This window comes from Macaca nemestrina, chromosome 8 (assembly GCF_043159975.1).
Source record: "Macaca nemestrina isolate mMacNem1 chromosome 8, mMacNem.hap1, whole genome shotgun sequence".
Classification (NCBI taxonomy): domain Eukaryota; kingdom Metazoa; phylum Chordata; class Mammalia; order Primates; family Cercopithecidae; genus Macaca; species Macaca nemestrina.
Window position 1 is genome coordinate 60,181,822 of NC_092132.1, and position 1,153,433 is coordinate 61,335,254.

Here is a 1,153,433-nt window from a genome sequence, read left to right on the forward strand (position 1 = left end):
AGGGTGAGACATGATCTTGGTTCAGTGCCACAGGTTTTTGCCATTCTTACTGAATTTAAATTTTTCTCGAATAAATGTTTCTTCTTTTGCTGAATACCCTAAGGATAATTTTCAGTGATTTTAAATGGCTGTTTTAAAGTACTTTGCACCAGTTAACGTTTTGGTGGCAAACAGGTCTGCAGAAGTCCTTATTTAGTTATTCCAGAAGTGGAATTTCCAGTGTTCATTTTTAAACTGTATTATTTTCTTAGTGGCTGTTCTAGTGATGACAATATGCATTTTAATTTAATGCAGCCATCTTTACTACTAATTTCATCTGGTAGACTTTTCTGAAATATAGCTCTATTTTCTTCCCCCAACTTTATGCCATTTTTGTCATGTTACATATTTTATAAATTCAACAATAGTTATCATTGCTTTGTGTCTCTAGCTAAAAGAAGAAAAATACATTGTCTTTTATGTAAAAATTTATCCACAAATTTTACTTTTTATAATACTAATTTCTTTCAATGGATTTGAGTCACTTTCTGGTATCATTTCTTTGAAGCCTTTAGGTTTTCTTCAGCTTTTAAGGCAGGCTGGCTATCAATACACTTTCTTGGTCTTCATTAATCTGAGAATGTCTTTATTTTGCATTTACTTTGAAGAACAGTTTTGCTAGCTGTAGAATTCTAGATTCAGTTCCTTTTCTTCCAGCATGTCAAATACATTGCCACTGCCTTCTGGCCTCCATTGTTTCTGATAAGTCAGCTGTTAAACTGTTGTTCCTCTATATGAGAATATTTTCTTGCTCCTTTCAAGAGCTTTCCTAACAGTTTCACTATAAAGTCTAGATGTCGTTCTTTGTTTACCCCAGGCTTTACTGAAACCTTGTATTTGTAGGTTTTTGTTTGTTTGTTTGTGGTTTAAGAGACAGGGCTCACTATGTTGCCCAGGCTGGTGTCTTAACTCCTGGGCGCAAACAATCCTCCTGCCTCGGTCTTCCAAAGTGCTGGAATTACAGGTATGAGCCACTGCTCCCAGCCATGTAGGGTATTTTGTCAAACTGAGGAAGTTTTCAGCCATTACTTCTCCAAATATTCACCCCTCTTCTAAGACTCCCATTATACATGTTATGTTTGATGTTGTCTCACAAATTTCAACACAAAGATTATCTATAATGAAATGGGGCCTCCTCCTTATGAAGCACTTAAATTATTTTTGTTCCATTTACTTTTAAAATCTTAGTTCAGTACCGATATCAAGAAAATGTATATTTTCTTCCTTTTAGAAATAGAAGAGGGGCATAGTACTTCAGACTTTTGTTCTGCATACATAGCATATGATGTGACAAAAGTGAAATAGTAATACCGTAATGACCTGGTATGGAATGAAATGAGTTACTGCTTCCAGTTACAATATCAGAATTTCTTCACATACAGTGACTAGAAGGGAGAATGAAGGTAGAACAGTGGTGTTCCTCTTCAGGAACAGACAATATTTATAAAACCTTAAATGTAATCTTTAATGAAAAGATATATGCATTATAAAAAAAGGGGTCAATGAGTGATGTGGAGATGGCTACATATACTTTCTTACGAATTCCACATCTTTTATCATACAGATTTCAAATGCTTTTTGGCAACATAAGCACTTTAAAAGAATTGAGCTACATCAACTAAATGACAATAAATATAATTAGTTCTTCATCATCACAATAAGACAACGATTAAAATATTTCACCTCATATAGTCAAAATACTAATCTTTTCATTTACAAATTTGTAGGCAAATGCGTAATTACCAAACAACGTATAGTACAGAAACAAGAAAAATGCTAAGTCTAGTTATGACAGTTTTTTTCTAATAGACAAAACTGTCAACAATTTATTATAAAAAACCTATACAATTAATACTTGATCAAAAGTCTTTAAAAATATATTCATAATGAAATGTGTAGAAAGAGACATTTCAAAGTCATAGCAGTTACTACGATTACAATATTTAATCATTTTTACAATAGGTCTGCTGGTCCATTTCAATTAAATTCATTCTCAGAACCATCACATATCTTGCTGAATTTCACTTAAAGCAAAAGCAAGTTGCTTAATTTTTGCTTCCATTGTTCTTTTGTTCTTGCACGTTTCTTCCAAAAGTTCACGCATTTCTTTTTCAATTTGATGGACCTAAATTGACATGTAAATTTTACATTTTAATTTCTTAAAGAAAATGAATTTTTAAAATGCACTCTGAAAGAAAAGGTCCACAATTTATTCTTACACATTTTGAAATTTGTGATGTATTTGAAGAAATGACAGTAAAATGTAACTTGCTCAAATGCTAATAGGAAAAATACAGTATTTATACAGTATACAAAGTACTTTCATGCATTAATATATTATCTACTTAGTTTTCATAAACTTCTTGTGAAAAAGACATGGCTCTCTCTCTCTCTATATATATATATGTATATATATATTTTTTCCTTTTTTTGAGACGGAGTCTCGCTCTGTTGCCCAGGCTGGAGTGCAGTGGCGTGCTCTCTGCTCACTGCAAGCTCCGCTTCCCAGGTTCACGATATTCTCCTGCCTCAGATTCCCGAGTAGCTGGGACTACAGGCACCTGCCACCGTGCCCGGCTAATTTTTTTCTTTGTATTTTTAGTAGAGATGGGGTTTCACCATGTTAGCCAGGATGGTCTCGATCTCCTGACCTCATGATCCGCCCACCTTGGCTTCCCAATGCTGGGATTACAGGCGTGAGCCATCGCGCTTGGCCAAGACATGGAAATATATTTTAACTTAGCCAGGTGTGGTGGCTCACACCTGTAATCCCAGCACTTTGGGAGGCTGAAGTGGGCAGATCACTTTAGGTCAGGAGTTCGAGACCAGCCTGGCCAACATGGTGAAACCCTGCCTCTGCTAAAATTACAAAATTAGCCGGGTGTGGTGGTACACACCTGTAACCCAGCTACTCGGGAAGCTGATGGAGGAGAGTCACTTGAACCCAGGCGGTGGAGGCTGCAGTAAGGCGAGATAGCACCATTGCACTCCAGCCAGAACAAGAGTGAAACTCCATCTCCAAAAAAATATATATATATACACACACAGACACATACACACACACACACACACAAACACACAATTTTAACTCTATTTTAGAGCTTAGAAAATTTGTTTATGGTTGTACAGTTTCTATATATCATAGCTAGGACAGAATCCCATGCTTTTGATTAATCCTTCTACAGTCCTATGCTGCTTATCAATGCTGAGTCACCAGTTCAACTTAAACACCAGTTCCTTATAGATTTTTAAAACTGAAATAACCTCCTTCCCCAAAGAAACTCTATCTTTAATGTAGTGCCTACAGCTTTTCTAAAAATGCTGTTGGTGGTTATATATTGCCATCTTTTTGAGAGATCATTTTATCATTTATTCCTAACCTACATTCTCCTAGGAGGAGCTGTAGTTGATATCGTTAACTTCTAATTGAAATTGTCTTTCCTACGATATCATAACTTCTGATAATGTTACCAATATGACCATCTTTTTATGTTTACTTCATGCTTCCTAACCCCTAATATAGATCTCTCAATCTCTTGTCCCTTAGAAAACTAGTATTTCTCCTAATTTAAATAATCACCACTATCTGATACCTCATAATCCCCTGCCTGCAAACCCAATGATCATATATCATATTTAAGCTCTAGTGCTATTTCTAAAACTCTTCCCTTTGATATTACTTGAAATACTTCCCTTAAGTGTTTAAACCTTAAACTTATTTAGTATTGAGGTTAATACTTAAACTTTACTTAGTATTAACTTATTTAGTATTACCTGTAACCTTATTTAAGGTTTAATCCTTATTTAGTATTACCTGATGTACCCTTGTTAAACATTTGGTAGATTTTTAAAATTTTGAGATAGGATATTGCTGTCACCCAGGCTGGAGTGCAGTGGTATGATCATAGCTCACCATAGTCTTGAAATCCTGGGCTCAAGCAATCCTCACATCTCAGCCTCCTGAGCAGACAGGTCTACAGGCGTGTACCACTACGCCAGGATAATTAACACATTTTTTTTTTTTGTAGAGATGAGATCTTGCTATGTTGCCCAGGCTGGTCTTGAATTCCTGGTCTTGAGTGATACTTCCACCTCAACCTCAACCTCCTAGTAAGTGTTGGGATTACAGGTGTTAAGACATCATGCCCAGCCTACATTTGGTAGCTTTTTTTAAATTTTGAGATAGAGTTTCACTCTTTTGCCCAGGCTGGAGTGCAATGGTGTGATCTCGGCTCACTGCAACCTCTGCTTCCCGGGTTCAAGCAATTCTCCTGCCTTAGCCTCCTGAGTAGCTGGACTACAGGCATGTGCCACCATGCCCGGCTAATTTTGTATTTTTAGTAGAGATGAGGTTTCTCCATGTTGGTCAGGCTGGTCTTGAACTCCCAGCCTCAGATGATCCACCCACCTCGGCCTCCCAAAGTGCTGGGATCACAGGTGTGAGCCACTGTGCCTGGCCTGCATTTGGTAGTTTTTAAGTAAAATATTTGGAATATCTGTTCACATGAAACAAAAGACTAAAGTTTGGACAAGTTATATTCTTATTGCGATTATTTCCAAAGACCTTACTCCCTCTTTTTCTTTGCACAGAGTCCTGAGGATAATGTCATTTAAACAACAACCTTGATTATGATTTTTTTTTTTTTTGAGACAGGGTCTCGCTCTGTAGTCCAGGCTGGAGTGCAGTGTGGCACAATCTTGGAGCACTGAAATCTCCGCCTCCTAGGCTAAAGTGATCCTGTAACCTCAGTCTCCCAAATAGCTGCGACTACAGGCATGTACCACAACACCCAGCTAATTTTTGTATTTTTAGTGGAGATGGGGTTTCACCATGTCAGGCTGGTCTTGAATTCCTTAGCTCAACTGATCCACCAGCCTTGGCCTCTGCTGGGATTACAGGCTTGAGCCACGGCACCCAGTCATATAATTTCTATATGGAGCATTACTTTGCCTTTCTGTTGGTGCACTCTTTTATTGTTGCTGATTTCTGTATCTCCAATTTTACAGATACCTTAGTTTCTTATTACCACTTCAGAAGCAGGAAAAAATGGAAATTCATAATTATCTCACCAGAGAGGTCACATAAGAATCACCTGTGAAATAAAAAAATACCTGAGTCTGACTTCAGACTTAGTGAATGAGTCTCTGAGGGGAAGTTCATGAATACGGTGTTTTTTTTTTTTTTATTTTTTATTTTTTTTTTTAAGACAGAATCTTGCTTTGTCACCAGGCTGGAGTGCAGGGGCGCCATCTCGGCTCACCACAACTTCCACCTCCCGGGTTCAAGGCATTCTCCTGCCTCAGCCTCTTGAGTAGCTGGAATTACAGGTGCCCACCACCACGCCCAGCTAATTTTTGTAGTTTTAGTAGAGACGGGGTTTCACCATGTTGGCCAGGATGGTCTTGTTCTCCTGACCTCCTGATCCGCCCGCCTTGGCCTCCCAAAGTGCTGGGATTACATGCGTGAGCCACCGTGCCCGGCCTAAGTACTATTATTAAAAAGCTTCATAGGTGCTTCTGATGTTTGCCTGTGATTTAGCATCACTTTAAACTCATTACTTTGTTAATCAGATTGAGATAATAAAGTTGATAGTCTTGAACCCTAGTACTTTTTGATAACTTTTTCCAAGATGGTGATGGATTATGTTTAATACATTCTGATTCTCACCCTGCCTATATGTAACCAAACAGACTTCTATCCAAGATTAGATATGAAATTTTTATCCAGAGAGCAGAGAAAGTACACATTAGAATCCAATGTACAATTTTTGTTTAGAAATTAGAATTATGTTCTACAATTAATCTAAGTATTACCAACATTTTACCCTGGTTTCATGATAGTTTTGGTAACATTCTTCATATCTATTTGGTCATGAGATCATGTTGCCTTTTCTCTTTCTAATTCTCGAAGATCTAACTTACTTAGCTATAGTCATGTAATATACTGATTACTGAAGTGAATTTTACTTACAGTACCTTTAAATTTGCAGAATCAATACACTTCTGCTTTTCATTTGCCAGTTGTGCTATTTCAGCTTGATGAGCTTCAACAATTGCATCAACTTGTTTTTTAAAGGCATCATCCATACTATGAAGCTTTTCCATTGCATTTCTTAAAAAAACAAGAACACCCACATATATATGTGTATATGTGGTGTGAATGTATAGATTAGGATGTTATTTCTTCTCGGGTGGCTCACATTCATACTAATGAAAATGTAACTCAGTATTATGAAAATATCAAAGGGCTATTACAGGGTAACTAAAGATACAAGTAGTTCATCATCTAGCAAAATCTATTAGGGTAACAATTAGGTTAGGATCATATATCACTAATATTTGTTATATTTTCATTTTCTGAAAGTTAGAGAATTCTGTTTCCCAATTTATTTTGAGTCTTAGAGTATAGTTTTAATTTTATTTTATTTTTGAGACAGGGTCTGGCTATGTCACCCAGGTTGGAGTGCAGTGGCATGATCATGGCTCAAAGCAACCTCTGGCTCCCAGGTTCAAGTGATTCTCATGCCTCAGCCTCCCAAGTAACTGAGATTACAGGCTGTGCACCACCATGGCCCAGCTAATTTTCTGTATTTTTAGTATAGACAGGGTTTCACTATGTTGGATAGGCTGGTCTTGAACTCCTGGCCTAAAGTGATCTGCCCGCCTTGGCTTCCCAAAGTGCTGGCATTACAGAGGTGAGCCACCATCTGGCTTGAGGGTATAGTTTATAAGCACCGTTACAGATGATGACTACCATCAATCTTTTTTCTCTAGGTTTTCAATGTGATAATTTGAGAAGTGCATACTACAGATGGTTTAAGTTTATGAACATATATTTGTGGCTTCCTTATGGTAATGCTTAGTGGACAAAACACATTAAATGGTATTCACAAAATTTTCATGCTAAAAGTATCCTGGAGGCAAAACAATTCCTTTATATAAATACAAATAATGCTATTAAAAAAGTAATGTTCATAAAAAGAACACATTTTCTGGTTTTGGTACAGCAATCAGTAATATAACAGACTGAACATAAGGAACATGCATCAAAAGCCTTTTTAAAATTGTACCACTTAGTAGCCAAGTGACTAGGGGCAAGTCACAAGCTGAGTTTTTCAACTATAAAACAGGACAATCCTGCCTGTTCTGCCAAACTTACAGGATTACTGATGGCTTCAAAATAAGATAGAAGAAATCAACCTATAAATTGTAAAAAGCTATACAAGTAAAACCTGTTATTATTAATAATAATTGGCTTATTTTATTACAATTCCATTAAATTAAAAAGTATTTATAGAAGTCTTAGTCATAAAGACAATTCATGTATAAAATCAGGTCTGCATTTTTATATTAACGGTATAATGAATAATGCAATGGAAAAGAGTCTAAAGATTGCTAGGTTTTATAATTTTTATTAGTTTTTTTTGCTAATTATAGAATATGACTTTCTTTTAGAATCTGAAAGACTCCTAACTGTAAATTTGTTACTGGCAGGATAAAAAACTGCAACAGATTCCAAGCCAAGGTTCTTGTTTTAGTACTTGTTGAAAGCAAAGTGGAACAGGATCTATCAACAGAAAACAACTGTGCCATCAACCAAAACTTTCTGCAGTGTAACAACACTTTCCCATTAGACTGAATCACAACAAGAAATCAAATTCCAGGTTACATTAGATTTGACATAATTAGAACCTACCTTTAAGTGAGATTTTTGGGCTATCCATAGCCATGTTATCTGTATCACTCTGTCTTCACACAATAACTAATCATGAAGCTGTGCTACTTAATTTTGAAGGTTCCAACTGTATAAATTATTTTTAACAAGTTTAGTTATATTATTTAACACAGTAAAACCTTATTTCCTCTTGAGTATTTTATGGAACCCACATAACAGTGGCAACCAGGTACACATTTTATTTCCTCTCTTTAAAATCGGCTCTTGGCCGGGCATGGTGGCTCATGCCTGTAATCCCAGCCCTTTGTCAGGCTGAGGCGGGTGGGTCACCTGAGGTCAGGAGTTCGAGACCAGACTGGCCAAAATGGTGAAACCCCGTCTCTACTAAAAATACAAAAAATTAGCTGGGTGTGGTGGTGCATGCCTGTAATCCTAGCTACTTGGGAGACTGAGGCAGGAGAATTGCTTGAACCCAGGAGGTGGAAGTTGCAGCGAGCCCAGATTGCGCCATTGCACTCCAGCCTGGGCAATAAGAGCGAAACTCCGTCTCGGAAAAACAAACAAAAAAATTGGCTCTCATTCTCAGCTTGTACTGGCAACTGCTATCTAAATGTCCTCTAGCCTCCTCAGGAGCTCACTGTCCCTGGTAGTCAACTGGCAGTCTCCTCTAAATTTCACTTACAACAACTAAAATATCCCTAGCTGCTTTCATTCAAATACAGTTTAAAATGCTCACCATAATAAAAACAAAATGTTCACATAGCAATTTTTTTTTTTTGAGACAAAGTTTCGCTCTTGTTGCCCAGGCTGGAGTATAATGGTGTGATCTCGGCTCACTGCAACCTCCACCTCCCAGGTTCAAGTGATTCTCTGGCTTCAGCCTCCTGAGTAGCTGGGATTACAGGCGCCTGCCACCCTGTCCAGCTAATTTTTTCTATTTTTAGTGGAGATGGGGTTTCACTGTGTTGACCAGGCTGGTCTTGAACTCCTGATCACAGGTGATCCACCTACCTTGGCCTCCCAAAGTGCTGGGATTGCAGGCGTGAGCCACCACATGTGGCCTGCCTCATATAGCAATTCTTATGTGCCAAGCACTGTTCTAAGAACTAGATAATTCATATAAGCTATATCTATTCATAAATACACACATATATATATAAAATGTCAACCTCTTATCTAAAATTTAAGGTAGGTGCTACTGCTATCTTCATTTTACAGATGAAATGGAAATAAACTTCTTGGCAAGTAACTATGTCCTACGAGATTTTTAGCCCTCCTCTCTTTATACATATTTCACCCATTCCACAGTGTTTATGATTAAGGAGATCTCAAATCCTTTAGAACTTAATGCTTACTTTTGTAGTTCAATACTTTTGTCTCTTTCCGCTTTAAGTTTCTTTTCCTTGTTTTCAAATTTTTCTTTCACTTCTTTTACTTGTGTTTCAAGATGACACAGAAGTTCTCCTTTATCATGCCACTTCCGATTCAGTGTACTAATATGAGAAGTAATTTGAAAAATAAATAGGGTTTATTAAATCATTAAGCCACATTTTATTTCTCAGTGGGAAACACTGTACTATATAATACCTGTAAGCTTTTCTAATTTCTTCAAGTTCTACTTCCTTTCCTTTCAACTGTTGTTTTAGTTTTTCTTTTCTTTCATTGTGCCTTTCTAACTTCTCAAGTATCTCATCCAGTTGTGAGGATTTTTCATCAAGTTGTTCTTGAGTGCATTTTTCTATTTCTGTGATCTTTTCTTGTAATCTTTTGATGTGTTCATCTTTTTCTTGTAAACACTTCAAGACAAAAATTGGTACTTTGTTTTTATTAACTTTAAATGCTTCATATTCTGGTTAATTAGATATGGTTTATCCTTTTAAATAATATTTTAAACACATAAAATGCTTCAAACTATACTACAAGGCTACAGTAACCAAAACAGCATGGTTGCTGGGCGCGGTGGCTCAAGCCTGTAATCCCAGCACTTTGGGAGGCCGAGGCGGGTGGATCACGAGGTCAGGAGATCGAGACCATCCTGGCTAACATGGTGAAACCCTGTCTCTACTAAAAATACAAAAAACTAGCCGGGCGTGGTAGCGGGCGCCTATAGTCCCAGCTACTTGGGAGGCTGAGGCGGGAGAATGGCGTAAACCTGGGAGGCGGAGCTTGCCGTGAGCCAAGATCGCACCAGTGCACTCCAGCCTGGGAGACACAGACTCCGTCTCAAAAAAAAAAAAACAAAAAACAAACAAACAAAAAAACAGCATGGTACTGGTACCAAAACAGAGATATAGACCAATGGAACAGAACAGAGCCCTCAGAAATAATACCACACATCTACAGCCATCTGATCTTTGACAAACCTGACAAAAACAAGAAATGGGGAAAGGATTCCCTATCTAATAAATGGTGCTGGGAAAACTGACTGGCCATAAGTAGAAAGCTGAAACTGGATCATTTCCTGGATCATTTCCTTACTCCTTATATGAAAATTAATTCAAGATGGATTAGAGACTTAAATGTTAGACCCAAAACCATAAAAACCCTAGAAGAAAACCTAGGTAATACCATTCAGGACATAGGCATGGGCAAGGACTTCATGTCTAAAACACCAAAAGCAATGGCAACAAAAGCCAAAATTGACAAATGGGATCTAATTAAACTAAAAAGCTTCTGCACAGCAAAGGAAACTACCAGCAAAGTGAACAGGCAACCTACAGAATGGGAGAAAATTTTTGTAATCTACTCATCTGACAAAGGGCTAATATCCAGAACCTATAAAGAACTCAATCAAATTTACAAGAAAAAAACAAACCACCCCATCAAAAAGTGGGCAAAGGATATGAACAGACACTTCTCAAAAGAAGACATTCATACAGCCAACAGACACATGAAAAAATGCTCATCATCACTCGCCATCAGAGAAATGCAAATCTAAACCACAATGAGATACCATCTCACACCAGTTAGAATGGCAACCTTTAAAAAGTCAGGAAACAACAGATGCTGGAGAGGATGTGGAGAAATAGGAACACTTTTACACTGTTGGTGGGACTGTAAACTAGTTCAACCATTGTGGAAAACAGTGTGGCGATTCCTCAAGGATCTAGAACTAGAAATACCATTTGACCCAGCCATCCCATTACTGGATATATACCCAAAGGATTATAAGTCATGCTGCTATAAAGACACATGCACACGTATGTTTACTGCAGCACTATTCACAATAGCAATGACTTGGAATCAACCCAAATGTCCATCAGTGACAGACTGGATTAAGAAAATGTGGCACATATACACCATGGATTACTATGCAGCCATAAAAAAGGATGAGTTTGTGTCCTTTGTAGGGACATGGATGCAGCTGGAAACCATCATTCTCAGCAAACTATTGCAAGAACAGAAAACCAAATACCGCATGTTCTCACTCATAGGTGGGAACTGAACAATGAGATCACTTGGACACAGGAAAGGGAGCATCACACACCGGGTCCTATTGTGGGGAGGGGGTGGGGGAGGGATAGCATTAGGAGATATACCTAATGTAAATGACGAGTTAATGGGTGCAGCACACCAACATGGCACATGTGTACATATGTAACAAACCTGCATGTTGTGCACATGTACCCTAGAACTTAAAGTATAATAAAAAAAAAAAAAAAAAAGAAAAAAGAAAAGGAACAAGAACAAAAAACAAAAACAAAAAACCAAAAAAACCACATAAAATGTTCATTGTCTTGTGACTCCTAACCCTTAATTGACACTGGGTATTTCCAGTTATTCCAAAGGCCATAATAAGATTCTCCATTAAATTCTGAAATAAAGTTCATTCCAAATTAATAAATATCATGTAGAACTTTTTAAGAGCAAAAGGGCAAATACTATAAAAAGAAATGCATGATAGTCTACCCTAAATTTTACAACAGTTGAAAAACACTGAAAAACAACTTTTGGATACTTTGATCCAAAGATTTTCAAACCTGCCATCTGCTCTTTAACCAAAATAAAATGTCAAACTTACATCTTTTAATTTTCTAATAGTTTCAGTTTGGTCGTCTATGATTTTGCACTTTATTTTTAATGCATCACTATCACTTTCATTTGTCTTTCGCAGACATTCATTTTCTCTAGATAAACTTTCAATTTGAGCCTCCAATTTGCCACGATTTTGGGCTAGAGAAGATCCTAAGAAACAAAAATCATCAATTACAAACTTTGAAACACCTTGGGGGTTTGTATCTTATTAAACTCTAACGAACTGTAATATAATAATAAAAAAAACTAAATAAAGAATCATAGCTTATAATAGTACAATATGAAGAGGAAAAGGGAAGCAAACAAAAAGGCCTCTTATACACTTGTGGGTATTTTAAAACCTGAAACCACAAATAAAGTTGTGAATAAGTAACTCAGATATGTAATATTAATTCATACTATGACATTCAAACAAACAAGAGCATATTAAAAATCTCTACAGAGAATGAACGAATAAGCAATGCTCCATTACAACTGAATATCTTGGCCGGGCGCAGCTGCTCACTCCTGTAATCCTAGCACTTTAGCAGGCTGAGGTGGGCGGACCACTTGAGGTCAGGAGTTTGAAACCAGGCTGGCCAACATGGTGAAACCCTGTCTCTAGTAAAAATACAAAAAAATTAGCTGGGTGTGGTGGCGCATGCCTGTAATCCCAGCTACTGGGGAGGATGAGGCAGGAGAATTGCTTGAACCTGGGAGGTAGGGTTGCAGCGAGCTGAGATCACACAACTGCACTTCAGCCTGGGCAACAGAGTGAGACTCATCTCAAAAAAAAACCCAAAAAACAAAAAACAAATATTTAGCTATTCATAATTTTAAAGGTATCTGTGAATGTAAAAAAACAAAAACCAAAACCAAAAAAAAAAAACAACCCAGTATATATCTCTTGCTTTACAGAGATTGGAAAGGGAATGAGACTAAGGATTTACTGAAAAATAGTTTTCATTCATATAATATTTTAATTTGTGCATGCACAATAAATGTTGCATATATCAGAAAAGAAAATTAAATGTGTATACTGTACAAATAACTTGAAATCACTGTATAAGAATTACTTTTCGCCAGGTGCGGTGGCTCATGCCTGTAATCCCAGAACTTTGGGAGGCCGAGGTGGGTGGATCACCTGAGGTCAGGAGTTTCAGACCAGCCTGGCCAACATGGTTAAACTCCGTCTCTACTAAAAATACAAAAATTAGCCAGGCGTGGTGGCATATGGCCGTAATCCCAGCTACTCAGGAGGCTGAGGCAGGAGAAGAGCTTGAACCCAGAAGGCAGAGGTTGCAGTGAGCCGAGACTGAGCTATCACACTCCAGCCTGGGCAACAAGAGCAAAACTCTGTCTCAAAAAAAAAAAAAAAAAAAAAAAAAAAAAAAAATTATTTTTAACAATATATTTAGATGTTACTTTGTAAAAGTACACATGGTTCAGAAAAGTTGTCAAATTATCATGGGAAAAAAAATTTAAAAAATCAGAGCCATAACTTCTTCATTGGTGTAATAAACTATTTCTCATTTCCTAAGAGGTCTTCATTCCCCTGCGGCTGGCAAATGCCTACTTATTCTTCCAGATAAAGGGTCGCCTTTTTTCTTGGCATCTTTAGGCAGGGTTGAGTCTTTCTGTCTCCCATACCCAGATTTGCTCACTTATAAGAATAAGCTATTTTCCCTTTGAAAATCTGAGAATTTTACCCTGTTGTGCCAGCTCATGTCCCCATACTTTTCTTTCTGTCCTTAAACCAAATATTAGTGATTCCTTGGCTGCTAGCTCAGAAATAAGCTGGACTTTTTCGTGCTTGAGAAGTTCTATTTGAATACTCTTCTGCTTGTCATCTTCAATTAAAATTTCAAGGGTGTTGATTTGATTCTGTATATTCCCCAAAAAGATAAATAAGAATTATTATAAGTGCTTTATTTTCTATTTTTTCCATCTTACAATGAGAAAAAATGTTATTTAAGCAAATACAAGTAAACATTACCAAATTTTACATTAGAAGTTTTAGTTTTACTAACTAAAGACCAATGTAGATCATGAAATAAACAGCCGAATTTAAGAGACCACTCCTTTAAACAATCTGAATTTTACTCTAAAATTGTTAAAAAGAAACTATACCTGTAATACTCAAAATTTTCACCACGCATTTATATCAATAGTGTTAAAAGTCACTTTCCAGAAATAAATTTTGGGTAAAATAGCATTAATGTTTAAAATTGAGACAACAGCAATAAAGACATTAATTTAATGATTATTACATCTAAGTATATCTAAAACCACCAGCATCACCGCCACAAAATTAATATCAGCAATCCAAGTGGTGCTTCCCAAACTTTAACCATTTGAGTATCACTTTCACAATTTTTGCTGTATCATTGTACTGCTCGCACCTATTTAACTGAACATGTTTCTTAAAACTAATTTACTTATTTTACCTAAATGCTATCTCATGAGCAATACAATTTGTGAAATCATGAGTTTAATTTCTTTAGTTGTACTATTTTTCTTATATGCAATATATAATTAGTATCATTTAAAAGTTCCTTTTGTGTACTTCCTAAAATTATCACAACCTACTTGAGAAAATAATATAAAAATTTTAAAAACATATAATGTTGCAAAGTCTTACCTGTAAATTTGCTGCTGTTTCTTGTTTCAATTTAGAAACTTCTGCCAGTTTTGTTTTTTGTTCCTTTACCATACAGGTCAGATCTTTAATTAAAGAGGAAGACTCATTTTCTTTTCGTTGAGCCCAAATAAGAGCATGTTTGCTCTTTGCTAACTCAGTCGCAACATTTTCAAAACCATCTTTAACCTATATTCCAAAATTATATTATAAATAGCAGTTCTCCAAATAATTAGAAAATATTTGCTTCTGGAAATAGTATCACAGTTTTAGCAAAAGAGTAAGATTTAAAGATAATCTGTTTCAATCTACTAATTTCCAGATGATGAAACAGAGACCCAGGATGATTATATTTGCCTAAAGTGACCCAGGGAATTAGTGTCAAATCTAAAGCCAGAAATCATTTATTTGGGCTGGGCGTGGTGGCTCATGACTGTAATCCCAGCACTTTGGGAAGCCAAGGAGGGCAGATCACTTGAGGTCAGGAGTTTGAGACCAGCCTGGCCAAAATGGTGAAACCCCATCTCTATTAAAAATACAAAAATGAGCCAGGTGTGGTGGTGCACGCCTGTAAAATCCCAGCTACTTGGGAGGCTGAGGCAGGAGAATTGCTTGAACCTGGGAGGAGGAGGCTGCAGTGAGCTGAGATAGCGCCACTGCACTCCAGCCTGGGTGGCCAGATATTGCTCTAAGCACTGAAATGCATCAGTGAATACCACAGATTAAAATCTTTGCTTTTGTAAAGCTTAAATTCTAGGTGGCAGGGACTGACAATATAACAACAAGCATAATAAATTATACATCATGTTAGATGATACTATATGCTTGGGTAAAAGGTTAGAAGGATGTGAAGTGTGTGAAGTGTTGGGAGATGTGGGTTCAAGTTTAACTGGCATAATCACTGAGAATGCAACAATGGAGCAATGACTGGAAGAAGGCAGGGACTGCAGCCATGCAAACGTGTGGGAAAGGAGTGTTTTAGGCAGGAATGTGCCTGATACACTGGAGGACTAGGAAGAAGGCTGTTGTCACTGGAGTGGCATAAATGAAGGGGAAGGTAGTAGGAGATGAACTCAGAGGGCTAGATTGTGAAGTGTTTTGATCACTACTCTGAATAAAATGAAGGGACAATGGAGGTCTTTGAGGAGAGGAGTCATATTACCAAACATGTATTTTAAAAGAACACTCTAGCTGCTGTGTTGGGCATAAACAGAGGGGGGTAGGGGAAAGATAGAGGCAGGAAGATTAACTTGAAAGCTCTTCATATAATATAAGATAATGTGACATACCAGAGTGGCTATGTTAGAGGTGGTAAGAATTGGCCACATGTATATTTTTCAAATAATGGTGACAGAATCTCTTGAGGTACTCAATGTGTAGTGTCAGAGAAAGAGTAATCAACAATAACTTTGTTGTTGGCTTAACCACCTAGAAGGATGGAGTTGTCTTTCACTGGGACAGGAGAAATGTCAAAGTAGAAGGTTTGGTAATAAAATTAGCAGTGAAGTAGAATATGTTAAATAGGTGGTTAGTCATAGAAGTTTAAAATTCATGCAAAACATCCAGGCTGGAGATATAATGATGCTGGAGGAGTTTACCAAGAGAATGAGTGTGTATAGAAAAGAAAAGGAAGTTAAGGGCTGAAAACTTGGGCACTGCAATAATGAAATTGTGGAAAAAATAAGATAAACAAAGAGAGACTGAAAAGACGTGACGTAATGGAAAGCCAAGAAAACCAAGAAATGCAGTATGGTGGAAACCAAGCAAAGAAAGAGTATGGAAGAGGAGAAAGCTATCAACCCTGTCTAATGCTACACCTAGGTCAAATCAGATGAGGACAAACTTAACTGACAACTTTCATAGTGTGGATATTGCTGGTGGCTTTGATAGCACAATGCTAGCAGAGCAATAGAGATAAAAGCCAGATGAGAGCAGCTTGGAGAGGAGAGAAGTAGAGAAATCAAAGACAGCAAATGCCCAATTTTGAGATGTTCTGTTGTAAATGGAAGCAGAGAAACAACATAGTAGTCAAAGGAAGAAATGGAATCAAGTGAGTTTTAAGATGAGAGAAATCACAGCATGTTTGTATGCTGAAGGGAATGATCCAATAAAGAGGGAAAAATTGCAGATGTAAGAGAGCAAGAAAGAAGGCTTACTGAAGCCATATCTTTAAGTAGGGAAGAGGCAATGGGATCTAGTATACGTTTGGTGGGACTGGTCGGAGGAGCACAATTATTCCTCTATAGCAAGGGTTACCAAACTTTTTCTAGAAAGTGCCAAACAGTAAACTGTTAGGCTATACAGGCCAGGCCATATGAACTCTGTTGAAAGTACTCAACTATGGCTGGGCACAGTGGCTCACGCCTGTAATCCCAGCAATTTGGGAGGCCGAGGCAGGTGGATCACCTGAGATCAGGAGTTCGAGACCAGCCTATCCAATATGGTGAAACCCTGTCTCTACTAAAAATACAAAAATTAGGCAGGCGTGGTGGCGTGTGACTATAGTCCCAGCTACTTAGGAGGCTGAGACAGGAGAACTGCTTGAATCTGGGAGGCAGAAATTGGAGTGAGCCGAGATCATGCCACTGCACCACTCCAGCCTGGGCGAGAGAGTGAGACTCCATCTCAAAAAAAAAAAAAAAAAAAAAAAAAAAAAAATTGTAAAAAATGAGCATGGCTCTGTTCCAATAAAGCTTTACTTAAAGAGAAATAGGCAGCGGGCCATATTTGGCCTGGGGGCTTTAGTTTTGCCAATCCCTACTCTATAGTAATAGGAGGGAATTCAGGTTTTCTGATTCCTATCCCAATATTCTATAACGTTTACAATCTTACTTAGTTTTTGCAAGAGCAATAAATAGTAGCTATTATTTACTTGAGGAAACTAAGGCCTCTAAGAATGTATATATTTTACTTAAGATTATGAAGCCAACATTTAATACAGCTATGTTTCTAAAACAAGTCCTCTCATCAAACCATATCTTACTGATTCTGTTTTCAATAAAGAGCTGGGCGCCAATTCTTACATCTTGAAATCTCCTGGCTTCAACAGTTAAAGCAATACGGAATTCATTTTCTAAATCCATATACTGCTGGCTTAACATGTCAATTTTCTCTTGGTATTCTTTTATCACTTGCTCATGTTTTTTCTCTTCTTTGGCTATTTCTTTAGCTAAGGCATCCTGGAACTCAGTATCAGTAAAAAACTCCCTTGTTTCAAGTTCCTTCCTGGAGGGAAAAACATATAAAGATAAAAGGATGATACTCACCTGAAAAGAAACATTGTAAAGGTCTTCACATAGTTCTTAATATTCTATATTCGCTATTGTTAATTCAATATCGGCCTCTCGCTTTCAAACACAGTAATTGGGCACAGATAGGTACAAATAATATGAGTTTTATTTGATTGTGTATTTAATAGTGATGGGGATAAGGGAAATATATCAAATCTTAACTTCATGAGATAGTTCAGAATCATTCTATGGCTTCAGAAATTCTTCAGGTGCATTTGCATAAGATATTTCACTTTATCTACTACTTTGGCCAAGTGTTTGACTTGCAATAAATACAGTCTGATTAACACTGGTGGTTTGTTAAAAGAAAAAGTCAGTTAAAGTATAAAATTATTTACTAATCTTTTGATATTGGGCCAGTTAGTCCATTCTTTACAGTTCTCCACTACTTTTCTTGCATTACTGAAACCTATAATGTGAAACCCATCATTTCCAGTTTTTGGTTTCTTTAAACTGGAATGAAACTAAGTAAAGCAAACTAAGTATAAAACTCCTGTATAGGAAACTAAGTACAAAATTCTAGATTTTTGTGATTATTTTCCCCCAATCTTTTATAGTTGTCTCTTCTACACATGATAACAATTTTCCCCAGAGCACCAAAATTTATGTAGATACAAAACAAAACAGGTTTGGGAATAAATACAATTAACATATGATAATCATACAATTTCACTGGTAGGATAGTACATAAATAACTGAAATAGATAAGCTGAAAATGTTCAAATTACTGCAGATTCTATAGAGCAAGAGTTGACAAACTACAGCCCATCAGCCAAATGTGACCTACAGCCTTTTTCTTTGTAAATAAACTTTTAATGTAACATAGCCATGCTGTTCATTTTATGTATTATCTATGGCTACTTTTGTGCTACAAAGGCAAAGTTAGGTATGGCCTACAGAGCCTGAAATATTTTCTATGTGACCCTTTACAGAAAAATTTCACTGACCTCTCCTTCAGAAGAATAAAGAATACTGATTAATTTACTGATTAATTTACTAATTAATTAACTTGGAGGTCAATTAAAAATTTTCTCTCTATATAAAGACCAACTTTTGGCTGGGTTTGGAGAAATGAAAAATAAGCTATATTGTTATAAACCTATACCTCAAATACTGATAACAAAGGCACCTATTCATTTTTTAGCTACTAGTTCTTGCTATAGGGCTGATTCTAATGTATACATACATGAACACGGCATTTTCCAATAACTGATTCTGTCAGACTATACCAATGCTCAGTCACTATCTTTAAATACTGGTGGTGGGGAACCAGTAGCTTTCTTTTTCTATTTTTAAATGCCAATACATTCCTGAGACATTTTTCATTTACCTGTGTTCCTGTTCTTTCAATGCAAGAAGTTCATGAAGTTGTTGCACTTGTTCTCTTTCTCGATGAAGGGAAGTTCTAAGTAAGTATATTTCTCTATCAGCAGCTGAAGCTTTGAGTTCCACCTCTTGGATCAGTCTTATCTGAGTAAAATGCACACAATTACAGTATTTAGATAATAATCTCCCTTGCTATTTTAATGTCAATTTCCATAAGTACCTTTTAAATGACAGTGTCTGGTGACTAAGTTGATTTTCAAAATTTAGGAAATTAATGATGTTTCAGTCACACAAAGTGCAGCCTTGGAAGGAACAAATACACTAGCATTAACTATTGCTTATTTGCATCACAGATTTTAATAATTTCCATTCAGAAGTATGAAAATGAAATTCCTTCAACCACCTGAAAGCCTTTTTAAAAGCCAGCTCTCTCAGAATAAAAGCCTAACTACCTGCAACATTTCTATCAACTTTTCTTTTTAACTGCTTTAAGAGCTAGTAGTGTTAATTTAGACATAATTCAACAGGCTTTGTGACTGTTAAATTAACAGCAATTTAATTTTTGCATATAGCTCACATTTTTTTTTTTTTTGCTTATTTCCAATTTTATTTTTCCAATAATAAAAGGGCTTTCATTGTTGTTAACATCTAAAGTTCATTCAAGAAGACACCTACTATTAGACAGATTTTTTTTTTAAAAAAAGAAAAAACATACTAGCAAATTAGCTAAGAAAGAAGCTTTGCATTTTGTGACAGAAGCTTCTTCCATTTAGCCTCACATCTTTTAGGTTTTCTAGGTGGTATAATTTGTTTCACAATAGAAGCTATGAATTTGTTTTAATCTATGCCACTCATACACTAAATAGAGAAATACCTGTGCCGCCTGCTGCTGCCTTTTTTGTCTCTCCATTTTTTCTAACGATTTTTCCAGGGTTCTTAAGTGTTTAAGGTGATCCTCTTGTTGATCTTTTGCTTTCATTAGTTCAACAGTCAGTTTTTTAATTTCATTTTGAAGTTTGTGAACCATAACTTCGAGTTGTCCTTTGGAATTTCTCTCTCTAAAAATAATTTCCTTTAGCCTAAAGCAGAAGTTATATGTGGTGTTAAGTATATACACATATAAAAATGATAAAATGGTAATAAGTTTTCAAACTTAGAGAAGATTTGAAGTATGTTTCAAATTCTAATTACAGTAAAAACTGGCAGAAAAATAGTGCATCTTTCCCCTACTCCTGAACCTAACATTATGATTAAAAGGAAAATATTTTATATAAATTACTATTCCACAGCAGAACTTTACTAAACAATTTGTTTCAGGCATTATACTAGATATGGACTTAAAGGCAAGCAAGATGAATAAGATGGAGTTTTCTCTGCCTTCGAGGAACCCAGCATCTCACAGAAGGAATAGACATGATAGATTTATAAAGCGATGTGACAGATGTGCTACATAAATAGCAACCTGTAAGTCAACTTGGACTCCTTGTATCTAACCCAGACACCCAATATTGCTCCCAGCTTTGTGCTGGTTAGAACCCTTTCATTACAACTGAAAACTCTTAATCAGTTTCAATAAAAGAGAGAATTTACGGACCTGCATAAGCAAACATAGAGAAGGATGTGGTGGCACTATGCTGAGGGACCACTGAAACCAAGAACATAACACAATCCTAGAATCTGGCTTCAAAAGCAGACTCTAGGAAATCAGATATCGGTGGTCTGCATGGTGTCATGCAAGAATCTTTATGTTTGGGGTAAGGGTACAGGAGGGAGACTATGAACATCTCTGGGATCATATTCTAATAGCCCTGAACCAAACAGGAAAGAGTATCTTTCTCTAGCTCAATTTAGAATGAGTCCTAGGCAAGGCTCTGATTAGTCCAATTGGATTCATATGTCCACCCCATGAACCAATCACTGTGGCCATAGGATACAGGATGTTTACCCAGCTTAGGCCAAGTGCTCACCCCTTACTACAGACAGGTGGTTGAGATGACAGACTGTAAGTCTACTGTTTGGAAACGGGACACTGACAAAGACGCAGCCTCATGAAGAAATGCAGCCAACCCAGTGTAATTTCCAAGGCATATTTAAAAAAATATATCCATCAACTTCTACATTATGGTCATTTCACCAATTCTTGTCCTTATCATCTTTCTTCTTGACTTCAATGAGAGTACCTCCGAACTGGTCTTCCTTTGTTCATGCTCTCAACTCCTGTTTGGTATGCTATATGAAAGAGTGCTAGACTGCATATGGGTTGCGGGCAGGGAAGCCACCGAGAAGTAGAAATGGAACAATCATCTAAGCAACAGATAAGGGCCTAAAGAAAGGTAACAGGTTTGGGATACAGAGGAGATAGTTCAACATCTTTTAAGATGATATCAGTATTAATTGATGAATAAAGATATCAATAAAGATGATAATATCAACTGGCTGTGGGATAGGAGAAAGAGAAAGGAAGCAAAAAAAAAAAAAAGATTCCTAGATTTCTATAGCTTTAGTGACTGACTGGATGCTGGATGGGGCACCATTTATTAGGGCAAGAAATATATAATAAAGAAGAAGAATGAGTCCACCTGAGGCCATGCTGATCTTAAGAAACTTATGAGGAATACAGACAAGGCATTTTTAGTAGATAATTAGATGAACAGATCTAGTCATCAAGGAGGTTTGGATAATAAAAATACCAAAGTAGATAAGATTCATTTTTTTGAAATTGTATGGCACCCACATGCCAGACCCTTTATTAGGGATACTGATTCCCTACCAAGGCACATAAGGGAATAGGAAGATTAGTAAGGATCTAATCTCAAACAAATATGTGGTAGTGGTGGGGGTGGGGGGTGGCGTAGATAGAAGAATCAGAAAAGATTGGTTTTTCATGAAAACAATGAATGAATGCATAACTTGGGAAACACAGGCACAACAATAGTTAAGTAAGAAGAAAGATAAAGTGTGCCCAAAGTCTTCCAGTTTAAATGGACTGGCTAGCAGCCCTAGACACAGCTTCCTCTAATATCCCGCTAAATACTTAGAATACAGAATAAAGTAAAAATTCATACACATATAACTGAAAACAAAAGATAACAGAGTGCCAAAATTTGGGAATAATTTCAATTATAAGGCAAATGGAACTAAATTGAAATTAAAAACAACTCCTCCAACACTCAGGCTTTGCCTCATGAAACTGCTCCATTCTGAAAAACGGAAGACAGATCTTTTCTCTTCCACTGTCTGTGCATGACTCAGTCACAGGGTCTCTATAAATCTGTCACTACATAATGTTGGTTACTTATCCACTTACTGAAAGCAGGAGTGCTGTTTTTCTGAGGTAGAGCACTCTAACTGAACCATCCTGTTCCCTCATCATACCCAGTGGCTTCTTGTGTCAATTCAGACAGACATTTGTAAAATACAAACAAGGCAGGAAGTTGGTGGGTAGTGGTAGAAGGGCTAACAATAACATTATGCATCATAGCTTTATAATTATAGAGGTTTAATAGCACGCATGTTGCATATTAGAATTGTCTTTATACTCGTCAGGTACAACATATCAGAGAACCATGCAGTGGGGTAGAAAACACCATGTCAGTATCACAAAAGTGCTTAAAAGAAACTGGGAACTGGGCTGTGAACTGTGTACATCAACTTATCCAAATGAGATTTTAGAAGGGGAATTATCCACTGCACAATCAGACAGGAAATGGAACCAGGAGCAACTTCCCAAAGTCTGTTAGCAAATGTCAAGTCTAGAAACCTAGTGCTCATTCAAGGATAAGAAACCATAAGAAACTCTAAAAATCTTATAATCATTTGAGGAAAAGCATAACATTAGAAATAATTACAGGAAACAGAAGAAAAAAAGTTATTGTAATTTTAAAAACTAGTATTTTCACAGAATGACAGACCTGTATTAAAGAATGCAATACAACAAAACAAAACAAAACAAAAAAACCCCAGATAAAATGGGAGACGTAATGGTGAGGATAGAATAAAAACATTAGATTAAGAAACTGGGCTATATGATACCAAAGCTCCCTGCAGAAGATGAGTATGTGATGAAATCAAACATGACCCAAGAAGCTGAAAGAAAAAGGCTGCCAATGCCTGCCCTTTACAGAATCTGGCACTTTATATAAAAAGTTGTTAATCACTGCTCTAGTCTCTTGCTGTTCTTTACTTATAATATTTACCCGACACCTTCCTGCTTGAGGGCTCAAATACATGTATCTGAATTTCTTGTTGATATAACAAGCTATTAAAGTGCTAAATTATCTAATACAATTAGTTCAAATCAAACTAAAACCACATACATTGTTGTTGATTGAACTACACTGAAACTAAGGAATTAAAGTTCTAAAGTCAGTATTCTTTATGCTATGAGGTATCTTCAGGTTTATTAATTTTTTTACCTATCTGTGGTAAGTAAAGCCAGACTATGAATATCATCTTTTTCATTTGCATGTTTATGCAGCTCATCGATATAATCCATGAGTTTATTTTCGGCTTGCTCAGCTCTCCATCTCTTCTCTCTCTCTTGGTCTAGCTGTTCAACAAGGGACTGAAAAAAAACAACAAAGTTATGTGAACTTACAAAAGTTACCTAACTTCTCACAGCCTCAATTTTCCCATTTATAACAGGGGAATAATAGTACCTACTTCAAAGAGCTGCGGTGAAACTTTTTATTTTATTTTTTTGAGTCTCATTCTGTCACCCAGGCTGGAGTGGAGGGGCATGATCTCAGCTCACTGCAAACTCTGCCTCCTGGGTTCCAGCGATTCTTCTGCCTCAGCTTCCTGAGTAGCTGGGACCACAGGCATGTCCCACCACGCTTGGCTGTTTTTTGTATTTTTAGTAGAGATGGGGTTTCACCACGTTGGTCAGGCTGGTCTCGAACTCCTGACCTCAAGTGATCCACCCACCTTGGCCTCCCAAAGGGTTGGGATTACAGGCGTGAGCCACTGCGCCTGGCCAAAAATTAAGTTAATGGTAGCAAAGCATATAGATAAGTGCAGAACAGTGCCTGCTACATAATAACCAATCAATAAATGTTAGCTGCCGTTATTATGCCACAGTAGATAAGATTCGTTTTTTGAAATAGTATATACTCATAACATGGCACCCACATGCCAGACCCTGTATTAAGGATACAGAGTCCTTACCAAGGCACGCAAGGAATATGAAGATTGGTAAGGATCTAATCTCAAACAAACTTGGGGGGGTAGAATCAGACAAGATTGATTTTTCATGAGAAAAATGAATATATAACTTGGGAAACACAAGCACAATAGGTTAAGTAAGAAGAAAGATGAAGTGTGTCCAAAGTCATAATGATAATTATTATTTTTCAATATTAAAGCCTCTATAGTTGAGAATAAGGGGAGGAAACCAGTAGCCTAAAATGTACCAATTCTATTACTGAAAGAACAATACACAAGTAATATAAGGGGAAGTTAATGAAAAATATAAAATAATAAATCCACAAGTACTGAAGTTTCTCAACATGAGAATTGTCAAGAAAATTTTGAAGAATTAAAAAATTTTTGAACACCTCTTAATCTGGGATCCAGTGGTCCAAAATTGAGTTTCATGAAAGTCCATGAAAACCTTGAAATTATATACATTTGCTTTGTGTGTAAAAATAGGCTTCTTTGAGAAGACCTGTAGAGATTTTTAGATACTGAAAAGGGTCTGACACCCCAAAAAAGTAGGAAGCACTACGTTAAGGAATAAGAATTTAAATATTCATAACTGTTTCTTCCTCCAGAAGCATATAACAAATGATTTCACTTAAATCTGATCATAAAAAAATGAAATTTTCATTCATTCAAAAATTACATTACATAAAATCTGGAAATCAGGAAGGAAAAAATAACCAATTTTCATCACTCCAATAAAATTCATACACTTTTTGTTATAAAAGCATGCATAATTTTTCTGGGACTCTGTATTTAAAATTATTCATACTACTTTTTCTTAATTTCTTAAATCATACCTGGTAAGTGTTGTCTTCTGAGTGACTTTTGTCTACTTTAATTATTTCAGTCTTTGGCTTTTCTGATTCTTGTAACATAGGACAGTTCGCTAAAGATGAGCTTACATATAATTCTTTAAGGTAAGGTGGTTTCATTTTACGATTACAACTGTAAAGAATAAAACATAGCAAATCACTCAAAAAAGTGTGTTCACATTACTTTTCTCTAACATTAACATTTCTAATTATATATGCAAACAGCTTTTTAAAAAGAATATTAATAAAATTATAGTAACTTGGACAAACTGCTTTATAAATTTTATAATGGGTGTGCTCTATTGATTAATGAGTACCTCAAGATTTTAAAAAAGATAATGATTTCATAAATGTTCAGGGTTCAACATTTTCAGGTAGGGTAGAATTCTTGGATATATCAGAATAATTTAAAAAGTACTATGGTAAGGTGATACCTAAGAACTCGAAAAGACAGTAAACAGAACTACTCTTTGGGAGTTAAGAGTTTAAAATCGACACATAATGGATCAAAGTTAATAGATTCTATCACTTGGTAGGACCAAAGAAATTCCAGGGTACGTCCTGGAAAAAAGTACAGTGTTTGAAGTGAACTGAATGCCTCTGTGTGTGTGTGTGTATATATATATATGTACATGTAAAATGTAATTGGGTAAGTATGGAAGAATTAAACAACAAAACAACAAAATATGCTTTGCAAAAGGAGAATTACAGAAGCAAAAGTTTACTGTAACCATCCCAGAGTAGTCATTTCTGAACCACTTGTCATGGTGATCCCAATTACGAAAGTACAGACATCGGTTTCCCTTGTCCTTATGGCATTAAACACAATCATCTTATTCACATTTAATCCTAAACTCAGTGTCATCTGACTAGGACTTGGCTTTCCATCTAGATCTGCCTAAAAAGAGAGAAAAGGCTAGTCATGTAGACTCATGTGTACCAGTCTTATTTCCCACTGTAAATGAATGAAACTAAAACCACATACATTCTTTTTGATTGAACTAAACCTAGATTAAACGAAGGTATTCCAGTTCTAAGGTCAGTATTCTTTATGCTATGAGATATCTTCAGGTTTATACATTAATTTTGCAACTAAGGTACAGACACAGAGAAAAGGATCCTTTTATATACATTTACATGAATGTACTGACCAGATCAGAACCTACAAGGCTGAAAAATCAAATATTCAACATTAGTAAAGTAATAAATATCACCATGAGATAGCTTCGAGAAGCCAGCATTATTAACTTCTGTGTGCCTTAAATTTCTAAAACTAAAACAAGTACCTTACAAAAGAGTTGCAGTTTTTATTGTGGTGCTTAATAGTTTGAATGGTTTTGGCATAATACGGGATTTTTGATCTTCGAGGAACTTTTTTATTGCATTCTTTTCTGTTTCCATAGTCACTTTCAGAAGTTATATCTGTGTCTCTTTTTGGTCTGGGGTCTTTCTCAGGAACATTATCTATTGAATTACAAGTCTAGAATTTAAAAAGCCAACAAAGTTTGTTAAAAGTTCCGTATAAAAAAGATTGAAATTGGAAATTTTCTGAAATACTATGACTTTTTATATGATTAAAGGTTTATAAACTAGAAATGTTTGACATTAAAGACAGGGAATTAAGCTTCTGGTATGGACAAGTAGGCATCTACCATGTTGACTTTCCTGCAGATAACAATTATAAACTCTGGAAAAAATACAAACAAAACAAAACAAAAATAAAAACTACTTGAAGGCCTTAGAAAGTGAACAAAAGTAGGACTATTCTAGAGGGGAGGTGACACTTGGAAAATGGACCAGAATGAGGGTGTTTCTGTTTTTTACGGTTTTTAGCCTGAGAATGTACCACAATCAGTATCATGCAGAGAGTGTAAACCTCAGGTAGGAAAAACCAGACTGCTGGGCCTAAGGAACCAGAGGGCAGTATGAAGTGGACTGCAAGTGGCCCAGCAAAGAATGAAATAAATGAAATGAACTTTGAACTGCTACCTAAGATAAAAACATACAATCTGAGTCAAACCAAGTTAAATGCTTACTAAAAACAAAAATGCCAACACTCTTTGGAGGACTATAACCAAATCTAGAGTATCCACAACAAAACATTCACGATGTCCAGGATGCACTTCAAAATTGCTCGCCATAGGAAGAACCAGGAAAATGACCTATTCTCAAGAGAAAATGGAGACCAAACCTGAGATGACTCAATGTTTGAATAAGCAAACAAGAACTTTAAAATAGTGATCAAATAGTGATGTTCAGTGAGATAATAAGAAATACGCCTGTCATAAACAAAAAGACCAGAAAACTCAGCGCAGAAGTAGAACTATAAAAAATAGAAATTCTATAACTGAAAAATACAATGTCTGAAGTAGAAACTGACTGAGATTAATAGCAGAATGAGACAATAAAGAAAGAGTACACGAACCTGAAGCTAGCTCAATGGAAGTTATTCGATATGAAGAATACAGAAAAACAAATGTTGACAAAATGTACAGAGCCTTGGGGAATTTTGAGGCAATATCAAAAAGTCTACACGGAATCTGAAAGAGAGAGGAGAGAATGGAGCAGAATAAATATTGGAAGAAAGTTCCCAAATTAGGTGAAAACATAAAATTACAGATTCAGGAAGCATAGAGAAACTGGAAGTAGGATAAACACAAAGAAAACCATCCTTAGGTACAATGCAGTCAAACTGCTGAAAACAAACAGAGACAAATTCTTGACAGTAGCCAAAGAAAAATGGCATATTACATACAAGAAATCAAGGATCTTGAATTCATGTTAACTTTGCAATCAAAACTATGGAGACCAGGGACAGTACTGAAAGAAAAAAAAATTGTCAATTGAGAACTCTATATTCAGTGAAAAAGTCCACTAAGACTAAAGGTGAAACACACTACTATCCACAGATGTAACACTACATTTGCTAAAGGAAGTTCAGACTGGAAGTCCTGGCTGAAGGAATATAACACTAGATGGAAATTTGAATCCTCAAGAAGAAATAAGAGCATCACAGTTGATTTATATACAGATAAATACAAATAATGTTTAAACATTTTACTTGAAATGATACAGTATTAACTCTAAGTAGACTATTTCAAGTCTTTTTTTAGAGCATTCAGACCAAAACAAAACCTAAAGAATTGTGACTAAAAAACCAACATTATGAATTAAAACTGAATTATATCCCAGCACTTTGGGAAGCCAAGGCGGGGGGATCACCTGAGCTGGGGAGTTCAAGGCCAGCCTGACCAACATGGAGAAACTCCGTCTCTACTAAAAATACAAAATTAGCTGGCGTGGTGGCACATGCCTGTAATCCCTGCTACTCAGGATGCTGAGGCAGGAGAATCGCTTGAACCCAGGAGGTGGAGGTTGAGGTGAGCTGAGATCATGCCATTGCATTTCAGCCTGGGCAACAAGAGTGAAACTCCGTCTCAAAAAACAAAATAAAACAAAACAGAACAAAAAAACCTGAATTCTAAAAATTTTCCAACAGAAAGTAGGAAAGGAAGAAAAATGAATATAAAACAGAGACAAACAGAAAACAAATAACAATAAATGGTAGACTCTAATCTAACTTCATTAATGATTACAGTAAATTTTAACAGACTTTTCAAAAGAAGTGATGGCCAGATGGGATTTAAAAACAAGACTCACTTTTCTTCTGTCCACAAGACCCATTTAAATATAAAGACACAAACAGATTAAAAGTAAACAGATGCCACGATGAGGTATGCCTCTACACCCACTAGGATGGCTATAATGAAAATGACATAAAAGAACAAGATAGCAAGGATGTGAAAAAACTGGAACCTTCATATACTGCTGCTGAAGATATAAAATAGTGCAGTTACTTTGGAAAGTCTGGTAGTTGCTCCAAAGGTTAAACATATGACCCAGCAATTCTACTTCTAGGTATATAGCCAAGAGAAATGAAAATCTATGTCTACACAAAAACTTATACATAAATATTCATAGAACTATCATAATAATCAAAAGTAGAGGCTACTCAAACGTCTATCAACTGACAAAAGGATAAATAAAATGTGGTATATCCATACAATGGAATAATTATTTGGTAATAAAAAGAAATGAAGTATTGATACATGCTACAATATGGATGAACCTTGAAAATATGCTAAGTGAAAGAAGCTAGTCACAAAAGGCTAAATATTATGATTTCATTTATATAAAATGTTCAAAATAGGCAAATCCAGAGAGAAAGAAAATAGATTTGTGGTTGCTTAGGGTTGAGGGTGTAGGTAAAAGGAAATGAGCAATGACTGCTAATGGGTAGCACTGAATTGCACACTTCAAATGGGTGAACCACATGGTAAGTGAATAATGTATCTCAATAAGGCTGTTAAAGAGGAACATTTCATAATAATAAAAGAGTAACTTCATCAGAAAGACCAAGCAGTCATAAACGTGTATGTGTTTAATAACAGAGCTTCAAACATAAGAAGCAAATAAAGAACTAAAGGGAGAAACACAATCCACAATCACAGAGATTTAAACACTTCTTCATGCTGCAACTGATAGAACTAGATCAACCCCTCACCTCTACAAACAAAAAAACAAGCATCAGCAACTGATAGAATGGACAAAAAATGAGTAAAGACATGGTTCACCTGAAAATACTATCAATCATGCTGACTTAATTGTAGAATATACATTCTTTTTAAAAGCACAATGAATATCCACCTAGAAAAACCATATGCCAGGCTATAAAAAAACTCAATAAATTTAAAAAGATGGAAATTATTCAGAATATGTTCTCTGAACAAAATGGAAGTAAATCAGAAATCAAGGACCAATAACATATCTATAGAATGACAAATGGTTTAAAAATTAATAAAAGACATTTCTAAATATTTCTTGGATCAAGGAAGAAATCACAAAGGAAATTAGAAAAGTATTTATACAATAGCAAAAGCAAAACATACCAAAATTTGTGGCATGCAGCTAAAACAGTGCTCAGAGGAATATTTATGGCTTTAAATGATCATATTAGGAGATAAGTCTAAAATCAATGATGTAAGTATTTATATTAAGAAGTTACAGCTGGGGGCCGTGCCTTATGCCTATAATCCCAGCACTTTGGAAGGCAGAGGTGGGAGGATCGCTTGAGGCCAGGAGTTCGAGACCAGCCTGGGCAACACGGTGAAAGAAACCCTGTCTCTACTAAAATTACAAACATTAGCCGGGTGTGGCAGCACAGGCCTGTAATCCCAGCTATTTGGGAGGCTGAGGCAGGAGAATCGCTTGAACCCAGGAGCCATGGAGGTTGTAGTGAGCTGAAATCAGGCCACTGCACTCCAGCCTGGGTGACAGAGCAAGACGGTATTAAAAAAAAAAAAAAAGGCGCTAGAAAACAAACAGCAAAGTAAATTCACAGTAGAGGAGGAAAATAACCAGAAATCAAGAACACAGAAAACAAATATTTATCAAATTAACAAAGCCAAAAGTCTATTCTCTGAAAAGATCATCAAAACCCCTTGCTAAGCTAATCAAGCAAATAAATAAAAAATAGAGAAAACACATATTACCAGTATCAGTAATGAAAGAGATTTTCATTACAGATCCTATATAAATTAAAAGTATAATAAGGGAATATTAACAATTTTATGCTGATAATGAGATGAAATGGACAAATTAACTGAAAAATACAACTTACTCAAACTGACAAAGAAAAAAGAACCCGGAGCGAGATTCTACAGTTTGTAAGGTGATTTAATTTTTTTTTTTTTTTTTTTTAAGAAATTCATTAAATAAATTTAGTGAAAAGGAAAGCGTTTTCTACAAATGGTACTGAGATAACTGAAAATCCACATGGAAAAGAGTGAACCATATATGTACACAGATCTAAATGCAAAAGGTAAAACCATTAAAACTTTTAGAGGCTAACACAGGAGAATGTTGTTTTGGTATGCACAAAAGTTTTTAAAGTTGCAGAAAACAATGATCCTAAAAGGGAAAAAAATGATAAATTGGACTTTATCAAAATTAAACACTATGGCTTATCAAAAAACCAGTAAGGAAATGAATGTGAGATCCACAAACAGGGAGAAAATATTCATACTAGATATATTTGACAAAACACTGGTGTCTAGCATATATAATAAATTCCTACAACCTGGATAAACAACCCAATTTAAAAATGGGCAAAAATTTTGAACAGGCATTCATAGAAGATAAATAAATATTCAACAAGCGCACAAAAAAACTGTCCAACATAACTAATCATTAGTGAAATGTAGATTAAAATCAGAACAAACATCATGATACTCCCCCTAGAATGACTAAAATAAAAGCAATGCTCACCTCACCAAATATTGGTGGTGTGGCAGAAAAACTGGAACAGTCATACATTGTTAGTGAGAATGAAATAGAATAACCACTTTGAAAAAAGTTATCAATTTCTTATAAAACTGAACATACATCTACCCTATAACCCAGAAACTGTACTTCTAGCTGTTTACTGAAGAGAAACAAAGATACATGCTTACAAAAAGATTATACAATAATATTCATTGCAGCTCTACTCATAAACCTCAAATAACCCAGGTTATAAGCTACGTTATAACCTTCAACAGGACAATGGAAAAGTAAAGTGTAATATATTCACAGAATGGCATACTTCATAGAAATAAGTACTGATATACATAATAGCATGGATTTTTAAAAGGTTATGCTGAGTGAAAGAAGCCTTACACAAGAGTATACACTGTATGATTCCATTTATATTAGGTTCTAAAACAAATATTAAATAATATATAGTAGACTAAAAATCAGAAAAGTGATTGCCTCTGGAGGCAGTAGAGGACTGCTTGTGGGAGAGGCCATAGGGAACATGATGTTAACCTTCACAGAAGTTTGGATAACAGATATATGTATTCTCAATTCAGGAAATATGCAGACCTGTATTTTATATCAAAGAAAACACCTAAAAAATATTTAACTCTAATTAATGATATGCATGCTTAGTATTTAGGGAGAAATGTACTAATGTGTGTAATTTACTTTGAAATGTATCATAAGATAGTCTGATACATGAATAGATAGCTACATGACAAAATAAATGTAGTAAAACCCTAAATGTAGAATCTAGTTGGTGGATATATTGATATTCAATAAGAAATTCTTTCAAGTTTGCTGAAGAATAAAAATGCTCACAATAGAATGTTGGAGAAAAACTAAAATAAAGGCAAAACAGTTTTTCACAGATATAAAATTTCCCACTTCGGCAGGGTAATTATGATTTTAAGTCCCATGATTAAGAAAAACAAATGTCTTTATTATAGTACAGCACATTGCAGTAATATTATGACTTTATAAGTTGATACTCGAGATGAAATCATTTGAGTGTAAGAACAGCTCAATGCAATTCAAACTGCATGTGTATTCTTTCCACCAAGATAGACAGTTAACAAGAAGTCATTTTCTTAAACATTTTAAATATATATAGCAGAGAATCACCTTTCTTTCCAGATAGCTAGACTCCTGTTTTTGGTTAACAAAGTAGAAAGAACTAGCACTGTAAGTGAGAAGCATGACACAGTTGAAGAATTTGATTGGACATAAGGAGATATGAATTTGGAGCTCAACTATCTTGCAAATAAAGTACTTTTAAATAAGTGATTTAAATTCTGGAACTTCTTTTCTACAACACGGACAATAATGCATTAATCTCTATCTACTTGATTGGGTTGTCAAGAGAATAAAATGAGATCAGCCAATAAGAAACTGAAATGTTCACTTCACATTAAAGACATTAAAAACTTCAATCTAAGTTCTTTCATTGGTAGAAGAGTCAGCCATTAGAAAAGATGAAAGATGAAACCTGAGGAAATGGAGGAGTCCAAAAGTCCAGCCATACAGTATCAATGATGTCAAATAATACGTAGGCCAGCATTCCTGTCTCACTTCTATTACTATCTCCTTATTGGCTCAAACTGAAATCTCTATGGATTTCTGAAACACAGAATCCTCACAGCCTTATTCACTTTCACTCACCTAAGGCAGACCTCTTGTGTATCCAGCATTGTTAATATTATATAAATAATAGTTCAGGATTAAAAACCTCCTGAACCATAACCATTTCATAAGCATTTTCTACTCCTCCCCCCTTCCTAAATTTGAGAAAAAATTTTGACTAAGAAAATTTAGTTATAGAGGTTGGGCGTGGTGGCTCTTGCCTGTAATCCCACTATTTTACGAGGCTGAGGTGGGAGAATCACTTGAAGCCAGGAGTTTGAGACAATCCTAGGTAACAAAGCGAGACCCAGTCTCCACACAAAAAATTTAAAAATTAGCTAGGCACAGTGGCATGTGCCTATAGTCCCAGCTACTCAGGAGGCTGAGGTGGGAAGATTCTTGGGCCCAAGAGTTCGAGGCTGCAGTGAGCTATGTTCATGCCACCATACTCCAGCCTGGGTGACAGAGTAAGACCCTGACTCTAAAAGAAAAAAATTAGTAATAATAACTTAGTTACAAATTTTTAAGTTGAACTAACATTTGACTAATAGCCTCTTTGACCTATAGCACTATCTTTCTATCCTACACCCAGCTAGAAGGGAAATAAAGTAATAATCTATTGCAGTCAGATAGTAGTGGTACCCAAGAGAACCACTGCCACTGTGGATGATAGTGAGAATGCTGGAGCGAGGGTTGGAGACCTGAATAGCAGTAAATTCTAGGAATTGTAGTTCATAAACATAGCTCACAGATTCTAAAAACTAGAGATTCAGTAGCAGGGGTAAAAAAGGATTAACAGCTCAGGAAAGTATAGATTGATTAGGTGATGGTCTACTGGAAAATGAAATTGATACAGGAACTATGTAAATTAACCTGCCATTCAGCTGTAAGTTGTAGAGGTGATTTTGACCGTTAGTCCACTGAAGAGATCATACAGGCCAAAGTATTCCTTTGCGTTAAGTAACACTGAGTCCAAAGAGTTTCCCCCTTGCTTATGGTGGAAATAAAAGGTGGGTGGAATGGAAGTAATGTGAAATACTGCAGAACAAGACAAAGAAATTACATAATGAAGATGTAAAGGAAGACAAGTAAAATGAGTGAAAAATTTGTTACCTTTTACTACCATTATGCAATAACAGAACCCTATTTCTATAGAGGAAAACAAAAATATATGAACAGTGATGCATTAAAATAGGTTGGTCAGCTAGTACATAATTTTTATTTTACATTTTCTTAACTATGTTTTCTTCAATAAACATGTCTATAAAGAAGTAGGAAAAATAGTTACTTCATTTAGAAGTTGTAAAATTTGATCATCTAATTTCTGAAGTTTTATCTCATTCTGCAAATCGCTTTCATGATTACTTTTCTCTGGCTCAGAAGACTGACACACGGACATAAAAGACGTCAACACAGCATCACTTGGTGGACTTGCAAACTGTTCCAAGGGAACTAACTCATCGATGGGTGCTGTTATCACTGGCATTCTATCAATGATCTATGACACAGAAACAAACCAAAATCCTTTTAATTTATATTCACTTATTGAAATTTGAAGGTATTTTTTATATTACGAAAAAAATGTAAATACTATACCTCATCTTCACTTATATTTAGGGGAGAATCAGAAGAAACTAAATTATCCAAAAGACCCTCTAGGCACTGCAGCTGTGATGAATTTATTTCTGCCAAATTTACTGGTTCACCAAATATGTTCTTGCAATCTAGGATTCTAAGCTGTGGCAAAGTCTGGAGAATAACTGCTCTGTACCCTTGGAAACAAATCATTCAAAATGAAAACTTAAATATTAAAAAAAAGTCAATTATTTCTAGAATAAACCAAATTTATCAGCTACCAGATATATCCCAGGGAATAGTTTCAGAAGGCAAATAATAAACTTGTTACTTATTCAACTTCTCCAGCATGTAATCATTAAAATATAAATATAAATCATTACATATAAAAGAAACAAAACACTTCTCCACCACTCTCCATCCCTCTCAAATAACCCTCCTGATGAAGTTCAAAAAGTGAAAATAACTATCTCTAAAAAATTACTTTAAATATATAATGCATAAAATCAGCAGAAATTTATTCTAGGAAGGAAGCTAAACATGTCTTTTATTTTTTAATATGATTAATATAAACAACATAAATGAACATAAAGCAGGATGATGTGGATAATGACCAAAATGACCAAATTTCCCTAATGAAGTCTCAGTATTAGCAAAATATCCCCTTTGTTCTTTTAAATTACACATAACTAATATTAAATCAGGTAAACTATCAAGTAATCCAGAATAATATGTGTATTTTCCCTAAGAACAATTAAATCTGACAAATTAACATTCCTTTGGTACTACGGTTAACAGGAGCACCTTAATCCTGCATAAACGTAATTTTAAAACTATTTCTAATAAAGACCAACAGAGTGATTGGAAGAATTCCAAAAGTAAGAAAGAAGTCTGACAAATTAGTATTAGAAATCTTGAGGGAAGACAAGTTTTTTCAGCAACAAGTTACCTCTCAATTCTTAAGGGAGGGTAACTGTATTGAGAGAAGTACCTAATCTAGGAAAAAAGGTGGAAAACAAAGATTCGAATTGTAGAAACCAGAGGTTCTTGAGACAAGATTATTTAAAAAAAAAAAAAAAAAAAAAATCCAACCCGAGGGTTTACCAGAGAAAAGAAAAATGCAAGGCTTTAGAAATATGGTTTTCTTTCCAGGAAAGGGTTTCCTCAGAAAACTCTCAAATCTGTCTTGATTTTCAGGGAGACTTTATGGAAAACAATAGGAAATATTTTCCACCTTGGGAAAACAATTACCAAACATATCAGATTTTCTTCTGTGAAATAAAATTACCAACACAGGTTTCCCATGCTGCAAAAAGCCTTCTTGTAGTTGTGTATGAATAATAAAATGAAGCCTCTGTAGCTAACTTGTACTCAAGCAGATCGTTAGAATGTATATTCACATTCTACACATTTCTCTCTTATTGTTTGGTTAAGCAATATAAGTGAGTTCTAGAAATGACAGTCTGGTCTGCTTTATCTTTGTCAACTTGATTGATTCCCAATTAGCTCAAATAGCATTTCAGCAGCACTAGCATCTCTATATATTAAACTTTCTCAAAACAAAATCATTTATTAAAAATGTAATAAATTCACATAATATGAAATTCAAAAGGAACATAGTGAAAAATTTTCTCATTTCTTAATCTCCAGTTGCCCAGTTCCCTTTCCTGGAGTTAGCCAATATTATAATTTTTTAAAAGTGTGTATTCTTCTAGATGTTTTATGTACATACTGAGCACACACACACATGCATGCATACACATATATGTATGTATGTGATGTTTGTGTCTGTGTATGTGTGTTACCCTTTTCACACAAATGGTGGCCTACTGTATGCAGTACTTTACAACCTGCTTTTCATCCTCCTAATGTATCTTGGACATAATTATCCATTAGCAGATAAAGAGATGCTATATTCTTTATTGTGGCTGCATAGTATTATACTATTATTAATAGAATGTACCATAATGATACAATTTTGAGGCATTCACTTATCAAATATGAAACTACCTAAATAGGAGAATCACTGAACTGTTAATCTTGTGTTCTGTAACAGTCATTAGTCTTAATACACTAATTTTATTTGTAACCATGTTTTCTCCAATATAGAAAATGTTGCAAAGCTGAAGACTAAAATGAGGTCACAAATGCCAATTTCAGGAAAATAAGGAAGCTCTGAATATTAACTATTAGAAAAAATATTAAATTAATTGTTTTTACCTGGTAGTCGACAGACAGGGTTATCATCTCCATCTTTCTCCAAAATAAGATTGGTCAGGAAGTGCAATCCTATCGTACATTGAAGTAAGTGATGGATACTATCTATACAATTACTATGTAGATCAATATACCTAAGTTTATGCTTAATTCCATGAAGGGGAATCAACCCTGCAATAGGAAAATAATTCTTTAAATGCCACAGCAATAATCTTTCCAATAGCTAATTAGAAATAGTGGCTAGATAGGTTATACTTTTAGAGGCAAACGGGCAGCATTAATAAGATCTTGCTGTGAACAGCTATATCTAATGAATAGGCTATCGGTAAAGTTATTTGTTGTTTTGAAGAAACACAAGTTTAACATTTCTTTGAGGCTTTAGTCCCCGAGGTTCCTGGGCTCTGGTTCTCTTCAAAACAAAATAAATCAAAAGAACTTCCCCAGGTGGATGCACACACTCATATGAGAAAAAGGTAAAGCAATGGCTTTAGGCTGCCTCAACACATCAGTCTTGATTAGCAGATATAAGCAAACCCTGTAGTACACTTCAATTTTGCTGGTTTGAATATAAAATAAATACATTAGCATTCATTTAATTCCCTGGTAATATTTCTCACACAAGCTTATCTAGAACATTTTGTAGCAGTTGCTATTGGTGCCTGGCCCAACTTGGACTTCAGCTGCAGCTGTCATGGACGAGTACTAATTGTACAATGGCAGCGTACCCTTCAAGTACTTACAGTTTCTTTTTCTGCCTCAGAACTTTCTCCAAAATGGAGAAACCATATAAAAAGCCATGTAATCATATGAACATTCACGTACAGGTCTTTGAGTGGACACATTTTAATTTCTCTTTGGTAAATACCTAAGAGTCAGACTGCACAATTATATTTAAGGGTTATGTTTACCATTATAACAATAACAAACTGTCAAACTCAGCCAGGCACAGTGACAGCCAGTACAGGCTCACGCCTGTAGTCTTAGCACTTTGGGAGGATGAGGTGGGTAGATCACTTGAGGCCAGGATTTCAAGACAAGCCTGGCCAACATGGTGAAACCCTGTCTCTACTAAAAATATAAAAAATTAGCCGGGCATGGTGGAGCATGCCTGTAGTCCCAGCTACTCAGGAGGCTAAGACAGGAGAATCGCTGGAACCCAGGAGGCAGAGAGTGCAGTGAGCCAGGATCACACCACTGCACTCCAGAGCGAGACTTTATCTCAAATTAAAAAAAACCAAAAACCTCCTTTCCAAAGTGGTTGTACCATTTTAAATCTACCAGCAATGTATGCAAGTTTCAACTGCTTCACAGTCTCACCAGCACTGTCACTGTTTTAGCTATTCTAGGGGTGAAATGGTATTGTGGTTTTAATTTGTATTTCATTAATCACTAAGGATTCCAACCATTTTTTTTTCATGGCTTATTTGCCATTTATGTATCTTCTTGGGGAAGTGTCTGTTCAAATCTTTTGCTGATTTTTTTGGGGGTTGTTTTTCTTCCCCACTATAATGTAAGCCCTGTAACTTATCTTACTTATTGTTGTTGGTTTTTGCATCACTATAAGACAGTGTTTGATATAGTGATCTTCATAAACACGTACTGAGAGAATGAACTATCTTATCCATTCACATTTTTTAGATAAGGAAATTGCATCCAAAGAGTAAACACCTTGCTCAACATTACACAGTAATTAATGACAAGGCCAGGGTTGAAACTCAGTTCCTTCTTTTTTTTTTTTTGGAGATGGAGTTTCACTCTTGTTGCCCAGGCTGGAGTATAATGCCGCAATCTCGGCTCACTGCAACCTCTGCCTCCCGGGTTCAGGCGATTCTCCCACCTCAGCCTCCTGAGTAGCTGAGATTATAGGCACACGCCATCAAGTCCGGCTATTCTTGTATTTTTAGAAGAGATGGGGTTTCTCCATGTTGGTCAGGCTGGTCTCGAACTCCTGACCTCGGGCGATCCGCCCGCCTTGGCCTCCCAAAGTGCTGGGATTACAGGCGTGAGACACCGCGCCCGGCAAAACTCAGTTCTAATACCTCACGTCTTTAGAGGAAAAAAGGTTTTAAAAAATTAAAATACAGTTGTTACTTCAGCTTAAGGGTACAAACTAGGTCTTTTTATTTTTTGCATACTAAGCAGCTGGCACAGGGTAGTGTTCTTTTAGTGGGGGAGAAGAGTCAACCAATGAATCAGATTGTTTCAAATATTGATAAGGATTGTGAAGATATTAGAGGAATTCTGCTAGTTCTAACAGATAATTCTAAGAATAGTTATGAAACTGTTCAACTTATCAGCTACATCACTTTAATCAATTAAGAAAGGCAACACTTTGAAAATCTTCTTAGCTGTATTACAGATAAAAAGAAAATATCATTTTATTTGCTCCTTAACTTGCAACAGCCTTTGGAATGCGGCATGTCACTGTTCAACATGGTAGCCATTAGCTACACGTGGCTTTTTATTTTCGAAGTAAAATTAAGTAAAATTACAAATTCAGTCCTTAAGTTGCACTAATTATATTTCTAGTGCTAAATAACCACATTTGGCTACTGGCTACCATACTGAACACAGATTAGAACATTTTTACCACTGTGAAAGTTCTATTGGAACTATTCTTCTCTATATAACAGTACATTGACTAATTGGCTAAAATTAAAACATATTCCCTTAAACTGGATCCTTTCCAATCAAGTTTTTCCTGCTACTGATTACCTTGGTTTTTACTTCTAAATTTTGTACTCAGCTGTGGTTCTGGCACCAACAAAACAGAATTATGACTGGAATACACTCTGTAGATGAGCTCTTTGGCTAAAAATTAGATTAATATTCAGAGATATCCAACATGCTTAGCTGAGCTGTTAACTTATCACATGCGGCAAAACATTTAGCATACAGAAAACATAAGCATTTCTACTTACCACTAAGATCATTTATGTGGTTGTATGATAAATTTAGTCTAGTCAGATTAATTAGTTCTTCAAGTCCTAAAAAAAAAAAAGTAAAATAAAATAAAGCCTTTATAAAATTTAAATAATTAATTAGAGAGATATAGCATTACAATGTTATTTCAGACTGTTCCAGTCTGGTAACAGCGAAATCACTTTTATTGGCATTTAGAAAAAACAGAATTTTAAAAAAATTGACACTTTTTTGGAGAAAATATTTTGTATAATGAGTTTTGGACTCAATTTTTAAGAGTTTCTGATAATATTTATTCCATTCTTTTGGGGAAAAAAAGGACCTAAATCATTTTCCTTATGTTAAGTGTTATACGAAAATCGCTTACAAACCTTCTACTTTTGTAATCAAATTGCAGGACAAATTTAATGTGCAAAGTTTTGTCAGTGTGTTTAGCCCTTCAATTCGACTTATTTGATTAGATGACAGATCTAGATGTCGTAAATTCCAAATATGATCAATGGCTTCGATCTTGGAGATGTTATTGCAATGAAGATTGATGGCATGAAGAGTTGAATCTAAAGATAATTCTGATATGCTGCAAAAGAAAATATATATTATTAAAAAAAAGATTTTAAAAGCATGACCAAATAACTAAAATTAACCAAACAGCATGCAGATACTAAATATGTGCTCTATTCATTGTAGAATGAAATCTTTCCTATTTGTGGTACCTTTGAAATGTCTCACAAAACACAGTGCTTCTTACAACACAACCAAGTATTTTGGATTATTTATACAAATGAGAAACCGCTCAAGGGAGGCAAGTGACAGTGGGCATTTCTAACTCCTATATGCAGTCATCAGCATATATTGAAGGCAGTGCTGAATAATAGCTAATAACTGTAAAGGCTTTGGAATCTTAATATCCCAGTTCGAATCTGCATTCTACCACGGTTTTGCTGTGTGATTTGAGCAAATGACAACTTAAGCCTCAGTTTTCTGACCTCAATTAATTCTCACAATAACTCTAAGCAGTGGGTATCTTAAGGATACCGAAGTGTATAGAAATTAAATAGCTTGCCCAAATTCTTGCAGTTATGTTAACAGAGCGTATGTCAATCCAGATCTCATGCTGGAGATTATAACTTTATTTTCTTCTTCGTGTGCAATAGCTATTTAATCCACAGTCTATTGCATTTTCAAAAAGAAACCATGTTATTGCAATTTCTGTTGAAAAAGTCCCTATTCTCCCTTGTTAAAAGTTAATGGATCTCCCCTAAACAGAACTCATCTCTTCACTCCAATTACTATTTAAAACTGAAGCTTCTCCTGAAGATAGCAGTTCCAGGAACATAAACTACAGTGCACACGGTTTGGAGTTGCTGGATGGGAGATACAGCCAGGAACAGGGACACACAATGTCATGGGCATCTGCTGTAGGTTCAGTAGCAGCTATCTTACAGTTGTAGGAAACTTAACTCTGACAGCAGGGAAGCATTTGCAAATTTCAGACTAGCAACCTTTAAATGTTACTATCTGGAGCATTTCGCAATTATCCCGCCCTGTCATTTACTTGAGTTCTTTCTTAGTGCCAGACCTTATGCTATCAACACATGCTCTTAATGACAGTCATTTATTTTCTGACACATTTCAGTTTCTCGACATTAATAATGTGCAGATAATGCGAGATCGTAGAAAAAGCACAGTGAAATTAGACGGAAAATGGGTTTGAATCCGAACTTCATTCTTTACGAAGTGTTTAAAGATGAACAAATTGTCAATAGACTCTGAGTCTCACTCATCACTTGTAAATGAGAAAAATTACTACCTTGTAGAATTACCGTGAGGATTAGTGATAATGTATATAACATGCACACACAGATGGCATTCAGTAAATGGCAGCTAGTATTAAATAGAAATGTAAAATGTCCCTTGAACACCATCTTCTTGGGATCATCTGGCAAAGTTTAAATCAGAATCCAGAACAAGATGTTTAATTATCAGTAGCAAAGTTCGCGTAGAGGACACGCTACAAAGGAACAGCATATGCAAAGGCACAGAGAAGTCTGCTATGGAACTGCCTGTAGCTCAGTACAGCTAAATAAAGTGTAAGTGGAGAAATGTTAAGAGTCGAGACTAAAGAGCCTCAAGTGCAGGCGGAGACCTGCTTTACAGAATTGCAGAACCTCATACGCTTTGCACAAGTCGGGGCTTCGAGAGAGGGAAACGGTGAACTAAATATAGTAAGTTTAGTACTTTCAAAAAGTATATGACTATATGTATTGCAGTGTTCTGTAACAGACAAATGATTTCGAAGGGAGGCAAGGAGAACTGAGGCAAAACTAACAGGCAGCTGCGACTGCCCGCTCATAGCTGCCAGAGATACTATCCTGCAGGTTTTTTTTTTTCAGAGGGAAGAAGAGGAAAGACGAGAGAACACGAGAAAACCAACAATTAAACGGCAAGCAAAGGAATAAGTAAGCAAAACCAGCAGAAGGAAACAGTGGTCATAAGCTGGTGGAGGACAAGGTCTTGGGGCAGTTTCAAGGCTAAGCAGAGTCGTGTGAAATGCTGGGCAGGAGACAGGGGCGGGAAGACATCCATCCATGGCTCATTCAACCTGGCACTTCGGCAGAGCAGTTTTGGAGAAGTGGGGAGGCCGAAAGCCAGACTGCGTTCACTTATGGTCTTGGTAAAGCAGTGCCGCGCCTCCGCTCCGCTGTCGCCGCCAGCCACCCACGGCCCCGGCCCTGGCGAATGCGCGGGTCGCTCCCGGCTGCGGAGGGCCCTTTACCTCTGCAAGCCTTTGTCCATGAAGCATACATCCCCGCAGCTGCTGTCGCCGTCTTCGTTTTCCACTTCCGCCTCCGCCGCCGCCGCCGCCGCCTCCATAGCACCGGCGACGGGGAGCGGGGTCTTAACCGGCACCCAGCGAGGGGTCCCTGAGCTTAGGACACGCCTCCCGGAAGCGCGGAAGTGCGGCCCGAGGGGGCGGAGCGAGGACCCACCCTCCAACTGACAGCCGGGAACTTTCCCGCCCTGACGGCTCCGCAAAACTGGAATCCTCGTCCCCACCGTGCAGTTCTTTCCCTTTTACGGCATCTGCGGGTGCGACTCTTCAACTTGCTGTAAAGTGAAACTGCTTCCCGGGCGTGTAGGAGTTGGAGAATGAATGGATTTGTCCTGTGTACCTAGTAGCCGACTGACTTCTGAATGCGGTTTTCACAGGGTTTGGCTTTACGTTCCTTTACATAGTCTTACATACCTATAAATTGTTCCACTGGCCATTGCACCTCCTGTTGATTCATTGAACATTTGTGGGATGCCTTACTGTATGTAGTCACTTCCCTGTATGAGGAAGAAAAAGATGAAACTTATTCTTGTTCCTGGAAATATTCACAGTTCAATAGAGGAAACAGAATTGCCATACAGTATGACGAATGCTAAGAATAACACAAGGACATCTAAACCAACTCTAGAGTGATATGGGTAGTGGGTAGGTTTTCTAAAGGAAGTGATTGATGACTGAATAGAGTCTTGCTGGGTCAAGGGGAGCTCTGGATGAAATGGCATTACAGGTGGGAAAGCAATACCTGTATGAGGTCAAATAACCCTCCTGGCTAGATTGCTTCCTAAGGCATAGTAATATTTTAAAACGGAGAAAATGGTGCAGTAGTCCATTTGAAGTGGTCTATTTCCTTTTGAAATAACTCATACAGACAAAAATAAAAAAGTTGTTTTAAAAAATGAGCAAAGCCCACATGACATATAGGACACCATAAAGTGACCAAATATTCAAAATTTTGGAGTCTCAGAAGGCAAAGAGAAAACAATAGAGTTAGAAAAGCGGTTCAACAAAATACTATATGAAAACTTTCCAAGTCTAGCAAGAGATTTAGACACCCAGGCACAGGAGGCCCAAAGATTCCCAAACAGATATAATGAAAAAAGGTTTTCTTAAAAAAAAAAGATTCATCTTATTTTTTATTTTAGATTCAGGGGGTACATGTGCGGGTTTGTTACATAAGTATATTGCATGATGCTGAGTTTGTGGCTTCTAATGATCCTGTAACCCAAATAGTAAATATAGTACTTGATAGGTGGTTATTCAACTTTTGCCTTCTCCCTTTTGGAGCCCCCAGTGTCTATTGTTCCCATCTTTGTGTTCATGGATATCCAATGTTTAGCTGCCACTTAGAAGTGAGAACATATAGTATTTGGTTTTCTGTTTCAGTGTTAATTCACTTAGGATAATGGCCTTCAGCTTCATCCATATTGCTGCAAAGGACATGATTTTGTTCTTTTTTATGGCTGCATGTTGGTGTATATGTGCCACATTTTCTTTATCCAGGCTATCATTGATGGGCATCAGGGTTCATTCCATGTCTTTGCTACTGTGCTGCAATAAACATAGGAATGCAGGTGTCTTTTTGGTAAAATAATTTATTTTTCTTTGGCTAGATACCTGGTCATGAGATTCCTGGGTTGAATGATAGTTCTATTTTTAGTTCTTTGTGAAATCAACAAACTGCTTTCCACCATGGCTGCAATTTGCATTCCCACTGATGGTGTGTAAGCATTCCTTTTTCTCTGCAACCTCACCAACATCTCATATTTTCTGACTTTTTAATAAAAGCCACTCTGCTGCGAGATGATATCTAATCATAGTTTTGATTTGCATTTCTCTGATTATTAGTGATGTTGAGCATTTAAAAAATATGTTTATTGGCTGCTTGCATGTCTTCTTTTGCAAAAAAGAAAAGAAGAAGTCTCCTTTATGGCCCATTGTAGTCAAACTGTTAAAAGTCAAATACAAAGAATTCTGAAAACAGCAAGAGAAAAATTAGTCATTTATAAGGGAACTCTCAACAGACTAACAGTGGGTTTCTCACCAAAAACTTTACAAGCCAGCAGAGACTGGGATGATAAATTCAAAGTGTGAAAGAAAAAAACAAAAAAAGCCAGCCAAGGACACTGTAAACAATAAAGTTATCCTTCATAAACAAAGGAAAAATAAAGGCTTTCCAAGATAAGCAAAAGCTGAGGGAATTCATCACCAGTCGACTGGACCTACAAAAATGCTCATGGTAGTCCTACATCCGGAAACAAAAGGACAATATTTACCAGCATGAAAACACACAAATATAGAAAGTCCACTGGTAGATCAAACACACAAATAAGAAAAAGAAAGGACTCAAATATTACCATTACAGAAAACCACCAAACTACAATCATAAACAATGATAGAGATGCAAAGGAACAAGGAATATACAAAAATAACCAGAAATCGATTAATAAAATGGCAGGAATAAGCCCTCACATATCAATCATAACCTTGAATGTAAATGGATTAAATTTTCCACCTGAAAGATATAGCTTGAATTAATGGATTAAAAAATGACCCAACAATATTCTGCCTAGAAGAAACTCATCACACTTGTAAAGACACATATGGACTGAAAGTAAAGGGAAGAAAAAAGATATTTTATGCAAATGGAAACCAAAAGCCAGCAGGAATAGCTATATGAATGTTAGACACAATAGACTGTAAGTTTAAAAAAGAGACAAGAAAGGTCATTATGTAATGATAAAGGGATTGGGCACAGTGGCTCACGCCTGTAATCCTAGCACTTTGGGAAGCCGAGGCGGGCAAATCGCCTGAGCTCAGGGGTTTGAGACCAGCCTGGGCAACATGGTGAAACCCCGTCTCTACTAAAATACAAAAAATTAGCCAGGGTTGACTGCATGTGCCTGTAATCCCAGCTACTCAGGAGGCTGAGACAGGAGAATCACTTGAACCAGGGAGGTGGAGGTTGCAGTGAACCAAGATCACACCACTGCACTCCAGCCTGGGCAACAGAGTGAGACTCCGTCTCAAACAAACAAACAAACAAACAAACAAAAGATCAATTCAGCAAGATGATATAACAATTCTAAACATATATGCTGTCTACACCAAGGCACCCAGATGTATAAAGCAAATATTATTAGATCTAAAGGGAGAGAGAGATTCCAACACAATAATAGTAGGGAAAATTTAAGCACCCCATTCTCAGCATTACATAGATCATCTAGACAGAAAACAATAAACAAACGAACAAACAAACAAAAAATGTTTAATTTAAACTGCACTTTATACCCAATGGATCTAACAGACATTTACAGAAAATTTCATCCGAGAGCCAGAGAATACACATTTTTCTCATCAGCATAGGGAACATTCTCCAGGATAGACTATATTTTAGAACACAAAAAATGGCTTAACAAAATTTTTAAAAATTAAATAATGCAAAGTGTCTTCTCAGACTCCATTAAAACAAAACTAGACATCAATTACAAGAGGAGCTTTAGAAACCGCACAAATACATGGAAATTAAAGCACATGCTCCCAAATTATTGAGCAAGAAAGAAATTAAAGAGGAAATCAAAAAATTTTTTAGACCAGTAAGAATCAAAACACAACATACCAACATGTCTGGGATACAGCAAAAGCAATGCTAACTGGGAAATTTATAGTAATTAATGCCTATGTCAAAAAAGTAGGAAAGATTTCAAATAAACAATTTAATGATGCACCTCAAGGAACTAGAAAAGCATGAAGAATCCCAACCCAACATTAGCAGAAGAAAAGAAATCATGAAGATCAGAGCGGAGCTAAATGAAATAGAAGCTTAAAAAAATACAAAGGATCAACAAATTTTTTTTTAAAAAAGGATGAACAAAATTGATAACATGCAAACAAAATTCACTAGCTAGACTAACCAAGAAAAAAAGAAGATACAAGTAAACAAAATCAGAAATGAAGAAGAAGGCATTAAAACTGATGCCACAGAAATACAAAAGAGTGTCAGAGACAATTATGAACAACTGTATGGTAATGAACTGGAAACCCTAAAAGAAATGGTTGAATTCCTTGATACATACAACCTACCAAGATTAAACCAGGAAGAAATAGAAAGCCTAAACAGACCAATAATTAGTAGCTAGATTGAATCAGTAATAAAAAGTCTTCCAACAAAGAAAACTCCAGGACTGGATGGCTTCATGCTGACTCCCACCAATTTTTCAAAGAAGAACCAAAGCCAATTCTCTTCAAGCTATTCAAAAAAATTGAACATGAGGTAATTATCCCTAACTCATTCTCCAAGGCCAGCATTACACTGATACCAAAACTAGACAGGGATGCAAAAAGTAAAGAAAACTACAGGCCAATATCCCTGATGAACAGATGCAAAAGTCCTCAATGAAATACTAGCAAACTGAATCCAACAGCACATCAAACAGATACTAAATGATCGAGTGGAATTTATTCCAGGGATGCAGGAATGGTTCAACATATTCAAATGAACACATGTGATACATCATATCAACAGAATGAAGGACAAAATCCATATGATCATTTCAGAAGATGCAGAAAATGCATTAGATAAAACTTAGTCTTTTCATAATACAAAATCTCAACAAACTAGGCATAGAAAGAACATACTTCAATATAATAAAGGCCATATATGAAAAACTCACAGTTAACATCATACTGAATGGGAAAAAGCTGAAATCCTTTCCTCTAAGAACTGGAACAAGATGAGCGTGCCCACTTTCAGCACTCGTATTTGACATACTACTGAAAATTATAGCTAGAGTAATCGGCAATATAAAGAAATAAAAAGATACTGAAATTGGAAAAGAGAAAGTTAAATTGTCCCTGTTTGCAAATGGCATAACCTTACATCTAAAGAAACTTTAGGATTCTACCAAAAAACTCTTAGATCTGAAAAATAAATTCAGGAAAGTTGCAGCATAGAATTTCATCATACACAAATGTAGCATTTCTATACACTAATAATGAACAAGCTGATAAAGAAACCAAGAAGGCAATCCCATTTACAATAGCTACAAAAATGAAATACTTGGAAATAAATTTAGCCAAGGAGGTGAAAGACAGCCTTTCTCTGCAAGAAAAGCTACAAAAGACTGATGAGGGAAATCGAAGAGTACACAGTCAATTAGAAAGCCATCTCAAGCTCACGTACCAGAAGAATCAACCTTGGCAAAATGACCATACTGCCCAAAGCAATCTACAGATTTAATGCAATCTCTATCAAAATGCCAACGTCAATTTTCACAGAAATAGAAAAAAGAATCATAAAATTGGTGTATAGAATCAACAAAGGGCTTGAATAACTGAAGTAATCCTGAGCAAAAGGAATAAAGCTGAAGACATCACACTACCTGACTTCAAACCATATTACTCGGCTATGGTAACCCAAACAGCATGACATTGGTATTTAAAAAGACACATTGACTGATAGAGAAGAATAGAGAGTCCAGAAATAAACCTGCATACTTAAAACCAAGTGATTTTTGACAAAGGTGCCAGGAACATACATTGTAGAGAAGATATCCTCTTTAATAAATGGTGCTGGGAAAATCAGATATCCATGCAGAAGAATGAAATTGGACTACTATCTCTCACCATATACAAAAAGCAGCTGAAGATGGATTATAAACTTAAATGTAAGACTCCAAATGATAAGGCTACTAGAAGAAAACAGAGAAAACATTTCAGAACATTCGTCTAGGCAAAGATTTTATGGCTAAGACGGCAAAAGCATAGATAACAAAAACAGAAATAGAGAAATGGGATTAAAGTTAAAAAACTGTACAGCAAAGAAAGCCCTCAAGAGTTAGGATACCTGCTGAATGGAAGAAAATATTTGTAAACTATTTATCCAACAAGGGATGAATATCTAAAATATGCAAGGAACTCAACAGTAAAAAAAAATAATAATTTCATTAAAAAGTGGGCAAAGAACGCAAATGGACATTTTTAGAAAGAAGACATACAAATGATCAACAGGTACATGAAAACAATGCTTGTCATTAATCATCAGGGAAATGCAAATCAAAATCAGAATGAGATATCATCTTACCCAGTTAGAATTGCTTTTATTAAAAAAGAGAAAATGTAACAGATTCTGGCAAGAATATGGAGAAAAGGGAACTCTTATACACTGTTGGTAGGAATGTAAATTAATAGGGCCACTATGGAAAACAGTATGGAGAATTCTCATATAACTAAAAATAACACTACCATATGATCCAGCAATTCCACTACTGGGTAATTATCCACAGGAAAGTATATCATTATATCAAAGGGATACCTTCACTCTCATGTTCATTGCAGCACTATTCATAATAGCAAAGATATTGAGTCAACCTAAATGTCCATCAACAGATGAATGCATAAAGAAAATGTGGTAAACACAATGGAGTATTAGTTGGCCCTAAAAAAATGAGATCTTGTCATTTGCAGAAACACGGATGGATCTGGAGGTTATTATGTTAAGTGAAGTAAGCTATGCACAGATTGAGAAATATCACATGTTCTCACTCATATGTGGGAGCTATATCAGTTGATCCCATGGAGGTGGAGGTAGAAAGAATGGTAGATAATAGGCTGGGAAGTGTGTGTGGGTTGGGGAGGATGGATGAAGAGAGATTGGTTAATGAGCACAAACATACAGTTAGGAGAAGTAAGTTCTAACGTTCGATAGCAGAATAGGGTGCCTAGAGTTAACAACAATGTAGTGTATGTTTCTTTTTCTTTCTTATTCTTTGAGACAGAGTTTTGCTCTGTCTCCCAGGCTGGAGTGCAGTGGCGAGATCTTGGCTCACTGCAACCTCCACCTCCTGGGTTCAAGAGATTCTCCTTCCTCAGCCTCCTGAGTAGCTGGGATTACAGGTGTGTACCACCACATCCAGCTAATTTTTGTATTTTTAGTAGAGACAGGGTTTTGCCATGTTGGCCAGGCTGGTCTAGACTTCCTGGCCTCAAGTGATCTACCCACCTTGACCTCTCAAAGTACTGGGATTACAGATGTGAGCCACTGCGCTCAGCCTGTAGTGTATCTTTCAAAATAGCTAGAAGAGATGACTTAAACTTTCTTAACACATAGAAATAAGAAAATACTTCAGGTGGTAGATACCCCTAATATTTTGACTTGATCATTACTCATTCTATGCATGTAACAAAATAGCATATGTACTCCATGAATATGTACAAATATTAAATATTAACAACACAATTAAAAAATCTGTTATCCCACTCCAAAATCTGTGGAAGTTGGCCAAAAAAATTCATAAGGGAAAATTTATAACTTTAAATAAATGCATTACATAACAAGAATAACAACAGCATTAAAGACTGAAAATCAGTAAACTTTCAAGGAAATAAAAAAGGGAAAGAATAAAAGAAATCCTAAATTAATTTATTAATTAAAATAAAGAATATGGTCATTTCAATGAAGAACTAAAAGTAATTTTTCATGATTAAAAAAGTAGTTAAACTAGGAACAGATGGAACAATTGTAACTTAATAAAGGATACCTTTGAAAATCCTACAGCAGTGTTACCCAATAAAACATTAAAAGTATACCTGCTATTGTCTAGAAATGATACTCAGACCATCATGATTGTAACCATATCAATTGTCCTAAAACTTACCTTGCGTTTCATTCAATCACAATAAAAGTCCCAACAGAAGCTTTCCTGGAACTTGAAAATATTATTTCAAAATATATGTCATTTCAAAAATGGTATTTTGATGAAAAATAAAGAAAGCAATTAACCATATCAAATATATAAAATATTTAAAAACTGTGGTTATTATAATTATAATATAGACAAATAAATGGAAAAATTAACACTATAGGAATAAACTTTTATAAATATGAAAAGAATTTCTATTACAGCAAATTTATTTACTCACAAAATTTCCTTTCAAAAATATTTCTTTTTCAAATAATCAGATCATGTCTTTTTTTTTTTTTTTTTTTTTTCCTTGAGACTGAGTCTTCTTCTGTCTCCTAGGCTGGAGTGCAGTGGTGAGATCTTGGCTCACTGCAACCTCTGCCTCCTGGGTTCAAGCGATTCTCCTGTCTCAGCCTCCCATGTGGCTGGTATTACAGGTGCACACCACCATGCCTGGCTAATTTTTGTATTTTTAGTAGAGACAGGGTTTTGCCACATTGGTCAGACTGGTCTCAAACCCTTGACCTCAGGTGATCCGCCCTCATCTGCCTTCCAAAGCGCTGGGATTACAGGCGTGAGCCACCACACCTGGTCTGATCATGTCCTTTGCAGCAACGTGGAGGGAGCTGGAGGCCAGTATCCTAAGCAAACTAACACAGGAACAGAATACCAAATACTGCATGTTCTCACTTATAAGCGGGAGCTGAATAATGAGTACACATGGACACAAAGAAAGAAACAACAGATACTGGGGCCTACTTAAGGATGGATGGTTCAGGGAAGGTGAGGATCAAAAAACTACCTATTGGGCACTATGCTTATTACACAGGTGACAAAATAGTCTGTACACCAAATACCCATGAAATGCAGTTTACCTATAAAACGAACCTCACATGTACCTCTAAACCTAAAAGTTAAAAAATATCTCTTTTTTAAAAACAAAAGTGGAAACGAATTTTTAAAGCATATTGACATTTTACTGCCATTTTAACATGATTTCTTTGTCCCTAGTTTTATTCTTAAGAGTTTAAAAATACATGATTAGCTAATCAGTTTTTCAGGAACAGAAAAGGAATCCAGCTCAGTTATAATTATTTATTTTTATTTGTCTTGTTTGTATAAATTTACGGGCTACAAATGTAATTTTGTTACATGCATAGATTGATTTCACAGTGGTGAAGTTGAGGCTTTTAGGATATTCAACACTTGAATAATATACATTGCATCCATTAAGTAATCTCTCATAATCTATCCCTTTTACCTCTGCTTAATGAATAGTAAACGTATTTTCTCTTCCATTAGATTTTCATAATAACATTTTTTTAAAAATCTAGCTTACTTTATTGTAAGAATACAATGTACAATACATGTAATATACAAAATATATGTTAATACACTATTTGTGTTATTGGCAAGGCTATTAGCAGTTAAGTTTTGGGGGATTAAAAAGTTGTATGTGGATTTTCAACTGTTTGGGGGTCAGCACCTGTAGCCCCTGTGTTGCTCAAGGGTCAATGGTATATGCAAGGGCTTATTTTGAGATTCTCTATTCTATACCCTTTGTCTATATGTTTGTCCTTATACCTGTAAAACAGTGTTTTGATTACTGTAGCTTTGCAGTACGTTTTGAAATCAGGAAGTGTGATCCCTCCAGCTTTGTTCTTCTTTTTCAAGATTGATTTAGCTACTTGGGGTTCCATGAGATTCCATATATATTTTAGATTTTTAAAATTTCTGTAAAAAATATCATTGGGCTTTTGACAGAGATTGCATCGAATCTGTGGATCTCTTTGGGTAGCATTTGACATCTTAACAATATTAAGTCTTCCAATTAATGTGCAAGGGCTACAGTTCCATTTACTTATGTTTTCTTTAATTTCTTTCAACAACGTTTTGCCGTTTTCATCGTGCAAGTCTGTTACCTTCTTGGTTAAATTAATTCCTAAATAATTTATTCTTTTTGCTGATAGGATAGATGAAATTATTTTAATAATTTCATTTTCAAATTATTCATTATTAGCGTATAAAAATGCAACAGATGTTTGAGCATTGACTTTGTTACTTTGCTGAATTCATTTATTAGTTCTAGCCATTTATGTGTGTGTGTGTCTTTAGGATTTTCTATATCTAAGATTATATCCTCTGTGAAAAGGATAATTTTACTTCTTTCTTTTAAGTTCAAATTCCTTTTATTTCTTTTTCTTGCCTAATTATCCTGGTCAGAACCTCAAATACTATATTGAATAGAAGTGATGAGAGTGGGTATCCTTAACTTGTTTATGATCTTAGGGGAAAGGCTTTCAACTATTCACCATTGAGTACAATTTTGTCTGTGAAGTTGTGCTATATGGCCTTTATTGTGTTGAAATTCATTCAATCAATACCTAATTTGTTGAGAATTCTTATCATGAACGATTATTGAATTTTGTCAAAATTATTGGATCAATTGAGATGATCATCGATTTTTTCCTTCATACTGTTAATGTAGTACATTATATTAATCAATTTTCATATATTGAATCCTCCTTGAATTTCAGGAATAAATCACACTTGGTCATGTTTTATAATTCTTTTAATATGATGCTTAATTCAGTTTGCTAGTATTGTGTTTAGGATTTTGGCACCTATTTTCTTAAGGAATATTGGCCTGTAGTTTTTCTTTTTGTGTAATGAGTTTGGCTTGGTATCAGGGTAATGCTGACCTCATAGAATGATAATGTTAGGAAGTGTTCTGTCCTTTTCAATTTTTTTGAAAGGTTTTAGAGGTATTGGATTAGCTCTTTTTTAAATGTTTAGTAGAATTCATCAGTAGAGCCATCAGGCCCAGTGCTATTCTTTGTTAGATTTTTGATTGCTGATTCAATCTCCTTATTAGTTATAGAACTACTCAGATTTTCTAACTCTTCATGATTTAGCCTTGGTAGGTTTTATGTGTCTAGGAATTTGTCCATTACAATTAGGTTATCCAATTTATTGGCATAGAGTTGTTCATAATACTTTCTTATACTCCTATTTATTTCTGTGGAATCAGTAATAATGTCTCTACTTCATTTCTGATTTTAGTAATTTGAATCTTCTTTTTTTAAAAAAACATTTATTTATTTATTTTATTATACTTTAAGTTCTAGGGTAAATGTGCACAGCATGCAGGTTTGTTACATATGTATACATGTGCCATGTTGGTGTGCTGCACCCATCAACTCATCATTTACATTAGGTAGATCTCCTAATGCTATCCCTCCCCCATTCCCCACTCTGCGACAGGCCCCGGTGTGTGATGTTCTCTACCCTGTGTCCAAGTGTTCTCACTGTTCAGTTCCCACCTATGAGTGAGAACATGCGGTGTTTAGTTTTCTGTCCTTGCGATAGTTTGCTCAGAATGAGGTTTCCAGCTTCATTCATGTCCCTGCAAAGGACATGAGCTCATCCTTTTTTATGGCTGCATAGTATTCCATGGTATATATGTGTCACATTTTCTTAATCCAGTCTATCATTGATGGACATTTGGGTTGGTTCCAAGTCATTGCTATTGTGGATAGTGCTGCAATAAATGTGCGTGTGCATGTGTCTTTATAGCTGCATGATTTATAATCCTTTGGGTATATACACAGTAATGGGATCGCTGGGTCAAATGGTATTTCTAGTTCTAGATCCTTGAAGAATCGCCACACTCTTTTCCACAATGGTTGAACTAGTTTACAGTCCCACCAATAGTATAAAAGTGTTCCTATTTCTCGACATCCTCTCCAGCACCTGTTGTTTCCTGACTTTTTAATGATTGCCATTCTAACTGGCATGAGATGGTATCTCATTGTGGTTTTGATGTGCATTTCTCTGATGAGTAATATCCTGAAGAGTGTTTTCCAACTTGGCTCCATTCTCCCTGTCACTTTCAGGTACACCAATCAGACATAGATTTGGTCTTTTCACAGAGTTCCATATTTCTTGGAGGCTTTGTTCATTTCTTTTTACTTTAAAATTCTCTTCTTGCTTCATTTCATTCCTTTGATCTTCAATCACTGATACTCTTTCTTCCACTTGATCGAATCAGCTACTGAAGCTTGTGCATGCATCATGTAGTTCTTGTGCCATGGTTTTCAGCTTAATCAGGTCATTTATCGTCTTCTCTACACTGTTTATTCTAGTTAGCTAGTCGTTTAATATTTTTTCAAGGTTTTTAGTTTCTTTGCAATGGGTTCGAACATCCTCCTTTAGCTCAGAGAAGTTTGTTATTTACGATCATCTGAAGCCTTCTTCTCTCAACTCATCAAAGTCATTCTCTGTCCAGCTTTGTTCCATTGCTGGTGAGGAGCTGCATTCCTTTGGAGGAGTAGAGGCACTCCGAGTTTTAGAATTTTCAAGTTTTCTGCTCTGGTTTCTCCCCATCTTTGTGGTTTTATCTACCTTTGGTCTTGATAATGGTAATGTACAGATGGGGTTTTGGTGTGGATGTCCTTTCTGTTTGTTAGTTTTCCTTCTAACAGTCAGGACCCTCAGCTGCAGGTCTGTTGGAATTCGCTGGAGTTCCACTCCAGTCCATCTTTGCCTGGGTATCACCAGTGGAGGTTTCAGAACAGCAAATATTGCGAATGGCAAATGTTGCTGCCTGATCTTTCCTCTGGAAGCTTCATTTCAGAGGGGCACCTGGCTGTATGAGGTGTCAGATGGCCCCTACTGGGAGGTGTCTCCCAGTTAGGCTACTCCGGGGTCAGGGACCCACTTGAGATGGCAGTCTGTCCGTTCTCAGATCTCAAACTCTGTGCTGGGAGAAGCACTACTCTCTTCAGAGTTGTCAGACAGGGACGTTTAAGTATGCAGAAGTTTCTGCTGCCTTTTGTTCAGCTATGCCCTGCCCCCAGAGGTGGAGTCTACAGAGGCAGGCAGGCCTCCTTGAGCTGTGGTGTGCTCAACCCAGTTTGAACTTTGTTTACTTACTCCACCCTCAGCAATGGTGGATGCCCCTCCCCTAGCCTCACTGCCACCTTGCAGTTTGATCGCAGACTGCTGTGCTAGCAGTGAGCGAGGTCTGTGTGTGTGGGACCCTCCAAGCCAGGCGCAGGATATAATCTCCTGGTGTGCCATTTGCTAAGACCATTGGAAAAGCGCAGTATTAGGGTGAGAGTGTCCCGATTTTCCAGGTACCATCTGTCACGGCTTCCCTTGGCTAGGAAAGGGAATTCCCCGACTCTTGCACTTCCCAGGTGAGGTGATGCCCTGCCCTGCTTCAACTCACACTCGTGTGGCCTGCACTCACTGTCCGACAAGCCCCAGTGAGATGAATCTGGTATCTTAGTTGGAAATGCTGAAATCACCCATCTTCGGCATCACTCACACTGGGAGCTGTAGATTGGAGCTGTTCCTATTCGGCCATCTTGGAACCTCCCTGAATCTTCTTTTTTCTTACTGTATCTAGCTACATATTTGTTAATTTTGTTGATCTTTTCAAAGAATCAACTTTTGGTTTCATTCATTTTCTCTATCGTTTTTCTTTTAAAAATGTTTTATTGATACATAATAGTTGTACATATTTTTCTGTACATTTGATAAGTTGATACATTCATATAATCAAGTAAAGGTAATTGGGATATCAGTTTTCTTAACTATTCATCTTTTTTATGCTAAGAAGATACAAATTGTTCTCTTCTAGGTATCTTGAAATGTACAATCAATGTGAACTCTAATAAGCCTTCTGATATATCAAACACCAGGTTTTATATATATATGTATATAGTGTGTGTATATATATAGTGTGTGTATATATTTATATAGTGTATGTATACATATAATATGTGTGTGTGTATATATATATATAGTGTGTGTGTATATATAGTGTGTACCCATTCATCAAGTCCACTTTCTTATCACCTACTCCAGCCTGTTCTTGGCCTCTGGTAACCACCAGTATGCTCTATCATTATGAGAGCCACTTTATTATGAGTTAGAACATGCAATGTTTGTATTTCTGTGCTTGGCTTATTTCACTTAATATAATGATCTCCGGTTCCATCCATGTTGTTACACATGACATGATTTCATTCTTTTTTAAGGCTAAATAGTATATTCCATTGTGTATATATATTACATTTTCTTTGTCCATTCATCCATTGATAGAAACATAGGCTGCTTCCATATTTCAGCTATTGTGAATATTGTTGCAATAATCATGGAAGTGCAGATATCTCTTTAATATATTGATTTCCTCTCAGACATATACCCAGTAGTGGAATTGCTGAATCATACAGTAGTTCTAGTTTTAGATTTTTGAGGAACCTTCATACTGCTTTCCATAGTGGCAGTACTAATTTACCTTTCCATCAAAAGTGTGTGAGGGTTTCCCTTTCTCCACATTTTTTGCCAGCATCTGTTATTACCTCTTTTTTTAAAAAATAAAAGTCATTCTAACTGGTGTGAGATGGTATCTTGTTGTGGTATGATTTGCATTTCTATAATGAATAGTGATGTTGAGCATTTTTTTTCATATATCTGTTTACCATTTGTATGCCTTCTTTTGAGAAATGTCTATTCAGATCTTTTGCCCATTTTTAGATTGAATTATTTCTGTGTTTTTCTGTGTGTTTGCCATTGTTAGACTTCATTATACATTCTATTTATTTTCAAACTATCCATCTGACAAGGGATTATTAATTATACAGAGTCAGTGTAATTACTAATACATACATTCTGTTGTACTTAAGTTAAAGTCTCAGATCAATTAGAAATGTCAACTTAAACACTTAAGAGGAAAGCTACCTAGTTTTAAAAACTAGTCCTAATAGTTTATGAAACTTTTTTTTTTTTCATCTAGTTGGATCTGGGACTCTGGTATGTATGTTGGTGGAGATGGGGGACAAGAGGGAACATGTTTGAGGTCAATACTGCCTCATTTTGCTGCTTAGAATCTTGTTAAAGTAGCCTTAATTACTGAAGTGACATAAATAGAATATGGATAGGAATGAAGATCATTGAGATTCAGAAAAATGGCAAAACCCAATCCAAGAAAACTAAGAATCACAATAAAATGATACAGTAGCTGAAAGATGAAATAGCCAGTGTAAAAAAGAACCTAACAGATGTGACAGAGCTGAAAACCACACTACGAGAATTTCACAATGCAATCACAAGTATTAACAGCAGAATAGACCAAATTGAAGAAAGAATCTCAGAACTTGAAGACTGGCTCTCTAAAGTAAGAGAGTCAGACAAAAAGAAAGAATGAAAAGGAATGAACAAAACCTCCAAGAAATAAGGGATTATATAAAGGGGCCAAATTCATGAATCATTGGCATCTCTGAAAGAAAGGAGAGGAAAGCAAACAACTTAGAAAACATATTTCAGGATATCATCCATGAAAATGTCCCCAACCTTTTTAGAGGGGCCAGCAGTCAAATTTAGGAAATACGGAGAACCTCTGCAAGATTCTACACAAAAAGATCATGCCCAAGACACATAATCTTCAGATTTTCCAAGGTTGAAATGAAAGAAAATGGTAAAGGCAGCTAGAGAGAAAGGGCAGGTCACTTACAAAGGGAACTCCATCAGGCTAAAATCCTACAAATCAGAAGAGATTGGTGGCCCATATTCAACGTTCTTTTTTTGCTGTTGTTGTTGTTTTGAGACGGAGTCTTGCTCTGTTACCCAGGCTGGAGTGCATTGGCAGAATCTTGGCTCACTACAACCTCTGCCTCCCAGGTTCAAGCGATTTTCCTGCCTCAGTCTCCCGAGTAGCTGGGATTATAGGCGTGCACCACCACACCCAGCTATTTTGTATTTTTAGTAGAGACAGCGTTTCACCATGTTGGCCAGGCTGGTCTCAAACTCCTGACCTTAAGCATTCTACCCGCCTCAGCCTCCCAAAGTGTTGGGATTATAGGTGTGAGCCACTGTGCCCTGCCAAAGATTGTTAATATTTTAATTTTTTTATTTTAATCTTTATTTTAGATATCACGCTTAGATATTTTCAATGGGAGAGTTGATTTGAATAACTGAGCCTGCTATTAACGGAAATTAGAATTTGAGAGTAGCCTGGCTAAAAATACAAAATTAACCAGGCGTGGTGGTGCGGGCCTGTAATCCCAGTTACTCAGGAGGCTGAGTCAGGAGAATCGCTTGAACCTGGGAGGTGGAGGTTGCAGTGAGCCAGGATCATGTCACTGTATTCCAGCCTGGGTGATAGACCAAGACCCAGTCTCAAAAAAAAAAAAAAAAAAAAAAAAAAAAAGGCTTGGGACTTTCCATTATCTTTTAAGATTGTCAATATTTTATTTTTATTTTATATATATATGTGTGTGTGTATATATATATATATATATATATATGTATTTTTTTTTTTGAGACAGAGTCTCACCCAGCCTGGAGTACAGTGGCGCCATCTCAGCTCACTGCAACCTCCGCGTCCCGGGTTTAAGCGATTCTCCTGCCTCTGCTTCCTGAGTAGCTGGGATTACAGGCGCCTGCCACTGTGCCTGGCTAAGTTTTATATTTTTAGTAGAGACAGGGTTTCACTATGTTGGCCAGGCTGGTCTCAAACTCCTGATCTTGTGATCCACCCACCGCGGCCTCCCCAAGTGCTGGAATTGCAGGCATGAGACACCGTGCCCGGCCTTTATTTTTTATTTTTTGAGGCAGAGTCTTGCTTTGTTGCCCAGACTGAAGTGCAGTGGTGTGAACTTGGCTCACTGCAACCTCTGTCTCCCAGGTTCAAGCAATTCTCCTGCCTCAGCCTCCCGAATAGCTGGGCCTACAGGTGCATGCCACCATGCCCGGTTAATTTTTGTATTTTTAGTAGAGGTGGGGTTTCACCATGTTGGCCAGGCTAGTCTTGAACTCTTGACCTAAAGTGATCTGCCTGCCCTGGCCTCCCAAAGTGCTGGGATTACAGGCATAAGTGGCCATGCCAAGCCAAAGATTGTCAATATTTTATTTTTTTGTTTTATTTTTTCTTTTAGATATGCTTAGATATTTTTAATGGGAGAGTCGATTTGAAGAATTGAGCCTGCTATTAATGGAAATGAGAAGTTTTTTCTCAAATTCGTCTTACCATTTTATTGTTTTTAAATATTCCCTATTCCCTGGTTTATGTTGAGCAATGTTCCAATGTTTCTCCTGATTTTACCTTAATTCGATACATTTTTATATTTCTATTTCACTTTTCCCTGAATTTTGCCAGCTTACATTTTATTTCTTTCTGTGGTCTTGACATATCTCCTCTGCACTCCTGCAACCCTGCTTTGTGCTCATATGTCACAGACTTGATTGCAGCATACGATTTTTAACATTCGTGGTGAATCCAAGGTCACATTTTCTAATGCATTTTATTGGTCAGCCATTTCTTCTTCTTTCATTTCTCCTCTTTCTGTAGAATGTCTTACACAGATTTGGGGATTGTTCCTTTTTGATTAATTACTCATTTTTGAAACAAGCAAATTTTTCCTGGACCAGCTATTAATAGAGTTTCTGTTTAGGAGGGATCATCCAGATTGGCTAGTAGTTCCCCATGCTCTGGAATTTTTTTCTTTTTCTTTTTTTTTTAGATTTTGTTTCTCCCATATTAAGGACATAGTTATCCTTATGTCATTAAGGGACAAATAATTCAGAAAGCATCATCTTTCTTCTATGCTTCCAAAAATATAGATTTCTGAACTTATGGTTTGTCCCTCTGATGAATTTCTTTTTCTTTAAATTTAATTTAATTTAATTTTAAGTTCTAGGGATACACGTGCAGGACGTGCAGGTTTGTTACATAGGTGAATGTGTGCCATGGTGGTTTGCTGCACCTAACAATCCATTACCTAGGTATTAAGCTCCACAAGCATTAGTTCTTTATCCTGATGCTCTCCCTCCTTTCAAGTCCCACCAACAGGCCCCAGTGTGTGTTGTTCCCGTCCTGTGTCCATGTGTTCTCATTGTTCAGCTCCCACTTATAAGTGAGAACATGTGGTATTTGGTTTCTGTTCCTGTGTTAGTTTGTGAGGATGATGGCTTCTAGCTCAATCCATGTTCCTGGAAGGGACATGATCTCATTCCTTTGGCGTAGTATTCCATGGTGTATATGTACCACGTTTTCTTTATCCAGTCTATCATCAGTGGGCATTTGGGTTGATTCCATGTCTTTGCTACTGTGAGTAGTGCTGCAGTGAGCATATGCATGCATGTATCTTTAAAATAGAACGATTTATATTCCTTTGGGTATATATCCAGTAATGGGATTGCTGGGTTAAATGGTATTTCTGCCTCTAGGTCTTTGAGGAATTGCTACACTGTCTTCCACGATGGTTGAACTAACTTACATTCCCACCAACAATGTAAAAGCGTTCCTATTTCTCTACAGCCTCATCAGCATCAATTTCTTGACTTTTTAATAATTGCCATTCTGACTGGTGTGAGATGGTATTTCATTGTGGTTTTAATTTGCATTTCTCTAATAATTAATGATTTTGAGCTTTTTATCATGTTTGTTGGCTGTATAAACGTCTTCTTTTCAGAAGTGTCTGTTAATATCCTTTGCCCACTTTTTAATGAACATTTTTTCATGTTTGTTGGCTACTTGTGTGTTTTCTTTAAATGTCTGTTCATGTCCTTTGCTCATTTTTAAAAAATGGGGTTGTTGTTTTCTTGTTTTTGTTTGAGTTCCTTGTAGCTTTTGTATATTAGTTTAAAGGCAATTTTTGAAATGGTGTTGTGGCTGTTTTTATTAAGCCATGCTCTTCCCAGGACAGAATTTGTGTGTTTTAGGATTTCCAGAGTACCTTCACAGATTTTTTTCATTTTATTATTATTACTAATAATGTGTGAGGTGAGCTAATAAGACATCATTTTATTTTAGAGTTGAGATAACTGAGGATCAGTAACCTTGGATATGTATTGCCCATTTTATCGTATAAAATCTTATTTTCTTTTTCACCATTTTATTTTTTAATGAGAGCTTACTACTGATTCTCTTTCATATTTAGGAACTCTTTATAACTGGAAATGTACAGTGTAAAAAAAATGTATTCTTAATATATTTGCCCTGATAAGTAAAGTTCAATGGAGAATGGAAGCTTTTAAAATTTGCCTATTTTTAGGGCAAAAAAAATTAGTTTCTTTACCTATATGGCAGTAATGAAAACAAATTCTGAAAACCTGAAAAATTTATTGTGAACTGAAATTACATACATATGGATAAATATTGCAGAAAGGTTCTGTATTAATTCGTTTTCATGCTGCTGATAAAGACATACCTGACACTGGGTAATTTATAAAGAAAAACAAGTTTAATGGATTCACAGTCCTATCTGGCTGGGGAGGCCTCACAATCATGGTGGAAAGCAAAAGGCACGTCTTATGTGGTGGCAGACGAGAGAATGAGAGCCAACTGAAAGGGAAAACCCATTATAAAAGCATCAGATCTTGTGAGAGTTATTCACTACCATGAGAACAATATGGGGGTCATGATTCAATGATCTCCCACCGGGTCCCTCCCACAACATGTAGGAATTATGGGAGCTATAATTCAAGATGAGCTTTGGGTAGGCACACAGCCAAACCATATCAGATCCATACATTCAGTAATGGGAAATTGAGTACTTGAAATGTCTATTCCCTATAGATTTTGGGCATGTGCCTGGAGACAAAGCATATGAGTGACATTTTCTGGGGGGTAGATGTTAACCTAAAACACCCATGATGTCCTTAAAAAATATGTCCCAAGGGATTTAGTAAATATTCTTACAATTTTAATTCTGTTATATCCTATTTAATCTATTGTATTCTGTTTTGTTTTCCTTTTCCATTGTTTTGGTGCTTTCTGTATTTCTGCAGCTGGACTTTATTATTACCTATAATTTTAGCATATGCTCAAAATTAAAGATTGCTTAGTCATTTTAAACTTTTGTCTTTAAATAAGTAAATAACCCAGACATGAACCAATTTAGCATAATTCTCTTAAGGTAGGCAAAAAGACCTACTGTATTAGAGACCCCTCTATTTAGGGGAATAAGAAAGAATCTTGTCTCTGGTTCTAAGTAGCCATACCTGAGAACCCGATTCCCTCTGGAGTCAGGACTATTAGGTAGGACATTTTAACCAGTAAGTAAATCAGTGCCACAAGGGTAGGTGCAGTAATTACACATTTGGGGATATTTTCACTAGGGTTTTTCAGATCTCCTGAGAAAAAAAGGCTTTCTATATAACCTTTGAAAGTGCCTTCACTATAATATATAATAAGAAAAATAAATGAGTCTGCAAACAACAAGAGCTCATTTGTTCATTTTTGTTGAATGTTTACCATGTCTCTGGCACATTATTTATTCTAGTTGTGTTACAGGAAAGGGGTCCAATCCAGACCCCAAGAGAGGGTTCTTGGATCTTGCACAAGAAATAATTCAGGGCAAGTCCATGAAATGAAAGCAAGTTCATTAGGAACGTGGAATAAAATGACCTGCTGATTGCCCATTTTTATGGTTATTTTTTGATTACATGTGAAACAACAAGTGGGTTATTCATGCCTCCCCTTTTTAGACCACTTAGGGTAACTTCCTGATGTTGCCATGGCATTTGTAAACTGTCATGGCACTGGTGGGAGTGTAGTAGTGAGGACAACCAGAGGTCACTCTCATGGCTATCTTGGTTTTGGTGGGTTTTAGCCGGCTTCTTTACTGCTTTACTGCAACCTGCTTTATCAGTAAGGTCTTTATGACCTATATCTTGTGCAGACCTCCTGTCTCATCCTGTGACTTAGAATGCCTTAACCATCTGGAAAAGCAGTCTAGTAGGTTTTAGTCTTGTTTTACCCAGCTCCTATTCAAGATGGAGTTGCTCTGGTTCACCTGCCTCTGATAGTTGTATTGTAATTGTGTTAAATTCTGGGGTCTCAATGTTATATCCCTGAGATATTCAACATGGGCCTTTGGGTTGAGAGAGTATAGGTCATAAACCTTGAACTCTAGATCATAATGGGAGCTAACTCTCCCCTACCCTGTGGCTGACATGTTAGAATTGTAACTGTGTTAATGAAGGGTTAAAATAGCTTATCTGTCCATCTGGTCACAATATTCTAGGACATTCGGGTAGACTCTCCTGTACTTTTAACTCATTGGATTAAGTGTCTAGACTAGTTAAGCCTTGGATTAAACTTCAGCGTATATTGCCAACACCAAAACTGACATGGGTATTTAACTATTTGGAAAATACAAAATTATATACAACCTCTTCAAAATAATTCACATGCATTAAAGAGTAAAATGCAAAAAGTAAGACCATAATAATGTAGAGAAAAAAGTATTTATATGAAAAAGTATATATTTATCTAAATCTTGAGATGGGAAAATACTTTTTAAATATAAAGACAGTGAAAAATTAAAAGATCAATTGTTTGATACTGTAGATATTAAGTCTTAAAAATCTCATGAATGAAATTAAAAATTGAAGAACCAGCTGGGAAAAAATACTTGCCTCCCATCCTACAAGAAATAAGTATAAATGATTGTGATCATTTGCAAAACTCTTCCCTCTCTTTAGTAATAGGAGAAGAAGTGGGATATAACACTGAGGTTTAATCTCCATAAGTCTAAGTGGCAAAAGAATGAGAAAGGTATGATAATGCCATGGGTAGTCACATTAAGGTATATTTGTAGAACCTTTCTGGAAGGCAACTTGGACAATATTTCTCAAGACTTTTCTTAATGTTTTTATCCTTTTTTAGTAATTTTACTTCAAGTTTTTTCTAATAAAGCAATGAGCGATCCAACCAAGATTTATATAGAAGGATGCCAATTGCAACAATAAGTATTAAATTTAAAATAGAAAAACTGGAAACAACTCTAGGATCCATCAATGAAGAAAATGGTTAAATAATGGTAAATATTCATGTGATAGAATACTATGCTTTCATTAAGACCCAGTTATATTTAATAATATTTGTAAATTCTCATTAAGTATGTATTAGCTCATTTTCATGCTGCTGATAAAGACATACCCAAGACTGGGCAATTTACAAAGGAAAGAGGTTTAATGGAGAACTCACAGTTCCATGTGGTTGGGGAAGTCTCACAATCATGGTGGAAGGCAAGGAGGAGCAAGTCACGTCTTACATGGATGACAGCAGGCAAAGAGAGAGCTTATGCAGGGAAACTCCCCCTTATAAAACCATCAGATCTTCCAAGACTTATTCACTATTGTGAAAAAAGAACAGGAAAGACCTGCACCCATGATTCAATTACCTCCCACTGGGTGCCCACCACAACATGTGAAGATTCAAGATGAGATTTGGGTGGGGACACAGGCAAATCATATTAAGGTACTTTAAGTAAAATAAAGTCATAAGGTTATATGTGCTGTGTGATTCCCCCACCATAGGTGTGTACATGCGAGATAATTGGTTTAAAGTAATCTTTATTTTAATTTATATTTTCTGCATTTTAAATTTTTTCTCTGGTGATAATTATAATTAAAAAACAGAGACTGATAAACTCTTTTGTTCAGTGGAAAAAATGCGATTTGCCTTGGAGTCTTTAAGCTGCTCCAGATTTATGTGCACTTGCTTTAATTGTAAATACCTGAAAAAATATTTCACCCTCCAAAGTTGGTAGGCCACATGTGTAGAGAGCTTATTGCATTTCAGCCCTCTAATAAAGTAAAAGCTTAGCACATCATATCAAAGCAACATACTGTTTTTTTTTTTTTTTCCTAAGAATTAAAGTACTTGGTTGTTACATGTTTATAGCTTAGTGGTGGTTCTTATAATTAAATAAATTAATTTTACCTGCTATTCAGACAAGGACTCCCCAGCCTGAATACACATAAAATTCTTGGAGAAAGGCTTCTGCAATCTGTGAGACATCTGGAATTGTGGCATGAAAAGCTTTCTCAAACCTGACTAAGTGCTCTTTTCTTTCTCTCACAACAGCATTATTCCAGTTGGAGATATAAAGCGGAGAACTATCATTCTCATAACTGTTCTGAGAGTCACCATGTCACATCTTTCACTCCTCAAGCCTTCAGAATTCCAGTGCTAAACATTTATCTGGCATCTAAGGAATAAAGCATTCAGGATAGAAAGGCTGTGATACTACCCTGCTAGTGTCAATCCATATGCACCAGGTCCTGCTGAGGGGTTAAATAGGTTGATACAGGGATGGAAGAAAACAATAAAGTGTCTGAGAGAAATTCTGAGGAAAAAATACTGTGCACCGCCTTTAGGGAAGGTCACCTGTAGCTCTGCATGACTAAGAGCAGCCATCATAGACACTATGGCACAAGCAGCCCAAATACTCAGGGAGACTCCACATTGAGTGAGGTGTATTTTAATGCTCCTTCAGGAGAAACAAATATGCGCGTACCTATTTTGATACCGAATAACAAATTTGTTCCATGGAAATGTCCTATTACTCATTGAAGCCAGGTATTTTCCTCCTTCTTCATTTTTTAAACTGGAAACTTAATTTAGAAAGTTAACATAAATTCCCAGTTTTTATTCTGTTTGCTGTGCTTCTGAAAGGCTTCATGTAATCTTCTTGTAGTTAAGTATTTTGCTTTCCTCTTCCTCCCTTACTCAAATATATTTTGTTATAGCACCTAACATAATTTTAAAAACTCACTTGTGAGTTAATTGAACTAATTTCTGAAATCTTAATATTAAAGTTAAAATGTTTTACCTGTTAAGCATTTAAAAAGCTGTGCACAATTAAGCAAGTTAGACACAGCTAATTGAGAATAAGAGATGAAAAAAATGCAACCTCATTAATGTTGACCCTTACACAGTAATTCTTTACATTTGTACAATGAGAAAATTACTATAGAATGATGAAAAATATGAGGTTTGAATCACATGATAGCATATCTTGAATCACACACTCATCTGCCACTTCCTAGTAATTCTGTTTCTTATTGATTTCAATTTCATCATTAAACAATAGATCTGATAATCCCTATCTTGTTTTTAAAAATAGAATTATATAAAGGAGTTGAAGTAGTTTATCTATAAAGAAATACTAATAAAAATCTCCTGGTAGTGTACATAATGTACATTATGACTCCATAAATGTTAGTTTTGTAATTGGGTTATTCTAATTATTACTATCTACAGTATATAGAGGGTGCTTCAGCTACTTTAAGATGCTTTAAAATATTTTGTAGTTAGTTGCAAATTAGGCTTAATTTTCCACAAGCACATCACTTAGTACACATATTTTGGGTTTTATACTTCCTCTATTGAACAAATTTACAAGCAAAAAGACTCTTATATAAGCATAATTTATCTTGTCAACAATATGTTGAATTAATCTTTATCCTCTTGAAGCTCCTGTTTAAAGAAGATATATATAAACCAACAGTTTTTAATACAGCAGTTGTAAACTTAATAGCCAACCTTTCCGTGGCACCTACTATGTGCCAGGAGCTGTGTTTAACACTTATAGTAACTTATTAAATCAAATCAGCTACCTTGTCAGATAATACAGATAAATAAGGAAATCAAGGTATAGGAAATTAAGTAATTTTCCAAGGTTACTGTTACATAACAAAAAATATATATTCAGTCTTTGCCCCTGGTTCCTGGCACAGAGCTCCTAAAACTCTTGGAATTTCCTGAATGATAGACGTAAGAGGAGCATATATTTTGCTATTTATAATAAGCACCTTTCAGCTACCCCTGAATTTATGCTAGTGAGGTGACTCTTGGAGGATGGGGGCTGGTTGCGGGGATAACCACCATGTGATTAGAGGATTAGAACTTTTAACACCAATTCCAGGGAGGAAGGAAGGGCAGGAGATTAAATTAATCACCAATGATCAATGATTTGATCCATCATACCTATTTAATGGGGCATTTATGAAACTCCTACACTATGGGGTTTGGAGAGATTCTGGGTTGGTGAATACATTCACATGTTGGGAGCACGGTGCACCTCAAACTCCATGGGGACAGAAGCTCTGATGCTCAGGACTCTTCCACACCTCACCCTATGTACCCCTTCATCTGGTGCTCATATGTATCCTTTATAATAGCCTTTACAATAAGCTGGTAATTGCAAGTAAAGTGTTTTCCTGAGTTCTTTGAGCAATTATAGCAAATTATTGAAGAAGGGTTTGTGAAAACTCTTGATTTGTAGCCAAGTTGGACAGAAGTGTGGGTAACCTGGGAATCTATTATAATACATATGCTTGGCATCTGATGGTGGTGGGCAGTTTTGTGGGACTGAGCCCTTAGTGTGTGAGGTCTGTGCTAACTTCAGGCAGTTAGTGTGAGAATTGAATTAAATTGTCAGATAACCAGTTGGTCTCTGTGGAGAACTGGAGTCTTCAGTAGAAAACCCACACATTTGGTGTCAGAAGTCTTGTGAGTACTAAAACTTCTTTTTTTGTGTAGTCACTCAGCTATTCACTTAAATGAACTGAAATTAAAAATTTAATGTTTATAAAATTTTTTTAACATATTTATGATTTTACTTATAAAGAAATCTGTAAAGCCACAAAAAGTCAAGACACAATTCAATGATTGAAAACCGGTTTGTTTACTTAATGGCAACTTTTTCGTGGGTCCTTTACTTATCCAACCTCAGCAGTGCCTCTCCTTTGCAGGCACTGGATTAGGATTGAGCACCCAAGTCCAACTCCAAGAATAAGCGCATTGGTAGCCTCATTCTCCCTTTTCTCACAAGTGGTAAAGTTACCATGGTCTGTCAGTACAGGTTATTGCAACCAGATAAATAGACTTACGTCTTGACTGTGAGAATAGTGTTCTGAAAATCTCTATACCTGTTATAGTTAAAAGCAAAGCTCCTTGGAAATAGTCTACAGTGCTTTTCCTCTATTTTCCTTTTTCTGAAAAAGCTTTCTTTTCGTACTCAACCTATGATAAATCTTGGAACTAGCGTCCTGATGAAAGATTTGAAGTATAAATAGTATGTGGTATTTTGTTTCTAAAATTCTGTAATTTTGGCCAGGTGTGGTGGCTCACGCTTGTAATCCCAGCACTTTGGGAGGCTGAGATGGGTGGATCACCTGAGGTTGGGAGTTCGAGACCAGACTGACAACATGGAGAAACCCCATCTCTACTAAAAATACAAAAATTAGCTAGGTGTGGTGGCAGGTGCCTGTAATCCCAGCTACTTGGGAGGCTGAGGCATGAGAATCACTTGAACCTGGGAGGCAGAGGTTGTAATGAGCCAAGATCACACCGTTGCACTCCAGCCTGGGCAATAAGAGTGAAACTCTGTCTCAAAAAAAAAAAAATTCTATAATTTTTTTCCTTTACTATCTCTTCTTCCACTTTTTATGATAGCTATCATAAGACACAATTTTTTTAGGTAATTTTAAAATTATACTTTAAATTCATAAGACATAATTATTAAGATAAATGTAAAATAAAAGGTTATTGCAATCAAATTTTGAAAATCAAACTGCATTAGCATGAAAAACAGTTTTATTAATATATTTATATGATGTTCACATATATTCAAATATATTCTTTTGATTTTTGTCAACCTAAATAACAAACAGGCTCTCTAAAAGAAAATGTATTTATTTTTGAATAAAGCATCGCAGTGGGAATACTCATGCCATAATAAACTATGTACACATTCAGGAAGGCAAAGAAAGACAAAGGTTTTTAAAGGAAAAAATGAGGATTATTACACAATTGTTTTGAAATATTTTCCTTGGTTACATAGATCAATAAGAAGGGTGATGACAGTCAGTGGTTGTCCAGTAGAAACTTCCACTGGAACAGGCACCAGGGTAGGAAATCCTAAACTATAATTGATGAAGTGTGGAGGTTCAGTGTGGATAAGACTGAGAGATTAAAAACTCTGAAGGGACATAGAAACTCTGGTCATAAGGGAGGCCCTCACATTTTGGTGAGTTTTACCACCAGGAGTTCTACCAGGTCCTCACAGCGAATATCAGAGAAAAATTCATACATGAATCTGTCACAAGGAGGGAAAAATGAACCATTCTGAAATATGCTAAAGCATTTTATTCTTCTTCACAAGGCTTTCCTGCAGGAGAAACTATTTTACCAGAGCTTGACCTACTGGGCTTATGTCAGAGCCTCATCTTCCTATAGGAAGGGAAATACTCAACTCCACTCATCTTGCTCTACCTAAGGGGGAAAAACTGAGAAGCACTTGCTACATTCACGGTCCAGAGTATACACTCACCAAAAGACTGAGATCTTATCACAGGATTGTAGAATACTTCCCCTCTACCTGTACCTTACCACTACATTACTAAAGACCTATTTACTGCAGTTTCTTTAACCCAGTACATTATATCTGCCTAGCAACAAAAAATAAGACATAATTAAAGGCAAATAACACAGTTTGAAGAGACTGAACAGGCATCAGAACCAGAACAAGACCCAGATATGGCAGGAACGTTGGAATGATCAGACCATAAATTTGAAAATAACTATGATTAATATGCTAAAGGCTTTAATGGAAATAGTAGACAGCATCCAGTAACAGATGGGTAATGTCAGCAGAAAGATGGAAATTCTAAGAAAGAATAAAAAAGAATTATTAGAGATCAAAAACATTACGGTAGAAATGAAGAATGCCTTTGATGATAGGCTAATTAGTAGACTGACCATAGCAGAAAAAAAATCTCTAAATTTGAGGATATAACAGTAGAAACTTCCAAAACTGAAGAGCAGAGAAAAAGGACTGAAAAAAGAAAAAAACCCAGAATATCCAGGAACTGTGGGCTAACTACAAAAAGTATAACATATGCATGATGGGGATACTAGAAAAAGAAGAAAGTGAGGAAGGAACAGAAGAAATATTTCAAGCAGTAATGACTGAGAATCTTCTCAAATTATTTTTAGACTCCAAAACACAGATGCAGGAAGCTCAGAGAACATTAGGCAGTATAAATGCCAAAAAACTACATCTAAGCACATCATTTTCAAACTACAGAAAAAGAATCTAGAGGAAAAAAACACCTACCTCTACCTATATAGAAGCAAGGATAAGAAGCACACTTGACTTCTCCTCAGAAACCATGCAAGCAAAAAGAGAATGGGGTAACATATTTAAAGCATTGAGTGAAAGAAACCACCAGTCTGTACTGCTATGCCTTATGAAATTACTCTTTAAAATTGAAGCAGAAATAAAGGTTTCCTCAGACATAGAAAAATTGAGGGAATTTGTTGCCAGTAAACCTGCCTTGCAAGACATGTTAAATCAAAAGTACTTCAGAGAAAAGGAAAATAATATAGTTCAGAAACTCAAATCTACATATAGAAGGAAAACGTGTCAGAGAAGCAACAAGTGAAAGTAAAATGAAAGCTTACTTTTCTTATTCTTAATTGGCCTAACAGAGAACATTATTCAAAATAATAATAGAAACAATGTATTTGAAAAAATATACATATTCTGTATATGCTTATGCATGAGTGAAATGAATGATAGCAATGATACTATGGGTGGGAGGGAAGAATTAGGAATATTTTGTTATTGTTAGGCATTTGCACTATCTGTGAAGTGGTATAGTATTATTTGAAAGTGGAGTTGGATTAGTCGTAAATGGACATTGCAAACTCTAGGGCAACCACTAAAAAAGTAGAAAAAAGAGGTATAATCAACGTGCTAACAAGGGAGAAAAATGGAATCATAAAATGGTAAATTAAAACCACAAAAGGCAGAAAAACTGTGCAATACAAAAACAGGAACAAAAAACAAGGGCAACAAATAGCACAACAAATATGGTAGCTTACGGTAGCTATTAATCTAACTATATCAATAGTCCCTTTGTGCATCAATGGTCTAATGCACCAATTAAAGGACAGAGATTGTCAGAGTGGATAAAAAAACAAGACCTAATTATATGTTGTTTACAAGAAATCCACTTTCAATATAGAGATACATATAGATTAAGGGTAAATTCATGGAGAAAATAATACCGTGCTAACACTAATCATAAGAAAGTAGGAGTAGTTACTTAAATTTTAGAAAGAGTAGACATCACTGCAAGAAAAGTTAACAGGTTTAAAGAGAGCATTACATAATGATAAAGATTTCAGTAGTCAAAGATGACATATGAATCATGAATGTATATATACCTAACAATAGGGGATCAAAATTTGCAAGGCAAAAACTCCTAGAACTGCAAGGAGAAATAGATAAATTTGCTAATATAACTGGAGACTTCAGCGTCAGTCTATCAGAAAGAATGACGCACCCAGCAGAAAATCAGTAAGGACATAAACTCAAAAGCACTACAAACCCACTGGATATAATTGACATCTGTAGAGTTCTTCATCCAAGAACAGCATAATATACATTATTTTTCACATGGGACATTCACAAAGGTAGACCACATTCTGGACCATAAAACACATCTTTAAAAAATTTTAAAGAACAGAATTAATACAATTTCTAGTCTCAGACAATAATGAAATTAATAATAACAGAAAGATAGCTGGAAAAATTCCCACATATTTGGAGATTAAGCAACATTCTTATAAATAACCCATGGGTGAAAGAAGAAATCTCAAGATGAATTAAAAATATTTTGAACTAAATGAAAATGAAAATACAAGTTATTAAAATAGGGGATACAGAGAAAGCAATACTTAGAGGAAAATTTATAGCATTGTAAAAAAGAAAGATCTAAAATTTGAAAAAAGAAAGATCTAAAATTAATCTAAGCTTCCACTATAGAAAGCTAGAAAAGTAGAATAAATTAAGTCCAAAGTAAGCAGAAAAAAATAAAAAATAAAAATTAGGGCAGGAAACAGGCTGGGCATGGTGGTTCATGCCTATAATCCCAGCACTTTGGGAGGCCAAGGAGGGTGGATTACCTGAGATCAGGAGTTTGAGACCAGCCTAGCCAACATGGTGAAACCCCATCTCTACTAAAAATACAAAAATTAGCCAGATGTGGTGGCAGACGCCTGTAATCCCAGCTAGTCGGGAGGCTGAGGCAGAAGAATTGCTGAATCTGGCAGGCAGAGATTGCAGTGAGCCAAGATTGCACCACTGCTCTCCAACCTGGGTTGACAGAGGAAGACTCCATCTCAAAAAAAAAAAATATATATATATATATATATATTTTTATGCATATATATATATATATGCAGGAAACAATGAAATTGAAAACAGGAAATTAATAGAGAAAATTAACAAAACCAAAAGCTGATTCTTTGGAAAGATCATTAAAGTCAATAAACTTCCAGTCAGGCTAACTAAGAAAAAAAGAGAGAGGGGTTACTAATATCAGAAATGAAAGAGAGGACATAATATTGATCCCATAGACATAAAAAGGATAACAAAGGAATACCATGAACAACTCTCTGGCCACACATTTAATAACCTAGATGAAATAAATGGAGCAATTTCTTCAAAGACAATCTGTCAAAGCTCACACAAGAAGAAATAGGCAGTTTGGATATGTCTATGTTTATTAAAGAAATGGAATCAATCAAAACTTTGCAAAATAGAAGGCCCCACGCCCAGATAGGTTCATTGGTGAATTCTACCAAATATTTAAAAAAGATATTTCACTAATTATCTACAATCTCTTTGAAGGAAGAAGCAGAGGGAATTTTTTCTAACTCATTCTAGAAAATGAGTAGACAAATTATAGGCTATAAGAAAATATTTGCAAAGGATATACAGGACTGTCAGCCAAAATAAACAAAGAACTTAAAACTCAACAATAAGAAAATGAGCAACCTGTTAAAATGAGCAAAAGACTTGAACTAAGAAAAGAAGATAGGCTGAGCGCAGTGGCTCATGCCTGTAATCCCAGCACTTTGGGAGGCTGAGGTGGGCGGATCACCTGAGGTTGGGAGTTTGAGACTAGCCTGACCAACATGGAGAAACCCCGTCTCCACTAAAAATACAAAATTAGTCGGGCATGGTGGCGCATGCCTGTCAGGGAGGTTGAGGCAGGAGAATCATTTGAACCTGGGAGGCGGAGGTTGTGGTGAGCCGAGATCATGCCATTGCACTCCAGCCTGGGGAACAAGAGTGAAACTCTGTCTCAAAAAAAAAAAAAAAAAAAAAAAAGAAAAGAAAAGAAGATAGACACATCACAAGTAAGCATATAAAAATATTCATCATTATATTATTAGGGAATTGCAAATTAAAACACTGAGATACCATTATACACTTAGAACAGTCAGAATCAAGAACACTGAAAACACCATTTGCAGGCTAGAATATGCAACAACGAGAACTCTCATCATTTATTGGTGTTGGAAATGTAAAATGATACAGCCACCTTGGAAGACAGTTGACAGTTTCTCACAAAATGAGCCATATTCGTACCATATGATCCAGCAATCACAGTTTGTGGTATATACTCAAAGGATTTGAAAACATGTCCACACAAAAACCTGCACATGGGTATTTATGCAGTTTGTTCATTATTGCCCAAACTTGGAGGCAATCCAGATGCCTTTCAATAGGAATGCATCTATAAACTGTGGTACAGCTATACAAAGGAATATTATTCAGTGCTATAAAGAAGTGAGCTGTCAAGCCATAAAAAGACATGGAAGAAACGTAATGGAACATTTATGAAAGAAGCCATCTAAAAAGGCTACACACTGTATGATTCCAAATTCATGACATTCTGGTATGGCAAAACTATGAAGACAATAAAATGATTATTAGTTGCCAGTGGGTAGGTTGGGGAGGCGGATGAATAGACAGAGAACAGAGGATTTTTTTTTAGGGCAGTAAAACTACTCTGTATCATACTACAGTAGTGAATACATGTCATTGTACATTTGTCGAAACCCATATAATGTACAACACCAAAAGTGGAATCTAATATAAACTATGGGCTTTGGGTAATAATAATGTGTCAACGTAGGTTCATCACATGTAACAATGTACTATTTTTGTGTGTGATGCTGATAGCGGAAGAGATTGTGCTTGTGTGGGAACAGGAGATACATGTGAACTCTGTACTTTCCAAATCAATTTTGCTGTGAACCTAAAGCTGCTCTAAAAATAAATTTTATTAATTAAAAAAATTGCACCAAACTATGAGTTTAAAGGGAAGGTTTAATTATATTACTGCTCAAATGTTTCTGCAGGTGGCAGACCTCACTGCTCAGGCAGGAGACACTTCTGCCTTTGGCAAAGAGAAACATGGAGAAAATTCTTTCTTGACTCTAGCTAGCTTTACAATCTCTGGTAAAAGGCACTGAGACATGGCATTTCTCCTTATTAGCTTTGGGATCTTGTATATGTCTCTTAACATGTCTAGCTTTGAGTTTCTCTTTCTATAAATGAGATAAAAATAACCCATACAGATTTGTGGTGAGGAATAAATGGAATGAATATAAGAAGGTGTTTGGTAAAGAGCTTGGTATATATGAAGCAGTGAATAAATCTTGACATGTGAATCTCAGTCAGGGTGATGCAACATAGAATCTTTACATTTGAGTAATGTTTTTCTAAGTGGCTGTGCTATCAAATGTTGTCTGCACAAGTTTGGTCATTGTTAAGAAAGACAGAAATCTAGGAGGCAGTGTAAGAATTAGCTGTTGAAGCTGGAAGTAAATTTATTGAAGTCTTCCTATTCATATGGAACACACCTCTCCTAAACACTTTGCATGCATTATGTCATTTAATCCATCAAATGACACCATGAAGTAGGCATTATTGCTCCCCTCTTATTTATAGGTTAAGAAAGTGTAGCTTACAGATCAATCAACTGTCTAACCTCAGGACCCAAATTTCTCTGTTTGCAAATATGGGAATCTCTATCCTCAGAACCACAGTTATATTCTGAATAGAGAGTTATTCTATTTTTATTTTTTTTCCAGTTTTGCTTGAGAAAGAAGCGGAGGGAAAGAGGAAATAGGGTCCTCACTGAATTTACATCTCCAAGGATATTTAAGCTTAATAGAAGATCTAAAGAAAGTTGATTATTTCATAGGGGTTCTAAACTTTGGGGAAATAATCCCAGAGAGTCCAGTCAAGGCAATTGTGATTGTCCAGAACTGCTCTGGTATACTCAAATGTCTAGAACAGAATCCAACATTCCAAAACTCCTTAGGGCTGAGTTTCCTGATGTTTGTTCCAGAACACACTGGTGTGTCCTGTGAATGGGATTCAGAAGTGGGAAAAATGTTGTTCTCTATGTGAGAACCTGGAGGGAGCCGTGGGCTGCCATAGCTTCCAGACTGCTTGCCTCCATCTTTGAGTCACTCATCTGTTTACTCCCGTGTGGCATGCCAGCATTTTGTTTGTGTACAATGATGTTATGTTCCATGAGCTAGAAGCTCAGCTCCCCAGAAGATGGATAATGAGCTTAGTAGAGAGTGTAAAGGGATAAAATGCCAAGGTTCACATAGCCAGAAACAAGCAAAGCAGTAAAACCTGACTGATGCGTGATTAGCTATTTCTTCTTCCAGGAACAACTGGTATCCTCGACTCAGAGCCATGGTGCAAGAGAGGGCATCAGGGACCATTAATCCCCATGCAAATGCGATTTCGTTAGATGGGAAATTGAGAGGTCTCAAGAGGTGGAGTGTTTTCATGCTCAGAGTTACACAGTGTCTTCCTAAGCCAGAATTAGATTAGTTATAGAATTTTGCACGGTCAGTGAAAGAGAGGAAGTCTAGGAATTGGTAAAGAAAGACTTTCATTAAGGGGTAATTGCAATAGAAGACTATTGTAATAGAGCTCAAAACCCTATTTCCAGAAACATTTCAAGGAAGGAGTGGGTAGGGAAAGCTTTTATATGCAGAGACTGGGGGATAGGTGGGCATGGAAAGAGGAGAGTGTGGAAAACTGCTGGGGGTGATCTTGAAATTTAAGGAACTGAGTCAAACATTGCAATAACAAGAAAGTTGAGGTAGGAAATGTCTGTAGTCAGGCATGTGAGTGCATGGGAGCATGGCAGAGGGGTGAAGTCTGAACCTGAGATGGAGTTGACAGTGAAGAAAGTTCACACAGAGTTTAGAGCCTCCTTGTCCTAGTCAAGCAAGCCTAAGTCATGTCAAGATGAACATTTGATCAGTCTTGTTAATATCAAGGCACTATTGCTTTTAGCTACTGTCTACTTTTGTTTTCAGAGTTTAACAAGTAATGTTTTATATATATTTACAATATGTGATGTATCTTAAACGAACTTCGTTCTTGCTACTTTTTTATGCTACCATTGTCCAGTTACCACAGTCTGTTTAAGGTATATCTACTGTCCTGGCTCTCATATTGTTAGAGCATATTATTATAGGTACAACTTTAGCAGTTGGATTACTGAATAGGTCAGTTGACTTGAAACAGATTTGAAAATTCTATTCAGGAGCAGACTATACTTCTAATCTAAGCTAGACATTTTGTGAAAGTGTATGCTTGATAATAAGAGAGACTAGAGATTTATTTATTCAGTAAATATTTTTCTGTGTATTTATCATGTTCCTGGTAGTAAACTAGGAGTTGAAAACAAAAAGTTGAATAAAAGTTGTTTTCTGGATACAAGGAGCTCCTAATTTGAACTAAGAGTTATATTATTATGTGGTATAAGCTATATGTAAACACAAAGGTGGTATCTATTTTTTTTATGGAACATGGCCATACTCTTTATCTTTGAGACAGCTGGTTTAATGCCAGTCATTACTTTTCCTACATGGGAATTTGTCTTGACACTTTTAAACTTGTATGGGTTCCCCTTCTTTGTCTTATTTGTCATTTTCCCACTCCAAGGACAATCTTTTTCCTTGAAATTTTGTAATAGTATTGCATACTTCGAATCACATGCCCCACCCACTATGGAAAAAACTGCTGCAGATATTGTTACAAAGCATCAACCTCATTTATTTTTTGTTTGCTTGAAGAACCTAACTGGATTTTAACACAGCAGTGCAAATCTTCAATATGATAGATCCCCTGGTCTTGCTGAAGGGAAAGTCACTGAGATACATGGGTTTGCTTCTTTGTGCTACACTTTCTTTGAGAAAAGGGACATGATAAGAAAAGTTGGAGTACACACCTGCCTCCTCCCTTCAACCCCTGTTGTCCTCTAAAGCTGACTCTAACTTTGTGATAAAGCAAAGAAGTTTTGAGATAAATAGGGAATGCTGGGGAAGACAAAGCATGAAGAGGAGAAACCAAGAGACATAAAAGCAGATGGTTGCAGCACAGTATTGGCCACAGCCGTATACAATTGTGCTGGACATGTTTCAAGGCTGCCGTGGTTCTTTGGGTCCTTCCTGCGTAACTCCTTACCTCTTCACCTAGCTACCAGCTGTGCTCCTCCACCCTCCTTATGTCATATTATGTAACTTTCATTCTTCAAAACCCACTCTGTTGCTTCATACTTTATGCCTTTTTATATCTGTTGACATTTTGATTGTTTTCCTTATGCAATCTTCAAACAACACATGCTGAACTTGAAGTCAACTTCATGCATGTGAATTGCAGGTGTTAGGTCGCTTTCTTTACTGTTCTTATTGTTAAGTTTTCTTAATGATTTTTGGTAGGGAGCTTTGAAGATACATCAAATGTTGATATTGGCCGGGCGCGGTGGCTCAAGCCTGTAATCCCAGCACTTTGGGAGGCCGAGACGGGCGGATCACGAGGTCAGGAAATCAAGACCATCCTGGCTAATACGGTGAAACCCCGTCTCTACTAAAAATACAAAAAACTAGCCAGGCGAGGTGGTGGGCGCCTGTAGTCCCAGCTACTCGGGAGGCTGAGGCAGGAGAATGGCGTAAACCCGGGAGGCGGAGCTTGCAGTGAGCTGAGATCCGGCCACTGCACTCCAGCCTGGGCGACAAAGCGAGACTGCGTCTGAAAAAAAAAAAAAAAAAAAAAAAAAAAAGTTGATATTGATCTAATTCTACTTTATATAATATAATTTATTTTGCAGAGATTTTAAAAAAACTAATAATAAAAAGTCAACTTTAAACTAGAGTTCAGCTGACTAGAACTCTCAAGCAACTTTTTTCTCCTCAATTTTTACTTACAGAGAAAGGTATTGTGACAAGTCAGCAACTTATATAAGGGATATGCTTTAAAAAACTAACATTTCTAAGGTGAAATTTGAGAATCAGCCCACAATCTATTCTTTTTTCTTTTTTTGAGATGGAGTTTTGCTCTTGTCACCCAGGTATATTTAACATTTACATCAGTAGAATTGTGCAATGACAATTAAGGTTTAGAATGAATCATTAAGGAAGAATTTTATTTATTTAACAGTAATCGAAAGACAAAAATAAATGTTGACATATTTTCTATATATAAATATACACACATGTTTTCATAGCAAGGCTTAATTAAAAAGGATTTCAGTTGCTCAAGTTTCTGATTACCGTGGGAGAACAATGAATTCCTTCAGAAAACTGTTTAATTCATTTTTCTTTTATATGTGACCTAAAATTTCTAACTTATGAGAGTAGTTGGAAGATGTTTTGAATTAGTATCTCATTTCAAAAGAGATAGGGATCTTTCTGATTTGGTGTGACCTACTTCTTGGCAAGTAGTGTAAAAATATTTGGATATGAAAATGAAATCTAAATCCCAACTTTAGATCAGGATATTAAATATCACTCAGTAATTTACTTGGGGTTTATTAAATTCTGAATAAAATTTTGTCTGTTCTCTGTGGGAAGGAAAATCGTTACATAGTGGTATCAAGGGGTTCCAAGTCTAACGTGGAGGATTTTTCTTAGTGTCTGCCATGTCAAATGGATAAAGGAAATCATAAATAGATGAATACATTTGACTACATTAAAAAACATAAATCATATTTAATAAAAAGTCTTTTATTGATTTAATTCCTGCCTTGTTTAATTAAGGATATTGAGGTAGTTGAAGTAGACTAAAAAGGAAAATATGCAAATTAAAAGGCAAATAACCTTTAGGAAAAATGTTTTAAGTATGTACAGATAGTTAATTCCTTGATTAAATGAATAGCACATAAAATTGATAAGAATATTAACATTCTCATAGGCTAATGGGAATAAAAATTGACCGATACTTTGAAAAAAGGAACTAGAACTACGAAATAAATTGAGAAATGTGTCCAATGTCAATAATAGTAAAATAGATGCACATTTTATTCAATTGTAAAAATTATAATACATTGTGGATGTTTTTCAGTTACACTAACCAATGCTACAGATATGTTGAAACTGACATTTTCTTAACACTTGTGCATTATGCTTTGGTTTGCCAACACCTGGCCTATAGAATAACATCCAGATTCTTAGCACACCTCCCTTTACAATCTGTTCTCAGTCTAATTTTCTCAAGGTGCATCTCCATGACTTTCCCACACACAACTTTCTTGCTGGCCTTGCTGAAGAGATGTGCTTCTCACTCTTCACTACTACTGTCCATGTTGGTCTTTCTGACAGACCATTTACTTTCTACATTGTCATCTTCACGAATACCTATTTGTTACTCAAATTTTAGTACTGGTCTCATCTCCTCTCTACTCTCTGTAGGCTTCCCTAAAGACTCTTGTAATCTTTATTTTTTTCATTCTCTCTGCCCCATAAAATATTGTCTCCAACATTGTTATAAGGACTAGACTCAATAATTGCTTTGACATGTGGCAAATTTTCTAGGTAGGAAAGAGGTGTTCTGTGATACCTACTCATCACCTATCTGATACCCTATCAAGGAAATTATTTTGATACTTCATGCCTTATTTTGGCATGTTATTTCTATTTGACTAAGATAATTTACTTCTTTTTCTTACTTTATATGATTATATACAAATGAGCATAGTCTGTTATTACTTTTCAAATGCTAACTTTTATCCTAATATCTGTCTCTATCTCTCCTCTTTCATTAGCCTTACTTCTCATACAGTATTACTTTTAATCTTCTTACTTGTCTTCAATCCAGACTTTGTAAGGTACTTAATTATTGCAGGTGTAAGCATCTGTTAAGTTTGGTTTATCTTCTTTTGAGTCATACTGATCATTCACATTCATAGATTGAATTATGTGTTATTTTTATTATAAATTACTTTTATTTTCTGTTTTATTTTACTATTATAAATTATATGCTTGTTTGTTTTTAATTTAGTTGTGTACGTAGGCTAACTTACCAACGTATTTTATGTCAAGATAATAAAGAAATATTACACAATATTTATTATAAAAGAGGCACTGTGTCTGGCCGGTTTGAAGCTACAAACATAATGTCTCATGTCTACATAAGGTGTGCCTGGGAAGTCCCACAGAGAGCCCAACAGCCACCTTGTGTAAGAACTTTGTTAGCACTAACTAGGATGAAGCAGAAAGCCTGGAAATGTGAACTGACTATGCTGGCTATCTTTGTTCAACTACATTGCCCTACAAATGGTCAAGACTTCGGTGGCAGTTTTAAAACTGAAAATATAGATTACAATAGTCAAGGTTACTACTCTGGACATGCAAACTTTGAGTATAAAAAGTAATTTAATAGCTCTAAGGTGAAGTAAAACTTTGAATAAAAACCAGAGGTTTCAGTGTCATGTGGGAAATGGTCTAGATAATCTTTAATTGCAATCTGAATCTTTAGGTTCTTCAGATTCTTCACTACTGAATTCCTATAATTCTGTATACACAATGTTATCAGGTATATTATTAATGTTAAGTATGTTAAAAGTGAATCTAAATATCTTTTTTACCGAAGCAAAAATATTAAATAGTAATTATAAATTTTTGCTCTCATATTGTATTTCTCAAGTCTAGCAATTGTCAATTTTCTTAAGTTTTCCAAGAATCTTTTATAGTCTTAAAAATTATGGAGGCCTCCAAAGAGCTTTTGCTTAAGTGGGTAACATCTATTAATATTTTACATAATGGAAATTAAAACTAAGACATTAAAATATAATGTAACAATTCATTTAAAGTGACAAAAGAAACAATTACATAATATTATACATAAATTATATTTAAAGAAAGAACTGTATTTTCTAAAACAAAAAAATATAGTGAGAAGAATGGCATTGTTTTGCAGTTTTTCAAATATCTCTAATGTCTGGTATAATGGCTGGATTCTAATATTTGCTTTTGTATTTAATTTGTTGTTCTATGTTGTGGCTAACTGTATGGAGAAAATCCATTCTTACACAGATGCATATTTGGAAAAAAAACAAGGAACATTTTAATAGCCTTTTAAGATAACTGGATTTCTTTCCTGAAATATAAGTACATATGTCAAAACTCAAAGTGTAATTGTTTCTTAACGGTTAGTTGGAAAACAGCATTGCAAATCATTTTAATGAACTTTTCACATACTGTAATATCAAAATCCAATGGCCTGTCTTGCATATTGAATGAGTCTACCTATACATGATTTTGTACATTATATAGTCTTAATTTAGAAAATGTGGGTTCAATTATTTCTGATGATCTTTTCATCATTGACTCGATATAAAAAAAATCACATACATCAGTATCATCACTGATCTCTTGAAAAAATCATTAAGTATTGTGAATCCACCAGTCTCATCACAGCAGATAAAAATCTCTAGCATTCTACTTTTCACTTAAAAGTGTGGATTATATCAGTGGCAACAGATACGCCTAATACTCAAGTGTGAATAACCATAGTGTTTTTGTCATTGTTTTAATTTAAGATGATGGTCCAAGGGAAAAAATGTCCAGTTCAGCCTGCAACTCAACAACTGTAAGAAAGCTTTTTTCCAAGAAATAATTGTATTTCTAGATGGCATCAGTGGCAATTTACACATACTTCCCCTTTTATCAACAGAACATTAAGGTAGGTACTTAAAGAGTCAAGATTTAATGTAATTTATGTTTTGTATTCTTTCATCAAAAATATTTTTAGGGAGCATATATTTAGGGCAACTTGAATCTATGTCTCCCAGGTTGCAGTCTTCAAATTCAGCCCGAATAAACTGTCCATTTACATTTAATTTTTTTTTTTTTTTTTGAGATGGAGTCTTGCCTCTCTATCACCCAGGCTGGAGTGCGGTGGTGTGATCTCGGCTCACTGCAACCTCCACCTCCCGGGTCCAAGTGATTCTCCTGCTTCAGCCTCCTGAGTAGCTGGGGTTACAGGTGCCTACCACCACGCCCGACTAATTTTTGTATTTTTAGTAGAGATGGGTTTTTACCATGTTGTCCTGGCTAGTGTCAAACTCCTGACCTCAGGTGATCCACCTGCCTTGGCCTCCCAAAGTGCTGGGATTACAAAGTGCTGTGAGCCACTGTGCCTTGCCAAAAAAAGAACATTCTTAAATGAAACCAGCTTTTTTTTTTTTTTTCCTGCACGTGCATGGTGGGAAAAAATACAATGAGCACTAATACAGTTTGGCTCTATTTCCTTGATTTGTGCTAAGAAGCACTATTTTTACCCTTCATTTCGCCATTGTAAAAATATTAGTTTACTTAGTGAAAAAGGTAAATAACATGTTAGTAGTAGTAGGAAAAGTTTTTGACAGATCCCCGCTGGAAGGGTCTCCATCTCAGGTGTTCACAGAACACCCTTTGAGAACTGCTCGTCTAGTCCTTCTATCTTTCTCTCTCTAGAATGATTATTTCTTGCTTTTTATCTATCCTAAAACTTACATCTCTGTCTCCATCCTCATTCTTAACTTTATTTACTTAAATATAGAGAATTTCTCAAACTCCTTTATCAAATCTACCTACCAACCAGCACCTGGGTCAAAATATTCTGCCTTCCTTCCCATTTCTGTGGCTGAATTATCTATTCATGCTCCTATCTCATGCCATCTCCACCACTTTTGCCTTTGATTCTGAGACAGGAGTTCAGCAAAACTTGTTTCTCAAGACACAGGTTACAAAGACCCTGCTGATAAAACAGAATGCTGTAAAGAAGCCAGCAGAAACCAGTCAGAATCAAGATGGCAACAAAAGCTACCTCTGGTTGTTCTTACCGCTCATTATGCACTGATTATAATGGATAAGCCTGCTAAAAGAAACTCCTACCATTGCCACCAGTTTACAAATGCCATGGCAACGTTTGGAAGTTACATGGTCCAAAAGGGCAGGAACCCTCAGTTCCACTCCCTGCTTTTTTCCCAGAAAACTGATGAATAATCTACCCCATATTTAGCATAAAATTAAGAAATAACCATAAAGATGGCCAGCCAACAACCCACGAGGGCTACTCTGCCTAGGGAGTAGCCACCCTTTTACTCTTTTGTTTTCTTAATGAACGTGCTTTCATTTTACTCTGTTGTCTCACTCTTGAATTCTTTCCTGTGCAAAGTCAACAACCCACTTGGCCTCCTGGCCTGAGCCTCAATTTTGGGGTTTGCTGTGTGACAATTCCATCTTCCCAAGATGTTTAAAATTGGACTCTTCATCTTCTTCCCAACATGGTACATTGGCAGTCTTCTCATCTCAATTAATGGCAACTCAACCCTTTCCATTATGTTGGCCTAAAGCATTGAAATCATCCTGCATGACTCTCTTCTATCATCCCTGACAGCTACCCTGTCAAGATACCACATTTATTCTAGCTTCAAAATACATTTAGTTTTGAGTTCTGTCTTAACACCCCCACTGCTACTGCTCTGGTTCAAGCCCCCACTGATTATTATTTTAATTGGTTTGTAATTGGTCTTTTGTCTTCCAATCTTGATTTTCTATAGCCTATTATCAAAACAACAGCTAAAGAGATATTTTAAAAACTTAAGTCAAATCATATTAACTTCAAAAGTCATCTTATCACACTTAACGTGATAGCAGAAATTTTCAGCAGCCTGTCAGCTTTGCATGATTTGGCCTTCAATCTTTTCTTCCTTTCTCACTGACGTTATCTCCTTTCTCTCTTTGCCTGACTTACTTTGCTCAAATCACAGAGGCCTCCTTGTAGATCTTTGGAGCCACAAGGCATGATCCTAATTTACAGCCATGCTGTACTTCTTCCTGAAGGGCATTTCCCCCAGTACCTGATTTCCCCCTTACTTCACATTGCTTCTCAAATGCCACTAATCAGAAAACTCTCCTTGCGTACCTATGTAAAGTAGCCTTACTACAGCCACTCTATTTCCTTAACTTGCTCAATACATACTTATAGTAAGTATCATCCTTGGACATATTATTTATTTATTTAATTATTTGTTGTCTATTTCTATGATTCTATTAGAATGTAAGCTCTGTGAAGACAGGGACATTTTCTTTTTCTTTAATTAATTTTTTTTTTAACTTTAAGTTTCAGGCTACATGTGCAGAATGTGCAGGTTTGTTACAAAGGTATCTGTGTGCCATGGTGGTTGGCTGCACTCACTAGCCCACTAAGCCCCACATGCATTAGCTATTTGTCCTGATACTCTCCCTCCCCTTGCCACCCCCCAACCCTTTCTAGCTCCAGTGTGTGTTGTTCCCCTCCCTGTGTCCATATGTCCTGATTGTTCAACTCCCACTTATGAGTGAGAACATGTGGTGTTTGGTTTTCTTTTCTTGTGTTAGTTTGCTTAGGATGATAGCTTCCAGCTTCATCAGTGTCAAGACAGGGACAATTTTCTGATTGTTACTGCTATGTTTCTGACTCCTAGAACAGTTCCTGGCATGTAGCAGGCATTCAATACAGATGTTTTTGACACTTAGATCAAGATGGCTGGCTAAAGGTGCTCAGCACTAACCTCCCTAAAACAGAAGGACCAAAACAACAAATAGATAACCACAAGTTGAATAGAGTGTCTAGAGAACACTGGAATTTAGCAAGGAAGTGACAGAGACTCTCTGAGGCATGGAAGCTTGGGATAGGACCATAGAGAGCAAAGCAAACAAACTGGCCAGGATTAACTAGAAGAACTCATTCAGGGAGAAGTAAAGCAAGAGATCCTCAGCAATCCACACTCTTACTACAGATTCCTGCAGTCCTAGTTATGAGAGCCCAATAGCCCTGAAGGCCCCAAACACAATACAGGGAGCTGCCTGGAGTCCACAAAACTGTATTATTCCACAGAGGAAATTTACACTGGGTCCTCCCAACTCACTGACACCCAGGTTACTGCAGCCTGGTGCCATTTTGAGAGGGGAGCAAACACAAGACTGCATCCTGCCCAGGGGCCTAATAGCCCTTGCATCTCCATATCCCTGGGGCACCATTGACATGACACCACATCTACCCAGAGGGCTGCAGTGTTTTGACACCAGTGATGCAGCCATGACCTTGGGACCCAAGCCAACACAGTGCCCTGTACTCTGGGGAACAAGAGGTCCAACACAGCAGGAAAGTTGCCCTCAAGAGAGTGGGAGCCAGTGTGTGATCTTCTCAGAACCTGAGAGCTGCCCACCTGGGGTCTGCTGCCCTTACCATCAGCAACTCTGTCCCCTTCAGCAGTGGAACCACCCAGGGGCTGAAAACTGGCTTGCCCATAGCCAGCTCACTGTTGTCAGCAACCCTGCCCCCTTCAAATTGGATCACCAGAGCCCAACAACCAGCTCACACAAGGCCTGCTGCCCCCGCTGTCAGGTAACTTTGTCCCTTTGGCAGCAGAACCACATGGGAGCCTGAAGATCAGCCTACATGGGGCTTACTACTGCCACCACCAGCAACCCTACCTTCCTCAACAGTGGGGCTGCTATGCACCTGCATGGCACCCAGAGGTCCAAGGACTGGTCTGCCTGGTTCTCGCTACTACCACCATTGACACCCTGCCCTTTCCAGCAGCATAGCTATTGCACACCTGTGCATGCCTCTCAGGGACCTGAGAGATCTACCTTCCCAGTGTCCTCATCCTCAGCAAAGCCACATCATAGCCTCCACAAGCAACCACAGCCTACACCACTGAGGCATTTGCAGACACTGCTGTTACTGATTATGGCCAAAGAAATCATGCAGAGACTACACTACTGCATCCACCCAGAAACAAAACCAAGCACCCTACCTAACTAACACTATAGGACACATTTACAGGAAAAGGTCTCTAATTATGGAAGCTACTTCATAAAGTTGGGAGAAGTAACTATTTCACCAGAAGTTCAGATATAAACATAGGGCCACAAGAAACCAAAACCAAAACCAAAACCAAACCAAACCAAAACAAAACAAAAAACAGGAAGGAAACAGAACATCTCCAAAAGAACACAATAATTATCTAGTAACATGCCCCAAAGAAAAGGAAATGTGTGAAATGCCTGATATGGAATTCAAAATAATAATCTTAATATTAACAAAATCAAGAAAACAATTCATGATCTAATAAGATTCAGCAGGAAAAGCAAGGGTGGTTAATGGGTACAAAAATAAAGTTAGAATGAATAAGATCTAGTATTTGATAGCACAACAGGGTGACAATGATTTATTGTACATTTAAAAATAACAGTATAACCGGAGTGTTCATAACACAAAGAAATGATAAATGCTTGAGGTGGTGAATACCCTATTTACCCTGATGTGATTATTATACATTGTATGCCTGCATCAACATATCTCTTGTACCCCATAAATATATACAACTACTATGTACACATAACAAAAATCTAAAAATTAAAAGAGATTCAACAGAGAGATAGATATCATAAAAAAGAACCAAACAGAAATGTTGGAAGTGAATAATTCAAGGAATTAAACAAAAAATCCAATTGAGAGCTTCAACAATAGACTAGAGCAAGTAGAAGAAAGCATTTCTAAATGTGAAAACAGGTCTTTTAAAAATAACCATTGAACACAAAAAAAGGAAAAGAAAAAGGAGGAAAAAAGAATGAAGAAAGCCTGTGTGACATATGGGACACCATTAAGTAAACAAAGTTTTGTGCTGTGGGAGTTTCAGAAGCAGAAGAGGTGGGAAAAGGCATAGAAAACCTATTTAACAAAATAATAGCTGAAACTTTCCCTCGTCTTGGGAGAGATATGGACTTCCAGATACACAAAGTTCAAAGCTTCCCAAATAGATTCAACCCCAAAATGTTTTCTACAAGACACATTATAGGCAAACTGTCAAAATTAAAAGACAGAGAAAGAATTCTAAAAGCAGCAAGAAAAAAGCATCAAGTCATATATAAGGGAATCTTCTTCAGACAAACAGATTTCTCAGCAGAAACCTTATAGGCTAGAAGAGAATGAGGTGATATACACAAAATGCTGAAAGAAAGAAATTGATAGGCAATAATAATATAGCTGATAAAACTATCTTTCAGAAATGAAGAAATGAGTTCTTTCCCAGAAAAGCACAAGCTTGTCATTACCACTAGACTGTCTATACAAGAAATGTCTAAGGGAGTCACACATTTGAAAGAGAAAAGATGGTATCTACCATAATGAAAACACATGAAAGTGTAAAACTCACTGGTAAAACAGACACACAAATGAGAAAAAGAAAGGAATCAAACTTTAGTACTACAGAATATCACTAAACCACAAAGATAAATAAAAAGAGAAGAAGAAACAAAGGATACACAAACAACTAGAAAACATTTAACAAAATGCTAAGAGTAAGTCCTCGCTTATCAATAACAACCTTGGATGTAAGTAGTATAAGTTCCTGAATTAAAATATATAGACTGTCTAAATGGATAAAAAACAAGACCTAACTATATACTGCCTACAAGAAATTCACTTCACCTACACACACAAAAACAGAAAGTGAATAGAAACAAAAAGATATTTCACACACAAAAAAATCAAAAGTAAGAGTAGCTATGCTTATACCAAACAAAAAATACTTTAAGTCAGAAAACATAAAAGAAGCTAGAAAGGCATTACATAATGATAATGATAAAGGAATCAGTTCAGCAAGAGGTTATAACTATGCTTCAGTATTACACGCACGCGCGCACACACACACACACACACCCCCACACCCAATACCGGAGCACCCAGATATATAAAGCAAATATTATTAGAGCTAAAAAGGTAAGGGTGGCATGTTAGGTACATATTTGTCATTTCACAATTTACTGGCTAGCAAGACTTGACAAGAATATGTGTCTAGCATGGGCAACTGAGCCTCACTTGGTATTTCATTTAGCATTTCAAGTGTGTGATGAAGTTGCCTTGTCTGGTGCAATTTTATGTGGCCAGATATGCACAGGTCTGAATTCACAAAAGACCTCACTTTCCTAATCAAGAACAGGTTTAAAAGAGATTCATACATGTCCAGAGGACTTTACTTCCAGGTATGTTGAGAGAGAGAGAGAGAGAGAAAGAAACACACACAGAGAGAGAGAGAGTCTCTGGGAGAAAGGGGGGGGAGAGAGAGAGAAAAAAACAGAGAGAGAAAGAGACAGACACAGAGAGAAACACAGAGAGAGAAACAGAGAGAGAGATACACTAAAGGTAGAGGTTAGCAAATTGAAGACCTTTGAAGCATACCACTTTCTTTTCTGTATACTTGATTTCTAAAAAAGTAGAAGTGAAAGTTTACTTTACCATAGTAAATTCTAATAAATGCACCTTTGCTTAATTAAGCTTTGGTGATATTTTTGGAAATTCAACAATGTGAAAGTTCTACCAAGATCTTTTCAAGAAATCTTCATTGCAGCAACTCAAGACCCTCAACTCAAAAACAGTGTGCTTCACGAAGGTTCCTTGAGCCTCCTGTTTGGGCTATGCTATCTAACACTGCAGTATGAGATATTTCACCTTGGGTCTGACCTATTATTTGCTTTTTGTTGAGCTCCAAAATGCTAAGGTTTGTTTTTGTTTCCTCAGAAATTAGATCTCCTTTAATAATCCTTTTATTATGTAATCAGATTTAAAAGTTTTTTGCTTATTGGAAAACTGCCTTGCTAGTAATAACATTATTTTCTCTGTCTGTCCTTCTCCCTATTTGATGTGATTCTGCTACAGCAAATTCACAGGGAAGAGGACCAGTTTAGGCCCTGTTGAGCCCATTCTTTAAGACAGTCCTGGGACCTAAGGAATTCAGAAGTTTTCTCCTTAGAATGGCGTTCTTTGGATGCATTTTGCCTTCGGTCACTTATTAAAAACCTTACGAAAACTTTACCCACACTTACCTTGTTTTTTTCTAGTGAGAGTCTGACTGCAGAAAAGATCTCCTCTTCAAACCTTCTATCTACTAGGAAATGCATATTTTTCAGATTTTAGGCAGCCCACCAATTAGGTTGTGGAGTCTCAAAACATTAAGAGCATAAGCAATGCGTTCAACTGATTGTTGCGTAGAATATGACATCTTACTAGAGGTAAAATCTGCCTGGATGGCAGAACTTAATCACGCTCACCAGAGCTTTGCCGACTAGTGAGTAATAATAGAGTTAAGATATCTACTGAAAGTAGTATGCCTTTGGAGTAGTCCATGATTTTTGAATACTGAAAAAATGAGGGTTTTTCTTTAACCTCTGCAGAAATCCCAGTGAAAAAAGTGAAAAATAATCAGCTCATTTAAGAATTTGTAGGTATTTTAATGCTTTCTAAGAAGGTAACTGTGATAAAAGTATTAATCCATACAAGAAGGTAGAGCATTGAGGCTAAAGGAAATGCTCAAGCTGCTGATTGATTACACCTGACAGGCAGCCCTCACAAAAGAACTGGCCCATATAATGCATGAGGAAGCTGACTACAATGCACAGGCTACTATAAAAATGCCAGAAATGTGGCATCACTTTGGTTCCAAGTGTGAAACAGTTACTGGGGAAAAACCTGGTAGATAATTGGGCAATTGATGTCTGGTGCTTTCAGGACAAGTGCTTTGTGATGCCAGACATTACAAAATATTCCCTAAGCCAGAGAGGACAAATCAGCTATTATACTCAAGTAACTAGTGGAAGGGACTTTTTGCAAAGGGATGAGGTGCCTTTGTGCATGTCTTATCTAACAAAACATTGAAAAATTATTATTTTCAATATTATGTGATCAAAATTCCAGCTGAGACCAAATAAGGCTACCAATAATAGTAGCTTTTAGATAGGATCTGAAAACATATTGCTTTGCACCATGGCTCAGTGTGGAAGTGCACAACGGGGAAGAAAGAAAAATATATGGTAAATATTAAAAATTACATACCTTTAAAAGTTGAGACTTAGAATAAAATATCTATCTGCAGTCATACTCCTGATTCTTCCTCCCAGAAGAAACCATTTTCTGTTATTTTCAGAGCTTGTCTCCATACTTCTAAGTATAATTTTATCATTTAAAAAAATTTTCAGTTTAGATATTAAAATTGTTAACTAAAGAGATTCAGCTCTTTTACATGAACCTACCAGTTCCATTATTTTCTCTCTTCCTGTCTTCCCAAAGTAGTTATATCACAATTTATTAAATTGTTATTTGGTTTTTGCACTGTCTACACCCTTTAAATATTTTCAGCTAAGCAATTTATTAAATTTATTTTTTCTTGTATTTTTTATTTTCTATTTTTCTTTCATGAACCTCTTACTAATTAATTCCCAAATATTTTGATGGAACTGCAATCTCTTGTCCATATATCCAAGCAGCTGTTTTGTTTGTTTGTTTGTTGTCCTTTTTAGATATTTCTTAGAGTTCTCAATCCTTCTGCTCCAATTTTTACTGGTTACTTTCTTTGTTTCACAGATGGAATCTTGAGACTCTCCATTATGATCAGTCTGGGAATTTCCCTTTACCTCTTTCCTTCATCCTATGTCCTGAATATCATGTTTTCATTATTTCCTGGTTTATACTCTGCTGGAGTACAAATCCTACAGTAATTTCTTGAGAAGGGCTGTAACTATTTTGCCTTCAGTTTTTGAGTTGTTTGGGGATTCATCTTACTGGCTTCCTGCATAGTCTTCCTTAGTTATCAACTTCTCTAAAGGCAATGTCAGTTACTATCCATTCTTCTAAGTTCTAAAATTTTGTTTCATCTCTTATTTGCTGCTGTTTCCTACTCTGTTCTCTTTATCTTTACACATTGCACATATTTTATTCCTTTATTGTCATTGTAGTGGGGTTTCAGGAGGAAGCAAGTAGCAGCACATTTGTTCAATATACCGTGTTAACTATAAAACTCTCATCTCATTTTTAGTTACCAGAATCGAGAATGACTAATTTGATGTGCATACAGTGAAGGCCAGAAGTAGCTCAGGAAAAAAGTCATTCAACAGAACAGTTAATATATTAAATTGCTGCTGCCAGATGGAGGTTATACATTCTTCACTGTTGAGGATATTGTGGGCTTTTCCTCCTGTTTTAATTTTTAGTTTCACTAAACAAAATGGGCACTAGATGGCTCTATAAAAGCATATGTATTCAGAACATTCCATTCAGCTCAAGAATTAAAAAGCATAAAATCTTTCAGAACAAAAGAAAATTTAAGCATCTTTTTTAGTTATGAGAAAGTGAGTTGAAAACTATTACTAGCCATTAAGGAATAAATTACACACTTTAAATTTTTGAAGTATTCTTTATTGTCAATAAATATTTGTCAAATATGTATGAAATGCCAGCTACTAGGAGCAGTGCTGGAGCTGTAGTGATAAGAGAAACAAAAACGGCCCTGTGGAATTTACTGGCAAAAAAAAAAAAAAAAAAAAATTCAGAAGATAAACAGATAATTACAAATGATGAATTAAATAGTTCCAAGAATGCAAAGTTGTTTTTTTTTAAAAATTTTCTACATTTATATCCTAATTTTCTTTTTTTCCTTTTTTTTTTTTAATTATACTTTTAAGTTCTGGGTTACGTGTGCAGAACATGCAGTTTTGTTACATACGTATACATGTGCCATGGTGGTTTGCTGCACCCCTCAAACTGTCACCTACGTTAGGTATTTTTCCTAATGTTATCCCTCCCCTAGCCACCCACCTCCTGACAGGCCCTGGTGTGTGATGTTCCCCTCCCTGTGTCCACATGTTTTCATTGTTCAACTCTCACTTACACGTGAGAACATGTGATGTTTTGTTTTCTGATCTTCTGATAGTTTTCTGAGAATGATGGTTTCCAGCTTCATCCATGTCCCTGAAAAGGACATGAACTCATCCTTTTTTTATGGCTGCATAGTATTCCACGGGGTATGTGTGCCACATTTTCTTAATCCAGGCTAACATTGATGGGCATTTGGGTTGGTTTCAAGTCTTTGCTATTGTGAATAGTGGAGCAATAAACATACATATGCATGTGTCTTTATGGTAGTATGATTTATATTCCTTTGGGTAGATGCCCAATAATTGGATTGCTGGGTCAAATGGCATTTCTAGTTCTAGATCCTTGAGGAATTGCCACACTGTCTTCCACCATGGTTGAACTAATTTACACTCCCACAAACAGTGTAAAACCATTCCTATTTTTCCACAACCTCTCCAGCATCTGTTGTCTCCTGACTTTTTAATGTTCACCATTGTAACTGGCATGAGATGGTATCTCATTGTGGTTTTGATTTGCATTTCTCTAATGACCAGTGATGATGAGCATTTTTCATATGTCTTTTGGCTGCATAAATGTCTTCTTTTGAGAAGTGTCTGTTCATATCTGTTGCCCATTTTTTGATGCTTTTTTATTGTTGTTGTTGTTATTTTCTTGTAAATTTGTTTAAGTCCTTTGTAGATTCTGGATATTATCCCTTTGTCAGATGGATAGATTGCAAAAATTTTCTCCCATTCTGTACATTGCCTGTTCTCTCTGATGACAGTTTCTTTTGCTGTGCAGAAGCTCTTTAGTTTAATTAGATCCCATTTGTCAATTTTGGGTTTTGTTGCCATTGCTTTTGGTGTTTCAGACACGAGTCTTTGCCCATGCCTATGTCCTGAATGGTATTGCCCAAGTTTTCTCCTAGGATTTTTATGATCCTAGGTCTTACATTTAAGTCTTTGATCCATCTTGAGTTGATTTTTGTATAAGGTGTAAGGAAAGGGTCCAGTTTCAGTTTTCTGCATATAGCTAGCCAGTTTTCCCAACACCGTTTATTAAAAAGGAAATCTTTTCCCCATTGCTTGTTTGTGTCAGGTTTGTCAAAGATCAGATGGTTGTAGATGTGTGGTGTTATTTCTGAGGCCTCTGTTCTGTTCCATTTGTCTATATATCTATTTTGGTACCAGTACCATGCTGTTTTGGTTACTGTAGCCTTGTAGTATAGTTTGAAGTCAGGTAATGTGATGCCTCCAGCTTTGTTCTTCTTGCCCTGGATTGTCTTGGCCATGCGGGCTCTTTTTTGGTTTCATATGAAGTTTGAAGTAGTTTTTTTCCAATACTGTGAAGAAAGTCAGTGGTAGTTTGATGGGAATAGCATTGAATCTATAAATTACCTTGGGCAGTATGGCCATTTTCACAATATTGATTCTTCCTATCCATGAGCATGGAATGTTTTTCCATTTGTTTGTGTCCTCTCTTATTTCCTTGAGCAGTAGTTTGTAGTTCTCCTTGAAGAGGTCCTTCACATCCCTTTTAAGTTGGATTCCTAGGTATTTTATTCTTTTAGTAGCAGTTGTGAATGGGAGTTCACTCATGATTTGGCGCTCTGTTTGTCTGTTATTGGTGTATAGGAATGCTTGAGATTTTTGCATGTTGATTTTGTGTCCTGAGACTTTGCTGAAGTTGCTTATCAGCTTAAGGAGATTTTGGGCTGAGATGATGGGGTTTTCTAAATACACAATCATGTCATCTGCAAATAGAGACAATTTGACTTCCTCTCTTCCTATTTGAATACCCTTTATTACTTTCTGTTGCCTGATTGGCCTGGCCAGAACTTCCAATACTATGTTGAATAGGAGTGGTGAGAGAGGGCATCCTTGTCTTGTGCTGGTTTTCAAAGGGTATGCTTCCAGTTTTTGCTTATTCAGTATGATATTGGCTGTGGGTTTGTCATAAATAGCTCTTATTATTTTGAGATACGTTTTATCGATGCCTAGTTTGTTGAGAGTTTTTAGCATGAAGGGGTGTTGAATTTTATCAAAGGCCTTTTCTGCATCTATTGGGATAATCATGTGGTTTTTGTCTTTGGTTCTGTTTATGTGATGGATTACGTTTATTGATTTGAGTATCCTGAACCAGCCTAAGAATGCAAAGTTTTATGAAAAGATATAAGGTGGTGTTGGAACATGTAGCAGGATGTTTGACTTAGACTAGGTCAAGAAAGCTTCTTTGAGGATGTGAGGTCCCAGCTGATGTCTGAAGAATAAATAGACTGATGAAGCAACTGCCTGAAAAGATGTGTGTTCTAGGCTGAGGAGCAGCACAGTTAAGGTTCCCATGACATGGCAGAGAACATGAGACTGAGAGAAGGCCAAGCTTCCTGGAGTGGAGTGGATAGAGAGAGAGTGGGACTAGGTGAGGCTTGTGAGGTTTCAGGGGCCAAATCATGAAGGTCTGGGATTTCACACTGAGTCTCCGGGAGGTGGAAAGCTATGAGTGTTTTAAGCACACTAGTCATGAATTTATGAATTCATGTTTTTATAGCTAACTCTTGTCACCGTGTGAAGTATGGATTGGATTTGGTAAAATTTCAACTTTTCTAAAGTTGTCCAAATCACTGGATTAATGATGGTCACCAAGGAATGATTGAAATCGTGTATAGTAGTGGCTTTATGGGTGTGGCTTAGAATCTAGTTAGGGACATGGTAGTCCCCTAGATAAAACCATCAAAGGAAACTTTTGCAGAATACATATATATATATTTTTTTCCTCATATATCTTATATTTTAAAAATATATACATGTATTCATATTGATATGGTTTGACTCTGTGTCCCCACACAAATCTCATCTTGAATTGTAATCCTCATGTGTTGAGGAAGGGAAGTGATTGCATTATGGGGGGTGGTTTTCCCCATGCTGTTCTCATGATAGTGAGTGAGTCTCACAAGATCTGATGGTTTTAAAAGTGGCAGTTTTTCCTATGCTGACTCTCTCTTTCTCCTGCCAGCTTGTGAAGAAGATACCTGCTTTTCCCTCTGCCCTGATTGTAAGTTTCCTAAGGCCTTCCAAGCCATGCGGAAATGTGTCAATTAAATATCCTTTATAAATTACCCAGTCTTGGGTAGTGTCTTTATAGCAGTGTGAAAAAGGACTAACACACACACACACACACACACATACACACAGAGCACTATAGCTAAATGCTTACAGTATAATGTGGTCTATGATTCTTATTAAAGTTATTATTTTATTTTTTTGATTGAATTTTTAGTTAAGTAAAAATTACTTTATTGTTTATTTTTAATTAAATAGGCATTACTTTAATTGATATTTGGTTTGGATTGTATCATAAGATGTGAAGGGATTGAGAATGAGGTACAATGGCATAACTTTGCCTACTTTTTGTTATTTCTCATATATTATGTATAACATATAATATTATTCTCCACTATGTGTTTGTACTAGTTTAGCCTTAATCAGTTCAGTCTTCATTTGATCTATAATTGAACAACCCAAGCCATGGGAACATACTATAAATTTTTCTAGAAATTTTAGAGTTGGAAAGGGTGTTACTGATCTTTTTTTTTTTTTTTTTTTTTTTTTTTTTAATTTTACACTGTGTTTTTGTGGAATCTTAGGCAGTTCTTTTAGGGTGTCTATAAGTTGTCTGGGAAGTGGATGAGTTTCAAACTGGCAATACTCTGCCTTCCTCTGCTTTAACTGGAGAAACCCTGCTTATTGGTAAGCTTTTGTGCAAAATTTCATATGATGAGAACTTCATGTTGATATAAAGTTGGAAATACTCTGATTTTGTTCAATATACTCATTTTCATGGGAGCACACTGAGGGCCAGGGTTGTAAAAGGATTTTCACAATTTCCAAATAAAAGAAACAGGACTTTCCCTTAGACATCTGGTGTAAGCAACTCACGAATTCCATTACACACAAAGATAAGCTGACGTGTAAATAAATTTGCATGACTTTTTAAAATGAGAAAGCCCAAGTATTTCAATAAGAAATATAGAATTCCCAGAGTAAATAGAAATTAAAAGTTATACAATGTACATATAAAGAGAAAAACATTGTTCTCTTGTATGATGAAATCATATTCTTGTTTTAAATTGTACTGCTTTGCTTAGGTCCATGTTTAAATATAGTAGCATTTACTATAGTCTCTTACAGATTATAGATGTTCGAAATTTTTTTTCTGACCCTTTTTAGGAGTATCTGGAAGGAGGCTACACAGAAATTAGCAGGAAATAAGTGACAACAAAATTTATCAGTTAAGAAGTGACCAAAGAATTAACTGCAACCCCCATCTGGTGCACTATCACATGGTGAAGTGTTAAGTGACAATAGCAATGTAAGAACCTGGCTGCTCTTGGGGATACTTTCAGGTTGATAAGTCCTAAGAATTCAAATGCTGGAATAATAACAGTCCTAAGAATTCAAATGCCCATTTTTCTAGGAGAAAATTATTTTTTTTTTGTAGTTTTGGGAATCTGGTTCAGAGAATCATGAAAGACCAGTGGAGGCATCACTGTGAGCAAGAGTAATAACCACAATATTTAACCATCAATAGGAAAAGGACTTAAAGCAATCAGAATACAGTAAGTCTGGATCAAAGTTTTTGGGGTCCTCTACTGATTCAGATATTATCCCTTCAGTTGCTGGATCCTGGGTTTGCTAGGGGGAAGGCATAGGGGCTTAGGATAGTGACTATTTACCAAGTACTACAGAAATACGTCAATGTACTAATGTTACTGGCTGAAATTCAGTTCCTTTTATGGGAATAAAAAGTCTTTCTCTTTGAAGAATGTTGCCCGGAAATTTATCTGGATCTACTGTATTTATTTCTTAAATCTCTTCTCTTGCCCATCTGTGCACTCATGCAAAATTTGATCGTGGATTTGCTCTTTAGATTCAGATATCACTCTGACTTATTATTTCATCTTTACCTCTTTCCCACATGCACTAATATTTTATGCTTTGGTGACTCACTTATCTCTGCTATTATTGGTGGCTGACCTCAGTTTATTGCTTTTTGATTACTTTGCTACATTTGTAAATTTTTCAAACATAATTTTGGGAGCTCAAAGAATGCCATCATTCTATACAAGAGGTGAGGGAAATATATAGAGTAAGTACCTTTCAAAGTTAAAAGGGTAGTGCTTCAGATGCAATTAATATGTGTTCTCTGGTAAAGTAGTTAAACAAATCGGGAAAACAATAAGTGGTTATGAATTTAGACGTTTTCTGTGGGAAAACAAAGAAAGTCTTGATAAACCTCCTGGGTTAAAGTTCAATTAACTATTGATTAATTAATTTAAATATTCTTAAAATTATAGTTATGGTATTATTTTCAAGCTTACTTTCAGTCAACATTCCCCACAGCATTGGATTGTTGTGTATAGTGCTTCTTTAAAAATATTTATTTCTAGCTCCCATTCTGAAGAGAAATTTTTGTTACTGAATGAGAAATTCCTAGAAGAGGACCTGGAAATCTAGATGTTAAGAAGCACCCCAGTTAAATCTTATAAACAACCAATTTGAGAGACATTGTTCTGTTTTATAGATCATGTTGTTACAAGGCAATGTTCAAGAACAATCAGAGTGTTTAGTTGAATACTCATAAACATATTTGCTTCTAAATCTATATAAGTAATATTTTTTGTACAAAATGCATTAGTGCTTTAATAGCATAATGTTATAGAAAAGACATTATCTAACACAACTTTCAGTTTATCTATTGTAGATATAAGTTATTTTACAACTTTATAAGTGGTAGGATACTGGTAATGATAAAATGATTCTTTTCCATAGAAAGGTAAATTGTGTCTTATATAAACGCAATTGATATTGACCTATTCTGCATGTTTTAAGCAAATTTATTATTTCATGCACACACATAGACACACACACACAAACACACACACACATACTCTTTGGGTCATTCTAACATCTTACTGGTTCTCTCAAGAATGAATGAGTCAGGAAGTCCTAGCCAGAGCAACCAAACGAGGGAAAGAAATAAAAGGCATTCAAATAGCAAAATAAGTCAAACTATCTGTCTTCACTGATGACATGATTCTATACCTAGAAAACCATAAAGACTCCACCAAAAGGCTGCTAGAACTGCTACAGGATTTTAGCAAGGTTTCAGAATATGAAATTAATGTACAAAAATTTCTGATGTATTTCTATACATCAGTAATGTTAGGCTGAGAGTCAAATCAAGAACATAATTCCATTCACAATAGCCACAAAGAAAATGAAATACTTAGGAATATAGCTAACCAAAGAGGTGAAAGATGTCGACAAATAAAACTATGAAACACTGCTGAAAGAAGTCAGAGATGACACAAATAAATGGAAAAATATTCCATGCTTATGGATTGAAAGAATCAATATCATTAAAATGGCCATACTGCCCAAATCAACTTACAGATTCAATGCTATTTGCATCAAACTAACAATGTTATTCTTCACAGAGTTAGAAAAAACTAGCCTAAAATTCATGTGGAACCAAAGAACAGCCTGAATAGCCAAGGCAATTCTAAGCAAAAAGAAAAAAGAGTCATCACACTACCTGACTTCAAACTCTACTATCAGGTTATAGTAACCAAAATGGCATGGTACTGGTACAAAAACAGGCACATAGACCAATGGAACAGAATAGAAAACATAGAAATAAAACTGCACACTTATCACCATCTGATGTTTGACAAGGCTGACAGAAACAAGCAATGGGGAAAGGATTCCTTATTCAATAAGTAGTGCTGGGATAACTGGCTAGCCATATGTAGAAGAATGAAACCAGATCCTTAGATCTTTTACTGTATATAAAAATTAACTCAAGATAGATTAATGATTTAAATGTAAGATCTAAAACTATAAAAATCCTAGAAGAAAACCTAGAAAATGCCTTTCTTGACACTGGCTTGGCAAAGAAGTTTTGACTTAAGTCCTCAAAAGCAATTGCAACAAAAACAAAAATTGACAAGTGGGGCCTAATTAAACTAAAAAGCTTCTGCACAGCAAATGAAATTATCAGCAGAGTACTTAGACAAACTACAGAATAGGGAAAATATTCATAAGCTATGCATCTGACAAAGGTCTAATATCCAGAATCTATAAGAAACTGAAATCGACAAGCAAAAAACAACCCCACTAAAAAATGGGCAAAGGACAAGATCAGACTTCTTAAAAGAGAACATACAAGTGAGGTTGTTTTTTGAAAATGTTCATATCATATGAAAAATGTTCAACATCATTAATCATTAGAGAAATGCAAATCAAAACCACAATGAGATACCATCTCACATCAATCAGAATGGCTATTTCTAAAAAGTCAAAAAATAACAGATGCTGGTAAGATTGCAGAAAAAAGGAGATGTTTATATGCTACTGGTGGGAATGTAATTTAGTTCAGCCATCGTGGAAAGAAGTGTGGCGATTTCTCCAAGAACTTAAAAAGTCAAAAAATAACAGATGTTGGCGAGGCTGTGGAGAAAGGGGGATGCTTATGTACTGTTGATGGAAATGTAAATTAGTTCAGCCACTGTGGAGAGAAATTTGGACATTCTCTAAGAGCTTAAAACAGAGCTACCATTTGACCCAGCAATCTCATTATTGGGTATATACCTAAAGGAATATAGATCGTTATACCAAAAAGACACATGCATTCATATGTTCATCACAGCACTATTCACTATAGCAAAGACATGGAATCAATCTAGGTGACTATCAATGACTGACTGGATAAAGAAAATGTGGTACATATATACCATGAAATACTACACAACCATAAAAAGGAATGAAATCATGTCCTTTGCAGCAACATGGATGGAACTCAAGGCTATAATCCTAAGTGAACCAGTGCAGGAACAAAAAACCAAATACCACATGTTCTTACTTATAAGTGGGAGCTAAACACTGAGCACACATTAACATAAACATGGGAACAATAGACACCATGGACTACCAGAGAGGGGAGGGGTGGGGAGGGGGGCATGGGTCGAAAATCTACTGGGTACTGTGCTCATGACCTGGGTGCAATATATCCATGTAAGAAACCTACACATGTACTCCCTATAAATGAAATAAAAGTTGAAATTAAAAAGAAAAGAGCCAAGACACTCAGTGAAGAAGCAGAGAGTAGAATGGTGGTTGACAGAGAAGAGGAGAGGCAAATAGGGAGGCATTGGTCAAAGGGTACAAAGGTCCATTTTTACAAGATGAATAGTAAGTCCTAGATCTCTACTGTATGTCATGATGAAATACAACACAATACTTTATTGCATACCTAAAAATTTGTTAACAGGATAGGTCTTATGTTAAGCATTAACATAAGACATACACAAAAAATAAAAAGGATGAGAGGGATAAAGGAATTAATGAATCAAATAATACCTATGAGGAGTGCTCGTTTAATATTTATATCACATTCATAATTATCCCCTCTTTAAAAAATTATCAACAGAAAGTATGTTATCCACATCTTTTGTATCCACCCAAGAAAGAACCAAGCCATCAGTTATTATACTGCTTTTTCACTCAAAAAGTATACATAGTGCCTAGTTGAAATTAATCAACCACCCTAAAATTTACCTTTTATAAAGCACATTGAGAGTTATATTTTTAGAGGAATTGAGAAAACAGTTTCTAGGGGCAATGCCACTCTGGTGAATTATATACACTATATTGGACAACGTGGACCATGACAATTTTCAGAGCAGGAGGATTACTGTTAAGTTACTACTTGGGAATCTATATTTGTGCTCTGACACTACTCTCTGTTCTTCCATGGGAGAGAAAAGCTCTAACGAGTGTCTCAGTCTGGGTTGCCCAAAGTAACTGATGCAATCCTGATTCCATATGGTTTAGTCTTTCATAGGTACTTTCTCCACATTATTTATGAATATAGGTCTTGAGTTTAGTAATGAGGGAGATCACATTGCCTGCTTCAGTGACTCAGAACTGAGGCAGACACATAAACTTATTATGATATTAATAATAGAGGAAGGTACAAGCTACACAGTAACCATGGAAACATAGTTAAATGATCAAGGAGTATCAGGAATTTTTAACAGAAAATGTGACATTTAAACATGATCATAATTTTTTTTCTAGAATGTTTATTTAGTCTTTTAATTATTAAAGTAGTACACAAATCCATTCTAGCCATAAAAATGTCAAACATGAAAGCAAGGTCCTTAAGGATGAATTAGGGAGGTGGGTCTAGAGAGGAGAGTACATGCCAGTGAGTGGAAAATCACAAGTGAAACAGGTGTCATGAAACAGGCATGACATCTTTGGGGAATGTGAATAAGTTATTCAATGTAACTGGGACATAGGATATTATGGGGAATGATTGACATGAAATTGCAAAGAAGCCTGGGTCAAGGTTTTAAAGGACTATGTTTAGACGTTTAGATTTTCCCCTTTGGCAGTGGGGAACCATTAAAGAGTTTTAGGCACAGAAATAACTTGATTGGATCTGGATTAGAAAGATCACATTGGGAATGAGCTAAGGTAGGAAGGGTCTGAAATCAGAGAGAAAAACACAGAGTTTTATCTGCATAGTTTATTTGAAATCTCACACAAGTGTAGGCATTGTTATTTCCATTTTCTTAATGAAGAAATCAAAATCTAGAGGAATTGGGCAATTATTTTCCAGGGTCATGAGCTAGTAGGTGATATGTAATAGGAATCTAACCTCATGCCTCCTGACCCAAGCCCAGGTGTTCTGCTTTAGTCTTTGCTGCCATTCCAGTGATGTTATTGTAGTTAGGTGAGAAATACAGAATGCACTGAGGGCATGCAATGGGCATAAAACAACCAGGAATCTGTTAGAAACATCATTGTTACTGACTTACTGACTATTGTGAGATAGACTTCTAAAGAATATTGAGACTGAAAATTACAGGACCTGGGTTCTTATCCCACATCTGATCTCAGCGGCGTCGGTGATTGTGGAAAGTCATTAAAACATTTTGTGATTCCATCTTATTCTCTGTAGAGCGAGGAGGTTGGTCTAGCTAATTTCTAGAGTCCCTTTCAACCTTAAACGTCTCTCTTTCTTCATAAACATCACTGTGGGCTGATGTGTTTACAGACAGTGAGACAGTGTCACGGGACAGGTGAGGCTATTCATCATTTCCACTCCCATTTAAGATGTGATCAATGTCTTTTTTCTGTTTCGTTGGCATCATATATTTGTCTTTAATGTACAAAATACCACAGTACATTGTAATTGCTTACAGGGGGAATATTAAAAAAAATTTAACAATCAGTTCAGCATAGGCACTAACCTAATGGGAGAACCCAGTTGCAAACAAGCGGAATGGTCATCTGGTATGTGAGAGCCGAGTATCAGTTCTCAGGGCTTGCATGTTTGAGTCTTCTCTGGACTGTAAGTGACTCAAGGGCAGGACCTGTGTCTTTCTAATTTTGGATCAAATTTTAAGCCAGTACTCGTCTTAGAATTTCAACATTATGTGCCCAATTTGTTGGATGAACAAGTAATTAATTTCCAGCATTTCCTTAGTGTCTGACAATGCACATACCTGCGTTGCTTGAGCTTGTAGTTAGAGAAAAGGATGGCTGAATAGCTCTGCCTTCAATGGAAAGCTGCCAACCCTGAGAGTAAGCAGTCACAGAAATACCTAAGACACTGGGCATTAATTAATTTCTAAAGATCTTTTATTCCTTCTTTAGAGAGTCAATTGTATCATACAACTTGGACTTCTTAAATTTTCTCTTTTTTAAATAAGAGGATTTCAATGGCAACAATTTATTTCTTATTTATTTATTTATCACTTTATAAGCTATGGCGTTTTCCAGTGAAAGTTGTTAAAAAGCCACATAGGTTTAATTTTATCGGCATCTCAGGACTCTTCTTTTTAAATCTCTTCTTCACAGTTTATCCTTTTCCTGATTATCTAATCATGTACACTGTGATTGTAGTGATTGTAAGGCTTTCATAAGTCCAAGATGGCTGAGTCACCATTTTGAATTTATGTTCAAAGCAGCCATAAGGAAACACACACACACACACACACACACACACACACACACACTCCTTCAGTCAAGACATATTGATTAAAACTCTTCTTATTTGTTGCATGATGTTGCATGAACTGTACAGTCTTCAGTTCCTTTGTGTCCAGACTACTTTAACTATAACTATATTTAAGAGTGTTAGGGTCTAATTTAGGCTGATGTGTAGTCAAGCAGCTATATTGAAATCATGCAGCTTCTTGTTTAGAAAATGTATATCATCAAAACTCTTATGACTCTAGTTTTCTTTTTTCCTATTTTTAATTCTATGATTCAGGGCCACTTTCTCTATTTCTATTCTGTTTTACATTATTAACGCTTCCTCCAATGTAAACATTTGTTCATTTTTTGAGAGAATTTGCATATTCTCCAATTGTACATTTAGTATCTAACAGGAACTTTTCCCCAAACAGATTCAGCTCTTTGCTGTTTTGAATTAATGGCATGTTTGTGAGCTGAAATGTAATAATGTATTCATGACATGTGAAAGAGAGGTATACAGAGTCATTGTTAACAGCAAGGACTCTTTTTTTTTTTGAGACGGAGTCTCGCTCTGTTGCCCAGGCTGGAGTGCAGTGGCCGGATCTCAGCTCACTGCAAGCTCCGCCTCCCGGGTTTACGCCATTCTCCTGCCTCAGCCTCCCAAGTAGCTGGGACTACAGGCGCCCGCCACCTCGCCCGGCTAGTTTTTTGTATTTTTTAGTAGAGACGGGCTTTCACCGTGTTAGCCAGGATGGTCTCCATCTCCTGACCTCATGATCCGCCCGTCTCGGCCTCCCTACAGCAAGGACTCTTAGAATCTGCAGCCTGAATTCAAATCCTGCCTCTGCCCCACCCAGTTGTACATCATTGAGCAAGTTACTTTACCTGAGACTTGGTGTTCTGATATTTAAAGTCGGGTAGTTATGGTACCTATATCATAGAGTTATCAAGCAATTAATATAGGATTTGGAACATAGTAAGCTCAAAATGTTAGCTTAAAAAGTAAAAGCATAATGGAACTGTAAAGCTGATACATACCATCATGCATCACTTAACGATGAGAATACATTCTGAGAAATGCAGTGAGGTGATTTCATCATTGTTCAAACATCATAGAGTGTGCTTACGCAACCCTAGATGGCATAGCCTACTACACGCTTAGGCTATATGGTAGAGCCTATTGCTGCTACGCTACAAGCTTGTACAGCATATTACTGAATACTGTAGGCAATTGTAACAGGATGGAATTTGTGTACCTAAATATAGAAAAGATACAATAAAAATACTGTATTTAATCTTATGGAACCACCATCTTATATGTTGTCCACCATTGCCTGAAATTTGTTATGTGGTGCAAGATTGTAAATGCACATATTATATCTAATATTATTAGTACTGAGCAAAAATTCATGATTAGCTATTTCAAAATTCATTTCTTAATGAAGTTTATTCCTTGACATCAACTGATTTACCATTCATTCCCACCCTTTATCATTGTGCACAGCACTCTGTGCATACAAACATAACCCTGGCGATTACATTGAATTATTGTCAGCTTCCATCCACTCCAGCGTTGGACCGTTACTCTTCCTTTATCATTTAAATAATAACATCTGGAACTCTTCCCTCCCTACCATGATGAGATACCCAGCATCTCTCTCATGAAAATGCCTCTGAGGTCCTCTCCTCTCTTGTGTCTCTTTTTACCTCTCCTGAGCTGGCTGTACTCATATCTGATCCTCTGTTCCTGATCTCTTCTCTCCACTCAAGCCAGCCCTAAATGATACAGTCTTTTCCCTTCATTTCCTGCAAACAACACTCACATAAGACATTTGTATGTATTAGACTTTTTATTTTCTGAGGATTTGAAAGGATTTGCTGTATTATGGAAAAATGTGTTAAATTATCTAAAATTGTATATTTCACATTTTTCTTCATAAGAGCTTCTCTTCTCACTACAGGGAATTTCTCAACAGCTTGCTTTATTCCTGAATCTCCTGATTTCCTGCCTTGGGCCTGTCCCACTCTCTCCAAAGACTCCCTATTCATTAATGTCCTCCTCCCACAGGGCCCAGAGCCCAACCTTTCTCCAACTTTATTATGCGAAACAATTCTGTTTTCTCTATGTCAGTTTTAGCCCATTTGTCCATGTCCTGAGGGCTTTTGTTTTGAATACACATTTTCTTTTAAGCAACTGCTGCCAGCTTTAAAATAATATTCTCTTTCTACCCTTAACTCAAAGATAAATAAGCTATAAATTTTGCTTTTGTAGCCACAGTTGATTCTCAACAGAGTGATCCTTTTAAATTGTGAGTCAGTTACTTCAGCCCCCTGCCATGGCTTCCAGACTCACTCCGAGCAACAGCCATGGTCTTTGCAACGTTTGCAGGACTTCAAGGACCTTCTTGGTCATCTCTCTGACTCTATGTTATCATACTCTCCTCCTCTCTCATCTTCCTCCAACAGCGCTGGCCTCTTTGTTATGCCTTGAACCCAAAGCCTATCAGCCACATATTCACCAAACATCTTTCTCCCTCAGGGCCTTCGTACTTGTTATTCCTTCCCCATGGAAAGCTCTTCATTCAGATATCAAATGATTTCAAACTTCACTGCCTTTGAGTTATTTTCTGATGGCCATTGATAAAATAGCCAGAATTTGAAAATCTCTCCTTCTTTGAGAAATCACAGCTTTCCATATTACTCATTTACTTACATATTTGATTATTGTCTACATCTTTCCACTAGAAGGTAAGCTCCAGGAGGCCAGGGACTTTGTGTGTTCTGTTTACTGCCATATCTCAGCAATATATCAGGCACATAGGAGTTGCTCAATACACTTTTGATGATTGAATCAATACATGCAGAAATAGTGGTAGACATTAGGTGCTTGAGGGGCACAAGAGGTGAGTTGTGTTTGGAGGGATCAGGGAAAACTTCACAGACAAGGAAAAATAAACTAGATGAACAAGAAGCCAGGATAAGGAGAGCTTTCATGAGACAGAGGAAGCATGATGTGTAAAGGCATGAAAGAATGAGGTGCTTTTAGGAATCAAAAGACTTTTAATATTGCCAAACTGTATATTCTTTGTGTGTACAAAGGGCAGCCTTCCTCCAAGTATTGGCCACAAACCCGGTGCACTGGTGCAGATTTGCGGATAAGCTAATGAAGCTTCAGGGCCTCTCAATTGCATAATCTGATGAGAGGCTCTATCGATGTGTTTAGAAGGTTATGTTTTTGAAAAGTTTGCCACAGTAAGATATTTTAATTACAATTGGCTAAAAGAGCTGTCTCTTTCCACTCTGACTCACCTCTGTTACACTTCTCATGTGAGGTAGTGTTGAAACGGTCACAGGCAATTTTGGGAATGTGACCTGGGATTCTTTTAATTTGACCTTAGTGGAATACTACATGGTTCATAGTCACTTCCGTGTATAGTTAAATTTTCGCGGGTATTGCTGAATAACTTCCACAAAAACTATCACCTGTTGCATCAACTCACTGACATCAAGACATGAAGATGTAGGACCTGGAATCATACTGTGATAAGAATGTGTCCATGGTGTCCAATACTAGAAGAAGGAAGAGAGTGAGGAGGAACAAGTGAGAAATGTTCAGGGCCAGAAACTAGCCTGCAGAACATTCTTCAACATATTCTAGTTTATAGATAGAAGAAATCTAGTTCAGAGATACAAGAAAGACATTTTTTCTCAATTTGAAAACAATCTTCGCACTCTAAATGTATCACCTACTAGAAGCCTAAACAAACTCCCTAGCTTGCCCAAATTAAAATTTTGACGAGTGACTGAAATCCAAATTCAGCCTTGGGCCTCTGTGGCTTTTATGTTTTCCCTTGCCCCACCATGTTTATCTCTATCCATGCTGAGTCACCCCAAACCTCCAGACATGGATCAAATGCTAAATTAGGTAACTTGATGATACAACCTGGACTGTGGAGACTCGCAGCCCAACAGGATGGAATTTGGTCAGTGAGAAGTGGGAGGAAGAAAGAAACCAAGATATAAATTCCCTCTCCTTTTTACTTTCCTATAAGGTATGCTTTTTCTTGCAACCATTCAGAAAGTCCTCCTTGCTGAACTAGTGCACTGCTGAGAGATGTGACGTGTTTCTTTGCAGTATGTTGTAAAATGCTGGCCAGCAGGGCCATGTAGCATGTTGTTTCAAGTCTTTCCTTGCCTTGCAGCTTTTTTTTTGTTCATTCTCACCTTTCCTACCTTGCACCTTCTAACTTAAGTGTCAGCACTTCAATCTTTGCTCAGGCTCTTGCCCATGGCAATCCAACTGAGAAGTTACGAAGAATGGACTGTGGCAGTACCAGTAAGAAAGGGAAGCACATGAGAGATGTAAGGCAAGTTAATTGAAAAGAATTCAGTGATCAAGTTAATACTGTAGGAAGAGGAGGTGGGATGAATTGACTATTCCCAGGTTTCTAGCGTGGGCACTGAGTGAATCATGGCGCTGAACAGGTCATATAGTAGAATGGATTTTAAGATAAATAATAAATTTGGTTTCACACTTGTTGAATTTTATATGTCCTGGATTAAGAAGTAGTAGTTGGAGAGGACTTAACTCTGGAATAGACAAAATAGACAATAAAGTGAAAAGTGAATTAGGGAAGGCAAATGTAGGCATAATTATAGGCCAAATATGAAAAGAATTAGGAAAGCAAAATTTTCCCAGGAGGGAGTAGACAACTGTGACAAACGGCATAGAGATTTCATGAAATGGGAAGCTTACAAAGCAACAAGATGTCACAAGTGATAATTAGGACTTAATAACAGGGATGTCACAAGTGGTCTTGTGAGAGGAGGTCCAATGAAGTGGCCTGCAGGGAAGCCAGAGAGATGGGATTCAGGAGTGAAAGATCACTTGCACTGCAAGAACCATTCCTTTATGCTCAGTTTGTGCTCCTTTCTCAGTTTATGCTGAGCATAAACCTGTGCAGAGGAGACCCTGATGATTGATACTGCAGATTCCTATTGTCTAATAAAATGGTCCATCACTTTTAATCAGCAATCTATTTATCCATTTCTGATTAACTCCCGCTAAGTTTCCTCATAAAAAATTGTTTTTCATCTCAATAAGATACAAACTCACATGACATCAGCAACACTCCATGGATACACAATTATGGTTACCAATCATCCCTGCTTGCCCTGGACCAAGGGATTTCCTGGGAAGTGGACTTTCAGGGCTAAAATTGGGAAAGTCCTGGGTAAGTTGGGACAAGACAGTCACCCCCTATGGTCCCATCTTACTTGTTGAGAATAAGAATCTAAGTGACAGCTTATGGGACCTTATGTTTTCTCTGCCATAAAATTATTCTTTGATTTCCCTATATTCTGATATTATTCTATATGAGAAGAATTATTACTTTCTCCTTTCCAAATATAAATCATCCAGTTGTGTCCTGATGCATTGACCCTTGTATTTGGAATTTTGCCTCTTCAAGTGATGTCTCCTTTTTTGTTATTTTAGGTGTCTTCCTTTCTTTAAACTTCTTCTTTCCACCTATAAACACACTTGTCGCTTCCCAGTTAAGGAAAAACAACTTCGCTTGGCCTTTTCCCTCTTATGTTATCTTATCTCTCTCCTCCCCTAGTATATGAAATTTCCCTCCCTCCCTCCCTCCCTCCCTCCCGCCTTTCTTTCCTTCCTTCCTTCCTTCCTTCCTTCCTTCCTTCCTTCCTTCCTTCCTTCCTTCCTTCCTTCCTTCCTTCCTTCCTTCCTTCCTTCCTTCCTTCTTGCTTTTGAGACAGGGTATCACTCTATTGACCAGGCTGGAGTTCAGTGGTGTGAACATGGCTCACTGCAGTCTTGACTTTCTGGGTTCAAGCCATCCTCCCACCTCATCCTCCTGAGAAGCTGGGACTACAGGTACCCACCACCACATCTGACTAATTTTCCTTCCTATGTTGCTCAGGCTGGTCTCAAACTGCTGGGCTCAAGTGATCTTCCTGCCTTGTCCTCCCAAAGCACTGGAGTTATAGGCATGAGCCACCACACTCAGCCAAATATGTTAAATTTCATGAGAGTAGGGTGCGAACTCTGCCTGAACTCATGAGTTAGTTCTTCTTCTTCTCCTGCTTTTGTCCCCAGAATTTCACTAAAACAGTTCTCTTAACATCAGCAAGTGGTTCAACCAATGGTTTATTTTTTATTCTTTCACTCCTTCAGATTCCTGGATGAATTTTCCTGTATTGATTTTCTTCTTGAAATGCTTTTCTCTCTTGACTTCTATGACACAGCCCCATCCTGATACTCCCTTGCTGTCTAATATTTTGTTTTCTCTACTGACTTATTTTTCTCTTTCTATCCTCTAAAATTTGGCATTCTTCAGTGTTTTGCACTTACTCTTCTTTCTATTCTACTAGTTGGCCACTATATCTCTTTTTGTTAGCTTAACAATTATTTCAAAGATGGTTCTAAACCCTTTGTTTCCAGATAGTCCCTTGAGACTGAAGCCTTTATTTCCAGGTACACTTTGTGTATTTTAAACCAGAAATCCTTCTGAACTCCACCTTAGCCTAAGTCTGAATTTAAGATATTCTTCCACTTCCTCTTCCCACCGCCAAAAGCTCCTCTTCCTGAGTCATATTTTTAATAGCTTACCACCTGTTTTTGTGGTCATCTGTGCTCAAAAGTCCAAGATAACACTTCTCCATCATAAGGAGTTCCTTTGTTCTAATTCAAATTTAATCAATTACTAAACTCTCTGGAGTTTAACTCAGACATATCTCTTGAATATGTTTCTTTTATCTGGTGTTCTTGCTACCACTACCCTAGGTTAGGCCCTTATGGCATTATGTTTTTCTTAGACCCTAGCCAGTATTCTTATTTCTGATCTCTCACCACCTTTCCATTCTGTGCTCTGCTTGCTTATACTGACCTTCAAGTTTCTCTAAAATATGACCTACAACTACTTTTTTAAAAGCCTTTCCTCCTAGTAGTCCCCTGAGCACATCTATGCTCCACTGTAAGTGGTCTGTAGTTATTCCTAAAATATATTCTATAATGAATCATTGCATTGTTCTTGCCCATGCTTTTCTCTCCATCTAGAATGACTATCCCATTGTAGACAACAAACTTGTGTTGATGCACTTCTTCTAATATCTTCAGAATTCCTCAGGCACTTGTGGCCTTCTAGTTAATTATTATCTATAACTTTCTTTTGCTATCTTCTTATAGTATGGACCATAGGATGTCCTCATAGGATCAAAATTCCTAGACTATATGGATATGGCAGCTCATGCCTGTAATCTAAGCACTTAGGGAGGCAGAAGCAGGAGGATCACTTGAGCCCAGCAGTTTGAGATGAGCCTGGGCAAGACAATTAGTTAGCTTCCTTAGTTAGTTAGATAGATTAGTTTCCTTTCTCCACAAAAAAGGGGAAAAAAGCCCTCAAAATTCCAAGACTGCTTAGATACTTTCATATGCTCTTTATAGTGACTTGTGTTCAGTAGATACTCAATAAAATGTTTATCAAAATGTACTTATGTATTTCAGTTTCATATGTTTGAGGCCTGAAATATTATTTCAAAAGTTTTTGGAATTGCATTAATTCCTTTGTTGATCAGAAGGGCAAAAACAGCTGACATGGTTTGGCTGTATCTCCACCCAAATCTCAAGTTGAATTGTAGCTCCCAGAATTCACATGTGTTGTGGGAGGGACCCAGGGGGAAGTAATTGAATCATGGGGGCCAATCTTTCCCATGCTATTCTTGTAATAGTGAATAAGTCTCATGAAATCTGATGGGTTTATCCTTTCGCTTCTTCCTCGTTTTCTCTTGCCACCACCATGTAAAAAGTGCCTTTCACCTCCTGCCATGATTCTGAGGCCTCCCCAGTCATGTAGAACTGTAAGTCCAATTAAACCTCTTTTTTTTCCTAGTCTTGGGTATGTCTTTATCAGCAGTGTGAATATGAACTAATACAGTACATTGGTACCAGTAGAGTGGGGTGTTGCTGAAAAGATACCTGAAAATGTGGAAGCGACTTTGGAACTGAGTAACAGTCAGAGGTTGGAAAAGTTTGGAGGGCTCAGAAGAAGACAGGACAATGTAGAAAAGTTTGGAACCTCCTAGAGGCTTGTTGAATGACTTTGAGATAAATGCTGATAGTGATATGAACAATAAGGCCTAGGCTAAGGTGCTCTCAGATGGAGATGAAAAACTTGTTGGAAGCTGGAGCAAGGGTGACTCTTATGTTTCAGCAAAGAGACTGGCAGCATTTACCCCTGTCCTAGAGATTTGTGGAACTTTGAACTTAAGAGAGATGATTTACGGTACATGGCAGAAGAAATTTCCTTTATTATTATTATTATACTATAAGTTCTGGGATACATATGCAGAAGGTGCAATTTTGTTACATAGGTATACACGTGCCATGGTGGTTTGCTGCACCCATCAACCCATCACCTACATTAGGTATTTCTCCTAATGTTATCCTCCTCGCCAGCTCTCTACCCTCTGACAGGTCCCGGTGTGTGAAGTTTCCCTCCCTATGTCCATGTGTTCTCATTTTTCAACTTCCACTTATGAGTGAGAACATGCAGTATTTGGTTTTCTGTTCTTGTGATAGTTTGCTGAGAATGGTGGTTTCCAGTTTCATCCATGTCCCTGCAAAGGACATGAACTCATCCCTTTTTATGGCTGCATAGTATATTCAAAAGGTGACTTCGGTGCTGTTAAAAGCATTCTGTTTTAAAAGGTAAATAGCATAAAAGTTTAGAAAATTTGCAGCCTGATGATGCAATAGAAAAGAAAAATCCATTTCTGAGGAGAAATTCCAGCCAGCTGCAGAAACTTGCATAAGTAGCAAGGAGCCTAATGTTAATCCCCAAGACAATGGGGAAAATGTCTCCAGGCCATGTCAGAGGACCAGGAGGAAAAAGTAGTTTCCTGGCCAGGCCCAGGGTCTCCATGCTGTGTGCAGCCTAGGAACTTGGTGCCCTGTGTCCCATCAGCTCCAGCTGTGGCTGAAAGGGGCCAATGTAGAACTTGGGCTGTGGCTCCAGAGGTGGAAGCCCCAAGCCTTGGCAGCTTCCACATGGTGCTGAGCCTGTGGGTGCACAGAAGTCAAGAACTGAGGTTTGGGAATCTCCATCTAGATTCCAGGAGATGTATGGAAATGCCTGGTTGCTCAGACAAAAGTTTGCTTCAGGGGTGGGGCCCTCATGGAGAACATCTGCTCCGGCAGTGGAGAAGGGAAATATGATGTCCAGAGCACCCACACAGAGTCCCTACTGGGGCACTGCTTAGTGGAGGTATGAGAAGAGGGCCACTGTCCTCCAGACCCCAGAATGGTAGATCCACTGACAGCTTGCACCTTTTGCCTGGAAAAGCTGCAGACACTCAATGCCAGCCCATTAAAGCAGCTGGGAGGGAGCCACAGGGGTGGAGCTGCCCAAGACCATGGGAACCCACCTCTTGCATCAGCGTGACCTGCATGTGAGACCTGGAGTCAAAGGAGATCATTTTGGAACTTTAAAATTTGACTGCACTGCTGGGTTTTGAACTTGCCTGGGACCTGTAACCCCTTTGTTTTCGCCAATTTCTCCCATTTGGAATGATTGTATTTACCCAATCCCTGTATCTCCATTATATCTAGGAAGTAACTAGGTTGCTTTTGTTTTTACAGGCTCATAGGCAGAAGGGACTTGTCTTTTCTCAGATGAGACGTTGGACTGTGGACTTTTGGGTTAACCCTGAAATGAATTAGGACTTTGAGGAACTGTTCGGAAGGCACTATTAGTTTTGAAATGTGAGGACATAAGATTTGGAGTGGCCAGGGAAGGAATGATATGGATTGGTTTTGTCCCCACACAAATCTCAAGTTGAATTGTATCTCCCAGAATTCCTACATGTGGTAGGAGGGACCCAGGGGGAGGCAATTAAATCATGGGGGCTGGTCTTTCCCGTGTTATTCTTGTGATAGTGAATACATCTCACAAGATCTGATGGGTTTATTAGGAGTTTCTGCTTTTTCTTCTTCCTCATTTTCTCTTGCTATCACCATGTAGGAAGTGCCTTTCACCTCCCCCCATGATTCTGAGGCCTCCCCAGGCATATGGAACTGAAAATCCAATTAAATCTCCTTTTCTTCCCAGTCTTGGGTATGTCTTCATCAGCAGCGTGAAAACAGACTAATACAACAGCTGAAGCAAATGGTCACCAGGTGGCAGTGCTACAGAGTTGTTTAGAGATCTGAACAGAAATAAATTAGGATATTTTCTGCCCTTATCCATAGAAAATCACAGAATCAGCTTTGGAAGGAAATTGAAGACACTGCAGTTCTATATTCTAGTTGTAAAGATGAGAAAATTAAGGCCCAATTATATAGAAATATATACGTCTCTCTATCCGCCCACTACCTCTCTCCTTCTCTTTCTCTCTGTATATGTGCAGACACGTATCTGCACATATACTTAGAGACCATTGGTTGAACCGCTGCTAGAAAGGATTTTCAAGATTTTTCTGTTTTTTTTAAATAGATAAAGAAAGTGAAATTATGACCATGGGGATATATCAGTTAGGACAATTGATTATGAGTGTCATAAATTCAACATAAACTTGTTTTTAAATGAAAATAAAAGTAGGATGATTATTCACTCAAGCATCTGCAGAGTCAAGGGATAGTCCTGGCTTCAAGTAAGGGTGAATCCAAGGATGCAGCCCCCATTCCTGTCCTGCTTTCCTCTATGGAGGTTTTATTTCAAGCTTTGTAGGGTGGCCCCCCAGCTGCTCTTGCCTTATATTACCCTACTGCTAAAGTTTCTGCAAAAAGAAAATAGCTTTCTTTTCTAATGGCTTCAACAAGAGCCGTGAAATGGATCCCATTAGGCAAACTGGGTCACATATTCCAGCTGGAGTGTAGGTGGGCCCTGTTTACCTCTACCAGGAATGAGGGTGGTTTGGGGCAATGGCAACATGTACAGTTTTACAGGATGCTCACTGCAGGAAGGTGCCCAGCTACATGGTGACTAGGGTCTGAAATCCATCTGAGCTCCACTTGCCATGGCATGATCCACAGGGCCTAGACAGGAGACATTTTCTAATTTGCCTGTGGTCTGCATTATCAGAAGAATGAATGAATGCTGGGTAGACCTAAACAAAAATGTCTACTTTAAGTGGCTATCAAAAAATATTCTTATTAACTTTGATTTTATTTTTCTTTATTTCTTTCTTTTAAAAATAGGAGACAGGGTTGTGTCATACAAAATGTGTGGGATTTAGAGTTGGAATGCCTAGGTAAAAATATTGGCTCTGCCACTTGCTGACTGTGGGAGTTTGGGAAGATTTAATATTTCTCATTCCGTTTACTTATATGTAATAATCACATTTCAGAGAGGTTGGAGGATTAAAAGAAATACATAAAAGTTGATCACACAGCATGGGACACAGTAGCAGCTCAATTAATGTTAATTAACTGTGGCAATTTAAAAACATGGGCCCCAAATTCTTTGATACTCCTCCCGGAGAAAGGTAGATCTCTTTCCCCTTCTTTTGAGTTAGGGAATACTTGTAACTGCATCAACCAACACAGCATGGAGAAGTGACATCATGTGACTTTTGAGGCTAGGTCATAAAATATCACTCAGTTTCCTCCTAAAATGCAGCTTCAAATGCATCTCAGAAGTTTCCTCTTGGCATACTCACACTTTGAACCCAGCCACCATGCTGTGAGAGCTCAAGCCACATGGAGAGACAGAGCTCCCTGTAACCTTTCAGCAGGAGGAATGTCAGAGAATTTTGGGGCCGTGTTTTTAAAACGCATGTTGTGGAAAGTACTTTAATGAGCGTTATTTTCCTTATGAGTACTTATTTCCTTCATTATTGAGTGTCTATAATTGTGATGTTTAAACTTGGCTAGGTTAGGGTGTCTAGCTGTTTGGACAAGCACCAGTATAGATGTTCCTCTGATGATTTTTTTTTAGATGTGATTAACATTAAATCAGTTTACTTTGAGTAAAGCAAGTTGTTCTCCATAATGTGGGTGGGCTTTATCTAATCAGTTGAAGGCCTTAAGAGAAAAGACAGAAGTTTTCTGAAGAAGGAATTCTCAAGACTGCAACATAAAAATCCTCCCTGAGCTGAATTTGGTCTCAAGACTACAACATCAGCTGTCACCTGAATTTCTAGTCTGCTAACCTGCTTTATCAATTTCAGACTTATCAGACCCCACTATTGCATGAGCCAAGTCCCAGTTCCTTAAAATAAATCTCTCTTATATATAAAATCTGTTATATATCAAATCATATTGGTTCTATTTCTCTGGTGGAATATTAATTAATACAGTAAACAATAAAAACAAAGGGAGAAATCTTAAGAGAGAATTTAATTTCAACTGCTAGTTGATTTTGAGTACTTCATACCTGTTCCCACACTTTAGAATTAGAGTGCTTATAAAGGTTCTTAAATTATTCTACATTTGTTTAACTTTGCAACCCTGATAAGAATGCAAGCTCCACATCTCATAATGCTAATCTTGTATCTCTCATACCTCCCATTGTATAGAATTCAGCTCAATAAACCTCTATAGGTTAGTCTCTGGCAGTGTGTGAACAAGTTTGCTCTTAATCATACAAAACTATTATTGTGAGGACTGTATGCCTATTTAATCACATTTTCAACTGACTTTTTTTGTTCCACTGTCTCATTGACTCATTATGTAAATGTCATTATTGTGCAATTAATATTTGCAAGTAGGAGTGGGATAATAATTTCCCCTGTTTACACAGAGATTTGCGATCTGATGGTTGGAGATAACATTAGGTGACTCACAAGTGTTGTCTTGGTAGAATATATCAAGGATGCAGCTTTGTGATTTATTGATTGCCTCAAATCAACCATCCTTTCCCCACCCCTCAATGACCTTCATGAATCTGACGTCTAGATGTTTTCATTTGTCTCATCGGAGCCTAGCAGATGGAATCCACACAACTTTCCCCCCCCAAGTTTCTATGTAATCCTATTAAAAACAGTCTGCATTTTGTCCAATTAACACTGAACTTTTAAGAGGAGAAGCACATGCTATAATGGGAAAAAATAAACAAAAATCAAAAGACCTAGGTGCTGGTGCCAGGTCTTGACTTTTTCATTAAATTAATAGGAGTTTCTAGACACATATCTTTACAGCTTCGATTTTTATCTAAAACATGACCAGTTTTCACGCCTGTAATCCCAGCACTTTGGGAGGCCGAGGCGGGCGGATCACAAGGTCAGGAGATCGAGACCACGGTGAAACCCCGTCTCTACTAAAAATACAAAAAATTAGCCGGGCGCGGTGGCGGGCGCCTGTAGTCCCAGCTACTCAGGAGGCTGAGGCAGGAGAATGGCGTAAACCCAGGAGGCGGAGCTTGCAGTGAGCCGAGATCGCGCCACTGCACTCCAGCCTGGGCGACAGAGCGAGACTCCGTCTCAAAAAACAAAAAAGAAAAAACAAAACAAAAAAAAAAAAAAAAAGAAAATTTGCATTTTACTACTTAGTAACTATTACATTTTAACTTGGGATCATTTCTGAAGAAATCTTTTTACCAAGCTCCTACGGAGTCATTGCTAAGACGTTGCTAAGGAGAAGTAGCTGAGATTGGCCTAATTTAAAATTTATAATTTATTAATTATGACCAGCTGCAGGGAAAGGAAAGCAACTAGCAGATTTCCTGCAGGGAAAGGAAAGCAACTAGGAGAGAATTGAATTTTTAGAAAGTAAAAAAGGATAATATATATCTTCTAGATTAAGGGATGAACTGGGCAATTGCCCCTGAGCTGGGAGAGAGATTATAACAAAATCATGAGCTGTTGCTGGAAAAAAAAGAGCAAAGATCCAACTTGGAGACTTTTAAGTAACTAAATAGTTGGAGCCTCAATAGAACTGCATTAAATTATTTCATCCAATGAAGAAGCTAAAAGATGTGGGGCATTACGTCCATCGAATAAAGGAAGGAAACTCTAGAGACAGTGTGGATCCATGAGAATCTGCCTAGAATCTCTAGAATAAAAGTCTCAGGACTGTTTCAGATAAAAATGGAACAACTTCTCTTCCCCACTAGCCTAACTTTTTTTCTAGCTTCATTTCTGAACCAGAGGACCTGAGCCCTTTCTGAGTTCCTGGCCCATTGCCTACACCAAGCCTTGCCTTTTGGTTTTCAGTTCTCATTTGCAGGACTACCTACTCAGTAGACATCTGCAGGATCCTAACTGATCTGGAGTCTTGATGGGCAGTCTAGTATCCTGACAGGGACAATCCATGCTATTAAAAGTTTTGGTTATTTCAAATCTGCATCTGTTTCAAAGAAGGAGATTCCTTTAGCCTGGACAGTGGGAAAACACCTGTGGCAATAAGCAATTTCCAAAACTTGTTTTAAGTAGCAAAATGTCTATACAACGTGCTTTTGTAGGTCTGATGACGAATGAGGGCCTACAAGTGCCAGCTCTTCCCATGCATTTTGCATATTCTCACAGCAACTTTGCAAGTAGTTGTTTTTATCCCCATTCAACAAATAAAAACAAGTTCAGAGAACTTAATGTGTTAGATAGCAGAGGTAATGAAAAGTGTCCTCAGCATTCAAAACCAGGATGGTTAATTCTTTCCCTTAACAACATAAGGCCTGGATGGCTCTGAGTGAGTTACTTAGTTCTTTGTCATTTTACCATGACTAATATTTGTAATACTTAGTTTATAAGATTGTTGTTTATTTAATAAAATATACTTACTAGAGGCTATATTTGTAAGGCTAAAGTTTTGATAGAATCCAAAAAGTAAAACTGAAAGATGAAGTGCTTAGCCTAAAGATTGACTTTTTGAAAAAATATCATGTTATGCATCTGAGACATTTATTTATTTATAAAATATTTTACAAAGTTATTAAGTTTCAATGTGCCTAATCTACAACTGCACCTCTTTTTCCTCAGTCAACATCATCAACTATGATGGGAGCTTATTTATTTTATTCTGTAGTTTTCTGGAAAAATTACTTAACTTCTGATTCTGACAAGACAGCATGAAACTATTCAAGTAAGTGTCTCTAAAATGATAATTTTTATATCCATGGCACTTCTCAAGAACTATTGATATCATCTCATCTAATGACTTCTTGGATTGACAACACAGAAAAACTATTTTCCCACAAAAATGTGCTCTTTGTGGTAGACTAGATTCCAAATGTATGTGTTTCCTTGACTATTGAAAGGTATTGTCAAAATGATGTGAGAAAAATCCCATTTTAAGAACTACGTTACCAGGTTACTTTATCTTTTTTTTTTTTTTTTTTTTTTTTTGAGACGGAGTCTCGCTCTGTTACCCAGGCTGGACTGCAGTGGCCGGATCTCAGCTCACTGCAACCTCCGCCTCCCGGGTTCACGCCATTCTCCTGCCTCAGCCTCCTGAGTAGCTGGGACTACAGGCGCTCGCCACCTCGCCCGGCTAGATTTTTGTATTTTTTAGTAGAGACAGGGTTTCACCGTGTTAGCCAGGATGGTCTCGATCTCCTGACCTCGTGATCCGCCCGTCTCGGCCTCCCAAAGTGCTGGGATTACAGGCTTGAGCCACCGCGCCCGGCCCTACCAGGTTACTTTAAATTTCTCTCAGTATGCTAATAAAATGCGGAGCTAGATCTAGGCGTTTTTGTGCTACAGGCAATTTTTTCTCTACCTATTGCCTTTTCCTCTACTTTGCTTTATGGACTGTCAGAACACAGAGTCTCCTTTGGAATACTCAGAGTCAAGCTCTTTGGAAGTAGGAACTACTTTTGGTTATCCTCGAATAAGCAGGTAAAATGGCCATCTATCTTGCTTAAGAGATCTTAGTTTTAATGACCTTATGTATTGATAATTGATACTTAGCCTGATACTCTGCTAAGTATTTTTCATTCATTATCACAATCCTATGGGGCAAGTACTATCATTCTCATTTTACAGAAGAGGAAACTAAGGATCAGAGACACTGAAGACTTACATGATTTTTTGTCGCTACAAAGTGGTAGACCTTCAATATCACTCAGACCTTTGTACCTCCAAGGTCCAGGCTCTCAACCTCTCTGTTCTACTGTCACGTTCAAGGCTTTGGAGTTCCTTGTTTCTTCACAATCTGTTGAACCCCAATCAACCTTCCTGAGACTCGCAATAATAGTTTTTAATTTTTTTGTAATACTTGTTACATTTTTGCTTGAAAGTAATGATGCTAATCACTTAGCGAGCCTTTCTTTCTTCTTTTCCTTCCTTCCTTCCTTCCTTCCTTCCTTCCTTCCTTCCTTCCTTCCTTCCTTCCTTCCTTCCCTCCCTTCTTCCCTTCTTCCTTCCTTCCTTCCTTTGACAATCTGAAATGTTTTTAGTATGCAGAACTGGTTTAGGATTTTTACAACTATTTCATTAGAATTTTTACTCACTTTTTTTTTTGGCCTGAGTACTTTGTCTTTCATGAATATTTTTTATATATTGGTCTATGACTCACTGAATTAGAAAATACAGTTACTGAGTTGAGAAATAGCACTAATGGCATAAAGTTTAAGGAGCCAATTTAGACCTTCTTTTGGTTTCAAAGACTTAGAAAATTGTAGCCACTTCTGTACAAAATATTCATATTACATTAAGAGTGAATGAACTATTAAATAAAATGCAAAGTCAGAAGACTTAGCCTTGGGTTATCATCTGAATTTTCCTTTTGATTTATTGTATGGAATAGAATACATCTTCTGCTGCTTTACATTTTCTCCTTCTTCTCTTTCTTCTCTTCTTCCTTTTTATTTCTTCCATTTTAGTGTCTAAAAATTAGCCATGACATTGTTTCATATACTTATTTACAATAATATTATAAGGATTGGCAAATTAATTAATTTGTCAGAAAAGGATGTTATTACCTAGTGGAGTAAAACATCTCCTCTTTCTCTGTTCCCACCTTTGTAGAAGGAAGCTTTTGTTCATAAAACACACTGAATTTGAGGGAAAAATGGCTATGGCTACACATGTGTTTATAAAATGAGCCTTTCTAGAAAGTGGATGAATCAAACTGGGGCAAATTCTTTATATTGTATACTAAGATTGGGGAGGAAGAAAGGGAGGGCTGAAAGCGTAGATACCAAACTGGTATGCTGATGGAAGACATATTTATATGTATATACACATATATGATATGTACATTTATGTAATATATAATATATATATGTGATGGTTCTTATATCAATATAGAATTTTAATATATTCAATTTGTGACAAATTAATTTCTAAAAATTTTCATAGTTCTTTGGAAAATATTTCTTCTAAAATCAGAGAAAACAGGTAAGTTTTGAAGTTTTTCTATTCTACTTCTGAACATGAATTCATTAATGTAAGCATGTGGCTATGCATACTATTTTTAGAAACTGAGTAATCTCATTTCTGTTCAAATATATTGTATAGAAAATTTGGACAAATGCTTTTAGCTTAAGAAAGTAATTGACCAAAATATAACCTTGTTAATGTCTGTTAATTTAGTTAACATTAATGGTATATGGCAATTATACTTTGGCAAATACTACAAAATACTATGTAACATGCTGAGAGTAAGCGTAACTTTTAGATCACACATAGGTACTAAGTACAATGTGTTTCTCCAAATTTATTATGATGTCAGGTGTAACTCTATTCATGGTACCAATTTTGAAAGTTTTTCATGTTGAAAATTTACCTCTTTATTACATAGACAAAAAAGTTGTTATAAAATTGAAAATAAAGACGAAGCAAAAGATGATTTTTTTTTCCAAATTGTGAGAACTGCTACCCAGGTGAGTACTGGAATATCAAGGAACTCCTAGGTAACATTTTTGTGGGCTTTGTAAAATGTAAAAAAATTATTGTATATTCTTGGTTTAACCTTTAATAGTAATAGCAACAGTAATAATAGCAGCTAACACGTATTGAATGATTACTGTAAGTTAGAAAGGATGATAGGTGCTTTGTGTGTATTATAGTACTTAACATACAATAACATTACAAAATAGGCAGTGATAATGCCTATGTCTTACAGATGAAGAAACAAAGCTCAGGCAGGCAGGCTGGCTGGCAGAAGTTCACAGAGCTGTGTCAGCAGCACAGCCTGACGGGAATCCACATCTGTTCAAAGCCAAAGACGGTGTTCTTAACCCTCATGCTCTTCATCAGTGCTGTGCTGGCAGCCTAAAAGAACACCGGCACTTCCCAAAAGTAGCTCATTTCTTTTTCAGGGATTAAATATACACTGTGGACCTCATACACGTGAAATATGTTAGGGCTGTTTATCAGAAGATGGAAAACTTTTAAGTTTTGGAAACATTTTATTGAAGAACTCATGAATATGGGAAAATAATAAGCATTCAACATTGAATTGAAATGTTTTTGATATTTTAACAAACAATAATTAAATAAAACATAAATTTAGGGAGTTACAGCAACATCTTACATAATTTAGAGAAGAATGATGTTTCCTTACTGTTTTTGCAAAAGATGCTCATGGCCAGTCTCATTCATAGGCGAGTCTAATTTCAGAGTGGATGAAAGAATCAGAATTTTGCAGCTGAAGAGACTTTAGAAGTCATCCAGATAAATCACTCTGAGTTTTCTAGACAGAGGCTTGTCTCATTTTTCCTTAAACACCTCTAGTGATGGAATGTGCTATGCCTTCTGGGGCATCACATTTCATCCTAACAGCTCTTGTTAGTTCTTTCTTTCAATTGAGTCCAAATCTACATCTGTAATTTCCACCCCATTCCTTCCTTGTCTTTCCTTTTCCAAATAACAGCCCAGATCTTTTCTTTCTCTTGCTCCAATTCCCTATTTTTCTCAAGTACTACATACGTAACATGGTTCTGGGTCCTCTTGTCATTCTGATTGATTTTCATAGTATATATGTTCCTTTTCTTTAAGTTCATTCTTAAGTGTGTGATTCCAAACAAAAGACAATGCACAAAGAACTGTTAGTAAATTGCAGAATAAAATAGCACTATCATTTTCCTTGATTCACAATGTTTTATGTGAATAGTACATGAAAATACTAACCACAAAAACATACAATAAAAATTATCAGCCTGCTGTTTACTCAGACTAAATGTAATGAAAAACTTAATCAATAATGCAATAATATAACATGAGGATTATAGTTATAGAACTGTATTGGGGGTTTCGTTCAATAAATAGATTTTTAGCTGCTCTTGTCACACAAAAAAAGTGTGTGAGATGCTTCACTATAGTAGCCATATACATATACATATAATCATATGTGTATCACATAACATCGTGTTGTAAACTTCAAATATATGCAATAAAAATTATTTGAAAAACTAATATGACAATACAATTGCTCTTGCTACCAGCACAGTTTGAATTCAAAACTTTAGACTAATAATAGACTACAGAAAATACTTGGTCACAGAAAACGTTAGTCTTTTTAAGCTGCATCTAACTTGAATTTCTCCCTCTTCTCACCCAGGCTTGTTTAATGACTACCCATTATTCTGTCGCCTCACCTTCTCTGTCCTCTAAGAAACTGCCCCTAAATATTTCAGCTTTGGTTGAGCTGCTTCTTTCTTAAATTCTTATTGAAAGTTAAAATTTTGTTAAAAATATCTTCAGTTAATAATCTACCAATAAAAAATTAATAATGTTGATGTTTATGACATCTATTACTTATACAAAATCTAATATTACCATTTCTAAAAAAATCTAAACATTAATTAAAGAGAACTATAAAGCTCAACATAGTACTGCTCTAAGTAGTTTTGTAATACAAGTTATAATTTAATATTGAATACCTTGGATTAATTTTAAGACTTGATAAATATGTTCTGATCTCATAACCCAGTTTTATCCACAATAAGTGAACTATTCTTAATATTGGCAATTGAGTAAATTGTTGAAAGTTGTAGTGTAATGAATGACATGCAATCAGTTAGAACCACTTAACAATTCTTTTAATAAATGAGCATACTCAAAGCCCACAAGACTTTGGTTCTGAGTTGTAAATTAATTAAAAGGTGAGCAGTTCCCTTCTTTGTTTTCAATAAATACATTTATTCAATTCCTTTCAGTAAAAATGATTATTTCCTCAGAATTCTAATTAAAATTCCAGTTAAATACTTAATTCTTTTGACCTCTAAATAATATACTTCCTTAATGTGCATTTGTGCATTCAAGTTCTTATTCCATGTAATGTGCATTTGTATAGTCTCCCAGTATAAACTGAAGTTTGCTTACTTGTAAAAAACGTATTGTTTTTACCCACTGCAAGATTTTAGAGGGAGCATAGGGTCTGCAGCCTGATCCATCTGAAGGAATGTTTATCTCCAGTATCTCTGTCTTGTTCATTGCAAACATAGCTCATTTTTGTCCTTGTCTGACAGATTTTCTTTTCAATGAAACATTTTGGTCTTTTCATAAATGCAATTTTTGCCTATTACTTAACCACTCTGTACCTCTATTTCTTCATCTGTAAAAGAAGAAGAATGGTTCTTTCTTACAGGGTGTTGTGAGTGTTAAATGTGTTAATACATACAAAGCATTTTGAACACAGTGAATAGCATGCTGTTAGTAGTAGTAGCTTGTGAAAGTGAATAATATGCTGTTAATAGCACATAGTGAATAATGTACTGTTAGTAGTAGTAGCTTGTGAAAGTGCCCATTACCAAGTAGTAAGGGAATCCACGGTTCTTAGTTGTCTGGGGAGAAAGATTTCGGCCGAGTGACAATTCAGATAACAGAGAGTTTTACTGAAGGGAAATGGAGAGCAGAGAGTTTATAGATAGAGAGACAGTACACTGAAAGGTGAGGCCGAACGGGTTGCCAGAAGAGGGTGAACCAGCAGCAGCCCCAGAGTTCTGTGTTGGGTTTTGATGCTGTTGGATTTTTTCTTGAAGTTAGCTCCTCTTTCTTTAGTCTCTGCCTTTTTTCTCTGTCTAGTTTTCCCGCTCCTGCCTTCAATCCCTGCCTTTTCCCCACCTAGTTCCTACCCCAGACTTGTAGGACCCTCCCTTACTATTAGTTGGTGTGCACACGTGCGCTCGATGTTTGGATCTCAAATTTATCTAATGGCTGCGTTGCTCATTACCGCCACCCCTAGGAAGGTTGTTTAGCGGGTCAAATCTATACTTACTGGGCCTGCGAATCTCTGACAAATTTTCTCCTTTGAACTCTTCCCTTTTATCAGCATGTACCTAGTGACATTCTGACATCTTAACTGTAGAATGAGTGATTACTGGGCATCTTAAGGAGCACTGCTTCCTGTATAGGTTTTTCCCCTCCTCTTGGCTCGTATCTGCATGCATGTTTCGGGTGATCTCTGGGGTGTGAGATTATCCAGACCTCCTTTTTCTCAGGGGCTCTCGCTCCTGGTCATGTCTAGCTCTAGCTGTCTGCCTACTGGAACACTACCACAACACAACACTAGTTGAAGTAATGCTAAATAATCAATACGCCAGATTTCTCCCCTACAAAATCTATAGCAATGGTAGTCATTTTGCTGACATGGAATAACAACAATTTGGTGATTTTTTGCCTTTTTGCTCCATTAAGACTCCTAGATGAACTATAAATTCAACTTAGGTTTATACAAAATAATTTGAATTAAAGAAATATCAAGTGGAAAAATTTGTTCAGCAGGTGGAAATATATTAAAATTAGGGAAAGTATTATTTAAAAATTTTGCTTTTTAATATACTTACATTCATTTTTATTATCATTAAAATTTTTATTTGTTTCAAATCCTTGTGGAATTATGTCTCAGATTACTCAACTTCATGGTTGGTCCATTGGTTGATGCTTTTGAATGAAAATAACATATTCTAGAACTATCCTTACATGAACCAATAACAGAGAGGCTAAGTAGTTCTACCCTGGACTGAGAGTCAGTAATATAGTAATTTATTCTGCCATTTTCCAAATAATAAATGTATATTGACTGACTTCATTAGTAAGAAACTACTCTGTATTCACGGGCCCTTCAGATTTTTAAAGAAACTTAGATTCATCAAAAGCTTGGGGCATATAGTCAGATCCCCCTGAAGATCCTCACATTAACAAAGAACCTTATTTTGGAGCCCAGAAACTTTTAGATAAAAGAAAGCTCTGTATTTTAGATAAAAATAAAGCTCTGTATTCATTAGGACCATTTCACACCAAAAGTTTCTGTTTCTGTATAAAGGTTCTAACATACAGCATAATCTAACTAATACTAATTATGATGAATAGGTGATTTAATTCCAAATGAAACTAAATTATAACTAGAGATGCTATTTTATCCTCAGCTTAGACTAGCACAGTCTTCATAATTACATGAAAATATTACAGGTCTTGTCTTAAGAAAGATTTACCAGAGACTTGTGTTGTTTTTAGGTGCACGAACTCAGTAAATGTAAATTGAGAAACTCTTTGGTTCAGAAAATTCATTTGGTGCCTCTCTGAGTTTATTATTGTAAATGGGAAGTATATGTACATTTTAACCTATAATCCTGACAACAGAAATCAAAACAGGAAATATCAATGTAGTTGAAATAGTTTTTGCTGTTGGAATAGAAGGCCATGGAAAGAATGTGCTGCTAATACACACAATCCTCCACACTTCACCACTCTCACCCCACCAAACAAACAAACCTGAAAACACCCTTGAATGCGGAAAACTCATACCTGTCAGGTCTAGAATTGTTTTCATCTTAAGACTTATAGTTTTCTTAACTCTCAAGTTAAGATTTCTTTGGCTGTGAAGTACTGACTTCTAAATATAACTCCATAGTCTCCCAATAATTACTAGAATTGAAAACAAATGAGTGCTTTATTGTTCCCAAAATAAAAGACTGCCAAAAGAATGGGCGTTTGCCACCATTGCCTTCATTTAAAAGAACATGCCACTGACTTTGAAAGTAATTCTAAAAGAAGAAGTTAAAAAGCTTCAACAATGGCAGCATTATAAAAATGTCTACAGGGGGCTGACAACATCATTCACTTTTCATTTGTATATGTCTACTCTACCCTATTTTCAAATACTCATTTGGAAACACAAGTTCTGGTATTAAAAAAGACCCAGTCTTGTAACTTCATTACACTAGTATCATATACTAAAAGAATTTTTACCATTCCACATTAATAAGATAAATACAACAGATTCCTTCAATATATTATTCCCCATATCTATCTGTCTCTCTCTCTCTCTCTCTCTCTCTCTCTCTCTCTCTCTATATATATATATATATATATATATATTTTAAAGAAGTATTTATTAGCACTTTAAAGAGTTATTTTTTAAGGAGGAGATAATTAGATGAAGTGATTCATCTTTTTGCTTGCTCGCTTTCATCTAAGCCAAATGATACATCTGTAGAAACATTATGGATGGGAATCAGAATATACACACACTATATATATGGGGTGTGTGTGTATATATATAGTAACAAAATACATAGTATATGTATGTATATATACTATACTATGTACTATACATATAGTGTATATATATTATATATATAAAAACAATAATTTTACTAATAAAATTACTTAAAGGAAAACTTTTGAAAGAATCATACTTGACTTCAATCATGATCTAAAGATATTCTTTCAGGAAATTCAGGGATGTATGGGTTTTCATGAAAATGATTCTGAAGCCCAATTTTAGCAGCACTGAATTTCTTGTTTTTCTGTCATCAGTAAGAGGAATGCAGCGATTCATGAGCTTCTCAGCCTGTTCTTTGTCTCACCTGTGACACTAAAATAGTCCATTTTTCTAAGTGCTCCAGGCATCCCAAACTCAATTATTAACAGATTAAATTTCTATGAATGTTTAAAAACAGTTGAGGTAGATAAGAGTTGTGATTCTCTACTATTTTCCAAATAATAAATGTACATTGACTGACTGCATTAGTAAGAAACTACTCTGTATTCACAGGCCCTTCAAATTTTTAAAGAAATTCAGATTCATCAAAAGCTTGGGGTATAGTCAGAAAACTTGTTTTTACTGCTATGCTACTACTACCTACCTTAATAACTTTGGGAGATGTTTCTCAAAATCTTTTGTTGTATCTCAATTTCATTATTTTGATGATGGAAATGATAATAATGGCAATGACCTCACAGGCATTTGAGTTTGGGATTATAAAAGTGCTTTGTGACTAGAACAGTGAGTTGTTATTCGCATTATTGTGAACTGAACAGAACTACTCTGATGGCCACCAGCTTTATCATGGCACTAACAATAGAAAGAGAGTAGCCAATTTTCCATTTCATTATCATTCTGCCTTGCTACAGGCTATTTTAAAATGAACAGATTGTTAATAGATGCCCACCTTTTGTACCACTTATATTGTAGGGTACATAAAGATATATAAAATACGAGAAGCAGCTTGGTGTGGTGGAAAGAACTTGGACTTGAATCCTGTCTCTTTCCTTCACTTCCTCTGTGATCTAGGAGTCATTTAGCTTATCTGAGCCTCCATTCACTCTTCTGTAAAAGGGGTTAAGAAATACTCATTTTAGAAGACTGGTGTAAGAATTAAAAACTGAAACGGAGTCAAGTGCCTGGCACATTATATATATCAGATACATTCTTATTATGGTACCTGATAAAAGGAAACTGAAAATGTCTGATGCTTAAGGAATATGCACCCCAATGCCCTCCTTATTCCTCATAAAGACATAGCTTGACCTGGCGGTTTAGCAAGTGAGACATGAGTCTTGACAGGTCACAGATGTCCCGAGTCTACTTGTATTTTATGATTTGTCCATGACTGACACTGCAACTTAACTCTTTAATGATAACTAGGTCCAGCACAGAGCTTTCTTTGAGGTCATTGCCATTATTATCATATCCATTGTCAAAATAATGAAACGGAGATACAACAAAAGATTTTGAGAAACATCCCCCAAAGTAATTAAGGTAGATAGTAGCACAGCAAGAACTTAAAAACAGATTTTCGGATACATACAATGTGCCAGGCACTTGACTCAGTTTCAGTTTTTAATTCTCACATCAGTTTTCAGAACCAATATGTTAGATAGATAAATAGATAGACAGATAGACAGACAGACAGATAGATAGATAGATAGATAGATAGATAGATAGATAGATAGATAATAGGTAGATAGGTAGATTAGATAGACAGATAGATAATAGGTAGATAGGTAGATTAGATAGACAGATGAGAGATTTATTAGGGAAATTGGCTCACATGATTATAGAGGCTAAGAAGTCCTGCAGTAGGTTGTCTGCAAGCTGGAGAACCAGGGAGGCTGATAGGGTGTCTCAATCCAAGTCTTAAGGCTTCAGAACCAGGGAAGCCACTGATGTAACTCTCAGTCTAAGATTGAAGACCTGAGAACCTAGGGGGCGCTACTGCAAGTCCGAGGCTCCAAAGGCTGAGAATCTGGAGTTCTCATGTCCAAGGGCAGGAGAAGAATGGTGTCCCAACTCCTGGAGAGAATGAATTCCCATTTCCTCTGCCCTCTTGTTCTATCTGGGCCCTCAAATTGGATAGTGTCTGCCTACATTGAAGGTGGATCTTCCTTACTCAGTCCATGGATTCAAATGCTAATCTCTTCTGGAAACATCCTCACAGGTATACCTAGAAATGTTTTACTAGCTATCTGTGTCCCTCTTAGTCCAGTCAAGTAGACATCTAAAATTAACCATCAGAGTACCCATTGAATATTAATAGTTTACAATTACCTAGTTCTGTTTATTTTCCTTTCCTCTTCCCTAGATTCAGGTCCCAAGCTATGTAATCAAGCATATGTCACTTATATTTTTAGACTTCATCTTGTCCATCTGTAAAATGAAGGATTTGGGTTAGATGCCAGCTAAAGTTATTTGCATTTCTTACATTTAATGATTTCAGAAATTAGCAATCTTTTGCTGCAGCAAGACTGCCCCAGATCTGTCGTTGAGGTGCTGGTGATGATTACATCTGCTATGGAAGTGCACAGATGAAATTATAATGGGGGTCCCAACCATCTGAGGGCAAGCAATGAAAGAAGCCAGAGGGTCATGACAGAGAGGAGCACTAAGCATTATAGGCACACTTCATTTTTGAATGAGGCCTGGTGCCACTTCTGTGGAGAACACCCACAAATTGTGGACATAACAGCCACTGAGCAGGCTGTTAAATCAGGGAAATCCTGAGAAACTCCCTTTCTGCCTCTTCCTGCAGTATGAGTGATTAGAGTTCCATTTGCCCAGTTTAGTCCAGTCTTTCCTATATAGGTTGTTCTTTCCAACTTTTAAAATTTCCTATGTAGTACCACTGTCCAGATCAACAAATGCTTATTCCTCTGAAGAAATCTGGATTCCTAGTGCTGAGGACTGGCTAAGAACTCTTGTAAATGGTTACTTTTTCTAGTAGGACAGATTGCATTTCAAAGTGAAGAAGATTTGAACAAGCATAGTGCATGCTTTGGATTGACATGCAGACCTCCTTAAGGACAGCTACACAGTGATGGGACCTCCATGTTCTAATGTAATAAATTACACTGTTAGAAAAGGGTGGTGTCTGTGTCTTATTGTATGGATGTTGCTAATAATTTTCCATCTCTTTCTCTGGGTCCAACATCCCTGACTTTTAAAATTTAAATTTTCTTGTCTTGGACTTGCCATTGGTCCTTTGACTGGGGGAAGATACATAAAAACGGAACAAAGCTGGATGGAGAATGACTTTGACGAGTTGAGAGAATAAGGCTTCAGACGATTGGTAATAACAAACTTCTCTGAGCTAAAGGAGGATGTTTGAACCCATTGCAAAGAAGCTAAAAACCTTGAAAAAAGATTAGACGAATGGCTAACTAGAATAAACAGTGTAGAGAAGACCTTAAAATGACCTGATGGAGCTGAAAACCATGGCACGAGAACTACATGATGCATGCACAAGCTTTAGTAGCCGATTTGATCAAGTGGAAGAAAGGGTATCAGTGATTGAAGATCAAATGAATGAAATGAAGTGAGAAGAGAAGTTTAGAGAAAAAAATAAAAAGAAAGAGAGTGTTTATCTGGAAAATCAATAAACTATTTTAATCTACAGTATTACCCTTACACTCACACAAAAGGGTTCTTACTTTGCTTTGGTTCTCCATTTGCCATCATATTTTCCATTATATGGAGAGTCTGTGGGTCCAACGGAACACGCCTATGCAAAATTTGCACCATCTTTTTATCTAGACCATGTTTTGGATATTTGGGATCCCAGAACATGAGGGAAGGGATGCCTTTCCCAAACAATGTTCAACTTACTTGCAGAATCTGCATGAGTCTTTTCCTTGAGTCTGGTCTCAGGCAAGATTTATGGTCCAAAATGAGAACTGCACAAATGATGAGTACATCTCTTGGCCCAAGAGGTGGCTTTGGAGTGGCTGGTTGCAGAATGGGAGATGTGGCTAGCGCTTAGATATGTAGGTTTGAATAGACATATCTGTGGCATGAGAATCCTCATGGTACGGAATGAAGCCAGATGCAAGGAAGAGAGAAAAAGCCAGGGACAGGAGCTGAGTGCACCTTGATGTGGGCCTGGCTTTTCCTACACTGCCACATTTTTGGGTGGCATTCTGAGGATTCCAAGAACTGTAAAGGCAGAAGTGTATTTTATTTGAGATTATTGGCTTCACCTATAACTTTAAATATTTAGGAGGGGACGGTTCCAAGATGGCTGAATAGAAACAGCTCCAGTCTATTGTTCCCAGCATGAGCAATGCAGAAGATGGATGATTTCTGCAATTCCAACTGAGGTACTGGCTTCATCTCACTGGGGATTGTCAGACAGTGGGTGCAGCCCATGGAGCAGGGTGGGGCATCACCTCACCCGGGAAGCACAAAGGGTCAGAGAATTCCCTTTCCCAGCCAAGGGAAGCCGTGACAGACAGTACCTGGAAAATCAGGACACTCCCACCCTAATACTGCACTTTTCCAATGGTCTTAGCAAATGGCACACCAGGAGATTATATCCCACACCTGGCTCAGAGGGTCCCACACCCATGGAGCCTCTCACTACTAGCACAGCAGTCTGAGATCAATCTGCAAGGTGGCAGCGAGGCTGGGGGAGGGGCATAACCATTGCTGAGGCTTAAGTAGGTAAACAAAGTGGCCAGGAAGCTCGAACTGGGTGGAACCCACTGCAGCTCAAGGAGGTCTGCCTGCCTCTGTAGATTCCACCTCTGGGGGCAGGGCAGAGTTTAAAAAAAGACGGCAGAAACTTCTGCAGACTTAAACATCCCTGTTTGACAGCTTTGAAGAGAGTAGTGGTTTTCCCAGCATGGAGTTTGAGATCTGAGAATGGCCAGACTGCCACCTCAAGTGGATTCCTGACCCCTGAGTAACCTAACTGGGAGACACCTCCCAGTACAGGCCAACTGACACATCATACAGCCAGGTGCCCTCTGAGGTGAAGCTTCCAGAGGAAGGATCAGGCAGCAACATTTGCCATTCTGCAATATTTGCTGTGCTGCAGCCTCCACTGGTGATACCCAGGCAAACAGGGTCTGGAGTGGACCTGCAGCAAACTCCAACAGACCTGCAGCTGAGGGTCCTGACTGTTAGAAGGAAAGCTAACAAACAGAAAGGACATCTACACCAAAACCCCATCTGTACATCACCATCAGCAAAGACCAAAGGTAGATAAAACCACAAAGATGGGGAGAAACCAGAGCAGAAAAGCTGAAAATTCTAAAAATCAGAGTGCTGCTTCTCCTCCAAAGGAACACAGCTCCTCACCAGCAATGGAACAAAGCTGGATGAAGAATGACTTTGACGAGTTGAGAGAATAAAGCTTCAGACGATTGGTAATAACAAACTTCTCTGAGCTAAAGGAGGATGTTTGAACCCATCGCAAAGAAGCTAAAAACCTTGAAAAAAGATTAGAGGAATGGCTAACTAGAATAAACAGTGTAGAGAAGACCTTAAATCACCGGATGGAGCTGAAAACCATGGCACGAGAACTACGTGATGTATGCACAAGCTTTAGTAGCTGATTTGATCAAGTGGAAGAAACGGTATCAGGGATTGAAGATCAAATGAATGAAATGAAGTGAGAAGAGAAGTTTAGAGAAAAAAAAGTAAAAAGAAATGAACAAAGACTCCAAGAAATATGTGATTATGTGAAAAGACCAAATATATGTTTGACTGGTACACCTGAAAGTGACGGGGAGAATGGAACCAAATTGGAAAACATTCTTCAGGATATTATCCAGGAGAACTTCCCCAACCTAGCAAGGCAGGCCAACATTGAAATCCAGGAAATACAGAGAATGCCACAAAGATACTCCTTGAGAAGAGCAACTCCAAGAAACATAATTGTCAAATTCAACAAAGTTGAAGTGAAGGAAAATATGTTAAGGGCAGCCAGAGAGAAAGGTCAGGTTACCCACAAAGGGAAGCCCATCAGACTAACAGTAGATCTCTCGGCAGAAACTCTGCAAGCCAGAAGAGAGTGGGGGCCAATATTCAACCTTCTTAAAGAATTTTTAACCCAGAATTTCATATCCAGCCAAACTAAGCTTCATAAGTGAAGGAGAAATAAAATCCTTTACAGACAAGCAAAAGCTGAGAGATTTTGTCACCACCAGGCCTGCCTTAGAAGAGCTCCTGAAGGAAACACTACACATGGAAAGGAACAACTGGTACCAGCCACTGAAAAAACATGCCAAATTGTAAAGACAATCAATGCTAGGAAGAAACTGCATCAACTAATGGGCAAAATAACCAGCTAACATAATAATGACAGGATCAAATTCACACATAACAATATTAACCTTAAATGTAAATGGGCTAAGTGCTCCAATTAAAAGACACAAACTGGCAAATTGGATAAAAAGTCAAGACCCATCAGTGTGCTGTATTCAGGAGACCCATCTCAGGTGCAGAGACACACATAGGCTCAAAATAAAGGGATGGAGAAAGATCTACCAAGCAAATGGAAAGCAAAATAAAAAGCAGTGTTTGCAATCCTAGTCTCTGATAAAACAGGCTTTATACCAACAGAGATCAAAAGAGACAAGGCCATTACATAATGGTAAAGGGATCAATTCAACAAGAAGAGCTAACTATCCTAAATATATATGCACCCAATACAGGAGCACCCAGATTCATAAAGCAAGTCCTTAGAGACCCTCAAAGAGACTTAGACAACTACACAATAATAATGGGAGACTTTAATATCCCACTGTCAACACTGGACAGATCAACAGGACAGAAATTTAACAGGGATATACAGAAATTGAATCCAGCTCTGCATCAAGTGGACCTAATAGACATCTACAGAACTCTCCACCCCAAATCAACAGAATGTACATTCTTCTCAGCACCACATTGCACTTATTCCAAAATTGACTACATAGTTAGAAGTAAAGCATTTCTCAGCAAGTGTAAAAGAATAGAAATTATAACAAACTGTCTCTCAGATCACAGTGCAATCAAACTAGAACTCAGGATTAAGAAACTCACTCAAAACCACTCAACTATATGGAAACTGAACAATCTGCTCCTGAATGACTACTGGGTACATATTGAAATGAAGGCAGAAATAAAGATGTTCTTTGAAACCAGTGAGAACAAAGACACAACATACCAGAATCTCTGGGACACATTTAAAGCAGTGTGTAGAGGGAAATTTGTAGCACTAAATGCCCACAAGAGAAAGCAGAAAAGATCTAACATTGACACCCTAACATTACAATTAAAAGAACTAGAGAAGCAAGAGAAAACACATTCAAAAGGTAGCAGAAGGCAAGAAATAACTAAGATCAGAGCAGAACTGAAGGAGATAGAGACCAATAAATAAATAAATAAATAAATAAATAAATAAATAAATAAAACAAAAACAAACCTCCAAAAAATCAACAAATCCAGGAGCTGGTTTTTTGAAAAGATCAACAAAATTGATAGACCGTTAGCAAGACTAATAAAGAAGAAAAGAGAGAAGAATCAGATGGATGCAATGAAAAATGATAAAGGGGATATCAACACCAATCCCACAGAAATACAAACTACCATCAGAGAATACTATAAACACCTCTATACAAATAAACAAGAAAATCTAGAAAAAATGGATAAATTCCTGGACACATATACCCTTCCAAGACTAAACCAGGAAGAATCTGAATCCCTGAAAAGACCAATAGCAAGCTCTGAAATTGAGGCAATATTAATAGCCTACCAACCATAAAAAGTTCAGGAGCAGACAGATTCACAACCGAATTCTACAAGAGGTACAAAGAGGAGCTGGTACCATTCCTTCTGAAACTATTCCAATAAATAGAAAAAGAGGGATTCCTCCCTAACTCATTTTATGAGGCCAGCTTCAACCTGATACCAAAGCCTGGCAGAGACACACAAAATAAGATAATTTTAGACCAATATCCCTGATGAATATAGATGAAAAGATCCTCAATAAAATACTGGCAAACCGAATCCAGCAGCACATGAAAAAGCTTATCTACCATGATCAAGTCGGCTTCATCCCTGGGATGCAAGGCTGGTTCAACATACAAAAATCACTAAATGTAATCCATCATATAACCAGAAGCAAGACAAAAACCATATGATTATCTCAATAGATGCAGAAAAGGTCTTCAACAATATTCAACAGCTCTTCATGGTAAAAACTCTCAATAAACTAGATATTGATGGGACGTATCTCAAAATAGTAAGAGCTATTTATGACAAACCCACAGCCAATATCATACTGAATGGGCAAAACCTGGAAGCATTCCCTTTGAAAACTGGCACAAGACAGGGATGCCCTCTCTCACCACTCCTATTCAACATAGTGTAGGAAGTTCTGGCCAGGGCAATCAGGCAGGAGAAAGAAATAAAGGGTATTCAATTAGGAAAAGAGGAAGTCGAATTGTCCCTGTTTGCAGATGACATGATTGTATATTTAGAAAACCCCATTGTCTCAGCCCAAAATCTTCTTAAGCTGATAAGCAACCTCAGCAAAGTCTCAGTATACAAAATCAATGTGCAAAAATCACAAACATTCCTATACACAAATAACAGACAAACAGAGAGCCAAATCACGAGTGAACTCCCATTCACAATTGCTTCAAATAGAATAAAATACCCAGGAATCCAACTTAAAAGGGATGTGAAGGACCTCTTCAAGGAGAGCTACAAAACACTGCTCAACAAAAAAAAAGAGGACACAAACAAATGGAAGAATATTCCAAGCTCATGATAGGAAGAATCAATATCATGAAAATGGTTATACTGCCCAAAGTAATTTATAGATTCAATGCTATCCCCATCAAACTACCATGGACTTTCTTCACAGAATTGGAAAAAACTACTTTAAACTTCATATGGAATGAAAAAAGAGCCCACATTGCCAAGACAATCCTAAGTCAAAAGAACAAAGCTGGAGGCATCACACTACCTGACTTCAAACTATACTACAAGGCTACAGTAACCAAAACAGCATGGTACTGGTACCAAAACAGAGATAGACCCCAATGGAACAGAATACAACCCTCAGAAATAATACCACACATCTTCAACCATCTGATTTTTGACATATCTGACAAAAACAAGAAATGGGGAAAGGATTCCCTATTTAATACATGGTGCTGGGAAAACTGGCTAGCCATATGTAGAAAACTGAAACTGGATCCCTTCCTTACACCTTTATACAAAAATTAATTCAAGATGGATTAGAGACTTAAATGTTAGACCTAAAACCATAAAAACCCTAGAAGAAAACCTAGGCAATACATTCAGAACATAGGCATGGGCAAGGACTTCATGACTAAAACACCAAAAGCAATGGCAACAAAAGCCAAAATTGACAAATGGGATCTAATTAAACTAAAGAGCTTCTGCACAGCAAAACAAATTACTATCAGAGGGAATAGGCAACCTACAGAATGTGAGAAAATTTTTACAATCTATCCATCTGACAAAGGGCTTATATCCAGAATCTGCATAGAATTCAAACAATTTTACAATAAAAAAAAACAAACAACCCCATCAAAAAGTGGACAAAGGATATGAAAAGACACTTCTCAAAAGAAGACATTTATGCAGCCAACAGACACATTAAAAAATGCTCATCATCACTTGCCATCAGAGAAATGCAAATCAAAACCACAATGAGATACCATCTCACACCAGTTAGAATGGCGATCATTAAAAAGTCTGGAAAGAACAGGTGCTGGAGAGGATGTAGAGAAATAGGAACACTTTTACACTATTGATGGGACTGTAAACTAGTTCAACCATTGTGGAAGTCAGTGTGGCAATTCCTTAAGGATCTAGAACTAGAAATACCCTTTGACCCAGCCATCCCATTACTGGATATATACCCAAAGGATTATAAATCATGCTGCTATAAAGACACATGCACACATATGTTTATTGTGGCACTATTCACAATAGCAAAGACTTGGAACCAACCCAAATGTCCATCAATGATAGACTGGATTAAGAAAATGTGACACATATACACCATGGAATGCTATGCAGCCATAAAAATGGATGAGTTCATGTCCTTTGTAGGGATATGGATGAAGCTGGAAACCATCATTCTGAGCAAACTATTGCAAGGACAGAAAACCAAATGCCGCATGTTCTCACTCATAGGTGGGAATTGAACAATGAGAACACTTGGACACAGGGTGGGGAACATCACACACTGGGGACTGTTGTGGGGTTGGGGAAGGGGGAAGGATAAAATTAGGAGATATACTTAATGTAAATGATGAGTTAATGTGTGCAGCACACCAATATAGCACATATATACATATGTATCAGACCTGCACATTGTGCACCATGTACCCTAGAACTTAAAGTATAATAAAAAAAGTGTAGATGTGTGCCATATGAGTCTCCATTTTTCTTTTGCTCCAAGATTCCCAAATATTAGGTGAGTCAGTTTGTTGTATATAGAAATAGAAATTTATCCTTAAAGTCCAAATAGAGGGATGCATCCCAGGACTGCAAGGATGGTTCAACATATGCAAATCAATCAGTGTGATACATCATATCAACAGAATGAAGGACAAAAACCATATGATCATTTCAATTGATGCTGAAAAATTATTTCATAAATTTCAACATAACTTCATGATTTAAAAACCCTCAAAAAACTGGGTATAGAAGGAACATACCTCAAAGTAATGAAAGCCATATATGACAGACCCACAGGCTAGTATCATACTGAATGGGGAAAAACTGAAAGCCTTTCCTCTTAGATCTGGAACACGGCAAGGATGCCCACTTTCATCACTGTTATTAAACATAGAACTGAAAGCCCTAGCCAGAGCAACCAGACAAGAGAATGAAATAAAATGCATCCAAATTGGAGAGGAAGAAGTAAAATTATCCTTGTTTGTAGATGATATAATCTTATATTTGGAAAAACCTAATGACTTCACCAAAAACTATTAGAACTGATAAACAAATTCAGTAAAGTTTCAGCAGAATATAAAATCAACATACAGAAATGAGTAGCATTTCTCTATGCCAACAGTGAACAATTTGAAAAAGAAATCAAGAAAGTAATTTAATTTACAATAGCTACAAATTAAATTATATACCTAGGAATTAACCAAAAAAATGAAAAATCTCTCAATGAAAACTATAAAATGTTGATGAAAAAAATTGAAGAGGACAACAAAAAATCAAAAGATATTCCATGTTCATGGATTGGAAGAATCACTATTGTTAAAATGTCCATATTAAAGCAATCTGCAGATTTTTTTTTTTTTTTTTTTTTTTTTTAATAGGGTCTCACTCTGTCACCCAGGCTGGAGTGTAATGGTGTGATCATGACTCCTTGCAACTCCTGCCTACTGGGCTCAAGTGATCCTCCCACCTTAGTCACCCAAATAGCTAGGACTACCGGTGTGTGCCCCCACAGCTGGTTAATTTTGTTTTGTATATTTTGTAGAGGTAGGGTTTTGCCATGTTGCCCAGGCTGGTCTCAAACTGCTGGGCTCAAGCAATCCTCCTAATTTGGCCTCCCAAAGTGCTGGGATTACAGGCATGAGTCCCCATGCCTGGCTTGCAACCTACAGATTTAATGCAATCTCTATCAAAATACCAATGACATTCTTCACTGAAAAAGAAAAAAAATTCTAAAATGTATATGGAACCACAAAAAACCCAGAATAGCAAAAGCTATCCTGGGCAAAATGAAGAAGACTGGAGGAATAACATTACCTAGCTTCAAATGATACTACAGAGCTATAGTAACTGAAACAGCATGGTACTTGCATAAATACAGATACACAGATCAATGGAATAGAATAGAGAACCTGGAAACAAATCTGTACATCTATAGTGAATTCATTTTTGATGAAAGTGACAAAAACATATAATGGGGAAAGGACAGTCTCTTTAATTAATAATGCTGGTAAAACTGGATATTCATATGCAGAAGAATGAAACTAGATCTCTATCTCTCACCCTATAGAAAAATCAAATCAAAATGAATTAAAGACATCTAAGTCCCCAAACTATGAAACTACTAACAGAAAACACTGGAGAAACTCTTCAGGACATTGACTTGGGCAAGGGTTTCTTTCTTTCTTTTTTTTATTATTATACTTTAAGTTTTAGGGTACATGTGCACAATGTGCAGTAATATGTTGCCACAAACACAGGCAACCAAAGCAATAATGGATGAATGGGATCACATCAAGTTAAAAAGTTTCTGCACAGCAAACAATCAACAAAGTGAAGAGACAACCCACAGAATGGGAGAAAATCTTGGCAAACTACGTATCTGACAAGGGATTAATAACCAGACTATATAAGGAGCTCGAACAACTCTATAGGATAGTATCTAATAATCTGATTAAAAAATGTGTAAAAGATCTGAATAGACTTTTCTCAAAAGAAGACATACAAATGGCAAACAGGTATATAAAAAATGTTCAACATCATTGATCATTAGAGAAATGTGAATCAAAACTACAATGAAGTATTATCTCACACCAGTTAAAATGGCTTTTATCCAGAAGACAGGTAATAACAAATGCTGTCAACAATATGGAGAAAAGAGAAGCCTCATACACTCTTGGTGGGAATGTAAATTAGTACAATCCCTATGGAGAACAGTTTGAAGGTCTCTCAAAAATCTAAAAATAGAGCTATCATATGACTCAGCAGTCACACTCCTAGGTATACATCCAAAAGAAAGGAAATCAGTATATCAAAGAGAAATCTGAACTCCCATGTTTACTGCAGCACTATTCACAATAGCCAGCAAAATGCACAATTTGGTGGCAACACAAATGACTGTCAACAGATGAATAGATAAAGAAAATGTTGTATATACACACAATGGAGTACTATTCAGCCATAAAAATAAGGAGATCCTGTCATTTGCAAAAACATGGATGGAACTAGAGGTCATGATGTTAAGTGAAATAAGCCAGACACAGAAAGACAAACTTTGCATGTTCTCACTTATTTTGGGGAGCTAAAAATTAAAACAATTGTACTCATGGAGGTAGAGAGTAGAATGACAGTTACTAGAGACTGGAAAGGGTAGAAGTGGTGTGGGGTGAGGGGAAAGGAGTGATTGCTGTTGGGCAGAAAAAACAGTTAGAAAGGATAACTAAGATCTAGTATTTGATAGCACAAGAGGGTGACTATATTCAATAATAATTTAACTTTACATGTAAAAATAACTAAAAGAGTATATTTGGATTGTTTGTAACACAATAGTAAATGCTTGAAGTGATGAATACCCCATTTACCCTGATGTAATTATTAAACATTGTATACTTGTATCAAAATATTCTATATACTCCACAAATATATATACCTACTATGTACCCACAAAAATTAAAAATAAAATACATTTTAAATCCAAATTGAGACATGTTTTTTCAATTTTCTTGGTGTTCTCATGTAATATTTACTGTCCTTTTTTTTTTTTTTTAATAAGAAATGGGATTACCACCCTTGATTCAAAAGGATTTATTTTGTTACCCAAGAAAGCAAAAATGCTTTGTGACGCAGGTTATCTGTAGTGCTAGTTAGAGAAATTACTGACTGTTTTCAATTCCTAGACTTTGGGAAATATTGACAGGCCCTCACATCCTCAACTTCAGTGTTACTAATACCTGTAGAACTGGTGAAACTGTTTGGGGCTTAGGTTCACAGAGGTGAGTCAGAGGATTTTATTCTTTTGGATTTTAACATAATTGCTTTTCTCATATTAGGCCCCTTCAGGAAGAAGAAAATAAGAAAAAAACCTGTTGTTAAAATTCAAAGAAGGTTTACTAGCTAACTTCAGAAAGATGCTGGAAAGAATGATTAATTTTTATACAACATATTTGAAAATGTACCAGTTAATAAAAGGAATGCTATCCAGAATGGAAGCAACTTTTTCAAAAGCTTATTATCCTGGAGTCTTGCACATCAATGCTCATGATTTCCTGGGTACAGTAATAGCAACACCTATTTATGCACTACTTGTCATTTGAGATTTTTAAAATGATAAATAGCTGCTGTTTTGAATCTGCCTCTAGTTTGAATACCAAAATGACAGTATAGTTCAGAACTTCATGGTTCACCTAATGGGTATGTCTTGTTTACTGTTGAAATGTTCTAATATTCATTTCCATGATAATGACAACAAAAAGGAGAGCAGTGTTCTTTACCAATGGAGCTGCAGTCACACCAGAATTATATTCTTATAAAACATCAGAGTGACAGGGATTATGGTTGCTTTTATGTTCTGGGAATTATTTAATTTTAACAACTTAGAGAGATGCCACTACTATGAATTTGGGTATTTTCTTTTTTCTTATGCCTAGCATTGCTTATTTTTATAATTTGTTCATTTCTGAACCTAGGGCGAAAAGATCTATTTATATATTTTCCCCTCAGAAACAATACCAATTTGGTAGATATCTCAATAACTTACCTAGTTTTTCAAGATGAAAGTGATATACTGGTAGAATGATTGATTATATAATTCAGGTAGAAGACCATGGGGCTAGAATTGCCTTACATCTTTGGAGTCAAAATGGGAGATGAGTGGGAGTAGAGGGCTACCAATGACTGAAATGATGTGCACTGACTTTTGATAAAGGATTAAGAAAAGATCTTATCTCATTAAATATATCTGTGTTCACCTAGTATTACAGTGGGTCATTTTGTATATGTATCTATTACAGTTTTTTTCCCTTTGTAAATGTCATGAAACTAGTGATTTGACTTTTAAAAAACTATTATATTCAACAACTGATATCCAAGCAGAAAAAAAGTGACCAGCTGCTGTTATAGTGCACTATTCCAAAGCTGCCTTATCCACACACAAGAAAGATTACCAACTCAATTTTCAAAATAGCGTAAAAAAAGAGGAAGGTGAATATTACCTAATGTTGTAACAAGAGGAAACGTTGAGCAAAGAAGTTAATCATAATTATTGTAAATTATTCACTGCAAAAATGGAATAAGGAGTAACTGCTACTGTCTGATTTTTTGAAAAACAAAATGTGGAATAAAATATAAAGTAAGACAAGTTGACAGTAGATTACGAAAAGGATAATAGTATTTTTTTCAAATCTAAGAAATTACGTATTGATGTGCAAGCTACCTTTGCTCTGCATGAAAATAGAATTTACAGAGTTAGAAGAATGTGGAAGGAACAAGAGAGACACCTTATAATTACCGTTATTCCACATGGGAGGGGAATTCTGTATTCCTGAGACTGTAGTTCCCCTCTGACCCTGGAGTGCTACATAATGTTTTTATTTTATTTATTTATTTATTTATTTATTTATTTATTTATTTATTTTATTTATTTTTTTTTGAGACGGAGTCTGGCTCTGTCGCCCAGTCTGGAGAGCAGTGGCGTGATCTCGGCTCTCTGCAAGCTCCGCCTCCCGGGTTAACGCCATTCTCCCGCCTCAGCCTCCTGAGTAGAATAGCTGTGACTGCAGGCGTCCGCAACCACTCCCGGCTAATATATATATATATATTTTTGTATTTTTAGTAGAGGTGGGGTTTCAACATGTTAGCCAGGATGGTCTCGATCTCCTGACCTCGTGATCCACCCACCTTGGCCTCCCAGAGTGCTGGGATTATAGGCGTGAACCACCGCGCCGGGCCAGAGTGCTCCACAATTTTGACGATGCCTTCTTAGAAGAGTAAACCTGAGTTGATAGACTATTCTGGAAAGACAATAGGTGTACCCAGATGTGGAGTATGTTTATATTCTATTCCCATGGTCTTCTACAAGGAGAAAGAGTAGAAGGCGTCTCCTTTGCCCTCACGGTGCGTTCAGAAAAAATGTTGCCTCTTAATGTAAACGTAATTAAATATATTTTAAAAATACTTAATATGTATTTTAAAAATCTAACACGTTCAAAACATCTTTAAATATAATATGATTTAATATTAATTAATGGGTTTGAAATTGATAATTTAATTTTCTGTAACAATACTTAGTCCTCCCTTCCAAAATGGAAATTATACAACTTGACCAGTGTTCTATGTGAAAATAATTTCCTTGATTTCTATTTACTATGAGCATCTGCATAGAAGTGTTATTCTTTTCTATGCTTATGAATCTAGTTAATTGTTCAAACTGTGCTAGAGTATAAATATTTTGGAATACGTATTTCATTAGATTCATTTACAACATAGATGGTTTCCAATGGGAATTTCTTACACTAACCTGATTATCAAAAAAAGGTGAAAATGTATCATCTGCTTTCAAGTCTAGTGTTATGTCAAAATATATTTTTCAATTATGCATTTAATTATTCAGCTAATGGGTTTCATAAATAGTAGAGATTTCATTTTAAATTATTTTTATAAATAGTTCTAAAACATGCTTTTTTGTTGTTTTTTTGTTTGTTTTGTTTTTGAGACAGGATCTCTCTCCGTTGCCTAGGCTGGAGTGCAGTGGTGGGATCTAGGCTCACTGCAAACTCTGCCCCCCGGGTTCAAGCGATTCTTGCGCCTCAGCCTTCTGAGTAGCTGGGATCATAAGTGTGTGCCACCATGCCTGGCTTATTTTTGTATTTTTAGTAGAGACGAGGTTTTGCCATGTTGGCCAGACTGGTCTTAAGCTCCTGGCCTCCAGTGATCTACCTGCCTTGGCCTCCCAGAGTGCTGGGATTATAGGATTAAGCCATCATGCCTGGCTCAAAAACATGTTTTTCAATTGTTATTTTTCTAATGAAGACATATAAATGACCTATGTTTACACATGTATGTTCTCTATATAGTGAAACTTTTTAAAGAGAGAATAGTATGGAAAATTCAAAAGCTCTGGCTCTCAAAGGCAAAGGCAGAGAAAGGGCAACATTTTGTTATGCCTCCTGATTTTACTCCTTGAGTTTTATTTTCTCCCCTTGTCTATTTTTTTAATGCTAGAGACTGTTTTCTTAAGGGAGCATACCTCTTCAGGCAAGCATGATAACTGACAAATTTTAATACAGTGTGACCATATAGTTGAGAAGTAATTACCTAATAAAGACAATAATGTTACTGTTTCGATTATTTTGGGAGAGGGGATGTTAGTTTTACATCATCTTAAACAAATCCAGGTTTCATATTCACTGGTAGTAAATATATTAACTTTCTGGATCAAAATGGAGAGCCTCTCAAGATAAAGAATTGTGCAGTCAGCAATGACAAATTAGTCAGGATAGCAGGAACCTGGGATCAAGCCTATCTTCACCATTTCGGTCTCACCACCATATGTAAGTGGGACCATAGTTGCGCTGCACTCGTTTCTGACATCAGTGTGGCATATCTCTGTAGCACTGTCTTTGTCACAGATACTGCTCTGGGTAGCAGGAACTCTGATTATCCAGTTCCACTTCTGTAGGATCACATTTTTTACAGAGGTACGACAAATGGTACACAAATTTGGTTCTCAACCTTGAGACGAGATCAGAGATATTCTTCTTATTGTCCAGGAGAACAGCAATTTGGATGTTTCTCTCCACAGTGTCCTCATTAGGATCTTTGGTAGAAGAGATGATGGTGAAAATAACCTGGGCCCACTTACATTTGTCATCAACAGGAATGATCCTCTCATCTTCATCTTGAGGTGTCACAAGAACAGCCTTAACAAAAATGGCCTAGACTGTCCAGAAAAGAAAATAGTTCTTCATGCTGACTTCAGTTCTCTTGAAAACCCAAATTCTAAAACGAGTCAGACACTTCCTCCAACGTTTAATATAGAATTATAACTAAATACATTTCAGAAAGAATAAAAGACAAGGAAGTAAGTCAAGAATAATTCAATTTGCAGAAAGAGGGCCTGCTGCCTTGTTTTATTTTATTTTTTTTGACCCAGGAAAGGTCAGGGCCCATTAACAAAGTAGAATCAACATTTAAATACATAAGCAAACATGAAGGCTTTTGTCTTTTCCTCTCAGTTTTGAACCCTTGGTGTCATCTGGGAAGTGGGTTGGTTTCACATCTGAAATAGGAGAAGGAAGGAATGAAGGAGTTGCCAGTGACCTAAGATAAATATCTGATGCATACTAATTTTTTAATGTTACCAGAGTGATCCCAAACTCCTTAGCTTTCTGAGCGCAACATGATTATAATATTCAATTAAATAGTTTGTGTCTTTTTGCGTTTTATGGCAGAAACTATATAATTCTCCTGTCTTGGTGGAATTTGGGGAGTGGATCTTGAGGCACTGCAGTTGCTCATCAACACCTGTGAGCTTAAACTCTCATTTTCTGCAAGCCTCTCCTAGTCCTCTTCCCAACATTTCATCGTTGTCCATGCTGCTCCTGCTCCTTGTTTATTTCTATCCAAAATGCCAAGAAAAGCTCTCCATAATGCCCCAACTTTAGGAACTAACTTTTCTTTTCCCTCATAAGTTGGAAAACAAATCTTCATATTGTTTTTGCATATAGAACTATTTAGATACTTTCAACCTGGAAATTGTCTTTCATAATCAAAAGACTCATACATATGTGCTTTTCTAAACCTGCTGATCTTAAACTGTTAGATGTCAGGACCTTTTACTCTTAAATTATCCAAGGCCCTAAAGAGCTTTTCTTTATGTGGTTATATCTACCGCTGTTTATCCTGCTAGTGATTAAATGAGAAATGTAAAAATATTACTGTCATCTGAATATTTGTAACACCCCAAAAATTTATTTGTAGAAACCTAATCCCCAATGTTATACTATTAACAGATTGGGGTCTTTAGGAGGTCATTAGGTCATGAGGGCAGAGCCTTCAGTAATGGGATTAGTTGTCTTATAAAAAAGGCATAAAGGAGCTGGTTTTCCCCTTCCATCTTTAAGGACAAAGAGAGAAGTTGCCATCTGTGAACCAGAGTGAGCTTTCACCAGATGTTGAATCTGCTGGAGCTTTATGGTGGACTTCCTATACTCTAGAAGTGTGAGAAATAAATTTCTGTTGTTAATAAGCCACACAGATTATGGTACTTTTGTTTTAGTAGCCTGAACAGACTAAAATAAATATTTAAATATTAAAATAATACATTATGATATATTAATTCAATATATAATTATTCAGAAAAAATACAATTTGAGTTATGCAAGATAAGTTCTAGAGAACTGCTGTGCATTATGTCTGCAGTTAACAATACTGCACTGTGCACCAAAAAATATGTTAAGAAAGTAGATATCATGTGTTCTTATAGCAGTAAAAATTAACAATAATAAATTTATTGCAGTTTAACATGTATAACGTATTTTTAGGAAAAATAATTATATATTATAAAACAAAAAATTGTAGTGAGAATGGTGGCATTGTACATTTTCACAGATCTTTTTCATATCTGGCTTATTCATAGATGATAGTAGAGTCTCATTTCTGCTTCTACATTTACACTGTTGCAATATGTTGTTTTGGTTGAGGTTTATGAAAAAAATCTGGAGCAGTTTCTAAAGTATAGGAAGTATCCGAAGAAGCATATGAAGAAAATACTCTGGGAGGAGTACAGTCACTTCCGCTGTGAAGGCACAGATGAGTTCCTAAAAAGCACTGAGCTGTGCAAAACAGTACTTTTAAAAATACAGGGTTTATAAGAAAATGAGTTTAGGAATATAGTGCTCAGAAACTTTTCTGACACACACAAAACCAGATAGTAATCTAATTAAAAAGCAGTCTAATAAAAATGGTAGCACAGTTTTAGACATTAAATAGGCAAGAAATGAATGAATTCAATGATAAATACAGCATTACCTTATGGGAAATTTATCTGTGGAACCAGGTGTCTTCACTCCCCCAGGCTGCTCTACCTGGCTCCCAAGTCCACCACTCTACAGGCAAGAGGAAGAGAACAAAAGAGAGATGAAGAGAGAAAAAGGAAGGTGAACACAGAGGGAAAATGCAAAATAGGCTGAGGAAAATGAAGAAATTAAAGAGAGGGAGGTTGGGGGCCTCCTTAGTGTCCTTGGTAGTTACAAGGGTTGCACCTTGTGAGATTTTGTAAAGTACTGGCAGGAAAGTGATGTGAAATTGAATGGAATGTGGTAACACCATGTGTAGATGGGTGTGACTTAATGTCCTCCTGAAGTGTGTGTCTGAGTGGGATGTTTGTATTTGTAGGAGGGAAAAAGTAATATCTCTTCCTTACCTATCACAAGGTTTGAAGCTGACACTCCTATAATGAAAGGCAGATTAACAAGAGGAAAGCATAACAAATATGTTTAACAAAGTTTTATGTGGCACGGGAGACTTCAGAAATGGAGATCTAGAATGAATCAAGGATAGTTTCTCAAAAAGGATATTGAGCATCTCTCTCTTTCTTCCTCTTATCTTCCTGTCTGTCTCTGTCTCTTTCTCTCTGTCTCTCACACACATGCACACACGCACACAAATGTGCATGAACATGTAGTATGCCAGGTCTCCTATGAAGTACATCTTATTTTAGTTTGTGAGACAGTGATATGAAACCCAAATTTGGAATGATTTTATAATCATCAAGACAGAGTAGAGTACCACTTATCTTAGATATTGGATGTTCCAGTAGTTTCATACATTAACTCATGGTGAATTGAGAATTAAGAATACAGTATTTCATATTATTTGAGAAAATTATTCACTTTTAGGTTATTTTCTTTAATGTACCTTGAAATAAAAGCTTCACTTCAGACCCTAGGAAATGCTGGACGAAGGTAAAAATTACTATGAATATTTCTGAAACTATAAAAATACTGCCTAGGGTGTTCTCTATTGATTATATATGCAGATTACCTTTTTAACTGCCTCTCTTATGAGGTATTAATTTGTGCTTGGAATATTTTATGTCCTTGATAACTTGATTGATTTTGAGCAAAGTTAGTAAAACATAGATCTTTATTTAAGTAAGATTCAATAGAAAGGCTTTCATCTGACATCAGTCAGATTTTATTGAGGACTTGATACAATTCCTTTTGATATATCTCATTTCATTAATAACAAATATAGGAATATATGCCAGTATCTGAAATGAATTACAATAGAAGCCATAGATGTTATTCTAAACCACATTCAAGTGTCAATTCACTTCCATTTCAACTAACTTGATAAATAATCATACCCTAAGTTTACACAGTTTCATATTCATTACCATATTTTTTCCTACTAACAACCCCCAAAACAGGTAAAATCATACTAGCATAAAACTTGACATGATGAGGCTATCTGCAGTGGTTTGGAGCCTCTGGAGAGAGGCCAGAACCTCCACCTTGGAGTGGGACTGAACAGTAGGGATAGAAGTGTTTGGGAACTTGAAAGGGTAGAAGTAGGAGCACAGAATGGTTTCAGATTCCAGAAGAAACTCAAGTCAGATGTATAGGTTATGGTACACAAAGTGTGTGTCTATGGATGATTGTCTAATATGTTCAGTTCCCATATGTGGGCAGGGAGTTTACCTGACAGGAAAGCCACAAGCACCTGTGCCACAAAAGGTTACTGGGAACAGGGAGAACTAGAGTGGTCAGAAGGAGGAATATGATCATATCATTATTAGGAGTACACATAAAGATCACCTACAGAGCTGGGTAAATGTGCACTGTGTGATTGGGTAGGTCCAGGATGGGGCTGTGGCCTGTTTGTTTTAAAAGCCACAGAAATGATACACTTGGTCTATGGTAAGAACCACGACTTAAATAAGAGTTCAGTCTGGGCTAGCAGCATTCATGACATAGGTAGGAGCCAGTGGTAGACTTGGGCAGAAAAGGCAGAGCTCTAAAGTCTAAGAGTTGAGGAATAGATTGTAGTGCCCTGTAAAATATCTCAGGGTGAGTGTTTCAGAGCAATTATGGTCATACTTGTTTCTTTTTTAAAGGACACAGTGATGAATTCCATTGTGTATGTGTGTGTGTGTGTGTGCTGGCCATGTGTCAGAAAAATAGGTCTACCAAACTGTAGGCATAGGGCTGGTTGAGGCATGTTCATATTAGGGAGGTAAATTATTAGTCTGTGGGTTTTGCAAAAATGCAGTTGTCAGCAATGGGCAATTTATAACCAGTGTCTTTCAAAAATTCAGACAAGACATTAGCTTCAGGGATGTCTATCATGAGTAAAGGGACACCAAACACTCAAAAGATTCAGAGTCAAATACTTTTTTAAGAAAAATGGGAAGAGAAAATCAAGAGACATATTTAAGTCATAATATCCAATAACAAAATTGGGCTAGAGATATAAAGAGACAATTCATAGTAAAAGCACTAATGGCAAAACAAACAAACAAACAAACAAAACACATAAGAAAAGATGTCCAAACTTTCTGATACTAGCAATAATAATTAAAGTAAGGAGATAATTTAATTTTGTTAAATTAGCAAACATTAAAAAGTAATAGCATCTATATTAATTTCCTATGACTGTTGAAACAAATTATCACAAACTAGGAGGCTTGAGGCAACACAGATTTATTCTCTTACAATTCTGGAGGTCAGAAATCTGAAATCAGTTTCACTGCACTAAAGTCAAAGTGTTAGTAGGGCTGGTTGCTTTCAGAGGCTCTAGGAGGAGAATTAGAGGAGAGGGGAATTAGTTTCTAGCCTTTTCTAGCTTCTGGAGGCCACCTTCTTTCCTTGGCTGGTGACTCCTTCCTCTTAATAACTACTCCAATCTCTTGGTTCATCATCACACTGCTTATTTCTGTATCAAAGCTCTCTCTAATAAAGACATGTGATTACATTTGGGAATGTAATCACATATGTAATGAGGAGAGAATACTCTCCTCGTTAGGCTTCTATTCTTTCTTTTAAATTTTATTTTAAGTTCTGGGATACAGGTGCAGAATGTGCAGGTTTGTTACATAGGTATACATGTGCCATGGTGATTTGCTGCACTATCAACCCATTATCTAGGTTTTAAGCCCCCCCATGCATTAGGTATTTGCCTTAATGCTCTCTCTTCCCTTGACCCTTACCCCTGACAGGCCCCAGTGTGTGATGTTTCCCTCTCTGTGTCCATGTGTTCTCATTGTTCAACTCCGATTTATGAGTGAGAACATGCGGTGTTTGGTTTTCTGTTCCTGTGTTAGTTTGCTGATAATGATAGCTTCCAGGTTCATCCATGTTCCTGCAAAAGACATGAATTCATTCTTTCTTATGGCTGCATAGTGTTCTGTGGTATATATGTGCCAGATTTTCTTCATCCAGTCTATCATTGATGGGCATTTGCTATTGTAAATAGTGTTGCAATAAACACATGTGTGCATGTGTCTTTATAGTAGAATTATTTGTAACCCTTTGCGTATATACCCAGTAATGAAACTGCTGTGTCAAATGGTATTTCTGGTTCTAGATCCTTGAGGAATCACCACACTGTTTTCCACAATGGTTGAATTTATTTATACTCCCACCAACAGTGTAAAAGCATTCCTATTTCTCTACATAGACTTGTATTCTTTGTGTCTGGTTTCTTTCTCTTAACATGAAGTTTGTTGCAAGAGGCTGCAGTTAACTTACTTTCATTGCTAATAGTATTACATTGTATGGAATACCATAATTTAATCTATTTTAATACTGATGCAAATGTGGATTGTTTTCATTTTTTGATTTCTTAAAAGAGCAATGCAGCTACACTTCTCTTCTATATTGATGTTTATACTCTCTCCTAGCAAATCAAGAAGTTTAGACTGCTTTAACCCCATGTAATCTATTTCTGTCTTCACTCCTATACTGGCCATGTTATTTTAATTCTCTTTATATTTTAAACCTCTCAAGACATTAAAAAATTTTAGACAGTCATTATTTATTTGGGTATACCCACATATTTACTATTTTAATTTCATTTATTCCTTTTTGTAGCTTTTTTTTTTTTTTTTACTAGATTGTTATTTTGCCTAAAGAATACTCTTTTTCTAAACCACCAGGAAGAAGTTGAATCCCTGAATAGACCAACAGCAGGCTCTGAAATTGAGGCAATAATTAATAGCCCACCAACCAAAAAAAGTCCAGGACCAGACGGATTCACAGCCGAATTCTACCAGAAGTTCAAGGAGGAGTTGGTACCATTTCTTCTGAAACTATTCCAATCAATAGAAAAAGAGAGAATCCTCCCTCATTTTACGAGGCCGACATCATCCTGATACCAAAGCCTGACAGAGATACAACAAAAAAAGAGAATTTTAGACCAATATCCCTGATGAACATCGATGCAAAAATCTTCAATAAAATACTGGCAAACCAAATCCAGCAACACATCAAAAAGCTTATCCACCATGATCAAGTGGGCTTCATCCCTGGGATGCAAGGCTGGTTCAACATATGCAAATCAATAAACGTAATCCAGCATATAAACAGAACCAAAGACAAAAACCACATGATTATCTCAATAGATGCAGAAAAGGCCTTTGAAAAAATTCAACAGCCCTTCATGGTAAAACTCTCAATAAATTCGGTATTGATGGAACGTATCTTAAAATAATAAGAGCTATTTATGACAAACCCACAGCCAATATCATACTGAATGGGCAAAAACTGGAAAAATTCCCTTTGAAAACTGGCACAAGACATGGATGCCCTCTCTCACCACTCCTATTCAACACAGTGTTGGAAGTTCTGGCTAGGGCAATCAGGCAAGAGAAAGAAATCAAGGGTATTCAGTTAGGAAAAGAAGTGAAATTGGCCCTGTTTGCAAATGACATGATTGTATATTTAGAAAACCCCATTGTATCAGCCCAAAATCTCCTTAAGCTGATAAGCAACTTCAGCAAAGTCTCAGGATAAAAAATCAATGTGCAAAAATCACAAGCATTCTTATACGCCAGTAACAGACAAACAGAGAGCCAAATCACAAGTGAACTCCCATTCACAATTGCTTCAAAGAGAATAAAATACCTAGAAAATAAAATTCCTAGGTATTTTATTCCCACTTACAAGGGATGTAAAGGACCTCTTCAAGGAGAACTACAAACCACTGCTCAGTGAAATAAAAGAGGACACAAACAAATGGAAGAACATACCATGCGCATGGATAGGTAGAATCAATATTGTGAAACTTGCCATACTGCCCAAGGTAATTTATAGATTCAATGCCATCCCCATCAAGCTACCAGTGACTTTCTTCACAGAATTGGAAAAAACTGCTTTAAAGTTCATATGGAACCAAAAAAGAGTCTGCATTGCCAAGCCAAAAGAACAAAGTTAGAGGCATCACGCTACCTGACTTCAAACTATACTATAAGGCTACAGTAACCAAAACAGCATGGTACTGGTACCAAAACAGATATATAGACCAATGGAACAGAATAGAGCCCTCAGAAATAATACCATACATCTACAGCCATCTGATCTTTGACAAACCTGACAAAAACAAGAAATGGGGAAAGGATTCCCTATTTAATAAATGGTGCTGGGAAAATTGGCTAGCCATAAGTAGAAAGCTGAAACTGGATCCTTTGCTTACTCCTTATATGAAAATTAATTCAAGATGGATTAGAGACTTAAATGTTAGACCTGAAACCATAAAAACCCTAGAAGAAAACCTAGGTAATACCATTCAGGACATAGGCATGGGCAAGGACTTCATGTCTAAAACACCAAAATCAACGGCAACAAAAGCCAAAATTGACAAATGGAATCTAATTAAACTAAAGAGCTTCTGCACAGCAAAATAAACTACCATCAGAGTGAACAGGCAACCTACAGAATGGGAGAAAATTTTTGCAATCTACTCATCTGACAAAGGACTAATATCCAGAACCTATAAAGAACTCAAACAAATTTACAAGAAAAAAACAAACAACCCCATCAAAAAGTGGGCAAAGGATATGAACAGACACTTCTCAAAAGAGGACATTCATACAGTCAACAGACACATGAAAAAATGCTCATCATCACTCGCCATCAGAGAAATGCAAATCTAAACCACAAAGAGATACCATCTCACACCAGTTAGAATGGCGATCATTAAAAAGTCAGGAAACAACAGGTGCTGGAGAGGATGTGGAGAAATAGGAACACTTTTACCCTGTTGGTGGGACTGTAAACTAGTTCAACCATTGTGGGAAACAGTGTGGCAATTCCTCAAGGATCTAAAACTAGAAATACCCTTTGACCCAGGCATCCCATTACTGGATATATACCCAAAGGATTATAAGTCATGCTGCTATAAAGACACATACACACGTATGTTTATTGCAGCACTATTCACAATAGCAAAGACTTGGAATCAACCCAAATGTCCATCAGTGACAGACTGGATTAAGAAAATGTGGCACATATACACCATGGAATACTATACAGCCATAAAAAAGGATGAGTTTGTGTCCTTTGCAGGGACATGGATGCAGCTGGAAACCATCGTTCTCAGCAAACTATCACAAGAACAGAAAACCAAATACTGCATGTTCTCACTCATAGGTGATAATTGAACAATGAGATCACTTGGACACAGGAAGGGGAACATCACACACTGGGTCCTCTTGTGGGTGTGGGGGGGAGGGATAGCAATAGGAGATACACCTAACGTAAATGAAGAGTTAATGGGTGCAGCACACCAACATGGCACACATATACATATGTCACAAACCTGCACGTTGTGCACATGTACCCTAGAACTTAAAGTATAATAATAATAAAAAAAAGAATACTCTTTTTCTTTCATTTACTGTGAATCTGCTAGCAACAAATCGTCTTAGTTTCTATTTATCTGAAAATGTCTTCATTTTTATCTTAAATATTGAAAATAAAATTTAATTATTGTTCTTGTATGCTTGGCTTAATTTTTAAGAACTTATTGTATATATTTAAGGTAAACAACATGATTTTTCAATAGACTATTTTTAGAGCAGTTTAGGTTCACAGTAAAATTGGGCAGAAGGTATACAGATTTCCCATATGCCTCTTCCCCAACACATGTATAACCTCCCCCATTATCAACATTCTCCACCAGAGTGGGACATTTGTTACAATTGATGAGCCAACATTGACGCATCATCATCACCCAAAGCCCATAGTTCACATTAGGATTCACCCTTGGTGTTGTACATGCCTCAGGGAACTGACTGAACACATGTGAAGCTGCATCCAAACTGTGACCAGATTAATTGGAAAAATGTAAAATGACATGTATCCACCATTGTAGTATCATATAGAGTAGTTTCACTGCTATAAAAATTCTTTGTGCCTCTTCTATTTATCCTTCCCTTCTACAAACCCTGGCAACGACTAATGTTTTTACTGTCTCCCTAGTTTTGCATTTTCCAAAATGTTGTATAATTGGAATCAAACAGTATGTAGCTTTTGCAGATTGACTTCTTTCACTTACAATACATTGTTATTAACTGTAGTCCCCATGTACAACATGATGTTTTGATATACACGTACATTTCAGTACTGAAATGATTATGGCAGCCAAGCCAATTAACATATCCTTCATGCACAAGTACAGTTTTTTGTGGTAAGAGCACTTAAAATATATCCTTTTAGCAAATTTCCAGCATACAATGCAATATTAACTATAGTCCTCATGATGTATATTAGATATCTAGAAATATATTTATTATAGATTTCTAGATTAACAATATTTTTTCACCACATTAAAAATTTACTCCATTATTTTTTTACTTTCACTGTTCTTGTTGAGAAATTAGAAGTCATTTTGGCTTTTGCTTCTTTGAAGGTAATGTCTTTCTTCTTTTTTGCTTTTAATGTTTTTACCTTTTCTTTCTTTTTTACTAATTTTGCTATGTTGGACTAGATGGAAATGTAGATGTTAAACCCATCCACCGAGTTCTTGATTTCACATATTTTCTTTGTTTTAGATTTTCCATATGGTACTTTTTTACATATGCTATACAAATTGTCTATAGTTCCCTCATCTTTACTATATTTGCAACCATTTTTAAAATCTCTTTGAAGACATTATTTTATCTCCTCAAACATAAGCATAGTTATTTAAAAGTCTGTGTTTGATAATTTCAGTATTTGAAGACCTTTGTTCTCTTTGGATTATCTATTTTCTCCTGCTGGCTTTTCTTCATTAACTCTTAACTCCCCTGTGTATTATCTTTGATTATGTGCCAGACATTATATTTGAAAAAAAAAGCCAGGAGCTTTGGAGGTTATTTGTGTTATTATAGGTTAATTTGCCAACATCCTTATAAAACAAGCCAGTCTCATCAGTATTGAAAACCAGATCTTCCAGATATCCCTTTTCCTATAACACTATGCAGGTATTTAAAAAATTCTTCTGTAGCTTCCTGATTTGCAAAACCTGCCTTGCCTGCAATTTTAACATTTTTTTAGGTGTATTACCTTTTAAAAGCTTCAAGCCAACCAGCACTAGCTAGAGGGGTTTAATATTTTCATAAACCCTGAGTAACATGACTGTAAATTTCTTTCGCTTTCAGCCTACAAAAACGTTGTCCACTATGCTTCTTTTTAAGTCATTATCTCACGAATCCCCAAAAGTAGCCACTTTCCATCTTTTCCATAGCTTCATTATACAATATAGATATTACATCAGCACTTTCTTAAGTGGCCTCATGTTCAGATTGGTGACTTTTCTTTCTTTTTCTGAGTGTACCATATTGTTGATTCATTAACATTGAATTCACAGCCAACAGCACTTGAACTCATGCCTAAAGGAAGCTTATCTAACACACACATTTTCTCTGTAAGGCACAATACAGCCTTTGTGTGCTTAAGAACGCTAGACAGCACTTCAGCACTACCCTTGGGAGCCATTTAAAGCAACAAAATCACCATCAAAAAGCATGAAATGTGAAAACACGGCACTAAAGACACTGTAAAACGGACACTTGTTTACTATACAGCATTGCATTTTGTTTAACCTCAGTTGGGAAAGCACGTGTTGGGTGACTCTGGGTACCTCTGTGAATGACTATAAAGGTACTGTGAGTATTGATTTATGGTTAAAAATAAATTTTAGTGAGTAGGCAAATTTACAAATATAAAATCCTTGGATAATGAGGATTGACTGTATCTGAGATTTCCTAAAGCTAGTTTAATTAATTAAATTTTTTTGAATCACATAGATGGTGTAAAGCTGGGATGCAGTTTTTTGTGAGCGCTGATACTTCTGGTGCACCTTTATTCCAGCACTGCAGCCTTTCAGGGTCCCAGTCACAGACAAGAAGGGCCCCAGGATTCAAATCTTCCCCCCTGACTCTGAAGCTGTCAAGAACACTGCTCAGTCATTGAGTCACTTTTTCTGGAATTGGTCACTGGCCTAATGATAAAAACTACCAGACTTCTCAATTTCTGTCTTTCCTGGATCTCAACTCAACGATTATGAACTAACAACATGGTTTTACATTTTATTATATCCTGATCATTTTCACATCATCACTAGATGACAAATTGTAAGACTGGACTGCAAGATCTTTTCTAATCTAAACTGAAAAATGTACTATTACAATTTTACAAGTTTGTTTTGTTAAGGTCACAGGGATAGATCACATGCTTGGAATTGATAGGAGTGTGGTTTCCTCTGTAGAGTAGAAACATTTTAATTTTCAGTCATTCTGGTTAGAGGTAAGGGCAGGGCTCAGGAGATGGGTTTTAGACTGAAGTGAGGTGAAGGTCATTTTCTCACAGACAGAGGATGTCAGGGGATGCTGTTGGAAAAAGTAAGCTGCTCTGGGTCATGAAGAGTCTGGTAAAGAATCTAGAACAGGTCTCAGCCTGGACAATGGTTGTAAATTACTCCTTGTGTTGACTTGCCTTTTATTATACTGTCAGGAACATAGCATCAAGTTTAATCAAAATTTGACCTACAATCAAAAGTGCCTTGGGGAATTATGGGTGTAACCATTCCATTGCTAATAGAAAGGAAAATAGTTTTCTTCTTCTGAGATCAGACTAAAAGACAGCTATGCTCAACATAGCTGTGACCTCACAATGGCCTCACATGGATGGAGGCAGTATGATGGACATCTGTTTCCCAGGGCTGCTCTGATGAAATACCAGAAACTAGGTGGCTTAAAACAACATAAATGTATTGTTTTCCAGTTCTGGGGTTAGAAATCCTCAATCAAGTTGTCATCAGGGCCATGCTTTGTCTCATGGCTCTGGGGGAGAATCTTCCTTTGCCTCTTCTAGTTTTATTGTGTCTTCTAGCAATCCCAGGTATTCCTTGGTTTATAAATGCATCACTCCAGTCACATGACTTCTTCTTTCTGTATCTTCATAGTTTCTTCTCTCTGTGTGGGTATATGCCCAAATTTCCACTTTTTGTAAGGACACCAATCATATTGTATCAGGGCTTACTCTAATGACCTTGTGAATAAGTTGGTTAAATCTGAGACCTTACTTGGAAATTGTCAAGATCACATTTTGAGATATTGGGGATTAATATTTCAATATATCTTTTTGGAAGATGTATTAGTCTGTTTTCACACTGTGATAAAAAATTTCCCTGAGACTGGGTAATTTATAAATAAAAGAGGTTTAATTGACTCACAGTTCCACATGGCCAGGGAGGCCTCAGGAAACTTACAATCATGGCGGAAGGGGAAGCAGGCATCTTCTTCTCAAGGCAGCAGGAGAGCGAGGAGCTTGAGTGTGAAGGAGGAAATGTCAAACACTTATGAAACCATCAGATCTCTTGAGAACTCACTCATTATCAGGAGAACAGCATGGGGGACACCACCCCCATGGTCCAATCACCTCCCTCCCTTGACTCATGGGGATTACAGTTCAGGATGAGATTTTAGTGGAGACACAGAGTCAAATCACATCAGAGAGGGAGACAATTCAGTCCGTAATAATGAGGAATCCAAGGAAAAAATATCTGAGGGAACTGACTGAACACATGCGAAGCTGTGTCCAAGGAGGATCCTATTGTTGACTGGGCTTTGAGGCACCATTTTTGTGGGTTATACTATATTCCAAAATACAACATAGGCAAAGTGGGGCATGTATCTGTCAGGTTTCAGTCAGGAGAACAGAGTTACTGTGAGTGTTTTAAAATGAGGAATTTTAAAAATAGAATTTAGACCTATACAATTGTGGAAGGATTTGGTTAAAAAAAGTCCAGAAGAGGGATTGGAGGGTCAGAAAAAAGTTGTTAACAGTGCATTTGGGAAAGCAGTCACAGCCACCAAACGGGACTGGAAGGGAAACATTCATGGAGGGGCTGAAGGAATGGGAAGCCATTGCTTCACTTCAGCTGCCCCCTGTGTGGGTCTGCAGTCAAACATCTGTGTTGGGCTAGGACCACTGTGGGGCAATAAGGTAAATGGTAGAAAAAAGAACTGGGTGTAAAATGAAGGATAAACTGGGACCTGCTGGGGCTATCTACAAATGCGTGCCAACCTATCCGACTATAAAGAATTTCACTTCAAGCTTCCAAGAGCTGCCAAACTGCTCTTTTGTCCATTTCTAACCTTGAAACATATAGGAATGGGATCCTGGAAATATAACTCTCATCTTTAACAATGTGCCACAAGGGAAGGACAAAGTTCTGCTGGAATTCACAAATTGGACATGAAACAGAAGTGAAATTTTATTACAAAGTTAATGGAATTACAAAAAGGAGATAAAGGGAGCTTATACTAAATGGGTTAGATTGTTTTATTTCATAGACAAGGAAAGTTAATAAAGTAATCTATAGTCACATAAGGCTTATGAGAAAGAAAATAAGCCCTGCTTGTAGCTGGAGTATAAAGACTAACTTTCTCTTTCGGATACTGAATGTAAAACTTGGGAGAGCCAAATTATGGTTTTCGTATATTGAGCCACTGACTAGCTCAGTGTAATTCAATATATATATTTGTGTACCAGACTTTATGTTTGCGCAAAGATGCCTAACCAGGTCTTCCTTTCTCCTCCTCCCTGCTTTCTCCCTGCAAAATACCTGGTCAATTGTATTAGTCAGGATTCTCCAGAGAAACAGAATCAATACGAAATATATTTATATCTTTGTGTGTGTGTATATATATACACACACACACATATATATGTAATAAGATATACTATATATATACACAAATATATGTGTTAAAAGATATACTATACATTTACAACTATTTAGAATAACTTTACTATTATTAAAAAACCATACACAGATGGTCCCCAACTTTTTTTTTAACTTTTATTTTAGGTTCAGGAGTCCATGTGCAGGTTTGTTATATAAATAAACTTGTGTCACATGGGTGTAATGTACAGATTATTTTGTCACCCAGGTACTGAGCTGAGTACCCAATTATTGTTTTTTCTGTTCCTCTCCCTCCTCCCACCCTCTACTCTCCGGTAGGCCCCATTGTCTGTTGTTCCCCTCTTTATGTTCATGTGTTCTAATCATTTAGCTCTCACTTATTAGGTGAGAACATGTGGTATTTAGTTTTCTGTTCCTGCATTAGTCTGCTAGAGATAATGGCCTCTAGCTCTACCCATGCTCCTGCAAAGGACATGATCTCATTCTTTTTTATGGTTGCATAGCATTTCATGGTGTACATATACTACATTTTCTTTACTTAACTATGGTTTTACTTACGATTTTTTGACTTTACCATGGAGCAAAATGATATGTATTCAGTAGAAACCGTACTTTGACTTTTAAATTTTGATATTTTCCTAAGCTAATGATATGTGATATGGCACTCTCTTACAATATTGAGCAGTGACATTGAGCAATAGGTCCCAGTCAACCACATGATCACTAGAGTAAATAACCAATACTCTACAGAGTACTGTGTTACCAGATGATTTTCTCCAACTGTAGGATAATGTAAGTGTTCTGAGCACATTAAGATAGGCTAGGCTAAGCTAAGCTATGATATTATATTTGGTAGGTTAGATCTATTAAATGCATTTTTGACTTACAATATTTTTCAATTTACAATGGTTTTATTGGGATATATCCCCATTGTAAGTCAAAGAGAATGTGTATATAATATATATGTGTGTGTGTGTGTATATATATGTGTGTGTGTGTGTATATAATATATATACGACATTGGCTCTTGCAATTACGAAGGCTGAAAAGTTACAAGATCTGCAGGGAGAGCTGACAAGCTGGAGACCCAGGAGAGCTTATGGTATAGCTCCAGTATGAAGGCTAGCAGGCTCAAGACCCAGGAAGAACCAATGTTTCAATGCTAGTCCAAAGGCAGGAAAAAGTCAATGCCCTAGTTGAAAGGGAGGTAGGCAGGCAGAATTCTCTCTTTCTTGGGAGAAGGTTAGTCTTGTTCTATTCAGGACCTCAACTAATAGGGAGAGGCCCAGCCATATTAGGGAGAACAATCTGCTTTAGTCACTCTACCAATTTGAATCCTAATCTCATCCAAAAATGTCCTCACAGAAACACCCAAAATAAAGTCTGGTCAAATAGCTGGGTACCTTATGGTCCAGCCAAGGTGACATATAAAATTAACCGGCATAACATTATTCTCAACAACTTTCTGGATTGAGGCTTATTTTTGACCTGGGAAGAGCTTTTAAGTACTTTTATTATCTTAAGAGATTTAATTAATTTTCTTTTTCAGTTTGAGCGTTTATGTAGTCTTATATCTTCTGCATGTCTATTACAAACGTAAAAGAAAAACAAAACAAAACATACTAATCTAAAGATCCTCAATGGGAGAGGTTTTATTTGTCCAGGGATATTTGGCAATGTCTGAAGATGCTTTTGGTTGTCAAGGTCAGTATCTAGTGAGTTGAGTTCAGGGATGATGTTAAACATTCAACCATGCACAGGGATGCCCCATAAAACAAATCATTGTCTGGCCCAAAATATCAACATTGCTATCGTAGAGAAACCCTGAATGAATGATAATCCAAAAGAGATTCGATAATCAATTTCAGTTTCAGGCTACCTGAAGATGTTCTCTTTGTTCTCTGAATAAATATAAAAGTTAAGAGGATAAAGAATTTCAGGAACTAAACATTTTTAAAAGTGAAGTTGGCAGGGCAACTTTTGGCAAGGAAGGATCTTGATAAAGATGACCAGAGGTACTGTCAGTTTTGAGAGATCATTTTTCTTTCAATGCTTGGCTTACTCGGTTTCCAAGCTGGTTCACCAGGTCTTTATTCATTTGCTCGGTAGGAAGACTGACAGATTATGTCAACCTTGAATAAGAGATGCTTTTCTCCTAAGTCAACATTTTAGAGGAAAAGAATCAATTCAAGCAATTATCACATATGTGTAACTGAAGCACTTTTCAAGAGTGATTAGATGGTCTGTTGCCTTTCAAGTGATAGTCAAATATCAGGTGTGTTGTAGGGAGGTTGTGTAACACTTTTGCTTTGTATTCTTCAAATGATTTCAGGGGTGATGTATTAGAACAACGGTCTCATCAGAGGACTGAATGGGATTCTGGTGGTGTTTCTCCAGAGTGAGAAGCATGAGAGAACAGTGTTATGGGGGTGCTCCCATGTTCCCCATCCACACACCTTCCTTGCACATTCCACTTTCACACACATACACACACCCCGAGAATAGTGCTTACATTGTGAATGTCAAGTTTAGTAAGAAAAACTGAAGGTAAGAACATTAGTTTTTATAGTTGTCCTTTTTAGAATGGCAAGATTTTTTAAACCTTTATATTTTGAGAATGCAAATCAGATACTTTTTCCTTGTAGTACTACAAATTAGCTCATTAGAAAAGCTGGCCAATTTTCTTTGTGTGATACAGACATCCTTTTTTCTTGCCAATTTGGAGGCTCTAATGATCTAATTTGATAACTTGGAAAGGATGTGAAGGTTATCATCTAAGTAACTTATTTATGCTAATAAAGGCTTTCTACTTTACATTTCATCTAAAATTTAAAGGTTTTGTACTTGTGTTTTGATAGACTAGTGTCATTTATTTCAGACTTCTTATTTATGGAAATGGCTATGTTGTAGATTTCTATTCTTAGAGTTGGAAATACAGATTGGCAAGTCATAAAAATAGTAAAGCATTTTTTTCAGAAAGTACCATGAATACAGTAATTGGTCTCTAAAAAGATAAGGTTACAATTATGTCTTTTCCAAGAAATGAGAACCTGAAGATTTTATAATGAGATCATTTCTACTAATATCTGGCAGGCTTCATTTTTACAAATTTTATTTTAATATACATATGGATGATTTCATTCTAGGTTATTTTATTTCTACTGTCTAGGGAACTATAGCCTTTCTTTCATCTATGAAAGTGACTGTATAATATCCTGATAAATTTAATATACTCTTTATATTATGGTGTTAGCCAAGCAGAAAAGCACATAAATAACTGAAATATCTTCTCTTTAAAAGGAGACATCGTGTTATAATTAGATCATTAACAGTAGCGAATTGGTCACATTTACAGGAGGAAAAAATAATAATGTATTTTTTGGTCATGAATCCATGGCTTATATCTAGGCAAAAAAATTGTGCTTCATAACATTTTTCTGACCATATCAGTGAGAAATTTGGTTCTTCTGCTTATTTTGTACTCCAATTTAGTTCCAATGAATTAATTTTCTATTTTTGTAATTAATTGTTTCATTTGATTAGAGCCTTTTCTCATCTGTCTTCACCCTCCTCTCATTTAGTTTGAACCAATGGTATTAGCTTTCTAAGTGTTTATCTTTTACTTATGATTCAGTGTTTAGTACTTGATTTCTCAGCTTATTATATTCTCTGATGCCCATCTCTGAGATAATCAATGAAGTGTTTCTTCTTTTCCTCTCCCTATTCGACTTCTCCACTTTTTGATTATTTTTGTTATTTCTACATTATCAGATCATACAATATTTATTTATCCCTAATCCAGTATTTGTCTTTTGTTGTGTAACAAATTACCCTCAAAACTTAATAGTTTAAAACTACAAATATTTATTATCTCACACAGTTTCTAAGGATGGAGAGTCCATGAATAGTTTAGCTGGATGGTTCAAGCTTAGGCTCTCTCATGAGGTAGCAATCAAGCTGTTGACTGGGGTAGCAGTCATCCGACAGCTAAGTTGGAGCTGATAGAGCCATTTCTAAGATCTTTCTATGGATGCCTCATTTCCTTGCTGGTGATTGGCAGTAGGTCTCAGTTCTTCATTATATGGGTATCTCTATAAGGCTGCTTGAGCATCCTCATGGTGTGGCAGCTGGGTTCCCCTAGAGTCAGTGACCCGAGACAGAGAAAAAAAGCTACTGTGCCTTTTATGACCTTGTCTCTGGAGTCACATACCATCGCTTTTGCTTTTTTTGTATTCATTAGAAGCAAATTGCTATGTCCAGCCCAGGATGATGGGAGAGGGATTAAGCTATACCTCTCGAAGGGAGCAGTATCAAAAATTTTTGGACATATTTTAAAAAAAAACACTGGTAATCCCTTTGCCACAAAGTATTTATTCCATATGCAAAATACATCCTCCCCTCTCAGAGATCTTAAATGTTTTATACCATTTTAACGTCAACCTGAAGTTCAGCATCTTGTCATCTAAATTCAGGTGCATTTGAGGTTCCTTGGGCATGGTTTTATTAGTACAGCTTCTCAAGCATAGCTTCCCTAAACCTGAAAACCTGTGAACTAAAGAGATAAGTTATCTTCCAACTAATATGCCCATCATTCAATAGCAGGACAGGTATAAGACAACCTCTAAGCAATTCCTGCTAAAAGGAGAGTGGGGATTGGAGAGTCAAGGAGTTACTCATCTATAGCAATTCTGCAAATTCAGCTGGGCAAACATTGGAAATTCCTTGATCAGAGCTCAGTTCTGCTCCCACCTAGGAATCATTCTCCATGGCTCTTGGCTACACCCTCTGGGCTCATGGTTTCACCCTCTGAGTCATCCTCCTTTTTCAAGAATAGGCCTGGGTGCAGTGACTCATGCCTGTAATCCAGCACTTTCAGAGGCCGAGGAAGGCAGATCATGAGGTCAGGAGTTCGAGACCTGGCCAACATGGTGAAACCCTGTCTCTACTAAAAACACAAAAAAATTAGCCAGGCGTGGTAGCGGGTGCCTGTAATCCCAGCTACTCGGGAGGTTAAGGCAGGAGAATCGCTTGAAACCAGAAGGCGGAGGTCACAGTGACCCAAGATCATGCCACTGCACTCCAGCCTGGGTGACAGAGTGAAATTCCATCTCAAAAGAAAAGAAAAGAATAGTAAGCCATGTTTGAAGCTGCATAGTTTCTCATCCAGTTTCATGCCAGAATTTTGGGGAATTCAAGATTTCTTTTATTATATATTATCTCTGTACCTTTCAGTCTAAGCTGGAAGTTTTCTGAAAACATAGTTTTTATTAAAAACTCTTGAGTTTTCTGTGAATCTCAGTGAGGGTTTGCTCCATTAGATAAAAGATATGCTCATTAATCTCCTCAGGATAGGCCTTCCCCTTCTCTCTTAAGCTTCTGCTCAGGTGGCTGAGAGATTAAAGACTTTAAACTTCTTAGAAATACTACTGTTGGGAGATATGCCTCAGTGAAGCATGTCATGAAGCTCTTCATAGGGCCTATTCATTGAATGGCCCTCTTATGCACCACCATAGACCTCTCTGAGGTCTTCAGAAATAATTCGAATAAAGGTGGAAGTCACACCTGGTGCTTCAAATTTGGACCAAGTTTTTCTTGCACTGTCCTGTGTTTCATCTTTGCTTGGAACCCACTTCTTAATTCTAGCATCATTTGTGATCTAGTAAGACTGGTAAATTTCAAAATAGTAAGTCGTAGCTCTTTTATTTGACAGGTTTTTTCCCCCTCTCATTATTTCCATTGTATTGTAAGCAGCAAGAAGAAACCAGATGGCAGCTTGCTAGTTCACCCAGCTCATTAGGTACATTTCTACGTAACTACAGGTCACAGTGATGATAAACTTTCTGCTACTACATAACAAGAATTCCCTTTCCTTCAGTTTTCAATAAAGTGCTCCTAATTTTCCTTTAAGCCCTTGATAGAAGACTCCTCAAAATCTACTAACAGTCCATTTAAGGCACTTTAGGCTTTCACTAACCATCTCCTCAAAGTCCTTTAAAATTTTCCCACTGCCAGTTTTCAAAGCCACACCCACATTCTTATTCATTTACTGTGAGAGTGCCCAACTTATAGCCACCAAAATCTGTTTTCATTATATATTGCTATATAAAAAAGTATCCCAAAAGTTAGTAACTAAAACCAACATTTATTATCTCAGGCTGTTTTTGAAGCCCAAGAGTGGCTTAACTTGATGATTCTGGCATACGGAGTCTCACAAGGTTACAGTCAATATGTTGGCCATGGCAGCAGTTATCTGAAGGCCAGACTGGAGCTAGAGGTTCCGCTTTAAAGATGGTTCACTTCCCTGGCTGTTGGCAGGGTGACTATGTTTCTTGTTGGCTATTGTCAGAATATGGCTCAGTTCGTTACCACATGGACCTCTTCATAGGGCTGTCTAAGTGTCCTCATGACATGCATTTGGTATTCCCCAGAACAAGTGTTGTGCCAGGGAGAAGCTGAAAAATGGTAGATGGGAGGCAGGACTAGATTGCAGCTCCCCTCAGAAAGACAGAGCAGTGTGTAAACTCACATTGAGAACTTTTGCTCCTGAACTACTGCAGGAATAAACCAGGAAAGCTGAGATAACATGCAGATCCTCTGAAGGAAGTGGATTGCTCCTGTAGGACCAGGGAGACAGCCCAAATACTGTGAGTGCCCAAGCTGTGGAAGTGGGAAAGGCGGATCATCTGCCCCCTAACACACACCCCTCACTGGGGAACCTGAAGGCCTAGATCACAGGAGAAGGATCTGACCTTACCTGGAGCTGAGTCAATTTAGAGGGCCGAGCAAAATACAGAGGTAGAGGAAGCAGCAGGAAAAGCCCTGTGGGCTCTCTGGGTCCCCTGGGAAGCTATTTTGGATTTATCTCACAGGGGTCCTTGGGGAGGGCTGCTAGAGGTACCAAGAAAAGACCACAGGGAGCGGGAAAACTTCAATGAACTTTGTAACAATTCCAACCCAGCGCCGAATCTTCTGGCCAGAACTCAGGGGAGGGCATGAATTGGTGTGCAGACGTCCCAGGTGGGGAGGCACGAAAGCCCTGCTTGCTTTTGCAGCTGGGAGGCTGGTAACCTGGGGCAAGTTCTCAGACCTGCTTGCCCACTGCCTGGAAACAGACTTAGTGCTATTGGTTGGGGCATAGTGAGAGTGAGACTGGCCTTTTGGGTTGTGTGGGAGCTGGGTAAGGCCTGTGACTTCCGACTTTCTCCAACTTTCCTGACAACCTGCGTGACATAGCAGAGGCAGCCATAATCCTCCTGGAAACATAACTCCATTGACCTGGGAACACCCCCGCCCCACCCCAGCCCCCACAGTAGCTGCAGCAAGACCTGCTCAAGGAGAGTCTGAGGTCAGACATGCCTAGCCCTGTCCCCACCTGATGGTCCTTCCCTACCCACTCTGGTAGCTGAAGACAAAGGGCATATACTCTTAGGAGTTCTAAGGCCCTGCCCATTGCCTGGCCCTCCCCATACTACCACAGCTGAGCCTCTCTTGAAAGTACCACCTCCTGGCAGGAGGCCAACCAGCACAAAAAATAGTGCATAAAACAACCAAAATTAAGGTCCTTCGGAGTCCATTTCACCCACCTGCCACCTCCACAGGAGCAGGTGCTGGAGCTGGTATCCATGGCTGAGAGAGTTGCAGATGGTTCACATCGCAGGACTCTGTGCAGACAACCCCTCAGTACCAGCCTGGAGCCTCGTAGACCTGCTGGGTGGCTAGATCCAGAAGAGAGATAACAATCACTACAGCTTGGCTCTTAGGAAGCCACATCCCTAGGAAAAGGGGGAGAGTACTACATCAAGGGAACACCCTGTGAGATAAAAGAATCTCAACAGCAGCCTCGAGCCCTAAATCTTCCTTCTGACATAGCCTACCCAAATGAGAAGGAACCAGAAAAACAGTTCTGATAATATGACAAAACAAGGTTCTTTAACTCTCTGCCGAAATCACACAAGCCCACCAGCAATGGATTCAAACCAAGAAGAAATTTCTAATTTACTTAAAAAAGAATCCAGAAGGTCAGTTATTAAGCTAATCAAAGAGGCACCAGAGAAAGGAAATTAAAAAAAAAAAGATATTAGAAATCAGGGGATAAATCTTCAGTGAAATAGTATAAATAAAAAACAATCAAAACTTCAAGAAATAAAGAATGCAGTTAGAGGAATGCAAAATGCTTTGAAAAGTCTCAGCATAGAATTGAACAAGCAGAAGACAGAACTTCAGAGGTCAAAGACAAGGTTTTCAAATTAACCCAATCCAACACAGACAAAGAAAATAATGAACAAAGCTTCCAATAAGTTTGGGATTATGTTAAACAACCAAACCTAAGAATAACTGGCATTCCTGAAGAAGAAGAGAAATCTAAAAGGTTGGAAAACATATGTGGGGGAATAATTGAGGAAAATTCCCTGGTCTTGCTAGAGAACTGATATCCAAATACAAGAAGCTCAAAGAACACCTGGGAAATTCATTGCAAAAAGATCATCACCTAAGCACATTGCCATCAGGTTATCTAAAGTCAAGACGAAGGAAAAAAATCTTAAGAGCTGTGAGGCAAAAGCACCAGGTAAGCTATAATGGAAGGCCTATCAGATTAACAGCAGATTTCTCAGCAGGAACCCTACAAGCTAGAAGGGATTGGGGCCCTGTCTTCAGCCTTCTTAAACAAAACAAGTATTAGCCAAGAAATTTGTATTCAGCCAAGGAAAAATACAATATTTTTCAGACAAATACTGAGAGTTCACCACTCCTAAACCAGCACTATAAGAACTGCTCAATGTTGAAACAAATCCTGGAAACACATCAAAACAGAATCTCTTTAAAGCATAAATCTCACGGGACCTATAAAACAAAAAATACAATTAAAAAAAAAAAAACAAGGTAGGCTGGGCATGGAGGTGCATACCTGTAATCCCAGCACTTTGGGAGACTGAGGCGGGCAGATCACGAGGTCAAGAGATCCAGACCATCCTGACCAACATGGTGAAACCCTGTCTCTACTGAAAATACAAAAATTAGCTGGGTATGGTGGCATGTGCCTGTAATCCCAGCTACATGGGAGGCTGAGGCAGGAGAATTGCTTGAACACAGGAGGCAGAGGTTGCAGTGAGCCAAGATCACTCCACTGCACTCCAGCCTGGTGACAGAGTGAGACTCCATCTCAAAAAACAAAACAAAAACACAAGGTATACAGGCAATAAATAGCATGATGAATAAAATGGTACCTCACACTTCAATACTAACGTTGAATGTTAACTGCCTAAATGTGCCACTTAAAAGATACAGAATTGCAGAATGGATTAGAATTCACCAACCAACTATCTGCTGCCTTCAAGGGACTCACCTAACACATAAGGACTCACATAAACTCAAGGTAAGGGAGTGGAAAAAGACATTTCCTGCAAATGGACACCAAAGTTTGCAGAAGTAGCTATTTTTATATCAGACAAAACAAACTTTAAAGCAACAGCAGTTAAAAAAGACAAAGAGGGACATTATATAATGATAAAACACCTTGTCCAACAGGAAGATATCACAGTTCTAAATATATATGCATTTAACACCGGAACTCCCAAATTTGTTAAACAATTACTGCTAGACCTAAGAAATGGGATAGGCAGCAACGCAATAATAGTGGTGATTTCAATACTTCACTGACAGCACTAGACAAGTCATCAAGACAGAAAGTCAACAAAGAAACGATGGATTTAAACTATGCCCTGGAACAAACGGACTTAACAGATATTTACAGAACATTCTACACAACAACTGCAGAATATGCATTCTATTCATCAGTGCATGGAACTTTCTTCAAGATAGACCATATGATACACCACAAAACAAGTCTCAATAAATTTAAGAAAATTGAAATTATATCAAGTACTCTCTCAAATGACAGTGGAGTAAAACCAGAAATTAACTCCAAAAAGAACCTTTAAAACCTTTAAATACACGGAAATTAAATAATCTGCTTCTGAATGATCATTAGCTCAACAATGAAATCAAGATGGAAATTAAAACATTCTTTGAACTGAATGATAACAATAACACAACCTAACAAAATCTCTGGGATAGAACTAAGGTGGTGCTAGGAGGAAAGTTCATAGCTCTAAATTCCTACATCAAAAAAGCCTGAAAAAGCACAGGTAGACAATCTAAGGTCACACCTCAAGGAACTAGAGAAACAAGAACAGACCAAACCCAAACCCAGCAGAAGAAAGGAAGTAACTAAGATCAGAGCAGAACTAAATGAAATTGAAACAAAAAATACAAATGATAAATGAAACAAAAAGCTCGTTCTCTGCAAAGATAAATAAAACTGATAGACCATTAGCAAGATTAACCAAGAAAAGAAGAAAATCCAAATAAGCTCAATTAGAAACAAAATGGGAGATAATACAACTGACACTACAGAAATACAAAAGATCATTCAAGTCTACTCTGAACACCTTTTTGCACATAAACTAGAAAACCTAGAGGAGATGGAAACTTCCTGGAAATATACAATCCTCCCAACTTAAATCAGGAAGGATTAGATACCCTGAACAGACCAGTAACAAGCAATGAGATTGAAATAATAATTTTAAAAATTATCAACAAAAAATGTCCAAGACCACATGAATTCATAGCTGAATTCTACCAGCCATTTAAAGAATAATTGTTGCCAATCTTATTGACACTATTCCACAAGATAGAGAAGGAGGGAATCCTCCCTAAATCATTCTATAAAGTATCACCCTAATACCAACACCAGGAAAGCATATAACCAAAAAGAAAACTACAGACCAATATCCCTGATGAACATAGATGTAAAAATCCTTAACAGATACTAGGTAAACAAATCCACAACATATCAAAAAGACAATCCACCAGGATCAAGTGGGTTTCATACCACAGATGCAGGGATGGTTTAGCATATGCAAGTCAATAAATGTGATACACCACACAAACAAAATCAAAACCAAAAATCACATGATCATCTCAATAGACACAGAAAAAGGATTTGACAAAATGTAGCATCCCTTCATGATTAAAACTCTCAGCAAAATCGGCATACAAGGGACAGAGCTCAATGTAATAAAAAACATTATGACAAACACCCAGCCAACATAATGCTGAATAGGGAAAAGTTGAAAGCATTCCCTCTGGGAACTGGAACAAGACCAGGATGCCTACTCTCACCACTTCTATTCAACATAGTAGTGGAAGTTCTAACCAGAGCAATCAGACAAGAGAAAGAAATAAAGAACATTCAAACTGGTAAATAGGAATTTAAACTATTGCTGTTTGCTGATAATAAAACTGTATACCTAGAAAACCCTAATGACTCCTCCAAAAAGCTCCTAGAACTGATAAATGAATTCAACAAAGTTTCAGGATGTAATGTACACAAATCAGTAGCTCTGCTGTACACCAACAGTGACCAAGCTGAGAATCAGATCAAGAACTCCACCCCTTTTACAATAGCTGCAAAAAAAACTTGAAAATACACCTAACCAAAGAGGTAAAAGACCTCTATGGAAAACTACAAAACACTGCTAAAAGAAATCATAGATGATTAAAACAAATGGAAACACACCCCGTGCTCATGGATGGATAGAATCGATATTGTGAAAATGACCATACTGCCAAAAGCAATCTACAAATTCAAGGCAATCCCTACTAAAATACCACCATCATTCTTCAGAGAACTAGTAAAAGCAATCCTAAAATTCATATGGAACCAGAAAAGAGCCCAAATAGTCAAAGCAAGACTAAGCAAGAAGAACAAATCTGGAGGCATCACATTACCTCATTTCAAACTACACTGTAAGTCCATAGTCACCAAAACAGCATGGTACTGGTATAAAAATAGGCACATTGACCAATTGAACAGAATAGAGAAATCAGAAATAAACCCAAATACTTACAGCCAACTAATCTTTGACAAAGCAAAGCAAAACACAAAGTGGGGAAAGGAAACCCTATTCAGCAAATGTGTTGGGACAATTGGCTAGCCACATGTAGGAGAATGAAACTGGATCCTCATCTCTCACCTTATACAAAAATCAACTCATGATGGATCAAACACTTGAATCAAAGATCTGAAACTTTAAAAATTCTAGAAGACAACGTTGGAAACACCCTTCTAGACATTGGCTTAGTCAAGGATTTCATGATCAAGAACCCAAAAGTAAAGAAAATAAAAACAAAGATAAATAGCTGGGACTTAATTAAACTAAAGAGCTTTTGCACAGCAAAAGGAACAGTCAGCAGAGTAAACAGACAACCCACAGAGTGGGAGAAAATCTTCACAATCTGCATGTATGACAAAGGACTAATATCCAGAATCTACAATGAACTCAAACAAATTAGCAAGAAAAAAACAAACAATGCCATCAAAACTTGGGCTAAGGATATGAATAGACAATTATCAAAATAAGATATACAAATGGCCAACAAACATATGAAAAAATGCTCACTATTGCTAATGATCAGGAAAATGCAAATCAAAACCACAATGCAATACCACCTTACTCCCACAAGAATGGCCATAATCAAAAATTTAAAAAAAAATACATGTTGTCATGGATGGGGTGAAAAGGGGATACTTCTACACTGCTGGTGGGAATACAAACTAGTACAACCACTATGGAAAACAGTGTGGAGATTCCTTAAAGAACTAAAAATAGAACTACCATTTGATCCAGCAATCCCACTAACTGGGTATCTCCCCAGGGGAACAGACATCATTATACAAAAAGATATCCGCACATGCTTGTTTATAGCAGCACAATTCACAATTGCAAAAATGTGGAACCTACCGAAATGACCATCAATCAATGAGCAGATAAAGAAACTGTGGTATATATATGATGGAATAATACTCATCCATAAAACGGAATGAATTAATGGCATTCGCAGCAACCTGGATGAGATTGGAGACTATTATTCTAAGTGAAGTAACTTCCGAATGGAAAACCAAACAGCGTATGTTCTCACTCATAAGTGAGAGTTAAGCTATGGGGATACAACTGTACAAGAATGACACAATGGACTTTGGGGACTCAGGGGGAAGCGGTGGAAAGGGGGTGAGGGATAAAAGACTATAAATAGGGTTCAGTGTATACTGTTCGGGTGATGGGTACACCAAAATCTCACAAATAACCCCTAAAGAACTTACTCATGTAACCAAATACCACCTTTTCCCCAAAAACCTATGGAAGTAAAAAATTAAAAAAAAAAAAAAAAAAAAAAGAACAAGTGTTGTGGAGTGAATGATTGTGTCCCTCCAAAATTCATATGTTGAATTCCTTGCCCACAGTGTGATGATATTAGTAAGTGGGGCATTTGGGAGGTAATTTGGTCATGAGGCTGAGGCCCTCGTGAATGGAATTAGTGCTCTTATAAAAGGAATCCCAGAGGGCTTTCCCCTTCTGCCTATGTGAAGATGCAATGGGGAGTTTGCAATCTGCAATCTAGAAGACGGTTGTCACCAGAACGAGAACTTGCTCATATATTAATCACTCCAGAACTGTGAGAAACAAATTTCTGTTGTTATAAATAACACAGTCTATGGTGGTGATGTTTCTCAGGGCAAGTAGCTCAAACTGACTAAAATAGTCAGTGAACTGAAAAAGGGGAATGCCAAGCTTTTTTTTTTTTTTCTTTTTTTTTTTAGTGACCTAGTCTCCAAGTCACACACCATCACTTCTGCTTTTTGTTTTTTCCATTTGGAAGGAGTTACTAAGTCCAGCTCACACAAACTGGAGGCCTCTTGGAGGAGCATATCAAATAATTTGTGGACGTAGTTTAACACCACCAATCTGGAAATTTGTTTTAGTCTTAAATCTATAGTTAAATAAATTCATTCCTCATCATTAGTCCTATTTATGAAGTTTTCCCAATCATTTACTAGTTAAATGAAGATTTTTCTCTAGTAAATTCTTCAAGAACTTAGGGACATAATATTTCCTGAGTTCTGCATTTTGCCATTTTTTTTGGTACTGAAGTTCAGCTGGACTAGATGGAATTTGATCTCACATTCATTGCCACTGGTACCTTGTTGCTATTGCTTGAGTTTCTTCTAGACTTTAACGTTTAGGCACAGAAAATTATGGTAACTTAATTTTCTTCTCTTTTTAAGCAACTCTTTTTTTTTTTGCCTAGACACCCAAAGCGTTTTCTGCAAAGTTTAGTAATTTTATCAGGATATGCTTGAGTTAACATTTTTGTCATTTTACCAGATATGTAGTATCTGCTTGCAATATATATGCAGGTCTTTTTTATTTCTGAAGTTTTCATTTCTTGAAAGCTTCTTGAATTTTGAATTATAATTTTAAACATGTTTTATGCTTAATTATTTTAGTTTTCTTCTTTGGGGGAAACATATATTTATATGGAAAATATATATACTTCAGGGGAAAAATATATGTATATATACATATATTATCATATAGTTACATATGTAATTGTTACTGATTGAATTGCACTCCCCCAAAAGAGATAGGTTGAAGTCATAACCCCTAAGTACCTCAGAATATGACTTTATTTGGAAATAGGGTCATGACAGATGTAACTAGTTAAAATGAAGTTATGTTGTAGCAAGATGGACCCCTCGTTGAGTATGAACAGTATCCTTATAAGAAGTCAGCCATGTGAAGAAACGAACACACAGGGAGAATGCCATGTGACAACAAAGGTAGAGATTGGAGTCATGCAGCTGCAAGCCAAAGATACCAAAGATTGCCAGCAAACCACCAGACACTGGAAAGAGCCAAGGAAGGATTGATTTCCCTGCAGGTTTCAGAGGGAGCATGGCCTTGCTGACATCTTGATTTTGGACTTTAGCCTCCTGAACTGTGAGACAATTAAGTTTCTGCTGTTTAAAGCCACTCAGTTTGTAGTATGTTGTTATGGTAGCTCTAAGAAATGAATACATTATTTTTTTTGATTGACTTTTATTTATATCATTTTGGGTGATCATTTTTGTGTCTGTTTCACTTCCTCTTCTCAAGGATTTTTTTTTCAGTTGCTCCGTGAAGAATAGTTTCTTTAATATAGGATGCTTTTTTGTGGTCAGGCTACCTTTGATTTTCAGAATCTATCTTGTTTCAGCTGAATCATACTATAACCTACCTCCTTTCTTCTTTATCCTGTTCTAGTAGTTGCTATCTCTAAACAGTAAAACCTTAGCCTTCTAAGGTGACTCTCTTTCACCCACAGATTCACTTTCTGGGACCCTTCATTGTAATTCCCCTTTGTTGGTGTTAAGACCCATCAGGCATAATATCTACTCTCAGAAGTTTCTTTCCAGGTGGAGCTCTGTTTTTTGGGTAACTCACCCTTATTGGTCCTGCCTTCCACCTCTGCAAAGACTCCCTACACCCTTTTGTGCATCTCCTGCTGAACTCTCCAAACTGCTCTGGTCTGGTGTCAGGGTATTATCCCCCTTTTTACATAAAAATTAAAGCTTGTTGAACTTTCCTCCTAGTGACACTGTGAGTAGTGGTTATGAATGCTATTATTTGTGAAACTATAGTGTGGGATCTATATTATGCAGAAAGTTAGAGTGAAGCTAAAACACTAGATCACCTAACTTAAAGGATGTGTACACTCACTTGTTTAGAGCATACAAAATGACTGTTGTGGTTGCTTGAACATTTTATGAAGTAAATAGAACCTTTGCTTTGGTTTTCTCAACTCACAGGTTTTGAATGTCATAATGGAACTTATATTATATGCACAAGATGGAGGTGTAGGTATGGATTAAAATAAGGGTTCATATTCAACAGAAGCCGAGATGCTCAATTTCTCCAACCCCCATTTTTCTTATTTATAAAGTGGTTCTAATATTAGTCACCTTGCATTATTCTTCTTAGTTCCACAATTGATAATTAATGTAAGCATAATATTTTTAGCATAGAGCATAGTATGCCATGGGCATTCAAAAATTGATAGATATTATTATTAAAAATAATATACCATTAATATTAATATAATCAGTGAACCAATTAAATACAAGCTAATTTGGCCTGTTAGTCATTTTAATATATGAAATTGATTTAAATCATAAAGCCCTTCTGAAGCTCTGGAGCACATCAACCCGTCAAAGGAAACTGAGAAGATGATTAAAAAAGCATTGGTTAGAAAAAGATAAGTTGTAAATTCATTCTCTCACTCAGCTCAGAGTGGCACATGCTGATACATTTTATACTTGACAGGCTTGATTCTTATGAAGCCTTGGAATAAAATGAAAATAATTGAATTAGAAACTGCATCATTTACTTCGGGGAATATTACAACAGGTCCTGCTGTGGATGCAAGTGCATTTAAAGAGAATATATACTCAGGTACATTGTTCAAGTTCCACTTGGAAAATAATATTATTTCCTACACATCTAGTGTCTAAGGACCTCATTTAATATGGAAATTCAATGCTCATAGATAGCACCGATGGTGTAGAAACTGAACATTTTTCTTCTGCTGTAAACAGAGACAAGTTGAGTAGCCATACGAATTATGTGAGTATTCTGGTGTTATCATATTTGTTTCAACTATAATTTAAGGTAGTATTTTACAAACCTGCCTGGCCATTAGAACTACCTGGTAAACTTTTCAGACAAATGTGCTTCTGAGTGTCCCCCACACCTGCCGAAACATCATCTATCTGTTATAAGTTTCCCTCAGGTGGTTGGTAGAATCATAATTAGAGATGTTTCAGTTTACTCTATATTTCCTGGGATTTGGGTTATGAGGTCAGACAAGTAGATTATGAGGTTAGAGGTGTTAGAAGAGCAACACAGATCCTTGCTATTCAAAGTGTGGGTCCATGGGTTGGCAGCATCAGCTTCACCCGGGAGCTCATGCTGAACTGATGCCTTTCCTCAGATGTGCTGTATAAAACATAAATTTAAATGTGATTCCTGTGCTTCCTATGCATATCAAGGTTTAACCTGCATCAACATAGACCTATTATCAAACACATTTTGAGCTTGTAAAAAAACTGAACATAAAAATTTCCTGGACCAAGTAAAGAGGGAAGATGTAAAATCAAAGAGGGAAAATATTGATGGGTTCATGTAGAAATTCACTAGAGTACAGTGGTTACTTTGTATATAATACAAAATTGTTATTGTACTTATAAATATAAAAATCTATTTCATTCAGTAGTCTGAAACTAGAAATGGGTTCATCCACTACCATTCATTATTGCTATGTTGCTTATTAAGCTTTGTAGTCGGAAACTGGAGGTCTAAGTTTAATTTGTAATTTATCTTTCTCTGATTGACAGGTGAAATTTGTAATAGAGGCAGCCAGCAAAGAAAAAACTAAAAATGAACATCTTGTCCTGCTTTTTTTTTTTTTTGAGAAAAAAAAATTTACAAAGTGGTTCACAGAAATTTATTAATTTCTCCTAGGCTTTTCCCAATTAGCTCCACCAGCCTACCATCACTGCAACATTTGTGCTTCTCTGTTCAACTTGAGTTATGTCGCATCTAGATCTATGTTTTAGAATCACTTACTTATTTCATTATTCAGATTGTAATTCCTGGAGGGCAATTTGTAGTTGCTGTTTCTTGTAGTTCCCAATGCCTCCATTCTCTCTGTCTCTGCCATCCAGTAATTAGGGCGATCACATATCCTGATTTAATTGGAGCAATCCAATATGTCTGTTGTCTCAGAGTAATTATAAATAGTGCTTCCTTTCACTTTAAAAAGTGTCCTGGTTAGAACTATAAGTCATATGGACTCCCTATCAGTATTGAAGATGAAATGGAACTGTGGTTAGTTTTGTTTAAGGAGGCCCTTTTCTTCAGGGAGTCTTAATAGCTGTTGCCAGAGGAGACTTCCAACTATTCTGCATCCTCCTAGTATATCCCTCCTCCCTTTTCTTCTCTTTGCTATAGCTGTCTTTGATAAGTATGAAAAAGCAAATATTCAAATGATGAGAAATGACTCTTTGGCAATTTGTAGTTTACTAGGTATGATTCTAGTTTACTAGGTATGACTGTATTGCAGTCATTTTATTTTATTTTATTTTCTCATGATACTTTAACATTTTAAAAGTTGATTACATTGTATAAACTATTTGTTTTTTTTAGGTCAGCATTCCCCCTACCCTTTGGTGGTTTCTTTATTACCCTTTCCTTTATGCCCTGTCTGTCCACAATTCATCCCCTTCCAAAACAACTGACATTAACAATATGTATCCTTTTGTATTTTTCTCCATGATGATAAAATATATCTGTTGGCATATACATATATTGAATTTTTGTTGTTATTGTGGCTTTTTTCTCTCACCAAAACCTTAAATTGTACCATGGATACAATATTCAAAAGCTGATGGCCTCTTAGAATGCTGCCATGGCCTTCAAAAGGCGAAGCTGTAGTGCCTGCTCAGAGGAACACTTTGGAAAGATGGGAAGCCATCAGAGACCTCTACATGATGCTCTGTTAACCATAGAAAGTGTGCATGTGTCAAGGAGAAAAGGGATACAAGCAGGAGTGACCCACTTACAATCACTCTCAGCGATAACTGGGGAAGGTGTGCTTCTGTCCACACGTCTTCACACTGCAGGGTTGGAAGGCCTGTTTCCCCAACGAGGCTCACTCTTGCCAGCAGACACATGAAAGACTCAGTCGAATATTAAGCTATGGCTGCTGCCAGGGGACTTTAGATACCTGATGTCCAGGAACCAGAAGACAAGAAAAAAAGTAACCATTTTGGAAGAGGTAATTGATGCTGATCAGCAGGAAGACATAGAATGCTTTTGCATAGGGAGGAATACATGTGGAAGTCAGGTGATTGACATTGATTCCTCTTGGTACATCTTCACTCCTTCATAACTGTAAACAAATACATGCAACAACCCTGGACCAAAAAGGATGTGATTACCAAGGATTCAGACTCCTTTCGGATATGGGTTTGGGTCATACCATCAAGAAAGCCACTACTACCTGCCAGGGTGGTAACTGTGAATGAAGGGACTTTAGAATGAATGTTGGAGGAGGGAAGGGGTGAATACTAGTTGTGACCCTGAGATCAGCTACAGCAATGGTGGCTGTAGTTTTTCCCACTAAATTCCCTTTCCAAATATTCCTTCCCAGAAGAGAGACTCATGGTAATCATGGAAGAAGTGCAGTTTAGGGTAGACTGTGACATTCATGAAAACATACCACAAATCTATGACTCCACCACGCATTTTTATGGAGACCACACTTCCCGCAGGACACTCTCTCCCTGTGATTGAGTTGGCAGGGATGTTAAGGCAGATCCTTCCTGTGGGACTCCTCTAATGGGTGACTTTAGCTCCAGGAGTCCTTATTGATCTGGTCAAAACTTTCTTAGATCTGTAGTTTGAGACTCTTCATACCAGCCTCCTCTTCCTCTTTCTGCATCATAAGCGTCAGAGCTGTAGCACAGTCTCATGACTTCACCCTCCTCCTCACCACCCTTTGTGTTTTCCTCTCAGGCATTTCCCTTGATAAATCCCTGGTATGTATAAACCTGTCTTGGGTGTCTGCTTCTCAGAGGAAGAAGAAGGAACTAATCCAAATATTAATTTAATATACTAGATTGAGATTCCTTCAGCCCTCAGAGGGGAAGTTTTTATTTGGAAATTGGTGCAAGAAAAAAGGTGTTTTTTGGGGGGTGGGGTGGGGGTCACTTTGCCATAGCAAATTTCTTCACTGAAGAATTAGAATTCAAGTACTGCAGTGTAACATTTCCCAAACTGTTTCCTATAGATCAGTGAATGCCATAAGGAAGTAAATAGTTCCTAAGATTAAATACATTTGAGAAATACTATTTTTTCTTATTGTGGATATTTATGATGCACATTAATATGTTAATGACTCTGTGAAGTTCTTTAGTAAAGGATCTAAGGATCTTTAGCCAGCATTTCCCAAAAACATTTGGCCATGAGCCCTTCTACCTTTTTAGTGGAATGTCTCTAACCCACTTAGAGAAGAACACAATTTGGAGTTATAGCTCTAGTGACTTCCCTTGAAGCTAAGGATCATAGGAAGATACAATTTCAAAGCTCATCTTTGACCTTGTGTCCTAAACTCCAATTCATCCCATCTCCTTAAAGACCATACTTACTTATCTTTATTCTGCAACTGTAACTTCTTTCTTTCTATTGGTTCTTTCTCATCAATATGATCAAGTTCCTCTTGTTTTGGAAAAATAAAGTCCCTTAGCTCTAGGATCTTCTTTCACTAAAACCCATAAACCAAGCTTTTTGAAGATGAAGTTAGTGTTCACCAAACCTACTTTCTCACTTCCACTATTATCTGGTCACTCTACTGATGATACCCTAATTATCACATACAGTGTACTTCTGCCTCTCTTTCCTTTTATGATATCATTGATAGCATTCATGTGTCCTGGAGACAGGTGAACCTTAGTCCAAACCTGATTCCACAAATTGTTAACTGCCGATCTTGAGCAAGTTGTCCTACTTTATCCACCTGTTGCATGGGAAATGCTTACTTTACAGACTTGTTTTGAAAATTAGATAAAATATCATAGAAGAAAATAGATAACATATTGCTTAGTAATTTTTACTTTTCCCTGCCACTTCTTTTTCTTGAAGTTTTTCCCCTTGACTTTTAAGACTTAATGCTGCTGAATCTCCTCCTATCCCTGACTTCTTTGTCTGCTTTGCAATACTTTCCTTCTCTTCCAATCCCTTCTTAGCTTTTCCTTCTTATCTTTATATGTGTTCTGGGTGAATTTGTCTATTTCATGGTTTCCTTTACCACCCATATTCTCATTATTCATATGTTTATATAACTAGGCTTTATAAGTCTCTTGCAATCAGATTCAGTTGAAAAATTTCACACGCAAGTAGAGCTGAACATCATCAAATCTGTGTACTCTTTCCCCACATATGACCGATTTCTATATTCCTTTATCTAGCTAATAGCATCACTATCCATCCAATCACATAAGCCAGAAACTCAAGTCATCTTACACCCCTCCAACTCGGTAGGAGTCTTTATGTGTCATGTCACCAACTCTTATTAATTCTATCTTCTAAATAATTATCAAATCAATCCTTGCTTTGACTGTAATAATTCAGCTCTCACTTGTCTCTGAACTGGTCTTTTCTCCAGCCTCAGACTTCTGTAATCTGTCCTCCATATTATAACCAGAATAATTGTTTTAAATGAAAATCCCATTGTGCCACTCTTTTATGTGTTCTTTGCATTACATACGATGACTTCAGTGAGTTTGCCTTTGCTTACCTATTGGATTCAGAGTCCAGAATGCTAACCATTACACCATGGAACCCCCCCTCTTTTTTTACTTACCTATTGAACCCTATCTCTTTTATCTACTTCAGCTTTTCACCCTTCTTCTCACAGTCACACTAAACCACTGATAATTGTCTTAGCTGGCTCCTTCTTCTTTTCATAATTCTCTTTTGCATGGGCCTCAGGGAAAAACATCTATTTATCTTTTAAGGCCATACATGAATGCCAGCCTTTCTCTGCAATTTTTCTCAAAAATCTAAATAAAATTAATGACTTCTTTCTTTTTTATCGCCCTAACTTAAACTTATCTCTATTATTTCCATAATAAGTGTTTGCAGGAAAATAAACATTCTTGAAATAATTACAAATATCTCAAGATGACTTATTTTCAGTGGTGACACATATTTGAATGCATATATTCTGAAATGCTTGCTAAAACATCCATTTCATTACTTTGTAGTGTAAACAACTAATCTGTTGTGAGATCTGAATATGGAAAATTAAATATTGCAGCTTAGAGAGTAATGCTGTTTGTGGGATGGTATTTTCTACCATTAAATCAAGGATCTGAATGTAGCAGATAATTGTGTTTAGATTTTAGCCCTAATAATGTAGTGGGTGTTCACCTGTTATCAAAAAATAGTATTCTCAGCAGAATATAACATCCTGCTTATTCTAGTTTATGACTGTTTATAACATGTTATTTGATAAAATGATTAATAATATGTTAAATGTCTTCTACAATTGTGAAATCAAAAGATCTAGGAGTTTTTAAGTCTTCGTTTTAAATTACTTGACAGATTCCAATGAAGCTAATACAAAAAAGAAAAAGGCAATATGTATTTTACCTGTAAGATCTGTAAATCTCTCTTGAGTCTAGAATGAAGTAGGAGAGGGGAGAGAAATGAAAATCTTACCAGCTCAATTAGAACTACAAAATGCATGTTATCTCTATCAGGGAGAAACTCACATAAGAAAATGACTTGTGGAACGGAAAAATGATGGGTACCTGGCCTGTAATTTGATACTAATGATATCTGACAAATTAGGTAAATGAATCAATGAAATATACATAAATGAGAGAACAAATAGCCTTGTATGTCTTCTATGTGTTAAATCAGATTTATTCTGAAGTTTTGAACATTTTATTAATTTTTTTCATAAGGCAGTATAGAAAACACAAGTATGTACAAATAATTAAAACAAATTGTAATATTAGCTATGAAAGAAATATATATAAAAGGAGTGGTGAGAGCCCAGTGGGCTAATGTTCAGGTTTAAGTAAGTGGAGGAAGGGGATAGGATAGAAAGGAATAGTCTCAGATGACCATCAATAAAGGTTTGTTGTATTTAAGATGGGATACCATATATGTTTGAGTTCATGTTAAGTTAATTTTTAAATTTAATTCCTAATGCTAAGAAAGATTGCCTAAAGTGTTGTTTTTCTCAATTTTCAGAAAAAATAAAACAGAGAAAATAAACCTTCATGTAATTTCATGTGAATAAATGACTTTGGGTAGTTCTCTGATTGGCCTCAGGAGCCTCTATGCAGTAGTGTCAGGTCTATCTCTCTGCCCTACTTTTCAGCTCCTCTGTAATATTGTCTGGGAGAAAGGGAGCCTCAAATGTCTGCTACAGAAGTCAGAGGAACTTTTACACATACTTTGGTAGAATGCCTCCCTTCCTAAACCTTTTTGTTAATAATGGATTGTGTTTCATCATTAGTTTCTCCTTCCATTTAAAATACATTCACATCTTTTACTTTGAAACTAGGCATATTATACCTATGAATTCCTTCATTTCCTTTCTATGTGCCACACATTATTATAGCCATATAATATAAGCAACATATGGCAGAGCCAGATTCTCTTCCTTTATTGGAGGTTGGAGAGAACTGGAAGAAGTGATAATTTTTTCTAAGATAATCACCTTTCCAAAGAACAAAAAAGAGGCTAAAAAATGGATGTTACTGCCATGAGGAATACACAGATTATTATGAACACATGGAAAGCAGACTAGGGGATGTAAACTTAAATAGGAGTGTGGAGAAGGTGCTCTGGGAGGAATGGATGAGAGAGCCCATGATTTTTGCTGATGGGAAAATGTCAAGGAAAGGCACAGAGATTTAGTGATATTTGGTCTAAGCTTTATAATAGTGTTTATATATAAAAACCCTAAAATATGATTTGGAGTCTTTCCACTCATCATTGCTCAGAAAAAGTTTACTAATATAAGGCAATGTACTAAAAAGTTGACAAGAAATTGGGATTTTCAAAAAGTCATTCTGAGTCCTAACCTTTCTTTATAGTCCATTTCTTCTTGGAGATGGTGTATGCAGATTCTACTGCTGCTTGAGGTCTTGCCTCTATTTATTTTCAAATTAAATACATCGCAAGGCTCATACGTTTCTCAGCTTTGTGATTTATGTAGATAATAATTCAGTGATAGTAGTTGGGTAGAGAGCCCAACTTGGGACTTGTGAGCTCAAGGAAGGCTGGGTGATTTCTGAAGTCCATGATGCTTTTGATGATTGACATTTGTCCAGATTAGAGAATTCATATAAAGGTCTGTAGGCAATAAGCTAATAAAGTTATAGCAGTAAACCATGAATACAAGGTTAAACAGTTTGAACACTGATTCTAGCCCTCTAGAGTCAATGAAAATATTTGCATGGGGTAGAAAATGTGCAGAGTAGAAAATGATAAAAATGATATTTTAAGAGATTCTTCTTACAGAGGTATAATTGTCTGACTTATAAAGAGAATTTATGAAGAAATTAACTACTGGATTTGAAAAACCTTTGTTCAGAAGGCAGTAATAGGATTTAGATACTCATTAGATTTAAAGGGCAAAGAACAGAAGAGGCTGAGTGGGAGACTGGATTATTCATATCCCTACCTGAGAACAGACCTTGATTTCCCTGTTCCCCAGAGGTTGCAGTGACCCTATTTTGCGGGACTGGTACCTATAGGAGCAAGATAAAAATGAGCTTTTTATTGTGACGAATCCAAAAGGGCAATACAGAGTAAGTCCCAGAGCAGCGTTAGTGGTACTTGAGTGAGATATGCAGTTGCATTTTTCTCCTTCTTGCCTTGAATGCCATTGGTGTCCCCTTCTCTAATAAGATAAGAGGAATATCAAACAAGAAACTAATTTCTATCGATAAAAGAGTTATGAGCAGTGAGGTTACATTGCTGAATTATATGTCCTAGTGAGGGCATGCAGTGACCGTATTCCTCCATGGGACAATGCAATGATGTTTGTACCACAGAGAATATGCATCAAATACACGTACACCACGGTTTGAGAGAAACTTTATCTAGGTCAGCGAAAGAGGAGAAATGATGGGAAGTGCTCACCTGTCCTTGAATAATGACCATGGCCTGCCCAATCCTACCTCTGCCTAGAATCATTCTGCTCTTCTACTTAGCCACAGACTATAAAAAGCATCTGGGGTATGACTGGCCCACCATTGGATTTGGAAGGGCTCAGGGCCAATTGAGTTGCCAGTGGGGGATTTCCCACATTGAAGTACCCAAGGTTCCTCCAGCATGTACCATGGGATTGATTTCTAGAGAGATCTTAGATGTCAGCTGCTCTAACCTAACACTTAATTACATTTTACTTTTAGGTCTATCATGCATTTTGAGTTCATTTTAACGAAAGTTGTAGGGTACATGTCTAGATTCTTTTTTTTCAAATGAATGTACAATTTTTCCAGCACTGTTGAAAAGACTATTGTTGATCCATTAAATTACCTTTGCACCATTGCAATGTATGTGTGGTTCTGTTTCTGGAATACCATTCTATTCCATTCACCATTCACCTGTTCCATAAAATCTTGATCAGTGTAGTTTTATAGTAAGTTTTGAAGCTGGATAATGTTAGACTTCCAACTTTGTACTTCTTCCTTAGTATTATGTTGGCTATTCTGCTTTTTGTTTGTTTTTCCATCTACATTTTAGAATCAGCTTGCCAATCTTTACTAACTACTTTCCTGGGATGTTGATTGGAATTGTGTTGAATTTACAGATCAGATTAGGAAAAATTAACATCCTAAAGTGGAGTCTTTCAATTCATGAACATAGAATATTGCTCAATTTACTTAAATCTTATTTGATTTCTTTCATCAAAGTTTTGTAATTTTTCACATATAGACTTTACATACATTTTGTTAGATTCCACTGATTTTATTTTTTGATGTTAGTGTAAATGAGATTTTGCTGTTAATTTCAAATTACAGTTGTACCTTGTTGGCATAAGCAAGAATAATTGATTTTTATAAGACGTTTTAAAAGCAGTTTTAGGTACACAGAAAAATTGAGAGGTAGGAATAGGAATTTCTCCCCTTACTCCTACACATACGTAGCCTGTCCCATTATCAACATCCTTCACCAGAATGGTACATTTGTTGTCATTGATAAACCTATATTGACACATAATAATCACGCAAGGTGTATAGCTTAGTTTGAGGTCCTCTCTAGCAGTTGTACATTCTACGGGTTTGGACAAATGTAAAATAACCTGTATTCATTATTACAGTATCATAGAGAATACTTTCACTGCCCTAAAAATCCTCTGCTCAACCTATTCATCCTTTTCCTCCTTCCACTACTTCTCACCAACACCTGACAACCACTGATCTTTTTACTTCATAGTTTTTCCTTTTTGGAATGTTGTACAGTTGGAATCATACAGTGTGTTGCCTTTTCAGATAGCTTCGTTCTTTTTTATTATTATTATACTTTAAGTTCTAGGGTACATGTGCACAACGTGCAGGTTTGTTACATATGTATACATGTGCCATGCTGGTTTGCTGCACTGATCAATTTGTCATTTATATTACGTATTTCTCCCAATGGTATCCCTGCCCCAGACCCCCCACCCCCAACAGGCCCCAGTGTGTGATGTTCCCTGCCCTGTGTCCAAATGTGCTCATTGTTCAATTCCCACCTATGAGTGAGAACATGCAGTGTTTGGTTTTCAGTCCTTGTGATAGTTTGCTTAGAATGATGGTTTCCAGCTTCATCCACATCCCTGAAAAGGACATGAACTCATCCTTTTTTTATGGCTGCATAGTATTCCATGGTGTATATGTGCCACATTTTCTTAATCCAGTCTATCATTGATGCACATTTGGGTTGGTTCCAAGTCTTTGCTATTGTGAATGGTGCCGCAATAAACATACATGTGCATGTGTCTTTATAGCAACATGATTTATAAACCTTTGGGTATATACTCAGTAATGGGAAAGGTGGGTCAAATGGTATTTCTAGTTCTAGATCCTTGAGGAATCGCCACACTGACTTCCACAATGATTGAACTAATTTGCACCCCCACCAACAGTGTAAAAGCATTCCTATTTCTCCACATCCTCTCCAGCATCTGTGGCCTCCTCACTTTTTAATGATCACCATTCTAACTGGTGTGAGATGGTATCTTGTTGTGGTTTTGATTTGCATTTCTCTGATGACCAGTGATGATGGGCATTTTTTCATATATCTGTTGGCTGCATTCTTTTGAGAAGTGCCTGTTCATATCCTTTGTCCACTTTACGATGGAGTTGTTTTTTTCTTGTAAATTTGTTTGAGTTCTTTGTAGATTCTGTATATTAGCCCTTGTCAGATGGGCAGATTGCAAAAATTTTCTCCTACTCTGTAGGTTGCCTGTTCACTCTGATGGTAGTTTCTTTTGCTGTGCAGAAGCTCTTTAGTTTAATTAGATCCCATTGGTCTATTTTGGCTTTTGTTGCCATTGCTTTTGGCGTTTTAGTCATGAAGTCCTTGCCCATGCCTGTGTACTGAATGGTATTGCCTGCGTTTTCTTCAAGGGTTTTTATGCTTTTACATCTAACATTTAAATCTTTAATCCATCTTGAATTAATTTTTGTATAAGGTGCAAGGAAGGGATCCAGTTTCAGCTTTCTGCATATGGCTAGCCAGTTTTCCCAGCACTGTTCATTAAATAGGGAATCCTTTCCCCATTTGTGGTTTTTGTCAGGTTTGTCAAAGATCAGATGGTTGTAGATGTGTGGTGTTATTTCTGAGGTCTCTGTTCTGTTCCATTGGTCTATATATCTGTTTTGGTACCAGTACCATGCTGTTTTAGTTACTGTAGTTTTAGTATAGTTTGAAGTCAGGTAGCATGATGCCTCCAGCTTTGTTCTCTTTGCTTAGGATTCTCTTGGCAATGCGGGCTCTTGTTTGGTTCCATATGAACTTCAAAGTAGTTTTTTCCAATTCTGTGAAGAAAGTCATTGGTAGCTTGATGGGGATGGCATTGAGTCTATAAATTACCTTGGGCAGTATGGCCATTTTCATGATATTGATTCTTCCTATCCATGAGCATGGAATGTTCTTCCATTTGTTTGTGTTCTCTTTTATTTCATTGGGCTGTGGTTTGTAGTTCTTCTTGAAGAGGTCCTTTACATCCCTTGTACATTGGATTCCTAGGTATTTTATTCTCTTTGTAGCAATTGTGAATGGAAGTTCACTCATGATTTGACTCTCTGTTTGTCTGTTATTGGAGTATAGGAATGCTCGTGATTTTTGCACATTGATTTTGTCCTGAGACTTTGCTGAAGTTGTTTATCAGCGAAAGGACATTTTGGGCTGAGACAATGGGGTTTTCTAAATATAAAATCATGTCATCTGCAAACAGGGACAATTTGACTTTCTCTTTTCCTAATTGAATACCCTTTATTTCTTTCTCTTGCCTGATTGCCCTGGCCTGAACTTCCAACATTATGTTGAATAGGAGTGGGGAGAGAGGGCATCCCTGTCTTTTGCCACTTTTCAAAGAGAATGCTTCCAGTTTTTGCCCATTCAGTATGATATTGGCTGTGGGTTTGTCATCAATAGCTCTTATTATTTTGAAATACATTCCATTAATACCTAGTTTATTGAGAGTTTTTAGCAAGAAGGGCTGTTGAATTTTTTCAAAGGCCTTTTCTGCATCTATTGAGATAATCACATGGTTTTTGTCATTGGTTTTGTTTATGTGATGGATTACATTTATTGATTTGCATATGTTGAACCAGCCTTGCATCCTAGGGATGAAGCCGACTTGATCATGGTGGATAAGCTTTTTGATGTGCTGCTGGATTCAGTTTGCCAGTAATTTATTGAGGATTTTCGCATTGATGTTCATCAGGGATACTGGTCTAAAATTCTCTTTTTTTTGTTGTGTCTCTGCCAGGCTTTGGTATCAGGATGATGCTGGCTTCATAAAATGAGTTAGGGAGGATTCCCTCTTTTTCTATTGATTGGAATAGTTTCAGAACGAATGGTACCAGCTCCTCTTTGTACCTTGGGTAGAATTCGGCTGTGAATCTGTCTGGTCTTGGCCTTTTTTTGGTTGGTAGGCTACTAATTATTGCCTTAATTTCAGAGCCTGTTATTGGTCTATTCGGAGATTCAACTTCTTCCTGGTTTAGTCTTGGGACAGTGTATTTGTCCAGGAATTTATTAATTTCTTATAGATATTCTAGTTTATTTGCGTAGAGGTGTTTATAATATTCTCTGATGGTAGTTTTTATTTCTGTGGGATTGGTGGTGCTATCCCCTTTATCTTTTTTTATTGCATCTATTTGATTCTTCTCTCTTTTCTTCTTTCTTAGTCTTGCTAATGGGCTATCAATTTTGTTGTGAAGATATCTTCTTTCATGAGTAATATGTTTTTAATATTCCTCCATGTCTTTTCAGGGCTCGATAGGTCATTTCTCTTTAGTGCTGACAGCCCATTGTCTGGATGTTACACACTTTATCCATTCACCTACTGAAGAACAATGTGGTTGCTTCCAAATTTTGGCAATTTTGAATAAAGCTGCTATAAACATCAATTTTCAGGTTTTTGTGTTGATATATTTTCAACTTCCTTTGGTAAATACCAAGGAGTATGACTGATGGATCACCTGGTAGGAGTATGTTTAGTTTTATGAAAAATTGCCACACAGTTTTTCCAAGTGGCTATACCATTTTGCATCCCCACCAGCAGTGAAAAAGAGTTCCTTCTGCTTCACAACTTTACCAGCATTTTGTGTTCTCAGTGTTCTGGATTTTGGCCATTCTAATAGGTGTGTAGTGGTATCTTATTGTTGTTTTAATTTAAATTTCCCTGATGACATATGATGTGGAGTATCTTTTCATATACTTACTTGCAATCTATATATCTTCTTTGATGAGGTACCTGTTAAGGTCTTTGGCCTTTTTTTTTTTTTTTTTTTTTTTTTTGAGATGAAGTCTTGCTCTGTTGCCTGGTCTGGAGTGCAATGGTACGATCTCGGCTCACTACAACCTCTGCCTCCCAAGTTCAAGAGATTCTTCTGCCTCAGCCTCCCGAATAGCTGGTACTACAGGCACGTGCCACCACATGTGGCTAATTTTTGTATTTTTAGTAGAGATGGGGTTTCACCATATTGGCCAGGCTGGTCTCGATCCCTGACCTCAGGTAATCTGCCTGTGTTGGCCTCCTAAAGTGCTGGGATTACAGGCATGAGTCACCATGCCTGGTCTGGCCCATTTTTTAATTGGCTTGTTTGTTTTCTTATTGGTGAGTTTTTAAAGCTCTTTGTATGTTTTGGATAATAGTTCTTTAACAGAGGTGTCTTTTGCAAATATTTCCTCCTAGTCTATGGCTGGTTTTCTCATTCTCTTGACATTGTATATCTTTCTTTTTTTCTTTCTAATTTTTATGTTTTTAATTGACCAAAAATTGACACATTTATGATGTACAACGTAACATTTTTACATATGTATACGTTGTTGAATGACTAAATCAACTAACATATGAATTACCTCACATACTTATTTTTTGGTGAGAAAATTTTAAATTTATTCTCTTAGCAATTTTCAGTTATACAATACATTGTTATTAACTATTACTGTAGATGTGTTGTATAATAATTCTCCTGAACTTATTCTTTCTAACAAAAATTTTGCATCCTTTGACCAATATATTTTCAATTTCCCTTCTAACTCTCAACCCCAGCTCCTGGGAACCACCATTCTACTCTCTACTTCTCTAATTCTATGAGTTTCAGTGTTTTAGATTTCAAATATAAAGGAAGGTCATTCAGCATTTGCCTTTCTTTCCCTGACTTATTTCACTCAGCACACTGTCCTCCAGGTTCATTCACATTGTTAGAAATGATAGCATTTCCTTCTTTTATAAGATTGAATACAGGGTTCCATGTGTATATATAACATATTTTCTTTATTCATTCATCCATTGATGAACACAGGTTAATCCTGTATCATGGCTATTGTAAATAATGCTGCAAGGAACATGAGAGTGCAGATATCTCTTTGACATATTGATTTCATTTTTTGAATATATATCCAAAAGCAGAATTGCTAGATCATATGGTAGTTCTATTTTTAAGTTTTTGAGGAACATTCATACATTTTTTGCATAATGGCTGTATTAATTTACAGTGGACTTTATTTCTACAGGTTTATTTTTGGGCTCTATTCTGTTCCATTGATCTATTCGCCTATTATTTCAACAATATCACACTGTGTTGATTACTGTAGCTTTAAAGTGAATCTTGAAATAGAATACTGTGAGTCCTCCGATTTTATTATTCTCCCTCAATACTATATTAGTTATATTGGATCTTTTGCTTTTTCATATAAACTCTCAAATCAGTTTGTTGATATCCGCAAAGTAATCTGCAAAGATTTTGGTTGAGATTGCATCAAATCCATATCCCATCAAGTTGGGAAGAACTGACATCTTGACAATATTGAGTCCTCCTATCCATGGACATGGAATATCTCTCAATTTATTTCATCCTTCTTCGACTTCTTTTTTCAGAGTTTTATTCATGTAGATCTTGGGCACATTTTATTGGATTTATATCAAAGTATTTCCTATTCTTGGGTGATAACAGTGGTATTGTGTTTTAAATTTTAAATTCCATTGGTTAATTGCTGGTATATAGAAAAGTGATTGATTTTTTATTTCAACCTTGTATCCTGTGAATTTGCTATAATAACTTATTAGTTTCAATAGGGTTTTTGCTGTTGTTTATTCATTTGAATTTTCCATATAGATCATTCTGTTATCTGCAAATAATGATGGTTTTATTTATTTTTCCCCAATCTGTATACTTTACCCTCCTTTTAGTATTTTATTGTATTAGCTAGGTCTTCCAGCATAATGTTGAAAAGGCACGATGAGAGGAAATATCCTTGACTTGTTCCTGATATTACTGGGAAAGCTTTTACTTTTTCACCATTAAGTTTAATAGTAGCTGTAGGTTTTCTTGTGTGCTTTATCAAGTTGAGGAAATTCCCCTTTATTCTTGATTTACTGAGAGTTTTTATTGTGGATGGGTGTTAGATTTTTGTCAAATGCTTTTTCTGGATTTATTGATATGACCATATACTTTAAAAAAAAATATTGGGATCTTACTCTGTTGCCCAGACTAGAGTTCAGTGGTATGATCATAGCTTACTACAGCCTCCAATTCTTGGGCTCAAGAGATCCTTCCACTTCACCCACTCAAGTGGCTGGAACTACAGGTGTGCACAACTATACTTGATTTTTTTTAACCTGTTGATATGCTGGATTACATTAGTTGATTTTTAAACTCTGAACCAGCCTTGCACATGTTGTCTGTCTTTCTATGCCTGGGTTTTTTGTTTGTTTGTTTGTCCTTTAACATCCTCTGGCTTCATTCCCATTGCCACAGATGTCAAGATTTCTTTCTTTTTTATGGCCGAATAGTATTCCATTGTGTGTATATACACACATTTTCTTTATACATTCATTTGTTGATGGACACTTAGGTTGATTCTATATTTGGCTATTGTGAATATTGCTGCAATAAACATGAGACTGTGCATATTTCTTTGACATACTGATTTCATTTCATGTGGATGTATATCCAGTAGTGGAATTGCTGGATCATATAGTAGTTCTAATTTTAATGTTTTGAAGAAACTCCATACATTTTTGTATAATAGCTGTACTAATTTAAATCCCCACCAACAGTGTGCAAGTGTTACTTTTTCTCCACAGCTGGCCAACACTTTTTCTTTTGTCTTTTCTGAAAAAAATTAATTATACTTTAACTTCTGGGATACATGCGCAGAATATGCAGGTTTTTTACATAGGTATACAAGAGCCCTGGTGGTTTGTTTCACCCATCAACCTGTCATTTAGGTATTTCTCCTAAAGCTATCCCTCCCTTAACCCCCTACCCCCGACAGGCTCACATGTGTGATGTTTCTCTCCCTGTGTCCATGTTCAACTCCCACTTATGAGTGAGAACATGTGGTGCTTGGTTTTCTGTTCCTGTGTAAGGGAATTATAATAATGCTTTCTCTGGCATTAGAACTGTTAAAAAGAAAAAAAAAACACAACCTATTGACTATTTGACATGTGGGGATTCACATCGATTGCTCTAACATAAGTAATAAAGTTTCTTGTCTCTGACCCAGGAGTTTTATGTTTTCTGTCAATATCCATAAAATAGTAACAGACTAACTTATTAAATAAAATTTCAAACCCTCCACAGTTCTTGACAAAAATAACTCATTCTACCATTAATTCCAAATAAGTTCTGCAATAAATTGTTTTTATTAGACATAATTAGCATTTTTCACTTTCAAAGTACAATTTGAAGTAGAATATTTTAAAATGCAAAATCTGTTGGCCTCTTTACAGTTGAAATTAAAAGGTGGTAGTATATTTACTGCAAATTTATTAACAACTTGATGTGCGTAGATACACATTTGATGTGCATAGATACACACTTGCAAGTTTATTAACAACTTGATGTGCATAGATACAACTTGATGTGCATAGATACACATGTGCATAGATACATGCTAGTGAAGCATGTAAAAATAACATATTCATATTTAAAAACCCCAGGCTAATATAGTGATATAAATTAAAGTCTCTTCTCTCCTTCTGCAGTCATCTAAGATACAATAGATAATAAGTCTATTCGGTGATTCAAAAGGAGAGATTATTTTTCACCCTGTATAGCATTGTTCTCCCCAGTGAATTGTTCAATTTTCTTTCTTTCTTTGCTCCAGACTATCTTTTATAACTCTATTCTAAATACATTTTTTATATTATGTAAGATAAAAAATATGTATTCAATTTATTGAGGCATTTAATGTAGGCTCTGTTGACAAAGTTACTTTTTAGAAATTGACATTTATTTGTAAAAAATAACTACATGGGGGTCAAGAAATTGTAGATAAAAGCATACTTTTTTCACTGTGACATATAGTTTTTCTTGTTATGGGGTTCTTGTTTTCATTTTCTTTTTTGTTTTTGAAGTAAGTATCTTATCCAAAACTTAGGAATAACATTATAAATGCAATAAATTGATAAAATAGGGATTTTCCTCAGACTTCAATGAAGCTGTGAATAAAAATAAAATCAAATTACACATTACACATTCAAATGGTATTTGCTATTTGTTAGGTTTCCAAGACACTGATAAAGAAATTATGATACACAAGGGCCAATCAACTTGCTCAAGGTCACACAGCTAGAAAATGATCAGAGAAAGTATGACCTTAGGCTCCATATTCCTATCCACCTCACTATATTGCTTCTTAAATTTCATTGTACGCCCACATCAAACAACAACAACAGCAACCACTAAAAAAAACAAACAAACAAACAAACAAACAAACAAACAACAAACCCACAGAAATCCAATTCCTCCTACTGTTCCTTCACCTCACTTATGGACCACACTCTGTGTCTTCCTAGAATAGCAGTGTATTTTTCTGCAATTACATTGTCATATAATTGAGGAACTAAACTATACAGAGTATATTTATGTAAGGTTTTAATAAAGATTAAAAATATGGCATAGCAGCAGAAAGATAGTACAGACAAATATCAGAGAGGTCTAAAACTTTCTCCTTTTTTTCCAGAGTCTGCTTACTAGTGAAGCAATTTTCCTATCACTTATTTGTACCACAACTAAACTATAAGATGTGCAAGAGGTGTTAAAGTGTCCCATTATTATCATGTGGGAGTCTAAGTCTCTTTGTAGGTCTCTAAAGACTTGCTTTAAGAATCTGAGTGCTCCTGTATTGGGTGCATATATATTTAGGACAGTTAGCTCTTCTTGTTAAATTGATCCCTTTACCATTAGGGAATGGCGTTCTTTGTGTCTTTTGATCTTTGTTGGTTTAAAATCTGTTTTATCAGAGACTAGGACTGCAACCCCTGCTTTTTTTTTTTTTTTTTTTTTTTTTTTTTTTTTTTTTTTTTTGGTTTCCATTTGCTTGATAGATCTTCCTCCATCCCTTTATTTTGTGCCTATGCGTGTCTCTGCATATAAGATGGGTCTCCTGAATACAGCATGCTGATGGATCTTGACTCTTTATCCAATTTGCCAGTCTGTGCCTTTTAATTGGGGCATTTAGCCCATTTACATTTAAGTTAATATTATTATGTGTGAACTTGATCCTGTCATTATGATGTTAGCTGGTTATTTTGCCTGTTAGTTGATGCAGTTTCTTTCTTTACAATTTGGAAATATTAGACAGATCAATGAGACAGAAGGTTAACAAGGATATCCAGGACTTGAACTTAGCTCTGCACCAAGCAGACCTAATAGACATAAACAGAACTCTATAACCCAAATCAACAGAATATACATTCTTCTCAGCACCATATCGCACTTATTCCAAAATTGACCACATAGTTGGAAGGAAAGCACTCCTCAGCAAATGTAAAAGAACTGAAATCTCAACAAACTGTCTCTCAGACCACAGTGCAATCAAATTAGAACTCAGGATTAATAAACTCACTCAAAACTGCACAACCACAGGGAAACTGAACAACCTGCTCCTGAATGACTACTGAGTACATAACGAAACGAAGGCAGAAATAAAGATGTTCTTTGAAACCAATGAGAACAAAGACCCAATGTATCAGAATCTCTGGGATATCACCACCGATCTCACAGAAATACAAATTACCAGCAGAGAATACTATAAATACCTCTACGCAAATAAACTAGAATATCTAGAAGAAACGAATAAATTCCTGGACACATACACCCTCCCGAGACTAAACCAGGAAGAAGTTGAATCTCCGAATAGACCAATAACAGGTTCTGAAATTAAGGCAATAATTAATAGCCTATCAACCAAAAAAAGTCCAGGACCAGACAGATTCACAGCCGAATTCTACCCAAGGTACAAAGAGGGGCTGGTACCATTCGTTCTGAAACTATTCCAATCCATAGAAAAAGAGGGAATCCTCCCTAACTCATTTTATGAAGCCAGCATCATCCTGATACCAAAGCCTGGCAGAGACACAACAAATAAAGAGAATTTTAGACCAGTATCCCTGATGAACATCAATGCGAAAATCCTCAATAAATTACTGGCAAACTGAATCCAGCAGCACATCAAAAAGCTTATCCACCATGATCAAGTCGGCTTCATCCCTAGGATGCAAGGCTGGTTCAACATATGCAAATCAATAAATGTAATCCATCACATAAACAAAACCAATGACAAAAACCATGTGATTATCTCAATAGATGCAGAAAAGGCCTTTGAAAAAATTCAACAGCCCTTCTTGCTAAAAACTCTCAATAAACTAGGTATTAATGGAATGTATTTCAAAATAATAAGAGCTATTGATGACAAACCCACAGCCAATATCATACTGAATGGGCAAAAACTGGAAGCATTCTCTTTGAAAAGTGGCAAAAGACAGGGATGCCCTCTCTCCCCACTCCTATTCAACATAATGTTGGAAGTTCAGGCCAGGGCAATCAGGCAAGAGAAAGAAATAAAGGGTATTCAATTAGGAAAAGAGAAAGCCAAATTGTCCCTGTTTGCAGATGACATGATTTTATATTTAGAAAACCCCATTGTCTCAGCCGAAAATGTCCTTAAGCTGATAAGCAACTTCAGCAAAGTCTCAGGATACAAAATCAATGTGCAAAAATCACAAGCATTCCTATACACCATTAACAGACAAACAGCCAAATTATTAGTGAACTCCCATTCACAATTGCTACAAAGAGAATAAAATACCTAGGAATCCATCTTATAAGGGATGTGAAGCACCTCTTCAAGGAGGACTACAAACCACAGCCCAATGAAATAAAAGAGGACACAAACAAATGGAAGAACATTCCATGCTCATGGATAGGAAGAATCAATACGAAAATGGCCACACTGCCCAAAGTAATTTATAGATTCATTGCTGTCCCCATCAAGCTACCAATGACTTTCTCCACAGAATTGGAAAAACCTACTTTAAAGTTCATATAGAACCGAAAAAGAGCCCGCATTGCCAAGAGAATCCTAAGCAAAAAGAACAAAGCTGGAGGCATCATGCTACCTGACTTCAAACTATACTAAAGACTACAGTAACTAAAACAGCATGGTACTGGTACCAAAACAGAGATATCGACCAATGGAACAGAACAGAGCCCTCAGAAATAATACCCCACATCTACAACCATCTGATCTTTGACAAACCTGACAAAAACCACAAATGGGGAAAGGATTCCCTATTTAATAAATGGTGCTGGGAAAAGTCATACATAGAAAGCTAAAACTGGATCCTTTCCTTACTCCTTATATGAAAATTAATTCAAGATGGATTAAAGATTTAAATGTTAGACCTAGAAGCATAAAAACCCTAAAAGAAAACCTAAGCAATACCATTCAGGATATAGGCATGGGCAAAGACTTCATGACTAAAACGCCAAAAGCAATGGCAACAAAAGCCAAAATTGACAAATGGGATCTAATTAAAGTAAAGAGCTTCTGCACAGCACACACACACAAAAGCTACCATGAGAGTGAACAGGCAACCTGCAGAATGGGAGAAAATTTTCACAATCTGCCCATCTGCCAAAGGGCTAATATCCAGAATGTACAAAGAACTTAAACAATTTTACAAGAAAAAAATCAAAAAACCCCATCAAAAAGTGGGCAAAGGATATGAACGGACACTTTTCAAAAGAAGACATGTATGCAGCCAACAGACACATCAAAAAATGCCCATCATCACTGGTCATCAGAGAAATGCAAATCAAAACCACAGTGAGATACCATCTCACACCAGTTAGAATGGCGATCATTAAAAAGCGAGAAAACCACAGATGCTGGAGAGGATATGGATAAATAGGAATGTTTTAAACTGTTGGTGGGGGTGTTAATTAGTTCAACCACTGTGGAAGACTGTGACGATTCATCAAAGATCTAGAACTAGAAATACCATTTGCCCCAGTGATCCCAATACTAGATATACACCCAAAGGATTATAAATGATTCTATTATAAAGACACATGCACATGTATGTTTATTGCAGCACTATTCACTATAGCAAAGACTTGGAACCAACCCAAATGTCCATCAGTGATAGACTGGATTAAGAAAATGTGGCACATATACACCATGGAATACTGTGCAGCGATAAGAAAGGATGAGCTCATGTCCTTTTCAGGGACATGTATGAAGCTGGAAACCATCATTCTCAGCAAACTATCACAAGGACAGAAAACCAAACACTGCATGTTCTTACTCATAGGTGGGAATTGACAATGAGATCACTTGGACAAAGGGTGGGGAACATCATACATGGGGGCCTGTCGTGGGGTGGAGGGCAGGGAAGGGATAACATTAGGAGAAATACCTAATGTAAATGAAGAGTTAATGGGTGCAGCAAACCAACATGGCACATGTATACCTAAGTAACAAACCTGCACGTTGTGCACATGTACCCTAGAACTTAAAGTATTAAAAAAAAAAAAAAAGATGTGCAAGATGTGCTGATTGCCTAAGTTTTGTTTTGTTTCTAATTTTAAAAGTTGTGTTAAAATTCATATGATAAAAAATGTTATTATTTTAACCATTGAAGTGTACGGATTAGTGGTATTAATTACATTCATAACGTTTTACAATTATTGCAGTCATCCATCTTCATAATTCATTTCATCTTGCAAAACTGAAACTATATGTTCATTAAACAATAACTCCTCATTCCTGACACCCTCCAGCCCCTGGCAAGTATCAGTGTATCTTCTGTCTCTATAATTTTGACTATAAGTAATTACACAGTATTTGTCTTTTTGTGACTGGCCTATTTCATTTAATGGAATGTCCTCAAGGTTCATCCTTGTAGTAGCATATGTCAGAATTTCATTGCTTTTTAAGGCTGGGTGATACTCCATATGTCTATACTATATTTTGCTTATTCATTCATCTGCTGATGAACATGTGTTTCTTCTTTAGTTATTGTGAATAATGTTGCTATGAACATAAGCATAAAAATATCTTTTCAAGGCCCCGATTTCAATTTTTGTTTTTGGTATATGCTCATAAGTGGAATTACTGGATTACTTGGTAATTCTATATTTAATTTTTTGAGGAAACATCACAGGTCTTTTTTTGGACAAGATGTGTTTAATCTTCAGATTGTGAATCACCAAGATAGAGCGAGTTACCTTGGTCTCAGGGAGTCAAATTTACCAAGAGGTCTTTTACAAGCCACTGGTTATGTAGCTAAAAGCAAACTGAATAATTGCTTAAATCAGATGCAAACTACTGCTCTGTCTTTCTATAATATATGAAAATGTTGAATAATTTCTATTAATATGTATTCAATTTCATTGATCTTTTCTTTTGTCATATCTATTCTGCTTTAAATCCCATGCATTGTATTTTTTTGTCTCAGACATTGTATTTTTTTATTTTTGGAAATTTGATGTGATTTGAGTTTTAAAAATCTCCAATGTTTCTATTCACAATTAAATTTCTTAAGCTTTTGGAACATAATATCTTTGTTTACTAATTCTATTATTTGTATAATTTTTAGTTCAGTTACAATTGATTTATTTTTTTCTCATTATGGATTATATTTTCCAAATTTTACTTACTGATGATTTTTTTTTAAGGTGTGCATTTTTATTGAAGTGGTCACAAGTCAGTACCAGTACCGACTCCCTATACACCTCTACCCAGTCCCAGAAAGATGGAAAACCTTCATACATTTCAAGCTGGGGGACAAAAAGAGGGGCTATGATGGTTGATCATTCAAAATAAAACAAAAAGTATGAAGGTGAAGATTTAAAAAATGTTGCATTGCATAATTTATAAGAAAGCAATGCTGTCACCTCCACTGTGTGGACAGGGGAGAGGACTAGGCCATTCTTAGAGAGAAGTGGGATGAATTTTGGGAGGGCAAGGGACTTTCTGCAACAATGCATCTCATGATATGTAGAATGACTTTTTTTAAAAAAAAGAACAATGCACAATCAAAGTTCTCTGCCACAGTGTAGAATTTTTGGGGATGCTCACTCCAACTGACTTCTGTTACCGTCACCATTCATTTTTAAATCCTGAGTCATCAGACCTAAAACCCCAAAGCAAACAGACAAAAAACAAATATGTTCATGCCAATTTCATCTTTTTTTCTGTGCAAGTTAGGTTTTGTCAAGAAAGGGTTTAACACAACTAAGTAACAGTCTGCCTAGAAGCATTTGTGGTGGACGAAGGAGGGGATGGATTTTTAGTATTCTTGTTTGCTGATCCATATCCACTGGAAAGTGAACAGGGAGGCTGGGATGGAGCCGCTGATTCACACAGAGAATGTGTGCTCATGGGATGCAATAATTTTCATATTATTGTGCTGGGAGTCAGGATAGTGATCTCCTTTTGTATTCTGTCCTGGATGCTCAGGTACATGGTGGTGCCACCAGAGAGCACTGTGTTGGTGTACAGGTTCTTGTGCATGTTCACATCACGTTTCATGATGGAGTTGGAAGTAGTTCCATGGATACCTCAAAATTCCATATGCAGGAAAGAAGGCTGGAAAAGAGCCAGGGGCTATCAAGAAGAGATTGTTGCAGATGGCGATTACCTGGCTATTGGCAGGGAAAAGAAGGATGCAGGGGCTGTCAGCTCCTGATTGAAGTCCAAGATGATCCAGCACAGCTTCTCCTTGATGTCATGCATAATTTCCCACTCTGTCATGATAGTGAAACTATAGCTTTACTAGGGGAGGATCTTCATGAGATAGGTCCCGGCCAGCCAGGTCTGGATGCAGGATAGCATGGAGAAGGGCATACTCCTCGGAGAAGATCACACTGTAGGTGGCCCTGCCACTGGAATCCATCACAATGCCAGTGGTATGGCCAAAGGCTAGAGGGACAGCACGACCCAGGTGGCCATGTCCATAGCTGGGATGTTGAAGGTCTCAAACATGATCTGGGCCATCTTCTCTTGGTTGGCCTTGGGGTTCAGGGGACCTTTGGTCAATAGCATAGGTGCTCCTTGGGAGCCACAGTTCATTGTAGAGGGTGTGGTGCCAGATCTTCTCCATGTCTTCCCATTTGGTGATGATGCAGTGCTCAGTGGGGTACTTCCGGGTCAGGATGCCTCACTTGCTCTGGACCTCATTCCCCACATAGCAGTCCTTCTTCCCTATGCCCATCATCAAACTCTGGTCCCATGGGCACCCCACTATGGAAGGGAAGAAAGTCCAGGGGGCATCTTTGACCAGGAATCTGGCCTTGCACATACCAGAGCAGTTGTTGACAACAAGTGCAGAGGTATCATCATCCATGGTGAGCTCGGGGCAGGTGTGAACCAGTGGCAAAGCAGTGAGGGTGAGGGTCTGTGCTTCCTGGGTGGATGAGGTTTTGGTGGTCTGCTGTTGATTTGTGATTCAATGCCAGACAACAGTTGGAATTTTTTAGTGTTGTTTTAAGCTTTGTTAGGTGACACCGGAACAACATTTAGTTTATTTATAGTTTGTACCCACTAAGGCAAGACACTTTTTAATGCTATAACTAATATCTGGTGAATCATAATGTTTCCCACTGTGGCTGTTGGAAATTGGCACCATCCCTGGCACTATGAGATTTCCAGGCAGTGGTTTCTCTTTTGGATGGTTCTTCTTCAAACTCACGTAGTTTCCTCACAAACAAGTGTTGGTCAGCAGTCTATTCAGTACTCCAGAAGTACCCTCCAAAGATCTTTGTAGTTCTCTCTCTGTGCAGCGCTTGTCTCTCCTGCCACTGCTCTGTAAACTCTAGCCATCTTGGCTTTCCTGAACTCCTAGCTCCAGGTCTTCAACTCAGGGTTTTGCTTGGGTTCCCCCTTTACTACACCACCACATGGAAACTCTTCAAACACTAAGCTGGGATGACTGTGGGGCCAACCTCATTTGTTTCCTGTCCTTAAGGATCACTGCCTTTCATCATTTTAGGTCCAATGTCTTGAAAACTATTGTTTCATGTATTTGATCAGATTCTCAGTTCCAGTCCCCGTTATTCCATCTTGGCTGGAAGCCGAAGCTAATTTATACATTTTCAATAAACAATGTAGACAGGTTAATACAAAATGCCTCGAGGAGTTTCAGATTTTAAATAGCATACTTTAATCACTAGGTAGCACAATTTATTCCTTTCTTGGCCGAGGGTCAGAACCATGGCTCCAGGGTTCTATGGAGGCAAGCGCAGAGGTACCACAGAGACCAGCTGCAAATTACTTTTCTCAAACGGTTCTCTGGAGATGCCATTGTTGCAGACGTTCATGCATTTTTCTGCTGCTTGCCATTGTTCCCTTTTCTCCCTGGCTAGCCTTCTTTTACTGGACCAAGCCGAACTGAGCTTGTGCTACTACTATATCTAGTTCATTTTTTATTGCTATCTTTATCACACTGTATTATATCAATACCCCTATCAGACCCCTATCACACCACAGGACTATGTCTGTATAGCCTCAATGCCTGACACTCTGGGTGCTTCATAATAATACATCAAATGAATCAATGAATAGAATAAATGAATATTTGAATATGAATTGTTTTAACTGGTAAATTAACATAGAGAAATTTGGAAACTAGTATAGGAACTGTTACATAGGGTTTTTACTTTGTTACATATAATTATATTATTGAAGGAGGTATAGCATTTTTATTCCATTTAATTTTTTACTTTCTCACCAAGTTATTTTATACTTTCAGGAAATCTGACCTAAAATAACTCTTCCTGGCACTTTCTGTTTCAGCAATTGGATCAGTCGAATCTTCTCCAAGATTCCTGTACACAAAGTAGAGAAATTAGATACTACTGTCATGGTAGTTTGTGATTTTGACAGACTGTAACTCTCAGAAAAACTAGAATTTTATTTTATAACTGAACATAGATTTTGTTGTCCTTGATTCCCTACTTCTTCTTAGCAACAGAAAATTAATTTTTAACTTTCAGATATTCAGTCTAATAAAAAAGTTCTTCCACTATATTTAGTTATGATTGTCTAAGTCAGTTGGTTTTACAAACGTCAGCTGGGATTTCTCTTCTATTCTCTTCCTTTAAGTTGCTTATAAGCTGTGTATGTGTGGTGTGTGTGTGTGTCCATATCTCTGCATATATATTTATATGTATCCATGCATATCTATGGTAAGTTAGAGTGCGATGGGGAAGGGAGGAGGGATGCCTATGCCTTGGACTCACCGCTATCTCTGTGTGGCTTCAAATGTGTATACTATCTATATCACTGACACAAACAATATATTATGCTGCCTATGTTTGATAGCTTCTGGATAATCTACTGCTTGTCTATGCAGCTGTCTGACATGAAAGATTCTGTGAACTTCAGGCCTTATTTAGTCCAGACACTAATGGAGCCCTCCCTTTGCTTAGTGAGCTTGTCTCTTGGCTATTAATTTTGACTCGTGCTCCTAGCATCCACAGCTTTCTCTGAATCTGAGGAGTTGTATATTGGCACCAATCTCATACTTTTTTCCTGATCACAGATATCACAGATATTCCTCAATTTCAATGGGGACTCTTCCAGGAAAGGGTGGGAGTTGGGAAGGAAAGGAAAAAGAATCTGTTTTCCTTTCATGATTTATCAGAATCCCCATAAACTTCATTCTTTCATTTGTCTTCTGCTCCAGCCCTCATATATCTACCTGTGCAGGATTTTCTTTTCTTTTCTTTCTTTTTTTTTTTTTTTTTTGAGTCTCACTCTGTCACCCAGGCTGGAGTACAGTGGCATGAACTCGGCTCACTGCAAACTCCACCTTTCGAGGTTGAGTGATTCTCCTGCCTCAGCCTCCTGTGTAGCTGGGACTACAGGCGTGCGCCACAATGCCTGGCTAATTTTTGTATTTTTGGTAGAGACAGGGCTTCAACATGTTGGCCAGGCCAGTCTTGAACTACTGACCTCAGGTGATCCACCCGCCTTGGCCTCCCAAAGTGCTGGGATTACAGGCGTGAGCCACCATGCCCGGCCCATATATCTAACTGTGCAAGTTTTATGAGAATACATTCCTTTTCACATCTTTCAGTTTTCTGTTCTCACTGCCTATCACAGTTGTATTAGTATGTATGAACTAGAGAAGTTGCTTCTTTGAGTTAATAAGCAAGAAAAAGTAGTTGGAGCCTGGTCACTACTCCGTAGCATATGCTGACACAGCTTGTACTGAGGCAGTTGCAAAGAAGGAAAACACAGCACTTTGTATCATGGTTCATGTTATTTATTTAGCAAAAATAAGCACTTCACATATCATTTCATTTCGCTTTATAGATAAAATAATTTCTCAGGGCCTCACAGACCACTTGCGTCAAGCTGGAACTTACCAAGAAATTACAAGGCATTCTGCCTCAATGTTCCCTAACATTTCCTGAAACTGTCATTCAAGAATCCTGGGATGGGAGGGTTAACCATAATGTCTTGAAGATTATTTAACTGAGCCATCTCAAGGCCGTACAAATCATGAGGTCTTTTGTAATACATTTGGGTTTTTTCCAGAATAGAGATTCAGGCAGATTCATTTCCTTTTTAGCTGCTCTTTTGCTTTAAGGTAGCAGTTGAATTTCTTTCCTGGCATATTTATTTCAGGTTATCAAACATTTATATCCTAGGCTTCTTTACTTCTCAGGCATAGAAAGGGAAACTCTTTTGCTAGATACCAAATAACAAAAAAGTTCTTCTTATTGATTTTATTTTTTGAAGCTATAACTTGAATTCTGCTTTGAATTGTTTTTTTAGTTTTCTTCCATGAACTAGGGATATGCATGCAGCAGATGGTCAATAAATGCTCACTGACTCAAGCCCAGTTGCTCTGTTTAAATTACATATATATACAAAAAAAATGACAATTCAACTAGTACACGTGAAAAAGGAAATTTCTCACAGCTATCCAAACTTTTCTAAGAAGTCAGCTTTAATGGTTACATAATGAAGCAAGCGTCTAAATTCAGTTCATTGTATATGGTCAGTGAGCTTCACTAATGGCATTAATAAGCTGATCACATATATAGTTTGAAACACTGCAGAATTAGAAAACTTTGTATAATCACAGTATTGAGATTATTGATAGATTTTTGATAATCCAAGTATTATTCATTGGATCTGCATCTCTATGAGTGGTTTGAATCAGACATGAAAGGCAACCTTCATCTGCATCAAAGGAGAGGTCACAGAGAAAGGTTGTGCTTAAAGTAGACATAAAGGAAGAGAATGAGAATGGAGTGCTAATACGAAAGTCCTAATAGCATCACTGGACTTGCCACAGGTTAGTGACTACACACAAAAGCTTAACCAGGAGGTGGCTACTGCTCATGAAGAGCCAGGCTGTGTGCAGTCTTCCTTCTTCGTGATTCGTGTCTGGCTTGTGCAGATTATCCATTAGCGTGAGGTTGCACTCTTCAGGTGCAGCCACTGGGACAAGCACAAAAGTATTACATAGTATTTTACTCTGTAGTTTCTGTTTCTGTCAACCTCCCTTAGATGATTAATTCTTTAAAATTTTTGATTTTGTGTTCCGTGTGTGTTCAGAGGATGTGCTTGATAAACACATATTGAATACATGATTGAGTGGATAAACAATGATAAAGTGTCTACCTTAAATCCAAATGAAATGGATTGTATGTAGATGCACAGATATGTACATAGTTTTACTAAATACAAATGAGAGGAGGGGGAGATTGTCTAGCCAGAACACTGCATACAGAATAATCTCTATAAATATTTTAAACACTGATGGACATTTGGGTTGATTCCAAGTCTTTGCTATTGTGAATAGTGCCGCAATAAACATACGTGTGCATGTGTCTTTATAGCAGCATGATTTATAATCCTTTGGGTATATACCCAGTAATGGGATGGCTGGGTCATATGGTACATCTAGTTCTAGATCTTTGAGGAATCGCCATACTGTTTTCCATAATGGTTGAACTAGTTTACAATCCCACCAACAGTGTAAAAGTGTTCCTATTTCTCCACATCCTCTCCAGCACCTGTTGTTTCCTGACTTTTTAATGATCGCCATTCTAACTGGTGTGAGATGGTATCTCATTGTGGTTTTGATTTGCATTTCTCTGGATTAAGAAAATGTGGCACATATACACCATGGAATACTATGCAGCCATAAAAAAGGATGAGTTTGTGTCCTTTGTAGGGACATGGATGTAGCTGGAAACCATCATTCTTAGCAAACTATCACATGAACAGAAAACCAAACACCACATGTTCTCACTCATAGGTGGGAACTGAACAATGAGATCACTTGCACTCCGGAAGGGGAACATCACACACCAGGCCTATCATGGGGAGGGGGGAGGGGGAAGGGATTGCATTGGGAGTTATACCTGATGTAAATGACGAGTTGATGGGTGCAGCACACCAACATGGCACAAGTATACATATGTAACAAACCTGCACGTTATGCACATGTACCCTAGAACTTAAAGTATAATAATAATAATAAATAAATAAATAAATAAAAAAGAAAAAAAAATTTTAAACATTTGTTTTACTTGCACTGAAATAAAAGAAAGACTGCAGTGTGTTTGTTTTTGCCAACATTTTGCCCACATGAAGAGAAGTGGGAAAGGAGAAGCCCAAATGTGTACGTTGATTCCAGATTATTCTGGAGCTGAAGTGCTGGGTTGAGTATTTAGGTAATGGCAGGCCATCCAGGTTTTGAAATGTAATTTTTTAAAACAAGGAAAATGATGATAAAATACTTCAGTGGAATTAAATTCACAGGAGTTTAATTGAGCAATGAATGATTCACGAATTGGGCAGCCTTTTGAGCCAGGGTAGGCTCAGAAACTCCAGTGCAGCCTCATGGTGGAAGAAGATTTATGAATGGAAAAAGGAAAGTGACGCTCACACCTGCAATCCTAGCACTTTAGGAGGCCAAGACGGGTGGATCATCTGAGGTCAGGAGTTTGAGACCTGCCTGACCAACATGGTGAAACTCCATCTCCACTAAAAATACAAAAATTAGCCAGGCATGGTGGCGGCCACCTGCAATCCCAGCTACTCGGGAGGCTGAGGTAGGAGAATCACTTGAACCTAGGAGGCAGAGGTTGCAGTGGGCTGAGATCGTGCCATTGCACTCCAGCAGCATGGGCGACAAAGCAAGACTCCGTTTCAAAAAAGAAAAAAAAAAAAAAAAGAAAGAAAGGGAGGCACAGAAACAACTCATTTGGTTACTGCTCAGTGTTTGCCTTATTTGAACACAGTTCAAACAGTTGGCTACATTTGACCAAAACTCAGTGGTTGGCACAGGTTTGGGCTACAGCCTGTTTGTACTACCACTTGTTATAGTTCACGATGTAAAGATAACCTTTAGACTGGACTTAAAACACATGGAGGCAGCTTTAGGCTAAACTTGATTTAACAATTCCCCACTTTTCATCATTTTCTCAATTTTGAGACATTGACTAAAACTTTAGTCATTGATGTACTGTTTTGGTCTGGAAACTCACTGGGAAACAGCAGAAGAGTGGTTTTTGCAAGGTGGGAACAAGGACTGAGTAGAGAGTACTTCCTTACGGAACATCCTGTTTACAAGAGAAATGCAAAACCTGGTCTCTTCTAGGACTTATGTGTTTTCTTAAGGTCTTAGTTTGATTATGTCACGTTTAGCATACATGATTCCATTTTGGTGTGGTTTAGGCTGTTAGGGCCTAGTGAATGAGCTCAGTCCAAAACAATGTTCTCTCATAATTTCGTTTAAAAAAATTCCCCCATTTTGGCCAGGTTTTCACTCAGGTGAGAGTGTAACTAAAACTTAGGGCCTTAGCATCACCCTCAGTTACCATCATTTTGGGTTTCTGGCCTCAGCATGTCATTCATAGGTTACAGTGTCTTCATGGTCTCATATTTCTTTCAGCTCTTATCATTTCAGTTGAGGACAGACCATTTGATATTCTAGATATGGCTACATGCAAGTATTTAAAACCTTTGAGAGAATACAGCCTACAAGGGAGACTATTATTATGACTATCTGGGATAATACCAAGAGTTTGGCATATGCTCCTTACCCGATGTCCCCATAAACCAAATCACCTAAAATTAAGTAGATCAAAGAATAAGCTAGATAAAAAGTCTACTCACTTAACTAAACAGCCTCTTCATTAATCCTCTACAATGAAATGACTATAAGCTACAATTGATGTATTTTCCATTGTCTACAAGTACCAGCAGCTGCACAGATACTTTTCTGTTTAGTTAATTCTATTATTTAGCACACATTTCACAAGAGAATTTAAAGTCTATTGTGTAACTATAGCCTTTACAGTAGAATCTGCTATAGAGCCTATCATGAGAGATATATTCCTAATCATTGCTTCTTTTACTCCAAACCATGGAAAAAGGACCTAACAAATGATGTCCTTCTAGAGGAGTGAAGGAACCCTCCTGGCAATTTTTTCTTTAACTTGTGATGTGGGTTAAGAGGAGTCAACCAATATTCTGTTTCTGACCGATTATGAAGCAACATATGTACCATTTAACTTTTTCACCTACATTGGGCCCTCATAAAGATATAAGGTTATCCAGGTATAAGGCTGGCTGCAAAATCCTTCACAAATAAAAGTATACCCCATAAGTGCACACAACAGACCTCCTTTTTCACTTCTATTGTTCATAGAGGTATAAGCAAGGGAAAAATATTGAAAGATAAGTGTCTCATAATAGTAGAGAAGTCTTGATCCATGATCTTGGGAAAAGCTGTTCACATCAAGGATGCCATCTTCTTTTGGGGAGAAACTTCCCTGGTTAGCTTTATCTTAAGGGTTCCAATAGGAGTACAGTTCCAAGAGTTTGGAGGGACCCTTCTCAGTTGTGAGATTATGGAACCAAGGTTCAAGCTCCTAAAGTTTTGTTGCAGTGTGGATGGCAAGGGCAGTCTTTCTCTGATGTTCTCAGAAGATCCAATCTTTGGGTTCTAGATTGTGAAGAGGTTGATTGTGCTCAGTCAGTGAACCATAAAAAGCTTTCTTTACCTGGTGAAAATACCACTGTGGCATGAAAATTTACTGTTATAACATCAGCCTTCTTGCATGGGAAAGTTTTTAATGCAACCAGAAAATGACGATTGAATAAAATCCCTCTACATATGTTTAAATGGCCCATCAGGTAGCCAAATGTACCTGAAGCTTTGATTGTCTTCCCAGGCATGTGGGTTTGACAAAGTAAACATTGGTCATAAACTATTTTAGCAATTTAGAAATCACCACACCAATGTATATTTAATTTAGATCATTTTAGGTTTCCAGGATGAGTCATGGTATGCAAAACTTTTTTTTTTTTTTTTTTTAAGAACTCAGGAAGGACAAAGCAGCTGTCCTGGTTCTCCATGAATTCACGCTTAGCATTGGACTTATGTCCTCTAGAATACCAGTTGCTTCTTCAATTTAGGGGCATAGCACTAATAGCTGGTGGGTTATCATAGGTAATTTGACTTAGACCATGGAGTTCATTCAAATTGTATATCTAAACAATTTCACTATTGACTGATTTAGCATGAAAACCTGGCAAAGTATTTTCTTGGTATTCAATTAATTTTTGTTCTACTTGGGTTAGCATTTTATAAACCAGTCAGTCTTTTCATTAGAGTTCCAGGAATACTTACCCAGTCCAAATGATATGATTTTAAATGATCAGAAACCTGTATTCAAGAGTACTTTACAGGTCCTTTTTATTTTTTCATGAACCTCCTACAAGACACCGAATTCTGGGATTTTGCATGCTTGTGAAGCTTTCAGAAACTGCACCAGCATTAAGCAATTAATGGTGGAAATGACTTTAAATTGTCGTAGTTAAAGACACAATTGTCAAGGAAATTTAGTTATTTCTATAGTTTATAATAACTTAATAACCATAATTAGGATTGATAGCATATTCTCAGACATTAGAAGTTTAGAAATCCCATACAATTTTGGAACATATATTAATATCATTCACTGAAAAATATAACCAGAAGAAGTTTAAACATTATTTTTTATCTTGACAATGCTTCCCAGGTAACTTAACATGTCAAACAATGAGGTAGAAGAAGGTACCTCCTTTTTGAATGCTTCAGGGGCTCTCTGTAGCCCCTGAAGTTAGAGGTCAGAAAAGACAATTTCGAAGCTGAAATTTGATTTGGGGAAGGCTATCAAATATATTAAAGGTTTTAAACACTTGATACTATAAGATAGAATTCCAGGTCACCATAAGTCATTCATTCAGGCAAAATGATGACTCACAGATTTTAAAAAGTCAAAAACCATTACTCATTGAGAGAGGAAAGTCTTAGCTTTCCAATCAGTCTCTTGTCTTTCCCTTCTTCTTCTTCTTTTTTTTTTTTTGGTAGTTTATTCAAAAAGCAATAACAAATCTTTCATTATCCTTTAATATTACACGAAAATCTTGTTCAAGAGAGAAAGCCAAATTTCACCCTTGCATTAATAGTGTATTATTAATGTCAACCCCAATCTTTTTTTTTATTTTTATTTTTTAAGGTGGAGTTTTGCTCTTGTTGCCCAGGCTGAAGTATAATGGTGTGATCTCAGCTCACTGTAACCTCCACCTCCCAGAGGTTCAAACAATTCTTCTGCCTCAGTCTCCTGAATAGCTGGGATTACAGGCACCCTCCACCATGCCTGGCTAATTTTTTGTACTTTTAGTATAGACGGGGTTTCATCATGTTGGCCAGGCTGGTCTCAAACTCCTGACCTCAGGTGATCCACCCGTCTTGGCCTCCCAAAGTGCTGAGATTACAGTCATAAGCCACCACACCCGGTCAACCCCAATCTTTAATATAACCTTATAGAAAAATCGATCAATCTTAATGAGTTTGACCATAAGGTGAGATTTTCATAAACCTTTTATAACCCTTTACAAATCTTTTTTAAAGAGTAGATCAGTGCTCTAAGAACTTCCAATATTCAACTTACAGAAAAAAACTGGATAATACCCCTTTAAATTTAGCCAATGTGTTCATAGACAGGATCTCTTTTACAAATAATTTTTCACAAATCTTTCACAACTTGTTCAAACCTTTAGCTGTATTCTATCTAATTTAAAATAATCATTTAAACTAGGCAAAAATTTACATTCCCATGCCTTCTTATAATCTTTTACTAAAAGGACATTTTACTTTTCTTATCCGTCTTGCATGTAAAACTGTTTTTTCAGTAGTCTCAAGTATATGTTACAATGTTAACTCTTAGCAATTTTTTTTTTTTTTTTTTTTGGTGAAAAATCTGGTAAGTAAGTGATTGTAATTATGTATGGATAAGGTCTGACTCTTTCCAGCATAGCTAGGGACCAGGCTAACTCCACATGTCCCCAGGCCTTATCTAGCTATAAAGCAGGTAAGTTGAACAACTTTCAAAAACCAAGGAAGCAGTTTATGATCTTAAAGCATTAGCAAACCTAATATCTGACCTGCCTAATTTAGACCAAGTTTCTTTATTTTACTAATAATATTTAAAACTATTTTTATTTCCCAAAGATTACTAAAGTCACTGGAACTAAAAGGCATTACGGTGTTTTTTTCTTTCAAAATATTTTATTTAAATGCTTTTCTTTAAGCCAACTAATTTGAGCTGTTTTATGTAACCATCATACTCACAACCCATATATAACTACACAGACAGACAGAAGAAGATCCAGTAGTTGTAAGACCTTTTATTTCCCAGTTTTTAAGTTTCTTAATTGGATTACTGGCTTCAAAATGGAGCCCTTCAAGGATCAGGGCCAGGAAAGCAGGCAGTTTCCAGGGCCTAAGAGGCAGGCACTCCCAGAAGACAAAAACAGATCTCCAAAATTAAGGGTCTCATTTTATGCTGCATTGTGGATCCCCCAAAAGAGGAAAATAATATGGAAGAAAACAGTGCAATGCTTTTACCGTACATTTCATTGCATGGCAACCCAAAGCCAGTTAGCCTATATTGTAATCTGTCCATCTCCCATGAGAGTCTTATTTGGGGGTCACATCGGGGGAAGGTATGGGGTGGGGATATTTCCATACATTCCAGGTGGCCAAGAGCATGCTTCTCAGATCTGCATGCAAAGAACCGAGTATCCTCCCATAACTGCCATTAGCCATTCCCGAAAGCAGATTTCCTACCTAGTTATAACACACCAAAGCCCTCTCATAATGCCAAGTAATTTCTGATACCCCTAAAAGTAAAAAAGTAAAAAACGTCAGATAATGCAATGCAAAACAGAACAGAGCCTTAGATTTTGGGAGGGATCTATTCACTTCTAATTCCTGGAGTTTCATGAGGAAAACAGAAGTTTTTCCCCAAATGGGGTCTGTGGCACCTCCTGTTATTCCCAAGGAGTCTTAGGCTGTTAGATCTTGGATATTCGCTTTTAGTTAAGCTGACTTTGAACTATAGCACTCTTTTAAAAAAGTCCTTTTAAATTTCTTATCAACTGACGTTAGCAAGGCCAAATGGCCAATATTTTTGGCTTTTAGACTTTACAAAAAGCAACCTTCCAAGTGAAACTAATAATCCTCAACTAAGTTTATGACTTAACCACAAGTGTATGAGGTATTTTCAAAGAGGGAGCAAACAGTTTTTACAAAATTTAGAATCTTCAAAGGTAGTTCAGAGAAAGGAAAATTTAAGGAGGGAAGCTAGAAGTTGTTCACGGAGGAGAAGGGAATCAACAAATGGTAAAGGTCACACAGATATCAACAAGAAATTTCCTATGCTAGGATTGAATCCAGGCCACCATTGTAAAATGGCACAGCCTTAGCTGTGCACAGCACTGGCAAGTTTCCATTGCTCTTCCCAGAAGGAGTCGGGAGCAAACAGTTTTGAGCTTGCAAAGACTTTTAACTGCTTGAAATAATTTTTAGTGCTATGACATAAATCCCCAAAATCCTATTCCCTGGAAGGCAGTGACCATGAGAAAGTACCACCACATGGTCATAAGGTCAAACTTTCAAGGACATACAAGGTGGAGACCTCATCTAGTTTTTTTGTTTGTTTCAGGGATCTGCAGCAAAGTTTGTTACTGACTGGCTTGCTGCGTCATCTTGAATAGTGAGCTTATGGGGTCCTGTATTAGTCTGTTCTCGTGATGCTAGTAAAGACATACTCGAGACTAGGTAATTTATAAAAGAGTTTAATTGACTCACAATTCAGCATGGCTATGGAGACCTCAGGAAACTTACAATCATGGTGAAAAGGGAAGCAAACATGTTCTTTTTCACATGGTGGCAGGAGAGAGAAGGAAGGATGAGAGTCAAGCAAAAAGAGGAAGCTCCTTATAAAACCATCAGATCTCACAAGAACTCACCCACTATCATGAGAATAGCACGGGGGAACCAACCCCATGATTCAATTACCTCCCACCACGTCTGTCCCATGACACATGAGGATTATGGGAACTGCAATTCAAGATGAGATTTGGGTGGTATCACAGTCAAACTATATCAGGTCCTAAGCCCATGTTCTAGCCTAAGGTACTCGTCTTTATAATAGAAACATAAAGGAAGACAAACAAAGCACACCAGATTTGCTACAGCTTAAGACTAGCCTTCCTCAGAATCCTTTTTTGCATTAATCAAAAGTTTACAGAGTAGATGAACTGTGATTTCTACCATTCACTCAACCAGTTTGCACAGAGAGAGAGGCTAGATGTCTGACTTTACTCTTTTGCTGGCATGACAGACTTCTGGGTTTCCTTTCCCTGAGAGGCCCTAGCAACCCTGCTCACCACACTAGAGCCCTGGAAGCCAAGCTGCAATACAAAAGAAAATTATTATTATTTTTCTGTTTCAGAGAACCACAGGCAAAAGCCTCTCAATTTTATAAGATGCTGTCCAAGGGGTTGCATGGGGCAACCAAATTAACATTTTCCACTCTGGCCAGAGCAAAGCACGTGTGACAAGACATAGACATTAGTCACTCTGATTAGCACCCAATATTGAACTGGAAAGGCTCAAACTTGCCCCCAGCTGAGCCCTGTCATCTTTAATGCAACCTCTGACCAGGAGTTTCAACATGTGGTCTCTGGGTAAGATGGTTGCCCTGAGTAACAGAAGAGATAGGAAAGCGAAAGGAGAGAAAGAAAAACAAGCAATTCCTGTGGCAGGGTGTGGAGAAGGTGAGGAGCTCGGGGAGGCCAGTGAAAGACCCACACATTGCAGCGATACTGAATCAAAAGTTCAGGTGGCTGCTTGTTGGTCATGAAGGGATCTTTTCCAACAGAACCATCAGCTTCAAGTTTTCCCCTTTGGGGAGAAAAAGTTCCCCATGTTCCAAGGTCCCATACATGCCTCTCTGTCACCCATAGCTGTCAGCAAAGAGTGCAGGGCACATTAATCCAAAGACAATAATGGTTAACATCCCATGGTGCCAAATCCATTTTTAACCAAGAGGGATTTTACTGAGGGAAGGGTCTCTAGTCCAGTTCCATCCTTTACTCAGGCAAAATGTGACCCGTTACTCACCCAAAGTCAGCCAATTGGTGCTGCAGTCTATTTCCTTTGAATTGGGATAGTACCTAAGCTAAAAAGTTAGCAGATTTAATTTTTTAAAACCAATTAGTTGCTTAAGCTTTTTATATGTCCTTCTTAAAGTCTTTAAATAAAAATATTCAAATCTTTTTAGAAGCTTCTTCATATCAATAGGCACCCCTAGATGAGACTAATTTGGGAGCCCTCATTTTCAAATGCACTTCAGTGTAGTTTTGTTCATTTGGAACGTTCCACTCTACACTATCTTAAGTAAGATTTTGCCATTTCTGTAAGACCTCACTGCTTCTGGGACCTAACATGCATGTGTAAGTCAGAAGGATCTCAGTACTTCGGAAATAAAGGATCCCATTTTTACCTAAGATACTGACTTTGCTCTCAGGTTCCCTTGATTAACTTAGCCAATGATTTTTTTTTCTTACCTAAGCATGCAAGAAAAAGGGAACAAAGGGGTAGAACATGAAAATTCCTGTGAATTTTCAAAAGCCAAATTTTGCACCCCCTGCAATATCACCATTTACTTTTTTTCCTGATCCAGTCAGATGTAAGATGCCTTTAACTGGATTCAAGCCGGATAATTACCAGATCAAATCTGATCCTGGACCCAGTCCAGTTTCTATCATGACCTTTGAGCCCAGTTTGGATCAGAAATTTGCTAAAAGAAACTTGGAGAGCTCAAAACACAGCTCTGAAATTTGAGAACTTACCATGCTCCCCAACTGCTCTGAGAGATCAGTGGACACAAATGGGTCCTGTGCATACCTTGCTTTGGTCACTCAGTCTTCCTGGGGGTCGTTAGAAACTCTACTCGAACCCTGCTTCTGATCTGATAAAAGAAAAACTTCAGCTGAATTAAATTTAAAGGAGGTTAATTGAGCAACAAATGATTCGTGAATCAGGCAGGCTTGTGGGCCATGGTAGGTTCAGAGACTCCAGTGTAGTCATGTGGTGGAAGAAGATTTATGGACAGAAAAAGGAAAGTGATGTACAGACAACGAAAGTAAGGTGCAGAAACAACTGGATTGGTTACAGGTCAGCGTTTGCCTTATTTGAACATGGTTCGAACAGTTGGCTACATTTGATTGGCCAAAACTCAGTGATTGGCACAGGTGTGGCAATCTGTTTACCAAAGATTTAACAAGTGGAGGGGTCTGTCTACTCTTCCACTTGTTATAGTTCATGATGCACAGAAAAATCTTTAGGCTGAACTTAAAATATCTAAGAAGGCAGCTTCAGGCTCAACTTCATTTAACAGTGATGTGATTATATTTGCGCATTAGAAAGATTTACATGGCAAGAATCTATATTGTATTTAATGGAGAAGGCTACGGGGTAAATAAATTGAGGATGCTGTACTGAAATTATAAAAGGCTTTTTATACATTAGGCTGAGGTACTTTCACTGCATTGCCAGTGAATAAAGCAAGGCAAAAGGGAAAGTATCAACATGAATAAAGGTCAGTAAAAATGCGTTTCGTTTCTGGAAATTTTTGATAATAGTTTTGGCACTTTTTAGGAGATAAAGGTTTTTGTATTAACCACAGTGAACTAATCTCATTTGAATTGCTTTGAATCCTCCAGTTGTCAAGAAGGAATTTAACACATTTAGCAAAAATAATTGAGGAAAGCTAAAGGGAAAACCAGTCTTCTACACAGACTTAAGATAAATCAACAAAAGACAATGACAGTGGCTACACATTTTTTTCTATTTGTTTATAAAGAATAAGTGTTTTCTGTCTTAAAGCCTAACAAACAGAAATCATTAAAAAGTTAATAATGTTTTCTCCCAAACATAGGGCTAAAAACTAGAATTTTAAAGACATTTTAAAATAACATAAATAGAGCACAATGCATACAGAGAAATTACGATTCCAGAGAAGATTTTTACATCAAAGTTTCTTTCACTGGAAGAGGAAATTGACAGCAAAGCTAATCTTCAGAAAGATGCTCTTTTTGTTAGAAGTCTATCAGAGAGACATAAAGTTGAGAGGAATGAGTAGCTTTGAATGGGACTATTCTGTGTAAACTTTAAAAATTGGTCTGGCTCAAATAGTAGTAATGTTATACCTGAAGAAGTTAGAAGACTGTGAAATCTATAATGATTTTCCTCCAGAGGCTTTCAGTCTCAACTTAAAAGAGTGCTACACATTAGATCATTAGGGCATGGGACAGAGTAGTGAGCATAATCATATTTAGAAGACATCTTTTAAGTGGATTTCAGGTTATTTTGCATTTCATTAATGAACAAAATAGTCAGGGAAGGTAAAATTTCATAAGGTTAGTCTTATCTATGGACCACATCCTCTAGGATGTATGCAATTATAGCCTGATGCAGGCTAAAAATTTTGGACTTTTTCTAATAGATGATCATTAAGTATTTCCTTGACATAATTGTGCATGTGTATATATATGTGTGTTTTAATGTGAAGGTGAATGAAGTGAGTGAAGGATATTTGGAGGTTGAACCCTTATTTAAATACTCCATGGAAAGAACAGAAGAGAAAATTTGAATTAGCAGGATTACACTCTCTCTCCCCTTTATTACTGGTATTTCTTGGGCCAAGAGACAACAAAAGTTGTTCCCCTAATTGCACACAGTCTTATCTTAAATAGAAACCATGGCAAATATATTTTTATTTGTCTCCTTCCATTTTCAATAAGCAGTTTTGCACACTTTACGGGTTTTCACCTTATTCTCTTGACTTCTACTTCCACCCCTTAATTCAGTCCTAATCACCAGTGACTAAGGTCTTCCTTTTTCACTCTACATCAATCGTGGGTGTTGAGTGGTTTCCAAAAGGAAATTAGGAAGTCAGGACTGAAGAGATTTGAGAGTCAAAGATGGATCATCCAAGAGTGTGTGAGCTGATGGATAAGTGGTTGATTGATTCCTGTTTTAGTCTATTGAAACTGCTATAAAAAATATAGTAGTTTATAAACAACATAAATTTATGTTTACAATTTTGGAAGTCCAAGATCAAGATGCTGCCAGATATGGGTATCTGGGGAAGTCTCACTTTCTGTTTCCAAAATGGTGCCTTGTTTCTATGTCCTCATACAGTGTAAGGTGGAAGGGCAAAAGGAATAAATGTTGTGTCATGAAAATGCCAGACAGTCTCTGAAGCCTCTTTTACAAAGGCATTAATCCCATTAATGAAGGCGGAGACCTCATTACTTAATAACTTCTCAAAAGGTCCTACTTCTTAATACCACCACCTTAACATTTAGAATCCAACATATGAATTTTGGAGGAACACACACATTCAAACCATGACACTATCTATACTAATTGGGAGATACTGTTTGCTATATCCCTAATGGGGAAGGCATCATCCCCAAAACTTACAAAAATTTGTAACAACTTATAGCACGCTATTGAAGTCTGCTGCTGACAGATCCTTCTGATATTCTCTTTGGCAGATTGCAGACCTCAGTTACTCAGATGTATAAAATGACTGTCTGTGGGTATAATACAAAGGATTTTGGTTCAAATAAACAACATGTACCACAAATATATGTAGTAGGAAATATCAGAGGATTATCTACCTCTGTTCCTCATTTTGATTACCAATTCTCTGTCTTCTTTATTTTTGTCATTAAGAGTTCCAAGAGGTCAGCCCCTTGGTCCTCTCTGTTCCTAATTCATTGACATTTTTATTTATTCCTTCAGCTTTCTGTAGTGTCTCTGTGGAGAGTTCCAGAACAAATGCTTTCAGTCTTTATCATTTTCATGATAGTTAGTATACTTCATGCTGGAAAATTTCACATTGGATATATATGTTTTCTAAAATTAAACATGTCTAAAATTAAATGTATTATCTTTCGCCCAATCTCATCATGATTCATGCATTTCTGTAAAAAATAACTCTATCTTCCAGTTATCAACAATATAGTCAAAGTCCAGAAAAGTATACAGATGGAGGAAAAAGTTATATACAATCCAACATTTTTCCTGAATGCATTTTTTAAATAAAATTAATCATGTATACATAATTTTTATCCTTCTTTAATCCTAAAATTTTTACCATGTCATTAGAAATCCTTTCTAATTATAATTTTAAAGCCTACATAGTTTTATTCTTTTTTTCTTCTTTCTTCTGATTATATCTTTTTAGGTAGTCTAATTTTGATCTATTGTTGATGTTCTCTCTTTCATTTTTTATTTAATTCATTGCATTTTTCAGCTTCAAAATTATTTTAAAAATAATTTCAATCCGTTAAATTTCTTATTCTGCTCATTGATTTTTTTTCTTATTTTATTGAACTATTTCAGTGAAAGAAAGAAGAGGTAGGAGAAGTCAGCAGAGCCTCATGGGTAATGACAAAAGCTTTGGATTTACCCTAAGGGCATTGGGATGCTATGAAGTTTTAAAATGAAAGTGTAGCAATTTACACTTTACATTGATGTTTTGAAAAGACAATTCTTAGATTGGAGCTATAGGTAGAGAGGAAATAAGGAGATAAAGTAGGAGGTGATTTCTAGAATATTTGATATGAAATTAGGAAAAGTAGATGAATGCAAGGTATATTTGGAGATAGAATAACAAAACATGGTGGCAGACTGGAGGTGGAGGGAGAAAGAAGAAATTTATGATAACTCCTAGATTTCTTGGTTTAAGTACATTAGGAGATAGTAGTGTCCCATTTCTAGAGATAGAATTTTATGTAGAAAAACCAAGAGTTAACGTTTGAGATGCTTGTGACACATCCAAATAAAAATGTCTAGTGAGAGGTTGGCTATAGGATAAGAGAGGGCAAGGCTATGAGTGTACTTTTGGGCTCATGAGCATATAAAATAGCATTTAAAACCAAAAGAAGCTGGGTGCAGTGGCTCATGCCTGTAATCCCAGCACTTTGGGAGGCTGAGGTGGGTGGATCATGAGGTCAGGAGTTCAAGACCAGCCTGGCCAAGATGGTGGAACCCTGCCTCTAGTAAAAATACAAAAAAATTAGCTGGGCGTGGTGGCAGGTGCCTGTGAGCCGAGATCGCACCACTGCCCTCCAGCCTGGGTGACAGAGTGAGACATCGTCTCAAAAAAAAAAAAAAAAAAAAAAAACCCAAAAGAGTAAAAGAGATCTTTGAGGCTTAGGGAAAAACTATATTTAATTAATAATATGTAAAGAATTGGCATGTTTTTAACTTCACACTTATCTGGGAACATCTTACATCTATTCATATATTCATATCTTTTATTTCTATGAACAAAAATTTGTAGTGTGTGCTATTGTAGGTTTGCGCATTTCTTACTGAGCTTATTCTTAGGTATTTTAACTAGATATATTATCATTATTGAATTGAATTTTTTCACTATATTTTACACCTATTATTTGTATATTGCAAAGCTATAAGTTTTTACTTTTATTGGTAAAATTTAAAAAAATGTATAATTAAGCCTAATAGTGTTTCTTCCTACTTATTTGGAGTTTGGATAATCCACATCATACTTAAATAAAAATATTTCTCATCCTTTCTACTAGTCATACTATTGATTTCTGTTTTTGCTTTATTGAACTACCTTCCTCTTATGGAAAAAGATAAAATATTAATTTAAACAAAGAATGTTCTTGTAAATGTAATTTAAATTACAACATCTTTTTCAGTATAAAGTAGAATATTATTTAAGGTGCATACACATATATCTATGTGTGTGTATGTGTGTGAAAATGTGTGTGAATTTTTGTCATAAAGTCCCACTTTGTCATGGGGAATCCTTTATATCGTGTTGAATTGTTTTGCTAGTATTTTGCTTTATTTCAGGTTTTTACACCAATATTAGCGAATTAGCTAATTTAGCTATATTTAGCTGTTGGGTGCTACTTTTTAGTCAAGTTTTTATATGAGAGTTAGTAGTTCCTTAAAATGAATTGGACAGATTCAGAGATTTAGGCCTTTTTATTGCTGTAAAATGGATTACATGGCAAGGAAATGAACACTATATAAATATTTAACGGGTATCACATGCAAAATCTCTGAGCATGAAACTTTGGGGGGTTCATTCAATCATTTTTAACATTTTAATATTTTGTTGCGACTCTTCTAAGCAGCATATCATAGATTTTTGCAGACTAATTTTAGTTGTTTTTTGTCTTTCAATAGGGTGATTTGACTTACTCTCATTTAAAAAATGACAATTTTTTAGGCACTTAAAAATCTATTTAGGCATTTAACACGTACTTTGCTTCACATTCCATTGCCTGCCTTTCCTTCTTCCTCCTTTTCTCCTCACCCTTCCCTATTCTCTCTTTCTCTCCTTCCCTCCTTTGGGGTACAGGCAATGTCTGGTTTAATCTTGTCATTTTTGGGTTTGTTCTATTAGTGATTACCTTTATATGAGATATACACTTGATATGCTATAAGTTTCATCAAGGTGAAGGGTTTCACGTCTTTTGTTCACTGATATATTCTAATAATCTAGAATAGTGTCTGACATATCGTAGATGCTTTGTGAATACTTGTTAAATGAATGGGCCTGTGCAGGATGAGGCATTTAACATACATTTGTTTTCTGTTGTCCTCTCCTAATCAACTTTATTAACTCAATCTGGAATTATAGAAGCAGGTTGTTATTTAGCAGCAACTATATTTACATATACATCATGTTTTTAATAATTTTTAAAATTCTATTTTAGAAACGTCTTTGCAACAATTATTTATATGTAACTCTATGACATATTGAATTCACTAGTCATCATTAGATATTTGTTCTATAAACATCTTTTGCATTTTTATTTTTCAATATCACATGGTACATCATCTTTAGGTTAATTGTTCCAAAGTGTTTTCAGGAATTCAGCATGAATGGCATACATTCTGAGTCTATAGAGGTATGAGATATTTCACACGTGTTTTCATATATTATACACATTGTACACTTTCACAAATTGAAGTATTCATGGCCCTGCTTACTCTTATTCTGGCTTAGCACTTTTGATCATAAAAGGTTTTCTATCATAGATTCAGCCTTAGTTATTTTGGAGCAGCTGCTTGAGAGTCTCGTGGGGTTTGTTAGTTTTTCAGTTTTAGATTTCACTTTTCTCCCTGTAATTTTGGATTTTCTTTTAAAATAGATTTTTCTTAGAGTATGGTGCTTTTTTGAGTTGTAGATGGTCGTCTTTCAAGTAAAAATTTTTCTTCAATCATGTCTTTTACTTTTCCATATGTTCAGTTTTCTTTCTGAATGTTGTGATTTTTATTTTTATGGTTTCTTTCTAATTTAGTCTTGAGGTATCTCTGTCCAGAGTGGCCATAAGCCAAGACAGTCACTGTCTAGGACAGCCCTGACCAGGGGATTTTGGTGTGTGTGTCAGCTGAGACACAATGAGGAGGTGAAACCAATATGCATGAGACAGTAGAAATTTTTTACTCACAGGTCCCAGAGAGGTTAGGAGTAATGATGAAAGGCTTAGGGAAAGTCTTGATGTGACAGGGAGCTCAAGATGGGGGCTGGGAGGTGGAGAGAGGAGAGGATCTGTGGGACTATATGTTTATTAAGGTCCACGGCACTATCACTTAGGCTTTTCCATGGGGGTTGTGAATTGGCTAGTCAAAAAAAAAAAAAAAAATGAATGAGAAGGAAGAAACTTACATGACTGATGCTGAATAGATCTCCTTATACAGCACTGGGTGTGTCGGGCTGTAGGTCAGTGGGAAGAGGAAACAAATGGGCTATATCACCAGCAACCACACAGGGATGGGAAGTTTTTACTAGGCCATAGGTGACAGCGTACAACTGGGTTTCAAACAACTTATGTCAGGCCTAGAAATTGATGCCCAGGCAGAAACCACATTAAAGAAATTTATGGTATTGAGTCGTCTTTCTCTGCCTTCAATATTTAATATCATCTTTTTTATATGTTCACTTTACTTTTGCTCTATATCACATAGAAGTCTCTTAAAGTTATCTTTCACATAAATATTTATTTTTCTAAATTATACAGCTGGCATTTGACTAATTATTTTGTTTACAAGTTCCTTAAGTTTATTTATTTAAAAAATGTCTGCCTTCATATCCATTGTTTTTATAATGGCTCTGTGCTCCAATTTTATTAAGGTCTTATTGTCTTTTATTTTAAAACCTTTTTTTTTTTTTTTTAGCATTTTGAAGGTCCTATTGTCTGGTACTTTTTTCCCCCCCTTAATACAGAGCCACTGTTTTCTAAAGTGTTTCATAAAAAATATGTTAGAGATCTGATCATTCTCTTAATTTTGAGTGAAGTATATCTTCTTTTTTATAATGTAGTTTATTTTTGATGTGTCCCATTTTGTTTTTCTTCCCTTGCATATGCACTTATCTACCAAAGACTTACTACGTCTTTCTGTTTGCAGACCGAAAGGTGGCTGGAATTTCATGATTGTCTTTGATTGCTTGTTTGCTGGTTGCTTCTACCTCTAAGATTCAGGCCTCCATGGCAGGTTAATTACCACAGCTTTTGGTACAATTTGAAGTATACAGAAAAAAAGAAATCTAGTTTGTTTTTTTCTGGAATTAACTGAAATATTTCTCTTTCTTTAACTATTTTGTTCTCTGCCCAGAATAGAGTATCTGAAAAAAAGTTCTTTACTGAGGTATATTAATTCGAAAAAAAACTCCCCCAAACAAAACAAAACAAACCCCCCTAACTATCTTATCAAGCATGCGCTACTTCTAATTAACTTCTTTTCCCTTAGGTAACTATAAGAATTATTTAGAATTTTTTTTCAGCTGCAATAACAGAAAATACAACTCCAATACAAAAGTTATCTGAGGCCGGGCGCGGTGGCTCACGCCTATAATCCCAGCACTTTGGGAGGCCAAGGCGGGTGGATCACGAGGTCAGAAGACCGAGACCATCCTGGCTAACACGGTGAAACCCCATTTCTGCTAAAAATATAACAAATTAGCCGGGTGTGGTTGCAGGCGCCTGTGGTCCCAGTTACTCAGAAGGCTGAGGCAGGAGAATGGCGTGAACCCGGGAGGAGGAGCTTGCAGTGGGCCGAGATCGTGCCACTGCACTCCATCCTGGGCGACAGAGCAAGACTCTGTCTCGAAAAAAAAAAAAAAAAAAAAAAAAAAATATATATATATATATATGTATATTTGAATGATAAGCATATTTATTAACTCATTTAAGTCTAGAGGTAGAGTGACTTCAGGGCTTATTTAGTGGATGGAAGGCATTATGAAGACCCAGATATTTTCATCTTTTCCCTCTGCCACCTTCAATATTCAGTTTACTCTCCTCATTATTAGAAGACAGGTGTTGGAGCTCCAGGTCTCAAATCCTCACAACACGGCTTTTTTTTTTTTTTTTTTTTTTTTAAACAAGCAGAAGAGAACCCAACCCTCAACCGTGTTTCCTTCACCAGCGAGGACACCTTTCTGAGGAGCTCCCCAGAGGGTAAGTCCTCATATCTTGTTGTAAAGAATTGCGTTACATACTCATTTCTAAATTAACCACTTGTAAGAGGAATGGATTTCCATAATTCGCTTAGGTCGGCGGTTCTCAACACAGTCTGCACGTAAACTACCTGGGCAACTTAAAAAAATAAAAGCAAAACAAACCAAAAACCCCTATAACCACCAACCAATTAAATCAGAATATCTGAAAGTGGCCTATGGTTTTCTGTATTTCTAAAAGTTCTTAATTATTGTGTAGCAATACACAGATGTGGAGAATCATTGGCTTAGGTTTATCTAAGTTCAAAATCCAGGCCTCAGGGTTAAGGAGGGACCCAGCCTTCTCAGAAGCACCTGGCTGATATCGTTTGGCTCTGTGTGGGCACCTGAATCTCATCTCAAATTGTAATGCCCACGTGTTGGAGGAGGGGCCCGGTAGGAGATGATTGGATCAGGGGGCGGATTTCTCCCCTCGCAGTTTTTGTGATAGTGAGTTCTCATGAGAGTTGATGGATTTAAAGTGTGGCACTTCCTCCCTTGCTCTAGCACTCTCTCTCCTGCCACCATGTAAGATGTACCTTGCTTCCGCTTTGCCTTCCTCTGGGATTCGAAGTTTCCTTAGGCCTCCCCAGCCATGCGGAACGGTGAGTCAATTAAACCCCTTTTTTAAAATAAATTACCCAATCTCAGGTAGTTCTTTATAGCAGTGTGAAAACGAACTAATACACTAGCCGTTTGATATTTGAACAAAACCAGGATCTTATAGTTGAAGAAAGGCTGACTGGCGGGTCGTCAAATTTGTTCTGTGCAGTTGGCTACCATTTTGTGTTCTAAGAATTGAAGCATTATCTTGACTATCTAAAGGGAGGAGCTGATGAGTATGCGGATGTGTGCCATCACCGTGGCTAATGTGGAAAAACATTCCCTTGTGTTTGGGTGAATAGCTATATTTTCTTCAATGTACAACTAGTTTGTGGAGTCAGTGTAAAAAGTTGTGGTAAATCTGAGCTTTGCCTGCTATACTTTGGGGCACCTATGCTGCTCTGTTACAGTCAACTAAGGTAATTCAAAAAATGTTTATCCATTTCCATCAGAGCTGTAAAAAGCAAGACTTTGGCAGCCAGTGTTCTTTTAAACTTGTAATATCATTTTAGACGTTTTTATTTTTTCCATCTTTATTCTGCTATTTCTCAGAATTGGTCACTAGACCAGACCAGGTACTTTGAGGAATGGAAATGTGTTTGTATTCACCATTGCATGCCCATTGTTATATACACATATAGAATAGAGTTAAGGCTCAAAAAATATTTGGTGAGTAAATGAACATGCTTCTCTGCTCTGATTAGACCAGTCTAGTCACAGGCCATGCTCATGTAGTGGTTTCTCAACCTACAAAATAGGGATTTCTGGGTTCCTTCCATTTCTTCAGTCTTTTCTCAATGTAGCAGCCCACATAGTTCTTTTAACCCTTATGTGAGATCATATCATTCTGCTCAAAACCTTCCCCTGTTTTTCCATCCAATGCAAAATAAAAGCCAATGCACTCAGATTCATCTGTAAGGCACTGTGATCTGGAATTCTAGCTCTTCTCTCGTCTCATCTCTTTTCTTTCCCTCATTTTTTCCAATCCAAACATACTGTCATGCTTGCTGTTCCTAAACACACCAAGTATATTCCTGCTTCGGGGCATTTACTTGCTGTCCCCTGTTCAGGAGACTTTTCCCATAAATGGTCACATAGCTCACCCTCTCCCCTGCTTCACATCTTTGTCCAAATGCCACCTTACCAAGGAAATTTCCCTGACCAGCCCATTTGAAACGCTCATTTAAAACCTCATCAGCCCATTGTCCTTCTCTGCTTTGTTTTTCCCTTTGTGTTTATCATCATTTTCGTCTGCAATACTATACACGTGCTTGTTTATTGGCCTGTTAGCATGTCATCCCCAGAGGAGTACAAGCTTTTTAAAGTGAGGCATTTCAGTCTTTATTATTTACAACTGGACCCCTATTGCTGGGAACAGTGCTTGGCGCAGAATTGGTACTCAATAAAGAATTGATGAGTGAACAAATTATCTGCTTTCTTTACCTGTAAACTGGGGGTAACAATACCTACCATGCAATTTTCCTTTGTGCATTAGTGATAATGCATATAAGGTAATTAGCACAGTGCTCAGCACATAGTACTTGCTGAACAAATTATGGCTTTTGTTATTTTTATAATATGGTAAAAACCTAAAACCCTGTTTCATCTAATTCCGTGAACATATGTGGATCAATTGTTATGTCCAAGGCACCATTTGTACAGAGTATAAAGACAGAAAAGGCAAAGTGCTTAACCTTATACGAGTAGCACATAAACATGGCAACTATTTTTTATATTCAGGTACCCCAAATTCTTGCATGATTCATATTCAAATTTCTAGAGTTTCCAGATATCTCCGGTGCTGATAGGAAGCCTTTTCAACAACAACAACAAAATAAATTCATGTGCACTTTCCTCCTCTGTAAGAATGCCTTTGAACATTAGTGCATCTCTCTCTAGGTTATATTCTTGCCTAGGAATTTGAACATCTCTAGAAAAGGTAGAACACAAAGTCACAGTCTATTTCAAATTACCACTTTTATCTATGCTTTTTATATCACCCACATCTCTGTATCATGAATATATGTACATCTATATCTATGTATAGATAGATTTATGTGTAGAAACTTTTTATAGAAAAACTTTGTATTTCTATGTATAGATCTATATATAGAAACTTATCTATGTATAGAAACTTTGAGATATAAATCACATACTTTTATTATAAGGAAGTATTTTAACCCTAAAAAGCAACATAGAGGAAACATAATGAATATCAACGTAGTCTATAGTTTTATCAAATCTTAACATTTTCCCATGTCTGATTCAAACATTTTTCCTAGTAAATCGATTATTACAGATGTCATTGAATACTCCTATTTTATTTCCCAGATTCTATTTTCCTCTGTTTCTCACCAGAGATAATCCTGACTTTGTTGTTTCTAGTTACAAAGAATTTATTCTTTTTAAGTCTTATAATTAGTAAATCCTGGATATAAATCATACCAGGATTCACATTAGAATAGAGCAAAATAAACAAAATGAAATATCTCATTTTAAACTCTGGAGGTCTATTTTCTCTGGAAAAATCAGAAAACTTGGTCAATCCAGGTCTTCATTTCTTCAGAATTTCTTCATTTCAGGTACCCAGACGAAACTGAGAGATGGTTATCTACTCATCAACAGAACTGCATTTAACGTCTACTAACTTACTTCTCGGTTATTTCTTTTATTTATATTTCTTATCAGGGCTTTATAAGTATTTGCATTTGTAACTTCTGTTTTCTAAACTTTTTTTTTTTTTTTTTTTTTTGAGACGGTGTCTCGTTCTGTCATCTAGGCTGGAGTACAATGGCGCCATCTCAGCTCACTGCTGCCCCTTTGGGTTCAAGTGATTCTCCTGCCTCAGCCTTCCAAGTAGCTGAGATTCCAGGCATGCGCTGCCATGCCTGGCTAATTTTTGTATTTTTAGTAGAGATGGGGTTTCACCATGTTGGCCAGGTTGGTCTTGAACTCCTGATCTCAAGTGACACGCCTGCCTTGGCCTCCCAAAGTGCTGGGATTACAGGCATGAGCCACTGCGCCCAGCTATTGTTCTCTAACTTTTTTATGTTTATTTTTTGAGACAGATTCTCCCTCTGTCACCCAGGCTGGAGTGCAGTGGTGCGATCTCTGCTCACTGCAAGCTCCGCCTCCTGGGTTCACGCTATTCTCCTGCCTCAGCCTCCCTAGTAGCTGGGACTCCAGGCACTCGCCACCACGTCTGGCTAATTTTCTTTTTTGTTTGTACTTTTAGTAGAGACAGGTTTCACCGTGTTAGCCAGGATGGTCTTGATCTCCTGACCTCGTGATCCACCCGCCTCGGCCTCCCAAAGTGCTGGGATTACAGGTGTGAGCAACTGCATCAGGCCTGTTCTCTAAACCTTTAACCCCTTCACAATTTTAAATAGTTTCTTTTTGGCTTATCTTCTGCTTCATTTTTATTTTAATTCACTTGGTTGTGCATTTCTGCTTTGATAATTATTCTTTTGTTGAAGATGAAAGCAAAATTGGTGCTTTCCCTTTTCACATTTCCATGAGTCACCAGTTTACCTACCTTTAAGCAATGGGCCTAATTTTTCATATTTTTTCTTGAATTTAATGTAGTGAGTAATGTCCTTCTTTTTCTTTTTCCCTTAGCATTGTTTTATGACACTGACATTATTTGGAGTTAGAAGAAGCTCACATTCACCTCCTCAGCCCTTGAAAGCTTTCGTTTAAGTTGTTAAACCAAACATTTAGGGATTACAATCCTAAATCACCTATACTTTGATTTGATATATATTTTATTCCATCTTTGTCATTAAAAATTCTTAAACCAGGAACTGGTAACAGAGAGAAAGATCCATGGTTTTATATTTCAAGGTCTATGTGGAGAAAATCCAGTCCAATAACAAATAATTATTTTTATACACTTTAATTATTTATCTTATTTTGAGAATAATGTCCATTGGGGAAAATATGATACTCTCAATAATTTATGATAATGCTGGATTATAAATGCCACACTATTTATTGAACACTATGAAGACAAATGACAAATTGGGAAAAATATTCACATACATAATTTTCTAATACACAGTGCCTGCAACACTTCTCTCTGGAGTATCAGATTATTCCTAGCAAATTCATCTATTTGGTGCAAACCAAGAAGCCACCCTGCTGATTTTATATAGAACCATATGCAGGTTATTTTCAGTTTCAAGAGTCTAATCTGGCGGTCACAAATTCTCCCATGACTATTTTGGTAATCAAAAATAGTTAACAGTGCACCATGGTATGGTTTTTGCAGTTCCTTGAAAAGGAAGTACATTCTTGATCCAGATCCTGGGTTCTATGTGCAACTTTCTACAGACTTTAAGTAGGAAAATTTAGTGTATTCATGTTATTTAATATTAGAGTTGCAATTCTTTTTCTTTGTCCAGAATTTTGGTTTTTAATACCTCTTGTTGGATAAAATGGCATCGTTTTTCATAAGCTTGGCTTCAAAAGAGAAATAAATTACCTTAAAGAAATTAAATAGAAAATTAAGGGAACACATACCAAGGTGGTTTTAGACTCTCCTCAGTTTCTTTGAAAAAAGAAGGGCTTAATCTTACTAAGTGTCCTTGGTGACATTTGTAGATGTTGTCTCTGTGCTCTTTGATGAGGAACTTGTAGTCGTTTAGGTACAGACTTTAAGTCTGGCAGAACATAAATACCTCCCGATGAACTAGTTTCATCTTCAGTAGTATTCTGAAATATTTTCTTAAAATTCTGTATTTGGAGGAAAAATATACTTTCCTAAAATATAAACTGGAGTATGACTTCTGTCAAGGTTTGAAGGCCATCTGGCTTTCTTTTACATGGCAAATTATCATGTTCCAGAATACAGGTCACTCCCAAGAGGGTGTGGGCATGTAGAACCTATAATGCATACTTTGGTAAAAATACGCTACTTTCATTATGGTGATGATTTTGTGGTAGCACAGTGACTGAAAAAGTTCAAACTGAATATTAAAGCTAAATGTACCCCAAAGGAAAGATACACACCAACTTTGTTTTAAAAGAAACAGTATTTATTAAGAAATTATATGTTGAATTCTCCTACAGTCTGTGAAGATGGTTTCTTCCATTTCCACAGCACAAGACAACAGCTAAGATTATCTGGAAAACACTTGCAATGCTTGGGAATGGAGAGTTCCTAGGAACAGGAGGTGAAATGACATGAGTTTGCACTAATTTAAACTTTTGGATCCAAGGGCAAGACAGTCTTTTCCTTGGCAATTTAGTCCTTACTTGTATGAACACTAAAACCTGTCCATGGAATCTCATACCCAGACTGAAGTAATAATTGGATCATTTTAGTTCTGTAGAGCGGAGCATGCTCAACTTAATCACAGATCAAACCAACAGTTCTTTAACTATTATATCACATCTGAAATATCTGCATTCTTTATTAATAAAAAGGGTGCTTATACAGGGCAGAAATATAACTTTTTCAAGTATTTTATCATTATGATCTCAAGTACTTTAAACTATAAATTAAAAATAAATTATAAAAACTAGCATAAGATGCATATTTTCTTACATGACATTGTTGGAAATAAGCTTTAAATACAGAATTGCAATATCACCTTTTATATATGATCAACAGTGAAACATGCTAATCATAAAAATAGCTTTTACAAATATACATTTGTATATAGTGTCTCCCTTACCATTCATAAATGCCTTTCACATTTTAAGACTAAAAAAAAAAAAAACATAATTAGCAAAGGGGAAAACACATTTACAATTTAAACCATAAAAACCTGACAATTGTACAGCTTAAAACATAGAAGAAATGGAATTTCTAAAATTGAGCAATACTGTCCATTTTATTTATTTGGGTTTTTATATAAATTGAACCAAAGATGCTGCTGTCCAGTAAGAAACCTCCTTTCACATTTCTGGGGGTTGTCACAGTTTCTCTTCTGCTTTGCGGCATCATGCGTTATTTCAGATCACTTTATCTGTAGAAACTGAGAAAATAAAAATTTTTTAATACAGAGATTTGTGTTTCATTGTTGATAGCATGCATATACTGATAGATTTTAAGGTTAAATCAGGAGAAGAATAAAGGAAGAATTAGATGTTTAGTACAAATAATTTTGATGGTAGGTTCTTAGGTCCTTTGTTCTAGGCAATTCTATAATTGTTTTCACTTATGGAGTGTTACGATTTTTTAAAAATCCAGCTAATTTACTGCCTGAGGTCAGCAATTATTTTCAACTTGAGTTCTTGTCCAAGTCAAAGTAGGAACCACTTAAAGTTCTAGGCTAGGGAAAGAAATTTGAATTACTCATGAATCTTTGTTGCCCCTATCAAGACTGACCATAGGATACTTACCTTTGAACAGTGCAGTCCTAAGCCTTATGCATCTGGGATAGGAAAAAAAGCCAATACAGGTCTTTGATCTGCATTTCACAATCTTGGTTGCAAAAGAAAATCAGAAACATCTAAAGACTTCATGGTGCAACCACGAGTCTGAAGCATTATGTAAGAGCCCAAATTCAATTGGTTGAAGAACTGATTGAAATTGAATATGAAGATAAAATAATGCAAGACTCTATCAGTGGGGAAAATCATGTATTTATCTAGAATCCTATCAAGTTCCAGGGCTTTATATTTAGACAAAAATATTAGAACTACTGTTATCCCGTCAACTTCAAAGGTCTTAGGGGTTAGACAGAAAATCTGTATATGTCTTAAGAGTCAAAGACATGCAAATCAAGGCATCAGTCTGGATGGGACATGTTGGCCTTTTATAAGTAGCCAGAGAATTAGGTAACTTGACTTTATTTACTAAAGATTTGAAGTCCATGATACAAAGATTATGAAAAAGACTGAGTATGGCAAATGGGTGGTGAGAATTTCTCTGGAAGTTTGCAGCCCCCCAGATTTCATGCTGGCCAAGACTACTGGTTGAAAGAGACTCAGTGAACATGATGATTGAGTTTTCACACTCACATGTGAGATGTGCCTCCTTCAAACCTTGTTATGATGTTGGCACATTACCTGTCTAACATGAAAAAAAGAAAAAAAATTAAACTGAACTAAAAATGAAACATACCCACTTAATAGTCTTTTCTACAGTCAAACACATTTAAAAACTTATATTCCTAGGAAAGAAACTTTCATGAATAAGACGTAAGTACATTTTGATGCTGTATTTTGATATATTCTCTTTCTCTGTTTCTCTCCCTCACTGCCTTTTTCCTTTTCTCCTCCCTCTCTTTCTCCTTACTCAATTTATACTCTACACTGATCACATATATATGAATTTTGAAAAACGAAAGCTGTATTCAAATGTGTTTCTCATGCAGTTCCAGGTTGTGTTTATGTGCATGGGAAGAGTCCATTTGGTACTTAAGTCACAAAGGTTCGAACTTATTATACAACATAAGTAGACTACTTTTTGGGTGGTGTAAAGGAAGTTTTGTATATGACCTGCATGCACGTATCAACAATGATCAATTATCAATATGAGAATGAATAACTTAAAAAATAAAATACAAGTAACCCATAGGTGAACACTGATATATGAAAATAAGGTAATACAATGTTTGAATTTTGATAGATTCACTTGTATGCAAAAAGGAAATAAGGCTATTTATATGATTGCAATTGCACTCTTTCCTCTAAGGCCTCCATTGATCACTTTCTTATTATAAATGGAAAATGCGAAAAATACTGCAGCAGCTGTGTATATAAAGTTTACTAGTCATGGTATTTCTCCAGGTTAAGTCATGGCAGTTGACATGAATTTGGTACATTCTTACACCATCCTGCATGTGTCAAAAGAGGTAATGGCTGTTTAGTAAATATTTACTTTGTTAAGATGAAAAAAACAACCTGCAGATTTTTTGTGCATAATTCATTATCCCCAGTATAATATTTTCTTACACCTTTCTTTGCTTCTTAATTGTAAATAATTACATAAAAATAATTGTTGGAGGAAGAAAGGTAGGTTTGAAAATAATTTATTGAAGTCTTCCTTCTCACCATAAAGCTTCAAAGCATTTGAATAAAACAAAAACCTCATTGACTTTGCATTGTGAAGCAGGTATTATTAACCATATGGTTACAAGTCATGAATATATTTCTCCTTATCTAAAAACAGTGGCAAAACATATTCACAAAGCTTTCCATAAAAGTGCTAGTATGAGAAAAGGCTTACTGTTGGCTGTAAAGCCTGGGAGAAAGAGGACAAACTATGACATTCATATTGCTTTTTTCTCAAGAAACATAGTCACTTACGGAGGTGATTGGTTTAGCATAATGTAAAACTAATTGTGCTCTCCTTCTCTGAATAGTGGGTAATTTATCTACTGGCTGTTTGGGAGCTTGGAAGCTTTTAAAACAAATTCTCCTGATGATGAATGCTGCTTAAACTTTCAATCTCTCCCATTTCTGAAAAACAACAGAGCTACTCGGTCGGACTGGATTGTACTAAGCCAACCAATTACTTCTACTTGACAAAGATGAAATGGATAGTATTAATATACATGGAAAGCACATTTAATTTTAAACTTTATGCATTACTATATTTGAAATAAAATAGTACAGCAATATATAGAATAAATCCACCTTATATATACCTCTGCCCCCAAAATCATACTTTTAAATAAGTCTTCTGACTTCTTCAGTAGCAGGAATGCTTATTTTTGGTCTAATTCAGATTTATAACTAATAAGAAATTAGAGAAATTTACATAATCTATATTTTTAGGGAGCATATATAAATGCAAAAAAGGTAAAAGAAACTGTAGGTAAGACAGGTCACATAACACTTTATAGAAAAGCAAAGTCTTACGAACAGCAGTTATATTTGTTGCCACTATGGATCATGTTTCTTGAGTAATTGTTCAGCCATTCACACTTTTTACAGATAATGTGACTATATTTGGCTTTCACAAATCCCTCATTCTAAATGAGATACAATTCAATTCACATTTTTAAGTAACACAAACTAATTCCCAGCACCTATTATTCATCAGTTAAAACAACTCTTAGGAACCAAACTACATTACACTTTTAGGTTCAAATAATCATATCAAAAACTGTAATGGAGTGAAAACCAAAATGAGTAGTAACTTATTGGAATAACTACCAATGGTAGTTATATAACTGCTCCATTAGGTAGGTCTTGGAGGCTCAATAATCTCTATTCCTGAGTTGATGGCCATTTAGAGTGCAGGACAGTGAATCAGAAAACACAGGGGAGAATCATCTGAGATTTTCACTTTAAAAACAAGGCTTCGATGAGTAACATCTAGTATGTAATTTCCCAACAGGGTGACTACAGCCAATAATAATTTACTTGCACATTTTAATATAACTAAAAGAGTATAATTGTTTGTAACACAAAGGATAAATGCTTGAATTTAAATTGTTAACCCTTGACATTGTCTATAGTGATTCTTGGTAAGTTGTGACTCCACTGGCAAACTGTCTTCTGAACATGCTCACTGCATTTTTACCTGTCTCCATTCTGTCTTCTCTTTCCTTATTTCCCTGCCCCTCCTAACTGTTCAGTTTTATAATTCGAACCCATTGTTCTGCCCAATAATTCTCATGTCTTTATCCTATTTTCCATCTGGCTCACAATAGTCATGAAATAAAAAAGACCAAGAAACGACAGGACTTTTTAGCATAGTGGATCACAAATACCCATATCAGTGGGTTTTGTTATTTCATACAGAAATGGAAAGATAAAAAGGCTAGGAAAATCAGTCATTTTCTATAGTATCATAGAATTTAAGTTACTGTATATGGTATGCTAAGATGTTTTATTTTTCTCTCCTAAAACTGAAGCTAAACATAAAACAATACTATAAAACAATCATAAAAGGAAAAAGGAGGAACTTAATGTTAAAATAAATTTAACTTTATTTACCAAATCTATAGAAACTTTTCCTGCAAGTATTATAAAGTGACTGTCAAACTTTTGCACCATTCATGTTTTAGTTTAATTTATAAGATTGATTTATAGACACAGTATAAACAGCTTTTGATTTCAAATTGAAAAGAGTATACTAACATAAATTATAATTAGAACTACCATATTTATGGACATTTGGTTTGGGACATGGCTTATTGTATTAGACACACCAGAGACTGGGTGATTTATAAGGAAAAAGGGTTTAATGGATTTACAGTTTCACGTGACTGGGGAAGCCTCACAATCATGGCAGAAGGCAAGGAGGAGCAAGTCACATCTTACATGAATGGCAGCAGGCAAAAAGAGAGAGCCTGCGCAGGGAAACCCCCACCCCCATAGCACAATCAGATCTTATGAGACTTATTTACCATCACAAAAACAGCATGGGAAAGACCTGCCTCCATTACTCAATTACCTCCCACCAGAACCCTTCTACAATACTTGGGCATTCAAGATTCGGGTGGGGACACAGTCAAACCATATCACTTACCATATGTGATTTTAAAGAACCCTGTTTTTCAGAGTTAATGACATCATTTTCTCTGTCTAATTACTGCTGTCTTTAATGAAGATGTTAGTGCAGTAATAGTTTTAACATCTAGACACACAGATCATTTGTGTTTCTGGAGTACATTTAACTGAAATCACAAATAATTTTCAAATAAGAGTCTATTTATTTTGGATTCTATAGGAATTTTTTTTTTAGTTTGTTAAGATGTAATGATGTCAGGAACCATAATGATGTCTTCAGAACTGTAACTCCAGAAGCATCAGAGAAACAGAGTGGTTCAATGGTGAAGCTGGTGATTACTATCTTACAGTGATCTTGTCTAATCTTGCAAACAGAGCAGCAGTGCCTTTTACAGTAATTATGGCCAATGAATATGTAGCTTTGTCTTGACTATCTCAAATGATACAGAACTCTTAAGGCAGCTTGCTGTATTTGTAGATAATCGTGTTTAGAAAAGAATTTGTTACATTGAGTCTAAATCAGCTAAATGACTGAACTATTTATTAATGCTAAGCCAAAAACCTAGAGAGTATGACGATCAGTAAGATAGCCAGACAGAATGTGAGAGGTATTGAAGTATCAGGGGGTTCTGAGCTATCAGCTATAATATTCAGGTGAGATCTTCCAAGAAGGCAAGAGAGAGTAAGGCAGAAAGCAACTCCAATGGGAGGCGGGTTGGTTTTAGAAAGAACATTAAAGACACCTGAGTTACCTACCTAAGGTTCCGTTAATTCCCTCCAGATAGACTATGTGGTCTCTATCAGAGTATGGAAATGGGTGTTTAGAATCTGGAACTGGGCTAAGCTTGTGGGCATGGGTGACAATCATCATAATGACACTTATTCATATAGTGGGTGGAAGTTTATAAAAATAGTTTATGTGTATATTTTCATTTGATTTCTATTATAAATCAGTGAGGTTCTTGGGCAAGAATCACCCTCAGGTTGATTATTAGTTCTTGTATCAGAGAATGAATGTTTTGCCTTTCAGCCCAGACTAGAGCTTTCTCTAATATTCTGTTCTGACTAGTCATGGGAAGAAGCATTGTAGTGAGGCAGCCTGGGCACATCACTAATTATAGCACAGATAATCTTTACTGGGATGTGAAAATACATACCCTCATAATGAGTAGGAGATAAGGGATGGAATTAGTGGAAACATATTAGGATTTCCCCATACACTTCTACATGCTTTTCCCTGATTTGTAGTAGTTCTGCCTAAATATTTTTTTAAGTTCAGGTTTGAACTAATTAAAAATCATTTTAATTAAGAACGTGCTTTAGGCATTTGTCTGAAAAAGACCTTTTTGTTGTAAAACTACTTTGATTAGGTAAAAAGAACAATTAACTTTACAGTAAAATTATTGTGAGTTACATAATTTTATTTAAAATGTGTAAAAATTTAATTAAATATTGAAAAAATTTAGTCACATTGTTTGGATGTTCTGTTACACATACATTAACATTTCTCTTATTTTATTCCAAATCGTACGCTGATATTTTCTGAAGATAATGATTATTGTATTTTGAGTATTTTGGGATCACTGACAATCATATTTAACTAGTTGGATTGATAGATTATAGTAGTTTTATTTGGCACATAATTTGTGTTTGATAATGCATCAATTTTTTATTTTTCATACTAATTATGTAGTGTCTAAAAATCATTATTTACTCCCAATGCTGGAAATGATGATGATAATTTTAGGATAGTACTCTAAATTGCCTAAGTTAATGCTAGTGCAAAAAAACCAAGTGCTGATTAATGCTAAGATTATGAACTTTGAAATTTCACACATTTGACTGCTTTCCACAGTTGCTTATGGGATTAATTTTAGCACTACAAGTAGAAATATCTAAAAAATCACTTTATATCCAACAGGAAAATGTGATTTGGAATTAATTGCTTTACAGGAATAATTTTAAAAGCCCTTTGAAAATGTATAGTTAACTCATAATTCTGAATAGCTGGGGGAAAGGTTGTCATGGTTGTTTAACAATTTTCATTTAATTAAATTTAGTGTATACACATTCAAAGATTAGAATATAATAAAGTGACTTCATTTTTAAAATTGCATAAAATTAATCTGACAGTAAATGAAATAGTATGGTGAAAAAAAGACACTATTATCCTATAAATAAACCCTTGTTTTTTTTTAATCAAAGTATATTTGGGAAACATAGTTAATTTAAAAAAGAACACTTAAATCTTAAAGTTTTGTAATATTACCAAAACACTTTTAACACTGAAATTATGCGGGATATAATAAAATACTGGATAACTCAGAATTTCAGAGTCTTGTAGTACTTTATATTTCATGTTTATAAAATAATTTCCAGAATTATAACAGATGTAGAAGGAATTGGAAATTGGGTTTAATCTGTCTTATGAATGATCATGCCATATCCTCTGCAGGTTACTTTTTGAAATAGATTTTGGATACCAACTCACCTGTGTTTTCCTTTATTCATTATATGAGAATATAGAATTTAGAAAAATAATCAGTTATATGATTATCCTGGTATAGATCAAGATAAATAGAACACTGGAGCATTTTTAGTCAATAAATTTTTGAAATAATTCAGTAAAAGTTGAGTTCTCTCCTAGATTTTTGTGAACAAATCTGTTCCCAAATAAGAAAACAAACTTAATTGGAAGGGCTTTTTCCTTTATAATCGGATTCCTCTAATAAGCTACACTTTATAGACCTGAACACAATGCTCTAACATCATGTGTTCATTGGAATTTGACTGGGGTAATCCACAAGACTCATGATCACTAGACTGTACTTTGATAAAGAGGAAGGGTGCTGTGTTTGCCTGGCTTTCTTTCTGTTGTATCATCTACACCTAGCATTACTTGCTGAGCAAAGAAGGTATGGTGTTACTTAGTGTATATGTGTATCTATCTATCTATCTGTCTGTCTGTCTGTCTGTCTGTCTGTCTGTCTGTCTGTGTCTGTGTCTGTCCGTCCGTCCGTCCATCCATCCATCCATTCATCCATCCAGGGTCTGCACTGTACATCCAAAACTAAATTATTTATACTGTATTTCACAAATACTCATCTTAATGAAGAGAATCCTGAGACACAAAGTCACTTGACCAGGGTCTTACTGAAGGTGATAAAATAAATCCAGCACAGAATCACATATTTCTGCACTTACCTGAGGGTCACATTAAATAAATACTTGATTTGAAATAAACATGACAGAATATTGATGTCCCTTGTGTGAAGGTTGGCAATGACATGTTCCCAACAAACCTTCCTCTAAAAACATGGGTCCTTGGTGGGAGTTACTTTTAGATTTACTTTGGGAACTGGGAACTGCTTTGATTAGCAGAGTTTTGGCAAGTGAGTGTTAGGAAGGGGGGCAAGCATCTATAGCACTGTTTTGGAGATCCTCTTCTAACAGTATCAACAAGTGAAAGAGCAGAGGGAATTCGCTTCTGGGTTACAAAGAAGAATTGTGAATATTTACTAGCATATGTGTACATAACTTTAATAAATTTTAAATAAACATTGACCTTTTAAGGGAGTGATGAACAATGCTTTTTTGAAACTGGATTTCTGTATTTTTTTTTTCTACGTAATAAGGAATATATATTTTTGGTCTTAGTCTCTGGTTCCTAGCACAGAGCTCCTAAATCCCTTATAATTTCCTAAATGATAAGGGTGATGGGAGCATCTGTCATTATAATATTTGGTTTTTGTACAGAGCTTCTGGAATTCTTGTAATTTCTTAAGTGATAGCAGTGTCTTTTGTTATTCATAACAAGCTCTTTGCTCTCACTTGAGTTTATGATGATGAGGTGACTTAGGGTAAGGTCCCTAGATAGTCTCAAGATAGTGTTGATCTCCAGAAAGACTGAGTGATTAGAGGGTTTGAACTTTCAGCTTCACCCACTGACCTTGAAGAAAGTGAGAGGTGCTGGAGCTTAAGTGCCATAAAACTCTTGAACATGAAATTTGATGAGCTTCTCAGTTGGTGAAAATAGCCACATGCCAGGAGGAGGGTGCACACCAACTCCACTGGGACAGAAGCTCCTATGCTCAAAACCCTTCCAGTGAAGTTTTTTCCTGAATTCTGTGAGCCATCCTAGCAAAGTATTGAACAGGAGGAGGGGGTGCATGGGAACCTTGATTTATAGCCAGTAGAGCAGAGCACAGGTAAAAAGCTGGGACTTGCGCTGGTACATGAAATGGGGGAGTGGGAAGGGTAGTCTTGTGGACTGAGTCCTTAACCTGTGGGTTCGGATGCTATCTCCAGATAGATACTGTGAACTGAATTAACTATAGGACACCCAGTTGGTGTCCACTGGAGAACAGCTTGCTGTGTGGGAAAACCCCTCTACCACCACATTTGGTCATAGAAGTGTTCTGTGTTGTGAGAATAGAATAGAATAGAATAGATCAGTGTGTTTTTCATCAGACCTTCTTACAGCTCTATCAATAGCTGCATACCAAAGTATTAATAATAGCTAAAAGTCATTGAATATTTCAATGTAATTGACTCATGAATTGGATATGTTTGGGTTATGAAAATATAGAACCAGTTTTATTATTTATATAGAAAATACCATATCTTGCATAGGAATAAAAAATAAAAATAAGAATTAAATAAAAATTAAATAAAAAATAGATTGAATCTTTCAAAAGCATATTCTAGTCAATGGATAGTTGCTAGTTGAACTTTCTGGTAGGAAGAGAAGGAAATTAAGCCTCAGATTTCCTATTCTGTCATCTTGCTGATGTCATTCTTTTTGGCTAAACTTTTTCAATCTAATATATCAATACTTCCCGATATAGTTACTCCCTTTAAGTTGATAGAAACAACTCAAAGAAAAATCTATTTGTTGCTTAGCATCAATAAATAATGGCGATAAAAAATGCCCATGAATATCAGAAAATGAAATATATCTTAAATTTTGAAATCATTTAAAATTCTGGGTAAAGTTTTAGAATAATTGGGTCTTATCTCAAAGTTATTAGTTTTCATATAAATATCAGAAAATTTCAAGTGATTTAAATTTATATTAATATTATTTTTCCTACAGCAAAGGTTAAGAATGATTTCAAAAAACATGATATTTTATATTTTACGGGAACAAAGATTGATTCTCAGGCACACAGGTAAGTTTCAGAGGACTGAAGTGCAATTAGAGTAGTGAGGTGAGAAGCTATGCACTTGATTATATAAAGAGCATTTTCAAGTGACTTTTAGATGTAATTACTTTTTATGTAGAATTCATACTTATCTCTTATATATATTTTTACTTTATAAACTTTTTAGCCCGTATTATTGATGGTAACAGATTTTTTGTTTTGAGATTTGAAAGCTGTCTCATTTAGACATAAAAACATACGACACCTATCAGTGTAAGTATGAAATGTGTATGTGACTGTCTGTATTTTAGGTACCCCTGTTAATAGTAGATCACTTATTTTAAGCATTTAACATCTTACAGCCCAAGACGTTGACAGCATGTCTAACAGAGTAGAAGTAGATCTTTCTCTGATATCTTTTTCTTTATTTCCAGTTTTTATTTGAAAAAAATTTATCATTTTTCCATGGTGGCAGTACAAATAGAACTGTGCCATGTTTAGAATGTACATATGGAACTTCATATACCATCCTGCTTCATGTTAGATTGTAATTGCAAGTGTCATGAAAAATGTTTTTCTCTTGATCCAAAGCATTGTGTAGGTGTGCTAAGGGGGCATGTTATAATTTGCATACCCTGGGTGCCTCTCTACTCTGAGACAGCCTCTTCCTCTGTCCATCCTTTTCTGAACCTCATTTGTTATTAAAATCTAAGTAGCTATTGTTTGAAACAAAGTATGAATGTCTGATTCTCCAGGTTAAAGTGGGAGATGAGGATCTGTTAATTGTCAGAGAACACCAGACTAAAAATTTCTCCTTAATATACCTGGGTTCTTTAAATAGTTCTGTCACTGCTTTTTCCTTGGCAGTAAAACTTTGAGGCTTAACTTTAGTTAAAAACTTACATGTATTGAGGGCTTACTATATGTCAAGCCCCCTTTTAAGTACTTTAAATATTTTTTTTCCATTTAATATTCACACCAGCACCACGAGGGAAGTGCCATCATTATACTCATATTATAGATTAAAAAACTGAGGCACAGAGAGGTAAGCCATTTGCTCAAGTCATGTAAGTCTTCATATTTGGCTGTAACTAACCCAGTGCTTTGTTCATACAGCCTTTATTTCTTACCATTGTGTGTCATACACTCTCTCCTATTTACAGCAATTTAGATCATGCCTAAGCTCTCAACATCAGTACCCAAATAGTAATACTATTATATTTAGCAGCTAATGCTCAACTACTTCTGTGTTATATAAATAGAAGGTTTATTCAAAATTATTTGTTATCTATTTCAGTATTTTTGTGGTAGTTTCTTCCTATTCCCTTTGGACAAATTCTGTGGTTTTAATTAGGAATGTTGACACCTTACATCCTTTGAAAGGCAATAACAGCCTTGTAAAGAGGCTTTATTGAACTATCTCTAGAACATTTGGGCACTAGCCTAGCAGTTTCTCTACAATCCACTTGCTCTATTGAAACAAATATGTATAAAATATTTATGACTTTAAGTGTTCTTTTCATTGTGTGTGTCATAAGCTTTCCTTGTTAAAAATGAGGGCATCTGAGAAGGCAGTATTCTATTTTGATGGAAATCATTTGACATGTCACGGAGAGAGCCCAGGTGAGGGCATCCCATTGTCAGCAGTGGCTAGTGACCCAGAGGGCCATCTGCCTGCTGAGATCCTCAGGGCTTTGAAATACATGGCATGAAATGCTATCTCACTTTGAACAATTCTGAGATATCAAACTCTGTAAAATGTGGGATACTTTTCCAATGTAATCTAACAAGTCAGTCTGCAGGCGGAGTTTCTTCCAACTTCAAGTAGAAACTTGTGCCAAAAAACAAATAAACAAACAAAAAAGTGCTGGATGGTGACATCCAGTCAGAATATCATTCAGTGGCATCATCTTTTCAGACATGAGATGCAGATCAGCAGGATTGAGCTCTGCATTTCCTGGGGGTTTAGGGGAGGTGCACAAACTGCTAGGGCTGCCCAAGATATTGTTATATGGGAAGATTCATTAAAAATATTGACCCATAGTGAAAGGATATCTGCACTCTCATATTTATTGTGGCATTATTCACAATAGTTAAGCTGTAGCATCCACCTGAGTGTCTAACAATTGGTGAATGGATAAAGAAAATGTGGCATATATACACAATGGAATACTATTCAGCCTTAAGAAAAGAAGGAAGGACTGGCTTTTATAACACCGTGGATAAGCCTAGAGGACATTATATTAAATGAAATAAGCCAGGCACAAAGAGACAAATACTGCATGTTCTCACTTCTATGTGGAAACTAAAACAGTGGTCAGAAGCAGAGAGTAGAATGGTGGATACCAGAAGCTGGAGGTGAGGGAAATGTGGAGATGTTTGTCAAAGAGTACAAGGTTTCAGTTAGAGAGGAGGAGTAAGGTTTTTTGAGATCTATTGCATAGTATGGTGACTATAGTTAATAACACTGCAGTGTATATTTCAAAATTGCTAAGATAGTAAATTTCAAATGTTTTCATCACAAAAATTGATAAGTATTGGGGTGATGAATATGTTAATTAACTTGATTTAATCATTCTACATATGTATACATACACTATAACATCACTTTGTACCCCTTACATATATGCAATTATAATTTATTAATATACAATAAAATATGAACATTGACTCATGTAGTGAGAACATTGCTCTTCCAGTTCTTTGGATTGCATCAATGAGAATGTTTGTGTCAGTCTTAACATCTCTCTAATACTGTCTATTCTTTTTAATGGGAGAAAGAGAATGAGAGAGAAATAGAGGAGAGGAGAGCAGGAACACAGGGCTTTTTGGTCATACACAAATATCAAGCTTTTTTTAAAAGTTTTGTCTTTTCATTATGTTTATTTTAAATATATCTCCTACTTATGAAAAGAGATACTTGGTTTTTCATTTATTAGAGTGAACTAAAGTTGAGTGTTAGATACATTTATTTTAAATAAATAATGAGGTAATTTAATAAAAAACTAAGTAAAAAATACCAATGATGCATAGTTTCGGCACAAACCAAAAGGGGACTATAAAAATCCAAATTAATAAAATTTGTGAAACCCTAATACAATGAAAATATCTAAGGGTGTTAGAATCTTACAGACCCCGATTGAAGGCTGATTCTGCCTCTTACGAGCAATGTGAGCTTGGGGAAGTTACTTAACCTTTCTAAAATCAGTTATTTATAAAATAGCTACTCCTTGAAGTTATTTTAGGCAATAATGAAATGACATATATAAAAAACTCAGCATTGTTTCTGGAAGGTAGTGAAAATGGAAACAGTATTGTTTTCTTTCCCTGTTTCGTCCTGACTTGGAATAAAATAAAAATGCTCTCAGCTTTTCACTGTGTGTGTGTGTGTGTGAACATTATATCTTATTTTCTCAGATTTCTGCCTTTTTAAAGATAAGCTGTTTTCCACATTTTTGGAACAACTAAGGCCCAAAATGATTCCAGAACTTGTTCAATTCACACAGCTTTAAATAGCAGGGGTAGGTATTATTTCCAATAGACCACAGGCTAGGAAGACCTACTTTTAGGAAAGGTTACTTAATATTATTAAAATGTATTCCTAAAACTGAGGCAAGACAAAAAATATCAAATATGCATAAGGTTTCTGGGATACTTATCAGGTTCCAAGTGAAAAGAATTCTTATCAGGTTTCCAAAGGCCTGAACTTTCATTTCATCTCAGGCTATCCTGGAACAGGCTACCCCAGAGCTTGTGATTTTCCATATTCAGAGACATTCTAAAGACAGCGAAGGTTTAGAAGGGAAGATTCTTAGGCAGGGCCAGGCTGATAGTGCAGCGTGGTTGTGCCAGTGAGAGATTTAATGGGTGGAGAACCAGCTGGGCACAGTCCTGGCTGGTGGGTGACAAAGGTGTACCATGCCAGGGACTGAGCTGGAGGATGCCTCTTTGCAACTTGAATGCTACCAGGATAAAAACTTTGTGCCAGTCATGAAAATGTACTTTTTAAAAAAATGAATTAATTTCCAGAATATGGGGCAAGAATTGTAAAAGGTCAGCACCATTTTGGCAATAAATCTCTTTTCCACTGTGATTCTGTCTGTTGAGCTATGAAAAAAATTGGGGCAGAAAAGTGCCTCACTTTTCTTTTCTTTCAATTTCTGATTAAATGAAATGTGTTCATACCTGTTCCCATTTCTTCTGTCACAGATTATTAGATTCAGTGTAGCTTGAGCAGGTATACCATTAGTTTCCATCAGAAATACTGCTGTTAATGACTTTCTTAGCTTATTCAAGTACAAATTTCTTGCCCTGGTATTTATCAGATGAACATTGTCTTTTATCTATTCATTTATTTTTATTTTGTTTTTAGAGTTTTTACAGCTCATCATACTCAATATTTTAAAAAGCTAGAAAAAATATCATTAAAGTCCTGTGCCTGTGAAACACTGGGAAATGAATCAATTATATTTGTATTTGGAACATTAAAAAAACAAACTTGAAAAGAATTTGTAGCTATTTGACAGATAAAATGCTTAGGCCACAGAAGTTCAACAACCTCTGGAAAAGGCAGTGAGAGGTCAGCATTTACAATTAACCAGCTTTTCCCAGAAAAGTCTATTAATGTATTCAATAAATACACTGTAGGGGAATTGGCTTGTGTAATATGTATATACTTTAACACTATTTGAATGAATTGCTGGATGTTTCTAAGAAATAAATAGCTTCTGGTATTTCTATATAGAATATTTTACGTATTCAAAACATTTTAGGTTTAGAACTTAAAAAACATACAACTAAAGGTTCCAGTGTTTTTATAGATTGTAGGAAACAGAAGTATTACTATCATGTAGATCTGGAAGAAAGAGATGAGGTAATTAAAAAAAAATAGTATTCATAATTGCTTGAACCCGGGAGGCAGAGGTTGCAGTGAGCCAAGATTGCACCACTGCACTCCAGAGTGCAGATGACAGAGTGCAGGTGACAGAGCAAGACTCTGTCTCAAAAAAAAAAAAAAATATATATATATATATATATATAATATTCATATAATGGTAGTGCCAGAAAATTCAAGGAATAGAACACTGTTGTGTCAGGAATCCAAAAATTCATTGTTTAATAGGATAAAGAGAATTTCTTTTATGTGTATTCTTAGAATACAAAGATAAGTGGAGAAATTGGAATGCTTGCACACTGTTGGTGGGAATGCAATATAATGCAGCCGCTCTGGAAAACAGTACGGAGGTCCCCCTCTCCACAAATAAAAAGAGAACCATCAGATGACCTAGCAATCCCACTACTGTGTGTTTATCCAGAGAAATTGAAATTAGGATCTCAAAGAGTTATGTGCAATCTTACACTCATCACAGCACTATTCAAAATCACCAAGATGTGGAAATAACCTAAATGTCCACTGACGGATGGATTTTGTAAAAGGTGGTATATACATTCAAGGGAATATTATTCAGCCTTTAAAAAGAAGGAAAATCTGTCATGTGTAACAACATGGATGAATCTTGAGGAGATTATACTGAGTGACAGTAAGACAAATATTGCGTGATTCCACTTATATGAGGTATCTAAAATAGTCAAATTTGTAGAATCAAAGAGCGAAATGGTAGTTACCAGGGGGCAGAGAGAAATGAACGTGTTGCTAATCAATGGGCATGAAGTTTCAGTTAAACAAGATGAATAAATTCTAGAGATCTGCTATATAACATTGCATAGTCAACAATACTGTATTGTGCCCTTAAAATGTTTTAAAGATGGTAGATCTCATGCTAAGTGTTCTTCTGTTCAGTCTCTCTTCATTGGCAGACAATTCTCCCATTTAAAAACTAAACAGTTAAAAAGTAATAAGAAAATTGGGTGGAATATGCATGTAACATGCTACAGTGAACAGAGGCGACATTAGAAACCAGAAAAGGAATAAAAAGTGTGGTTAAAATTTTATGAGTCTAAATGATATTTCCATGGTTACAGTGCCATTTTTAAAGATTACTTTTAACCAATGCAATTTGTAGAGTCTTCACATTTTCCCATAAACTGGAGGTGATTCTAGTTAAAGTAATGCTTTAAAAGTCAAATGAAGCAACTCTACAACCACTAGACAACCAGTGAATTATTTCTTTCTCATGAGTGGCTAACAGAAAATGGAAATATTTTTGAACATTTGTAATAGGTTTGGTTAAGCATACTCAAAAGCACGTGTTCACATATTTTGACATTATTTTCTTATAGAAATAAAATTAATTCTTTTGGTTCTCGTATGTTTACATTATTTGCTCAAATTACATTTTACCTCTTACAAAAATTGTGTAAATATTAGCATTAAAAATCACATTTTAATACTAGTTTCCTTAAACCTAGAAATTTAGAAAGCAGAGGTCAATTAGCAATGGTTAACAAAATTTACCTTGTGCTCATATTTATGTCTTAATAAATCCTCTATTTACAATATCTATCATATCATCTATTTTTTTCAGTGAATTACAAATAGACCTTTTAATGGACAAGTCTGAATTTAAATAACAATGAGGCTTAACAATGGACACTGAAGTAAAAATGAATTTAATACTCCAATCATACTCCGCTGTATTAGTTTTATAGAATATGTTCAGGTTGAATAATATATTTTACAATGTGAATCTTGGATATGTTTTAGAATATAATCTTCAATTTGAGAATGAAGCAGCCTGCCTGCAACCCTTTCTCCCCAAAAGAGGTTTTTTTCTTTCTTATTCACTTCCTTTTACTCAGCCCTTAGAATGGTGCCTGAGTACAGTAATCATTTAGTAAGTATTTGCTGGCTGAGTGAAAAAAAAAAAAAAACGGCATTAAGGGCAAAACACATATCTAGACTAATTTTTACTCTATTGCATAAAACTCTTAATGTCACTAAGATCATTTTTCCAATAGCTTTTGCCCTTTGGAATTTGGGAATAATTTACAAGAAGAGAAAGACTTGTTTGCCTCTCAGAATCTTAGAAGAGTTTATTGATTTAATAAATTTGACTTGGCATCATAGAACTATAATACAGGTTTTGCCCACCCTACACAAAAATAAGCATTCTGGGCAAACTATGTGCAAGGCTATTTAAGAATCCTACGTTACTGATACTAGTATGTAGCATCTTACTCATCCTTATAGAACAATGGGAGTTACCTCCTGGGCAGGCAGAAGATGCCACTTCTCCCCATAGAACTCCCTCATATGTGTGTGTGTTCAGTCACCTGCCTGTAAGTGGTCTAGTCTGTCTCTCTGTGTTCAGGGCAATGTGAAGAGACTAAGGTATCAAAGGGCAAGGGTTAGGGTTGGGGATGGGGTGGGATTCAAAAGATCAAAATACAAAGATTTAGAATTTGTGGTCCGATTATGTACGGCTAAGGAATGACAAACCCTTCTCCTTAGATAATTATGTATCATCTCTTTTATCTTGATTAGTTCCTTTATTCTTAGTATTCCCATATAAATAAAAATAACTTCCTCCAAATTTGAAATCGCTGTAACTTTTCTCAGCAATTTCAAATGATTTGGTGTTACACTGTACCCCAGTTCAACAGAGAATACCTCAAAAGAGTGTCTTGATGTGAGAGACAAGATTGCTAATAAAATATTCTGGACTTTTAAGACAATAAAAGTTACAAAGGGTATGCATAAACACCATAACCAAATCATTTAAAAAAAAGAGTCTTGCTATGTTGCCCAGGCTGGTCTCGAACTCCTAGGCCCAAGCGATCCTCCCACTTTGGACTCCCAAAGTATTGGATTACAGGCATGAGCCACCAAGCCTGGCCACCAAATCATTTTAATTTTTTTTGTTTCAGTGTTACTAAAACTTCCTGTAATTGGCATGTCCACTAAATTTTGTTCCTTGAAGAAAATATTAAGTTTGCCATACAAAATCCCATAGCAGGGATTTTCATAAATATGATCCTATTTAATCTTTTCAATAACCCAAAAATCTTCCTTTTAACAGATATGGAAGTGAGCCTCAGAGACTCAGTGATTTGCCTAAAATATATCAATTAAAAGGCTTGTCCATCTGAACCTGAAATCCAAATAACCCCTAAAGCCTAAATAACCCAAATAACTGAATGATAAATGTATATCTGCACTTTGTAAGGGCAAATGGAAACAATTTTATCCATTATAAAAGACAAAGCACTGACTTCCCCTTTCCCCTTTCTTAGTGTATCTGTTTGGAGGCCTGGTGAATCTGTGTCCTTCCTCTTACCTTTTACATCAAAATAAATTTTATTAGGGATTAAGCACATTCTCCAATGTCTACAATGTAGACATATGATATAGTTTGAATATGTGTTCCCCGTCCAAATCTTATGTTGAATTGTAATCCCCAGTAATGGAGGTGGGATCTGGTGGGAGATGATTGGATCATGGGGGAGGATTTCTCCTGAATGGTTTAGCATCATCCTCTTGGCGCTGTTCTTGCAACGGTGAGTGACTTCTTGTGAGATCTGTCTGTTTAAAAGTGTGTGGCCCCTAGCTCGCTCTCTCTCTTGCTCCTGCTCTGGCCATGTGACTTGCCCAATCCCACTTCGTCTTCTGCCATGATTATACTTCCTGAGGCCTCCTCGGAAGCTGAGGCGACGCCACCATCATGATATCTGTACAGCCTACAGAACTGTGAGCCAATTATACCTCTTTTCTTTGTAAGTTACCCAGTCTCAGGTATTTCTTTATAGCAATGTGAGGATGGCCTAACACATCTCCAAGACTGTGAGTCAAGTAATATCTGGATACATGATGATGTTGAATTTTATGTGAGGCTTATTGAGAAAGTTAAGAAACCCTTTGTTCTGGGAAATGGCTTACTGCAAAGAACCACCCTTCTCCAGTTGATTTAGATAAGATTCACATTTGTTTATTTACCTATACTAAGGCCAGACACAAACACTCTGAATTCCCCCTCTTGCCCTCATACATGACTAACTGAACTATTTTGTCTCCATTGTTCAATGAGAATAAAATGCTTATTAATCAAACTTTGGTTAAGAGTCTCTCCTCCCAGGACCCCGAACTTTAGTCCACCCTCAGCCTGAGCCACCACCCATACCCTCTTTAAGGGCCGTCCTGGAAAATATGCTGGCTTCAGGGTAAAACATCCTCTGATATATTTACTCAGTATGCCAATCTTTCATCCCACTTCTCCGAGACCTTGGGTTCTTTCTAATCTTGTTTACTCCTCTTATAAAAAGAAAAACCCTTCTTGCCTAGTACTTGAGATGCTTGCAGATCTCATGGCCAAAGCATTCTCCCTATTGCAATAGTCCCTCTGCCCCCTTGCAATAACCCTTTCAAATAAGTCTCTCATTACTAAGTCCAGATTTGTTTTTTACTTGACAAATGTAAAAATGTAGCCCTGGAATTACCTCTGAGATCTCTCAAGAGCTGTTCAGAAAACTGTCATGAAATATGATTTTTTGTCTCAGGGAAATAATTGTCCTTTCTTCTGTTTGGCCAAATAAAATGTGTGAGATTTCGTCCTGATGACCAAGAGGGTTTGAAAAAACTTTAGACCGAGTTTTTCCTGACTATTGCCTCCTGACCTCCCTTTTCTTAGAGCATTTACTTTAGAAAAATTGTATTTGTAAATTTTCCCTCTGCCCCTTGGAGATATAAATCTTCCCCCAACTTCTTACCAGTTGCACAATCCCAGGAATATATTTCTTAAGGACCTGGAATCATACCTTTGAACTGTAATCATCAAGTAAGAAGCAGCCTCTATCTCTTTCTCTGTGGGAGGTGTGAACCTAACTTAGATAAGCAGCAATTAGCAAACACGGATGGCCTAATTACACTGACCACCCTTCCCCTACCACCCTCCAGTACTTTTCCACTAGTTACCTCAGTGCTTAAAATCTCTCCTGCCTGTTTCAGCAGAGCTGAGTTCAATCTCTCTCTCATTATGATAGTCTTGATTTCTGTTGAAACAGTCTTAAATAAAATCTTCCTTGCCTGTTTAACTTCATCCATTGTTATTTTTGCTTTGACACTAACATTGTGGTCACTTTGGTGCTATCTTACATGCTTTGGAATTTATTACCGCTTATACAATTTTAAAAATTTTGTTTTCCTACTATATTGATAGGGAGAGGTTTTTTTTTTCTTCTTCTTTTTTTTTTTTTTTGAGACAAAGTTTCACTCTTGTTGCCCAGGCTGCAGTACAATGGTGCAATCTTGGCTCACCGCAACCTCTGTCTTCTGGATTCAAGCCATTCTCCTGCCTCAGTCTCCCAAGTAGCTGGAATTACAGGCATGTGCCACCATGACTGGCTTATTTTTTTGTATTTTTAGTAGAGACAGGGTTTCTCCATGTTGGACAGGCTGGTCTCGAACTTCCAACCTCAGGTGATCTGCCTGCCTCGGCCTTCCAAAGTGTTGGGATTACAGACGTGAGCCACCGCGCCCAGCCAGGAGTGGTCTTTTTGTTGGCAAAATGGTTTTATTTTTCTAACTACTTTCATAATTAGCTTTTTGAAATCTCACAGAATTAAGACTTTAGATTGCCCCATTTTCCTCTAACACATTATAGCATTTTTAGAAAAGGAACTATTTTTTCCTATTTTTGTATATTTAAAGCTTATTTTTAAGCTGCTTCTCATTTCCAAAGGACTCCAGAATCTGTTCTCTTCCTCCTGTGTTACCCTCTGTATAGAAACTCAGAAATGGTGAAAATATTTTATTTTGTTTGGATCTATACTCTAGATTTATTATTTGGCTTTTAACATCATGAGAGGCTGTTTGAAAATTGTATATCTACCACAATACTCTTAACATCTCAAAAATCCTTAGAACTAAAGCCTATTTTTAAATGATCACATCGTATGATAGCTGCACTGATAGCTGCAGTTGAAATCAGAGCATCTATCTTACTTATCTGGGCGTATTTTAGTTTTGAGTCCTCTGAAATTTACTTTTCTTTTGGCTTTAAAAATTGTAGATCAAGAGTGAGAGGAAGGCTTATTTTCTGGTTTGTTTTATAAGTCAGCATTCTAGCTTTGTTAACCAAATTCAGGTTACTTCAAATTTGCATCTCTATCACTTGTGGGAGACAATATTTCAGAACCACTGAAAACCAACATGAGAGAGTCAATACTGCTGTGTTGACTTTGATGTGTTGGTTTTAAGCCTCCTCCTGTTGTTCCTCCTCAGTGCCTTCAAGACTCAGGCTGCTGCCTGAATGACCTAGTGATTAAGCTGTAATGAAAACTGTTTGCTTCCATGCTTTGTATAATAATCCTCAAAATCACAGAGGGAATGCACACAAAAGTAATACTTAGAACACAATCTGATTATGACAGACAATAAAAATGTGCTTAAAAATGCTCATCATATATTTGAGGTAATCTGAGAACATTTTCCTCTCTCTTTAACAAATATTTATGAACATTAACATATGCTAAGCACTACACTGAGGAAAAACACAAAGTAAAACAACCCCTGAGAAGTTTACAAATCAGTGATCCAGAAAGAAGGAAAATCATTAATTACAATATAGTAAGTTAAGTATGAGGAGTTATGTACAAAGCATGGCCTAAAGAAAGAAGCAAACCCAAATGGATGTGTCCTTGTTGGGGGACAGATTTATGGAATGGGTGACATAGAATGATGATCTTTAAGAGAGAAGATGTTTTTGCCAGAGAGACAAAACATAGAAGGTAGAACGAACGGGTTATTCTGGGCAGAGGGAACAGCATACGTAAATGCGTGGAGGCATAACACAGTGTGTCAAAATCATCAGGTAACCCAACATCCCTCAATCTACTCACTCATCCATCCCCATAAAAATGCTAGATACTGTGCTATGCGTGAGTGATCCACAATGAAAAAAGAACAACCTGGCTCAAATGGTTTTAAGTCTAGTTGAAGAGAAAGACATTTTAAAAAGTGGTAGCAGCACTGAAGGAAGTGTCCTAACAGAGGTTTGCGGGAGTTGTGGAGGATGCACCTGAGTAACTTGGAATTTCAGGAAGGTTTCCAGATAAAACTGAGTATTGAAATAAAGGTGGATGTTCACCAGGATCAGGTATGGAATGATATTTCAGGAAAGTCAATCGCTACCCCTCACTCTTACCCTTCAGGCAACCTCTGTCTGTTTAATTGCAATGACACACTAGTGCTCCACTTCCTTGACAGCATTTGGTTATATCAGCCAATTTTGGTCAGTCTGAGTGAGGGTGTGCAGTGTTACCGTACTGTAGTTTTAATTTGTGCTTTCTTGAAGACTGATGATTTTGAGTGAGTTTTCATATGTTTACTTCTTTGGTGAAGTGTCTATTTGCCCTTTCTTCATGTACCATGTGCTCTATCCCAGTGGTTCTCAGCTTTGGCTGCACTGTAAAACATCTTTAGACTTTTGGTCTGGGCTCCACCTTCTGAAACTCTGATTTAATTGTTACGGCTTGTGGCCCCTGTCATTGGTGTTTATGAAAGATACACCCTCAGTGATGTCATGTGCACTCAGTTTTGAAAACTCTACTGTTGTACTTCAGGGTTCTCGAACTTCAGGAGGCACCACAATCACCTAGAATGTGTGTTAAAACATAGAGGACTGGGGTCCACCCCAGAGTTTCTGATGCAGTGAGTCTGGGTTAGAGCCTGAGAATCTGCATTTCTACAAATATTCCACATGATATGATGCTGCTGGTTCTGGGGCCATCCTCTGAGCTCCACTGCTTTAGCCAAACTAAACTGACAACTTCCCCAATTCTTTTTTTTTTTTTTTTTTTTTTTTTGAGTCGGAGTCTCGCTCTGTCGCCCAGGCTGGAGTGCAGTGGCCGGATCTCAGCTCACTGCAAGCTCCGCCTCCCGGGTTTACGCCATTCTCCTGCCTCAGCCTCCCGAGTAGCTGGGACTACAGGCGCCTGCCACCGCGCCCGGCTAAGTTTTCTTCCTTGTATATACTCTCTTCTCTCTGTGTGGAATACCATCTAATTCTTTTTCTTACTTTGCATACATTTTTTCATTCTTCAAGAACCAACTAGAATGTTACACAGACTTTGTGAAGTCTGCTGTATCATCTTACTTCCCATACCCGATTGCATGACTTACGTGACATTTTTACCTATCATACTGTTTTGTTTATTTGTTCTGGTTGTAACATCTTCTCTTCTACCCAGAGAGAGGTCTGTGAAACCAGAAACCAGTAGGTCTTATTTTTTGAATCTTAAGCAACCAACAATATCTGGCATATTACTGAGTTTCCACTATTTAATTAAAAATTCTTTTGGTGGTTGTTTCAATGAATAAGTGTCTGGGTGACTAAAGAAAATGTGATATGTAAAGCTTCTTACATACTCAGTTTTCATAAACCACAAGTTACCATCTGTTACTAAATTCATGGCTAGATCACATGAGCCAGAGAACAAATCTATAGCAAAAACTGCAACAAAAGCCCTATATCATCACAGGATACTGTTAGTGTTATCTTTATTTAAAAAGCCGTAAGAATAGAATTTAAGAATAAATTGTTTTGAATTGAGTGTGCTGAGAACTATAAAATCAAATAAAAATGTAACAAGCTGAAATCAAATCGTAATTCTTCTCAGAATATTACAGTTGTTTCCTGAAGTCTTTCTTATCAAATAAGAAGTGCTTTTTAACAAATTTGAATACTCTAGCATTTTTAAAAATACAAAGTTTCATATGAAGATTATGTTGCTAGAAATGTAATGTTTTATTGAAAGCTTCACTGGCAAAATGAGATGATCATAACAATAGCAATAATGATAACAAGAGCTGCAATTTACTTGTTTACTTTGTACCAGTGACTTTGTTAAGTGCAGTCCATGCATTAAATTTTTTAATCGTTACAAAAGCCCCATGAGGTAGGTATTATTATTCTGTTTTCAAATCAAGGCTGAAAGAAGTTAAATAGTTTGTTCAAGGCCAATATTCAATTCCATTTCTTTGTAGGGGTGCCAGATAAAACACAGGAAACCCAGCTGAATTTGAATTTCAAATTTATTAAATAAAAACACTTTTTGGTACATTTCATGAAATATTTGGGACATGATTATATTAGAAAATCACTTACTATTTATCTGAAATGCAACTTTAACTGAGTGTCTTGTATTTTATTTGCTAAATCTGGAGACCCTATTTCTATCTGACTCCAAAAATTTTGCATCAGACCACTAGGTTGTATTGCATTCCAATTTTCTCTTATGTACAGGTAAGTATAGGTTTACTTATATGAAATTTCAAACTTTTAGCAAACTTCAAACATTTAGCAAAGCATCAAGGCCTTTTGTAATTTGCCCTCTGTTATCCTGGTCCCCCCATTCGGGGTGCAGCAAATGCCAAGGCCTTGAAACAGGAGCTGAGCAGTGTCTGCCTGGAAGCTACAGAGCTGATGTGGGGTGAACAGGAGAGAACTAGGAGCCAGATCAGAGAGAGCAGGGACCAGATCATGCAAGACTTTGTAGATCATTGTAAGGACTTAAGTATCTATTCCAAGCAAGGTAGGCAGTTATTGGAGAGTTTTAAGCACAATGACATAGCCTGGCTAAAGCTTTAACACAACCAAATTGGCAGCTCTTTGGAGAACAATCTGCAGAAGAATAAGGCCAGAAGCAGGGAGTTATTGCAAAATATTCAGTCAGTAGCTCATGAAGCTGCTTTGTTCTGTAGTAGAACTCATGGTCCAGGCTTTAAGCTGTGTTACTTGGGGTCTTGGTGACAACTTCCAGCTTAGAGCTGGGGACAGGACATTATCCTTGTAACTTTAATGTGGAACCTGATGTGGCTTCTCTGGCACAATGAGACCTGAAGGGATCTTGCACCGACTGCACCTAGTGGGTCCTGCACCTCTGAGTGTGAGAGAGGCATACTGGTTCTTACAAAAGGCAGCAGCAAAGGCAGATGCAAGGCTGCATCCCCAAAGGGGAGGGCAGGTAGTGGGCAGGCAGAAGAAGCACATCATCAGATATGCTCCTGAGCACAGGTGAGATACTTTCTGTGACCCCCCAGAAGCAGCGGGGAGAGATTGTGAGGGAGTGGTAAGGTATTGCAGCTATGCAGAAGCTGAGGTAAGGCCAGTAGACTTTTATTATTAATATAACTGTGACTTAATTTATCCCATGTCTGGAAATACATGGAAACATTTGGGTCACCAAAATTAAATACACGAAGTTAAGTGGGACAATAAAACAGAAAATACAGGCCTGGCGCAGTGGCTCATACCTGTAATCCCAGCACTTTGGGAGGCCGAGATGGGCGGATCACCTGAGGTCAGGAGTTCGAGACCACCCTGGCCAACATAGTGAAACCCTGTCTCTACTAAAAATACAAAACTTAGCCAGGCGTGGTGGTGGGTGCCTGTAATCCCAGCTACTAGGGAGGCTGAGGCAGGAGAATCAATTGAACTTGGGAGGTAGAGGTTGTGTGCAATCGCACCATTGCACTCCAGCTTACATGACAGAGAGACTGTCTCAAAACAAAGAAACAGGCAAACACACAAACCAGAAAATATACAAAAGGATAAAAATGCCCTACAATAAAAACAGAAAGACTTGGCAAAGTTTTTCTGACTTTGGGAAAAAATATATAACAGGATACAAGTGCTCTACAACACAGAAAAAACTTAGCAAAGTCTTTCTGACTGTCCTTTTTTTTTTTTTTTTGGTCATAGTGCAGAAGGTCACCTAGACTAGGTCAATTGCAAGACACATGCACCATGATTGTGTATCTTATCCCTAACTCCATCCAAATAATTTTTTTATTTCTTTATGCCTTAAATATCTGTTCTCAGTAGGACAGGGAAGATAGCTTATGATGGATTGATAGAGTTCAAGACGAAGGTCTTTGAATGCTGTGCTGAAATACAAAAATCAAACAAAATTCAAAATCAAACAGATTAAGTAAGTAAAGAGTAGCACAAAATGCTTACTCTGTGCCAAGTATGTGCCTTTTAGACATTACTTCATTTACTCCTCATGGCATTTGTGAGCCAGACACATATTATTGCCAACCCTCTTTTATAGTGGAAAAACTAAAGTCAGTGAAGGCACAGGTAAGGGGCTTGCTCAAAGTCATGGGACTTTGAACATGCTTCTGTCAGACTGCAGGCAGAGCTCTTGTTTCTAGCAGTTAAGCCATCCAACCTCCGGGAAAGATTTTGCCTTAATGGCAGAGTTCTTTAACTAAAATAAAAATGATTAAATCAAGTGAGATGCCAAGAGTAGCAAGTCTGAAATAAGAGGGGACACTTATTACAAAGGGATCAGAGCTCTTGAAGAAGTGGGATTCCAGGTGGATAGCTGGAAGCAGAGATATCTGCCTATTACACACTTTCCCTCACATCAAAGGCTGAGTCATACCCCATTTCTGTTGAGAATAGCTGGTCAGTGGGCATGCATGACCCATGCAGGTCGCCTAGGCCAGGTCAATTGCAGGACACACGCACCATGGCTGTTCATCCTATCCCTAACTCCATTCAAATAATGGTGCTGCTTTCTTTATGCCCTCACTATCTATTCTCAGTAGGACAGGGAAGATAGCATATGATGGATTGACAGAGTTCAAGATAAAGGTCTTTGAATACTGTGTTAAAATACATGCCCAAATCCAACAGATTAAGTAGTACTTTCCTCTTGTAATTTATAATTCTAACTAATTCAGTTGGTACTACCTTTGTGGAACATGTCTCACAAATTCTTGTTTGTCCTCTAGCCAGCATTCATTCAAAATGATAAGAAAAAGAAAGAGAAGCACAGTTGATAAGGGGGATCATCCAGGTGAAGGACTTCATTAGGAAAGAAACAAAAAGTCTCAAAAAGAAGGAGACATTTTCAGTCTTTCTCATAAAGAAAGACCAAGAATATTGACCAGAATGCTTTATGCATTAGTTTTTCAATGGTGTACCAGAATGTTTGCTTTGAGTTGTCTTCAACTGCAGGATTGGATTTGAGGTCCAGACCTTCCCCAGTGTGCATAGAAATTCAATGCCTGGTAAGCCCAGGTGACTTACTGCTTAGTTGAGTGTTTTGTTAAATCCTGAAAGATGTATTACAACGTAGTACTCAGCTTGCATGTCTAAGTATTACACAATTCAGCTAGGTAAATCTACTGTGGATTCTTGCTAGATTTACCTGATTTGATTGCGTGTAGTCAGTAAAAGGAAAAGTGATTATAAGTAGAATTCAAAAGAACTCAAATTCTCCTTAATCCATTTAAATGTTTTGCTTGTCTAGTTTCCTCTGGGAATTGGTTTAGCTCTGTAGTTTCAAACCTTGGCTTGATTCCAGGGTTGCTTCTTGAGATAATCTACACTGGCATTTTCAGCAAGCACCCTAGGTGTTGAGTGTAAGTTGACCAAAAACTCTCCTTTGGAAAAGGTGTTGAGTGTAAGTTGACCAAAAACTCTCCTTTGGAAAAGGTGTTGAGTGTAAGTTGACCAAAAACTCTCCTTTGGAAAACACTGGATTAGCCTAAGGCTGCATAACACATCTGACAGCTTTATAATGTCCTAGAGTGTTCACAGAAGCCTTTTCTCATACACCTCAGGAGAACTCATTTGCTTTTCTGAATTAGCACTGTGTTAAGCACTAGCCTTCCTATAGTATTTCCATTATGGCAAAGGCCACTTTAATTTTGGATGATATTATTTTTTATAAAGAGGAATACATATTTGGTGGATACAAATAAAGAGAATAAAAGAGTTTGAAATGTTGTATTTGTGAAGTTTCCAATAGTTTTGTTTTTTAAAATTCACCTTTATGTATCGTGTGACTTACCTAATGCATTTTGGATTTTAAATATATTTTCCATTAAATGATCTGGGGACAATGAAGGATGACTTGAATATTGTTTATTCAACTTTAGCATATGTCGTTTCTTTAATTTGTCATCCTTCAAGGTAAAGTTCCAACCCCATTTCTGCCAGGAGTCTTTATTGACCGTAGTGGCTATGTCTGGTTCCCCACCTGTAAATTATGTTTTTCATATGGTTCTTACCATGACAGGCTGCGTTTTTTTTTTTTGTCTGTGGCCTTTATCCTCAGTCAGTTCATATCTTTCTTATTTTCCTCTTTATCCCCAGTGGTCAGTCAATAAATACTTGCTAGTGGATTTATTCAGAAACACGACTATAGTAGTGGTTTCATAGTGTACGTATAGTGCATCAATACAAAGAGTTTAACTGTAGATAAATCCAAATTTTGATTTCTATGCACTACCGAAATATATAGGTATAGATTATTATAGAATCACAGAATTTTAGTCTTGGCTGACTTCTTATAAATTATAAAGTCCAAGCTTGTTTTTTTTGTTTTGTTCTTCTGTTTTTGTGCATGAGGAAATCAGTCATCTCTCTCGGTTTTTTTTTTTTTTTTTTTTTTTTTTTTTAAAGAGTTTTTGCTCTGTGTGCAGGCTGGAGTGCAATGGCACAATCTCAACTCACTGCAACCCCCGTCTCTTGGGTCCAAGCGATTCTCCTGCCTCAGCCTTCTGAGTGGCTGGGATTACAGGTACCTGCCACCATGGCCGGCTAATTTTTGTATTTTTAGTAGAGATGAGGTTTCACCATGTTGACCAGGCTGGTTTTGAACTCTTGATCTCAGGTGATCCATCCACCTCAGCCTCCGAAAGTGCTAAGATTACAGGCATGAGCCACCACACCCAGCCAGGAAATCAGTCCTTTCTCTACAAGCCACTAAGCTACTTGAGACAAGGAGTCATACTCTTAAACATTTCCTTTCATACATAAAGCAATGACTTTAGTTATTCCTGCATTTTTGGTAGCACCTGGTGCATGCAAGATAGATTCCCAAATGTTAGTTGAAAGAATTGCTTCATGGAAATCAATTTCACTAAGTGTATATTTAGAACTAAACATTATGTGGATAGTCTGTGCTCTTATCTTTGGCTTCTCACCATCTCACAAGAGGCCCGACCACCTACAGCTACCTTACTAGCTCATTTTGTTGAATCTCCTTCACTTTAGATCCAATTCTTATTTCCTGTTCATTCTTTTGCAATGGCATTCTGAGCAGCCTCAGCAGCCAAATGGGCATGTGGATACCAGCTCTTCTTTGTGAGAAAATCTCTAATTATATTGTATCTTTGCTGTTCAAATCTATGATGCCCTTTATTATCTAAAAAAAGATTTGTGTTTTTATTTCGCTTTTTGGGAGCCAAGGATGGTTTGGTTCAGTAGCCTGGAAAGGAGAAAACAGTGAACACCAGACTAAGGAATTTTCTCTTGGCCAATCACTAGGAGAAACTCCTTAGTTTCAATCTGGATTGCAAGGACTGAGTGTTAAACCCTTCCTCATTTATTATTTTCCAAGTCTTAGAAACAAAATGATATACTAGAGACGGGATTTATCTCTAGTTCCCTAAGCCTCCAGTGATAATAACAGGGTTGAGAGGGGAAACCTGAGTACCTCCAGGCAGGTGCTCAGTTCCAATCAGCTACTTTCTGTATATTTAGAGCATAGTCCAGATACCATGGTTTGGATTTATTGCCATGACTGTATGGTCAAGCCTTGCTCTTTCAGACATATTGCTCCTAGGAAACATGGGCATCCAGAGTAAAAATCAATGGTTTTTGAAAATTTCTGATTTTGCCTTACTATTTTGTAAAAAAGAAAGTCAAGAGAGACTCGGAGAAGTTATTTGGTTAGGTAGTTCAATTGGGACTGATAATGACAAATCTGGGACTGAAATTGGCTATGCCCTCTCTTTCATGTCAGCCTTTCGATAACTGTCTTACTCTTTCACTTTCTCATCCAATATTTGGAGTGACTTCATGTCCATCTAGATGACTCATCTTGCATCTGAGCCCCTTATTCCTTAAATTCTTCATCTGCTGTGACTTTGGCACTGATCCCACTTCTATCACTCTCTCCCATGGAGCATCTCATCATCTCTAACTGTCCACCTCTGAAATATCTTGGTCCCTAAGTACAGACTTTGTTTCTCTTTTATTCATTTAGTTCCTCCTTCTTTGGTCCTTAATGGTATATATAGGGGCTTTTTGTTCCCTTTGTGCCTTTATTTTCTCATTTTTAACCCCCTGCCCCAACCGTGTTCCCTTCCTTCCCCATTGGTTAGATTCCATGACCCATCTAGTCAGCCACTCTTTTTAAACTAATATCCTCAACTCCTTTTATTTATTGTTGCTTTTTTGCACTTATCTGACAAAAATGCAACTCTGAACATGTTTGCTTTCTTCACGCTTCCATAAGGGCTGATAAAAGCCAATGGAGAAAGGCAGATTGATGACTTCATAACAGTAGTTCTCAAAGTGTGACCCCGGACCAGCAGCATCAGTATAATTTAGGAACGTGTTACAAATACAAATTCCTAGAGCCCCCTTCAGCATACTAAATCAGAATCTCTCAGAATGGGACACAAGAATCTGTGTTTTTACAAAGTTCTCTAAGTAGTTCTGATACACTTTAAAGTTTGCAAAATACTATATTAATTCTTGATCTTTAACCTTAACTGACTACTAACACTGCCAATCTTTATATGTTTTCTCAATTAGTAATCTTTAGTGTTTTCCATAGGAGCCTTTTCATATCTTTTTCATTCTCCTCAAATCCGTGATAGTACCCATCTCTCCTCATTCCCCAGAGGTTATCACTCTCTGACTTATCTTAGTTTGTGCTTGAACTCCCTCAAACTCCTGCCACAACATCCTCAGACTAACCATAGTCACTTGCAGTGGAGGAGTCTTCAGTTATATATACTTGTGTTCTGGATTCCTTTCCTTTCAGCATTGGGGAACTTTTATCTTTCTTTTCACCAAGTTCTCTCTCTGTACTGGCATCCTTCACCTAATCTCATCACAACTTACATTCACATTCTTTGGGATTTTGATTCTATGTGTGATGAAAAACATTGTAGGGTTTTAAGCAAGGAAATGGCATTATCTAACAGATAGTTTATAAAGATTTTTACCCTTCTTTTGTGGAGACTGGGTTGCATGAGGCAAGAGTTGAAGCAAGAAAACCAGTTTAGATATTATGGAAAATCTGAAGAGCAGGGATGGTGGCTTGGGTCATGGTACTTGTCGTGGAGTTGTAACTAACTTTGGGGGCGTGAGTTGGAAGTAGAATTAAAGATAAAGGTGGTGGTCAAGGATGATCTTAATCTTTGGTTTTAATAACTATGTTAATGGTGATGCTGTTTACCAGAATAAGGAAGCCTGGGAAAGAATACAATGACTGGAAAAAAATCAAGACTGTTTCTGGCCTTGTTAAGTTTCAATTGTTTATTGGAGATCTGTGTGGTGATAGGCAGCTAAACATTTGACTCTAGAGTCCCATGAAGAGATCAGGGATAGAATGTGAATTTAGGAATCTTGGCCTATAAGTAATATTTAACACTCTAGTATTTGATGAAGACACCTTGGGACAGGGTGTAGAAAGAGAAGATGGCCTATGACAAAGCCCTGAGCTACCCTAATATTTAAAGCGGGAGCATGGAGGGACAATTTCTAGTACAGGAAACTGAGAATGAGCAACTGGTAAATTAGGAGAATTTCTCAGAAGATGGAAGTGGTCAGCTTATGCAAAATTCTGCTGAGAAGTAAATTAAAATAAGAACAGAGAAGTAACCATTGTAAATGGCAACATGGAGGCCTCCAGAGAGCTCAAGGAGTATAGTCACAGTGGAATCCTGACAGCAGAGGTCTGATTAGAATGAGTTGAGGAAATCATGTTGTTGAATTAGTCCTGCCGAATCAATGTAGTCCTGCCTAAGGAGAAGCTGGGACATTTGTTTGTTCTTCACTCTAATCCTTAATCAACAGATTCCTGAAATCAATATCAGTCTCAGAACAGGTGCTTAAGTTCTGCAAACTGATACAGACTTTCATAGAAATAGGGGTGGTTGTTAAAAGCTCATATTTGAAAAGTTTAAATGAAGGTGCTGGCTGAGCACGGTGGCTCACACATGTAATCCCAGCACTTTGGGAGGCCGAGGTTGGTGGATCACTTGAGGTCAGGAGTTCGAGACCAGCCTGGCCAACATGGGGAAAACTCATCTCTTTTAAAATTACAAAAATTAGCTGGATGTGGTGGCAGGTGCCTGTAATCCCAGCTACTCGGGAGGCTGAGGCAGGAGAATCACTTGAACCAGGGGGGCGGAGGTTGCAGTGAGCCAAGATCATGCTACTGCACTCCAGCCTGGGTGACAGACTGAGACTCCGTCTCAAAAATAATTAGTTAATTAAATAAATAAAAAATCATAAAGGTGCCATGAATTTTAACAGAGCTGGCATGTTAAAAGTCAATATAGAATCTATGCAATTCAGCTGTCTTTGAAACTTGATAAAACAACCACCCAGACAAAATGAGTTAAGTAACAAAAGGTACAGTATTAAAACAAACTGGAATTGGATTTTTACCTGGGATAAGCCAAGTTTAATATGATCAGTCCATAGATATTTGGAAATTGGCAATATATACACACAAACTTGCCCGCATATCATTTTTATTAGTTCAGTCCTTTGAGATAGTATATTTAATTTCATGCTTGATAAAATATGAGAAATAACATCCTCATCAGCATACATTTACCAAGTCCGTGATGTGGTTATGCGGGAAAGGACGTCTGGAAATGAGCAGTATAACGATTACAATATTAGGAAAATACAACTTTAAAGAAGAAGGTCTTAGCCAAATTCCCAACTCATAATAACTGATTATCAGGCAGTACAGGAATTAAAAATGGTGAACACGCCATCTACCAAAGTGTCATCTTAGGGAGCACACTGTAGACAAGACTGTTGGCCACAAAAATAGTATAAATAATTATCATCAGTTAGTAACCCAGGTATCTTCCAGTATATTGTAGTTTGTTACCAGGATATTATATCCACATATAGTTCACTTGTAATCGTATAAATGCAAGGTTCCTTTTGCAATGGAGCATTTTGGAGAGAATCTTTCACTTCGGACTTTAAATATACCTAATCACTTATATAATATTTATTTTCCTCCTTCATTTAGACCTTCCTATTTTAAGTTAGCAATTAAGTATTGAGCACTTATTATGTGCAAAGCACTGTACTTGTGTTCCCTTAAATATATGCATATAAGAGAAGTAAGCCCCAAATGATTTAATCCTTATTTTAGAATGAATGAGTTGCTAACATGCTAGTGTTGTTACCCAAAGGGTGTGAATACCAAATGTTTCATTCCTACCAGCTCATGACCCCCATCTTCATCGAAGTCCTCCTCTATCCCATCTGTCATCTCTTCTCCATCAGCATCTGGCCCTCCTTCAGCAGGCTCCTCTGTAGAGTGATCTGCAATCTCTGACACACATTCCTCTTGGATCAGCACTAGACTCTCTTCCAATTGCTTCTTCTGAGCTTCTGGGGGGGAAAAAGCAAATGACTACTACCTTGGGTTGCTCATGAGCCATTTGGATAAACCATGAAAAAACAGTGCATGAAAGGGTAAACTCTATATGCTATTAAAGGTGTACAGAAGGTAAGGTAACATTATGCTTTAAGTGATTTTTTTCAATCATGTACAGTTTACTATGTGCACTTACATGTAAGCATATTTAACAGAATTAGCAAAAATTAGGGAATCCAGATGGTAGTAGTACATAAATTAGTAAGATTTACATAAACAGATTGATTTTTCTGGCTACTTTATTTTATATATAGTGCTTTCTAAAAAGGATGGTCTTTCTGAGAGGAAAATAGAGCAAAAACAAATGGCAAAAATCAGACTCATCATAGAAATTGTTCACTCAAGGAAGCAGGATGGAGAAAATTCATTGACAAGTTCAAACCTAAGTGAAAAAGACAAAGAAAAACTCACTGAGGAAAAAAGTACAAAAGCAAATATGTTGTTTTTTCAAAAAACATGTCTATGTGAACAATACCCTGAAAATTTAAAGTCTAAATTCTGTTGGCAGATGTGGTTAACTTCAATGGTTAAGAACATAAATTCTGGGGTCAGACAACCTGGGTTCAAAGTTGAGCTTCATCACCTAATAGCTTTGTGATGCTGTTCAAAGTCAAAATGATTAACCCTCCATGTGTCTTAGTTTTCTCATCCATGCAATAAGGACAACAATTTCCTACACTTTCAGGGTTTGGTGTAGTGAACCAAAGTGTTAGTATAGTGACTTGCAAATAATAAGTGCTCAACAAACAGCTACACTCTACATTAGTAGAATTTCTTCTAGTTGTCAGGATCTGTGCATTCCATTCACAGAAACCTGCTCAAATGGAAAGTGTGCTGACAGTATCATAATTATTTCCTCTAGTGGGTGGTATTCATTTCCTATGATAATATAAAGAAATGTTGGGCATCTAATAAATTAGATCGTCGTATGTTCCTCCTTCTCTACCTTATTTCCATGTGTTCATGACTATTCCAAAGTTGGTTGTTTTCACTAATTTTGCTGGGTTTTTAAAAATCAGATTATTAATCTATCCTTTGATCTGAGTTTTTAAATAGCCTAAATTTTGATAATTCATTACAATAAAGGTAGTTTATAGAGCTAAATAACTTTAGGGTATTCATTTCTGGTCTTTTTCATAATGTGAGATTAAAGGAAAACGAGCACTGATATAAACATTTTGTCTCAGCATGAAACTTTTCAAACAACTAATATGTAAATTAACAAACTGATAGAAATATAATGTACAAATAAGCAAATAAGCAGGTATTCTTTCCAAGAAATTGTTTACAATTAAAATAATTTTATAAATAAATGTGTATCTATACCTTCTTGCATTTTAATTCTCCAAATGATAAAGTTTATTGAAAATAAGACAGTAGTAGAGGGTTGTTTTGCCTTGCCTCTGTTGTCAAAGTTTAGTTACTCTGAGCTCTAGTTGACAGGATTCTAGCTCTAGCTTTGTTACTTACCCACTGAATTATAGACACTGAGTTTGAGTCTAAGTTTTGGCCATTTGGTCAGGTCAGGTCATTTAAACAGATTAAGTCATTCTTTCTTCATCTATACCTACCTCTGGGTTTTACTGTGAGAATTAGCAGAGCTTGTATTTGGGAAATGTTCTGCAAATTATAAAGGACTACATAAATGTGTTCTGTGTTCTATTAGACACAAAAGGGAGACGGTATGCTCTTACTGTATGTTGAAGGAATAACAACAGTAAGCGTAGATCAAGAGGCCTGTTCAGATCAGAGAATAACACTCATGGGGCTGAGCCTCTGTTTCAGAGGAGGAAAGGAGCTGGTGGATCAAACCAAAGCTGCAAATAATTACTATGGGTATCATAAATGACCAAAACATAGGCTCCCTTTCATTAAGAGAAAGACATTTACTTCATATAAATAGACACAAGCTATACACGTCTTGATGTTTTTAAAATCAACTTATTAGGTTCAAATTTCTCCATTTAACAACATTACTAGTGCAGTAAGGATGTGAACTCTGCTTTTAAAACTGTACTTTTTATCTTGATATGCATATACAGATGTACTGATGGAAGGAAGTATGGTATATAAATTCTTCCCATTTTTCCTAATGTCTATATAACATTTAGCACAGAAAGTCCTGTGAAGCCTATAAAGTGATTATTGTAAAATATAACCAAGATTTTTTCTAAATACAGAAAATTATCCAATTTAAGAAGGTAAAAGTGAGTTAAAGAAAAAAAATCTGTTTAATCTAGAGAAGACTCAGTTGTCTGAATTAAAAGGAAGGTAAATAAGGCAAGAAAGACCAAAAACACTCTCAATTTTACTCTTACTGAATATTTCTAAGTTTTATTCTCATTTTCCTTCCAGATATCATTCATTGTGCTCTACAATTCTAGATCTGCAACCTAGGTCAACCCACATACACATCTATGAGTAGGCTCCACTGAGAAAACGATGTGATAGGTCGACTAGCTCGAGCACTGGACAGTTTTGAGTCCTCTACCAATAATCACACCTCTTGTTCTATTCTGTTGCCTCTCCTATCACTGATCCTTTGACTGCACGATGGAGGTGGCTACTCTGGTTTTGGCCCCCACTCTTCCTCCTAAAAAAGGTTTTTGTACATATCATCTAAACCCCTCACCTCTTGCCACTGTATGTCACCATTCCACTTGTTTGAAATGCCCTAGCTTTCAAGACCTGGTGCTGGTACCTCAAGAAAGAGGGCGAAATAGAAATTTGGGATTCTTATAATTCTATGCAGTGAAAAATGCTTTGAATCTTATAATTTTTTTAAAACCAAACGTTCTGAATGTTAGGTTATTGTGTTTATCAAACCAAACGTTCTCAATGTTAGATTATTGTTTATCTTTTTGTTACAACACATAAATGGACTTTTGCTTAAGACTGACAAATATGAGGAATTCAACTGGCCTAGCATATCCATTTCTTCTCTCATGATTCCAGAAACATTTGGTTTTTGAGAACGCTTATGTTTTGATTTTGAAAGTAACATATACGTGTGTGTGATATATATATATAATTATATATAATATATATAATTTATTTATATCACACACACACACACACACACACACACACACACACACACACACACATATATATATATATATATATATATATATATATATATATATATATATATATATATATATAATTTTTTCTTTAGAAGATCTCTGGCCAAGGAAGCATAGCAGATTTTCAAAGGACCCCTGTAGGACCCGACTTTAAAGAGGCATAGTCCTCATCTCCTTCATATATCGATTTGTTTCAGCTTGTATCAGGAAAGCTGACTTTCCTGATCTTCCCAGCTGAATGTAATCTTTCCCTCTTTGATCAACCAAGGCCCTGATCAAATGCTGTCTTATAGTTAGTTCTATTTTCTTATCTTTTCATTAGTGTTTAAGCTTCCTGGAAATTTGAGCTATTGCCTCAGAAGATCGTTGTCACACTAAAAGGGGATGATATAGAGGTTCATCTTTTGTAAACTGAAAAGCACAATACAAGTCAGTTATCAAAACATTTTGTTGTGCTCTGTAGCCCTCACTAAATGCCTTGCACATGAAGAGGTAAGGTATCAGGAAGGATATAGAGTTTGAGATCCATACTTCTGCTAATTACTAGTCCTATTAATTGTGGTTTTCTTCTCTAAAAGGTAAGCATGAAAATAACATCTATTTCAGAGAATTGCTGTGTGCTCTAATGAAGAAAAAGATGTGAATGTGTTTTTTAGACTGCAAAGACCACACAAACGTGTTATAACAGGTTCAAAACAGTTCTTGAGTTGAATCTATATTTATTTCTTGATTGCTATAGACACATTTCCCATGTCAAACTTATTCACCCCTACTGATCATTAAGAATCGGGCACTACAAAGATTATTTTGAATTTTGGTTTCAAAATGGCCTTTTTAGTTCTATGTTTAGACAGGCATAGTCTAGTACTGATACAGTTTGGCTGTGTTCCCACCCAAATCTCATCTTGAATTGTAGCTCCCATAATTCCCATGTGTTGTGGGAGGGACCGTGTGGGAGATAATTGAATGATAGGGGTGGTTTCCTCCTAGTAAATAAGTCTCACAAGATTTGATGGTTTTATAAGGGGTTTCCCGTTTCTCCTGACTCTCACTCTCTCTTGCCTGCTGCCATGCAAGATGTGCCTTTCATTTTCTGCTGTGATTGTGAGGCCTCCCCAGACACATGGAACTGTGAGTTCATTAAACCTCGTTTTTAAGTTAGCCAGTCTTGGGTATGTCTTTATTAACAGCATGAGAACAAACTAATACAGTACATAGTACATAGACACAGTTACTCTATTTTTTATATTAATATACAACATACATGTGATTCTGATGTATTTCAAAGGCAGGGGTATATTAATACAGTTCATTGCAAAAAATCTTATATATTATTCTCATCATCCAATCATTAACTTGAAAGCTAAATGCTTGGAAGTCATTATCTGAGTTGAGCAAAAAAAAAAAAAAAGCTTTAATTATAATGGTAATTGATTCATAGGAGTTTAACAAATACAATCAGCCTGTGCGTTAGTAATAGGTAGTGAACATAGCTTTTGTCATCTCAATGGGAAATATTATAATCACTAAACAATGATAGGTTCCATGAATAAAATCACACATGAAAGCACATCTTCTTTATTAAACTGTTGGTTCACAGTTTAATAGGCAGTTTTGATTCAGTAATTATGTTGCTGAAATGGAGATAAAGCAACTTGTTCTATTTTTCATAAATATCTAATTTTACTTTTCTTAGAGATGAGTAATGTTGTTTATTCTTAACTTTATACAATTCTCTTTATTTGCATAGTTATTTTTCTAGTCATCACTCTTTATTTTCAATGTGAGTGTGTATGTGTGTTTGTGTGTATGTGCATTTCTCTCTCTGCCACTAAAGCTTCTTTGGGGCAGAAACATTTTTATTATTCATCTTTGTTTACCTGGTGGCTAACTCAGACCCTTAATCACAAATTAAGTGTTTGCTGAATATATTAATGAATTGTGGAATCAACTAATGAAAATAAATGTCAAATGTGTCAAATTCTTTTTAAAGTGGCTGCTGAATTTTACATACAGTGGTAACAAAAATATAAATCCAAGATTAAAACAAACAAACAAACAAACTGCAAAACCTCCTTGCCACATTCTACATAACAATCCCATACCACAAAGTCAAACTAAAATGTGAGGTGTGAAATTTTCTGAGAAGAAAATTGTTTGTGTTTATATTGACAAGTCTTCAAGAGAACAATGAAATGTGACGTCTTCCAGTGCTTATTGGAGGAGCGCTGCCTTCGAACACTAACATATTTTGGAGTCTGTTGGTTTCTTTAAGTCAGAGTGATGGATAACCATAGCATTTATTTTGTGAACAGAGAAATGAGTATCAGATTTTTTTTTAAAGAGTTGATTAGAAGCCAAAAAGCCAGCAGCTTATGTCTAAAAGACACCTCTAAGACACCTACATTATGGATTACAACAAAAAGGTTTATAATGGCTACAAGTTAGTGAGTGCTTATGAAGTGCTGGCCATGTAAGATTCATTAACTTTAGTCCTTGAAATATACTGCAATGTAGGCTTATTTATCATTTTACGCATGGGGAAACTGAGGAACAAATAAGTGCTCATGGTCACACAGTAAGAAGTGCAAGAGCTGGAATTCCAACTTAAAATTCCTAATCTTATAACCTTGGCTGTTTTCTTATATATCTCTTAAAAAAGAAGGCCTAATCTGACATACCAAGGGAATGCTTCAAATCTCTTCAATAACCAATTTTAAGTTTAAGAATGAAGAAGTCTGTTTAGTTAGGGGCACATGTTGTAGTTAGCTGAACAATGACTATCAAAGGAAAAGAAGTATAAATTACAGGTAAATATTTCTGTTAAGGGAAAATGCCTAAGGCTTTAAAAAGCCATGAAAGGAAAGAATTTAATATTACATTCCAATCCTCATATTCAAATATTTTTTTCTGCACATCTCATCTCTACTTCAAAAAGCTATCTATGATTCAGAAAACAAGTTAGAATTGTTGAGATTTATGTTCAAAGCATTTTTATTAAATTGAGTTTGCTGCATAGCTATTATCATTAATATAACTATGAAAATTGGTTGAGTTGGCAATTAAGTTTTTCGACATGCTGCCTTAATTGCTAGATAATTGCTAGCTGAATTGTACTTAGCAGATGGTTAGAAAGAATGTTGATACAAAAACAGTCACATTATTCACTAGAGCCAAGCTAGTATCCTTGAATCATTGTTTTTGCATACTAGTATAAACTGTATTTTAAGAAAAATTTTATATTACAACACCTGTATATAGTATGAATTTAACTCAATGGTTCCAATAAATGCCATTTAGAAAAATGCAACTTATTATGGATGGTATTACTATCAGCCACACAAATGAACATCAGGAAAATTACATAGACTGTTTTTAGATGAATATATTAGTTATGTAAGTACATTTTTGGAGGAAATGGCATCAAAGTTGCTCACATGAAATACCCAAGATTGTTGAGATGACACAAATGCAACATAAATCATTTAAAAATTACTGATATAATTGTGTTTATTTAAATATAAAAATGGTTTTAATGGAGATATTATTTTCTCCATTTAATAGGTTTTATAAGGACTTTCCCAAATTTCATTCAGCTAGTAAGTTAAACTAGGTCTCTAGTGTGATGTGAACCTAGTTTTGTTTTATTCCTGTCTGAGACCTTAGATAATGTAAATCTGTTTTCCACAAGGAAGATGAATTGGAGAGGAAACAAATCAGAAGTGGAGGCCAACTAAAAGGTGATGTTTAGGGGGATGAAAATATCCTAACTGATTTGTGGTGATGATTGTATCACTTAGTGAAATTACTAAGTCATTGAATTATACTCTTGAAATGAGTAAATTTTAGTCTATATAAAATAAACCTCAATAAATTTGTTTAAAAAATAAGGTGAATGCAACAGAACATATGAGAGATGATGAGGGTTTGGGTATTGGCGTATCTTTAGGAAAACAGAGAGAAGGGGTGGGGTAAAAATATACCAAAGGTATAAGATTTGGCAACACTGCTATAGTAGGAATAGAGGATAATGTTGAGACTGGCAAATTTATAGGGTACAGAGGAGTATATCTAGGTAGGAAAGTGAGGAGAAAGAATTCAATTTTGAAAGACTGTGATTCAGTTATTCCCAAGATGGCTTCAATATTCCCCTTGTCTTGACAACTACAGGTAGGCTTCTTCCTGACCATAGGCCCTGGAGCATCCTTTCCTTAGAGTGTTTGCTTTAACAAACTTGCAATTGTAAATTCTTTCTCTGCCCATTTGAGAGGCAAATTTTCTGTAACCCAGGAATATTTTTCTTAAGATTCAGGAGCTATTTCTTTGACATGTTATCATTGAATAAGATAGGGCCATTGTCTTCCAGTCTCCTTGGGAGAGTAGCAGCCTAACTTTAATAAGAGCTAATTAGCAAACACAGATGGTGACCAAATCTCCTCCTCCAACATCCTCCAATACTTTTGCATTAGCTTGCTCCAGCATTCAAGAATCTGCCTGCCTCTAGCTGATTCTAGCATTAAAAATATTATCCTGTGTTTTATTTTTGCAGAGTCTAGTTCAATTTTATCTCCTATTGCAATAGTCTTGACTAAAGCCTTCCTTGCTGCTTTTAATAAGTGTTCAGGGCAATCTTGCCTTTACAGTTAACTGAGGGATAGCTACAGGAAGCACTCCAGTAAGCAGTTGAAAGGTTTGATCTAGTTGCTAAAGACAACTCAATGTCTTTCCTCTGCCTTATATTGAACTTCTTTAAAATATTTAATTTTTGTACTCAAATATTTCTACAAGCTTGCTATGAAAAACAGCAGTGTTTTGTTCCTACCTGTTCACCATTTCCAGCTCCTTAAAGGCTTTCCACTCACTTGGCTGAATGTTTTAAATACACGCACTCCTATTGGCTGAATCTTTTAAATACACGCACTCCTATCTCTAAATAATGTTTATATTGCTACTTCTCAATCAGTTTTATGCACTATCTGTTGACATTATCCCTAGGAAGATGAGGATTCAGTTCTTGGTCCTGCAATCCCCACTCACTTCTCATCTCTCTAGAGATCATATTGTAAATTGGATTTAATAAATTTTCAGTTTTTACATAATTTTTACTATGAAAGTACTTTGTGCAGCTAAGCTGTTAGCACAGGATGAATAATTTTTCTTTCCTGAAGAGTATTTTATTTTCTCTATAATTAAAAATTGCCTCAGGTTTTAAAAATTAGTTCTCTAGGTGCTTCTCTTTATGTACATATGCAAACTTACTCCTCCTTCTTAACCAATCCTCTTTCCCACCCAGTAGCTATTTCATCAGGTTTGATGTCTTAAAAAGTCTATCCCAGAGCTTTTGAGCAGTTCTGACCTGGACTCATTTCTTTCCAGATATCTTGCGCAGCTCATCTCCTAGGATCTCTGTCACCTCTATCTTGAAAATTCCTTTTGTTTGTTGCCTTTAGAGTCCATGCTTTAGGAAGGCTGTTTTACTTCTTTCTTGGTTTATCACCGTGCTTTGGTGAAGTACTCTTTTTAGTACTTTTCAGAGAAAGGGTATATCAAAATAGTTAATTGGAAGGCCATTAGGCTGAGACGGTTCCTGTGCCTTGGGTTCCCACATAGGTAAACTGAAACCCAACTCAGATTGAATAGAGATGAAATATGAAAACTGCAACTTAAGCTTATTCAGATATTCATCCTTTAGTTCTCATATCCTTCCCCTGTTTTCCATTTCTGTTTTTTTTCCATATTTTCTGGGAGAGTTTCTCCAATTTTGTCTTCCAGTCATTGTATTATTTATTTGTGCTATCATATGTTAATTTCTAAAAGCTCTTTTATCAGCCCTTTGAATACTCAGTTTTATAATTTTATGTTTTTATTATAGTATCTTGTCATGTCTCGGAGGGTATTAGTCAGTGTTTTTTTTTGTTTGTTTTTTGTTTTTTTTCCTTCTTTTTGAAGTTTTATTCTTCCTGTATATGCTTGTTTCCTCTGATTTTTTTGGCATTTGCTTATTATGTTAAATGTGTTCTTTCATCTGGTGATTCTTATTTGTTCACGTTAACAGTATTAAAATATTGATTGACAACTTTGTAAGTAAACAGAGATACTGTCTCTGTAGGTGGACTGGCTGAGTGCTTCCTTAGTTGATCCTATATCAGCATCTTTAAGTCTTTCCTCTTTGGCTACTCATGCTCCCAACTGAAGACTCTTCTAGTGTCCTGCCAGTGCTCTGGTAGCTGAGTCAGGGAGAAGGTGGCATTTCTACATGTTAAGTTACAGAAACTTCCCCCGCCCGCCCTTTTTTTGAGGTGGAGTCTCGCTCTGTGGCCCAGGCTGGAGTGCAGTGGCGGGGTCTCGGCTCACTGAAAGCTCTGCCTCCCGGGTTCACGCCATTCTCCTGCCTCAGCCTCCTGAGTAGCTGGGACTACAGGCGCCTGCCACCACGCCGGCTAATTTTTTATATTTTTAGTAGAGATGGGATTTCACCTGTGTAGCCAGGAATGGTCTCTATCTCCTGACCTCGTGATCCACCAACCTTGGCCTCCCAAAGTGTTGGGATTACAGGCGTGAGCCACCGCGCCCGGCCCCCCAACTGCTTTTAAGTGCTCTCAAGTTTCCTTGTCATCTACCAGCCCTGAGACCCACTGTTTTACCTTCTCTAGAGGAAACTTCTCCAGCCTTCTTTCAAAGTGCAGCAGAGATAGTTGGGACATAAGAATCTGTTTCCTAAACAGACTTTCAACTGTTTATGTCCTCTTTTCCTGAAGAATATGATGCCTTGAATTGTGAACTTTTTGGGAGTTTGTGATCAAAATTGGACTTGGATTTCTAGGATGTGCTAAATTAGGTATACCTCCTGTCCAGCTGCTAAACCCTATCCTTATTTTTAACGCAGTTTCAAGGGAGAACACTGCTCAATTCTTGTGTTTAATTCATCATCTGTAACCAGAAGCATCACCAAATCTGAAGTATCAATGAAAGCAGTAAGGTATTCAGAACAGAAATAGTAGTCATGTTACAGGCTACAGCAGTCAGATTACATCTGGAGCAACACTTTCCATTCTGAGCAATGTAATGTTGACAGACTACATAATGACTAGAGAAGAGAGATGGCAATAGTTTAAGGTACAAAACCAAGTTAAATGAGAAGCAACTGCAGGAACTGTTGATATTTCTCTAGACCAAAAAGGCCTCTAAGATGCTGTGATCAAAATTTGAATGTAGTTAAGATGAATACCCACAGGCCAATGATATCAACTCTCTGTTCAAAGGTTTTGGAGGGCTGAGAATACTTATAGCTCCCTTAAAAAAAAAATATATATATATATGTATATCATATATATATATTTTTATTTTTTTTAATTTTTTTTTAAATATTTTGAGATGGAGTCTCACTGTTGCCCAGGTTGAAGTACAGTGGCATTATCTCAGCTCACTGCAACTTCCACCTCCCGGGTTCAAGCAATTCTCCTGCCTCAGACTCCCTAGTAGCTGGGATTACAGATGTGCCGCCACATCTGGCTAATGTTCGTATTTTTAGTAGAGACGGGGTTTCACCATGTTGGTCAGGCTGGTCTCGAACTCCTGACCTCAAGTGATCCACCCGTCTCAGCCTGCCAAAGTGCTAGGATTATAGGCGTGAGCCACTCGCTTAGAATTATCTAAGTATTCAAAGAATACTTAATTGACTGTTGTATCACAAGGAATTAGACATTAAATTAGACATTAAATTTCTTTACAGAGAACATAAAAGTGGTAACTGAACCAAGTGAAAGCAAAATACATTTTGGCTCAGTGTAAGGAAGACCTACAATAGGATTCTCAGACATAAATGTGAACAGGGACCGATAATATAAATATGTGAACTGGCTGGATAAAGATATTAGCAAACTGAAAAGTGCATGCCATGTATAGAGTGATAGAGTGAGTAGCAGTATTGAAAAGTTCAATATTTTTAAAACTCAAATTTTGAAATTTATTTACAATATTCCAATTTTTTGACATTAATTTATTTTTGAAAACTTCATCTCTTATACCAAACATATGGGTAGGATGAATTGATCTTGTGGGACTCCTATTTGTAACCTCTCTAAGGCTTAGGTCTAACATCCCAATGTTATCATTGGAATTGTCCCAGTCAGATTTGGCTGCTTATGTATCAGGCATAACAGTGAGAATAAAATTGAACTAAATAATGTCTAATTGCCTTTTGACTTCAGAAAGTCTGCACTTGAAATGTAATTTTTTTTTTAATAAAAATGTAGTTACCCATGGAGTAACTGTGCCCATTGCATGATACCCAGTCTTTACTTTTCCTTCTTGTGCCTTTCACTGTTTTTGGTCACTTAACATCTTTGTGTAAAGCATGTAATTTGTGCTATGCATATGTGGCAACTTATATGTGGCTCTTTTAAAAGAATTATCTAAGAATGAGGCAAAATTGCTGGCCAAACTGATTTTAAGTGTTAGTTCTGGTTTTCTATATTCTACATAGTCACTATATCCCCAAAGAAGTTGTGTGATGTAATGGAAAAAATAATATATGCATGGTGGATGCACACTAATCGTAATTTTAGAAGCTGGAATATACATTTGAGGCCATAACCCATTCCTCTAGTTTACATTTGAAAGTCTTGAGACCTGAGAGAGTTAAATGACTTGCTAAGTTGTGCCCAGTACATAATACATGGTGTTGGGCAGAGTTAGGGAAGAGAAGATATGATCTTGTTCTGAGGAACTTAATGATCTCAAATGACAGGACACCACACACACATCTATTTGAGCAATTTAAGGTATAGAAAATCCAAAATAATGTACTGAGAGCTTACGAGTTTACTTTAAAAAAAAAAAAGATACTATGGAACTTGACCTCAGGCACAGCCCATGTCGTGTGTCCTTCCCCACACTTTCCGATTCTCCATCTCCTTCCTGCCATTACTTCTCTGCTGGAAAATTTCACTATCAAATAACTAATAGTAAATTAGGAGTGAGAAATTTATGAAAGAGTAATAATGAAGAGTAAATGCTAGCTACCAAGTAATTAGCTTTCAACTAATTAAGCATTATAATGACTGTCCCCTTGAATAGGGAGGCAATGAGCATTTTAAAATGAGTTTTAGTGCATTTCACTCAACTTTCCATAAGGTAGTGTTAATTCCTTCCAGGTAACCCTGATTTCTTTTCATAAAGAAAATATGGTAAAATGTATAAAACATTTATCTTTTATCTCTATAAATACAGACACTATTCAGGAAACAATTACTAAAAGAATGGAGTTACAAATTAAATTAATTCATTTTCTTCATAAAAAGTTAAAGAGAAAAACATAAATATCAAAGGACTAAGTCTATTATTTTAAAAGCAACTGTCTCATGACTGGAAAAGGTTAAACATGTTCAAAAGTAAGTGACATCTCAGGAAAAAAAGATGCAAGCTTTGAATTTTAGTGTTACATTTCTCAATGATCTTCCAAAAAGATATGTGGAAGGTATTAGTCATTGCAGGAAACTGAAGGTATATTATGATGGAATAAGGATCACATTTTTCTCTTTGAGGTGATTTATATTTAAATGAGTTCTCCATAATCCTTTAAACTGAAGTGCAAATTGGTTATCAAAGTCCTTTGCTGTAAGGGTTGTTTTACATAATAATGAATTTTACAGAGTTCCTCAAAGGGAAATATTGATTTAGGCAACATCACAGAATATTTCAGTTACAGTAACACCTCAGTGCCATAGACAGCATGTAAAAACTTTCTAAAATCTAAAATTTTTTATTAAAAAGTATAGGCAGTGTACCTTTTCTGAATAGAAAATACACTTGTAATAGAAATTTTTAATTAAGAAAGATTCCATTTAGTCTATCATTACTCATCTACCTTAACAAGTGTTAGTGTGAGTTGACCATGTGCTAGGTACATGGCTTGTGTTTTTTAAAAATGGGCTGTATGAAGGTACGAGGAATGTCCATTTGTCTGTACATGGGTATGTTGCTACTAATCCTGGATAACTCCAATGATTATATTTTTAACTCTGTGCTATATAATTTACATATGCTACTTTGTTTATCACTCACCATGTGAGGCAGCCATCAGTATCATTTTATAAATGAGAAAACTGTATATGTGGTATGTAATGATTTGAACCAGAGTTTATTTCTATCATCCATTATGCTACACTACCATCTCAAATCTGCCTATTTTCATTCTTGAGCCCTATATGGCTCACCGCCAAGGGTAAGCTCCAACACTCACCTCAGTGATAAGAGTCAAAAAACTGACAGGCTCCTGTGTGTGGTAGCTCAGGGGCCCTAGGTCCCCAGGAGTTCTCATCATTTAGGTGTTACCCAGATAGCCTTACTTCAGTGAAATCCTGGACCAAAGCCCTGGGGAGAACCTGAGATTGGGGCTGTAAATGGGAAAAGGCATTAAATTCAGTTACAAGCCGCTGTCAGTTTTTGACAGGCTCCTGTGTGTTTGAGACAGAGGTCTATCACTAACTAGATATACAGATCTAGGAAAATCACTTTACTTTTCTGAGGCTTTGTTTTCTCATCTGCAAAATGAAGAGGCCAAATTTATCAAGGGCTTTCACACTTTATTTATTTGTTTTATAAGAAGTGGAACTCTTCCAGCAAATTAAGTCTTATATTGAATGCCAGTATCTAGAACAGATACAGGGAAATGACACTGGTCAGAGCAAGGGCTGGGTTTTGAAGAAACATAAGTCTAGCTACCTACTGGGTCTCTTCCTAATCCCCATCTTAACTCTAAGGAGGCTTCGGAGGCATCTAAAGCCTTGTAGAACACACTTTTCAAACTGTGGCCTACTTCTTAGTTTATACCAGTTCTCATATACTTGTGACTTAAAAAATATCTGTAGCCGTATGAAAAGAGCATTAGAGTTGTACTAGAAAGGAGCTGGGTCAGGGCTGACAATTCAAAAGACAGAGGCTATTAAATTGTAAAACACGTAATCAAATAACTTGGCCTGTGGGTAGCCAGGCACATGCTCTTAGTCTTGAGGTTCCTGAACTTGGCTACTGAAGTGTTTCAGGGTGGCAGCAAAGGCAGGAGTGGGGCATTATAATAATTGTTGAAACCTGTCAAATTTTGCTGCAGTTAATTTAATTATATGTGAATATTATGTTAGCCTGATAGCATTATTCTGTTAATTGATTTTCTGAAAGCTTACTTGATATTGAGACAAACTCAATTGTGACTCAACTAGTGCTGATTATTCCATCAAAACACTTTTCCTTGCCTTTTATTTTTAGTATGAATCTTAGAAAAATTGGTTCATGTTCTCTAAAAGAAAAAAATCATATTTTATTATTGCAACTCTTGGCTTAAAGATATTGTTGGCATATCTGTATTAACCGCTGTTAAACTCAACCAGTGTCTTTCTGACCCTGTACTGCCTCTGTGATTGACAATGTTTCACTGGTTCAATTCTGACCTGTCTGTGATCACAGATCCTTTTCACTTACCTGCCTCCGCCTTCTGCTGTTTCTCAATCTTCTCCAGGCGCCCTAGCAAGGAGTCAATTTTAGTTTTGATCTGGGTTAATTCTTTCTTGATGGTCTGTAACTCATCTGATTTCACTGGAAAGGAGAAAGAAGGAAGAAAACAGCAGAGCATCAAATGCACCATAACTCGCCTAGGACCCAACTCACAGGCACCCCATATTTTCTCAAGTCTGTGTCCAATCACATAGGATGTTTTTCAATATTATCAACTTCTCATTACTTCTAGTGATCCTGGAATACTGGATGATTTTGCCAATTACAAATACGGATTCTCAGTGACATGAGCATTTAATCCTAAATCTTTTGACTGAAGGTTATGGAAATGGATAATAGAATTTAGAAATATTTTATAAAATGATAAATTTAGCATCATTTGGTAAAATTTTAGCAAATAGAGTAAATCTTCAATGTGAGAGGGATTCAGATGAAGGAATAATGAAATCATAGCGGATACTACTTTGAGGAACTACGTTGTAATATATATTTTAGCAGTCAATGATATTTTAATCCAGCTCCTTGGAAATTGATGGAAACCAGGATATACAATTTATCCTTTAAATAAAATGTCTTAGATGCGAGAAAACTCCAGCTCCCTCAAAGTTGCTATGAAGCTTCAGTTTTTCTTAAAAAAAAAACAAAAAACAAAACAAACAACAAAAAAAACCGGCAGTGAGTTGTGCATGCCTTCCTCTAAGCCCTGGGCTTGATGAAAAGGAAAATCACTGAAGTTCCCATTGATATTTTCAATAGTAGTGGTTCCCATTCTAGATTTTTAGAGTTTAGTACCATTTCAAAGAAAACAAGTGGGGACTAACATAAGACTGGCAACTTTTCATTTTGCCAAGTATGGATGTTAAAAACAACAATAAATAGCCTACTGTTGACTACAGTAATTATTTTATAAGGCAAAAAGGCTTAAGGAAAGAACAGTCTCATATTTCAAAGACAATGCTTTAAATGAAATATGTTTATATTTGTAAAAAGTTTACTGCACTGTCCTTATTTTTCTGAAAACCATTTCAATTTTATCACCTTTTCATTACTTCTAGTGATCCTGGAACACTGTATTATTTTGCCAGTTACAAATAGGGATTCTCAGTGACATGAGCATTTAATCCTAAATCTTTTGACTGAAGGGTATGCAAATGGATAATGGAATTTAGAAATATGTTGAATCCACAACAATCAGAGATGAAAGATTTTAAAACTATCACTATGGAACAGCTATACCTTCCTCCGAGCTTTTATTAGGTGGACTGGCAGTATTCACACCTCAGTCAAGAGCCAAGTTTCAAGATATTGGACACTTATTTGATTCCAGTCTATTTCTCTTCTGTCTCTTTTCCTTCTGGTTTCTAATAATCTCGGACTAGATATTCCCCAGAAATTTCTGAGGGAATTAGAGTGTTTAGTTTGATTCTTTAGTCTTCAGACTTTTTTGAAAAAATAAAAAAATGCAATCTATGTTGCTTAAAATAGAACTATTTGTCAATTAAGAAATGATATAGTATACATGATATATTATGGATTATAAACACTAAGTCTCAAGGGAAGAACAGATTTTTATATAAAAATGAGAAAACTTTTCCCATTGTAAAATCAGATTTTTTTTTTTAAAGCAGACTTTTATTTACAATGCAAAGTTGTTTGTAAAATAAAAACTGCAAGAAGCATGGGCCCTCTGGAGTATCCCTCTGATGAATGACTAAACTGAAAGTAGAATAGTGTAAAATACAGAATCACTCCTCATGTCAATTACTTCAAAGACATCAAAGTACCATTGTGGAATTGCAGCTAAATTTGAGAAACATCATCTGTCACAATTGCAAATTGATTCTGCTTTGAAGAGTGGTACTCATTCCTTTGATGAAGGCATATGCAGTTTTACTTAAACGTATCAAATTTAATAGAAAATATTTTATCTTATAACATTAGATTTCAATGCAGGAGAACTAAGACTATGGCTGAAAACTAACAGAATATATTTCTTAGCAATTAGAGCTACTCCTTAGCCCAGGAATGCAGTTGACTAATTTTAATTTATGTATTGCCTTAAAAAACATAAACCAATAAACCACTACTACTCTACTTTATTGAACCTACATTAGAAAACAATTGGAAATACAGACTCATCTGGCTGGAACTTAGAAGTCTCCAGGGAGCCAAGGTTTTGTTTAAGTCTAGACTCATGTCTAGCACTGAAAGAACACCTTTCAGATCTCAGCTGGATTATTATGGAATTTGGGTCTAATAAGTTAATGTTACTCAAGAAACAATGCTCAAATGTAACACAGAAATCTGGAGAGATTCTGTCAGTTCTTTCCTGGACCTACCAGGAAATGTTAAAGTGAGCCTCTAACCCTATGCAGGCTGCTCAGTTCCTCTCTTAGAATGGGGGGAGGCAGCAAATGCTCATCTAGGTCCTGCAAAGCAGGCTCTACATATAATCTTGGCTGCCTCTTGAGCAACTGTAGAAGTCGTTTCCTCATCACACTTCAATATCTCAGTGCTGTCCTTGGGAGAAGGCTTGCCCCTTACCTGGTCCAATTGGCCTTAGTCCACTTTCTACTTTTCTTTATGCAGAGTCACTATCTATATATGGGCTATGGTTTTGTGCTATTACATCTGGTTTCTGGATGGAATGCCTGGAATGAACCTCCTCTGTCTCTCATGTACTGTTCTTTCTAACTCTCTTCTGCTTTTGTTTTCTACTTTTTCCCCTCCTGTTAATAACTTCTCTACTGCACAGTGAATTATATTGTCCCTATTTTTGCTTACTATTATTCTCTAGTAGTTGAGTGTATATACATACATCAGAGATATTTTAGAAGACATTGGTAATACTATCTTCACAGGAAAAATATCTTTTGCTCTTTTTCTCTAGATAAATTTTACCACAGAAAATACTTGTCAAAAATTATACACGAATATGGTGAAACCCCATGTCTACTAAAAATACAAAAATTAGCTGGGCATGGTGGCATGCACCTGTAATCCCAGCTACTTGGGAGGCTGAGGCAGAGAATTGCCTGAACCCAGGAGACGAAGGTTGCAGCGAGCCAAGATCGTGCCACTGCCCTCCAATCTGGGTGACAGAGTGAGACTCTGTCTCAAAAAAAAAAAAAAAAAAAAAAAAAAACACACAAAAGCAGACATGCTGTCATAATAAAAATCTTTGGTTGTTTTGTTGAGGACAACTTATTTTTCTATGAGTGATTATAGGGCTTGAATTTAGAATTACCAAACAAAATCAGCAAAGTGATAAATTAAAAAAATTACAAAGTTCCTAGGACAAATTACTTTAGCTTATTTTTAGGCAAGAAGAACACTGGAGAAATAGAAGTCAGGTTGCCTCACTATTACTGTAGTATTTTTATTTTAAAAAAGAAGTCACATTAAGTCATTTCAGATCTGCGCTCTCTAGACAGGTCATTTATTTGGTGATAAATGTTACTACATTCTGATACAGTTGACAAAATGATTGTGCCTTCTGCTGTGACGTGAGATATAATCCAAAAAGAATATTAGGCACATGGGATGATACCATCTGTCTATATAAAAATGTGTGCATTTCTGACTTATGTGGTAAAAAATATTTCAATTTATTTTAATCATCTTTGGGTCAAGTCTATTCTGGGTAAATAAAGAAGCTTCAGCTAACTGTCTAGATCCGTGGTTCTTAATAGAGGGTGATTTTGCTCTGCGGGAGAGATTCTACTGTCTCTGGAGACATTTTGGCTTGTTATGACTTGGAGGGGTGGTGCCACTGGCTTCTAGTGAGGATTTAGTCTGCTCAACATCCTACAATGCACAAGATAGCCCACACCACACCACACCACACCACAGAATTATCTGACCCCAAATCCTGATCATGTGAAAACTATTGAAACCTTGCTCTAGATAATTATATAACCTCCCTTACCAATATCATGCTTCCTATCAACTATTTAGAAAACTGAAAAATGTTTGTAATCATGTGGACTTTGACAACAAATCACATGTTGTTATTATTTTTATTTTCCCCAGCCATTAATACATTATTTGAATGTCCAAAACAAAGAAATATATTTGCATATCACTTAATTTATAAATCAGTTTTAAATACAGTATTTCAACAATAAAGAATCTGAGAATCTGATGATGTACAGCATTTTCCCAAAGTCACGTGATATGCACAGGTAAGAGTTTAGGCTGAAACCTAGATTTTCTTACTTTCAATTCTACACTTTTTATTGTGTCATGCAGCTTCAGTTGATGTGAAAAATATGATCATCAGTTTCAGTTATTTCCTTCACTATGAATTAATGAACCACTGTGTTTAATTCAATAATATTCAGAAAAATAAAAGGAAGGTTTCTGGAAATCTTTATCATGATCACTTCAATGCCTCTTCTCTGCTTCCATCTGTCCCCTTCTTTATATACACATAAATATCCCATAATAAGAAAATGAACAACTGGCCTGAAGTTATAGGACAGGTGATACCCTTGTAACATAATATGTAATACAATTTTTTTAAAGCTAATTTAATATGAAGAGGCTAATTTGCTAGTCTCAGAAATAGTTTTCAAAAGCCAAACTTTAAAGTATTTTGCTAAAATAAATTGCAGCATCTGGTTATCACCCACCCCATAGATGAAATTTCCTAGAACAGGGAATTACATATATATGCATATGTATGTATTCATAATACTTATGCCTACTTACATCTATACCCATTATTTCTATATTTTTTAAAAAGGAAATGAAATGGAGAATGAGTGGATTTTATTCAATAAATATTCATTAAATGCTTACTATCTGCATCTGTTCATCTTGCATTTCATTAGAAGCTGCAAGTATATCATTTAATTTATTCCCAATATGCAAATCAGAATTGTTAAACTTACTTTTGGATTTGAACAGTGAATATTAGAGAAGTTAAGTAATGTGTTTTAGCAGGCTGGGCATAGTGGCTCAGCCTATAATCCCAGTGCTTTGGGAGGCTGAGGCGGGAGAGTTGCTTGAGCCAGGAGTTTGTGATCAGCCTGGGCAACATGATGAGTTCCCTATCTCCACAAAAAATAAGGAAATTAGCCAGGCATGGTGCTATGCGCCTATATTCCTAGCTCTTCAGGAGGCTGAGCTGGGAGGATAGCTTGAGTGCAGGAGTTTGAGGTTACAGTGAGCTATTCAATCGTGCCACTGCATTCCAGCCTGGGTGACAGAGTGATACCCTGTTTCTAAAAAAATTTTTTAAAATATTCTTTAAAAAGATTGCTTTAGCCAAGAGGCAATAATTCAAGTTTAGAGTGGGCTGCCTGACGCCAAAGCCATGGGTATTTAGGTCCTACCCTCCTACCCCCCACTGCCCATCATGAACTTCTCATCATGGTGAACTGCCTCCCTGGTCTCATGGACTCTATAACTAGGGACAGAAAAGAAATATGTAAGTAATTTATTATGATACGTATAACATAAAATACAAAAAATGAGAAATAGTAAAAATCTTCTGTCACTTGATATTAAAATTATCTCCCATTTTTAAATTTTCTGGTCCCCCCTGCCCCCAACCAGATAGTAAGTGCCTGAAAATGAAAGATCACATCAATTTTGTCTATGGAATATCAGTTCCTCAGGGTTCATGTCTATTTCATCAATGGAAAATTAATACCTGTCTGTGTTAGGTGCTGATTAATTGAACTTGTATCAACTATGTGGGCAAAGAGAAAAGATAAATTAGTTTTGATGATAACTGATTGTGAAAATAGTCATAAAAGAATAGTTTTTGAGTTATGACTGAAAAGATACTTTAGATTTCAGCAAGCAAACATGGCCTTCTAAGTAACAGAAGTAGCAGATCTCAAATCACATAACTTGAAAATACACGTCACACTGATTTCTCTTAGACCCTGGAGTGTAGGCCAGAATTTGTCCCCTTGTTTCACCGACTGATGCAACATATTCTGTAACTAATTTTCTCTGAGCTGTAGCATTTTTAAAGATGTGGTTCAAAGTCAACTGTAAAATGTATGACAAAAAGTAAAATGCAAAAAGCAAAAATAATAGCGATGTCACATTTCACAAATGTTTAAGAGTATAATCTGTGCAAAGCATAATCAACTTGAATGAATTTGTAATTGAAAATAGAAAGATTAGATGTCCATACAAATAACTACGACATGAAGCAGAAGAGTGTAAGTTCCATAATAAAAAAACGAACAGCTGGCCTGAAGTTAGAGGATAGGTGATGCCCTTGTAACATAGAGGGGTCTAAACTTGTCCTTATAAGAAGAGGGAATTTATTAGACAAGACACATGAAGAGTAAACAGTGTGAAGACATGGGGATAAGATAGTCATCTACCAGTCATGGAGAGAGGACTGACACAGACCCTTACCTCACAGCAATCAGAAAGAACCAAGCTTTCTGACACTTTGATCTCCAACTTTCAGCCTCCATCATTGTGAGAAAATAAATTTAAAGCCACCCAAACTATGGTACTTTGTTATGACAGCCCTCGCCAACTAATGACACCCATCATACAGATGTCCTAAAATATCATTTTGAGCAGGTAGCACTTTGCTGAGAATTTTTTATCTTGGCCCTGCATGAAATCCAAACCCTTCAATATTCTGCACAGTTTTTCATTATCCTTTTACCCAATTTTATATCTTGTTTAATAATAATGTCCTCAGTTTATTAACTGACATTCCTAGCAATAAATCTTTACTTCAGACTAGCACAGTTTATTATCTATTAAGACTTTTATATTAGCTGACACTGTTCTAAGAGCTCTACATGTGCTAGCTCATTTAATCCTCACAACTCTACAGAGAAGGCAGTAAGATTATCATTCCCATTTTATAGATGAGGAAACTAAGGCACAGCAAGCAAGTACCTTGCCGCAAGACACACATAATAAATGGCTGAGGCACTATTGGATTCTAGGTGCAGCAATTACATGTTCCATGCTCCTACCTGCTATAATAATAAGAGTAGTAGCAATAACCTCATTAACATTACTATGTGCCTAAGCATTTTATATACAGAAGTAGTTCTTACAATAACTATTGGATATACAGTATATTATTTTCAATTTCCAGGTAGAAATTAGAGGTATGTAGGGGTTAAAGGATTTCCCCAAGGCCACCATGGTAGTATACTGTGAAACAGACTCCACTCCAAGCAATCTGACAGGAAAGCCTCTGTTCTCCACCCAGATCCTGTCTCCCAGAAAGCAAGTATCTTTCATTCTACCTTTCTGAATGCACCGGCTCTTCTAAACTCAATTCAAAATTCTCTGTTAAGCCTTCTCTAACCTTTCCGGCTGATAGTACTTTCTCTCTTTAAAAATCTCTAAAACAGAATATACTTTGCCTAGGATAATGGATGGGAATGTTTAATGATATGTTGCTGAGTATTAATATTATTTCTCTGGTTGATGCTTTATCTCTGTATTTCAATCACATACTTTTGAGGGGAAGAACCCAACATAAAGCCTTCTTAGCATTGGGGATAAATTCTCAATTTTAACTTTAATTGAACTGTCTTTAATTTCCTGTTAGATGTTTCAGGGCATTTATATTAGTTTGTCACCTATTCTGTCACTGAAAGTGCATTGACAAGTCCCTAAAGGCATTCAAACTTACCAGAGTCTTTCTTGTTAGACATTAGAATTTAAATTAATTCTTTAAAGAAATTGATATCAAATATTTTTTTCCAGAGGGCATCAATTTTTCCACTAAGAAACTATAGCTAAAGCTCACTGATATTCATGTTTTCTCTTTCGTAAAATACTAATCTGCAATATCATATTTTCTTTATTTTATGACTCTATGATGTCAGGACAGGACAAGTTGATTATAGTTTTAGTTCAATTTGATTTGAAATGGGACAGAAATACCTAGTGGCAATCTATTTAAAGCAATCCACTTTAAATGCTTATCAGTATTCATTTTTGGTAAATTATCACATTAATATATTTTTCTTTATATAGTTTTCTCCTTAGCAGAATTCAGTCATATTACAAATTCTGAAATAAGAAATGACAAATTATCCAAGCTATAACATTAATTTCCTCTTCTGAACTTGCCAAACCATTAAATGCTGGAAACAGCTATTAATAAAAGAGTGAGATATATACCTCAGTAAATATTTATTCAGATTCTATCAATATTAACATAGTCTATTTTAAACTTCACTGATACTTTTCATTTGTGATTTGAGTTTGAAACTTTTGTTATTTCCAGAAACCAACCTAATTATAAAAAGTACTATAAATTTAATGAATATTTATACATGCACGTATATATTTTATGTACATATATGTACCCATAATATAATCTGCCAATATGCTCCTAAAAAGAATATTAAATCATGATTCTAGTTATGCTTCCCAGTGACTTATAGATACATTTTTATGTTTCACTAAAGTAACACTAATTAACAGTTAAGTTTTGTGACTTGAGCTCTAAATGTATAGAAATATATGAAATGAATAGAATTGATCAATCTGTTGTCTTGCTGTAATAACAGGGAGCTGGCATCACGCTCAAGTACACCATGGCTGCCCCTTGTTTCTGGGTAATCTCTGATGTGACTGACCATGACATTGACTACTACACAGAAGCTCTGCTGCAGGGCTGGCTTGGAGGAGGCCCAGGAGCCCCTCTTCTCTACTATGTAAACCAGGCCCGTCAAGCTCCCCGACTCAAGTATCTTATTGGGGTTGCACCTATAGCCTGTGGCTTGCCTGTCTCTCGGCAGTAATCCCTTGGAGCTGTCTTATTGATGCTGGAAGCCACATGACTATTCTACCTCCAAGCTTAGATTTAATCCTTAGGATAAATCTTTTAAAGTGATTTTCCCCAGTGTTTTATATGAAATATTTCCTTTTGATTTAACTTCAATATAATAAAGATACAGCACTTAAAAACCTTAAGTAAAATTAACATAATTATAATATGCTGAATAGATTTTAAATGATCATTTGTCTTGATTGTCCTTACAAAATCTTTTTACCACATAATTTATCTTTCTACCTATTGCTTATCTATATCTTTCCAGCGTAACAGAGATATTGTAGGATGCACAGTTCCAAAGAATGATTGCTGCAAAAAAGTAAAACACACCACATTTCTTTCAAAGCATCTCTAGTTTGTATTTAGTAGTCCAATTTTCAGATTTAGCCTTTTCTCAAGACTGTCACATCTTACACACACACACAAAAAAAAAAAAAAAAAAAGAAAGAAAAGATGAAATTAAACCTCATGTGTGATTTACCATTGGATTTAAGGATAAATTCTTATGTTACATGTTGTAATGGTTACAAACTGTAAAGTCTCTTCACATTATTTCTCCAAGTAGCTGACTTTGGCAATTTGTCTTTCTATAAAAATCCCTTCATTGTTTATTTTTTCCAATGTAAGAAACAAGTCATTGAAATTTTCAACACTTGGAGACTTTTTGAGAGAGAGAAACTTGTGTATACTCCACATTGGGGTGACCTAACCTCCAACGAGTTGCTGCAGAAACTCCTTTTTTTGTTACTAAGACTCAAAAAGGAATTCATATTTACCTATCTACAGAATAGATACATGGATACATAATTACATAGAAATCCATAAATCTATGAATGTGCTATTGAAGTTATCTTAGGTCCACAAAGTTTGTTGAGTATAATAAACTTTAGCCTTTTCAGAAGCATCAGTACCTTCCTGCATCTTGAACTGCGTTTTGTAAAAACAAAGTATTTCAATAGTGATTCTTTCTTAGTATAGTGTTGAAATAAAAGGCAGTGTTCTACAGTAAATAGCCTATGGGCATAAGAACTAAGAGACCTAGGTTCTAGTTCTGGCTCTACTATATCAATTAGCTATATGACTTTCTGTGTTTACTCATCAATAAAACTGGGATAATAGTATTTGCCTTACTTGTCTTAAATGGTTGGGATGCAGAGTAAATCCAAGTCTCTGCAGTGGCTTATCAAGCTGCATTGGAACTTGCCCTGTGTCTAACTCTCTGACCTGATCCCCAGCCAGACTTTCCCTCACTGGCTCAGCTCTGTTGCAGTCACACTGGCTTCCTTATTGTTCCTTGACTATTCAACTTAAGGTCTCTGCACTGACCAATTTTTCTCCACAGAATGCTCTGTCTCTGACAGCTTCAAGCTCACTTTCTCTTTTCCTCACATCCTTTAGGTTTCCACTCAAATGTCACTTCAATCAATGAAATATAGTGTTCCCAACTTTCTCTATGTGTTTATTCTTTTACCTATTGATCAGTTCATTATTTGTTCACTTTCTGATAAAGGGCAATCTCAAGGAATATGGGAAATTTTGTTATCCTTAGGAATAACAACAAATAAATTTTTTTTCTGAATCACTCCACATAAAAATTTAGCAGTGTGTTTAGTTGGAAAGTTTGTATCGCTGCTTTTTACTAATTAATGTGAAACTATGCAAATATTATTTTACTTTTTATGACATTAAATATATTTTCAGATACATATATCTCATAATAATTTATCACTGTATGGTAAATTATGCTTTTAACATTTCTATAGTTTGCCTCTCTTAATTGCTCAAATATTCAAACCATGAACTAATTTTGTATAATGCTTCTCTGAAAAGACAGTTTATGCACTCCCTTTGGAAGTAAATTGATTTCTTCATTAAAAGCAACATATTATGTTTCAGGACTTTAATATGTCACAAGCTAAGCTGAGAGCACAGTGTTATTTGCTCTGATAAAATACTTTTCAAATTGGTCCTGGGTTTTTGTTAGACATGTTTGTGTTTGTCTCCCCTACTGCAACACAGTATGGTGGAAAGCAGAGACCATTTCTTATCCATTTTATGATTTTCTAATACTTTATACATAGCAGGCCCTTCATAACTATCTGGTTAATTTATTGAATATAGGCATTCATGCAATGATAGTTAACCACCCCCTTCTTTAAGGAGAAATAAAATGAAGGACCTTACTTACATTTAGAGCCTGTTGACCCACTGGCAGTAGATCTCGATCCACCTTTCATGGAAAAGACTCCTTTCCCCCTGCGAGTCGTCGTGACTGCCACTCTGGGACGCTTCAGTGGAATTACTGCACGGGGAGGTGGAGGCACACGCCCGTGGTAATCAAATAACCTTTACAAAACACAAATGGGACTGAGAATTGGTTTGATACCCGAGAATTCTATCAAATATGTGAAATGATTAACAGAATAGCCCCGTAGAAAATTTCAATAAATGTTTTCTTTCTGCTGTTGTTCTCTAATATTCAGATGCAGGTATTATTTGGCAGATTTAATTTTCACTAAGAAAATGGAATGCTAATATAGTCTATGCTTTCTGGACTTTCGAGTGTGACCTCCAAGAGGAACTCATTTGTAAGGTATGAAAGGACTAGGAGCTTTGCTCCAACAGTACCATGCAATTGTTGAAATTATGCTGACCTTCATCCCTAAATATACTTCTTTGCTTGATAAAACAGATTTACACTTCTTATGAACAGAAATATTCCTCTTACACGTCAAACACTTATTAGCACATTCGTTTAAAAGAGGAAAGGATCTTGCAGAACGGGAACAAAGAAATAAAATTACTGGTCAAACAATAAACAGCCCAGCAAGATAAAAAGTAAAACCAGCTTAAAGAAAACAGCTATGAGAGACAAATCAATATGGTGCTTCAGCTCACTCTAAGAATCTTTTCAGTAACAAAAGGCTCCTCTGATTGCAGACAAAAGGAGACAGTTTGAATGACATGGAGCTAGCATGAGGACAAAACTTTGTTGACTGCTTATGGTGGGAAGTATTTATCAAGATATCTTTTAATTATTCTGACCATTTGCTAGATGTGCAAATTGAGACTAGAGATGTTTTTATAGTTAGATATTACAAGCATATTTAACAAAAAATCATAAAACTTAAAACCTTTGCTGAAAAGTGAAAAATGATATTCACCACAATCAATGAATTTCCATTAAACAAAGTATAAGGGTTAACTCATTTATAAAAATATGTAATTCATAGATTCAAAAGCTTCATATTATTTATATTGCATCCACATATACAACAATTTTTTATATGACAGAACATTTGAGTAACCTAAAAGGTCAATGAAAAAATACTGGGATACATTTACTCATTTTCATGACTATTTTCCAGTGAACCAGACATGTAAGTACATTATTCACTATAAAGAAAATAGCATTATTGACTTAGAATTATAATTGTTACATATTTTATTGTGACAGAATAAAATATTGGATTACATTCTTATAATTACTTTAAAACAGTCAATAAAAACAATCTAATATGGAAGTCAGAAATGAGAAACTAGAATGGGAAGAAAATAAAAAAAATTTCTATAATAGGTTAATTGATAAAATTACATCTTGTTTATACATACAGATGAAAATGTGATAATCTCTTTTTAGGAAATAATATATGAAATATAATAAAAGTTAAGATAGATCGGTTTCCAAATATTCATTTAGAGACATTTAAAACTATTATACTATGGGGTGGGGGAAGTGCAAAAAGCACTATTAAACAAAATTTAAAGCAAAATTCCTTAGTACTAAGAATATTTCCTACATTAGAGACTTAGGGTATTCAAAAACGATTTAGAACATGCTGGGGAAAAACTAAGAGATATCTGGAAAAGAAAAGAAATGAAATGAGACAGAGTTCAAGAGAGGTGCCATCTTCTGTGAATAAGCAAAGTCCATTAGAGCTGAAGAACAGCTAGCAAAGAATAGGTCATGGATGTCAACACATAATAGTTTACTTCAAAGAGCACAGGCAGGATGAGGCTGAAAAGGGTTATGAATATCATCTATATCACTAGGGGCTTGAGAATCAAAAGGGTCAGCTAGACCTGCCCCTCATTTCAATCACAAAACAAGGTCTACATTAGTTATTTATAAGTTGAATTCACAGAGCACCTTAAGTCAGTGAACCAAAATACAAAGGCACTTTGCATGAGCTATAACACCCAAAACTATTGAGCGAAAAGAAAATGTGGCAATTGACTGATCTCTTCTAGAGTAGAAGTTGCTATTTGAAATGAAAGGCAAGCTCTTTTAGCAGGACCATTTCCCTAGGACACCAATGTGCAGTTTTACAGGTTCATTAAACAAGCCAATCTATAAATTGGGTTAAGAAAATCTCTAAAACACAATCAAAATATATAATGATGTAGGAGTTCTATAGTAAAAACACAGGCCAAGTAAAGTTCACTACATTCACTGCTACTTTAATTGCAATGTAATTTAATACTATGTTTATAGGGAAGGAAAATGTTTATCGATATTTCTATTGCTTCCCCCAGCCAAGGATTACCAAACCTCCAACGGTGGCATGGCCTGATCTTATGCTGAGAAAGAGCCATACTTGCTCACTGTATTTATGATATGCTTTTAGTATGGGGCATACATTTTAGTAATCTACATAGTATATTACTAAACAACTTTCCTTTGGTATAAATTCCTATGGTGAGTGGCTGGTTCTCTGAATATTTTGGTGAACTACTTCAAAGGAAAATGACTAGTTTTCTTTACTCTCTCTTTTGGTTTTTTGAGACAGAGTGTCACTCTGTCACCCAGGCTGGAGTCCAGCAGTGTGATCTCATGACAACCTCTGACTCCTGGGCTCAAGCAATTCTCCCATCTCAGCCTCCCAAGTAGTTGGGACTACTGCATGCCATTGCGCCCGGCTAAAGTTTTTTGTATTTTTTGTAGAGATAGCATTTTGTCGTATTGCCCAGGCTGCTCTCGAACTCTTGGACTGAAGTGATCTGCTCAACTTGGGCTCCTAAAGTACTGGGATTATAGGCATAAGCCACCAAGCCTGGCTGGATGACTTGCACCAACGAATCAAATAACGTTTTACTGATTCTTTGGTAAAACTTTGATGGGAAGTTGGGCAGCATCAGACTTAAATATTTTAATGTGATAGGTCATTCACAAAACAAAATTGGGAATGGGTGAGGCAGGAGAATAGGGTCTGGAGGCAGGGAACCTAAGGCTGTTTCATGCTGACTTCCTGGACATAAACAAAAAGGAAAACCCCACTTTTCCATGCCCAAGTAACAAAAGGACCAGAGTCTACTCCCTTGGCACCCCTCCTCATCCCACCACCTTTTTCTGAATGGCTGATGAAAAATTGAAAGTACCTCTGATTGGTCCCCTTCCACAACCAATCAGGCTGCTCGTGGGCAAAGTCTTCATTTGCATAGGGTATACATTTGTAACTTCACTTCAGCCTCTGATTGGTCCCCTTACACAACCAATCAGACTGACCGTAGGCCACTACTTAATATACGTAGGGTGTACTCCAAGCAACCGATGGGGAAACCTGTAGAGGGTATGTAAACCCCAGAAAATTCGGTCACCAGACTCTTGAGCCCTTACACTCAGTTGGCTCCCACCCTGTGGAGTGTACTTTCATTTTCCATAAATCTCTGCTTTTGTTACTTCATTCTTTCCTTCCTTTGTTTATGCATTTTGCCCAATTATTTGTTCAAGAACCTGGACATCCTCCACCAGTAACATGGGCTAACATGAGGGCATAATTTTTAATTTTACAACTTTTAATGGAGCTGAAATCTTTCTTAATTTGCATTGGGCACTCTTGAGTTAATTAGAAATAAAAGGAAGGAAGACTGGATGTTGTCCTAATGTACAAAAACGTAACAAGACAAGGATAGAAAGAGGGGAATACTTTCTGGGATTGCAAGACGGGATACAGGGGTTCTTCAAAATGCAGAGGGAAGTAGGTGAAAGGCAGGCCAAGAAAGGCATTCTCATCAGAATTCTGTCCACAGTAAATCAAAGAAATTTTGCCTTTATCAAATATTAGATTGGCAAATAGTATTGAGACTAAGGAACTAGTTCATTTAAGATTATAGACTGACAGTAGAAATGGTAATCCAGCAGAAATAAATGGAATCTAAATCTCCAGGCTAGTTAAAAGCTTTAATTTTTTTCCTTCCTCTTGTTTTTCTTGTTCCTTACCCTTTTGGAGTTATATTTCCTCTCCTTTCCTTTAATAGTCCTTAATTTTCCCTAATATTTCTTGGTCAGGATAATTTTCTCCCAAATACTTACTCATCAAATAGATAATGGTTTCTAATGAAGCCAAACATATAATAATAATTCTTTCCTCAAGGTCTATTTTACAGTGAAAACTCTAAAACACCTGCTGTCAAGTAATAAATTTTAAAAATTCAGTCCAATTTTAATAAAACCAATTCATGAAGACAATTTGAGAATTTAATTTCTTCATTTAATAAATGTTTCTATTTTCTAGGTACCCTTTTCTTATTTTGCCTTTTAATGCTTTAAATAATATCTGACATATGTAACTTTATTACCTAGCAAAAGCTAAAAACTGGTAATATGAATTTTAATATTAGTTTATTTGATAAAATAGACATAACTTTTCTCTAGGAAGAATAAGGACATTTGATTTCATCCACTATTCTTAAACGGTAATTGTTTTTGGACAGAGGCAATTTTAAAACTAAGTGCCTTTTGGATAAAGGCATATTAACACAGCAAATAAACATAATTTTAATTATCTTTTAAAAATAAAGAGCTTGTTATTAAGCTTTAAAAATAATAAAGTAACATTTTGGAAAAAAAGTACATAAAAAAACTATAAAACTCTGTCAGACCTCAGAACAACTACTATAATCCTTTAATCTTTTTTCTATAAGCTTCCATATTTTTCACATAATTGAAAACATAATATATGTACAGTCATGTATTCTAGCTCGTTCTCTTTGGTTTATATTAAAAACATTTCTCAGGCCTGTTAAATGGTCTTCTTAATATTTATTTTAATGGCTGTGGTGCATTTTCTCAGGTAGATACACCACATTCTAATAAATCATTACCTGATGGCTAAACTTCTGACTTGATACTTACATTTTCCTGTCAACAAACGTGGTTTCAAACACAAGAAAAGAAACTGGAAATGTAATATATGTGTAGTATTTTACTACTGAATATTAAATTTTCATTTTAGATTAGTAGTAACTTTAAACATTTCCTGGTATTTACCTGTTTCTAAATTGCCCTCATGAAAACAATTCTTCCTTTTCTCTACTCATGAATCAAAACTTATAGTTACTAAGTAGTTGATGCTAACAAAAATATTTGGTCTTCCCTAGGGGGCTAAATTTTCTGGGCTGCGCAGAGGCAAAACCTGAGAACAAGTTTAGGGCCATATTCTCACCAGGACCTTTCAGTAGACCTACAAAGACCAATAACAAGACGACCAGAGAAGATCTTGCTCCATGTCTTGATTCAACCTCCAGACTTCCTTTTCATGATGCTTCACTTTGACAGATGTCTATGAAACCAAAGTAAGGTGCCTTTTCATTTCTAAGAAGGGATACATTTGAAATCTATACAAATAATTCTTATAGGCTGGTAGTATATCTGTTCCCTGTACTGTTTAAACTACTCAGAATTCACAAACTCTGCCTATAATTTCTACTCTGACTTCAAATGTCTTTGGTTACAATTGAATCAGAAAATAATTTTAAAAGACACACTTCACCCGAGACCAATAAATGAGTAAATTTCATTGCTCTTTTTTGTTATTAAATTTTCCAAGGTTTTCTGTGACGTTTTCTCCTTGGATCACATGGAAATGCTTCTTGAACATGCTTTTAAAAGCAAGTTGATTGCAATCTTGAATGATCTCTTTGGCAATATTTTGATTCTAATATAATCTTTGTAACATTTTGTATACAGCTTTGTGTAATTAAAAAGTTAACAAATTCAAAAGGTTGTTGTGGGGTTATAAGCCACTAAAATGACTTTCTCATTGAAGTCTTATAATTCTGTAAAGTCAGTAGTGTTAAGCCATTTTGCCCATGAAGGAAACTGGCCAAAAAAAAAGAGGTGACTTTTCCAAGCTTACCCAGTCAACACATGTGCATCTAGACCTGAAATTCACATCTTCTAACTCCAAATAATACCATTGGTCAAGTGTACCATGCTGTTATTTTCAAACATTTCAAATGGAATACCATACTACCAGAGGATAATTCAAATTAGCATAACAAAACAGACATTGTTTCTTGTTAATGTTTTCCAATATTCATGAATATATATTGTGCTTTCTAATCAATGATCTGAAACAACTGTAACTTAGTGTTCTTTCATTAACTGCAAATCTAGTAGCTTCTTGGATCCATTAACACAAAGTCAAAATGGTTCCAGAACTGAACAATGCCTATTTTGGAACATTTAAAATGTATACGTGTTTTTTTATAAAGGTGAAACACCTGTGGCATTTGTTTTTTCTCTGTTAATAAAAGTCTGCTTATCACTGGAAATTATAAACTGATCAGTGCTCTTCCTAATGTTACTGAAAAACGAGGTTGGATTTAGACAGCCAACATTGCAGAAGGTAAAAACCTTTCCTAGGGAGATTAAATATAATTTTAGGTATACATCTCCTTTTACTTGACTTGTTAGGGTATAAATACTTATGTTTAATGTATTAACATACAATGTCCTACATTCAGAGTCATACATGAACCTTTAAAAGAAAATGCCATTCAGTGCTGTAAACTATTGGGCAATGCTTTGTGTAAAAGAGAAAGATAAGAATTTAGAATAACCACTCATCTACTCTTTAATGATACTCTTACTGATCTCTGAAACCATGAATAGACAGGTCAATGAATCACAGTAAGGTGAAATATTTTGTAAAGTTTTCTAAGGTAAAACTACCTAAGGGTTGGAAACCCTCAGTCACATTAGAGTCTCCAAACCTGGCAGAAATAGAATGACAATATAATGGGGACATACGTCAGTTATTAAGCTATTGTTTTTTGGTTTCAGACCTACCCTTTGCCACAGATAGGGTTGGAACTCTGAAAACCACACTTCTGGAGGTGAGGGTTAGGGTTAGGGTTGGTTTTGGGAAGCTAGCTCTCTGCTGGGTTCAGCCAATAAAGGACCTAAGAAAGACTGCAGGACTGGAGCAAGAAAAAGGGACTTGCTCCTTGTTTTGGTTTTTATTTGTGTTTTGGCTCCCTGCTCTTTTCAGCATTCCCCCAATCTAGTTTCTTCACCCTGACAACACAACAATTCATTCCAGTAGCAGCAGCAGAATCCGGTCTGAGTAATTTTGCAACACTTGGAGAACAGCCACTCCACGCTCCCTCAAAGACCCCAGCACCTGTCAGCCCATATCCCCGTCTCAGAAATTTGGGTGTCAGCACCACAGGTTCTCCCTGTGGACTCAGACACAGCAGCACCATCTGAACATAATCTCCTATGCATAGTTTCAGCTCTGGTAGGCTCTTTTTCTACAGCAATTTCTGAGATCCCAAATCTTCCTTGGTTTCCCCAGTCCTAGAGGTGGTAGCAGCTTCCTGCAGTTGCTAACTCTAGTATACCATAGTGTTGTCTTTTTGCGTTTTCAGTTCTTCAATACCAAGTTAACGAGTTTCTATATGCAATTATCCCTGTTAAACAAAAGTAGTGTAATTTCTGTTTTTGAGACCTAAACAAGCAGCATGGGGTTAACAGAAACAGCTGAGCGCTCTCTGCAGGTAAGTGTGATCAGCTGTAGCTGGAATGCTTTGGGGAATAGGAGAGGGAAAACTGGGAAAACAGAATAATCCAGAGAAGTCCCAAATAAACTACTATGGAAGAAAAACTGACCAACCAGTTTGTTTCTCAGTTTTATAGACACTGCTGTATGAATGTCAATATGAGAAATACATCTACCATTGTTGTTTTTTTCTTTTTCTTTCTTTCTTTTTTTTTTTTTAAGACAGAATTTCGCTCTGTCGCCCAGGTTGGAGTGCAGTGGCACAATCTTGGCTCACTGCAACCTCCGCCTCCTGGGTTCAAGCAATTCTCCTGCCTCAGCCTCCTGAGTAGCTGGGATTACGGGCGCTCACCACCACACCTGGCTAATTTTTGTATTTTTAGTAGAGACAGGGTTTCACCATGTTGGCTAGGCTGGTCTCAAACTCCTGACTGCAGGTGATCCGTCCGCCTCAGCCTCCCAAAGTGCTGGGATCAAGCGTGAGCCACCGCGCCTGGCCCCATTATTGTTAATGGTTACTGTTAACTGTTAATACTAGCTAATATTGATTAAGCACTAAAAATATACCAGGCATAATGCTGACCATTATAATATGTTACCTCATTTAATTCTTAGAATGATTTCATGAGTTAGGAATTAATTTCATGCTTACCTACCAGAGGACGTAACAGATTTTGTGATATTAACTAACTTGCCCAAGTTTGCACCTCTACTAAAAAAGAGAGAAAACACACACACAAATGCAAGAAGACTGTAACTTATGAGAAATGACTGTGGATTAGTAGTGACTCTGTAAGCTATGTATCTTATCCAGCCTTGCCATTCTGTTTTTATTTCATGGTATTCTATGTTTATAGGGAACTCTTGAGTATATCCACTAGTGGCAGATGCTTATGTCTTTCTTAGCCAAGTGCCAAAAATGGAAAATAAACTAATGAGAGCACAGACTGCTCAGACAGTCTGTTAACAATACAACCATACTGATCTACTGCACACTTATATGCCAAACAAATTGTACACAAAACAAATAAATGATTTTGAAAGTTGTTCATACTGAAGCTAAGTTCTTGTATAGTAGAGAGTCACCTGAAAGTGACAGCCTCTCTAATTATTTGACTATTTAAGGCCCTTGTTCTTTGGCAAGTAAGATGGATACATCAATCATCCATCTATCTATCTATCTATCTATCATCTATCTCCATCCATCTATCACCTATGTAATCTAATGATTTTATTGAGCTATCATTTCTAAATAAAATGCAAATCCAGGCTTCCTTTTAAAGATGAGAAAACTGAAAACCTGACTCGCCTAAAGTTATAAGGCTAGTTACCATGTCAGAGGCATTCAAACCAGAGCGACTCCATCTTGAGTGAGGGCTAGGAAGAATGAGGCTGGGACTTGCTGGGCTGCATTTCCAGGAGATTAGGTATTCCTAGCTTCTAGAAGTTTATGGTTAAGGGAACAGATTAATAATGTTTACTAAACAGACCCAGGCCCATGAATGTCCTGATATCTCCACATCTTGAGAACAAAAGCATTCCTAATTTTGCTTTAAAGATAATCATATCGAGTCTTGCAAAATATAGTAATTAGAAAAATTAATCCTTTATCACAAACTTTGTGGTAGAGCACACCTCCCCATGGTTTTTGTTGTTGTTGTTATCCTATGGATAAACAAGCATTGTACCTAGGGCGGGTGCATTCTTCCTCTTACTTTTGGGAATAGCCTACTCTGTCTATGGAGTAGCTATAGTTTCACCACCTTTCTTAATAAACCTGCTTTTGCTTTGCGCCGTGGACTCGCCCTGAATTAATTCTTGCAAGATGCAAGAACCCTCTCTTGGGGTCTGAATTGGGACCCCTTTCCAGTAAGAGCCAGAACTTGGATCTCTTACTGTGTCGATAAAACTCCATGTTAGGTGGAAATTCTTTAAATGTGTAGGAAGTCACATGATAGAAAATAAAAGATGCTAAAATGGTTTTATATAGACAGAGTATAAGACAATGTACTTTATTCGTAGCAAGTGAAAAAAAGCTATAGTATGAAATATCTTTAAACTTATCAAAAACTAACATTTTCAAATAGTATAAAAACAGTCTAGATATCCTTCCTTAATAGTAAATGGGATTATTTTAATGCTGCCAGATGTTTATATCACGTTTAGAATAAGTTATTATAGGCTTCTTAATATTTAAAATAAATATATTTTATAGAAATTATAAAATGTTTTGAAAAATCATTCTTAAACATGATTTTTTTTGTCAGAAAAGGATAACTAGTGAAATAAGGTGCTTAATTCAGTAGTGTGAGCATAGCAGCAATGCAGTTACAGTTGTGGGTCTGATTCCCAGGGAGGAATCGGCATAGCTCCATAGGCTGATATTACCCACCCCGTTGTGCATATTCACATAGTTGGTTATTGAATCTAAATTGAATACCTAGATTATGATCATAGTTCTGTCACTAATTAGCTGGGTGACCTTGGAAAAATGGCTGTGTCTCTAAATCTAAGGAGATGAATTAATAACACAGAGTATCCACTATGTGTATGGTTTACTGATAGTCCCCAAGGATACAAAGATAAGCAAAACTGATAATATGTTACCTCATTAGGCAGGGGAAGGCAGACAGACATGAATCAAACACCGCAGAAAATAAATATAGCAATATAAATTAGGAGAGGTGCTGTGAAGTAACAGTGCTGGGTGCTGAGAGAGGGGAACAGAGGAACCTAATTTAATCTGTGAGGGATGTTCGTGCTGAGATCTGAAAGATGAGGAGTCAAGTGAACCAGATGGTGGAGGGAGGTATGAGGAGATGGAACAACACAGAGAAAGGACCTGAGGCCGGAAGAACTTCTTGTGGAACTTACAAAGGGCTCTAGAGGCTGGAGCAGAGAGAATAAGACTCTTTAAAGGATCACAGTTTCTTCCTCTTTAAAACATCTATTGAAAACTTTTTTCTAAGTTTGCATCTTTATACAGTACCTAAGAGTTTTTTTTGGTGTTTGCATAATACTTAAAGGCTTAAAATATATTTACCTCATTTTTTTGATCCAATAATCTATCTATAGTTGATCCTCATCTCTGATATGCATACATTATTACCAATGTATGCATATCAGAGTTACCAATATTAGTTAAATAACACCAGTTCTCCGACAACACAAATTTTAGTTACTACAACATATAAACAGTAAGTAATTTAATAAAGTCCAAACTTTGCTTATAGCTTTTCCACAAATAAATACATAAATAATAAATGCGCATGATAATAACAATGGTCACCAATCACATTCCTTCTTTCAAAGTCTGTCAATGATTTTTTTGCTGTTCATTGATTATTCACTTCACTTGCTTGTTTCAGATCATTAATTGTAATGCTTCCTTATCTCAGTGATAAAACATGTGGCATTTTACAAAATTGAATAATCAAAAGAAAGAATTGATCAACAAAGATGAAAATGCAGCAAAGAATCTAAGAGTGGTAATACTAGAAGTGAAACTCAAATAAAATGTAAATGAAATTACAGAAGAAATAGCTCACTACAGGGATGTTGATACTTTTCCACTCAAGAGACTCTAGGTATGGAGTCAGAGGAACTTAGTAAAGGGAAACTTATCGACATAAGTGAGGAAAGTGGATGTGATGTGATGAAACACATAAAGCTATGAAGGGGAAGTGACCCTGGCAAGAGAATCACACATTGAAAGAACTCTCAGAGATAGTTCACAACACTGATAGAATGTCAAAGCTAATTCAGCTTTAGAAAGGAGTATCCAACAAGGCATAAAACAGATGCCTACTCCGTATCCTGTCCTGAGTTAGGAAATGAGAAGGTATGCACTGTTTCCACTCCTTCTGATAAGTGTTCTTTACAAAGAACTAAAACACCTTAATTCTTAATATTTTTATTGTTTTAAATTATAGTATACTAAATAACAATTAGCTTTACTATAGTTTCCTATTAATTTATAAAGAAGAGAATAAAAGTTGTTAATGTTTTGACAAACATGTTTAAGGTCATGAGACAATCCTGTTTCTTCCTCATTGCATGGTTTCATCTTGCATCATCACCTTTATGGCCTCCTATTGTCCTGCGAAGCAGGAACGATCTGTAAATTTTACGGACTCTACCCAATATAGCATTTTCAATGTTTTATTATGTACTTTAGAAGGTTGCAGTTATTTTTCTGAGCTTTCAAACTCGATCTTGAAGGATTCTAAATCAACAAATGACTTGGAAAATGATATTAGTTAATTAAATCTTTAGGATTTTATCTAAATATTAGACACCAAATCTTAGGTTTGAGCACCTCCAAAGTCCTAAAATTCCACGATCCACTGTACTCAAGTAAGTATAATGAAAATAGAAAAATCTGTATATTTTGTTGGGATTTAGTATTTTATTTTTAACTATAAAATATTGTTTTAAATACCATACTCAAGATCACCCATGAATAAAATGTACAAAATGGTTAAAAGATAATTTAAATCATAGGAAAACAAGGATGAAAAATTCACATACCGGTTGTAGAAATCATCTCTGTAGTAATCATAGTCAAAGACATAACCGCTAAAGAGGGAAACAAAAAAATCAGTTGGCATTTGTTTCAATGACATTAATTTTACTATTAACTTATGATGTTATAGCATAAAAGTTGTTACTTTTAAAATATTTATTTTTCAATGTAATTATGTATCCAAAGGACCTTCCAAGATAATGTCCAATTTGATATGTCATGCCAAATTATTACATGTTTGACAATGTAGAGACTGATAATGGTTTGTGTGGTTTGGAATGAAGATAAGAACAGGTAGCAAAATAAATACTTTAAAACTTTTAATTAGCTATGAATGAAGACCATAGTTTTTCATCTCAGACAAGATATCATATAGTTGTCCTTTCTTTCTGAGGTAATATAATTATCCCTTCTTCCTAAGGTATGTACAATGAGGCTACATAATGAACAAAAGGTATTGAAATAAGATAAATGGAAAGGTTTAGTAACCCATTCGTTATAGAAATGACAAACAGAAATGTAGTTCCTTGGAAATTCAGCATTTTTTAATTCTAAAAACTATGGATTCAATACTTTAAACAGAGAAAAATTAGAAAAATAACTGTGGCTGTCTTACCAACAATACCTTAATATTTTAGTATATTTAAACATGAATTAGTAAATGCATTTCAGTGATAAGGGTATTATGACTAAGCTCCCTAAAGGAATATATTTTAAAAAGTCACCTCCATCCACTTGCCTTGTTGTTTGAATTTATGAAGCACTTTATATGCATTTTAAATACAGTCATCAAAACAACTCTGTTGGACAGCATAACCCGAAGAAACTAAGGTGCAATAGACCTAAGGGACTTGCTCAAATTTGCATTCCTACTAGGTGACATTGCTGAGATTTAAGGGAAAGTTTCCTGATTTCACAAGTGGGGTCGTTTTCACAATCACTCGCACACTCCCCAACCTGGAAGAAGTCTTACTGTGATGATGAATGGAGTAACTGTACCACAGGGGAGTAATTTAAAAAAAATTTTACTTACTCATTTTCTTTTTATTGTGGCAAAACATACATAACTCCAAATTTACTATCCTAATCATTTTAAAGTTTATGATTCAATGGCATTAAGTACATTCACAAAATTGTGCGTTGTCACTATCCATTTCAACAACCTTATCATCAACCTAAACAGAAACTTTGTACTCATTAAACAATAACTGCCCATTCCTGCCTCTCCAGACTCTGTCATTAACACAAATACAAATCGTACAATCACAGTCATACAATATTTGTACTTTTGTGTTTGCCTTATTTTACTTAGCATATTTTCAAAGTTCATCCATGTAGTATGTATCAGAATTTCATTCCTTTTTAAGTATGAACAATATTCCATTAGGGTGAGATATACACACACACACACACACATATATATATATATATATAGGTGCCCATCTCCCAAGACTTTCCACTAAACTACTAAACAAAGAAATTAGAAAACTCCCAAATTAACAATCTAATACAGTACTTGGAGGAATTAGGAAAACGAGAGCAAATTAACCCCAAAGTTAGCAGAAGAAAAAAAAATTGCCAAAAGTGAAGCAGAACTGAATGAAACCAAGATGCGAAAATCTACGCAAAAGATCAATAAAACCAAAAGTTGGCTCTCTAAATGAATAAACAAGATCCATAGACTGTTAACTAAATTAACAAATAAAAAGAGATCTAAACAAACACAATTAGAGGTGACAAAGATAACATTACAGTCAATCCCACAGAAATACAAAAGATCCTCAGAAACTATTATGAAGACCCCTATGTACACAAAATAGGAAATATGGAGAAAATGGATAAATTCCTTGAAACACACAACCTCTCATAATTGAACCAGAAAAAACTGAAAACCTGAACAGATCAATAAAAAGTTCTGAAATGGGATCTGTAATACAAAAACCTATCAACCAATAAAAGCTCACGATCCGTTGTATTCACAGCTGAATTCTACCAGACAAATAAAGAAGAGTTGTTACCAATCCTACTGAAACTATTCCAAAAAAATCAAGGTGGAGAGACTTCTCTCTAACTCACTCCATGAAGCCAGCATCATCCTAACACCAAAACCGGCAAAGAAAAATAATACACAAAAATTGGTAGCATTTCTATATACCAATAACATTTAAACTGAGAGCCACATCAAGAGTGCAATCACATTCATGCTAGTCACAGACAAAAATAAAATACCTAGGAATCAATTTAACCAAGGAGGTGAAAGATCAAGGAGAACTACAAAACATTGCTCAAAGAAATCACAACATAAAATATAGAAAAACACTTCTTGTTCATGGATTGGAAGACTCAGCATCATTAAAATGGCCATGCTACCCCCATGCGATTTACAGATGCAATGCTATTCCTTTCAAATTACCAACATTGTTTTTTAAAGAACTAGAAGAAACTATTGAAAATTCATAGGGAACAACAACAACAACAAAAGAAACTGAATAGCCAAAGCAATCCTAAGCAAAAAGAACAAAGCAAGAGGCATCACATTATCCAACTTCAAACTATACTACAAGGCTACAGTAACCAAAAAGCATGGTCCTGGCACAAAAATAGACAATAGACCAACGGAACAGGATAGAAAACCCAGAAATAAAGTCATACACCTACAGCCATCTAATCTTTGAAAAATTCAACAAAACTAAGCAATAAGGAAAGGACTCCCTAGTCAATAGTGCTGTGATAGCTGGCTGATATGCAGAAGAATAAAGCTAGATCCTGACCTTTCACCATGTACAAAAATTGACTCAAGATGGATTGAATTTTTTTTTTTTTTTTTGAGACGGAGTCTCGCTCTGTCTCTCAGGCTGGAGTGCAGTGGTGTGATCTTGGCTCTGCGTCCTGGGTTCATGCCATTCTCCTGCCTCAGCCTCCTGAGTAGCTGGGACTACAGGCGTCCACCACCACACCCGGCTGCTATTTTGCATTTTTCAGTAGAGATGGGGTTTCACTGTGTTAGCCAGGATGGTCTCGATCTTCTGACCTTGTGATCCACCCGCCTCGGCTTCCCAAAGTGCTGGGATTACAGGTGTGAGCCACCGCGCCTGGCTGATGGATTGAATATTTAAACAAAATACTCCAAAATATGAAAATCTTAGAAGAAAACCTAGGAAATACTCTACTTGATATTGGCTACGTTTTCAAAAGCAATTGCAATGAAATAAAAAATTGACAAGTAGTACCTAATTAAACTCAAGAACTTCTGCACAGCAAAACTATGAAAGAAGTAAACAGACAGCCTGCAGCATGGGGGAAAATATTCACAAACTGTGCATCTAATAGAGGTCTAATATCCAGAATCTGTAGGAACTGAAATAAATTATCAAGCAAAAAAACCAAATAACCCCACTAAAAAGAAGTCAAAAGACATGAACAGACACTTCTTAAAAGATGACATACAGGCTGACAACAAACATACGAATAAATGGTCATCATCACTAATCATTAGAGAAATGCAAAACAAAACCATAATCTCACACCAGTCAGAATGACTTTTGTTAAAAAATCAAAAAACAACAACAGGTGGAGAGGATGCAAAGAAAAGGGAATGGTTGCTAATTCCAATAAATATATTTGAGTATTTACTGTGTAGCAGAAATAGTGCTAGACATATTTGATGCATTCAATAGTTATTGATTGAGGGGACAATCATTTTCATAGAATAGAAGTTCTCAGTATTTTCAGATGTAACTAAATAAGCTCACAAAGGAAATATGTGACTAAATTGTTTTTATAATTTTTTTCGGAGACTCTTTTTTATGCTGTAATCTCAGACAGCAGAATTTAATTGCAAGAAAAAAATATGACACACTTATCAATTATAAAGGTGTTATTAATATAGATGACCGTAATGATTTCTGTTTATATGTCTTATACCTTCAGTAAATACTTCAATGATTGAAAAGCCTTCTGGAATTGTAAAAGTACACAAGAAAAGAAAGTTCATTTTTATTTTTTTTTCCAGTTGCTGCATAAATTATCTCGTCCAACCTGCTTATTTTTTGTTCAGTCCTGACTGCTAAGATGTATTTACAAGAACCAGTTATAGCTAAGTATTCTGAATTGTTTGATTCTCAAGTTCCACTGCCTGCCATCATAAACTCAATTTTACCTGTCAAAGTTAAAAATAAAATGAAATGCACAAACAGACCTGTCTTGGTAATCATGTCAAGCCTGCTTTTGTCTTAATGGTTTGGGCTTTTAGCAGAAATGTCATGGCAGTATTTGGCTCAGGTCATAAGCTATAAAATCAAGCTGGATTTCCAAGAAAGAGAAAGATATTCAAAGAGATTCAAAGATCACACCAGGGCAAGTCTGATTAATGGCAGCTATTGTTTCCTCAGTGTTCCTGTCCCCCTTCTCAGTCCTTTTTTTGCGGGAGAGGGTCTCTTTTTCTCTCTTTCCAGATTCTATCTTTCATAAAAATCCCCTTTTTCTTTCTGAGTGAACCTCTATTTGAAATCAACCACCAAAAGATGGCATTGTGAGGAGCCATACTCGGTTTTTTAAGGTATTTTATGTATCTTAGAACTGTATTGCCAAGAAGAATTGGTTTTTCAGTTAAGAAAAATCCCTGCCCCACACCCCTTTTCTCTCTCATGAACTGAGGGTGGTACTGTGATCCTTATGGGATGATCTATTTTAGAGAACTTTTGCAACTCTCACTTTAATAGTTTAGTGTGACAATTTGGTTCTTAGGTAACTGAAAACAAAAATGATAGTAAATTAGATGTTTAGGGCACTGTCTAGGATGAAACTCAACCAAGGAAATGCTGAGGTTTTTGTTGCTTGGAAGCATAACCAGTGGCTTACGGCAGGTATCTGACCTAGAAAAATAAAATGATGGTTTTGAATGTTTAGTGAAAATAAATATTTCGTACTGTTTATTTAAAAATCTGGCACACTTTTATTAATTTTATCCTACTTCTCAGTGTGTCCTTAATCATTCACATTCACATTCTCTCAAAATGTAATGGGGAATCAGAATTGCTAAAGTAATTGCTTAGAGCCATACATCCACACTGTTTCTTTTATTACTGAAGATTGAATGAGGACCAAGTAACTTTCCTGAAATTTCATTTGAACTTTTTCATTTATAGAAGAATCACAACTCATTGGGTTTTACAATATATGTAATCAATTTTTATCTAATCCCTTTGAATTCATAAAGCCAGTTTCATATGAGTAGGCTAATACACAAAGTATTTCTTTTTATTTTCCTTCACCAAACTTCATTAAAATATAATCTTAAGAATATTAATAAATTCCCTAGCACAAGTAGGAAATATTTTAATGTTTTCTTAGCAAACATCTTGCCAATAATAACTACTACTAGAGCCTTCTCAATTGCTATAACTGGCTTCCTATATTAGGTTGAGTAATCAATTATTGAGTTCTTATTTGTAAGTCAGCTACAATACTACGAGTTGTAAATAATTATATCAGTAGAACATGACTTCTAACCTCAAGGAATTTCAATCAGTATAAGAGATTAGACAAATACACAGATGAAAGTAAGTTGAGACAGAATTTGGTAACTGTCAATCAGAAATAACTTCTATGAGAGTTTATAAGCAGGGGAAATAGGATGTGGTGAGTGAGACACTGGGATCAAACATGGCTTCATGAAAGAGCTGGCATTTGAAATGGACCTTGCAAAGAGTAGGGATTTGACAAGTCAATGTTCAAAAGGTAGGTCTTTCTAGATGATCAAGAAACCTGGTGGTAGAAAAATGTGGAACAAGTATGGACAATATGTTTTATGGAGATTATTCTCTCTCTTGGCACAGCTATTCTTCAGAATACCCATGGTTAGTTCTAGAAGTCATGAGTGCAGAAGATATAATGTAAAAATAATGTAGTATACAATTCAGCTAACTGGCTGAATTTCCAAAGCATACTTCCCTTTGGATAGGTGAAATCAGAAGTATCCTTAGATATATTTACAGGATCCTGCTTCTAATTCATCATAAAATGTTGGTGTAGGTTTCTAGTTGTCAGAGTATCTAAAGTTAAATTTACAAAGTTTGCCAATATAATATTGTGAACAAAAATCTGTTCATTCCACTTTAAGGAATACATATAAATTTGTACATTTACTTTGGTGTATGTCACCAATACATATGCACACATATATACAAAATTCCAAAACAGTGAAATAAGCTACTTAGTCTAAGTTTCATTGATGAAATATTCAATTTATTTTCAAGGACCTTTGTAGTGGGGGAGAAGGTGAGGAGAAACCTACTGGGGACCTAAATAATTATAATATCTTTTATAGAGTTCCTGGCTACTGGTGAATCAGTACCTGTCACCTGAGGAAGAGAAAATGGCTAAGAAGTTCTAAAGATTAAAATAATCCACCTAACTTAAGAAAGAGTTCTCATGCTTCACTTGCTGTGAGTCAAGTTTACTGTCTCACACATTTAAAGGAGGATTACTTTAATTGATAGAGCAGTGACAGAATGTATGAAGAGTAAATTTTGGAAATGAGAAAAAGAGGAAGAAAAAAACCAATTATTTTTCTTTCTTTTGGCTAGTAACACAGGGTTTCTGATTTTGGAATTATCACTTTGAATGGGGTGCGCTGTTACTTTTCTCTGTACTTTGTCTGTTAGGAAGTGTACTTAAATAAAAATAACAGCAACAGCATAAAAACCTTCAATTAGTCCCCATGGCTTACAAGGTAACATGCAGACCTCTTCAATACTCAGGATTCTCCAAAATGTAGCTCCTTTCTCTGACATTCTTTCACTATTCATTCAATTACTCTTTTAATCCATCAGCATTTCTCAGCACCTACGCTCTGCCTGGTGCTACTCTGGTACAAAAAAAAAAAATCTTGCTCTCAGGCAGAGACGTTCTTGTATCTTGACACAATCTTCTGCATTAGCTCAGTTGATGGCTCAACAAAAAGTTTCCTGTTATACTCTCCATCCATCAACATGTGTTGTATATTCTTTCTGCTGGAAATATGTCCATTCTTTTTTTTTTTTTTTTTGTGATGGAGTCTCCCTCTGTCGCCCAGGCTGGAATGCAGTGGCGCAATCTTGGCTCACTGCAACCTCTGCTTCCCAGGTTCAAGCGATTCTCCTGCCTCAGCCTCCCAAGTAGCTGGGACTACAGGCACCTGCTACCACACCTGGCTAATTTTTGTATTTTTAGTAGAGATGGGGTTTCACGATGTTGGCCATGTTGGTCTTGAACCCCTGACCTTGTGATCTGCCCGCCTTGGACTCCCAAAGTGCTGGGATTACAGGTGTGAACCACCGTGCCCAGCCTAATATGTCCATTCTTAAAGGCCTAACTCAAGCTCCACATCTTCCCACATTATCAAATTTGTTGAATTAGACTAAATTCCACTTTCTGTGCTGTTCTTTGATTGTAGCTTATTTGAATTTACATCCAACTCATGCTTGTCAGCTCTGTGCTTCTCTTGCCACTTAGCTAATCTGTATAGATTTATTTTTGTTAGCCTTTCCCGTCACAAGCCAGTGTTTCCCTTCCATTAATCATCCCCATCTCTCTTATTTGACCTTAATCTAATTTATGTGAATTTCTTGACACTGAAGTTTTCAGGGTAAAATATTCCAGGAGGGCTCATGTCAAAATCCTGTAGAGTATGATCGATCTCTTTAACTGTTCAATGTAGTCATTAATGTTCAGGTCTCATTCTTATAGCTTCTTAAACACACTTTCTTCTAAACATATTATATTGTATTTGACTCTTTATGAGTCTGTCTCACTAGATCATAAGCTCTGAAAGGCAGGGTGTTTTAGTCACCCAAAGATATATTTTTTAAATCGAGCATTACCCATCTATGGAACTTTCCACTATAGTATTTACTTTCTGTAGAAAAGTAAAGTATTTTCATTAGAATTTTTCAAACACCAGAATATTAATATTAGAATATTTAAAGCATTACAATTGCTATATTGGGTTAGATCTTTCTTCCATTTATCAGTTTATTGCTGGTCAGCTCTAAATCTACCCTTTTTTTGAGCTTGCTTTGTAATAATGGAGCTGGACTCTATGAACATTCCTCCTTTGCCTGCTGACACAGTGTTAAAGTTTGGCAGTATAGGGTGCTGGAGTAAAACTGCAAGGCATAGAAGAAGAAGGAGCTTCTTTTTCCAGATGCTTTTCTTCTTATTCTCTGGCACAGCTACCAGCAGCTTGTCAGAGGCCCAGTGATAACCATGGGCATCTCAGCAGAAGTTTCCTACTCATCACCTCCAGTCCATCAACATCCCCATAGACTTCTCTGACCTTCGGTCAGCTACAAACACATCTTCTCCAGTGAGATTTGAATCTCAGCCCTGGGGAGAGAGACTCTCTTCAACTTTGTTTTTCCCTTGAGTACTCACCCTCAGCCACAGAGGTAGTAGCTGTTCCAAGCACTTTCTATTCCAATATTCTTTTGCAGATCTTGACTGACACAACCCAGTTTAGGCTGGGTTATATTTCACGTGTTTTGTGTTTTTGTATTCCATGTTTGTTGAGAATAACCATATGTAACATGTAGACAATGAGTACGCTTGTCCATTTACAAGTAAATGTTTTTCATAGTTCGTTGATACTTTTATAATTTAACAATGGAATTAAAATGATTTTTTCAAAGTTTTCCTTCAAGGGTAAATATATCAACTACACAAGCTCTTTATGATGGAGACTAGCTTTTAAAAATGTTGGAGGATGATGTCAAAACAGTTGATAATAATTAATTATAATAATGTTAACAGTTAACCTTTACTGAAGGCTTAGCATTTATCAGCCACTATTCTAAATGCTTTACATATATCAAATTATTTCATTATCTTAAAAATTCTATGAGTTAGTATTAATATTATCTTGACTTTATATATGAGCGAACCAAGGCATCAATATAATCAAAGTTCATAGCATAGACTACTTTGATATTGCTGTAAGAAATTGCTTCCCAGATATTGCTGTAAGAAATACTTGAGTGTTTTTGTCAATTACAATCTCAATATTAAGCCACAAAGATAAGGAAATATTGTTTTTTCCTTTTTTTGAGAAGGAGTCTCGCTCTGTCACCCAGGCTGGAGTGCAGTGACACAATCTCTGCTTACTGCAACCTCCACCTCCCGGGTTCAAGCGATTCTCCTGCCTCAGCCTCCCAAGTAGCTGGGACTACAGGTGTGTGCCACTATACCTGGCTAATTTTTGTATTTTTAGTGGAGACAGGGTTTCACCACGTTAGCCAGGCTGGTCTCAAACTCCTAACCTCAAATGATCCACCCGCCTCGGCCTCCCAAAATGCTGGGATTACAGGCGTGAGCCACCAGGCCTGGCCAGATAATGAAATCTTAATTGGCATTAAATGATTTGTAGTGTCTATTAAAAAAGGGGGTGATAATTCTATTGGGCTTTCACTTTGAGCCATCACTGGAAATATTTAGTTTAGTATGCATCAGTGCACTTTTAAAATTTTGACCAAGTAGGATATGTATAGATGAAGGAAATTAGGATGTCCAAAAGTCTCAAGACAATGCCCCTGTATAAAAAATGATTGAATTAAATAAGGATACTTGGGCTACAGAAGACAGTCTTTGGGAAGAAAGGTGCCTAACTGTTTAAATATTTGAAAGGCTGTTGAGTGGAAGAGGAATTGAATTTCTTCATTGTGGCTCCAAAAGGCAGAATGAGGATTAAAGGGTAGTAATCATAAGGAAGACTGTTACTGCTAAATTTAACAAAGAAATAAGATAATTAATACCAAATACCGCAAGCTTCTAGTAGTTTAAACAAAAAACAGAATCGTAAAATGGAAAACACCATGACAAAACATTGTATGTTGTAATATAACACACAGATATATATGGCACAAGAGCCTGAAAACTATTTGTTGGGAATTCTTTTTAGAGCAGAGGATTAATGCATTATAGCATTATATAGTTCTGGGATATCTTTCACGTTAAAATTTCATAATTTTATTAAAATTAAATTACATTGTTAAAATGTAACATTTATATTTCGACCTCCAGATTTTCAAAAGCTGGTACCCTAAATCTGGCTCACTTTCCCTTAGTACTAGTTCAGTTTCTTTGACTCTCCCCAACCAAACTGATGCCAAGTCAAAAAAGAAATATTGCACTTCATATTCTCTAGAAAGAAATAAAAAGAATGCTTTTTCTAAGAGAAATAAAAAGAATGCTTTTTCTAAAATGCTTTTTCTAAGACAGTGAATACCTGACTCAGAAAAATTTACAGCTTTAGATGCCTTCATTCTTAAAGAAGAAAGATGAAAAAGTAAAGAACTCAGACCTAATCTCATTAGACAAAGAGCAACCTATACACCAAAGTAAACCAGAGAGGTCATTAGTATCAGTTTCAGGTGTGGAAATCAACCAACATAATCTGGAACAAAAACAAATTAAAAGAGATTACAGATTTTACCTGTAAATGCTAAAGAGACATTTGATAAAATTTAAGAGGTATTTCTTATATTCAAAGTAAAACAGTAATAAGAAAACTACTTAAACACAATAGGCTGTAGCAAAAACAAGTGGGGAATATTAATTCAGCATAAAACAGTAAAACTATTCAAATTAAAATGAGAGGACAGCTTTTTATCACCATTATTATTTATAAATATTGAAGATTTTAGCAAATCTTTATATACTAAACATTGTCATTCCTCTAGACATATGCACTTGATTTTCTGCATTGCCCATTTTTCCCAAAATACCTAGCTATTTATACATGTCCTCTATTACCTTTTTATTACAAGCTCATACTGCACTGGACACATATTATCTAAAATGAGTATTTCATACAAATATTATAGAAGCAAAAGTAGCATATTGAATAATTCTTCCACTCCCATTGAACTGATTTACACTCTTTGTCAATTATGACCTTTTTGTGTAAACATGACTTATTATTGTGGTTTCTATTTTTTCCCCACCGATTAATGTCAGTTTTTATTCCTAAATCATGAATTTGTAGAAGAGATAGTGTCCCTCCTATTACTATTATTCAACTTTTTAAAAAAAATCTCCTCAATATTTTACCAGCTGAATTTTTTTAATGTCAAATTTTCCCCCTCCCTGATTATTTTCTACCCAGTCATTTTAAATGAATCACTTTATCCCTTCAATAAATTTCCCAGTTAAAGAACATGACTAAATATTTGTTAAACATATGTTTGTAAAATAGGTTGAGCCTTAAGATGCTGGTGTTCAGGATAGATAAAACCATGTGAGTGGCTATCTTTCTAGAATTTTGTCTGGGATTGGTACATGATACATCATAATTTTCTGTTGGTGTCTTTCTGGCATACTTCACACATAAAAAATGACGTAGCTGAACACAGAGTTCTTGTGTTACAATCCTTTCCCTAAAAAATTCTCCAGGATTATCTTCACATTAGCACATCACAGAGAAAACTGAGTTCGATTTTATCTTTTGTCTTAAAGTTAGCCTCTTTTTAAATTTATGGATTCCTATAGATTTCTTTACATTTCAAATTCTAAATGCCTCATTTAGAAAAATCAATGAATTATATATTTTACTTTTTATTATTGACTCATTTTCTATAAAATTGTTATCTTTGGCAATGGCTATTATTTACAGATTAAACTCAATGGTGTTTCATCCCATTTTTTCTTTTGTTCTCATTTTTGCCACTTTTCCTCTGTTTTTCTCATGGAATGTTTGTTAATTTTCCTTAATATCATTTATTGACCTTATTTTCATCTGTAGTATCAAATCTTTAATTTACTGCTTCAAATGGGGCATTGTATTGAATCCGGTGTCTTAAAGAGTTAACTGATATTTTCCAAATTAATCTCTTCTTATTATAACCTATAAATGTTTCTTAGAGGTACATTCCTTCTGAATATTAAGAAGACATTTTATCTGATATTCTTTAGTTTCTAGAAAAAAATCTTATTCTCAAAACCGAATCCTCTTTGAGCCCTCAAAATATTGCTCTGTTTACTTGTACTGAAGAATTTATTTGTGAACTTCCATGTTTTTTCCTCATTAATTCTTTTCTGTTTGGTTAAGTCAATATTCAATGTTTATATTGGTATAACCACATAAATATTATTGGCATACCCACATGAATATAATAGTTGAGGAACATACTGTGCAATGATTATATTTCCTTCTTGTACAATCATTGTTTACTTGGCACTTCTAATGGTCTACTTTTTTCATTCTTCCTGGAGCATTCCACTTTCCTGCTGCAACCCAGACTGGTTCTCTCTGGGTCTGCTACAAAGCTGTCATCTTGGTACTTCTCTTCACCAGCCACCTTGAGGACTTCCTTCTCTTTTGTGTTAGACCCCCCCATTTTTTTTGGTTAGTTCGATAAGTTTGGTGAAACAACCTTTAGATTTCTTAGAAATAGCTTGTGAGTAATTATATTTCTGAAAATACAGTTGATTCTCATTATTCATGGATTCTGTATTTGCAACTTTGCAAAATTTGTGACCTCCTAATCAATACTCACAGGGTTTTTATGATCATTCAGAAACATGCACAGAGGGTAAACATTTTGAGTTATATGTTCCCAGCTGAGGTCCAATGAGGTGACACTGCCTCTTTGTTTCAGTTCATACTGTAAATAACCATCTATGTTATAATCTATTTAGTGTCTCATTTTTCACATTTATGTGCTTTTCCTTGGTAATTTTGTAGCTTAAAACGGTCCCCCAGTATAGTGCTGAAATGCCGTCCAGTGTTCCTAAGCACAAGAAGACTGATGTGTCTTATGAAGAAAATACGTGAGCTTCTTTAGATGAGCTTCTTTCAGGCATGAGGTGTGCTGCTGGCTGTGAGTTCAATGTTAATGAATCAACATACATATTGATATAACATACATTAAAGACATAGGGTCTTTAAACAGAAACACACCAACAGCAAGTTTGTGTGTTGATTGGTTGACAAAAATGTTGTGAATTTCCTCTGAGACCAAAAGATTCCTCTGAGACCAGAGGCTCACAGGAATCTAGCCCTATATTTCCCCTAGGACCAATGGTTCAGTATTTGCTAATTCAGTGTTTGCTGTGACTTCACAGAATATAACTTCCTCAAATAACAAGAGTCACCTGTCTAGAACTAGATGTACCATATGACCCAGCCATCCCATTACTGGGTATATACCCAAAGGATTATAAATCATGCTGCTATAAAGACACATGCACACGTATGTTTATTGCGGCACTATTCACAATAGCAAAGACTTAGAATCAACCCAAATGTCCATCAGTGACAGACTGGATTAAGAAAATGTGGCACATATACACCATGGAATACTATGCAGCCATAAAAAAGGATGAGTTTGTGTCCTTTGTAGGGACATGGATGCAGCTGGAAACCATCATTCTTAGCAAACTATCACAAGAACAGAAAACCAAACACCGCATGTTCTCACTCATAGGTGGGAACTGAACAATGAGATCACTTGGACTCGGGAAGGGGAACATCACACACCGGGGCCTATCATGGGGAGGGGGGAGGGGGGAGGGGGGAGGGATTGCATTGGGAGTTATACCTGATGTAAATGACGAGTTGAAGGGTGCTGATGAGTTGATGGGTGGAGCACAGCAACATGGCACAAGTATACATATGTAACAAACCTGCACGTTATGCACATGTACTCTAGAACTTAAAGTATAATAATAAAAAATAATAATAATAATAAAAAAAACAAGAGTCACCTGTATCTTTTAAAAGTCTTTGTGTTTGATTAACAGTGTATTTGGTTTGATTGATTGTCTGGGCCTTCTGGCTGGAAATAATTTTCCCTCAAAATTTTAAAGGCAGTGAAGAGGGGCTGGGGGTCGGGAAGTGAGAGTGGGACCTGGTGTCCTGAGGGCCATGGTGGGCCTGCCTCAGCTTTATCAAACAGATCTTCCTGGAAAGATGAAACCTGATGAAACTCCTATGTTTGACCCAAGTCTACTTAAAGAAGTGGACTAGAATCAGAATACAGCTACATATGCTACAGTTATTTCTCCAACACATCTTGCCAGAAGGCTTGGTTTAAGGCCTCTTTGTCTACTGATGATATGGTTTGGCTGTGTTGCCACCTAAATCTCATCATGAGTTGTAGCTCCCATAATCCCTGCAAGTCCTACTGAATCACAGGGGTGGGTATTTCCTGTACTAATCCCATGATAGTGAATAAGTCCCACGAGATCTGATGGCTTTATAAAGGACAGTTCCCCTGCACATGCTCTCTCACCGGTCGCCACGTAAGATATGCCTTGCTCCTCCTTCACCTTCTGCCATGATTGTGAGGCCTCCCCAGCCACGTGGAACTGTGAGTCCATTAAAACTCTTTCTCTTTATAAATTACCCAGTCTTGGGTGTTTCTTCATAGTAGTATGAAAATGGACTAATACAACTAACATAGGGTTTTTTCTTTGTTAAGGTACTGGGTCAGCGAACTGCCACTGGAGTTTTCAACCCTGATAATGTATAAAGTCTTTTGAGCATACAAAGAAATCTGGGGATCATTATGTTATAGTTGTGGAAGATGTGGCTCGGTGACAGAGTGTTGCTATGGCAACTCTGATAATAGAACGTAAATTCATCCATTCCTGTGCTAAGAGAGAAAGAGTAGATGCTGTTAGTAATGAATGCAGGGAAGACAGCTTGGCAAATTGTTATCAACTTGTCTTTGCTAAGGAAGAAACTGAACTGCTATAAGATTACCCTTGAATGTCTACTACAAAATGTTGGTTTTAACAAAACATTTGGATACTTTGGATCTGAGGAAAAAGACATATATTAGAGGTTTCTAAAGTAAAAATCTTTTTAGAAAGACAATTGTCAAAGGAGTTAATGCTACAAAGCTATACTCTCACTGGAGTTAAAATGTTTTGTTGATGTAGCACGGTGACCTCCATAAATATTGGTCTGAAAAAAACTTATAATATTGCAAGTATAATGACATTTTAGAAGACTACCTTGGGCTGATGGGATATGCTGTGAATTTGAATTACAAATGAATATTATTAAAGGGATGATTTTTACCTAAAGGGGTTATTTGAATTTTTTCTTGCCTTGCATTTTTCTAGAGTGTGGCTTCATTCCTTGGTAGTCAAGAGTACTGATAGTAAAGAGTTCTGTATCTGCTATCTGTGCTGCTTATTTTTAAAAAGGTATATATTTAATAGGCTCTTTCTTATCACATACATAAAATTAATTATTTTTGTTTCAAATAAACATATCTAAATACAGAGAGAGGCATTATTTCCCACATATTAAGTTGGATAAATTAGTTATTATACAAATATAGTACAGTTCAAAATTTGTTGATCCTACCATGGACAAACAACCTGGCCAAGCCTTTTAAAGAAGCAGAAGAAATGAAAACTAACTTATAAAATGTGAAGCGATTCAAAGTAAAACAATTTAAATGTTTTACTAAAAGTTTATTTAGTTGTATGTCAATAAAAAGTATCAAGTGACTTATCTGTGAAATATATTAATAATTATTCATTTGTTAAAGATACCTATGAACAATTATTACAGGACATCTAAGGTACTTTGTAACAGTAACACTGGGAAATCTCAACATATGTATTTCTATTCCAATTTTTCTTTTTATCTGAAGCATCTCTTCTGAAAAACATTTTCATCAAAAAACGGAATATTACAAAATTGAGTGGAATGCAATATTTAATAAAATATATTGTACTGGATTTGTCACATCATAAAATTTTGATGGAAGCTTTTCTTTTTAATGTGGTTATAATGGCACTATTATTCTGGTAACTATCCTGTTTTGATTTTTTTGATTTTATTGATTTTAATTATTTTAAAAGTTGAAGTCAGAATTAGATACTCTAATGGCACTAATCTTCAGCATTCCAAGTTACAATAAGTCTATTCATGTGATCAAAAGACATTTAAAGGCATTCTTCTATTGTCTGCACGTTCTAATCTTGAGAAATTTGATGTTATTCTGAGTCTGTCTTGGTATGTGGCTTTTATTCCTCTATTTAGACATTTAAGGTCTTATATACAGTAATCTGTTTTAGTTTGGGTCATCTTTCATTTATTGTGCTGAGCATATCTTATTGGAAAACTAGCATCTTTCAGTGTTGGGATATTTTATTGTATTCTGATTGAATAATGTCCTCTGAGTTTTCCCTTTGTGAGAACACTATTAGCTTGATATTGAACCCATGGAGTAAGGGTCTAATTGTTTAAAAATCTTTTCTTTACTATTTTCCATCTGTTTATCTTTCTGATCTTTTAAGTTCATATTTCAAACGTTTATTAAATTTTCTATTTCTGCTATAAAGTTTTTAATTTCTGAGAAGATTTTTCTCGTTATTCATATATTCTTTTAAGTAATACTTTGAAATGTAGATACATTTTCCTATTTCTAGGGGCATTAATTATGAGTTGTTTAGTATTTTTGTTTAGTTTTGTACTCTCTCTACTTCCCCTATTTCTGTGGAAATCTGATTTTCTCTGGGATTTTCTTCCATGTTAGAGTATTTCCTAAAATGCCAGGTGATTCTTTCCTTGTTGATTAGCTTATATTTCAGGGCAAGGCATCAAAAACCTGGCTGTCAGCTTTGTGAGTGTGTGTGTGTGTGTGGGTGGGTGGGTGGGTGTGGGTGTGTATATGAGTGTGTGGATGTACATGTGGACAGGGCTTATCGACTGGTGGGCCTCACTGGAACATGGTGGTGAAGGGTCCTAGTAGTTTATTGGGCATGTCAAATGTCAGCATTTGATTGTCTTTTGGGGTGACTAATTTCCTCAGAGAGGAGAAACAGCTAATTCCCAAATAGAGAACAGTCTCATACTGGCCTAATATTAAAAAATGATGACATTTTTGATATACCCTAGTATTTTAAATATGTCATTAAGCTAGTGGTAAATTTTTTTTTCTCAACTGCAAAACAAGAGAATAGGCTGATGTACTAGGAATTTATGTTATTTCTGGTACCCAGCCAACATTTCACATATATTAATTTCCCTTCCAGTAGTGAGATCTATTGCAAAGCAAAGAAAGCTCCTTGTTGAAGGCATGCATTTTTTTTTCAAGTTTTACTTCAGATTCAGGGGGTACACATGTACTTTTTTGTTAGTTGGGTGTATTGCATGATGCTGAGGTTTGGGGTTTGATTGATCCCATCACCCAGATAGTGAGCATAGTACCCAACAGTTTTTCAAACTTCCCTTCCCTCTCTAGTAGTTCCTAGTTTCTATTGCTGCCATCTTTATGTTCATGAGTAGCCAATGTTTAGCTCCTTGTTATAAGTAAGAACATTCAATATTTCTGGTTTTTTTTTGTTCCTGCATTAATTCACTTTGCATAATGACCTCTAGCTACATCCATGTTGCTGCAAAGGACATAATTTTATTATTTTTCATGTCTGTGTAGTATTCCATTGTGTATATGTACCACGTTTTCTTTATCCAGCCCACTATTGATGGACATTTAGGTTGATTCCATGTCTTTGCTATATTTTTGTTTTTTGAGATGGATCTCTCTTTGTCTCCTAGGTTGGAGTGCAGTGGTGTAATCTTGACTCACTGCAACCTCTGCCTCCTGGGTTCAAGAGGTTCTCCTGCCTCGGACTCCCAAGTAGTTGGGATTACAGTCATGCACCAACATGCCCAGCTAAGTTTTGTAATTTTAGTAGTGATGAGGTTTCACCATGTTGGCTAGGCTGGTCTTGAACTCCTGACCTCAGGTGATCTGCCTGCCTCTGCCTCCCAAATTGCTGGGATTACAGGTGTGAGCCACTGAGCTTGGTGGTGTCTTTGTTATTGTAAATAGTGCTGTGATAAACATGCAAGTGCTTGTGTCTTTTCGGTAGAACACTTTGTTTACTTTTGGATATATCCTGTAATGGGATTGCTGGGTTGAATGGTAGTTCTATTTTGAGTTCTTTGAAAAACCTCCAGACTGCTTTCCACAGTGGTTGAACTAATTTACATTCCCACCAAGAGTGTATGAGTGTTCCCTTTTCTCTACAGCCTTGACAACATCTGTTGTTTTTTTGATTTTTTTAATAATAGCCATTCTGACTGCAGTAGATAGTATTTCATTGTGGTTTTGATCTGCATATCTCTGAACATTAGTGATGGTGACCATTTATTCACATGTTTGTTGGCAGCTTTTATGTCTTCTTTTGAGAAATGTCTGTTCGCGTCCTTTGCCTTCTTTTTAATGGGGTTTTTTGCTTGATGATTTGTTTAAGTTCCTTATAGATTCTGGATATTAGACCTTTGTCAGATATATAGTTTGTGAATATTTTGCTCCCAGTCTGTAGGGAGCAAAATATTTTGCTGTTTACTTCCTTGATAGTTTCTCTTGCACGCAGAAGCTCTTGAGTTTCATTAGGCCCCACTTCTCAATTTCTGTTTTCATTGCAATTGCTTTTGAGAAGTTAGCCATGAATTCTTTCCCAAGGCTGATGTCCAGAATGCCATTTTCTAAGTTTTTTTCTAAGATTCTTATAGTTTGAGGTCTTTACATTTAAATATGTAATCCAATTTGAGTTAATTTTTGTATTAATTATTGAATAGGAAGTCCATTCCCCATTGCTTATTTTTGTTGACTTTGTCAAAGATCAGATAGCTGTAGGTGTGTGGCTTTATTTCCAGGTTCCCCATTCTGTTCCATTGGTCTATTGTCTGTTTTTGTACCAGTACCATGATGTTTTGGTTGCTGTAGCTTTATAGTGTAGTTTGAATTTGGGTACTGTAATGCCTCTGACTTTGTTCTTTTTACTTAGGATTGTTTTGGGTATTCAGGCTCTTTTTTTTTATTTCCTTTGAATTTTAGAATAGCTTTTACTAGTTCTGAGAAAGATGATGTTGGTAGTTTGACAGGAATAGTCCTGGATCTATAGGTTGCTTTGGGTAGTCTGGCAATTTTAAAGATACTAATTTTTACAATTCATGAGCCATAGATGTTTTTTCCATTCATTTGTGTCATGTGTGATTTCTTTGAACAATGTTTTGTAGTTCTCCTTGTAGAGATCTCTCACCTCCCTGGTTAGATGTATTCCTTGGTTTACTTATTTATTTTTAATTTTTTTGCAGCTATGGTAAATGGGATTGCATTCTTGATTTGGTTCTCAACTTGAACATTATTGGTATATAGACATGCTACTGATTTTTGTACACTGATTTTGTAGGCTGAAACTTTACTGAAGTGGCACATCAGTTGCGGGAGCCTTTTGGCGGAGTCTTTAGGGCATTCTAGGTATAAAATCACGTAATCTGTGAAGAGAGATAGTTTGACTTATTTTCCTATTTGGATGCCTTTTACTTTTTTCTCTTGCCTGATTGCTCTGGCTAGCACTTCTAGTACCATGTTGAATGGGAATGCTGAGAGTGGGCATCCTTGTATTGTTCCAGGCCTTAGGGGGAATGCTTTTAGTTTTTGCCTGTTCAATATTATGTTGGCTGTGGGTTTGTCATAGATGGCTCTTAATATTTTGAGATATTCTCTTCTGATGGAAGGCATGCATTTTTTGAAATGAAGAAAAATATAGAGAAGCAGCAGAAAGAAGGAGGAATAGAGAGAGGTGAAGAAGTAGGACAAGGAGAGAATGTGAGGAGAGAAGAAGAGAGAAGGAAAGAAAGAGGAGATGAGGAAAGAGAAGAAAAGAAGGAGAATGATAGGAAAATAAATAGGGGTCAAGGAGGAGAGAGAGTAAGTAAGAGAATAAGGCAGAGGCAGGAGGGGTGAGAAAGGGAGAGGGGAGTTGAAGAAAAGTTAAAACATATTCAGGGTTTTCTAGTCTCCCTTGATATAGTCATTGTTTAATTTTCTAGGCATGTCATCCAGTGTCTCTTTTAAGATGCCCTTTGGTCCAGCCAAATGGTGCTACTACCTATCTCCAAACAGAAACTAAACCCATCTGGCTTTGTGTGCCATTATGTATCACTAGTCCCACAACCTTTTATTTCCTCTCTTTCAAGAGTTTTCAAAGAATGACTTATGTTATAGATATATGTTCATTTTTATTTTATCTTCTTCAGCAGATTAGAATTCCCAAGCAATACCTTGTATTATAGACACTAACTTATTGGTTTTTGTACTGTTCATTAGATTACAACCTCCCCAAAGGCAAAGATGTAGTCTTGTCTAAGTCTTCCTGGCTTATTGTGGTAAAGGACCAAATTTTTATTTTTTATTTAAAATATTTACATTCTATCACAGTCTGATACTTTTGTACAAAATCATACATTTAGATATCATAGCCATATAAACATGCTATAAGTTTTAAAATGCTTACTCCTACTTTCTGAAATGAAATGGTAAAAACAATTCATTGATTGGCACTGCTTTACTGAATCCGCTATGAGATGAAGCAGCAGTTCAGTGCACCTCACATCTTGCTTTGCACCTACCAATATAACTTCAATGGAATTTTGCACTGAATAAATTTTATCTAAATATAACTGAATTTATTCAAAAATAACAATAAAGATACTGGAAAAAAAGTCTTGATTAGAATGAAATTGTATCATAAGATTCACTTCCTATTTTTAACCCCTGATTTGCAGTTTGGAGGGTACTGTTAGGCAATTAATGATGCTTTTAAAAACAATGTGCATTGCGTAATTTTTTGAAGACATATTTGTTAGTTAAGTCTAAATGATTTTGATACCACTCTTCATCTTATATTGCCAAAATAAATGTCTAAATATTTTACTAAATTCCCTATCAAGGATGATTTGTTGTTCTATTTGTAATAAGGAAGGAAAGCTCAATTTTTAGTCACAATAGAAGGAAACTATCCCTGTCTAGCAGGCTAGTTTAGAACAGCAACTGCCATTGTTATCACATGATATTTTGCACATACACGGTGCCCTTCAAATGTTGAATTGATGCACTTAATGAAATTAGACAACTGTTCTTCACAGAAAGGGCAGCAATGCTATCAAATCCTTTCTCAAGAGCTTCAAACTAAAACCTGGCAACTTAAGAAAATTAGGAATGAATGCTTTGATTTATTGGGCAGTCCCTTAATTTGTGACTTGGTGGTTTTACATGGGAATTTGAAGTGCTTAGCCTGCCATGGGCTGGATAATCAAAGGCCCATGATTTACAGAACACTTCTTTAAAATAACTTCTCTAGAGAACCTCACTTTTAAAAAGGCTTTCAAGACTTTTAGTATCCAATTGGGCTATAATATACACTTAACTGAAATACCACTTGCATGATATGATAATTTAGCCAGTATCTGGAAGAAATGTCTCAACAAGTGTTTCATCTTTTATATGCTTTTCATTGAAGCTAAGGGGAAACTGTAGTTGGTTGCCTAACACTGAATAAAACTACAAGCACATTATCTCATTTTGAAGTTGAATGTGGCCAGCAGCTTCTAATGGTATATTTTGAATGTGATCTAGTGAAATTTTTACTAAGGAAATAATAACATTTCTAAAACATGAAACACTTGAGGATTGACTTTTCATTTTAATATCTACCTTAGCATGCCAAAATATAGCCACTGAATGCATTTTTTTCCTGATAAGCTCTTAAAGTATAAGTGATACATGGCTTTTGCTAATAGTTGGCAGCTATTGATTATACTATGATAGCTGACTTGTTCTGCAGAATAAAGTAGAAAATCCTTTTGAATCAAAAAGCATTTCTGTACTTTGAAAATGTCATTAAAAGTGTTGAAAAGGTCACATTTTGAGATTGATGAAATAAAGATCAGTCTTTCCTGGCTGGATGAACAGAATGTGATTGGGAAGTGAGGCTTTAAAACTTTTGCTAGCACTTTTATAGTGCAAATCTGGGATTCACAATGGCTCTAAAAGCAATAAATTACTTTTTATGTACATGATTATTTTCATGAATAATTAAAGCTATTATTTAGACATTCAAGTGCAGATGAAACTCAGAAGAAAACATGAAGTGTTAAGATGCATGAAATTGCCAGCTTTGTAAGCAAAAGTCCCAGACTGGACTCCATTCCAAAATAGCTGCTGATATTCTGTGTTTATTTATGGAGTTATCATAATGTCTCTGTATCTCACTGATTCAGTATTAAAGGAATGATGATATCTATTCTGTTTTTATGAGAATCGGTAAAGATTCATTGAAGAACACAAAATAAAGGATAATCAATACTTTGAACTGTCTGAAATAAATGCTATTTAAATTGTCAAAAAATTATTTAGATAATCAAGTATTATTTAATTGAAAGTTCAGTCTTCAGTATATTTAATGGAGCTAAAAAAAAAAGAGAAATGAGTTCTCTTCAAGTAAGCTTAATTAGCTTTCTTTGAGATGAGTTGAAGGTAGTCGAGTGAAATCAGAGCACTTATTTTGCATTAGTTTTAGTGACTGCTTTCAGGACTGATATTAAAAGTATATGAGACTAAGATCTTATTTTAAATCAAAGCAATAACAACTGTGCAGTACTGATTCTACATATGACGTCTAATCTTAGCCACCATTTCTATTTTATTCATATACACATTCAGTAAATATATCTTTAAACAGCCTGACTATATGATTACCCTTTCCGATGTGGCTTGACACCTTAAAAAAACTCATGTTCCAATGAGAACACGTGGACACAGGGAGGGGAACATCACACACCAGGGCCTGTCAGGGGGTGAGGGGAAAGGGGAGGGAGAGCATTAGGACAAATACCTAATACATGTGGGACTTAAAACCTAGATGACAGGTTGATAGGTGCAGCACACCATCATTGCACACGTATACCTGTGTAACAAACCTGCATGTTCAGCACATGTATCCCAGAACTTAGAGTGAAATTAAAAAAACAAAACAAAATCATGTTCCTTGAAAACAGTACTGGTAGCAATAAGGAAACAGTGCTAGTTGTGCATATTAATACACATCCCAAAGCTCTGTTTGTTTTAAATGTGATTCTGAAACAACACTTAAGGTTAGTTCTTTCCCATGAGTGAGATCTTATGCATATCTAGTTTACTGATTCATTTTCTTATGTAGAAATATTTGATGTCTATAAATTAGTTTGGCTAATTTAGAGTTGCATGGTATGAAGTGGTCATAAATCCTTCATAGATTTTAAAGGGTTTCTCATAAGACTTGCTTTTTTAAAAAATATAAATAAATGGCGAGGATTGCTACAACCAAGAGTTCAGAGGGTACAGTTAGATTATTTAGACAATATTATTTAAGTTACAATTTTAACAACATTTTATCTTAGAAACACAGACTAAATGACATCAAATTCGTTACTGGGTTGAGTGGATTTAATGATTTAACAGGTTCTCTCTCTCTAATAGATTGATTTTTTAAATTCTATAATTTATTGTGATAAAAGATCTCAAACATTTTTGGGGCTGGGGTTGCCTATGATATATAACGATATCAATTTTTAAAGTAAAACTGATATGAATTGTGATATTGGGTTTAATGTGACACTTTATTATATGAACAAATTAGATAGTGGTGGAAGTGCTGATAACACTCTTTTGAAATATCATCAGCTATAAAGTACTGCACCACTGCTTTCTTTATAAGCAGAACTTAAATAAATCTATTTAATGATCCTATACATTTTCTTCCCTCCATGTAACACTATATTCCTGCCTGCTATAATCTGCAATTACTTCCTTTTCCCCAAGGAGAACATTTTGCTGAAGAAATAAAAGCCATTTCAGGCACAATCAGCCCCTCTGTTTCCGAAGACATTTTTTTAATTGTAAAAGACTGAGGGAGACTCTTTTTGATGACTCTACTGTATTTTATTATTGAACAGTAATGAGCCCCTACTTCTTAAAAATGCATCCAGGAGACCATGCATTCAAGACGCCACTGTCAAAATATGCACATACATGATTGATTACCCAATTTATTGGTGATATTGTATATGCCATCATAGTGCAGTTTAAATGATTTTGTCAAGTACAGAAAAGTGTCATTGACAGGTGCAGAAATAAATGATGGGTTTAAGCTTTCAAATGTTTTTACAGCATTTCACTGACTGGCAGGTTGATAAATTAAAATTACAGTTGTAGCATCAGGCCTGAAAGCACAACTGCTTTAGATTACAAAAATAGCGCTGTGGAAACTTTGTGTACTCTCCAGAGAAGTAGCCTGGAGGGCTTTGGGGAAAAAAATGAAGCAAATGCAGTTGGTAAAGAAATCATTAATTTTGTGGTAGCACTGTCTGAGTCTAAAAAAACCCCCAAAAAGTAGGTTTTTAGAAGAAAATTGGCTTTATCTCCTTATCCCTTTTTCCCTGCAGACAGAGAAAATTGAAACCGCATCATCAAAAGACAGGCATTGAATTGGCCATTAGTAATTCCATGATGTTAGATGGGCATATTTAAAGCTTAGGGACAATTTCTTGTTAACCTTCCCTTAGTTTCAACACTATACATGGATTTTAGCTTGTCATACTGTCACCATGATCCCATCAAGTCTAACTGAGAAAACTTTAAGACATCACTCACTCACTGATTTCGACATTCTTAAAGAAAATGCGATTTCATCAGGCATTTTCTTTACATTCTTATTTCATTCTATTCAAGTCTTGCATCTTTTCAAGTCATACCTGAACTTCTGCAGCCGCTTTATAAGTGGCTCACTTTGGATAACATCATTCTTCAGTTAAAAGCAAAACAGCCAAGCAAGTATACATCATTGAATGACTCCACTTCACCCATAGAATGAGCAGAAAGCTCCTTGTATTAGGATAATTTCTCAATACAGATTCTCCCTGAATTAGCCAATCTTATCTTTTGTCTTTTCCTGAATCTTCCTAGCTCACTAGACTGGAATGTCTGATACGCTGGGTACGGTGCCTTCTCTGCTGCCACTCATCCAACTCTGTCTCCCAGGAATGCCATTTTAGTAGCTCCGTACTGAATTCTTACCTCTCACCTTGAAGAAAAACTCAGGTCCTACTTTTGTCTTGAAAATTTTCCTAATAATCTGACCAGTTTCTTTAACTTCTCAATTCCTAAATGTTTCATAGACAGCTATCATTTGATGGCATTAATACAGATCTGCTTTTGCTTTTATGTGCTCTACTACCAACCATCCCTAAATTAGTATTGCTTTCCCTCTTTCATGTTCCTATTATTAAAGTTTTTAATATTGTACTCCATATTTTATATCACTCTAAGTACAGTCCAGAATTGTCTTCCTGTCTTCAGGCTGCTGTTTTGTTTTTTCTTGTCTCTCTTCCTCAGCGATCTCCCCTAGTAAAGCAGTCTATCACTCCTGTGCTGATTTCACTCTCTTCTGAACTGAGAATTTGATTCTCTTAACACTTCTAAAATATTCAGGCCTTTGGATTCAATTGGTTAACATTTCTGTGATTCAGTGAAACTTTAGAAAAAGATTTATAATATAACTTAATTGCTGCACAGAATGTTTTTAATAATTGGTATTTATTTCCTGTTTACTATGTCAGACACTAAGTATTATCTCATTCATAACAGCTGTTAAGAGTTAGTTATGACCTGGCATGGTGGCTCACGCCTGTAACCCCAGCACTTTTGGAGGATGAGGTGGGAAGATTGCTTGAAACCAGGAGTTCAAGACCAGCCTGTCCAACACAGACCCCATTTCTATAAAAGATAAGAATTAGCCAGGTGTGGTGGCTCATGCCTATAGTTCCAGCCACTTGGGAAGCTGAGGAGGGAGGATCACCTGAGGCTGGGAGGTTCAGGCTGCAGTGACTGTGATTGCACCACTGCACTCCAACCTGGGAGACAGAGTAAGAACCTGTCTCAAAAAAATTACTTAATAATAATAATAAAAATAAAAGGTTAGTTACTAACTTAGGTGAGCAAATGGAGACTCAGGAAAGTTAAATTGCCAACTCCATCTATCTAGGAAGTGGCAGAATGGGATTCCGAGGAAGGAAATCAAATTATAGAACTTGTGCTCTTAAAGCAAGTGGCTAATACTATAATCATATATAGCATCTGTTACTAAATACGAGGTTTCCTACAAAACCTGGATAAATGTAAAACAATGTGAATCTTTAACCTAATAAGAATATCAAGGTTTAATAAAGTTTTCATAACAGCAGAAGTATATTGAAGATCTAAATTCTACTTCAAGACTGGAAAGAAAAGGGAGAAAATATCCCTCAAGGAAAATGGTTTCGCAAACTACAGCTGTTAGCAATTATAAGATCATTTTTGGATGCAGGGCAAGCTTTGTTGCTCTGACAGTATTTACTCTTTCTTTTTTGGATTTAGTAGAATAGATCCTGTGCATCTCAAAGGATTTAGGAGATCCAGGCTTGGCTGGGCCATGCTTAGCTCACACATACAGTCATTGCTTCACTAGAGAGAAATATAATAATTCTGATATTTTTATCCTTGATGTATTCTTTTTACATATTTCTTTTTATAATTTTAAATTTTCTAATGTTAACTTTCATGGGTGCATAGTAGGCATGTATATTTGTGGGGTATATAAGATATTTTCACACAGACATGCAATGTGTAATAATCACATCAGGGAGAATGTGGTGTCCATTCTCCCAAGCATTTATGCTTTGTGTTACAAACAATCCAGTTACACTCACAGAGTTACTTAAGATGTACAATTATGTTCTTATTGACTATAGTCACCCTGTTGTGCAATCAAATAGGTCTTATTCATTCTTTCTAATTTTTTTTGTATCCATTAACCATTCCCCCGGCCCCGCCGTGATGTGTTCTTGAAGATCTTCCAACCAAACCTAGGAAATAATATATTCTGAGATATATAACTTTTAAATTGTTCTGAGTTATTTAAATTATTCTGATACAGAGAAAAAAATCTGAAGTTTTTTTACCCACGTAATAAACATCCTCATAATAAAGCTACTTATGAAAACTTCATCAAATGAAAAATTGGTATAAATCAATATTTAATTTCAAATTACAACTAATTCATATTAAAGTCTTCTTAAAAGTTCAACTTCATGCTGAAGAGACAAGAAGAAATAATTCATGTGGAGTTTCCTTTGGTGCTGTGAGTGTATGTTCAAAGTGGCTCAGTGTCTGCAAGGTATCAACAGTCAGTGCTTGAAGAAACTTCATGCATTTTTTGACATGTAATTTTACAATGGATATCTCAGCCTTCAAATGAAGGATCTTTGATTCCTTCTCATTTGTATTTTTCATTAAAAAGTTGTAAATAGCTTTTTCAAGGCAAGACTGGTTTTAAACTAAGATTTATATATTGGACTCTTAATTGAGATGATCACTCTGTGCTTATTCACCTTTTTTTTATTTTTCAAGACGGAGTCTCTCTCTGTCCGCCAGGCTGGAGTGCAGTGGAACGATCCTGGCTCACTGCAACCTCTGACTCCCCGGTTGAAGTGATTCTCCTCCCTCAGCCTCCTGAGTAGCTAGGATTACAGGCATACACCACCATGTCCAGCTAACTTTTGTATTTTTAGTAGAGCCAGCATTTCACCATGTTGGCCAAGATGGTCTCGATCTCCTGACCTTGTGATCTGCCTGCCTCAGCCTCCCAAAGTGCTGGGATTACAGGTGTGAGCCACAGCACCTGGCCTTATTCACCTTTCTAAATGCAAACTTGATGCCTGTTTTCTCTCAGCTTATTTCCAAGATCAGATTCTATCTGATGCAACATTGAAAGGAACCATTCTCCTAGTAGAATTTTATTACATTAATTGCTCTAAAATATAATGTTTCAAGGATGATTGGAATATGAGCCCCCAAACTTTAGCCCTCCATTAAAAAGCAAGGTTGCTTAACATCTTAAAAAATGTTAAGGTGGGCAAGAACTTTAATATTCAAATTTATTTTATAAATGTATTTTATTTATAATAATATAAACATATTCAATATTATGCATTTATACATTTAAATATAATAGTAAATATATAATATACTTACAATAGTTTAAAATAGAAAATATTACTATTAATAAACAGACATTTATTAAATATTGAATTTATATTATTTAATATTTTGAAGTTTAAAATTTATTATGATCCCAGCCTTAGGTCTAAGATGACATCAGAATGAATTTATATGTACTTTGGCATAGGCAGTGTGGAGGCTTCCATGGCATTTATTCTGGGCTCTTTGCATCTATCCTGGTCTCTGTTAAGTGAACTCTAAGATAGTTCTAGTTCAATGTGGCTGCCTCCACCACATGCATTTAAAACAGAGAGGGATTGTGAGACATTATATTTCAAAGATTTTTCTGAAGGGACTCCAGAGATGATAAGTGTTTATAATGACAGCTTGTGCATGTGTGTATGGAAAAAAATGGAGGGGGATGGAAGCACCTTGTAGATGATGGCTCCCAGGCCGCACTGGTATCAGAATCACCTAAGTAGCTTTGGAAAACACTGCATCTGTTGATATACCTGGGCAAACAGAATCACACTTTGGGATGAGCCTTCATGCCTCACTCTAGGTGTATTAGAGGGAAACTACATTAAATGAACACTGGTGGGGGAGTGGGTTTCCCCCTCAATGATACTATTTTAGAAATCATTTCCTGGTGCATATGAAGAAAGTTCTTTTTATATCATATATATAGTTGCAGGATCAGAGACTTGCGATTTCACTCAACTTCTTTTCACAAGTCCATGATCTTTCTCAGTAAGGAAATAATTTTCTGTAACTTTCTTTGACAGTTTTTTTTTCCACTGCAATATTCAGATTGGGTCTATGTTGTGACCAAAACATTTTATTTCAAAATTAGTACAGTACATTTATCCAGGGAAGAATTTGGCTTCTCAATTTAAAATGAGATGCATATTAAAAATATATCAATATTCCTACTTAAAAAATTTAAATGACAATTACCAGTATTCATCATTAAAATCTGAAACATCTGTACTCATATTGCTTGATAACTCATTTCATGACAATTTTTATTTTTCCCCAATATAATAACTTTTGTTGGTTTTTATAATGAAACTTTTGTTTTTTATAATGTAACTCAAAACGCTGCCTATAAAAATGGAGATTTATTCTATGAACTATTTTAAAGGTTTCTGATTGACTCTTTATAACATGATACATAAATATACCTTCCAGAATTGTAATAATAGCTAACATTTATGAGCAACTCTTATGTACCAAAAACTGTGCTAAATGTTTGATATCAATTATCTAAATCTTTTAATCTCCATTTCACAAACAAGAACCTGAAGCTTGGGAGTTTAAGTAATTGCCTAAACTCACATATCTAGCTTGTAGGTGTCCGAGTCTATGAGGGCGAAAGCAACTTTCGCCAGTGCATATTAACAAATACTTTAAGACACTGATGGGCAGTGAACTGAAGTATGCAATATTTAGCAGTGATTTATTCATTAATATAATTCACACATTTTTATTGAACATAGAATTAAATGTGAGGTGTGCTGGGGACAAATTCAATGTTATATACTCACATGTCAACTGATATAATAAACCACAGACCATGCACTTATTCTGGCATGTGACTAGGATTAAAAGTCATAAATCTGATCATCATGGAGGATGGAAGGCAGGACTAGACTGCAGTTCCCACTCGGACAGACAGAGCAGCATGAAGAGGCTTGTGTGGTGAATTTTAGCTCCAGATCAACTGCAAGAACGAACCAGCAATCTCAAGAGGACCCACAGACCCTCTGAAGGAGGCGGAGTGCTCCTGCAGGACCTGGGAGACACCCCAAATACTGTGAGTGCCCCAACGGCAGAAGTGGGAAAGGAAGATCCTCCTCTCCCAAACAGACACCCCCCACTGGAGAAACTGGAGGTCTGTTTGCGGGAGAAGTTTCTGACCTTATCTAGAGCTGAGTCAGTTTCAAGAGCTGAATGAAATACAGGGGTAGAGGAAACAGTGGGAAAGGCCCTGGGAGCTCGCTGGGTCTTCAAGCAGGCCATTCCTCCCTGGCACCACAGGGATCCATCAGGAGGGTGACCAGAGGAGTGGGGGAAAAACACCACAGGGAGTAGGAAATCTCCAGCCGAACTTTGTAGAACTTGAAAGGGGCAAGAAGCCTCCTGGCCAAAACTCAAGGGAGAGTGGGAATCCAGTGTGCAGACTCCACAGGCTGGGAAAGAACCAAATCCTTTTCTTCCACAGCTGGGAGGCCAATAGCCTGGGGCAAGTTCTCAAGCCTGGCTCATCCACTGCCTGGAAACCACCTTAGGGCTGTGAGCGGTGGCATGGTGGGATTGAGACCAGGCCTTTGATTTGCATGGGAGCTGGTTAAGCCCTGTGTCTGCCAGTTTTCTCCCACTTCTCTGACAACCTGCATGACTCAGAAGAGGCAGCCATAATCCTTCTAGGTACATAACTCAATTGACCTGGAAACCTCATCCCCATCCCCCACAGCAGCCACAGCAGGATCCATCCAAGGAGAGTCTAAGCTCAGACATGCCTAGCCCTGCCCCTACCTGATGGTCCTCCCCTACTCACCCTGGTAGCTGAAGACAAAGGGCATATAATCTTGGGAGTTCTAGGGCCTCACCCACCACTGGTTCCTCTCCATACTACTACAGCTGATGCTCCGTGGAAAGTGTCACCTCCCAGCAGAAGGCCAACCAGCACAAAAATAGAACATTAAACCACCAAAGCTAAGAATCCTGACAGACTCCATTAATCACAGGACTCTGCAGACAACCCCCAGTACCAGCCTGGAGCTGGGGGGACTTTGCTGGGTGGCTAGACCCAAAAGAGGGACAACAATCACTGTAGTTTGACTCACAGGAAGCCACATCCATAGGGAAAGGTGGAGAGTACTACATCAAGGGAACTCCCTGTGGGACAACAGAATCTGGACAACAGCCTTCAGCCCTAGACCTTCCCTCTGACAGAGCCTACCCAAATGAGAAGGAACCAGAAAACCAACTCAGGTGATATGACAAAACAAGGCTCTTTAACATCCCCCAAAATCACACTAGTTCACCAGCAATGGATCCAAGCTAAGAAGAAATCCCTGATTTACCTGAAAAAGAGTTTAGGAGGTTATTTATTAAGCTAATCAGGGGGGCACCAGAGAAAGGCAAAGCCCAGTGCAAGGAAGTCCAAAAAATGACATAAGAAGTGAAGGGAGAAATATTCAAGGAAATAGATAGCATAAAGAAAACAACAATAAAAAATTCAGGAAACGACACACAGAAATGCAAAATGCTCTGGAAAGTCTCAGTAATAGAAACGAACAAGTAGAAGAAAGAAATTCAGAGTTCAAAGACAAGGCCTTCAAATTAAACCAATCCAACCATGACAAATAAGAAAATATGAACAAAGCTGGTATTATGAAGTCTGGTATTATGTTAAGAAGTCTGGTATTATGTTAAATGACCAAAACTAAGAATAATCAGTGTTCCCGAGGAAGAAGAGAAATCTAAAAGTCTGGAAAACGTATTTGGGGGAATAATCGAGGAAAACTTCCCTGGCCTTGCTAGAGAACTAGACATCCAAATACAAGAAGCACAAAGAACACCTGGGAAATTCATCACAAAAATATCATCGTCTAGGCACATTGTCATCAGGTTATCTAAAGTTAAGATGAATGAAAGAATCTTAAGAGATGTGAGACAGAAGCACCAGGTAACCTACAAAGGAGAACCTATCAGATTAACAGCAGATTTCTCAGCAGAAACCCTACAAACTAGAAGGGATTGGGGCCCCATCTTCAGTCTCCTTAAACAAAACAATTATCAGCCAAGAATTTTGTATCCAGCGAAACTAAGCATCATATATAAAGGAAAGATACCATCTTTTGCAGACAAACAAATGCTGAGAGAATTTGCTAGTACCAAACCACCACTACAAGGACTGCTAAAAGGAGCTCTAAATCTTGAAACAAGTCCTGGAAACACATCAAAACAGAGCTTCTTTAAAGCATAAATCAAACAGGACCTAGAAAACAAAAATACAAGTTAAAAAGAAAAAAACAAAAAACAAAACCAAGGTATGCAGGCAACAAATAGCATGATGAATGCAACAGTAGCTCACATCTCAATACTAAACATTGAATGTAAATGGCCTAAATGCTTTACTTAAAAGATACAGAACTGCAGAATGGATAAGAACTCACCAACCAACTCTCTGCTGCCTTCAGGAGACTCACCTAATACATAAGGATTCACATAAACTTAAAGTAAATGGGGTGAAAAAAGGCATTTTATGCAAATAGACACCAAAAGTGAGCAGGGGTAGCTATTCTTATATCAGATAAAAGAAACTTTAAAGCAACAGCAGTTAAAAGAGACAAAGAGGCACATTATACAATGGTAAAATACATTGTCCAACAGGAAAATATCACAATCCTAAACATATATGCACCTAACACTGGAGCTTCCAAATTTATAAAACAATTACTAGTAGACCTAAGAAATGCGATAGACAGCAACACAGTAATAGTGGGGAACTTCAATACTCCACTCAGCACTAGACAGGTCATCAAGACAGAAAGTCAACAAAGAAACAATGGATTTAGACTATATCTTGGAACAAATGGACTTAACAGATATATACAGAACATTTCATCCAACAACTGCAGAATACACATTATTCAACAGTGCATGGGACTTTCTCTAAGATAGACCATATGTTAGGCCATAAAATGAGCCTCAAAAAATTTAAGAAAATTGAAATTACATCAAGCACTCTCTCAGACCACAGTGGAATAAAAGTGGAAATCAACTCCAAAAGAAATCTTCAAAACCATGCAAATATATTGAAATTAAATAGCCTGCTCCTGAATGAGCATTGAGTCAAAAACAAAATTAAGATGAAAATTTAAAAATTCTTTGAACTGAATGACAATAATGACACAACCTATCAAAACCTCTGGGATACAACAAAGGTGGTGCTAAAAGGAAATTTCATAACCCTAAATGCCTACATCAAAAAGACTGAAAGTGCACAAACTGACATTCTAAGGTCACGCCTCAAGGAACTAGAGAAACAAGAACAAACCAAAACCAAAAACAAACCCAGTGAAAGAAAGGAAATAACCAAGATCAGAGCAGAACTAAATGAAATTGAAATAAAAAGAAACAATACAAAAGATAAATGAAACAAAAAGCTAGTTCTTTGAAAAGATAAATACTGGCCGGGCGCGGTGGCTCAAGCCTGTAATCCCAGCACTTTGGGAGGCCGAGGTGGGCGGATCACAAGGTCAGGAGATCGAGACCACAGTGAAACCCCGTCTCTACTAAAAATACAAAAAATTAGCCGGGCGCGGTGGCGGGCGCCTGTAGTCCCAGCTACTCAGGAGGCTGAGGCAGGAGAATGGCGGGAACCCGGGAGGCGGAGCTTGCAGTGAGCTGAGATCGCGCCACTGCACTCCAGCCTGGGCAACAGCGTGAGACTCCGTCTCAAAAAAAAAGAAAAGATAAATACAACTGATAGACCATTAGCAAAATTAACCAAGAAAAGAAGAGAGAAAATCCAAATAACCTCATTAAGAAATGAAACAGGAAGTATTACAACTGACACTACTGAAATACAAAAGATCATCCAAGGCTACTGTGAACACCTTTATGCACATAAATTAGAAAACCTAGAAGAGATGGATAAATTCTTGAAAAAAATACAATCCTCTTGGCTTAAATCAGGAAGAATTAGATACCCTGAACAGACCAACAACAAGCAGGGAGATTGAAATGGTAATTTAAAAATTAACAACAAAAAAATGTCCAGGACCAGACGGATTCACAGCAGAATTCTACCAGACATTTAAAGAAGAATTGGTACCAATCTTTTGACACTATTCCACAAGACAGAGAAAGAAGAAACCCTCCCTAATTTATTCTATGCAGCCAGCATCACCCTAATACCAAAACCAGGAAAGGACATAATCAAAAAAGAAACTACAGACCAATATGCTTGATAAACATAGATGCTAAAATTCTTAACAAAATATGGGCTAACTGAATCCAACAACATATCAAAAAGATAATCCACCATGATCAAATAAGTTTCATACCAGGGATGCAGGGATGGTTTAACATATGCAAGTCAATAAATGTGATATACCACATGAAGAGAATTAAAAATAAAAATCACATGATAACCTCAATAGATGCAGAAAAAGCATTCAACAAAATCCAGCATCCTTTTATGGTTAAAACTCTCATCCCTCAATGTAATAAAAGCCATCTATGAAAAACCCACAGGCAACATAATGCTGAATGGGGAAAAGTTGAAAGCATTCCCTGTGAGAACTGGAACAAGACAAGGATGCCCACTCTCACCACTCCTCTTCACATAGCACTGGAAGTCCTAGCCAGAGCAACTAGACAAGAGAAAGAAATAAAAGGCATCTAAATTGGTAAAGAGGAAGTAACACTGTCACTGTTTTTGCTAACAATATGATTGTTTTTCTTGAAAACCCTGGAGACTCCTTCATAAAGCTCCTAGAACTGATAAAAGAATTCAGCAAGGTTTCTGGATACAAGATTAATGTACACAAATCAGTAGCTCTGCTACATACCAACAGCGACCAAGCTAAGAATCAAATAGAAAATGCAACCCACTTTACAATGGCTGAAAAAAAAATTAAAATACTTAGGAATATACCTAACCAAGGAGTCAAAAAACCTCTACAAGGAAAACTACAAAACGCTGCTGAAAGAAATCACAGATGACACAAACAAATGGAAACACTTCCCATGCTCATGGATGGGTAGAATCAATATTGTGAAAATGACCACACTGCCAAAAGCAGTCTACGAATTCAATGCAATCCCCATCAAAATACCACCATCATTCTTCAGAGAACTAGTAAAAGCAATCCTAAAATTCATATGGAACCAAAAAAGAGCCTGCATAGACAAAACAAGACTAAGCAAAAAGAACAAATATGGAGGCATCACACTACCTGATTTCACACTATATTATAAGGCAATGGTCACCAAAACAGCATGGTACTGGTATAAAAATAGGCACATAGACCAATGGAACAGAGAAGAGAACCCAGAAATAAATCCAAATACTTACAGCCAAATGATCTTCGACAAAGCAAGCAAAAAACATAAAGTGAGGAAAAGGACACCCTATTCAACAAATAGTACTGGGATAATTGGCAAGCCACATGTAGGAGAATGAAACGGGATCCTCGTCTCTCACCCTATACACAAATCAACTCAAGACGGATTAAAGATTTAAATCTGAGATCTGAAACTGTAAACATTCTAGAAGATAATATTGGAAAAAACATTGTAGACATTGGCCTAGATTTTGTGACAAAGAACCCAAAAGCAAATTCAATAAAAATAAAGATAAATAGTTGAGACTTAATTAAACTAAAGAGCTTTTGCATGGTAAAAGGAACAGTCAGCAGAATGAACAGAAAACCCACAGAGTGGGAGAAAATCTTCACAGTCTATACATCTGACAAAGGACTAATATCCAGAATGTACAATGAACTCAATCAAATCAGTAAGAAAAATACAAACAGGCCATGAAAAAGTGGGTTAATGACATGAATAGACAGTACTCAAATGAAGATACACAAAGGGCCAAGAAACATATGAAAAAATGCTCAGCATCACTAATGATCAGGGAAATGCAAATCAAAACCAGTAAGGTAAGCAATACTACCTTACTTCTGCAAGAATGGCCATAATCAAAAAATCAAAACACAGTAGATGGTGGAGTGGATGCAGTGAACAGGGAACACTTCTACACTGCTGGTGGGAATGTAAATTAGTACAACCACTATGGAAAACAGTGTAGAGATTCCTTAAAGAACTAATAGTAGAACTACCATTTGATCCAGCAATCCTCTGGGTATTCATCCAGAGGAAAAGAAGTCATTATATGAAAAAGATACTTGCAGATGCATGTTTATAGCAGCAGAATTTGCAATTGCAGAATCATGCAACCAACCCAAATGCCTATCAATCAAAGAATGGATAAAGAAATTGTGGTGTATATTTATATGATGGAATATTCATCAGCCATAAAAAGAAATGAATTAGTGGCATTTGCAGTAACCTGGATGAGACTGGAGACTATTATTCTATGTGAAGTAACTCAGGAATGGAAAACCAAACATCGTATGTGTTCACTGATAAGTGGGAGCTAAGCTATGAAGATGGAAAAGCATAAGAACGATACAATGGACTTTGGGGACTTGGTCGGGGGGGAGGTTGGGAGTGGGGTGAGGGATAAAAGACTACAAATATGATGCAGTGTATACTGCTTGGGTGATGGGTGTACCAAAGTCTCACCAATTACCACTAAAGAACTTACGCATGTAATCAAATATCACCTGTACCCCAATCATTTGTGGAAAAAAAGAAATGGGTATAAAGCACCAGGAAAAAATAAATAAAAATTTACTTATAAAAAATAACTTCACGAGAACAAATCAGTCATACATTTGAATAATAGTACTTATGAGTAGACTGCCTTGTGCCTAGTATGCTTATATGTGTCCACTGATTCACTTCTGTCTATCTTCTCACTGAACAAAGTAGGAGAGAGATACATACATGCTTTTATTTTTTTGAGACAGGGTCTCACTCTGTTGCCTACGCTGGAGTGAAGTGGTGTAATCTCGGTTCGTTGTAGCCTCAAACTCCTGGGCTCAAATGATCCTCCTGTCTTAGCCCCCAGGTGGCTAGGACTACAGGCATGGCACCACGGCTAGCTAATTTTTGTATTTTTTTGTAGAGATGTTTCACCATGTTGTCCAGCCTGGTCTCGAACTCCTGCACTAAAGTGAGTTGCCCACCTTAGCATACATACTTTGGACAATCTTATTTAAAATAATTTTCTTGAGGGAATGGAAACATTTAGCTATAAATTAAAATATCCATTCAGCAGAATCATTTGGGTTGCCTTTCACACACTTTACTTTTAAGACATAGGCAATATCTTATGTGTGCCATGCTAATTTTCCCACTTTGAGCATTTGCTGAGTGATACATTATTATTATTTTTGGGGGGGAAGTTTTTCTCAGGGTTCTAATACTCAGTGCTAAACTCTTGAAAAGTTAAAACAAAGATTACTTAGGGTCTGCCTTTTAAAACAGAAGTATGCAATAAAAAAGGAATTTCATCTCAGAATAGCCAGGAGAACAGTAAAGGCTGCACAGAAACTGCATGAAGTGAGGCGTGAAGAGAAGCTATTTCAGGCCTTTTGACTTGAGGGCAGATACATATGCATTCAAACTAAAAGATTTCTTCAGGTGTAGAGATTTTTAACAATAGGAGCTGATGATCAATGTAGGGAAAAAAGCATGCTTTATTACCTTTTTTGGGCCAGACCAACTTGACCTTTCATTTTCCATGTAGTCTTCAAATAAATACATATATTCCATTTTTTGTCTTCCACATCCCCTAACAATTATTTTGATTTCCATGATTTGAGTGGCTTTCTGAAAAGCTTTTATGAAGAGTAGAAAGGAATTGGGAACCATGTTGTTGAATGAGTGATAGAAATATTCAATGGCCATGTACAAAGTAATAAAAGAATATTGATCTGGTCACTTAAAAATCTAACCCCATTCCATGTTTCTGGTCATTAACCATCAGTATTGTGGCTGCCTATATATGACAGCTTTTTTTCCCTCATCAAATATAGCACGATTTCTCTAGGCAAGACATCGCATTTTTCACCACTTTTTGATACAATATCATCTATAATATTGATGGTGCAAAAGTCCTTTCATAATAAACTTTAATATATTAGTCAAAGGAGTATTTGATCAGATACAAACAACATTGCTTATACTTAATTAGTTTTAAATGCCTAAAAATAGAACATGTGCACTCATGTAAACAACATATTATTATTATTTTATTACTATTATTTTTTTGAGACAGAGTCTTGCTCTGTCGCCTAGGCTGGAGTGCGGTGGTGCAATCTTGGCTCACCGCAACTTCTGCCTCCCAGGTTCAGGCAATTCTCCTGCCTCAGCCTCCCAAGTAGCTGGGATTACAGGTGTGTGCCACCATGCCCAGTTAATTTTTGTATTTTTAGTAGAGATGGAATTTCACCATATTGGCCAGGCTGGTCTTGAGATCCTGACCTCAGGTGATCTGCTCGCCTCCCAAAGTGCTAGGATTACCGGCATGAGCCACCGCACCCGGCCAACAATATATTATTCTTAAGATATGTTTTGTGACTAAGAAGGATACCGTCAGAGCAGGCAAGCATTTGTCTTATCTAAATTTGCCTCAGGGTTCCTCAGCTTTGGGTGCAGAGAAGCAGTCAACGTGAGTGAGCTGGAGAAATTAAAGTGAAATGAGAGCTAAGGAGAAAAGATAGATATTGATTGTGAAGACAGACTTAGGGAAAGGGGTGAAGAAACAGTGAATAGAGTAGATTGAAAAGAAATGGAGTACAGCAATGGGTAGACAGGCTTGGAATGGTGAAGCTATGGCTCAGAGGAATTTTTAGGACCTATGTGAGTATACTTTTACATGAAGAGAATATGGATGATCACTGTGTACCTTGTTTAGCCTTTATAGAAGGTACAGGATTTCATATACATTCATTAGCTTCATTTCTGAGGTCACAATACAACCTAGGGAGCATTTTAATTAAGTCTGTATAAAACATAGATAGCAGTGTTGCATGCAATGATATGTTATGATTTTGAATATGAGGTTAAATGACTGAAAATACCATCTCAGAAGTTCTTGGTAATTTGAATTAAATAATTAATACTTATAAAGTATTTAAATACTTACCCAACAGACAGGAAAGGTTCCTTTGATTCAAGTCTATGAAAAAATATGAAAATTTTCTTTTAATATAACAATTTGCTGTATATTCAAAAATGGCTTTTACATGCACCTGACAAAATTATACTTTTTTGGATGAAAATCCATAATGTACCACCAGTAAAAAGCTATAAATAATACATTAAGACCTAATCTGGACTAAGTAAATTTGCAGCTGGATTAATGCAGAAGCTACATAAAATGAGAGAGTCTTGGAATGAGGACATAACATTTAACTGATATATTAAGATGATCATAGTATTAGTCTAATTCTGATTGCACTCTCTGTCTACTCATTTTCTTTATTCATGGTAATGTGTTTGTAGAAGTTTCTATATATCTATTTGTGGTGGTTGTAATAGTGAAATAATTTATAATGTACTTGTTACATGTTAGCCGAATAACTGATTTACTCCGAAGAGAGAAGCAGCATACCATATATAGTTATTTATTGGTCTTAATACCGCTTAGGGCTGGAGTATTTGGATTCTTCAGCCTCCTTTGTGTCTTCTAAAAACTGGGTATTTTCTGTACCTCAGTATCTCAAAGGGAAAGTCTAATCCTGAAGGTTGTGGTTCATTTGAGAAAGCCACTTTAAAACATATTCTGTCTTATTTTTTTCATTATAAAATGGGCTAGGCTTCTTCCAGCTACTTTTCTAACTTCATAAATTAACTTTCCTTTTTTTTTTTTTTTTACAAAATGTAAGTAAATCAGGAAATAATCCACTTCTAAATAGTTCCTAGATAATAATTAAGGAAACCTGTTGGTAAATGTATTTTGGCCACACTAGTTTCATTATAGGTTTCCTAAGATACAATTAAGGGTTAAATGTAGGCAAACTGAAGATATTTTTAACTAAATCCTGGTGTTTAAGATTTTTAAGAAGCACAGTTGAAATGACTATCTTAGAATTAGGCTAAAAATTTATTTTTATATATGTGAGTCCAAACAATGAAGGCAATAATTACTTTTTTGTCTCTATTTCATTTTGTGTATGTAAAAAAATTGCTTATGAGAAATAGGCCTTGGTGCATTTATAGGCAGGGCTGACATGCATCTCTACCATATACCATGCTGCCTTGGGTGAATCATAATAGCAGGAAAGGGACATTTTTAGGGGGCAAGTGCCTTAGCAATCCTTTTGGACAGCTCTAGGTAGGGTAGAAGCAGATAAAACCAATAGTTGGTGCTAAGAGTTTGGAGAGGTTTATTTATGCAACCTTTCCTTTTCTGAATTCCAGTATTATTCACATCTCTAACTGTAGGTACATTAATTGCCTTGTGTTTGTTTTTCTCATACATTTGTGATCTACATAAGCAAACAGAACTAGAGAGGGAAAAGCTGAAGATAAGTAACGAAAAATGTTTGGATATATTTGCTTTATAAGACATGACCAGTGCCATGTGATCAAAAGGAAATTACCTTGAACAAATGAGGGGGATTCTATATAATATGATGCAGGAGATTGTTCACATATTTTGACCATCAACACCATAATGATACTACTTTATTTTCCACCTGATAATACTTGAAATAAAGATAGCATGTGGGCATTAATGGGATCCCTTCTCTCTGTATTTGCCAATAATTTCAGCCTACCATTTATCAGACATTAGTGTATGTGTGTGATTTGCTTCTGTGAAGCGCTACCCTCCAGCCTCCTATGTTCCCCATTTTCTACACACTACATCGTCCCCCTTGCCTCTCACTGCTATGTGATTCTTAGTGGCACTGAATAATGTAATGAGACTATTTTAAAACATTTTATATCTTTCTTTCTCCTTTCTCTTTTTTCAGCCACCATGTCTCAGTAGTTAGCAAGTCCCATCAGTTTTTCCTTTGGGACTCTCATGTCCTCTGCATTCCATTCCCAGGCTGGTTTTCATTAGTTACCCCAGCCTAGTTAGTCTCTCCAGAATTCTTTGTTCAAAGTCTCTTCAACTTTACACACTGCTCTCACACTAAGCTTCCGTCAGTGTTGCCAGTCACTCCCTTTGGGCAAGTACTGCATTGTACCACTTTAGGGTGGCATAAGCAACTTGAATAAAAGCAAAGCCCACCACTTTTGATTTTCCCTCTGCAATTATCAAAATACTGAGTTCAGAATTTTTTTTTTTTTTTTTTTTGAAGGTTTCAGACAAGTAACTGTTGGCTTAGAGCATACAGGGACATATGTTGGTTGTCCTACTGCCCCCTGTGGTTAGTATGATTAGTCTGACTAACTAAGTTATTAATAGTTATCCCCTTCTCCTACCACTTCAAGCCCACTTCAACCAGCTCCTTCCAAATGCTCAAGAGAAGTCTTCAGAAGAAAATTCAAGTTTTCAAAATATTGTTGGATTGAAAGTTCTGATGATGTTCTACAAACCAAGAGTTTGCAAACTGTGGCCAAATCCTTTTCTCCTTCTGATTATGTATACTCCCAAGCTAAGAATGGATTTTACATTTTAAAGTAGCTAGAAAATATCAAAAGAAGAGTAATATTTTGTGACACATGAAAATTACATGAAATTCAAACTTCAGTGTCCATAGGTAAAGCTTACTGAAACAGAGCCATGTGACTTCATTAACATATTGTTTAAGGTTGCTTTGTGCTATGGCAACAAGTTGAGTAGTTGTGGCAGAAACTGCATGTCCAAAATCCTAAAATATTTACTATCTGGCCTTTATAGAAAAAGTATGCCAGTGTGTGAGATATTATTTTGTTGGAAGGAACTGGAAACAGCCTCCTAAAATAGGCTTTCTTTACTTTTAATACATATGAAGATATTTTCCCAGATTTAGAAATTCAGAATAATTTGAATTCCTTCTGTACATCACCATTTCAACCTCTGATCCTACCAACATACTCTCCTGAAATGTTTTTATGTCACCACGTTTCTTGATTTCATTAATCATAAGATGGTACCCAAACTTTTAAGATCTTCACAAACATGCCCTCACCAGTTTTCCATGATGTTTTTTATTGCTTCTCTTACTAAACACTTCATTCCAGAAAAACTAAGTATTGTCCAGACACGTCTGATTTGGCTTTGCTTTGGTATAGTTAGCATTATATTTCTATACCAGATACTGTTTTTCCCATGCATGATCTATTTATCACTTACATTTATCTCAATCTAACTCCTTCTTAAAGCTGATCCTGAAACCTTCATTTTACAGGGACAAGTCCATCTCTGAGGTGATACTTATCATCACCATCACTATGACATATTCTCTGAACAATATTATTCAATTAAAAACTGAATTAGAGTCTCAATAAGACTGGTAAGAATATTAAACCTGTACTATGTTTAGACAAGAGACTTCCAACAGTTTTGTGTTAAGTCTCCTGGTGGGACTAGAGGGGTGGATGTTGCTGATGGTTCATGAACTGAGCCAAAATAAAAGATTATTGGTCATTGGCTCCTCCAAGCCATAGATGATAAGTCCAAGGTACCAGGACTCCCAAGTGTCTTCTGTGGTAAAATAGGGCAGGAAATCTTGGTGGGTGCCACCATCAGGCCATTCTACCTTTTGTCTCATCCTCAAAATGATGACACACTGCAGAGAGGAGAGACAACTGTCCTGTGTTGAATGATGTTCTGCTTTGAAACCAACTGCTCAGTTGTTGTTCACTACACTGAGACAACTTCCCTAGGCTTGAGATGATTCAGGGACTCTGACTAACCTCACTTTTCTCAATTATATAGCAAACATCATAGCCAACTCAAGGAGTTTGGGGAAGAATATGAGATTTTCTATTTAGAGCATCTAGCACAGTTCCTGTCCTTGTTTTTCCCTAACTTGGAAAACTCAGACACTTAGGTGACCAAACTAGAAAGACTGGAGTCATTCTCATGAACTCCTTTCCAACAACCTTTCTGGTTCTGCTGTTTCTGTTGCCAAAAGTCCTCTTGATTCTATACTTGCCTCTCAATTCTGATTTTCACAGTACAAGTGATCATCCAGTTTTATATGATCCACTAATCTCTTCAATGACCTCCCTTCTTATTTCTTTGGTATTTCCATATCTACTAACAGAATGAAATTGCTAAAATAAAATATAATCGTGTAATTATCCTCATTACAAATCTCCGCATGTTTCTAGGAAGTATTTTCTTATAAGGCACAATGGGTTTGTTAGTGGTACTTCATACCTATTTTCATAGGACTCTGTAACACTTAACCATGGTGAATTAAAAATTTCCATTGTAATTGCCAAGCTTCCCCTAAGACTGCACACTCCTTGGAGGTACAAACTAACTGTATTTCAAGTACCTAGAATCATGCCTACTTCATTGGAGGCTCTCAGTAATGATTTTGTTAGATGAACATTCCCTGCCTTGCTCCCTCACTTCTAGTCCCATGTTTTGCCTACAGAGTACAGTCTAATATAACTTTATTACTATATTTATAGTGTTAATATAACTAAAAGTTCACTCACAGTCTGGTTACAGTGTATCTTCCCAGCCTTTGTCTTCTATCACTTTAGTCTACAGACTCCATGTTCCAGCCAAGCTGAGCAAATTGCTCACTGTCTGGGTGGCATCTTGCTTTTTCCCCTGTGCATTGGCATTTTGCTTTCCCACATCCTGCTTTTTCTCTTGTGCTTTGGCATATGCGTGTTTTTGCAGAAATAATTTCAAAAGTTTTTGAAAGACTAGAGCCTTGTCATGAGTCCAAAGCACGTTATAAAAATATCCACCTATTATATTTACAGAATTTTGTAGTTAAAACTTCCAGACAGTGATACTACTTACCATTATCTGAGTTACTCTTTTTAGCTATGACAACCCAAGCCCTGACCTACATTTAAGATGGATGTGCCAAAGGACTTAAGTGTACAGGTTCTAGAATCACATTGCCTAATTCCAATCATGACTCTACCACCTCTGGCTGTGTGGCCTTGGAGAAGTAAGGGACTTCTCTTTGTGCCTCAATTATTTAATGTGCAAAATGGAAATAATAGTAGACCTATCTCAAAGAACTATTGTGAGAAATAAATACATAACTACACACATTAGAGAACTAATTTAAATAAATAGTGGACAAATGCTTAATAAATATTAACCATCATTGTTATTACCATTTTTTTTTTTTGAATCTCTGAGTCCTTGAATCCTTGTTCCTGCATTCATGGCCAGTTAATAGAAAGAGAGTTCAGGTTGGGGAATAGGTTGGTGTAGTGGTTATATATCAATGAACAATGTTGGGATATATTGGAGAAGATATGCAGTAGCCAGCAGATGGAAATGTGGGCTCGAAACTCAAGTGAGATGTTTTGGCTGGAAATAGATTCAGGAGTCCTGTTATCAATGCAGAATTAGTATATTAAATCATAAGAGAGAATACGTGTGCCCAGAGATAGTGAAGAATAAGAAGAAAAGGGTGGAGGGAAGATTATTTATTTGGCATCACTAACAGGACCTTAGATGTGTAGAAGCAAGTTCAGAAGGGGACGGGAGATCTGTTCTGGCAGTTGCATTAACCTGTACCTGTCATGGCACCCAACACATAGCAGGTGCTTCCCAAAAGTTGACTGACTGAGAAAACCTGTGCCTAGATCTACGCCACTGGCTTTCAATCTGTTCTGTAGGATAAAAGTAAATACAGAAGAGAACATTCTCTCTGAAAGTGGCTCCTGTGTGCCTTACTCAAGCCAGCAAGGAGCAGAAATTGAAAAGTGTTAACATTCTCCACTAAAGTCGATGTACAGGCCAAAGCTAGTGTCCAAATCTAATGACGTTTGAAATCTTGTTTGTCTACCCTTTACGAATTAATCTCTTGATAGGGAATAGAGGACTTCTTTTTAACTGCATACTTTTTTCTACAAAGGAATTTTCATATGAGTTTCAAAAAGAGTTTTAAAGACCAACATGGGTGCAAATATTTTATGTAGAAAAAAAACAGTGTGGCTGTCTTCTGTCTGTCCCTATCACACTTCCACAAACAATGAGGGAGTCTAACAATTATCACAAGAGTCAGAGCTTACGATGTGCCAGGGACTCTGCCAAGCTCTCTCACACATGGAATTTTGACAACAGCATATGAGAAAACTAAAGTTCAGAAAAACCTAGTAATTTGTTTAAAGCCATACAGTGCTATTATCTGAATGTCCTCTCCATAACTCATGTTGTAGTTTAATTGCTATTGTGATGGTAGCAAAAAGTGAGACCTTTAAGAGATGATTAGGCCATGAGGACTTGACCCTCACGAATGGATTTTTGTCATTACTGCAGATGTAGATTTGATCCGCTTTTTCTCTCTGTTTTGTGCATGTGTTTCTTCACCATGTGATGCTTTCCACCATATTATGATGCAATAAGAAATCCCTCACTAGACACTGCCTCTTGATTTTGGACTTCTCAGTCTCCAGACCTGTGAGCCAAATAACTTACATTTTTAATAAATCATCCAGTCTGTGTTATTCTGTGATAGTAGCAGGAAACGAACTAAGACACACAGCAAAGTGATGGAGTGTGAATTCAGTCACAGGCCTAACTCCAAAGTCTATACAGCCACTGTTCTGTACTCTTAAGAAAGGACAAAGAACACAATAAATGCTACACTGGCCAGATATTTAGTCTATCTGGCCCCACACTGGGTATGATGGTGGTCCAGGCCATTGTAAGTTATTCCTTAGTTAACTGATTGCTTGTTATTTATGGAATAATTTAGCATGATATTTTATAAATAACTTAATATACTTCTTGAGAATTATAGAAATCTTATTTTGATATTTAAAATTGTGTTTATGTCTCATCCTTAACTATTTGTAATCTAAACACATCCATATGACATTTTAATCATTCCAAGGCATTCTGATTTTAAAAAGCTTTTATTCAAGGTAAATGGTTAAATGGGAGCAAAAGATGATGACTGATCAAAGATAAGCACTTGTAAGTGATTCTTAGGTGTCTTCTTACAGAATATTTTGCATATTAAAATATAACATAATTCTATCGGTATTATTAAAAATTCATTTATTGCCTCAAGATTTAATAGTCTTCTTTATGTAATAGGGAAAGGACACTCATGGATAACTGTGGGTAAATTCTCTGAGATCTACCGAAGATCAGCATCTGTCGGTGGTACTTATTCTCTTAGTTATTCTTGTCCCCTAACCTGAAAACAAAACAGAACAAAACAAAACAATCCCAGCCTTCTGTGCTGGCTGACCTGGGCCAAGATGCCTAGGAGACACATTCTTAGGGTCTTGTTGTGGGGAGCAAAAGATTTATTAGGAGGAAGCTTCTCGGAGCACAGAATGGGAAGCAGCACTGGTTGGTCTGTACAGGCACTGACCTCCTCACCTCCATCTGCACAAAGAGGTCTGAGCATGCCGTCAGTCAGCTTCTTTGGTAGAATAAAAATCCAAGATATTGTTGGATACTGACCTCAATCGTGTACTCACAGTGGACTCTTGTGCCAGCCATATCCTTTCTCCAACTGTGGCTACTTACAAGGGTGTAGTGTTGTGATGAATACACAAAGATTATCCCAAATGCAGACATTTGTGGTGTCCTATCAACATTGAAAAATTAGTGGCAAAGTGGGGGTGATACTGTGATGGGATAGTCTGAGGTGGCTGAAAGTGGGAATAAACATTCCTTTAAAGGTTGTGAGCTCTAAAGCTGGGGGGTCAAATCAGTTCTAATTTTCATGTCAACTGACTAATTGATGGTGGCTTCTGGGAACATCATGTTGACATGAATTCTAAAGCCTACTTAGGCCTCAGGGTGTAAGGGGCTGTAATTAACCTATGTCTGCCACAGGAATAAGAAGAAAAAGGAAAAGCATTATGTCCAAATATGTATTTACCAACTTGTGCTAATGGAAGGTACAGAAATTTGCTCAAGGCTACAAAAGTAATGAAAAGGTATAAAAGCCACAGTAGAACTTAGATTTCCAGACATATAGTCCATAAAACAATGTGTACAAATAATAATGTATATTTAATGCCCCATGTATGACAGCCAATATTTAGAATTTGACACACTATTTTAAGCATTTTCACGTATTTAATCCTCATAACTTTCTTGTGCAGTTGATATCATTATCATTTCTATTTTATAAATGACAAAACGGAGATAGAAAGGAATCAATAATTTTCCCAGGCTCTTAGAGCTAGAAAGTCACAGAGCAGGGTGATAACTCAGGCGGTCTGATTAAGACATTGAGTCTTAATATTTCAGAATATTTGTACTATTTTCTAATATGTTATTTGTTGATCATTAGAAGAATATCATATTTACCTACAAGGTTGAGGGGACAGCCAGGCTCCTTCATTCCCATGGGATTTTCCTATATAGAATCAATTTCTCTGGAGTAAAATGTGGCTTTCCCCTCTATTTCCTGTGATATCTTTTTCAAAGGCTTTCATGCTCAACTGAAATCTCTGCTTAGGGCTATCATCAAGCCTCTTGGTAAGTTTCATTTGCAGTTACCACCATCTGGGCTGCTAACTCCAGGGACAGGTTAATGGATGGCTGTGGTATCAACCAAGAATCTCTGTGGCAGTTCTGACACTCAGACTCATGACTTTTGCCACATTGGAAATTGAGGCTGCAGGGCTCATCTCCCTCGGATGGGCTGTAATGTTCTTTCATAATTCTACAGGGAGGAATGAACTGTAGCAAGAGGAATGGAGGTGAAGGATAAACAACCTCTTGGCAAGAAAGATCATTAACCACTGGCAGATTTCCTAGGAGAATTGAAATGCTCCAACAGCTTTGGGGGCAGCAGTGGGGATGGTCTGGTAGATATTTGGCCAGGGTAAAGAGTGGGGTCTCATCCTTTCTCCAACATGATTCCAGGATTAACCTTACTGCCCCTCACACTGGAAAGGAGTGCACACGATTCTGCAGATGTTTCTATTAAAGTAAGAAAAATGATTTTCTGAAAAGAAATACTTTGAAACTTAATTATTTTCATCTAGCAAGATTTGCTCATCTCAGTTCCAGACTTGTAAAGGGAAGTAAATTTAAGAAAAACTAGCATGTGGCTTCTCAGCTGTCTCCTTCAATTGTCTTAGTTGCTTGCTAATGGCTGTTAAATCCTACAGAGAAACTGTGCCTTCTGTTAAGAGTGCAGCCTGGAGAAGGAGGTAATCAGTCAGAGTTATCCAGTTTCAGATCTTCATCCTCAGTCCTGCTCTTTGCAGAATGCCGATGCCATTTATCTTTTTCTCCACTTTAAGGTGAAGATATAAGAGTCAATACTCTGCAGTCTTTTGATTGCCCATCCTAATAAGTTGCGCAGAGTGCAAATGGTGCTAAATGACATAATCTATGTATTTTCAAGGCCCTGGCCTAGTAGGTTGTGAGGAGCAGCTGACTCGTGTGTCCTTCCATGTCTCTCCCTGCTGCCCCCCCATCCATTCCATACTCCACCTGTGCTCCACACTCTCATAACCCATCAGGTCCCAGTTTCAACCCTGTGCCCCACACTCTCACAACCCATCAGTTCCCAGTTTCAACCTCACCATCTCTGATCCTTTCTCTTACTAAAACACTTGAAACTCATTCAGACCAAGTCATAGCTAATGTCTGATATAGGCTTAGTGAACAACAACTCATTTTTACATGTGTTTTGCTCAGCTGAGTTTCTTCCCTCTTCCCTATTCCCAGTGACACATTGGTCTGGCTGGTTAATTTCTTATCTGAGTTTTTGTCTCGGTAACCTCAGCCCCTCTCCAACCAAGCTTTCCCACCCTCCCCTGGACCCTTGTTCTCTGAAGGAATTAAATCTTGGCACTGAATTTTAGAATGTAATTATTTTAACTGCCTCATATTGACAAAATTGTGTGATACCAATCACCTACCTGGATTATTGAATATTATCTACTCCTGGATTGGGTTGGAAGCTCCAAGTGACTGGCAAGGCTGCATTTTGGCTTCACCTTAGAATCCCTCCCACTCTGCAGAGCTGTATCTATCTTGTACTGATGTAGGTTTACAATTCTACATCCCCTCCTAGGATGCTCTCTGAGATAATTGTGCAGGATCAAGTCATAACTCCAAACCTGATGGATTCAAAGTCTTGTTTGTTTTTGTCAGTGTCTCAAATAGTCTCCACAATGCTAAGTTCAATGGTGAGTTATTAGGTAACATGAACTTTGAAGAGCAGTTGACCCAAATGATTAATTCTTATTGAAACATTTTCTTCCCTGAGTTTCATACCACCCAACCTAACTACCTCACTAGTTGTTTCTTCCCAGTCACCTTTGCTTCTTGACTTCAAATTTGAGAGTGTTGTAGAGCTCAGTTCTTGGAATTCTTCTCTTTTCTATCTTTTCTTATCCCCTTTCTGTTCTCACCCAGTCTTGTGGCTTTGAATACCATCTATATACTGACGACTCACAAATACGCACATTCAGTCCAGATCTCTCCCCTGAACTCCAGATTAGATATTCAATTGCCTATGTGATATCTTTACTCACCACCCACCTTGGCCTACTCTAGTTTCTGTGAGTCTTCCCCGTTGCACTTAACTGCAACTTCATATGTCCAGTTGCTTGGTCCAAAAACCTCGGAGACGTCTCTGGTAGACAGTCTGGCTATCATCAGTTTCTTCCCCTCACCCATCAAGAGGTGGAGTCTATTTCCTTGTGACTTGCTCTTATAAAAAGAATGTGATGTGGCAGATGGGACATTCTGGAATTTGCAATCCAGGTTTGAAAAGTACAAACAGCTTCTTCCTCTCTCTTGAAGTCAGTCACTATATACAAACTCTAACTGCTTTGAGGCTACCCAAATGTGATAAAACCTAAGCTGGCCACAGGGAGAGACCATGTGGAGAAAAAGGCTGAGCCCACAGTCGTTCCTGCCAACCTCAGCTTCCAACCTTACCTGCTGCTGATACAGACAGGAGACAGGGAAGTACTGGGTAGAAGACGGTGGTTCCCCAGCAAAGGCCCTACCCTTAAGCCTGGAAACCCATGGCCCTAAATGAGAAAAGGCATTGCTGTTTTACTGCCCAAATTTGCCTTTTGGCCTGCCATGCCCCCTATCCAGTACACATATAAACTCCAAACCACCAGTTCCAGGAGGAGATGAAAGGACAAAAAGAAGAACAGAAGAAAGGCAGAACGGTGCTGCAGAGAGAAGAGAAGAAGCGTCTGTACACCAAGAGGAGTTTGGCTGGGGACAGCTGGAGAGGAGATTGGCCGCTGGATGGCCAAACTCCAAGGGAAGATTATCTTCCCACTCCATCCCCCTTCCATCTCCCCATTCATTCCGCTGAGAGCCACCTCCAGGACTCAATAAAACCCTGCATTCATCCTTCATATCTGTGTGTATCTGATTCTTCCTGGATGCTGGACAAGGACCCAGGTACCAAGAGGGCACTGAGCTAGTTAACATGCTGTCTGCAGATGGCAAGGTTAAAGGAGTGCACTGTAACACATGCCCACTTGGGCTTCGGGAGTCTCAGTCTCCCTTTCCTGGATGTTGGCCTTGGTCCGGAGCCCGGGGATTCTTGCTTTGGCTTCTGCACCTGCCTATTTGCATGCTCCCCATCCCTTAAGGGGTTTGGGTGCACACATACGTGGCTGAACAGACAGAAGGAGACATACCCTGTCACACATCCTGTGGGGGGTGGAGGGGGACAGGGGACTCTCCTATTTTGCTCTATTAGTGCCAAAGCAATCTGGGACACACAGAGCGGAACTGTTTGACTGAACTCAGCCCAGATCATTGAATATGACAAAAATGTTTTTTTTTTAAGTTAATAAATCTTGCTACGTAGCAGCAGATAATGTGTTTATCCTCAACTCCATTCTTTCTCTCACAGTCCATTTCCAAGTTGTTAATAATCTTTTTGGCACTACCTTCAAAATCAATCAGTAACACAACCATTTTTATTTGACATCTCAGTTGCTACCACATAACCACATCACCATCTCCTGCCTGGTTTCTCACATTCTACCTTCACTCTCCACAATCCATTGTCAACATATGGCTAATGTGAATTTTCAGAATTTAGGTTCTGTCATGGTACTCTTCTGCTTAAAACCTTCCAAAGGCTCTTTATTTTACTCAGAGTGAAACCCAAAGTACTTCAAAGGCCTGTGAGACTTTACATCATTTGGTGCCTCCATTTACATCTCTGCCATTATCCTCTCATTTCCTCTTGGCCCCAAGTTTTGTTTGAATTTTCTCTGGAAACATTGGCCTCCTTGCTTTCTAAAACACATGGGAATGCTTCTGCTTTAGGACCTTTGCTAGCAAAGCCCCTCCACCTAGAATGCTTTTCCCCAGGCATCACTTTGCCTGCTCATCACCTCCTTCACAGCTGCTCAAATGTCATGTTCTCAGCTGAGCCTTCACTAGCACCCTACAAAAATTGCAGTACTTGTCATCTTCCTACTTCCAAAATCTTCTAACTTGATGTTTTTCTATAACAGCTACTACCTTCTAATTTATAATTAGTTTGCTTTTGTTTGTCTTTAGTTACCTCAAACGTGAAGGTAAGGTCAGAGATTTTTGTCTACTTTGTGATAAATCAAATTTAGCCTAAAGCTGCCTCTTTACATATTTTATGTTCATCCTAAAGGTTTCTTAGTACATAGTGAATTATAACCTAAATGAAATTGTAAACAGACTGTAGCTTACTCTTGTGACAATCACCAAGTTCTGGCCAATCAATCAAAGGTGGTCAACTGTTCAAACCGTGTTCAAATAAGGCAAACATGGAGCTGTAACCAATCCGCTACTTCTGGACCTCACTTCTGTTTTCTGTACATCACTTTCCCTTTTCTGTCCATGAATCTTCTTCTACAATGTAACTGCATTGGAATCTCTGAATGTACTCTGGCTTGAGATGCTGCCCAATTTGCAAATCGTTTTTTGCTCAATTAAATTCTTTTAAATTTAATTCAGCTAAAGATTTTCTTGTAGCATTAACTGGGATATCCTTAGTACCTGGAAAAATGTCCAGTGGGTTCTTAATAGTTAATTGATGAATAAATGACTGCATCTGCAAATTTATGTTTCCATCTCCACTAGATCCATTGCGAATCTTTAATATAGGCTGAATTTGGTCAGTCTCTGAGCAAACTCTGTTAACAGAAGCTAAGAGATAAGTCATCCCTCCAGGCTTCAGATCCAGTGATCCGCTCCAAATGCTGGGATCAGAAATTCTTTTGCAAGTCTCCATTGTTCCTACATAGACCCTCAGGGCTGACTGTATGTGAAGTATTTATTTTGCGTTTCATCTCTCTTGCCACCAATTTGGTTTATCCCTAAAATTTGGCTGTCTTGGCTCTTAAGTGCTAATGGCTGGTACCCCACAATCCCTCACGGAGATCAGCTGACTAGCTTGCCCTGCTTTTTTCAATTAACATTCCAGGACTGGCGCTTTGTTCTGGACTTTGTTGTATGACCAAGAAACTCATAATGCATTGACTGGCTCCCCAGATGGCAACTCTCTCCAGTGAGACTGTCTATTAACTGACTGTCCATATGTGCTTCACCTACCCGTAAAGCTAGTCTTTCTTGCTTTTATTTCATTAGCATTACATTTAAAAACATAATACATTTACTTTTTCAGTTAAAATGGATACCCAATATTACTTATTTCTTTCATATTTACTTATGCCAAATATTACAACTTTTCTATACTCAATTTAGTTCATATATATTTTTTTCTTTTTCTTTTTTGAGACAGGGTCTCACTCTGTGGCTCTGGCTGGAGTGATTACAGCTCATGGAGCTTCAAACCGCAAGTAGGCTCAAGTGATCCTCCCACCTCAGCCTTCTGAATAGCTGGGATTACAAGCGTATGTGAACACACCCAGCTAATTTTCGTATTTTTTGTAAAGATCAGGTTTCACCATGTTGCCCAAGCTGGTCTTGAACTCCTGGGCTCGAGTGATCTGCCTGCTTTAGCCTCTCAAAGTACTGGGATTATAGGTGTGAACCACCACACCTAGTCCATATTTTCAATTAGATCATATAATTTTTTTTTTAATCCTCTAAACGTGAGATTTGCTATATTGAGTTGGAGTAACAAAGAGTAAAGAAAAAAATGAGAAAAAGATAATCTTCAACAAATCATAAAATTACATTACAATTCTATTTAAATTCTTCCTGAATTCTCACAGTATTGTAAGTGTCTTTGCCACTGATGTTGTAGATAGTTTTCGTAAGATAGGATTTAAACTCCTTTAACAATTGCTAAGTAATTCAACTCAAAATGCTTTTTCCCTCTTGATTATCTGTATTTTGTGGGTCATCTTCTGTTGCCTTTTCGAACTCAGCTATTGGTTGGTGTATCACATTCTTAAAAAGTACATTCTGATACATTTACTGAACTTAGACTCATTACCATTCGTTGCTCTGCACTGATAGATTCTCTGAGTTTAGGAATGCATCACGTATCTCCTGTTTTTCTGTCATGTCCCATGCTCTGCGTACTAAGGCTACAACCTGGACTTTATTCTATTACTCTTTTAGCTCACACACACTATGTCCTGTAAAAGCAGCAGCAAAGCAGCTGAATTACAGCTTTAAATACGAGGGGGCAGTTATTATTAGGCAGGCAACATTGTCTTCCTACCTGCTCACTAATCTGTAGTCGGAAGAACTGCCTTTAGCACATATTACTGATTGCTTATTCCACTGCACCACTTAAAGGCTCAGATATTTTGACTTTCTTGTTTTTGAAGATTAGATGACTTCAGCTGCTCTCCTGGCCCCCATATCCTGCTCCTTGCCCTTCGCTCTGCACACTGAACTCCGCATCCTGTCCTGGCCTGGACTGACTGACAGGCCACTTCCTGCAGTTAGCTCTAGTAGGAACTGTGCCTCCACACAGGGTCACTGGACTGCGCTGAACTGTGAGACTAATGTTAATGAAGTTGCCCTTTTAGAAAATTAACTTTTCTAATAACCACAGAGACTAAAGCAATCTGGTTCTAAAGATTAAGTGCTGTATGTGTTTCACTGGCTTTGCTCAACACCAGGACGCCCCCTCCTGCCCCCCACCAAAACCTTCACTGTTGCCTGCATGAGTAATTTGTATGGAGTTTGTAATTTTTCACTGAAAATATCTAATTTTAAAATACATCTTTTTTTGGTTATAAAATTCTCTTTAAAGAAAAATTACATTATGTATTAAAGTTATAAGAAAAATACTATCTGCATATGGCTAGCCAGTTTTCTCAACATCATTTATTAAATAGGAAATCCTTTCCCCATGACTTGTTTTTGGCAGGTTTGTCAAAGATCAGATGGTTGTAGATGTCTGTTCTGTTCCATTGGTCTATATATCTGTTTTGGTACCAGTACCATACTGTTTTGGACCCCTTCCTTACACCCTATACAAAAATTAACTCAAGATGGATTAAGGACTTAAACATAAGACCGAAAACCATAAAAACCCTAGGAGAAAAACTAGGCAACACCATTCAGGACACAGACATGGGCAAAGACTTCAAGACAAAAACACCAAAAGCAATGGCAACAAAAGCCAAAATTAACAAAGGGGATCTAACTAAACTAAAGAGCTTCTGCACAAGCAAAAGAAACAGAGGGAACAGGCAACCTACAGAATGGGAGAAAATTTTTGCAATCTATCCATCTGACAAAAGGCTAATAACCAGAATCTACAAATAACTTAAACAAATTTACAAGAATAAAACAACCCCATCAAAAAGTGGGCAAAGGATATGAACAGACACTTCTCAAAAGAAGACATTTATGTGGCCAACAGACGTATGAGACGAAGCTCGCCATCACTAGTCATTAGAGAAATGCAAATCAAAACCACAATGAGATACCACCTCACACCATTTAGAATGGCAATCATTAAAAAGTCAGGAAACAACAGATGCTGGAGAGGATGTGGAGAAATGGAAACACTTTTATACTGTTGGTGGGACTGTAAATTAGTTCACCCATTGTGGAAGACAGTGTGGTGATTCCTCAAGGATCTAGAACCAGAAATACCATTTGACTCAGCAATCCCATTACTGGATATATACCCAAAGGATTATAAATCATTCTACTATAAAGACACATGCACATGTATGTTTATTGCAGCACTGTTCACAATAGCAAAGTCTTGGAACCAACCCAAATACCCATCAATGATACTGGACAAAGAAAATGTGGCACATACACACAATGGAATACTATGCAGCCATAAAAAAAAGATGGTTTCATGTCCTTTGCAGGGACATGGATGAAGCTGGAAACCATCATTCTCAGCAAACTAACACAGGAACAGAAAACCAAACACGGCATGTTCTCACTCATAAGTGGGAGTTGGACAATGAGAACACATGGACACAGGGAGGGGAATATCACACACCAGGGCCTATTTGGGGGTGGGGGGCTGGGGAGGGATTGCGTTAGGAGAAATACCTAATGCATATGACGGGTTGATGGATGCAGCAAACCACCATGGCACGTGTACACCTGTGTAACCAACCTGCACGTTCTGCACATGTATCACAGAACTTGAAGTATAATTTTTAAAAAAGGGTAAAAAATGAAAAATTTATCTATATTCCCTCCATACAAAGAAAATTACAGTTAATATTTTGCTCTATTTTTTCTCTGCATATATTTTATTTGTTAAATAGTTTTTGTCATGATGTTTATATAATTTTTTTAACCAAAAGCAATCACAGCAAAAGCCAAAATTGACAAATGGGTTCTAATAAAACTGATGATTTTCTGCACAGCAAAAGAAACTATTATCAGAGTAAACAGACAACTTACAGAATGGGAGAAAATTTTTGCAATCTACCTATCTGACAAAATCTAATATCTAGAATCTACAAGAAACTTAAACAAATTTACAAGAAAAAAAAACAACCCTATTAAAAAGTAGGCAAAGGACATGAACAGACACTTCTCAAAAGAAGACATTTATGCTGCCAGCGAACACATGGAAAAAAGCTCATCATCACTGGTCATTAGAGAAATGCAAATCAAAACCACAATGAGATATCCTTTCACGCCAGTCAGAATGGCAGTTATTAAAAAAACAAGAAACAACAGATGCTGGTGAGGCTGTGGAGAAATAAGAACTCTTTTACACTGTTGGTGGGAATGTAAATTAGTTCAAACATCGTGGAAGACAGTGTGGCGATTCCTCAAAGACCTGGAACCAGAAATACCATTTGACCCAGCAATCCCATTACTTAGGTATATAACCAAAGGAATAGAAGTCATTCTATTATAAGGATACATGCATGCATATGTTCATTGCAGCACCATTCACAGTAGGAAATACATGGAATCAAACCAAAAGCCCATTAATGACAGACTAAAGAAATGTGGTGTATGTATACCATGGAATACTATGCTGCCGTAAAAAATGAGATCATATCCTTTGCAGGGACATGGATGGAGTTGGAAGTCATTATCCTCAGCAGACTAAAACAGGAACAGAAAACCAAACAGCACATGTTCTCACTTATAAGTGGGAGCTGAACAATGGGAACACATGGACACAAGTGGGGAACAAAACATACTCGGGCCTGTGGGCTGTGGGATGGGGAGAGGGAGAGCATCAGAATAAATAGGTAATGCATGCTGGGCTTAATACCTAGGTGATGGGTTGATAGGTGCAGCAAACTACCATGGTACACATTTACCTATGTAACAAACCTACATGTCCTGCACATGTACCCTAGAACTTAAAATAGTTTTTTCCTCTAATCAAATGCTAATTTTTTTATGTCATTATTAACATTTTGTGAACATTTCATCTAATAGGCACAATCATACCCAATACTGCTTAATATTTTGGTTGGATCACATTACTCACTATTATAAATAAATTACTACTAAAACTGCAAAGAACATCTTGGAATAATTTTAAAAAATGTTTTCAAAAATATTTAAAATTATCTCCTTAGATAGACTCCAAAGTATGGAATTAGTCAAAAGACATGAATACTGTAACACACTGCATCAAGTTTGAAGGAAAAAAGGTGTAAACTTAACAATAAAGCATATATGTCTGACTTTAGTCTCTGGATTGGGAAGTAAACAGCAGAATCCCAGAATGTTAGAAATGGAAATCAAGTAAGAGGTGTTTTAATTCAACTCCTTCATTTTACTACGAGAAAATGGGGCTTAAAAGAGGTTGAAATTTTTTTTATAATCACTTAATTAGTTTGGGCAGGGAGTAGCAGATACACAGCTTAGTTGCAGGTTTCCTGACTTCCAATCCAGTGCTTCTAATGAACACTGAAATCTTCAGGACTGAGTGGGAAGAGGAGATAATGTCAAATAAATATTAAAACACAAACTCTCATTATCATGCAATATACCCAGGTAACGGACCTGCTCATGTACCCCCTACATCTAAAACAAAAGTTAAAATTGTAAAAAAACAGGCTGGGCGCGGTGGCTCAAGCCTGTAATCCCAGCACTTTGGGAGGCCGAGACGGGCGGATCACGAGCTCAGGAGATCGAGACCATCCTGGCTAACACGGTGAAACCCCGTCTCTACTAAAAAATACAAAAAACTAGCCGGGTGAGGTGGCGGGCACCTGTAGTCCCAGCTACTCGGGAGGCTGAGGCAGGAGAATGGCGTAAACCCAGGAGGCGGAGCTTGCAGTGAGCTGAGATCCGGCCACTGCACTCCAGCCTGGGCGACAGAGCGAGACTCCGTCTCAAAAAAAAAAAAAAAAAAAAAAAAAAAAAAAAAAAAATTGTAAAAAACAAAAAGCACCCCCAAACCCCACATAAACTATGTGGCATCTCAGTTTCAGCTGCAATGTAATATGCTTAATTCAAACAAGCCCCTTGTCCTTTGATTCTTTCATACAATAAACATAAGCAAAATAGATGTCAACTCTCAGAGTTGGAAGAAGATCTCTGAGTATTGTGATGTTTAGAAATACCAATAAAAATAAATGATCAATCATGTTATAATTCCACTAGAAAAAAAATTTAGAAAGTTTAACAGTTAATTAATTTCTAAAATAATGAATTTTTGTGTGAAGAATTCATCATGCACAGCCAACTGCTAATCTAGTGAGACTATGCGGTGTTCCCTTTTGCCTTCTGTCTAAACATGGAAAAAGAAAGCCTATCTAGCTTCACTTCTAGTACTTACAATTCCATCATAAGAATTACTCTCACAAAGACACCAAACAGTTTATGTAAGTTTTATAAGGAAATTATAGATTATTTTCTAATTAATATAATTAAAACCAACCAACACTAAAAAAAACCTATATACCACTTTTCTACTGTGCAGAACTTGCTTATAACTGACATTAAAGTATTTCTATAACCTAGAATCTTCTAGCTTACAATTTATAATAAGTATTTTCAAACTTTAATGGACCAGGGAAAAATACATTTTTATAAAGATAATAGAATTTGCCAATTTTGTAAAATGATTTTATGTGTCTTAAAAAAATCATTCACATTGTAAGAGTAAGACTAGATGACCAAGGAAAAAGGGCTGTTTGGTTTCTCATTAATCACGTCCATCTGCACTGTTAATATTCATTTCTTCTCTCCTCTCCTCATTTTATGTGGGCTCAAACATTCTTCTACACATTGTCAAATTGTTTATTACCATTTATTTCATTGTTAGAAGATACACGGTTAGTCTGTTGCTAAAGCATCTCTGCCTGCGTGAAGACTGTTATAGAAGAAGCCCTGATGTGGCTTCAGGGGCTTTAGAGGAGCAACCAGGAGGCGGAGCACAGGGTTCTAACTGCTAGGGAATGGGTGAAAAAAGAGGAACTTTCCGTCAGTCTTCACTAGTCGGTCCTTAAATGACACTCTCAATTGTATTATTGTTTTTTTAAAAAATGAGACAAAACCCTAAAAACCTAAAATTAGAAGAAAAATACAGAATGATCTTAGAGTTGGAGGCAGGAAATCTGAACGCCAGCCCTAGGTTTTAGACTTCCTGGCTGGTTGCTCCCTTTTTCTGAACCTTGATTTTTATTCCTTGTGCTTCCAACGACAAATACAAATTAAAAACAGGTGGCTTAATTCTCCCTATTGAAAATAAAGAGATTTCCTTCCCTTATTTTGATTGGGGGATTTACTTTAGAAAAACTGTTAATTGCAATTACTCCATCTTCTTTTTGAAATACATATAAATCCACTTGAAGACTAGATTGGCATTTTGTCAGCTTTATGACCAGGAATGTCTACCTCAAGGACCTGGGGAGGCAGAGTGGGGACAGGAGGCTTATTCCAAATTGCAGAACTACCTCCTTTCATGAGAATATGAAAAGTTTGTTTTTCTTTTGCATAAAGTCAATTAACTAACATAAATAAATGGCCACCCCAATTACCAGGAAAAGTTAGAATGAAGGATCCATGACAAATGGTGCTGTCAATCCTCTTACTTGAGGCCTAGTTATTGATGATATTGAAAATATGTATGTAATAGGTTGCATGTGTTTAGCTACATAAAAAGGTAAGATTTCTTTCTGTCTTCAGTCTCTTAGGTTGCCTGTGATGTGCACCACATTTTGGTTTAATGTTTATTCAATAATACAAGCCTTTTCTTTCTCCATTAGCTTTGTGGAGAGGATTTCTGAGTTGGGAAAATATTTGTTTTAATTACATTTCCCCAACAGTATGATGAGAGAGTAATGCTGTAACATTAAAAATTTTTGTCTTTAATTTGATTCATTTAGAGATAAATCTTTAGACACATTTCAATTTCTTTCATGCTACCCTACATACAGTAATATGGAAGGACAATCATATCCTGGAATCTTGAATAAAAGGATAGATTGAGAAGAAGAAGGTGATATGGTGAGCAAAAAGGGAATGAGATAACACTTCAAAAGTAAAACAAACCACGGACTTACAAATTTATCATAGGTTGGACGCTCAAGACCCTACATTCCCTACCAAGGACTGTCCTAAAACAAGAAACAGGTCACTGGATACAAAGACAATTAACAATACCAACAAAATGATGAAAACAAATGAAATCAACACTGACAGTGAAGATACTTCAACTTATAAGCAAGCAAGGGCATTGCCCTTTGCAAGATAAAACCCGCAAAGCATCTTCATCCCAGGCAGGGAGACCTTGCCCAATGACCCAGCAATATGAAATGCACACGTTCCTGCTAAGCTGGATTAGTAGGGACTAGCGCTGTTGTTGGTGCTCTAACCTCAGTACCCCACAGTGAGATGCTAGGAGAATATAGCATAAAAGGCCATAACGTGAGTCCTGCTGATGAAGAGATCTTAGCTTCAGCACACAACCATGCTTTTATATATAAAAGAAAGCAACAATTTCATGACAAGCTACAGCTTCCAAGGTGTAGTAAAGTCAACAGTTAGAAAGAATCAGTTGCCTGTCTTCATTGGCACCTGCCAACTGTAAGAATGATGTGAAATTTCACCCCTTTCTATCCCATGCTTGGTTTACTATTCCTTTTCCACTTCTCCCCACCTCAAAGAAAGAGGAGTCTTAAGTAGCAGGTCAAGTGGTCACTGTATAAAAGGTTCTAGACATCCAAGCATGGTCTTTTTCTTCTAGTCTTAGAAGCTGAGTGGATAAGCCAACCAAGGGGTCAGCCCACTCTTGCTTTCTATCTTCTCCAAGTATGCAGCTATGTGGTAATTTGAAGGCCTGGTCTAGTAGTAGTATATGGAACACTACTCCTAGAATTGTATAGGATGATAAATTTGTCACAGTATAGTAAACTGCCTTGGGAGAAGCAGAAAGGAAAGGAATCTTGTGTGATTTGTTCTACTACAGTTTATCCTTGGCTTTTATTGAGCTCATAAGAAAAATGGCATCAGTTTTAAAACCTGTGTGTGTGTGTTTGTGTGTGTGTGTATGCATGTATTGTGTAAATGCTACTCAGGGTGGTACTTGCTATGCTGTTTAGATGACTTCCTATGAAGTACTATATAATAAGTTTACATCAGAAAACAGAGTTAGGAAAACATAGTTTCTTCTCACACATATTCAAGTATTTTCTTTTACTACATGGTTACATAGATTATTTTGCTCCTGTTTTCACCTTGACTACCAGGAATATCATGGCTAAGTTTGTTGTGCTCATGTAATACTTTGTGACTGCATAAGTTTTATTAGTATAATTAAACTTTTGCTTGATTTGCTCGATCCTACCTGCCCTCCTCCCTCAGTTCCCACCAAATTATTGACTCTTGCTACTTTTCTTTTTTTAAAATTGGTTGCATGGTTTTACTTCCTTGGATTTTTATCATAAACTATTTCAAACCAAACAAATAGAAATGTAGTCTTTCAAATAACCTGAAGCCTAGCAACATATACCGCAAAGGGCTTAGAGATGGATTCTCTGCATTAAGTTCTCCCTCAATCCCTACCCTATTCTTTCTATATGACAGAAGGTATTAATGGATATTCATGCATTAAAAACATAACAGAAAACTGCAAATAGGACATTCTTTAGCCTAGCAGAGAGAATTGCCTGCAGCAGAACTATTTTAATGGGTATTGTGTCAGCACATTTTTGAACATTTTGAATAAAAGGTCTATATTTGCTTAGTGTTAAAATGTGAGGAACATACTATAAGTAAAATAATCTTTTAGAAATTTTTATTTTTAAAGAAGTTATAGGAATCATTAACCTGTTTAGTTGACTGTGTGAGATTTAGCAACATCATCATAGCTAAAAACATATAAAAATAACCTTTTCAAGCTGGACGCAGTGGCTCACACCTGTAATCCCAGCACTTTGGGAGGTTGAGATGGGCAGATTGCTTAAGCTCGGGAGTTTGAGACCAGCCTGGGCAATATGGCAAAATCCTGTCTCTACCAAAAATACAAAAAAAGAATTAGACAGGCATGGTGGCACACACCTGTAGTCCCAGCTACTCAGGAGACTGAGGTGGGAGGATCACTTGAATCCGGGAGGCGGAGGTTGCAGTGAGCTGAGATCACGCTCACTGCTCTCCAGCCTGGGCGATGAAGTGAGACCTTGTCTAAAAAACAAACAAATGGCATTTCTAGGTCTAGATCCTTGAGGAATTGCCACATTGTTTTCCACAATGGTTGAACTAGATTACAGTCCCACCAACAGTGTAAAAGTGTTCCTATTTCTCTACATCCTCTCCAGCACCTGCTGTTTCCTGACTTTTACAAACCTGCATGTTGTGCACAAGTACCCTAGAACTTAAAGTAAAATTTAAAAAAAACCTCCTAAAATACTTTATTATAGATGTTTTCTTTGAATAATCATAATGATGAAGATAACTAAAATTTGTAGAGTATCTCTAATAGTTGCAGGTTCCTTAAATACATCACCTTTTAGGAAATTTTATATCTTTCTTTATGCAGCCCAAAAAGCCGAGGAACAAAAGATCAAATTCAAACACTGATAATGCCCAGGTTATTTTAGGAGGTAGGTCTAACACTTTTTCCACCAAACAAACTAAACAAGCATTTGCACAATTTTAAACCATCAATAAAGTGAATGTTTGACACCTTTTCTAGTACAAAAGCATTTCAACACTGATTTGTGGAGATTTCTGAAGTAGAGAACTCTCCCTCAATTACCCAGATGTAAGGATATTCAGGTCTGAGTTTTAGAAATATACACTCTTTTTGGTATTTTCTCTTGTGGATCTTGATAACCATACATCAATAATTTGGTTGCACAGGAAAGATAGGATCCTGAGCAGAAAAAGACTGCAATTGCTATGTAGACCTAAGCAATAACATACATTCAAAGTAAACCAGGGAGGCAGGTCAGTGTTCGTGTTTGTGTCAGTTTCAGAAGGACAGGATGTATTAATATGGGGAGGGGGAGAAAACATTTCCCTTTCTTCCTCACACTGTAGTTTGAGTGGACCCATCTGGCTGGGTAGGTGAAATGGAAGGAAACCTTTGCCAGTGCAAAGGGAGATAATGATAATGGAAATATTAAACTTCTGAAAGGGAATGTGTATTATCCTTGATGTTATAAAAGGAGACAGAAAATGAATAAAATGATCAATAGCTAATTGGTAAACATTTCTCAGCAAACAGTACAAGTCAATGAAGTGAAAATGACCAGGATATTTTTCCTTCATATTGATTTTTGCTATTTAGCATTAGCTGAAATTAGCCTCCATTACTTTCATTTCTACTTTTAAGGTTCTGGAGGACATTTTAGGTGATTTCAGCGTCCCTTTTCCCATGATGTGCTAGAGCCACCATGAAGGATGAAAACAAAACTCACGTAGGTCCAGTGGTGAATGAATCACCAGAGATACTTTGCTGCAGTCACTTTACTTGGTCTGTGCTCTGAAAGTTATTTTTTTATCATTGGAGTTACTGTAATATAACCCACATTCATGGTGACCACCACCAATTGTGATGATCTTAAAATGGTGGTGATAACTGTAGGTTATCTTGTGACAATCTTAAAGACTCTTGAAATGACTTGTGAGAGTCTTGATTCTCATGGTCATCTGGGTGGGATGGGAAGGTTGCTACAAGAGGCATTTGTATGATAGCCAAAAGTGATATTTGGCAATGGTACCAGATGATTGATTTTTACAGAATCAATGGGATGAAACTATATATACTACATGTCTTACTGAGCTGAGTTCCCTGCAAGTAGGAGGGAGTCACCTCTGGGTGAATAAAAATCCATTCTTGTTCGGCTCTGATAAATAGTGTCTTTGTTCTCTGATATTTTTTGTTAGCTTTCCATCAAGGAGGAAAGGTCTGTCTACTTTACAAATAGAAGCAAAACCATCATACAATTATTCTCATTTAGCAATTATTGAGCATTAATTGAAAGTTGGCATGCTGGAAAACTCACATCCTGGGGGAGAATTATTATTTTAGAGTGCCACAGATACTGTGTAATGTAAATAACATATTTGAAGCAGCAATTTATTAAAAGTTACAATGTTTTCCCTAGAGAATGGATTAGCTATTCACCATTAGGACCAGGTCCAATATTTATGAAATGTTCACAAATGATTAATTATGTTTCATTTACAAATAGACTCTAATGGGAGACATTTTTATTGCAAGTGCTATTTTAATGAATTGTCTGTCTTTATGAATTCATGTCCAAGACTGAAATAATTCCTTTTTGCTCCCTTTCCTCGACCTTACACTTGAGCCTGCCACTGCTTATCATGTGTTTCCTATTTCTTCTATTCTGCACATGTGATCATTCCCTCAATAGCCTGAACTAGAAAACCTTGGACATATGTGTGACTCTCACTCTCCTCACACCCCACTTCCAATCAGTCACCATGTTTAAGTGGTTCCTTGTTGCCTACAGAATAAAAGTCAGCTCTCCTTAACCTGATATATGGATATATTCACAGCCTGGGCACCATAATGTCCCAGTTTTCCATTCCCCACCAAGTAGGCTATACTAGCTGCTACTATGAGATGCCCTTCCCGCTCTTTTTCCCTTCAAAAGTCAGCTCAGGTGTTGTCTTCTTTCTTTAACTTTCCAGATGTTTTTTACTCCCTTGCCTCTAGGCAGAATCAGTAACTTCCTCATTTATTCTCTTATAGAAGTGTATGCATACTTCTCAGTTGTCTTTATTCATCTGTGCATCTAACTCATGCATAAGACTGTAAGCTTTTTGAAGTCTCACTCTTTTATTTTCTATGTATACCATGTTTACTTAGCACATAATAGGGCCTTATTGAAGGGTGCTTGGCTGAGTTGAAAATCCTATTAAAAGAAGAAACAAATCAAAGTTATGCCTCAGTGGATATTTCATGTGAACACCACTTCGTGATTGGTAATGGAGATAAAGTGGATGTATGTGAAGAAGAAAGTCTGGCAGCAGTTCACTTGGTGGTTCAAATAGAATAGTTATAGAGACATAGCAGTTTAGAGCAGGAAGGTAAATCAGAGACTACCTTCATACAAATAACTTCATACAAAGAATCTGTTCATTACGTTATGCTCTGTCTTCACCCTGCTCTTGCCATTTTCTATGCTAGTTTCCTAAGAAAAGCACTATTACAGTCCCTAGACTAAATACATAATAAATATATCTTGTATGAATTAATGAATGAATGAACAAATGAAATGATTCCCCCTCTTGCATTTTACAGATAAGAAAACAGACTCAGAAGCCGGGTGTGGTGGCTCATGCCTGTAATCCCAGTGCTTTGGGAGGCCGAGGTGGGAGGATCACAAGGTCAGGAGATCGAGACCGTCCTGGCTAACATGGTCAAATGCTGTCTCTACTAAAAATACAAACGATTAGCCAGGTGTGGTGGTGGGCGCCTATAGTCCCAGATACTCAGTAGGCTGAGGCAGGAGAATGGTGTGAACCCGGAAGGCGGAGCTTGCAGTGAGCCAAAATCACGACACTGCACTCCAGCCTGGGAGACTGATCGAGACTCCATCTCAAAAACGAGCAAACACCACCACCAAAAAAAAAAAAAAAAAAAAAAAAAAAAAAAAAAAAAAAAAAAATGAGACTCAGAGATGCAAAGAACAGGAAAGCAGAAACTATTCCTTTTCCAACCGCCACTATATTCTCTACATTGAACTAAGTGCTTTTACCCCATTTATGCAACTTTATCCCTATCAGGAAAATTATACAACTATTATGTTACAAAAAGAACTTACTTGAAGCTTAAAACCAGTGCCCTATGATCACACAAATAGGTGGTATCTCTGTTTTTCTTATGTAGTGTTTATTGTATAGTATTTCCTCTGCCACTTGCTGGCATGGATTTCATGGACAGTAATAGTATTGATGTTTGGTTTGAGACTCAGAAAATCTCTACTTTCCCTATCTGTGTTGTTCAGATGGTAGCAAGTGACTAAATACAGGGAGCTGTAATCTAGTGGTAAGAACACTACACATGAAGGCTGAAAACCAGAGCTCATTTCCTAGTCCTGTGATCTCGTCTTGAACAAACCTTTATCATTTTGGACACTCAGGTTTCTCATTTATACAGCATAGTATATACTACCAATTTTGTAGAGTTATCTGATGAACAGATGAATAATGACTATGAAAACATAGTTTATCCACATAAAATTAAGGTAATTTTTTTTAAGCTTACGTGAGAATGAGAAAATGTGTATAAAAGGGCTTCCTCAGCTATACATTCACGTTCTTGCATTTCCTTTGTTATTGTTTTGCAATTTCAGTGTACCACAGCCTTAATTTGTATAAACAGATAAAAGGAGGATAAATAAGCACTTTCTCACTAATGTGGCTTGTATACAGTATAGCATGTTTAAATGAAATTCTGCTTCTAATTCTTCTGAACACAATTGAACATAACAGTAATACAGAAATAATAGTTAAAATGACATTTATTCTTGTCATGAGCTTCCATTCTCATAAGAAAATCAAAACAATCCAAGAAAAGAGAAAATATGAAAATTAACATCATTGCACAGACAGTAGCAACTCTTTGATGAGAAAAAAAGCCATTGGCAGCTTGTTTTAACAGTAATTGAAAATATGACTTTTCAAATGTTCTGCATTAGCTGCCGCTCTAATGTATATATTTACAAATGAATCTGATAATGTAATTTGCATTTCTTAGTTTTATAAATCGTCTCCTTTACCTCAAACAAGGTACAGAATGTGTCATTTGCTTCTTGTTGATAACATCATCTCTGCTCTTTAATGTTAACATTACCCCATGATCCACTGTCAATATTTGTTATATTCTATTGCTTTCCATCTTTAAGAAAATGTTTTATTAAAACTAAATCAACCAAAATAAGAGAAATTATGATGTTTTTTTCAGTATAGCTTTAAAAATCTCTGAATAGCATACAGTGGAGAGCCCTGTGGTACTGGGGATGACTAGGACCTTAGAAGTGATCTAGTTCTGACCCTCATCTTAGAGTTCAGAAAATGAGGCTATAAATGGCTGAAAAGAAGATATGCTAGTTTTCAAAGGACAAAAACAAGGAAAGTGCTCCAGGCTATATTTGAGCACTCTTCTCACTACACTAAATCAGAAAATAATCAATTTTAACACATACAACTTAATTCTCCTTTATCCAAATGATATCAGAGAAAAAGGAAGCCTTGCTCAACACTTCTATGTTAACTCTTCAGATGTGGATGCTGATGGACTGATGATATGTATCTGGGAGAAAACCAAATAAATTGGATGATAGGAGATCTCAATAGCCTGGAACAATTGGCTATATCTAACAAAAGAGAATTTAACTGCGATAGACACAAAGTCAGCACTTACAGTACAAAAACTAATGGCAAAAGTACATGAAGTGGGACACATGGTTTAACAGCAGAACATAATTTCTTTTCAGAAGTGGCTGTTTTTAAAGAACTGAAAGTTATATAAGTTTACTCCTGTACTCTTCCCCAAGTCAACTCAAGTCTACTTAACATAATAGAAGTATGTACAGAACAACAAAGGTGCTAAGTCTAGTCTACACTCTCCACCTGGATTCTCAGTACAGATATAGACACTGACAAATTGGGGCATGCAGAGGGGAAAGACCAGAGTGTTAAGTGACTCAGACCCAAGCACTTCAGGAAAGGTTAAAGGAATTGGATCTGTCTCTCTGCAGAAGAGAAGGACTATATTTGTTGTCTGGGAAAAACGGGCATGAGAGAAACATGTACTTTGTAATAAACAAGGCTGACTGAGTGGAAAGAATTTAAGGTACAGAGGGCATGAGTCTGAGTATTGGTGACATTGTTAACCAGCTGTGTGACCTTGAGAAAAATCACTAAGAAACTGCATCTCAGGTTCCTGAGCTGCATTATGAGAACAGGAATATCTACGCTGCAAGAGCCTTGTGAAAATTAAATTAAACAACATATATAAAATAGCTATAGAATATGGTATGCAGTTAATAGTCAACCAAGGGCCGAGCGTGGTGGCTCACGCCTGTAATCCCAGCACTTTGGGAGGCTGAGGCAGGCAGATCACCTGAGGTCAGAAGTTCGAAATCAACCTGGCCAACATGGTAAAACCCTGTCTCTACTAAAAAAATAATAATAAGGATAGCTGGCTGTGATGGTGGGCGCCTGCAATCCCAGCTTCCTGGGAAGCTAAGGCAGGAGAATCACTTGAACCTTTGAGGCAGAAGTTGCAATGAGCTGAGATTGTGCCACTGCACTCCAGCCTGGGCAACAGAGAGAGACTCCATCTCAAAGAAGAAGAAGAAAAAAAAAAGTCAACCAACATTGACCTTTCCACCCACTTGTCAGGGAGAGTTATTAGTGATTTTTATTAGATAAGTATCTTGTAGAAGGGTTGTATAGGCAGATATGAGAAGGTTAGGCATCTGAGATCCTTCCCAATGCAGCAAGATATATTTATATGTTGACCAACAACATTGGTTGAACTTTATTCCCATAAGGATTATTATTTAAAATAGTGGATGCCTTACAAGTTATATTGCCTTATAAAGCTGCAAGAAAATTTCACGAATACATAGAGTAAAACAGTGCTTATCTACTTACCTGTAAAGTGCAGAAAGGGGCCTCTTGTTTCCAGGTTTTGGTCTGTATGGTTTGGGCTCTCCTGCCATGTTGATATCTGAAAGCATAAAATAAAACAGCACTGATTAAGAAAATATGAAACCATTTGAGAAAAGTAAATCATGAATTTTTATTTTTCTTTCTACTATTTGTTTATGCAAATATTGTACACCATTGATTCATTCAACATATATTTATGGAGCATTTACTCTGTGTCAGGCACTGTTTGGGATATGTCATGCACAAAACAGATTATACCTCTGCCCTTGTGGAACTTACATTTTACTGGGGGAAGATAGAAACAAACATAATAAATAAAACAACAGGTGCTGGAGAGGATGTGGAGAAATAGGAACACTTTTACACTGTTGGTGGGATTGTAAACTAGTTCAACCATTGTGGAAAACAGTATGGTGATTCCTCAAGGATCTAGAACTAGATGTACCATTTGACCCAGCCATCCCATTACAGGGGATATACCCAAAGGATTATAAATCATGCTGCTATAAAGACACATGCACACGTATGTTCATTGCGGCACTATTCACAATAGCAAAGACTTGGAATCAACCCAAATGTCCATCAGTGACAGACTGGATTAAGAAAATGTGGCACATATACACCATGGAATACTATGCAGCCATCAAAAAAGATGAGTTTGTGTCCTTTGTAGGGACATGGATGCAGCTGGAAACCATCATTCTTAGCAAACTATCACAAGAACAGAAAACCAAACACCGCATGTTCTCACTCATAGGTGGGAACTGAACAATGAGATCACTTGGACTCGGGAAGGGGGACATCACACACCGGGGCCTATTATGGGGAGGGTGGAGGGGGGAGGGATTGCATTGGGAGTTATACCTGATGTAAATAACGAGTTGATGGGTGGAGCACAGCAACATGGCACAAGTATACATATGTAACAAACCTGAACGTTATGCACATGTACCCTAGAACTTAAAGTATAATAATAAAAAGAAAAAAAAAACTATATACCATATTAGAAAACAATGAGTACTATAAACAATCAAAATATTGAGCAAAGCGAGGAGAAGCAATAATGCTTTTCTTTTTTCCCTAAAAGACAGGGTCTTGCTCTGTCACCCAGCCTGGAGTGCAGTGGTGCAATCATTGCCCACTGTAACCTGGAACTCCTGGTCTCAAACCATCCTCCTTTCTCTGCCTCTGAAATAGCTAGGACTACAGGCATGTGCCACTATGTCTGGCTAATTTTTAAAATATTCTGTAGAGATGAGGTCTGGCTAGGAAGCCCAGGCTGTCTCAAACTTCTGGCCTCAGGCAATTCTCCTGCCTTAGTCTCCCAAAGAGTTGGGATTACAGGCGTAAGCCAGTGTGATTGGCCAGAAATGCTTCATGAAACAAACAGAGAATGAAATATTCTTCTGATTTTCATTTTTCGCTAAGAATTTTTCAGTATGCATAAACATTTGTATGAAATAGAGTTCTGTCCATAGGAGGGCTTATTAAATTTCCCATGATATATTTTCCATTTATATAGAAAAGGAAGCTAGAAGGATTTGATCATCAATCATACCAGGTTTACTAAAGGAACAACAAAATGCACTCAGCGACTGGAATATGTAGTTATTGAATTCCAAGGTGGTCAAAAAGAGAAGAGAGCACATACTTTGCCTTCATAAACTGAAAATATTATTGTCTCTGAGATAGACAAAAAGAGGTTTAAGTATGTGACAAAACAGTCTATGCATACAATTGACCAACCTCAATCTTAAGGAAATATGTAAAACTATTAAGAAATTGGAAAGTTGGGAGGAGAAGGTTTGGAAAGTAATATAAATAACTAGATTGGATAAAGTTAAAATTTCCAAATGATGATAGAAAGGGAAATCTAAAGGAGATGTGCTTCAAGAAATGAGGGATATTATTTTGACAAAAAAGAAAGGGAAAACTTCTATTTCTTGCACAGTGGACTAAATGCAATGAGCTATCCACCACTGAAAACAACCAAAAATTCTGGATAAAATATAAATGTATCCTTTTAAAGAATGCAACATAAAACTAGCAAGAAAGTAAGGGATTTGAAGAACATCTCACACCTGAGTGGAAACAGGAAATCAAACGGAAAAAGAACACTGCACCTGGCTTTTTCCTTAAAGATATTTGCTGCAGCCAGAATGCAAGTTTTAGTTTTCACCTCCTTGTGGTTCAGCAGGGACAGGTCACTATGCCCAGGTTAAAGAATATGAGAAATATAATCCTCTGATTCAACATAAGTGACACATATGTGACAAAATCCTTAGCAACTAGGAAGAGAAGAATATTTCCTTTCTTAACAAAGAAGATCTACAAAAATCTATATTAAACATTATACCTAATAGTGAGACACTGGGCACATTTACTTTAAGATCAGATAATTTAAAAGGACACCCGGTATATTAAACTGTATATAATATTATACTAGATGTCCTAGTCAGTGCAGTAAGACAGGAAAACAATTTTAGAAATGAGAGAGAAGAAATAAAACTGTCATTAATTGCTGATGATACGTGGGTTCATATAAAAAAATTGTAAGGTGTCCGCAGATTATTACAATTAATAAGAGAGTTTAATAAGTTTATTGAATGCAAAGCCAGTATACAAAATTCAATTGTATATATCTATATAACAATCGTATATTTAAAATATAGTCTAAAGTATATTATTTATATACTATAAAAGACAAAGTACTAAGGGGTAAATCTATCACAACACTTGAAAGACCTTAATGGAAATATAAAACTGTATTGAAAAATTTTACAGTAACCTTACATAAACAGAAAAATTAGTAGACTCAATACAATAAATATGTTAGTTCTCTTCAAGATAATTATGGATTCCATGTAATTCCAATAAAATCCCCAGTATTTTTTATGTATATGCCTGAAGCTTGAGAAGCTGATTCTGAATTTATAGAATAGAACAAAGGCCAAACATAGCCATGATACACTTGGAAAAAAGGTATGAAGTTGATAAAGTTGCCCTATCGATATTTATTTTAAATCTGTGGTACTTAAGGCTGTAGCATTGGTACAAAGATAGGAAAGGGGCCAATGAACATGAAATACACACACGTATATATGACAAAACTGTACATGCATACAATTGACATATATAAACACATGGAGCCGACACAGCAGATCAGTGAGGGAAAAACTGATTCTTAAATCAATAATGCTGGAATGATCCACATGAACAAATATGAAATTGAATATCTACTTACACCATACCAAAAAAAATCAATTACTGTTGCCTAAATATGAAAGGAAAAAATATAAAATGTTTAGGAAGCAATAAAATAGAATATATTTTTGAGCTAAGAGTATGGGAGGATAATCTTAAACCAGACATAAAAAATCACTAACCTTAATATATAAAATTGATAAATTCTGCTTCATTAAAATTAAGAATTTTGGCCGGGCGCGGTGGCTCAAGCCTGTAATCCCAGCACTTTGGGAGGCCGAGACGGGCGGATCACGAGGTCAGGAGATCGAGACCATCCTGGCTAACACAATGAAACCCCGTCTCTACTAAAAATACAAAAAAATTAGCCGGGCGTGGTGGCGGCGCCTGTAGTCCCAGCTACTTGGGAGGCTGAGGCAGGAGAATGGCGGGAACCCGGGAGGCGGAGCTTGCAGTGAGCCGAGATTGCGCCACTGCACTCCAGGCTGGGCGACAGAGCGAGACTCCGCCTCAAAAAAAAAAAAAAAAAAAAAATTAAGAATTTTTGGTCATCAAAAGCCACATAAAGATAGTGAAAAGGACCATAAACTTGACAAAGGATTTGTTTCTAGAATAAGAAACTCATGCATATCATAGGAAAGAGAGTCAAAATACCAAATAGAAAATTAATCAAAAACCTAATAAAGGTACTTTACACAAGAGAAAACATAAATGGTGAATAAACACATGAAAAAATGCTTAACTTCATAGTTGTGGGAAATGCAAATTAAAACACCATGAGATACAAATAAAACCCATTGAATTTACAGTTTACAAAGCCTGGTAATATCAAATGTTGCCATTTCTGAGCAACTAGAATGTGTGTAGAATGCAGATATAAATGTATATTGGTAAAAACTATTTTGAAAAATAATTCAGCAGTTTCTAATAAACTTAAAATGTTCAAACTCTGTGATCCAGGAAGTACACACTTAAAAAATCTTTTACACATGTGTACCATATGATATACACAAGTGTGTTCATTGTAGTACATTGGAATTGAAAAGATTCCTGGAAAAAAACACAAATATCCATTGTATTTTTAATAGGATAAACAAATGGTAGCATATTTACCAAAAGGAATACTATACAACAGTAGAGAAATGACAGAGAGAGAGAGAGAAAAAATGAATTAGAGCCATTGGAAATATTGATACATTGATAACCTCAGAAACCTAACACTGAACAAAAATAATGCCCTGGAAAAATACAGTATGAATTCTTTTATGTAAATTAAATTGCAAAATTGAATGATATATTGTATAAAAATAAAAATACATGGGATAAAACTAGAAAAGAAAAGCTTCTACACAGTAAACAAAACAGCCAGCAGAGTGAACAGACAACCCACAGAGTGGGAGAAAATCTTCACAATTTATACATCTGACAAAGGACTAAAATCCAGAATCTACAAAGGACTCAAATAAATTAGCAAGAAAAAACCAAATAATCACATAAAAAAGTGGGCTAAGCATATGAATAAACAATTCTCAAAAGAAGATATACAAATGGCCAACAAACATTTGAAAAAATGCTCAACATCACTAATAATCAGGGAAATGCAAATCAAAACCACAGTGCGATACTACCTTACCCCCACAAGAATGACCATAATAAAAAAATTAAAGAATAATAGATGTTAGCATGATGTGGTCAAAAGGGAACACTTCTACACTGCTGGGGGAATGTAAACTAGTATAACTACTACAGAAGATTCCTTAAGGAACTAAAAATTGAACTACCATTTGATCCAGCAACCCCACTACTGGGTATCTACCCAGAGGAAAAGAAGTCATTATTTGAAAAAGATGTATATTTATAGCAGCATGATTAATATTTATAGCAGCACGATTCACAATTGCAGTCATTATTTGAAAAAGATGCATATTTATAACAGCACATGCATATTTATAGCAGCACGATTCACAATTGCAAAAATATGGAATGAGCCCAAAGGCCCATCAGTCAACAAGTGGATAAAGAAATTGTGATGTGTGTGTATACACACACACACACACACACATATATATATACACTATATACTCAGAATATAGTATATATATGGAATACTACTCAGGCATAAAAAGGGACAAATTACTGCCATTTGCAGCAATCTGGATGGAACTGGAGGCTGTAATTCTAAGTAAAGCAACTCAGGAATAGAAAACCAAACATCGTATGCTCTCACTCACAAGTGGGAGCTAAGCTACGGGGATGCGAAGGCATAAGAATGATACAATGGACTTTGGGGACTTGGAGGAAAAGGTGGGAGGGGGTGAAGGGTACAAGACTACAAACTGGGTTTAGTGTATACTGCTCAGGTCATGGGTGCATCAAATTCTCACAAATTACCACTAAAGAACTTACATAACCAGATACCACCAGTTCCCCAAAACCTATGGAAATAAAAAATTTTCTAAAAAAAGAAGGCAGAGATAAACAAGGAATTCAGGATGAAGGTTACCTCTAAAGGGGTAGAAAAAGTGTGGCACTTGGAAATGACACTCAGAAGACATTCAAGTTAATAGCAAGGTACTATTTCTATTTCTAAATTGGGTGGTAAGAGCATGGCTTTAAATTATAGCATTATTTCTCATAACTTATTTTATTCTGTATGTAATTTATAACTAATAAAGAATTTAATAAGAATGAAAATTGTAAATTATGTGTTGATAAGTATTCACATCAGAGAAAATAGGTTTTTTTTTTTTTCCCTCTGAGACGGAGTCTCACTCTGTTGCCCATGGTTCACTGCAACTTCCGCCTCCTGGGTTCAAGTGATTCTACTGCCTCAGCCTCCCAAGTAGCTGGAATTGCAGGCACCTGTCACCCTGCTTGACTAATTTTTGCATTTTTAGCAGAGATGGGGTTTCACCATGTTGGCCAGGCTGCTCTCCAACTCCTGACCTCAAGTGATCCACCCGCCTCGGCCTCCCAAAGTGCTGGGATTACAGAGGCATGAGCCACCGTGCTGGGCTAGAGACATTAGGTTTTAGTGAAAAAGTGGTTTTAGCAGATTGTGAGCTGGTATATTTAAGAAAAGAGAACATGTTGTGGGTGGATTATTGGGTGTGAGAAGATCATGAGAAACCCCAATTAGAGCTTCAAACCTGATTTGAGTGGGATATAATTTAGGGTACTGAGTAGACGAAAGACCCAAGAATCAATCATGAAGACAGTGACTCTTGTATGACTTGGAATAAGGCACAGCCAAGATTAAGACTGTCTGAATGTTTTAGATGTGACACAGTTGTAACAAAAAAAGCATGTAAAATAAAAAGAGATTTCTACAAGGTTTTTAAGCTCTATAATGATGGTAGCGGGCACATGCCCATGAAAATATTATCAGACATCTTTTATATATTTCTAGCTTAGACTTAATGACATAAAATTAACATGTAAAATTATTCTCATCAATGAAACGCTTGAGACTTCAGTCTATTGACAAAATATTGTAGCATTATCTTGTTTTTTTAAATAATATACTGTCAGTGATTCTGAAAACACACTTAGGAGCTTGACAGCATATTCATATGATGAAAAACCTTTCATGAAATGTTGTTAAACTCAGTATTTCCACACATTAACCTCCTTTCAAAGGTATTAAAAATGCTGAAGAAAATACTTTGTCACTTGTATACAATGAAGCATGTTCAAATGCAGAATTTTCTTTTGGATGTATGGAAATTTATGTTTAAATACAGATGGTCACCGAGTTACAACAGTTTGACTTAACGATTTTTGAGTTTTTAAAAGGTAGGAAAGCAATTTGTATTCTGCAGAAACTATACTTCTCTCGCTTTACTGGGCAGTGGAAGTGAGCCATAGCACCTAGTCGGCCATGCATTTTCAATTTATAGTGTTTTGAACTTGCCAAGGGTTTATTGGGATGTAGCCCTGTCCTAAGTGAAGGATATCTGTATGCATATTTACATATTTTGCAGTGCTATATTGTTTATCATCTAAAACCTGGTTTTTGTAGACAGAAGGGTGAAAGGGGCAGAAAATATTCCATGGAGGAGGGTACAGTGGGCAAAGAACTCAGGTAATCATACTGAACATAAGCTTTGCCAAGATTCAAATGAATGAGCAGTCCCTTTGTATTGAACTTTTATAAATACAAGATCTAATTGGGTATTCAGGACAATCCAGCTTCGTTGGAAGCCAAGGTTTAGGTTCTCAGGCCTCAGGAGCTGTTGGCCTTGAAGGGACCAGACACACAGTATGGCATCCTAGCAGTAACTCTGTGGTTACCAAACACAGAGAGGCCTCCTGAGCTTTCATTCCCTGATTATCCTGGCACTGTGTAAGTTACTCATAAAGTAGAGTAAATGGAAGAATGACCAAGGTTCAATTTTCTACACTCTCGTAAGCTAGGGGCTTTGTAGTAAAACATTGAGATACAAAAAGTAAGATGTTATTTATTTGTTTTCTGGATTTACAAACAGATTTATACAAAATATCAATGTTCAGAGCTCTTAAATTGTTTTCAAGAAATGATGTGGGTTTAACCACTCCCAATAAATGCTTTTGGCATATTTCAAAAAGCCTAGTTAAATTTGTAGTCATTGTGCAGAAGTACCTTTACAGACGCCTATATAGTAGGCTGGTCCACCTTGTTATCTGGCTATTAGAATTATATTCTTCTGAGTGAGGACTGATAAAACCAAACAGGCACCATTTAAATGAATTCTTTTGATAAGGCTTATTTATGTTTGGGTGCACTACACACCACATCTGTGTGGAGTAGCTAGCTACCCTCACTCCATTCCAGCCACAGGGATAAAGCAGAAGAGAACTAGCCGCAGGTTAAGAGAACTCTACCTGTAGCTAGTTGATGCCTGGCACGCCCCCACTTCAAGGGAGAAGGGCCATTTGCATTTTGCAATGATTCTCTGTAAACAGAGAATAGACCTATCTCTATTCTGAAGTTTCAATATTTCAAGTTAGCATGAAAAATGTATAAAAAAAGTAAAATTTGCTCCAAAATTATCCTTCTGATATTAAACCTCAGGTTCAAACAACTGAAAAATATCCTGTTGGACTACTAACTCTATCTTTTTCACAGTAAGTGAATTAAAAATGTATTAACTGCTCTCAAAAATTTAGCCAATTTTCGTTTCTTCTTTATTTTAAAACTGAATAAGCAATACCATGATACCATGACAGAAATAACTATAAAGTTATGGAACTGAAAAAAGTCAACGAGCTGAAACCATTCTAACTTGAGGCAAATGAGATGAAGCAAATGGAGACAGGTGCTATTCTGTAGTGTCATCCACCAAAATACTAACCAGCCACGTAAATATGTTTATTTGACCAATCTTTGTAAGCATACTATTACAGATGATCGCAATGGCTTTCTAATATTTCATGTTTTTGAATCTTGGGAAGATACTTTCAATTCTGCACCCACATAGATGTGACTCTCCCTCCTCGCACCTACTTTATTACACCATCTCCATGACACCGAGTATGGGTGCCCTTTGACTTTGGACTTCTAAAGGGCAGTCATAATTTCATTCAATTTCTTATGACCTTCAGCACCCCACACATTGTTGTTTAGGCAATAGATACTCAGTAAGTCTATTGTTAATTAAATTTATACAGACCAAAAGGGATAACTTTGTTTGGGCTCCAGTGAGTCTAACCAAACATATTTTGCCAACACATTTTCTAAAGTGTTGTTTATCAGAACAATGTTTTGGGAGTTTTTCTTTTTTTTTTTTTTTTTTTTTTTTTGAGACGGAGTCTCGCTCTGTCGCCCAGGCTGGAGTGCAGTGGCGCGATCTCGGCTCACTGCAAGCTCCGCCTCCCGGGTTCACGCCATTCTCCTGCCTCAGCCTCCCGAGTAGCTGGGACTACAGGCGCCCACAACCGCGCCCGGCTAATTTTTTGTATTTTTTTTAGTAGAAACGGGGTTTCACCGTGCTCTCGATCTCCTGACCTTGTGATCCGCCCGCCTCGGCCTCCCAAAGTGCTGGGATTACAGGCGTGAGCCACCGCGCCCGGCTTTCTTTTTCTTTCTTTTTTTTTTTTTTTTTTTTTGAGACAGTCTTGCTCTGTCACCCAGGCTGGAGTACAGTGGTGCAATCTCAGGTCACTGCAACCTCTGCCTCCCGGGTTCAAGCGATTCTTCTGCCACTGCCTCCTGAGTAGCTGGGACTACAGGCATGTGCCACCACACCTGGCTAATTTTTTGTATTTTTTTTTTTTTTCAGTAGAGATGGGGTTTCACCATGTTAGCCAGGATGGTCTTGATCTCCTGACCTTGTGATCCACCCACCTCTGCCTCCCAAAGTGGTGGGATTACAGGCGTGAGCCACTGTGCCCAGCCGGGAGATGTTATTAGGTATTGTGAAACAAATGTATCACAGTAAAACTGTTAGTAAAAAATGTTACATTATATCCTTTTCTTGGCTATTTACACTTAACAAATAAAACTGCAAAAAAAGATTCACTTGTATTTAACTCAAATGTTCTTACATATACATGAATTTAGGATATTTTGGATAATAAATCTATTAGCATCCATCAAATCAGAGCTCCTCCAGGATACTGCTTTATGAGATACCCTGACATATTTAGGAAAATATTGTATATTTATTTATTTGCCATGGATTCAACTTGGAGTACCCTCATTTTAAAAGTTAATGAAGTCTTTTAATTTAAGTATAATTTACACTGCTACAATAAACTGATACTTGGAACTTACGCTACCACTAGCAGTCCCTGCTGGCTCTGTCACTTTTCAGAGATATTTAACTTTGATATGGAAATGATATCTAATTTATAATATGATAGGACATCCAAACTATCAATATTATCTTCTAAATGTGGAAAAGTCTAAAAGAAACATTTTTCTGAAATAATTAGTTAAAAGACAAATCTTTATTCTTTGAGGTGTTTTTTTTTTTTTTTTTCTTCCTCACCCAGGTTTAAATAGAAGTCTAAATAATTCAGTCATGGCATGCAGACTGCCAGGAAAAGTCATTCCGCATCTTTTATTGTTCACATTTAGAAGATTTAGGGATACACCGCTGTTCCATTGAATAAAAATTCAGGAGACAAAGAAAACAGTCTGTTATGTTTGACAAGTGAACGGACATAACCATACATTACCCAAGTATAAGCACCATACCACCAAAAAGTGTTTTGGTACTTATTATTACTTGAGATCCTCAGAACAACTCTGTGAAATAAGCACAGCAAGAGCCATTCTTCCCACTTCATATATATAGGTGTTTGAGATACTGAGAAATTAAATGGCTTTCCTATCTGTACTGTTAGTTCAGTTCACTATAACCACCTTTCCTATTGAGCAAAACCCATGCGCCAAGCATTGTACCGGCAAAAGAGTTGATACCCTGCCCTAGCAGCAGACAGGACTGTCTGAGAGTTAACAGTAGATTGAACTGCAGCTGCACCAGACTCCCAATCTAGAACTTTCCCCACTACTTCTCCTTGTTCTTCACAAGATTTTGAATGTCGCACTTTCTATGCCACTCAAACCCAGTTTGGCTGTGGAAAGCAGCCTGTAAAGCAATGCACTCTGCATCCCAGGAGCTCTGGCATCATGGGGGAGGATGAATGATTAAAGAGTGCTATAGGGAGATCTGTCTGGCAGCAGAGGAGAAGAAAATTCAACTCCCAACTGTGCTGCCTGCAATTTCCTGGCCAGGTGGGTTCACAGCCCTGTGGTTTACAAGAGCTACACAGCAGTGCTTTTACTCTGAGGAAACAAAACAAAACAAAACCAAAAAACCCCCACAAATGTACCAGACTTGCAAATGCAAGTACAGCCCACCCTGGGCTCTAAACTATGAACATTTGAAGCATTTGGAGCCAAAAATTCTGAGATTGGAGCCAATTTTCTACAAAAGTAAATAGCTTTCTAATGTTGTTTTTCCCTTCACAGAATCAAAGCTAGTTTTAACACTTGAAGTATGTCCTTAATAGTATGTTAAAATATTCAGTGTTATAAGAATGAAACTGTAGTCTAATTTTACTGGGCAGTCACTGAATTGTGACCACTTTAATGAGCCTTTGGACCTAGTTTCATAAATTAGTTCTGACACAGCACTATGGCACGTTGGCCTCTGGTTATTAGAATGCTAATGTAGAGATCACTGGTTGGCCAGATTCCCATTTGTTACCAGAAAAGTCTCCATGCTCCCAGGCTGTGTCTGCAAGGGCAAATCAAAGTGGAAACTTGAACTTCTTACTAGTTATTTGGTAAGCTTGATCATTGTATGTGACTTATTTAGATTCAGACTTTTTTCTCCCTAACAGAAACTGAAGTGAAAAAAAAAGTACAAATATATTGAATGCCCTTCTATATTTATTGTATATCATTCAAACGTTATATTACGAAGAAAATTAAAATGTCAGGGAGTATTCATTTTCATTGATCAAATAATTATTTGAATGTACAACACATGCCCGGTACCAGGCTAAAGATGGGGTAAACAAACATGAACGTTTTTGTGCGGTCAAGGATATCACAGAGAAAGGCAAACCTACCACTAACTATAGAAAATGTAATAAGCATCATAATAAAGATGTAGCCTTCACACTTTGGGAACATGGCAGCACACTGAGAACTATCAGTGAGAACATCATCTGGGTTCGTTCTTGGTATATGAGGTGGTTTCTTCCCGAGACACGGATTCTAATGTTGGACGTTTCATGGAACCACATCTACCAGGAAACTCGGCAAATGCCTCCGCTCTATCAGTTGAGTCATAGAGATCTGTCCCTGTTCTTTTGTTTGTTTGTTCTATTAGCTAATTGTCAAAACACCTTTGATTTACCTTAACACATAAGTGGCCATGAAACTTGATGAATCCTTGTGGCTTTGGTGCATGCTTCATCTATGTCTAGTCTAAACATTTTAGCTGAGCACACAAGCACATTTCATACAGGATACAAAGCAAACACCAAATGATAATGCAGTTAATTAACAAGTTTGTATTTTCTTATTTCCTAAAGCTTATAATTTGGATTGAAAAAAAATTATTTTGTGTCTTCTGTTATCTTGAATAAGTTTTCTGAAAAAGTATTTTCTATATTCCATGAACATCTTTCTCCTACAAAAGTTAAAAATGAAGGCGGCATATTTCATTAAGAGATAAAGCCTATAGAAATCCAATGAATAGAACAAAATCCAGACAAGTGTTCACCAGTAGCCTCCTGAATATGTTTAGAACTTTGCTTAATAGTTTGACATATACTCAGTGATAATTGACATCAACAGTGAATACAAGTGTTATGATAATCAAGACTAAAAATCACATGGTGAAAAAATCTCAGCTATATATTCATGATTAGTGAACAGACTTAGCACTATTAATTTCATTGCATCCCAAGAGTTTATTTAGTTTCATACCTGAGGACAAAACATTCCTTAAATAATATTCTGTTGGTAAAATTCAACCAACAGAAAGTTGGGATCATCAGTTTCCTTGAGAACTCTGAGGTTTTACCTCAGTTGAAGCAAAGGAGACCCCAAGATTTTGGTATTTCTTTTCTTTGTTCCCTCACTTTTCTCACTTCTCTCTCTTCATACACGTATATATGGACCTAAATTTCTTAGGTCCTTTTTGTGACGACTTTGTATTCCACATTTAAAAAACCAAGGCTACTGTGTGAGGTATTTTATAATTCATAAATATAATGAAAGGCAGAGGTAATGTTAGGAAGCTAAATATGTTTCATGTGGAGAGAAGTATACAACCCTAGAATATAACACATTTAACTGAAATTCTTTCCTTCAATTATATCTTAGATACTTTATTGTTTTAAGATGTTTTGAAAAGAGAATACTAGGAATTCTGAGCAGAAGAATAAAGCTTTCAGGAAAGACATTTGAAAAATGCTTCTCTAAGCTTTAGAATGGAATAATGCTATATTAATGCATTGATGATAATAGTGATTGGTAACATTTGTACATCATTTCATAGTTGAGCAAATTTTCACACACATTTAGAAAAATCTGACAATGAACTTGTGGTGTGGGTCTCATTATTGATTCCCATTTATAGATATTGAAGGTCAGAAAGTCTTATTCACATAAGGTAATGCAGCAAATAATTAGTGATGCCAGGACCCTGAGTTCAGTTCTCACTCCAAATATCATATTCTGTAGATAAAGCTGACTTTTTTATTTAAAAAATCCATTGCTTATGGCGAGACCTATATAATTTGTTGAGAAATTACCAAATATTTAGTAATTTTATTTTCAAAAAGATTCTTTTCATAAAGTCTCTATGAGCATATATAAAGTAAAAAGCCATTGAATTAAATGTGATTCTTAAGAATTCTATAAGGAAGCAAAACTTCAAAGAGCTCTTTTGACTGAGAATGCATACCTGAAAGAACAAGGAATCAAGGAATTACAAAAGATAAGATCCTTCACCAAAGACAGGAGAGAAATGGGATATCTGATATTTAATAACAAAGCCAAGCTAATACAAAAATAAGAACACAAAACATCCAGTGAAATAAAAATTCTTCTAGCTGTTGTGTAAGCAACAGTGTTTGGAGGATTTTGGAAGTGCGCCATCTGTATCTTTCCTCTTTCTATCCCACTGCATTCCTTCTCTTGCCCTTCATGTCTCATATCCTGCTACTGCCCCTTTATTCCTAACTATTCTGGTCTATTTGCTGCATCTCACACATGCCTGGTGTGTCATTGCCCTTCCCTGTAGCAGCTTCTTCTCCCCTGGCCTGCTCTCCCCATAGATAATGCATGGCTAACTCCCTAAATTCCTCCAAATTTTTGCTCGTGTCACCTTCCCACCTATTTAATATTGCAAATTGTCATCTCCCTACCACTCTTTACACTCATAAGCCCCATTACCCTTCTTGATGTTTGTTTTCCAAAGGATTTATAACTCCTAATACATGATGCTATTTTAAAATTTATTAGTAAGTTGTATACTACTGGACCCCCTCCCGTGTTTGCCTGTTTTGCTCAAAAATATATTCAATAAACCTAGAACAATACTTGACTCAGAGATGGAGCTTAGTGTTTGTTAAATACAGGAATGAGTTAATCAATGAATTAATGAGTATATTATCTGAGCTTCTATGACTCAACATAGCTGTGGAAAGTAAAAAGTGGACTCATGAACAAAGTTATAGTTAGGATGATCTTGCAATTTAGTATCTATGTGGTCACTTTAGAGTAAAAGGGAGCATTGAAATTATTAAAATTATATAATTTTAAAATTTTAATTCATTGGATGATATAATTATCACTGGTTCTATAGGTTCCATAAATTATTTTAATAAACATGTTTAGGCTAAAGGGTAATTAAAACAAATTTAGGTTGACGATCTGAATATTAAATATAAATGAACTGAATAATTTTCCAGACATTTTGCTTAGGTTTTTTGACTTATCTGTCATATCCTGGTCACTTATATTTTTCTGTAAAATTAATTTTTCTGTATTATTTCTAATTTTTCATAAAATTTTAAAGGTCTTCAAAGTTGCATTTTCTCATTAATAGTTTTGACACTGTTGACTATTTTCCAATGACTTTGCTTTGTAAGTATTACATTTTTAATTGAGAAAATACTTCCTCTTACAGGTGCTGAGGAAAATAAGCTCAGAGCCAATTATGATAAATTGAAGAGATTCCCTATTCTATTTTTGTAGTGGAATATGTAAATATTTTAGCCCCGATATTTTTATAAGTGCGGTCTTTTTACCTCCATTCACAGAGTACTTTTCTTTAACATATTTTATATGATTAAACCTGTCAAAAATGTTTTAATTTTATTCTGAATGTCTCAGCAAATGTAGATGTCATGCAGTTGCAGGCATTCTCATTTCATTCTATTCTGGTACAGAAGATAATTATAAATAGAAGCTCCATTAAAACCACTTCCTTCAAACTGAGATATTTCAGAGCCTAATAATTGGCATTCAAATTAAATCTTGTATTCCTTTAGATCTCTCAATGTTTATTTACTCCCTTCTTTGCTTTTATAAGAATAAATTTATCTTTTCATTCATGAGATTTACTCTTAATAACTGAAATTCTTTACAAACTTAAAAATCTGAATTTTGCTTAACATTTTGATTAGAGATTTCCAACTAATTTCTAATAAAACATAACCAAAATGTAAATAATTTACATGGTAAATGTAAACATTTCTAAAATCCAACTGTGATAGGTAGTAAAGAGACAGATTCTGTGGAAATACGCTGATATTTTCTTTTTATCTCAGTATCAGATTATCACCAAAATTTTTGTATTTATGTTTCATGACTGTGTATACATAAAATATGTATAAAATGTGATACTCATATCTCAGCTTGTTTAAATTGGTAGAATATCACAGCTGTTTGGATGCAACAATAAATTATTTGTATAACATAACCAACTTCAAGTACATTTCTGTTCTATAGGTCTCCTAATCTACAAAGAACATTATTTTTACCACCATGCTCTGTTCCACCCAAATTTGTATTCATATCAACACGGAAAATAAATCTAATTTTATCTTCAATGTTGAATTTTAAACTAAATTTACAGTATCATTCACAAATAACAATCAATTTTATAATTTTTAATTTTATAGTAACAATGAGAAGTTTCAGTTTGAAAAGGAATATCTAAGGTACATGGAAAAATTAGCTTGGGGCTTGTTTATGAATAAAATATTAAAAGACTTTTGGCATAATTATTATGTCTAGGAATGGCCTATAAGATAGGCAAGTGGGGCAATATGTGATTCCTCAAAAAGGAGTCTTGATGTCTAGGCTAGGTACCTGCCTAAAAGAGCTGAGACATATAAATCACTGGTGGAGGGTCTAGACTATGTTTTCAAAAAGATATTGTTTATCAGTAACCTCAAGAATTAGAAGAAAAAGATGCGATCACAGATATGTAACAATATCAATAGCAGTCATTTTATAAAACAGTACATTTTGGACAACAAAGAAGATGAAATAATCAATTTCTGAATTATAAATGAATCTGTACAATATCTGTGCAACATCAATATAATTTCCCTCATTTTATAAGTAAGAAAACCTTAGGCAAGAGAAATGAGTAAACTGCATAAGGCCACATGGCAGTATTCTAGTAAAACTCAGATTGTAACAAATTCTTTCTGACACCAGACGTATATATTTCTTAAACTAAACCCCATTACTTTCTCCTACTTTAGGGTAGAAATTTTATCCTACTTAATCTGGGCAACCATAGATGTCTGAGCAAGAGAAAGGTGTTGATGTTCATCTCTACTGGATACTGAATAACTAGTGCAGGCAGTTTGTTACCTGGGTTAGTGATTCACTAGACTTCAATAAATATTCTGAAAGGACTGGACCTTGAGTGTGTGCATTTCAGCAGGAGGATGATTCTAGGTACATTATTTAACAGTTACTGATTACTGTGGAGGTTTAAAAAATATATCCACGAATTATTTGACAACTGTAGTAGACAGAATAACCGTCCCCCAAAGATGTCAACATTCCAATTCCTGGGACCTGTAAATATGTTACATTACAAAGTAAAGGGAAATTAAATTGACTTTAAAATAGGGAGATTTCCCTGGATAATCTGGGTACATTCAAATGTAATCAGAAGTGTCTTTACATTTGGAAGAGGAGGGAAGAAGAGGAGGTCATAGTGGCATGATATGAGACTCAACCCATCGTTGTTGGGTTTGCATATGGAACAAGGGGCCACAAGCAAAGGAATACAAGAGGCTGCGAGAAATTGGGAAAGACAAGAAAATGAATGATTCCCTGGAGACTTCAGAAAGGAATATAGCCCTACTAATATCTTTATATTGGACTTCTGATCTACAGAACTGTATGATACTAAATTTGAGTCTTTAAAGTTACTATATTCGTGGTAATTTGTTGCAGCAGCAATAGAAAATTTAGAACTTAACTATTTCCACTTAAGTGAGGGTTGGACTTAGTGATTCTCTTTTATGAATTGAATATGACAGAAAATGTGATGTCACTTCCTAGATTAGTTCATCAAAAGATTGTGTCTTTCATCTTGGGTGCACTTGTGTTTACCCTTCGTTTTCTCTCCCTACCTGAGGGAGCTGGTTGTCATGTCTTCAGGCACCCTGTGGGAAGGCCATGGGGCAAAGAACCAGGACCTGCCAGCAACCACATAGGTGAACTTAGAATAATCCTCCCCTTCCTAAACCTTTACATGACTGTAGCCCCAACCAACAACTTAATGGCAGCCTTAGGAGAGACTCTAAACCAAAAGCTTTCAGGTAAACTACTCTAACGTTCCTGACCCACAGAAATAGTGAAATAATAAATGTTTGTTGTTTTTGGCTATGATATTTTGGGATAACTTGTTATGTAGCAACAGATAACTCATGGAATTACTCTAAGATTTTATTTACCTACCCAAAGAAGGAAAACAGCAAGAAAAAGAAAAAGTACTAATCAGGTATTACTCCTTTCCACCAAATAAACTCTGATGTGAATGTGCAAACTCCATTGGAAAGCTATGAGAAAACTACCCAATATTTTTTAGCATAAGAATGCACACTTACAGAAGCTGACATTTCTATACATTTAATTTAATCAGCTTTTATTTAGATTACAAATGGAATAAAACCTCAGTGTTGAGAAAAGTCTTCTTAAAACACACTGTTACTAAGAACACATTCATCAATTTTTACACATATTTTAATGGATCAGAGCTGTCAAAACTACTTGGAAATCAACAAAGGCAATTAACCTCTAGTTTTTCTCTCTGTTGTTTCTTCTCTTATATTTTGCTTTTTCCTGGAAGTCTATACTTAATGGAACAAAGCATGCCAGAAACTCAGATTAATTAATAGGTTTTTTACTTTGCCATACAGAAATATTCTCTAAATTTTTAAAGCTTAATGACTTATAACCTAACATATATATTCATTAAAGAAAGAAAATAACGATTCAATCTAAGATACTTTCGGATTGAATATGATTATTGCAATAAAGCATCTTTTACCTCCTTTCTGCATTTAATTTGTTTTGTCTAACCAAATATATGTACTAGCCAAACTATATTACATGGCAGGTAGCCCAGTTCCATCTCCATCCCTCTTTTTAATTCTACTAACATTTAGATTACAAATTCAGTACTCACAACTTCTTTTAAATGGAAGTATTAGTACATCATATTCGGCGCCCCTGCATAGCTAAAATAGAATTCCCCAAATTCAGCTTAAATACTGACTAGTATATAAACAAACTCCTCCATGTATGAATATAAGAGATATACAAACTACACATTGGCAGTTTTTTCCCAATAATTTGAATGAATTTCTGTACCTAAATGTTGTAACAGGAAAAATTGTACTTGTATATAAATTGTTCTCCATTATTATTTTCTCTGTGAAATCTGAACTAGTTTTTACCTTTTGAAGCTAAATCTCAAGGAAATTCCAGTAGATAGAGATGATGTACTTTCCTTTTGTCATGGCATCTACTGCTGCATATGATGTTTCAGGCATCATATCAGACCTGAGTTGAATTAACAGCAGATAATCTAATATTCATAAGTTATCAAAAATATCTCTAAATTTTACTCCTATTAAGAAATAACAGATTAGTTTCTTATTTCTACATGGAGAAATATGGAATTCTTTTCAGACGCTCTTTTCCACCTTAATTCAAATTCTTGTTAGTATTTCAATACATATGTTATAACTGTTTAAGAGAGAGGCAAGCTATAGCATGACAGGGAATTTTAAATAAAAATGGTGTGCTCACATTCATGGTCTCTAAATCAAGTAAGAAATTGGCAACAAAGACAAATAATTTTGTACCTTTTTAAAATGAGGAGAGTAATTGTGGTTTTGTTCACAGAGTAATCTAAATATGCTTCCGTTATGTAAAGAAAACTGTATATCTACAAATCAATTAGTTCTGCTAATGAAAAAATAAAACAACCTTTTAAAACATATCTTTTATAATGCTTTTGCCTCACATATGAAGTTTGGATAATAAATCATGACAAGCAATCATAATCAGCAATATGAATATTAAAATATGAATATAATTAATTATGCATAACTTCTCTCCTCAGAGTGGGGCTCCAGGATCAGCAGGTGATGTTGTATAAATTATTATGTTAACAGCCCGGCTGTTGGGAAGATAGGTGTGTATGTTACTAGTGGGTTCTTAAAATATCTACCTAAAATGGCACTAAGTCATCAATATTTATTCTTAAAGAGATGACAATTCAAAGCTAGCAAAATCAACATTTTTCAATTGTAGGAGCAGCTTGTGACTAGGATTTAATTATCGTTAGCCATGGAGTGGGGGCTGCTATGTGTTCTAAACTATTTACTGAAGTTGTCTTGGCAGTTTGGTGCACTGATCCTGCAATCTCTTTCTGTTCATTTTGATGGCCATCTATGAAGAAATTTTATATCTTCTTACCTCAAACCTCTGTTATTTGCTCTACTTTGTGTTTTGTCTTCTTTGCTTAGAAATTAGGTATCTGGAAAATTGTCTGAAGCATTTTATCACTCCATATTTCAAATATTCTTACTGGTTTTTTTGGGGGAGGTGAGAAATAGGTGCCATAGGGGTAATATAATCCATGGTACATTGGTACAGATAATGTATGACACTGCTACTTTATGGATATATTACTAATCTCAAAAATTCAAGAAAATGTAGGTTGCCTCCATTTGTTCATGGCAATAAACTAAAACACATTTTCTGTAAATCTTTTTGGAAAAGATCAGCTTACCCACAGCTTCACATGATTTAAAACTCTGTCTTCAATACTTTTAGCTTAATGGCATTGTCAAATGCCAAGAACACTTGATAAGAGGATTTTTTTAATAATATGCCATATTTTGCCTTTTTAAATAATATCTGTCAAGTTATAAAACATTTGCAATGAAGAATGATTAAACTAAGTGGATTACAATTTTAGGCATGATATTATAGAATTAGAATCCTCTTGTATTTCTACTGTGGTCACATAATTCTATTATCACCTTAGTGTAAAAATTTAATATATATATGATTAAATAGTAAGAAACATAAGATTGGCAGATGATTTCTTATCACTTAACAAGGCACTTTTATACAGATACAGCACTCACACACATACTAACATGATTATGTTGCAAATTCTATTCATTCAGTAAAAACAATTTGCCAATTCTGTCTAGAAAATATTCAAACATGTTATGTGATGTCACAGGACTGAAGTCCAGTTTATTTACGGTTATAGAGTTTGTTGAATATGTGGGCACAGTGATATAGCAAATATAAACAAAGGGGACTATGGAGATTTAAAGTACCTGATATACATCATTTTATTTGATACCTTGAGAAGGTGCTTCTGTTGACAGCCTGTTATTCATTTGTGTATTTGTGGCAGACAACACTGATGTGGGGTTAACAACAATTTTCCCACCATGTCTATACAAAAAGACTGCTACTTGGTTTGTGAGACATAGCACCTGTTTTTAGGAGATATGACTGCTTCTTTATCTGATGGGCCACACCAGCATTATTTTCTTATCTACCCACTCTCTAGTATCATACTATGTTGTGTTTGTCATGTTTCAACAGCTACTTCATTGCACATCTGCTGTCTTCCTGAGTCATCTTGACAGTTGCACCTCAATCCTCCATAGCACCTAAGCACCTATAGTTGCTCATGGAGCCAGGCATTAGAACTGGAGTGCCTTGGATCAAATTCTAGCTCCACTTCTTGTAAGACTGTAAACTTGGGCAAGTTACCTAAGCACATCCACCAAAAAGAAATTTGTACTATCTCATAGTGCTTTGGGAGGAATTAAATGAATTAATATGTATAAAACACTTAGAAGAGAACCTGGAATATGAGTACTCAATGGTTACTGGTCTTCTTTTTCTTATTGCCATCCACCTCCCCACAAAACCTACTGCATGGTAGCATCTATCAGTAATCTTTCCTCCTCATCTCTCTGTCCCTATTCGGTAAAAGAGGAGGTATTGGGATGTGAAAAGTTGCCTTTTGAGAGCATGCAATAGTTGTGAACTGTCTTCTCCTTTCATTTCTACATTGAAAAAGGAGAGAATGGTACCCAACTGGTGAACATCCTGCCAAGGACAGGATATCCTTAGAAAAACACTCTTCAAGTGTGAAGATTTCAACATGAAAGAAAGACTGATAGTCAGTTTCACCATTGCATTTATACTTAATCATGTGGCTTATCTGATGCTACCTGGAGAAGAGAAAGGAAACTGAGGAGAGGGTAAAGTGGAATGTCTAAGTAGAGAGGGACAAGAATCACCAGTATGAATTCATAATTCCAGAGAGGTATAGAAGACAGATTCTTCCTAGGTCCACCTACAACTAGTATGAGTTACCTATGAAGGAGAATTCTAATTGGTAGCAATAGACTTGCCAAAAATTGTTCAACCTGGTATATTAGTCCATTTTCACATTGTTATAAAGAAATTCCTCAGATTAGGTAATTTATAAGTAAAAGAAGTTTAATTGGCTCACAGTTCCACAGGCTGTACAGGGAACATGATGCTAGCATGCTTCTGGGGAGGCCTCAAGAAACTTTCAATCATGGCAGAAGGCAAAAGGGGAGCCAGCACTTCACCTGGCTGGAGTAGGAGAAAGGGTGGGGAAGAGGTGCCACACATTTTTAAACAATCAGATCTCATGAGAACTTTTATTATGAGAATAGCACCAAAGGAGGAAATCTGCCATCCCCATGATCCAGGCACTGCCCACCAGGCCCCATCTCTAATACTGGGAATTACATTTTGACATGAGATTTGGGCAGGGACACAAATCCAAACCATATCATTCTGCCCAGGCCCCTCCAAAATCTCACATCCTTCTCACATTGCAAAATACAATCATACCTTGCCAACAGTCCCCCAAAGTCTTAACTCATTCTAGCATTAACTCAAAAGTCCAAGGTCAAAAGTCTTATCTGAGACAAGGCAAGTCCCTTCTGCCTGTGAGCCTGTAAAATAAAGATCAAGTTAGATACATTCAAAGTACAATGGAGTTACAGGAGTTGGGTAAACATTACCATTCCAAAAGGGAGAAATTGGCCAAAAGAAAGAAGTCACAGGCCCCATGCAATTCTGAAACCCAGAAGGGAATTTATTAATCTTAAAACTCCAAAATAATCTCCTTTGACTCCATGTCCCACATTCAGGGCACACTGATGCAAGGGGTGGATTCCCAAGGCTTTGGACAGTTTTGCCCCTGTGGTCATGGCTGCTCTCAGGGGCTGGCATTGAGTGCCTATGGGTTTTCCAGGCACACAGTGCAAGCTGCCAGTGGATCTACCATTCTGGGGGCTGGAGGATGGTAGCCTTCATCTCACCGCTCCACTAAGCAGTGCTTCAGTGGGGACTCAGTGTGGGAACTCTAACCCCACATTGCCCCTTTACACTGTACTAGTACAGGTTTTCTGTGAGGGCTCCAGCCCTGTAGCAGTATTCTGCCTGGACATCCAGGCTTTTCCATACATCCTCTGAAATCTAGGCAGAGGCTCCCAAGTCTCAACTCTTATATTCCATATACCTGCAGGCTTATTATCACATGCAAACTGCCAAAGCTTATGGTTTTCACCATACTTATCATGGTCACAGGAAATAGGTGAAAAGCACAGTGATATGGCCAATAAAGGACTAACAGTTTCCCAAGGGCAGGTATGTACAAAGACAGTGACTGTAGTCACTTTCTTTCCTATCCTCCCCACATCAGCAAGATAAATGCAGGGAAGAAAAAGAGGGAGTCTTAGTTCATTTTCTGTTGCTTATAACAGAATACCTGAAACTAGGTGAAGTGTAAAGAAAAAGAATTTATTTCTTACAGTTATGGAGGCTAAGAAGTCCAATGTCAAGGGGCCACATCTGGTGGGGGCCTTCTTGCTAGTGGGGACCCTATGCACAGTCTTGAGGTGGTACAGGCCATCACATGGTAAGGGGGCTGAGCATGCTAGGTCAGGTCTCCCTTCCTCTTCTCATACAGCCATCAGTCCCACTCCCATAATAACCCATTAATCCATTAACCTATCAATCCATTAATCTATGAATAAATTAGTCCATTCATAAGAGCAGAGCCCTCATAACCTCATTTCCTCTTAAATGCCCCATCTCTCAGTACTGGCAAATTGAGGATTACATTTCAACATGAGTTCAGAAGTGAGCTTGAGAGCAGGTGGACCACACTCCCTCTCACTGGCTGGAATGGCTGATTGATCATCTTCAATCAGGAGCCAGAGGCCACCACACGAAGGGTAAAAACAACAGCTTTATAGAAAGCACCTGGGTCCTTATAAAAGTTACCACATCAGTCCGAGATAGGTTGTGTTCAGACTAATGTGTAAAGGTAATTTCTATCTTGTTAAAAACCGCTGTATTTTGTTTTGTTGCCTAATCTGTATCCAATACAAGACTGATGTATCATTTTATAAAAAAAAAAAAAAAAATTCTTCTCTTTAACTCTTTAATCAGCAACAGTTCTGATTATATAAGGTAACAAGGTTTTTACTGTACTGGAGATTGCAGGACAGTTTTCTGGCTGGCTCTGGAGTGACCCAATTCTTTCCTCTTTCTTATGTGTAATTCTTAAGAATAATCACAGAGTGTGCTGAGAGTACAGCATCCTGAGATAAGGCTCACTGGCTGGAGCAGCTAGGTTCTGTTCCAGGCTTCTCCCAGAGCAGAATGTCCTTCACTAATTTAGCTCAGCGATTTATGTGACTGCAAGGTATATAACCCAGGATGAGCTGCCTCTCAGAGTTCCACATCTGTGGTGTAAGTGGGGCCATGCGCAGCCCAGAGCTCATCCTCCCTGGGCAGCTTTCGACCACAATGAATGCTGGACTTCTGTTCACAGAATTGAATTCAGCTCACAATAAATCTTGGGCTTCTATTGTTTCTTGCTGCCTATCCGTAAGTGATACATCTGCTTCATGTAACTTGTTGCTTATAAGTGTGTTCTGTCTCCCTAGACTCAGACAAATTGGTAACCAGTGCACAGTGAACCTGCTTCACATAGATCCTCAGCTCTCCCAATGCTACATTCTTTCTCTTACTAATTTATGTCCTGTGAATTTTTGTCTGACTCATTTAACTGAGTTTTGCTATCACTTCTTGGGGACACTTGTTCCTGACTTCTTGGTGAGAAAACCTTGTCTATGATGTTTAGGTTTACCTCTTTCATAGTATGTGGGATATTATATTTATTGGTGACTTCTCCTAAGAGAAAATGCCAGATTCTCAGCACATAGTAGGTGCTCCCCAGTGACTTGTGAAACAAATGAATACTAGACTCAAAAGGAAGGTAACAGGTGCAGAATTGCATTTAAGGCAAAGCCATATGGCCAGAAGTCTGTAAAAAAATTGGTATAAGCAAATATATCAGGCAGAGAGATCAGTTCAGACACTATTAGAATAATGTGGATAAGAAGTGAAAAGGCTTTCAACAATAACAGTGTTTAGGCTGAGAACCATTGGAAAAAATACTTTTTTTTTTTTTTTTTACAGTAATTCCCATTATCTGTTATCAAAGGATCCTGTGTCTGGATTTCAATCTGCATTTTTGAACATTTGGGATACAAGTTTTTTTTTGTTTTTGTTTTTGTTTTTAACTTTAGTACTTTGTTTAATTGCTTGACAGCAGAGAGGTTAACTTATTGTGGAATTCAATTCTCAGAGTAGTGCTACTGCCATTACTGAAAATTCTCTTTTCAGAAAGTAGCAAAAACAAATATGATCAAGTAATTGCAGACAAGAAGGTGTTAGGGGAACTTTAGTTTGCCAAGGAAAGTAGAAAAGAGACAAAGGACATAAACAAAACAAGAGAAGGCGGGGAAATGCCGGCTCATTGATATTTTTCACTGGATCAAAACCTACATCAAAATATAATCATTAGGTTAAACAGTAATATCTTGTGTTGGTAATAGTATTTCAAAAATGTTCATTATGGTTACATAAATCTAATTAGTGATCATTTGCATTCAACCAATATAAAATTCCAAGGTTCTGGTCAAGGATTAAATATTAGCATAGTTTGGAGTTAAGATACAAAGTAAATCTATTTAAAGTGAATCATTCAGGTTGCATGATAACATGAGAAAGAGATGTTTTACTGTTAGCTTCATCTTTTTCAATAGTAGTTACTGGCTTCAGAAACTTTTCAAGACAGTATATAGCTTCCTTTGTTTTTTAAGTAACTCAAAGAATTTCAGAATTAGGAAGATGGGGCAGGATTACAATAGATCATCTCATCCTTGAGAGATCTTCCAAAGATTGAATATAAGAGCCAGGCTTGATTTAGATCTTCCCATTTTTCATCTGAGCTGCTACTCTCCTATCTTATCCATCCTTCATCTATATTACCCAAATATCATTCAAGCTCATACCATGTCAACTGGAAGCTGCACATTTTATTTGACAATTAGGTCAATTGCGCTTGACATTCCACTACAGACCTACCATTCCTACCTTCAAATATATGCTTGTGTTCATATACTCTGCTGAATTATGGCCAACAGTCAAAAGATAAAATAATATGAAAAGAACGAAGAATCCTTTCAGTCAGTAAGATTAAATAAATTAATTCAAGTGGTGCTGGAATATACCTGAAACCTAAGTGGGATTGAAGAATTCTACCTTTCTACCCAAACAGCTAAAAGCAGTTTAAAAAGTATTAAGATAACATTTGACAGAGGAGACAAGTGATTCACCAAGTTACAAAACTAATTCTCGGCAGATATACATGGATTTGGCTTCGTTTTTGAACAAGCAGATAGAAACCAACTACAAAAAACTTTCAGGGTATTTACTTGTAACTTAGTTTGAAACCAAAAGAACGTAAGGTCCCAGGTTATTTTTTTTTGGAGGGGGGTGGGGGGTGGCTCAAATATGTGATTAAGTAATAAATGTCTATCACATGATCTTAGATTCTGTCTACAATAGTAACTGTGTTCCTAAGTATGTGTAAAACCTTGAAAAGATTAACAAATAATTAGAGAGATGATAAATCAAGTCACTGTTATTATTTTTCTGTTCAACTTAAAAATATACAGTGTATTCACTTTATTTGAGGTATTAAATACAATTTAGAAATCTTTACAAGAACTGCTTATGTTCTTAGGAAGACTGTATGCTCCCTAGGCTTGTCTGCACTTTCTGATATTTAAAATGTTGAGAGAATCACATGTACTAAAGTTATATTTTTAATGTCATAAGTGTTTAAGACAATATAATTAACTCTGTAAATGAGATTAACTATAGAGAGAAATTCAATCTCTTAAAATTAACTTGAGCATTAGTCAAAGGAGACATGATATTGCTCTTACTTCAAAACAATTACCTAACATATAAACTGGTTTTTAAAAAGAATGTACTATTAATCTAAATATTTTTTCCAATAAAAATATTTTTATTCATTTTTCTCCACACACACTTTTTAACACCTTTTTTTTTTAACATAAAACATTTTGTTGGATGCTGCAGAGTAAAGGGTATCAAAATTCAGAAAAACATTAAAAGAGAAAACAATCATGCTTTTGCCTTCTATTTAAACATACTCCTAAACATTGTAAACAAATATTAGACTCTTCAACTTATTCTTCATAATCTAATTTTAAATGGACATATGGTATATTTGTCACTGAAAAATTATATCCTGCAGACTGTTTTTATGCTCAGATAAAAATGATATTTTGTATTAATTTTGTTACAGAGCACAATGCTTATTATTCCTACTCTTCCAAATAAATGTGTGATCATTAATTTGCAATTAATTGAACCTAACCTAAGAAAAGACTTGAATGTATAACTTTTCTAAATTGAATAATTTACATAAAGTAAGTGTCCTTACATTATCTACATAAAAATTTACAGTAGACAGTAACAATCTTAAATAGTAATATATTTGGTTATTAAGTAAATTTTATTATTTTAAATGACTTTATTATTAAGAATTTGAAATTTAAGTCAACTCCAACAAATTTCTTCAACTTTATGCATGGAGCTAGTTTCTTGTTGAACTATCCTAGGGGAATAGTGGAACATTTGTATGTAATTTCTTATTAGGAAATATTTATTTCTCTACTCACAAGTTATGAGGAAATCTGTCTTTCAAGAGTAAAGTTTGGTGGTATAGTTCAATACAGTAGAAAGGCCACAGGACTTCTTTTCATGGACCAGGACTGATCCTCTTATTTCCTCTTTGTCAAATACTGTACTTGGGTTTGACTTGATGAAGAAATGGCTATGCTTTATCTAGGGTAGAAAATTACACTTAGCAAAATTTTCTGACATAAATCTGAGGATTTGAGGAAGGTGAGATTTTTCTCAATGTGCTCTAAACATTATTAAAATTTCAGTTTTATGTTTTTCAATGTTTATATTTTTAAGTATCATATAAAATACAGTATCTATGCCAACTCAAAGAGAAGAGGGTCATATAGTATATGTGATAGAGCTAATATCTGTTGGAAAACATTAATTGTTATTGCCATTCTTTTACATTTCCTCTTGAGTGACTTTCCCCATCCTGTGACAGGCATATTCTGTCTTTGGAGAGAATTCAAATTGTTATTGCAAGAATGCAAAAAGAAATAATCAACTTTTAAATTTTGATATCCAAAGTAGGATTTTTGAGACTGAAGGTAAAATATAATCTTTAAAGCCAGGCTTTGTTGAGAGATGAAAGGATTTCCTCCAATTCTTTATGCTAGTTAATGTCAAGAGATACCCTGCAGCTCAATCATAGGTTCTTCTATAGCCTGGAGTGCCTATTGCTTGCATCAATCTGGCTGAACCATGAGGCTAGTTGTACCTGGAAGAGGAATAATATATAAGAGAAGTCCAGGCTAAAAAAACACAGGAATGAAAGTCACATACTTTTAGGCCCAAGGGATATGGAAAGGAGACAGGGATGGAAGCACTGGATAGTAGTGAGATCTATACACATTAGGTCCAATGACTAGAATGAAGTGAAAGACAAAATTACAGAGATTTTGCAGTTTCTGTTTGAGATTCTTGAGGAGAGGGCCTAGAAGGCCATTTCTTTATAAAATAAGAGATGCTTCATGAGAGTAAAATCTTATATGCTACCTTGCAAGTGGAGACCTCATGAAGAAAAATATACTATGGGCCATTATAGATAAAGAAGGCACATTATCTTTGGGCTGTGAATCAACAGAGAGTAATACTGTGACAGAAACTTACGTAATACAACCATTTCTTCTCTAATACATATGTGTGCCTAAAAATCACTGTAGTACACTTAATTACACAATAGAAACCCTAGGGCTTATGAAAAAACTGGGGTTGGTGCGTAGCACTAAAAACTTTTCATCATACATGCATTTAAAAATAGGATCTTAATAAAACAGTAGCATAATTTTACACAAATTAAACTATTAAAAGCTATATAAATACTATAATAAATGTGGCAGTTGGTCTTGAAGAAGACTTAATATTTGCTTGTGGAAGTGGGTTTTGGAAGGATTACAGCATGTGCATTAATGTGATGGAGTAGAGGGAGGGTGATCTGAAATCATACAGAACATTGTTAACACTAGATATAGATGGACCACGATGACTGGTGAACCAAGGCAATATACTGCGATGTGTGTGTGTGTGTGTGTGTGTGTGTGTGTGTGTGTGTTTTGGGAGTGGGGTGTTGCATGTGTCTGTTCAGCTGGGTTCACGGAGGTGAGTGTTTTGTGCTCAACTAATGTTTTTTCAGATGAATTTATGTGTAAGAATACTGAAAATTCGTGCTATTTCTAAATTATTCAATAGTATATCAATTACTTTGCAACAGAATTCATGGTTTAAAAACAAATATTACAGCAAAGCTCCCTGTACTTCAACTCTTTCATATCATCTATCTTTTATCATCATTTCTGGAAATGAGAAGTTCTGTATCGAGACCATCATCCTGATACCAGTACTAGATCTATTCTTCACCAAATTAGATGATTTGCTCTGATTTGACTATCAGCAAAATGGAAGATAATTCTGGAACACAGTTAATGACCTTCCTTTGAAAAGCCTTGAATGGCCTTGGTCTTTTTGTGAGTAGTTTAGATAGGCAATTTTCAAGATGTGGTCCACAAACAATACTTGAGTAATACACATTCTAAGGTCTGTTTTCAATGAGACTACTGTACAGTTCAATGGAATCTAGTTTGTTTCCCACAAAGGTCAAGAAATTAGCACTCTGAGTGTACTGGGCTGAGTCCAGATTTCTTTGTCTCTTTAAGAGTGGCTTCCTGCTTTGCTTGAATGGGACCTAAAGAGAAAAAGGCAATGACAGGAGAATGTCAAGCTCAATCCTGCAGCATTTTAAGGAAAAATAAGCAACACTTGGTTTGTGTCTGGGCAATCCACAGTGGAGCTCAGACTGCTTCCCTGTACCTATCTCAGTCAAGGTGCAGACCAGAATCTGTGGGGCCAGGGATGACAAGAGGAGCTTTGAGCTTAGAATTATGGCCGTTACAGAGTAAGCAGTGGCTAAGCAAATGTTTGCTTCCTGTTCTGATCCCATTCCTCTCACAATTCTCCAATATCTAACTATCTCCTGCCCATTTCCTCTTATTTTTATTTTTTTAAAATTGTTGTAAGATAAATAACATACAAGTTACTACTTTAACCATTTTAAGTGTACAGTTCAGAGGCATTAAGTGAGTACACATTGCTGTGCAATCATTGCTACTGTCCGTCTCCAATTTTTTTCATTTTCCCAAACTGAAACTCCATACCATTAATCAATCAATCCTCATTCCTCCCTCTCTCTCAACTCCTGCCTACCAGCATTCTGCTTTCTGTCTGTATGACTAACTATTCTAGGTACCTTATATAAGTGAAATCACATAGTGTTTATCCTTCTTTGACTGGTTTATTTCAGGTAGCATAATGTCTTCGAAGTTTATCCATTAGTAGCACATATCAGGATTGCTTTCCTTTTTAAGGCTGAATAATATATCTTTCTCAAATTTCCTTTTTATGTTGACTAAAAAAGTACATATTAATTTCTAGACATTGTCTTGTTCCTTTTTGTTGTAGCATGTAAGATAAAATGTGATCTTATGGCTTGGTTGTCTCAAAAAGCTTAAAACTACTCACTTACTTTTCAGGCTTTGCTTCTGCAGACTAAGTAGTTCTCTTCAGTAACTCCCTAGCTGTGAATAAAATTTGTGACTGAAATGTGAGAACCCTTTTCTTAGGCCAATATGCTTTCAAATATTGAGCATAAATTGTCAGCATCTCCATAAGAGACACTTTTTTTCTTGGCGAGGGGAAGACAATCAGCAAGAATGTTAAATGACATTTCATCATTGTTGAATCTTTCATTTTCTGATAATCATTGTGATCCCGTGCAGTTTCAAATGAAAGCCTAAGGAGAGCTCAAATACAAAATGACCTCTGAAGCAGAGGAAAGGACACAGAACGAAAAACTTGTCCATTTAGCTCTTTCCTGTGTCAGGGAATCACTATCTTATTTTAGAACGCTGTCATTTTAAAGCTTTGAAATACTTTCTGTAGAAATGATTACATTAATCCTGTAGTCAATTTGTCTAAGGTTAGCAAAGTGTTACAGCTATCAGAAGCACTGCAAAAATAATTGAATACATTTTTAAAACTACTAGATATTGTAACCATAATATATTTTCCTTAGATTGCCAAGGAATAACAGAAGAGAAATAACTCTGTCAGGCAGCAGAAAAGGGATGGATAAATCGAATGATACCACACTTAATATTATTCAAGGATCTCACATGGTCAATAAGTAGTATTAACTTCTGCTTTCAATTATTGTTCCCCTTAGGAGCACGAAGAAATCAGGACAAGGATCCTTTCTTGATTTAAACTGTATGTGCACAAATCAGCCTAATGGGTAACCTAACCACACTGCTGAAGGACAGCCTGTTTCTCTGCAACATTTCACCAAAACCAATATGTAATGTATTATTTTAGGACTCATTTTATTCTCCCCTTGGGAGATGTTCCATTATACCTTCATTTCTCTGCTTTTAATGTTTGGTACACATCAAAATCATTGACCTGTGAGGGTTGGTGTCCACCTCTCCCAGTTTCCTCTGATTCTTGCTTACTCTCTCTGGAGCCACAGTCATGGAACATGGGACTTAAGGCAGAGAACAGAATGAACTTGAAAAATGAAGTAATCGATTATGTAGATATATTCATCTTCCTTTTTGGTATATAGTTTTCTTTTTCAGGTTAACTTTTTTTTAAAAAACAACAATTTTTTTGGTCCAACTAACTTCTGTGATTATACAGATATTTACAGTGTTTTCATGTAGTGTTTATTTGTAACACACTTGCAACTGTCTAGTACTTGCTAATGACTTTTTTACAGGTAAAAACAAATTTAACCATAGTTTTAAATGTCTCACATATTTTTAAAAATACTATTTTATCTGAACACTGACTCTTGTTGGCAGAAAATTTTGCTATTACATATAAAAATGGTAACCAATTGTCCATGAATATATTTGATGGTAACACTGGACTATTTATCCATTTAGATTCATAAGGCTGTAGTCTGAGGTTTGTTTAGAGCCTTGCCAGTGTTTCCCTACCTAAACTTGTAATAGAAAAAGTTATCAAGAACATTTGAGCTCCTTAAAATGTATTATTTGTATGACACAAACTTTTCTTTTGTATCTTTTCACCTCTTCTTTTTCTTCTCTCACTCTCAGTTTCTCCCATATCCCCCATGACAGGCTCAAAGGAAAGGGAACCAACATAAAAAAATATGGCCCTGGAAATAATAGACCTGTCTAATGTCCAAACCTTGAATGTTAATGGCCCAGAATTTTAGTCCACTAACAATGAAAACAGTATGAAGTATGGAATATTGTAAAACTTAAATTTTGTTAAAGTAAATATTTCCTTCTATGACAATAAAAGGTTTGTACACTCTAGAGCAAATTCTCTTTCCTTTCAAAGTGATATTTTCTTCTGTAAATTATAAAGATATCCATGGTTTGGATGTATGTGTTCCCCAGAATTCATAGGATGAACCTAAGACCCAATGTGATAGTATCAAGAGGTGGTGGGTCTTTAGAAGGTAAGATTAAGTCATGAGGGCTCAGTCATTACAAATGGGATTATTGACTTTGTAAAAGGGCTGGAGAGAACCAGCTATTCCCTTTTACCCTTTAGTTTCTCTTCTGCCATGTGAGTCCACAGCATTCAAGGCACCATCCTGGAAGTGGAGAGCAGCCTTTGGAACTGAATTTGTTTTCACCTTGATCATGGACTTCCCAGTCTCCAGGGCCATGAGCGATAAATTTGCATTATTTATAAAGTAACCAGTCTGAGGTATTTGTTGTAGCAGTGCATGCAAACTAAGACAGCTAGCTGTGTGATATCACTCCTGAATAACAGGCACTGAGGAATGGAGTGATGGGCAGTGACCCTGGAGCAGGCTGCATCAAGCAGTGCCTCAGAGGGGCCAGCACTGTGGTCATCATCTTCCTTTTCATCTACTCCAAGAGACATGATGTTCTTTCTCTTCCATGTCTTTACTGAGTTCCATCCAGGATAAGTCATACAAAGGAGAGGAGTCAAATCATTCTAAAATGGCCATTCTCCCAAGTCCATTTTGGGGACTGGAGCCTGATAAACCATAACTCCTTTTCTTCTGGCCCCCCAATTTTGAAAAGCCCTCCATCCTGTCCTTCCTCCCTTCTTCTTTCCTTTATTATTTTTCTTGCAAGACTCTTCAGGTCTCACAGTACCTAATATATAAAAGTGCATAATTATAATAGTAACCCAAATAGATGTCACCTGGTACTTTAGTTACATTAAGAACACAACCCTCTTATTACCTATTCCCAGGGACTTTTCATCACTGAACAGTCTGGCAAAGACTTTGATAGCTTTCAATTACTAAAAGTTTGTGCCAGAATAGCAGAAATTTCTCAACCACTTATGCAGAGTCATCAATTTTATCCACACTACACAATTCAATTGTGGTTCATTTTTAACCTCTGGAGTTATAACACAAATTCAGGAGTATATTAATGTGTCATAGACATAAATAGGTATAAAGTTTTGGTAATGCAAAATAATTAAGTTTTTCTAGTAACCTGCTGAACAACTTCGTGTATATAGCTAACAATACTGTACTGCACACTTAAAAATTTCAGAAGGTAGATCCATGTTAAGTGTTCTTACCACAATAAAAAGTTTCCTTTAAATTACTGATTTTTCAAAGCTTCTAAAGATTAGGAAAAAGAAAAATAAATTATTTTCTTTTTAGAATAAATTATGCTTTGTTGTATAATCTTTTCTCTATCACTGGTTGTTTTATTCTGCCCTCTTTGTTTCTCTTTTGTTCTCCTGACCTTTAACAACAGCCTTCAATACTTAATCTTTTTTCCTCATTTCTCAGCATTTGATCGTGCAGAGAGTAACTGGCTTCTCCAAGTTTTGAAATGATCTCCCAGTGGATGAATCTAGATATTTTAGTCTTTCACACTGTTTTTGAAGTCTTCTGGACATTAGGCACAGCCGAAGTATAATGCAGAAAACTAAGCTAGTTGCCTTCCTTCTTTAAAGACACCTTTTCCATCTGCTCCTTCACAAGTATTAGCATGCCTTCCTTCCTCACATTTCTTTATATGTTAGACTTTTATTCTTAGGCTTTATTATTCTATTCTATTTTTTCTTCCTGCTGTACCTTGGGACCACTCTCTAATGATATAATTCTTTCTTATTGCTAAAGCCGCCACCCTCAAGCAAACCCCACAAAACAAACCTGGGCTAATGTTTGGATTTATTGCTTTCTTCTTATATATAGTGACTCCAATTCTTTTTTTTTTTTTTACTTTCTTTTTTTTAATTTTAATTTTTATTTTTTAATTTATTTATTATTATTATACTTTAAGTTGTAGGGTACATGTGCATAACGTGCAGGTTTGTTACATATGTATACTTGTGCCATGTTGGTGTGCTGCACCCATCAACTCGTCATTTACATCAGGTATAACTCCCAATGCAATCCCTCCCCCCTCTCCCCTCCCCATGATAGGCCCCGGTGTGTGATGTTCCCCTTCCTGAGTCCAAGTGATCTCATTGTTCAGTTCCCACCTAGGAGTGAGAACATGCGGTGTTTGGTTTTCTGTTCTTGTGATAGTTTGCTAAGAATGATGGTTTCCAGCTGCATCCATGTCCCTACAAAGGACACAAACTCATCCTTTTTTATGGCTGCATAGTATTCCATGGTGTATATGTGCCACATTTTCTTAATCCAGTCTGTCACTGATGGACATTTGGGTTGATTCCAAGTCTTTGCTATTGTGAATAGTGCTGCAATAAACATACGTGTGCATGTGTCTTTATAGCAGCATGATTTATAATCCTTTGGGTATATACCCAGTAATGGGATGGCTGGGTCATATGGTACATCTAGTTCTAGATCCTTGAGGAATCACCATACTGTTTTCCATAATGGTTGAACTAGTTTACAATCCCACCAACAGTGTAAAAGTGTTCCTATTTCTCCACATCCTCTCCAGCACCTGTTGTTTCCTGACTTTTTAATGATCGCCATTCTAACTGGTGTGAGATGGTATCTCATTGTGGTTTTGATTTGCATTTCTCTGATGGCCAGTGATGATGAGCATTTTTTCATGTGCCTGTTGGCTGTATGAATGTCTTCTTTTGAGAAATGTCTGTTCATATCCTTTGCCCACTTTTTGATGGGGTTGTTTGTTTTTTTCTTGTAAATTTGTTTGAGTTCTTTGTAGGTTCTGGATATTAGCCCTTTGTCAGATGAGTAGATTGCAAAAATTTTCTCCCATTCTGTAGGTTGCCTGTTCACTCTGATGGTAGTTTCTTTTGCTGTGCAGAAGCTCTTTAGTTTAATTAGACCCATTTGTCAATTTTGGCTTTTGCTGCTGTTGCTTTTGGTGTTTTAGACATGAAGTCTTTGCCCATGCCTATGTCCTGAATGGTACTACCTAGGTTTTCCTCTAGGGTTTTTATGGTATTAGGTCTAACATTTAAGTCTCTAATCCATCTTGAATTAATTTTCGTATAAGGAGTAAGGAAAGGATCCAGTTTCAGCTTTCTATTTATGGCTAGCCAATTTTCCCAGCACCATTTATTAAATAGGGAATCCTTTCCCCATTTCTTGTTTCTCTCAGGTTTGTCAAAGATCAGATGGCTGTAGATGTGTGGTATTATTTCTGAGGACTCTGTTCTGTTCCATTGGTCTATATCTCTGTTTTGGTACCAGTACCATGCCGTTTTGGTTACTGTAGCCAAGACCCATCAGTCTGCTGTATTCAGGAGACCCATCTCACATGCAGAGACATACATAGGCTCAAAATAAAGGGATGGAGGAAGATTTACCAAGCAAATGGAGAAAAAAAATAGCAGGGGTTGCAATACTAGTCTCTGATAAAACAGACTTTAAACCATCAAAGATCAAAAGAGACAAAGAAGGCCATTACATAATGGTAAAAGGATCAATTCAACAGGAAGAGCTAACTATCCTAAATATATATGCACCCAATACAGGAGCACCCAGATTCATAAAGCAAGTCCTTAGAGACTTACAAAGAGACTTAGACTCCCATACAATAATAATGGGAGACTTCAACACTCCACTGTCAACATTAGACAGATCAACGAGACAGAAAGTTAACAAGGATATCCAGGAATTGAACTCATCTCTGCAGCAAGCAGACCTAATAGACATCTATAGAACTCTCCACCCCAAATCAACAGAATATACATTCTTCTCAGCACCACATCGTACTTACTCCAAAATCGACCACGTAATTGGAAGTAAAGCACTCCTCAGCAAATGTACAAGAACAGAAATTATAACAAACTGTCTCTCAGACCACAGTGCAATCAAACTAGAACTCAGGACTAAGAAACTCAATCAAAACCGCTCAACTACATGGAAACTGAACAACCTGCTCCTGAATGACTACTGGGTACATAATGAAATGAAGGCAGAAATAAAGATGTTCTTTGAAACCAATGAGAACAAAGATACAACATACCAGAATCTCTGGGACTCCAATTCTTATATATATTATTTCACTCTTTTAAAGGTGTCCTAGTTAGTTTTAACATCAAAGTTTGTATTAAAGTTTAACTTTAAAGATTTTCATTAAATCATACTCAGAGTCTCAGATTCGTTTCTCAAAATTCATCTTTAATTATTAATGATTAATCTATTTATTTCAAGCGAACCACTTAAATTCATCCCCAACAACATCTAACTACATTGATAATTATTGTTTTCATGACTTTGCTGTTGTGTGTGTGTAAATATATATATGAAATACATATATATACGTGTATTTCACCTAAAATATTTTCACTCTTTCCTGCTCAACAATTGGTACTATTTTCTTCAAGTGTAGGTGGAACCATTTCTCCTTGAAAAATTCTAGTTCATATCTTTCCTATATTCTTTATTTCCTTGACACTTACTTAGTCATTTATTTATATTATCTTATTTTACATGTTTCTATTTGACATTAATTTTTCCTAGTTTTTTTGATACTAAATTGTAAGCTCTTTAATTGGCTAAGATCTGTGATAGCTTTTTTCTCTTTCCAGTGATTATACAATGTGAAGTATTTTATAATTGTTTATGAACCAACAAAAGCACTTGATAATTTTTTATGAATTTACCAAAGAACACCATGGCATTACACCAGAATATTTTCAGCCAAATATAATCACCTAAATGAGTTTAATTCTTAATAGAAACTAATGAAGATACGACATACAAATGTAAATTGTCTGAGTTAAAGTTATATCTTAATCATGGACACATTAATTTTGAATTTCCACTATCTTATTTTAGATTTTTGTTGGAATTTCCAATGTCATCTTCATAACATGTATTCACATATTAAAAAGGTTCATATTTCATGGGCCTTCCACATCTTAATCAGTTTCACATGGAATGATTGGTTTAGAAATACATATTTAAGTTTTGAATTAAGTTCCATTGGTTGAGAAAATAATTGATATTAAATCTCTCAAAAATTGCAAACATTCATTAATTAAACACTCAGCAGGTTTGGGCAGTTACCGTTAGTACTTCTCCATTGATGTTCACTGCATTTATCACAGTATTACAGCTATTTCCAAGATCTTATACATACCAATGTCAGGATATCTAGAGTTATGGTTTACAATGTGCTAAAGTATGCCCAATTAGTATAAAATAACATTGTGTTGTTATCTATGATGCTCATGTTGATAGTAATACATAATCATGCTATGCTGAAGATGTAGCTGCAGAGGCAATATCAATTATGCTTTTCCAACTTATTTTCCCATTTAGAAAGAAAGTGAAAATAAAAAATAAGAAAGGATAAGAAAAACATCTGAAAGAGTATTTCTGCCAGTGATGCAAATCTAAGTTTGAAGTGTGTCTGAACATCTATACCCATTCCCCACTAGCTTTCCTGCGATGACTCATGAGATTTCAGGATAGCATTTTAAATCTTTGATCATAGCATGGTTCTATGGTCTTGACTGAGGTTAAGATTATGGTGAAGATCATAGCATGGTCTTAACTATGTCTCTTGAGGACTTTTTTTGGTACTTCTTGCTATTGCTGCTTTCCCACTGGGAAAGTCTTTCACCTCTTTCTTTCTAATTCTTACTCTTTAAAACTCAACTAGACCAGTCACTCCTCTTCCAGCCTTTCCTAATTATACTATGTGATTTAGATGGGGCTCCTTGTGCTCCCACAGCACGATGTGTTTCATTTAATCACAGAACTTAGACAATCACTGACTTAACTTATCTGAATCTTTTACTTGGTTGTAAGTTCCTGAAGGGAAGAAATCACACCTAATTCGATCACACACCAACACCTAGTACAATGTCTGACACTGTCTTGGTCTGTTTGGGCTTCTATAGAAAAACATCATAGACTGGGTGCCTCATAAACAACACAAATTGATTTCTTACAGTTCTGGAGGCAACTCCAAGATTAAGGTGCCAGAAGAAGATTCTGTGTCTGGTGAGAGCATGCTTCCTGTTTCCTAGAGGGCCATGTTTTCACTGTGTGCTCATTTGACAGGAGGAAGGAATCTCTGTGGAGCCTCTTTTTTTAAAAGCATAAATCCCATCATAAGGAATCTGTCCTTATACACGAATCACCTCCCAAATACCCGGCTCCAAACACCATTACATTGCTGATGAGGTTTCACCATATAAAATTTGGGGACAGAAACATTTAGTGTGTGACAGACATACAATCAATATATTTTTAAATGAAAACATGATTGATTTTGATAAACTAGATTTAAAGTTAGGCTAATTATCATGAAATTTTACACATTTCATATGGGCATGTCCTTTACTTGACATATAGTCCCCCCAATAGCACTAGTCTGTGTATGTTATATAAATGTGTAAAATAACCTGCAATATATAGATTATTAGGTTTGGGAAAGAAAGAAAAGAGGTAATCTAAAATATCTCCATTAAAAGTTTGACTATTAGTAGTACATAGGGTAATATCAAGCAATGTTGCATAAAGGTCAATATAATATTTATATTTGGTAACATACTTTATGAGTTACAACAAACTTAAGGATTTATTTAGCTTTAGTTGTACTGCAACAAAATGTAAGTGTAACTGCTAATAATAACAGCTAATAACTTTTCAGTGATAGAGATTTAAAAATATTTCTGCATAAAAGTGTGGTGATTTAGACCACAGAAAATTTCTGTCTTGGCTTTCTCACTATTACTTCTTTGAGCTCTGAATGGGTAGAATTGTTTGACTACTGTATCAAATTCCTAACCCAGGGCTGATTACAGAAATGCTTAATGCATAGTTTTTGTGCTGATGTGGAATTCAGGCATCTTTGAAAACAGCATGATTTTAGTAGTAATATTAGAGTTTCATCCTTCAAAATTTGTTGAATAGCAAGTAGGATTTAGGAAAAGAAAACACAATGAAATATTTCTTTTAAAGATGTTTTCATACTAGGAGTAGGTGAAGGGGTAACATAATATCTATCATGAAGTTGATAACAATAAGAACAATGATTGTTCTAAACTTCAGATAAAGGACCTCTAGGTAGGCATAGCAAGAAGCTCTGGACACTGGAATACAATAAGAAGTGGTTGAATATTGTTTTAGAAAACATTAAATTCAGAATAATCAATCAAATGTAATTGTGAATCACCTGATAATAGACCTCTAGGCATTTCAAGTGGAGTAATTATAGTTCAATGGACATTGAAATGTTTACCTATTACCTATTATACTCACACATGATAGACAGTATGAAATATGATGACAATTTTTCACAAATCTGATGTTTCAGGTGCCTGAGCTATTTTTACATATTTTGCATGTGTAGCTCATATTGCACCTCTCTCATGAAACTTTTTCAGTCTCTAAGTTCCTATAACACACGGGTACCACTAAAGTTTCCATTGGATTATATTCTGTCTTACGTTGTCCTTTACTTGTTTCCAGTCATCCCCCAAATTATACTTACTAGAAAGAGAAGATGAGTTTTTTTCTTATCCTCTTAACATAATCGATAGAATTGTTTGACTATTGTATCAAATTCCTAGCCCAAGGCTGGTTATAGAGAAGCTTAATCCAGACTTTTTGTGCTGATGTGGGATTCAGGCATCTTTGAAAACAGCATTAACTCTTTCAGTATATGAATATATTTAATGCACTGGGAAGAAACTTAGATATAACATTTTTCTTATTATTCTAATTCTTTGTTCATTATGAACTTAACTGGTCTCACATCTGCCTCCTGTGTTTCTCACATTGCTAGAAAAGTATGGCTAAAGTCTGTGTTGGAGTATTGCAGTTCTGTGAGAGTATCTTAAAACCTAATGTGTCTCAATCGCATGTGTTTGACTTTGCAGTATTTTGGGATGGTGGTCTCTGTGAGGCTGGTCTCCAAGGACCATGGTCAGAGATAAAAACTTCTGTGTCTGAGATGACATCCTGAATGACATCTCTGGACCTGTGCATTTTCTTCCTCTCTCTCTCTCTCTCTCTCTCTCTCTCTCTCTCTGCTCCCTGCTCCCCACCTACCCCTGCCTCCTGCCCCCTCAGTTTGTATGTTAAGGAATGGGGTATTTTTTTTTTTTTTTTTTTTTTTACCCATAGTTGATAGTAAAATCGTCCTTGTAAGAAGGTTTATTCAAGTTCAACCAGACGCTCAATAATTGGCTGGAGAGAACCTCACTGTGTAAGGGTACTAGTAAAAAGGATAGATAGTCAGTGTTCCAGTTAAGTGGGCTGAGTTTCAGGCTAGTAGACCAGTCTAGGAAAGGAAATGGAACATTTGTCTAAAATTAGGTTAGGACTCAGTAATTGAGACTCAATACTTGAACTTCAGTTGAGGCTTAGTTGGCAGTTAGCACATGGGAAACTCTACTGCTGGGGTGGAGGTGACTGACACAGCTAAATTTGGCTCTCTGTGGTTTCTGAAGCCATGCATAATAGAATTTGTAGAATATGAGAAAAAATTTTAAAAATTGCCTTTAAGTTGCTTTGTTTTTTAACCTAAGATACTAAATTGTTAGTTGGATAGGATTTTTTCCTTTTATCCTTTATTAATGTTTATTTCATGAGTCTAGTGTGGCAGACACTGTTCTGGGTCCTGTGGATACAGCATGAAGGAATAAGTCCTGTGGAACAGTATTGCAGGAATAAGCGTTGAGAATTCATTATCTAGTCTGCTGATACCCAGGCTACTCCTTGGGGTATTCAGCTTGGTACTGAGAAGTGTCTAAGTTGGTAATGAACAGCCCATCAATATGACAAATGAGACTGTGCTTCTGACCATTTGTGGCCAATAAAATGTGACTGAACTTTCAGGTAAATGGAATACACACATACACAAACACACACACACACACACACACACACACACACACACACACACACACACACACACACACAGAGTATTTTGGTCCTTAGGATGAAAATATCCAGCTACCAGAGGAAAAAGGTTTCAGTCTATCAGTATAGAGAGAAACAGAATTTTAGAAACAATAAAGTCCTAGAATGCCAAAATGCTTCCTACTTTCTGGTGATATTCTGTTCTTGACAGTCACTAAAGACATGTTGATAATTCTTCTAAGATTGTTCTGTTCTGAGTCCCTGCATCTTGGTTGTTCTATATATTTATCTACATATTTTATTTTATTCAGTGACATACATATATATATATATATATATTCATGTTGTAAATCGTGATTTATAGCAGTATTATTCATATTAGTCTTCTCCAAACCCATGTTTTAAATTTGAAACTAATTTGTTTAATTGTTGGTTCTTTCTACTTTTATTCTTAGGTACTTTGGTGTACCTTATCATAACTCCTTTACTATAATATTTTTCCACACCATCCATGTTTTTTACGTTTGTCTGTGCCTTCAGAATTCATGCTAATATATACCTCATAGTTTTTTTATTTTCCTATTTCATAGATAATGCCATTTTCAGTTAGAACAACCAAGATGCAGGGACTCAGAACAGAACAATCTTATAAGAATAATCAACATGTCTTTAGTGACTGTCAAGAACAGAATATCACCAGAAATTAGGATGCATTTTGGCATTCCAGGACTTTATTGCTTCTGAAATTCTGTTTCTTTCTGTACTGATTGACCAAAACCCTTTTGCTCTGGTAGCTGGATATTTTCATCCCAAGACCCAAAATACAACTCCTTTATATGAATGAAATGTTAACAATGAAGAAATAGTTAAGGAATTATTTTATAAAGTTGTACCTTAAAAATTAAAGAAAAAGTCATCTTTTAGCATAAATATTCTCTTACGGTAAATCTAATAAACACAGAAACTATACCTAAGGTCTTTGTTTAAACTAATTATAATTTTTAAAAAGATGAGTAAAGATATTTATTTTTTCCACTCTAAAAACCATTCCCTTTATTAAATTAGCTTGTCAAAGATTTAAATTAAGGGGTGAGATGCACAACAGGAATAGAAAATGGAATTAACAATGAAAGCTATTCAGCAGTAAACAGAGATAAATGTGGCTGCCCACTTGCTGATTCAAATAGACTATGCAGGATTTTCATATTATAGCCTGCCTGCACAAATCATGCATTTTTTACACAAAGACTAAAATGCTTATTAGCAGTCATATCCCCACATGCAAAAGGTATGTATATTTGCACCAAAATAATACTTTGTATACAGAACTAACATTCCTTTTGTAGCGATAGGGAGTATTCTTTCTACCTTTTTCATATTTTCTTGTTAGTCTTCTTTGAACATTCATTTCAGAAATTGGTGGCACTTTATGCACATGCAAATCAGTAGCATCTCTGGACTCGGCTGATAGCGACGGGTCAGGTATTTCAAGCAGCAGCAATGCTAACCACCATTCACCAAGTGATCACCGTGTCCCACTCACAGTGCAAAAGATTTCACAGACACTTTCCCATTTACCAAAACAACCATGTAATGTAAATCCTGTTATTATTACTAATATATGGATGAGAAAACAGACTGGCAGGAACAGGGAAGGATTCAGATGTTCTGGTTCACTTGATTTCAAGACCAGCAGTTTAAAGCTCAGGCTAAATTTTAACTCTTTTCTTATAAATGACATGGTTATTATTTTCCCTCATTCTCCACATTTAGGACGTTAACTTTGTGGTCCTAGTATCAACGCTATTAATAATATTATTTACTTTTCCATTGTATGTCCTCAAAGCATTGTGGTGACCAATTCTCCTTGATGAGGTAGATAGATGAGGGATAAAATAATAGACTGTCAGAATGAAAAGGAACCTTACAGTTCATCTTGTTTTATTTTTTAATTTGGTAGCATAAGGAAATTTTGGAGATGGTATAGGTGGATGAGAAAGTATATTCTAGTGGTCTGAAACAAATGACATATGCTGATAACAGGTGACAGAACTAAAGTTGAGTACAACACCGGGCCTATTGCTCTGTATCTACTTCCTGAGCCAGAAGCTAGTGATTCATTTGTACCCTCTTCATAATCTCCATTTACCTGACAGCAGTAAGCATCAGCACAGGAAAAGGGGAATTTAATAGTATGCTGGGCCACAATTTCCATTTTTATCGGTCACTATGACTTTCCCAAAAAACTAATATCTGACTCTGGGCCCCAAGAAGACCAAGGTAAAATGCATATTAATTTTCAAAAATAATTATTTAGGCCAGGCATGGTGGCTCATGTCTGTAATCCCAGCACTTTGGGAGGCTGAGGTGGGTGGATCACTGGAGGTCAGGAGCTTGAGACCAGCATGGCCAACATGGTGAAACCCCGTCTCCACTAAAAATACAAAAAATTAGCCGGGCGTGGTGATGAGCGCCTATAATCCCAGCTACTTGGGAGGCTGAGACAGGAGAATTGCTTGAATCCAGGGGGCAGAGGCTGCAGTGAGCCAAGATAGCACCACTGCACTCTAGCCTGGGCAACAGAGCGAGACTCCATCTAAAAAAAAATTATATATGTGTGTATATATAATTATTATTTAATAATTAAAATAAAATTACTCTTGTTAGATAAATTACATATTTTATCCTTTTCAGGTACTACTTGAACACTAAAATGTATTTTATATTTATTTAATTTGTATTGAAATGATATTTCTCCCTCAAAAAACATGAGTTTCGTTCTTTGTTATCCTGAAATTTTTGTAGTTGAATAATAGCTAATTATTTCAGTACTTTCTATATGTCAAAAACTTTAGATTGTGACTATCTTTCTTCATCCAATGGAAAAAGAGAAGCTTGTGGAGCTTACAAAAATTACCCAAGGCCATGCATTTAGTACATGGAGAAGCTAGAATTTAAGCACAGATGAGGCTATTAATCATTCATGGTCCATTCCACACGTTATTTACTGAATACCTATTCTATGTTGGATGTAAATTCTCAGCATAAAAGAGCAAAAAAAAAAATCATGATATCTTCCTCATGGTGCTTTTAGACTAACAAAAGGGACAGATTTTGAACAAAAAACGTGTTAATACATATATGTATGAGAGGGGTAAGGGTTTCACAGGAAAAGCACAGAGCCATAAGAACCTATAGAAGGGGAATTTTCTCTGTTTGCAGGATCAAGGAAGACTCCTGAGGAAGTCACATTTCACCTGAGGTCTGAAGGACAAATGTTTATTAAACAAATAGAGGGGGAAGGGTAGGGATGAGGACTAGAGAATGTTTTAAGAAAGGGAACAGCATGAACAAAGTCCCAGCTTATCCAAGCACATGAAACACCACCAGTGTGAGCGCTACATGGAAAAGTGAGGGAAGATACAGAGGTTGGTACTGCTGCCTATGGAATATCCTTTGGTCACTGAAGGACTTTGGTTTTTTTAAAGGGCAATAGAAAGCTATAGGTTTTTTACATTACTATTTTACTTTTATTTTAGGAGGCAGAATGTGAAGACTAGGTTTGGATTTTAAAAACATCATCCTGGCTATAGTATACAAAACAAACTGTAGCAGGAAAATAACAGATGTAGGAGGCTCCATTTAGAAAGCAACTGCAGTAGCCCAGATACAAGATGTTAATGTTTGCAATAGCAAGGTAGCAGTGAAAGTGGAAAGAAGTGGATGGATTATAGAACAATGTAAGAGACAAAATCACTGATGTTCGGTGATCAATTAAAAATGGAGGGTAAAGGGAAAGAGGTTTCAAAGATAATTACCAGATTTACTGCTTGCACAATCAGTATGTATGCTGCCTCTCTGTACCCCAAAATAGAGGAAGATTTTTATAGCAGAAAACTTTACTGTATGCCCTTAAATAAAATACTTCTCTGAGCCTTATCCTCAAAAGAGGGTTAACCATCCCTGCTGATCTCACAGTTACAGACAGCGAGGGCCAAATGAACATGAGTTTTGCTGAATCCAATTCTGTGGGTGCAGATCTCAGCCTCCTATTCTACAGACTCTGTGGCCACAAGCAAGGGAGGCTTTCCAAGCCTTTATTTCCCATTCTATAGATTAGAGATAGTAATCGTATCTCATGCATAGAGTTATCATAAAAAAGTAAATAAAATAATCCATGTGACGTAGTTGTTTAGTTTACTTTTTGCCAAATGGGATTTTTACCAAAAAAAGTTTCTGCCCCTCTTTTTCACATTCTCTTCTCCTCTATCCCCTATTTCTTCTGCACCACCTTTTCCTTCTTTCTCCTCCTCCTCTTTCTGCTTCTTATTCACTAACCTAAATTCCATCGCACCATTTTTTATTATTTCTTTTATTTTACTTTTCTTTCCATTCTCATTCCCATCATCAAGTATCAGCCTTTGTTTTTTAATTCCTCTACCATGATGAACTGTTCATTGCTTCTAGTCTTGTGGCTTTCAAATCGTGTGACATCCTGCTGTTAATGTGCCCAAATTACTAGTTTTGTTGTATCCCACGGTGCTGCTCAGAACGTTGTACAGATCCTCACTGATGGTAAGTGGAATGAAAATATAGTCAAGAGTTAGGCCTCTGGAATAAGAAAGATTTTTGTTGTTTTGTTTTTTGATTCAGACACTCATCAATTTTGGGGAAAGTTTTGCTACCTTCAGGGCTTAATGTTCCCTTTTATAGAATGAAGGTAATAACTCCTTACAGGCTTGTTGTGAAGATCAGCTAAGATGATGAATTCAAATGCCCAGAATCATGTCTCATACATCTTAAGAGACGCCCAACGTTTGATAACATTATCTTGGAATGAATGTCACACTTCTAAGTATATTGATGAATATCTTCCAAATCCGATGTGTATTTTTATTATAATATCTCATAACCCCCTTTTCAGTAGAGCCTTCCAAGGGGAATTTGGTGCTCAGCTTAACCCCTCTTCATTCCCTAAACACACCTAGTGTCTTCCAAGCTTTATTTGCTGTTTCATTCTATACTTTAATCTCCACTTCCATTTATTGATAGTCTACCCATCCTTCAAGTTTTAAACACTGTAGCAGAAATAATCTTATTTTCCTGAGGACTGCAAAGGCATTTTGTTAACTGCCTTGTGTTGTGTTTGTGTAAACTTCCTGAGGATGGGGATCACCCTTATTTATATTTACAATCCTCACAAGGCCTAGCACAGTACATTTCCCATTGAATAAATGTTTGCTAAGTAAATTGGTGAATTTAATGCTCTTTTCATTTAAAATCTGAGAATAACTTGGGCTGGAGCCATAAAAAAGACTTGATAAAACTGAGAAGAGCAGGGCAAATATAGCAAATTATTGGAAATTGGCTCCATATAATAGATTCTCTCTACATCATATATATGTACATATATATATTGCTATTTTATAAGGTATTGCATGGTTTCTTTTAAATGTGAATTTAAGGTAATCTCTACCTTATAAACACTTGTTAGAAATGACATAGTGCTATTTTATTTCTCTCTTTTGAAAGTCAAAATAGAGTTGAAATCATATTAGGTTACATATTATTCTTTAGTTACAGTCTACCAACATCAAGTGAACTGCTAGGTAGTAACAAAAATACTTCTTTTATACTTTAATTTTCAACCATTATCTGTAAGGAAGACATTACACAGGACTATACCTACAAAAATAAAATTATATATAATTTTATTTATATATAAATAGATATATAATTATATAAAAATATATATAATTTTATTTTTATATAATATGTAAGTATGATCTAGATTAGTTACATTACCACTGAGCAGGTTTGGCTATATATGTAATTATTCAAAATGATGATTGTTTATGGTTTTCTTAATTTTATATACTCAAGTTGCTTTAAGGCTATTTTATACATCTGGAATTACTTTTATAACAAAGAAATACATAGTTGCCTTAAATTTTTGTAAATTTAAATTTTTTTGTTTAAATCCCATGAAAATATAAACCTAGTTGCTTATAAAGCATAATTATTTTCATAGTCCTCATTTTAAATTTAAAGGAAACTGATGATTTCAAACTAAGATTGCTTAATATTATTAAATGTGTCTGTGACTCCTATGTGCATCCAGAAAAATATCCACAAAATATACTTATGTGGGTTGTTGGTCAACTAAATTAAGCTTTTCATCTTTTCTAATGTTTATGAAAAGAGTATACAGGAATCTGTATTATTCATTATGGGTTTCATTTATCTGTATTCTCATAGTTTAATAATCTCTCACAGTAACTCATATTTCCAAATTGAAGGGCTCATAGATGTATATTACATAATGTGAGAACTCAACTAGACATGCTGAAATATAAAAATTGTTATTAAAGAAACTGAAAATTAAGTTTGCTCACAAAACATCATTCTTCTACGTGTGAACAGATGTATCAGCTACTAAAGGACACAACATTGCTTTGATTAAAGCATGAATAAATCTACTTAATCTGTTTCAGTAGTTCATTCCAATATTATCAAAGTTACTGTTTAATACATTATTTTTTCCTTGGTAACCTGATTAGATTGATTGGATTCAGCGTTCAGAATAATTAACTACCATTATCACAAATCAAATTTCTATAGTAATGGAAAAAGAAACAAGTGTGGCCTATATCCATTCTTTGTTGATATTTTGTCATGGCAATGTACTTTGATATTTTATTTAATGGCCTTAGCAGTCACATTATATCAAGAAAGAAAAAACTTAAGCCTTTGCCTAGACTATGAAAATGACTTTTTTGACGTAAAACACTTGAATAGCATTGGTACTAAGATAATTAAAAATAGTATTGATTTAGGCAGATCTTAGGCAGTAGGAAAATCATAGAATATTCATTAATTATATATAATTGAAATATATATATAACTACCTTACCTGCCATAAAATTCAGACTATGATAAACAGCAGGTTGATTGCACATCAAGGATAAAATCAATGAAGCTATGCTTCATAATTAATAAGTGATTGCAACATAACATATTCTTAGAGCTTATTACTTCCATGTTGAACACAGCATTGAAGTATTCTATTTGGGGAGATTAATTAAGCATTGTGAAAAATACAGAGTATATATACTTAGTTTTTAATTAAGGACTATTGATTTGATGATTATCTGGTGAATTTCTAAGCACAAATTCTAGGAAAATGAGAAATTTGCCTACAAAATCTTAAACAACTTACTGTACATAGTGTGGGGAAGATGGTGAAATAAAATCCAATGGGATAATTGAGAACTTTGATGAAATAATGAAGCAGGATATTTTCTGGTCTTGGTTTTTAAATGACTTGGAAAATAACAGAGCAGAGGTCAAAACAAAGTTGCTTTAGAAGTTGTGAATCAAAGCCTGTGACTGTGGGCCAAAAGTGATCAAGGAGATGAATTCTAAATGAATGTCAAATATGGTACTTTTAAAGTTTGCCAGAAATTGGAATACTAGGTCAAGAGCTTTGAGTATTTTTCCTCTAACATAGCTAAGTAGATGGCTAGCCAAATATCTTTAACAAAGATTCCTCTGTGGTATGCTTAGCACTCTAAAGGGGTGAATACATGATGATGAATTATTTATGATTCAGATATGAAAGTTGTCATTTATACTGTTACTGAGAGACAATGTAAAGTTCTTAAATTGTGAATGTAGACTAGTGATTAAATTGCCAACCATTAAGAGGCATTAATTCAGAGGTTTCACCCTTTGTAGCCTTGCACGTTTTAGAAAATGACAATAATATTATGGCTCCCTCTGGTACAATTTTATTAGTAATGGTAAATATCAGATTTAATTTCTCCATGTTTCATTACTGAATATAAACAGAAGTTTTAAAAGTATAATAAAAACATACTCAACAATATTACTGAATTCATTCATTTATTCATTCATTTATTCATTCATCAAACACTCACTGAGTCCTACTATGAACCAGGTACAGAGCCAGGTAAGGTGATGCAAAGATAACAGAACTACTCTTAATAGATCGTAGTTTACTGGAAAGGAAATAAATATAATTTACAGCATGATAAGGATTTTAATAGAATAAAGGGTAATGAGGGTTGGGTGGGGGAATGGTGAGTATAGAAAAAAATGGCTGTTATTAGGAAGAGAGAATATTGCAATAATAAAAATAACTACTTAAAGATTGATGTTAAACAGAAGAGAAGAATATTATCATGTGAATATTAAATTTTAACTTTTCAGTGACAACATTCCTTTTCTAAAAAAAGTGAGGTAACTAATGCTGTAGAAATTCCTAGTTCCTCAAAGAAGGAAGATGGAAAGACACATTTATTAGTTACCATTTCTGGTGGGCAACAGAACAAACCTATTTCCTCTATGAAATCAAAAGTTTAGCTTCAAAAACTCTGAAGTCTTTTTGCTTTCTTCCATGTCATTGTTGCGTTATGTTTATAAAAACTGGAGCGTAGAATCAAAATAACTATTCAGATGATTCTGCCCAACTGAATCTAAGTCTATGAAAACCCCTATGATTAAGTGTGATGCATGTGATAACTTTAGGTTCAAATCCACAGTAAGTCAGTACTGCACTGGTAGTGGAGATGTAAATTTATACTTATTAAGAAAGATGCCATGACACAATGTCAATCTAACTAGACAAAGCTCGAACTTTTCTTGCTAATTCTTCTCACAGCAGGGCCTGAACCAAGCCTAAGCCTTCCTCAATAAAACAAATCTCAGATTCTTCAGTTCTTTCATGGTGAACAAAATCAAGTTTCCTACATAAATTTAGTTACACCCATTCTGATGCCTCAAGAGAAAAGACAACAGCATACTTAATTATTTCAGTGTCCTTTAAATTATTTACAATTTTACTTATGCATGCAAGGATATAATGAAAAATATTGAGACTACCTTCATATACTTCAGTGAAGCAAGGTTTTTGTTGTTGTTGTTTATTATACTTTAAGTTCTAGGGTACATGTGCCAAACGTGCAGGTTTGTTACATATGTATACGTGAGCCATGTTGGTGTGCTGCACCCATTAACTCGTCATTTACATTAGGTATATCTCCTAATGCTATCTCTCCCGCCTCCCCCCTCCCCACAATAGGACCCTTTGAAATTGTAAATATTTTATGTCCTGTGAAATTTCAAGTGTGTGAATTTGACACCTGATCAAAAAGTAAATGAAGTGAACCTGGTTGATTTTTACTGCCTTTATAAATTAAAACAAAAAACAAATAATTGTTATTCAAACACAGTTATTCTCCCTTTTTTATACAAAATTGTCACTATATATATATCTATCTATCTAGTGTTATGTGTATCCATATGTAAAGTGAGTATATTGCTAGAGTGATTATATATATTAAATATATAAACACACATACCATACAATATACATTGTATATACATATATACACACAATATTATATATGTGTGTGTGTGTATATGTGTGTGTGTATATATACACATATTATATAAAATCACTCTAGAAATATACTGACCTGGAGACATTGTAGTTCTCATGGCTGTGTATTGGCGCTGACCTGTTTCTCTCTTTCATCTACTGTTGTGTTGGGACCAGGTCCTTCTTTAAAGAATGTCTGGGCAGGGTGCCCAGAATGGTCTGTGACCCACAAAGAAGATAAACTACCTGGGCCACAGAGAGCTCAACCCTACCACCCTGGCCACTTTACCCTGGTGTTCTAATCACCTCAGCTAAAAAGGTTGATATGAATTTGTCAACCATACAATATTTTGTCTTCAATTCTTTATTAAATTACTTATTGCTCTTTTAACAATTTTATCTTTTTTTTTAAATTACCAAGTCCAGAATGTAAAATGAACCCTCAGTAAAAATTCTTGGAAATCTCAATTATACTCAGAAAAGAAAGAAATATGTGTAGCAATCTAGAGGTCCTTTCAGAGTATCTGCATTATTCTAGTAGCTTTTTTTCAACTCTTACGTTCTAAGCTTTTATGTAAGAAATTTGCCAAAGCTGAGAATAAGTTTGGGCTGTAACTGTTCAAGTTAATTTAATGTGCGGCACTCATTTATTGACAGAGATTGTACATCCATGTAATTGAAACACTGAAAGCCCTTGAGAGAGCTTTCACCTGCAATAACTTTAAATGCTTTAGAAATGAGGTCACTTTTAGTTACAATTCAAGAATTTCCAGTTGATACCATTACTGAGTAGCAATAATAATGGAGAAGACAATGAAGGAACAGAGTAAGAAAGTGGGCAGTGAAATTACGTTGTAGACCATTCTAATCATATCCCCAAATTCCAAATTTTAAAGTGGCATAAATTAGTGACAAAGATTTACTATATGACATGAAGTCTTAACTTTCATAGATTCAGCCAGTATGTCCTGGACTTGGTTCAAATTATTCCTTCCCGTCCATGTCTTTCTGATGTTGATATTAAAAAAAAAATCATTCACTGAGTTCTTGCTGAGATTAATAGCTACAAATCTGTGGAAAAACAATTTGTTCCTCTAACTGATGCAAAATTGATTTAGTGAATAACGACGCTTAGCAGCAGAGACAACTCTTGGTTGGGGGGGGGCAGAAACAGAATGTGGAGAACCAAGTTTTAATTCTGAATGTGTTATCAGCTATGAGTCTTCATTTCTTAAAATGATAAAATAATCTGGAAGTTTTAAATAGAAACTATTACACTGTGTATATGCAGCACATTTTGTTTATCTATTCATCTGTTGATGAACAATGAGTCGATTCCATATGTTGGGCCATTGTGAACAGTGCTGCAGTAAACATAGGAATACAGATATATCTGGACATATGATTTCATTTCTTTTGGGTATATACCCAGTACTCAGTAATGAAACTGCTGGGTCACATGGTAGTTTTATTTTTATTTTTAGATGTTGTTTTCTTTCTTTTTTTTTTTTTTTGTTTTTTGTTTTGTTTTGTTTTAGAAAAAAGGGAAGCCTATGTTGCCCAGGCTTCCCTTGAACTCCTGGCCTCAAGCTATCCTCCTGCCTTCGCCTCCTGAAATGCTGGGATTACAGGTGTGAGTCATCTTGCCCCACCTTATTTTTAGTTTTTGAAGGAATCTTCATACTGTTTTCCATTGTGGCTGTACTAGTTTGCATTCCCACTTCCCTTTCTCCAAATACTCCCCAGCATTTGTTACCTTTTGTCTTTTTAATAATATCAATTTTAACTGGGTGAGATACTATCTTATTGTGGTTTTCATTTGCATTTCCCTGATAAGTGATGCTGATGATTTTTTCATATACCTGTTATCCATTTATATGTCTCTTTTTGAGAGATGTCTATTCAGATCTTTTGTCCATTATTAATCACATTTTTTTTTGCTATTGAATTGTTCGAGTTCTACATATAATTTGGATATTAACCCTCTATCAAATGTATAGTTTGCAAATATTCTCCATGATTCTGTAGGTTTTCTCTTCACTCTGTTTCCTTTGCTGTGCCGAAGCTTCTTTGTTTGATGAAATCCTATTTTTCTACTTTTGCTTTTGATGCCTATACTTTTGAGTTCTTGTTAAAAAAAACTTTGCCTAGACCAATGCCATAAGGTATTTCCCTTATTTTTCTTCTACTGTTTTTATAGTATATAAGTATTTAATCCATTTTGAGGTTTTTTTAATATACAGTGAGGGACAGAAGTCTAGTTGCACTCTTCTAAATGTAAATAATCAGCTTTTCCAGCACTATTTGTTGAAGAGGTTGTCTTTTCCCCACTATACGTTCTTGACATTTTTGTCAAAAATCAGTTGGCTGTAAGTATACAGGTTTATTTCTGGGTTATCTTTTCTGTTCCATTTGTCTACTTACGTGTCTGTTTTTTAGGACAGTACCATGTTGTTTGGATTATTATAGTTTTTGTAGTGTATTTTGAAGTCAGGTAGTGTAATGACTCTAGTTTGTTCTTTTTTTCTAAGATTTCTTTGGCTATTTGTTTTTTTTTTTTTTTTTTGTGGTTCCATACACATTTTTTAAGATGGGTTTTTCTATTTCAATACAATATGTCACTGAAATACTATTTAGCCATAAAGAAGATTGGAATCCTATCATTTGTGGCAACATGGATGAACCTGGAAGACACTACATTAAGTGAAGTGAGCTAGGACAGAAACACAAATATGATATCGCTTATATAAAGAATCTAAAAATGCTGGTCTCATAGAAGTAGAGAGTAGAATTGTGGCTACCAAAGATTGGAGAGGGGAAAGGGCTGGGGTATAATGAGAAATTGATTAACTATATGTGGTCACAGTTAGATAGCAGGAGTAAGTTCTGGTATGTTGATTATAGTTAACAATATTGCATATGTTTCAAAATAGGTGGAAGAGAGAATCTTGAATGTTCTGCCCACAAAGAGATGATGAAAATGCTAAATATCCTGATGTGATAATTACCCAATATATATGCATCAAAACATCATAAATATGTACAGTATAATAAATAAAAGATAAGCCATGAATTAACTAGAAACTAGTATCATTGCTTAAGAGTACAACAATAGACTTGTGAGAAAGTCACAATATGGATTTTATGGCACTTTCAAAGTATGCCTTAAACATTGTTAAATTGCCCAGGATATAAGTATTTTTAGATTCCTTTTAATACTTCTCATCAAATAAGGAAATTAGGGTTGTCATTAGAAAAAGTAACTCCAAAAACTGAGAACAAAAAGGCCTTAGCAGGTGATATCATGCATACACATCTGTGAATATAAAAAGGCAAGAGATAGTTCACCAACAGCCTATATCATAGTAACATATTTGGGGCAAATGACTAAAATTTCTAGTTGCTACAACAGGTACATAAGTAAGGCAATCCATTCTGTTTAGTCTTCAAAGTCTATTAATTGAGGGCTTCCTAGGCCAGACCATGCTGGGGATATAGAATGAAAATAGAGACCTGATCTCTGTCTTTCAGGGTTAGAGTCAAATGACTACATAAATTATCAATTACATACAGAATACATACAGGTTACACAGGAATCCATAACAAAGATAAACTCTACTAGCCACCAGAAGCTTATAGAAATGTATCAGAAGGAAGTGATTGTCTAAACTGGCACCTGAAGGATAAGTAGAAATTAGCTCAGAAAAGAGGAGAGGACAGTGTTCAAAATGGAAACAACATAAAGTATGAATGGTGGAAAGAGTGCTTCAGAAAACAAAGAATTTTCAGTATCATATACTAATCTGAAATATGCCAGGTGAGATGTCAACAAATGAACCTTCAAAGTAAGATAATACTAGATCAAGAAATGCCTCGCTTTTTCAAAGTCATAAAATCAGACAATGTTTCTTTTCTTTTCGTTTTAAGCTGAGTTTCACTCTGTCACCCAGGCTAGAGTGCAGTGGTGTGATCTTGGCTCACTGCAACCTCTGCCTCCTGAGTTCAAGCGATTCTTCTGCCTCAGCCTCCTGCACAGCTGGGATTACAGGCATGCACCACCACACCCAGCTAAATTTTCTGTATTTTTAGCAGAGATGAGGTTTCACCATGTTGGCCAGTCTGGTTTCAGACTCCTGACCTCAGGTGATCTGTTCACCTAGGCCTCCCAAAGTGCTGGGATTATAGGCTTGAACCACTGCGCTCGGCCAAACAATGTTTCTTAACATACAATTTTATGCAATAATTTAAAAATCTGTTTACTATAACAACTAAGAAGTATAGTTTGTATGAGTAAATAATATTAAGGCTTTCAGTTAATAATAATGAAACTGACCCAGAATACCTACAAGAAGCAACTAATAAAACCTTTAGTTGATAACACATACTTATCAACTGAAACGACCTCTAGAGATATTATTTTCCAGGAAATTTGGCAGTTTATGTTTATTCCAATTGGGACAAGTAATGAAATATATACTTCTATTCAATACATAGAACAAAATCTTAACAATTTGGTAATAATCTGATTGAAGATCCCTAGTATTTTTCTTTTCTAGACAGAAGATAATAAAATTTCGCAAGACATAACAACCAAAAGAATTGTATTATTTTCAATCATGACAAATACCCATAGGGGAGTTTATAATTTTTCTTAAGTCATACCACTTTATAATAGTCATAAAAAACTCAATAATGACTAAAAGCCATAAATAGTTTCATAAAAATACCTTAAACTCGTTTTATTATGACATAAATATGGCAATGGTATTTGTTATGAAGCTACATGAAATTGTACTGTTATTAAGTACATAAAAGCCTACAGCAAGGTATAAAAAATGCCCATTAGGAAGTCTCCTAGGGTAAAGAATTGTGTGATGACAGTCATATTCCAAATATCAATCTATACCAGTGATTGGAATGTTAGTTACAAAGAATAATGAAATATTATTATCATTGTAGTACATCTTACGCATTTCCAGATTTAATTATCCTGGACCCAAAATGAAATTATCATAACTGATGTGATGACACTGAATTACAATATTTAAAACATGCATTTTTAAAATGAATATTAAAACAGATATTCCTTCCACCTTTTAGGCTATTGCTAAGTTAATATTGGTAAATATTAACAACGTGGGCAACTTACTGAGAATTGCAGGCCCAATGCCACATTATCCTTTAATATTCAAATAAACAAGGCAAGACAGTTAATTTGGCTTGAAGTATAGGGTAAATTACTACAACTGTTGATTAATTGCTGCCAGTAGTAATCTAAGAGAAATAGTATTATCAAAGGCTAGTATCTTCCCTAAGCAAATGACTATGTTAGATGGCTGTTTATACAGTACAAAAAATACAGCATCTTTAACCTGATAAACAACTGTTTCTAATATATAAGAAATGGTTAACTTAATATAGTTCTAATTTCCAGGGACCCATTTTCAGAGACTAAAAAGAGAATATTAGTAACAAACACATCTATGATCTTTTTTTTTTCTTTTTTTTAGACGGAGTCTTGCTCTGTCACCCAGGCTAGAGTGCAATGGCATGATCTCGGCTCACTGTAACCTCTGCCTCCTGGGTTCAAGCAATTCTCCTGTCTCAGCCTCCTGAGTAGCTGGGATTACAGGCATGTGTCACCATGCCTGGATAATTTTTGTATTTTTAGTAGACAGTGTTTCACCATGTTGGTCAAGCTGATCTCAAACTTCTGACCTCGTGATCAGCCCACCTCGGCCTCCCAAAGCATATCTATGATCTTTATGCTACAATTTCTTGTATTTTGTTCCTGTACTTGGTTATTAACTTTTTCCCTAGATGCTCAAGTTTCAAAGAATATTTTTGAAGTAGAATTTTTAATGATTTGTTTTTATTTCAAAATCAAATACACTGTTATGTACATTCAAATAGAATTTTCTCAAACTCTAACTTGGGTTCTTGAAAACTGGGATGGTGAAAAATATGCAAAATATTTCTGTCTAGATAGTGAATAAGCAAACAAATTCTAAAAAGCTTCATGGAGTGTTACTGCTACAGTCTCTTTAGGACAGTTTAGACCCATTTATCAAAATTGAGTGTATCATCTATGTTACAAGTGATCATTAGAAAATGACTAGCTTCATATAAATAGCTCTGGAGGACAGTTTAGTGCAGAGAAAAATTTTATGACCACTTGTAAAATTCAAGTGACCATCTTTCTCTTGCTACCATATGAAAGCCAAGGATGTGACCAACTAAATGAATTTTTCCTCATACCTCAATTAAAACTAAACCTTTTCTGAGTTTTGTCTAAGTTTATTTTTATTTAATTGTGAGCCAGCCTCTCACTAATTACTGAGACTATAAATTAAATAAAAATTAAATATTCCATGTAGTCTGTATGCATTTACAGGTGTCTTAAAACAAATGTGAGTTGAAAGACACTGTTAAGTGTGGGAAGAAAAAGGTATGAAATAGACTTATCTACATGAACCTAGCAGAGGTGACTTCAAAGTCAACATTTCTATTGCCTGTGGAGCCTATTAAGAAGACAAATACTGGCAATTTGAAGAACAAAGTGTGTTTATTTAAGGAAATACATTCAGCTGTTCCTCTAAGGCAGTTTCAGGTTTACTGGGGGTCAAAAGAATCGTATAATATGAAATATAACATTTTCCAATGATAGGTAGCCCAAGGCATGGAACATTACAAAAATATATGCCACATACTCTACAAAGATTCTAAGGAAATAAATGTGGACTTTATTTTAAATACAAATGAAGCTCTAGAGATAATATGTCAATAATAGACCATTAATACTTTGATTCAATATTTACACATATATAATGTTTCCCTATATAACTAAAGGTGTCAGAAATTCCATTGTTAAAATAAGGGTGCAATTCAGTAAGAAGAAAATCAATAACTAAGAAAAAGGAAAATGAATCAAAAGGTTATGCCAAATAACTTAGCTGTTCTAGATCAAGAAGTGTGTAATGACTCACAACGAATTACTAAAATCACTGCAGAGAACTTCACTTATTCTAAGTTCTGGAAACCTTTCATTCCTTTGCAGAAAAGATAGCATTTGAGGCAAATACATTCATTTGCAGATACTTTGTTTACATATATTTATGTAACACTTTCCTCAATATATTTTTTCTGTTTCTGTATGATTTAAAGGGTAGGGATATTGGTAAAACATTACATTTTGCTTTTTAAAGTTAATTTATTAGATTCCTTAGGAGATACATAAGGTTGCTTTTTAATTCTATTCAATGTTCATATTTTAATTTAATTTTGGGTGTCTAATTTCCTAGAGATTAGAAATAAAATCATAGCATTTTGAAATTATAATAAAAATGAAGTATCACAGATTACTTCATTATTCTATTACATGTTTGATTATTGCTCTCTTATGTAAATTACATTAGTCATCTATAACAAAATGGTTAAAACAGTGCCTGATATATGGTAAACATTCAATATATTTGTCATTTTTATTATCATTACCCAATTCATTTAGAACTACCCAATTTTCCATTTGGATGAAAACAAAGTTTTAATGATAAAATATGTAAAATTAGAATTCAAATGCTTATAATCAACATTTTAAGTTTAGTTGGAGGTAGATACTTTCTAGAAAAGTTCTGATAATCTTCAAAGCTCTGATATATCACTTGCAAAAATAAAGTCATCTAATCTATGTTGATGACACTGAACATACTTTCAATTTTTTTGTAGAAAGTTTAACCTTACATATCCTAAAGAACAATAATGCATATATTCCCTAATGTAATTAGATATTTTTAGTGTATCAAGTAATCACACCTGGTTAACTGTAACAGCCCTATGCTTTTAACGCCAACTTGTGCCAAGCGTAATGGCTTATGAGACCCACCTCTCCCCTTTGCTTGCCTACTTATGCAATAGCTGGTATTTATTAGATTTAACCATTGATTTACAAAACTGGTGATTTTATATTGCTCAACCAAAAAGATTTCCCAAAACACATAATTATGCCAGATCATGGTTTTTAAGAAAGTTGCTTTCTGTCGTTTCAAAGATGGCATATATTAGAGCAAAAAAACCACTATTTCCTACTCTACATTGATGTTTATGAATGGTTATCTTTTCTTTAGTCATGTCCAACTGCTTGCATTCATGACAATATTTTATTTTAGTTTAGTTTTTTAATAATGAAAATTTTATGTATACATAATGTTTTGATATATGTATGTATTATGGAGTAGCTAAGTCAACTTAATGAATTAAACATATCCATTACCATGTCTTTTTGTGAAAACATTTAAAATCTCCCTTAGCAATGTTCAAGCATATGATATATTGTTATGACTGTAGTCACCATGTTGCACAATAGATCTCCTGAACTTATTGCTTCTGTAACTAAAATTTTGTATCTGTTGACAAACATGTTCCTATTGCCCTTTCTGCCCACCTAACCTCTGGTAACCAGCATTCTACTCTCTGCTTCTATTAATGAGTTCCATTTTTTTAGATTCCAAATATTAGTGAGATGATACAGTATTTATCTTTCTGTACCTGGCTTATTCATTTAGCATAATGTCTTCTAGGTTTATCCATGTTGCCATAAGTGACAGGATTTCCTTCTTTTTAAAAATTGACTAGTATTCCACTGGGGTGTGTGTGTGTGTGTATGTGTGTGTATCTAACTATATGAGATATATATATCTCATATAATCATATTTTTAATCCATTCATCTGTGGATGGACATTTACATATGATATATGTCATATATGAGACATGTATATATCTGAGATATGATATTTGTATATTATATGAAATATATATGTCATATATTTTATCCTATCTGTGGATGGACATTTATGTTGATTCCAGTCTTGATTTTTCTGAATAATTCTGCTATAAAAATGGAAGTAGAGATATCTCTTTGAGATAACTAATTTTATTTTCTTTGAATATATTCCCAGAAATGAAATTGCTGGATCATTTGGTAGTTCTATTTTTAATGTTTTGAGGAACCTTCACACTGTTTTCCATCATGGTTTAGGAATGTACTAATATACATTCCTACCCACAGTGTAAAGAATCCCCTTTTCTTTATGCACTCACTGACACTTGTTATCATGTCACTTGTATAACAATTCTTCTAACAGATGTGATGTGATATATCATTGTGGTATTAATTTTTAATTTGTATTTCCCTGATGATTAGTGATTTTGAACTTTTTTCATATGTATGTTGACCATTTGTATGTCTTTTTTTGAGATATGTCTTTTCATATTCTTTGTCCATTTTTCAATCAAGTTACTAATTTTATTGCTATTGAGCTGTTTGAATATTAAAAATATGTGGAGTTTAATATTGAAAATATATTAATCAGAATAGAAAGCCCAGCCATAAGTCTAAGCATTTTTAGTCAACTGATCTACCAAAGTGCCAAGAACGCACAATGGGGAAAGCATAATCTCTTCAAGAAATGGTGTTGGAAAACTGGATATCCATACATACGAGAAAGAAATTTGACCCTTATTTCACCCCATATACAAAAATAAAATGAATTAAAGAATTAAACATAAGCCCTACAACTATGAAACTACTAGAAGAAAACATAGAAGAAAAGCTTGTTGACATTAGTTTGGGCCAAAACTTTTTGGATATGTCCCCAAAAGCACACGCAATACAAGCAAAAACAGACAGAATTGCATCAAACCAAAAAGCTTTTGCACAGCAAAGAAAAATAATAACAGAGTGAAGAGACAACCATGAAATGGGAGAAAATGTTTGCAAACCACATGACAGTATGTTAAAATGATAGACTAACATCTTAGTTTAACACCAATCTTATTTTCCTAAGAGTCAAGAAGACACTTAGGATATATATGCATAATTCTTTTATCAATATGTATAATTCTTTTATCAACAAATACAAATTAACATTATTTTTTAACTGTAACATTTTTTGAAGTGATAAAGTATACTCTGCAGAGGACATTTACCAGAACACCTGGGGACAGAGTCAATGCCACGGTTTTTATGCAAGTGTAGATATAAATTCAGCACAGATTCTGAGAAATTAAAAGAGCAGGTGATGTATGATAGTCGTTTTCTGAAAGTACAGAAGAGAAATGGACAAATGCTCACACTCCACAAAAGTGACCTTTGAGTGTGTGGGGCATTGTTAAATAGAAAAATACATGGACAGATCATCAGATTTTTTGAGACAGAGAGAGAGAAAGAGAGAGAGAGACAGAATATATTTCTGCAGGCAGAACCAGTCACAGGCTAGAGCCTGTAAAAGCCTGTGATTAAGGATATGAGGCAGACCAACATGTATTTCCATTTAAGGTCAATCTGTATCAGGGGGGTTATCAGTCAGCCTTTGTACTTCTCTGCTCCCAGACTGGCATCTATAGTCCCATTGTGCATGCTCAATCAGACTGCATTGATTCTATCCATGCACACATGATTCCATGGAAGAATCTATAAAATTACAATTTCTCAATTTCTACCAGTTATAGAATTCATATTAGAACTTGAGAATAAAAAAAGGCTGAAGATATCATATCAGATATTGCAGATATCATATCAGAATTCCCTACAAACCTCAATAATAGATAAAATCAAAGATTGAACTTAATAGTGCCCTCTAGAGAGCCTTTACCGATCAAGCCTAAAAATTGTTTTTTTGGTTTTTTTTTCTGATAAAAACTTAAAAAAAAGTTTTAAAAGTTTTAAAACCTAGATCACATTTTCAACTGGTTATGTAATAAAAAACATCAACACTTAAGATATGAAATAATTTGGGAATAACAAATTATTTCTTTTGTCTTCACAGTTACAAAGAAATCATGGTATCAATATAAGTATTTGTTTTAAATAATACTCCATTTTTATATTGCTATTTAATTTGTAATAGTCAATTTCAATAAGTACCTTTAAACAAGACTTCTTCAGTTAAATTCTGTTGTGTGTCCTACTCTATCTATCTAATGTTCCTGATGCTTTTTTGACCTCATCTTTATTCACTCTACTTACTGGACTCCTTGGTCCTTCAATTATCTCAAACTTCCTCATGGACTTTGCATATGCTATTTCTACTTGGAACTATCCAGAAAGAAACTGAACCAATTTCCTCACTTCTTTAGGTTGTCTGATCAAATGTCCCCTTAGTAAGTGGCTTTTCCTGATTTCCCCATAGATAATAGAAATTCCTCACCCCATGTTCCAAAACTCCATTTCTCCCTTACTAGATTTATTTTTCTCCATAGCTCTTAGCATTACATCGCATATTATATATTTATTTGTGAGTCATCTTATCTTAATAAAGTGTTGTTTTGTTTGTTGCTATAGCCCTACCATTAGAGCAATCTCTGGAAAGTAATAGGTGGTCAAAAACATGTATTTAAGTCAATAAATTTCATTAGACAGCCTTGGATTTTGATGGGCAAAGCATCATATGCACGCACTGAGGATGTATCAAACAAGAATAAAAAATACCTTATATGAAAGAAACTTTCATATAAGTTTCACATAAAAAATACCTTATATGAAAGAAAGAGATTAGTGGTGTAAATAGATAATTTTCTATATATAAGACAGAATATAAAAATTTTAAGAAAAATTACAATATATGAACTGAGGCCAGGTGTGGTGGCTCACAACTGTAATCCCAGCACTTTGGGAAGCCAAGGCAGGAAGATCACCTGAGGTTAGGAGTTTGAGACCAGCCTGGCCAACATGGTGAAACCCCATCTCTACTAAAAATACATAAATGAGCCAGGCATGGTGGTGGACACCTGTAATCCCAGCTACTCAGGAGGCTGAGGAAGGAGAATCACTTGAACCTGGAGGCAGAAGTTGTAGTTCAGCAATCTCAGCTTGCACTGCTGCACTCCAGCTTGCTGACGGACTGAGGCTCTGCCTAAAAAAAAAATATATATATACACACACACACACACACATATATATATACACGCATACACATATATATATGTATATATGAACTGAAAAGAGAGAAGGGAAAGAGCGATTTGACTTAGAAACTGAGGAATCATTTAGGAAGGATGTGGCATGCGAGTGAAACCTTCAACAGAGAGGTGTGAAGGTGCAAGTGAAGGGCATCTATCAACAAGAAGATAAATGGGCAAAGGCATAGAGATAAGAGTATATAGTGAATTTCAGGGACAATTGGTAGCTTTTTTGCTTATTTGTATTTTTCAGATGGAGTCTAGCTCTGTCACTCAGGCTGGAGTACAGTGGTACAATCTTGGCTCACTGCAACCTCTGCCTCTTGGGTTCAAGTGATTATTGTGCCTCAGTCTCCAGTGTAGCTGGGATTACAGGTGTCTGCCACCACGCTCGGCTAATTTTTGTATTTTTGGTAGAGATGGGGTTTCACCATGTTGCCCAGGCTGGTCTTGAACTCCTGAACTCAAGTAATCCTCCCGCCTTAGCCTCTCAAAGTGCTGGGATTATAGGCATGAGACACTGCACCTGGCTGACAATTGGTAGCTTGATGAGGCTAGAATATAGGTGGTATCAGGAAGAGAAGAAAGTAGTGGGTGGATGACAATCATGTAAATTTCTGTATTGTAAGGTTTTGCTTGTATTTGCTTTCTAGTTCAGTGATTCTCAACCTTCGGGAGTATGAAGTTTTTTTGTTTTGTTTTGTTTTGTTTTTTAAAGAATACTGAAACATAATGAGGGCTGCATGTACTATAGTTATTTTTTAAAATAAAATATATCGTATAAAAAGCTATTACAAACACAGTACCACCTTTTAAATACATGTTTTTATTAAACATATTTTAGAACTTTAAAAGTGTATGTATGTGTGTATGTTTATGTATATATACACATGTGTATGTCCATATAAACATATATCTTTCTTCATTATACAATGATTCATATTTATATAAATATTAATATGCAGTAACCTTGTAGTAACTCCATGGGCAACCATGGATCTGAAGCACACAAGCCCAGAGCCACCATTATCTAGTCAGTGAGAAACCATTAATGTCTTTGAGTAGGGGAATGACCTAATGAGGGCTGTGTTATGGAGGCACTGAGGGTTAGAGATGGAAAGTACCCTACAGAACACCTTCTCAGAGCAATCTACTAAAGTTACAGAAGAGATTGCAACCCACAGAAGTAACAGATATTGGCCAAGACCATAAGCAGAGGGCTATGATGACTAGTATTTAGATTTCTGAAGTGATCTCATCAAGTATTTCCAATGATAATATGGATAAGGTTGATAAGCTCACCCAAAGATATTATTAGCAATAAAAAATGCATGATCTATTCCAATTCAGTAAAATAAGATGAAATGTTACACACCTGAAACTCGATTCACACTGTTTTCTTTGCCATGGTACAGGTATTGTGCTATTTTCAAAATTCTATGGCTTCTACTCTACTTTTTCCTCTACATCGGTGTTTTAAAAACATTCATTTTTTAAAAATGTACCTTCATGTGTCTTTTATAAAAGCCCCAAAATGTTTTCTCAAGGTCATGTGGAGTTTCAGCAAGGGAGGTTACAAGTTTTCCTTGCTTTATACAGAAATTTTTAAAAATTTAAACATAAACTTTATAGTTAAATAAATATTGTTATTATATATGTGTAAAAACTTAATATTTAAATGAACTCAAAAGTTAAACGTTAATTCCCAACTCAACCTGATTTGTAAAAATAGGTTTAACATGTATTAGAATTCCTTAAATTGGTCTGTACCTGTTTGGCTCTGGCAATATCAGCCTCTGATATATGCCAACATTTTTTAATACCACTCAAAAAATTCTGTATCTAATTGAAAGGCATTAATGCAATTTTGCATAAGTAAGATCTATTATCTGAATGAACACTACGCTGTTCCTTTTACCTAGCAATTGCTCTATCAGGAGCAAGGCAATGGGCACTCTTCCCTCCCTCTCCTCCTCTTGTATAGTGAATTATAAATAACTAATCTCAATATGCATGAAGAATGAATTTCAAAGTCCCACATGAATCTTCAAAGGTTTAGTACAATTTATACTTTAAAAACTCTTTTATAAGTATTTTTGTTTTCCCCTTTTTCCCCAAACTCCTGACATAGCCACATGCACCTTTACTTTTCCTCTTGTCAGACCGTCTGAAAGGAAACACTTATTTTTACTAGAAGATATAATATTAAATCTTTGGATAAAGGGAATAATTAGAAAGTTGATTTATGTGCTATCTCATTTTTAAAGAAAATTGTAAGAATACTTTCCTTCTTTCCTACAATGAGGTTTTGTTTAATGTACAATTATTGCCTTAATTGGATTACAATTGCCTTTAGGTGAGTTTATGCCTTTGGTATGATCAAAAACACACACATAAAAGATATTATTGAAAATGGAAATGCCCTGGATTTTGGTGATGGGAAAATTCCAGTTTTTCTGTTTACCTATTGGATGGCAAACAATTGTATTATATTCTACTTTTGCAAATATTGTTAGTGTAAGAAATTCATTTAAGGATTCTATTTGCTTTTATTGCTAAGCTTTCTATTTAATTTTATTATGTTCCTGCTCTCTGATATTTTATATTATTAGAATATAGAAACACTTAATGCAACATAAAATAGTTGATACGATTAAACTTAAGTAACACATTAGTTTTTTTTAACTGAACCATTCCAGTACACCCTACTGTGTTTATGCCTGTATAATTATACGTCTTCTGACTTGTCTCATGTAATTCACAATTTCTTCCTGCTGCTTAATCGCAGACTTCAGCAAGCACATTTTAAGGGGAGACACTGAGTATAATTTTTCTGTGAATCTCTTATTTTCCATGTGCATTAAGGCATTGATAACCCACAAGAAAAAAACATGAGGGATATATAAAAGATACAGGAGTAAAGGCGCAAGATGGTTTTCAAATATATGCATAATTTAGATTTATTCTTGTAGGAGGAAATCACAAGAAAATTAATCAGCAATATATGTGTGGACTTCATACCAATCATTTTTACATAAAAAAAGTAGCGGTTATCGTATGTTGTTTCTTTATCACAAGAAAGAACTGGCATCAAAAGGCAATCAAGCTTATAGATTCAAACTGGCAGCCTAGCCCTCAGAGCTTTCTGTGGTGCATGAAACTTCTTTGAAAAGGAGAAATGTTAGTTTTCAGATCTTAGGTGAAAATAGACCAAAGAATAAATTATCACACTAAAAATTATCTTTCTATGATTTATTGGCTTTTTGATAGTATAATTGTGACTGCTAGACTTTGATTTCCAAAATATTTGATAACATTTAAAGACATCAAAAGAAATAATGAAAAAGTACAGACTTTGTCTACAGAATAAGTTGCCGTTACCTGTCTATGACGATAGAGACAGTGACAGACCATTTTGAGCTAAATATGTTATTATTTACTTTAGACAATAGAAACGGTAAAGTGATAAAGAGTTAGACTTACTAGAGAGAGGTGATTGTAAAGCTTTTCATGAGAGGCATATTGCTTCACCATAAAATAGTGTTGTTATAACAATCTTTTGATTTTTAGCGAGATTCCGATAGCTTTCATTTCCATAATAATCTTTGTTCTGGACTTTAGGCCAGGGTAATTGTGCTGCTCCTTTTCAGCCAGAATCAGTTCCTTTAGGGGAGACTGCAGATGACTCCTTTTAACCCTTTGAAATGGTGCCTGTAGTGAATTATGTCACTAGCATGCTCTGGACCAAGAAGTTTGGCAATGAATATCCTGTTAAATATTCAGCTTGTCTTTCACAATTAACTCTCTCCCCTCCATTCTGAACTGTTCTCTTCCTCCTAAGAGTTGTAATTGAAATTGGATGAATAAACAGAAGTTTTAGGCTAGCTTCCCAAACCTTTCAATAGACTTCCAGGAAAGAAAATCTATCACTCCTAGAAAAGCAAAAAAGAAAACTGTCCAGTGATCATGCCTGAATGTAGGATGCTGAGCTAGACTGAAATTGCATTTGATCTGTTTCTCTGTTGATTTTGTAAACCTTTCCAAGGGTTTCCATAGTAACAAGTGAATTATCCCCTCTCCCCTCAACATCTTTCATGCATGTTACAGGAATAAAGATAAAGGTTAGGGTGAGAAAAGCTACAGTATCTTTTCTACTACCAGGATGTATCTGAAGAAGTCATGATTAGTCTTTTAAGAAATCAAGTATGCTTTCCCTACTCCAGTGATATGAAAAAGTTGGGTCAAATTTTACTTACATCTCTGATGTCTGCGTTTGCTCCTGTACATGGTCATTTTGAAAAAAATCGACTTTCTAAGAAGTAATTGATTTGACCACGGAGACAAAGAGACGGGTTGTGCTCCTGCTTTGCAGTAAGACTGTTGCTCACTGACAGAAGGTAACCAGCAATCACACAGTGAAAGCCAGGGTAATACCATTCTCATAAAATTACAGGGGAGATGCTACAGCCTGTAACTACTCTATCTAATGTAAATCTTCTAGGGAAAATTGTATTTCCTTCACCTCCCCCCAACCTATAGCAGTTAAGTTCTCTAATGAAATCTGTACTACTAAACTGCCATCCGTGAAGCAATGTTGGATTAAGAATAGATTCATATATTTAGCAAGAATCGCAAAACTGAAAATCTAAATATAAAAACCCTTGTTTAGTATTTATATAAATTAAAAGTTAGGTTCATATATCTTTTAACCACTATAGAATACTGAAATTTATATATGATTCTGAAACTCTGCTAAATTTTTTTCTTCTGAGAACCTCTGATACACTTTGTATGTTCAATTATTAAAGCAATTATCCATTTTAGTTTTTGTCTATTTCCCCAAACAGTCTGTGCTGCTCACGCAAAACAGAAATTGCACATTTTCACATTTATATCCCCAGAACTTTACACAGAAGGTGCACATAATAGGTTCTCAGGCTCAGTGAGTGCCTACTATGTAGCAGGCACTCTGCTCCTTCTTGCAAGAAGCCTCTCCAGAAGCTTCCCCCACCCCCAACCCCTGGGGCCTCAGTTTAGTCCTCAGTTCTCTACTTTGACAGTATTTGGGGCATATACTTATCTGAATATGTTTCACACTGTCACTCAAGTGGACAAGGTGGAAGCTCTGCCTTCATTATGGCTTGTACTGTCCTTTTCTGAGAGCAATGCCTGGCATGCAGCAGAAGCCCAGGAACACTGCCTCTCCCAAACACTCCAAATGAGAACATGGTTTCAAAAACACCTTTGGGTGCTGATTGGGGTGTCTGAAATTCAGTTGTTATTCAAAATGCAGAAGGACCCACATGCGAGTGAAGAATTTCTATGTCATAAGACTTCCTTGTTATGTATTAAGTTTCACCTTCTTGCCAAGAAGCAGAAGTGGAGATATTCAACTGTTGAAAGTTAATTTTTTTTTTAAGTGTGAACAAATCCAGGCTACCTACTAGTAGCTGGAAATATTGTCTCCATAACTCTCCTTAATAGAAGCGTTATTTCAGTGTAAAGGATTTTTTTTTTACTTAAATAATTACATTTTGTAACCACAGATACCAAGAATAATATTTGATAAGTGTTCAGCAATATTCTGTTCAGGGTTCTTGACTTTTGACTAACTAAACTCTTTGGTAAGACGTTTGTCAAAGACCACTATGGTTATTTCCTGCTTTAGGGCATAGTCAGTGTCTGTATTACTATACATTCCACTGCTGTCTTTCTCTTCCTATTAGAACATACATTTCTGAGGATAAAACTTCATTTCCTTCAGAGATGTATATCCAGAGGTTAGATCAATGCCTGGCACAAAGTAGGCTCTTAATAAACATTTGTGGAATAAATGAGTTGTTTTGTGTGTGTGTGTGTGTGTGTGTTGGGGAGGGTGGTGGTACGGAGCCTTACTCTGTTACCCAGGCTGGAGTACAGTTGTGCGATCTAGACTCACTGCAAACTCCCCCTCCCAAGTTCAAGCGATTCTCCTGCCTCAGCCTCCTGAGTAGCTGGGATTACAGGTGCCTGCCACCACGCCCAGCTAATTTTTGTATTTTTAGTAGAGACAGGGTTTTGCCATGTTGGCCAGGCTGGTCTCGAACTCCTGACCTCAGGTGATCCACCCACCTCGGCCTCCCAAAGTGCCAGGATTACAGGTGTGAGCCACAATGCCCGGCTATGAATGAATTTTAATAAACAAGTTTCAGTTATAAAGTCCATACAATCACAAATTCTTTTTCAATAAATTTAGACAAGAGCTAATTCATGTTTATTGACTACAGTAACTTTTCTATGTAATTAAAATACTTGTTATTTCACATATTTTAGTCCCAATGTTAATTTGAATGCATTCTCTCATTATATGAATTCTCAATATGTAGATTTTGATGAAATGTATATATTCACAAGTATGAAGATCTACTGATGTATTTTAAAGTCACAGAAACAAAGTCATATTTAATAAGCAATGACTCCTTTACAAAAGCTATTTGCTGATTTCTTGGGCACCAATGCCGTAAGACCAACAAGGCATGAAAACTGTTGCAATTTAATAAAAGTAAAACAGTTTTTCTGACATAGGTGGTATATATTTATGATATGAATAAACATGGTGATGATTAGGCAGTAATGGACTAATGACTCAGATGTCATTGATATTAGCATTATTCTTTGACTATATACAGTCAAATTTGTAGTTTTTCACTTTTTACATTTTTTAATTCTCCATTATCTATAATTAATATCAATCTGAATAGTTTTTGGAAAGACCATATGACAATTTAATTAACTTCATTCATATGGACAAGAAGCCCTCACCCTTCAGCCTCATCGATCATCACACCTATACACATTAAAATCCACATGTATATATAAACAGATACACACTAAAACAACTAGCCTGACTTGTACTCATCAATGTTTGGCCCAGCTTTCTCCTCCAGACCTTTATATCAGGGCTGACTTTCTTAGGCTCCATATAGGGGATTTCCATCTCATCAGTCTTTTCTTATGTTACTTTTCTGTCTCACATCAGTGCATTTAGAGCATCTACTCCTGAATCTCACATCTGGGCCTAATGGCTTGGATCCTGGAGGGCTTGAGGCCAGCAAGTTTGGGGATCTCACATATACCCGGTGAATACAAGCCAACTTCATGAGCACCATGCCGCAGTAGTGTAGGCAGGTGAGAGAAAGGCAGGGGCAGTGGCTTAGGGGGTGCAGAGTCCTTGGTGAAAGTGGAACCTGGGAAACCTTCATTCCAAAAAGTAGGAAGACAAAATATAGACATAAGGGACAGAGAGAAAAGTTGAAGAGAGGGGCATGTCCAGGCACCCCACTCTTCTTCCTACCCTCTTCAAGAATCCCAAATGGGCTAGAGTTGTTTTGTTTGCAAAATCAGTTTTATGCCTATAACAACAGAGGCCAAAAGATGCCTTAATTAACAAACTATCTCCTCCTCTACTCCCTACAATCTACTTTTCTTTTACTTAAATTGATCTTTATACTCCACACTTAAAATGCAAATCTAATGAGTGTTGATACATTGGGATACATGAATTCTCATTAAAAATCAAATAATTGTATCTATACCTTTCATTTCTTGATTGAAGGAACCAGTAGAAATAAAAGCCTATAGCATATATACTTTTAATATAAATGTATAATATAAACGGTCCTTTTAACAGTAGTAGAATAATAAATAGAAGACAGGAGAGAGAGGAAGAAAAGGAAGAAAGAGAGAGTGGGGAGTGAGATAGGAGGGAGAGGGAAAGAGGAAGAGAGAAAGGGAAAGAGTGTGTGTGTGTGTGTGTGACAGAGAAAGAGAGAGAGAGAGAGAGACTATGCATCTAGCCCTGTGCTAAATATATATCATGTCACATAATCTTCTGTTACTTGGGTATCTCTATCCCAATTTTGAAAATGGGTAAACTTTAGCCAAATGAGGACATGTAGAGGTAATGGTCAGGGACACAGCATGACTTACATAGTTGTGTTGAGAGCATTTTACCGGAAACTAGGCCAATATGATTTAGGGCCGAATTACGTGGCAATGCACTGGGTAGCTTCTAGGGGAAACTTACCTAAAAGGGGCTCTATGGTGTCACCAGTAATGTACTGAAACCAAGGAAATCATATTTGCCAGAACTCAACACAGGGAGTGAATGCTGTGTGATTTAAAAAGAGCTAAAATTTAGAGAATGCTCATTGGGTGCTGAGGTCTTTTCTAAGTATTATATGTATTATTTCATTGAACACTGAGAACAGTCCTATGATGTATGTATTGTTATTATTGGTTTCATTTTTATTATTATCATCATCATTCTTATTTGATGCTTCGGTAAAGTGAAGCTAAGAAGTTATGTCTGAATAAAGTGTCACAGAGGGCAAGACACAGTGTCCTGATTAAAATCTGGCTAATATTTCTCCCAAGACAGTTCAACATAACATGCCATGTGAGGCGAAGGGATATTTTGAGTAGTTGTTCAGGAAACAGGAGATGAGACTCCACAAGGGACATGTTTCCACAACTAGTTGTGCTAAATTACCTTCTAGAAGGGGTGAATCCAGTTGACTGCAGGGCTTCTGGCTTCCTGGCAGGGACATTCATGTTTGGAGCCAGAGCTGACTTGGGATAACAGAACAGGCCTTCTCAGCTCTGCAGCAGGGATGAGTACCCTGTCTTACTGGAGTCACCTCACTCCCTCTCTTCCTGATCCTCCAGCCCTCATCCTTTCCTCCAAATAAAACCCTAACTGGGTATTTCCAGAATATCAAAAGTATCGAATTATTAGCTCCTCTGGAGTATTGACATCTTTATCTGGTTTTCAAGTTAAAATATGTGTTGAATTTCATAAACCTTCTAAGCATTTTTGTCAATACACTGTATATAGAGTGTACAGAAATCTTTAGCTTGAATTTTATGATGCCTCCATTTCAGAGAATTGCTAGAATAATTAAATACTAAAGCTGAAAAGATGCAGCAAAGTTCTGTTGCCCAAATTCTTCATTAATAGATGTCCGATACAGACCAGACAGCTCCTACAAGTTTGCTGAACAGATAACTGAAGGAAGACAAGGTATATGAACTCATGCAACTTGGACCATGTACTCCCAGCAGGGGCTTCAATCAGGACTTCCAAGAGCGATAGGAAGTGATATCTCAATTCTCCTTTCTCAGGTTTGAACAGAAAATGTTTATCAGGTTTAGATGCAAAGTTACTCACAGTTAACCTTTCTCCTAGGTCATTCATATCACCCAGCACCATGATGCATGGGTGGGACCCTTCTCTTACCCTATCCTCCTTATCATATCAGCTGCCCCTGTGGTAACACTCGCTTTTCTCCTCTTAGAGATCAAGGCTTCCTTCTTTTGAAACACCTCCTTATTCATACAATTCCTATAAATTCTTTATATGAGTACTCTCCTCAGGTTCTTTCAAGGATAACAACCAAATAATTTTCAACCCCAGCATGATCACCAATCCATTTTTTCAGCAATTAAACAAATATATATCTGTATATTTAACACTCATCTGTATTAAATTACTTGCTGTCTTGACAACTGCCTGGAGATCTGGACCCACATCCATCCACCCCAAGTCAAGTGCTGTCCTGTAAGTAGGTAATCTAAAAGTAGTTACTAAAATATTTAATGGCTATCATATTAAAAACATCTTGTCATTTCATTCAATGCCTCATTTTACTTTATTTATCATCGTTCTTTCTTGAATTGAAGGAAATAAAAAACTTCCTTAAGTTTGGTTCAAGTTTTCACTTGTGATATTGATTCAAATTAGGGAAAAATAACGATTTCCAGAAAGATGCTTCTTTATTCTTGACTGTTGCTAAAAGTGAAATAAGCAAACAAATCAATTCTGTACTCCTTAGTTTTGTTCAGTTTTTTTATGTATCTGGAAGAGACTTTCATTGTTTTTTTAAACTATAATTGGGTTTTATTTAGTCTTTATTCATTTTTTTGGACTTTGTCCAGTTTCCTATGCATTAATGTCAAAGAAGTCTTTAAATTATTATGATTCTGAAATATTTAATACTTACAAGTATTAAACACAGCCAAAAATGTTTATCCTTTATAACTCAAATTACAATTGATTTTATTTTTACTGCATCTCCTTAGTGGTAATTGTTTTTTAGCATTCTTGTTTTTGTTGCTTCCCTTTCTTTGTATGCTTTCCATTTAATTTTATCTGAGTTTTATCTTTTTGTAGCCTAAATTTGATTATCCAGACTTAGTTTTATCTTCTTGGTTGCCTGATTTTCTCATTTATACTTGGATAAATTTGCAGTGTTTTAAGGATAATGAAATTCTATCTTCTTTATCCTTTGTCCTTTACCCTTTATCCTTTATCTTCTATTCTTTGGATGGGTTCAAGTATTTCATGGTTACAAAAGAGTTGAAAAATGTCTTTAATTTCCTAGCGATTATACTTAAAAATATGAAGGAAATTATTTATGCCTATGTAAATAATTTACCTCCTTTCAACATATTTTTAACAAATATTGGCTATTTTATACCTTAAAGGTATAATGTAAAATAATCCTGAACTTTAAAAAGCACAAGATCTCTTTTCAGGTGATAGCCACATAAAAGGTACTATCATATGCAACAAACTACCTCACAGACATATGGAAGCGATAATATAGTTTATTGGAGGTGTGCATTGCTATGGTCTAAATGTTTTTGTTCCTCTCCAATTAGTACATGCCTCCTGTAATGTATTTAAAGGTGGGGCCTTTGGGAGGTGATTAGGTCATGGGAGCAGAACCCTCACAAATGTGATTAGTGCCTTTATTAAAACGACCCCAGAGAGATCCCTTGCCTCTTCCACCTGAGGACACAAGAGATGTTGCCTTCTATTGACCAGAAAGAAGGTCCTCACAAGACACTGAATCTGCCAGCACTTTGATCTTAGACTTCTCAGCCTTCATAACTCTGAGAAATAAATTTCTGTTGTTTATAAGCCACTCAGTCTATGGTATTTTAACAGCTGGAGGGGACTAGACCAGCATGATGTGGGAGAATTGCTGTACCATGCTCCCTAGAGATCTTTTACTTATGAAAAATACTTCCTCAGTAGCTCACAACTTTTGTCTCAGAGCATCTCCACTGTGTCCTGAGATGAAGGGATAGTACTGAGTTTATAGAGAATCATGATAAGAAATTAAAACATCCTGGCCGAGACGGGTGGATCACGAGGTCAGGAGATTGAGACCATCCTGGCTAACACGGTGAAACCCCGTCTCTACTAAAAAAATACAAAGAACTAGCCGGGCGCGGTGGCGGGAGCCTGTAGTCCCAGCTACTCGGGAGGCTGAGGCAGGAGAATGGCGTGAACCCGGGAGGCGGAGCTTGCAGTGAGCTGAGATCCAGCCACTGCATTCCAGCCTGGGCGACAGAGCGAGACTCTGTCTCAAAAAAAAAAAAAAAAAAAAAAAAAAAAAGAAATTAAAACATCCTTGAATTCATATTAGTTTCTGTGATCATGAAAATTATGCATAGAATCTTACTATGAAAGAATTTACAGAATAGGATATATACACTTATCTATCTATCTACTACCTATTCATCTGTCTGTTATCTATTTATCCTATCTGTATGTCTGTCTATTTATCTATCTATCTATCTATCTATCTACCTACCTACCTACCTACCTACCTACCTACCTACCTACCTACCTACCTACTACCTACCTACCTACCTACCTACCTATCTTAAAAGCCACAGGGTTGTGAGTGGTAAAGCTTCCTAGCAAAACAGTGTTCTGAGGTGTTTGTAGGATGTGTCATTCTTCAGTGGCCAGATTGTAGCTGGAGAAAATTCTTAAGCACAGAAGACCCAGGACAATGGTGGGGACCAGCAAGTGGCACGTGAGGCAGAGGAGGGCAGAGACATAAATTAGGAAGTATCCTGTTGTACACACTGCTGACTTCTCAGAGTTCTGCCTTTCTCTTTTCCTGGCTGATTCTATCTTAGTCAACATCTGTCTTTCCTGAAACTTGCCCTGACTTTCTTCTTTCTGGACTCTGAACTAGAGTATCTGGTTTCATCTTTCTATTCTGTGGGGTTTCTTTCCTCTGTTGTGTTTTATCTATATAAAATTCATTGTATTTCTACTCTATTTTATATATGTGGTAGTAGGGCACAAATTATTGGTGTGAGGCAGGTAATAAATACATGATGCTAAAAAAGATGAACTGAGACTCAGCACTCCACTGTATGATACCTTGCATTTTCTTCTTCAAAGAATATATGTTATTATCGTTGGGACTCTATATTATAATTTTGCATCATCACCCCTAGAGTTCACTAATGTTAGCTTTACAATGTAAGCAATGAATTAAATACATGAGATATTTTAATTAAAATAGTTCACTAATCAATTACAGAAGCTAAATGGAATCATAAAAATGAACAATTATTAAGTGCTTACTTTGTGTGAGGGATTTTGTTTATGCTACTTTAATTGTAAAGCAGTGATGTGAGGTAGGAGTCCTCATCCTACAGATAAGGGAACTGAGGTTCAAGGGCCAAGTTCAAAGAGTTTGCAAGAAAGAAGCAGAGCTGGAGTCTAAGTTTGTGAGCTTCTAAAGCTGTACCCAGTTCATGATACCACTATCTCATGTGTTGAAAAACTAATTGTCAAAGAAACCAAATTCAGAAAACAGTTGAGAATAGAGAACACTATCTAGGATTTTACTTTAGTTGGAATTATTGGGGTTATTGTCATTTTGGCAAATATACATGCTTTTAAAGTGTCAGACAATGGGAGAATATATTTGATATGTGAGATTTCAATAGAGAATGCATTCTGATACTTACCTATCCGCGTACTCCAGATAAAGAGTACAGTGTGTTCTCCCTTGTAAGTGGGAGCTAAATGATGAGAATATATGGACACATAGAGGGGAAAAACAGACACTAGGGCCTTTGGAGGGTGGAGGGTGGGAGAAGAGAGAAGATCGGAAAAAATAATTAGTAGGTACTAGGCTTAATACCTGAGTGATGAAATGATCTGTACAGCAAACCCCCATGACACAAGTTTACCTGTATAACAAAACTGCACTTTCACTCCTGAACTTAAAACTTAAAAAAAATTCTAGAGGTGCCTATATTGTGATTCTAAACATATTCAAGTAAAGCCTAATCAGTGCATGAAGTCCACTGAAATGATATATTTGCACTAATCTAAGGTCCATTATGGATTTGGAAAATGTTCTTCAGGGAAAATAATCAAGTAGGTTAGAATGACCCAGAACAAATTTCCATTTAAAAAGAGGTAACATTATATCAGAAAATTAGGTGCCCATACACACACATAACCAAACTATTTTGAAAATGTTGGTCTAGACATTAAGAAGATTTGTTCATAGTTTAAAAATATAAATGTCTAAAATAGACAAAAACCAATACTATGATATGTAATTCTTTATGGACTTTAAAAAACATCAATTTTGATTTATGGATCATATTCAGCATAATTTTGTTTCTAAGAATAATATCAACATTTTTACCCCAAAATTTCTAACTATTTCCAATTTAAAATGTGCATAAAATATTATACATTAATAGAATTCATTTCAGCCTGTCTACAAAAGTATTATACACAGCAATCCTGTTCTCCTAATTCCTTTCCTGTTCCTATTTAGTTATAATTACACCACATTGATGAGCTACTTCAGCCTGCTGAGTTGAATAGAATGAATTTTCAGGTATAATTTAGCATTACATAGCCCAAGGGCATTTCAGAAATCCATCTCCAATCCTCATTTTGTGTGTATTTGTGTCTGCTAAAGGGCTTAGAACCACCTGGATATTCTTTGACCTCTTGTATGTGTTTCAAATAGAACTATTTGAATAAACTCTGCATTTGCCATTACCAGCACAGCAGTATGTGAACAGTAAATATGTAAATGAAATTCATGATTCTCTTACCATTATAAAAACCATTTTTAGATGTTTACTTAAACGGCCTTAGATACAGAAACAGAAATTATGGTAGGAAAAAAAGAGTCTCACATTTTATTTTCAAAACTTCTTTAGTTTGGCAAACACAAAATCTTATATTATTTTTAAATCATGCCTTGAAAAGCTATGGAAAGCTCACCTGGAGAGCGCAATAAATACTTAAATGAGTCATTAGAGGATTCACAAAATCTGAACAGAAATACAGCATGTGAAAAGGTGATTATTCAATTTTAAAAACCTTTGGCTCCCAACTTCTAAGACCATTTAAAGAAACGTTTGTAGGAAAATAGTATAACAAAGAAGGAACCAAGATTTCAGCTTGTGACTACCTAATCTTGATGGAATGAGGAAAAAAATTTCTGTTTTGTGGTTGCCTTTTTCTTGGGTTGATGATCACATGTGTTTTCAGCAGCATAAACAGTTATGTTCCCATCTGGATAAGATTAACCTTTTTTTATTATAACATTTAGGATTTAACATATGATCCCTCATTTAAATTAAATGAATTTAACTTCAGTTTTTTAATAGTATACTTGTGCACTTAAATTATGTCATCTGGTTGATGTAATCCTAAGTAAAAACAGACATGATTGTTGGTATAGCTTTTATTTTATTTGGGAATACAGACACTAATCAGGTGATCACAAACTTACAGAATATATTCATTCATTTGATTCATCATCCTGTTCATAGCAGATTTGTGGTGCTATGACAGTGTATTGAAAAAATGGCCCTTGACAATGAGTAGTCCACTCTTCTCTGAGGCTGAGTGAATGAGTGCTGTATTAGGAGTGTTTAAAGAATGGAGCCATGGGTAACAATAATTAAGCATTAGTGACAGAATTACTGAGAGGGGTAGAAAGTTCAGTGGACTATGTTGATCTAAGAACAGGATGATGATACATAATTGGTGTTCAACAAATAATGTTGATACATGCTTTTTCTTTTTGCTAAGTTTGCTACCAATTTGTAATCATAGTGCAAACAATTTCTCATTACTCAGATTAAGAAAACAACAATTAGTAAATAGAATTCTATACTTCATTGCTTCTTGCAACCAATACTAAGTGTATACTTGTCCAAGATACAAGGGGATAAAGATAAAATAACCATCATCTTAATCGTAAAATTTTGCTTATAATACGTGATTCATAAAGTTTTCAAAAATAATATTTCAATACTACCAGTTAAAATGTCTGTTTATATCAAAGAGAATGAATGTAATCAGTACCCTGACACTTGAAATAATGGTTCTAGTTTTGAAAAGTGGCAGTCAGTGGTGATAGAAGGCCCTGTAATATGTCAATACATATATGACAAGAATTCCATGAAGATCACGGGGCATGACATTTTGGAAATTTTCAGCAGAAGCAGAATAAATTATTTATGTCTTAGATGATATTATAAAAATGTAAGCTGAGATGTGTATGAGTTGGTGCCCATGACATGAACAGATTAGTGACAGCTTAAAAAATTACTGAAAATAAAAATAAACTACTGAAACATATGTGTAGACCTGACACATTATCAAGAAATAGTGATTAATAAATATGGCTTCAGAAAATGGAAAAAAGAAAACTTTTATAATAAAAATACTAAATCAAGGCATTTCTGGTTAATCCTAATTCTTCTTGATATTAGTTAATATCTGACAATATTAATTATCTTTTTTCCTGAAAAATCCATTTATTGGCTTCTGTGCCATTTTTTTTTTTTTTACTTTCCTTAATAAATTTATATTTGTAGACCAAATACCTGTGTAGAACTCTGTTTAAATTCTATAGGCATTACAATTTTTATGGTTTAACACCTTTGGTTCTTGAACAAGACTGTCTTGCTTTATTTAAATCCTAGTTTTGCCATTTGTCAGCTGTGTGATCTTGGTCGAGTTACTTCATATTTTTGTACCACAGTTTCTTCATCTATAAATGTTTCCTCACCTATTATATATTTATAGGACTGCTATAAGAATTAAATGAGTCAATACATAAAAAGTGCTTAGAAGAATGACAAGTATAGTATTAGCTATTATTACTGGATATACCCATGTAGCTGTTCAAAATACATATCAAATACAACATACACAAAAACAGCCTATTCCAGTGTTTCTGGTTAGAGCATATCATAAAACAATAATTTATTGGCAAATGTCACTACCATGCCACTTTGATTATTTTAGCTTTGTAATATATTTTAAAGTTCGGTGGTATGATGTTTCCAGCTGTGTTCTTTTTGTTCAAGATTACCTTGGCTATTGAAGGTCTTTTGTGGTTCCATACATATTTTAGGATTGCTTTTTGTATTTCTGTGGAGAATGTCATTGGAATTATGGTGAGTATTTTATTGAATCAACAGATTGCTTTTAGTAGTCATTTAAAAAATACTAATTCTTTTAATCGACAAACACAGGCATTTTTCTATTTATTTGTGTCTTCTACAATTTCTTTCATCCCTTTTTATAGTTCTCAGTATACAGGTGTTTCACCTCCTTGCTTAAATTTACTCATGGATATATTTTTTATGATGCTATTGTAAATGAGATTGTTTTCTTAATCTTTTTTTCCAATAGTTAGTGAATAGAAACACTACTGATCTTGGCATGTTGATTTTGTATCCTGCAACTTTATTGAATTTGTTTATCAGTTCTAATGGACTGATACGAATCAGATTTTTGGTGGAGTCTTTAGGATTTCTCTATATAAGATCATGTCATCTGCAAACAGAGAAAATTCAACTCCTCCTTTACAATTTGGATGCCTTTTATTTCTTTGTCTTACCCAGTTGCTTTGGCTAGGACTTCCAGTGCTATGTTGCATAGAAGTGGAGAGAGTGGGGATCTTGTTCCTAATCATAGAAGAACTCTCAACTTTCCACCACTGGTTAAATGTTAGCTGTGGGTTCCTCATATATGGCCTTTATTGTGTTGAGGTACATTAGTTTTATACCTAATTTGTTGACAGCTTTTTTGTAACCATGAAAGAATGTTAAATTTTGTAAAATGTATTTTTCTTCAACTCTGAGATGATCATATGGTTTTTCTCCTTCATTATGTTAATATGGTGAATCACATTTATTGATTTACATATTTGAATGATTCTTACATCCCAGGGATAAATTCTACTTGATTATGATCATTGATTCTTTTAAAATGCTGTTGAATTTTATTTGCTTCTATTTTGTTGATAATTTTTACAACTATGTTCATCAGAAATATCAGCCTGTAATTTTTTTTTCTTGTAGTGCCCTTGACAGGCGTTGGTATCAGAGTAATGCTGGCCTCATAAAATGAGTCTGAAAATATTATTTCCTCTTCAAGTTTTCATGTATTATATTAATACGGTTTGGTTGTGTCCCCACCCAAATCTCACCTTCAATTGTTTTTCCCATAATGTCCACATGTTGTGGGAGAGACCCAGTGGAAGGTAATTGAATCATGGGGGCAGTTATCTCCATGATGTTCTTGTGATAATGAGTGAGTTCTCATGAGATCTGTTGGTTCTAAAATGGGCTTTTCCCCTTTTGCTTGACACTTCTCCTTCCTGCCATCATGTGAAGAAGGATGTGTTTGCTTCCCCTTCTGCCATGATTATAAGTTTTGTGAGGCCTCCCCAGCTTTGTGAAACTGTAAGTCAATTAAACCTCTTTGCTTTATAAATTGCCCAGTCTCAGGGACTTCTTTTTAGCAGTGTGAGAATGGGCTAATACATTTATCCCCAGAAGCAGCCAGTGTCTGAGATATATTAGTTGCTCTACAAATATTTATGAATCGAATGAGTGTATTAGTTTTCTGTTATTGCTTTAACAAATTACCACAAATTTGATAATTTAAAACAACACAAATTTACTCTGATGGTCTTGGAAGTTAGACATTTAAAATAAAGTATGGGTTGGGCTATGTTATTTATGAAGATTTCAGGAGATAATTTCTTTGCTGGCCTTTTCTAACTTCTAGAGGCTACCCACCATCCTTGGCTCATGGCGTCTTCCTTCAACTTAGTGCATCACTCCACTTCGTGGATCCATTACCATGTCTCCCTTTTCTTACTTTGATTCTCCTTCCTCTTTAGTAGAAGGATTCTTGTGATTACATTGACCCATCCAGATAATCTGCCGTCACTGTCATTGCTACAACCAAAGAGACTCAAGTATTTGGAAAATATCCAGATCCTGAACCATGCCGTACCTGTTACAACATACACATGCAAAATAAGGCTACATACTTTGCATTTTCAGCTTTTCAGTTCCTGCAGCAGAAGGATTCATACCAGATATATGTTGAAATGGATATTTCATTAAATCTGTAGATTAATTTGTGAGAAATTATATTTTAGGTCTTCAAATCCATGAACAGGTTTTGCAGGTTTCACGATAGTGGTCTTACACACATTCCATTAGATTTATGCTGAAACATTAGATTTGTAAAAGTTATTCTAAGTGATACCCCTTTAAAATTTCATATTCTATGTTTGATTGCTATTGCTGGTACATGGAACGAAAAATGACTTTGTGTATTGACCTTCTGGAATTGCTTAACTAACTGAGCAGTCCATATTGTTTTTGATTTTTCTGTATATTCAATCAAGTTATCTATAAATAGGCATGGTTTTTATTTCTGTCTTCAGTGGCTATGACATCCAGTGTAATACTAAATATAAGTGATGAGAATGCGCATCTTTTTCTCACTCTTAATTTCAAGGCATAAAGTTTCAATAATTCATTGCTAAGCATGATTTTACTCATGTGCATGTTTTTCTATTTTCAGAAACTTGTTACATGAAAGACATCCCTTCTATTCTAATTTTCCAAAGGGTTTTTTTTTTTAAATCATGATTGGATATTGAATTTGGTCAAATATATCTACTGATGTATATTTTTTCTCATTTATTGTGAAATATTTTGGTATATTTTTAAATGTTTTACCATATCTGCATTTCTAGAATAAACCCAGTGTGATCATGATGTTTTATACTTTTTATGAATCACTACATTTGATTTGCTAACATTTTGCTCTTGTTTAGGATTTTTGTATCTATGCACATGAGGAAGTTGGACTATATTTTTTCGCTCCAATGATTTTAGTATCACTTCTTTTGCATGTGCTTTCTACCTACCTGGAATACCCCTTTCCTGCCTTTCCTCCAGGAGACTCACTCTCTCCTATTGCTTTCCTAGCACTCCAGGAATCCATCTTCTATAGGCCTCACCACTTCTATTCAAGATATGAGGGGAGGGGGAAGGAAAACCCAGTGTGTGTGGTTTAGAAGGTGCCCATTTGCTCTTTCTTGAATTAAATGGGGCTGTGCTTACCTCCTTAGGAATATAATCAGATAATGATTTGTAAGTCTTACTCTTTGTTTTTGAATCTTTCTCAATTCACTGTCATTTCAACTACTTAATGATGAAAAAAAAAAATTTAGAGAACTGAAATATAATCTATACTTGCAAATAGCCAGAGATGGCCAGAATGCCCCAGATTCTATCTCAAGAGTGATCTGTGGACAAAACAACCTCCTTGTAAACCAGAATGCCATATTTTATATATGACAGAAACCAAAGTCCCTTTGGCTTTCCTTCAGGTGAGTTCATCACAGCCCATTTATCATTTCTAGATCCCATATAAAGTGATCCTGACAAACAATAGAAAATGTTTGTAGTCTAATAAAACTGAAGAAAGTAATTTTAACTTTTAGGTTTAATAAATGCCAGCCATGTGGAAATTCTCCAAACAGTGCTTTGACTTGCCTGGAAAATGTTATTACTATAAAATGCTTGGAGATGCTAGATTTCTTTTCTTTTTCTTTTAATCTCAAAAATCAGTCTTACAAAGATAAAAAATATTAGCAATTCCACCATTTGAAAGTAGTTATGTCATTTTCCACCTATACAATTACATTTCTATAACTTTGCTTCACTGATAAATTTATTTTAAAATGTAAATTAATGAATGATATCACTGATATCTCCAAAATCTGGGTCCTCATAATCCAGCTTTAGAATTTATCATCCACTTTCTTCTCTTCAATTTTCTGATTTAAAATATTTAATATTTGGCTATAAGACTTAAAGACGGATTTCTTTTTTTTTTTTTGCTCTGAATTATTAACTTTATTATAAATTATGTAGTTGAGTGTCATTTATGATTTTATTATTATTATTATACTTTAAGTTTTAGGGTACATGTGCATAACGTGCAGGTTTGTTACATATGTATACTTGTGCCATGTTGGTGTGCTGCACCCATAAACTCGTCCTTTACATCCGGTATAACTCCCAATGCAATCCCTCCCCCCTCTTCCCTCTCCCCTCCCCATAACAGGCCCCGGTGTGTGATGTTCCCCTTCCCGAGTCCAAGTGATCTCATTGTTCAGTTCTCACCTATGAGTGAGAACATGCGGTGTTTGGTTTTCTGTTCTTTCAATAGTTTGCTGAGAATGATGGTTTCCAGCTGCATCCATGTCCCTACAAAGGACACAAACTCATCCTTTTTGATGGCTGCATAGTATTCCATGGTGTATATGTGCCACATTTTCTTAATCCAGTCTGTCACTGATGGACATTTGGGTTGATTCCAAGTCTTTGCTATTGTGAATAGTGCCGCAATGAACATATGTGTCCATGTGTTTAAAGACGGATTTCTATTTGTATATTATTTGCATTTGAGAAACAGATAATTTTACTAAAAGCAATAGTTCTTTTACATTATAAATTTCTTTTTAAATCTTTTTTTGTTTTTAAATGTTTCTATCTTTATTGAAATATAACAGATAAAAATTGTATATATTTACAATTTATAATTGTATATGTTTTGATGTACATATAAATTAAGAAATGATTACCATAATGAAGCCACTTAACATGTCCATCACCATTTTTGTGTGATAAGACCATTTAATGATAAGATCATTTAAGGTCTACTCTCGCAGCGCTATCTATAGCCACCATTCTGTAGGTTAAGTCTCCCAGACTTATTCATCCTGCAAAACTGCAACTTTATACTCTTTGACCAACATCTTCCCATTTCTCCCATTCCTCAGCCCCTGCCAACTACCATCCTATTATCTGCTTTTATGGGTTTGACTTTTTTAGATTCCTCATGTAAATGAAATCATGTAGTATTTGTCTTTCTGTGCCTGGCTTATTTAATTTAGCATGATGTCCTCTAAATACTTCCATGTGGTTAGACTAAATAATATTCCACTGAATTTATATGTGCCACATTTTCTTTATCCATTCATTTGCTGATGGAAACTTAGGTTGATTTCATATCTTGGATATTATGAATAATGCTACAAGGAACATAGGAGTGATGATATTTCCACATACTGATTTCATTTCCTTTCAATATACAAGTAGTGTAATTGCTGGAGGATGTAGCAGTTCTAGATTTAATTTTTTGAGGAACCTCAATACTGTTCCATCATGGCTGTACCAATTTATATTCACAACAACAGTGCAAAAGGGCTTTTTTCTCTACACTTGATGACACTTGCTATCTTTTGTCTTTTTGATAACAGTCTAATGTGTATGAGTCAGTCTAATAGTGTATGAGTTAATATCTTATTGCGGTTTGGATTTGCATTTCCCTGATCATTAGCGATGTTGAAAAGTTTTTTCATATACCTGTTGGCCCTTTGTATGTCTTCTCTTGAGAAATGTCTTTTGACATCCCTTTGGCCATTTCTTAATCAGATTTATTTGTTGTTCGCTATTGAGTTTCTTATGTATTTTAGATATTAACCCATTTTTGGATGTATTGTTTGCAAATATCTTTTCCCATTTCATAGGTTGCCTCTTCACTCCATGATTGTTTCCTTTGCTGTGAAGAAGCTTCTTAGTTTGATGCAACCCTATTTTTCTACTTTTACTCTTGTTGCCTGTGCTTTTGGGGTTATAGTTAAAAAAAAAAAAAAAAAAAATCTTTGCCCAGATTAATGTAAAAAAAGCTTTTTCCCTAAGTGTGTTTCTAGTATTTTTAGTTTCAGGTCTTATGTTTAAATCTTTAATCAATTTTGACTTGATTTTTGTGTACAGGGTAAGACAAAAATCAAGTTTTTTTCTTCTGCTGTATTAAGATGTCCAGTTTTCCCAGTAACACTTACTGAAGTGATTATCCTTTCCCCATTGTGTGTTCCTGGCACACTTTAATTGACCAAATATGTGTGGTTGTATTTCTGGGTTCTCTCTTTTGTTCCTTTGATCTATATATGTTTTTATGCCAGCATCATGCTGTTTCAAGTACTAGAACATTGTAGTATATTTTGAAATCATCTTATTAGATACATATTTGCATTTATTTGTATCTTGTTATTTTGTCACCTAACATTCTAGATTATGGAATTCCAAGGCCTCTTCCAAATAAATTCTATACTGATGAATATTACATATTATTTAACACAGAAAGGCAAGACTTATCTAGAATTGTTTCATATTACAAATATGCATTCTGAAGTTAAAGAAAAAAAACTATGAGGGATAGAGAAGTAGCTTAGTTCATCAATGGCAGTTGGGGGAGGAATTAAATAAATGAAATACTTTCAATGTCCATTTGTCCATTTAAATTCTTTTATTTATCCCCCAAAAGAGTAGTATTAACTGATTATGAATATATTATCTTACTCATATTATTTTCATCTGTAATGTTCCAAAAAAATGAACTGAGCAAAAAGGTAGATGAGATCATGAGAAATAAAAGTAAGAATCAAAGGATTTACCTAACAGAGTTTACATTGTAACAGTCATTACATTAACTATCTTAGAAATTTCAATGACACAACTCTCTTCAAGATGTAGTGAAAAAGTGAATGAATACCCCAAACAAAAAAAATTATAGAATTTTTGCAGAGAGTAAGTTTTTAGAAAACTTCTGTAGAGTACTTCATAGAACACTAAAAAATTCAATGTACTACAAGTAGTTTGAATAGTTCAGTGATTTTTGCCAATTATGCAACACATTTTTTTAATTATTAATTTTCTGTGTTTCAAGTAACTGAGTTAACCAAGATACTTGTCTATATAAAGCAGTAAGTTACTAGAAAACTTAGATTTCAGTGTCCTCAAAGGATCAGAAACTATAATAAATTTGATCATCCATGTGGAGTAAGGCCTATGTCTATCAGGAAATCAATTAACCTAATCAGTTGAGTGAAATAATAGTGTTGTTTTCACTCGGGTATTTTTTCCCATTCAATGTGCTTCTATCAAGAGTGTTCTGAGTACAGATATACCAATACTCAACAAGAGGGAACATTGGAAATTATAAGATGTGAATCGAAATGAAATAGACTTATAGACCCTAAGATCATTTTATCCATATGGTAGGAATTTAATAAGCGATTAATTGATTTAATGAATCCATGTAATATAAGAATACCTTTTATATTTTGTTAATTTGAAATAGAATAGGTTAAATTAAACCTCAAGGAACAATATTTCTTTGGCTGAATTAAAAATTCTAATTAACATTAAGCCATCAAGTTTGTAATATATCAGAACACAAAAATATGAAAACATGATTACCCCTGGATTAGAATTCATGAAGTTGCCATTTTTGTCATTTCAAAGTATGTGAAAGATATTTATTTTCTAACATGGAAAGATTATTTGTAATATTTAACGTCAAGGCAAAGTTAATTCAGTTCGATCAAAGTATTTGAAATTTTTACAATGTTACCATATTATTAGGTGGATTACACAAAAATAAAGGCACATATATAAAATGAAGATTTTACACATCAAATGAAGGCAAATTATTTTTCCCATCATTGGAGGAAATGAGAAATAAAGAATCAAATGTTGGAAAAGGAAGTGATTTATAACATTTATGATGATGAAAATAATAAAAGTTTGAAATAACTTTTAAAAACATTATGATGTAATGGCTGAGTGTGGTGGTTCATGCCTATAACCACCACAGCACTTTGGGAGGCCGAGATGGGAGGATCATTTGAGGTCAGGAGTTTGAGACTAGCCTGGCCAACATGGTGAAACCAGGTCTTTACTACAAATACAAAAATTAGATGGGCATGGTGGTGTGCCCCTGTAATCCCAACCACTCAGGAGGCTGAGGCAGGAGAATTGCTTGAACCCAGTAGGCAGAGGTTGCAGTGAGATGAGATTGCACCATTGCACTCCAGCCTGGGCGACAGAGCTGGACCCAGTCTCAAAACAAACAAACAATATGATGTATTAATATAGCAAAATATCATGCTGGCAGTTTGCCAAACATGATGTTCTCTTTCACATTTGATCCCCTCTATGCATGTTGCTTCCTTGGCCTGGTTCTCTTTCCTCTTTTCTGCTGATACATAGCTTTTCTTGTTAGAAGGCTCAGTTTACTTTGCCAGTTTTGTGATGCTTTTTCCAACTGTTCAAGGCACAATTATTGTCAGTTCTGCTATAATGCTTGTTTTGAAAACGTAAATATGTTCTAAAGAAATTGATATAAAGAAAAAAATTAAGGTTGCTTATGCATGATTTCCTCCATGAGAAACATGAGGGGAATGCAAAAAACTGCACCAGCTGTGTCCAAGCTACGTGGGGATACACAAAATGTACCCTAATCCACACATACCACAAACATGCACCAGCTCTCTCCATTCACTGGGTGTTTTATAAGCCACACCTATCTGCACCTAATACAACCTTTCCTCTGATTTCAGCTCACCATCCTCCTACTTCCTAATAATTTGCAAGCTGCAACTCTTTTAATATCCACTTCCAAAAGCAAACCAGATTTTATGGTAAAAATACTCACATTATTGTATCATTTATGTGTTTCTTAACTATTCACACACACACAAACATTACCATTTTCATTAGGTTCTTATTTTTAAAAATATGGCAGTCACAAAATTTTTGAATGTTCGACTCCAGCCCATTTTACCATTATCCCTGTGTTTTTTTAATTGTATAATGCTACATGGTGTGATACTTTTTCAGGAACACATATGTCATATTTATAACAGAACTGACTATAGTACCATTAGCAACTTCTGTCATTCAGTAGTACTTAGCATACTGAGTTGCATTTATTTGTACACTTACCTATTTTCTCCACTAGAATGTGCAAATGTCCTGAATTGGGAGAGAATCAGGTACTAGAAAGGAGCTGAATAGTGCTGAGGAGGATGGTGGAATGAAGGCTGGTAGTGGAGACGATGGTGGGGGTTGGGTAAAGAGCAGGAAGGGAACCAGGATGAAGACTAGTGCAGTAGCCTCACCTGGTGGTATAGAGTTGATGGGTTATAATGGGTAGAGAAAAAAGTAGATTGTATCTTCTCTCTGAGCTACAATCAGTCAATCAATTGACCACTTAAACCCACTGATTTCACCTCACAGCTGCTCTTTTGTTTCTTTCCTTCTCCCCTGTTATGGACTCAATGTTTGTGTCTCAATGCATTCACATGTCAAAACTCTAGCCTCCAATATGACTGTATTTGGAAATGGGGCCTTTGGGAGGTAATGAGAGATAGATGAGGTCATGAGGGTAGAATCCTGATAAAAGGATTAGTGCCCTCATAAGGAAAGACACCAGAGAGCTTGCTCTCTCTTTGCCCCAACAAAGAAGTCACGTGAGCACACAGCAAGATGGCGACTGCCTACCAGCCAAGAGGAGGCCTCAGGTAAAACCTGCTTTGACAGCCCCTTGATGACTGACTTCTCTACCTCCTAAACTGTGCAAAAAATAAATTGCTGTTGCTTAAACTTTCCAATCTATGACAATTTGACAGGGCAGCCTGAACTAATACATCCTCAGAAATATAAACTGTACCCTGACATGTATGTAAGGTATGTATACCTTACATGTATGGCATTTCAAAGTCCTGATTGACTTTTCTCACCTATAGGAAAAAGTTTGAGTACCTTAAAATGTCATGCCAATTCTTACATGATTTTAACTCTGAATACCTTTCCAGCCTCAGGTCTTGTCGGTTCTGACCTTTCAAATACTAACTTCTTTGTAGTTCCTTGAACACAGATAGTGTTTTCTCATCAATGCTTTTATCCACACAACTTCTTTGCTTAGGATGTCATTTCTCTTCATCTTCAAATGCAAATCTTCTAATTTCTTTAATATGGAGCTCAATCATAAACTTTTCCAGAAAGCTTTACCTCAGGCTAGTCTGTGCTTTCATAATTTCCATCGAGTCTCCTTATCATTGCCTTGGGCATGTCTCTTTATATGTGATTATATGCTCCTTGAAGGCAGTGATCATCTTCCTTATCCTAATTCATAGTGGGTACTCAATAAATATTTATCAAATAAATATAAATGGCCAGCACATTAACTTGGCACAAGTATCACATATTCAGTAAATGACAAATACTATTATTATTATTTTATAATGTTGAAGCCTTTTTTGTGAAGTGGTTATTAACAACTCTATAAAAGGTTTGGATTCCAATGAAAAGATGTGTTTTCATTTGAAAGCCTTCAGGGCTCCATTGTGTCATGTTAGCAGTGAGTAGTGCTGAATTTGGCATAATAGTTAATGATCTTATTTATGTCTTCCAAGCAATCCTCAGTAGCAATTTTTAACCATACTCTGGTCAAAAACATACCAGCTTCGGCCAGGCATGGTGGCTCACACCTGTAATCCCAGCACTTTGGGAGGCTGAAGTGGGCAGATCACCTGAGGTCAGGAGTTTGAGATCAGCCTGTCTAACCCAGTGAAACCCCGTCTCAAAAATATACAAAACTAGCTGGGTGTGGTGGCACATGCCCATAATCCCAGCTACTCAGGAGGCTATGGCAGGAAAATCGCTTGAACCCAGGAGGCAGAGGTTGCAGTGAGCTGGGATCATGCCACTGCACACCAGCCTGGGAGACAGAGTGAGACTCAGTCTCAAAAACAAAAACAAACAAAAACAAACAACAAAACAACAAAACCCAGCTTCTATACAAAAGCTTCTAATCTCAGCCCCAGTGCTGTTTGGATGTAGTTGTGCTAACCATGCAAATCTGGTATCTTTCAACATCCATTGAGCAAGTATGAATCTTAAAGATGTGAGTCTGACCCTCTAGATCAGGTAAGCTAAATTCAATCTTTCTATCCAATTTCCCCGGCTTCATCAGTGCCGAATCCAAAGTATCAGGTCTGTTAGTGGCCATCAGCACTTAATATTGCCTTGATGATCAAAGCCATCCAACTGATGAATTAGTTCTCACATTTTTTCTCTGTACTTCATTGTCACCTCCAGCACCATCATCAAACTGAGCTCTTCCAATAGCATCAGTTTCATCAAAGAAGATAAGGCAGGTGTTTCTTGTTCTGGCCATTGGGAAGAGCTTATGAACCATTCCAGCCCCTTTGCAGGTATAGTTCTGTAAAAGTTCATATCCAATAATTCGATGAAGCAAGCATAAGTCCCATTTAGCAACCACCTGAGCACAGAGTGTCTTGCCTGTACCTAGTGGACCAAAGAGCACACTCTTGGGGGGCTCCATGCCAAGGTTAACAAATCTCTCTGGATGAAGTAGTGGGGTTTCAACTACTTACAATTTCTCAATCTGTTCCCTACAGCCACCAACATCGCTGTATATGACATCAGGTTTTTACTCCACTGGCATCATGGTAATTGTTGGGTCAATCTTAGAAAGCATGGGAATATGATTTTAATTCACATCAAATTTCATCCCTGCTTCAATGTCAGTAGATCCCTGAGGTCCACCACAAACTTAGCAATCTGCTACACACTGACAATGTATTTTGAGTTCTCAGAATCAGCATTTACTGTCTTTCTACACCTTGCAACCTGTAAACATTGTTCACCCTGGAGCATTTGCTTATTTGCAGCCAAATCCCAGAGTGCTGGTGGTGGCCAGGCTAGTGTCAGACTCTTTAATACTACTGAGATAATTTTCTTAAGGAGTTGTTGAATGTCATTCTCAACCTGCTTAATCTCCCTAGAATAAGTGCTCTGACCATGATTTTTCAGCAAGGCAGTATCCTCTTCATTCAGAGCTCAAAAGTGTTTGTCATCCTTCTCATCCTTTTTGATTTTCCACTGATCAGCACAGAGGTAATCCAGCGTTTTAAGAGATGCCAGTGATTCAGCTCCTTAGTGATTACACTGCCTTACTATTATTTCTTTTATGCACTGTTGCTAGTGAACTTTTAGCTTTCTGCAGGAAATGTGAAAGTAATAAAGAGACTCAAGAAAACTCCATGTTGAAATTGGTTTGTACATTTTTTATGACCTTTTGCAGCCTCCTTAAAAATTCTTTATCATGTGCTTGTTCATATTTAAAAATGCTACATTTGGCTGGGTGCAGTGGCTCACGCCTGTAATCCTAGTACTTTGGGAGGCCAAGGTGGGTGGATCATATTAGGTCAGGAGTTTGAAACCAGCGTGGCCAACATGGTGAAACCCTGGCTCTACTAAAAATATGAAAAAATTATCTGGGTGTGGTGGTGCATGCCTGTAATCTCAGTTACTCAGGAGGCTGAGGCAGGAGAATCACTTGAACCCAGGGTGTGGAAGTTGCAGTGAGCTGAGATCTCACCACTGCACTCCAGCTTGGGTGACAAAGTGAGACTCCATCTCAAAAACAAAAACAAAACAAAAACAAAACAACAAAACTACACTTGCAGGGCAGAGGAGGTCATTTGTATAGGAAGTAATTCATAAAACTGACAATTTAACTATAGTAATCAAGAGTTGTCCATTCCCATATAGACAATGTTAAAAAAAATGTGTGAATAGCAAAGTGCTTTTGTATAACTTATGATATCAGTGGAATTTGAAATTTAGAACTAATGATTTTTTTTTTCAGTTGGTTGGTAACTTAAGAGAAAAGTAATATCGCTTGAATTCACTCTGAAGCACACATCCAGAAAAATCTATAGCTCTAGCACTCCAGAGAAGTTCAACCTCCTATAAATGAAGAAATAGAAAGTGGTTTTATTTTCCACTTGTGCTGTACATAAGTTTATTTCTTGAAAAATGCTATCTGAGCTGAGTAAAGGGAAAGTAGCCTAGGCTAATAATTTAGGCTAGAAGTATATGAATTGAAGGTACATTGAAAATGTCATAAAAAAGTCATTTCATGTGGGAGTTCAGTTAGCCATCACTTTAAGAAGTTTTCTTTAAAAACAGCTTTACCTGAGAAAGCAGCTGATGTAATTGCATCTTTTATTTTCTTTTATTGCACAAAATATCAATACTGCTGGTTTTAAGCATTTTCTGTTCAGAAGCAATCTTTATTCTTTTCTATTTCCATTTTTATCACCAGTTTAAATTGTTAATAGAATGTTATAGGTACACTTTTCGGATTCAAAAAATCTCTAAAAAACACATTTTCTTGAGATAATTAAGAAATAGGCAAATTATTTATTCTTGATATTATAACATATCATTTCTTAGTAGGCAATCTATGCCTATTCCCACTTATACTTTCTTTTATTTCCTTTTAAGGTTATAAGTAGTACAATGACCAGGTTTAACTGTTTATATAATCTTCAATCTATACTTAGTGCTATATGAAAATAACTGGACCATGTTATTCAAAATACATTTTACAAACATAATAATTTTAACTTTTTATTAGTTTATTTAATAAAAGACAAATCAATATCACATTTTATTTTATCTGGGACATTGACAACTAGAGAAAAAAAAAGATAAAATCTTTTTGCTTCTTCATTCCTTTAATTCTTTATTTCTTCCTTTAAAGTACGAGACTGCATTATGGGCAGGGTGACTCACACCTGTAATCTCAGCACTTTGGGAGGCTCAAAAGGGTGGATCATGAGGTCAGGAGTTCAAGACTAGCCTGGCCAACATGGTGAAACCCCATCCGTACTAAAAATACAAAAATTAGCCAGGAATGGTGGCATGCACCTGTAGTCCCAGCTACTTGAGAAGCTGAGCAGAAGAATTGCTTGAACCCAGGAGACAGAGGTTGCAGTGAGCTGAGATCAGGCCACTGCACTCCAGCCTGGGTGACAAAGTGAGACTCTGTCTCAAAAAAAAAAAAAAAAATTCCTTTAATATGTAATCAAGCCCAAGCAATAAAAAATCTTTTGAAAGGATTATAACTTTTGCCTTCATTTCTATGTTTCCCCATAACTCTGAGCACAGAAGGGCCTTAATAATCATTTAGTTGAGGCTTAATGATGACATAACCAGCTATAATACAGCTTCTTGAAACCCAAAAGGCTGTTTTAGGATTGGGTGGGGACCTTAAATGGTCATTTGCTATTAAGCACGGTCACACTAAAATTCTAGAGACAGATTCAGTTATCTCATGGACTCATTGTGAACTCAGTTTGTTCACATAACAAAATGCTAACTGGGACATGGGATTTGGGAGCACACTGGGAATGTTAGGACATGGTTTTAATTGCAACATTCTCAAACTATCTGTAGGAAAAAAGGGGTTATGCCTACAACCAAGTTTTGTATATTTGCATACAAGCCACACACTAAGACCTATTTCTGCTGTATGGACATCTGCAAAATCTCAGGGACCACATGGAGAAGGGAATAAGCTGCATTTCTAATATAGCCATAGTATAAGCAACCCAAATTTGCTATCCATATCTCTACATTAGTGATTCCTGGTTTTTGCAATTGCAATTACTTGGATCAGAAAAAATCCAAAGGGAAAATATTCTTTCAAGTAAGGACATTTATAAAATATTATTGCTTATCACTATAATTTCATTTATTTATTATTTTCCCCCTTTTTCCAGCCTTATTGAGGTATACTTGACAAATAGCAGTTGGATATATTCAAGATATACAATGTAATGCTTTGATATACACATGCATTGTGAAATGATTGCCACATTAATTAACACATCAATTGCCTCACAGTTCTCTTTTTAGTTAGATTCACCAACTCATGTGCTCTTTTTGTTTGTGACCAATAATATTTTTCCTTTTTATTTGTACAAATCTATGGAGTACATGTGTAATTTTGTCACATGCATAGATTGTATACGGGTAAAGTCAGGGCTTTTAGAGTACCCATCACCTGAATAATACACATGGTGGAGAAGACGATCTAACATCTATGAACTGTGGTGAAAAGACAAGGAGAATATCTACAGAAAAGGGGGAACTCAAAAAGACAAACTTTTTTATGTGACCAAACACACAAAACAGTGAGGAATTCCACAGAGAAACAAAGTTGACCTTTCAGAGAAAAAGAGATGTTTGAATTTGATAATATTTGTATGAGCATGAAAATCATCAAATATTGGTTACTAAGTCAAAAATCAACTCCTAAAATTTCATTTTGTAATTCAGTTTTGAAAATATTCCTCAAGCATAAGCTAATTTTTATCTTTTTGAAGTAAATTTTAAACTAATATTTGGGGAATTAGTTCTATTCCATTCAGTTCTCCTATCTCCTATTTAAAGAGGCATTTGTAAGCCTCTATTAAGTCAAATTTCTTAAAAACATCAGTAGAAAAGTAATAGAATTGGTGGACTGGTTATACTTTAATACATATTTTTGAAAAAAGAGATTCTTCAAATAATCTCAAAAACCACCTAAGTCATCCAAAGTTACACTGTAATTTAAGGAATAAAAACATTTAATAAGCGTATTTTAAAAGTTTAGTGAAAAATTCAAGTTTATATTCAACTTAAATATTTATTTGCTAAGCTTTCAGAATAAAATGTATTTCTCAAACATCATGGAATTGGAAATACGATAAATCTTATTTGTTATGGGTTTTATGGTTTAAAAACCTTCAATTTAACAAGTTACAAACGTAATTACATTTTTAAGAACTCAGAGCTACTTAACAGTAGATGCAGTACATTTTATGTCTTCTTTTTTTTTCACATCTGCACTACTGGCGTATATCTTCTTATAATCAAATTTTAAATAAACATAGTAAGAATAAATCTAAGAAACAACTTTAACTCAAACTATGCTTACTTTGTATACAATTTGCTTTCAAAAATTTAAGAAGAAATGTATCTTCTTCTAAATGTTCTGTAATCTTGGATTTCATGCGTAATAACCTAGTAAGCCAGCATTGACTACACTAAGAGCTTAACAGAGGAAATTTTGTTAATCAAATTTTATTGACTATTCTCCATATGCTAAAAATATGCTAAGAATAAAAGACAAATGGTCCTGTCCACCTGGATTATACAGCCTTGATGAGATAATGATAAAAAGAATTACCTTTGAATACTTTTAAAGTACTGTGTAATCTTCCAGAGTATACAACTTGGCCTTTGGAAGAAGTAGGAAGAGCCAGAGAGAACTATAAAAGAATGCTGCGTTTAGAGTAATGTTGAAAGATAGGGCAGTCACACACAGCCAATATCATACTAAATGGGCAAAAGCTGGAAGCATTCCCCTTGAAAACTAGCACCAGACAAGGATGTCCTCTCTCACTACTTCTATTCAATATAGTATTGGAAGTTCCAGCCAGGGCAATCAGGCAAGAGAAAGAAATAAATGCATTCAAATAGAGAGGAAGTCAAACTATCCCTGTTGGCAGATGACATGATCCTATACCTAGAAAACCCCATTGTCTCAGCCCCAAAGCTTCTTAAGCTAATAAGCAACTTCAGCAAAGCCTCAGGATACAAAATCAATGTGAAAAAATTACTAGCATTCTTATACACCAACAACAGTCAAGCCAAGAGCCAAATAAGAAACGAATGCCCATTCACAATTGTCACAAAAAGATAAAATACTTAGGAATACAGCTAATTAGGAAGGTGAAAGATCTCTACAAAGTGAACTACAAACCACTGCTCAAAGAAATCAGAGATCACACAAATTTTAAAAATTCCATATTCATGGATAAGAAGTATCAATTTCATGAAAAGAGCAATTTGTAGATTCAGTGCAATTCACATTAAACTACCATTGCCATTCTTCACAGAATTATAAAAAATTATTTTAAAATTCTTATGAAACTGAAAGGGAACCCAAATTGTCAAGGCAATCCTAAACAAAAGAAACAAAACTGGAGGCATCACACTACCCAACTTCAAACTATACTACAGGGCTAGACTAACCAAAGCAGCAAGGTACTGGTGTAAGAACAGACACACAGACCAATGAAACAGAATGGAAAACCCAGAAATAAGACTGTACACCTACAATTATCTGATCTTTGACAAACCCAACAAAAGCAAGCAATGGGGAAAATATTCCCCATTCAATACATTGTGCTGGGATAATAGGCTAGCTATATGCAGAAGATTGAAACTGGACCCCTTCCTTACAACATATACAAAAATCAACTCAAGGTGGATTTTAAATGTAAAATGTAAAACTGAAACCTATAAAAATCCTAGAAGACAACCTAGGCAATACCATTTAAGATATAGGTATAAGCAAAAATTTCTTGACAAAGACACCAAAAGCAATTGTAACAAAAGCAAAAATTGAAAAAATGAGATTTCATTAAACTGAAGAGCTTCAGCATAGCAAAAGAGACTATCAACAGAGTAAACAGACAACCTAAAGAATGGGAGAAAATTTTTGCAGTTTACCCATCTGACAAAGGTCTAATATTCAGCATCTAAAGGAACTAAACACATTTACAATAAAACGAACAACCCCATTAAAAAGTAGGAAAATAACTGAACAGACACTTTTCAAAAGAAGACATACATGTGGCCACCAAGCATATGACAAAAAGCTTAACATCATTGATCATGCAAATCAAAATCACAATGAGATACCATCTAACACCAGTCAGAATAACTACTATGAAAAAGTCAAAAAATAACAAATGCTGGCAAGGTTGTGGAGAAAAAGGAACACTTATACACTGCTGGTAAGAGTGTAAATTAATTCAGCCTTTGTGGAAGACAGTGTAGATTCTCTGCAGATTTGACTAGTGCAATTACATGAACATATTTACAAAAACTGGAACTTTTTGGTTGATATGGTTTGGTTGTGTCCTCACCCAAATCTCCTCTTGAACTGTAGCTCCCACAATCCCCACTTTGTCATGGGAGGGACCTGGTGGGAGGTAACTGCATCATGGGGGCAGGTTTTCCTGTGTTGTTCTCATGATAGTGAAGAAGTCTCATGAGATCTGAAGGGTTTATAAAGGGCAGTTCCCCTGTACATGCTCTCTTGCCTGCCATGTAAGATGTGCCCTTGCTCCTCCTTTGCCTTCTGCCATGATTGTAAGACCTCCCCAGCCATGTGGAACTGTGAGTCCATTAAACCTCTTTTTCTTTATAAGTTACCCACTCTTGGGTATTTCTTCATAGCAATATGAAAATGGACTAATACAGTAAATTGGTACTAAGTAGTGGGGTGCTGCTGTAAAGATACCCAAAAATGTGGAAGTGACTTTGGAACTCGGTAACAGGCAGAGGTTGGAACAGTTGGAGGACTCAGAAGAAGACAGGAAAATGTGGAAATGTTTGGAACTTCCTAAAAACTTGAAGGGCTCATAAGACAAGATGTGGGAAAGTTTGAAACTTCCTAGAGAATTGCTGAATGGCTGTGACCAAAATGCTGATAATGATATAGACAATAAAGTCCAGGCTGAGGTGGACTCTGATGGAGATGAGGAACTTGTAGAGAAATGGAGGAAAAGTGACTCCTGTTATGCTTTAGCAATGAGACTGGTAGCATTTGACCCTGCCCTAGAGATCTGTGAAACTTTGAACTTGAGAGAGATGATTTAGGGTATCTGGTGGAAGAAATGTCTAAACCAAAAAGCATTAGAGATGTGACTTGGGTGCTCTTTAAAGCATTCAGTTTTATTCTTTCACAAAGACATGGTTTGGAACTGGAACTTAAGTTTAAAAGGGAAGTAGAGCATAAAAGTTTGGAAAATTTACAGCCTGACAATGCAATAGAAAAGAAAAACCCATATTCTGAGGAGAAAATCAAGCTGGCTGCAGAAATTTGCATAAGTAATATGGAGTAAATGTTAATTGCCAAGACAATGGGGAAAATGTCTCCAGGGCATGTCAAAGACCTTCTCAGCAGCCCCTCCCATCACAGGCCCAGAGGCCTAGAAGGAAAATATTGCTTTGTGGGCTGGACTCAGGCCTCTACTGCTGTGTGTAGCTTAGGTACTTGGTGTACTGTGTCCTGGCTGCTCCAGTCTTGACTAAACTGTGCCAAGGTATAGCTCAGGCCAGGGCTTCAGAGCGTGGGAGCCCCAAGCCTTGGCAGCTTTCATGTGGTGTTGAGCCTGTGAGTGCACAGAAGTAATGAATTGAAGTTTGGGAGCCTCTGCCTAGATTTCAGAGGCTGTATGGAAACGCCTGGATGTTCAGGCAGAATTTTGCTGCAGGGGTGGGGCCCTCATTGAGAACCTCTGACAGGGCAGTGTGGAAGGGGAAATGTGGGGTTAGAGCTCCCCTCCCAACACAGTCCCCACTGGGACACTGCTTAGTGGAGCTGCAAGAAGAGGGCCACCATCATTCAGACCCCAGAATGGTAGATCCACCAACAGCTTGCACTGTGTATGTGGAAAAGACACACACACTCAATGCCTGCCCATTACAGCAGCCAGGAGGGAGGGCTATATCCCGCAAAGCCACAGGGACAGAGCTGGCCAAGACTGTGGGAGCCCACCTCTTGCATCAGCATGACCTGGATGTGAGACATGGTGTCAAAGGAGATCATTTTGAAGCTTCAAGATTTGACTGCCCCGCTGGATTTCGGACTGACATAGGGTCTATAGACCCTTTGTTTTGGCCAATTTCTCCCATTTGGACATGTATTTACCCAATGCAGGTATCCCCATTGTATATAGGAAGTAACTAACTTGCTTTTGATTTTACAGGCTCATAAACAGAAGGAACTAGCCTTATCTCAAATGAAATTTTGAAATGTGGGACTTTGAGTTAATGATGAAATGAGTTAAGACTTTGGGGGACTGTTAGGAAGGCATGATTGGATTTGAAATGTGAGGATATGAGATTTGATAGGGGCCAGGGGCAGAATGATATGATTTGGCTGTGTTCTCACCCAAATCTCATCTTGAATTATAGCTCCCATAATCCCCATGTGTCTTAAGAGGGACCCAGTGGGAGGTAATTGAACCATGGGGGTGGGCTTTCCCATGCTGTTCTCATGATAGTGATTAACCCTCATGAGATCTGGTGGTTTTATAAAGGGCAGTTCCCCTGCACACACACTCTTGCCTGCTGCCATGTAAAACATACCTTTGCTCCTCCTTCACCTTCCACCATGATTATGAGGCCTTCCCAGCTATGTGGAAATGTGACTCCATTAAACCTCTTTTACTTTATAAATTACCCAGCCTTGGATATTTCTTTATAGCCATGTGAAGAATTACATAATACATTGGTATAAGACATTGTGACATTTTTTACATAATTTTTATAATCATTACTTTGAGGGAGATCAGATGTCTGACATTTCTCTTTCTCAAGGGATAGTCAACAGAAATTGCTAATTTGCATACAAGCATTGTGTTCAATATGAGTTGAATGTGCGGCAGAAAGAGTTGTGTAACTCCTCAAGTGGGAAAAGTATAAAAAACAACAAAAGAGCTTTGAAGTCCTTCATGTGTAATTTTAGGGGAAAAATATTAAAAGTGATGCTAGGCAGAGTGTCCATGACCAGGATCCCATTATCAGTGGGAAATTAGTACAAGAGGTGGGCGGTTATTATTAGTGTTTTTTTGTTTTTGTTTTTGTTTTTTCCCAGCATGAAATAGTCAGAGAAGATGCTTTAAAATGAAGAAAACAAAACAAAACAAAACAAAAAAACCCTGCTTCAGAGGAACAAGCTCTCAAGAATTTTGATGTCAAATAAGCAAGAATCAGCACCAATCCCCTTGGGGGTGTTTTGAGACTAAATTAAGAAAGATGAATATAAAGAGAGACTGAAAAGACTAGGAATCAGTGGAAATGAGCACTTCTAGTTTGCAAACTGCTCTATTTACAAAGAGGTTGCATCAAATAGCAAAATACTTGGTGTTTGATTGAAAATAAGTTATGCTTACTTTAATAAGTAGATAATTTTAGAGAATTTTTCATTTACAAAGCTATGGTATGAATCTAGGGCAGGAGTTGGACACACCTTCTCCATTAGTAATGGAAGTACACCATTTACTTGAGGTCTGGACTGTAAAAAGTGAATAGCCATCTTATATGATAGGGTGTTTTGAATCCTTGACATTTAAAAGTGAATGGCCATCTTATATGATAGGGTGTTTTGAATCCTTGACAATTTGCTGTGGACAGACTTGATCAAAAGCATGCTCAGCTCCACAATCTTAAGCAAATTAATGCAGGAACAGAAAACCAAATATCACATGCTCTCACTTATAAATGGGAGTTAAACACTGAGTGCACATGGACATAAAGATGGGAACAACAGACACTGTGGACTACTAGAGTGGGGAGAGAGGGAAAAGATTGTGGGCTGAAAAACTAACTATTGGGGACTATGCTCACAACCTGGATGCAATATACCCATGTAACAAACCTGCACAGGTACCCCCTCTATCTAAAATAAAAGTTGAAATTTTAAAAATGCTCAGAAGCACATGGGTGTTCCAAAATGGTAATGCCCAAATGGCCCTGCCCAAGCCCAGAGACTATTCATGATCAACTAGTGTCAACATTTAGTGAAAGGGATGAATACCTAATTACTTTGGTTTAACATACAGAGTCAAAGTATACCCAGTGAGATGGACTGTTCAGTGGTGATCTGACAAAATCAACACTAGGCTGAAAGTTGTGGCTGTGAATCTTAGTTATCTATTACTGTATTACATCATTTCAAAGGGTGGGACCAAGTTTTATTTTTCTATGTGTATCTTGAAAGACACATGAATATAATAGGCCTTGATAATCATTGAGTAAATGATTATGAATGAATGGATGGATGGATGGATGGATGGATATGTTGTTGAACACTTAACCTCAATAGCTCTCCTGTAAATTATCTGACATTTACCAGTAAATTTTTCGGATTCTTGATTGTCTACTTTTTATGTTCTGTAATTTTTTAAAAAAAATCCTTTAATATCCTTCTCTGTCTTATCAGGTTATTTCTGAGCTCTAACTACCCTACTTTGGTCTCACTCCATTATTGACCAAGCTCTAATAATAGTCATCATAAGCAAAATTATGTTGTCATCTTTAAATCCTTCCTCACATCCACTCACCAGAATGACTGTTCTATTGGTACAGTGTCTCAGTAATACATGCCTCTCTAATGCCAACTGTAATTACCCAAGTTTAGATAATAACTTTGTAAGTGACCTTGCTACCCCAACAAACTGACTCAAAGTGTCTTCTCAGCATAATGCTGGAACTCCCACCCATTCTATACTCTAACCACCTGGATCTACTACTACCTTTCCACTTTTAAATCACTGAGTCTTTGTCTTTATTACAGGTGTTCTGTTTTACATAATGCCCCAAGTCCCCACCCCCTGTTACATACATACACACACACCAAAGTTTTATTCCTTTAAGACCTTTACCAAAACTCACTCCATGACTATTTCTCTTTTTCACTCAGGCAGAATTTATTACTTTCTTGCTCTGGGCTCCAACAATAGCATTCATTACTCTATTGAAATAAGCTGAAGGACAATGTGAAATAAGGTTTTAATCCTGTTTGAATCCCTTAAACTAGCATAGTGACTATTCAGTAAGCATTTCCTGATTATCATATACCTTGACAGACACAGAACGCCATGAAATGAAGTGGTAATTTATAAAACGATTGCCTGCCATTATCACACACTTCTTCATCATCAAAGGAGTTAAGTCATGGAGGAAACAGCCTATAAACAGATGCCTTAGAGGATTAAAAATAGTAATGAAAAAGAATTTTAAAAGGCTGTTGTCTCTATGGCATGATTTTCCTGCAGACCACCATGCACTCCTCAGCCTATGTGGAATGTCCATTTTCTTGCTCATTATCAGAAAAGCACTGCCATCCTCCCTAGGTTATATAACTCTAGGCAAGTTTTCAGATTGATTCCCTAAACACCAGCTCCCACGAAGTTACTTGTTGGGCTGACTGGTTCTCAGTGTAGATCAGGAAAGGTATAAGATATATTGGTTACATTCTATCATACCAGAAACAAGGAAGTTATCAGTGATGACCGAGGTCAAGTCTAAAGTTCTCTGGAGCCAATCTGAAGTGGTTGTCATTGATCAAAGTTGGGATTATTCAGGGAAAAAAATTGTAATGGACTGAAGAGATTAATTTTTAAAAACATGAGTTCACAATAACAGGAAAAATCCTTCAGCAGTCTACTTTAACTGATATTTAAGTACCAACTTATCATTTTGAAAACTGATAAAGAAGCAAGCCTTTATCTTGATTTTCTTATATTCACTGTACTGCAGCATAACTAGCCAATCAGAGAAGTTTTATACCTGCAGATTCTAGTGCAGAGCCTGGTTCATTGTTAAATATTTATCCTTGTGTGTGCCTGTATACATGTGTGTGCCCGTATATGTGTGTGTGCACATGCGTGCTCATTTTCATATGCATATTTTGTTCACATGAATAAATATGAAGGCCCTTTTTCAATAGTGCATCTTCACTATGGTCTCAGAAGTAAGAGACTCAGGTCATGAAGCCAATAACAAGCAAAACAGGCTAGTATTTCAGAGCAATGTAAAAATACGTTATGGTGGTTAGATACATACATTAAAGCTGACTCTTCATGCAAGAACAGAGCCAACCTTGGTTGGCAGAATCAAAGATCTGTTATCTTTGTTTTACTGACAAAACATATACAGATCTAAAAGTATATCAATACCTGAACCATTAGGGTGATTGTTAGTTCTCTATGTGATAAGACCAATATATATCCAGAAAACAGTAGATAAAATAACAAGTGGTCTAGTATTGTCTTTTTTCTTGTTGTTGACACATTTTTTAGTATGATCTTTTATTTGATGATATAAGAGAGATGAAAAATAGTTTAGATGCCTTAGTCAAGACTTGTGTTTGTGCTTGCTTCGGCAGCACATATACTAAAACTGAAATGATACAGAGATGATTAGCATGGCCCCTGCACAAGGATTACATGCAAATTTGTGAAGTGTTCTGTATTTCTCCAGGAGTTGGATTTTGAAAAACAATAATAAAATAGACTTCTAGCTAGCTAATAAAGAAGAGAAAAGAGAAGATTCAAATATACACAATCAGAAATGATAAGGGGATATCACCACTGATGCCACAGAAATACAAACAACCATTAGAGAATACTATAAACACCTCTATGCACATAAACTAGAAAATCTAGAAGAAACAGATAAATTCCTGGACACATACTCCCTCCCAAGACTGAAGCAGGAAGAAACTGAATCCCTGATTAGACCAATAATGGGTTCTGAAATTGAGGCAGTAATAAGAAGCTACAAACAAAAAACAGCCCAGGACCAGATAAATACTACTAGAGGTACAAAGAAGAGCTGGTACCATTCCTACTGAAATTATTCCAAAAAATTGAAAAGGAGGGACTCCTCCCTAACTCATTCTGTGAGGCCAAAATCATCCTGATTAAAAAAAAAAAAAACCTGGTAGAGATACAACAAAAAAAGAAAACTTCGGGCTAATATTCCTGATGAAGATCAATGCAAAAATCCTCCACAAAATACTGGCAAGCCAAATCCAGCCACACATCAAAAGGCTTATCCACCACGATCAAAGAGACTTCATGCCCAGGATGCAAGGTTGGTTCAACATACACAAATAAATAAATGTCCTTCATCACATAAACAGGACTAAAGACAAAAACAACATGATTATCTCAATAGATGCCAAAAAAAGACTTCAATAAAATTCAACATCCCTTCATGTTAAAAACTCTCAGTAAACTAGGTATTGAAGGAACATACCTCAAAATCATAAGAGTCATATATGACAGACCCACAACCAATATCATACTGAACAGGCAAAAGCTGGAAGCATTCCCCTTGAAAACTGGCATAAGACAAGGATGCCCTCTTTCACCACTTCTATTCAAGATAGTATTGGAAGTTCTGGCCAGGAGAATCAGGCAAAAGAAAGAAGTAAAGGCATTCAAGTAGAAGGAGAGGAAGTCAAACCACCCCTGTTTGTAGATGACATGATCCTATATCTAGAAAACTCCATCATCTCACCCTAAAAGCTTCTTAAGTTGATAAGCAACTTCAGCAAACTCTCATATACAAAATCAATATTCAGAAATCACTAGCATTCAGATACACCAACAACAGTCAAGCCAAGAGCCTTATCAGGAATGAACTCCCATTCACAATTGCCACAAAAAGAATAAAATACCTAGGAATACAGCTAAGCAGGGAAGTGAAAGATCTTTACAAGGAGAACCACAAAACCACTGCTAAAAGACATCAGAGATCACACAAACAAATGGAAACACATTCCATGCTCATGGATAGGAAGAATCAATATCATGAAAATAGCCATACTGTCCAAGGGAATTTATAGATTCAATGCTATTCTCATTAAACTACCACTGACATTCTTCACAGAACTAGAAAAAAAACTATTTTAAAATTCATATAGAACCAAAAAAGAACCTGAATAGTCAAGGCAATCCAAAGCAAAAAAAAAAAAAAAAAAAAAAAAAAAAAAAAGTGCTGGAGGTATCACACACATGCTACCTGACTTCAAACTATGCTACGGTGCTAGAGTAACCAAAGCAGCATGGTGCTGGTACAAAGACACAAAGATCAATGGAACAAAATAGAGAACCCAGAAATAAGTCCACACACTTACAACCATCTGATCTTCGACAAACCTGACCAAAGCAAGCAATAGGAAAAGGATTCCCTATTTAATAAATGGTGCTGAGATAACTGGTTAGCCATATGCAGAAGATTGAAACTGGACCCCTTCCTTACACCACACACAAAAATCAATTCAGGATGGATGAAAGACATAAATGTAAAACCCCAAACAAAAAATCCTAGAAGAAAACCTAGGCAATAACATTCAGGACATAGGCACATCAAAGATTTCATGATGAAGATGCCAAAAGCAATTGCAACGAAAGCAAAAATTGAAAAATGGGAGCTAATTAAACTAAAGAGCTTCTGCACAGCAAAGGAAACTATCATCAGAGTGAATGGACAGCCTGGAGAATGGAAGAACATTTTGCAATCTACCCATCGGACAAAGGTCTAATATCCCGTGTCTACAAGGAATGTAAACAATTTTACAATTAAAAAAACAACTGCATTAAAAAGTGGGCAAAGGACATGAACTGACACTTCTCAAAAGAAGACATAAATGCAGCCAACAAACATGAAAAAAAGCTCAACATCACTGATCATTAGAGAAATGCAAATAAAGCCACAATGAAATACCATCACACAGTAGTCAGAATGGCTATTATCAAAAAGCCAAAAAACAACAGATGTCGGTGAGGTTGTGAAGAAAAAGGAACATTTTTGTTGGTGGGAGTGTAAATTAGTTCAGCCACTGTGGAAGACAGTGTGGTGATTCCTCAAAGACCTAGAGGCAGAAATACCATTCCATCCAGCAATCTCATTACTGGTTATATAAATAAAGGAATATAAATCATTCTATTATAAAGATACATGTGCACGTATGTTAATTGCAGCACTTTTCACAACAGCAAAGTCATGGAATCAACCCAAATGCCCACCAATGATAGATTGGATAAAGAAAATATAGTACACATATACCATGGAATACTACGCAGCCATAAAAAAGAACAAGATCATGTCCATTGCAGGTACATGGATGGAGCTGGAAGCCATTATCCTTGACAAACTAATGCAGGAATAGAAAACTAAACACCACATATTCTCACTTATTAGTGGGAGCTGTACAATGAAAACACATGGACACAGGGAGGAGAACAACCCACACTGGAGCCTGTTGGAGGGTGAGAGGAGGGAGAACATCAGTAAGAATAGCTAGTGGATGCTGTGCTTAATCTGTAGGTGATGGAATGATCTGTGCAGCTAATCACCATGCCACACATTTAACTAGGTAACAAACTTGCATATCCTGCACATGTATCCCTGAACTTAAAAGTTAAAATCCAAAAAGGAAATAAAAATTATATATGCATTTTATACACGATTTTATATAAATATGTAGTAATAGATTAATTGTGGATGACTATATATTATCTGAAACTATATTAAAATACATTTCCATAATTTGATCCAAAAAGTTTTTATTTTGAAAAGTTTCAAACATATACAAAAGTCAAGAGATTGGTATAATGATTACCATGTGTTCAACATCCAGTTTAAACAATTATGAGCTCAGACAGCCTTGTTTCATGTACTTTCCAACCTCATATTATTTTGAACCAAATCTCAGACATTATCATAAGCCTCTCATCATATGTATGTAAATAGTATTTCTTTGTTTAAACAAAATCAAAATACTATCATATCTAAAAACATTATTATGTCTTAATTTCATAAAATCATTAGTTAAATTACCTTGATTGTCCTCAAAATATTTTTCTTTATATGTTGTTCAAATACAGATCCAAATAAGATCTATAAACTGATCAAGGACCTAAAGCATATATTAGTGTGAATGTGTCATAGAGTGTAAGAAGTGAAGTTTTCAGAAGCAAGGTAGGAAATGAAAGCACATTCCTTCCATGAAGCCCATAAGCCGGGTGAAAGAGTTTGAGCATTATACGGAGAGCAGTGAGAATCCACTGAAATATTTTAAAGATTGAGACATGAGCATATTTAAGAGGCAAATAAATTGAATGAATATTAAGGGAGCTAGAAAAAAGGTCACATGTTGAATTGTGGGTTTCATAGCTTTCGAACTGTTTTATGTATTGACTATTTTTCTGTGAGAACTAAATTTGGAGGTCTTTAAATATTATGAGAAAAGATACCTTAAATCTCGACAACTATAAGAAGTATGGGACCACAAGGAAAAAAAAAAAAGAAAAAACAGTAACAAAAATGTGACTATGACTAAGTAGAGCTGGTTCCAGCTCAAAGAAATGTGAAAAAGGGGTTTTGCAGAATTCCTTCTACACTGCCAGGCCAGTTTATCTGGGAAGAAAAGAGGCAAAAAGAAGAAATAAATGACATGGACTTAGGTGGATCTTCCTTTTGTTTATTAAAAAATGTATGTAATGAAAACTATGTCAAAAAACTATTGCCATAAATTAAAGCCATGACTATATCAAAATCAGAGAATCTAGAAAGTAAACATGGATTAAATTCAAGGAAGAAGAATGAAGATATTGTTACAATAATAAAAGTACATTTGATTTGAAAGCCTAGTTATTAAGACAGTACTACACATACTGTATAATCAACAATAAAGATTCGTTATCCAAAATTTATACAGCAAAAATGGAAGAGAATGAAATAGCAGAATGAAATTGATTTATCAGAGGAGTGGGTGATTTTGACTGATATATCTTACCCTATGGTATATCAAAGAGGGCAAAAATAGTAATAACTTATAGTCTCTCTCTATATTAATAATAATGTGGGCCAGGCGCAGTGGCTCTTGTCTATAAACCCAGCAATTTGGGAGGCCAAGCCGGGCGGATCACGACGTCAGGAGACGGAGACCATTCTGGCTAACACGGTGAAACCCCGTATCTACTAAAAATACAAAAAGATTAGCCAGGCATGGCGGTGGGAGCCTGTAGTCCCGGCTACTCGGGAGGCTGAGGCAGGAGAATGGCGTGAACCTGGAAGGCGGAGCTTGCAGTGAGCCGAGATCGTGCCACTGCACTCCAGCCTGGGCAACAGAGAGAGGCTCAGTTTCAAAAGAATAAATAAATAAATAAAAATAATAATGTTAAGACATTTTATATGTATATGAATATACTAAATTCTACATCCTGAAAATAGAACACAAACTTTCTTTTCAAATTCTCTTGGGAATACATTCAAAATTTGTTCTATATTAAGTCTCAATATAACTTCAGTGAATTCCACACTTACACATAATATATACCTTGCTTTTTGGTAACAATATCAAAGTAGAAGTTAAATTTTAAAAATAGAATCCCCCTCAAAAGGCATCTTTAAGTTGAAAACCTTTAAACTGGGGAAAAGCAAAAAAAATGAAGAATATCTAAATATAATAGTTGGAAAACATGAAAAACCACAATATGAAATATGGAAATAAAATATAAACTATGAAATGATTCACTATAAGAAAGTTTATTGTCTTAAATGCTAAACATTGAAATAGGAAAATATAAATTAACTATTAAATTAAAAAAGCAAAATAAATACCTCTAATGAGACAGGAGGAAAAGTTAACCAAGATAAAAGCAGAAATTAATGACATTTAGAAGGTACGAACAGAGTAAACCTAATACAAATCAAGCATATGGTTATGTGAAAGAACTGATAACATAAACTACTTAATAAACTAATTAGGACACAAAAAGAGAAATAAAAAAGTAATATTAATGAAATAATGAGAAAATTCAATTAACTCAGTTCTCAACTTTATGTACATAAATTTGAAAATTCAGAACAAATATCTTTTCTTCAAAAGGGATGCTACATTCAAACAGACCAACTGTAGTAGAATAAATTGAGAAAATTGTAAAGTGCCATGCCTACATCACTTCAAACTTAACCACCTACCAAATATTCGTGGAATAGATACTTCTACTATTCTTCAAATTGTTATTCTATTATTCGCTCCCTATTGGTAACTATTGTAAATCAGAATAATATACTTAAACCTCTATTTCTTGTCCTATTCATATAGACAGTATTTACTGATTTCTAACTTTACCTTTTAATGATATTAGTAATCCTACTCTCTTTCACTACTTTTCACCTTCAACTTCAAAATATTGGTTATTTATAATTTTAATTTTTGATTAATATAGGGATCATATGCATTCATTTGTAGCCTTGTAGTCACAAATCCTCCAAATTTCAACAGGTTGAATATAAAAGGCAAAAAGCAATACATGATATTCGTATTACTGTGACTAGGTAAAGCCACATGATCATATTTCCTTTCTAGCAGTTTGCCTTGAGCCTCCATCCAGTCCTAGCCCATGATCACATATTTTATAGCCTTTCTTTTATTTTCTTGTATTTGCTACCTCTCTGCCAAGTTCTTCTGATGTCTAAACTTATTAAACTGCTTAGGTCCCCTTTAAGGAAGAGCCTGCCTCAGCACCTGGCAGTGCTGCAATAAACTACCTTTCTTCATCAAACGGCCTTTTCTGATTGCCTCCCATTGACCAAAGGCACACTCTTCAGGGGTGGCCCTCATCTGATGTCTGATCCAGGGAGGGGTACAATGGCTCTCTCACATTTGGCCTAATGGGAACACCGCAGACAGACCCCATCAACTCCAGAACTTCCTCTGGGTCAGCTTAAGATGTTGATGTTGCATCACAGTACCACTTCTCTCTCTGCCTGATGCTACTTCCCCACACCCCTTTTTAAAAGGTGTTGATGTCTACAGAGTTTCTAATAAACATTCTACAATCTAATTTCCATCTCAGTGTCTGTGTCCTGAAGAACCCACTCTGCAACAATGCTGTTTTAGTCTAACTAGCTCCTTGGTCAGTAACCTGGAAATATGCCATTAAACATTACGCCTAAACAGCCTGAAACCACTAGCACCGAAGAAAAATCTGTCCCACTTGTAGTAAGCTGTCTTCCCTGGAAACCAGTCATAGTCGACCTAGCAATGCTCCTTTCAGTTTTTTTTTTTTTTCTATTAGAGAGCCTTGTCTTTTCACGGCAGCCATATCCAGCTGCAAACTGAGACAAAAGGCAAAAGGTGAGTTTGGCTTAATATGAGACTGAGATGTAGTTTCCTCCTTTTTCCCTACCCCAATTCCTCTTTCAATAAGTCCCCTCTTCTCTCAACACCATATCTGACAAGCTCTAGCCACAGACTATCAACCTGGGTTTTTCTTTTACTTCACTTTTCCTTCTTTATATCTTTTTATAAGTGTAAGGGTCATATACAAAGAAGCTTCATCTCCAAGCAGACAGACCATCAGCTCTGGATTGTGAGTTTTCCACTCGGGCTATCTGTCTATCCATTATCTTACATAAACTGTTGGAACCGCGTTCTATGAGATCACTAGTACTGATGACTCAGTTGTTCCTCAGCACACTTACTGCTAAACTACATGGTTTATCCACAATTTCCCTGTGATAACATCTCTTCTAGAGCTAGATCCACAATTTCCTGGATCTCCCATCTTCTTTCTTGATTCATTCCCCCAGTTTTAGAGAAGACTTCCTCAAGTGGTCTCTTTGCCCTTCTATTATTAGAGTGTTCTTTCTCTGATCTGTTTTTTCACTTGACTTTCTTCCGCCAAAGTTTTATCTTGTAGAAATCTATTGAAGGTTTCATCTGCAGATAGATGCTTTCCTATTCTCTTTGAACTCGCTAATGTATATCCTATAAAGTCCCTTTACTAATGCACTGTTTGAGGAGAAAGGTATGCACATGAGTGCTTTCTGTGAGCCTCAACAAGAAGTATTCTAAGTTTCAGTTGAGAGTAAGACTTGGATTCTAGGAAGGAAGAGAAGCTTTCTTTTAACTGCAGTTCTACTGAGCTGTGGAAATTTTTACTTTGAAAGCATACTCCTTTGTTTTTTAGTAAAAGAAAACTAATTTGATAAATGGACAAATACTAAACAAGCAACTACTATATTCCAGACACTATTCTGGATGGTTTTTAAAGGATACAAGAGATGGAGAAAAATCCAAAACCTGTTATGCAATTTGAAAAGGAAATTGCCATTGCGACAGAACAGCAATTTCTGGATTTGTTACTATACACTAGATCTGTGGAAGCCTAGAGGTTTTTGGTCTGTTTCAAAAGTAAAATAAAAACAATCTTTACAATGTCAGCAGCTGAAATTTCTTATATTAATGTAATGTGGGCTTTGAATAATTTTTTATCATTATATAAAATCTGAATCAGCTGCTTAAAGTGAGCTCATTTTGCCTCATAAAACATTTTTTCCATTGTCCCATGTGTTTTAGAATGATTCCAGCTATAAAATTGTAATAATCATAATCAAACAAAATGGAAAAGTTTCCAGGCTACTTTGGATATTTAATGGGAAAATAGCCAGTTGATTTATCTCATATGGCTTCTTAAACCCAGTGCATTTTAAAACATAATTTTTTCTCATTTTATATACATTTCAAGTATATTTATCTCAGATAGATAATGCTTTAACTTTAACAATTACACTAATTATCAAGAAACCTACACTCAATTTGGGGTAACTTGGTATATTTGTATTAACTTTTCAAGTATGATAATAAAACGTTGGATCTGGAAGAGGTGGTGAAACAAATAAAGGCACTTAACACTTTGTGAATGCTCACTGTTTACCAAACATCATGAACCTGGATTCTAAAACTCTGGTTTTCTTGTTATAAAATCAGAATATGAATATCTCATCTCATAAAGTGTGAATGAGGACTGAGTGTGCCTAACTCACAGTCAGTAATCAGTCAGGGATATTATTTCCCTCTATATTTACATCTTTATGGATTAATTTAAACGAGTCTGGTCATATTCCTCTGAGTAGAAAACATTATTTCAAGAAGACAACTATTTTTCAAGGTTGCCAAAAGAGTTGCTGATCAATATTTGTCTATCAAAGGAGAACCTCAATAATATGAGAAAGGGACTTGTCTTGGGGTCTGCTGAATTAGCTCTACAAAGACACATGGTATAACTAAAAGGAAACTGAGCTGTGCGCTCAATCGGGGTGAAAACCAATCTTGTGCTTTTGTAATCAGTTACACTGCAAATATGTCCTCTTGCATATAAAAACAAAACAAAACAAAACAAACAAAAATAACTGACTTTGGTTATGAACTTACCCCGTATACCCTTCTGTAACTGCGAGAAAGAGGCAAATTATGAAATTCATTTCCAGTATGTAGCATCATTTTCAGCTTTGGTGAGATATATGCCAGAAGGTATTAACCATTGCTGGTTCTCTGTAATGCATAAGATCTTAAAAGTAACTAAACAAGGTTGCTGATTCAGGGGATACTATTGTTAATTTCTGAAACATACTTCCAGCAATTGAGACAAACTGTCATCTCTAAGCTGAAATTCAGCTTATTTGCAATCTATTTCTTCATTCTATTTGTCAAGTTATATTTATTGAGGATGTACAGTATGGCAGACACTGTGGTATATATTGCAGTAAAAAGACCCCAAACACTTCCCCACTAAATGGAAACAAAAAAATCCATTTCACAAGGGATTAATCATCAGAATATAAGGAGCTCAAATGACTCTATAGGAAAAAAAAATCTAATAATCTTTGGCCGTGGTGCATGTCTGTAATTCTAGCACTTTGGAAGGCCAAGGCTGGTGGATCACTTGAGGTCAGGAGTTCAAGAGCAGCCTGGCAACATGCAAAACCCCACCTCTACTAAAAATACAAAAATTAGCTGGGCATGGTGGTATGCGCCTGTAGTCCCAACTACTCGGGAGGCTGAGGCAGGAGAATCACTTGAACCTGGAAGGCAGTAGTTACAGTGAGCCAAAATTGCACCACTGCACTCCAGCTTGGGCAAGAGAGTGAGACTGCCTCAAAAAAACAAAAACGAAAACAAAAAACAAACAAACAAAAAACCCTAATAATCTGATTTAAAAAGGGGCAAAAGATCTGAACAGACATTTCTCAAAAGAAGACATACAAACGGCAAACAGGAATATGAAAAGGTGCTCCACATCACTGATCTTCAGAGAAATGCAAATCAAAACTACAATAAGATATTGTCTCAATCCAGTCAAAATGACTTTTACCCCAAAGCTAGGCAAATAACAAATCCTGGTGGGGATGTAGCAAAAAGGGAACCCTCGTACACTGTTGGTGGGAATATAAATTAGAACAACCACTATGAAGAAGAGTTTGGAGGTTCCTCAAAAAACTGAAAATAGACCCACCATATGATCCAGCAATCCCACTACTAGGTATATATACCCAAAAAGAAAGGAAATTGGTATATGGAAGAGGTATCAGTATTCTCTTGTTTACTGCAGCACCATTCACAATAGCTAAGATTTGGAAGCAGCTGAAGTGTCCATAAACAGATGAATTAATAAAGAAAATGTGTGGGCCGGGCGTGGTGGCTCAAGCGTGTAATCCCAGCACTTTGGGAGGCCGAAGTGGGTGGATCACGAGGTCAGGAGATCGAGACCATCCTGGCTAACATGGTGAAACCTCGTCTCTACTAAAAATACAAAAAACTAGCCGGGCGAGGTGGCAGGCGCCTGTAGTCCCAGCTACTCGGAGGCTGAGGCGGGAGAATGGCGGGAACCCGGGAGGCGGAGCTTGCAGTGAGCCGATATCGCGCCACTGCACTCCAGCCTGGGAGACACAGCGAGACTTCATCTCAAAAAAAAAAAAAAAAAAAAAAAAAAAAGAAAATGTGGTACATACACACAATGAAGTACAATTTAGCCACAGATAAAAACGAGATCGTTTTTGCAACAACATAGTTGGAACTTGAGGTCACTATGTTAAGTGACATAAGCCAGGCACAGAAAGACAAACGTTGCATGTCCTCACTTACTTGTGGAACTAAATATTAAAACAATTGAACTCATGGAGATATAAAATAGAAGGATAGTTACCAGAGGCAGGGAAAGAGCAGTGGTGGTAGGAAGTGGGGATGATTAATGGGTACAGAAAATAATTAGAATGAATAAGAGCTAGTATTTGGTAACACAACAGGATGACTACAGTCAACAATAATTTATTGTACATTTAAAAATAAGTAACAGTATAATTGGATTGTTTGTAATACAACAAAATGATAAATACTTGAGTGGATGGATATCCCATTTACCCTGATGTGATTATTGGACATCATATGTCTGTATCAAAATATCTCATGTACCATACATATATGTGGCACATGATATATACATATGGTACATGAGATATACATATAGGTTGGTGATGGTTTGTTTTGTTTTAATTTTATATATGTACATGGTGGTGGTGGTGGTTTGTTTTAATTTTTGTGGATACATATATATACTATATATGTAACATGTGTATATATTTTTTGGATATCTACTGTGTGTGTGTGTATATATATGTGTGTGTGTGTTTACATATACATATACTATGTATCCACAAACATTAACACAAAACAAACCACCACCACCACCAAAAAAGCAAAATACAAACCCTGTTCTCAGTGGGCTTATCTTTTAGAGAGGCAGACAGAGAATAAGTGAAATCAATAAGCATAAAATAAGGTATGTTAGAAAGTGTAAGTTCTATGGAGAATATTAAAGTAAAAATACTATATATTAGTGAATATTAAAGTAAAAAAGTTAAAAAAAATTTTACTTTAATATTCTCCATAGAACTTACACATTCTAACACACCCTATTTTATGGAGGTCTGTTAGGAGGTCTGTTTTATGGTGGGATGTTAGGAGGTATGTTTTATGGAGGAATGGGGAAAAATAAGGTGTGTGGTAATGGGGCTTTTGCTGTTTAAATCTGATTAATCAGAGATCTCCACTAGAAGATGACATTTTGGCAAAGACCTGAAGGAAAGAAGGAAGCCGTTGGGAAATGAGAGGGGAAAGTATACCAAGTAGAGGGATTGGCAATTGCAAAGGCCCTATGAGAGAAGGGAGCTTAATATGCTTCAGGAAATCAAGGAAGCTACTGACTGGCTGAAACAGAATGAGTAAAAGAAAAGTAGGTGGTGAGGTCCAGAATGTGTGTGTGTGTGTGTGTGTGTGTGTGTGTGCGTGCACATTGCATGTGTAGCTCTATAGGCTATGTAGGTGCTTTTTGCCCTCATCCTCAGCTTGTGTATATTTATGTAGAGATAGATTTGTTGATATTTTCTTAGAACTCTTTTGACTAGTAATAACCTATTTTGTTGAATATTGGTTTTTAAAAAAGTGGCATATAATTAAAAGCATCTGAAGATGAGTAGTTTTATTAATCAATCTTACCCAGGGGCAAATTCTTTCTAAAGAAAGCATGTGTGCAGCATGCATAACTTTCTAATATTATACTCTGGTACTTACTCTCAAGTTTCATATCCCATTCGTTCATTTGTTGTTTTCAGCATTGGACTAACTGGTGAACACAGTGAGATTTATGTAAGTGTCCTGGAGACATTAACTTGAATAGATGTTCAAGTTCTCTATTTTTCTTTAAGCATTTAAAGTGGAAACCACATTTCTAGTTTTCCAGTAAATTGATGCAATGTCTGAATCTTGATTAAATAATCCTGGTTTCTTAGTGTGGTCTAGAGTGACCATAAAATTTATCATCCAAATGAGACACTTCAGAAGAGGACAAATGCTAAGCCGGATAGGCAACAATCAGAACTGTCCCAGACAACCAGATAAATGGGCCCCAGAGATAGACTGGGCAAGAGTTTTGGTGGTAAGCAGACCAAGAATTGAATCATAGCCTTACCTCTTACTCCCTTTATGGACTTAAATATATTATACAGCCTGTTTTAGATTCATAATATGGGGTTATAAAACCTAACTCACTGTTGTTTACAAGGATTTATTCAGATTAAAAAACATACATGTCTAGTACAGAGCCATTTCAAAAATGGGATCTAAGCAAAGATAGGAACATTGGAAGAATTATGTTCAATTATTGTAAAAGTTATTGACAGGGGATTGCTATAATACTTTCCTGGGTGAAGTTACTCTAAGGCCCTAGCAGCATAGAACTATCATTACTCAGTGAGTATCAAAGAGACTAGCAGGAGTTCGGAGCATCCTGTGGCAAAAATAATAGTGCAATCATTTAACTCAAATTATACCAATTGAAGCGATGGAATCATCAAATATAGTATCCATTATACTTACTATTAGAACAGTAAACCTTATAGCAGAGAGATAATTTCTAAGTTTTCAGGTATCAGACTGATTGATTTAAAATGCTAAGTTTGATAACAAAAGTTTCTTTGGAGGAAGAGATTTATATTCTTACCCTCCTCTAACAATTATGGTCCAGTGCTGTGCCTACTTGTAGAAACACATTTGGCAGCAAATTGTCTTATACTTAAGATTTCTATGCGTAATCACAGGGACTGGAATCCTTATGAGGCATTTTAGGCCTTTGGATTTAATAATATGTTCAATTTTCATGTCAAATAAAAATGTGAGGATTCTGGCAAAAGATTCTAAGATCTTTACACAAAGGCCTGTTGAAATATTCTCATTTTCTCAGATTCAAGATATTTGGACTTTTTTTCTACTCTTTTAAACTATCCTAATCCAATCGACCTGCTCTTTTCTTTCCCAGGCTTTATCCACAGAATCTGATAGTCTGTTCCTTTTCAACAATTGGCTCAATACATTACCGACTTTGCTCCAAATCTAACTCAATAACTATCTTTATTTCCTCATCTTTCTCTCAAACATCCATTTCTCTTAAGTTTTTTCATAGAACACGTTGTATGAAATGGTCATAATTTTTGATAGTCACCTTAACTTTAGTCAATTTCCATAGTCTGTAAAGTATACCAAATGACCTATTTATGTATTCTGTTGCTTATTTTTGACATTTTAAACTTTTCAAGATGAAATAAATTCAAATGCTGTGTTTATCCTATGGAAAGCATTTGCCTCTATCTCTAAATTTAATTCTTGCCAAAACCTGGAGGTTGAAGTAAATTTCTGTGTTTCAGCAAATTTCCCTATTTGTCTCATAATTAGGATTGAATTTAGTTATAAGTATTTTATTTTCACTGTTTGTGTGTAGAAATAAGCAATCTAATATTGTGGTTCCATACAAGTTATTAACTATAGCATAAATATTAACTATATTAACTGTATTATTAACAGTTATGGCATTTATATCATGCTATCCGTACAGCCAGGCATTGGTCTAAATAAATTTTAGAATGTTAAAGATTAACATAGTCTGTAACCTGAAGGGATTTATAAAAGAGTTTTGGTGACAACATATGCAATCCTTATGTGAACCCAAGAAATGAGTGAATATGATTAATTAATAAGCTTTTTATAAAAATAACACAAAGGGAGGGAGGTCTTGAGAAGATAACACTGTGAGAGATTAATTCAACAAATGTTTACTCAATGAATGAGCACCATGTGGTGTTATGCTTAAAGGGATGATAAATAGACTATAATTTTCCATCCAGAAGAACAAACTCCAAAGGATTTGGTGAGAAAATCTTCTCAGATAGGTAGATGGAACCACCATGTATTCCCTGTATCACTTTTGTTAAGATATTATACTATTATTAAAACTATGTTATATATACACAATACACATGTATATTCATAACTCAATGCATTGAATATAAATTCAAATAATGTATTAATTTTATCAAAATGCTTAAGACATCCTTTTTATGATTATAAAACATGAGAATTAAATATTTTCCTCTTTTGAAATTTATACACTTAAACATTTTAATAAGATGCATGATGATTTATTCCATGTGTAGTAATATGAATATACTATAAAGTTTTAGATTTTTCTTACATTAGTAGCTCACCACATGTGAAAAATGTTTAGCATGGTCAAGGAAAAAGGTATCAGAATCATTGGACAAAAGATTATCTTCAGCAAACTAATTCCAGCCTTGTAGTGAAAAGTAACCCTCTGGCACCATCTATTGACTGCATTGCTTTACTTTCTAATCAAACCACATGCAGATTAGTACTGAATTAATAAAACATAAACTTTTCTTCCTCATTTTTTGTTGATGATAGGGAGCCTGAGCCCTGGATGCTGACAGCAGTTGATGAATTAAGATATATTGGCATATTTATGCAGCACCCTTGGAATCTGATGTTTTCTAATTACTAATTAATCACTAATGAAAACGTGCTTTAATGTGTCTGCAGGAGTCTACCTCCACAGGTGATATACTGGAATGTTTAATCAGAGACCAAAATGATCTTTGCCAGAATTAATTGGCAATGTCGTGTGTGTGTGTGTGTGTGTGTGTGTGTGTGTGTGTCTGCGTGTATGCACATGCTTAAGCATTTAAACTCTGCTGGAGAGTCCCTGACACAATATTCTGTGGTACTAACTTTAAACCTGGACATTGAAAAGACAGCTATGCAAAGAGCACCCATTAGCTACCACTGTATAGGGAAATACTTTGACACGGACCATTTAATGTAATCCTTCCCCAAATTACAGATGAGGAAATTAGGTACAAAACGGTTAAGAACCTTGCAGTAACTCACATCTTCCAGGATTTTCATTCAAATGTCACTTTTTCAGTAAGCTCTTTCATAGCTGTCTTTCCTAAAATTCTGAACATCTCTCCAGCACTCCTTATCCTTCTTTCCTGTTTAGTAACGATCACTATAATATACTGTGACTTTTGCTTACATATCATGTTTCTTGCGTATCTCCCTCCATGGAATGAAAGCTTCATGACACCAGGAGTTTTATCAGTTTTCTTCAAGAGAAAGGTGAGTACTAGAGATAATAAGTTGAGTCTACAAAGACCTATCATTCTCCCACACTAGAAGCCTCTTTTGTGAGCTACAAAACTGCATATTCTGGGTTATATTTCATTATAGGTTAACTTAATAAAATCTCTTTATGAATTTCAACATTATATTGTGCAAAGAACACAAGCTGTGAATTCATGTAGACAGATTTGAATATCACCTTCTCCAATTTCTATCCTCAGGCATGTTTATTCAGTCCTTACAAATACACATCACCCTCTTACTTCTCTGACCTTTTGTCTTACTCTTCTTTTCCATATTCACCCGCACATCCGTAGTCCACTCCAGCTCCCCTCATTTCTGTTCCACAAACATGCCAGACATGCTTATACCTCAAGACCATCATGCTGTTTCATCTGCCTGAAATACATCCCCGTCCAAAATCCCACTGCACAACTTTCTAATCCTTTTCAAGGCTTTGTTTAATGTAACTTTCTCATTATCTTCTCTGTTCACCTTCAGATCTTAAAGACCTATAGGCTTGGAGAACAAGGTTGGTGGTATGAGCTTGAATCTCCCCACTGATCCTTCTCCCAAAAAACTATAAAACCAACAAGGGGAACAAACAAAACCACAGATGATTCACACGTCCAGGAGCACTAGGAAGTATTTTCATTGCCTGTGGGTGTGGAGAAAAAAGGAGAGGAACTTTAAGAAATAAAAAAAGAATAGGATTCTAGATGAATTAGATAAAACACAAACAAAATCATCATCAAAGTGAGAAAGTTCAATACGAATACCAAAAAGCTGAACACAGGTCAGAACTTGGTGGTTCCTAACACTGGGTTTAGCAAAAGTGAGTGGTGCCAGAAGTGGCAATGACAGGGAGTTATTGACAGTAGATGGAAGGGAGAAGTCAGATGTATAAAGTTGTAAAGGAAAAAAACAACGAAAACAAACAAAAGAGAATAAAACACTCCAATCCCTCCACCACAACACTGCAATCAAAACATCATTCATAAAAGAAATTACACAGATTTGGGCTGAATTGAAAGAAGTGGGCACTCTCAAACTATGAAGAGTATATAGCCATAGAAAAAAATCAGACCACATCCACACACAATTATTTTGAAAAATCACTAAAATTGAATTGACGCATTTCAGCTGATGAAAATTCTTCCCATAAAACCAACCAAAGAACTCAAAAGACCTATAATACAATACACCAAACTAAAGTAAATATCCTCAGATGAGCATTTGGAAAGTTTTTCAAAGTATGCTGAATTAGAAAGATAAACAATGAAAGCAGCAAAGGACAACAACAGGAAGAAATAAAATGAGAATCAATTGAACCCAAGAAAGAAATTAAAAAATTAAATATCAGAATTGAAAAGCTACAAAATGACCAAGAATATGAATTCAAATGACAATTTCATAAAGGGTATTGAATAAAGAGAAAAACAACCAAGTAATGTAAAATACTTTTTTATTAAAAAAAAATAAAAAGGATCAGAGAGAAGGTGCTTCAAACGTAAGCTAAGTAAATGATGTCCAAGATTTGCATATCTGGAGCCTTTCACTAAGAAAACCAAAACCATGAAAGAGAACTAATATTTAAAACTATAGGTCAAGAAAACTTTCCAGAAAACAAAAAGAAGACCTGAATCTGCATCTTGAAATGGTGTATTAAGGAAAATTGAACTGGTGTGAGCAATTCCAAACCATACTTAAGTAAAACTATTAGACTTAAAAAATCATAAAGTATCCTCAGGGCCTCCAGGAAATGAAATGACAAGGTACAAAAGCATGAGAATAGACAGGCAATGAGACCTCTCAAAAATAAAAAAGCAAACCAACAGGAAGTGGAATTTTCAAGAAACTTAGAAATTCTGACATCAGCCAAGTCCTTGAAGTGTGAAAGGAATAGAAAAAAGTTTTGAATGTGCAAAACACACACGTATGTGCCCTTTCAAAGGATTCTGCTACAGGATGAGCTTCATCCAACAAAGTCTGACCAAAGGACTTGAGGGTATTTCATATTTTTACTAGTTAGACCTAAGACAAAGAACTGAGCCTACAAAGTCTTAATCTTGGGTAGAAGAATAATATGTAAGCATAATATATTCTCACAAAAGTAAACTTAAAAAAGAAAACATGGAAAAGGAGAAAGGAAAGTAGAATCATTTCATTAACTATTGTCCATGTCTTAGATAGGATTTGAAAGATACCAGTTAAAATTGACAGAAGAGATTGTAAAAGTTTTAAAATGGAGGAAACAAAACCAGAAAAATTAAGACTATATAAAATATTAAAACAAAAAATAATCACTAGAGCTAGAAATCTTTATAAATATAGTATAAATATATAGTTTAAACAAGTTAAAATGTAGTATAAACAAGTTAAATGATGTAAACAACAACAAACACACAACACAGTGGGGGGGAACACAGTAAAAATAAGATAACATAATATACTCAGTAATTACAACATAAGATACCATGACAATTCAGACCCAACATATTAGTCACATCCTAAATGTTATTATGGATGTATTCATTTAATCATAATAAAAAAAAATAAATTTGGCTTATAAAGCAAAACTGAATTCTATGCTATACACAAAAGATAAACTTGGCCAGGCACAGTGGTTCACGCCTGTAATGCCAGCATTTTGGGGGGCCGAGGGAGGTGGATCACTTGAGGCCAGGAGCTCGAGACCAGTCTGGCCATCATGGGGAAACTCTGCCTCTAGTAAAAATACAAAAATTAGCTGGGTGTGGTGGTGCATACCTGTAATCCCAGCTACTCAGGAGACTGAGGCACAAGAACCTGTGAGGTGGAGGTTGCAGTGAGCCGAGATTGCACCACTGCACTCCAGTCTGGGCAAGAGAGCAAGACTCTGTCTCAAAAAAAAAAAAAAAGACAAACTTGAAACACAATGATTCAAAAAGCTAAACATAAAGGAATGAGCAAAGGTTTAATAGACAAGATAATATATAAGAAAGCAGGGATGCAATCCTGTTGCAGATAAAGTAGAATTTAAGCCAGAAACATGAAATGAGTAATATTGCTACGTTTTCCCTGCTATCACTCCAGCAATCAGATCTTCCTTACACTGTTCTACCTTTTCTTTTTTCTAAAGAATGTATCAAGTTCTAATATATAATTTTAGTTACTCATTTCTTACGTCTAGTAATAAGTGAGAAGTTTCTTATTAGAATGTCAGTCCATGAGGATAGGAAGTTTATCCATTTTAAAATTAGTAATATCAAATTTCTAGAATAAAGCCTAGCTCATACAAGATGTTCAATATTTGTTAAGTGAATGAATAGTAAATTTAACCTGTTTTCTTACCTGTGAAATGGGAATAATAATGTCCCTTTCTTAGGCTAAAGGGTCTAGCCTAAAAGTGCGTTTTAAAACTTTTCCCCCCTTTTCCCCTTTTTCCCTAGTCTCAAAATGTTACCCTTAAACATATTGTGGAAACCTTCTCTTCTCCTCCTTAGTCTTAAGCTATAGCCTTGAAATAGACTTTATTTGAAACACCACATCCCTCTCTTTCTCACCATACACTCACTTACACCATGCACATTTATCTAACTGTATACTTTTTCATTATTAGCTTATTTAGAAGTCCCAGGTGCTAGCCTTAAAACAGACCACACCTAGAGACCCATCTGTAAGTTTCCAGAGATTACCTCAAGGCAGTTATGAGCAATCTGGCTATTGCTGAGATGATGCCAGCCTGCACTTCAGGAGGACCATGGCTAGAAACAGTCATTGGAACAAGATATACAGACCTTGTACTCAGTACCCTTCCCGCATGCCTCCCATTCCAAGTTCCTCTTTTTAAACCCCTATCCCTAAAGTATGAAGTGGTTACTTTGGATGTGAATTCGGCTACTTCTCTATTATTCGTTTTAGTAAATAAATTCACTTAGTTTTTATCATATCTCACACTTGTTACTGGGCTCTGAAAGCAGCAAGTGGCCATATCTCCATTCGGTTACAATTTTGTTGACCCATATGGGGACCGCTGTGTGCTCTGGGGTCTCCAGCCTGCCGGTCTAATTTCTGTATGATAGGGCATAGGGATGCCTGTGAATGCCAGCTGCTCATGGCTGACCCCATGGCTGGAACGTTAGGGAATGTCCCTGCTGCTGCTGAGATGCTTTTGTCTTGTGGATCCTCTTTCTCTTCCTGTTGCAGTGCCTGCTGCCTTCAACGCTCCTCTGGTGCAAAGAAAGTGACCACTGGAGAGGTCAACAAACTTTTGGACTGAGTGAGTGAGTTGGAATGCACCCAACTATCCTCTGCCTTTTTTTAGGTTGTCACTGGGGCTCTTCTCTATTTAGACTCAACTGCTAGGGATACCATTTGAGCGTTTTATGCATTTGTATTTGTGGTACCCTTGGGGTTTTGCTTGGTTCAGACTCAGCTGGCGTTTGGGGGTCGGGGGGCTGTTTGAAACTGAGGTGATACATTTGGGACTCTACCCAGCCCCTTACCTGGGGATTTTTTGGAGGTATGTCACTTGTTTGTATGTGCGAGTGTGTGATCTTTGTGTGTGGGCCCTAATCTCTCTTTCCCCTCCTTCCAACTTCATCCTCCAGATTATCTCAGGAGCCACCTACAGCTTTATTCCTTTAGGCCAAAAGCATCTTTAGCTCCCTCCAGCTGGAAATGGTTCACCTTAAGTGGTGACTTGCAGAGATGAGAGGGATTCACCCCATACCATGGAGGTATGGGGTGCTGAGGTTCTCTCTGACAGGAGATAAAGTAAGATGGTGGGGGGTACTGACCCTGAACCTTGAGGTGGCTGGAAGGCTCACAAGCTTCTTCTCCTTCCTGTCTCTTTCATCCTCTCTTCTGTAAAACCTGACCTCCTTTCTTCTCTCCATTCCTTTCTTTATCTCTTTTCTTATTAAATCCAGGGACACCAGCCCTGAAGGGGAAAAACAGCTTCCAACATCTTAGCCCCTGAGTTTGTCATCCTCTTTAAGGCTACAGCTGGTTACATATTATGGCCCTTTTTGTGCCCATTTTGAACTGATAGACAAATTACAGCAAGAAAAATTCAGAGCTCAAATGGTGAATCTACAACTAGACAGTTAAGTGGAATCTTCTAAAGCTCTCTATCTCGTTATCTTTTCTTCCTACCTGCTTTAAATATGCTGTTACTAAGTTGCTGGTGCTGAGATAAGACATTATTTATGGTCTATCAGAATGTAAACATTGGAAACATGTTTGAAACTGAAAAGCAAAAAAAAGGTAAAAGAGTTTTTTTCTTAAGTTTAAAAAACCCCACAAATTTCCATAGAGGCTGCTTTACTCAAAATTTTGGTTCACGACTTTCCTTGGATTACCTATCAGGGCAAATAAAGTTTAGCTATGTGAATAGGTTACAATTTTGTCAGAAAAATAACTTGTGGAGTCAGCTATCTTTTATAAGTCAATGAGTTTGTGGTGCTATTTCATGGGTAGAGTTCCAAGGTAAAAGCTATTGGATCTTTGTTTGTGCATGTATGTATATGTGCATTTAGATGTATTTATGTAATATACATGTATTATGTTCCGTGTCATATTTAGTATGCTACCAAATTAGCTCATGAGTAAATGAGTACTCATAAATTAAGTCCAAATGCTTTTCATTCACATGAATCTTTGATAAATAAAACTAGTTAGTAAATAAAAATATTACTAAATTTTTAAAAATGCCTTCAGAAGCATGGGCATAAATTTGTGTCTGTATAAATAAGTTTTACATTTGCCTTTGCTAAATGTTTAAAGTATCAACGTTTTGGCATAAAGGTTGTAAGACCTAGCCAAAAACAAAGTAATCTCTGTTTATATGATTTTTTTTTTTACAAATAAGATTAATTTATGATTGCTGTTTCAATAAAAACTGCTGAATCGTTTGAGTTGTCGGCAAAATACACATGTGCTTAAGTTTCTTACTTAGGTATTCACCTAATGTTCAGACTTTAAAAATGGTCAACAGGGAAATAACTTTAAATAATGACTAGCTTTGTGTAATATGACACTTTTCAGAAGTAATCTAAACTGCTAAAAATGGAAAAAATTGAGTATATATTAATGACATACTTATAAGTATACTTTTTGTATAATTTAAAACTGAAAATTATTTTGAATTAAATAATAAGTGCTCCTTGGATGTCTCTGTCATTCCCAATTAAGAAAATATCATGATGTAGGAAAACATGTTTCTAAAACTGTGGAATGGCTTAATCTATAAAATGCTAATATCTGACAAATAGTTCAGGATTTCTTACCCCCTAAGTTTTTACTAAAATTGAAGGTTACTAAAATTCATAATTCTAGTTAATATATAATTCTGTTAATTGTATTCTTATGTTAAAAAGGAATAATTTGTATAATTTGGAGGTTATTTTAAATTTATTTTAAAAAGGTAAAAATAAACCAGTAAGCAGGGGACAGAGATATAAAGAAAGTTATGGATATAAAATATATTTTAAATAAAAAGGTTATAAAGAAAAGAGAATAATTTTATAGGAAAAAAGAGCTTATATATGATAAATTCTTGTCCTAAAATAAAATTATTGGTTATTTAGAAAAGATGAAAATTTAATACAAGTCAGAAAGTCCAAGCATGGTATAAACGGTCTATGTAAGCTGTAATAAGGTTCGTGAAAGAAAAATTATAAAGGAAGTTTTGTATATAATGCAGTTGACTATAATTACAAGGGAACTATTTATAATGGTCTTTGTAAGATTGATCTCCTTTGTTATAATGAGATTTTCTTAAGATAGTAATTGGCTCTTAATAAAATTACAGGAGATTTTGATTTTTAATTTTATATCCTGTTTCTTTTGAGAACTTCTCAGAACCATACCTCAGAAGTTCAGTTTCTGTGCTGTCCCACCGCTTTTAGCTTTTTCTCTCCTTGAGAAAGCTTGAGATAACGCTCTCCTTCAGCTTTTTCATGAGCTTCTGTAAGTTTTTTCCTCCAGTTCTAACTATTGTTGAGGCCTGATGTGAAAACATTTTATCTTGAGGGTCTAGAAAAGCAATGTTTTCCTCCAGTATAAGTTGATTTTGTCATCTTGGCTTTTCTTGATATGTCTAAATTTTTCAATGTAATCAGAAAACTTCTTATGCAATTACTAAGAATAATATATCCCCTTGCTATACTCATAATCTTAACACACTCTTCCCACAACTGATTAAATTCATGTACTTTTTCATCAGATTTAATTTCCAAGTTATGTAAATGGGCTTCCCATAAGAAGCAGTCACATTGCAGGTTTTTCTTTGACTTTCTGGTAACTTGCTTAAGAGACAACATTTTAGGTTTTATCAAAATAATTCCTATGCTGTCTTTATTAGGTTTCTAATTCCTTAAAAAACTGATATTTAAAATAATTAATGTTTTTACATCCATGTAATCTCCTGTATTGCGTTTAAAGTCTTTTGATTATTACTTGGGTTAAATGAGTAACTATTGTTTTACAATGACCTGTGGTTCTGTTGTAATAAAATATTTTGAGCCTTTTAATATCTTTGTCAAACATCTTGAAGAACAAATCCTAAATTAAGTCTCTGATTTATAGCTGGGGCTTATGAAAGCTATACAAATTTATTCAGACCCTCCAAGTCAGGGATAGGCACACAGATGCCTAAACAGCTGAACAAAATATTTGTGTTTTGTATAGCTAATTTCTACAAGCCAAGATCATAGTAGCTAAATGCACAGAATTTATAGATTAGTCAACTTTATGACCTTATTTTTTGGCTTCTGGATTTTGCCTATTATATTGATTAAAAGGTTTTAAGGATTAATGAGTGCCTTCCCACCTCCATGCCTGTCTTGCTTAGAGCATTTAACTGGCTTTAATTCTTTTGACTCTAAGTTCCTTGGCCATAAGGATCCCACCAAGGTATATGATGGACCAGGGGCAGGTAGCACACCACCTCAGCACTGATATGGGGCAAAATAGAAGGTTGGCCATCAGTACTGCCTCTGGTATACTTTGGCAAAAAAGCAAGAATATGAACAAAAAATAAAATAATTCTAAGTCCCCCAGCAGACTGAATGGATCCCCCATCTTGGCCAAAGGAAATCCCAAAGAAACCTAAAAAACCAGTTCAGGCCATGACCGCAAGTGAAGACTCAGATAAGCTTCGCTGTACCTTTCCTCACTTTTTTTGATTTAGACACAACTGATCAGCATTAACATTAAAATGGAGATCATAAGGCTGACACAAAAGGCTTGTTGTAACAAAACACAAAATTATGCACAGGACCTAAGATGATGCCAGGCATGGGTTAAGTCACATACTCCTACACTTAAAGAATAAACTATGTTCTAACTGCCATACAGTTTTTCTTTATCTCTAGCAGTCAACAAGCTGACTAACTGGCTCCCCCAGCCCCTTATTCCACCAGCAACTATAGCTTTAATTAAATAAAAGATTAATTTTAGTAAGTTTCTCCTGAGAAAAGACCACCAGCCATGGGCTAGTTCTGCCCAGTTTACAGAAAGTGCACATTTGCATGCCTTTATGTCATAAAAAGACCTTTTGACTTATAAGGCCTAGTGTAATACATTAAATATTGAGTCTCCATCCCCTCTCTCTCTCTCTCTGTGTGTGTATGTGTGTGTGTGTGTATATATATATATATATTTTTTTTTTCTCACAATATAACCCAAGCTATGCATGCATTAGATACTCATATTTCTGTTATAGATGATCTTTCTCAGGACTCCATAACAACATGGTTTAGTTAACTTCTTAATACAGACAAGACTCTCATATACAATATAATTGGTATTTTGCTCATTGTTTGTTTACGTTGGTTGCTAAGGATTTTATTGCCATTGTACACTCTGCATAGGGTTGAGGACAGACTTTGTCAGAAGCTCTTAGTTCCCTGCACCATAATGCTCCAGCAAATTTCTGCTATAAATCTCCTATTTTGTTTCTAATTGAGTTTATTTGGATTTCTCTCTTTTTTTCTTGGTTAATCTTGTTAACAGTCTATCAGTTTTATTTATTTATTTCAAAGAACCAGCTTTTTGTTTCATTTATCTTTTGTATTTTTATTGTTTCAATTTAGTTTAGTTCTGTTCTGATCTTGGTTATTTCTTTTCTTTTGCTGGGTTTGGGTTTGGTTGTTTTTGTTTCTCTAGTTCCTTGAGGTGTGAGCTTAGATTGTATATTTGTGCTCTTTCAGACTTTTTGATGTAGGTATTTAAGGCTATGAACTTTCCTCTTAGCACCACATTTGCCGTGTCCCAGAAGTTTTTATTGGTTGTGCCACTTTTATCATTCAGTTCAAAGAATTTTTTTAATTTCCATCTAGATTTCATTGTTGACTCAATTAACATTCAGGAGCAGGTTATTTAATTCCCATGTATTTGCGTGGTTTTGAAGGTTCTTTTGGTAGCTGATTTCCAAATTAATTCCACTATGGTCTGAAAGAGTACTTGATATAATTTCAGTTTTCCTAAATTTATTGAGAATTGTTTTGTGGCCTGTCATATGGTCTATCTTGGAGAAAGTTTCATGTGCTGATAAATAGAATGTATATTCTGCAGTTGTTGGGGAGAATGTTCTGTAAATATTTGTTAAGTCTATTTGTTCTAGCTTTTAAATGTACTTTCTTTGAAGCACCACATCCCTCTTTTTCTTACCATACACTCCCTTAAACCATGCACATTTATCTAACTGTATGCCTATACTAATTATGAGCTTACTTAGAAGTTCCAGGGGGTAACTTTGAAACAGACAATGCATGGAGACCCAGCTGAAAAATTCCAGAGATTACCTCAAGGTGGTTAGTCAACAAACCAGCTATTGTTGAGATAATCCCAGTCCAAACTCCAGGAGGACCACAGCTAGAAATAGCCACCAGAACAAGATATGCAGACCTTGTACTGAGTACCCTTCCCTCATGCCTACCATTCCAAACTCCCCCTTTAAAGCCCCTCTCCCCAGCCTAAACTTTGGTAGATTACTTTAGATGTAAATCTGGCCACTTCCCCATTACTAATTTTGGTAAATAAAGTCACTTTCTTTCTACCATAACTCACTCTTGTTATTGGATTCTGCAAGCAGCCAGTGGTTGGACTTATGTTTGGTTATCCTTGCAGGCCTGATGGGAGCACAGGAGAAAATGCATACAAATCTTCTAGGAAATGTCACCTGACCTTGGATACGTTTACTACTGCTACTACTACTGCTACTACTGCTACTACTACTGCTACTACTGCTACTACTGCTGCTGCTGCTACTACTACTACTACTTCTTCCCCTACTATGAACTGCAATAGTTTCAAATCTAACTCCTCATCTCCTTAAATACCTGAAAATACAGGTTTGAAAGGGCAAAACTGTCCTAGAATAAGCAAAACTTGAATTGATGAAGTCAATAGTTTTTGATTGGATAAAATGTCTGCAATATCAAATGAAACATATTTTGTCTCTCTCGCATGTTAGAATCATGGACTCACAGAATTTTGGAACATTAAGGATAAGAACCTAAATAGTATAATAACATTTTACCAAGTATCTACATAACTGTATGTATATTTTCTGATAGGAAGGTAGTTTGACTAATTTTCTGTTATTAATTTTCAGATATGACACTGAGTCCAAGCTTCCATAGGTGAAGACCAGCCACAGCAGAATAGTTAGAACATCAGCATAAACAGCTATTCCGTTTGGGTGAAGGGATGAGAAACAAGCCATGAGGGACTTTTTCTGCAAGAAACATATGATATTGTTATTTTACCCATAAACAGATTTAAAGATGTGCTTTAATGATGGTATATAGTTTCCCTCCTCACATTTGAAAAATACGTATCAGTCCCAGCAATAAATTTTTATGACAATAGAAGGATTTCCTTTATCAAAAAGAAACCAGTCTAAAAGTAAGTGTAGAATAGCCCTGTTTGTCAATAAGATAAATGCTTGTAAAAGATCCAACAATCTGTAGGTGGAAAAAGCAGAGTAACATTTAGGTGATGATGAAAGGAAAAAGTGTGGTGTTATTCTTGTGGTAGTATACAATAGGCTGTCCAGCTAGATGGAGGACACGGTGATATTGTCCTAGTATAGATCACTCAGCTGATAGTATCAAGATGTAACAAGGGGAGAGCTACTAATGGGGGTGCTTTTGGATACTTTTATTGTTATAAAAAATGTGTGTATTTCCTGACTTGTCCTGCGTACATTCCATCTCTCACAGGAAGAATTATTCTATTCTATGATACTAAAGCAACTTGCTTGTATTTACCAAACTACAGGGGAAAAGTATGTTTCTATTTTGAATTTATATCATCCAGAAAGGAATCACTGATAAGGGTGATGAATTCCACATTTTGGAGAGTAGATATAAGACATTTCAGAGCAAATACAAGAATAATGGTTCTAGACAGTGCTGTTAAAAAGGAAGGTGGCTTTTTGTAGACATGCACAAAATTAAATCCTGAAAATATAATCAGAAAATTCTGATAAGAAAGAAGCAGAGACTCTAAAGAAAATGTGTGGTCATAGAGGATTTTCAAATGAACTCTTGTTGGAAAATGACACTTTACATTATTGAAAGAGGTCACATAAACAAGAATGGGACAGAATGGAAGAACCAAAATACTGGTGTCTGACAGTCTTATGTTAGGATTAACCAGAAGTTCAAAAAGCCAAGGAGTTTTAATTATGTTCAGATTGAGAAAACCAAAGATACTGTAAGTTCACATATTGTGTTATAAAGCATGAAGTTAATGGTTGAAAATGAGAGTTCAGTTTCCTCATCTCTAGAACACAAAGCTAATAGGAAGAGGAGCTAATATTGAGAGAATACTTCCATTCCAGGCACCATGCTAAGAGCTGTGTGTTAAATAAGTTCTCTTCTAGATCTATACTTTCAGTGTCATTTTATTGTATCTCCTGGACCTAAAGAAAGAATTACCTCAAAATACTTTATATCCAAGGGCAAGATGACATAATTTTACTTCATATGAAAATATCTGGAGGGTTTTATGATTTTTTTTTTTTGTAAATCTCTCAATAGTATCTGTACCTATCAAAAAGCTGAATGTAATGTCAGTAGAACTGAAGTTGCTACAGTAAGAGAACTGATCATTCTATTGTGCTTGGAAACTATCTCCAAAAATCTTTTAAAAGAGTTTTTTGTCCACATTATCATATTCTGATAAATTTATCCAGAAAACAAAAGGCCTGGAGACTTTGTCATTTAAAAAAATGGTTGAAGAACCTGGAAATGGCTCTTCTATAGAAGACAGTACTTAAAAGATATGACAGGTATTATAAACAATTGGAAGGGATGTAAAGCAGAAGATAATCAGACTGATTTTACCTTTTTTTCCAACATAGTGTAACAATTAAATATTGTTTCACTTTTCGATGCCTCCATTTTGTTTTTATAGAACACCTCCTCATAGAAATGTGAGAATAAAATAAAAAATATGTAAAGTACTTAGCCTGCTACTTAACGCATTGTAAATGTTCAATCAGTTATCCTCATTACCCTTAGCAATCAGGATGTTCGCTTTATAATGGCAGGAATAAAGAATGATTACTATCTTGCATACCTTTTTCACCACCATTATCTGGCAAACAGCAGGTTCTCCCTAACTACATGAATAGGTGTGGGCTTTTCAAGGTCAGAACTAGAATCCTGAGTATAGTTTACAGGATTAAAGGCTTCAACTCAATAAATGCCATGGAACCAACCTAAAAGAAAATAGTAGTTTATCATTTTCCCACCATTTGATATATCAATAGAATGAGTTCAAGAAAAATTGGAGTGGTTGTCAATTTAGCGTGTTGACCTCCTCCAACTCTTTGAAGTTCTCTTTTCTCTCTGTGACACACTGTACTATGGCTTCTCTTCTATCTTTCTGACCAGCCCTTCCTCAGTCTTTTATCGATTTTTTTCCCATTATTTAAACTTTAATCCTAGAAAATTTCCTGACTTCTTAGCCCTTATTAATAAGTGTATTGAATATATAAATATAATAAGGGCTACTAAACCTTTATTGATAAATGTACTGAATACATGAGACTGTGTTATAAGCTATGGAGAATTAAAATAGAGTACAGTAAATGTATTTTGGTGCCAGCAACTCACAGACCAATAGGACAAACATTTCATCATTAGCTTCAGAAGTTTAATAAAACGACAAGTACTGTAGGAATGGCAGAGAGTGACAGTTTTATTTTAAACATGTTTTCTAAAGAGCTTCATGGAAAATATAGTGGTTCATCTGGGATTTCATAAATCAGAGCACAGGCCTTTGAAAGGCAGACATAAAGACAGAGGAAGAGTATTGTTAGCAGACAAAAGATATTGGTCAAAAGTAGGGAGGAAAGAAATAAAAGCATAAATGAAGAGATATGTTTAGGGGCAACACATAAATCCGTGTCACTAGAGCATGTTATAATGTGTACTCTTATTTAGATGTGGAGCTCATGAATACAAAATGTAGTAATATGAATTCTAATCGAATCTAACAATATAAAAGTTAACACTGTCAGGTTGATGCTTAGTTTAATCTGCGATCTTTACAAGTACAGTTATGACATTTACTAAGTAATGAGGTATTTTGTTTGGCAGGAACTGTACTAAGTCATTTATATTCATTATATCATTTTATCATCAGTCAACATTTCCAACGGTGCAAACCTGTAATTTCGTGAAGTCAAGACTTAAGAAAAGTTAAGTATCTCATCCCAAGCCAATTTTAAGTAGGACTGGATTGAAGTCTAAGTTTGGTTGATTGCATAGACTTTGATGGATCTTTCTATGGTAGCAGAATGCCTCTGTCTTAACAGAAAAAACACGTGAGAGGTAGGCATACACATTTTCCTAATTTAGAAGTGATATGACCCATACAGTTTGCATATATACAAAAACTAAGCTGTTTGGTCCTCATTTCCCAAATGCCATATGCAATTTAATCTTTAGTTAGTATTGACTCATAGCCTCTTTTACAATGTTTTGTTGTTATTGTTACCATTTTGTTGCTTTAAACACATCGTCTGATTTGTTACTATTATCTCTGCAATTAAAAAGAAATAACATTTTACCAAAAGGAATGTTTATTTGTGAAACTACTCAGGACTTATTTTTCCTTAAAAGTTGCTGTACTTCAATTCACTATCAAATAAATACAAAAATGTGTTTTTATTGGAACAGCCTTTTTCTATTTTAAATTGTGCAGCTAAAAATTTTTTTTTAAAGTAGGGGTGGGGGAAAAGAAGCAGGGGAGAGCCAGTTTCTACTTTATTTGCCTGATGTGATAAATAGTTATCTCCTACTGTCCAAACTCTATCTGGTTGTTATCAGCCTGTAATCTCATCTAGCTATAAACTCTATTGCTGAACCAGGACATTCTGAATAATACAAACATAGTATACCACTAGAAAAGTACATTAAATGGAGATTTACTAAAGACTCAGTCTCTAACATTTTAATAAACTGCAGGCAATATTGAAAAAAAGCCCAATTCTATCAATTGTAGTAAAGAAATTAGTTTATGATAAATCTGTATCTATGGCTAAAGCCTCCAATTTTATGGCCAGAAAAAGTGCAGCCAATTGCAGTTAGTTGCTATCATAAACATTTGTGGGATAGATATTTAAAATGAATCATCTATTCCATTCTGAATGGAAACATGATACACATAGCATGAAGTCATTATAAAGTCACGTTCTCAAAATAGCGTCATATTGAGTCCGTTACTTACTCAAGGCCATGGGGCTATGTGTAGTGGGAATTCAATGTTGCTGAAATGAAAACACTGTATATTCCTCTGAGAAAAGCTCTCCTTCATTTCTTATTCAAAATAATGTTGTTTGGAGATATTCATTAGGCTTTCTATAAAACTTGGTGGGGTACCTTACAAAATAGTAGAATTTAACCCTGATCTCATCTAGAATAAATCAAGGTCACCACTGTACTGGAATATACTAAACGTAAAGTTCAGACAGAAAAATAAAGAAAAATACACACACACACACACGCGTTTATATAAAGTCACAACCAAATATCTGAATTTACAACTGTTATTTTTTCTTAGGATGTTACAAAGCAGGTTATTGTTAACCACCACTATCAAAGATACATATAAAATGGGACATGGTACAACACTGCTTTTATATCCAAATACTCAGAATTTCTAGAATGGACTTCTAATAATATCATCTGCCTTAAACATAGCAAATTTGTAGCTGGAAAAAAAATTTCTTCCCATTTTAAAGATGGAAATAGAAGTCTAAGATATGTGCCTTAGTTCATTTGGGCTGCTACAGCAAAATACTATCAACTGGGTAGCTTATAAACAATATAAGTTTTATTTTATTTTATTTTATTTTATTTTATTTATTTATTTTTTTGAGACGGAGTCTCCCTCTGTGGCCCAGGCTGGAGTGCAGTGGCACAATCTTGGCTCACTGCAAGCTCCGCCTCCCGGGTTCACGCCATTCTCCTGCCTCAGCCTCCCGTGTAGATTTTATTTCAATTTTTTACAGTTCTGGAGCCTGGGAGATCCAAGTCAAGTCACTGGCAGATTCTGTGTCTTATAACGGCCTGCCTTCTTGTTCATAGAGGGCATCTTCCAGCTGTCCTCTCACATGGTAGGACGGGAGAATGAGCTATTTTATAAGGACATTAACCCCTTTCAATAGGCCTCCAGCCTCATAACCTAATCACCTCCCAAAGGATGCACTTCCTAATTTCATCATTTTAGGAGTTACAATTTCAACATATGAATTTGGCAGGGGGGTGGGGTGGAAACAAGCTTTTAGAGCATAGCAATATGGAACTTAATAATATGGAATTTGCTTAATAATATAAATGAGTAATGCCAATTGAGATTAAGAAATGTCTTCACCTTTAAGTAACAGTTGTTCAAATCATACAAACAATTTTATGTGTAATTTTTCCAGGACCATATGAGTCTGCAGAATATAAGTTCTAATGCCATCAAATATATCAAAAAGAAGGATGTTGGAGAAATTAATGAATAGTTTTTACTACTGACTTTCTCCCAAGACTCTGTTCCTGACCCTCTTTATTTCCAGTACTTTCAACTTCCTCTATCCTGAATTCTATACCTCAGTCTACATTTACATACAGATCTTCCCATCCAAAAAAAGAAATGTCTTTTTGACCCTGTTTACTACCATCTGAAGCTACCATCTTGAATACAGTGCTATCTTGAAAATTATGACAATTATACTAATATATTTGAGCAGTGTTACACAGTTTTCAAAAGATTTTCATATAATTGATCTTTCATCCCATGACAACCTTAAGCAATTTTGTTAATATTTTTGCTTTTTAATTGAGAGTGACACTCAGATATTAATACTTCTTCAATTTCTAAACACTAAAAGGCCTTTAAAAGATCAAGTCAGAACCCAAATATGAACACACAAAAAATAAACTGAATGATTTTTGGGCAGGGGTCACCTTAAGAGAACAACATGAACCAACCTAATACCATTTTCATACAGTCTGTATTTCTTTTCTTGGACAATAAGAGGGATTTGTGAAAGTCAGACTTTGCTAAAATAAGCAAAGACCTTGCTGAAATGCAGAAACATTATAAAGGCATTTATAAAATTTATCAACCTAGTGATACTATCAAAACATGAAATAGGGTTTGGGACTTGTTGGCAATCTCCTTATGATCACACTTTTCTTCCAGAATGTTCCTAAAATTCCTAGAGTTTTTACCTGATTTTAGTGTCAGTTTCACCTGTCTGTTGTTCATGCAATGCATCCTGATAATAAAAACATTTATGTTTCAATCTGCTGATGCTCTACAAAGCTCTTTAATTTTTATAAAATCTGATCTAATTTGCAAGTTTTTCTTCTTGCATTCCAAGTGTATATTCTTTGGAAAATGCAGATGAATTGGTTAAATTATTTTGCTTTGTCTGATAATCTTCACATTTTTACTCTCCTTCACAGATGTTTATGGAGTACCTACTCTCCACAACAGTCATTGAGCTGGGCACCGGGAACACAGCCATTACCACTGTCATTTAACAGTTTTTAGTTTGGTAAAGTCAGCAAAAATATTTTGGTGTTTAGTGTTCTCAATATCAACTTCATTTACCAGTTTCTAGTTTAGTGAGGCCAACAGAACATTTGGGTCTTCAGTTTCCTCAACGTCCTAATTTAAAGATGAGCATTATTGAGGAGACACATGGAAGCAGCAGAGAAACTGCATCATCTTTCCCACTTACCCACACAAAATTCCTTTTGAATCAATGCATATTCTAAGCAATCAAAGTTACTCATCATACTTCCCTTTTTCTGCTTGAATATAGGGTTTCTTGTTGTTGTTGTTTGAAGTGTTTGAAAGTTTGGTGGCCTCCCTGGCTATCTTCATGTACCTGTCCTGAATTATGACTCATCCCTCCACACTAGAAGGCCCCGGTTACACTAAGCGTTCTTTGGAGAGCACACTAGGTAGCCAGGCTGTATTTAGGATGGCGTTCCTGTTCCTAATTAGTAAAACATTTGTAATGTCAAATATTCCATTTTCAGAGTCTTCTACTCATTCTGAATTCCGTTTCCAATTAAAAGTCTACCTTTGTTTTGAATTTTATTTTTGTAATTTGCTGTGCTAATCTTAGCTGGAAAAATTTCTAAATCATATAGCCTGATTGTCCTAATCTTCCATTTGCTTAAATGATGTTTTCTCTTGGCAATCAGAATTAAGCTTGGAGTTTCAAGTCCTTATTTCTTTTCTTAGTTACTCAGAGTTACTCTTTGAAAGGAAAATTAAGATGCTGCATGATCTTTAGCATGTCATTTAACATTTTTGGATGTCAGTATAGTCATTTATAAAATTTCTGGAGTAAAGATTCTTTTTAAAAAACCATATATCCTTTTGGTTTTTCATCCAAAAATGCATACTCATTGTAGAACAATTAGAAAACACACAAAAGGGGAAAATCACACATAATTCCACTCGAGAACCACTTTCAGTATTGTAGTGCATAACCTTTCAAGCTTTAGTCTATGAAATACTGTGCGTATATACACACACAAATATATGCTCTATTGTATACTATCATACATATTACAAAGACTGTTCTGTCATATGAGCTGAGTTTACCCTGAGCAATATTTGTAAAATATCTTTACATCTCCACAGTATCATTTTCATTGTCTGCTTAGGTTTGCATTGTGTGGAATTCCCAGAATTTGTTTAATGAATCTGCCATTATTGAGGATTGTTAAGTTTTATTCATTATTATTATAGAAGTGTCACAATGAATATCATTATATATTTGTATTGCTCACTTATTTTCCTAGGATGAATGCCCAGAAGTAGTTTCTAAGTCTCAGAATATATGCATTTTGGAAGTATTTTTCCCATACTCTCACATTATTTCCAGCACAATATTGTAGTTCACTTTTATTTCAGTCCATTAAAGAAAAGTTTATTGAACCCCTGCTATCTAGGTGAAGGAGATACTAAAGTTAACAAAATAGACAAAGGTTCCTGTCTTCTTGGAGCATACATTCAATAAGGCAGGACAGTCAATAGTCAGATAAATAAATTACATAGTATATTAGAAGGTGATATGCACAACAGAGAAACACTAGGGAAGTCACCGAGAGGATTCAATTGCCATAACAGCCTAGATTTTCTGTAGCCACTTCCAGTGTATTTTAATCCTGAGTCAAGGTTCTAGGTGTAATCAAATGCTGTGCTTTTTGCTGAGTCAATCAGGCATCCAGATAGTTGAGATGTCTATAATGGCAGTTTGTATTTTGTATCTATGCCTATTAGGTTATCTGTTTCAAAAGATTATCCTCCACATTTTTCTTACTAGACAGACCATCTGAAATAAGATCTTTCACCATTAATATTTTTGGTTTTTTACCATTAACAAATTTGGGTTTTAATAAACAAAAATTATTTTCCAAAATAACTTCCATCAATATTTCAATCTGAGACCGTAGATGCTCATGAAGACTGCTACTGTCATTCTTGCTAGGCCCCTGTATCCATCCTTTTTACTTGGTGTTTCCTTCAGCAGCACCCTACCTTGATGGTCCTCCCCATCAGTACTCTATCCTCCCATGTTTCTCAACAAAATGTTATCATTTTACTTAGCTTTTTCCACGATGATTTCTTCAGACTTTAACTGCAACACAAGTTGATGTAAAAATATATTCATTTACTCTTTTGGTGAATATCAATTATTACCTACTCTGTAGGACTTAAATAATGTAGTAGGTAAAAGTAAGTTTGTCTACCTTCAAAGGAATTTATATTCTAACAAGGGAAATAGATAAGCAAATAAATGTTCACAAATAAAATAAATAAAATACACAATAATGTCTATTGGGGATCATAATGGGACAGGGAGTGAGGAAGGCCTTTTTGAGGACGTGTTACTAAATCTGAAACTTGAAAGATGAGGAAGAGCCAGGGAAACTAAGAACTATTTAAAATTAAGATGTGTGAATGCAGGAAGAAAATACTTATAGGCTGAGAAGTTGCATAAATATTGGTGACTATGAAATAATGAAAAGAGGGAAGAATTACTTAAGAAAGAGGAGCGAAAAATACCAGCCAAACTGTATCAAGTTTAGTAGTTAGGATTTTACTCTGCATCTAATAGTAAGTCATTGAAAGGTATTACACAACAAGTAGCATTAGGTGTATTTATGTTTTTAAAAGATTACTTTGAGATTCCAGAGGATAGATTGAAAGAGGGCAAAAGAGAAAGACACAACAGCAATTAGGAGTCTAATATGGATAGCCCAAATGGAAAATTTTAGAGTAGACCAACTTTTGACAATGGAAATAGACATGAATTTAGTGGGGTACAATTTGAAATAGATTTGATAAGGTACATTGAAGGATTGAATTTAAATATGGGCATTAAAGAAGAGAGAGGAAACAGATGGGTGTGAGATTTCTCATTTGCGCAGTGAGAGAATGGATGGTCATATCATTCATTATGGTAGGAAAGTGGAAAACATCAATAATCCAATTTTATCTGTAAGACCTCAGCTCACAGAAGAGGTCTGAGCTAGAGAAATAAATCTGGTGTTTAACAGAATATAGAGACAGAAGTGAAGGAGACAGGGAAAAAGAAGCTGAGAAAGAGTGGCCAGAAATGCGTGAAGAAATCTGGAACACAGTTCTGCAGGAAGAAAGAAATGCTGTATGTATTAGAGAGACCCTATGAGATAAAAACTGAAAATTGTCCATGAATTTGGAATCCTAGCCACTCCATAAGACCTCTGTCTGGAGAGCAGTGAAAGCACACTAGATGACTGCAAAATTAAGAATGACAGTATTTCCATTGAGGCTTCCTCCCAGTTACGCCTTAGCATAAAAATGTCATGTGGGACAGGGATTTCAGGTACCCAGATTCTAAACAAAGAACTGGAAAAGTATCGTGGTCTAAGAGAGAGAGATCATTCCAAAAGGACTGATCACCCTGTGAGAAAAAATAGGAGGGATTATTTGACCTAGGAGGACAAATACTAAGTTGAAGACTTCAGAAGCCCTTTTTAGGTCATTCAATCCAACCCTGAAAGGTTAACAACCATGTTTCTATTGTTGCAGTCATTTAAAAGCATTGTAACATATCTTGGATAACAAATTGAAGATATATTGTTAAAGATCAAGAGTGTACCAGAGGCAGTATAAATACGTAAGGTAATGGTATTATTTTTTTTCTTTGTCTAGAATCTATCAGTTCTTTACATTTTCCTTGGAATAGGGGTTTAATTGATTGACCTTTCAGTGTCACACGAAATAAGGCTTGTGAAAGCACAGCAAACTGTAAGGTGCTCTACCAGTATCATTTGTTGCTACTCTCTTCTAAAACATTATTGATTAAAGGTCGAAGACTAATATTTTATTAAAACTTGGCAGGATCATACACAAAATAGAATGTAGCTTGACAATATACTTGTGTATAGTCAATCACCTGTTTTAAATGAATTCCAAATTTGATTCAGACTTAATAAATATGCTTTTTCAGTGTCTCTAAACAATTTTTAAAATCAATGCTCCTGGATTAATTAATGCTTTCCAGCAATCTCAATTTTCATTTTAAATAACCTGAAGCTGGTTCTGAATACTTACCGAATTAATTGTTGTGTTCCTTGCCAAAGAGAACCTAAATTTTCAGATGAATATTCTGAAAATTTAAACGTCTTTTATTCCAGCTAGTGTTTGACTGGATTGATTTTCTTAAAAAACAAAATCAGTGTGAGGAAACGTGAAGAAATGACTCCATCGTGTGGTCAGAAACTAATAATACAACAGAAGTAGAGAATGGGAGATCTTTAGACAATCAGAATTTCACTAACAAATCATGCAGAGAGTAAAGCTTGGGCGGAATTCGCACAATGCAAGCGCACACGAATGCCGCCGCCTAGTGGCAGAGCCTGGAATTCTCACAAGCAGCTCTATTTTAGCATGTTCAACTTAAACTTTCTGCTCTTATTAAGTGTTCTCTAACTTAGTAAATTACAAAAGTTCAAAAGTCAAAGTATAACACTGAGTGTTATCTCTTATCTCTTTTTTATCATATCACATACTCATGTGTACAAATATCACATCCTGTTACTTTACTATTTATCACTTTCAGCATTTTTTTTTTTTTTTTGCCTGCTCTGCTATATTTTTGTCATATTTTACCTGGATAAGTGTCCTGTCTCTGAATTACCTTTTAGCATGTTTCTCTTTTGATCACTTCCCACTCCCTCCACATAACCACAATCACAATGACAACCACAGTGACATGTGACCTGACCATGATGCTCTTCTGTTTAACCCCACTAAGGGAGCCCTTCCATAAGTGGCTAAGGTCCCAGCTCTAACAAAAATTCCTGCTGACATTCCTTATCATTCACCACTCTTTGTTTTATTCATTATATTCTGGTTATCCTGAGAGCCAGTATAGTGTAACACAATCTTTGAATTCAGACTTCCAGAGTTTTAAACCTTGGATTTGCTATACACTGTTGGAAAGTTGCTTAACCTCTTTGTGCCTCAGTTCCCTAAACTAATGAATTTAGGTAATTATGGTGTCTACCTTACAGGATATCTATGAAGGTTAAAGGAATAAAGCACTTAGAAAAGTTAGCTGATAGTCAATGCTAATCAGAATTTAAAGGTACTGCTAGTACTATTCATATGAGCTTCTTGATATTTACCAAATATACTCCCTCTATAATGTTTGGTGCTTTACAGTGTTTTTGCTTCTTCTATTTCTGTTGTCTGGAAGCTTTTGCCATACAGTATACTTTCATAACTTCTCATCTACTAAAATTTAGCTCAGGAGACAAGTTCTTTACCAGTTCTTCTGCCCGAAGCTATTTTCCTATTGCATCCTATAATTACTGTATCATTTCATTTATTTTAATACAATAAAACCATTTGTGCCCATCTTCCCAATTAGCCCCAGGCCATTAGGGTAGAGATTGTTTCATAAGGTAACAGTAATGTTCAATTAAGGACTGTGAAATTGAACCAAATTAAAATCAACTTCCTTGAAAGACAGTTTCACCACTTTCTTTTCAACAAACATAATTTTACATCTAAACTTCTTTTTCATATTTTGAAAAGGACACTATAACATGAACTTCTAAGAATATACTGTAATGCTATTCAAATAAACTCCAGTTTCTCTGTACTCTGTGACTTTCAAATTATATATTAATGCATTTCTCTATATGTATAAAAAGAATACATGATGTCAATGATGTCAATATGACTTATGTTTACTTATGGGCACAGCAGTTTAGGAGAAATTTTGGGGAAAAAAAGACAAGAGCCCCTGAAGTTTACACTGAAACATCTGATAGGATTACTCTATGGAAAACGACTCTATTTTGTGTCACAATTCCATAAGGTAAGTCAAGAGGCAGTGTGCAAAATATTTAAACCTAATACAAGTGTGATGGGCAGAATAATATTCCCCAAAGACATCCATATCCTAATCCCTGTAGACTGTGAATATGTAATCTTACAATACAAAAGAGGCCTTTGCAGATGGGGTTAAAGTTGTGGACCTTGAGATGGGGAGATATCCTGATTATCCAGAAGTGCTCAACCTAATCACATGCACCCTTAAAAGCAGAGATCCATTTCCAAGTGCAATCAGTCAGAGGAAGATATGACCATAACAGAAACACACAGAGATATGCAATGGTGCTGGCATTGAAGATGAATAAAGGGGGCCATGAGCCAAGGAATGTGCATGGCCTTTAAAAATCAGAGAAGACAAGGAAAAGGATTCTTTTTTATAGCCTCCAAAAAGGAACACAGTCTTAGTGAAATTTTGACTTTAGCCCAGTAAAACCCACATCAGGCTTCTGACTGACAGAACTGTATGATAATGCAGTGGGGTTGTTTCTAGCAGCTCAGTTGTGGTAATTTGTTATAGCTGCAGTAGAGAACTAGTACAGTAAGAAAAGGTTTTCTAAAAGTTAGTGATGTCTAAACATGGAAAGGGCTGTCCTTGAAAAACGGAGCTGCTCGTTGCTGGATGGCCATATTCAAAATATCTGAGCACGACTCATCTGACTCCTGGACAGAGAGGGATGTCGAATATGACAATCTCTAAAGACTAACAATAACCCAAAGTGAAAATGTCAACCCTTTTCTGTCAAGACTTGTTTTTTCAAGTGATTATTTCACACAGAAAATAGTACCAGTCGAAAGAGAAGTATCTCATCTCCCACTATCAGACCTACCAACCTCATGTATTCAGGATGGTCAGACTTTCCACGTTCATGATGGGGCCATTGGTCCCTTCCTGATGAAACAAATCCTTCTGCTTAGGCTTGGATTCCATGCTCTTTGATTCACTCAAGGATTTTTTTAAATTTTTTTCCTCTCACTCTTTTTTTCCCCACAGCATATTTGTGATAGTCCCCATCATGTAAAGGGTAACTATTTGTACCGACATCCCTCCACACCATCAACCCCCACATGATTTTCCTGCTCCTGTTTAGAGAAAAACTTCAAATTGCCGTTTGTAATCTTTCATTTCACGTTCTCATCTCATACTCTCCCCTCAATGCACCCCAATTGACAACTTCCTCTCCCTACTTCTCTAAAATAATTATTCTCAAGGTCAGCTATCATCTCAATAGTAAGAGTATGTAAATTTGATTCTACTTACTGTTGATAACTTACAGGACAGTAGGATGACCTAAGGGGTAAAATAGTTTTTGGACCACTATTTTGGAGATTTATTAATTTCATAAACACAATTATTTTCAACACTATCCTTCTATGCATATCAAGATATGCCCTTTAAAGTGAAAATGGGTAGTGATCATTATTTTATGCAATGAACTGGATCAAAATAATCTTTCATGCTTTTAGACTAATGTATCTAAAATTAATGTGTCATGAAAATATAACACATTAATTCTTTACCAAATGAAAAACTTGTGCCCACTGAACATTTAAACAACACAATAAAAGAACAAATCTAACAGCATGTCATAGCTGACAAGTGGAACTCAGCTCATCTTTGAAAATGGAATAAAACTTAGAAGAAGTTTTTATTGCCACATTAGGGATACATTTAATTTGTTAGAACTTAGCATTGAGAATTGTGTCTATTATAATCAGAACTGGCTTTCAGTCACAAGGATCTTGAATTTTAAGCATGTATGGTGTGCACAATGCCTTAAGAGAGTCACTGAAAATGTTACATGATTATCTCAAAAAGGTACAGTCTTTAATTTGTTACAACCAAACTTCACATCATATAATAATAAATACATCTACTTTTTTTTTCCTTGTAGATAACAACGACTTGGTGTATACACATCAATTCATATATCTTGAGACACAGATATGTCTACTTTTCAAATTAAACAGTACTGTTGTTTCCTTTATTTACCATTATTTTCTATGTGGGCTTTCCATAATCCACAGGACTTTATGAAGGCAGAGTCCTTACCATACTGATGCCAGGCGGCTTCAATCTCTTCCATATGACAGTAAGGAAATTAAATAGAAATTAGTCTTATGGCGTCTGAGAGAGACTTCTCTGGAACAATTATAAGTATCAATGCCCCTATACTCTGTTGAGCACTGTCCTGATCCCTGGACACACTAACCCTGAGGACATCCCTCTGTTCCCTACATTTGTTGCTGCTGTTTTTCTAGGAAATGATGCCACTCTCTGTAAAATCTGCTCAAAATTTAGTGGCTCAGATAAGATTCCAAAAGTTTTAAATGCTTAAAACATAGCCTGGCCCAGTAAACAATGCTCATGTCTGAGGCTGAATTCTGAGCTCAAAGAAAATGACAGTGTAGATTTCTTTAACTTTACCCATAAAGCAAACACTTTTATATCTTCCTAGAACAAATTTTGAACGAGCCCTTCATGCTAAAATATACTTTGGGATGAGACTTTCCCTTAACTCTCTACCAGGTTATTACCACATATGACCCCTTTTTCTTTGTGGCATCAAACTCATCTTTCCTCTCATTCATGCAGTGGTAAAGCTCAAATTTTCACTTACTACTATGTTTGTCTTGAATTGTTTCCTTCTCAATTCTATAACTGATATAGTAGCAACTCATTGTGACTTCTGGTTAATTCCATGCATTTAAAGTTTTAACTGAAACATTTAAGTTAAATTATTGGTAATATCCATTATGCAGATGTAACCTCATAATTAATAATTATGCAGATGTAACCTTGTAATTAGCAAATGCTAAAAAAGCCTTACCAAAGTGTCATAGTAAATTGGTTTCACAGAAAAACAGCTTGAAAATAATGGCTAAATTAGAACTGCAAAGGACTAGAAATCCACATAGACTAGAGTTGACATTATACATATTCATAAGAATCATGCCTTTGAGAATCTGTCTGAATTTAGAACTCATCTTTTCCAATCTATTCTCTCTTTAAATCTACAAGGCTACAGCTAACCAGTCTACATTAGGATAGCAAACCTTGAAGTAAATTAGAAAAAGGCTTTTAAGCAGAGAGATTGTTTTTACGAAGTTTACTTTTTATGAAGTTCATGTACTGTACTAAAGTTCTATAGTCAGGCTCTCCTAGAACCTCCTGACTTATATTTGTAGTACACTGTTTAAACTGATTAATCAAATTTAATTTAACTCTGCGATACCTTTATTGAGAGTTTAAGCCGGTGTCATTCTTTTCTGGAATAAGATGGTATATAAATACATACTGACATTGATAGTCTATTATATGCAGGTGCCCACGCTAAGCATAAGGACATTCTGTTTTTTTTTTTTTTTTAATGTATTTAACATGAAGCAGGAAAGAGGACTCTTTAAAGCTGATACAACTGGGAAATAAGAGCTCAAAGGAGAGAGAGAATCTCTAACATTCCTCTGCGACTAGCTAAATTAGGTAAAGTAAACTCAGTTTAATAAAGGAGTAGAGCAAAAGAGTAACAATTCACTTTAGAAATATTTCCATAAAACAAACTACAAAGTATCTTAAAGTGCAACTTTATGGAAACGTGCTGCTTAAAAAAGCACACATATTGATTATATGGTTTTGAAATACCTATTAGTTGTCAGGCACTGTGACCAAGACTGAACATATGATAACACATAAGGAAATCAGTGGTTTCTGCCTCTAAAGCCTCATTTTACAGTAATATTCGCCATCATTCCTCAAGGGCAGGTATCAGGAAGATGTTTTATTGAGGTCGTAAAATGCCATGTACAGTGACTGGACTGAATCCTCTTGGATAATTCTGGGGAAACTGTTCTGTGGGTTCAAATCTACCAACATATTTTATAAGATTTTAGAAAATATGAAAATATGTAAATATTTCTAAACAAAGAAAATGAAAAAAAAAAAAAAAAAAGGAAAGAAGGGAGGAACAATCTGACTGTAGTCTTAGCTCTTTCCACAGCAGCAGATCCTGACTTTACAGCCTTCTGTAGACCCCAGCTGTTGAACTAGTAGTTTGGTGCAAAGGTAATTGTGGTTTTTGCCATTAAAAATAAGGCAAAAACTGCAAGTACATTTGTGCCAACTTAATAATTCACTTGCAAATTTCTTTCCAGCCGTAAACACCTGAGAATCTATACAATATTCCACAGGTAAGTTAAACGGCCTATTACTGAGGGAGATTGAAGGGCTGGAGGCACAGTCATTCTGGAGAAATGGGGAAGATGTAACCTAAAGTTTAGTGACCACTCTTCCATGCAGGAGATGCATCTTTTATGTGTCCTTCCCGATTCTGAAAAGCAACCTCAAGTCAGGAAAGATCTATATTGCCAGCTGGCCTTTGTGATTTCATTCCTATAACACTAGCTCAGATTTTGAGTGTAGGGAGAACTTTTAGTCTGTTCTTATAAGACTACTTCCAACACCAACAATAATACCTACTCTGAGAGTAATATTGATACTAGTACTTATATTAATAACAACAGCAACAGCTAAGGCTTAACTGAGTTCTTACTATGTGCCAGGCACAATGTGCTTCAACTAATTATCTTTGAAAATTGATCCTAACAAACACTAATCTTTACAGCAATTCAATGTTGTAGGTACTATTAGTGGATCCCATTTTACAGATAAGGATGCAGAGGCATAACAATTTAGTTAATCTGTAAAAGCTTATAAATTGTGGAGATGAAATTTGGAAGAGAAGACTCCTTGACTCAAGATTCTATACTTTTTAGAACAAAGAGAGAAGGTGGCTGGTAGGCTACAAGTTCTGTAGCTGTTGAAATAGGAATGGCAAGATTTGTATATTATATATATAAATCTGAAGAACATTGTTTAAAGGAAAAACTGCAGATTTCTGACCTTAAGAAATAATTGTGCATGAATTAGGAAAATATTTGAGAGACTAAACAACCTATAAAGATATTAATGTTTCAGCTGTGTTGTTGGGCATTGTAATTTTTCAAAAGACTTTTTTCCCCCTGTACATTATTGTATGGGATCAACAGGATTCTGTAAGTGATAAAAATGCATATTACCTATTAAATCTACCTTGAATTTCTGCCTACTGCAGTTAATGTGTGATTTTTGGATAACTTATTTCACCATTGTGTGTCTAAATTTTGTCATCTAAAATGAGGATAGTAACAGCAGTTCCTTCCTAAGGTTGCTAAGAGGATGTAGTTAGTTACCACATGTGAGATACCTGTATCAGTGTCTTGCACATGTCAAACATCCAGTGGATTCTATGGTTATCATTATTATTAAGAGTCAGGATCATGTCACATGAGCTTTCTGCCCAAATTTTGTGATTATGTTTAGTATCAATTATTTTGTGAAAGAACACAGTAAAAAGATCAAGGATGTTTATTCTTCTAAAGTATATCTTTTATGTTTTTCCTCTATTTCCAACTGAGTTTACTGTGTTAAACTTGATTCTTAAATGATTCATTTTTAGTTCTTATGCAAATTGAGGCTTTAGGGTTTCAGACAGTAATTCTGTAAGACAAGCATAACTCTGCCTACCTTAAATCTTTTATCTTGAAGTTGTATGTTTACCTAGATATTTTATTTTTTCCAGTATTTGATTAACTTCTTTACCTAAAGCAACTCATAAACCCATAATCTTTTCAAGAGCTTCTGCAATCCATGAACTTGGATCACAAAACACACTTTGCAACCACCTTCAAAGGGAAGAGTGAATATAATCCATTTTGCACAGTAAATTTTACTACCAAAACTAAAGTGGTATTTACTGGAAAATACAAGCAATTTACATGCAGTGGTGATTTTTTTTTCTTTGTGCAGTGTTACTATGGATTCATAAACATGCATTTAAAAATAACATTAGCAATGCTGTTCCAAGTGTATTGAACTTGGTTTTCTTACTCTTTTTATACCTAGTTTATTCAGAGGACATTTAAATGATATTTGTAATTTTCCATTTTGCACCAACCTACACAAAGTAATACTCCCAAATAGCACAGAGTTATATAAAATTCAAATTATTTTTGTAGTAATTAAAGGAAAAGAAAGTTACATATCTCAAATAAAAGAATTGTATTATCTCCAGAAAGGAATATTGAAGACTGTTTATTTTTAGAGTCCTTGCACATCTCTCTTCTGGAGTAGAGTAACAGGCTGGATTGCTTTTCTTTTGCATAGTCACTTCCTCAAGCTTTATAAGATTCATTAGTGGTCTTGTCCTGGCTCATAGATAAATACGGTATATACCAGCAACAAAGCCTACAAAAGGGGGACTTTGTCACAGGGAAAGTGTTACAACTTAAGTATGCTCTCCTGCCTTTACTATGCTCTCCTGATGTGAGATGTGATTTTATGACATTTATCATTTCTGGTAACTGATATTGCTAGGTATTCATGACTTGGGTAATACACAGACAACCACATGGGCCACTTTTAATGCTGTGTTTTTAACAAATAGCATTTTTTAAGTTTTACAAATGACACCAGAGCCAGAAGTTATGAAGAATAATAAGCAAATCTCACTACTGGAAACACACAAACCCCCCAAATCCCAAAATATAAATCTTCTACATAGCAAACAAGTCAAACCACAATCTAAGAGAAAAAGGTTAGTATATATTAGAAAATAGGCTAATACCATTACTATGAAAAGAGCTCTGACTAGTAAGACAAATACAAAAATTAACAAAAAACAGGAACAGTAAATTTCTTTTAAAAAATAGAGACAAAATAACCAAAAACAGAAAAAAAAAATTCACATCCACAAATGCAAATTCCAACACTTTGTTTACTAGTATGAGAGTGCTTCCTGTAATTGGGGGAGTGAACCCACTATAGACATGGCTATAAAAACAAAGCTTTTAAACTATCCCAAACATTACATTAGTACAGTTTAGAGAAAATGGAGATACAGTGGTAAAGAGAAAGTAGGTGGAAAGTATTTTAAAAACGGACATGTAATATGTAAATACTTATATGATGTATGACCATATATTTATTGCATTAATCAAACAGGTTATGAATTCATTCAATTAACCTAATCAGTCACTCATTTAATTTACAAATATTAATACAGTGAACCAGCCAATAAGCTAGGGATATTCTGATGAAAATATTCAGACATAATGTCAACTTTTGTGTGTGTGTGTGTGTTCATTCATATACATGTGTGAACACACACCCACATATCTCTATCTAAGTGTCTCTATTTAATACCTAATTATAATTGTTATCAGAGCTGTGAAAAGAGTGGCTGATTAATTCTTGCCCAGGACTTTCTTGATTTTAAAACTGGGAACTGCCTCAGTCCTAGAGAAAATGGGATGGTTGTAATGCTAGGAAGAAAATGGGTAGGTAAATGGGAACAATGGGTATATAAACATTTATTTTCTATAAAAGTAATCATTTCACCTCTTTGATATACATCATACTTTTTAGGAAGTTAATAACACTTTCATCAATCAAACCACAAGAAACTGGAAAAGCTTACATGAATAAAAAATTTCCAAAAGGCACTCAGTGGCATCTTATTATACCACTTTAAGTTTTCTGTAAAGTAGGATAAACTATGATGATAATAACACCATGAATGTGGACATTAAAATCCAAATGCCTTAAATTGTACTGCAGTAGAAACAAGCATGCCTAGTGCCCAGATCTTAGTTTCAAATGCCATTCTCCTTTAAAAACAACTAGGGATGCTTGCAGAAATAGCTGATTGTATACTGGAGTAGGAAATATCCAAACCGAACCTGGAGCATCTTGTACTGCCACAAAGTAAGAAAATGCTAAACAAACAAAATATACACAAATACACACACGTACATTGATGGAGAGATGTCAAAGTGCACAGGAACCCACTGAAGAAGCTCCGAGTGGCCAAAGCTGGAAGTATTCGAGCAACAAAATAAGTAAAATATATCATGGCTAATAACACTCAAGTAAAACAAATACCCATCATTCCATACTGATATAAACAAGTGGTTTAATAAACATATAAATGCAGGAAGAGGATTCCAAATAAATTATGCAGATACTCCTCTCTAAAGGAGACAGCATAACTACTCACTCTTTGAATGTGGGCTGTATATAATGATTTCCTCTCAAAGAGCACAGTACACAAAGAAAAGCAGAAGAGAATAACATTACAGTGGAAAAATCTGACAAACACTACTTCAGTTGGTTGATCCAGATCAGCACCAACAGTTATAAATCAACAGCTATAAATAAAGGATATATGTATCCTTTGTTGTGATGTGCTAAGAATTGCCTTACCTCCGTGATGTTCCTTCCAAAAAGCTCTATCCACAGTCTAATCATGAAAAAAAATCAGACAAAATACAACAGAAAAGCATCTTACAAAATACTTGACCAGTATTCCTCAAAACTATCATCAAAAACAAAGAAAGTCTGGGAGTCAAGCAGCCAAGCAGAACCTAAGAAGACTTGACAGCTAAGTATAACATAGTATTCTAAATGGGATCCTGGAACATAAAAAAGACGTTCAGTAAAAACTAAAATAAAAAAATCTTAATAAACTTTGGACTTTAGTTAATGGTTTATCAACTGATATGGTTTGGCTGTGTCCCCACCCAAATCTCATCTTGAATTGTAGCTCCCATAATTCCCATGTGACATGGGAGGCATCCAGTGGGAGGTAACTGAATTATGGGGGCGGATCTTTTGCATGTTGTTCTCATGATAGTGAATAAGTCTCGTGAGATCTGATGGCTTTAGAAAGAGGAGATCCCCTGCACATGCTCTCTCTTGCCTGCCACTACGTAAGGTATCCCTTTGCTCTTGCCTTGTCTTCCACCATGATTGTGAGGCCTTCCTAGCCATGTGGAACTGTGAGTCCATTAGACCTCTTTCCTTTATAGGTTACCAACTCTCAGGTATCTCTTTATTAGCAACATGAGAACAGACTAACACATCAACATTGGTTCAATAATTATGGGAAATATATTGTGCTAATATAAGATGTTAATAATACGGGAAATTGTATGCAGAGCATTCAGGATTATATAGGAACTCTGCAGTATCTGCTCAATTTTTCTGTAAGACTATAATTGTTTCAGAAAGTTGTTTTAAAAAATTGAGTTTTAAAGTAGGCACTGGTTATAGTGAATTTTAACTAGGCAGTGGTTATAGTGAATTTGTACCTTCTAATGAATACTTTGAATGTGTATATTCACATGTAGTGACTAAAGGATTTGAGTTTAACAAAACAGACAAGAAAGGGGAAGGAGTTCTCATGCATTGAGTTCCTCATATGAGGTAGCACCAACGGTAACTATATATAATTAATTTTCATACCAACTCTATGAAATAGATTATTCCTACTTCACAGACAAAGAAACTGAAGGCAATAGTTAATTAAGTTGATCAAAGAGAAACTATAAATTTAAGTTCCTCAGAACTAAAATCAGACTCCTTAATTGTTTCCAGTTCTCTGTGTCTCCCACACATTGGAAGGGATTCAAAAGATCTTATAGAACCTCAAGATGACGTAAATTTCTTTGATGTATGGAACAGCAATGCAGCAAAGTGAACATTTTTCAGAAATGTCTGCTAGCTTCTTTCTCAGATATATGAGGAAGAATGATAAACTGGAAAGGTCCCTGGACACTGAGCCAAAAATCTGGTTTGAAGCATCTGGTTCCTTGCGCTAGCTGTGGGATTGGGGGTAAATTGCTTCAACTCTCCGGACTTCAGAGTCCACATTTACAAAAAAGAAAAAAAAAAGTCTGTTAGACATTGCACTCTTTGAGTGGATGGGTTTGGTCTTATGCAGCACTGTAATCCCAGAACCCAATGTGGTGCCTACCCAATTGCGGGTATGAAACACATTTCTGCTGAGCTAAACTGTACTGAGGATTCATGGCAGATCTGGTTCCTAAACCAGGGTCATCAACACAGACATTTCAGAGGTGGCATGGCAATTAGGTGTTACAATGGCTAGAATTAAGAAAATCTGTGTCGTTCCTGTAAAAATCTTGGAAATCCATGAATTTAGGATAGGCACACTTTATCCTGCTAATAGTTTAAAAGATTCATTTTCAGAAAAGGAAACAGGAGTAAACCTGCATGGGAATCTGGAGCAAATGCACTGAACATGAAAACCGCAGCCCTGGGGAAAGGCGAAGTGGGAGGCACGAGCAAACCTCAGAATTAGTCTAACAGATCCAGGGAGTCCAGGCTCAAGGAACAGCAGGGCCCTCAGAAATATAGAAAAATACTGGCAAAACTGCAATTGCATCCCCACTCAAATGTTTGCTGGGAATGGAGCAAGAGGGTAAGAGGAGGAATTGCCGGGATCCTGGGCCCCTTTCTTCCCATTCCCAACCCAGTCCTGCATGAGGTGCCCATGTCTCCCTACAGGGACGTATTGGCCCATATGTCCAAGTTCTGTCCACAAGCCCACAAGACCCACCAACAGTTTACCCTAGGTTATCCCGCGGGCCAAGCGGTTCCATCACCACTCGTGGGAGAATGATCCTGGAGGAGATGCTCTAGGCAACTGTGACTGGCTCGGGACCTTTGCGCAGGAAATTCAGGGGGCCTGAGGATTGGCGGTGTGATTTAGAACACTGCTACTCAACGCATGTCCATAAACAGCTGCTGTCTGGAAACTGTTACCGGACCTCAACAAGATACATACAAAATTGAGGGTAAGAGCTTAGAAACTTCACAGCAACTTGACTGAGTACTTACATGTCTGTTAACACTAATAAAAAAATAAAAAACCCTAGATGCGTATAATTTATATTTCTTTTAAATTACATTTTGTCTTTTTAGAAATTTATTTTTAGTGTATTTTTATCAACATATTGATCCTCAAAACAGTGAAGAGAAAAATGATCCTTGTCCCTAGAGGGTTTGAGAAACACAGGTTGACAAGAAGGGCGGAGGATCTAAGTATACACACACTCAGGTGGAGAATCTAAGTATACACACAATAGGTTCCTCATTGGTAGTGAACATACAGATTGAGGAAAATATTGCTGGGAAAGGAGCAGAGCAGAGCTCTCTAATGCTAAGTCCAGGGCAAGCGATCCAGATGCCCAAGTGGACCGAATTACTCTGCTTTTTACAGTTTCCTAATGGTTGAGAGTGGAGTGAAACACTGATTGGGGATTCTGTGGTCTACCTATGGGCAATGTGGGGACACACTGTAGACAATTGTTGGATATCTGAACTGATTTTAAATTTTAAATGAAACTATGCAAAGGTTCCTTCATTTTGAATTACCATTTTGCTAAATATTTTGCTGATTTTTCTCTCACAGTTTAAAAATCATTTTGAATTTATAATTACTCTGAGTTCATATTTAATTACTCTGACTAAAATTGCCTTTGTAAATTATCCTAAATTTAGTATTGCATTACTGTAAATTATAAATGCACTTTGGCCAGGGAGGGTCAAAAGGAAATGAAGCAGTTGATCTGTAAGAATGTGATATGTATCGCTTCTTCTCCATAATTTACTGCTTTTTGGGAGAAAGAAGCAGGAAGAAAAGAGGGAAAAAAAGAGAGGAAGAAGAAAATCTGGGAAAGACACAGGAAAAGAAAGAAATACTGTTTGGGTTTTACTGAGTTAAAAATAACACAGATAATCATTATAGAACAATTAAAATGTATGAGTCATGAATGTGGCACTTTAGATTTATCATCTTTAAACACACACACACACACACACACACACACACACACACACACACACACACACACAGAGCCCACTTCCAGAAGGACAGCATTATTTTCTCCATTTACATAAAAAGTTTTCACTGAAATAAAAATATTAATAAGTAGTTAATACAGTTGAGAGTAGAATTGGAACTCAATTCTATGACTCCAAATCTTTACACTACACTGAGCTTTTCCCTTATATAATGACCTTAAACAAATATATATATGGTATATTGCCCTTTAATACCTTTTTGATACTCGGTTTATAAAAAACATTCATTTATTACAAGACTATACCTACTAATTGTAAAAAACAAAGGTCCATGTATGAATTCCCAGCCATTCAACATCAGGTTGGATAGACACTTAGAAGCACACACTAGCCATATTTGAGTTATATGCATGCAATGGAAAGACCATCCACTTCTTTTTAGAAAAACATATTGATGTCTTCAGGGGAAAATTAAATTAAATATATTCAACTAAATTATTAAGGACTCCATATTAAGTTGTCTTCTGTTTTCACAGAACGGTCCCAGGCTCTAAAGCGATGTCCTTGTGTTTTTTAAATTAAAACAATGTAAAAAAGTACCGACAGTGTTTCACAATTCTGCAGGCACACATGAAACCAAAGATTAATATTAAGGATTATTTACAAGCTCAAGGTCAGTAGTGAGCATGGCATGTTCCTGCTCAAATAACTGGGGGATTTTTGCTGGAAACGATTCATTCAATTTCCTATGATTGAAGAAATTAGTAAACTCTCTGTCTCAGACAAATCATCAGAGAAACTTTGTCAAATGTGGCACAGATTGGCACCTTTTTAAAGAAACTGAGGGGAGATATTTGATGTGTGTGTGAGAGTGCAAGAGCACCATGGGAATAGGCGAGTACCAAAAGAAGTGTGATATAGCAGAGCAGTGGAAAAGAGCTGGACTGATTTGGGTTGAAAACCTACTGTGATCTTAATAACACACACTGAGGAGGAGTTAGGATGGGGTCAAGGGGCTCGCAGAATGGGCTCAAGTGTGTGGCTGTCTGTACATAGAATGTGTGCAGATTAATGAATCTCACAAATAACTCTGGCTACTTAAACTTGGCTCTCCTAGGTTTAACCTGGAAGCAGGGGCATTTCAATGGAAATATTTATGCCAATTAGCCACGAGCATCATAGTTCAGCCTTCCAGAGGATGTCAGAATCCAGGGTTGTGTTCTCCCCCAGTATGTAAGTGGTGTGCTAGGTCATTGAGGCAGGAGTTCATACTGGTTGGGCCAACACAATAGGGAGGGAGAATAAGATTGCCAGTAAATCTGGGGATTTACAGGGCATGCCCATGGCACTACAGAATCTAGGTTTGGAGCAAATGAAGTAATAATGGATCCAATGTACACAATGATGCCATGGCTATGGGCATAGTACCTATCTGCCTGAGTTACGATCACCTAGAAAACTGAACAGGGTTGAGCCTATAGATTGAGAACACGAGTGTTAAGTGAGAGGCTCCTCAAATCGTAGGCTGATTGAAATGAGCAGCAGGTAAACGGAGCACAGAGGTTAAGAGCACAGACTATGCTGCTGCTGGTGTTGGTAATGATTATGATGACAGTACCTACCACAAAGGGTTGTCAAAAAGACCAAATGTTGGTTTTTGTGGACCGGTTAGAATGGTTTCTAGTAAGCCACATTAAGGTTTGTACATAAAAAGAGAGATGATGTTCTTTGATTAGAATGCAGAGGTACTCAGGCCTGAGGCTGTGTATGAAGATGAAAACCCAAGTAAAAGTTATTGATTTAGTTCAAACATAATGTTCTTTTATTGAAAATCCTTAAATGAAGCTTATAAATCAGGTCTTACCCCCTATTTCACATTCAAAGGGAGAAAAAAAGAGCAAGTGAGCTCTGGCTGAAAAGTTAAATGTTATTCAAATCAATTTCTGAGACTTCCCTTGATTTACTTTATAATAAAAATTCACCTTTTCAAGGGTAATGGGAGAACTAGATTTTAGGAAGGTAATGGAACAAAAATTGTGTATGCAAGTAGAATGTTTGAAGAACAGAATGTCCCAGGATAGTTTCAAAACTACCAAATCTTATCCACATGGTGGCACCAAAGTGCTTTTCAAAGATTTACCATTCTGCTTTTATACATTTGTTGCACTGTTTTCCTTCATCTATCACATATAATAAGTAAAAGCTACTGAGCATTCTTCATCCTCTAAAAAGGAACAGGAAACCTGACAGTTAAGTTTCTCTTGGTAACAAATCCTGAATGTGACACATCGATGGATCTCAAATTGATATTGAGGTTAAGGGAGGGAATAAGAATAGATGGAAAACAACCCTATTAAAATGTGCTACAATATCAGAGACAATAACCTCTTAAACAGGGTGTGGTAAGCTTTCCTGTATTTCTGATATGTTTAGAGAAATACTTTAAATGCTTTGCAAAAATTCAAATTAGGAGTATGTAGGAATGCTTGTAGGAAAGTACAGCACACCCTGCCAGCAGCAGCAGCAGCGGCAGCAGCGAGGTGGGACTATATTTTTTGGCACTAGGGTTAGGGACGGCTGTCAGTACATTTCACATCAGCCTCACAGCTGCACAGAGGGAACTCCTAAATCTACCTTATTTTATTGTGTTGACATGTGCCCCTTGTGTAGATAGCAAAGGCTTAAGATAAAAGTGGTTGAGATAAACAACAGGCAGCCAAAATCGAGGTCTTTCTTATATAGACTAACAATAAGCCACATGTTACTTAGTATACTTTCCTGAATTTCACAGCTTACAAGCAACCTAAAATACAATATTTGGGTAGATAGGACATGGAAGCTGATTATTTATTGTAAGAGATTCAAATAGATGAATCTAAAGCTGTGCTGTCAGAAGGGCACTCAATATGATAAAAGGAGAAAAATATCCATTCATTTTTAATTGGTAAGATAAAACTGTGAGGGTGGAAGGAGCTATGATTAGCTTTCTTATTCAAGTATTCAAGTCATTGGTTCCATACAGTTATTGAGCTCCAGGCTCTGCTCTTATAAATAGTAGGAAAATGAATAGAAATTGTCAGATATTAAAAAAAAAAAAACCTGAAAAAAAGGGTGCAGAGCAGTGGTGGGTGAAGTTTTCTTAAGACAGGTTCAGGAAAAACATTTTTCAGGAAGTGACATTTTAGCAGACACCTTAATGAAGTGACAGTAAGCCACCCAGACAATTAATCAAACCATAACAACACCAACATATCTGCAGCCCATAGTGCAAATGTCCATGTATGTCAGATTAAATGTTACTTATTATTTAAGTCTCTTTTTTAAATGAAAGTTTGCACTTGCTTTGCAGCCAGCCAGGCAGGGAGTCATCACCTACCTCTTTCACTTACTCGTGTGCCAGTGTGAATGTGTTACTTCACCTCTCCTGCCTCTTGTCCGTAGTGGGCAGGAGGTGAGTCTCACGGTGTGATTGTGAAGCCAAGTGAAATCTCACACCTACATCAGAGGCATTTTTCCCACTCCCCTTTTCTGACTCTTTTAATATTTTCTCAATTATTTACAGTAATAATAACACAATGTCAATTGTTCATTCATTCATCCATTTAAATACCAAAGGAATTTAAAAGAAGAGTAACATTTAACCTGACAAACACAAAAGGAGGATGCTTTTTAGGTAATATTAATTATAATAAAGCAACAATAATAATAGCAAACTCGTATAAGGAAAAAGCAATAGTCAGTGTGTTACGTTTTCGGGGAATTAAGAATTACAAATGGTTCACGTTAACACCACCTTTCTCATCCCTTACTCTCCTACCCCACTGGCCTGATAATTTCTAGAAACTTCCAGATCCTTTACCTCTTCACGACATTTAAAATTGCTGTTCTTTTTTTGTGGAGGTACAATATACATATACAATTACCCTCTTTATCATTTTTAGGTATATAGTTCAGTGGTGATATATCTAAATTTATATTCTTTATTTTTCTGTTCTTTATGCCTAGGACATTTCAATCCTCGACACTTCAAATTGCTAAGTCCTCATCCTTCAAGCCTCAGCTTAAATATTACCTTTTCAGAGAGACCTTCAGAGATGATGTAATACAAAGCACTCTCCCCCACCATTATTCTCAAGGACAGAAATCTATTTTCTTTATTTTACTAATCACAGACTGATCTTATTTTGCTGACTTTATTATCTGTCTCTCCTACTTGACAGTAAGTTCAATGAGGGCCAGGACAAAGTCTGTAGCCCCAGCAATTAGTTAGCCTGGTTTTCATACATATCATTTGCTCAATAGCTATTTATTAACTGGATAAATGGAAATAAATGCAAGTGATAGGATAGATACAGAAGAGATTAGATAACTAAACCAAGGTCAGGAAATGCCATGCTAAACGTTTGCACTACATCTTTAAAATTCTGGAAAAATCCTTGAAGGATCTCAGTGAACAAATACCTCCAATACATTTCTGTTAAGGAAAATCACTCTCATAAGAATGTTGGGGAATTGACTGGAATGAGAGAATGGAGGGAGGGAGATCCATTAAGGGTCTGGCTGCAGTAATTCAGATGAGAAATACTGCAAAAGCTTAGGCTTAGTGGCTGTAAAGATGGAATAAATAGAGTCAAGGGTTATTACAATCTGACAGAATGTGGTTTCTGACTAGAAATAAAAAGACAATCTAGAGAAGTCCAAAATGACTTATAGATTTCTGACTTGGGCAACTGAGTAGATTAGAAAACAAGATTTGTAGGGAAAGATGAAAAACAGTTACTGGATATTTTGAATTTGATGTGATTATTGGATATGTTTCAGTCTGGAACTCAGGGGAAAGATCTAGAAATACAGGTTGGGAAGTCGCTGCGTATGATTCACGGTTAAAGCACTTTTATGGCAACATTACATGCCTCTTTAACAACAAGGAAAAGGATGAGCTCACGGAGAGAGAGTATGCAGTGCAAATACTTCTTGCAGTGAGAAAATTACGAGACAAGAATGGAACTATGGGAAATAGCATTAAGAGGTAGGAAGTGAAAGAACAGTCTACAGAGAAAATAAAGTGTAACTAACCAGACGGTTATTCCAAAACCAAAAGTAAGTGGAGTTATACAAATCAAGGAAGCTAAAATGTTGAAAAGGAGGAAGACTACAATAGCATCATAGCCTCAATAGTTTAGGTTAAAGACAGATTTTGTTACTTAAGTTTCCATTAAGCTTCAAATAACAGAAAATCTGATTTTCCAATGGCTTAAACCAACAGGGCTTTATTTATTTATTTATTTATTTTTCTCTTAACAACAAACATGGAGGAAGACAGCTGCTGGCTATGCTATGTTCACAACTCATCTCAGCCAAGGTCTAGGCATGCAATTCTCTCTCTCTCTCTCTTTTTTTTTTCTCTTGTTGCAAGATGGTGGCAGCAGCTATGGCCATTGCATCTGTGTTCAAAGGCAGGAAGATGGAATTGGGTGAAGCAGGGCAAAACCAGCTTCATCTGACCTAATTTAAATCCCATTAGTAGGCTTCCCAGCAGAAAATCTTCCAAGGCCACTATCACAAAGTGGGTGTTTAGTTTCCATATAATTTCTCATAGAGGCAGGCATCTGCCCCACCATTAAGTACATTTTTGATTTTCCCTTACCCTGTCTTTGCTTTCCCTAGGCATTGTAGCTTCTTGGTAAACATAGGTTTTGAGATAAAGCATTATCCTCCTGATGACCTCTCATATCTAGGGCCATAACTTGTCTGCATCTCATCTCCTCCCTTTTAAAATGGAGATAACTTGTTATAAGATTAAATGTAGGTCATACATAACACAATTTAGTGAATTGCTTATCCATGGTACTAAGATATAAGTGGCATCAATATTAAAACTATGCTATTTGCACATATTAAATGGTATTTATTTTATTCTCTGGATACATCTGTGCTCTGCCATCCCCCATTAGAAAACTTCTTGAAAGAAGGAACCACATCTCAGATATCTTTGCATATCTAAGATTTTCCAAATAGTTTATACATTATAGGCACTTACTAAATGTTTCCCGAACATGTTGTTTAACTTAATTCAGTCATTGTTGATAACCGATAGCATCATGATGCAAATCATTGAACAGAAACACACATGACATGAAACCTGACACCTTTCCAATATAAACTGACATGTCAACAGGTTCTGTTTGATGTTTATTTCTAATACCACACTGTCAGTTTGCCTTTGATGGCAGAATCAAGTTCATCCCAACAATGTGGCTTTGTATTTAAAGAAAAAGTAAGTGACTATAGAAGTAATTTTAAAAAAATCCCCTCTTCATTCCTCTCAGTCATATCTAGATCGGCTTGGCATAGCTTTGCTCTAACAGATGGGCTGTGCACAGAGTCCCAAAGGCCTGCAAATTCAGTCTGTGAGATCTAGAAGGAAAGCAAATGTCAGCTATGAGGATCCTCCCAGGACAACATTTTGCCTCAAATACCAACCTCTCTTTACCTACTAACTTTTTAAAGTACAGACCTTTCTACACAGGCTGCAAAAGCAAAAATGTACGCTCAGCAGGCAAATAACAGAAAGTGGATGGTCACAAGATAAACTAAAGTCCAGCCAAGAGAAAGAGTCTAGCATAAACCAAAAATGTCAGAAGATAGTTCACGATCAGTGATTTGTCTGTATTTATATATAAAGAACAAAATGCTTCACCTTAGCCCTTGGAGAGGTGTTCTAATTTCACACGATTAAAAAAGAAAAGGACTACGTTTGATGAATTGAAGATGAGTCCTGCTTAGGGGACGGAATGTAATTAAACATCACACTATTCTGTATTAGAAGGGAAAAAGGAAAACAATAAAACCAATATTAAAACAAAAATAATAACAGCAAGTTCCCAAGTTAAACGTTTTGGGTTGAAATAAGTCAAGGATTGACAGACAGCACTGTGAAAATTGATAAGTGTATGTGCTTAGGATATTAACCATCAATTTGGCAAAGATTGGCAATGTAAAAATCAGATTCAAAACAGAAAGTAACTCATCATCAAATTAGCCTAGGTCATGAGAGCTCATAGTTCTACAGATAATGGCAGAAGAAAAAAACATACCTCCTGCTAACCCCTGGACAGATTTCTCACATCCCTCCTCAAATAACAAAAGCAAAATGTTCTTTTTGGAACAATTGGTTTGAAGAAAAAGAGATTTAAAAAATTGTATCTCTAAAACAAAATTTCCTTTAAGAAACACATACACATACATTTGCAAATGCAATTGAATCAATCCAAATATTTGTTGTTGTTGCTGGGGGAGAGGGTGAAAAGAATGAATGATAAAACACCTAAGACATTCGATATTTTTATCTTGTTAGCAAGATCAAAGGGAGTAATTCCTTTGAATATCTCAATAATTAATAGGTTTTAACCATGGTAGGAAGCTCAATAGATATATATTGCCTTATATTCTTTGAAAATGACATTTCATGAATGTTTAATTAGTGATATGTTTGCTATAGTTATTTTACTAACTTCTATGGGAGGAATAAGCCTATTTTGTTATATTGTTTTTTGACTTACAAAATAAATACAAAGCATTATCTCTAAGTTTTATTTTATTGCATATTGACAAATTATAATTGTATATATCTACCTAAGTACAATGTGATGCTATATTAATGCTAAATTAATCTACACTAAATTTTTTCTAGCTAATATTAAATATATAAAATATTTCACATGTATGAGGTTTTAATATTTTCTATAATCATAGCACATATACGAAATTTTTAGTGGTCAGTGATACATGATAATAAAGAAAATAGCAAGCCAAGTTGTTTAAATATTTATGAAATGTGTTATCCAGCCCTATGAGAACAATTTATTTTTACATCTAAATAATCTTAAGGTTATATATGTTTTTGCTACAGTGTTCCTAAACTGAAAATTAGATATTTTTGTAATGACATACCGAAATTGAATGTTCAGCATCACAAATCATCAGGGAAATACAAATCAAAACCACAATGAAATGTCATCTCATCACAATAGAATGACTGTTATCAAAAAGACAAAAAGTAACATAGCTACAGCGTGGAGAGAGAACCACTATTGAAAACAGAATGGGGGGATCTCCAAAAACTAAAAACAGAAATACCGTATGATCCAGCTGGGTAATTTTCCAAAGAAAAGAAAATCAAAATGTTGAAGAGATACCCACATTCCCATATTTATTGCAGCATTATTCATAGTAGAAAATATTAGAAATGTTTACAAATAATTTTAATGCTACATTTTTGTTATCAGATGATACTGTTTATAACATTATATAAAGTCCTCTTTAAACCTAACAGACTACTGTTGATATATATATATCAACTATATATATATCAACTATATATATATCTCTCTCTCAGACATTTTAATTTATTCAACAAACACTGATTGAGCCACTATTAAGTGTGAAACACTGATATTTACTGGGGATTAAAAAAATGAGATCCTTTTCCAAGTGTTGATGGGTTCAAAATCCAGAGCTTGCAGTTTAGACACAAGCACAAATCGATATTCATAAAATAATGTGGTATGTAGGACAAGAGAAGTCAGGGAGGACTTACTATTCTAGGTGGAGGTCTACAGAGTTAATCTGGAGGAGACGACCTCAATACTCCTTCTACAGAAATGAGAAACAGAGCTTGGCATGGTGATGCACACCTGTAGTACAAGCTGGGCATGATGGTGCACACCTGTAGTGGGAGGCTGAGGCAGGAGGATTGCTTGAGCTCAGGAGTTCGAGGCTGCAGTGAGAGTTATGAGTGCACCACTGTAACCCAGCTTGGGTGAGCAAGACCCTGCCCCTAAAAATAAATAAGTAATGAGAAAGTCAACATGATAAAGAGGGAGGAGTAAGGCATTCCAGGAAGACAAGCATAGGAACCAAGAACAATCTAGTGCAAGGTAACATTATAAACAAGGGTGAGGCTGGAGAGAATAGGGCTCAGATAGCAGAGGTTTGTATGTTATGCTCAGGGGGATAGAGAGCCTCTTGTTTTCTATCAACTATCGTTATTTTTTTGTCACCTAAACCCTCATCCTGCTTTTTTAAGTAACAGGGAGACTCCCACTTTCTGCTCTATTTATATCAGTAAGAGTTCCCGTAGTTGCCATATACAAATCAAGTCCCAGGATAGAGGGAAAGAAGTTAGAGCAAAAGCAAATCAAAGAAAATCAATGAAAGAAAAAATGCTTGTAAACCCAGGAATTTGCTACCTTTCTAGTCACCTAATTAGCTGATTCAGAATTATTCAGGAGAGTTGAGACCAGGAAAAATTTTCCATAGGTACCTAACAGGAGCGTGAAGACAAACCACAGACACTGAGAAAAGGAACTCACTTCTGTAGTTTGGTTGGGTTGGCTTCACCATGGCCCTTGTTTCCACAGACTCATCACAGGGGAACCAGAAGCAATCAAACAGCTAAGACCAGCAAATTAGGCTTCTTAAATTAGAATTTCTTGGCAAGAGTCTTAGCTTAACAAAAGAAAAAGAAGGGATTCTTTGCTGGAAAAGATGGTTTCTCTTAACCCTGAAAAACTGATGGTTCCTGTCCAGTATTTCCTGAGAATTTAAAACCAGGTGTCAGAGAAGCATACATACTAAGTCTTTGAGAGACAATTATGAGATATGGTTTTCAAATATGGCAGTTGCTGAGAAAAAACCCACACAATTGAAGAGGTAAAATATGGATCAATTGAAGTATAGAAAGTGATGGGAATACGAAGCAACACAAAATTGCCAACAGCAGTAATTTGGATAAATGGGGACACACCAATAATGACTTGATTGAAAGTGTCAGTATATTTATGTAGAACCAAAGAACCTGACATCTTCTCAAAATTTACACTGAGCTCAAGTAAACAGAATTGTGACTTAGGTGTCACAATTTATGTAATTGACTTCTTATCCATTTGATAGTAAACTCATAGAATATCTAAAAAATTCTTAGCTGAGCAAATCTCATATCATGTCTAAGGAATGTGGGTGTCACTTGAAATTTGGTGCTCAGAAAGGAAAGAATGGGTGGTTTGAGAAGGAATGTGAGTTTCTCTCACCTTCCTCTCTGAAAGGGCTCACGCTTGCTCAGGATTCTGCCTGCTCTTCCCATGAGCATGTAATCTTCTTCCATTATGGAGATGCATGCCTTAATGATCAGGCTCATACTACAAATCCCATTTGCTCTGATTTCTTGGACACTAAAAAATTTACAAGTTTACCTTCACTCTCTTGGATTTTCTAGAGAGGAAAAAATACTGTTGCTAGAAAATGGATTTTCTATGATCCTTGTCAGTTATGTTTCATATTTTATTGCTACCTATTTAAAGAGGGCCTCCTTTTTTGAAAGCACAGTTTCAAACATTTTGTTTAATATTAGGATTCTTAAAAGTGCCTGTTATTCACACTTTTAAAAACTTAAAGATGGTTTAAATTTACCCAAGGGCACATGGCTTTAAGTGCCGCTGCCAGAATTCAAATCTTGTTTTTCTGGGCTCCAAACCTACACTGTAGTTACTCTACCGAGTAGCCTCATTGTACATCAGTCATTTAGTTCTCTGATAAATATTCCAGTACTTTGTGAACTGTTCACTTTGAGATATTCACTCTGTGCCCAATTAATTCTAGGGACCACTGTTAATCCAAGTAAATCATATTCCAACAATGCTCTTCTCTTAATGAATCAATAGGCAACACAAATAATTGTGTTCAAAGATATTTTCAATTCTTTATATATATGGTACAGCAATTTATTTGGAGATGTAATTTGGTAAATAAAATACATCATGGCAGGCTTATTATTTTTATGGAGTTTCTGCCCCATGCCCACCTTTTTAGTTACCAGTATATATTATGTTCGAAGGGTGACTCAGTATTTACTCCTTACTCACTGCTCTGCATGTTGTCTAGCTTGCTTATTTAAATATATGCCTTGTTCATTTTGCCTGTGTGGGGGTGGTTATATATCACAAACTTAGTTTGCTCTAACATCCATACTCCAACATGTCAATGATATAAGATGTTACTGGAGATGATCTCTCTGTCTTTAAAAGCAACCATGCTCTAAAAGCTCAAGGTTAATAAAAGTGTGACTGGAAGATCAATTTTCTAAATGGAAAAGGTTCATTCAGGCTGAAACCCCAACTTGATAGACTTCTCTGGTTAAAATATTCCATTTAATGAAATAAATCAGTTTTCTTTGAAGATTCAGATCTAGGATCAATAGGCTGGAATAATTTAGGTTAAAAAAATTGACATTAACATGAAAATGTCTCCTTTCCTAAGCTAGCCACAAGTACATTCGGTTTTAACTAAAGTAATGATTGTGGCAGATTGAGTAATAATTTATTATGCTATAATATAAACATTTATTTTATATTAAAATGGTTAGGCTGATAGTGGCTTGCATTTTTTAAGGCAAAGTAAAATGTTTTAGCTCTCTGCTCCCAATCTTATTAATAACAATATAAATATTCTGAATACTGAAATTGTTAGTAACAAATCATGTTCATTTTTATCTATAATTAATGTCAGTACAATCTTGTTTATACAATAAGCCCTTAAATGTTCTCACTTTGGATCAAAAAAGGAAGAACATTTATGTCTTATGAACAATAATTTGTTATAAGTTGTTTTTAATACATCCTTAAATGCTAGACAATGTGATTATATTGCTTATAATATCCTATTTTGTCTAATTTATTGTAGACTGCACTGTGAATTTCATTTCCTAAAAGGGAACTACACTATTAAGTGAAAATAAATATTTCAGAGATGTTAATGCTTTTTAGGCATTGGGGTTGATGGATAGATAATACTTAAGTGGGCTGGGAAATTAGAAGCCAGAAATATGAACTGAATGAGGATTTAGGTAGAGAAATTCAGGTAAAGAAGGTTAAATAGAAAATGTCGAAATCAGTAGGACAGAAAACATGGTGGGAGCTGATGTGGAAAAAACTACAAGAAGCATTAAAGTGGACACAAATGCTACCATGAGTGAGGCAGTGAAGAAATAGTTGTTCATGAGGCACAGCTACAAGGAAGATGATCGTAAACAAGTGGACGGAAAGGTTCTGAGGAAGGGCAGTGCATATAAGGGTGTGTTAAATCTAGCAAAAAGAGAGACTAGACCTGAGTTTAGGCAGTTATGGAGGTAACTGTTCACTCTGCAAAGGAGAAGTTTTATCTCGTACCAAAGGAATATATGCAGTGTTCCTTTAGGGCTAAGGTGAAGAATGAATAAACTATTCAGACCTCTGCTTTAAATGAATCAACTTAGAGATAAAAGATACAATCCATGAAATTATAAATGGCCTATGTACAGAGATTTACACTGGACTCTTGAAATCACAAATGCCTGACACAGCTAAGGCTTTACCTTCACAAAGTCTTCTACTCTGTAAGAAGGCACATGGCTACATATTATAAGTATCCCATTCTATTTCATATGATACCCTATTAGAGGTTAAATGCAAAAAACCTGTGTCCTACTGGACAAAAGCCAATTGATAAGCCACTAGAGATCTTTTTGAAAATTCTTCCCAAATAGAGATCACAGTGTTTAGTGACAGCTAGATTTTTTATTCAGGACTCTAAATTGAAGATTGGCAACACATGAGGAAAGTTTATCAGTTAACAGAACAGAAGCTAAGGCAGCTTAAGAAGAACACAGACAATATGGAAGATTTGAAAGCCTGAACTGCAGAAATTATAAGAAATCACAAAGTATGAGTGAATAGAACTCACAAGATAGGGAAGATCAGACATACAGGGGAGAGCTTAAATTAAGTTGTTGGTGAAGAAGGAACTACACAAGCAGAAAGAGTGAATTTGGACTCTTACCTCTCACCATTTACAAAGATTAAAAAGATAAGATCCAAACTAATGTACTTAGAAGTGCACTGTAAGTAGGTGATGTGAAAAAAGCAGTCATATGTTGTAATGAAATACAAAGTCTAATGCTGGTGCTCTATTATACTTTTGGAGTTCACCAGTGCAGTCAGTACATTAACCCAAGAAGCCTGTTTGATTCTCAAACAACCTTTAAGCAAAATATGTGTATATTAGATGAGATAACTTTATCTATTAGTGGGCAATATCCTTATCCTTGTGTGCAAATTTGAGAGTAATGAAGGCGGAACTGATAAATTTAATAAAGAAAATATGATATTCATTTATTTTCATAGTTATTGAAACATTTTCTGAAACTTTTCATTTTTATGCTTTATGCTTATAAACCCACTCTTCTCGGCTTAACCATAAATTGGTGGATATTTCCTCTGTTCCAGGTACTATTGTGGGATATGTCCCATTATAGTAGCCTACTTAATTTTGGTATGCATTAATTAGCTTTGTTCAACTGTATTCACATGCCCACATTCAATTAAGCGCTTTATAAATAGTGTTTGATGTTAATGTTAACAACAGATTTGGTGAGATTAAAATTAGTAATTATAGCGGAAACTACCACAGAGTTTAAGGAAACTTAAACTATATATTTCGCATATCTTATATAGACAGATCTGTATCAATCTACAAGTCTTGCCTTTCAACAGAGGGCAAAAATAAAAAAGAAAGAAAGCTAAGAAAATGAAAGCTTTGGTTATTCCTGAAGAGAGTGAGCACAGTTATTTTTGAAAGGAAACTTATCTTTAAAATTTTTAAAGTAAAAAAGGGTCCTGTCCCTGTGTATATTTCTGATAATATCTGCTACCATTTCCTTATGGCTTTTAAATAGAATTGCTATTCTCTGCGGTATGGAAACTGAGCAAGTTATGGGAATCTTAAATAGAGAACCTGGCCTTTTGGAAATTGGGTTTTATGGGTCATGTAGGTTTTCCTTGCTTTTCTTTTTCTGTTAAGTCACCCATCCTGGTTAGAATCACCTGGCCAATAAACAAAATGCACTGGTTAGCTGCTCATGTGTGTGGCACACAGAAACAATAAAATATAAAAGAGCTACAGTACAAAATTAACACTGAACAACAAAAAGAAAAGAGCTATGGTGAAGATGGAAACAGAGGTGTCCTATCAAGAAATAAAAGCCACAAATATCATAGGTGTCAATATATAGCCACTGCCAATTCTAGATACAGATTATTTAGCTAAAGGTAAATTATAGTTTCAAAGTCACTTTGACATACTGGATCTGTGAATTTCATTTTTTTTTTCCATGTTCTTTCTTTTTCCCCATCATCATCACACAGTCCTACATCAAGTCTGGCTCAAGTCCTGCCCTGTTTAGTTCACGTTGTAGAAGTATTTTATGAGTGATATTGGGAGACTATTAGCCATGGTTCTCTCATGTTTCTGCATGTCTTGTGAGAAAGGCAATGACCTAACTTTGTTTTGGAACATCTTTCCAAGGATATTGGTACAACAAGCAGCCCAGGATAATAGAGATTTTCTCCCTTGGAGAAGAGGGAAAGTGTGCTTACTATCCGTTATTTAAAAATTGGGTTCCTTACGCAAACTTAGCTTTATCTTCTGTAATGCAACCTACTGGGTGTGTACGCACTATCTGGGCCCATCTGCATTATACCCCTGAGATCTGGTGGCAAGAGGAAGCCACCCAAACACGCTGATGTCTATGCTTTTTGCTGTATTATAAATAAGAAAATCATTTTTCTTTATCTCAGGAGTCTTCAGTCTTCTGTTAACATCTGTGAAACTGTGGTAGCTTTTGACCCTGAAGTCTCAGGTATTCAATCAACATCCATAAAACTGAATTACATTATCTTGTTAATATGCAAGTTGGGCAAAAACTCAGACTCTTCACAGTTTTTGAAAGATAACTCATGAAAATGTTATTTTAATACTATAATAAATATTTCTCTTATATGTTGTTTTAAAAAATACTATCCTATATTAATTTCACCATACACTCAAATACTTTTGGTATGCTTCTAAGTCCAAGGTTTCTAGACTTCCCATAAAAGAGAAGAATATAAAAACAATGCAGTTGCTTATCTTACAAAATTCATCATATAGAAAGGTATCTATAAAGGAACTAAGGATGTACATATACACCTATAATTAATAAGACAGAATATAAATACCAGTGAGAGAGTTGAAAGGTTACATAAGTGAAAAAAAATACAAGCTGGAAGTCTTAAAGTCAGAGGAGAGAGCTTAGAAGTCATATAATCATTACTTTCAGGTTTGACTGGAGGAATGCTTTTTATATAATCAACTTTCCCGACATAGTTATACAGTTATTGCTTGGCAGTATCCAAGGACACCAGAAGAAAACTCACCCACTGACAAAGCAGTCAATTCCATTATTTGATAGCTCTGGTTGTTAACATGTTATTTCCTGAATTAAAAACTGTCCAGTGGTAAATTCCATAGGTTCACTTGCCTGTAGATCTAATCCTTCTTCCACATGAGCATCCTTCAAATGTGCAATATTTTCATTCTCAACTGAGAATAGCTCATTCAGCCACTCATTTCACACCTTATGTCTCCTTATGCTACATTTGAACAAATGATCATTTAAACTCAAATACACAAGTTTTCAGTTCTGCTCTCATATTTCATCTTGCTTATTTTGACCTTGAGTGACACACTGAGATAATCCTGAATCTTGATTCTACTTTGTGACTATAGAAGGGTTCCAACATAATTTTATGATCATGAGATATCCTGCAGAAATTATTGAATAAGTTTTACAATTATATTTTGAACCAATAATTATGTGGAAGCTTTAGTTTGCTAACTGTGGAAGTTTACCAAAGCCTGGCATGGGCAGGATGGAACCCAAGTACAAAACTTCTGATGACCATTGGATAGATTTCATATTCCTGTGATATTTCCATTTGCTACTTTTAGGAGTATGATAAATTGATTATCTGATGTCTCTTTAAAGAAATGAATTAGGAAGATTGTGTCTTCCAAAATGTACAGAACAAAGGAATTAAACCACACCAGATTCAGTGTTATTAATGATAATATATGGCTATTGGAGCTAAAGAGCTTTCATATGTCCCCTTCATTTCTCTGAGTAATTAGATCCTCTCATTAGAACACAGTCAATTTATCATGTTCAATGTACAGATAATGTGATGATTGATGTCTTTGCCACACGCTACATGATATAGAAATATTATATATGACTTTTTAATAATTTTAAATAACAGAATGTCTGAGTTTATTTCACATTCATATGTTTTTCCCCTTTTAGCATTCTTATTGCTCTTAAAATGTGACACAGAGAATTAATTCAGGCTGGCATTTGCCCTCTGGTTCTGATGTTACTAGATATGATCAGCTGAAAATAATTAATATAATAATTGGACTTTCAGCTATGAATTAAGATAATAAAATATAATATTAGCTATTTAAAAGTATTTTCCTGATACATAACCCGAAGTTCTAAAATATATTTCCCACACTGAATTATGTTCATTAATATTTCATAAGTGATTACATATATACATATGAAATATATACTACTTCGATGGTTTTTCATGTAATTAATCTCATAGTAAGTTAGTAAATTTGTATTGTTTTAATCTATTAATACAATAATTTGGTAATTCAACATAAAGTTAATTACCTGGAAATTAAACATGTGATTTCTGTAACTGGCTTACTAGACAGGCTGAATCTAACAGGGCACAATAAGAAAAAAGCTACATTTTTCTCCTATCCATATGTTTAAGATTTTCTTTGGGGAATCCCTTTCAGATCCTTGGAAGACATCTCATTGGGATCCTGTAGTTCCACAATCACTATTGATGATTAGAACAAGTCCTATACTGGGAGAGAGGGGAAAGAATAAAAAAACAAAAAATACCTCTCTTCGTTATGAATAACTCCAGTCTTGGGGACATTTAATATTCACATTTACATTCAATTAACTACTGTTCCTTTCCCTTCATCTGAGGTCTGAGCTGTGGTTCTGGTACTCCCAGTGGGAGGGAATTTGGCTCGGTCTTTAGCTCTCCTTCCGCTTCTTTCTTTCTTTTGGCTTTTCCAGGGTCAATGCAGTGGAAGAGGAATTTCAGGTAGAAATGCAAAAGTCTTATGCACTAATTCTGCTATAATTCTCACTTGGTTAATACTGGCTGAGCATTACGCCTTCCACCACGGCATATCTGGAAACACTGGCTCTTTTGTGAGTCACATTTGTGATTTCTTCAGAGAACATTGCTCTGTTACACACTTCACATAAATAGTACTGCAGTTTCCTAAGTGCATTATATATACCCGAACACACCTCCCACCCTGGCAACTATTTCCAGTGGCAAACCTTATGGCTTCTTTCAGCCTTATTAGGTAGGCTCTCTGAGTGAGCCATCACATAATCGGAAAATGCAGAAACACAGATTTCTTTCCTTATCATGGCACAAGGAAAGCTGTTTTACCATAACAGCTCACAGCTTGGCAAAAAGGAGACAGGGGAATCAGACGTTCATGCACATTCCTTCATTTAACAACCTAGGTGAGGCGTCCCAAAAATTAACTTAACTCCCCTCAAATGCACGTACTGGTCCTACACATTTCTACAGCCCAACACTTCACCAGCTGAGGAGAGTGATGCCTCCCTGGGCCTTCAAGCAGACCCCAAAGTTCTGTCAATGTTTCTCTTGGGTTAGGAGAAGGAGCAGAGGTTACCTCCCACGTGTGGGGTCTATGGGTAGGAAATACGATCACACTCTTTAGGAGGCTGACAGCTCTACTTCCACAGCACTCTGCTACCATCCTTTTGAATTTCTGGCCTTCTGTTAGAGGGGCTCGAGGAAGGCTAGAAACCACTGGGCATACCCACTGTCATGTCGTCATGTGCTCAGTTATTGTGAATGCGTCCAGCCATCCTTAGGAGAATGTGGGCTACTCATAATCTGATGTTCTCAGTTTTGGAGTTTCAGCAATAATCTGAGACACATGGAAAGTCTCATTCAACAGTTCTTTAGATTTTACATGTTTCTAATTCATGTAAGTATTTAACTTAAAATTTTAGTAACTACAGTATGCTATTCAAATTGTAGTATTTTGTCAAAAAAATTCTTAATTTTGGCTTTCAATCAAAAGAGGTTTTCTGATCAAATTAGTTTAGAAATGCTGCTGTAAAATAACTCTTCTCTGGGGAATGAAAAGTTCTATAAAATATTATTAAAACAACACCCTTTTTAATTTTGCTTAACTTAGATTTCCCCAGATTTCTTTGACATTGCTACATTTTTCTACATAAACTACTATCTTATATATACTATTTTATAGAACAAGTATCACTGGAACACAATTTGGAAAATATATTTTGAAATAGCATTTAATACATACGATAAAGCAATGTGAAATTCAATATGATCATTGTAAAGGGATAATGAACTGTAGGTTAAAGTCAATTATCAATTCCTCAAGAACTGAATAATTCTCTAGGACTTACTCTCTTGCCATTATGCCTCAAAAAAGCTTTCAATCTCAGGAAATTCTAGAAATTAATATAAACTCTACTACAGCAACATTTAGCTGAAAAGTTTGTATCTCAGTTTTGCCACCAGAATGTGTCAAGAAAAGCTCCACTTTTAATGTATATTTGTTTGATAACCCTATGTTCTAGTTGTATTTAAGTGTGCTATATCTGTTCCTCTCTGCTTCTTAAGTGTGAGTACTGCCACTGAAATCCTGGGCTGAAGTTACTGAATGTTGTGTTTAATGATACGTTTAGTAGCAATCAATAGTTTAGGCTTGGACAGTTGAGACACACATGTTGCTCTTTAACCCAGAAAAAGTAAACCAAATGAGTCATTTTCTAATAGTGATGTAGAGATCACATACAAAAAAAATTCTATGGTGCTTTAGCAATGGTTAGTCCAAGCAGAAGAAAAGAACATGCTTCTCCAATAAGTTTAGAGTATTATTAGGGTCATGGGACATTTTTTTTTTTAAATTTAAGAAGTATATGGGATTCATCTTTAACCCTAGGAATATATGCAAACCTGCAATATGTAGTTAAGACGGGAAAAGATTGCTTTGTATGATTTTCAAACTCAACAGTACCATAGTAGCTGTGAGACTAAGCATTTGAATATTAGTTTTTATTTTTCTGTGGATATTAAGTATCAATCATTCAAATTGTAGTTTTATTATACATCCTTAATAGACTAAATTAGGGAAGACTTTCTATTACATAGATCCAAGTACATTTTCTGATTTATTGGATTCTTAAGGCTTTACGTAGGCAGTCATTAGTAAATAGCCAGAGTTTAGGCCTTGATGTGCCTGGCAGACTTGGAATGAAATTTCTACTCTATGTCTTTGGATAAATTAATCAAAAGTTCCTCTAAGTTCTCATTTTCTTACATGAAAAGAGAAACAAATATCTGCTAAGGTTCTTTTGAAGTTTGCATTTAGTTAGTACATGATAATGTTTAACAAGGACAGTGCCTTTCTGAAATCAGGAGAGTATTTTGTATTTTTACTAAAGACGGGGTTTCACCATGTTGGTCAGGTTAGTCTTGCACTCCTGACCTTGTGATCTGCCTGCCTCAGCCTCCCAAAGTACTGTGATTACAAGCACGAGCCACCGTGCCTGGCCAAAAATCACATTTTTTAAGGAATTCTTGGATGAAGTTTCCACACCCGATCCCAGTCTCAGCATTCAGCACCGTAGACTGCAAGCACCCATTTACTTGTGTGTGTGTTTCATGTTGGGCAACTTGAGGTCAGGGGCCATTTTTTGTTTCTCCTTTTGTCTCCAACATGTAGCAGAGTGCTCAGCACATTTGGAATATTTGTTAATGTATAAATAAAGGGCATTTTTGAATTTACTACAATGTCAATGCAAACAACATTTAGTTGTATTCTGCCTATGTTGTTTAAGAGTAAAGTATATTTAAATAAAATGTAAGAAAGTCACTGAGGAAGCATTTTCTACTATAATATGAACATGAAAAAAAATTATTGAATATGCATACATATTATGTTTATATATTTATATACATGCATTAATTGTACTTCCTTTATTAACAAAAATAAAACTTAGATCTAGTTATCTGATTCCCGTAATAATCCATGTATACTATTATCATTACTATGAATCAGTAACAAATATTAATAACGTTGACAATTTATATTTATTAATAAACATTTAATGGGCTAACACAATGACTTAAGAATATACACAGCACTGAATTAGACTTTTCCCAGAGGGCTTTTATTCCAAACTAGACAGGCAGATCAGACACAAACATAGAGAAAGAAGGTTAATGCATTCAGGGAAAGAATGACTGACATCATGACATATAGATCAATACCTGACACTTAAAAGGAAAGTGAGAGATCTGAATTACTTAATGCAATTTATCACCATTATTAAAAAAAATACCCATAACAACCACAAGGACTCAAGCACACATTCTGGGAGAAGGTTGACCTAAAAGTCTCAAGTTAAGTGAGGACCCTGAATATATTAATCATTGAACAGCTAGTGAGACAGAAACAAGGTTTGCATTACCCTAGGTATTGAATAACATGGCATAGAACAGGGTTGCTCTAGGGCAAACCACTCAAAAAAGCTTTCAGTGGAAGAGAAAAATCATCTGTCTAGCAGTTTCTTTATGATCCTAAGAAGATATGAAGAGACGGAAAGAAGTTATGTTTTAGCAAATCTATTACCTCTATGTGATTATTATTTTCATTTTCTTTTTTTCTCAACTTATGGATCCCACATCTTTAACACAAGTGTTGCAAAGTTTCTGTTGTTTCTGCATGTCTTGTTATTATAAAGTAATATTAGTTCATGGAAAAAGAAACTTAAAAGAAAAAAGACACACCTAAATATTAATAACTTTTTAAAGGACTAAGAACAAATAAAATGATATAGCTATTAAATCATCAATAATTCATTTTTTTTTGAGACAGAGTCTTGTTCTGTTGCCAGGCTGGAGTGTAGTGGCGCGATCTTGACTCACTGCAACCTCTGCCTTCAGGGTTCAAGTGATTATCCTGCCTCAGTCTCCTGAGTAGCTGGAACTACAGGCGCGTGCCACCATGCTCGGCTAATTTTTGTATTTTTAGTAGAGATGGGGTTTCATCATGTTAGCCAGGGTGGTCTCAATCTCTTGACCACGTGATCCACCCACTTCGGCCTCCCAAAGTGCTGAGATTACAGGTGCAAGCTACCACACTTGGTCTTAAATTGTCAATAATTTTAAAAAGGTAAGAAGTTGTGGGAATGTGGTAGTTTGTTTCTGTAAGTTCCTCTGTATATGTTCTGCTATATGATCTATTCTTATATCATCCAGATTATTTCCAATTAAAATATATCCACTAGTATTTGATAGGACAACAGGGTGACTATAGACTTCAATAACTTAGTTGTACATTCACAGATAACTAAAACGGTATAATTGGATTGTAACACAAAAAATACTTGAGGGGACGGATACCCCATTCTCTATAATATGATTATTATGCACTACATACCTGTATCTAAACATTTCATATATCCCATAAATATATACAACTACTATGTACCCACAGAAATTAAAAATAAAATTAAAAATATATCCACTCAGATATGTGGTCATCTTAACCATAAAATCAATGGTTATATTCAGGTTCTAAACTGGGTTAATAATTTCGCTATTCCTAAGTCTCTGTTTTTATGACAGTCCTATAATAACTTACATCTCAACATTGTTGCAAGGATTTAATAATGCAAGATATTTTAGCCACCTTGCAGTGCCTGGCATATACTATATGATAAAAATGTGGTTTTTAAGAATATATTTTATAATTGTGCAGGGATGTCTCCTTCACTCTTCCAGAAATATAAAACAATTTAAGTTCCTTGTAAGGTCTGACAGTAAATATAAAGAGTTTACTGAGCAATTTTGCTGTTTAACTTTTCATTAATACAAAATAACCTAAATTTTACTAGACTTCTAAAAATCACTTCTAGAAATCTTAGTTATTCGAAAAATTAGATACATTTTAACATTTGATTATTTATTAACTTAATTTTAATGTATTATGAACATGATCTCTGAAAACTCTTCAATACACTTGGCTGTCCTGACAAGTTTACAGACAGACTAAAGTACGGCACTGCATTGTGCCTGAACATGTTAGATTTTATTATCCATTTTTATCAAAGTGAAATAATATTATATATAGGCACATATTTCACTCATTAATTGTATTAGTCATATTCAGGAATTCAACAATTAAGTTTGGAAACCTTCCAACTCACCAATCTCAAATCATTCTTAACCTAATCATCCACAATACTGATCTCAGTAAGTTCCTATGTTCACTGAAGGACAAGAGGTCTAACATTACTGTATTTTATTTAAAAGGCACTGTTATTTATCAGAAGTTAAAGAAAATGTTGGGTCAGTTTTGAACGAGGAGAATGGAACACAGAGACAAAGAAATCAAAGATCCAAATCACTATCATTGATCTCTGTTACTAAGGCAGCTCTATCTTAGTGTACAGATAGATGGAGTCAGGAAATAAGTCAAGAATGTTATTGACTACTTAAGAATAAAGGAATTTAAATCAGTGTCTCACAGCATCCCAAACTATATCTAACTTGCAGTTTATACAAATATTGTATAATTAACATTGGTCATTATGCGACAGAAATCTATAGTATATTTCATGAAATCAAATACATTTGTAGGTAATTGACCTTATAGATTCTATACCACACCAATAATTATAGTGAAAATCATCCTGAAGGGCTCTGCAGCATGCCTAAAATCAGTTATTTTGCTAGCAATTGAGACAGTACTAGATCCCAGCTCTCCTAACTTAGCTCAGTGATGCTTTCTAACAGCTTTGCTTCATCTAGACTTCCGAACAGTTTTAATATCATCTGTGAACCATATGTAAGAAGCTAATTACAATGTCCCAGAAAATATTGCATATTTGCAATACAAATCAAATACGTGGTATGTAAAAAATCATGAATGAGAGATCCTTCAACAAGGGTTAGATTTAGTTAAGTGGAATATCTGGCACTTTTTTTTTCCAGTTACACTGTAGAATGGGGAAAGACTGCAGCTAACACACCAGCCTGATATAGCATTTCCAATATGGTATGATTCGTTATGGATTCATGCTTTTGGACTGTGGTAAAAATAAAGGTATAATTTAAACAAAAATATGAGTTACATTTGATGTAACAGTAGTTACCATTTCCATTCAAATACTCTCCACATGGTTATTGGTAGAATTAACCAATTTTAAACTGTGATAGTCATTATTGGAGTATAAAATTATAAACATATATGAATAGCAATTTCTTAACCACTTAGAAATGATAATATAACTTTGTGTCAACTTTTTTCTTAATCTTCTATACTAAGGTAAGAATCAGACATGTAAGAAAATAGCTAACAATCCTAATTTTATTTAATTAATTATAAAAGTTTCCAATAGATACCCAATGATTATTATTGTCCGTCTGGACACCTACTTGATTTTAATTAGTTTTAGACTATTTCCAGAACACAAATGATCTTATGTAATAAAATACATCAGAATTAAACTGGCCAGAATTTTTCTTTATCTATTGTTTGGAATAAATTACTACTTCCTCCTCTTGGTTGATTAAAAAGAATAATTCATTGAGACATTTGTCTCAGTTAAAACTTCTAAACATATTTTTATAGGATACTTGGCTTACTATGTACCAGACACTACAGTAAGTGCTTTATATGGATTATCTCATTTAATACTAATAATATCCTATAAAATGTACTATTACCTTCATTACAAAAGAGAAACAGAGGCATCAGGAATTCAAGTAATGTAATCAAGGCAAAACACATGACAAGTCATGGAGATGAAACATGAACAAAGACTTATCATTATAATAATAGCTGTTTAAGACACTTAAAGCTAACAATTATTGAACACATCCAATGTGCCAGCCCTCTGAAGTATACTTAACATGTATCAGTTAATGTAATCCTCAAAATTCTGTATTATGTGTGTAATAAGGTGGCATTATATCAGGCTCTGGGCATATAGTCATGAAATCTCTGATGAATCTCTGAGTACAGTCAATATTTAGGGTTACAACAGATATAGCCAGGAGAATTCATAACTCTGGATATGGGAAGGTGTGAAGCAAAGTGTTCAGAAAGAAAAGTTGTGTGATCATTGTAAAACATATGCTAAAATTCTGACACCTAAGTAAAGAGGGAAGATCTATGCCACCTCCTTCTGAGTAACAAATGAACTTAATGACTTATCTGAAATCAATGGAAAGGAATGGAAATGATGCTGTGTGACTTCCAAGGCATAGTCTGATAAGGCAATGCAACTTTGGTCTTATTTGCTGCAACACTGGCACTTGGAGCCCTGAGCCCCAACATGGAAAGTTCAATTTCAGATGCTAAGCAGTGAGGAGGTCAAACTACATGGAGAGGCCACATGTAGCTATACTTGGCCATCCTTGTCTTTAAGTTTACCCAGATTAGGCAATAGATACGTGAGTGAACAAGATTCTAGAAGATTCTAGATCCCAGACATTGAGCCATTCCCAGTCAACAAGACTTACCTTCAAGGCTGTAGAACCTGTGGAGTAGAAACATGTCACCTCCGCTCTGCCTTTTCATATCCTTACCACAGAATCTATGAGCATAACAATATGGTGATTTTACACTAATACAATTTGGGGTGACTTATCATGCAGCAATAGTAATTGGAGCAATGGTTTTAGTAATTTAAACAATATTCATAAGATACATTACTAATATTGGACATTGTTTAGCCTGACAGGAGAATATTACTGAAAATAACTTGAAAATATCTATAGTTTGAATATTTGTTCCCTTCAAATTTCACATTGAAATTTGATTCTCAATGTTGCAGGCGGGACCTAATGGACAATATTTGGGTCATGGAGATGGATCCTTCACCAGGTGAATGACTTCTTGCTGTATGAGTAACCATAAGAGCTGGTTGTTTAAAATAGCCCGGCACTCCCCCACCTCATTCCTTTCTCTGCACATGCTGGTCCACTTTATCTTCCATTTTGAGTGGAAGCTGCCTGAGGTGCTCATCAGAAACTGAACAGATGTCAGCACCCTCCTTCTTGTATAGCCTGCCGAACTGTAAGTCAAATAAATCTCCTATAAGTTTTATTTACAAGTTACTCTACCTCAGGTATTCCTTTATAGCAACTCAAAATGGATTAAGACCTAGACAATAAAAATATATTCACCATTAATATTTCATTTATTGACTTCCATGTACATAATGAATAAATGAGTGGAATGAAGATAAAAACTATCCCAATTTGTGCTGTCTTATATAACACAAACCACATTTGGCTATCAATCAAATAGAGATGTGCTATAAGTATAAAATACAAGTGTTTGAAGACAGTTTTAAAAATTATGTAAAATTATCTCAATAATTTTACATTAATTAACCATTGAAGTGATATTTCGGATATCTGAATTTTTATATTGATTACATGATAAAATACACTATGAAGATTAATTTCATCAGCTTCTTTTTTAAATTTTTATTAATTTTGGTTCCTAGAAAATGTTAAATTTAATGGCAGCTCATATCTGTGATTCATATTGTTTATCTATGTGACAGCACTAGACTGACCATTATTTTATCTTGGAAAATACTGAAACTAGTGAAAGAAAATAGTATAGAATCTGATTAATAATTTTTATTTTGCCATAATTTTCTCAAATTCCAAAAAGTGAGTAGATATTAGTTTATCCAATGATTTATATAACCCAAGTAAGTAAAATAATGACTTTGAGATGCTTGTCATTCAAAAATAAGAAAGCAAAAAAGACTTGGTGTCAAAAACACACGCACAGTAAAGTTGATGGTACTGCTGATGCCAGCCCTGTCTGGAACTGCCATTACTAAGATGCAGGGTGCACAGAGGAAGCACAGCCAGGGTTGTACACTCCACAGAGTCAGCGGGTGCCATGAACAGGGAGGAACCCTGCCCCCTACCAAGTCATCAGGGCTGAAGCCCCATGCTCCTGGGCACAGCTGCAGCTGACCAGCCATGGCTCTGGACCCAGGCATCCCTGCGCTCTTGGGAACCCAGGAAGCCCCTTGCCACTGCAGGCTTGAAAGGGCTTGCTCCCACTGCCTGTCCTCTGCCCACTCCTGGTGCCCGGGAGTGGGCGGAGCAAAGTTGTGGCCAAGCCTGGGTGCTGTTGTGACCTGGCTGCATGTGTGCATGCTTGGGGCAGTGCCAACATGACAGCCTCCTGTTGCCTTGGCCCACTCCAGACTTTGGGCACTGATGATCATGGGAGGGAGGCCTGGGGGGCTGAAGGCTGCTTGGCATGGGCCTGCAGGCACCTTTCCACATGAACAGCCTGGGTGCCATGGATGATGTTGATTGTGGGAGGAGGCAGACAGGCTCCTGGGCAGAAAGGGGCAGTCCCCAGTGAAGCCCCACCTTCAAGCTGGGGACAGCCTGAAGCCTGTGGGCCAAGCTATCAGTTCCAGGTGGGTCTGCGGCCCAGAGTGAGAACTTATGGTGCTTTTCTGGGCATGCCAGTGGCCGCCTATGGACCAATAAGCATGCACTTCCTCCCTTCTGAGCTCATAAAACCCCCAGACTCAGCCAGACTCACACAGACATTAAGACTAACAGCTGCCCAAAGGAGCTAACCACTTCGGGTCTCCTTGACTTGTTTAGACAGCCTGCCTGTGAAATGAGCTACCCACTGTGGTTCATCTCTACACTGAGAGCTGGAGACTTGTTGGGACAACCTGCCTGTGGATAGGAGCTACCCACTTTGGGTCTCCTTTCTGCTGAGATCTGGACACTCATTGGGATGACTTGCTTGTGGAAATGAGCTACCCACTTCGGATCTCCTGAGAGCTATTCTGTCATGCAATAAAGCTCATCTCCACCTTGCTCACCTACCAGTTGTCCATGTACCTCATTCTGTGGGAAGTGGGACAACTGAAAGAGCTTTATTTCAGTTGTAATAAACTGTTTAGAGCTTTATTGTAACACAAACAGGGCTGAAACATCAACCCTGACTTGCCACATTGCAGGCAACTAGAAGGAAAGAAGAGCTGCAGCCCTTCGGGAGCCAGACCTAGGTGCTCCCTGAGCCAGGGCTGTGACACCCTCTTTGGGGTTCTGTGGTTGCAGCTCCAAGCTTTCGGGCACCACTGCATTCCCCTTGTCCAGATGTAGATGTCCACAGCACAAGCCACTTGTGGTGCATCTAATCCAGCCACAGGCTTGCACTCAGTGCCTGTGCTATCACCCAGAGCTGCCCACACCGCTGCAGCAGCTGATGTGCCTGGCTGTGTGCAGTGGCCAGACCTGTGCTCACTCACTTATGCACCCCTTGCCACTCTGTGCCTGGCTCACCCTTGGCAGGCAGGGGATCTGGACCAATAGCATCAGATGAGTGCACCTGCCAGGCTGAGTGGGCAAAACAAGTCCAGCGGGCCCAAGCAAAAACTCAGGCAAAGGCACCACCAGCCACAGAGGTTTTCAGCTGTAAAAGCAATACCCTAAGGTTCCCATAACAGTGTCAAATTAGATGCTTTATTTTATTAAATTAAGGGTGCTCTATTTACCATGTTTTGTTAGACTATTCAAAATCTTGATTGACTTAGAATCTCTTTCATTTTCACACAAAAATATAATGAATCAAAACTTTTCACAAATTTTCTTAATTTTCTCATTACCTTTAAATGTATTTTCTCTAATCTCTTCCCCTTTAAGATAATTTATATTTTCTCACATTTCCCTAGCTCTTAAAGCAGAGACTAGAGTGACAAAATGCAGTAAGTACAATAATCTTTAGATAGAATCTCAACATCTTGAAAACTGTTTAAAAAAAGGGAATTCATATTAACATTTCAAAAGTAAATGGATTAAAAGTTATTATTTTAGTAAAATTCTGACAGTTTTTCTTTGAACTGTTAAAATAAATTTTGAACACTTAAATCTGTATATGTTTTAGCCTTTCTATCACTAATCAAACCCCATGCATGCTCTGAGCACAGCCCAACTTCCTTTTCTGCCAGCAGTCTTTTCTTTACCACCCGCCATTCGTCTGTCACTCTTAATTCCAGACTTCACTCTACCTGCCATGCTGCTACAGAGCTGCCACCAGTTTCATCTTAAAAGCTTGACATTTAGCCTTTCCTGCTCAGCTTCAGTCAATCAACTACTTGAACTTTGTGAATGTACCTTGCAAAATATGTGGATAGTGTCAGCCCGACTAAAAACTGTGAGATTGACTGTTTCCTTCCCTCAAGGAAGTGTGTAATTATGCCAAATGCAACTGTTGGCCTGCTAGTCTGATGGCGTTTCTGTCATACACTCTCCTCAGAAAGACCTAAAAACTGTCAGCTAAAGCTGTGTGAAGTGGTTGGTGTCACCTCTGGGAAAACACCTGTCAGCTTCTATGTACAGTCAAAAGTTCAGTGAACAAGAAGACAGTCAAAGTGGTGGAATTACAATGAGAGAGAGAGGTACTGTAAACTAACATGCAGGTTGGTCAGGAGTTCTGTCAATAACCACCAGTCATTTTGCTGTGGACCAGTGCAAAGGTCTGATTAAGGTTTAGAGTTGCAAATTCAAATGTCTTCAGAAGCCAGGGAGGTAAGATGTATTTGTGGAGAGACCAGATATTAACTTACTCTTACTACAACTCTAACTACAACTATTACAATTATTGAGAACTTACTATATGCCAGGTTTTGTCTCAAGCAATAGATACATAGATCTGGATCTAGATCTGGATCTTTATTTAATCTTTTAAACATGCTATGAGTTAGGTACTGTGATTTTCATTACTTTATGGATAAGTATAGTGAGGTGTAGGCCACGTGAGAAAGAAGTGTGGCATTCAAATTTAAACTGTCTACTTCCAGAGACTGTGTGCTAGAGGTAGTGGTGGCACCTGTGTCAACCTGAAGAGCAAATGTATTACCTTAAGGCATTCAATTTTGGCCACATAAAACAAACGCCTTTACCATCCCAATTCAGCTAGTGATTTGTCTACAAAATCAAAGTTGGAACATTTTTTTTTTCTAAATTCCAGCCATGTGTTCTCATGCAGCCTGAAATTAAATATAAATATTTAACTGTAAAACTCAATTTTGCTGTAGTAATCAAAACACTTGTTTTACATACAACCTCTTTACAGTATCCCTTAATGCTTAAGTTCAGTGCTTTTTTGTTTATATTTATAGTATAAAGAAGAAAATAACATAAAAATTTCACAGTATATGAAAATGAATGTTGTTTACTTTCACAGTCTAAAATACAGTTTTAATGTTTTGTTTTTAAACCAGCAAGTAAACGCTTGAAGAAAAAAAATCACTGACTATTCCTTATTTTGTGGTCAAATATGTGACACTCTCCTTTTTAATATTAACCATTGGATATGCCATTGTAAAATATTCTTTTTACTTTATAATTAGGAAGGACGTGATAGAATAATAACTTATTTCATATCCAATATTGTCATTCCTTTTTTTTTTTTTTTTTTTTTTTGAGACAAAATCTTGCTGTGTTGCCCAGGCTGGTCTCTGACTCCTGGGCTCAAGCAATCCTCCCACTGTAGCTTCCTAATTACCTGAGATTACAGGTGCATACCACTATGCCCAGCCAATATTCTCTTTTCTAACACTGTAGGGTAATCAAAGCTAGAACTGCCTTCAATCGCTTTCTGTCTCTGAAGCAGTCATCAGATTTAGGTTGCTGAAATCACTTACCTTTATTTTCAAATAGAGACTCTTGGATATGCCAATGAGATAAAATCCCCCCCATTAGTTTGACATGCTTAATAAAAAAGCAGAGGATGTCCATGTCTGAATCTATTATGGCACAGAGTTCCCATTGATGCCCTCGTGCATTAAGAATGAGCCTTTGCTGTGTCAGCAAGATAAGCCCCAAAAGAATGATCTTTTATTGACTGAACTGTCTACCTCAATCTTGTGCGGAAGAACACTTGTCATGCTGCACTGGACAACTATTGACCAGCAGTAATGCATAAAAATGTAAAGTAAATTGTTTCATTAAAAATTTTATTCTCAAACTAAAGCAAAACAATTATACCACTTCTATAATTCTACAGAAGAAAGTAAGTCTTTCAAATTATCCTAGGTTATGTTTAAAATTTTTTGAATAATCTTAAAACATATATATCTCAAATACAAGATTTTATGTTTATGTTTGACTAGAAACAAGTAATAGGCACACATGTTTAGTTCTGGCTTATAAACAAGTGACAGGCACATGTGGGGGTTTTAATGGGAGATTCAGTAGCACTGAAATAAATAGAAAAGACATATTTTTAATTTCTATTGCAGAATAAAAATGTAATGCTGTAATTACATACCATAATCTTTTTTGCTTTTATAATTCAGTAATCTGAGGTTGAAGTTCTCTGCATCATCAAGGGGGAAGAAATGAAAGTAAAATCTTAGATTATTCTGACACTGAGTAAAAACAGCCAGAACTCTGTGGATTCCAGAAACTTTTACCTTATATATCATGTAAACAACAATTTTTTAAAATTATAGATAAAAATATATGATGATTCTTAATAAGTTTTAGTCTGATGTCATAAGAATGGAGATATAACCAAATATTTAACTTTATTAATGGTTAGAAATATGCCAAATAAAACATAACTTAATTCTGCTTTAGCCATGAGAGTTACTAAAATCACCTTGAGCCTACTGCTGTAAATAACTACATACTTTGACTATATATATAGGAAACAAACGTGTTCTGAAATTGAAAAGTAGGCAGCACAAGACTGAGAACACAGAGACAAGAAACATGTGATGAATGTCCTATGATATCATCCAAGCTTTCTGCCAGGAGGATTTTTTCAGATCATAGTGAAAAAAAGGTGTGAAGGGTAGAGGGAGGGATGATTAGTGACAATAGGCTTTCTGGGTCTAGGAGACAGAAAAAAAGAGTTTGGGAAAAATTAGGCACCTAGAATATCTTGGGCAAAATGCTGGAGAAAAGGGAGCACTGTGGAAAAAGAGATAAAAAAAATCTGCATAGGAGTCTTTCTGAGAGTGTTACTGAATATTAAGTCATGCATATATATGGAAAAACTTCAGAAAGCCAGCCAAAGAAAAACTGTGGCAGCTATAAAGGTAAGTTCAACAATTCTCAGAATTCATAAAGTACTGGAGATATATCAGTTCTGATAAGTCTTGTTTGAACAACCAAGGAATTAAGGAAAGGCATTAGAAGAGTCATATTATAATAGAAGGGTAAAAGTAGGCCATTTCGGAAAAGTTTTAAAATATGCCTCAAAAAGAAACAAGCTAATCTACAAGTAACTTTAGTTGCTTGTCAGATTAAAGCCTAACACTCTTTAAAGACAACTAAACTCAACAATGACATCAACATAAATTTACAAGGTCCAGTAACCAAGTAAAGCTTAACAGACATGTGGAAGAATGTAAAATTTGTAACAAGTTAGAGGAAGGTTAGTAGAAAAAGATACTTAGAAAGAAATAACAGAGCAGGTGGAGATACTATAAGCAAACCTAAAATTAAAAGAAAAGCATGAACATAATGAAGAGAGAAATGAAAAGTATATAAAAGAACAAATTGAACTTGTGTGGATGAAAAAGACAATTATCAGAAATGAAGAATTCTGTGGATGGGAATAATAGCTGATTTAACACTATTCAAAAAAGATCAGTGAAAATACAGCAAGAGCAAATATCCAAAGTGAAGAACAGAGAAAGATAAATGGTGGGAACTGACAAGAACTTCAGTAAACAGTTTACAAATATCAAGAGGCTAAACATACGTGAATTGGAGTTTAAAAAGAGAGAAAAATAAATACTTGAAAAACATTCCATATTCTATGAAACAAATAAACTTACTGATTCAAGACCTGTAAAAAAACAAACAAACAAACAAACAAACAAACAAAAAACAACCTTACTGGGTAAATCTAAAGACAACCATACCAAAGTATTTTCTAATGAAATTGTTGAAAACAAGTGAAAAAAAGAAAATTTTGAAAGTAGCCAGAGGAGAAAAGACGTATTTTGTACATAGGAGCAAAGATTACCACAGTTTTCTCACCAAAACTTAAGTGGGAAATCAATTAAATTCCATTTTGAAAGACCTGATAGGAAAAAGAAAATACTAAAGTTCTATCCAGCAGAACTGTTCTTAAAAATGAGGACAAAATAGCTGAGAGAATTTGCTGCCAGATCTGCAAGGTGTTTTTCAGATGGAAAGAAAATAACCCTAGAAGGAAATTTCCATTTACATAAAGGAATAAAAAATACCAGAAATGATACATATATGAATAAATTTAAAAAATATTATTTAAAAGACAAGTGATAGTTTAAAGTAAAAAATAATATATTGTCTGTTAATAATATACATAAAGTATAATGTGAAAATAGTAGAAAAAACAATAACCTTTTATTGTTCTATAACAAGAAAAGGTTATAGAAGTACACTGTTGTAAGATTCTTATATTATATATGAGGTGAAATAATAGGATTTGAAGATACACTGGGATTGTATAAAGTTGCAAATTTTAAACTGTAACCCGACCACTAAAAAAATTAAGCAAAAAAATCCAATAGTACAGATAAAATGATATTCTAAGAAATAATTATTGAGAAGATTGGAAAAAAAGGAAATAGAACAGTGAGTGGACAAATGAAGGCAGATAAGATAGTAAATTTAAATGTAACCATAAGTACATTATTATTTAAAATGCAGATAGCTTAAGACTGAATCATTTTCTTAAATGTCATTGCAAAATTTTTCACATTTCTTTTGCTCTTTCACTTAAAGTGCATCAAAATCAGAACTTCAAAATCTATACATGAATCAATCAGAACAGAGGATTCTATTTGTTATTGTAAATAGAAGAGGAGAGTGGTAAGAAGTGAAATGAGCTAAAATGGTAGGAAAAATGATTTGCCTAATTTTGCCAATACCACTGTATAAGACAGGGTTCTATGGTGAAACAGAACCAATTGGTTGCGTACTTGTGCATATATGTGTGTATAATTTTAAGGAATTGGTTGACACAATTGTGAGAGTTGGCTTATCTCAAATCTGTAGGGCAGGCCATCAGGCTGGAAATGTAGGCAAAAGTTGATGTTGTAGCCTTGAGACCACAATTTGTAGGCAGGCTGGAAAACTGAAAACTCAGGCAGAATTTATATGTTACAGTCTTGAGGCAAAATTTCTTCTTTCTCTAGGAAACCTCAGTGTCTGCTCTTTATGCCTTCAATTTAATGGATGGTGCCCACCAATGTTACTGAAGGTAATATCCTCTACTTATCAGTCAATTGATTGCAGATGTGATTAACATCTGCAAATATGTTCACGGCAACATCTAGACTAGTGTTTGACAAAAACAAAACAACAAAAACTGGGCACCATTGCCTAGTCACATTGATACTTTCACTCTCAAGAGTGAACCCTATTTTATTATCAGAGGAGCACCAGTTTAGAGGATATATTATATATTAGTCAAAATGGGAGGTTCTGCTGACATTTTGACTGTAAATTATGACAAAGGGTAAATGTTCACACAATAGAATCTTCTAGAGGGCTTGTTAAAAATATAACTGTTTGAAACCAAAGTCAAACAAAGACATGACAAGAAAAGAAAGCTACAGACTGATCTGTTTTATGAAAGTTGATGTAAATATCCTCAATACTAGCAAATTGAATTCAGCAGTGTATTAAAAAATTATACAACATGACCAAGTTAGATTTATTTCTGGAATGTAGGGATGGTTCATTATGCAAAATTTGATCAATGTGATGCTTTACATTCATGGAATGAATTTAAAAACATAAGATCATCTCGACTGATGCAGAAAAAGCATCTGACAAAATTCAATGGCCTTTCATGATTTTTTAAAAAAAGGAATACAAGATAAAAATCTCAACATAATAAAAGCCATACATGTAAAACTCATAATCAACATTATACTTAATGGTGAAAGATTAAAGGACTTAAAAAAAAAAAAAACAGGAACAAGGCACAAATGCATGCTTTTACTACTTCTATTCAACAGAGCACTGGAAGTTCTAGCCACAGCAATTAGGCAAAAACCAAAAAACAAAGCAAAACAAACAAACAAAAAAAAGAGGCATCCACACTGGAAAGAAATAAGTAAAATTATCTCTTTTTTTTCAGATAATATGATCTTATATGCAGAAAATATTGAAAATGCCACTAACAACTGTTAGAGTTAATAAATGAATTCAACATAGTATCAGGTATCAGGATACAAATTTAATCTACAAAAATCAATTGCAGACAATAAAAAAATCTAAAAAATTTGGAAAAAACAATTCAATTTACAATAGTATGGAAAGAAATAAAAAACTTAGAATTTAATTTAACCAAGGAGGTTAAGACTTACCCAATGAAAATTACAGAATAAATTAAAGAAGACATAAAGAAATGGAAACACATCCCATGTTCATAGATTGGGAGACTTAATATTGTTAAGAGGTCCGTATTACCCAAATTGATCTCCAGACTCAATGCAATCCCTGTCAAAATCCCAATGATATGCTTTTGCAGAAATAGAACCCACACTAAAATTCATGTGGAATCTCAAAGGACCCTGAATATACAAAACTGTCTTGAAAAAGAACAATAAAGCAGGAGGACTCATATTTCCTGGTGTTAAAAGTCACTACAAGGCTACAGTAATCAAAACTATGCAGTACTGGCATAAAGACAGACATATCAACTAATGAAGTAGAAGAGAGAACCCAGAAATAAAACCTGGCATATATGGTCAAACGATGTTTGACAAGGCTGCCAAGATCATTCAATGGGAAAAGAACAGTCTTTCGGACAAACAGTTCTGTGAAAACTGATATTCAAATGCAAAAGAATAGAGCTCAACCCTTACCTAACATCATATACAAAAATTAACTCAAAATGGATTAAAGACCTAAATGTAAGACCTCAAACTAAACTCTTAGAAGAAAATATAAACTAAAACTTAAGGACACTGGATTTGGCAATGATTTCTTGGATATGACCTAAAGGCAAAGGCAGCAAAAGAAAAAACAAACAAATTGTGCATCATTAGATTAAAAACATTTTGTGCAACAAAAGGTAATATTGAGTTCTGGTATTTGTGATGTCTGACTAGAAGCAGCTAGTGGGTGCCTCTCATGGAAGAGAATTAAAATAGTAAGTACTAACATTTCAAGTGGATCATTTAAGAAAATACGCTTGAATTCATTAGAGAAGTGATAGGATTTATAGAAAGCAGAGGAGAGTGAAGCCAGGCAGCCTACAGAGCTCACATCACAGCAGAGCTGGGAGAAGCTCCTTAATATGGGCAAGGGGTGAGTGAATGAGACACTCCCAGGGTTTGACACTTTCACTATGGACCTTTACAATCCTAGTCATAAGGGAGTCTCTTTGGCCCCCTTGGGCCTCTAGATGAATACAGAGAGCTGCCTGAAGACTGTGTAGAGGCACTGCTCAAGACCAGGTGGAATCCCACAGCCTTTTAATTCCTGAGCATCCTGGTGTCAGCTGTTGCCACCTGATAAGGACGGAGTGGGGAGGACAGGCACTTTTACACATCCCAAAGACATATTGCAGATGTGGTAGGAAGGAGTGGACAGACTACACACTGCACAACTCCCTGCTTCCACTGTTCCCTGATAAACAGGGCCCATCCACCTCAGCATTAGGCTCCCAGCAGAGTTGCCCTGTTCCCACATGAGCACTATGGCTGCAGTTCCTTACAGTCTGATATCCAGGCTGTAAGGACAACAGTAAGCCCTTTAGCTCCCAAAAAAGTCACTGCCACTACCACTACTGCTTCTGCTGTCCTTGGGGCCAGGGAGTGAGCAGAGAGTCAGGGCACATTCATGCACTCCCAACAATGAAATGCACTGATGCTTCTGTGGGAGGGAAATTCCAGTCTCTATTGGTCCAATTGAGTGAGGTGTGACTTCCCCAGTGAAAAGCCCACAGCATAACCACCCTGCTATAACCTGACCATTTCAGTCACAGCCTGGAGCACTTCTGACAGCCCTTCCACCACAGGTTTGTGATCTGCCCTCAGGCTCCTACCACCTAAGCATTCTGCCTGCTCCCACCTTACAATTCTTCCAGTGACCCTAAGGAACAGTGTTCCATGCCCTAACACAGCCAGCACATGAATTCTCGGCCCCAGAGAGCAAGACTGGTGGTGTGGTCCTGGTCCAGCCCTTTCAGGATATGTCTATGCCATGCAATAGACCATCTAGGGGTTTGGGAATTGGGAAATTGCCTAGTCCAGTCTAACACTACTGGCATCTGACCACTGCCCCCAGGGGCTGAGGTTGGGCTGACCCAAGTAGCCAATACCACCACAACTGACATGACTTGTATGGAAGCTTAATGTGTGGACTGTATGAAAGCTCAATGAAATGTAAGAGAAAGTTGAAAAGCAACACAAAGAAACCACAAAAGCAATCCAGGAAATGAAAAAAGGGACAGATATTTAAAACAAACAAACAAACAAACAAACAAACAAACAGAACTACTAGAAATAAAAAAATTCATTAAAGAAATTTCAAAAAACAGTTGAAGTTTTAACAATCTACTAGACAAATCAGAAGAAAGAGCTTCAAAGCTTGAAAGGTTGAAGGTCAACCTTTCAAATTAACCCAGTCAGACAAAAATATAGAAAAAATAATTTTTAGAAAGGACTTTGATAAATATGGCATTATGTAAAGTAACAAAACCTACTACTTGTAGGCATTCCTGAGAGAGAGAAAAAAGTAATAAATCTAAAAAACATATTTGAGAGAAAAATACAGGAAAATTTCCCTGATCTTGTTAGAGATGTAGACATTCAGATCCAAGAAATGCAGAGAATTCCTGAAAGATACTATACAAGACAAACATCACTAAGTTATATAGTCATCAGACTATCCAAGGTCAACATGAAAGAACAAATCTTAAAAAGCAGCTAGAGAGTAGTTATATCACCTATAAAAGGAATCCCATGAGACTAACAGCAAACTTCTCAGCAGAAACATTACAAGGCAGAAAAGATTACAGGCCTATTTTCGGCCTCCATAAGGAAAATAATGCCAGCCAAGAATTTCATTTGCTCCCAAATTAAGCTTCATAAATGAAGAAAAGAAAGTTAAGTCTTTCCCAGACAAGCACACATTAAGGGAATTTATCACTATTAGATCAACCCTACAAGAAACACTCAAAGGAGTTCTAAACATGGAAATGGATGGATGATAGTCACCATCATAAAAGGACATGTAATCACAAATACCACAGATCCCAAAAAATAATTACAGATATGAAACTTCAAGGCAACTAGCTAACAACACTATGACAGGAAAAATTCTCACATATCAATATTAACCTTGAACATAAATGGCCTAAATGCACTATTTGGAAGATAGAGTGGCAAAAGGATTAAAAAAAAAAGAAAAGAAAAGAAAAACAAAACAAAACAAAAAAACCAAGACCCAAACATCTGCTGCATACAAGAGACTCACCTAATTGCTAAAGACACATACAGACTCAACTTTGGACTTAAACTGGACTACAGACCAAGTGGACCCAATGGACATTTACAGAATATTCTACCCAACAAAGGCAGAATATACATTCTTTTCATATATGCATGGAACATTCTCCAGAATTTACCATATGCTTGGCCATAAAACAAGTCTCAAAAACATCAAATTCATATCAAATGTCTTCTCAGACTACAGTTGAATAAAATTAGAAATCAATTCCAAGAGGAGCTCTCAAAACTATAAAATGTCATGAAAACTAAACAATTTGCTCCTGAATGACCTTTGGGTAAAGAAATAAATTAAGGCAGATATCAGAAAAAAATTTCAAAACAAATGAAAATGGACAAACTATAAACAAAAACCTCTGGAATAAAACAAAAGTGCTACTAAGAGAAAAGTTTATTGCATTAACTGTCTACATAAAAAAGAGAAAGATCTCAAATTAACAACCTAATATCACACCTTAAGAAACTGGAAAAACAAGAACAAATTAAACATAAAGCTAGCATAAGAAAATAAACAGCAAAGATCAGAGGAGAACTAAATGAGATTGAGACCAAAAAAATTATACAAAAGACCAATGAAAGAAAAAGTTGGTTCTTTGAAAGGATAAACAAAGTTGATACACCACTACCTAGTTTAACCTAGAAAAAACGAGAAGATTCAAAAAAGTACAATTAGAAATTATAAAGGTGATATTAACAACTCATATCACAGAAATACAAAAGATCATCAGAGACTACTATGAACACCCCTATTTGCACAACTGGAAAACCTAAAAGAAATGGATAAATTTCTAAAGACATACAACTAGCCAAGATTGAATCAAGAAGAAATAGAAACCCTTAACAGACCAATAATGAGTAATAAAATTGAATCGGTAATAAAAAAATCTTCCAACAAAAGGAATCCCAGGACTAGATGGATTCATAGCTGAATGTTACCAAACATAAAAGGAAGAGTTATTTCAAAATATCAAGGGGGAAGGGTTCCTTCCTGGCTCATTCTAAGACATCAGTATCACCCTGATACCAAAATCAGACAACAAAAAAGAGAACTACAGGCCAATATCCCTGATGAACCTAGATGCAAAACTCCTCAACAAAATACTAGTCAACAGAATCCAATAGCACATGAAAAGATAATTTATCATGGTCAAGTGGGTGTTATTCCATGCATGCAAGGATAGTTCAACATATGCAAATCAATAAATGTGATTCATGACATAAACAAAATTTTTAAAAAATATGATCATCTCAAAAGATGCAGAATAAGCATCTAATAAAATCCAACATCCTTTCATGATTAAAAAAACCCACAAAAAACCAGGCATCAAGGAAAATACCTCAAAATAATAAGAGCCATCCATGGCAAATACACAGCCAGCATCATATTGAATGGAAAAATGTTGAAAGCACTCTGCCTAAGAACTGGCACAACACAAACATATCCACTTTCCTCACTCCTATTCAACACAGTATTGTAAGTTCTAGCCAGAGAGATCAGGCAAGAGAAGGAAATAAAACGCATTCAAATTGGAAAAGAGGAAGTCAAATTATCTCTGGCCCTGATGACATCATTATATATCTAGACAACCCTAAGATTCCTCCAAAAGACTCCTAAAGTCAATAAATGATGTCAGTAAAGTTTCAGGATATGAAAATCAATGTGCCTAACTCAGTAACTTTTCTACACACCAATAATGTTCAAGCTGAGAGCAAAATCAAGAACCCAATCCCATTTACAATAGCCAGAAAAAAAATACTTTAGAATACATTTAACCAACAAGGTGAAAGATCCATACAAGGAGAACTGAAAACACCAATGAAAGAAATCATAGATGACACAAACAAATAAAAAAACCCAATGCTCAAGGATCGAAAGTATCCATATTGTTAAAATGATTATACTGCCCAAGGCAACCTACAGATTCAGCATAATTCCTATCCAATTACTAATGTCATCTTTCACAGAATTAGAAAACCAATCCTAAAATTCCCATGGAAGCACAAAAAGAGCCAATTGTCAGCAAAAGAAGAAATCTGGAGGCATCACATTACTTGAATTCAATTTATACTACGAGACTATAGTAGGTATAAAAGCATGGTACTGGCACAAAAATACACATGTAGATCAATGGAAAAGGATATAGAACCCAGAAATAAAGACACATGTCTACAACTGATTGATTTTTGACAAAAAGGTCAAAAACAAAGAATGGCAAAATGACAACTTACTTGATAAATGGTGCTAGGAAAGTTGGTTAGCAATATGCAAATAAATGAAACTGGACCCCCTAGGCAAAGAAATTATAATTAAGACCCTAAAGATAAATGCAACAAAAGCAAAAATAGACAAATCACACTTAATTAAACTGAAAACCTTCTGCATAGAAAAAGGGATAATCACCAGACTAAGCACACAACCTACAGAATGAGAGAAAATATTTGCAAATTATGCCTCCAACAAAGGACTAATAATATCTAGAATCTACAAAAAACTCAACACATCAAGAAGAAAAAAAATAAACAACCACATTAAAAACTGGGAAAAGGACATGAACAGACACTTCTCAAAATAAAATACACAAGCAGCCAACAAACACATGAAAAGAATGCTCAACATCACTTAACCAGAGAGAGACAAATTAAAACCATACTGAGGTATCAACTTGCCACAGTCAGAATGGCTACCATTTAAAAGTCAACAAATAACAGATATTGGCATAAATGTGGAGGAAAGGGAATGCTTATGCCCTGTTTGTGGGAATGTCAGTTAGTTAAACCTCTATGGAAAACAGTATGAAGATACCTCAAAGAACTAAAAATAGAATTACCATCCAATCCAGCAATCCCACTACCTGGTACCCACCTAAGCAAAAATAAATCATTATAGAAAAAAATGAAAAAAAAAAAAAAATCTTCACTCGTATATTTATTACAACACAATTCACAATTGCAAAGTCATGGGACCAACCTAAGTGCTCATCAATGGTTGATTAGATAAAGAAAATGTGGTATATATACACACCATGGAATAGTATGTAGCCATAAAAAAATAACAATGAAATTGTTTCCTTTGTGGCAACATAGATGGAGATGGAGACCTAAGTAAAATATCTCAGAACAAAAAATCAAATACTGCATGTTTTCACTTATAAATGGGAGCTAAACACATGGACATACAGATAAAAATAATAGGCACTGAGGACTCCAAAAAGGGAGGGTGGTAGAGGGTGAGGTTTGAAAAATTACCTACTGGGTACAACACTATTTGTGTTTTGGGTACACTGGAAGCCCAATCCCCACCATTATGCAATATACCTATGTAATGAACATGCACATGTATCCCCTGTCTAAAATTAAAACAAAATTTTAAAAGTTAATACGAACTGAGTTCTAGAAAACCCACAGAATGGGAGAAAACATCTGCACATATATCTGATAAGTGATTAATGATCAGAATATATAGAGAACTCCTAAAACTCAACAACAAAATAAACAACCCTATTCAAAAAAGGGCAATTCTTGAATTACTCTAAGAAGTGATTCTTTCCTACAAGGCTACAGTAACCAAAACAGCATGGTACTGGTACCAAAACAGAGATATAGACCAATGGAACAGAACAGACCCCTCAGAAGTAATACCACACATCTACAGCCATCTGATCTTTGACAAACCTGACAAAAACAAGAAATGGGGAAAGGATTCCCTATGTAATAAATGCTGCTGGGAAAACTGGCTAGCCATAAGTAGCCAGTTTCCATAAGGAAACTGGATCCTTTCCTTACTCCTTACACGAAAATTAATTCAAGATGGATTAGAGACTTAAATATTAGACCTAAAACCATAAAAACCCTAGAAGAAAACCTAAGTAATACCATTCAGGACATAGGCATGGGCAAGGACTTCATGTCTAAAACACCAAAAGCAACGGCAACAAAAGCCAAAATTGACAAATGGGATCTAATTAAACTAAAGAGCTTCTGCACAGCAAAAGAAACTATCATCAGAGTGAATAGGCAACCTACAGAATGGGAGAAAATTTTTGCAATCTACTCATCTGACAAAGGGCTAATATCCAGAACCTACAAAGAACTCAAACAAATTTACAAGAAAAAAACAAACAACCCCATCAAAAAGTGGGCAAAGCATATGAACAGACACTTCTCAAAAGAAGACATTCATACAGCCAACAGACACATGAAAAAATACTCACCATCACTGGCCATCAGAGAAATGCAAATCAAAACCACAACGAGATACCATCTCACACCAGTTAGAATGGCAATCATTAAAAAGTCAGGAAACAGCAGGTGCTGGAGAGGATGTGGAGAAATAGGAATACTTTTACACTGTTGGTGGGACTGTAAACTAGTTCAACCATTGTGGAAAACAGTGTGGTGATTCCTCAAGGATCTAGAACTAGAAATACCATTTGACCCAGCCATCCCATAACTGGGTATATACCCAAAGGATTATAAATCATGCTGCTATAAAGACACATGCACACGTATGTTTATTGCAGCACTATTCACAATAGCAAAGACTTGGAATCAACCCAAATGTCCATCAGTGACAGACTGGATTAAGAAAATGTGGCACATACACACCATGGAATACTATGCAGCCATAAAAAAGGATGAATTCGTGTCCTTTGTAGGGACATGGATGCAGCTGGAAACCATCCTTCTCAGCAAACTATCGCAAGAACAGAAAACCAAACACTGCATGTTCTCACTCATAGGTGGGAATTGAACAATGAGATCACTTGGACACAGGAAGGGGAACATCACACACCGGGGCCTATTGTGTGGAGGAGGGAAGGGGGAGGGATAGCATTAGGAGATATACCTAATGTAAATGACGAGTTAATGGGTGCAGCACACCAACATGGCACATGTATACATATGTAACAAACCTGCACGTTGTGCACATGTACCCTAGAACTTAAAGTATAATAATAATAATAAAATATGCCACACTGAAAAAAAAAAGAAGAAATGATTCTTTCCATATTCAATATAAAAGAGGGATGGGAGGAAATTGTTCGAGGAGATGGGATAGGTTGGTAGAGAAATTTTATAAGAAACTGTAAATGAGAAAATTATGTTTAAATGTATTAACACAGTCACTTTGAAAAATCTTATATGATCATAGACTCAGGAGTATGTTGGGTATATAAAACTGTATAATTCTTTAATTTTAAAAAGCTGGGAAAATTGGGGCCAAGTTTCAATAATTTAGATAACTTACCCACAAGTAATTACTGGTTTTAGAAAAACTAGAGGTACATTGTTTCGCTCTTATTTCAGTTTCCTAAAAATAGTATATTATGCAGTAAATTTTGGATTATGCACTCTCAAGGTTAGTGTCTGATTCTATTCCTGCATTAATTTGGATAACTGCACCATAAAAGTCTTCAACCACCTAAAAAAAATCATGGGTATGAGTTCTTGTTTAGTTGCATAATTTCTCAACAGACATCCAGAGTCAATATACATTTGTAGTAAATGAATAAAATGTTCTAAGAAAGCAAAATTGTCTACTGCTATATAATAAAGTATAATGTGAATTAAGCAGAAAGTAAGTGGCTCTAGTATGTACAGAGAAGAAAAAAATCCTTGGCTTTGTTGTAGTTTACTGAAGTCTTTAGTTATTCTAATATTTAATTTTCTTTTAATTTAGGAACGTATCTGCTGCTTTGATTGTTTATTTTTCATAGTTTCCACCCCTGCCCCACCAACTTTTTCCATAGTTTGAATTTATTTGTACGTTTTTATTTTTTTTGTTCCAGTATAGAAGAATATTATCATAATATAGTTTAAAAATTCTTTTGTTGCAAACTTTCTCTTAAAAAGGGAAAGAGTAAAGGGCACAGCATGAGAAAGCACGAAATGTTCTATGCAATTCAAGATCATCATTCTTTCTCCTAATAACATCCAAATGACCTACAGTCTAATGGCCCCTGTGAAAAAACACACACCATAATACTTCCATTATCAAAGGATACTAGTAGCCAAATGACCGAACTTTTGCGTGACCTAATTTATAATTAGTTTTATGTTCAATGTACTAAGGCACAAAGCAATTAATTCATTTCATCTTTAGTTACTGGAGGAAGAGATGGGGTAAAAGAAGGAAATAAACAATTTTGTGCTATTTTATTTCATATACATTTTTTTACTTAATCCCCCAAGGTAGGTGGTATTAACACATTTTACAAATGAGGAAGTTGAGGATGCTCAGAAAAGTTATGTAAATTATTCAGGATTCACAGCATAAGTAAATAGCAAAGTTAAAATTTGCACCTAAATTAATATAACCTTATATCTTTCTTTAGTTGGCACTTCATCACAATCAACAGGCATTCATACATTAATTTCATAACTATTTATTGTCATTTATTATTACTAGTTCTTTTTCTAGGAGTTGAAGATCCATAAAACTAATAATCCTATTGTTTAATGTTTTCAAAAAAAATTCTAGGATAGACTATTATTAAGCAGATCATTTTTTCAATCCTCATTAATCCCTTATAATGCATAATATCATCAAAATTTATAAAACCTTTTTCATATACAGCATAATCTTATTATAGAAATTCTCTTCAGAAACTAGCTTTAATTTCATATGACCAAGGGATACTAAAATAAATATTTCCTGTTTTAATGCTAGATGCTACATAAGTGTTACAGAAATTGATTATCTTCATTTGCCAAGATATTTAATAAAAATATCCTGTGCCAGTCAAATGGGCAACATAAGAGGAGATGGCTATGAAAACATATCGTTTGGTAAATTGATAAGTAGTTGAGCTTCTGCACTAAAATTGTATTAGCTAATTAATCTATTTGTCATTATCTACATATGTAATTTACATAGTCCAGGAGAGAGATTCTTTGGGATATAATTTAATACTGTCCCATTCATTGGTCACCAGAAGGTAGATAACACAAATCTCAGAGAAGCTGCTAATATATTATAAAATAGAATAAGACATTTAAAATAATTTTTGTAAATGAAAATTATGAAAGCACATTAGCAAAATGAATATCAGCTTTGATAAATATAAAGCCTTGATTTACATTCAGATAAGTAAATTGCATGAATACAGCATGAACACACACTTGCCTAAATAGTATTTTATATGAGCTTTTTTGAACTTATTTTATATGAATGTTTTTATGAAGATTTTAATATATTTGTTGATTGAACAATCATTACAATACAAAATAAAAGTATTGCTAAGTAAGGTAATTAAACTTGGGTCACACTAATATAAATATGATGAAATGTAGTTTGGGAGATTCAGGACCTAAAAAAGCTTTTATTTCTGGTATTCAGACAATAATTTTAAAAGCCTTTATGTCTGTAAAATCACTATTCTTTACAAAACTAACCAACAATTCAGGGAGAAGCCATGAAAGGATTAGCAGGAAGATAATAAAAGATCTAGAAACTACGAATGGGAAAAACATTGAAGGGATTGTGGCAGACAGCAAAACATAAAAGACTTTCACAATAAAATGTTGACAATTTAAAAATATCTGAATGGCTATCATATGGATTGAGCCTTAAGCTTCTCTAAAGATGCAGATTATAAGCTTGGGAAGAAGTTAACATTATGAAAATGCAGGGTGAAGCTTAGTCCAGGAAATATTTCCCAATAATAATAGTCATTCTTGAAAGCGTTTAAGAGAAGCCAGATTATTATGTGTGACAGATATTAATAGTGGTGTTTCTACAGAGTTTGAGATTGGGCTAAGGATACATAAGAACTTTTTGCTTTCTAAGACTTCTATTCAGAGAGTACATAAGAACACCTACTATTTATAGGAGGAAACTTATGTTAAGAGATAATAAAGAAAGGCAGAGCTAACTTATATTTTGTACCACTTTTTAAAGTTAGAATTGATGGAAGAAACATGATTATAAGAATTAAATCTAAGAGAGGTAAAACCATTATAAGATAGTATTTAGTCATTAGAAAGCAGTTTATATGAATAAATTGTTTCTTTTTGTATTCTTTTGTGTATATATATATGTCTTCAATTCCCCCAGGGAAATTCTCAAATACATTTTTACATACCTGTAAAAATTTTACATAAACGCAAAATTCTAGAAACTCCTGAAATCACATTGAAATCTTTTTATATTGTTAAAATAATGTCCCTTAAATGTAAAAATTAAACACAAAGCAAATAAGCATTACATTTTTCAAAATCTATAATAAAGCATAAATCCCAAATACATATAGAATCATGTAACCAAAATAAGCAACAGAATCATAATATCATAAAACTTAAAAGTGAATAAGAGGGAGACATCTTTTTAAAACATTATCTTTAACCACAGTGTACGGAAGAAAAGGTTTATTTCTAGTGGAGCAATTTCCTGCACATAAAAACAACGAAGAAAAGATCTACGTTCACTGTGCCATATCAACTGCTGGGAATTAAAACAAAAAAAGTGACCAATTTAATCAGCCAGCTTTGCTTACACTAAAGGCTCTAAATCTGCCCCAAATACTGGTTCTTCTAAGATAAAGCACAGTTTTCCCTTAGGTTTCCTTGAAACCTGAAGGTACATTTCCATACAAAATTGTTCCAAGAAAGCTGGATTAAATACAGAAAGAGTAAACGTGTCCATGTGCTAAATAACTATTTCAAGATAAGAAAATTAAGGAAGATATAATTATGTTAGTCACATATAACTATTTTCCATTTCTAATATTAATTTCCATGAGAAGGACCTGTATTTTCTATTTTAAGAGACTAGAGGTTTCTTAGCAATGGTATTGGCTTGCTGGGTGAAATTGCTGCAATAATCGCGATAACCACAGAGTAAAACATCTGGAGCAGACTAGAGCCAGGATTTAGATCATGACTTGACTCTATCACAGTCCTGCCAAAAAAATTTCCTATCCTACTAGCTTCTGTGGCCTTGGATATGCCAATGAGCAGCTGAGGCACCAAAGAAACTCAAAAGTAAGGACGCAGATGGATTCAGAGTGCCCGGGACTATTCACAGCTAAACTCTTTTCCCATTTTGCAGATGAGAAAACAGACTTGGATGAGAAAATGGTGATCATATACACATCCGAACATACACTTTGGATACTTCTGAATGATTTCAAACTTTCTGTGGGCTTCAAGTTTCATTTTCCAGTGGTAGCCTGTATTGTATGAATTGTCAGTCTTATGGATGTAAATTTAACTTGACTATGCAAGAGACTGTACTTAACTCATATAAAGGTTCTCAGGAAATAGAGTGTGAGTGCCAATGTAATAGTCAGCCTCCCCCAGTTCTTCTTTCCTTGAAGATGCTTGTGCTGTTTAGTTTTCTTCTTTTTCCTCTGTATAATTTCTCAATGCTCTTAATGGCATTGCTTTCTTGTTTGTTTGTTTGTTTTTGTGTTTCCTCGTGAGCTTATGTTTCATGAGAATTAAGCAAGATGTTATGGAATCTTATGCAGAAATAACCTGTATCTGTTCCTGTGGTTCCGTGATATGCCAGTTGGAAAGCCACCGGTCCTCCACTGAAAGAATTAGGAAATTGCTCTACTCCTGAGTTGCTTTGCTGCCAAAGCCACTACTGTCATATTCTCTGAGCCAGAAAAGATCCAGGTCTCCTGCGCAGTTCATCTGTTACAAAGGGGTCATCAGGTACTCCTAGGACTGCCCATGTAAGAGTGACTGCCATTTCTTTCCAGAATCAACATTTCTCTGCAAGGTAAGATTTGTCCAGGTATTCAGACCTTCATCCAAAGGACTCTATGCCATAAAGCCACAGGCTTCTATATTGCACATATGGTGATTGAGTCTTGTGCCCAAGGTCTCTCTGCATGGTATTCCCAGTCTCTGATCACCTTGGTAGATTAGCGTAATGTCTCCCTAACTGTAATCAGCACAGGCATTGCCTGGAGACCTTATTAAAATGCAGAATCTGATTCTGTAGGCCTCTAGTTGGCCCCCAGTCTGTCAAGGGAGACAGATGTTTCTGCTCTGCAGACCACATTTTGTTTAGCAAGAAGGTAGTTAGTCTAGTTAGTAGTGATTTGTAAAGGCGAAAGTGGCAAGTAGCTATATTAGTGAATAGTGGTCACTGCTAAAGCTGAATGCCTATCTGTTCCATTTTGCAGGAATCTTTTCCCATAAATTTTATACCACCATCTTTCACCTACTTGATGGAACTCCTAATTATAACTGTAAGGAAAAAACAAATTATATTAATATATTAGTAGAAATATTAAATTGGTAAATTTAGGAGAAAATGTGTTGGTCGAAACAATATGTGAAGATGTTAATGAGTTAATATTTGCTTATGAGTTTTTGATACCATTAAACGTAGAGGGCATCACTAGTAAGACCAAAGTTTATCACAGGGAATAACAAAAGACTGCAGGTTTTAAACTCGCTGGCTGGTTATAGTTCACTCTCCTTATGCAAATGAACTTTAATGAGTAAGATCACATGCAATTAAAGTAAATATTAGTCAGGGATGAGGTTACATGATAGCTGGCACACAATGGGATTCACATAAGGGATTTTACAGCAAGAATTTTGGTCAGGATTTGAATCCAAGAGACTACTGAGTTTGCATTTTTAATCCCTAACATAAGCATTTGAAAGTTAAATTGTATGATAGCTTCTGAAAGTTCACATGGCTTGTTCAGCTGTGAAATGACAGTAGGAAAAATGTCTTGTATACTGAAATCAAAGAACAACTGTTCGGTGGAAATCTAAAAGGCCAGGTTGAAAGAGTTCTTAGATATATCAGCTTCAGTAATACTTCAAAGTACCTGGAGGTCAACTGTTGTTCAAAAATTTTAATTGGAAAATTCCATAAATAAATAAATAATCAGTTTTTAATTGTGTGCCATTCTTAGTAGTGTGATGAGATCTCACAGGGTTCCACTTCATTCTAGGACCCAAATCGTCCTTATGTCTAGTGTATCCATGCTGTCTTCACTACATGCCCGTTAGTCTCTTAGCGGCCATCTCAGATCCGATAAGATTGGCTCTCTCACTATTGCAGTGGCTGTGTTCAAGTAACCCTTATTTTGCTGAATAATGGCCCCAGAGTTTAAGAGTAGTGATGCTGGCATATTGTTATAATTATTCTATTTTATTATAATTGTTGTTAATCTCTTACTGTGCCTAATTTATAAATTGAAGATTATTATTGTTATGTACATTTAGGAAAAAACATAGTATACATAGGGATCAGGACTGTCTGTGATTTCAGGCATTCACTAGGGATCTTAGAATATATCAGCCACAGATAAGGAGGGGACTACCGGACCTCATTTTTAAGCATACTCATCCTACATAATAGTAACTAAATCTTGCTATTCCCCCGCTACAATCAGTCCCACTCCTGGTAACTACCATTGCTACTCTCTGTTCCTATACATTATACTTTTTAAATATTCCATTTTTATGTGAGATCATGCAGTATTTTTCTTAGTCTGGCTTATTTCACTTGTAAAATTGCCATTTATAGAAGAAAATGTAATAGGCAGCATATGCAATCCTAAATAGCTCTATTGTCAGGTTCCTAGGTTAAGAAAAATTAGATTTTCGGAGATTGGTATTAATTATTGTTAACTGGCATAATGCCTGACATATTGTATTCAATAAAACTTATTGAAAGAAGATGGGAAGGAGCTTCTGAAAAATACACTCAAAATTCTAGGATTTCAGAGGTTCCCTAAACTCAACACAAAATATGATTCCTTTGCTGCACAATCACAAAATCTAGAGCGAGGAGAAAACATCCATTTAATAATTAGAACCAGAAATAGAGAATAGGTAACTCTTGATGAAGAGAGTTAGCCAAGGGCATTTAATTGACAAATTCTCTGACTTGAAACCTCTTCTTACAATGTCTTCCCCAAACAGATAAGCAGGGTGATGGGCTGCCTCTCTGCAGTGGTCAACCCAGGCATCCGTGTCTACCTTATCCCTTCTTCTTCACTTGAAATTTGGTCTGCAATATCATTTGCCACTGATAAAATAATTTACCCTAATCTGTATTATCCTAAACCAAACTATTTTTGAATGCAAAATAAGAGGTGAGTCTTTCAGCAGAAGATAATTCTCTGGCAAAGAGAACCACTATGTTTTGGTGGTGGGGGAGCATTGCTAGAAATAGTAATCACAATTAAGACACTGAAATAGCAATGAATGGAATAAAAACATTATATACCAGGCTACAGTGTCTCTATTGTTATTGTATTGTGCCTTCACAATCTTTTTGGTATCTATAGAAATACCTATGGCTCTGGATAGTTTCTACCTTTTGTTGCTAACATTATTATTAGTATATTTAGTTGTTTAACTTCCACTTCACCTTCTTTTGATAATTTCCCCTTTTTTGAGAAATTGTCTCTTTTCCTATTGTTTATAGCCTAGTGAACATTTTATTTAAAGTATATTACCCTTCCCTAGCCAAGAGATAGATTGGTAACCTGACACAGATATTTGGACACTCTCTCCATATAATCCAAATAATGGCATAAGAATGAAATTTGAAAATGTGTTCATGTGACTCTAGCTAGCAATTAGACCTTTTAGACCTTGTAGTTACTTTGGATTTATCATTTCCCATGTCTGATTCTCCAGTCTTCTCATGGAAATTATAAACTCTCAGATAGTCTTCCAGTACATTCATTTTTGCTTAGGTTAGGCAGAGTTAGCATCCATTTGAGGCAATTAAAAACAAAAGAAAACAAAACAAAAAACCCTAATATATTGCCTACACTTGATTGTAGGAGTTCAGAACTCTCTTGTACTATGCCTCTACAGCACACTTGGAGCTCATAACCCAGCCCAGTGTCTACTAGCAGCCTCCTTTCCAACCCCTGTTTCTTGCCCTTTTATTACTGACCTATGTTAGCCACTACTCTGACCTGATTTTAGCTGTATGAAATAATCAACCACAGCTTGGTCATATCCTGAGATGTCTAATTTTTTCCCACCTGAGCCCCTTAAATCCTGAATAAGTTATCACTTTCATTATTTTATTTTCACAAGCCAGATCTCTGCTTATTCTTTAATTAATAATATTACTATTTTTCCATTTTATTATACCATTCCTGATGTTCTAATTATTAATCAAAATAGTCCAACCTAACAAACTAAATTCACAATCATCTACATGAAAAATGAATCACCATGAAATGCAAATTTAATTTCACGAGAAATAAGTATTTTCCAAACGCTGAATGGGTTACATAAAAAGCTATGTTAATGACTTCAAAATTAAAAAATATATAAACAAAGGACAAAGGATCTGTTTTCTGCTTTTTGAGATTATCCGAAGATATAATTGTGGTTGAATAAGAGAATAAATATAGTTCTTAATTGTTTCTAAGACAATTCCACTCTGACTTCCCTAAGTATAATTATTTTAATGCTTTCACACTTACTATATTTTTATGATTTCAAAATAATTCTTACATTTAGTACTTATAAACCCACTATTGAATATTCTAACATGAACAGAAAAATATTATTTTATCATCTTTTTTCCCAAATAAAAAATATCACTTAGTAATTAAAAAAAAAAAAAGTTAGAGGAAGAACCACACAAACAGAAAGTGCTATTTTGCGTCTCTGTTAAAGAATATGGAATCATTTTTCAGAAAAAACATGATGGTAATGACATGAAAATGTGATGAATGCTTAATGAGATTTTACTATATTATTTATAGTATTGTTGATTACTATTGTGTTCCTTCACAGACTCGGTGCAGTGCAGAGGGCAAAGGCTAGTGACCTCCTTTAGAAGAAAGAGAATGATGTGTTTCAGGTGCCCTGAACTCAAAGCATGGCGCCAAGGACAAAATCAGAAAGTGCTAAAAGCAATTACAGAGGACAATCCTCACTGAAATTTACAGCACATGTTGAAAAAACTACATCCATATTGCCTAATTATCTCTGTAGGAGAACTTTTCCTCTCCAGCGACCAGAAATTTTAAATTCAAATTTTAGTATATATAGGTCAACATAAACCCAGAAAAAACCCTCATAATTGCAAAACTAGGAAATAAATTAAATCCACAGAAATGGTTTAAACTAACAGAAATAGCACAGAAGTGAGTTCAGCTAACAGAAATAGAAACTATCATTCCACAACAATTTTTAAAAAAATCATTCTTAAATGGAAATACAAAGAAATGCTCTAATCTCTTATAACTAAAAAAGCCTATAAGTGAAACAACCAGGCTGAGTCACAAACAGTAACTGCTCATCTTTTAATTGGCAGTTTCACAGATGATTTACATATACTGCAAAATACAAAGAAACATGCCAAATATAGTAAATGAATACCTAATTTGGAAACTTGTGAGACCCAGTTTATTTTTAAATTTGTATAGCTAATACCAGGCAAGTTTATGCTTTCAAAATAGTGTTTTCATTAATGAATATAAAGGAAAAGCACGATTCTTATAAAGGAATAAGCCTTATTAAGGAAAAGCACAATTCTTGCTAACCTCAGTGCTGACTTAAATTATATGTATTACACTACTAAAATACATATAAATGTGAAACGAAGTATAGCGTCTTTACACTTATAATTTAAGCAACTATAAAACTCATTTATAAATTAAACAGTAATAAAACCATAATATCAATAAATTCAAATCAGCAACATTAAATTAATGGGAGGGATTACGAAACTAAGTAACAGCTTACAAGATGAACATACTTACTTATGTGGTTCGGGAATTTTAGACTTCTACATTGTCCTACATCCCAGAGTAATGCTCCTAATGTCTGTATTATATGGTTTTTCTAGTAAAATTATTGCAAAATCTTCTTTTGGGCAGTGTGACTTGAAGTCTTTTCACTCGAATTTTTCACTGGCCTATTAATCAGCATTTTTTTTTCTCATTAGGCCAGGAAATCATAGCAACAATTTTCTATAGTAAATAGATCTTCTAAATACTCTAGAATAAATAGTAAATATAGTAAATAGTGTCAACTCTATTGTAAATACACACTTTGTGTGATAGACACAATTAAAAGGTAGCCATGTTTAAATTAAAGTATGATTCAGATTATGCATGCATCATTTTAATTAACATATTGTAATAAACAGGTTTAAATGTTCATAGAGAACGCATAAGCTCTAGGAATATTTTTGCTGATTTCAGATTGCAATATAAAGTGATCAATGATATAAAAGAAGTCACAATAGTCGTTTAATTCCTCAGCCTGTCACTGTTTCCCTCTGCTTTGAGACTCTTGCTTCCTTTCCACCCAGTAACTGCTGATTGCTCTGGGTCCATCCCAGGCCTGTCCAGTCATGGGGAAAATTACTTTGATGAACATATGCACAGTAAGGCATTGCTTACATACTGAGTAACTGCTCCCAGGATTATTTATAAAAACTCTCTCCTTCGAGAAAACAATGCTTAAACAAGATGAATTAATTTCTATGATCTCGTACCATAGTGGGGATATATATTTACAAAGAAGCCTTTCCCTGGCACCAGGACAACAAAACTATTCGGGCTATGTGGGGTGAAAATATATTTCTACAACAACTTTCTGCTTTTCATATGCAGTAGAAGAAAACTGTGACAAGTTAGGTTTCCTATTGCAAAAATGTTACCAATTAGCTTTTTAGATCTGGGGCTGTATCTCCTAAATGCTTGAAAAGCATATTATTTAGCTTCTCTAAATTAAGCTATGCATCGAGTAACCCCAAAATATCAGTAGCTTTAATATTTACTTCCCACTCAAATGTTATGCCCTTGGTGATGGTTCTGCTGCTGTGTCTCTGTTTCAGGCTTTGGTTGGTGTGGTCGGTATTCATATCTGTGCTAGGTGTCTTAGAGACTCAGGCTGAAGGAACAGCTCTACCCAAAACATGCTGTTGTCATAAAAAAGAGTAGAAACAGAGTGGTAAAATCAAACCATGTGAGCACATTTAAAGCACCTCTCAGAGGTGGTGTATATCATGTTCACTTGTGTTCTATTAGCCAAAGCAAGTTTCGTGGCCAATACTGACATCAGGAAAGAGAAATAACTCTGTCTACAAAAAGTCATTACAAGGATGTCAAAAATCGAGACCAATGTTGTAAAAATTACCAGAGTAATGTGTTAGGAATGTGATTAAATAATAAAGATGTGTTTTTGTTTCATAATTTATTTATTTATTTTTGTCTTTTACAAGTCCTTCGTGGTCGATAGGAGTTAGTCTTTGGAATCAAACAGCCTTAGTAAAGCTCCAACTCTGACACTTCCTAGGTGTTTGGTTTTGAGTAGACCCTCTGTGTTTGAAAATAAATTAAAAATGCTTATCTCACAGCTTTATTTTAGGTTTTGAGATGCTTAATGTAAAACTCTTGAATATCTTTTTAGAAGTTTCAGTGACTTCATACATTAATATGATTTCCATCTCACCCTTATCCATCATCTCCACACATCATATCACTCTTTTTAAAATTCTGAAAAGTACATGCAATGTGCAACTTAAATAGTAATTTTCAAGAATATGTTGCATAAATCACTCTTGTCCTTAATCACATTAAGTGACTTTATTTTGTTTTATCATTTGTCAGATTGTTCCTGCAAATGTATATATGATACAAAAGCAATTACCCTGGGGAGAGAGTGCAGACCATAAAGACACACTGTAGAGGCAAGCCCAAGTGAGCAGGTTATTTTAAGTTCTGGTGTTCTTTCTAATGTTTATGACTTTATTGCAAAAGCAAATTATCTAAAACAGGGCAAATTATGTACACTACCCTTCACCTGCTCTTTATAGTACAAGTTTCCACATTATTATTTTTATTCCACTCTAAACTGTTAGCAAATAGCTTGATCGTTATATACTGATGGGATATCTAAATTTAGAAAATGTTATATAAGCTACAATGATTATCATATACTTGGGAGATTATCTATGTGGTGAGAATGGGGTTGTTTCTAGCAGATGTTAAGTGGCAAAACTTTAGAAGCTAAATATACTCCAAAAAACCTAAAAGGAACTTTAGAACATATTATTCAATTAAAATGTCAAAACCGAACATTCACATTACTTTTATTCATCCAAATGTTCACTGATTCCGAAAATGTTTCCTTGAGTGGAGTTGTACCAGTTAGTGAAAGAGAAGGGAGCAATTTCTTCCAGTGAGTCTGTGGCATGAAACAGCCTAAGGAGGTTCCACAGGATGAAGAGCCCAAGAACGAACATTTATGTAGCATGCCACTACCTGCCAGTCATCAGAACCACCCTGGTGTATAAAGCAGAGGTTTCCTATATTGTCATGGAAATTACTGTCTAGATGAGGAGTGTTAAACAAGTAACAATGGGGGAGTCAACATATGTGTGTGTGTGTATGTATATATATGTATGTGTATACATGTATATATGTATATGTGTGTGTATATATGTGTGTATATGTGTGTGTGTGCATATATATATATATGTGTGTGTATATATATATGTATATATTGAGATGGAGTCTCTGTCGCCAGGCAGGAGTGCAGTGGCATGATCTGGCTCACTGCAACCTCCGCCTCCTGGGTTCAAGCGATTCTCCTGCCTCAGCCTCCTGAGTAGCTGGGATTACAGGCATGTGCCACCATGTCCGGCTAATTTTTGTATTTTTAGTAGAGATGGGGTTTCACCATGTTGGTCAGCCTGGTCTTGAACTCCTGACCTCGTGATCCACCGGCCTCAGCCTCCCAAAGTGCTGGGATTACAGGCATGAGCCACTGTGTCAGGCCAACATATTTTATAGTTAGGATCGAAAGACAGCATATAAAGGCAAAAAAAAAAAAAAAAAGTTATGACTCAAAATTATCCTTGAAAATTCTTTAAATTAATAAAAACATGTGTGACTCACATGAAAACTGACACTCTGTCATACTCTTTTGTTTCGAAGAAGTGATTTATCACACTTTCTATACTGGGTCCAAAGAATATTTTTAGACATTTTATTTTATTTACTTGGATTTATCTAGGATTATTCATCCTAAGGGATGAGGCACTCTTGAATGTGAGGACCCGCTGAAATGGGAGTTCAAATGATTGGTATTTGGTTTGTGATATGGAAATAGAATGTGTTGTGGCTAAAAGGATTCTTCTGAGCTAGGAGAGCAAGAATCCCAGAAATTACCAGGTGCTGGAGAAACGGGGTGCTCTGAGGGGCTGTAAGTATTACCGGGACTATGTGTCTCCATCTCTTTGACATTTGGTGATTAATACACAGTGATTGGAATATAACTTGGAATGTTTTAATATTTTTGATTCTCTGGATTATTTATTTGAAAATAGTGCTTACATAGACAGACATTTGGCTCCTAGGTTTTTAATATTTATATTTTCATATAACAGAAACACTAGACAACAATTAACACCATTATTCTGATACCTTTCTCTTCAAAAGATGCACTCTCACTTTTAAGAGAACATGTTCTGGTTGAAAAACAAAACACAACGAACTGCCGTAGGTTGTTACATCTCCAGTGTTTAAATGTGTGATAGTCTAACTTAAAGTGAAAAATACTGAGATGATTTGAGCTAATGATAAAACATTGCTGGCTACACACATGACTAAATGTCTTTCAGTCATGATTACTTAATTTTGTTAGGAATTTTGTTATTACAAAACTACTATTGTATCATGATAATCAAGTTTCTAAAATGAACCTATTAAGTTTCAATTCAGTAAGAGAATTAAAGAAATATAAGAATGTAAAACTCTATTAGGGATGTGATTATGTCAGATTAATTCTTTGTTTTCAAGGCATTTTAAAAAACATTTTGCATTCTAAAGTATTTGAAAATAGTTATGTGCATGGAAAGATGATTCATCATAACAGCAAATGTTTGTATAACACTTAAATTTTCTGCTTCTACTACTTAATGTCACTTGGCTAATAATATTTAAATATTAATATAGATATACACATAAGAAATAAAATAGGCAGCATAGGCCAAATATATTAATTTTTAAGGGTCCACTGCTACCTATAGCTTGATTTTACTTTGGATATTTAATAAATTCTCATTCCTTTTTTTTTTTTTTTCTGGGCACAATAAGAAAAGGTTACTTTAGTTCCCTTTAGAGGTTACAAAATAATTTATTAGATATTCTTTTAGAAATACTTCCAATTCTTAATTGTGCTATTTTTACCTTGAAACAATTTGAGGTACAGATCTCAGTCCCCGAAACATGTCTCATTTGAGGGATGTTGTGAGGCTGGCAGATGGAACCTGCGAGAAACAATTTCCTCAGCACCAGTACATGTCATTGACCTTTCCTCCACTCCTGTCAATAAGAAGAGGAGTCTTGGCCAAGCACAGTGACTCACACCTGCAATCCCATCACTTTGGGAGCCTGAGATGGGAGGATCACCTGAGGCCAAGAGACCTGCCTGGGCAACATCGTGAGGGTCCAATCTCTATCAAGAATTTAAAAATTAGCTGGGCATGGCAGTGTGTGCCTGTAGTCCCAATTACTTGGGAGGCTGAGGCAGGAAGATCCTTTGGGCCCAGGTATTAGAGGTTATAGAGAATTATTGTCATGCCACTGCACTCTGGCCTGGGCAACAGAGTAAGATGCTGTCCCACTCCCCCTAAAAAAAGAAAAAAGAAAAAGAAGTGAAAGAAGTGAAGTCTTTCCCTAAGCAAATTATTTAAGATTAAAATTTGATTTTACTTTATATAAAGTAGTTTAAAATTTGTAAACTTATAATATTTAAGTATTTTTCCATATAATTGCATAAGATTTCCTGTTATCCCTCATCTAGTTCATTTATGTATGTATGTGTGTGAAATTTTTCCTTCCTTGAACCCATTCAACTCCTACCTACCCCAGGATCTTTAATCATGTTATTTACTAGTCCCTTCTTTATTTATCACTTTGTCTTATTTTAAGGACTCTTAATAATTTGCTCATTATGAATGCTACTTACTATAAAAATTTGATGGAAATATTTTAAACATGAGCTGGTGAATTTAATTGACATGAACATGCACTTCATTATATGAAGTTGCAACAAGAAGTCAACTTTTGGAACGTGAAGAACAAAGGGGGTCTAATTAGGAAACCAAAGTCAAAACAAAGAGCCAAAATCAGAGTACCAGGTTAGATCAATAGCAAGGAGTCTAAGACCAAGTGGGGTCAAATAATGAAAAGTGGGACAAATATTGGCACCATGAACCAGGAATATCAGGACTGTTAACTTTAGCTTATAAGTGAAACTGTTCTCCTCTGTAAAATTGGGCAGGTTTGCTTGCCTTATCTTCTAAGCAATAAGTGTGTATATAAGTGAGTTCATATTGGAGACAGAGTCATCCAGTTAATCACCAACAATGGCAACAGTTTGACAGAGCTACCTTTGCTGTCGCTGCTTTCTCAAATAAAATATACACCCTACTGTAGTTTACACAATAGGTAAAACAACAGAAAATGATTTAAATATCATTGAAAATATTGGAAAATATAACCATCTTATTTGTATTTTCTCAGCCCTTTTCTGAAACCACATTTCTCCCAGTGCTGCACAACTTTGGAGAGATTTTAAAACTTTCCTCTCACTGTTCTTTTTCATTTTCTGAATCTAATAGTCAAAAAAATAAAACTTCCTCTTCTAAAAGTTTCTGACAGAGTTACTCCATCCACTTTATTCATCGTTCTACTTTTGAACTTATCAAAATGTGCTGAACTCTCTGTGTGTGTGTGTGTGTATATGTGTGCACATGCATGTGTATTTTTTTTTCCCTGTTATTCTGTAGCCTTTGGAAAAATGGGAGTATCTATAGTACTGAGGCAATGTTTTATTCCCTTTGCAATAGTCATTCAGAGCAAAGTCTAGGATAAATTAATGATTAAATGATTTCTTTTCATTTATACAGTTAACATCTTGGTCCAAACCAGGGTAAAAATGGCATAGTTTTATTTTAATGAATATTTATTCAGCACCATGCACCAGCCTAGGAGATACAAATACAGCCAAGAAATTATATGTGGCCCTCTGCCCCCAATGTATTCCCATTATCTTTCTAGAATTATCTTTTGCTGTTCTCCAACGTAATCCCTCACTGCCATTAAATACCTTTTGTATTATTATCCACTTCTGACTCTTTCCTCAGTTTTTTTTTAAAGTCAAGTTATTCCTCTTAACCAGAATGCACTTACCTATCAACTCTATCAAGTCTCTAATTATTTAATATTTCAACTCAAAAGTCGTCTTTTAAAGAGGAAAAAAGCCTGACCTAATTAACTCCATTTCAACTTCCTCTCTTATTTATACCATCTTCATCTATCACATATATATGGAATAATTTGTGCACTCTAGGATTGTGGCCAGATTTGAATTTAAATGATTCTGAGTTAGAATTTATGTCACACAACTCCCATCTTCAAACTAGAAACAATTATGTTGGTCAATAAATCATTTTTTAAAAGAAATACATGTTAATGGAAACAGTGAAAAGTGATGTTGTTAAAAAAACGACATAATTATTACAGTTACTTTAAAAGACTGATTTCAGGTACCATTTATATTCTTCTCTAGCTTTTATCTGGTAGAAATTTAAATTTCAATATAAAACAAAACAGAAAATTACAATGTAATAAATTTAATACTAATAAAAATTCTATTTTTAAAAACTAGAGTTATTCAGTGGAAAAATAGAAAAAACCTGCCATATTATTTTCCGGTGCCTCCTTAGTTTGTGTGTAAATGCCACTACCCTTAAAAAATATTGTTCATGCTTTATTTTCTTCATTTCTCTATTTAATATAAGTTTATATTTATACCTTGGGTAATGGTTATAGACCAAGATTTTGTTGCAATGAAATAGTTGTTTTCTTAATGTTGAAACAACAATTTTGGTTTCCATGGTGATTTTATGATTATTGTATAGATAGCAATCAGGAGTAAAAAGTCACTAAGAAATTTGGAAAACCTTTATTTTTTATAATGAGCTTTAATTTACTTTCAACATTGGAGAAAACTGTCAGAATAATAGTATTTATAAAAACCGTGTTCATAATTGCTATACTCTGAAATAAAGAGACTGTCATAAGTTTCTAAAGGACAAACATATTTCTTATAAACCTACTTTTGCTCTTATAAAATAAGATAAAAAGGTGTATTATAAATCAAATATATAATATTTTATTAAAGAAACTATTTTAATGAAGTCTATGTGGGTAATTTTTCAGCTTCACTTTTAATTATTAGTGGTTAAAGAAAAACATGGTACTACTTGAAGTCTAGAACTTATAAATATTTTCAACATCATGAGAGGAACATAAAGAAAATAAGTTTGCTCATGTGTTGATTCAATTTCAACTACTATGTTAGCAAGGCTGTTCAATTCTTAGAAAATATCTTTACTGTTAATTGTAGCAACTTATTTGATATCTTTAAAATTCTGAAAGAAAGTAACTGCCAATCTAGTTTTTATAGCTTGTGAAGATAATGTTGAAAGTGAAGCTGGGACATCACACACCGGGGCCTATTAAGGGGAGGGGGGAGGGGGGAGGGATGGCATTGGGAGTTATACCTGATGTAAATGACGAGTAGTTGGGTGCTGACGAGTTGATGGGTGCAGCACAGCAACATGGCACAAGTATACATATGTAACAAACCTGCACGTTATGCACATATACCCTAGAACTTGAAGTATAATAATAATAATAATAATAAAAAAGAAAGAAAGTGAAGCTAAAGGAAAAAGGAGAAAGTTGGGGGGAGAGAGAGACACCCAGATTAACACAAAATTGAAAGAAATGTTTGCTCTCAATATTAAAGAAATACTAAAAAGTTCTTTGGAAAGAAACATGGAAATGAAGGAAAGAACAATGAGTAGCAGAAAGGGTAGCTATCTGGTTAAATGTTAATGAATATTGGCTCCACCAAACAATGACAATATGGTCTCCTGTTGCTAAAATGTATGTACAGAGTGTTCTGGATAGGTGGTGGTGGCAGTACTCCACAAATGTTCCTCATAAAAACAGACACCACAATTACAATGGTGAAATCAAAAAAATCCAAATCCAATATATACAACAAAATTGGTGACAAGGTTGAGGAGTTTGGCTCCTGTTCAAATAAATCTATGTGTGAATTTTTTAGGCTCAAACACAGGCAATTACAAAGGCTTTACCGGACAGGCCTCCTGGGGGAAAGCTGCCCTCCCTACCCTAGACTGAATACAGGGCACCGCAGGCACTGAAGGGAGTTGCAGTTAAGGACTCAGGCTCCCTGGCCTACCATACTCTCATGCATATCTGCATTTCTAGATCAGATATTTCCATTCAGTAGTTTATTTATTTGAGCTCTTTCCCAGAGGCCTTCCTCAGGGCTTTTGCAAAGATCTCCTTATCAGGGGAGAGGCAAGACATTTTGAAGGAATTTTCTATGTTCAGACTCAGTACTCAGCATTTTTCCACTTCTAGCCCTAGCCCCTTGTCTTCTCCCAGCTCCTGGGTCCATAAAATGGCAAACTCATTTTGTTCAGAGCTCTGTCATCAATAAAATGACCCTCAAGTCTGTTTTGATCCACCTGAACCTCAACTATCACACCAATCCATGGGAAAAATGGATTGGAAGGGGATGGCATTGTTTTCCTCTGTTTTGTTTCTAGCTCACACTATCACAGTAAGTGATTACAGCATTGACTGTAATCTTCATTTCAACTTGTTGTTTTACTTGGCTACTTTCTCCAGCTTAGCTGAACTCCTGACAAAAATATGCCATGAACCCTCAAAGATGAGTAAGTACATGGAGAGAAATTATTACCTGCTGCAAGATCTACATAGCATAGCTGTATCTGTGTGGGAGAAAGGGGAATAAAAATAACTGGGCCTCTCTGAGAACAGGACAGTTCAAACAGCTACTCCCTTTGGATGTAGTAGATCCATATGGAAAAAGCATCCAAAACTTCCAGAGGGCTCTCATGATCCAATTGGTGAGTACATAAAAAGGGTCTCTATTTTGAGGAAAGTTCTCCATTCTAGGGGGGTTTTGACCTTTTAAACTCTCAATTAATAACCAATAATTTCCTTCCAAGCAAAGCCAACCATCCCGGTGAAAAGAAATTGCATATAATAAATTCCAAGTTGAACAGAAAGCAAATTAGGTCCAAAAAGAAAAAAGAATAGAAAAGAAATGGCTTAAATAAAATTGAGGAAGAAAGAACAGTAAAGAGAACTCAAGTTATAAAAGGACATGTTTTAAAATCACTTTTGAAAACAACAAAAGTGAGAATTCTAATGATATAAAGCTAGAAAACCTATTCTGCCTTACTTTATCCCTTCTGAAAACACTGAAAAGTGAATTTCCTTTTAAGAAGTACAACAGGAATAGATCACGTTCAAGTCTCCAAATAAGTTTTAAGAGAAAATGAAAGTAAACATGAACTGGAAATACATCCATACAGATGACAAAAGAACACTGGAAATACATGGCCACAAAACAACAAAATTATAACACATAATTTCGATATGTGTTAAACTTTTAAGGAAATGGTAGTGACTATTAAATAAGTATAGCAATTAGAATAAGAAAGTCCCTACAATGACATGAGTAAAGGGTTTCTGTAAACATGCGACAGAACTCAGGAAATATTTGAAAATGACAGAAAATAATTTCATAAAGAAAGTCTATGCTAGAAAAGACGTGAACAAATAAACACAGAAAATCATACTGAAGAGAAATACGAGATGGAAAGGAGGCAAAATTTAAAGATCAAAAATAAACTTTAAAAAAAGATAAAAAGGATTTAAGAAAAAGTGATCAATGTAGAAGTTAGCAGAGAAATGTTAAATGATATAAATTAACTACTATAAATTATAAGTTGAGAACACATTCCTGAAAAAAAAAAATCTAATTTGAAAATATATACTGAAGGAACACAGTTTTAACCTAGAGAAATCGACCCAGAACAGCTAACAAGTGAAAGTGACTTTCAAGGATAAAGGCTACAACTTTGAGGATAAAAACAAAATCTCAGGGAATATTTTTCCCATTGGCCTTTCTGGGGAATATACTAAAAGTCAAGCTTCAGACAATGAAAACCACTGGAAACCTGGGTAAGGACCCATGGTAAACATTTACCAGAGAACTCAATTCTCAAAAATGATATCAACTTTTAGATACATACCATATCATTCACAGGAATGTTCACCAAATTGTGGCATATTATCCCACAAAGAAAACTTCAATAATACAATAAATTAATGACAATAAAAAGGTCTTCCTAGAGGTTAAAAGAAAAAACTTGGCCGGGCACAGTGGCTCATGCTTGTAATCCCAGCACTTTGGTAGACCAAGGTGGGTGGATCACAAAGTCAGGAGTTCGAGACCATCCTGGTCAACGTGATGAAACCCCATCTCTACTAAAAATATAAAAAATCAGCTGGGCGTGGTGGCGGGTGCCTGTAGTCCCAGCTACTCAGGAGGCTGAGGCAGGAGAACCACTTGAACCTGGGAGGGAGAGGTTGCAGTGAGCTGAGATCACGCCACTGCACTCCAGCCTGGTGACAGAGCAAGACTCCGTCTCAAAAACATAAAAAAAAAAAAAAAAAAAAAAAATTAAAAGAGTTCTTGGATCAAAGAATAACTAAAACTAAAACTACATAATTTTGGAAAAAATATAGCATATCAAATGACAGAAATAACGCTAAATACCTATGTTAATTTGAAAATAAAAATTAAGAATAAAAAGTTACACCCACTTAAAAAGATGGAAAAAATGTTTAAAAATAAGTGGGAGTTGAACAATGAGAGCACAGGAGGGGAATATCACATACCGGGGCCTGTTGGGAGGGAAAGGGGAGGAAAAGCATTAGGACAGATACCTAATGCATGTGGGGTTTAAAACCTAGATGACAGGTTAATGGGTGCAGCAAACCACCATGGCACATGTATACCTTTGGAACGAACCTGTACGTTCTGCACATGTATCCTAGAACTTAAAGTAAAATTTAAAAAAAATTAAAATAAAACTAGAACTAAGAAATAAATCTAATAGCTTTTATTTGAAAACTCGAAGAAAATAGACAAAGCACTATCTATCCTAACCAAAATAACAAGGGGGAGAGGAGAGTAAGAAAGCACAATTATTACTGAAGAAATAAAGTCATTCAAGAGACCTACCCACCCCTAAAATGCCTAGATACACTTGGTTATCCAGGGAATCCTATCAAATCTTTAAAGATCAGATAACCCAACACAGTAAAAGAAGAAATGTTCAGAATTCATATTGTGCCAGAGTATAAGATTTCTCCAAAAAACTAAACAATTAATCAACTCACTTATAAACAAAAATTCTAGATTCTAAAATTTATCCAACAGAATTCAGCAGCATAATAACAAATACATCACAGCCCAAGTGACATTTATTAAGAAATTCATTAATTCAAAGTCATCTGTCACATTGGTGGAGTTGTGGAGAACAGTCAGATGGTCCTCTCCATGATGCTAAAATGATGTCTGACAAAATTCAGTACACAAATACATATTTACATTAAGATTTCACTCTTGGCTGGGCGTGGTGGCTCACACCTGTAATCCCAGCATCTTGAGAGGCTGAAGTTAGGCAGATCAGTTGAGTTCAGGAGTTTGAGACCAGCATGGGCAACATAGCAAAACCCTACTTCTACTAAAATTACGAAAATTAGCTGGGCATGGTGGCATGTGCCTGTAGTCACACCAGCCGCTGAGGTAGGAGGACCACTTGAGCCCGGGAGGTTGAGGCTGCAGTGAGCCAAGATTGTGCCACTGCACTCCAGCCTGGGCAACAGAGTGAGATCTTGTCAAAAAAAAAGAAAAAAAATTCTCTGTTTTACTCTTCTCTCTTTCTGTCTCCCTCCACTGTCTCATCCCGCCCTGCCACTTCCTCCTTCTTACACACAGCACACACACATAAATTCAGTCCTAAAGTCAGAATCGTAATGTGGAAATGTTAGAAAATTTACTGCAAAATCAGGAGCAACACAAGAACATTCACCACTGTTACTAATACTGAAGTTCTTTTGGAGCTATTAGTTAATACAGTTTGACAAGGAAAAACATATAATTTGATAAAACGTAAGATATCTTTATTTGCAGATATGACTATATAGTTTGACAAGCAGAAAATATCAACAGGACCATTAATAAAGAGACAATTTGTAAAGTATGTCATTATAATATTGCTCCCCCAAAGCTCAGTAGCATTCATATATGAAAATAAAATCAGTTATAAGATATAAAGAAAAAAAGATATGAGAAAAGACTCCATTTATGCTAACAAATTTAAAAGAATGTATTAAAACAGAAACATAATAAATATGCATGAGGATCATACATGAAGTAAACCATAAAACACTTCCAAAAGACACAAAAGTAGATCTGGACAAACAGAAATACATATTATGTACTTAGTTGCAGAGTTCTAGTATCAAAAAGTTGTCAACCCTCTATATTTATTTATAAATTTAAAGCAAGCCCATTTAGAATATAATATTGTTCTGTATCTAAAAATTTTGAATAAAAATTTTATTTGAAAGAAAAATCTAGTAGGTATAGAGAGGACAGTTTTGAAAGAGAAGAGCACGGAGGAGGACTGTCCAGCCAGATGAAAAAACTACTCTTCTCCAATGAAAATCATTTAGTATTGACAGGTTTTAGGTCAGACAGACCAATAGAAGAGAAAAGCAAATCCAAAAATAGAACTGATTGCTTATGGAAATTTTAAATACCACACAGGCAGGATTTTAAACTATAAAGGAAAAGATGGATTATAAAATAAGTGATGATGGTATAGCTGGATAACTATATGGATATGGTAAAAAATTGACCAATTTCTTATATTGCATATCAGTGTAAACTCCACATGGATAAGAGACATAAACTGCATAAGAATAAAAAAAGGCAAGTTTTTATAGATGTTAGAAGTGGGAATTTTGTTCAGAAATACGATTAAAGGAGCAACAGCTAAAAATGAATTTAATTGCTTTCTTAATTGACACAAACAAAAACAAAAATAATGTATAAGAAAAATACAACTGATTTCACTTATAATAAGTTAAATACAAATTAAAATTATATGAGATATTACTTATCATCATCCATTCATCAGATGGGGAAAAATTCAAGTCTTACAATATATATTTTATGTAGTAAAATATATTCCAGATATATGGTACATGGAATACATGGAAAACAGATGCTGCCAAACATTGCAATATAAAATTTGAAGTTGAATAATATGATAGATGAAAATATCTGGCAAAATATAATACATGTTCTTACTATTTGATCCCACACTCATTTCTGGGAATCTATCTCAGTGTACCCTATGTAAAATATGAAAGAGCATATTCATCACGTTATTTTATGCAGTATAACTAATGATACGAAAAGACTGGAAACATTTGAATGTCAGTAATTGCCTCAGTAGTCTGGTTTAATAAACTATGGCATATGGAGCATCTATACAATAGAATACTGTACAATGATAAAAACAGTGTCTCAAAAAGATACAAAATTTTTCCAAGAATAGACAAATAAAAAATCTGACATGGATAAAAGTATGTTTAACACATCATGATTTATCTAAAATGAAGGGTATGTAGACAGAAAAATAGATTAGATTTTTTAAAAAATAAAAGTTTACAAGTGGGAAGAAAGAGAGGAGAGTAGAGGGAAAAAATAAAAGCTAAATTTCTTTGAATATATATATATTTAATTTGATTTTGGAATCGTGTAGGTATTATGCATGGTTGTAGAAAATTAAAGAAAAGCGAGGGGGGGGGGTGGCGGAGCAAGATGGCCGAATAGGAACAGCTCCAGTCTCCAACTCCCAGCGCGAGCGACACAGAAGACCGGTGATTTCTGCATTTTCAACTGAGGTACTGGGTTCATCTCACTGGGGAGTGCCGGACGATCGGTGCTGGTCAGCTGCTGCAGCCCGACCAGCGAGAGCTGAAGCAGGGCGAGGCATTGCCTCACCTGGGAAGCGCAAGGGGGAAGGGAATCCCTTTTCCTAGCCAGGGGAACTGAGACACACAACACCTGGAAAATCGGGTAACTCCCACCCCAATACTGCGCTTTAAGCAAACAGGCACACCAGGAGATCATATCCCACACCTGGCCAGGAGGGTCCCATGCCCACGGAGCCTCCCTCATTGCTAGCACAGCAGTCTGCGATATCCCTGCAAGGCAGCAGCGAGGCTGGGGGAGGGGCGCCTGCCATTGCTGAGGCTTAAGTAGGTAAACAAAGCTGCTGGGAAGCTCGAACTGGGTGGAGCTCACAGCAGCTCAAGGAAACCTGCCTGTCTCTGTAGACTCCACCTCTGGGGACAGGGCACAGTAAAAATAACAAAAACAGCAGAAACCTCTGCAGACGCAAACGACTCTGTCTGACAGCTTTGAAGAGAGCAGTGGATCTCCCAACACGGAGGCTGAGATCTGAGAAGGGACAGACTCCCTGCTCAAGTGAGTCCCTGACCCCTGAGTAGCCTAACTGGGAGACATCCCCCACTAGGGGCAGTCTGACACCCCACACCTCACAGGGTGGAGTACACCCCTGAGAGAAAGCTTCCAAAGCAAGAATCAGACAGGTACACTCGCTGTTCAGAAATATTCTATCTTCTGCAGCCTCTGCTGCTGATACCCAGGCAAACAGGGTCTGGAGTGGACCTCAAGCAATCTCCAACAGACCTACAGCTGAGGGTCCTGACTGTTAGAAGGAAAACTATCAAACAGGAAGGACACCTACACCAAAACCCCATCAGTACATCACCATCATCAAAGACCAGAGGCAGATAAAACCACAATGATGGGGAAAAAGCAGGGCAGAAAAGCTGGAAATTCAAAAAATAAGAGCGCATCTCCCCCGGCAAAGGAGCGCAGCTCATCGCCAGCAACGGATCAAAGCTGGACGGAGAATGACTTTGACGAGATGAGAGAAGAAGGCTTCAGTCCATCAAACTTCTCAGAGCTAAAGGAGGAATTACGTACCCAGCGCAAAGAAACTAAAAATCTTGAAAAAAAAGTGGAAGAATTGATGGCTAGAGTAATTAATGCAGAGAAGGTCCTAAACGAAATGAAAGAGATGAAAACCATGACACGAGAAATACGTGACAAATGCACAAGCTTCAGTAACCGACTCGATCAACTGGAAGAAAGAGTATCAGCGATGGAGGATCAAATGAATGAAATGAAGCGAGAAGAGAAACCAAAAGAAAAAAGAAGAAAAAGAAATGAACAAAGCCTGCAAGAAGTATGGGATTATGTAAAAAGACCAAATCTACGTCTGATTGGGGTGCCTGAAAGTGAGGGGGAAGATGGAACCAAGTTGGAAAACACTCTTCAGGATATCATCCAGGAGAACTTCCCCAACCCAGTAGGGCAGGCCAACATTCAAATCCAGGAAATACAGAGAACGCCACAAAGATACTCCTCGAGAAGAGCAACTCCAAGACACATAATTGCCAGATTCACCAAAGTTGAAATGAAGGAAAAAATCTTAAGGGCAACCAGAGAGAAAGGTCGGGTTACCCACAAAGGGAAGCCCATCAGACTAACAGCAGATCTCTCGGCAGAAACTCTCCAAGCCAGAAGAGAGTGGGGGCCAATATTCAACATTCTTAAAGAAAAGAATTTTAAACCCAGAATTTCATATCCAGCCAAACTAAGTTTCATAAGTGAAGGAGAAATAAAATCCTTTACAGATAAGCAAATGCTTAGAGATTTTGTCACCACTAGGCCTGCCTTACAAGAGACCCTGAAGGAAGCACTAAACATGGAAAGGAACAACCGGTACCAGCCATTGCAAAAACATGCCAAAATGTAAAGAACATCGAGGCTAGGAAGAAACTGCATCAACTAACGAGCAAAATAACCAGTTAATATCATAATGGCAGGATCAAGTTCACACATAACAATCTTAACCTTAAATGTAAATGGACTAAATGCTCCAATTAAAAGACATAGACTGGCAAACTGGATAAAGAGTCAAGACCCATCAGTCTGCTGTATTCAGGAGACCCATCTCACACGCAGAGACATACATAGGCTCAAAATAAAGGGATGGAGGAAGATTTACCAAGCCAATGGAGAACAAAAAAAAGCAGGGGTTGCAATACTAGTCTCTGATAAAACAGACTTTAACCCATCAAAGATCAAAAGAGACAAAGAAGGCCATTACATAATGGTAAAGGGATCAATTCAACAGGAAGAGCTAACTATCCTAAATATATATGCACCCAATACAGGAGCACCCAGATTCATAAAGCAAGTCCTTAGAGACTTACAAAGAGACTTAGACTCCCATACAATAATAATGGGAGACTTCAACACTCCACTGTCAACATTAGACAGATCAACGAGACAGAAAGTTAATAAGGATATCCAGGAATTGAACTCATCTCTGCAGCAAGCAGACCTAATAGACATCTACAGAACTCTCCACCCCAAATCAACAGAATATACATTCTTCTCAGCACCACATCGTACTTACTCCAAAATTGACCACGTAATTGGAAGTAAAGCACTCCTCAGCAAATGTACAAGAACAGAAATTATAACAAACTGTCTCTCAGACCACAGTGCAATCAAACTAGAACTCAGGATTAAGAAACTCAATCAAAACCGCTCAACTACATGGAAACTGAACAACCTGCTCCTGAATGACTACTGGGTACATAACGAAATGAAGGCAGAAATAAAGATGTTCTTTGAAACCAATGAGAACAAAGATACAACATACCAGAATCTCTGGGACACATTTAAAGCAGTGTGTAGAGGGAAATTTATAGCACTAAATGCCCACAAGAGAAAGCAGGAAAGATCTAAAATTGACACTCTAACATCGCAATTAAAAGAACTAGAGAAGCAAGAGCAAACACATTCGAAAGCTAGCAGAAGGCAAGAAATAACTAAGATCAGAGCAGAACTGAAGGAGATAGAGACACAAAAAACCCTCCAAAAAATCAATGAATCCAGGAGCTGGTTTTTTGAAAAGATCAACAAAATTGACAGACCGCTAGCAAGACTAATAAAGAAGAAAAGAGAGAAGAATCAAATCGACGTAACAAAAAATGATAAAGGGGATATCACCACCGACCCCACAGAAATACAAACTACCATCAGAGAATACTATAAACACCTCTACGCAAATAAACTGGAAAATCTAGAAGAAATGGATAATTTCCTGGACACTTACACTCTTCCAAGACTAAACCAGGAAGAAGTTGAATCCCTGAATAGACCAATAGCAGGCTCTGAAATTGAGGCAATAATTAATAGCCCACCAACCAAAAAAAGTCCAGGACCAGATGGATTCACAGCTGAATTCTACCAGAGGTACAAGGAGGAGTTGGTACCATTCCTTCTGAAACTATTCCAATCAATAGAAAAAGAGGGAATCCTCCCTAACTCATTTTATGAGGCCAACATCATCCTGATACCAAAGCCTGGCAGAGACACAACAAAAAAAGAGAATTTTAGACCAATATCCCTGATGAACAGCGATGCAAAAATCCTCAATAAAATACTGGCAAACCAGATTCAGCAGCACATCAAAAAGCTTATCCACCATGATCAAGTGGGCTTCATCCCTGGGATGCAAGGCTGGTTCAACATTCGCAAATCAATAAACATAATCCAGCATATAAACAGAACCAAAGACAAGAACCACATGATTATCTCAATAGATGCAGAAAAGGCTTTTGACAAAATTCAACAGCCCTTCATGCTAAAAACGCTCAATAAATTCGGTATTGATGGAACGTACCTCAAAATAATAAGAGCTATTTATGACAAACCCACAGCCAATATCATACTGAATGGGCAAAAACTGGAAAAATTCCCTTTGAAAACTGGCACAAAACAGGGATGCCCTCTCTCACCACTCCTATTCAACATAGTGTTGGAAGTTCTGGCTGGGGCAATCAGGCAAGAGAAAGAAATAAAGCGTATTCAGTTAGGAAAAGAAGCAGTCAAATTGTCCCTGTTTACAGATGACATGATTGTATATTTAGAAAACCCTATTTTATCAGCCCAAAATCTCCTTAAGCTGATAAGCAACTTCAGCATAGTCTCAGGATACAAAATTAATGTGCAAAAATCACAAGCATTCTTATACACCAGTAACAGACAAACAGAGAGCCAAATCAGGAATGAACTTCCATTCACAATTGCTCCAAAGGGAATAAAATACCTAGGAATCCAACTTACAAAATGTAAAGGACCTCTTCAAGGAGAACTACAAACCACTGCTCAGTGAAATAAAAGAGGACACAAACAAATGGAAGAACATACCATGCTCATGGATAGGAAGAATCAATATCGTGAAAATGGCCATACTGCCCAAGGTAATTTATAGATTCAATGCCATCCCCATCAAGCTACCAATGACTTTCTTCACAGAATTGGAAAAAACTGCTTTAAAGTTCATATGGAACCAAAAAAGAGCCCGCATCTCCAAGACAATCCTAAGTCAAAAGAACAAAGCTGGAGGCATCACGCTACCTGACTTCAAACTATGCTACAAGGCTACAGTAACCAAAACAGCATGGTACTGGTACCAAAACAGAGATATAGACCAATGGAACAGAACAGAGTCCTCAGAAATAATACCACACATCTACAGCCATCTGATCTTTGACAAACCTGAGAGAAACAAGAAGTGAGGAAAGGATTCCCTATTTAATAAATGGTGCTGGGAAAATTGGCTAGCCATAAGTAGAAAGCTGAAACTGGATCCTTTCCTTACTCCTTATACGAAAATTAATTCAAGATGGATTAGAGACTTAAATGTTAGACCTAATACCATAAAAATCCTAGAGGAAAACCTAGGTAGTACCATTCAGGACATATGCATGGGCAAAGACTTCATGTCTAAAACACCAAAAGCAATGGCAGCAAAAGCCAAAATTGACAAATGGGATCTCATTAAACTAAAGAGCTTCTGCACAGCAAAAGAAACTACCATCAGAGTGAACAGGCAACCTACAGAATGGGAGAAAATTTTTGCAATCTACTCATCTGACAAAGGGCTAATATCCAGAACCTACAAAGAACTCAAACAAATTTACAAGAAAAAAACAAACAACCCCATCCAAAAGTGGGCAAAGGATATGAACAGACATTTCTCAAAAGAAGACATTCAGACAGCCAACAGACACATGAAAAAATGCTCATCATCACTGGCCATCAGAGAAATGCAAATCAAAACCACAATGAGATACCATCTCACACCAGTTAGAATGGCGATCATTAAAAAGTCAGGAAACAACAGGTGCTGGAGAGGATGTGGAGAAATAGGAACACTTTTACACTGTTGGTGGGATTGTAAACTAGTTCAACCATTATGGTAAACAGTATGGCGATTCCTCAAGGATCTAGAACTAGATGTACCATATGACCCAGCCATCCCATTACTGGGTATATACCCAAAGGATTATAAATTATGCTGCTATAAAGACACATGCACATGTATGTTTATTGCGGCACTATTCACAATAGCAAAGACTTGGAATCAACCCAAATGTCCATCAGTGACAGATTGGATTAAGAAAATGTGGCACATATACACCATGGAATACTATGCAGCCATAAAAAAGGATGAGTTTGTGTCCTTTGTAGGGACATGGATGCAGCTGGAAACCATAATTCTTAGCAAACTATCACAAGAACAGAAAACCAAACACCGCATGTTCTCACTCATAGGTGGGAACTGAACAATGAGATCACTTGGACTTGGGAAGGGGAACATCACACACCGGGGCCTATCATGGGGAGGGGGGAAGGGGGAGGGATTGCATTGGGAGTTATACCTGATGTAAATGACGAGTTGATGGGTGCTGACGAGTTGATGGGTGCAGCACAGCAACATGGCACAAGTATACATATGTAACAAACCTGCACGTTATGCACATGTACCCTAGAACTTAAAGTATAATAATAAAAAATGAATTTTAAAAAAAAAAGAAAATTAAAGAAAAGCAAGTATAGTAATCAAACATTATAACTGTGCTTTTACTTGGTGACATAACCTCACAGAGGAGAACCACTCCAAGTGACTTTAAAACATAATAATTTTGTTGTTCTTACCTAACAGAATATTCTCTATGGAAAAAATGTAGCCCTGAAATGAGAAACTATTAAACTCTTTTCAGATATCATAATGATGTTGGTGCTGGTGGTACTGTTTTTCTGAGATTTATATGTGTATTGTGGGATAAATCAAATGAGTAGTCATAATAGTGTCATTGAGAAGTGATATTTCTGGCAATACTGATAGAAGATGTCACTGAAAGACCGATGAGGTTAATGAGCTTTCTTAGCAGCCAGAATATTAGATCTAAATAGTATTTCCCACTAAATGATACCAGAGTTTTTTAGAGACCTGGTTGATTCCCAACATGGGGCAGGAAATTATGATTCAGGAACATTTTGTCATATCAGAAATAAAGGAAATTATCAAAGATTCTTAGAGTTTTGTCAAAATGACCCAGAAACCAACATGAATATGGTGTCAAAGCCAAAGTTATAATAATTTGACCATTAATTGAGATAATGGCAAGGAACTGAAATATATCTACTATGTTTAATCCCTGAGTTCATAAAATTATTAAGAATATTTTAAAACTCATTTTTAGTCTTTAGAAAGTACAAGGAAACCACTTTACTAAGCTTTTTAATTTTTTTTTATTTCCATAGATTTTTGGGGAACAGATGGTATTTGGTTACATAAGTTCTTTAGTGGTGATTTGTGTGATTTTGTACTATTTTGAATACTGCTATAAAGGGGAAATAATATTAAGTTACCCTATTTTTCTATACAATCATAATTCATAGTAATCAAATATGTAATGAAAAATGTTTCTCTTTTTAGAATAATTCCAGCAAATAAAAAAAAACAATAAAAAGATAGGAGTGAATTTTACATTCACTGGCTGTTAGCACCACAAAAGAAGAGAAAATCAGACATGTACTTTCTGACGGAAGTTCACAGTCACTAGGAATAAATCTTTAAAAAAATTCCACCTGAATCTAATTAAGCCTCTAGATATAACCAATAATTTCCAGGAAGTGCAAGAAACAGAGAAGCAAGTTAAATGATACCAGAAGGATGCAATAATCAAACTATAGACCTGTACAATTATATAAGACAAGTGATTTTGTTCTTTCAATGGAGTCAAAATGCATTTCAACATAAAATACAAGGGGATGCAGGGATATATTAGGAGAACTTTTAAATTAAGGGACTTAAGGGACATGTCAATGAATCTCAATCTCTGTATCTTTTATGAATTTCAATTCAAACAAATTAATTAAACAATTATGAGAGGGAACTGTGAAAATAGGATTGTTACTAAATTTACACTAAGGAATTACAGCAATTATCTTCAGTGTGATAATGCATTAGTCCATTCTCATGCTGTTATGAAGAAATATCCGAGACTGGGTAGTTTATAAAAGAAAGATGTTTAATTGATTCACAGTTCCTCAGGGCTGGGAAAGCCTCAGGAAACTTACAATCATGGCAGAAGTAAAAGCAAACACAGCCTTTGTCACATGGTGGCAGCAAGGAGAAGTGCCAAGCCAAAGGGGGAAAAGTCTCTTACAAAACCATCAGATCTTGTGAGAACTCACTCACTATCACCAGAACATAATGAGGGTAATGGTCCCCATGATTCAATTACCTCCCAAATGGTCTCTCCTGCAACACGTGGGGATTATGAGAACTACAATTCAAGATTAGATTTGGGTGGGGACACAGCAAAACCTTATCAGATAATAATATTGTGGTTATTTAAGAAATTATAATTTATATATTTACATATATACATATATGCGGAAATATATATTACACATATACACACATGCATGCTGAAATATTTGCAGATTAAATGATGTAATCTGAGATTTGGAATTTACTTCAAAACAATCCAGGTACTGAGGAGGAAATGGATGATGTATAAAAAAATTAAAATGGTATATGCTGATAATATGGAGTCATGTGTACACCTAGTTCATTATACGGTCTCTTCAATTTTATGTATGCAGCACACTAACATGGAACATGTATACATATGTAACAAACCTGCACGTTGTGCACATGTACCCTAGTACTTAAAGTATAATAATAATAATAAAAGAAAATCTCCAAAATAAAGAAAGAAAGCAAAATATATGTAAAATTAAAATTCATTGACCACTATAACATAAAAGGTGGGAGGTGGACAAATGAACTTGAAGTGTTCTGTGGATTTAAGATTATCTGGGAAGTAGTATGAAGTATAATTTACATTAAACTAACAAATCAAAGATACCTGTTGCAATCTCTAATACTACAAGAACCATAAAGTATATAGAACTTAGGAGCTAACAGAATGGAAACGGCAAAACAATATAAGAAAGATTAATCTAAAAATGGCCATAAATTAACATGCAGTACATGGAACAAATTTAAAAAACAGCAAACGTGTAGACATAAATTCAAATATAACCACAATTAAATGCGAATAGGTTATTAGAATTAAAAAAACAAAGGCTGTTATACTGTGTTTGGCAGATTCTATGTTCCTTGCAAGAACAAATTAAATATTAAGACACAGAATCACTGAAATTAAAACGGATGAAAAACGATATACCATACAAACACAAATCAAGAGGAAGTGAGTTAAGGAATATTAAAATTAAACAAAGCTTTTCTCTAAGATGGAAATAATTACTAAAGATATAGATATATCATACTATATAAAAGGATGACTACATTAGGAAGATACACTAATTCCAAGTTTGTATTTACTAAATAATATTGCTTCAAATATATAAAGCAAAATAAAGAACTAAGAAGATAAACAGAAAGATCCATAATCATAATTCACATCTATTAATAACCGATGGGAAAGAAGACAAAAATCAATAATGATGCAGAAGGTCAGAGTAATTCAATTAGCAATTTTTGCCTGTTTGATACATAAAGAAGGATGCCCAGAACAACAATAGAATATATGTACTGTGTGTCAACTATGTATAGAACACTAACTAAAACTGACCATATCTAGGGCTATTTAAAAGTTCTCATTGAGTTTTAATTAATTTTATGATTTATTATTCTCTGGTTACAGTGAAATTAAGCTAAAATCAATTTTTAAAATTAAAATTTCAGTAACAAACCTCTCAATAACCCATGGTCAAAGAATAAATATCGACATGAACTAGAAAATATTTATCAACTAAATGATTCTGAAAATATGACATACTAGAACTTGTGGGATGAGGCTGAGGCTGTGCTCAGAGAGAATTACAGACTTATATGCTGTTTTAGAAAACATGAGAAGCTAAAAATCAGTGATCTATGTCTTCATCTATGAAGTTAGGAAAAGAGTGGCAAATTAAACTCAACAAGTAGAAGAAAAAAAATAAGGATATTATTCCAGAGTAATGAAGCAAAAATGAACATGCCATAGAGAAAATACACAAAGCCATAATTTGGGTACTCGAACAGATGACTAATCTGACTTAAAATCAAAGAGTTAAGGGAAAAATTATCACTATTCTGATTCAAAAATAAAAAGATATAACCTAAAATTCTTAAGAATCTTATGCTAATATATTTGATAATGTGTATCAAATGTATACTTTTTTGAAAGCTTATTTTTCCATAACTGACATAAGAAAATATTTTTAAAATCTTGATAGTACTTTTCAATGAAGGCAATTAATCAGCATCAAAGATATTTCCACAAAACATTCCAGACCCAATTGGCATCATTGATGGATTATCCAAATGTTATGAAATATTACCAATCACATGCAGATTCTTCCAGATAACAGAAAAAGTAAGACTACTTCCTAGTTTGTTCTATGATGCCAACATCTCCTCGACAGTAAAAATGACATGGACATAACAAGAAAAAAAAATTATAAGCCAATCTTTCATCATGAACATAGAGGTTAAAGAAAAATGCAAGATAACACTTTTCTTTTTTTATCATGTTGGGTTGATTCCAGAAGTATGAGACTGATTTCACAATCAAAGATCAATTGTAGTTCATCATACTAACAGAATAAAAGGGAAAATAAAAATTCATTTTAATGTGTGCATGAAATGTAGTTGATACAATTCATCATGATTTCCCGGTAAAAACTGTTAGCCAACTAGGAATAGAAGATAACTTCCCTAATTTAATATAGAGTTTACACACACACACACACATACACACACAATCCTATGATAAACAATAATATCAAAATATTGACAGGTTTCTCATGTAATGAGATAAAGATACCTACCATCATGATTGCTCTTCAATATTATTCTCGAAGTGCTATCCTATGAATAAGCAAGGAACGAAATGTGTACATATTGGAAGATCATAAATAAAACTCATTTTTTACAAGAGACATTGCTGGACACATACACTGATTTAAAAATTTATAGTAAGTTTAAAATTTATAAGTGATTTTAGAAGATCATAAGTACATCAATAAATAGATCAGGAATAAACAATTACGAAATATGTCCAAAATGGTGTCACTTACAGTATTTATCAGTATTATTTATGATATAATATTTGCAGCATATATTTAATTACATGTGAATTGAAATGTGCGTGTGTGTGTGTGTGTGTGTGTCCGTGCACATACATATATACATATACTTGATTACTTAATATATGTTCAGAGGGACGTTTCAGGGCAGTTAGAAATCAAGAGTCTCTTCAACAAATCCTGTGAGATTACTTGATATTCATATGGGAATGAGTGAATCTTTTTCACTACCAAATACCATACCAAAAAATTCAATTCCAGAGGTAGTAAAGTCTAAATGTGAAGAGTCAAACCAATATAAAAGTCCCTTAAAAGGAAACACAGAAGGATGTCTTTATGGCCAAAGAGGAGGCAAAGATTTTTTTCAACAAGACAGAAAAAGCAGAAATCATCATAATTATTTGGTCTTTTTTGGGATCTTACTGATTAACTAGTCCCATAGCTTCCCCACAAATGAGGAAATTAGAGCCAGAGAACATAAATTCTTGTCACAGGACCAACACCTTCAGAAAGCTAAAGATCTAGGACCTGTTTCTCCAGTTTTCTAAATTCATTTTTAGAAGGCATTAAACAATAGGACTTAATTGGATGTCTAGCCCTTTTGCCTTCTTTTGAGACTTTGTATGTCCCAGGAATTGTTCTTAACCGTTTTACACATATTGATGCATTTAATCCTCATAACTCTATGAGGTGGGACCTATTCTTATATCTACATTTTACAGGCAAGACAATAGCAGCTGTTTCTTTAGTAACTTGTCCAAAGTTCCACATGTCCTAAGTGGAGAGCTAGGATTCTAACACAGGAATTGTGAGTCCTGAGCCTTAACTCAAAACCACCACCTTTCACAAACATTGCAAGCTATATTTCAGTTCTGTGTTTTGGTTTCAATTAAAATTACTTAAGAATTGCAGTCTCTAAAGATTTTCTTCATGATTATACTCAATTTGTTTGCCACCTATTTTAGATTAACAGTTAAATTCAAATCTACATTTCCTAACAGGCCTCCAAAAAACCTTATAATACTTTTTATTTAAAATTCCAGTAGCACTTGACGTGTGTTACAAAATACCTTGAGTTTCCCACTTCCTATTGTGTATTGCTTCATAGGTGAACATTTTACTTTACAACTGGCCCATAAGCCTTTCTTAAATGAATTTACAATACTTCATCCTTTTATGGTATTTGATCTGTATTACATCATGCTTTATCTTGTATTTACCATCTTCATCTGCATGTTATCTTATGTATACATATTTTACTCTACACTTAGAATATTTTCCAAGAGTAGTGATCTATTTTGTTTTATTATTTTACTTTATATTTTATTTTATTTCATTTTGGTGGGTTTGGCATATGTTTTTATTCTCTTTTATAATTTAATATGTGTTGGCAAGCATCTACAACAACACATGTAGTGTTGAAAGAATAAATATTTCTCGTAGTAAAGCACTCTAAAATTAGTTCATAAATGACTTTCAGACATTTTATTCCCCACATTGAAGGACAACTTCAGACACTGATTTTTTTTCTATTTTTTAAAATATATTATTTACTTTGTACTAGGGATTAAGTAACAAACAAGTTAGAACTAATAAGATCTTTAAATGTTGCTCAGAAGTTTCCAGTGATAGTTTTAATGAAAAAACTTATTTACAGTCTCTACCACTGCTTTCACTAATTTAGGTTCAGTGATTGAGTCAAATAACCAGTTTTAGAAATAGAAAGCAAATCCCCCGGGCTTTCTATCATCTGTGGGGCCATGTATCTCCCTGGCTGACAGACCGTTAGTTCTATAATTCACTCTATCGTGGAAGCTTGCTAATTAGCATTTGTTTACAGCATTTTAAGGAGCTCTGTTTAATTACTGAAAACTTTAAATGTCTGTTGTGCTTTATAACCCAGATAGTATTGTTTTTGTTACTTATTAATTTATGACAGTGAAGGATGAGGATGAAGACTTCTTAAACAATTACCAGATGTATATACACATACATACACACCTTGGAAGCAGAACTAAGGAAACTTACAGTAATTATGCACAATGTTGGAAGAAATTTCTGAGACTTTTGTTTTCACAAAAACCTGCTCTCTTTAAGTACATTATAGAATTCACTTATTTGTAAAATGGGCTTAATTAAATCTACTATTTAGCTTCCTTGAAGGATGTTGGAAAGATAATTTTTTAAAAATGTAATGAAGTGTACCTCGATCTTCTTTGAGAAGGTTGATGAGGAAAAAATGACATATAAATAAAAAACATTATTAGTACAAGCCACTGATATGGGATGGCAATATGTTTCCATGAATCCCAGAAATGATGAAACAAAAGTGATTTGTACTGAATACAATTTCATAAGTAAGTTTCATACTCCCACTCATTTGCACACCATTTAAGTCCCTCCACAGCCTTGTGAATAGAATTTTTTTTTTTTTTTGAGACAGGATTTCACTATCACTGAGGCTGGAGTGCAGTGGCATGATCACAGATCACTGTAGCCCACTACCTCAACTTCCCGGGTGCAGGTGATTCTCCCACCTCAGCTTCCTGAATAACTAAGATCACAGGTGCATGCCACCAAGCCCAGCTAATTTTTGTATTTTTTGCAGAGATGAGGTTTCACCATGTTGCCCAAGCAGGTCTGAAACTGCTGGGCTCAAGCGATCTGTTTGCCTTGGCCTCCCAAAGTGATGAGATTATAGGTGTGAGCCACTGCACCCGGCCTGTGAATAGAGTTTTTAAAACAAATATAGTAGTCATCTCTACATAGCATTCTTCAATTGATGAAGTACTTCACATAATCTGTATAACATAAAATCTGTTAGGAAAGTTGGATGTTTAAAATATAGGAATGAGTTGAACATGTTGTAGGCGGAAAAAGAAAGCTAGCATGGTGAATAGTTTCAAAGGTTGTTAAGAAAAATTCCAAGATTTATATATTCAAATATTTTTGTACACTTATTGCAGCTAATATTTAAAGTAGCTGAAGGACTAACTTTTGATTTGTATCTTCAGGAGTGGAAGTTTTGTTAACCTATCAAGTTAAGAAATTATGATAACAATATCTTCTTTAGACACTGAGGCAAAAGCTAAAAATTATCTTTTTTTCTCAGTCCAAATGGTAATAGAATTACATAATGGTGCCTTGCTGAAAGTGCTATTTATTATCTGCAGCATTCTTTAGATGTTTTCTACAGGATTTTTCATGACATAGAAATCTCCATAAGGTTCACGTGCTTGTTTAGGGGTTCTGCGGTAGACTACTTTGTCAAAAATGATTATCCATACTAATTTCACCCCAGGCTCTTTGTCAATCTGTCCTTGCTAGATGCTCAGATACTCCATCTAATTTGAAGCTAGAGACATATGTAGAAGAATAATACTTACCAAAATGAAACAGGATGGATGCTTGGTAAAACTAATGCATTTGTTAGAGACAACATCAACTAGGGATGCTGCGGTTCTGTCTTTGTCTTAACAAGTTTTTAGTGTTGTTGTTGAATAATATGTATTTGAAGATCATCCTAAGCCTCTGAGTAATCTTGGTACTCTGTATTTTTCACTTAACACTTCCATGATGCTTTCTTTTTCTTCATCATCTCTAGTGGCGATTAGACATGTTTGAATGGAGGGATCTAATGAAGAAAAATCACACCTCTAAAAGGCAGTGTATTAAAGATGTGAAGAGACAGAGGACTTTATAACAAACCGGTGATGTAAGTGGGTAAGCCATGGTCATGAATAAATTGAAATTGCCCTGAAATGTGCTTACTGAGTTTTATTTTTTGAGAAATTGGAAAAGATACATTCTTATTATAAATTATGAGTTACTGTCAAAATAACTCAGAGCATTGTTTTAATATAGTTTATCCTAAGACCATTAGAACATTTCTGAAAATTAATGGCGTTTATTTTGGTATGATTACCCTAAAATAGTAAAGGTTAACTGGAGTGACTTTGCCTTCCAGGAGACATTTGGTAATATGGAGACAATTTTTGGCTGTCACTATTTGGAAGGGGTACTAGAGGTATCTTGCAGGTAGAAGTCAGGGATCCTACTAACATCCTACCATGCACAGGACAGGCCCCACAAACAAAGCAAAATCAGTGAGAGTAACCTTTCCACTCTCAAAAGTATTATTGTTTGGATGACAGACTTTATGATCACTCTGCTGAAATGGAATAAATTTCTGGAAGGAGAAATAGTAAAAATAATTAGGGTTAGAAAACGTGAGCCAACAATTTTGCACCACCATTTGTGTGATACAGACTAAGTTCAATTCTCTGTGCTTTGGCTCCTAGCCAGCAGAATGGGCATAAATACTAATATTACTTCTTGGCATTGTTGTGAAAATCAAAGAAGATAATATGTGCATGAAAGAACTTTGACAATGATGAAGTGCCATGCAAATATACAGCTATTAATAAGAGAAAACTAGGAAAGGATGACATTTTAAGGAACGTGTAGGAAGTTTTTCATAAATAGAAATCTTTCTTCAAACCAATATATCATTCACTCTAACCTTTGAATAAAGTATGTATGTGTTAATATTTCATGCTTATTAAATACTGGATTATATTTATAAAAAACTGAAATCAGGCCTATGGAACAGTTACCTTTGGAATGTCTGTTGAAGGATTTCAAGGTTAAATTCCTAGTCTCCTTAGCAAGCTGATCACAACCACTTTGTCTTCACTTAACAGCAACCCCAACTATATCGTCTAGCTTTCTGGGGAAGTTGCAATTGCCCCTTCTCCTTCCTTCTTTTCCCTGTTCTCTTCTTATTCCTCCTCCTGCTTCTTTTTCTTCTTCCTGTGGTACTCTTTTCAATGTGAGGGACCCCTTTAGACAAGTCCATCCATTCCTTCAACTAACCATCTATCCAACCATTCATCCAGTACATCCTCACTGAGCATTTGCCATGTAAGTGTGTGTATATATATATACACACACACACATACATACCTATATATAGTCCATGCCCTAAGAAACTTATAGCTTAGAGAGAGAAGGGACAGATATCAATTACAAAATAATAAATATAAAAATACAATTGAAAAGAAGACACTTGCTTGAAAGTATAGTAAAACACTTCAGCTAGCTTTGAGGGAGACAAGTAGGTTTCACTAAAGGACTGAAATTTCATTTGAGATTTGAAGAATGATTAGCCAGGTAAAGGGGATAAAGTGGGGACATAGGGTGAGGTGGTGCAGAGTTTCATAGGGAAGAACATTCTGGGCAGTCAAGATAGCATGTGCAAAGGCCCTGTTGGGTGACAGAACACAAGTTGTTCAAAGAACTGAAAGAAGTCAATTTAGCTGGAGCTCTAAGCAAGGCTGAGGGGGCTATGATGTGAGTCTGCAGGTGACAAAGAAACAAATGATGTAGAAACTTGTAGCCCACAGCAAAGGTTTCAGTCTTTTTTTCTGAGAACAATGAGAAATCCCTGAAAGTTTTAAAAGACAGTGACATGATTAGATTTGCATTTTGAAAAGATCGCTCTGGATGCAAAACAGTTGGTGATAAAAAGATGCTTGAAATCCATTGCTCTCAGCACATGCTTGACAGGAATTGTTACAAGCATTTGAATGTTCTCTTCTTTGTTCTTATGCAGGAAATCTCTCCAACATCTTCCTCTCTACTAAGACAATTCCATTACTTTCTTCAGGATCTAGTTAAGTACATTCACCATATTTACTTTAAAATTTACAATCTCTATTCATCATGTCCCCACTTTGAAATCTTTCTGCATTTGCAAGACACTTACAATGTGATAAAATTAATTTAATTCTCTGCTTTATATATTCTTTTCCCAAAGCAAACTTTGCTTCTTAAGGACAGGGGCCTGCATATGAGTCTCAGGACAAAAATGATTGCTTTAGATAAATTAATTTTCAGTGTTTGGTTCCTCCTACTATCAACAGCTGACTTGTCAAGTTCATAAATTGTATCTTTCACAAGCATTGTAAGAGTAAAATAATAATCTGAATATAAAGAAAGACATTGCAAATATTTTATTAGAGCATGTTTGTAATCAAGCCAATGTAATCAGTAGATACATAAAATTGGCACTGTCTAGTCTGAGTCTCTAACCTCTGTATAACATTTTGTGTGAAAGGACACTTCGTGTGTGACTACTCATAAAAATTGTCTCTATTAAGCATTTAAAAAGTTTTTATCTTGCACATGTGTTTGAGGAAAAAAGTTCTAATGACTACACTTAGATTGAAGAATGAAATAAATATTTCCAATATTAACAAACTTAGAATTCAAACTCAATTAAATATTAAGAGGATATGTTAAATTTTACCTGCTAATATTTAAATTGTATTAAAATCAATTAAATAACCAAACATAGACAGACAGTTTTATGAGGATTTTTACATTATAGGAATTGTGATTTAAAAAATTCTGAATAATTTCATAGATATATTCTGACTTTTTAAGACTCCTTAAGTAATGAGTCAAAATGCAATCTTTTTCTTTTTTTCCACAGAGGGTTTAGCAGTGTTCTATTATATATCAAAGACAGGAAGTTAAGAATACAAATGGATACTCTCTATCATGGTGCAAAAAATGTGCCAAACAACTGGAAATGTATAAGAAAATAAATTAAATTATGGCCAAGTGACCTATAGTCTTCATAAAACTTTAAGAATGCACATTAGGATGTTTAATTTTTTCTGGTACTACTGATGTATAATTTTTAATCTCTAAATTATATATAAACATTTTAAACATGTAGTAAATAAAATACTGTTCCTTTTCAGAAAATGACATACAAATACACATTATTTGAGATCAAATAAGGTAATACGGGTAAAGTACTAATCCAGTGCACGATCTAATCAACATTAATTTCCTTCTCACTCTTAAGAAAAAGAAGAATGCTTAGATCGGTTGTTGTAGCTGATACTAATAACAATTTCATGTAATAACGGCCTATTATTTCATCCATAAAAAATGTGCTTCATATTAAGAACTTGCTAGGGTTTGTTGGGGGGCAGATTAGAAAGGGTTTATTTGGGAATCAAAAACCTCAAGAAGCAAGTGATTAATATGCTTGAACCGAAGTTTTGCTCAAATCATCAAAAACAAAGGTATGATACTTAAATCTAGAAATGTATACACATCCTAGAAACTAAGGGTCTTCTTCAGGACATGATGGAGGAACTAACTTCTATAGGGAACAATTGGAAGATATGCCTTTGCCTGAGTTTCTAGCAACACAGGTAAAACAAACAAACAAACAAACAAACAAAAAACGGTGGATATGGTCAAGTGCTTGACCTAAATAAAATTGTTGGATAAATTGTAACGTACTTGCTTTGTATGAAAAGTCATTCAGCTTGGAGAGACGTAGTGAAAGAAGAGATTTGAACTAAAGTCTAAGACTTGGTTTCAGGCACAAAGTGTGATTACAGATGATTAGGATATATGCTCTAAAGAGTTACCTGAGGACAAAACTAAGAGAGGATCTAAGAGGAATGACTGAGAATGAGAAATGGTATCTTAAAAGAGGCACAATTTAACTTTGTGCCTCTCAAAACAGAGCAATTTGGTATCATTTTCTTCCTTGGGTTTGTGTAGGTAAGGCACTACATTGTTGGTGTGGTATTTATCTTTGTTCATTGCATTCTTCTCAAAAAGACAATCAACTGAGTCGTGATACGAAACAGAACTCCAGAAGATTAGCTGTAGCTCATTAAAAAGTGAATCAGACTTTTAATTGATCTTAAACTGATGGTTAATTTTTTCAAACAACAAAAATAATTAAATGCATTTCCTCAAGTATTTGTTAGTTTCGTAACAATCAGGATACAGACAGTAAATAGAGCTTGCCCTGAAATGTGCTGGGATATGGCCCTGAATTAAGACTTTCAACTTAAAAAGAAAAACAAAAATGTCAGAAAATTCCCATATCAAAGTAAGCAAGCAGAATGGAGGCACTAAGGAAAACAAAAAGACAAGTGGAAAATACACCAACGTCTGTTGAAGAGCACTTCCTTTATTTCCTTTCTTTAAAATATAGAAAGTTGGATGGGACCAATGTAAATAAAAATTATATTCCTATCTGATAGTGATTTTTTGTAGTTAAATATCAGGCACTTACGCAAAACATCTTTTGCTTTTTTCCCTCAAGACTATTACCTCTAACATCTCCCACATTTTAATGAATTCCATACCTTCCCAAATAGTTTTAATTGTGTTATATCATGTGATAATATTCACAATATTCTTAACACTCTTCTAGCTTGACTTCTCTATACTTTTAACTTGCTTCTTTTGTATGCTTCTTCAGCTTTATATTTGTGGTCATGACACAGGTAAGATTATACATTAAACTATGTAATCTAGATGCTGATAGGTGCCATGAAAAAAATTAACACAGAGTAATGGAATAGACAGTGAAAGAAGGAGAAAGGTGACTATTCTATTTTAGATAGGCTAGTCAGTAACAGCCTCTCATTGCAGGTAAATTTTGAGCACAGCACACTCAATAAAGTAGGGAACAAATAATTAGCAAAGACCTGTTGTCTGAACAGAGGGAAGAGCAAATACAAAGCCTCTGAAGTAGGAACAATCTTGGAATGTCTGAGACATTATCAAGGCAGCCAGCATAACTAGAGTGGTTCAAGAAGGGAGAGAGAATAAGGAGATAGAATTGAAGATGTGGCAGTGTAGGGCATTGTAGGTATGGTATAGAATGTGAATCTTATTCTGTATGAGAAAGGCATTAGAGGTTTAAAGGAGGTTAAGAACATAATCTGATCTATGTTTTTAAAAGACACTCTGGCAAGAGTAAAAAGAAGTGGACCAACAAGGGAGTTATTTCAGTGCTCCTGAGATACAATAGTGGCCTGTATGAGATGGCCTTTAGCACACATATAAAAGGAGATTGCATTTGGAATATATTTGAGATATATTGACAAGTGAACTTGATGATCGAGGAAGTTAAGAATCAAAGTTGTTGTAGTTGTTGTTGTTGTTGTTGTTGTTTTAAAAAAAAAAATGGATAAAATGGGGGTTCCCTTTAATGTGATGAGGAAGCTTGGGAGTGGAGAAGGCTGAGGGTGTGGAAAATCATGGGTTTTGTTCTGGCCATATGAAACTGAAATGCCTTTTGAGTATCCATGAGAAGATGCTGTACAATGAGTTTGATACATGAATCTAGAGAGAACAGGAAATATAAATTGAGGAATCATTACTATATTAACTGTATTTTTTTCCTAAGGTAGAGAAACATCTAAATAATTATCTGATTTTTATTTTTATCTACACATTAATTATAAAATATTTTTTCCAAGTTTTTAATTTTATTTCAGACTTCACTGTTTCCCTTTCTGTGAAAAAACTACATTGTTTCTTGAATGTTAGAAAGAAATCTGATTATTATGCATGATTATATAGGCATAATATACAAAATCTTTAAGTAGATTTTTAAAATGTGAATTATATTCCTTTCCCAGTTCTAAAAATTTACTTTCTTTTGCTATTTTCTATCCCTTCTCCTCCAAAACACAGGAAATGAGGAAAATGCATTAGGCTCTCAAATCAAATGCCGTAAGTATAACAAGCGAAGTTATTTTTTGCATAGGATAGTGTTTCCTGGAAGACAGACGCTATCTCAAGTCAAATAAAGTTAAATCTGATGCATATTTATTATTTGCCTGGCTGTGTTAGGATTGGTGGAGGTAATAAGTATTGCAAAGTCGCCTTGATCTCAAATTTATAAATTTATAGAGAGAATAAGATACCTATATATAAAACAATATAAGGATGAAAAAATATGAATTATAAATATAAAATCACTCTAATTGGTTAAAGAAGAGGTAGAAACAACAGTGGTTTTGGGTTTTGAGAAATAAAACAATTTCCAGATATATGAACAATAACATGAGATCCATGTCTGAGCATGACTTACCAAGTGGTTGGCCGGCGATGACTCTGGCATTTTCTCCAGCCACTGCAGCTCTTGCATGTCGCTCACTCATGTACTGTACAAATGCATAACCTTTGTGAACGGAGCATCCAACTATTTTTCCATACTTTGAAAAAATGGCTTCAATGTCAACTTTCTTGACAATTGCCGTATTTAGATTGCCAATGAAAACACGGGAGTTGATGGACTTGGGGTCATTCTTATTGGTGACATTGCTGGTCTGTGTTTTGCCAGTCATGATTGGCTCTCCTTGCTTTAATCCTTAAACAAACAAACAAAACAAATAATCAAAAGCTAAATCATTAGATTGAATGGGTATCACTGGCTTTTTAACAGTTTTTCAATATTACACTCAGGAAAACTCCAATCCCTAAGTATTAATAATTTTCTTGAGAAGAAAATTAATATATTTAGTAATATAAAAGGTAAATATTGCATTGCTAAATACAGTAGAAAAAACTTATAATGACAACATACAGTTATAAAAATTCTTGATTTGTTAATGACTGAACATTTTGCAGTCATTTTTATATTTAAGTCTATCTATTTTGCAAAAGAAAATTTGAGGAAAATCTGCCTTATTCTATCAACAGCAACCAAAAGTCCAATATGGCTAAGGTCTGATGATAGATGTATTACAGAAATGTAACCTCCATCTTCTGTTTGAGTACATGCATTTTTATTTTTTATATTTCTATAATAGGTAGACATATTGTCTATTTCAATATCAGAACCCTTCTGTCAGAAACAACAGTTTTCTCCATTAAAGGCTGTGGAAAAGAAAAAATGGTATTAGAAATTTAATTTGAAAATTTAACATAAGAAAACCATAATTTTAAAAATAAGCAACTTAGCCAGAATACTATATATGCTATTTATTTGAACCAATAGCACATGTCAGTTTCATAAAAACACAAAACAAAACATATGAGCCAATGTTCATCAATGATCAGCAAATTAGGAGATTAGGTAACTGTTGAAATGTTATTCTTAACTTCACTTTCTAATTCACTTAACTAAGGGCTCCTATGTTGCCTAAAGATTGCTAGTATTTTTCAAAATCATTTTGTGAGCTTGGTAGAATATTTGTGTCTAATTAAATTCAACAAAACTTTTATTTCTAAGTATTCCAGCACATACAGATTTTTAAGGCCTTGAAAATTCTTTCCTTCCTTCCCTCCCTCCTTCCCTCCCTCCCTCCCTCCCTTCCTTCCTTCCTTCCTTCCCTCCCTCCCTCCCTCCTTCCTTCCTTCCTCAACATTTGCTAACAACCTATTTTTTGTCATGCATCATTTACAGTACCTATTATAGACAACATTAAGGCTAAACTAAAATTTCAACACGGTTACAGTCTCTGAATTGATGATCATTGTTGAACATTAGCTAATTGATACCGTTTGTCAGTGACAACTATATTTTTATATGAAGGCTCTCTTAAAATATTACAGCTATAAAAATAAGTGCATCTGATTTTAAGAATCATTTAAAATGATATTTCTAAATTAAACATTAAGGCGGTGGAAGTCTTTAAGGCATGTAAATTGGATATGCTTGAAAATGTACTTATGCATTTAAACCAGGTACTCTTGAAATCAAGAGCAACAAAGTAACATAAAATGTTTCAAATTCAGTTGTTCAATATTACCTCTGGGATTTTTAAAGCTTTACTTCATATTGGACAGCCAACATTAGAAATATCTCCTTATAATGAAGATCAGTTTCACAAACAAAACATTCAGTTATTCACATAAAAATTAAGAGTAAAACATCATTAGAAACAAAGATTATAACACTGCCTTGTATTGATTCAGATTAGCTACATTTAAGTGGTACCTGTACGAATTATTCAAAGTAGAGTTGAAAAAAGGAAAGTTGATATTTTTTTTTATCTTGAAATTTGAGCTATTGCATATCTCAAGACAAATGCTCTGAGAATTAATTGAAACAAGAAAAATCAAGGTAGGTAATCTAGAGTCAGTTTCCTTTCTTACCATTCCAGGTCAACATCAGTAATACAATCCATAGAAAGCATACTATTTTGTTTGTGCTCTCATGTGACACATACTTTTAGAAACACCATAGAGTTATTTTTAAGGGTAAACAATTCTTATGGTTGACATTTTATTTCCTGGACAGATATACATTGGTTAAAATGCAAATATAAGAATTTCTAGAATAGATCAGACCTGTGGTTTACAGAGCCCGGTGGTCTGCCATTGATAGTAACCCTTGGTTAAATTTAATTTGAAGGTACAGTTGTACTCTGAATGCTCACTGTGAATGTCAACATGCTATCTTGGACTCTGCTCTGTTCTTTTAGTCTGTGTGGATGACACTCATACCTGTACCTCCAAACTTACAACTGTGTAATTCTAATTAATAACTCTTACCTACCTTAAAATCTATACATATCTATGTATCTAATTTTTTTCACAACCACTGACTTGCTAGTTTCTATCAGTGTTTATAATTGTATATAAGCGTTTATCATTTTAAATGAGTCTATCTGGGTTTATAAGTTTTGTTGTAGTATTGCATTCTGTCATTTCAACATTCTCTAAAAGTTAGGCCTCAATTCATAGTTTAATATCTTTTCTATTACAGAAACTTTTAAATCAGTTGAAGAAAGACTTCTACTTTCAGCGATGATGGAGTAACAGTGACTAAATTAACCCTCCTGGTTCAAAGAAATAGAAAACCAGGGAAACACAGATGAAGCAACTGTTTTTCAGACATTAAATACAGGCAGTACAGAGCCATTACATCTTAGAAAGAAGAGACAAACAAGTAAAACATAGGAGAGCCAAGCTTTCTGCCTGGAAAACATATTTCAGGTTTAGAGCAGTGTCCGTGGGGTAGGGAGGATCTCACAAACTGAGAAAGTGACCTACTGAGTTGAGGAGATACAGACCAGAGTTCAGAGCATCTGGGGCAGTTGGAATTTGTGTGACAGGTTTCTTGAGACAAAAGAGCTACACAGAAAAAGAACTCTAGAAATCTGCTTTAAAGTCCTTTGAACCTATGCTGATTTCTAAGTCATATATGCAAAGGGTACAGTTTCATGAGGCTGGGCAAGAAGTTATTGCAAATTTGTGGACTGAATGATTCCAATAACTGCAAAAGGCCAAGAATCATTCATGTTCCTACCAGCAGCAGTGGAGAGGCCAAATTGACTACCTGGAGAATTAAATTTAGGCATCAGAAGGGTGGGCCTTAGTAATGGGATTAAAGATTCCAACAGGTAAAGGTATTCTGTGACCACGCTAGCAAAAGCTGAAAACAAGGCTTAAGATGATCAAACTAAAGCAGAAACAAGTCAAAAGTCTATCAAAGAAAAGTATAACACTTCTTTAAAATCAATAATAGGGCCAGGTGTGGTAGTTCATGCCTGTAATCCCTGCACTTTGGGAGGCTGAAGTGGGCGGATGGCTTGAGGTCAGGAGTCTGAGACCAGCCTGGCCAACATGATAAAACCCCATCTCTACTAAAATACAAAAAAACCCAAAAAACGAACAAACAAACAAACAAAAAACAGCCAAGTGTGGTGGCACACATCTGTAAATCCCAACTACTTGGAAAGCTGAGGCAGAAGAATCACTTGAAGTTGGGAGTCAGAGGTTGCAGTGAGCAGAAAGCACCCCACTGCACTCCAGTAACAAAGTGAAGCTCCATCTCACAAAAAAAAAAAAAAAAGGAAAAAATAGAACTCAGACATTCAATCACATAAAATACACTATTTTCACCATCATGCAAAACCTCCTACAGATCTTAAGAATTAAAATATGACCCATGACCAGAAGAGACATTAAAGATTTTAAAAATGAATCAAATGGGACTTTTAAAGATAAAAACTATAATATCTAACAATTTTTTAAAAAATCACTGAATGGTGATGAAACTTCAGAAGAACAAATTTGTGAATTAGAAGTTGTAGAAATAGAGAATATGTAAAATGTAGTATAGAGATAAAACACTGAAAAAATATACAGAGCCTCAGTGAGTTAATATTGAACTCTGTCAAGCTGTTAAACACATAAATCTGGAGTCCCAGAGGGACTGGTAGAAAAATATTCAAGAAAATTAATGACCAAAATATTCCACATTTGATAAAAATGATAATCCCACAGATACAATAATTTCAATGAACCTCAAGCAGAATAAATATGTATAAAACCACACCAGACACATCATAATAAAATTACTGAAAACCGGTGATAAAAAGAAAAATTAGAGAGCTGTCAGGCATTGGAAAAAATACCTACATTTTGACACAAAAATGGTTTATAACAGTCAAAAAAATGTTACAACTATAAAACAAATGACAAGGGAAAATGAATTTTTCAGTGCAAACAAACTGTCTCTTTGTTTTTAATTTAGAAGTCTGGATGGAGCTCATGTAAAGTGTCTATCTATGAAAGCTGCTGTAAAATAAAAGATAAACTGTAAACTACTGTTGCTGTTGTTCCAAAGAATTTTCTATGAAGGTAGAAACATTCCGTATCTACAGTATCCAAAAAGTTAGTCAATAACCACATGTGACTTTTGAACCCTTGAAATCTGGCTAGTATGATTAAAAAACTGTATTTTTAATTTCACTTAGTTAAAATTGAGGCCACATTTTAATGAATTGCTTTACCCCAAAAGGCTAACAGGGCTCTTGCCTTGGAAAGATACAGGATGAAAGTAAATCAGAAATATATCTAGCTATTGATGTTTCATTCAAACCTAGAGAACGGCTATGTTTTTGGTCCTGAAAACTTAGGAAAGATATGATAATGTAGCTGTATTTCAGAAGAATAAAAAGTTCAAGTATCTGTCATATGATAACTAATTTAAAAGATTAAGGGTTTTCATTCTGGAAATATCAGATTGAGGTGGTAAGTGCTCTGTAACATTATAAAGAATGTTATCAGAATAAATAAAGTCTTTTAATTTGTATTCGAGAGATTTTTACCTTTGAATCCATATATGATACATTTATTATAAATTAAAGGCAGCTCAAAAATGTGCTTTAGATAAAATGTTTTTTTGGAGCAGACAAAATCACTAGCCAATAAACTCTACCATTCTGCTGATTTAGTGGTCTTGAATTTCCGTCTAAATTACAGAGTCACTAAGACACTTACACTGATCAAAAAATTAAAAACAACAACAGACAAAAAAAAAAAAAACAACCACCACCAAGTAATATGGATTGTCCCTGTGTCCCCACCCAAATCTCAACTTGAATTGTAATAATCACTATGTATTGTGGGAGGGACCCAGTGGGAGGTAATTGAATCATGGGAGTGGGTTTTTTTCCCATGCTGTTCTCATGAGAGTGAATAAGTCTCATGAGAGCTGATGGTTTTATAAAGGTAAGTTCCTCTGCACATGCCCTCTTGCCTTCCGCCATATAAGACATACATTTGCTCTTCCTTCGCCTTCCGCCATGACTGTGAGGCCTCCGCAGCCATGTGGAACTGTGAGTCTGTTAAACCTCTTTCCTTTATCAATTCCAGTCTTAGGTATGTATTTATTAGCAGTATGAGAATGGACTAACACAGTAAATTGGTGCTGGGAGTGGCATGCTGCTGTAAAGATAACCAAAATGGGAGGCATCTTTGGCATTTTGCCTGCCACCATGTAAGATGTACCTTTGCTCCTCATTTGCCTTCTGTCAAGATTGTGAGGCCTCCCCATTCATGTGTAACTATGCATCCATTGAACTTCTTTCTTTTATAAATTACCCAGTCTGCCATTCCGGCTAACATGGTGAAACCCTATCTCTACTGAAAATACAAAAAATTAGCCGGGCATGGTGGTGGGCACCTGTAGTCCCAGCTACTCAGGAGACTGAGGCAGGAGAATGGCGTGAACCCAGGAGACAGAGCTTGCAGTGAGCCAAGATCACACCACTGCGCTCCCGCCTGGGTGAAAGAGTGAGAATCCATGTCAAAAAATAAAAATAAAAAATAAAAATAACCCAGTCTCAGGTATGTCTATTAGCAGCATGAGAATGGACTAATATATCAGGTATTCACAAGAGTCTGCCAACAATATTAATATATACAATATTCAAAAACCAAGGAAAGGATGAAAGAGAGGCAGAAATGACTAAGAAAGAATGGATCATACACTAAACGTTATTTGCTGAAGTCTAGAGCTATTACTCAAGTAAGTACTATAATACAAGACAAACCATGGAAAATGCTGCAATAAATACAAACTAAAGTTGTCACTTTTAGAAAAGAGAGAAAGTGATCATACCCAGTTGAAAATATCAGAGAAAACCTCTTAAAGTAAGTGGTATTTGAATTAAACAATACTATAAAAATTCAACAGGCATACAGTAAATATCTCAGCATGCACAAGAAGACAGTTGTTTTCCAAATATTTTAAACTCATCCCTGGAACTTTTTTCATTAAACAGGTTAGTATAAAATTGTTCATATTCAGAATTAGAATAAAGGAAAAAGTGAACTGAAATAAACTAACAAATTTAAGCATCTCTTCCTGGACAAAATAAAGAATACCAAGAAAATTCTGAATTCATTCTTCAAAAACCACCCATGATTTAGAATATGTAACTTATATCCACCAGAGCAGTGACAATTCTTCAATAGATCTTTAAAAAAAACTATTTCTTACAAGTTAAGATACTATTTATAAAACAATTTTGTGGAAAATTTTCTGATTTTTCCTTTCGTCGTGAAGAAGTTATCATAGTATATTTAGTGATGTCTATGTCATATATGTAGTTAAATATCACAATTATGTTTAAGATTCCATTATTTAAGCCTCAAACTGCTTTCTGAAATAAATCAACATACTGATTTATAAAAGTAAAGATTCATTGAATATGTAAATAATAAGATGATATATACATTTAATGAAAAAGAATATAATCCCAACCTGAAGATGTTTACAATTTATATCTTGTTGTATTTTTTATCTCTAGTATCTAGAGAAAAGCTATAAACTAGAAAAAAGTTAACATAATCTACATACCAAGTATCATTATTTATTACTTGAATGCTTATTTAATTATGCTGTTAAATATTTACATTGGCTGTAGCCTAAATAGTTGCATAGTAATAAGGCTAAGCCATCACTTTCTTTGTATGCTTGATAGGCATTTAGCTTGTTTCCATTATTCTCAGGTCACAAAAATATCTGAGATGAACACTGACACATTTAATAAGCATAAATTTCCAGTACAGTATTGACATTCCTGGGTCAAACAAAACGGATGATGTTAGTTATCAATCCCCAACCACTTTCCAGAAAAGTCACACACTTTTCTTCTCCCACTAGGACGTAATATGGTGCCTGTTTTTGCATACTCAAAGCGGTTTTGATAACTGCCAGCTCTTCCCTAAGTAACTCCACTCAAAACTGTTTTCTGATTCATTAAGTTAAATGGAAAAATGAATAGGCCATAAGCCAAATAAAAGGATACCCTGATCTATAATAGTAATGAAGTTCAAGAGTTTAGCAAGGCTGCTGCTAATAATAGAAATATCATAATTCCCTTGTACTTAGGGAAAATGGAATTAGCATTGGAGCTTCCCAGATCTCACTAGAGAAAGTCATTATTATTGAAAAATATTTTAAAAATTATTCTGTTTTCCTTTGTTAAATCTTCAGATTATATCTTAACATATTGGTGTTATAATAATAAGTGCTCAATGATTACTTAAAAATCTAAAGTTGATTATAAATTTAAAATTCTATATATAAGCTCTTGATCTTTCTGCAGTTTTTCTATCTTTGTATTTCAATTCAATTACTACAACTCTGGATAACAGTCACAGTGGAAGTGAAATGTCCTACTCAAAGTCTTTGAAAACTAATTACATTCACATAATTTTTTCTTTCCAATTTTTTAAAAACTATGCTCCTTAGACACCGAGTATAGTATTTTGTCAATAGCACCAGGAATCTAGAAATTCAGTTTCCATTTTCCTTTCTATCTATAATTTTGTGTATAAAGAATTAAAGATAAAAATATTTTATTAAGAACCCACTGAAAATAGAGGTCACATGATCAATGTCACAGTAAATTGATCAATGTGAGAGATTTTATAAAGAAAAATAGCTTAAAATACCACTAACTGGAATCTAGAAATATTTCAAAAATTAGGCAAATGATAGTATTTCATTCAACAGCTCATCAAAATTTAATAAAATTATTGTAACAACATAAAATTGAAATTACTGTAGAATAATGGGAATGCATTAATTTTTGTTAGAGCAAATAATGTTAGCTAAAATATCTTAATAGCAGAGACTAGGTTTGAATAGAACAATTAGGTACTAAGAAATAAGTGTTTTCATTTGGAGATTAAGTAATTGGAAAGCAAAAATAATATATAATTGTAGATAATACAACAACTATAGTTATAAAAAGTTAATAATTTATTGGTTATTTTAACTATAAAATTGGAAATCAATGGATATTGGTAAGTCAACATTTAAAACTTAGTTGAGAATTTGGAATATTAATAAATTTCCATGTTAAACAATAATTGTTAAATATAAATTAAATGACATTTTGTAAATAAAGAGTAATAATAAGTGGTAAACTATCTCTTGGGGAACATTTAATGAAGTGCTGAAGATCCAAATGTAATTTGGCAGAGGGTTATAGTCTATAAGGAACCATCACCTTGGTTCATAAGGGGGTTAAACACATTCATGCAGATGGAAGAACACAACTGGCTGGGTCAGGCCACAAATAGAGAATAAATAACCAGTGGAACAAATAACCAGTGGAACTCCTTTCTCTGTTGATGTATTAGTCTGCTCAGATTACCATTTTAAAAATGCCATACTAAGTAGCTTAAATAACAGAAGTTTATTTCTCATAGTTTTTGAGGCTGGGAAGTCCCAGATCAAGCTGATCACCAATTTGGGTTCTGGTGAGAGCTCTCTTTCTGACTTGCAGATAACTGCCATATCACTGTGTCTGACATGTAAGAGAGAAAGAGCTCTGGCCTCTCTTGTACTTCTTATAAGGGCACAATTCCTATTATGGGATCTTCATGCTCATGACCTCATCTAAACCAAATTACCTACCAATGTCCCCACCTTCAAATGTCATCACATTGGGGGTTAGGGCCTAAATATATGAATTTTGAGAAGACATATTTCAGTCCACAGCAATTCATATTACCCAATAGTAAGAACCCACTTTTTGTTTTGAAGTTTTGGGGAAATGGAATAAGCTCCCTCTGAGCCATAAGAGGTGTGTGATTGTTGCTAATTATTCTGTGAGGGCTCATGTAAACCAGTGGTCCCCAACCTGTTTGGCAACAGGGACTGATTTCATGGAAGACAATTTTTTCATAGGATGCAGGTGGTGGGACAGGGGTGAGAGATGGTGAGGTGGTTTCAGGATGAAACCGTTCCACCTCAGATCATCAAGCATTAGTTAGATTCTTGTAAGGTTCAGGCAACGTAAATCCCTCACATGCACAGTTCACAATAGGGTTCACACCCCTATGAGGATCTAATGCCACCATTGAGCTGACAGGAGGCAGAATTCAGGCAGTAATGGTGGCTCACCAGCCGCTCACCTCCTGCAATGTGGCCCTGTTCTTAACAGGTGACAGACTGATACCTGTCTGCAGCCCAGGGATTGGGGACCCCTATCTAAAAAATGTCTATGTATCCAATCACTAAGATCACATAAAACATTCTGATGGAATTTTTACAAAGAAGAAAAGTTAAATGTCAATTTTAAAAACAAAAAAAGACTTAAAGAAATGAGATCACACGGTGGTATCACTAAGAAGTATTCACTTCAAGAGGCTATCCTAAAGTACATTCATATTCTCTGGAATGTGACCAAATTTAGCACATGTGATAATCTGAAAAGCATTTTCCTCTGAAAAACAAAGCTTAAAGTACACATACTGTCTAAATATACTGACCGCAGTTATGCTTCCATGATAACTTTCCACTCACCAAGATGACCTAGTAAGCAGATAGTTTTGAGTTATATAGAAAAGTCAAGTGAACAATAATTAGACTTTATATTTTACTGGGGGAAATAGATCAAGCAAGGTCAGTACCCACTTGTGATGTAAGGATTTTGAGAAATGGAGCAATTAAGAAACAAGTTTCCTTTGGTGACTAGCGATTTTGTGATTGGTGCTATGTGTACACTATCAGGGATTGTGCACCAAGCACAGATGCAACCCTATGCCACTGATTGATATTTGAATCATATTTAGTAGAAGGCTGAGGACTATGGGACTCCATTACATTGTTTTGTGACTGGTCAGCAATATCCTGTAAAAAATCAAAACCCATTTGGAAAGATCCCTTACTGGGCTGAGACTGGGAAGTCAGACTAAAGTGGAGAAGAAGAAATCAGTGCCACTTTAATTCTTTACTCATATCACCCCTCTTGTTTTAGTGCCTGCTGTAGACATTGCTAAAAGGGGTTCCATTTAGGAGATTTCCCATTTAAAAGACAGTCTATAAACCATTAAAACTATCTTTAAAATTATTCTGAAATGCTTAGTTTATATGTAATGAGCATAAAACACTTAAGGTATATCTGCCATTGGTCTAAGTGATTATGAAATACTCATTCACTTACAGCAGTGAGGAAAGGGTTTCACTTCTTTGCTTTGTTTCCTCTGGGATCTGGAGTATTTTCAAACAGTGTTCTAAGTTACTTAGAGAAGATACCAATCCTACAGAATCCAAGGAGTCTACACTGAGAGACTTATTTACCACCAAATTGTTGAGGAGAATAGCTACAAACTGCTAAGACTTTGTGGTTTATATGATTTATATTAAGAGAGAGGATGGTAGTTTAAAAATATCTTGAGAATGCCCAGAAACTGTTAAAATTTTTCTTAAATTATAGATCCACAAATCTACAAACTCCAGCTAAATTTCCCTGAAACATGTAAAATAGAGTATATAACATATAATTAGAAGTCCCTGAGCAAGATGGCCGAATAGGAACAGCTCCAGCCTCCAACTCCCAGCGTGAGCGACACAGAAGACGGGTGATTTCTGCATTTTCAACAGAGGTACCGGGTTCATCTCACTGGAGAGTGCTGGACAATCGGTGGTGGTCAGTTGGTGCAGCCCAACCAGTGAGAGCTGAAGCAGGGCCAGGCATTGCCTCATCTGGGAAGTGCAAGGGGGAAGGGAATCCCTTTTCCCAGCCAAGGGAAACTGAGACACACAACACCTGGAAAATTGGGTAACTCCCACCCTAATACTGTGCTTTACTGAAGGTCTTAGCAAACGGCACACTAGGAGATTATATCCCACACCTGACCCAGAGGGTCCCACGCCCACGGAGCCTGCCTCATTGCTAGCACAGCAGTCTGAGATCTAACTGCAAGGCAGCAGCAAGGCTGGGGGAGGGGCACCCGCCATTGTTGAGGCTTAAGTAGGTAAACAAAGCCACAGGAAAGCTCAAACTGGGTGGAGCCCACCACAGTTCAAGGAGGCCTGCCTGCCTGCCTCTGTAGACTCTACCTCTGGGGACAGGGCATAGCTAAACAAAAAGCAGCAGAAACCTCTGCGGATGTAAATGACCCTGTCTGACAGCTTTGAAGAGAGCAGTGGGTCTCCCAGCATGGAGGTTGAGATCTGAGAATGGACAGACTGCATGCTTGAGTAACCTAACTGGCAGACATACCCCACTAGGTGCAGACTGACACCTCACACCTCACACATCTGGGCACACCTCTGAAACGAAGTTTCCAGAGCAAGAATCAGACAGCAACACTCGCTGTTCAGCAATATTCTATCTTCTGCAGCATCTGCTGCTGATACCCAAGCAAACAGGGTCTGGAGTGGACCTCAAGCAAACTCCAACAGACCTGCAGCTGAGGGTCCTGACTGTTAGAAGGAAAACTAACAAACAGAAAGGACACCCACACCAAAACTCCATCAGTACGTCACCATCATCAAAGATCAAAGGCAGATAAAACCACAAAGATGGGGAAAAAGCAGGGTACGAAAGCTGGAAATTCAAAAAATAAGAGCGCATCTCCCCCTCCAAAGGAATGCACCTTATCACCAGCAACGGATCAAAGCTGGATGGAGAATGACTTTGACAAGTTGAGAGAAGAAGGTTTTGGTCAATCGAACTTCTCAAAGCTAAAGGAGGAACTATGTACCCAGCGCAAAGAAACTAAAAATCTTGAAAAGAGAATGGAAGAATGGATAACTAGAATAATCAATGCAGAGAAGGCCATAAACGAACTGATAGAGATAAAAACCATGACATGAGAATTACGTGACAAATGCACAAGTTTCAGTAACCGACTCAATCAACTGGAAGAAAGAGTATCAATGATTGAAGCTCAAATGAATGAAATGAAGCGAGAAGTCTAGAGGAAAAAGAAATGAAAAAAGCCTCCAAGAAATATGGGATTATATGAAAAGACCAAATCTACATCTGATTGGTGTGCCTGAAAGTGAGGGGGAAAATGGAACCAAGTTGGAAAACACTCTTCACGATATCATCCAGGAGAACTTCCCAAACCTAGTAAGGGAGGCCAACATTCAAATTCAGGAAATACAGAGAACGCCACAAAGATACTCCTCGAGAAGATCAACTCCAAGACACATAATTGTGAGATTCACCAAAGTTGAAATGAAGGAAAAAATGTTAAGGGCAGCCAGAGAGAAAGGTCAGGTTACCCACAAAGAGAAGCCCATTAGACTAACAGTAGACCTCTCAGCAGAAACTCTCCAAGCCAGAAGAGAGTGGAGGCCAATATTCAATATTCTTAAAGAAAAGAATTTTCAACCCAGAATTTCATATCCAGCCAAACTAAGTTTCATAAGTGAAGGAGAAATAAAATCCTTTACAGACAAAAAAATGCTTAGAGATTTTGTCACCACTAGGCCTGCCTTACAAGAGACCCTGAAGGAAGCACTGTGGAAAGGAACAATGGTACCAGGCATTGCAAAAACATGCCAAAATGTAAAGACCATTGATGCTAGGGAGAAACTGCATCACTAAGGAGCAAAATAACAAGCTAATGTCAAAGTGACAGGATCAAGTTCACACATAACAATATTAACCTTAAATGTAAATGGACTAAATGGTCCAATTAAAAGACACAGACTAGCAAAATGGATAAAGAGTCAAGGCCCATTAGTTTGCTGTATTCAGGAGACCCATCACACATGCAGAGACTCACATGGGCTCAAAATAAAGGGATGGAGGAAGATCTACTAAGCAAATGGAGAACAAAAAAAAGCAGGGGTTGCAATACTAGTCTCTGATAAAACAGACTTTAAATCATCAAAGATCAAAAGAGACAAAGAAGGCCATTACATAATGGTAAAGGGATGAATTCAACAGGAAGAGCTAATGATCCTAAATATATAGGTACCCAATACAGGAGGACCCAGATTCATAAAGAAAGTCTTTAGAGACTTACAAAGGGACTTAGACTCCCACACAATAATAATGGGAGACTTCAACACTCCACTGTCAACATCAGACAGATCAATGAGACAGAAAGTTAGCAAGGATATCCAGGAATTGAACTCAACTCTGCAACAAGTGGACCTAATAGACATCTACAGAACTCTCCACCCCAAATCAACAGAATATATACTCTTCTCAGCACCACATTGCACTTATTCCAAAATTGACCACATAGTTGGAAGTAAAGCACTCCTCAGCAAATGTAAAACAAGAGAAATTATAACAAACTCTCTCTCAGACCACAGTGCAATCAAACTAGAACTCAGGATTAAGAAACTCAATTGAAACCACTCAACTACATGGAAAATGAACAACCTGCTCCTGAATGACTACTGGGTACATAACGAAATGAAGGCAGAAATCAAGACATTCTTTGAAATCAATGAGAACAAAGATACAACATACCAGAATCTCTGGGACACATTTAAAGCAGTGTGTAGAGGGAAATTTATAGAACTAAATGCCCACAAGAGAAAGCTGGAAAGATCTAAAATTGACACCCTAACATCACAATTAAAAGAACTAGAGAAGCAAGAGCAAACACATTCAAAAGCTAACAGAAGGGAAGAAATAACTAAGATCAGAGCAGAACTGAAGGAGATAGACACAAAAAACCTTCCAAAAAATCAATGAAGCCAGGAGCTGGTTTTTTGAAAAGATCAACAAAATTGATAGACCACTAGCAAGATTAAGAAAGAAAAAAAGAGAGAAGATTCAAATAGATGCAATAAAAAATGATAAAGGGGATATCACCACCAACCCCACAGAAATACAACTACCATCAGAGAATACTATAAACACCTCTATGCAAATAAACTGGAAAACCTAGAAGAGATGGATAAATTCCTGGACATTTACACTCTCCCAAGACTAAACCAGGAAGAAGTTGAATCCCTGAATAGACCAATAGCAGGCTCTGAAATTGAGGCAATAATTAATAGCCTACCAACCAAAAAAAGTCCAGGACCAGATGGATTCACAGCCGAATTCAACCAGAGGTACAAGGAGGAGATGGTACTATTCCTTCTAAAACTATTCCAATCAATAGAAAAAGAGGGAATCCTCCCTAACTCATTTTATGAGGCCAACATCATCCTGATACCAAAGCCTGGCAGAGACACAACAAAAAAAGAGAATTTTGGACCAATATCCCTGATGAACATCGATGCAAAAATCCTCAATAAAATACTGGCAAACCGGATTCAGCAGCACATCAAAAAGCTTATCCACCATGATCAAGTGGGCTTCATCCCTGGGATGCAAGGCTGGTTCAATATTTGCAAATCAATAAACATAATCCAGCATATAAACAGAACCAAAGACAAGAACCACATGATTATCTCAATAGATGCAGAAAAGGCCTTTGACAAAATTCAACAGCCCTTCATGCTAAAAACTCTCAATAAATTCGGTATTGATGGAACATATCTCAAAATAATAAGAGCTATTTATGAGAAACCCACAGCCAATATCATACTGAATGGGCAAAAACTAGAAGCATTCCCTTTGAAAACTGGCACAAGACGGGATGCCCTCTCTCACCACTCCTATTCAAGATAGTGTTGGAAGTTCTGGCTAGGGCAATCAGGCAAGAGAAAGAAATAAAGCGTTTTCAGTTAGGAAAAGAAGAAGTCAAATTGTCCCTGTTTACAGATGACATGATTGTATATTTAGAAAACCCTATTTTATCAGCCCCAAATCTCCTTAAGCTGATAAGCAACTTCAGCATAGTCTCAGGATACAAAATTAATGTGCAAAAATCACAAGCATTCTTATACACCAATAACAGACAAACAGAGAGCCAAATCATGAATGAACTTCCATTCACATATGCTTCAAAGAGATTAAAATACCTAGGAATCCAACTTACAAGGGATGTAAGGAACCTCTTCAAGGAGAACTACAAACCACTGCTCAGTGAAATAAAAGAGGACACAAACAAATGGAATAACATACCATGCTCATGGATAGTAAGAATCAATATTGTGAAAATGGCCATACTGCCCAAGGTAATTTATAGATTCAATGCCATCCCCATCAAGCTACCAATGAGTTTCTTCACAGAATTGGAAAAAACTGCTTTAAAGTTCATATGGAACCAAAAAACAGCGCACATTGCCAAGACAATCCTAAGTCAAAAGAACAAAGCTGGAGGCATCACACTACTTGACTTCAAACTATGCTACAAGGCTACAGTAACCAAAACAGCATGGTACTGGTACCAAAACAGAGATATAGACCAATGGAACAGAACAGAGTCCTCAGAAATAATACCACACATCTACAGCCATCTGATCTTTGACAAACCTGACAAAAACAAGAAATGGGGAAATTTAATAAACGGTGCTGGGAAAACTTGCTAGCCATAAGTAGAAAGCTGAAACTGGATCCTTTCCTTACTCCTTATATGAAAATTAATTCAAGATGGATTAGAGACTTAAATATTAGACCTAAAACCATAGAAACCCTAGAAGAAAACCTAAGTAATACCATTCAGGACATAGGCATGGGCAAGGACTTCATGTCTAAAACACCAAAAGCAACGGCAACAAAAGCCAAAATTGACAAATAGGATCTAATTGAACTAAAGAGCTTCTGCACAGCAAAAGAAATTACCATCAGAGTGAATAGGCAACCTACAGAATGGGAGAAAATTTTTGCAATCTACTCATCTGACAAAGGGCTAATATCCAGAACCTACAAAGAACTCAAACAAATTTACAAGAAAAAAACAAACAACCCCATCAACATGTGGGCAAAGGATATGAACAGACATTTCTGAAAAGACGACATTCATACAGCCAACAGACACATGAAAAAATAAAAAATGCTCATTACTGGCCATCAGAGGAATGCAAATCAAAACCACAATGAGATACCCTCTCACACCAGTTAGAATAGCAATCATTAGGAAAGAACAGGTGCTGGAGAGGATGTGGAGAAATAAGAACACTTGACACTGTTGGTGGGATTGTAAACTAGTTCAACTATTGTGGAAAACAGTATGGTGATTCCCAAAGGATCTAGAACTGGAAATACCATATGATCCACCCATCCCATTACTGGGTATATACCCAAAAGATTATAAATCATGCTGCTATAAAGACACATGCACACGTATGTTTATTGTGGCACTATTCACAATAGCAAAGACTTGAAATCAACCCAGATGTCCATCAGTGACAGACTGGATTAAGAACATGTGGCACATATACACCATGGAATACTATGCAGCCATAAAAAAGGATGAGTTTGTGTCCTTTGTAGGGACATGGATGCAGCTGGAAACCATCATTCTCAGCAAACTATGGCAAGAACAGAAAACCAAACACCACATGTTCTCACTCATAGGTGGGAATTGAACAATGAGATCACTTGGACACGGGAAGGGGAACATCACACACCAGGGCCTATTGTGGAGAGGGGGGAGAGGAGGGAGAGGGGAGGAGGTAGGGATGGCATTGGTGGTTATATCTGATGTAAATGACGAGTTGATGGGTGCTGACGAGTTGATGGGTGCAACACACCAACATGGCACAAGTATACACATGTAACAAACCTGCACGTTGTGCACATGTACCCTAGAACTTAAAGTATAATAAAAAATAAAAATAACATATAATTGTATATTAATCTTCTTCTGTTACTTAATAATAAATGGTATGACAGTTCACATTAATGAACTTCAACAAAGCAAATCTGGAGAGTCAAGGCAAAAACATTATCATATTCATCTATAATTGATGTAGTATATGATGACAGCAATTTAGAAAGAATAAGAAGGTTGTTCTTGTGTGTTCACTGGAATCCAAGTCTGCTGTATCCCTCTTATTTCTCCACTGAACAAAACATCTTTCTCCATTTTAAAACTCTCTGGTCACAGAAAGCTAAATTGCAGTGGGTAAATACTGTCACGCCCACAGGAGAAATTCACTCAATCCTAGTTAACAGGTTCATTCTATTCTTGTCCTCTTTGTTCAAATTGTCAATCATGACAGTTCCCTCAGGAATTAAGACCACTAAGTGATTTGATATAGGCTACTATACTGCCCAAAGAGATGCACAACTTTCAATCATTATTGATGCAGCTTTGGAAGTCTGGCCCAAAGTGAAAGATCTTAAATCCCATAATCAATCCCCTGAAATTTCTTGAACTCTTCTAAAATAAAAATAAATGTAGTACAATAGATGCAATGGTGAATTTCCTCCCACAAACTTGAATGTTTGTAGTTGTATTAGGCAGCAAATAAAAATGATATATTGAAAATGCCTACTGTGGCCGGGCGCGGTGGCTCAAGCCTGTAATCCCAGCACTTTGGGAGGCCGAGGCGGGTGGATCACGAGGTCAGGAGATCGAGACTATCCTGGCTAACATGGTGAAACCCCGTCTCTACTAAAAATACAAAAAACTAGCCGGGCGTGGTGGCGGGCGCCTGTAGTCTCAGCTACTTGGGAGGCTGAGGTGGGAGAATGGCGTGAACCCGGGAGGCGGAGCTTGCAGTGAGCCGAGATCACGCCACTGCACTCCAGCCTGGGAGACACAGCGAGACTCCGTCTCAAAAAAAAAAAAAAAAAGAAAATGCCTACTGTATGTCTAGATAAGATAAAGTTCCTATTTACACATTCCTTAAATTCAACTGCTATGACTATAGATGCAATGTCATAAATGATAGCATCTAGCAATGCATTATTGTAAATACCGACTTAGAATGTAATTTCTCATTGGTAAAATAAATAATATTCCTATTGATGCAGTAGTCTATGATGATATCCATGAGTTTCCACTTCTCCCTTCCCCTTAGCTATAGAAAGCAGAATTTCCCTAAAACTTTGGAAAATTCCAAGAAATGTAGACATTAAAAATTACGGATGTCTTTTCTTTAAATAAAAGCTAGTGTTTAAGCTTAGTCAAGGTTAAAGTTTGTTAAGATCTTACTTCAGAAATAATAGAAAGGAGATAGTTGACTATAGGTATAACTATACCACTATGTCTTAGTTCACTAGACATTTGTTGTCTCCACTTAGACTTTGCACTAGATTTTAATGTTAGCATAAATAGTATAACATAGAAGATTTTCAAACTTGGGGGAATAAATCTACCTTAGCTTTTTAAGATGCTTAACCATTAGAGTTATGCCAACAAAGATTCTAGGCTCAGCACTACTTCTTTTTAGCTGAGTAACTTTTAGCAGTTATTTAGGCTCTCTGATCGTCAGAGTTCCATCTTTAATTTTAAAATGGTGATAGGAACAATGGATATGACTTTTAAGAAATTTAAATGAGATGCAGTAAGATACTAAGCACAGTATTTGGCATATAAGAGTTACTTTTAAAATATTAGATTAGTTATTATTCAGAATATATGGATAAGTTAGAAATTCATGCCCTAGATTATTTTTCTTCAGTGGAAATGTTTTCAGGTTCGTTGAGTTTATCCAAGGATGTTTTACATCTCCCCTTTGAATACTTCCACATTCTCAGGCAATTTTCCAGCAATCTGATAACTTCTCTGAAGCTGAATTTGGACTTTGATTACTAGTGCTTTACATAAGTTCCTTCCCAAATGCATTTGCTGGGTCCTTTGGATATATGACACAGCATCTAGAATTTTATCTGATATAATTTTAATCTTGAAGTAAGCATGTTGGTCTCAACAGTTTCTTGTGAATCAACATTGCTGGAGAGTATTTTAATTAACAAATGACATATAACACCCTTGGTTGATACTTACCTTGTACTCAGGAACAGCTGTGATTCTACAGGTGTCTTTCCTTCAGTATTATGACCTAGTCTTTGGGTATCACTAGCCCATACATAATCAAGTCATGATGTTATATAAGCTTTGGTGTTTTGTTTTGGTCCATATATATACTCTCAGGAATGACTTCCATATTTTGTGTATCTTCTCTTTGACTCCTTGATTTTGCAAGAAAATCCTGTGATAGCCTGCATGAGTCCAGAATGATTGCATGGATCTATGATTCAACTGGAGTGTATATTTTATGTACTCAAGTAACAGTGTTTGGCCAGTGATCTTTTTGACAATTTATGTTAGAATTTTCTTCTACAAATTTGATACCATTACAATACAAATAATGAGATAATTTGTAGGGTTAATACTCAGGGGAGGTCAGATGCCACAGATTGGTCAATTATATGCAGGCTGTTGTAGTTTTGCAGAAATATGCTATGTGTGCTCTTATTAACTTCAACGCTGATGAGATAGAAAGTAGTATTCAAATGGTAAATTACACTCACACACTGATATGGCTGGCTTTTAATCTACAAATATCAGTATTAAACTAAGAAGACAGAATACCCATATTAGCTCTAGACCTCTCAGCAGAATATGAAATGTGAATCCCCAGCTGAAGAGGGATCCTCCCTGAACCCTCTTGCATTGGGATATCTTAATGGGGACTTGATAACCAGGGATGTTCACTCCAGCAAAGTGGAGAAAGGTGTTAAGTCTCCTGCTTACATTAAAGATCATCTATCCTTTCTTCATATTAAAAATACAACCTTGTTTTTTTTTTAATATCAATTTTGGTCCAATAGAGTTGTTACCAAAGAGTTTCAAAATGAACTTCATATATAAATTATTCTTAGAGTACTATATTATTATTAAAAATGCTTCAAACTGTAGTGCTTAAATATATTATACAGCTCTAAAAATGAGCCACAAAGTAGCTTCTTCAGACTAGGTTTTCATTTATGAAATTTGAATACATGGATTTGGCTTTTAGTTAAGGAAAAATTATACAGAAAAAGTAAAATACTGGTCTATATCTCTCCACTTATGCATATTAGATCTATTAGTTTTCTTATTAAATGCACGGATGAGATATATTATAAACTATGTATATTTGTCATATATATTTTAACCCTGTGATATAATTTAACACATGGTTTTGAACATATTACATATTATTGCTGACTTCATTAATGTGTTTATAACCATCTAAAATGTATGACTAGAAACCCAGATGCATATTATTATTTTTAGTTCTTATTGATATTGCCAATTTGAATTAACTATATCCCTACCCATCCCTCCCATGCTCATCCCCACCCCGTCCTCCCCAACTCCCCACCCCCACCACCACAAACCAGGCAAATAGCATCTGGAATATATTCTTTTTATCTTTTGAGATAATCTTATAACAACAGCATTCACTGGTAAATCCACTGCCTTTAATAGTCATATGATGAATTTTCTTGACAGTCAAAATTCCGAACAGGAGCAATCACAGATTCTACCAGAGGAGAAATCTTTCTGGTAGGTTAACATTTGTAAAAGGATCTGTCATACCTCTTGGGCTGGAAAAATGTTTTTTTTCTTTTCCCTGTTGTGTCAACTGAAAATTTATTCCATTTTCATACAGAGTATCTTAATAAATTATTTTGTCCTATACATGCAAAGATGGTAATCACCTTCCTTTCTGGCATGACCAACAATCTAAATCAAATAGAAGAGCCCATGTAAATTAAATGGATTGAAATACACCATCTAGAATATATTATCACATTTCTGGAAAGAACAGGAGCACAATTTTGAGAATCAGATACATAAAAAACAGTTTTGACTACTGTTGTTAATGGTGTTATTTTAAACCTTTTCACAAATTTTAGGAACCACGTTGAAAGGAATATATGCTCTGGTACTGAATTAAGGGACATGTAATTCCCATTCTGAATGAATCTCATCTTAAGACAATATATATAACATTCCTCCATACGAAAACATGCTAGTGCCCACTACATACAATATAATTAATTACACAGGAAGGTAGAGCTCTTTAAAAAAACAGATGAGGAGTGATTCCTTTCATGCATAAAGAAAAAGCCTGTATTTTACTAAAGTATATTTAAAAATAATAACTGCCATTATATAGCTATTTTTTAGTTGAACACTGTGAAGTTTATTTGGTAAAATAAAGTGGAATACTGCTTAGGGTCGTAAACATCAACAGTAATGACTTTAACTTTGCAGAGATTTATACAGAAAAACACAGTTATTGCAACTACATAAGCAGATTTTATAGGCTTGAGACCAGAAGCCAAACTGATTTTTAAAAGAGTGCTGATACTCTCTAACCTACTGCATATTCAGCAGGCATTATTTGTAGTGTTATCTGATTATCTCTAAGGTTCTATAAAACACTTTACCTATAACAGCAACTTCTAGAGAACCATCTGTTAGAACTATAAGGGCTCTCTAAAGGACTTTCTCATCTTTAATAATACTAGCACCTACAAAATCCTATTACTGGGGTGGCCCACACCTGCAGGCAACAATCCACATACAACACAAAGTCTATTCACAATTTGGGCTAAGGGCACATAATGACTATTCTTAGATTGAGACTAAACTGATGCTGCTCTATGTGTCTCTTAAAATTTGTATGTTGGAATTTAGACTCGCATGTGGTGGTATTAAGAGGTGGGTCCTTTAAGAGGTGATTCATGAAGCAGAGCTCTCATGAATGGAATTAGTGACCTTGTAATATAGTTGGAAGGAACTAACTAGACCCTTTTTCTTGTCTCTCTTTTTCACCCTCTTTTTCACCGTGTGAGTACACAACTTTCAAGGTGCCATCTTGGAAGCAAAGACTGGGCCCTCACCAGACACTGAACTCACTGGTTCCTTAATCATGGACTTTCCAGACTCTAAAACTGTGAGAAACAAACTTCTATCATTTATATATTACTCTATCTCAAATACTTTGTTATACCAGCATAGATAGATGGTCAGTTACCTATTGTTAAATTTTAAACACACCGGAGACCAAACAAAATGTAACATTCAAAACATCTTAACACATTCATGTTTTTCATGACTCTTCAGTGACAACAGATTACTGTGTTATTACTTTTAGAAGTTGCAGTACACTTTCTTACTTTGTAAAGCTAAAGTGAGTCAGAAGATCTAAGTGTCACAAGATCTATTGGTATTCCTTTCTTTGTCTTTTCTTTTTTTTTTTTGAGATGGATTCTCACTCTGTCACCCAGGCTGGAACGCGGAAGCATGATTTTGGCTCACTGAAACCTCTGCCTCCAGGTTCAAGTGATTCTCCTGCCTCAACCTCCCAAGTAGTTGCAATTACAGGCACCCACTACCATACCTGGCTAATTTTTACATTTTTAGTAGAGAAAAGGTTTCACCATGTTGGCCAGGCTGGTCTCGAACTCCTGACCTCAAGTGATCCACCTGCCTCGGCCTCCCAAAGTGCTGGGATTACAGGCATGAGTCACTGTACCTGGCTCCATTGGCATTTCTTATCTTCAAAGAAGGAGTTTATTTATAGGTACCAATTTCGTTCATATTGTTTCTTCTATATTTTGTATTTTAAGAATCAATGACTATGTTATCTATTATAGTGATTAACAATAGGAAACAATTATAGAATGTGTATAATTAAAAAAACTAAAAGTTTATTTAAATGTAACAAGATAATAAAAGTTGCAAATGTTAATTAAATGTCATCAACAAAGTCCATTCCAACTGATTTAAACCTTGGAATCCTTAATCAAGGTATAAATTTTTACTTGAGATTACATCTTTATCTCTCATAATTGATTGTGCTTACCACAGGTTAATATTTCAATCGTGTTATGACTTTTTCTTAAATAATATTTCTCTCTAATATTTTTAAAAATTAAAAAAATAAAAATAATCTCAACCAAACCTGACAAATAGCTACAAAAACAAGAATCTTAACAAAATCTGACAAATAGCTACAAAAATTGCTAACACTTGGCAGGATATAAAATCAACTCACAAAAAATCAGTAATAACAAATTGGCTAAAAAATCAAAGAAAGCAATATCATTTATTTAAATAGCTACAAAAAATATCTGGGAATAAGTTTAACCAAGCAGGTAAAATAGTTCTATAAGGAAAAACATCTACTGATGAAAGAAATTGAAGAGAACACACATAAAAAATGGAAGATATTTCATGCTCATTGAAAAGTTAATATTTTTAAAATGATTATACCACCCAAAGCAGTCTACAGATACAAGGTAATTTCTATCAAAATACAATGACATTTTTCACGGAAATAGAATCCTAAAATTTATGTGGAACCAAAAAAAGACCCTGAATAGCCAAAGCAATCCCAAGAAAAAGGAACAAAGTTGGAAGCATCACATGACCTGACTTCGAAATATAGGCCAAGGTTATCATAACCAAAATAGCATGGTATTGGTATAAAAACAGGTACATAGACCAATGGAACAATACTGAGAACCCAGAAATAAATCAACATATTTATAGCCAATTGATTTTCAACAAAGGTGCCGAGAACATATATTGGAGAAAGTAGACCCTCTTCAACAAATGGTGCTGGGAAAACTGTGTATCTATATGCAAAAGTATGAAACTAGACCCCTATCTATTACCATATGCAAACATAAACCAAAATGGATTAAATAAATAAATGTAAAACTGAAACTATGAAACCACTTAAAGAAAACATAAAGGAATCACTCCTGGACATTGGTCAAGGCAAATATTTTATGGCTAAGACCTCAAAAGTACAGACAGCAAAAACAAAACTAGACAAATGGGACTATATTAAACTAAAAAGCTTCTGCACAGTAAAGGAAACAATTAACAGAGTGGGGAGACAGTCTGTTGAATGGGATAAAATCTGACAAGGGACTAGTATCCAGAATATACGAGAAATTTAAACAACAGCAAAAAAACAAACAATCACATTAAAAGGGAAAGGATCTGAATAGACATTTATCAAAAGAAGACCAAAAAATGGCCAATAGGTATATGAAAAATATTCAACATCATTAACAAAAAATGTAAATCATAACCATGATGAGACATAATCTTACCCTAGTTAGAATGGCCATTATCAAAAAGACAAAAACAAAAAACAAAAAACAAACAAACAAAAAAACAACCCAGATGCTGATGAAGATGTGTTGAAAAGGGAACTCTTATAAACCATTGAGGGGAATACAAATCATTATATCCATTATGAAAAATAGTACAGAGATTTCTCAAGAGATTAAAAATAGAATGACCATATGATCCAGGAATCTCACTAGTAGATATTTATAGAAGGAAAAGGAATTCAGTATATCAAAGGGGAACCTGCATCCCCATGTTTACTGCAGCACTATTCACAATAGCAAAGTTATGGAATCAACCTAAGTGTCTAGCAACAGATGAATGGATAAAGAAAATGTGGTGTAGGTACACAATGAAATACTATCCAGCCAAAGGAAGGATGAAATCTTGCATTTGCAAAGCATGGATGGAGCTAGAGGTCATTATGTTAAGTGAAATAAACCAGGCCTAGAAAGACAAATACTGGATGTTCTCACTCATATATGAGAGCTAAAAAAGTTGCTCTCATGGAGGTAGAGAGTAGAATGATAGTTACCCGGGACTAGGAAGCGCATATGTGAGTATGGGGAGAGGTGAGATGAAGAGAGGTAGTTCACTGGGTACAAGCATACAGTTAGACAGAAGGAAATTCTAATTATTGATAGAACAGTAGAGTGACTATTGTAAACAATAACATAATTTCAAAATAGCTAGTAGAAAGGATTTCAAATGTTCCAAACACAAATTATATATGCTCCAGGTGATGGATATCGTAAATACCCTGACTTGATCACTAAACATTGTATACATGTATCAAAATATCACATGTACCCCATAAATATGTACAACTACTATGTATAAATAAAAAATGAGAAAATTCTAACACTTATTGAAAATGTACTATGTGCCAGGCATTGTTATAATAACTTAACATTATTAATTCACTTAATTCTATACCTATTATGCATGAATGCAAATTGAAGACATTTCAAGCAAATGCCTAAGTTTAACTCCAGCAATTTAGCTTGAGAGTCTGATATTCTGTTTCACTAGAAGACTAAACTTTAAGCACATCTTTGATAAGCACAAGTGCTTGTTATTTTCCATGTTAAAAGAAGAAAATTGATGACTGAAAGCAGAGTAAGTTGTTGAATTCATGGAAGTAGAGTAGAAGGATGGTTACAAGAGGCTTAAGGGGTAGGGAAAACAAAGAAATGGAGAGTTGTTTATCAAAGGGTAAAAAGTTTCAGATAGACAAGAGAAATAGGTTTTGAGATCTATTGTACAGCAGGATGACTATAATCAATAATTGTATATTCCAAAATAAGTAAAATTCAAATGTTTCAGCTTAAAAATGATAAGTGAGTGAGGTGATTGGTCTATTAATTAGCGTCAGTTAATCATTCCACATTGTATACATATATCAAAACATTACAAGATTTCCCATAAATTTATACAATTACGGTTTGTTTATTTTGAGACAGAGTTTTGCCCTTGTTGCCCAGGCTGAAGTGCAATGGCGTGATCTTGGCTCACCGAAACCTCCACCTCCCAGGTTCAAGAGATTCTCCTGCTTCAGCCTCCAGAGTACCTGGGATTACAGGCATGTGCCATCACACGCAGCTAATTTTGTATTTTTAGTAGGAAATGGGGTTTCTCCATGTTGATCAGGCTGGTCTCGAATCCTGACCTCAGGTGATCCAACTGCCTCAGCCTCCCAAAGTGCTGGGATTACAGGTGTAAGCCACTGCGCCTGGCTGAAGCTGTTATTTTTTTTTGTTTTTGTTTTTGTTTTAATCAGAGTATGGTAAAAAAAATTGCTACTGAGGATTGCTTGGGAGCCATAAGCAAGTTGTACATAATGTATGTGATACGATACTTCAAGGTTTTGGACACTTTGTGGAGTATTGAGACACACAGACATGGACACATACTAAGCATAGCTATATTCAATTTCAGATTAAGTTACCTAAGGATAACAAATCAGTGCAGAGGAGTGAAGGAAGAATACTTCAGTACTTATTCTCTTGGCCTTAGAGTCACAAACTGGGAGATTGGAAAAGTTCAATTATTGCTACTTTTTCTCAACATGTAAATCACCAATTGAGAATAATTGCTAATACCAAAACTAGACAAAGACATTACAAGAATAGAAAACTTCAGTCTGAAAGAATTGACCAAAAATATCTCCTGGAACTAATAAGCAATTATAGTAAGGTCAATATTCAAAAGTCAATTGCTTATATGCCAGCAATGAACAAATGGAATTTGAAATTAAAAATACAGTATTGTTTAAATTTACCATAGGGATCACTTCTTGGCCTTTTGGCTAAGATCAAGTGTAAATTTACCATAGGTATAAATTGAACAAAATATGTATACAACTTATATGAGAAAAGCTACAAAATTCTGATGAAAGAAATCCAAGATGATCTAAATAAATATATAAATATTCCATGTTCATAGATAATGCCAAGATACCAGCTTTCCCCGACTTTATCCATAGATTCAATGCAATTCCAATAAAAATTCCAGGAAATTACTTGTAGATATCAACCAAATGATTCGGAACTTTACATGGAGAGGCTAAGTTCCCAGAATGGGCAACCTAATATTGAAGAACAAAGTTGGAAGGGACACAACCCAACCTTGAGAGTCAATATAAAGCTACAGTAATGAAGACTGGTATTGGCAGCAGAATGGAGAAATAGATCAGTGGTACAGCACAGAGAGCTCAGAAACACACCCATATGAACAGAGTCAACTGATCTTTGAAAAAGTAGCAAAAGCAAAACTATAGACCAAAAAATAGTCTTTTAAATAAATGGTTCTGGAACAATTGGACACCTACATACAAAAAAATGAATCTAGGCAAAGACTTTACACCCTTTATAAAAATTAACTCAGAATGGATCCTTGACCTAAATGTCAAGTGGAAAACTATAGAACTCCTAGAAGACAACATAAGATGAAATGCAGATGGCCTTGGATTTGGTGATGACATTATAGATGCAGCACCAATGGCATGATCCAGGAAACAAATAACTGATAAGCCGAATTTTATTAAATTTGAAAACCCCTACTCTGCAGAATACACTGTCAAGAGAATGAGAAGACAAACCAAAGACTAGGATAAAATGTTCTCAAAAGTCTGCAATTCCATCATGCAATTATGATCTCATATAGCAGTACAATTTATTTCAAAATTTCAATATTGGAGGATTTGACAAGGGTTCAGAGCATCATAAATGCATTCAATCAAGGAATATTTTTCTCATTCTCAGAAGATTCTTCTCTTTGAAGCACCCCATTTTTCTATAAAGACACATTGAAAATAAGGGAAAAAATTGTTACCCAGCAAATTAAATCAAATGCATGAACCCAAGTGGTCTATACATCAAAGAATGTGTTCATCCAGGCAGATATTCCTTTACTTCAATAAGTGTAGTACACAATACAAGATATTACTTTTAGGAATTTCTCTTTCTCCAACAAAATATCTTTTATGATATAATACATATGTAATCAACATGCTTTGTATATTTTTTCTAACGTACACAAGCAAAAGTATAAGCAGAAAATATTTTTGGAAATGCAAATTATTTATTCAAGAAACATAGTCATTATGTTCATTTACATATTAATGATTACTCATTCTATTCTAAAAATCTAGTTACAATTAATCCTTCAATTCTATAAAAATATATCTACCTTATTTGAAAAGATTCTTGAGCTTTTATTAGAATTTTTATAATGCATCATCAGCCTGGTATAAGGTATCCTATCCAGGATCATAATCTAAGGCAAAATGTTTAACAACATTGCATTCTCAATTTCCTCCAAGTAAACATGGGTAACACTTCTTTTTGATAAAACCCAATCACAAACGCTTGGAAAAATTCATCTTTTTAAAAACATATATATACATAATTTGTGCAGTACTTGGCATGCAGTACTAAGAAGTTTTTTTTTTTTTTATACTTTAAGTTCTAGGGTACATGTGCACAACGTGCAGGTTTGTTACATATGTATACATGTGCCATGTTGGTGTGCTGCACCCATTAACTTGTCATTTACATTAGGTATATCTCCTAATGCTATCCCTCCCCTCTCCCCACAATAGGACCCGGTGTGTGATGTTCCCCTTTTTTAATAATCAGCATATAGGTAACACTACAGATCCTTTCAAGATTTTTAATTTAAATTATGTTTTATATTTATATAGCACTCAAATCGTACAAAATACTTCACCATTATTATCTTCTTGATTCTTATAATAACCTCGTGAAGTTGATGGAACTTGTATTGTTGGTGCTCTTTTATACAGAAAGGAACTAAGGCTATAATGTTTGGAGATATTGATCATCCAGCTAAAGGGCTAAGTCCAAGACCGACTAAGATCTAACTTAGCACTTACACAGCATTCCTATGTGTGATGCATCTTAGTATAAGCCTTTGGGTTAACTCAATCATTGTTTGCTAAGGACAGTCTCAAGCACTTGAGGGGATGAGTGTTTATCCTATTTATAAATTAGAGGATCTTATTTACTTTCAAGGCATGTGAACTTGAACATCACATCTTATTATAATTCTAATCTGAGGGATAATAATATCTAAAAAATAGTCTTTTTGAAATACTATAAGACCTTTACATGTGTCTAACACAACTTCTTTTATTCTTTTCTAATTATTTCCCTTTACAATGATAGTGAAAAGAACACATTGACTCCAATGAATCAAGTTAACAAGTGTTTATTTCAATTCTTTGACATAGATGCTGAGATATGTCAGTCATTTATCTACTTCCAGCTATCAACTCATTAAATACATACTTAATTTTCCTCCTTCAGAAAGGATTAGCAATGAATTTGAGGCCTGCCAGAACAAAAGGCTACAACTGTCTTTCAGCTAATTGTGCAATGTACTGTCCTCAGGACTTAATAATCACTGTATGAAATGTAAACTCAAATAAACTGCTTGTAATTATTGACAACAGTGTCCACGGCCATTGGCTAGTGCTCACCTCTATGGATACAAGGTGAGATCTTCTCTGTGCCAAACATGTGCTCTGCCTTTGGAGGGAAAAATAAACCTCTGTTAGCTATAAAGTCATTTGAGCTTATCTCCTGTGTCAGAACAACAAGGAGCAAACAAAACTCTATGTGCTTAATGAGACTTGACAATTTATCCTTGATGGCAAATTAATATACTTTGTACTTAGGTAGACCTTTTTATTTCCTCCTAATTGCAAGATACTAACCAGATGCCACAGCCTGACATTCGGACTAAAAGCCTGACAGTGTATTTCACCCAACCACAATTTCTGGGTGTTGTCTCACTTTAGAATTGCATACCTACTGAATTCATAATTAGCCTTTGGTATCTAGTAATTAAATATAGTAAAATGGGTCATGCATGGAACAATGATGTTCATGTTTCACAAACCCAGAATTATTATGAATTTAATTCTGTGTACCTACAGTCAATAAGAAAAAAATCAAAAGAGAAACTTACGCTCAAATAATTGTAGTTTTATATCTGATGGATGAATAGACTTCGGGGATAGTATCCTGGTAATTATAGAATTTGTTGTTTGTTTATTTTAGATGGGGCAGGAAAAATGCAGAGTAGAAACAGTGGTGAACAATAAAAACTCTACTATTGTTAAATTTACCAGGTCAATAAAAAAAAAAAAAATTATAGTAAGTTCTAAGCACATTTTGTGAAAGTATATATGGTACTTTCTAGGTAAGTATCAGCTAGATGACAGTCTTACTGATTACATAAATATAAACACTTTATGGATAAATTGGGCTCTGCCATGTGACAGATTTCAGAGGTAAAAACTTTCATTACCTTTGTTACCTTCAGAAGAGAGCAAAATATCTGTTATCCTGAAAATTTAAAGTGTACAATTGCTTAGGTTTAAAGGGGTCAATCAAATAATAATATTTCAACTGGGTAAAATTTTACTTGTATTCTAGCTCAACTAAACTATTTAAAATAAACACAATACAGGGATAGTATGAAGATTTCTTAATATGTTAAATAATTTAAAATGTATCATATTTTAGATAAAAAGTAACTCAAAATTAGTCTATTGTGATATTATTTTAAAATTATTTTTAAAATTTTAATGATATTCAGAAAAACTAAACACTTAAGTTCCTTCCCATTATTTCATTTAGAATAACTAAATACATTTCCAATCCTGAATCATCTAATAACCTAATACTTCACAAAATATTTTTATTATTAGCATTTCAGAAAACAATAATTTGATTGATAAACTTTATAATGATTATATGACAGAAATCAAATTTAGAAAAACTTCAATTTTCAATGAATTAACCTATAAATATGGATGCAACCACAGAATACTGAAATCATAGAACCTGGAATCAGGTGGCTTTGGTTCAAACACTGTACTCTATGAGTTGTGTGTCTTTATGAAAGTTACTTAACTTTCCTGATCTTCATTTACCCTATTTGTAAAATATAATTGGGATAATGGTATCACTTTCTTTATAAAGCTGCAGTGGAGATGAAGGCAATTATTGTAAAACCTGGGTTGTTGTAACACTGAAAATATTACTGACAACATGGTGACCTAGTTAGAGAACAGAGGGAAAAGTAATTATGATGCTTAGAAATATACCAGAAATTTCAGAGAAAGGTATTCTAATATTATGATCAATTTGATTAGTGTTAGATTTGTCATTGCTTCCATTGCAATACTAATTATGGAGTTCTGTTTCACAATACACTAGAAAGTATAAAGAAAGTACAAAAATCAGAAAAACTTAGCACACATAACGATATTTACAGATGAGTAAAAATTACAAATCGAAATAGTCACCTCATACCAGGTAATATGCCAACATTTTTATGAAACTTGTATCTTTAACCTTACCATCTCATAACTATTATTAAAATTGTAATGTTTGCTCTTCTAGCTTGCTATTCTATTTTAACTTTTAGCTTGCTATTCTAACTTTACCATTTAAAAATATGTCTAATCACAGGCCGGGCGCGGTGGCTCAAGCCTGTAATCCCAGAACTTTGGGAGGTCAAGACGGGCGGATCACGAGCTCAGGAGATCGAGACTATCCTTGCTAACATGGTGAAAGCCCGTCTCTACTAAAAAATACAAAAAATTAGCCGGGCTAGGTGGCGGGCGCCTGTAGTCCAAGTTACTTGGGAGGCTGAGGCAGGAGAACAGCGTGAACCTGGGAGGCGGAGCTTGCGTGAGCCGAGATCGCGCCACTGCACTCCAGCCCGGGCGACAGAGCGAGATTCCGTCTCAAAAAAAAAAAAAAAAAAAAAAAAAAAAAAAAAAAGGCTAATCACATGCAATTTTAGATTGTTTCCATTTAATATTAAATCATCTAAAACTACCTATTGGGTTCTATGCTCCCTACTTGGGTGATGGGATCATTCATACCCTAAGCTCAGTGTCATTCAATATACCCACGTAACAAACTTGCACGTGTATCCCCTGAACCTAAAATCAAAGTTGAAATTTTAAAAATATATAAAATGTTCACACTATTCTGTATATGTTTGTATTTTAGTTATTTCCTTTAATCTAAATATTTTTAACTGACAAAAATAATACAATTTACTGTTGGTAAATAATATGTGTGGCAACACAGAACATGTATAAATAAAAATGACTCCTTCCAATACTAAGATGCTTCTCTCCTCCCCAGATTAAAATATGAACTATGTATTTGTTTATCTTGTTTGAAGCACATATAAACGTAAAGGAGCATATATTAAAAGGTATCAAATTTCAAGGCAAAAATTTGTCACATAAGGGATATGTTTCTGGAATTTCAGAGCCCAGATCAAACTGTGATATGAGAAAGAAAATGAAGAGGATACTAAATCGAGGTCAGGTGCAGACTGATGGTAAATGGAAATCTCAGGATGCTGAAAAGATGGAGGCAGGTGTATTGTTCATGGACACATGGCATCTGACTCTTCTTTGTGCCCTAAGATGAGAATGAAGTATTGCTGATACTGAATTTGGGTCATAAGCAAGACAGCCCAATATCTGTAACATCCCCATACACAGCATCACTTAGATTGATGGTTTAAATTCTTCCCCCATTGGTGACTTACATGTTGAGAAAAAGTAGGGGTATGGGGGTAGCAATAATTGAGCTTTTCCAATCTCCCAGCTTGTGACTCTGGGGCCAAGAGTATATATACTGAAGTATTCTGCCTTCACTCCTCTGTACTAATTTGTTATCCTTAACTAACTAAATCTGAAATTTATTATAGCTTTACTTGGTATGTGTCCATCTATGTGTCTCGATACTCCCTAAAGTATCTAAAACCCTGAAGCATCATATCACATACATTATGTACAACTTGCTTATATTACTTAACAATGTAACATGGGCATCTTTTCAGGCCATTACATAGTTACTCATTCTGTTTAAATGTTGCCTTTTTCCTATAAGAGATAAAACACAATTTGATTAATCATTCCCTATGTAAGCACCATGGAAACTGTTCTTGATTTTTGCCATCAGAATTAATATTTTAAAAATATTTGATAATATTTAATATGTTGGCCTTTTATTTATGTAGAAAAATTATCAAAAGTCATTATAGGGTAAAGTTATATGCAGAGTCAAAATGTTATTAGATGCTGATCTCTTAAATTCCAAAACTGTTATTATTCATAGCATTTCACAGTTACATGAGGGTATCAATTTCTCCATTCCCACTAAAGTATTAAATATGAATAAAAATTTAGTTTATATCAATCTGATTGGTGAAATTAATGTTATTGTTATTTCCTTTTATATTCTTCTATTAAGAATATTTATCACGCCTGTAATCCCAGCACAGGTCGAGGCGGGTGGATCATGAGGTCAGGAGATCGGGGCCATCCTGGATAACATGCTGAAACCCCGTCTCTACTAAAAATACAAAAATTCAGCAGGGCGGGTGGCGGGCGCCTGTAGTCCCAGCTCCTCGGGAGGCTGAGGCAGGAGAATGGCGTGAATCTGGGAGGCGGAGCTTGCAGTGAGGTGAGATCACACCACTGCGACAGAGCGAGACTCCGTCTCAAAACAAAAACAAAAACAAAAACAAAAACAAAACAAAACAAAATAATATTTAACCTCATCTCTTTAGCATCCATTTGTTTTTCCTTCTTTTTTGAATTGCCTGTTAAACAACTAAACAACATTTACCCATATTAAAACTTTAATTTTATTTTTCCTATCACTTTTAATGTTGTTTTTTACAGTAACTATTATTTTATTTTATTTAAGTATCTCCCAGGATTCTCTGTCTTTCCTTATGCTGACTTTCATCTGCAAGGGATTTTTATTCCTAAGCAATCAGGTATGGTCATCTTTTTCTTTAAATCACCTGGGTTTCATGTCTGTCTGAATTAATATCCCTACATTTTTTCTAATATTTGATTATTTTGTCTTTACTTTTGAATCTTTATAATCTTCTGTATATTTTTGGTTTTCATTTTTTTTTTCTTGCTGTGTCCCCCAGGCCGGAGTGCAGTGGCGCGATCTTGGCTCACTGCAACCTCTGCCTCTCAGGAGTCAGGCCGATTCTCCTGCCTCAGCCTCCAGAGTAGCTGGGATTACAGGCACCTGCCACCATGCCCGGCTAATTTTTGTATTTTTAGTAGAGATGTGGTTTCACCTTCTTGGCCAGGCTGGTCTTGAACTCCTGACATTTTGAACCACTCTCCTCGGCCTCCCAAAGTGCTGGGATTACAGGGGTGAGCCACCATGCCCAGCCTTGCTTTCATTTTCTATAGGTTTAGAATGAAAATTGATTTCTGACAGATGGCACAATATTTCAATGTTATCTATTCTATCTATTCTATTATCTATCTATTCTATTATTTATTCTATTGAAAAATAAGTGAAGTGGGCATGAATGGTGGCTCATGCCTGTAATCCCAGTGCTTTGGGAAGCCAAGGTGGGAAGATCCTGTGAGGCCAAGACTTTCATACTAGCCTGGGAAACATAGTGAGACCCTATCAAAAAAAAAAAAAAAAAAAAAAAAAAAAAAAAGCATTAGCCAGGCATGGTGGTGTGTGCCTGTAGTTCCAGCTACTTGGGAGACTGACACGGAAGAATCCCTTGAGCTCAGGAGTTTGAGGCTGCAGCCAGCTATGATCCCACCACTGCATTCTAGCTTGGGTAACACAGCAAGATTCTGTCTCTAAAAAAAAGAAAGAAAAGTAATGAGTGAGGCCCTTTTTGCCTTTTTACATATTAAAACTCACATAGATATTTTTAATTTTTAATGCTTGTCAATATATTTTTTTCTCTATTCCCATGCCAACACTTCTTATTATTCCGTTACTAAAACTGATTATTCAAATGATTCTCCAGTATTTTTCCTCTTTAAAACTTTCTTTCAGGTTTGTTCTTCAAATTATAAATCTAAATTATTTTTCCATTTTTTTTTTAAAGAGTGGGTCTTTCATTGAAGCTGAAATAAATATATTAATTAAAGTAAAAGGTAATTTCAATGCTATTAAGTATTTCCATACAGCAAATTCACTAAGTCATTATTTAGGTGATTTTATGATATTCGATGAAATTTAAAGTTTTTATGATAAATTAACTCTAAATTATAGTTATACTCTAAATTACTTTTCCAGGTTTTTTTTAAAGAGTAGGTGTTTGAATGAAGCAGAAATAAATATATTAATTAAAGTAAAAGGGCATTTCAATGCTATTAAGTATTTCCATACAGCAAAATTTATCAAACCATTATTTAGGTATTTTTATGATATATGACGAAATTTAAAGTTTTTATGAATAAATTAACTCCAATAAATAGTAGCTGGTATAATTTGTTTTCTGTTTTGTTTTGTCTCATTATAAATTCATATTTGCATATTCATGGAGATTAGGAAAACTGAAAACACACAGGAAGAAAAATAACCTCAAGAAAAATATAATTAACTCTATCATATTTTCTTTCCAATTTATTTCTTAGTCATCTTTTTACAAAGAAACCTTTTGTATTATATTTTTATAGGTTTATATCCTATCATAAGCATTTAATTATTATTGGACTTTAGAGTTGCTTATTTTTCTCCTGTTGCAAATAGCAATTAAGTATAAATTTGGTTTTTTAGTCTCAGAATTGGTTCTCAGAATAAAAAGAACTTGGTCAAGGGATGCCTGGGATTTACAGACTTTCTTCATGCAGAGTGAGACTACATCTGATGTTTCTTCTAAAAGCAGCCAGTTGTTCTAGCACTACTTATTGAATAATTATTTGATCAGTTAATGGACTTCAATGTATCCTGCAAGATATTATATAGTCATATACATATATATACACCCACACACGCGAAGATTATGCTAATTGTCATATACACATATATGTATCTGTATAAACATTTACTGAATTTCTTTCAAAATAGTATATATAAATAGAACAATTTACTCTTAGATAAAAACTTTAGAATCATTTGTCATTTGCCAAATTGTCAAAAAATGGTATTTTGATTGGATTGCTATATAAACTACAAAATCGTTTGTGAAAAAAATCTGCACCTTTACAATAGTCAATCTTCTGGAAATGTGGCTACAATATTTTCAATGGTCTAAGGCTTCATATTTAATTCTCAAGTAAAATTCTATGATTTTTAATATAGATCCCAATTTATTATTTATAAATAATATATGATATATATAGGATAAGGACCTATATTATTTATTAACATATTATTTATTAATATAAGTCCTATTTCTGGCTATACAAAAGAACCATCTGAGGAGTTTTTAAAAATTGCCATTTGTGAGCAATCCCCAGAGATATTTATTTTCTAAGAGAAAGAGACAGATAAATGTAGATTTATAAAAACTATATAGATTTAAACATAGACATGGTTCTATACAATCTGTCTTGAACACTCACATTTATCCTAGTGATTTTCCAATTTGTATATGTTGGTTTACAGGCTGTCTGCAACAAATAATCATTCTGCAATATATATTATGTTTATATCTTAGGGAAATGACCATGACATTAAAGAATATGTCAAATAGGACACATGTGGCTTTTATTGGAATATTGCCAAAATTTCAGTTTTATAGAGAATTACGCTGGCTATTTATTAAAATGAATTGTGTGCATATGTAAGTGTGTGTTAAGAAATGTTATTTCTTCTAGTGTTCTAGAAAATCTATGTGGAAAGTTAAATTAGATATGTAATTACATTTGGAGGGCAAACAATGTTTTTTAAACAATATGTCTTTTTAAATGTTATCTAACTTTGGAGAGCAAAAGAAACACAATTTACATAGCTGCACTTTCTTAAAGAGCTTCAGAAAATTAACATTTGCTTAGAACTACCTCCTGGTGAACTGCAGTGTTTTATAAAAACAGGAACTTTCCTACAAACACATACATCCACATATAAAGCACATTTAATGACTATAAGTATTCCGTATGTAAATGGCACTATAGATGATGACTTATATGTTACATTCAAGGTTATTAACATGAATCTCAAAAGTACTCACAGAAATGATCTGATGAAGTTTGACAGCCAGAATTGAAGATTATTGTTTTATATCATCTTGTCATTCCAAATAATTATAATATATGTGTGTGAGGTTGTATATTCTCTACTTAATCCTGTCAACAAAATTAATTATTTGACAGAACTAATTATTTTGAGATTCAAAATCCACTCAGCGGGGATAGAAATTACCCTTTTACATGCAAACCTAGCTCCCGGGCCACCCTGCCAGAGCACCCAGCATCACATTTAATTTCCATTAGTGAGGCCAGTCATTACTCTAATATGATTACACAGTCTTGTAAAATGGCCCTTTTTCATGAAAAGCAATTTATTTTCATTTAGTAACATTTTGGATGAAAGTATTTAGAAGGGACTCCCCAGAATGCAGTTTTTCCCACAAATATTCATATTAACTTCCAAATTAGTATCAGACTGGAGACAAAGACAAGCAAAATAAACAGGAAAACCTAGATTCTAAATGTCATCACTAATAGCAGATTAATTTTGAATATTCCCATTCATACTAGGATATTGATAACAAAAAACAAAATTCCAGTTCAAGAGCTACCGAGTAAGGTCTTAAATATCAGCACTTAAAAACAGTTCATTTAAAAATAGATATAGACATGTAATAAGTATGTGTAAATGTTTTTTCATCAGACTTGATTACATACTGATTGTAGATGTTATAAGTTATTCAGCCTTGATTATCAGTAAAGTTTACCAGATGTCATAAAGTAAAAGGCCAGAAAAAGGTTGCAAAATAAACACTGCCACTCTCAAAGACACTGAAAAGCAGCCATTTGCAACGTTTTAAAATTTTGCTTTTTAAATCATCGTATTTCAGTTTTACAGAAATTTGTCTTAAGTATTACATACATGGTGATAAATTTACACTGTGTCATATAGGCCTAACTGTGGTAGAAAATAAATTATTTAAAAATCAGTCCAGGCACAGTGGCTCATGCCTATAACGCCAGCACTTCGGCAGGCTGAGGCTGAGGCTGGAGGATCACTTGAGCCCAGGAGTTTAAGACTAGCCTAGATAACATAGCCAGATCCTATCTCTACAAAAAATAGAGAAAATTGGTCGGGCCTGGTGGCACGCACCTGCAGTCTCAGCTACTCTGGAGGCTGAGCTGTTAGGATGACTTATGCCTGGGAGCTTGAGGCTGCAGTAAGCCATGATGGTGCCACTACACTGCAGACTTGGTAACAGAGTGAGGCCCTATTTCAAATAAATAAATAAATAAATAAATAAATAAATAAATAAATAAATAAAATATTACATCATTTATAAACTCCTAAATCAAAAATATAGGGTTCCCCACTCCCACCAAGAAATGCCAATGTGTTTTAAGGTCTCTCAAGTCACAGGAGTCCAAGGTTAGACCTTTATCCCTAGAAATGTAAGGAAACAACACGATTTCTGGGGTGGCTTTGCCTTGCCTGGGAGCTCCCAAATCACACTGCAGAAGTGCATTATATAAGAGGTCTCTGTGGTGTCTGCTCAATGTTTACCACATGCAATCACTTAACTTGTTAAATGACAATAATATTGGCAAATACAAATACAAATTAAAAATAATCTTCAGATCTTATCAATTATTTTCCATGCTTCCCATTTTGTTTCTCTAAGATTTGGTAATCAACTTCACAAGGCACTAACTTAATTTTTACTCCCCTTTCCCAAAACCAGTATTCTATTGATAACAAGGACAACCATCTAGTTTGAGGGAGTGATGTTTAAAAAATACATAATTGTTATGTATTGTTAACTACTTAAGAAAGCAAAAATGATAAGGGTGGGAGGGAGGTAAGGGTTGAAAAATTACCTATTGGGTACAATGTTCATTGAATGATGGGTGCCCTAGCAGCTCAATCCTTACTATTACACAATGTATCCATGTAACAAACCTGCACATTTACTCTCTGAATCAATAATCAAAAAAAAAAAAAAAGAAAGAAAGAAAGCAAGCTGATGGCATAGTCTTTATATGTTACATTCACCTTTTAAGAGTACTCCCCTTATAATAATAGTGGATATTTTATAGTTTTCCCTAAAGAAAACTCCTGTTTATCCAAGGGAATAACTTCCAAATCAGTATTCCCTGTATTCCGCTGGATAAACAGGAGTTAACTAATTGTAATTAGGGTAGAAAAACTATGAATATTATCATGCTGTTTTTTCTAGTTCTTTTAAAGTTATTAAATTTTTTGTCTAACTCCTCAGGAAATTTAATCATATGACTTTCATAGCATTGTGTTTATGATTTTTTTTTACATCTTTGATAATATTTAAGAGTCATCTGTTGAAAAGTGTGTTATCCCCCGTCTCTACGAAAAAATACAAAAAACTAGCCGGCCGAGGTGGCGGACGCCTGTAGTCCCAGCTACTCGGGAGGCGGAGGCAGGAGAATGGCGTGAACCCGGGAGGCGGAGCTTGCAGTGAGCTGAGATCCGGCCACTGCACTCCAGCCTGGGTGACAGCGCGAGACTCCGTCTCAAAAAACAAAAAAAAAAAAAAGAAAAAAAAGAAAAGTGTGTTATCATTACTTTATTCCTCTTAAACGAATGTATTAGGAAAGGGCAGTTTCATTTGGATATGAATAAGATAAAATGTATACAGCTTTATGGAAACTCTGGTGATTAAACAAAATATATTGCAATTCAAGCACCTCCTACTTTCCTCAGCAACAGTAAAAAATACCATTGATGAGGTATATTCAATACTAGAGGGGTTAGAAGTGCATCTAGCTATCAGGCATTGAGTATTTTATTTGAGGTGCCATGTTAAGAAGCCTTAAAAAGGAGATCCATTAGTAGCTTCGATGAGGCTTTTTAGTCAAAGTAAGTAATTAATGGAATTATGAATAATGATTATTCAATTTAATAATAGGAAATGGCACTGAATATAAAAAGGACTTGATATTGCTCAATAAAGTGGTTAGAATTTTGAAAAGCTAATCATATAATGGGAGTAATATCCTAGGATGATAGTCTACAACTCGCAAATTGAAGAGAGCATATTCATTTGGACCGCGATACTCTTTTATAAATTTCAAATTCATACATCTGTGTATTATTCTAGCTACTGCATGATACATGGTAAGCACATGGCTCTTAGTGATTAGCAATTACAATGGAGTTATGTTGGCTTCCAGCAAAAAGGAAAGAAATTTAAAAAACTACCTATTAGGTATTATATTCACAATCTTTGTGATGGGTTCAGTCAAACCCCAACCTCAGCATCACGCAATATACCTCTGTAACAAAGCTGCATGTATACCCTCAATTCTAAAATAAAGTTGGAAACAAAAACTAAAACAAACAAACTTAAAAAGCAAACTTAGGCCGGGCGCAGTTGATCACACCTGTAATCCCAGTACTTTGGGAGGCTGAGGCGGATGGATCACAAGGTCAGAAGATCGGGACCATCCTGGCTAACATAGTGAAACCCCATCTCTACTAAAAATAGAGAAGATTAGCTGGGCGTGGTGACGCGAACCTATACTCCCAGCTACTCCAGAGGCTGAGGCAGTAGAATCTCTTGAACCCAGAAGGTGGAGGTTGCAGTGAGCCGAGATCATGCCACTGCACTCCAGCCTGGGCGACAGAGTGAGACTGTCAAAACAAACAAACAAACAAACAAAAGCAATCTTAAAAATCATTCATTTCCATTTCTGAAATTGTGTGTATGAGAAAGGTGAAAGAAACATATTGTTAATAACTTATATAATAATATCCTCACTTATAAATCTTAGGAGTTTGGCATATTAAGAAAAGTGGAAAGTTAACTTCTCTACCCAAGCTGTATTCTTTGCACTCTACATGCACATGTATATTGTGAAGGAGTAGTTAAATTTGTGAACCAATTAGCTAATTTTGGTTCCTCAAATAAACCATAGTTACTCATAGTTACTAGTAGGTATATTCACCATGTTGTGGAAGATACAAGTCACACTTTGCTCCAGTTTTATGGACCTGAGTGAATAAATTGATTTCACCCTCACAAAAGACCTTGTAGACTTCCTCTCTCTGATTTTTCCTCCCTCTATATGCTTGAGAGTAGCCACCAGAGACACGTTTCTGTATGATTCTGTGGTGCCTATCAGTTCTGTACTTTCTAACACAAGGTATGAAAATTCTAAGATATGGATGGAAGTTTTCATGGATGGTAAGTGGCCTCATCTTAGATCATGAGTTAAGTGGTTCCAGGACACATGGTTTCAGAGATTTGCATTAGAATATTGAGTAATCAAGCAGTTGTTAATAAAAAACATATTTGGGCTCTTACTGGTTATTCTTCATATGTGTAGCTTCTTCAGAAATTCTAATCAAACAAGAGGAAGATATTTCTGTTTTCTTGCATTTCTGGGTCATAACGCCATGGAAAACATTCCAAAATTATTCTAACACTATACTGATTATAATAAATGCTTTAAAATGGGATAAGGTTGAAGACAAAACTGCAATTACATTACTTTGTGTATCACTGACTGTGGTTTGAAGGGTTTTTGGAAAGTGTGAGAGTTGGATAACATACCATATATGGAATAGGTAGGTAGTTGATGATAAATAGATGATATATTTTAGAAATATATTTGTAGATACACATAAGATAATAATAATGTATTTTATGCATATAGGTAAACTTATGTTTGCATTACTAAAGGGATTCAGCCTGTAAATGACAGTCATGTTTCCAAATGGATTTAAGTGTATATATAGCAGCCTCATTTGCTTGGTTAGAGAACTGTGCCAATAATGCCACGGTTATGAGATGATCACATTATAGGGGTACCAAACCAGCATACAAGGGGGAATATCCTGTCAGTCATGTAAATCTTCCTTCAGAAGGCATCTGCAGCATTCTAATGCCGCCATCCTACCTGAAACTAAACACTCAGTGATGGTACCAACAGGTTTGCAAACTTGAGACCACAAGTATTGTTGATATTTCATATTTACTTGTTATTTAACTACTTGCTTATTCACATGTAGAAGAGACTGAGGTACAAATGGACCAATATACACTAACACCATGACTAAACCTAAAAGAAAAACAATAAACCGAGTAAGGATTTAGTATAGTTGTGGGGTTCTTTTTATGCTGCTATTAATAGTCTCATTAACTAAAAACCTCTAGGATACCATGAAAAAAGATCAATTTTGCTAGTAGAACAGGCAAACAGTATTTAATAAAGATATATCTGCCTGTATAATGCATAGTGCTTTCACTTATTGTCTTAAATATCACCAAATGACATAAAATATTTTAAAGATAAAAGACAAAATTCAGAGAAGTACATCTTAAAAAAATATAGCCAGTGAGTAGTTATGTGGTCTATTTGGCTATCTTCAAAGTCTATTATCTTTTCATTACAAAATACTAATAACAACTTGTAATTGGTAGCCCAGTGGTTTTGCTATCCTTGTTACATCTGAAGAGACACTTTACACATTTGCTTCTGGCTGTAATGCTGAAAAAGTGACAAAGGTTACAAATAAGCAGAAGAGAAAATATTAAACTGCTTAAGACTGTAAAAATGTAAGACAAAAAAGAAAAGTGAGTATCCAAAGTTTTCAGAATAAAGATAAACAAAAATGAAAGGTCAATGAGATAGTTAAAATGATTTTCAAATACCATATACCTTGTATGAATGAATTAGTTCCCTGTTTCTAAAAGCTTCCATATGCCAGGAAAATGTAAGAAATTATGAAATCTGCACTTTTTAAAATTTCAAGGTGTATTTCTTTATTAGATATTTTTAAAATATAAATTGAGAAATACTATCAAAACAGAAAATAAAAAAATTAAATTGAGCTTTTAATAAATCATCACAAAATGAAAATGACATTTTTCAAGTTGATGTCTTAAAAATATTTTACACCCTCTGACACTATTTTAGTTATCCTGAAAAGAGGTAGAACCTGTGTATTCCTCTATTGTCATCTAACAAAGACATGAAACTATGAACCATATGCTAATTTCCAAGTGATTATTTTTCAAAAGAAATTTATTCTTCAAAGAAGATGCTGAAATGGAGATCTTAGTGTTTCTTGTGTATCTCAACCAATGACAAAAACCACATGATTATCTCAATAGATGCAGAAAAGAGCTTCAATAAAATTCAACATCTCTTCACGTTAAAAACTCTCAATAAACTAGGTATTGATGGAACATATCTCAAAATTATAAAAGCTATTTGTGACAAATCCAAACCAATATCATACTGAATGGGCAAAAGCTGAAAGCATTCGCTTTGAAAACTGGCACAAGGCGAGGATGCCCTCTCTCACCACTCCTATTCAACATAGTACTGAAAGTTCTGGCCAGGGCAATCAGTCAAGAGAAAGAAATAAAGCATATTCAAATAGGGAGACAGGAAGTCAAGTTGTCTCTGTTTGCAGACCCCATGATCCTATAGTTAGAAAACCCCATCATCTCAGCCCCAAAACTCCGTAAGCTGATAAGCCACTTCAGCAAAATCTCAGGATACAAAATCAATGTGCAAAAATCACAAGCATTCCTGTACACAAATAATAGACAAACAGAGAGCCAAATCATGACTGAATTGCTATTCATGATTGCTACAAAGAGAATAAAATATCTAGGACTATAGCTACAAGGGAGGTGAAGGAGCTCTTTAGGAACTACAAGTCCCTGCTCAGGGAAATAAGAGAGGACACAAACAAATGGAAAATCATTTCATCCTCATGGACAGGAAGAATCAATATCATGAAAATGGCCACACTGCCCAGAGTAATTTACAGATTCAATAACATTTCCATCAAACTGCTATGAGCATTCTTCACAGAATTAGAAAAATACTACTTTAAAATTCATATGGAACCCCAAAAGCCGACATAGCAAAGACAATCCTAAGCAAAAAGAACAAATCTGGAGGCAACATGTTACCTGACTTCAAACTATACTACAAGGCATCAGTAACCAAAACAGCACAGTACTGGTATAAAAACAGACATATAGACCAATGGAACAGAATAGAGACCTCAGAAATAAGACCACAGATGTACAACCATCTGATCTTCGACAAATCTGACAAAAACAAGCAATGGGGAAAGGATTCCCTATTTAATAAATGGTGCTGGGAAAACTGGCTAACCATATGCAGAAAACTGAAACTGGACCCCTTCCTTACACTTTATACAAAAATTAACTCAAGATGGATTAAAGACTTAAAGGTAAAACCCAAAACCATAAAAACCCTAGAAGAAAACCTAGGCAACAGCATTCATGATATAGGCATGGGCAAAGATTTTATGATAAAATCACCAAAAGCAATGGCAACAAAAGCTAAAATAGACAAATGGGATCTAATTAATGTAAAGAGCTTCTGCACAGCAAAAGAAACGATCATCAGAGTGAACACGTGACCTACAGAATGGGAGACAATTTTTGCAATCTACCCATCTGACAAAGAACTAATATCCAGATTTTACAAAGAACTTAAACAAATTTACAAGAAAAAAAAAATCAAAAAGTGGGCAAAGGGCATGAAGAGACACTTCTCAAAAGCAGACATTTATGTCGCCAAACATATGAAAAAAAGCTCAACATCACTTATCATTAGAGAAATGCGAATCAAAACCACAATGAGATACTATCTCACACCAGTCAGGATGATGACTATTTAAAAGTCAAGAAACAACAGATGCTGGAGAGGCTGTGGAGAAATAGGAACGCTTTTACTGTTGATGGGAATGTAAAACAGTTCATCCATTGTGGAAGACAGTGTGGCAATTCCTGAAGGACTCAGAACCAGAAATACCATTTGACCCATCTATTCCATTACTTGGTATATACCCAAAGGAATATAAATCATTCTATTATAAAAATACATGCACACATATGTTTATTGCAGCACTATTCACAATAGCAAAGACATGGAGCCAAATCAAATGACCATCAATAATAGACTGGATAAAGAAAATGTGGTACATACATGCCACTGAATACTATGCAGCCATAAAAAGAATGAGATCATGTCCTTTGCAGGGACATGGATGAAGATGGAAGCCATCATCCTCAGCAAACTAACACAGGTACAGAAAACCAAACACCACATGTTCTCACCTATAAATGGGAGTTAAACAATGAGAACACATGGACACAGGGAGGGGAACACCACATATCAGGCCCGTCAGCAGGGCAGGGGAGGGGAGGGAGACCATCAGGACAAATAGTTAATGCCTGCAAGGCTTAAAACCTAGGTGATGGCTTGACAGGTGTGGTAAACCATCATGATACACGTATACCTATATAACAGACCTGCACGCACATTCTGCACATGTATCCCGGAACTTAAAAAAAAAAAAGATGGATGTATATTGTGTCTACTCTAAGTAGGTGCTCTGGTATAAAAAATGTAAAATAATGGGACTCTTCTGAGAAAGAAAATTTATTAAAGGACAAATACAACCATAGTCACAAATATAATGCAAGAAACTACATTATGTAATACCTTTTGAAATATATATTTATTCATTTATATACATAATGTGTACCCATTTGTATTATGGTTAATCACAAGAGGGAAACACACAATCTTTTTCTTGTATCCAGTACACTTTATGGAGATAGTGGCATTTGAAAGGTTAGTGAAAAAGAAGGGATTTCAACAGATTAAAAAAGCATGAGCAGTTTCATAAAATATTCAGTTTGATGAGTGCACTACATACATATAAAGCAGCAGCAGGAGATCCACTAAAAAGATAAAGTAAGGTCAGACTGGAGACTTTGAAGGCTAAGCAAAGGAGTTTCAGTGTAATTCAGTAAACAGGGAAGATTTATTGAGGTCTTTTTAGTTTGCTTTTGGAACATGGATATAATAAATTTTGCAAAAAGTATTTTATAATCAAATCTCTTTTAAAAGCTTTGCTATAGTTACACAATTGAATTATATGCATAAATTAGGTTTCTTAAGAGTGGTTTCTTCTAAGTGTAGGGATTGGTGTTCTGGTTTCGGGATGGAAAGTTACTTTTAGTTATATACTTTTTAAAATTAACCATGACCTGTATTAGTTTTGCAATTTAAAAAGTAAAGTGGAAAAGATGGAGAAAAACTGTATTATACAGTACATTCAGATTTTGCATTCTCTCAATTATTTTGCAATTGGAAACATTAGAAGACTGAAAAAAAGTTTATTGTTTTTATAGTTTTAAGTTATATTCTGCTTCCATAATAGAACTGTTTTATGACTTCTAAAAAATGCCTTATTTGTATGATTTTTTTTTCTTTTAAAACTGAGATAACACAAATTGCCCTTCACTTACTGTATTTCATAATTTTACAAATAATGAAGAGTCTAAGGATATTGAATTGGATATAATGCTCCAATAAAAACATAAAATTGGAAAGAAAACTACAAGTGCTCTAGGACTACTTCCTTCTCAATTTAGAAATTGAGTCTATGGAATCTATGAGAGAGATCATCATCAAATATATCTAAGACTAATTCTGATAGTAGGAAACTATTTTATAAGACATTCAAGAAATCCAAATTCATTTTAAGGGAAAAATTTTAGATAGTAAAAAGTGTTTTTTTTTTTTTCTTTCCTGAGCTTCCCTCTTTTGTTCTTGTTAAAGCAAGTGGAAATTCTGAGAAAATCAGCTCAAAATCACTCTTCAGAATGTTATCAGGCTGACTCTTGAAACATTAGTAGGACTCAGCTAGGCAATTACATGGCTTGAAAAAGGAATTAAAAGGAGTTGGAAATTCCATGTTAAGGACATAGAAAGACCCAAAGTTCATGGAAATAAACATTGACTACCTAGAGAATGCACCCCCACCTCAGGCATTGAATTTAAATACATTTCTCTTTGTAATTATTTCTGTTTATCCGTGTCAAAAACAAGTAAGATTAAAGAGAGTAAGAAAAAGGCGGAAAATAAAATAAGCCATATTTTGAATGTTGTTTTTATAAAATTATTTCTGGTGAAAACACCACATATGATGTGATGCTATTTACCTAAGCTGCATGTGTAGGGGATATATATATATATATATATATGTGTATATATATATATATATATATATATATATATATATATATATACACATATATATATATATATATATATATATATATGTGTATATATATATATATATATACACACACACACACACACACACACACACACACAGAGAGAGAGAGAGAGCCCAAGTAGTGTTAAAGATAGTCAACAAAAAGATTTTGCATTGACATTTCAAACGTATTCGTATTTCCTTTCTATGTCCTTTTTTCATTTTTAATAATTAGCATATATTACTTATATAGACAGAGGAAACAATAAAGCTATTGTCACTTTGGGCAAAAAAAGTCCTTCTCTGTTTTGATCATAAATGCTTCCTCATACTTTCTTCACAGGGATCTTCAACTCTGCTTTAAAAATACCACAAAATTAAATGAAATCCTTCCTCCAACATGAATGGTTTCTAAAATATGAATTGCTATTAAAATTGTATTTGAATATAAATTTAAATCACATTGAATGATCCCTGCAGGATTCTTCTACCAACCGTCTAGACGTCCTTGCTTTCCCCACAGAAATCTTCCACGGTCAGTTACCATCCTAGAATTTATCCCTCTCTAATTCACCCTCAATCAAAAACATATCCACATCTTTTTTATCCTAAAATATATTCTTGGAAATGCCTAGTTCCTTCATGTAATAAATATTAATTCACCTTTTCCAAATGCTCTTCTAGCCCCTGCCTTCCTTCTTTCCTCTCACAGACAAATGAATTAAAAGTTTTGTCTATTCTCATTGACTCTATGTTCTTATTTAACAGTTCCAACTTTCAGTGTCCAAAGGAAGTATTAAAATAACAACTGAAAATGCTTGGCTCCAGGAATCATTTCGGGCAACAAGCTTCAATCTTTTCTTCTGTATATTCTTTTTTATTTCACCTCCCATTGACCCATGAGCAGATTATCTCCTTTGATATGACCCCTTGGGGGATTTGCTAGCTTTTTGTGAGTACAGTAAGCAGAGGAGATTGTATAAAGGTAAATTTAGAAAATTTTTAAATGGGTAGGGTGAGATGAAAGGCTCAGAATCCTCATAAATTAATAAATTTTACCAAAGCTCAAGTCTTCAACATTTCTTATTAGAATATGAAAATTATTCCCTCCCCACTCAACACACACACACACACACACACACACACACACACACACGCCTGCACGCATGCAGGTAAGCAGTCCGACTTCCACGATCCTCCGAATGTAATTCTTACAAAAGTAGATCTGATTGTGTCACTGTCATTAAAATTCAACTTCATTCTTTATCCGTAGAAAAACTTTTATATCTGGATATGGTCTTTTAAGATTTGGATCCTTCTCCCTAATTCAGCCTGTTTCTTGACACTTTAAAACAAAAATACGAATTCTAGTCATTCCAAACCACTTGTGCTCTCTAAATGGTCAACACTTGTTTATTTCCAGGCACTTTGGGTCTTTCTGTTTCCTTGATATGGAATTTCCAACTTCTTTTAATTGCTTTCTCATGCCATGGCATTGTCTATCTGATTACTACTCATCTTTCAAGAGTCAGCCTGACAACTGTGTTCTGATAATTGGCTCTTCTTAATGCTACCTACAATTTCCTCAGTTGCTCTTTCTAGGTGATCCCATAGCACTCTCTGTTACTTCTATCCTATAATAAAATATATAATATGCAGTAATTCCTTTTCAGCTTGCCAGTTTCTGCAACTGGACTGCAAACTGCCTGAAGGTCTTTTGTGTCTTAGGTTTGAATCCCAAGAACTGTGCCACAGTAAGTTTTCAATAAATGTTTGCTAACTATATGACACGAACATCTGGCATGAAAATATTGAGAATTTCATATATGATTTTTCAAAGTTAACTATAAACATTCGTGTTAGTTCTAGAAGTTTCTTTTTTATGTCTAGCTTATTGATTTTAACTTTTTAACAAAAGTTTTAACAAAAGTTAAAATCAATAATTAACTCACAGGTTTCTGAACTGGGTTTCAGAGCTCCTAGGATAAGCCATGCTAAAAGGAATAGATATATCATTTCAACAATAACACAAAAGCCAAAGGGAAGAAAAGGAAAAAGAAAGAAAAGCCAATAGTAGCTAGCAGTTTTAAGATTACACTGTCAAGATAGAGATGAAGCATTCCTTAATGCTCATATTTGATAGGATACTCTACAGTATATAACACTTGAAGATAGAGACCTTGAGCACACAAATAATAGCAAGGCACAGTATGTGAAAATAGTGAATACACATGGATATCTGTGACTTATCATTAAGCAAATAAACCTTATTCAACCTTTATGTGGCTTCTTTTATTATGATAACTTGTCCTAATATCAGTGTTTTCTCTCAATTAAAGTAGTTCTTTTAAAGTATTTTGGTGGCTCTTACAACTAAAACACACATGCTATTTGTAAATATAAAAGTATAATTCACAGTAATACCACTTTAAAATGTATAACTTATGAAGTAGATATTAAATATTAGTTTGGAAACAAGAAGCTCTTGCCCACCACTTTGGCAAGATGGGCCCAGTATTACTTTGAAAATGTTCTTCTTTTTAGGCACCAACTCAGTGACCCTCTCACTTAAACAAATGTATGCAAGTAATCACCTTTCTATGAATGGGAGATGGGATAACTTGAACTTCAGTGGTTTCACTACCATCTGCTCTATACAGTTGTTCCTTTGTACATGGAAATGATTGTACAGGAGGAACTAGATAAATTTAGAGTTCAAGCAGCCTATTGGGAAGAGAGGGAGCAAGGTTCAGAGGTCCACATCAGAGCCCACAAAATACCGAAAATTCAGGAGCAATTTACAGCAGAACATAGAGCAACAACAGGAGGCAAAGACATTTTGAAAATGGGAACTTTTGTGTGCTTCCTGGGCTCTCTAACTATCCATATGTGCGTTCTTTAGACTAAGAAAGCCTACAAACAGCAATTCTGGATGTTGAGACCTCAAAAAGTTGATATTAACCTTCTTGCTAAAATGGATAGGTGATAACTCATGCAATTAATTGGACAAGTGCAATATTCAACTGTATTTGTATCACCGAACTGGTGAAGCCAGTCACAGAACTTATACTGAAGGGGGAAAAAATCACATTTGTTACAATCATTTCCAGATATGAAATATTTGTACCATGAAAATATCCATCTCTATAAAGTGGAGTTATAAATCATCTCATGATAAATTATTTCCTGTTACTCTACCTTGTATGGATGCTAACACTTCAATCACTCTTCCTCTATAAAAGCTATTTTGGTTCCAATATTAATGCAAATGCAAAGTTAATGTTTCATAATCTCACTCCATGGACATAAACATCTTTTCTCTGTTGACTTCACAGTCATGTTAAAAACACTGTTGCCTCAGTAACACTTTCCTCAGATAGCAAATCATTCACTGCATACATTCTGGCCAAACTAGATAGATTTTATGTGCTTTTCTGTTTCTCATTAACACAGTTAAATAAATAAATTCATTATAAAGTAAACTTTAACACCAAATTCTTTCTACACAATAAGAAAGCGGTTGTGGGCGCCTGTAGTCCCAGCTACTCGGGAGGCTGAGGCAGGAGAATGGCGTGAACCCGGGAGGCGGAGCTTGCAGTGAGCCGAGATCGCGCCACTGCACTCCAGCCTGGGCGACAGAGCGAGACTCCGTCTCAAAAAAAAAAAAAAAAAAAAAAAAAAAAAAAAAAAAAAAAAAAGAAAGAAAGGGTTTATAAGCATTTTCTGTAAGAGGACAGATAGTTTAAATTCTAGGCTTTGCAGTCCATTTTTTGATATTTGTTTCAATTATTCAATTCTTCTTTCCAGCTTGAAAGCTGCATACACAATATGTAAATGAATGAGCACTGCCATTTTCCAATAAAACTTACAAAAACTGGTGGCAGGTCATATTTGTTCTGTGATTCTTAGTTTGTTGACCCCTATCATATATTTAAAAACTGGCAAATAATCTAATGCTTTAAAGGACTTTTTCTATTAACCAACCACCATTTCCAGAATATATTTATTATAGGCCAAAGGTTCAGCTAAAGTAGAAGTGCAGTGAAGCAGAACTTGAATTCTGCAAATGTATTAAATATTCTTTTAAATACAGAACATTTATCTTGAATTTCTTATCTCATAATCCAGTGGTCTACCAAAGATGGAACAGTAGGAACAGTCCAACAGGGTGCAGGCGACTCCAAGCAATGTCAGTGAAAAATTATTTTTCTGAGAAAATTATTTATTGATCTAATCTCTAAAAAACTGATTTGGTTATTTTTTGAATTTTAATACTTTGCTTATTAGTTTCAAACTGTCATGCTTTATTATGTATCACTAAAATGAAAAAAAGCACTGTATTCTATATGAATGCTAATTCAGACAACTTCATTATATAATCAATCAAGAGTAAATTCATGAAGTTCTGAGATTCTTTAAACCCACTTGGCACAGTTTATAAATCCAATAACCGTGGTGTTCTTACCTATGCCTGAATTTAAACAGTAGATCAGGTCGGCACCTCCCCCTTGGGCATAAAGTCTCAAAGATACAAGATGAATCAATTCTAGAGATCTACTGTACAACATTATTCCTATAATTAACAATCCTGTAGAGTACACTTACAAATTTTTTAAGAGGGTAGACTTTATGTTAAGTGTTTTCAACCACAATAAAATTCATTTAAAAACTCAGTTAATTCTACATAAACATAAAAGATATTGTGATTATAAAAAGAAAACAGTTTATTTCACTTATTCAATATAAACACAGTTTTTTATGAATTTTCTGGAATTTATTGTGAAGTGGGATTTTTATATATCTCTTTAAAATTTAGCTGCATATTAAAGGTTTTTCAATTTTGTGTATCTCTTATTTCATATGAAAGAAACTTAAAAAATTTAAAACCAATAAAGTGTCCTCTGACCAAATATGAGCATAGACAGATCAACGTATCTGTTTAAATCCTTTATTAATTATGAATATACAAAGCACAGTAATCTAGCCGAAGTCATTGACAGTATGCAGAAGTTAAAGCTGGAAAACAGAATGTTAATGTTACTATTTATGATTGTAACCAGACAAATGCAGATACAAGCTTTCTTTTTTCAAAAAAGTGTAAATATAATTTTAAAATATTAAGCTTTTAAGTATTTTTAAGTATTTGCTTTCCTGCCAAATAGTTTATTTTTTAAATTACTTATATATATTGTCATGATTATATATACAAAGTTGAATTTTTTTGGCTTATTTGCTGGCTATTATTACTTATTTTATTTCATTATCATTATAAATTATATTCTTGCTGTATCGGTAAGAGAAGTTTTAAACAATAATCCAATGTATGTGTCAAATGCACACTAGGTACACTGTTGCTGTATTATATAAAAAGAAAGTTGGGGAATCATATCATGTGGAGCCTTGTAGCCTACTGTCAGAATTCTAATTCTTCCTTAAAAAAAAAAAGTTTTTGATTTTCAAATTACAGGAGTCACATCCTGATATAACTTACATAATAGAATGAAGACACTGGCAACTTTCTTGAGAATCCATTGCAATGAATTGTGAGAGGATCAGTAGAACGTGGACACTGATTAGGAAGATGCCATCTTAAAAATATAGACAAGACATAATACTTGGATATCAGTGGCAACAGAGGGTGTTGTGAGAACAGGCTTCATATTCTGGATATATTTTGAATATAAACTCATTAATTTCCAAAGATTTTGGATCTTGGATGAGAGAAAAAATAAGTCAAGAAAAATTTCAAGGTATTGTCCTGAATAACTGAAATAGAATTGCCATCAAGTAAGAGATGGTGAAGACTGAAACAGAAATAGGTCTGGATATATCAGTAGTTTTTGTTTTGTTTTGTTTGTTTTGAGACAGTCTCGTTTTAACATCTAGACTATAGTATAGTGGAATGATCTCGGTTCACTGCAACCTCCGCCTCCCTAGGTTCAAGAGATGCTCCTGTCTCAGCCTCTCGAGTATTTGGGATTACAGGCATGCACTACCATGCCTGGTTAATTTTCACATTTTTAGTAGAAATGGGGTTTTGCCATGCTGGTCTCAAACTCCTGACCTCAAGTGATCCACCTGTCTCCGCTTCCCAAAGTGCTGGGATTAAAGGTGTGAGCCACCGTGCCCAGTCATATCAGTAGTTTAAAATTGGGCATAAGTATAGGATGTCTGCTAGGCCCCCGGGTGCTGACATCAAGGAGCTGGCTTAATATATGAGTTTGGCTGTTAGGATATACAGAAAAATAAAACTCATGAAACTAAATGACATCACCAAAAGACAGAGTGTATAGAACTAAGAATAGAACCCTTAAATATTCCAATATTAGAAAGTTAGAAGAGGATAAAGCTACAATGATGCCCAAGAAGGGGGCAGCAGAGAGGTAAGCAGACATCCATTAAACTATAAGTACAATATGGGAAGCCACTTGAAAAAGTCTTTAGAAGAATAATAAGATGTTGGACTAAAACAGTTTTTACAGAGCTTGTCATATAATAAGAACTCAGTAACACTAGTTGTTAATCATTATTATGGTATGATATTTTGATATGTACTTAAATTGATTGGCCTATTCAATTCACAGATCAGTGAATAAACTAGTTAAAAAACTAGTTTCTTGTTTAGTTTAAGCTCACCATGCCCCAAAATAAAAACTCACATATGACTTTAGTTAATGTTGACAATTAAATTTTAATTGGTTTTTTTTGAGGTTATTTTTAATGAATAGATGTGTTTTGGAGTTTCATTGTTGTAAAAGCAAATATTACATATGTAAAAATAACAAAAATAATTTGAATGAATATAGATTGGCAAGATCTTTTTTTTTCTTTTAACGTATTCTGTTCATTACTCATGTTTGAGAGAAAGTGCCCTAACTACAGTTCTGCTAGACTACTCATCATTCCCAGTACACACCCTGACATTTCACACCTTCCTGCTTTTGCTTATGTTCTTTCTTCTGCTTGATATCCTTCCACTTGAGAGTTCCTTCTCCTCTGAAAAGCACAAACAGAATTATTCATTGCCTCTTTGGTTATCCTACAGCATTTGAAATATATCTCTATTATACTGCAGTGGTAATTTACTAGACTATAGCCTATTTAATTTTTTACGTATTTACTCTACTTTCAAGAACTCTGAGAAGATTAAGACCTGGTTTGTCCTTCTTGCTGTGGTTTTCTTAGTACCTAGCCTTAGCAAGGGTGCAGAGCAGACACACTCAATAAATATTTGTTAAAGTTTATTGAATGTTAAAGTTTTTGAATTTGTTATTCAATGTTAAAGTCATTGAATATAACAGTTACTGAATGTTAAAGTTATTGAATTTGTTAAAGTTTATTGAAACCTTTTTTTCTTGATTTCTAAGGGGATATCTACTGCAAAAAAACCTGTCAACTCAATGCAAGTGTTTCAAAAAAGAAAAGCTTCATTAAACATGTGCCAATTTTAAAATATATCTTAAGAAACATTAAAATAGAAAAAAATTATTTACATATCTCAATTGATGTAATTCACTAATGTCTACCCAAAAGAAGAGCTACACATATTAAAACAGAACAGAGAATGTAAAAACAAATGAATAAAACAAGATGTGAAATATTCCAAAGTAAAACTGTATATTCTGTTTTAGAAAATGTCACTGCATATAAAAATGGCAGACTTTTGTTCAGAGATGACTTTCAATTGCAACTCCGCATGCTTTGTCTCTTAGCAGCTTTGCAAAAACACAATAGCTTCTATCTCTCTGTTGTGTTTTGATAATACCTGCCCTCTCAATTAATCATCTCATCTTTTCACCAATTATTACATTTTCCATCTTTGAGTTGATGATGTCTTTGCTTGGTTATATATAGGCAAAATTAAGCTTAAGGACAAAGGTACATTATTTAAGTGACTTGCAATTATTTGTGCTATTATTAAATAGAGAGCAGAGGACTATTAAGGCAAAGTCGAAATTTCCAGAATATCACCATCCTATGAAAGTCATTAATCAGTCACAGCAACATGGCCTAATTGACCACAAGTACTCAGAGGCCTTCAGTAACTTCACAAGGTCTATATTGCAATGGTAATGAATACTCTACACCTCCAGAAGAAGATGAAGAGTAAACAGTTACACACCGAGTCTAGTATTTCAAAGTTTATATCTAATCTCCAGAGGAAAAAAATTAAGCTATACCTTTTTAGAGTATTAGAAAAGTATCATATCATGTTATGTAGCCATGCGAGTTAGAGAAAAATAAAATCACATTTAGAGGTAGCACTGCAATTTGCAATTAGAAATTGAAACATGTTATCTTTATTTTAAATGCTAGCTCTCATTGAATAGTGAATTTCATGTTGATTATATTCTAATTCTCCAGTTTATGTATCTTCATAATCTTTTCAAAGTATACTGTGCAATAAAAAAATCACAAAATTAACTTTTACATAAAGAGATTAATTTGAACACAATACAGAAAAATAGTACTACGCATAGTTTTTATATTCTGTATCTAACAATCTAGGCACAAAATCAAATGTGTCATTTTCACTTCATGGCTATATAAGACTTTAATGTCTCAACAGTGAATCAGTGACCTACAAGAGTGTCATTATTTTTGATAATAGTGCACAAGCTATTAAACTTATGCCATGGCAAACCAAATAATTTGGTTATCTTGCAATTCTTTTAATGATGAGTGCATTAGTGGAGATCATCTAATCTACAAGAACAGGAGGTGAAACAGACACACAGCTCCCTAGAGCAATTTAAAAAGTAAAAACAAGTATTATAAAGACTATTGAAAAACATATATTTTGGCATACACAGCTCTTTGTTGTGATATCTGTGTTCTGTTTTCATGACCATTATGGTCTCTTTTCATGACCATTTTGAGTGGCTTAAGTGTGGCCAGTTACAGACTAATGGAGATTTTTTTAAGTTGTTCAATGTTAAGTGAAATTGGAGAGGCTACTTGTTTGCAAACGAGGACAGATAAATAGGACAATTATTTAATGGTTTAAAGAGGAAACCAGAAAGCTATTATTTAAGCATAAATGAACACACAAAAATATCACAAACAAAATAAAATTGATTGTGCTAAATATTCATTATAACCAGATCAGTAAAGCATTTTTACTAAAGATCAGAATTAAACACAGAAATAACTTGGTTACACAGAATACTTTTTTACTAATGCCCTCTATAATGGGATATTGTCTTTATCCTCATTTGAAAAAAATTGAACAAGGAGAGCTGTATTCCTCTATTCTCAACAATGTGGTTCTACTAATCAATTTATTATTTTTTTAAAATTTCTAGTTTTGTTAAGGACTAAAAGTGTAAGCCTATTATTTAAAGAAAATTCACTACTGAATAAACTTACCAATTTTCCTTACACAGCTTTGGATATAAGTATGAGAACAATATTAGAACAACATGTTCTTGCAAAGTTCCTTTCTTAATTTTTAGTTTGCTTTTTCTCTTTTAAAAATTAGGTATTGGCCGGGCGCGGTGGCTCAAGCCTGTAATCCCAGCACTTTGGGAGGCCAAGACGGGCGGATCACGAGGTCAGGAGATCAAGACCATCCTGGCTAACACGGTGAAACCCCGTCTCTACTAAAAAACACAAAAAACTAGCCGGGCGAGGTGGCAGGCGCCTGTAGTCCCAGCTACTCGGGAGGCTGAGGCTGGAGAATGGCGTAAACTCCTGCGGCGGAGCTTGCAGTGAGCTGAGATCCGGCCACTGCACTCCAGCTTGGGCGACAGAGCAAGACTCTGTCTCAAAAAAAAAAAAAAAAAAAAATTAGGTATCATTTACATACATTAAATTATGTAACACTCAAATATTCAATTTTATTAGAGTTGATAATTGTATATATCTCTACCAGAGCATCCAAGCACAATATAGAACATTTCTACCACTGAGAATATTTTCTTGTCAATTCCCAGTCAAATCTCATCCTCGGCCATAGGACAATCATCTTTTTAACTTACAGATTAGTTTTACTGTTTTAGATAATCATACAAATGAAATGTAACGTGAACTCTTTTGTGCCTACTTTCGAATGATTTGCATAATGTCTGTAATCATTGTTTGTATCAATGTTTGTACATGTATTTTTTCTTTTTTGTTGCTGAGTATTCTGTTGTATGAATATATCATTACTATCCAATCATTTTTTATCCATTGTCTCATAGATAGTCAGACTCTAAGTTGAAATTATATTTAAATTGTATTGTAAATAGAATTTCTATGAACATCCATAATAAAGTCTTTTTGATAAATTTCAAAATAGGAATAGAAGGAGTCCTAGTTATTTGGGAAGCTGAATTATTAGGATCACCTGAGCCCAAGAATTTGGGGCTGCAGTGAGCTATGATGGTGCCATTGCACTCCAGCCTGGGTAACAGATCAAGATCCTGTCTCAAAAACAAACAACAACAACAACAAAATACTCATGAATTCTACAACAAATCTAAAAACCTCATGCTTCAATTTTGGAATTTTACAGGATGCAAAGTCAATATACCAAAATAAATTGTATTTCTATATAATCTAGTGAAAATGGAACAATGAAATTTAGAACAACATAATTTATAAAAGTCACTAATAATCTCTTAAAAATTGACCTGTTCTCAAATCCTAATTCTTCTTTTTATCTTGCTTTGCTCAAGGCTTCTACATCTCCTGCTAGCACACCGAACTTTGTTTCTGCTATTTATAATACTTGGCTATGATAACAAAGTATGTATTTTGTAGCAAATATGTTCAGAGATCTGTAAGCCTGGATAATACTAAACATAATAGTATGAAAACAATGCAGGAATATGGAAATTTTCTCTTTATTTTAGACTTTTTTTCCTCTATCTCTATTTTATGAGCTCTTTACTTTATAAGGTCATCCATCAGTTGCAGATAAAATTAATTACAACAAAGATTATTAAGTCTACCTTGGGCATATTTTCATAGCTGTGCTTTATTACTCAGAATGAGAAAGCTGTACAGATATAAAAGTCATCTCTGCTATCACCAGTCCTTCTACTTTCTACTAGGAACTCCAGAAAATGGCTTCTTTTTTCAGCACAATAGGAACTACAAAAGTCCCCTATCTTGAACTCTGTCTTACCACCACATTTCTTGGCTTTCTTTTTCTCATCTCCTCTTGACTAATTTGCTTACATCCTCTTTACTTTCATTCCTGTTTACTTTCCTGTATTTTCTCCCAAGAAGCATTTCAGCTGTTTTTCTTGCTCTATCCAATTTAGAATATGCACAGAAGTCCTTAATTACAAAACCAAAAACACTCATTAAGGTGTATTCCTAAACAAAGAAGGTTGTCTTCCTAAGGGAATCCTACAAACAGATCTTAAAGTAAGCATTTTCATTTTCTCATTGAGGTAAGATCATTAGAAGCACAAAGTACAGTCAAAGGCAAGATTATTCATTAACCCACTTTAGTTTCTTTTTGATGATAATGAATCAGTAATGAGTTACACAAAACAAAGTGCACTCTTTGTATTTCATCTTTCCCGGATATTAATGATATTCTAAATTTAACAGATACATTACATAGATATTTCTTGATCAGTTCAGAATAACATTATTTATACTCAGCTTAAAATATATTAATTAATAATCAAATACTATTTATTTGACACAATAAGAACAATGAGTCAGGTTGGATCCCACTGGTCTACTGGTCCATATGTATTTGACACATACCACATATTACAGTTTTTTCCAGCAAGATTAAATTAGCCTATGATGCTACTATGGATCAAATCCATTTGCTCAAATCAGCTTTAACTTCCAAATCTCAGATGCAATTTTTAATTTCATTCACATTTCAGTCTCTAACAACTTACTGCTGGACATTAAATGATACCCTGGTAATCAGAAGTCATTAATGTTTCTAAATTCTCCGAAGATCCTGTAATCTACCATGGGAAAAGTAGCTCACATGGAAAACAGCAGGATTTTTATTAAGAGAATACTTAAGGAATATTTGGATATACTTTTCTAATGTCTAAAAACTAGATTCAAGGGGAGGAGGCAAGAGTATAAATAGTAGCCCAGTAATCTCAAAAAGAGTATGTGTTCTCACTGCAGTACCTTTTTCCTCTTTTGTAAGCATAATTATTAGATATACCAACCATATAATAGTTTCCAGAACAAAGACACCGAAACAATCAACCAACTGATCATTTTAAAGTCAGGAAATAAAATGATTTGAAAATAACTGAACTTGTTTCTCAAGGTCAAATTAGTCCTTTGGGAATTCCAGGCACTATTTTAATCCTAAAACACAGGCTTTGGTCATTTTAGGAAAACAAATTTGGGCCATGTTCATGGTTAATAAAATGGTTCGCCCAAACTTTCACTTTAATATGCAAATGTTTAATATGCTGCCTATCTTTGATTACAATGTCTATGAAAGGAAGAGAAATATATTCATTTTTGCATTCAAAATAAAAAACTTATTTTAAGCATAAAATTCTCATGTAACATTTGTGTATAATGATGATGAATAGAATCTTCAGGGAAAGAAAGGCACACGAAACTTAAGGTAATTTAGGAAAGTATAATAAAAGGATTATCTACAGAAGTATATGAGATTAAAGGGGAATCCATAAAGGATATGCAGAACCCTGTGTATAGAGTTTTTTTGTTTGTTTGTTTGTTTGAAACGGAGTCTTTCTCTGTCGCCCAGGCTGGAGTGCAGTGGCGCGATCTTGGCTCAATACAAGCTCCGCCTCCCGGGTTCACGCCATTCTCCTGCCTCAGCCTCCTGAGTAGCTGGGACTGCAGGCACCCGCCACCACGCCTGGCTAATGTTTTTCGTATTTTTAGTAGAGACTGGGTTTCACCGTGTTAGCCAGGATGGTCTCGATCGAACCTCGTGATCCGCCCGCCTCGGCCTCCCAAAGCACTGGGATTACAAGCGTGAGCCACCGCTCCCGGCCTGTGTATAGATTCTTAAGGCAAAACAACCTGAAGAGAGTATCTGAAGAGAAGCTCTGTGCAAAAGCTATGCAAAGGAGAGAGAACACGAGCTTCGAGACCATCTGAGGCAAACAAAATGACGAGATGTGTGGTTACCCTATGTGGAATACTCACTAAAATAGCTAGGCCTCTATTAAGATTAGAGGAACAGTATCGATACCCAGGAATTCTGTTTAATTTTATTTAGGGTAAGGCCAGACGTAACTTTTAAAAGCTAAAATATATGATCTGATATGTAGAGAATATCCACGGACTGCTTAGATTTTTGCTTGTGCAGAAAAGTGATTAGTATAGAAAACTGGATGTTACAGTGTTTTCATTTAGACATTTGATTACATTTACTTTTCTATTCTTTTATTCAACTCAATTGCTGCCTTCTGTCAGAGCACATGTTATACTCATTTCATCTTCAATCTTTCCTCCATTTCGCAACAAATTATCACTCTCTGGGACAATCTTTTTATCAGGTTGTATTTGTGGTCTTAGTGGTGTTCAATCAGTATATTTTGAATAGATATATAAGTGGATTTCATTAAGACATAAACATTACAAATAAGCATGTATCAACATAAAGTAAATTGTTGGGTTTTTGACTCATTTTAAAAATCTACAATATTAATACAAATTCTGTATCACAAAGGCTTTTATTGACAATCTTTTACTGAGACTTCACACTTGAAATGATAAAGGAGTTTTAAAATATTAAAAAAATACATAAAATACTGTTTTATTTCTGAAATTTTAAAAACTGTTCATTTATTCAACAAATATTTTGGTTAGGGACATTAAAAATTAATGAAAACTATTTCTTATCTATTAAAAAAGAAGTTTCTTTTCCTGATATTCTTATACTTGCATGGTTCGATACCATTTTCATGTCAGCCTATTTGACCGGTGTCACATCTTCCTCTGACTCCATAAAGGTGTTAAGGATATCATTTCCACTCATTTTATGAGAAATAAAGCTAGAAATATTATTGTCTTTGCTCTGAGGATCAGGATAAAATGGTAAAAATTACTTTCTGTGAAGCTTTAATTCAATTCTTTTCATTAAAATTCAACTTTCAAATAATACTCGTTATTTCTGCCATTGTAGAAAGTGAATATGATAGGGAACTGGAGGTCATCATTATTGAATTTATGTATATATTTATAAGTTTATAAACATATATCATATTTTTATTTAATATACATGTATCATTTTTATTTGCTATATATACTATATATATATATTTAACGTATATATAAATTCAATAATGATAACCTCCAGTTCCCTATCATATTCACTTACTGCAATGGCAGAAATAATGAACATTACATAAACGATCAATTTATAAATATGTATTTATATATATGCATTATATAAAAAATAGATATAAATCAATAGATAGATAGATGGATACACACACACAGTGTTTATGATGAAAAAGCAACAGGGTTAGATGCTAAAGGAGATATCCTAACTCCCAACCCAATTTGGTTAACAAAAATAAGACATGGATGCATGAAGTTGTAAAGAATTAGGGCTCTCTGCTAGTTAAGTCAAAATGATGAATATAGCTAACAAGTGGCAATAAGAACAAAGAGTTGAAATTTTATCTAGAAAATAAAGTATGAGTCAGATTGGTTCTTTACATAGCAGTAAAGAAAAGACACTGAAGAAAAGAAAGCTGAATAGTATGATTTCAAATTTATCACAATGTTTATTGCCGTGTGTCAGGATCAAGGAACTCTACTTTGTGTTCCTTTTATTCCATATTATTTCTCTGCCACATCTTCCAAAACCATGTCTTCATTACCACATAAAAATCTGATGTGACAGAATCTGTTTTGCTATGAATGTATATTCAGATGATCCCCAAGTGTAGTTATTGCAGTCAGCTCCTGGACTTCTTCAAACTGAGAATGTTCACAATTGAATTACAACTTCTTCCTAATGTTGTGCTCCTTTCTGCATCTGCTGCATCACTGCATAGGACCAACATTTCCCCTAAATCATTAACACATCAGAAGCCTGGGAGGGCATAATAAAAAATGTTTGCCCTGATTCCATGGATGTCTGTATAAACAGAGTATTTGAGAAATTTGGCAATGAGGGAATGAAGATACTAATATTGATATGTATGGTTAGAAGAGATAGTAAATATGAGACAAGAACCTTCAGGTATCAGGAGGAATAAGATATTGGCTTAAAATCTTAAGAGATTATTAAAAAGTAAACTTTTCTGCTAACCTCAAGGCAAGAACAGTAAGAGCTGAAGTAGCAGCAATTTGATAAGATAAAAAGAAGATTAAGAATAAAATACTTTACCTTGCATGGCTTTGCTTTTTATAGAAAGTGAAAGAGGTTTTCCATAAGAGTCAAAGCATTGTGTATGGGGGTGGAAGCTTGAAAAGAGTTTCGACTAGATACACTGTCTGTGGAATGTAAAAGTACTGGCAAGAAATCATTCAAGGCTAGCTTTCCCTTGAGATATATATATATATATATATATGGATATATGAAATAGATTAATCTCACATTGAAATTAGCATAGTATCTGGCTTCCCTGTTTAAGGTTAAAGACTTCCACTAGAAGGCTTCTTTACTACCATGTTTCTTTACTGGCAATTTTCTTTATGAAATGTTCCCCTCTGTACCATGTCTATCTCAGACTGTAAGATGCAGGACTTCAAGGACTGTATCCATTTCATTCACCATTTTATCCCTGAAATGCAGTTATAACAAATATTTATTTAATGAATGCCTGTTATTACTATAATCCTTCTGACTTCCTAAGCTGGTTTGTATTTATCCACATATCATTTAGCAACATTAATGCAAAATTAAAAAACTTCTGGATTGTAATTCCTTTGACTAAATAGTATTTTTATATATCATATATTCGACCTAGACTATGCCAGCCTAGACTACGCCAATCTTAATGGAACAGATTTGATCCACTCCAAAGTAAGGGACAATAGCAACTATAGTAGGTTTAAACAAATTCTGGAGACCATACCTTCAATAACTTCTTAGCCACAAGATTCAAAAGCTTTTTTTTTTTAATCACTTTTTTTGTGAACACAAATTGTCTAATCTATCAACTAACAATTTCTCATAATTCACAATTCTCACGAAAGAAAATAAATTATCATCCCTTTTCTTTGGTGTATGTCTAAACCCATATTTCTATCTTTCTAGCCCTTGACTAAGCTAAAGGTATTTGCCCTCAAAAATTTTATGTTAGAGTTTTCTAATCTGCCTAAAACACTTGTTTTATATATATTTTAGATGTCTCTAAATATAAATTCTTTAAACGGCCTGGGCAACGTGGTGAAAACCTGTCTCCACTAAATTACAAAAAGTTAGCTGGGCATGGTGGTGTGCACCTATAGTCCCAGCTACTCAGGAGGCTGAGGTGGGAGGTGGAAGGATTATTTGAGCTCTGAAAGTCAAAGGTGCAGTGAATCAAGATGGTGCCACTGCATTTCAGACGGGGTAATGAAAGTGAGACCCTGTCCCTTTGCAGGGGCATGGATGAAGCTGGAAACCATCATTCTGAGCAAACTATCACAAGGACAGAAAACCAAACACTCAATGTTCTCACCCATAGGTGGGAACTGAACAATGAGAACACGTGGACGCAGGGCAGGGAACATCACACAAGAAGGCCTGTAATTGGGTGGGCACCTGGGGAGGGATAGCATTAGGAGAAATACCTAATGTAAATGACGAGTTAATGGGTGCAGTAAACCAACATGGCACATGTACACCTATGTAACAAACCTGCACGTTGTGCACGTGTACCCTAGAACTTAAAGTATAATAAAACAAACAAACAAACAAACAAACAAACAAAGGTGGGGGGGAATTGCAGTTACACCTCTGATTTTTCTATTTCCTTTTTTCAAAGAAACAGACATCAGAGTACAGTGTTTCACATTCACCACACAAAATTTAGTCTAAATAAATGCCATCCAAGTTTCTTAGCGAAAGTCTTGATACAGGTACATTTACAGGGACGTCTCTTTACAATGTCATGAGACTGAACTTTCACCATCAGAATCCCACCAAGACAAAACTTGAGAGATTATTACACATTACAATTGCAAAGAAATCAGAGCTTGAAGTTCCATTGAGGAATTTATTCCACATACACAATGCTCTAAAGAGCTAGAACATAGACTCTAGCACTATGAAATTTTTTCAGAAACTTGCACTTGCCCCATTTCCTTGTTATAAAAATAGTTTATAACCAATTAACATAAAATTGTAGTAGGAAAAACAATTAGAAATTTACTTTTCCCTGAAGTATTCTTACTGTTTTTTATTTAAAATATCTCTTTTAAACCTTTCTTCCTCAAACAACTCCAGAGATTTCCATATTTTTGGCAAATTACAATATGACCTTTTACATGAACAGGCATGAAACTACTCAAGTGGAAAGCATGTGCTGTGAAAATTTCACTCCTACTGTATTTAACCTTTCTGCTTTGAAGTCATCATTAGTCAACAGTTCATTTCATTACTAAACCTCCATTTCTTTCCCATTTAAAATTTTGTTTTAAAGACAGTGTCTACAGTGATGAAACTGGCAATAAATCAATTTTTGAAACAGTAAGTAAACCCATCTTTTGATATCAGAGCTCATAATAAAGAGAATGTCATGGGTTTGCTACTTAATGCTTCAGAATCAATAACTCCCTGAATTACAAGTTACTTTAAGTAATGTGAACAAGAATTTCATACAATGAACCAAATTCCATTTTAATTTTCAGATAAAGAATTTACAAATTTTATTCTAATGAAAAGTGATAATTGTATTTATAATAATATTAATACTAATAACCAAAATATATGAGGAGTTTATTGGCCTAATATGCTCGTTTCACATGATAGATCAGATAAATATAGTATAGAACATATTAATAACTTATTTCTTAAAAATAACACTGTCTATTAAGTGACATAGTGATCACATTTTCTCAACTTAAAATATTTCTACTAATTACCTAATGAAAACCCAAAGGACACTGATAAAAGAAAAAATGTACACAAAATGAACATATCCAAAAATGTTCAATAAATACAATGCTGTATGTTGTTCTAAAAATAATTTGCCACATAAGGACTATTTTTTAAAGAAAAAGCTTAAATAAAGTGAAAGATGTCATTCTTTATAACATTCACATTCAAAAAACCATTTAAATGATATAATGTATTAAAAGTAATAAATTTAACTGGCATTTGATTATTCTATATCAAATATTGCTAATTACATGAATTCACTTTCAATTTTTTTGTTTAGCTCTTGGTAAAAGCACTTTAAAGATCATGATGATGTTTTTAAATCTAACATATCTCTTCTGGCAGATTCAAATGGGCTCTAATATTATTGCCTAACTAAATTATCTGATGAATGTAAAAGTTTTTCTCTAATATTCTTCCACTTTTAAGTATGTAATTTAGAGTTTTTAAGAATGTTTAGCACATATATATTAAGAGTTTAATTATTAAAAATATTTTAGTCAGCTTCAAAAATAAACCACACTGTTACTATTTGGATTATTCTAAGTAAACCTGGGTAGCCCTGCCCATTTCACCTAACAGAGATGCACAAAAATGTAAAGGACTACAAGGAATTTATTTAAAGCTTCCTAATTTTTTCATCACTTTTGAGTGACAGAGTACTAAAGCTGAGGCTCAGCAAGGTTAAGAATTTTGGTCTGATGACTTCTAAAAGAAGAGTTTTGCAATCCAGTCTCAAAGATTATTCCATGAAAATAAATCCCTGTAAGGGAGTAAGCTAGCAGGCAATCCGCATACAGCCATTTCCTGAAGAAAATAATACTTTCAGAGCTGTTAGAATGAAGGGAAGATTTTGAAAAAGTAAAAACTGTTAAATCAAAAACATTTTTGTTCATCATTCAAACTCTAACTAGTGGCCAGATCCAGATTTATTTCACTCAATGATCCGAACTTGCCTCCTTTTTTTTTTTTTTTTTTTTTTTTTTTTTTTTTTTTTTTTTTTCAGGTTTGAGTGTACATTCAAGGAAAGTCCCTTTCTGTTTAATGAATAAAGTAAAAATCTTCACTTGCATTCAAAGTTCTCTATGATCTGGTCTAAATTTTATTCCCAATCTCATATCCCCCAGCTGTATTTTATGTATCCCAGTGAAATGGACTAGGTTCTCTAAACACAAAGATATTAAGGTACATTTCTTGACCTCTGAGATTTCACAGTTCTCTTTGTTTAGCATGTTCTCTTTGTGTGTCCAAATCCTATCATTTCTTCAGGGTCTATTTAGAGTCTTCCTCCATCTCTCAGAGAGAATTAACAGTGCCACCCTTTTGAACTCACTAGGGATTTTGTTCTCCATCTGTTTTCCAGCACCCTCTTTTTGTCCTGTATAATACAAAATTCATATACTTATCTCCCTTAAAAGAGGAAATAAGAGGAAGCATACCTTATACACACAAAGTTGCATAGCCAAGGATACAGGAAGTTCTGAATAATGAATAAATGAATGAATGGTCAAATAAAGGAATGAAAGGCATTATTTTACAAGTCGTAATTGAATGTTTGGTTAGTAGATAAGCAGCAGATGAGAAATTAGCCAATCCTGGACAAACAATTACAGTGTTTGGATTAAATGATAAAAAGTACTATTCATACTATTTTGTGAATAAAGTAATAAAAGTGTTCCTACTGAGAATTTTGCAGTTCCGTTTACTAAACAAACACTGAGCCTCTAATTTCTATGTGTAAGTATTGTCCAAAGTATTATAATTCAATATAATAGGATTACCAAGTTTATTTATATAACAAACACTCCACGGTATTTTTTATGTACCAAGTAAGTGTCCTAAGAACCTTAACTATATTTCCTGCTCACAACATTCACTGGGAAATGCCTTATTAGTACTCCCATTTTACAGATGCAGAACATGAGGTACCTAATGTTTAAGAAATTTGTCAAGGTCACAGTGTTAGGATAAACGAGGCCTATGCTGCATCTATCTAATGAAGTTTGCATTAGATGATGCTTATTTATTTTCATACAATGCTGACTTTTATACAATCCTGTGTGTCCTGTGTGAGACTGAGACACCAGTCTTCTTCTTCTTGTTATTGTTGTTATTTTGGAGACAGGGTCTTTCTCTGTTACCCAGGCTGGAGTGCAGTGGCACGGTCAGAGCTTACCGTAGTCTCAAACTCCTGGGCTCCAGCCATCTTCTCACCTTAGCCTCCAGGGTAGCTAGGACTACATGTGCACACCACCACACTCAGCTAAGTTTTTTTTTTCTTTTTTTAAAATTTGTGTACAGATGTGGTTTCGCTATGTTGTCCAGCATGGTCTAGAACTCCTGGCCTCAAGCAATCCTTCCACTTCGGCCTCTCAAAGCACTGGGATTAGGGGTGTGAGCCATTGTCCCTGGTGGGTTGTTGCTGTTGTTTTCTATCTTTCTTGAAAAAGCCTAAACAAATAGCTAATTTTAAAAATCTGCATTTTTCTTAATAGCAATAACTTTGCAATATATTTGTTCAATACATTTTCTACCAGACATGGTGTGATTTGACTTTCTATGTGTAAGAAATTAGAAAATCAACACTTACTTTGTAGGAGAAATCATTCTTTTGATAAACTCTTATATTGATCCCAGTTTCACAAAATAACTCAGAGCCAAGAGGCAGTGCTCAATGTTACAGAAAAGAGGCAATGATGAACATATGACTAAAAGTGTTCTTTCTAATATATAACAGGTTCCAATTTGGGGAATGCCAACCCATAGTAACATGGCATCTGTGTTTTAGGGAGGGTGAGCTCCTATTTAAATGATTGTGATTAACAACCAAAGCTTTATATACTAACAAGCCAAGTTTGATTGTAATTCATTGGTGTATAATCATCCCTCTAACATATAATTATATACAATGACTAGAGAATTTGGAAGAAACAAGAAAAGGACATGGGATAACTTTCAGATTTAAAGAGGCAGACTCTGGAACACAAACTGGTATTCTGCTGACACACCGCTGGCATATCATAAGAGCTACTCCACAAGACCATTTAGAAGTCACTGGGGAAAATAAGCAGCATTCACATCTGATGTACCTCACAATAGGCTGGCAGGCTACAATGTCAGTAAAACATCAAATTGCCAGCAAGATTTCATGTTGCTACTAAAATTTGAAGAGTGCAATTACTTTAATTTTATACCTTTCTTGTTCAGCTCAAAAAGGCTTTTTTTGGCAACAGAAAAAAAAAAACATACAATCAGTCATACCTTGGCCTTTCAATCCACACGTTTCAAGGAAACCACCTCCTGTTTTTAATTTCATCTCAAACTATATGACCACAAACATTACAAAATTATATTTTTTGGAAAACATGCCCTTGGGAATTCAGTTTTCATCTGAAATAAATAGATCAATATTTCCAAAAATGATAGTGTAGGCCTTAAGAGAATAATCGTTCTCTTAATGTTATTGTCTCCATATTCTATGCAAGCGGATGTGTACATCTTTAAGCAAGTAATTTAAAAACAACTTATAAAAAAGACTGTTTTAATTTTTAAAATAATGAACTGGATTTCAATAAAATTAAAAACTTTAAAAATACATATTAGTAAGAAAGGAACTCACTACTGATAAATGCAACAGCATGGAAGAAGGTCAAAGAATTATGACAAGTGAAGGAAGCCACACCCAAAGTGATTCCAGTTATATGACATTTTAGAAAAGGCAAAACTATATGGATACAAACCAGACCAGTGGTTGCCAAGCATAAAAAACAAAGAGACAAGTGGAAATATATGGAGTGATGTAATTGTTCAATACCACGATTGTGGGCACACAACTATGTGCATCTATTAAAATCAATAGGATGGTACACTAAAAAGGGTGATTTTTTAAGGTATATAAATTATTTCTCAGTAAACCTTAGTTAGAATTATTTTCATATATATTTCCATGTTAATTTCTCAAAACACATTAGAAGGTAGAAAAGGCAAGCATTGGTATCGTCATTCTTTTACAGAGGAGTAATCTGAAGCCTAAAGAAGTTAAATAACTTACTGAGCACAACCAACTAATATGTATCAGACACATGCTAAATCTGAATTTCACAATGCCAAATGCAGCATTTTTCTATTATAGCACATTGCCTCTTTGGATACCTTCATATAACACACGATTAAATTAAAATTAATTAAAATTAGCCCCCCACTAGTACATTCCTTCAAGGCACCTCATATTGAGATTTTCCACACTTGAAAAATATTGAATATGACCATCAGGCAAATGTTAATTTTATAATGAATTTAATATGATAGTGCAGTATGCTATTTTGGCAGCAAAATACCAGTGATTTAAAGCTTAATACAGGATGTTGTCCATGTCACAGAAAGTAATATACCCATATTACATTACACTTAACAGAAGACTTCTAGAACAATGTCTGTAACTGAGTAAACAATGTCATGAGAGGAGTACAGACAAGTGAAATTACACCCAGATACAAGTATATCAATGTCACATTAGGAATGTTTGGAAGAACAGAAAACTGCTAAACTATGAGAAACAGTGAAACATACTCTAACTTATATGGAAGTCAATGACATTTAAGAGTACAAATATTTGTGTATTTCTCAAAAGGATGAACCAGGATATAGTACTTTTAGGTTGAGTACAATAATTTCTTGGACTAATATCTGTTAGAAAATGGGTGCTCAATATATGTTGAATGAATGAATGAATGAATGACTCAGGTTATATAAAACAAAGGTGGGTTGCTTTATAAAATCATCACCTATCCCTTAGTGTGAATTTGATGATGAACTTCAGGATGTTATGGAAGACATTCCCCATTATAAAAGTGGCTGGAAAAATATGGAAGATTCCTTTTAAAAGCGTGGGCTAGTTTGGAGGAAACAGAGTAGAGAGAGAAAAATGAGCTTGAAGCCATTTATTTTATGAAGAGACTAGAAAGTCAGTAAATAAATTAAGAAAAATAAGTTTTACAAAATGAAGCCTTTTGCAACAAATGATGCCAGAACAACTGGATATCCACATGCAAAAAAAAAAAAAAAAATGAATCTAGACACATACTTTTTTCTTTTCACAAAAAGTAACTCAAAAGTGATTACAGACTCGCATATAAGATGCAAAAGTATAAAACTCTTAGAAGATAACCTAGTAGAAAATCTAGGTGACCTTAGGTTTGGCAATGGCTTTTCAGATGTGAAACCAACAGCATAATACATAAAAGAAAAAAATGATAAGCTGAACTTCACTAAAATAAAAATTGCTCTTTAAAATACAGTTCAGAGAATGAAACAAGTCAGACTAGGAGGAAACGAAAACATTTGCAAAAGACATATCCAAAAAGAGACTGGTGTTCAAAATACATCGAGAACCTTTAAAATGCAACAATAAGATAACAATCTAATTAAAACATGGGCAAAATATCTGAAGGAACATCTCATCAAAGAAGATAAACAGATGACATAAGCAATAAGCAATGAACATACATCATTAGGCGATTGCAAATTAAAACAACAGCAAGATATCACTATACACGATAGACTGGCTAAACAAAACCAAACAAAACAAAAAACTGATTATACCGAAAGGTGGCAAGGAAGTATAACAACAGGAGCTCTCATTCATTGCTGGTAGAAACAAAAAATGGCACTGCTGCAATCTGGGCAGCTATCTTGTATGATACCGTAATGGTAGATACATGTCATTATGCATTTGTCAAAACCCACAGAATGTATAACATAAAGAGTGAATCCTATTGTAAACTATTGACTTTTATTAATAATAGCATATCAATACTGGCTCATCAATTGTAACAAATGTACCACTCTAAAAACAAGATGTTAACGATAGGGGGAGGAGTGAGGAAGGAGGATGAAGACTTATATGTAATCTTACTGCTTAGATGTTTCCACGTTTCTAAAACCATTCAATTGAAGGCTATTTCAAAAAATCTAATCCCAATTACAGTAAATGCATTAAACATCAACTTTTAAATAATTATTTTGTGCCATGAAGAAGTATAACGTTATTTTTTGACCTCTCTCATGACCATACATTTAATAGACTTGTGAATTATTAAGTGAAAAAACAGACATGTTTCAGAATATTTAATTTTACAATTGTACTAAAATTTCTAGCTTATACCAGAAAACATGATTTGGCAGACACTGTACTTATAGAATATGGTTGTTTATCTGAATGTTTAATGGAAGTTATCCCTTTATTGTCAATTATGCTGAAGATGTAAAATTGAATGGTTATTCATTTTACTTGTGAATTCTGTGGGTCTTCTAACATTCTGTGTTACTCTTCATTAGATTTGTCTTGTAGCCTCATTATTGCCATATTCTCTTAATTTAGATGAGTAAATGCATTTTATTTATGATAACAGATAAAAGTTCTTAGTAGGTACATCTGTCACAACACTTATCTTTGATTAAAACAGAAGGTATCATAGAAGATTCTACATTTCTCTGTATTATATTTCATTGCAAACTATCAAAAACAGGGTTTCCACATTTAAAATAATGGAGTCTCAGGAATTATCTCAGAGTAATCTTTTAGAAATTTTTCCCCTTTAGTAGTAACATTCAGAGCATATTGGTCCAACTTGCTCAAATGTAAATAATACATATGCACTAAGATATATTCAAAATGCAAAGAATAAAAATTGCTTGCAATCCAATTCTACCACCTTCAGCAAACACTGTTGATATTTTGGGTGTACTCTCATCATTTTACTATGCCTGCATTATATAGGAGTTATAGGTATATTCTTTTGTAATTTTTTTCTTCCCTGCCCTAAGCTCATTATTTTGAATATATTTCCAAGCTACTAATATAAGATTTACCATAACTTATATGCTTATATTTGTTACATCTTTAGTTTGATTTAAATGTACAAATAGTAATACATTCTTATAATTCAAAATTTATATTGTATGAAAAAATATACAATGAAATGACCATGAAAGTTCTTTTTCTACTTTTGTCCCCTGACCCTCCAACTTCTCATCAGCAACTAGTTATATTCTTTTCTTATACATTTATTTGAAAGTATCTTACACACAGGTATGCAAATACATATATAGGCTTTTTCCCCTTTTTTAAGATTGCATTATACCACACTGTTCTGAACCTTGATGTTTTTCTTTTTAATTAACCTTGTATCTTGAAGAACATTTTATATCCATAAAGAGTTTTTGCATTTCTTTTTATAGCTTCATAATGTTACTTTTATGGATGCACCATAATAAGCCTAAGCAGTTCTCTATGATGGGCATTTTACTCTTACAAACAATGCAGCAGCAAAATACCTTGTACAGCCTTCATTTTGCAAGTATACAAATATACCTGGAGGTAAAATGTGTAGAAGTGGAATTTTTGGTTGAATGATATTTGCACTTAATGTTGACGGACAAGGTTAAATTGCTTCCATAAGCATTCTACCCATTTAGAATTCCACAAATATAGATCTTCCATAATTTATTTAAGCCCTCCTCAGTCACTGCACATTTTAAAATCCTATATTCTACCCTTTCAAAATATCCTTCTATCCTTTCAAGATTTTCATACCCATGTGTATAACCTCTAGGTACATTCGTATACTTGCAAATATATTTTACTCCCTTCTGCATTTAGTCAAAATCCCACATCTCATCACTTCGAATACACTTCAACATCTTTAAACCTTGTTTCTGTTTTTTACATAAAGTAAAATCTAAATTTCAGCTCAACCTACCTAGATTTCTATAGTTTAAGAATTTAGTGTTTTCTGTCCTTTCCTATGAACTTCCAAAGAAGTAGAAGAAATATGTGAAGCAGTGTCCTGAAAAACTGAAGAGGAAGTTCAACACACCCAGCAATCATTCCTTATAGCTTGGCAGAAGAGTTCTCAGTCCCATTTCCCCACAGATGATATTTTGTGTCTTCACCACATTCCATAAACATTCTACTCCACTCTCCTCTCTCTCACTTACTGGAGATGATTTCAGCAATCTTATTTATAGAGAAAATAGAAGCCAACAAAACAAGCTTTCTCAATCCACTGTCCTCTCCCCTGGCTCCCTTTCTCCACAGTTAGAAACATCTTTACCACCAATGCCTCCATTCCTCAATGCAAAGGACACATACTGATGTTAGTAATTCCGCTTAACCTCTTTCAATGACTCCCCATTGCTTTCATGATAAACTCCTCAATATGACCTACAACACCTTTAATGATTTAAACCCAGTTGCCTCCCCATTTTCTGTCTGTTTACTTTTATTTGCAGTTTACACTCCCAAACAATTCCCCGATTGACCATGTTTGTCCTAATCTTCTAATCATGGCTTTGAAATGAATTTCCTTTTCTTTCCTATTCACCTCGTTATGCCTCCAAGTTCTTCAAGTTTCAACTCAGATGCAACATTTTCTAGAAAGTTTCCTAGACCTCTCAGTCCTAGTTAACTGCCCCTTTTAGATGATTTAATAATCTCTTTTGTAGACTTTAATAATTGCCTTATCACACTACATACAATTATCTGTTTTGTTGACATCTATTCCATTATGCCTTGTCTTAACTTCAGTATTAATCCCATTGGTTACATAATTTGTATTCTTTTAAGTCTATTTCATTATTTGCACATGTCTTTCTCTTTTCTACTCATCTTGAGCTGATGAACTTGAATTACCTTTTTGCTCTGAACCTTAAGTCAGACCAAGTTAGAATAACTTTTCTCGTTTTTTCTATAACTGTTTTCCTTTCTTGTATTATTACTCATATACAGTCTAGATGCTCAATAAATATGATATAAAATATTTATAAATTAGCTTGCATTTGTTTGACTTAATATCTTTTTTACTTGTTACTGTCATTATGTTTCAAGAATTTTTAGTAACAAATGCTTTAATTTTAAAATACAATCAAAATTAACAGTTCATAATGATTTTTATTCCCTTGAGCATTCTTCCTTCTCATGCTATCTCATTTCATTTAAATAAAAAAGTACATACATACTTCATCTAAGACAGAGGGTGATCTGCTGAAAATCATCTACTTAAAATATAAGGTGGCTTTAGAAATAACCTTTATCAACACTAATGTTTATAATTTTATATTTTAATACCATACAAGCAAAATATAACCTATTTTTGTTTTGTTAGGTTAAATAAACTACTTTTTATGTGATAGATCATTCTTCCTATCAGTTATGAACTTTCAGTGGCATTATGAAGACTACTAGGTTCCAACTTTGATTTACCTTTTCCTTTTATAAGACTATGAGATATATTTTAAGTTTGAAATCTTTTGTCCTTAAAACATATTTCAATGAATTTTTTCCTCAAGAAGAAAGAAAGATAATGGAGCAGCTCTGTAATTAAGGGAAAGCATATCACAGTATCATGGGGGTCCAAATTTGAAATAAAATGATTTCTGTTCTAGGACTCAAGACTTGATATAATCAACAATATAAGAAAAATTCTAGATACAGTATAGTACCCTATGTGTTCTTTAAAAGATGTGTTGAAAATATTTAATTTTGAGTCATAGTTGGAAATATAGAATTATACTTTTATGCCCTCATTGTTTTACTTAAATGGACATTTTTACAGTATCTACACTCAGCCAGGGTACAAGATGGAGGACTACACATTTATCGTCTTTGACATTTGTAATATTACTTAAATAGCAAACCATCAATTGTCACATGCAAGGAACTATTAGAGCAAAGTACAGATGAAGTTGATTATTTCAAACAATTCAAATTTTATTTCCTGACAAATGAAAGAATTAAGTTGAGGTCAACAGGATATTAATTTATCTGGCGGTAAAAATTAATTTTGAGCAGATGCCAATGGTCTTTTAGGCTATTTATATTCAACAATTTAAAAAATGCTTATTGAGGATGTGCTCTATGTCAGAAGCTGTGCTTGGCACTGGGGCTAAAAGCATAAAATATCCTCTATAAATAAGATAGAGTTTGATATCTTGTAGATGACATAGCATAATTTAGAAGACAGATAATTACCTAAACAAGTTCAATACAATGTGGTAAGGAGTAATAATACAAGAAAGGAAAAACAGTTACAGAAAAAACGAGAGGAGTTATTCTAACTTGATCTGACTTAAGGTTCAGAACAAAAGGGTAATTCAAGTTCATCAGCTCAAGATGAGTAGAAAAGAGAAAGAATGTGCAAATAATGAAATAGGCTTAAAAGAATACAAATTATGTAACCAATGGGATTAATACTGAAGTTAAGACAAGGCATAAGATATTAGAGAATGCTTAAAATACACTTAAATAAGCCACAAAGTGTTATACATCCACAAGGATGTCGTACAGAACAATTAGAAAGTGATTCTATTCTTGCGAAAAAAAGTTTCTAAAGGTGGAACGTTAATATGTCCCTTTTTCAAAATACTGCAAAAACACTTTGTATATCGTTAGAACTACTCAAGACATTTGGTAAAAGGCAACATGGCCTACATGATTAAAGTTAATTTAAGGATAGAAAACGTTATCAATAAAAACAAAAATGAAAGACACTCCTGCCATCAAAAAGCATTTAAAATTTTCAAGTGAACTGTATTATTTATATTATCCAGAGCTAGGTTTAGAAGAGTGGCTGTGAAAATGATATCTTGTAATACTACTTATCTATTCTATGAGCTATGGTACATCATTTAGGGATGAGGGAAAAACAGCTTTTACTTCTTTTATTAATGCAGAGCAAATTCAACTTCCAACTCTGCATTCCATTTATGCTTCAGAATGACAACTGGCAAGGAACTATGATTCTAGAAGTGTTACAGTTGTGCTTGCCTGTGAAAAGGGGAAAAAATGAGATATTGTAAGATAAGCATTTGCATTGTCAGTACAAAAATAAAATAGAGATTCTTAATTTTAGATTAGTCCTTTTATTTTCTGGTAAGTTTTATGAACTGTGTATACTGCAGAAATGTGTGGATGCTCAAAGTGACTCCTAAAATTGAGTATCCAAGGAGGGCAATTACATCAACTCACTACAAAATGTACTATAGTATCTTTGTCAGAGTTAAATGCCTAAATGATAAAGAATATCAATTTAAAAATTTTCTGGCCAATGTAATTGTACTTATTCTAAGATGATGTAATGTAGACTGAAACTTCCTATGATGCAATGTGAACAAAACACAATATATAATATGCGTTCCCCTTCTGAATCTCAGTCACTTGTATTCAGAATATATCTTATTCACTTGTAGATGCCCAGTGCCTGTCCCATAGTAGGAACACAATGATTATCTGTTGAATTAATGACTAGAGAGAGGTTAATAAATACTTAGGGAATGCATTACACACATTGAATCATTCATTCACTTTTTTTTTTTCTTTAGAAGCAAGGTCAATTATCCAGTAACTTCAATAATATAATCAGGTCAGAATATGGAGAAGAACATTTGCTTTGGGCTGGATGCCCAGGGGTAGTATTGCATTTGCACCACTTACTAGTTGTGTGACTACAGAAAAGTCATACACCATTAGTGAACCTTAGTATCTTCTTGGCTTCCTGTTAGTATAATAGTGATAACAAATTCAGACGAGTGTTGTGTTAAATGAGTTAATTAATGTACAGTGCTCAGAAGAAGCATATGATTGATTACAGCTTGACATGGATGCAGCTGGAAACCATCATTCTTAGCAAACTATCACAAGAACAGAAAACCAAACACCGCATGTTCTCACTCATAGGTGGGAACTGAACAATGAGATCACTTGGACTCAGGAAGGGAACATCACACACAGGGGCCTATCATGGGGGGGGGGGGATTGCATTGGGAGTTATACCTGATGTAAATGATGAGTTGATGGGTGCAGCACACCAGCATGGCACAAGTATACATATGTAACAAACCTGCACGTTATGCACATGTACCCTACAACTTAAAGTACAATAATAATAATAAAAAAATAAATAAAATTAAATTAGAAAAAAAAGGTCATTTTTAATGTATTCAAATACTTTTGGGGGATCCTGCAATGGTCCAACATCTGTGCTAGGCACTAGGGAGCAACACCTCACCCAGTCTCTGCTTCAGAGAGCTACATGCCTTTCTCTCTGTCCCATTGGTCTCTCTTCCTCACTACATTTTAGAATTGTGTACATTTTACCCTGGGAACCGAGAGAAAAATACATCTAAAATAGACTGAAAGAAGAAAGAGGGTATGCCTGAGTTGAGTTCTGAAGAAACAGTATGGGCTACTTATCAGATAGATTTGAGGTTGAGGTTGGGGTATTAGGCAGAGGAAATAGCATGGCTGAAGACAGAGTGGAACTGAGATGAAATTAGGAAGATACTAGGCAATCAGACTAGATGAACTGCCCATGTGTAAGTTCTGATGTAAATTATTTTCAGGAAAAATAAATTCCCAAGATACCAAGAGTTCTGATAAAACAGATATAGAAATGTATATAGAAATGGACTTAAGGGTCATTTCAGCCCAGTTAATCTAGAGATCCAGAAAGCAAGAGACTGAATAATTGAATTGATTTGTTAATGTTTAAGAAAATAAATACATGTAAGAGAGCTTTGGCTGTTGGATTATTATGGATGTTTGTGATTGACTTTGTCTTCTATTAGGTCTAGGTTAAATCCATTTTTCAATATTTAAACCCTTAATGGCTCAATTCTTTGATATGAAGAAAACAGAATCCTATAAAAACTATATTTTCTCTACAAATACCAAACTCTGAGCAATTTGGGATACTTCTTGCAGCAAAAACTCAGTACTTTTGGAAAATGGCTAAATCACAGATTTATTCTATTTGAACCTATTTTTCTTTGCTCTGATTAAAGGTTTCTTCTTCTCTCATAATGAACTCATTTTTCCTTTTGGAAGAGAATAATGCCACTTTTCTGATTTTGTATTCCACAGTGAATGCCTTATCTTTTACACCAGACATAAGGTATACCTTATGTAGTCTTGAAGCCCTGAATAATTCCAATTTAAAAAAAGGGTTAACATGAAGAAAGCATAGTCTGTTTTGAAGTGACATTAGCTGAACAATCAAAGGAGACCAATGAACTTAGCCAGAGATTTACTTACACAATAGGCCTCTACTTCAGAACTATTCCCCAATCAATGTTCCCAAATTCTGTGCAGTTCCTGGCTCATTTTTATTCCCCTTTGCATGGCAATGCATTTTATATTATACTATGTATAGTTACCCCAATTCATTCCATATAAAATAACTTGTTTCAGATTATGTGAATCTTTTATGCATTGATATAGTCTTTCAGAAGTGTGAAGAGTATTCTCTGCTTCTAATTTCCAGTACATAGCAAAATCTGCTATACACAATTGTTAGCTTTTATTCATTCATAAAATAAAGATTTCCTGAGTACCTCCTACATGCCTTGCACTGTGTTGGGAATAGGGATTCAGAAATAAGTGAGACATTGTTTGTTTCCATAGACGTTGTGACTCTGTTGTGGGAGAGCCTTTTGGGATGAGAAGGTACCTAACATTGAATGTTAAAAGAGAGCTTCCTGAAAGAGTAGATGCATGAATTGTTTTTTAACTAGATGCAAAGGCAAATGCCAAGTGAAGGAGAGCACCAAAGAGGTGCCCATAAAGCCTCAGTCAGTGCATGTGGCCTCTAGTTCATGGTTTTAACTCTAGTATCCATTTGGAACAAGGACTCCACTCAAACACAAATCGAGTTTATTTAAAATGTGAGGCTCTTTATAAATTGAAGATAAATACTCTACACTTCCATTATCCCTTCCTTAAACTCACTGATCCTTAAAGATCGCAAGTAGTCTATGAAGCCTATGAAGTTATGTATAGCAGTGTGCATGTATGTGCTATTTTCTGGGAAGAACTGACAACCTGATATCAGAGTTTTTGAAAAGGTTTGCCCTACCTCCTCAAACACAGAGCTTCTAGAAATATAATTCTTTTTCTACCGGATGCTAGTCACCACTTCCCCATCTTGCATCTCTAGAATATGACTCTGACTTTGGTCTAGCTAGCATTCCATCCATGCTCTCTGCCCTACCTGGAAAATAATCTATCTCTTCCTTGCTGATACCCATGTGGCACACACCCCACATCACAGTATGTTCATTTTGTTTTTAGAAGTGCCCAGACTGCCTTGATACCAAAGATGCATTACTTCTGACACTGGAATTCTGGAAGTATATGAAGTCCATTTATTATAGGTAGTCTTAAGCATGACTTTATACCTTAATGATAACATCTGACCACCTTTCATGTTTGAGATTGAATTACCCTACCTCTGGATTTGGTATAATCAAACAAATAAAAATAATAGTACACAATTTTGTGAAATGGTAGGCAACATTTTGCTTTCACTTAAGGCTTTAAAATATTCTCTTTTCCTGCTTCTATCTACATGCTCTCAGAGCATAAAAGATTTTATTTTTTTTAAGCCAACAAAACCTGTTGTTTGAGATAGTATTAATGAAACTAGTCAGCTTATTTAATTCATTTCTGAATAAGAGATGTTCAATGTCATTGACACTGTGTCCCTGAATGCAGACAATATCAGCATCAGTCCAAGACAATTGTTCAAGATTAAATTAATTGTCCTTTCCTTTCTCTGAGTTGCCTTGGCACTTTGAATATATTTCTGTGATTGCAATCTCGTGTTTTGAGTTGTTTGTAAATTATATGTGTTTATTTCTCTCTCTCTCGTTAGATATTAAACTCTGTGGACCTGGACTCTGGTTTGGTCTTGTTTATACCAAAATGTGTTCTTGATTTGTAGCTCAACACACTTAACTGGACAAATAAATCAATTGTATGATAAAATATTGCTTTCTCTCCTATCCTTATATACATATTCTCTCTGCATCCTATTTCCTTCATAGATATCATGTCTGAAGTAGACATATTGAAGGCTCCCCAGTTTAGGAAATTGTTAAGCACCTCTTGATATAGAATTATATGTGCTATTAAGCTTCTAAATAGCCAATAACTCTAATTATTGATATGTGTATATATGTATATGTTTATATATATGTATTTGCTTAAACTCTAATTATAGAGCTATTACAGTTGTATAGAGATATACATATGTGTTTAAAAATGCTACTTGCTCAAATGAAATAACAAAATATAATATCACATATCAAGGAATTATGAAGAGAATTCTTAGCACTCCAAAGTATCAAATTCTATGACCGTCTAATTAATTCTTTAGAAGCTCTGATAAGATGCAATAGGAAATACTGTACTGCATCTATTTTAAGCAGTGTATTCAAACAAGATAAACACAGCCCCTTTAGATCAAGAATATAAAATCAGGAAATGGGCTGAATTTCCCTTTAAGGAGAAATGCCCACAAACATCTTAATTATAAATATACATATATACACAAATTCAAAAATAAAGGCTTTGACTTTCTTTTGGATATTTTTATCCAGTGATCTACCACATTTTATATTTAGAAAAGAAGGTAATTAAAGAAATGTACAAAAAATACATAAACGTTTCTACACTAAATACAACAACGTTCACTGAACAATGCAATTCTGAAAGCTTTGGCAACATTTCCTTAACTCTTAAAAAAATTTCAGCTCTCTGAGACTTGTAAGGGAAATACAGGCATTATAGCATCTTCCTTCTAAAGAGTACTACCAACAGCTAATTCAGTTATAAATGTGTCATACTTATATTGATAACCAATGCTTACTTTATTTTTTACTAGTGAGATGAGAACCGAAATAATTTCCTAATATAGACAAAAAGAAAATATTGGACTTTCATAATTGGCAATAATGTAATCACCCAGAAGTTTTGACTTTAAATGATTACTGATACTTTTATACACTTTATAAAGGCTGCATTTTATTTTAGGATATAAATAGTATTAAAACAAGCAAAAAAAAAAAAAGAATGAATTATAAATCTAAAGACAATTGACTTGCCTCAAACTCTGGCAGCACATAACTTTGTGAGAGCTCTAGTTAGCAACTTGGGTGGGGGGTGGGGGGAAGCAGCATCAACAACAAACCAAGCTGTCACCCTGAGCAAAGCTGGAAAGGTCAATATGATGTTTTAATGGTTAGACAGACTGCCTTATGGGTAAGAAATTTTTTTTTTTTAAAGCATGTATGGGGAAAAAAAAGTCACATTGCCCTATCTGTGGGTAACCATTTATTAAATGGGTCAAGGAACACATATTTCCAGTAAGACTGTTGGCAATAAAGGGCACAGATTTGGTCTGTAATAAACATCAGCCTGATGCTCACCGAAATAATGCTGTCAGGCCTGCCCTTTAGAACATTGATCCAGTACTGGTAAATATCGAGTATGAGAACAATATAGCAAATACAGCCATGAGCATTATGTAATTCAATTATAGAGAAAAACAAAGTACCAAGTAGAAAGTAAAGGGGAATGATAAGTAATGCCAACTATTCTTAATTTTAAGATGCTAGGTATAAACACTTAGCCATAAGGCAAATGTGTTAGCAGTGTCCCTTATTAACTTTAAAGCATTCATTTTGATCTGTTAGGAATGGCAAAATCCAATATTTAATGCAAAATTGTATTTGTTATTCTAAGCATTTCAATGCTCTCTTTCATTGTGAAAATTATCTAGTCTTAATTATATTGATCTTAAAGTGGCAACTTTTCCATCAGTTACTAAGAATTCAAGCCTGATAATCCAACACCTAGGCAAGGGATATTTTAAAATCAATTCCTAACTCATAATATCACTCAACAATTTGGCAAATACGTACATTCTGTATATACATTAAAATAAATATATGAGTAAGTTGAAATTGTCAGGTGAATTTAATTGATCAATGTTGTCTTTGGGCTGTGACCTGAAAATATATTACAGTCCTCAGAATTGGGGAACTTACTGTATCAAATTCTCTCTCTTGCTCTGATTTATTTTTATATCACTAGCTGAATTAGGGTAGTGGAGATGCTGAACTAAAAATGAATGTTTATGAAATATGACAAAATACTTTTAGATAATTACATATTTCTTTATTTCACCAATAAAACCCAGAAAGATAGTTGGATTATTAGAGAACAAAAAAGTGAATTCAAGAGGATACTGACCCAAGGCCAAACTTTAAGCCATAAAGACTCAATTATATTCTCTTTGGCCAGAGTTAATCTTATTTACCCAAATAGAAATTGGAAATGTTTACTTGAAATATTCTTACTTAATCTGCTAGCTTTTGACTTGCTTGTGGACTGCACCGAATTGGTTGGGAATGTAGAAAAGCTGTACTCAGTTTGCAGCTCCTGAACATTGAGAACAGACACCCAGACATAAGCAGAACCCCATGTATGAAGTAGAAATGTGTAAAAAGAAAAGGTTTATTATCAATTTTTTAATATCTTTTTTAAACATGAAATTTGGCGACTGTTATGTTGAGTAATTTGATGGAATCTTTTTGAAAATTTCACCCCCTTTGCCCACAAAATTCGCAAAATTAAGCATAATAAAACAGGACTTAAGAAGATGTTATTTTTCTGGAGTTCAAAATTAAATAAAATTTCATAAAGTGCCTAACTTTTTCGTGAAATACAAGTAGAAAAAAATGCAAGAATATTTTCTGTTTTATAGGTCTTCAAAAAAGCAATTTAATATTGAGTAAAAAAGAAAGATATTATCTGAACTGTAGGTATTGTGAAAATGGTGCTGCAAAAATTAAAATACTAGTTTGTGCCGCAGCCATAAATTACTAAACTAATTATCTAGTAGCAGGCATAACTGAATCATTCAAAGGGGTAATTAGCAATCAGACATAATGAGTACTGCTGCTATTTCTTGTCATACTGTATTTAGCTTCTGTGCAGCCTGGAGGAACTGAATTATTTCCTATCCTTCTCAGAGGGCATTACTGCTATATTGAGTGTATCAGCCCATATTATTACTCCCAGTAGTTTAATTCGTCACTGGACTGCACATTTTTGATTTCCCCCGTCAAAAGTTTCCCAGCTCTCCCAGGCCCTTTAAAGCATCTTCTTAGTAATCATTCCTTAATATATATGTAAACTGCATCAAACCAAATTATATTTCCTTTATTAGTTTTATAGAATTCTGATCCAATAACACAAGCTGTATCATTTTAATAGTAGTTTCTGGAGCAATATCTGTAAGTTTTAATTATATATACAAACTAAATTATAGAACTTTTCATGTATATTTTAGATGCAAATCTACAACAATGCTATAACTCATTCTTTTTTTTTTTTTTTTTTTCCTGAATGCCTTCCATGCATTCAGACATGAACCTGGGACCTGGGACATGAAAATGAGGACGATATGATCCCTGAATTATGGATTTCTTAGTCTACTGAAGATTTAAATATTTGCAAAAAATATGGTACATGCAATAATGATGCAAGTGAGGGAAACTCTATGTATACAACATACTACCATATGTCACCTCCTCTTAGTGCCTTCTCATATTATGAACAAATTTCAAAAGATTAGATGGCAGGAATGCAATTTATAAAATGAATCAATTAAGGGAGACAGTATATTTCAGATACAATATAAAAATTTAATTCAGTGCATATTTTTCAGTTGAGATTTACTAAACATCCATTCTATGAAAATGCACGGGCTCTGAACCTTAGCTTCAAGAGGGTAAAGTTTGGAAATTCTGATTTAGAAAGTCTCAGGGGGAGCAAAGTTTCCAAAAGCTAAGCCAGGGAGCCAGGATTGGGAACCACTGTGTGAAGGCACTAAATAGTTAAAATGAGAAAATCCCTTTTTCAGCCCCTAGATTTAGTCAAAGAACATACAGGGACATTTAAGGTAGAGGCAGAATATAACCATAAATGAAAGGGTTTTTAAGAGAGAGCTTTGCAAGCACTCAAAGAGGATCTTATACTTTTTCTTTTCCAGAAATAATCAAGGAACATGACATCCCTTCTCTTCCTGCTGCAGAGGGTGCTAAGTGCTTCAAAGCTCCCCACTGTTGCCATTTACTAAGGGGACTTCACCTCCTGCAGTCCTGCTCTGCCCTGTATTAAAATAGCAATTAACTGAAAGAAAAAAAAATAAGAGAAACGTAAATACACACAGATTTTAGGAGATGCAAACTTAATGTTTTTTAAGGACTTATTTTTTAATGTCCTGAGAGGAGATCACTTTGCAATTAGCACAACAGCAAACAAAACAAAACAAAACAAAACAAAACACAAAACAAAACAAAACAAAACAAAACAAAAACCTAACAGTTAACAAAGCCCTGTGCTACAAGCTTCATACTCACATTCCGTTATCTGAATGGGGTTGGACCACACGCTTGCTGGATACTTGCATATTAACATGACACCTGAGGATAAAAGTTATCTATAATTAGGCTGCAGATTCTGAGGGTTTTTTGTTCTGTTTTTGAAGAATGAAAAGTAAAGAGAAAGGAGAAGAACCTAGCATGACCAGAACACCCACTCTATATCAAGCATGGTGCTCAGGGTTTTAAATGCATAGAGGGAGTGGACATACATAAAGCTCATATATCCCAAGATTTTTAGACTATAAGAGGTGAGGTCCCCAAAACAAAATGTACAAATCTCTACAAGTCAAAAAAGACATGCTACTTGTTCTACTTGTCTTCATTTTGCGGTTTTTACCTAACTAGAGTCAAGGATTCCACAATTCAGAGAGTTAATAGAGGCAATACTCCTTGAAGTTAATTCCTTACTGAAGAAAGTGTCTAGCAGTGCTTTGTTACATGACAATCCTATCAAGTGAATAATCCTATATGAAGGTTTTTCATCATCTCTCTTCCTAAGTGGCGCACTATATAGGGGCGGCCAGAAATGTAATTGAGGTGTAAGAGAATAGGTGTCTTTTTAAAAACTAACATTCTTTTTAACGAGTCATCAAATAGAAACTGTCCATGAGTTGCACATAATTTCAAACATCTCAACAACTAAAACTGGAGCACGCTTAAACTCTCTGCCCACCTCAGGCACCATGTTATATGACTTGTATTTGTGCATACAGACTCACTCATGCTTGCACACCTCCACACAAACAAAAGCCATACATACAAAACACGATATGACACTAGGTAAGTGTAGAAGGGTGGGCTAGAGAGTGGTTGCTAATAAAGAAAATAATCTCGGCCACTCCTTCCCTTATGGAGTCCCTTACCAGTAATTTGACAGAATACTGACATTACCCCCTGGTCACTCGTGTATAAATTTAACTATATGTTATGCCAAATGATCTAGTAAACAAAATCTTTGTCTCAAAGATTACCAGGTAGTGCGCGCTCTCTCTCTCTCTCTCTATCTCTCTCTCTCTCCCCTCACTCTCGCACTCTCTCTGTTGCTAATACACAAAACCTTACATGTTCTTCCCCTAGCCCCTATAATATTATACATTATAATGTGTTCACTTCCTCCATGTCAGTCTTTCTCACTAGAATCTTAAAACAGTTTTCAACATGTGGAAGGTGAACCATAGATCTTCTTTAATGAACAAACACATAACTGCAAGGTCAGCTCTGGCTATTCACACTAATATACCCGAATAAAGTACCATGTTACTTTGTCACATCTGCCTGAGCAATCAGAACCAGTTCTCTGTACTGAGCTTCCCACAAAGTGTCCTCATTCAATCCCAAATTTCTTGAAGCAACGAGAATGTAATGAATACACCGTAGTCATTCAATAAATATTTTTGATGTAAATGAAGGAATGAATGGATGGAAGTGTGTTAACCATGAGAGGGCAGCCACCCATTGCTGTTCGTTCCTAGCCTGAGACTGATTTATTTTCTCACATGAATCAGGCCTAGGATAATGCAGAGGTTAAAGGGAGAGACTGGGCTCTGGGCCACACATTGTGGGCCTTTGCGTGACCTGAGACATGGCATGCTGAAACAAAAGTGAGCTCCAAGACTAGGCAGGCCATGCATTTAGGTATCACGCAAAACAGAGAGGAACCCAGGAATGTGAAAGAAAGGAAAGCAGGGATCCAGACACGAAGATTCAGAACTGGAGTGTGTCCCTGAGTAGGTGAAGAAAGTGACAGCTGCTCCCTACAAGAGTCTGTGTCTCAGTCTTCTTGGAGCAGGTGGAACCGAAGTCCTCAGAACCAAATCCAACAGCAGTTACATAGGTCATAAAAAACAGTCCCGGATATGTTAATTAGGGCCGCAAACTCAGATGTGTCCTGGAATCAGACAAGTAATATAATGAATGGAAGCAGACCTGTGACAGAAAATTTGGACTGATGGGACCTGGGGTGGAAAAGGGAACTCCTGCCCTGCATTTTAAGCTTTTGAAATTAGTGTGCCATTTGCAGCCTGTACTTTTTGACTCTGGCAAAATGCTGGGTTGCGTGTGAATTATAGAAATAAAATATATTAACAATTTTTATTGCAGTTTTGATTCTCATATTACCTATAAGTATGACATTGCCAAAATGCTTTTGGCCCTAAGGAATCTTGGATAACAGGACTGAGAATCAAGCTTATTTATAACTAATAAGTGGGGAATGGGAATGCCCCCTGCATGGCACCGCCTCAGCTCCTGAAATTTCATATTCACCTTGGACAGCCCTCCCTCTTGACAACTTTATATTCACAGCCTGCCCCCACCAAAGTCCCTATTCCATCACCCCACAGACATATTCTTAATAATCAATACTCAAGTGAGCCAGGAGAATATGTTATTTCCCACAGATGTGTTCATGCAGAGACTAAGTTGATTTAATGCAATTGTCTTATTAAACATGATAAAACTGACATACCAGGAAGAAACATGACTTGCCCAATCCCATATAGATGGTCCATGAGACAGCAAAGATTAAATCCAGGTCTCTTAATTAACAGTCTATTATTGAAATAACCCTAAAAAGCCCTTTCAGAGCTACATCCATGAATATAACAATTCTGTAATTTTTTTTTTTGCACTCAGTATACTCTTTCAAGCACACAAACACAATCCCACTTATACACAGAACATAATGCTTTCATTTAAAAAAAAGAACTATGATTTTTTTTTTCTTTCTTAGATCTTCTCATTATGTATGCTACTTCCTTGAGGCATGTGGAAACAATACACATGAATAGTTTGCAGAGTAAAACAGAGAGGAGCACCATGAATTTCGAGAAATATGAGCACATATATCAAACACAGGGAACACATAGAATATAAAATAAATTATGTGCATATCTTGGAATGTCAACCAAAACAGCTAATATAGCATATAAAATATAAAATAAGGAAATCTAAATTTGTCCTTTCCTCTTTTTTTCTTGATATTTTCAATATAAATTTGAAAGCCAATAGTTTAAAATATTACATAAATCTTTAAACACTAATCAGAATCAAATATCAAATATTGGCCTACTTTTTAAAAAGTAGAATAAATTCTCAATAAAGAGAATACTATTACATTACTATATAAAATTATATATAACTTTACTTGTGAAAAATTGAAGACCATACACAGGTGACTTAGTGTGGCTCCAAAAGAAATACAGAATAATTGATGTTGTCACAAGAGGGAGCCCATGTTTTTCAATTAATGCAAACACATTGTAAGTAAATGAAATGAAAGTAATTTAATTCGGACAAAATATGAAGCTATATATTTTATAGTATAATTCATTATTGATGACAAAATATAAATTATTATTAAATATCAGTATTAACCACTCTCTTTTTTTTAGTTTATCTGGACGGAAAATGAGAAAACCTTTTTAATGATTTATTTTCCAAACAAACATAGAACTAGGATACGCAGGAAGCAAATAAAACACGTAATAGTTTTAATACAAAAGTTTAAAAGGAAAATATATTGTTCTGGCAGTGTGCAATGAAAAGAGAGACTAGTTATCTTCTGTTCATAATTATATATTAGATATCCTTCTAAATTAACTTCAATTTTTTCTAGAACCACTATTAAGTGGATGGCAAACAAAAGAAAAAATACTGATTATAAAGTCATGTAACTTCCTACAATTTATATAGACTTCAAACATGTTGCAGATGATAAATACATACACTTTGTCACTTTAAAAATTAAAATTAAAAAACTTCATGAAACTTCCTAAAAGATATTTAACGTCTTTGAAATTAAGTTTTCTGCATCTAAAACAGAATGTGAAGCTATCTTTCTACATGATAGTGAGAATTAATGTGATAAGCTAATAACACCTGGAGCATCAGTGCCTGGATTTTGGTCACTGTTAATAAATGGCAATTTATTTCCACCTTTTGAGTAAACATTAGAGACATAGCTCTAATAATAAACACTTTTAAGTTCCTTTTGTAAAAATAAACACTTTACTGGTACTTAATTCACTGTCTAAGCATTGATTTTCATCACTGGTTTCTTTCTAAGTTCTCAAAAGAATAGCATACATTGGACATTATAATTCTTTCACCTACCAAAAGCTCTCATATCCATTTCTGAGTAAATTAAAGCTGCCAAAACAAAACGGCATTTTTCAATGTTTATCTTACTGGGTCCTTCTGAAGTGTGTTAAGTAATTAAATTACTTAAATTTAATTTTCCTCTCCAATCATTCCTCTTGTTTCTTGCATGGACTCTTCTCTCTTATTAATGGCTTTACCCAGATTTAAGCCATAGCCTCCTTGTTTTTTCCACTATATCTGTGGTCTCTTGAAATATCTTCTTCCATAGTTTCACTACCACCTCTAGAGTGATAAAATAGGTAGACAAATGGATGTGCTAGAATGATTTATCTAGCATGCATATCTAACCATTTCTCTTTCCTGCTGAAAACTCTCCTGGTATTCTCCTTACGTACACAGAAGAAGGCTAACTGGGGGATCAAACAGCATGTTGTTTTTTCTGGTTCAGATACCCTTGATCTACATAATGTTTTGTCTTGATGTTCTTGTTTTGGGTGTGTGTGGTGTTTTTCTTTTTTTTTTTTTTTTTTTTTTTTTGACAGGATCTTGCTTTGTTGCTCAGGTTCGTGTGACGAGACATGATCATGACTCACTGCAGCCTCAAACTCCTGGACTCAAGGGATCCTCCCGCCTCAGCTTCACAAGTAGCTAGGACTATAGGCATGCACCACAATGCCCGGCTAACATTTTTATATTTTGTAGAGATGGAATCTATGTTGCCCGGGCTAGTCTCAATTTCTTGACCTCAAATGATTCTCCTGCCTTGACCTCCCAAAGTGCTGAGATAACAGGCATGGGCCACTGAACCCATCCTGTTTTGTGTTTTTTATTCGAATACTTTTTCACACAAAGGAAAAGGAGATAAAAGAGAAAAATTCACTCCTCTGGCTTTGGGTAAAAGTTAGAAAAACTGACAATATTGGACACATAGTATCTGTTTCATCATCATTCCCCCTGTTCGCTACCATTTTGCTGACACTGGAGGTTGCTATCATCGAATCTGTGTTATTTTACTTATTAGGATGTAATTAAGAGGTAGGTGAAGCATTTTTTATATCCATGCCTATGTCGGAAGTGGAAAATTTAAACCTAAACACAGGGGATATGTACATCAAGATAAACTCAAAGAAGACGATACTGTACCCCCCCAAAAAAACTTAATAAACCTACATATAATTAGGCCAGCTGCTTCACTTAGCGCCCTCATGCCTGGCTCCTATAGGCATCAAGATTGTGATCACAAGGCTGCATGTGAGAGCATGCTCTATACCAATCAAGGGACTAAAGGTTTTACATGTGCAGACTGAGTAGACATGCATTAAGCTCATACATTCCAAGCTCTTCAACTGTGATGAGATTCCTTGTTCATATTTGCATGACAAGGCATCCAACCAGCTCTAACGCTCACTGATAAATTTGATGGATATTTTGGGCTGTGAGATGTGAGTTTCCAAACATTAACTGAAAATAAAAATCTCTGTGATGTGCTAGTTACTCTCCTTGTCTTCATTTGGAGCTTTTTACATAACTAGGGTCAATGATTCCCTAACCCAGACAGTTATAGAGGCAATACTCTCTGTGACGTTATTTCCTTATTGCAGAAAAAGACAACCTCTACTCACTCTTCATTAGGTGGTACCATTTACTTCCCATGTAATGTTAGTTTTATCAGTTAAAGTCTCTGAATATGAGTTCCTCTTCTGTAAAATAGGCAATAACATTCACCTTATAAAATTGTAGGAAGAATTAACTGACCAATGTAGTAACATAAAAATGATAGCTGACTTGTACTAAGTACTTACAATGTGGCCACAGGCTTCTTAGCTTTGCAAACATTGACTTATTTAGCCTTCACAACAACTTCATAAGGTAGGCTCTTTCACATCACTTCCCTTTATGGATAGAAAATTGAGGAGTAGAACAGGAGGTCACATACAAGAGAAGTGTTAGAACAAGTTCTGAAAGCCAGGCATTTTGGTTCCACAAACCATTATATTTTATACCTGACTGATAAAAGATGCTGGCTGTCACTCAGTAAAAGGAAGGTAGATTGGTATGTCTGTAGCATGACACATTAGTTCTTTTGTTGCCTGAGTGTTTTCTGTTATTCCCTGCTCTGATCTTTCCAATACAAAAATAATACATAGAATATCCTCTGCCTCCAAGCTTGCAACCAAAAATGTAGTTCACAGTTTCCTTTTGCTGTTTCCTGTGAGGGAAGAAGCATTCCTACCCACCCTTCAATGCAGCACAGGAATTATTGACTCAACATCTGTCTCTCTCCTTCCAGAGGAGCTCTCATGGAAACTTTATCCCATGTTTGACCATAAGCACCCTGAAGTTAGGAACTAGGTTTTATTTGGTTTTGGGTCTTCACAGCCTTTCATAGTTCCTCCTATGTAGAAGACAGCAAAAATGCTGGTTTTAGGAGGAGTAAGAAAAAGAACAGACAATAAACATTGTATAAAGGATTTACTACTAGAGAAAATAGATTCTATGTACAGCATTTAAATTAGAAGCATTCAATTAGAACCAACTTGTGAGTGCTAAAATAAACTGATCCTAATTTAAAACCTGAACAGCCATAAAATAGTTTGTTACCATTTAAATTTAGCTATGTTATCACAATGATGTATATTTATAATCTTTTTTCATATTTACACAAAAATGAGTATAACAAGAAAATTTAAATTTTAGAGGAGACAGAAAAGGAAAATCACATAGGAGAGTAACAAACATCCCAAATGCATTTCCATGGTTTTTCCTCCATTTCTTTCTTTTTGCCTTTGTTATTGCTCCCTGATATCCAAATGTTCAGCGATATTCCCTTTTATTTAAATAGCATTTCACTGTTCTCATATTATTTACTTAATGTTTACTTTCAGCTCATTTTTAAGCTGTGAACAGGGGAATAAATATACCTATATGCGGCTGTGGGCAAAACATTGTGTAAATTGTAACCTAGAGAGGAATTTCCAAAGCCAGCCTTACAAATGCCCCAATGCTAGTCATGAGATATGAATTGCTATGGGCAGTGAGATGAGGAATTGACGTATATGCTTAAAGAAAACAATGAAAACCCCTTTTTTGAATTTAGATAAGCTACTACAATTTTTATTAATATTACTGATACTTAAATCAATCATAATGTGAACAAATTTGCCGATTTGATTTGGCATAGGTCTAAGGATTTATTTAGTGCACTGCTCTTTTCCTCTTATGGTTCCTCTATCTCCGACAGTTCCCTGTGCCACCTTTTCCACAGATGTAAATACATGATTGTTCATGCCTGAGGGCTTTAAAGCAAACTCAAAAAGAATAAATATTTTTGTAGCTAGCTCAAAAATAAAATTATTTTTCAATCTCTAAATCTGACCTTTCAAAGCTTTCTTCCACTTTATTGTTACAAACATAACAACTACTATTCTAATCCTTATCCACCAATCAGCAACATTTATCCATTCAGTTGCTAGACTGGACTCTGTTTTCTCTCTGATATATTCTGAGGCCTAAATTTTGGGCTCCCTCCACCTCAGTGCCTTTGACAAATTACGAACTACTTGAAATCAGAAACCATTTCTTAGTTACTTTTGAATCTGTAGACATTTCACATTAGCACAAAAAATAAAATTAAACACAAAAAAATTCTCCCCTGGGAAAATCTAAAGTAAAGGAGAAAATGTGAAGTCTTCTTAAAAGAAAACATACAAATTTGTAATTCCAAGTTAGTTTAAAGACTGTTTCATATGTTAATATGCTTTAAAGTATCACTTATTATTAAAAAAAATACCACTATTACATACCTATTAGATTGGCAAAACATATAAACAAACAAAATCCTGACACTAGTAAGTAACAAAGAGAATGTGGAACAATGGAAAATTCCATTCATTTCTGGTGGGAATAAAAAATAGTAAAACTACTTTGGGAATAAGAATTTTTTTTCTTTTATATTGTTAAACATACACTTACCATACAAACCAGAAATCCCACTTGTAGAGATTCAATCAAGTGAAATGAAAACTTAGGTTCACCTAAAAACTTTTATGTAGCTATTATGTAGCTTAATGTAGCTTTGCTCATAATCATCCAAACTTGGAAACAACTCAAATATGCCTCAACTAAGAATGAATAAACAAACTGTGTGATATCCATATAATGGAATACCGCTTGGCATAAAAAGGAAAATAATATTAATACGCGGAACAAGGAACAACATAGACGAATCTCAAATGCATTATGCTTAGTGAAAGAAGAAGCAAGACTTAAGAGAATGTGCTTATGTTTATAACATTCTTGCCAAGATAAAATCACAGGTACAGAAAACTAATCAGTCATTACTATGGGCTGGGACACACAGCAGATTAATTATAAGAGTTGCTGCATTTCCTGAGTGGTTGCCATGTACCTGCATCTTATTCAGTCCCTCCAAATCACTCCTATACACAGTACAAACTCTTTTTTTCTCCATTTTACAGAAGCCACTGAAGTTTTAAAAAGCCACAATTTGAACTTAGCCCCTTGCTGTTAATCACTTCACCATTTTGTCTCTCACAGAGTTAGGGACATGCCAAAATTTCAGATGTCATGAGAGTGACCACTGTGAACATTATCAAATACATCTTTTTAGTACTTAAAGAAAATATATGCATAAAGTTATGAAAATAAATATCAATACTGTCAGCCAGCTGAAGACTTCCAACTATTACTACCTCCAACTCTAACATCTAAACTTGTTTGCATGAAATGAGGAAAAGTATTTTCTTTCTAAAGAAATTTTGTAGTAAACTCCAACATTCTTCCTTAATCGTAATGACTTCCAAATGTAAAATAATATGGAGATATTAATAATTAACTGTGATTTTATGCAATTCTGACTTAAATTTTGTTACTGAAAGCAATTATAACTGCACCTTATCATTACGCTTACACTAGTTAAAAGGGTTTGAAATCTTGGGTAACCAGTGAAGATTACTGATATGCATGAGCAAAGGATTAAGTATAAATCCAGCATAGCCAATCAAATAATTTTTTAATTATAAAGAAATCTAAGTATTAACACACTTACAAACACCTTTCCCTTAATTGTGAACATAAGAATTTCACAAGTTACTCAATTTGACTGAAGAAAATGCTAGTATACTGAACTGTGTTTTAATTACTAAAATCAGGAGCACAGATCAATAGAAATGATGAGCAAAAGAAAATCACATATATGAAAAAACAACAAAACATCACAATTAAGCTAATCTCCATAATGCAGAAAATAAATCCTGAAAACAAAATGACAGATGATGCATGTAGCTTAATGGAATAAGATTCCCTCAAAAAGGATGATCCAGAAGACAAACTAAAAGAATGCTTATATTAGACAAAATACATATTGGAAAAGTATTCTATCAAAGTGCACTTGTTTGTATTATTTATTTCTAGTATATATTTAATCAAGTTTGCCACCTCTAAACACATCCCCTGCGTTGTACACAGCAGGAACATTCCTACCAGGCAGAAACGAGAACACATTAGAAAAAAAGGGAGCAAGCTGGAATAAAAATGACTCCTGTAAGTTGAAAGATCTCTATAAGGAGAACTACAACACACAATGGAAATACATCATAGATGGCACAAATGGACAAACATTCCACATTCATGGATTTGAAGGATCAATATCACTAAAACAACCATACTGACCAAAGCAATCTATGCATTCAACACAATTCCTGTTAAACTATCAACATCATTTTTCAAAGAATTAAAACAAAATCTAAAATTAATGTGGGAACATAAAAGAGCCCAAATGATGAAAGCAATCCTAAGCAAAACAAAACAAGGCTTAAGGCATTGCAAACACACACACACACACACACACACACACACACACACACACACACACACAAACCACAGACACATAGACCAATGGAACATAACAGGGAACTCAGAAATAAAGCTGCACACCTATAGCCATCTGATCTTTGACAAAACTGAAAAAAACAAGCAACGGGGAAAGGACTTCATTTTCAATCAATGGTGCTGGAATGGTGGGCTGGCTATATGCAGAAGAATGAGACTGACCCATTACCTTTTAGCATATACAAAAATTAACTTAAGATGGATTAAGTCTTCAAATGTAAGACCGCAAACTGTAAGAATCTTAGAAGGGCCAGGTATGGTGGCTCAAGCCTGTAATCCCAGTACTTTGGGAGGTAAAGGTATATGGATCACTTGAGCTCAGGAATTTGAGACCAGCCTGGACAACTTGGCAGAACCCCATCTCTACAAACACCAAAAACAAAATAGCTGAGTGAGATGGTCTATGCCCGTACTCCCTCCTAATTGTGAGGCTGAGGCAGGAGGATGGCTTGAACCCAGGAGATAGAGGTTGCAGTGAGCCGAGATTGTGCTACAGCCCTCCAGCCTGAGGAACAGAGTGAGATTCTGTTTCTAAATAAATAAATAAATAAATAAATAAAATAATCCTAGAAGAAAACCTAGAAAACACAATTCTGGACATCAGCCTTGGGAAGTAATTTATGGATATATCCTCCAAAGCAATTGAAAGAGAAACAAAAATTGGTAAGTAGGAACTAATTGAACTAAAGAGTCTCTGCACAGGAAAAGAAACTATCAACAGAGTAAACAGACAACCTACTGAATGGGAGAAAATATTTGCAACTAATCTGACAAAGGTCTAATATCCAGAATATATAAGAAACTTATTCAACAAGAAAACAGCAATCACCCCACTAAAAAGTGAGGCCAAAGACGTGAACAGATACTTGTCGAAAGAAGACAGCAGTGGCCCACAAATATAGGAAAAACTGTTCAACATCACTAATTGTATTAGGCTGTTCTTGCATTGCTATAAAGAAATATGCGAGATAAGGTAATTTATAATGAAAAGATGTTTAATTGGCTCACAGTTCTGCAGAATTTACAGGAAGCATGATGCTGGCATCTGCTTGGCTTCTAGGGAGGCTTCAGGAAACTTACAATCATGGTGAAAGGCAAAGAGGGAGCACATCACATGATGAAAGCAGGTGCAAACAAGAGAAAGAAAGGGGGAAGGAGAAATGCCACACACTTTTAAACCGTCAGATGTCTCGAGAGCTCACTATCATGAAGACAGCACCAAACCATGAGGGATCCACCTTCATGATACAAACACCTCCCACCTGGCCCCACCTCCATCACTGGGAATTACAACTCAACATGAGATTTGGGCAGGGACAAATATCCAATCTATATCACTAATTATCAGAGAAATGCATATCAAAACCACAATGAGATATCATTTCATAGAAGTCAGAATGGCTACTATTAAAAAGTCAAAGAACAACAGATGCTGGCGAGGCTGCAAAGAAATGGGAATGCTTATGTGCTGTTGATGGGAATTTAGTTAGCTCAGTCATTGTGGAAAGTAATTTGGATATTTCTCAAAGATCTTAGAATTACCATTCAGCCCAGCAATCCCTTTACTGAGTAGCTATCTAAAATAAAGTAAATTGTTCTACTAGAAAGACACATGCACTTGTGTGTTCATCACGACACAATAGCAAAGACATGAAATCAACCTACGTGCCCATCGATGGTGGATTGCGTGAAGAAAATGTTATACATATATCCCATGAAATGCTACACAGCTATAAAAAGGAATGAAATCACGTCCTTTGCAGCAACATGGATGCAGCTGGAGGCCATCATTCTAAGTGAATTAATTCAGAAACAGAAAACCAAATACCGCATGTTCTCACTTACAAGTAAGACCTAAACATTGGACACAAATGGACATAAAAATGGCAGCAATAAACACTGGGGACTACTGCAAGGGGGTGGGGAGGGGGGAGCAAGGGTTGAAAAACTCTTGGGTGGTACTATGATATCTCCTTGGGTGACACGTTCAATCGCACCCCAAACCCCAGCATCATCCATTATACCCATGTAAGAAATCTGCACATATACTCCTTAAATCTAAAACAAGACTTGAAATTATTAAAATAAATAAATAAATAAATAAATAAATACATTGTTCAGATGGTAGATCTTATGTTAAATGTTCTTACAACAAAACAGGAGATGGGGCATATAGAAACTTTTGAGGGTGATGGATATGTTTATTATAATCTTGCAGTAAAGTTTCACAGATGTATAATATGTCTGAACTCATCAAACTATATACATTAAATATGTATGCTGTTTTTATATCAATTATACCTCAATAAAGCTGTTTTAGAAACTAAGTTAAAATGATCCAAGAAGCACATCCACCACTGTCTTCCCAAACAATAAATAAGTCGTTTAAAACTTCAAAAAAAAAATTAGTAACTCCTATGATTGTTGAAAAGACACTCTTTTTTTTAGTGCCTCTGCAAAGGTTTTATTTTTTGTTTTTAAAAGACATCATAATGTGAGAGGTTTTCAATATAAAACTGATCTCATAAAAAAGGGATAGGCTGCCTTATATATGCAGTAAATTCTGAAAAATCATTTTGGATCAGAAGCACTCATTCATTTTTAAGGAGTTTTATTCTTAGCTTCCTCTAACCCTCTACCTCTTCAATACTGCTTGGTTTCTAACGAGAAGCAAACGTTCCCTTTTCATTCAGCTGTGAGCGTTCTGGAGTTCTGAGCCTGTCTGGGAGTAGGGCTCTTAGTCATCCATACCAGAATCATCTAGAGTATTTAATAATTTTTAATCTTCTTCAAATTGCCTAGATCAACTACTTCAGACTTATTGGAAATGGATTTGGGAATCTCTAATTTTTTTATTTGAATAGGTTTTGGGAAACAGGTGGTGTTTGGTTACATGAATATGTTCTTTAGCGGTGACTTCTGAGATTTTGGTGCACCCATCACCTGAGCAGTAGACACTGTACCCTATGTGAAGTCTTTTATCCCTCACCTCTGGACACTTTTAATCCACAACAACCATATTTCTAGAGAAGAAAGCATCCTTTCTATCCAATCCTGCATCTCCATCAGGGAACAGCTCTGAGTAAATCTAAGGACAGTAGGGAGAGTAGGAAACACTGGGTCCTGCACTGAAACACAGTTCAATGCCTTATTTTTAGGAGTGAAAGAAAAGGCCAGTTCTAGAACTACGGGCTAGTAAGATTCAGGGAAGAGGGGCTAGCCTTAGTTTCTTTGATGAGTATGATAGTGATTACCCTGATTATTCAATTCCTGGGAAACAAGGCAAATGTAGTTCTGTGATTAAGATGACAAGCTTTAAACACAGCACTTCACAGGATCCGATTTTGTTACACTGTGGGTAGTAAAAAGTAATTGTGGAACATCACCAACTTACAGTTACTTATATTAATGTATGTCTCTAGAGTTCATTAAAAAGTCCCCTCTGAATAGTTTTTTCCCCCTTTTTTCTCTAAAATTTCTGAAAACTACTAATTATTATTTAGTGTTCTTTTTGGAGACTGATCTGAATAAATATATTTAGCAGCATAAATTTGTGCATTAAGAAAAAATTTCATCCAAGATTTGTAATATTTCTACCAACAGAGGGATAATGCGATGTCTATACACTAAATGATTTTTAGAGAAGGGAATCACATTCCTTCTCACATACAGAAATAAATTTGAATTACATATAGCTATGAATTCTAATATCTGTGTAGGCTAGTAAGCTCTGGTACAGAGAGAAATAATCACAGTGTGAGAATCACAGAATCCTCCACATCAAAGAATATAAAAGCTTTCTTTTTTCCCTACTAGCTGTTTTTCATACTCTTCAAAGTTCCTCAGATAAAGACAGTACATCCTGTAAGAGACTAATGCATTCTCCTTCCATCTAAAAGCCGAATGGAGCAATTGAAGAGGTCATGTCATATTCTTGAAATGGTTATGTTAGTGTGTTCAAATATCAGTTGTCTCCTTTGCATTCATTACTTTTAAGACATTATTACTTGAAAGAATAGGGATTACTATATTGAAATCCAAATCAATATTGTCAGTTTGGTCAAGCATATTATACAGTCTGGGCAACATAGCAAGACTTTGTCTCTACAAATATATATATATATATATACACATTTTTTTTTTTTTGCCGGACATAGTGCTGTGCACTTGTGGTCCCAGCTACTCAGAAGGCTGAGGTGGGAGAATTACCTGAGCTCAGGTAGTTGAGGCTGAAGTCAGCCATGATCTATTTTTTCTTACCTCGAGAAAATTACCAAGTTGGAAAACAACACTGACAGTAATTATTTGATATGAATACTCTTTGATTAATATTCTTGAAGTTTGCTCTTAGAGAAAAACATTATCCACATGAGTTTATGGCTAAAGTATAACTAGCACATACAAACTAAATATATTCTCAGTGTGCAACATGTTTTGGTATCTGTATACATTGTGAAATGGCTAAATCAAGCTAATTCATGTGTCCGTCACCTCATATACTTTTGAATATTTCACAGGGCTTTCTAGAAAGTTAGCTCCTTAGGTAAGAATCTGTACAAAAACAAGTTATTCATGCCTTGTGCTTTGTGCTGAATTGTGTCTCCCTCAAATTCATATGTTAAAATCCTAACCCCCAATATCTCAAAATGTGACTGTTTGGAGATGGATTATAAAAGGGGTGAGTTAAAATGAGGTCATTAGGGTGGGCCCTAATCTAATATGACTAGTGTTCTTTTTAAAAATGGAGATGAGGACACAGACAGGCACAAAGGGAACACCATGTGAAAATACAGTGAGAAGACAGTCAACAACAAACCCAGGAGACAGCCTCAGAAGAAACCAACCCTGACAACCCTTGACCTTGGACTTGTAGCCTCGCAAACAGTGAGGCAATGCATTTGTGTTGTTTTAAGCTACCCAGTCTGTGGTACTTTGTTATGGCAGCTCTAGAAAACTAATATACCTACCTTCCCTTGAGAAGGGAAGACATCATTAAGCTGATCAATTGAGGGACCCACAAACAAATTTTGATATGAATGCCAGAGACTGAAATTTGAATATATATATTTTCAAATGTTATACATGGTATTATACATACACATACACACACACACACACACACACAAAATAGCCCATTATCATGCTGCTGATAAAGACATACCCAAGACTGGGAAGAAAAAGAGGTTTGATTGGACTTAAAGTTCCACATAGCTGGGGAGACCTCAGAATCTTGGCGGGAGGTGAAAGGCACTGCTTATATGGTGGCAGCAAAAGAAAATGAGGAAGGAGCAAAAGCAGAAACCCTTGATAAACCCATCAGATCTCGTGAGAATTATTCACCATCAGAAGAATAGCACTGGAAAGACCAGCCCCCATGATTCACTTACCTCCCCCTGAGTTCCTCCCACAACCTGTGGGAATTCTGGGAGATACAATTCACGTTGAGATTTGGGTGAGGACACAGCCAAACCATATCAAACATCGTCCTGTTTTAGGTGCTATATTACAAAAGTATAAAATATAATCCTCTCCCTCTAAGAATTTATAATCTATATACATAAAGAAAATAAGATAGTTAAAATACAAATAAATACTACAAGGCAATATAGACCTAAATACTGATCCAAGTGCCATAAATGATGAACATTAAGTCTGGAGTGAATGTGCTACTGGCTGAAGTGGAAAGAAACTTCCATGTCGAGAAAGGCACATATTTGTCTCCTGAAGGACTACACAAGAACACTGTGGTTTTACAGAGTTTTAACTTTTGCAAATTACATACAGGAAGTGTTTGTTTTTTTAAAAGTCCCATAAGCACAGACTTCCCCACTATTAGACTACATAAAATAGGAACAATCGCATTTGAGCAATTATCGTACCTAATACTTTGCTCACTATTTCGTATAATGTCGATTAAATATACGTGTGTGTGTGTATAAGAGCTTCCATAACAAATGACCACGAACTGGGTGGCTTAAAACAATGGAAACGTATTGTTTCACAGTTCTGGTGGATAGAAGTCTGAAATTGTGATGTCAGCAGGGCCATGCTCCCTGTGAGACTCTGGGTAGGAACTTTCCTCATCTTTTTTTAGCTTCTGATGGAGGTTGGTCATCTTTGTTATTCCTTGAATTGCAACTGTATAATTCCAATCTATGTCTCCATCATCATGTGGCATCTTCTTTTGTATATTCACATTGTCTTATAAAACTCCAGGTATGTTGGATTTAGAACTCAGCCTACTGTAGTATGACTTCATCTTAACTAATTACATCAGCAAGGACACCATTTCTAAATAAGATCACATTCTGAGGTACCAGGGTTAGTGCTTCAACATATCATTCTGGGGGACACAATTCAATCCATACATATTATTGTGGTGAGAACATTTAACCTGTGATCTACCCTTTTAACACATTTTTTAAGTATAAAACACAGTATTATTGACCATAGGCATGATTTAATACAGATTTCTAGAACCACATATAATTTGTATAGGCATTGAATAGCAACTCCCTATTTCTCCCCTACCCTCAACTCCTGGCAACCACCATTCTATTCTCTGCCTCTATGAGTCTATTTTAGATTCCTCATATAAGTTAAATTCTGCAGTACTTGTTCTTCTTTGCATGGATTATTTCACTTAGCATAATGACTTCCAGGTTCATCCATGTTGTTGCATATGACAGGATTTTCCTTTAAGGCTGAATAATATTCCATTCTATATTTATACCTCATGTTTTAGCTATTATGAATCATGCTACAACAAACAGGGGAGTGCAAACAATCTTTGAGACCCTGATTTCAAATCTTTTGGATACATATCCAGAGTAGAAGTGCTAAACCCTATGGTAGCTCCATATTTACATTTTGAAGAACCTCCATGCTATTTTCTATAGCTGCTACAGAATTTTACATTCCCAACAGTGTGCAAGATTCTAATTTCTCCACATTCTTACCAACACTTGTTTTCTTATTATCCAACAATCCCCCCCACTGGGTATATAACCAAAGGAAATGAAATCAGTATGTTGTAGAGATCTCTGCACTACCATGTTTATTGCAGCATTGTTCACATTAGCCATGATATGAAATCAGCCTAAATGTCCATAAGTGGATGAATGGATAATGTGGTAAAGACACGTAATGCAGTGCTATTCGGTCACACACACACACACACACACAAAAAAAAAAAAAAAAAAAAAAAAAAAGAAAGAAATCCTGCCATTTGCATCTCCATGAATGAACCTGGAGGACATTATTGTAGGTGAGAGCAGCAGGACAGAAAGACAAATTCTGTATGATCTCACTCAAATATGGAATCAAAAGAGGTTAGTACCATACAACTAGAGGGCAGAATAGTGGTTACCAGGGTCTTGGGTGGTTGTGTTGGTAGGAGTTGGGAAAATGCTGGTCAAAGGATGCAGAATTTCAATCAGACAGGAAGACTGTCTTTTGTTTTGGTATTTGATTATAGCCATCCGAACAAGTTTGGCATGATAACTCACTGTAATTTCATTTGCATTTCCCTCATAGTGATATTGAGCATTTTTTCATAGACCTGTTGGCCATGAACGAAAAAAAAAAAATCCTAACTTTGTGGCGAGTGGTGGGAGTCAGGATAGTATAGTATATTGGCCAAGTGCACAATTTGTGGAGTCAAAATGCCTGGCTTCCAGCACTGGTTCTGACACTCCTATCTGTGTGATGCCCCTTCCTGCCTTGCAGTTGTCCCCTCAGTGGAATGAGGCCTAACGGTCAAACCTTACAGGCTGTTGTGAGGGCTGAAGATGCTAATGCCTGTTAATCTGAGAAGATCCCAGGTGCACTGTAAGTATTCAGGACAAGCTGGCTACCATTATTAAATTCCTACCTCAGTCAGCTAATTCTCCCAGAGATTTTATGAGATCGGTATTACTGCCCTATTTTACAGAAGAATTCTTACTCAGGAACATTAAGTGACAAACCTCACACAACACAGGAAATAAGCAGGACATTACAAAGCCCAGCTGAGTGACTGAGGGACTCACACTCTGTCATTGACGGTGTGGAAGGCACTGTTCCATCTAAAGCAGCAGCGAGAAAACAGTGAAATTAACACCTGCTATTGAAGGTTATATTACAGGAACATTTTCCTCACCACCATAATCTGCTTTGAATATTAGTAAATAATTTACATACTTTTACTCATATATTCTGAAGCTATCTAGTAAGACATGTTTTAAAAATAGTTAAAACATTAAAAATTCAAAATTGTCATTCATAATTTTATAAAAAGTACACCTGTGCCTTGTGCTGTACAATTTTACAAATAGCATGATTTTTTCCATAGCCAAATGTTTTACACTAGAGTAAACCACTGACACTCACTGGTTTCCTCCCAGTGGTTCTTATTGTCTTTATAAAGCTAGGTCTCAGGTGGAGAATAGATGTTTTTCTAGTCCTTTGCACATTGCCACTTTGTGAGTGACTTTTTTTCCTCTCTTTGAACAAAGAGAAAAGTACAATTGTATTTGAACTTAACAACAGAGTACAAAAAGAAACTCCATAAAGCAATGAATATTCTCCAAAGAAAATTATACAGTACTTGGATTGTCTTCAAATAACTAATGTTTAAAATAAATTACTGCACAGTAGAGGAAAATATATGTTTTTGAGTCCAAAAGAATTGGATTGAAATTCTAGTTATGGTGACCCGAAAAATTTTTATCACTGTGTTTTCCATTTGCTCACTATAAAATAAAGGGAAGGTTATTCTGACCAATATATCAAATGTATGATTAATATAACTAGCAAGTTGTTTAGCATGGAATTACACACTCAACAAATGTTTTATCTTCTGTGGCAAATTTAACAAGGACAAGTAAAGATCTGTGTTGTACATCTCCAAGAAAAGTGGAACTCTTTTGTTTTTAAGCAAACTCTCCTAGAAGTCTATTTCCTATCTTTTCTTGTTTCTTTCTTCACCTTTCAGAGTAAAATGCAAAAACTTGGCAGACAGGCAATACATATGAGTTATCTGAAGGTAAAAATTTTGTCCATGTTCACGATTCCCCAGTGATAGTGCACAGGTGTTGTTGAAAAAGCAGATAGCAGACATCCTTTAACTCTCTTTGTCTAGTAAATGACATGTTTTGCTTTCATAATTGCTGATGGGAAATTTACATGCAGATTTAAGAAGCTAACACCCAGATACCACCTCCAATTCCCAAGCCTCTTCTAGCACATCAAATAATTTTTGAATGCTTACAGTGTGACAGTCATTCTATTTACAGGAAAGTTTAGGGGGATAGAGGACTCTCTTAACACTTTAAGAATGGCAAGTCAACCACCTCAGAAATAACCATGTGAAACAAACTAAAAATAGAGATGTTTATGTATCTGTATCTGTGTTTTTCACACACAAATATAATGTGGACTTTGGGGGAAAAATTATTTTTCTGTAAAAAGCATTTTAAAAATCTCATTTGTTTCAGCCCTCATTTAAAGTACCGGTCTGAAATGCATTGGGATTTCATTCAACATAGGAATAAAGATCAAAACTACAGCTACAATATCAGGTTTTTAAAGATGTCAAATCTCAACAGCACTAAACCAGTTCTTCATTGTTCGTATGTTATTCTTAGTTTGTAAGTACTCAGACAGCCTGTGCAATTCTTCACTGCTTCTTTTCTGCAATGATTTCCTTTTCAATGATTTAAGCAGTCTATTCTCAAAAGCAATGCTCAGAAATCCAATTACCATTCCAACACCATGCTTTTGTAAGCCTAGAGCATTAAGCCATAGAATATGCTTTTCTCGTGCCCCGTCCTCGCACCTCTCACTCAGCATTTCTCTATCGAAAGGGATTTTGGTTTTGTTTCCCTTTGCTTGGCTTTCATTAGATAAAGGAATGTGGTCATAAATTACTTTAAAACAATGGGGAAAATCTCTATAAATCTTTCATGTGTCAGTAAATCCTAGGGTATGTATAAATAAAAAAAATTGAATACGCAAATTTTCCCCTTGAAATAGTATTTGCTTTGCATTAAAGGTGGTTTATAAATTATAAGTCATAATGTATTAATAGACATAACTCACACAATATATTTCACATTGAATGCAGAGGTGGTCAGATAAATTAGGAAATGTAGAGTAGAGGGTACAATGGTAATTATACTATGCAAAGTAACTTCACCCCATATATGTTTTCTGTGTGAATTCCTTCATCTGCAGGTTACACTGTATGTGTCTCCGTGTATCTGTGTGCATCTTAGCATATGTGTGTGAGCAAATCAAAGGTTAGAAAAGGACAGAAACATAGTAAAATTTCTAATTTAATTTCTAGAAGCAATAGACAAAGATACTGACAAAGGGTCAAGGAAAGAGAGAAATCTTTAATTAGATTGAGGCTGACTACATCCATTTACATCAAGAACTCTGTTTAAGACTTTGTTTTACATTGAGCCATTTCTCACAGCCCTACTCAAGAAAAATAAGGAAAAAAGAGGTAAGTGATCTAAATCGTACATCTGAATTGAAACCAATTTTTCATACCCCATGTTAGGATGAATCCAAGATACATGTGAATCTCCTCAGAGGTGATGGAATTTTTATGTTTATAGAATCAAAAGCCCTCATGATTAATGACCATCTGGCTACTTTGATTGTCTTCTTATCTAACATTAGCTTTGGGAAACAAACTATGTTTAAAAAACGAAAGAAAACTATAACTAATAAAGAGTTTATATATTCTATAGAGTTATTTATTTTAAATAGTTTTGGTATAAACTTAAAATATATTGAACCACGTGTGTGTGTGTGTGTGTGTGTGTGTGTGTGTATGTGTGTGTGTGTGTGTATGAGAGAGACAGAGAGAGAGAGAGAGAGAGAGAGAGAGAGAGAGAGAGAGAGAGATCCAGATCAATAAGACCTTGTTTGGTAAAAGTCTCTCTGGCAATCTTTATTTTACAGGTAAGGAATCTGAGACACACAGATTTGAAGATACATTCATTGCCTTAGCAATAATGAATTTCATGCCTCCTCTATCCAGGCAGTGTGGCAGTTACAGAAGATGAAACCGTGACCTGTACATATTTGCTTAATTTAAGAAGACCATAGTCAACACAGGTGAGGAGGGGAGAGATGGGTAATTACAAGACAATGTGAAAACTAGTTTGCAAGGATTATGAAGACAAAGCTAGAGTGGTAGAGGATAAGTGTCTAATCTGGCTAGGTGACTTGATGAAAGCTTCTCAGTAGAAGAAGAACAGGAGATATTCTGAGCAAAAGAAACAGTAGAGCATAATTAAGGGCACAGAGGAGAGACAGGACATTGGAAGATGAGTAACACATATGGCTAAGGCACAGAATGCCTAAGGGCCAGTAGTAAAAAATGATACTAAAGTATGGATTTTCAAAGTTTTGTTTTTTTTTTTTTTTAATGTATACATACCTTTGATATCATACTGTGGGTCAGTGTTTTCTCAAAATATAAGTTGTGGAACAATAGCAAGAGAAAAACACAGAATGCTTACTTAAAATGCACATTAATAGAACAAGCTTACAATCTAACTCTGTAGGATGTAGTCCAGAAACCTTCATTTTACCAAGTTTCCAATCACTAATGAGAAAGGCCTGCTATTATCAGTTTTGTTACCTAAAAAGGAGGATATGGAAACGGTGTGGAGAATGAACTAAAGGGCCTCAGGGTAGAAGCTGGAAGTCTAGTAGGGAGGCTACTGCCATAGCTGAGGCAAATGATGATGGTACATGCCATTGTGGTAAGGTACCAAACAGTCTTCTCTAATGTACACATTTACTAGTTTCCACTGGGCGTATCTGGGGTGAACTGCCCCTTTAAATTTCGTCTTAGAAAATAAGCCTTTGAAATTAGTAAAATTACATATATGTACCAATTTATCCATTCATCTATGAGTTGTTTCCATATCTTGGCTTTGTAAATAACACTACAATGAATACGACATGGGAGTGCACATATCTTTTTTTCTTTTCTTTTTTTTAGATGGAGTTTTGCTTTTGTCACCCAGGCCGGGGTGAAATGGCACGATCTTGGCTCACTGCAACCTCTGCCTCCCGGGTTCAAGCAGCTAGGACTACAGGCATGAGCCACCACATCCGGCTAATTTTTGTATTTTTAGTAGACAGGAAGTTTCACCATCTTGCCTGGTCTAGATGATCCACCCGCCTCGGCCTCCCAAACTGCTGGGATTATAGGCGTGAGCCACCGACCCAGCCAAGTGCAGCTTTCTTTATGAGGTGGTGATTTCATTTCCTTTAGGGATGTGCCCATAAGATCATATGGTAGTCCCATTTTTAATTTATTTATAAACCTCTATACTGTCTCCATAATGGCTGTACCAAACTTCATTCCCACCAACAGCATGCAAGAGTTCCCTTTTCCCACATCCTCTTCAACATTTCTTATCTTTTGGCTTTTAGATAACAGCCATCCTGACAGGTATGAGGTGGTATCTCACAGTAGTTTTGATTTGCATTTCTCTGATGATTAATGGTGCTCATTAATCTGTTGGCCATTTTCAACGTCTTCTTTTGAAAAAATGTCTAGTCAGGTCTTTTGCCCATTTTTAAATCAGTTTATTTGTTTTTCCACAATTCAGTTGTCACTAAAAAAGGACAAGATCTTGTCATTTGCTACAACATGGACAGGACTGGAGTACATTATGCTTAGTGAATTATGTCAGACATAGAAAGGAAAGTATTGCATGATCTCACTTATATGTAAAATCTAAACACACACACACAGAGGGAGAGAGAGAGAGTGAGAGAGCGAGAGAGAGCGAGAGAGAGCGAGAGAGAGCAAGAGAGAGCGAGAGAGAGAGCGAGAGAGCGAGCGAGAGAGCGCAAAAGAGTAGTTACAACGGGCAGGAGGCAGGAGGAATGGGGAAATGTAGATTGGTGGGTACAAAGTAGCAAATATGTAGGATGCAAGAGTGTAGAGATCTAACCTACAAATGAAGGCTATAGGTAGTCAAATTGTGTTGTATATGAGATTCATGCTAAACAAGTAGATTTTAGCTGCTCTTGTAACAAAAACAAACTAAAAATAATGGGTAACTATGTGAGATGATGGATATATTAACTTGCTTCACTGCAGTAACCTTTTTACTATCTATATGTATCCCATAATGTCATGTTGTATACCTTAAATATACACATTAAAATTTATTTAAATAAATACATTTCATTAAGTAAATAAATTAGTAAAAACATTTTGGTTCTCAGTTCAAGCAGATATGAGAGAGATTTCAGCCACACATGATATAAAGGGATAGACTGTTATCCTGGATTCCTCTGTATTTCAGACAATATACATACTCTTTATTTCCTAGTTCCAATGACCCCAAGGGATGCTGCAAAAATGCTGTACTGGTAGCAACCAAACCCTAAATTCTCACCTCAAGTTCTATCAATAGCTGACTAACTTTCAAGTAACACACACACACACACACACACACACACACACACACACACACACTACTGGCTTTCTAAAAATTGAGGCTGCAATTGCATCCCATCGTTGGATTGATCATGTTTCTGAAGGGTCTCTGGAGTGACAATCTTCCAATGGCATCAGGATAGGATATTAGGTTTAATAATCAGCTGGAGAGAAAAATTTAGAACTGCTGTTTTGGAAAATTGGACAAGTGGCCGTATAAGAGTTCATAGAAGTTAAGACCATAAATTTGTAGTAGCAGCTATAACAGACTTCTCAGGATAGTACTAGCCAAGTAAATTATTAGATGAAGGCAGGTTTTAGGGATAATGACACAGATGCAGAATGGGATAAAGACAATGAAAGTATTGGAAAGTCACTGAGTTCCAGGCAGAACAAAGGAAGCAAAGGAAGCAAACCCAGAAGGGATGGCAGAAAGTGAGTTTGCTAAAGCAGAATGGAGGTGGCAGACATTAATACCAAAAGGCTCAAGAAAACTTAAGGAGCCCTCGTGATGTCATAAATTATGCTGAACAAGAAGACTATGAGCCACAAATGAAAGTCCTCTGTGAATATTCAAGGAGGCCACAAGAATGAATAAAGAGTAGCATGGCTGGAGGGAATAGACACAGAAAAGGGGTTGGACTACCAATCTGGGAAGTGGCAAGGGAAACTGAATTGCTCACAATATCCTCTTTTCACCTTATCTTTTTTATATACAGAGTTGGAGAGAAATCATATCTTCCACAAGAGATGCATGTAAAATAATTCTATTAAAGAGAGAACTAGGCTGCAGTTGGGATAAGAAAACATTGGGAATTATTAGGGAGATACTTAGACAATGCAAGGGAAGCCTACTTAACATGGAAATGAGGTTTCAGGTGATAAAATGGAAAAAAAAATCCAAAAAATGGCAGCGCTTTAAGCAAGTTAAAGAGAACATCTGATGCAAAAGGTTGGTTTGTGGAGGGAGACAGAAAGACAGTGAATCAACTGAACTTAAATAAACTAATGGTATTGCATGTAAAACTTGAAGACTAAGTTCAAGGTCCCAATGAATATAGATTTTAATGATGTACTGAGTTTGGAGTTTATAGACCCAAAACTTCATTCTAACAATAGAATGATTCATTTCTTTTTTCGGGGGGAGAGGGAGAAGGTAATTCATGTAAGGATGTAGAGAAGACCATAGTCATTAAAAAATAAAACTGTACCTGGAGTGTTGTTGATGCCTTAAAGAAAGAAAGGAGTAAATACAAGAGCATAGCTACTCATTTTAGGGTCCTTCTTCTGTTTTTTTCACCCTCCTGCTAAACTAATTCTAGTCAAATAATGGCGGTTCTAGACATCATGCAAAATAAATTGTCATAGACATTTGTAATACTAGCTAACACTCACTGAGTGCCTAATGTGTGCCAGGGTATTTCGTATGAATTATTTCATTTTAATTCCATAAGAAGTCTATGTGGAAGGCTTTATTATAACTTCCAAGTTACAGATGAGGAAGCAGATACATAGACTGGTTAAATACTGTGCCCAAAGTTCCGTAATCAGTAACTATCATAGTCACAATTAAAACCCAACCATTCTGACCCCATATTTTTAGGCACCATGCTGTATGAGGATGCCCTATGTCGGACACTATAGATCTTGTCAAAAACGAATAACGAATACTTTGGAACTTTAATCAGAATATAAAGAGGTCAATTACTTGTGTGTTGGGAAAACCAGGTGATGCATTACAGGTCGGATTTGTATTTCCATATTTTCTTTAAACTGATCATCCCCTGTTGGGCAACTTAGTGGGGGAAAAGATCTTTATGTCTTCAGGTAGGTGCTTTTACTGAATAATAATAATAAAAAGAACAGAATAGAAAAGCAAAATTATTTTAATTTCCAAAAGCCGAAGTCTTGAGACTATCAATAGAATTTTTTAAATACTTACTAGGATTTTTTTTTTTTTTTTTTTTTTTTTTTTGAGACGGAGTCTCGCTCTGTCGCCCAGGCTGGAGTGCAGTGGCCGGATCTCAGCTCACTGCAAGCTCCGCCTCCCGGGTTCACGCCATTCTCCGGCCTCAGCCTCCCGAGTAGCTGGGACTACAGGCGCCCGCCACCTCGCCCGGCTAGTTTTTTGTATTTCTTAATAGAGACGGGGTTTCACCGTGTTAGCCAGGATGGTTTCGATCTCCTGACCTCGTGATCCGCCCGTCTCGGCCTCCCAAAGTGCTGGGATTACAGGCTTGAGCCACCGCGCCCGGCCACTTACTAGGATTTTAATATCTTCCCATTTGAGAAGTGCTCGGAGTTTTCTGGATTTAGAGGGGAAATAAAGAATTGGAGAGGGGAAAAATATAAATATGGAAATGGCATGTCTCTGATGTACATCCTTTGTCTTTTCTCCTCTTCCCTGATATAACATTAGGATATTTAAGTGTGGGAAATCTGGCCTAAAAGGAATCCACACTCTTGATATCTGAAGACAGCAATCTCCCATTGTAGTGAGAATAAAAAGAGAGGTGATTACAGTCCCAGCAATGAGGAATATGGAAAACTCAGTTGATCTAGGAAGGTACACCACAAAAGAAAAAAAAAAAAAAAAAAGACTATAGGACCAGATATCTTTCTTTGCTTTTATTATACTGTGTCAACCTCCCAAATTTAGTTGCAACCCAATAGAAAAGTAGTGCCACCATCAAAAGAAAATAAGTCAAGCTCTTTTCCCCAGTATTTTCTTTCCCTCTACCAAATACTGAGGATTCTGATTCAGACTTTCTAATTCGTGTCCTCTAAGGAAGATCCTACCTTGCCCAAGAGATTATCACATCTTAGGACATGGAGAATCAGAAAATAACAGACTTTCTTATTATTTTTTTAAACATTAAGAAAAGGTCAATAGTCTCCAACAGTATCTTAAAAATACTATTTTTTTTCTTCTCATAACCAGAGCACATATTACAGGTGCTTTCATGCCTTCTCAAAGCACCCTCTCAAATTCATCTTGTTTCCTCTTTTTTGTTCTAGTTCCTGCCTATTTAACTACTATATACCCATTGCCTGGCACTATGCCATGCATAAGGTAGACATTCCATACCACTGGTTACTTGCACTTTGAAAAGTAACAAGAAAAGGAAGGAAAAAAGGAAGAAAATAAGAGAAGTTAAAATGTTGGTTATTTGGTAGCTTATTTTCCCTATATGAAGACATTGTACAAAACAAAAAGTAAGAAGGCTACACTTTCGTATGTATGCATTTACCAGAATTCCTTCCTTTGCAACTTTGTTTAAGAATTGAGTAAAGTATATTGTCTTTTATTCTAGATACACTAACCATAAGATTTGGTATCCAAACTAGAATGCATTTAGGAGTAAAAAGGTCATTATTAATATTTTGTTTTCTGAAAGAGTGCTGAAACTGTTATAATACTGAGACTGCCATAATAAGGCAAATTAGGAAAATGGTCATTCTAATTTTTGATGACCTTCAGGAAAACTGAACTCCTACAATCCAATGTATTATTTCTGCAAAGGTAAAAGTAATCCCATAATTACACATGAAAAAAAAAAAGATTTCAAATACTTGTAAAAATGTCACTTTCCACTGTCCCTCTTTTTCTTTCAGTTCCTTGAAAGCACCAACACTTTTTCATTTATTCTTCTCTCTTCCTATGGGAACTATTTGCCCACTTACTACTTCCTAAATGCCACCTTCTCAGGAGACCCTTACCTGCCCCTGGGCCTTTATCCACCTCCACTCCTCCACAGACTAGTTTAGATCCCTGAATTACTGCACTTACCACAGGTTGAATTTTACAATTATTTGCATGATATTTAATGTCTGTCTTGATCAGTAGCTCTTAGGTGTGATGAGGACCAGAATGAGGTATAATTTTGTCTATTTTTGTATTACCAGCTTTTATGATTGCATCTGGTACAGAGTGAATGCTCAATAAATGTTGAAAGAATGAAAAATAGTGAACAAATAAAACCAGTGGATAAATGAAGGATACGCTTTCATTGCCAAAGGGTGTTAATTAGGTAAGAGATCTCAAAATGCCAACTAAGCAGTAAATTTATATGATACAAACATATCCACAAGCTATTTGTACCTTGTCTTTAAATGATCCTTTGTCAGTCACTTTCACTGGCATTACAAAGTTCTGAAATCCAGACATGAATCTGAGACTTGACCATGAAAAGATACTCATATCTGAGAGCACTGACAAGTGTGTTAGAGATTTTTAACACTTATTGAATGAAGAGGATTTGTGTTAATATTAGAGAATCAGTGCATTTCTTATAAAAACAATACAAATACAAAAACACTAAGTACATATACAAACACATACACACTTATACATATTAAGATTAAGTAATTAAGTACTATTGTAATGCAATATAGCAATTTGCTTTTATTACTTTTTTGTTAGGTATACCGGAAAACAAAAAACCAACCAACAAACAAAAAAACCAGTGTCTCCTAGATGTTGTCTGTGCATAAAGCAATAGTGCCCCTAGGGCACAGAGGATTTTAATAATTTTTTCAGAATTGCAGAATGGACTGGCAGATACTGGCAAAGAAACTGGTGAGCAAATTTCTGGATTAACTAAAAGAGTGTTGGCCGGGCACAGTGGCTCACGCCTGTAATTCCAGCACTTTGGGAGGCTGAGGCGGGTCAATCACGAGGTCAGGAGTTCCAGACCAGCACAGCCAACATGGCGAAACCCCATCTCTACTAAAGATACAAAAATTAACCGGGTGTGGTTGCAGGTGCCTGTAATCCCAGTTACTAGGGAGGCTGAGGAAGGAGAATTGTTTGACCTAGGAGGTGGAGGTTGCAGTGAGCCAAGATTGCACCATTGCACTCTATCCTAGGCGACAGAATGAGTCTCCATTTCAAAAGAAAAAAAAAAAAAACAAGAGTATCTACAAGTAGAATAACTTCAATTTTTAACAAAACAGAGGCAGAATATTAGAGTGAAGGGAATATTAAGCACCCGAATGCTAATTCCAATTCTACTAGTAAGAAATCACAATAACCCTAAAACCCTCTCTATAAGACTAAACGCATGAGCAGGTATTTTCAGTCTTGACAGACCATTCCAGTGACCTATGGCTTTAGAAATTACAATTCAGGACCCATCCTGAACTTGGATTTTAGAGCTGCCAGTGAAAGAGTTCTGACCTTGTGCCTCAAGTGCTTCCGATGATTACCACAAACATTCAGGGGTAAGAACCACGGAAGAAGTAAAACATTCATCTCCCTTGGCCCATGTTTCCTGAGCTGTATAAGTGGGTTGCTGTATAGAACTCTAAGGTCTCTTTTAGAACAATACTTTTATGATTGAGGAATAATAAAGTATAAGCACCAGCAAGCCATGGGAAAACGCAAACAGACACACAAACAAATAAAAACAATTCATTTCCCAGTATTAGGAAATTTTGCCTGCAGCTACAAAATGGCACTCAGTATTTTTATAAAAACTAAACTTTTAATTACTAAGCAAGTGTTGATAGTTGAATCTTAAATATACTTGCACGTCAACTATGCTCAAAATCATTTATCTTAGAAGTAACCAAATCATAGTGGAAGGCACAAAAACAGGAATAATAGATGATCTAACTGTATTATACACCAGTTAAAATATTTAGTTTACCTCTTCTTTAATTCCCTTCACCTGCCATTATAGAAACCAAAAATGTTTAGTCATTTGAAGCACAGATGCAAGTAAACTTTCAGAGTAACAGTCACATGTGGTCAAAAGAGGCTATTTTTAGCATACCTTATAAAATGCACATTAATGAAATATAGATAAAACGAAGAATGACATCAGGAGGAGGCCAAAGTGAACAAAAATGGCAAAAATATTAATTTTCTTTGCTACAAAGAATAACTATTGATAGAGTAATTTATATTAACAGATATGAAAATGGTTTTCATGAAAAACTTATAAATGTTTAAAATGTCATGGACATGGGATTAAAGGAAAATCATAAATCTCATCAGGGACAAAATGGAAGGAATTTTTTCAGATCATTTTTCTATTGAACTCAATAGAAGTTTAGCTTGAATATGCCTTTAATTACTCCATATTTTGATTCCTTGATTTCAACAAAAAGGATCTGAGGTTACTTAGAAAAATCCTAGCATACTCTAATGAGATTTTCAGTAAATAGAAAAACTGTCATATATGCCATACGAAGACAAATAAGGTTCAAAGTAATAAAATATGTGGTCCAGCAAGATCTATGCTACAGATTTAATGATGATGACAATAATTTGGTTCATGATTCAAAATAGGAAATAAGCTGATATTGATTTCACTAAGAACTGCCTCTCATAACACTAATTCTATATGGAAATCATTAGTAAAATGAAGATTATCTGTTCAATTAATAGAAAATCTTATGAATTTATCCTTTACTTTGAGTGAATCATGAGGTAGTAGTTATAATATCTTGGCACTTTTATGGATGTTCTAATTGAAGATTAATTTTGAAAACTTTAAATATAAGGTTTATACAAAGAATATATTACAAAAACTCATTAAATAAGGCAAAGTGAGATAATTTTTTCATATGCAAAACATATAGTGAAAGATGTTCAAATGTCCATATAAGTTACACAGCTCATCCCAAACCATATCTAAATATACAGAATTTGGGTATCAATGTAATAACAGTGTCTAATAACAGGAGGGATTTTTTTTCTCCATCAGTAAACATACAATGTACAGCTGGACTAATACCTAATTTTTCCCAAATAACCAAAATGTTTCTAAAAATACATAATAGTTATTTATAATTCTTTGAAATTAGTAAAACTGTTGTATAAAATGTAAAAATAACCAAAAAATATTAAAGCTTTAAAAACTCCTTAGATCTTTAAAAATTCCCAGAACTTGATCACAGTGGTCTTAAAGTTACTATTTTTATTGAGACCTCTAAGTTATTTTGTCAAATATTTTGAAGAACCAGGAAAAATTAATTACATATATAATTATATATTTAGTATCTAATTAGTAATATATATACAATTAAGATTATAAAATAGCAGTGAGAAAGGGATGATAGTAAGCATTTAATTAGGGAAAACCTTTATTAATTCTTTTTGCTTCTTCTCTGTTGCATTCTTTCTCTTTGCTTCCTTATCTTACCTTTCCTTTTAGTGAATTTGATTTCTATCTTCCAGACGGTAGGACTTTGCTCTCATAACCACTTGGTAAGGTCACCAATTACTGGGTGCACCTTGGAATTTCAGGTCAAAATGTTTTACTTTAGACTATGTGTCCCTACTTGAGCCCAGTTCCTTGTGCCATTAACTGTTAGAGAATCGTAGTTACCTGCGTCCTTAATGACAAAGCTCTTTCTGCATATCTAAATCTATTTTCTCTCTAAGGAGCCAAGAAAATATCTACCTAATTGCTTTTAGCATAAAAGTTATCTGAGAGAGATTGCAGATTAGTTTTATCATTAACATAGAGGCTGAAATTAAAGGAAAAGGAATCTATAATTAGGAAGCTATTAAAGGGGTAAAAATGGGACCTCAGTATCCCAACTAGTAGTAATCATCTTACAAGGCAAACACCTTTGGGATTCACAATTCACTTGTGATATAAATGAAACCCAGAGTGAAATCTCTTCAGACCAAAAAATGTCCTGATTTCCTGAATAAGGGACAATCTATAATCCATGTGAGAAAGAGAATCTAAGTGAACTCTCAGGTAAAGAACATAGATAACACATTGGCTTTTATTATAGTCAGAAAATATGTTATTACTACTATCAGAAAAAACAAAAATAAAATTTTAATGAGCACCTACAAACTCTAAGAATCTCAGCTTGTCTGCTTTTCCAAATTTGATAAAATCCCTTCTGATAACCTGACACTTCTTCATAGCTTTAAATATAATTTGTACTTTGATTTGTACCTTTGTATTTTTTTTTTTTTGCTTTCTAGACAATAAGAAATATAATTATCATTGTCCTTTAAAGTCAAACAACACAATTAGTTTTTAATAGGGTTTCAATAGATATTTGCTGGAATAATGAATTTTAGATACAGTGAAAATTAATAACAGCTAGTATTGTTAGTACTTAGCATGTGGCAGGCACTTCTAAGCATTCTGTGTATATTAACATACTTCTTTACTGTACTAGAGATATTTTTTTTTTTATAATTTACACATGAAGACACAGAGGCAAGTTTAAGTCTTCGGACAGTTGTCATACAGCTTGTAAGTGGCGAGGGTGACATTTAAGTCCAGGAAGTCTGGCCCCTGACCCTGTGCTCCTAATCATTATTTTATTCAGTAATTTTTGAATAGTAGAAGACATATGATGATTTTCAACCGTTGGCAAAATACATTCAAAGGCAAGCAATTTTACTGAAATAAAAGTATTTAAACAAATAATCAATGGTTGGATCTTTGTCCACTATTCACTAGGGGAAAAGATAAATAATAGTTATTATTACGTGCCTGATATTTTGTTAAATGCTTTACACAGATTATCTCATTTAATCCTCAGGACGGTGAGATGATGAGGATGTGTTTGATAAAGCAACTTGAAGACAGAGAGAAGCAGTATGATGACACTCGGAACTGTTAACTTTTAGAAAAGTCGCTGAAACAACTACAAAATGGAGTCACTAGAAAATGAAAACAAGGAAATAAAATACTATAAAACATCAACTGGGAACTCATCTGAAGTGTCCTGGGTAGTGGACCCCATCAGCAAGATGGGATTGTTTTGTCCAGCGATGTTCTATAGTTTAAGCATGAAAGTGGAGAAAGCAGACATTGGGGTGGATATTCTTAATGATAATATCATGGGAAAAACTAAAATTCAAAATATTTGATTATTAAAAAAAGATATTTTTGAGAAAATTTGTTCTGATTATTACCACATTCCCATTGATATGGTGTTAATTACATTTTTAAACAGATTTTGAAAAAAATTTGCATTCTCATATTGTCTAAATCAAGATTATTTATTGATCTTGGGTGCTTTTGAAATAAGAAATACTTCCTGCTTTCAGTGAAAAGGCCATAACTTACTAAAATAAGATTCATCCAAGAGTTTATTTCCTTTCTTATTTTGTATGTATGTCATAAACTGGGAATTCAAGCAGAATATAAACTCCTATTCATTCTTTAATATTCCAACTTAAATTTGGGGTAATATTTTCTTTAACAGATAAGAAAATGACAGTAATAATATAGATGCAATTTTATCAAACAGAAAATGTTTCGTATTAAATCTTTTTTTGTTTTATTTAATCTACAAAATGCTCAAAAATAATATAATGCCAATATAGTATATTAAATGGGGCCATTATATATTGGAATGTGATCTTAATCAGTTTTTTAAAACTACATATTGTAAACAATAATGTCCTGATATTTTAACTGGTTTATAATTTAACAGTTTACATGTGGAAAAAATTATCCAAAAATTATAAGGCAGAGAAAAGAGGGATCTTTTTAAAGAAATAATGTACCGATGAAAGCTTACACTTATTACGCCTAATATATGACAGATACACTCTGTTAAGTGTTTTATATTAATTAAATCATTTACTTATCTGTTCTGGATTATGCAGTTATTACCATAATGAATCCCATTTTACAGATGAGAACAGTGATGAATAGGCTGGTTAGAAATGTAAGCCTTGTTTCAAAAGCCACAGAGTTTTTTTTAATCAGAATTTGAACCTACGCAAGCTGGTTCTAGAGTACAGATTCTTAGCATCATTTGACACTGCTTCTCCTACATTACTATGAACAAAAAAGAAAGCATATATACACTTAAATTTAGGAGTAGCTAAATTATCAGGCAGTATTTTTCATGTTTAACAATTAAAAACCTACATCTGACATGTAAGCACTCAAATAATACTGTGGGAATTTCAAGTGAAAATAATGTTTATCTCTAAAAATAACTCAGAAGTTGTTTTTCAGATCATTATATTTACCAGAGACCATATTAATAGAAGATTTTAAGATTCTGTGGCTGGGTCATTTCTGGGTTTAGTTCCATTCTCAGTCAAATAATGACATGTCATTTGTTCTACAACATCACAGAACCATTAGAATATAAAAGAGTTTTCTGGATTACAAGATGAAATATGATTTTAAAACTTCATGGAACACATACTTAATTCTTCATAGGTTTAGAAGAAGTGGATTTGTGCTCTAAAAGAAAGAATAGAGATACCTGGTAATGTGTTAAGATTTCATCATGGTCTTTAGGGTCTTAGTTGAAGTACATATTGTTTTAGAAGACAGCAATCTTTGGTCTAGTACAAGAGCAGTATATGATGGAAAAAGTCTCATATCAATCATTTTTCATTTAAAAATGTCATAAACTTAAGTGAGAATCATTAATACACAGACATTATTATTTCTTTTCACTGGGCCTCAGATTTCTTAGTCTATAAAGTGCAATTATATTAAATGAGCTCTATGATAGCTCTCCTCTGAAGTTCTATTATTGGAAAACTTAAAATCAGGTGGCCCACCAGAATAATTATTTGTCCCTGTTTTCCAGAAGCTGTCTCCTTTTTCACCTGTTGTTCTGGAGTGATTATTAAGAGCATCCGTTTTCTCTCAGTAGTGTCCAGTTTGGGTAATTAATTATATACATTGTAAAGAATCAGAGATATATTAGAGCTAATTTTCACTTATTAATATTTATCCTAGAGCACTCAATACAATATTTGAGTAATTTTGAATACCTAATAGATAAATTAACATATATATGAGTAAATGACAACTCACTGAAATAAAATCACCTGCTCTGATAAACATTTAGCATACTTTCAATTGTTAAAATATTTGATATTAGTTTATACAAGATTATGCAGGATCTAGTAATGGGTGGACATGGCTTCTAATCTTAGTCATTTACTCACTTGGGGAAGTCAAACTTACATTTTCTTTTCTCATCACATAATTGAGAGATAATTATACCACTACGTTTTCCATATCAGAATGACTAAAGTTAATTATAGCATTTTGCTAAGCATTTAAGGGTGACAGCATTCAAAATATTTTTTTAAAAGGTTAATGCACAGCTTCCTTTTTTTTTCTTACATAGTTATATGTAGCGTTGCCATATTTAGCAAACAGAATACGTAAAATCTGGTTAAATTTAAATTTCAGGTAAATACAGAATAATATTTTAGTGCTAATATATTCTACATATAGCACTGGCGTCCTACATTTTATCTGATAACACTACCTCCATGGCATTCTTATTCTTAGATTTCTTGACTAATGACTACTAGTGATGACTACTGATGAACAAGTGTCCATGGCTGTTTCCTCCATGCAATCATTCAGGAACCCAGCTGCTGAAGATGGAAGAGGCCCAACCCACCTGGGTTCCTGAATGACTTCATGGAGGGCTTCCCTGGACAATGGTTCATCCGCCCCATGCTGCTATATGAAATAAGAAGTAAGCGTCTGTTGTTTTGTGCCATTACATGGATTTGGGGTTTATTAGTACAGCAGCTGGGCTTGCCTAAATAATGGAGTTCTTAAAATGATATCATTACAGGTATAATTAAAATAATAAATATGTTTTTAAAAAACTTTCTTTTTTAAGTAAAATAAGGTTTCACAGTGTTCTTATTCTTGGTTTATTAGGCTAATGACTATAAAATGTTTTGAGATATGTCATAGTGGTTAGGAATAGTCTCTAGAGACAGCCCTGGATTTATATTCTAGTCTTGCCACTTGCCTTGGACAATTTGTTTACAATTACCAAACCTCATTTTCTTCATCTATGTAATGACGATTAGAGTATTCCTTAATTAATAGGGTTGCTATGAAAATTGAGATAATGCTGAGCCTGTTTCATAGAAGCAATCAATGATTTTAGCTAATATTGTTATTATTCTCATGAAAAATGTTTGACATATTTTCTTAGTAGTATCAGTTTTGCAAACTGAATGAATTTTAAAAGCTTATCATTTATAATTTCTTTTTCTTGTAAAAGTTGATTCTGCCTTTAGAGAATTTGTTTTCCTGAAACCCATCTATCTAACAACAGAATATAGGTAAATATGTTTATTTGTTACAGAGACATAGGGAAATGTATTACATCAAGAGATATGTAAAAGTATATGGGGTAGTGAACCTGTTCAGTTTTGAGCCAAAGTATTTTCATTACCTTTGCAAATTATGTATCTTAACATTGTAGATACTGATAATTGTTGATAACTGAATAAGAATGATAGACACATGGGGATTCCTTCATTCACTCATTGTCTCTACTTTTGCATATTTGAAATTTATCATAATGAAAAGTTTTTTTTCAAAATAAGATACTGTTTAATGCTTTCATATTTTCTTAAATATGGAACTATTTCCCATGATGAGGAAAGGCAGCAAACTATGTAGTGGTGTGGTCTTCCCAACACAAGTATTGAGTACTTATCATTTGCCAGGCACTCTTTCGTGTGCCATTTATACAGTGCCTGATTTCACACTCAGACTAAACCTATGCTGTATCATCATAATTATTTCCATTCCATAGATATGGAAATGGCAGATGACGACTTTGAATAGCTCATTCAAGGCCACACAGAATATATTCTCGTGTGTGTGTTTGTGTGTGTACGCGCGTGTGTGTGTATATATATATGGGGGGGGGAGAGACAGAGAGAGGGGGAAGGGGGGGAGAGAGAGAGAGAGAGAGAGAGAGAGAGAGAACAAACAAAAAATATCAGCAATGTTCCTGTGTTGCTATGCAAGGTTTCTTTCTGTTTCCAGATGCTTCAAGGTCTATTAAAATTATTCTGCTTATGTCTGCACAGGCACTCCTTTGAAGATTATATTTGAGAACTAGAAGTTTTGACAGTGTAATCACCCACCATCTCCTTTCAATGCCAAAAGGACAAATTCCAGCAAATACTGAATGCATGAGGTTCTTTAAAGCTTCCAGAAACTATTGGTATTTTATTCATTTCAACAAGCCTTAGACTCCTAGGGCCCATGGTAGTCAAAATGTTTCCTGATTACATAAACTTAATTTAAGTATTCAGTTTTGATGTTACTAGGTAAGAGGTTGTATGCATATGTTTGTGTAAATGGTTTATTCAAAATGGTTATATCAAAAGAAAATGCCCAGAAGTGCCACCTCTTATTTTCCACTTACCCAGCACTTTCTGATCCAGAATATATTTGAATATATTTACCTAATATTATATTCCCAAATGTTATGTAGTAAACCAAGCAGAAGATAGGGATTTTTCTCCATTTACGTTTCATCACTACTCCCACATGGCTTCATATTGCCAAGTTGATTTTCAAAGTGGGTGTAAAACCCAAGGTCACAAGAGGTAATATAACTGGACTTCCTAAATCCTGAAAATCCATAATCTCTCTGGAAAGAGAGAATAATAAGCACTTAGATATGCATACATACATAACACATAGGTATATTACATACAGAATTTCAGCTATTGAACATTTACACTACTTGTATAGCCATTTAAGAACATGAAAAAAATAATGCTCTGAAGATGCCTTAAGAAATGTAAGCATACATATAACAGTTCATCTAGAACTAGATGTACCACATGACCCAGCCATCCCATTACTGGGGATATACCCAAAGGATTATAAATTATGCTGCTATAAAGACACATGCACACGTATGTTTATTGCAGCACTATTCACAATAGCAAAGACTTGGAATCAACCCAAATGTCCATCAGTGACAGATTGGATTAAGAAAATGTGGCACATATACACCATGGAATACTATGCAGCCATAAAAAAGGATGAGTTTGCGTCCTTTGTAGGGACATGGATGCAGCTGGAAACCATCATTCTTAGCAAACTATCACAAAAACAGAAAACCAAACACCACATGTTCTCACTCATAGGTGGGAACTGAACAATAAGATCACTTGGACTCAGGAAGGGGAACATCACACACAGGGGCCTATCATGGGGAGGGGGGAGGGGAGAGGGATTGCATTGGGAGTTATACCTGATGTAAATGATGAGTTGATGGGTGCTGACGAGTTGATGGGTGCAGGACACCAACATGGCACAAGTATACATATGTAACAAACCTGCACGTTATGCACATGTACCCTACAACTTAAAGTATAATAATAATAAATAAATTAAAAAAAAAAAGAAAGAAAATGTGGCACATATACACCATGGAATACTATGCAGCCATAAAAAAGGATGAGTTTGGGTCCTTTGTAGGGACATGGATGCAGCTGGAATCCATCATTCTTAGCAAACTATCACAAGAACAGAAAACCAAACACCGCATGTTCTCACTCATAGGTGGGAACTGAACAATGAGAACACTTGGACTCAGGAAGGGGAACATCACACACCGGGGCCTATCATGGGGAGGGGGGAGGGGGGAGGGATTGCATTGGGAGTTATACCTGATGTAAATGATGAGTTGATGGGTGCAGCACACCAACATGGCACAAGTATACATATGTAACAAACTTGCAAGTTATGCACATGTACCCTACAACTTAAAGTATAATAATAATAAATAAATTTAAAAAAATAAAATAAAAAATAAAAAATAAAAAAAGAAAAAGAAAAAACAGAAAAAAAAAAGAAATGTAAGCATACATATAACAGTTCCTTACTTAAATAAGATACTATGCTCTATATTCAGAATAAAATAGGTGGTACAGTTAACTTTTTATTATTATTATTATTATTTACTTTAGGTATGAAATGGTACAGAATTACCTTGCTTTTTCATATTTAACAAAAGCCCGTAATTGTCTTGCATTATTCTTCTAGATTATGGTAATTGTCCATTAAGAATGAAAATATTGGGAGGCTGAGGCAGGAGAATGTTGTGAACCCGGGAGGCAGAGCTTGCAGTGAGCTGAGATCACGCCACTGCACTCCACCCTGGGTGACAGAGCGAGATTCCGTCTCAAAAAAAAGAAAAAAAGAAAAAAGAAAAAAGAAAAAGAAACTAGATTATTAAACTGATTTAAAATTTAGCAAGAATTTATTTACACACATCCTTATCTATAGTTTTACGTAATATCCTACAAAAATAGATTAGTGTGTTTGAAGAAACAATTCTGTTCTCTTGTTAAAACTTGAAAATCAAAGTCATCTTTAAAACTAACTCTTGAGAGGGTATACATGTGCATGAATTTATCAGTTTCTTCTAGATTTTCTAGTTTATTTGCACAGGGGTGTTTACAGTATTCTCTGATGGTAGTTTGTATTTCTGTGAGATCAGTGGTGATATCCCCTTTATCATTTTTTATTGTGTCTATATGATTCTTCCCTCTTTATTAGTCTGGCTAGCGGTCTATTTTTGTTAATCTTTTCAAAAAAACAGTTCCTGGATTGATTTTTGAAGGGTTTTTCATGTCTCTAGCTGTTTCAGTAATGCTCTGATCTTCATTATTTATTGTCTTCTGCTAGGTTTTGAATTTGTTTACTCGGGCTTCTCTAGTTCTTTCAATTGTGGTGTTACAGTGTGGATTTTAGATCTCTCCTGCTTTCTCCTGTGGGCATTTAGTGCTATAAATTTCCCTTTAAACACTGTTTTAGCTGTGTTCCAGAGATTCTGGTATGTTGTGTCTTTGTTATCATTGGTTTCAAAAAACATCTTTATTTCTGCCTTAATTTCATTATTTACCCAGTAGTCATTCAGGAGCAGGTTGTTCAGTTTCCATGTAGTTGTGCGGTTTTGAGTGAGTTTCTTAATCCTGAGTTCTAATTTGCTTGCCCTGTGGTCTGAGAGTCTGTTTGTTATGATCTCCACTCTTTTGCATTTGCTGAGGAGTATTTTATTTCCAATTATGTGGTCAATTATAGAATAAGTGTTAGGTGGTGCTGAGAAGATTGTATATTCTGTTGAATTGTGGTGGAGAGTTCTATCAATGTCTATTAGGTCCAATAACAAGTTCTGAAATTGAAGCAGTAATTAATGCTGACCAGCCAAAAAAACCCCAGGACCAGATGGATTCACAGCCGAATTCTACCAGAGGTACCAAGAGGAACTGGTACTATTACTTTTAAAAATTTCCAAGCAATAGAAAAAGAGAGACTCCTCTCTAACTCTTTTTATGAGGCCAGCATCATCCTGATACTAAAACCTGGCAGAGACACAACAAAAAAAGAAAATTTCAGGCCAATATCCCTGATGAACATCAATGGAAAAATCCTCAATAAAATACTGGCAAACCAAATCCAGCAGCACATCAAAAAGCTTATCCACCACGATCAAATCGGCTTCATCCCCGGGATGCAAGACTGGTTCAACATATGCAAATCCATAAACATAATCCATCACATAAACAGAAACAATGACAAAAACCAAATGATTATTTCAATCAATGCAGAAAAGGCCTTTGACAAAATTCAACAGCCCTTCATGCTAAAAACTCCCAATAAATCGGGTATTGATGGGACATACCTCAAAATAATAAGAGCTATTTATGACAAACCCACAGCCAATATCATACTGAACGGGCAAAAGCTGGAAGCATTCCCTTTGAAAACCAGCAGAACACAAAGATGCCCTCTCTCACCACTCCTATTCAACGTAGTATTATAAGTTCTGGCCAGGGCAATCAGTCAAGAGAAATAAATAAAGGGTATTCAAATAGGAAGAGAGTAAGTCAAATTATCTCTGTTTGGAGATGACATATTATTTAGAAAACCCAGTTGTCTCAGACCCAAAACTCCTTAAGCTGATAAGCAACTTCAGCAAAGTCTCAGGATACAAAATCAATGTGCAAAAATCACAAACATTCCTATACACCAATAATAGACAGAGAGCCAAATAATGAGTGAGCTCACATTAACAATTGCTACAAAGAGAATAAAATACCTAGGGATACAACTTACAATGGATATGAAGGACCTCTTCAAGGAGAACTACAAACCACTGCACAAAGAAATAAGAGAGGACACAAGCAAATGAGAAAACATTCCATGCACATGGATAGGAAGAATCAATATTGTGAAAATGGCCATACTGCCCAAAGTAATTCATAGATTCAATGGTATTCCCATCAAGCTACCATTGACTTTCTTCACAGAATTAGAAAAAAACTACTTTAAATTTCATATGGAACCAAAAAAGAGCCCATATAGCCAAGACAATCCTAAGCAAAATGAACAAAGCTGGAGGCATCATGCTACCTGACTTCAAACTGTACTACTACAAGGCTACAGTAACCAAAACAGCATGGTACTGGTACCAAAACAGATATATAGACCAATGGAACAGAAAAGAGGCCTCAGAAGTAACATCACACGTCTACAACTATCTAATCTTAAGCAAACCTGACAAAATCAGGCAATGGGGTAAGAATTTCCTATTTAATAAATGGAGTTGGAAAAACTGGCTAGCCATGTGGAGAAAACTGAAACTGGACCCCTTCCTTACACCTTATACAAAAATTAACTTGAGATGGATTAAAGATTTAAATGTAATACCTAAAACCATAAAAATCCTAGAAGAAAACCTAGGCAATACCATTCAGGACATAGGCATGGGCAAAGACTTCATGACTAAAACATCAAAAGCAATTGCAACAAAAGCCAAAATTGACAAATGGGATCTAATTAAACTAAAGAGCTTCTGCACAGCAAAAGAAACTATCAGAATGAACAGGTAACCCACAGAATGGGAGAACATTTTTGCAATTTATCCATCTGATAAAGAGATAATATCCAGAATCTACCAGGAACTTAAACAAATTTACAAGATAAAAACAACCCCATCAAAAAGTGGGCGAAGGATATGAACAGACACTTCTCCAAAGAAGACATTTATGCAGTCAACAGACACTTGAAAACATGCTCATCATAACTAGTCATCAAAGAAATGCAAATCAAAACCACAACGTGATACCACCTCACGCCAGTTAGAATGTTGATCATTAAAAGTCAGGAAACGACAGGTGCTGGAGAGGATGTGGAGATATAGGAACACTTTTACACTGTTGGTGGGAGTGTAAATTAGTTCACCCATTGTGGAAGACAGTGTGGTGATTCCTCATGGATCTAGAACTAGAAATACCATTTGACCCTGCAATCCCATTATTGGGTATCTACCCAAAGGATTATAAATCATTTTACTATAAAGATACATGCACACGTATGTGTACTGCAGCACTATTCACAATAGCAAAGATTTGGAACCAACCAAGATGCTCATCAATGATAGACTGGATTAAGAAAATGTGGCACATATACACCATGGAATACTATGCAGCCATAAAAAAGGATGAGTTCACGTCCTTTGCAGGGACATGAATGAAGCTGGAAACAATCATTCTCAGCAAACTAACATAGGAACAGAAAACCAAACACCACATGTTATCACTCATAAGTGGGAGTTGAGCAATGAGAACATATGGACACAAGGAAGGGAACATCACACACTGGGGCTGTCAGGGGGTGAGGGTCAAGGAGAGAAATAACATTAGGAGAAATACCTATTTTGGATGATGGGTTGATGGGTGCAGCAAACCACCATGGCACATGTATATCTATGTAACAAACCTGCACATTCTGCACTTGTATCCCAGAAATTAAGTATAAACAACAACAACAACATCAACAACAACTGGAACTCAAGGGAAATATGAATCTTTTTGAGATGTGCTGATAATCTGAAAGAGCATGTAATTTACAGAGGTAAGGATTGGAAATGGTCTTGGCAGAGTCTATTTTCACTACTGATATGTGGCAGAAGTCAAGGATTTTCTATTTCTTAACACAAAGATCATCAGGCTGTAGAATAGTGTTGATTCCTTCATTGAGTTTGAACTAGGACAGTGGGCCAGTTATACCCAGTCTTGTTTCAGTCAACTGGTAGGTAGTTGATCATGCAGACGGTCTTTAATTTTTTTTTTTAAGAGAAGCTCTGAAAGCTGCCTTTATTTCTAGAAAATTATTATCATGAGGTAGTCTATATATTAAAGTACAAGTTATAGATTTGAGATACAATCAACAAGAAAGGATATTAAAAAACAATTCTCATGCTGTACTCTCAATGAGTTCTTATAGTGAATTAACTACAAATGAATAAAGTTAGGTTGAGCTATGCAGCATATTTATCTTAGGTAGCATATTTGCTATGGTGATGTTTATGTGTATAAGGATGAGTCATTATTATTTCAATATCATCTATTTCTCTGTAGGAATAATAATTTAATTTAAATAAAACAAAACAAAAGTGGTATGTCTTACCCTTTTACACACCTCATATGGAAAGCAGAATGGAAAAGCCAGTAACATTTTTCTGAAGTTGCCACTGCATTTGGAGATTATTCAAGCTTGTGTTCAAGAGATTACATAAGGGCCATCAAAAAGTAGGAAGATCTCTGAGTTTATAGTAAAGTCAGAGGGTTACAAGTGATTTCACAAAGGATATGAGATCTGAACTAAGCCTTCAAGAGCAAACAAGATTTTGACAGGATAACTAGAAAGGTGCTCGAGGCAGAGAGCATGAGCAAATCAAGAAATGATAGTCCTTGTCAGAAAAAAAAAAAAAGTTTTACTGCAATGTCTGTCAGGCTATAGGGTCATAACCCATTTTGACATCTCAAAAACAGAGCTATTGATCTTTTACATAAGAATGTTCTCTGATGTACTACAGGATGTTTAACAATATCCCTGACCTCTGGTTACTAGATGCTAATAGTAAGGTCCCTTAATTCCTTTAGTCATGGAGAAAATCCAGTTTTCTTATATATTTTCAAATGTTCCATAATGGTGAGTAAACCTTCCCCACACTGAAACATTGAGTCAAGGTTCAATGAAGATCATTTTTTAATAGAAAGTAACAGAATAGAAGAAAAGATTTTTTTTAAAAAGTACATTTCAGTATAAAGAATGATCAGATAATGGGCAGCCTGGACATAATTGACTGTTGAGCTGCTGAATTTTAGAGCTGACAGGAATATGATCAAGCAGTCTCGGTGATTTTCAAACTTCGTATTTTATTAGCATATCCACTGGGGGAAAAAGTTTATAAATCCCACACACAGCTTTATGGAAACTAACAACCAGAAAACTTAAGTGACTTAACAAATTAAGATGCCTACCCCAACTAAGTTGATCAATCACTGGACATTTTGAGAAGGAATACCAATTAAATACACTAAGAAAAAAAAATGTGTTAATAAGAAAATATGTTTCCTTCTTAAATAATAAAACAAATGACAATACCTTTCCTACTTCTCTTTGTTACTTGACACATGAACAATGAAAATCTCTTAACCTGTACTTCGTGATCCAAATAAACTAATGGTGCCTACACAGCTTTTCCATAGCTTTCCTTGGAGGATTTAAACATCTCTTTCACCCTTAAATTTTCATGTCAAAAATTTACATGCACTTCATCCCAAGTCCCTTAAAAAATGACTCATGTCTGCCTTACACTATGGCTGTCACAATCATCTACAAAATATAAAGCCTGATTTAGAAATGTGGCTCCAGTTCCCTTCCTTAGCCACTATCACTCCATATTCATGGCCATAAGACACCGAATACTACAGGCTAAATTTTAATGCATTTTGTTGGCCCCTTCAATTTATGCATCCTCCTCAGAACTCAACTTTTCGCTTGACTTTTGAGTCTGAACATTCCTGCAATTCCAGCACAAGCTGAGCATCCCAAATCTGAGAATCTGCAATCGAAATGCTCCAAAATCCAAAATTTTTTGAGTGTTGACAGTACACATACACATGGAAAATTCCACACCTGACCTCAAGTGACAGGTCACACATAATTATTAATAACACTGTATAAAATTACCCTCAGACTCTGTGTATAAGGTGTATATGAAACATAAATACATTTTATGTTTAGAATTGGGTTCCATCTTATCATAGCTCATTGTGTACATGCAAATATTTAAAAATCCAAAAAATGACACACTTCTGGTCCCAAGCATTTATTTGCTTTTTTGTTTTTGAGACAGAGTCTCACTCTGTCGCCTAGGCTGGAGGGCAGTGGTGTTATCTTAGCTCACTGCAACCTCTGCCTCTGGGTTCGAGTGACTCTCCTGCCTCACCCTCCTATGTAGCTGGGGTTACAGGCATGCGCCACCATGTCTGGCACATTTTTCTATTTTTAGTAGAGACAGGGTTTCACCACGTTGGCCAGGCTGGTCTGGAACTCCTGGCCTCAAGGGGTCCATCCACTTCAGCCTCCCAAAGTGCTGGAATTATAGGTGTGAGCCACCACACCTGACCCCAAGCATTTTGGATAAAAGATTCTCAACCTGTGACTCCTTCAGGCTTAGAAGAGAATTCCTTCTTCCCTCCTAACAACAGGTAAACTACATGACTGGGCTAATGGGTAATCCTTTGCCATGGAAAGGGTTTTAAGACCTTGTGACTACAATGTAATTACAACGTAATTCTGTTCTCTGCATGTTTTCATTCCCTGATAAAATCTAAATAAGATTGAAATAAATAAAGGAAAAATTATGCATGTAAATGAATGGTTTTGAAAGCAGTGTGGCTTTGTGGTGAGTTAAAAACCAGAAGGCTGAAACCTGAATACAACCCGCAAATAAAGTATTGGTTGCTGGATTTGCAGTTTAAATGTAAATGCATGTAAATTGTGGACAATTTGTTACAGTATCCACCATTTCATATTGCGTTATACTGGACAACTTCATAAATCTATGTTCCTGTACGTTTTGAGTTTGCACTTATTGGTAGTCTTTAAGGACATGGATTCTGATGTCCTACAGAGGGATTACAAGACTGTGTTCTCCATGCGACTGTCTAGCTATAAAATGGGGGCACTAACAGAAATTATTTCTAAGACTCACTGTGAGCATTAACTTAGGTGATGCATATAAAGTACTTACCACATGTTCCATCATATAGCAATTAATAAATGTTAGTTTTTTATTATTCTTTAGCAATGAAACTCCTGCTGCTTGTGATATTGTATTAGAGCAGGAAACAGGAATAAAATGCTTTGCCTGAAAGCAGTACTACCTGGGCATAATTTCATAAACTTAATTTTATCTAGGCAACTTTAACAGAAACTGACATTAGGAAAGTGAATTTTAGCAGCAGACAAAACTATAATAAGATTTCTTTGGATCGGTTTTTTTTTTTTTTTTTTGAGTCAGAGTCTCATTCCATTGCCCACGCTGGAATGCAGTGGTAAGATCTCGCCTCACTGCCACCTCTGCCTCCTGGGTTCAAGCAATTCTCCTGTCTCAGCCTCCTGAGTAGCTGGGACTACAGGCACACGCCAACACACCTGGCTAATTTTTGTAATTTTAGTAGAGATGGGGTTTCACCATATTGGTCAAGCTGGTCTCGAACACTTGACTTCAGGTGATCCACCCACCTTGGCCTTCCAAAGTGATGGGATTACAGGTGGGAGCCACTGCTCTGGATTGGATTGGTTTTTAAATGTGGAACATTCATTTAACCAATTCTTGAGTTCCAAAGTAAGGTAGTTTTCAGACATGTATTCCATATATCATTTTTCCAGGTGTGTGACTCCATGAGCTAAGTGCTTAAAAAGATTAAAATTATGACACAATATCTAGAAAAGATATTACTACTGTGAAAGAAGAAAGGGTCTTACACTGAGTTTTATAAAAATGAAATATTTTCTAGGTCCTCTTATCTTTCACAGTATTTACTGAAAGAAGAAACTTTCAAAACTTACAATTTCACTTTATTCAAGAGACATGTATAGGCTAAAACTGTTTTGTGGTTTCGTATACAATATCTAAAAAAAAAAAAGATGAATAATGCATTGGTAAGGCTAGAAAAAAAAAAAATAAGGAAACTTTACCTTGTAAAACCAAAAAATGTTCTGTTAACTGAGAAGTGGATAGAATGTTCAAAGTGCTTGCAGATCAAGCTCTCTGTAAAACCTGATTTATACTGCAGGCATCATAATGCCTGCCTACTTCAGAATGAATAATAGTACCAAGCTGAAGTCGCAACAGCAGCCCCGGAGCGTTAACAGCAAATGTTTTCCATCTTAATAGCTCAGTCTGTGCCATTCTCTACACTTAAAATTCTGAGCATTTAACACTTCTTGTTGCATCTAAATCCAGATACAAAAACCTTCAAATCAAACTATTTACCTCAACTGAAATTTGTCTTGAATAATTCATAAGAAGAAAGAAAGATGGCAGTGAAGAAAGCCAAAGGGAGTTTTAATGAACTCTAGAGTTTCAAAACTAATGGCATAGAAGCTATTACAGCTTTTCCCTTCACCTTATAAAAGGAGGTATGAGTCTCTCTTAAAATTAAATACTCCCAGAAAACAGAGGAGCACTACACAGTTCAGCTTTTTGCTTGTCTGCCATTGATGCAAGAACAGGATCATACAGATTACCAGGAGGGGCTCTCTGAATGTGTGACAGTTGAAGAAACACCTAAATTTTCATATTATTCTTAAGTCATTTCATAAAATTCTAGTGGTATCTGGGGATTCAGTTAAAAGGAAGCTATGAAAAATCAGTAAATGTGGTGGTTCTGGCTTAGGTTACGTGAGTACCTGCTTTTGTATTGCTTTGCTACCTTCAAAGATTTAGTTGGTATAATGGGCAGTTACCAGCTAGCCTACATTTGTTAAAGGTTTCACACTCTGCTCTAATAGATAATCATCTCTGCAGTGATTTTTCTGGGGAATAAACCTGGCATTTTGTTAAATTATCACAACAGAGGCCATTTTACAATGTTATAACTGTGTAGGTTTGTATTAATTTCCTATTGTTTCTGTAACTAATTATCATACGTTTAAGTTACTTAAAATAACACAAAATTATTTTCTACAGTTCTGGAGGTCAGAAGTCTGAAAGGAGTCTTACAGGGCTAAAATTAAGGTATAGGTAGTGGTACACCCCTTCTGGAGACTCCTGAGAAAATTTTGTTTCCTTGCCTTTTCCAGATCCGAGAGGGTGCCCTTGGCTGGAGCCCTCCCTTCATTTTCAAGGCACATCACCCCAGTCTCTGCCACTGTTGTCCATTTCCTTCTGCCTTTGATCCTCTGCCTGTTATGAGGACCATCTAATCACATTGGGCCCAACTGGGTAATCCATGATTGTCTTCCCTTCTCAAGATCATTGACCACATTAGCAAAGTCCCTATTGCCATGTAACTTAGACCTAAGTTCTGGGGATTAGGAAGTTGATATTTACTGGGGTGGGGGAGATTATTCTGTGAACAATAAGATTATAATAACCAAATTAATTGCTTACTAGAAGTATAGTTACACATTAGATGTTAGGCCCTTGATTATAAAACAGAAACAAAAGACAATCCTGATCATTTTAGTGTGACTTTTTAGAAAATTTTTTTCAAATATTTTCTAGAACTATATCTCACACAACTTTAAAAGCCTACTGAAAAACTTTAAAAATTTATAAATTTCTGAGTTGTTAATCTCTATTAATTAAAAATAGGTGGACATTTCAAATATAGGTAAGACCTAAGTATTTATATCAAAGCAATTTTCATTAATTTTCTTGAATTAACTCTAATCAACACTTAATAATGTAATATCTTCTTTAAAAGGGTTTCTGTGTCTGTCGTTTTTCCTTCTAGTCCACAGGTGATTATATACTCAGTGTCTAGAATATGAATAAGGGTTCTTTAATGTTTATAGAATGAATGAATGAGTGAATAAATGAAACAATTTCATTTTGTAAAAATCTACTTTTATCTTAGCAGACTTTTTAAAGCACAATAACATTACTGGTTGAAATATTAAATGCAGACCTGACATTTGATGATCTTTTAAGAACTCTATAAATGAGTTTTTAGGCAGCTTCATTTTAAATGTATGCCACAAATACTTAAAGTGAGTCCATCATGGGAAGGGAAAACTTTCAAATAAAAACAGACCATTTATATTATTCTTATTTGAAGTTAATTCAAAAACATCCTGATCTAGGACCTAATCTAGATGCATATGACAAACTCAACCATGTTTCTAAAGACTTGCTGAGTTTATAAACAATATAAATCTTTGAAAAAATTACTATCAAATGAAAATAGAAATATATTAATTGATAAATCAGTCTGTATAGTCAAAGCAATATGCTAAAATGAATGTATTTTAAACTTTAAAAAAATACATTCACTTCTAAAACTATTAACAAAACTTCAAATTAGATATTATTCTATGAAGAATTGCACTCTTATCCTAGAAGCAAGACCATTTTAACAGGTGACTTATAAATAAAGATTAGAATAGTGAAATTTACATCCGTAGGAAAGGAAGTTTTCTAAGTATTTTACATTGATATTTCTCATTCTGGGAATTTTTATCAAAGATAGAGATTTTACCAAAGATTGATTCATAATCTATTTCAAAAAAGAAAGAGTATATTTTAAAATAGTTATCCTCACACAAATGGTCTCTGTTACTAGATTATACCTAAGGATATCATGAACATGTTAAAAGTTTGCTGCTACTTTTAAGGAATATTGGTAACCATATGAACATACGTAATGTGCTAAATGTTATTTAATAGAAAACAACAAAATGCTATTGATTTGAATTTCTATTATAATCTGAAGAAAAGAACGAGTGCTGATAGCGGATTATGTCATTTACAGATTACACTGAAGATTTTTAGAACTAATCAAATCAGCACTTTTCACAAAAAGATAACAAGTATGTGATCACAGAAATCCTCACATATTTTCAATTCAAAATTCTGAATTATTGAAAACAACTTCACTCCAAAATTCACAAACAACATACAAAGAAAAATTTACTTTTTAATATTGTTATTCTATATTATTTATTGGAAATGGAGTAATAAGAGGACACAATGTGGTTGCAACAGAAATAAAGCATCCTAACAGTGACAATAAAGACAGAAATAAAAAATGCTTCAAGCCTAAATCTTCATTACATATACATGTATACGTATATGAGGACTTTAAAAAATCATTTAATAAAATACTAATATTCCAATAGAAAAATGTGATCTTATGATCAATGTCTAAAAATATGCATTAAATGATTGGTCAGCAATTGTCTATGAGTTATGGTAACATTATTTTCTTCTTTGTGTTTTTGTTGTTTCTAAATGTTTTACCAGGAGCATGTATACTTTAACAAGCAGAAATAAACAATGTTGATCTTTCCAATAAAAATATAGTTTGTGTTTAATATTAAAGCCAAAAATAAAGGAGTAAATGAACTTCATTTTATTATGTTTTTTAAGGAGAATAATGAGAAAATGCCACTCCGGAGAAAAACCACACTTCCTATTTTTATGTGAACTTGTAAGAATTGTGAATTTGGGAAAAAATATTTGCACCTTCTTTCATTTTTGTAAAAAACCTTTGCATATAACGGTGAACTATCAAAGAGTGTGTATTCCATTATTAATCAAATCATGAAAATCTATATTTAAAAACATTCATGGGTTTATCACCAGTGAATAAGCATCATATATATGGATATATCCAGTAAAGATTTCATTATAGCATATAGATAAATATTGCGTATCCTACAACTATAAAAAAATATATCTGCCTAAGCAATGATAGACATAAGGAGTTTTTACAGCAAGTGTCCTAATCATATTATTGCTAAATCACCTGACTTACATTAAATGCAGTACATAGAAAGAAACATGAGGCACCAAACTGTATTCTGCACTGTGCTTACAGCTTTCACAACAATTTTGATGAATCTGGAAGTTCACAAAGTGTTTAATAATATTTGCTGACTTCACTTTCCTAAATTTTGACTTCACTTTCCTAACTGACCGTCTACTGCCTTTTCAGCCTGCATTCTTTGACGAAGGGGTCATATGGAGAGGGTCACCTGTCAAGGAACTGAGGGCAGCTTCTGGTTAACAGTCAGCAAGAAACTGAGGCCCTCAGTCCAACAGCACTTGAAGTACTGAATTCTGCCAACAACTATGTAAGTGAGCATGGGAGTGGATCCTCTATCAGTCTTGCTTTCAGATGAGATCCTAGGCCTGAGTGACTTGATTGCAGTCTTGTGAGACACCCCAAAGTAGAGATACCAACTAAGTAACACCTGGATACCTGACTCACAGATGATAACTGAGATGAGAAATGTGCAGTGTTTTAAGCCATTAAACTTTGGGGTAATTTGTTATATTGCTGTAGCAGGACAAGCCGCAGACAAAACTCCTCAGTAACCAAGTTAAAGAAGGAAGGGGTTTATTCGGCCGGGGAAATCGGCAAGACTCCTGTCTCAAGAGCTGAGCTCCCCAAGTAGGCAATTTCTGTCCCTTTTAAGGGCTCACAACTCTAAGGGGGTGCGTGTGAGAGGGTCGTGATTGATTGAACAAGCAGGGGGTACGTGACTGGGGGCTGCATGTACCAGTAATTAGATCAGAACAAAACAAGATAGGGATTTTCACAGTGCATTTCTATATGATGTCTGTAATCTATAGATAACATGACCGATTAGGTCAGGGGTCGATCTTTAACTACCAGGCCCAGGGTGTGGCGCCGGGCTGTCTGCCCGTGGATTTCATTTCTGCCTTTTTATTTTTTACTTCTTCTTTGGAGGCAGAAATTGGACATAAGACGATATGAAGGGTGGTCTCCTCCCTTATCGATGGATAATGAATGACACTTCCTTTAGGCAAAGACTATGTTTTATTTGGCTTTATGTACCTCCCAAATTGCACTGTTCCTGAAACACAGAAAGCAATTCTTTATGCCAATTGACTAACAGTGAATGAATAATTTGAAGTTTGAGATTTTATTATTCTATGTAGATCATAAAACACTTTGTCTGCCACAATCCTATCTGCTTTATCAGAATAAAAGATATTACAAGTAAAATAGCCCAAATTCGATAACATTTTTTTTTTCTCTTCTCCCCACCCACCAGCCTTAATGTACAAACAAAAGGTTCACCCATTGTGTAAGTATACTATTTGGTAAATTTTGGCAACTACGAAATATTCGTGTAACCACTATCACAGTTGAAATACAGAGCATTTCTAACTCCTGAAAATGTTTCCTCGTGTCTCTTTACAGTCAAGTCCCTCCCCAACTCCTTCAGGCTGATCAGCCTTCTCTCACTACAGCTTAATACTTCCTAAAATTCCACATGCAGAGATGTATTTTTAAATATTTTAAATGTTGCATTTAAAATATTTGTGCTGCAAATGCACTAAAGGATAAAGATATCAGTCCACATAAAGCAGCTATGATTGAATTTTTTTGTTGTTGTTTTTCACTCATTATTTTTTATGGAAATCTCTTCAATGGATTCAATTTACAAATGAATACTTTATCTCTAGGAAAAGAACTAAATATTTCAAATGGCATTTTAACTAATTGATCTTTAGTGGATTAACCTAACAAAGAGGGCAGTTTCTAAAACTCCTTAAACATCCCTGGGATTTATCCGGATTTTGTTTCCTTTGAGCAGTAAGAGAAAAATAAGAATTATTATTGTACCTTATTAAACTATTCTGCAGTGGCCATTTATCAGAATGTTCTAAATTTAAAAACTGAAAGAAAGTTGAGGCTATTGTGGAGCAGAAAAGGATTTCAAATTTAAAGTTTAAATTCCCTAAATTTTGCTACAATTTGGCACTTGTAAATGTGTTCTTGCTGATTAAATGTTCAACTCTCACTCAATCAGCCCGCTTTCAAAGCCTGGCATTTCTCTTACTTGCATCTAAGGAAAATGCAGTCATCCAATAAAAATTCTGGAGACATTTCCTTGAATATAAGGATTGATGACAGATGCATGAACAAAAGTGAGACCGTCACAATAAAAGTATCAGAAAAAACTCAGCAGAAGTCATTATTTGTTAGGAGTAGCAGCGTCAGCTCACTTTGGATTCCTGCAGTCTCTCATTTAACCAATATTTACCGAAGTCTGAGAATGAGTTAGGTACTACTTTAGCTATATCAGGTATTTTCTTCACTTACTGGGGGAGAAAGACTAATAGTTGTTAGCTGCACAAATGCAGGAGCCAATTAAGCTGGCTAGCCTCAATATGCCTACATTATAAAAACTCAATTTTATGCTGTATCTAAATAAATACTGAAAAGTTATGTTGCTGTTTATCTCAACTTATACATGTCCTACAGTAACTGCTTACAATTGAACAATCATATTTGGAGGTAAATAGTGCAATGAACCAAAAAGTAGGTTTGGGATCAGAATAACCTACAGGAAAATCAGATTTTGACTTTTACTAAGTAAATTTTGTGGCCTTAGGGAATATAACCTAACTTCTAGAGTCACATTTTTTTAGATGTAAATGAGTGCATTAAAAGTACAAGATGTGAAATAGGACTTTTCCTTGTTTCAAACATTTCAGTTAAAGCCTAAATATTGAGAACAGTTAACAGAAAGGATTCTAAAGAACACTCACTAGGCACCTCTCCTAGGGCTTCCAAAAGCAGCCAAACTGGCTACCAACTTAGCACCTCTGGCCTCTCAAACGCAGAATTATGGAGTATTTCGAGAGAGAAAGAGTCGTCCAAGCAATGAGATGTTATCCAGGGGAAGAGAAGGGCTTCTGACTTGTCTTCTTTTCACAAGTGCTCCGATATGTTAAGAGAGTGGTGCACTTTTCAAGGCAAAGAAAGCAGTGTCTCAATTCTTACCTCAGGCTTGCTGAGCTGCAGAAATGTGCAGCCAAATCTCCACATAACCCTGGGATGAGAAGATTCTGAAACAAACTGACATGTGACCTTAAACTTTGGAGGAACATGTGAACATTGAGATGACTGCTTCAGTCCCTCCTGCAGAATTCAGAATGCATAATGTTGGTGGAGGCAGTCTATAACAGCAGAAAACAAGGACAGGAGACAGCAGACTGGGAGGAACTACTTCTCATTATTAGACATGACAAGAATGCCTGCATTTCCATGGGCTCAGTCATCCCACAGAAAGTAATTTGCTAGCTTTATGAGATCCCAGTGAAAAGAACCACCTCCCCAAAGAAGTAAGGGAAGTGAAGAAGAAGGAGATTCTGGGATTGCTGCTGAGGGCTGGAGCTGAGTGGTACCTAAAGTGAATATGTCCCTTGTCAGAAAGATGGGATCCCAAATAGTGTATTGTAGGGGAGAGAGTGGTTCTCTGAAGAGTTTACAAATATATTCTACGTGGCAGTCAATCCCTGCCATTGACAGAGGCACTGATTACTGAGAGAGACTTACAAAATACAGTCAACAAACTCTGCAATGCAGACCTACAGGCAGGAGTCAAGCCTGAATTAAGGGGGGCGGGGGGGGAGTGATTTTGAATTTTAGTTAAGTACAGCCGGAAAATTTTAATAACTAAAAATAAGTTTTAATTATTGAAATTACATTGAGTTTATGACAAGATCAGAAAAACTATGGTCTCTACCTAAGATGAATCAAACCACAAGATGAGGAGATTTGATAACATGCTTGAAGAGAAAAAGTAAAAGTGCTTTTTGGTGGTGAGTTCAGGCCATTCAATAAAATCATTACATAAGGATTACAGATAATACACGTTAAGTGCCTACCATAGTACCTGGCACACAGAAAATGATTTTAATAAATATGAGTTATTGTTAGTTTTATTACCATGTCCCTGGCACTGCTAGTTACTTTACTTATATACATTACCTCTAATCCTTCCAATAAATCTACAAGGTAGCTATTACTATATTTGTTTTATAGACAAAGGAAAAGAGGAAACAAAAGTGAAGGAGACACTCTCTGCCCTCACAAGCCTTATCAAAGGGAACCAATAATTTAACGGCACTGATGGCTAAAAGAGGTTTCAGAAGACATCATCTGAAGCCTACTCTGATGACACCGGTGTCCCTGGAGGATCGGGCCCAACAAATAGGTGTTAGTTATTGAGGTGGAAAGGACAGGCAACATTTCCAGAGGAAGGGCTCTCCATGAGGTTTAGAACGCTGAAGTATAGGAAGGGAACTAGCAAGAACAGGACGGAGGAGGTAGGACAGAGTGATAGTGTGAAAGGCCTTGCAACATTCCTTGGTAGTTTATCCTGAAGATGATGTGGAGTCAATGAATGAATTTAAGCGAGGAAGAGGCAGGCCAGTGTGGTGTGAGGTTCACTGTGTGATACCCAATATATGGCATTGGGGTCTGAAAGCTCTCAGTTGCTGAAACAGGAAAATCTGTGAACTCTTGAACCTCCAGTATCCTCATCTGTAATGCCCTTCAGTGTCCTTATCTTCAAAACAGAATAAAGGTACTACCTACCCAATGGAACTATATTGAAATGTTAAATTACAAAGTGGTCATGGGTCTTCTATTATGGGCTCAAAAATGGAAAATTTCAAAGTAAACATTCCTAATTTTTGTTAAAATTAACAATTATATTACCACCAATTAAATTTCCCCTCTGCTTGTTGATACATGTTATATAACAAGTAAATTAAACAATATTCTTTGTACTAGTCTAAAAACTTTGACCTGAATTTAAAATATCTGTTTCTAATATAAATTCTAACAAATGGGAAAGTAGCAAAATATGGTAGGAAAGTCAGGATGGATAAGGGCAAACGCTAACTATGGAGGCTTCACTTGAAGCTTGCAGAATGGCAATAGTAATTACAGGTTTGGACTTCTGGGAATTATAGAAAATTCTCAAATGTAGTCTTTCTATTTCCTCTATAAATCTGCAGTGACCTGGTAATCTAATTCAAGTATCAGAAAAGACCCAGCTTTGACAAGATGACTCTCTTTCCCAAGTGAATGCTTACACTGCTTTGTATAAATGCCAAGAGAGGAGAGAGACAGAGTGAAAGTTGCCAGGGTGAAATATAATAAAGTCAATTTGAGAGGCAGTTGAATGATACAGAAAGGAGGGAATGGCTACTTGGTCCTGGAATCAGTTCCTCACCATGCCATCCTGGAGATGAAGGATGGCGAACTTTGCCAACTATCTTAGATGATGAAGGTGAATGGCAAAGTTAAGGTCCAGCCACAGATCAGTTTACTAAGTGTGGTCTGTAAGATGCCCGAATTGTACATGACATCAAAGGCTAGTTAGCCCTGTCAGGTGCAGCTAGGAAAGTCACAATACGATGGCAAAGATAATTCATAAACCTAGGAACTGTTCAGTCAAGTTCTGAGACAAAGAGAGTCAATCTTGAGGAGAAGGAATGTGGAAGATTCCAGGAAAGGAGTAAGAGAATGAAGACAGACATTGTTCAATGGTCTATAGCAATGTAGCTTTTACTCCCAAGACTGGAAGCTAGGAAGAAGCTCTTCAAAACTAACCACTGAGAGTAGATGGATAAGGTGTACTCGTCCTTGTTCTTTTTGTTCTAAAACTATCCCTCACACATTAGATAAAGTAAGTACTATATTTAAGGTTCATTTCTATTCTAATCTTTTGTCTCATATAATTAGATGGTTCTTAAGAACTTCCTTTAAAAAATAATGTTATATAACTGAAATTTGGGTTGTCCTAAAACTAATTTATATAGCTCTTAGAAGTTGATTGAATTTAACCTCCTCCATTTAATATTATAATCAGCATTTTTTTTTCTTTAACAAGGTTGGAAAGTAAAAGTAGTTTAGTTTGTAACAGATTTGCTATTTTTTCCAAAATAACAATTTTAAGATATGTAAATGGATCATCTGATTACTCATATACATGTAAAATGCTTGAAAATATACTGCACATCTAGAGAAGCTGACTAAACAATTAACTTTTGCTTTACTTTCCTAGACTTTGTGGGGGTGGATGAATATTTAGGTCCTCGTACAACCTATATTTACCAATAGGATTCTCTTTATCTTATTGCCATTATTATGCCCAGGGCACAAAACAAATGTTGCAAGAATTGGGGTAATATTAATTGGAGAAGGAATGGAGTAGAGGAATAGGTAGCCTTAAGAATAACTAGAACTCTCTTTAACACATCAGCTTTTGAATGTGGTTGATACCAAGCCCTAATTTTAAGCTCCACCACATAATGAGCATGATATTGCTATTACCTCCTTAAAACACCTTCAATGTTTAATTTGGTACCTAGGACAGACTGTTGTCAATCCACAGAGCGATGGATGGTGCTTATCAGAGAATTTGAATTCACAGAGTAAGAAAAAGGTAAAATCAAAGGAAAGGAGGATGGGACATACAGTCAAGTTTTTATAAGGTACTTTATTCAATGAAAATTTCATTGCACCCATGTAATATGGGAGAAAGGAAGCTATGAAATGAAAGAGATAGGAAAAAACCCTCAGAAGTATAATGGTCCTTGAAATGTGTATTAGTCTTCATCCAGAGTTCAAAGAATATCTATAATAGAAACAATATTATGGTTTCATGAAAATGCACTTGTCGTTGATTAAAATAGAGTAACATGATAAAAATCTTGTGGGACATGCTCTACAGGAATTAGGGGAGTAACGTGATAAATGGAAATTGAAATTGCTTCAGGTTTATATAGAGGGCACTGTATAATCATAATGATGACAGCTTGCACTTGTAAAGGATTTTCGTTTTCAAAGTGCTTTCATATCCATCATTTCTTCCGATCCTTACAACAACCCTGTGAGCTGGGTAGGGCAAGTGCTATCCCCATTTTAAAGGACAGTAAACTTTGTATCTTTTTCAAATAGGTAATGTTATGTTTCAAGTGACTGTGTAACATCTTACTCTTCTTGATACAAAGGCATTATAAAATATTTTGTAAAAATGAGAGTAAGTAAAGAAAATTTCCTAGAAAAAAACAGGCAATTAAAGAGAATAAAACTATGTGAACATGTATACACATTTGATATGGTAAGTGGGACATGGAAATTATTTTGCATAATGTAGTTTAAGTTGCTTCTTTATCCTTTGAGATATTTTCACATAAGTATCTGACTGGCTATTGTCTCAAATTCATACATCAGAAACTCACCCACACCTCTCAATTCTTCAATCTTGGTATAGCACCTTTCTTCATGTATTTATCCGGACTTAACACCTTTGTTTCAGTTTGGCCACCCCCTTTTTTTTTTTTAATGTAACTGTCTCAAATCAGTCACCCCATCCTCTTTTTCCTTCCTTTCACAGCTGTTGTCCCAACCTTAACACATGTCTTCACTGACTCAATTCCACACCCCACTTCAATTTATCTACTTTTCAATCTACCTTCAATCTACCTCAATACACCACTGGGTGCAATTTTTTCTTCACAGTCATTCATTAGACCTGTATTTTTTTTTTTAACTCTTTGAAGTAAAAAGTACTTTGACTGCATTTCAGATTCCTTTATATCTAGATGAAATACCACAAAATTTCCAAACATACACTTTTCTTTTTTAATAAGCTCTGGAGCCTCCTATACCCTCCAATAGTTTATGATCTTTCCGTTATCAAGCCCTCAATGTCTTGCTCCATTTATGTGGAAAGGAAAATTTCCTCCTATTTGTTGCAAATATTTCTTTTTGTAAGCTGTACTCAACAGTCATTTCCATGAGTCTGATTCTCCACAAAAGACCCTCTTTTCTGAATACCTATTTGATTTGTACTCTGTGATAGTCAAGTAGAATTAATAGGACAATGTTTTATACTGAAAGTGACCCACATGTATTAACCTGTGTCTTCAGTTACAATACTGAAGGCCTCTGACATAAGGCAATATATTTTAATATTGTTTTGACAACATCAGACATCAAGTGATGTGAGTGGATCATTTTAGTGAATAACTATATCAAAACTAAAAACAAAATGCTTGAAAATAAATACACTTATTCATCTCAATTAGGCAATTTGTTAAACACTGAGAATATAATGACTAAAATATTAACCTGTTGCCTACCCTCACAGAGCTTATGGTTTATTACTATGAAGAAAACAAATTAACAAACACTCTCAGTGGGAAAATTCGGGATGCCTACAATCATGTAAGGTGGCGTAGATAAATAACATAGAAAATTTGACCAGTCTTTATTACGAAAGAAGCTCACAAATGAAATAACCCTTTTTGCTTCATGAAGCATGAAGGGTTAATGAATATTGCTCTTTTACATATGGCAGCACAGGGACCATAAATAGTTCAACATTACATGAAATATGAAGATAAGTGAAATGCCTGGCATTTCAAGTTGGCAGCTGGAGGCAAAATGATTTATAATTCAATGATATATATTTTTATATTCACCCAACACTATAGGGCTAACATCATTTAATTTTTAAATAGAAATGAATAATTACAATTAGCCTAATAAGCCTTTAAAATAGCTTGAGGAACTTTAACATTTTTTTATTCACTAACAGAATAAATAAATTATGTTAATTTTAGTTAATTCTTCAAATTTATACAGTAATACTGAATTTAACTTGCAAATGTTTGATAATCCAAGCCATCATAGAACAATCTGCTTAGTTGATGCATTTTCTTTATGTGTCAGTATGTATTACATGGAGATTTTTGCAAGATGAACATTTATTTGAGAGTGTTAAACCATAAAAAAAAAAAAAAAAACAGTGACAATCTTAAAGATAACTATTTCAAAGGAATTATTTTGGTTACATTTCAATAAAAAGAACCTCACTGCAGTTTTTTTTTTTTTTTTTTTTTTAATTCTGATGCTGGCTTAATGCTGACAAATAGCACATATTTAACTTCCATCCCAAATGTATTTTAACTAGCATGTGTTCATTTTTTGACAATGTTAAGTATGATCTTCTCATAGAGAAAATAAAAGGAGAAAGAAAACGCTTGCAATGTAAAACTAAATAATTTTTTATTCTATTAATTGGATTATATAATTTGTTTATAATTTGGAGGGATCAAATAATGACATTAGAGATGGGCTATATTTCCAATCATCAATAAAATTTATATTATCAATAGAATTTTAATGTTTCAAAGATTATTTCTATTTTTCCCCATGGACAGATTCATTATATGAGAGAAAGGAAAAGCAAGGAAAAATGCCACAGAAATAGTGACCAGGTAGATGAAAAGCAAACCAAAGAAAAATAATGTCACAGAACTAAAAGTGAGAACACTATCAAGAAGAAAACAGGCCATATTAGATGCAGCAAAAAGAATAAATTGGATGAGGGACAAAACCAGGTTAACTGACTTAGTAACTAGGTAATAGGTAAATACTGCAGTCTGAGTATGATTGGGAGAAGGTTAAGAGCATGCACACCAAACATTTGTTACCATTTCAAAGAACTTGATAGAAATTAAAAATATTGGCCTTAACTTATGTATAAATGTGGGTTGAAGGAAAGAGAGGGAACATGAGCCCGTTTGTAAATAGAGAATATTAAAATGGTAGAAAAAAAGAAATTAAGATGAGAAATGAAATAGGTTAAGTAATGGAGTAGGATTTTGAAAAGTGGAAAGATAGAGAAACTGAAAGAACAGGTGGAGAGTTAGTGTTAACAAGGACCCCTGTTTCTCCGAGATAAGAAGGAATGCTGGAACAAGAAGTTATCCACATGGAAAATGGTAAAATTAGATCCTGACTACATTTCATACAGATACACACACATACACAATTCTCAGTGTCTTAAAGATCTAAATATAAATATTAAAACTTTAAAATCATAGAAGATAATATAGGAACATGTGACTTTTGTGGAGGACAAGTAGGCTTAAATGCTCTTAGTGAGGTTGGAAACAGTGTCGTGGCTGTCCTTGGAGTCATCTCTTCCCTTTGGAGAATTTCCCTTTACCACCTGGTCACTGGGAGTTTCCCTGGCTTCTCTTACTGGGATTGCACTTGATGAAATTTTGTTCTCTTGTATGATGAATGTTAGGACCTAGGGGTCCTCTTTTTGCTAACTTGGTCTCATCTTGACTCTTGGTACATTGGTGGACCTTCTGAACGCAATCACACCCTCCACTCAGCTTCTGCCTGAGCTGCCAGACCTCAGATTCTGTGGGGAAGACACTCACGCTCAGTTATGGAGCCCCTGATGCAGGTAACCTACTTCTCAACGCATAGATCGTGCTGTCCACGAACAAGGCAGGTAGAAACTTCTGCATTTGTTAAGGACACCTGGGATGACTAATTTAAATCCTTTCTGTGCTTAAACATTTTCTGAAACACTTTTTTACTCTTATTGGACCCCCACCACTGACACTGGCCTATTTTAAGTAGCTTCTCAATAAGAAGAGACACAAGCATCTGCTCCTTTTCATTCTCCACTTCTAAGATTTCAAACAGAAACAGACATGTGGTTAACTACTTGCTTCTTTTTTTCCTACATTCTAAAGGACCAGAAAGAGTACGCTTTCCCATTTCTCTTTCCATCGAATCTGAATTTATCTTACATCATTTGGCCATTATTCTTGTAGGTCGGGAGCCTCATGACCTAGTAAACTCAGGTGGAAAGAGTATCCTCTCCATAATATAAAACTAATTCTCCAATGAAGGTCTACCAGGGGTGGCTCTTGATATAGACTGATGAGACAACTAGGGACTAGAAATTTCCAAGAAAGAAAATACATTGGTTGGCTTATATCTCAGAAATATGATGCCTATTATATATTTTTTCAAGGAAGAAATTACAGGCCTCAATAATGGACTGGATGTGAGGAGTGAGGGAACCTGGGACACAGGTATCATTCTCCCCATTTTGCAGATGAATAAACCAAGTCTTCAGAGGAATTAAACAACCTGCACCACATCAAATGAAGAAAAGTCAAAATTCCAACACAGGTCTGAAACCAAAATGCATGCTCTTTTTACAGTTTAAAAAAAAAAAAGTCTACACCACACACACACACACACACACACACACACACACACAATTTTGAGAAGCATATAGTCTACCACCATTAAAGTTTCTTATCACCTGATGTGTGATACAACACAATAGCCAAATATCTGTGAAATCAGGTTAGTCATCATAATAGTCTCACCTTAATAAAACAGTATTAAAAAAGCATATTTTTTATAGATCCTAAAAGAGTAGAGTTGCTTTTTTTCTTTTTTGAGCTTGAAAAAACCAAAGCTAAGATGTTTCCAGATTTGGCAAATGTCCCTAGGATAAAAGCAACTTTTTCTCACTCAATTCCTGCCCTCATTTATATTTTGGCCTAGATAAGTATTCTCTTGTTTGTACTTCTATATGTTTGGATGCTTTTACATTTTTTTTTTTTTTTGGAAGAGGCAGTTATTAAACTTGGTCCACCCTATTAGTGGAAATGAGAGTACAGTTTAAATATTATTTGTTGTTTTATAGGCTATCATCTTTAGGGATTTAAAAAGTTTTGCTAGGTTTATCCCCAGGTAAAATTCATTATCAAAGCTGATATCAAAAATATCTCCAAGCACACTAACATAGTAATATGAATGCTAGAAAGTATTACATTTTTACTCACAAACACTTGGATGCATAGTTTAATAAATATTGACCTCACCATATGTGACTGAAGTTGTACAATCAGTCAAGGGAACATAAACCACTGCATTTAAACCTGTGAGAAACAATCTAGGCCTAATTTTGTTACTTTTCTTGCCACTGCCATTATTGATAGAAATACAATTAAATAATTAAGATTAAGCAATCCATTAGAAGATTACTAAAATTATATCTTCCCAATGCCTCCTACGGTAAGATTTCTTAATAATTATAACCCTTAGAGACAATTTGAACTTTATTTAAATGTTCTGCTCAAATCTAAATTTCCTTCTCCTAGGCTGAAGCCTGATCTAAATAAGGAAGTAGTTGGGATATATACACAGGCTGTCGAATATGGAACTGCATCTGAGAAACAGACAGCAGCAACCAAAAGCAAAGCAGGGACTGAGAACAGGCAGGTTCCAAGAGCAAAATGGAACTTGAAAGCCAAGTACAGTTCACTGTAAAGGAGAAAATATAGAAATACAGAACTACAACACCTGGTCTGGGATGTGGTAAGCACCCAAAATATAGGAAAACTGTATGAATTCTTGTGAAGTAGTAAACTATGATATTAAAATAATCCTGTGACACATAATAATCCTGTGGCAACAAACTCAAAGGAGGGAAAGAGGGGCTTTATTCAATGCTGGAGATAAGTGGAAAAAAAAAAAAGTGAAGTGTCTCAAGGACAGAAGTTATCATCTCAAAAAGGCACATCAGCTAGATCTCATGGAAATCATATGATCATAATTCTAGACTCTGTTCAGTATTACAAAAGCCATAGTTTATGAGTAATCTGTTTCTTTCATTTATCAACAAGTAACTCTGCTGCAACTGTAGTGAAATTTTACATAGGGCAATTCTTCTGTCTCCCAGACACATCTATTGTTTTCAGGGGTACACTAGTGACTATGAAATTGAATTTTAAATGTACATATATTGTTTATTCATACATCCCTAAAATACATGAAATGTATTATTCATGTATGCCTAAAATACATGAAATGCTAAAGAAATACATAATTAAACTCTGAAATACACATTTATCTTTGGACATAAGAGTTTGTCTAATTCAAAAGCTATATATATTGAAAAGATTAAATAGAGCAAGCCATGCCCAATCTTACTTTGATCCTGTGAGTTCAAAGCACCAGAGATAGCTCCAAATGACTGACCTTATAACTTTATTAACACACATTAAAATGTGTTATAGTTTTCAGAGAATTAAGAAGGCATAAACGGATATAAGCATAAATGTTACCCTGAAAGTAAAACAATTAAGTGGATATCTGTTTTTGATAATAGGAAAATCAAAGAATAAAACATAGTTTATCTATCCAAGGAAACATTGAAGAGCATGTGTTCTAGAAAGAGGCAACTATACTAAATATGACTTCAAGAGCACTGGTCAGTAATCTCATTGCTTTGTTAAATTATTTAAATAAATCATAGGAAAATATTCACGTACCATTCTCACAACCTATTATTTACTTCTTCACGATGGTGAACATTGACAACTCTACTAATTTTGATAACTATAATTTATTTGTATCTTGAAAACTTTGCAGAACTCTAAGCTAAGCCTAAGGTCACTGAACACTGGTTTTATGGATGTTGAATTCTGACATTTGTTTGGAGGTATTCTTTATGAACTTTCAATGGTTTACATGAAAATAGCTCTATTTTCCTAGTTTCTAAGATTCATGGAATGTATTTGAGTAGAGTGGATAGATAAAATACTGAGTCTTCTTTGGGAGATGTTAGTATAGAAAAGGATACTCTCACATGTTCAAGAACACTAAAACACAACCTATTTCTAAGGACTTAACTTTCTACCTACTAGACAATAAATAAGTATAAATTTTTAATTGCCTCAGGCTATGAAAGTGGTATCATCTACAAAGAAAACTGATCTCGTGGGATCGGTTTAAGGGGGAAAAACAAACAAACAAACAAAAAACGGTTACCTTTGATGATATCTCCTCAAAATGTTAAGGCTGTTTCCAGAGGAATATATTCAGTTTCTCTTGACAACTCATTTTGGACATGATTTATTTTAAATTCTTCAAGATTCTATTGTTTAGCCCACATGATATTTTGAGGGCCACAAAATCCATAAATTAAGCACAAAATTTGTAAGTCAGTGTGTTCCAAACTTACCTTCTCACAAGATTCATTTGGGGTACTTTATTCAGACTCCACACCCTCAATAAAGAATACTTTTAAATTACACTAGTTGTGATACTTAAAATACAGAGTCTGGAATCCGTTGATATATATAAAATTTTTTCATAATGATTCCAGGGTTTAGAAAATATATCTGTTTAGTCTATCAATACCAGCCACAATTTCATTAACTCTGCCTTTTATTTCTGCCTTAGTATACTTCAGATTATTTTTACATCCTTTCCAACTTGTAAACAATACTTTTTACTTCAGTGGCTCTTCCTCAGCTTCACTATATGTATTTTAACACACATGAGACCCAAAATTGTATATAGTATTCCAGGTAGGGGAAATTGACTAAACTGGGCACTTATCTTTGTTATAAGTTCTCTCCTTTGCTGGAGTGAATGATGTGGAACTGCAGAATCCAGCTGACCCCCAAGGTCAGAAACTAATATGAACTTTAATCAGAAAGACAGGAAAATACTCTCAATGTAGAAGAAATTTAAAAACTCATGAACATCAGGGTCAAGAGAGCCTGCAGGGAGTCCTGCTTCAACTTGGCCTATTTCTCCTCTGATTTGACTACTCTTCTAATCCCTGTTCATCTAGCAATCAAATTTCTTTTATTCCAGTAATCTCAGGCTCAGTTTTGACAACCTGCCACATACCCTGCTTCCTCAGTGGGAGATGTCATGCCTTATACATGCTAGCCTCCCATAACACAGATTTCTGTCTTTCTCTTACCCATTCTTTCCAGTGCTAGTAATTGCCTCTGTTATAGGCAGGTAAGTGGTAACCTTTCTGGGATCACACATATAACCTTCTTCTAAAGCATTATCTTGTATTTGCTGACAATAAAACTTCTATACAGTTTTATTTCTTCACTCAGATCCACTTGAAATATTTGTGGCATACCTGGAAATCCTTAGTATTATCTGTCAAATTACAAATTTTACTGGGCACGCACTGTCAGATGTTTTGTAAAAATGTAAAATAAAACTCTTCCAAGTACTGAGCCTTAGTTCACATTTTTTTCTTGCAAAGAAGTGCCTGCCCTTGTTCCTTGAGTATAAGTCAATTTTCTATTCATGATAACATAAGTCATTTTACAATGACTTAGATTTTAAATGGTCTTTGGTGTGCCATCTTTACAAAGGGATTTTTAAAGCTGCAAACACATTATGTATGGTACATCTTTCTTGTAAACATACTTATTCTTCAAATAACTCTAGAAGCTTTTCCCTTTCTGAAAATGTTACCTTGCTTCATTCTATTCTGTTTGTTTCAGTCCGCCAGTTTGCAAGGAAAGAAAATGGAAATCACTAGTCTTTTTTGGAGACTTTTACAAAGGCAGTCGTGTTGCTCAATCATCCAAAGCTCCAATAGATTGAGAATTTACAAAGACTAGTGGATTTATTTTGGCCAAGGACTTCTCATTTCACTCTTACATATTTCAAAATCTTTGTTGGATGACATATTCTAATAAAGTAATTATCTACTTTGGCAAATAAGTTGAATGCTCATTATTATTTATTATAATATTAGCAAAATGAATCAAAATCATTAGAAAGGACAGTCCTCAAAAAAGCATGAATTTGCATACAATTTTTGTACCGTTAACCTCCATGTATTCAATTATTATAAATGGGATCAAATAATTCTTTCTATAGGTTCCTGATAGTGGGATTAACGTGTTCCATAAAATAGTTTTTGTTATTTAACTCTGTGAGAATAAAACTTCTATTGAATTAGGTATAAAATACCTACTTTATTCTTTCATTCAAGAGGTATTTATTAAACATCAGAATGTGCTCTCAGACTGTAAAAAGCAAAAATTATGTTGAGTGATAACTCTAAACTTTAAGAAGCTCAGAATAATAAAGAATCATATGGTTCATTAGGGACTTGGCTCACACTGGAAACTAGGACAGTTTGTATCCACCACAGTATTGGGTATTGTTTGTGGGTTGCAGTCAAGATACTGAATGGCAAGTAATAGAAAATGACTCTGGATATCTTGAGCAGAAAGTAACCTAAATATATAAGTGATGTGTGGTTCACAGAACATAAAGCAAGCATGAATGCTTGAAGTGATGGCTGCCCCATTTACTCTACTGTGATTATTACACATTATGTGCCTGTATCAAAATACCTCATTTATCCCCTAAATACATACACCTACTATGTACCTGCAAAAATTAAAAATGTAAACATTTTAAAGGAATCATTGAGCTTGAATGTGATTCAGGCTTGAAAATATTCAGAAAGGAAAGAAAGTTGGTGGGTTAGAACCACAAGCAAAATTATTCCACTGACTGTGTTTCTAGTTTTCTATTTATTTTCATTTTAATTAATTTTTATATTTTAGTTTCAGGAGTACATGTGTAAGTTTGTTATAAAGATAAACTAATGTCACAAAGGTTTGTTGTACAGATTATTTTGTCCCTCAGGCACTAAGCTTAGTACCCAACAGTTAATTTTTCTGATCCTATTCCTCCTCGCACCATCCACCCTCAAGTAGGCCATAGTGGGTGTTGTTTCCCTTTTTGTGTGCATGATTTCTTATCATTAGGTCCCACTTATGAGTGAGAACATGAAGTACTTGGTTTTCTGTTCCTGCATTAGTTTGCCTCTAGCTCCATCCATGTTCCCACAAAAGATATGATCTCATTTATTTTTATGGCTGCATAGTATTCCATTGTGTATATGTACCACATTTTCTTTATCCAATATGTCATTGGTGAGAATTAGGCTGATTCCATTTCTTTGCTATTGTAAACAGTGCTGCAATGAACATTGATATGTGTTTAAGATAGAATGATCAGTAAAATAGTTATTGATGGAACATATCTCAAAATAATAAGAGATACCTATGACAAACCCACAGACAATATCATACCAAATGGGAAAAAGTTGGAAGCATTCCTTTTGAAAACCAGGACAAGACAAAGATGCCCTCTGTCATTACTCCTATTCATCATAGTATTGGAAGTCCTGGCCGGAGCAATCAGGCAAAAGAAGAAATAAAGAGCATCCAAATATGAAGAAAGGAAGTCAAACCATCACTCTTTGCAGATGACATGTTTCTATATCTAGAAAACACTATAGTCTCAGCCCAAAAGCTCCTTCAGCTAATAAACAACTTCAACAAAGTTTCAGGGTACAAAACGAGTATACAAAAATTACTAGCATTCCTGTACACTAACAACAGCCAAGCTCAGATCCAAATCACGGACACAATCTCATTCAAAATTACCACAAAAAGAATAAAACACCTAGTATACAGATAATTAGGGAGGTGAAAGATCTCTAAAAGGAGAAATACAAAACACAGCTCAAAGAAATCAGAGATGAAACAAACAAATGGAAAAACATTCCATGCTCATGGATAGGAAGAATCAGTATCATTAAAATGGCCGAACTGCCCAAAGATTCAATATTATTCCTATCAAAATCCCAATGACATTCTTCACAGAACTAGAAAAACAGTATCTTAAAATTCATATGAAACCATAAAAGAGTCTGAATTGCCAAGGCAATCCTAAGCAAAAAGGACCAACCTGGAGGCATCACGCTACCTGACGTCAAACTATACTACAGGGATACAGTAACCGAAGCAGCATGGTACTGGTACAAAAACAGACACATCGACCAATGGAACAGAATAGAGACCCGGAGATGAAGCCACACACCTAGAACTATCTGGTCTTCAACAAAGCTGACAAGAACAAGCAACAGGGAAAGAATTCCCTATTCAATAAATGGTGCTGAGATAACTCACTAGCCATATGCAGAAAATTGAAACTAGACTCCTTCCATATATCATAAACAAAAATCAACTCAAGATGGACTGAAGATTTAAATGTAAAACCTAAAACTATAAAAACCTTCAATGATGACCTAGGTAACACCATTCTGGACATAGGAACAAGCAAATATTTCATGATGAAGATGCCAAAAGCAATTATAACAAAAGCAAAAATTGACTAAAGAGCTTCTGCACAGTAAAATAAACTATCAACAAAGTAAACAGACAATCTGCAGAATGGGAGGACATTTTTGCAAACTATGCATCTGACAAAGGTCTAATATCCATCATCTATAAGAAACTTAAATTCATAAGAAAAAAAAAAACAACCCCATTAAAAAGTGTGCGAAGGGCATGAACAGACACTTCTCAAAAGACATACATGAGGCCAACAAGTATATGAAAAAAAGCTCAGTATCATTGATCAGTAGGGAAATACAAATCAAAACCACAATGAGATACCATCTCACACAAATCAGAATGGATATTATTAAAAAGTAAAAAAAATATATATATGTATATATAACAGATGCTGGTGTGGTTGTGGAGAAAAAAGGGAACACTTACACACTGTTGGTGGGAATGTAAATTAGTTCAATCTTTGTGAAAAGCACTGTGGTGATTCCTCAAAGACCTAAAATCAGAATTGCCATTTAACTCAGCAATCCCATAACTGGGTATATACCCAAAGGAATATACAGTCTACTATTTATTTACTTTTTAGAGACAAGGTCTCACTTTGTTGGCTGGAAGTCATTAACTCAAGTGGTTCTCCCAGTTGGCCTGAGTAGCAGGGACTACAATCTCATGCCAGCATACCTGGCTAGCTTATTTTATTTTTATTTTTTTAAGAGACAAGATCTCCCTATGCTGTCTGGGCTGGTCTCGGACTCCCAGCCTCAAGTGATCCTCCAACCTTAGCCTCCTGAGCAGACAGTTTTTAAATTGCTACTGGCCCCATTGTTCCCACCTCTATTACTGTATGCAGGCTGCTGCTGCTGCTACCACATGCAGAATAGATTTTGAACTATTCTTGTTGCTTCATGATACATCCAGACTAAATCAATGCTAGGAGAATGTTTTTGATTGACTGAATGTAGGTAAATGTGTGCCACTCACGTGCCAGGGTTCTCAGAAGGCAAATACCCGGCCTTTCTTCTGCCAAAATAGTGAACTCCAGTCACAGATGTTCACTAAAATTAGCCCAGTAATTTTTATTTGCTGTTATTGACCTGTATGTAAAGTAATACTGGACTTTCTCCATTAGCAGCCAAGAAATACCATCTCTCTAACATTTATCCTTCTTTCTTTACATTTTGAAACCCCTAGTATGGTTTTTATATGAATGACTTCATTTGTTGCCAAGCACTCTAAAGCATTTTTTTCTTTTGTTTTTAGTTTTTTTTTACAAAAATTCATGTAAAAAACTTTATATTCTGGTCAGGCTCTTCTACTGCTAATCACAGCTGAGTGCTTTATTAGCAGGCTGCACACAGCATCGATATCATCTTCCACAAGACAGAATTCTCACTGACTGCATGTGTGTGTGTGTATTTCCTGAAATCATCAGTGCTGTCTCTCTCTATATATATAATAAAAGCTACACTGGCATTTGACAACTTTAATTTTTTCCCAAGAAACCTGTTCATAAAGACATTATCTTCAAAGGATTCATCTTTAGAAACAGTTCTCTAAATTGTTGATGAATCTAAGTTTTCTCATCTCTGATGATGTGTATATCATGGCACAGTACTTCACAAAGCAGCCCCCTTAGGATCTTTGAATTTTGTATTCAGTCTACTCAGTTAAATAATATGTAAAATTTTCCTGCTCCCTTCTCTCTCTCCCTCTCTCTCTCTCTCTCTCTGTGTGTGTGTGTGTGTGTGTGTGAGAGAGAATCACAAATTTGTTCCCTATTTTTACTAAACTTGTGCTCCAGAGGTTAAACATTACTTAATTTTATCTATGATGTTACTCTCATGATCATAAAGAATTCAATGCAGAAATACAAGGAGGAAGTAAGTTCCAAGTAGTTTTTTGTTATGGCTCTTTTTGTGATGGAGAAAAGAGAGAGACGCAAAATGTCACTGTGTATCACGAAATATGTTATACTAAACATCTTATAAAATCTTCCTCGGATATTGCTGTGTATCTGTTTCATAGTGAAAAATAAAATAATAGCAATGCCTGTTATCATAAATTAATTTCCTCAGATAATATTAAATATATGAATGTGCTTAGCTCAGGTCTTGACATAGAGTAAATACTGAGTGAATGTGGGTGTGACGAATCTGCTTCTATAGGGGTTGTCACTGGGGCTTCTGTGAGGAGGAGCGAGAGGAAGGGGTTATAAGGATAAGGAAGTAGCACAATTAATCCCTACTCTCACTCACATCATAGACCAGGCTGTGTTTGCTTAGTTATTTAATTTCAGCACTACCACTCTTTGAGGATTTTTACCCAGAGATGGGTAAAATTATGGGTAACATTATTATCATCATAATAATCTTATTAATGAAACTATCTTTGTCTCACTTTTCTGGAACAAGGCAATTTTGCAACCTCTGACAATCTAAGGCAACTACGTATACTGTCCACATAGTGACCCTCACTTCCTGCTTCTGCAAAGTGAATAAATTGAAATACCCTCGTTCTGTTTCCAGGCTTCTACAAACTTGCACATGTATATGATTTGAAAATATTTCTGACCACCTAAACATCTGTAGTTTGTGTAATTACTCAGATTCTAAACACTTCCACTTAGCTTTACTGCAGATTTTACATTGCCATTCACTTGGTGCACACTGCCTTTTTCTGCTGCTCTCGTATTTTCTTTTTCATTGTTCCTGTTTCTGACCCTTACCATTCTAACAGACTAATTTTACTGAACAAATCATATGGTTCCCCATTTAAAAGACTCATGATTAGTTTACACTGAAGCACAAAACACTTTATGTGTGTATGGTTGTGTGTGTGTGTGTGTGTGTGTGTATGTAAAATTTCCCACATTAGTTCTAACTACTCTAAAACTACCTTTCATTTACGTCAAAATTAATAACTTCTTATTCTTGACAATCCTGTTACTTTAGCAGGTTAGGATGCTTATCTTAGTCTTCCTACCAAAATTTTTACTCATAACTAAGTTAAATCAGGTAAGTAGTAGTATTTCCCTTATAAACAGTGAAACTAAGTATTTATTGTCTTTTACAGCTTAACTCTTCAACATTCACTGGAAGAAATATTGGCTATATTAATACATCCTAGAAAAAAAAATTTTATGCCTGTCCTTAGAAGCAAAATGGTGTAAGGACTACAATTATTCAAAATTTACATGGTTGTGTAAAGCATCTCTGTTGGAATTGTGTCCCACTGTTGTTAATAACATTAAGATGAACAAAGGCCAAATAAGACTCCAGGCTGAAATCATAGCTTGTATTGAATGTTCAGTATCTGAATGTCTCCAATCCGTCTCATTTGAAACTGTGCCACCAAAATGATGTTCTGTTTTAATTCATTATACTAACTGATTTGAAGCCTAAATAATTTTCTTTGGGAAGAAAAAAACTCATAAGAATTTTTAATGGTTTGCTATAGGCTAATATACTGCAATTGGAGAGTACTTTCCTATAACTACTTAAACTAAAGCATTCTGTGAGCGATAGGTATTTTTTATTCACTAGTATCATTTGTTTTCCTTATTCTTTCAGAATAAGTAATTCAGCTAGTTCATTTGCAGCATTAAAATGCTGTTTCTTTTTTTTTAAGTTTAAGGTAACATGTTTCATTGAAAAGTAAAGCCAACAATTAAAGAAGAAAGAAATCCTCCTAGTAATGTCTTCAACAACCTACCCCGCCGCGAACCTCCTTGAATGTCCTTCATGTCTCCTTTAAATTCAGCTCAGAAGATCAGTAGGAAACAACTCAACTGGGTTGAAGAGAGAATTCACAGTCAGAGAGAAGAAATAATCTGCAGAACCAAGATTTTCAGTCTGAGGTATTTATTGACAGAAAATTACCACAGTTTCCTGCAGAGGCTGGTCTATATTTCTTTTGACCTTTATCAAGTTAAATAAACAAATTAAATAAATAAATAAATAAATACTAGTTTTTTCCCACTGTAATTGTTAAGCTTGATGCCAGTTTTCTTGTCAAGAATTTATTGGATTTCAAGAGGACAGTGTGAGTGCTGCTCACTAAATAATCAGGGCTGCTCTCCACCGTGTCCAGGGGAGGGTGTGGCCTGTGGACACCAATAAACTTCAGTACAAAATACGTGTCAGGAACAGAAGCAAGCTCAAAAACTCTTTCCCAAAAGACTACCTTCTGGTCAGAAAAATCATGTATTTATAGGCTCAAAATCCCTTATCCATATAGCTAAAGCCTAAAACCTTTTTAAAGTTAAAAGTTTTGTTTCCTAATTCACGCGATGGAAAAACTTGACCTGATCTAAACTAATGTGCCAGACAAACTTGGCATGAACTTGATGTGGAGTTTTGTTTATTTATGAATACTAAATTTATTTTAGGTTTGTGTATTTATGAATACTAAATTTATTTCAGTGTATAATTGCTAATTTCTTTGATTATGGATTGCTGACTGATATGGTTTAGTGGTGTCCCCACCCAAACCTCATCTTGAATTGTAGCTCCCATAATTCCCACATGTTGTGGGAGGGACCTGGTGGGAGATAACTGAATCATGGTGGCACATCTTTCCCATGCTATTCTCTTGATAGTGACTAAGTCTCAGATCTGATGGCTTTATAAGGGGGAGTAAATTTCCCTGCACAAGTTCTTTTGTCTGCCACCATGTGAGATGTGCCTTTCACCTTTCACCATGATTGTGAGGCCTCCGCCGCTACGTGGAACTGTGAGTCCATTAAACCTCTTTCTTTTGTAAATTGTCCAGTCTCAGGTATGTCTTTATCAGCAGCCTGAAAGCAGACTAATACACTGACCAAATGCTGCTGGGAGTGTTGTGTAAAACATGGTATATGCACTACATTATTTTTCTAATTATAAATTCTAAAACATATCTCTAAGCATTTTAAAGGATTGTGCATCAAAATTATAATAGTACATTATCATATAACTAAGTATCCCTACAAATAAATTATATGTACCACAATTTCAAACTACATATGTAATATACACACACCTTTCTGTATCTAGACTTCTTTCTCTTTGAGTAATGTCTTTGAGAAAGAGGGAAAGGATAGCATTTGCATATATATAAATAGATACATGTACTTTTTATGTTTCTTACACATTTGACTTACCCCATTTTTCAGTTACAAATTCTCAGCAGAAGGGTGAAATACATAAAGAAACATCAACTCAATGAAACTTCTGCATATATCACAAGTTGGAGACTTGATAAAGTAGAGTGGTATGACAGAATCACGTAGTTTTAGAAATCAGAGTGATCTTAGAACCATTTAAGACACTCCCTCATTACCACATGAGAATATTTAAAAGGAAAGAAAAGGTGACTTTTTTAAGCTCAGAGAATAAGTGACGGCATAGATCTGGAATCACTTTTCTAAACTTCAAATCAATGGGATATAGCTTTTTAAAATTCTAGTCCACTGTGATTTGAGGCCTTTTAATATTATTTATTTGCTAGGATATCTTGCCTATAATAATGAGATAAAGCAAAAGGACAGGGGAAAATTCTAATAACACTCAAGTGGTATGGGTGAAAGATACTACAAAAGTGTTATTTCTTAAAGGAAGAAAAGTATGGGAGAGATTGCTATATCTTGTGACACAATTTGCAGAAATCAATATATTCTCAAAAATTATAGAAAAGGTCTATGCTTTTCCTAGCATTTGAATTTTGTGAGGCATCTGAAAAATAGTAATTTTTCCTGACAGATATAAACCTTATTGAAAGATACAAAAAATTATCAAACAACATATAAAGGTATTATAAGAAAATGAGGCTGGGCTAATGGCTCACGTCTGTAATTCTAGCACTTTGGGAGGTTAAGGCAGGCGGATTACTTGAGGTCAGGAGTTTGAAATTAGCCTAGCCAAGATGGTGAAACCCCGCCTCTACTAAAAATAATGATAATAATAATAATAATAATAATAAATAAAAAAATTAGTTGAGCAGGATGGCAAGCACCTGTAATCCCAGCTACTCAGGAGGCTGAGGCAGGAGAATTGCTTGAGCCTGGGAAGTAGAGGTTGCAGTGAGCGGAGATCATGCCACTGCATTCCAGCCTGGGTGACAGAATGAGATTCCATCTCAAAAAAAAAAAAAAAAAAAAGATACATATTCCTCTATTCCTCTAAAATTGCTATGTAGTATGTAGGTGACTTCGTTTCCAACAGAATTTCTACAGAGTGTTATTTTTTCCCCAAACACCACAGTAAAGCTTCTCCTTTCATCTGTCTTAAATAACCTAAGATATTAGTATGTTAGGTCATATAGAGGCTATTTCCTGCTATTCTCCAATTATGTAATCCTTTGCCACTGTTGTGAAAAATCTGATTGGACAGGAATAGTATGCAGCTGTTATTATGTGTTTGCATACTGAGTGAACAGCACATGTTGTACAGATGCAGGCCTGACAAACTCCCAGGATACCCTAGCCAGCCACCACCTCCTTTTGTTTTTTTTTTTTTTTTGAGACGAAATCTCACTCTGCTGCCAGTGGTACGATCTTGGCTCAACTCCCTGGTTCAAGCAATTCTCTTGCCTCAGCCTCCCAAGTAGCTGGGATTACCAGCACAAGCCACCATGCCTTGCTAAATTTTGCATTTTTAGCAGAGGCGGGGTTTGACCATGTTGGCCAGGATGGTCTCGATCTCCTGACGTCTCGATCTGCCTTCCTCAGCCTCCCAAAGTGCTGGGATTATAGGCGTGAGCCACCGCACTCGGCCTCCAGCCACCTTTTAAACATCTTTTTCCATCTCTGATATTTCTCATTATTAAATAATGTAAACATTTTCCTTATACACTATCATTTTCACTCCCACTACTATAGATCTTTGGTAGTTGTAGCTGTTGTTTACAGAGTGTCTACATTATCTTTCTAACTAAACTGCAAATTAGTTATTTTAGAGGTAGACCTTATCCACTTCTCAATCTTTGTTTTGTACATTTAAAAATTGGTATCTAGAAAGGTTGAATAATTTGCCCTCTTAGGTCATACAACTTTTTAATGGCTTTAGTGCTCATTAGTCATTTTGATGCATACATATTTCCTTCCAATTTTGGGAGATCATCTTCTTACATGTTTTGATTAAAGGTAGGGTCCTCCCTCCCACAGCAGAATCTGAAAATTATAGTTAATTGCTCCCTCTGGCACCAGACAACAGAGCATAAACATGTGACCCCAGTTCAACAACTGGATGATATCATCTGAGACTATGAATCTAGAGCAAGTGAAACAAAGAATTAAGAACAGTTCAGAACTGATTACAACAGAAGCTACAGTGAGGCACCCATGAGTGGCATCCAATGCCACCACGTCCATGTGGTCAGTGTGTGGTCTAGTACCAACAGCAGGGACCTCCTAGCTACTATTCAAAGAGCACAATCTGGCTAAGTAGATGCTTTAGGTTCTTAACCATTTCTAATTCTGTGGTTTCTGCTAATTTTCCAGCATTTCCTTCAATTCTATGTACTAACAATTTCCTTCTAAAAAATTCCTTTTCTGATTAAAACCCATAACCGCCTTCTGTTGTTTGTACCCAAGAACCTCGATTAACATAATATCAGTATTGAGTTAGCACACAGATTCACCAAACCTTAAAACTTTATTCTTCTTCTATCATAAGTAACTCACTGCTTTGATAAAATACATTTGCTTCAAATTTCTAGATACTATCAGTAGTAGGGTTTGCTGCCAGTAATTTCTTTTTAATTGTTCATTTTTTATCCTTTTATTATATGAAATGAGTTATAATTACTAACAAAAATTTCTTTTATAAATAGTTTATAGATTGTAGGCAATGTATTGATTTTGATGGCCAACATAAGTTTTGCAACACTGTAAATTTGATTCATCCTATAGATGAAGACTGATATATAGGTCAATCATACAATTTGAAAAGTAAAAACATGTTTAGCTGGAAATGAGAAAGATACTGTGTGAATATATGAGCGAAATATTTATGCCTTCAATACGTAAGAGAAGACTCATGGAACCTTCTAGAAAATATAAAATGTATCATACATGTATGCCCAAGAATGCCCAAACACCTATTTTACATAACTGACTAGTAATTTACTATTAAGAAAACCAGGTAAATAGTCCAAGAGTGAAAATTGTTCATTTATTTACTTATTCATTCACTGATTTGCTCAAAGCACCAACCATATACCAGTTGTCATTCCTGCTTTGTTGCCTATTTAATAGCGTCTATCATTCCCATAGGATATTTATGCAACAAAATGCATGGAAGGGATGTTTAACAAGTAAAAAAATATTTCAAAACTATTTATTGGAAGCTGAAAATAACTTTATCTCTAAACTTCTATACCTCATTGAAGGTAAACTTTTCTAAATCATATATTCCTTTCTTTTAAAATGTATTCAACTAATTTTGTGATGTAACACATTAGCAACAATTGAAAAGCTTAATCTGAACAATTATGAAAAGATTGTGAACTGAAAAACTAGTGTAGAATATACTTTCCTAAACAGTACTGTTTGTAAAATTTAAAAAATGCAGTGCGATGATTTATGAGTTAGTGTTAATGAAACATGAGTTTTTATCATAATATACACAACTTTTACTCATATTTTTCAGTATTATTTTCTCTTTCAGTAATTTAATCATAGCATTAGATGTTTTATATCAAATCATGGCCACACTTTTCATGTGATTACATTTTTTATATTTTATAATTTTGGGTAAAATAAGCTAAGCTAATATACCTCTTTTCTTTCCTCCAACTTATGCCAATAAATTTCAATAAAGAACGTTTTTAGTAGGTCATTTGCTACTTCATTGAAATATTAAAATGTTTTTAGTTTCTATCAGAGGGTTATTGTCAAAGCTGATAAACATCTGCATTGTTTATGAACACCATTTGCCAGTTACAGTATTATCTATAATTGATTCCTTAATAGAATGATAACAAGTGAATCTTATATTACTTATAAGAAAAGCGCACTACATATATGACAATGGCAGGCTCCCTCATTTTCTCAGAAGTGATGGTTCATGGTGTGTAGGAGCCCCCCACCCCAATCCCTCTCTTCTCTCCTTTGAATGGTATTAGGTTAGGCAATACATGCTCCAGTTGTAATCCTCAGTCCCACCATCTTCTTTGGTCTCACATTTATGGTTTATATCTGGCCCTTGGGGACACCTAAGTTTGAGAACTGAGAGTTACTGTATAACAAGACTATAGGTAACTTGAGTTGTAGAAGAATAGGTAGGCATGCCTGTCTTTAAGGAGTCAAGAATACACTGGTGAAAACAAACATACAAAAGCTACTACAGAATATAAAACAGTAATTCTCAGCTTTATTGCACATAGATACATCTAAGGGAAAGAATACTTTTACACCAGATTGGTGACTTGCTACACTATGATTCTTCAGCAGCAGCAGGGTTCGTGTTCATCCTCTAAAGAAACTGCAATCAAAATTGCAGGGTTCAGGGAGATGAAGCAACGGAATGGAGGTGATCAGCTGGAAAATGCCCCCAGCATCATCTTGGGATGCCTTCCTTATTCATCCGTTTCTGTGCTTCCCAGCCCCTCCTCATACCTCTTTGTGAGAATTGCCAAAGCAGAAAGAGTTAGATCAAATGACAATGCTGCCCTATGAGAATAATATCAAACCTGTTCTCTCTTCTTGGGAGTGATTTTGCACTGTGTCAACATAGCTAAGCTAAAAAGTAAATTAAGTAAATTCCCCAGAACTCCCTTTCCTGTGTGGCATTGGGTTAAGTTGATTATAAAGAAATACACACTGTTTATGGAAGGCACAGATAAGGCATTACCCATTGCACATTACTTACATTGTCACTGATCTGACGGTTTACCTCATTGGTGTGAGAAAGCAGCCAAACTGGTAGTTCATCCAAACTTACCCTTTTCCCTGTCTCCCTTCTGTTTGTGAGTCCTGGGTCATGTGCCTGTGCAGATACCTGATGAAGAGACTTAGCTTTTCCTGCAGGTGGCCAACATCACTGAGATTAGAAGAAATGAGACACAGACATGGCTTCCAGTTTGTTGTAGGGGCTTTGAGTATTTTCTCAAGGTTTGTTTGCACTCATCAGTCCCAGTTTGTCCTCATGGGTCCAAGCTTGTCTCTGCCTTGTCTCTGCTTTATATTCAGCTGCTCAGGGCACCTACAATGCCTTCACGCCCACCACCAAAAGCAGTGGTGACAGTTTTCCATACTTCTTCACAAGTTCCTCTTCATGATCCTTAATTCGTGTGTGTGTGTGTGTGTGTGTGTGTGTGTGTGTGTGTGTGTGTGTGTGTTTCTGATCCTTCAATCTCCCCCTTTCATACATGTATTTCCCCAGTTTCCTGCAATTGTATATAAGGTTTAATCCCAAACATAAATCCCTTAGTCTAAATCACACATTGTGGTTCTTCTATTTTTCTACTCAAACTATAATGTTTTGTATAAGAGTCTTCAATATATTCTCAAATCCTGTGGGACTAGCCAAGGTGCTGTTCCCAAAGATGAAGAAATCCCTCCAGAGCAGTGGTCCCCAAACTTTTTGACACCAGGGACTGGTTTCATGAAAGACAATTTTTCTATGGACTAGGGGTTGGGGAGATGATTTTGGGGATAAAACTGTCCCACCTCAGATCGTCATGAACTAATCAGGCATTAGTTAGATTCTCATAAGGAGTGTGCCACCTGGATCCCTCGCATGTGCAGTTCACAATAGGGTTCACGCTTCTGGGAGAATCTAATGCCACTGATCTCACACAAGGCGGAGTTCAGGGGTTAATGCTCGCTCGCCCCCTGCTGTTCCACCCGGTTCCTTCCAGGCCAGGAACTGATATGGGTCTGTAGCCCGGAGGTTGAGGACCCCTGCTCTAGATGGACACATCATATGCTGAGATGTCTGAAACCATTATGATCCCAATAAGAAAAACTGCCCAAATCAGATGCAATTCCTGTCTTCAATTCACTTCAATCTTGGTGCCTCCTTCTCTATTGTTAGTATAATGCTGATACTCTGCTGCTAGTGACCCATATTCTAAAGACAATTTAACCATGGTAAGGCAATTTAAGAACTAGTGAACTACCCCTGATTGTAGTCTGTTTCTAGCACTCTCTGGTATTCTGTGTATATTTAATAAATGTTTACTGAATGAATGAAGAATGCATAAATGCTAAGAGCACTCTACTGCCCACTGAAAAGTCAACAAAATAACAGTGGCTACTAGTTATTAATTTTCTACTGCATATCAGGCACAGTGGCTGCTCACTTTTGAAACACAGCAACCTGGAAAATAAGAATGATTATGGGACTTTTACGGATGAAGGAGCAGAGATTCAGTATTTTGCTCAAAGTCTTATAGACAGTCTGTGAAAATAAACTTCTCACCCTAGAACAGGGGCTGCTTCTACTACATCAGGCTGCCTAGCAAAAGGACACTATCTCTAGTGAAGGCTAGCACAATTTATCTCAACTTCCTCACCCACCAGCTCTCTTCTTGACTGTTCTCCTTCCAGTATAGGTTTTTATTCTTTTTCTTTTTCTCAAAGATGGTATTCTGCAGATTTAGAATGCCCCTGTATCCAGCCTTTGATTCCTGCTTTCCCCAAATTTGGCCTTGTGTGTATGACTCAGCTTGACCTGCTTCTGCTTTCCATTTTAAACCTGGTGAAGAATTACATCACTAGATTAAAATGAAAAACTTCAGCCATTGGGTTTTCAGACGAGTTATGGCTTAGGATTTCTTCTTTGATGTAAACAATATGTGACTAGATTCACTGCAACTCTGATGCAGCCACTCCATCCTCCACGGCACCGTGCTCAGCTCTGTTGTCCCAGTTTCTTCTCTGTACAATTTCTTCCAATGCCTCTCTAGTGAGTGCATTTGGGCCACTTCCCAAATTCCTGGTTGTCTGTAGCTCTGACCTGAGTGCCTGCTGCCTCATTTCCAGCACAGCCAAGGGCTTGAATATTGGAGTGCTGGAACAAATTCCAGGTGGCTGAAACACCAAACTTGTGTAATTCTAATGGAACATTCTCGAAATGGCAACTAGAGTTTATCACATGTGAAACTAATTTTACCGTTCAGATTAAAGGCAAAAATCATTATATCATATGTAGTTTTGAATCACACTAAATACATTTTCCCTTCAACTCAGCTATAATAGGAATTCAAGATTTTCCAATAATTGTGCTTACACTCAGACCCAAATTATTTCATTCTTACTAGAGAAGAGGAAATACTAATCCATTTCAAACATTGATTCTTAAAATAGAAAAGTATTGGCATTTTGTATTTTTCTTTTTTTTTCTTTACTGCATTTGAAAAGTTGTTGAATGTAAGGTAATATTTTGGGCCTGATTCATTGCTAGAAAATCAGTCTGGAAACCTGACTCCCTGAAGAACACAGTGAGAATTATCCAATTTTATTGTCCTCTACAGATTCATAGAATTGTTGGTGTGAGAAAACCATGACAATGAATCTAATTCATCCCCACACTCAATGCCTGCAGGCATATCACATACCTCCCTAGAGAGATTGAAATGTATTCTATTTTTAAGGATTTCCCCAAATCCTACAACCTCACTCAATAAATCCTTCCAATGTGCAATTACTTTCCACACCGGGAAACATTTCTTCATATCTAAGTAAAATTTCTTTTTCTACAGTATCCTTGTGCCCTCTGCTTCCTCTTGTCTTACTTGTAGTCAAGATTAAGAAGGAATGCTTACTTGTTGCCTTATTCATTAACCTTTGATTTTCATTGGAATGAGTAACACATTAGAACTTTCTTGAACTTTTCAGTGTCTTTCTCACTAGAAGTAAAGTTCTTAAACACTGCAGTGTCATTTATAAGTAGGAAGTTTGTAAGTGGATACATCTCTTGTAAAATTAAAGACAACATTTATTGGGTTAATACAAAATTTTCACATTTATCGTCCATCACAAGTGCTTACTTAGCATCAACTATATTTCTTGATGGTTGGCAAAGGTCTGGGTTTCAAAGTTCTAGCATTAGCTGCAAAAAGTAATCTCTAAAAAGTTCAAAGGATACTCAAGTAACACTTTGTGCTCAACAGCAAGAAATGAACGCGTGGCTAGGGATGGTGGCTTTTGCCTGTAATCCCAGCACTTTGGGAGGCCAATGTGGGCAGATGACTTAAGGCTATGAAATCACGACCAGCCCAGGCAACATGGCAAAACCCCATCTTTACTAAAAATACAAAAATTAGCCAGGCATGCTGGTGCATGCCTGTAGTTCCAGCTATTGGGAGGCTGAGGCATGAGAGTTGCAGTGAGCCAAGACTATGCCACTGCACTCCAGCCTAGGCAACAGAGTGAGATTCTGTCTCAAAAGAAAAAAAGTTTAAAAAAATGCTATTTTTAATTGTATTTCATTTTCATTAATTTAAATCTAAAAAGCCACATGTGGCTAGTGGCTACTGAAAAACACAAGGCAGATCTAGTAGACATATCTGCAAAATTGTTTAGTAAACATTATTAAATGTTAGAATTAAGGACTTTTCATTTTTCTCTTAGAGCATGCTTTATTACTGAAGGAGTTAATTCAGACTTTAAAAATGTTATTTTATTATATACAAATGAGGAGAGTCTGATATTTGTTTTATTCTGCAGTGATTTTAGTTAAATAGGTATTTTCAAAGTGATTAGACAAAATAAGAAAATGTACAGATATGATTATTAGACATGACTAAAATACTTCTTTCTAAAGGTGAAAGAAAGCATTACTGAAGATAGCTAAGGATATTAATGGTTTAAATATTAAATCTATATATGCAAATATATTATAAACATATTTTCTTACTTTCCTACAACAAATCTTTGACCCTACAAGTAAATCATTAATCCTTCATTCAAATCACTTCAAAAGGATAGATGGTTAATGAACAAAAGTAGTTTACGCTAATTCATTAGAAACCTAAAAAATAATAGCATTCAATAATTAAAATTTGTTTGTTCTTAAAAAAAAAAAGGTCTCAAAATAATTTAAATACCTTATAGTTCAAAGTCCCTCCAAACTCCCACCTCTTTCCCAAAGAAAATAAAAATAGGGTTACATACTGTCAAATAATGGGGAGAAATAATATTTTCTTTAAATTAAACTTAGTAAAATGGATTAATATAGTTAAATATTTTGTGGTACATAGGTGCATACTTTTCAATTTTTCATTACGTTATATTTATGTATATATATTTATATTTATGTATTTGCCATCAATTTAATCACCTAATTCTTTATCACCTAATATTTAAAGTACTGAGCAATTTTACATATGTTCTGGATCCTTCCAACTCTGCACTTCTCCAATAAGCTACCATAAATACTACCTCACATATAGTTCTTATAATGCCAGAGCCTAAAGAATCTCTACAAGGTTCTTTCATTTTTGTCATCCACATCTAAGACATGAAATCAACAATCTCTTCATTCTCTCAACATTTCTATTTCTAACTAAGCAATTGTCAATTCCTTATTAACACAGTTTCACCAGTGCAGTTAAGCCATTCTTCTTACATATGCAATTCAGGAGTGTCTTATTTTCTCCATATTTTTCTCAGCATGTAATATCATGTCGGTATTCTAGGCTTCACATACCCATCATTTCTTCAAGCCCCTGCTCAAAACCATGCTCATCATTTACTAATCCATCATTCACTAACCTCTTCTTTCACCTTTTACTAATCAATCCTACTTTATATTCCCTTATGTGAAACATCACAACAATAAGCAACATTGTTTCATGTATTCATAGTAGGCCATTTTATCATTTTATTGCATGTGCACATACATAGACACACAATTTTATCTTCTAAGAGCCTAAAAGCTAAGAAGAGTTCTGGGGAACTCTCTAAATTCTACTATTAAGTCTTATACTCAAAGTGTTTCAATTTTGCTTCATAAACTAATTAAATGACTGTTTATTATTAAATTAATATTTTAAGAGGAGTTAAGAAATTTTATGACCATGACTTGGTATTTCAACGTCTTCATTAAAAAGTTCAAAATGAATAAAACAATGAATAAAATATGACTCACCATATTTAATTCATTCATCAACATCTATTTTCTGTTTTCTACTTGACATTGTTTGATTTAGTGAATAATTCTAATTTACCTTAAATGCAGAAAGCAATATGAATGGCTCCTACAAATACTAATGTATTCTTCAAAATTATTTTGCTTTCTCTTATTAAAATGTTCATGTAGATGGTGAACCACATCATGAAGAAAAATATTTATTTCCTTCATGGAGCAGAGAAAATGTAAAACATATAAACTTTAATGAAATCAGCCTTTACCAACTAAATTAAGTTTTTTCTCAGGTAAACCAGTTAACCATTTTTCAAGATTAATTTTACCTTTTGATTTTTAATGAGCAAATAGCCACCATCAAAATACATACATAAATATGTATATTTATATATATGGCAAGCTAAATTAGAATGAATAAGGAAAAAAGGTTAAAATCTATCTAGTTCAAGAGGATGGTAGCCTATAGATGCCATTGATTTAAAAGAAAACAGTCTAAAATGATGACGCACTTTTCTAGAGTTCTAAAGATATAAACTAGATGTTTCATTAAAATTCTTGAAAAGATGGATTAAAAACTTGTTTCTTAATTCACTTTAAAATCACTAGCATACATTTCCCCAGTGCCTAAGGTACCAGGCAAGATTTCCCAAGGAAACTTTAACCTTACAATTAGTGTTATCCTAGACAGAATTCATTAGATTCTTTTAAGGCTTGGTATATAATGAGAAATTATTGCAGAGTAACCTTTAATTTAACTTTGTAGTGAATGTCTGTAACAGCTATAGGCGGTAAGTGGGAATGCATGAGATGCCACTCAGAATCAAGGAAATCAATCTTTCTTTGCTTTCGGTTGATCTTACATTTCTATTCTGATGTATAGTGTGTAAATTATACCTTTTTTTCTTGGAAATTTGCTTGTCGCAATGATTGGGGACATTACTGGCATTTGTTAGTGAGGTCTAAGAAGTGTCATTCTACAATGTGAGGGGACATAAGTGCATTATCAAATAATTGTTCTGCATTTCCTACCACTCTCCAATGTGCAGCAGGACTGCAAGTAAAATATTAATCAGGAAACATTATACATTGTCTTAATCGGAATGTTACCAAGAGTTGTCCAGTATTTTAGAGAAGACAACAGTAACTAGACTCATTCTGTTTGTGACACCCTTACAGCAAAAAAGTATCAGTCTGCATCACTGCTGTGTGTTTGTTGTGATTCCATATATTGCTGCAAACACTGTTTACCCTATTATTCTATATATGTAGTTGCAAGAATCTAATTACCTCAATTTGAATCTGGCCCAAATGTTTACATATTCTTTTATTTTCCTGTTTTATGACAAAGAGAACACAACATTTTTTCTTGTTAGGTTATGTGTGTAGGTAAATTATATCATCTGTGAATTTCATTTCAGATTACTAATCAAAACAGTTGGTGTCTAATACAATTGAGAATAACTGTTCTAAAGCTAATTGTGATGATCTCTCTCTCCTTTTCTAAACAGTCCACATCCTTCACAGTTTGGAGAGGCCATGGCTGTGTAGACCTATAAATGAATCTTCTGGAGTCTTGGAGGTAAAATTTTGCTTGTTATAAAAGGGGTAAGAGCAAAAGGAGAGCATGTTAATACTTTTCTGTTCCATCCTTCTGCCTTTAATAACATGTCTGTTGTAGCCATTTTGTAGCAATGTAGCAATGAGGCAACAAGCATGGACTAAAAGGGCAAAATATCACTGAAGCAATGTATTGTCTTGGAACTACCCTCTTGATCTTCCTGATATGTGAAGGAAGGGGAGTTTGTATGGTTTCAACAGTCATTACTGTTTTGATTTTATGCAGCCTTAATCAATTGCAACTGATACAAAACTGAATTTAATATCCTACCTTCAAACCTGGTTATTATCCTATGTATTAGTTGGTTCTCACATTGCTATAAAGAATCACCCGAGACTGGGTAATTTATGAAGAAAAGAGGTTTAATTGACCCACATTTACACAGGCTTAACAGGAAGCATGACTGGGAGGTCTCAGGAAACTTACAATCATGGCAGAAGATGAAAGGGAAGGAAGCACTTTCTTCACAAGGTCGCAGGAGAGAGACAGAGTGAAGGGGAGAAGTGCCACACACTCTTAAACCATTAGATCACCCGAGAAGTCACTCACTATCATGAGAACAGCAGGCAGGGAAATCCATCCCCATGATCCAATCACCTCCCATTAGGCCCCTCCTCCAATTCGACATGCTATTTGGGCGGGGACACAAATCCAAATGAAGTCATTCTACATTTCATACCACCATTCACCTAGCTGTTAATGCCAAAAACATCAGAGTCACCTTTATCACTACCCCTTCACCTCCAACTCCTAATCATATACTAAGTGTTCTTGATTTGCCTGCATATAAATAAAGAAATCCATCTACATTTCTCACTTTCCACTTCCACCCTCATAAGCCTAGTGACCATCACATGCTATCTGTACTTCCTGCTATCATCTCCAAATTGGTTGTACTGAATCTCCTTCACCCTCTACTGCATTCTCTTTACATCGCATACTTACCATTTTAAAATACAAATTTGATCACATTGGTTCTCTTAGAAAAAGATAAATTCCTTTTGCTCAAAAACAAAATTTTAAACTTTTATCCTGGTACATAAGATCAGTCCCATGATCTATTCATGAGCCATGCTATCTCCATTCCCACCACCCTACACACAAACTCACTTTTCACTTCCTTGGAAAAGTTTTTCCTAATCCATATATTTGGAAAGCCATAAGTTATCCACTCTTACTGAACACTGTTTTTCCTTCTGAAGTAGTTTTTTTGAGTTTTGAATTTAATACTACTTCTGCCACGAAACTATGCAATATGGGGACAGCTGATGTGACATATTTATCATTATAGTCCTAGTTCCCAGCAGAGCCCTTGTCTCAGATTAAGTACTCAATTTGCAGTGATAGAAACAATGGAAGAATGAACTTTTAAGACCCCTTGGTATGACTCTAGATATATCAAATAACTTTCCTAGAGTAAAATTTGGCTCTCTCCTTACGTCTTCCTCATGGAGGAAATGAAGCAGACATATCAAACAAAGAGTCTTGTCCTCTCAAAAGTCATAATTTCCAAAGTAAATTATTACTGTGATTTTACATCCTGGTTGTATATTTGTGATGAGCATGAGATAGAAGCACTCTTGGTATGCTGACAAAAACGCAGGATTCATTGCAAAGCTGACGGCTTTTCCCAGGAAGGTGGTAAATTTACCCAAGTAGAGCCGTTGTGTGAGGCCCTAATGGTGTGGCTTTTCTGAAGAACCATTAACCAAAAGAAAACTGAAACCTTAAGATCTCAGTGTGATAAACATAAAAATCCCAAAGTATAAACAGACATAAGCTTTGAGCTACCCCTACCTTCTAAGGAGGACCCTTCCTTTGCTCAGGTTGACTCCCAGGATTCCATTGTACTGACTTTAATATTTAATGTAGAGAAACATTAGAAGTCTTAAGAGGTTAAGTTATATAAGAATGAATCACATGCCACAGAAAAAGAAAAGTTCTGAATGTGGGAGAAGGGGATCAACTTGGAATGAGAAAGTCCTGAAGCTACAGCTAGAATTTTCAAAAAGCAGCTGAGGAGAAATCAGGCTGTAGAGAGTGGTCTTGAAGGATCTGACTCCTTTCTCTTTCCAGAGAAAGGTGGAAGAGAATTTCTTCAGAAGTTTTACTTTGTGGTGTATGGTGTCTAATCCCAATCCCACCACACACCAAAAGCATCCCGTGAAAACTCCTAAGAGCTGTCCAGAGTTGGTTTTATATTTTACTTTAAGGGAGAATCATGTTGAGATGGGCCTTAGGGAAAAAGAGTTGCATCCCAGAATTGGGTTACAAATTTGCCAAATACATTTAGTTCAAGTGCCTTGTAGTAACTAGAAACTTCTAGCAAATTGTTTTTAATCAGGGTGGCTTTCACTGAGTTGAGGCAAAGGAAAAATTATTATGATGCAAATTGTAATTCTTAACATTGCTCTGGGAATTTCTTCAGTAGCCACAATATGTTTTCTTTTAAAGGGCCATGTGAAAAAAAAAATCTATTTTTTAAAGATAGTGATTCCCTCAGGCATGCAAATAAAGACACACAAAAGCACTTTGTCACTGTGAGTCATTGACAACAACTCCAGACTTCCAAAAGATATCCTGGGATATCCAATAACTAATATGCATGTGCTTTAAAATCAAAAATCTCTTACTCAAAATGATCCTTTTGTTATATAATGGCTTTCAAAGAGGAACAAAGACATTTATGACAGTATCAAATATAGACAAAAATATTTATATTTTTAGAGGATTTTATAAGTAAAAAATTACTCAGCTCTATTAACCCTGTTCAGAGGAACAACTCCCAGTCCTCCAACAAATGCTCACCAAAACAGCCTTTTTAGGTGGTTAAAATGTTTTTCTTAAATTGGAAAGGCAGTTAATGTTAAGTCTTACACCTTGTAACACATCTTGACATGTCCTGTGAACAAAAAATGATTCATACTTTCTCAATGACTCATTGATTAATCATCAATTTGCATATCTAAAAGTAGAAAATTGATGAAAATTTCAAGTTACAGGGAAATTATAAACATTGTCACAGCTGGAATCTATTTAGGTGAAGGGATGAATTTTATGAAGCTGCATGTTATAGTCCTGTGATTGAAAATAGTGTAAAAGAAGAGATGCGTTGGGAATATTGCTATGGCAGGTGATCTGTGGGAGACACAAAAATGAATAAAACACAATTTCCGTCCCATGGGGCTTAAAGGCTAGTAGGAGATGGAAAGTTTACAGATATCACCAAGACAGTACAGTAAATGACTCACTGGAGTGGGCTAAGTGATGGGAGTAAAAACCATGCAAGTTCTGTGAAGGGCCAGAATTTGATCTTTATATTCCCCAGTACCTAGAAAACAGTCTGGGACATAGAGGGTGCTCAATAAGCATACGTTGAATCAATGACAGTAATATGGGAGGGACTGTGTATGTATATGTTAATATGATTATATCTGGGAAATTATTCATAATTATAGTTTCAAAAACCTAGAATGACTTTATGCAGCATGGTAGCATGGACACTTTCAAGTCCACAGGTGTCCTGGAACCGTCTAGGGGTGGTCCAACAGGAGTCAGGGCAATTGGCATCTTATCTAGCTTAGGTTTCTATAAAATAGATTATTCAAATAAAGTATTTTCTTACTAAAAAGAGTTTATGATTTTTTGCAGAGTAAAAAAGACATAGGATCTGCAGTCCAGAGCTCAATGTTCAAATGCTAGGTCTACTGACTACCCGTTCCCCATGGCCAACACGGGGAAATAGTTTAACCTTTCCAAACTTGTGTTTCATTATGTGAAAAAGGAAGATAACAATAGCTAACCCACAGGATGGTAATGAGAAATAAATAAGCATCAAATGCCAGCAGATTGCTTATTATATAGTTTGCATTTTTGCATTTGATGGATCTCAGTTCCCCTTCCATTTCACTAATAGTTTGTAAAAGTAGCTTAATTCCAGATTTAGTCTTGACTATTCAGTCTTGACCTCCTGTTAGTTGTGTGGCTTTGGGAAAATTATTTAAGTTGTCTGACATTCAGTTTCCTCATTTGTAAAATAGGAACAAAAGTGGTATCTGCTCTCAGAAATACTACAAAAGCATAACAAATATCCTAAATGGCCCTTCAAATATCTTAATTTTATTTGAACCCTGTATGTTGGGATTTTCAAGGATTTGTTTCTTCTCAATATTTTTAATTTCCATATCTCTCATTTATTAGTTTTCATTATTAATTTCTTATTCCTTATTAACCTCAGTTTTTTCAGAGGTTCTAAATTACTTAAGAGTATAACTAGAGAACTGAACAGGTAAAATCCAAGACATGAGAAATCTTTTCCTCTGAATTTAGCACTGGATTTATATTACTAGCACTGAAATGGCAAACTGGAGGGGAAAAAGTCTTTAATATCCCCCCAAAGTAAGAATTAAATTAAATATATATTGGTGGATAAAACTTTCTTAATTGGGTAGCTCTCCAAATTTAACTTGCTTTAAGGTCAAAAGAACAACTTCTTCTGCAGCTTCCTCTCCAACGTGGGGTAAGAGTCAGGTTTACACACATATATTTCCATCTAAAAATTCACAATTACTGCATGCTGTGAAATTAGCCTCTCCAGGTCGCCTTACAAACTCTTAACTCCCATTCCATTCAGTCATCATGAACTTAATTCATTTGCTTCTTAAATTGCAAATGTAATGACTATATTAAAATGTCAAAATACCTTTTGTCACAAATGAATAAGCACAATGCATATTTCTAGATACTCTGTAGCATCAAGTACTTTATATACCTTTTAATAAAGTTATGGAACAACCATATTATACCACCAATTGTGCACCCCATCCTTGAAAACAAATAAAAATAAAAACATGGTAGTCTTAAGAGACCTAACAAGGACAGATAAAATGAAGCTGCCCAGAGGAAAAAAAAATCAAATTAACAATATGGGAGACTATCAGAAAGAACTGTCCCAAGATAAAATGGGCCATATTGAAGAGTATCTAGTTGGCCACATTGTAGGGATATTGCAGAGGCAAGTCAATCATCAACTGGCCAGTAATACAGTAAAAGGAAATTCATGTACCCCTGAGAGCTGGAGAAGTCCCTCTGTACCACAGGATTCTGTAAATTCTAAGTAAAAATAATAAAGAATAGGCTATCTTTTAAAATGAATGTCTAAAGCAAAATTCACATTTAAAATAAATCACATTAAGTAATAGTTTGAGGAACAAACCACGACTCTAAGTACATAACATTAATGACAGTTTCAGAAAAGTAATACTCGAGAATACTTAAAATTTTCCTCTTATTGATCAGTTGAGAACATTCTTAACAGAATAACTACTCAATCAGATTCAAGATGACATTAAGTTATTACTTAGTATTGAACTGGTTTTGTCTGTTATAAATAAACATTTTACTTTAACGTAACACTGTACGATATTTAAAGTTCTAAAGAAGAGTTACCCAGATCAAACAAACTGGAATAAATTGTTATCATTATTATTTTTGGTAGTTTGCTTTGCTATTAACATGTTATCAAAAACAATGTCATGCCACAATCCGCTCACCCCTCCTTATCCAGGGCAGTCCCAGGTATCTCCCCTACAGAGGTCCTTAGTGCCCAAGTTTATTTCCTACTATAAAATAACTCTATTTTACCACTGAACAAAGATAGCTGGGAAAGCTCTTCTGAGCACAGAAAGCAACTCTTCCAGTGATTTCTCTCCTTCAAATAGTGCTCCAAATCCTCCCTTCTAATTATAGTATTTTAGTCTACATAAAACTACTTGCCCCTAATTACTCTTAGCCATTTTCCACTGGAGAGTTTTATTTGTGTTTTGCTTATTTGGCAGTAGTGTCCCAATAATAATGAGAAGGGGCCACTTGTCATTGTAAATGGTGTAGCACTCTGATTAATGTGCCTTTGTGAAGTTTACTAGTGCCTTGGTTCTGAGGCAATGTATGCATGGCTTGTTTTTACTTACTAATTTACTTAGTTGCTTATTTTCTTACAGACTTATTTATTTCATTCTGGAATCCACAAGCAGACCAGTATAGTACTGTCTCAACCAGGGACAATACAGATTTCAAATGAACATTATAAAACAAGAAACATAAAGCAAACTAAATTCACAGGCAAATATTTTAAAAATTCTTCATTTTACAAAAACCCTTGAAAAACACACTCAACAGCAACAATTTCTGCATAGTTTTGCAGTATAGCAAATTGTTATAAGCATTCACATTTGAAACCTGATGTGCATTTTAGATCACTGTGAACTTGTTGACTGCAGAAGATATTGGGAGTGTCAGGGTATGTGGGGGAAATAAAGCTATAGGGCTAGCCAACTGTGGTGGATATTGGTCATACATGGGGCTGCCCAGTGTCTTATGAAAAGTCCTTTGGTACTTGAATACATTTTAAAACTATGAATTCTACCCTTCCAGTTCGGAAGCTCAACTTGAAATAAGCAGATTCCTTTGCAGTTGTGATATAGACATATGACCTAGGCTCCAGAAATCAAATTCAAAAATCAAGAGACACTTGTATTCAAATGGGAGTAATGTGAAGAAATTGTTTATATTTTTGCTGGGGGATTGGGGGTTGTGCAGTGGTGTCTGGATATACTTGGTGACAGCAGCAGAGACAATGATGACCAAAATAATGCAAGGTCAAGTTCTTGGCTCAGACCTAACCTCACTGAGGTGATGGGTGATTCCTCCATCTCACTGCATGGTAGTTACTAGGCTCATGTTCATGTAAGGCCAGCCTTGTGATACGCTTCTAAGCATATCTCTTGAAGATGTAACCTCAAACTTGGCTTCCCAGAACTCCCACCAATTCTGTGTTCTAATAAACATATTATAATGAACACCTTTGATACTTAAGTGTTTACATGTGTTGGTTGCAATTAAGAACAATGACTGAATAAATAAATAAATAAATTTATTTATTTTTAATAAAATTTTTTATTTTATTTTTAATAAAAATTAAAATTAAACAAAAAAGAACAATGACTGATAATGACTGAATATAAGGGTAGGTGGAGGGAGAGAAAATATCACGGTAGACTCCAGAATTTGAAGCTCAAGTAACTGCATAAGTATGACCTACTAACCAAATATATACCGTGTGGTAGGGAGGGGACAGCAGCAGAAGTTCTCAGGAACTTGTGATAACCAAAATTTAGTCAAAGACTGATGTGTGTTTGGATTTCAGCTCTTCCCCTTGCTCTATTTCTTAAACTGTAATACATAATGTTCCTGTGAGAACTGGATATAATCTATGTGAAGTACTTGCCAAAATTCGCAATACAAGTTGTTGTTATAAAGATGAGAAAGGGTGCAACAGCATTTTTCTGAAAGAATCATCTAATTTGTAGACCTAGCCCTGGAGAGGGATGGGTGGTAAGTATTAGAGTACTGGAATTCTGGCCAAATAAACTGGGTTTTAAATGTTGGTTCTAGTTCTAGGCACGGTCTGGAAATATGATAAAACTTAAATAGGAAGGTAAATCCAGGGAAAGCCAAGAAAAATGGCCTCTGAATGGTTATTCCCTGGACCTCAGTGTATCCATAGGTTAATCTCAGCCACACTTGTCCCAAGCCTTAAGCAGCAAATCTAAACTGGTGGTATTAGGCTTCTCTTCCCTACCCAGCCAGTTTCAGGATTGGCTGAATAACTTGGCCTGCAACTGAGGGCAACTGTAACCATAGGTGAGTTAACTACAGGTTAGTTAACCATAGTTAACCTATGGTTAATTCACCTAACCCTGGCCCAGAAATGTCAAAACTTTCCATACATCTTATGATAATTTACACACATACACCACCCAAACACACATACACCATAATCCTTTTCCCTCACAATTTTCTATTATAGGCTCGGAACTTGTAAAAGTTGGTTCTAAATAAATATTTGTAAGATTGGATTAAATTTTTTAAATTGAATACCTTTTGAGAAACTGCTGGAATATGGTTTTCTTATTATTTTGAACTTCAGAAAAACGTTGACAGTCGATAAAGCAGTAATTGTTCCCGGTGGTGTAACTGCCTAGGCATTGTGCAATGATTTGATCAGACCCTTTATACAGACCCTTCTGCACATTAAATGGACAACTGGCTGGGTAAAATAACCTGCTTTGTAAAATGATGCTGATGGGAATGGGGGTGCAAAATAGCCTGGGAGGAACGAAGTCAGTGGGACATGCAGTGAGCTCTTGCAAGGTAAGTGAAATGCAACAATGTCAGTAAAAAATACAGAAAAAGTGCATGGGAGACAACTTTAAGCTCAGTTATCACTCAGTCAGCAAACTATCTCTGAAAAATCCATACGTTTTGACAGTATAGCCTGGTACAAAGACACCAAATAGTGAGTTACTTCCTCAGAAGTGATTTTGGCAATAGAGCTGTTAAATTAAATTTGTCTTAAAGCTGCCTACATATGTAGCAAACGGCAACCTTACTTAGTATGCAAATAAACTGTAATCTAACTTAACAGTATATTCCTCCAATAAATAGCTAAGTCTCAACCAATCACAGCAGCCAAACTTCAGCCATCATAGATTGCCAAATCATCAGGTTATGTCCATATAAGGCAAATGCCTTGTCCCACCATGCCCAAAAAAGGCAAACACTAAACTTTAACCAATCAAGTTGTTTTTTTTTTTTTAATTCCCTTTCTGTCTATAAATGCTATCTACTACTGGGGAGAGCTCTCTGAACCTCTACAGGCTCAGTGTGCTGCCCAACTCATGAATTGTTCTTTACTCAAACAGCAAGCTTTGCTGAATTTAATTTGTCTACAGATTTTCTTTTAATAGAGCCAAAGAGGCAAAGCTGCTGATGCTAATCCTCTCTCTGCAGAGGCTGGAGTTTTTAATTTCAGTTGCAGTGACACAGCACAAATAGAGGACTAAAATTTTCAGATATAGTTTATGCATACTTTATTTTGTCTGCTCAGAAAATAGACATTAGGAAGTTATGCCCTTCCCTGGATTTGAACCAAGGTGAAGCAATGGGCAAAAATAGTTTGGGAGATGAGAAGGAGGATATATTAGATTAAAGCTAAACAGGAAGAGATCCTAACTCATCAAGAAGAACAGGATATTAACCTTAGAGAGGGCAGATTAGCAAGGATCTAATGCCTAAAATCAGAGGAAGTAGGAGCAGATAAAAAAGGAAGATGCCAGTGGTTAGGAGAAGACAGAGAAAACATAGTTGAGGTCAGAGATACCAGAGAAATGATACGGATGGGGTGGCTGAGGATAGTAGAGGATAAAATCTGCACAAGGAAAATGAAGAAATGCAAAATAAATGAACAGGACAGCAAAGTAAAGAAGTCAAGGGCCTACTACTTTATTATTGTTATTATTGTTCTTAATAACAAGATGGGGGGGGCTAAAATACTGTAGTGGTAAATGTGTTTGTTTGTTTCTTTTCTTTTTTTTTTTTTTTTTTCAATTGCTCTGTCACCCAGGCTGGAGTACAGTGGCAGGATCTCAGTTCACTGCAACCTCCACCTCCCAGGTTCAAGTGATTCTCCTGCCTCACTCAGCCTCCCAAGTAGTTAGGTTTACAGACACCCGCTGCCAAGCCTGGCTTTTTTTTTTTTTTTTTTTTTTTGTATTTTTAGTAGAGACAAGGTTTCACCACATTGGTCAGGCAGGTCTTGAACTCCTGACCTTATGATCCACCCGCCTCAGCCTCCCAAAGTGTCCTGAGATTACAGATGTGAACCACCGCACCTGGCCAAATGTGCTTATTTCTTAAAAATATTTTATAAATATCAATTCCTTATTTTAGAATACTTATTTGTGTATGGTCTTAAGTATTCTGACATTTTTACTTTCAAGCTATGGATTGTATTAATTTTTAGTTCTCCAATAAAATCAATATTCTGGCATAAATATTCATAGGCCTGAAGAGAACATTGGACTTTGGGAGGCTGAGGTGGGCAGATCACCTGAGGTTAGCAGCTTGAGACCAGCCTGGCCAACATGGCGAAACCCTGTCTCTACTAAAACTATAAAAATTAGCTGGACGTGGTGGCACACACCTGTACTTCTATCTACTTGGGAGGCTGAGGCACAAGAATAACTTGAACCCAGGAGGCGAATGTTGCAGTGGGCTGAGACAGCGCCACCACACTCCAGCCTGGGTGACAGAGTGAGACTCCATCTCAAGAAAATAGCATTAGAAACTTTCATTTATTAATCTTTCCTACAACTAGCATAACCATTTGTTAATTCATGCAATACATATGTATTTAATCTCTACCATGAATACAAACATACTCCAACGACAAACAGTAACCATTTATACCAAAAAACTAACATGGGTAATAAATCGCTTTAAAGAAAGGCAAGCCTGTCAGCCAATCTCTGACACCATTAAAAGAAGCATCTGACATTACATCTAAATTGGGGAAATCTGGTCAGATGTTGGTCATCAATCTGCTTAAATACATTTAAAATTCAACAATGCAATATTTTATTCAAACATTTATTGAACACTTACTATGGAGCCAGACACCTCACCAAGGGCTATGTCTGCAAAGGAAGAGAAAATTGAGCAATTGCTCATCCGAAAATATACAAGCCCGAAAATATACAAGCAAGTGAGCAACCCATTTCATTAGGATAATTTTGAATAAGAGAAATGCATACAAGTTACAATAATTGTCCCAAGGAGGTAAATTAACGAGGACTGGAAGGTTGAGTGAAGGTTTCACAGAGGGAAAGGGCACATATAAGTAAAGTAGTAAAAGACAACTTGGAAAACTGCTGCACAGTCCGTGGTACCTAAACTTTTCCACAGCATGCATCATAAGTATAATTATTTGGTGAATATCTGTCAATCCCACTAGCCTCTGTGAAGCTCCCCAAGGGGAGGATGAAGTCTTTCTGGTTCACTCATATTTAACACTTGTATCTAGCATAGTGCCTGACTTCTTTGTGGTGCTCAATTTACATTAGTGGGGAAGTGAATGAAATGTGTTTCTATATATTAGGACATGAAGGAAGGTAGATAGGGAAAAGTGAAAATGAGAGGGAGATGCTGGAGGGTCTTTCCAAAGGCTGCTTTAGTAATAGTCTAAGAGTAGATTTTCTTTTGAAGGTGATATCATTTCATTGAATTAAATCCATTAACTACTTAGAGAAGACATAAAAAGACTCATGTATCTAAAGATAACGCTGGGGCAAGGGTAATATGTGTATAGATTGAACAGGAAGAGACTGAGGTAGACATGTCATAGTAGAGAAATTATGACAGCATTTATTTCACTTCCATGATAAAGTATTTCCAAACTGCCTTCATGAAGGGAAGGTAATACTTTCTAATGAAAAGTGGGCAGATACCATTGACCTAACATCTCCCTGGGAGCATCTTACTGAGTAACATAATAGAGAAGGCTACAGTTGGTGACTTTCTGAGGCCCAGTATACTCCATAAATATGTTCTGTTTATCTCCCAAATGTGTGACAATGTAAAGAAAGGGAACCCTTGCACACTGTTGGTGAGAGTGTAAAATAGTATGGCCATTATGGAAAACTGTATGGAAGTTCCTAAAAAAAAAAAAAAAAAAAAAAGAAAAGAAACTGAAACTAGAATTATCATATGATCCAGCAATCCCACTTTGGTGTATATATCATGAGGAATTAAAAAGATATCTACTCCCATGTTCGCTCTAGCATTATTTACAAAAGCCAATATCCGAAATCAACCTCTATCCATTAGTGGATGAATGGATACAGGTTTGTAAGCTCAATTACTCAGCCTTGAAAAAAGAAGGAAATTATGTAATCTGCAACAACATGGATGAACCTGGAGGGCATTATGTTAAGTGAAATAAGCCAAGGACAAAAAGACAAATACCACTGATCTCACTGATATGTGGAATCTAAAAAAGTTGAACTCATAGTAGCAGAGGGTAGATTGGTGGTAAGGGGATGGGAATTGGGATGGGAGATAATGTTATCAAAGGGTGGAAAGTTGCAATTGAGTGATTAAATAATTAATATTTAAGATGATGGATATGTTAGTGTGATTTAATTATTCCACACTGCATACATATATCATAACTGTGTACCCCACAATTAGTCACAATAAATTATAAAAAATTAAATTGAAACAAACATGCTCCCAGAATAAGAAAGTAAATATAATGAGGTAAGTGTTACTATGTCAAACTAAAAGCAATCATCTTACACCTTCCCCAACAGACTCATTTATTCACTTATGTCACTGCCCAGCTCCTGAAAGTACATAGGTATGTTACACTACTTTAAATAATCTTCCTTGAAAAAAAAGCAAAAAAATACATACAATTATAAAGTTTAAAGGTATGATCATAGTACTTTCAATAATAATATAGTTATCTATTTTTTTGCATAACAAAATAATCTTGATCAATTGTAAGATTTACAAGTATTTCTTAATAGATTAATCTGTATTATACCTAATCATAGTCTCCTCTGTGAAATCATGGGTTGCAACTGCTATAAAATACAAACTAAAGAGAAAACAAATCCATTTCAAGTCCTCTCCCACTGTGACAAATAACTATAAAAAATGAAATTCCTGTTGCACAAGATTGCATTAATAATAAGTATAAACCATAAGAAGTATTAGGCATTTTAATATGAAATTGAACACATTGGGGATCTTTCTAAACATGATCACTAAACCAATTGCCATATATCACTGTAGGTCATATCCAGTTATCTTTAAACTTGAGCTCAGGAGTTCAAGACCAATGTGGGAAACATGATTAAACCTCAGCTCTACAAAAACAACAAAAATTAGCCCAGTGTGGTGGCTCATGTTGGTAGTCCCAGCTATTCGGGAGGCTGAGGCAGAAGGAATGGTTGAGCCTGCAGTGAGCCATGACTGCACCACTGCACTCCAGCCTGGGTGACAGAGTAAGACCTTTTCTTAAAAATAAAAAAAAAAATAAAAAAATCATATTGTGTTAGCCTTCTGTTTGTCTGTGCTGCTTCTTGAAAGAAAGAATTAAGAGGAAGAAAAATATCACTTGAAATAAGGGTATAATTACTTAACTCATTTACATCTAAGTATTTCAACTGCAAAATATAAGACTGCTTATTTTATTTAGCCTTCCAGTTTTTCAATTTTGTAATATTTGGATGATTCTTTGCTGAGCTATGTAGAAAGGTATCAGTGTCAGCACTGATAAATGTATGTACTCTATTTGCTTTTCGAAGGGCAAGGAGGATGTATCCGATATTCAAAGTGAGCAGAGCAATGCTTATCTGCATTTCTGAAGGTCTGCAAAAATTCCATAAATTGCCGGGCGCGGTGGGTCACGCCTGTAATCCCAGCACTTTGGGAGGCCAAGATGGGCGGATCACGAGGTCAGGAGATCGAGACCATCCTGGCTAACACGGTGAAACCCCGTCTCTACTAAAAAATACAAAAAACTAGCTGGGTGAGGTGGCGGGCGCCTGTAGTCCCAGCTACTCGGGAGGCTGAGGCAGGAGAATGGCGTGAACCCGGGAGGCGGAGCTTGCAGTGAGCTGAGATTCGGCCACCGCACTCCAGCCTGGGTGACAGAGCGAGACTCCGTCTCAAAAAAAAAAAAAAAAAAAAAAAAAAATTCCATAAATTGTAAGAAGCTGACAGAACTAATATTTCACACCACTATGAATATAACTCGTTAATAATATAAACCTATTGACAGTAAATATCCTCCATATCTCTCTGTGGAAGGATTTTCTTTAAATTTTCATAGAGAAGTAACCTATAGAACTAAATCTTTAAAATACACTCCTTTCATAAAAATTATTCTTTAACATCAAGAATCACAGCTGTCAATGCTGTGATCCACTTTGGATGCAGAGTGACTTAATTCTTTACTTCTGTGATGCCTACCAAATGGTCAGTGTCTAAGTATCATATTACTCTGCAGAATTTCTGTACATTTTAAAAATAGGAAAGATTGGCATAATTCTATTATGACTTTTGATTCAAGTTCCAAACAGTAGGAAAAGCTAGATGCCTAACAGGAGTTCTGCTTGTCCACTCATTATACTTAGTGATTACACACCATTTACATCACCTGCTTCATCAGATTTTCCAACCCAGACCATTTCCTTCTGCTGTAATATGTTCACACACCAAAGGAAGCCAAGGTAAAGCGCCACCTGATGAAACGAAATATTACCCAGGCATGCAGAAGTGACATGATATGAATCTGCGTTACCTTGGCTACTGGATCCCACTGTACCACATCTAGGAGTAATTGGCATATGAAGCCTAGGTCAAACATTTATCTCTTCAGTATACAATTATAGAAATGCTTGGCTTATCCATCATCATTTGGAAATAAACACCTACTTCAGTGATTTTTCTAGATAATAGAAATTCGCTTCTTCAAGCGCCAAAGCTTTTGGTTTGCTCAATTTTCATTTTCTGTTCAGTGTATTATATATTCCTCTGTTATCTCAGAAAATAAAAACCATAGACATCAATTTGGCCCTATGATAGAGTGTGCTGATGCCTTCACAGACGATTCATGTGTGTAGGCCTGGCTATTCTCATATAAATGATTTGGGAGGACCACACTTTTTGAGTTTTATATATATATTGCACGATGCTCTGTACCTTCACTCACTGTCAAGGCATTGTTAACAATTTTTGCTGCTGTGAACTTGACTGATATTATTAGATTCTCCTCTTTTTGTCCTTTTTATTTTCTGAATTACAGTTCCCTAAGTAAAGGTTTGGTTCTCCTATAAATGAATTTCATCAACTTTAGTGTATGCGTATGTTCATATTTCATTTATCTTGTCAGTCCAGTCTTATTTACAATATTTTTTCTTGCCTATATTATCATAATGCAAATGATAATAATGCATCTAATCTTTACCATGGGCCATCCTGTGTTAGTTAATTAGGTTATCATGTGTAACCTAATTAAATCCTCCTTATCACAATTTTATGAGGTATGAGCTACCTTTGTCTATTACATTCTACATATAGGAAACTCTCCATAACTCTCAAACGATAGATATTATTTTGGAATAGTGACTTGAATAGTGACTTCTAGATGAGTGAAATGTATCTGTACAATGTTTTTCTTTACAGTTGGTTCACATTGATATTTTCAAAGAAAATCCTTACATAAGAAGCTTCTTTGGGTTCTATGGGCATATTTTCAAGAATGATGTGTTTATATTATTAGGAATATTTTTAATTTTAAAGAAAACAGGCAGTCATTCTTCTGAATTAACTTATTTATATATACAGTTAACTTTTCCAAGGGCAATTTAAATTAGTTTGGATACCAATGGAATGTTATAACAGAATTGTAGATATATAAATGCAATACTGATGCATTATAGACAAACAATTTTTAAGAAGGAAATTGTTAAGTACTTACTATGTACCAGGGGCTATGGGGTTACATGCTTCCTAACCTTGTTTATGCCTCAGGTAACAATAGTCTCAATTTTAAAATCGGGGAACTAGATTCAAAGAACTAGAATTTGAGCACATAATTTCACGTTAACCTGCATGCTTCACCCAGTTAACAGCAAGGTGAATATGATATTTTAATACTAACGACAATGTACATAACAGTATTTCAATAAAATTTTAATGTTTAGTCTCTCATTGGCAAACCACTTATCTGATAAATGGTTAATAGCCAAAATTATAAAACTCCTACAAATCAATGGCAAAAAAAATCACCTGGTTAGAAAACAGGAAAGAACTGGAATAGACGTTTCTCCAAAGATGACATACAAAAGGTCAACAAGCATATGAAAAGATGCTCCATACCACTAATCATTAGGGAAACGTAAATCAAAACTACAATGAGATGCCATCTCACACCTGTTAGAATGGCTATTATTATCAAAATATAGTAACAACAAATACTGGCAAAATTTTGGAAAACCTGGAACCATTATACACTATTGGTAGGAATGTAAAATGGTGTGGCCTGTATAAAAACAGTATAGCAATTCCAAAAGACTTAAAAACAGAATTACAATATAATTCAGCAATTCTACTTGTGGATATATATCTGAAAGATTTGAAATCAGGGTCTAGAAGAGATATCTGCACTCCCATGCACATTGCAGCATCATTTAAAATAGCCAAGATATGGAAACACTTTACCCACTGATAAATGAATAAATAAAATGTGTTATATCCAAGCAATTGATTTATTCTTCTCAAATAGTGACTTGAATAGTGATGGAATATTATTCAGCCTTAAAAAGGAAGGGAATCCTGCCAAATGTGATGACATGGATGAACCTGGAGGACATTATGCCAAGTAAAATAAGTCAGTAACAGAAGGATAGATACTGCATGGTTCCACTTACACGAACTATCTAAAATAGCCCACATCTTTTAAATAAATAGTAGAATAGTGGTTACCAAGGGTTAGTGGGAAGGGAAACGGGGAGTTGCAGTTCAATGGATATGGTGTTTCAGTTATGTAAGATGATTAAGTTCCAGAGATCTGCTGTACCACATTGTGCCCACAGTTAATAACACTGTATTTTACACTTAAAAATCAAATGAGTAGATCTTACATTGTGTTTTCTGTTTTTTTAAATTTAGTTTAGAAAAGGCAAGACCTGGCAAAGGCATGATGTATTAGTCCATTTTCATACTGCTATGAAGAAATACCCGAGACTGGATAATTTGTAAAGAAAAAGAGGTTCAATGGACACATATTTCACATGGCTGGGGAGGCTTCACAATCATGGTGGAAGGCAAAGGAGGAGCAAAGGCATGTCCTGCATGATGGCAGGCAAGAGAGCATGTGCAACAGAACTGTCCTTTATAAAACCATCAGATCTCATGAGAATTATTCACTATCATGAGAACAGTATGGGAAAAACCCACCCCCATGATTCAATGACCTCCCACTGGGTCCCTCCCACAACATGTGGGGATTATAGAAGCTACATTTCAAGATGAGATTTTGGTGGGGACAGAGCCAAACCATATCACATGATAACTGTCCTTATAAAATGAAAGAACAACGCATGGAGGAAGCACTAAGATTTGATATTAAGTTGTCCTGTGAGCAGAACCAGGAAGAGGCATAGGTCAATTTCAGCTTACTGCCAATTTTTCTGTCACATCCCTATGCTGATGGGGGAAATGTTTTCGAGTCCAGCAGTCCCCAGCCTTTTTGGCACCAGGGACTGGTTTTGTGGAAGACCATTTTTCCACAAACTGGGGGGTGGAATGATTTCAGGATAATTCAAGCACATTACATTTGTTGTGTACTTTATTTCTATTATTACTACATTGTAATATACAATAAAATAATTATACAACTCACCATAATATAGAATCAGTGGGAGCCCACAGCTTGTTTTCCTGCAACTAGATGGTCCCATCTGGGAGACAATGACAGATCATCAGGCATTAGATTTTCATAAGGAGTGCATAACTTACAATGGGATTCATGCTCCTATGAAAATCTAATCCTGCCATTAATCTGACAGGAGGTGGAGCTCAGGAGGTAATGCTCCTGAGGAATGGGGAGTGGCTGTAAATACAGATGAAGCTTCGCTGGCTTGCCTGCCACCATCTCGTGCTGTGCAGCCTAGTTCCTAACAGGCCACAAACTGGTACTGGTTCATGACCCAGGAATTGGGGACCCCTGCTCTAGTACATCTAGGTTACATGCAGTCTCTTGGTAGTCCAATTTATGCAAAAAACTAGGTTGTAAATTTGCTCATGTGTACAAAGGGGACATCATAAGCCTCTGGGCTGAGAAGATTAACCCTAATCCCCTTAGCTCTCGTTAACCTCATCGTCAGATCATGTCTGAGCCACCCTGACTTTTGGTGACCTGTTTGTAGTTAGTTTCTGAGGATACCTCTTATTCTTTGTGAGCTTATTTATGCCTTTATAAAATAGGTTTGCTATATTTTTAGAATTTCTATCCACTTGTTTTTGAATGGATTGCAGGTTACTGATTTTGACATATTGGCAGAACCATCAAAATAAAACTCTTTTGGAAAATAATATTCTGTAAAAGCATAAGATGCTATCATTATGTCTATTAGTGGTATTCTAAATTGTTATCAGTGTAGTTTACATGAATATATGGATGACTATGTCAGACAATGTGTTAGTATCAGAACTCTCTACTCATGGAAATATTATATAGATTACCTGTTTTATAGGTATAAAACAGACCAAAGAGGGCTGTTTAAAAGTCTAAGCAGCAGCTGTACTAATTCAGTTGTGCTACTTGAGCACTAAGTTATACTTCCACTCAAAATATGTAGTATTATTGTTTCAAGAGAGTTCTTAATATATAATGTTCCCTCCTCAAAAATGGGTTGGGTTAATATTATTAATATACTAAATCTGTTTCAAGAGGTTTTATTAATTGTTTTTTTTAACGCTAATTTCATCCTCTTAGATTAAAATATACTTCCTGATTAATTGATCTTAACATCTTTAGTTCTCTTTGGACAATTCTTATTCTATGTTCTTCCATGTCTCTAGTAAAAATAATTTATTTCTCTAAGTAAAAACAATGTAATATATTAAAGTACAGGAGTCTACACTATGGTCCCACTCTGTGCCTAACACTAATCTCTGTGTAATTTCTCTTGCCTATAAAATGAGAATAGTACATAAAATTCCTGTTTCACAGGATTATTATAAATATGTTGTAAAAATGTTTTTTAAAGTTTCTTTTTAAGATGGAGGAATGTAAGGTATCTCATTCTCTAAAAATACCTAGTATTTTAAATAACAAGAAACACAACTATTTCACATTAAGACACTTTACAAAACCTGAGTACAGGTAATTTCTTGGCACACTAGTTTACTCTCCTAGCCAATGTACAGTCTTAGTTTTTCCTTTGAGCTAATTTGAGCTGTAAGAATTATGAACAGATAGTGTATATTATGGTACCCAGAATGATTCTGGGAATTTATTAAGCACCCAGTGAATGGTAGCCTTTCTTTGTATTATCTTCCTTATAGGAAAAGTGGACAACACAATTCGGAGAGTAAGGAGAAAATTCTATGCTTTTAAAAGGTTAGATGAGTGTCTTTTACGAGCCTTTACAAGGTGTATCAAATGCCTATTTACAAAAGTAAGGAAACTGTCAATTTGATGAAGTACAACTCACAACTCATTAGTGCTGAACACAGAAGAAGTACTCCACATCAAAAATGACTGCTGAAATATTCACAATTACCAGCTGCTCCGAAACCATTTTATATGAATAAAAAACATGTCACATTTAATTTATCAGATGTTTTCTGCTGTCATACTTTCTTTCGTTCAATGTACTGAAAAGTTATAAAAACAACTTCAGTCTTACTGTAACCATGTATAGACATTAAGAATAACACAAACCCATTAGCCACCACAATATAATTTTATCTACATGGATGAATAGATCTTCTGCAGCTTTTTTGCACTCAATTCTGAATTAAGTGTTCCTTTACAGATATCTGAAATACAGCATTCAGTATCTCTATTAAAAAACTACCATTTCAATATAAAGAAAAAAAACACAATTCATTCCTGAAGCTATATTCCTCGAATGAGCTGGCATTATTAGCCTCATTTCTATAGTGACGACAATGGGAGACATCATCAGAAAAATAATGCCAGCTTAATTTTCTAACAACTCTGAAATGAATCAAATATGCACCAAGCACTTGTGAAAATAAAATAGTAACAGTCTAGCTTTCCATTGTAATGTTATGATGTAGGCTTCAAGTAAAAATGTAATAATTTGATTAACCCTTTTCAATAATTATTATACATAACCAACTGTTAAACTAATTCTATGATGAAAAGACTAAAGCAACTAGATACATAGTACATAGACAGATTATTCCCAAATAAAAAAAATATGAAAACAAACACTAATAGTGTACAGATTTCCATTTTATATTTAAACCGTTTTAAACCTAGCAATGTTCAAACTAGTGTCTACGGAGGGCCCTGCTCTCCTAGGCTCAACTAAACGTGCAGCAAGCATCACTTCTGCTCCACTACATTGCGCATCACAGACTCAGTTCAGTCACGGACCTCTTAATGGATGGCCCTCACTTTCTGTTTTCAGAGTCAGCTGCATTGATGGTTGTGGCTCTATATAAACTGTTGGCAGAAGCTGTTTAATACCATGAAAAGGAAATAAGGCTTGTTTCTTTGGAACTTCTCATGTTAAAAAAAAAAAAACACATGACAATCCCCTAACAATTACCAATTTGTGTTTCTTTATTTTTAAATGATTCCCCATCCACTATAAAGGGATATATAAGAACACTTAGCCTTTTACATACTTTAAAAATATCCCATTCTATCCCCCTAAGGCATGTAGAAACTGGGAATGAGGTCCTTCTCTGATACAAAAGAAAGTGTTAATAGCTATCCTTCCAATAAAGTTATTTACTTATACATTACTTTTTTACCAAACATTTTTAAAATACAAGTCTACATGTGAAGGAAAAAGTGAGGACACTGGAAGAAAGAAAAATGAAAAAAAGTAAAATTAAAAAGCCTGGGTTGAAACTAACCCAAACATGCATCTTGCTGTTTTGCACATTTTCTAGAAGTGAAAAACCATCTCAGCTCCAGTAGATCTAGCAGTCATCACAAGTGAAAAACAATCAATTTCAGTGTCCATAAGGTTAAAAAAATCAGTTGCTCAGAAATATGACTATTCCAAGTACTGTGGACAGAGACAACAGTCTCCTGTAATCCACGTAGAGAAGTCACTGTACTATAAAGATTGTAATCAATCCCCAAAAATAAATACAGAAAAGCTTACAGGATGATTTTACATTATCACTGAATATCCACATATGCCATATGCTAGACTATTCGGATTATTAGACTTAGTCCTGCTCATGCACAAAATCTCCCTCTAGAAATTAAACATTGTCTTCGTTTGTTTTTCTCTATAGGAGGACAGGAGCTGGAAATGTTTATTTAATTGCACTTGTTAGACTTAATCATTATCCTGGATGTTTCAAGGACCTCTGTCTCAGTTTTCGCAGAAGGTCCCAAAAGCAGAAGCCAAAATAACAGGGCACATGCTCTTATGTTCCCAACGGAAATGTTTGCCCACTAAGTAAGATGAGCAAATGATTTGGCAAAATCAGGTCTTGTTAAAAAAAAAAAAAAAAAAAAAAAAAAAAAAAAAAAAAGAGGAAAAGACAAATGTTAGAAATATTAAACCACTCTTTGGAATAGTCAAAATGATGACATGGTATTTTTTTCTGATCTTCTTGCAGGAGTGAAGGGGAGAAGATTGCTTTCCTTCCCCTCCAGTCAGGTAAGAGAGACGATTCAATACAAAATTCAGAAAATTTTGTATTGATTTGATTTGTGTCCCCCACAGTTTGCACAATAGGTTCCTGACTCATAGCCCCCAAAGATTCTAAGATAAACTTAATGGAACTGCCTGCTTAGCTGTAGAGGGAAAAGAAACAGCCATATTAGAAAGCAGCTGTGCTTTCAAAGACAATAGAGCAAAAGATGAGTGTTTCCCATGGACCGAGTGAATACTGACCATGCAGTATGCTGACGGACTGAGACAGTTTCATCTGAGAGCAAGGAAACATCAGCAGAGAGAAGATGGATATGCACCCATCACATTCAGAAGCTGAGAATATGTCGTAAGAGGCCAGCAAGAGGAGAGAGACTGCTGTAACCAGGAGCTCTTGTGAGGAATCTCTGAAGGCTGTGGAGATGCTCCACTAGAGTATTCTTTGAACTTAGTAAACCCAGAGATGAACAATGCCACCCACTGCAACAACAGTGATGTGTGGCTTTCCCTCCCTCCTGCCTCTCCCCTCTGCCAACCCTAAGGAGGTCAGAAACAAGAGTTACTCGACAAAGAAGCAGCAGTGAGGGGTGGGATAAAGTATAAAAGAAGGAAGGAACAGAAAACTATCTGGCATTGCCTTCCTCTTCCTTTACCATGATAGGCATCCAGTCTAAAGTAGGGTTGAGTTGGATAAGACGACAGGGTTTAATTTAGAAGATGTTTGGAATTCTGACTCTAAATGGGACTGGACTAGAGACTGTGCTAATGGAACAAAATATCAAATATTTTAGAATTTATTCTTCGTAATGCCAAAAATGTAAAGGTCTAGAAAGCTGAAGTTGTGTTCCAGACTAAGGTAAAATAAACAGAAGTGACAACTAAATGCAATAAATTATTCTAGATTGGATTGTGGATATAGGAAGAAAACAGCTATAAAACACATTACAGGGAAAACCAATAAAATGTATATATACACTAAGTTAAACTTCTTGATTTTTATAATTACATAGTTTAATTACACATAATATTACATGTGAAGTTACAATTTTAATTTACTTTAATATGTAATTATTTAATTATATATTTTATATTTATAATTTAAGAATTATGTAAAAGGATGTTCTTGCTCGTAGGAAATACATACTGAAGCATTTATGTGTATAAAATAACATGTTTGTAATTTGCTCTAAATTTATTTCTCTACATAAATTCATTTCTATATCTCATATAAAATTATTATATATAATTGATATAATAGTTACATAGTATAATTTGATATAAAATTTATTTATCAACATTTCACCTGTCAATATTTTTCCTGATGATCAAATACATGACTGATTTAAAATACAGAATATGGTGAGATAAAAAGTGCTAAAACTGATTTTTTAAAAAGATGGCCTGGTATTAAAACATGGCCTGGTGAGGTGGCTCACACCTGTTATCCCAGCACTTGGGGAGGCCGAGGCAGGTGGATTGCTTGAGCCCAGGAGTTTGAGACCAGCCTGGGAAACATGGCTAAACACTATCTCGACAAAAAATACAAATTTAGCTGTGTGTGGTAGCATGCACCCATAGTCCCAGCTACCCAGGCGTCTAAGGTGGGAGAATCCCTTGACCCCAGGAGATGGAGGTTGCAGTGAATAGGGATCACCCCACTGCCCTCCAACCTGGGCAACACAGTGAGACCCTGTCCCAAGGAAAAAAATTAAAAAGTTAAAATAAGACTCTTTCAAGCTGCCCCCACCCCTGCTGTTCAAATTCCAAAATAAATAAATAAATAAATAAATAAATAAATAAATAAATAAATTGAGGTATATACTCTAGAGGATTATCTACATCTGGAAATATGCAACCATTGACTTTTCCAAAAAGTGAGATTACAGTCTCCAACTCTCACCTAAGCTTTCTGACTCAATTATAGAAAGACAAGCTCATCTGATCCAAATGGGAGCATGTCAGAATGTCTGAAAATGGAGAGTCAGCAGGCTTTCTAGGCCAAGTCACCTGTATTAGAAGTTGACCCGACCAGATAAAGAGCATAAGAGAAATTCCTTTGGGCTGTTATTAGGGAATGGGGAGTGGCAATGAGTGGTCATTTCAAAATCAAAGCAAAAAGATTGTATAAGAGTCTTACCTAATATTTTTCCATTTTAACTATGATTACATGCCTATATTATTTTCCCTATTAGACGGAGATGTTTCTAAGGGATAGACAATGTTTTAATTGATCTTAATAGTTTTCACTGTGCCTAACACAGTGTGTTTTCTTTGCAAGCAGACCACTAATATTAAAGAACACCTAGGGCATGTCAGGTGTTTTATAGGCACTTTCATCATTATCTCAATTATATTCATGGCAAGACTGAACAAATAACTGAAATGATATAGTGAGGTGTCCAACATTAGCACAGTAAGGTAAGAACACGCATTGGTTATTCCAAGTGTTAATTCAACATTAAACTTGAGACCATTCTCTTGGTAGGGAAAACAAAAAACAAAAACAAAATAACAAGTAGGACATAACCAAATATAAATGGATTCTAAAGTAGCTATGATGAATCCTCTGTAAAATGTCTGAGTATTTCTGCATTCTTATATGCTGGAAATTCTCTTTCTTAGCGTAGGAATGTACTAGAGTAAGGCCTGCTTTCTTGCTTAAGTGGCTTGAAATAACAGGGCTGCTGATACATTTTTAGGGAAATCACCCGGGGACCACTGTGAGATTTAATTGTCTGGGTTCACTTCTGAATCTTAGTTTAGTTTCCAGGTCACCTCCCCTCCAGCTCTTTTTCTCTGAATCCAAAGAATGGCCTCCAGAGGCTCATCTTTGCTGCCATTATCTGGGCATACTTCCATTAGTTTTTCTCTGTTCATGGATCCTCTTCTAAAGGTCACTAAGAAGACAGGTGCTGGCGGCAGGCAATAAAAGAAAAATAAGAGTTTAAAAATTATAAACTTGTACACATAAAAAAGGGGAAAATATTATTAATAACAGTATTCACAAAATATAAATGGAGATAAGATTTCTCTTTATTACCTTGTTCCTTCATTGACTGTTTTCTCATTTTCTGTAAGACTAACTTTTTCAAGGATCCAACCCTGTGTAATCCTCCTATTTCCATTTCTCATGCTCCGAGAATTTCCCTGTCCCTCTGTCCTCTGTCTTTTGAGTCAGACCTTGTATATACATATACAATAAAACACTAACCAATTGCATCAAACTGTGTATAATCTTTATATTTTCCTTTCTCAGTCTATGAATTCTTTCCTGTCCCCTGTACCTTTTTTTTTCTGTTGTTTCTTAAGAATCAAGCTCTGGATACCTCCAAAACAAAGAAAGGTAATGTGAGGCAATCAGACCAATAAGGCTGAAAGAAGAGTCAGATGACACTTCAGACTGACATGTTAGTAAAATGCCCTTCTCTTCTACACACACACGTCATGATATTTTTCTTATAAGGAAAAGAGCATTATTTGAGGGAGCCATGTTGCCTGCAGCAGTAAGAGAAAATTAAAATCCCGTAAGATGTGAGAGGCAGAAAAAAGATTAAAAAGAAGATTCTAGACCCCAAAACGTTGGCAGGATGGGGTTGTTAAATGTCAGGTCATGTAACCAACTATTTTAAGAATCCTATAACATAAACATATAATTGCACAATATTCAAATAATATAACATATGCCTGTTTACTATAATACATTACAGAGATTTAAGGAATTATTATGATTTGCATAACTACAATATTTACTCTGAACCATCAAGAATAGGTAGAAGGTATGTGTTTTGATTACAGATTATGCTTAATAAGTCAGCATGTGTTTAATGCGTATTAGAATTTATGGAAACACTGTCACTTTTATGAGAAAATAAGACAATTATATACTGACCTACTTTATGCACTGCTTACTCATAGCTAAATTTACTTCTATGAAAAATATCTTGGGAAAAAATTAATTTATATAGGCCTTTCAGATAAGTTTTTATTTTTAAATTCAGAATGCTGTCCTCGTCCCTGCAGTGAACCTTGGCTGTGAGCATAGATCAACACTTCCGGATGCATAATGAAATACTAACTTTTGTGGAATTTCTGAAGACAGCTTCAAGAAATGTGGAATCCAAGTCCAGAGTCTGTAACCAGTCTAAAATAGTAATTATTTTAAAAGGTAACATCAGATTTTATTGAATCCCAAGGACATCAGGATTATTACAGTAATTTGATGCTGTGGCTCCAGTGTTACACATTATAATTGTACAATATAAGATGAGCCTTGTTCTTCTCTGTGACTCAGACACACATGCTCTTGGATATTGCCTTGATGGTAAAGACACAGATAACTGTTATGAATGCAACAACTCTCAAAGTGCGAAGATCAATATTATGGTGACTAGCTACTCTAATAGGCCCTAATAGACTATTGATATAAGTTCAGTCTTTGTGGAGATGATTGATGAGCCAGGATATCACCTTAGGCTAAGGATACGTTAGAATGTCTTATATACATTTCCAATAAGCAGAATATTCACTGTTCTTCCTGTTTATAAAGAGATTGAGTACATTACATTCTTCAATAAAATCCACCTTAAAATATCAGTGTTTCTTCATCATTTCCAAGACCAAATGCTATCCATTTCTCACAGCATACAATGCTCTCCATGACTTTTCCTGCCAGGCTCAAGTCCTAGAACGTGTGCAAATGAACACAATGCAGTTTTCTAGAAGCTGATGAAATTCTTCAAATACACCACCATTTCTGTACCCTTGTTCATGCTATTTTCTTTGTAATACATTTTTAGAATGTTGATTATGACTCAATTGTATTGATTTAATATCTCAAGAATCAATCAAAACCCACAGTTTGAAAAAGTATGATTGAAGGAGAAAGCTTGAGAAAGGAAGTGAGTTGGGTAGAACTTTGTGAAATGCCAAATTTAAATGCCAGTTAGGGGATAACAAGCCTTCAAAGATAAGCAAAATTTAGAGGTATTAGAAGAAAACTCAAAGTATGCTGTGATGGAAGCAAAGGGAAGAGTACTTGAAAAGGAAACTACATTTTATGTTTTACTTTTACTTGTCACTTATAGTAGCTGAATAATATCCATTTTATGAGTGTATCCTATAGCATTTTGCCAACTCCCAGCAGATGATAACTTTGGTTGTTTCTACTTTATTCACAGTATCAACGATGCTGTGATGAGCAAATTTATGCATGTATCTTTATGCCCTTGATCTACTATTTCCTTAGCATAAATTCCTGCAACATTACTAAAATAAGTTTGTAAATAGTATAAGATTTAAGATGTGGTACATACTGTCAAACACTCCTTTAGAAAAACTAAAAATTATGCTCTTATAAACAGTAGATTAGTGTTGCTATCAATAGAGCAAACAGACAACCTACAGAATGGGAGAAAATATCTGCAAACTATGCATCTAACAAAGGTCTAATAACCAGAATGTATAAAAAATTTAAACAGTTCAAAAAGCAAAAAACACATAATCTCATAAAAAGTGGGCAAAGGGCATGAACAGATATTTCTCTAAAGAAGACATACAAGTGGCCAATAAACATGACAAAGTATTGTACATCACTATCATCAAAGAAATGCAAATCAAAACCACAATGAGATACCATCTCACACCAGTCAGAATGGCTACTATTAAAAAGTCAAAATCAACAGATGCTGACGAGGCCATGGAGAAAAAGGAATGCTTACATACTGTTGGTGGGAATGTAAATTAGGTCAGCTACTGTGGAAAGCAGTTTGGAAATTTCTCAAAGAACTTAAAACAGAACCCCCATTTGAACCAACAATCCCATTATTGAGTATATATATATATAAAAAATCACACCACTAAAGAGATAAATGCACTTGTATCTTCATCACAGCTCTATTCCCAGTAGCAAAGGCATGGAATAAACCTAGGTGTCCATCACCGGTAGACTGGATAAATAAGATGGGGTACACATACACTGTGGAATACAATGTAGCCTTAAAATGAATGAAATCATGTCTTTTGCAGCAACATAGATGCAGCTGGAAGCCATCATCCTAGTCGAATCAATGCAGTAACAGAAAACCAAATACTCCGTGTTCTCACTTGTAAGTAGGACTTAAACACTGGGTATTCATGGACATAAAGCTGATAACAACAGACACTGGGGACTCCCATTGTGAGGAGGGAGAGAGGGGGACAAAGGTTGACTAACTGTTGGGTACTTGCTCACTATCTGGGTGACAGGATCATTTGTATCCCAAACGTTAGCATCCTGCAATATACTCATGTAATAAACCTGCACGTGTACCCCAGAATCTAAAAGTTGAAATTATAAAAATTAAAATTAAATTAAAACCCTATAATAAGCTGGGAGGCAAACAAAAGTGCAAGAGTTTATGGCTTAAGGCATTACCTTTCAAGTACACATTTGCCATGGCAAGTCTTTTTCTGTATCTACAAATATAACACTCTAAAGTGATTGCTGTTGACGTGTGAAATTAAAGCTTACAAAGGACAAAGGTAATGCAGTAGGCAGTAATTATGTGAAGTACAATGTCTGTCAGATTAATGTAGAGTTAATGAATGACGCTTATTGTGTATTCATACTGTATGACAACTTCATGAAGAGCACTTAGAAAGCTTCAAGTTTAAGAAAACCTAGGATGACTTGGCTTTGAAAAGAAGTCATTCTTAAAACTGACAAATTTCTAGGTCTAGAAATGGTGAGCTAACCCAGATGTTCTCTGCAGTTGTTCAGTAGTTGTCATGCCCAGACTGGTGTACTGTAGCACTTCCTGTTGTGTTGGCATGACAATGAACACAGCCAATATAATTCCCAATAATTAATGTTACTGCGATAAGTTCTAAGTGAAAGACTGTGAAAGACAGCCTCAAAAACTAATTAAAATAGCAACCAAAGCCCGCCATGCTTTCACTGTGAAAGTGTGGTCCTCCTTTCCCTTCTTAAGCAAATTCTTTAATACCTTTTTGGCAAACTCTTTAATCATATTTTTTTAGTTTGCTTTCTATACTGGTGGTAAATAAACTATTTATAGTGCATATTCTTCTGATTCTTTTGCATTCTAATTTCTAAACATAGTCTACATTAAAAATTTAAAAAAGAGCAAAACAGAAAAAACTAGGAAGATATTCAAAATAAATGAGCTGTTACTCCACACTTTTTTAAAAGAACTCCCATTAATGAATTCCTAATGCTTTAAAGCTTCCAAGAACAAATGATGAGAGAGATGAGGGGAATGGCATGTTTTTTGTTTGTTTTTATGTTTTGTTTTGTTTTTTATGTGAAGGGCCAGATAGAAAGTATTTTGGGGCTTTGTGGGTCATACCGTCTCCATCACAACCACTCAACTCTGCCATTGCAGCAGGAAAGCAGCCATAGATACATAAGGCAAACAACTGGATGTGATTGTGTTCCAACAAAACTATTTCCAAAAGAAGTGGCAGGCTAGATATGGCCTATGGGACCCTAGGTTGCAAGACACTGGTCCATAAGTTGAAATTCAAACATACATGGCCCTTTACATCACACCACAACCTGCCGCTATAGACCTATCTCCTACCACATTCCCTCTGCAGACTCCACAGACTGCCACTGTGGAATTGTGCCTCTTCTCTAGATTGTGCCATTTCATAATAGAGTTTGTTTTCTTGTATATCAGACTACCTAGCATATCTTACCCTATACTTCACCTGAAAAATTCCTAATTAAACTCAAAGTCATTTACAAGTGCCTGGTCTTCTCTGAAATGCTTTTTTTCTCCTCTCCACCCCAAACTGAGTTAATCATTTCCATTCCTGAGTTTTCACTGAACTATATTCCAAGTCTCTACCATCCCCTTTCACATTGCTTATAATCTTCCAAGTAAAGGCCATATTTCATTCATTTTTATATCCTCTGGATCAAACGTGGTGTTATGTCAATCAAGTGTTTTTGGAATATGACTACAGAAATCTCATGAATATCGGAGGTGGAGACTGCTAGTTGCCTCCCAATCTCCATTAATGCTTCAGTCCTTACTCATAGAACTTCCTATTTCAAGTCAAGTACATGGATGCCTAGAATAAAGTCTATATTTAAAGCCTGCTTTGCTGATAAGTTTTATCCAATGAGATTGAGACAGAAACACTACATTGCAGATTCTGAGTATTGCCCTTAAAAAGATTTTTATATGGGAAAAGAAATTGTCTTTTTAAACCATTTTAATTTTGATATCTGTCACATATAATTGCATTTTACCTTAGTTGTATAAAAATATACTTAATGCAGTAACAATAAATAAATTTAATGTTTATGTTTTGATCTTGAAACATGTTGCGGCAAAAATATAAACATGTATTTATTGGGCTGGTATAATGTTATTTTAAAATATTCCTTTTCATTATATATTATTTTAAAAGAAAAATAGCTAACATGTTTGAGGCATAAACTAAACAAATAATATTTAAACTGTCTACCCATTGTAGGGATTACTTCAATCAAGGAAAGTTAAGCTGTTAGCTAAGTGCAAAGAGAAAATACTCTAATTTAATCTCCTAGAGAAGGAGTGAACAGTCCAATTGGGACAATAAGTGGTCATCAGCAAAGAAGCAATCAAGAAACGCTGGAATCTGAAACAGCTTAAAATGGATCATAAGAGACATATTATCTAAAACAGTATACTAAGGATTAGAGTAATAAGTGGAATTGTCATTAAATTTTTGGCATTGTTATTCATACACATTACACATGGCACTATAATGTGCACACTCATATATGTATATTTAATTGTTAATAGTGAATAAATCTAGTAGTTTGTAATAAGTGCTTACTACTTATTGTTTTGCTTTGTTTTGAGACAGAGTCTTGCTCTGTGACCCAGGCTGGAGTGCAGTGGCATGATCTCAGTTCACTGCAACCTCCACCTCCCAGGTTCAAGCGATTCTCCTGCCTCAGCATCCCGAGTAGCTGAGACTACAGGCATGGGCCAACACACCTGGCTAAGTTTTTATATTTCTGGTAGAGATGGGGCTGGTCTCAAACTCTTAAGCTCAAGAGATCCAACCGCCTCAGCCTCCCAAAGTGTAAGAATTACAGGCATGAGCTACTGCACCCAGCCTATTTTTTAATAAATAAGTGACAACTATTCTTGTTCTGTGGATTTTCCATAAGAGACACAGACCAAAAGTTACCTGCTACCCATGTAGAATGGTTATAGCAAAGTGAGACTTTTGAATGCTAAGAGTCAGGTCATCTCAGATACTAACTGGGCAGTGTGGAAACAAATTGTCTTCATCTCTAACCTAGCAACAGAAGTGGACAAATAAAGAATATACAGGAGGACCAGATTACAAATTTATCAGTTGTCAGCTCAGTGTTTGTCACTTGTCAAAAAAGTGGAGAGGCAGTCCTTGTCTATCTTTGAGACTGTCAAATCAGAAGTGGAGAATTTCTGAGAGATGACACTTTTGAAGAATTGGCATTGCCACTGGGTGGCTGAAATGAAGAAATGTCAAAATCCAGAGGAGTTGAGTACATCAGGAAACTGAGTTTAGCATATTTTATCAGTTATAAATAGTGATTTTACAGTCATAGCAGAGGGCATTAGGAGGAAAGTATAATTACTAAATTTATTAAGAACAAGGGAAATCTACAATTCAGTGAGTGAAACTGACTAGGCTATTGAGAACAACTACAACTGAATGGCTTGGTGATATATTTCCTGATGATAATGAAATTTTGAATATGGTATCCGAGAGCAAGTTGTGAGGTGCCCTCTCCCCATAACAGAAAATCTGTAAAAGTGAACTTGGTGACCTCCACTGAAAAGTTTCACAGAGTTGTGGACATAGGAAACACTAAGGGAAATGGAACTTCTTTTCTACTAGTACAACAATCTTTATGCCACAATGAGAAAGGTGATTAAGAGGCTGGAATGGAAGAAGTATGTATACACAGTATGATTCAAGCTTCAAAGAACTAAGGATACCACGGAAGTGACAGTGTGGGAGGTACAGAATAACAAGGGCCTTTACATGATATATTTTAGGATGCTTCCTGATGAAAGCACATTATTATGGTTACGAAGGAGGGAAGCATTAGTAACAGAATTATGAATTCAACACCTTCATAATCCAGCTAGGTGGTACAGTAGCTAAAACTTGATTCCTCAAGTGATAAATCTTCCAAAAGTTTACCTTCACTGATCTGTGGGAGTGGGAAGGGAGCAGGATTTTGGGAAGTAGTAATAATTCCATAATATTTCTATTAAATAATGTAAAACAAAAGCATCACTCCAGCAACCAAAAACTGTTTTTTTTTTTTAATAAAACCTGGAAAAGTTTACAAAAAAACCTCCCAACTATTTACTGAAAAAATATAAATAGGGAACTGAAAGATTCCTAAAGGAATATAATCCTTGTAATGAAACTCCTTTGAATGGGTTCTCAGTATATTGAGAACTTTAATATGTTTAATGCATTCTTCAAAAGAACTCCGCGAGGTTGGTTCTAAATGAGGAAACTGAAGCGCAGAATGATTTATAAAGGTCACTAGTAAATGACTCTAAGCTACACAACCACTCAAAGTTCATTTTGTTTGAAGTAAAGACAGTGAGTAATGTTATCTTCAGTCATAAAGAGGAAGGAAGGAAGGAAAAAAATAAATTAACTGTATGTGGAATCAAAACGATTGATACAACAGGAAAACAATCAAGATACTCAAAGTCAAACAACCAGTCTACTTAGGTGAATAGCTCAAATCACACATTCTTCAACCAATTAGTGAAAATAAAGAGACCTTTTAAGATATATTAGAATACTTGTATATTAGACAAAGTATTATTATTCACAACCCACACACTGTCACAAACACACACCTGTGTATACTTCAAAATTTAGTACAGCACTGTTCTATTGTTTCACATACACTAATAACTATATTACATGATCCAACTATAATAATACAAGAGACTCAAAAGAAAACATTTAAAGGATAATTATATAATTGTTGTAGTGACATTCAATGTATTTAAACACAGTCTCTTATCTCAACCCTGTGATTAAAGAATAATTTCTGCACTGAGTCATATTGTAGCACTCATCCATTGTAAGACATCATATTTAAATTTTTAATTGACAAAATACTTGTTTGATCATGAAGGATGGAAATCAGAATCCAAGAAAAAGTTCCTTTCATAGTAACACCCTGGAATCTAATATATGTGGTCATACAGGAAATCCATAATTTTCTTCATTTGGTTTATCTGAAGATATTTAATCTAGAATAACATTTCAAGTGCCTTTACCTACTGATGTGCTGGTTTATCAGTTTAACACTGTGCATTGAACTACACAGAATAAACTAGATTGTTTATTCTGAAGAGCTCAGCTCTAGACCGATAAATGATTTTTTGTTTGTTAAAGGACATATACTGAGATCACAGGAAAGTATAATTCAAAGTTCCAAGGTCAGTCTTTTATAGAAACTTAGTTCATCTTAACACTTCTAACAAGCTTTTTTAAATTTAAAGGAACAAGAAATTGGAAATGCTTTTTATAGCTAGTTTGTTAGCTTTAGACCAAATATATGATACATTAGAGTTACATTATTTATGTTCTGTATATACAGCAAACTGCATGCCTTTGTATAAAATATACTTAATTTTATATGCAATATATTTATATTTATGAGCTTTTCCTAAAACTTGAGGCATGTTTTATTACTTAAAATAATTATTAAGGATTACAATTCATCTAACATTTATTAAAACAACTTCTATTTATGAAGACCCAAGCTGGAGGAAACGAAGTTGAATAAGTTGTAGTCCTTGCCCTTACGAAACATGACTGTAACATAATATATCTTTTCTTTGAAAAATATTATTTCACAATTCAGGAGAGAAAAAGATGCTGTCTGATTTTAACAATCTTCTCTATCTCACTTCTATCTCAATCCTCATCCCATTACCCAAGAATAATATATACTTGTGACTTCTATTTGCAAAGTCACCAGTCTTATAATAGTCTTTTCACATACATATTTTAAATAATATGAAGTGATCAATGTGGGATATTTGATGAAAGTATCCTAGCAGCAATCAATTGATCTGCAGAAGAAAACAAGATTTATTGGTAGGAAGATGAGAGCCAAGAACAGTTGGCTGGGAAGTAGGGAAGCTTGAGACTGATGAGAAATAGGACATGAGAAAAATACAAATACTCTACCAGGCACTGGTCACTCTCTAAAACTCTTACTTATGAATGAATCAGTTCTAGATTTAAGCCATCCAACCCAGCTTCACAAAAGGTAGACTTGACTCCATATTTAAAGAGTCAACAAAGTCTTGGTTAATGTTAGGTCTCTGGCTTTAAATCTTGGCTCTGCCACTTAGAAATTACTCAAATTCTTTGAGTCTGTTTCCTCATCTGCAAATGATGACAAAAGCCCAGATGAGAGTGGATGACCATTAAATGAAGTCATGTATGTAATAAGCTGGGAACACAACCCACCTATATACAGTAAAAGCTCAGTAAGAGGTGGTAGCTATTATTTACTTTTACTCTTTTCCTAGCTTTATTCTTTGTTCCTCCTACCTATAATTTTTATTTCTGCCAAAATTATTTTGAGATAAATTTTCAGCTGTATCACTTTCCCTATCTACATTCTTTTCTGGTCTATTATGAGCACATAACAGGATCTGCTGAGATGGATATTTCATGTGAGCTTGAGAAGAATGTGTACTCTGCTGTTTTTTTATTCTATAAAGCTCAATTAGATGAAGTTGATTGGTATTGCTACTTGGGTCAATTATATTGCCAATGAGTTTTTGTCTGCTTTATGTATCAGTTACTGAGGGAGGAGTATTAAAGACTCGAATTATAATAGTAAATTTGTCTATTTCTCCTTTCAGTTCTATCAGATTTTTTATCACGTTTTGATACTCTGTTGTTAGGTACATGCATGTTATTATTAAGCAGTGTCTCTCCTATTTCGGATAATTTTCCTTGTTCTTATATCGTTTTTGTCTAAAATCATAATAGACACTGCAGCTTTCTTTTGACCATGGTATATTTGTCTCCATTTCTTTACTTTAAGTCTGCCTTAAAGCTCTTTCAGCTGTAATTTATTGTTGTTATACTAGAGCCTTGTTGATGTAGCGGCAACGTGTGAAGAATGGGAAAGATTCTACTATCTTATGGTTAAATCTCAGTCTTTTCATGGCTCTGTGTCCCTGGTTACGTCCCAAGTGTTTCTTAGCTTCCCCCTTCTCCCAGCTTAGGTGACAAAGGAAAGATAGACGGGGCTGTCAGAGAAATCCCCCTTCCATAACTATGAGAGAATATTTCTCAGTTCCACAGGAAGTAAAACCTATACAAATATGATGACCTCCCCACCAAGAATGTAGTCCCAAGAAGTTTCTCACTTTTGTGTTATTCCATAGGCTCCAGCAACTTATTAAAATTACCTTGTGTCTCTACCAGCTTATGGCTCCAGTGGCTTCTGCTTCGCTTTAAGTAAGCAGATCTTTGATGTGGCTCTCTGGATTAGCCCATCTCTCCAGATTTCAGCATGGCAGTCTGCCCCAAGACATCATTTCTCTTATGTGCCTAAAAATGTCATTGATTTTCAGTTTATTCAGCTTTTTTCTTATTGTAAAGTCAAGAATTACGACTTCCAACTTCTTTACAAGTTGAAGCAAAGATTGTAAGTCCCACTCTTGCATTTTTTTTTTTATAATGGAGGTAAAATACACATATATAATTTACCATTCCTGTCTTATTATTATTATTATTATTATTATACTTTAAGTTCTAGGGTACATGTACATAACGTGCAGGTTTGTTACATATGTATACTTGTGCCATGTTGGTGTGCTGCACCCATCAACTCTTCAGTACCCATCAACTCGTCATTTACATCAGGTATAACTCCCAATGCAATCCCTCCCCCCTCCCCCCTCCCCATGATAGGCCCCGGTGTGTGATGTTCCCCTTCCTGAGTCCAAGTGATCTCACTGTTCAGTTCCCACCTATGAGTGAGAACATGCGGTGTTTGGTTTTCTGTTCTTGTGATAGTTTGCTAAGAATGATGGTTTCCAGCTGCATCCATCTTTTCCATCTAGTCTCTTCTTCTTTCTATTACTATACTAAGAAAAAGCTTTTCCCTACCACACAAATAGAAGTCTTCCCTAACCCCTGACATTTCCTTAGAAAATCTAGATATTTTGCAATATGCCAAAAAATGAAAAGGTTGAAGAACGGTGCTATGGTAAGTCACTAAGTCCAAGTAGGAGTTACTTTCATGACAGGAAATCAGCTTTTCTTTTACTCCTAGATGGTCCTAAGTTAGCCTCAGAGGCACTGTAGAAACAGAAAAAAAAACATCTAATAATCTATCTTGGCTGGATTCATGAAGAATCTAAAATTATATTTTAGTTTTCTAACTCTAGTTTATTTGCACAAACTAGAAAAGTGAATCAACTACCCAAAAAGGCACTGGGGGAATGGAGGCCTAGGAATAGGAAGAAGGTTATTTATTGTACTCTAATGCGTAGCTGATATTAAGTAACCATTTGTTTAATGAATAAATTATTTAATTTCATTTTAGCTTCAAAAGCAAGAACAGTTAAATTCTGTATCTTTGGTATTTGCATTTAATTGTGTTATGTAACCAACACATAAGACATATATGTATATAAATCTGCAACTATAAATGGAGCACAGCTTTATTACAATAAATGTTTTAATAAAAATTGAGACTGAGACACAAGTGTGTATGTATGCGCATGTATATACACATATACCCATGTATGCACACATATATCACATATGTGTGCATATATATATACAGTGAGATATATATATACACACACACACACACAATGAGAGATATATATAATGAGTGAGAGAGAGACATATATATAGTGAGAGAGGGTAGAAGGGGAATAGGAAGATGAATGCATAATGAAAATGTCAAGCTTAGCACCCCTATTATGTCCCCACCTATATTTCAAATGACTCTAGCGTAGACAGCATAGAACAACAGTTGTTATTATGCGCCTCATGGAAAACCTAAGCAAAATACGGTAAATCTGAATCTGACATCAACTATTCTGACATTGGTAGACATGTGTGTTTTACTATCAAATTACTACTATGGCAGAAATTTAGAATTCCGACTATAGAGACTGGAATTCAAATGTGGAGAAAGCATTTGCCCAGCTTATATTTACAATAAATATTTTATTTAGGGATTTATGTACACTGACACCATTTATGTATTTTAAGTGTAATGCAAGAGTGTTATACATAAATATATGTAAAAATAAGTTATAGAAGAAAACATAACTATTTACATATTTGAATTCTATCTTATAAATTACCTTAAAGAATTTATATTTTTTGAAAAAAATAATATCTTATGACTACAGTTCAGAAGATACATTTTCCTTAGAAGGTTAACAGAAACATATTCTAATATATTTAAGTGATGGAATGATGGGGAGAAAAAGTATTGCTTTCTTGACCTCAAATTGTTTCATCTTTTCTAAGCCTCTTCTGTGCACCCATAACTCAAGAATCATTAATGAAAGCTTTACTTACATTTAGCAAATATTAAGACTTCTTAAAGACTTGTCAGCTGGCTATGAATAAAGAAGTGGAAAGTTAAAAAGACAACCAGCAAAGTGAGCATAGCATCTCGTATCTGCAACAACTTCAACAAGAACTTAAAGAAGGCTTCCTCTGTCTGACTATCATATCAATGAAAAAGAACAACTACTCTTGCTTTTTGAAAGGAGAGAAGGTTATGAAATTGGTCATCTATTCACAAAATAAATGCAGTTTAGATTCTTTTAAATAGATCTATCAAAACTACTTTCAAACCAAGGACAAAATTCAAGGACCCTTTAGAAAAATCAAACTTTTCTTTGAAAAATGTTACCATCTATATTCACTAATAAGACAGAATATAACATTAAGAAATGCTTTCTAGACCACTTAAAACACTCTTAGCATTATGAATAAGTACAATAATTCTGTTATTTTAAGTATAAATGTAACCAAGTTATTTATTCTATGAATACTGAAGGGAGATGAACCTTCAAGTTACCCTCCAAGCTTGTTCCAGTTCCTGATGCCAATATATAGTTGACTGAGAACCAGTCACACGGGTAAGCCATACGTATATTTCAAATTTATTTAGGAAAATAGCTCTTGGTTGAGTATCAATGGAAAACGTATGTTAAATACTTAAATTCATGTCACTCTGTTAATGTCCATTCCTAGGCAAAGCAGTGTTATCCATGTTAAATGCAGCACATGTTGGCAGGCCATTCTATTCTCCAGAAATAAAGCCTATAAGACTTGTATGAGGAGGAAAATATTAATAATCTTACATTGATTTAATTTCAAATATTTTACAGATACTGAAACTAATGGACATGCTTCACAGAATCACCTGTTAATTTTCCTATATTGTAAACATTATTGTAACAAAAACTACATTTATCCTACTGTCAACTCTTTTATCACTCCAATACTGCCATTCACTTGATGAGTATTTTTGAGACTCTTGTACAGGCCTGGCCCTGTGCTAGGCAGTAAGGTTTTAATCTACAAATAAATTTGATCTTCCTGACTAAATGGCCCAATAACAAGAAGGGAAAAGAAAATTAGTGTGCAAAAATATTGCAATTTATATTACAATGGCTACAGAAAACATCACATGGTAATTTGCCAAATTCATGAAGTCAGTGAAGGTTGAAAGAGGATGTGATGAATGTTATGAGAGAAAAAGAATTTGCAAATACCTAGCGGTATGATGATAAAAGAGAGTCACTGAAAGATTACTATGGCTAGAGCACAGAAGTAAGAACAGGGGCTGGTATGTTGTAGATGTAGATAAGATAATTAAGCTGATAACATTTAGTTCATGTTAAAGATGTAGATCCCCATTCTGAGAGCAATAGAAAAGATGTTTGGGGACACTGGGTGGAGGACAAGTTGGAAAGCAGGGCCCAGCTTCACAGGCATGCAGCTTCTGCAGTCCCACAGGGTCCCACGCTTGAGCTGATACTCTATTGTTGCCACACTGAAGTTCTTAATACGTCTTTGAACAGAGGCCCCAAGTCTTATTTTTACACTAGACCCTACAAATGATGTAGCTAGTCCTACCATAGAGGGATAATAGTAAATTAGGGTAGACATGTTTTATGGCTATTTTAGTTGTCTACAAAAGAAATAACGTGAACCGACTAAGGTGAATATAGAAGGTAATGGCATTTAAGAGGAAAAACAGAAAAGATTGGTGATAGATAAAAAAATTTAATAATTGAAATAATTAAGATAATAATGGAGAGAGAAAAAAGGTAGAAAGAAAGAATAAAAAGAAGCATAAAATAGTCAGTTTCCGTGAAACCTAGGACTGTGATTTTCCAAGTAGGTCAATGTACATTTTAATTGCCAAGACAAAAAGCACAGATTGATCATGACACTTCCCTCTTCAAAAATTTTCAATTTTACAGCAGACACTAATAGTTGCTTACAGATTATACATCCCTTCCCTCTTCCCTCCTGGCTAGCAGAAGCCCAATTTTGTTCTGCCAAAACTTCTTTTTACAGGGCCACGTGCTCAACTAAGCTCATCATGGCAAACCCATTCCCTCTGTTGGTTATTGCTTTGGAAGCAGTGGTATGCGGCACAATTCTGACTGATGAAAAGTCTGTGTAAGGGTTACTGAAAAGATTCTCTCATTGCTGAAGAGACACTATCTAGTCTCTTTTCCTACCCTTTTCCACTTGAGCTTGCCACATGACCTTAGAACTGAGGCAGATATCTTGACATCATGCAGAAGGAAACAAGCTCAGGATAACAGGGCAGCAAGATGGTAAAAATCTGTATTTAGTTGCTGAATTACCCAGCCTCTGATCATCTACTTCAGAAATTTGAAAGTACAATCATAAAATTCCTTTGGTTTAGATTTAATATCCTTAAGGTCAGACACTGTTTTATTCATCTTTGTTTTGCCCTCCAGCATCTAACATAATGTTTTCCATCTCTTTGCTGCATCTCATATTACAAAAGATGAGTTAATTTAGGAACGAAGGATTATAACTAAAATATCACAAAATAATATGTAGTGCAAGTTTTTATGTGCTTCATCCCTGCTGCTCTGACTATATTCCTTTTAACATGGGATCATTACGTTGAGTAAGAAGTGGATATTTTTGCTTCTATGAATCACGAAATCTAGCTCTGGAGTGCTTTTGAGAATACCTAACCTAATTAAATGAAGTGTTATTAAATTTTAATTAATGTGTGCTATTCAAAATTAATCAGATACATAACTAAAATAGTGCTAAGCAAATGATCACACACAAAAAGAAGCAGTAGCTCTCTATGACTTCAAAATATGTTTTATTTTTTAAAAGATTTAGTATACCATTTTTCTACTAAAATGGAAAACCTCCCATATGTGTCTATTTCTTACTTGGTCAGAATAGAGACTGATAAAGATCATGGATGTTAAGAAGGGTAGCATTCTAAATTCAAATTCTAGGAAGCTGCTAAATTTAAACACTGAATTTGCAGATGCAGAATGAGAACAAACATTTGAACATGCTTTAATAAAAAAGAAATAGATCTGCCAGGAAAACAACTACAGATGAACAACATTTAAGCAAACAGTAGAAAGAATACAAACCGAAATAATAAATCACTGAGATTTAATCATACCTACTAGAAGGTATATGTAACAAAGAAAAGTACCTTTTCTTATTTTCTGTATAATTTTTATGTCAACTAATAAAACATTATAATGTAAGTACTAATGATGACTTCACTTATGGAAATATAGTAATTTAACTTCCTCACTTTTAAACCTGATATTACAGAAATACTTTTTGAGAGAAGTATAATAAATGATTTAGAGTATATGAAAGATTGTTATAGAAAGAAATACCACCAGTACAAAATTTTCCATGTGTTTCTCATCCAGAACGTCTGGAAACAAATATAAATTGCAAATGAGGGATTTAGGCTGACTTTGGGTAGAGATGCTAAAGAGTAAATGGTTAACAAACATAGTTGTTATTTCTGGGAAATCAGAGTAAAGATGGCTTTGTAAAATCCTGATGGAAACATGAGCTTTAAGGACTTTCCAAATATACAGTTATCTGAATCTAAGTTAATAAAAAGTGGAAGACACTTTTACCCCTAGGTAAAGATAATTTTACCAAGTGTTACATTCTTTGTATTTCAGTCAAGTAATTGGACTAAATAGCATCAGTTGCGCTTAAAGCTTCATCTTACCCTAAATTTTATTCAGTCGTTACTACCAAAGCAACCTGTAATTTTCATTTAGGCGAAAAATTCAATAAGATGTTCAATACAAGTGTAATATTTGTGTCCTTGATTCAGAAAGTTTTTTTCAGGCAGTGGGATCACAGAGTGTCAATTTCTTGCTCTAATTAAATATTTTAAATGGGCTATAAATTATGCTGCTAATGGATTTTCCTATGCACTTGGGCTACATTCTTCTAAAGGCTACATGAGTCCTCATTGTACTTTAATATATAAAATCTACTTAACAGAGCTCACATTAACAAGAAATTTGGCAGTTTATTCAACCAAGTTTGACTGATGTGTGGATGTTTCTGAAATTAAAAATTTTTGAATGGTTCAAAATTCAGGAAGCATATAAAAGTTACTCAGTGAAAGTTTCTTAACCTACTATTCTCACCTAGACCTACGATTCCTTTTCCTAAAAGTTGCAAATTGTTATCAGTCTCTTGTATGTAGGTATATGATGCTGCATATTGTACAAATGTTCTTTGTTCTTTTATATACAAATAGCTTTGAAAATTAAAGTAAGCACACTCTTGGCAAATCATTTAAGATAATTGGGAGATTATCCCCCATCAGTCCATAGAGACTTCATCAATCCTTCTGAAAGCTGCTTTTGATTCTATAAAGTGGATGAATATATTTAATGAGTGTTCTCTTATACATATGGGTATATGCATATATAATATATCTTACATGGATTGTGTATATGGGTTGTAATTTATTTCACCTCTGGCTTATTGAAGCACATTTGGTTTATTTCCAATGTTTTGTTATCACAAATAATATTGTGTAAAGTTTTATCTATATCCTCTTGTACATATAGGAATGTACCCACAGAAAAATTTTCAGATACGCATGGTAATTTCTGTAAGTCTTCAAACTACATTTCACCTATGCATGGAACACCTGTCTCTCCAAAGTTATGTACCGAAGAGTGACCTTGAGGTTATTTGATATGTTTAAGAGCTATTTATTTTCTGTGAACAGTGTGGTCAGATCTCTAGCTTATTTTTCTATTGAACTGTTTCTTATCAATTTATATTTTTAAAAAGCTCTTTATAAATATCTTAAGAAAATACATATCAAAATCTGTCATTCTGTTATATTTTGCTTGTGGTGACTGTGTCTTTAAAACTGATTAAAGATGGGGTCTCACTCAGTTGTTGCCCAGGCTGCAGTGCAGTGACACAATCATAGCCCACTGCAGCCTCAAACCCTAGGGCTCAGATGACCCTCCCGCCTCGGCTTCCTGAATAGCTGGGACTATAGGCATGTGCCACAATGCTCAACTATGTTTTTTGATGTGTTTACATATTATCATTTTAATTTGGTTTTGGTTTCATGTATATTTATTGAGAAGATAATTTTTATATATATGCATATATATAATACCCATATTTTTATACATAAATACACATATTCTTGTGTATTTATAGTCATTATCTTCTTTTAATATTTTCCCTTTCTTGTCTTTTCTATTTGCTCAATTTAAACTATTGAGGGCTTAAGGTATTACATATAATGCAAAATTTATTTATTTTCCTTATTGATATGGTATTGCTCTGCATCTCCACCCAAATCTCATCTCAAATTATAATCCCTACATGTCAAGGGAGGGATCTAGTGGGAGGTGACTGGATCATGGGGGTGGCTTTCCCCACACTGTTCTCTTGATAACGAAGGAATTCTGACAGGATCTGGTTGTTTGGTAAGTGTTCAGTGTTCCCCCTGCACTTGTGCGCTCTCTCCTGCTGCCTTGTGAAGAAGGTACTTTCTTCCCCTTAACCTTCCACCAGGATTGGAAGTTTCCTGAGCCCTCCCCCAGTCATGCAGAACTGTGAATCAATTAACCCCTCTTTCTCATAAATTACTCAGTTTCAGGTAGTATGTTTATGGCAGTGCAAGAATGAACTAATACAGATAATTGGTACCAGGATAGTGGCACAGTGCTATAAAGATAACTTGAAAATGTGGAATCAACTGTGGAACTGGGTAACAGGAAGACTTCGGAACAGTTTGGAGGGATCAGAAGAAGACAGAAAAATGAGGAAAAATTTGGAACTTTGTAGAGAGTTGTTGAATGGTTTTGACCAAAATGCTGATAGTGATACGGACAGTGAAGTCCAGACTGAGGTGGTCTCAGATGGAGATGAGGGACTTCTTGGGAAGTGGCATAAAGGTGACTCTTGCCATGCTTGAGCAAAGAGACTGGCAGCACTTTGCACCTGACCTAGAGATCTATGCAAATTTGAACTTGAGAGTGATGACTTAGGGTATCTGGCAGAAGAAATTTCTAAGCAGCAAAGCATTCAAGAGGTGATCTGGCTTTTCCTGAAAGCATATGGTTATGTGTTCACAAAGAGATGATTTGAAATTGGAACTTATGTTTAAAAGGGAAACACAGCATAATGATTTGGAAAATTTGCAGCCTGACCATGATAGGAAAACCCATTTTCTGGGGAGAAGTTCGAGCTGGGGCAGAAATTTGCATAAGTAATGAGGAACCAAATTTAATAGCCAAGACAATGAAGAAAATGTCTCAGGGCATGTCAAAGATCTTCAAGGCAGCCCCTCCCATCACAGGCCTAGAGGCCTAGGAGGGAAAAATGGTTTTGTGGGCCGGGCCTAGGGCCCCAGTCCTCTGTGTAGCCTGAGGACTTAGTGCCCTGTGTCCCAGATGCTCCATCTCCAGCCATGGCTAAAGGAGGCCAAGGTACAGCTCAAGCTGTTGCTTCAGAGGTTGCAAGTCCAAAGCCTTGGTGGTTTCCATGTGATGTTAGGCCTGCAGGTGTGCAGAAGACAAGAAGTGAGGCTTCGCAGCCTCCATATAAATTTCAGAAGATGTATGGAATCACCTGATGTCCACACAGAAGCCTGCTGCAGGGGCAGAGCCCTCATGTTGAACCTCTACTTTAGCAATAAAGAGGGGAATGTGGGGTTGGAGCCCCCACACAGTGTCCCCACAGGGGTATTAGTAGAGCCTAGTGGAACTGTGAGAAAAGGGCAACTGTCCTCCAGACCCCAGAATGGTAGATCCACTGACAGCTTGCACTATGTGCTTGGAAAACCCACAGACATTCAATGCCAGCTGGACAGGAAAGGCAGCCACCAGGGCTGTACCATCTGGAGCCACAGAGGCAGACCTGCCCAAGGCCATGGGAGCCCACCCTTTGCATCAGCAAGCCCTGAGTGTGAGACACGGAGTCAAAGGGTATCATTTCAGAGCTTTAAGATTTAACGACTGCCCCCACCATGTTTTGGACTTGCATAGGTCCTGTGGCTTCTTTGTTTTGGCCATCTTCTCTCCTATTTGGTACCCAATGCCTGTAGTCCCACTGTATCTAGGAAGTAACTAACTTCTTTTGGTTTTACAGGCTCATAGGTGGAAGGAACTTGCCTTGTCCCAGATGAAGCTTTGGACTTAGACTTTTGAGTTAATGCTGGGATGAGTTAAGATGTTGGGGGACTGCCTGCCGGGCGCGGTGGCTCAAGCCTGTAATCCCAGCACTTTGGGAGGCCGAGACGGGCGGATCATGAGGTCAGGAGATCGAGACCATCCTGGCTGACACGGTGAAACCCCGTCTCTACTAAAAAATACAAAAAACTAGCCGGGCGAGGTGGCGGGTGCCTGTAGTCCCAGATACTCGGGAGGCTGAGGCAGGAGAATGGCGTGAACCCGGGATGTGGAGCTTGCAGTGAGCCGAGATCTGGCCACTGCACTCCAGCCTGGGCGGCAGAGCGAGACTCCGTCTCACAAAAAAAAAAAAAAAAAAAAAAAAAAAAAAAAAGATGTTGGGGGACTGTTGTGAAGGCATGATTAGTTCTGAAATGTGAAAAGAACATGAGATTTGAGAGGAGCCATGGTGGAATAATGTGGTTTCGCTCTGTGTCCCCACCCAAATCATCTCATCTTGAATTGTAATCCCCATGTGTTCAGGGAAGGACCTGGTGGGAGGTGACTGGATCATGGGGGGCGGCCTCCCCTATGCTGTTCTCTTGACAGTGAGGGAGTTCTCGCAGGATCTGCTTGTTTGGTACATGTCAGGCATTTCTCCTGCCCTTGCCATCTCTCTCCTGCCACCTTATGAATAAGGTCCTTGCTTCCCCTTCATCTTCCGCCATGATTGCAAGTTTTCTGAGGCTTCCCCCAGCCAGGCAGAATTGTGAGTCAATTAAACCTTTCTTATAAATTATCCAGTATCAGGTAGTATGTTTACAGCATTGTGAGAATGGACTAATACAAGACTGTTCCAACACTGTTTATTGTATAATCTATCTGATTTGATTATCACTCTTATACTAAATTCTTTTATGTATTTGTTCTATTTCTGTTACTGTTTTTGGTATTGTTGTTCTATCTCTCTTTCTAAGTATATTTACAGTACCACAGTACCATGCTTCTTAAATGATTGAAACATTGTAATAAATTTCAATATCTAGCATGGCTAGCTTCCCTTCATTACTCTTCATTTTCAGATTACTTTAGATTTTTATTCCTTTGTCTTATCCAGAAATCATCACATAAGGTACTAAAATAATCTCTACGGTATTTTGCTGGGATCCTGTGAATTCCGGAGATTACAGGTAACTGATCCTCTTTTGGATAAGAGTTCAGTCTTCCATGTCCATAGAGCTTTATACAGCTGTTGCACATTTCTTCAAGTTTATTTATAGTATTTTGTTTTTGCTACCATAGTAAAAAATGAGTCTTCTCTCCCATTCTATGTTTAAGCATTGTCATTTATGAATAGGAAAAGTTATTAACTTGCTGAATTATTTTATTGTTTATAGATCTTCTGTTTATTTTATTTTTCAGACAATTGATTATTATTGGATAAGATAATGATTGTATGCCTGGAAAACATTTTCAATTTTATACTTATTGTTTCAATGTCTTCTTTAACTGAATTTTTATTAAATAGTAGTGGTGATAATGAATAGCCTTGCTTTAATTCTGAATTTAATGGGATTTTGTAAAGGTTTTTTACAGTAAGCATAATTTTAGTTTAGGAGTTGATAGACACATTCTTTTCACAATTGATTATATATAATATCCATTCTGTATATGTTTTCCATATTTATACTATACACTAATATACATTTTAATCATACATTACAATTAGCCGTTTACTTCTGCCTTACCAAGAATTCTATCAAATGCTGTTATGACAATCCACAGTTAACTGTATATTTTCTCCTCAAATTCATATTTCACATTTGAATATGACTGAACAAAATTTGTGCCATTTTCATCCTTGTCTATATTATTTTGTTCTCCCTTCATCCCTTCCTTCCTGCCTGCCTTTAATCCCTTTCATTCATTTCCCTTCCCTTCCCTTCCTTCCTTCTTATTTTCTTTTCAGATTTATTGCAGTCTTCCATTTTTCTTTTTGCTTTTTCATCTTTTTATATATATATATATATATATATATATATATATATATATATATACACACACATTGTGTAATGATTACCTCTATTAAATTAACATATATTCAATTTTTCTCTGTTGGGTTAGCCAACTTTTTTTTCCTTAAAAAAACACATAGGCCAGGCACGGTGGCTCACGTCTGAAATCCCAGCACTTTGGAAGTCCGAGGCAGGTGGATCATGAGGTCAGGAGTTCAAGACAAGCCTGGAGCACATGGTGAAACCCATCTCTACAAAAACACAAAAATTAGTCAGGTGCGGTGGTATGTGCCTGTAACCCCAGGTACTTGGGAGGCTGAGGCAGAAGAATCACTTGAACCCGGGAGGCAGAGCTTGCAGTGAGCCGAGATCAAGCCATTGCATTCCAGCCTGTGTGACACAGTGAGAGACTGTCTCAAGAAAAAGAAAAAAAGAAAAGAAAACACAACACTTAGAGGCCTGGTGCGGTGGCTCACACCTGTAATCCCAGCACTTTGGGAGCCCAAGACAGGCAGATCACCTGAGGTCAGGAGTTCCAGACAAGCCTGGCCAACAGAGTGAAACCCTGTCTCTACTACAAATACAAAAATTAGCTGTTCGTGGTGGTGGGGGTTGCAGTGAGCCTAGATGGCGCCACTGCACTCCAGACTGGGTGACAGTGGGAGACTCCATCTCAAAAAAAAAAAGAAGAAAAAAAAAAAAAACTCACTCACTTAGCTCTGAGATTTCTTTTCTTGTGAAGTTTTTTACTGTTTTGCTTTTTATTTTTATTTTTTTTTGAGTCAGCTTTTTCCACTGGTACCTTTATTAACGTTTTCTGGTTTTGACAGGCTTATATTTCCATAAATTATATGCTTATTTCATCTAACTTCTTTTTTACTAATAGAAGATAATTTTGGTCTATGAACAGATTTCTGAGCACTGTTACCTCTATTTCACTAATCTGGATATTCAGCATTTTCATTATGTTAATTTTCTATAATTACTATAATGTTTTATTTTAGAATTACTTAATACAAGTGTTGTAGAGAGTATTTTTATTTTTTAATACCAAAGTGGTAAGAATCTTTTAAATATTGTTATTAATATATTTTTTCAGTGCATTATTAGTATACATTCAGTATAGCAATGTTTTCTATACTACTTCTGATTTGCTTAAGACTGTTTTTACAATCTAAGATGTTAATTCTTGTGAATTTTCCATTGAGATGAAAAATGATATGTATTTGATCTTTTCAGGTTATAGCATTATAGAACATTAATGTACCTAATTAATTATGTAATTTATATTTTTAACTTTTGTTTGTTTAAATCTATCATGGTCTAAGACAGGCAAATTACAGTTTTTTACTTATAAGAAGAATGTGATTTTGTTCTATTTAATATGTTTTCCTATAGTTTTTGCTTTCATGGATGTTGATACATTGTTTGCATGCAAATTTAGTATAATTGCTATACATAATTGTATAATATATACTTTAGCATAATTTTATGTAAATTAGTAATTCTTAGCCTTAATTCAACATACAGTGATATAATTATCATGACCCTTGATATATATTAGCATTTTCTTTTTATAACTTTGCCCATGTTTTCATCAATCTATAAGAATGCCTTATTTTAGAAATATTTGTTGTTGAAAGAACAAAATTGAACTTTGATATGTGATTAAATATAACACATATTTCTTTCAATAGTTAAACTCAACTCATTTTTATTTATTTGTATTACAGATGTTTGTCTTAGTTTTGACAGTACATTTTAATCTATTCTTTAAATTTAAAAATGTACATTTTTTCACACTTTTAACAACTCTGAAATTGGGATGTACTATTAAAATCCATGGGGTAATACAATTTTCAGTGTTTTACAATTGCTTTTGACTACTGGAAGTTATTACAACTTCACTGCCTAGCATGCATAAACTATCTAAAAAGTGAAGTGGCCTCAATGTTATTCAAGGTGTCATGACTGGATATCTGTGGTCAACAATCTGTTTGTGGGTCATTTGGTTATTTGTCTGAAATATTCTATTAACTGCTTGAGAAAGAGACCTACAAAGTGCCAGCATCCAACAAATCAATGGCATGAAAAAACTTGGGAGTGGAGACTGTTCTAAATAAAATTTTTTTTAAATTAAGATACATAATAATAAGGCTCTTATGTCTCTATATTCTCTATAAGCGCTTGTTTTACTCTGGTACGTGTTTAATAGAAGCATACAAACTTTAAATTTTTGTTAAGATGCTTTATTTTTATCTGCTACATGGCTACATTTTATTATTTTAGTAAGTATTTTTCTTCTCTGCTCTTTGTCTTTTTTGTCTTTTCTGTCTTTGTTGGTTCCCTTTTGATTACATAACCTTTATGTTCCTAATTTTTTTCTTGGTGATCTATTTATATGTGGCTTTTGTTTAGAAAGAATCAGAGTTATGGTCTAACAAGGATTTTTTTTTTTTTTTTTTTTTTTTTTTTTCCTGACCTAGGGTTTTGAGTGGCAGCTCAATTAGCCTTTACTTCTTAACAGCTAATGGACATAGGAAACTAATTTGCTTTTTACAACTCAAGGACTTCCAGCTACTTCCTGAAATTACAGCTTTGGTGACCATTCCTTATTTATCTGAGCCCTTTGTTTGTGAGAAACAAACTACAGTCTGGAAAGTTCCTGATTCAAGCTAATAACCCCATTCTGACCTCTGCAAATAAAAGATGTAGTCCTGTGTCTCAATTTGTGCCCTGCATCTTGAAAAGTGAACTGGATTGGTTTTCTCAGATGTGCAACTGGGGTGGTCCTTGCTCCTCTTTCTTCCCCATTCACCTCTGCTCCTTCTTTCGTTTAGCAGCCCTTCAAACTTCTTGTCACCAAAAATATTAAAGGTCTGTGTTCTGTTCTCCTTCTGGCCTTGAGTAAGTTTCAGAATGACAAAGAGGAAATTTTTGGTTTTGATGCCATTTTGAATTGATACTACTTTAATCAATGAAATAATTTAAAATATACGTGGCTGTGCTTTTCTTTTTCTTCATTTGGCTATGAATGACAAGATATAAGCTGGAATTGATAAGAGAGGGCAAACTATTTAATCTCTCTGTAATTTTCTGTTTCATCTGGGCTAACCTTTAAGCCCTGATTCATGATATTAATAAAAGATCCATTGTTTGTGTTTTCTGAGATGTTAAAGCAAATATACCTGCCAAGATAGGTTTTGAGATTGATTAACTATGCTATGAACCAGGGTGAAGTGGGCCTATAAATGGTTGAATAAAAAGAGAAGGAATAAAGGCAAGTCTACTCTCCATATAAATACAAAGGAACTTCTGAATGGGGTTTCTATTCTCTTCCTAACTCATAGGAAGATCACTATTCCTCCCTCTGTACTTAATGTAAAACATCACCTTAGCTGAGAGTGTGAATCAACCACTGGAACCCTCAAGCCTCACTTCTTGATTCTAAAGGATTAAGGAGTTAATATAAGCCTGCCTTGTTCACATACTTGTCACATACTTGTGGTAGAACTTGTCATTCCCCCCGCATCCACTCCAAGTGGAAGGAATTAGAGAGCTTTTTGCTGGTGTAAGCTCATGCCATATAATGCACATGCTAAGACTGGGAAACGTTCCCTCCAGGTAGTTTAGAATGTTTGTGCCATTTTCTTAATCCTGATCTAAACACCAGGATACAGAACCCTAGCAATTCAACTTGACCTCTTCAGGCTGAAGATTCTGCTTTTGTAGAATAAGTTACCCAGAGTTATGGGAAGTTTTTATCCTCATCTTTGTTCAAATCCCTTTATCCTCACATCTTTGGGCTGAGTGGCCACTTCACAAAGGATCTTCATTGTCAAGCAGTGTCAGTTCCTGCAGAGCAGTCCTGAAGTGAGACAAGGGGGCCCAGCCTTTGTGTCCCTGCATCAGTTTGTCAGTGGTTGTAGGCCGCCCCCTGAGAGATATAACCTTGGCCCAGGCAGTTTCCTGAAGTTGAAGTGAGGCACATCAGGCACTGCAGGTAATTGTGGATGGGTGTATTGGCCCTGAAGAGGAATCAGGGAGGTGTGCCAATGAATCCATGACAACACCAAAGTCTGACCTATACTTATCAAAAGACGGTTTAAAAACACTTCGCCTGATAGACGTGGTTCCAGAATCTATATAGTTAGCAGACTCATCCCAAAAGATCACTTCGCAAATAATGCTCTTCCTTTTTATCATGTATAAGCATCCCCCAAAAAACTAACAGCAGCAAAAATATTTTCCTAAGAATCCAATTTGGTATACTCATAGGTACCTGAGACTTATTTTGAACACTGTTAGAATAAGTTTTGCCACTGAAAGGAGTGGGGTTTTCTTTTTTCTTTTTTTTTTTATTTATTATTATTATACTTTAAGTTGTAGGGTACATGTGCATAACGTGCAGGTTTGTTACATATGTATACTTGTGCCATGTTGCTGTGCTGCACCCATCAACTCGTCATTTACATCAGGTATAACTCCCAATGCAATCCATCCCCCCTACCCCCTCCCCATGATAGGCCCTGGTGTGTGATGTTCCCCTTCCTGAGTCCAAGTGATCTCATTGTTCAGTTCCCACCTATGAGTGAGAACATGCGGTGTTTGGTTTTCTGTTCTTGTGATAGTTTGCTAAGAATGATGGTTTCCAGCTGCATCCATGTCCCTACAAAGGACACAAACTCATCCTTTTTTATGGCTGCATAGTATTCCATGGTGTATATGTGCCACATTTTCTTAATCCAATCTGTCACTGATGGACATTTGGGTTGATTCCAAGTCTTTGCTATTGTGAATAATGCTGCAATAAACATATGTGTGCATGTGTCTTTATAGCAGCATAATTTATAATCCTTTGGGTATATCCCCAGTAATGGGATGGCTGGGTCATATGGTACATCTAGTTCTAGATCCTTGAGGAATCGCCATACTGTTTTCCATAATGGTTGAACTAGTTTACAATCCCACCAACAGTGTAAAAGCGTTCCTATTTCTCCACATCCTCTCCAGCACCTGTTGTTTCCTGACTTTTTAATGATTGCCATTCTAACTGGTGTGAGATGGTATCTCACTGTGGTTTTGATTTGCATTTCTCTGATGGCCAGTGATGATGAGCATTTTTTCATGTGTCTGTTGGCTGTATGAATGTCTTCTTTTGAGAAATGTCTGTTCATATCCTTTGCCCACTTTTTGATGGGGTTGTTTGTTTTTTTCTTGTAAATTTGTTTGAGTTCTTTGTAGGTTCTGGATATTAGCCCTTTGACAGATGAGTAGATTGCAAAAATTTTCTCCCATTCTGTAGGTTGCCTGTTCACTCTGATGGTAGTTTCTTTTGCTGTGCAGAAGCTCTTTAGTTTAATTAGATCCCATTTGTCAATTTTGGCTTTTGCTGCCGTTGCTTTTGGTGTTTTAGACATGAAGTCTTTGCCCATGCCTATGTCCTGAATGGTACTACCTAGGATTTCCGCTAGGATTTTTATGGTATTAGGTCTAACATTTAAGTCTCTAATCCATCTTGAATTAATTTTCGTATAAGGAGTAAGGAAAGGATCCAGTTTCAGCTTTCTACTTATGGCTAGCCAATTTTCCCAGCACCATTTATTAAATAGGGAATCCTTTCCCCATTTCTTGTTTCTCTCAGGTTTGTCAAAGATCAGATGGCTGTAGATGTGTGGTATTATTTCTGAGGACTCTGTTCTGTTCCATTGGTCTATATCTCTGTTTTGGTACCAGTACCATGCTGTTTTGGTTACTGTAGCCTTGTAGTATAGTTTGAAGTCAGGTAGCGTGATGCCTCCAGCTTTGTTCTTTTGACTTAGGATTGTCTTGGAGATGCGGGCTCTTTTTTGGTTCCATATGAACTTTAAAGCAGTTTTTTCCAATTCTGTGAAGAAACTCATTGGTAGCTTGATGGGGATGGCATTGAATCTATAAATTACCTTGGGCAGTATGGCCATTTTCACGATATTGATTCTTCCTATCCATGAGCATGGTATGTTCTTCCATTTGTTTGTGTCCTCTTTTATTTCACTGAGCAGTGGTTTGTAGTTCTCCTTGAAGAGGTCATTCACATCCCTTGTAAGTTGGATTCCTAGGTATTTTATTCTCTTTGAAGCAATTGTGAATGGAAGTTCATTCCTGATTTGGCTCTCTGTTTGTCTGTTACAGGTGTATAAGAATGCTTGTGATTTTTGCACATTAATTTTGTATCCTGAGACTTTGCTGAAGTTGCTTATCAGCTTAAGGAGATTTTGGGCTGAGACAATGGGGTTTTCTAAATATACAATCATGTCATCTGCAAACAGGGACAATTTGACTTCTTCTTTTCCTAACTGAATACCCTTGATTTCTTTCTCTTGCCTGATTGCCCTAGCCAGAACTTCCAACACTATGTTGAATAGGAGTGGTGAGAGAGGGCATCCCTGTCTTGTGCCAGTTTTCAAAGGGAATTTTTCCAGTTTTTGCCCATTCAGTATGATATTGGCTGTGGGTTTGTCATAAATAGCTCTTATTATTTTGAAGTACATTCCATCAATACCGAATTTATTGAGCGTTTTTAGCATGAAGGGCTGTTGAATTTTGGCAAAAGCCTTTTCTGCATCTATTGAGATAATCATGTGGTTCTTGTCTTTGCTTCTGTTTATATGCTGGATTATGTTTATTGATTCGCGAATGTTGAACCAGCCTTGCATCCCAGGTTTGAAGCCCACTTGATCATGGTGGATAAGCGTTTTGATGTGTTGCTGAATCCGGTTTGCCAGTATTTTATTGAGGATTTTTGCATCGATGTTCATCAGGGATATTGGTCTAAAATTCTCTTTTTTTGTTGTGTCTCTGCCAGGCTTTGGTATCAGGATGATGTTGGCCTCATAAAATGAGTTAGGGAGGATTCCCTCTTTTTCTATTGATTGGAATAGTTTCAGAAGGAATGGTAGCAACCCCTCCTTGTACCTCTGGTAGAATTCAGCTGTGAATCCATCTGGTCCTGACTTTTTTTGGTTGGTAGGCTATTAATTATTGCCTCAATTTCAGAGCCTGCTATTGGTCTATTCAGGGATTCAACTTCTTCCTGGTTTAGTCTTGGAAGAGTGTAAGTGTCCAGGAAATTATCCATTTCTTCTAGATTTTCCAGTTTATTTGCGTAGAGGTGTTTAAAGTATTCTCTGATGGTAGTTTGTATTTCTGTGGGGTCGGTGGTGATATCCCCTTTATCATTTTTAATTGCATCGATTTGATTCTTCTCTCTTTTCTTCTTTATTAGTCTTGCTAGTGGTCTGTCAATTTTGTTGATCTTTTCAAAAAACCAACTCCTGGATTCATTGATTTTTTGGAGGGTTTTTTGTGTCTCTATCTCCTGCAGTTCTGCTCTGATCTTAGTTATTTCTTGCCTTCTGCTAGCTTTCGAATGTGTTTGCTCTTGCTTCTCTAGTTCTTTTAATTGCGATGTTAGAGTGCCAATTTTAGATCTTTCCTTCTTTCTCTTGTGGGCATTTAGTGCTATAAATTTCCCTCTACACACTGCTTTAAATGTGTCCCAGAGATTCTGGTATGTTGTATCTTTGTTCTCATTGGTTTCAAAGAACATCTTTATTTCTGCCTTCATTTCGTTATGTACCCAGTAGTCATTCAGGAGCAGGTTGTTCAGTTTCCATGTAGTTGAGCGGTTTTGATTGAGTTTCTTAGTCCTGAGTTCTAGTTTGATTGCACTGTGGTCTGAGAGACAGTTTGTTATAATTTCTGTTCTTGTACATTTGCTGAGGATTGATTTACTTCCAATTACGTGGTCAATTTTGGAGTAAGTACGATGTGGTGCTAAGAAGAATGTATATTCTGTTGATTTGGGGTGGAGAGTTCTATAGATGTCTATTAGGTCTGCTTGCTGCAGAGATGAGTTCAATTCCTGGATATCCTTGTTAACTTTCTGTCTCGTTGATCTGTCTAATGTTGACAGTGGAGTGTTGAAGTCTCCCATTATTATTGTATGGGAGTCTAAGTCTCTTTGTAAGTCTCTAAGGACTTGCTTTATGAATCTGGGTGCTCCTGTATTGGGTGCATATATATTTAGGATAGTTAGCTCTTCCTGTTGAATTGATCCCTTTACCATTATGTAATGGCCTTCTTTGTCTCTTTTGATCTTTGATGGTTTAAAGTCTATTTTATCAGAGACTAGTATTGCAACCCCCGCTTTTTTTTGTTCTCCATTTGCTTGGTAAATCTTCCTCCATCCCTTTATATTGAGCCTATGTATGTCTCTGCGTGTGAGATGGGTCTCCTGAATACAGCAGACTGATGGGTCTTGACTCTTTATCCAGTTTGCCAGTCTGTGTCTTTTAATTGGAGCATTTAGTCCATTTACATTTAAGGTTAAGATTGTTATGTGTGAACTTGATCCTGCTATTATGATATTAACTGGTTATTTTGCTCGTTAGTTGATGCAGTTTCTTCCTAGCCTCGATGGTCTTTACATTTTGGCTGTTCTTGCAATGGCTGGTACCGGTTGTTCCTTTCCATGTTTAGTGCTTCCTTCAGGGTCTCTTGTAAGCAGGCCTAGTGGTGACAAAATCTCTAAGCATTTGCTTATCTGTAAAGGATTTTATTTCTCCTTCACTTATGAAACTTAGTTTGGCTGGATATGAAATTCTGGGTTGAAAATTCTTTTCTTTAAGAATGTTGAATATTGGCCCCCACTCTCTTCTGGCTTGGAGAGTTTCTGCCGAGAGATCTGCTGTTAGTCTGATGGGCTTCCCTTTGTGGGTAACCCGACCTTTCTCTCTGGCTGCCCTTAAGATTTTTTCCTTCATTTCAACTTTGGTGAATCTGGCAATTATGTGTCTTGGAGTTGCTCTTCTCGAGGAGTATCTTTGTGGCGTTCTCTGTATTTCCTGGATTTGAATGTTGGCCTGCCCTACTAGGTTGGGGAAGTTCTCCTGGATGATATCCTGAAGAGTGTTTTCCAACTTGGTTCCATTTTCCCCCTTACTTTCAGGCACCCCAATCAGACGTAGATTTGGTCTTTTTACATAATCCCATACTTCTTGCAGGCTTTGTTCATTTCTTTTTCTTCTTTTTTCTTTTGGTTCTCTTCTCGCTTCATTTCATTCATTTGATCCTCAATCGCTGATACTCTTTCTTCCAGTTGATCGAGTTGGTTACTGAAACTTGTGCATTTGTCACGTATTTCTCGTGTCATGGTTTTCATCTCTTTCATTTCGTTTATGACCTTCTCTGCATTAATTACTCTAGCCATCAATTCTTCCACTTTTTTTTCAAGATTTTTAGTTTCTTTACGCTGGGTAAGTAATTCCTCCTTTAGCTCTGAGAAATTTGATGGACTGAAGCCTTCTTCTCTCATCTCGTCAAAGTCATTCTCCGTCCAGCTTTGATCCGTTGCTGGCGATGAGCTGCGCTCCTTTGCCGGGGGAGATGCGCTCTTATTTTTGGAATTTCCAGCTTTTCTGCCCTGCCTTTTCCCCATCTTTGTGGTTTTATCTGCCTCTGGTCTTTGATGATGGTGATGTACTGATGGGGTTTTGGTGTAGGTGTCCTTCCTGTTTGATAGTTTTCCTTCTAACAGTCAGGACCCTCAGCTGTAGGTCTGTTGGAGATTGCTTGAGGTCCACTCCAGACCCTGTTTGCCTGGGTATCAGCAGCAGAGGCTGCAGAAGATAGAATATTTCTGAACAGCGAGTGTACCTGTCTGATTCTTGCTTTGGAAGCTTCCTCTCAGGGGTGTACTCCACCCTGTGAGGTGTGCGGTGTCAGACTGCCCCTAGTGGGGGATGTCTCCCAGTTAGGCTACTCAGGGTTCAGGGACCCACTTGAGCAGGGAGTCTGTCCCTTCTGAGATCTCAACCTCCGTGTTGGGAGATCCACTGCTCTCTTCAAAGCTGTCAGACAGAGTCGTTTGCGTCTGCAGAGGTTTCAGCTGTGTTTGTTATTATTTACTGTGCCCTGTCCCCAGAGGTGGAGTCTACAGAGACAGGCAGGTTTCCTTGAGCTGCTATGAGCTCCACCCACTTCGAGCTTCCCAGCAGCTTTGTTTACCTACTTAAGCCTCAGCAATGGCGGGCACCCCTCCCCCAGCCTCGCTGCTGCCTTGCCGGTAGATCACAGACTGCTGTGCTAGCAATGAGGGAGGCTCCGTGGGTGTGGGACCCTCCCGGCCAGGCGTGGGATATGATCTCCTGGTGTGCCTGTTTGCTTAAAGCGCAGTATTGGGGTGGGAGTTACCCGATTTTCCAGGTGTTGTGTGTCTCAGTTCCCCTGGCTAGGAAAAGGGATTCCCTTTCCCCTTGCGCTTCCCAGGTGAGGCAATGCCTCGCCCTGCTTCAGCTCTCGCTGGTCGGGCTGCAGCAGCTGACCAGCACCGATCATCCGGCACTCCCCAGTGAGATGAACCCAGTACCTCAGTTGAAAATGCAGAAATCACCGGTCTTCTGTGTCGCTCGCGCTGGGAGTTGGAGACTGGAGCTGTTCCTATTCGGCCATCTTGCTCCGCCCCCTCTTTTTTTTTTTTTTTTTTTTGAGACTGAGTCTCGCTCTGTCACTAAGGCTGGAGCGCAGTGGCGCTATCTTGGCTCACTGCAAGCTCCACCTCCCGGGTTCACACCATTCTCCTGCCTCAGCCTCCCGTGTAGCTGGGACTACAGCGGCCCGCCACCACGCCTGGTTAATTTTTTGTATTTTTAGTAGAGACTGGGTTTCGCCATGTTAGCCAGGATGGTCTTGATCTCCTGACCTCATGGCAGTGGTGGGGTTTTCTAAAAGTCTCTTTGCCTCTTAGGACACTGGAGCCATATATTCTTTTTTTTGTTTTCTTCCTCAACAAATCATAGTGCCCTCCTTCATTTAAATTAATAGTTCATTTTACCTTCAATTTTCTAATCCAAATCATCCCACTGGTGTTGAACTATTGCAGTAGAGGAGACTATCCAACTTGCTGGGATGAATGCTCAGTATTATATTCAATTACCGACCAGCTTGTTTTCCTTACCATTAGTGGGGGAAGATAGAGGATGAGACCAGAAGAGGGAATACAAGTTTTCAAATAAACTATGTGAAAAATGATACACTACTAATCCAATCTATGACTCTAAATTATGTATAAACTACAAAAAACAGCTATTGAAGGAAGATGGAAAACATATACTTTTTCTTCATTTGTTTCATTTGCAATTTGTTCCCTTTTCTCACATTTTACACAATTAAATCTATACAAATTTTTAAGTACTCCTCTATATACGTTATTTTTCCAAACTTAAGTTTAAGATAACTGTTTTTTAATATCCTCCAATTCCTGAACATATTGTTTCTTATTTCATGTAAATGAGCAGCTGTTGCTGAATAAATATCAGTTGAATTACTAGATGAATGATTAAAGCAAGGAATCAGTGAAAGCTAGAGGTATAGATGAGTCTTTTATTACTTTAAGAATTTTTTAAAAAATTGCTCTGAAACAAAAAGCTGTCTGATTCAATTTTCACATGAACACATATATGCTTAATAAATTGGTTATATACTTGGATGAAAGAATGAATAAATGAATTTTTTTTTACTTAATAGTTCATATATCTTTTAAGTTTTAAGCTTAAAACAGAAAAAATAAAACTGTATTCTATTTTATCACTTCATTTCTCACTCTGTTAGGTGCAAAGAGCTTCTGACAAACCAGCTCTGTAATGTTTCGCAAAAGTCGTATGAATAAACAGTTTCAATAAAATGATGATATAACTGAACAATAAAAGCCTTCCACACTAGTATGTAAAAATTCCAAGATCAGAACTGTTTAGCAAATTTACCATAAGTGCAGCATCTAGAATTCTCTAGAATAAATGTTCCTATCTCAATTATTGCAAAGCTCAATTTAAGGACATGTCATTAACAATCAGCTTTCAGTACTGTATAATCTTACCTATTCTTATTTGTTTTGGTCAACTTTATTAAGAAAAATATGATAGCAAACCAACTAATAAAATGTACAGATATGTAGAAAGAGCAAAATATTCCTATGACTTTTCTTTAATAACTCTGATTGTGAGGAAAGTATAGCATTAGAAGTCACTTCTTTAAAAAAAAAAAGTGTAAACTTTATGAGAGTTTATTTTACATAAAACACAGGACATGATGTAAAAGTGCTAGTATTTATTAATTTAAATAAGAGGATGAGAACAACTCATTTTTTAAAGAAGATAACTGAAGCTAAAGAATTGTTAGATGAAGGACTTCACTAATATCCCATATTATATTAGTATTTGAACAGAAACACAAAATGGAGTTGGATTAAAAAATAAACCTTTAAAAAATAATGAAATATGATGAGTTTTATATTTTATCAATAGAATTCCAATAAAAAGAGAAAATGTCAAAAGTTAAATGTTTTTAATATATAGGTCATAGAAATGTGCACTTATTTTTGCTAATCTACAATTCAGATGGAAATGGAAATACCCATAAAGTCATAGCTGCATGCATGTGATATATTTCCCTAACCAATGGAACAACAACAACAAAAAAATTATTCTGAAGAAGAAAATAGAAATTAAATTATACCAATTTTACCTACAGTAGTACATTGTATTATATCCAAGGTCCTCAAGAACTCTGCCTTTACTGAGCTTTCCTTTCACGTCACACATTTCTGTTTTAAATTTCTTAGCATGTTTTAATGAAAGACTCCTAAATACCTACATCTCTCTCTGATTAGCTATCTTAGAAAACTAATTAAGTAATCAATAAACAGAACAAGTATAAGTCAATAGTACCTCTGATAAGCATGTGTGATCTTCAACCTACAACAACACAGTTGTCAGCAATTACAGGGGAAGCTATATCTTAAGTTCATTAAAGACACTTGTAAAGCTATTAAATGTTATCTTGAAATGTTTTTTGTAGTATTTACAATGCTGCTCTTCATTACTAAATTTTAACTCACATCAATTTACTTTTAAACAAGGTAAATAACAGACAACAAATTTTATCCAACTCACCGAAATACATAATTTGAATAATAACTACACATTATGCCTATCGTTCATTCATTTACTTATTTATATTTTTTCTAATATGTTCCAGATGCTCTGCTATTTACAAAGAGAAACATTAACATGTCAGTCTCTCAAACATCAGTCAGACAATAGTCTAGTGAGAGACAGACACATATGGAGAATAATTTAATTTATTATAAGTGAAAATGTACCCTGAATGTATCCTAACCTCAACAGCATATTGGTAAAAATTAAAGCATATTAATATTAATATTAAAATTCTCTAGTACATAAACTCCTACCTATATAACTATAAGACTTAAGATTCTCCATCCCAAAGTCCACCAACTATTTCTGGAAGTGCTTTGGGTGTCTAACATAATATCTTAACTAATCATCTACTTTTACTCCGCCGGAGCAGAAATAGAAAGACTCCCAGAAATAGTTGGAGAGACCTTATAAATGCTCATTGACAGAAAGGTACTTGAAAGACTCACCCTGCTCAATTCATAATTAAACTCCCCTGCAGATCCCACTGTCCCTCATCGACTCCATTCCTTTTTCTAAAATGCTGCACAGGTATCTTCATAGAGATGCAAATCTGCTTATCTCACACCTCTGCCTACTACCTATAACCCTTAAATGGCTTTCCACTGACTTGAGGATCAAAATCAACTTTCCATCTCCCAAGATGTACTACCATGCTCTTTGGCACTACAGCAATCAGGATTACCAAAAGGATAAAATTTCTAAATTAATAAACTCTCTTGGGGATAAGCACAATAAAAAGAGTAAAGAGGGTGGAACTAATTATCCTATTAGGTTTTCAGAAATCAGAAGGCACAAGAATAAACTACAATCTAGAGAAAAGAGGGACATGAGCAGGAAAGCTCTTTGAATGTTTAGCGAGTATCCTGTTCAACAAGTGGGCTTAGTTCTTAATATCTAGAGAAAAGAATAAGGGACCAAGGAAAGTCAATGAGAAGTCTTTGACTTAACAAGACTAAATTTTTCAGTGATCACTGTATTAGATATAATGTGAAGCTCTCTTAAGGAACAATCTTTCAAAAGTATCAGAATGTTCACGAATTTTAAAAAGATAATCCCTACATTGAGGAAAAGATGGGGTAAGTGACTCCACATCCCTTCTATGTCTCAGTTGTATGATAATCTTTGATACAGCCCAGCAGTTGCTCCACATTTCAAATATTGCATTGGTTAATACTCCAAAAGGCTAAATGACAATTCTATAAAGACTTGTATATATCATGAATGTGCTTGCATATATTTGATTTGTAATTAAGGTGCAGATTATTTTTAATTTCCATTACCCAAAATATGACTTTTTAAATTGAAGAAATGAAAAACCTGTATCACCAAAAGACACATTTTCCAAATTGCTTCCAATGAGTAGAAAGGATGCTCATTAGATATAAGTTATACAAGGAGAAGAGAAAGACAAGTACTTAATTTTTATACAAAATTAATTATAATTGGGATTAATAAATTACATATAAAACAAAACACTTTCTCAATGTTTCTAATGTTTAAATTACAATGCACTAAATAATATTAGTTTACTAGTAAAATTATCTAGTTACTTTATAAGACAACTAGAGCCCCCAAATGGAAGTTTTGCTATTAATTTCCCCTATGGATGTACAATTTAATGCAAAAGAGTTTTAAATACTTTGACAAAAATTTAAAGATCACAGAGCAATCATAATTCTCCCATTGATTATCAAGATCACTTTGTGAGTTTCAGCATACAGTCATTTTTATGGTCTCACACTATGGTTAAAAGAAAGAAATGGGAGAGAAAGCAAGTTGGATAAGATATTTGAAGATATTGTCCATGAAAATTTCCCCAATCTCTCTACATAGGCCAACATCAAACTCAGGAAATGCAGAGACTGCCTGTGCAATACTGTAAAAGATGACTTTCCCAAGAAATACAGTCATCATATTCTCCAAGGTCAACATGTAAAAAAAAATAAAAAATAAAAAAAATAAAAAATTAAGGCAGCTAGAAAGAAGGGTCAGGTCACCTACAAAGGAAATCCCATTGGGCCAACAGTGGACCTTTCATCAGGAACCCTACAAGTGAGAAGAAATTATGGGCCTATATTCAGCATTCTTAAAGAAAAGAAATTCCAACCATGATTTCTTATTCAGCCAAACTAAGCTTCATTTAAAAAGGAGAAATAAAAGCCTTTTCAGAAAAACAAATACTAAGGAAGTTTGTTACCACCAGACCTACCTTATAAGTGGTCCCTTACACAGGGGTTAAATATAGAAACAGGCCATTACCAGCCACCAAAAACACACTTAAATATATAGATCATTTACACTATAAAGCAATTACACAATCAAGTCTGGAGAATAACCAGCTAACATCAGGATGACAGGGTCAAATCCACATATATCAATATTAATCTTGAATATAAATAGGACAAATGCCCCCACTTAAAAGGTATGCTGGCAAGTTGAATAAAGGGACAAGACCCAACTGTATGCTGTCTTCAAGACACTCATAGGGTCAAAGCAAAGATAAAACCAAACCAAGCAAAACCAAAAAGCAGGGGTTGTTACTCTAATTTCAAACAAAACAGACTTTAAAACAACGATCACAAAAGACAAAGAAAGGCATTACATAATGGTAAAGTGCTCAATTAAACTACGCTAAATATATATGTACCAAACACAAGAGTACCCAGATTAATAAAGCAAGTTCTTAGAGAACTACAAAGAGACACAGATAACCCCACAATAACAGTAAAAGAGTTCAACACCCCACTGACAGTATTATTAGATCACCAAGGCAGAAAACTAACAAAGATATTCAGGACCTATACTTGACTCTTGACCAAACGGACCTAACAGTAATCTATAAAACTCTCCAACCAAAAACAAAACATACATTCCTATTATTTGTAAATGGTACATATTCTAAAAACCAGATAATCAGTCATAATATAATTCTTAGCAAATTAAAGAAAAAAAACCCTGAAATCATATCAATCACATTCTCAGCCTACAATGCAATAAAAATAGAAGTCAGTACTATGAAGATCACTCAAAACCGTATAATTACATGGAAATTAACCAACCTGCTCCTGAATGACTTTTTGATAAATAAAATTAAGGCAGAAATCAAGACATTCTGTGAAACTAATTAAAACAATAATACAACATACTAGAATATCTGGAGTATATCTAAAGCAGTGCTAAGAGGAAAGTTTATAGCACTAAATGTCTACATCAAAAATTTAGAAAGATCTCAAATTAACAACCTAACATTCACACTTAGAGGAAGTCAAAAAATAAAAGCAAAATCAACTCCAAACCAAAATCAGAGCTTAACTGAATGTAATTCAGACACAAAAATCCATTCTAAAGATGAATGAAACCAGAAGTTGGTTCTTCAAAAGAATAAATATGATTGACAATTAGTGAGACTAATAAAGAAGAAAAAGAGAGAAGATCCAAATAAACACCATCATAAATGATAAAGGGGAAATTACCACTGATGCCTCAGAAACACAAAAAACCCTGCAGAAACCATTTCAAACTCTCTATGCACACAAACTAGAATATCTATAATAAATGGATAAGTCCTGGCTATTTACAACCTCCCAAGTTTAAATTAGAAGGAAATTGAAATTCTAATCATATCAATAATGAGTTCCAAAATTGAATCAATAATTAAAAGCCTACCAACCAGGGAAAGCCCTGGACCACACAGATTCACAGTTGAATTCTACCAGAATTACACAGAAGAACTGGTACCATTCCTACTGAAACTGTTACAAAAAATTCAAGAGAAGGGACTCCTCCTTAACTCATTCTATGAGGCCAGTATCATCCTTATATCAAAACAAGTAGAGACACAACAAAAAAAGAAAACTTCAGGCCAATATTCTTGATATACATAGACACAAAAATTTTCAACAAAATACTGGCAAACTGAATCCAGTAGCACATCAAAAAGCTAGACCACCACGATCAAGTAGGCTTCATTTCTAGTATGCAAGTTTGTTTCAACACATAGGAATGAATAAATGTGATTCATCACATAAACAGAAGTAAAATGAAAAATCTCATGGTCAATAGATGCAGAAAAGGCTTTCAATAAAATCCACAGATAACATCATACTAAATGAGGAAAAGCTAGAAACACTTCTCTTAAATATCAGAACTATACAAGGACGCCCATTCTCACCACTCCTGTTCAACATAGTCCTAGCCAGAACAATCATGCAAGAGAAATAAAAGGCATTCAAATAGAAACAGAGAAGTCAAACTGTCTGTTCACAGATTATATGGTTTTATACCTAGAAAACTCCACAGTCTCTTCACAAAAGCTCCTAGATCTGTTAAACAACTTCAGCAAAGTTTCAGGATACGAAATCAATGTACAAAAAAACAGTAGCATTTCTACACACCAGTAACATTCAACTGAGATCCAAATCAAGAATGCAATCCCATTCACAATAGTCCCATTCACACACACACACAAAAGCTAGGAAAACAGCTAACCAGGGAGGCGAAAGATCTCTACAAGGAGAACTACAAAACTGTGCTGAAAGAAATCACAGATGACACAAACAAATGGAAAAACATTTCATGCTTATGAATAGAAAGAAACAATACTGTTAAAATGGACATACTGCCGAAAGCAACTTACAGATTCAGTGCTATTCCTAATAAACCCATCAATGACATTTTTCAAGGAATTAGAAAAAACGATTCTAAAATGCATGAGACCAAAAAAGAGCCCCAAAATCCTAAGCACAAAGAACAAAGCTGGAGGCATCACATTACCCAACTTCCAACTATACTTCCAAGGCTACAGTAACCAAAACAGCATGGTACTGGCACAAATACAGACACATAGACAATGGAACAGAATATAAAATGCAGAAATAAGGTCACACACATAAAACCATCTGTTCTTCAACAAATTCATCAAAAACAAGCAATGAGGAAAGGACTCTATGTTACAATAAATGGTGCTGGGATAACTGGCTAGCCTTGTGTAAGGGATTGAAATAGGGTCCTTTCCTTTCACCATCCACAAAAATCAACTCAAGATGGATTAAAGGCTTAGATGTAAAACCTAAAACTTAGGTGTAAAACCCCAGAAGAAAACTACGAAATACCATTCTGAACATAGGCCCTGGCAAAGATTTCATAATGAAGATGCCAAAAGCAATTGCAACAAAAATAAAAATCAACAAATCAGTCCTAATAAAACTAAAGAGCATCTTCAGAGCATAAGAAAGTATCAACAGAGTAAGCTGACAACCTGCAGAATGGGAGAAAACATTTGCAAACTATGCATCTGACAAAGGGCTATCAAGAGTCTATAAGGAACTTAACAGTTTAACAAACAAGAAAACAACACTATTAGAAAAGTGGGCAGAGTGCACAGTCACTTCTTAAAAGTAGACATACACACAAACAACGAGATATGAAAAAATGCTCAATATCACTAATCATTAGAGACATGCAAATCAAAACTACAATAAGATATCATCTCACACCAGTAAGAATGGCCATTATTTAAAAGTCAGAAGATAAAAGATGCTGGCAAGACTGAAGAGAAAAAGAAATGCTTATCCACTGTTGCTTAGAATGTAAATTAATTCAACCACTGTAGAAAGCAGTTTGGAGACTTCTCAAATAACTTAGAACTACCATTCGACCCATCAATCCCATTATTTGGTATATACCCCCCAAAGTATAAATCATGCTACCATAAAGACACACGCATGCACATGTTCATTACAGCACCATTCATGAAAGCAAAGTCATAGAATCATCCTTAATGCCCATCAAGAGTAGACTGAATAAAGAAAATGTGGAACATATACACCATAGAGTACTATGCAGCCACAAAAAAGAATGAGATCATGTTTATTGCAGCAGCATGGATGGAGGTGGAGGCCATTATCTTAAGTGAACTAACACAGAAACAGAAAACTAAATACCACATATTCTCACTTATAAGTGAGAACCAAATATTGAGTACACATGGATACAAAGAAAGGACAACAGACACCAGGGCCTACTTGAGGGTAGACAGTGGGAGGAGGGTGAGGAAGGAAAAACCGACCCATCCGGTACTATGCTTATCATCTGGGTGATGAAATAATCAGTCTGTAAACCATACTCCTGTGGCATGCAGTTTACCTTATAACCTGCACATGAAACTCTGACCCTAAAAGTTTAAAAAAAAAAAAATTAAGAAATGCTTGTACTTTCTTAATTCTAATGATACAACACTTTGTTCTTCAAAGTTTTTCAGTTTCTTCCAGGACCAACTCATTTGTCACATACAGAATTTAAGGTGCTTATTCAGCTCTCTCTCATATATATCTTTACCTGATAAAAGAAAAAAATGCCAATATTTCTAAGACTCTTTAGGTAACAAATCAAAGTATAATATTCAGCTGATCAGCCTTACATATTCATTTACTTGTGAAGTAGTATATGCATGTCCCCACCAGATGCTTACTACTCCATTTATTGATTGATCATTTTTAAGCAAAAGAAACAAGTAATTACTCTAGATTTGTGCAAAACCAAGTAAGCTTGCAGCAGATTTAATTTTTCCTACATGTTCCTTGAGAGATACAACTCTCAGTCAAAAAAAAAAAAAAAAAAAAAAAAAAAAATGCAAGAGAGAGAAAGATCTCTCCTGCTCTAGGGAATAGGTAAAACAGGCCTTTTTTTGTGACTCGGTATGTCACATCTTTGCATGCAAAGCTCAGAAAACAGGATGGAATAATTAACATAAGGAGCCTGGGGCATTTTCAAAGCAAAGGAAAGATGAATATGGTGAATAGGGTAAGATGTCACAGACCTAGGAAAGATGTGTCCTGGGATCTATGTATGTGATCTACAAGCACGGATCACTAAGATAATTTTCTGGTTTCTTGGGAATCTTTAGTTGTGAATTCTCTGATCTAAGTCTATCATTAGGAAAATTTCCACATCTTGAATAATTGCTACCTTTGAGCAAATCTGCATTCAGCCCATAGCAGATGTCAAGTTATGGCTTTAGTGGTTATACACCCTGAAGTTAGTTGAAAGACACATACAGCAATATAGAGTGCATGTTTCTCATGCACAGAGAACTTCTTTAAAAAATCTTCTACTACGTAGACATCCTGGAGCCACTCTCCCTTAATCCTCCTCAAGGGCAATACCTATTAGGATGGTGCAAAAATAATTGTGTTTTTGCAATTATTTTTAAATTACTACATTACCCTATTCACCAGAAGTAGCACTGCTTCCCCAACTCAGTAGCTTTTCCCCATTAGCTCAAAGTGTCCTGGTAGTGTCCCTTCCACAGTCAGCAAAAGCAAACAACGTCAAGTTCCAAATAATACAAGGATTCTTAGACCCATAGAGAACACCTGTAGGAAGAATAAACAGTATTTGTAGAGAACGCTACTAGGAAATAGAATGCAGTGTATAATTCTGAGAGATTTCTTCACATAAAATGTGATTATGAATTTGATATGACTATTTCATATATTGTGCAAACTTCAATACAGGACAATGTTATCTAGGGGAAGAAAGAAGACAAGGTCCAAGTAAAAACAGCAAAAACTGTCTACTCCCACAGTTGGTCTATACACTGAAAATGAACACCACACTTCAGGCTGGGTGTGGTGGCTCATGCCTGTAATTTCAGCACTTTGGGAGGCCAAGACAGGAGGATCATTAGAGCACAGGAGTTTGGGAAGAACCTGGGCAACACAGCAAGACTCCATCTCTATAAAAATGAAAATATAAATAACTAAGTAAAACAAAACCATTCCACACTGTCTCTACAAACATGAGTTTACTCTTATTTTGTCAATAGCATGACTCTTTTTGAAGGTGTCTCCTGCCTAAGCAAAATGGTTTGATTGTTCATTATAGGAACTTCTTTAAAGATCTCCTCAATGACAAACATCAATAGGCATTGACTCACTCACCACAAAATCCTTATCTTGCTGTTTCAAACTGTCTTAGTTGTATCTTTATCCTTACCCAACTCTGATCAAACTCTCTCAGTTTGAAAGACTTGCCTTAAATCAAACTTCCAATTCTCAACAAACTGACTTTAACCTTCCCCACCCCAATCCACTGTCATAGCTTTGTGAGATCGCATTCTCTCTTACCCAGATGAGAAACAAATTCAGGTTTGTCTAATCAACAGGTTCCACTGGTAATATCTGGGGAGTGAGAGACCATATATGACAATAGAACTCTGATGCGCAACATCTGCAGCAATCAATCCAGCAGAATCAGGACTCGTCCACGACTGTCAGCTTCCCTGATTTTCGCCCCAGCATTGAATGCAGGACCAACCCCAGAGATTATGCTCCCTAGCCAAACACAAAAGATGCCTCCCATTCTAGGTAGCCCACCTACAGTTTCCCCATGCCAACAACCTCCAATCAGAGCAAAACTGAGGTCTTCCCAGATTCTTTTTTTAATAGTACAAAGTTAACCCACTTCTCTGTCTACCTTTGAGTCTCTGTCAGACACAAGTGAAGGTGGGTGACCTTTATTATAACAAGGTCTGATTGAGTGGCCTCTATTTGCTCTCATTTTGGTGACCTTCCTTGCTTTCTACGGGAGCCAGTTTTTGACAACAGGACTTGAAAAATACAGGAGAAGCTTTTAGAATAATGAATTGGTAGCATGTTTTTCAGACTAATTTTCCAGTCAAGCTTTTAATAGGAATTAGTAAACTCCCTGCCCAGCCAAGAGTTTCAGGGACAGCTGAGTTCTGGATACGACTGTTGTCCTCTTATGAAACTGAAGACACCAATAAGCAAGCATTGCTGAACAACTTAATCTAATCTATGTATAAAAGTCATCCTCAAAAAAAAAACAACTTTTCTACATCCCTCATTTTGCATCCTCTAATTCCATGTCTAGCTATCATGTACTTAGATAAGCACAATTCACTTTTTTCTACTTCAGCACCACTTACAACAATCCTAAATTGTCGATTTTATTATCTTTTAAACCCTTCTTACATGCCAACCACATTTTCTAAGTATGTACTTTTTTATCAGGCACCAAAATAAACTAAAAAGTAGAATATAAAGGATTATAAAATTATCATTTTTCTTACTTAGAAGTGGAGAGGGAATACCCTACAGTTCTTCATGCAGGATAAAGAGAAAACAAATAATATGCCTTCTAAGAGAGTCACATAATTTTTCTCCAGGGTGGATGACTACTCAGAAAAATAATGTTACAGGTTGTTTTGGTATTATAAGTAAAGGACTGCTGCAACAAGAGAAATAATAAAATATGGAGAAACAAGAGGAAAAAGAATTTAGTAAGGAAGGTTTCAGTGCTTGGAGAGTGCCGTTTGCGAATCCCAACACTTATCCTAAAAGTTGAGATGAGGACGTGGATGTTTGATGACAAATGACAGCCTGTGAGGAATTCCAACAGTGTAAATGAAAGAAAGACTGTTAAGAATAATATTCTACTAGTAAGAACAGTCTAGTATTCAATTTGTTATTGTTTTCTATGCTGTGCTACTCAAAATGATTTAGAAAGATTATGCTAAATTCAAGAGCTTTGTGATCACATGGGTTTGGAGTATCAAAGAAAAAATACGTAGGTGTTTCCATCAACACAGAATACAGAAAACAGGCCACAGGAGAGAATTCAATGGCCATGTGAAATCAGGCCAAGAGGTGATCTGGAGAAATGTAGATCCCAAGTGTTCCTAAAGATGGTGTCAGGGAAATTCTGGCTTTTCTATAATCATTAGGATGGAAACCAACATGACTTTTACTTATTTATTAAAGTATTTATTAAAGAATAATACTTATTTAATAAATAATAATTTAATAAATAATAATTACTTATTTATTAAAGAATAATCCCCTCAGGACCACAGGATTTGGGCACATCTAGGCAACCAACATCTAAGGGATAGACGGTTCTATCATTGTAGTCACATGAACATTAATTAATAGGACTAAAAAATGAAGTTGTTCTTTCTCTCGCTCGCTCTTCCTATTTTGAAAAATTTCCTCTATTGCTCAGTCTGTTGGCATTTATTCTCTGCTTTGAGTTTTAAACTTAAAAAAGTAGTTAAACTTAGTAGTAGTTCCTTTTCATTTCTGCCATTCACGTTTTCCATTACCATATTATGTAATTTGAATGTTACATATTCAAATGTAATACTGAAGTAATTTTTAAAAGGAATTCATTAGCACTACCAGTATTCAGAAGGTGGAAGCATGATGTGGAAAGTAAGAAATGTGTGAGGAGTTATTTCACTGGAGATTGAGACCAAAAGAAATGTTATGTGAGAAAGAATTCAGGGCAAGTCCACAGTGCAAAGTGAAAGCAAGTTTATCAAGAAAGTAAAGGAATAAAAGAATGGTTGCTCCATAGAGCAGCTCTGAGGGTTGCTGGTTGCCCATTTTTATGGTTATTTCTTGATGATATGCTAAACAAGGGGTAGATTACTCATGTCTCCCCTTTTTAGACCATAGGGGTAACTTTCTGACATTGCCATGGCATTTGTAAACTGTCATGGTGCTGGTGGGAGTGTAGCACTGATGATGACTAGAGGTCACTCTCGTCGCCAGTTTGATTTTGGTGGGTTTTGGCCAGCTTCTTTACTGCTACTTGTTTTATCCAGCAAGGTCTTTATGATCTGTATTTTATGTTGACCTCCTATCTCATCCTGTGACTTAGAATACCTTAACCATCTGGGAATGCAGTCCAGCAGGTTTCAGCCTCATTTTACCCCACTCCTATTTAAGATGGAGTTGCTCTGGTTCACATGCCCCTGACATTTCTCTCCTCCTTTTTTTAAGCGATCTGTGTGTACTCTGTTAATAATCTAATGTAGGTTAAAGAAAATCTGTGAGAAACAAATTTCAACATAGAAATATGAGGAGAACAGTAGAATGCTATGCACTTGTAACTGGAATTTGCAGGTTTGGGGTAAATGAGATTGCAAACTGTTAAGAATATAGATGTATATCTATTCCACATAACTACTCCTCACCTTTTATGATAATGGTTGAGATTCACAAACTATACTCTCCAAACATTGAAACTTTTCTCACTACTTCATGTTCTTCTTCTTATTTGTTTCTCCACATTTTATTGTATCCAAAATTCAGTTCTCCATTTTTCTTGTTTCAGCAAGCCTGACTTTTTAAAGCAAAACAACCTGTAACACTATTTTTCTGAGTAGTACATGTATATGTATATTCCGCATATATATTCCATATATAGCTAATATATATTCCTAATACATGTACTATATAATATATATAATCTTTGTATATTTAGATCCTATATATAAATATATTTATTATTTTTTATTATTTACCTTCTTAAATTTGAGCAATGGGAAATGTAAGATATCTTCTCTTAACAGTTCATCAGAAAGCACAATTTATTCTTAATTATCTTCATTGAGGTTCTGCATGAACATAATGCCATTTTATTGGTTATAATTCAATCAAAATCAGCCAGGCACAGTGGTTCACACCTGTAATCTCAGCACTTTGGGAGGCAAAGGTGGGCAGATCATGAGGTCAGGAGATGGAGACCACCCTGGCTAACATGGTGAAACCCCATCTCTACTAAAAAAAAAAAAAAAAAAAAAAAAAATTAACCAGGCATGGTGGCAGGCACCTGTAGTCCCAGCTACTCGGGAGGCTGAGGCACGAGAATGGCATGAACCTGGGAGGCAGAGCTTGCAGTGAGCCGAGATCACGCCACTGTACTCCAGTCTGGGCGACAGAGCGAGACTCCATCTCAAAAAAAAAAAAAAAAAAAAAGATCAAATGGTCTTTTTTAAAAAAATACAGGACCTCCCATTCAAACAATAAGCTTCTTGAAGCTGGATGACAATTATATCTATAGTAAGCACATTTTTATAATCAATATACATAATATAACTAGCTTTAATTATTCTCATCAGCAATAAAGTCATGGTACTCACCAGTCATTAATATGTTGGCTTGAGTTCTTAAGCAATGTTTTAAAAATTAAACTTTTGACCATTAACATTTCCTAGAAAAAATATAATTCAACTGATATTTTTTATATCCGTATAATTATTAACATGTATTGTACAAAGAATTTTTAAGATTTTCAAAATGCCCATTTATTCTAAACATCTTTTAAAACTAGGTCAAATGTCCCTAGCTTTCCCAACTTCTGTACATTTTTACTCAGCATTATGTGCCAGATCCTATGGTAAATTCTAAGTGGGCAAAAGTAAAAACAAAACAGTGTTTCTCACAAGTCTTTCAGCCGATAGTGCTTCTTTTTAAAATAAGATTGGATTTCTCTCAGGGCTTGGCAGTTAGAAATCACTCAGTAAACTTTAGTCTCACCGTCTTCTTTTCCCTTACTTCTTTCTGTTTATACCTTTTATGAAGCCTAAGTTCCAATATACTTCACTGAAATTACACACTTTTAAGATTGTTCCCTTACAATGAGCTTGTAGGGCTTCATTTCAGTATTCCAACAGTATAGAATAGTGTTTATTTTAGAATAGGCAATCAATTCGTTACTTGAAAGGAGGAGATAAAAGTAATAGATACGGAAAAGAAAGAGATCTGAATGATATCAATATTATAGAAAGATATCAAAAGTATTACAGAGATCTGAAAGATATCAAAAGTATTATAGTAATTTCAATATACTACTTTTCTCCAAAGATTGATGGCTGTTACTGAGAAACACTGAAGCTTTCAGAATTTAATGAATATATAAAGATAGGGAGACTTAAAAAGGCCAAAGTATGTAGACAAGAGGTGACTATCAAAGTGCCACCACCAAGAATGTTTAATATAACAATTAAAACATGGCGGATATGGACCTTGGTGTGCTGTGTTGTAGATGGGTGGCTGTTGCTGGGAGAGAGGCTGGGATGCCACATGAAAGAAGTTTTGTCTTTCCTTCATGATAGTTTTGTTTATCAGTTGATGTATACTGCAAAATATTTACTTACTTTTCTCCAACAAGCAGTGATTGTCTCTATGCAACAGTGGTATCAGTGTCTAATATTTTATTAAACTAAGATACAGCAATTCATTTTGCCTGAAGCCAAAATGAGAAAATATCCTCAAACTAGACAGTCTCCTACCCCAGGTGTTCTTATTCTAAACTAAGGAATCTAGTGGAAACAAAAGTGTGAAATTTCCATGGAAAAAACAAATACCCAGGTTTTATTAGCTCTTGGTACAATACAGATTTTCTCCTGTTTCTGAACCAGTAAGCAGAATAATACTACAGTTTTCTTTAAAAGTAATATAAACAGTATAAAAGAAAAATTGTAGAAAACTTTACAAAATGGCAATTCCCGGAAAAAGAATTACAAAAGAACAATAAATATATTGTTAAAAGTTTAATTTCACTGTAGAGATTGGAAGTGAAATATTCCATTCTTCATTTAAACACTTGTCCGAATAAGCATAAAATCTGGAAAGAGTTCCTTTAACAATCTCATGTTGGCACACACATAGCAAAATGGAAATCCTCATACTCTACTAGTGGGAAATAAATTAAAAAAAAAAAAAAAAAACATTCTGAAGGCAATTTTCCAATATGAATCAACTGGTTTTAAAACATTCTTGCACTCACCTTGCCATTTACAACTCTTCTTATATAATGAGAAATAAGCATTGATCAAAATGACCTTGGGGTTCTCCTTAGCTTGGAAAAACTTCCTACCTGCTTCCCTCTGACTCTATGCCCTGATTTCCCTTTTCTTACAGCACTTTTTTCTTTACTTTAAAAAACTTGCAATAGTAAATTTTTCCTATGCTCTTATGTAAATATTTTTAAAAGCCTGTTGCCAGTTTTACAATGCAGAAATGTCTTTCTCCAGGACCTGGAAGCCATCTCTTTCAAATGTAAACATCAAGGGAGATAGTGCTGCTGTTTCCCAATTTTGTGGGATGGTAGAAGCCTGACTTCTGCTGGAGCCTTGCTTTAATTATGAAACTGCCTCCTGTCACAACAATAGGAGAAAATTTATTTTTCCTTTGGGTGAAGCCAATTAGCAAACACTGATGGCCTCTGGTCTCCAGCTCACCCCAACACTTTTTTAAAAGTCCTTCCACCCTTTGTTTCAACACAGTCAAGTTCAGACTACATTTTGGTCTCTCTCCTATTGTGATAGCTTTAAATAAAGTCTTCTTTGCCATTCAACTTTGTTCAGGGCAATTTGTGCTTTCACAGCATAAAAAGGTATATATTATTGTATTTATTAATGCATTATTTATGGCAGCAAAAAAGAACTTTCAAATATCTAATTATACTAATTACTTAAAGTATAAATATTGTAAAGCAAATAAAATGCACAGAGAAAAATATATCTTTCCTTTTACAAATCTCTACATACAGGTTTTTAGGTAGAAAAGCAAAGAAACTGTAAAATGAAAATATCTTGCATCTCTTCCCATTCATGGGGTTAATATCTTTGATAGTGAATTATTATTTCAAACTGGGTAATAAAATTCAATAGAACAATAATATGCAACTAACAATGCAAAAAAAAAAAAAAAAAGATACAACATGACATTAAAAACTTTCCTCACAGAATTTCACGTAATTGATGAATGTAATGTTCTGCAACTACTTATATAACAAGCTAATCCATTGAAAAATGAGGCCCTGTCACAGTTTGAATAGATACAACTGAAGAAGAGAAAATCGGCAATGATGACATGACAGATGCCTTCAATGATTTGCATATGATAGAATTAAGAGATACTGTAGCACAGTGGCCCTCAAATTGGCTGCCCATTGGAATCAACTTCAGGAATTTTTTAAAATACTGATTCCTGGGGATGTGGCCTGGGTGTCAGGATTTTTTAAAGCAACCAGACATTTCTAAGGCACAGGAAAAAAACAAACAAACAAACAACACCAAAAAAAAAAAAAAAAAATCCACACAGGAGAACCACCTCTGTAACCAACACTCTTGGTCCTCTGCATAAGTCCCCCAGTGCTCAGCTCTGTTTCCATGTGCACACTGGCCTGACTTCCAGCCTGACACTCAGCCTGTGGGTTTTATTTGTTCACTACAGCTGGATCAATCTCATTCTGTTTATTTCAGAATACTTATAGTTCTTTCTTTGCACAGCTCTGTGATAACAGATTTGACAGTAACATGCTTTGATTTCAGTAATCACAGAACCAGGAGAAATGAGGATTGTTTGTACTTCAGCCATCATGAGAGTCCTAGACTCCAAAGTTATATCTCAATCCCCATGAAAATATTTTATATCTTTCTACATCCCCCAAATGACCCCATTTCTAACCATTCTCCAATTCCTGAAACTATTGGATCTTCTAGAATTAATCATCAAATTATCAGCAAAATTATTTTACACACTCTTTTTGAATATTTCCATCATCTTCTTACTCCCATGTGTCCACAGAGGATAATGGTTTTCTTATAGCCCTGTTAAGCGGGGCTTTTTTTCTCCCATGGCCTTTGAAACAATGGGTTGTTTCTGTTTGCCACTTCCAGACCATTTCCTTCTATTCTCCCTACACTCTCTGCTTTCTTTTTTTTCTTTTTTTTTTTTTAAACAAAATGGAAATTTATTAATTTACCATGAGAAATATAATGACCAAAGGGAACAAATATTCATTTATATTTGACAGCACATCTTCCTGTAGAAAAACTGCATGGGAGCCAAATTATAATTAGAAGGTTTCTAGGTATGCCTAGAAACATAACTGGGAGAGTTCTCTGATTTTAATAGCCTGAAGCCTTTAAACATTCAATCATAAAACTAACTCCTGGAAGTTTGTGCCTGAAATACCCTCATTTGTTCATTTCCACAGTTCTCGTGTAACAAGATGCCACCCACAACCCTTCTTCATTTTATTTTTCTACCAACTGCCACTCAATTCCCCTCCTTCCTTGAGGATTTCAGATCATGACTTACTTTTACTCTTTCCCAAACTAACTGTAACTTTTAGTGATTTTGGTGATTTCAATGATCTTCCTAATAACCTGGCCCAATAGTTTCCTGGGCACTTAGTTTCCATATGTCTCTCTCATCCACTACTATCCCCAACACACCCTCACCTTTTTATTATCCAAATTAAATTGTTTACCCTATCATAATGAGATGGAATGGAGATCCCTCTTAGAGGCCCACTCCCTGACCCTCACTCCCAAGCATGGAAATAAAATAAAATAAAATCTTGAGTTCCTCCAAAGGAAATTCCAGGCAACTCGCTAGCCCTGAGAAGTCAATGAGCAATCTGATAAGCAAGAAAGTAACAGTAGCTTAAAACAGTAGCCAAAAAAGTCACAGTCACAAGAAGTTTGATCCTCTGTGGAAGCTAAAGATAACATGTTCATCTACATACTTAAGTTGTTCTCCAGAAACCAGGACCCCCACCAAATGGATTTGTTGGAATATAGACCTCAGATAAGGAAGATCTGGCGACTGAACCCTGACTGCCATTCTTTGTTCTAAATGGCCCCTTCTGAAGGGCCTGAGGAAGTCACACCCAGAGGCTAGAACTAACAATTTTTTCTGTCAATCCCAACGTTTTAGATAAAGCTTTGCCTCCTTAACAAATCACAAATCAGAAAATCTTTGAATCCACTTAAGACCTATGGGCTCTCACTTCAAGATGTCCCACCTTTCTACATCATACTGATATACAGTCTCCATGTATTGATTTGTGACTTTACCTACAACCTCTGCCTTCCTGCCTTTAAACCTCCTTATCTATAAGCCATTTAAGAATTCGGGTTTTAAGCATGAGCTCCCAGATTCTCCTTGCTAGATGCTCTGCAATAAATGCCACAGTTTCTCTTGCTGCAATCCTCATGTGAATGTTTAGCTTTGCTGCACCACACAAGTGGACCCAAGTTCAGTTTGGTAACAAAAATGATAGCTCTTTGCATGTATACTCCACTCCCTAACCCTCTCTTGCCTCATTATACCCACATGAAAAAAGATCAATCTTGGATACATCTAACTCACCATATTCTTATTTCTGCTTGCACAAACCAAACATGACCAAAGAAAAAGACATAGCTGTGCCAGCTGATGCATCTCCATCCTTTCAGTTGTGTAATTATAACAAACTGTCTCTCAGACCACGGTGCAATCAAACTAGAACTCAGGATTAACAAACTCACTCAAAACCGCTCGACTACATGGAAACTGAACAACCTGGTCCTGAATGACTACTGAGTACATAACGAAATGAAGGCAGAAATAAAGATGTTCTTTGAAACCAATGAGAACAAAGACACAACATACCAGAATCTCTACGACACATTTAAAGCAGTATGTAGAGGGAAATTTATGGCATTAAATGCCCTCAATAGAAATCAGGAAAGATCTAAAATTGACACCCTAACATTCACAATTAAAAGAACTAGAGAAGCAAGAGCAAACACATTCAAAAACTAGCAGAAGGCAAGAAATTAACTAAGATCAGAGCAGAACTGAAGGAGATAGAGACACAAAAAACCCTTCAAAAAAAAAAAAAAAAAATCAATGAATCCAGGAGCTGGTTTTTTGAAAAGATCAACAAAATAGACTGTTAGCAAGACTAGTACAGAAGAAAAGAGAGAAGAATCAAATACCCACCATAAAAAATGATAAAGGGGGTATCACCACCGATCCCACAGAAATACAAACTACCATCAGAGAATACTATAAACACCTCTATGCAAATAAACTAGAAAATCTAGAAGAAATGGATAAATTCCTGGACACAAATACCATCCCAAGACTAAATCATGAAGAAGTTGAATCCCATAATAGACCAATAACAGACTCTGAAATTGAGTCAATAATTAGTAGCCTGCCAACCAAAAAAAGTCCAGGACCAGACAGATTCACAGCCGAATTCTACCAGAGGTACAAAGAGGAGCTGGTACCATTCCTTCTGAAACTCTTCCAATCAATAGAAAAAGAGGGAATCCTCCCTAACTCTTTTTATGAGGCCAGCATCATCCTGATACCAAAGCCTGGCAGAGACATAACAACAACAACAAAAAAATAGAATTTTAGACTTATATCCCTGAAGAACATCAATGCTAAAATCCTCAATAAAATATTGGCAAACCGAATCCAGCAGCACATCAAAAAGCTTATCCACCATGATCAAGTGATCTTCATCCCTGGGATGTAAGGCTGGTTCAACATATGCACATCAATCAATGTAATCCAACCTATAAACAGTACCAAAGACAAAAACCACATGATTATCTCCAAGGATGCAGAAAAGGTCTTTGACAAAATTCAACAGTCCTTCTCCCTAAAAACTCTCAATAAATTAGTTATTGATGGGACATATCTTAAAATAATAAGAGCTATTTATGACAATCCCACAGCCAATATCATACTGAATGGGCAAAAACTGGAAGCATTCCCTTTGAAAACTGGCACGAGACAGGGATGCCCTCTCTCACCACTCCTATTCAACATAGTGTTAGAAGTTCTGGCCAGGGCAATCAGGCAGGAGAAAGAAATTAAGGGTATTCATTTAGGAAAAGAGGAAGTCAAATTGTCCCTGTTAGCAGATGACATGATTGTATATTTAGAAAACCCTATCATCTCAGCCCACAATCTCCTTAAGCTGATAAGCAACTTCAGCAAAGTCTCAGGATACAAAATCAATGTGCAAAAATCACAAGCATTCTTATACACCAATAACAGACAGAGAGCCAAATCATGAGTGAACTCCCATTCACAATTGCTTCAAAGAGAATAAAATACCTAGGAATCCAACTTACAAGGGATATGAAGGACCTCTTCAAGGAGAACTACAAATCACTGCTCATCAAAATAAAAGAGGACACAAACAAATGGAAGAACATTCCATGCTCATGGAAGGGAAGAATCAATATTGTGAAAATGGCCATACAGCCCAAGGTAGTTTATAGACTCAATGCCATCCCCAACCAAAGACTTTCTTCACAAAATTGGAAAAAACTACCTTAAAGTTCATATAGAACCAAAAAAGAGACTGTGTTGCCAAGTCAATCCTAAGCCAAAAGAACAAAGCCGGAAGCATCATGCTACCTGACTTCAAACTGTACTACAAGGTTACAGTAACCAAAACAGCATGGTACTGGTACCAAAACAGAGATATAGACCAATGGAACAGAACACAGCCCTCAGAAATAATACCATACATCTTCAACCATCTGATCTTCAACAAACCTGACAAAAACAAGAAATGTGGAAAGGATTCCCTATTTAATAAATTGTGCTGGGAAAACTGGCTAGCCATATGTAGAAAGCTGAAACTGGATCCCTTTCTTACACCTTATACAAAAATTAATTCAAGATGGATTAAAGACTTAAATGTTAGACCTAAAACCATAAAAACCCTAGAAGAAAACCTAGGCAATACCATTCAGGACATAGGCATGGGCAAGGACTTCATGTCTAAAACACCAAAAGCAATGGCAACAAAAGCCAAAATTGACAAATGGGATCTAAATAAGCTAAAGAGCTTCTGCACAGCTAAAGAAACCATCAGAGTGCAGCCTACAGAATGGGAGAAAATTTTTGCAATCTAGTCATCTGACAAAGGGCTAACATCCAGAATCTACAAAGAACTCAAATAACTTTACAAAAAAATAAAAAACAACTCCATCAAAAAATGGGCAAAGGATATGAACAGACACTTCTCAAAAGAAGACATTTATGCAGCCAACAGACACATGAAAAAATGCTCATCATCACTGGCCATCAGAGAAATGCACATTAAAATCACAATGAGATACCATCTCACACCAGTTAGAATGACAATCATTAAAAAGTCAGGAAACAACAGGTGCTGGAGAGGATGTGGAGAAATAGGGACACTTTTACAGTGTTGGTGGGACTGTAAACTAGTTCAACCATTGTGGAAGGCAGTGCGGCAATTCCTCAAGGATCTAGAACTAGAAACACCATTTGATCCAGCCATCCCATTACTGGGTATATACCCAAAGGATTATAAATCATGTTGCTATAAAGACACATGCACATGTATGTTTACTGCAGCACTATTCACAATAGCAAAGAGTTGGAACCAAATGTCCATCAATGATAGACTGGATTAAGAAAATGGCACATATACACCATGGAATACTATTTAGCCACAAAAAAAGGATGAGTTCATGTCCTTTGCAGGGACATGGACGAAGCTGGAAACCATCATTCTCAGCAAACTATCGCAAGGACCAAAATCCAAACACCACGTTCTCACTCATAAGTGGGAATTGAACAATGAGTACACTTGGACACAGGAAGGGGAACATCACACACCGGGGCCTGTCGTGGGGTGGGGGGACGGGGGAGTGGGGAGGGATAGCATTAGGTGATATACCTAATGTAAATGACGAGTTAATGGGTGCAGCACACCAACATGGCACATGTATACATATGTAACAAACCTGCACGTTGTGCACATGTACCCTAGAACTTAAATCATAATAAAAAAACAAACCAACAACAAAAACATTCAGCCAGGCACGGTGGCTCACACCTGTAATCCCAGCACTTTGAGGGACTGAGGCGGGCGGATCATGAGGTCTCAAAAAAACATTCAAGTCATCCTTTGCTTCACTCTTTCTCTCATACCGTAAACTCAATCATCAGCAAATCCCACCAGTTAAACTGTCAATGTATATCTAGAATCTGATCATTTGTCATGACCCGCTTCTATTACTGTGATCTAGGTGATCTAAACCACCAAAATTTCTCACATGTTTCTTACTACAATAGCCTTCTCAGTGAGCTCCCTAAGGTGTCCATCAACAAAACACCCAGAGGTCCTTCTAAACTATAAATCAAATCATGTTACTCCTCTACTCAAAACCCTCCAATGACTTCCACTCTCACTCAGTAAAAGGCAAAGTCCTCACTACTGACTACAATTTTCTCTATTGTTCAGTCTGACCTCACTTCCTTTGGCTGTTCTCCCTTGCTTACTCCTCATTAGTTACACTAATCTCCTTTCTGTTCCTCCAACATGTTAGGCACGCTTTCCCCCAGAACCTTTACACTTGCTATTCCTCGAGCGTAGTCTCCTCTTCCCAAGATATCCCTGTAACTCTTCTCTCAACTCCTCCAAACCTTTATCAAATGTTATTGTCTAAGTCACGACCTTAGTTAGAATGATAATGGCCCCCCGTCCACCATCCCTGCATTCCTGATCCCCCTTCCATGTTCCATAGCATTTATAACCATCCATCACACGATATAATTTTTAAATTATTCTTCTCCCATTAATATGTTTGTCCTTAGGCTTAGTACCTTAAAAAATCAGAAGACTTGCATATCTTGTTAACAATTATCAGTAATAATTAGACCTGTATGTGTTACTTATTTTTACTTGAGTGATAACTCTCAAATCACAAAATATATTTTCTATACTCCAGAATATATACTTAAATGGCTTTTTAGATCTTTGACCTCTAGTAAGAATATTTTTGGATTGTAGCACTGAAATGAATCTTTATAGTTATTATAAGTATTACAGGTTTTGTTAGCGCTACTAGCTTGTAAGAGTGATGACACGGAGCCATGTTTGGCATTAGCGCAGCATCCAGAATCTCAGGAGGACTGCATTACTGTGCTTGAATGAAAAAAATGAACTTATTAAGCCTTGGCCTTCCAACATCATATACAATCATAATTCTCTCCTCTCATTTCTCCCTTCTTGGCCTCTCTTCAACTCACCCCTCCTTTGTATTTCACATTTTTTCCACAGAAAAAAAAATTCGCTTGACTATTGTAGTTTAAATAGACACCCGAGTAGATCTTATGTTTAATATGCTTCCAGCATTAGAAATGACACTAATTTTAGGTTTGCTAGTTATTATATCCTTCACTGCAATTAATATAATTCAAAGTACATATTTTAAGATAATGGAAAAAATACTAGTTACAAAGAAAGAGCTTGGCCCTAACCATCTTCTGCTATTACTGAGTATATGAAGTATCTCTGCCAAATGAATTTTAACCTGTGTCTCTTTCCAATTAATGACTTCATGGGCTCCTTTAATCCAAAAATCTCTAGGAGATGCCCAGGCTGACTGTCAATGGTCTACTACGAATCCTTTCCATTGAAAACTGCTCTATTTTACCGCAGAGCTTTCCTTGAACAACCCCATTATGAAGTGGTGAAAACATTTGTAAACAAGAAAAAATTGAAAGCTACATAACTGGTCCTTATGTGTTTCTAAGTGACTTATTTCAGAATATAAGATTTCATTATTTAGCTAGAAGTGTGCTAGCTTGTTTAATAAAACACGAATGTCACTATTATAAGAGAATAAAAATGAATTTTACATAGCCTAACATCATACATTTCTCTAATGCTGAACTACAGATGACTTTTGAAGCTAAAAAACAATCATTCAAACCGAGCAATTTTCTGCATTACTGCTTGACTTTCTGAAAATAACTAACCTTCTATATAATGGAAAATTGAAAGAAAACAGTATTACTAAATAAGATATTTTCACACCTGGTAATCCGGGGTAAGGAAACGCAGTATGTCTGTCACTGAATGAGACTGCATCTCATTGCAATGTTTTCTTTGTCCAGAGTTTATTATAATACAGGAATAATTCTCTAAAGACTACTTTGTCAACTATTTCAACTATGTCCACCTATTTGATTTGTTGCTCTTTTCTTTAGTCTTTACAACAAAATTATAGTTTGTATTATAGTCAGTATCCTATTTTAATTTATTTCCTTAATTTACTGTTCTACAATAGCTTTAATTTTTTTTTACTTATCTAATGTAAGGTTCCATTTAATACATATAACCAATAACTTTTATGATTCCACTAGGATATGTATTCACTTCTGGGAATCAGCCATTTCACTGACTGTGAGAATTAGGTGATAAATATATTCCAAGTCTCCACCTCCCAGAAAATTTTGAATCCCTTAGACATGCTACCTTCCCATCCTGACTGCCCCTCCCCCAATTTCTCTTGGGTAAGCCAATCTATTGGGTAATACTAAAGACAACAAATCTGTAAAAGATTATTTTGGGTACAAATAATAGAAAACCCAACTAAATGTGGCTAGAATCATAAGAATGTTTTTGATCACTAAAATGGTGTTTGGTTTTCTGGGATCCTTCAGTGATTAAATAAGGACCTAGTCTCTTTTACTTAATTACAGCATCACGTTGGGAATTCTTCCCCATGTTAATTATATCATGGTCCCCAAATGGATGCTACCTCTCCAGGATTATAGCCTGAAACCAGCATCACAGGAAGAAAAAGGGAACAAGGGAAATCATTTTCTCCTTATGGGACTATCTTTTAATATGAAAGAGAGCTTTTGCCTGTTTTCCTTTTATGGCTATTTCTAGGTAGTGATGCTGACAAACAGCAGAAAGACTCCATGGATGTGCAAATATATGATTTTTGCCTACAATGACTTGACTAGAGCAAAAGAAAGGCAACAGGTCAGCAATGCCCAGGAATCCTATACATCAGCAAACTCAGGTTAACTCTTTTATACATAATTATTTTATACATAACTCAACATTTATACATAACAACTTATACATAACTCATGTTTCACACATCATTACGTTGTTCTTTATGGTACAAACGCTTTTCAAGTTTGGGTGCGATGGCTCATGCCTGTAATCTCAGCACTTTGGGAGGCTGAGCACCTCACGAGGTCAGGAAATCGAGACCATCCTGGCTAACACAGCGAAAACCCATCTCCACTAAATATACAAAAAATTAGCTGGGCGTGGTGGCGGGCGCCTGCAGTCCCAGGCACTCGGGAGGCTGAGGCAGGAGAATGACGTGAACCCGGGAGGCAGAGCTTGCAGTGAGCCGAGATTGCGCCACTGCACTCCAGCCTGGGAGACAGAGCGAGACTCCGTCTCAAAAAGAACCAAAAAAAAACCCAAAAAACCAAATGCTTTTCAAATTCCTTCATTAAACCTTTTTTCTTAAAAAACAGCTAGCTGTAATGACATTTCTAATTAGTATAATTATTCTAATTAGTGTTTACTACATTTCCATGTGGATTATCTTATCATAATGCCATTAAAACAGGGAGGAGCAGTGTCCTACTTGTGTTCCAACCAGGAAGGATGCAGACAATCCACTTAGTTGAGCACGCTCTTCCGTTTTGTCAAGTTTCAACATTTTGTTTGGTCTAGCCCCAAAAGACTGGGTGACTTATGCATATATACTCACCTGATTTTATAGATCTAAATTATATATATAGAGATAGATAGATATGGATACATATACACACACATATATGTACACACACATTTTCTTTTTAGTTCTTGCTTAGATATCTGCTCCTCAATTGTCAACATAGCATTCTCCTCTGAACAATCCCAAAACCTCAACAGAAAGGGCAGAACAAATGAATAAACAGGACCTTGCAAAATTTCGTCTAGGTCTTTGTGCAGCTCAAGAGAGAGCCTTGAAATTATGAGCCACCCCTCATCCCTACCTCCTCCTGCATTTTTACTCCCAGTAGTTCAGAAGGTTCACACTTTGAAAGGAATGCCAATATAGAGCAAACAGAAATAAAAATAGAAATATTGTTTTATTTACTCATAAGTTCATCCAAATATTCTTTAGCAATTACTATGTGCCAGCCATACCACTAAGCACTGGGTAAATACCGGAGAACAAAAGTAATAAGGACACCTGACCTGGTGGAACTTACAATCTAGTGAGAAACAGAGACTATAATCAACTAAACAAATACATACACATAATTATAATTTTTCAATGGTATATGTAAATATATGTCAGATAATACCTATAGTGATAGAGAATAAAAGAAGGAAGTCACTTAGAGAAAATTCCCAGGGCAGAAAAGTCTCTTTGAGCTTGTACATCTTGAGGCAAAGACTCATGAAAAATAAGACAGGCAAATACAGAGGAGGGGTAAGAGATTTCCACCAAGACTATCATGTACAATTTCTTTAGGCAGCAGAAAACTCGACATGCACAGAGAACTGAAAGGGCACATTAATGGCTAAATCATAGAGTACAGAGAGAAGAGTAGCATTAACATGAAGTGTGAAAAGCAGGCAGGTGTTAGATCATGGTAGAATTCAGGCATACATTCAAACTGAAATGGGGAGTCATTGGGCATGGAGGGAAAGAGTGTGTGTCTATATACATATATACATATATACATATATACATATATACATACAGACACACACACACATACATACACTTATATAGAGATTACATATATACATGCATACACACATCCATACATACATATGCATATAATTTTTCTTATTACTTTCAGGTGAGTAGATTAAAGAAGGAAAAATAAAAGTTTGGGGATAGATATTTGGGGAAGACTAGCTTCTGCTGAGTTTTTCCAAACATGTTTAATATTTCACATACCGGAATTAGAAGAAGATAATTCTGGAAAGGAGGGTAGGGCAAGTGTCAAGTGAATGAACAGTGCTACATGCGCAAGAGAGGACACTCTGTGTAGAGTTATTTTTAGCTTCCAGCATTCAATTATTTCATTCATATGTTGTAAAACCTTACATCTTTTATCAATTTTGAGAAAAAAAAATTCCACAAAAGCATCTTCGTGTTGATAAGTGAGGAGATATAAAGTACTCCATATCAATTTTCCTTCCAAGAGATGACTCTTAGCAAAACTGATATAATAAAATCAACATTAAAAATAACCTCATGTTTGTTCATGTATCTAAAATTACCCAGAGATATTTAGGCATCCAGAGATATGCCAGTATCCCAAGTGATTTTAGGAAATTACTCCACTTAGATGTCCCACCACAAATTGAGTCTTCTATCCAGAATCAAGGTCAAAAAGCAAGCCAGGAGTCAGGCCAAAGAAAAAATCTCTGTATAGGCATGCTAACACCCCTTTCCAGTGCTAATGAAAGTGCTGCATAGTTATCAGCTTGGACTGCTCATTCACACAAGCATCTATCCTGGTGATAATGCACCTCCTCTTCATGCATACTGAAGTGTGAAAACACAGGCTCACAACATCACAGAGCTTTAAATGTGGAAAATAAATAAGCAAGAGAGTCAGTTTGAATACTCTCCATGTTTTTACTTCATGGGATAACAAAAAATATTCTCTCCTCATCAAAAAAGTATTTTCACACAACTAACCATTTATAAGTGGGAAGAGTTTACCCATCTTCCAGTTAAAATATGCATACATATATATATATATATATATATATATATGTTTATATATATGTATACGTAGAGACATACATGTACTTTGTTGGGTACTGTGAATTCAAAGCTAAGCTATGATGTACTTAAGGCAAAATAATTGCTGCAAAGATAAAGTCAGGGTCTTTGAATTTTTTGTTGACCTTTATTATGGTATGGTGATGTATTATGCATATGGTGTTAAATCCAGAAATAAAAATATATTACTGTTTCTAATAACTCTGTCTGAAATTTTTCAACTCCCTAAATTAGAAATATAAACTAGTTTTGTACAAGCTTTGTAAATAAAATAAAAATTGGTAACACACTTGTTTTAGGAAAGTAGGTGGATATATTATATCTTCCTTTTCAATGAAATTTTAAAAATATCTGTAAATTAATATTTTCCCATGTAGAAATTTTATGTTTTCTAACCTATGAGAAAGTTCTAGAGTTCTCATCTAGATACCTTAAAGATACCACAAGTTGCTGAAATTTAAGTATTTTGTGGTCAAAAGCTTTCAAGGGCAAATGGAAATATACCACTGTATATTCATAATTGAGACATGATTGTAATGGTATAGTCACATGGAATCAGTAGACTGTATCATCTCATAGGTACTAATAATTCTTTTCAGAGAAAGCCATTACAGCAGTTCTTTCAGCATTTCTACCTCAGCTGAACTGTTACTACTTCAAATAAACCTACCATGAACATCCAAACTGACAATGCCCTGTCTACTCAAGTTTATTCTGTTACCTATATTCACTCAGTAGGCTGAAAAACTCCCCCCAACTAAGATGCCCACATCCTCATAAAAAGAACCTGTAAATATGTTATCTTGTTTAGTGAAAGTACACTGTAAACGAGACTTAGGATTCTGAGGTAGGAAATTATCCTGGATTAGCTGAGTGGGCCACAAGTATAAGCACAAGAATCCCTGTAAGAGGGAGGCAAGAAGGTAAAAATTTGTGGTAAAAGATACGACAGAAGAGATTGGACCATCCTGGCTAACACGGTGAAACCCCGTCGCTACTAAAAATACCAAAAAAATATATATATATATTAGCTGGGTGTGGTGGTGGGCACCTGTACTCCCAGCTACTCGGGAGGCTGAGGCAGGAGAATGGTGCGAACCTGGGAGGCAAAGCTTGCAATGAGCCGAGATCACGCCACTGCACTCCAGCCTGGGCAAGACAGCAAGACTCTGCCTCAAAAAAAAAAAAAAAAAAAAAAAAAAGAGAGATTGCAGTGATACCAGGAAAAAGCCATAAACCAAGAAATTCAGGGAAAGACCTCTAGAGTCTGAAGAAAGCAAGAAAGTGGATGCTCCCCTAAAGCCTCCAAAAATAATGTAGCCCTACTAACACCCTGACCTTAGACTTCAGGCCTCCAAAATGTAAGAGAATCAATTTGTTCTAATACTAGAACTTTTATTGGAAATGTTCTATTAGAAATTTTAAGCCACTACTAGCAATAGAAGATTAATATACTTCATTTTTATTTTCTTTAATAACATTTACCTGTACCTGAAATTTCCTTGTTTCTGAATCTCATAAATATATCTTTCCAATTTTGAATATAAACTCTTTAATATGGATATCAAAATTACCTACCTTGTTGGCTGCAGAAACCACAGAACTTGGAGGAACAAACCAAACATAGTAAGTGATATTGTTTGGCTGTGTTCCCACCCAAATCTCACCTTGAATTGTAATAATCCCGACATTTCAAGAGTGATGCCAGGTGATGATAACTGAGTCATGGGAGCAGTTCCCCCATACTGTTCTCGTGGTAGTAAGTTCTCATGAGATCTGATGGTTTTAGAAATGGGGTTCCCCTGCACATGCTTTCTTGCCTGCTGCCATCTAAGATATGTTTTTGCTTGTCCTTGCATTCCGCCATCCCCAGCCATGTGGGACTGTGAGTCCATTAAACCTCTTTCCTTTATAAATTACCCAGTCTTATTTGTGTCTTTATTAACAGCCTGAGGACAGACTAATATAGTACATTGGTACCAGGAGTAGGGTACTACTATAAAGATACCTGAAAACATGGAAATAACTTCAGAACTGGGTAATCGGCAGAGGTTTAAACCATTTGGAGGGCTCAGAAGAAGACAGGAAGATGTGGGAAAGTTTGTAACTTCCTAGAGACTTGTTGAATGGCTTTGACCAAAATGCCAACAGTGATATGGACAATGAAGTCCAAGTTGAGGTGGTCTCAGGTGGAGATGGAGAATTTGTTAGTAACTGGAATAAAGGCCACTCTTGCTATGCAAAGGGACTGGTAGTATTTTGCCACTGCCCTAGAGGTTTGTGGAACTTTGAACTTGAGAAAGATGATTTAGGGTATATGGCAGAAGAAATTTCTACATGGCAAAGCATTCAAGAGGAAGCAGGACATAGAAGTTTGGAAATTGTGCACCTGACAATGCAATAGAAAGGAAAAACCCATTTTCTAGGGAGAAACTCAAGCCAGCTGCAGAAATTTGCATAATTAACAAGTAACCAAATGTTAAACACCAAGATAATGGGGAAAATGTCTCCATAGACCTTCATGGCAACTCCTCCTAGGAGGAAAAATGGTTTATTGGGCCAGGCCCAGGGATCCTACTTGATACAGCCTTGGGACATGGTGCCCTGCATCCCAGCCTCTTCAGTTCAACCTGTGGCTAAAAGGAGCCAATGTACAGCTCAGGCCATCACTTCAAAGGGTGCAATCCCCAAGCCTTGGTGCACAAAAGTCAGTAACTGATGTTTGGGAACCTCTGCCTAGATTTCAGAGGATGTATGGAAACTCCTGTATGTCTAGGCAGAAGTTTGTTGCAGGCGCAGGGACCTCATGGAGAACCTCTGCTAGCGCAGTGTGAAAGGTAAATGTGGGGTTGGAGCCCACTCTTGGGCACTGCCTAGTGGAGCTGTGAGAAGAGGTCCACCATCCTCTAGACCCCAGAATTGTAAATCCACTGGCAGCTTGCACTATGCCCCTGGAAAAGCCATAGACACTCAATACAAGCCCATGAAAGCAGCCATGAGTGAGGCAGTATCCTGTAGGGCAACAGGGGTGTAGCTGTCCAATGCTGTGGGAATACACCTCTCACATCAGCATGCCCTGGATGTGAGACATGCAGTCAAAGGAGAACATTTTGGATCTATAAGATTTGACTGCCCTGCTGGATTTCTGACTTGCATGAGGTCCATGTGTTTTGGCTAATTTCTCCCATTTAAAAATGGGTGTATTTATCCAATGCCTGTAACCCCACTGAATCTAGGAAGTAACTAACTTGTTTTTAATTTTACAGGCTCATAGGCAGAAGGGACTTGCCTTGTCTCAGATCAAACTTTGAACTGTGGACTTTTGAGTTAATGTTGAAATGAGTTAAGACTTTGGGGAACTGTTGGGAAGGCATGATTGGTTTTGAAATGTGAGGATATAAGATTTGGGAGGGGCTGGGGGCAGAATGATATGGTTTTGCTGTGTCCCTGCCCAAAGCTCACCTTTAATTATAGCAAGCCTCACGTGTGAAGCACCAGGTGGAGATAATTCAATCATGGGGGCAGTTTCCCCCATACTGTTCTCATGGTAGTGAATAAATCTCACAAGATCTGATGGTTTTATAAATGGGAGCATAAGGCCTCTTGCCTGCCACCATGTGCCTTTGCTTCTCCTTTGCCTACGACCATGACTGTGAGGCCTCCCAAGCCATGTGGAACTGTGAGACCATTAAACCTCTTTCTTTTAAAAATTACCCAGTTTCCGGTATGTCACTATTATCAGCATGAGAAGAGACCAATACAGTAAATGCTACATTAGTATTAAAGGTTCAAGGCAAAGATACAGTAGATATATAAAAATACACAGAGATGAGCATCAAACCTTGTGCAATGGCAACTGTGTGCTTTCTTCACCTTACATCAGCATTGCTTTTCTTAGGGAAAACAATTATCTGGTTTTTTTTTTTTTATTATCCCTGACATGAAGACAGAATGATGACAATATGTTTTCACATAAAATTGTAATCTAGTCATTGTAAATGCTTCATTGAAAAGTCTAAACTTTTCTAGAGTACAAATATTAAATAATTTTGTTTTATTCTCCAATCATAATACAACTCTTTCCTGTCTCTGAAGAATGTCTAGAGCAAGTCCAAATTTAGTCCAATTTAAAGGTCAAATATCAAACCTCATTTAGCACTCACCTCCTCCTTGTTCTCAGGGATTCTTCTTAAATTCCTTTTCATCTGACCGTTATCTGCTTATAAGGACACAAGGACTGAGTCAATAGGATGACTATAGCAGGCCTAGTTCTGATGCCTTTCAATAAACTTTCCAGAAGTATACTTTATGTCTTCTGTGTTCAACTTTGCTTCTCAGTTTGCTTAACTGCAATATGGAAATAACAGCTTTCTTTCTTACAGCAGGAAGATGTTATATGGTTCAAAAAGCACGAATTAGAAGAAAATGTTTTGTAAAATGCAAAATAATAAAGACTACTGGAAGTGAGGTTCAGTAAAGACAGTGGAGGGAAATCACATTTGCTGAGCCACATTACGTTCCATAAAGGTGCCTTACACGTGCTGGAGCACTTAACCTTCCCAATAACACATTTCAGTGTTTGATAATTTAGGGTTCAAAAACAGTAGAATCATGACCACATTCGTATTAGCTAATAAGTGTTAGAGCTCAGATTCACTCAGTCTCCAAAGCTCTTCTTTTCAAAACACCACAGATTATTAAGAAACAAACAAAAAATAAGACAATGTATTACCAATGGAGCTTTTTGACTTCAAAAGTTATGATACATACATCAATAATACATATAGATGGCAAACGTACAGTTAACATGTTTTAAGAATAAAAGCATAATAAAAAAGCAATGTGATGTTTTGTATGCCACTGAATGCAGGCTTGTGAGATGAACATTTTTTTTAAAAATTAGTTTGCCAAAGTAAATTTAATTTTTGCGTTATAGAATATAAAAACAAAAAACGTCTCAAGGGTACTGACTTCTGGTTAACTCATTTCAAGCATGACATATATAAAGAACTTGCTGAGAAATTTTTTAAAACTGACTAGATTGGCTATTTCATCTTTCCAAAGGCTATCCTTGCAAAAGAAATGAATATTCAACTGAGTCTAATAGAGTTGATCTCACAAAACAGAAAGTAGAATGTTGGTTACCAAGGGTTGGGCAGGCTGGCATATTGAGAAGATGATGGTCAAATAATACGGAATTTCAATTTGATAGAAAGAATAAATTCAATGGATCTGTTGCAGAACATCATGACTATAGATAATAACAATACATTGTCTTGAAAAATGATGAGTGGATGTTGGCTTCTTACCATGAAAGTGATAACTATGTGAATTAACTAGATTTAGCCATTTCATAATGTATATATATTTCAAAACATGCTGTACATAATACACAATTTTATCTGTCAATTTAAAAATGCAATAACAAGTTAGTACTGATTTTACAAATATAAGTTGCTTGTAATATGAATTCCAAATTTAATATTGGCTTCAAATTCATGTATAATTCCAACTTCTCAGTGCAGTTATGAAATATACAAACAAGTTAGATTATATGTAATATACTTGCATAAAATACTCAACAAATAGGCTGAGATTTCAAAAACGTTAGAGGTTTAGAGATGACAATAGCTCTAATGCAAGCACAGAGAGTTGAATCAGTGTTTGTTACACTTGTAATAGAATTCTCTATCGAAAAGTTTCTAAAAATAAGGAAAATACATTAAGCTTAGAGACCAAAAGAAGATGATTTGTAACTCATAACGTTTGCGTATTGCCCTACATGCTGACTGTAGTTGACTGGTACAAGAGGAACACCAGATGCAAATACAGCCAGTCACAGGATCTTGACTCTCAGGCCTCAGCCGATTGTTTCCAGAGTAGAAATGTGACCCAAACCTGACAAATCTAAGTATAACTCTGGGATTTTTTCACTCTGATGGTAGAGCTGTAGTTACAGATCTTTGAAGACTGTCTCTCTCAGATGCCACATGGCAAAAACCTACCATAAGAAGAGATGACAGAGTCTTGGCAGAGTTCTAGACATTTACACAGTTTTAGTTTTTAATCTTTTCTTTAGTAATATAGGAGACTTTCAATAAAACAACAATTTCGCCTGTGCTCATTTGAATTAGATTTTCATGATTTATAGAGATACAATTCCTGAATTATGCAAAAATGCCAACACCAAAGGAGCCGTCTCTTATGGTGTCAGCAATAGTTTTATTAATGTCATCTCTGATATTTATTTAAATGTTTTTGATTTGCTTTATTGTCCGAAAAAGACTAAGGGGCAAAAATTTATGCTTCTCCTTTTACTTTAAAGATGAAAACATTATTCTTTTTTCTTAGGTACATCACCTAAGAATGAATAACTTAGTTTCAGGGCACTGTGTACTGATTATGCTGAGTACTCTATATTCAGAATACACAGCTCAGCTTCCTGAAGTTAACCAGAGCGAATATTAGTGTATTTTATCTCTTGATTATTGTGTTTAATAAAATTCATTAAATGGAAAAGAAAAACAAAGATAATAGTAAATAAAATACATTAAAAACATATTAAGGGATGAAAGTAAAGACATTTTGCTAGACTTGTAACATTTATCAATAGCTTCCTAAACTAAGGCACACATATGTATCACCACCACCAACGCTACCACATTTAAGTACTATGGTTTTTTAAAGAGCACATTTCACTTTTACATTGAAGCAAAATGTTATTCTAGGCATATAATCATGACCCTGAGTTTGGGGACATCACAAAAGGTTGATTAAAAAAAAAATTGTTTTGCCAATTTAATTTAAAGGTGAGTATGAGTTTTAAAATGAGAAAAAAGAAAAGAAGAATGCAGTGGACAAGCGAGGAATAAAAGACATATTTTAAATGGTTTCTAGTTTTCTTTTGTCTCCACCCAGATTGATGCTAAGTGAAAAAACAGACAGTAACAATTTATATGGGAGCATGATTTGTATGCTATTCAGGCAACCCTGTACTTCTTATTCCTCCCCTTGAGACAAAATATATTTCCTCCTGCCTTTATCATTATATTGTCTGATTTTTAATAAAAAGCCTCTTGCCCTTCAACTGTTAACAAAGGAGTCTTACACCTACATTTAATCCAGACTTTCTTTGTACAAATTACATATTTTCACCAGGGATGACATGTAAAGTAATACTAACAGCTAAAGTGAAGCCTCTCCCAAAACATACATAAAGACAGATGTGTAGGCATCCTTGAAGATGGCTGAGATGATATGATGACCCCTACCTCCTTGTGTCATGTCCTTGTGTAATCCTATATCCCTGAGTGGGGATTTAATGACCCTTCTCTGCTGAACACTATGTGGCAGGGGTGACAGTTTACTTCTGAGGTTAACTTACAAAAAGACTGCAGCTTCCACCTACGTGCCTTCGCTTGCTCTCTGGTTACTTGCTCTGAGGGAAATCAGCTGCCATGTCGTGAGCTTCCCTATGGAGAGGCCCATGTGGCGAGTATCTGGCCCAAAGCCAGAGAGTACCTGAGGCCTGCCAACAGCCACACATGGGTGAGCTTGGCAGCTGATGCTCTCCCACTAGAGCCCTGAGCTGATTTAATTGCAGTCTTGTAAGAGGCCCTGAGTTAGAAGCACTTAAGACTCTGGATGTCTGATCTACAGAAACTGTAAGATAATAAGTTGTTGGTGTTTTCAAGTGCTGAGCTTTGATTATGTAGTAATAGATAACTAATAGAAAAAGCAGTAAATTTGTCCTCTGACTATAAAGCATTATGATCAACATAAATTTTCAGTGCTGAAAAATGCAAATCCATCTAAGTAGGCTGAATAATTGCTAGAATAAAAGGAATCAATCTAACAAATGTATACCACTATCTCTACATCTCTACATACGTATCTACACCTATATGTATATAATATCTCTGATGGGGATGGTTAGCCATGGAAAAATACTATCCTTGCTGTGGAATAAAGAAATCAACCTATTGTATCCTGGTTCCAGAAAATGTCAACTTTATCTAATTAACTGCCTTAGTTGTGAGTCTGAACTTATCGAGCGAAGTGCTAATTTTTATGTATTTTATGAGCCATTCATACGGGCTGACATTCTTGACTTTGCCATTGCTATTACCTAAAATATACCAATGTATTTCATTATGATTGATAAATGAAATTTTCACTTTACTTTCTATATAGTTCTGTTATCAGCACTAAAACTAATACATGTACACTAGTATCCTGGCCCATGTGACAACGGTATTTCTCATCCTGCTGACAAAATCAAGTTTCTCAGCCAGATATTCCATCACAGTAAGTTTACCAAGTTAATAAATGCCACTTTCTGAAATCTCACAGGTAACAGCAGCCTGCTAGTCTTCTCTCCAGATGGATGCTTTTCCTTTCAGTGTGTCTCTTTCAATTAAACATGTACACACTTGGCCAGGTGCAGAGGCTTACACCTGTAATCCCAGCACTTTGGGAGGCTGAGGCGGGTGGATCACCTGAGGTCAGGAGTTCGAGACCAGCCTGGCCAACATGATGAAACCCCCTCTCTACTAAAAATACAAAAAATCAGCTGGGCGTGGGGTTGGGCACCTGTATTCCCAGCTACTCAAGAGGCTGAGGCAGGAGAATTGCTTGAACCTGGGAGGCGGAGGTTGCAGTGAGCCGAGATTCAGCCATTGCACTCCAGCTGGGCGACAAGAGTGAAACTCCATCTCCAAAAAAACAAAAACAAAACGAAAGAAACAAAAATACATGTACACACTTTTCTCACTAAAAAAAGAAAATAACCTCAGATTCTCATTATAGTGGTAGGCTAATAATAGTTTAGAGCTCTACTGAGGTAATTTACTACCAGAAAATTCATCTATTTTAAGCATACAATTCAATTTTAGTACCATTATATGGTTGTGCAATAATTATCACAATACAATTTTAAAATTCTTTCGTAACTCCCCAAATTGTGCCCATTTACAGCCTTTGTGCATTGTGTCCATTTACAGCCTTTCTTCACTCTTACTCTAAGCACAGATCTGCTTTCTGTCTCTATAGCTTTGTCTTTTCTAAAACTTCAATATCAGTGGAATAATGTACTATTTAGTCTTTTGTGTCTATCATCCTCTGTTTGGCATAATACTTTTGAGATCATTCATGTTGTCGCATGTGTCAGTGGTTCATTTCATTTACTGCTGGGTAGTAGTCCATCATATGGATACACCACATTTATTCATCCATTCACAGGATGATGGCCATGTAGGTTTATTCCATTGGCCTATAAGATGCTGTGTGGACATGTGTTTTCATTTCTCTTGCCTAGATACTAGAAATGTAATTGCTGGATAGAATGTTAAACATAAACACACACACACACACACACACACACACACACACACTTATTTTCTAAAGTGGCTACTAGATTCAATTCACTATTCCCAATACTGCATGAGGGTCCTAGTTTCCCCACATGCTCACCTATACTTGGTATTCAATTTCAGCTATTTTCATGGGTTTATAGTTGTAACTCACTGTGAATTTAATATGTATATTTCCTAATGCCTAATGATGTTGAGTACACTTTATGTGTTTGTTTGCTATTTGTATATTTTTGTTAGGCCTATTCAAATATTTTTCCCATTTTTAAATTGTGTTGTCATTTTGTATTTTAGTGGCAATAGCTCTTCACTTTTTTTTTTTTTTTTTTTTTTAGTGTCTGTTATCAGATACACATTTTGAAAATGTTTCATTTCACTCTTTAGCTTGTTTTGACTTTCTTGGTGGTATCTTGTAAAGAGCAAATATTATGTTTACACTTTCTTGTTCTTAAAAATTATTTTGGTAATTCGCAGATTACAAATATTCTCTATGTTTTAAGAATTTCATACTTTTAGTTTCTGAATTCATGTCTTTTAGATGTTACGGCACATGGGATTCCATTTGACTCCTTTGACTTCGAATGATTTATGCTGACACTGGAATATCCCATGAGATCCCTTGATCTACCACTAAGTTAATCTATTCACTATAATTTGTTAAACTCAGGACAAATTAATTTTAAAATTTTAACATTTACTAACATTACTTGCCTATTGGCAAATTTTAAGAAATGTGTAAGAAATTTATTTCACTTCCCCATTTTTAATACTAAAAAGTAGGAATAAAAAGTGTGGAACAAAACATGCAGTATAAATATTATAGTGTCTCAGTGTCATCCTTAGGACAGTACAATGTGTAATGTTTTATAGAAAGATATGTGAAAATTACACACACACACACACACACATATACACACATACACACACTAATTTCATATCACTGGTTAATCGAAACCTCAAGCCGAAAGTTTCCTCATGTTGCACTCCTTTGAACATAAGAATCTCCTTACAGCTCTTATGTCAGTATTCTCCCTTTTTTTCTCTGAATAATTACTTTGAAGATTTTTGTTTTCAAATACATCTTAAATTCTGTTCTAATCTATGTTTGCCTTTGTCTTGTGTGTGTTATCAAAAACCTTTCAAAGAACACCTTTGGAGCTTGTATCTTATAATGAGTTCCACCATCACCACGTCCATTGACCATTATTTGTGCTCCTTCTTCCTTCCCACAGAGTGACTAGTTTTTTACTTTCCTGTCATTGATCACAACACATATCTTAGAGGTGGTCCTCATATGTGCAGGTGTAAAAGACAATTTGCTCTTTGGATTTGTTAAGAATCCAAAGATTTAATCCCTTGCTGGTGAGCACTAATGATTTAATCCCTTGCTAGTGAGCACTCAGTCCTACCTTCACGCAGTACTGCTCACATGATGTCAACATTCTGCCTGTGGCTTTTGTCCAGCAGTATTATTATGAACAATAAGGAGATGTCTATTATAATTAAGGCATTCCAGCAGTAAAATTATACAATCAAAAACTAGTTTCTTTACCCTAATTTACTCTTTAAAATTTTGGAAATGTTAAAGATAAACATTTCTACTATAATTTAAAAATATTAATAATCGAATAACGAGTTTCAATTAAACTTCTATATTATTAGTTTTAAATACATTTTCTAATAATATATTTGGATTTTTTTCCTATGATCCACAATATTAGAACCTATTTCTCCTAGCAAATATTTATAAAAACAGAAAAAAAATTAACCATACAGTATTATATCACACTCAGAGTTGATGATCTTTCTTAAAAATTATAATTAGATTTTCTACACATTATATACATTACTGAAGCCATTTTGATATTACTCAGCCATTGCAAATCAGTCTGAACGATTAATTAAACTTAATAGGCAGTGTTTTCCTGTCATTGACAGCATGTGGTTTATAATTCCTAAATAACTTAAAGTAGATAATGGAATTGAAACTGAAAGAAAGGAGACCCAAAACAAAGCAGGTTTAAATTAGACAACAAAGAATATATTTCACAAGATACAATCATTAATTATAAAGTAAAAATGCTACCTCTGATTCATAATCTGTATTCATAATAGGAGACATGCGTCCCACATTTGTCAATCACTCCCACTAAGACTTCTGTTGAATAATGCAATTGCTTACTAAAGCATTCAGTGTGCCATGGCACTAGTGGCCACCAGTCCATAAATTTCCAATTAATTAGTTTGTAATTTAACCTATACTCATCAGTATAATTCTAGTATCACTATGCAGTTGAATCATTCTTTCCCATATTAATTGTATAATTTCAATAGAGTAAAATAAGAGGCATTGCTCTTGAAAGACCTAAAATATTTAGAAAAATAATTACAAGCTCATTACCTGAAAAGAAGCAACACTAGAAGTTTATTACACCTATAAAATGTAATGTGATTTCACCATTTATGCTCAGTACTTACTACTCAGTACTCTTTTATCTTCTAGATCTATTGTATTTAGTAGCGGGCAAGTTATAATGACTTTTAAAGATACCCTTAATTTGACTGCATATGCTACTAGATTATCGCATAACATTCAAGCTTTTTAAAATTCTCTTTCTCATATATGATATGCTTCCCTTGCCTTATGGCAACTTACATTCCAAATAATAAACATTAATTAAATATGAGATACCAAAAGACCTATTCAGTTTTCTTCCTTACTTGAGAAGGCTACAGCACATGGCAGCTATTACATCTTTGTTATACAAATTGCTTGAATGGACTGGATAAAACCATCACCCTCGGTAGAAAGAAGTAACCCTAAAATGACCTCTGTCTCCACTTGTACCTCCAATTAATATAGAAAATGGTAGCTATACTTTAATGTAGTTTAGCATTTCTTAACTAATTTGTAAAAGAGGTATTTCTGTGTTTTGGTGAAACGAGTACCAAAAGAAAAAAAAGTTCCAAGCAATACAAAAAACTATACAACAATGCACCTATTATCACCTTCTTATTAATAATACTATTTATTATGTGCTTTGATTTGATTTGACTTTAGACTAAGTCTACCCTAATTATTTCCTGGAAACACTAGAATTGAACCTCCATATTACATATTAAATTGCTGATGAGTTTTAAAAGTGAAGTCTCTCATGGAGGTGATTTTTAGCATGCACGTATGACTGAAAAGGGCAGAAGTCAGCTAGTGGCCCTCTAAGTGGCCCTTATAAATACATGAAATGTTGTCACTGGTTTATGACTGCAACTGTTTCAAGAACCTCTCATCAATACCTAACTTATTGAGAGTTTTTAGTATGAAGGGCTGTTGAATTTTGTCAAAGGCCTTTTCTGCATCTATTGAGATAATTGTGTGGTTTTTGTCTTTGGTTCTGTTTATATGCTGTATTACGTTTATTGATTTGCATACGTTGAACCAGTCTTGTATTTCAGGGATGAAGCCCACTTGATCGTGGTGGATAAGCTTTTTGATGTGCTGCTGGATTCGGTTTGCCAGTATTTTATTGAGGATTTTTGCATCGATGTTCATCAGCGATATAGGTCTACAATTCTCTTTTTTTTGTTGTGTCTCTTCCAGGCTTTGGTATCAGGATGATTCTGGCCTCATAAAATGAGTTAGGGAGGATTCCCTCTTTTTCTATTGATTGGAATAGTTTCAGAAGGAATGATGCCATCTCTTCCTTGTACCTCTGGTAGAATTCGGCTATGTTTCCGTCTGGTCCTGGACTTTTTTTTTTGGTTGGTAGGCTATTAATTATGGCCTCAATTTCAGAGCCTGTTACTGGTCTATTCAGGGATTCAACTTCTTCCTGGTTTAGTCTTGGGAGGGTGAATGTGTCCAGGACTTTATCCATTTCTTCTAGATTTTCTAGTTTATTTGCATAGAGGTGTTTATAATATTCTCTGATGGTAGTTTGTATTTCTGTGGGAACGGGGGTGATACCCCTTTTATCAATTTTTATTGCATCTCTTTGATTCTTCTCTCTTCTTCTTGATTAGCCTTGCTAGCATTCTATCAATTTTGTTGGGACGTATCTCAAAATAATAAGAGCTATTTATGACAAATCCACAGCCAATATCATACTGAACAGGCAAAAACTGGAAGCATTCCCTTTGAAAACTGGCACGAGACAGGGATGCCTTCTCTTACCACTCCTATTCAACATGGTGTTGGAAATTCTGGCCAGGGAAATCAGGCAGGAGAAAGAAATAAAGGGCATTCAGTTAGGAAAAGAGGAAATCAAATTGTCCCTGTTTGCAGATAACATGATTGTATATTCAGAAAATCCCGTCGTCTCAGCCCACAATCTCCTCAAGCTGATAAGCAACTTCAGCAAAGTCTCAGGATACAAAATCAATGTGCAAAAATCACAAGCATTCTTATACACCAGTAACAGACAGAGAGCCAAATCGTGAGTGAATTCCCATTCACAATTGCTTTGAAGAGAATAAAATACCTAGGAATTCAACTTACAAGGGATGTGAATGACCTCTTCAAGGAGAACTACAAACCACTGCTCAACGAAATAAAAGAGGACACAAACAAATGGAAGAACATTCCATGCTCCATGGATAGGAAGAATCAATATTGTGAAAATGGCCCTACTGTCCAAGGTAATTTATAGATTCAATGCCATCCCCATCAAGCTACTAATGACTTTCTTCACAGAATTGGAAAAAACTACTTTAAAGTTCATATGGAACCAAAAAAGAGCTCCCATTGCCAAGACAATTCTAAGCAAAAGGAACAAAGCTGGAGGCATCATGCTACCTGACTTCAAACTACACTACAAGGCTACAGTAACCAAAATAGCATGGTACTGGTACCAAAACAGAGATAGAGACCAATGGAACAGAACAGAGTCCTCAGAAATAATACCACACATCTACAGCCATCTGATCTTTGAAAATCCCGAAAAAACAAGAAATGGGGAAAGGATTCCCTATTTAATAAATTGTGCTGGGAAAACTGGCTAGCCAAATGTGGAAAGCTGAAACCGTATCTCTTCCTTACACCTTATACAAAAATTAATTCAAGATGGATTAGAGACTTAAATGTTAGAACTAAAACAATAAAAACCCTAGAAGAAAACCTAGGCAATACCATTAGGATATAGGCATGTGCAAGGACTTCATGTCTAAAACACCAAAAGCAATGGCAACAAAAGCCAAAATTGACAAATGGGATCTAATTAAACTAAAGAGCACAGCAAAAGAAACTCCATCAGAGTGAACAGGCAACCTACAGAACGGGAGAAAATTTTTGCAGTCTACTCATCTGACAAAGGGCTAATATCCAGAATCTACAAAGAACTCAATCAAATTTACAAGAAAAAAACAACTTCTTCAAAAAGTGGGCAAAGGATATGAACAGACACTTCTCAAAAGAAGACATTTATGCAGCCAACAGACACATGAAAAAATGATCACCATCACTGGCCATCAGAGAAATGCACATCAAAACCACAATGAGATCCCATCTCACACCAGTTAGAATGGCAATCATTAAAAAGTCAGGAAACAACAGGTGCTGGAGAGGATGTGGAGAAATAGGAACAGTTTTACACTGTTGGTGGGACTGTAAACTAGTTCAACCATTGTGGAAAACAATGTGGTGATTCCTCAAGGATCTAGAACCAGAAATACTATTTGACCCAGCCATCCCATTACTGGGTATATACCCAAAGGATTATAAATCATGCTGCTATAAAGACACATGCACACATTATGTTTACTGCAGCACTATTCACAATAGCAAAGAGTTGGAACCAACCCAAATGTTCATCAATGATAGACTGGATTAAGAAAATGTGGCACATATACACCGTAGAATACTATGCAGCCATAAAAAAAAGGATGAGTTTGTGTCCTTTGTAGGGACATGGATGCAGCTGGAAACCATCATTCTGAGCAAACGATTCCAAGGACAGAAAACCAAACACCGCACGTTCTCACTCATAGGTGGGAACTGAACAATGAGAACACTTGGACACAGGAAGGGGAACATACACACCAGGGCCTGTCGTGGGGTGGGGGGAGGGAGGAGGGATAGCATTAGGACATATACCTAATGTAAACAATGAGTTAATGGGTGCAGCACACCAACATGGCACATGTATACATATGTAACAAACCTGTACGTTGTGCTCATGTACCCTAGAACTTAAAAGTATAATTTTAAAAAATACCTCTTACTGTGTCTGACTGCCTCTTTGAGTCTCAACCTTGTGAAGCCATTTGCTAAAAAAGATGTAACCTATTTCTGATAGCTTCATGTCGTATAGGATTAGCTCTACAGCTCACAGCCATCACAAATTGTTTATGTTATTCTCAGGGATCTTCAAAGTAGTTTTCCTCTATTCTTCATTTGAAACTATATTGTTTATTATCTATTTTTTAATGACCTGAACTAATGGAGCAAGTTTAACATTGATTAACACTGATAGTCATGTTAGCATGCATTCGGTAAAAAAAAAAAAAAAGAAAGAAAACGGTAAGATAGCCTAGACTGCCTAATACTGAATCTAGTATAGTCAATGTTCTTGGAATTCTCTCTACTTTGATTTCAGTTGCAGTGATAGGGTGTATGTAAACCCTGTTTTTTTGTTTTGTTTTGTTTTATTTTTTTGAGACAGAGTCTCGCTCTGTCGCCCAGGCTGGAGTGCAGTGGCCAGATCTCAGCTCACTGCAAGCTCTGCCTCCCAGGTTTACGCCATTCTCCAGCCTCAGCCTCCAGAGTAGCTGGGACTACAGACGCCAGCCACCTCACCTGGCTAGTTTTTTTTTTTTTTTTTTTAGTAGAGACGGGGTTTCACCGTGTTAGCCAGGATGGTCTCTATCTCCTGACCTCATGATCCGCCCGCCTTGGCCTCCCAAAGTGCTGGGATTACAGGCTTGAGCCACCGCGCCCGGCCAATAAACCCTGTTTTAAAAACAACCACAACTAAAAACACCTCTCAATTCTTGTGCCCAAATTTTAAACTATTTTCACCAATCAAGAATTTTATAAGTTATTGAATCAAGTGCAAAGATGTCTGTAAACGTTCAAATAATAAACAGTTTGCCTTTTTTTTTTTTTTTTTTTTGGCTGTATTTCTCTGGGTCTGCTGAAAGGGGGTGGCTTTCTTGGTAGCAGGTAGTTTTAAATCGTATTCCAGGCAGGGGAAAAAGAACTTAACATAGGCAAGACATGGCATAACACAGGCAGAAGAGTGCTTGACTTGAAGTAAATATTCAGTAAACATTATTTGAGTGATAGTTCTGTGTGCACTTTTAAGAATACAGCAAAAAATAAGGATAAGGTGCTACCATCAAAGAACTTATAATTTGGTTAAGGAAATGTAACAAAAGGAGGTGATAATTAAAACACAATATACAATTTAAATAAGAATGAAAGATCATGAATAAGTCTCATCAGCCAATTCACGATTACATTCATCAATGCATGCTCCACGTATTAGAGGCTTCTGGAGTTTACAATAGGGATCAAAATAATATTTGAACCGGATATTTTGAAGGATTCTCAGGAAAATAAAGGCATCCTAAAACTCATAGATCACTACGAAATATTTTTTCTTTCTTATTTGAAAGACGAAAAGAATAGATTACGGTCATTTTCCTTTAGCAAGACTGCCAAGCAAGACCTCTCTGCCCTTTCCTGTTAAGATTCCTGCAGATCTGCTTTGAGAGTGAATAATGAGCACATCTGTTGCTTAAGGCCTCACGTTTATACTCTCTCTCAGTATAAGTCCCTGAATACTCATCAGGGAGGCAGGAATCCCTTTGTTTCTCACATCAATTTAAAGGATTGTCATTTACCTACTGAGGTTGTAATTTGATTTCACCAGAATTCTCAATCTCTGTCTAGGAAACAATGAAAAACAAAGGGTCAAAATGCTCCTTGCCAGAGGGCTAGCCTGATCTATCTGACCCAGCTGTGAAGTCTAGGATAGTTTGATATTTGCAGATTCCTGCCTTCAGGACTACACAGGAAAATGATTTTGGAAAAATCAAAATACTATCTGAGATTACATTTGATGCGGAAGAAAGGAACATGATTTCATTGGTCTCATTCTCTTGGAGCTCTGAAGTTTCCTTTTCATTGTTTTCAAAAGAATAGAGCAGAATCTATTGCAGGGGCAAAGCATTTGCTAATCTGAAAGACACTAAACAAAAGAGAACCAGGGTTTGAATTAGCAAAGTATGCCAGTGAGTAAATACGTTGAAGGTGAGAGGAATGAGACAGGCAAAAATTTCACACTGGCAAAAAACCAAGAGATATATCTGGGGAATTCTGAAGGAGTCAAGTTGCCTAGGTAAGATGATTTCTGTAGAAATATGAGATATGAGAAATAATAAATGTAAGTTGAAACCAGGCTGCAGAGTACCTTGAAAGCTATACTACAGAGGCCATTAACATCAAGGAACCATTTAAAGTTTTTGACTTGGGAAGCAACAAGATCAAAAGGAGTATTAAAAAAAATTTATTTAAAAGGAGGCTCAAGTACTTGGCAAGTCTAGATGTGATGAGGCCAGGATTAGGACTGTGGGTACAGGAAAGGAAAGAAAGGGATGAATGTGAGAACTGGAACGACTCAAAGACTGCAATATCTCATCTTGTTAAAAAAAATTATATGTTTGCATATAGAAGGTGGTGAATGACAGATTCAGGAACGATTAGGTAAAGAATGGTACCTATCAAACCAATCACAGAGTTACCATTGGCTGTCTGAACCATCACTGTGATGGAGTATATGCTGCTATTGCAAATTAACCACAACTTTAGTGTTTTAAACAATCCAAGTTTTTTTTTTTTTTTTTTTTTTAAATTTTACAGTTCTGCATATCACAGTCTGACATTGGTTTCATCAGGCTAAAATCAGTTTCACATGGCTGTGTTCCTTTCGGGTGGCTCTAGAGGATGACCCACTTCCTTGCCCATCAGGTTATTGGTAGGGTTCACTTTCATCTGGGTGTAGCACTGAGGTCCCTGTCTCCTTCCTGGCTGTCAGCTGAGGGCCTGTCCCAGCTTTTAGATGCCACCCACCATTCCTTACCTCACAGCCCTTTCCTCCATCTCCAAAGCCAGTAATGGCAAGTTGGGTATCTCTCAGAGTTTGAATTTTTCTTCCCTCTGCCATGGTATCTCTTTCTGGTCACAACTGGAAAGATTATCTACATTTAAGGACTCACGTGATTCATCTGAGCCCACCTGGATAGTCAAGGATAATTTACCCATCTCAACGTCCATATCCTTAATCAGATCCTCAAATTACCTTTTGTGTGTAAGGTGGCATTCACAGGTCCTAAGGATTAGCATACAGACAACTTTAGGGGGCTGTTAATATGTGCACACCAACAAGGACTATGAAAAAGATTATCTTTCTCTAGAAAAAGAAAAGAGGCAGCTTAGGGCAGGCTTTACAAGCACATCTAGCTCATGACAGCACTTTTGCTTGTGAAGTTCCCCTAATCTAGAACACAGCAGACTAGTCATTAGCATTCAGATCTAGTCCGACTGCCTTTAATACTTTTTCCAACAACTTGAGATCATACTAGCTCCTTCGTTCTCTAACTACATGTTAAATTTTAGACATTACCACAGTTTTCCCACATCATGTAAATCAATTCATTCAATAATCCATTCATTCAACAATACTGAGGTTTTGTTAAAGAAACTACTGCAGATATGAGAGTTATAAATATAATCATTGTTGATTTCAAGAGCTCACCTATTTTGTGAGTTTTTATTTTATCTCCTCAATTAAAATGTTAGTTTCTTGAAGAGAGAATACACCTTTCAGCAGAATACTAAACCAAGGTACAATTATATGACTGACCAATTACTAAGAATTAAAAAAATCTAATTCAACGAAAGAGCTTCTGCACAGCAAAAGAAACTATCATCAGAGCGAACCGACACCTAACAGAGTAGGAGAAAATCTCTGCAATCTATTTATCTAACAAAGGCCTAATGTCCAGAATCTACAGGGAACTCAAACAAATTTACAAGAAAAAAAAAAAAACACATTAAAAAGTGGGCAAAGGACATGAACAATCACATCTCAAATGACATTCACGTAACCACGAAACATATGAAAAAAGCTCAACATCACTGATCAATAGAGAAATACAAATAAAAACCACAATGAGATACCATCTCACACCAGTCAGAATGGCCATTATTAAAAAGTCAAGAAACAACAGATGCTGGCGAGATGGTGGAGAAATAGGAATGCTTTTACACTGTTAGTGGGAATGTAAATTAGTTCAACCATTGTGCAAGATAATGTGGCAATTCTTCAAGGACCTAGCACCAGAAATATTATCTGACCCAGCAATTCCAGTTTTGGATATATACCCAAAGGAATAGAAATCATTCTATTACAAAGATAGATGCACATGCATATTCATTGCAGCACTATTGACAATAGCAAGGACGAGGAATCAACCCAAATGCCCATCAATGATAGACTGGATTAAGAAAATGTGGTACACATATTCCATGGAATACTATGCAACCATAAAAAAGAATGAGATCATGTCCTTTGCAGGGACATGAATGACGCTGGAAACCATTATCCTCCACAAACTAATGCAGGAATAGAAAACCAAACACTGCATATTCTCACTCATAAGTGGGAGATGAACAATGGGATCACATGGACACAGGGAGAGGAACAACGCACACTGAGGCCTGTCATGTCAGGGTGAGGTGAGGGGAGGATAGAGTATTAGGAGAAATAGCTAATAGACGCTGGGCTTAATAGCTGAGGTGATGGGTTGATAGGTACAGCAAATCATTATGGCACACGATAACCTACGTTACAAACCTGTACATCCTGCACATGTATCCCAGCATTAAAAATAAAAATAAAAAATAATCAGTCTTCAATACTAACCTAATAGATTAACCTTTGATTAACAACTACAGATTTTTAAACACAATAATTATTCAAATTGCATTCAGAATGAGGGAATTCACATTTTTACTATTTTTTATATATTATACTTCACCTCATTTTGAAAGTAACTTGTCATGTCACAACATACAAGTAATAGAAACCTGCTATTTTTAATATTGTAACACTTCCTGTTGTGTAAGTCAATACATTAACTCTTACACATGGAAAGTTTTCTGTCAAAATACTTCAAGTATGACAGACAACTGTCCTACAGTTATGAATAATAAACTGAGAAATTCGAGGTAAATCAATACATGAGTGCCAGGCATTTTAGTATTAAAGAAAGCATTTAATACAGGAGGCGAATATTTACTTTGAACTTTGAAGACGAAACTTTCACACTTTTCCCAATTAATAATAGCTAATCTTTATTTTATTTGCATATATTCATATAAGTGGAATTTTGTTACACTGATATATTGCATTTTGGAGAAGTCAGGATAGAATATTTTAAAATAGTCTGTGGCTCATCAGATTACAACTAGAGACACTAGACTTAGTTCAGTAATGAAATTTAATCTTGTTATTAAAAAAATTAGAGTCACTTCTCAACAGGTACCTTTCCAATTGATTTGACCATTACCCTTAGCTAGAGGCATATTTTACAGTGACCAACCACACATAAATGTATAAAACTGAAACAAAATCTTCATGAAATAAAATCTACTCCTCACTGCACACCTATGTATTCTACTATTCTTCATTCTGATCTATTTTAGTCAATTTGATGCCTTTTTGTTAATGCCAAGTTTAACCAACAAAGTTGATTTCATGACCCATTAATAGATCACCAACAGGTTGGACAACTCTAGTTGCAGAATATTAAATATAATTCACCTAAGAATGTAAAAACATTATTATTTCTATTTATCAAAAGTCTATAAAAGTAATTCAGGCCAGTTATTTTACAGAACAGGATAGGACAATTCATTAAATTATATGTAAGTGTATTATCATTCATTATAAAAACATTTATTAAAAACAATAAATTCTAGTTTTATTCGCTTTTTATTTACAGAAATGCTCAAGAAACAGAATGTAATTTTATTCAATAATTATCACTTGGTGTCTCCAGAAAAAGAAACTCTAAACATTTTGATAACACATTGAAAGACTGTCTGTTTTCAGTTTAGGTTTGTAAATAGTCTTTGCACATAAGTAAACTTGAAATGTTATTTTGAGTCTCCATTGTGAATCAGAACAAACACTCTTATGCCTATAAAAGCCATGATTTTTTAAAAAAGTGCACCATATTTTTCCACTCGTGAAATAACACAGTTGCCAGAATGAAATGTTAAATCAGAGGACTAGGCTTTAAACACTAAAATTAATAACATATACAAACAGAAAACATATCAAAAATCTCCGTTCTGGAACCATGACTCCACATTCACTGGTGTTATACAAATTCCTATCAACAGAACAGAGCTGAATTTATTGCCATGAGACTATTCTGAGTATGGTAGTGATGTAGTAGAAGAACATTTTTAAATAACTTCGAGTTTAATAAGTGATGACACAAAATTTTCTCTGTCAAGTGTCTTTATTATGTGAAGTCTAAACTGCAAGGCAATTGAGAAATAAATAGTGCATTTTATTTTTTTGATTATGAAAATCTGAATTAATGTGATGAACTTCAAAAATGCAGCTTAAAGTTTTTAAGATATACATCTTAAAAACACCAAGATTGCTATTCTAATTCCATATCACAAATAAAGTAATAAAGCATATTTTAAAAATTTGCACACACTGATTGCCTAGAAAATGAATAAATTCAGGTAAAATTAATAAAAGCAAGCCCAGATCATTTGGACTAATATTGCAGAGCCATATATTCAGATTTCAAAATAGTATTCTACAGGAAAAAAAAAAAAACTGAACATTTGTTAAATATTTACATCAGTCCATTCTCATGCTGCTATAAAGAACTGCCTGAGACTGGGTAAGGAAAGAGGTTTAATAGACTCACAGTTTCGCAGGGCTGGGGAGGCCTCAGGAAACATACAGTCATGGCAGAAGGGGAAGCAAACGTGTCCTTCTTCATATGGTGGATGTAAGGAGAAGTGCAGCGCAAAAGGGAGAAGCGCCTTATAAAACCATCAGCTATCCTGAGAACTTACTCACTATAAGGAGGGGAGGATGGCAGAAACTGCCCTCACGATTCAATTATCTCCACCTGGTCCCTTCTACTGCACGTGGGGATTATGGGAACTACAATTAAAGATGAGACTCGTGCGACGACACAGGCAAACTCTATTAACATTGATAAGAAGTGGTAAAAACAGACACAATTCATGATTTTGCTGATATAATTTATAACTAAATCAGATATTTTTAAAGGAATCATAAAATTAATTAAAAATTAATTCTACCTGAATAAAACAGGAATTAATGAAAAACTAAATTGTCAAAAAACTGTAAATAACCTATTGTAGTTACACAAAGTCAGTGGGACAAAGCATATTTAAACATAATTAAGTATCTTAAGGCAGCAGAAACAGTTAAACAATAAATATATAGATCACAGAAATTCAAGATCCCAAAACTGTCATCTGCTAGTTTTCAGAAAATGTTTATCACACTGCAAAATTAGAAAAATTGCTACATAAATGGTAAAGCATAACTGTAACAACAGAATTAATCACAGATTGGTTTACTCCAAGAAATTTGGTATTGTTAGGGTTTTTAATCAACATATAGAGAAACACCATTCATATGATTTTTAGGTAACTAGCTCTATGATCTTGAAAAATTAGCAATGCAATTCCAGAACTCACATCTTTCTCTCTGAATGTTACTGTTTTCCTGGTTGGTCATGGTAATAGCCAAATGCAACTATGGTCACCAACAGTGGCCACCATCAATTCTCCTTAACCCTTTCATGCATATTGTTCCTGTCTTTAAAAGACAATTTCTCCTCCTCTTTAATCTGAGCTGGGCTAGTGACTTGACTTGCTGTGATCAAGAGAATGTGACTAAAGTGACATTCTTGTACTTCAGAGTCTGGGCCTTAATCAGATTGGCAGCTTCCACGTTCTCTCTCTGAGAACTTGGCACAAAGTAGCTGTCGGAGCAGGCCACATAGAGGAGAACAAAGGGGCTTCAGCTGACACCCCAGCTCGACCACCAGCTGACTGTAGCTGCATGAGTGATCACACCTGAGACCACTCTAAGTGGTCTCGTTCCTGGGACAGGAACAATAAATACACATCATCATGAGAAAAAATAAGTGCCAGTTTGCTAAGCCACTAAATTCTAAGGCAGCTTCTATTTTTTTTCTTCCAACTTTTATTTTAGGTTCTGGAGGCATATGTGCAAGTTTGTTTCATGGATAAATTGCATGTTTCTGGGGCTAATGTTGTTTCTTTGACAGAAAAAAAGTATCAGAAATAATCAGTTAACTTTTTTCACATGGTCTTAACTCTTCTTCAGAAAATATGTAAATTGTAAATGCAATCTTTCTTGTGTAGCTGCCAGACCAGACCCAGATAGACCATAATAAAATAAAACACACAGTCAGTTTTTAATGTAAGCCAAAATGACTCTTCTGTATCTTTAGCCTTTCCAGCGAATACAGTGAACTCAGAAATCCCTGCTAAATCTGATGAGTAAATTGCAACAGCCTGGTCTCCGTTCTTGGGGATCTAGAAAGGGAACCCAGTGTGTATATTCACATGAGCTTCCATCACACAACTAGACTGCTGAAACACACAGCATGTTATCACTGCTTTTTTTAGGCACTAAGTTTTATACACTTTTCTGTTTTTTTTCTGGCTGTTCAGAATCATCAATAAGTATGAAAATTAAAGGTGGGATAAAAAGATAATAAGTAGTTTGACCACAAAAACACAAGCCTATATACAAGCATAATCAGGAAAAACATATTATTTAATGAATATCTGAATCACTATGTCCCCCAAAACGTGAAAATCTCATCATTTCACATAGTCCATCTAAAAAAATTATTGAACTGCCCTGAGGAAGATTGTGTTCTGGTCTCACATTTAATGCTGAGTATCCCTGTTCAAGTCGCTTAACTTCTTTATGCCTCATTTTACTGAACAATTAGAATGATAATACCTGTCCCTACATACATCACAGGAAATTTGTTCAAATAAATGAGATAACATATATGAAAGTGCTTTTGAAGACTACCTAAGAGGGTAGTTAACGACACGAGAAAAATGTAAGGCATGGAATACAGAAGTTGGAGGGGAATTTAGAGGTCAGGCTATGCAACATTTCTTCTGCATTATCATTCACCTTGTGCTTGACCTACATTGTAAAGGCGGGTCATTTCATTTTCAGACAGCTCTAATTATTAGTAATGAGCTTAAATAATCTGTGTCCTTGTCACTTCTGCCCTCTGGCCCTATTTCTTTCCTCCAGAGAACGATGGAACATTTCTATTACACCCCCAGTTCAATTTGGTACAAAAGCATATTGTCAGAAACGAGCGAGGACTTAGGCCACAGACATAAATAACATGTTAGTAAGATGAGGTCTGCATTCTCACATCCCTTGCAGTCTAGCGGAGACGGACACAAGTATCAATAAATTAATGTCTTTCGATGTGGTAAGTCCTCAAACAATAAAGATAGAACAGAAACACAAAGAGAACACAAGAGAGGGAGTGGTTCATACCTGGGAATATCGAGGAAGTCCTCACAGACAAGGTATCTCTAGAGCTGAGCTGTGAAAGACATCATGGGAATGAGTTTGTGGGAAAATGTTAAAAAGTGACTTTGTGGGGAAAGGCAATACAGTAACAATCCTTGAATTATATGCACTCAATATCACCTTGGTAAAAAATTATTAAACCATCTTTATATCATCTTTAAACAAATCATCTACTTTTGAATCATTAAAATTACTGTAATTTCTCTGACTGTATTACAATCTTTTTTTTTTTTTTTTTTTTTTGAGACGGGGTCTCGCTCTGTTGCCCAGACTGGAGTACAGTGGCCGGATCTCAGCTCACTGCAAGTTCCGCCTCCCGGGTTCACACCATTCTCCTGCCTCAGCCTCCCGAGTAGCTGGGACTACAGGCTCCTGCCACCTCGCCCGGCTAGTTTTTTGTATTTTTTTTTAGTAGAGACAGGGTTTCACCGCGTTAGCCAGGATGGTCTCGATCTCCTGATCCCGTGATCCACCTGTCTCGGCCTCCCAAAGTGCTGGGATTACAGGCTTGAGCCACCGCGCCCGGCCTGTATTACAATCTTAAGAATGAGAATCAGAAACAATATGCCAAGTCCCAGACACAAGTTATAGAGAGAATGCCTTTTTTTGATACAATCAAATACTGCAACTTGTTTATTTGGGCAAGGAGAAGGAGTTGTAGAAGCCACCTATGAGGAAAAGAAAAAGTAAACGAAAGAACACCTAGTTCATCTTCAACTAAGCACTTTAGAGTGTGGCTTCACTAGTCTTTCTGTAGGACTGTATTTACTGTTTCAGCGTAAATGTAGAATTTAATATTTATTCCTATAAATTTTCATTTTGTTGACACTGATTGTAGTCAAATAAAATTTACTGAATTCTCATTTTGTTGTATATTAATTATATCACTCATTTTTACAATATTTGAAATCCTGAGATACTCACCCACGTTATCTGTGCTCATCTAAATTACTGATGAGACAAACAGATAAAGGAAGAGGACCACAAGCAAATCCCACCACCACAATCCTCCACTTTATTGAAAATCTGATAAACAACACTACGTACATGTGGCTACCTCAGTCCTCAGGCTTCAGACACCAAATAAGCTGTTTCCAAGTTCAAGAACTGTATGTCTAGATATCCTCTAGAATTTTCATGTAGATACCCAACAAGAACTCTAAATTCAGTAGTCCAAAACTCCTTTTTTATTTCTATTTGTCCTTGAAATATTTTCCTGTTACTATCCCACTTGCTTAGAGGCAGTTTTATCCTAATAGTCTCATCTAGAAATGAGTTTTTTCCCCCACAAAATAATTTGTTCTTTAAAGAGTAAATAAGTTTTAAATATCCACAAACTGATGTTTGTAGCAAACATTTTTGCCTATTTTAAATTTTTACTGGGAAAATCAAGCCAATGAAGCTTCAGGAGTTGTACCTTTCCAGTTAGATAGCTTATGAACTCACACAGAGAAAAGATGCTTTGAGTATGACAAGTGCCTGTTGCCTAATGCCCTAGAGTTACTCCTAGTCTGCCAACAATTGGCCACGAATCAGGCATGATGTAATTTCTGACCTGGTTTTAGAAGGCATATGTTAATATCACCATGATGATGTTGATGAAAATTTGTAACACCAAAAGGTTTTCCTGCTATGAACCTTTAGCATTTTATGGCTGTGCCTGGTATTTTTCAGTCCCATTAAGTAATTAAGTGGGGCTTCATTTTGTCAAAGTGTCATTGCTCTAAGTATGACCCTTCAACTCCAGGCATAGCCTGTTGTAACTGGAACTTAAGTAGGCAAAAACAATGAAATCCTGCATAAATTTTCTTCTGTAATTATAAGATTCAATAATCTGTGACCTAATGCTCTATAAAGCAATTCATGCTGAAAGTAGGGCTCTACCAACCACCTGAACATTTTCTAATTGCATTTACTGACCAAATTATTTATGCAATCTTTTTCTCAGCAAGTTTCTTTACTTTATTAAGAAAAATTTTTGTTGTAAAAAAAAATTACTTTTAAAAAAAAATCTCTAATTCCCCAAAGTTTATACTCACAATAAAAAACTAATAAATATAATAAATAATATAATAAATATATTTATATTGGGGTTATATTGGTTTAATATGCTTATTAAGCATCTGTTATGACCAGAAATTATCTCATTTAATCCTCAAAATAATACAGCAGATAATATTAGCGAGACACAGAAGAACATAGGTAAAGTTATGGATTGGGGGACAGAAGCCCAACTCAATTCCTATGCTTGCATTCAGCTGTCTGGGTAAATTACTTAACCTCTTTCTACTTCAGTTTCCTAATTAAGAAAGTTAGCATGATCATTGCAGTACCATTCCCTAGAGTTGTCTGAGAATTAAATAAGTTAATTCATGTAAGGCCCTTAGAATAAGAAAAGTGAATTGAGACACAAAGAGGTTAACTCATTCGTTGAAAGTTACAAAGTCAATAAATAACACTGCCCTGATTCAGAGAAATTTCTGTTACCTAAGTCCAGTTCACTTTCTCTACCACCGCTGCATGATGAGCCTACTATTTTAAGGATACAGCCAAGATAAGGACATCAAGTAGTGCCAAAATTACTGAAAAAGTTCTCAGGACAGGAAGCATAACCTTCTAGAATGTCTTTTAATGTAAATCACTCTCAGTTAATACATAGGAAGCCCCTTTCCTGCTATTTGATATAAGAACACAACTTGAATTAAGGAAAATTGTTAAGTAGCAAAATACAGGTTTCTGCTAGAAAATTTAAAATGCTGTTCAGAAAGTAGAAATGTTATTCTTTGTGTAAGAACACATGTTAAGAGAAAAACCTGAATATATTTTTGCATATACATAACTCTACTCTTGCCAGGAATATTTGAAGACTTTATATTAAGACTCAAAACTAGAACAGAAAATGTGGTACACAGAAACAGCTGACAGATGTTGGCAAACAAGCCAGCACATATAACCCTTCCCAACCTCAGAGATAATTATACCCTTCACCAGCAATCAGACATACCCTTTGCAGCTCTGGCCTTTGGTGGACCTGTAATTGTGCAAATTGTTTCTTTTACCATCACCCAGATTATTTCATGATATTCAGTCTATGCCTTTCAAAATATTTTTAAATGAAACCTTACTCATAATCATAATAATTTTGCTAAGTGGTATCCTTAGTTATGCTCCTGGTTATAAAAGGGAAAAATATCTTCTCATTTAGTCTACAGTGAAATTATATGGAATATCTCATTCATTCATCCATTTCCATATAATTTGTTTTGAAAAATTTAAATAAATTTTCTGGGGAAAACTCTATATAAGTGCATGTAAACATGGACATAGTCATTTCAGATGTGCACCTATAATTATGTCATTTATAATTTATTTTTGCACAAATATTTATTGTTTATTCTGCAGCAATGTTTAATGAATAGAAAGATAAACAGGGAAAAGTTTCTCCATGAAAAAGTTCAAGTGATTAAAAAAATGTCAGACTCTTAAATTTGGATTTCAAATCTCTGCACCCACTGGTCCGGACTGAACTTTCTAGAAAAACTTGCACTAACTCCATCAATGATCTGAAGCACCAGTTAAAACAGGTTCTTTTGAATTTACAAATACATCCTGAACTTACCTGGTTAAAATATTTGTTCTAAGGGTTTGATGATGTTTTCCCAAATTCTGTCAATTTAAATTCAATATATCTTTTAATATCATCTTAACTAATTTTTCCATGATCTTCACCAATCAAAAATAATCTGTATTTTTTCAGCACTTTCAAATTACTTTTACATGGCATTTCAGACTCTGCAGTGACTTTGGTAACTCTTACTATAAGAAAGTTCTATAAAGGCAGAGTCTGTATCTAAAATTTTATGTCCTACACATTCTAGCATAGTAGCTTACACATACAAATTATTCTGCAAATATTTACTGAAATAAGTTTTTTAAATAATTAAGACTTTCAGTTTAAGCATGCATCATTTTGTGATATGAAACTGACTCACCCTTCTGATATGGTTTGGCTGTATCCCCACCGAAAATCTCATCTTGATTGTAACCCTATAATCCCCATAATGCCCACATGTCAAGGGAGAGACCTGGTGGAGATAACTGCATCATGGAAGCAGTTTCCCCCATGCTGTTCATGTTCTCCTGAGAACTCACTCACGAGATCTGATGGTTTTCTGACTGTTTGGTAGTTCCTTCTGCATTCATCATTCTTCCTGCCACCTTGTGAAGAAGGTCCCTTGTTCCCCCTTTGTCTTTGGCCATGATTGTAAGTTTCCTGAAGCTTCCCCAGTCATGCTGAACTGTGAGTCAATTAAACCTCTTTCTTTTCTAAATTACCTAGTCTTGCGCAGTTCTTTACTGCAGTGTGAAAACGAACTAACACACCTCCACTTTTTCATTCAATTTGACACCACCCTCACTCCCACACACACAAACTTTAGCATTCCAACATATTAATTTGTAGAACTCAGGAAAATATTCACAAGCCAAAGGCAATTGGAGCCCTCAGGAAAGATACTCAAGCTAAATCCAAGTAAAGGAAAGTTTGCTCACCCTTTCTATCATGATGTGTCCCAATGTCAAAGGCACAAGGGTTTCCCTGATCACAGGGCCTGCAATCCCACAGACTTTTATAGAACAGCTAGCCAAGGAGACCAAATTTCATCTCTACTTTCCTTCCATTTGCACTTCTCTGACTACATTATTTGAGGGCAGGCTACCCAAGTATCGGAATTGCTTCAGTTGGAGTGGTACAAACAATTTGAACAAGTACATTTAATATTATAATTTAATCTTATATCTTTAAAGCAAAAATAGTTTACTGTTTTTTAAAATATATACAACAGAAGATAACATTAACTTAGCTCGTGTTGATAATGAAAAGGCAAATAATTTTAGTAATGGGGGTAAAAGGAACATGGTCTACTAGAAGTTACAATCTCTGGGAAGTTTATATTTTATGGTTGCTAAAACCAGTAGAGCACTGAACATATCATGATGCGTTGGTCAACCTATTTACAAAAAGTTGAGGAATAATATCTTCATCTATTCAGGAACACCAGTTTCCACAAAGACAGTATGGATTGAGCTGAAGTGGAGAGGCAATAACATGCCACATGTTGGAATAAGAAATTGGCAGTAGGCAAGGATGAAGCAATGAAAAACTGTGAGAGTGCTTTTCTTTATCAACAATGTCAGAGGAAGAAATACCATTTTAAATTATCCAAGAATAAATTCTACTTTACCTAGCCAGACGGAGGGTAACTGAGAGATTTCCTAATTCAAGAGACCTATACCTATGCAAAAACAAGATCCAAAAAGGACGATGTTTACCTGTCAACTGCTTTTCTATTTTAAGGTCTGATACAAGAACTGTAACAGCACCCCAGGGGTTCAAGAGCAGGATAATTAGAACCTTTCCCAATCAATTACTATTCAAATAACAGACATGGAAAGACCTCTTTTCATTCAACAGTAAATAAAGTAAAATGAGACTACAGGGCCGGATGTGATGGCTCACGCCTATAATCCTAGCACTTTGGGAGGCCGACGTGGGTGGATCATGAGATCAGGAGATGGAGACCATCCTGGCCAACACGGTGAAACCCCATCTATACTAAAAAAAATACAAAAATTAGCTGGGCGTGGTGACGCACTCCTGCAATCCCAGCTACTAGGGAGGCTGACGCAGGAGAATCACTTGAATCCGGGAGGTGGAGATTGCAGTGAACTGAGATCGCACCACTGCACTCCAGCCTGGGCAACAGAGCAAAACTCTGTCTCAAAAATAAATAAATAAATAAATAAATAAAAATTTTTTAAAAAGATGAGACTGCAGAACTACACACAGACACATACACACAGACATATTTATAAGAAGGGCAGTAATATTGTTTGAAAGGTATATATATATCAAATAAAGGGCACAGGCTATTTAAAGAAGTAGTTTTAGTCAACGTAAGTACAATGGCAAAAAGAAAATCAGAAGCCATACACAAAGTCCTTACATAGAAAACTAAATCTACAACATAAATGACAAATTAGAAGACTCTCACATTATGCGAGGAGATAAAGATATGTGGAAGCAAATTAAACATAGGATACTGATGTTCTTAAAGAAAATATCAGAACACATGGCATATATACAACATTCAAAAATTAAGTAATTTATTTGGAATGCTAAGCTTGAAAACTGAAGGGGTTATCAATTATACATCAACTTAATTAAAAACCATCATCAGTTAAGCCTATTTCAGGGATTTTTTTCTAGTTATTTGAGGATAATGAAAAAAGTCAGGGAGAGAAAAGCAGGTCATGTGCATCAGGAATCGAACTTGCCTCAGACTTCTCTTCACCACTAAATTATAAAGATCATTCAAGCAATGTCTACAGGAACGCTAGCTATCTATGACCCTAAATAGCCTGTTGTCATTTCTTTTTTTCCATCTGAGCTTAAAAATACATAGTTGAATATGAATGCCTTCAGAATAGGCCTGCATCTCTGCATCATGCCATAGACTTTACCTATGATCTTACATTAGGCACATTTCACAATTTACATTTCCAGCTTGTACCGTGTAGGCATTTGTGAGTTTTCATTAACCTCTAGTTTATGAAGAATTTTATAACTAACTAATATTTAATTTGTTTCTGAAGCAAAAGAATTTGATTTCTGATACAATATCTTCATGTAACTCTGAAAAATATATCCAAAAGTGAGCACTGGCTACCTATAAATAAAACAAATGATAGTAATAGGGAAGGCCTAGTTTATTAAGTGTTGGTAGACTATGCCGAAAACAGTGAAAATGCCGAGGTTTCTCTCAATGTTTGTCACAAATAGGGTGCACCACAAAATGTAATTGTAGAAAGTTTGGATTCAAAGATAAAAATACAACAGTTCATCTTATGTAAGGATATATCAACAAAACCTGTGAAACAAGTGAGTTAAGGGGATAGGGGAAGTAAAGAGTACTAATTCCCCCTACTTTACATAGATTAAGTTGATATAATTTCCTCATTAACATTAATAGAGAAATATAGGTTCAAGTATTAAGAAAAAACAAAACAAACAAACAAACTGAAATGGAACAGGATAATTTGAAAAGGAAAATAAATCTTTCTAAAACTTCTCCCCAATCATTAGAGACAAAAAAAAGAAGTGAAAATAAATTCCACATATTAAAAGAAAAAAACAAATGTATAAACAAATACACAAAAAACAAAAGGCAGGAATGAAAACAGCAAATATAATAGCCTATCAGCTGTGACAGTAGAAGTCAATAGATTAATGCCCTTATTAAAATACAAATATTTTCAGATTGTGAATAAAAATCAGCTATATGCAGTTTTCAAAAAAAAAAAACATGAAAATGTCATACAAAGGTAAGGTGAAATGTACACTCAAGGACAAATATATCAATTTCAGACAAAGTGGAATTTTTTTAATGGGTGTGTTTGTTTGTTTAATATCAGTCTAAATAGACTCTAGACTCTAAAATTAGATAGAACTTGCTTCTTTGAAAAAAACAAACAACAGTTTGCACTGCCAGAAAAGGACCATAATTCAAAAGTGGTGTCAAGGAGACAATTTTATTATGTAAGAGTCAGCATATTTACTATTTGACAATGAAAGTAAATTACTATCAACATTTATAATAAATATACTAACAACTTTGTTTCTGTATCCCAAGACAGTATCTTTGCAGAAATAGAATGGCAACTTGATCCGAACGGCAGAATTTCTGAGTCCTCCTGTGAGGTCTACATTTCACAACCTTGATGCTGCAAAAGCCATCATTTAAAATGTTATTTGCTTTAGTTTTCTTAATTCTTTAAAGAAAATAATAATGCCTTCCCCATCTACATTTGTACAAGAGTGTGGGAAGTAAAGAAGGCATTCACGGTTAAAAACAACTTGTAAATGTTTCTTAGAACTCCTTACCTGTCATGTTGTGTTCTGGAAACACTCTTTCAACATTACTCCTTTTCGAATTTTAAGAACCTATTTAATACTGAAGAATTAGGAACAAATAACTGTGCAAGAAAGAATAAAAATCAACTGACATGCTAAAACCGAGTAGAAGAACCCAGGGAGATATGGTTCCAAAGTATAACTTTTAGAATAGTTACTTTCGTCCCGGTGCGGTGGTTCACGACTGTAATCCCAGCACTTTGGGAGGCCGAGGCGGGAGGATCACAAGGTTAGGAAATCGAGACCATCCTAGCTAACACGGTGAAACCCCGTCTCTACTAAAAATACAAAAAAATTAGCCAGGCGCGGTGGCGGGTGCCTGTAGTCCCAGCTACTCAGGAGGCTGAGGCAGGAGAACGGCGTGAACCCGGGAGGCGGAGCTTGCAGTGAGCCGAGATCGCGCCACTGCACTCCAGCCTGGGCAACAAAGCGAGACTCCATCTCAAAAAAAAAAAAAAAGAAAAGAAAAGAAAAAGAAAAAAAAGAAAAAAAAAAAAGTTACTGTCTAGCCAAAGGTCGAGGAAGTGAAAATGGGGGCTGTTTGGTCCTCTCTTTTTATTCATTACACCCTATTTTCCATTAATTTACAGATAAATCTTTAGTAAAAGTCTCAAAGAAAGTACATGATAGACTGAAAAATCACCTTTTTCACACTAAGGAAAATCAGCATTGACTACAACATCAATTTTTGCATATAATTTTTTGCAGCAATTCAGCAGCATGTATGTATTGTTTTCACTTTCTTCTAAGCAAAAATTCATATAATTCTATATTTCTATGAAATTGCCTATATTTAATATACCAAAGTTTTGTCCATAACAATATTAAAAATGGCCATTATGTCTCTGGGTGGTGGACACCTGTAATCCCAGCTACTCAGGAGGCTGAAGCAGGGGAATCGCTTGAACCCAGGTGGCAGAGGTTGCAGTGAGCTGAGATCATGCCACTGCACTCCAGCTTGGGCAATGACAGCAAAATTCTGTCTCAAACAAGCAAACAAACAAAAAAATGAAACATAACATCTCTGGACTGCATTTCAATATAAATTAAACAAACCACGTATAAAAGAGGAAGATACACCTGAAGCTCTTCTTACTACCATCTGCTCAGTTGTTTATTGTAATTTGAAGTTCAAAAAGACTTTTTAAAATTTTAGAACATTATTGTGAACTGCTGTTTGACTGCCATATTAAAATTTTTGAGTGCTACGAAGCCTCTGTTTCCCTACAATTAAAAGGTATGGATAGATAATTTGATTTCTAGCTTTCCTTTCTATATTGTCTCAGCTGTTTCATAAAGCAGGACATTGGATAGTGTAATAAATTAATCTGAAACATGAATAAAATTAGAAATCCCATATCAATATTTTAATAAATTTTGGAACATTTTTCAAAATATTTTACTTACTAAAAAAATCACCTTTTTGTATCTTCCTGTTATTTTGTTATTAATAGCTTGATTATGTGTGTATAGGAAAAAAAAATATTTGAACTCAAAATTAACAATACATTAACTCCAGGTACTATTATTTATTTTATATTTTCTCTCCCTGGTAATTTTTTTCAATGGACTTAGAATCTTCTACATGTAGTATAGTGCAGTAGAATATATATTCTCTAAGACATCAAGAGGCCCAAGTTGTCCTAGATTGAAAACAATCTAGAGGCATCCTCTGATTTTCCAGAATTCAGTTTAGTCTTCTATAAAGTGCAGAGAAAATATGTCCTCAACTATTTTTCAGTTTTAAGACTATAGTATTCCACATTCACCTTTATCACTTCCTCAAGTAATTGTGTTTTGGCCTTTAAAATAGTAGAATTGTAAAAACAAAGTTAAAAGAATCACTTATCATTTCAAAAATGTTTTGATAAAGTTACAAATTTTAATCGCTTATTGATATAACGTAAGTTGCTGGCGTATCTTAAAGGAGACACTTTAAATTTGGGTTATACTATGTTTTCTTCTCAGTGATGTGGAACTCAGATAGGTCAGGTCTAAACATTTGTCTAAACTCTTACACAGTTTTGTCTTGCAAATTTTACAGCAATCTAACAGGTCAGATGATTGTGCCTGGCTAAATACAGTGAAATTATAGTAGGAAAAAGGAAGAACATAAATAACAACTTTTTATTTTAATTTATAAAGTTCCAGGCAATCTTCCTTTAATTAATTCCTTACCCAATTTTGTGATGTGAGAGTTTCTTGAATATCAGCTCGTTTGTATTTTTCAGTATTTTAAATAATTCCAATATTGTTTCACGCTGCCTCAATATTGCCAACATAGTTCATTTTAAAATAATATTGCCTCTTTTATCATAATGAATAACTACTTTTGTTCAAGAAATGCTTCTTCCATGACTATGAAATAAATATATAAAAAGAGAACCATGACTACAAAGTGGTATTTCTTTCTTTTTTTCTTGACATAATCAAGTTGGATAATTTATGTTTGTGGTATTTCAAGCTACCTTTAAAACATCAAGTCTCTGAAGACTTCGTTGATTTTCTTCTTTATATTCTGTAACTCAAAAGGAAAATGTAAATCCTGCCACAAAATGAAACTGCTGCTGCTTATATGCTCTCATTTTGGAAGCATATAAATATGAGTTAAATATGAGTTTGAATAATGCACAGATTTCATGCCAACATTCAATACGATAGAGTCTCAACCCAAAATGTCCAATAGCATCAGAACAGATAACAAAAAAGAAGAGTGAGAGGAAGAATGTTTTCTCCATCTACAGCATCACAATGTAAATCTAAAAACAGGAGAGAACGTTTTGGTGGAGAATATAAGATGACTAAGGATTACGCAAAAGCAAACTATATTTGCAACAAACGAAGACAGCATCGAATTACTGCTGTTACCATTTTGTGGAAACAATATTAGAACAATCGTTAATGATGTATGAATTCTGACCACAAAGAGCTCATAGGTGTATTAAGAGGGACACATCAAGCGCTATCCCCTGGGAAAGACAAGGCATTGTTTGCCTATCAGCAGATTATTTGGTCCAGGTTTGATAAAGTTGCTGAATAGGACTATTACTGACTAATCTTTATTTCTATTTACTACCAAAAACTACCTGAAATGTTGTTCAGGCTGTAAGCCTACACCTGGACAATTTATTTATGAGAATCCTAAAGAGATAACTCCTGATGGCCTGATGTAGCCAACTAAACTTAATCACATATTTTGGTACCAAGCATATAAATTGGTAATCCTCTTATTTTTTCCTCTCAGGTACATAAAGCCCTCCCCTAAGCAAATTAAATGAGGAATAAGCTGCATGTACCTCATTTATGTATATTACTGTTGTAATTATCATGATTAAAATTTATTAGTTTAGTAAACTAAAGCACAATAATTGTTTATACTTTGAAATTATTTTCCACTTGACAAAGAGCTTTTATAAAATATATTCCTTTGACATAATACACAGAGGAACTGTTTCTACTTTGGTGTCATTCTGAAGACGTACAAATTAATGCAAAGCTAGGATAGTCTGAGTCCCACCATTTATTTTATTTGCATAACTGAAACTCTGGCAGACTGTTTTTAGTGTTATCACTGCTTAAGTAGCAGAACTGTGAGCAGATGGTGAGCTGGCTCACTTCGATTAGACATGTCTGGATTATTACACTTGAAGGGGTACTTTATTATAAGCTCTTGGAAAATAATACAAGAAATTCTTTTTAGAATAGAATTTGGAATAACCAAAACCAAACCAAACAGATTTATTTAACAATTCACTGGTAATTAAAGCCTGCATCCTATTCTATATTTACACATTTCCAGGTTTGGACTACGTTTTTTTGTTTGTTTGTTTGTTTTAATTCAAAATGTATCATTAAATTGTTGCACAAACTTGCAGGAATAAACTTCAAGAAAACCTGATCTTTGACCTGCTAAAGGATAGTACACTTGGTATGCTAACCTTGAGAAAAATTCAGTAACATGTTGGGAGTGCTACTACCAGTTACATGTACCTCTTAAGCAATACATAAATATTAAAACAAACCAAAAGGGTTTAAGACATCACAGAAGAATGATAAAGAAACGCCAAGAAAAACCTAATGGTCCAATGAATGCTAGGGCACATTTGACATACTTGAATGGCGTGGGATATTTGCTCCTCTAATAGGAATAATGTGGAAAGTTTCTGGCTTCGTACAACCATTTCTACCCAGTTAAGTTCTTGTTAACTTCTTTAAATTCAAGAAACTTGTATACTTTGACGGTGATGTCTTTCCATAAATCACCATCGTGATTTGGATAATCGCAATTTGGATAATTACACTAACCCTATAAAACAGACATGTCTATGCAGTTTATGCTACAGATGTATGTACTGAAGGCCTGACTGCACAAGTTCATGCAACTAGTAAATACAAAAGCTAAGATCTGGACACAGCCAATCTCACTTCAAAGTCTGTGTTGTTAACCATCATGCTTTCTGAGGGTCACAGACATTTGATGGCCATTAGAAAATAATACAGATGGATGATCGGGTTTTTTTGGTTGGAGATTGGTCAGTTGTTTTACTTAGCGGTGTGGGAAAGCATCCACCCATGTCTCTCCTCCTCCACATCCAGGTCTTTGGTACATACCACACCTGGACTGTGGCAATAGCCTCCTGGAGGCTCAGCCCTCTATATACCTCCTCACCACCCATCAGTCCTCTAAGCAGAAGCCCAGTTCTGCTTTAGGATCCTGCTTAAGTCTCCAATCTCATCTCAGATCATTTATCCACAGGGACTTTTTTCCAACCACATTGGCCTTCTGGCAGTTTCTAATTGTGAGAAGGTCTTTCCTATCATGTTTTCCATAGCAATCCCTTCTTTCTACATCTGGAAAATTCTTATCTGGATTTACATCTCAGCTTAAATATCAGTTCTTCAGGGAAGCTTTTCTAGTCTTTCAATCTAATTTGGTTGTCCCTTGTAAGTTTCTTCCCTGAAAATCTCCCTTGCAAATTTTTATGATTTGTTGTCATATATTTGTTTTGTTTCTCTTACTAACTTGTAAGTTTCTTGAAGGTAAAAACAGTTGCTATTCACTACCATAGCCTTAGGTCTGAGCATAGTGTCTGACACAAAGTAGATATTTATATGGTGAAAGTTGGCGGAAAGAAAGAAAGGGAAGGAAAGAGAGAATGAGGCAGGGCAGGGAAGGAAGGGAAAAGCTCACTCTAACTGAGCTCCATCTGTCTTCACTGGTGCTGTTGTCTACCTCTTGGGGCTACACCTGTGTTCTTGGCATAATTATCCAATTATGAAATTACCCAAAGAACACCTCTCTCTCAGGACCACTGTCACTACTACCATTTTACTGTCTTCCTTTGGCTTCTGAATACCAACACATGATATTACACCATTCAGGGCTTGATTTCTCCATGCTCTCTTTTCTGTGAAGCTCTCTCTCTCTGCTTTTGCTTTCAAAGCTGCACTTTCTCTTTGTCAATTAAGATTCCTCCCAGGCTGTGCTTTAATTATTAAAACATTCTTCTTTGTAGTGAGGGTAAATCTGCCTTCTCATACCCTTTATTCATTGATCCTGATTCTGTATCCTGGAGCAGCTAAAACCTGTTGCCCCACCCACCCTACAGCATTCCTTCAGATTATTTAAACATGCTATCATGCATACCCCTGTGTCTACCCTTCTCCAGGCTAAAAATTTACTTTAATGTTAATAAATGTCCTTATGAATATATGCTATCCAAAACTATTCAAACATCTTAGACGTGATAAGTCACACGCATATGCTCAAACAGCTAATGACAACAACAATAAGAACAGCAACAGAGTATGTGAAGATTTCCTGAATATCTAATTTGCTCCTTTCAAGCATTTTCTATGTGAAGCCCTCTCTGAATCAAGACCCCCAAGCAGAATTTATCAGCCTTTCTTTTGGACCACCAATCTAAGAGTCCAAATTCCTCTATATTTTTTTTACAATCTGGTAAAACTGTTTATATCAATCTGTCCTAAAAGACACTTCAGAAGCTGCTAATTATTGTTTAAAGTCCATTGTCCTCTTCTTCATTTTACTGGGAGAAACTTCTCAGTGAGTCTCTTGTGTTTCTGCACATCTTGCTAGCAGAGACAATTGTTCCAGATTATCTTTCCAAGAATTTTTGCATAGCAAAGAACCTCGGAAGACAGGAACAGCGTCCCTCTCTAGAACAAGGGTAGATTTGTTTGCTGAACAGTCGGAGGATCATGTTGCCCTTCAGTGCAAAGTTCAAGGAAGTTTACTTCTAGCCCATTGCAAAGATTGAGATTTTCCTAGCTCAAGGTTGCTCATCTGTGAAGCGTATACACTACATGTGCAGTATCCACTTGAGTCACTCCATGTTCCACTTGTAGGACTTAAGAACAAGGGTAATTGCGTGAACTTGAAAATCACTCTCCCTTCTGTGCCTTAATTAATAAAGTCTTTTGTCTCTGACTGAGGAATTTTGTGCCTTCTGCCAGCGTGTATGATAGCTTACGTATCTGGCAAAATCTCAGACCCTTCACCGTTCTTCACAGGTCCCAACTAACAGCAAGAATCCACCTTCAGATATAAATGAAGGCAACTTCTGATAATTCAAGCTCCTGACCTTTCATTCTCCTAGCAGATCCACAGAAACTGTAATGTGTCTGAATGTGTAATCCACAAAATGTGAAAGATAATAAATGGTAATTTTTGTTTGAAGCAGGTTTCGAGGTAATTGGGTTAACAACAAAGACAACTAAGACCTGGAAATGAAGTGTTGTCCTGACAAAAAGAAATAGTGCAGCCGATGTAAGACAGTACAGTGGGCAAAAAGTGGAAGGGTCTGAAGAAACTTTTAAAGAGAGCCTGATGGCCCTCAGAATAGCTTAAAGAAATGTGACATAAAGTGACACTGAAAACTGGAAGGAAAAAGACTATCATCCTGTGGTACAACTCTGACTACTCAGGTTGTTCAGAAACTTTGGTGATGTATTCAGATAAATGTAAAAAGAGAAATAATGGAATGGTGTATAACTTCATGTATACACCATGCTTGGTATATCAAAATTATTTGAGGCTGGGCGCAGTGGCTCAAGCCTGTAATCCCAGCACTTTGGGAGGCCGAGACGGGCAGATCACGAGGTCAGGAGATCTAGACCATCCTGGCTAACGTGGTGAAACCCCGTCTCTACTAAAAAAAAAAATTGCAAAAAACTAGCCGGGCGAGGTGGCGGGTGCCTGTAGTCCCAGCTACTTGGGAGGCTGAGGCAGCAGAATGGCGTAAACCCGGGAGGCGGAGCTTGCAGTAAGCTGAGATCCGGCCACTGCACCCCAGCCTGGGTAACAGAGCGAGACTCTGTTGCAAAAAAAAAAAAAAAAAATATTTGAAAGACATTATCTAAGGGAAAAGAACACTAAACTTTTGTCCTAATTAAAATGTTAAGAATTCTGTATTCTTATGTTTCTGTATCTTTTCTGGGAACCAGTGAAAAAACTACAAGCCTTTGAGTCAAACCCAGTCTGGTAAGTCACTTAACCTTAGCTGAATCTTAATATACTCATCCACTAAATGGGATAATGTCATAGGATTACCAGAAAATTTATAAGGAATAATCATCATATTAATCATATTAATGAAATTCACAGTTGCTTCTATTTAATTGAATATGCATGATTAATCTCCTGTCCCTGCCCCAAAGCCACTAAATGGTAGTAAGGAAAAAAAAATTTACTAAGCTACATAGAAAAAACGAAGAGGAGAAAGACAAGAACAAGTAAGAAACCTATATCACTTATACTGATGGAAAGGTCTTAGAGAGGGTGCATGTCCTCCTGACTTATATCCTCCCAGACTCCTAACTCATAATGCAAGATTCCAACTCTGTGAAGCTAGGTACTGCCCTTTTATGCCACTACACTGTGACTACCCAGCCCAGCTAGAAGGGTTAGTCTCTTGAAAAAGAAAATCTGATAGATCATGGATTGGAGGAAACTCGGCATAGCAAAGCACAAAGCAAATTAAACCATGAATAAATGTATATGGAGGGTGGGAAAGTGAGTAATTAATTGATGTCTACATATTTAATTCTGCTGTTTCTCCTCATCTAGCTTCCAGAACATGTGTAGAGAGATGCATACCTCCCAGATTGAAAACTACAGTGTTCCACTCTGAAAATCTGGTAGACCTCAAAAAAAAAAAAAAAAAAAAAAAAAGTGTGAAAGAGGACAGAAACAAACGGAAAAATATTCCATGCTCATGGATAGGAAGACTCAATATTGTTAAAATGACCATACTGCCCAAAGTAATTTATACATTCAATGTTATTCACTTTAAACTACCCTTGAAATTCTTCAAAGAATAGAAAGAATTACTTTCAAATTCATATAGAACAAAAAGAGCCTGGATAGCCAAGAAAATCATAAGAAAAAAAAACAACAACAAAAAAACACACTGGAGGCATCATGCTACCCAACTTCAAACTATACTATAAGGCTACAGTAACCAAAACAGCATGGCACTGTCACAAAAACAGACACATAGATCAATGGAACAGATAACTCAGATATAAGACTTCACATCTACAACCATCTGATCTTCAAAAAGCCTGACAAAAACAAGTAATGGGGAAAGAATTCCTTAGTTAATATATGGTGCTGGGAGAACTGGATAGCCATATGCAGAAAATTGAAACCAGACCCCTTATACAAAAATTAACTCAAGATGGATTAAAGGCATAAATGTAAAACCAAAAACTATGAAAACTCTAGAAGAAAAACTAGGCAACACCATTCAGGACATAGCACAGGCAAAACTTTCATGATGAAAATGTTAAAAGCAATTACAACAAGAGCAAAAATTGACAAATAGAATCTAATTAAACTAAAGAGCTTCTGCACAGCAAAAGAAACTATCATAAGAGTGAACAAACAACCAACAGATTGGGACAAAAAATTTTCAATCTATCAAATCCATTTGAAAAAAATCTAATGTCCAGAATCCACAAGGAACTTAAAAAAATTTACAAGTACAAAACAAACAACCCCATCAAAAAGTGGGCAAAGGGCATGAACAGATACTTGCCAAAAGAAGACATTCATGCAGCCAACAAACATATAAAAAAAACTTCAACATCACTGATCATTAGAGAAATGCAAATCAAAATCAAAATGAGATACTATGTCGCAGCAGTGAGAATGACAATTATTAAAAACTCAAGAAACAACAGGTGCTGGCAAGGTTGTGAAGAAATAAGAACACTTATACACTGTTGGTGGAAATGTAAATGAGTTTAACCATTGTGGAAGACAGCGTGGCAACTCCTCAAAGCTTTAGAGGCAGAAATACCATGTGCCTCAGCAATTCCGTTATTGGGTGTATACCCAAATGAGTATAAATCATTCTGTTATAAAGATACATGTTCACTGCAGCACTATTTACAATAGCAAAAATATGGAATCAACCCAAATGCCCAACAATGACAGACTGGATAAAGAAAATGTGGTACATATGCACTATGGAATATTATGCAGCTATAGAAAGGAATAAGACCATGTCTATTACAGGGACATGGATGGAACTGGAAACATTATCCTCAGCAAACTAATGCAAAAACAGAAATCAAACACCGCATGTTCTCACTTATAAGTGGGAGCTGAACGATGAGAACACATGGACACATGGGGAGAACAACACACACTCGGGCCTGTTGGGGGTGTGGGAGGGAGGAGGGAGAGCATCAGGAAGAATAGCTAATAGATGCTGGCCTTAATGTGTAGGTGATGGGTTTATCTGTGCAACAAACCATCATGGCACATGTTTACCTGTGTAACACATCTGCATATCCTGCACGTGTACCCCAAAACTTAAAAGTTGAAGAAAAAAAGAAAAAAATATGGATTCTAATATTTGTAAGACCTCCTCCATACAGACTTTTTTTTTTTGAGACAGAGTCTCCTTCTATTGCCCAGGTTGGAGTGCAGTGGCACAATCTCGGCTCACTGCAACCTCTGCCACCTGGGTTCAAACAATTCTCCTGCCTCAGCCTCCTGAGTAGCTGGGATTACAGGCATGCAACACCACGCCTGGATAGTTTTTTTGTATTTTTAGTAGAGATGGGGGGGGTTTCACCATATTGGCCAGGCTGGTCTCGAACTCCTGACCTCGTGATCTACCCGCCTTGGCCTCCCAGAGTGCTGGGATTACAGGCATGAGCCAACGCGCCAGGCCCTCCATATAGACTTTAGTCCAATTCACTGATCACATTCAGCAGCTGGAAAGCCTACCACATTCTCTCTAAACAAGCAGGATAATCAAACCAGGAGGAAGCAGATACTATAAAGAGAAAGAAAAAAAGACACATGGAAATAACAGCAATAATACTGACAACACACCTCACTGTAAACTTATCAGAATGAATTCTTTGGAAAAATATATGGAGGGGAGGTACTTGTGTGTGTACACAGGCACTCATGTACACGTGTGTATGTGTATGTTTTTTTTTTCAGTGAGCAAAGTACTATAACAAAAAACCAACAGATCATGTCCAAAATACATATATATAAAAGTATATATATTTAGAAATGACAGTACATCTGTATTCTTTTAACACACATAGGGAAATATTAAAATTAATATTTAATAGAATTTTTCCCTTTTAATACCAAGGGAGGTAGGGAATGAGGTAGGTGTCTGCTGACTCTGTTTATAAACCTATTGCCATTATTTTATTCTGAAGCTATGTGTATCTATTGCTTTTTTAAAAGAATACACCTTTTTGTAAATAGTGCTGTTACTGGGATATAGTTCATTCTCAAATGTGAGCTTTTAATCATATCTTTTCTATTCCTGCCTGTTAAAAAGTCTATAGCTTAGCTGGAAAGTGTTTTAAAGTTACTGATTAAAAAGTTCCTAGAAATGCCTAATTCAAGTTGGTCTTTCCATGAGAACTTTTTAAATCCATAATGCTGAAGTATAAAGACCTCTCTCCTTCAGAAATGCAATAGTACATCCTGTCTGTTTTATTCATGTGGAAATGAATTCACATATTTCACCTTGTGACATTTCTTCTATCATCTTGAAGAATGAAAGTTCCCCACAACAATGCATGTTCTTTGAAGATATTTATTTCTTAGTAACAGTGTTGCACTTAATAGGCATTCAATAAATATCTGCTGATTAGAATCGATCGCAAGAAAGAGGCCAGACTTTCGATATTCTAGATCTCAGGAAGTGAAGAGTTCAAAAGCAGCAATACCTCAATTGACATTAATTGGAATTTTGGAAGGATCAAAGCTAAAGAGAATTTCAAATAGAACGATTTTCTAGAAAACCCAGATTTCACATGATTTAATTTTTAAAAAACAATAACTTATCAAAACTATAATTGCTTTTTAATTTTTTCCCTTTCTGTTTTATCTAAATTTACAGACTGTGGGAAGTTTTTGTTACTCATTTGTCTCAATTCTGGTTTAGAAAGTATATAAATTTAGTGTGTCTACAATAACATTGGCAAACAGTGACAAATAGTATTTAAAAATTTAGGCATTGCTGTCACTGATTCTTTCACAATGAAAATATTGGCTTTCTATTGTTGGTCTGTCACTTTTACTATGTAAATCAATTTTAAGGAGAAAGTACCAAATGTGATGCAGTACTTTGGCACACACACTAGAGCCAGAGTGTCTTTTATTTTTATATTTATTTATTTATTTATTTATTTATTTATTTATTTGAGATGGAGTCTCACTCTGTCGCCCAGGCTGGAGAGAAGTGGCGTGATCTCGGCTTCACAGTAGCCTCTGTCTCCCGGGTTCCAGCGATTCTCCTGCTTCAGCCTCTTGCATAGCTGAGATGACAGGCACTCACCACCACGCCCCGCTAACTTTCGTATTTTTAGTAGAGACAGCATTTCACCATGTTGGCCAGGCTGGTCTGGAACTCCTGACCTCAGATGAACTGCCTGCCTCTGCCTCCAAAATATTAGGATTACAGGCATGAGCTACCACGCCCCGCCAAGCCAGGCGGTCTTAATGTAAACCCTGGCAGCTACTATCTGAGTGATTTTGAGTAAGTTATTAACCTATGTCTCAGTTTCCTCATCTGTACAATGGAAATAAGGTAACTACTCTGTGATAATGCCATAGAGATTTAATGGTCTGAGACATGTAATGGCTAGGCATTGTATAAACACATGTAGCTATTTTAAATTATTAACTGAGGTATATTTTTCTACTTAAGCATATTACAATTTGATTTTGTTACATTTCCCGGTTCTGAGATAATAGAAAATGACCCAAATTTATTCAATGCATGAGCGGGCGCAATTATATTTATCAAGTTATGTTTATTTGAGTTGTCCATGGATGAATGTTCAGTTGGTGAGAATTTCTCCTGTTCTCAATAATAAAAACATCATAATTTTTAAGACATTCTCTGTATACCTACTAACTATGGAATTGTCAAGCCATACATCAAAGGGGGAAAACTAGCAATGTGATTATGTAGCCTCATGCCATTTTGATGCATAGTTCACTGGCACCTATAACAGAAAGCTGCTGTACATCTTAGGTCGTTTCGGTGCCTAAAATGGTATAAGATGTCTTTACCTCCTTGTCAGCCTAGGTAAAGCCCCATGGTTCACAGTAGAACCACTAATTCTGAGCCACAACTTGTAAAACTCGTAACAAGAAACAAGATGCATGCTATAGATTGTCATAAAACTAGATGGTGTCCAATTCATTAAATTAATTACAGATCTGGAAGTCACAAAGTGAGTGTGAGCAGCTGCCACCATCCTGCTTTCTGATTGTTGTCACTCTGTGCCCACATGGATGTGCTGACTCCTACTAAGCTTGATGGAAGAAGCTCTAAAATTTCCCTCTCCTCTCTCATACCCTACCACTACAGCCTTCAAAGGGCTTGACTTTTCATCACTTTTCCAATCTTCCTCCTTGCTTCTCTGCCAAGCTCAGTAAACACCCCTCTCTGGTCTTACTCACCAGGTTCACCATGAATTTCAAGACATAATAAAATAAAAAGTTTCCCTCTACTAAAAATTTGAATATCACAGTTATAAGGTAAGTAGTAGCTGGTTGATATATGCTACAGTTCAGGCAGCAAATGTTAACTGTGCACCTAGGATGCATGTGGCATCATGAAATGCTCTAGAAATATAAATATAAACAAAGTCTTCCCTCAAGAAAATTTGAGTCTTCGGAGAAAAAAAAAATCTATATACATATATAATACATATGTATAGACAGATATGCAATGAAAATATTTACAGCAAAATAATCTACCTCATAATATGTATAGGATCAATTTCTGGGCATCATCAAAGAAATATTTTATAAATATTTCCCAATTTTTAATTCATTAATGAACATCACACTGTCTGAAAAAAACTGTGTACGTCACTTCTGATAATAGACCATTATATTTTTATGAAGGAGAAAGTGTGGGTCATTCTACAAAATAGTTTATGCTTATTAAATGATTTACAAGCAATTCAGTTTAACATTATGGTTATCAATTTCTTCTTATAGATTCACATTGTATGTTTTTAATTTTTTTCAGTTTTTTCTTTTTTCTTTTTTTTTGTTTTTGTACTTTTTTCTTCTTTTTTTATTCATATCTTAATAGCTGATTTCCAATTACTTTCATTTTTAAAAAATCTTTGGCCTCTTTTGGTATATATTTCTATTCAATTTCCTGATTTTATCAACTCTTATGTCACATCCTTAATTCACATCCTGAGTTTTTAAATTTCGAATTTGAAAAGTTCTTTCACATATGCAAATGTTTAATAATATTTCTTCTGAGTTGTGTGTTGTATTTGGGAATTTTAATCATCAGATAAAAATACTTACTTTTTGTTTTCTTCTTACAGTAATGGTGTTTGAATACAGCCTGATGTTCCTCTATTTATTTTAAAATATCTGAGTGTTTTCTGCACTAACAAGAAAATTGTTCTGTCTACGAAAGAGGAATTTGAATTTTATTGTTGTTGATGTCAATAGAACTTTTTTTTTGGTGTAATAAAATGTATTTTAAAAAATTATTTCCAGAAAGGGAGTGGTAAGTCAATGATTTTCAGATACTCATTCCTTTCTTTAGTACCTCAAATTTCTACTAACTGCTTATTTTCTTTCCTTCACCTCTCAGCCTCTTAGAGATTCTCCCGATGAGGCAGTGCATACCCAAGACTGTCACTTCTGCTCTGTATAGCTTTAAGACTCTTCCTTAGGATTCTCTAGCACACAGCGGTCTCATCCACCAGCTGCCAGACCTGTTCTCAGTACTGTTCCCTCTTTTCTTGGGAGTGATCTTATTTATGTCCAGTCACCACGAGAATCCTGCTGCACTCCCCTCTTCACTTCTCTCTCTGCCTCCACTGGTTCCAGCATGGGCTTTGGAACTGGCTGTGTAGGTTTCCTGTAACTTATTTCCCATTTGGAAGTATCTTGAAATGTGCAGTATTCTTGGTCTGCTAATTATTCTGTAAGCTTGCTTGGAAAGAGTTTTATTTACTCTCCTTGTTGATTTTTCCATAGGATATTTGGAGAGATCAAATTTTGACAGCCATCATTATCCTACAGGAACCTAGATGGTTCACCATCTAAGAACCAAATACATTTATTTACTAATTAGGTGCTAATTAAGTAAATTACACTACAACATATTATTTCTTTCAGCTTAATAAACTTTTATTGAAGTACACATCACCTCCCATCATTTTATTATATTCTACCTGTGTCTGAAGCATGAAATCATTTTCTTTTGGTTTCCAGCTTTTTCCTTTGCATTCTTATTAGGTGTCACTTCATTTTTTGACACAGTGGAATAATATTACTGCAGTCACCTCATGAAGATATTGACTGGAAAAGTATACTGAGTGATGGGAAGGCCACAGTCCTTACAATGTCTGTGTCTGGCATACACAGAGCAATCTTTAAGTTCCAGGGTGCTCTTTCTGCATCTCTTTTCCTTTCAGCGCAAATTCTAGTGTCTTGCTTTACTAGACACATAAGGTGGCAACCCAATCACGACTTGGCCAGGATCATTATAGAGTACAAAAGGTGCCTATCATATGGGCAGATTCAAACTCTATTCAAGCAAGCACCACTGAATGGCAATAAAGGAATCCCATAAAATCCTTCCTGGGGGGAAAGGTCGTTTAGCAAAGGCTGTGAATCTAAATTCTTGGTAACTGTTCAGCTGATGAAAAATATTTTATTCTTAAACAATTCACTGCCTGTGCTTAACATAAATTTTGATTACTGTAATTTATGTATATCGTTTCTTTGTGATCCTGAGTTACTTTATATCATTGGACAGATGCAAAAACTTGTTGATAAATATGTGACTAAAAACACATTGGTGCTCTCATCTTTCCAAATATGTCTTTAGTTCATTTTTAAAAATGTAATATATACATTGCAAACTATCTTACTCAAGTTGATTATACTGGATGTGGTATAATTAAATTATCTAATGTCCTAATAAACAATGAAACATAGCCACAAGAACAGCTTTAATGAACTGGAATCATGTTGGTGATATGTGTAATCCCACCACTTTTGGAGGCTGAGGTGGGTGGATCACAAGGTCAGGAGATCAAGACCATCCTGGACAACATGGTGAAACCCGGTCTCTGCTAAAAATACAAAAATTAGCTGGGTGTGAGGCACGTGCCTGTAATCCCAGCTACTCAGGAGACTGAGGCAGGAGAATCGCTTGAACCAAGGAGTCAGAGATTGCAGTGAGCCGAGATCACGCCACTGTACTCCAGTCTGGTGACAGCGTGAGACTCCATCTAAAAACAAAACAAAACAAAAAACAAAAAAACAACAACAACAACAAAAAGAAAGGTATTGGATAATATTTAGCAACTCATATCAATGTAGTTTCACCCTCTTTGAATTGGTGACATAGTGTGTACTAAAAGTATTGCTAACTATCAGATGCTGTGTTTAGGTTTTAGCATCTCTGATAAGGTAACCTGTTGATATTCAAGATTCCAATTCTGCATTTCTTCTTCTATGATTTATATTACTGATATATGAAAATCTTGCAGGACATTCTGAGGTTATCTTCCGGCCATGCCAACTTCAAATTGACTTCAAATTACAGAAACAAGAAATGGTTTAATACAAATTTAGGAGAACAGACACAAATTCAGAACTGAAGTCACCTGTCTTACTACATTTCAAGGAGCCATAATTGGCAATCTGAAGTATAACTGGTACATGAAGTAAAAGGGGAAGATTTCAAATCTTATATTGTAGAAGAAGGGAAGGTGATAATGAATACCTATGTATAAAGTGGTTCAGCTGCCCCGAACCAGTTTGTCTAACTGACTTCTTAGCCTGTATTTCAACTTCATCTGAATATTTGTGTATTTTGCTACAAATTCTTAAAATGAAAATAAAATTGCACTTGTCAAGTAAGTTTCACATTATAATCAGATAAAAAGAGACTCTGAAGAATGCAAACTTTGAATAACAATTGTTATAAAATATTCACAATAAACAAAATGGAAAATGCCACTTAGAATAAAGCAAAACATTTCTATTTGTAAAATTCTGCAATTCAGTAAATAACGAAGTACAGTTGCACGTTCTCTTGGAAAATTGATTTTAAGATGTTTAAAATGTTTAAAAGGTGGACAGGTGAACAGAAAGGAAAGGGCATTCCAATGAAGGGAAATAGCTCAAAAATGGTGGCACTTTCCAGAGAAGGAAACTCAAGGTTAAAAAGGTTACATAACTTTCCCAAAGTCACCCGGCTGAATCAGTTATGAAACATGCTTTTTAAAATAAATCTCTATCTTAACATTAAAGATCAAGTACTTAATTATTATATCACATGTATCCTGGTCATCAGTTTAAGCTCAATGATTCAGGTTGAAGGAGCCTTGCAAGATGATGTTATTTCTGCTGAAGATGTGAAAAAGAAGCATGTCATTTTCTAATATAGAATAAGAAAATACACATATAAATGTATCCTTTATAGAGTTTTTTTATAAAAGATACTATTTTTATTTGAGCCAAAAGACAAATGGACATATAGGCTAATATGCCAAAGCTAAGAAATGACTGAGCAAAGAGGAGAAATTAGCAAAGACTAGACCCTTGAAAGTGTGTGAACAATTCAACTGTGGATTTTTTTCCAAAAATGCCTAATGCACTGAAAATTATGGGAGTTATCTGGCTTTCCTTATGATATTCATGTTTATACTTCATTCCACAGAGAGATACCAAAAGATAAATAGGCAAAAGAGATGCCAACAAGTAAGAAAGGAAGACAAGACAATCAAAGGTGCATCATCAGGATATTACAGACAAATGAGACTGAAAAGCTCACTGCACATCCATAGAACAATAGCTGGCCATCTACAAGTTTCACATTTTTTATCTGAAGCACAGAAAGAAAGGAAATCGCCATCCAAAAGGTAACAGAATACGACTAAGAGTTTAAGATGAAACATGATATTTTCAAGAATTTTAGTAGCAGTGCTAGGATAAATTAAAGAGAAAAAGACAGAAGGAAACAAGACCAACTGGAAAGTTATTGAACTATCAATACCTACAAGACCTGAGATTATGATAATGTTGGTCCAAGTGAAGGAAAAAGAATGGATGGAAGAATGAGTGGGACTTGCTGAGGTTGGCTAAGGCAAAGAAAAGGAAAGTTCACACAAAACTCCAGGGTTTTCAGTTTGAAGGGTTGGAAGAATGGAGGTGGCAGAGTTGTGATTAAGAAGCAGTACTAGTCCTTGCTTTCTGCTGTCTCAAATTAAAAAGGCCAAGATTAATTCCAACTCTACTCAGCCCCAGACCTAAAGCAGACCAAGGCTGGAACGGGTGAAGTGCTTTGGGGTGGGAGTTAGTCTAGCTCCCTCACACTAGTGACAGTGTTATGGGTATACCTAGACCCCAGATCTGCCATAGTAATCAAATGTCTCCACCAAATGCATCAGATTTTTTTTCCTACAAAATGGAAGTTTTTGTTTTCTCTGAATATAAAAATTCATCATGTATAAAATGTAAATATAGGCTGAATGCAACTCTGTAATCCCAGAGCTTTGGGAGGCCAAGTCGGGAAGATGTCTCAAGGCCAGGAGTTTGACACAAACCTGGGCAATGCAGTGAGACGTCATCTCTACTAAAAAAAATTAAAGATTATTTGGGTGTGATGGTGCACATCTGCAGTCTTAGTTGATTGGGAGGCTAAGGCAGGTGGATCGTTTGAGCCCAGGAGTTCGAGGTTACAGTGAACTATGATTTTGCACCACCACATTCTAGTCTGGGTGGCAGAGCAAGACCTTGTCTTTTAAAAACAGACAAACAAAATACAAATTTTAAAATGCAAATGTAGAAAAGAAAGAAATTATATCTAGAATATGCGAAAGGATTCTTCCATATTCAGAAATATTACTATACCACTTTTAATGGCTGTTTTATTATATTATACAATATAACATAATTATAATTCTACAGTAATATGATCACTTTATAAGATATTAATATAATATAATCACACATTCATATTATATAGTTTTTTTAATTTACAGATAAAATTTTTATACAACACATATATGCCTACCATCTCTCTTCAAAACAACATGAAGTTTTGTTTTTAAGTATATTTACATGTAGAATGACTAAATCTAGTTAATTAGATTAGAGTCATAAGCATTACCTCACGTAGTTACCGTTTTGTGGTGAGAACACTTAATGCCCACTCTCTTTGCATTTTTTAAGAATATAATATGTTGTTATAATCACCACATTATAAGACAGGTCTCTTGAGCTTCTTCCTCCTATCTAACTGAAATTTTGTATCCTTTAATTTTAAAAAATAGTTTTGAATTGGATAGGCTAAAATGGGTATCTCATTATCATTTTATTTGTACTTTTTAGATTATTAGCAAGTCTGAATACATTTTAACATTTTATTGTGTATAGTAACCATTCATCTCTCACTATGTTGAACACAACTTTCACAGTTATTTTTCTTTCAACATGTATATGTTATTTCATAGCAGAAAAGTTTGAAGTTTTTATATAGTCAAATTTGTCTTTTCCTTATGGATTTCTGTCTTCGGCATCATTTACTGAAAATCCCTCTACATTCTAAGTCACCCAAATTTTGGGTTATTTTCAGTTTTCATGATTAAATCTCCCATTCACCCAAAATTTATATTGATATAAAGAGTGGAGTACTGACCAGACCTTTCTTCCCCCAAATGATTAGCTGGTTTTAATAAAGCCTTTTTTGGAATAATCTGCCTTTTCTATGATGACCTGAAATGTCACCTTTTTTATTTATTAAATACTTATATACCAGATATCTTTGACAAATCCCATATTACTATATTTGTCTCTCAGTTTCCTGATCTGTACTCAACTTTTCTGAATAGGAAGAGCAGTCTCACCCAAAATCCTAGATATTTAACTACCTTCTCATGCACAGGGCCTGGTATATGGTAATTATTCAATAGATGTGTACTTGAAAAGGATGTAATGACTACTTTGAAAGAGTCTGATGGACAGTGATAACCCAACAACTACAGAGATATTTGCAGATGTAAACATGTAACTTAAAGTATGTAAGAAATAAACAGAACTCTATATATTTTCCTAGGTTTGTCTAACCCAAGAAATATGTTTTAAAAACAGAAAAAGTAAAATCTTTAAAAATGCCTTCCAGCCCTCACTGGGAGTCATGGTTACAGCCTCCTTACTGGTTTTCTTCTTCCCAGTGTGGCCCCTTTCATGGCACTGTGCTTTATGTTCAGAGTGAACACAGAGAACAAATATGGCCAGTTTTTCAATAATATAAGGTCATCAACAGTATCTCAATAACTATGGAATGTATTGTAACCTTTCTTATATATGATTAATGTGAATACATTCATACAATATTTGCTAATACATGTGCCTTTTTCTCTAGCTGTATTTCTCGCTTCAGTCTATTTGAAAACTATACTTTTCCCCATGCCGTGTCATGGTTCTTAGTCTTTTCTCAAATCTGGACAACTATGCATTCTCTCATCCATCCAACATTTCTTTATCTTCTAGTCTCAGCTCAAGCATCACTTCTTATACAAAGCCTTTCCTTGGAATTTCTAAGTAGAAAGGATACAACTTCTTTGATGAGCTGACTGTGTTCTTATGCCTGACTGCCACAGCAACTGTAAGATTCCATTGCAATTGTTTAGTTAAATGTCTTCTCTTCTGGAGAAAGTCTGGAAAGGCTGAAGCTATTCTTTTGCTCTTGGCATCCCTAATATCTAAAAGAGTGTTAGTATTTAGAGGCTCAATATATATGTGAACAGAGGCAGTGTAGCATAGAAGTCAAGAGCATGGGCTTTGGAATTAGAGAGGGCTGGGCCTAAGTACCAACTGCACTATTTAATGGTTGCTTGACTTGAATCATTTCTTTATTCCCCATGAGACTCTGTTTCCTCATCTGTAAAATGTGGGTGATAATAACAAACCTGCAAGAATATTATTAGAATTAAGTGAGAAAATGTAGAGAAAGGACTTAGCACAGTGCTTGGCATATAGCTATACTAGTATAGCTATACAAGTAAAGAGTAGTAACAAGTAGCGTCCATAGTAGTAACTATACTGGTATGAAAGTCAAAAAACTTAAAGCTCCATTTCTTCAGGACTTGTAAGACTTCTAAGGAGAATAATTAGAGAGTAAGTTATCATATAACTAATTGATATTTTAACTAATGTAAATAAATAGGTTTTTAAATACCAATATATTTGCTCTTGTTCACATTATTCACAGGATATTTATAACTTTCATTAGTATATTAAATTTCCAGAAAGTTCTGTTTAATCATGTTATTTTATTTTTGTCATCCATATTAAACGAATAAATTTGTATCGTCTTCAAAAATTCTCCTGCAATATTTATTATTTATTCTTAGGGTTGGTTGCAACTCTCCACGTATACATTGTTTTGAGAATTTCATAAAATATTTAATTAACTTATGGAATGAAATACACATTTCTTTAATTATATTAGCTACCATAGAAGAATTTTTGTGAACTATTACACATGTATTTTTAGAAATCAGGAATTTGAAGCTATTTCTATGTTTATATGTAGTCTATTGGCACTAGTGGATTTTCAACAATTAACCCTATATATGAGGACTACATTAGATTAAGCTTTGTTTGTTCAAGTATAAATTACTTCATTTATTTGTTATTTATATCCTACCTACTTCTCAAATTAATTAGGAGTGGCATCCAAGTAAAATTATGTATAAATATTATTTTAGTAATTTTCTATTTCACTTATATTACACTCAAGTTCTCAGGTTTTAATTCTACACACAATCTTCTTATCCTATATTTCAAAATCAGATTTATCAAGGGGAGAAAATCACTGCAGGTCAGGAACTGTGAGTTCCAGTCTCAGCTCTGGCACTACAATTGTGCCCAACCTGGGATGTCATATAATTTATATTTTCCTATGTAAAATGAGAAATTGGGCAAGAAGTATCTCAAGGTTACTTCCAACTATAATTTACCTTTCCTCTGTAAGTTCCATTCTCTTTCTTAACCTCAAAATATTTAATTATTCTCCAATTATTTATATTTTAAACTAGAGTTATCTTAACATTTAGTGAGATATGTGGGCAGCTACACAAATTACTATTATAGGCTGGAATGAAAAAACAGGACTGGAAGTTAATGTCAACTGTTTTGAAGTTACTGAGTCTCAGGACTCGAAATTGGAAATTAATATTTGGGAAAAATAGTTCCAAGTTCTCTCCTAGTGGAAGAAATACAAGTAGCAATTGGTTCTTGGTTATTTAATACGTATTACCTTCTGTGCATTAGCACTTGTTCATCCTTTATTTTGCATTCTACATGTTCAAATATTGGTTATTCCTCAAGACTCAGTTCAAATTCCACTGACTCTGTGAAATCTTTCTTGTGTTTCTTATGATGACTCAGAGAAATGTATGCATGCATCTGTTATGACTCAGAAGACTTCCTATTTTCCCTTTAAGAAAGAGACTATGTTTCAGATCATGGTGTCTATCAAATAAACTAAAAGTATTACTAGCTTTACAAATTTTCCTCCCCAAAATGCCTGACTGATTAATTGACTAAATGCATTTAGGTATGTATGCATGTATGAATGAACAGATGAATGAATAGCCTGAGATGAAATTCCATAAAAAGCTGGAGCCTGAGTATGGCAATGGTGCAGAAGTGCTTACATGCATCTTGAATGTGGGAATGTGATATGGTTTGGTTCTGTGTCCCCACCCAAATCTCACCTGGAAATGTAATAATCCCCATGCATCAAGGATGGGACCAAGTGGAGATAATTGCATCATGGGGACAGTTTCCACCAGACTGTTCTCATGATAGTGAGTGAGTTTTCAGGAGATCCGATGGTTTTATAAGGGGCTACCCCCTTCGCTCAGCACACATTCTCTCTCCTGCCACCCTGTGAAGAGGTGCCTTCTGCCATGATCATAGGTGTGCTGAGGCCTCCCAAGCCATACAGATTTGTAAGTTAATTAAACCTCTTTTATTTATAAATTACCCAGATTCAGGTATTTCTTCATAGCATCATGAGACCAGACTAATACAGAGTGTGCGTACAAAATGCAGCTTAGATGAACATTTCCATTTATATAGCAAATGATGTACTCTTCCCTACTATCCTAAGACATAGAGAGGTGTTTTCCTCTATCTGCCAGTTTTGGAGATTCTCTTCTACATACTGATATTCTTACCATTTCTAACCGCATACAAAAGTTGCAAGATTTTTATCAGTTGATACCGTACTTCATGTCTTGGATTAGTTCTCTTTTCAAGAATCTAGTACTACCTCATCTACCTATGGTTAAGTGTACCTGAATTAAAAGTGCCATCTTCTATGGTAGTAATTTCGTATGTGCTCTCTCACACACTTGAAAATCTATAAACCCAGGATGGAGCTTAAATTATTTAACTTGGCTTATTCTTGTGACTCTATTTCATAGCCCTCCTCCACCCTCATCTCCCATACTATGCTATTTTCTCTGACTGAAACATTAACTACCACAATCACATTTTTTTTTTTTTTTTTGCTAAACTATTTTCATTCTTTATGTCTTCACTTAAGTAGCACTTTGGGACAAAGGAATTTCACTGAACATTTAAGAATAGGGGAGTATCTCTTCAATTCACTCCCTTACAGCTCTATATTGTTATTGAAGCACTTATCCCATTGTGTAATGTAACTATCTGTTTACCATTCTGTATGCGCCATGTCAGTGAGCCTTCTCTACGGTCTAGGAAGGTGTCTTTTAAATTCTGGTGGTAGATACAAAACAGTTTTTGATTAATATTTGACAAATGAATACATAAATGCCATTTATGGTAGTAATAACAATTTTAAAAGTCAAAGAGGAAAAATTGTTTTCTGAGACACATTACAATAATGAAACTGATTTCTAAGATTTAATTCATAGTACCTAATTACCCATAACTACTGTAATCATAATTAATTCTTAAGTTTACGTTATTCCTAACAGTAACGGGGGAGTCAGGGGAAATTGTGGATAAAGAAAAAATATCATCACATAGTGTGACTCTAATAGAAAGACTTGCAGATGAAATGCCAAAAAATCAAAATTTAAAAATAAAATAAAAATTTAATAGTGTAAGAATAAGATCATGTAACTTTTGTTTGATAAGTATTGAATGTACAATTTTTTGTTAGTACCTACAAACAAATACCTGTTCAATTCTTTCTCAATGAAACTGTTAATAAGACTGAGCTAGCAAGAACTGTACACAAAGATTTTACAGTCATTATCACCCAGAACAGGGGCTTTTAAATATTTTTTACCAGAGCCTTTTTAAAAAATACTTTTTTTTCATGCCGTGCGCGGTGGCCCACGCCTGTAATCCCAGCACTTTGGGAGACCAAGGCAGGTGGATCATAAGGTCAAGAGTTCAAGACCAACCTGGGCAACATGGTGAAACCCTGTCTCTACCAAAAATACAAAAATTATCGAGGTGTGGTGGCATGTGCCTGTAGTCCCAGCTACTCAGGAGGCTGAGGCAGGAAAATCGCTTGAATGCAGGAGGTGGAGGTTGCAGTGAGACAAAACCATGCCATTGCACTCCAGCCTAGGCCACAGAGAGAGACGAGACTCTGCCTCAAAAAAAAAAAAAAAAAATACATTTTTTTCTGGAAGCCTACCACAGACAAAAATATAAACATGTACATACACACAACTGAATCGAATTCCATGAAACAATACCTAACCTATTGTGCAAAGTACTCCACTCCATTAATTCACTAATAACACATCAGCTGAGATCAACTAATAGATATTTATAGCAACACATTGCATTGTGATTCACACTCCAAAAATCCTGTCCTGGAAGGAGGTCACTAAATCTTAGTCACAATCCAACTGGATTTTTAATTTTGAAAATTTTTCTTAAACCCTGTATAGAGAGATTAGAACTCAACTTCAATGATAAACTCTATTTTTCAAACACATTCTACTACTGTTTTTTAAAAAAAATCTGAACTTTTCTAAAGCAGTCTTCAGCTAAGTACAATTGAAAGGGTAGTAGATATAGATGTAAATTCTCTCCCTTGTAAGCCACATTGCTTCCCAGCCACCATTTATTTTACACGGACAGACACACACACACACACACACACACACACACACACATATATATACACACACACACATATATATATACACACACACACGCACACTGTAATCCCAGCTACTCGGGAGGCTGAGGCAGGAGAATCACTCGAATCCAGGAGGCAGAAGTTGCTGTGAGCTGAGATTGCACCACTGACCTCCAGCCTGGGCAACAAGAGTGAAACTCCACCTCAAATAAGCAAAACAAAACAAAACAACAACAACAACAAAAACCATAGTTTTGATATACTCTACGCCAGCAATCCCCAACCTTTTTGGCACCAGGGACCAATTTTGTGGAAGACAACTTTTCCGTGGATGGCAGGGACGGGGTTGGTGGGGTGTAGATGGGGATAGCTGCAGGATAAAACTGACCCACCTCAGATCATCAGGCATTAGATTCTCATAAGGAGCTTGCAACCTAGATCCGTTGCAAGGGCAGGTGACGATAGGGCTCACACTCCTTTGAGAATCTAATGCCACTGCTGATCTGACAGGAGATGGAGCTAAGGCAATAATGTTCCCTAGCCGGCAGCTCACCCCCTGCTGTGTGGCCCAGTTCCTAACGGGCCATGGACCAGTACTGGTCCACAGCCAGGGGTTGGAAACTCCTGCTCTACCCATAATAATCAGCTCCTCCACTCCTTCCATTAAACTCACTAAAATACCTACTTCTCATTTCTTCTCACTCATTTATTCATCACAAAGCATATTGGTTCTACACATGTCAGACATGGGGGGTTGAGTGATAATAATACATTAGAAATAAAGAGATACATGGTTTCCATCTTCATGCAGTACTCATTCTAGAGAAGCAGTCATGTAAACAAGTACACACATTTGAGACTGTGCTAAGTGTGACAAAGGAAATAAAGAGGACACCGTGAGGGTGGAAATCAGGAGTGGGGGCAGTCACACAAGTTTGAGGCCAAATAAAGCTTCTGTTAGTAGGTGGAACAAAATCTTAGACATCAAAAAGGTGACAAAATCAGTGGTGAAAAGAGCTAAGGAAAGAAATTTCAGGCAGAGAGAGGAATAGCTAATATTCTGGGCAGAAATAAAGCTTCTTTTGAAAACTGAGAAAGACTCTGTGACTGAAATATAATCATTAAGAGGAAACAAGACAAGGTTGGAGAGATAAGCAGGAGCCAAGTTAGACAGGGCCTTGTAAGCCACTGCAAAGAATCTGGATATTGTTCTAAGGGTAATGAAAATCTGCTGAAGGACTTAGCCAGCTTGTGACATGATCTGATTTGCATTTTGGAAGGATCACTTCTAACTGCTATGTAGAGAATGGATTAGAGCTTGTAAACGTGAAAGTCCAGCTAAGGAGACTATTTCAACAAATCTAGGCTACAAATGACATGACTTGGCCTAGGGTGGTGGCAATGGATACAGGAAAAAATACACAAAATTTCAACATATATTTTATGTAAGAATCTTAAGACTTCGGAATCAGAAAATAAGAATAAGGCAAAGAGAAGAATTAAGGATAACTTCTATCTATCTTGAGTAACTGGATGGATGGTGATGTCATCAACTGAGACAGCAAAGTTTAGAGGAAGGCAGACTCATCCATAATATCTGCAGGTCCCAAGGCTTAGTTCCAAATGAAGTTACAACATATGCTTAAGTGTTTTAAAAGTATTAATGAAGTGGCCAGGTGCGGTGCCTCACGCCTGTAATCTCAGCACTTTGGGAGGCCGAGGCAGGTGGAACACGAGGTCAGAAGTTCAAGACCAGCTTGGCTAACATAGTGAAACCCTATCTCTACTAAAAATACAAAAATTAGCCGGGGATGGTGGCACATGCCTATAGTCCCAGCTACTCAAGAGGCTGAGGCAGGAGAAGAGCTTGACCCCAGAGGTGGAGGTTTTGGTGAACCAAGATCATGCCACCGCATTCCAGCCTGGGCAACAGAGTAAGACTTTGTCTCAAAAAAAAAAAAAAAGTAATAATGAGGTTAATAATCCATTAAATAATATGTTGTATCATTCTACACTCATAATAACACCTGATAATAAACTTTATACTTAGCTTAAATATATAATTTTCACATTTCTTAGAATTTTGTGCAGGAGCATAGCAGCACAGAGAACACAGGCCCTTGGCCCCTAGCCTAAACCCTTTATTTTTCATACCTGGCTACATCCTTCTCAGCCAGCACCCTCACTCACATTCATTTGGACACTCCAATTTAAATATCCAGTTCTGTTCAGTCTCCCACCGGTGCAAATATCCACTTACTGAGCCTCAAGGCATTTTTGAGAATGAGACTGGGGTTGAGAGCTATACAGAATCAAAAGTGGAAAATGGACCATTTGGGAAATTAACTCTTGGACTCAGGATACTTAGAGCTTGGTTCTGATGTGGAGGAAAACACTACCTTGCAGCGAGAACGACCATTTTGCCCCCAAAAGTGAGCTACAGCTGGAAGAAGTCACAGTAAGCACAGTGTCAAGGGTAGGGACCATTTTTATCTGTGTTTAAGGGTGGTATTAGAGAAACAGAAGGATTGGAAAATATGAGAATCAGAATTTCTAACTATGTTAGGGTAAACTTAAGATATCTATACATACTCCGGTGAAGATATCCAGTAAGCTAATGGCCATAAGGATCTGGGATATCTAAGTAATGACTGAGTGTTGGGTACCTGGTTCCTTTTCATCTCAACTCCTATTGACATACTGGAATAATTTAATTCATAACACTCTGGTCTCACATTTTCTTGATCATGTTGAGTTTAATGATCTTTACACATTCATTTACTCATTCAGAAATATTTACTGATCACTTACTATGTGCCACTTCCCACAAAACTTAAAAAGTTTTACAGGACCAGATGTTGCAGCATCTGTGTAGCTTAAAATCATTCAACTTTAGCACCACAGGATCCCACGATTACATCCTGGAATCTCAAACTTCCTTCCAACCAAATACTCTGTTCTGAGAGCTACTAGAGAAAACGTTGCATTATATAGATTAAGGCAATAACCAACTCATGGTTTAATCAGAGTTCATGGTGCAACACCCTGCTATTTGGCATTCTCTCTGCATATCATTGCTCAGCTCTGTCTCCCTTTTCTTATAGTGAATATTCCAAACTTCTACCATCATCCTTGCCCATCCTTCCCTGTCATCCCTAAGTGCCACCAAAAATTAGTGTGTTAACACAGCAAAGATGTAACATAGAAAATCGAATGTGACAGGTGTTCAATAAATAATTGGTTCAATAAATTGGTTTATATGAATAAATTATTGGTTTATATGGATAAATTTCAACTTACCCTTGCAATCAATTTTTAATTTATTTTCTTTAATTATTGCAAGCATAATAGTAATTTACCTCTGTATACCATTCATCTTTCACAATGCACTATTTTGGAAATTAATATCAGCTCATGGGGGAACTGATATTAACGCAGTCATGAGATAGGTGATTAAGCAATGCTCATTTTACTTGCCCAATATCATAGGTATGGTATCCTTCTACTTCAAAATATTTACAATAGTCACAAGGATAGATATTTAAAATAAATTATAATTACAATAAATAAATACTTAAGATTATGTATAAAACACACCAACTGTCTGCTTTGTGTTATAAAATGACACTAGCAGACTCTAGAAAGATGGACCACACCAGAATCCCAAGACTACAGAATAGCTATTTCCATTCCATTTTTATTCCAGTGAACCTACATCCAAGTATAGGGATACTGAAACATAGGAGATATTAAGTTTTTCTCACTTTATTTTTAGATTTCCCTTTGTGTCATGATATGATTGGGAAAAAGACATTTATATCACGTGGACTTCTAGTATCTAATAATAACAGACAAGATTTATTTAGCATTACTGTGAACATTTGACATACAGTACCTTAATTTTTTAAACACCCTTTTTCGAGTATATTTTTATTCCAATTTATGTTGACAAACCCCAGATTTAGAAAAGAGAAGTAATTTGCATAAGGTCTAACAGCTAATAATCAATAAAGCAAGTATCTGAACCCAAGATTTCCCCAGAGCTTACACAGTTAACTGTCATACTACGCTGATATGCTGACTTCCTGTCAAAGTGTATCCTGTCACCTCCAGTTCTGTGAATTCCTGAGCTATAACTACTTGTCTCTTCCACGAATGTGAAAACAGTATTACTTGCAATTCTTTCTCTTTGCACACACACACACGCTTTCCGTTTTCCCATAAGATTAGCTTATTTTTTTAAATGTTGTTTATGATGATACCAAAATCTCCCACTGGAATTAATTAACTGATATTCTCTATTGCACTGTAATATGCAAAGTAATAAATGCCTTCTCAGATTAATAGCTGAAGCAAAACTAAGGTGGTTAATGAGTCTCAAAGCCTATTTACTTTGAGACAATAGTGATTATTGTTCTTTTACAGTCAACCATATCATTAGGAGGAAATACAAGAAAAATATATCTTACCTCACCTGAATGTGCTGAAAATAGTGTTTCTATAAAGTATTCAGCAAGACACATTCTAATACTACATGATATAAATATATTGGTAAAAATTTTTTAATGATTTACAGTTTGGTGAGGTTTACTAAGATAGTATCATTTATATTAATAAAGTAAATATATATGATAAAAATTTTAACGAAGTAAAGGAAATGAAAAATTTTCCTTATAGTAATAATGCACTCTTAATCATTTATGTATAACTTCCATTTAATGTTTCCAGTCTGTGGTTTACAAAAATTGTTCTTGTTTGACTTAATTGCATGAAACTCACTGCAAAAGAAACTCATATAAGTGTCTACTTTCATCACCTGGGGGAAATAAAATATTAGCTAATTCGAAAGTTGTTTCAAATGGTTATTATATGTACATAAAAATTATGCTCTGATGTAAAAGTCAGGAATACATTTGGAAATGGGTTATGTTTTTTCTTGATTTTTATTATCACTTACCATAACCTTCAATAAAATTATTTAAAACCATGAGCCCTATGTCAATCATTTGTAAGACAAACTATATTTCCCAAAAGTTAGTGTTACTGGACAAGAATATTATCTGCTTTCCAGTTGTGGAAATATACCATGTTTTTCCATGTATATAAGGACTGGCCTTTAATTCACACCAAACTCATGCATGTTATGTCAAGCAAAATTATTCAAAAATATATACTTAGATACATGACAAAGCAAGTTACTGAATACATAAAAATAGTACAAATACCTTTATCTAGTCTTAAAGAACTTAAGATTCCATAATTGTTTACAACAGTAGCAGTATTAATCTCATAACTTAGAAATACAAAATTTTAAAGAGAGGAGTGAACACTATATTACCACACACAATTAGCTATCTTGGTATGAAGCACTGGTTGACCATATCCAAATTATGCAACTAAGGATGGTAAAACTTTGCTGAGTACCCTAGTAGAACATTCATTGACATGACTAAGGCAGGGACATCAGGCATCTAAAAAATCGAACTGTTAGTGTTGTGATGCACAAAATATAAAAGACTCAATTTTCTTCAGTTTTACATCACAAGGCATAAGAACGTTTGTCCAATCTTTTATTATTGATTCATATCTATCTGTCTATCTGTCTATCTATCCATCTATCTGTCTTCTGTTATCATTATGTTTGAAGAGGGGAAAAGCACTAATTTTCTGCTTCCAATATCCTCATCTCCTTACCTTATAGGTCCTACTATCTTGTTAGACCCTGTCAAAATTATTATCACCCAATAATTTTTAGTATTATCATTTCTTTTTATTTCCTTTTACTCAGTTATGCTATGTTGCACCCTGCATTCTCATCCATTTCTCTGGAAAGAAATATGATTTTCTTTCCATTTTGTTATGCACTCACATACACACAACATGTCTTATTTATTTTTAAGTCACACTTAATATGAAGTGTGAGTGAAAATAGGCAAGAAGATCATTACACACACACACAAACAAAATTTATAAAGTATTAATACATATATTAGTCAATTTTCATACTGCTATAATGAACTGCTCAAGACTCGGTAATTTATAAAGGAAAAAGGTTTAATTGACTCACAGTTCATCATAGCTGGGGAGACCTCAGGAAACTTAAAATCATGGCAGAAGAAGAAGGGGAAGCAAGGCACCTTCTTTACAAGGCGGCAGGAAGGAGAATGAATGCAAGAGGAACTACCAAACACTTATAAAACCATCAGTTCTTGTGAGAACTCACTCTCACAAGACCAGCCTGGAGAAAACCGCCTCATAATCCATTTACCTCCACCGGGTCGCTCCCTTGACATGTATGGATTATGGGGATTATAATTCAAGATGAAATTTGGGTGGGGACACAAAGCATAACCACATCAGTACACAATCACAACTTTTCGTGTACATGTTTTTTTTTTTTTTTTTAGTTCACTGTAACTACCTTCAGGTTTTAGTTCTGCATCACATTATCCAAGAGGGTACTAAATTTTATAGTTTTCAGGATAACTTGAAAATGTCTCTGAAATATGACCCAGATGAGGGAAGTTCGTCTTTGGAAGAGTTTAAAAGGAAAAACTTAATTTGGTATTGTGGCTACTACATCACTACATCAGCAGCCCTTCTGTGTATTATCCGTCCATTTGTTCCTTCATGAGAGTCATTCAGCACCAACCATATGCTGGGCACTATGTTACAGTTTTTTAAAAGGTTATCATACGTCCTCAGGGCTTTGGAAATCGTGTGCTAGGTACAGAAAATCAATAAATTGACTGTTGAGGTAAGCTTCAGTGGAGCTGTGTACAGGTGTTGTAGGAGCTCACAGGACAGGCATCTAATTCCAATCAGAGTCGGAGTTAGAAACACTCTCCAGAGGGAGTGAAACCTCACTGGAGTTCTGACCTGTACAGAATGAAGATTTTTCCTGATATCAGTCTGCACTATTTACAAAAAAAAAAAAAAACATTGCACCAGAGTAATCTTTGTGAAAAAATTACCCTATTTCTTGTAATTTTAAGGACGTATCTATCACATTTTAACAGCTCTGAACACAGGCCATACTTTGCAATTGAAGGCATGTCATAGTTGAATTGACAGCATTTTTCCTTTTAAGAAAATAATGGTGTATCTTATAGTTAATGGCATCTTCAGCTTGATGATATATAGGAAGCCATCATTCTGCAAGACATCACTTGGGCAGTATTTCTGCTGAGAGAGTGTAACTAGCCCTGACAGTTTCTCTGCAATTATACAAGGTTACTTCTCCCACTTACTCTCCACAAAGACTTAAACTCTCTTAATTTCAGCTATTAACTTGGAAATTGGCTTAAATAAATTATCTATGACTAGTCTCTCTACTTGCAAACAATGGCTGCCTCTCATCCATAGTTTCCACAAATGGTGAAGTAAAATGTTCTAGAATATCTCTTCTAAAGACTAATTTTTTTCGGAAAATATGTTAAAACATTGTAAAAATAGTTTTAAATCACTTGAAAATGATAAGAAAAAAACATCTTAAATGTTCTCACCACAAAAATCTAAGTATGTGTGGTAGAGGATATGTTAATGAGCTTGATGTAGCCATTCCACATGTATGTTTTTTAAAAAGAAAACATCTTAAAACAATACTTAAAACTACTAGATCAATGAGGAGAACTAGTTTATGGAAAATTCCATTAGGCTCCTAGTTTTATCCTCAATCATCATTTTACAGCCTAGTTATGCAGATCATATTAAAGGCAGCAATTTTAATGAAAAAACAGGTAGTGAGACAAAGTAATTCCAAGGATGATCTATTGTAAATATTCATGCATTCTGCTTTTCAGGTGGATTTGAGAATTCCCACTATGTATGGACCATGTCCCACAAGCCTAAAAAAATATGATACAGGTATAAAAGCCTTATGTTTCCAACTTTAATTCATCATTATTTTCCTTTCTGTGCAACACTATAGTGTCTAACCTTGTAGTGTTAAATACACTCCAGCTTTTTAACATTGTACAACTTGTCATCCTCTTTTGAAAACTATTTTATTTAAAATAGTCTAGGTGCACATGAGAAATCAAAAATAATACAGTTCAAATGTATTTAATATTTACTGTATTTAAAATATTTTCATATATGTTTACAAAATTCATTTTAATATGTATTTGCTAGATAATTTTTATTTTGGAAATTATAATCATTCTTTTTGACTAATAAAAAATAATGACATTAAATGGCTTAGTAGTTTCTAGAAACTAAATTCATACAGCAAATTAAAATGCAAACTGTGCTTGTCCGGTAAGATTATTCACAGGGAAACAAGGACACACTAAGTGGATCACAGTTTTGAAAGAGCTTACCTACTGAGGGTAAGATTTACATATTAATGATACAGAAAGTTTGCACAAGCTCAGAGGCTAAGCTGTGTTCAGGGATGAGCAGGCTTCTATTTAAAAGGGTTATAACCCATTATAACCCTTGTGCTATTATTACAAAGTTACTCTATGCTAGCAGCATATAGATGCAAGCTAGTTCCAATTTTATCTCAGGACAGGAACAGAGCATACTGCTTACAGGACCGGTCTGGTCTGCTGCACCACCTCTATCTAGCATGTGAATTAGTTCATAGGGATCAGCAAATAGTGAAATGATGGCAGCACAATGTGGAGATCAATTGGTTTATACCTGCTCTTTCCAATTTGGTGGTCACTGGCCATATGTAGCTATTTACATGGAAATAGATTAAAATTAAATAAAATTTAAAATTCCATTTTTTAGTCACAGTAGTCACATTTCAAGCGATCATTAGCTACATGTGACTACCATACTAAATAGCAGATCCAGAACATTTCCCTCAATGAAGAAAGTTCTGTTGGATAGCCTTGGTGGACACTTAATACTTCCCAAGAAGTGAAGAGTCTGCATCAGGGACCTCTGCTAAATGACTGAGTTTTAGCTATTCTTGCCACATGCACACAAAACAGAGAAACTATGTGAGACGACGAATATGTTGATTTGCTCATTGTAGTAACTATTTTACTAACCATACGTAGCCCGTAACATCTTATTGCATACCTTAAGAATACACAATAAAATGTATTTAAAAAAAATGTTAAAGGTTGTCTCTTATAACTTCCCTATTACTTCTTTATTAAAAAATTTACATTTCTTTTAAACTCTGCTGAGACTTTTATTAAAATAATGTTATATTTCTTCATAATCTTGCTACATAGGCTTTTGGTGGTATAACTGTATGTCCATTTTCTCCCATTAACCTTCAAAATTTTAGTGTATAATTTTGCAAAACATTAGAAATGTATACACGAAATCATAGCAGAAATACCTGTATATGTCAAGTCTCAAAATTTGGATCTGAAATCCCTGCAAAATCTTCAATCCATAAGGCTGTTTTCTCATCTGTACAACAGGGGTCATTATAGCCCTGGGTCACAGCATACTGAAAAGAGGTCATGTGCCTTAATACATGATAAGTGCAAAATGTGAATTTTGCTGAAGTTACCATCTATTGTCAAATGTTACTCTGGGACTATACATTCTGAGAATATTGTATTTTCTCATACAAGTAGCTGGCCATAGTTTCTTGCAGGGAATGTGCACAGTGATGAGAAGGGAGACATACATTTTATTTTATCCCTTTTTGTACCATTTGTTGTTGTTTGCCATGTGTACGCATTACTTATCCAAAAGTATCATTTGTTTTTAATGTTCTTTAAAGATCCTCTTTCTGTGTTCTTCTTTGTGCACTTTAGAGACAGATCAATTAGCACAAGCAGTGTGACCCAGAAATCACTGAAGCCAACCAAACCTCCGATTTAGAAAATAAAGTATTGGCTGGCTTATGAATTTAAGATTAACAAGCTATTGTTAATACGACAAGGAAGTAAATCGGCAGGAAAGAGAGAAGAAGCTACAGATAGAAAAATGAAGATGTAAACTGCAGAAGAGGTCAATTTTAAAAATATGACCTGGGATTAAAAAAAAAACTTATATGTAAATAAATGCATATTTATGCATGGATATGCATTTATATCCATATATAAATATAATGCATAATACATTGCTTTTAAATGAATAAACTTTTAAATATAATAATTTTTACATTATTCAGAATCAATAAATGGTAAGGTATAAAGTATTTTCTTTACAAACAGAAGGAACACATTTTAGTGCTGATGACCATTTCAATAAAATGTTTTGATATTTGAATCATAATGCCAATTTTTACGTTTTATATGTCAAAAATCATTATGGATATGACATTTACTCAAATATGACACTTTATTTTATTGTTACAGTGATGATATTAAAATGTGTACTATATTTTGGTTGTAGTACTGAATTTTTTGAATCATGAATCAGATAAATCAGTGGGTTTTTGTTTGTAAAACTTTAAGGAAGGACCAGGCTTCTCCTTTCCCCCAAAAACCGCATCTCTACTAAAAATACAAAAAATTAGCCGGGCGTGTTGGCGGGCGCCTGTAGTCCCAGCTACTCGGGAGGCTGAGGCAGGAGAATGGCGTGAACCCGGGAGGCGGAGCTTGCAGTGAGCAGAGATCTCGCCACTGCACTCCAGCCTGGGTGACAGAGCGAGAAAATAAATAAATAAATAAATAAATAAATAAATAAATAAATAAATAAATAGTTAATTACTAGAAAAATGATACAAAATGTGACACACAAAAAAGCCAAAATATTTATTAAACACAATAGGTAAAAATTACTCTGTTGTTTGGCATAAATGGTCTTAAATGCTAATTCCTATTTTCTGTCTCCCAACAAACCTGTAACAAACACTGGTAACATGACAGTGATATAGTGAATAGACTACACTCCAAGTAGCACTGAAGAGGGTTAATACACAATTCAGTAAAAATGTCTCAACTAATTCTTGACAGTTAGGTATATTAATGTTATCATGGATATTACAGTAAATGATATTAAATTGCCTCTCACCGTATTTAAAAAAATTTAACATATAACTAAAAAGGCAAAATCATTATTGCACATTTTAGAAGCATTTAGGTAAACAGGATTTTTAGTAAATATGTAATTTTATTTATGCCAAATATGAATATATATGCAAATATTATATTTTCTCTACTTAGTTTATTTAAATTTGATAAGGCATAAAGACTCATTTGATAAATCACAGATTCATTCCATCCCAGGCTATATAAATCTATTTAATTATCAGAAATAGTTTGACCATAAAAAAATCCACAATTCTATTTCTTATTATATGTATATGAAATACCAATTCCTTATATGCAACTTATCAATTTTCATTACTCAGAGCTCATTTACATGCTTCCTAATTACCTTGTCTTATCTTTTCCACCCAAGGTAACAACCTAACAACCTAAGGTAATTTGACCTAATTAAGCATATTCTATAAATAATTGGCCTAAAGTATTAGATACAGGTTGTGGCAACAGATAGCAATAATGAACCACAGCCATAGCAGAGAAAATTAGCCAAAGACAAAACCAACTGATGGGCTAATACTTTAGACATAAAATTAGAGGAACTTTAATAATAAATTCTTAAACTGTGTTACATTTTCTTCATTCAAATTCCAATAATATTAATGAAAAGTTCAATAAAACATATCATTGTAATGTCATTCTTATAGTAATAAGGCACATTGAGGGAATTAACAATACATAGATTGATCATCATCGCATACGTAACTTCCAACATGTACGTATGTCAATTGAACATTCAAACATATATTCTGAGGACAGAACCAAAATATAAATATGTAATTGTAATACTACTGTTATTAATGGAAATACATGAAATTCATTTCAGGGATTTGTTTTCAAAGTGGGATTTATGTAACACATATCCTGTAGCATGTATTTTGTGTTAGTGTTGTGAGTACTTTTATCTTGAACAAAAGAGAGACACATACATACACACGCACAATTTTCTTTTGAGAAGTAAAGCTAATCTATTCCAAATACAATATTTTTAAAAAGAATAGTTTTTTAAATAAAATTTGAAGCATGTTTTCAAAATAATTAAACATAAAACAAACTTTTACTATTTGCAGAAAATTTATATTCTCTATTTTCTTTTTTCTTTTTTTTTTAATTTTTATTTTTTGGTTGTTATGAGATGGAGTCTTGCTCTGTTGCTCAGGCTGGAGTGCAATGGCTTGAGGGATCTCAGCTCACTGCAACCTCCGCCTCCCGGGTTCAAGCAATTCTCCTGCCTCAGCCTCCTGAGTAGCTGGGACTACAGGTGCTTGCCACCATGCCCAGCTAATTTTTGTACTTTTAGTAGAGAAGGGGTTTCACCACGTTGGTCAGGCTGGTCTCAAACTCCTGACCAGGTGACCAGCCCGCCTCAGCCTCCCAAAGAACTGGGATTACAGGCGTAAGCCACCACACCTAGCTGAAAATTTCTATTTTCATACAGTGAGTAAGGCAGCTATCAACTGTATCTATATACTCTGAGAATTGTCCAGAATGTAAGAAAAGAGAACAACGATAATTCATTAGGCATGCTATTAAGAACAGTTTCTAATCAGTCAAAAAATCTTATTTTGTTTGGTATATTTATGTAAGCAGAGAACTTTTTATTGTATTACTTATTTACAACTGAACTGTCATTTCTGTTATGTATCTAAATCTTCTTAAAAATTCTTTAAGATAAAAACTGCCATTAAAACAGCTTGTTTCAGACATGCAAAGGTAATTGAAGAAAAGCATGCCTAAGAGAATACTGACCTTTTTCAAGTATACATTCATAAACTCATAGAGCATATTTTTAGGGAAATACTGAAATTATCAGTCTTGTTTTTCAATGGAAAGACTTCTATTTATACATTGCTCACATTTGCTGTACCGCACTTATACTGCCTGCACTTCACCTACAGCTCCAGATATTCCTATCAAATCTTGTTTCCTGAATTCTGAAACTATTTCATCAAAATTTAGATGAAGAAATAACCTTTGTGGTTTGTGTCTTCAGAGACAAATGTGTGTTCTTTTATTAAGCCTGGGATACACTTGCTGGTGATTTCGTGCTACTTATTACATGTCTCTATGACTAATTTTTTAAATTAAACACAGAAAATCATATCTCCCCAGAAAAAAAAAAAAAATGAAGGCGTCATGAGGACGGTATCAACTATTGAGCATGGTTTTGAAAATACAAATGTAGGCAAATAAATGATTATATAATTTATGGTAAGGCAGAAAGCTAGAATACAACTTTTATGTTAAAAATATAAATAATGTAAAATAAATTGAATTTCCATTTATTTGTCAAAAACACTACAATGCTGTAATTCATAGAAAATGTTTTACACAAAATGTATAGTCAGAATTATTAACCTCTGCTATGAAACTTCATGTACATTAAATCTGCATTTTATACTCAACTGCATTTTCATCCATTTTATACTCAGAAGAGCTTTCTAAGAGGCAGAATTCACAATTGTTAAGAACACAGAATTTGAATTACAACTGCCTGAGTTGCAATAGTAAATTTTCTGTTCTGTTTCCTTGGACTTACCTTCCCTATGCCTCCATTTCTTCCTTGGTTATTGTAACTATTAAAGGTAATACAGTTCATGCAATGTGCTTATAATATTGCTTGGCAGTAGATAAGCACTAAATAACTTTTTGATAATGTTTTATTATTATTACTATTATCATTATATCTCCACAGATTTTTCTCTAGGGTTAATTTTCCAGGTTCATGTATTTTCTGTAATTCTAAATCTGTTTTCCCATGGTTGTGATTGACTGCAAACATTTATACACAGCTATATAAAATCATAACACATCTTGGTGTCAGCCAGCAAGGCAGTTTCCTGAATTTCATGGAATTCATCACCATTCATCAGTATATAATTTTGGATCAAGGTACATGCATTTAGTGGATTAACCTTACAGCCATTTTCAAACATAGAACAGAGAGCTTCTTATTGCTTAGATTGGAGAAACTACAAGCTAATCATTGACATTGTAATCTAATCACCAAATGATAAAAAATATTATGGGAGGAAACAAAATCTACGTGCTGGATCCAATTACGTTACTATTCAGTAGCTTGCTGGAGAAGATGGGCACGTTGCTGCAGCCATTTAAACAATCAGACATTCAATAGACCATTCCAGGCCCCAGTCCAAGCTGCGAGTGGAAAGCTAGTAGTTGTGCATTTCAAATCAAGACAAGTTGTTAAAGTATTAACTAAGAGGCTTCAGGAACTCTAATTCTTATGATCTTTAAGTAACAGCAATCCTGTGGTAGGAGTTATGATGATGTATGAGAAAGAGGTCAGGTACAGTCAGAGAGATATAGTTTCAAATCTCTGCTCTGCCACTTGACGACTGATATGAGCAAGTGACCTAATTTTCCAGTTCCATCTGTAAAATGGGGATCACATTGATCTTTCAGGGATTATATAAAGACAGTGGCCACAGAATATCTGCACACAGTTGGCATTCAGGAATTGGTGATGTTTTTTATTGGTGTCATAAAATAATAAAAAAATTTAAGAAACAAGTCAATATTTAAACATTATAGAAAACTGCATTATTATTCACTAGAATTATATAAGCAACAGGGAGATTATGTTAGTTATTCATACACCAATGCCAAGCACACACTAGGTACACAGAGCTAGTTATGACGCTGATGCTAAACGATGCAATTTATGGAAACAGAGTGAAATGAATAATCCATGTGTATCTGTCTCTTGTACAAGCATGAATGGCATAGAGCCTTGCTGAAAAATTAAGTTGCTGAAAATAACATATAATAAAAAATGTACAGCAAACTATACAATAAGCTTTCCGTGGCTCGTGACCTTACAACATGGATTCTGCCAATGAACAAAATAAAGCACTGTATATTATGAACATTCCTAAATTTTCTGCACTGGTAGAGGGAATGACCTGGAAGAGCAGACAATTTATGCTTTATTTCTATTTTGACTCTTGAATAAGCGCTTGTATATATTCATTACATCACAATAGCTTTGTTTTTTTAAGTCAATGAAGCATTGTTTTTCTGAATGACCCACTAATTAAGAGAGAGCAGCAACTTGTGCTGGTACTAGCATTACTGGTCCTGTGGTGATATAAGGAGTTGCTTGGGGGGAAAAAAAAAACATTTTGAGAAATCTATAATTCATTTAGCATTATTTATTAAAATGTTAAATACAGGATTTAAAGATTTATCAGCTGTCAGTACAGAGGCTCGGTAAAAGTAATTTCAATAATTTGAAAAGTAATTAAGAAGATACATATATACACATGCACACATACATATATGCATATTTATTATTAACCTTGTGCAATTCTGAAGCCACAAGACTAGACAGCAAATAAAGAAGTACGGTGCATTTCAAAAACATCAGAATATCTACCCTGAGCTGTGTACTGTCAATCCAAAGTAATCAGCTTCAGAGGTACACATTTAATTCCAGTGATGCTGTCACTAGTCCTCTTTAATAACTGCTTTTGCCTTTGTGTGAGCTTTCCATATGAGAAAAGTAGCTACATTAATTCACAATCACACTACATAGGTTGTCAGCCAAAGAGGAGTAAATATGAAATGAAAAATAAAAAGAAGCAGTATCCTGAGTAAAGAGTAAATAATAATAGCTACCTATTCAGAAATAGTCACTGTATTGGAACACACCCACACGTGTACACATACACACCCACACATGTACGCATACACACCCACACACGCACATATACACACCCACACATGTACACATACACACCCACACATGCACGCATACACACCCACACATGCACACATACACACCCACACATGCACACATACACACCCACACATGTACACATACACACCCACACATGCACGCATACACACCCACACATGCACACATACACACCCACACATGTACATATACACACGTAGTTGGGGATGAAGAGGTGTCAGAACACTACACTTGAATGACAAATCTATGTTGTCATGTTTTTCATTTATCTGGTGGTATTACAGCACTGGTTCCCATCTGATAGTACCATACAACGAACTGGGGAACTTCTAATACATAGATTTCCAGCTCCATCCTAGGCTCAGGTGAACCTGAGTCTAGGGTCTTCAAATCGGAGTACTAAAATTTTTTAAAACTTCCAGGTAATTCTAAATTTGGCATAAGGGCCACTGAGTTACAAAAAAGATGCCATCGTTTTTGAAAATATTGCCCTGTAGTGACTCAGTTTATCAAAGGTGACACTCACAATAACCATTAGAGTTAAGATGTTTCCAACCCCATTTTCTTTCCAACAAAAGGAAGCTTTTAGAGCTTAGGATGCAAAGCTAGTATCTGAGTCTAGATACGTCTGATTCAAAATTTGTGCTTTTTATGGCACATCACACTAAAACTAAAAAGCTTTCATAACCGGGGACACAAAGTGGCCACAGAAAGGAAGGTTACAAAAACCTAGCACTTATGCTTTGTTCAACCGGCAGCAATGTTTTGAAAACTGCACATGCATCTGTTGGACATCAGGGAATATCAGCAAGACAATACCTCCTAAAAATAGGCTTCTTGTAATATCTCACATGCACAGTTTTTCTTTTCTTTCTTTCTTTTTTTTTTGGTGGAGGAGGATGTTTATGCAATATTTGTTAAATCTTTTTAAATGTTTTTATTTATTATTACATGTCTGTGTGCATGTGTGTACATACAAAGTCTCTCAAATTTAAAACTAAACTACAGCCTTCACCTGACTCCTAAAGGGATGAGAGTTTCACGCAGCCAATACAGTCTTCCAGCTAAAATGTCTCCTTCCTTATTCATCTATTTCACCCTGGCTTGCTAGACAGGGCTGCTACTCCCAGGTACCTGAGTTAAAGAACCCTCTTATATCATAAAGGGAAAGTCTCAGCCTTGTTTGTGACCCCTGCTTTAAGACTTCCCAAATTTTAAAACTTAAACTTAGGAAGGAATTATAATAATGCATTTGAGTAACACTAGCCTAAGTGGTTCTGTCAATCATTTTATTAATTAGGGTAAAATGTTTGGCATCATTTCTATAGATGAGGAAACTGAGGCTCAAGGAAGAAAAGTGTGGAATGAGCTCAAAAGTCAGGGCAGAAATTATAGGCAGGTCACCTGCCTGCCAGCTCCCAGGCCCTTCCAAGGTTCTCTATTCTTGAGAAGCTTAAAACCCTCTGAGAAAGCGTATGCTCCTTCTGAGGGCATTAAGAACCATCACAGATATAACAGTAGGGCTATTTACTGATTAGTTAAAAAAAATTTCCAGACACAGTGAAGCTGAGAGTAGGTCTAAAAAAGGTACCAATCATATTTTGAGGGGAGAAGGATTACTCATGATAATGTTTCTAATCTGCCATTACATCTGATATACTTAGACACAAAGAAAAATCGGATTTAAAGAGAAAAATGGCATTTTGTCAATGAAATTTTAAAAATTCAAACGCTAAAATTTTTGTTTCTGTGCAAACGATTTTTAACACACAGACCTTTAATACTGATTTCACAATTTAATACTCTACAGAAAAGAGCTTCATATAGCCGATCAATCTTGTGTTACTTAGAGAGTATCATAATCCGTTATGTGTACCAACAGCCCATGAAGAAAACTCAAGTTTTTGATGGAAAAACGGTGGCTTTGATCTGTTCTTTACTATTGCTAATAGAACTCTGCAGCTCAAGATCCTCCCTCCTAACAACATCCTAACAAGTTAAATGCATTTCTAACTTCTTCAAAGAGCAAATTGCAAATTCTACTTTGATGAAACGTTTTTTCCCTAATTGTATTGAAGTATGACACACAAAAATTGGACACATTTATAGTGTACAATGCAATGTTTCCATACACACACACACACATTATGAAATGATTATCACAGTCAAGGTAATTAAAATACCCATGACCTCACACAGTTTCCTGGGGGGTGGGGGTTGGTGAATATATTTAAGATCTGATATCTTAGCAAATTTCAAGTATATGATACAGTATTATTAACTATAATCACTGTGCTGAGTATATTAGGTCTTCCAAACTTATTCACCCATCATAACTGAAACACTGTACCTTGGACCAACATCTCCCCATTTAATCCATCCCCATTCCCAAGCAACCATGATTCTGCTCTCTGCTTCCAGCTTTGACTTTTTAAGATTATACATATAAGTAATATAATGCAGTATTTGTGTCTCTGTGTCTGGTTTCTTTCACATAGCATAATGCCCTTCAGGTTCATCCATGGCGTCTTACATGACAGGATTTCCTTCTTTTTCTAAGACTTAATAATTTTTAATCGTATATATAACATAATGTATATTATATACAGCATAATATATAACATACTTCATATATATAATGTTATGTATGTAACATTTTCTTTATCCATCCATTGATGGACACTTAGGTTGTTTCCATATTTTGGCTATTATAAATAATGCTGCAATGAATGTGGAAGTGCAGATATCTCTTTGAGATACTGGTTTAATTTCCTTTGAATTCCCAAAGTGGGATTGTTGGATCATATGAAAGTTTTATTTTTAAGTTTTTGGGTAATCTCTATACTGTTTTCCATAATGGCTGTACTAATCTACATTCTCACTAAAAGTGTATAAGAGCAGTCTTTTCTCCACACTCTGGCCAGCACTTACCATCTGTTTGATGTTTTTGCTATAGTTATCTTAACAGGTGAGGTGATATCTCATTGTGGTTTTGATCTGCATTTCCTGATGATTATGCAACATTTAGCATTGTTCATATACCTTTGATCATTTGCATTTCTTCTTTTGAGAAATGTCCATTCAAGGATGGGGCTTTTGCGCATGATAATCTCTGCCTCAGCTTTCACAGAGCTACACAACTTTCAGCTTTGTCACTGGTTTGCCTTCCTTTGATTCAGTCACGTTCATTCAGCATGCCTCATGATTAAATATGCGCCACAATCTCTTTGCTGCCCACAATTCCTTATTCCCAGAGAAATCCATTTTCATTTCAACTATCACATATCACCTCCACTCAGATAGTTCTAAAATCTTTCTCTTCATTCCTAACTATTCCTCAAAGTGAATATCTATTACTCTACCTAGAGACACCTCAAACTTCTCACTTGAAAAAAGGAATTCATATTGTCCTCTAATTGAATTTACTTTTAGCACTAATTCAGTCCTTAACCACATGCACTCACTAAACTGTTTTTTCAGTGTCTCGTGTATATAGCCTTGATGAAATAATTACATTTTCTAATGAGAAAAGTGCCCTCTTAAAATAAGTAGCTTTTGAGTGATTGAGCAAAGAACACTTTCCCAGCTACTCAGATGAGGTCACCTGACTTTAGGTACCATGAGAAAGGCTGCAGTTACCTCCAGATCACCCATGCACTCAAGCCGTGGCTATTTTACTTGGTCCCACACAGAATGGTAAACTACTTGAAAACCAGAACTGTGATCTATTCTCTTAGTATTCCCCACAGTGCTTAGAATAATAATTCATACGTGTTATGGACTCAATTGTATCCCCTACAAAGGTCATGTGTTGAAGTCCTAACCCTCAGTACTCCAGAACATGTCTGTATTTGGAGAAAGGGCCTTTAAAGAGTTAATAAGGGTAAAATGAGGTCTTATGGGTGAGACTTAATCCAATAAGACTGGTGTACACGTATGTTAAGAATTGCACCCACAGGAAAGGCCAAGTGAGGATACAGCAAAAATGTGGCCATTTGCAAGCCAAGGAGACAGGCCTCAGAAGAATCAAACCTGCCAACACCTTGATCTTGGCCATCCAGCCTCCAGAACTATGAGAAAGCTAAGTTTCTGTTGTTTAAACCACCAGTCTCTGCTACTTTGTTATGGAAGCCCTAGTAAACTAACACAATGTTCAGCATTTATTTGCTAAATTGATGGGAATTCATTATGCTACTTTTATCACCTTCTCAGACTAGGTTGTTAAGGCAAATTCACAAAGATAGCTTACTGTACATCATGGATTTCCCACTTCTGCTCTTAATTGATAACTAGTGCTAATATTCAGATCCAAATATATGTTAAATTTATTCCTTCAAGTAACATACTCGCATTAGAAGTCAAAGAATATTGAAAAGATAAAACTTCCAACTAAAATAGCTACAGTGGCTTTCCCTTTGCATACCTGGTATATGTGTTAGAGGGGGACTGTGTAATATTTTCAGGTTATAATACTCTTTGGGATCCTCTCTAAATCAAACTTAAATAGATCACTGCTTAACTCCTGAACAGAAAAGGGTTTCATGCAGTTGGTTTCTAGACATATGGTCTTCCTCATTGTGATTCACTTATTTGACCTTGAAAAGCTAAAGACAACAGCTATTAGAGGGGTGGACCCTGGAAATCATTACATTTTTCTCTTTAGCTGACTTGAGCCACATTTGTAAATATTCAATAATTGCATATTGAGAACAGTACCTGTGGCCAAGGGCTTTGAAGATATTTGGACATAACAACATATGTTTTATTAGGCAGAAAATATACCAATGGGTATCGCCATGTTTGTAAATAATCAAATCTTAGTTAACCTAGCATAGAAAATAAGATGAGAGTAATCTAATGGGTCAGAGTTTGAAGCTTTTAGAATCAGACTCAGGCTTAAGTTTTAGCTCTGCTACTTACTAGCCCTGTCATCCTGGGCAAATAGCATAGACCCAGTGAGTCTCCGGTCTATCATCTATAAAATAGGAATAAAAACAACAAAGCTCTGAGGACTATTGTGAGAAAAAGTACACATACTTTGTATGTCTAGCCCACAGTAAGAATTCAAATAAGTGTTACATATTATTTAACTTAGTACTGCTGAACACTCTCTGCTTACTGAAATTATGTCTTCAGAGTGAATTATTTTTGGAATGATTATATAAATACATAAGCTTTATAATGAAATTGGAGAAAGCAGTTAACATATGGCATGCACAAAGTAGATACATTTAGGAATTCACCAAATATTAGAAAGGAGCAAGGTATCACAGCAGTACTTTGGGGAACATAGTATGGTGAGATCACATTTTTGTAGAAACAACAACAAAAAAAACCTAACAGAGGAGCATAAAGCAGGGTGACTTGATTTACGTAATATTGTTGTTCATCAAGAATATGCAAAAGCATACTGGTAGAACCAGCAGGCAGTAATGACATGCACAGTTATGATACCAGTTTTTTTCCATTCAACATGAAACAGATTAGGTCAAAATACGTGTAATCTTTGTAAGGAAGAAAAAATATCTTATTCCTCATTTTTTAAATTTTAAGACAATGGCAGAATATTATTTATAGATTTTATTTATCAGTATTTTTCTAGATATTTTAATCCAAAGATAAAAATATATATATTTGTGTTGCTCTTCCTCTCATTTTTTTTCTGAGCTAGAGTCAACCTGTTAAAAGATCATTCCAATATTTATTCAGATCTTTTAGGTAAACTACTGAGACTATCAATCTCTACATGATATTTCTGTGTTCTTATTCAGAATTCTTAAACTATAGGAATAATTCAATATTATAGGTGATGATTAATTTTGAAATTTAGGCAATTTACACAGAATGCCACAGGCTTAAAAAAAATTATACACTGAGTATATATGATATACATTAAACATACACACACACACATATACATTTAAGGAAGTACAATTCAATTCCAGGAATGTTTAATCTATAAGCACTTAGGCAACTACTCTCATAGTGAGATATTCTCTGGAGATTGTGAGTCCATTGAGAATGGGATGATGTTTTTTTTCATCCAGGGCATCAGTGACTAACATAATGTCAATAGCATTATTGAATGAATGCCAGAATATGAGAACAAATGAATGACTGAATTTCACAATCCCTATTTTTAAGAAGCATATAATCTAGGAAAAACTAAAATTGTGTAAATGCAATGTGTGTTCTGTATGTGAACTACTCAAGTTATCTATATTGTGCTTGAGAAGCTCATTTTCCATTTCCAATCAACCACAAACCAGTATTTTACAGAATACAATGAAAATATATTACTAGAAAAGTGAAGGAGAAAACACAAAGACATATCATGAAACATAAAATTATTCTGTAAAATTGTTATGGAAATCTCAATTCTTGTTTCAAAACAGCAACCAACAGGCTACAGAATGTATTTTAAGCAGCACCACTTTTTACTATCACTATGAACAACCTGATGGGAGAACACCCCACTTAACACATGGGTAAATTAAATAAAAGCACTTGAAAAGTTCCATTAAGATTTGTTTAGAAAAATCTGCTGGGAAAAATTATCATTTTCTTCCTGTACCTTCCAGAATTTTACAGTGATTCACTCAAGTGAGAAGGAAAAAGAAAAAGAAAAGAAGGAAGGACCCCAAATGGTTCTTTCCAACAAACTAGTCATCCTGGCAACTCTGCAGGACTCAAAAGGATAATGTACTTTACATCTTCTTTTCTCTAGAAAGGCTCCACAGTATCAAACACTCTCCTTATGGTAAGTAAGAAACCCAAACCACTTCAGTGATAATGTCAAAAGCATAGTTCTCATTTTCATTTTTTTTTCCTTTGCAAATAACTAACATTCTTTTGTTTTGTGGCTGGAAATAATTTACAACTACATGAGGGACTGATCTCTCGGCTCCGTTCCTGTGTAATTCTGTTTTTATGTTATAGGTTTCAAGCAATTTTCACCTATGAATGATACACTACTAAAAATGTGTTACCATTTGCACTCAGAAGCTAATATACATATATGTGCTGAAAATATTAAGAAATCATTATAACATTTTAAATTTAATGAAACAATATAGCAAGTTTTTAAAGTGAATGTTCAAAATGTCATGCCCACACCAGGAAAATATTGTACAAAATGCAATTTCATAGTATAATTCCTAGTGGTTAGATTCTAAAGTCACCATGAAAGATACATAAAAATTACTTCTAAAAATTCCTTCAATATAATACTTATACATAATTTTATATGTTTTATATCATCTTTAAGTAAATCTAACACAGCCAGTTTTTCTACCAATGTTAGATAAAAAGATAAAGTCCTTTAGATGAACACTAGCTGAAGTGCTAGGCTTGTTGTTTTTGTTTTGTTTTGTTGTTTTTGTTTTTGTTTTACCAAAAATATAAATTAAGTCTATGAATTCATATAAATTAACAGTACATACAATTCTACAATATTACAGTAAAACAAGCACAAAAAGGTGTATGGAAATACACATTATTCAAAATAGCAATGAAAAGAAAGTGAAAAAAGAACCAATTAAAATATTCACAATGGGTCATGACAAAGTACATTATTACAACGGAATGCTGTATAACCATTAAAATCCCAACACCTGTTGTGAGGGTTGGATATAAAAAAAGAAAATCTATGACATAATATAATTTACTTAAATGTAATATATATCACGCATCTTTAAGGGACAAGGAGACATAGTATCAAATAAATTTGCTAGCTGGGAACAGTGGCTCACACTTGTTACACCAGTGCTTTGGGGGGCTGAGGTGGGAGAATCGCTTGAGGCCAGGAGTTCGAGACGAGCCTGAGCAACACAGTAAGACCCTGTCTCTACAAAAGATAAAATAAAAAATCGGCTCGTCATGGTGGCACACACCTGTAGCCCCAGCTACTCGAGATGCTAAAGCAAGAGGATCCCTTAAGCTCAGGAGTTCAAGGTTACAATGAGCTATGATCATGCCACACTGCACTCCAGACTAGATGACAGTGAGACTTGGGGAAAAAAAAAAAAGCAAAATGAATGAAAACTACTCCTCTAATTAGGCAACTAAATACTTAATACCATTTCCTAAAGCTGTTAATAAGCAATTGATTTCTCCACACACACTCACACTCATACTCACAAGGGCATATTCCCCTTACATACAGAGATACACCTTGAAAGACCTATACTGGGAATACTGACATATGCTTAGCTCTAAAACATCAAATAAAGATAGATGATGGATCAAAATTACATGCTCATATTTCCCTATCAAATTCTCAGTGATTCATAAGTTTTAGTCAAAGATACTAAATCAATTTAACCTCAAAGACTATACACAGATTATTTAATATTCTATAAACTTGAAGTATTTCTTTCTATTCATGTTATTTTACATATAGTCTTGAAAAGCTGATTTGACTTCACTCACCTCATGATGGGTCACATTTTGCAGCTGGAAATGCATAGGAAGGTTAATCCTCTGATTTAATAGAAAATAAGATACTATCTTAACCCTGAACTTTACTTTTACTTGTGAAATGTATCACCATCAGCCCCTTCTGCACTGTAAGCTCCATTCTTACACATTTTATAATGCCTTGTGACACACAGAAGGATAAAAAAAATGAATTTTCATGAAATATTTTTTGGATAAATACATTAAAAGATTCATGAAATAATGTGAAGATAATGCATTTCTTAAATTAATATAAACAATATACTCATAGTTTGTGAACTGGTAAATGAGTAAATGCCATAAACCAGTGATTATTCAACCTTAAAAATACAATTGGCATCCCATCATCCCATTAAAAGTAGGAATCCATTTTCAAGTCCTTTAATTTTACACTCACAAGCTATTTGCAAAATAGCTCAAGAAACTGTTAAAATACATCACCAAGATCATGTTTTAAACAAATATTGATCCTATTTGTTCAAGCTTTAATTAATGTAGATAGAAAAGTATATCTACCCTTTTCAAGCAACAAATGTCAAAACTGTTGTGGTTTAGTTAACAATTAAAATTATTTTAAGATACTCTTATTTTCAAATAGTTAAAATTCTTAGCAAAAACTGCATGAAGGAAATGATTTTTAAATTTATTTAGTCTTAGGACACTTTCTTTTAATGAAAACCTATATAAAATATCCTAAATTAGATATAAGTAGTAACTTCTGCCTTAAAATTACTTTTTAATTTACACTTGTGAAACTCTATTTTAAAGTTAATCAATACCTGAAATGACGTTGCTTTGATGAACACAAAGCTTTGTATCTGGAGTCCATAGATCATTACTGCTATCCTATACCAGTCTCAGCATCCAGTGTATTTATTTTGTTTAGTGTACTGTATTGTGAAAATTCTTATCAATATAATTAAGTATTTGTAAATGATAACAGTTTAGCTGTTCATGATAACTCTTAAAATCTCATGATATACTAAACTAATACTGTTAGAGAAGCTCAAACGAGTAAAACTAGAAAACTTTGGTTTCAGGTTGAATCATAAGAATATACAATATTTTGAACTGGTTATCATAAATGTAATAAGAAACACCCAAAATTATATAACAAGTACTGGGATTTTCAAACTATTCCAAATAAATGACTAAAATTAAATTAAAGAGGATCTACAGAACTCCCAGGCTACACTATTACCTTCCAATGCAATTGACAGAGATAAGTTCTTTCCATGACATTTACTAGGTAAACAGACTGAGTCACTTCACCTCTCAGATTAAATTCAACATTTGGAACAGAACAGAGAACTCAGAAATAAATTCACACACCTAGAGTGAACGCATTTTTGACAAAGGTACCAAGAACATGCATTGGGGAAAAGACAGTCTCTTCAATAAATGGTGCTGGGAAAACTCGATACTCATGTGCAGAAGAATGAAACTAGACCACCATCTCTTCCATACACAAAAATCAAATGAGTATGGATTACAGGCTTAAATCTAAGACCTCTAACTATGAAACTACTACAACAAAATATTGGAGAAACTCTCCAGGACATTGGTCTGGGCAACAAATTATTGAGTAATACCCTACGAGCATAGGAATTAAAGCAAAATGGACAAATGGGATCACATCAAGTTAAAAAGCTTCTGCATAGCAAAGGAAACAATCAACAAAGTGAGTAGACAACCCACAGATTGGAAGAAAATTGCAAACTGCCCATCAGAAAAAAGATTAATAACCAGAATTTATAAGGAGCTCAAACAACTCTATAGGAAGGAATCTAATAATCTGATTTTAAAAATGAATTTTAAAAATGGACAAAGGATTTGAATAGACATTTCTCAAAAGAAGAAAACAGGCATATAAAAAGGTGCTCAGCATCACCAATCATCAGAGAAATGCACATTGAAATGACAATGAGATATCATCTCATCCCAGTTAAAATGACTTACATCCAAAAGTCAGGCAATAACAAATGCTGGCAAGGATATGGAATAAAAGGGAACCCTTGTATACTGTTGGTGGGAATGTAAATTAGTACAACCACTATGGAAAATGGTTTGGAGTTTCCTCAAAAAAACTAAAAATAAAGCTACAATATAATCCAGAAATCCCACTCCTGGGTATATACCCAAAAGAAAGAAAATTAATGTATCAAAGAGATAGCTGCACTCCTATGTTTGTTACAGCACTGTTCACAACAGCCAAGATTTGGAAGCAACCGAAGTATCCATCAACAGATAAATGGAGTTGATAAAGAAAATGTACTATCTACTACACAATGGAGTGCTATTCAGTCATAAAAATGAATGAGTTCCTGTCATTTGCAATAACATGGATGGAACTGGAGGTCACTATGTTACACGAACACAGGCACAGAAAGATCAACATTGCATATTCTCACTTATTTGTGGGATCTAAACATGGAAACAATTGAACTCATGGAGATAGAGAGTGGAAGCATGATTACAAAAGGTTGGGAAGGGTGGCAGGGAGGTGGGGATGATTAATGGGTTCAAAAAATGGAAAGACTGAATAAGACCTAGTATTTGATAGCACAACAAGGTGACTATAATCAATAATAATTTAATTGTACACATTTAAAGAATACTAAAGAGTATCACTGGATTGTTTGTAACATAAAGGATAAATGCTTGAGGGGATGGAGAAATCATTTTCCATTATGTGATTGTTATGCAATGCCTGCCTGTATCAAAACATCTCATGGACCTCATAAATATATATATACCTATCATGTACCCACAATATTAAACATTAATAAATAAAAATAAATTTCAATATTCAGAAATGAAGCAGTGAGGATAAAATTAAAATGTATATGAAAAATTTTTGAATGATAAAGCCCTCTACAAATGTAGGGTAACTCTGTTAAGATAAATTATCACTTCAGTAAACATACCCTCTTAGCAGTTACGTCCTTTCTCCTTCGTGCTGGAGAAATTGTTTCCCTTTTCACATTTTTAGAGATAACTATCATGAATTGTAGTGAAAGATTCTCAAAAATCTTTTTTTTTTTTCTTCAGGTTCTACCTACGTCCTATTAAAGAGTGTATACAGAGATACTGGAACTATCTAGAAAAGAGTTCAAGTGCAGTAAACCAACAGTGAGGAACTAATTCACTAATTAATTAATTCAAAAAGGTTTATTGAGTGCTTCCTATGTGCCAGGCACTGTCTAGGTACTGGAAAACATCAATAAGATAAACCATATTGTCATAAAGCTACCACCTAATGGGAGAAGAAGGCATCAAACAAGAAAGCAGACAAACAGAAAAGAGTGAAATAAAATTTCAGGTATTGATAAATAATCCAAAATAAGTTTCATACTTAGATAGTCTCATCTCCAGGAGCTCAATGGATAGAGATGAAGGGGAAGTAGAAAAAGAAAGCAATGGTTTGGAGGACAACACCTGATACATGCTAAATATTAAATAAATGTTGGTTGTTTTCGTGGTTGTTAATATCTTTATTATCACCTTTCATCTCAAAAATGTAAATAGGATATAAAAATAGAATGTTAGAAGTTGTAGGACTATCTTCTTTGTATAAAAATCAGGACCTAAAAATAGGTAAACATGTCTTTAACGCCATAGTAGAAAATGTGTGAGACTCAGAAGAAACTGGTCTTATAAGAAGAGAAGAATGTGGGGAAGAAAATGAGACTAAGTAGATTGTGGGGTTTCATAGTATACAAGCCTCTTGATTTTCCACATTTATGGACTTCAAAAATGCAGGAAACAGATAGCTAGATAAGGATTTTCTATTACATTTTCAAATAACTTCTGAAACTAAGTTGGTATTCAACTGGTGTTAAATCTCTTAGCAAATTTACATGTTAAGTATATCATTCTTTTTTTAAAATAGTGAGTGATTCTCTGCAAGGCCATGGATAGCTCTCATTAAATCAGGTGTTAGGCAAATACCACTAATATAGAAGCCTATCCTATGAAGATGTTATCAATTTCTGACAATTGCATTACTTTCTTACCTCCAGGGCCAAATAACAAATGAGAGACTGAAAAAGCAAATTTAGTAAAAGTGGCCATCTTGCTTCTGAAGAACAGTAAGTATCAAGATAAATTTAATATTTCCTAGTCAACGGGACCATATTTTGTGATAACTTTTTGGCAAAAATGAACTTCAATGGATTTCTATTTAGGCTTTAATAAAAAGTGAAAGCTGAAATTGAAATGATCAGAGAGTATTTTAAAAATCTATCTTGGATAATCTCTGTTAAGGAACAAATGCCAAAAAGAGTTTGAAAACATGACATAGCCCTGAAGCCTCTTTGAGCACTCTATATTTGCACTGTCCTATGTGATAGCCACTGGCCAATGAGCTCCTGAAATGTGGCTAGTTCTATGCTGTTAAGCATACAATAGAAACTAGATATCAAATACTTAGCACAAAAAACAGAATATTTTAAAAGTAATTTTATATTGGTTACATGTTAAAATAATTTTTGATACATTGAGTTACATAAAATAATTATGAAAATTAATTTCAGCTGTTTCACTTTTTAACTTTTTAAATATGCTTTTTAGAAAATTTACAGTTACATATGTGGCCGGCTTGCATGACTTGCATTGTTTCTTTTGGACAGTGATCTAGAGAAAACTTGGGTCATGGCTACTGTTGACCTCCTTCCTTCTCTTCCATTTCCTTTCTCTCCTCTTCCACTCTTCCCTTTTTCTTCTTTTCCCCCCACTTAAGTTGTACCAACGTCCAGGGGGAAGACTAGAATAGGGGAAAAGACCTTGCAATTCTGCAATAAAAAGATTGCATATATGATGAAATGGGTTCAAAATAAAACAAAATATTTTCATATTATTGGTTCACTAATCTACTTTAAATTATCAATAAAGCTATATCATTAGAGCCATTGTAAAAAATCTAAAAGCATAGGTATCTTCTAAATTCATTTTATATATTTTATAGTACTTAACAGTTTCTAGTAAGTTTATTTGAAGTTTTGAGTAATCTCAATATATTCCAGGATAAACTTCATTCTCCCGAACAATAGACTATATATTAAAGCATAAAATAAGGATAAATACAAAGGTGCAAACTCATGTTAATTGTACTCTACCCTGACCTTCTCTTATTTTCCTCAAAATTTCACCATTTACTTTCATCTTCCAGTTTTTTTTCCATACAGTTTGCTCTAAATCTTTTTGTTGCTATTGTTCCTCTCACTTGGCCCCCTTTACTTTTTCTTCTACACACCTCTTCTCTACACTGTCATACATTCCTGACTCTGGAATACAGTGGAACAAGAGTAATACCTAATCTCCCAACCTGAGGACTCACCCAGCCACTAGAAAGGGGAGAAAGAAAATGTATGGCTAGTTTCTTCAAGTGCCTTAATAACCTAAATAACTACAATCAATCATCTTTACTTTTCTTAACACTCATAACTTTATGCATTGTCACTTTTCACATGCAGCGTTTCCTTTTCCAGAAAACTGTCTACTCATGAGGGTAAGACCAACGTTTTCTGATTTTTTAAAGTATTTTTTATTTGTTTGAGAAGGAGTCTCGCCCTGTCGCCAGGCTGGAGTGCAGCAGCGCAATCTCGGCTCACTGCAAGCTCCGCCTCCCAGGTTCAAGCGATTCTCCTTCCTCAGCCTCCCAAGTAGCCGGGACTACAGGCACATGCCACCACACCCAAGTACATTTTTGTAGTTTTAGTAGATTTGGGGTTTCACCATGTTGACCCAAGACACAGTGACTTACATATAACAGATCCATGACAAATATTGTCTAAATATACAAACAATTGTTGAAATTCTCACCCATTATGGCCACAGAAGAAACATTATGGAAGACTCCGAAAAGAGGGGCTAGAATCAGAATCAATTGCACTACAGTTTTAAATGTAAGCATTGTGTGTTTTTAACTTGCTGTGCATAGGAAGCTATTGTGAGGGCATTAATTATGTGAGCGTGTCTATTTTATTGGACAAGCGATGCTGACCTATTGATGTACCAATCAAGGTATCTCCTTTTTTCCATCTTTTGAACAAGACACAGTAGTCCACATTCAAGTTGTGAAGCCAAAAACTCCTGGGTTCAGATCTTTGCTCAGCCATTTAGTAGCACTAAGACATTTAACAAGTCCACTGTCTGATCCTCCCTTTTCTCTTAAATATTATTATCTATGATAATATACTCTCATAGTGTTGCAAAGATGAGACTCTATCTGACTAAGCACTTCTCAGTCAGTCTGGTCCAGAATGTTGATTCACAAATAGAATGAGATCTCAGCAGAGCAGCAGCAACAGAATTAGCAGTTAATACAGCTATCTATCTGCTATCTGGACTTCTGATGTTAACAAAAATGTATTAACAAATACTCTGTAGCTTTCTTTTCAATCTGAATCACTCACTGTTATACTTGATTATAGGAGCCTATATTCATTTCCTCGGTTTTGATAAGAGAATTCCTTACAAAGGGTTGCATTGCTGTATACACTGCAGAATTTATTTCTGTACTAACTGAAAATTCTTTTCAAATGCAAGCAAGATACATACATACATTACATATCTATAGCTTTCTTCAAAATGTTCCAAATATAGGACTAAAGTCCTAGAAGTCACAAACGAAAAAAAAAAAATCTGTTTTGGTCTTAGTTGATTGTAAAGCTCTAAAAATGTCATTGATACTTTTGACACATTTATAGTTTTCCTTTCCACCTTCTCACCTGTCGTCTTGTTACAGGTTTTTAAAATCACATTTTCAAAATTACACTTTTAATACTCAGCTTCACCTCACAATATCTTAACTTCTCAACATCAGCAGTGTCCTCCTTTCTTAGCCACATGCTTTACCATACTCTAAAATTTATTCACCATTTGAAGATGTTCCACTGTCAAACGCTGGAAATACAATATTCTTTTCTGACCAAACCCATCCATCCTTGCACTGCTCTCATTCTATTAAAATTAGTGAGCCTGCTATTCCTTTTCATCCCGCTCTTCAGGCTCTCAAATCTTACCAGTTCTTATTGTGTTCGTCTTGTGGAGCTGCCCTTGCTCTCTTTCTCAGCCCAGATTTATTTATGTCTTCATATTCACTACCTCTGGAAAGCTCATCACTTTGTTTTATACAAAGTGGATGCCTTACTAGTCTAACCAAGTAATCCTCAGCTGTTTCCTTAACCCATTCAGATTAAAGGCTGTTAAGTGTTGCTGGAGAAGTGATGTAACTGTGTTGACTAAAGTGACAACAAATACTAATTTTGCCAAGTTTCTCATTATGGCTCTAGAATCTTTTCTATACTTCATGCTTATTCCCTACTACACTCTCCTAGCTCCTATGTCCATACCAGTTAACCTCAACCTAGGACTTCATATACAATTATCTGAGAAGACTGACGTCACCATTAGATGGCAAACTCTTTGCAGTCAGCGTTGTTATCAGTTTTATTTACCACAGAATCCTCATCCCCCAGCACAATATTTACAAAGAAAACGCTCTGACAATATTTACAAAGAAAACGCAATATTTACAAAGAAAAAATATGTTGAAGAAATAATGAGTTAAACTAATGAACTGATTCAATTCTCTTCCTCTTTTGAGATGTAACCAGCCTCTCCTTGTGCTACCTTCTTAGAATATTCTGAAATTGACCCTGAAAAATTATTTTCCTTTCTATTATACCTCCACCTCTTTCTGCAAGAGGATTCTATCCTGAACAACATAAATATGCATTCACATTTTCCTTATTGTGGCTTTAAAAATAGCCTTCCTTCAGTAATATCAGTTCCATGGGTAATATTTCATTCCCACAATTTAACATTAAACTTCATTTTGTTTCTATCTCATAACTTCAAGATACCAGATGACCTTAAACATGGGCAATTGGACTTCTACTTCCATTTAACCTCAATAAACATATTTTTTTCTCAATGGCAACTAATAGACTACTCAACTTTCTTTATGAAAAAAAAATTCAAATAGATGGAATACTTGAAAGAATAATACAATAAAACCAGCATAAGCACTCCCTGATTTACAGTTGGTTAACAAATGATTATTTATTTTACATACACACATACACAACCACACACACACACACAAACACACACTCCCTCCCTCACTCCTTTGATGACTCCTAAGAAATTCAGTTGCGGGCCAGGCACAGTGATTCACATCTGTAATCCCAGCACTTTGGGAGGCCGAGACAGGTGGTCACAAGGTCAGGAGTTCGAGACCAGCCTGGTCAACATGGTGAAACCCCATCTCACTAAAAATACAAAAAATAGCCGGGCGTGTTGGCACATGCCTGTAATCCTAGCTACTCAGGAGGCTGAGGCAGGGGAATTGTTTGAACCTGGTAGGCGGAGGTTGCAGTGAGCCAAAATCGTGCCACTGCACTCTAGCCTGGACAAAAGAGCAAGACTCTGTCTCAAAAAAAAAAAAAGAAAGAAAGAAAGAAAGAAAATTCAGTTGCATATATCACTGCATTTATCCCAAATAATTCAGCACTTATCTCCTAACACCATCTATTTTCTAGCCCATATGAAAAATGTCCCAATTCTACCAAAATTTGACTTTTTATAGACCATGTTTTAAAAAAGTGAAATAAAATAAAACTTCAAGCACTGCATTTGTTTGTCTTTAGTCTCTTTTAATCTGGAAAAGTCCCTCCACAGTGGCACTGACTTTTTACAAGTCTACGCCACAGGGCTGATATGTATCTTAAATGTAGAATACCTCACCTTATGCATTTGTCTCACTATTTCCTCATGGTTTAGTTTAACTGGTCCTTTCTCTGAATTTTTCTGTAAACTGGAAGTTACACCTAACCAGGTTTTATTAGATTCAGGTTAGACATTCTAGCAACAATATTTCACAAATGGCACTGTAGCCTTCATATGGCATCTCATCAGGAGGCTCATGGTGTCAGGTGGTGTATTGGTGATGTTGGGTTAAATCATTCAGTCACTTAAAATGACTTGCAGATGCAATTAATACTTGAGCACTGTGAGAATATGTTATTCACTGAAATAATTTTAATTGATGATTTTATCACTTGTTGATCATCTTTGACTGAATCACTTACTTCACTGAGAATTACAAACAGTAATTTTCTAATTCTCACATTTCTTACACTTAACTCACATTATTTTGTGAAAATCTGTCCCTCATCAACCAAGAAGGGTAGGCTAATCATTTAATTATTTCAATTTAATTATTGTCATTTTTCTTTTTTATATTTTTTCTTTAGAGTGTCATTACGCACTCATGGATTTTACTTTATTCACTGTTTACAATTTGTTATACTCACTCTTAAAATTCAAACTGATTTAATTGCACAACTGGAAGGCCCTTCAAGCTAGCACTTGTTTACAACGATACAGCCTTATTTGTCTTTGACCATTTCCTTACTTTCTGGCACAATGAGTTCTCCCAGGCTCATCTTGTGTTTTTTCTGCCCAGACTTAGAATCAGCCAGTTCTAGGTTAAGGAAGACTAAAGGGCTCTTATCCTCTTGAATGGGGAATGATATTAAGAAGCCATGTTTTGTGCACTAGATGTGTTCATTGCTTCCTGAAAGACATTGCTTTGAAGATTTTTCAGTAGACATAGCTAGTAAATATCTTTATTTTTAAAGCTTTATAGTGTATTTTATTATCTAAGAGGTTAGCCCTCTTTTTTCCTTCTCAGAATATTCTCTGCTATTTTTGCATATAAATATACATTTTAAATCAATTTCACTAGTTCCAGTAAAACTTCCTACTGGTCTTCCTATTTAGATCATGTTATCACCATACACACACACATACACACACACACCACACACACACACACACATATACACACTACACACACACACACTACACACACACTACACACACATGCACATACACACTACATACACACTACACACACACATACTCACATACACACACACACTACACACACACTACACACACACATACACATACACACTACACACACACTACACACACACATACACACATACTCACATACACACACACTACACACACACTGCACACACACATACACACATACTCACATACACACACACACTACACACACACTGCACACACACATACACACATATTCACATACACACACACTACACACACACTACACACACACATACACATACACACTACACACACACTACACACACACACACATACTCACATACACACTACACACACACATACACACACATTACACACACACTACACACACAACTACACTACACACACATACACACATACACACACACTACACACACACACACATACACACACACACACACTACACACACACACACACACACATGACACATACAATCTTGGGAAAAACAGCCCTCTTTATGATGGCTGCCACATCATATTGAGGATCATCAATCACATTCATTTAGTTTCTTTTAAAAATTCATGGATTTTAATGGCAGATTACAAAGCTTTTATCTCAGGCCTTACCTTCTTTTAAGCCTATGCAGCATTAGCTCTGCTGAACAATATTTATACACACACACACACACACACACCACACACACTTTTTCTGAGCTTCAGTGGCTATCATTCTAATTCTATTTTTCTGCCTTTTATCAGCCCCTTTAACATTCACTCAAAAAAAAGAAGATGTTCCCAAATTTCTACCTGTGCAGGACTTATTCCCACCTAAAGAGTTTTAATGTAGATGATACTATCATATCTCCTTCTAGCCTTAAGTGTGCTTCCCAGTTCAATACCTGAATTTCCATTGCACATTGGTCATTTAATCCAGAAGTTAATGTCAGAACTTCAAATTACTATGTTCAAAATGGAATCATTTTCCCACCTCCAACCACAATCAGGCTCTCCTAGAGATATTACTTTCTCTTGTTTTGTTTTATACCACCTGTTTTCAAGATACCCAGATTCCAAAATTCAAAAGCAGCATTTAACCCTCCCTATACTTTGACCTCAAAATCCACTGATTTTATGAACTTGTGGACTTATGACCAAGTCTTTAAAATCCATCTCATCATGTTCATTCACACTGTTTCCACTATAGCTTATGTCTCCTATTCTACATTGAAAATATTCACTTCTTCAAGTTCTAAGGAAACTAATGATGAAACACTTTCTTGCACATCTGAAGAGGCAACTAAACACAGAATCCTCAAATAATATGTTACATTTAAATGTGTTTTATGTTACTAACTTAAAATGAGCTTGATAAATGTCACATCCAAATACGTGTAACAGTAAAATTGTGAGGTGGTATGATGTTGATGGTGCGATGTTGGTAGACAGACAAGACACCTATATTTATAGAACTCTGTGTTATGAAAGAATTAGCTGTTCAGCTTTCCTTGCACAAAAGACTAATTTTCCACATCATACTACAAAAGCTTCAAGGGTAGAGATTACATTTTGTACTCAGGAAGTCAATGTTGAATGTGTTTCCCAGGCTCTCTGCAAAGCAACTGAGGACAGAGAACCGTCTCTTCTGACCCAACCGCAGAGCGACAGTGGTAACTCACAAATGTGATGCTATGCATTGACTCTCTTCAGAAAACCTGTCTTGGAGAGATGTGTGATGACATGGTCATAGGAAGGTCCTTTCAGGATCAGTTAACAGTATCTGTGTGGGGCAATTTTCTTTTGTTTCTGCTCAAAGCACTCACTAGTGGAAAGCACTCACTATTGAAAACTTGCCAAACTACAGACATTTTAAGGAATGTATCAAGAATAAATATATAGCAGTTGTTTTATATTAGGAAAAACAAAACAAACAAAAAAATCCTCTCCACAAATGAAGCATCTCTGTGTAGAAGAAAAAACATGAGGTGTCAGTTAAGACTTCCTGTAGGTCAAATTTCCCTTTACCACTTATGGAGCTCTGAGCTCCAAGTCTCAGTTTCCTCCAACATATAAAATAATAATATTATCTAATCATGGAGGGGAAGTACAAATGGAATTGCATTAATTTGACACATCAATTTCTTTGCCTCTCATCTTGATTTAATGAAAACATAGCCATTCCTTACTCCCAGCTGTTAATAATTTCTGAAATGACTCAGAAATGTCTTGCTTCTCTTATTATTTAGCATATGGCTATCAAAATGTGCATAAACATTTTCTCTAAACACATGGATTATGTATGAATGCAATTAATTCCCACTCTGAAGTCTGGGGAAGAATTTGACCATATTATTCTAAGCAAAAAGTATATTAGTGAGTTAAATGGAATTTTGCCAAACATATTTATGCCCAGAAAATTTCTAGTATTTTGTGATATAAGAGCACTGAGTGATGCATGTTATTGTATCTTTCAGAAGACCAGTGCAAGACTTCCACGTTCTACTCCACAACTTTCCTCTCCATTTAGATTTTTACGTGATCAAATAAATAACTCTTAGAGTCTTGACCCCAGCTGAGGAGTCTGCAAGGACAGTCCAGAAAATATAAATCCTAAATACTATAACTGAAGTCCTCCAACTACCACCTCTGTGGCTACAAATGGAGAGAAAAAGATATTAAACCAATCCCTCTTTATTTTCCAGGACTCAGTCCCCGAAAAATAGCAAGATAATTCAAAACTAACAAACAAAAATAATTTTAAATGTACGGAAGAATTTAGAAAAACACAAAGTCAATTTTCCACAAGGTAAGTTTGATATTTAACATAAGTCTAACAAAAGAAAACAAAATTACCAATGTATGATGGAAAATCTAAAAGCAATGAGGATAAGCAAAACTACTAAAGTTGGCAACAGCTGTGTTATATCTACATAGTCTGCACATCAAAATTTAATTTAAGGAAGGGTGATGACAAGTATAATTATGTAAATTTGTTAACAGTGTAACTTGCTATTGATACATTCAGAAATCAGGTTTGCTTACATGTTATTGAATATTGTTTTCAAAATCATGATGTAGCAAAATAAACTTTTTATTGCCAATAAAATGAAAGTTTATATTGCCTGCCAATTACTGAACAGAAATTTATTAAATCAAAGAATCATACTGAATTATAGAAATAGGATCTTTACAAGCATTTGTACAAGTCACTGGAAGTAGACAGTAATAGTAATAAGAGAATAATAACAATAACTGCAGATCGATAAGGACCTTTTTAAACATGTTATTATTTACTTTCTGGAAGTCCATAAAAATTTGAAGAATAAAATTAATCATTACTTCAGGTTTTCATAGCAAAACACAGAATTGTCATAATGACAGTATGATAAAAGAAGAAATAATTATTTTTAAATCTCAGCTAATCATTATTTAAAAATAAAGATTTCATGTGTGATAAGACTATCTGTACAGCAAACCCCTGTGACATGCAGTTTAGCCATGTAACAAAACTGTACATGTACCCCTTGAAACTAAAAGTTGGAAAGAAAAAATAAAAATAACTAAAATAAAAATTAAAGTTTCAAAAGTCAGAGAGAAAAATCAATTGTAATTGAAATATTTTTCTCAAATTTGTTCTTAATATTCAATCTTACATATCCACTTCACTTCTCTTCTACTTCCATAATGGAGCTTTTTGAAGACTTGAAATGTAGTTATATCAATGAATGCCCTACTTGGTTGCTTACACTATCACTAAACAGTAAACAAAATATGACCACACTTTTACTGGCGTAGAGTTGCAAAAATGCAACAGACATATACTTCTCACTGGAATTTCGATATACTTACTACTGGCTCTTAAAATAAGTAAATACGGCATTTAAGAAACAGCTATCCAAATATTTCACATTTCTTTTAACTAGGAAGAAAATGTTTAGCATATCAAATTATTTTTCTAATTAATAATTTTTATATTCTGAAGGCATCATTTGTTTGTATTATTATAGTAGCTCTTTCAGCCGCTAGACTTTCATAAAAATTAGAGAAAATAAACCAACTATCATTTTTAAGAAAGGTAACGCATCTATTATGGCTAAGGATGTGTCTTTATAATTGTATGTTTGGAACTTTTCCCCCTTGTATATACAACAACACAGTGTGACTATTTGATGCATGTTAAGAAAAAAATTAGGGTGCTACGTGATTGTTTATGTCCAAGAAAAATACATATAAAAATAACTAATTGTTAATCTTCAATGATGAAAAGTTATTCATTTAAATATTATTCGACAGACCACACACTCAAGACAGAATTCCAACTAGAACTTTCTTTCTTTATATCGATTGAGAAAGACACTGTAAAATTAATTTAGTAATTCAAGATTTTAAACAATACCCACATTTTATTATCCCATAGAAAGTCCTAGAAAATTTAATAGGTTTTCATTTTGTGATTATTTCTTTGTCACAGTTTAGACAGTAAAATGTTTGAGGTCAGATAGTGATCCAATGCCAATTTAATTTGTGGGTCTTCTTTCCCTCGGTCCCTACCTTTACCCTGGAAACCCTCTCTCCTTACAGCATACAAACTTTTTTTCCCTCCTTCTCTCTCAGTAAGCAGTTGAAAAGATCTGCACAACTAAATTGATGTAAATCCCTGTGGGTTTCTTGGCGAATGAAAAAATGTATTTTTTCCACGAGAAGCCAGTAGGCGGTGCTAAATGTAGGATACTACCTTCAACAATTTTAAATCAAAAACTAAACAGGTGGCCAGTTTAAGAGTTGTAGAATTCCCAGTATGATTCACACAGGAAGAAATTTGAAAATTTTGAACGTAATAGGCACAAATGTAATACAAGTATACAATATAATCAAAAATGAATCTTAAATAAATGAAAACATAGATAACCAAAGGTTCTTAGAACGGTCTTAAGTTACAGAAATTAAAGCCCAACTACCTGTCTGTCCTCACATTAAAATCGTCTTTGGTCCCATTAATGGTTTCAATCTCATTGAGAAAGATCATACAATACAGCTAGTGTTTTGTCCAATCTTAAGACACAAACTACCTCTACCTTAGGGCAGCAACTGATACTCTTAATGAAAATGCAGGTTCGATCACTCAAGCTCTTTCTTGCTTGCTTGCTCTGTCTCTCTCTCTCTTAAAAGAACTAAACGACATACAACACATAAAACATACAAAAATATATTATACACACAAATTGTCTTGCTTTTTAATAAATAAGCACTTCTATGTACATACATTGTTATAATTTAAATGATTTTTAAAATCACAGAATGTTGCAAATGGCTTTTTAAATGTTTTATGTTAGCTATTTGAACCATATGTTAGCTGTCTGAACCATATATTTTAGTAATTAGCTCACTATACAAAATAAGAAAATCCTAATTTCAGGCTTAGTGCCATCATATTGGCTTCAAATCTTAGAACTATACACATCAAGATATCAAATATGGTGTCCACAGACAGTGACATAAACTATCTTCTTTATATAAACGCAAGAGGATTTCCTTCACAGGGAAAAGCTACTGTGAGAACAAAATACCTCACATACGATGAAATGTCCAAAGACTTTTGAGATACTTGCATGAGTTGTGAATAAAAAATATATATAGCTTTCCAGATATTACACTAACTTTTAATCTTCTACAGATAAATGGCCCTTTGCACTCCTTACTTTTTGACCACAAAGAGTAAAAAATAAGGCATAAAACTTTTCATTCCACAAACTGAGGTTACAGACAGTGAAATATTTGCTTGAAAAAGCCAGTGTATGTTATAAACCCCTTTGTCATGGGCCCCTCTGTATGTTGGAGTCAGTTTTTATTTCTGTAGTTACCCAGAAGAAAACTTCATCCGAGAGGTAAAAAGTTGTTTCATTTGCCTTATGTTTATTTTACAGAATCCAAACTACATACACATGATAATTTAAAGCTAAGCTTTTCATTTAAGGGGGGGAAAGGTAAGAAAATCAAAGTATTTAAATAATGGTGACTCTCCAGATTTTAAGATGTATGCCTTTACGAAATTTATTTGGACAGAAAAATTTCCAGCAGATTCTGTCACAGTGTTAAATACAGAAAAGGCTTTTTATTGCGAACTGGTCCGTCTCTGAAAAGTAATGCTAAATTATATTGAAAACATGTAACAGGATAATCATAAAATATAATAGAATACATTCAACACTGAGTATTTCAATGCTACCAACACACAAAATCATCACCTCTATCACCAACCCCTCACTCCTGCCCTGTACACAGTTCTCAGGGGAAAACCTTTAGAGCCAGTATTAGGTGGTTAAAAAGAGGGAAAACTCTCCCTCTAATAAAATTTAAATAAGGGGCATTTTTATACCTTAGAGCTGTAGGGTCATTACTGCAAACTAACAGCGTCGTCCTCAACATTAAACCCAAGTGACCATCTTATAAGAAACTATTTCCCCATTCCCTGGAAGACGACACCAGCAGGCACTTAAAACGAACGCAACACAACAGGCATAAAGAAAAGATCCAAAGACAGCACCACTAAGAAAGCAAAGCCCTTTGGAAAAGCAAAATAGGCTGGGAAAGACCTACTGCGTCGTTTACTCATTGCGAAGAGGAGGAGCAGGAGTTGAGCGTGCGGGGGCCGGTGCCATCCTCAAGGCTCTGGAAATGTCTCGAGCTCCGGCCCGCGTGGCCTGGAGCCAGTCCCTCCGGAAGATGCGGTCTCTGCCGCTTCTTCCCCCATCTCCCGGGTGCTCTGGGGGTCCCCTCTAGCCGGACCGACAGCCCGCGCCACGTACACGGCCCTCGCCCCTCTGCTGTGCAAGTGGCCCTCGGAGAACTTACAGGGCCCCCTGGCCACCTAGTGCCCGGCCAGCGCCGCCCGCAGCGCAGACACCACCCGCCCAGCCGGGAGATGACCTGGGCGCAGCTCACGGTGGGGGGTGGGGGGAGGGGACTGTATTTTGTGCACATCTAGAAAACGATCCTGAAGCCGGCAACTGACTTTGGTTTTCCCTGGCTCCCGGCGCGGCTCTCCACACCTCCGGCGCGGACACTGCCCGGAGATGCGCGCGCGCAAACACAGACACACACACACACACTCACACTCACACATTTCTTTGCTAGGACCAGTGTTGCCACTGCACACCCGGGAAACGCCTCCAAGGGGACCAAGTACCTGCTCTCTGCGAGCTGCTCAGCTGTTCACTTCATCCTCCGTTGACAAGGAAACCAAACCGCACTTCTTTTTTTTTTTTTTTTTTTTTTTCCAGAAAAACCTTCCACTGCCATCATTTGAAAATTGATTTACGGGGAGGGAAGGGGGAGAAATAAGGGACAATATAGATATAGATATCAGGATATCTATCATAAAATTATCTCGGTTTTTTTAAAAAAGTCAAATGTGCAAAAGTCATAGTTAATTTAAAGGAGGAAAAAAGTATTTTGCTTAAAAATGATCCCAGTCACCAGCTGTAAGAAAAGTTTCATGTTATCAATGGGTATCAAAAACAGGAGGGAAAAAAACGAATTTGTTCTCACCGGCTTCCAAAAAGGGCACAAAAATATAAAATTAACGTCTTTGCTCAGTGGTTTGCACCAGTATTGCAAGACCACAAACTTGTAAACACTGCCGTAAAATCCCACCTATACAAAAATGTTATCAGAAAAAGAGTATGCAAAAAAAAGAGTTAGAAACATGCTTTTTATTTTTACAAAGGAAAAAAAATAGGCACCATACTTCACATCGCTTTTTCCATAAAACCAGTTGCACATTTTGCTGGACTTGGGAGACGCTCCCAGCGGGCACGGTCGCCGCGGACTCCGAGACACAGCGCCTTGTCTACAGAACGATCGCATGCTAGAAAAACTTGGATTCAGGAAAAGGCTCAAAATCATGCTCCTCCAGTTTTCCCAAATATAAACAATAATCAAAGAAGTGGAAAAAAAGAAAAAAACAAAAACAAAAACAAAAACAAAAAACAAAAAACAAAAAAAAAGGACAAAAAAAAAAGAATAGGACAAGAATGCCACTGAGAAGGTACTCACCGAGCGGGAGTAAAATGTTGTAATAAAAATGAGATTTAGTATAAAATACAGTATGGCGGTGGAAGAAGGAATGAAGCACGTTTTTTTCCTCGCAGTCTCTGCCTCAGGCACTGACACGTGACTCGGAGCCAGGCTGACTTGCAGGCAGCGGGGAAGGACCCAGGCTGCGAGGGGGGAAGCCCACGGAGCCCAACTCTGGCTGGCGAGGCGGCGGCGGCGGCGGCGGCGGCGACGGGGAGCCTGGCGCCTGCGAGCGGCAGCACCAGTGGCGGCAGCAGCGGCAGCGGCAGCTCGCGGCAAGGCTGCCTCCGCTGTGAGCCCAGACGAGCAGGTGCCCCTCACGCTGAGGCTGAGCACACGCACACGCACACGCAAGACAGGCAGGGCGCCGGCGAGAGGGGGAGCCGAGCGGGGTTGGGCCCGAGGCGCGCAGCTGCCGCCGCCTCTGCCGCCGCTGCCGCGATTGATGCTGCTGCCTCTGTTGCTGCCGCCGCCGCCTCGGATTGGGAGTGTGTGCTGTGGGGGGAGCTCAGAGGGTGCTGATCCAGAGCCTTGAGAGGAGGTGCACAACTTGCTGCTCACCTGAAAGTTGTTGCTTGCCACTTCCTTGTGTATTTCATCTATATTTCATCTCGAGGGGAGAGATCTCACCTGGGGAGAGATCCCATCCTCTTCTCTCTGGAAGTTTTACTATTCAAGCCCAGATTCACTCATTCGTTGTTTTTTTTTTCCCCCTGATCTTCCATTTCCCATCCCTCCCAAGCTCCCTTTGCCTCTGCTGTTCCCTCCTCCCTAGATCTGCGTTTCCCCCTCCCGATTCTCAGGGAACCTGGCTCAGCGCGATGCTGGGGGCGTTGTCACGGGCAAAGCCACCGTCAATCTTTATTGCCAACTGAACGCACAGCCTCTCTTTCGCCGTCTTCAAGGGGGAATGCTTGCAGTTTGAAAGACACAACATAATCTCTTATTTAGGAAACCCCGTCCCGGGTTTCTTTCTGCGGGTTGCGGAGCGGTGGGTGGGGGCATGAGTGTCTTCGATTTATTCATTCGTGGACCAGGCATTGTTTGTTTTGTCTGTGTGTGCGCGCGTGCTTCTGAGCTGGTCTGGAAAGCTCTACGGGTCTATGCTCTATGGCAGAGACTCCTGCCTGACTCTTGCTCAAGTTGTTGGTTGAGGCTGGAAGTCAAAGGAGAGGGGCAAGGGAAACAAGTGAGTCCATTGTGTGAGTGCTCGCCTGGAGGGAGCAAGCACTTGGCGGTCGAGAGGGGGAGACGTGTACCAGCAGTGAGGCGGTGGCGCACCCCGTGGGAACCCAGGTGGCTGAGCAGTGGATTCTGAAGGTGAGGGTGGGAGAGGAATTTCTTCACCCAGCATCTGGGTTAGGGCGCTGATCGATCGCCTGAACAAAGATGCCATCAGCCAATCGCTGGGTGCGTTGGGCTTCTATTACTGCCTGTTGAAGAATCAGCTTTGTGGACGCTGGAACGCATCTATTTTTCTTCATTTTTGTACAATACTCACCTCAGGACCATTTCCCTGTGCTGCTTTGAATCTAGGTTGTGTGGAATTAATTGGCATCTCTATGTTTGAGAATGAGCAGTTAACACAATTCTGCACTTCACAGATTCCTGCTTCCGATCTTTATCTCAAGGTTTCCAATGCTGACGTTTCAGATAAAATGCCTCCACCAGAGATGATCTAACCTCGACATTCTGAAAATTAAGTACACATCCTTCATACAGAGCTTCAGTAGCAAATATGGTTCTCAAACATTGTGCTTAGAAATTCATTGGCCAAATAAAGTTTTAATCTGCAATTTAAATAAACGAGATTTAAAATAGCCATTAAAATATCATTAAATATTTATTTTGGTGAGTTGCCAACTGTACACCCACTTATTATACATACTTTCCAGGGAGGATTGTTGATTAGAAATACTGACTGAGAGAGATGAATACATCAAAGTGGATTTGATAACTTTGGAAGCCTTGAGTTGTACTCGGAAATCACAGGATTTTAAGCTGGTTAATACAGATCAAATATTGTGCTTTCACTGTAAAACATGTTGGACTTTTTTTTTTTTAAGTAAGATCTCTTTACACGTGATCTTTTTCTTCCATAACTCCTGAATGAATTTTATCTAGGATTTAAAACTTGGTTTGTTAAATTTTCCACATTTTCTCTTCCATCTGAAAATATATCTGATCTAAACATTTAGGAAGAAAATATTTTAATGCATATATTTTTCCATCATTCATATCACAGTGGTATTCAAATGTGAAAAACTTCACTTTAAAAATGAGTTTTGAACCTTTCAACCAGGCTGGGCAATGTCTGGAATTTAAAGAGTTGTTCAAGAAGAACTTTGAAAAACAAGCTATTTAGAATTACACTGCAGTAATGGCTGTCAGCCAATCACAATGATTGTCAGTCTTTTATTATTCAATAAAATGACTCCCCTTTATGTTAAATGCAGCTCTGCTGAAGAAAAGCAAGACATCAATATCCTCCCTGCACTTTTCCCATTTACTTACATAATTAACAGTAGAGTACTCAAAATATTCCACTATCATTTATTTCCAATGTGCCATTTTCATATTTTTGGGTTGTATCACTGCATTATAAAAAAGAGTAAACAAAGTCAGGTTGAGGCAACTGGTATTCAGAAAATATAGCCACTCATTTAGTTTTTGTAACAGCTCCATGACATTGACATTATACTCATTTTAACTATTAGAAAAATAAAGTCAGAGATTTTGAGTAATTTATACGAGATTGTATTGTTAGTACATAGAAAAAACAGGATTGAACCAAAAGTATATCTGGTTTTACAGCTAGAATAAAAAAAATTCAAAAAATACATCAAAGATACTGAATACTTTTCAATAATGTCATCAAAGCCAATTAACAAAGACATGATTTGCTCAAATTCAGGAGATCTGAAATAGATTTGTGAGAGTTAATTTAGTTCTATTACTGCCACAAATAACAATTGCAGTACACATATTTATATTCACTTTTTTGATTCTATAAAATACATGAAGAAAATGTACGAAATGCAGAGGTGAGGGGGTTAAATTTTTCTTAACAAAAAAATCTGTACAAAAGATGTGGCCATGTTATCATGGTTATGTCTTCAGGAGTTAACTATAGAGACTTTTTAAAACAAAGTTTTCATGTAAACTGTTCCTGTTGATGTCCATTCCAAACTAAGTCATGGTATAATTGAAAAAGTACACTAAATGTAAGATAAAACAAATAAATGATGATAACTGAGGGAAAAAAATCTATTTTAAAATTTGTGCTATGTAACCTCAATGTTTGTTTCCACAAGAAAATAATGAAGATATATGAACCACAACTATATATATATATAAAACATATAAATATATACTTAGAAATTAGGTTAGAATATCATGGTTTAAATGCATAGTTTTACATTCAGTACTCTCAAATCATTTTCTTTCATTTCGCCTGCTAATTTTTTTCATAACTTTATGACTTTTATGTTTGATCAATTTTTTTCCTTATTTGTCCTATCTCTGCCTATGAATATACTTCACTGATACTTCTCTTTCAATGTCTGATTGCACTTTTTCAAATATTTTTGTTTGGAGAAACTACAAATACCAAGACATATGAAATAATGTGTACAAATAACCAAAGAAAATATATGAAAACAAATATTAACATTATAATATGTCATGAGTAAAATAAAGCAAGAAGCACTATCACAATTTCTGTGTAATTTAATTTTTAATATGTTTTAACTGTTTTTTACATATTTTTAACTTTTACTTTAAGTTCGGGGTACAAGTGTAGGTTTGTTGCGTCGGTAAACTTGTGTCATGGGGGTTTGTTGTATAGGTTATTTCATCACCCAGGTATCAAGCCTAGTACCCATTACTTATTTCTCCTGATCCTCTGCCTCTTCCTACCCTCCACCGTCCAAAAGGCCCAAGTGTTTTATTTCACTCTTCACATTTTATATTAATGGATTCAAAAAATTCTGATAGGTAGACTAAAATATATAATACATTAAGCTTTACTATGATTTAGGTACACTCATTTATTTCCGTATTAAATTAATAAAATGTCTATTCTCTAGAAAGTTAATGTAGAACAAATTAATGTCTACTAGTATTATTGTATAAATATGTTTATTTTGAATTAAATACATGGATTATAATTCTATGATACAATAGCCTACAATAGTGACAGGGTGTGTACACAAGAAATCAAGAAATCATTGAGGTGTTTCCTAATAAATATATGTGAGGCACAGAGAGAAAAAAGAACAAGACATGTTTAGGATTCTGCATCATTTGCTATTATTCACTGATTACTGATCTGATAATAATCCATTCTAAACAGAGTTTAAAATGTCACTTGATAAATTTAGCAGCTGTGAATTCATCCAAGATGCTTCTTCAGATTTTAGGATCTAAAGATATAAGTACTACTATTCTGGAGCCAAAAGTAGGCACCTGAAAAGGTTCCACAGGTTAAAAATATTGTTAATTTAAAAATACATGGAGAAAGTAAGGATACAAAAGAGAGAAGGAAAGATAAAGGAAAATTGTATGACCAAGAACACTGCGGGCCTGGAAAATCTCCAAAATAATACTTGAGAAATGTATGACAAGTGCAAACACTGGACAGATTTGGGTCATACAGATGAGTCTTAAAAGACATATGGCAAAAGCACATTAGAAAAATATTGCAGACTTTCCAGTATGTTTTTGCCTAAAAACTCGAGGAAACAATGTTGCTGAGGTTAACAAAACTCTAAATCAGAAGAAGTAACATTTTTTTAAAAAGAGAGAGAAAAAAACAGAAAAAATTATCTTTATTTATGTCTAAAAATCAAGAGATTTGTTGATGTGAATGACCAGACTGATTTCACTGCAAAAGTAATTTTAAGTAGAAGAATCTTGAAGATGTACAGAGAAAACTGACATTTTACTGTCCACCCACAAGATTTTAAGGTATGAAGTTGTTCCTTTGTATACCATGATATAAAGTCATCCCTAGATGTGGGGGACTGCTTCCTCAAGTACCAAAATCTTGTATGCTCAAGTTTTAAGATGATACAGTATTTGCATATAACTTATGCACTTCCTCATACTTTAAATCATCTCTAGATTACTTACAATACTTAGTGCAATGTAAATACTATGTGAATAGTTGTCATACTATATTGCTTTTAAATTTGTATTCTTTATTGTTTTATTGGGTTTTTTTCCCAAAATATTTTCAATTCATGGTTGATTAAATCTGTGAGGATTCAGAACCTACAGGTATGGAGAGCTGAAGTTATTATTCTGTTATATTTTCTCTTCGTTTACTTGTTTTCATTTTAAAAACCTTAGATTTAGAGATTATGTGGATTTTAAGTATCAATATTAATTTAATTAAACTCTGGAATTATTTTTTTGAGTTAAGGATTATTCATTTGTTCTTTGTTTAAAGATTATAGCAATCAAAAGATGAACATATGGCATCAGTTGATTATTATCAAGTCTCGGTCTCCTGTCAATAAGACTTCTAATATCTGTGAAATTTAGTAAATTATGTATTTTTATCAGTAATAATCTTAAAAGTGGAAGATAAAATTTCCTTTTCTAGGAATGAAATTAAGAGTTTTTCAAAGGTAAGTATATTAAAAGAATTTCATTATGACAAATCATGTGACAATATTCTCTGCAGCCTCTTATGACAGAGCTGAACATTTAAATAATTAATATTTACTCATTTGCATCCTTTGTACTCACAAATGTGTGAATAGATATTTGGTAAAAAAAAAATAATTACAGGAAACAGTTGATTAAGTTGTGGTATGTACAGATCTGTACTCTTTTTGGTCTCATTGAAACCATAAATAGGTTGTTTTTATATAACTTTTCTGTTTTATATTCTTAATTTCCTCTGATACCCTCTGCTCTCTTCTTACTCTCTCTCAGAACTCAGATCTCTTATATCTTCCTATACATATTCTGGGTATGTACGTAGGGTGAGATAGGACAGAAACTTGTATGCTAACAAATGTGTAAATAGGCATTTGGTAAACATAATTATAGGAAATAGTGATTATGTACATGATATGTATATGTTTGTAATCCCCAAATTCCTTCTTTTTCCCCTGTGGATATTTCTCCCTCTTCAATGTAGTGGGGGTCAAACTTGTTAAGACCTGAGAAGATCACAGCCCTCAGCTGTTTGACTTCAGGGTAGTAAATTATTTGTTGTTTTATTCATTTCAAGCTCCAGAGAAAACAGGAGCAAAGATCAAACACAGGCTTTCCAAATAAAAATATAATGAACTACGAGTAAGCCACTGGACAAAATATGAATATTTCAAACAACAAACTTACAAATATGCCAACATTCCAGTTAAGCCTCACATCACAGAAAAGCAGTATATCAATCTTTACATATTATTTGTAAAGATTCTCAATATTTTAAATTCAGATTAAAATGTAAACTGATTCATAATTGATTCTACTTAATTATCCTTAAGTTTTCAAAAAAACTTAAAGTTTTTTTATTATAATAAAACAAAATTTCCTAAAGTTTTCAGAGAAATCAATATAGCCGGCATCTGGCATGAATTAGTTTCATCAACAAAATATTATTTCACCTGAGAACCTTTGGTCTCATTGGCTAATGAAGGAAACACATAAATTTACTAGGCAATATTAACTTTATTTTAGTACCAAAATCTCAAAAGAGTTTATTATTAGATACTTGTAATGATACTTTTGCCATAAAGAAAGACTTTCAAAGAAATATTTACATATTATCTTTATATAAAGATTGAGAAGCTAGTATTAAATCTCAACTTAGTAAAAGCATTTCTGCAGGATTCTGTTTTCTATCTATTCTGTAACTACACAGGGTTTGGTTTCTGAGAAGCTGGAGTAACAGACAGTTAAGGTGTCCCCTACATATTGATAAATATCAGATTTTCAAGCAATCCTTTCCCCAGTTCTGTATCACAGTCAAATCATGGTTGAATTATTTGACAGATGCTTGAAGTGCTGATAGAGTGCTGAATAGCAATTCATATGCTTAAGATACCAAGCGTTCAGGTAGTAGAAATGATATCACTTGTGAAAATTTAGGGTCTGATTTGTACGCGTCAATCAGGTGGAGAGCCAGGTCACTCCCTCAAAGTGGTGTGATGTAGGGTAGACATCAGTAACTGGGTACATTTTTTGCTTTGGAAGAAGCACTGGGTAATTTGGTTATGTGTTCTATGAAGACTCAGAATCCTGTCAAGAGGAAGAAGTAAGGTCCTAAACAGTTTTAAGGACAAATATTTCAATAAGAAGCCCAAATAAAAGGGCAGCTTTTTAAAAAGTTTTATTTTATTTTTAATTGATAAAGAATAGTTACACATGTTTATTGGGTGCAATGTGATGCTTTCATACATGAAAACATTGTGGAATGATCAAATCAGAAAAAAATGGCTCTAATATTGAATAGAACTGTATCCTTAAGGATCCGACAGGATGTCAAGGTTAAAAGCATTCCTAGAAGTATCCAAATCCACATGCTTATCTTTTGAGATTACTTATCATTATCCTTGCAACGATGTAAGAATCCTGCCCCAAATAGCAATTCAACAAACATATGAAACTTTTATCCCAAGCCTAAATGGCTTTATAGTTGTTACCAGTTTGTGCCCCTTCTGAAATGCCAGGGAACAAAAATTTTCACGGTCCATGGCTACCATCATTTGGTTGCTTATTCATTTATTTCTCTGCTCATTCATGTGTTTTGTTTACTCATTAAAGTGAGCTTTTGTCCAGACATGCAACACCCCCTACACTACTTGCTCAATGCAGGGGAGACAAAAATACAGGACGCAAGTTGCTATGTCCAGCACGTGCCTCTAGATAAAGCAACCTCAATTGCAGCTGCGTGGCCTTTTCCAAGTCCTGCCTATGCTTTCCCCCTGCCGTTTTTCACATAAGGAAGCTGTTTCCCTTATTCAAGTCCAGTCCTTTATACTTCTGTTACTCTCTTTTCTCCTTACACATGGGATCTTATCTTCTACATTATGGCTATAGCCAATCTAGAACTTGTAGGATAATTTGGAGTTTTGAAAGGGAGGAGAAAGTATAGAGAAATGAGATGAGGGAAGCTGTGAGAACAGACAACGAAGGAAAGAAGTATCTGTGAAAGATTCCAATGAAAATCTCTATTGCACAATTGGAAAATACTTGTCTGGAGCTCAAGAGAGTGATCCAGATTAGGGCTAATAAATATGGATAAAATCAGTTAATATGGTAACAACCATATGTCATAGATACTATTATTATCCTCATTTTACAGATGAGCAAAGTGATATGCAAAGAGGTGATGCAATTTGTCCACAATTACACACCATCTGCAGTGTGATTTGAAGCTCTTAACAAGCTCCCAAGAAACGCCAATATTTAAGATTGCAAAGGAACTGTCAAAATGCAATGGAAACTAGAAGAGTTTTGAGACGGCAAGAGTGGTCAAGAGAGTCAAATGTTGCTGAGAGTTCAAGAGAAAGAAGTGATTTTGTGCAGAAATAGATGATACAGAAGAAAAGCATTAGAAAGATATAAAAATATCTCATTGGTGAGAACTTTGCAATCAGAACACCCATACCGCAGAGAATGTTGTTACTGCTATCTGTCCTTAAGGGAAAAACATCACCGGTGTTACGGCAATGTCACTAGAGAGGTGTAAAGGTGAGAACTGAAATGACTTTGGGAAAAGGTTTTGGAAGATTGAGAAGAAAAAAAGAGAATACAATTCAATGTCACCTTTTTCCTGAGAGAATGAAGTTATCCTTGTTTTCTTTAACAAAAAAAAAAAAAAAAAAAAAGGAGGGGGTCGCAGGGAGTTGGGGGTGAATTGGTGTTGGAACTTGTCTTGGAAAAAGTTGTTAATTTAGTTTGGGGTATATTGTGCTAGAAGTGACAGGAAGAGATACAGATAGAATTACCTGGTTGGTAATAAGAAAAAGTGCTTCTTGTAGCTTAAATTTCTCAGTTGTCTCTTCAGAGTCTTGAGACTAATTGGCATAGATTTTGAGAGTTGAGGCTCTTTGAATGGATGAGATCTGCAAAGGTAATACCTGCAGAAATCACAGGGGCTAAAGTTTCAAGAATCCAGATTTAAAGAGGAAAGTGAGACAAGGGAGTAAATTGAAAAAGAGGTGTTAGAGAGTTTAAGTAGAGAGCATGTATATTTCACTACATTTTTTCTTCAAACTGTGATTATCCGATACAGTCTAAGCATGTTATTACCATATTTCCTTAATTATAAGAATTAAAATTGTACTTAACATGTTTTATTTGGATTATATTTTATAGCAGATATAGATATTTAATATAGAGATTTCTTTCCCATTCTTGATAAGATCTTACTAAATAGATGTTGTTTCTTTTATTTGATAGTTTCTTAGAATTTAAAAATGCATATTACCAGAACTCATAGACTTTCACTTATGATTTATACATATTTTATTACTGTAAAGGAGAGATTATTTGTTATCCTTCATGTTAACTCAGTTTATGTAGAGTGGGAGGAGGTAATATATTTAGAAATTTAAGATCCATTAGGAACCTGTTCAGAGCTCCAATAGTGGTGCCTACGCATGGATACTGAGGGCCAGAGGAGAAGGCTTCTTTTTCTAAAGCCCCAATTTCCTGCTCCGCAAATATCTAGGAGCATTAAAAAAGATGACATGCAGATATCTGCTACATGTATTGTTAATACTGCCTACATGTATAATATGAACAAGTGATGAGGAGTAATAATTATAATGAAGCAGTTTTAAACAGGTTCAGGAAGAATTAGCCGTAAGGAAGATACTGCTGAGATGCTTATGAAGGCTATGGAGTTGTCCCTTGTGATGTGCTTTGTCAGGAAGAACTAATTATCTGTGGATGATAAAAGAAAATATGGGGAAAAACAGCAGCCATTTCCCATAGCGGGAGTATCCATTTAAAACCCAATAACTCCCTGAACCATGAGATAATTGAAACAGTACCAAAGCTGGCATGAATAACAAGGCATGTACTGTCTTTCCTGGAAGGTGGTGGGGGCTGACAATGAAAGTAAGTCCAAATGCACCTTAGAAAAATTAAATTTTATTTCAACTGATTGACATTATTCAATTAGAATAAGAAAGGAATTATATAATGCACCCACACTAAGGATTTCTAGCCAGAAAAATTAACTTAGTTTGGTGAAGTTGGCAGATGGCATAATCTGATATGTTCCTAATCTTTGTATTTTGCAGTTTTAACATGAAACAAACTTGAAAGATTTTTTTTAGTATATCTTTGCTTACATATTCAGCAATTAAAATTAAAATTTAAGGGTCTCAATGAAATTTGTTTCAAATTAGAAGAAATGTTATTAACAGAACTTAAATATTCTAACAAAAAGAAAGTTATTATTTCTCCTGAATTCAGTTAATAGTAACAAAGAATGATATACAAATTTGTTTGCTGCCATTTCCCTCTCACACTATTCTGCCCCAACACCCAGCATCCCAATTTTCCAGGGCCAGGGTATCATCTAAAGAACTCATCAAAGACCGAATCTCTTCTATGGGTCTTTTCTTTTATGCTTAGACTGTGACTTTCATTATCCTGCTGCTAAAACTGCTGCCTCTGGTCAACAGAAAGGTATAAAAGTCAGAAGGCAAAGGAAGCCAGGAAAGTCACCATTTTAAAAAAATATTGTTTAATTATTAATTTTAGTGGGCACATTGTAGGTGAATATATTTCTGGGGTCCATGAGATGTTTTGATACAGGCATGCATTGCATAATGATCATGTCATGGAGAAAGGCATATTCATCCCCTTAAGCATTTGTCCTTTATGTTACAAACAGCCTAATTATATACTTTTAGTTATTTTTAAATGTACCATTAAATTATTATTGACTACAATCACCCTATTGTGCTATCAATAGTAGGTCTTATTCATTCTTTGTAGCTATTTTTTGTACCCACTAACCATCCTCACCTCCTCCCAACACCCCCTACTCTTCCCAGCCTCTGGTAAAATAAGGATTTTGTTAGCAAAGAAGGGGAGAATCGGTATTGTTAATGCAACTAGCAGTGTTTGCCAGATATATTACTTTTATCAGATAAATTACTTATCTGATACTCAGAGAAGTAATAGAACAGGGATTCCATGTCTCTTAGAATATTTAATCATATCCATGATGAATAGCACAGGGACTCCGAGAGTAGCCCTTAATATTTATGTATTCAATAAAGAAATCATCTGAATGTTGCAGATAATTTGTGGAAAAGAATACAAAACATTCAGTAAAACTGCTAAATTTTTCTAAGATGAAATTTAAAAGTTGAATAAATGGTCAATAAAAGAGGATATTTGTTTGAACTTTATCAATTTATTTTCTCTGTGTTATATTTCCCATTCTAAGAATAATCAGGAGACAGGGCGCTGTGGCTCATGCCTGTAATCCCAGCACTTTGGGAGGCCAAGGCAGGTATATTGCTTGAGGTCAGGAATTCAAGACCAGCCTGACCAACATGGTGAAAACCTGTCTCTACTAAAAATACAAAACTAATTAGGCGGGCGTGGTGGTGGGCACCTATAATCCCAGCTACTCAGGAGGCTGAGGCAGGAGAATTGCTTGCACCCAGGAGGCAGAGGTTCTAGTAAGCCGAGACTGTGCCATTGCACTCCAGCCTGGGTAACAGAGCAAGACTCCATATCAAAAAATAAATAAAAATAATCAGAAGTTAATTGTAAATAGAAGCAATGTGGTACACTACATTGTTTATAAAAATGAAAGATGACTGAAAATTTCTGTTATGATTGTTAAAAACATGTTTTTGGGTTTTTTACTGTAAATTCTAAATAATGATGAGATAGAAGTGAGGTTTTTTTTTTTAATCTTTTTTGTTTTGTTTTGTTTTTAACTGCAGTGGTGTGCTCATGGCTCACTCACTGAGGTCTCGAACTCCTTGGCTCAAGTGATGCTCCCTACTCCCATCTCAGTCTCCCAAGTAGCTAGAACTACAGGCATGCACCACTACACCTGGCTAATTTTTATTTTTATTTTTATTTTTTTATAGAGACAGGGTCTTACTATATTGCCCAGGCTGGACTTGAACTCCTCAACTCAAGTGATCCTGCTTCAGTCTCCCAAAGGGCTAAGATTACAGCCATGAGCCACCATGCCCAGTCCCTTTTTTTTTTCTAACCTTTTAAAAATGCTCGTTTCTTTGTTCTCATTGAATTCCTAAAGAGGGATGTAAGTTATGATAAACTGCATTGCTATTCATGTGTTCCTTTTTTTTCTACTGTCTCCTCATCTCTTCAGAGAGGCAGAATATTTTTTTTTTTGAGTTTATAATGATGTTGATAGCCAGTTTAAATGCAACTGTCAGGGAGCAATATAAAATCAACTTAAAATCAGTAGGTTTTATGAATCACTTCTTAAAATGGAGATTTTTAAAAGAATGTACATGTATGGAAAGATTGAACTTAGAATATTTGCAAACAGTAATGATATCAACATATTAAGAAGGTGTAGTAGAGTATAAAACTGTGAATGCAAACATAATTAGAATATAACTGTTCACATAATTTTTGAAACAGTGTATCTGTTGTTAAATGTGATGCTCACTTATCAAAAGAGAAAAATATTTTCAACTCTTTTCAGCAGAAACTGCCAGCATATTTAAGGTAAAACACATGATCCAAAAAGGAAATCACCAAAAAAAATCCCAAAAAAGACATGAACAGACATTTCTCAAAAGAAGACATACAAGTGTCCAATAAACATATGATAAAATGTTCATAATCACTAACTATCAGAGAGATGCAAATCAAAACTGAAAGATTCTCCCCAGGGCTTGAAAGCTTAAGGGAATGAGTAACTCCTCCCTCCTCAGGCCCAGTCCCAAGGTGCAAGGCCACTTTCTCCAGCAGCATGAGCCAGCAAGATAGCACAAACAGGAAGAAAGCTGGCCGGAAGACACATACCCCCTGAAGACCTAGAGGGAGGCCCTACGGGTAGGTAGCACTCACATCAGACTGGGACACTTCCTGTTTACAGAGGACTATAAAATTCCCGCCAGTCTGCACTTGGGGCTGACATCATTTTAAAGCCCTCAGCCCACGTGAACCCAGGCGCTCATTAAAATAGCCTGTTGCTCCATACCACTTTGTGTTTGTTGGCACACTCTCGGAGTTCGAACCTATACAAGGGACTTGGAAAAACCACAATGAAATACCATCTCACACCAGTCAGAATGGCTATTAGTAAGAAGCCAAAAGATAACAGATGTTGGCAAGGGAAATGCATATTCACTACTGGTGGAAATGCAAATTAGTTCAGCCCCTGTGGAAACCAGTTTGGAGATTTCTCAAGGAACTAAAAATAGAATTACCATTCAACTCAGTAATTGAACTACTGGATATATACCCAAAGGAAAATAAATTATTCTACCAAAAAGACATTGCACTAGTATGCTTATTGCAGCACTATTCACAATAGCAAAGACAAGAAATCAATCCAGGTGCCCATCAGTGGTGGATTGGATAAAGAAAATGTGGTGATACACACCATGGAATACCACACAGCCATAAAAAACAATGAAATCATGTCCTCTGCAACAACATGGATGCAGCTGGAGGCCACTGGCCTAAGTGAATTAATGCAGAAACAGAAAAACAAATACTGCATTTTTTCACTTATAAGTGGGAGCTAAACATTGGGCACATATAGACACAAAGATGGGAACAATTAACACTGGGGATCCTAAAAGGAGGAAGGAAAAAAGAGTTGAAAAACTATCGGGTACTACGTTTACCATTTGGGTGACGAGATCATCAGAAGCTCCAAACCCCAGTGTCACATAATATCCATGTAACAAACCTGCATTTGTACCTCTGAAAATAAAATAAAATAAAAAATGTTGGTAAAACCTAGGGTATTATTACACGGACACAATTTTTAAAAATATACTCACATTGGACCATTGGACCCATTAGGAACATCACAAAATGAAAAATTATCTAACAAATAATTGCAAAGATACATTTTTACATTCCTCTAAATGAGAATTATTGTAAAGTAGTAACTATATTTTGGCTTTTAGCAATTTATAATACACAGCAGCTGTAACTAATTTTATACACACACACACACACACACACACACACACACACACACACACACACAAAAAATAGGGTGAGGAAATCCTATACACATATAAAGAAGAACACCTTGGCAGAAGAATGTAAATTGCTCTCCTTACATATAAAAGAGAATCCTCTAACTGACATGAACTGAAAAATACAATGAATCAAGTAGTTTCCCAGAAAGTTGGTGTAGCAGGAAAAAGATCTTTTCTGTGGGGTTACAAGAGAGTTTAAAGTACAGAAAGAAAATCCCTGCAGGAGGGGAAGAAAAGTTACTGAAATAAGATTAATTTTTTAAAATTTCTTTCTTGTTTCATTAAAAAAAGTAAGTGTTGTAGGGATGGATCCATTGTGGTTTTGAAAAAGGATTGGTTAACATGATCTTTCAATGATGTAGTTTAGTGAATTTTATATTTAGAAGTTATATTATATAGGGAAATGTATCTGCTTTTTAAGTGGCAGAATTCTTAGAGAAGGGAACTCTGAGGAACTGCCTGATGGACATTTGGCAATTTGGGAGGTGAAATTAACTGAAGCCTGGGCTAAGACATCACAAATGCAGCAGTATAGTATTTTAACAAAATGGTCTGGCTTGGGAGTCTGCACTCAACACAGGTTATTTTCCTTTTTCTCTTTCATTGTCTTAAGAAGCTTTATTTATTGTTTATAACCCAAAATGTAGTTGTTTATTAAAGAGCCAAATTCAATTAAAATCACATTATAAAACTTTCCTGTGACCATTAGGAAAGATTTTCTTCTTATGCTGAATCTATTACACTTACAATCTGGCTTATTTTCACAATATTACCTTACAAATTCATAAACCATAGTTATAGGAATAAATTCCTATTGCTCTTTACTTTGAAGCATATCTCATGGAGTTCCCTATGGAAGATGGAGCTTAATTATAAATCGATACTTATAAACTCAAGCACCTGGCCTCATGACTTTTTATTTGGGCCTCATATTTGAAAACAGCATTATCTCTGTTCATGTTGTCTAGACATTATGGTGGGTCTGTTGTCTGTTACAGTTAGTATCCACATAGGCCTCTGGTATCAAGGTTACAGCTACTCTTCATGTTATTTTGATCTCTTGAAATTGTCACGTGGGCCCTTGAAATTAAAAATCAATTCATGACTTTTTTTTGAAACAGGGTCTCGCTCTGTTGCCCAGGTTGGAGGGCAGTGGCGCGATCTCAGCTCACTGCAACTGCCACGTCCCAGGTTCAGCGATTCTTCTACCTCAGCCTCCCAAGTAGCTGAGATTACAGGCACACGCCACGATGCCCGGCTAATTTCTGCATTTTTAGTAAAGACGGGTTTCACCTTGTTGGTCAGGCTGATCTCAAACTCCTGACCTCAAACTCCTGACCTCAAGTGATTCGCCCACCTCGACCTCTCAAAGTGCTGGGATTACAGGCGTAAGCCACTGCACCCAACCAATTCATATATTTTCATATGATGCCAAAAGAGGAAATCACAGACTTTTAGTGTACCACACATTTGGGTGATCTACTGTATTGTTATGCTTGATTTGTGATAATGTAACACATTTATTTAACAATATTTGAAAATATGCATCTGTGTTTGTGTTTGTCTCTTTCTTGCTGTGTATGTGTGTGTGAGAGAGGGACAGAGAAAGAGAGAGAGAGAGGGAGAGACAGACTCGTATTTCTAACTAGATTCTGGTCATTGAGAGCAGATGAGCACTGTATAATTTGCACCCTACACAATAATAACAGTTGATAGAGTAAAAAAATAAACATAGTATACTGCTCAACAATAAGCTGAGTAGTGGGATCTGGAATCAAATATGGGATACTGGAGTTAATCCATAGCACTATTATTTCTTTATTCTTTAAACCTCTGGCATATACACACACGCACATTTTAATTACATTTAGTTACGTAAGGCATAATTCATGCTTATTAATAAAAAAGCAAACTTGGGTTACACACATGAATGTCCATCTCTAGACCGGATGGCCTCCAGCATTGGATTTCTGCTCAATTCCTTAATTGAGCAACAAATGCTTGTTGAATAAATATTTGTGATACGCAAATGATGCTTCAGAAAAAGATGTATGGGATCCATCACGTTGAGTTGGCCTGATGTTGGTGAAAACAGTTCAGAGTCATAAAGACATCAGTGGCAGCTCTATTTTGTTGGTACATAGAGTAGCAATCCTCATTATTTTTGTTTTCCGTTAGAGAGGGCTGTTCAAATGCATGCAGCACTCCCTAGGGTTACTATGTTGCTAGTTGTAAGTGCAGCTTTATTATTCCTATCAAGAAACATATTGCCACACAAATGAGTCAAACAGACACTGTGTTATGGATATGTTAGAAAATAATTTATTAAACTTGTAAATCACATATATATTTCAATTCTTTATAAGTACTAGTAAATTGTCTGTAACCTCAAAAAGTGTATTATATCAAAGCCTGACTACACAGCAATTAAGAACAGCTGCATAAATAAACAATATTGCATTTTCGTCATTAGGTTTTCCTTAAAGTGCTATTATATTGATTCTATAATCACTCTTCTGTCATGGTAACCATGATGCTTTCCACATTAATGATTACTTTAAAATTCATTTTTCAGTAGTGTTGATAGACCTTGAGAGATCTCTTCTGAAGCCTTTTGTTGCTCCAGAATGTGCCAGAGTGCTAATAAAAATTGAGAATATTGGTGTGGTCAAAATGTTTTATTTATATGCACTTCTATTGTGTGTCAGGCTTTTGCCAAGCACTTGAACAACAATAATGAAAAGAACACAGACTCTTTGGCTTTTATGTTTTTTAAAAAAACTGTCTGATGATATAGATTATATGTACTATGTAGAGGAATGATAGAGTCTGAAGAGTACTTACAACAAATCATTATGACCTCAGGTTAGAGGATGGTTTTGAGGAGGCAAAGTTGTAGACAGTGAAAATTCGAACAGCTCAAGTGACAGCTGGTAAAGACTGGAACTAGGCTGGAGTGAAAAAGTTGTAGAAATAATGGGAGGAAGTTGCTTTGAACATCTCAGGAAGTAGAATGAACAAGGACTTGATTATTGTGTAGGAGGCAGAATGAGAGACATAGAAGAGACTAGAATGACTTTGATGACTGGTGAGTTGACTGGGTGGACAGTAGTGTTATTAATGGAGATTAGGAAAACAAGAGTAGCTGATTTAGTGAGGGAAAGATGGTGGATTCAATTTTGGAATGTCTGGGTTAAGGCACCTGTGGAATTCAATTATTTATGCGCATCAGGTAGTTGGAGTCTTTACTTCAGGGTAAGAGTCAGGATCCAGGAACAGATTTGGGAGCCAGCAGGTTCAGGTGGTAATGTAAGACAAGAAAAGAGATAAACTCCTTCAAATAGCATGTAGAATGAACAGCACAGGGATTGTGGATTTTTAGAAAATCAACATTTGAGGGGTGGGCACACCATAACCTGAAACAATAGATAGGATGAGAAGCTCTCAGTGCTTGAGAAATGAATAGAGCTAAGATTTTCACAAGGGGAGTAGTTAAGCTGAGCATGGTGGCACTTGCTTCCCAGCCACTTGGGAGGCTGAAGCAGGAGGATTGCTTGAGCCCAGGATTTTGGTATCATCCCAGGCAACATAGCAAGACTTCCAACTCTTAAGAAAAAAAAAAAAAAAAAAAAAGTGAGTCAAACACACAGCACCGAGATCTTGATTTCTTTCTTTTTTTTTTTTTAATTTATTTATTATTATTATACTTTAAGTTGTAGGGTACATGTGCATAACGTGCAGGTTTGTTACATATGTATACTTGTGCCATGTTGCTGTGCTGCACCCATCAACTCGTCAGCACCCATCAACTCGTCATTTACATCAGGTATAACTCCCAATGCAATCCCTCCCCCCTCCCCCCTCCCCATGATAGGCCCCGATGGGTGATGTTCCCCTTCCCCAGTCCAAGTGATCTCATTGTTCAGTTCCCACCTATGAGTGAGAACATGTGGTGCTTGGTTTTCTGTTCTTGCGATAGTTTGCTAAGAATGATGGTTTCCAGCTGCATCCATGTCCCTACAAAGGACGCAAACTCATCCTTTTTTATGGCTGCATAGTATTCCATGGTGTATATGTGCCACATTTTCTTAATCCAGTCTGTCACTGATGGCCATTTGGGTTGATTCCAAGTCTTTGCTATTGTGAATAATGCTGCAATAAACATACGTGTGCATGTGTCTTTATAGCAGCATGATTTATAATCCTTTGGGTATATCCCCAGTAATGGGATGGCTGGGTCATACGGTACATCTAGTTCTAGATCCTTGAGGAATCGCCATACTGTCTTCCATAATGGTTGAACTAGTTTACAATCACACCAACAGTGTAAAAGTGTTCCTATTTCTCCACATCCTCTCCAGCACCTGTTGTTTCCTGACTTTTTAATGATTGCCATTCTAACTGGTGTGAGATGGTATCTCACTGTGGTTTTGATTTGCATTTCTCTGAAGGTCAGTGATGATGAGCATTTTTTCATGTGTCTGTTGGCTGTATGAATGTCTTCTTTTGAGAAATGTCTCTTCGTATCCTTTGCCCACTTTTTGATGGGGTTGTTTGTTTTTTTCTTGTAAATTTGTTTGAGTTCTTTGTAGGTTCTGGATATTAGCCCTTTGTCAGATGAGTAGATTGCAAAAATTTTCTCCCATTCTGTAGGTTGCCTGTTCACTCTGATGGTAGTTTCTTTTGCTGTGCAGAAGCTCTTTAGTTTAATTAGATCCCATTTGTCAATTTTGGCTTTTGCTGCCATTGCTTTTGGTGTTTTAGACATGAAGTCTTTGCCCATGCCTATGTCCTGAATGGTACTACCTAGGTTTTCCTCTAGGGTTTTTATGGTATTAGGTCTAACATTTAAGTCTCTAATCCATCTTGAATTAATTTTCGTATAAGGAGTAAGGAAAGGATCCAGTTTCAGCTTTCTACTTATGGCTAGCCAATTTTCCCAGCACCATTTATTAAATAGGGAATCCTTTCCCCATTTCTTGTTTCTCTCAGGTTTGTCAAAGATCAGATGGCTGTAGATGTGTGGTATTATTTCTGAGGACTCTGTTCTGTTCCATTGGTCTATATCTCTGTTTTGGTACCAGTACCATGCTGTTTTGGTTACTGTAGCCTTGTAGTATAGTTTGAAGTCAGGTAGCGTGATGCCTCCAGCTTTCTTCTTTTGACTTAGGATTGTCTTGGAGATGCGGGCTCTTTTTTGGTTCCATATGAACTTTAAAACAGTTTTTTCCAATTCTGTGAAGAAACTCGTTGGTAGCTTGATGGGGATGGCATTGAATCTATAAATAACCTTGGGCAGTATAGCCATTTTCACAATATTGATTCTTCCTATCCATGAGCATGATATGTTCTTCCATTTGTTTGTGTCCTCTTTTATTTCACTGAGCAGTGGTTTGTAGTTCTCCTTGAAGAGGTCCTTTACATCCCTTGTAAGTTGGATTCCTAGGTATTTTATTCTCTTTGAAGCAATTGTGAATGGAAGTTCATTCCTGATTTGGCTCTCTGTTTCTCTGTTACTGGTGTATAAGAATGCTTGTGATTTTTGCACATTAATTTTGTATCCTGAGACTTTGCTGAAGTTGCTTATCAGCTTAAGGAGATTTTGGGCTGAGACAGTGGGATTTTCTAAATATACAATCACGTCATCTGCAAAGAGGGACAATTTGATTTCTTCTTTTCCTAACTGAATACCCTTGATTTCTTTCTCTTGCCTGATTGCCCTAGCCAGAACTTCCAACACTATGTTGAATAGGAGTGGTGAGAGAGGGCATCCCTGTCTTGTGCCAGTTTTCAAAGGGAATTTTTCCAGTTTTTGCCCATTCAGTATGATATTGGCTGTGGGTTTGTCATAAATAGCTCTTATTATTTTGAGGTACGTTCCATCAATACCGAATTTATTGAGCGTTTTTAGCATGAAGGGCTGTTGAATTTTGTCAAAAGCCTTTTCTGCATCTATTGAGATAATCATGTGGTTCTTGTCTTTGGTTCTGTTTATATGCTGGATTATGTTTATTGATTTGCGAATGTTGAACCAGCCTTGCATCCCAGGGATGAAGCCCACTTGATCATGGTGGATAAGCTTTTTGATGTGCTGCTGGATTTGGTTTGCCAGTATTTTATTGAGGATTTTTGCATTGATGTTCATCAGGGATATTGGTCTAAAATTCTCTTTTTTTGTTGTGTCTCTGCCAGGCTTTGGTATCAGGATGATGTTGGCCCATAAAATGAGTTAGGGAGGATTCCCTCTTTTTCTATTGATTGGAATAGTTTCAGAGAGATCTTGATTTCTAATGGTATTCTCTAATAAAAGGAAGCAGAGATCCTTGTAGAAATTTGGGCCAGCAAATACACAAGATGATCCTGGAGTACCTTGTAGTGCCTGAAAATATGACACTCCTCAAAAAACCAAAAACAAACAGAAAAACAAATAGTCTGATTTAAAATGGGAAAATGAGCTTAATAAACATCTCTCAAAAGAAGACATAAATGCACAACACCACTGATGAGGAAGAGTTCGGAATGAAAGTGCGAGCAGCAGCTGGATGGCCACCATGGCTGGGACCACCACCATCAAAGTGATAAAGCTGGAGATCCTGGCTCCGCAGCATCACAGGCTGATGATGCACAGGAGAGAGCCAAGTGCTTCCAGTGAGAAGTGTAGGGAGAAAGGCAGTCCCAGGAACAAGCTGAAGCTGAGAAGCCTCATTGAACCTTAGGTCCAACTGGTTGAAGATGGGCAGGATCACACTCAGGAGTGTGTGGTCACTGCCCTGCAAAACCTGGAAGAAGTGCAAAAGCTGCTGATAAGAGTAACAGAGATATAGACCAGGCACGGTGGCTCACACCTGTAATCCCGACACTTTGGGAGGCCGAGGCGGGAGGATCACCTGAGGTCAGGAGTTCAAGACTAGCCTGACCAACCTGGAGTAACTCCATCTCTACTAAATATACAAAATTAGCCAGGCATGGTGGCACATGCCTGTAATCCCAGCCTGTAATCCCAGCTATTTGGGAGGCTGAGCCAGGAGAATCGCTTGAACCCCGGAGGCGGAGTCTGTGATGAACTGAGACCATGCCATTGCATGCCAGCCTGGCCAACAAGAGTGAAATTCCATCTAAAAAAAACAAAAACAACAACAACAAAAAACAGTGAGAAAGATACGAAGGTTATTGAAAATTGGGCCTTAAAAGATGAAGGAAAGGCAGGGCATGGTGGCTCATGCCTGTAATCCTGTAATCACAGCACTTTGGAAGGCCAAGGCCAGCAGATCACTTGAGCCCAGGAGTTCGAGGCCAGCCCAGGCAACATGGGAAACCCCCATCTCTATTAACATATATATATATATAATTAATTGTCCTTGTGGCACATTCCTGTAGTCCAAGCTACTTGGGAGGCTGAGGTCAGTGGGTCACCTGAGCAGACGAAATAGAGGCTGCAATAGGCTGAGATCATGCCACTGCTCTCCAAACTAGGCATTGGAATGGGACCCTATATCAAAAAAATAAAATAAAATAAGAGAGAAGAGAGAGAGAGAGAGAGAGACAGAGAGAGAGATAGGGAAGAAAGAAAAACAGAAAGAGGAAGAAAAGAAGATGAAGAAAAGATGGAATTCTGAGAAATTCAACTCAAAGAAGCTAAGCATATTGAAGAAAAGGCAGATAGGAAGTGTGAAGGAGTGGTTTATATATTGGTGATTATTGAAAGAGACTTGGAATCCACAGAGAAAGGAGCGGGGCTGGCAGAGTCCTGTTGCCAAGAGGTGGATCAGCCAATCAGACTGATGGACCAGAACCTTAAATGTCCGTGTGCTGCTGAAGAAAAATACTCTCAAAAAGAAGCGAAATAAGAGGAAGAGATCAAGATTCTTACTGATAAACTCGAGGAGCCAGCTACTCATGCAGGTTTTGCTGAGAAATGAATAGCCGACCTGGAAAAGACAACTGATGATTTGGAAGATAAACTGAAATGCACCAAAGAGAAGCACCTCTGTATACAAAGGATGCTGGACTAGTAGACTCTGCTTGAAGGAGATGTGGAGCACCCTGGTCCTACCCTGCCGCTGCTCTTCCCTCTGCTGCTGACTCCTTTGGAGGCCAGCCTTCCCCAAGCTGACATTGAAACTGAGGGCTGATCTTTAACTGGAAGACTGGTTTCTCCTTTCTTTTTTTTTTTTTTTTTTTTTTTTTGAGACGGAGTCTCGCTCTGTCGCCCAGGCTGGAGTGCAGTGGCCGGATCTCTGCTCACTGCAAGCTCCGCCTCCCGGGTTCACGCCATTCTTCTGCCTCAGCCTCCGGAGTAGCTGGGACTACAGGCACCTCGCCCAGCTAGTTTTTTTTTTTTTTTTTTTTTTTTTTTTTTTTTTTTTTTTTTTTTTTTTTTAGTAGAGACGGGGTTTCACCGTGTTAGCCAGGATGGTCTCGATCTCCTGACCTCGTGATCTGCCCGTCTCGGCCTCCCAAAGTACTGGGATTACAGGCTTGAGCCACCGCGCCCGGCCTGGTTTCTCCTTTCATCACCCCTCCACCCATCTGTGTCTTTTTCATCAAACTGTCTCTGTCTCATTCCAGAGATTCCAGCGGGGTTAGAGGCTGAGGACCCATAGGAACAACGTTGAAGGGAATGCAAGCACAATGCAAGACGTCTTTAATAGCATGTTGTGATGTAAACACTTGGTTTTTCTTAATTTTTTTTTGTCTGTTGTTGGTGGGTTTTGTGTGTTTGTTTGTTTGTTTTTTGAGACAGGGTCTCACTGAAATACCTAGACTGCAGTGCAGGGTTGCAATCACCACTCACTGCAGCCTAAAACTTCACAGGGTCAGGTGATCCTCCCACCTCAGCCTTCCAAATAGCTGAGACTACAGGCGTGCACCACCATACCTGGCCAATTTTTGTATTTTTTGTGGAGACAAAGTCTCGCCATGTTGCCCAGGCTGATCTCAAACTCCTGAGCTCAGGCCATCTGCCCCCGTTGCCTCTCAAATTGCCATGATTGCAAGTGTGAGCCATGGCACCCTGCCCTACACTTCATAATTACTTTTTTTGTTGTTGTTTTGTAGCAACTATTTGTAAACTATTCCAGATAATTCCACAGCTTTGAAACAGCAATCTAATCCCTTCCTCACTTTTGGAAGGTGACTTTTCAGCTTAATGCATATTACCCTCACCATAAAGGAGGGAAGACTGTATGGGCTTGCCTTACTGAGAACCAGAGCTCTGGGAAAGACTCCACCACCGGAAACCTCATTGTTCTGTACAAAGTAGCAGATAGACCAGAAAGATTATTCCAGGAGGAGTTACCCAAATAACAACAATATTAAATGTGCTGTTCAGGTTTTCAGCTTGAAGGTGTCTTTGGATAACTTTGTTTTTATTTTTTATTTTCTTCATTAGAAGTGAGCAAATTAAGATGGTGAGACCTCTGAGAAAATTTTTGACCTATCTCTACCCACTTTCCAACAGCTCACACAATGGGTCATGTGCCCCTTATGTTAAGGTGAAGTAGAGATTAGAACAGTGGTTAGCAGAGGCAGGGAAGGATAGGGGAAAAGGGGGAAGAGCCAAAGGTTGGTTAATGGACGGAACAAACGGTCCAGCTAGGTAGGAGAAATAAGTTCTAGTGTTTTTGAGTACTACAAGGTGACTATAATTAACAAGTTAGTATATGTTTTCAAATAGCTAGAAGAGTACATTTTGAATGTCTCCAGCACAAAGAAATGATCAATGTTTGAGGTGAGGTGATGAATATGCTAATTACCCTGATCTGATCTTTACATATTGTATGCATGTATCAAAATATCACACTACACCTCATAAATATGTACAATTATTATATGTCAACTAAAATTAATAATAAAGGCAAAAATAAATGACAAGTCACGGACTGGGAGAAAACATTTGCAAATCACATGTGTGGTGAAGGACTTATATCTGGAATATATAAAGAAGTCTTAAAACTCAACAATAAGAAAACAAACAGCTCAATTTTAAAAAATGGGGAAAATATATATAGAATACTTCACCAAGGAATATACAAAATGGCAAATATGCATGAAAATATGTTCAACATCATTGGTCATTAAGGAAAAGGCAAAGTACAAAACAATGAGATGCCACTACATACACATTAGAATATTTAAAAGAAAAATGCAAACTGATAATACAAAATTCTGTTAAGGATTTGGAACAAGGGTACTGTCTTCTACTGCTGATAGGAATGCAAAAATGATATAGCTCCTTAGGAAGACAATTTCCTAGTTTTTAAATAATATTAATCATAGACGGCCGGGCGCGGTGGCTCAAGCCTGTAATCCCAGCACTTTGGGAGGCCGAGACGGGCGGATCACGAGGTCAGGAGATCGAGACCATCCTGGGTAACACAGTGAAACCCCGTCTCTACTAAAAATACAAAAACTTAGCCGGGCGAGGTGGCGGGCGCCTGTAGTCCCAGCTACTCGGGAGGCTGAGGCAGGAGAATGGCGTGAACCCGGGAGGCGGAGCTTGCAGTGAGCTGAGATCCGGCCACTGCACTCCAGCCTGGGTGACAGAGCGAGACTCCGTCTCAAAAAAAAAAAAAAAAAAAAAAAAAAAAAAAAAAAAAAAAAAATATTAATCATAGACTAGCTCCTAGATATTAACCCAACTTATTTGAAAACTTATGTCAACCAAAAAACCTGTATGTGAAGGTCTATGGCAGCTTTATTCATAATTACTAGAAATCGGAAGAAACCAAGGTGTCCTTCAATAAGTGAATGGATAAACACACCATGTTACATATCATGGGAAAAGTCTTCAGCAAGAGAAATGGAAAACATTATTCATCCACACAATAGCATGAGTTAATCTTAAATGCATCTTGCTAAGTGAGAAAAACACAGCAGAAATGCTATATGTTGAATATATAGCACTCATAAGATATTCTGGAGAAAGCAAAAATATAGGGATGAAAAGATCAGATCGGTGGTTTTTAGGAATTAAGAAAGGAAGATTTCCTAGGGAAAACATAGGATATTCTTTACAGTGATGGAACTAACCCATATGGTACTGGAGTCATGGATATATGGCTCTGCATTTATCAAAACTCACAGAACCTACAGCACAAACAGTAAACCTTTATATATGAAAATTTCATAAAAATCAACCAGGAGGTCAAGGATACAGTGAGTAAAATAGATATTGTGACAATGCTTAGTGATTTACTTCCAAAGAGCAGGATACAGTAAGGGAGAATAAAAGTACCTTTAAAATGGTAAAACATGGCAGTCACCACCTTAAGCAAGAGATCAAAGTTAACGTCACCAAAAATGGGACAAATAAATTTTTCTGTGCCTTAAATTTTTCTGTGCTTTCTGATATACTGAGAAGAACACAACATGACTTCTGTTCATGACCAAAATATGTAATATAAATTCAAGCATGAGAAAACATCAGGAAAAAAAATAAAATTGAAGAATATTCTAGAAAATAATTGGATTATACTCTTGAAAACAGTCAAGATCCTGAGAACAAAGATAAATCTGGAACTGTTTAAGACTAAAGAGAAGATATGACAACTAAATAAAGTATGTGATACCGGACTAGATTTTGAACCAGAATAAATTGATCTATAAAAGGTATTATTGGGACAATTAGAATTTGAATGTGATCTGCAGATCGGAGCTGAGGCATTAGTACTTTTTATAGTTCACCAGTAGATTTCTATGTGCAATCAAGTTCCAGAACTAGTAGAATCTCTCCCTTGGTTTTCATTTAGATTAACTGCTGGCCCAGTTAGACCAGGTAGTTTCTAACTCCACATAAATTGTGTCAGGATTTCTAGGAAGCTCTGAAGACAGAGATATTATAAAAATGTAATGCTAGGATTTCTAGGAAGCTCTGAAGACAGAGGTATGATAAAAATGTAATGCTATAAACCCAACATTGGCATGCTTTGATGGTAATTAGTAAGAAGAATGACTATGTAACTACATTAATATAGCTGCAGATGACTTGAATGGTGGAAACAATCTCCCTTCCTAATCACACACACACACACACACACACACACACACACACACAAACACACACACAGCATTGAAGAGATCAAGTCAATGTGACACAAAAGTCAATTGAAAGGCTCCCAATGGCTAAAGGTGAAATAAAATTGAGCAAGAAAATAAAATTATGTTTGAATATAAGCCAAAGTATAAAATAAGTATACATAAGTCCATACTAATACAACTAAATGATTGAATATATAAATAGTAGGAGAATGAACAAATCTCCCATATAAACTAATTTAAATAATTTATGTAGATACCTTACCCTTAAGGAGGGAGAGCATAAATCCCACTACAAATATGTATATTCTTCTCCCAGCACATACTTATCTATTCTTTTCATATCTCAACTATAGATTAATTCAGGTCAACTGGAAAATGTGATCTCATCTACAATAACAAATCTGAGATGGTCTCTAGTAGAACAATTTCTTATAACTTCTAAGGCATAGAGATAAATCAAAGTGATTGAGAATGCTCAGAATTGTCCCACCCTTGAGACTAGGTATGTAGCAGAGATTAAATTCTAAGCTGATATACAGTGATTCTTCCTGAATATCTTGGACAACACCTTTTTAGTTATAATCTCTCCCTTGAGATCACACCTATCTTTTAAGAAGTGACAATTTTATGAGAATAAATACAGGGAGCTGAGGTGAGCTATATATCTTCCAAGATATTTAACTAGAACAAGGGTCTTCATATCATGTGATATGGTAACCCTGAGAAACAGGCAAAATGCGATGTAAGCATTATTTTACCTCCTTTATTTTCTCTCTTAGTGCTTTTATAGATCAGTTGCTTTTTACACCTGCCCATGTAAGTAATCAAAACCTTTCATGGACTCTTAGCACTCAGATCTACATTTTCTCAGTTGGCCTCATATATTATACCATCTTTCTCTGTCAACAGCAAAAGTATCTTTCTTTGGTCCCATTCTTTCATAATTTTTTCTTTTTTTCTTTGATGGAGTCTCACTCTGTTGCTCAGACTGTGGTACAATCTCAGTTCAATGCAACCACCACCTCCTCGGTTCAAGTGATTCTCTGGCCTCAGCCTCCTAAGTAGCTGGGATTGCAGGTATGCACCGCCATGCCCACCTAATTTTTTTGCATTTTTAGTAGAGGTAGGGTTTCACCAGGTTGGCCAGACTGGTCTCAAACTCCTGACACAAATGAACCGGCGGCCTCAGCCTTCCAAAGTGCTGGGATTACAGGTGTGAGCCACTGTGCCCCCTTCATACTTTTTAATTTTGCTGTGGTGTTACTAGCTTCTTGCTCGGAAACATATCCTTTGATTTAGCAAGAAAACTATACAAATAACATCATAACCAAAAGGGGTAATTCTAAAGGTAGAAATTTGGGGTTATTAGTCATTGAATAAGAGTGATAATTTCATGTATGTGCTAAAGTTTTTCAACTCTAGGTTAGAGCAAACAAGTGGCTTCTAGGAAGATTGCTGGGGTGCTTATGTGGATCACATACATGAGATGTCTAGCATAAAAATTATATTCATAGATGTGTATTTTTGTATGTATATACAACCTTCCTGCTCACTAAATAGAATTATTGAATGACTTTAAGACAATTGTTAAAAACCAAAAGCAATAGAATTTGCATCTTAATTTTGTTAGTATCACACAGAGATATATTGAAATTATTGATAACATTTGCTGTAGACAATGTTAATCATTTAAATAATTTTGTGGTTATTAAATAACTTGTGGATATCAAGTTATTTAATGGATAACTATCTCCATTTGCAAAGTTTGCTCACATTTCATATATTATAATTCTAAATCAACACAACCAATGCAGCAGTATGCTATGCACATAATATTGAAATTGCAGGTAATTTAGTCAATGAAGCACAAGCGCTAAGCATAAAGTGTAAACTACATGCCATTAGAACCCACAAGTTCAAAGCCAATTCTAGGTAACTAGGTCATCCAGGATAAAAGACACTTGTATTAATTGGAAGGATAAAGGGTAAGTGGCTGTGGCAAAAGGACACATAAAAAATGCAGTGGCTTAAAAAAGATGAAAGTTTACTTTCCTTTCATATAAGAGTTAGGCATGTCTAGGTTGGTGGGCATGTCTGCTTCACATCATCGTGAGACCCAGTAGATTTCTCTTTCTCTATTTAGTCCACCCATTCATCGGCGTTGTCCAAGTCTCCTGGCTGTAAGCTTTATCCCTGACACTTCTGTATTCCAGCTCGGAGGAAGAGAAAGAGAAAAGAAGACGTCCTGGGCCAGCAATTTCCTTTTAAGCATGTGAGGCGGAAATCATACACATTCTTTGTGCTCACATCCCAGTAGAGAAAACCTGATCACATAGCCACAGTTTAGAGGTGTAAATGCTGAGCTTTTTTCTAAACTTTGTTTTATAAGGTGAAAAGGTGATCCGAAGCCTTTGGCTTAAGAAATTGAATGCAATGGGTATGGTAGTGCCTATCCCGTTGTTGTTGTTTGAGAAATTAACTAAATAAAATAATTTCTCCTTATGAAAGGCATGTTGTGATCATTCACTAAATTTTAGGCTTCCTTCTTTCTCCAGATGTTTCCATCAAGCCAAGTGATCTAGGATTTGTTTGGCAAATTGGTGATTGGTGATATTTTCTAGAGATACAATGACTCAAAGTCCTTTTGAGCACAAAGAGAAAGATGCCTATAAGTAAGTCAGGATTGGTAAGCAAGGGCTTCACTGCACAATGCCATAAATTTCTGCTGAGAAATAATTATTCCATCCTATGTGGAACCAGGTTATAGTCTCCAAATTGAAGAGGAATTTGATTTGGTATTCAAAGGTCACGGAATGTGACAGATTATTGCTAGGTAATATGGTCTAGAAAGCATGATATTAGTACTGAGCAAATGTATTTGCAGAAAATTCAAGAAAAACACAAAACATAAGAGGAGATCTGTCTTCTCAGGTAGAATAGTTAGACTGATTTATTATGGAAAGTCTTAGACTGTAACTATTTTGTGTTTTGGCAAACATCAATTCTAATTGAGGATCTATACAAAGTACTCAGTGCTTTTCTCTTAGGCATTTCACCTACCTGTGAAGATCTTCAAGAATATTATTTGTTGAATCAATGAAAGGTATTCATTTTCTGGGTTTATTTCCCCTCCTTTTTGCTAAATTGTTATGCTACGGCATAGGAGAATGATGATTTAGGCCGGGCGTGGTGGCTCACACCTGTAATCCCAGCACTTTGGGAGGCCGAGACAGGCGGATCATGAGGTCAGGATATCAAGACCATCTTGGCTAACACTGTGAAACCTCGTCTCTACTGAAAAAAAAGAAATACAAAAAATTAGCCGGGCATGGTGGCAGGTGCCTGTAGTCCCAGCTACCAGGAGGCTGAGGCAGGAGAATGGCATGAACCCGGGATGTGGAGCTTGCAGTGAGCTGAGTTTGCGCCACTGCACTCCAGCCTGGGCAACAGAATGAGACTCCATCTCAAAAAAAAAAAAAAAAAAAAAAAAAAAAAAAAAAAAAAAAAAAAAAAAAAAAAAAAGGAGAGTGATGATTCCAAATCTATACCTATATGCACAGGAATTTACAATACTTACACATTTTAGCATCATGTCCTAAATATAATTCAGTATGCAAGGCATATTCAAAACCCAGTCCAAATGCTAAAAATAAATTCCTGTCAGCAATTTATTTCCTATCACACCATCAGTGTTTTCTCTCTTTTGTCAACAAACTATTTTAGCACATGACATTTTCTGTATCATTTATGTGAAGTTTAGTCTGTAATATTTATCCTTATGTCTTGTCTCCTCATCTAAGTGATGAATTAGTTGCCAAGCAGGGATGTGGCTTATGCTTCTTTTTCTAGACAGCACATGGGGGTTTTAAGCCCTATGTGCTTTACAGACTCTGAAGGAAACTTTTCAAGCATGCAACCTTTTTTTTTTATTATATTTTTCCCTGTTATGTCTTAGACAAATATATATTTGTTTGTATTTAGGGAAATGAATTACAAATAGTTACACAATATTAATCAAAAAATTAACATGGCTAAATATAAAATGTTTTAAAATACCCATCTACAGAAGGTTTCCATCCAGAAATGTTCTAAAATGTGTTGATAATTATCTTGCAGATTCTATAAATCTCTTCAAACGGCCAGAAAATGAAAAGCTAGGTAAGGTAAGTGATAATCTGGGAAATTAATAGTGTTTCTGACAAGTAATGAGAACCAGAAAAAGTTATTAAAGGCTAAGATTTCCCATATATTGACAATGGTTAGCACTGGCATAATGTTTGCTATGCCCAAGCACTGTCCCTAAAACAAGTACTGAAGGGTAAATGCTAAATATCCCCACTTTGGAGATGAGAAAACTGAGGCACAGAGAAGTCAAGTCACCTCTCCCAGGATTCAAAGTCAAGATTTCAACTGAGACATTCTAGTTTAAATTCTAGCTTAATTTAAGGAAGAATCTACTCTGGCCAACACCCTTATATGCAATCTGTGTAATGTCATAGTGCTAATGCTGACTACTATTTGTTGAATGTTACTATCCTGTGACAGGCACACGAATGTTAGTATTTGAGGATTCGTGGGTGTTTGTGCTTTCAGTCCTCCCTGTGGCACCCCTCCTAGCTCCCAGGTCTTTCATTTCATAGATTTGGTTAATACTGAAAGTGGAAACAAAAGGCAATAAATAAGGTTAAGATAAAATTGATTAATTTGACAAATGACTCCAGGATAAGAAGAATAAATTCAGAAAGCAAAAAAGAGGAGTGGGATTGTGAGATGAGAAGCCAACAGGAAATGGAGGGGAGTTGGCAGTTGAGAATTTAGGAGATAGTTCAGAGATAGAGGGCCAGGCTGCTGTACTCTTTTCCTTTAGGCCTTCTAGACCCAAGAGGGGCCCCAGATTTTGCACCGAAGGAGGCCTCATGCTTAAAAAAAACTTTGTTGATCAGAGGCATAAAATATTATTAAGGGAAAATGAAATATGCAGAATAACACAGAATAATTATGAACTACCTGTTCAACCTAGCAAACAATATTTTGTTATATAGGATCTATGGTATGGGATATGAGACATATTGACTATATCTATAGTATTTCAGCTAATTATTTTGGATTAGACAGGGTAGTTCTAGATTCTAATAGCCCAGGATCACCAAATGTTAAAAAGTCCTGGAAAACGTTGCACATTTACCTGGTGCTTGCTTGACATTTCCTCTAATATCATTTAAGTGCTCACAGATTTATCACTTATCCTATGTAAAAGAAATGCTCTCTTTTTTTATTTGAATTTCACCTTTGCCTCTTACATGTTTCATATCTGCATTTGTTTCAATGTGACATATTGCAATAAGCTTATTGCTAATAAAATTGACACATTTTCTGTTGTGAGTCCGCAAACAAGTAGAAAAGCCTCCCTCTTCAACATTTGTCTCATTGTCCAGTGCTGTAAAAAAATGCTTATGGTCCTGGCTATTATAGAAATCCTTAGGAAGACGATAAAAAAGAGAACCATTTTTAGGAATGCAGTTACTATTGCCTAAAGATTTCAAAAGAAAATATGGCTGGAAGAGGTGTTCTATGTTTAGTCAATCAAATTACAATGGTTCAGTTTAACATGATCAGAAAATGAATTATTTTTCTCATTTATTCTTCATTCCATGGTTAAGATGGCATTCTGTGGAGACAGGAAGCACAGTAATAACTTTGGAGAGAGTTATTGGAAGCCAATATACCAAGACACCGTGATGGATGATCCAGAATCATGGGTAAAGATGTAACCAGTGTTAAGTAAACGTTATCAGGGAATTGTAGAGATAAGAAGGTCCATATTATTTCAATATGAATAGGTTCCAAAGAGCCACGACATTGTAAGTAATAATAGTGTTGTTAACTTTTTCTTGTGGGGGTAAATATGCAGTTCTCTAGTAATAATACATTTGAAAATAAAGAACAGGAAGAGATGGTTTCCGGACATAAAAAGATGCCTGGAGGATCTTTGCATGCCCTGACTGAACAGTAAACAATTATGTAATCCTTGATTTTCCATCTGCTAGTCTAATTTGTTATTGATATATAGTAATACTTCATATAGGCCCATGAGTTTTGTGTTACTGATTTTAATTAAAATTTTTTTTTTTTTTTTTTTTTTTTTTGAGACGGAGTCTCGCGCTGTGTCACCCAGGCTGGAGTGCAGTGGCGCGATCTCGGCTCTTTGCAAGCTCCGCCTCCCAGGTTCACGCCATTCTCCTGCCTCAGCCTCCGAGTAGCTGGGACTACAGGCGCCCGCCACCACGCCTGGCTAGTTTTTTGTATTTTTAGTAGAGACGGGGTTTCACCATGTTAGCCAGGATGGTCTCGATCTCCTGACCTCGTGATCCACCCGCCTCGGCCTCCCAAAGTGCTGGGATTACAGGCTTGAGCCACCGCCCCCGGCCTAAAATGGCAGAGACCCACCAGAAGTATTTCTCCAGGTCCCTGCCTACCCTTCAGGATGCACTGCCCTTTGGAATATTGAGAGAGACAAAGGATTTTAGAAAGTTTTTGTTGCATATCATGAAAGGACTTTCCTTTTGGTACCTCTTCAAGAAATTTTATTCATGATTTAAATCATTTTTCTGCAGGTCAGATTGATATATCCTGTACAAACAATACCAGTTTTACAAATGAGAAAGTTCAGAGGAAAAAAAGATTTTCTAGAGATTGCTCAACACTAAAGAATGAAGCTAAGGTTTGTGTCCAGATTTATCTGATTCCAGAAGTCTTTGTCTCCACCATACTGAACACACCTTATTCTTCTTCTGATGAGTAATTCAGGCTACCCAGTTTTGGTGAAAGTGACCTTTTGCTTTACTATGATACCAAAACAATCTCACATTAATTTGATTGCTTACATGTTACTCACTAACAGAGAATAAAATCACTAGGATCGTTAGGTCGGATATCTTCAGCACTTGTCTTGTAAACCAGTGAGCATTTGTTGCTGTAGGTTTCATTGGGTGCCCATATTCTCTAGAGTCCTACCATCATCTTGCAATGACATAAGTTTCTCTGTGCAAATATTGAGGATTCGGGTCTGGACACATTTCTCTTATGTTAGGTTTCTGAGTTCTCAGGCAATTCTGACTATGTAGACATCTATTGACCTTTCGTTTAGGCAGCTTGACAGTATAGCCATCTATTGTCTTTTCTATTTATCTAATTTATCTAAAATTATCTTAATTTTAACATAGCCAGGACCTGCCCATATATGATTGGATAAATATGTGTTGAATAAATAAAAGAATGAATGAATAAATAAATCAGTCAAGTTACATCATTATCTGAATAATTTTTGGTCAATATTCTAACACACAGTAGAGAGCTATATAGATCTATGTTTTATAGATTAGATAGATTATATAGATCTCTACTATGGTTTATTTATTAAAATATTTAAAGTATTAAGTATTTCCTTATCCTTAATAAGTGCTTAAACATTGATAAAATAAAGCAAAATTAAAAAGTCTAATACAATCTAATACAAATTTTGCTAGAAAAGGAATAGATTTTTTAAAAAATTGAAATAGTTTTATTTCAGAGAATCCAGATTCTAGGTCATGGGTTCTGGCTTTCATATGTTAATGAATCATTTTACTTTTCAAAGGTATTTGTGGGTAAGTCTGGGAGCAAGGCTAAAACCCCAGTTGATCCAGAACTCAAGCTGATCAATGAGAAAACACAATGAACTTCCAGCAATGTGAACATTGTTTCTACCAGGTATTGATTATCTAATTTATAATTTAAAAAAAGAATGTCTTTGCTCTTATTAAAGGCTGTATTTCTTCTAGTATTAGGAGGGGAGTGCAGTAGAATGAATAAGCTCTGCACTGGAGGTTTACACTTAGAAGTGGGTAAAATAAAACACATGCTCTCCTTAGTATGAATCTCTTTAGGTCAAGGCTATTTTTATCCACACTGGTAAAATTGTGAGACAGCTTGTCACGGTCTACAGTTAATATTTTCAGGTGCTTTAAAAACATTATATCTTATTATAATGCATTCAATGTTGGGAATATGATTATCACCCATTAGTCACTCAAATAAAAATGTTCAATGAATGAATTGATTAAATGATGGATAAAACATTTTGAAACTGGCTTCATAACAGTCACTTTATTGATTTCTTTGTACTATGCAACCTTTAAATATTAATTATCCAGGATGCTTAGGTAGATGACTAATTAAAATGATAAAACTGTTCTATCATTTTGCTTTTTAATTACTTGAAATTATTTTGATGCAATTCTTATCTCACTTTGTATATTTCTTCATATATTATGAAGGCCAAATTCATATTCAAGAAGTTGAAAATAATTTCTGGCTAATGAGTAGAGACAGTATTCTTGCTATACAAAATATTGGTTCTGAATGATTTATTTACCTGATTTAATGCCATCCTGATAACAGATATGTACTTTCTCAGTTAACTGCTGTTGGGGAAATGTATTAGAGAAACATGTTTTCCTGACTCAAACATTTCTCCACAAAAGTAACAGATAATGAACACAGTTTTATGATTAAATAAGCATTAAACCAGAATGTGATATGCATCATAAGCAATCTGCTAAGAGGTTGCAAAGACAGAAAGAAACCTAACCGTTTTATACAGGCAAGCCCTCAAGAAAGAAGATTTGACAGCACCATTTTGTCACACACAGTTCATCCTAGATTCACCTGATAATTGAGATAATCATCTATGTTACCTAATGAGCTTTATCCAGAGGTAAAACAAACTTCTCAAATCTTTATGAAAAAGGTAGCTTTACAAGAGCAAGGTGCCCACCGAAGCTAAACTTGGCTGATAGGGATGCTATCTCCCTTGATATATACATTTCAAAGAGAATGCTTCCAGATTCTTGAGAAAGACATTCCTGGGTCATAAAGCTGACAAAAGTCCTGTCTACTTTCAAAAGGATTTATATACATTTCAAATAGAGTGGAAAGTACTTACAAGTTTTCTGAAGTATGTTCTCTAAGAAAAAGGAGGGGAGGGACATCTCTTTCCTCATTTTCAACAGGGAGATGAAGCTTCTTATTTATTCTTTAAAAAATAATTAGGTTGTTTTTTGCAGGGACATGTGCGAAGCTGGAAACCATCATTCTCAGCAAACTAACACAGGAACAGAAAACTAAACACCGCATGGTCTCACTCATAAGTGGGAGTTGAACAATAAGAACACATAGACACAGGGAAGGGAACATCATACACTGGGGCCTGTCAGGGGGTGGGGGTTAGGGGAGGGATAGCGTTAGGAGAAACACGTAATGTAGATGATGGGTTGATGGGTGCAGCAAACTACCATGGCACATGTATACCTATGTAATAAACCTGCATGTTCTGCATGTGTATCCCAGAACCTAAAGTTCTGGGATAATAATTAGATTTATTGAGGTATAATTTGCATAGAATAAAGTTCACTCATCTTTAATTGTACAGTTCAATGAATTTTGACAGTGTATATATATATTCAGGTCACCATCATTACAATGTAGATGTAGACTAGTTCTATCAATCCAAGTAGACCCCTCTGCAATTCCCCCCCTTCCCCTAACCCCACCTCACCTCCCTGGCAGTTTTGCCTGCTTTAGGTCTTTTTTTTTTTTTTTTAAGCTGTATTGAGATATAATTGACAAATAAAAATTGAATATATTTAGAGTGTACAACCTGATGTTTTGATATAAGTATGCATTGTGAAACAATCACCACAATCAAGCTAATTAACCTATTTATTATCTCACATAGCTACCTTTGTGTGTGTTTGTGTCTGTGTTAAGCTTCTTATTTTTCGTGTATTTGTTGTTACAATTTTACTTGTCCTTATACTGGTCATATGTTGTGTTCTTTCAGAATTACCTTGCAGATGGCTATAAACTTGGAAAATAATGAATGCTATCATTTCTCTGTTGGAATTTCCTCATTTCTCTGTTTATTTCCTATTTATTATCTACTGATATTTAATTAGAATGCTTGGTAGCTTTGATAGTAATAATAAGCTGTTGATTTGGGTTCAATTTGATTACTTTCTCTGACCCATACTTTTTAAACTTAGAATGCATACATTTAATGTGAGATCCCAGTTTCTACAATCTTTTTTCAATTTATTTAAATTAGATTATTATTCTTACTTTCTAAATTTTCAGATACATTGTTTTTATAATGTACACGTTTTGAAGTATGTATACATTATGGAATGACAAAATCTAGCTTATTAATACATGCATTACCTCACATAGTTCTCATTTTTGTGATGAGAACATGACATCCACTCTATTAATGTTTATCAACACTACAGTGTATTAACTATAGTCACCATGTTGTATAAAAGATGTCTTGACCTTATTCCTCCTACCTAACTAAAATTTTGCATTCCTTGACCAACATCTCCTCAAACCCTCTTCTCCAACTGACAGGACCTCTGGTAAATAGCTTTCTACCTTCTATTTCTATGAGATTAACTTTCTTAGATTCCATACATATAAATGAGGTCACCTGGTATTTGTCTTTCTGTACCAGGCTTATTTCAGTTAACATAAAAAACTCCAAATTCATCTGCATTGCTACAATGATAAGATTTCCTTCTTTTCATGGCTGAATAGTATTCCACTGTGTATTTATACAACAATTTTTCTTTATTCATTCATTGATGGACACTTAGGTTGATTCCATATCTTGGCTGTTGTGAATATCAATGCAAGAAATAAATGGGAGTGCAGATATTTCTTCACCATACTGATTTCATTTCTGTTGAATATATACCCAGAAGTGGGATTGCTGGATCATATGGTAATTCTACTTTTAAGGAACCCATATACTGGTTTTCATAACAGTCATACTAATTGATATTCCTACCAGCACTGTGCAGGCATTCCCTTTCCTTCATATCCTCAAATCTTCACGTGTGATCGTTTGTCTTTAGCCATTCTAACAGGTAGTATCTCATGGCAATTTTAATTTGCATTTCCCTAATGATTAGTGATGTTGAGCATTTTTTAATATACCTGTTGGCCATTTGGATGTCTTCTTTTGAAAAATGTCTATTGAGGTCCTTTGCCCATTTTTAAAATTAGGTTGTTGTCTTGCTTTTAAGGTCTTTATATGGTTTAGATATATCAGATGTATAGTTTGCAAATATTTTCTTTCATTCTGTAGATTGTCTCTTCACCTTGCTAATTGTTTTCTTTGCTGTGTAGAAGCTTTTCAGTTTGATGTACTCAAATTTATCTATTTTTGCTTTTGCTGCCTATGCTTTGGGATCATATAAAAAAAAGATTGTCCAGATCAATATCAATCTCAAAAATGAGATTTTAAATGGTTAATATGAATATAGCAATTTCTTAGGCAGGATTCTAAGCACTTTACATCTAGTAATACATTTAATCTACAAAGTGTATACTATTATTGTCATTCTTTTTTTTACAGAAAAAAAAAACCAGACACAGAGGGTTTAAGCCATTTTTCTAAGCTCACCTTAGCTAGCTAGCAGCAGCACTAGAAATTTGATTTTGAGCTCTACTTTTTAACAACTACTACAGTACACCCATCTTGTAGGCTGAAGTGATGAGAAGGTATATTAGATAGTCCACTTTGTGCAATGTTCAGCATATACTGAACACTCAATGAATTCTAGCCATTGATGCTATTTTGTGGTTGTTGCTGTTGTCAGTCTAAAACTGCCTTCTTCAGACTTGCAGGCCAGTCTTCACCCATGTTCTCCACTAATTAAAAAAAAAACAACTTTTATGTAATCTGCTCTACTGGCAATATTAATGCATAAATGTGGAATCTTAGGGTTGAGCTATTCTGAATTTTTGGTATTACAATTTATTTATCTTAAAAAAGTTAGCAAGGATTATACGTCAAATCTCTTCTAGACATAGAGATCGAGCATAGTTGGGGATTTTCTAATTCTAATTTTTCATTTGTTCATTAATTAATGCATCAATTCAGTCAACAGCTAACTAAGGAATGCCTCCTAAATACTAGTCACTATGCTAGGTGCTTGTACAGAAGTTCATGCTTTAAAAATTTGAAGGAATTAATGAGTATTAGGAGTTCAAGGCCCAAAGAGGCTGAAACCTATTATTACAGCTTAATTTTAAAACACAATTGGCATGAACTACATAGGAGAGTCAAAAGCTTTTGAATCTGACCCTGTCATCTTTTTCTAAGTGATTTATCCAGAGATTTGTCACCATTTTCTTGAGGCAAGATAGATTTGAAATGACCTAAGGTGTTCATTAATGCTTTTCATTATTATTATTATTTTTTTGGTCTCGACTAATTGCTTTAGAATACCTCTCCAGCTTGAATATTCTTACAGTTACTATTTCAGGATTCTCTGATAAAAATTTGACTTCCCCTTAGGAAACTCAAAATCTGCAAAAGCAAAATGTTGAGCTTATAAATGGTAAAATCAAGAAGTCAGACATAGTAAAAATGTTAAAACTTTGAATAATTAATCATAATGATAATTATACTCCAGCAATAACATACCTTGAACGTTTCTCATTTGCAACTCACCTCAAGACCAATTTTTGCAACATTCATCAGTGGTAAATGGAGGTGTGAGGGAGGGCCGTTGGGTAAGTACGACAGGATTTGGGCAGTTTGGTTACAAATTTTAGCTCTGCCTCTTAGTCATTGTGATTTTTGGACAATTTATTCAGCCCCTTTAAATCTGTTTCTGAATCTGGAAAATGGGTTGATATTTTTATGTATTTCAAAATTTAATTGTACTAGCAAGATGATGTAGATAATTATTAAACTGTAAGTATTAACTAATTTATAACTACAATAAATTGTGGGTTCAATAAAATTCATTTGTAATTCCCTAAGACAGTATATTTGTAAAATTCATTTGTAATTCCCTAAGACAGTATACTTGTCTTTTCATTTATTTCCATACAGCAGTCATAATTATCTTGTTGAATTAAATCAGATAAAAAAAAATACCTCCCCATCTTGATGTGTGAATCCTTACATAGGCTGCATTATTTGCTCTCTTACTTTATTTCTTTCTCCTTTCTTTGGTTTCTCTGTTCAGGTCACATGGGCTCAGGACTTTCTTGCTGCTCTTGGAACAGGAGAGGTACACTCCTGCTCCAAAGCCTATGCACCTGATGTTATCTCTCTTAGAACACCCTTTGACCTATGCACTGCAAAGTTTGCTCCTCACCTCCTTCAGGTCTTAACTCATATGTCATTTTCTCTTTAGTGCCATCTCTAACCATTCTGTTAAAAATTGTGGTTCACCTTCCAATAGTTTCTACTCCTCTTGGCTTTGGTTTTCCTCATAACATTTATCAACATTTAGTATTAGGCTATAATTTATTTATTTATGTTGTTTATTGTTTGTCTCCACCACTAGAATATAAACACCATGAGGGCAGGAGTTTGTGTCTATTTTGCTCAATTTTGTGAGCCCACTTCCAAAACAAGTCTAGTATAAAAAAGACACTTAATAAGCATATAACAGTATAAACTGTTGGAGCCAAAAAAAAGAAATTATTAAGTGTGAATAAAAGACATGGAGGATCAGAATATATAGAAAGGCATTGTGATGAGGGAGACTTGAGTTATACTATGGTATGGTTTGTGTAAGACAAACCAATGGGAAATAAACCACTTGGGAAGAATCATAAAGTTATTTTAGATCACCTTTGATTTTTTTTTTTCCTTTTTTAAAAAAAATTTACTTTAAGTTCTGGGATACATGCGGAGAATGTGCAGGTTTGTTACACAGGTATACATGTGTCATAGTGGTTTGCTGCACCCATCAACTCGTCATCTAGGTTTTAAGCCCCACACGCATTAGGTATTTGTCCTAATGCTCTCCCTCCCCTTGCCCCCCAACCCCTGACATGCCCCGGTGTGTGATGTCCCCCTCCCTGTGTCCATGTGTTCTCATTGTTTAACTCCCACTTATGAGTGAAAATATATGGTCTTTGGTTTTCTGTTCCTGTGTTAGTTTGCTGAGAATGATGGCTTCCAGCTTCATCCATGTTTCTGAAAAGGACATGAACACATTCTTTTTTATGGCTTCATAGTATTCCATGAGATCACCCTTGATTATCTTAATTGTTTACCAGTTATTTTAGGTAACAGATAACTATGTATTTAATCAGCAAAACAGATATTATCATTGGTCTTTGCTAGTTTGCTATATTATGCTTATGATTCCATCCTTTATACTTTCTATCAACCAGAAGTGTCTTATGGTTTGTAAATATAATACTAAAAAGCAGTGTTGCCAAATACCAAGATATAACCTGAGAAATTCTATACATTTATATGTATCAGATGAGTTCCAATTTTGAATTAAGCAGAGACCACATGACTTAAGGACTCTATAATTTTTTTACCATGTCTATTTAAATTAACTTAAATTAACATTAAATTATATTACAATTAAAAATCCACAGGAAGGGTACTCTTTGCATTTTTCAAATAAAATGAGTTTATTTTGAGTCAGTGGAGGTTCTATTTTGCGGTGCTCCAGTGTATACAAAAATTTCTTGAGTGTTGTTCCTCCCATACTATGAAAAATAGTTATCAATTGTGCCATACCCCATCTCACTTTCAGAAGTATTTATGTCTAAAGGAAAAGTATGACCCATGCAAACGATCTCTCTTAACCAAATATATGGTGTAGGATATAAAAATGTAATACTGTGCTTTTTACCTGACCTAATTTTATTTCCTTGTTTACATCTTAGGTATTGGATGCATTAAATGAAATACTGTTATTGGTCTGAGACAGTTTCATTGCTATTAGCTATACTCTGCGTATTATCCAGTAATTTATGTTCTCTGTGGCATTGCCAAATGATCCTTGCATTTGATAAACTGTATTAAGTGTTACATTCTTATTGAATTAGAAGTAATTGCATCTGTTTCAGTTCTTGAGACCACATTCTGAATCATTTGTGCATTTATTTTTATTGTTGTAAAATCAAGGTTTTAGCTAAATAAATTAGTGGTAAGCCCAGAAATGTTTATGAAGAGTTTATATCCTTAAGGAGTTGAGAGAGTTTTACAAATTATTTTCAATATTAATTCTTTTCAATCTTTCATATTAATGTGCAACCTGAAAAATATTTTTCTCATTTTGTGAATTAATCAGCTTTATGGAGTGCCTATAAAATTACTTTGTCTAAAATATATTAAATTCTTTTATTATAGAATGAATCAAAATCTTTTGCCCTTGTCTGTGAAAGCAGAAATTATATCTAACTTAATCTCCTATCACAGAGTATTTGGCAGTGCTAAGTCCATAGTAGGTGTTCAGTAAATAGTTTTGACTAAGTAATAATCACACAAACAAAATTTTCTCTGTTTGCTACTTAGAAAGGAATTGCAGTACTAAAAACATTAATCAAAAAATGTTATCTTGAAGAAACTTAGTCTCATAATAGTTATAAATATTTTAAACTTTTGATTTTTCCTAAGATATTCTCAAATGTTCTCTTTTCATTTTCATGAGTTCTGATAATCAGTTCAACTCAGCATAGGCAAATCACCACGTGAGTAGATTAGAAGCAGAAAAGGCAAATGTGTTTTTGGGGTGCATGGATCCCTTTAGTGATTCATGTCACTTAGAGCTAGTCTGGAATTATACATTGCTTTTCCTCAGAAAGTCCTAGTTTAGATCTCTTGTGCTGGTGTCTAAATAAATTTTAGTATTTTTACTCCAAAATAGGCCCTGAATGAGATAATAAAATGCATAGCTTCCCTACCTATGACACCCTATTCCTATGATCAGCAGTTTGTCACTTGATTTTCCAAGTTCCCACCCCATGAATACCTAACAATGTGTAAGGATATTTAGAAAGCTTAACCTAGTAAAATAAATTATAATATTAAGTATACATAAGTAAAAAAAGTCATGCAAATTACCATTCCTTAATTCATTCAATAAGTGGGCCCACATAGCAGTGCCTGAGATCTGCTTCATGTAGTGTAAGGGAACATTCCGAAGCCTCAGTCCCAATGTACCAGATGCTTCTTATCAAGCACCATCAGCAACAATGCTATTAACATCATAATGAAGGACAAGCATGACAACACATTAGATATCAAAAGAATGGCTTATATATTTTCTCTCACTAAATTAGAGAAATTGCCAAACATCAAAACTGGCATTGAAAACTCTGCTTATTTCAGCGGAGGCTAGATATTATGCCTACTCTGCTTTTTCATACTTTATAAAATATTCTCAGTACATAACTATCTGGGCATGTGTACAAGTTTAAAATGTTATGATCATGTCTTTAAAATAATTTCTCTTTTTTTCTGTTACAATTTTGATTTGTGCCTAATACAAATGACTTTATTAATGGCCTTTTGATATTCAAAACTTTATTTTGTCCAAGCAATCAGAATAACAAATATAATTATTTGAACCAATTAATCTCATTTCAGGAGAACGAAATTGTAAACCGTGAAACTATAAGCCTAGTTTCAATTTTCTATGTATTTGATTTTCATGAGGACATAAGGATCATTTACAATCTGATGCATTTTTAAAAAGTTGTGTACCCTAACGGATAGAGGATGAGTTTTAAATTCACATAGATCTAGGCTTGAATCCCAAGTGAGTTGATTACTAGATTTGTGAGTTGGGCAAGTTATTTGCTTTTTTTTTTTTTTTTTTTTTTAGCTTAATTCTTCTTGTTTGTAAAATAAAAATAACAATGCTCCCTTTCAGGAGGTTACAAGATTAGGTCAGATGGTACATTCAATAAGTCCAGCACAGCACATAGTACATAATAAGGGTTTAACCTTCTCCTTGGTTTTTCCCAACAAAATTATCAGTGTGCTGAGGGAAAGAATTGTAATTACTCTTGGTAACATCTCTTTCTTCCTCTTCTACTCTGCTCTATAAAAAGTGCCACATATATGACACCTAATAAATATATGCTACCTTCACTTAATAGATTCCAGGATATGATGATAAAGCTTAACATTTTTAGGCTTTTTCTGATTGTACGACTTTTTAAAATTTTCATATTATCATTTTTTTCATGTCTGAATATTTTTATTATTGGAGGAAGTAAATAAAGCTCTAATATTTGTTTTAACGGAATGCAGTTAAGTTGCAATCAACTTCATGTAACACTTTAACCTGTAGAACTACTGTGGTGGAAGTATTAAAACAAACAAACACACACACAAAAGCAGCTGACATGGAGAAAAGTTAAGTGGGAAACAAGAGCTGTACACAAAGGGCATTTCAAAGTTTTTTGGAGGACTATTCTTCTATTAACCTCTCATATTTGAAAAATAGAAGAATATGAGTCAAATTGGGGACTAAATAATTGTTACTAATTTTTTCTTTAAAACTTTGGCAATGTTATTACTCTTTTCTAATGTATGGCCAAGGTAAAATATCTTTTGACTTTCTGTGCTGCAGTTTCCTCTAGATCTATCATAATGAGTGTAATATGCTCAATAAATTGCTTTGACATACATATTATATAGCCCTTATTGTTTTCTTTGGTTAAACAGATGTGGCTAAATAAACAAAAATGATCACTTAGGAAGCATAAAAATTATCAAGAAATACATTATATTAAAACTGGATGGTAAATTTCTGAGAGCATCAATTTATTTTATGGATTTTTTATAAACACTTTAAAATACTAATTTTTTATATTTGTCGAGTGAGGTTATTAATACTGAATGATCAATATCAATACAAAAACATCTAGACATCTTTGCTGAAGTTGCAAATAGTTTAATTGACAATGTTAATTTAAGTAAATAGATAATAAAAACAGATGAAAGTGCAATAATCAAGCACATTCGTATTTTTTCTGTATTGGTTCACTTAACTAATGAAGGGAAAGTTGGGTTTTACCTCTGACTCAGGTATGTTAAGCATTAGACATGGAGAAGTCAAGTCAGTAGAAAAGTCAAGTAAAGAGGCAAAGCAGGATAAGGACTGACAAATATTTCAGATTTAGCAAATAGAACGTGATGAGCACTCTTGACAAGACAAACAAATTTTTAAAAAAATAAATAAATAATAAAAAAAATAGAGGGCAGAGCAAGATGGCCAAATAGGAACAGCTCCAGTCTCCAGCTCCCAGTGTGAGTGACACAGAAGATGGGTGATTTCTGCATTTTCAACTGAGGTACCGTGTTCATCTCACTAGGGAGTGCCAGACAATTGGTGCTGGTCAGCTGCTGCAGCCCGACCAGCAAGAGCTGAAGCAGGGTGAGGCATTGCCTCACCTAGGAGTGCAAGGGGAAAGGGAATCCCTTTTCCTAGCCAGGGGAACTGACACACAACACCTGGAAAATCGGGTAACTCCCACCCCAATACTGCGCTTTACCAAAGGTCTTAGCAAACGGCACACCTGGAGATTATATCCCACACCTGGCCGGGAGGATCCCACGCTGACGGAGCCTCCCTCATTGCTAGCACAGCAGTCTGCGATCTAACCACAAGGCAGCAGCCAGGCTGGGTGAGGGGGGCCCGCCATTATTGAGGCTTAAGTAGGTAAACAAAGCCACTGGGAAGCTCGAACTGGGTGGAGCCCACAGCAGCTCAAGGAGGCCTGCCTGTCTCTGTAGATTCCACCTCTGGGGACAGGGCACAGCTAAACAGAAAAAAAAATAAGCAGCAGAAACCTCTGCAGACACAAATGACCCTATCTGACAGCTTTGAAGACAGCAGTGGATCTCCCAACATGGAGGTTGAGATCTGAGAACAGACAGACTGCCTACTCAAGTGGGTCCCTGATCCCTGAGTGGCCTAACTGGGAGACATCCCTCACTAGAGGCAGACCGACACCCCACACCTCACATGGTGGGGTACACCCTGAGACGAAGCTTCCAAAGCAAGAATCAGACAGATACACTCGCTGTTCAGCAGTACTCTATCTTCTGCAGCCTCCGCTGCTGATACCCAGGCAACCAGGGTCTGGAGTGGACCTCAGGCAAACTCCAACAGACCTGCAGCTGAGGGTCCTGACTGTTAGAAGAAAAACTAACAAACAGAAAGGACACCCACCCCAAAACTCCATCAGTATGTCACCATCATCAAAGACCAAAGACAGATGAAACCACAAAGATGGGGAAAAAGCAGGGCAGAAAAGCTGGAAATTCAAAAAATAAAAGCGTATCTCCCCCTCCAAAGGAATGCAGCTCATCACCAGCAACAGATCAAAGCTGGTCGGAGAATGACTTTCATGAGTTGAGAGAAGAAAGCTTCAGTCCATCAAAATTCTCAGAGCTAAAGGAGAAATTACGTACCCAGTGCAAAGAAACTAAAAATCTTGAAAAAAGAATGGAAGAATGGATAACTAGAATAATCAATGCAGAGAAGGCCATAAACGAACTGACAGAGAAAAAAACCATGACATGAGAAATACGTGATAAATGCACAAGCTTCAGTAACTGACTCGATCAACTGGAAAAAAGAGTATCAGCGCATGAGGATCAAATGAATGAAATGAAGTGAGAAGAGAAGTCTAAAGAAAAAAGAGGAAAAAGAAATGAACAAAGCCTTCAAGAAGTATGGGATTATGTGAAAAGACCAAATCTACGTCTGATTGGGGTGCCTGAAGGTGAGCGGGAAAATGGAACCAAGTTGGAAAACACTCTTCAGGATATCATTGAGGAGAACTTCCCCAACCTAGTAGGGCAGGAACATTCAAATTCAGGAAATACAGAGAACACCACAAAGATACTCCTGAAGAAGAGCAACTCCAAGACACATAATTGTCTTGGATTATGTGATTCATCAAAGTTGAAATGAAGGAAAAACTTTTAAGGGCAGCCAGAGAGAAAGGTCGGGTTACACACAAAGGGAAGCCCATCAGACTAACAGCAGATCTTTCGGCAGAAACTCTACAAGCCAGAAGAGAGTGGGGGCCAATATTCAACATTCTTAAAGAAAAGAATTTTAAACCCAGAATTTCATATCCAGCCAAACTAAGTTTCATAAGTGAAGGAGAAATAAAATCCTTTACAGATAAGCAAATGCTTAGAGATTTTTGTCACCACTAGGCCTGCCTTACAAGAGACCCTGAAGGAAGCACTAAACATGGACAGGAACAACTGGTATCAGCCATTGCAAAAACATGCCAAAACGTAAAGACGATCGATGCTAGGAAGAAACTGCATCAACTAACGAGCAAAATAACCAGTTAATGTCACAATGACAGGATCAAGTTCACATGTAACAATATTAACCTTAAATGTAAATGGAATAAATGGTCCAATTAAAACACACAGACTGGCAAACTGGATAAAGAGTCAAGACCCATCAGTTTGCTGTGTTCAGGACACCCATCTCACATGCAGAGACACACATAAGCTCAAAATAAAGGGATGGAGGAAGATCTACCAAGCAAATGGAGAACAAAAAAAAGGAGTTGCAATCCTAGTCTCTGATAAAACAGACTTTAAACTATCAAAGATCAAAAGAGACAAAGAAGGCCATTACATAATGATAAAGGGACAATTCAACAGGAAGAGCTAACTATCCTAACTATATATGCAGCCAATACAGGAGCACCCAGATTCATAAAGCAAGTCCTTAGAGACTTACAAAGAGACTTAGACTCCCATACAATAATAATGGGAGACTTCAACACCCCACTGTCAACATTAGACAGATCAACGAGACAGAAAATTAACAAGGATATCCAGGAATTGAACTCATCTCTGCACCAAGCAGACCTAATAGACATCTATAGAACTCTCCACCCCAAATCAACAGAATTGATTTCTTCATACATTCTTCTCAGAATACATTCTTCTCAGCACCACATCACACTTATTCCAAAATTGACCACATAATTGGAAGTAAAGCACTCCTCAGCAAATGTACAAGAACAGAAATTATAACAAACTGTGTCTCAGACCACAGTGCAATCAAACTAGAAGTCAGAACTAAGAAACTCAATCAAAACCGCTCAACTACATGGAAAATGAACAACTTGCTCCTGAATGACTACTGGGTACATAAGGAAATGAAGACAGAAATAAAGATGTTCTTTGAAACCAATGAGAACAAAGATACAACATACCAGAATCTCTGGGACACATTTAAAGCAGTGTGTAGAGGGAAATTTATAGCACTGAATGCCCACAAGAGAAAGCAGGAAAGATCTACAATTGACACTCTAACATCACAATTAAAAGAACTAGAGAAGCAAGAGCAAACACATTCAAAAGCTAGCAGAAGGCAAGAAATAACTAACATCAGAGCAGAACTGAAGGAGATAGAGACACAAAAAAACTCTCCAAAAAATCAATGAATCCAGGAGTTGGTTTTTTGAAAAGATCAACAAAATTGATAGACCACTAGCAAGACTAATAAAAAAAAAAGAGAGAAGAATCAAATCGATGCAATAAAAAATGATAAAGGGGATATCACCACCGACCCCACAGAAATACAGACTACCATCAGAGAATACTATAAACACCTCTACGCAAATAAACTAGAAAATCTAGAAGAAATGGATAATTTCCTGGACACTTACACTCTTCCAAGACTAAACCAGGAAGAAGTTGAATCCCTGAATAGACCAATAGCAGGCTCTGAAATTGAGGCAATAATTAATAGCCTACCAACCAAAAAAAGTCCCGGACCAGATGGATTCACAGCTGAATTCTACCAGAGGTACAAGGAGGAGTTGGTACCATTCCTTCTGAAACTATTCCAATCAATAGAAAAAGAGGGAATCCTCCCTAACTCATTTTATGAGGCCAACATCATCCTGATACCAAAGCCTGGCAGAGACACAACAAAAAAAGAGAATTTTAGACCAATATCCCTGATGAACATCGATGCAAAAATCCTCAATAAAATACTGGCAAACCGGATTCAGCAGCACATCAAAAAGCTTATCCACCATGATCAAGTGGGCTTCATCCCTGGGATGCAAGGCTGGTTCAACATTCGCAAATCAATAAACATAATCCAGCATATAAACAGAACCAAAGACAAGAACCACATGATTATCTCAATAGATGCAGAAAAGGCTTTTGACAAAATGCAACAGCCCTTCATGCTAAAAACGCTCAATAAATTCGGTATTGATGGAACGTACCTCAAAATAATAAGAGCTATTTATGACAAACCCACAGCCAATATCATACTGAATGGGCAAAAACTGGAAAAATTCCCTTTGAAAACTGGCACAAGACAGGGATGCCCTCTCTCACCACTCCTATTCAACATAGTGTTGGAAGTTCTGCCTAGGGCAATCAGGCAAGAGAAAGAAATCAATGGTATTCAGTTAGGAAAAGAAGAAGTCAAATTGTCCCTGTTTGCAGATGACATGATTGTATATTTAGAAAACCCCATTGTCTCAGCCCAAAATCTCCTTAAGCTGATAAGCAACTTCAGCAAAGTCTCAGGATACAAAATTAATGTGCAAAAATCACAAGCATTCTTATACACCAGTTACAGAGAAACAGAGAGCCAAATCAAGAAGGAACTTCCATTCACAATTGCTTCAAAGAGAATAAAATACCTAGGAATCCAACTTACAAGGGATGTAAAGGACCTCTTCAAGGAGAACTACAAACCACTGCTCAGTGAAATAAAAGATGACTTAAACAAATGGAAGAACATTCCATGCTCATGGACAGGAAGAATCGATATCGTGAAAATGGCCATACTGCCCAAGGTAACTCATAGATTCAATGTTATCCCCATTAAGTTACCAATGAGTTTCTTCAAACAATTGGAAAAAACTGCTTTAAAGTTCATATGGAACCAAAAGAGAGCCCGCGTTGCCAAGACAATCCTAAGTCAAAAGAACAAAGCTGGAGGCATCACGCTACCTGACTTCAAACTATACTACAAGGCTACAGTAACCAAAACAGCATGGTACTGGTACCAAAACAGAGATATAGACCAATGGAACAGAACAGAGCCTTCAGAAATAATACCACACATCTAGAGCCATCTGATCTTTGACAAACCTGAGAAAAACAAGAAATGGGGAAAGGATTCCCTATTTAATAAGTGGTGCTGGGAAAATTGGCTAGCCATAAGTAGAAAGCTGAAACTGGATCCTTTCCTTACTCCTTATATGAAAATTAATTCAAGATCGATTAGAGACTTAAATGTTAGTCCTAATATCATAAAAACCCTAGAAGAAAACCTAGGTAATACCATTCAGGACATAGGCACGGGCAAGGACTTCATGTCTAAAACACCAAAAGCAATGGCAACAAAAGCCAAAATTGACAAATGGGGTCTAATTAAACTAAAGAACTTCTGCACAGCAAAAGAATCTACCATCAGAGTGAACAGGCAACCTACAGAATGGAAGAAAATTTTTGCAATCTACTCATCTGACAAAGGGCTAATATCCAGAACCTAGAAAGAACTCAAACAAATTTACAAGAAAAAACAAACAACCCCATCAAAAAGTGGGCAAAGGATATGAACAGACATTTCTCAAAAGAAGACATTCATACAGCCAACAGACACATGAAAAAATGCTCATCATCACTGACCTTCAGAGAAATGCAAATCAAAATCACAATGAGATACCATCTCCCACCAGTTAGAATGGCAATCATTAAAAATCAGGAAACAACAGATGTTGGAGAGGATGTGGAGAAATAGGAACACTTTTACACTGTTGGTGGGATTGTAAACTAGTTCAACCATTATGGAAAACAGTATGGCGATTCCTCAAGGATCTAGAACTAGAAGTACCATATGACCCAGCCATCCCATTACTGGGTATATACCCAAAGGATTATAAATCATGCTGCTAAAAAGACACATGCACGCCGGGCGCAGTGGCTCACGCCTGTAATCCCAGCACTTTGGGAGGCCGAGGCGGGTGGATCACGAGGTCAGGAGATCGAGACCATCCTCGCTAACATGGTGAAACCCCGTCTCTACTAAAAATACAAAAAACCAGCTGGGTGTGTGGTGGGTGCCTGTAATCCCAGCTGCTCGGGAGGCTGAGGCGGGAGAATGGCGTGAACCAGGGAGGTGGAGCTTGCAATGAGCCAAGATCACGCCACTGCACTCCAGCCTGGGCGACAGAGCGAGAATCCATCTCAAAAAAAAAAAAAAAGAAGACACATGCACACGTATGTTCATTGTGGCACTATTCACAATAGCAAAGACTTGGAATCAACCCAAATGTCCATCAGTGAAAGACTGGATTAAGAAAATGTGGCACATATATACCATGGAATATTATGCAGCCACAAAAAGGATGAGTTTGTGTCCTTTGTGGGAACATGGATGCAGCTGGAAACCATCATTCTCAGCAAACTATCGCAAGACCAGAAAACTAAACACCGCATGTTCTCACTCATAGGTGGGAACTGAACAATGAGATCACTTGGACTCGGGAAGGGGAACATCACACACCGGGGCCTATTATGGAGAGGGGGGTGGGGGGAGGGATTGTATTGGGAGTTATACCTGATGTAAATGACGAGTTGATGGGTGCTGTCGAGTTGATGGGTGCAGCACACCAGCATGACACAAGTATACATATGTAACAAACCTGCACATTATGCATATGTACCCTAGAACTTAAAGTATAATAACAAAAAATAAAAATAAATAAAAACGTTAAAAAATAGTAGCAAAAAACTGAAGAATGACTGAGAGACCAGGTTCCTAAGAGTTGAGGAACAAAATGAAAAACGTTGGTGACAAAGACCAGATAAGAATGCCAACTGTTATTGCAAAGAGGAAGGTTCAGGAGAGAAGAAAAAAGTTGAAATTCTAGAGTAGGATATAGGATGAAGTACCTGCTATTGCTGCTTCTGATTGGAAATACTAGTTTGAGAATATTCACATGTTAAAAATATGGTGCTGTTGCATAGACAGGTTCAAAGTAAAGGAGACAGGGGGCAATATTTGTGAATCAAAATTGTCAGAAGATGACTGGAAAGGATGGAATTTAGCACACAGGTGAAGTGATGAGTATTAGACAAGATGAAGGGCTCATTTTACTGTAAGAAAAAGAAAAGAAGTAAACATAGATGTTAATTTATTCTTCCTCTCATTTATTCAGTTAGCAAATATTGAAATATTATAATGACAGCTACTTTACTGCCAAGTCGTTTTCCCACAAACTGTACTCCAACAGTTTCTCTAATGACCTTTTGGAAATACAAATCAAGAATATGATTTTCCTTTTTAAAATACAGTCATGTGTCACTGGGGATATTTTCTGAGAAATGCATAGTTAAACAATTTTGTCACTGTGTGAATGTGATGGAGTGCACTAACACAAATCTCAATGGTACAGCCTACTACACACCTTGGCCACATGGTATACTCAATCATTCCCAGGCTACAAACCTGTTCCGAATGTTAATGTACTGAATTCTATAGGCAATTATAACACAATAATAAGCATTTGTGTATCTAAACATATCTGAACACACAAAAGGTACATGAAGAATACAGTATTATAATCTTATGGCACCACTGTATATGCGGTCTGATTATGTGGCACATGGCATGTTATGGGGCATGCAGTAGTTCACCAATGGATCATCAATATAAATTCCATGTGCTCTAAAAAGACACACGAGGATCTGAGTCCTGTCTTTCTCTCTAATCTTTTCTCACCACCCTTCATTTCACCCCCTGCCCCACAACCATCCTTTTCAAATACACTGACCTACTGGCAGTACCGTATATTTTCTTCTCACTCAGAATAAAGACCAACATTCTCATCAGAATTTTTATGACATTACATGATCTACACATCTCCTGACCCACCACCCACTCCTGATGTCATCTTCCACTACTAGTATGTGTCTTATTTTGTCATTTTTTTTTTCCTGCTGTTTCTTGAGCTGGTCGAAAATGGTTATCACTTGGGTCCTTCAAATGTGATGTTTCCCAAGATATTTATGTGACTCAATTTTCTCTCTTCAATTCACTGCTCTGAGAAGCATTTCCTGTCTATCCTACCTATAGAGCACCCTCTTCTCAAAACTTTCTGACTCCTTGCTTCAATTTACTGTTCTTCATATCTCTTATCACCACTTAATATATAATATCTAGTTTTTGTACTATTTTCCTCTCCCTATAAGACTCTAAACAGCAAAAATCAGAGACTTTATTTTTCACGCAGCACTGACACATTTCTAGCAGCAGACTAGTGCCTGACACAGAACTGGAACTTTTCAAATATTTGTTAAATAAACAAAGAAGTAGATGAATAAATTGTGTGAACTAAATAACCTAATTCCTAGTTCAATTGTATTTTTCATTTTAAATTAATGCTCTGGCATTCTGATTTTGGAGGGCTTGTTTCAAGCCACAAAGAGCCATATCAAACAACCAATGACGGGGTTAATTTACTAGAGTACCATTAAAACAGGACCCTCAGATGTGCTGAGTAAAGGAATTTATTAAGTTGAACTTTTTTTGTTGTTTTGAAAGAATTTTATTTTATACTGTGCATATAAACCACATGTATAGCTTAAAAAGTGATAATATTCACACACGTTCACAAACTCAGCTTGATAAATCAGGCATTACTATACCTTTGAATCTCATGCACTCCTCCCAGGTCAGGTTTCCCCTAACACCCTGCAAGTAACCACTGTCCTCACATAAAGTGTGACCACATGTGCATAACCTTAAAAACACAGCATTTAGGCCGGGCATAGTGGCTCATGCCTGTAATCCCAGCACTTTGGGAGGCCAAGGTGGGTGGATCACGAGGTCAGGAATTTGAGACCAGCCTGGCCAACATGGTGAAATCCCATCTCTACTGAAAATACAAAAATTGGCTGGGTGTGGTGGTGGGTGCCTGTAATCTCAGCTACTCGGGAAGGTGAGGCAGGAGAGTCTCTTGAACCCAGGAGGTGGAAGTTGCAGTGAGCCGAGATCATGTCATTGCACTCCAGCCTGGGCAACAGAGCAAGACTCCATCTAAAACAAAGAAACAAACAAACAAACAAATGCAGTATTTAATTCTAAATGTATAAGACCCTTATCAATCTTTATAATAAATAAATCACACTATATATGTTTTTCTGGAACTTTCATATTTTTGCCTTAAATTGTATTTTTAGAGTTATTCATATTTTGTTTCATTGATCTATCATTGCTGTATAGACATCAATTTAATATACTTCCATTTACAGTCTGTTCTATCAAAAATATTTGGAATATATACAGGTTTTGTTATTATAAAATATACAGACATCAGCATCCTTGCACATGTCTCCAGCTGTAGATGTGCAAAAATTTCCAGGGTATATTAAAAAGTCATCAGGCAAATAACGCCTTTAGCTTTTTAGCTGTGCCAGATTAACTTCCAAAGAGAGTTAGCATTTCAAACTCACAATGGACATGTTTCTCATTCCCACTTACACATGCTTTTGTCAAACTTTTAAATTTTTATAAATATGATAATTAACAAATGGTATTCTTCTGTAGCTTTAGTTAGAATTTTCTTGATTACCAATGAGATTGGGCCCTTTATATTTCCTCTCTGTAAATTGCCTATTCATGTTTTCTGCCAATTACTCCCTTTTACCCCATATCAGTTCACTATGATTGTTTATTCTAGAAATGGGACTTGTTGATTATGTCTATGGTAGATTGAATCATTGTTTAACAAATATGCTCCTCTCTCTTTTGGAACAGGACATGCTGAGTTTGGCCCTTTGTCATACTTTGGAGTGTGAATGGAAGTCACAATGTCTCTGTTCTAAGCTAAGGTGATAGGAGGAATACTAAGTAGCTGACAGCTGTCTTTCAATCCCATCTTCTGCCACAGCTTGCTGTATGTGCTGAGCAGCTACTTGTCTGAGATTGAGGAAACACGTGGAGCTGACCTAAAGCACTCCTGACCAAGTACAGCCCAACTCAGATTTCCTACCTCTCATTACTACCCTGCAGACATAGGAGTAGAAAATAAATGCTTGTTATTGAAAACTACTGAAATAATTTCAGTAGTTTGTTACTAGAATTATTTTTTACACAGCATTATCACAAGAAATAATTACTATATATTTGTTACAATATTTTTATTAAATCTGTGGCTTTCTGATCCTTTTTTAATGGTATCTTCATGAACATAAGTTCTTAAATATAATTCCTCAAATATCACTTCAGTGATTTGAGTCTTGATTAGGAAATCGTTTATTTCCAAATCAATTTTTTTCTTAGATTTCTTCCTAATAATTTAAAGTTTCCCTTTCACTCTCAAGTACTTAATGTATTTGGGTTTTATTTCTTTTCATGAATAGCGAAGAGTAAAACATCAATACCTCCCTTCCCTTCTTTTCTACCTTTCCTTTATTTTCCTTTCCTTCCTTTTATTCTCCTTTCTTTCTTTCCCCTGGCCTCTCTTAATCTTGTTCTTTCTCTTTCTCTCTCATTTTCTTTTGTGGTTATTCATTTGCTTATTTTTTCTAACTTTCATTATTGAAAACTATTTTCTCATTTCTGATTTCGCTTATATGTTAGTTTGCCACATATGCTTGGGTTTTCATCTTTATTGTCTTGACCCCTGTGATAATATCACACAGCCTTCATTTCTAGAGATTCCTACCCAGTCTTGATATCTGTTAGGTGAAAAGTCATAGCCTGCTCTTCAAAATTGTCTTGCCTAATCTTGCTCTTTACTTATTTTTTATGTTTATTTTTCTCAAAGTACTGTATTTATACTGATTAGGAATGCATTTTCTTTGATTAGACAACTAGATAGGCTGTTAGGAAGAATTAAAACAACAAAACAAAACAAAAATCTTGTCTGTGGGATGCATTTTAGGGGACAGGTATTTTTCTGTTCCGTTGTCTATGTCTGGATATGTTCTTTGTTTTCAAGCCAATTGGTAAACAGATGAAATAATTTTATTCTCTCATAGAGACAGACAGAATATGAAGTTACCTTGTTTGTTACTATTTAGTGATCTAAGAAATTATAAACTAATTTGCCCTATTTTGCAATTATGTACATTTGATTGAGGTGTTGGAGACTTTGTCAGAATATTGACTTCTTTTCTAATAAAATATACTATAGCCATAATATATCTCTGAATTAATTATAAATTAGCAAGGTTTGGACTTTATTTGGGGCATTAGTTGCGGAAATAACTTGTGTAAGATAGTTCTCTAGAGCAGGCAGTCTCCCTTCATGGACTTAGAGGACACCCATGTAGCCAGCAGAGTTCCAGTTTGCTACCACTGTTTCTACTCTTTAATTGTTCATATGTATCTAAGAATCAGCTTTTCAAGCTTCATGAAAATAATTGGTAGAAATTTTAATTGAAATGGAATTGAATTTTAACATCATTTTCTTGGAAAATATACACTTTTACATTCCTGAATGTTTCTATATATGATTCAAGTTATTTAGGTCTTTAACGTGTTTCAGTAAAGGTTACGATTTTCTAAAAAATGTCTTTTACATATATTGTGAGATTTATTTTTACTACCTTATATTTTTTGTTGTACTCAGAGATAACAAATATTTTCATATAAAAGTTTATTTTATTTTCTAATGTGGACAAATGCCATATAATTCATCTTATATCTGTAGCAACCATCCCAATCTCTATTAATTCTGTCTGAAGAGTCTTTTGGGGCTTCTGTTTTGAAAATAACACACCTGTATATGCTGATAGCTTTGTTTCCTCCTCAAAATCTTATGTTTTTTCCTTTCTTCTTATTCTGGCTAATCCTTTTAGAATGATATTGAATAGCAATTAGGACAGTGGGTGTCATTGTGATATTCTTTATTTAAGATATAAATTATTTTAATATTTTACTATTAAATGTTATTTTTCAAGATTTTTATCACATTAGAGAAGTTTTCTTTTATTCTTATGTTACTAAACATGTTTTAATTCATGAATGGTTATTTTATGAATCTGTGGGGTTATCATACTTTTGTCTTTAACCTGTAAATGCAGTAAATTATATTAATATATTTTCTAGTGCTAAACTAACTTTGCATTTCTAGAATAAATCTAACTTGGCTGTGTTATTATTTTTACTAGATTTGATTTGCTAGTATTTAAAAAAAGATATTCCCATCTCGTTTTATACATAGGAGAGATCAGCTTGTAATGTTTCATTTTTACAGAGTTATTTTCTGTTTGCCATCAAAGTTAAACTAATGCCATAAAAAAAGGAAAGGTTGGAAAAAGGCTTTCCTTTTTTTTTATTTTATAGACATGTACAAGACAGTAATTTTCCATTTCCGAAATCTGTGTTCAAAACTAGTCTGTAAACTGATCCTAGTGTTTACTTTGTGGATAATTTTTAAAATATTGCTTCAATGTCTTTAATGATTGTGTAGTTCAAATTTCTGTAATTGAAGTCCTACAATCAGAAATGTGTTTGATATGAACAGTGTTATACAATAGAAAATATATGCAGCATATCATGTTCTAAAATCTGAGAAACTCTTAATTTCAAAACAAAAAATGTTCCGAAGAGTTTTTGTTAAGAAATCTTAGGCTTCCGGTTAATATTCTATTTTTTGGCTCAATTGTGGTAAGTTACATATTTTTAAAAATTATTTGTTTCATGTTTTAAAAATTATTTCCATCAAGTTTCTCATAGTACTCACTCATAATTTTAAAAATCTCTGCTGCATTTATATGCCTGGGCTTTACTTCTAATACATTCTCATGTATATTCTTTAATTTATCAATCTTGCAAGATTCTGTTTGAAACAAATTTAGCTTTCCAGATCCTCTTTACTGCATCATAGTTTTAAAAATTAAATTCTGCGCTGGGTGCGGTGGCTCAAACCTGTAATCCCAGCACTTTGGGAGGCCAAGGCGGGCGGATCACGAGGTCAGGAGATCCATACCATCCTGGCTAACACGGTGAAACCCCGTCTCTACTAAAAAATACAAAAAAAACTAGCTGGGCGAGGTGGCGGGCGCCTGTAGTCCAGGCTACTCGGGAGGCTGAGGCAGGAGAATGGTGTAAACCCGGGAGACAGAGCTTGCAGTGAGCTGAGATCCGGCCACTGCACTCCAGCCTGGGCGACAGGGGAAAAAAAAAAAAAAAGAAAAGAAAAGAAAAAAATTAAATTCTGCTTTTTTATTATACTTTTTATATTCTGTCTTTGCATTTGTTTTAGTATTCTTTTTATAGCTCTGTAAATTAGATGCATAAGCCATTGTTTACAGACTTTCTCCTTTTCTGATGAAAATATTGTTTTTCTTTCACCGCATACCACACGTTTTGCTCTGAATATTATTATCACCAGTCCTAAGTGTTTTCTAAATGCTTACACTGATTCTAAATTGACTACTGATTATTTAGAATTATTTAATATTTTTTTTAGTACTTTAAAATTTCTGACTTAATTTTATTGTTGTCAGAAAGTTCTGTATGTTTTCAATTTTGAAATTTTCCGCATTTAACTATATTACCGCTTAATCAAAATGTAATTTACTGTTACTAAAATGAATGAATTAATTCCCTAATACTAAAAGTTAACTTTGTGTCATCAAAAATCTGAGCTTCAGTTTCTGCAAATGTTAAATGAGGATAAAAATATCTACCTTGATGGATTAGAAATGACATATATGAAATATCTATCACAGTTCCTTGCCAATAGTGGATATTCATAAATGGCAGCTAAATAAATGATCTCTTTTTTATGTGCATATATGACATATGTATGTGCTTTATTTGATTAGATTAAACCTTCTTGCCTGTCTGCCTGCCTTTCTTCCTTCTTCCTTCCTTCCTCCCTTTCTTCTTTTTCTTTTCTTTTCTTTCTGTTCCCTCCTCTTCCCTCCTTTCTTTTCTCTTTTCTTTTCCTTTACTTTTCCTCCCCTCCCCTCCCCTTCCCTTCTTTTCAAAAGGATCTTTCTCCGTTGCCCAGGCTAGAGTGTAATGGTGCCGTCACAGTTTACTGTAAACTTGAACTGCTGGGCTGAAGGGACACCTTGCCTCAGCTTCCCAGTAAGTTATGACTATAGGCACAATCCACCACACTTGGCTAATTAAAAAATAAATTGTAGAGACACGGTCTCTCTCCTCTTGCCCAAGTTGATCTCAGACTCCTGCTCAAGCAATCTTCCAGCCTTGGTCTCCCAAGTGCTAGAATTACAGGTGTGAGCCATCACACCTAGCCATAAAAGTTTCTTGAAGGGAGGAATGACTCTGATTCTTTTCTGCATCCGACAGTGTTTTCTAATGTTATACATTGCATAAGATAATACTAAATATTATTATTGACTAATTGATCAATTAGGTAATTAATTGTAACTCAATCTTTTAGAAATTTCTATGTTTTATTCAGGTTTCAAATGTTAATATTAAATATACAAGAAAAGCGTAATGATGAATAATGGCCTGTCACTAAGATTATGTTGAATTGACTACACATGACTTTGTTTATGGAGACTCCCTGAAAAAGTAGTCCAAAAAAAATCTGCTGTAGAGGAATATTAAGGGTGAACCTTAATACAAGAGGCCCTAGATAGCTGGAGCTGGGCACACACACACACACACACACACACACACACACACGTACACAAGCATGCCTTAAGCCTTCAGTTAGGTCTATTGCATATATACAACTTTCTATACTGATATTATGAGAATTAAAGTATGGAGACCTAATTTCCTCCTGCAACACAATTAGAAAGGCAGTAATGGAATTACAGCAAATGGGCCAGGCGCAGTGGCTCACGCCTGTAATCCCAGCACTTTGGGAGGCTGAGATGGGTGGATCACCTGAGCTCAGGAGTTCGAGACTAGCCTGATGAACTTGTTGAAACCCCATTCCTACTAAAAATGCAAAAATTAGTGAGGTGTGGTGGCAGGCCCCTGTAATCCCAGCTACTTGGGAGGATGAGGCAGGAGAATCGCTTGATCCCAGGAAGTGAGGTTGCACCACCAACACCTGCAACACAGGAGGTTGCAGTGAGCCAATATCGTGCCATTGCACTCCAGCCTGGGCGACAGAGCGAGACTTTGTCTCAAAAAAAAAAAAAAAAAATTGCAGCAAGTGGACAATGATCCCATTGTTCCACATAGACGACCAAAAATAAAGAAAAGGAAACCTCAGCATTTGTGGGAGATATTGAGATGGATGTGACATAAAGAAGTAAATGTAAATGGAAGAATTGGGACAAATGTTAGTCTTCCCCTGTTTTCAATTATACTGCAACTAGTCATTCTTAAAGATGACACTGACCCTGGGTCACTCAGCTCTATACACTTAGTCTGTTTCTATTGCCAGACTGATTTTATTCCTCATAGAAAAAATTAAATTGTACATCGACTGTCCCCACCCATACAAACAAAATTGTGTGCTTCTTCTCAGGCTCATTGGCAGGCTTCTCTCTCTGTCCATTAAATCTTGCCTTCCAAAAGCTCATTTTCTTTTACTTATCGGAGACATTTTATCTAGCTCTCAGTCTTCAACTCCATTACCTTGGGTGACTTTAGTGTTGATATGCATGACCAGTCCCATGTTTGACCCCCACTGTCTTACCCTGTGTCAATTTCAAATTCCTTCCTTCTCCTTTTGCTTTTCTCCTCACTTTCTCAATCTTTGCCATCGCTGCTCCCTTCATAAGTCATGTATTCTCTCTAATCATAATCTAGTCTCCTTCCACATTAGTTGGTCAATTATTCCCACTCTTGCTGCTCCATTAAATATTTTGAAGCAACACTTTGTGCAGCACTTAGCATTATAACCCTTATACTAACTCACTGGCTACTTTCATGTTTAATTTTGTTTTCTAAGTATGTCTCAAATTTGTTTGTAATTCTAGTCCTTAAAACTATCACAATCATTTTCCAGGACTACTATAATAGCATACCAACATTTCTTTGGACTCACTATGGTTCCTTTTCAATCTGCAGTGAAACTGATGCTTTTGTAAAGCTTGTCTGTTCACCTCTCTCTTACCACTATCCCCAAGCACAAAGTACTATACCATAGACTTCCATTGCTTTTCCAAAAAAAGGACCTAAATTTCTAAGTGCTCTAAGTTTTGACAAAGTCTATTATCTAATGTGTTCTCCTGGCTCACAGGCCTTCCTTCTTTCAGTTTTAGAAAGCCCCATGTTACTTCCCGCCTCGAACCTGAAGTCTGCAGCCTTCATCACCACCCTTCCACCTCAGCTTCTCTCTCCAGTCAATTCTTACTCTCCTTTCAGAATAATATTTGGTTATTATTTTATCTGAGAAGTCTCTCTGATCTACGAAGTGACTAGTATGTTTACTTCTCTCTGAACTCCATGCATTTTATTTATAAACACTAATCAAAGTTGTAATTTTATGTAAATTTGTGTCAATCTTTGATTAGTAACTATAAGCTCCATGAGAGCAGGGATATTGTCATTTTTTGTTTTTTGAAATGGTTGTGAGGGGGGCAGTTGTTCATCTCTGTATCTGAAGCCCCTAGAAAAATGTACATGTAAAAAATATACGTGTAGGAACAAATAAACAATACTAATTCTCTCCAATGCCCCTCTTCCCAATTTAAGTCCTCTGAGCTGTTTCTCATCTTCTTCATCTCTGCAGATGCTCTTACTTATATTATTTTAACAATTTTTCTTTCCTTCTTTCTTTTTTTTTTTTTTTTTTTTTTTTTTTTTTGAGATGGAGTCTTGCTGTGTCGCCCGGGCTGGAGTGCAGTGGCATGATCTCGGTTCACTACAACCTCCGTCTGCTGGTTCGAGCAATTCTCCTGCCTTGGCCTCCTGAGTAGCTGGGATTACAGGTGGCTGCCACCAGGCCTGGCCCTTTTTTTTTGTATTTTTAGTAGACGTGGGGTTTCACCATATGAAACCCTCACCTGCCTGAGCCTCTCAAAGTGCCAGGATTACAGGCATGAGCCACAGCATCTGGCCCTATTCTAACAACTTTTTAACTGTTTTTCCCTCAAATGCTAATATTAAAATACATTTAAAATTCAATACTGTTGTAAAAGTTATACACATGTGATAACATTTTATGTGAGAATAGTAGTTACTTGTAGAGGAGCAGGGGGTTCATGATCTGGAAGGAGCACATGATATTCAAAGGTATAGTAATGCTCTATTTACCAAGCTGGGTTTGTGAACATGTGTGAATATTATCACTTTTTAAACTATATATGTGCTTTATATGCACAGTATATGATACAATTCTTTCAAAACAAAAAAAATCAACTAAATATATATTTCTTACTATTAGGATATTAGAGGATCCTATTTTAATGGGACTCTAGTAAATTGGCACCATTACTGGTTATAGTTAATCAATCAAAAAGTCTTATGATCAACTGGAGAGGAAAGAAGAGTATCAGGTGAAGAAAAAGCAACCCATGGAGTAGAAATCCTAGATGGTTTCTAAAGACATAAGGAGACAGAATGCATTATTTTAATGACATCTGTCATTATTTATCATCTACCTTCGTCTTGATGACAAAAAAATGTGATTTATCAGCACTTGAAACCAATGTGTCTATTTGTGGCTTTAAACAAAGCCTCCCAAATCAGAATTTTAAAAAATACATATTTTGAAAAATGTAATTGTACTAGGAATTGGAACACTTAGTTTATACAATGTATTCATCTACTTACTCATTTATTTAACAAATATTTGTCAAGCTTCAGTTATGTATCAGACACTATTCTGCTGCTGGAAATGTAGTACTGTGTAAAAAGTAAAATCTCTTTTTTTCTTTTTTCTTTTTCTTTTTTTTTGAGATGGAGTCTTGCTCTGTCGCCCAGGCTGGAGTGTAAAGGTGAGATCTCGGCTCACTGCAAACTCTGCCTCCCAGGTTCACACCATTCTCCTGCCTCAGCCTCCTGAGTAGCTGGGACTACAGGTGCCCACCACCACGCCTGGCTAATTTTTGTGTATATTTAGTAGAGACAGGGTTTCACCATGTTAGCCAGGATGGTCTTGATCTCCTGACATCGTGATCCGCCTGCCTCGGCCTCCCAAAGTGCTGGGATTACAGGAGTGAGTCACTGCACCCGACCAAATCTCTGTTGTTGTTTTTTCCTTTTGCTGAAATTGATCATTACCTCTTTGATAGAACACTTTTTTCATTTAACTTCCAAGACAGTCCACTCACCTTGCCTCTACTCTCCTCTCCTCTCACCAATTGGTTATAAATTTTTATAAAATTTATGCTTCTTTGAAGGGGGAAACGTAGTCATATAAATATCTCAGAAAACATCATGTGTGAATGATCCAAGTGAGAAACACTTTTGACTCAAGGATCAGAGGGAAAACAATGGATAATTGAGACAAAGACTGACGAGTAGAAGATGAGGTCAGGGGTGGGTGGTGGGCGGAGATGTGCAGATCATATAATATTTTGAAGGTTCCAATATGAATTCTGGACTTTATTCTGAGTGAAAAGGCAATTTACAGGTGGTTTTGAAGAAGATCTACCTCATGATCTGACATATTTTTAAATTTATTTTTTAAAAATTATGGTTAAAGTGCATAAAACATAAAATTTACCATCCTATTTTTGTGTCTACAGTTCAGTAAAGTACATTCACAGTGTTGTGCAACCAATTTCCAGAACTTTTTCATCTTGCAAAATCAAAACTTTATACTCATTAAACAATTACTCTCAATTTTCCACTCCCTCTAGCTCCTGGCAACCACCATTCTACTTTCCATTTTTAGATACCCCTAGATATCTCATGTCTAGAGTAGTTTAGCTACTCTAGAAACCTCATGTGAGTGGAATCATACAGTATTTGTCTTTTTCTGAGGGGCTTATTTCACTTAGCATAATATCCTCAAGGTTCATCCATACTGTAGCATATATCAGAATTTCCTTCTTTTTAAGGCTAAATATTATTCCATTGCATGTATATATTACATTTTGTTTATCTATTCACCTGTAGGTGGACATTTGACAATAAGTTTCTACCTCTTGGCTATGGCTGCTATGAACAGGTCTTCATAACCCTTTCTTCAATTCTTTTGAGTATATATCCAGAGATGAAATTGTTGGATTTAATCTGATATATTTTAAAAGGATCATTCTGGATGCTGTATGGCGAGGAGACAAGGTGAAAGCTAAAATAACATAAAAACAGGAAGACCAGCCGGAGGGCCATTGACAAATTCAAAGAGAGTGATGGTGCTATCTCAGTCGGAGATTGTAATGATGTAGATGGTGATAAAATGGCTAGATTTTGGTAGGACTAACTAAATGTGTTTCTGGATTAGAAGTGGAGTCCGAGAGAAAGAGAGGAGTTCTTGATGACTCTAAGGAGTTTGGCTTGAGCAATTATAGCAAAAGAGGCAGGAAGAGGAGGGATAACAAGGGAGTTCACCCTAACGTGTGAGAGTGAAGAAGTATGTGGTTTAATGTTGAAGAAGATGTCAAACTGTCAATTATATATTTGTATATTATTTAAGGCAATATTAGGGTCTAAAAGTATAAATCTGGGAATGGCCATCAGTGTGTGGATGGTATTTTAAGGCCACAAGACAGGATGAAATTCCCTAATGAGTGAGTATAGATGGATAAAAGATGTTCAAATACTGAGTTTGGGGACTACCTGATATTTAGAGTTTGGTAAGAGAAGAATCACTTGGTAGAGGGAGGAGAGAAGAAAGGGTCATGAAGGAGAGGAGAGGCAAGGTGAGTGGGCTGTCTTGGAAGTGAAAGGAAAAAGTATTTTATCAAAGAGGTAGTGATCAAGTGTTTCAAAAGCTGCTGACATCAAAAATACTTAACAGAAGAGGAAATAAAACTGTCCTTTCAGCATCTGAAAATAAAGTAATTATGCCTAATAAAAGAAATACAAATTTGAACTATATTGAAATACCACTTATTATCTATTAGTTTGAAAACCATGCAAAAAATTGACAATATTCCCTAATACCAAAGCTGTGGGGAAAAAAAGCTCTCCTATTGTTGGTGGGAATAAACGATATTATAACCTCTACAGAGACAAACTGAGCAATAATTAAAAAATAATGTATGCATTTATTCTTAACCCAGTCACATTTAGGAACCATTCCAAAAATACACAAGAAAAAAGCACATGACAACTAATCTTCAATGACATAAAAGCAAAACAAATTAGCCACCTCTCCCCTTCAACAATAAAACATTCAGAAGGAGCTGCTTATTTAAAAACACCATAAAACACCTAAAAAACAAATACGTGTGAATCTTGTCTGGATTCTCTTTAGAATTAATCAACTATGCAGACATAGTTTTGAAACAATAGGCAAAGTATGACTACCAAATAAACATTAATTTTATTGTTAACTTTGTCATTGTTTGTTCTATTAGATGTGATAATGTCTATAGCAGAAAATTGTTTCTATTTTATAGAAATGCATATTGAAGTAGAGAGTGATGAAATGCTATAACATGAAGGATTTGCTTTAAAATGCTTCAGCCCCATGTTCTTTAAATACTTCAGCAAAGGAAAAAAATGCAAACGTAAAAAAATCTTGATAATGGTTGAATCTGAGAAATAGGTGAAGAGCATGGTTTGAATATGTATGGGCTTAGAATCATGCCTTCTAGGTTTATCTATGATTTTGCACAAAGCAAGATTTCCTTCTTTTATGAGAATGAATACTATTTTATGTTATATATATCTCACAATTTATTTATCTACTTATAATGGACATTTGGATTATTTCTATACCTTGCCTACAGTGAATAATGCTGCAATACACATAGGAGTACAGATATCTCTTTGGGATATCTGTATATATACACCCAGAAGTGGGATTACTAGATCACATAATAGTTTAATTTTCTGAGGAACTTCCATACTGTTTTTCATAATGGCTGTACTATTTTACATTCCCACTAACAGTGTACAAATCATAGAAGGACAAATACTACATGATTCCTCTTATATAATGTATTTAAAATAGTCAAAATCATAGAAACAGATAGTAGAACGGTAGTTGCCATATATAGGTTAGAGAGAGGAGGAAATAGGGGGTTGCTTTTCAATGGGTAATGTACGTTCAGTTACACAGATGAATAAATTACAGAGACACATGATAGTGTTTGGCTGTGTTCCCACCCAGATCTCATCTTAAATTGTAAGAATACCCATGTGCCAAGGGCAGGGCCAGATAGATACAATTGAATCATAGGGGTGGGTCTTTCCTGTGCTGTTCTCGTGATAGTGAATAAGTCTCATGAGATCTGATGATACTATAAAGGGGAGTTCCCCTACAAATGCTTTCTTGCCTGCCACCATGTAAGACCTGACTTTGCTCCTCCTTTGTTTTCCACCATGATTGTGAGGCCCAGCCATGTGGAATGGTGAGTCAATTAAATCTCGTTCCTTTATAAATTACCCAGTCTTAAGTATGTCTTTATTAGCGGCATGAGAACAAACTAATATACCTCTATACAATATTGTGCCTATAGTCAACAATATTATATTGTGCACTTAAAAAATTTAAAGAGTAGATCTCATGTGAAGTGTTTTTAGCAAATTATAATACATAATAATAAAGGAATACATAAATATAATACATAATAATAAAGGTCTTGTATTTTTTTATTTGGTATATGTTGAAAATTATTAATAATCTTAAAGCTGCTAATATCACATAATAAGAGGACAAATTGACTGTTGGTCGTGGCATTACAGTGGTCACCTTAACAAGAACAGTTTCAGTGGCAAGACTAGGATAAAATTGTGCTTTGGGTATGTTCAAAAGAAAATAACTCAAGAAGAATTATCAAGAGACTCCAGAAAACTATTAAGAATAATGTAGAAGGAAACAAAGAATTGGAGAATAATAAGAAGGGGTATTTCAGATCAAACTAAAAAATGCTGTGAATTATTTCAATGTATTTTGATAGAATCAGCTGATTCTCTCTGCACCAAGAATCTATAATTAGAAATTCTGTTGAAAAACATGTCATAAGGATGAATGGGGTTAGAAAAATTAATATAGACCCTTTGTATTTATTTTATAATAGTAATGTTTTTCAATGGGACATACTGGGAGATCCTTAGGTAAAATGCTGCCATTCCTGAGAAGATGGATATGCCAGTGTTTCCAATGCTGTTTTTTTCTCTAGTATTCCATAGATTCTCAACCTCTTTCCAACTGACACATTCTTTCTTTAAATATGTGAATACATTCAGTTTTGTCACAGAATATCTTGACCTCAGGAGTACTGTTTCCTAGCGAAGCATCACATAACTCTTCTCTGGGTTATAATCAGTGAGTCTCAAATTTTACTCTCCAACAATGCTATTGGTCTCTTAAAAATAATGGCATTAATTTTATCCTCTGTATACTGAGAAGATGTGAAATTTGGGAAAAAGCTTTATGAAGCAATTTAAAATGTAAGTGAGCAGTAATTGAAACCTACCAGACTATTAATCCTTCTTAACTTGCTGAACATAACTGATATTTAAGCTTGCATTAAACATTATAATATTGAATGTTTTTGATGTTGCTACCTTGTCTATAAAATGTTATTGACTAGAAGGGGTTGGGTAGTTTTAAATTTCTTCCCTTGTGGGTTATAAAGGTATGTGTAAATACAGTTATGTCCCTGAAATTCCAGAGATTAATACAAATGTTTAAATATTAGATTGATACATTTTACATGGATTGAAAAATATAGAGATTGCTAAAAATTTGGGTCAGTGAATAACTGTTTATTTTTTAATGTATTTCAGTTTGTTTTTGTTTTTATTCCCATGCAACCAAAAATTATTACTTTGAAAACAGAGTAGCTTCTTATGTTTGTACTTGCAATGCTTTTCATATTAAAAGGTACTTTCACAATTACTTTATTTTGAACAAGCTAATACTGTTTGGGTAAGACATACTCTTCTAAAATAACCTTAATCAAAACCAGTGTTCATTTTAAATGAGATCATCAGTTTCAATTAGAAAAAAATTCAAAAGGACTTTACATGTTTGAATAATATTTTCCTAAAGTGTCAGTATCTACATTGCAAATGTGCATGGTGTTTTAATTCAGTCCTTTAAAGAATACTTTATAGAACTCTACAAAATTTATTTTACTATAATAAGTGGTTTATATTTTGAGATCACATATTCACACTTATAAGACAAATTTTTCAAAAGATTGTCTTAATACTTTTTATATGAGATAAAATCTCCAGGGACAATATCACACCTAAATTGAAAAGGTGATATTTTTTACAACTCAAAAGAAAGTGAAGATGATGCTCTCTTAAAAATGTGTGAGATGGCTTGAAAACTCATTCTTATTTTGACAAAGCCTCTAACGTTAAAGATGTATTTTTAAAGATTGACTATAGTTTTTAATAAAATGTAGTACAAGAAAGCAATATTTCAAAATGAATATATTTTACACAATTTTAATAATAACCATGGTGAGAAATTAGTGCAAAATCTAACACTTTGTTTTTCCTGTCAACATTTGTACCTCTGAGTCCTCATATTTCAGGAATTACCAGCTCCATTTTTGTATTTGCTTAGGTCCACAATCTTGAGATTGCCTTTAATTTTGCTTTCTTTCACACCTTGCATCTAGCCATCACAAAGCCTCATTCATTGTAACTTCAAGAGATATTGGAATTCTTCCACTTCTCACTCACCACCACTCTCTCATACTAATTTAAGCATCCGTGAAATCTTTCCTAGATTACTACAGTAGGTTCACCACATCCAGTCTCCTCTCTCAATAGTCTAACGCAACATAGCAGCTAAAATGACCCTTTTAAAACAGAAGTCAAATCATGTTACTTATACGATCAAAATATTCCATAAGGTATTTCTCTGAAGGAAAACACAAAATACTTAAAATGACCTACAGAGTAATTCATGACCTGGCACACTTCCAGTCCATTGTACCATTGACTACTACTCTTGACCTCACTTTCAGAGCTATGGCCAAGAAAACCTCCCTACTTACTCTCGGTACAACAAGCACAGTTCCACATGTGGACTTTGCATTTGTTGTACCCTTTATCTAGAATGTTCTTTCCCAGAAACTCAGGTTATTCTCCCCCTTGTCAATGATATCTCTCTTCAAATACCTTTTTATCAGAACAACTTTCTCCAGAAATATTGTAGGACAATAATATATTGTAGATTTTATGCCTCAGACCTGGAATTAGCCAATTATCCTAGTGTTTCTGTTTCCTTTTCATGGGAAACAGTATTTAGAAAACACAGTTTGGACAAAGGAGTGTCATTTCTAATGGCAAACAATATTAGAACTTCTGTATGTATGTATGTCTGAGTGTGCACACATGTGCGTGTGCACATGTGTTATCTAACCTTTATACTTTTCTATCTATCTATCTATCATATGTCTACATTAATATAGATATGTATGTAGAAGAAGAAATACACATGTAGGTATTTTAAAAATAAAATGTCATTTGATGTTACTTGAAATTTCTACTCATATTCAATAAAACTTATCCTCTTCAATGTTATGTGTATAACTCCTTTTCCCCATAAAGAAGATAAAGAATAGCAAGGATACCGGAAATGATAAAAGTAGAATTGTGGCCAGGTGTGGTGATTCACGCCTGTAATCCCAGCACATTGGGAGGCCAAGGTGGGCAGACCACTAGGTCAGGAGTTCAACACCAGACTGATCAACATGGTGAAACCCTGTCTCTACTAAAAATAAAAAAATTAGCCAGGCATGGTGGTGCGTACCTGTAATCCCAGTTACTCAGGAGGCTGAGAAAGGAGAATCACTGAAACCCATGAGGCAGAGTTTTCAGAGCTGAGATCATGCCACTGCATTCCAGCATTGGTGACAGAGCAAGACTCCATCTCAAAAAATAAAAAAATAAATAAATAAGTAGAATTGTTTCTTGTAATCTAGCTTACACACAAAGCTTCTTCAGAATAATAACACCAACATTGCCACTGATTTATGTTTTAAAAGTGTGTTCTGCAAATGCTGTATCCATTCTCTCCTATTATACTCATGACCAGAACATACAGTTGTCAGGTCTCTGAGCCCAAGCTAAGCCATTATATCCCCTGTGACCTGCACATATACATCCAGATGGCCTGAGGCAACTGAAGATCCACAAAAGTGAAAACAGCCTTAACTGATGACATGCCACCACTGTGATTTGTTTCTGCCCCACCCTAACTGATCAAAGTGCTTTGTAATCTCCCCCACCCTTAAGAAGGTTCTTTGTAATCTCCCCTACCCTTAAGAAGGTTCTTTGTAATTCTCTCCACCCTTGAGAATGTACTTTGTGAGATCCACCCCCTGCCACAAAACATTGCTTCTAACTCCACCACCTATTCCAAAACCTATAAGAACTAATGATAATCCCACCACCCTTTGCTGACTCTCTTTTTGGACTCAGCCCTCCTGCACCCAGGTGAAATAAACAGCCTTGTTGCTCACACAAAGCCTGTCTGGTGGTCTCTTCACATGGACACACATGACAACAGTCAATACAAATTATACTCTCTCCTTTTCATCCTCTGTCAGTTTTCATTTTATAGGTAAATTGCAGTGTCTGTAATGCTCACCAGAAGTCTTTATGTCAAAGTATCTCCAGGCATTTTGGTTGTCTGAAGCTTATTCTTTAGTAGATTTTAAGAAAATACTTTTTAAAACAACATTCTGTGAGACCTTCCATGCTGATGATGACAAATTTTCTGCAACTTTTGTGCTTGAAAATAAGTTTGGTTAGATATAAAATTATCATTTTCTTCACTTTTTAAATTTAATCTTTTTTCCTTTTAAACATGTTCTATTTCCCTGAACATATTGTCAGTGTATTTTCTCTTCTTGGTCTTTATTTTAGAAAGATTCCTTCTTTTATTTCTAATTCTTTTCTGATTTCTATCCCCTCATTTCTGAATTATATTGTTCTTAAATTTTGAATGACTTTTCTGTTGCAGGAAGTCAGGGACCCCAAATGGAGGGACCAGCTGGAGCCGCAGCAGAGGAACATAAATTGTGAAGATTTCATGGACATTCATCAATTCCCAAATAATAGTTTTATAATTTCTTATGCCTGTCTTTACTTTAATCTCTTAATCTGTTATCTTCATAAGGTGAGGGTGTACATCACCTCAGGACCACTGTGATAATTGTGTTAATGGTACATATTGATTGTAAAATATGTGTGTTTGAACAATATGAAATCAGTGAACCTTGAAAAAGAACAGAATAACGGTGATTTTTAGGGAACAAGGGAAGACAACCATAAGGTCTGACTGCCTATGGGGTCGGGCAAAAAGAGCCATATTTTCTTCTTGCAGAGTAACTATAAATGGATGTGCAAGTAGGGAAGATATCACTAAATTCTTTTCCTAGCAAGGAATATTAATATTAATACCCTAGGGAAGGAATGAATTCCTTGAGGGAGGTCTATAAATGGCCGCTCTGGGAATGTCTGTCTTATGCAGTTGAGATAAGGACTAAGATATGCCCTGGTCTCCTGCAGTACCCTCAGGTTTACTAGGATGGGGAAAAACTCTACCCTGATAAATCTGTGGTCAGACTGGTTCTTTGCTCTCGAACCCTGTTTTCTGTTATGTAAGATGTTTATCAAGACAATATGTGCACCGCTGAACATAGGCCCTTATCAGTAGTTCTACTTTTGCCTTTTGTCCTATTCCCTTAGAAGTATGTGATCATTGTTAGACCCTTACTGCTTTTTGCCTTTTGAAGTATGTGATCTTTGTACCTACTCCCTGTTCTTACACCCCTTCCCCTTTTGAAACCTTTAATAAAAACTTGCTGGTCTGAGACTCAGGTGGGCATGACAGTCTTACCGATATGCGATGTTGCCCCTGGTGGCCCAGGTATAAAATTCCTCTTTTTGTACTCTTTCTCTTTATTTCTCAGCCGGCTGACACTTATGGAAAATAGAAAGAACCTATGTTAAAATATTGGGGGCGTGTTCCCCCGATATTTTTCCTTTATCTTTTAAGCTATTTTAATATATTAAAGTTTTGTAGAACTTTCTTCTGCCCTATTTTCATTGTCTCTATGGACATCATTCATTCTTTTTTAGACTCTGTCCCTCTCTTTTTTCACAATAATTGTTGTTGATGAAAAAGCCAAACTCCATAATATATTAGAATAAGTATATTCTGAGCCAAATGTAAGGAGCTTGGCCCATTATGCAGCCTCAGGAGGTCTTGAGAACATATTTCCAAGGTGGTTGGGATGTGCCTTGGTTTTAGATATTTTGCAAAAACCTAAGACTCCAATGAATACATGTGAGATATGCATTACCTTGGTCCAGAAAGGCAGGACAACTTGAAGCAGGGACTTACAGGTCATATGTGGATTCAAATATTTCCTGATTGGCAACTGGTTGAAAAGGTTGAAAAAGTTAACTTATTATCTAAAGAGCTGGAATCTTTAAGGCCTGTTGTCTGTCATGTGATGTTTAAGCTGGTATCTTATTGCTATGAAGAGTATCAGTGTCAGTCTTAGCATCTCTATTTTAATGTTAATGCTGGTCAGTTACATGTAAAATCCAAAAGGGAGAGAGTATAATGAGATATGTCTGACCTCTCCTTCCCATTACGGCCTGAACGAGTTTATCAGGTATTCTTGGAGTCCCCTTGACTAAAAAAAGGGGTCCATTCAGTTGGCTGGGGGGCTTATAATTTTAGTTTTGATTTGTATTTTATTTGTGAGTTATTTTTGTCAATTTAATTGTATTAAACCTTAGAATATAATTTCTAATTTCATAGATCTAAATCTCTGTCTTCTGCTGTTTTGTAAAGAGTTAAAAAATAGCAACTTATTTCCTTTTTTCTTTTTTTTATTATACTTTGTAAATGATGAGTTAATGGGTACAGCACACTAACATGGCACATGTATACATATGTAACAAACCTGCACATTGTGCACATGTACCCTAGAACATAGCAACTTATTTTCTAAGAAATCCTGGCTGTTTCTCCCTATCAATTTTATCCTAACTCCTTTTTCCTTTGCCTCTATATTTTTCTAATTTATTTGAGTTCTAGTTATAGAAACTTCTGCTCATCATGCAGTATTATCATGGAAAAGAAATGAAACTAGTTCCAAGAGCTCTTAGGATGCAGAATACCCCATACTTTGGACTTCATAGAGACTCCTTGTTCTCAACCACTATTGGTATGTATACCTTCCCAATTACAGCAACTAGTCTCAAAATAATTTGCTGTACTTAATTTCAATTTAGTACTCTTTTTGTGTGTTATGTGATTTCAGGCTTATTAGATGCCCTTTGCTTTCTTCTGTTCTCATGCAAAGAGCCCGTCAGAGGTCTGCCTCCACCCACTTGCATTTTGGTAATTATGAGGATACATTGTCAATTTTTTTTTCTGAAGACATTGTCAATGTCTTCATTTGCTAGTTGCTCTATATGGTTGGTCTGCTTTCTTTCCAGAATTCTCCTCTCATTTTTATAAGTTGAATTGACTTTTCTTGATACCAGATATCGGAGGAGAATAAAAATAAAATTGGAAATAAGTAAGATGCTTTGTTCAAATGTTGACAAATTATGGATGCCTGTGGGCATCTTGTTTATTGATTGATATTGTTTAATCATAGCTGCTATCTTATATAGAAAATAAAGTTAAAAAAATCTAGGGATCTTCATCAATGTTCAACTACCAGCATCTTTCTACTCCTTTACTTGCAATGTCCCTGGGTCAGAGAAATGACATATTTGCTGCTAAGTTAGAGGAAAAAAAAAAAATAGAGTGCATGTGCAGTGCCTTTACATTATTCCTTCTAGTTATGAGAAACACACTTTCTCCTCAAACCTTCAGACTTTGAGTTTTACAGGGACATGACCTCAAGTGAAGGAGATGGAGTACTCTTCAGTTGTCAGTTCTGTTGTGACTGGTAAGGGGTCTAACTCCTGGCCTAAATCCTATGTATGATCACCCTACTGATTGCTGCTGCTCATCTCAAAATGATTTGCTGAACAATTGCAATGTCTCCACTTGTAGACTCCTCAGGAAAGCTGCCCTCCCCACACCAACGTGGTACATAACCCGTACATTAGAGTTTTTGAAGGAAATTGTAGTCAAGCACCCAGCAGCTCTCTCCATACCTCCTTCTCCTCTTCACACCAACCATGATCTTAGATATATCTGTATTCCTAGCCTAGGTACCTTCATTTATTGGCTTCTTTATTGAAGCCCTTCACCAAGTCTCTGATATAGTTTGGATATTTGTTCCTGCCCAAATCTCATGTTGAAATATAATGCTCAATGTTGGAAGTGGGTCCTGTGGAGAGGCGATTGGATGATGGGGGCAGTTTCTCATGAATGGTTTAGCACCATCCTCTTGGCGCTGTCCTTGTGATTGTAAGTGAACTCTTGTGAGATCTGGTCACTTAAAAGTGTGTGGCACCTCCCTTACTTCTCTCTCCATCTTGCTCCTACTTTTACCTTATGATGTGCCTGCTCCCCCTTCTCTTTCCACCATGATTATAAGCTCCCTCAGGCCTCCTGAGAAGCTGATCATATGCTAACGCCATGCTTCCTGTAAAACGTGAAGAATGATGAGCCAATTAAACATCTTTTCTTTATAAATCAGCCAGTCTCAGGTATTTCTTTATCACAATGCAGCAACAGCCTAACACAATTACCGTATCTGACAATTCAGTCCTTTTCAGCTCACTCCAGCTCTTGATAGCTGAGTGAGTAAATTTTTCTAATTCTGGGCATCAGTATTAGGAAGCCTACCTGCTTAAATATATGTTACATGTACAGTAGCAATCTCAATATGTCTTATTTTTCTTTTTTATTTGGTTTGGAATCCAAATGAGGAAACCAATAGTGTTATATATTGACTCCCTCAAAACCATAATGTCTCCTGCCTTGGACTGAAATCTTGAGGAATAAACACAATTTGTGTAAAAAAAAAAAAATTAAGACTCAAATATCAAGCTTTTGTTGGTCTGGGCATATGGGGTTAGGACCCTGGAAGCTCACAATAGCCCATATTGTGCATTACAGCTGGTCTTTATAGTAGTCTAATTAAGTTATTTTTTAAAAAACTGATACGGCCTGCACAAACAGTTTTAATCCTCTGGTCACGTGATTTTTTACTTCAAGGTACACTTCAACTTATGGCAGCTTTAACCACAGGCTAGAAGTTGTTTCAATATTTGCTAAATTGACTGTGAGCAAGAGTATACAGGCCTCAGCAACATTGTGGTACACTGAGACTGCATGAAAGGAATGGAGAAAACTGTAGGAAATAAAATGATTACTCCATGCCCACAGCTTTAGAAAAAACCGTGGCAGAAAGAAAAGATGCTGAGAGACTAGCATGTGCAAAAGTTAAGGAAGAGTGAAGTTTTAAGTATCCATCCCTGAAGATTCTAAATGTATTTGATTTGATAAAACAAAGCAACTTCAGATCAGGACTTTGCTGAGGATGTTTGTCCAGTGAAAAAAAAATGGGAAGAGAGTAGAGAAATCACCTTTAGTGTTGCACAGGGCTAAGAAATTCCAAAGGCAGAGGAAATCATTCAAACTACTGTGGCACATGAATAAAAATGCTCACAAAAGATAATTAAGCCTCTCTCGCTTGTAACCACCTTTCATGCAGTGTAGGGGTTCAGTAAACACCGGCTGAAAGGGCAAATGCAAACTAATAAGCTTTTATTACATGACAGGTACCTCAAACAAGTCCTAACCATTGGGTTTCATTTGCTGCAAATTTCAAAATTTCTATATAAAAGGGCTAGCTCAAAGGCCCCTGATCCAGACTTAGCTTAGGGTGGCTTCACTAGCCTACATTCCTGGCCTCTATTTGCTTCTTTGCTCTCTTCTTTCTTGGTAAAGACAAGAGATTTCTTCTTTTTCTTCTTTTTTTTTTTCTTTTTTTTTTTGAGATGGAGTTTTGCTCCTGCCTCAGCCTCCCGAGTAGCTGGGATTACAGACATGCGCCACCATGCCTGGCTAATTTTGTATTTTTAGTAAGATGGGTTTCTCCGTGTTAGTCAAGCTGGTCATGAACACATGACCTCAGGTGATCTGCCTTCCTGGGCCTCCCAAAGTGCTCGGATTACAGGTGTGAGGCCACTGCACCTGGAGACAAGAGACTGTTTTAGATGGTATGTTCATGAGAGAAATTGAACGTGCCTACTTTACTCTTCTCCTATTTTTTGAGCCAGTTATCTGTGGGAAGTGTACATTCTGTTCCACTTTTCTATGTTTTAGCTTTAATTTTATTTTTTAAAGTGACAATGAATTTATTGAGAAAGTAAAGGAATAAAGAATGGCTACTCCATAGACAGAGCAGCCTGTTTGAGGTTTTACATGGTCACAGGCTCTTGCATGGAGAGACTTTCCATTACCTAGTGCTGCCCATGACTGGATATATCAGTATTGAAAAATTCCCTTACATAACGATATGAGTAGTGTAACTAGTATGGGTCTCATAAATAGCAAAATGATCAGCTTTGTCAGTAATAAATATGCTATATTTTTAATCTGCCTTACTTTTTAATCTTATTTTTAAATTGATTCTAATTTGTCCATTCAACAAGGGCTATTACGTATTTACTCCCACAAAAGCCCAACACCTACCACTTCCAGCTCCTCTTATGTTATACACTCCTCTCCTCTTTCTGCTCCTACTCTATTCTCTCCACATGCTCATACCTGACACTGCAATCACCACAAGTGACCCATAGTTCTCCATACATACCTCATATTTTGTGCCTTTGTTCAAGTTAATCCAGTTGGAACATTATTCTCATAGAAAAACTGCTCATCTTTTATGATTCACTGCAAAGGCATCTTCTTTTTCTCCTTGGCTCTGTTCCCAAGACAGAATTAATATGTCCCGTATGTACGCAGTGCTCCCTAGGACATACATGTAGCCTACCTGGTGTGCTTAGCTGTAAGCCTGCTGTCTTAGCTTGGGCTGTCATAACAAAGTACTGTGGACTGCATGGTTCAAAAACCAGAATTGTATTTTCTCACAGATCTGGAACCTGGAAGTCCAAAATCAAGGAACCGGCATGGCCAGATTCTGGGGATAATCCTCTTCCTGGCTGGTATATCACTGCCTTTTCACTCTATTTACAGGATGGAGATGAGAAAGAGCGAGTTCTCTGGTGTCTCGTCTTATAACACTAATCTTATTAGATCAGGACTCCACCCTCATGACTTTGTTTTATCTTAATTACTTCCATAAAAGCCCAAGTCCAAAATACAGTCAGTCATACCGGGGGGTTGGAGCTTCAACCTATGAACTGGGGATAGGGAGCACAGTTCAGTCCATAACACCTACTTTTCATGGCAAGAATATTATACACTTCATAAGGGCAGAGATTTTCTCATATAACTTTGCTTATCGCACAGCCACCAACACAGCTCTGCACGATCAGGAACATTATTTTCTTATGGATACCCACCATTTTCAACCTAATTCTAATTACACATGTTAAAGCTATCACATATCTCTTTCTAAGTCTTTTTGTGCTGTGACCTGTATATATCAGAAATACATTACTATATATCTGTTCAAAAGTTATGTCTTTCATAATTATGTAGGAAGAAGCATCATCAAAATTAAAATAGAAATAAAAATAAAGGTGAAAAGTAAATCACAAAAGCAAAGCCAAGAAAAGCATTTAAAGAAAGGCTCACTCTAAGAAAAAGACAAAGTGCTTCTTTCATTACATCATAGTAAGAAACACAAAAGGTAAGTAAATAAATGTGGTGCTATTTAATACAGAGCTGATAGCCTGTGAACAGAGAAACCCATTTTATTTATCTGCATTTCCCATGTCACTGACCACCTTGCTTGGTGCTAACATTTCACAGCATTTTATTGAATAATGTCCCAGGCATCCTTAGATTTCTAGAGCACAACAGAAAATCTGGTTTATATCTACTATGTAAGTCAATGTTAAACTAAAAGTTAAATGAAAGTTTGAAATAAGTAGAAAGCGTTTGCTATGACATGGACTTTTATTATAATAAATTAACACAGAACATATTAATTTTAGAAAGAAAAGAAGAAAAGTATTTTTTTGGAAAGTACTAATGCTTTCTAGCCAAGTTTATACATGATTTCAATATTTTAGGCTGATTTCCCAAAAGGTTAATTTCAAAACTTTGTAATTTCCGCAGGAATTCTCCTCTGAGGTCTACTGCTTCTGAGAGCTAGAGTTCATGATTAATTTTAATATTCCAAGACATTTAAAACCATGCTAGATAAAAATTCTTTACAAAATATGATGTGAAAACACGATTGTTTTCTTAATCAATAACCAAAAATTGTCAAATGTATTTTTGATGTTTAGCTTTTGTTTTAGTTTTTTATCTGTATTATTCTGGTTTATTATAATGTGCTCACCTAAGGGTAACTTATCATCTCTTCTTCCTGCTTCCCTTTACCAAACATGCATATCCAGCAGTGTTTCTATATTGATTGTTACAATGTCAGCAAATCAATCAAGCAATTTGGAAACTTGGAGTCATTCTTCAGTTTTTTTCCTTACATGCTATATTCAATCTATCACACAGTTTTGTGGATGTTTTTCATTAAATATTTCTTGATTTTTCCCACTATTTTCTATCCCTGCAACCATTGTCAACAATTATGAACATTATCTCTTATCTGAATTACTGAAAGAAACTTCCATTATTGTCACAGCTTTATCTGCCCCCTATTTTTTATCAATGTATTCACCTACCTATTGGCAGGGTGATCTTTCTAAAATAAGAATCATCATGTTAATCCTCTGATTTAAACCAACAGTGGATCATCTCTGTTAATAGCAAAAAGTTATATTCATTAGTACATAAAATACTCTCCAAAATCCAGTAATTTTCTGCAATTCCAGTCCCACGCATCATCTCTCTCTTTTATAGCCCGCACTTCAGATATAGGTAATCCTCTTTAGTTTCCTGAAAATACACTTATGATTTTCTTCATATTACCTTTGGCCAGACTTCTTTCTGTCTTCTGATTGTCCTCACATCAATTCACACTTCAATATCTCTATTAAACTTTTTCTCTTCTTTGAAGATGCCCTCTCATCCCAGTCAATGTCAGATAATTTATAATATTTGTCTATTAGTTTGAATTTTTATTCCATTTCTTCTGAGCTCTACCAATTCCTGGTTTATTTATTTTTGTCTTGCCATATTTTCCCTGAATTCTTGTATCTGTGCCTTCGTTCCTTATTTTAGAATTATGATTTCTGTATTGTTTTGTATATTCATGACCATATGTAAGGGTATACATTTCATTTTGGTATTAAAAGATTTTTCTGGCTAAGATTTTTACTTGCCACGTGCCTTTCTTGTTTTCTTTATCCTTTTGCTATGAAACATCTTATGTTGCTGTAGGTTTCTTTATGATCATGACTTATCTTTCTATGAGATCGTCTTGGACCAAGAAACTTATATCGAGGAGAAAAAGATAGAGCCTAGTTTCTGGCTAGCAAGAATTCTCTGTAATGCAGATATGTGTGTGTGTGTGTGCACGTGCGTGTGCGCCTATGTCTGTGTGTGTGTCTGTGTGTGTCAGAGAGAGAGAGAAAGATCATTTAGGCTTCACTCCTCTTCATGCCACAGAGATTGGAAATCATAGGTCAGCTTATAGTGTGTTCTTTTTCACCATGCTTCATCTGTAAATCTCTTTCTGTAAATTTGACTTGTTTATTTCATTTAGGAAAGTTTTTCAAGCAAGTGACTGCAATGATTTTCATTGTTGTAGATAATAAGGTTTTCTTTTTTTTTTTTTGTCCTCAGGTATGTGCCACATTTCTCAAAGTATGATTCTCTGCTAGCATTGTCTGATGTCAGCAGTGATGAGTATCCTCTCTCAAAGTCGTGTGACACTTCTTTTGGACCTTGATCGCTACTGTAGTCCAGAGATATAATTATCTATCTATTTCACAGAAGATATTTGGGTTTTTTATTCATGCTCTTCTAACCACTATAAGTGATTTCTGAGAAGGGAAGTGGGGAATGTTATCTTTCCTTTGCTTTGTATTAAATAAAAAGCAATTATACAGTATTAAAATCATTATTACAAGTGAAATTGGTCTTACAGATTGAGAGTATCTTGAGGATAGAAAATATCTATATTACATATTTTTTTTTTTTTCTTTTGAGACAGAGTCTTGCTCTGTCGCTAGGCTGGAGTGCAGTAACATGATCCCAGCTCACTGCAACCTCTGCCTCCCAGGTTCAAGTGATTCCCCTGCCTCAGCCTCCTGAGTAGTTGAGACTACTGGCATGTGCCACCATGCCTAGCTAATTTTTTTGTATTTTAGTAGAGATGGGGTTTCACCATGTTGGCCAGGATGGTCTCGATCTCCTGACCTCGTGATCCAACCGCCTCGGCCTCCTGAAGTACTGAGATTACTGGCATGAGCCAGTGTGCCCGGCCAATATTATGTATTTTTCAATTCACAGTTTTTATTCTAGATTATGCTATATTGCCAATATTTAATGCATCTTAACTGAAGAATCAGCTTAGACAAGTAGAGAGGATATCAGTGGCACTATAAGTTGAAGCCATTACAGCCAAAGTAAAAAAACTGCAGTGCAGATATAAAATAAAATATGTATGGTATCTGGGAATTAGTTTATCTTATAGCCTTTACTCAACTTGCACATGTACCATCTGAACCTAAAGTAAAAATAGGAAAAAAATTACTGATTTCTAACTACATAGTTATAACTCTCTTTGAACTTTAAATACAAGGTATCATTACAAAATGTATTTCATGCTTAGCTTTATTTCCTCAATATTATATTTTCTACGAGACTTAATCATATTTTGCATGTCATATTTTATAATCATTACTGTAAATATACTGTTTATAAACATTTGGGTAGTTTCCACTTAGGAATATTATGAATTATGTTACTATAAATATTTTAGCATGTCTTTTTGTCAACATATGAACTAATATCTATTTGAATATAAACTTAGAATAGAATTGCTAAATCATAAGTAAGTACATATCCAGCTTTAGTAGATACCACTAAACAGTTTTTTCCAATGTGGATGTATCATGATAAGGAGTTCTCTTTTGGGTCCTTGTGTCCTCTTGACTAATAACAGTTAGAATCTTCTCATAAAAAATCTAATATTATTGAAATCCAAAGGGAAATCAAATTATCTCTGTTTGCCAATGATATGATTCTACATTTAGAAGACCCTAAGAACTCCACCCAAAGGCTCCTAGAACTGACAGATGACTTCAGTAAAATCAATGTACAAAAATCAGTAGCATTTGTATACATCAATGATGTGTAAGCTCAGAGCCAAATCAGGAATTCAATTGCATTCACAGTAGCCACAAAAATAAAACAAAATAAAATAAAATAAAATACCTAGGAATGCATCTTCCTAAGAAGGTGAAAAATCTCTGCAATGAGAATTGCAAAACAGTGCTGAAAAATTTGTGAGATGACACAAATAAATAGAAAAATATTTTATGCTCAGAGACAAGAAGAATCAATTTTGTTAAGCTGACCACACTACCCAAAGCAATTTATAGATATAATGCCATCCCTATCAAATTACGAATGCCATTTTTCACAGAATTAGAAAAAAAAATTACTTCATAAGGAACCAAAAATGAGGTAGAATTGCCAAAGCAGTCCTAAGCAAAAAGAACAAAGCCAAAGATGTTACGCTGCCTGAATTCAAATTATACTACAAGGCTACAGTGACCAAAACAGCATGGTACTAGTACAAAAACAGACACATAGATCAATCAAAAAGGCTAGGGAACCCTGAAATAAAGCCACACACCTGCAGCCACCTGATCTTCAACAAAGCTGACAATAAAAAGCAATGCAGAAAGGACTCCCTAGTCAATCAATGGTGCTGGGATAACTGGTTAGCCATATGCAGTAGATTGAAACTGGATGCCTTTCTTTCACCATGTAGAAAAATTAATTCCAAGACAGGTGAAATAATTAAATATAAGACCTAAAATGATAAAAACCCTAGAAGAAAAACTAGGAAATACGATTCTGGATGTTGTCCTTCACCAAGGATTTATGACTAACTCCCCGAAAGCAATTGCAATAAAAACAGAAATTGACAAGTTGAACCCAATTAAAAGAAAGAACTTTGGCACAGGAGAAGAAACTATTGACAGACAACCTAGAGAATGGGAGAAAATATTTAAAAACTATGCATCTGATAAAGGCCTAATAAACAAGCAAAAATCAAATAGCTCCATGAAAAAAAAAATAAGCAAAGAACATGAACAGAAACTTCTGAAAAGACGATATACATGCAAACAACAAATACGTGAAAAAAAGGTCATCATCACTAATTATTAGAGAGATGCAAATCAAAACTATAATGAGATACCATCTCACACCAGTCAGAATGGCTATTACTAAAAGGTCAAAACACAACAGATGATAATGATGTTGCAGACAAAAGGGAATGCTTTGGGAATGTAAATTAGTCAGCCACTGTAGAAAGCAGTTTTGAGATTTCTCAAATAACTTAAAAACAACTACCATTCGACCCAGCAATCCCACTAGTGGTTATGTAGCTAAAGGAAAATAAATTGTTCTACCTAAAAGACACATGTACTTGTATGTTCATCACAGCATTATTCACAATAGCAAAGTTATGGAATCAACCAAGATGCTCATCAATGGTAGACCGGATTTAACAAAATGTGGTACATACGCACCATGGAATATTGTACAGTCATAAAAGGGAATGAAATCATGTCCTTTGCAGCAACACAGATGCAGCGGGAGGCCATTATTCTAAGCAAACCAACGCAGGAACAGAAAATGTTCTCTTTAAGTGGGAGCTAAATGCTAAATACACGTGTGCACAAAGATGGAAACAATAAACTCTGGGGACTGCTTGACAGGGAAGATTGGGAGGATGGCGTGGGTTAGAAGACTACCAATCAGGTACTATGCTTACTTCCTGGGTGACAGGATCATTTGTACACCAAGCCTCAGTGACATGTAATTTACCCAGGTAATGAGCCTGCACATGTACCCTCTGAACCTAAAATAAAGGTAGAAAAAAAAAATTCACTTAAAAAAGAGTTGCTGCAGATCTCAGGATTCAAACCAGTTAGAATAATATTAAAACAACTTAAATTATTCATATATTGAAAAATCTCTATTACTTTAGCAAAAGTGGACTTTAAAGGTTTGGATTTAAATTTTCAAAAAAAGTGATAATTTATATGAGAAAATAGGCAAATATCAATAGGTAAACAGGTAAATATTGTATCTAATACAATATTAGATATTTCATCAATGGGGTAAATATTTTCTCTAATTCACTTTCAATTTCATAATTCTGTTGGTAAAAAATATTATAATGTGATATTAAAATGAGCCAAAAAAGGTGAGACAAATGTGCTTTAATTGATATACTTTCCTTACTCCTAAAATTTATCAGTAAGAATTTTATCATAACTAATGAGAATTTTTTTAGTTTATGAAAAGATTGTTTTAAGGTGTTATTAGAAAACAACTGTGTTCCTATATTTATTTATTTATTTACTTTTCTTCTTTTTGAGATAGAGTTTTACTCTTGTTGCCCAGGCTGGAGTGCAATGGCGCAATCTTGACTCACCGCAACCTCCGCCTCCCAGGTTCAAGCAATTCTCCTGCCCCAGCCTCCCGAGTAGCTGAGATTATAGGTATGCGCCACCATGCCTGGCTAATTGTGTATTTTTAGTAGAGATGAGGTTTGTTCATATTGGTCAGCCTGGTCTCGAACTCCTGACCTCAGGTGATCCTCCTACCTTGGCCTCCCAAAGTGCTGGGATTACAGGCATGAGCCATTGCACCCCGCTTATTCATTTATTTTAAAAGCTGAATTTTATGGAATAGTTATTGGACTCTAGGCAGTATTCTCCCCAAATCTCCTTCAAAAATAAAGGAACATCATATTAAACAAAGGAATAAATTTAGATTCAAGGTTTCTTTACCTTTTCTGATAAGATACAGTTAAATTTAAATGACTTTCAAAATTACTACTATAGCAATACATTTATTTCCACAATTCAGAATTCTTGATATGCCTGCTATTAGTATGATTTTTCACAATTCAACTGGTGCAAATAGGGAGTAAATCAGTACTATTATCTCCAAACATGCTCCCTGGGCCTTGAATCTAAAACCATCTGGACTCTATGACAGCATTCTATTTATTACATACAAAAGCCTGGATTCTGCTGATGCATAAACAGTAATTAAACACACAAGCCAACCATGCATGCCAGTTCTGTGAGAACTATCCTCTGAGTATCTTAGAGTTTCCATGCCAATGAGCTTATTCAGAAATTGGCTGGTGATTAAAGATTAATGATTTATGGTTGCAAGCGAGGTTCATTTACTGCTTACTGAAATATGTTTGACAGTATCTTTTTTATTTTTCTAGGATCCTTAGTCAGAGAGATATTTATCCTTAAGACAATATCTCAATTAATTTTAAACATGAGCTTAAAGTGGCAACATATAAAATCTCTAGTATTGTAATATCTTGTTACTCATAGAGCAAGCCTCTTTTCCTATATCCTTTTTGATAATCAAGTGTACTTTGTGTGCATTTGAGTATAACTCTTACACTTCATATGTTGGAGGGAGTAACCATTTAGTATATTTTTTTCTTTATAATTTTTCTTCTTTAATTCATATCTTCTATGGCTGGTCACAGGGTGCTTAAAGCAAGAGGACATGATGGATGAAAAAGGAAAACAATAGAGGCATTTACAAAGAAGCCTGGTTGTACCTTTAGTTTATCAGCATTTTACTTTTTAAAGGTGGTTAGATTTCTCAGAATTTGTTGATTCCCAGGAGAAAGCAGATGTTGGGGAGAATAGTTAGTTATGTGTAAAAATAAACTAGTAGTTACAGCTGGGATTGTGAAAACTCATGAGTTGTTTCAGAAGAGAGTAGATTTTTCAGTGCTATATTCTTACAGCTATTGGAATCTGTTAATTCACTCATACCAACATAACATATAATTTGCTTTATAAATGTAGTAAAGTATAACTGAAAATATGACTGACCCTTTCATAACCTTAATGGTTCTATAAATACAGAACTAAAGTAATTTATAAAGCTGTTAAAATTAATTATGCCATTAAAATAAACTCCAAAGTACATTACATCATTACTGTAGTAACCTAACTATGAACTTCTCTGAGTCAGCAAAGTGAATCAATGGTGATGAATGATTATTACTGCTGAGCACTGCATGAATTAAATGCTTTCCTGGTCAGGAAGGTACTTTCTTCCAATACAAACAGGTTTGTCTTCATTGACTATTTGTATCTAGCCTATGGTCCTTCTCTTTTATGAAGTTATTTGGCTTGGGATGCTACGCTTTGGCAGGCACATATTTGGCTAAAGCTGCTTCTCTTGTTAATTTCTTTTTGAAATTCTGACATCAACTTTTATTTATGGTAATATGTTGTTCAGAAAGTTTATGATTATGTACAGATTCCTAGTTTTCACTTGAACTATATTTTCTTTAAGAGAGAGGCACGTGCTGTCAATATCCTTAAAAACCAGGTTAGTCAGTTTTAAACTCTCCATGGTTTCACCTCTATATTTGAAGAACCATGTTGTCAAGGCCCTTGCTGAAAAGTGCAAGAATTGCCTTGATTTCTATACTCAGCATGGAGTAAATGTAAAAATAGCTTAGATAAGATCTACAACCAAATTAGAATTTCTGCCACTTGATTTAACCAAGACTTCCATTTTTTGAACAATATCCATAACCTTTTGGAACTCCATTATTTTGTCTGTTGTTTCTGTTCCAATTCTATCAGGTGAATTTTTTCCTAGGTCCTATTTCTCACTTTCTCACAGTAAAAAGAAGAATTAATCCCTCCCTAGAGACAGCAGAGAAGAGTCTGCCAGTGAATCAAATGTGCAGACAGAGGCAGACACATTAACTAAATGACTCACTCCCAACCTAAACTAACATTGCCCCATCCAAATATTGCTTCTCAAAATTATCAATAACTTTATGACCTAGACTTTCATTGTTATTGTCTAATTGTTGAAAGCAGAAATACTAAATCTCTGAATCTATGCACTCTTAAATAGTAGTTGAAAGCCATTCCAGGAAAAAAAAATGTGTATATATATATATATATATATACACACACACACACACAAAGAAGGCAGTGATTAAATACTAAAGAGCCTGGATGTTTTCCATAACTGCTGAAACTACTTAAGCTGCTGAATCTGTCTTAGAAATTTTTATATTAAAGACCTATAACATAAAAATGAGCAATAATTACCTATAGTCTAAGTTGAGAGCTAACTAAAATTCACCAAAAACTATAAAATGGACTAAATCAGCCCACAATAAAACTAGTAACTTGACTAAACAAGATCTGAGAAATAAGAGGTGAAAACATTTTAGTAGGCAACACAATCAAAATCCATAAGCTTTCCAGAGGGACTGTTGGTAATATATATTAGCAGCCCTAAAAGTATTCATGTACTTTGATCTTCAAATTTGATTTCTAAGAATTTTTCCTAAGAGATTACAGATGTTATTAAATATTCAAACCCATTTGGACCTTTGAATATCAAAGAAAATCAGAGACACCATAAGTGCCAAATGTCATTAAAATGAAATTTTTATAAATATTTAAAATATGAGGAAAATAACATAATTATAACTGAAGACATACGTTATAATACACTTATTCTTGGCCAAAATGAGAGAAATTATAAAAGTGTTTTATAATATATGCTGCATGATTTATTTCTGTTGCATGTAGGTGACAGGGACAAAACATTAAATCATAAGTACTAAAAATGACACCCTACCCTCACCGTTATTAAAGGTGAGTCCTTAGAAGCGTTCTTTTTTAAAAGTATTTTTAAAAATTTTACAGGTCATGCACAGGAATGCACATGAGAGATATTAAAGGAATGGGGAGATCAAATTCTTTTAGAAAGTACAAGCATTCACTCTGAGTGTGTGTGTGTGTGTGTGTGTGTGTGTGTGTGTGATGGGAAGAGGCTGGGATCCTGTATGTTAAAGTAAGAAGAGAGCAATAGGGCTGATGGCGGTTTTGTGGCTTGAGGAGAAAGGGAGAAGGAAAGTAAGATGAAGCTTTATTAATAAGAAAAGATAACTAAAGAGGCCTGTAGGACAGGTCTATAGTCCGTACCAAGATTATTCAGTTTTGACTTTTCTGGACTTTTCTTTCTTGTATTGTAGGAAAGTGCTGAACCTGGTCATGTGATGACCCAGTTTTATTTAAAACAATCCATTACATAGATAGATAGATAGATAGATAGATAGATAGATAGATAGATAGATAGACAGATAGACAGAGATAGGTAGATAGAGAGAGAGAGAGAGAGAGAGAGAAATAGATAGATAGATAGATAGACAGATAGATAGATAGAGAATGTTAGTCAATTCCTGGGTGACATTTTATTTTCTATCTGTCCTAAGGTCTCCCTAAAACTTTTAATTGTTTTTATCTTTAAAATATAGCCAACGATAGTGATGTTGATTTACCACAATCTGATAAAGTTAATACTGGATGATTAACAGACATTACAAAAAATACAGTTTCTCCCTTTCCTAATTTTTTGTTTATGAATTCAATATGCTCTTTATTTTTATAGCACGTTTTGCACTTGGGAGATGGATAACAGAATAGAGGCCCAAGAGCACATACTATGTAAAGCATGTTTGTTTCCTTTTCTGACAATTTATTTTTATTTTAAAAATCTGGGCTGGGTGAGGTGGCTTGCGCCTGTAATTCCAGCACTTTGGGAAGCCGAGTCTGGCAGATCACCTGAGGTCAGGAGTTCAAGATCAGCCTGGCCAACATGGTGAAACCTCATCTCTACTAAATATACAAAAATTAGCTGGGTGTGGCGGTACATGCCTATAATCCCAGCTACTGGGGAGGCTGAGGCAGGAGAATCGCTTGAACCCAGGAGGCGGAGGTGGAAGTGAGCCAAGATTGCACCACTGCACTCTAGCCTGGGCTATGGAGCGAGACCCCGAATCAAAAAACAAAACAAAACAAAACAAAACTCAAATCTGATCCAAAATTTTAACTCCTTTGTGAAGAAATTATTGTAGTATTTGGTAAGTAATCTATTGTAATCTTGCCACTAAATTTGACAGATAACGTTATTGAGAATCAGATAAATACGTAGCACATTTTGGACTGACTTACTGAACTAATGTTCCATTTTGTAGCCCAGGCTTGCTTTTACTGGACAGCTTCTTCTAAAACTCTTAGAATAATTTAATTTATTCAGAATGCTAAATAGAAAAAGGATTAGCTCAGGAGTGTCTTCAACTATTTTTTTTCTTTTGCTTTAGATTTTATTTTCTTAATCCATAATCTATTGAAAAAATATGTAACTGAATATGGTTTTTTTGAATGAAAGTATGTATTTATCTGGGTTTAGTGGAGAGACAATAGGTTTGAGAAGCTGTTATGCTCTCCTGAACCCTGAATGGCCCCAGTGATGCATCAAGGATTGGTACAGAGGAAAAAATGTCTAACCAATTTCTGTTCTTGTTCCCAAATCCCAGCTTTAAGTAAAGAAGCTTTGCTTTTGACAGTTTTATGTATTTCTCTCCCTAGTAAGATATTATTTGCTCAGTGAATTGACTTAAAATTTAAAACAAAACCAAAACCCCAAATACACTGTTCCAGTATTTGAGGTAAAGGCTTTTACTGTATGAATTTATCTTGTACTCTTTCAGATACTAATTGCTTTTATTTTTACATTTTGTACATACATAGTGTTTGGCTCTGTGTTCCACCCAAATCTCATCCTGAATTGTAATTCCCATATGTTGAGGGAAAGAGCTGATTGGATCACGGGGGCAGTTTCCTCCATACTGTTCTCATAATAGTGAGTGAGTTCTCAAGAGATCTGATGATTTTAAAAGTGTTTGGAGGTTTCTTCTTCATTCTTCTCTTCTCTTTCCTGCCACCTTGTGAAGAAGATACTGGCTTCTTCTCCGGCCTCTACCATAATTGTAAGTTTCCTGAGGCCTCCCCTATTGTGAGTCAATTAAACTCCTGTTGTTTATAATTACCCAGTCTTGGATAGTATCTTTATAGCAGCATGAAAATTGACTAATACATACATGTTTTGTATTTTCCATTGCTCTTTAATAGGCATATATTATATTATACTTATTTATTTACTTATTTAGAGACAAGGTCTCACTCTGTCCCCCAAATTAGAGAGCAGTGGTGCAATCATGGCTCACTCAGACTCGACCTCCCCTTCCTGGGCTCAAGAGATCTTCCTGCCTTAGTTACCTAAGCAGCTGAAACTACAGACATGCACCCCATGCCTGGCTACTTTATGTATAGTTGGGTTCTCATTATGTGCCCAGGCTTGTCTCAAATTCCTGAGCTCAAGGAATCCTCCTGCCCTTGCTCCCAAAGTGCTGAGATTACAGGCATGAACCACCACGTCTGGCCATACGTTGTATTTATCATCAAAAAACAAAATTTAAGAAAATCCCCCTATTAAGGTAGCATAAAATTCATTTCCTACATTAAGGAAATCTTATAAAGGTTTTCTCCTCTTTCTTGTTCAGTTTTTCTTCTACTTTCTACTATATTGACATAATACTGATTCCCTCATACCCTAGCTCTGCCTTTTTCCTCCCTGTGGACTATTGAATCTCTTTTGTAGATGGCCCATTATTTCGTTACATATGACAAATTATATTCCAGAAAAGAATACTTTTCACTTCCTCCATCACTACCACACTGGTCCAGGTCCCCACCATCTCTCACCTATGCTATTGCAATAGCCTTCCAATTGGTTTCTCTCTTTCTGCCCTTTGACTCCCACAATCTACTCTTAAAAATCTAGAATAATCTTCTAAAAAAGGAAATCAGCTTATGTCAGCCAATGCTCAGAAACCTCCAATAATGCCCATATCAATCACAGTAAACTTCAAAGTCTATAACGCCCTTTTCTTCTGCCTCCATGTATTTCTGCTGGCTTCTCTCCATCAGACTGGGAATGCTCCCACCACAAGACTTTTGAACATACTGCTTCCTGCCTGGAATGTTTTTCCCCTAAAAATCTCTGTGACTTACTCTCTCACTTTTTTTTTTTCCAAATAGTGTCACACCATCCTATTTACCTTGTCTTACCGTCCTGTTTTACATTACCATTTCTAATCCTGCATTCCTTTCCCCAATTTCTTACTTTTATTTCATGAAAAGAATTATCAGGTTTAGCATACAATATATCCTACTTATTTTTGTATTGTTTCTATCCCACTATGGTATAGTTTAAAAGAACACATTTTTTTTAGTGCTTTGTTCACTAAGGTGTCCTTCTGCCAAAGTAAAATGACTCTCATGATATTGAATAAGCCTGTATTAAAAATTTATTTGACTTTTTAATGAAGGGACCGACAAGGTGGTAAAACTGGTAAAACACATTTAAGAAACTGAGTATATTAGGCACTAAAGATGGAATAATGTGGATAACTTAGGTATAAAAGTAGTTAATGTGATTCAGGGAAATGTAATAATAAAATTGTGGCTAAATTTTTTATCAGAAAAATATATTCAAATCTCTACTAGACAAAAATCTGCAAGTACCGACTAATTTCATAACATGTGAGCCCTGGTTAACAGGAAATGGCAAGTCAAAGGCACATTCACGTAGATAGCTCAATAATCCAGGGTGTGCCTGTGAAACAATTCTCTGATATGATGTTGAAAAGGCAGGCAGTTATTCTCGAAACTAAGTAGAAGATTTATTGTCTTGTAGTAAGAAATCAATAAATAATTGTTGATTATGTAAGTGAATGTTATTATCTTCAATTAAATTGGAGACAACCTTATTCTGTATTGAAAGTTAATACGTGTCTTACAGGTGTTCTATTATGTCACATTTTAAATTTATTTTTCCACTAGCCATGTTACCTCCATTTTTGGTGCAGTAGTTTGATTATCCTCTATGTACAAGGAATCACATCGTTTGATAGATGGAACATGGATAGTGAGAAACCTTATCTTGGGAAGAGGAAATTCTGTGCCAAATGTATGCAGCATGGTTTCTACAAGTGTAAGCTAAAAATATACTTCCAATTATTTGTGACAAGTTGACCCATGGTTTGTAGGGCATACTGATTTTTACACTACTTATGAAAGAAAAGGGTGTTTACTGTATGGTAAGAGAAAATGTAAACGGGAACAATCTTTTTAAAAAGCATTGAGTAGAAAGATTTATAAATACACATAATTGATGCCCAGGTAATTATAATTCTATGCATTTACAACAGACAGAATTCAAATTTCCTTTATATTTCTTTTAGTTACTGTTGTCCTATAAACAACATATATTAACAAGTGAAATGTAATAAAAATAATTATTTTGAATATTGGTATATATTAGTTGTAAGTATATTCAGCTTATAAGACCATTGACATACTGCCAAATTACTGTCAGATATTAGATATTATGCATTTACAAATTTACTCTGTTACCTTTAAATATTAAAATTTATTTTTGAAATATTTACTTAAATGTAACATATACACTGAGCATCAACAAAGAAGAAGGCAAATTTGTCTGAATTTGAACAATATGAAAATCCGCATGGAATAACTCTGCTTTCCTCTCAAAATATAACGCAGCCAAACTTATACATTTTCTATTCAGTGGAAGAATCACATTCAAGACTATTACTAAGGACAGTGATGTGCTTTAAAATGTGTTTTACTCTTCTCTCTCCACCCTAACTGTTGGCTATGTTTAGTGGCTTATTTCCAAAGAGTAGAGTACGGAAAGAGGAAAAACTGAATACATGTATGGTAGAGAAATCTGGAAAACACTACCTTGGCCAGGGAGGTGTTCAAGTTTAAATATTATCAGTGATAAGTCAAGTCGATAACATGTTATCTTATTATTCTACAAGAAGATTTCACTTTTACATTTTTCTTCCTAGGAAAAAAACCCTAAAACTCTGATTGAACCATGATAAAAAAAAACATCAGACAAACTTAAATTGAGAAATATTGTACCAAATATTTTACTGGTACTCAAAAAAAGTCAAGGTTATAAAAAACAAAGAAATCTGATGAACAGTCACAGATCAGAGGAGACTAAAGAAACAAGATGACTAATTGTAATGTGTTATCCTAGATGAGATGCTGGATGGGATTCCTGGAACTGAAAATACCCCAAAACTTGAAAATTCAATAAAATCTAAGTGCAGTTAATAGTAATATGCCAATGGTAGTTTCCCAGTTGTTGCAAATGTAACATGTTACAATAGGGAAAACTGGGTGAGGGGTAGAAGGCAACTATTTTTCCAAATTTTCTGCAAATCAAAAACTAATCTAAAATTTAAAATATCTATTAAAAATATATTCCAACATACTCGAGTACTTCTATCAACTCAGTAGGACACAAAGGAAAGAGGGAAGGAAAAGAAAAAGAGAAGAAATAATTAATAGAGAAATCAATTGCTGGATGGACAAACTTCAGAAAATTCTAAACATTTTTGCTCCCATTATAAAGTGGTAAATCAGTGTAGTAAGAATGCCCTGTGTCTTCAGATCCTTCTACTATATTTCAGTTCTTTTTGCATATGGTCATAAGTGTTTCTTTCTGTAAAAAGACGCTTGCCTTCAGTAACCATATGTTAAACAAAAAATTGTTAAAGAGAGCCTTGTTCCCCCGCAAAACAGGAGTACTTCATTGCCAAACAGTGCAGTGCTGGTTTGAGATGACGCCTCTCTCCAGACACTTTGAACTCATAGTCTGTAATTGTTACTATCTGAATATCTTGTGGATTTATTTCAACAAATTAGTCACGAATGCTCAAGATAATTGTTTCAATTATCCACTTTGCCTTTTTTTACTACACATATTTTGTGTTTGGTTTTGCTTTCCTGTGGTATCCCAAGTTCCAGAGTCATTACCCAAACCTTTAGAAACACTTAGAATCTTTATGTTCTGAACCATTTCCAAATCACGAGAAATAATCATCAATTTGATCAGCACAGCATGTCTTCATATGTCAGATGCGTGGTGTGAGTATTGGAGATATTATAGTTCAACTTCAGGAGATATTACAGTTCAACTTCAGGGAGACAATTGCTTGAGTTTAAGATTTGACCTTCAATCTTTCTTGTAATATCTTGCTTATTAAAGTTAAGTATATTAATAAGAGGTGATTTATTATTTTACCAGTATTATATATATGTGTGTGTGTGTGTGTGTGTGTGTATGTGTGTATATATATATGAATATCTGGCTCCCAGAGGGGTGTGTGTATAAATATACATATATATTTATACATATATGTCTATATAATATATAATTGTATGTCTATATAATATATCTATATAATATATAATTATGAATATAACAAATAATAATATAATATAATAAATAGTAAATATATATAATATAATAAATAATATATAATTTATGATTATATATAGGTTATATATGAATATCTGCCTCCGAGGGATCACACACCTCATACCAATCATCAGTGCGAGCAATTTAATAACCCCACAAAGCCTGCTCTCTGCTGCCTGGTCTCTTTTAGCCACTGTCACCTCTAGTTCAGTTTGTTTATAGATGTAAGTCAGGCATTTGTCTACTGTCTTTCAAACACGCAGAGACACTACAGACAAGCATTACTCTACACCAATAGTTTTTTCTGATGTTTCTAAGTTATTTCTTAATATCATGAAGGGACTCTTCCCACTTACGGTCTTCTCTCTGTTCATAATCACATTTTCATTTCAGATAGTTTTCTGGCACCACTGAAAGAGAATTATTTCATGTGCACAAAAATCATCTTTTCCTCATTAATTAATATTATAAAATGTAAAATTGTACTATTTTTCTCGTACTTTTAGTTGAAGCCCAAAGGACACATACAAACCTGCAGGTGGTTAAGTGTTTCCACATTCCAAATATACTTGTTGATTTAATTATTCCACCTTGTATTAATAAATTATAATACCACTTTGTATCCCATAAAATTATATAATTATAAATTGTCCCTGTACAATCTAAAAAAAGTGGTAGGACTTGGAAAAGGGACATCTGAAGACTGGTTTTGTAGGAACTCACCCACCTGAAGTATTAAAGCTTTGAAGTTTCATTGCCCTGGGATTAGGGAGAGGATTCCTTTAGATAAGTTGTTTAAGTGTTCTGACATGATCCATAGCCTTGCTGCTCTGTGGGGAAATACTTACTAACCACCCTAAGCCTTGGGAACAGAGCTTCCAAGGGAACACTGCTATGATAATTAACTTGTGTCTCTGGGTGTTTGAAAGACAGTAGACAAATGCCTGACTTACCTCTATAAACAAACTGAACTAGAGGTGACAGTGGCTAAAGGAGACCAGGCAGCAGAGAGCAGGGTTTGTGGGGTTATTAAATTGCTCACACTGATGATTGGTACGAGGTGTGTGATTCCTTGGAGCTAAAGGTGGAATGGTGTCATGATCAGGAGAGGTGACAAATGCAGACCCTGAGGGGAGAATTTAACCAGCAAGCCAAAGACAAGATTGCCACTTCTATGGCAGCTGCAGTCAGTACACCTGAGAGAAAAGCCACTAAGAAGCACAGCCAATATCATACTGAAAGAACAAAAGCTGGAAGCATTCCCCTTGAAAACCAGCACAAGACAAGGAAGCCCTCTCTCACCACTTTTATTTAACACAGTATTTGAAGTTCTGGCCAGGATAATCAGGCAAGAGAAAGAACTATAATGTATTCAAACAGGAAGAGAGGAAGTCAAACTGTCTGTATTTGCAGATGACATGATCCTATATGTAGAATACCCCACCATCTCAGTCCAAAAGCTTCTTAAGTTGATAAGCAACTTCAGCAAGTCTCAGGGTACTAAATCAATGTGCAAAAATCACAAGCATTCCTATACACCAACAGTAGACAAGCAGAGAGCCAAATAATGAATGAACTCCCATTCACAATTGCTACAAAGAGAATAAAATACCTAGGAGTACAGCTAACAGGGAAAGTGAAGGACCTCTTCAAGAAGAACTACAAACCACTGCTCAAGGGAATCAGAGAGTACACAAACAAATGGGAGAACATTCCATGCTCATGGATAGGAAGAATCAACATTGTGAAAATGACCATACTGCCTAATTTAGAAATTCAATGTTATTCCCATTCAAGAAGCATTGACATTCTTCACAGAATTAGAACAAAACTATCTTAAAATTACATGGAACCAAAAAAGACCCCAGATAGTCAAGATAATCCTAAGCCAAAAAAAATAAAGCTGCAAACATCATAGTACCCAACTTCAAACTATACTACAAGGCCACAGTAACCAAAACAGCATGGTACTGATACAAAAACAGACGCCTAGACCAATGGAACAGAATAGAGAACTCAGAAATAAGACTACACATCTACAAGCCTCTGATCTTCAATAAGCTTGACAAAGACAAGCAATGGGGAAAGGATTCTCTATTTAATAAATTGTGCTAGGAGAATTGACTAGTCATATGCAGAAAATTGAAACTGGATCCCTTCCTTACACTTAATACAAAAATTAACCCTAGGTGTATTAAAGGCTTAAATGTAAAACCCAAAACTATGAAAACCCTAGAGGAAAATCTAGGTAATACCATTCAGGACATAGGCACGGGCAAATATTTCATGATGAAAATGTCAAAAGCAATTGCAACAGGAGCAAAGATTGAGAAAAGGGATCTAATTAAACTAAAGAGCTTCTGCACAGCAAAATAAACTATCATCTGAGTGAACAGACAACCTATAGAAGGGGAGAAAAATTTTGCAATCTATGAAATCCATCTGACAAAGGTCTAATATCCAGAGTCAACAAGGAACTTAAACAAATATACAAGAAAAAAACAAATGACCCCATCAAAAAGTGACCAAAGGACAAGAACAGACACTTCTTAAAAGAAGGCATTCATGCAGCCAACAAATTATATATATATAAATAATATATATATATATGAATAAGCTCAACATCACTGATCATAACAGGAGTGAAACTCAAAACCACAATGAAATACCATCTCACACCAATCAGAATGACAATTATCAAGAAGTGAAGGAACAACAGGTGCTGGTGAGGTTGTGGAGAATTAGGAATGCTTTTACACTGTTGGTGGGAAAGTAAATTAGTTCAACCATTGTGGAAACAGTGTGGCAATTCCTCAAAGATCTAGGACCAGAAATACATTTGACCCACAATATTATTACTGGGTATATAACCAAAGGAATATAGATCATTATATTATAAAGATACATGCATGTGTATTTTCACTGAAGCACTATCCACAATAGCAAAGACATGGAATCAACCAAAATGTCCATCCATGAGAGACTGGATAAAGAAAATGTGGTATACATACACCATGGAATACTACACAGCCATAAAAAGGAACAAGATCATGTCGTTTACAGGAACGTGGATAGAGCTGGAGGCCATTATCCTCAGCAAACTAACACAGGGACAGAAAACCAAACACCACATGCTCTCACTTATAAGCGGGAGCTGAACAATGAGAACACATGGACACGGAGGGAAATGACACACTCTAGAGACTGCCGGGGTGCAGTGGGGGAAGGGAGAGCATTAGGGGCTTAATATGCATGTGGGGCTTAATACCTAGGTGATGGCTTGATAGGTGCAGCAAACCACCGTGGCACACGTTTACCTATGTAACAAACACGCACATCCTGCATATGTATACTAGAACTTAAAATAATAAAAGAAAACAGTTTGCTTTAAACATTTGCAGAAGTCATCAGAAATGGCAGTCAGATTAAATTGGCACTTTCATGTACGACATTTTCTTTACCTTACCTCTACTTTCCATCCCCCGCTACCCCTTTCTCTTGAGCCTTGGAGAATCCAGAGGCCTCCTGGGTATGAGATTGCCACCAGGAAAGAGAGATGAGCTAAGGATATCTACTCTCAACCCACCAATTTGAAGCAGGTCCAAGCAGGGTGGGGAGCTCTACCTCTAAGTGAAGTTTAGATATTTATCTTCCTTTTCCTTGACTTGCTCTCTATTCCTTTCTCTTTCCTTTTCTTTTTTCAACTTTCATTTCTTCAACTTTCCCCCCCCCTTCCTTTCTTTTCTTAAAGAATTGGAGATATAGGATCTTGAACCTAAACTGGAGATGAAAGTTGAAGTTTACTTCAACAAGTTTATTTATTTTTGTTACACAGGACTGTGTATACCCATTACTGAACCTGGAGGCCTGTTTATTATCTGAGAATGAGTGGAAAAGTTATTGGGCTTGTGTTAGATCTCATCTAGGGGAACGGGAAGAATCTTTCCACTAAATGGGTTTAAATGAACAAAGAGAGAACAATTAAGTTTTCTAAATCCAATCCTCCTCATTCAACATACTAATTGCATCTGTGTGCATCACATTCTAGCTGGTTTATATCATTTGGAATTAGTCTTGCTTCTCTTCAGTTTAGTATTTTATAGATATGTCATGCTTAAGTTTGTTCTTATGGCACAGTTGCCTGTACATATGGTTATAGTGTATATTAGGTACCTAATGCCATTTCCAATGAATAAACTGATCTTTAAGGACTTATAAAACTTATTTTGCTCTTCCTGGACCTTATGCATCTCACAGTCATATTATACAATTTTGCTTTCAAAATCTGAGGATTTTTTTAACTGTAAAGTAGTGATTATGAAAATGTATTCTTCTTTAGCTTTATTGCCATACAGCATTGTTATTTTTTTTAATTAGCTGCTGCCAACATAAATCTCTGCCCTTTAGCCAGAATAATTTTCTAGGCTTTAGATATTTCTTTTGATTTTTTTTTCTCCTTTCTTTTCTGTTATTGTTCACAGACTCATCTCAAGGATTTGGGATATTTTATTATCCACGGAATTAAATAATGCTTGTATATACCATGGCTCGTTTGTTACTAACATTTTCAGTTCTAATTTTATTGCTCTTTCCTATATTCCAGAAAAGTGACATTTAGACTGTGACCAGGGTTATCATAGAGGGGACTGCTGGCCAGTGTCACCTCAGCTCTATTTCAACAATGGCAGCTTGCCTTTTATCTGCTTTATATTTAAAGTTTTCCAGGTATGATTCCTTTAAAGGTCCATAACTAAATAGGTTGTGAAAAACATTATTTTAGAAAGGCAGCCTACAAACTTAATTGAGCCACCTTTCCTTTTTCCTTTCAAAATTTGCTAATTATAAAATGACTTTTTATAGTTTATCTTAACTTCAACATGTTTTATAAAAAATTCTTTTCTTTTTTTATATTTCTTCATATAGCTTTTAATGCCTAAATCAGCCATTTCATTGAATGAAAGAAGAAATCCTTTTTCTTCATTTTAAAAATAATATGCCAATGACTCCTTCAACTGCTTTAACTGTATTTAAAGTAAATAACTAAAAAGATATAATTATATTATTTTAAAAAGGGTAATTTTTGGATATCATGGAATTTTTTCTTATTATAAGAATAACACATTCTTACTGTGAGAAAAGTGAAAATGTGAAGTGTTTAAAAAAATTTCAATCCTGTAACTTTGAGAAAACCACTATTAACATGTCCATGTATATCGATCACTTGTTTTATTTGTGCAGTATACTGTTCTTAACATGTTAAATTCTGATTTATTTTCACTTAGCATTTAAAAACTTCCCTGAGCTTCTTATTGGAAAAAGTTGTTTTCATTTTTCACTGAACTATGTGAAGAACTGTGAAGGATCTGAGATTTTACGCACGTTAGACTACTCCAGTTTCACAAATGCTAGAGGAAGACAGGATATTCCTGGAACAGAGACAAAGGACTTTATAACTCATGGCATAATAAGAAGCACGAGTATCATCTTTGTTTAAGTTGTTCTTGCCTCCCAAGTTCCATGGGTGACATGAGGGGGCCCAGGTGAATGCACCACATACAATAGATTTGTGTTACAGATGAGAAACCTTTAGCTTAGGAATCCCCTGATCTTCTAAAAGGATGCTAGTAAGTCTGCCCAGACTTTGCTCAGATGAAGGCATTTCTTTATTCTTCTAGTCAGCAAACAAATCTACCCTCTGGCTTGGAGGGAGATCTTATTTTTATCTTCCCAGTATGTCTGCTATAAAAATATCTTTATAGGGAGCAAGATGTTTGGATAGAACCCTCCAGCAAGTGTCTCCCCATTGGAACACCAAATTGAACACCTATCCACACAAGAAAATACCTTCATAGGAACCAAAAAAATTAAGTGAGTGAAACAGTACCTAATATTAATATAATATTAAGAAATGAGGCATTGAAAGGGGTAGAAAAGACAGTTGTGCATTTCCTACACCACACTTACCCTATCATCCATCAGTGCCACAGGGAGAGAAAATCTGTATTCTTGGGGGAGGGAAAGAAAAGTAAATGTAAAACTTTGCATTGGAACTCAGTGCTGCCTTCTTACAGCAGAACACAACGGAATTCTGCCAATTCCCACAGAGAGAGCATTTAGACCAGCCCTGGGCCAGAGGGGAATTCTCAGCCCCAGCAGGAAGAACCTAAGCCTGGCTCCACCTGCTGCTGACTAAAGTGGTCTGGGGCCTGGATTCAATTTTATTGGCAGTCGGACCACAAGGACTGCAGTATTTGTGTAAACACTGGAGCTACACTGGGCTTAGAGGCAGTGGACTTGTGGTGCCTGTGACTCAGTGCAACAGCAACTGTGGTAGCCAAGGATGTGCCTATATCACCCCTCCCCCAAGTCCAGGCAGCCCAGCTTGGAGAGAGGCTCCCTCTGACTAGAGGAAAGAGAAGGAAGAGAGCCAGAGACTTTGCCTGGTGACCCAGGGAATTCTCCCTTTTTACCCAGCCTAACCAATAAATGGTACCTCTAGAACTCCGCAAGTGTTGTGGCATTCCTAGGCCTAGCGAACTTTTTAGTACTGATGTGGTTGCATTGACCACAGGCTTAGATTACAACACTCAATTCAATTTGAATATATGGAAAACCTTCTCAACAAGGACAGGTATAAAGACCAGACTGTGAAGAATAGAATAAATTCCTTACTCTTCAATGCACAGTTCAATTCAACTCTGCCAATAAAATTGAATCCAGGCCCCAGACATTGAGGAACATCCGCAAGCATCCAGGAAAACACAGCCTCACCAAACAAACTAAATAAATCACCAGGGACAGATCCTGGAGTGATGGAAATATATGATCTTTCAGAGAAGAATTCAAAGTAGCTGTCTTGAGGGAACTCAATGAATTTCAAAATAACACAGAGAAGGAATTTTGAATTTTATCAGAGAAATTTCACAAGGAGAGTCCAATGATTTTTTAAAAATCAAGCAGAAATTCCAGAGCTGAAAAATTCAATTGACAAATTGAAAACTGCATCAGTCTCTCAACAGCAGAATTGAATCAAGCAGAATAAAGAACTAATGAACTTCAAAACAGGCTATATGAAAATACACAGCCAGAGAAGAAAATAGAGCAAAAATAACAAAGAACAAACCATACCTCCTAGAGCTAGAAAATAGCCTCAAAAGGGAAAAAAAAACAAAAAATCAAAAAAACCCACCTAAGTTATTGATCTTAAAGAGGATGTAGAGGAGTTTAGGGTAGAAAATTTGTTCAAAGAAATGATAACAGAGAAATTTCCAAAACTAGAGAAAGATAGGAATATACCTGTAAAAGAAGGTTGTAGAATACCTAGAAGATTCGACCCAAATAAGACTAGTTAAAGGCATATATTACTCAAACTCTCAAAAGTCAGTGATAAAGAAAAGATCTTAAAAGCACAAAAAAGAAGGAAAAACTATATGAAGGAACTCTAATACATTCGGCAGCAGACTTCTAAATAGAAACATTTCAGGCTGGAAGAGAGTAGAATGACATACTTTAAACAATTAAGAAAAAACCTTTCAACCTCAAATATTGTAGCCATTAAAATTATCTATAATACAATTGTAAATATATATGCACTCAATATTAGGGACCCAGATATACAAAGCAACTCTTATTAGAGCTAAAGAGAGATAGATCCCTAGACAATAATAGGTGAGGACTTCAACACCACACTTTTAGCATTGGATAGTGATATGGTTTGGATATTTGTCCTCCACAAATCTTATGTTGAAATATAATTTCAATGTTGGAGGCAAGATCTGGTGGGGTTGTTGGGCCATGGAGGTGAATTCCTTATGAATGACTTGGTATCATTTCCATGGCGATGAGTGAGATTTTGCTCTGTGAGTTCATGCTTGAGAGCTAGTCATTTAAAAGAGCCTGGCATCTCCCCGTCTCTCTCTTACTTCCTTGCTCAACATATGACATGCTGGCTCACCTTCCTTCATGATTGTAAGCTTCTTGAGGCCCCCAGAAGCAAATGCTGACACTACTCTGTGTACAACCTGCAGAACTGTGAGCCAAAATAAAACCTTTTCTTTAGAAATTACCCAGCCTCACATATTTCTTTATAGGAATGCAAATAGTCTAACACATACAGAATATCCAAAGAGAAAATTAACAAGGAAACATTGGACTGAAATTTCACTATAGATCAAATGATTCTATAGGCATTTATAAAACATTTCATCTAACAGCTACAGAATACACATTATTCTCCTTAGCACCTGGACATTATTAAGAGTAAACCATATATTAGGCCACAAAATGTCTTTTAAATATTCAAAGAATATTTAAATCATATCAAGTATCGTATCTGACAACAATGGAATAAAACTAGAAATCAATAGCAACAGAAACTTCAGAAGCTATATAAACACATAGATATTAAACAATATTCTCCTGAACAATCATTGGTTCAATGAAAATATTAAGAAAAAAATTAAAAAATTTCGAGAAGCAAATAAAAGTGGAAACTCAACATATCAAAACCTATGGGATATAGCAAATGCAGGGAGCTTATAGCAATACATCAAATATGTAAAAACTAAACTTCAAATAAACAATCAAATGATGCATCTTAAGGAACTAGAAAAGCAACAGCAAACCAAATCAAAAATTAGTAGAAGAAAGGAAATAATAAGATCAGAGAAGAAATAAATAAAATTGAGACTAAAAAATACAAAAGATCAACAAAACAAAACATTGCTTTAAAAAAAAATTGACAAGCCATCATTCAGACTAAATTAGAAAAAAAGAATGAAAATCCAAATAAATCAAATCAGGGATAATAGGGAGATATTACAACTGGCACTCCAGAAATTCAAGGATCATTAGAGAATATTGGGAGCTGGCAAATGCCAATAAATGAGAAAACCTAGAAGAAGTACATAAATTCCTAGACCCACACAAGCTATCAAAATTGAATCATGAAGAAATAAAAAATCTGAATAGACCAATGACAAATAACAAGAGAAAAATAGTAATAGAATGGCTGTCATCAAAAAAACCTTAGTATCTGATGGCTTCAATGTTGAATTTTTCCAAACATTTAAAGAAAAACTATTCCAATCCTACACAAAATATTCCAAGAAACTGAGTAGGAAGGAATACTTACAAACTCCTTCTAGGAGGAAAGTATCATCCTGATATGAAAACTAGACAAAGATACAGCAACTCAACAAAAAGAAAACTACAGGCCAATATCTCTAATGAACATAGATTAAGAAAATCCTCAACCAAACACTGGCACAACAAATTTAACAGCACATAAAAAGTAATACAAAATGGTCAAGTGGGATTCACCCTATGGATGCAAGGATGGCTCAACATATACAAATCTGTAAATATAATACGTCATGTCAACAGAAGGAAAGACAAAACTATAAAATCATTTCAACTGATGCCAAAAATGCATTATGTAAAATTCAACATTGCTTTAAAATAAAAATTGTCAGCAATCTGAGTACAGAGAAACATATCTCAATAAAATAAAAGCCATATATATCAAATCCACAGCTAGTATCAAACTGAATGATTAAAACCTGAAAGCTTTTCCTGTAATAGCTGGAACGAGACAAGGATGCCCACTTTCATCACTTTTACTCAATTTAGTACTAGAAGTCCTAGCCAGAGCAATTAGGAGAAAGAAATAAAGGGCATCCAAACTGGAAAGAAGTCAAATTATCCTTATTTGCTGATGATATTATCTTATATTATTAAAAATCTGAAGATTTTATCAGAAAAGTAATAGAACTGATAGCAAATTTAGTCAAATTGCAGGATACAAAATCAACATACAAAAATCAGTAGCATTTCTCTAAGTCAAAAGCAAAAATTCTGAAAAGGAAACCAAGAAAGTAATACCATATATAATAATTACAAATAAAATAAAATACCTAGGAATAAACTTAACCAAAGAAGTAAAACACCTCTACAATAAAAATATAAAATATTGATGAAATAAATTCAAAAAGATACACTAAAAATGGAAAGCTACTCCATGTCCATAGATTAGAAAAGTCAATATTGTTAAAATGTTCACATGAACCAAAGCAATCTGCAGATTCAATACAATCCCTATCAAAATACCAATGACATTCTTCACTAAAATAGAAAAAAAGATTCTAAAATTCATATGAAATTACAAAAAAAAATAGCTAAAACCCTCCTGAGTAAAAGTAACAAGGCTGGAGACATCATTTTACCTGACTTCTAATTATATGGCAGAATTACGGAAACCCAAACACCATGATACTGGCATAAAAACAGACATAAACCAATGGAACAGTATACAGAACCTAGAAATAAATTCATGCATTTACAGTCAACTTATTTTCAACAAAGGTGCCAAGAACATACATTGGGGGAAGGATGGGTCTTTTCAATAAGTGGTTCTGGGAAAACTAGATATCCGTATTTAGAAGAATGAAACTAGACCCTTATCTCTCACCATATACAAAAATCGAATCAAAATGGATTAAAAACTTAAATCTAAGACCAGAAACTATGAACCTACTAGAAAAAAATGTTAGCAAAACACTCCAGGACATAGGTCTGGGCAAAGATTTTTTGAGTAAAACCTCAGAAGCACAGGTAACTGAAGCAAAAGTGGACAAATGAGATCACATCAAGCTAAAAATCTTCACACCAAAGGAAACAACAAAGTGAAGAGACAGCCCACAGAATGGGAGAAAATATTTGTGAACTACCCATCTGACAAGGGATTAATAAACAGAATATATAAGAAATTCAAACAACTAAATAGGAAAAGATCAAATAATCCAATAAAAATATGGGCAAAGATCTGAATAGATATTTCTCAAAAGAGGACATACAAATACCCAAAAAATATATGCAAAAATGCTCAACATCACTAGTTATCAGAGAAAAGCAAATTAAAGCTACAGTGAGATATCATCTTATTCAAGTTAAAATGGCTTTTATACAAAAACAAACCAACCAACAAAAACAGGCAGTAATAGATGCAGGCTAGGATGTGAAGAAAGGGAACCCTTGTACTGTTGGTGGAAAAGTAAATTAGTACAGACAGTATGGAGTTTCCTCAAAAAAAACCCCTACAAATCTGAACTACCATATGATCCAGCAATCTCACTGCTGGGTTTATATCAAAAGCAGGGGAAACAATATATTAAAGAGATATCTGCTCTTCTACATTTATTGAAGCACTATTCACAATAGGCAAGATATTGAGTAAATATAAATGTCCATCAGTGTCTGAATGAAGAAAATGCACATACACACAATGAAATATTATTCAACCATAAAAAAGAATGATATCCTGTTATTTGCAATAACATGGTTGGAACTGGAGGACATTATGTTTCATGAAATAAGCCAGTCACAGAAAGTTAAATATTGCATGTTCTTTCTCATATGTGGGAGTTAAAAAAAAATTGAACTCATGGAGCTAGAGAGTAGAATGATGATTACCAGAGGTTGGGAAGAATAGAGAGGGGTGGAGGGAAAAAAGGGGGATAGTAATGGGTTCAATACAGTTAGATAACAGGAATAGGATCCAGTGTTATGTAGAACAATAGGGCAACTATACTTAACAATAGTTTATTTTATGTTTGAAAATAACAGAATAAAATTGAAATGCTCCTAATACAAAGAAATAATAAGTCCTTAAGGTGATGGATACTCCATTTACTCTAATTTAATAATTACACAGTATATGCTTATATCAAAATATCCCATGTACTCCATAAATATGTAAAACTATCATATATCCATAATTAAAACTAAAAAATTAAAATATACCACAAAGACCCTCCAAACTGTATTCAGTAGTTAATGGTATTTAAAAGTCTTACATAGTCTGTAATCAAATTTGGCAACATCAGTATCAAGTCATAGCTTTTCTTGTCTTACAAATATGATCTCCCAACATGGCATTGAAAATGCCTAGAAGCAAAGACAATCAATGTGAATGTCTAGTACCCAAAATTGTGATATCGTACTACCATTTCTTAGTGGAACAATCTTGGGCTACTTCAAAAAATGCATTCTTTGTTTGAAAAAGGTGTCAAGAACATTCATTTGGGAAAGAAATACAAATGTAAAATTGTGACACAATTTTGTGCCAAAAAGCAAGCAATCTCTCAAGGCATAACGAAGTCATATGAAAAAGAAACAGGCCCCATCTCAATAGAGTTCACACTGGAATAATATGGCAATATTTGAAGGAGAAAAACAATAAAAAAACTGCAAAGGTTTGGATCACATTGTATATATAACATTTCATGAGTTTACATAATTCCATTTAAACTCACATGCTTATATAAGGAACTTATATAAAGTTGCTTAGTCACCATTGAAGACTAGGTTCCAATTCATTATTCTAAAACATCTACAAATAAAGGTAAAGAATCAACTGTTTATTATATCTTGCCTTTTCTGTATAAACTGAATTTCAGAGTAGCAAAGTGGTTGATGACGGAGAGTTTTTTATAGAAGAATTTTAGAGAATAAATGCAGAAGAAATAATAGAAAAATCATCGTTTAGTAATTCTTACTGAAAGAATGGATTTAGGCAATGGTCATCATTGAAAGCCAAAATCACTGGGTGAAAGAGTGATGGGCAACTTCATAATGAATGTTTGCAGCTGATACCACCTGAGTAGTGATCAATCCTAGCATCATTTAAAAATGGGGCAATGAGATGTCACTCATGATGATGCTAAGAAACGCACAGCAATATTTAGATGAGTTTTTGTCTAAAAATATAGACCTGAATAGATCAAGACTCTAAATCTCACTTTATGTTTATAGGAGCTACCAGCTGTGATAGATAAATAATTTAAATAATATTACAAAGAACAATCAATCAAATCTCGTATAGAATATTTCATAGCCTAAGTAACCTTTTCCCAAAACTGAACGAACCAAAAATAAAAAGTGCTAATGGTTAAATGTTGTTTTGGAATTAGAAGGTTATACATAAAAAAGGAAATATGTGAATTTTGGGTCTTCATTTAAACAAACAAACTGCCAAAAGAAACCTTTAAGGCAATAGGGAAAATTTGAATATAATTAGTATGATACTAAAGCTATAGCTGTTGAATACGAAGATTACTATGTGAAAGAAGTTAGATAATATGTTTAAAAGCAGATTTATAATTGTAAACATATTTACCTATAGGTTGAGATAAAGGTCTGAAACCAAGAAGGTCTCAGTTTAAATAAAATAAGGGCATGAAATAATGCTTTAAAAATAAGTAAGTTATATGAAGAACAAGTTATGTTATTCAGTCTGAGTTGAATGGAAGATCAATATCAGCAGATATATTTAGGTTTGTTGCCCAGAAAGCTAATGTAATCATCCATTAATAAACACATCTTCTCCCAATGACACATTTAATATTTGTTTCATTATACTTTAGTCAGACTACCTTAGCAATACCTTTTTGAATAAAAATACTTGACTCTGGCCAAGCAGTTTTCCTTACTGTCTGGTAAAATGTCTGTGTTCATTTTTCAAAAGTAAGGTTTATTGATGTAGAACTTATTACAACAAACTTGTATGTGTTTGTATGTGCATTTGTAAAGTTGTATGAATTTTGGTAAATGTACCTGATTGTGTAATCACCACCACAATCGACATATGAAACTGTTTCATTAAGTACAAAAATTTTCCTCAAAATTATTTTGGCCATAAATTCCCAATTCCCCAATTCCACTCCTTAGAAATCAATAATCTGTTTTCTGTTCCTATAGTTTGTATTTCCAACAATGCTATATGAATGGAAACATAAAGCATGTAGCCTGTTGAGTTTGCCTACATTCACTTAGCACAATCAATATTTCAATCTTTTATTTTCTTTTTAAAATATATCATTAATTAATTAATTTTTATTACTGAGTAGTACTCCATTATGTGGATTCACTATGGTTTGTTTAATCATTTACAACTGAAGAACATCAGGGTGATTTTGAGTTTTGAGTTATTATGAATAAAACGCCATAAACATTCACATACAGGTTTTTATGGTGACATAGATTTTATTTTCTCTCAGGTAAATCACCAAAGAGTGGCTGGGTCACATGATAAGTGTACATTTAATTTTACAAATAATTAGCAAGCTGTTGTAGGTATATCATTTTGGATTCCCACTAGCAATTTATGAAAGTTCCATTTGTTCTATATCCTTGTCAGCACTCGGAATTGTTAGTTTCTTTGATTTTAACCATTCTGCTAGGGGTATACAGTATCTGATTGTAATTAGTTAGCAATTCCCTAACAACTAATGATACCAAGCCTATTTTCATTGCTTATTTGCCATGTGTATATCTTTCTGTGATTTGTCTGTTCAAATCTTTTGGCCAGTTATAAATTGAAGATTTTTTTATTGTTTAATTTTGAGAATTCTTTATATATTCTTATATTCTGTATGCAACTTCCTTTTTGGATTAAGCCTGCATATATTTTCTCCCAGTCTGATGGATGTGTTTTATCATTTTTTAAGTCTATATTAACTTTTATTAAGTCAATTTCATACAGTTTTTCTACTAATTATATTCTCAGTATTATACCTATGTAATCTTTCCTGCACACAGGTTACAATTTTTTTTCTTTCTAGAAGTTTTATAGTTTTAAGATTTATATTTAGGTTTATAATTAATTTTGTGTTAATTGTTTTATATAATGCAAAATATGGATTGAGGTTTTTTATTCTACATATTCATGACTAAATGTTTTAACATCATTCGTTGAAAACACTATTGTTTCTACATAAAATTGTCTTTAGATTTTGTTGAAAATCAATTGAAAATTTATATGTGGATCTATTTCTGGACTTTCTGTTTCATCGATTTATGTATTTGTCTTTTCACCAATACCACATAGTCTTGATTATTGTTTTCAATGTATTTAAGTTATAGTAATTTTTATAGCATGTTTTGACATTTGGGTGGAGTGAATCTTTCATTTTTATTCTTATTCAAAATTGTTTTGCCTATTCTAGTTTTTCTAGCTTCCTTTTTTTTTTTCTTTTCTTTCTTTTTTTAATGGATTCCTTTGAAGCCAATTTCCTAACTATCTTAGATAGTAAACCTTAAAAATGCAGGTGTAATTCCACATGAGTCATAAGATCTTTGACAATGACTTTTGTGCTGCAACATTTTGTGACTTTTTTCTCACTTGATACATTTCTATAAGCCAGCAGTGTTCTCATCTGTATCAGTCATAGTTCCAGACAGAAAGAAAAGGTGCATTCTGATGGAAATTTAAACAGACTGGAGTGGTAAAAGTGAAGTTAAAGGATGCACCAACAAATATTTAGACTCCAGGGTATTAATACATTGAGTGGCAAGCCATTACCACTCCTCGGCCTGAAGGAGCAAGGGGAAGAAAGAATATTCCCAGAGGCTAGGGGTGGTTTAGGTCATGTAGAAGGGGCTGTCCCAGTTGGAGCTTTCATCATAGAACGTTTCAGCTACTGTCAGAAACTTGAGGAAGGAAGCGAAGTAGAAAAACTGAGCTCCCTTTTTATTTTATAACCTCCTGGCTATGCCTCTTATTGGCTGAAACTTATCAGAAAAAGTGGATAAAATAAATTCACTTACTGCAGTCCAAGGAGATAAACACCCAAGGCAATGATCACTTAGAGAAGGGTGTCAATGGATCTACAGAGAACATGGAGAAAAGCATCCCAATAGCCCCTTCCATCCCGGATTCTGACTGCAGCTCAGGTGTGTCTCCACAGCTCATAAATTTTAAGTTCAAAACTGTAAAACAGGCTGGGTGTGGTGTCTCACGCCTGTAATCGCAGCACTTTGGGAGGCCGAGGCAGGCAGATCACGAGGTCAGGAGATCAAGACCATCCTGGCCAACATCGTGCAACCGTGTATCTACTGAAAATACAACAATTAGCCCAATGTGGTGACACGTGTCTGTAGTTCCAGCTACTCAGGAGGCTGAGGCAGGAAAATCGCTTGAACCCAGGAGGCGGAGGTTATAGTGAGCCGAGATCGGGCCACTGCACTCCAGCCTCGCGACAGAGTGAGATACTGTCTTAAAAAAAAAAAAAAAAAAAACTGTAAAACATTATAATTGTATTTATTTTATTTTAGAGATGGCAGAGAAAACCAATCATACGATTTAATAGAGACCATTTTGCTTTTTTTAATAGAAAAGGTTTATTTTGATTGTTTTTAATTTAATTTTTTTCTAGCTTTAGTAATGTATAATTGACAAAAAATTGTATAAACTTGTGGCACATAACATAATGTTTTGATATATATATGTCTATGTGTAGAAAAATGATTTTCAAGCTAATTAATACATCTATCACCTTACATACTTATTTCTACAGTTCATTAGCTATAGTCACCATACCATACAATAGATCTCTAGAACTTATACATCCTATCTAATTAACTCTTTTTGCTCTTGGACCAACCTCTCACCGTACCCCTCCCCAGCAGCCCCTGACAACCACCTGTTCCTATGAGTTTGACTTTTAAAATTCCACATGTGAGATCACACAATCTTTGTCTTTCTGTGCCTGCACTTCCAGACTCCAAAAACTGTTTCTTAAATTTATGAATATTACAAATGTAATCCTTAGTAATAAAATAAATATGATGATAATTAGAAAGTTAAGCAGAAACTTTGAGATTACTTTTTTACTTATTCTCATTTTACTTTTATATAATCATTCACTCTTTGTATTTTTTTTTTTTTAATTTATTTATTTATTTTTTTTTCAGACGGAGTCTCACTCTGTTGCCCAGACTGGAGTACAGTGGCGCGATCTCGGCTCACTGCAAGCTCCGCCTCCCAGGTTCATGCTATTCTCCTGCCTCAGCCTCCGGAGTAGCTGGGACTACAGGCGCCCGCCACCATGCCCGGCTAATTTTTTTGTATTTTTAGTAGAGACAAGGTTTTAACGTGATAGCCAGGATGGTCTTGATCTCCTGACCTCGTGATCCACCTGCCTCGACCTCCCAAAGTGCTGGGATTACAGGTTTGAGCCACCGCACCCGGCCTATTTTCCATTTTTAAGACTGGTTTTGGTCTTAGTGGATCGTCCCAGAGTGGTTATTGTCTAAAAGGAGTTCAGTCACTTATCTCTCTCAATCCTAATATTGCTTCTAGGCCAGTTTACTTTCAGTGATTCAGTACCTCTCATCACATGAGCACTTGTATATTTTCCTCCTTTATACCTCGGAATAACTAAAAGAGAAATAGTAAGTAAAATTATTTCGGTTTTATTTAAAGCTAAAAGAGTCTCGTCAAGCCTCTGTATTATCAGATTTATAAGATATTGTAAGTATCCCATGCTACCTAGTATGTTGTATACAAGCAAGTTGCAGAGCTTCAGCTTGCCACTTGCATCTCAGGCATTGTCAATAGTCCCTTGGGGAGGAGGTGTCTGTATATATAAGGGAGAATCTGGGTGTTGAAAAGGAAAGAAATGATAAGAGACAGAAGGGGAACAGATATAATGATAAATGATGCTACATTTTATGAAAAAAAAATAAGTGGAGGAAATCACATTTACTTACTGGAAAAAAATTAAATGTGGACTAACAAAATAAAAGTATAAAAGAATGTTTGTAAATATGTATGATTTAAATTTTACCATATATTTCTGTAACTTATGACAACCAAATCATTTTAAATAAATGTGTATCAATAAAGACTCTTGTGAGAAAAGTTCTTCTGAATATTAATGCTGTTAAGCCCTCTGTAGTAACCGCAAAAAACATCAGTACCTATCAATTCTTATATTTGATGGACTAAAGGAGTTTGCCATCTTCAAATTATTTTTAGTGGAAAGTTGTGTAAAAAAAATCAAAATTTATTTGATGTTAGTTAATAATATAAAATTATCAACTTTAGTCTCAGATACATTTTATAACTGGGATTTAAAAAAACCCATTTGACCTATTTTGTTAAGTATGCAACTGGTGTTTTGTTTAAACGTACCATATTTATAAAGATTTTGTCAATAGAAATATATACATAGCATGTATTTCATGTATAATATATAGTGTATAAATATGTACAAAATTATTTATGATAATACTTGGAGTCAATCATTTTGAAAATGTAAGAATAAAATTAAGCCACACTACATGTATTTTATTATCTGGATTATATTTAGAGTTGATACGTTATTTCACCACATAATATTTCTAATTTATATCAATAACAAAAAAGTCATATTAAGCATACATCAATGAGCTTATGAAAAAATAAACCAAAAACCAAAAATAGAAGAAAGAGAAAACAAAGAAACTTGACACCTGATTTCTAACTTTTGAATTAGTTGATACTGCCAATGTGAAAAAGACACGTAGGGCATAAAGTAACAGAAATACTTGATTTTGAACAAATTGCATGTTTAGCATATACATTTCACAGACACTGTGTAAAAAGCTCATTGTTTCCTATTGTTTAGACATTTAAAAAAATTTAATTCAGGATTGTTCAGCCTATATGCATAAAAATGTATAATTGGTAATATTAACCTGATGTATTAAATCTTTTAATACTTCACATTACTTCTCACTTTGACAGATGAAAACTATATAGCTATTGATTTCTGCTACGCTGCCCTAATAAATGTTTATTGCTTCCTATGTCCATTCATGCATGACATCAGTTTATTCATTACTTGGAGGGTTCTCTATTGAGACTCTTCTTTAGTCTTATCCAATAATTCATTTAAAGTTTTCTGTGTGTATGTATGTTCTAAAATCTCATCCAGAAAGGAATACTCCCTCTTATTTCAGTGTGGCTGTGACTCTAGTTGTTTTTACCAGGAATTCTTGAGTCGTCATACTAAATCTTGAGAGAGAGGGATAAGGCGGTCAATTAGATGTAGCCAGGATGCATTGTTCCCACTGAGAGAGACCAAAATTTTGAGTAAACCAACATAATTTGAATAGATCTTTGGATAGAAAATGCCAAGGGTGGATGAACATACCACATAGACACTGAGGTCGAATAGGGAGAAAGCTGGGAAGCCGTGTGGGGTACCCAAATTCTAGGGTTAGTTTCCAACCCCAAATAGCTCCTGGAGAAGGAGTACAGGAACTGAGGGATTTCCCACTCTTTCCATGAACCTGTGGGATCCTAGCTACAAGGGATCCCACTTCCCCCATGGATGTTTGAGTTGGCAGGGGGATCTAGCAGGAGAGTAGGCAGACGGGGATTTAGCCAGCATGGTGCCAGGATCCTTTGTGCATGTGGTGGTAATAGGTGCCCATCCCCAAGGGATCCTTATCTCCCTCTGAGAAAGTCTATTACCAGATGAATGCTGGGCCAGGTGAAAGTGGGTATAGCTTCTGTGAAGGACTGGGGTATGTTTGTTATGCTGGACCGTTTGACTGCCAGCCCCTTCCAGGGGCCCTGCCTGGCCACCCCGCAGGAGCATGTGCACAGTACAGCCTCCACTTCCAGTCTGTGTGCTTTGCTTTATCTGAGTATGTTTCCAGTGACCTGAGAGAACTTTAGACCTCCAGTGCACCCAGAACTCAACACTGAGAATTCAGAGGACGGAGCCACAAGTCAGTCCCAGTGCTTTAGAGCTGTGTTGTGCAGCTTGAGAGCGTTGAGCCTAAATCTGTGTCTGGAACTCAAACAAAGGAGGAGACCACACTCTCAGAGCACTGAGAGGGGTGAGAAGTGTGGTTTTGTGGGCTGGTGCAGGAGCATGTCATGCCTTCCTCCACAGAGTGGCTCTGGAAAGCCTGTGGCCTATCTCCTTCTGCCTGAGGAAGACCTGCAGCCTGGAACACCTAACAAAAGAAATGTGAGTATGGTGTCAGTGATTGGAATCAATCACTGAGGACTGGACTTGATGAGGACTGGACCAATGCTGAGGACTGGACTTGATGAGGTGGGTCACCTCTCTTTCCACCACACTGCAAAGCATGGCTCTAAACATGAAGAAAAATAGAGAAACAATGTGGCTGAGTAAAAGCCTATCTACTGGCCGTTAAACTTAAGTGGTATCTAATGGATTGCAGCTCAAACTATAACAACAAAATTATTCTGTGAATATACCTTCCTGTAAAACACAGGGCAATAATTCAGCCACAAATAAAGACCTTAAACAGAGCGTTGGCCCTCTGAAAACACCCAGAAACGAAGCAAACTGACTATACTCTACTTATACCACAGTTAAAGGAACACCAGCCCTTAGATGAGAAAGAATCAGTGCAATAACTCTAACAATTCAAAAAGCCAGGGTGTCCCGTTACCTTCAAATGAGTCTGCTGGCTCCCCAGCAATGATTCTTAACCAGTCTGAAATGTCTGAAAGGACAGACATAGAATTCAGAATCTAGATGGCAAGGAAGCTCACTAAGATTAAGGAGGAAGTTGAAGCCCAACCCAAAGAATTCAAGGTATCCAGTAAAATGACCTAAGAGCTGAAAAAAAAAAAATAGACATTTTAAGAAAGAACCAACCTGAATTTTCAGAGGTGAACAATTCACTACAAGAATTTTTCAATATAATCATAAGGATTAACAGCAGAATAGACCAAGGTGTCAAAAGAATCTCAGTGCTCAAAGACCAGTTCTTCAAGTCAATTCAGTCAGATTCAAAGACATTTAAAAAATTTTTAAAAAATGAATGTAACCTCTGACAAATATGGGATTGGTGTAAGATTACCAGATCTATGTTTCATTCACATTCCTGAGGGAAAAGGAGAGAGAATAAGCAACTTGGAAAATATATTAAAGGATATAGTCCACAAAATTTTTGCTAATCTCACTAGAGAGACTGACATGGAAATTCAAGAAATACAGAGAACCCCAGCTACATACTATACAAGATGGCCAACCCCAAGGAGCATAGTCATCAGATTAACTAAGACCAATGCAAAAAAAAATTATGAAAGGCAGCTAAAGAAAAGGGTCAGGTCACATACAGAGGGAATCCCAGCAGGCTAGTGGAAGACCTCTTAGCAGAAAACTTACAAGCCAGAAGAGATTGGGGGCTTATTTTAAACATCTTTAAAGAAAAGAAATTCTAACCAATGATTTCCAATCCCACCAAACTAAGCTTTATAAGCGAAGCAGAAATATAATCCACCTCAGACAAGCAAACACTGAGTGAATTTGGTTCAAATACACCAGTCTTATAAGAGGTCCTTAAGGAAGTGCTAAACATAAATCAAAGGAATAATACTTGCTACAGCAAAAACACACTTAAGCACTTAGCTCATAGACACTATAAAGAAACTACACAATCAAGTCTGCAAAACAACTTGCTAACAGCACAGTAATAGGATCAAAATCTCACACAGAAATACTATGAATGTAAATGGGCTAAATGTCTCACTCACAAGGCTCAGAGTGGTTGGCTGGATAACAAAATGATAACCAATCATCTCCTGTCTTTAAAAGGCCCATCTCACATGCAGCAACACCCACAGGCTCAAAGTAAAGGGATGGAGAAAGATCTATTATGCAAACAGAAAACCAAAAATAGCAGGAATTGATATTCTTATATCAGACAAAACATTCTTTAAATCAATGACAATTAAGAAGGTCAAAGAAGGGCATTTTGTAATGATAAAGGGTATAATTCAACAAGAACACTTAACTATCTTACAGATGTATGCAACCAACATTGGTGCACCCAGATTCATAAAACAAGTTCTTCTTGACCTACAAAAAGATTTAGACAGCTACATGATAATAGTGAGTGACTTCAAAACCTCACTGACAGTGTTAGACAGCTTATCAAGGCAGAAAACTAACAAAGAAACTCTGGACTTAACCTTGATGCTTGACCAAATTAGACCTAATAGACATCTACAGAATACTCCCCCAACAACCACAGAATATATGTTTTTTTCATCTGCACACAGAACATATTCTAATATCTACCACATGCTTGGTCATAAAGCAAATCTCAATTCAAAAAAATCAAAATTATATCAAGCACACTTTTGGACCACAGTGCAATAAAAATAGAAATCAATATCAAGAAGATCCCTCAAACTGCAAAAAATACATGTAAACTAAACAACTTGCTCCTGTGTAACTCCTGAATGAAGATGAAAATTGAAGCAGATATGGAAAATTATTTGAAATTGATGCAAATAGGAACACAGCTTACCTAAACCTCTGGGATGCAGGTAAAGCATTATTAAGAAATGTGTCTATAGTACTAAATGCCTTCATCCAGAAGTTAGAAAGATTCCAAATTAACAATCTAACTTTTTGCCTAAAGGAAGGAGAAAAAAAGAGCCAACCTATCCAAAGTTAGTAAAATGAAATAAATAACTACACAAAGAAAACTGAACAAAATTGAGATACAAAAATCTATACATAAGATCAATAAAACCAAGAGTTGTGTTTTTGAAAGAACAAATAAGATTGATAAAGAAAATTGAGATCTACATAAGTATAATCGGAAATGACAAGACATTGCAAGTAATCCTAAAGAAATGTAAAAGATCCTCAGAGACTGCTATAAACACCTTTATGTACATGAGTTAGGAAATCTAGAGGAAACGGACAAATTCCGGGAAAATCAAGATCTCCCAATATTGAATCAGGAAGAGACTGCAACCCAGAATAGACCAACATTGAGTTTTGAAACTGAGTCAATAATAAAAAAACCTACCAACCAAGTAAACTTCTGGACCAGATAGATTCACAGCCTAATTCTACCAGACATACAAAGAAATGTTACCAATACTCCTGAAACTATTACAAAAAAAATCAATGGGGAAGGTCTCCTCTCTAAGTCATTCTATGAAGCCAACATCAGCCTGATACCAAAATCTGGCAGATACACAATGAAAAAGGAAAATTTTAGGCCAATATCCCTGATGAACAAAGTAAAAATCCTCAACAAAATACTAGCAAACCATATCCAGCAACACATTAAAAAGTTAATACACCATGATCAATTACGCTTTATTCCTGGGATGCAAAGTTGGTTTCACATATGCAAATCAATAAATGTGATTCATCAAATAAACAGCATTTTAAAAATAATTCAATAGACACAGGAAAAGCTTTTGACAAAATCTAACATTCCTTCATCTTAAAAACCCTTAACAGACTAAGCATAAAAGGAACATACTTCAAAATAATAAGAACTATCTATGACAAACCCACATGCAACATCATACCGACCAGGAAAAAGCTGGAACTAGTCCATTTTTGAGAACTGGAAATAGAAATGAATGCCCACTCTCACCACTCCTATTCTGCATAGTACTAGAAGTGCTAGCCAGAACAATCAGGCAAGAGAAAGAAATAAAAGGCATCCAAATTGGAAAAGAAGAAGTCAAACTATCTGTCTTCGCCGACTATATGGTCCTGTACCCAGAAAACCCCAAAGACTGTTAAAAGGCTCCTAGAACTGATAAATGACTTCAGCAAAATTTCCGGATACAAAATCAAGGTACAAAAGTCATTAGCATTTCTATTCACTACTAATGTCCAGGCTTGAGCATCAAATCAGGAACATAATCACATTTAAAATAGCCACAAAGAAAAGGAAACACCTAGGCATACAGCTAACCAAGGAGGTGAAAGGTCTCCACAAGAAGACCTACAAAACCGAGATGAAAGAAGTCAGAGACAACACAGATAAGTGGGAAAACAATCCTTTCTCATGGATTGGAAAATCTCATACCCTAGTGTTTTGTTTTTACCATACAATTTTGTTAGACTGAAATACTTAACATATAACTACATAGAAATCCCACAATGTTTCCCTATGATTATGGGAGTAATTTATATGTTTGTAAATGGCAAGTAACTTTTAACTTTCTCTAAAAAATGCTGATAGCTAATGCAGTAAATGGAATAATGACAAAAATCTTAAAAAAGAAAAATGAAAAAAGAAAATATAAAAAACTCAGATCTCAGAAAAAATCAGATAATCTGAAAAATAAATTTTAAAATCATATAAGTAAATTAACAGGTAAATATAGTTTCAGATAATTTTAAAATTAATGTTTAATTGAATACATTTTAACTTGGATGAATAGATCAGCCATTTACAATAAATCCTAGACGATGTGAACCCAAAGTTTAAAAAGTACCGCATATTCCTTTTCTTAGACATTCACATTAGCATTTTATTGTCAAATTAAATGTAAGAAGTGATTAATCACTTTGTTAATTTTGTTTAATGTATAATTTTTACTTCAAAAATTAGTTTTCTGTAGAACACCATGTGAAAGACATTAGCTTATATGATTTTTTCTTCACTTTGTCTGATGTCCTGTACCTGTTTAGTACTTCTAATAGTTTTCTATTACTGCCTATAAAAACCACCCATATTTAATGGCTAAAAACAACACAACACTCTTTTACTATGTCCTAATTGTTAGAACTCCCGGCATAGTGTGCCTCAGCCACACTGGGTTACACAAGGCAAAAATCAAGGTGTAGGCAGGTCTGAGAGTCTTTCTGGAGGCTCTGGGGATGAATCTCTTTTCAGACACACTCAGGTTGTTGGCAGAATTTAGTTCTATAAATTCAGTTCCCTGTTTTCTTGCTGGCTGTCAGCCAGTGGATCATTCTTAGTTTATTGAGGCCATCTGCATTCCTTGGCTTGTGGCCACTTTTTCCATCCTCAAAGACACTAATGGTATGTTGAACCTTTCTCATACTTCAAATCTCCCTGGCTCTCTTTTCTGCCTCATTCTTCTTCTCTTCCAGCAGAAGAAAGTTCTCTGATGAGTGGAATCACGGCTCATGCGAATAGATTGGTCTTACTCATATATTCTGGGGTAATCGCTCTATTTCAGGGTCTATAACTTTTAATCACATCTGCAAAATTTCTTTTGCAATTAAGATAACATATTCACAGGTATCTGGAATTATGGTGTGAACATCTTTGTAGGGAAAAGGGCATTATTTTTTTGGCTATATTACCTGCCGTTCCTCTAAGTGTTCTTCATCTCAATCTTCTCATGAATTGAGGCACTACCACTACCTTTCAAAAGAAAAGAAAAGTAAAACCTCATTTCCACCTTTGTTTTTTTTCACACCCTGCCCCTTGTCTGAATTTTCTTTTTTTTTTTTTTTTTTTTTTTTTTTTTTTTTTTTTTTTTTTTTTTTTACTGTATCATGGCTATTTTTACCTGCCCTTCTGCTATAGGTTGAATATTTGTATCTCCTCCAACTTTCATGTTGAAACTTAATCCCCAGTGCAACAGGTTTAAGAGATGGGGCCTTTAGGAGGTACTCAGGCTATGAGGGATCTGCCATCATGGATGGGATTAGTTTATTATAAAAGGACTGGAGAGAGATAGGTAAGCCTCTTTGTACCCCCGATCCTTTCCACCATGTGAGAACACAGCATATAAGGTGCTTTCTTAAAAGCAGAGACCAGGCCCTCACTAGACACCAAAACTGATGGCATCTTGATCTTGGACTTCCCAGCCTCCAGAATCATGAGGTACAAATTATATTGTTTATAAATTATCCAGGATCAGGATTCCCTACTCAATAAAGGATACTGGGGTAACTGACTAGCTATATGCAAAAGATTGAAAATGAAACCCTACATTTCCATATATAAACATTAAATTAAAATGGATTAAAGACTTAAATGTAAGACCTAAAACTATAAAAATCCTAGAAGAAAATCTGGAAATACCATTCAGGACATCATCCTTGACAAAGAATTTATAAGTGAGTCCCAAAAAGTAATGGCAACAAAAACAAAATTTGGTGACTGGGACCTAATCTAATTAAACTAACTAGTTTCTGCATAGCAAAAGAAACTTTCAACAAAGAAAACTAGCAAGCTATAGAATGGGAGAAAATATTCACAAACTATGCATGTGACAAAGATCTAATATCCAGGGTCTTTAAGAAGCTTAAACAATTCAATTAGCAAAAAAAAAAAATAACCCCATTAAAAAATGGTCAAAGGCCATGAACAGACACTTCTCAAAAGAAGACACATGTGGACAACAATTGAAAAAATGCTCATCACCACTAATCATCAGAGAAATGCAAATCAAAATCACGATGAGATACTATCTGACACAAGTCAGAATGGCTATTACTAAAAGTAAAAAACAGATACAGAGGAAGGATCCAAATCAAAATCACGATGAGATACTATCTGACACAAGTCAGAATGGCTATTACTAAAAGTAAAAAACAGATACAGAGGAAGGATCAGGCAGCAACATTTGCTGTTCTGCGATATTTGCTGTTCTGCAGCCTCCGCTGCTGATACCTAGGCAAACAGCTTCTGGAGGGGACCTCCAGCAAACTCCAACAGACCTGTAGCTGAGGGTCCTGACTGTTAGAAGGAAAACTAACAAACAGAAAGAACATCCACACCAAAACCCCATCTATATGTCACCATCACCAAAGACCAAAGGTAGATAAAACCACAAAGATGGGGCAAAAACAGAGCAGAAAAGCTGAAAATTCTGAAAATCAAAGTTCCTCTCCACCACCAAAGGAATGCAGCTCCTTGCCAGGAATGGAACAAAGCTGGACAGAGAATGACTTTGATGAGTTGAGAGAAGAAGGCTTCAGATGGTCAAATTTCTCTGAGCTGAAGGAGCAACTTCAAACCCATCGCAAAGAAGCTAAAAACTTTGAAAAAAATATTAGACGAATGGCTAACTAGAATAACCAATGTAGAGAAATCCTTAAATGGCCTGATGGAGCTGAAAATCATGGCATGAGAACTATGTGATGAATACACAAGCTTCAGTAACCAATTCAATCAACTGGAAGAAAGGATATCAGTGATTAAAGATCAAATGAATGAAATGAAGCAAGAAGAGAAGTTTAGAGAAAAAAGAGTAAAAAAAACCCAACAAAGCCTCCAAGAAATATGGGACTATATGAAAAAACCAAATCTACGTCTGATTGGTGTACCTGAAAATGACGGAGAGAATGGAACCAAGTTGGAAAACACTGCAGGATATTATCCAAAAGAACTTCCCCAACCTAGGAAGACGGGCCAACATTCAAATTCAGGAAATACAGAGAACACCACAAAGATACTCCTCAAGAAGAGCAACTCCAAGACACATAATTGTCAGATTTACCAAAGTTGAAATGAAGGAAAAAATGTTAAGGGCAGCCAGAAAGAAAGGTCAGGTTAGCCACAAAGGGAAGCCCATCAGACTAACAGCACATCTCTCGGCAGAAACTCTGAGCCAGAAGAGAGTGGGGGCCAATATTCAACATTCTTAAAGAAAAGAAGTTTCAACCCAGAATTTCATATCCAGCCAAATTAATTTCTCCTTCATAAGTGAAGGAGAAATAAAATCCTTTACAGACAAGCAAATGCTGAGAGATTTTGTCACCACCCACCCACCCTACAAGAGCTCCTGAAGGAAGCACTAAACATGGAAAGGAACAACCAGTACCAGCCACTGCAAAAACATGCCAAAATGTAAAGACCATTGATGCGAGGAAGCAACTGTCAACTAATGAGCAAAATAACCAGCTAACATCATAATGACAGGATCAAATTCACACATAAAAATATTAACCTTAAATGTAACTGGGCTAAATGCTCCAATTAAAAGACACAGACTGGCAAATTGGATAAAGAGTCAAGACCCATCAGTGTGCTGTATTCAGTGTTCAGAGACACACATACACTCAAAATAAAGGGATGGAGGAAGATCTACCAAGCAAATGGAAAACAAAAAAAGGCAGGGGTTGCAATCCTAGTCTCTGATAAAACAGACTTTAAACCATCAAAGATCAAAAGAGACAAAGAAGGCCATTACATAATGGTAAAGGGATCAACTCAACAAGAAGAGCTAACTATCCTAAATATATATGCACCCAATACAGGAGCACTCAGATTCATAAGCAAGTCCCTAGAAACTTACTCACACACAATAATAACAGGAGACTTTAACATCCCACTGTCAACATTAGACAGATCAACGAGACAGAAAGTTAACAAAGATATCCAGAAATTGAACTCAACTCTGCACCAAGTGGACCTAACAGACAACTACAGAACTCTCCACCCCAAATCAACAGAATATACATTCTTCTTCTCAGCAGCACATCACACTTATTCCAAAGATGTCCACATAGTTGGAAGTACAGCACTCCTCAGCAAATGTAAAACAACAGAAAATATAACAAACTGTCTCTCAGACCACAGTGCAATCAAACTAGAAATCAGGATTAAGAAACTCACACAAAACCAGTCAACTACATGGAAACTGAAAAACCTGGTCCTGAGTGACTACTGGGTACACAACAAAATGAAGGCAGAAATAAAGATGTTCTTTGAAACCAATTAGAACAAAGATACAACACACCAGAATCTCTGGGATACATTTATAGGAGTGTGTAGAGGGAAATTTATAACACTAAATGCCCACAAGAGAAAGCAGGAAAGATCTAAAATTGACACCCTAACATCACAATGAATAGAACTAGAGAAGCAAGGGCAAACACATTCAAAAGCTAGCAGAAGGCAAGAAATAACTAAGATCAGAGCAGAACTGAAGGAGATAGAGACATAAAAAACCCTCCAAAAAATCAATGAATCCAGGAGTTGGTTTTTTGAAAAGATCAACAAAATTGATAGACCGCTAGCAAGACTAATAAAGAAGAAAAGAGAAGAATCAAATAGACACAATAAAAAATGATAAAACGGATATCACCACCGATCCTACAGAAATATAAACTACCATCAGAGAATGCTATAAACACCTCTATGCAAATAAACTAGGAAACCTAGAAGAAATGGATAAATTCCTGGACACATACACTCTCCCAAGACTAAACCAGGAAGAAGTTGAATCCCTGAATAGACCAATAACAGGTTCTGAAATTGAGGCAATAATTAATAGCCTACCAACCAAAAAACAGTCCAGGACCAGATGGATTCACAGCCAAATTTTACCAGAGGTACAAGGAGGATCTGGTACCAATCCTTCTGAAACTATTCTAATCCACAGAAAAAGAACGAATCCTCCCTAACTCACTTTATGAGGCTAACATCATCCTGATAACAAAGTCTGGCAGAGGCACAACAAAAAAAGAGAATTTTAGGCCAATATCCCTTAAGAACATCGATGCAAAAATCCTCAATAAAATACTGGCAAACTGAATCCAGCAGCATATCAAAAAGCTTATCCACCATGATCAACCTGGCTTCATCCCTGGGATGCAAGGCTGGTTCAACGTATGCAAATAGATAATCATAATCCAGCATATAAACAGAACGAAAGACAAAAACTACATGATTATCTCAATAGATGCAGAAAAGGCCTTTGACAAAATTCAACAGCCCTTCATGCTAAAAGCTCTCAATAAATTTGGTATTGATGGAATGTATCTCAAAATACAAGAGCTATTTATGACAAACCCACAGCCAATATCATACTGAACGGGCAAAAACTAGAAGCATTGCCTTTGAAACCTGGCACAAGACAGGGATGCCCTCTCTCACCACTCCTATTCAACATAGTGTTGGAAGTGCTGGCCAGGGCAATCAGCCAGGAGAAAGAAATAAAGGGTATTCAATTAGGAAAAGAGGAAGTCAAATTGTCACTGTTTGCAGATGACATGATTGTATATTTAGAAAACCCCATCATTTCAGCCCACAATCTCCTTAAGCTGATAAGCAACTTCAGCAAAGTCTCAGGATACAAAATCAACGTGCAAAAATTACAAGCATTCTTATACACCAATAACAGACAGAGAGCCATATCATGAGTGAACTCCCATTCACAATTGCTTCACAGAGATTAAAATACCTAGGAATCCAAGTATTTGGATGTGAAGGACCTCTTCAAGGAGAACTACAAACCACTGCTCAATGAAATAAAAGAGGACAGAAACAAATGGAAGAACATTCCATGCTCATGGATAGGAAAAATCAATAATGTGAAAATGGCCATACTGCCCAAGGTAATTTATAGATTCAATGTCATCCCCATTAAGCTACCAATGACTTTCTTCACAGAATTGGAAAAAAACTACTTTAAAGTTCATATGGAACCAAAAAAGAGCCCCCATTGCCAAGACAATCCTAAGCCAAAAGCACAAAGGAGGAGACATCATGCTACCTGACTTCAAATTATACTACAAGGCTACAGTAACCAAAACAGCATGGTACTGGTACCAAAACAGAAATATAGACCAATGGAACAGAACAGAGGCCTCAGAAATAATACCACACATCTACAACCATCTGATCTTTGACACAAACGTGATAAAAACAAGAAATGGGGAAAGGATTCCCTATTTAATAAATGGTGCTGGGAAAACTGGCTAGCCATATGTAGAAAGCTGAAACTGGATCCCTTCCTTACACCTTACACAAAAAATAATTCAGAATGGACTAGAGACTTAAATGTTAGACCTAAAACCATAAAAACCCTAGAAGAAAACCTAGGCAATACCATTCGGGACATAGGCATGGGCAAGGACTTTATGTCTAAAACACCAAAAGCAATGGCAACAAAAGCCAAAATTGACAAATGGGATCTAATTAAACTAAAGAGCTTCTACACAGCAAACGAAACTACCATCAGAGTGAACAGGCAGCCTACAGAATGGGAGAAAATTTTTGCAATCTACTCATCTGACAAAGGGCTAATATCCAGAATGTACAAATAACTCAAACAAATTTACAAGAAAAAATCAAACAACCCCATCAAAAAGTGGGCAAAGGATATGAACAGACACTTCTCAAAAGAAGACATTTATGCAACCAACAGACACATGAAAAAATGCTCATCATCACTGGCCATCAGAGAAATGCAAATCAAAACCACAATGAGATACCATCTCACACCAGTTAGAATGGCAATCATTAAAAAGTCAGGAAACAACAGGTGCTGGAGAGGATGTGGAGAAATAGGGACACTTTTACACTGTTCGTGGGACTGTAAACTAGTTCAACCATTGTGGAACACAGTGTGGCGATTCCTCAAGGATCTATAACTAGAAACACCATTTGACCCAGCCATCCCATTACTGGGTATATACCCAAAGCATTATAAATCATGCTACTATAAAGACACATGCACACGTATATTTATTGCAGCACTATTCATAATAGCAAAGACTCGGAACCAACCCAAATGTCCATCAGTGACAGACTGGATTAAGAAAATGTGGCACATATACACCATGGAATACTATGCAGCCATAAAAAAGGGTGAGTTAATGCCCTTTGTAGGGACATGGATGCAGCTGGAAGCCATCATTCTCAGCAAACTATCACAGGAACAGAAAAGCAAACACTGTATGTTCTCACTCATAGGTGGGAATTAAACAATGAGAACACATGGACACAGGAAGGGGAACATCACACACCAGGGCCTGCCATGGAGTGGGGACGGGGTGGAGGGTGGAGGGATAGCCTTCGGAGATATACCTAATGTATATGACAAGTTAATGGGTGCAGCACACCAACATGGCACATTTATACATATGTAACAAACCTGCACATTGTGCACATGTCCCCTAGAACTTGAACTATAATAATTAATTAATTAATTAAAAAAAACTCCTGGTTCTGTGACTTAGAGTATATGCCCTAGTTTGTCTGTTCATAAAATGTGGCTAAATATATATATACATACACACACACACAGATATAAATATGTAAATATATATATAAATATCTCTCTGTATATATATACGTATATAAGTATATACATACATATATGTGTGTGTGTGTATATATATCTCTCTTACCTTTTGTGTGTTAGTGGGAGGATTATTGAGGTAACACGCTTAAAAGTAATGAGTCCTGTATCAGGCCAATGGTAAACCTCTCAATGTCAATTATTATAATTTTATGTGTATTTCTCAACAAATTCTCAAGAGTTACTGAAGTTCATGGGATATGAGTTAGGCTGTGTTTGATCTGCAAATAACTGAAACACTTCCGTCAGACTTGGCTCATGTAATGTTAATAACATGCATTTTTGTGCATAGCATGAAGTCCAAAGATATGTGCATATGATAGATGAAAGGTGGTTTAAATTGGCTAATACAGTGGCTCGATGAGAATCCCATCATTCACCAACATTCACTATATGGCTTCATTCATGCGCCTATAGTAAGAACATTGCTGTGATTGCAAGGGCCATATTCATACATCATAACTCAACAAAATCAAAGGAAAAAGAGACATCACTGCTTTCTAAGTCTTCCTCTTTAGATGGTGGAAATTTTGTCTAAAGGCTCACAACGTACTTCTTGCATCTGTCCTGAATTTGTTCACATGTTCATTGTTGAACCCCTGGTTTCACAGGTGATGTTAGCTTTCCCCAAGGCTGGTTCAGACATTTTCCACTTGGTGAAAAAATTGAGTTGAGATTGGAAGAAGGGGTAGGGAATACCTTTATAAGACAGGCTTCTACAAAGAAAGAAGAAAGGGAAATGACCACAGTGTAATGAACTGATATACCATGTCCTAGAGTGAATTTGAGATCACAGTGCCTATAATTATGATCTGCATAAAGTAAAAATTCTTGAAGTGTTGGTAACATTGATGTTACAGAAATTGAAATGTTTTAAATATTATACATTTTAATAAGTTTCAGAATGTTCAATTATTCATCTTGTGAAGTGTAGTATTATTCTGAAACCACATTCATTTTACAACTTAATTGTGTTCAATTTCTTACAAATAAAAACAAATATTTATAGAGAGCTTATAACAAGTTGATTATTAATGCCTTAAATGTGTTGTTAAAAATGAGGTTACATGAAATAATAGTACTGAAGACATAAATTTGTGGTCAGCAACAGAGGTTCCCATTTCAAGTCACTATTGTTTCTTTGAGTTACTGCTTCTGTCCCCGTTAACACACAAAACTTACAACTACAACCAACCCTAATATAGTAGCTGACTGACTTGATTTTATACCTATTTCAAAGTTGACTAGAGAAAATTTCCCAAGGGAAAAAGTACTTTTCTATTTTACATCCTTACCCAAACAATGGTCAGGTCTCCTCCCTTCATTTTTTAGTGAGAAGTCATCACCTTAGTTCACATGGAATCTGATCCACTTGTATTCCAGAAATTTCACTATTTTGAAATGGAAAGGTCAGGGTGGAGCTTGATGTCTTCCTCTGATCCTTTTCAATCTGTAGTATTTCTAGTAGAAATTCCCTGGGAAAGTCTTATATGCTAGGTGTTATGCCATTTGCTTTGAGAAATATAAAGGTAGTGTGAGATACACTCCTGGTCCTTAGGTCGGTTACAGTATTGCTACGAAAGCAATATGGATATATATCTAAATGATTTAGAAAAGATTTATAATATACTTTTGTATTAAATTTACTGATATTAAATATATACCTCATAAGAGTTCAGAAAATATAGAAATTATGACTTTCACAAATTGGAGGAGTTCGAAGTCAGTATATGCAGCTTTAATATTTTTGCTTCTTAAATTATTTGATATGAACTAACAGAAAATCAAGAATAAAAATTACAATAAAATTTTAGAATTTTTATAATGTATTTGGTTACATGATAAAAATAGAGAATCAGATATTATATGCTAATATCAAAAAAATGGTATTAGGTTGGATACTCCAACCTGACAGTTAATGAATTAAACATCAAAATGATTTTAAAACTGAATTCCTGGAGTTCAATTTAAATAACAATTACCCATGAAAATTGAACTTGGGAACAACTGGAGATAGTGCAAAAATCAATATCAAAGCTAAATATAGACATTGCTTTGAAATCTCAAAATCCACTGAAATCATCAATTATCTTTATCTGGCAAAGAGAAGGCAATAACAGTAAAATGAATATCAGTGCCAACTATGATGTGAAATTTAAAGCTCTAAAACCCCATTAAAATCAGCCTGGTAATGATGTACCATATGCACTGATCTACAGTTGCCGGAGGATCCCTAACCTGTGGCTTCTTTTGTGTGTTTTCTGTCACATCACATTGTTAAGCAAGGATGAGTTGAGGATATTGCTTTAAGTATTCATAAAATTGTAGATAATATAAGGGTTGACAATTTTAGCAAGGCATATTTTCCTTCCTGCCTTATGATACACACTATATATCGGTTTTAATTTGCCATGTATACTTGTTTCCAAAGTAAATTTTGAACATAACAAAAGCTATTTATATGGAGTAAAACAAAATAGTTATTCTGACTACAAATTTATATATGCATTCTGGTAAGGGAACTGATTTAATCTGATGATTACGGAGGTCTATTAATCAAACCAGTGATCAGAAGTCATCATGACAATGATTCGTATTTCATCACCATCTTCCAAGGTACCTAGTTTCCCTACGCTGTTTTATTGTTCACCTTTATAAATAATGCAGTGCCTGTTCTCTTTTCTATATACTTATATCTCTTTCATTAACACTGAACATAAAAGTTGAGATTTTATAGTGAAGGTAGAAAAATGTTCAGTTCTAGCTGAACATTTTCCTTTTTGAGCTCAGAAAATTTATTAATAAATAAGCTCTGGGTGTATGAGATAAGTAAAATAACACTTTTATTTATTTACATGTTCTTGACAAATTGATTATTCACATTATTTTCCTTTTCCAGGCCTGGTGGTTTGTCCTTAGTAAGTAGGTATGCTGCCACTAGGAGTTTCACAGAAGGTGAAAGCTATCTTTGAAGTAACTACATAGCTACACATAACATTTTTAAGGCTATATCTTTGAAATTTCATCTCTTACCAAGTTAATAATTGACCTATCAGCCTTATTATAAAATACATTACACATTTTTGGGAGTCTGGCACTACTTATTTTCTGAATTCATTCATTTAAATGTTCTGCGATCACGTGACATAATCATAGGAACCTTAAATTGTATTGCTTGAAGATATTAAAAGTCAAACATTTTATTCTCAAGTGACATTTTCTTTTTCTCCTTTCTCTGTTTCTCTTTCTTTCTTTTAGATAAATTATTCCATGTTTTTTGAAAGATAGAAAGAGATTTAAATGAATGCTGACTTATTCCCACTTTCCATCCATCTGCTTGCTCCCTTTCTCCTGGTGTTTTTTGAAATTCTGAAAGGCTCAAGGTAGGAGTGGATAAATGTTTGTTTATAATCACTTGAGGTAAATAAAAGATTTTGATAATATTTGCATAAACTATAGGGTATAACAAGAGTTGGCAAACTTTTTCTGTGAAGAGACAGCTAGTAAATATTTTCTGCTTAGTGGGCTATACAATTTTCATCCTAACCAGCCATTTCTATAAATTTAATGCAAAAGCACTCATAGATGATACAGAGATAATTGGGTGTGAATGCATTCCAATAAAACCTTATTTATGGACATTTATATTTGAAATCTATATAATTATAACATCAAAATATTTTTATTTAATTTTTGAAAATACAAACACCATTTTTAGGTCTCTGAGTGTATTAAAGTAGGTTCTATATCTGGCTCACATGTTATATAAGCCCTGGTATATGACACATATAGCAGCTTCTGTTAATATCATAATTATGATAAAGAACAATGAGTGCACATAAAGGGATATTGCCTAAGTTCCATTTTAAAAATTGACCTACAGGGAGGGGGCAGAGCAAGATGGTGGAACAGAATTCTCTGCTGATCATCCCCCACATAGGACCAATTTAACAACTATCTACACACGTGTAAAAAAAGCTTCATAAGAACACAATATCACGAGAGCACTCACAGTACTTGGTTTTAACTTCATATTGCTGAAAAAGGCACTGAAGGGGAAGGAAAAAAAAAGTCTTGAATCGCCGATACCATCCCTCCTCCATCCCCGGCAGCAGTGGTGAGCTGTGGAGAGTGTTTCTGTGTGCTGGGGAACAGGTGCTCACAGTATTTGAGAGGAATTAAACTCAGTGCTGCCCTATTATAACAGAAAACTAAACCAGACCAAACTCAGCTGTTGCTGCCCTTGTAGGTTGTATTTAAACTAGCCCTAGTCAGAATCTTCTATCCCAGCACTCAGAATTTGAGTTCCTGGAAACCTTGACACCTCAGGCTAAAGTTCTGTGGGGCCCTAAATAATCTTGAAAGGCACTCTAGGCCACAATAACTGCAACACTTAGGTGAACCCTAGTGCTGAACTGAGCCCAGAGTCAGTGGACTGGGTGGGTGCTGGGGCACAAGACCTATTGAGAGATATCATCTGGGGTGGCCAAGGGAGTGCTGGCACCACCCCTCCCAATCCCAGCTCACAGCTCATGGCTGCAAAAGAAACTGCTTCCCTTCACCAGAGGAGAGGAGATGGAAGAGTCGGGAGGACTTTGTCTTGCATCTTGGATACCAGTTCAACTACAGCAGGATAAGGCATCGGTCAGAGCCATGAGGCCCCTTTTCCAGGCCCTAGCTCCCAGGCATTTTCCTGGGCCAGAAAGGAGCCTAATGCCTTGACAGGAAGGACCGAGTCCTGACGGGATTCATCACCTGCTAACTGACAGCTCCTGGGCCCTGAATAACCAACAGTGATACCCAGGTATTACATTAAGTGCCTTGGGTGACACTCAGATTTGCTGGCTTCAGATTACACTCAGCACATTTCCAGCTGTGGTGGCTATGGGGTGAGACTCTTTTCACTTGAAAAAAGTGAAGAAAAAAGCAACAGGGATGTTGTCTTGAATATTAGGTATCAGCTCAACAACAGGAAGTAGAACACCGAGTGGGTTCTTGTGGTCTCTAATTCTGGGACTTGGTTTTTGTATGGCATTTTAGACTTGCTTTGGGCCAGAAGGGAGACTATTTTCCTGAAGGGTGAGCCCCAGGCCAGGCATCATTCACCGCAAGCAAACTGAAGAGCCCTTGGGCCTTAAGGAAACATTGGTTAGACTCTGGCAGTACTCCCCATGGGCCTGAAGTGGTGGTGGTCAGGGGGTGAGGCTCCTCTGCCTGTGGAAAGGGGAGGAAAGGGGAGGAATTTTGTGGTTTGAGTACCACCTCAGCCATAGTACTACAGAACAAAAGGTAGACTTCTAAGTTTTCAACTGTAGTCCCTGGCTCCTGGACAGCACCTCTGGACATGCCCAGGGTCTGGGGAATCTCACCACCTGAAGTGAAACACACAGGCCTGGCTGGCTTTGCCACTTGCTGATTGTAGAGTCCCAGGACCTTCAGAGAACATATAGCCAGGGAGTCGTTACAGAATGTCTTGGGTGAAACTAGAATTGTGCTGGCTTCACGTCTGATACAGTGCAGTTACAGTGGTGATGGCCATGGAGGTGCTTATGTCATATTACCCCCAGATCCAGGTAGCTCAGAACAGAGAGACTCCATCCATTTGGGTGAATGTGGGGAAAGAACAAGAGTCGTTGCCTGGAAATTCAGATAATTCTTCTGAATCTTGTCCAAGACAATCAAGGTGGTACCTCTATGAGGCTGTAAGAGACACAGTGATACTGGACTATGGGTGCCTTCTAAAGCACATACATCTTAGGTCACAATACCCAAGCCCTTTTGAATATCTGGAAAACCTTCCCAAGAAGGATGGGAACAAACAAGCTCAGACTGCAAAAACTACAATAAATACCTAACTCTTCAATGCTGAGACACCAAAGAAACATCTGAAAGCATCAACATCATCTGGGAAACATTACCTCACTCAGTGAACTAAATAAGGCATCAGGGACCAGGGACCAAGGATCAATCTTGAAGAAACAGAGATATGTGACCCTTTAGACAGATAATTCAAAATCACTGCAAAGAAATTCAAAACGACACAGAGAAGGAAATCAGAATTGTAGCAGATACATTTAACAAAGAGACAGAAATAATTAAAAAGAATCAAGTAAAAATTATCAAGCTGAAAAATGCAATTGGCATACATAAGAATGTGTCAGAGTGTTTTAACAGCATAATTGATCAAGCAGAAGAAAGAATTAGTGAACTTGAAGAGAGGCTATTTGAAAATACTCTTCAGGAAAAAAAAAAAGCATGAAAAACAACAATTCATGCCTACAGGATCTAGAAAATAGCCTCAAAAGGGCAAATCTAAGAGTTATTGGTCTTAAAGAGGAGGTAGGGAAAGAGATGGGGTAAGTTTACTCAAATGGGTAATAACAGAGAGCTTCCCAAACCTACAGAAAGATATCAATATCCAATTACGAGAAGGAAATAGAACATCAAGCAGATTTAACCCAAAGAAAACTACTTTAAGGCATTTAATAATTAAACTCTCAAAGATCAAGGATAAAGAAAAGATCCTAAAAGTTGTAAGAGAAAGTAAACAAACAAACAAACACACAATGTATCTCCAACACATCTGGCAGCTGCCTTTTCAGTGGAAACCTTACAGGTCGGAAGAGAATGGAATGACATGTTTAAAGTGCTGAAGGAAAAAAAAAAACTTTTACCCTGGAATAATATATAGGGCAAAAATATCCTTCAAGCATGAAGGAGAAATAAAAACTTTCCCAGACAAATAAAAGCCAAGGGATTTCATTAACACCAGACCTGTTCCACAAGAAATGCCAAAGGGAGTACCTCGATCAGAGAGAAAACGATGTTAGTGAGGAATAACAAATTGTCTAAAGGTAAAAAACTCTTCGTATTATAATAGTAAGTACACAGAAAAACACAGAATATTATAACACTCCAACTGTGGTATGTAAACTACTCTTGTCTTAAATAGAAGGCTAAATAATGAACCTATCAAAAATAGTATCTACAACTTTTCAAGACATAGACAGTACAATAAGATACAAATAGAAACAAAAAATAGTTAAAAAGTTGAGGTATAGAGTTAAGGCATAGAGTCGTCATTAGTTTTTTTTTTTTCTTGTTTGTTTATGCAAACAGTGTTGTTATCAGCTTAAAATAATGGGTTATAAAGTAGTGTTCACAAGCCTTGATGTATACTGAAATCAAAAATCTGGCTGGGCAGTTGTGGTTCACATCTGTAATCCCAGCACTTTGGGAGGCCAAGGTAAATAGACTGCTGGAATTCAGGAATTCGAGACTATCCTGGCCAATGTTCTGAAACACCATCTCCACTAAAAATACAAACATTAGCTTGGCATGTCATTGCACACCTGTAATTCTAGCTAGTAGGGAAGCTAAGTAGTGAAGATTGATTGAGCCTGTGAGGTTGAGGCTGCAGTGAGTCATGATCATGCCACTCTATTCCAGCCTGGGTTACAGAGAGAGGCCTTGTCTCAAACACACACACACACACACACACACACACACACACACACACACCAGAAAACCATAAACCATACAATGGATACAAAAAGAAAATAAAAAGCAAGAAACTAAATCATATCATGGGAGAAAAATCACCTTTACTAAAAGGAAGATATGAAGGAAAGAAAGAAGTAAGAGAAGACCACAGAACCCAGAAAACAAAAATCAAAATGGCAGGAATATATCTTTTCTTGTCAAGATTAACATTGATTGTAAATGGATTAAACTGCAATCAAAAGACAAAGAGTGGCTGAAAAGGTTAAAAAAAAAAAAACACAAGAACTCAGTAACTCAATGATTAATTGCCTACAAAACACACACTACACCTGCAAAGACACAGATTGAAAATGAAGGGATGAAAAAGATATTCCATGCCGATGGAACCCAAAATGCAGCAGGGGTTGCTATACTTATATCAGACAATATAGATTTCAAGACAAAACGTGTAAGAAACAAAGAAGGTCATTATATAATGATAAAAGGGTCAATTCAGCAAGAGGATATAACAACTTTAAATATATATGCATCCAACGCTGGAGCACCCAGATATATAAAGCAAATATTATTAGAGCTAAAGAGAGAGGTAGACTTTAACACAACAACAGTTGGATACTTCAACACTCCACCATCAGCACTGGACAGATCTTCTAGACAGAAAGTCAATATACATACATCAGCCTTAATCTGCACTATAGAAGAAATGGACCTAATAGATACTGCAGAGCAGTTCATCCAATGACTGCAGAATACACGTTTTTTCTTAGCATATTGATCATTCTCAAGGATAGAACATATATTATGTCACAAAACAAGTCTTAAAAGATTAAAAAATGGAAATAATATCAAGCATCTTCTCTGATCACAATGGAAGAAAAATATAAATTAATAAGATAATTTTTAGAAATTATACCAACACATAGAAATTAAATATTATGCTTCAGAATAACTAGTGGGTCAATGAAGAAATTAAGAAGACATTGAAAAATTTCTTGAAACAAATGATAATGGAAACATAACATACCAAAAGCTATGGGATACAGCAAAAGCAATACTAAGGGGGAAGTTTATAGCTCTAAGTGCCTACATCAAAAACAGAAAAAGTTTTAATAAATAACATAATGATGCATCTTAAATAACTATAACAGCAAGAGAAAAACAAAATCCAATATTAGGACATGAAAAGAAATATTAAAGATTAGAGCATAAATAAATGAAATTGAAATGAAGAAAATAATATGAAAGATCAATGTAATAAAAAGTTGATTTTTTTTTTTTTTTTTTTTTTTTTTGAAACAGAGTCTTGCTCTGCAAGCCAGGCTGGAGTGGAATGGTGCAATCTCCGCTCAGTGTAGTCTTCACCTCCTGAATTCAAGTGATTCTCCTGCCTCAACCTCCCTAGCAGCTGGGACTACAGGTGTGCCCCAGCACGCCCAGCTAATCATTGTATTTTTAATAGAGATAGGGTTTCACTATGTTGGCCAGGCTGGTCTCAAACTCCTGACCTCAGGTGATCAACCCACCTTGGCCTCCCAAAGTTCTGGGATTATAGGCGTGAGTCACTGCGCCTGGCCAAAATTTGAATTTTTGTCAAGGTAAACAAAACTGAAAAACCTTTAGCAAGACTAAGAAGAAAAAAGAGAGGAGCCCCAAATAACTAAAATCAGAGATGAAAAGGGAGACATTACAACTGATCATTCAAATGATCATTAGTGGCCACTATGAGCAACAATATGCCAATTCATTGGAAAATCTAGAATAAATGGATAAATTCCTAGACACACACAACCTACCAAGATTGAACCATGAAGAAATTCAAAACCTATACAGTCCAATAGCAGGTAATTCAATCAAAGCCCAAACTAAAATCTCCCAGAAAAGAAAAGCCTGGGACCTGAGAGCTTCACTGCTAAATCCTACCAAAATTTAAAGAACTAATTTCAATCCTACTCAAACAATTCTGAAAAATAGAGGTGGAAGGAATACTTCTGAACTCATTCTGTGAGACCAATATTACTTTGATACCAAAATCAGACAAATACACATCAAAAGAAAAGAAAGAAAACTACAGTGTGATATGTTTGACAAATATTAATGCAAATATTCTCAACAAAATACCAGCTAATGAATTTCAACAATACATCAAAAGGATCGTTCATTGTGAACAAGTGTGATTTATCCTAGGATGTAAGGATGATTCAACATACATAAATAAATAAATTTGATACATTATATTGATAGAATGAAGGATAAAACTATATGATCATTTCAATTGATGCTGAAAAAGCATTTGATAGTATTAAACATTTCTTCATGACAAAAAACCATTAAAAAACTGGGTATAGAAGGAACACATCTCAACATGTAAAAGCCATATATGATAGACCCACAGCTAGTATCATACTGAATGGGGAAAACCTGAAACCCTTTCCCCTAGGATGTGGATCACAACAAGGATGCTCATTTTCACCACTGTTATTCAACTAGTACTTGAAGTTCTAGGTAGAGCAATCAGACAAGAGAAAGAAATAAAGAGCATCCAAATTGGAAAGGAAGAAGTCAAGTTTTCCTTGTTTTCAGATGACATAATGTTGTATTTGGAAAACCCTGAAGACCAAACAAGAAAACTATTTGAACTGGTAAATTCAATAAAGTTGCAGGATACAAAGTCAACATACAAAAATGAGTAGTATTTCTATATGCCAACAGTGAGCAATCTGAAAAAAATTAAGAAGTATTCAATTTACAATAGCCACATATAAAATTAAATACCTCATAATTAACAACCAAATAAATGAAAGAAAACTACATGAAAGTATATGAAATGAAAACTATATGAAACTCTATAATGAAAACCATAAAACACTGATGAAAGAAGCTGAATAGGACACCAAAAAAAAAAAAAAAAAAAAAAAGGGAAGGATATTCCATGTTCATTGATTGGAAGAATCAATATTGTTAAAATGCCCATATTATCCAAGGCAACCTAGAAATTCAATGAAATCCTTATCAAAATATCAATGACATTCTTCACAGAAATAGAAAAACCAATCCTAAAATTTATATGGAATTACAAAAGACTCAGAATAACCAAAGCTTTCCTAAGTCAAAAAAAGCAAAACTGGAAGAATCACATTATCTGACGTCAAATTATCCTACAGAGCTATGGTAACCAAAAGAGCATGGTACTGGCATAAAAGCAGACACATAGGCAATTGGAACAGAATAGAGAACCCAGAACAAATTAACACACCCACAGTGAACTCATTTTCAACAAAGGTGCCAAGAACATACAATGGGGAAAAGATGATCTCTTCAGCAAATGGTGCTGGAAAAACTGGATATTCTTATGCAGAAGAATAACATTAGACTCCTATCTCTTATAATACACAAAAACCAAATCAAAATGGATTAAAGACTTAAATCTATGACCTCAAACTATGAAACTACTACATGCAAACATCTGAGAAACTCTCTCAGACATTAGTCTAGGCAAAAATTTCTTGACTAATACCCCATAAGCACAGACAACCAAAGCAAACATGAACAGATGGGATCACATTGAATTCAAAAACTTCTGCACAGGAAAGGATACAATCAACAAAGGGAAGTGACAACCCACAGAACGGAATAAAATGTTTGCAAGTTAACCCTCTGACACATGATCAGTAACCAGAATTTTTAAGAAGCTCAAACAAATCTATAGAAAAAAATATAATAATCCAATGTAAAAAATTGGCAAAATACTTGAATAGACATTTCTCAAAAGAAAACATACAAATGACAAAAGGCATGTGAAAAAATGCTTCACATCATTGATCATCAGAGAAATGCAAATCAAAACTATGAGATATCATCTCACCCCAGTTAAAATGGCTTATATTCCAAAGACAGACAATAACAAATGTTGGCAAGGACGTGGAGAAAAGGGAACCCACATACAGTGTTGATAGGAATGTAAATTACTATAACCACTACGAAGAAAAATTTGGAGATTTCTCAAAAAACTAAACACAAAGCTAACATATGATCCAGCAATCCCACTTCTGGGTATATACACCTTCCCCAAAAAAATCAGTATATCAAAGAGATAGTTGCACTCCTATGCTTGTTGCAGCACTCTTCACAATAGTCAAGATTTGGAAGCAAATTAAGTGCCCATCAACAGATGAATGGATAAAGAAAATGTAGTACCCATACAAAATGGAGCACTATTTATCCATAAAAAGAATGAGATTCTGTCATTAGCAATAACATGGATAGAACTAGAGGTCATTATGCTAAGTGAAATTAGCCAGGAACAGAAAAGCAATCATCTCATGTTCTAATTTATTTGTGGGATCTGAAAAATCAAAACAAATAAATTCATGGAGATAGAGAGTAGAAGGATTACTAGAGTTTGGGAAGAGTAGTGGGAGGGTTGGGGGAGGTGATTGGGATGATTAGTGTGTCCAGAAAATGAAAGTATAAATAAACCTACGATAGCACAATAGAGTGATTATAGTTACAGTAATGTAATTATACATTTAAAAATAACTAAAAGAATATAAGTGGATTGTTTGTAATACAAAGGATAAGTGCTTGAGGGGCTGAATAGCCTATATTACAATGATGTCATTATTAAATTTTGCATGACTATACCAAAACATCTCACTGTTAGATACTTGATCAATTTAAAAATGCTCCTTCAGTCATACTTTTAAAAGCAAACTTATAGCTCAAAGGAAAATTGCTTTAAAATAATTGGTTTTACCCTTGCAAATAAGCTAACTTATTTCCTTACCAAATGCCACTTTGTTTAAGGTGATACATTTTTGAATACTCATTGCTTGTTTCTGGCTTCGAATATTTTCACTTATTTAAAAAACATGTATTAGATTTCAAAAAAGTAGCAACTTTTATTGAGTTTTTTTTTTTAATCACCCCTCTTTGCTATCAGAAACACGATTTGATTGGGTGGATAAGACTACAAGGGAGTTATAGTAATTCCCCCTTTCCAACATGACATATATACAATGTATCTTAAAAATAATATTCAAAGTAATCTATCATAGATACAGAGAAATATTGTCAGTTATTTTATATAAACATTGTATTTTACAACAGGAATAAATGTGCTTCATTTAATATATGTCCTTATTTGCCATATATTTTTAGGTCAGTGTATTAGTCCATTTTCATTCTGCTGATAAAGACATACCATACCCAAGACTGGATCATTTAAAAAAGAAAGAGGTTTATTGGACTCACAGTCCCACGTGGCTGGGGAGGCCTCACAATCACCGTGGAAGATGAAAGGCATGTCTCACATGGCTGCTGACAAGGGGAGAGAGCTTGTGCAGGGAAAATTCCCTTTTTATACCCATCAGATCTCGTGAGACTGATCTCATTCACTATCTTACAACAGCATGGGAAGAACCCACCCCATCATTCAATTACCTCCCATCAGGTTCCTCCCATGACTTGTAACTCCCCAATGTGGGAATTGTGGGAGTTACAATTCAAGATGAGATTTGGGTGGGGACACAGCCAAACCATATCAGTCAACAATAGTTTTGACAATGGCAAAAATCTATGACTAAAGTTAGGATAATAGCTACACATAATCAAACAGTGAGGAATAAGATCTCTTCCAGACTTTGAAGTATTTCATTCTTTTCATAGATCAGTTTGATAATAATGTGAAGCCAGAGTAGAGGCAATTTAGAATGGTTCACAACAAATACACAGAATTTTTGCTTCACAAATATTTAGCCTGAAGTATATGCTATATTGACACCTGTTGCCAGATATATAGTAAACTAACTTTTAACTGAATGTCACAGCTGACAGTCTTTTATTCTTAAAATAATGTAATTGAGAACCTGGGAGGCGGAACTTGCAGTAAGCCGAGATCGTGCCACTGCACTCCAGCCTGGAGACAGAGCGAGACTCCGTCTCAAAAAAAAATAAAAAACAGAGGGAGCGGAGCAAGATGGCCGAATAGGAACAGCTCCAGTCTCCAACTCCCAGTGCGCGCAAAACAGAAGACCGGTGATTTCTGCATTTTCAACTGAGGTACTTGGTTCATCTCACTGGGGAGTGCCGGACGATCGGTGCTGGTCAGCTGCTGCAGCCCGACCAGCGAGAGCTGAAGCAGGGCAAGGCATTGCCTCACCTGGGAAGCACAAGGGGGAAGGGAATCCCTTTTCCTAGCCAGGGGAACTGAGACACACAACACCTGGAAAATCGGGTAACTCCTACCCAAATACTGTGCTTTAAGTAAACAGGCACACCAGGAGATCATATCCCACACCTGGCCGGGAGGGTCCCACACCCACGGAGCCTCCCTCATTGCTAGCACAGCAGTCTGTGATCTACCGGCAAGGCAGCAGCGAGGCTGGGGGAGGGGCGCCCACCATTGCTGAGGCTTAAGTAGGTAAACAAAGCTGCTGGGAAGCTCGAACTGGGTGGAGCTCACAGCAGCTCAAGGAAACCTGCCTGTCTCTGTAGACTCCACCTCTGGGGACAGGGCACAGTAAACAATAACAAACGCAGCAGAAACCTCTGCAGACGCAAACGACTCTGTCTGACAGCTTTGAAGAGAGCAGTGGATCTCCCAACACGGAGGTTGAGATCTGAGAAGGGACAGACTCCCTGCTCAAGTAGGTCCCTGGCCCCTGAGTAGCCTAACTGGGAGACATCCCCCACTAGGGGCAGTCTGACACCCCACACCTCACAGGGTGGAGTACACCCCTGAGAGGAAGCTTCCAAAGCAAGAATCAGACAGGTACACTCGCTGTTCAGAAATATTCTATCTTCTGCAGCCTCTGCTGCTGATACCCAGGCAAACAGGGTCTGGAGTGGACCTCAAACAATCTCCAACAGACCTACAGCTGAAGGTCCTGACTGTTAGAAGGAAAACTATCAAACGGGAAGGACACCTACACCAAAACCCCATCAGTACATCACCATCATCAAAGACCAGAGGCAGATAAAACCACAAAGATGGGGAAAAAGCAGGGCAGAAAAGCTGGAAATTCAAAAAATAAGAGCACATCTCCCCCGGCAAAGGAGCGCAGCTCATCGCCAGCAATGGATCAAAGCTGGACGGAGAATAACTTTGACAAGATGAGAGAAGAAGGCTTCAGTCCATCAAATTTCTCAGAGCTAAAGGAGGAATTACGTACCCAGCGTAAAGAAACTAAAAATTTTGAAAAAAAAGTGGAAGAATTGATGGCTAGAGTAATTAATGCAGAGAAGGTCATAAACGAAATGAAAGAGATGAAAACCATGACATGAGAAATACATGACAAATGCACAAGCTTCAGTAACCAACTCGATCAACTGGAAGAAAGAGTATCTGCGATTGAGGATCAAATGAATGAAATGAAGCGAGAAGAGAAACCAAAAGAAAAAAGAAGAAAAAGAAATGAACAAAGACTGCAAGAAATATGGGATTGTGTAAAAAGACCAAATCTACGTCTGAATGAGGTGCCTGAAAGTGAGGGCGAAAATGGAACCAAGTTGGAAAACACTCTTCAGGATATCATCCAGGAGAACTTCCCCAACCTAGTAGGGCAGGCCAACATTCAAATCCAGGAAATACAGAGAACGCCACAAAGATACTCCTCGAGAAGAGCAACTCCAAGAAACATAATTGCCAGATTCACCAAAGTTGAAATGAAGGAAAAAATCTTAAGGGCAGCCAGAGAGAAAGGTCGGGTTACCCAGAAAGGGAAGCCCATCAGACTAACAGCAGATCTCTCGGCAAAAACTCTCCAAGCCAGAAGAGAGTGGGGGCCAATATTCAACATTCTTAAAGAAAAGAATTTTCAACCCAGAATTTCATATCCAGCCAAACTAAGTTTCATAAGTGAAGGAGAAATAAAATCCTTTACAGATAAGCAAATGCTTAGAGATTTTGTCACCACTAGGCCTGCCTTACAAGAGACCCTCAAGGAAGCACTAAACATGGAAAGGAACAACCGGTACCAGCCATTGCAAAAACACGCCAAAATGTAAAGACCATCGAGGCTAGGAAGAAACTGCATCAACTAACGAGTAAAATAACCAGTTAATATCATAATGGCAAGATCAAGTGCACACATAACAATCTTAACCTTAAATGTAAATGGACTAAATGCTCCAATTAAAAGACACAGACTGGCAAACTGGATAAAGAGTCAAGACCCATCAGTCTGCTGTATTAAGGAGACCCATCTCACACGCAGAGACATACATAGGCTCAAAATAAAGGGATGGAGGAAGATTTACCAAGCCAATGGAGAACAGAAAAAAGCAGGGGTTGCAATACTAGTCTCTGATAAAACAGACTTTAAACCATCAAAGATCAAAAGAGACAAAGAAGGCCATTACATAATGGTAAAGGGATCAATTCAACAGGAAGAGCTAACTATCCTAAATATATATGCACCCAATACAGGAGCACCCAGATTCATAAAGCAAGTCCTTAGAGACTTACAAAGAGACTTAGACTCCCATACAATAATAATGGGAGACTTCAACACTCCACTGTCAACATTAGACAGATCAACGAGACAGAAAGTTAACAAGGATATCCAGGAATTGAACTCATCTCTGCAGCAAGCAGACCTAATAGACATCTATAGAACTCTCCACACCAAATCAACAGAATATACATTCTTCTCAGCACCACATCGTACTTACTCCAAAATTGACCATGTAATTGGAAGTAAAGCACTCCTCAGCAAATGTACAAGAACAGAAATTATAACAAACTGTCTCTCAGACCACAGTGCAATCAAACTAGAACTCAGGACTAAGAAACTCGATCAAAACCGCTCAACTACATGGAAACTGAACAACCTGCTCCTGAATGACTACTGGGTACATAACGAAATGAAGGCAGAAATAAAGATGTTCTTTGAAACCAATGAGAACAAAGATACAACATACCAGAATCTCTGGGACACATTTAAAGCAGTGTGTAGAGGGCAATTTATAGCACTAAATGCCCACAAGAGAAAGCAGGAAAGATCTAAAATTGACACTCTAACATCGCAATTAAAAGAACTAGAGAAGCAAGAGCAAACACATTCGAAAGCTAGCAGAAGGCAAGAAATAACTAAGATCAGAGCAGAACTGAAGGAGATAGAGACACAAAAAACTCTCCAAAAAATCAATGAATCCAGGAGTTGGTTTTTTGAAAAGATCAACAAAATTGACAGACCACTAGCAAGACTAATAAAGAAGAAAAGAGAGAAGAATCAAATAGACGCAATTAAAAATGATAAAGGGGTAATCACCACCGACCCCACAGAAATACAAACTACCATCAGAGAATACTATAAACACCTCTACACAAATAAATTGGAAAATCTAGAAGAAATGGATAATTTCCTGGACACTTACACTCTTCCAAGACTAAACCAGGAAGAAGTTGAATCCCTGAATAGACCAATAGCAGGCTCTGAAATTGAGGCAATAATTAATAGCCTACCAACCAAGAAAAGTCCCGGACCAGATGGATTCACAGCTGAATTCTACCAGAGTTACAAGGAGGAGTTGGTACCATTCCTTCTGAAACTATTCCAATCAATAGAAAAAGAGGGAATCCTCCCTAACTCATTTTATGAGGCCAACATCATACTGATACCAAAGCCTGGCAGAGACACAACTAAAGAAGAGAATTTTAGACCAATATCCCTGATGAACATCGATGCAAAAATCCTCAATAAAATACTGGCAAACCGGATTCAGCAACACATCAAAAAGCTTATCCACCATGATCAAGTGGGCTTCATCCCTGGGATGCAAGGCTGGTTCAACATTCGCAAATCAATAAACGTAATCCAGCATATAAACAGAACCAAAGACAAGAACCACATGATTATCTCAATAGATGCAGAAAAGGCTTTTGACAAAATGCAACAGCCCTTCATGCTAAAAACGCTCAATAAATTCGGTATTGATGGAACGTACCTCAAAATCATAAGAGCTATTTATGACAAACCCACAGCCAATATCATACTGAATGGGCAAAAACTGGAAAAATTCCCTTTGAAAAATGACACAAGACAGGGATGCCCTCTCTCACCACTCCTATTCAACATAGTGTTGGAAGTTCTGGCCAGTGCAATCAGGCAAGAGAAAGAAATCAAGGGTATTCAGTTAGGAAAAGAAGAAGTCAAATTGTCCCTGTTTGCAGATGACATGATTGTATATTTAGAAAACCCCATTGTCTCAGCCCAAAATCTCCTTAAGCTGATAAGCAACTTCAGCAAAGTCTCAGGATACAAAATTAATGTGCAAAAATCACAAGCATTCTTATACACCAGTAACAGACAAACAGAGAGCCAAATCTAGAAGGAACTTCCATTCACAATTGCTTCAAAGAGAATAAAATACCTAGGAATCCAACTTACAAGGGATGTAAAGGACCTCTTCAAGGAGAACTACAAACCACTGCTCAGTGAAATAAAAGAGGACACAAACAAATGGAAGAACATACCATGCTCATGGATAGGAAGAAACAATATCGTGAAAATGGCCATACTGCCCAAGGTAATTTACAGATTCAATGCCATCCCCATCAAGCTACCGATGCGTTTCTTCACAGAATTGGAAAAAACTGCTTTAAAGTTCATATGGAACCAAAAAAGAGCCCGCATCTGCAAGACAATCCTAAGTCAAAATAAGAAAGCTGGAGGCATCATGCTACCTGACTTCAAACTATACTACAAGGCTACAGTAACCAAAACAGCATGGTACTGGTACCAAAACAGAGATATAGACCAATGGAACAGAACAGAGTCCTCAGAAATAATACCACACATCTACAGCCATCTGATCTTTGACAAACCTGAGAGAAACAAGAAATGGGGAAAGGATTCCCTATTTAATAAATGGTGCTGGGAAAATTGGCTAGCCATAAGTAGAAAGCTGAAACTGGATCCTTTCCTTACTCCTTATACGAAAATTAATTCAAGATGGATTAGAGACTTAAATGTTAGACCTAAAACCATAAAAACCCTAGAGGAAAACCTAGGTAGTACCATTCAGGACATAGGCATGGGCAAAGACTTCATGTCTAAAACACCAAAAGCAACGGCAGCAAAAGCCAAAATTGACAAATGGGATCTAATTAAACTAAAGAGCTTCTGCACAGCAAAAGAAACTACCATCAGAGTGAACAGGCAACCTACAGAATGGGACAAAATTTTTGCAATCTACTCATCTGACAAAGGGCTAATATCCAGAACCTACAAAGAACTCAGACAAATTTACAAGAAAAAAACAAACAACCCCATCAAAAAGTGGGCAAAGGATATGAACAGATATTTCTCAAAAGAAGACATTCATACAGCCAACAGACACATGAAAAAATGCTCATCATCACTGGCCATCAGAGAAATGCAAATCAAAACCACAATGAGATACCATCTCACGCCAGTTAGAATGGCGATCATTGAAAAGTCAGGAAACAACAGGTGCTGGAGAGGATGTGGAGAAATAGGAACACTTTTACACTGTTGGTGGGATTGTAAACTTGTTCAACCATTATGGAAAACAGTTTGGCGATTCCTCAGGGATCTAGAACTAGATGTACCATATGACCCAGCAATCCCATTACTGGGTATATACCCAAAGGATTATAAATTATGCTGCTATAAAGACACATGCACACGTATGTTTATTGCAGCACTATTCACAATAGCAAAGACTTGGAATCAACCCAAATGTCCATCAGTGACAGACTGGATTAAGAAAATGTGGCACATATACACCATGGAATACTATGCAGCCATCAAAAAGGATGAGTTTGTGTCCTTTGTAGGGACATGGATGCAGCTGGAAACCATCATTCTTAGCAAACTATCACAAGAACAGAAAACCAAACACCGCATGTTCTCACTCATAGGTGGGAACTGAACAATGAGATCACTTGGACTCAGGAAGGGGAACATCACACACCGGTGCCTATCATGGGGAGGGGGGAGGGGGGAGGGATTGCATTGGGAGTTATACCTGATGTAAATGACGAGTTGATGGGTGCAGCACACCAACATGGCACAAGTATACATATGTAACAAACCTGCACGTTATGCACATGTACCCTACAAACTTAAAGTTTAATAATAATAAATAAATTTTAAAAAATAAAAATAAAATAAAAAACAAAAATAAATAAAAAAGAATGTAATTGAGTTATTATGGGAAAACATTAAGTATTCATTTTATTTTGTAGATCAATCTGAAATGAACTTGTCTTCTACTTAAATATGTAGGTTGTTGAAAAGTATTTATTTCATTAACTTGCTTTATTTCAACTTACATCAGAATTCTCTTTTCTTACTTTGTGTTTTTTGAGGTGCTTCTTTTTGCAACAAAAGATAGTCAAAAGGGTACTATTGGCCATAATGTCAATGTTATTGGATCAACAACATATAGTTAATAAGTAAAACATTTTAAAATATAAATGCATATTAAACAAGGTGATATATTTAATGGTTGACAAAAATGTGATCAGAGGCTCACAGGAACCTAGACCCTATATTTTTCCTCAGAGCAATGGTTCAGTATTCTCTAATTCAGTGTTCATAGTGATCTTATAAAACATAACAAGAATCAATGGCATAATAGCATCAGGGCCAATGTTAAATCTTTGATACATAAAAATTATGTTCTGATGTCACTGGTATATTTGTTGAAAGACCAGATAAAATTATCTGTGCAAAGAAGAATGCAGTCAATTAGCAGAGACAAGAAAAACCAAGAAACCAAATATATCCAAACTGAAGGACTAATAATATGGATGGATATAATTTTTCAATTCTCTTTCTATCATTATTTCCACGTGTTTCCCGACCAAGACAACTTTAATGTTTACCTCAGTTTGACTGAACTTCAGACAGGTTTTTTTGTAATTATAAGATCACAAGCTTGCTTTTCTCAGAGCATTTTTAAAGAAAACTTGCAAACTTATTCTTTCTCTGTCCTTTCGTGATGTAAAACTTTGCCCAGCATCTTGCCAGTTTTAGAACCCAGGAATGTCTTTATCAAGGAACTAGGAGTCCTCTCTCTCAAAGGCAATCAAAGAAAGAGTACAGCACCACCTCCATCACCCAGGGTCTGTGGGAGGGTAGGAGCCTAACTTCATCAAGGCCAATTAACAAACACAGGTGCCCAATCACAGTGCTCTATCTCTCCCCTAATGTTCTACATCATGGTTTTTTTTTGTTTTTTTTTTTTGTTTTTTTTTTTGTTTTTTTTTTTGCTAACTCACTCCAGCAGTTAAAAATTATCTTGCATTTTGTTTAATAAGATTTGAGTTTAATCTTGATCCCTTATTTCAATAGTCTTGAAAAAAAAAGTCTTCTTTGCCTGTTTCACTTCTCCGGTGCAATTTTTCTTTGGCATTCCCCTGCATCCATTTTACTTGAAGTAAATGTGAGTGTTTCTGGTAGTAGACTACATACATGCACACAGACACACTAGAAGAAATAATGGCAGCAATACATCATTCTGTGATAGAAATACTGGTATTGTCTTAGGGTTCTCCACACAAATAGAATCAATCAATAAATAGATGGATGGATAGATAGAAAGAAAGACAGATAGACATTGATGTTTAAGAGGGGATTTATTATGGGAGTTGACTCTTGATGACAGTATCTGTGAAGTCCCACAATTTGTCTCTAAACTGGAGATCCAGGGAAGCTTGCAGTATAGCTCAGTCAAGTCCAAAGAATGTGAACCAGGGAATCATATAGTGTAACTCTCACCCTAAGAACTTGGAGGACCATTAGTACAAGTTCTTGAGTCTGAAGGTCAGAGAATGTGGTATTGTCATTTCCAAAGGCAGGAGAAGATGAGTGTGCCAGCTATAGAAGAGGGAGTAGAATTACCTTTCCTTTGCCTTTTTGTTTGATCTGAGGATTCGACTGACTGGATAGTGCCCACCCATGGTGAATGAGGGCAGATCTTCCTCACTTAGTCCAGTAATTCAAATGCAAATGTCTTCCGGAACCATCTTCACAGACATACCTAGAACTAATGCTTTACCAGCCATTTGGGTTTCTCTTAACCCAGTCGAGTTAACACCCAAAATTAGCTGTCACAGGTGTAGATGAAAGTATTCTTTATTTCTTCGTTTTCCCTCACCACTGTTCTCAAGATAATGAGTTCTCACGATAGTGAGTTCTCACGAGATCTGATGGTTTAAAAGTGGAAATTTCCCCTGTTCTCTCTCTCCCACTCTCTCTCTCTCTCTCTCTCTCTCTCTCTTCCTCTTGCTGCCATTTAAGATTTGCCTTGCTTTGCCTTCAACTTCTGCCATGATTATAAGTTTCCTGAGGCCTCCCCAGCCATGCAGAACTGTGAGTCAATTAAACCTCTTTCCTTTATACATTACCCAGTCTTGGATAGCTCTTTAGAGCAGTGTGAAAACAGACTAATTCATCCACCCAGAAGAAAAAAAAATCAAAATTCCAAAGAAAAGTGGATTTAGTAGGAAGAGACAAAGAGGACAATTCATTCAGTCAGAACATTAGCTCATGGTTATTTACTATGAGTGCTGTCTCCACTCCACTAATACTAGAATATTAATTCATTGGAGATAACTGCAGACAGGTTATATCACAATAATGCTGTATAACAGAACTAAGATACATTAGTAGCATAAAACAATAAGCATTTATTTGGTTCACAAGTTTACAGCATTCAGATTATTTGGAATGAGCTCCACTGATGTTGGCTACTTTCATTCATGCTTTTATGGTCAGTAGTAAGTCAAATAGGCAGCTCTCCTCACATTGCCTGGTTTTATTTACACAAATAATGGTTTATAAAGTGTCCTCAGCTGGCTCTTTTTCACATGTCTTTCATCCCCCAAAACAGTAGCTCAGGAATGTTCTCTGAAAGAGGAGCCAAAGACAAGGGAAAATGGATAAATACATTTCCAAGCCTCTTTTTACATTATGTCTGCTAGCATATCTGATAACATCTCATTAAGCAAAGCGAGTCATAAGACTAACCCTTATTTGTGGTGGTGTTGGTAGTGGTGGAATGTTGGGTAAGATAATTGTGAGACATCTTGAACATTGCATGAGTGAGTGTGACTACAGTGAGAGGCAAAGAATTGGGGCTATTTATATAATCCATCTACAGTTGTCCCCCCTTATCTGAGGGAATACTTTCCAAGACCCACCATGAATGCCTGAAACCATGGATAGTACTGAGCTCTATATATACTGTTTTTCTTATACAGACACACTTATAATAATGTTTGATTTATAAAATAGGTACAGTAAGAGACTAACAACAATAATAATAAAACTGAACGGTTATAATAACATATTGTGAGAGAAGTTACGTGAATATGGTCTCTCTTTCTGTCTCAAGATATCTTATTGTACTACACTCACATGTTTTTGGACAGTGGTTGACTACAAGTAAATAAAACTGTGGAAAGCAAGACCTCAGGTAAGGGGGGACTACTGTACTATAGTAGAAATAGTCTCTCTTATACGTCTACTTCTGCATCCCTTCTTAAAGTTTGAAGTAGCCTACTTTACCTCCAGTGCTTGGAGGAAAACTAGCCAATTATTTTGCAAATATATTTACACATGATTTTAGTCTAAATGCTACAATCAAAGCTATCATTTGCTATAAACTATAGTAAAATGCTATATTTCACAATTTATAATAATTATGGATTTGGAATAATGAGTTTCTTCTTGGTTGAAGGTTTTTCAGGGTGTTGGGAATCTTTACTAGAAGAGGCATGTAAAATATTAATAAAGTTCTCATTTTGAAGCATTTTAATTACAATTTGGGTAGTACTACACTTCATTTTATCCTTTTGCATTATCTCACATTTTAGGAAAAATTAATGAAAAGAGTGCATAGCGTTCATGTTTTATTAGAGGTGGAAGCAAATGCAATTTAAAAGGAAGTTAAACTTTTTGCAGTGCTATTAGCATAATGTAACAAATCCTTGAAGCGGGCCACCCACTTTTGATAAATTCACCATCTCTTCTCAGTTTTGGCAGGAGTCTGTGTCTTTTCTGTATGCACAAAAACACTGCAGCCCTATTGTTCGCACAGTAGCTAAAATTATGCAGATGTTTGGTTCATTGTAGTCTTTTTTTTTTTTTTTTTAATCATCTTGTATTCTTGTGGGGCCCGCTAGACTGTCGTGCTTCCTAATTGTAATTTTCCTAGTCAGCCACAAGCAGCTGCTGAAAAAAAAAAACACAACTATTGTATAGTCTTTGAGTATCCCACTCTTTGATTTGAATTTATTCAAAGTACAGTGACAGTCATGCTAAGAGAGAAACTTGCATAAAGCAGGCACTTTCCCCAAAACTCCTGATATATGACTAGAAAGGTCAAAATTTAGAGACTGCACGGTTGGAAATACACAATTATCATATTTTATTTTTTCTCTATGACAATGACTTGCAAAGTAATAATTTGCATTCCATCAAAGGGAGATTTATGTGGTCATTTTTCAGAATTTTGAAATACTTTTGAATTTTTGACTAAAGCAGCCCCTCGGGCCAACTTATTCAATAACTGCAACTGCTAAGAAGCACACACACAAAACAAACAAACAAATGAACAAACTCATCTCTCTACTATTTTGACCCTGGAAATGGACTTTAGAAGAGAAAATCTTGGTTTCCTATCTATTCTCTGTCATTCACTAATGGTATTATTTAGTGTAATTTACTTATCATCTCTGAGTCTCAGTTCTTTATAAATAATATGAGCTTGATATCATCTACCTTTCAGGATACTGTAAGAGTTACAGGCAAAGTGTACACAGGTCCCAGCTCAGTGCCAGTTTGACTATTAGCATGATTATTATTAGGCTTTGGAAGTTAGGAAAATCCATATAACACTAACAAATTCAACTTTCTAATTTATGACGCCCCAAGTAAGCTGTGTAATGGCTAGTCACAGAGATTCTAACAACAAACACCCAGTCCTGATTAAGTACTAGTTGAAAATTGATACCTTTGATCAAAATTTTCAAAATGAGTAGAGAAGGGTCTCAAGATCTGCCCTATGGGAAACAATTGTGCTTAAAACTAAATTCTCTATGGAAGAAGTTCTTTGGAGCCTGGAGTTTTGGTTAAGATAATTTTGGTTGTTTTCAATATAATGTTTCAATATATATTACATTTTTATATACTCAAATTGATTAAAAATAACATGCTGTGTTGAAGGTAGAAAACACTAAATCATATTCTGTAGTCATAAACTTACTGCTCATATGGAACACTCAAGTTATATGGAACAGTAACAGAACAATCCTAGCACCAGTAATCATTACTGAGCTGGGAGCACCATGAAAAAAAATAGATTTTTCTTGCATATCTGTGAAATGCTTACAAAAGTCTGTGGGATTTGGAATTTTGTGAAATTACAGTAATATGCCAGATGTGGATATAAGTTAATCCCCCTTTTCAGAAGGTCTATGATAGGCCCTTATACACACATTATTTCCTTTGATGGGCTAGCGAGGCAGCTTTTTTTTTTTTTTTTTTTTTTTTTTTTTACAAAATAAGGTAGTTCTATAGATAATATCTTTGTTGAACAGCAAAGTTTTTTGAATCAGCATACTACAGCAGTTTACTTGCTGGGTGAATTTGTTGTTATCACATAAAGTAAGATGCAGCAAGCAAGTATATTTTATGTTAAATTATAATATATCAAATTTTGCTCTTTATTTTTAATGTATACACAATGAAAATACTTGACATTATAGGAATTTAGTGCTAATGTTTGCTTTTAAAATAAGAAATATATTACACATATGTATGAAATAATAATCTCTGTTGGGAGTCCTAACAAATTACAATTACTGTTACGAGATATGAAAAGGCAATTGTACAGCAACAGGTTTAGAAACAAACAGGGTTTGATTCAGAACACTACTGACTATCATAAAGTGAAATAACAGATACAAGTTTTTTAATCTCAAAGACAAGGCAAAGTAAAAAATATAACATTACCTATTCCATATTACATTTGTATAGTTTAAGTTGAATATTCCATCTCAGTCTATAATATTAGATTATACTTTTCTACTGCCGACGTCTTGTACCTTATCTTTTATTTTATTCTCTTTTTATATATTCTTACTCTGATCCCACCGACTTCCCTGATGACTGAAGTTGATGACCCTGAAATTTGAAATTCCATTTCCAACTCCCTCACCCACCCCAACTCTGTATGCTCAGGATAAAAATTGTTTACTGGTAATCTCCAGTTGACTTTCAAAAAAACAACGTCAGCTGACTATGTTCCAGAAATCAACTCAGTTTTTATGTTTCTATTTTAACTAGTGACCCTAACACACACCCAAGATGGAGACTTAGAATTCACCATGAAATTTTTTAATATGCTCAATTACTAATACTTACAGGTCTGCAGTTTACCCTCTTCAGTATGCCAAATAGTTTCTTAGCTCAGATGTTTATTCTCCTTGTTTGGCTTAAGGCAATATACAGTACTGATGCATATGGTGAAATGTCGTTGCTCAGCTGTGCATTTCAGTGGTTAGAGTATCTCTTTAAAATCTGATGGTAATCTGAAGAAGTTGCCACAAAAGGTGTTTTCTTCATTTTTTTTCCCATTAATTATTGACATTTCAAACCTTGACTAAAGTACATAAGAATTACATACGGATTATACTTTCATTATTGAAATAATCATTATGAAGTAGCTAGTAAATATACATATAAACTATGAGAGAATATACCAATTGTAATAAAATAAAGAGGATTATGAGATCCAGTCCTAAACGAGTGCTTTCAATGTTTTGTCATCCATCTTGGCTGGTTGGCAGCCTTCAGCATTATGGATCACATATAGTCCCATGCCTCAGAGATCTGCATTCTAAAAGGAGGAAAGCCTATCAGTGAGATCTGAATTTTGCCTGCAGGGAGAGAGCAGCAGTGTGTAATGGTAAATCAGATTAGTTTTCATCAAACTTTTCACTATCTTGAGTCTGTGACCCATAAATTCATGAGTCTTTTATTCTCAATTCTTTTTTTCCTCTGATACAAACTCATCAATTCCAAGGCCTGTAATTTCTATGAAGACAACTCTCCAATTTAAAGCACTGGTGTTAACCATTCTTTAGAGCTATATATATATTAATATAAACTTACCAGTATTTCACAATGGAAGAGTCTCTTTTACAACCTCAGATAGCTTTGTTTCTGTAAAAATCTGTGATAATCTCTTCTTTCTCATATTCTGTCCCTGTGCATACTTCCGTCTGAAAAGATGTCACGTTTATAAGACTCTGTTTTCATTGTGTCCGGAAGCTGCTTCTTTCCCTTTTTATCCTCATGATTTTACCCTACTTTAGGGCCTCATTTCCTCATGTTATAGCCCCAGAAGAAATTTCAGTTTACGTATGCAAACAGACACATTCTCACACAACCACACACAAGTATATACTTTTTATTTTTAAAATAATAATGCAATATGTATTCATGCAATGTATAATGAGCATTAGGATATATCATATAATAATGCAATGTATCTTGATATATATGTATGAATAGATACAACTTTATTTTTATGTAAAATAGTTCATAATTACCTTTTAAACAAAATACATGTATAACTATATATCAGTCTCTATTACCTTCATGTTATGATACTATAATTGATTTTGTGATTTTGTTATTATAGACATTTAGACTATATCTAATATGTTCAAAATATCATGTAATGTAACAGAGAATATCCTTATATATATGTCCATACACCATTTTTATTTTTCTGTGAAATGGAGTTTTGTATTATCAACTATTTGAATTTGCACTTAACAAATTTTATTGTAGATACTTCAAGTGATCCTCCATAAATGATATTTGAATTTACCCTATCTCCAAGAGAAGGTACTGCCAATATCCCCATATATTTAACAACAAAGATTATTTCATTGTATATTTGCTGAATTTAAGATAAATTGTTTTTTAAATTTTCATTTGTGTTTAATATCTTTGACTGTGATTTAACATCCTTGAATATATTTATTGATCATTTATATTTCTACCTTGAATTTCCCATTCTTATCCTTTGTGTATATTAAATTGATTGTCTAAAATGTTATTTTCCATTTATTTTTAGGTTTTAGCTTAGTATGTGCACATATGTGTGTGTGAATATATTATTGTTGTCATCACTGTTAGGGTGTCAAGTCTTGTCCCAATTTTTTTAACTATTGCTAATTTTATAAAATAGCATTTTTATTTATCCAATCAATCACATATATCATTTTTCTTCTCTGTATTTCTGAATTTTACACTACAAATATGTAATATTTTTGCAATCAGGAAGTGAAACTGTAAGTATTGTTTAAAAGATATCCAGCGAAGAGCTTTTGGGGACGTGATAAAATCAGAGCACTGTTACTTACGATGGTGAATTGCAAGCTTTTTTTTTTTCTTGCTCCTGATTTTGCATTTAATCTCTGGCAGTTTTACGTTATAGAGAAAGCCAGGTATATGACAAGACAGGCTCATGTGAATATGAAGAAAAGAATTAGATTCTTTATTGTATCTATTCTGATTGGTCAGTATCACACTCTTTGCCAAAGATTCTAACTGTCTCTTCTGCTTATGCTAAATATAAACTTTATTTGATGTCTCTTGTTTTAAATTTAGAGATCAAATTCTACTCTACATTAATGTATTAATGTACTCTGTTTCTATACCATGGGCTTGGACATGTTACCCTGTTCCTATACCATCGACATTCACATTTGGAGGAAAAAAAAAAACCAAATATATATATATATAACTTTCATAACCCTCCAAGTAGGGTCATGAATCCCCATCTCATAATATTCATAATTATATGAAATCAGGAGGATAGTAACAAATATCCTTATCAATGGAGAGCAAAACTGGGATGTTTCACAACTTGTCTAACATCATGCAATTATAGGCCAATGTGGAAATCTGGACTTGAACCCAGATCTTCCAATGCCATCCACTTATCAGCATTGCTTCTCTTTATTGGTCACATCGAACGGCATGCTGTTTTCAGAACAATCCCCATCTTTCACCAACTTCCTACATTTTATAATAGTTTCCTGTATCTGTAACTGTTCCATTCAAAGGTCACCATATTTAGCAAATAAAAATACAGAACACCAATAAAATTTTAATTTCAGATAAAAAGTTTAAAAACACACTAAGTATGCCCTATTTATTGCACAGTGCATATTTAGGTTTCAGTAATATTGGTTGTTTCTCTGAAATGTAGCACTTTTAACTGGGAGACCAACATTTGATCTGGTGACCTTATCTCTGTTTTTTTGTTTGTTCGTTTGTTTTTTCTCAGAATCCTATGCATTCTTCAAGACTCTCATAAATGCTATTTTCTCTTTTAAATTTATTCTGATCTTTCAAATGAAACTCTTTTTTGTGACTCATCAAGGTAATATTTTTTACTTCTTTATTAATTTCTACTTTGTATCAATAGTTTTGTGATTTTTCCCTAACTGTCTCCTAAATTGCAACAATTTGACAGCTACAGCTTATTCATTCTAGTAATGTTTCCAAACATCTAACATCAAACATACAATAGATATTTAAAACATTTCAATAAATTTAAAGATAAACTATATGCACCATTTCAATTTAGTCTGCATGTATCTTTCTAACTATGCTTGCTGTCAAGAAAAAAAAATAAATGTGATATATTTTAAAAAGGAAATTTCCAGAAATGTCAAATCATAAAGATTTTTGTATATTTGGGATAGCTGCCTGTTCAAGACAACTTATTCTTCAAGCTGCTGAATAGCTAAGTTTATTTCTTACCTGGCTTACTTTTTAAGATCTTAAACATCTTAAGATATTAACTGAATCAAATCTAGATGGGAGAGTTAAGTCTGATTTTGTTTTGTTTTGTTTTGTTTGAGACGGAATCTCGCTCTGTTGCCCAGGCTGGAGTGCGGTGGCGCGATCTCGCTTCACTGGAAGCTCTGCTTCCCAGCTTCACGCCATTCTCCTGCATCAGCCTCCTGAGTAGCTGGCACTACAGGCGCCCACTACCAAGCCTGGCTAATTTTTTGTATTTTCAGTAGAGACGGGGTTTCACCATGTTGACCAGGCTGGTCTTGAACTCCTGACCTCAGGTGATCCGCCCACCTCGGCCTCTCAAAGTGCTGGGATTACAGGTATAAGCCACCGTGCCTGGCCTAAGTCAGATTTTTAAAACAATAACTTATTGAGTTTCTCTTATGATCAAACTAATTTCACAAATATGTCAATGACACCGAAATGAATACTTTCCACCATTTAGTGTTTGGTGTAAATTACTTTTTACCAGGTACCAAGTTAAGTATAAATGGAGAAACTTACATGGTCCATGCTTATAAGACATTTACATTTGAAGGAAAACATATAGAATAACTTTAATACAAATAATTAAAAGGACAAAAGTTAAAAGACAAAAATAATTATCCACATATAAATAGAACATTTTAGTAACCTTTGAATTTTGAATGTAGACCCAAAGTTTCAAGTTATATTTTGCATGCCTTTTAAAATTCATTAATTTAGCTCAAGAAAATGGTGAAATTATACTACAGGGCTACAGTAACCAAAACAGCATGGTACTGGTACCAAAACAGAGATATAGATCAATGGAACAGAACAGAGCCCTCAGATCTGGCCCACACATCTACTGCCATCTGATCTTTGACAAACCTGACAAAAACAAGAAATGGGGAAAGGATTCCCTATTTAATAAATGGTGCTGAGAAAATTGGCTAGCCATAAGTAGAAAGTTGAAACCGGATCCTTTGCTTACTCCTTATAAGAAAATTAATTCGAGATGGATTAGAGACTTAAATGTTAGACCTAAAACCATAAAAACCCTAGAAGAAAACCTAGGTAATACCATTCAGGACATAGGCATGGGCAAGGACTTCGTATCTAAAACACCAAAAGCAACGGCAGCAAAAGCCAAAATTGACAAATGGGATCTAATTAAACTAAAGAGCTTCTTCACAGCAAAAGAAACTACTATCAGAATGAACAGGCAACTACAGAATGGGAGAAAATTTTTGCAACCTACTCATCTGACAAAGGGCTAATATCCAGAACCTATGAAGAACCCAAACAAATTTACAAGAAAAAACAAACAACCCCATCAAAAAGTGGGCAAAGGATATGAACAGACATTTCTCAAAAGAAGACATTCATACAGCCAACAGAGGCACATGAAAAAATGTTCATCATCACTGGCCATCAGAGAAATGCAAATCAAAACCACAATGAGATACCATCTCACACTAGTTAGAATGGCAATCATTAAAAAGTCAGGAAACAATAGATGTTGGAGAGGATGTGGAGAAATAGAAACACTTTTACACTGTTGGTGAGACTGTAAACTAGTTGAACCATTGTGGAAGATAGTGTGGTGATTCCTCAAGGATCTAGAACTAGAAATACCACTAGACCCAGCCATCCCATTACTGGGTATATACCCAAAGGATTATAAATCATGCTGCTATAAAGACACATGTACACGTATGTTTATTGCAGCACTATTCACAATAGCAAAGACTTGGAATCAACCCAAATGTCCATCAGTGACAGACCGGATTAAGAAAATGTGGTACATATACACCATATGAATACTATGCAGCCATAAAAAAGGACGAGTTCATGTCCTTTGTAGGGACATGGATGCAGCTGGAAAACATCATTCTCAGCAAACTATCACAAGAACAGAAAACCAAACACCGCATGTTCTCACTCATAGGTGGGAACTAAACAATGAGATCACCTGGACACAGGAAGGGGAATATCACACACCAGGGCCTATTGTGCGGAGGGGGTAGGGGAGAGGGACAGCATTAGGAGATATACCTAATGTAAATGATGAGTTAATGGGTGCAGTGCACCAACATGGCACATGTATACATTTGTAACAAACCTGTACGTTGTGCACATGTACCCTAGAACTTTAAGTATAATTAAAAAAAAAAAAGAAAATGATGAAATTATGTATACAAAACTTTAGTGAAAGACAGGTTCATATACACACATACACGTACATGCACACACACACAGTTACTCAGCAATGGAAATACTTTCTAAGAAATGCATCATCAGCTAATTTTGTCATTATGAGACCATCATAGAGAGTACTTACACAAACCTAGATAGTATAGAGTACTGTATACATTGTTCCTAGGTTTCAAACCTGTATAACATGTTCCTGTACTGAAAACTACAGGCAATTGTTACACAACAGTGCCTATTTCTGTATTTAAACACAGATAAAATACAGTGAAAATACCACATAAACGGTGAAAAATAGTACACCTGTATATTGTGTTTACCATAAATGGAGCTTGCAGAACTGGAAGTTGCTCTGGTTGAGTGAGTGAGCGGTGAGTCAATGTGAATACTTAGGACATTGCTGTTCACTACTGTAGATGTTATAAACACTGTAGACTTTGGCTATCCTAAATTTATTTTAAAAAATTTTCTTGGGGGGGCGGAGCAAGATGGCCGAACAGGAACAGCTCCAGTCTCCAACTCCCAGTGCGAGCGACACAGAAGACTGGTGATTTCTGCATTTTCAACAGAGGTACTGGGTTCATCTCACTGGGGAGTGCCAGACAATCGGTGCTGGTCAACTGCTGCAGCCCAACCAGCAAGAGCTGAAGCAGGGGGAGGCATCGCCTCACCTGGGAAGCGCAAGGGGGAAGGGAATCCCTTTTCCTAGCCAGGGGAAATGATACACACAACACCTGGAAAATCGGGTAACTCCCACCCCAATACTGCGCTTTAATCAAACAGGCACACCAGGAGATTGTATCCCACACCTGACCGGGAGGGTCCCACGCCCACGGAGCCTCCCTCATTGCTAGCACAGCAGTCTGCGATCTAACCTCAAGGCAGCAGCCAGGCTGGGGGAGGGGCGCCTGCCATTGCTGAGGCTTAAGTAGGTAAACAAAGCCGCTGGGAAGCTCGAACTGGGTGGAGCTCACAGCAGCTCAAGGAAACCTGCCTGTCTCTGCAGACTCACCCTCTGGGAACAGGGCACAACTAAACAACAGCAAAAGCAGCAGAAACCTCTGCAGACGCAAACGACTCTGTCTGACAGCTTTGAAGAGAGCAGTGGATCTCCCAACACGGAGGTTGAGATCTGAGAAGGGACAGACTGCCTGTTCAAGTGGGTCCCTGACCCCTGAGTAGCCTAACTGGGAGACATCCCCCACTAGGGGCAGTCTGACACCCCACACCTCACAGGGTGGAGTACACCCCTGAGAGGAAGCTTCCAAAGCAAGAATCAGACAGGTACACTCGCTGTTCAGAAATATTCTATCTTCTGCAGCCTCTGCTGCTGACACCCAGGCAAACAAGGTCTGGAGTGGACCTCAAGCAATCTCCAACAGACCTACAGCTGAGGGTCCTGACTGTTAGAAGGAAAACTACTAAACAGGAAGGACACCTACAACAAAACCCCATCAGTACGTCACCATCATCGTCAAAGACCAGAGGCAGATAAAACCACAAAGATGGGGAAAAAGCAGGGCAGGAAAGCTGGAAATTCAAAAAATAAGAGCACATCTCCCCCAGCAAAGGAGCGCAGCTCATCGCCAGCAACGGATCAAAGCTTAATGGAGAATGACTTAGACGAGATGAGAGAAGAAGGCTTCAGTCCATCAAACTTCTCAGAACTAAAGGAGGAATTAGGTATGCAACGCAAAGAAACTAAAAATCTTGAAAAAAAAGTGGAAGAATTGATAGCTAGAGTAATTAATGCAGAGAAGGTCATAAACGAAATGAAAGAGATGAAAACCATGACACGAGAAATACGTGACAAATGCACAAGCTTCAGTAACCGACTCGATCAACTGGAAGAAAGAGTATCAGCGATTGAGGATCAAATGAATGAAATGAAGCGAGAAGAGAAACCAAAAGAAAAAAGAAGAAAAGAAATGAACAAAGCCTGCAAGAAGTATGGGATTAAGTAAAAAGACCAAATCTACGTCTGATTGGGGTGCCTGAAAGTGAGGGCGAAAATGGAACCAAGTTGGAAAACACTCTTCAGGATATCATCCAGGAGAACTTCCCCAACCTAGTAGGGCAGGCCAACATTCAAATCCAGGAAATACAGAGAATGCCACAAAGATACTCCTCGAGAAGAGCAACTCCAAGACACATAATTCTCTGATTCACCAAAGTTGAAATGAAGGAAAAAATCTTAAGGGCAGCCAGAGAGAAAAGTTGGGTTACCCACAAAGGGAAGCCCATCAGACTAACAGCAGATCTCTCAGCAGAAACTCTCCAAGCCAGAAGAGAGTAGGGGCCAATATTCAACATTCTTAAAGAAAAGAATTTTCAACCCAGAATTTCATATCCAGCCAAACTAAGTTTCATAAGTGAAGGAGAAATAAAATCCTTTACAGATAAGCAAATGCTTAGAGATTTTGTCACCACCAGGCCTGCCTTACAAGAGACCTGAAGGAAGCACTAAATATGGAAAGGAACAACCGGTACTACCAATTGCAAAAACAAGCCAAAATGTAAAGACTATCGAGGCTAGGAAGAAACTGCATCAACTAACGAGCAAAATAACCAGTTAATATCATAATGGCAGGATCAGGTTCACACATAACAATCTTAACCTTAAATGTAAATGGACTAAATGCTCCAATTAAAAGACACAGACTGGCAAACTGGATAAAGAGTCAAGACCCATCAGTCTGTTGTATTCAGGAGACCCATCTCACATGCAGAGACATACATAGGCTGAAAATAAAGGGATGGAGGAAGATTTACCAAGCAAATGGAGAACAAAAAAAAGCAGGGGTTGCAATACTAGTCTCTGATAAAACAGACTTTAAACCATCAAAGATCAAAAGAGACAAAGAAGGCCATTACATAATGGTAAAGGGATCAATTCAACAGGAAGAGCTAACTATCCTAAATATATATGCACCCAATACAGGAGCACCCAGATTCATAAAGCAAGTCCTTAGAGACTTACAAAGAGACTTAGACTCCCATACAATAATAATGGGAGACTTCAACACTCCACTGTCAACATTAGACAGATCAACGAGACAGAAAGTTAACAAGGATATCCAGGAATTGAACTCATCTCTGCAGCAAGCAGACCTAATAGACATCTATAGAACTCTCCACACCAAATCAACAGAATATACATTCTTCTCAGCAACACATCGACTTATTCCAAAATTGACCATATAATTGGAAATAAAGCACTCCTCAGCAAATGTACAAGAACAGAAATTATAACAAACTGTCTCTCAGACCACAGTGCAATCAAACTAGAACTCAGGACTAAGAAACTCCATCAAAACTGCTCAACTACATGGAAACTGAACAACCTGCTCCTGAATGACTACTGGGTACATAACGAAATGAAGGCAGAAATAAAGATGTTCTTTGAAACCAATGAGAATAAAGATACAACATACCAGAATCTCTGGGACACATTTAAAGCAGTGTGTAGAGGGAAATTTATAGCACTAAATGCCCACAAGAGAAAGCAGGAAAGATCTAAAATTGATACTCTAACATGACAGTTAAAAGAACTAGAGAAGCAAGAGCAAACACATTCAAAAGCTAGCAGAAGGGAAGAAATAACTAAGATCAGAGCAGAACTGAAGGAGATAGAGACACAAAAAACCCTCCAAAAAATCAATGAATCCAGGAGTTGGTTTTTTGAAAAGATCAACAAAATTGACAGACCACTAGCAAGACTAATAAAGAAGAAAAGAGAGAAGAATCAAATCGACGCAATTAAAAATGATAAAGGGAATATCACCACCGACCCCACAGAAATACCAACTACCATCAGAGAATACTTTAAACACCTCTACACAAATAAACTGGAAAATCTAGAAGAAATGGATAATTTCCTGGACACTTACACTCTTCCAAGACTAAACCAGGAAGAAGTTGAATCCCTGAATAGACCAATAGCCTACCAACCAAAAAAAGTCCAGGACCAGATGGATTCACAGCTGAATTCTACCAGAGGTACAAGGAAGAGCTGTTACCATTCCTTCTGAAACTATTCCAATCAATAGAAAAAGAGGAACTCCTCCCTAACTCATTTTATGAGGCCAACATCATCCTGATACCAAAGCCTGGCAGAGACACAACAAAAAAACAGAATTTTAGACCAATATCCCTGATGAACATCAATGCAAAAATCCTCAATAAAATACTGGCAAACTGGATTCAGCAGCACATCAAAAAGCTTATCCACCATGATCAAGTGGGCTTCATCCCTGGGATGCAAGGCTGGTTCAACATTCGCAAATCAATAAACATAATCCAGCATATAAACAGAACCAAAGACAAGAACTACATGATTATCTCAATAGATGCAGAAAAGGCTTTTGACAAAATTCAACAGCCCTTCATGCTAAAAACGCTCAATAAATTCGGTATTGATGGAACGTACCTCAAAATCATAAGAGCTATTTATGACAAACCCACAGCCAATATCATACTGAATGGGCAAAAACTGGAAAAATTCCCTTTGAAAACTGGCACAAGACAGGGATGCCCTCTCTCACCACTCCTATTCAACATAGTGTTGGAAGTTCTGGCTAGGGCAATCAGGCAAGAGAAAGAAATCAAGGGTATTCAGTTAGGAAAAGAAGAAGTCAAATTGTCCCTGTTTGCAGATGACATGATTGTATATTTAGAAAACCCCATTGTCTCAGCCCAAAATCTCCTTAAGCTGATAAGCAACTTCAGCAAAGTCTCAGGATACAAAATTAATGTGCAAAAATCACAAGCATTCTTATACACCAGTAACAGACAAACAGAGAGCCAAATCATGAATGAACTTCCATTCACAATTGCTTCAAAGAGAATAAAATATCTAGAAATCCAACTTACAAGGGATGTAAAGGACCTCTTCAAGGAGAACTACAAACCACTGCTCAGTGAAATAAAAGAGGACAAAACAAATGGAAGAACATAAAATGCTCATGGATAGGAAGAATCAATATCGTGAAAATGGCCATACTGCCCAAGGTAATTTATAGATTCAATGCCATCCCCATCAAGCTACCAATGAGTTTCTTCACAGAATTGGAAAAAACTGCTTTAAAGTTCATATGGAACCAAAAAGGAGCCTGCATCTCCAAGACAATCCTAAGTCAAAAGAACAAAGCTGGAGGCATCACGCTACCTGACTTCAAACTATACTACAAGGCTACAGTAACCAAAACAGCATGGTACTGGTACCAAAACAGAGATATAGACCAATGGAACAGAACAGAGTCCTCAGAAATAATACCACACATCTAGAGCCATCTGATCTTTGACAAACCTGAGAGAAACAAGAAATGGGGAAAGGATTCCCTATTTAATAAATGGTGCTGGGAAAATTGGCTAGCCATAAGTAGAAAGCTGAAACTGGATCCTTTCCTTACTCCTTATATGAAAATTAATTCAAGATGGATTAGAGACTTAAATGTTAGACCTAATACCATAAAAATCCTAGAAGAACACCTAGGTAGTACCATTCAGGACATAGGCATGGGCAAAGACTTCATGTCTAAAACACCAAAAGCAACAGCAGCAAAAGCCAAAATTGACAAATGGGATCTAATTAAACTAAAGAGCTTCTGCACAGCAAAAGAAACTACCATCAGAGTGAACAGGCAACCTACAGAATGGGAGAAAATTTTTGCAACCTACTCATCTGACAAAGGGCTAATATCCAGAACCTACAAAGAACTCAAACAAATTTACAAGAAAAAAACAACCCCATCAAAAAGTGGGCCAAGGATATGAACAGACATTTCTCAAAAGAAGACATTCATACAGCCAACAGACACATGAAAAAATGCTCATCATCACTGGCCATCAGAGAAATGCAAATCAAAACCACAATGAGATACCATCTCACACCAGTTAGAATGGCAATCATTAAAAAGTCAGGAAACAACAGGTGCTGGAGAGGATGTGGAGAAATAGGAACACTTTTACACTGTTGGTGGGACTGTAAACTAGTTCAACCATTATGGAACACAGTATGGCGATTCCTTAAGGATCTAGAACTAGATGTACCATATGACCCAGCCATCCCATTACTGGGGATATACCCAAAGGATTATAAATCATGCTGCTATAAAGACACATGCACACATATGTTCATTGCGGCACTATTCACAATAGCAAAGACTTGGAATCAACCCAAATGTCCATCAGTGACAGACTGGATTAAGAAAATGTGGCACATATACACCATGGAATACTATGCAGCCATCAAAAAGGATGAGTTTGTGTCCTTTGTAGGGACATGGATGCAGCTGGAAACCATCATTCTTAGCAAACTATCACAAGAACAGAAAACCAAACACCACATGTTCTCACTCATAGGTGGGAACTGAACAATGAGATCACTTGGACTTGGGAAGGGGAACATCACACACTGGGGCCTATCTTGGAGAGGGGGGAGGGGGGAGGGATTGCACTGGAAGTTATACCTGATGTAAATGATGAGTTGATGGGTGCTGACGAGTTGATGGATGCAGCACACCAACATGGCACAGGTATACATATGTAACAAACCTGCACGTTATGCACATGTACCCTAGAACTTAAAGTTTAATAATAATAAATAAATAAATAAATAAATAAATAAATAAATAAAATAAAACAATAAAAAATAAAATATTTTCTTAATAAATTACACTTAGCTTACTTTAACCTTTTAACTTTACAGATGATTATTTTTTAAACTTTTTGATTCCTCTGTAATAACACTTTGCTTAAAACACACATATTGCATCGTTACACGAAAAGGTTTTGATTCTTTATATTCTTATTCAATAAGCTTGTTCTATTTTTAAATTTGTTAAATTTATTTTTTAATTTGTAAACTTTTTTTGTTAAAAATCAAGACACAAGCACACACATTATACAATGCCTACCCAGGGCCGGGATCTTGAATATGATTGTCTTCCAACTCCACATCTTGTCTCACTGGAAGGTCTGCAGGAGAAATACAAGTGGAGCTGTCATCTCTTATAACAATCATACCTTCTCCTGGAAGACTGTTTAAAGGACCTGCCTGAGGCTATTCTACAGTTTATTTTCATAAGTAGAATGAGTATACTGTAAAAAACACTTAAAAGTGTAGTAAACTAAATACAGATAGCAGTAACTTAGACCTTCATTATAATTATCAAGTATTATGTACATGATTATATGTTTTATGCTTTTATAAGACTGGCAGTAGAGTAGGTTTGTTTACACTGGCATCATCACAAACACCTGTGTAAAGCATTGCGCTACAGCATTTTGACAGCTACAACATCTCCAGGTGATAGAAATTTTTCAGCTCCATTATAATCTTTTGGGATCACTGTCTCATAATGTGGTCCATTGTTGACCAAAAATTCATCATGTGGAGATATTTAACAAAATACAAAACACTCACGAAATGGAATACTGTGTAAACAACAAAAAAATGTTGTGGAAGTGTAATATTTTCATGATAGATGTTTTTAACACACTGTTGAGTGAAAAAATTTATGAAACAACATACAACCATTTTTTGTTGTATAGAATATAGAACATTTTGTTGCAAAGAATATAGAAAATTTATACAACCATTTTTTGTTTTATAGGATACTATATAGCATAGATGATTTTGTATGCGTAGAAAAAATTAAGAAAAGCGAATAACCATTTTAAGAAAAAGTATTTATTATCATATTTTATACATATTGTAACCATTTTAATTTATCTGATATACATATATATTTGAATTGTTAATATCTATCTGTAATAATAGATCTATATAAAAGTTAAAATAATATAAAAGAAAAAATACTAGTCAAATAAAAGTTATAATTGATATTAATAATTATTTTGGATGCATAGATCCAGGAAGCAACCACAAATAATGACACTAAGTTTCAAGCTCTTTCTATGAATAACTTGTCCAATGTTTATTACATTTATCTCCAGGTACAAAAGACAGAAATGAGGATTAGCCAAAGGTAAAGTTTGGATGCAGAGGCAGTATGGTCAGCATTAAGCACATTTCGGAATGGAATGGTCTGTGAATGGCATGTTTATGCTTCCTTATAAAGTAAAAAGGTTTCTCCTGTTTATGGGCTTTATATCAAACATGTCAATTCATCACAGTAAAAGTGTAAAAGCTCAATTCATCACAGTAAAAGCTCTCTTTTGAGCTCAGCAAGTGAGTTTGGAGTTCAGTTTACCCACTAGGGAGTAAGTTCTTCCTTCTAGGGTATTCCCCACTTTTCCAGAAACTGCCTGGCAATATTAGGAAGGTGCAGCTCAGCTGTTCTACGTTCAGAGCCTATGCATTTCAGTCAGACAACTTGTTTCTTAAATTCTTCCTCCTGTGGAGGCCTTTCTGTTACTGTGTTACAGTGTAACTACTCTCTGTAGTTTAGCAACTCAATGTTTTTTTAACTTCAATAAAATAAGCAATTGCTCCTGAGATTTTGGCATGAATTTAGCCTAGGATTTCTGGGTAAGTAAAGTAGAAATATTTTTTAAATGACAAACCTATTTTTGTAGTAACACATGCACATTTAAAAAACACTGTACATGTCAATAAAATTTGAAAAAGCATGCCAGTGTTTCTAGACATAAAATATATTTTAATGAAGCAAAATCCTCTTTATTTTGTATGATGTTTTTACAGAATAGACACAGAATAGGCATAGGAAAAGAGCTTTTCAGTACTCTTATAAAAATGCGTCAACCATGTTGTATACAGAACACCTCTGTAGGTGAGATGATAGTTCAGTGAGGATATTGATCCAGTCTGTGGCATTGACAGAGACTGCCAACTAACATACCACTTGCCAACTGGCACCTATTACCGTGGCTTTTCCCCTTATGATAATTGCTATCAACTGGGAATTTCATTTATTCGTTGGCACTGTAAATTTAACTTCAGTTTACGAGGCAAGCTCTAATACCTCCAGAATTTTTGTCAATGAAATTGAGATTTTTTTCATTAGGCTGGTGTTTGAAAACATTGCATTGTTGGCTGATTTTGTTCTTCCTCATTGCACTAATTGTTTATAAAAATTACACTCCATAAGCTTTTTGAGGAAACAAGTACTGTAATGAGCACACCATTTAAAAAATTGAGGATAATTTAAGTGATGTAGGAGCTCAGACACTAGAAATTTACCTCAAATTGTTTTAAACATGTCATCCACCTATCATTATTTTACCAAATTTGTCATAAGTAAAGGTTGCATTTTGGTTTATGTTTATGACAATGTAATTTGAATGACCTACTAGGCGAAGGACAGGAAACTTGCTTGCACGTATTTGCTCCCACGCTGATGACCTTCCCCTTGCCCCACCCTAATTGATATGCAATATGCAATGGAGTTCTGCTGCTGCATTGGGGAGGAGAGGTGTAAGAGAACAATCTGCTTACATTCAGGATCCTGCACTCATATAGAGCAGAATTCTACTATCACTGTGTGAAGAGTGAGAATTCTGAGAAAACTCTACCTCTGAAGCTGAGGATTTTCGTAAGAGAACCAGGGAACTGAGAAGCTCATTGTCATACTACTATTTTTGTAATGACTAAGAAGAAAAAGCACCTATTTCTACGGAATAGGTAAGAGAAGAGAAAGACTTCTATAGCAAAGTTATATAGGGCCTTTTTGGGGTATAACATGAATACTCAGAAAAACCTCTCACTATTTCAGACATCACATTCTGCACAGAAAAGTAGCAGCTTAAAATTGAGGAAATTGGAAATCACTGCAATAAGTGTAGTAACAGTAAAAATGCAAACACAGCTCAACTTGAGACTGATTCACTCAACAGTGATTCTACTAATAGCAAGAAACAGAACAGGTGTGCATATGTCTGAGCATAAATATTATTTACCTTAGCATCTACATTCTTTTAATTATAACATCTGATATTCAATTAAAAAAATGAGATATACAGATGCTCCCTGACTAACACAATAGGGTTATACCCTAATAAAGCAATCATAAATTGGAAATATTGTAAGTAGAAATGCATTTAATATACATAACCTACTGAATATTATAGCTTAGCCTAGCCTACCTAAAACATAGAACACTTACATTAGCCTATGGTTGGTCAAAGTCATCTAACACAAAGCTTATTTTATAGTAAAGTTATTATAAATTATTTGGAGCCAAAACACAAGGTTTGATTTTTTTTTTTTTTTTTTTTTTTTTTTTTACATAATACTCATTGCTTTCACACCGTTGTTAAGTCAAAAAATTGTAAGTCATACCATTGTAAGTTGAGGACTATCTGGTGCAAGAAAACAAAGCATAGGAGTAGAATCCATTGCTAAGAGGACAAAACAGAACACACAAAACAGATAACAAAAATCATGGACTCAGAGAAAAATCAAAAGGTTGAAAATTATAGATTGGGATGTTAATATCATTAATTTAATATAATTATTTATCATTAATATGTTAAATAATGCAAGATGAAAAGCTACAAAGTAAAATACCTTCATGTACAGATGGTGAATTTTAACAGAGAAATAGAAACCTCATTAAAGAGTGCAAAGAAAATGTTAAAGATGAAAAACATGATGTCAGAAGTGAAAAATCCCTTTGATGTGATTATCATGACACTTGACAGGGTTGAGAAAATAGTGAACTGAAAGAAAGGTCGGTGAAAATTCTACAAACTGAAGCAAAAAGAGAAAAATATTTTTTAAAAATCAACAAAATAGAGTATTTAAGAACTGATAGACAGTATAAACAAGCCAACAAATAATACATTATAGAATATTTACACAACTAATCAAGTTATATTAATTGACATTTAGTATGCTAAAGTCAAAAGAGAATAAACATTAAAGTGTAACTTTGATATTCACAAAATAGGCCTTATTTTGGTTCATGAAGTATATCTCAATATATTCAAAATGTTGAAACCATTCAAGGTATGTTCTCTGAGCAAAAGAGAATGAAGCTATAAATTTAATAAATAATAATAAATTTACAGATAATACCTGAGAAATCTGCAATGTTTAGAAATTAAACAATACATTTCTCAAGAATCTATAAGTCAAAGAAGAAATTTCACAGTGAAAGAACACTCTAGCCAGATGGATTAAGAAAAAAATAAAGACTATGAAAGTCACCAAAATTAAGGAATGCCACTATAAATTCTATGGCCATTAATAATAAGGAAACATAAACAATTTAGTGCCAGCTAATTCAGCAACTCGGTAAAATTACCAGATTCCTTGGAAGATACAAACTAACAATTTTTTTGTTTAAGAAACCGTAACCCCCAAAAAATGTCTTACAAAGAAAACATCAGGTCCAAGTAGCTTCACTGGACAAATCTACCAAATATTTAAGGAAGAAATAATACCAATTCTGCATGAACTCATTTTAGAACTGGAAGAGTACAGATATCTTTCCAAATTATTTTATTAGGTCAGCATTACTGATACCAAATATACAGACCTTAAAAGAAAACTATCAGCTATTTTTTCCTCATGAACATTCACGTGAAAATTCTAAACTAAACAACTAATAACAAATAAAATGATTTAAAACATCTTGACCAAGTAAAATTTATCCTAAGAATGCAAGTTTGATTCAAATTTGAAAGTTATTCCGTGTACTTTATGATATCAAAACATTAAATGCCGGGAGCGGTAGCTCACAGCTGTAATCCCAGCACTTTGAGAGGCCGAGACAGTGGAACATTTGAGGCCAGGAGTTCAAGACCAGCCAGGCCAACATGGTGAAACCTCATTTCTATCAAAAATCCAAAAATTAGCTGGCCGTGGTGGTGCACATCTGTAAGCCCAGCTCATTGGGAGACTGAGGCAGTAGAATCGCTTGAACCCTGGAGAGGAGGTTGCAATGAGCTGAGATCGCGCCACTGCACTCCAGCCTAGGCGACAGCAAGGTTCCATCTCAAAACAAAACAAAACAAAAAACCTCAAAACACGACAAATTTAAAACTTTATAATAATCTCAATAGATAGAGAAAAACTTGATAACTTGATAAAATTTAACATCAATTTATATTTAGAACCCTAAGCAATTAGTAAGATTGGTACTTCCTCAAATTGATGAAGGCAACTAAGAAAAATCTACAGCTAACCTCATATATAATAATGAAGCACTGAATACTTTCCTACTGAAGATGGGAATAAGACAAGGATGTCCAAACTTACCACTTCTATTCAACCTTGTGATGGAGGTCATAAGCATTTATATAGCTTTTTTTTTTTTCCAGTGTAGCAAGAAAAATAAATTCGGGACAAAATAACTGAAATAATCTTGTTTCATACGTGACATGGTCATCTATACAGAAAACCCTAAGGCATATACAAAAAAGAATATTAGGGCTATAAGCAAGTTTACCAATTTCACAAGACACAAGATCAATATACAAAAATAAATTATGTAGGGTGGCAAGAAGTACCTAAACATTGAAATATGAAAATAATGTCATTTAGAATATTATATAAATATGAAATAATTAGGAAAATTTTACAAAATATGTGCAAGCCAAGTAAACTAAAATTTACACTCTGTTACTGAGGTATATTTAAAAAGAGTAAAGTAAATGGTAATCTGTTTTCATATACCAGAATACTAAGTATTATTAAGACGTCAATTCTCTGCAAGTTGATCTACAAATTTAATGCAATTCCAGTAAAATTTTAGAAGCGTTTTTTCTATAAAAATTGACAAGATAACAAATATATATGGAATTTCAAAAGACTTAGAAAAGCCAAGGAATTTTCAAAATAAAAAGTTGAAAATTCACACTATGCTACCTGATTTAGATACTTATGTAACTACAATAACCAAGGCAGTGTGATATTGGCTTAACAACTGACACATGGGAAGAAAATCCAAAGAATTTGGCAGTTATACTTTAATAAAGCTGGGTAAAAAAGGGTAAAAACAGAAGAAAACAACAACAACAACAACTAAAAAAAGAACCATAACAATTACCTTGACATCATCACAAAAAATTAATTTTAAACAGGTCAAAGACTTAACATAAAAGCTAAATTTCTAGAAAAAAACGAAAACAAAAAAATATGTTTGCATCTTGAGTTAGGCAAGCACAGTATTCTTTAGGATGCAGAAGTTACCAATCACATACATAAAAAATTAAAACATTGATTACAACAAAATTAAAAGCTTCTGCCCTTTGAAAGACACTACTAAGAAACCACAAAAAAAAGAAAGAAAAAAGAAACATCCAGCAGATTCTTTATCAAGTAAAATATTTTGGTAGCAATTGATCCCATGAAAATATGCTTCGTATAATAAATTATCAAATTAATTAATGCATTGAAACCACAATAAGTTGACACTTTACATATAGGTGTAATGGATAATATTAAAAGACTGTTAATGCCAATATTTGTCAAGGATACGAAGCACCTGGAATACTCATACATGGTTAGTGAGTAGGCAAAACAATACAACCACTTTGGAAAATAATTTGGCAGTTTTTTTTAAAGTTAAATAAACCTACTACATATGACACCGCAATTCTATAACTATGTACTATCAAAGAGAAATAAATATATATACTTAATGTATATATATACTTAATGTGTGTATATATACATATATATACTTAATGTATCAGAACACTAAGTATTATTAAGATACCTAGTATATATAGAGGCACTCATACATACATAATTGTTCATGGGAGATTAGACATTATTCATAATATCTACAAAACTGTAAACAACTCAAATTTCTATTGATTGGTCGATGGAAAACTAAGCTGTGATATCTGTACAATGGGATAGTATTTAGCAAGTAAAGGAACAAACTACTAATACATGCATCAACATGGATGAATCTCAAAACTATTATGCTGTTGAAAGAAACCAGATACTAAAATGTGCATAAATTACAATTCCATTTGTATGACATTTATTAAAAGAAAAACTATGGGGACAAAAGACAAATCAGTAGTTGTCAAGAACTCATAGAGTGTCAGGAGGTGATTGTCTGCAAGGGGGCAGAAGATAATTTTTAAGGTGATGGAAATATTTCATATTGTGATATTGGTGGTGGTTGTTACAGTACATATTTGTCTGAGATAATTGAACTGTATACTTTAGAAAGACCCAATTTATGCAAATTTATTTCAATGAACTTCACTTAAATAATCTTACAAGAATTTCTGTATGTGAGCAGGGCCTAGTGATTATTGAATAAATTAATTGAGCTGATCTGGTGGAATGGCCAATTTATTGGGGAAAACCTGATATCAAGATGCTTATGTATTTTCTCATGGACTAGTCAGATTCATCAGTGAAGGTTTCTTCCCTTTATCTTCTAATAAAGTATAAGCTTGGCTGTGGAGTTTTAAGGACTGAATGATAAAAGAGGGCTGGGATCTGAACATTCTGTTTATAAGCCTATATTTAACCTTGTTTTCAGTAAAAGATCTTGACTGCAAACCATGTTCAGTATTCCCACTCCACAGATCCTCTGATTTACCCTCTTCAGAGAATTGAACTTCAATCTTTTGCCAGTGTGGGTAGGCAGCATGACTCATTTGGATGGTGTGGGTAGGAAACCTGTAGGGTGACCTGACTGCTTACGCTTTTTGCCAGCTCTCCTGCCTTTATTGTAGCTTTCATTTCTGTTTCCGGAAGCCCTGATGCCACCTGCTTCCAGGCTGATTAGAAGTTCAGAATGAATTTACTCTGCCTTCCCCATATCACTAGTTTTAAATATTGAGATTTTAACTTTTTAAAATGTGTCACTTTTTGCTAAATGAGTTCCCAGGTTTCTTCTGCTTTCCAATTCTAAACTTTTGTTCTAGTGTCTCTTTGATTGTCCTATGAGACTTAGTTACTATTTGACCTTGTAAATTTATGTCTAAAAATAACTTTAATGCTAGGTTTCGGCAGAGAAAATACTGAAGTATGTGTTTTTGATCCACCAAATTTAAGTGTTTTTAGAGTGGGTATTGTTCTCTCTTCATTTACAGGAAAATGCAAAAGTGTTCTTGTTGTTCTCAGAGACATTGATGTGATTGAAGTAAAAGTTTAGAGGAAAAACACTACATGAGGTAGATGTACCTCTAGGAAAAGAGGGCAGTCAGATTGCAAATAAGCTTCACCTGTCATCTCATACCTTGAAAAATTCACTTGGTCTGGCTTTCACATTGAGTGGTTCACAATATTTAATTTACTGTCACAATGTATGTAGATCTATCTTTCATTTATTTATGTAATGAATGACTTTTAGCCCTTGCCATGTATGAGTATGGATTCAAATTATACATCGCAAAAAATTTAAAACCAGAATGTCAATATGCTAATTTCCAAAAAGAAATAGAGCTATCATGTGCGCATGCATATTTATGGGAGTGTAGCCAGCACAATCTTTCCCTTTAAGCTGGTCTACATTGGAAGCCAAATTACATGTTGAAGTTTGCTGAAGCAGGGCAGGAAAGTCTTATGATCCAGATATTTGTTGGCATCTGAATATGAGAGGACTAGATTTGCCAGAGGATCTGGTGTGATTGAGCCATTGGCAGGGAAGCCATTTCCTTTGGACAGGGCTTCAGTGAGCCTTGCCAAAACATGGCTCTCCAATACTTATTTTGTATAGACTTCTACTGCTAACTCATCTCTTGAAATACATTTTTTTATATTGACCCCGAACCCTTTCTATATTTTAACATGACTTTGCTTATTTCTCCGTTGATGTGTTATGTACTATTTTATACTTAAAATCTCAGATCTCAATTTTATATCCAACTTGTCAGCATAAGCTCTATTATGACCTTCACACTTATAGTATTATTGTAAATTGTTAAATGGTTTTATTCTGAAAAATATAATCTGATTTTGTTTATTTGTAATATCATTTAAATATTACTCTCTAAACAAAAGCAAATACGAAATTTGTTTCACAGTATTTTGCAAAATTCACTTATCAGGCATATATTTTTAATATTAATGTTGTAAACACATACTCCAATAGATACATGTAAATATGTGATTTAAGTTTATTTTAATTTTTAATGATGAAGGGTATGAAACAGATGCACCTAAGATATAATGTCATGATTTACCACTAATATTTTTAAATATCAAATTAATAAAAATTTGAGAAATAGAACAGATTTTATTTCCCAAGAAACAGGAAAAGAAGTATCATCAAGAGAGATATGTGCATCAAGGGTTAGCTTTTTGCTTTTAAAAATGTCAGAAAAAATAACTTGATGCATGGAATAGAACTAGTAAGATGAAAGTGAAGCTTTGGCCTTGAAGCAGTATGGTTAAACAAAAATGCTATTTACTTAAGAAAAAACAAACCTGATGATTATAAGTTTCTACTTCTTAAAAGGTTTTAGATTAATGCTAGTTATCATGTGGAAACAAACAAAACACATATTAAAATTAATTTACATAATTTTATAATATCATTAGATTTTGCGTGTGTATGTGAGACAGGATCTCACTTTGTTGCCCAGGCTTGAGTGCAGTGGTACAATCATGGCTCACTGTAGTCTCTGCCTCCCAGACTTATGTGATCCTCCCACCTTAGCCTCCTGAGTAGCTGGGATTCCAGGTCTGCACAACCACACCGGCTAATTTTTTTACATTTTTATAGAGAGGAGATCTCACTCCATTGTCCAGGCTGGTCTTGAACTCCTGGGCTCAAGCTATGCTCCCACCTTGGCTTCCCAAGCTGCTGAGGTTACAGGTGTGAGCCACTGTGCCTGGCATAACATTAGTTTTACTAGTCAACATTATATTGGTTTTTGTAATGAAATTTATATACAGTCATCAAGAGACTCTGCAGCAGATATAAGCTCAGCTTCTTACCTCTGGCCACTATGGTCACATTCAGCCCGTTATAGCTTAGGGCCAGCATGTGTTAGTTTAGGAATCAAGAACAACAGAAGCCAAGAGATTTCTGCAGTTGCTTCAGTTTTGATTCAAAAGGAGTCTAGAACTGGTAGGGAAACTATTAACCAATATTTGTCACAAGCAGAGGGGCTTTTCTGGGCCAAACATTAAGGAATAATAATAAAATTATGTTGCTTTCTATCATAAAAGATAGAGAATTTTAGTAAGTGTGAAATGCATGCTGCAAATTATACCTGAAGAAAATGAGAAAAGAATCAAAGGACCCAATAAGCTTCTAAGTATCAGAAAAGGAGAAATCATTAACAAAGACAAGAGATGAGAGATAGAAGGTCACCGAAAAGCTTTGAAGAGCACTGAAGTAAAATAATAGAGCTTTATCTCTCTAATTTCCAGAAGAAATATTTATTATTCATAGGGAAATTAGAAAATCATATAAAAAACTCATTATCTGGTATAGTTTGGAAATTGATGTCCAAGAATTCAAAATGTATATATTCATAAGTGAGATCAGGATACATAGTCACATAAGCTTTAACAAGAGTTAATTTCAGTCTTCTTTATGTTTTGTGATGAGAACAATCACAGAGAGATCAATAGAATAAATTGTCTTTTTTATTATTACATCACTGAAAACATCTGAACTTCGTGTCTGAGAATTTTGCAAGAGAAATTCATTTTAGTCTGCAAAATCCATTGTATATTGTTTTAGGGATATCACTAATCAGATGGGTCATTTAGCTCCATGGGTCAATCACCTCCAATCTAGGTGATTTTTTTATTTTTATTTTTTAAATTAAGCTTCTGCAAGTTTTAATGGTATGCTCTATTCCATTTTGGGCCTACAGGTTTTCCCCACATGCATGGCTTATCAGAGTGTTTATAGTAAGTGACAAGATCTAGGTGCTACTTAGGGTAATGACACTTACTAGAATAGTTTTTTCCAGTAACTAACTTTTTGTGTGCTGTTTCGAATAAGCAAATTTTCTATATTTCAGAGGTTAAATGAAATGGGTGAAAAACAGAGGATTAAATACATGTAAAAAGTTGTGTTTTACTCTTTTCCAGAATAAAATAAAAATCAAGAAGACAATTAGAAATGTTATTTCTAGACTCTGGCTTTGAACATGGGTATTGATTTTTTAAAATATTTTCTGATTTCTTTTCCTAGCATTTGTTTTAGGCTTGATGATGTACAGTCTCATTTATCTTATTTTCACTCAGTAAATAATTCATTGAATCAACAACATGTATTTACATGCCTATTTGGGTTCAAAGGGTACGAGAATGAATAGATGAATAAAAAGCATCTCTTTCCAAGGCACGTACTCAGGGAGTTTGTATTAGAGATTGTTATCTAAGGTTTTGTCTGTGTGTGGGAGTTTGGTGGGAGAAAGGGAGTGCTGGTGTGGGAGGTAGGGCATAGGGAAGTTGTGCTGCCCCCATAATTGACTTCATTGATACCAATTTATTTTAAAATGAACTAGCTAACTCCAGTCACAATTGTATTATGTAAATTGTATCTTTAGAAATTATCTAGATTAGCCAGGCGTGATGGCACATTCCTGTAGTCCTAGCTTCTCGGGAGCTCACCTTACCAGAGGATCACTTGAACCCAGAAGTTCAAGGCTGCAGTGACTTATGATCATGCCACTGAACTCCAGCCCAGGGAGCAGCATGAGAGACCTTGTCTCTTAAAAAAAAACAAAGGAAAATAGGTTATCTAAAGCAGTAATGTTTATTACTTCCTTATTTTTAGGTTGGGTTGAAGAAAAGACTGGAGATCACTTTTCATTTTTGAAAACAAATTGAATGATATTAGTAATTTTAGACAAAAGTCTTGAAAGCATTTCAGAAATCCCACAGAAGTTTTCTTTCAGGGCTGTTTCCCAACAGATCAGATCAGTCATCACATTTCCAGTCCTTTGGGAGAAAAATGAGTTCTCAATGACTGTTATGGAATGAATTGCCTTTGTTCCCACTCTTTCCTTATTTTTTCATCCAGAATGAGATTCTATTGAATTATTGATACATTATTATTATGGGATCCTTGGGGTGTAGCTTGGTCAGCTGGAAACTTCTTTGGCCAGTGGTGCTTTTGCCTGAGTTTTGCTTAGGCCCACTTGGCCTGTCAGGCTGTGCTTGGCTCATGCTACTGGGCTGGATCCTATGCCTGGAAGCAAAGCAGCAAGGGTGTTTAAGCAAGTGAGAGTGAGGTACGGGCACCACACACAGCCAGGCAGGCTGTGAGGTTGCAGCTGGACCAGATGTACCACAAGCAGCTTCCAGGCCTGGCATGCAGAACATGATGGCACCTGGAAGCTTGGAGACACCAGGAACTGCAGAGTTTCAGAGAGGTTGTCACAGTCCTGACCCAGGGACCTTCTAGGTCTGGGGTCCTTGAAGGGCCACAGCTCTTTTTTCCTTCATGTCACCTGCAATGTGATGAGCAAGAGGTGTGTTTCAGCCCTGTTTGTTTTATAGTTCTTTCAGCCCTGACATTTGGCAGGTCCCAAGTTCTTGTTCTATGCTCAGAAAGAATGAGATACATGGACAAGTGGAGGTGAGCGAGGTGAAGAGGAGCTTTATTGAGCAATAGAACAGCTCAGACAAGACCCACAATGGGTAGGTCCTCCCTGCAGCCAAGGCGTCCTGATGAGTGTTCAGTTCTCAGCAGAGAGGAGACTCTGTGGTGGGTAGCTCCTTTCCACAGCTGAATGTCCCATCATCTTTTCAGCTTTCAGTAGAGAAGAGACCCTGGGGTGGGTAGCTCCTCTCCACAGATGGTCAGCTCCTCTCTGCAGCTGGTTGTCCCATCATCTCTTTTTGAGCCTGGCTGAGTCTGGGGATTTTGTGGGCTTCAGGTGAGAGGAAGTGCATGCTGATTGGTCCATGGGCAGCTATAGGTGGTTGACAGGACTGGTAGCCTAGCCACCAGGCTTCAGGCCTTTCCCAACTTGGAAATGAGGCTGCACTGGGGACCTACCCCTTTCCACCCGTGAACCTGTTTGTCTTCTGCTGCCGTTCCTGAAACCCAGACTGTTTGTGCCAAGGGCATCTGCAGCCGAGTGCCAAGCTACCCTCAACCCCACCTTGGCCTCCCTCCTGTGCTCCTCAGTGCCCAAAGTTGGGAGGGGGCTGAGATGGCAGGGGGTAGCATGTCAGTGCTGCCCCGAGTGTGTGCATACCCAGCCAGGTTACAACAGTGCCTGGGCCTGCGGCCATGACTTGGGTGGCTGCCGCTGTTCCTGGGAGAGCAAGGCTCCTTCCTGCTCCTAGCCCCCTAGAGCACAGGGATGCTTGTGTTTGCAGCCACTGCTGGGCAGCTACACCTGCACCTGAAAAGAGAGAGGCTCCCACCGTGCCAACTCAAGAGGGAATGAGGCTTCCGCTTGTTATCAGTTCCTACTGGTTTCCTGAAGTGTGCAGCCTGGGCTGCACCTCCCTCACCACAGTTGGCATCATCACAGTGACCGCTAGACTCTGGCCATGGCTGCTATCATTATTGTATAAACTGATAAGAAATTGTGGGGAACCACCACTTCTGAAATGAATTGGAAGGTCATCAGTCTTTTTTGCATAGCTCCAGAGAGATAGCTTAAGATATTTCATTGACTTCTTAACCTTGAAAACATACAATAAAAACTAGGACAGGAATTTTAAAAAGAACAATACAAATGTAGTGGTTGGAGGAACTGACTTTGGAAAAATATTAAAATAGCTGAATATGAATCATTTTCTGAAAAAAACTATGGTTTTTTTAATATGAATAGTTTTCTGAAAAAACTATGGAGGTTATGGTGACTGACTACAAATATTTGTATTCTTAGAGGAGATAATCCTTCATGGTAGGTAGTTTAGGGGCATTTTGAAGTAGCATGGAGGTGGACCTATAAGAAAGCAAATTTAAGTTCAGTATTAGCTAATTATTTAAAGTGAAGTGCATCAGTTTGAGGGAAAGAAAAATATTACTTGGGCAAAGTTTTGAGTTACTCCAAATCAAGAAGCAGCAAAACAATATGCTCTTGGCTGTTGTCAATGAAGGTAGAATATAAGTATCAATCCCGACACAATGTATTTCTTTCATGTTTGATTATTTAAATAAGTCACTTGGGGACAACTTTTGAATGCCTAAAAGAGGAAGGTAAAATGAAAATATTTGGAGAGTATCAGAATTTTTAAAAATTCATGAGAAAAATGATCTGGGATACATAGAATCCTCACATAAAGCAGAAACCTAATTGTAGTTTAGTTCAGTGAAAACTTGACCATGTATTGTAATTCATCTGACTATAGAAAGTTTATGTCAATCACAGATAATCCTCAAACCTTATTTTACCAACTATATTCAAGCTCCATCAAACTGTTCCTAAGCTATTAAAAAGGAGACAATTAGCTGATGGATCTTATATCTTTTTTTATTTCTCTGCTCACCTACTGGGGTAGTTCTGGATGAGCAGTGAAATTGCCAAAATGAAAGTTATCTTGAGGAGTGAGTGGAAGAAACACCAGGTCAAATGTTCCACAGTGCAGACAATTACACTTAATAACTTAGAGGTGGCTGTGGTTTATTACTACTGACAAGGAAGATTTTCTAAGAAAATAGAAACTATTGCTATTTTAAAATAGAAAAAGAAAGTACATTGCTCTTTGTAAGAAGTCGAACTACTCAATACTACATTGCATTATAGCTGTTATTGTAATGTATTAACATCTGAAAAAATATTTCTTATTCCCAAAGGTCAAGTTAGGCTAGCAAATGGACTTCTTGGTAAATTTTTATTCACTAGTAATGAGCAATGTGAACTTAAACTTTTAGAGAGCAAAATGTAAATTGAATATATAATGTTTTTCAAAAATCTTCAGCTACCTTGTGGAGAGATATATATATGTGCAAATATATATATGTGTGTGTGTATATATACGTATATATGTGTGTGTATGTATATATGTATATATACATATATATGTGTGTGTATATATATATAAAAAATTCTATATGGCCTTAAATGAAATAATCTTTCCATACAGAATGATGGATAGACAAATGTTAGAAACCAGTCTTGAAATTGCTCTATAAGACAATTTTAGTCAAAACTCTGCTATCTAGAATAGGTAAAACCACAACCTTTCCCTGATGCTTTATCATCAATATTTATTTCTTATATATATATGTTGTAGATGTCAGGAAATTGTATATTTCCAGGTAAAAACTTTGATGTCCTCCCTTGTTACTTTTACATTCTGCCTCTAAAAGTGCAGTTGTGAAATTGTAGAGAGATTCCACAGTGAGAACTGGGTAGTTGGGTTATGTAACTTGTTCTTCCATTAGCAGCAGGGATTTACCTAAACTGCCCCAGATAATGAGACAATCTCTTGAAGATTTGCAATGTGTGAGATATCATCTTTATTTCAGTGACCTCTTCTGATGCTACCAGCTAAATCTATTCCTTCTCATTTTACTTTTTGTTAAAAAAATTTGCTGCTAAATATTTCCTATTTAATAATTATTCATATACTTGAGATCAGTCTCATCATCTAACAATATTTTCTTCTTTGAGAGTGACAATAGAATACATCTTTGATATAGGAAAAAATTTATTTTGCCCAATTCCCTTTATTTAAGTTTACTACCAATTTTGAAGTGACATTTTTTGGTTTGGTTTCATCCAGTCATTTTGAGCAGGGTTATTCAGTACTTTTGTCTCTTGGGAATAGATATAGACTGGATACTAGGAGAGTCTCAAGAGTTCTGTAATCCCCAAAAGGGAGATGCTCACAATTGGGACTATACAATACTTTCCCAGGGGAGTAGATTGAATATTAGTGATATCTAGATCGAATTTCCCCTACATGGGTTTTACTTGAGTGTCTGGAAAATAATTTAACAAAATTCATTAAGAGAGATGCTTATAAATCTTTAAACATCTTTTGGACACGGGGCTGATTTTTGTGTTCTATTTTATTTAATTATCATTATAATGCTTTGAGGTCGATATTTGTGTTATTTCCATTTTCATGTAAGGAAAAATTGGACTTGAACAAGTTAAGGAATTTGCCCAAGTTTACCCAGATGTTTATGTATTAGACGCAGCTGTCAAAATTGTGTCTGACTTTAGTACAAAGTTGTCATGCTCTCCTGGCTCTACTAAGGAGGCAAGATTCAGCATTCCTAATTCTTAGAAATGAGTGGAGCAGAACTTATCCATTCATGGGTGAGTGAAGAAGCAGGCATTTAACTTGTTGTAGACTCTAGTGTGGGGAACAAGTTATACAGCAATCTATTAATAAAACTCACTCATAGGGAAATTTGTTCAAGCTCTTGATTGGTAAGTGAGAATAAGGGCTTTGGTAAACACAACAGACCAATCTAACTAAGAGATGAAATCATAAAGGCAATCAGCAGAAGAAATAGACCCATAATTAGGACCTGTTTCTTCAGTTCAGTCTAGTATTCATGTCCTAGCCTCAGCTATAGGTCCTGCATTATTGTTTAAATAAAAATAAGCACCTAAGTTGGCTCTCCAAAAATGTGTATCATTCCTATTTCAATTCACCTTTTTGATAATTATATATGGCCTTAAATGAAATAATCTTTCCATATAGAATGATGGGTAGACAAATGTTAGAAACCAGTCTTGAAATTGCTCTATAAGACAATTTTAGTCAAAACTCTGCTACCTAGAATAGGTAAAACCACAACCTTTCCCTGATGCTTTATTATCAATATTTATTTCATATTTTAGGTCCTTGTCAAAATCAAACTTTATTTACTTCTCTAGGCTTGAACTACTCAAGTAATTAGGCAACATTTCAGAATCATGAACTGTTTAAATCTTCCCCCCCCCACTTGTCATTTTGTTCATTATCCAAAATGGTATTATAAACATTCTTACAAGTCTTTTCTCAAATTTTACCTTCTCAGTGATGACCACATTATCTTATTTAAATTGCAACTTCACTACCAGCCTTCCTACATCCTTTACCTCCTTACACTGTTCTACTTTTAAACTTTATGTTTTACTTTAACATTTTTAACTATATACCTTATTACCTCCTAACACGTGTGCATCTGCATTTACTTACAAACGTGTATATGTTATCATTTAAATATTGTATTAATTGTCTGTCTCCTTCCACTACAATGTAAGTTCTATAGAGCAAGGATAATTGTTAGCTTTGCACTTTATTGTATTCCTAGTGCCTAAAACGATGCTTGCCACTCGTAGTATAGATACTTGATAAATACTTAGAAATAAATAAGTTAATAACCAATGATTATCAGTCACACTAATTTCAGCTCTCTGCTTGAAATGTTAATTTTTCAAAAGACTGTAAATATATGTTTGTTTGTTTATTTTACAGAGAAGGCAAAGAGAATCATTGGTTTATGCTTACCACTTGACAGCCACTTCACATGGTGTAAATATTCTGACTTATTTTATCAATCTTCTTTTACAAAAACCAAGTGAACAGACAACATCCAGTAAGACTTAAGTTACTGCTTTATTTGAAACAGTTCAGGGGGCATATCCCTCTTCAATCCATATTATTTATATGAAAATATCAAGCAGGCAGTGTTTTTAAAGGAAACAATTTCTTACAAAATTTTTGCAGGTGTAATTGTTCTCATAAAGTTACACAATCCTGGCAACTATCTTATGAAGTTTGTTCTATTGAACTACTACAAGTTTAAATATCTTATACAATATTACTCCTTCATAAGTATGTGAACTAGTATTATGACTGAAGTTGCCTGGCCTCAGAGTCTGTATTCTAAGACCTACTATGTGATGCAGTTTCACATCTTAATTTGCTCTTTTTCTGAAGATGGAGGGGAAATTAATTGTGTAGTGAGGGTTGGAGGTGAGGCATATTGTCTTGTCTTTCTTAGTCCCATACGGGGAAATTTTACAAAGTCTCTTCCAAAACACTGAAATATAACTCAAAACTAGGGAAGACATATATTGGTCTGTACAAGTTCTGATGTCAGCCTTCAGGCCAATTCAAAGTACTCAGAGTTCATAGCTTATGAAAAGTATCGGCTTTGAATTAGGATACTTGAGGTTAATTGGTATATGCTTATCTAAAGAGAAATATAGGAATATACCAGTTGCTAGGCAATAAAAGCAAGAGATTGAGGTCAATACCAGACACTTCCCCAGGAAGAAAAACAAAACCAAATGCTGTTGTATCAATGCCAAGGGTCATCAAACAGCCATGTACTAAAGTGTCAAGGCCAGCAGATAAAACCTTCCTGTGTGTTACAAAGTCCCAGATCTTTATATACCCACTTTTTAATGGTGAAAACTTTTAAATAATTGTATTTGAGATCTTTGATGAGAATTAACAAGGTCACAGGCAAGCTATAAGGATAATAAATGTGCCTTTGAAAATTCACTGAGATTTTTAAGGCAACCTAAAACTGTAGACATTCACTTGGATTCTGTCATTGATTAGTGAGCTAGTTGTGCTGAAACATCAACATACTAATTAGTATGTCCTCTAATTAGTTCAAACTCCTTCTGCCTCCTCTCTTCCTTTGAGCATTCCTTGGCAATATAAGAGGCAAAGAGGTTATAAATGTAGAACCCCATATAATTTTGTTATCATTAAGTGTGCTTGATTCAATTACAGCCTATAAAGGAACGGTAACTTCTTTGGCTCTTTTTCTGTTGCTTTAAGGCTTAATTATGTTTCTATATTTCAGGTTTTAATGATAATCTATTATTTACCTTATTTGTTGTGTGTAAATATATATTTTCTATTGCGTTAGAAACAGTTGAAAGAAGACTTTTAAAACGGTAACTTCTTAGGAGTTTTTTTCTTAGCCCGAACCAACTATCAACTAACCTATCATAGAAGAGAACAATGGTGAAAGCATTTAATAGTACTGATCATTAGATTTTTTTAGTCAATTGGTTGGCAAAAGATGAGATGATTTTCCACTGTCTACAAAACACCTGGTGCTGAATGGACTCCTGAGTATGATGATGCGTGTATGTTTTACCATCTGAACTGCAGGAAAATCCAAATATATGGCTCTGAAAGTAAGTAGAGCTAAGTCGTGTTTGTTTTATGCTGGTCAGAGATTCCTCCAGCAAGACAGTTCTAAGTAGTCAGACGTCTATTGTGTAAACATTGCTTGAAGAAAAACCCAAAGTAGGTTTTCCTGATACAAATTCCATTAGCACTTCATTTTATAGGTCACATGAATAACTAAGAAACAACAGAACCTGAGATGAGAAACTGACTGTGAGTCACAGCATCCTACTTCAAATATAAAATTCTATATATGTAGGCTTTGAATGTCCGAGTGTTCTGCAGTGCAAAGGGAGAGTTCTGGTCATGAGGCGTAAGTGGTACTAAAGACACGCCCACAGAAACTGCAAAAATGGTTGGCGGTCATTTAAACAACTTGCCTTCTATGTGTAGACCTCACAATAATATTTTCACCTATGTCTAAGTAAATCTATAGTAGTATAAATGGAAAGTGACATTGTGCTTATTAGTGAACACCCTATCTAAATAAATCTCCATTAGATAGAGGAAAAATAGGCACAATAATGTGGCCTATGATAGAAGCTTATAGAGTGAAATTAAAGGCTTATCCTGAAGATTTTCATGGCATACATGTCCTCTGTTAACAGAAGAAAAAGCAAAATATAAGCTAAGAAGAATAGAGAGCAGAATGGATTTCTAAGTCTGTGGCTAAGTAAAAAATGGAGGTGAAAAAGATGAAAATATTTGTAAAATAACAAAATTAACATAATAACCAAAAATCAACATTATTTATTGAACATTATTAATCCTGGGGGAAAAGATCACTCATGGAGTGACAAACTAGAAAATATTTTTCAAATTTGAAAGAAAGGATATAAAATAAAATAATGAGGGAGATAGTGATTGATATGGAGATTCAAATTATGGGTATAACTAGAAAGAGTCCAAAACAATACAGTAAAACTTGTTTTATAAAAATTTGCATAATAAAAATAACCCTAAAATAAAAATAAACTGTAGATCCTATTAGCATCCAAACACAAAAAATGCTAACTATGAAGAAATAAAATTAAAGTCATTTTTTCTTGTGCTATGTTAAATTCCTGGAACAATGAAGAAATATTGTAAAATTAAAACAAATGTCATCAACCAAAAATGTTATACATAGCCAATTTTACTGCAAATTAGCATAAAAACAACTTAGTATGCGCACTCAACATTCATTTTTGGACGAAAAGGTATGCTGAAACCAACCAAAATTATTTAAGGATGAAATTTAAAAATTAAAGCAAAAAATGTTTTTTATTAATAATACTAAAGACATTGTGCTGACTTCTCATGTACAAATTAATTGAACCCTAACAAAAATAGCAGAACTCTAGAATTATCTCTGTTTTATAAATGAGGAAATCAAGGTAAAGTTAAATTACATAATGGACTAAATTCATATTAAGAGCCAGGATCGACTTTAGGCAATATGGCTTTATGACCTCACTCACTCTGCTATGCTGCCTCAAAAATTGTGGTGCCACATAAATGGTCATGGCACGTGGCACTGAAACCATATAAACATATATTTTGTAGAAAATTTTCCACAAGTAAATTTTCAAATGTAAAAATAATTTAAAAACAACCTTGAAAACGATGATTTGTTTTCAAGAGGTTAATCCTTTTGTTGAAATCCTCTCTCTCTCTCTCTCTCTCTTTCTGTGTGTGTTTTAAAACACTTTAAAAGTATGACATAAATACCTCCTCAGTGTAAAATCATGCTGTAGTTTGGGAAGTCCCAAAGACCACCCCTACGTTCAATGATTCATTAGCAAGATTCTCAGAACTAAGGAAACCCATTAGACCATGTTTACTGTTTATTATGGTGTAATGATGTAGATTAAAATAAGAATAAGAAAGCCTTAGAAAGCAGACAAGTTCATATTGGTTTCTTAAACACTTCACCAAAGTTGCTTAGAAAGACTCTTCAAAAATTAAAACACACATAATTATAAACAAAAGATAGGTCAAAAGTAATTAGGTAAAGAAAAGAGATAATAAAATCACCCTAAGAGCAACAACCTCTACATTTAAGCACTTCATATGTGCAAGGTGGTGCATGTACATTGCTAACTTAATTCTCTAAACAATCTGGCTAGTGGGGCATTTATTATTATTATGTTACAAATAAAGAAACTGATTTGGCAGAATAAAGTTAACTGTTAATGGTAGATGAACACCTGGTAGTGTTAAGTTCAAAACTGGGGTTATTTAGCTCAAAAGCCACTCGTTTCCCTATGCTATACTGACAGTGCCTCTGCTGAGAAACTAAAATTGGTCCTGAGGCAACAAGAAAAATCTCAGAGTAATAATTCCAATTTAATATGAATATTAATGCAGTTTGGGGCACCAGATATGGGAGGAAAAAACATATAGAAGAAAAACGGTTTAGTCTATTTTCAGGCAACTGATATTGTATGGACCTAATTTTATCTCTGGGTAATTAAAATGATTAGATCCATGCCACAGACATGAATGTTAAAAGATAAAATTATTGTAATGTGCATAGTTTATATATAGACACCATAACGCCATATGCTAAACCTTGGTCTTATAAACAGGATATATTCTCAGATGTAACTATAACCTTCATATACTTCCAGTTATTTGATTGATAACCCTGTTTCTAGAAAGCTGGACAGAAGAGTTATCAAGCATTCTAATGTTATCAAAATAAATTTATAAATTTATATTTTACCATTGAAATTATTTTAGCTGATTATTTTTAAGTGAATTTCTAAAATTTATTTCTGGTACCTTTTTTCAACTTAAAAATTGATTTTTTAAAATGCAATGTATCGGTCATTAATTGTACATTTTCATTTTACATTATAACTTTTTAAAGTATATATTCACTCTGTAAAATATGGGTTGAAAAACACCAAAAGAGTTCACTATTCAGCATAATGACATTTCTCTCTATTTACCTTGGCGTTTCCCCATCTCCTTGAAAGTAATATTAAAATCTCATTTTTTTTTCCAGATGATAAATCGTGGCAATATAAAAATGTTTATATAGCATGTTTTATTCCATTCTTGAGCTGCAAAGGGAAAAATGACAATATTTTCATTGCATCAGTATGACCATGGAACCAGTTGTCATGAAGGCTGATTGAAGAACTGCTCCTATTTCACATCTACTTAAAATGACTTTGCAAAGGCTGAGCTATAAACACAAAATGACCAGAACATAGTAAAGCTAACGTGACTATTTTAGTCATCTCAATAATTGATTCCAATGGCTGCTGCTGATGGAATTGTGCAATGATCAACATCTATCACTAGGACAGCCTACATGATTGGATTGGGAACACTATATCAGGTTATCATGTGTGGGTGTGTGTGTGTATTTCCAAGTTTGTACATGCACAATTGGAGGTCAGTGAGTTAGTCTAAGTTTTTCCAGAGACCTTATGTTGAGTTATTATTACCAACAGTAGATTTGAGAAAGTGTCAGATTTTTCAAATGAATGCGGTCCAATTATCTATTTCCAGGAAGATAACCTAAGTTAAAAATGCATTTTTTCTACGGTTTTGATAATTGTTTTAAAATGTATTCATCAAAGACTCAGATTTACCAAATTAAAATAAAATTGTATAATAACGTCCAGTACTCTAGTTACAATTAAAAACATATATATTTATCATTATTCCAGTTTTTAAGCATAAGGGAAGAAAATTCCAATATTATATTGTTTTCCAGTATTTTAAGCATGTCAAATATAGTGAAATTTGGGTAAATAAATGCTAAGGTTATTACTACTACTGTAGTATTTTATATTTTGAAAAAGTGAAAGTAAAATGGCACATACTACATGGCTGTGATGACGTATGTTTATTTGCAGGATCATTTTCCCATGCAAGGTGGCAGAGCATATAGATGTTCTGCTAGGTAGGAAAACAATACAATTTGTGTGTGGATTTGATGCTTTTGAGGACTTATTTATATGTTTTCATTTTTCAAATTGTATGTACTGCTATGAGAGTTTCTGTGGAAAAAGGAAAAAAGAAAGTAAAAGCAATCCATGGTCAAACATTGTTAAAATCCCTGCTTTCTCCCTATTCATATGGGGGTAGGAGGTGGTCACAAAGAACATTAATGTATTAAAAAGGCTCTAAGAAGTATGATGATAGTTCACTGACTGATTCTCAAACTTATTTGTTTGCGTACTTTAAAAACATAACATTACATAAAATTAAATGTAGAATATACTTTGAAAAGTGTTCATATAAAGGATAATCTCATTCTGTTTTCTAGGACATGACAAATATTACCTATTAATGTTTGTAAGAATAGAAAAATGACAGAGAGGGGTATTAAAAGTAAGAAATTATAACCCGTATTAGGTTCTGGATTTTTTTTTTTTTTAAGCATTCTGTCAGATAGTCTTACGGCATGTTCTTGGAAGCTTCTTGTGAAGTGCAACTCACAGTTACTCATTGATATCTGTTTTCTTGTCATCCATGGCTACCTCTGATTCTTTGTTTGATTGTTTCTAATATTGGATTGGAATATATTTTTCTGTGGTTTCCCAGTGGTACTAATTCTATTTTCTCTCCAGGGGAGTTGGTGACACAGGAGAGAAATCATCCAAGGCCATGGGTCAGGCTTGATTCTCAGCTTTTGTGGACTGGGGAGTTGAGTTAGAAATGACCTACCTGAGATGAACCACTAAATGTTATAAGACGCTTGCTTGATCAATTCCTGTAGAAAAAGAGCTAACAGGAATCAGGAAATGCTCCCCAGTAAAAAGGAAAGATGGCCTCTTCCAAATTAAGGCTGACTGAGAGTGAGAAGAAAGGGAATTCCTGAGGCAGAGGCTCTCCAGCCTCAAATTTTTAACCTGTAATTCTTTAGTGTCTTTGGTAAAATGAAGATTCATATTCACTAGTTTGGGGGTAGGTCCAAGATTCTGAACTTCTGAAATCTTCCAGATTATGTCAATGCTGAGGCACCTCACCTAGGGGAACAAGGCTCTGGGAGACCTGAAATTTTACTGGATAGGGAGAGTGAGAATCTATTGTGCCAGGTTAGTTTTCTTAGTCCATTTGGGCTGTTATGACCAAAATACCATCAATTGGATAGCTTATAAGTAACAGAAATTTGTTTTTCAGAGTTCTGGAGTCCAGGAAGTCCAAGCTCACTGTACTGGCAGATGCAGTGTCTGGCAAAGGCCTGCTTTCTAGGTCATTGATGGCACCTTCCTCCTATGTCTTCACATGGTAGAAAGTGTGAGGGGTCTTTCTCAGGCTTCTTTTATAAGGACATTAATCCTATTCATAAGGATCCATCTTCATGACGTAATCATCTTCCAAAGGTCCCACCTCCTAATACCATGACCTTGGCGATTAAAGTTTTAACATGTAAATTTGAGAGAGACACAAATATTCAGTCCATAGAATTAGTTAACGTAGAATTTCCCAAACTTTATTATAAAAATCATGTGGAGGTTCATATAAATATAGATTCCCACATCCAATTTCATATGTGCCAAATAATATTCTTTAGAGAAAATGCCCAGATTTTTTTTTTTTTTATGATTAGTAATTCCCTCAGGTGGTTCTTAAGATTAGTAAGTTTGCAAAATATGGAGTTAATGCAGTTTTTTCCCAAGTTGATCTTCAGACCACAGTCAAGCTAACTGCATAAAGATCTGCTTTCCCAAGGAGCTTATTGGAAATAAGCTTAGAAGTCTTCACTAATGTTAGGATTCAGATCTATCCAAGATCCTGATGCACACCAGGCTTGTGAACCACTGAATATGCATGCTACTCTTTGATGTGAATTAAGATATTCCCCAGACTTTATAGAAAATGTTTAAATATTCTAGTCTGACTGTATTCACCCAAATAAAAATGCTAAAAGCAGTGCCTACCTGAGGTCATTGAGGTTGACAGTGGTAATTTCTGAAAGGGTAGACAGAAAGGTCTCCCTGGGGAGAGTGGAGGCTTTACCAACTTCTATTAATCTGACAGGTTTGTGTGTAAGAGTGTTTTAATGATACAGACAAGGTGTCTCACATTAGCAACTTCAGTCAACTTCCTGAGTTTAAAGTAGAATTTTATCACTTACAGGGAACTAGTGGGGATTGGGGGATAATTGTAAGGCAGAAAAGGAAACTTTTTGGTATATTTGAAAAAAAAAAGATACATACTTTTGAGTTGAATACTCTTAACTGTTGCCTCTGTTTCTTAATGACAATAATAGCAATAACAATAGTAATTGCACCTAGATCAGGGCATGGTGCGTAACAAGCACTGAATAACTATTAGCTTGTTAGACTTGTTATGTACCAGGCTCTGATCCAGGTGCAATACATCTAGTTGCATGGCCTTCAGCAAGTGGCCTAACTCATCTACATTCTCGTATTTTCTTATTTCTTATTATTTGATCCCCCTCTTATTTGACGTACAAGAAGAAAGATAATTTTCTACAAAAACTCTCCTGAGTGACTATCTTTAATGTCAATAGCCTCTGCAGCACTGTGGTTGCACAGTTGCTCAATCTCTTTAATTTCAGGTGATCTTGCCTCCATTTCACATTATTCATCTATTCCACACCCTGAACCAAAGGCTGTCCCATTTTAGATATTTCTAAACACCATAACCCATTGTTGGGCCTAAGTTTCTGGATAGTTACCTTAAACATGCTTTTACTGTAACTGTCCTTTGAGTTTATACTTACAGTTTCATAATTTTTTTTCTTCCATTCCATCTGGCTTCCTTCCCTAACTAACCTGTATCTTTGATTTTCACTGGCACTAATGTTTCAGCAAACTCCTCTATTCCATCCCATTAGGCTTCACCATTCCTAGAAATCCTACAATCCTCTTCCCCTCTCTGGTTGGGCAGCTGAGTACTAACATAGAAACCCATACGACCAGGGGGAGTGATGCCCTTATCTATTGAGGGGTCTAATCTTCATAGGGCTGTCAGTGCACCCATTATCCTTTCACTCGTTCATGGTCTGCTCCCCAGAATATTATACACAAGAACGATTTTAAAAGTGTATTGCTATCATCAAGGCCCTAAGGGTTGTTAAGCCTACCTGTAGTTTTGAGTCACCTAGAGAGATTTGTTTTCTAATGCTCAGGTTCACACAGGAGTCATTAAAGAAAAGTCCCTGAGGGTTGGCTAGGCAATGGTATTTAAAAAAAGTTTTCCCAGTGGATTCTAACATGTGGCCATGGTTGAAACCACTGCTCTAATGCATCTTCAATGTTTCTTTTCAGCTGAAAGATTTCATCTCCTGTAAGATATTGAAACGACCACACTTGGATTCCTCATTTCTTTCCTTCAACTCTTTATAGACTTATACATATTAGCACTCATTCTAATCCTTCTCCAGTCTCAGGCATTTGATCCTTGGTCCTGACCATGCCCTATTCCTTCAACTTTGTTATTGAACAATTTATTCTTATCCTCTGTGTCAGTGTCCGTACCACTTCTTTCTAATCCGTCTTTGACTTTCTCTGAGTCTGTGATTTGGTGTGTATGCCTCCATCTCCACATCTCCCTGTATCTCTCTCTATGGCTTTGTCCCTGTATCTCTCTCTATGGCTTTGTCCCTGTATCTGTTACTATATCTATTTTCTGCTTCTCCTTATCTTTAAATTCGTTTCTCTCTGTGTCTCTGTCTTTGTGCATGTCTGCCTATCTCTCTGTCTCTGTTTCTCTCTGTCTCTGTCTCATCTCTCTCCTTGTTCTCACAACTTTCTGTCCTCCCGCAACAACCCTACCCCTTCCCCTGCTTCTGCCCGTGTCTCCTTGCTATGTCTGTCTCTCTCCACTCTTTATATCTCCATTGGCTCTTTGTCCTAAGCCTGTAGATATATTCATATACTCCCATTAAAAATTGCATGATTCTGAATCTCACTCTACTTCCTTCTCATCTAAAATTATAGAGATAATAACCTAACATGACTATTTCCATTTATTGTTTTCATTTACTTTTCAGTAAACTGCAGTCTGGATTTTATTCCTACTCTGCCACAAAAACTTTTCTCATTCTGATCACCAACGACCTTTGATTACTCATTCTAATAGGCACACCTAGTCAGTAAGTCAAATGGTAATTTCATTTTCAACAAAATTTGATTCTGTTAGCCAACATTTTCTTTTTAATGCTTTTTCTTCTTTTCGCTTCCATGATGTAACTCGCTTATTATTTTTCTACAGTTATTATAATTGTCTTATTTTTTCAGCATGATTTTTCTGTGTCTTGCCCTTGCATATTGAGTTTCCCAGATGTGGTGGATTTAATAACCTTGTTCAACTCCTTCCCAAAGGAGGTAGATTCTCCTTACCCTGACCCTGCCCACCCACCCACATATGTGGACTGACCTTGGGTTTTGCTTATACCAAGAGAATGTGGTAGAAGTGACACTGTTGGGATCTGGAGCTTAGTTCTCAAGATACATTAGAGGGACAGCCTTCATGCTCCTGGAATATTGACATAAGGTTCCTATGCTGAGAAGCAGCCTGTGATAAAAAGCCTGCAGACAAATAGAGCCCAGTTAGCCCAGGTGTGTCACCTGAGACGAGCCTCCAGGTGATCTGTAAATTAAATGTAGCCACATCGGTGAGCCCAGGCACGACTAGCAAAGGATTCTTTTAGTTAATCCACAGGGTTTTGGAAAGTATCTCATCATTTTTATTTTAATTAATTAAGTTATAGATGGTTTTATAAGCAATAATTAAAAAGTGATAACTCCAGAAATACTGCTGTTGCTAACTTCTCTTTACATTCTTAAACTACCCCAGAATAACCTTCCAATATTCTAACTGCAGAGGGTCTCCAACTTATGATGGTTCAACTTAATGTTATGACTTTTTAACCTTACAATGGTGCAAAAGTGATATATATTCAGTTGAATCCATACTTTTAATACACTTACAACCATTCTGTTTTGCACTTTTAGTTCAGGATTCAATGAATTACATGAGATATTCCACACTTTATTATAAAACAGCCCTTGTGTTAGATGATTTTTGCCAAATTATAGGCTAATGTAAATGTTTTGAGCACATTTAAGGTAGACTAGGCTACGCTATTATGTGGGGGAGGTTAAGTGTATTAAATTAATTTTCAACATAAAATATTTCCAAACCTACAATGACTATCAGAATGTAATCCCATGGTAAGGTGAGGAGTATCTGTGCCTTCTCTGTGCTTATAACTGCCTAAAGTATCTTTTCAGTTTTAGTCTCTTAAGGGCCTCAAAACCAGAAATTTGAGGGTCTCAAAACCATAATTCCAAGTTTTCATAAATATCGATAATTTAATGTTTCATAATTACATCTAATTCAAAACATCTAAATATTGAACAATACCATAGGTTTTCTAATTTATTTAGTGGTATAATTACCCCCCCCCAATCATCCAATTCTGAAAAATCTAGATGATTCTCACCTCCTGATTTTTTTCTCAATTTCTTCATTTAATCAACATCCTATTATAATCTAACCTACTAATTATTTTCTACTTAGTTCCTTCTCATCCATCATTGTTGGGTCTCAGACTTTTGACATCTTTTGCCAGGACTATTGTAGTGATTTTTTGACTATTGTAGTAATTGGTTTCCCTATTTTCCCAGACCCCCTTGAATATTTACTACATAGAAATATAACTAAAGCTAGTATTTGACTATATTTCTGTTTTTAAATGTATCCATAAAATAAAACTTACTCTGCTAGCATGACACATAAAACCCTTCAATTTGACCCCTAACAAACTATCCAACCTTATTCTCTGCATTCCATGGCTCTACATTCATCTCAATGACATTTTCTACATGAGAAATATTGGATCATTCAAATATACACGTATAAATAAAATTTCAAAGATCATGCTTCAAATAATGCCATTTCTGTGGCAAAATTTATGCTACAAATCATACCATTTTGTTTATTTGCTTGATTCAGTTAAACTCAGCCTCCTTTTCCCATTTAGAAAAAATGTGCAGCTCTCCGCCAGCACTCATTTAATTTTACATAAACACACTCTTTAACACTGAAGCAAATCTGACTGATTTTCAATGTGAAAATAAAATATAAAAACTATTCTGGGAGTTTATTTCTAAACATAGCTAACATCAGAATAGTCTGAATCATAAGAATTGTCTATTTTGGAAAAACCAGATTCATCAAATGAATCTTCAGCCAACAGTGGTCCGAGAACGATGTTAACATCATGCATAGGAATGGTACGTTTTCTAGGATTTGACATTTTCAGCAATCGAGAATTACTACATTTTGTAAATGGAAATAACACTACTAAAAACAGAATTTTATAAATAGAATGATGTTTTTTGTTTCCAAAGTTGATATACTAGAGCAATGTGAAAATAGTAATAAAAGCGAGATATTTTGTGGCAAAGTTATCTCGTTGTAAACACTGCAGCCACGAGTGCCAACAGCAAGTATTTTCAGGTCAAATGTGAGAAGGTTTAAAGATGAAACTCGGGAATTATATTCTAGAGGAAATCTTTCATAAGCCCCTGCAGATTAGATGAAGACAGTGTTTTCTCCATTGTGCTATAATATTCTGTGCATATTTCTATCATAGCAGCAGTGACAGAGTATTGGAATTACCTGAATTCCTGTCTGTCTCCCTAAATCTTCTATTTGGTCTTTGAGCATAGCACATCTTCCTCACATTTCCCAGTATTTTATGCAGTTTTGGATTCAAAGTTTACACAATAGGTATCTGTTCAACTTTTGTTTTGAATTCAATTTACTCAACTATAATGTGTGTTAGTTTGTCTTCATATTATTGTTGTAGAGTAAAATTGATAAAAAAATATCAGTTTTCCTTCCTACCTCTCATAGAAGAGAGAAAATAGGGACTGGAACAATAAGGAAAAACCAACCAACTGAAAAAACAAACAAAAACAACAACAGCAAAAACCTAGACACTAGGTTTTCTAGATATATGATGAGTTAAGCATTATAAAAAGAATATTTACAATGCAATAGATATATACTCTCCTGGATACCAGATGGTGTTCTCTATGAGACATTACACAAATGGAAACAGATTATTTGGATACTTCACTGACTTTTGTAGAGGGTTCCTAATGTGCTTGTGATGGTGCAGCAGACAGTGTGCAGTGGCCATTGCAAGGACGCCAGTTGCAGCCGGGGAGGCACGGCTGGGCCTGCGTGCTCCATGGAGCCAGTGGGGGCCAGGAAAAGATGATCCTAGTGGGAGCCCCATGCCCTACCAAGTTGTCGGAGTGGGAGCCCAAACTCTCGGGCGCAGCTGCAGCTGCCCAGTTGCGGCTCTGGACCCAGGCATTCTTGCACTCGTCGGGGCCTGGGAAGCCCCCTGCCCCCGTAGGCTTGGAAGTGCCTGCTCCTGCTCCCTGGCCTCTCCCTAGTCCTTGCACACACCCCACAGTGAAGCAAAGATGTGGACGTGCCCCAGTAACACAAATGGGGTGAAACACGGCCCCCTTGGACACACACCCTCATCTCGCCAGGCTTCAGGCAATGAAAGAGGAGCTGCAGCCCTTCTGAGAGCCCAGCCTTCGGGGCTCCCCAAGCCAGGGCTAACATCCTCTTTGGGGC

At 35.7% G+C, this 1,153,433-nt stretch overlaps 2 protein-coding genes, 2 long non-coding RNA genes, 1 other non-coding gene and 4 pseudogenes across 30 annotated transcripts; 5 read left to right on the forward strand and 4 right to left on the reverse strand.

The window, feature by feature from the left end:
- Positions 1-1,964: 1,964 nt before the first annotated feature.
- LOC105477132 (leucine rich repeat and coiled-coil centrosomal protein 1) lies at positions 1,965-42,701 on the reverse strand. 6 transcript variants are annotated; one of them, XM_011733510.2, is made up of 19 exons: positions 42,467-42,697; positions 40,062-40,267; positions 39,690-39,755; positions 36,772-36,939; positions 34,573-34,748; positions 34,265-34,474; positions 26,283-26,476; positions 24,982-25,129; positions 23,398-23,546; positions 19,857-20,061; positions 18,987-19,126; positions 17,390-17,591; positions 14,370-14,555; positions 13,438-13,612; positions 11,736-11,899; positions 9,302-9,510; positions 9,070-9,207; positions 6,016-6,151; positions 1,965-2,164 (listed from the first exon to the last, which is right to left on the reverse strand). In XM_011733510.2, exons 1-19 carry the CDS (start codon positions 42,562-42,564, stop codon positions 2,042-2,044), a joined length of 3,093 nt encoding a protein of 1,030 aa, XP_011731812.1. In that variant the 5' UTR covers positions 42,565-42,697; the 3' UTR covers positions 1,965-2,041. The 6 variants fall into 6 exon arrangements, with proteins under 6 accessions (XP_011731812.1, XP_011731813.1, XP_011731815.1 ...); XM_011733511.3 differs by lacking the exon at positions 6,016-6,151 and having other exon boundaries at positions 42,467-42,700; XM_011733513.3 differs by lacking the exons at positions 6,016-6,151; positions 9,070-9,207; positions 9,302-9,510 and having other exon boundaries at positions 42,467-42,701.
- On the forward strand, positions 42,659-129,338 carry LOC105477133 (uncharacterized). Its single transcript, XR_984489.2, has 7 exons — positions 42,659-42,901; positions 81,721-81,863; positions 96,068-96,209; positions 96,339-96,456; positions 117,821-117,923; positions 120,585-120,666; positions 128,731-129,338. It is a non-coding gene; the product is annotated as an uncharacterized lncRNA (long non-coding RNA).
- A 14,137-nt stretch (positions 129,339-143,475) lies between these two features.
- On the reverse strand, positions 143,476-143,956 carry LOC105477131 (immunoglobulin J chain pseudogene; annotated as a pseudogene).
- Positions 143,957-227,197: 83,241 nt separating this feature from the next.
- LOC105477129 (RALY RNA binding protein like) lies at positions 227,198-960,991 on the reverse strand. 21 transcript variants are annotated; one of them, XM_071068038.1, is made up of 10 exons: positions 960,192-960,533; positions 885,450-885,498; positions 606,377-606,655; positions 366,900-366,975; positions 337,497-337,529; positions 298,841-298,888; positions 286,714-286,871; positions 275,705-275,818; positions 260,922-261,094; positions 227,198-228,164 (listed from the first exon to the last, which is right to left on the reverse strand). In XM_071068038.1, the coding sequence occupies exons 3-10, from the start codon at positions 606,630-606,632 to the stop codon at positions 228,147-228,149; spliced, it is 876 nt and encodes a 291-aa protein (XP_070924139.1). In that variant the 5' UTR covers positions 606,633-606,655; positions 885,450-885,498; positions 960,192-960,533; the 3' UTR covers positions 227,198-228,146. The 21 variants fall into 21 exon arrangements, with proteins under 21 accessions (XP_070924139.1, XP_070924141.1, XP_070924143.1 ...); XM_071068040.1 differs by lacking the exon at positions 885,450-885,498 and adding an exon at positions 959,323-959,428 and having other exon boundaries at positions 960,192-960,506; XM_071068042.1 differs by lacking the exons at positions 885,450-885,498; positions 960,192-960,533 and adding an exon at positions 960,843-960,991.
- On the forward strand, positions 229,115-229,210 carry LOC112425858 (small nucleolar RNA U13; annotated as a pseudogene).
- Positions 455,939-496,389, reverse strand: LOC139355814 (26S proteasome regulatory subunit 7-like; annotated as a pseudogene).
- On the forward strand, positions 469,294-469,400 carry LOC112425842 (U6 spliceosomal RNA). The gene has a single exon (XR_003016998.1). It is a non-coding gene; the product is annotated as a U6 spliceosomal RNA (small nuclear RNA).
- LOC139355815 (uncharacterized) lies at positions 519,902-566,101 on the forward strand. The gene is made up of 3 exons (XR_011606921.1): positions 519,902-520,038; positions 544,231-544,280; positions 565,970-566,101. It is a non-coding gene; the product is annotated as an uncharacterized lncRNA (long non-coding RNA).
- Positions 960,992-980,958: 19,967 nt separating the features above from the next.
- On the forward strand, positions 980,959-982,419 carry LOC105477127 (tropomyosin alpha-3 chain-like; annotated as a pseudogene).
- The last annotated feature ends 171,014 nt before the right edge of the window (positions 982,420-1,153,433 follow it).

Bases quoted from the DNA above. Each gene is read 5' to 3' on its own strand.
- LOC105477129 (XM_071068037.1), bottom strand. The intron at 366,976-606,376 runs GTAAGTCATGCT...TTATGCTTTCAG, and splicing joins CATCGCCGGCCAACCACTTG to ATATCAACATGGCAGGAGAG. The intron at 286,872-298,840 runs GTATGTGAATTT...TGTTTTGTAAAG, and splicing joins AGAGATGATTTCTACAACCG to GTTATTTGATTACCACGGGC.
- LOC105477132 (XM_011733510.2), bottom strand. From the start codon at position 42,564: ATGGAGGCGGCGGCGGCGGCGGCGGAGGCGGAAGTGGAAAACGAAGAC. The intron at 36,940-39,689 runs GTAAGTAGAAAT...TTCCTATTGCAG, and splicing joins CCACATAAATGATCTTAGTG to GGTTGATTCCCCTTCATGGA. The intron at 2,165-6,015 runs GTACTGTAAGTA...ATGTCAATTTAG, and splicing joins TTGATTCTGCAAATTTAAAG to GTCCATCAAATTGAAAAAGA.